General features: G+C 51.8%; 6 protein-coding genes and 2 long non-coding RNA genes across 93 annotated transcripts; 5 read left to right on the top strand and 3 right to left on the bottom strand.

The window, feature by feature from the left end:
* The first annotated feature begins 93232 nt into the window (after window positions 1-93232).
* Window positions 93233-94699, top strand: LOC146767241 (syncytin-1-like). Its single transcript, XM_085579755.1, has one exon. The coding sequence runs from the start codon at window positions 93366-93368 to the stop codon at window positions 94554-94556; it is 1191 nt and encodes a 396-aa protein (XP_085435881.1). The 5' UTR covers window positions 93233-93365; the 3' UTR covers window positions 94557-94699.
* A 138933-nt stretch (window positions 94700-233632) lies between these two features.
* LOC146767242 (uncharacterized) lies at window positions 233633-244146 on the top strand. The gene is made up of 3 exons (XR_014955347.1): window positions 233633-234089; window positions 235795-235889; window positions 242699-244146. It is a non-coding gene; the product is annotated as an uncharacterized LOC146767242 (long non-coding RNA).
* A 4988-nt stretch (window positions 244147-249134) lies between these two features.
* Window positions 249135-744109, top strand: LOC146767243 (uncharacterized). Of its 41 annotated transcripts, none has more exons than XM_085579775.1 (18): window positions 249135-249861; window positions 250199-250299; window positions 250478-250527; window positions 253715-253878; window positions 253960-254033; window positions 254110-254214; window positions 254673-254736; window positions 254815-254856; window positions 254944-255257; window positions 255338-256096; window positions 256170-256504; window positions 256585-257250; window positions 257329-257769; window positions 257850-257948; window positions 258425-258608; window positions 258696-258862; window positions 258946-259018; window positions 259096-259199. In XM_085579775.1, exons 2-6 carry the CDS (start codon window positions 250275-250277, stop codon window positions 254133-254135), a joined length of 339 nt encoding a protein of 112 aa, XP_085435901.1. In that variant the 5' UTR covers window positions 249135-249861; window positions 250199-250274; the 3' UTR covers window positions 254136-254214; window positions 254673-254736; window positions 254815-254856; window positions 254944-255257; window positions 255338-256096; window positions 256170-256504; window positions 256585-257250; window positions 257329-257769; window positions 257850-257948; window positions 258425-258608; window positions 258696-258862; window positions 258946-259018; window positions 259096-259199. The 41 variants fall into 41 exon arrangements, 21 of the variants coding, with proteins under 21 accessions (XP_085435901.1, XP_085435906.1, XP_085435905.1 ...); XM_085579780.1 differs by having other exon boundaries at window positions 258950-259018; XM_085579779.1 differs by having other exon boundaries at window positions 258696-258859.
* LOC144248575 (UBX domain-containing protein 1-like) lies at window positions 283706-288391 on the bottom strand. 3 transcript variants are annotated; one of them, XM_085579758.1, is made up of 6 exons: window positions 288318-288391; window positions 288020-288073; window positions 287477-287596; window positions 286619-286751; window positions 285224-285537; window positions 283706-283973 (listed from the first exon to the last, which is right to left on the bottom strand). In XM_085579758.1, the coding sequence occupies exons 1-4, from the start codon at window positions 288368-288370 to the stop codon at window positions 286742-286744; spliced, it is 237 nt and encodes a 78-aa protein (XP_085435884.1). In that variant the 5' UTR covers window positions 288371-288391; the 3' UTR covers window positions 283706-283973; window positions 285224-285537; window positions 286619-286741. The 3 variants fall into 3 exon arrangements, with proteins under 3 accessions (XP_085435884.1, XP_085435883.1, XP_085435882.1); XM_085579757.1 differs by having other exon boundaries at window positions 285224-286385; XM_085579756.1 differs by having other exon boundaries at window positions 285224-286751.
* Window positions 744110-744973: 864 nt separating the features above from the next.
* On the top strand, window positions 744974-755184 carry LOC146767244 (uncharacterized). 6 transcript variants are annotated; one of them, XR_014955371.1, is made up of 5 exons: window positions 744974-745112; window positions 745499-745559; window positions 752285-752348; window positions 752622-752699; window positions 753243-755184. It is a non-coding gene; the product is annotated as an uncharacterized LOC146767244 (long non-coding RNA). The 6 variants fall into 6 exon arrangements; XR_014955375.1 differs by having other exon boundaries at window positions 744982-745112; window positions 745262-752348; window positions 753243-753426; window positions 753885-755184; XR_014955373.1 differs by having other exon boundaries at window positions 744982-745112; window positions 745262-752348; window positions 753243-753320; window positions 753885-755184.
* A 13406-nt stretch (window positions 755185-768590) lies between these two features.
* On the bottom strand, window positions 768591-773288 carry LOC146767245 (UBX domain-containing protein 1-like). Of its 7 annotated transcripts, none has more exons than XM_085579784.1 (6): window positions 773203-773276; window positions 772905-772958; window positions 772362-772481; window positions 771504-771636; window positions 770109-770422; window positions 768591-768858 (listed from the first exon to the last, which is right to left on the bottom strand). In XM_085579784.1, exons 1-4 carry the CDS (start codon window positions 773253-773255, stop codon window positions 771627-771629), a joined length of 237 nt encoding a protein of 78 aa, XP_085435910.1. In that variant the 5' UTR covers window positions 773256-773276; the 3' UTR covers window positions 768591-768858; window positions 770109-770422; window positions 771504-771626. The 7 variants fall into 7 exon arrangements, 3 of the variants coding, with proteins under 3 accessions (XP_085435910.1, XP_085435909.1, XP_085435908.1); XM_085579783.1 differs by having other exon boundaries at window positions 770109-771270; XR_014955379.1 differs by lacking the exon at window positions 772362-772481 and having other exon boundaries at window positions 773203-773282.
* A 185773-nt stretch (window positions 773289-959061) lies between these two features.
* Window positions 959062-982573, top strand: LOC146767246 (uncharacterized). Of its 27 annotated transcripts, none has more exons than XM_085579786.1 (20): window positions 959062-962031; window positions 962369-962469; window positions 962647-962696; window positions 965876-966897; window positions 966976-967017; window positions 967105-967418; window positions 967499-968137; window positions 968210-968257; window positions 968345-968481; window positions 968585-968665; window positions 968746-969931; window positions 970012-970651; window positions 970730-970771; window positions 970852-971174; window positions 971252-972475; window positions 972625-972684; window positions 972862-972922; window positions 979672-979735; window positions 980011-980088; window positions 980632-982573. In XM_085579786.1, exons 7-11 carry the CDS (start codon window positions 968013-968015, stop codon window positions 968835-968837), a joined length of 483 nt encoding a protein of 160 aa, XP_085435912.1. In that variant the 5' UTR covers window positions 959062-962031; window positions 962369-962469; window positions 962647-962696; window positions 965876-966897; window positions 966976-967017; window positions 967105-967418; window positions 967499-968012; the 3' UTR covers window positions 968838-969931; window positions 970012-970651; window positions 970730-970771; window positions 970852-971174; window positions 971252-972475; window positions 972625-972684; window positions 972862-972922; window positions 979672-979735; window positions 980011-980088; window positions 980632-982573. The 27 variants fall into 27 exon arrangements, 7 of the variants coding, with proteins under 7 accessions (XP_085435912.1, XP_085435916.1, XP_085435917.1 ...); XM_085579789.1 differs by having other exon boundaries at window positions 959081-962031; window positions 968345-968512; window positions 968728-969931; XM_085579788.1 differs by having other exon boundaries at window positions 959085-962031; window positions 968345-968512.
* A 13674-nt stretch (window positions 982574-996247) lies between these two features.
* LOC146767247 (UBX domain-containing protein 1-like) lies at window positions 996248-1000945 on the bottom strand. Of its 7 annotated transcripts, none has more exons than XM_085579794.1 (6): window positions 1000860-1000933; window positions 1000562-1000615; window positions 1000019-1000138; window positions 999161-999293; window positions 997766-998079; window positions 996248-996515 (listed from the first exon to the last, which is right to left on the bottom strand). In XM_085579794.1, the coding sequence occupies exons 1-4, from the start codon at window positions 1000910-1000912 to the stop codon at window positions 999284-999286; spliced, it is 237 nt and encodes a 78-aa protein (XP_085435920.1). In that variant the 5' UTR covers window positions 1000913-1000933; the 3' UTR covers window positions 996248-996515; window positions 997766-998079; window positions 999161-999283. The 7 variants fall into 7 exon arrangements, 3 of the variants coding, with proteins under 3 accessions (XP_085435920.1, XP_085435919.1, XP_085435918.1); XM_085579793.1 differs by having other exon boundaries at window positions 997766-998927; XR_014955403.1 differs by lacking the exon at window positions 1000019-1000138 and having other exon boundaries at window positions 1000860-1000939.
* Window positions 1000946-1153433: the final 152488 nt, after the last annotated feature.

Here is a 1153433-nt window from a genome sequence, read left to right on the forward strand (position 1 = left end):
AAGGATGGACCCCAGACCAAAGTTGTCCCCACCTCAAAATTTTGCTGCCCTGGTAGACCCAAGGGAGCCCTACAAACTCACATCAGGAAACTGGACCTGTGAATTTTCTTTCCCAGGGAAAAGGGACAAAGGATGTGCCCAAGGGAGCCTGGCCCTGGGCTGGGCCCTGACTGCAAAAAATCCTTATAGTGAAGGATGGAGCCCAGACCAAAATTGTCCTCACCTCAAACTTGTGCTGCCCTGATAGACCCAAGGGAGCCCTACAAACTGACATCAGGAACCTGGACCTGTGAGTTTTCTTTCCCAGTGAAAACGGGAGAAAGGATGTGCCCAGGGGCCCCTGGGCTGGGACCTGACTGCAAAAACTCCTTATATCGAAGGATGGATTCCAGATCAAAGTTGTCCCCACCACAAACTTGTGCTGCCCTGATAGACCCAAGGGAGCCCTACAAACTGACATCAGGAACCTGGACCTGTGAGTTTTCTTTCCCAGGGAAAAGGGATAAAGGATGTGCCCAGGGGCCCCTTGGCTGGGACCTGACTGGAAAAACTCCTTATATCGAAGGATGGAGCCCAGACCAATGTTGTCCCCACCTCAAACTTGTGCTGCCCTGATAGACCCAAGATAGCCCAACAAACTCACATCAGGAACCTGGTCCTGTGAATTTTCTTTCCCAGGGAAAAGGGACAAAGGATGTGCCCAGGGGCGCCTGGCCCGGGACCTGACTGAGGAAAATTCTTATATCGAAGGATGGAGCCCAGACCGAAGTTGTCCCCACCTCAAATTTGTGCTGCCCTGATAGACCCAAGGGAGCCCTACAAACTGACATCAGGAACCTGGACCTGTGAGGTTTTTTCCCAGGGAAAAGGGACAAAGGATGTGCCCAGGGGAGCCTGGCCCTGGGCTGGGCCCTGACTGCAAAAAATCCATATATTGAAGGATGGAGCCCAGACCAAAATTGTCCCCACCTCAAACTTGTGCTGCCCTGATAGATCCAAGGGAGCCCTACAAACTGACATCAGGAACCTGGACTGGTGAGTTTTCTTTCCCAGGGAAAATGGCCAAAGGATGTGCCCAGGGGCCCCTGGCCTGGGACCTGACTGCAAAAACTCCTTATATCGAAGGATGGAGCCCAGACCAAAGTTGTCCCCAATTCAAACTTGTGCTGCCCTGGTAGACCCAAGGGAGCCCTACAAACTGACATCAGGAACCTGGACTGGTGAGTTTTCTTTCCAAGGGAAAATGGCCAAAGGATGTGCCCAGGGGCCCCTGGGCTGGGACCTGACTGCATAAAATCCTTATATCGAAGGATGGAGCCCAGACCGAAGTTGTCCCCACCTCAAACTTATGCTGCCCTGATAGACCCAAGGGAGCCCTACAAACTGACATCAGGAACCTGGACCTGTGAGTTTTTTTTCCCAGGGAAAAGGGACAAAGGATGTGCCCAGGGGCCCCTGGGCTGGGACCTGACTGCAAAAACTCCTTATATCGAAGGATGGAGCCCAGACCGAAGTTGTCCCCACCTCAAACTTGTGCTGCCCTGATAGACCCAAGGGAGCCCTACAAACTGACATCAGGAACCTGGACCTGTGAGTTTTCTTTCCAAGGGAAAATGGCCAAAGGATGTGTCCAGGGGCCCCTGGGCTGGGCCCTGACTGCAAAAAATCCTTATATCGAAGGATGGACCCCAGACCAAAACTGTCCCCACCTCAAACTTGTGCTGCCCTGATAGACCCAAGGGAGCCCTACAAACTGACATCAGGAACCTGGACTGGTGAGTTTTCTTTCCCAGGGAAAATGGCCAAAGGATGTGCCCAGGGGCCCCTGGGCTGGGACCTGACTGCAAAAAATCCTTATATCGAAGGATGGACCCCTGACCAAAGTTGTCCCCACCTCAAACTTGTGCTGCCCTGGTAGACCCAACGGAGCCCTACAAACTGACATCAGGAACCTGGACTGGTGAGTTTTCTTTCCCAGGGAAAAGGGACAAAGGATGTGCCCAGGGGTCCCTGGCCCGGGACCTGACTGCAAAAAATCCTTATATTGAAGGATGGAGCCCAGACCAAAATTGTCCTCACCTCAAACTTGTGCTGCCCAGATAGACCCAAGGGAGCCCTACAAACTGACATCAGGAACCTGGACCTGTGAGTTTTCTTTCCCAGGGAAAAGGGACAAAGGATGTGCCCAGGGGCCCCTGGGCTGGGACCTGACTGCAAAAATCCTTATATTGAAGGATGGACCCCTGACCAAAATTGTCCTCACCTCAAACTTGTGCTGCCCTGATCGACCCAAGGGAGCCCTACAAACTGACATCAGGAACCTGGACCTGTGAGTTTTCTTTCCCAGGGAAAAGGGACAAAGGATGTGCCCAGGGGCCCCTGGCCCGGGATCTGACTGCAAAAAAGACTTATATCGAAGGATTGGTCGTAAAACAAAGTTGCCCCACCTCAAACTTGTGCTGCCCTGATAGACCAAAGGGAGCCCTACAAACTGACTTCAGGAACCTGGACTGGTGAATTTTCTTTCCCAGGGAAAATGGCCAAAGGATGTGTCTAGGGGCCCCTGGCCCTGGGCTGGGCCTGACTGCAAATAATCCTTATATCGAAGGATGGACCCCAGACCAAAGTTGTCCCCACCTCAAACTTGTGCTGCCCTGATAGACCCAAGGAAGCCCTACAAAGTGACATCAGGAACCTGGACCTGTGAGTTTTCTTTCCCAGGGAAAAGGGACAAAGCATGTGCCCAGGGGAGCCTGGCCCTGGACCTGACTGCAAAAAATCCTTCTATCGAAGGATGGACCCCAGACCGAAGTTCTCCCCACCTCAAACATGTGCTGCCCTGATAGATCCAAGACAGCCCTACAAATAGACATCTGGAACCTGGACATGTGAGTTTTCTTTCCCAGGGAAAAGGGACAAAGGATGTGCCCAGGGGAGCCTTGCCCTGGGCTGGTCCCTGACTGCAAAATATCCTTATATTGAAGGATGGACCCCAGACCAAATTGTCCTCACCTCAAACTTGTGCTGCCGAGATAGACCCAAGGGAGCCCTACAAACTGACATCAGGAACCTGGACCTGTGAGTTTTCTTTCCCAGGGAAAAGGGACAAAGTATGTGCCCAGGGGCCCCTGGGCTGGGACCTGACTGCAAAAAATCCTTATATTGAAGGATGGACCCCTGACCAAAATTGTCCTCACCTCAAACTTGTGCTGCCCTGATAGACCCAAGGGAGCCCTACAAACTGACATCAGGAACCTGGACTGGTGAGTTTTCTTTCCCAGGGAAAAGGGACAAAGGATGTGCCCGGGGCCCCTGGGCTCGGACCTGACTGCAAAAAATCCTTATATTGAAGGATGGAGCCCAGACCAAAGTCGTCCCCACCTCAAACTTGTGCTGCCCTGATAGACCCAAGGGAGCCCTACAAAGTGACATCAGGAACCTGGACCTGTGAGTTTTCTTTCCCAGTGAAAACGGGAGAAAGGATGTGCCCAGGGGCCCCTGGGCTGGGCCCTGACTGCAAAAAATCCTTATATCGAAGGATGGACCCCAGACCAAAGTTGTCCCCACCTCAAACTTGTGCTGCCCTGGTAGACACAAGGGAGCCCTACAAACTGACATCAGGAACCTGGACCTGTGAGTTTTCTTTCCCAGGGAAAAGGGACAAAGGATGAGCCCAGGGGCCCCTGGCCCGGGATCTGACTGCAAAAAACACTTTTATCGAAGGATTGGTCGTAAAACAAAGTTGCCCCACCTCAAACTTGTGCTGCCCTGATAGACCAAAGGGAGCCCTACAAACTGACATCAGGAACCTGGACTGGTGAGTTTTCTTTCCCAGGGAAAAGGGACAAAGGATGTGCCCAGGGGCCCCTGGCCTGGGACCTGACTGCAAAAAATCCTTATATCGAAGGATGGACCCCAGACCAAAGTTGTCCCCACCTCAAAATTTTGCTGCCCTGGTAGACCCAAGGGAGCCCTACAAACTGACATCAGGAACCTGGACTGGTGAGTTTTCTTTCCCAGGGAAAAGGGACAAAGGATGTGCCCAGGGGTCCCTGGCCCGGGACCTGACTGCAAAAAATCCTTATATCGAAGGATGGACTCCAGACCAAAATTGTCCCCACCTCAAACTTGTGCTGCCCTGATAGACCCAAGGGAGCCCTACAAACTCATATCAGGAAACTGGACCTGTGAGTTTTCTTTCCCAGGGAAAAGGGACAAAGGATGTGCCCAGGGGAGCCTTGCCCTGGGCTGGGCCCTGATTGCAAAATATCCTTATATTGAAGGATGGAGCCCAGACCAAATTGTCCTCACCTCAAACTTGTGCTGCCGAGATAGACCCAAGGGAGCCCTACAAACTGACATCAGGAACCTGGACCTGTGAGTTTTCTTTCCCAGGGAAAAGGGACAAAGGATGTGCCCAGGGGCCCCTGGGCTGGGACCTGACTGCAAAAAATCCTTATATTGAAGGATGGAGCCCAGACCAAAATTGTCCTCACCTCAAACTTGTGCTGCCCTGATAGACCCAAGGGAGCCCTACAAACTGACATCAGGAACCTGGACTGGTGAGTTTTCTTTCCCAGGGAAAAGGGACAAAGGATGTGCCCGGGGCCCCTGGGCTCGGACCTGACTGCAAAAAATCCTTATATCGAAGGATGGAGCCCAGACCAAAGTCATCCCCACCTCAAACTTGTGCTGCCCTGATAGACCCAAGGGAGCCCTACAAAGTGACATCAGGAACCTGGACCTGTGAGTTTTCTTTCCCAGTGAAAACGGGAGAAAGGATGTGCCCAGGGGCCCCTGGGCTGGGCCCTGACTGCAAAAAATCCTTATATCGAAGGATGGACCCCAGACCAAAGTTGTCCCCACCTCAAACTTGTGCTGCCCTGGTAGACCCAAGGGAGCCCTACAAACTGACATCAGGAACCTGGACCTGTGAGTTTTCTTTCCCAGGGAAAAGGGACAAAGGATGTGCCCAGGGGCGCCTGGCCCGGGACCTGACTGAGGAATATTCTTATATCGAAGGATGGAGCCCAGACCGAAGTTGTCCCCACCTCAAACTTGTGCTGCCCTGATAGACCCAAGGGAGCCCTACAAACTGACATCAGGAACCTGGACCTGTGAGTTTTCTTTCCCAGGGAAAATGGCCAAACGTTGTGCCCAAGGGCCCCTGGGCTTGGCACTGACTGCAAAAATCCTTATAACGAAGGATGGACCCCAGACCAAAGTTGTCCCCACCTCAAACTTGTGCTGCCCTGATAGACCCAAGGGAGCCCTACAAACTGACATCAGGAACCTGGACTGGTGAGTTTTCTTTCCCAGGGAAAAGGGACAAAGGATGTGCCCAGGGGCCCCTGGGCTGGGACCTGACTGCAAAAACTCCTTATATCGAAGGATGGAGCCCAGACCAAAGTTGTCCCCACCACAAACTTGTGCTGCCCTGATAGACCCAAGGGAGCCCTACAAACTGACATCAGGAACCTGGACTGGTGAGTTTTCTTTCCCAGGGAAAAGGGACAAAGGATGTGCCCAGGGGCCCCTTGGCTGGGACCTGACTGCAAAAAATCCTTATATTGAAGGATGGACCCCAGACCAAAGTTGTCCCCACCTCAAACTTGTGTTGCTCTGGTAGACCCAAGGGAGCCCTACAAAGTGACATCAGGAACCTGGACCTGTGAGTTTTCTTTCCCATCGAAAAGGGACAAAGGATGTGCCCAGGGGAGCCTGGCCCTGGACTGGGCCCTGACTGCAAAAAATCCTTATATTAAAGGATGGAGCCCAGACCAAAATTGTCCTCACCTCAAACGTGTGCTGCCCTGATAGACCCAAGGGAGCCCTACAAACTAACATCAGGAACCTGGACCTGTGAATTTTCTTTCCCAGGGAAAAGGGACAAAGGATGTGCCCAGGGGCCCCTGGGCTGGGCCCCGACTGCATAAAATCCTTATATCGAAGGATGGACCCCAGACCAAAATTGTCCCCACCTCAAAATTTTGCTGCCCTGGTAGACCCAAGGGAGCCCTACAAACTGACATCAGGAACCTGGACTGGTGAGTTTTCTTTCCCAGGGAAAAGGGACAAAGGATGTGCCCAGGGGTCCCTGGCCCGGGACCTGACTGCAAAAAATCCTTATATCGAAGGATGGACCCCAGACCAAAATTGTCCCCATCTCAAACTTGTGCTGCCCTGATAGACCCAAGGGAGCCCTACAAACTCACATCAGGAAACTGGACCTGTGAGTTTTCTTTCCCAGGGAAAACGGGAGAAAGGATGTGCCCAGGGGAGCCTTGCCCTGGGCTGGGCCCTGATTGCAAAATATCCTTATATTGAAGGATGGAGCCCAGACCAAATTGTCCTCACCTCAAACTTGTGCTGCCCAGATAGACCCAAGGGAGCCCTACAAACTGACATCAGGAACCTGGACCTGTGAGTTTTCTTTCCCAGGGAAAAGGGACAAAGTATGTGCCCAGGGGCCCCTGGCCTGGGACCTGACTGCAAAAAATCCTTATATTGAAGGATGGACCCCTGACCAAAATTGTCCTCACCTCAAACTTGTGCTGCCCTGATAGACCCAAGGGAGCCCTACAAACTGACATCAGGAACCTGGACTGGTGAGTTTTCTTTCCCAGGGAAAAGGGACAAAGGATGTGCTCAGGGGCCCCTGGGCTGGGACCTGACTGCAAAAACTCCTTATATCGAAGGATGGATTCCAGATCAAAGTTGTCCCCACCACAAACTTGTGCTGCCCTGATAGACCCAAGGGAGCCCTACAAACTGACATCAGGAACCTGGACCTGTGAGTTTTCTTTCCCAGGGAAAAAGGATAAAGGATGTGCCCAGGGGCCCCTTGGCTGGGACCTGACTGCAAAAAATCCTTATATCGAAGGATGGACCCCAGACCAAAGTTGTCCCCACCTCAAACTTGTGCTGCCCTGATAAACCCAAGGGAGCCCTACAAACTGACATCAGGAACCTGGACTGGTGAGTTTTCTTTCCCAGGGAAAAGGGACAAAGGATGTGCCCAGGGGTCCCTGGCCCGGAACCTGACTGCAAAAAATCCTTCTATCGAAGGATGGACCCCAGACCAAAATTGTCCCCACCTCAAACTTGTGCTGCCCTGATAGACCCAAGGGAGCCCTACAAATAGACATCTGGAACCTGGACATGTGAGTTTTCTTTCCCAGGGAAAAGGGACAAAGGGTGTGCCCAGGGGAGCCTTGCCCTGGGCTGGTCCCTGACTGCAAAATATACTTATATTGAAGGATGGAGCCCAGACCAAATTGTCCTCACCTCAAACTTGTGCTGCCCTGATAGACCCAAGGGAGCCCTACAAACTGACATCAGGAACCTGGACCTGTGAGTTTTCTTTCCCAGGGAAAAGGGACAAAGGATGTGCCCAGGGGCCCCGGGGCTGGGACCTGACGGCAAAAAATCCTTATATCGAAGGATGGACCCCTGACCAAAATTGTCCTCACCTCAAACTTGTGCTGCCCTGATAGACCCAAGGGAGCCCTACAAAGTGACATCAGGAACCTGGACCTGTGAGTTTTCTTTCCCAGTGAAAACGGGAGAAAGGATGTGCCCAGGGGCCCCTGGCCCGGGATCTGACTGCAAAAAAGACTTATATCGAAGGATTGGTCGTAAAACAAAGTTGCCCCACCTCAAACCTGTGCTGCCCTGATAGACCAAAGGGAGCCCTACAAACTGACTTCAGGAACCTGGACTGGTGAATTTTCTTTCCCAGGGAAAATGGCCAAAGGATGTGTCTAGGGGCCCCTGGCCCTGGGCTGGGCCTGACTGCAAATAATCCTTATATCGAAGGATGGACCCCAGACCAAAGTTGTCCCCACCTCAAACCTGTGCTGCCCTGATAGACCCAAGGGAGCCCTACAAACTGACATCAGGAACCTGGACTGGTGAGTTTTCTTTCCCAGGGAAAAGGGACAAAGGATGTGCCCAGGGGCCCCTGGGCTGGGACCTGACTGCAAAAACTCCTTATATCGAAGGATGGAGCCCAGACCAAAGTTGTCCCCACCACAAACTTGTGCTGCCCTGATAGACCCAAGGGAGCCCTACAAACTGACATCAGGAACCTGGACTGGTGAGTTTTCTTTCCCAGGGAAAAGGGACAAAGGATGTGCCCAGGGGCCCCTTGGCTGGGACCTGACTGCAAAAAATCCTTATATCGAAGGATGGAGCCCAGACCAAAGTTGTCCCCACCTCAAACTTGTGTTGCTCTGGTAGACCCAAGGGAGCCCTACAAAGTGACATCAGGAACCTGGACTGGTGAGTTTTCTTTCCCATCGAAAAGGGACAAAGGATGTGCCCAGGGGAGCCTGGCCCTGGGCTGGGCCCTGACTGCAAAAAATCCTTATATTAAAGGATGGAGCCCAGACCAAAATTGTCCTCACCTCAAACTTGTGCTGCCCTGATAGACCCAAGGGAGCCCTACAAACTGACATCAGGAACCTGGACCTGTGAATTTTCTTTCCCAGGGAAAAGGGACAAAGGATGTGCCCAGGGGCCCCTGGGCTGGGCCCCGACTGCATAAAATCCTTATATCGAAGGATGGACCCCAGACCAAAATTGTCCCCACCTCAAACTTGTGCTGCCCTGATTGACCCAAGGGAGCCCTACAAACTGACATCAGGAACCTGGACCTGTGAGTTTTCTTTCCCAGGGAAAAGGGACAAAGGATGTGCCCAGGGGCCCCTGGCCTGGGACCTGACTGCAAAAAATCCTTATATCGAAGGATGGACCCCAGACCAAAGTTGTCCCCACCTCAAAATTTTGCTGCCCTGGTAGACCCAAGGGAGCCCTACAAACTGACATCAGGAACCTGGACTGGTGAGTTTTCTTTCCCAGGGAAAAGGGACAAAGGATGTGCCCAGGGGCGCCTGGCCCGGGACCTGACTGAGGAAAATTCTTTTATCGAAGGATGGAGCCCAGACCGAAGTTGTCCCCACCTCAAACTTGTGCTGCCCTGATAAACCCAAGGGAGCCCTACAAACTGACATCAGGAACCTGGACCTGTGAGTTTTCTTTCCCAGGGAAAAGGGACAAAGGATGTGCCCAAGGGAGCCTGGCCCTGGGCTGGGACCTGACTGCAAAAAATCCTTATATTGAAGGATGGAGCCCAGACCAAAATTGTCCTCACCTCAAACTTGTGCTGCCCAGATAGACCCAAGGGAGCCCTACAAACTGACATCAGGAACCTGGACCTGTGAGTTTTCTTTCCCAGGGAAAAGGGACAAAGGATGTGCCGAGGGGTCCCTGGCCCGGGATCTGACTGCAAAAAATCCTTATATCGAAGGATGGACCCCAGACCAAAATTGTCCCCACCTCAAACTTGTGCTGCCCTGATAGACCCAAGGGAGCCCTACAAACTCACATCAGGAACCTGGACCTGTGAATTTTCTTTCCCAGGGAAAAGGGACAAAGGATGTGCCCAAGGGAGCCTGGCCCTGGGCTGGGCCCTGACTGCAAAAAATCCTTATATTGAAGGATGGAGCCCAGACCAAAGTTGTCCTCACCTCAAACTTGTGCTGCCCTGATAGACCCAAGGGAGCCCTACAAACTGACATCAGGAACCTGGACTGGTGAGTTTTCTTTCCCAGGGAAAAGGGACAAAGGATGTGCCCAGGGGAGCCTTGCCCTGGGCTGGGCCCTGATTGCAAAATATCCTTATATTGAAGGATGGAGCCCAGACCAAATTGTCCTCACCTCAAACTTGTGCTGCCCAGATAGACCCAAGGGAGCCCTACAAACTGACATCAGGAAGCTGGACCTGTGAGTTTTCTTTCCCAGGGAAAAGGGACAAAGGATGTGCCCAGGGGCCCCTGGGCTGGGACCTGACTGCAAAAAATCCTTATAACGAAGGATGGACCCCAGACCAAAGTTGTACACACCTCAAACTTGTGCTGCCCTGATAGACCCAAGGGAGCCCTACAAACTGACATCAGGAACCTGGACTGGTGAGTTTTCTTTCCCAGGGAAAAGGGACAAAGGATGTGCTCAGGGGCCCCTGGGCTGGGACCTGACTGCAAAAACTCCTTATATCGAAGGATGGATTCCAGATCAAAGTTGTCCCCACCACAAACTTGTGCTGCCCTGATAGACCCAAGGGAGCCCTACAAACTGACATCAGGAACCTGGACCTGTGAGTTTTCTTTCCCAGGGAAAAGGGATAAAGGATGTGCCCAGGGGCCCCTTGGCTGGGACCTGACTGGAAAAACTCCTTATATCGAAGGATGGAGCCCAGACCAAAGTTGTCCCCACCTCAAACTTGTGCTGCCCTGATAGACCCAAGATAGCCCAACAAACTCACATCAGGAACCTGGACCTGTGAATTTTCTTTCCCAGGGAAAAGGGACAAAGGGTGTGCCCAGGGGCGCCTGGCCCGGGACCTGACTGAGGAAAATCCTTATATCGAAGGATGGACCCCAGACCAAAGTTGTCCCCACCTCAAACTTGTGCTGCCCTGATAAACCCAAGGGAGCCCTACAAACTGACATCAGGAACCTGGACCTGTGAGTTTTCTTTCCCAGGGAAAAGGGACAAAGGATGTGCCCAAGGGAGCCTGGCCCTGGGCTGGGCCCTGACTGCAAAAAATCCTTATATCGAAGGATGGATTCCAGACCAAAACTGTCCTCACCTCAAACTTGTGCTGCCCAGATAGACCCAAGGGAGCCCTACAAACTGACATCAGGAACCTGGACCTGTGAGTTTTCTTTCCCAGGGAAAATGGCCAAAGGATGTGCCCAGGGGCTCCTGGGCTGGGCCCTGACTGCAAAAAATCCTTATATTAAAGGATGGAGCCCAGACCAAAATTGTCCTCACCTCAAACTTGTGCTGCCCTGATAGACCCAAGGGAGCCCTACAAACTAACATCAGGAACCTGGACCTGTGAATTTTCTTTCCCAGGGAAAAGGGACAGAGGATGTGCCCAGGGGCCCCTGGGCTGGGCCCCGACTGCATAAAATCCTTATATCGAAGGATGGACCCCAGACCAAAATTGTCCCCACCTCAAAATTTTGCTGCCCTGGTAGACCCAAGGGAGCCCTACAAACTGACATCAGGAACCTGGACTGGTGAGTTTTCTTTCCCAGGGGAAAGGGACAAAGGATGTGCCCAGGGGTCCCTGGCCCGGGACCTGACTGCAAAAAATCCTTATATCGAAGGATGGACCCCAGACCAAAATTGTCCCCATCTCAAACTTGTGCTGCCCTGATAGACCCAAGGGAGCCCTACAAACTCACATCAGGAAACTGGACCTGTGAGTTTTCTTTCCCAGGGAAAAGGGACAAAGGATGTGCCCAGGGGAGCCTTGCCCTGGGCTGGGCCCTGATTGCAAAATATCCTTATATTGAAGGATGGAGCCCAGACCAAATTGTCCTCACCTCAAACTTGTGCTGCCCAGATAGACCCAAGGGAGCCCTACAAACTGACATCAGGAACCTGGACCTGTGAGTTTTCTTTCCCAGGGAAAAGGGACAAAGGATGTGCTCAGGGGCCCCTGGGCTGGGACCTGACTGCAAAAACTCCTTATATCGAAGGATGGATTCCAGATCAAAGTTGTCCCCACCACAAACTTGTGCTGCCCTGATAGACCCAAGGGAGCCCTACAAACTGACATCAGGAACCTGGACCTGTGAGTTTTCTTTCCCAGGGAAAAAGGATAAAGGATGTGCCCAGGGGCCCCTTGGCTGGGACCTGACTGCAAAAAATCCTTATATCGAAGGATGGACCCCAGACCAAAGTTGTCCCCACCTCAAACTTGTGCTGCCCTGATAGACCCAAGATAGCCCAACAAACTGACATCAGGAACCTGGACCTGTGAATTTTCTTTCCCAGGGAAAAGGGACAAAGGATGTGCCCAGGGGCGCCTGGCCCGGGACCTGACTGAGGAAAATTCTTATATCGAAGGATGGAGCCCAGACCGAAGTTGTCCCCACCTCAAACTTGTGCTGCCCTGATAAACCCAAGGGAGCCCTACAAACTGACATCAGGAACCTGGACCTGTGAGTTTTCTTTCCCAGGGAAAAGGGACAAAGGATGTGCCCAAGGGAGCCTGGCCCTGGCGCGGGCCCTGACTGCAAAAAATTCTTATATCGAAGGATGGATTCCAGACCAAAACTGTCCTCACCTCAAACTTGTGCTGCCGAGATAGACCCAAGGGAGCCCTACAAACTGACATCAGGAACGTGGACCTGTGAATTTTCTTTCCCAGGGAAAATGGCCAAAGGATGTGCCCAGGGGCTCCTGGGCTGGGACCTGACTGCCAAAAAGACTTATATCGAAGGATGGAGCCCAGACCAAAGTTGTCCCCACCTCAAACTTGTGCTGCCCTGGTAGACCCAAGGGAGCCCTACAAACTGACATCAGGAACCTGGACTGGTGAGTTTTCTTTCCCAGGGAAAAGGGACAAAGGATGTGCCCAGGGGTCCCTGGCCCGGAACCTGACTGCAAAAAATCCTTCTATCGAAGGATGGACCCCAGACCAAAATTGTCCCCACCTCAAACTTGTGCTGCCCTGATAGACCCAAGGGAGCCCTACAAATAGACATCTGGAACCTGGACATGTGAGTTTTCTTTCCCAGGGAAAAGGGACAAAGGATGTGCCCAGGGGAGCCTTGCCCTGGGCTGGTCCCTGACTGCAAAATATACTTATATTGAAGGATGGAGCCCAGACCAAATTGTCCTCACCTCAAACTTGTGCTGCCGAGATAGACCCAAGGGAGCCCTACAAACTGACATCAGGAACCTGGACCTGTGAGTTTTCTTTCCCAGGGAAAAGGGACAAAGGATGTGCCCAGGGGCCCCGGGGCTGGGACCTGACTGCAAAAAATCCTTATATCGAAGGATGGACCCCTGACCAAAATTGTCCTCACCTCAAACTTGTGCTGCCCTGATAGACCCAAGGGAGCCCTACAAACTGACATCAGGAACCTGGACTGGTGAGTTTTCTTTCCCAGGGAAAAGGGACAAAGGATGTGCCCGGGGCCCCTGGGCTCGGACCTGACTGCAAAAAATCCTTATATCGAAGGATGGACCCCAGACCAAAGTCGTCCCCACCTCAAACTTGTGCTGCCCAGATAGACCCAAGGGAGCCCTACAAAGTGACATCAGGAACCTGGACCTGTGAGTTTTCTTTCCCAGTGAAAACGGGAGAAAGGATGTGCCCAGGGGCCCCTGGGCTGGGCCCTGACTGCAAAAAATCCTTATATCGAAGGATGGACCCCAGACCAAAGTTGTCCCCACCTCAAACTTGTGCTGCCCTGGTAGACACAAGGGAGCCCTACAAACTGACATCAGGAACCTGGACCTGTGAGTTTTCTTTCCCAGGGAAAAGGGACAAAGGATGTGCCCAGGGGCGCCTGGCCCGGGACCTGACTGAGGAATATTCTTATATCGAAGGATGGAGCCCAGACCGAAGTTGTCCCCACCTCAAACTTGTGCTGCCCTGATAGACCCAAGGGAGCCCTACAAACTGACATCAGGAACCTGGACCTGTGAGTTTTCTTTCCCAGGGAAAATGGCCAAACGTTGTGCCCAAGGGCCCCTGGGCTTGGCACTGACTGCAAAAAATCCTTATAACGAAGGATGGACCCCAGACCAAAGTTGTCCCCACCTCAAACCTGTGCTGCCCTGATAGACCCAAGGGAGCCCTACAAACTGACATCAGGAACCTGGACTGGTGAGTTTTCTTTCCCAGGGAAAAGGGACAAAGGATGTGCCCAGGGGCCCCTGGGCTGGGACCTGACTGCAAAAACTCCTTATATCGAAGGATGGAGCCCAGACCAATGTTGTCCCCACCACAAACTTGTGCTGCCCTGATAGACCCAAGGGAGCCCTACAAACTGACATCAGGAACCTGGACTGGTGAGTTTTCTTTCCCAGGGAAAAGGGACAAAGGATGTGCCCAGGGGCCCCTTGGCTGGGACCTGACTGCAAAAAATCCTTATATCGAAGGATGGAGCCCAGACCAAAGTTGTCCCCACCTCAAACTTGTGTTGCTCTGGTAGACCCAAGGGAGCCCTACAAAGTGACATCAGGAACCTGGACCTGTGAGTTTTCTTTCCCATCGAAAAAGGACAAAGGATGTGCCCAGGGGAGCCTGGCCCTGGGCTGGGCCCTGACTGCAAAAAATCCTTATATTAAAGGATGGAGCCCAGACCAAAATTGTCCTCACCTCAAACTTGTGCTGCCCTGATAGACCCAAGGGAGCCCTACAAACTGACATCAGGAACCTGGACCTGTGAATTTTCTTTCCCAGGGAAAAGGGACAAAGGATGTGCCCAGGGGCCCCTGGGCTGGGCCCCGACTGCATAAAATCCTTATATCGAAGGATGGACCCCAGACCAAAATTGTCCCCACCTCAAACTTGTGCTGCCCTGATTGACCCAAGGGAGCCCTACAAACTGACATCAGGAACCTGGACCTGTGAGTTTTCTTTCCCAGGGAAAAAGGACAAAGGATGTGCCCAGGGGCCCCTGGCCTGGGACCTGACTGCAAAAAATCCTTATATCGAAGGATGGACCCCAGACCAAAGTTGTCCCCACCTCAAAATTTTACTGCCCTTGTAGACCCAAGGGAGCCCTACAAACTGACATCAGGAACCTGGACTGGTGAGTTTTCTTTCCCAGGGAAAAGGGACAAAGGATGTGCCCAGGGGCGCCTGGCCCGGGACCTGACTGAGGAAAATTCTTTTATCGAAGGATGGAGCCCAGACCGAAGTTGTCCCCACCTCAAACTTGTGCTGCCCTGATAAACCCAAGGGAGCCCTACAAACTGACATCAGGAACCTGGACCTGTGAGTTTTCTTTCCCAGGGAAAAGGGACAAAGGTTGTGCCCAAGGGAGCCTGGCCCTGGGCTGGGACCTGACTGCAAAAAATCCATATATTGAAGGATGGAGCCCAGACCAAAATTGTCCTCACCTCAAACTTGTGCTGCCCAGATAGACCCAAGGGAGCCCTACAAACTGACATCAGGAACCTGGACCTGTGAGTTTTCTTTCCCAGGGAAAAGGGACAAAGGATGTGCCGAGGGGTCCCTGGCCCGGGATCTGACTGCAAAAAATCCTTATATCGAAGGATGGACCCCAGACCAAAATTGTCCCCACCTCAAACTTGTGCTGCCCTGATAGACCCAAGGGAGCCCTACAAACTCACATCAGGAACCTGGACCTGTGAATTTTCTTTCCCAGGGAAAAGGGACAAAGGATGTGCCCAAGGGAGCCTGGCCCTGGGCTGGGCCCTGACTGCAAAAAATCCTTATATTGAAAAATGGAGCCCAGACCAAAGTTGTCCTCACCTCAAACTTGTGCTGCCCTGATAGACCCAAGGGAGCCCTACAAACTGACATCAGGAACCCGGACTGGTGAGTTTTCTTTCCCAGGGAAAAGGGACAAAGGATGTGCCCAGGGGAGCCTTGCCCTGGGCTGGGCCCTGATTGCAAAATATCCTTATATTGAAGGATGGAGCCCAGACCAAATTGTCCTCACCTCAAACTTGTGCTGCCCAGATAGACCCAAGGGAGCCCTACAAACTGACATCAGGAAGCTGGACCTGTGAGTTTTCTTTCCCAGGGAAAAGGGACAAAGGATGTGCCCAGGGGCCCCTGGGCTGGGACCTGACTGCAAAAAATCCTTATAACGAAGGATGGACCCCAGACCAAAGTTGTACACACCTCAAACTTGTGCTGCCCTGATAGACCCAAGGGAGCCCTACAAACTGACATCAGGAACCTGGACTGGTGAGTTTTCTTTCCCAGGGAAAAGGGACAAAGGATGTGCTCAGGGGCCCCTGGGCTGGGACCTGACTGCAAAAACTCCTTATATCGAAGGATGGATTCCAGATCAAAGTTGTCCCCACCACAAACTTGTGCTGCCCTGATAGACCCAAGGGAGCCCTACAAACTGACATCAGGAACCTGGACCTGTGAGTTTTCTTTCCCAGGGAAAAGGGATAAAGGATGTGCCCAGGGGCCCCTTGGCTGGGACCTGACTGGAAAAACTCCTTATATCGAAGGATGGAGCCCAGACCAAAGTTGTCCCCACCTCAAACTTGTGCTGCCCTGATAGACCCAAGATAGCCCAACAAACTCACATCAGGAACCTGGACCTGTGAATTTTCTTTCCCAGGGAAAAGGGACAAAGGGTGTGCCCAGGGGCGCCTGGCTCGGGACCTGACTGAGGAAAATTCTTATATCGAAGGATGGAGCCCAGACCGAAGTTGTCCCCACCTCAAACTTGTGCTGCCCTGATAAACCCAAGGGAGCCCTACAAACTGACATCAGGAACCTGGACCTGTGAGTTTTCTTTCCCAGGGAAAAGGGACAAAGGATGTGCCCAAGGGAGCCTGGCCCTGGGCTGGGCCCTGACTGCAAAAAATCCTTATATCGAAGGATGGATTCCAGACCAAAACTGTCCTCACCTCAAACTTGTGCTGCCCAGATAGACCCAAGGGAGCCCTACAAACTGACATCAGGAACCTGGACCTGTGAGTTTTCTTTCCCAGGGAAAATGGCCAAAGGATGTGCCCAGGGGCTCCTGGGCTGGGCCCTGACTGCAAAAAATCCTTATATTAAAGGATGGAGCCCAGACCAAAATTGTCCTCACCTCAAACTTGTGCTGCCCTGATAGACCCAAGGGAGCCCTACAAACTAACATCAGGAACCTGGACCTGTGAATTTTCTTTCCCAGGGAAAAGGGACAAAGGATGTGCCCAGGGGCCCCTGGGCTGGGCCCCGACTGCATAAAATCCTTATATCGAAGGATGGACCCCAGACCAAAATTGTCCCCACCTCAAAATTTTGCTGCCCTGGTAGACCCAAGGGAGCCCTACAAACTGACATCAGGAACCTGGACTGGTGAGTTTTCTTTCCCAGGGGAAAGGGACAAAGGATGTGCCCAGGGGTCCCTGGCCCGGGACCTGACTGCAAAAAATCCTTATATCGAAGGATGGACCCCAGACCAAAATTGTCCCCATCTCAAACTTGTGCTGCCCTGATAGACCCAAGGGAGCCCTACAAACTCACATCAGGAAACTGGACCTGTGAGTTTTCTTTCCCAGGGAAAAGGGACAAAGGATGTGCCCAGGGGAGCCTTGCCCTGGGCTGGGCCCTGATTGCAAAATATCCTTATATTGAAGGATGGAGCCCAGACCAAATTGTCCTCACCTCAAACTTGTGCTGCCCAGATAGACCCAAGGGAGCCCTACAAACTGACATCAGGAACCTGGACCTGTGAGTTTTCTTTCCCAGGGAAAAGGGACAAAGTATGTGCCCAGGGGCCCCTGGCCTGGGACCTGACTGCAAAAAATCCTTATATTGAAGGATGGACCCCTGACCAAAATTGTCCTCACCTCAAACTTGTGCTGCCCTGATAGACCCAAGGGAGCCCTACAAACTGACATCAGGAACCTGGACTGGTGAGTTTTCTTTCCCAGGGAAAAGGGACAAAGGATGTGCTCAGGGGCCCCTGGGCTGGGACCTGACTGCAAAAACTCCTTATATCGAAGGATGGATTCCAGATCAAAGTTGTCCCCACCACAAACTTGTGCTGCCCTGATAGACCCAAGGGAGCCCTACAAACTGACATCAGGAACCTGGACCTGTGAGTTTTCTTTCCCAGGGAAAAAGGATAAAGGATGTGCCCAGGGGCCCCTTGGCTGGCACCTGACTGCAAAAAATCCTTATATCGAAGGATGGACCCCAGACCAAAGTTGTCCCCACCTCAAACTTGTGCTGCCCTGATAGACCCAAGATAGCCCAACAAACTGACATCAGGAACCTGGACCTGTGAATTTTCTTTCCCAGGGAAAAGGGACAAAGGATGTGCCCAGGGGCGCCTGGCCCGGGACCTGACTGAGGAAAATTCTTATATCGAAGGATGGAGCCCAGACCGAAGTTGTCCCCACCTCAAACTTGTGCTGCCCTGATAGACCCAAGGGAGCCCTACAAACTGACATCAGGAACCTGGACCTGTGAGTTTTCTTTCCCAGGGAAAAGGGACAAAGGATGTGCCCAAGGGAGCCTGGCCCTGGCCCGGGCCCTGACTGCAAAAAATCCTTATATCGAAGGATGGATTCCAGACCAAAACTGTCCTCACCTCAAACTTGTGCTGCCGAGATAGACCCAAGGGAGCCCTACAAACTGACATCAGGAACCTGGACCTGTGAGTTTTCTTTCCCAGGGAAAATGGCCAAAGGATGTGCCCAGGGGCTCCTGGGCTGGGACCTGACTGCCAAAAAGACTTATATCGAAGGATGGAGCCCAGACCAAAGTTGTCCCCACCTCAAACTTGTGCTGCCCTGGTAGACCCAAGGGAGCCCTACAAACTGACATCAGGAACCTGGACTGGTGAGTTTTCTTTCCCAGGGAAAAGGGACAAAGGATGTGCCCAGGGGTCCCTGGCCCGGAACCTGACTGCAAAAAATCCTTCTATCGAAGGATGGACCCCAGACCAAAATTGTCCCCACCTCAAACTTGTGCTGCCCTGATAGACCCAAGGGAGCCCTACAAATAGACATCTGGAACCTGGACATGTGAGTTTTCTTTCCCAGGGAAAAGGGACAAAGGATGTGCCCAGGGGAGCCTTGCCCTGGGCTGGTCCCTGACTGCAAAATATACTTATATTGAAGGATGGAGCCCAGACCAAATTGTCCTCACCTCAAACTTGTGCTGCCGAGATAGACCCAAGGGAGCCCTACAAACTGACATCAGGAACCTGGACCTGTGAGTTTTCTTTCCCAGGGAAAAGGGACAAAGGATGTGCCCAGGGGCCCCGGGGCTGGGACCTGACTGCAAAAAATCCTTATATCGAAGGATGGACCCCTGACCAAAATTGTCCTCACCTCAAACTTGTGCTGCCCTGATAGACCCAAGGGAGCCCTACAAACTGACATCAGGAACCTGGACTGGTGAGTTTTCTTTCCCAGGGAAAAGGGACAAAGGATGTGCCCGGGGCCCCTGGGCTCGGACCTGACTGCAAAAAATCCTTATATCGAAGGATGGACCCCAGACCAAAGTCGTCCCCACCTCAAACTTGTGCTGCCCAGATAGACCCAAGGGAGCCCTACAAAGTGACATCAGGAACCTGGACCTGTGAGTTTTCTTTCCCAGTGAAAACGGGAGAAAGGATGTGCCCAGGGGCCCCTGGGCTGGGCCCTGACTGCAAAAAATCCTTATATCGAAGGATGGACCCCAGACCAAAGTTGTCCCCACCTCAAACTTGTGCTGCCCTGGTAGACACAAGGGAGCCCTACAAACTGACATCAGGAACCTGGACCTGTGAGTTTTCTTTCCCAGGGAAAAGGGACAAAGGATGTGCCCAGGGGCGCCTGGCCCGGGACCTGACTGAGGAATATTCTTATATCGAAGGATGGAGCCCAGACCGAAGTTGTCCCCACCTCAAACTTGTGCTGCCCTGATAGACCCAAGGGAGCCCTACAAACTGACATCAGGAACCTGGACCTGTGAGTTTTCTTTCCCAGGGAAAATGGCCAAACGTTGTGCCCAAGGGCCCCTGGGCTTGGCACTGACTGCAAAAAATCCTTATAACGAAGGATGGACCCCAGACCAAAGTTGTCCCCACCTCAAACCTGTGCTGCCCTGATAGACCCAAGGGAGCCCTACAAACTGACATCAGGAACCTGGACTGGTGAGTTTTCTTTCCCAGGGAAAAGGGACAAAGGATGTGCCCAGGGGCCCCTGGGCTGGGACCTGACTGCAAAAACTCCTTATATCGAAGGATGGAGCCCAGACCAAAGTTGTCCCCACCACAAACTTGTGCTGCCCTGATAGACCCAAGGGAGCCCTACAAACTGACATCAGGAACCTGGACTGGTGAGTTTTCTTTCCCAGGGAAAAGGGACAAAGGATGTGCCCAGGGGCCCCTTGGCTGGGACCTGACTGCAAAAAATCCTTATATCGAAGGATGGAGCCCAGACCAAAGTTGTCCCCACCTCAAACTTGTGTTGCTCTGGTAGACCCAAGGGAGCCCTACAAAGTGACATCAGGAACCTGGACCTGTGAGTTTTCTTTCCCATCGTAAAAGGACAAAGGATGTGCCCAGGGGAGCCTGGCCCTGGGCTGGGCCCTGACTGCAAAAAATCCTTATATTAAAGGATGGAGCCCAGACCAAAATTGTCCTCACCTCAAACTTGTGCTGCCCTGATAGACCCAAGGGAGCCCTACAAACTGACATCAGGAACCTGGACCTGTGAATTTTCTTTCCCAGGGAAAAGGGACAAAGGATGTGCCCAGGGGCCCCTGGGCTGGGCCACGACTGCATAAAATCCTTATATCGAAGGATGGACCCCAGACCAAAATTGTCCCCACCTCAAACTTGTGCTGCCCTGATTGACCCAAGGGAGCCCTACAAACTGACATCAGGAACCTGGACCTGTGAGTTTTCTTTCCCAGGGAAAAAGGACAAAGGATGTGCCCAGGGGCCCCTGGCCTGGGACCTGACTGCAAAAAATCCTTATATCGAAGGATGGACCCCAGACCAAAGTTGTCCCCACCTCAAACTTGTGCTGCCCTGATAGACCCAAGGGAGCCCTACAAACTGACATCAGGAACCTGGACTGGTGAGTTTTCTTTCCCAGGGAAAAGGGACAAAGGATGTGCCCAGGGGCGCCTGGCCCGGGACCTGACTGAGGAAAATTCTTTTATCGAAGGATGGACCCCAGACCGAAGTTGTCCCCACCTCAAACTTGTGCTGCCCTGATAAACCCAAGGGAGCCCTACAAACTGACATCAGGAACCTGGACCTGTGAGTTTTCTTTCCCAGGGAAAAGGGACAAAGGATGTGCCGAGGGGTCCCTGGCCCGGGATCTGACTGCAAAAAATCCTTATATCGAAGGATGGACCCCAGACCAAAATTGTCCCCACCTCAAACTTGTGCTGCCCTGATAGACCCAAGGGAGCCCTACAAACTCACATCAGGAACCTGGACCTGTGAATTTTCTTTCCCAGGGAAAAGGGACAAAGGATGTGCCCAAGGGAGCCTGGCCCTGGGCTGGGCCCTGACTGCAAAAAATCCTTATATTGAAGGATGGAGCCCAGACCAAAGTTGTCCTCACCTCAAACTTGTGCTGCCCTGATAGACCCAAGGGAGCCCTACAAACTGACATCAGGAACCCGGACTGGTGAGTTTTCTTTCCCAGGGAAAAGGGACAAAGGATGTGCCCAGGGGAGCCTTGCCCTGGGCTGGGCCCTGATTGCAAAATATCCTTATATTGAAGGATGGAGCCCAGACCAAATTGTCCTCACCTCAAACTTGTGCTGCCCAGATAGACCCAAGGGAGCCCTACAAACTGACATCAGGAACCTGGACCTGTGAGTTTTCTTTCCCAGGGAAAAGGGACAAAGGATGTGCCCAGGGGCCCCTGGCCTGGGACCTGACTGCAAAAAATCCTTATAACGAAGGATGGACCCCAGACCAAAGTTGTACACACCTCAAACTTGTGCTGCCCTGATAGACCCAAGGGAGCCCTACAAACTGACATCAGGAACCTGGACTGGTGAGTTTTCTTTCCCAGGGAAAAGGGACAAAGGATGTGCTCAGGGGCCCCTGGGCTGGGACCTGACTGCAAAAACTCCTTATATCGAAGGATGGATTCCAGATCAAAGTTGTCCCCACCACAAACTTGTGCTGCCCTGATAGACCCAAGGGAGCCCTACAAACTGACATCAGGAACCTGGACCTGTGAGTTTTCTTTCCCAGGGAAAAGGGATAAAGGATGTGCCCAGGGGCCCCTTGGCTGGGACCTGACTGGAAAAACTCCTTATATCGAAGGATGGAGCCCAGACCAAAGTTGTCCCCACCTCAAACTTGTGCTGCCCTGATAGACCCAAGATAGCCCAACAAACTCACATCAGGAACCTGGACCTGTGAATTTTCTTTCCCAGGGAAAAGGGACAAAGGGTGTGCCCAGGGGCGCCTGGCCCGGGACCTGACTGAGGAAAATTCTTATATCGAAGGATGGAGCCCAGACCGAAGTTGTCCCCACCTCAAACTTGTGCTGCCCTGATAAACCCAAGGGAGCCCTACAAACTGACATCAGGAACCTGGACCTGTGAGTTTTCTTTCCCAGGGAAAAGGGACAAAGGATGTGCCCAAGGGAGCCTGGCCCTGGGCTGGGCCCTGACTGCAAAAAATCCTTATATCGAAGGATGGATTCCAGACCAAAACTGTCCTCACCTCAAACTTGTGCTGCCCAGATAGACCCAAGGGAGCCCTACAAACTGACATCAGGAACCTGGACCTGTGAGTTTTCTTTCCCAGGGAAAATGGCCAAAGGATGTGCCCAGGGGCTCCTGGGCTGGGACCTGACTGCCAAAAAGACTTATATCGAAGGATGGAGCCCAGACCAAAGTTGTCCCCACCTCAAACTTGTGCTGCCCTGGTAGACCAGAGGGAGCCCTACAAATGGACATCTGGAACCTGGACATGTGAGTTTTCTTTCCCAGGGAAAAGGGACAAAGGATGTGCCCAGGGGAGCCTTGCCCTGGGCTGGTCCCTGACTGCAAAATATCCTTATATTGAAGGATGGAGCCCAGACCAAATTGTCCTCACCTCAAACTTGTGCTGCCCTGATAGACCCAAGGGAGCCCTACAAACTGACATCAGGAACCTGGACCTGTGAGTTTTCTTTCCCAGGGAAAAGGGACAAAGGATGTGCCCAGGGGCCCCGGGGCTGGGACCTGACTGCAAAAAATCCTTATATCGAAGGATGGACCCCTGACCAAAATTGTCCTCACCTCAAACTTGTGCTGCCCTGATAGACCCAAGGGAGCCCTACAAACTGACATCAGGAACCTGGACTGGTGAGTTTTCTTTCCCAGGGAAAAGGGACAAAGGATGTGCCCGGGGCCCCTGGGCTCGGACCTGACTGCAAAAAATCCTTATATCGAAGGATGGACCCAAGACCAAAGTCGTCCCCACCTCAAACTTGTGCTGCCCTGATAGACCCAAGGGAGCCCTACAAAGTGACATCAGGAACCTGGACCTGTGAGTTTTCTTTCCCAGTGAAAACGGGAGAAAGGATGTGCCCAGGGGCCCCTGGCCTGGGCCCTGACTGCAAAAAATCCTTATATCGAAGGATGGACCCCAGACCAAAGTTGTCCCCACCTCAAACTTGTGCTGCCCTGGTAGACACAAGGGAGCCCTACAAACTGACATCAGGAACCTGGACCTGTGAGTTTTCTTTCCCAGGGAAAAGGGACAAAGGATGTGCCCAGGGGCGCCTGGCCCGGGACCTGACTGAGGAATATTCTTATATCGAAGGATGGAGCCCAGACCGAAGTTGTCCCCACCTCAAACTTGTGCTGCCCTGATAGACCCAAGGGAGCCCTACAAACTGACATCAGGAACCTGGACTGGTGAGTTTTCTTTCCCAGGGAAAAGGGACAAAGGATGTGCCCAGGGGCCCCTTGGCTGGGACCTGACTGCAAAAAATCCTTATATCGAAGGATGGACCCCAGACCAAAGTTGTCCCCACCTCAAACTTGTGTTGCTCTGGTAGACCCAAGGGAGCCCTACTAAGTGACATCAGGAACCTGGACCTGTGAGTTTTCTTTCCCATCGAAAAGGGACAAAGGATGTGCCCAGGGGAGCCTGGCCCTGGGCTGGGCCCTGACTGCAAAAAATCCTTATATTAAAGGATGGAGCCCAGACCAAAATTGTCCTCACCTCAAACTTGTGCTGCCCTGATAGACCCAAGGGAGCCCTACAAACTGACATCAGGAACCTGGACCTGTGAATTTTCTTTCCCAGGGAAAAGGGACAAAGGATGTGCCCAGGGGCCCCTGGGCTGGGCCCCGACTGCATAAAATCCTTATATCGAAGGATGGACCCCAGACCAAAATTGTCCCCACCTCAAACTTGTGCTGCCCTGATTGACCCAAGGGAGCCCTACAAACTGACATCAGGAACCTGGACCTGTGAGTTTTCTTTCCCAGGGAAAAGGGACAAAGGATGTGCCCAGGGGCCCCTGGCCTGGGACCTGACTGCAAAAAATCCTTATATCGAAGGATGGACCCCAGACCAAAGTTGTCCCCACCTCAAAATTTTGCTGCCCTGGTAGACCCAAGGGAGCCCTACAAACTGACATCAGGAACCTGGACCTGTGAGTTTTCTTTCCCAGGGAAAAGGGACAAAGTATGTGCCCAGGGGTCCCTGGCCCGGGACCTGACTGCAAAAACTCCTTATATCGAAGGATGGATTCCAGATCAAAGTTGTCCCCACCACAAACTTGTGCTGCCCTGATAGACCCAAGGGAGCCCTACAAACTGACATCAGGAACCTGGACCTGTGAGTTTTCTTTCCCAGGGAAAAGGGACAAAGGATGTGCCCAGGGGCCCCTTGGCTGGGACCTGACTGCAAAAAATCCTTATATCGAAGGATGGACCCCAGACCAAAGTTGTCCCCACCTCAAACTTGTGTTGCTCTGGTAGACCCAAGGGAGCCCTACAAAGTGACATCAGGAACCTGGACCTGTGAGTTTTCTTTCCCATCGAAAAGGGACAAAGGATGTGCCCAGGGGAGCCTGGCCCTGGGCTGGGCCCTGACTGCAAAAAATCCTTATATTAAAGGATGGAGCCCAGACCAAAATTGTCCTCACCTCAAACTTGTGCTGCCCTGATAGACCCAAGGGAGCCCTACAAACTGACATCAGGAACCTGGACCTGTGAATTTTCTTTCCCAGGGAAAAGGGACAAAGGATGTGCCCAGGGGCCCCTGGGCTGGTCCCCGACTGCATAAAATCCTTATATCGAAGGATGGACCCCAGACCAAAATTGTCCCCACCTCAAACTTGTGCTGCCCTGATTGACCCAAGGGAGCCCTACAAACTGACATCAGGAACCTGGACCTGTGAGTTTTCTTTCCCAGGGAAAAGGGACAAAGGATGTGCCCAGGGGCCCCTGGCCTGGGACCTGACTGCAAAAAATCCTTATATCGAAGGATGGACCCCAGACCAAAGTTTTCCCCACCTCAAAATTTTGCTGCCCTGGTAGACCCAAGGGAGCCCTACAAACTGACATCAGGAACCTGGACTGGTGAGTTTTCTTTCCCAGGGAAAAGGGACAAAGGATGTGCCCAGGGGCGCCTGGCCCGGGACCTGACTGAGGAAAATTCTTTTATCGAAGGATGGAGCCCAGACCGAAGTTGTCCCCACCTCAAACTTGTGCTGCTCTGATAAACCCAAGGGAGCCCTACAAACTGACATCAGGAACCTGGACCTGTGAGTTTTCTTTCCAAGGGAAAAGGGACAAAGGTTGTGCCCAAGGGAGCCTGGCCCTGGGCTGGGACCTGACTGCAAAAAATCCTTATATTGAAGGATGGAGCCCAGACCAAAACTGTCCTCACCTCAAACTTGTGCTGCCCAGATAGACCCAAGGGAGCCCTACAAACTGACATCAGGAACCTGGACCTGTGAGTTTTCTTTCCCAGGGAAAAGGGACAAAGGATGTGCCGAGGGGTCCCTGGCTCGGGATCTGACTGCAAAAAATCCTTATATCGAAGGATGGACCCCAGACCAAAATTGTCCCCACCTCAAACTTGTGCTGCCCTGATAGACCCAAGGGAGCCCTACAAACTCACATCAGGAACCTGGACCTGTGAATTTTCTTTCCCAGGGAAAAGGGACAAAGGATGTGCCCAAGGGAGCCTGGCCCTGGGCTGGGCCCTGACTGCAAAAAATCCTTATATTGAAGGATGGAGCCCAGACCAAAGTTGTCCTCACCTCAAACTTGTGCTGCCCTGATAGACCCAAGGGAGCCCTACAAACTGACATCAGGAACCTGGACTGGTGAGTTTTCTTTCCCAGGGAAAAGGGACAAAGGATGTGCCCAGGGGCCCCTGGCCCGGGACCTGACTGAGGAAAATTTTATATCGAAGGATGGAGCCCAGACCGAAGTTGTCCCCACCTCAAACTTGTGCTGCCCTGATAGACCCAAGGGAGCCCTACAAACTGACATCAGGAACCTGGACCTGTGAGTTTTCTTTCCCAGGGAAAATGGCCAAAGGATGTGCCCAGGGGCTCCTGGGCTGGGACCTGACTGCCAAAAAGACTTATATCGAAGGATGGAGCCCAGACCAAAGTTGTCCCCACCTCAAACTTGTGCTGCCCTGGTAGACCCAAGGGAGCCCTACAAACTGACATCAGGAACCTGGACTGGTGAGTTTTCTTTCCCAGGGAAAAGGGACAAAGGATGTGCCCAGGGGTCCCTGGCCCGGGACCTGACTGCAAAAAATCCTTATATCGAAGGATGGACCCCAGACCAAAATTGTCCCCACCTCAAACTTGTGCTGCCCAGATAGACCCAAGGGAGCCCTACAAACTGACATCAGGAACCTGGACCTGTGAGTTTTCTTTCCCAGGGAAAAGGGACAAAGGATGTGCCCAGGGGCGCCTGGCCCGGGACCTGACTGAGGAATATTCTTATATCGAAGGATGGAGCCCAGACCGAAGTTGTCCCCACCTCAAACTTGTGCTGCCCTGATAGACCCAAGGGAGCCCTACAAACTGACATCAGGAACCTGGACCTGTGAGTTTTCTTTCCCAGGGAAAATGGGCAAACGTTGTGCCCAAGGGCCACTGGGCTTGGCACTGACTGCAAAAAATCCTTATAACGAAGGATGGACCCCAGACCAAAGTTGTACACACCTCAAACTTGTGCTGCCCTGATAGACCCAAGGGAGCCCTACAAACTGACATCAGGAACCTGGACCTGTGAGTTTTCTTTCCCAGGGAAAAGGGACAAAGGTTGTGACCAGGGGCCCCTGGGTGTGGACCTGAATGGAAAAAATCCTTATATCGAAGGATGGACCCCAGACCAAAGTTGTCCCCACCACAAACTTGTGCTGCCCTGATAGACCCAAGGGAGCCCTACAAAGTGACATCAGGAACCTGGACCTGTGAGTTTTCTTTCCCATCGAAAAGGGACAAAGGATGTGCCCAGGGGAGCCTGGCCCTGGGCTGGGCCCTGACTGCAAAAAATCCTTATATTAAAGGATGGAGCCCAGACCAAAATTGTCCTCACCTCAAACTTGTGCTGCCCTGATAGACCCAAGGGAGCCCTACAAACTGACATCAGGAACCTGGACCTGTGAATTTTCTTTCCCAGGGAAAAGGGACAAAGGATGTGCCCAGGGGCCCCTGGGCTGGGCCCCGACTGCATAAAATCCTTATATCGAAGGATGGACCCCAGACCAAAATTGTCCCCACCTCAAACTTGTGCTGCCCTGATAGACCCAAGGGAGCCCTACAAACTGACATCAGGAACCTGGACCTGTGAGTTTTCTTTCCCAGGGAAAAGGGACAAAGGATGTGCCCAGGGGCCCCTGGCCTGGGACCTGACTGCAAAAAATCCTTATATCGAAGGATGGACCCCAGACCAAAGTTTTCCCCACCTCAAAATTTTGCTGCCCTGGTAGACCCAAGGGAGCCCTACAAACTGACATCAGGAACCTGGACTGGTGAGTTTTCTTTCCCAGGGAAAAGGGACAAAGGATGTGCCCAGGGGCGCCTGGCCCGGGACCTGACTGAGGAAAATTCTTTTATCGAAGGATGGAGCCCAGACCGAAGTTGTCCCCACCTCAAACTTGTGCTGCCCTGATAAACCCAAGGGAGCCCTACAAACTGACATCAGGAACCTGGACCTGTGAGTTTTCTTTCCAAGGGAAAAGGGACAAAGGTTGTGCCCAAGGGAGCCTGGCCCTGGGCTGGGACCTGACTGCAAAAAATCCTTATATTGAAGGATGGAGCCCAGACCAAAACTGTCCTCACCTCAAACTTGTGCTGCCCAGATAGACCCAAGGGAGCCCTACAAACTGACATCAGGAACCTGGACCTGTGAGTTTTCTTTCCCAGGGAAAAGGGACAAAGGATGTGCCGAGGGGTCCCTGGCCCGGGATCTGACTGCAAAAAATCCTTATATCGAAGGATGGACCCCAGACCAAAATTGTCCCCACCTCAAACTTGTGCTGCCCTGATAGACCCAAGGGAGCCCTACAAACTCACATCAGGAACCTGGACCTGTGAATTTTCTTTCCCAGGGAAAAGGGACAAAGGATGTGCCCAAGGGAGCCTGGCCCTGGGCTGGGCCCTGACTGCAAAAAATCCTTATATTGAAGGATGGAGCCCAGACCAAAGTTGTCCTCACCTCAAACTTGTGCTGCCCTGATAGACCCAAGGGAGCCCTACAAACTGACATCAGGAACCTGGACTGGTGAGTTTTCTTTCCCAGGGAAAAGGGACAAAGGATGTGCCCAGGGGCCCCTGGCCCGGGACCTGACTGAGGAAAATTTTATATCGAAGGATGGAGCCCAGACCGAAGTTGTCCCCACCTCAAACTTGTGCTGCCCTGATAGACCCAAGGGAGCCCTACAAACTGACATCAGGAACCTGGACCTGTGAGTTTTCTTTCCCAGGGAAAATGGCCAAAGGATGTGCCCAGGGGCTCCTGGGCTGGGACCTGACTGCCAAAAAGACTTATATCGAAGGATGGAGCCCAGACCAAAGTTGTCCCCACCTCAAACTTGTGCTGCCCTGGTAGACCCAAGGGAGCCCTACAAACTGACATCAGGAACCTGGACTGGTGAGTTTTCTTTCCCAGGGAAAAGGGACAAAGGATGTGCCCAGGGGTCCCTGGCCCGGGACCTGACTGCAAAAAATCCTTATATCGAAGGATGGACCCCAGACCAAAATTGTCCCCACCTCAAACTTGTGCTGCCCAGATAGACCCAAGGGAGCCCTACAAACTGACATCAGGAACCTGGACCTGTGAGTTTTCTTTCCCAGGGAAAAGGGACAAAGGATGTGCCCAGGGGCGCCTGGCCCGGGACCTGACTGAGGAATATTCTTATATCGAAGGATGGAGCCCAGACCGAAGTTGTCCCCACCTCAAACTTGTGCTGCCCTGATAGACCCAAGGGAGCCCTACAAACTGACATCAGGAACCTGGACCTGTGAGTTTTCTTTCCCAGGGAAAATGGGCAAACGTTGTGCCCAAGGGCCACTGGGCTTGGCACTGACTGCAAAAAATCCTTATAACGAAGGATGGACCCCAGACCAAAGTTGTACACACCTCAAACTTGTGCTGCCCTGATAGACCCAAGGGAGCCCTACAAACTGACATCAGGAACCTGGACCTGTGAGTTTTCTTTCCCAGGGAAAAGGGACAAAGGTTGTGCCCAGGGGCCCCTGGGTGTGGACCTGAATGGAAAAAATCCTTATATCGAAGGATGGACCCCAGACCAAAGTTGTCCCCACCACAAACTTGTGCTGCCCTGATAGACCCAAGGGAGCCCTACAAACTGACATCAGGAACCTGGACCTGTGAGTTTTCTTTCCCAGGGAAAAGGGACAAAGGATGTGCCCAGGGGCCCCTTGGCTGGGACCTGACTGCAAAAAATCCTTATATTGAAGGATGGACCCCAGACCAAAGTTGTCCCCACCTCAAACTTGTGTTGCTATGGTAGACCCAAGGGAGCCCTACAAAGTGACATCAGGAACCTGGACCTGTGAGTTTTCTTTCCCATCGAAAAGGGACAAAGGATGTGCCCAGGGGAGCCTGGCCCTGGGCTGGGCCCTGACTGCAAAAAATCCTTATATTAAAGGATGGAGCCCAGACCAAAATTGTCCTCACCTCAAACTTGTGCTGCCCTGATAGACCCAAGGGAGCCCTACAAACTGACATCAGGAACCTGGACCTGTGAATTTTCTTTCCCAGGGAAAAGGGACAAAGGATGTGCCCAGGGGCCCCTGGGCTGGGCCCCGACTGCATAAAATCCTTATATCGAAGGATGGACCCCAGACCAAAATTGTCCCCACCTCAAACTTGTGCTGCCCTGATAGACCCAAGGGAGCCCTACAAACTGACATCAGGAACCTGGACCTGTGAGTTTTCTTTCCCAGGGAAAAGGGACAAAGGATGTGCCCAGGGGCCCCTGGCCTGGGACCTGACTGCAAAAAATCCTTATATCGAAGGATGGACCCCAGACCAAAGTTGTCCCCACCTCAAAATTTTGCTGCCCTGGTAGACCCAAGGGAGCCCTACAAACTGACATCAGGAACCTGGACTGGTGAGTTTTCTTTCCCAGGGAAAAGGGACAAAGGATGTGCCCAGGGGCGCCTGGCCCGGGACCTGACTGAGGAAAATTCTTTTATCGAAGGATGGAGCCCAGACCGAAGTTGTCCCCACCTCAAACTTGTGCTGCCCTGATAAACCCAAGGGAGCCCTACAAACTGACATCAGGAACCTGGACCTGTGAGTTTTCTTTCCAAGGGAAAAGGGACAAAGGTTGTGCCCAAGGGAGCCTGGCCCTGGGCTGGGACCTGACTGCAAAAAATCCTTATATTGAAGGATGGAGCCCAGACCAAAACTGTCCTCACCTCAAACTTGTGCTGCCCAGATAGACCCAAGGGAGCCCTACAAACTGACATCAGGAACCTGGACCTGTGAGTTTTCTTTCCCAGGGAAAAGGGACAAAGGATGTGCCGAGGGGTCCCTGGCCCGGGATCTGACTGCAAAAAATCCTTATATCGAAGGATGGACCCCAGACCAAAATTGTCCCCACCTCAAACTTGTGCTGCCCTGATAGACCCAAGGGAGCCCTACAAACTGACATCAGGAACCTGGACCTGTGAATTTTCTTTCCCAGGGAAAAGGGACAAAGGATGTGCCCAAGGGAGCCTGGCCCTGGGCTGGGCCCTGACTGCAAAAAATCCTTATATTGAAGGATGGAGCCCAGACCAAAGTTGTCCTCACCTCAAACTTGTGCTGCCCTGATAGACCCAAGGGAGCCCTACAAACTGACATCAGGAACCTGGACTGGTGAGTTTTCTTTCCCAGGGAAAAGGGACAAAGGATGTGCCCAGGGGCCCCTGGCCCGGGACCTGACTGAGGAAAATTTTATATCGAAGGATGGAGCCCAGACCGAAGTTGTCCCCACCTCAAACTTGTGCTGCCCTGATAGACCCAAGGGAGCCCTACAAACTGACATCAGGAACCTGGACCTGTGAGTTTTCTTTCCCAGGGAAAATGGCCAAAGGATGTGCCCAGGGGCTCCTGGGCTGGGACCTGACTGCCAAAAAGACTTATATCGAAGGATGGAGCCCAGACCAAAGTTGTCCCCACCTCAAACTTGTGCTGCCCTGGTAGACCCAAGGGAGCCCTACAAACTGACATCAGGAACCTGGACTGGTGAGTTTTCTTTCCCAGGGAAAAGGGACAAAGGATGTGCCCAGGGGTCCCTGGCCCGGGACCTGACTGCAAAAAATCCTTATATCGAAGGATGGACCCCAGACCAAAATTGTCCCCACCTCAAACTTGTGCTGCCCAGATAGACCCAAGGGAGCCCTACAAACTGACATCAGGAACCTGGACCTGTGAGTTTTCTTTCCCAGGGAAAATGGCCAAAGGATGTGCCCAGGGGCTCCTGGGCTGGGACCTGACTGCCAAAAAGACTTATATCGAAGGATGGAGCCCAGACCAAAGTTGTCCCCACCTCAAACTTGTGCTGCCCTGGTAGACCCAAGGGAGCCCTACAAACTGACATCAGGAACCTGGACTGGTGAGTTTTCTTTCCCAGGGAAAAGGGACAAAGGATGTGCCCAGGGGTCCCTGGCCCGGGACCTGACTGCAAAAAATCCTTATATCGAAGGATGGACCCCAGACCAAAATTGTCCCCACCTCAAACTTGTGCTGCCCTGATAGACCCAAGGGAGCCCTACAAACTGACATCAGGAACCTGGACCTGTGAGTTTTCTTTCCCAGGGAAAAGGGACAAAGGATGTGCCCAGGGGCGCCTGGCCCGGGACCTGACTGAGGAATATTCTTATATCGAAGGATGGAGCCCAGACCGAAGTTGTCCCCACCTCAAACTTGTGCTGCCCTGATAGACCCAAGGGAGCCCTACAAACTGACATCAGGAACCTGGACCTGTGAGTTTTCTTTCCCAGGGAAAATGGGCAAACGTTGTGCCCAAGGGCCACTGGGCTTGGCACTGACTGCAAAAAATCCTTATAACGAAGGATGGACCCCAGACCAAAGTTGTACACACCTCAAACTTGTGCTGCCCTGATAGACCCAAGGGAGCCCTACAAACTGACATCAGGAACCTGGACCTGTGAGTTTTCTTTCCCAGGGAAAAGGGACAAAGGTTGTGCCCAGGGGCCCCTGGGTGTGGACCTGAATGGAAAAAATCCTTATATCGAAGGATGGACCCCAGACCAAAGTTGTCCCCACCACAAACTTGTGCTGCCCTGATAGACCCAAGGGAGCCCTACAAACTGACATCAGGAACCTGGACCTGTGAGTTTTCTTTCCCAGGGAAAAGGGACAAAGGATGTGCCCAGGGGCCCCTTGGCTGGGACCTGACTGCAAAAAATCCTTATATTGAAGGATGGACCCCAGACCAAAGTTGTCCCCACCTCAAACTTGTGTTGCTATGGTAGACCCAAGGGAGCCCTACAAAGTGACATCAGGAACCTGGACCTGTGAGTTTTCTTTCCCATCGAAAAGGGACAAAGGATGTGCCCAGGGGAGCCTGGCCCTGGGCTGGGCCCTGACTGCAAAAAATCCTTATATTAAAGGATGGAGCCCAGACCAAAATTGTCCTCACCTCAAACTTGTGCTGCCCTGGTAGACCCAAGGGAGCCCTACAAACTGACATCAGGAACGTGGACCTGTGAATTTTCTTTCCCAGGGAAAAGGGACAAAGGATGTGCCCAGGGGCCCCTGGGCTGGGCCCCGACTGCATAAAATCCTTATATCGAAGGATGGACCCCAGACCAAAGTTGTCCCCACCTCAAAATTTTGCTGCCCTGGTAGACCCAAGGGAGCCCTACAAACTGACATCAGGAACCTGGACTGGTGAGTTTTCTTTCCCAGGGAAAAGGGACAAAGGATGTGCCCAGGGGCGCCTGGCCCGGGACCTGACTGAGGAAAATTCTTTTATCGAAGGATGGAGCCCAGACCGAAGTTGTCCCCACCTCAAACTTGTGCTGCCCTGATAAACCCAAGGGAGCCCTACAAACTGACATCAGGAACCTGGACCTGTGAGTTTTCTTTCCCAGGGAAAAGGGACAAAGGTTGTGCCCAAGGGAGCCTGGCCCTGGGCTGGGCCCTGACTGCAAAAAATCCTTATATTGAAGGATGGAGCCCAGACCAAAATTGTCCTCACCTCAAACTTGTGCTGCCCAGATAGACCCAAGGGAGCCCTACGAACTGACATCAGGAACCTGGACCTGTGAGTTTTCTTTCCCAGGGAAAAGGGACAAAGGATGTGCCGAGGGGTCCCTGGCCCGGGATCTGACTGCAAAAAATCCTTATATCGAAGGATGGACCCCAGACCAAAATTGTCCCCACCTCAAACTTGTGCTGCCCTGATAGACCCAAGGGAGCCCTACAAACTCACATCAGGAACCTGGACCTGTGAATTTTCTTTCCCAGGGAAAAGGGACAAAGGATGTGCCCAAGGGAGCCTGGCCCTGGGCTGGGCCCTGACTGCAAAAAATCCTTATATTGAAGGATGGAGCCCAGACCAAAATTGTCCTCACCTCAAACTTGTGCTGCCCTGATAGACCCAAGGGAGCCCTACAAACTGACATCAGGAACCTGGACTGGTGAGTTTTCTTTCCCAGGGAAAAGGGACAAAGGATGTGCCCAGGGGCCCCTGGCCCGGGACCTGACTGAGGAAAATTTTATATCGAAGGATGTAGCCCAGACCGAAGTTGTCCCCACCTCAAACTTGTGCTGCCCTGATAGACCCAAGGGAGCCCTACAAACTGACATCAGGAACCTGGACCTGTGAGTTTTCTTTCCCAGGGAAAATGGCCAAAGGATGTGCCCAGGGGCTCCTGGGCTGGGACCTGACTGCCAAAAAGACTTATATCGAAGGATGGAGCCCAGACCAAAGTTGTCCCCACCTCAAACTTGTGCTGCCCTGGTAGACCCAAGGGAGCCCTACAAACTGACATCAGGAACCTGGACTGGTGAGTTTTCTTTCCCAGGGAAAAGGGACAAAGGATGTGCCCAGGGGTCCCTGGCCCGGGACCTGACTGCAAAAAATCCTTATATCGAAGGATGGACCCCAGACCAAAATTGTCCCCACCTCAAACTTGTGCTGCCCAGATAGACCCAAGGGAGCCCTACAAACTGACATCAGGAACCTGGACCTGTGAGTTTTCTTTCCCAGGGAAAATGGCCAAAGGATGTGCCCAGGGGCTCCTGGGCTGGGACCTGACTGCCAAAAAGACTTATATCGAAGGATGGAGCCCAGACCAAAGTTGTCCCCACCTCAAACTTGTGCTGCCCTGGTAGACCCAAGGGAGCCCTACAAACTGACATCAGGAACCTGGACTGGTGAGTTTTCTTTCCCAGGGAAAAGGGACAAAGGATGTGCCCAGGGGTCCCTGGCCCGGGACCTGACTGCAAAAAATCCTTATATCGAAGGATGGACCCCAGACCAAAATTGTCCCCACCTCAAACTTGTGCTGCCCTGATAGACCCAAGGGAGCCCTACAAACTGACATCAGGAACCTGGACCTGTGAGTTTTCTTTCCCAGGGAAAAGGGACAAAGGATGTGCCCAGGGGCGCCTGGCCCGGGACCTGACTGAGGAATATTCTTATATCGAAGGATGGAGCCCAGACCGAAGTTGTCCCCACCTCAAACTTGTGCTGCCCTGATAGACCCAAGGGAGCCCTACAAACTGACATCAGGAACCTGGACCTGTGAGTTTTCTTTCCCAGGGAAAATGGGCAAACGTTGTGCCCAAGGGCCACTGGGCTTGGCACTGACTGCAAAAAATCCTTATAACGAAGGATGGACCCCAGACCAAAGTTGTACACACCTCAAACTTGTGCTGCCCTGATAGACCCAAGGGAGCCCTACAAACTGACATCAGGAACCTGGACCTGTGAGTTTTCTTTCCCAGGGAAAAGGGACAAAGGTTGTGCCCAGGGGCCCCTGGGTGTGGACCTGAATGGAAAAAATCCTTATATCGAAGGATGGACCCCAGACCAAAGTTGTCCCCACCACAAACTTGTGCTGCCCTGATAGACCCAAGGGAGCCCTACAAACTGACATCAGGAACCTGGACCTGTGAGTTTTCTTTCCCAGGGAAAAGGGACAAAGGATGTGCCCAGGGGCCCCTTGGCTGGGACCTGACTGCAAAAAATCCTTATATTGAAGGATGGACCCCAGACCAAATTTGTCCCCACCTCAAACTTGTGTTGCTATGGTAGACCCAAGGGAGCCCTACAAAGTGACATCAGGAACCTGGACCTGTGAGTTTTCTTTCCCATCGAAAAGGGACAAAGTATGTGCCTAGGGGAGCCTGGCCCTGGGCTGGGCCCTGACTGCAAAAAATCCTTATATTAAAGGATGGAGCCCAGACCAAAATTGTCCTCACCTCAAACTTGTGCTGCCCTGGTAGACCCAAGGGAGCCCTACAAACTGACATCAGGAACGTGGACCTGTGAATTTTCTTTCCCAGGGAAAAGGGACAAAGGATGTGCCCAGGGGCCCCTGGGCTGGGCCCCGACTGCATAAAATCCTTATATCGAAGGATGGACCCCAGACCAAAATTGTCCCCACCTCAAACTTGTGCTGCCCTGATTGACCCAAGGGAGCCCTACAAACTGACATCAGGAACCTGGACTGGTGAGTTTTCTTTCCCAGGGAAAAGGGACAAAGGATGTGCCCAGGGGCCCCTGGCCTGGGACCTGACTGCAAAAAATCCTTATATCGAAGGATGGACCCCAGACCAAAGTTGTCCCCACCTCAAAATTTTGCTGCCCTGGTAGACCCAAGGGAGCCCTACAAACTCACATCAGGAAACTGGACCTGTGAATTTTCTTTCCCAGGGAAAAGGGACAAAGGATGTGCCCAAGGGAGCCTGGCCCTGGGCTGGGCCCTGACTGCAAAAAATCCTTATAGTGAAGGATGGAGCCCAGACCAAAATTGTCCTCACCTCAAACTTGTGCTGCCCTGATAGACCCAAGGGAGCCCTACAAACTGACATCAGGAACCTGGACCTGTGAGTTTTCTTTCCCAGTGAAAACGGGAGAAAGGATGTGCCCAGGGGCCCCTGGGCTGGGACCTGACTGCAAAAACTCCTTATATCGAAGGATGGATTCCAGATCAAAGTTGTCCCCACCACAAACTTGTGCTGCCCTGATAGACCCAAGGGAGCCCTACAAACTGACATCAGGAACCTGGACCTGTGAGTTTTCTTTCCCAGGGAAAAGGGATAAAGGATGTGCCCAGGGGCCCCTTGGCTGGGACCTGACTGGAAAAACTCCTTATATCGAAGGATGGAGCCCAGACCGAAGTTGTCCCCACCTCAAACTTGTGCTGCCCTGATAGATCCAAGGGAGCCCTACAAACTGACATCAGGAACCTGGACCTGTGAGTTTTCTTTCCCAGGGAAAAGGGACAAAGGATGTGCCCAAGGGAGCCTGGCCCTGGGCTGGGCCCTGACTGCAAAAAATCCTTATATCGAAGGATGGATTCCAGACCAAAACTGTCCTCACCTCAAACTTGTGCTGCCGAGATAGACCCAAGGGAGCCCTACAAACTGACATCAGGAACCTGGACTGGTGAGTTTTCTTTCCCAGGGAAAAGGGACAAAGGATGTGCCCAAGGGAGCCTGGCCCTGGGCTGGGCCCTGACTGCAAAAAATCCTTATATTGAAGGATGGAGCCCAGACCAAAATTGTCCTCACCTCAAACTTGTGCTGCCCTGATAGACCCAAGGGAGCCCTACAAACTGACATCAGGAACCTGGACTGGTGAGTTTTCTTTCCCAGGGAAAAGGGACAAAGGATGTGCCCAGGGGCCCCTGGCCTGGGACCTGACTGAGGAAAATTTTATATCGAAGGATGTAGCCCAGACCGAAGTTGTCCCCACCTCAAACTTGTGCTGCCCTGATAGACCCAAGGGAGCCCTACAAATGGACATCAGGAACCTGGACCTGTGAGTTTTCTTTCCCAGGGAAAATGGCCAAAGGATGTGCCCAGGGGCTCCTGGGCTGGGACCTGACTGCCAAAAAGACTTATATCGAAGGATGGAGCCCAGACCAAAGTTGTCCCCACCTCAAACTTGTGCTGCCCTGGTAGACCCAAGGGAGCCCTACAAACTGACATCAGGAACCTGGACTGGTGAGTTTTCTTTCCCAGGGAAAAGGGACAAAGGATGTGCCCAGGGGTCCCTGGCCCGGGACCTGACTGCAAAAAATCCTTATATCGAAGGATGGACCCCAGACCAAAATTGTCCCCACCTCAAACTTGTGCTGCCCAGATAGACCCAAGGGAGCCCTACAAACTGACATCAGGAACCTGGACCTGTGAGTTTTCTTTCCCAGGGAAAATGGCCAAAGGATGTGCCCAGGGGCTCCTGGGCTGGGACCTGACTGCCAAAAAGACTTATATCGAAGGATGGAGCCCAGACCAAAGTTGTCCCCACCTCAAACTTGTGCTGCCCTGGTAGACCCAAGGGAGCCCTACAAACTGACATCAGGAACCTGGACTGGTGAGTTTTCTTTCCCAGGGAAAAGGGACAAAGGATGTGCCCAGGGGTCCCTGGCCCGGGACCTGACTGCAAAAAATCCTTATATCGAAGGATGGACCCCAGACCAAAATTGTCCCCACCTCAAACTTGTGCTGCCCTGATAGACCCAAGGGAGCCCTACAAACTGACATCAGGAACCTGGACCTGTGAGTTTTCTTTCCCAGGGAAAAGGGACAAAGGATGTGCCCAGGGGCGCCTGGCCCGGGACCTGACTGAGGAATATTCTTATATCGAAGGATGGAGCCCAGACCGAAGTTGTCCCCACCTCAAACTTGTGCTGCCCTGATAGACCCAAGGGAGCCCTACAAACTGACATCAGGAACCTGGACCTGTGAGTTTTCTTTCCCAGGGAAAATGGACAAACGTTGTGCCCAAGGGCCACTGGGCTTGGCACTGACTGCAAAAAATCCTTATAACGAAGGATGGACCCCAGACCAAAGTTGTACACACCTCAAACTTGTGCTGCCCTGATAGACCCAAGGGAGCCCTACAAACTGACATCAGGAACCTGGACCTGTGAGTTTTCTTTCCCAGGGAAAAGGGACAAAGGTTGTGCCCAGGGGCCCCTGGGTGTGGACCTGAATGGAAAAAATCCTTATATCGAAGGATGGACCCCAGACCAAAGTTGTCCCCACCACAAACTTGTGCTGCCCTGATAGACCCAAGGGAGCCCTACAAACTGACATCAGGAACCTGGACCTGTGAGTTTTCTTTCCCAGGGAAAAGGGACAAAGGATGTGCCCAGGGGCCCCTTGGCTGGGACCTGACTGCAAAAAATCCTTATATTGAAGGATGGACCCCAGACCAAATTTGTCCCCACCTCAAACTTGTGTTGCTATGGTAGACCCAAAGGAGCCCTACAAAGTGACATCAGGAACCTGGACCTGTGAGTTTTCTTTCCCATCGAAAAGGCACAAAGTATGTGCCCAGGGGAGCCTGGCCCTGGGCTGGGCCCTGACTGCAAAAAATCCTTATATTAAAGGATGGAGCCCAGACCAAAATTGTCCTCACCTCAAACTTGTGCTGCCCTGGTAGACCCAAGGGAGCCCTACAAACTGACATCAGGAACGTGGACCTGTGAATTTTCTTTCCCAGGGAAAAGGGACAAAGGATGTGCCCAGGGGCCCCTGGGCTGGGCCCCGACTGCATAAAATCCTTATATCGAAGGATGGACCCCAGACCAAAATTGTCCCCACCTCAAACTTGTGCTGCCCTGATTGACCCAAGGGAGCCCTACAAACTGACATCAGGAACCTGGACTGGTGAGTTTTCTTTCCCAGGGAAAAGGGACAAAGTATGTGCCCAGGGGCCCCTGGCCTGGGACCTGACTGCAAAAAATCCTTATATCGAAGGATGGACCCCAGACCAAAGTTGTCCCCACCTCAAAATTTTGCTGCCCTGGTAGACCCAAGGGAGCCCTACAAACTCACATAAGGAAACTGGACCTGTGAATTTTCTTTCCCAGGGAAAAGGGACAAAGGATGTGCCCAAGGGAGCCTGGCCCTGGGCTGGGCCCTGACTGCAAAAAATCCTTATAGTGAAGGATGGAGCCCAGACCAAAATTGTCCTCACCTCAAACTTGTGCTGCCCTGATAGACCCAAGGGAGCCCTACAAACTGACATCAGGAACCTGGACCTGTGAGTTTTCTTTCCCAGGGAAAAGGGATAAAGGATGTGCCCAGGGGCCCCTTGGCTGGGACCTGACTGGAAAAACTCCTTATATCGAAGGATGGAGCCCAGACCGAAGTTGTCCCCACCTCAAACTTGTGCTGCCCTGATAGATCCAAGGGAGCCCTACAAACTGACATCAGGAACCTGGACCTGTGAGTTTTCTTTCCCAGGGAAAAGGGACAAAGGATGTGCCCAAGGGAGCCTGGCCCTGGGCTGGGCCCTGACTGCAAAAAATCCTTATATCGAAGGATGGATTCCAGACCAAAACTGTCCTCACCTCAAACTTGTGCTGCCCAGATAGACCCAAGGGAGCCCTACAAACTGACATCAGGAACCTGGACCTGTGAGTTTTCTTTCCCAGGGAAAATGGCCAAAGGATGTGCCCAGGGGCTCCTGGGCTGGGACCTGACTGCCAAAAAGACTTATATCGAAGGATGGAGCCCAGACCAAAGTTGTCCCCACCTCAAACTTGTGCTGCCCTGGTAGACCAGAGGGAGCCCTACAAATGGACATCTGGAACCTGGACATGTGAGTTTTCTTTCCCAGGGAAAAGGGACAAAGGATGTGCCCAGGGGAGCCTGGCCCGGGACCTGACTGAGGAATATTCTTATATCGAAGGATGGAGCCCAGACCGAAGTTGTCCCCACCTCAAACTTGTGCTGCCCTGATAGACCCAAGGGAGCCCTACAAACTGACATCAGGAACCTGGACTGGTGAGTTTTCTTTCCCAGGGAAAAGGGACAAAGGATGTGCCCAGGGGCCCCTTGGCTGGGACCTGACTGCAAAAAATCCTTATATCGAAGGATGGACCCCAGACCAAAGTTGTCCCCACCTCAAACTTGTGTTGCTCTGGTAGACCCAAGGGAGCCCTACTAAGTGACATCAGGAACCTGGACCTGTGAGTTTTCTTTCCCAGGGAAAAGGGACAAAGGATGTGCCCAGGGGAGCCTGGCCCTGGGCTGGGCCCTGACTGCAAAAAATCCTTATATTAAAGGATGGAGCCCAGACCAAAATTGTCCTCACCTCAAACTTGTGCTGCCCTGATAGACCCAAGGGAGCCCTACAAACTGACATCAGGAACCTGGACCTGTGAATTTTCTTTCCCAGGGAAAAGGGACAAAGGATGTGCCCAGGGGCCCCTGGGCTGGGCCCCGACTGCATAAAATCCTTATATCGAAGGATGGACCCCAGACCAAAATTGTCCCCACCTCAAACTTGTGCTGCCCTGATTGACCCAAGGGAGCCCTACAAACTGACATCAGGAACCTGGACCTGTGAGTTTTCTTTCCCAGGGAAAAGGGACAAAGGATGTGCCCAGGGGCCCCTGGCCTGGGACCTGACTGCAAAAAATCCTTATATCGAAGGATGGACCCCAGACCAAAGTTGTCCCCACCTCAAAATTTTGCTGCCCTGGTAGACCCAAGGGAGCCCTACAAACTGACATCAGGAACCTGGACTGGTGAGTTTTCTTTCCCAGGGAAAAGGGACAAAGGATGTGCTCAGGGGCCCCTTGGCTGGGACCTGACTGCAAAAACTCCTTATATCGAAGGATGGATTCCAGATCAAAGTTGTCCCCACCACAAACTTGTGCTGCCCTGATAGACCCAAGGGAGCCCTACAAACTGACATCAGGAACCTGGACCTGTGAATTTTCTTTCCCAGGGAAAAGGGACAAAGGATGTGCCCAAGAGAGCCTGGCCCTGGGCTGGGCCCTGACTGCAAAAAATCCTTATATTGAAGGATGGAGCCCAGACCAAAGTTGTCCTCACCTCAAACTTGTGCTGCCCTGATAGACCCAAGGGAGCCCTACAAACTGACATCAGGAACCTGGACTGGTGAGTTTTCTTTCCCAGGGAAAAGGGACAAAGGATGTGCCCAGGGGCCCCTGGCCCGGGACCTGACTGAGGAAAATTTTATATCGAAGGATGGAGCCCAGACCGAAGTTGTCCCCACCTCAAACTTGTGCTGCCCTGATAGACCCAAGGGAGCCCTACAAACTGACATCAGGAACCTGGACCTGTGAGTTTTCTTTCCCAGGGAAAAGTGACAAAGGATGTGCCCAGGGGCCCCTGGGCTGGGATCTGACTGCAAAAAATCCTTATATCGAAGGATGGATTCCAGACCAAAACTGTCCTCACCTCAAACTTGTGCTGCCCAGATAGACCCAAGGGAGCCCTACAAAGTGACATCAGGAACCTGGACCTGTGAGTTTTCTTTCCCAGGGAAAATGGCCAAAGGATGTGCCCAGGGGCTCCTGGGCTGGGACCTGACTGCCAAAAAGACTTATATCGAAGGATGGACCCCAGACCAAAACTGTCCTCACCTCAAACTTGTGCTGCCCAGATAGACCCAAGGGAGCCCTACAAACTGACATCAGGAACCTGGACCTGTGAGTTTCCTTTCCCAGGGAAAATGGCCAAAGGATGTGCCCAGGGGCTCCTGGGCTGGGACCTGACTGCCAAAAAGACTTATATCGAAGGATGGAGCCCAGACCAAAGTTGTCCCCACCTCAAACTTGTGCTGCCCTGATAGACCCAAGGGAGCCCTACAAACTGACATCAGGAACCTGGACTGGTGAGTTTTCTTTCCCAGGGAAAAGGGACAAAGGATGTGCCCAGGGGTCCCTGGCCCGGGACCTGACTGCAAAAAATCCTTATATCGAAGGATGGACCCCAGACCAAAATTGTCCCCACCTCAAACTTGTGCTGCCCAGATAGACCCAAGGGAGCCCTACAAACTGACATCAGGAACCTGGACCTGTGAGTTTTCTTTCCCAGGGAAAATGGCCAAAGGATGTGCCCAGGGGCTCCTGGGCTGGGACCTGACTGCCAAAAAGACTTATATCGAAGGATGGAGCCCAGACCAAAGTTGTCCCCACCTCAAACTTGTGCTGCCCTGGTAGACCCAAGGGAGCCCTACAAACTGACATCAGGAACCTGGACCTGTGAGTTTTCTTTCCCAGGGAAAAGGGACAAAGGATGTGCCATGGGGTCCCTGGCCCGGGACCTGACTGCAAAAAATCCTTATATCGAAGGATGGACCCCAGACCAAAATTGTCCCCACCTCAAACTTGTGCTGCCCTGATAGACCCAAGGGAGCCCTACAAACTCACATCAGGAAACTGGACCTGTGAATTTTCTTTCCCAGGGAAAAGGGACAAAGGATGTGCCCAAGGGAGCCTGGCCCTGGGCTGGGCCCTGACTGCAAAAAATCCTTATATTAAAGGATGGAGCCCAGACCAAAATTGTCCTCACCTCAAACTTGTGCTGCCCTGATAGACCCAAGGGAGCCCTACAAACTGACATCAGGAACCTGGACCTGTGAGTTTTCTTTCCCAGTGAAAACGGGAGAAAGGATGTGCCCAGGGGCCCCTGGGCTGGGCCCTGACTGCAAAAAATCCTTATATCGAAGGATGGACCCCAGACCAAAATTGTCCCCACCTCAAACTTGTGCTGCCCTGATAGACCCAAGGGAGCCCTACAAACTGACATCAGGAACCTGGACCTGTGAGTTTTCTTTCCCAGGGAAAATGGCCAAACATTGTGCCCAAGGGCCACTGGGCTTGGCACTGACTGCAAAAAATCCTTATAACGAAGGATGGACCCCAGACCAAAGTTGTCCCCACCTCAAACTTGTGCTGCCCTGATAGACCCAAGGGAGCCCTACAAACTGACATCAGGAACCTGGACCTGTGAGTTTTCTTTCCCAGGGAAAAGGGACAAAGGTTGTGCCCAGGGGCCCCTGGGTGTGGACCTGAATGGAAAAAATCCTTATATCGAAGGATGGACCCCAGACCAAAGTTGTCCCCACCACAAACTTGTGCTGCCCTGATAGACCCAAGGGAGCCCTACAAACTGACATCAGGAACCTGGACCTGTGAGTTTTCTTTCCCAGGGAAAAGGGACAAAGGATGTGCCCAGGGGCCCCTTGGCTGGGACCTGACTGCAAAAAATCCTTATATTGAAGGATGGACCCCAGACCAAAGTTGTCCCCACCTCAAACTTGTGTTGCTCTGGTAGACCCAAGGGAGCCCTACAAAGTGACATCAGGAACCTGGACCTGTGAGTTTTCTTTCCCATCGAAAAGGGACAAAGGATGTGCCCAGGGGAGCCTGGCCCTGGGCTGGGCCCTGACTGCAAAAAATCCTTATATTAAAGGATGGAGCCCAGACCAAAATTGTCCTCACCTCAAACTTGTGCTGCCCTGATAGACCCAAGGGAGCCCTACAAACTGACATCAGGAACCTGGACCTGTGAATTTTCTTTCCCAGGGAAAAGGGACAAAGGATGTGCCCAGGGGCCCCTGGGCTGGGCCCCGACTGCATAAAATCCTTATATCGAAGGATGGACCCCAGACCAAAATTGTCCCCACCTCAAACTTGTGCTGCCCTGATTGACCCAAGGGAGCCCTACAAACTGACATCAGGAACCTGGACTGGTGAGTTTTCTTTCCCAGGGAAAAGGGACAAAGGATGTGCCCAAGGGCCCCTGGCCTGGGACCTGACTGCAAAAAATCCTTATATCGAAGGATGGACCCCAGACCAAAGTTGTCCCCACCTCAAAATTTTGCTGCCCTGGTAGACCCAAGGGAGCCCTACAAACTGACATCAGGAACCTGGACTGGTGAGTTTTCTTTCCCAGGGAAAAGGGACAAAGGATGTGCCCAGGGGAGCCTTGCCCTGGGCTGGGCCCTGATTGCAAAATATCCTTATATTGAAGGATGGAGCCCAGACCAAATTGTCCTCACCTCAAACTTGTGCTGCCCAGATAGACCCAAGGGAGCCCTACAAACTGACATCAGGAAGCTGGACCTGTGAGTTTTCTTTCCCAGGGAAAAGGGACAAAGGATGTGCCCAGGGGCCCCTGGGCTGGGACCTGACTGCAAAAAATCCTTATAACGAAGGATGGACCCCAGACCAAAGTTGTACACACCTCAAACTTGTGCTGCCCTGATAGACCCAAGGGAGCCCTACAAACTGACATCAGGAACCTGGACTGGTGAGTTTTCTTTCCCAGGGAAAAGGGACAAAGGATGTGCTCAGGGGCCCCTGGGCTGGGACCTGACTGCAAAAACTCCTTATATCAAAGGATGGATTCCAGATCAAAGTTGTCCCCACCACAAACTTGTGCTGCCCTGATAGACCCAAGGGAGCCCTACAAACTGACATCAGGAACCTGGACCTGTGAGTTTTCTTTCCCAGGGAAAAGGGATAAAGGATGTGCCCAGGGGCCCCTTGGCTGGGACCTGACTGGAAAAACTCCTTATATCGAAGGATGGAGCCCAGACCAAAGTTGTCCCCACCTCAAACTTGTGCTGCCCTGATAGACCCAAGATAGCCCAACAAACTCACATCAGGAACCTGGACCTGTGAATTTTCTTTCCCAGGGAAAAGGGACAAAGGATGTGCCCAGGGGCGCCTGGCCCGGGACCTGACTGAGGAAAATTCTTATATCGAAGGATGGAGCCCAGACCGAAGTTGTCCCCACCTCAAACTTGTGCTGCCCTGATAAACCCAAGGGAGCCCTACAAACTGACATCAGGAACCTGGACCTGTGAGTTTTCTTTCCCAGGGAAAAGGGACAAAGGATGTGCCCAAGGGAGCCTGGCCCTGGGCTGGGCCCTGACTGCAAAAAATCCTTATATCGAAGGATGGATTCCAGACCAAAACTGTCCTCACCTCAAACTTGTGCTGCCCAGATAGACCCAAGGGAGCCCTACAAACTGACATCAGGAACCTGGACCTGTGAGTTTTCTTTCCCAGGGAAAATGGCCAAAGGATGTGCCCAGGGGCTCCTGGGCTGGGACCTGACTGCCAAAAAGACTTATATCGAAGGATGGAGCCCAGACCAAAGTTGTCCCCACCTCAAACTTGTGCTGCCCTGGTAGACCAGAGGGAGCCCTACAAATGGACATCTGGAACCTGGACATGTGAGTTTTCTTTCCCAGGGAAAAGGGACAAAGGATGTGCCCAGGGGAGCCTTGCCCTGGGCTGGTCCCTGACTGCAAAATATCCTTATATTGAAGGATGGAGCCCAGACCAAATTGTCCTCACCTCAAACTTGTGCTGCCGAGATAGACCCAAGGGAGCCCTACAAACTGACATCAGGAACCTGGACCTGTGAGTTTTCTTTCCCAGGGAAAAGTGACAAAGGATGTGCCCAGGGGCCCCGGGGCTGGGACCTGACTGCAAAAAATCCTTATATCGAAGGATGGACCCCTGACCAAAATTGTCCTCACCTCAAACTTGTGCTGCCCTGATAGACCCAAGGGAGCCCTACAAACTGACATCAGGAACCTGGACTGGTGAGTTTTCTTTCCCAGGGAAAAGGGACAAAGGATGTGCCCAGGGGCCCCTGGGCTGGGCCCTGACTGCAAAAAATCCTTATATCGAAGGATGGACCCCAGACCAAAGTTGTCCCCACCTCAAACTTGTGCTGCCCTGGTAGACACAAGGGAGCCCTACAAACTGACATCAGGAACCTGGACCTGTGAGTTTTCTTTCCCAGGGAAAAGGGACAAAGGATGTGCCCAGGGGCGCCTGGCCCGGGACCTGACTGAGGAATATTCTTATATCGAAGGATGGAGCCCAGACCGAAGTTGTCCCCACCTCAAACTTGTGCTGCCCTGATAGACCCAAGGGAGCCCTACAAACTGACATCAGGAACCTGGACTGGTGAGTTTTCTTTCCCAGGGAAAAGGGACAAAGGATGTGCCCAGGGGCCCCTTGGCTGGGACCTGACTGCAAAAAATCCTTATATCGAAGGATGGAGCCCAGACCAAAGTTGTCCCCACCTCAAACTTGTGTTGCTCTGGTAGACCCAAGGGAGCCCTACTAAGTGACATCAGGAACCTGGACCTGTGAGTTTTCTTTCCCATCGAAAAGGGACAAAGGATGTGCCCAGGGGAGCCTGGCCCTGGGCTGGCCCCTGACTGCAAAAAATCCTTATATTAAAGGATGGAGCCCAGACCAAAATTGTCCTCACCTCAAACTTGTGCTGCCCTGATAGACCCAAGGGAGCCCTACAAACTGACATCAGGAACCTGGACCTGTGAATTTTCTTTCCCAGGGAAAAGGGACAAAGGATGTGCCCAGGGGCCCCTGGGCTGGGCCCCGACTGCATAAAATCCTTATATCGAAGGATGGAGCCCAGACCAAAATTGTCCCCACCTCAAACTTGTGTTGCCCTGATTGACCCAAGGGAGCCCTACAAACTGACATCAGGAACCTGGACCTGTGAGTTTTCTTTCCCAGGGAAAAAGGACAAAGGATGTGCCCAGGGGCCCCTGGCCTGGGACCTGACTGCAAAAAATCCTTATATCGAAGGATGGACCCCAGACCAAAGTTGTCCCCACCTCAAAATTTTGCTGCCCTGGTAGACCCAAGGGAGCCCTACAAACTGACATCAGGAACCTGGACCTGTGAGTTTTCTTTCCCAGGGAAAAGGGACAAAGTATGTGCTCAGGGGCCCCTGGGCTGGGACCTGACTGCAAAAACTCCTTATATCGAAGGATGGATTCCAGATCAAAGTTGTCCCCACCACAAACTTGTGCTGCCCTGATAGACCCAAGGGAGCCCTACAAACTGACATCAGGAACCTGGACCTGTGAATTTTCTTTCCCAGGGAAAAGGGACAAAGGATGTGCCCAGGGGCCCCTGGGCTGGGCCCCGACTGCATAAAATCCTTATATCGAAGGATGGACCCCAGACCAAAATTGTCCCCACCTCAAACTTGTGCTGCCCTGATTGACCCAAGGGAGCCCTACAAACTGACATCAGGAACCTGGACCTGTGAGTTTTCTTTCCCAGGGAAAAAGGACAAAGGATGTGCCCAGGGGCCCCTGGCCTGGGACCTGACTGCAAAAAATCCTTATATCGAAGGATGGACCCCAGACCAAAGTTGTCCCCACCTCAAAATTTTGCTGCCCTGGTAGACCCAAGGGAGCCCTACAAACTGACATCAGGAACCTGGACTGGTGAGTTTTCTTTCCCAGGGAAAAGGGACAAAGGATGTGCTCAGGGGCCCCTGGGCTGGGACCTGACTGCAAAAACTCCTTATATCGAAGGATGGATTCCAGATCAAAGTTGTCCCCACCACAAACTTGTGCTGCCCTGATAGACCCAAGGGAGCCCTACAAACTGACATCAGGAACCTGGACCTGTGAATTTTCTTTCCCAGGGAAAAGGGACAAAGGATGTGCCCAAGAGAGCCTGGCCCTGGGCTGGGCCCTGACTGCAAAAAATCCTTATATTGAAGGATGGAGCCCAGACCAAAGTTGTCCTCACCTCAAACTTGTGCTGCCCTGATAGACCCAAGGGAGCCCTACAAACTGACATCAGGAACCTGGACTGGTGAGTTTTCTTTCCCAGGGAAAAGGGACAAAGGATGTGCCCAGGGGCCCCTGGCCCGGGACCTGACTGAGGAAAATTTTATATCGAAGGATGGAGCCCAGACCGAAGTTGTCCCCACCTCAGACTTGTGCTGCCCTGATAGACCCAAGGGAGCCCTACAAACTGACATCAGGAACCTGGACCTGTGAGTTTTCTTTCCCAGGGAAAAGTGACAAAGGATGTGCCCAGGGGCCCCTGGGCTGGGATCTGACTGCAAAAAATCCTTATCTCGAAGGATGGATTCCAGACCAAAACTGTCCTCACCTCAAACTTGTGCTGCCCAGATAGACCCAAGGGAGCCCTACAAAGTGACATCAGGAACCTGGACCTGTGAGTTTTCTTTCCCAGGGGAAATGGCCAAAGGATGTGCCCAGGGGCTCCTGGGCTGGGACCTGACTGCCAAAAAGACTTATATCGAAGGATGGACCCCAGACCAAAACTGTCCTCACCTCAAACTTGTGCTGCCCAGATAGACCCAAGGGAGCCCTACAAACTGACATCAGGAACCTGGACCTGTGAGTTTTCTTTCCCAGGGAAAATGACTAAAGGATGTGCCCAGGGGCTCCTGGGCTGGGACCTGACTGCCAAAAAGACTTATATCGAAGGATGGAGCCCAGACCAAAGTTGTCCTCACCTCAAACTTGTGCTGCCCTGATAGACCCAAGGGAGCCCTACAAACTGACATCAGGAACCTGGACTGGTGAGTTTTCTTTCCCAGGGAAAAGGGACAAAGGATGTGCCCAGGGGTCCCTGGCCCGGGACCTGACTGCAAAAAATCCTTATATCGAAGGATGGACCCCAGACCAAAATTGTCCCCACCTCAAACTTGTGCTGCCCAGATAGACCCAAGGGAGCCCTACAAACTGACATCAGGAACCTGGACCTGTGAGTTTTCTTTCCCAGGGAAAATGGCCAAAGGATGTGCCCAGGGGCTCCTGGGCTGGGACCTGACTGCCAAAAAGACTTATATCGAAGGATGGAGCCCAGACCAAAGTTGTCCCCACCTCAAACTTGTGCTGCCCTGGTAGACCCAAGGGAGCCCTACAAACTGACATCAGGAACCTGGACCTGTGAGTTTTCTTTCCCAGGGAAAAGGGACAAAGGATGTGCCATGGGGTCCCTGGCCCGGGACCTGACTGCAAAAAATCCTTATATCGAAGGATGGACCCCAGACCAAAATTGTCCCCACCTCAAACTTGTGCTGCCCTGATAGACCCAAGGGAGCCCTACAAACTCACATCAGGAAACTGGACCTGTGAATTTTCTTTCCCAGGGAAAAGGGACAAAGGATGTGCCCAAGGGAGCCTGGCCCTGGGCTGGGCCCTGACTGCAAAAAATCCTTATAGTGAAGGATGGAGCCCAGACCAAAATTGTCCTCACCTCAAACTTGTGCTGCCCTGATAGACCCAAGGGAGCCCTACAAACTGACATCAGGAACCTGGACCTGTGAGTTTTCTTTCCCAGTGAAAACGGGAGAAAGGATGTGCCCAGGGGCCCCTGGGCTGGGCCCTGACTGCAAAAAATCCTTATATCGAAGGATGGACCCCAGACCAAAATTGTCCCCACCTCAAACTTGTGCTGCCCTGATAGACCCAAGGGAGCCCTACAAACTGACATCAGGAACCTGGACCTGTGAGTTTTCTTTCCCAGGGAAAATGGCCAAACATTGTGCCCAAGGGCCACTGGGCTTGGCACTGACTGCAAAAAATCCTTATAACGAAGGATGGACCCCAGACCAAAGTTGTACACACCTCAAACTTGTGCTGCCCTGATAGACCCAAGGGAGCCCTACAAACTGACATCAGGAACCTGGACCTGTGAGTTTTCTTTCCCAGGGAAAAGGGACAAAGGTTGTGCCCAGGGGCCCCTGGGTGTGGACCTGAATGGAAAAAATCCTTATATCGAAGGATGGACCCCAGACCAAAGTTGTCCCCACCACAAACTTGTGCTGCCCTGATAGACCCAAGGGAGCCCTACAAACTGACATCAGGAACCTGGACCTGTGAGTTTTCTTTCCCAGGGAAAAGGGACAAAGGATGTGCCCAGGGGCCCCTTGGCTGGGACCTGACTGCAAAAAATCCTTATATTGAAGGATGGACCCCAGACCAAAGTTGTCCCCACCTCAAACTTGTGTTGCTCTGGTAGACCCAAGGGAGCCCTACAAAGTGACATCAGGAACCTGGACCTGTGAGTTTTCTTTCCCATCGAAAAGGGACAAAGGATGTGCCCAGGGGAGCCTGGCCCTGGGCTGGGCCCTGACTGCAAAAAATCCTTATATTAAAGGATGGAGCCCAGACCAAAATTGTCCTCACCTCAAACTTGTGCTGCCCTGATAGACCCAAGGGAGCCCTACAAACTGACATCAGGAACCTGGACCTGTGAATTTTCTTTCCCAGGGAAAAGGGACAAAGGATGTGCCCAGGGGCCCCTGGCCCGGGCCCCGACTGCATAAAATCCTTATATCGAAGGATGGACCCCAGACCAAAATTGTCCCCACCTCAAACTTGTGCTGCCCTGATTGACCCAAGGGAGCCCTACAAACTGACATCAGGAACCTGGACTGGTGAGTTTTCTTTCCCAGGGAAAAGGGACAAAGGATGTGCCCAAGGGCCCCTGGCCTGGGACCTGACTGCAAAAAATCCTTATATCGAAGGATGGACCCCAGACCAAAGTTGTCCCCACCTCAAAATTTTGCTGCCCTGGTAGACCCAAGGGAGCCCTACAAACTGACATCAGGAACCTGGACTGGTGAGTTTTCTTTCCCAGGGAAAAGGGACAAAGGATGTGCCCAGGGGAGCCTTGCCCTGGGCTGGGCCCTGATTGCAAAATATCCTTATATTGAAGGATGGAGCCCAGACCAAATTGTCCTCACCTCAAACTTGTGCTGCCCAGATAGACCCAAGGGAGCCCTACAAACTGACATCAGGAAGCTGGACCTGTGAGTTTTCTTTCCCAGGGAAAAGGGACAAAGGATGTGCCCAGGGGCCCCTGGGCTGGGACCTGACTGCAAAAAATCCTTATAACGAAGGATGGACCCCAGACCAAAGTTGTACACACCTCAAACTTGTGCTGCCCTGATAGACCCAAGGGAGCCCTACAAACTGACATCAGGAACCTGGACCTGTGAGTTTTCTTTCCCAGGGAAAAGGGACAAAGGATGTGCCCAGGGGCCCCTTGGCTGGGACCTGACTGGAAAAACTCCTTATATCGAAGGATGGAGCCCAGACCAAAGTTGTCCCCACCTCAAACTTGTGCTGCCCTGATAGACCCAAGATAGCCCAACAAACTCACATCAGGAACCTGGACCTGTGAATTTTCTTTCCCAGGGAAAAGGGACAAAGGATGTGCCCAGGGGCGCCTGGCCCGGGACCTGACTGAGGAAAATTCTTATATCGAAGGATGGAGCCCAGACCGAAGTTGTCCCCACCTCAAACTTGTGCTGCCCTGATAAACCCAAGGGAGCCCTACAAACTGACATCAGGAACCTGGACCTGTGAGTTTTCTTTCCCAGGGAAAAGGGACAAAGGATGTGCCCAAGGGAGCCTGGCCCTGGGCTGGGCCCTGACTGCAAAAAATCCTTATATCGAAGGATGGATTCCAGACCAAAACTATCCTCACCTCAAACTTGTGCTGCCCTGATAGACCCAAGGGAGCCCTACAAACTGACATCAGGAACCTGGACCTGTGAGTTTTCTTTCCCAGGGAAAAGGGACAAAGGATGTGCCCAAGGGAGCCTGGCCCTGGGCTGGGCCCTGACTGCAAAAAATCCTTATATCGAAGGATGGACCCCAGACCAAAATTGTCCCCACCTCAAACTTGTGCTGCCCTGATAGACCCAAGGGAGCCCTACAAACTCACATTAGGAACCTGGACCTGTGAGTTTTCTTTCCCAGGGAAAAGGGACAAAGGATGTGCCCAGGGGCCCCTGGCCCGGGACCTGACTGAGGAATATTCTTATATCGAAGGATGGAGCCCAGACCGAAGTTGTCCCCACCTCAAACTTGTGCTGCCCTGATAGACCCAAGGGAGCCCTACAAACTGACATCAGGAACCTGGACCTGTGAGTTTTCTTTCCCAGGGAAAAGGGACAAACGTTGTGCCCAAGGGCCCCTGGGCTTGGCACTGACTGCAAAAAATCCTTATAACGAAGGATGGACCCCAGACCAAAGTTGTCCCCACCTCAAACTTGTGATGCCCTGATAGACCCAAGGGAGCCCTACAAACTGACATCAGGAACCTGGACCTGTGAGTTTTCTTTCCCAGGGAAAAGGGACAAAGGTTGTGCCCAGGGGCCCCTGGGTGTGGACCTGAATGGAAAAAATCCTTATATCGAAGGATGGACCCCAGACCAAAGTTGTCCCCACCACAAACTTGTGCTGCCCTGATAGACCCAAGGGAGCCCTACAAACTGACATCAGGAACCTGGACTGGTGAGTTTTCTTTCCCAGGGAAAAGGGACAAAGGTTGTGCCCAGGGGCCCCTTGGCTGGGACCTGACTGCAAAAAATCCTTATATCGAAGGATGGACCCCAGACCAAAGTTGTCCCCACCTCAAACTTGTGTTGCTCTGGTAGACCCAAGGGAGCCCTACAAAGTGACATCAGGAACCTGGACCTGTGAGTTTTCTTTCCCATCGAAAAGGGACAAAGGATGTGCCCAGGGGAGCCTGGCCCTGGGCTGGGACCTGACTGCAAAAAATCCTTATATTAAAGGATGGAGCCCAGACCAAAATTGTCCTCACCTCAAACTTGTGCTGCCCTGATAGACCCAAGGGAGCCCTACAAACTGACATCAGGAACCTGGACCTGTGAATTTTCTTTCCCAGGGAAAAGGGACAAAGGATGTGCCCAGGGTCCCCTGGGCTGGGCCCCGACTGCATAAAATCCTTATATCGAAGGATGGACCCCAGACCAAAATTGTCCCCACCTCAAACTTGTGCTGCCCTGATTGACCCAAGGGAGCCCTACAAACTGACATCAGGAACCTGGACTGGTGAGTTTTCTTTCCCAGGGAAAAGGGACAAAGGATGTGCCCAGGGGCCCCTGGCCTGGGACCTGACTGCAAAAAATCCTTATATCGAAGGATGGATTCCAGATCAAAGTTGTCCCCACCTCAAACTTGTGCTGCCCTGATTGACCCAAGGGAGCCCTACAAACTGACATCAGGAACCTGGACCTGTGAGTTTTCTTTCCCAGGGAAAAGGGACAAAGGATGTGCCCAGGGGCGCCTGGCCCGGGACCTGACTGAGGAAAATTCTTATATCGAAGGATAGAGCCCAGACCGAAGTTGTCCCCACCTCAAACTTGTGCTGCCCTGATAAACCCAAGGGAGCCCTACAAACTGACATCAGGAACCTGGACCTGTGAGTTTTCTTTCCCAGGGAAAAGGGACAAAGGATGTGCCCAAGGGAGCCTGGCCCTAAGCTGGGACCTGACTGCAAAAAATCCTTATATTGAAGGATGGAGCCCAGACCAAAATTGTCCTCACCTCAAACTTGGGCTGCCCAGATAGACCCAAGGGAGCCCTACAAACTGACATCAGGAACCTGGACCTGTGAGTTTTCTTTCCCAGGGAAAAGGGACAAAGGATGTGCCGAGGGGTCCCTGGCCCGGGATCTGACTGCAAAAAATCCTTATATCGAAGGATGGACCCCAGACCAAAATTGTCCCCACCTCAAACTTGTGCTGCCCTGATAGACCCAAGGGAGCCCTACAAACTCACATTAGGAACCTGGACCTGTGAGTTTTCTTTCCCAGGGAAAAGGGACAAAGGATGTGCCCAGGGGCCCCTGGCCCGGGACCTGACTGAGGAATATTCTTATATCGAAGGATGGAGCCCAGACCGAAGTTGTCCCCACCTCAAACTTGTGCTGCCCTGATAGACCCAAGGGAGCCCTACAAACTGACATCAGGAACCTGGACCTGTGAGTTTTCTTTCCCAGGGAAAAGGGACAAACGTTGTGCCCAAGGGCCCCTGGGCTTGGCACTGACTGCAAAAAATCCTTATAACGAAGGATGGACCCCAGACCAAAGTTGTCCCCACCTCAAACTTGTGATGCCCTGATAGACCCAAGGGAGCCCTACAAACTGACATCAGGAACCTGGACCTGTGAGTTTTCTTTCCCAGGGAAAAGGGACAAAGGTTGTGCCCAGGGGCCCCTGGGTGTGGACCTGAATGGAAAAAATCCTTATATCGAAGGATGGACCCCAGACCAAAGTTGTCCCCACCACAAACTTGTGCTGCCCTGATAGACCCAAGGGAGCCCTACAAACTGACATCAGGAACCTGGACTGGTGAGTTTTCTTTCCCAGGGAAAAGGGACAAAGGATGTGCCCAGGGGCCCCTTGGCTGGGACCTGACTGCAAAAAATCCTTATATCGAAGGATGGACCCCAGACCAAAGTTGTCCCCACCTCAAACTTGTGTTGCTCTGGTAGACCCAAGGGAGCCCTACAAAGTGACATCAGGAACCTGGACCTGTGAGTTTTCTTTCCCATCGAAAAGGGACAAAGGATGTGCCCAGGGGAGCCTGGCCCTGGGCTGGGCCCTGACTGCAAAAAATCCTTATATTAAAGGATGGAGCCCAGGCCAAAATTGTCCTCACCTCAAACTTGTGCTGCCCTGATAGACCCAAGGGAGCCCTACAAACTGACATCAGGAACCTGGACCTGTGAATTTTCTTTCCCAGGGAAAAGGGACAAAGGATGTGCCCAGGGGCCCCTGGGCTGGGCCCCGACTGCATAAAATCCTTATATCGAAGGATGGACCCCAGACCAAAATTGTCCCCACCTCAAACTTGTGCTGCCCTGATTGACCCAAGGGAGCCCTACAAACTGACATCAGGAACCTGGACTGGTGAGTTTTCTTTCCCAGGGAAAAGGGACAAAGGATGTGCCCAGGGGCCCCTGGCCTGGGACCTGACTGCAAAAAATCCTTATATCGAAGGATGGACCCCAGACCAAAATTGTCCCCACCTCAAACTTGTGCTGCCCTGATAGACCCAAGGGAGCCCTACAAACTCACATCAGGAAACTGGACCTGTGAGTTTTCTTTCCCAGGGAAAAGGGACAAAGGATGTGCCCAGGGGAGCCTTGCCCTGGGCTGGGCCCTGATTGCAAAATATCCTTATATTGAAGGATGGAGCCCAGACCAAATTGTCCTCACCTCAAACTTGTGCTGCCCAGATAGACCCAAGGGAGCCCTACAAACTGACATCAGGAACCTGGACCTGTGAGTTTTCTTTCCCAGGGAAAAGGGACAAAGGATGTGCCCAGGGGCCCCTGGGCTGGGACCTGACTGCAAAAAATCCTTATATTGAAGGATGGACCCCTGACCAAAATTGTCCTCACCTCAAACTTGTGCTGCCCTGATAGACCCAAGGGAGCCCTACAAACTGACATCAGGAACCTGGACTGGTGAGTTTTCTTTCCCAGGGAAAAGGGACAAAGGATGTGCTCAGGGGCCCCTGGGCTGGGCCCTGACTGCAAAAAATCCTTATATCGAAGGATGGATTCCAGATCAAAGTTGTCCCCACCTCAAACTTGTGCTGCCCTGATTGACCCAAGGGAGCCCTACAAACTGACATCAGGAACCTGGACCTGTGAGTTTTCTTTCCCAGGGAAAAGGGACAAAGGATGTGCCCAGGGGCGCCTGGCCCGGGACCTGACTGAGGAAAATTCTTATATCGAAGGATAGAGCCCAGACCGAAGTTGTCCCCACCTCAAACTTGTGCTGCCCTGATAAACCCAAGGGAGCCCTACAAACTGACATCAGGAACCTGGACCTGTGAGTTTTCTTTCCCAGGGAAAAGGGACAAAGGATGTGCCCAAGGGAGCCTGGCCCTGGGCTGGGACCTGACTGCAAAAAATCCTTATATTGAAGGATGGAGCCCAGACCAAAATTGTCCTCACCTCAAACTTGTGCTGCCCAGATAGACCCAAGGGAGCCCTACAAACTGACATCAGGAACCTGGACCTGTGAGTTTTCTTTCCCAGGGAAAAGGGACAAAGGATGTGCCGAGGGGTCCCTGGCCCGGGATCTGACTGCAAAAAATCCTTATATCGAAGGATGGACCCCAGACCAAAATTGTCCCCACCTCAAACTTGTGCTGCCCTGATAGACCCAAGGGAGCCCTACAAACTCACATCAGGAAACTGGACCTGTGAGTTTTCTTTCCCAGGGAAAAGGGACAAAGGATGTGCCCAGGGGAGCCTTGCCCTGGGCTGGGCCCTGATTGCAAAATATCCTTATATTGAAGGATGGAGCCCAGACCAAATTGTCCTCACCTCAAACTTGTGCTGCCCAGATAGACCCAAGGGAGCCCTACAAACTGACATCAGGAACCTGGACCTGTGAGTTTTCTTTCCCAGGGAAAAGGGACAAAGGATGTGCTCAGGGGCCCCTGGGCTGGGACCTGACTGCAAAAACTCCTTATATCGAAGGATGGATTCCAGATCAAAGTTGTCCCCACCTCAAACTTGTGCTGCCCTGATTGACCCAAGGGAGCCCTACAAACTGACATCAGGAACCTGGACCTGTGAGTTTTCTTTCCCAGGGAAAAGGGACAAAGGATGTGCCCAGGGGCGCCTGGCCCGGGACCTGACTGAGGAAAATTCTTATATCGAAGGATAGAGCCCAGACCGAAGTTGTCCCCACCTCAAACTTGTGCTGCCCTGATAAACCCAAGGGAGCCCTACAAACTGACATCAGGAACCTGGACCTGTGAGTTTTCTTTCCCAGGGAAAAGGGGCAAAGGATGTGCCCAAGGGAGCCTGGCCCTGGGCTGGGACCTGACTGCAAAAAATCCTTATATTGAAGGATGGAGCCCAGACCAAAATTGTCCTCACCTCAAACTTGTGCTGCCCAGATAGACCCAAGGGAGCCCTACAAACTGACATCAGGAACCTGGACCTGTGAGTTTTCTTTCCCAGTGAAAACGGGAGAAAGGATGTGCCCAGGGGCCCCTGGGCTGGGCCCTGACTGCAAAAAATCCTTATATCGAAGGATGGACCCCAGACCAAAATTGTCCCCACCTCAAACTTGTGCTGCCCTGATAGACCCAAGGGAGCCCTACAAACTCACATTAGGAACCTGGACCTGTGAGTTTTCTTTCCCAGGGAAAAGGGACAAAGGATGTGCCCAGGGGCCCCTGGCCCGGGACCTGACTGAGGAATATTCTTATATCGAAGGATGGAGCCCAGACCGAAGTTGTCCCCACCTCAAACTTGTGCTGCCCTGATAGACCCAAGGGAGCCCTACAAACTGACATCAGGAACCTGGACCTGTGAGTTTTCTTTCCCAGGGAAAATGGCCAAACGTTGTGCCCAAGGGCCCCTGGGCTTGGCACTGACTGCAAAAAATCCTTATAACGAAGGATGGACCCCAGACCAAAGTTGTCCCCACCTCAAACTTGTGCTGCCCTGATAGACCCAAGGGAGCCCTACAAACTGACATCAGGAACCTGGACCTGTGAGTTTTCTTTCCCAGGGAAAAGGGACAAAGGTTGTGCCCAGGGGCCCCTGGGTGTGGACCTGAATGGAAAAAATCCTTATATCGAAGGATGGACCCCAGACCAAAGTTGTCCCCACCACAAACTTGTGCTGCCCTGATAGACCCAAGGGAGCCCTACAAACTGACATCAGGAACCTGGACTGGTGAGTTTTCTTTCCCAGGGAAAAGGGACAAAGGATGTGCCCAGGGGCCCCTTGGCTGGGACCTGACTGCAAAAAATCCTTATATCGAAGGATGGACCCCAGACCAAAGTTGTCCCCACCTCAAACTTGTGTTGCTCTGGTAGACCCAAGGGAGCCCTACTAAGTGACATCAGGAACCTGGACCTGTGAGTTTTCTTTCCCATCGAAAAGGGACAAAGGATGTGCCCAGGGGAGCCTGGCCCTGGGCTGGGCCCTGACTGCAAAAAATCCTTATATTAAAGGATGGAGCCCAGACCAAAATTGTCCTCACCTCAAACTTGTGCTGCCCTGATAGACCCAAGGGAGCCCTACAAACTGACATCAGGAACCTGGACCTGTGAATTTTCTTTCCCAGAGAAAAGGGACAAAGGATGTGCCCAGGGGCCCCTGGGCTGGGCCCCGACTGCATAAAATCCTTATATCGAAGGATGGACCCCAGACCAAAATTGTCCCCACCTCAAACTTGTGCTGCCCTGATTGACCCAAGGGAGCCCTACAAACTGACATCAGGAACCTGGACTGGTGAGTTTTCTTTCCCAGGGAAAAGGGACAAAGGATGTGCCCAGGGGCCCCTGGCCTGGGACCTGACTGCAAAAAATCCTTATATCGAAGGATGGACCCCAGACCAAAATTGTCCCCACCTCAAACTTGTGCTGCCCTGATAGACCCAAGGGAGCCCTACAAACTCACATCAGGAAACTGGACCTGTGAGTTTTCTTTCCCAGGGAAAAGGGACAAAGGATGTGCCCAGGGGAGCCTTGCCCTGGGCTGGGCCCTGATTGCAAAATATCCTTATATTGAAGGATGGAGCCCAGACCAAATTGTCCTCACCTCAAACTTGTGCTGCCCAGATAGACCCAAGGGAGCCCTACAAACTGACATCAGGAACCTGGACCTGTGAGTTTTCTTTCCCAGGGAAAAGGGACAAAGGATGTGCCCAGGGGCCCCTGGGCTGGGACCTGACTGCAAAAAATCCTTATATTGAAGGATGGACCCCTGACCAAAATTGTCCTCACCTCAAACTTGTGCTGCCCTGATAGACCCAAGGGAGCCCTACAAACTGACATCAGGAACCTGGACTGGTGAGTTTTCTTTCCCAGGGAAAAGGGACAAAGGATGTGCCCAGGGGCCCCGGGGCTGGGACCTGACTGCAAAAACTCCTTATATCGAAGGATGGATTCCAGATCAAAGTTGTCCCCACCACAAACTTGTGCTGCCCTGATAGACCCAAGGGAGCCCTACAAACTGACATCAGGAACCTGGACCTGTGAGTCTTCTTTCCCAGGGAAAAGGGATAAAGGATGTGCCCAGGGGCCCCTTGGCTGGGACCTGACTGCAAAAAATCCTTATATCGAAGGATGGACCCCAGACCAAAGTTGTCCCCACCTCAAATTTGTGCTGCCCTGAGAGACCCAAGATAGCCCAACAAACTCACATCAGGAACCTGGATCTGTGAGTTTTCTTTCCCAGGGAAAAGGGACAAAGGATGTGCCCAGGGGCGCCTGGCCCGGGACCTGACTGAGGAAAATTCTTATATCGAAGGATGGAGCCCAGACCGAAGTTGTCCCCACCTCAAACTTGTGCTGCCCTGATAAACCCAAGGGAGCCCTACAAACTGACATCAGGAACCTGGACCTGTGAGTTTTCTTTCCCAGGGAAAAGGGACAAAGGATGTGCCCAAGGGAGCCTGGCCCTGGGCTGGGACCTGACTGCAAAAAATCCTTATATTGAAGGATGGAGCCCAGACCAAAATTGTCCTCACCTCAAACTTGTGCTGCCCAGATAGACCCAAGGGAGCCCTACAAACTGACATCAGGAACCTGGACCTGTGAGTTTTCTTTCCCAGGGAAAAGGGACAAAGGATGTGCCGAGGGGTCCCTGGCCCGGGACCTGACTGCAAAAAATCCTTATATCGAAGGATGGACCCCAGACCAAAATTGTCCCCACCTCAAACTTGTGCTGCCCTGATAGACCCAAGGGAGCCCTACAAACTCACATCAGGAACCTGGACCTGTGAGTTTTCTTTCCCAGGGAAAAGGGACAAAGCATGTGCCCAAGGGAGCCTGGCCCTGGGCTGGGCCCTGACTGCAAAAAATCCTTATATTGAAGGATGGAGCCCAGACCAAAATTGTCCTCACCTCAAACTTGTGCTGCCCTGATAGACCCAAGGGAGCCCTACAAACTGACATCAGGAACCTGGACCTGTGAGTTTTCTTTCCCAGGGAAAAGGGACAAAGGATGTGCCCAGGGGCGCCTGGCCCGGGACCTGACTGAGGAATATTCTTATATTGAAGGATGGAGCCCAGACCGAAGTTGTCCCCACCTCAAACTTGTGCTGCCCTGATAGACCCAAGGGAGCCCTACAAACTGACATCAGGAACCTGGACCTGTGAGTTTTCTTTCCCAGGGAAAATGGCCAAACGTTGTGCCCAAGGGCCCCTGGGCTTGGCAGTGACTGCAAAAAATCCTTATAACGAAGGATGGACCCCAGACCAAAGTTGTACACACCTCAAACTTGTGCTGCCCTGATAGACCCAAGGGAGCCCTACAAACTGACATCAGGAACCTGGACTGGTGAGTTTTCTTTCCCAGGGAAAAGGGACAAAGGATGTGCCCAGGGGCCCCTGGGCTGGGACCTGACTGCAAAAACTTCTTATATCGAAGGATGGAGCCCAGACCAAAGTTGTCCCCACCACAAACTTGTGCTGCCCTGATAGACCCAAGGGAGCCCTACAAACTGACATCAGGAACCTGGACTGGTGAGTTTTCTTTCCCAGGGAAAAGGGACAAAGGATGTGCCCAGGGGCCCCTTGGCTGGGACCTGACTGCAAAAAATCCTTATATCGAAGGATGGACCCCAGACCAAAGTTGTCCCCACCTCAAACTTGTGTTGCTCTGGTAGACCCAAGGGAGCCCTACAAAGTGACATCAGGAACCTGGACCTGTGAGTTTTCTTTCCCATCGAAAAGGGACAAAGGATGTGCCCAGGGGAGCCTGGGCCTGGGCTGGGCCCTGACTGCAAAAAATCCTTATATTAAAGGATGGAGCCCAGACCAAAATTGTCCTCACCTCAAACTTGTGCTGCCCTGATAGACCCAAGGGAGCCCTACAAACTGACATCAGGAACCTGGACCTGTGAATTTTCTTTCCCAGGGAAAAGGGACAAAGGATGTGCCCAGGGGCCCCTGGGCTGGGCCCCGACTGCATAAAATCGTTATATCGAAGGATGGACCCCAGACCAAAATTGTCCCCACCTCAAACTTGTGGTGCCCTGATAGACCCAAGGGAGCCCTACAAACTGACATCAGGAACCTGGACTGGTGAGTTTTCTTTCCCAGGGAAAAGGGACAAAGGATGTGCCCAGGGGCCCCTGGCCTGGGACCTGACTGCAAAAAATCCTTATATCGAAGGATGGACCCCAGACCAAAGTTGTCCCCACCTCAAAATTTTGCTGCCCTGGTAGACCCAAGGGAGCCCTACAAACTGACATCAGGAACCTGGACTGGTGAGATTTCTTTCCCAGGGAAAAGGGACAAAGGATGTGCCCAGGGGCCCCTGGCCCGGGATCTGACTGCAAAAAACACTTATATCGAAGGATTGGTCGTAAAACAAAGTTGCCCCACCTCAAACCTGTGCTGCCCTGATATACCGAAGGGAGCCCTACAAACTGACATCAGGAACCTGGACTGGTGAATTTTCTTTCCCAGGGAAAATGGCCAAAGGATGTGCCTAGGGGCCCCTGGCCCTGGGCTGGGCCTGACTGCAAATAATCCTTATATCGAAGGATGGACCCCAGACCAAAGTTGTCCGCACCTCAAACTTGTGCTGCCCTGATAGACCCAAGGAAGCTCTACAAACTGACATCAGGAACCTGGACCTGTGAGTTTTCTTTCCCAGGGAAAAGGGACAAAGCATGTGCCCAGGGGCCCCTGGCCCTGGACCTGACTGCAAAAAATCCTTATATCGAAGGATGGACCCCAGACCGAAGTTCTCCCCACCTCAAACATGTGCTGCCCTGATAGATCCAAGACAGCCCTACAAATAGACATCTGGAACCTGGACATGTGAGTTTTCTTTCCCAGGGAAAAGGGACAAAGGATGTGCCCAGGGGCCCCTGGCCCTGGGCTGGGCCCTGACTGCAAAAAATCCTTATATCGAAGGATGGACCCCAGACCAAAGTTGTCCCCACCTCAAACTTGTGCTGCCCTGATAGACCCAAGGGAGCCCTACAAACTGACATCAGGAACCTGGGCTTCTGAATTTGCTTTCACCATTTAGATATCCCTCATTCTTTCCCAGGGCCCTGCAATTCCCCTGGTTTGTCAGGTCCCATGTTTCCTTTTTCCTTCTCAATGTCAAAATGGCACAGGATTTGTCTCATCTTGCATCTCCCACCCCCAAGTACTCAGGGATTTTTTTTCATGCTGAATACGTGTTGCAATCTGAGAGTACAAATCTTGGGGCTTGTTTTTTTTCTGTGCTGGATTTGTCCTCGAGAAATCTGCAACCGTATAACCCTAACCACAACCACTTTGCTTTGCTCAGAAATCACAACCTTCAGAACAGCATCATGGCACCTCACCCACTGGCACCTTCCCAAAGCATTCCACTAATACTCCACATTTTCAGTGGGCATCCTGTCTCACCCTCATCCTGACCCTAAAAATGTACCAAGTAATTCTAAAATAGCCATTAGGAATGTATAACAATTCTCTAAAAGTCACCAGAGACTGCCTTCAAAAAGCCCCTAAATATTCCTAATAGCCCTGCAAAAAAAAAAAAAACCACTCAAGGAAGCCTGCTCAGCCTCCAAGCCCCTTCCTCTTGCTCTCTAGCCCACAGATGTCATCCCTACCTTTTTGCAGCGGGTCCTGTTGTCCTCTGAGGGTTCTGGCATTGTCCTGGTGCGAGGGTCATTGCCCTGCCCCAGCGGGAGGCTTCCGGTGTGGTCTCGCTGTCAGGCTTGCTGTGCTGTGCTGCTGTTGTCGGGGGTGAAAAGGGAAAAGGCTGCTTAGGGTGAGGTTAGCATTGGGGTGAGGGGTGCTGCACCTGTACCCTAACTTGCCTCCGAAGCTGTACCCTGTAGCCCTGATCCCCACTGGACTGTCCAGCCCTCAGACCCTCTCCCTTCACCCCTGACCCCTCCCTCTGCCCCCCAGCCCTCAGGCTCTGGCTGTCACCCTCGAGCCCCCCTTTGCCCCTCAAGCCCCCTCTCAGCTGCCCCTCAGCTCCTGTGTGCCACCCTTAATCCCTCTCCTCTGCCCCTCAGCCCCCAGCTTCTCTGTCACCCTCCAGCTGCCCCTGCCCCCCTCAGCATCTCTCTGTGCCACCCACTGTCCCCTCCCCTGTTCCTCCCTCACCTCCCAGCCTCTGTCACCCTGAAGCCCCCACAGTGCCCCTCAAGCTGCCCCTCAGCCTCTATGCCATGAAAAGACCCTAAAAAAACATTAAAATGCCCTAAAAAACCCCTCAACTTCAAAATGACTTAAAACCCCCACAAAAAACATACAAATAGCCTCAGAATGCCCTTAAAATACAATAAAAATACCCTACTTTAAAGCACCCCTAAAACACCCCTAAAAAACCCCTAAAAACCGCCAAAGAAGTTTTAAAAAAATCCCTAAATATTCCTAAAAGATCTCTAAAAATAGCCCCAAAATCATTAAAACACATTGATAAGACCCTAAAAAAACACCGCAGCGAGGAAGGCTGGAAAATGCGAAGCCGCGCTCCCGGCCCCGGGCGCAGCGCGGCTCCAGCAGGAAAGCGGCTCCTCCGGCAGGCAGAGGCGGCGCCGCGCCGGGAGACCCCCGCCCGCTGCCCCCGGCCCGGCGGGGCCGGCACCGCGCCCGGGGGGCCCCGGCGGCGCCCGAGCCCCGCGCCCGGAGCGGCGGCACCGGCCGGCACCGGCCCCGCCCGCGCCGCCTACCCCGCCCGCCGGCCCGGCCAAAGCTCCGCTCGGCTCCGCACGGCTCGCACCGGTGCGGCTCCGGCGGGCCCGCGGCAGCCCAGCCGCGCCCAGCTCCCCTTCCGCCCCGGCCAGCCCCGGCACTGCCGGCAGGGCTCCGCGCCGGACCCTTCGCTGCCGGGCCGGGGGCAGAAGAAGCGCCCCGAATGCAGCGGCACAGCCCGATCCCTGCCCTGCCAGCGCTGCCACGGCTGCAGCTCCCTTCCTCTGAAGCCCCGACACTGACGCCACGCTCCGGCGCTCACCTCACCCCAACGAGGGCACAGAAACGTGGGCTCCCCTTCAACTGCGTCCCCTAGAAGAGCAGAAAAGAAGCGGCTTTCCTCAAATGATGGCAAAAGGGAGCTTTTTACCTCAGTCCAAACCTCTTAAAAGGCGGGACCACAGGACTGCCCCCTCCAATTCAACCTCAGGATGACGAAATTTCAAAGGGAAAGGGGAAAAGTCCCCGCTACGCTTTGAGCAATGCTCCACGTATCCAAGTGTGTATCCAGGTGATTCCCCGGACCCTGTCCGAGGCGCTCACCATCCTTCCAGGAGACAGCCCCGGGAGCCCCCCCATAAACTCCTCTTCTCTAGCAGCTCCGTGCAAAAGCCAGCAAAGGTAAACCCTCGCCCTTAAATAACCTCCCCCGGCAGGACCCCGCCCCTCCTCATCATCCTAACAACTCACACCTGGGGCTGCTCTGAGCCCTCATCATCCTAATAGCTCACACCTGTGGCTGCTCTGAGCCCTCATCATGCTAGCAGCTCACACCTGGGGCTGCTCTGAGCCCTCCTCATCCTCACAGCTCACACCTGCTGCTGTTTCCACTCTCCAACAGTGTATCTCCCTCTCCAGCACACAGCCCACTTCTCACAGACACAGATCCAACAGAAATCTGCTACAGGTGTTGGCTTTTCTTAATCCACCTGGTTACACGATTAAAACGCATACATGCATTGATGGTCATTGAGAGAAAGCTTTCCCCTGGACAAAACAGTCCTTTTGCTCGCACGCTTTGATATACCTTCGGAAAAAGCAGAATCTGCACCAACTCCTAAGACCCCTGCCGAGGAACCCAGCCCTGCTTGGGACACCCAAAGCAGCAGACCTTGAAAAAGGAGGTGAAAAGTCAAGCTTGGAGTGGAAAAAGAGGACAGAAGTACAGCAGCCTTTAAAAATGCCTGCACGGAGCAATAGTGGGAACCAGTCACATTTCTTCTTTCCTTGCTTTCTGTGATGACATAAAAAGGAAGTAAGAACACGTTAAACAAAAGGCAGAGCTAGGATTTTACAGGTCTTTATTTTGGCAGGCTGCATGACAAATGCCTCTTCCGGGACTGCAAGCCTTTTGGGGAATGGCAGAGAACAGAGGCAAAAGGTGCCGGGGAGCCCTTTCTGTTCCCTTCAGCCCCTGCAGCTGCTCCGCTGGTTTCAGGGCACTTGCTTGGTTCGTCCCTAGAGAAAAAGGCTAGGGCATGATTTTCAAAACTACTGCCTGTCCCCAGTCAGAGTTTCCTACATTCCTGGGTACAAATGAGTGGATGGAGAGAGTGGATGGATGCTGTCCAGCAGTGTCCCCAGGGGCATCTGGAGTGTTCACACTGCTGAGCTGAGAAAAACTCACCAAACCCAGCCCAGGGGCCTGTGATCCCCCACCCACCCGGGGGAACTCTGGGCGCTGTAAACAGAGGCCACAGCACACACCACACCTGTGCCTGCTGAGGAGTCTCTGTATGAGCCCTGAGCCCTGGCATCGCCTCCCAAACACCACAGAGACCTCTTGTGTCATCAGAGAAAAGCCCTGGAGCAAACGTGTGTCCCCAGCATGATCAACAAGAGATGCAGAATTACCTCCTCAATAAAAACGCTGTTTCTGATGGAAATGTTACCTCTGTCGACTGCGAGGATTTTATAGGAATACTGGCTCAAGAATTCAGTGACTTCAGGGATTCCATACCACAGGTTCCTGGGACTGCTTGGGCATCCAGAGCCTATAGTATCGGTTAAACTGGTAGAGCTGAGGATACTTAGCAGCTTTGTCACAGATCTGGAACATCAAGCAGGGAGCAAGGGGTTCTCTCAGAGAGTGCAGGAGGCCAGTGAAAACAGCACCAAGGTCCTCCACGATGTCTGCTCCTCGAAAAGCCAAATAAATTAAACTATTGACATGAGCACGGACACTGGGGCAACCTTCCTTACTTTGGGCCTGGCCAGCAGCCCGCAGAGCCTCACGCAGAAAAGAACTGAACGAGATCAAAAAGTGTTCCAAGTGACCTAGACATGTGCTCCTGGCCGCTGAGGTACCTAAAAAACCCATCAGACATCATCAGCTCTTGCTGAAGCAAATAATCCACCTTCACCGTGTTCTCCCAAAAACACACCCGGCCCTTAACAGAGAGAGACCCTGCCAGGCACCGCCTCAGAGAAGAACCGAGCTGTACTGGGGGGACACACCCAGCCAACGTGTACAAGTTAAACAGAATTTTCTCTCAGAACTGGGACTTTCAGAACCGGCCAGGTGCTACTCGACAGCAACAGACACACAGAGGGCTTTGTGAGGTGCTCCGGGGTTGGCCAGTCCTGCCCCAAGCCCTGCTGATGCCCCGGTGGTTTTAACGCTGTCCTCAAGGAGACACCTTGCGCCCACCACAAACTTGTGCTGCCATGAAAGACCCAAATGAGCCCTACAAACTGACATCAGGAACCTGGACCTGTGAGTTTTCTTTCCCAGGGAAAATGGACAAAGGATGTGCCCAGGGGCCCCTTGGCCCTCGGCTGGAACCTGACTGCAAAAAATCCTTATATCGAAGGATGGACCCCAGACCAAAGTTGTCCCCTCCTAAAACTGGTGATGCCCTAATACACCCAAGGGAGCTCTACAAACTGACATCAGGAACCTGGACCTGTGAGTTTTCTTTCCCAGGGAAAAGGGACAAAGGATGTGCCCAGGGGCCCCTGGGCTGGGACCTGACTGCAAAAAATCCTTATATCGAAGATTGGACCCCAGACCAAAATTGTCCCCATCTCAAACTTGTGCTGCCCTGATAGATCCAAGGGAGCCCTACAAACTGACATCAGGAACCTGGACCTGTGAGTTTTCTTTCCCAGGGGAAATGGCCAAAGGATGTGCCCAGGGGTCCCTGGCTATGGCCCAGGACCTGACGGCAAAAAATCCTTATATCGAAGGACGGATTGCAGGCCGAAGTTGTCCCCACCTCAAACTTGTGCTGCCCTGATAGACCCAAGGGAGCCCTACAAACTGACATCAGGAACCTGGACCTGTGAGTTTTCTTTCCCAGGGAAAAGGGACAAAGGATGTGCCCAGGGGCCCCTGGGCTGGGACCTGACTGCAAAAAATCCTTATATCGAAGGACGGACCCCAAACCAAAGTTGTCCCCACCTCAAACTTGTGCTGCCCTGATTGACCCAAGGGAGCCCTACAAACTGACATCAGGAACCTGGACCTGTGAGTTTTCTTTCCCAGGGGAAAGGGACAAAGGATGTGCCCAGGGGCCCCTGGCCCAGGACCTGACTGCAAAAACTCCTTATATCGAAGGATGGACCCCAGACCAAAGTTGTCCCCACCTCAAACTTGTGCTGCCCTGATAGACCCAAGGGAGCCCTACAAACTGACATCAGGAACCTGGACCTGTGAGTTTTCTTTCCCAGGGAAAAGGGACAAAGGATGTGCCCAGGGGCCCCCAGCCCAGGACCTGACATCAAAAAATCCTTATATCGAAGAATGGACCCCAGACCAAAGTTGTCCCCACCTCAAACTTGTGCTGCCCTGATTGATCCAAGGGAGCCCTACAAACTGACATCAGGAACCTGGTCCTGTGAGTTTTCTTTCCTAGGGAAAAGGGACAAAGCATGTGCCCAGGGGCCCCTGGCCCTGGGTTGAGCCCTGACTGCAAAAAATCCTTATATCGAAGGATGGACCCCAGACCAAAGTTGTCCCCACCTCAAACTTGTGATGCCCTGATAGACCCAAGGGAGCCCTACAAACTGACATCAGGAACCTGGACCTGTGAGTTTTCTTTCCAAGGGAAAAAGGGACAAAGCATGTGCCCAGGGGCCCCTGGCCCAGGACCTGACTGCAAATAATCCTTATATCGAAGGATGGACCCCAGAAGTAAGTTGTCCCCACCGCAAAATTTTGCTGCCCTGATAGACCCAAGGGACCCCTACAAACTGACATCAGGAACCTGGACTGGTGAGATTTCTTTCCCAGGGAAAAGGGACAAAGGATGTGCCCAGCGGCTCCAGGGTTTGGACCTGACTGTAAAAAATCCTTATATCGAAGATTGGACCCCAGACCAAAATTGTCCCCATCTCAAACTTGTGCTGTCCTGATAGACCCAAGGGAGCCCTACAAACTGACATCAGGAACCTGGACCTGTGAGTTTTCTTTTCCAGGGAAAAGGGACAAAGGACAAAGGATGTGCCCAGGGGCCCCTGGGCTGAGACCTGACTGCAAAAAATCCTTATATCGAAGGATGGACCCCAAACCAAAGTTATCCCCACCTCAAACTTGTGCTGCCCTGATAGACCCAAGGGAGCCCTACAAACTGACATCAGGAACCTGGACCTGCGAGTTTTCTTTCCCAGGGAAAAGGGACAAAGGTTGTGCCCAGGGGCCCCTGGCCAGGGACCTCACTGCAAAAAATTCTTATATCAAAGGATGGACCCCAGACCAAAGGTGTCCCCACCTCAAACTTGTGCTGCCCTGATAGACCCAAGGGAGCCCTACAAACTGACATCAGGAACCTGGACCTGTGAGTTTTCTTTCCCAGGGAAAAGGGACAAAGGATGTGCCCAGGGGCCCCTGGCCCTGGGCTGGGCCCTGACTGCATACAATCCTTATATCGCAGGATGGACCCCAGACCAAAGTTCTCCCCACCTCAAAATTGTGCTGCCCTGATAGACCCATGGGAGCCCTACAAACTGACATCAGGAATCTGGTCCTGTGGGTTTTCTTTCCCAGGGAAAATGGCCAAAGGATGTGCCCAGGGGGCCCTGGGCTGGGCCCTGACTGCAAAAAATCCTTATATCGAAGGATGGACCCCAGACCAAAGTTCTCCCCAGCTCAAACTTGTGCTGCCCTGATAGACCCAAGGGAGCCCTACAAACTGACATCAGGAACCTGGACCTGTGAGTTTTCTTTCCCAGGGTAAAGGGACAAAGGATGTGCCCAGGGGCCCCTGGCCCTGGGTTGAGCCCTGACTGCAAAAAATCCTTATATCGAAGGATAGATCACAGACCGAAGTTGTCCCCACCTCAAACTTGTGCTGCCCTGATTGATCCAAGGGAGCCCTACAAACTGACATCAGGAACCTGGTCCTGTGAGTTTTCTTTCCTAGGGAAAACGGACAAAGCATGTGCCCAGGGGCCCCTGGCCCTGGGCCTGACTGCAAAAAATCCTTATATCGAAGGATGGACCCCAGACCAAAGTTGTCCCCACCTCAAACTTGTGATGCCCTGATAGACCCAAGGGAGCCCTACAAACTGACATCAGGAACCTGGACTGGTGAGTTTTCTTTCCCAGGGAAAAGGGACAAAGGATGTGCCCAGGGGCCCCTGGGCTGGGACCTGACTGCAAAAAATCCTTATATCGAAGGATGGACCCCAGACCTAAGTTCTCCCCACCTCAAACTTGTGCTGCCCTGATAGACCCAAGGGAGCCCTACAAAGTGACATCAGGAACCTGGACCTGTGAGTTTTCTTTCCCAGGGAAAAGGGACAAAGGATGTGCCCAGGGGCCCCTGGCACTGGCCCAGGCCATGACTGCAAAAAATCCTTATATCGTACGATGGATCACAGAACAAAGTTGCCCCACCTCAAACTTGTGCTGCCCTGATAGACCCAAGGGAGCCCTACAAACTGACATCAGGAACCTGGACCTGTGAGTTTTCTTTCCCAGGGAAAAGGGACAAAGGATGTGCCCAGGGGCCCCTGGCCCAGGACCTGACTGCAAAAACTCCTTATATCGAAGGATGGACCCCAGACCGAAGTTCTCCCCAGCTCAAACTTGTGCTGCCCTGATAGACGCAAGGGAGCCCTACAAACTGACATCAGGAACCTGGACCTGTGAATTTTCTTTCCCAGGGAAAAGGGACAAAGCATGTGCCCAGGGGCCCCCGGCCGAGGACCTGACATCAAAAAATCCTTATATCGAAGAATGGACCGCAGACCAAAGTTGTCCCCACCTCAAACTTGTGGTGCCCTGATAGACCCAAGGGAGCCCTACAAACTGACATCAGGAACCTGGACCTGTGAGTTTTCTTTCCCAGGGAAAAGGGACAAAGGATGTGCCCAGGGGCCCCTGGCCCTGGGTTGAGCCCTGACTGCAAAAAATCCTTATATCGAAGGATAGATCACAGACCGAAGTTGTCCCCACCTCAAACTTGTGCTGCCCTGATTGATCCATGGGAGTCCTACAAACTGACATCAGGAACCTGGTCCTTTGAGTTTTCTTTCCTAGGGAAAAGGGACAAAGCATGTGTCTAGGGGCCCCTGGCCCTGGGACCTGACTGCAAAAAATCCTTATATCGAAGGATGGACCCCAGACCAAAGTTGTCCCCACCTCAAACTTGTGATGCCCTGATAGACCCAAGTGAGCCCTACAGACTGACATCAGGAACCTGGACCTGTGAGTTTTCTTTCCCAGGGAAAAGGGACAAAGCGTGTGCCCAGGGGCTCCAGGGCTGGGACCTGACTGTAAAAAATCCTTATATTGAAAATTGGACCCCAGACCAAAATTGTCCCCATCTCAAACTTGTGCTGCCCTGATAGACCCAAGGGAGCCCTACAAACTGACATCAGGAACCTGGACCTGTGAGTTTTCTTTCCCAGGGAAAAGGGACTAAGGATGTGCCCAGGGGCCCCTGGGCTGGGACCTGAATGCAAAAAATCCTTATATCGAAGGATGGACCCCAAACCAAAGTTGTCCCCACCTCAAACTTGTGCTGCCCTGATAGACCCAAGGGAGCCCTACAAACTGACATCAGGAACCTGGACCTGTGAGTTTTCTTTCCCAGGGAAAAGGACAAAGGATGTGCCAAGGGGCCCCTGGCCCTGGGCTGGGGCCTAACTGCAAAAAATCCTTATATCGAAGGATGGACCCCAGACCAAAGTTCTCCCCAGCTCAAACTTGTGCTGCCCTGATAGACCCAAGGGAGCCCTACAAAGTGACATCAGGAACCTGGACCTGTGGGTTTTCTTTCCCAGGGAAAATGGCCAAAGGATGTGCCCAGAGGGCCCTGGGCTGGGCCCTGACTGCAAAATATCCTTATATCGAAGGATGGACCCCAGACCAAAGTTGTCCCCACCTCAAACTTGTGCTGCCCTGATAGACCCAAGGGAGCCCTACAAACTGACATCAGGAACCTGGACCTGTGAGTTTTCTTTCCCAGGGAAAAGGGACAAAGGATGTGCCCAGGGGCCCCTGGCACTGCCCCAGGCCATGACTGCAAAAAATCCTTATATCGTACGATGGATCACAGACCAAAGTTGCCCCACCTCAAACTTGTGCTGCCCTGATAGACCCAAGGGAGCCCTACAAACTGACATCAGGAACCTGGACCTGTGAGTTTTCTTTCCCAGGGAAAAGCGACAAAGGATGTGCCCAAGGGCCCCTGGCCCGGGACCTGACTGCAAAAAATCCTTATATCGAAGGATGGACCCCAGACCGAAGTTCTCCCCAGCTCAAACTTGTGCTGCCCTGATAGACCCAAGGGAGCCCTACAAACTGACATCAGGAACCTGGACTGGTGAGTTTTCTTTCCCAGGGAAAATGGCCAAAGGATGTGCCCAGGGGCCCCTGGCCCAGGACCTGACTGCAAAAAATCCTTATATCGAAGGATGGAGCCCAGACCAAAGTTGTCCCCACCTCAAACTTGTGCTGCCCTGATAGACCCAAGGGAGCCCTACAAACTGACATCAGGAACCTGGACCTGTGAGTTTTCTTTCCCAGGGAAAAGGGACAATGCATGTGCCCAGGGGCCCCTGGCCAGGGACCTCACTGAAAAAAATCCTTATATCGAAGGATGGACCCCAAACCAAAGTTGTCCCCACCTCAAACTTGTGCTGCCCTGATAGACCCAAGGGAGCCCTACAAACTGACATCAGGAACCTGGACCTGTGAGTTTTCTTTCCCAGGGAAAAGGGACAAAGGATGTGCCCAGGGGCCCCTGGCCCGGGATCTGACTGCAAAAAACACTTATATCGAAGGATTGGTCGTAAAACAAAGTTGCCCCACCTCAAACCTGTGCTGCCCTGATAGACCCAAGGGAGCCCTACAAACTAACTTCAGGAACCTGGACTGGTGAATTTTCTTTCCCAGGGAAAAGGGACTAAGGATGTGCCCAGGGGCCCCTGGGCTGGGACCTGACTGCATACAATCCTTATATCGCAGGATGGACCCCAGACCAAAGTCCTCCCCACCTCAAAATTGTGATGCCCTGATAGACCCAAGGGAGCCCTACAAACTGACATCAGGAACCTGGTCCTTTGGGTTTTCTTTCCCAGGGAAAAGGGACAAAGCGTGTGCCCAGGGGGCCCTGGGCTGGGCCCTGACTGCAAAAAATCCTTATATCGAAGGATGGACCCCAGACCAAAGTTGTCCCCACCTCAAACTTGTGCTGCCCTGATAGACCCAAGGGAGCCCTACAAACTGACATCAGGAACCTGGTCCTGTGAGTTTTCTTTCCAAGGGAAAAGGGACAAAGCATGTGCCCAGGGGCCCCTGGCCCAGGACCTGACGGCAAATAATCCTTATATCGAAGGATTGATCGTAGACCAAAGTTGTCCCCACCTCAAACTTGTGCTGCCCTGATAGACCCAAGGGAGCCCTACAAACTGACATCAGGAACCTGGACTGGTGAGTTTTCTTTCCCAGGGAAAAGGGACAAAGGATGTGTCTAGGGGCCCCTGGCCCTGGGACCTGACTGCAAAAAATCCTTATATCGAAGGATGGACCCCAGACCAAAGTTGTCCCCACCTCAAACTTGTGCTGCCCTGATAGACGCAAGGGAGCCCTACAAACTGACATCAGGAACCTGGACCTGTGAATTTTCTTTCCCAGGGAAAAGGGACAAAGCATGTGCCCAGGGGCCCCCGGCCGAGGACCTGACATCAAAAAATCCTTATATCGAAGAATGGACCGCAGACCAAAGTTGTCCCCACCTCAAACTTGTGGTGCCCTGATAGACCCAAGGGAGCCCTACAAACTGACATCAGGAACCTGGACCTGTGAGTTTTCTTTCCCAGGGAAAAGGGACAAAGGATGTGCCCAGGGGCCCCTGGCCCTGGGTTGAGCCCTGACTGCAAAAAATCCTTATATCGAAGGATAGATCACAGACCGAAGTTGTCCCCACCTCAAACTTGTGCTGCCCTGATTGATCCATGGGAGTCCTACAAACTGACATCAGGAACCTGGTCCTTTGAGTTTTCTTTCCTAGGGAAAAGGGACAAAGCATGTGTCTAGGGGCCCCTGGCCCTGGGACCTGACTGCAAAAAATCCTTATATCGAAGGATGGACCCCAGACCAAAGTTGTCCCCACCTCAAACTTGTGATGCCCTGATAGACCCAAGTGAGCCCTACAGACTGACATCAGGAACCTGGACCTGTGAGTTTTCTTTCCCAGGGAAAAGGGACAAAGCGTGTGCCCAGGGGCTCCAGGGCTGGGACCTGACTGTAAAAAATCCTTATATTGAAAATTGGACCCCAGACCAAAATTGTCCCCATCTCAAACTTGTGCTGCCCTGATAGACCCAAGGGAGCCCTACAAACTGACATCAGGAACCTGGACCTGTGAGTTTTCTTTCCCAGGGAAAAGGGACTAAGGATGTGCCCAGGGGCCCCTGGGCTGGGACCTGAATGCAAAAAATCCTTATATCGAAGGATGGACCCCAAACCAAAGTTGTCCCCACCTCAAACTTGTGCTGCCCTGATAGACCCAAGGGAGCCCTACAAACTGACATCAGGAACCTGGACCTGTGAGTTTTCTTTCCCAGGGAAAAGGACAAAGGATGTGCCAAGGGGCCCCTGGCCCTGGGCTGGGGCCTAACTGCAAAAAATCCTTATATCGAAGGATGGACCCCAGACCAAAGTTCTCCCCAGCTCAAACTTGTGCTGCCCTGATAGACCCAAGGGAGCCCTACAAAGTGACATCAGGAACCTGGACCTGTGGGTTTTCTTTCCCAGGGAAAATGGCCAAAGGATGTGCCCAGAGGGCCCTGGGCTGGGCCCTGACTGCAAAATATCCTTATATCGAAGGATGGACCCCAGACCAAAGTTGTCCCCACCTCAAACTTGTGCTGCCCTGATAGACCCAAGGGAGCCCTACAAACTGACATCAGGAACCTGGACCTGTGAGTTTTCTTTCCCAGGGAAAAGGGACAAAGGATGTGCCCAGGGGCCCCTGGCACTGCCCCAGGCCATGACTGCAAAAAATCCTTATATCGTACGATGGATCACAGACCAAAGTTGCCCCACCTCAAACTTGTGCTGCCCTGATAGACCCAAGGGAGCCCTACAAACTGACATCAGGAACCTGGACCTGTGAGTTTTCTTTCCCAGGGAAAAGCGACAAAGGATGTGCCCAAGGGCCCCTGGCCCGGGACCTGACTGCAAAAAATCCTTATATCGAAGGATGGACCCCAGACCGAAGTTCTCCCCAGCTCAAACTTGTGCTGCCCTGATAGACCCAAGGGAGCCCTACAAACTGACATCAGGAACCTGGACTGGTGAGTTTTCTTTCCCAGGGAAAATGGCCAAAGGATGTGCCCAGGGGCCCCTGGCCCAGGACCTGACTGCAAAAAATCCTTATATCGAAGGATGGAGCCCAGACCAAAGTTGTCCCCACCTCAAACTTGTGCTGCCCTGATAGACCCAAGGGAGCCCTACAAACTGACATCAGGAACCTGGACCTGTGAGTTTTCTTTCCCAGGGAAAAGGGACAATGCATGTGCCCAGGGGCCCCTGGCCAGGGACCTCACTGAAAAAAATCCTTATATCGAAGGATGGACCCCAAACCAAAGTTGTCCCCACCTCAAACTTGTGCTGCCCTGATAGACCCAAGGGAGCCCTACAAACTGACATCAGGAACCTGGACCTGTGAGTTTTCTTTCCCAGGGAAAAGGGACAAAGGATGTGCCCAGGGGCCCCTGGCCCGGGATCTGACTGCAAAAAACACTTATATCGAAGGATTGGTCGTAAAACAAAGTTGCCCCACCTCAAACCTGTGCTGCCCTGATAGACCCAAGGGAGCCCTACAAACTAACTTCAGGAACCTGGACTGGTGAATTTTCTTTCCCAGGGAAAAGGGACTAAGGATGTGCCCAGGGGCCCCTGGGCTGGGACCTGACTGCATACAATCCTTATATCGCAGGATGGACCCCAGACCAAAGTCCTCCCCACCTCAAAATTGTGATGCCCTGATAGACCCAAGGGAGCCCTACAAACTGACATCAGGAACCTGGTCCTTTGGGTTTTCTTTCCCAGGGAAAAGGGACAAAGCGTGTGCCCAGGGGGCCCTGGGCTGGGCCCTGACTGCAAAAAATCCTTATATCGAAGGATGGACCCCAGACCAAAGTTGTCCCCACCTCAAACTTGTGCTGCCCTGATAGACCCAAGGGAGCCCTACAAACTGACATCAGGAACCTGGTCCTGTGAGTTTTCTTTCCAAGGGAAAAGGGACAAAGCATGTGCCCAGGGGCCCCTGGCCCAGGACCTGACGGCAAATAATCCTTATATCGAAGGATTGATCGTAGACCAAAGTTGTCCCCACCTCAAACTTGTGCTGCCCTGATAGACCCAAGGGAGCCCTACAAACTGACATCAGGAACCTGGACCTGTGAGTTTTCTTTCCCAGGGAAAATGGCCAAAGGATGTGCCCAGGGGCCCCTGGCCCAGGACCTGACTGCAAAAAAATCCTTATATCGAAGGATGGACCCCAGAAGTAAGTTGTCCCCACCGCAAACTTGTGCTGCCCTGATAGACCCAAGGGACCCCTACAAACTGACATCAGGAACCTGGACTGGTGAGATTTCTTTCCCAGGGTAAAGGGACAAAGGATGTGCCCAGGGGCCCCTGGCCCGGGATCTGACTGCAAAAAACACTTATATCGAAGGATTGGTCGTAAAACAGAGTTGCCCCACCTCAAACTTGTGCTGCCCTGATAGACCCAAGGGAGCCCTACAAACTGACTTCAGGAACCTGGACTGGTGAACTTTCTTTCCCAGGGAAAAGGGACAAAGGATGTGCCCAGGGGCTCCAGGGTTTGGACCTGACTGTAAAAAATCCTTATATCGAAGATTGGACCCCAGACCAAAATTGTCCCCATCTCAAACTTGTGCTGCCCTGATAGACCCAAGGGAGCCCTACAAACTGACATCAGGAACCTGGACCTGTGAGTTTTCTTTCCCAGGGAAAAGGGACAAAGGACAAAGGATGTGCCCAGGGGCCCCTGGCCCAGGACCTGACTGCAAAAAATCCTTATATCGAAGGATGGACCCCAAACCAAAGTTGTCCCCACCTCAAACTTGTGCTGCCCTGATAGACCCAAGGGAGCCCTACAAACTGACATCAGGAACCTGGACCTGTGAGTTTTCTTTCCCAGGGAAAAGGGACAAAGGATGTGCCCAGGGGCCCCTGGCCCTGGGCCTGACTGCAAAAAATCCTTATATCGAAGGATGGACCCCTGACCAAAATTGTCCCCACCTCAAACTTGTGATGCCCTGATAGACCCAAGGGAGCCCTACAAACTGACATCAGGAACCTGGACTGGTGAGTTTTCTTTCCCAGGGAAAAGGGACAAAGGATGTGCCCAGGGGCCCCTGGCCCAGGACCTGACTGCAAAAAATCCTTATATCGCAGGATGGACCCCAGACCAAAGTTCTCCCCACCTCAAACTTGTGCTGCCCTGATAGACCCAAGGGAGCCCTACAAACTGACATCAGGAACCTGGTCCTTTGGGTTTTCTTTCCCAGGGAAAATGGCCAAAGGATGTGCCCAGGGGGCCCTGGGCTGGGCCCTGACTGCAAAAAATCCTTATATCGAAGGATTGATCGTAGACCAAAGTTGTCCCCACCTCAAACTTGTGCTGCCCTGATAGACCCAAGGGAGCCCTACAAACTGACATCAGGAACCTGGACCTGTGAGTTTTCTTTCCCAGGGAAAAGGGACAAAGGATGTGCCCAGGGGCCCCTGGCATTGGCCCAGGCCATGACTGCAAAAAATCCTTATATCATACGATGGATCACAGACCAAAGTTGCCCCACCTCAAACTTGTGCTGCCCTGATAGACCCAAGGGACCCCTACAAACTGACTTCAGGAACCTGGGCTTCTGAATTTGCTTTCACCATTTAGATATCCCTCATTCTTTCCCAGGGCCCTGCAATTCCCCTGGTTTGTCAGGTCCCATGTTTCCTTTTTCCTTCTCAATGTCAAAATGGCACAGGATTTGTCTCATCTTGCATCTCCCACCCCCAAGTACTCAGGGATTTTTTTTCATGCTGAATACGTGTTGCAATCTGAGAGTACAAATCTTGGGGCTTGTTTTTTTCTGTGCTGGATTTGTCCTCGAGAAATCTGCAACCGTATAACCCTAACCACAACCACTTTGCTTTGCTCAGAAATCACAACCTTCAGAACAGCATCATGGCACCTCACCCACTGGCACCTTCCCAAAGCATTCCACTAATACTCCACATTTTCAGTGGGCATCCTGTCTCACCCTCATCCTGACCCTAAAAATGTACCAAGTAATTCTAAAATAGCCATTAGGAATGTATAACAATTCTCTAAAAGTCACCAGAGACTGCCTTCAAAAAGCCCCTAAATATTCCTAATAGCCCTGCAAAAAAAAAAAAAACCACTCAAGGAAGCCTGCTCAGCCTCCAAGCCCCTTCCTCTTGCTCTCTAGCCCACAGATGTCATCCCTACCTTTTTGCAGCGGGTCCTGTTGTCCTCTGAGGGTTCTGGCATTGTCCTGGTGCGAGGGTCATTGCCCTGCCCCAGCGGGAGGCTTCCGGTGTGGTCTCGCTGTCAGGCTTGCTGTGCTGTGCTGCTGTTGTCGGGGGTGAAAAGGGAAAAGGCTGCTTAGGGTGAGGTTAGCATTGGGGTGAGGGGTGCTGCACCTGTACCCTAACTTGCCTCCGAAGCTGTACCCTGTAGCCCTGATCCCCACTGGACTGTCCAGCCCTCAGACCCTCTCCCTTCACCCCTGACCCCTCCCTCTGCCCCCCAGCCCTCAGGCTCTGGCTGTCACCCTCGAGCCCCCCTTTGCCCCTCAAGCCCCCTCTCAGCTGCCCCTCAGCTCCTGTGTGCCACCCTTAATCCCTCTCCTCTGCCCCTCAGCCCCCAGCTTCTCTGTCACCCTCCAGCTGCCCCTGCCCCCCTCAGCATCTCTCTGTGCCACCCACTGTCCCCTCCCCTGTTCCTCCCTCACCTCCCAGCCTCTGTCACCCTGAAGCCCCCACAGTGCCCCTCAAGCTGCCCCTCAGCCTCTATGCCATGAAAAGACCCTAAAAAAACATTAAAATGCCCTAAAAAACCCCTCAACTTCAAAATGACTTAAAACCCCCACAAAAAACATACAAATAGCCTCAGAATGCCCTTAAAATACAATAAAAATACCCTACTTTAAAGCACCCCTAAAACACCCCTAAAAAACCCCTAAAAACCGCCAAAGAAGTTTTAAAAAAATCCCTAAATATTCCTAAAAGATCTCTAAAAATAGCCCCAAAATCATTAAAACACATTGATAAGACCCTAAAAAAACACCGCAGCGAGGAAGGCTGGAAAATGCGAAGCCGCGCTCCCGGCCCCGGGCGCAGCGCGGCTCCAGCAGGAAAGCGGCTCCTCCGGCAGGCAGAGGCGGCGCCGCGCCGGGAGACCCCCGCCCGCTGCCCCCGGCCCGGCGGGGCCGGCACCGCGCCCGGGGGGCCCCGGCGGCGCCCGAGCCCCGCGCCCGGAGCGGCGGCACCGGCCGGCACCGGCCCCGCCCGCGCCGCCTACCCCGCCCGCCGGCCCGGCCAAAGCTCCACTCGGCTCCGCACGGCTCGCACCGGTGCGGCTCCGGCGGGCCCGCGGCAGCCCAGCCGCGCCCAGCTCCCCTTCCGCCCCGGCCAGCCCCGGCACTGCCGGCAGGGCTCCGCGCCGGACCCTTCGCTGCCGGGCCGGGGGCAGAAGAAGCGCCCCGAATGCAGCGGCACAGCCCGATCCCTGCCCTGCCAGCGCTGCCACGGCTGCAGCTCCCTTCCTCTGAAGCCCCGACACTGACGCCACGCTCCGGCGCTCACCTCACCCCAACGAGGGCACAGAAATGTGGGCTCCCCTTCAACTGCGTCCCCTAGAAGAGCAGAAAAGAAGCGGCTTTCCTCAAATGATGGCAAAAGGGAGCTTTTTACCTCAGTCCAAACCTCTTAAAAGGCGGGACCACAGGACTGCCCCCTCCAATTCAACCTCAGGATGACGAAATTTCAAAGGGAAAGGGGAAAAGTCCCCGCTACGCTTTGAGCAATGCTCCACGTATCCAAGTGTGTATCCAGGTGATTCCCCGGACCCTGTCCGAGGCGCTCACCATCCTTCCAGGAGACAGCCCCGGGAGCCCCCCCATAAACTCCTCTTCTCTAGCAGCTCCGTGCAAAAGCCAGCAAAGGTAAACCCTCGCCCTTAAATAACCTCCCCCGGCAGGACCCCGCCCCTCCTCATCATCCTAACAACTCACACCTGGGGCTGCTCTGAGCCCTCATCATCCTAATAGCTCACACCTGTGGCTGCTCTGAGCCCTCATCATGCTAGCAGCTCACACCTGGGGCTGCTCTGAGCCCTCCTCATCCTCACAGCTCACACCTGCTGCTGTTTCCACTCTCCAACAGTGTATCTCCCTCTCCAGCACACAGCCCACTTCTCACAGACACAGATCCAACAGAAATCTGCTACAGGTGTTGGCTTTTCTTAATCCACCTGGTTACACGATTAAAACGCATACATGCATTGATGGTCATTGAGAGAAAGCTTTCCCCTGGACAAAACAGTCCTTTTGCTCGCACGCTTTGATATACCTTCGGAAAAAGCAGAATCTGCACCAACTCCTAAGACCCCTGCCGAGGAACCCAGCCCTGCTTGGGACACCCAAAGCAGCAGACCTTGAAAAAGGAGGTGAAAAGTCAAGCTTGGAGTGGAAAAAGAGGACAGAAGTACAGCAGCCTTTAAAAATGCCTGCACGGAGCAATAGTGGGAACCAGTCACATTTCTTCTTTCCTTGCTTTCTGTGATGACATAAAAAGGAAGTAAGAACACGTTAAACAAAAGGCAGAGCTAGGATTTTACAGGTCTTTATTTTGGCAGGCTGCATGACAAATGCCTCTTCCGGGACTGCAAGCCTTTTGGGGAATGGCAGAGAACAGAGGCAAAAGGTGCTGGGGAGCCCTTTCTGTTCCCTTCAGCCCCTGCAGCTGCTCCGCTGGTTTCAGGGCACTTGCTTGGTTCGTCCCTAGAGAAAAAGGCTAGGGCATGATTTTCAAAACTACTGCCTGTCCCCAGTCAGAGTTTCCTACATTCCTGGGTACAAATGAGTGGATGGAGAGAGTGGATGGATGCTGTCCAGCAGTGTCCCCAGGGGCATCTGGAGTGTTCACACTGCTGAGCTGAGAAAAACTCACCAAACCCAGCCCAGGGGCCTGTGATCCCCCACCCACCCGGGGGAACTCTGGGCGCTGTAAACAGAGGCCACAGCACACACCAGGCTCTGCTGTGCCTGCTGAGGAGTCTCTGTATGAGCCCTGAGCCCTGGCATCGCCTCCCAAACACCACAGAGACCTCTTGTGTCATCAGAGAAAAGCCCTGGAGCAAACGTGTGTCCCCAGCATGATCAACAAGAGATGCAGAATTACCTCCTCAATAAAAACGCTGTTTCTGATGGAAATGTTACCTCTGTCGACTGCGAGGATTTTATAGGAATACTGGCTCAAGAATTCAGTGACTTCAGGGATTCCATACCACAGGTTCCTGGGACTGCTTGGGCATCCAGAGCCTATAGTATCGGTTAAACTGGTAGAGCTGAGGATACTTAGCAGCTTTGTCACAGAGCTGGAACATCAAGCAGGGAGCAAGGGGTTCTCTCAGAGAGTGCAGGAGGCCAGTGAAAACAGCACCAAGGTCCTCCACGATGTCTGCTCCTCGAAAAGCCAAATAAATTAAACTATTGACATGAGCACGGACACTGGGGCAACCTTCCTTACTTTGGGCCTGGCCAGCAGCCCGCAGAGCCTCACGCAGAAAAGAACTGAACGAGATCAAAAAGTGTTCCAAGTGACCTAGACATGTGCTCCTGGCCGCTGAGGTACCTAAAAAACCCATCAGACATCATCAGCTCTTGCTGAAGCAAATAATCCACCTTCACCGTGTTCTCCCAAAAACACACCCGGCCCTTAACAGAGAGAGACCCTGCCAGGCACCGCCTCAGAGAAGAACCGAGCTGTACTGGGGGGACACACCCAGCCAACGTGTACAAGTTAAACAGAATTTTCTCTCAGAACTGGGACTTTCAGAACCGGCCAGGTGCTACTCGACAGCAACAGACACACAGAGGGCTTTGTGAGGTGCTCCGGGGTTGGCCAGTCCTGCCCCAAGCCCTGCTGATGCCCCGGTGGTTTTAACGCTGTCCTCAAGGAGACACCTTGCGCCCACCACAAACTTGTGCTGCCATGAAAGACCCAAATGAGCCCTACAAACTGACATCAGGAACCTGGACCTGTGAGTTTTCTTTCCCAGGGAAAATGGACAAAGGATGTGCCCAGGGGCCCCTTGGCCCTCGGCTGGAACCTGACTGCAAAAAATCCTTATATCGAAGGATGGACCCCAGACCAAAGTTGTCCCCTCCTAAAACTGGTGATGCCCTAATACACCCAAGGGAGCTCTACAAACTGACATCAGGAACCTGGACCTGTGAGTTTTCTTTCCCAGGGAAAAGGGACAAAGGATGTGCCCAGGGGCCCCTGGGCTGGGACCTGACTGCAAAAAATCCTTATATCGAAGATTGGACCCCAGACCAAAATTGTCCCCATCTCAAACTTGTGCTGCCCTGATAGATCCAAGGGAGCCCTACAAACTGACATCAGGAACCTGGACCTGTGAGTTTTCTTTCCCAGGGGAAATGGCCAAAGGATGTGCCCAGGGGTCCCTGGCTATGGCCCAGGACCTGACGGCAAAAAATCCTTATATCGAAGGAGGGATTGCAGGCCGAAGTTGTCCCCACCTCAAACTTGTGCTGCCCTGATAGACCCAAGGGAGCCCTACAAACTGACATCAGGAACCTGGACCTGTGAGTTTTCTTTCCCAGGGAAAAGGGACAAAGCATGTGCCCAGGGGCGCCTGGGCTGGGACCTGACTGCAAAAAATCCTTATATCGAAGGATGGACCCCAAACCAAAGTTGTCCCCACCTCAAACTTGTGCTGCCCTGATTGACCCAAGGGAGCCCTACAAACTGACATCAGGAACCTGGACCTGTGAGTTTTCTTTCCCAGGGAAAAGGGACAAAGGATGTGCCCAGGGGCCCCTGGCCCAGGACCTGACTGCAAAAACTCCTTATATCGAAGGATGGACCCCAGACCAAAGTTGTCCCCACCTCAAACTTGTGATGCCCTGATAGACCCAAGGGAGCCCTACAAACTGACATCAGGAACCTGGACCTGTGAGTTTTCTTTCCAAGGGAAAAGGGACAAAGCATGTGCCCAGGGGCCCCTGGCCCAGGACCTGACTGCAAATAATCCTTATATCGAAGGATGGACCCCAGAAGTAAGTTGTCCCCACCGCAAAATTTTGCTGCCCTGATAGACCCAAGGGACCCCTACAAACTGACATCAGGAACCTGGACTGGTGAGATTTCTTTCCCAGGGAAGAGGGACAAAGGATGTGCCCAGGGGCTCCAGGGTTTGGACCTGACTGTAAAAAATCCTTATATCGAAGATTGGACCCCAGACCAAAATTGTCCCCATCTCAAACTTGTGCTGCCCTGATAGACCCAAGGGAGCCCTACAAACTGACATCAGGAACCTGGACCTGTGAGTTTTCTTTCCCAGGGAAAAGGGACAAAGGACAAAGGATGTGCCCAGGGGCCCCTGGGCTGAGACCTGACTGCAAAAAATCCTTATATCGAAGGATGGACCCCAAACCAAAGTTGTCCCCACCTCAAACTTGTGCTGCCCTGATAGACCCAAGGGAGCCCTACAAACTGACATCAGGAACCTGGACCTGCGAGTTTTCTTTCCCAGGGAAAAGGGACAAAGCATGTGCCCAGGGGCCCCTGGCCAGGGACCTCACTGCAAAAAATTCTTATATCAAAGGATGGACCCCAGACCAAAGGTGTCCCCACCTCAAACTTGTGCTGCCCTGATAGACCCAAGGGAGCCCTACAAACTGACATCAGGAACCTGGACCTGTGAGTTTTCTTTCCCAGGGAAAAGGGACAAAGGATGTGCCCAGGGGCCCCTGGCCCTGGGCTGGGCCCTGACTGCATACAATCCTTATATCGCAGGATGGACCCCAGACCAAAGTTCTCCCCACCTCAAAATTGTGCTGCCCTGATAGACCCAAGGGAGCCCTACAAACTGACATCAGGAATCTGGTCCTGTGGGTTTTCTTTCCCAGGGAAAATGGCCAAAGGATGTGCCCAGGGGGCCCTGGGCTGGGCCCTGACTGCAAAAAATCCTTATATCGAAGGATGGACCCCAGACCAAAGTTCTCCCCAGCTCAAACTTGTGCTGCCCTGATAGACCCAAGGGAGCCCTACAAACTGACATCAGGAACCTGGACCTGTGAGTTTTCTTTCCCAGGGAAAAGGGACAAAGGATGTGCCCAGGGGCCCCCAGCCCAGGACCTGACATCAAAAAATCCTTATATCGAAGAATGGACCCCAGACCAAAGTTGTCCCCACCTCAAACTTGTGGTGCCCTGATAGACCCAAGGGAGCCCTACAAACTGACATCAGGAACCTGGACCTGTGAGTTTTCTTTCCCAGGGTAAAGGGACAAAGGATGTGCCCAGGGGCCCCTGGCCCTGGGTTGAGCCCTGACTGCAAAAAATCCTTATATCGAAGGATAGATCACAGACCGAAGTTGTCCCCACCTCAAACTTTTGCTGCCCTGATTGATCCATGGGAGTCCTACAAACTGACATCAGGAACCTGGTCCTTTGAGTTTTCTTTCCTAGGGAAAAGGGACAAAGCATGTGTCTAGGGGCCCCTGGCCCTGGGACCTGACTGCAAAAAATCCTTATATCGAAGGATGGACCCCAGACCAAAGTTGTCCCCACCTCAAACTTGTGATGCCCTGATAGACCCAAGGGAGCCCTACAAACTGACATCAGGAACCTGGACCTGTGAGTTTTCTTTCCCAGGGAAAAGGGACTAAGGATGTGCCCAGGGGCCCCTGGCACTGCCCCAGGCCATGACTGCAAAAAATCCTTATATCGTACGATGGATCACAGACCAAAGTTGCCCCACCTCAAACTTGTGCTGCCCTGATAGACCCAAGGGAGCCCTACAAACTGACATCAGGAACCTGGACCTGTGAGTTTTCTTTCCCAGGGAAAAGCGACAAAGGATGTGCCCAAGGGCCCCTGGCCTGGGACCTGACTGCAAAAAATCCTTATATCGAAGGATGGACCCCAGACCGAAGTTCTCCCCAGCTCAAACTTGTGCTGCCCTGATAGACCCAAGGGAGCCCTACAAACTGACATCAGGAACCTGGACTGGTGAGTTTTCTTTCCCAGGGAAAATGGCCAAAGGATGTGCCCAGGGGCCCCTGGCCCAGGACCTGACTGCAAAAAATCCTTATATCGAAGGATGGAGCCCAGACCAAAGTTGTCCCCACCTCAAACTTGTGCTGCCCTGATAGACCCAAGGGAGCCCTACAAACTGACATCAGGAACCTGGACCTGTGAGTTTTCTTTCCCAGGGAAAAGGGACAAAGCATGTGCCCAGGGGCCCCTGGCCAGGGACCTCACTGCAAAAAATCCTTATATCGAAGGATGGACCCCAAACCAAAGTTGTCCCCACCTCAAACTTGTGCTGCCCTGATAGACCCAAGGGAGCCCTACAAACTGACATCAGGAACCTGGACCTGTGAGTTTTCTTTCCCAGGGAAATAGGACAAAGGATGTGCCCAGGGGCCTCTGGCCCTGGGCTGGGCCCTGACTGCATACAATCCTTATATCGCAGGATGGACCCCAGACCAAAGTCCTCCCCACCTCAAAATTGTGCTGCCCTGATAGACCCAAGGGAGCCCTACAAACTGACATCAGGAACCTGGACCTGTGAGTTTTCTTTCCCAGGGAAAATGGCCAAAGGATGTGCCCAGGGGCCCCTGGCCCAGGACCTGACTGCAAAAAAATCCTTATATCGAAGGATGGACCCCAGACCAAAGTTGTCCCCACCGCAAACTTGTGCTGCCCTGATAGACCCAAGGGACCCCTACAAACTGACATCAGGAACCTGGACTGGTGAGATTTCTTTCCCAGGGAAAAGGGACAAAGGATGTGCCCAGGGGCCCCTGGCCCGGGATCTGACTGCAAAAAACACTTATATCGAAGGATTGGTCGTAAAACAAAGTTGCCCCACCTCAAACCTGTGCTGCCCTGATAGACCCAAGGGAGCCCTACAAACTGACTTCAGGAACCTGGACTGGTGAATTTTCTTTCCCAGGGAAAAGGGACTAAGGATGTGCCCAGGGGCCCCGGGGCTGGGACCTGACTGCATACAATCCTTATATCGCAGGATGGACCCCAGACCAAAGTCCTCCCCACCTCAAAATTGTGCTGCCCTGATAGACCCAAGGGAGCCCTACAAACTGACATCAGGAACCTGGTCCTTTGGGTTTTCTTTCCCAGGGAAAAGGGACAAAGGGTGTGCCCAGGGGGCCCTGGGCTGGGCCCTGACTGCAAAAAATCCTTATATCGAAGGATGGACCCCAGACCAAAGTTGTCCCCACCTCAAACTTGTGCTGCCCTGATAGACCCAAGGGAGCCCTACAAACTGACATCAGGAACCTGGTCCTGTGAGTTTTCTTTCCAAGGGAAAAGGGACAAAGCATGTGCCCAGGGGCCCCTGGCCCAGGACCTGACGGCAAATAATCCTTATATCGAAGGATTGATCGTAGACCAAAGTTGTCCCCACCTCAAACTTGTGCTGCCCTGATAGACCCAAGGGAGCCCTACAAACTGACATCAGGAACCTGGACCTGTGAGTTTTCTTTCCCAGGGAAAATGGCCAAAGGATGTGCCCAGGGGCCCCTGGCCCAGGACCTGACTGCAAAAAAATCCTTATATCGAAGGATGGACCCCAGAAGTAAGTTGTCCCCACCGCAAACTTGTGCTGCCCTGATAGACCCAAGGGACCCCTACAAACTGACATCAGGAACCTGGACTGGTGAGATTTCTTTCCCAGGGTAAAGGGACAAAGGATGTGCCCAGGGGCCCCTGGCCCGGGATCTGACTGCAAAAAACACTTATATCGAAGGATTGGTCGTAAAACAGAGTTGCCCCACCTCAAACTTGTGCTGCCCTGATAGACCCAAGGGAGCCCTACAAACTGACTTCAGGAACCTGGACTGGTGAACTTTCTTTCCCAGGGAAAAGGGACAAAGGATGTGCCCAGGGGCTCCAGGGTTTGGACCTGACTGTAAAAAATCCTTATATCGAAGATTGGACCCCAGACCAAAATTGTCCCCATCTCAAACTTGTGATGCCCTGATAGACCCAAGGGAGCCCTACAAACTGACATCAGGAACCTGGACCTGTGAGTTTTCTTTCCCAGGGAAAAGGGACAAAGGACAAAGGATGTGCCCAGGGGCCCCTGGCCCAGGACCTGACTGCAAAAAATCCTTATATCGAAGGATGGACCCCAAACCAAAGTTGTCCCCACCTCAAACTTGTGCTGCCCTGATAGACCCAAGGGAGCCCTACAAACTGACATCAGGAACCTGGACCTGTGAGTTTTCTTTCCCAGGGAAAAGGGACAAAGGATGTGCCCAGGGGCCCCTGGCCCTGGGTTGAGCCCTGACTGCAAAAAATCCTTATATCGAAGGATAGATCACAGACCGAAGTTGTCCCCACCTCAAACTTGTGATGCCCTGATTGATCCATGGGAGCCCTACAAACTGACATCAGGAACCTGGTCCTGTGAGTTTTCTTTCCTAGGGAAAAGGGACAAAGCATGTGCCCAGGGGCCCCTGGCCCTGGGCCTGACTGCAAAAAATCCTTATATCGAAGGATGGACCCCAGACCAAAGTTGTCCCCACCTCAAACTTGTGATGCCCTGATAGACCCAAGGGAGCCCTACAAACTGACATCAGGAACCTGGACCTGTGAGTTTTCTTTCCCAGGGAAAAGGGACAAAGCATGTGCCCAGGGGCTCCAGGGTTTGGACCTGACTGTAAAAAATCCTTATATCGAAGATTGGACCCCAGACCAAAATTGTCCCCATCTCAAACTTGCGCTGCCCTGATTGACCCAAGGGAGCCCTACAAACTGACATCAGGAACCTGGACCTGTGAGTTTTCTTTCCCAGGGAAAAGGGACAAAGGATGTGCCCAGGGGGCCCTGGGCTGGGCCCTGACTGCAAAAAATCCTTATATCGAAGGATGGACCCCAGACCAAAGTTGTCCCCACCTCAAACTTGTGCTGCCCTGATAGACCCAAGGGAGCCCTACAAACTGACATCAGGAACCTGGACTGGTGAGATTTCTTTCCCAGGGAAAAGGGACAAAGGATGTGCCCAGGGGCCTCTGGCCCGGGATCTGACTGCAAAAAACACTTATATCGAAGGATTGGTCGTAAAACAAAGTTGCCCCACCTCAAACCTGTGCTGCCCTGATAGACCCAAGGGAGCCCTTGATACAGGGACCTGACCTGTTCAGAACTACTTAAGGGTTAAATGACTAGAAAAGAATTAAGTGAAGAAAACGTTATGTGCTATGTATATGCACCAGTATCCTGTTATTCTAGACATTAGCAAACAGATGTAGAAACTTTGTCCTTGGCTATGTATTTTACTCTGATAAGCTTCCTTTACTCTGATAAGCTTCCTGATGATATGTAAAGAATGCATACTCAGCAGATGGACTGTGGTCAGTTGAATAGGCCATATATCATGAAAGGAGGAAAAGATGGGGCCCAGAGCACAGAAAAACTACCACGCATGCTCGAAATAAAAGTTCAACTAGCGGACAGAGTGATGAAGACTATGGACGACCACCAGAAGACCCCTGACGACCACCGAAGACCACCCAAAAATGCAACTACGCTTGCGCATCCTTATCTCGGAATAATCATGAATATGTAAATAATTTTCAGGACTTGTAATGAATATGCATGTTTTAGTAAGATAAATCACAGCTTTCTTAGCTGCACGGTGCACATGTTAGGAGGAGAGATCCCCCATGTGCCCAGCGCTGCAATAAAGTATATCTGCTGCCCGGATTGCTTCCGTCTTTGATTCAATTTGGCGAGCCAGCCAGGAGGACTCTCTGCTCGGCCGCGGGACCCGCTGGGAACAGGACTCCCTAGGGTACCCCCGGGATCTTCCCGGAGGGGCTCCTCGCCTCATTCGGATCACCGCGGGAGCAGACAAGAACTCCGTTCGCCCCGGCGGCACAGGTATTCTTTATTATTATTTGTTTGGGACCGGTCATTTGGTTAAGCTCCCCGCAGGGGGTAGCGTTTGTTATACGATCGTATTTGGTTTTGGTTAAGCTCCCCGCAGGGGGTAGCGTTTGTTATACGATCGTATTTGGTTTTGGATAAGCTCCCCGCAGGGGGTAGCGTTTGTTATATGATCGTATTTGGTTTTGAATAAGCTCCCCGGAGTTTGTGTTTGTTATACGATCGTATTTGGTTTTGGTCTACTACTTTGGTATATTAAGACATACGCTTCTGAGTTAATGGTTTGGGAACTGTTTAACACGTACTGGGTTTGGTTGCTTATTTTTGGAATTATTCTGATTGTTGTTGGAATTTTGTGTTGCTGTAAAAAGTGTCCTGTTTGGTGCATAGTATAATGGGTGGACGACAGAGCGGGGGAATCGTGAAGAAGAGCCCTTTGGGTTGTATTTTAATGCATTGGAAAGAAATAGGTGGGACTCCTGGAGGGACAGTGAATAAGAAAACACTAATTAAATATTGTAACCAGTGGTGGCCTTTGTATAAGTTAGAAGAGGGTGAGAAGTGGCCGTTCAATGGAACTTTGCAATATAATACTTTGTTGCAGTTAATGTTGTTTTTAAGGCGGGAAGGAAAGTGGGATGAAGTGGGATATGCGGATATGTTTTTCACTTTGCGGAATCACCCTGAATGGCAGAAGGAATGTGGGATAAACGTAGCACCCCAGGATCCTTTGGTGTTAGCTATGGAAAAGGAACAGAGAAAGAATGGGACTAGGTTAAAACGGTGTTGTTCGGCTTGCAGTATAGGGCAAAGGTGTGTAAAACTTAAAGAAACAGAGGAAAGAATAGAAGATTATAGTTCTCCACCCCAACCCCCTTCTCCCCCGGAAACCCCTCCCCCCCCTAGATCCCGACCTTCTACCTCATCAGATGAATCAGATAAAAGTAATCGCATAGAAAAATCTGGTGAGGCTGTCCCTGGAAAAATGAACTTTTCTCCCATCACAGCTCGAACTCGGAGTAAAATGGGGCCGATAATTCAAGCCCCGTTAAGGCAAGCGATGGGAGCAACAGGACCCACCAGAATTAAGATTCCCTTTTCTATGAATGACTTGGATGTTTGGCGAGAAGTAGTAAAGGGATACCGGGATGATCCGGAAGGAGTGGCAAAACGATTTGAATTAATAGTTAAAAATCAGGATCCAGATTGGAAAGATATAGATTTGATGTTGGATGCCTTAACTGAAACAGAAAAACAATTAATAATTAAAAGTGCTCGTACACAAGTACAAATTCAAATCACGGCAGGAACCCTTCAGGGTACGGTCGAAACCCACGTCCCTAGAGATGACCCTAATTGGGACCCAAATGACGACCAAGATTACAGGCTACTTAAAAGATACCAAGAATGGATTAAGATTGGTATCGGGACGGCCGTACCGAAGGCAGTAAATTGGTCAAATTTATATGAAATCAAGCAAAACTCGGCAGAAACTCCTACGGAGTTTCTTGACAAATTACGGACTGCTATGAGAAAATATACCACCCTAGATCCCGCTTCTGATACAGGCAGACAACAGCTAGTTTCCTTATTTTTGGGACAGTCATCAGAAGACATAAGGAGAAAACTCCAAAAGCTGAAAGAACCTGATATTAGGGATTTAGAAAAGCTGCTAGAAGAAGCCTGGAGGATATATAGAAACCGAGAAGAGCAGGGCAAGTATAAAATGGGACAGGTAATTGCGGAAGCCACGGTGGCTGCATTAGAAAAGCAGAAAAGTGGAACTCAAAATAATAAAGAAAAGAGGCAGCGCCCAACCTTACAGTCAAATCAGTGTGCATACTGTAAGGAGATAGGGCACTGGAAAGGGGAATGTCCTAAGTTGACAAGAAAGCCCCCTTTGTTAGCCCAGATGGGCTCAGACCAGTGAAGGGGACCGGGGGACACCACCCTAGCGGATCCCCTGGTTAAAATTGAGCTAGGGAAAGAAAAGAAAGAAATAGATTTCCTTGTTGATACCGGGGCTTCCTATTCGGTACTGAACCAACAATTAATGCCGAAAGACAAAGATTTTATCACTGTAATTGGAGCTACAGGACAAAAGGAAAAAGCTTATTTCCTTAAACCACTTAATTATCGGCTTGGAAAACAAATTGGAATTCACAGGTTTCTATATTTACCAAATTCCCCAAAGCCCTTGCTAGGGCGAGATTTGCTAGAACAACTTGAGGCAAAAATTGTTTTTCAGAAAGGGAAAATTGAACTTCAAATTCAAGAAGAACAATTAGTGGAAGTTTTGAGTCTAGCCTTAATACAAACTCAAAGCCATTCTGAAATACCTAGAGAGGTTTTGGACCCGGTATATCCAGGGGTTTGGGCTAGTGAAGTTCCGGGGAAAGCCAAAAATGCAAGCCCTGTCGTAATCAAGTTGAAACCAGGAGTAAAGCCGGTAAGAATTAAACAATATCCCTTAAGGCTAGAAGACAGGGAAGGAATCAAAAATATTATTAATCGATTTCTGCAATACAAATTGCTAACGGAATGCGAATCAGAATACAACACTCCGATTTTACCCGTTAAAAAGGCAGATGGAAAAAGTTATAGATTAGTACAAGACCTAAGGGCAATTAATAAAATAGTTGAAGACATCCACCCGGTTGTAGCCAACCCATACACACTATTAACTAAATTGAGAGATACCTTACATTGGTTTACTGTACTGGATCTCAAAGATGCCTTCTTCTGTTTGCCGCTGGCCTCAGAAAGTCAGAAGCTATTTGCTTTTGAATGGGAAAATCCGGATTCAGGAAGAAAAACACAATTAACTTGGGCAGTACTACCACAAGGATTTAAAAACAGCCCTACGATTTTTGGAAATCAGTTAGCTAAAGATTTGGAAAATTGGACTCCCCCAGATGGTAAAGGAATCCTCGTGCAATATGTTGATGATCTTTTAATAGCCACTGAGAACAGGGAAGAGTGTTTCTCATGGACTATAGAACTTCTCAATTTCCTAGGAATGAATGGATACAGAGTATCCCAACAAAAGGCTCAAATAGTGCAACAGCGAGTAACTTATTTAAGATTAGAAATTTCCAGAGGACAAAGAGAATTGGGAACTGAGCAAAAAGAGGCAATTTGTCGCACCCCGGAGCCTCAAACAGCCAAGGAATTGCGGACATTCTTGGGAATGGCAGGTTGGTGCCGCTTATGGATATACAACTATGGTGTAATAGTTAAACCTCTATATGAACTGCTAAAGAAAACCCGACTTAAAATAGAATGGACGGCAGAGGCTCGAGCCGCCTTCAAGAAACTTAAAAAGGAACTGATGAAGGCTCCGGCCCTCGGCTTACCAGATGTCTCTAAACCCTTTTTATTATTCTCACATGAAAGACAGGGGATGGCACTTGGAGTATTAGCCCAAGAACTTGGCCCTTACAAGCGGGCAGTGGCGTACTTCTCCAAGCAGCTGGACGAGGTAAGCAAAGGATGGCCAGGATGCCTACGTGCAGTGGCGGCGGTTGTAATAAACATTCAAGAAGCACGCAAATTCACATTAGGGCAGAAGATAACGGTGATGGTTTCCCATACTGTCTCAGCTGTGTTAGAACAAAAAGGGAACCATTGGCTCTCCCCACAGAGATTTCTGAAATACCAAGCCATCATAGTCGAACAAGATGATATAGAAATAATTGTTACTAACATTATAAATCCAGCTTCTTTTCTCAGCGGTGCCCAAAGAGAACCACTGTCCCACGACTGCATAGAGACCATCGAAGCCACCTATTCGAGCCGTCCAGATCTCCAGGACACCCCTCTAGAAGACGCTGAAGACTCCTGGTACACAGATGGAAGCAGCTTCGTGAAACTGGGACAGCGGAGAGCGGGATATGCGATAACCACTACTCAAAAGGTAATCGAAGCCAACCCTCTTCCTGCAGGAACCTCGGCCCAGAAAGCAGAAATAGTGGCCCTTATAAGGGCACTAGAACTTGCAAAAGAAAAGAAGATAAATATTTGGACTGATTCAAAATATGCTTTCGGGGTGGTGCATGCGCATGGAGCAATTTGGAAAGAACGAGGACTGTTAAACACCCAGAAGAAACAGATCAAACATGCAGAAGAAATATTGAAATTATTAGAAGTAATTCAACTACCGGAAAAAGTAGCTATAATGCATTGCCGAGGACACCAAAAAGGTAACTCTGACCAAGAAATAGGAAATCGATTGGCTGATAGTGAGGCCAAGCGAGTGGCAGAGGAAGTAAAGGTATGTGCTTTGATACCAGACAGTAAACCAATTGATTTAGAACAGTCACCTAAATACTCAAAAGAAGACTTGAAATTGGCTAATGATCTAGGAGGTGAGCCCGGAACAAAGGGCTGGATACAGTTGAAAGAAGGTCACATATTAGTTCCTTCTAATATTTTGTGGCCCCTAATACAAGCAGAACATACAAAAACCCACTGGGGAGCAGATGCATTATACAAAGAAGTGACCAAAAGAATAGTAGGGCGAAATTTGTATACCACAGTAAAACAGGTAACGCAGCAATGTGAAATATGTCAACGAAATAATCCAGACACAACTAGCAAAATAAAATTGGGGATGATAGGTAAAGGAAACTGCCCTGGGCAACAATGGCAAATTGATTTTTCTGAGCTCCCCAGAAAAGGGGGGTATAGATATCTTTTAGTCCTGACAGACACTTTCACAGGATGGCCAGAAGCATATCCCTGCAGGACTAACAAAGCGCGAGAAGTGACTAAAGCGCTACTGAATGAAATAATTCCTCGTTTCGGAGTTCCATCGACAATATCCTCCGATCGAGGACCACATTTTAATGCTAAAATTGTTCAACAAGTGGGAAAAGCATTAGGAATAGACTGGCAGTTACATACCCCGTACAGACCTCAAGCAAGTGGCCAAGTTGAAAAGATGAATCATATGCTCAAACAACAGATAGCAAAGATTAGTCAGGAGGCAAATTTAACTTGGCCCCAAGCTTTACCATTGGCATTATTGAGAATAAGAGTTAAACCTCGGACAAAGGAAAATTTAAGCCCTTTTGAGATATTATATGGGCGACCCTATCAACTTCAATTTAAGGGTGAAGAATTGGCACAAATTGGGGAAGGATATTTACTGGAATACATGAAAGCATTGCAGAAACAATTATCAGAGATACATAAAAATGTTTTGGGTACTAGAGTAAGGGGATTAGATCACCCCCTCCATGCCTTTGAACCTGGTAATTATGTATATGTTAAGAATTTTTCAGGACAACCCTTGGAGGAAAAGTGGAAAGGTCCATATCAAGTGCTGCTGACAACATTCACTGCGGTGAAGATTAAAGAACACCCAGCTTGGATTCACTACTCGAAAATAAAGAAGGCCCCTACGAAACCATGGACTGCTACTCCCGTAGGACCTACCAGATTGCGATTTTCCAGATTATCTTGACCTATGGGGGAGCCTGGGCACGGTGGGATTTGAATCTTCATCTTTCGCTGACGGAAGGTATATCTCGAACTCTGAATAGAACTAATTGTTGGATATGTACACATATGCCTGAATACAGTGGAAAACAGATCTTGTTAATAGGCATCCCCATACCTGGTAATAATCCGTGGACGAGATATTGGGAGAATACCACCTGGGTAAATTATACATATAGAGCTCAGCCATTAAAAATTCATAACCCTCCAATTAAAAAATCTTACTATAAATGTGTGCAGAGGTGTAACCCACCTAAAGGATTAGATAAAGTTGGGAGTTGTAATAACGTCCAATATGTAGGAAATCAAACGGGTTGTAATAAAATAAAATATATCGGGTCCCCCACCTCTATTAATAGTACCCTCTGGCCAGTTCCAGAAGGAAAAGGATGGTATTGGCTGTGCAATGATACTGCATGGAAAGTGTTACCTGAAAATTGGGTGGGAACATGCACCCTGGGAGCCGTAGTCCCAAACATAACTATACATAATCATTTATCCGAAGGTTGGCTTCAAACACATATTCGAAGAATTAGACGGGAAGTAGAAAATCCCCTAATAAAAAGGCAGAATGCATTTCATTCCTTTGCTAGATGGTTTCTCCCTTGGCTAGGGGTAAGTGAATTAGAAAAAGCTATAATAAATATTTCAGCAGTAGTAGAAGACATTGAAAATAAAACAATAGATGCAATTCAAGCACAGCAGATTGAGATAAATAGCCTTGCACAAGTAGTGCAGCAAAATAGAATGGCTTTAGATTTATTATTGGCTTCACGAGGGGGGGTTTGTACCATTATAAATACAAGTTGCTGTGTATATGTAGATCAGAATAATCGAATTGCTACAGATTTAAGTGAAATCTGGAAACAGACTAAGATACTCCATGAGGTAACCAAGGATGACACCTCGTGGGGATTTGAAGAATTGTGGAAAGTCCTAACATCCTGGTTACCTAATTTGAATTGGTTAAAACAACTTTTTATTTCCGTAATACTTGTAATATTGTTAATTATCATAGTCTGGATTTTAATTAAGTGTGTCTTACTTTGTAACAAAGAAGCAACTAATGTTGAAAGATATAGATATGGAGGCGTAATATGATTGCAAAAGAATTTGCAATGGTTATAGAAAAGGGGGGACTTGATACAGGGACCTGACCTGTTCAGAACTACTTAAGGGTTAAATGACTAGAAAAGAATTAAGTGAAGAAAACGTTATGTGCTATGTATATGCACCAGTATCCTGTTATTCTAGACATTAGCAAACAGATGTAGAAACTTTGTCCTTGGCTATGTATTTTACTCTGATAAGCTTCCTTTACTCTGATAAGCTTCCTGATGATATGTAAAGAATGCATACTCAGCAGATGGACTGTGGTCAGTTGAATAGGCCATATATCATGAAAGGAGGAAAAGATGGGGCCCAGAGCACAGAAAAACTACCACGCATGCTCGAAATAAAAGTTCAACTAGCGGACAGAGTGATGAAGACTATGGACGACCACCAGAAGACCCCTGACGACCACCGAAGACCACCCAAAAATGCAACTACGCTTGCGCATCCTTATCTCGGAATAATCATGAATATGTAAATAATTTTCAGGACTTGTAATGAATATGCATGTTTTAGTAAGATAAATCACAGCTTTCTTAGCTGCACGGTGCACATGTTAGGAGGAGAGATCCCCCATGTGCCCAGCGCTGCAATAAAGTATATCTGCTGCCCGGATTGCTTCCGTCTTTGATTCACCCTACAAACTGACTTCAGGAACCTGGACCGGTGAATTTTCTTTCCCAGGGAAAAGGGACAAAGGATGTGCCCAGGGGCTCCAGGGTTTGGACCTGACTGTAAAAAATCCTTATATCGAAGATTGGACCCCAGACCAAAATTGTCCCCATCTCAAACTTGTGCTGCCCTGATAGACCCAAGGGAGCCCTACAAACTGACATCAGGAACCTGGACCTGTGAGTTTTCTTTCCCAGGGAAAAGGGACAAAGGACAAAGGATGTGCCCAGGGGCCCCTGGGCTGAGACCTGACTGCAAAAATTCCTTATATCGAAGGATGGACCCCAAACCAAAGTTGTCCCCACCTCAAACTTGTGCTGCCCTGATAGACCCAAGGGAGCCCTACAAACTGACATCAGGAACCTGGACCTGCGAGTTTTCTTTCCCAGGGAAAAGGGACAAAGCATGTGCCCAGGGGCCCCTGGCCAGGGACCTCACTGCAAAAAATTCTTATATCAAAGGATGGACCCCAGACCAAAGGTGTCCCCACCTCAAACTTGTGCTGCCCTGATAGACCCAAGGGAGCCCTACAAACTGACATCAGGAACCTGGACCTGTGAGTTTTCTTTCCCAGGGAAAAGGGACAAAGGATGTGCCCAGGGGCCCCTGGCCCTGGGCTGGGCCCTGACTGCATACAATCCTTATATCGCAGGATGGACCCCAGACCAAAGTTCTCCCCACCTCAAAATTGTGCTGCCCTGATAGACCCAAGGGAGCCCTACAAACTGACATCAGGAACCTGGTCCTTTGGGTTTTCTTTCCCAGGGAAAATGGCCAAAGGATGTGCCCAGGGGGCCCTGGGCTGGGCCCTGACTGCAAAAAATCCTTATATCGAAGGATGGACCCCAGACCAAAGTTGTCCCCACCTCAAACTTGTGCTGCCCTGATAGACCCAAGGGAGCCCTACAAACTGATATCAGGAACCTGGTCCTGTGAGTTTTCTTTCCAAGGGAAAAGGGACAAAGCATGTGCCCAGGGGCCCCTGGCCCAGGACCTGACTGCAAATAATCCTTATATCGAAGGATTGATCGTAGACCAAAGTTGTCCCCACCTCAAACTTGTGCTGCCCTGATAGACCCAAGGGAGCCCTACAAACTGACATCAGGAACCTGGACCTGTGAGTTTTCTTTCCCAGGGAAAAGGGACAAAGCATGTGCCCAGGGGCCCCTGGCATTGGCCCAGGCCATGACTGCAAAAAATCCTTATATCATACGATGGATCACAGACCAAAGTTGCCCCACCTCAAACTTGTGCTGCCCTGATAGACCCAAGGGACCCCTACAAACTGACTTCAGGAACCTGGGCTTCTGAATTTGCTTTCACCATTTAGATATCCCTCATTCTTTCCCAGGGCCCTGCAATTCCCCTGGTTTGTCAGGTCCCATGTTTCCTTTTTCCTTCTCAATGTCAAAATGGCACAGGATTTGTCTCATCTTGCATCTCCCACCCCCAAGTACTCAGGGATTTTTTTTCATGCTGAATACGTGTTGCAATCTGAGAGTACAAATCTTGGGGCTTGTTTTTTTCTGTGCTGGATTTGTCCTCGAGAAATCTGCAACCGTATAACCCTAACCACAACCACTTTGCTTTGCTCAGAAATCACAACCTTCAGAACAGCATCATGGCACCTCACCCACTGGCACCTTCCCAAAGCATTCCACTAATACTCCACATTTTCAGTGGGCATCCTGTCTCACCCTCATCCTGACCCTAAAAATGTACCAAGTAATTCTAAAATAGCCATTAGGAATGTATAACAATTCTCTAAAAGTCACCAGAGACTGCCTTCAAAAAGCCCCTAAATATTCCTAATAGCCCTGCAAAAAAAAAAAAAAACCACTCAAGGAAGCCTGCTCAGCCTCCAAGCCCCTTCCTCTTGCTCTCTAGCCCACAGATGTCATCCCTACCTTTTTGCAGCGGGTCCTGTTGTCCTCTGAGGGTTCTGGCATTGTCCTGGTGCGAGGGTCATTGCCCTGCCCCAGCGGGAGGCTTCCGGTGTGGTCTCGCTGTCAGGCTTGCTGTGCTGTGCTGCTGTTGTCGGGGGTGAAAAGGGAAAAGGCTGCTTAGGGTGAGGTTAGCATTGGGGTGAGGGGTGCTGCACCTGTACCCTAACTTGCCTCCGAAGCTGTACCCTGTAGCCCTGATCCCCACTGGACTGTCCAGCCCTCAGACCCTCTCCCTTCACCCCTGACCCCTCCCTCTGCCCCCCAGCCCTCAGGCTCTGGCTGTCACCCTCGAGCCCCCCTTTGCCCCTCAAGCCCCCTCTCAGCTGCCCCTCAGCTCCTGTGTGCCACCCTTAATCCCTCTCCTCTGCCCCTCAGCCCCCAGCTTTTCTGTCACCCTCCAGCTGCCCCTGCCCCCCTCAGCATCTCTCTGTGCCACCCACTGTCCCCTCCCCTGTTCCTCCCTCACCTCCCAGCCTCTGTCACCCTGAAGCCCCCACAGTGCCCCTCAAGCTGCCCCTCAGCCTCTATGCCATGAAAAGACCCTAAAAAAACATTAAAATGCCCTAAAAAACCCCTCAACTTCAAAATGACTTAAAACCCCCACAAAAAACATACAAATAGCCTCAGAATGCCCTTAAAATACAATAAAAATACCCTACTTTAAAGCACCCCTAAAACACCCCTAAAAACTGCCAAAGAAGTTTTAAAAAAATCCCTAAATATTCCTAAAAGATCTCTAAAAATAGCCCCAAAATCATTAAAACACATTGATAAGACCCTAAAAAAACACCGCAGCGAGGAAGGCTGGAAAATGCGAAGCCGCGCTCCCGGCCCCGGGCGCAGCGCGGCTCCAGCAGGAAAGCGGCTCCTCCGGCAGGCAGAGGCGGCGCCGCGCCGGGAGACCCCCGCCCGCTGCCCCCGGCCCGGCGGGGCCGGCACCGCGCCCGGGGGGCCCCGGCGGCGCCCGAGCCCCGCGCCCGGAGCGGCGGCACCGGCCGGCACCGGCCCTGCCCGCGCCGCCTACCCCGCCCGCCGGCCCGGCCAAAGCTCCGCTCGGCTCCGCACGGCTCGCACCGGTGCGGCTCCGGCGGGCCCGCGGCAGCCCAGCCGCGCCCAGCTCCCCTTCCGCCCCGGCCAGCCCCGGCACTGCCGGCAGGGCTCCGCGCCGGACCCTTCGCTGCCGGGCCGGGGGCAGAAGAAGCGCCCCGAATGCAGCGGCACAGCCCGATCCCTGCCCTGCCAGCGCTGCCACGGCTGCAGCTCCCTTCCTCTGAAGCCCCGACACTGACGCCACGCTCCGGCGCTCACCTCACCCCAACGAGGGCACAGAAACGTGGGCTCCCCTTCAACTGCGTCCCCTAGAAGAGCAGAAAAGAAGCGGCTTTCCTCAAATGATGGCAAAAGGGAGCTTTTTACCTCAGTCCAAACCTCTTAAAAGGCGGGACCACAGGACTGCCCCCTCCAATTCAACCTCAGGATGACGAAATTTCAAAGGGAAAGGGGAAAAGTCCCCGCTACGCTTTGAGCAATGCTCCACGTATCCAAGTGTGTATCCAGGTGATTCCCCGGACCCTGTCCGAGGTGCTCACCATCCTTCCAGGAGACAGCCCCGGGAGCCCCCCCATAAACTCCTCTTCTCCAGCAGCTCCGTGCAAAAGCCAGCAAAGGTAAACCCTCGCCCTTAAATAACCTCCCCCGGCAGGACCCCGCCCCTCCTCATCATCCTAACAGCTCACACCTGTGGCTGCTCTGAGCCCTCATCATCTTAACAACTCACACCTGGGGCTGCTCTGAGCCCTCATCATCCTAATAGCTCACACCTGTGGCTGCTCTGAGCCCTCATCATGCTAACAGCTCACACCTGGGGCTGCTCTGAGCCCTCCTCATCCTCACAGCTCACACCTGCTGCTGTTGCCACTCTCCAACAGCGTATCTCCCTCTCCAGCACACAGCCCACTTCTCACAGACACAGATCCAACAGAAATCTGCTACAGGTGTTGGCTTTTCTTAATCCACCTGGTTACACAATTAAAACGCATACATGCATTGATGGTCATTGAGAGAAAGCTTTCCCCTGGACAAAACAGTCCTTTTGCTCGCACGCTTTGATATACCTTCGGAAAAAGCAGAATCTGCACCAACTCCTAAGACCCCTGCCGAGGAACCCAGCCCTGCTTGGGACACCCAAAGCAGCAGACCTTGAAAAAGGAGGTGAAAAGTCAAGCTTGGAGTGGAAAAAGAGGACAGAAGTACAGCAGCCTTTAAAAATGCCTGCACGGAGCAATAGTGGGAACCAGTCACATTTCTTCTTTCCTTGCTTTCTGTGATGACATAAAAAGGAAGTAAGAACACGTTAAACAAAAGGCAGAGCTAGGATTTTACAGGTCTTTATTTTGGCAGGCTGCATGACAAATGCCTCTTCCGGGACTGCAAGCCTTTTGGGGAATGGCAGAGAACAGAGGCAAAAGGTGCTGGGGAGCCCTTTCTGTTCCCTTCAGCCCCTGCAGCTGCTCCGCTGGTTTCAGGGCACTTGCTTGGTTCGTCCCTAGAGAAAAAGGCTAGGGCATGATTTTCAAAACTACTGCCTGTCCCCAGTCAGAGTTTCCTACATTCCTGGGTACAAATGAGTGGATGGAGAGAGTGGATGGATGCTGTCCAGCAGTGTCCCCAGGGGCATCTGGAGTGTTCACACTGCTGAGCTGAGAAAAACTCACCAAACCCAGCCCAGGGGCCTGTGATCCCCCACCCACCCGGGGGAACTCTGGGCGCTGTAAACAGAGGCCACAGCACACACCAGGCTCTGCTGTGCCTGCTGAGGAGTCTCTGTATGAGCCCTGAGCCCTGGCATCGCCTCCCAAACACCACAGAGACCTCTTGTGTCATCAGAGAAAAGCCCTGGAGCAAACGTGTGTCCCCAGCATGATCAACAAGAGATGCAGAATTACCTCCTCAATAAAAACGCTGTTTCTGATGGAAATGTTACCTCTGTCGACTGCGAGGATTTTATAGGAATACTGGCTCAAGAATTCAGTGACTTCAGGGATTCCATACCACAGGTTCCTGGGACTGCTTGGGCATCCAGAGCCTATAGTATCGGTTAAACTGGTAGAGCTGAGGAAACTTAGCAGCTTTGTCACAGAGCTGGAACATCAAGCAGGGAGTAAGGGGTTCTCTCAGAGAGTGCAGGAGGCCAGTGAAAACAGCACCAAGGTCCTCCACGATGTCTGCTCCTAAAAAAGCCAAATAAATTAAATTATTGACATGAGCACGGACACTGGGGCAACCTTTGGGCCTGGCCAGCAGCCCGCAGAGCCTCACGCAGAAAAGAACTGAACGAGATCAAAAAGTGTTCCAAGTGACCTAGACACATGCTCCTGGCCGCTGAGGTACCTAAAAAACCCATCAGACATCATCAGCTCTTGCTGAAGCAAATAATCAACCTTCACCATGTTGTTCCAAAAACACACCCGGCCCTTAACAGGGAGAGACCCTGCCAGGCACCACCTCAGAGAAGAACCAAGCTGTACTGGGGGGGCACACCCAGCCAACGTGTACGAGTTAAACAGAATTTTCTCTCAGAACTGGGACTTTCAGAACCCCCCAGGTGCTACTGGAATGCAACAGACACACAAAGGGCTTCGTGAGGTACTCTGGGGTTGGCCAGTCCTGCCCCAAGCCCTGCAGATGCCCCGGTGGTTTTAACGCTGTCCTCAAGGAGACACCTTGCACCCACCACAAAATTGTGCTGCCCTGATAGACCCAAGGGAGCCCTACAGACTGACATCAGGAACCTGGACTGGTGAGTTTTCTTTCCCAGGGAAAATGGACAAAGGATGTGCCCAGGGGCCCCTGGCCCTTGGCTGGAACGTGACAGCAAAAAATCCTTATATCGAAGGATGGACCCCAGACCAAAGTTGTCCCCTCCTAAAACTTGTGATGCCCTGATAGACCCAAGGGAGCCCTACAAACTGACATCAGGAACCTGGATTGGTGAGTTTTCTTTCCCAGGGAAAAGGGACAAAAGATGTGCCCAGGGGCCCCTGGCCCTCGGCTGGAACCTGACTGCAAAAAATCCTTATATCGAAGGACGGATTGCAGACCGAAGTTGTCCCCACCTCAAACTTGTGCTTCCCTGATAGACCCAAGGGAGCCCTACAAACTGACATCAGGAAGGTGGACCTGTGAGTTTTCTTTCCCAGGGAAATTGGCCAAAGGATGTGCCCAGGGGCCCCTGGCCCTCGGCTGGAACCTGACTGCAAAAAATCCTTATATCGAAGGACGGATTGCAGGCCGAAGTTGTCCCCACCTCAAACTTGTGCTTCCCTGATAGACCAAAGGGAGCCCTACAAACTGACATCAGGAAGGTGGACCTGTGAGTTTTCTTTCCCAGGGAAATTGGCCAAAGGATGTGCCCAGGGGCCCCTGGCCCTGGGCTGGGCCTGACTGATAAAAATCCTTATATCGAAGGATGGACCCCAGACAAAAGTTGTCCCCACCTCAAACTTGTGCTGCCCTGATAGACCCAAGGGAGCCCTACAAACTGACATCAGGAACCTGGACCTGTGAGTTTTCTTTCCCAGGGAAATTGGCCAAAGGATGTGCCCAGGGGCCCCTGGCCCGGGCCCGGACTGCAAAAAATCCTTATATCGAAGGATGGACCCCAGACCAAAGTTGTCCCCACCTCAAACTTGTGCTGCCCTGATAGACCCAAGGGAGCCCTACAAACTTACATCAGGAACCTGGACCTGTGACTTTTCTTTCCCTGGGAAATGGGACAAAGGATGTGCCCAAGGGCCCCTGGAACTGGCCCAGGCCATGACTGTAAAAAAATCCTTATATCGAAGGATGGATCACAGACCGAAGTTGCCCCCACCTCAAATTTGTGTTACGCTGATAGACACAAGAGTACCCTACAAACTGACATCAGGAACCTGGACCTATGAGTTTTCTTTCCCAGGGAAAATGGCCAAAGAATGTGCCCAGGGGCCCCTGGCCCGGGACCTGACTGCAAAAAATCCTTATATCGAAGGATGGACCCCAGACCAAAGTTGTCCCCACCTCAAACTTGTGCTGCCCTGATAGACCCAAGGGAGCCCTAAATAAGGACATCAGGAACATGCACTGGTGAGTTTTCTTTCCCAGGGAAAATGGCCAAAGGATGTGCCCAGGGGCCCCTGGGATGGGACCTGACTAAGGAAAATCCTTATATCAAAGGATGGACCCCAGACCAAAGTTGACCCCACCTCAAACTTGTGCTGCCCTGATAGACCCAAGGTAGCTCTACAAACTGACATCAGGAACCTGGACCTGTGAATTTTCTTTCCCAGGGAAAAGGGACAAAGGATGTGCCCAGGGGCCCCTGGGCTGCGACCTGACTGGAAAAACTCCTTATATCAAAGGATGGACCCCAGACCAAAGTTGTCCCCACCTCAAAGTTGTGCTGCCCTGATAGACCCAAGGGAGCCCTACAAACTGACATCAGGAACCTGGACCTGTGAGTTTTCTTTCCCAGGGAAATTGGCCAAAGGATGTGCCCAGGGGCCCCTGGCCCGGGCCCTGACTGCAAAAAATCCTTATATCGAAGGATGGACCCCAGACCAAAGTTGTCCCCATCTCAAACTTGTGCTGCCCTGATAGACCCAAGGGAGCCCTACAAACTGACATCAGGAACCTGGACCTGTGAGATTTCTTTCCCCGGGAAAAGGGACAAAGGATGTGCCCAAGGGCCCCTGGAACTGGCCCAGGCCATGACTGTAAAAAAATCCTTATATCGAAGGATGGATCACAGACCGAAGTTGTCCCCACCTCAAATTTGTGTTACGCTGATAGACACAAGAGTACCCTACAAACTGACATCAGGAACCTGGACCTGTGAGTTTTCTTTCCCAGGGAAAATGGCCAAAGGATGTGCCCAGGGGCCCCTGGCCCGGGACCTGACTGCAAAAAATCCTTATATTGAAGGATGGACCCCAGACCAAAGTTGTCCCCACCTCCAACTTGTGCTGCCCTGATAGACCCAAGGGAGCCCTACAAACTGACATCAGGAACCTGGACCTGTGAGTTTTCTTTCCCAGGGAAAAGGGACAAAGGATGTGCCCAGGGGCCCCTGGCCCGGGACCTGACTGAAAAAAATACATATATAGAAGGATGGACCCCAGACCAAAGTTGTCCCCACCTCAAACTTGTGCTGCCCTGATAGACCCAAGGGAGCCCTACAAACTGACATCAGGAACCTGGACTGGTGAGTTTTCTCAACCAGGGAAAAGGGACAAAGGATGTGCCCAGGGGCCCCAGGGCTGGGACCTGACTGCAAAAAATCATTATATCACACGATGGACCCCAGACAAAAGTTGTCCCCACCTCAAACTTGTGCTGCCCTGATAGACCCAAGGGAGCCCTACAAACTGACATCAGGAACCTGGACCTGTGAGTTTTCTTTCCCAGGGAAAAGGGACAAAGGTTGTGCTCAGGGGCTCCAGGGCTGGGACCTGACTGCAAAAAATCCTTATATCGAAGGATGGTCCCCAGACCAAAGTTGACCCCATCTCAAACTTGTGCTGCCCTGATAGACCCAAGGGAGCCCTACAAACTGACGTCAGGAACCTGGACCTGTGAGTTTCCTTACCCAGGGAAAATGGCCAAAGGATGTGCCCAGGGGCCCCTGGCCCGGGACCTGACTGCAAAAAATCCTTATTTCGAAGGATGGACCCCAGACAAAAGTTGTCCCCACCTCAAACTTGTGCTGCCTGATTGACCGAAGGGAGCCCTACAAACTGACATCAGGAACCTGGACCTGTGAGTTTTCTTTCCCAGGGAAAAGGGACAAAGCATGTGCCCAGGGGCCCGTGGCCCTGGGCTGTGGCCTGACTGCAAAAAATCCTTATATCGAAGGATGGACCCCAGACCAAAGTTGTCCCCACCTCAAACTTGTGCTGCCCTGATAGATCCAAGAGAGCCCTACAAACTGACATCAGGAACCTGGACGTGTGAGTTTTCTTTCCCAGGGAAAAGGGACAAAGCATGTGCCCACAGGCGCCTGGCCCAGGACCTGACTGCAAAAAATCCTTATATCGAAGGATGGACCCCAGACCAAAGCTGTCCCCACCTCAAACTTGTGCTGCCCTGATAGACCCAAGGGAGCCCTACAAACTGACATCAGGAACCTGGACCTGTGAGTTTTCTTTCCCAGGGAAAATGGCCAAAGGATGTGCCCAGGGGCCCCTGGGCTGGGACCTGACTGCAAAAAATCCTTATATCGAAGAATGGACCCCAGACCAAAGTTGTCCCCACCTCAAACTTGTGCTGCCCTGATAGACCCAAGGCAGCCTTACAAACTGACATCAGGAACCTGGACCTGTGAGTTTTCTTTCCCAGGGGAAGTGGACAAAGGATGTGCCCAGGGGCCCCTGGGCTGGGACCTGACTGCAAAAAATCCTTATATCGAAGGTGGACCCCAGACTAAAGTTGTCCCCACCTCAAACTTGTGCTGCCCTGATAGACCCAAGGGAGCCCTACAAACTGACATCAGGAACCTGGTCCTGTGAGTTTTCTTTCCCAGGGAAAAAGGACAAAGGATGTGCCCAGGGTCCCCTGGCCATGGGCTGGGCCCTGACTGCAAAAAATCCTTATATCGAAGTATGGACCCCAGACCAAAATTGTCCCCACATCAAACTTGTGCTGCCCTGATAGACCCAAGGGAGCCCTACAAACTGATATCAGGAACCTGGACCTGTGAGTTTTCTTTCCCAGGGTAAAGGGACAAAGGATGTGCCCAGGGGCCCCCGGCCCAGGAGCTGACATCAAATATCGTTATATCGAAGGATGGACCCCAGACCAAAGTTGTCCCCACCTCAAACTTGTGCTGCCCTGATAGACCCAAGGGAGCCCTACAAACTGACATCAGGAACCTGGACCTGTGAGTTTTCTTTCCCAGGGAAAAGGGACAAAGCATGTGCCCAGGGGCCCCTGGCCCAGGACCTGACTGCAAAAAATCCTTATATCGAAGGATGGACCCCAGACCAAAGTTGTCCCCACCTCAAACTTGTGCTGCCCTTATAGACCCAAGGGAGCCCTACAAACTGACATCAGGAACCTGGTCCTGTGAGTTTTCTTTCCCAGGGAAAAGGGACAAAGGATGTGCCCAGGGGCCCCTGGGCTGGGACCTGACTGCAAAAAATCTTTATATCGTAGGATGGACCCCAGACCAAAGTTGTCCCCACCTCAAACTTGTGCTGCCCTGATAGACCCAAGGGAGCCCTACAAACTGACATCAGGAACCTGGACCTGTGAGTTTTCTTTCCCAGGGAAAAGGGACAAAGCATGTGCCCAGGGGCCCCTGGCCTAGGACCTGACTGCAAAAACTCCTTATATCGAAGGATGGACCCCAGACCAAAGTTGTCCCCACCTCAAACTTGTGCTGCCCTGATAGACCCAAGGGAGCCCTACAAACTGACATCAGGAACCTGGACCTGTGAGTTTTCTTTCCCAGGGAAAAGGGACAAAGCGTGTGCCCAGGGGCTCCAGGGCTGGGACCTGACTGCAAAAAATCCTTATATCGAAGAATGGACCCCAGACCAAAATTGTCCCCATCTCAAACTTGTGCTGCCCTGATAGACCCAAGGGAGCCCTACAAACTGACATCAGGAACCTGGACCTGTGAGTTTTCTTTCCCAGGGAAAAGGTACAAAGGATGTGCCCAGGGGCCCCTGGCCCAGGACCTGACTGCAAAAAATCATTATATCGAAGCTGGAACCCAGACCAAAGTTGTCCCCACCTCAAACTTGTGCTGCCCTGATAGACCCAAGGAAGCCCTACAAACTGACATCAGGAACCTGGTCCTGTGAGTTTTCTTTCCCAGGGAAAATGGCCAAAGGATGTGCCCAGGGGCCCCTGGCCATGGGCTGGGCCCTGACTGCAAAAAATCCTTATATCGAAGAATGGACCCCAGACCAAAGTTGTCCCCACCTCAAACTTGTGCTGCCCTGATTGACCCAAGGGAGCCCTACAAACTGACATCAGGAACCTGGACCTGTGAGTTTTCTTTCCAAGGGAAAAGGGACAAAGGATGTGCCCAGGGGCCCCTGGCCCTGGGCTCTGGCCTGACTGCAAAAAATCCTTATATCGAAGGATATATCACAGACCGCAGTTGTCCCCACCTCAAACTTGTGCTGCCCTGATAGAACCAAGGGAGCCCTACAAACTGACATCAGGAACCTGGTCCTGTGAGTTTTCTTTCCCAGGGAAAATGGCCAAAGGATGTGCCCAGGGGCCACTGGCCCGGGGCCTGACTGCAAAAAATCCTTATATCGAAGATTGGACCCCAGACCAAAATTGTCCCCATCTCAAACTTGTGCTGCCCTGATAGACCCAAGGGAGCCCTACAAACTGATATCAGGAACCTGGACCTGTGAGTTTTCTTTCCCAGGGGAAAGGGACAAAGGATGTGCCCATGGGTCCCTGGCCCTGGCCCAGGACCTGACTGCAAAAAATCCTTATGTCGAAGGATGGACCCCAAACCAAAGTTGTCCCCACCTCAAACTTGTGCTGCCCTGATAGACCCAAGGGAGCCCTACAAACTGACATCAGGAACCTGGACCTGTGAGTTTTCTTTCCCAGGGAAAAGGGACAAAGGATGTGCCCAGGGGCCCCTGGCCCGGAACCTGACATCAAAAAATCCTTATATCGAAGGATGGACCCCAGACCAAAGTCGTCCCTAACCTCAAACTTGTGCTGCCCTGATAGACCCAAGGGAGCCCTACAAACTGACATCAGGAACCTGGACCTGTGAGTTTTCTTTCCCAGGGAAAAGGGACAAAGCATGTGCCCACAGGCCCCTGGCCCAGGCCCTGACTGCAAAAAATCCTTATATCGAAGGATGGACCCCAGACCAAAGTTGTCCCCACCTCAATCTTGTGCTGCCCAGATAGACCCAAGGGAGCCCTACAAACTGACATCAGGAACCTGGACCTGTGAGTTTTCTTTCCCAGGGAAAAGGGACAAAGCGTGTGCCCAGGGGTCCCTGGCCCAGGACCTGACATCAAAAAATCATTATATCGAAGGATGGACCCCAGACCAAAGTTGTCCCCACCTCAAACTTGTGCTGCCCTGATAGACCCAAGGGAGCCCTACAAACTGACATCAGGAACCTGGACCTGTGAGTTTTCTTTCCCAGGGAAAAGGGACAAAGCATGTGCCCAGGGGCCCGTGGCCCTGGGCTGTGGCCTGACTGCAAAAAATCCTTATATCGAAGGATGGACCCCAGACCAAAGTTGTCCCCACCTCAAACCTGTGCTGCCCGGATAGACCCAAGGGAGCCCTACAAACTGACATCAGGAACCTGGACCTGTGAGTTTTTTTTCCCAGGGAAAAGGGACAAAGGATGTGCCCAGGGGCCCCTGGGCTGGGCCCTGACTGCAAAAAATCATTATATCGAAGGATGGTCCCCAGAGAAATGTTGTCCCCACCACAAACTTGTGCTGCCCTGATAGACCCAAGGGAGCCCTACAAACTGACATCAGGAACCTGGACCTGTGAGTTTTCTTTCCCAGGGAAAAGGGACAAAGCATGTGCCCAGGGGCCCCTGGCCAAGGACCTGACTGAGAAAAATCCTTATATCGAAGGATGGACCCCAGACCAAAATTGTCCCCACCTCAAACTTGTGCTGCCCTGATAGATCCAAGGGAGCCCTACAAACTGACATTAGGAACCTGGACCTGTGAGTTTTCTTTCCCAGGGTAAAGGGACAAAACATGTGCCCAGGGGCCCCTGGCCCAGGACCTGACTGCAAAAAATCCTTATATCGAAGGATGGACCCCAGACCAAAGTTGTCCCCACCTCAAACTTGTGCTGCCCTGATAGACCCAAGAGAGCCCTACAGACTGACATAGGAACCTGGACTGGTGAGTTTTCTTTCCCAGGGAAAATGGCCAAAGGATGTGCCCAGGGGCCCCAGGCCCCGGACCTGACTGCAAAAAATCCTTATATTGAAGGATGGACCCCAGTCCAAAGTTGTCCCCACCTCAAACTTGTGCTGCCCTGATAGACCCAAGGGAGCCCTACAAACTGACATCAGGAACCTGGACCTGTGAGTTTTCTTTCCCAGGGAAAAGGGACAAAGCATGTGCCCAGGGGTCCCTGGCCCAGGACCTGACATCAAAAAATCCTTATATCGAAGGATGGACCCCAGACCAAAGTTGTCCCCACCTCAAACTTGTGCTGCCCTGATAGACCCAAGGGAGCCCTACAAACTGACATCAGGAACCTGGACCTGTGAGTTTTCTTTCCCAGGGAAAAGGGACAAAGCATGTGCCCAGGGGCCCGTGGCCCTGGGCTGTGGCCTGACTGCAAAAAATCCTTATATCGAAGGATGGACCCCAGACCAAAGTTGTCCCCACCTCAAACTTGTGCTGCCCTGATAGACCCAAGGGAGCCCTACAAACTGACATCAGGAACCTGGACCTGTGAGTTTTCTTTCCCAGGGAAAAAAGACAAAACATGTGCCCAGGGGCCCCTGGCCCAGGACCTGATTGCAAAAAATCCTTATATTGAAGGATGGACCCCAGACCAAAGTTGTCCCCACCTCAAACTTGTGCTGCCCTGATAGACCCAAGGGAGCCCTACAAACTGACATCAGGAACCTGGACCTGTGAGTTTTCTTTCCCAGGGAAAATGGCCAAAGGATGTGCCCAGGGGCCCCAGGGCTGGGACCTGACTGCAAAAAGTCCTTATATCGAAGGATGGACCCCAGACCAAAGTTGTCCCCACCTCAAACATGTGCTGCCCTGATAGACCCAAGGGAGCCCTACAAACTGACATCAGGAACCTGGACCTGTGAGTTTTCTTTCCCAGGGAAAAGGGACAAATGATGTGCCCAGGGGTCCCTGGCCCTGCGCTGGGCCCTGACTGCAAAAAATCCTTATATCGAAGGATGGTCCCCAGACAAAAGTTGTCCCCACCTCAAACTTGTGCTGCCCTGATAGACCCAAGGGAGCCCTACAAACTGACATCAGGAACCTGGACTGGTGAGTTTTCTTTCCCAGGGAAAAGGGAAAAAGGATGGGCCCAAGGGCCCCTGGCTCAGGACCTTTCTTCACAAAATCCTTATATCGAAGGATGGACCCCAGACCAAAGTTGTCCCCACCTCAAACTTGTGCTGCCCTGATAGATCCAAGGGAGCCCTACAAACTGACATCAGCAACCTGGACCTGTGAGTTTTCTTTCCCAGGGAAAATGGCCAAAGGATGTGCCCAGGGGCCCCAGGGCTGGGACCTGACTGCAAAAAGTCCTTATATCGAAGGATGGACCCCAGACCAAAGTTGTCCCCACCTCAAACATGTGCTGCCCTGATAGACCCAAGGGAGCCCTACAAACTGACATCAGGAACCTGGACCTGTGAGTTTTCTTTCCCAGGGAAAAGGGACAAATGATGTGCCCAGGGGTCCCTGGCCCTGCGCTGGGCCCTGACTGCAAAAAATCCTTATATCGAAGTATGGACCCCAGACCAAAATTGTTCCCACATCAAACTTGTGCTGCCCTGATAGACCCAAGGGAGCCCTACAAACTGATATCAGGAACCTGGACCTGTGAGTTTTCTTTCCCAGGGAAAAGGGACAAAGCATGTGCCCAGGGGCCCGTGGCCCAGAACCTGACATCAAAAAATCCTTATATCGAAGGATGGACCCCAGACCAAAGTTGTCCCCACCTCAAACTTGTGCTGCCCTGATAGACCCAAGGGAGCCCTACAAACTGACATCAGGAACCTGGTCCTGTGAGTTTTCTTTCCCAGGGAAAAGGGACAAAGCGTATGCCCAGGGCTCCAGGGCTGGGACCTGACTGCAAAAAATCCTTATATCGAAGAATGGACCCCAGACCAAAGTTGTCCCCACCTCAAACTTGTGCTGCCCTGATAGACCCAAGGGAGCCCTACAAACTGACATCAGGAACCTGGACCTGTGAGTTTTCTTTCCAAGGGAAAAGGGACAAAGCGTGTGCCCAGGGGCTCCAGGGTTGGGACCTGACTGCAAAAAGTCCTTATATCGAAGAATGGACCCCAGACCAAAATTGTCCCCATCTCAAACTTGTGCTGCCCTGATAGACCCAAGGGAGCCCTACAAACTGACATCAGGAACCTGGACCTGTGAGTTTTCTTTCCCAGGGAAAAGGTACAAAGGATGTGCCCAGGGGTCCCTGGCCCAGGACCTGACTGCAAAAAATCATTATATCGAAGCTGGAACCCAGACCAAAGTTGTCCCCACCTCAAACTTGTGCTGCCCTGATAGACCCAAGGAAGCCCTACAAACTGACATCAGGAACCTGGTCCTCTGAGTTTTCTTTCCCAGGGAAAATGGCCAAAGGATGTGCCCAGGGGCCCCTGGCCATGGGCTGGGCCCTGACTGCAAAAAATCCTTATATCGAAGAATGGACCCCAGACCAAAATTGTCCCCACATCAAACTTGTGCTGCCCTGATAGACCCAAGGGAACCCTACAAACTGATATCAGGAACCAGGACCTGTGAGTTTTCTTTCACAGGGTAAAGGGACAAAGGATGTGCCCAGGGGCCCCCGGCCCAGGACCTGACATCAAAAAATCCTTATATCGAAGGATGGACCCCAGACCAAAGTTGTCCCCACATCAAACTTGTGCTGCCCTGATTGACCCAAGGGAGCCCTACAAACTGACATCAGGAACCTGGACCTGTGAGTTTTCTTTCCAAGGGAAAAGGGACAAAGGATGTGCCCAGGTGCCCCTGGCCCTGGGCTCTGGCCTGACTGCAAAAAATCCTTATATCGAAGGATATATCACAGACCGAAGTTGTCCCCACCTCAAACTTGTGCTGCCCTGATAGAACCAAGGGAGCCCTACAAACTGACATCAGGAACCTGGTCCTGTGAGTTTTCTTTCCCAGGGAAAATGGCCAAAGGATGTGCCCAGGGGCCACTGGCCCGGGGCCTGACTGCAAAAAATCCTTATATCGAAGATTGGACCCCAGACCAAAATTGTCCCCATCTCAAACTTGTGCTGCCCTGATAGACCCAAGGGAGCCCTACAAACTGATATCAGGAACCTGGACCTGTGAGTTTTCTTTCCCAGGGGAAAGGGACAAAGGATGTGCCCAGGGGTCCCTGGCCCTGCGCTGGGCCCTGACTGCAAAAAATCCTTATATCGAAGGATGGTCCCCAGACCAAAGTTCTCCCCACCTCAAACTTGTGCTGCCCTGATAGACCCAAGGGAGCCCTACAAACTGATATCAGGAACCTGGACCTGTGAGTTTTCTTTCCCAGGGAAAAGGGAAAAAGGATGGGCCCAAGGGCCCCTGGCTCAGGACCTTTCTTCACAAAATCCTTATATCGAAGGATGGACCCCAGACCAAAGTTGTCCCCACCTCAAACTTGTGCTGCCCTGATAGATCCAAGGGAGCCCTACAAACTGACATCAGGAACCTGGACTGGTGAGTTTTTTTTTCCCAGGGAAAAGGGACAAAGGATGTGCCCAGGGGCCCCTGGGCTGGGCCCTGACTGCAAAAAATCATTATATCGAAGGATGGTCCCCAGAGAAATGTTGTCCCCACCACAAACTTGTGCTGCCCTGATAGACCCAAGGGAGCCCTACAAACTGACATCAGGAACCTGGACCTGTGAGTTTTCTTTCCCAGGGAAAAGGGACAAAGCATGTGCCCAGGGGCCCCTGGCCAAGGACCTGACTGAGAAAAATCCTTATATCGAAGGATGGACCCCAGACCAAAATTGTCCCCACCTCAAACTTGTGCTGCCCTGATAGATCCAAGGGAGCCCTACAAACTGACATTAGGAACCTGGACCTGTGAGTTTTCTTTCCCAGGGTAAAGGGACAAAACATTTGCCCAGGGGCCCCTGGCCCAGGACCTGACTGCAAAAAATCCTTATATCGAAGGATGGACCCCAGACCAAAGTTGTCCCCACCTCAAACTTGTGCTGCCCTGATAGACCCAAGAGAGCCCTACAGACTGACATAGGAACCTGGACTGGTGAGTTTTCTTTCCCAGGGAAAAGGGACAAAGCATGTGCCCAGGGGTCCGTGGCCCTGGGCTGTGGCCTGACTGCAAAAAATCCTTATATCGAAGGATGGACCCCAGACCAAAGTTGTCCCCACCTCAAACTTGTGCTGCCCTGATAGACCCAAGGGAGCCCTACAAACTGACATCAGGAACCTGGACCTGTGAGTTTTCTTTCCCAGGGAAAAAAGACAAAACATGTGCCCAGGGGCCCCTGGCCCAGGACCTGATTGCAAAAAATCCTTATATTGAAGGATGGACCCCAGACCAAAGTTGTCCCCACCTCAAACTTGTGCTGCCCTGATAGACCCAAGGGAGCCCTACAAACTGACATCAGGAACCTGGACCTGTGAGTTTTCTTTCCCAGGGAAAATGGCCAAAGGATGTGCCCAGGGGCCCCAGGGCTGGGACCTGACTGCAAAAAGTCCTTATATCGAAGGATGGACCCCAGACCAAAGTTGTCCCCACCTCAAACATGTGCTGCCCTGATAGACCCAAGGGAGCCCTACAAACTGACATCAGGAACCTGGACCTGTGAGTTTTCTTTCCCAGGGAAAAGGGACAAATGATGTGCCCAGGGGTCCCTGGCCCTGCGCTGGGCCCTGACTGCAAAAAATCCTTATATCGAAGGATGGTCCCCAGACAAAAGTTGTCCCCACCTCAAACTTGTGCTGCCCTGATAGACCCAAGGGAGCCCTACAAACTGACATCAGGAACCTGGACTGGTGAGTTTTCTTTCCCAGGGAAAAGGGAAAAAGGATGGGCCCAAGGGCCCCTTGCTCAGGACCTTTCTTCACAAAATCCTTATATCGAAGGATGGACCCCAGACCAAAGTTGTCCCCACCTCAAACTTGTGCTGCCCTGATAGATCCAAGGGAGCCCTACAAACTGACATCAGCAACCTGGACCTGTGAGTTTTCTTTCCCAGGGAAAATGGCCAAAGGATGTGCCCAGGGGCCCCAGGGCTGGGACCTGACTGCAAAAAGTCCTTATATCGAAGGATGGACCCCAGACCAAAGTTGTCCCCACCTCAAACATGTGCTGCCCTGATAGACCCAAGGGAGCCCTACAAACTGACATCAGGAACCTGGACCTGTGAGTTTTCTTTCCCAGGGAAAAGGGACAAATGATGTGCCCAGGGGTCCCTGGCCCTGCGCTGGGCCCTGACTGCAAAAAATCCTTATATCGAAGGATGGTCCCCAGACCAAAGTTCTCCCCACCTCAAACTTGTGCTGCCCTGATAGACCCAAGGGAGCCCTACAAACTGACATCAGGAACCTGGACTGGTGAGTTTTCTTTCCCAGGGAAAAGGGAAAAAGGATGGGCCCAAGGGCCCCTGGCTCAGGACCTTTCTTCAAAAAATCCTTATATCGAAGGATGGACCCCAGACCACAGTTGTCCCCACCTCAAACTTGTGCTGCCCTGATAGATCCAAGGGAGCCCTACAAACTGACATCAGGAACCTGGACTGGTGAGTTTTTTTTTCCCAGGGAAAAGGGACAAAGGATGTGCCCAGGGGCCCCTGGGCTGGGCCCTGACTGCAAAAAATCATTATATCGAAGGATGGTCCCCAGAGAAATGTTGTCCCCACCACAAACTTGTGCTGCCCTGATAGACCCAAGGGAGCCCTACAAACTGACATCAGGAACCTGGACCTGTGAGTTTTCTTTCCCAGGGAAAAGGGACAAAGCATGTGCCCAGGGGCCCCTGGCCAAGGACCTGACTGAGAAAAATCCTTATATCGAAGGATGGACCCCAGACCAAAATTGTCCCCACCTCAAACTTGAGCTGCCCTGATAGATCCAAGGGAGCCCTACAAACTGACATTAGGAACCTGGACCTGTGAGTTTTCTTTCCCAGGGAAAAGGGACAAATGATGTGCCCAGGGGTCCCTGGCCCTGCGCTGGGCCCTGACTGCAAAAAATCCTTATATCGAAGTATGGACCCCAGACCAAAATTGTCCCCACATCAAACTTGTGCTGCCCTGATAGACCCAAGGGAGCCCTACAAACTGATATCAGGAACCTGGACCTGTGAGTTTTCTTTCCCAGGGAAAAGGGACAAAGCATGTGCCCAGGGGCCCGTGGCCCAGAACCTGACATCAAAAAATCCTTATATCGAAGGATGGACCCCAGACCAAAGTTGTCCCCACCTCAAACTTGTGCTGCCCTGATAGACCCAAGGGAGCCCTACAAACTGACATCAGGAACCTGGTCCTGTGAGTTTTCTTTCCCAGGGAAAAGGGACAAAGCGTATGCCCAGGGCTCCAGGGCTGGGACCTGACTGCAAAAAATCCTTATATCGAAGAATGGACCCCAGACCAAAGTTGTCCCCACCTCAAACTTGTGCTGCCCTGATAGACCCAAGGGAGCCCTACAAACTGACATCAGGAACCTGGACCTGTGAGTTTTCTTTCCAAGGGAAAAGGGACAAAGCGTGTGCCCAGGGGCTCCAGGGTTGGGACCTGACTGCAAAAAGTCCTTATATCGAAGAATGGACCCCAGACCAAAATTGTCCCCATCTCAAACTTGTGCTGCCCTGATAGACCCAAGGGAGCCCTACAAACTGACATCAGGAACCTGGACCTGTGAGTTTTCTTTCCCAGGGAAAAGGTACAAAGGATGTGCCCAGGGGCCCCTGGCCCAGGACCTGACTGCAAAAAATCATTATATCGAAGCTGGAACCCAGACCAAAGTTGTCCCCACCTCAAACTTGTGCTGCCCTGATAGACCCAAGGAAGCCCTACAAACTGACATCAGGAACCTGGTCCTGTGAGTTTTCTTTCCCAGGGAAAAGGGACAAAGGATGTGCCCAAGGGTCCCTGGCACTGGGCTGGGCCCTGACTGCAAAAAATCATTATATCGAAGGATGGTCCCCAGAGAAATGTTGTCCCCACCACAAACTTGTGCTGCCCTGATAGACCCAAGGGAGCCCTACAAACTGACATCAGGAACCTGGACCTGTGAGTTTTCTTTCCCAGGGAAAAGGGACAAAGCATGTGCCCAGGGGCCCCTGGCCAAGGACCTGACTGAGAAAAATCCTTATATCGAAGGATGGACCCCAGACCAAAATTGTCCCCACCTCAAACTTGTGCTGCCCTGATAGATCCAAGGGAGCCCTACAAACTGACATTAGGAACCTGGACCTGTGAGTTTTCTTTCCCAGGGTAAAGGGACAAAACATGTGCCCAGGGGCCCCTGGCCCAGGACCTGACTGCAAAAAATCCTTATATCGAAGGATGGACCCCAGACCAAAGTTGTCCCCACCTCAAACTTGTGCTGCCCTGATAGACCCAAGGGAGCCCTACAAACTGACATCAGGAACCTGGACCTGTGAATTTTCTTTCCCAGGGAAAAGGGACAAAGGATGTGCCCAAGGTCCCCTGGTCCAGGACCTGTCTTCAAAAAATCCTTATATCAAAGGATGGACCCCAGACCAAAGTTGTCCCCACCTCAAACTTGTGCTGCCCTGATAGACCCAAGGGAGCCCTACAAACTGACATCAGGAACCTGGACCTGTGAGTTTTCTTTCCCAGGGAAAAGGGACAAAGGTTGTGCCCAGGGGCTCCAGGGCTTGGACCTGACTGCAAAAAATCGTTATATCAAAGGATGGACCCCAGACCAAAGTTGTCCCCACCTCAAACATGTGCTGCCCTGACAGACCCAAGGGAGCCCTACAAACTGACATCAGGAACCTGGACCTGTGAGTTTTCTTTCCCAGGGAAAAGGGACAAAGGTTGTGCCCAGGGGCCCCTCGCCCAGGACCTGACTGCAAAAAATCCTTATATCGAAGGATGGATCACAGACCAAAGTTGTCCCCACCTCAAACTTGTGCTGCCCTGATAGATCCAAGGGAGCCCTACAAACTGACATCAGGAACCTGGACCTGTGAGTTTTTTTTCCCAGGGAAAAGGGACAAAGCATGTGCCCAGGGGCCCCTGGCCAAGGACCTGACTGCAAAAAATCCTTATATCGAAGGATGGACCCTAGACGAAAGTTGTCCCCACCTCAAACTTGTGCTGCCCTGATAGACCCAAGGGAGCCCTAAAAACTGACATCAGGAACCTGGACTGGTGACTATTCTTTCCCAGGGAAAATGGCCAAAGGATGAGCCCAGGGTCCCCTGGGCTGGGGCCTGACTGCAAAAAATCCTTATATCGAAGGAAGGACCCTAGACCGATGTTGTCCCCACCTCAAAATTGTGCTGCCCTGATAGACCCAAGAGAGCCCTACAAACTGACATCAGGAACCTGGACCTGTGAGTTTTCTTTCCCAGGGAAAAGGGACAAAGGATGTGCCCAGGGGCCCCTGGGCTGGGCCCTGGCTGCAAAAAATCCTTATATCGAAGGATGGACCCCAGACCAAAGTTGTCCCCACCTCAAACTTGTGCTGCCCTGATAGACCCAAGGGAGCCCTACAAACTGACATCAGGAACCTGGACTGGTGAGTTTTCTTTCCCAGGGAAAAGGGGCAAAGCATGTGAACAGGGACCCCTGGCCCAGGACCTGACTGCAAAAAGTCCTTATATCGAAGAATGGATCACAGACCAAAGTTGTCCCCACCTCAAACTTGTGCTGCCCTGATAGACCCAAGGGAGCCCTACAAAGTGACATCAGGAACCTGGACCTGTGAGTTTTCTTTCCCAGGGAAAAGGGACAAAGGATGTGCCCAGGGGCCCCTGGCCCGCAACCTGACAGCAAAAAATCCTTATATCGAAGGATGGACCCCAGACCAAAGTTGTCCCCACCTTAAACATGTGCTGCCCTGATAGACCCAAGGGAGCCCTACAAACTGACATCAGGAACCTGGACCTGTGAGTTATCTTTCCCAGAGAAAAGGGACAAAGGTTGTGCCCAAGGGCCCCTCGCCCAGGACCTGACTGCAAAAAATCCTTGTATCGAAGGATGGACCCCAGACCAAAGTTGTCCCCACCTCAAACTTGTGCTGCCCTGATAGACCCAAGGGAGCCCTACAAACTGACATCAGGAACCTGGACTGGTGAGTTTTCTTTCCCAGGGAAAAGGGACAAAGGATGTGCCCAGGGGCCCCTGGGCTGGGACCTGACTGCAAAAAGTCCTTATATCGAAGGATGGACCCCAGACCGAAGTTGTCCCCACCTCAAACTTGTGCTGCCCTGATAGACCCAAGGGAGCCCTACAAACTGACATCAGGAACCTGGACGTGTGAGTTTTCTTTCCCAGGGAAAAGGGGCAAAGCATGTGCCCAGGGACCCCTGGCCCAGGACCTGACTGCAAAAAATCCTTATATCGAAGGATGGATCACAGACCAAAGTTGTCCCCACCTCAAACTTGTGCTGCCCTGATAGACCCAAGGGAGCCCTACAAACTGACATCAGGAACCTGGACTGGTGAGTTTTCTTTCCCAGGGAAAAGGGACAAAGGATGTGCCCAGGGGCCCCTGGCCCGCAACCTGACTGCAAAAAATCCTTATATCGAAGGATGGACCCCAGACCAAAGTTGTCCCCACCTTAAACTTGTGCTGCCCTGATAGACCCAAGGGAGCCCTACAAACTGACATCAGGAACCTGGACCTGTGAGTTTTCTTTCCCAGGGAAAAGGGGCAAAGCATGTGCCCAGGTGCCCCTGGCCCAGGACCTGATTGCAAAAAATCCTTATATCGAAGGATGGACCCCAGACCAAAGTTGTCCCCACCTCAAACTTGTGCTGCCCTGATAGACCCAAGGGAGCCCTACAAACTGACATCAGGAACCTGGACTGGTGAGTTTTCTTTCCCAGGGAAAAGGGACAAAGGATGTGCCCAGGGGCCCCTGGCCCGCAACCTGACTGCAAAAAATCCTTATATCGAAGGATGGACCCCAGACCAAAGTTGTCCCCACCTTAAACTTGTGCTGCCCTGATAGACCCAAGGGAGCCCTACAAACTGACATCAGGAACCTGGACTGGTGAGTTTTCTTTCCCAGGGAAAAGGGGCAAAGCATGTGCCCAGGTGCCCCTGGCCCAGGACCTGATTGCAAAAAATCCTTATATCGAAGGATGGACCCCAGACCAAAGTTGTCCCCACCTCAAACTTGTGCTGCCCTGATAGACCCAAGGGAGCCCTACAAACTGACATCAGGAACCTGGACTGGTGAGTTTTCTTTCCCAGGGAAAAGGGACAAAGGATGTGCCCAGGGGCCCCAGGGCTGGGACCTGACTGCAAAAAGTCCTTATATCGAAGGATGGACCCCAGACCGAAGTTGTCCCCACCTCAAACTTTTGCTGCCCTGATAGACCCAAGGGAGCCCTACAAACTGACATCAGGAACCTGGACCTGTGAGTTTTCTTTCCCAGGGAAAAGGGACAAAGGATGTGCACAGGGGCCCCTGGCCCGGGACCTGACTGCAAAAAATCCTTATAGCGAAGGATGGACCCCAGACCAAAGTTGTCCCCACCTCAATCTTGTGCTGCCCAGATAGACCCAAGGGAGCCCTACAAACTGACATCAGGAACCTGGACCTGTGAGTTTTCTCTCCCAGGGAAAAGAGACAAAGGATGTGCCCAGGAACCCCTGGGCTGGGACCTGACTGCAAAAAGTCCTTATATATCGAAGGATGGACCCCAGACCAAAGTTGTCCCCACCTCAAACTTGTGCTGCCCTGATAGATCCAAGAGAGCCCTACAAACTGACATCAGGAACCTGGACTGGTGAGTTTTTTTTCCCAGGGTAAAGGGACAAAGGATGTGCCCAGGGGCCCCTGGGCTGGGCCCTGACTTCAAAAAATCCTTATATCGAAGGATGGACCCCAGACCAAAGTTGTCCCCACCTCAAACTTGTGCTGCCCTGATAGATCCAAGAAAGCCCTACAAACTGACATCAGGAACCTGGACCTGTGAGTTTTTTTTCCCAGGGAAAAGGGACAAAGGATGTGCCCATGGGCCCAAGGGCTGGGACCTGACTTCAAAAAATCCTTATATCGAAGAATGGACCCCAGACCAAAGTTGTCCCCACCTCAAACTTGTGCTGCCCTGATAGATCCAAGAGAGCCCTACAAACTGACATCAGGAACCTGGACTGGTGAGTTTTCTTTCCCAGGGTAAAGGGACAAAACATGTGCCCAGGGGCCCCTGGCGCGGGACCTGACTGCAAAAAATCCATATATCGAAGGATGGACCCCAGACCAAATTTGTCCCCACCTCAAACTTGTGCTGCCCTGATAGACCCAAGGGAGCCCTACAAACTGACATCAGGAACCTGGACCTGTGAATTTTCTTTCCCAGGGAAAAGGGACAAAGGATGTGCCCAAGGTCCCCTGGTCCAGGACCTGTCTTCAAAAAATCCTTATATCAAAGGATGGACCCCAGACCAAAGTTGTCCCCACCTCAAACTTGTGCTGCCCTGATAGACCCAAGGGAGCCCTACAAACTGACATCAGGAACCTGGACCTGTGAGTTTTCTTTCCCAGGGAAAAGGGACAAAGGTTGTGCCCAGGGGCTCCAGGGCTTGGACCTGACTGCAAAACATCGTTATATCAAAGGATGGACCCCAGACCAAAGTTGTCCCCACCTCAAACATGTGCTGCCCTGACAGACCCAAGGGAGCCCTACAAACTGACATCAGGAACCTGGACCTGTGAGTTTTCTTTCCCAGGGAAAAGGGACAAAGGTTGTGCCCAGGGGCCCCTCGCCCAGGACCTGACTGCAAAAAATCCTTATATCGAAGGATGGATCACAGACCAAAGTTGTCCCCACCTCAAACTTGTGCTGCCCTGATAGATCCAAGGGAGCCCTACAAACTGACATCAGGAACCTGGACTGGTGAGTTTTTTTTCCCAGGGAAAAGGGACAAAGCATGTGCCCAGGGGCCCCTGGCCAAGGACCTGACTGCAAAAAATCCTTATATCGAAGGATGGACCCTAGACGAAAGTTGTCCCCACCTCAAACTTGTGCTGCCCTGATAGACCCAAGGGAGCCCTACAAACTGACATCAGGAACCTGGACTGGTGAGTATTCTTTCCCAGGGAAAATGGCCAAAGGATGAGCCCAGGGGCCCCTGGGCTGGGGCCTGACTGCAAAAAATCCTTATATCGAAGGAAGGACCCTAGACCGATGTTGTCCCCACCTCAAAATTGTGCTGCCCTGATAGACCCAAGAGAGCCCTACAAACTGACATCAGGAACCTGGACCTGTGAGTTTTCTTTCCCAGGGAAAAGGGACAAAGGATGTGCCCAGGGGCCCCTGGGCTGGGCCCTGGCTGCAAAAAATCCTTATATCGAAGGATGGACCCCAGACCAAAGTTGTCCCCACCTCAAACTTGTGCTGCCCTGATAGACCCAAGGGAGCCCTACAAACTGACATCAGGAACCTGGACTGGTGAGTTTTCTTTCCCAGGGAAAAGGGCCAAAGGATGTGAACAGGGACCCCTGGCCCAGGACCTGACTGCAAAAAGTCCTTATATCGAAGAATGGATCACAGACCAAAGTTGTCCCCACCTCAAACTTGTGCTGCCCTGATAGACCCAAGGGAGCCCTACAAAGTGACATCAGGAACCTGGACCTGTGAGTTTTCTTTCCCAGGGAAAAGGGACAAAGGATGTGCCCAGGGGCCCCTGGCCCGCAACCTGACTGCAAAAAATCCTTATATCGAAGGATGGACCCCAGACCAAAGTTGTCCCCACCTCAAACATGTGCTGCCCTGATAGACCCAAGGGAGCCCTACAAACTGACATCAGGAACCTGGACCTGTGAGTTTTCTTTCCCAGAGAAAAGGGACAAAGGTTGTGCCCAAGGGCCCCTGGCCCAGGACCTGACTGCAAAAAATCCTTATATCGAAGGATGGACCCCAGACCAAAGTTGTCCCCACCTCAAACTTGTGCTGCCCTGATAGACCCAAGGGAGCCCTACAAACTGACATCAGGAACCTGGACTGGTGATTTTTCTTTCCCAGGGAAAAGGGACAAAGGATGTGCCCAGGGGCCCCTGGGCTGGGACCTGACTGCAAAAAGTCCTTATATCAAAGGATGGACCCCAGACCGAAGTTGTCCCCACCTCAAACTTGTGCTGCCCTGATAGACCCAAGGGAGCCCTACAAACTGACATCAGGAACCTGGACGTGTGAGTTTTCTTTCCCAGGGAAAAGGGGCAAAGCATGTGCCCAGGGACCCCTGGCCCAGGACCTGACTGCAAAAAATCCTTATATCGAAGGATGGATCACAGACCAAAGTTGTCCCCACCTCAAACTTGTGCTGCCCTGATAGACCCAAGGGAGCCCTACAAACTGACATCAGGAACCTGGACTGGTGAGTTTTCTTTCCCAGGGAAAAGGGACAAAGGATGTGCCCAGGGGCCCCTGGCCCGCAACCTGACTGCAAAAAATCCTTATATCGAAGGATGGACCCCAGACCAAAGTTGTCCCCACCTTAAACTTGTGCTGCCCTGATAGACACAAGGGAGCCCTACAAACTGACATCAGGAACCTGGACCTGTGAGTTTTCTTTCCCAGGGAAAAGGGGCAAAGCATGTGCCCAGGGGCCCCTGGCCCAGGACCTGATTGCAAAAAATCCTTATATCGAAGGATGGACCCCAGACCAAAGTTGTCCCCACCTCAAACTTGTGCTGCCCTGATAGACCCAAGGGAGCCCTACAAACTGACATCAGGAACCTGGACTGGTGAGTTTTCTTTCCCAGGGAAAAGGGACAAAGGATGTGCCCAGGGGCCCCAGGGCTGGGACCTGACTGCAAAAAGTCCTTATATCAAAGGATGGACCCCAGACCAAAGTTGTCCCCACCTCAAACTTTTGCTGCCCTGATAGACCCAAGGGAGCCCTACAAACTGACATCAGGAACCTGGACCTGTGAGTTTTCTTTCCCAGGGAAAAGGGACAAAGGATGTGCACAGGGGCCCCTGGCCCGGGACCTGACTGCAAAAAATCCTTATAGCGAAGGATGGACCCCAGACCAAAGTTGTCCCCACCTCAATCTTGTGCTGCCCAGATAGACCCAAGGGAGCCCTACAAACTGACATCAGGAACCTGGACCTGTGAGTTTTCTCTCCCAGGGAAAAGAGACAAAGGATGTGCCCAGGAACCCCTGGGCTGGGACCTGACTGCAAAAAGTCCTTATATATCGAAGGATGGACCCCAGACCAAAGTTGTCCCCACCTCAAACTTGTGCTGCCCTGATAGATCCAAGAGAGCCCTACAAACTGACATCAGGAACCTGGACTGGTGAGTTTTTTTTCCCAGGGTAAAGGGACAAAGGATGTGCCCAGGGGCCCCTGGGCTGGGCCCTGACTTCAAAAAATCCTTATATCGAAGGATAGACCCCAGACCAAAGTTGTCCCCACCTCAAAATTGTGCTGCCCTGATAGATCCAAGAAAGCCCTACAAACTGACATCAGGAACCTGGACCTGTGAGTTTTTTTTCCCAGGGAAAAGGGACAAAGGATGTGCCCATGGGCCCAAGGGCTGGGACCTGACTTCAAAAAATCCTTATATCGAAGGATGGACCCCAGACCAAAGTTGTCCCCACCTCAAACTTGTGCTGCCCTGATAGATCCAAGAGAGCCCTACAAACTGACATCAGGAACCTGGACCTGTGAATTTTCTTTCCCAGGGAAAAGGGAAAAAGGATGGGCCCAAGGGCCCCTGGCGCGGGACCTTTCTTCAAAAAATCCTTATATCGAAGGATGGACCCCAGACCAAAGTTGTCCCCACCTCAAACTTGTGCTGCCCTGATAGATCCAAGGGAGCCCTACAAACTGACATCAGCAACCTGGACTGGTGAGTTTTTTTTCCCAGGGAAAAGGGACAAAGGATGTGCCCAGGGGCCCCTGGGCTGGGCCCTGACTGCAAAAAATCCTTATATCGAAGGATGGACCCCAGACCAAAGTTGTCCCCACCTCAAACTTGTGCTGCCCTGATAGACCCAAGGGAGCCCTACAAACTGACATCAGGAACCTGGACCTGTGAGTTTTCTTTCCCAGGGAAAAGGGACAAAGGATGTGCCCAAGGGTCCCTGGCCCTGGGCTGGGCCCTGACTGCAAAAAATCATTATATCGAAGGATGGTCCCCAGAGAAATGTTGTCCCCACCACAAACTTGTGCTGCCCTGATAGACCCAAGGGAGCCCTACAAACTGACATCAGGAACCTGGACCTGTGAGTTTTCTTTCCCAGGGAAAAGGGACAAAGCATGTGCCCAGGGGCCCCTGGCCAAGGACCTGACTGAGAAAAATCCTTATATCGAAGGATGGACCCCAGACAAAAATTGTCCCCACCTCAAACTTGTGCTGCCCTGATAGATCCAAGGGAGCCCTACAAACTGACATTAGGAACCTGGACCTGTGAGTTTTCTTTCCCAGGGTAAAGGGACAAAACATGTGCCCAGGGGCCCCTGGCCCAGGACCTGACTGCAAAAAATCCTTATATCGAAGGATGGACCCCAGACCAAAGTTGTCCCCACCTCAAACTTGTGCTGCCCTGATAGACCCAAGGGAGCCCAACAAACTGACATCAGGAACCTGGACCTGTGAATTTTCTTTCCCAGGGAAAAGGGACAAAGGATGTGCCCAAGGTCCCCTGGTCCAGGACCTGTCTTCAAAAAACCCTTATATCAAAGGATGGACCCCAGACCAAAGTTGTCCCCACCTCAAACATGTGCTGCCCTGACAGACCCAAGGGAGCCCTACAAACTGACATCAGGAACCTGGACCTGTGAGTTTTCTTTCCCAGGGAAAAGGGACAAAGGTTGTGCCCAGGGGCCCCTCGCCCAGGACCTGACTGCAAAAAATCCTTATATCGAAGGATGGATCACAGACCAAAGTTGTCCCCACCTCAAACTTGTGCTGCCCTGATAGATCCAAGGGAGCCCTACAAACTGACATCAGGAACCTGGACCTGTGAGTTTTTTTTCCCAGGGAAAAGGGACAAAGCATGTGCCCAGGGGCCCCTGGCCAAGGACCTGACTGCAAAAAATCCTTATATCGAAGGATGGACTCTAGACGAAAGTTGTCCCCACCTCAAACTTGTGCTGCCCTGATAGACCCAAGGGAGCCCTACAAACTGACATCAGGAACCTGGACTGGTGAGTATTCTTTCCCAGGGAAAATGGCCAAAGGATGAGCCCAGGGGCCCCTGGGCTGGGGCCTGACTGCAAAAAATCCTTATATCGAAGGAAGGACCCTAGACCGATGTTGTCCCCACCTCAAAATTGTGCTGCCCTGATAGACCCAAGAGAGCCCTACAAACTGACATCAGGAACCTGGACCTGTGAGTTTTCTTTCCCAGGGAAAAGGGACAAAGGATGTGCCCAGGGGCCCCTGGGCTGGGCCCTGGCTGCAAAAAATCCTTATATCGAAGGATGGACCCCAGACCAAAGTTGTCCCCACCTCAAACTTGTGCTGCCCTGATAGACCCAAGGGAGCCCTACAAACTGACATCAGGAACCTGGACTGGTGAGTTTTCTTTCCCAGGGAAAAGGGGCAAAGCATGTGAACAGGGACCCCTGGCCCAGGACCTGACTGCAAAAAGTCCTTATATCGAAGGATGGACCCCAGACCGAAGTTGTCCCCACCTCAAACTTGTGCTGCCCTGATAGACCCAAGGGAGCCCTACAAACTGACATCAGGAACCTGGACCTGTGAGTTTTCTTTCCCAGGGAAAAGGGGCAAAGCATGTGCCCAGGGACCCCTGGCCCAGGACCTGACTGCAAAAAATCCTTATATCGAAGGATGGATCACAGACCAAAGTTGTCCCCACCTCAAACTTGTGCTGCCCTGATAGACCCAAGGGAGCCCTACAAACTGACATCAGGAACCTGGACTGGTGAGTTTTCTTTCCCAGGGAAAAGGGACAAAGGATGTGCCCAGGAGCCCCTGGCCCGCAACCTGACTGCAAAAAATCCTTATATCGAAGGATGGACCCCAGACCAAAGTTGTCCCCACCTTAAACTTGTGCTGCCCTGATAGACCCAAGGGAGCCCTACAAACTGACATCAGGAACCTGGACCTGTGAGTTTTCTTTCCCAGGGAAAAGGGGCAAAGCATGTGCCCAGGGGCCCCAGGCCCCGGACCTGATTGCAAAAAATCCTTATATCGAAGGATGGACCCCAGACCAAAGTTGTCCCCACCTCAAACTTGTGCTGCCCTGATAGACCCAAGGGAGCCCTACAAACTGACATCAGGAACCTGGACTGGTGAGTTTTCTTTCCCAGGGAAAAGGGACAAAGGATGTGCCCAGGGGCCCCAGGGCTGGGACCTGACTGCAAAAAGTCCTTATATATCGAAGGATGGACCCCAGACCAAAGTTGTCCCCACCTCAAACTTGTGCTGCCCTGATGGATCCAAGAGAGTCCTACAAACTGACATCAGGAACCTGGACTGGTGAGTTTTTTTTCCCAGGGTAAAGGGACAAAGGATGTGCCCAGGGGCCCCTGGGCTGGGCCCTGACTTCAAAAAATCCTTATATCGAAGGATGGACCCCAGACCAAAGTTGTCCCCACCTCAAACTTGTGCTGCCCTGATAGATCCAAGAAAGCCCTACAAACTGACATCAAGAACCTGGACCTGTGAGTTTTTTTTCCCAGGGAAAAGGGACAAAGGATGTGCCCATGGGCCCAAGGGCTGGGACCTGACTTCAAAAAATCCTTATATCGAAGGATGGACCCCAGACCAAAGTTGTCCCCACCTCAAACTTGTGCTGCCCTGATAGATCCAAGAGAGCCCTACAAACTGACATCAGGAACCTGGACCTGTGAATTTTCTTTCCCAGGGAAAATGGCCAAAGCATGTTTCCAGGGGCCCCTGGCCCGGGACAGGAATGCAAAAAATCCTTATATCGAAGGATGGACCCCAGACCAAAGTTGTCCCCACCTCAAACTTGTGCTGCCCTGATAGACCCAAGGGAGCCCTACAAACTGACATCAGGAACCTGGACCTGTGAGTTTTTTTTCCCAGGGAAAAGGGACAAAGCATGTGCCCAGGGGCCCCTGGCCCAGGACCTGACTGCAAAAAATCCTTATATCGAAGGATGGATCACAGACCAAAGTTGTCCCCACCTCAAACTTGTGCTGCCCTGATAGATCCAAGGGAGCCCTACAAACTGACATCAGGAACCTGGACCTGTGAGTTTTCTTTCCCAGGGAAAAGGGACAAAGGTTGTGCCCAGGGGCTCCAGGGCTTGGACCTGACTGCATAAAATCGTTATATCAAAGGATGGACCCCAGACCAAAGTTGTCCCCACCTCAAACTTGTGCTGCCCTGACAGACCCAAGGGAGCCCTACAAACTGACATCAGGAACCTGGACCTTTGAGTTTTCATTCCCAGGGAAAAGGGACAAAGGTTGTGCCCAGGGGCCCCTGGCCCAGGACCTGACTGCAAAAAATCCTTATATCGAAGGATGGATCACAGACCAAAGTTGTCCCCACCTCAAACTTGTGCTGCCCTGATAGATCCAAGGGAGCCCTACAAACTGACATCAGGAACCTGGACCTGTGAGTTTTCTTTCCCAGGGAAAAGGGACAAAGCATGCGCCCAGGGGCCCCTGGCCAAGGACCTGACTGCAAAAAATCCTTATATCGAAGGATAGACCCCAGACCAAAGTTGTCCCCACCTCAAACTTGTGCTGCCCTGATAGACCCAAGGGAGCCCTACAAACTGACATCAGGAACCTGGACCTGTGAGTTTTCTTTCCCAGGGAAAAGGGACAAAGGATGTGCCCAGGGGCCCCTGGCCCGGGACCTGACTGCAAAAAATCCTTATATCGAAGGATAGACCCTAGACGAAAGTTGTCCCCACCTCAAACTTGTGCTGCCCTGATAGACCCAAGGGAGCCCTACAAACTGACATCAGGAACCTGGACTGGTGAGTATTCTTTCCCAGGGAAAATGGCCAAAGGATGAGCCCAGGGGCCCCTGGGCTGGGGCCTGACTGCAAAAAATCCTTATATCGAAGGAAGGACCCTAGACCGATGTTGTCCCCACCTCAAACTTGTGCTGCCCTGATAGATCCAAGAGAGCCCTACAAACTGACATCAGGAACCTGGACCTGTGAGTTTTCTTTCCCAGGGAAAAGGGACAAAGGATGTGCCCAGGGGCCCCTGGGCTGGGCCCTGGCTGCAAAAAATCCTTATATCGAAGGATGGACCCCAGACCAAAGTTGTCCCCACCTCAAACTTGTGCTGCCCTGATAGACCCAAGGGAGCCCTACAAACTGACATCAGGAACCTGGACCTGTGAGTTTTCTTTCCCAGGGAAAAGGGGCAAAGCATGTGCCCAGGGACCCCTGGCCCAGGACCTGACTGCAAAAAATCCTTATATCGAAGAATGGATCACAGACCAAAGTTGTCCCCACCTCAAACTTGTGCTGCCCTGATAGACCCAAGGGAGCCCTACAAACTGACATCAGGAACCTGGACCTGTGAGTTTTCTTTCCCAGGGAAAAGGGACAAAGGATGTGCCCAGGGGCCCCTGGCCCGCAACCTGACTGCAAAAAATCCTTATATCGAAGGATGGACCCCAGACCAAAGTTGTCCCCACCTCAAACTTGTGCTGCCCTGATAGACCCAAGGGAGCCCTACAAACTGACATCAGGAACCTGGACTGGTGAGTTTTCTTTCCCAGGGAAAAGGGACAAAGGTTGTGCCCAGGGGCTCCAGGGCTTGGACCTGACTGCAAAAAATCGTTATATCAAAGGATGGACCCCAGACCAAAGTTGTCCCCACCTCAAACTTGTGCTGCCCTGACAGACCCAAGGGAGCCCTACAAACTGACATCAGGAACCTGGACCTTTGAGTTTTCATTCCCAGGGAAAAGGGACAAAGGTTGTGCCCAGGGGCCCCTGGCCCAGGACCTGACTGCAAAAAATCCTTATATCGAAGGATGGATCACAGACCAAAGTTGTCCCCACCTCAAACTTGTGCTGCCCTGATAGACCCAAGGGAGCCCTACAAACTGACATCAGGAACCTGGACCTGTGAGTTTTCTTTCCCAGGGAAAAGGGACAAAGCATGCGCCCAGGGGCCCCTGGCCAAGGACCTGACTGCAAAAAATCCTTATATCGAAGGATAGACCCCAGACCAAAGTTGTCCCCACCTCAAACTTGTGCTGCCCTGATAGACCCAAGGGAGCCCTACAAACTGACATCAGGAACCTGGACCTGTGAGTTTTCTTTCCCAGGGAAAAGGGACAAAGGATGTGCCCAGGGGCCCCTGGCCCGGGACCTGACTGCAAAAAATCCTTATATCGAAGGATAGACCCTAGACGAAAGTTGTCCCCACCTCAAACTTGTGCTGCCCTGATAGACCCAAGGGAGCCCTACAAACTGACATCAGGAACCTGGACTGGTGAGTATTCTTTCCCAGGGAAAATGGCCAAAGGATGAGCCCAGGGGCCCCTGGGCTGGGGCCTGACTGCAAAAAATCCTTATATCGAAGGAAGGACCCTAGACCGATGTTGTCCCCACCTCAAACTTGTGCTGCCCTGATAGATCCAAGAGAGCCCTACAAACTGACATCAGGAACCTGGACCTGTGAGTTTTCTTTCCCAGGGAAAAGGGACAAAGGATGTGCCCAGGGGCCCCTGGGCTGGGCCCTGGCTGCAAAAAATCCTTATATCGAAGGATGGACCCCAGACCAAAGTTGTCCCCACCTCAAACTTGTGCTGCCCTGATAGACCCAAGGGAGCCCTACAAACTGACATCAGGAACCTGGACCTGTGAGTTTTCTTTCCCAGGGAAAAGGGGCAAAGCATGTGCCCAGGGACCCCTGGCCCAGGACCTGACTGCAAAAAATCCTTATATCGAAGAATGGATCACAGACCAAAGTTGTCCCCACCTCAAACTTGTGCTGCCCTGATAGACCCAAGGGAGCCCTACAAACTGACATCAGGAACCTGGACCTGTGAGTTTTCTTTCCCAGGGAAAAGGGACAAAGGATGTGCCCAGGGGCCCCTGGCCCGCAACCTGACTGCAAAAAATCCTTATATCGAAGGATGGACCCCAGACCAAAGTTGTCCCCACCTCAAACTTGTGCTGCCCTGATAGACCCAAGGGAGCCCTACAAACTGACATCAGGAACCTGGACCTGTGAGTTTTCTTTCCCAGGGAAAAGGGACAAAGGATGTGCCCAGGGGCCCCTGGCCCGCAACCTGACTGCAAAAAATCCTTATATCGAAGGATGGACCCCAGACCAAAGTTGTCCCCACCTTAAACTTGTGCTGCCCTGATAGACCCAAGGGAGCCCTACAAACTGACATCAGGAACCTGGACCTGTGAGTTTTCTTTCCCAGGGAAAAGGGACAAAGGTTGTGCCCAGGGGCCCCTGGCCCAGGACCTGATTGCAAAAAATCCTTATATCGAAGGATGGACCCCAGACCAAAGTTGTCCCCACCTCAAACTTGTGCTGCCCTGATAGACCCAAGGGAGCCCTACAAACTGACATCAGGAACCTGGACCTGTGAGTTTTCTTTCCCAGGGAAAAGGGGCAAAGCATGTGCCCAGGGACCCCTGGCCCAGGACCTGACTGCAAAAAATCCTTATATCGAAGAATGGATCACAGACCAAAGTTGTCCCCACCTCAAACTTGTGCTGCCCTGATAGACCCAAGGGAGCCCTACAAACTGACATCAGGAACCTGGACCTGTGAGTTTTCTTTCCCAGGGAAAAGGGACAAAGGATGTGCCCAGGGGCCCCTGGCCCGCAACCTGACTGCAAAAAATCCTTATATCGAAGGATGGACCCCAGACCAAAGTTGTCCCCACCTCAAACTTGTGCTGCCCTGATAGACCCAAGGGAGCCCTACAAACTGACATCAGGAACCTGGACTGGTGAGTTTTCTTTCCCAGGGAAAAGGGACAAAGGATGTGCCCAGGGGTCCCTGGCCCGCAACCTGACTGCAAAAAATCCTTATATCGAAGGATGGACCCCAGACCAAAGTTGTCCCCACCTTAAACTTGTGCTGCCCTGATAGACCCAAGGGAGCCCTACAAACTGACATCAGGAACCTGGACCTGTGAGTTTTCTTTCCCAGGGAAAAGGGACAAAGGTTGTGCCCAGGGGCCCCTGGCCCAGGACCTGATTGCAAAAAATCCTTATATCGAAGGATGGACCCCAGACCAAAGTTGTCCCCACCTCAAACTTGTGCTGCCCTGATAGACCCAAGGGAGCCCTACAAACTGACATCAGGAACCTGGACTGGTGAGTTTTCTTTCCCAGGGAAAAGGGACAAAGGATGTGCCCAGGGGCCCCAGGGCTGGGACCTGACTGCAAGAAGTCCTTATATCGAAGGATGGACCCCAGACCGAAGTTGTCCCCACCTCAAACTTGTGCTGCCCTGATAGACCCAAGGGAGCCCTACAAACTGACATCAGGAACCTGGACCTGTGAGTTTTCTTTCCCAGGGAAAAGGGACAAAGGATGTGCCCAGGGGCCCCTGGCCCGCAACCTGACTGCAAAAAATCCTTATATCGAAGGATGGACCCCAGACCAAAGTTGTCCCCACCTCAAACTTGTGCTGCCCTGATAGACCCAAGGGAGCCCTACAAACTGACATCAGGAACCTGGACTGGTGAGTTTTCTTTCCCAGGGAAAAGGGACAAAGGATGTGCCCAGGGGCCCCTGGCCCGCAACCTGACTGCAAAAAATCCTTATATCGAAGGATGGACCCCAGACCAAAGTTGTCCCCACCTTAAACTTGTGCTGCCCTGATAGACCCAAGGGAGCCCTACAAACTGACATCAGGAACCTGGACCTGTGAGTTTTCTTTCCCAGGGAAAAGGGACAAAGGTTGTGCCCAGGGGCCCCTGGCCCAGGACCTGATTGCAAAAAATCCTTATATCGAAGGATGGACCCCAGACCAAAGTTGTCCCCACCTCAAACTTGTGCTGCCCTGATAGACCCAAGGGAGCCCTACAAACTGACATCAGGAACCTGGACTGGTGAGTTTTCTTTCCCAGGGAAAAGGGACAAAGGATGTGCCCAGGGGCCCCAGGGCTGGGACCTGACTGCAAGAAGTCCTTATATCGAAGGATGGACCCCAGACCGAAGTTGTCCCCACCTCAAACTTGTGCTGCCCTGATAGACCCAAGGGAGCCCTACAAACTGACATCAGGAACCTGGACGTGTGAGTTTTCTTTCCCAGGGAAAAGGGGCAAAGCATGTGCCCAGGGACCCCTGGCCCAGGACCTGACTGCAAAAAATCCTTATATCGAAGGATGGATCACAGACCAAAGTTGTCCCCACCTCAAACTTGTGCTGCCCTGATAGACCCAAGGGAGCCCTACAAACTGACATCAGGAACCTGGACTGGTGAGTTTTCTTTCCCAGGGAAAAGGGACAAAGGATGTGCCCAGGGGCCCCTGGCCCGCAACCTGACTGCAAAAAATCCTTATATCGAAGGATGGACCCCAGACCAAAGTTGTCCCCACCTTAAACTTGTGCTGCCCTGATAGACCCAAGGGAGCCCTACAAACTGACATCAGGAACCTGGACCTGTGAGTTTTCTTTCCCAGGGAAAAGGGGCAAAGCATGTGCCCAGGGGCCCCTGGCCCAGGACCTGATTGCAAAAAATCCTTATATCGAAGGATGGACCCCAGACCAAAGTTGTCCCCACCTCAAACTTGTGCTGCCCTGATAGACCCAAGGGAGCCCTACAAACTGACATCAGGAACCTGGACTGGTGAGTTTTCTTTCCCAGGGAAAAGGGACAAAGGATGTGCCCAGGGTCCCCAGGGCTGGGACCTGACTGCAAAAAGTCCTTATATCAAAGGATGGACCCCAGACCAAAGTTGTCCCCACCTCAAACTTTTGCTGCCCTGATAGACCCAAGGGAGCCCTACAAACTGACATCAGGAACCTGGACCTGTGAGTTTTCTTTCCCAGGGAAAAGGGACAAAGGATGTGCACAGGGGCCCCTGGCCCGGGACCTGACTGCAAAAAATCCTTATAGCGAAGGATGGACCCCAGACCAAAGTTGTCCCCACCTCAATCTTGTGCTGCCCAGATAGACCCAAGGGAGCCCTACAAACTGACATCAGGAACCTGGACCTGTGAGTATTCTCTCCCAGGGAAAAGAGACAAAGGATGTGCCCAGGAACCCCTGGGCTGGGACCTGACTGCAAAAAGTCCTTATATATCGAAGGATGGACCCCAGACCAAAGTTGTCCCCACCTCAAACTTGTGCTGCCCTGATAGATCCAAGAGAGCCCTACAAACTGACATCAGGAACCTGGACTGGTGAGTTTTTTTTCCCAGGGTAAAGGGACAAAGGATGTGCCCAGGGGCCCCTGGGCTGGGCCCTGACTTCAAAAAATCCTTATATCGAAGGATAGACCCCAGACCAAAGTTGTCCCCACCTCAAAATTGTGCTGCCCTGATAGATCCAAGAAAGCCCTACAAACTGACATCAGGAACCTGGACCTGTGAGTTTTTTTTCCCAGGGAAAAGGGACAAAGGATGTGCCCATGGGCCCAAGGGCTGGGACCTGACTTCAAAAAATCCTTATATCGAAGGATGGACCCCAGACCAAAGTTGTCCCCACCTCAAACTTGTGCTGCCCTGATAGATCCAAGAGAGCCCTACAAACTGACATCAGGAACCTGGACCTGTGAATTTTCTTTCCCAGGGAAAAGGGAAAAAGGATGGGCCCAAGGGCCCCTGGCGCGGGACCTTTCTTCAAAAAATCCTTATATCGAAGGATGGACCCCAGACCAAAGTTGTCCCCACCTCAAACTTGTGCTGCCCTGATAGATCCAAGGGAGCCCTACAAACTGACATCAGCAACCTGGACTGGTGAGTTTTTTTTCCCAGGGAAAAGGGACAAAGGATGTGCCCAGGGGCCCCTGGGCTGGGCCCTGACTGCAAAAAATCCTTATATCGAAGGATGGACCCCAGACCAAAGTTGTCCCCACCTCAAACTTGTGCTGCCCTGATAGACCCAAGGGAGCCCTACAAACTGACATCAGGAACCTGGACCTGTGAGTTTTCTTTCCCAGGGAAAAGGGACAAAGGATGTGCCCAAGGGTCCCTGGCCCTGGGCTGGGCCCTGACTGCAAAAAATCATTATATCGAAGGATGGTCCCCAGAGAAATGTTGTCCCCACCACAAACTTGTGCTGCCCTGATAGACCCAAGGGAGCCCTACAAACTGACATCAGGAACCTGGACCTGTGAGTTTTCTTTCCCAGGGAAAAGGGACAAAGCATGTGCCCAGGGGCCCCTGGCCAAGGACCTGACTGAGAAAAATCTTTATATCGAAGGATGGACCCCAGACCAAAATTGTCCCCACCTCAAACTTGTGCTGCCCTGATAGATCCAAGGGAGCCCTACAAACTGACATTAGGAACCTGGACCTGTGAGTTTTCTTTCCCAGGGTAAAGGGACAAAACATGTGCCCAGGGGCCCCTGGCCCAGGACCTGACTGCAAAAAATCCTTATATCGAAGGATGGACCCCAGACCAAAGTTGTCCCCACCTCAAACTTGTGCTGCCCTGATAGACCCAAGGGAGCCCAACAAACTGACATCAGGAACCTGGACCTGTGAATTTTCTTTCCCAGGGAAAAGGGACAAAGGATGTGCCCAAGGTCCCCTGGTCCAGGACCTGTCTTCAAAAAACCCTTATATCAAAGGATGGACCCCAGACCAAAGTTGTCCCCACCTCAAACTTGTGCTGCCCTGATAGACCCAAGGGAGCCCTACAAACTGACATCAGGAACCTGGACCTGTGAGTTTTCTTTCCCAGGGAAAAGGGACAAAGGTTGTGCCCAGGGGCTCCAGGGCTTGGACCTGACTGCAAAAAATCGTTATATCAAAGGATGGACCCCAGACCAAAGTTGTCCCCACCTCAAACATGTGCTGCCCTGACAGACCCAAGGGAGCCCTACAAACTGACATCAGGAACCTGGACCTGTGAGTTTTCTTTCCCAGGGAAAAGGGACAAAGGTTGTGCCCAGGGGCCCCTCGCCCAGGACCTGACTGCAAAAAATCCTTATATCGAAGGATGGATCACAGACCAAAGTTGTCCCCACCTCAAACTTGTGCTGCCCTGATAGATCCAAGGGAGCCCTACAAACTGACATCAGGAACCTGGACCTGTGAGTTTTTTTTCCCAGGGAAAAGGGACAAAGCATGTGCCCAGGGGCCCCTGGCCAAATACCTGACTGCAAAAAATCCTTATATCGAAGGATGGACCCTAGACGAAAGTTGTCCCCACCTCAAACTTGTGCTGCCCTGATAGACCCAAGGGAGCCCTACAAACTGACATCAGGAACCTGGACCTGTGAGTTTTCTTTCCCAGGGAAAATGGCCAAAGGATGAGCCCAGGGGCCCCTGGGCTGGGGCCTGACTGCAAAAAATCCTTATATCGAAGGAAGGACCCTAGACCGATGTTGTCCCCACCTCAAAATTGTGCTGCCCTGATAGACCCAAGAGAGCCCTACAAACTGACATCAGGAACCTGGACCTGTGAGTTTTCTTTCCCAGGGAAAAGGGACAAAGGATGTGCCCAGGGGCCCCTGGGCTGGGCCCTGGCTGCAAAAAATCCTTGTATCGAAGGATGGACCCCAGACCAAAGTTGTCCCCACCTCAAACTTGTGCTGCCCTGATAGACCCAAGGGAGCCCTACAAACTGACATCAGGAACCTGGACTGGTGAGTTTTCTTTCCCAGGGAAAAGGGGCAAAGCATGTGAACAGGGACCCCTGGCCCAGGACCTGACTGCAAAAAGTCCTTATATCGAAGGATGGACCCCAGACCGAAGTTGTCCCCACCTCAAACTTGTGCTGCCCTGATAGACCCAAGGGAGCCCTACAAACTGACATCAGGAACCTGGACGTGTGAGTTTTCTTTCCCAGGGAAAAGGGGCAAAGCATGTGCCCAGGGACCCCTGGCCCAGGACCTGACTGCAAAAAATCCTTATATCGAAGGATGGATCACAGACCAAAGTTGTCCCCACCTCAAACTTGTGCTGCCCTGATAGACCCAAGGGAGCCCTACAAACTGACATCAGGAACCTGGACTGGTGAGTTTTCTTTCCCAGGGAAAAGGGACAAAGGATGTGCCCAGGAGCCCCTGGCCCGCAACCTGACTGCAAAAAATCCTTATATCGAAGGATGGACCCCAGACCAAAGTTGTCCCCACCTTAAACTTGTGCTGCCCTGATAGACCCAAGGGAGCCCTACAAACTGACATCAGGAACCTGGACCTGTGAGTTTTCTTTCCCAGGGAAAAGGGGCAAAGCATGTGCCCAGGGGCCCCAGGCCCCGGACCTGATTGCAAAACATCCTTATATCGAAGGATGGACCCCAGACCAAAGTTGTCCCCACCTCAAACTTGTGCTGCCCTGATAGACCCAAGGGAGCCCTACAAACTGACATCAGGAACCTGGACTGGTGAGTTTTCTTTCCCAGGGAAAAGGGACAAAGGATGTGCCCAGGGGCCCCAGGGCTGGGACCTGACTGCAAAAAGTCCTTATATCGAAGGATGGACCCCAGACCGAAGTTGTCCCCACCTCAAACTTTTGCTGCCCTGATAGACCCAAGGGAGCCCTACAAACTGACATCAGGAACCTGGACCTGTGAGTTTTCTTTCCCAGGGAAAAGGGACAAAGGATGTGCACAGGGGCCCCTGGCCCGGGACCTGACTGCAAAAAATCCTTATAGCGAAGGATGGACCCCAGACCAAAGTTGTCCCCACCTCAATCTTGTGCTGCCCAGATAGACCCAAGGGAGCCCTACAAACTGACATCAGGAACCTGGACCTGTGAGTTTTCTCTCCCAGGGAAAAGAGACAAAGGATGTGCCCAGGAACCCCTGGGCTGGGCCCTGACTTCAAAAAATCCTTATATCGAAGGATGGACCCCAGACCAAAGTTGTCCCCACCTCAAACTTGTGCTGCCCTGATAGATCCAAGAAAGCCCTACAAACTGACATCAGGAACCTGGACCTGTGAGTTTTTTTTCCCAGGGAAAAGGGACAAAGGATGTGCCCATGGGCCCAAGGGCTGGGACCTGACTTCAAAAAATCCTTATATCGAAGGATGGACCCCAGACCAAAGTTGTCCCCACCTCAAACTTGTGCTGCCCTGATAGATCCAAGAGAGCCCTACAAACTGACATCAGGAACCTGGACCTGTGAATTTTCTTTCCCAGGGAAAATGGCCAAAGGATGTTTCCAGGGGCCCCTGGCCCGGGACAGGAATGCAAAAAATCCTTATATCGAAGGATGGACCCCAGACCAAAGTTGTCCCCACCTCAAACTTGTGCTGCCCTGATAGACCCAAGGGAGCCCTACAATCTGACATCAGGAACCTGGACCTGTGAGTTTTTTTTCCCAGGGAAAAGGGACAAAGCATGTGCCCAAGGGCCCCTGGCCCAGGACCTGACTGCAAAAAATCCTTATATCGAAGGATGGATCACAGACCAAAGTTGTCCCCACCTCAAACTTGTGCTGCCCTGAGAGATCCAAGGGAGCCCTACAAACTGACATCAGGAACCTGGACCTGTGAGTTTTCTTTCCCAGGGAAAAGGGACAAAGGTTGTGCCCAGGGGCTCCAGGGCTTGGACCTGACTGCAAAAAATCGTTATATCAAAGGATGGACCCCAGACCAAAGTTGTCCCCACCTCAAACTTGTGCTGCCCTGACAGACCCAAGGGAGCCCTACAAACTGACATCAGGAACCTGGACCTTTGAGTTTTCATTCCCAGGGAAAAGGGACAAAGGTTGTGCCCAGGGGCCCCTGGCCCAGGACCTGACTGCAAAAAATCCTTATATCGAAGGATGGATCACAGACCAAAGTTGTCCCCACCTCAAACTTGTGCTGCCCTGATAGATCCAAGGGAGCCCTACAAACTGACATCAGGAACCTGGACCTGTGAGTTTTCTTTCCCAGGGAAAAGGGACAAAGCATGCGCCCAGGGGCCCCTGGCCAAGGACCTGACTGCAAAAAATCCTTATATCGAAGGATAGACCCCAGACCAAAGTTGTCCCCACCTCAAACTTGTGCTGCCATGTTACACCCAAGGGAGCCCTACAAACTGACATCAGGAACCTGGACCTGTGAGTTTTCTTTCCCAGGGAAAAGGGACAAAGGATGTGCCCAGGGGCCCCTGGCCCGGGACCTGACTGCAAAAAATCCTTATATCGAAGGATGGACCCTAGACGAAAGTTGTCCCCACCTCAAACTTGTGCTGCCCTGATAGACCCAAGGGAGCCCTACAAACTGACATCAGGAACCTGGACTGGTGAGTATTCTTTCCCAGGGAAAATGGCCAAAGGATGAGCCCAGGGGCCCCTGGGCTGGGGCCTGACTGCAAAAAATCCTTATATCGAAGGAAGGACCCTAGACCGATGTTGTCCCCACCTCAAACTTGTGCTGCCCTGATAGATCCAAGAGAGCCCTACAAACTGACATCAGGAACCTGGACCTGTGAGTTTTCTTTCCCAGGGAAAAGGGACAAAGGATGTGCCCAGGGGCCCCTGGGCTGGGCCCTGGCTGCAAAAAATCCTTATATCGAAGGATGGACCCCAGACCAAAGTTGTCCCCACCTCAAACTTGTGCTGCCCTGATAGACCCAAGGGAGCCCTACAAACTGACATCAGGAACCTGGACCTGTGAGTTTTCTTTCCCAGGGAAAAGGGGCAAAGCATGTGCCCAGGGACCCCTGGCCCAGGACCTGACTGCAAAAAATCCTTATATCGAAGAATGGATCACAGACCAAAGTTGTCCCCACCTCAAACTTGTGCTGCCCTGATAGACCCAAGGGAGCCCTACAAACTGACATCAGGAACCTGGACCTGTGAGTTTTCTTTCCCAGGGAAAAGGGACAAAGGATGTGCCCAGGGGCCCCTGGCCCGCAACCTGACTGCAAAAAATCCTTATATCGAAGGATGGACCCCAGACCAAAGTTGTCCCCACCTCAAACTTGTGCTGCCCTGATAGACCCAAGGGAGCCCTACAAACTGACATCAGGAACCTGGACTGGTGAGTTTTCTTTCCCAGGGAAAAGGGACAAAGGATGTGCCCAGGGGCCCCTGGCCCGCAACCTGACTGCAAAAAATCCTTATATCGAAGGATGGACCCCAGACCAAAGTTGTCCCCACCTTAAACTTGTGCTGCCCTGATAGACCCAAGGGAGCCCTACAAACTGACATCAGGAACCTGGACCTGTGAGTTTTCTTTCCCAGGGAAAAGGGACAAAGGTTGTGCCCAGGGGCCCCTGGCCCAGGACCTGATTGCAAAAAATCCTTATATCGAAGGATGGACCCCAGACCAAAGTTGTCCCCACCTCAAACTTGTGCTGCCCTGATAGACCCAAGGGAGCCCTACAAACTGACATCAGGAACCTGGACCTGTGAGTTTTCTTTCCCAGGGAAAAGGGGCAAAGCATGTGCCCAGGGACCCCTGGCCCAGGACCTGACTGCAAAAAATCCTTATATCGAAGAATGGATCACAGACCAAAGTTGTCCCCACCTCAAACTTGTGCTGCCCTGATAGACCCAAGGGAGCCCTACAAACTGACATCAGGAACCTGGACCTGTGAGTTTTCTTTCCCAGGGAAAAGGGACAAAGGATGTGCCCAGGGGCCCCTGGCCCGCAACCTGACTGCAAAAAATCCTTATATCGAAGGATGGACCCCAGACCAAAGTTGTCCCCACCTCAAACTTGTGCTGCCCTGATAGACCCAAGGGAGCCCTACAAACTGACATCAGGAACCTGGACTGGTGAGTTTTCTTTCCCAGGGAAAAGGGACAAAGGATGTGCCCAGGGGCCCCAGGGCTGGGACCTGACTGCAAGAAGTCCTTATATCGAAGGATGGACCCCAGACCGAAGTTGTCCCCACCTCAAACTTGTGCTGCCCTGATAGACCCAAGGGAGCCCTACAAACTGACATCAGGAACCTGGACCTGTGAGTTTTCTTTCCCAGGGAAAAGGGACAAAGGATGTGCCCAGGGGCCCCTGGCCCGCAACCTGACTGCAAAAAATCCTTATATCGAAGGATGGACCCCAGACCAAAGTTGTCCCCACCTCAAACTTGTGCTGCCCTGATAGACCCAAGGGAGCCCTACAAACTGACATCAGGAACCTGGACTGGTGAGTTTTCTTTCCCAGGGAAAAGGGACAAAGGATGTGCCCAGGGGCCCCTGGCCCGCAACCTGACTGCAAAAAATCCTTATATCGAAGGATGGACCCCAGACCAAAGTTGTCCCCACCTTAAACTTGTGCTGCCCTGATAGACCCAAGGGAGCCCTACAAACTGACATCAGGAACCTGGACTGGTGAGTTTTCTTTCCCAGGGAAAAGGGACAAAGGATGTGCCCAGGAATCCCTGGGCTGGGACCTGACTGCAAAAAGTCCTTATATATCGAAGGATGGACCCCAGACCAAAGTTGTCCCCACCTCAAACTTGTGCTGCCCTGATAGATCCAAGAGAGCCCTACAAACTGACATCAGGAACCTGGACTGGTGAGTTTTTTTTCCCAGGGTAAAGGGACAAAGGATGTGCCCAGGGGCCCCTGGGCTGGGCCCTGACTTCAAAAAATCCTTATATCGAAGGATGGACCCCAGACCAAAGTTGTCCCCACCTCAAACTTGTGCTGCCCTGATAGATCCAAGAGAGCCCTACAAACTGACATCAGGAACCTGGACCTGTGAGTTTTCTTTCCCAGGGAAAAGGGACAAAGGATGTGCCCATGGGCCCCTGGGCTGGGACCTGACTTCAAAAAATCCTTATATCGAAGGATGGACCCCAGACCAAAGTTGTCCCCACCTCAAACTTGTGCTGCCCTGATAGATCCAAGAGAGCCCTACAAACTGACATCAGGAACCTGGACCTGTGAATTTTCTTTCCCAGGGAAAATGGCCAAAGGATGTGCCCAGGGGCCCAAGGCCCGGGACAGGAATGCAAAAAATCCTTATATCGAAGGATGGACCCCAGACCAAAGTTGTCCCCACCTCAAACTTGTGCTGCCCTGATAGACCCAAGGGAGCCCTACAAAGTGACATCAGGAACCTGGACCTGTGAGTTTTCTTTCCCAGGGAAAAGGGACAAAGGATGTGCCCAGGGGCCCCTGGGCTGGGCCCTGGCTGCAAAAAATCCTTATATCGAAGGATGGACCCCAGACCAAAGTTGTCCCCACCTCAAACTTGTGCTGCCCTGATAGACCCAAGGGAGCCCTACAAACTGACATCAGGAACCTGGACTGGTGAGTTTTCTTTCCCAGGGAAAAGGGACAAAGCATGTGCCCAGGGGCCCCTGGCCAAGGACCTGACTGCAAAAAATCCTTATATCGAAGGATAGACCCCAGACCAAAGTTGTCCCCACCTCAAACTTGTGCTGCCATGATACACCCAAGGGAGCCCTACAAACTGACATCAGGAATCTGGACCTGTGAGTTTTCTTTCCCAGGGAAAAGGGACAAAGGATGTGCCCAGGGGCCCCTGGCCCGGGACCTGACTGCAAAAATTCCTTATATCGAAGGATGGACCCTAGACGAAAGTTGTCCCCACCTCAAACTTGTGCTGCCCTGATAGACCCAAGGGAGCCCTACAAACTGACATCAGGAACCTGGACTGGTGAGTATTCTTTCCCAGGGAAAATGGCCAAAGGATGAGCCCAGGGGCCCCTGGGCTGGGGCCTGACTGCAAAAAATCCTTATATCGAAGGAAGGACCCTAGACCAAAGTTGTCCCCACCTCAAAATTGTGCTGCCCTGATAGACCCAAGAGAGCCCTACAAACTGACATCAGGAACCTGGACCTGTGAGTTTTCTTTCCCAGGGAAAAGGGACAAAGGATGTGCCCAGGGGCCCCTGGGCTGGGCCCTGGCTGCAAAAAATCCTTATATCGAAGGATGGACCCCAGACCAAAGTTGTCCCCACCTCAAACTTGTGCTGCCCTGATAGACCCAAGGGAGCCCTACAAACTGACATCAGGAACCTGGACTGGTGAGTTTTCTTTCCCAGGGAAAAGGGGCAAAGCATGTGCCCAGGGACCCCTGGCCCAGGACCTGACTGCAAAAAATCCTTATATCGAAGAATGGATCACAGACCAAAGTTGTCCCCACCTTAAAGTTGTGCTGCCCTGATAGACCCAAGGGAGCCCTACAAACTGACATCAGGAACCTGGACCTGTGAGTTTTCTTTCCCAGGGAAAAGGGGCAAAGCATGTGCCCAGGGGCCCCTGGCCCAGGACCTGATTGCAAAAAATCCTTATATCGAAGGATGGACCCCAGACCAAAGTTGTCCCCACCTCAAACTTGTGCTGCCCTGATAGACCCAAGGGAGCCCTACAAACTGACATCAGGAACCTGGACTGGTGAGTTTTCTTTCCCAGGGAAAAGGGACAAAGGATGTGCCCAGGGTCCCCAGGGCTGGGACCTGACTGCAAAAAGTCCTTATATCAAAGGATGGACCCCAGACCAAAGTTGTCCCCACCTCAAACTTTTGCTGCCCTGATAGACCCAAGGGAGCCCTACAAACTGACATCAGGAACCTGGACCTGTGAGTTTTCTTTCCCAGGGAAAAGGGACAAAGGATGTGCACAGGGGCCCCTGGCCCGGGACCTGACTGCAAAAAATCCTTATAGCGAAGGATGGACCCCAGACCAAAGTTGTCCCCACCTCAATCTTGTGCTGCCCAGATAGACCCAAGGGAGCCCTACAAACTGACATCAGGAACCTGGACCTGTGAGTATTCTCTCCCAGGGAAAAGAGACAAAGGATGTGCCCAGGAACCCCTGGGCTGGGACCTGACTGCAAAAAGTCCTTATATATCGAAGGATGGACCCCAGACCAAAGTTGTCCCCACCTCAAACTTGTGCTGCCCTGATAGATCCAAGAGAGCCCTACAAACTGACATCAGGAACCTGGACTGGTGAGTTTTTTTTCCCAGGGTAAAGGGACAAAGGATGTGCCCAGGGGCCCCTGGGCTGGGCCCTGACTTCAAAAAATCCTTATATCGAAGGATAGACCCCAGACCAAAGTTGTCCCCACCTCAAAATTGTGCTGCCCTGATAGATCCAAGAAAGCCCTACAAACTGACATCAGGAACCTGGACCTGTGAGTTTTTTTTCCCAGGGAAAAGGGACAAAGGATGTGCCCATGGGCCCAAGGGCTGGGACCTGACTTCAAAAAATCCTTATATCGAAGGATGGACCCCAGACCAAAGTTGTCCCCACCTCAAACTTGTGCTGCCCTGATAGATCCAAGAGAGCCCTACAAACTGACATCAGGAACCTGGACCTGTGAATTTTCTTTCCCAGGGAAAAGGGAAAAAGGATGGGCCCAAGGGCCCCTGGCGCGGGACCTTTCTTCAAAAAATCCTTATATCGAAGGATGGACCCCAGACCAAAGTTGTCCCCACCTCAAACTTGTGCTGCCCTGATAGATCCAAGGGAGCCCTACAAACTGACATCAGCAACCTGGACTGGTGAGTTTTTTTTCCCAGGGAAAAGGGACAAAGGATGTGCCCAGGGGCCCCTGGGCTGGGCCCTGACTGCAAAAAATCCTTATATCGAAGGATGGACCCCAGACCAAAGTTGTCCCCACCTCAAACTTGTGCTGCCCTGATAGACCCAAGGGAGCCCTACAAACTGACATCAGGAACCTGGACCTGTGAATTTTCTTTCCCAGGGAAAAGGGACAAAGGATGTGCCCAAGGTCCCCTGGTCCAGGACCTGTCTTCAAAAAACCCTTATATCAAAGGATGGACCCCAGACCAAAGTTGTCCCCACCTCAAACTTGTGCTGCCCTGATAGACCCAAGGGAGCCCTACAAACTGACATCAGGAACCTGGACCTGTGAGTTTTCTTTCCCAGGGAAAAGGGACAAAGGTTGTGCCCAGGGGCTCCAGGGCTTGGACCTGACTGCAAAAAATCGTTATATCAAAGGATGGACCCCAGACCAAAGTTGTCCCCACCTCAAACATGTGCTGCCCTGACAGACCCAAGGGAGCCCTACAAACTGACATCAGGAACCTGGACCTGTGAGTTTTCTTTCCCAGGGAAAAGGGACAAAGGTTGTGCCCAGGGGCCCCTCGCCCAGGACCTGACTGCAAAAAATCCTTATATCGAAGGATGGATCACAGACCAAAGTTGTCCCCACCTCAAACTTGTGCTGCCCTGATAGATCCAAGGGAGCCCTACAAACTGACATCAGGAACCTGGACCTGTGAGTTTTTTTTCCCAGGGAAAAGGGACAAAGCATGTGCCCAGGGGCCCCTGGCCAAATACCTGACTGCAAAAAATCCTTATATCGAAGGATGGACCCTAGACGAAAGTTGTCCCCACCTCAAACTTGTGCTGCCCTGATAGACCCAAGGGAGCCCTACAAACTGACATCAGGAACCTGGACCTGTGAGTTTTCTTTCCCAGGGAAAATGGCCAAAGGATGAGCCCAGGGGCCCCTGGGCTGGGGCCTGACTGCAAAAAATCCTTATATCGAAGGAAGGACCCTAGACCGATGTTGTCCCCACCTCAAAATTGTGCTGCCCTGATAGACCCAAGAGAGCCCTACAAACTGACATCAGGAACCTGGACCTGTGAGTTTTCTTTCCCAGGGAAAAGGGACAAAGGATGTGCCCAGGGGCCCCTGGGCTGGGCCCTGGCTGCAAAAAATCCTTATATCGAAGGATGGACCCCAGACCAAAGTTGTCCCCACCTCAAACTTGTGCTGCCCTGATAGACCCAAGGGAGCCCTACAAACTGACATCAGGAACCTGGACTGGTGAGTTTTCTTTCCCAGGGAAAAGGGGCAAAGCATGTGAACAGGGACCCCTGGCCCAGGACCTGACTGCAAAATGTCCTTATATCGAAGGATGGACCCCAGACCGAAGTTGTCCCCACCTCAAACTTGTGCTGCCCTGATAGACCCAAGGGAGCCCTACAAACTGACATCAGGAACCTGGACGTGTGAGTTTTCTTTCCCAGGGAAAAGGGGCAAAGCATGTGCCCAGGGACCCCTGGCCCAGGACCTGACTGCAAAAAATCCTTATATCGAAGGATGGATCACAGACCAAAGTTGTCCCCACCTCAAACTTGTGCTGCCCTGATAGACCCAAGGGAGCCCTACAAACTGACATCAGGAACCTGGACTGGTGAGTTTTCTTTCCCAGGGAAAAGGGACAAAGGATGTGCCCAGGAGCCCCTGGCCCGCAACCTGACTGCAAAAAATCCTTATATCGAAGGATGGACCCCAGACCAAAGTTGTCCCCACCTTAAACTTGTGCTGCCCTGATAGACCCAAGGGAGCCCTACAAACTGACATCAGGAACCTGGACCTGTGAGTTTTCTTTCCCAGGGAAAAGGGGCAAAGCATGTGCCCAGGGGCCCCAGGCCCCGGACCTGATTGCAAAACATCCTTATATCGAAGGATGGACCCCAGACCAAAGTTGTCCCCACCTCAAACTTGTGCTGCCCTGATAGACCCAAGGGAGCCCTACAAACTGACATCAGGAACCTGGACTGGTGAGTTTTCTTTCCCAGGGAAAAGGGACAAAGGATGTGCCCAGGGGCCCCAGGGCTGGGACCTGACTGCAAAAAGTCCTTATATCGAAGGATGGACCCCAGACCGAAGTTGTCCCCACCTCAAACTTTTGCTGCCCTGATAGACCCAAGGGAGCCCTACAAACTGACATCAGGAACCTGGACCTGTGAGTTTTCTTTCCCAGGGAAAAGGGACAAAGGATGTGCACAGGGGCCCCTGGCCCGGGACCTGACTGCAAAAAATCCTTATAGCGAAGGATGGACCCCAGACCAAAGTTGTCCCCACCTCAATCTTGTGCTGCCCAGATAGACCCAAGGGAGCCCTACAAACTGACATCAGGAACCTGGACCTGTGAGTTTTCTCTCCCAGGGAAAAGAGACAAAGGATGTGCCCAGGAACCCCTGGGCTGGGCCCTGACTTCAAAAAATCCTTATATCGAAGGATGGACCCCAGACCAAAGTTGTCCCCACCTCAAACTTGTGCTGCCCTGATAGATCCAAGAAAGCCCTACAAACTGACATCAGGAACCTGGACCTGTGAGTTTTTTTTCCCAGGGAAAAGGGACAAAGGATGTGCCCATGGGCCCAAGGGCTGGGACCTGACTTCAAAAAATCCTTATATCGAAGGATGGACCCCAGACCAAAGTTGTCCCCACCTCAAACTTGTGCTGCCCTGATAGATCCAAGAGAGCCCTACAAACTGACATCAGGAACCTGGACCTGTGAATTTTCTTTCCCAGGGAAAATGGCCAAAGGATGTTTCCAGGGGCCCCTGGCCCGGGACAGGAATGCAAAAAATCCTTATATCGAAGGATGGACCCCAGACCAAAGTTGTCCCCACCTCAAACTTGTGCTGCCCTGATAGACCCAAGGGAGCCCTACAATCTGACATCAGGAACCTGGACCTGTGAGTTTTTTTTCCCAGGGAAAAGGGACAAAGCATGTGCCCAAGGGCCCCTGGCCCAGGACCTGACTGCAAAAAATCCTTATATCGAAGGATGGATCACAGACCAAAGTTGTCCCCACCTCAAACTTGTGCTGCCCTGAGAGATCCAAGGGAGCCCTACAAACTGACATCAGGAACCTGGACCTGTGAGTTTTCTTTCCCAGGGAAAAGGGACAAAGGTTGTGCCCAGGGGCTCCAGGGCTTGGACCTGACTGCAAAAAATCGTTATATCAAAGGATGGACCCCAGACCAAAGTTGTCCCCACCTCAAACTTGTGCTGCCCTGACAGACCCAAGGGAGCCCTACAAACTGACATCAGGAACCTGGACCTTTGAGTTTTCATTCCCAGGGAAAAGGGACAAAGGTTGTGCCCAGGGGCCCCTGGCCCAGGACCTGACTGCAAAAAATCCTTATATCGAAGGATGGATCACAGACCAAAGTTGTCCCCACCTCAAACTTGTGCTGCCCTGATAGATCCAAGGGAGCCCTACAAACTGACATCAGGAACCTGGACCTGTGAGTTTTCTTTCCCAGGGAAAAGGGACAAAGCATGCGCCCAGGGGCCCCTGGCCAAGGACCTGACTGCAAAAAATCCTTATATCGAAGGATAGACCCCAGACCAAAGTTGTCCCCACCTCAAACTTGTGCTGCCATGTTACACCCAAGGGAGCCCTACAAACTGACATCAGGAACCTGGACCTGTGAGTTTTCTTTCCCAGGGAAAAGGGACAAAGGATGTGCCCAGGGGCCCCTGGCCCGGGACCTGACTGCAAAAAATCCTTATATCGAAGGATGGACCCTAGACGAAAGTTGTCCCCACCTCAAACTTGTGCTGCCCTGATAGACCCAAGGGAGCCCTACAAACTGACATCAGGAACCTGGACTGGTGAGTATTCTTTCCCAGGGAAAATGGCCAAAGGATGAGCCCAGGGGCCCCTGGGCTGGGGCCTGACTGCAAAAAATCCTTATATCGAAGGAAGGACCCTAGACCGATGTTGTCCCCACCTCAAACTTGTGCTGCCCTGATAGATCCAAGAGAGCCCTACAAACTGACATCAGGAACCTGGACCTGTGAGTTTTCTTTCCCAGGGAAAAGGGACAAAGGATGTGCCCAGGGGCCCCTGGGCTGGGCCCTGGCTGCAAAAAATCCTTATATCGAAGGATGGACCCCAGACCAAAGTTGTCCCCACCTCAAACTTGTGCTGCCCTGATAGACCCAAGGGAGCCCTACAAACTGACATCAGGAACCTGGACCTGTGAGTTTTCTTTCCCAGGGAAAAGGGGCAAAGCATGTGCCCAGGGACCCCTGGCCCAGGACCTGACTGCAAAAAATCCTTATATCGAAGAATGGATCACAGACCAAAGTTGTCCCCACCTCAAACTTGTGCTGCCCTGATAGACCCAAGGGAGCCCTACAAACTGACATCAGGAACCTGGACCTGTGAGTTTTCTTTCCCAGGGAAAAGGGACAAAGGATGTGCCCAGGGGCCCCTGGCCCGCAACCTGACTGCAAAAAATCCTTATATCGAAGGATGGACCCCAGACCAAAGTTGTCCCCACCTCAAACTTGTGCTGCCCTGATAGACCCAAGGGAGCCCTACAAACTGACATCAGGAACCTGGACTGGTGAGTTTTCTTTCCCAGGGAAAAGGGACAAAGGATGTGCCCAGGGGCCCCTGGCCCGCAACCTGACTGCAAAAAATCCTTATATCGAAGGATGGACCCCAGACCAAAGTTGTCCCCACCTTAAACTTGTGCTGCCCTGATAGACCCAAGGGAGCCCTACAAACTGACATCAGGAACCTGGACCTGTGAGTTTTCTTTCCCAGGGAAAAGGGACAAAGGTTGTGCCCAGGGGCCCCTGGCCCAGGACCTGATTGCAAAAAATCCTTATATCGAAGGATGGACCCCAGACCAAAGTTGTCCCCACCTCAAACTTGTGCTGCCCTGATAGACCCAAGGGAGCCCTACAAACTGACATCAGGAACCTGGACCTGTGAGTTTTCTTTCCCAGGGAAAAGGGGCAAAGCATGTGCCCAGGGACCCCTGGCCCAGGACCTGACTGCAAAAAATCCTTATATCGAAGAATGGATCACAGACCAAAGTTGTCCCCACCTCAAACTTGTGCTGCCCTGATAGACCCAAGGGAGCCCTACAAACTGACATCAGGAACCTGGACCTGTGAGTTTTCTTTCCCAGGGAAAAGGGACAAAGGATGTGCCCAGGGGCCCCTGGCCCGCAACCTGACTGCAAAAAATCCTTATATCGAAGGATGGACCCCAGACCAAAGTTGTCCCCACCTCAAACTTGTGCTGCCCTGATAGACCCAAGGGAGCCCTACAAACTGACATCAGGAACCTGGACTGGTGAGTTTTCTTTCCCAGGGAAAAGGGACAAAGGATGTGCCCAGGGGCCCCAGGGCTGGGACCTGACTGCAAGAAGTCCTTATATCGAAGGATGGACCCCAGACCGAAGTTGTCCCCACCTCAAACTTGTGCTGCCCTGATAGACCCAAGGGAGCCCTACAAACTGACATCAGGAACCTGGACCTGTGAGTTTTCTTTCCCAGGGAAAAGGGACAAAGGATGTGCCCAGGGGCCCCTGGCCCGCAACCTGACTGCAAAAAATCCTTATATCGAAGGATGGACCCCAGACCAAAGTTGTCCCCACCTCAAACTTGTGCTGCCCTGATAGACCCAAGGGAGCCCTACAAACTGACATCAGGAACCTGGACTGGTGAGTTTTCTTTCCCAGGGAAAAGGGACAAAGGATGTGCCCAGGGGCCCCTGGCCCGCAACCTGACTGCAAAAAATCCTTATATCGAAGGATGGACCCCAGACCAAAGTTGTCCCCACCTTAAACTTGTGCTGCCCTGATAGACCCAAGGGAGCCCTACAAACTGACATCAGGAACCTGGACCTGTGAGTTTTCTTTCCCAGGGAAAAGGGACAAAGGTTGTGCCCAGGGGCCCCTGGCCCAGGACCTGATTGCAAAAAATCCTTATATCGAAGGATGGACCCCAGACCAAAGTTGTCCCCACCTCAAACTTGTGCTGCCCTGATAGACCCAAGGGAGCCCTACAAACTGACATCAGGAACCTGGACTGGTGAGTTTTCTTTCCCAGGGAAAAGGGACAAAGGATGTGCCCAGGAACCCCTGGGCTGGGACCTGACTGCAAAAAGTCCTTATATATCGAAGGATGGACCCCAGACCAAAGTTGTCCCCACCTCAAACTTGTGCTGCCCTGATAGATCCAAGAGAGCCCTACAAACTGACATCAGGAACCTGGACTGGTGAGTTTTTTTTCCCAGGGTAAAGGGACAAAGGATGTGCCCAGGGGCCCCTGGGCTGGGCCCTGACTTCAAAAAATCCTTATATCGAAGGATGGACCCCAGACCAAAGTTGTCCCCACCTCAAACTTGTGCTGCCCTGATAGATCCAAGAGAGCCCTACAAACTGACATCAGGAACCTGGACCTGTGAGTTTTCTTTCCCAGGGAAAAGGGACAAAGGATGTGCCCATGGGCCCCTGGGCTGGGACCTGACTTCAAAAAATCCTTATATCGAAGGATGGACCCCAGACCAAAGTTGTCCCCACCTCAAACTTGTGCTGCCCTGATAGATCCAAGAGAGCCCTACAAACTGACATCAGGAACCTGGACCTGTGAATTTTCTTTCCCAGGGAAAATGGCCAAAGGATGTGCCCAGGGGCCCAAGGCCCGGGACAGGAATGCAAAAAATCCTTATATCGAAGGATGGACCCCAGACCAAAGTTGTCCCCACCTCAAACTTGTGCTGCCCTGATAGACCCAAGGGAGCCCTACAAAGTGACATCAGGAACCTGGACCTGTGAGTTTTCTTTCCCAGGGAAAAGGGACAAAGGATGTGCCCAGGGGCCCCTGGGCTGGGCCCTGGCTGCAAAAAATCCTTATATCGAAGGATGGACCCCAGACCAAAGTTGTCCCCACCTCAAACTTGTGCTGCCCTGATAGACCCAAGGGAGCCCTACAAACTGACATCAGGAACCTGGACTGGTGAGTTTTCTTTCCCAGGGAAAAGGGACAAAGCATGTGCCCAGGGACCCCTGGCCCAGGACCTGACTGCAAAAAATCCTTATATCGAAGAATGGATCACAGACCAAAGTTGTCCCCACCTTAAACTTGTGCTGCCCTGATAGACCCAAGGGAGCCCTACAAACTGACATCAGGAACCTGGACCTGTGAGTTTTCTTTCCCAGGGAAAAGGGACAAAGGTTGTGCCCAGGGGCCCATGGCCCAGGACCTGATTGCAAAAAATCCTTATATCGAAGGATGGACCCCAGACCAAAGTTGTCCCCACCTCAAACTTGTGCTGCCCTGATAGACCCAAGGGAGCCCTACAAACTGACATCAGGAACCTGGACCTGTGAGTTTTCTTTCCCAGGGAAAAGGGACAAAGGATGTGCCCAGGGGCCCCAGGGCTGGGACCTGACTGCAAAAAGTCCTTATATCGAAGGATGGACCCCAGACCGAAGTTGTCCCCATCTCAAACTTGTGCTGCCCTGATAGACCAAAGGGAGCTCTACAAACTGACATCAGGAACCTGGACGTGTGAGTTTTCTTTCCCAGGGAAAAGGGGCAAAGCATGTGCCCAGGGACCCCTGGCCCAGGACCTGACTGCAAAAAATCCTTATATCGAAGAATGGATCACAGACCAAAGTTGTCCCCACCTCAAACTTGTGCTGCCCTGATAGACCCAAGGGAGCCCTACAAAGTGACATCAGGAACCTGGACCTGTGAGTTTTCTTTCCCATGGAAAAGGGACAAAGGATGTGCCCAGGGGCCCCTGGGCTGGGCCCTAGCTGCAAAAAATCCTTATATCGAAGGATGGACCCCAGACCAAAGTTGTCCCCACCTCAAACTTGTGCTGCCCTGATAGACCCAAGGGAGCCCTACAATCTGACATCAGGAAGCTGGACTGGTGAGTTTTCTTTCCCAGGGAAAAGGCGCAAAGCATGTGCCCAGGGACCCCTGGCCCAGGACCTGACTGCAAAAAATCCATATATCGAAGAATGGATCACAGACCAAAGTTGTGCCCACCTCAAACTTGTGCTGCCCTGATAGACCCAAGGGAGCCCTACAAATTGACATCAGGAACCTGGACCTGTGAGTTTTCTTTCCCAGGGAAAAGGGACAAAGGATGTGCCCAGGGGCCCCTTGCCCGCAACCTGACTGCAAAAAATCCTTATATCGAAGGATGGACCCCAGACCAAAGTTGTCCCCACCTCAAACTTGTGCTGCCCTGATAGACCCAAGGGAGCCCTACAAACTGACATCAGGAACCTGGACCTGTGAATTTTCTTTCCCAGGGAAAATGGCCAAAGGATGTGCCCAGGGGCCCCTGGCCCGGGACAGGAATGCAAAAAATCCTTATATCGAAGGATGGACCCCAGACCAAAGTTGTCCCCACCTCAAACTTGTGCTGCCCTGATAGACCCAAGGGAGCCCTACAAACTGACATCAGGAACCTGGACCTGTGAGTTTTTTTTCCCAGGGAAAAGGGACAAAGCATGTGCCCAGGGGCCCCTGGCCCAGGACCTGACTGCAAAAAATCCTTATATCGAAGGATGGATCACAGACCAAAGTTGTCCCCACCTCAAACTTGTGCTGCCCTGATAGATCCAAGGGAGCCCTACAAACTGACATCAGGAACCTGGACCTGTGAGTTTTCTTTCCCAGGGAAAAGGGACAAAGCATGTGCCCAGGGGCCCCTGGCCAAGGACCTGACTGCAAAAAATCCTTATATCGAAGGATAGACCCCAGACCAAAGTTGTCCCCACCTCAAACTTGTGCTGCCATGATACACCCAAGGGAGCCCTACAAACTGACATCAGGAATCTGGACCTGTGAGTTTTCTTTCCCAGGGAAAAGGGACAAAGGATGTGCCCAGGGGCCCCTGGCCCGGGACCTGACTGCAAAAATTCCTTATATCGAAGGATGGACCCTAGACGAAAGTTGTCCCCACCTCAAACTTGTGCTGCCCTGATAGACCCAAGGGAGCCCTACAAACTGACATCAGGAACCTGGACTGGTGAGTATTCTTTCCCAGGGAAAATGGCCAAAGGATGAGCCCAGGGGCCCCTGGGCTGGGGCCTGACTGCAAAAAATCCTTATATCGAAGGAAGGACCCTAGACCAAAGTTGTCCCCACCTCAAAATTGTGCTGCCCTGATAGACCCAAGAGAGCCCTACAAACTGACATCAGGAACCTGGACCTGTGAGTTTTCTTTCCCAGGGAAAAGGGACAAAGGATGTGCCCAGGGGCCCCTGGGCTGGGCCCTGGCTGCAAAAAATCCTTATATCGAAGGATGGACCCCAGACCAAAGTTGTCCCCACCTCAAACTTGTGCTGCCCTGATAGACCCAAGGGAGCCCTACAAACTGACATCAGGAACCTGGACTGGTGAGTTTTCTTTCCCAGGGAAAAGGGGCAAAGCATGTGCCCAGGGACCCCTGGCCCAGGACCTGACTGCAAAAAATCCTTATATCGAAGAATGGATCACAGACCAAAGTTGTCCCCACCTTAAAGTTGTGCTGCCCTGATAGACCCAAGGGAGCCCTACAAACTGACATCAGGAACCTGGACCTGTGAGTTTTCTTTCCCAGGGAAAAGGGACAAAGGTTGTGCCCAGGGGCCCATGGCCCAGGACCTGATTGCAAAAAATCCTTATATCGAAGGATGGACCCCAGACCAAAGTTGTCCCCACCTCAAACTTGTGCTGCCCTGATAGACCCAAGGGAGCCCTACAAACTGACATCAGGAACCTGGACCTGTGAGTTTTCTTTCCCAGGGAAAAGGGACAAAGGATGTGCCCAGGGGCCCCAGGGCTGGGACATGACTGCAAAAATCCTTATATCGAAGGATGGACCCTAGACCGAAGTTGTCCCCATCTCAAACTTGTGCTGCCCTGATAGACCCAAGGGAGCTCTACAAACTGACATCAGGAACCTGGACGTGTGAGTTTTCTTTCCCAGGGAAAAGGGGCAAAGCATGTGCCCAGGGACCCCTGGCCCAGGACCTGACTGCAAAAAATCCTTATATCAAAGAATGGATCACAGACCAAAGTTGTCCCCACCTCAAACTTGTGCTGCCCTGATAGACCCAAGGGAGCCCTACAAAGTGACATCAGGAACCTGGACCTGTGAGTTTTCTTTCCCAGGGAAAAGGGACAAAGGATGTGCCCAGGGGCCCCTGGGCTGGGCCCTGGCTGCAAAAAATCCTTATATCGAAGGATGGACCCCAGACCAAAGTTGTCCCCACCTCAAACTTGTGCTGCCCTGATAGACCCAAGGGAGCCCTACAAACTGACATCAGGAACCTGGACCTGTGAGTTTTCTTTCCCAGGGAAAAGGGACAAAGGTTGTGCCCAAGGGCCCCTGGCCCAGGACCTGATTGCAAAAAATCCTTATATCGAAGGATGGACCCCAGACCAAAGTTGTCCCCACCTCAAACTTGTGCTGCCCTGATAGACCCAAGGGAGCCCTACAAACTGACATCAGGAACCTGGACTGGTGAGTTTTCTTTCCCAGGGAAAAGGGACAAAGGATGTGCTCAGGGGCCCCAGGGCTGGGACCTGACTGCAAAAAGTCCTTATATCGAAGAATGGACCCCAGACCGAAGTTGTCCCCACCTCAAACTTGTGCTGCCCTGATAGACCCAAGGGAGCCCTACAAACTGACATCAGGATCCTGGACTGGTGAGTTTTCTTTCCCAGGGAAAAGGGGCAAAGCATGAGCCCAGGGACCCCTGGCCCAGGACCTGACTGCAAAAAATCCTTATATCGAAGGATGGACCCCAGACCAAATTTGTCCCCACCTCAAACTTGTGCTGCCCTGATAGACCCAAGGGAGCCCTACAAACTGACATCAGGAACCTGGACTGGTGAGTTTTCTTTCCCAGGGAAAAGGGACAAAGGATGTGCCCAGGGGCCCCTGGCCCGCAACCTGACTGCAAAAAATCCTTATATCGAAGGATGGACCCCAGACCAAAGTTGTCCCCACCTCAAACTTGTGCTGCCCTGATAGACCCAAGGGAGCCCTACAAACTGACATCAGGAACCTGGACCTGTGAGTTTTCTTTCCCAGGGAAAGGGACAAAGGTTGTGCCCAGGGGCCCCTGGCCCAGGACCTGATTGCAAAAAATCCTTATATCGAAGGATGGACCCCAGACCAAAGTTGTCCCCACCTCAAACTTGTGCTGCCCTGATAGACCCAAGGGAGCCCTACAAACTGACATCAGGAACCTGGACCTGTGAGTTTTCTTTCCCAGGGAAAAGGGACAAAGGATGTGCCCAGGGGCCCCAGGGCTGGGACCTGACTGCAAAAAGTCCTTATATCGAAGGATGGACCCCAGACCAAAGTTGTCCCCACCTTAAACTTGTGCTGCCCTGATAGACCCAAGGGAGCCCTACAAACTGACATCAGGAACCTGGACTGGTGAGTTTTCTCTCCCAGGGAAAAGAGACAAAGGATGTGCCCAGGAACCCCTGGGCTGGGACCTGACTGCAAAAAGTCCTTATATATCGAAGGATGGACCACAGACCAAAGTTGTCCCCACCTCAAACTTGTGCTGCCCTGATAGACCCAAGGGAGCCCTACAAACTGACATCAGGAACCTGGACCTGTGAGTTTTCTTTCCAAGGGAAAAAGGACAAAGGATGTGCCCAGGGGCCCCTGGCCCAGGACCTGACTGCAAAAAATCCTTATATCGAAGGATGGACCCCAGACCAAAGTTGTCCCCACCTCAATCTTGTGCTGCCCTGATAGACCCAAGAGAGCCCTACAAACTGACATCAGGAACCTGGACCTGTGAGTTTTCTTTCCCAGGGAAAAGGGACAAAGCGTGTGCCCAGGGGCTCCAGGGCTGGGACCTGACTGCAAAAAATCCTTATATCGAAGAATGGACCCCAGACCAAAATTGTCCCCATCTCAAACTTGTGCTGCCCTGATAGACCCAAGGGAGCCCTACAAACTGACATCAGGAACCTGGACTGGTGAGTTTTCTTTCCCAGGGAAAAGGGACAAAAAATGTGCCCATGGGTCCCTGGCCCTGGCCCAGGTCCTGACTGCAAAAAATCCTTATATCGAAGGATGGACCCTAGACCAAAGTTTTCCCCACCTCAAACTTGTGCTGCCCTGATAGACCCAAGGGAGCCCTACAAACTGACATCAGGAACCTGGACCTGTGAGTTTTCTTTCCCAGGGAAAAGGGACAAAGGATGTGCCCAGGGGCCCCTGGCCCAGAACCTGACATCAAAAAATCCTTATATCGAAGGATGGACCCCAGACCAAATTTGTCCCCACCTCAAACTTGTGCTGCCCTGATAGACCCAAGGGAGCCCTACAAACTGACATCAGGAACCTGGACCTGTGAGTTTTCTTTCCCAGGGAAAAGGGACAAAGGATGTGCCCAGGGGCCCCTGGCCCAGGACCTGACTGCAAAAAATACTTATATCGAAGGATGGACCCCAGACCAAAGTTGTCCCCACCTCAAACTTGTGCTGCCCTGATAGACCCAAGGGAGCCCTACAAACTGACATCAGGAACCTGGACCTGTGAGTTTTTTTTCCCAGGGAAAAGGGACAAAAGGATGTGCCCATGGTCCCCTGGCGCGGGACCTGACTGCAAAAAATCCATATATCGAAGGATGGACCCCAGACCAAAGTTGTCCCCACATCAAACTTGTGCTGCCCTGATAGACCCAAGGGAGCCCTACAAACTGACATCAGGAACCTGGTCCTGTGAGTTTTTTTTCCCAGGGAAAATGGCCAAAGGATGAGCCCAGGGGCCCCTGGGCTGGGGCCTTACTGCAAAAAATCCTTATATCGAAGGAAGGACCCTAGACAGATGTTTTCCCCACCTCAAAATTGTGCTGCTTGATAGACCCAAGAGAGCCCTACAAACTGACATCAGGAACCTGGACCTGTGAGTTTTCTTTCCCAGGGAAAATGGCCAAAGGATGTGCCCAGGGGCCCCTGGGCTGGGCCCTGGCTGCAAAAAATCCTTATATCGAAGGATGGACCCCAGACCAAAGTTGTCCCCACCTCAAACTTGTGCTGCCCTGATAGACCCAAGGGAGCCCTACAAACTGACATGAGGAACCTCGACGTGTGAGTTTTCTTTCCCAGGGAAAAGGGACAAAGCTTGTGCCCAGGGACCCCTGGCCCAGGACCTGACTGCAAAAAATCCTTATATCGAAGGATGGATCACAGACCAAAGTTGTCCCCACCTCAAACTTGTGCTGCCCTGATAGACCCAAGGGAGCCCTACAAACTGACATCAGGAACCTGGACCGGTGAGTTTTCTTTCCCAGGGAAAAGGGGCAAAGCATGCGCCCAGGGACCCCTGGCCCAGGACCTGACTGCAAAAAATCCTTATATCGAAGGATGGATCACAGACCAAAGTTGTCCCCACCTCAAACTTGTGCTGCCCTGATAGACCCAAGGGAGCCCTACAAAGTGACATCAGGAACCTGGACCTGTGAGTTTTCTTTCCCAGGGAAAAGGGACAAAGGATGTGCCCAGGGGCCCCTGGGCTGGGCCCTGGCTGCAAAAAATCCTTATATCGAAGGATGGACCCCAGACCAAAGTTGTCCCCACCTCAAACTTGTGCTGCCCTGATAGACCCAAGGGAGCCCTACAAACTGACATCAGGAACCTGGACTGGTGAGTTTTCTTTCCCAGGGAAAAGAGGCAAAGCATGTGCCCAGGGACCCCTGGCCCAGGACCTGACTGCAAAAAATCCTTATATCGAAGAATGGATCACAGACCAAGTTGTCCCCACCTCAAACTTGTGCTGCCCTGATAGACCCAAGGGAGCCCTACAAACTGACATCAGGAACCTGGACCTGTGAGTTTTCTTTCCCAGGGAAAAGGGACAAAGGATGTGCCCAGGGGCCCCTGGCCCGCAACCTGACTGCAAAAAATCCTTATATCGAAGGATGGACCCCAGACCAAAGTTGTCCCCACCTTAAACTTGTGCTGCCCTGATAGACCCAAGGGAGCCCTACAAACTGACATCAGGAACCTGGACTGGTGAGTTTTCTTTCCCAGGGAAAAGGGGCAAAGCATGTGCCCAGGGACCCCTGGCCCAGGACCTGACTGCAAAAAATCCTTATATCGAAGGATGGATCACAGACCAAAGTTGTCCCCACCTCAAACTTGTGCTGCCCTGATAGACCCAAGGGAGCCCTACAAACTGACATCAGGAACCTGGACCTGTGAGTTTTCTTTCCCAGGGAAAAGGGACAAAGGATGTGCCCAGGGGCCCCTGGCCCGCAACCTGATTGCAAAAAATCCTTATATCGAAGGATGGACCCCAGACCAAAGTTGTCCCCACCTCAAACTTGTGCTGCCCTGATAGACCCAAGGGAGCCCTACAAACTGACATCAGGAACCTGGACTGGTGAGTTTTCTTTCCCAGGGAAAAGGGACAAAGGATGTGCCCAGGGGCCCCAGGGCTGGGACCTGACTGCAAAAAGTCCTTATATCGAAGGATGGACCCCAGACCAAAGTTGTCCCCACCTCAAACTTGTGCTGCCCTGATAGACCCAAGGGAGCCCTACAAACTGACATCAGGAACCTGGACTGGTGAGTTTTCTCTCCCAGGGAAAAGAGACAAAGGATGTGCCCAGGAACCCCTGGGCTGGGACCTGACTGCAAAAAGTCCTTATATATCGAAGGATGGACCCCAGACCAAAGTTGTCCCCACCTCAAACTTGTGCTGCCCTGATAGACCCAAGGGAGCCCTACAAACTGACATCAGGAACCTGGACTGCTGAGTTTTCTTTCCAAGGGAAAAAGGACAAAGGATGTGCCCAGGGGCCCCTGGCCCAGGACCTGACTGCAAAAAATCCTTATATCGAAGGATGGACCCCAGACCAAAGTTGTCCCCACCTCAATCTTGTGCTGCCCTGATAGACCCAAGAGAGCCCTACAAACTGACATCAGGAACCTGGACCTGTGAGTTTTCTTTCCCAGGGAAAAGGGACAAAGGATGTGCCCAGGGGCTCCAGGACTGGGACCTGACTGCAAAAAATCCTTATATCGAAGAATGGACCCCAGACCAAAATTGTCCCCATCTCAAACTTGTGCTGCCCTGATAGACCCAAGGGAGCCCTACAAACTGACATCAGGAACCTGGACCTGTGAGTTTTCTTTCCCAGGGAAAAGGGACAAAGGATGTGCCCATGGGTCCCTGGCCCTGGCCCAGGTCCTGACTGCAAAAAATCCTTATATCGAAGGATGGACCCCAGACCAAAGTTGTCCCCACCTCAAACTTGTACTGCCCTGATAGACCCAAGGGAGCCCTACAAACTGACATCAGGAATCTGGTCCTGTGAGTTTTCTTTCCCAGGGATAATGGCCAAAGGATGTGCCCAGGGGTCCCTGGCCCAGGACCTGACTGCAAAAAATCCTTATATCGAAGGATGGACCCCAGACCAAAGTTGTCCCCACCTCAAACTTGTGCTGCCCTGATAGACCCAAGGGAGCCCTACAAACTGACATCAGGAACCTGGACCTGTGAGTTTTCTTTCCCAGGGAAAAGGGACAAAGGATGTGCCCAGGGGCCCCTGGCCCAGGACCTGACTGCAAAAAATACTTATATCGAAGGATGGACCCCAGACCAAAGTTGTCCCCACCTTAAACTTGTGCTGCCCTGATAGACCCAAGGGAGCCCTACAAACTGACATCAGGAACCTGGACTGGTGAGTTTTTTTTCCCAGGGAAAAGGGACAAAAGATGTGCCCATAATCCCCTGGCGCGGGACCTGACTGCAAAAAATCCATATATCGAAGGATGGACCCCAGACCAAAGTTGTCCCCACATCAAACTTGTGCTGCCCTGATAGACCCAAGGGAGCCCTACAAACTGACATCAGGAACCTGGTCCTGTGAGTTTAATTTCCCAGGGAAAATGGCCAAAGGATGAGCCCAGGGGCCCCTGGGCTGGGGCCTGACTGCAAAAAATCCTTATATCGAAGGAAGGACCCTAGACAGATGTTTTCCCCACCTCAAAATTGTGCTGCTTGATAGACCCAAGAGAGCCCTACAAACTGACATCAGGAACCTGGATCTGTGAGTTTTCATTCCCAAGGAAAATGGCCAAAGGATGTGCCCAGGGACCCCTGGGCTGGGCCCTGGCTGCAAAAAATCCTTATATCGAAGGATGGACCCCAGACCAAAGTTGTCCCCACCTTAAACTTGTGCTGCCCTGATAGACCCAAGGGAGCCCTACAAACTGACATCAGGAACCTGGACGTGTGAGTTTTCTTTCCCAGGGAAAAGGGACAAAGCATGTGCCCAGGGACCCCTGGCCCAGGACCTGACTGCAAAAAATCCTTATATCGAAGGATGGATCACAGACCAAAGTTGTCCCCACCTCAAACTTGTGCTGCCCTGATAGACCCAAGGGAGCCCTACAAACTGACATCAGGAACCTGGACTGGTGAGTTTTCTTTCCCAGGGAAAAGGGGCAAAGCATGTGCCCAGGGGCCCCTGGCCCAGGACCTGACTACAAAAAATCCTTATATCGAAGGATGGACCCCAGACCAAAGTTGTCCCCACCTCAAACTTGTGCTGGCCTGATAGACCCAAGGGAGCCCTACAAACTGACATCAGGAACCTGGACCTGTGAGTTTTCTTTCCCAGGGAAAAGGGGCAAAGCATGTGCCCAGGGACCCCTGGCCCAGGACCTGACTGCAAAAAATCCTTATATCGAAGGATGGATCACAGACCAAAGTTGTCCCCACCTCAAACTTGTGCTGCCCTGATAGACCCAAGGGAGCCCTACAAAGTGACATCAGGAACCTGGACCTGTGAGTTTTCTTTCCCAGGGAAAAGGGACAAAGGATGTGCCCAGGGGCCCCTGGGCTGGGCCCTGGCTGCAAAAAATCCTTATATCGAAGGATGGACCCCAGACCAAAGTTGTCCCCACCTCAAACTTGTGCTGCCCTGATAGACCCAAGGGAGCCCTACAAACTGACATCAGGAACCTGGACTGGTGAGTTTTCTTTCCCAGGGAAAAGAGGCAAAGCATGTGCCCAGGGACCCCTGGCCCAGGACCTGACTGCAAAAAATCCTTATATCGAAGAATGGATCACAGACCAAGTTGTCCCCACCTCAAACTTGTGCTGCCCTGATAGACCCAAGGGAGCCCTACAAACTGACATCAGGAACCTGGACCTGTGAGTTTTCTTTCCCAGGGAAAAGGGACAAAGGATGTGCCCAGGGGCCCCTGGCCCGCAACCTGACTGCAAAAAATCCTTATATCGAAGGATGGACCCCAGACCAAAGTTGTCCCCACCTTAAACTTGTGCTGCCCTGATAGACCCAAGGGAGCCCTACAAACTGACATCAGGAACCTGGACTGGTGAGTTTTCTTTCCCAGGGAAAAGGGGCAAAGCATGTGCCCAGGGACCCCTGGCCCAGGACCTGACTGCAAAAAATCCTTTTATCGAAGGATGGATCACAGACCAAAGTTGTCCCCACCTCAAACTTGTGCTGCCCTGATAGACCCAAGGGAGCCCTACAAACTGACATCAGGAACCTGGACTGGTGAGTTTTCTTTCCCAGGGAAAAGGGACAAAGGATGTGCCCAGGGGCCCCTGGCCCGCAACCTGATTGCAAAAAATCCTTATATCGAAGGATGGACCCCAGACCAAAGTTGTCCCCACCTTAAACTTGTGCTGCCCTGATAGACCCAAGGGAGCCCTACAAACTGACATCAGGAACCTGGACCTGTGAGTTTTCTTTCCCAGGGAAAAGGGACAAAGGTTGTGCCCAGGGGCCCCTGGCCCAGGACCTGATTGCAAAAAATCCTTATATCGAAGGATGGACCCCAGACCAAAGTTGTCCCCACCTCAAACTTGTGCTGCCCTGATAGACCCAAGGGAGCCCTACAAACTGACATCAGGAACCTGGACTGGTGAGTTTTCTTTCCCAGGGAAAAGGGACAAAGGATGTGCCCAGGGGCCCCAGGGCTGGGACCTGACTGCAAAAAGTCCTTATATCGAATGATGGACCCCAGACCAAAGTTGTCCCCACCTCAAACTTGTGCTGCCCTGATAGACCCAAGGGAGCCCTACAAACTGACATCAGGAACCTGGACTGGTGAGTTTTCTCTCCCAGGGAAAAGAGACAAAGGATGTGCCCAGGGACCCCTGGGCTGGGACCTGACTGCAAAAAGTCCTTATATATCGAAGGATGGACCCCAGACCAAAGTTGTCCCCACCTCAAACTTGTGCTGCCCTGATAGACCCAAGGGAGCCCTACAAACTGACATCAGGAACCTGGACTGCTGAGTTTTCTTTCCAAGGGAAAAAGGACAAAGGATGTGCCCAGGGGCCCCTGGCCCAGGACCTGACTGCAAAAAATCCTTATATCGAAGGATGGACCCCAGACCAAAGTTGTCCCCACCTCAATCTTGTGCTGCCCTGATAGACCCAAGAGAGCCCTACAAACTGACATCAGGAACCTGGACCTGTGAGTTTTCTTTCCCAGGGAAAAGGGACAAAGGATGTGCCCAGGGGCTCCAGGACTGGGACCTGACTGCAAAAAATCCTTATATCGAAGAATGGACCCCAGACCAAAATTGTCCCCACCTCAAACTTGTGCTGCCCTGATAGACCCAAGGGAGCCCTACAAACTGACATCAGGAACCTGGACCTGTGAGTTTTCTTTCCCAGGGAAAAGGGACAAAGGATGTGCCCATGGGTCCCTGGCCCTGGCCCAGGTCCTGACTGCAAAAAATCCTTATATCGAAGGATGGACCCCAGACCAAAGTTGTCCCCACCTCAAACTTGTGCTGCCCTGATAGACCCAAGGGAGCCCTACAAACTGACATCAGGAACCTGGACCTGTGAGTTTTCTTTCCCAGGGAAAAGGGACAAAGGATGTGCCCAGGGGCCCCTGGCCCAGGACCTGACTGCAAAAAATACATATATCGAAGGATGGACCCCAGACCAAAGTTGTCCCCACCTCAAACTTGTGCTGCCCTGATAGACCCAAGGGAGCCCTACAAACTGACATCAGGAACCTGGACTGGTGAGTTTTTTTTCCCAGGGAAAAGGGACAAAAGATGTGCCCATAATCCCCTGGCGCGGGACCTGACTGCAAAAAATCCATATATCGAAGGATGGACCCCAGACCAAAGTTGTCCCCACATCAAACTTGTGCTGCCCTGATAGACCCAAGGGAGCCCTACAAACTGACATCAGGAACCTGGTCCTGTGAGTTTAATTTCCCAGGGAAAATGGCCAAAGGATGAGCCCAGGGGCCCCTGGGCTGGGGCCTGACTGCAAAAAATCCTTATATCGAAGGAAGGACCCTAGACCGATGTTTTCCCCACCTCAAAATTGTGCTGCTTGATAGACCCAAGAGAGCCCTACAAACTGACATCAGGAACCTGGATCTGTGAGTTTTCATTCCCAAGGAAAATGGCCAAAGGATGTGCCCAGGGGCCCCTGGGCTGGGCCCTGGCTGCAAAAAATCCTTATATCGAAGGATGGACCCCAGACCAAAGTTGTCCCCACCTTAAACTTGTGCTGCCCTGATAGACCCAAGGGAGCCCTACAAACTGACATCAGGAACCTGGACGTGTGAGTTTTCTTTCCCAGGGAAAAGGGACAAAGCATGTGCCCAGGGACCCCTGGCCCGCAACCTGACTGCAAAAAATCCTTATATCGAAGGATGGATCACAGACCAAAGTTGTCCCCACCTCAAACTTGTGCTGCCCTGATAGACCCAAGGGAGCCCTACAAACTGACATCAGGAACCTGGACTGGTGAGTTTTCTTTCCCAGGGAAAAGGGGCAAAGCATGTGCCCAGGGGCCCCTGGCCCAGGACCTGACTATAAAAAATCCTAATATCAAAGGATGGACCCCAGACCAAAGTTGTCCCCACCTCAAACTTGTGCTGCCCTGATAGACCCAAGGGAGCCCTACAAACTGACATCAGGAACCTGGACCTGTGAGTTTTCTTTCCCAGGGAAAAGGGGCAAAGCATGTGCCCAGGGACCCCTGGCCCAGGACCTGACTGCAAAAAATCCTTATATCGAAGGATGGATCACAGACCAAAGTTGTCCCCACCTCAAACTTGTGCTGCCCTGATAGACCCAAGGGAGCCCTACAAAGTGACATCAGGAACCTGGACCTGTGAGTTTTCTTTCCCAGGGAAAAGGGACAAAGGATGTGCCCAGGGGCCCCTGGGCTGGGCCCTGGCTGCAAAAAATCCTTATATCGAAGGATGGACCCCAGACCAAAGTTGTCCCCACCTCAAACTTGTGCTGCCCTGATAGACCAAAGGGAGCCCTACAAACTGACATCAGGAACCTGGACTGGTGAGTTTTCTTTCCCAGGGAAAAGAGGCAAAGCATGTGCCCAGGGACCCCTGGCCCAGGACCTGACTGCAAAAAATCCTTATATCGAAGAATGGATCACAGACCAAGTTGTCCCCACCTCAAACTTGTGCTGCCCTGATAGACCCAAGGGAGCCCTACAAACTGACATCAGGAACCTGGACCTGTGAGTTTTCTTTCCCAGGGAAAAGGGACAAAGGATGTGCCCAGGGGCCCCTGGCCCGCAACCTGACTGCAAAAAATCCTTATATCGAAGGATGGACCCCAGACCAAAGTTGTCCCCACCTTAAACTTGTGCCGCCCTGATAGACCCAAGGGAGCCCTACAAACTGACATCAGGAACCTGGACTGGTGAGTTTTCTTTCCCAGGGAAAAGGGGCAAAGCATGTGCCCAGGGACCCCTGGCCCAGGACCTGACTGCAAAAAATCCTTATATCGAAGGATGGATCACAGACCAAAGTTGTCCCCACCTCAAACTTGTGCTGCCCTGATAGACCCAAGGGAGCCCTACAAACTGACATCAGGAACCTGGACCTGTGAGTTTTCTTTCCCAGGGAAAAGGGACAAAGGTTGTGCCCAGGGGCCCCAGGGCTGGGACCTGACTGCAAAAAGTCCTTATATCGAAGGATGGACCCCAGACCAAAGTTGTCCCCACCTCAAACTTGTGCTGCCCTGATAGACCCAAGGGAGCCCTACAAACTGACATCAGGAACCTGGACTGGTGAGTTTTCTCTCCCAGGGAAAAGAGACAAAGGATGTGCCCAGGAACCCCTGGGCTGGGACCTGACTGCAAAAAGTCCTTATATATCGAAGGATGGACCCCAGACCAAAGTTGTCCACACCTCAAACTTGTGCTGCCCTGATAGACCCAAGGGAGCCCTACAAACTGACATCAGGAACCTGGACTGCTGAGTTTTCTTTCCAAGGGAAAAAGGACAAAGCATGTGCCCAGGGGCCCCTGGCCCAGGACCTGACTGCAAAAAATCCTTATATCGAAGGATGGACCCCAGACCAAAGTTGTCCCCACCTCAATCTTGTGCTGCCCTGATAGACCCAAGGGAGCCCTACAAAGTGACATCAGGAACCTGGACCTGTGAGTTTTCTTTCCCAGGGAAAAGGGACAAAGGATGTGCCCAGGGGCCCCTGGGCTGGGCCCTGGCTGCAAAAAATCCTTATATCGAAGGATGGACCCCAGACCAAAGTTGTCCCCACCTCAAACTTGTGCTGCCCTGATAGACCCAAGGGAGCCCTACAAACTGACATCAGGAACCTGGACTGGTGAGTTTTCTTTCCCAGGGAAAAGGGACAAAGCATGTGCCCAGGGACCCCTGGCCCAGGACCTGACTGCAAAAAATCCTTATATCGAAGGATGGACCCCAGACCAAAGTTGTCCCCACCTCAAACTTGTGCTGCCCTGATAGACCCAAGGGAGCCCTACAAAGTGACATCAGGAACCTGGACCTGTGAGTTTTCTTTCCCAGGGAAAAGGGACAAAGGATGTGCCCAGGGGCCCCTGGGCTGGGCCCTGGCTGCAAAAAATCCTTATATCGAAGGATGGACCCCAGACCAAAGTTGTCCCCACCTCAAACTTGTGCTGCCCTGATAGACCCAAGGGAGCCCTACAAACTGACATCAGGAACCTGGACTGGTGAGTTTTCTTTCCCAGGGAAAAGGGACAAAGCATGTGCCCAGGGACCCCTGGCCCAGGACCTGACTGCAAAAAATCCTTATATCGAAGAATGGATCACAGACCAAAGTTGTCCCCACCTTAAACTTGTGCTGCCCTGATAGACCCAAGGGAGCCCTACAAACTGACATCAGGAACCTGGACCTGTGAGTTTTCTTTCCCAGGGAAAAGGGACAAAGGTTGTGCCCAGGGGCCCATGGCCGAGGACCTGATTGCAAAAAATCCTTATATCGAAGGATGGACCCCAGACCAAAGTTGTCCCCACCTCAAACTTGTGCTGCCCTGATAGACCCAAGGGAGCCCTACAAACTGACATCAGGAACCTGGACCTGTGAGTTTTCTTTCCCAGGGAAAAGGGACAAAGGATGTGCCCAGGGGCCCCAGGGCTGGGACCTGACTGCAAAAAGTCCTTATATCGAAGGATGGACCCCAGACCGAAGTTGTCCCCATCTCAAACTTGTGCTGCCCTGATAGACCAAAGGGAGCTCTACAAACTGACATCAGGAACCTGGACGTGTGAGTTTTCTTTCCCAGGGAAAAGGGGCAAAGCATGTGCCCAGGGACCCCTGGCCCAGGACCTGACTGCAAAAAATCCTTATATCGAAGAATGGATCACAGACCAAAGTTGTCCCCACCTCAAACTTGTGCTGCCCTGATAGACCCAAGGGAGCCCTACAAAGTGACATCAGGAACCTGGACCTGTGAGTTTTCTTTCCCATGGAAAAGGGACAAAGGATGTGCCCAGGGGCCCCTGGGCTGGGCCCTAGCTGCAAAAAATCCTTATATCGAAGGATGGACCCCAGACCAAAGTTGTCCCCACCTCAAACTTGTGCTGCCCTGATAGACCCAAGGGAGCCCTACAATCTGACATCAGGAAGCTGGACTGGTGAGTTTTCTTTCCCAGGGAAAAGGCGCAAAGCATGTGCCCAGGGACCCCTGGCCCAGGACCTGACTGCAAAAAATCCATATATCGAAGAATGGATCACAGACCAAAGTTGTGCCCACCTCAAACTTGTGCTGCCCTGATAGACCCAAGGGAGCCCTACAAATTGACATCAGGAACCTGGACCTGTGAGTTTTCTTTCCCAGGGAAAAGGGACAAAGGATGTGCCCAGGGGCCCCTTGCCCGCAACCTGACTGCAAAAAATCCTTATATCGAAGGATGGACCCCAGACCAAAGTTGTCCCCACCTCAAACTTGTGCTGCCCTGATAGACCCAAGGGAGCCCTACAAACTGACATCAGGAACCTGGACCTGTGAATTTTCTTTCCCAGGGAAAATGGCCAAAGGATGTGCCCAGGGGCCCCTGGCCCGGGACAGGAATGCAAAAAATCCTTATATCGAAGGATGGACCCCAGACCAAAGTTGTCCCCACCTCAAACTTGTGCTGCCCTGATAGACCCAAGGGAGCCCTACAAACTGACATCAGGAACCTGGACCTGTGAGTTTTTTTTCCCAGGGAAAAGGGACAAAGCATGTGCCCAGGGGCCCCTGGCCCAGGACCTGACTGCAAAAAATCCTTATATCGAAGGATGGATCACAGACCAAAGTTGTCCCCACCTCAAACTTGTGCTGCCCTGATAGATCCAAGGGAGCCCTACAAACTGACATCAGGAACCTGGACCTGTGAGTTTTCTTTCCCAGGGAAAAGGGACAAAGGATGTGCCCAGGGGCCCCTGGCCCGGGACCTGACTGCAAAAATTCCTTATATCGAAGGATGGACCCTAGACGAAAGTTGTCCCCACCTCAAACTTGTGCTGCCCTGATAGACCCAAGGGAGCCCTACAAACTGACATCAGGAACCTGGACTGGTGAGTATTCTTTCCCAGGGAAAATGGCCAAAGGATGAGCCCAGGGGCCCCTGGGCTGGGGCCTGACTGCAAAAAATCCTTATATCGAAGGAAGGACCCTAGACCAAAGTTGTCCCCACCTCAAAATTGTGCTGCCCTGATAGACCCAAGAGAGCCCTACAAACTGACATCAGGAACCTGGACCTGTGAGTTTTCTTTCCCAGGGAAAAGGGACAAAGGATGTGCCCAGGGGCCCCTGGGCTGGGCCCTGGCTGCAAAAAATCCTTATATCGAAGGATGGACCCCAGACCAAAGTTGTCCCCACCTCAAACTTGTGCTGCCCTGATAGACCCAAGGGAGCCCTACAAACTGACATCAGGAACCTGGACTGGTGAGTTTTCTTTCCCAGGGAAAAGGGGCAAAGCATGTGCCCAGGGACCCCTGGCCCAGGACCTGACTGCAAAAAATCCTTATATCGAAGAATGGATCACAGACCAAAGTTGTCCCCACCTTAAAGTTGTGCTGCCCTGATAGACCCAAGGGAGCCCTACAAACTGACATCAGGAACCTGGACCTGTGAGTTTTCTTTCCCAGGGAAAAGGGACAAAGGTTGTGCCCAGGGGCCCATGGCCCAGGACCTGATTGCAAAAAATCCTTATATCGAAGGATGGACCCCAGACCAAAGTTGTCCCCACCTCAAACTTGTGCTGCCCTGATAGACCCAAGGGAGCCCTACAAACTGACATCAGGAACCTGGACCTGTGAGTTTTCTTTCCCAGGGAAAAGGGACAAAGGATGTGCCCAGGGGCCCCAGGGCTGGGACATGACTGCAAAAATCCTTATATCGAAGGATGGACCCTAGACCGAAGTTGTCCCCATCTCAAACTTGTGCTGCCCTGATAGACCCAAGGGAGCTCTACAAACTGACATCAGGAACCTGGACGTGTGAGTTTTCTTTCCCAGGGAAAAGGGGCAAAGCATGTGCCCAGGGACCCCTGGCCCAGGACCTGACTGCAAAAAATCCTTATATCAAAGAATGGATCACAGACCAAAGTTGTCCCCACCTCAAACTTGTGCTGCCCTGATAGACCCAAGGGAGCCCTACAAAGTGACATCAGGAACCTGGACCTGTGAGTTTTCTTTCCCAGGGAAAAGGGACAAAGGATGTGCCCAGGGGCCCCTGGGCTGGGCCCTGGCTGCAAAAAATCCTTATATCGAAGGATGGACCCCAGACCAAAGTTGTCCCCACCTCAAACTTGTGCTGCCCTGATAGACCCAAGGGAGCCCTACAAACTGACATCAGGAACCTGGACCTGTGAGTTTTCTTTCCCAGGGAAAAGGGACAAAGGTTGTGCCCAAGGGCCCCTGGCCCAGGACCTGATTGCAAAAAATCCTTATATCGAAGGATGGACCCCAGACCAAAGTTGTCCCCACCTCAAACTTGTGCTGCCCTGATAGACCCAAGGGAGCCCTACAAACTGACATCAGGAACCTGGACTGGTGAGTTTTCTTTCCCAGGGAAAAGGGACAAAGGATGTGCTCAGGGGCCCCAGGGCTGGGACCTGACTGCAAAAAGTCCTTATATCGAAGAATGGACCCCAGACCGAAGTTGTCCCCACCTCAAACTTGTGCTGCCCTGATAGACCCAAGGGAGCCCTACAAACTGACATCAGGATCCTGGACTGGTGAGTTTTCTTTCCCAGGGAAAAGGGGCAAAGCATGAGCCCAGGGACCCCTGGCCCAGGACCTGACTGCAAAAAATCCTTATATCGAAGGATGGACCCCAGACCAAATTTGTCCCCACCTCAAACTTGTGCTGCCCTGATAGACCCAAGGGAGCCCTACAAACTGACATCAGGAACCTGGACTGGTGAGTTTTCTTTCCCAGGGAAAAGGGACAAAGGATGTGCCCAGGGGCCCCTGGCCCGCAACCTGACTGCAAAAAATCCTTATATCGAAGGATGGACCCCAGACCAAAGTTGTCCCCACCTCAAACTTGTGCTGCCCTGATAGACCCAAGGGAGCCCTACAAACTGACATCAGGAACCTGGACCTGTGAGTTTTCTTTCCCAGGGAAAGGGACAAAGGTTGTGCCCAGGGGCCCCTGGCCCAGGACCTGATTGCAAAAAATCCTTATATCGAAGGATGGACCCCAGACCAAAGTTGTCCCCACCTCAAACTTGTGCTGCCCTGATAGACCCAAGGGAGCCCTACAAACTGACATCAGGAACCTGGACCTGTGAGTTTTCTTTCCCAGGGAAAAGGGACAAAGGATGTGCCCAGGGGCCCCAGGGCTGGGACCTGACTGCAAAAAGTCCTTATATCGAAGGATGGACCCCAGACCAAAGTTGTCCCCACCTTAAACTTGTGCTGCCCTGATAGACCCAAGGGAGCCCTACAAACTGACATCAGGAACCTGGACTGGTGAGTTTTCTCTCCCAGGGAAAAGAGACAAAGGATGTGCCCAGGAACCCCTGGGCTGGGACCTGACTGCAAAAAGTCCTTATATATCGAAGGATGGACCACAGACCAAAGTTGTCCCCACCTCAAACTTGTGCTGCCCTGATAGACCCAAGGGAGCCCTACAAACTGACATCAGGAACCTGGACCTGTGAGTTTTCTTTCCAAGGGAAAAAGGACAAAGGATGTGCCCAGGGGCCCCTGGCCCAGGACCTGACTGCAAAAAATCCTTATATCGAAGGATGGACCCCAGACCAAAGTTGTCCCCACCTCAATCTTGTGCTGCCCTGATAGACCCAAGAGAGCCCTACAAACTGACATCAGGAACCTGGACCTGTGAGTTTTCTTTCCCAGGGAAAAGGGACAAAGCGTGTGCCCAGGGGCTCCAGGGCTGGGACCTGACTGCAAAAAATCCTTATATCGAAGAATGGACCCCAGACCAAAATTGTCCCCATCTCAAACTTGTGCTGCCCTGATAGACCCAAGGGAGCCCTACAAACTGACATCAGGAACCTGGACTGGTGAGTTTTCTTTCCCAGGGAAAAGGGACAAAAAATGTGCCCATGGGTCCCTGGCCCTGGCCCAGGTCCTGATTGCAAAAAATCCTTATATCGAAGGATGGACCCTAGACCAAAGTTTTCCCCACCTCAAACTTGTGCTGCCCTGATAGACCCAAGGGAGCCCTACAAACTGACATCAGGAACCTGGACCTGTGAGTTTTCTTTCCCAGGGAAAAGGGACAAAGGATGTGCCCAGGGGCCCCTGGCCCAGAACCTGACATCAAAAAATCCTTATATCGAAGGATGGACCCCAGACCAAATTTGTCCCCACCTCAAACTTGTGCTGCCCTGATAGACCCAAGGGAGCCCTACAAACTGACATCAGGAACCTGGACCTGTGAGTTTTCTTTCCCAGGGAAAAGGGACAAAGGATGTGCCCAGGGGCCCCTGGCCCAGGACCTGACTGCAAAAAATACTTATATCGAAGGATGGACCCCAGACCAAAGTTGTCCCCACCTCAAACTTGTGCTGCCCTGATAGACCCAAGGGAGCCCTACAAACTGACATCAGGAACCTGGACCTGTGAGTTTTTTTTCCCAGGGAAAAGGGACAAAAGGATGTGCCCATGGTCCCCTGGCGCGGGACCTGACTGCAAAAAATCCATATATCGAAGGATGGACCCCAGACCAAAGTTGTCCCCACATCAAACTTGTGCTGCCCTGATAGACCCAAGGGAGCCCTACAAACTGACATCAGGAACCTGGTCCTGTGAGTTTTTTTTCCCAGGGAAAATGGCCAAAGGATGAGCCCAGGGGCCCCTGGGCTGGGGCCTTACTGCAAAAAATCCTTATATCGAAGGAAGGACCCTAGACAGATGTTTTCCCCACCTCAAAATTGTGCTGCTTGATAGACCCAAGAGAGCCCTACAAACTGACATCAGGAACCTGGACCTGTGAGTTTTCTTTCCCAGGGAAAATGGCCAAAGGATGTGCCCAGGGGCCCCTGGGCTGGGCCCTGGCTGCAAAAAATCCTTATATCGAAGGATGGACCCCAGACCAAAGTTGTCCCCACCTCAAACTTGTGCTGCCCTGATAGACCCAAGGGAGCCCTACAAACTGACATGAGGAACCTCGACGTGTGAGTTTTCTTTCCCAGGGAAAAGGGACAAAGCTTGTGCCCAGGGACCCCTGGCCCAGGACCTGACTGCAAAAAATCCTTATATCGAAGGATGGATCACAGACCAAAGTTGTCCCCACCTCAAACTTGTGCTGCCCTGATAGACCCAAGGGAGCCCTACAAACTGACATCAGGAACCTGGACCGGTGAGTTTTCTTTCCCAGGGAAAAGGGGCAAAGCATGCGCCCAGGGACCCCTGGCCCAGGACCTGACTGCAAAAAATCCTTATATCGAAGGATGGATCACAGACCAAAGTTGTCCCCACCTCAAACTTGTGCTGCCCTGATAGACCCAAGGGAGCCCTACAAAGTGACATCAGGAACCTGGACCTGTGAGTTTTCTTTCCCAGGGAAAAGGGACAAAGGATGTGCCCAGGGGCCCCTGGGCTGGGCCCTGGCTGCAAAAAATCCTTATATCGAAGGATGGACCCCAGACCAAAGTTGTCCCCACCTCAAACTTGTGCTGCCCTGATAGACCAAAGGGAGCCCTACAAACTGACATCAGGAACCTGGACTGGTGAGTTTTCTTTCCCAGGGAAAAGAGGCAAAGCATGTGCCCAGGGACCCCTGGCCCAGGACCTGACTGCAAAAAATCCTTATATCGAAGAATGGATCACAGACCAAGTTGTCCCCACCTCAAACTTGTGCTGCCCTGATAGACCCAAGGGAGCCCTACAAACTGACATCAGGAACCTGGACCTGTGAGTTTTCTTTCCCAGGGAAAAGGGACAAAGGATGTGCCCAGGGGCCCCTGGCCCGCAACCTGACTGCAAAAAATCCTTATATCGAAGGATGGACCCCAGACCAAAGTTGTCCCCACCTTAAACTTGTGCTGCCCTGATAGACCCAAGGGAGCCCTACAAACTGACATCAGGAACCTGGACTGGTGAGTTTTCTTTCCCAGGGAAAAGGGGCAAAGCATGTGCCCAGGGACCCCTGGCCCAGGACCTGACTGCAAAAAATCCTTATATCGAAGGATGGATCACAGACCAAAGTTGTCCCCACCTCAAACTTGTGCTGCCCTGATAGACCCAAGGGAGCCCTACAAACTGACATCAGGAACCTGGACCTGTGAGTTTTCTTTCCCAGGGAAAAGGGACAAAGGATGTGCCCAGGGGCCCCTGGCCCGCAACCTGATTGCAAAAAATCCTTATATCGAAGGATGGACCCCAGACCAAAGTTGTCCCCACCTCAAACTTGTGCTGCCCTGATAGACCCAAGGGAGCCCTACAAACTGACATCAGGAACCTGGACTGGTGAGTTTTCTTTCCCAGGGAAAAGGGACAAAGGATGTGCCCAGGGGCCCCAGGGCTGGGACCTGACTGCAAAAAGTCCTTATATCGAAGGATGGACCCCAGACCAAAGTTGTCCCCACCTCAAACTTGTGCTGCCCTGATAGACCCAAGGGAGCCCTACAAACTGACATCAGGAACCTGGACTGGTGAGTTTTCTCTCCCAGGGAAAAGAGACAAAGGATGTGCCCAGGAACCCCTGGGCTGGGACCTGACTGCAAAAAGTCCTTATATATCGAAGGATGGACCCCAGACCAAAGTTGTCCCCACCTCAAACTTGTGCTGCCCTGATAGACCCAAGGGAGCCCTACAAACTGACATCAGGAACCTGGACTGCTGAGTTTTCTTTCCAAGGGAAAAAGGACAAAGGATGTGCCCAGGGGCCCCTGGCCCAGGACCTGACTGCAAAAAATCCTTATATCGAAGGATGGACCCCAGACCAAAGTTGTCCCCACCTCAATCTTGTGCTGCCCTGATAGACCCAAGAGAGCCCTACAAACTGACATCAGGAACCTGGACCTGTGAGTTTTCTTTCCCAGGGAAAAGGGACAAAGGATGTGCCCAGGGGCTCCAGGACTGGGACCTGACTGCAAAAAATCCTTATATCGAAGAATGGACCCCAGACCAAAATTGTCCCCATCTCAAACTTGTGCTGCCCTGATAGACCCAAGGGAGCCCTACAAACTGACATCAGGAACCTGGACCTGTGAGTTTTCTTTCCCAGGGAAAAGGGACAAAGGATGTGCCCATGGGTCCCTGGCCCTGGCCCAGGTCCTGACTGCAAAAAATCCTTATATCGAAGGATGGACCCCAGACCAAAGTTGTCCCCACCTCAAACTTGTACTGCCCTGATAGACCCAAGGGAGCCCTACAAACTGACATCAGGAATCTGGTCCTGTGAGTTTTCTTTCCCAGGGATAATGGCCAAAGGATGTGCCCAGGGGTCCCTGGCCCAGGACCTGACTGCAAAAAATCCTTATATCGAAGGATGGACCCCAGACCAAAGTTGTCCCCACCTCAAACTTGTGCTGCCCTGATAGACCCAAGGGAGCCCTACAAACTGACATCAGGAACCTGGACCTGTGAGTTTTCTTTCCCAGGGAAAAGGGACAAAGGATGTGCCCAGGGGCCCCTGGCCCAGGACCTGACTGCAAAAAATACTTATATCGAAGGATGGACCCCAGACCAAAGTTGTCCCCACCTTAAACTTGTGCTGCCCTGATAGACCCAAGGGAGCCCTACAAACTGACATCAGGAACCTGGACTGGTGAGTTTTTTTTCCCAGGGAAAAGGGACAAAAGATGTGCCCATAATCCCCTGGCGCGGGACCTGACTGCAAAAAATCCATATATCGAAGGATGGACCCCAGACCAAAGTTGTCCCCACATCAAACTTGTGCTGCCCTGATAGACCCAAGGGAGCCCTACAAACTGACATCAGGAACCTGGTCCTGTGAGTTTAATTTCCCAGGGAAAATGGCCAAAGGATGAGCCCAGGGGCCCCTGGGCTGGGGCCTGACTGCAAAAAATCCTTATATCGAAGGAAGGACCCTAGACCGATGTTTTCCCCACCTCAAAATTGTGCTGCTTGATAGACCCAAGAGAGCCCTACAAACTGACATCAGGAACCTGGATCTGTGAGTTTTCATTCCCAAGGAAAATGGCCAAAGGATGTGCCCAGGGACCCCTGGGCTGGGCCCTGGCTGCAAAAAATCCTTATATCGAAGGATGGACCCCAGACCAAAGTTGTCCCCACCTTAAACTTGTGCTGCCCTGATAGACCCAAGGGAGCCCTACAAACTGACATCAGGAACCTGGACGTGTGAGTTTTCTTTCCCAGGGAAAAGGGACAAAGCATGTGCCCAGGGACCCCTGGCCCAGGACCTGACTGCAAAAAATCCTTATATCGAAGGATGGATCACAGACCAAAGTTGTCCCCACCTCAAACTTGTGCTGCCCTGATAGACCCAAGGGAGCCCTACAAACTGACATCAGGAACCTGGACTGGTGAGTTTTCTTTCCCAGGGAAAAGGGGCAAAGCATGTGCCCAGGGGCCCCTGGCCCAGGACCTGACTACAAAAAATCCTTATATCGAAGGATGGACCCCAGACCAAAGTTGTCCCCACCTCAAACTTGTGCTGGCCTGATAGACCCAAGGGAGCCCTACAAACTGACATCAGGAACCTGGACCTGTGAGTTTTCTTTCCCAGGGAAAAGGGGCAAAGCATGTGCCCAGGGACCCCTGGCCCAGGACCTGACTGCAAAAAATCCTTATATCGAAGGATGGATCACAGACCAAAGTTGTCCCCACCTCAAACTTGTGCTGCCCTGATAGACCCAAGGGAGCCCTACAAAGTGACATCAGGAACCTGGACCTGTGAGTTTTCTTTCCCAGGGAAAAGGGACAAAGGATGTGCCCAGGGGCCCCTGGGCTGGGCCCTGGCTGCAAAAAATCCTTATATCGAAGGATGGACCCCAGACCAAAGTTGTCCCCACCTCAAACTTGTGCTGCCCTGATAGACCCAAGGGAGCCCTACAAACTGACATCAGGAACCTGGACTGGTGAGTTTTCTTTCCCAGGGAAAAGAGGCAAAGCATGTGCCCAGGGACCCCTGGCCCAGGACCTGACTGCAAAAAATCCTTATATCGAAGAATGGATCACAGACCAAGTTGTCCCCACCTCAAACTTGTGCTGCCCTGATAGACCCAAGGGAGCCCTACAAACTGACATCAGGAACCTGGACCTGTGAGTTTTCTTTCCCAGGGAAAAGGGACAAAGGATGTGCCCAGGGGCCCCTGGCCCGCAACCTGACTGCAAAAAATCCTTATATCGAAGGATGGACCCCAGACCAAAGTTGTCCCCACCTTAAACTTGTGCTGCCCTGATAGACCCAAGGGAGCCCTACAAACTGACATCAGGAACCTGGACTGGTGAGTTTTCTTTCCCAGGGAAAAGGGGCAAAGCATGTGCCCAGGGACCCCTGGCCCAGGACCTGACTGCAAAAAATCCTTTTATCGAAGGATGGATCACAGACCAAAGTTGTCCCCACCTCAAACTTGTGCTGCCCTGATAGACCCAAGGGAGCCCTACAAACTGACATCAGGAACCTGGACTGGTGAGTTTTCTTTCCCAGGGAAAAGGGACAAAGGATGTGCCCAGGGGCCCCTGGCCCGCAACCTGATTGCAAAAAATCCTTATATCGAAGGATGGACCCCAGACCAAAGTTGTCCCCACCTTAAACTTGTGCTGCCCTGATAGACCCAAGGGAGCCCTACAAACTGACATCAGGAACCTGGACCTGTGAGTTTTCTTTCCCAGGGAAAAGGGACAAAGGTTGTGCCCAGGGGCCCCTGGCCCAGGACCTGATTGCAAAAAATCCTTATATCGAAGGATGGACCCCAGACCAAAGTTGTCCCCACCTCAAACTTGTGCTGCCCTGATAGACCCAAGGGAGCCCTACAAACTGACATCAGGAACCTGGACTGGTGAGTTTTCTTTCCCAGGGAAAAGGGACAAAGGATGTGCCCAGGGGCCCCAGGGCTGGGACCTGACTGCAAAAAGTCCTTATATCGAATGATGGACCCCAGACCAAAGTTGTCCCCACCTCAAACTTGTGCTGCCCTGATAGACCCAAGGGAGCCCTACAAACTGACATCAGGAACCTGGACTGGTGAGTTTTCTCTCCCAGGGAAAAGAGACAAAGGATGTGCCCAGGAACCCCTGGGCTGGGACCTGACTGCAAAAAGTCCTTATATATCGAAGGATGGACCCCAGACCAAAGTTGTCCCCACCTCAAACTTGTGCTGCCCTGATAGACCCAAGGGAGCCCTACAAACTGACATCAGGAACCTGGACTGCTGAGTTTTCTTTCCAAGGGAAAAAGGACAAAGGATGTGCCCAGGGGCCCCTGGCCCAGGACCTGACTGCAAAAAATCCTTATATCGAAGGATGGACCCCAGACCAAAGTTGTCCCCACCTCAATCTTGTGCTGCCCTGATAGACCCAAGAGAGCCCTACAAACTGACATCAGGAACCTGGACCTGTGAGTTTTCTTTCCCAGGGAAAAGGGACAAAGGATGTGCCCAGGGGCTCCAGGACTGGGACCTGACTGCAAAAAATCCTTATATCGAAGAATGGACCCCAGACCAAAATTGTCCCCACCTCAAACTTGTGCTGCCCTGATAGACCCAAGGGAGCCCTACAAACTGACATCAGGAACCTGGACCTGTGAGTTTTCTTTCCCAGGGAAAAGGGACAAAGGATGTGCCCATGGGTCCCTGGCCCTGGCCCAGGTCCTGACTGCAAAAAATCCTTATATCGAAGGATGGACCCCAGACCAAAGTTGTCCCCACCTCAAACTTGTGCTGCCCTGATAGACCCAAGGGAGCCCTACAAACTGACATCAGGAACCTGGACCTGTGAGTTTTCTTTCCCAGGGAAAAGGGACAAAGGATGTGCCCAGGGGCCCCTGGCCCAGGACCTGACTGCAAAAAATACATATATCGAAGGATGGACCCCAGACCAAAGTTGTCCCCACCTCAAACTTGTGCTGCCCTGATAGACCCAAGGGAGCCCTACAAACTGACATCAGGAACCTGGACTGGTGAGTTTTTTTTCCCAGGGAAAAGGGACAAAAGATGTGCCCATAATCCCCTGGCGCGGGACCTGACTGCAAAAAATCCATATATCGAAGGATGGACCCCAGACCAAAGTTGTCCCCACATCAAACTTGTGCTGCCCTGATAGACCCAAGGGAGCCCTACAAACTGACATCAGGAACCTGGTCCTGTGAGTTTAATTTCCCAGGGAAAATGGCCAAAGGATGAGCCCAGGGGCCCCTGGGCTGGGGCCTGACTGCAAAAAATCCTTATATCGAAGGAAGGACCCTAGACCGATGTTTTCCCCACCTCAAAATTGTGCTGCTTGATAGACCCAAGAGAGCCCTACAAACTGACATCAGGAACCTGGATCTGTGAGTTTTCATTCCCAAGGAAAATGGCCAAAGGATGTGCCCAGGGGCCCCTGGGCTGGGCCCTGGCTGCAAAAAATCCTTATATCGAAGGATGGACCCCAGACCAAAGTTGTCCCCACCTTAAACTTGTGCTGCCCTGATAGACCCAAGGGAGCCCTACAAACTGACATCAGGAACCTGGACGTGTGAGTTTTCTTTCCCAGGGAAAAGGGACAAAGCATGTGCCCAGGGACCCCTGGCCCGCAACCTGACTGCAAAAAATCCTTATATCGAAGGATGGATCACAGACCAAAGTTGTCCCCACCTCAAACTTGTGCTGCCCTGATAGACCCAAGGGAGCCCTACAAACTGACATCAGGAACCTGGACTGGTGAGTTTTCTTTCCCAGGGAAAAGGGGCAAAGCATGTGCCCAGGGGCCCCTGGCCCAGGACCTGACTATAAAAAATCCTAATATCAAAGGATGGACCCCAGACCAAAGTTGTCCCCACCTCAAACTTGTGCTGCCCTGATAGACCCAAGGGAGCCCTACAAACTGACATCAGGAACCTGGACCTGTGAGTTTTCTTTCCCAGGGAAAAGGGGCAAAGCATGTGCCCAGGGACCCCTGGCCCAGGACCTGACTGCAAAAAATCCTTATATCGAAGGATGGATCACAGACCAAAGTTGTCCCCACCTCAAACTTGTGCTGCCCTGATAGACCCAAGGGAGCCCTACAAAGTGACATCAGGAACCTGGACCTGTGAGTTTTCTTTCCCAGGGAAAAGGGACAAAGGATGTGCCCAGGGGCCCCTGGGCTGGGCCCTGGCTGCAAAAAATCCTTATATCGAAGGATGGACCCCAGACCAAAGTTGTCCCCACCTCAAACTTGTGCTGCCCTGATAGACCAAAGGGAGCCCTACAAACTGACATCAGGAACCTGGACTGGTGAGTTTTCTTTCCCAGGGAAAAGAGGCAAAGCATGTGCCCAGGGACCCCTGGCCCAGGACCTGACTGCAAAAAATCCTTATATCGAAGAATGGATCACAGACCAAGTTGTCCCCACCTCAAACTTGTGCTGCCCTGATAGACCCAAGGGAGCCCTACAAACTGACATCAGGAACCTGGACCTGTGAGTTTTCTTTCCCAGGGAAAAGGGACAAAGGATGTGCCCAGGGGCCCCTGGCCCGCAACCTGACTGCAAAAAATCCTTATATCGAAGGATGGACCCCAGACCAAAGTTGTCCCCACCTTAAACTTGTGCCGCCCTGATAGACCCAAGGGAGCCCTACAAACTGACATCAGGAACCTGGACTGGTGAGTTTTCTTTCCCAGGGAAAAGGGGCAAAGCATGTGCCCAGGGACCCCTGGCCCAGGACCTGACTGCAAAAAATCCTTATATCGAAGGATGGATCACAGACCAAAGTTGTCCCCACCTCAAACTTGTGCTGCCCTGATAGACCCAAGGGAGCCCTACAAACTGACATCAGGAACCTGGACTGGTGAGTTTTCTTTCCCAGGGAAAAGGGACAAAGGATGTGCCCAGGGGCCCCTGGCCCGCAACCTGATTGCAAAAAATCCTTATATCGAAGGATGGACCCCAGACCAAAGTTGTCCCCACCTTAAACTTGTGCTGCCCTGATAGACCCAAGGGAGCCCTACAAACTGACATCAGGAACCTGGACCTGTGAGTTTTCTTTCCCAGGGAAAAGGGACAAAGGTTGTGCCCAGGGGCCCCAGGGCTGGGACCTGACTGCAAAAAGTCCTTATATCGAAGGATGGACCCCAGACCAAAGTTGTCCCCACCTCAAACTTGTGCTGCCCTGATAGACCCAAGGGAGCCCTACAAACTGACATCAGGAACCTGGACTGGTGAGTTTTCTCTCCCAGGGAAAAGAGACAAAGGATGTGCCCAGGAACCCCTGGGCTGGGACCTGACTGCAAAAAGTCCTTATATATCGAAGGATGGACCCCAGACCAAAGTTGTCCACACCTCAAACTTGTGCTGCCCTGATAGACCCAAGGGAGCCCTACAAACTGACATCAGGAACCTGGACTGCTGAGTTTTCTTTCCAAGGGAAAAAGGACAAAGCATGTGCCCAGGGGCCCCTGGCCCAGGACCTGACTGCAAAAAATCCTTATATCGAAGGATGGACCCCAGACCAAAGTTGTCCCCACCTCAATCTTGTGCTGCCCTGATAGACCCAAGAGAGCCCTACAAACTGACATCAGGAACCTGGACCTGTGAGTTTTCTTTCCCAGGGAAAAGGGACAAAGGATGTGCCCAGGGGCTCCAGGACTGGGACCTGACTGCAAAAAATCCTTATATCGAAGGATGGACCCCAGACCAAAATTGTCCCCATCTCAAACTTGTGCTGCCCTGATAGACCCAAGGGAGCCCTACAAACTGACATCAGGAACCTGGACCTGTGAGTTTTCTTTCCCAGGGAAAAGGGACAAAGGATGTGCCCATGGGTCCCTGGCCCTGGCCCAGGTCCTGACTGCAAAAAATCCTTATATCGAAGGATGGACCCCAGACCAAAGTTGTCCCCACCTCAAACTTGTACTGCCCTGATAGACCCAAGGGAGCCCTACAAACTGACATCAGGAATCTGGTCCTGTGAGTTTTCTTTCCCAGGGATAATGGCCAAAGGATGTGCCCAGTGGTCCCTGGCCCAGGACCTGACTGCAAAAAATCCTTATATCGAAGGATGGACCCCAGACCAAAGTTGTCCCCACCTCAAACTTGTGCTGCCCTGATAGACCCAAGGGAGCCCTACAAACTGACATCAGGAACCTGGACCTGTGAGTTTTCTTTCCCAGGGAAAAGGGACAAAGGATGTGCCCAGGGGCCCCTGGCCCAGAACCTGACATCAAAAAATCCTTATATCGAAGGATGGACCCCAGACCAAATTTGTCCCCACCTCAAATTTGTGCTGCCCTGATAGACCCAAGGGAGCCCTACAAACTGACATCAGGAACCTGGACTGGTGAGTTTTTTTTCCCAGGGAAAAGGGACAAAAGATGTGCCCAGGGACCCCTGGCCCAGGACCTGACTGCAAAAAATCCTTATATCGAAGGATGGATCACAGACCAAAGTTGTCCCCACCTCAAACTTGTGCTGCCCTGATAGACCCAAGGGAGCCCTACAAACTGACATCAGGAACCTGGACTGGTGAGTTTTCTTTCCCAGGGAAAAGGGGCAAAGCATGTGCCCAGGGGCCCCTGGCCCAGGACCTGACTACAAAAAATCCTTATATTGAAGGATGGACCCCAGACCAAAGTTGTCCCCACCTCAAACTTGTGCTGCCCTGATAGACCCAAGAGAGCCCTACAAAGTGACATCAGGAACCTGGACCTGTGAGTTTTCTTTCCCAGGGAAAAGGGACAAAGGATGTGCCCAGGGGCCCCTGGGCTGGGCCCTGGCTGCAAAAAATCCTTATATCGAAGGATGGACCCCAGACCAAAGTTCTCCCCACCTCAAACTTGTGCTGCCCTGATAGACCAAAGGGAGCCCTACAAACTGACATCAGGAACCTGGACTGGTGAGTTTTCTTTCCCAGGGAAAAGAGGCAAAGCATGTGCCCAGGGACCCCTGGCCCAGGACCTGACTGCAAAAAATCCTTATATCGAAGAATGGACCCCAGACCAAAGTTGTCCCCACCTCAAACTTGTGCTGCCCTGATAGACCCAAGGGAGCCCTACAAACTGACATCAGGAACCTGGACCGGTGAGTTTTCTTTCCCAGGGAAAAGGGACAAAGGATGTGCCCAGGGGCCCCTGGCCCGCAACCTGACTGCAAAAAATCCTTATATCGAAGGATGGACCCCAGACCAAAGTTGTCCCCACCTTAAACTTGTGCTGCCCTGATAGACCCAAGGGAGCCGTACAAACTGACATCAGGAACCTGGACTGGTGAGTTTTCTTTCCCAGGGAAAAGGGACAAAGGATGTGCCCAGGGGCCCCAGGCCCCGGACCTGACTGAAAAAGTCCTTATATCGAAGGATGGACCCCAGACCAAAGTTGTCCCCACCTCAAACTTGTGCTGCCCTGATAGACCCAAGGGAGCCCTACAAACTGACATCAGGAACCTGGTCCTGTGAGTTTTCTTTCCCATGGAAAAGGGACAAAGCATGTGCCCAGGGGACCCTGGCCCGCAACCTGACTGCAAAAAATCCTTATATCGAAGGATGGACCCCAGACCAAAGTTGTCCCCACCTTAAACTTGTGCTGCCCTGATAGACCCAAGGGAGCCCTACAAACTGACATCAGGAACCTGGACGTGTGAGTTTTCTTTCCCAGGGAAAAGGGACAAAGGATGTGCCCAGGGACCCCTGGCCCAGGACCTGACTGCAAAAAATCCTTATATCGAAGGATGGATCACAGACCAAAGTTGTCCCCACCTCAAACTTGTGCTGCCCTGATAGACCCAAGGGAGCCCTACAAACTGACATCAGGAACCTGGACTGGTGAGTTTTCTTTCCCAGGGAAAAGGGACAAAGGATGTGCCCAGGGGCCCCTGGCCCGCAACCTGATTGCAAAAAATCCTTATATCGAAGGATGGACCCCAGACCAAAGTTGTCCCCACCTCAAACTTGTGCTGCCCTGATAGACCCAAGGGAGCCCTACAAACTGACATCAGGAACCTGGACCTGTGAGTTTTCTTTCCCAGGGAAAAGGGACAAAGGTTGTGCCCAGGGGCCCCTGGCCCAGGACCTGATTGCAAAAAATCCTTATATCGAAGGATGGACCCCAGACCAAAGTTGTCCCCACCTCAAACTTGTGCTGCCCTGATAGACCCAAGGGAGCCCTACAAACTGACATCAGGAACCTGGACTGGTGAGTTTTCTTTCCCAGGGAAAAGGGACAAAGGATGTGCCCAGGGGCCCCAGGGCTGGGACCAGACTGCAAAAAGTCCTTATATCGAAGGATGGACCCCAGACCAAAGTTGTCCCCACCTCAAACTTGTGCTGCCCTGATAGACCCAAGGGAGCCCTACAAACTGACATCAGGAACCTGGACTGGTGAGTTTTCTCTCCCAGGGAAAAGAGACAAAGGATGTGCCCAGGGGCCCCTGGGCTGGGCCCTGGCTGCAAAAAATCCTTATATCGAAGGATGGACCCCAGACCAAAGTTGTCCCCACCTCAAACTTGTGCTGCCCTGATAGACCAAAGGGAGCCCTACAAACTGACATCAGGAACCTGGACTGGTGAGTTTTCTTTCCCAGGGAAAAGAGGCAAAGCATGTGCCCAGGGACCCCTGGCCCAGGACCTGACTGCAAAAAATCCTTATATCGAAGAATGGATCACAGACCAAGTTGTCCCCACCTCAAACTTGTGCTGCCCTGATAGACCCAAGGGAGCCCTACAAACTGACATCAGGAACCTGGACCTGTGAGTTTTCTTTCCCAGGGAAAAGGGACAAAGGATGTGCCCAGGGGCCCCTGGCCCGCAACCTGACTGCAAAAAATCCTTATATCGAAGGATGGACCCCAGACCAAAGTTGTCCCCAGCTTAAACTTGTGCTGCCCTGATAGACCCAAGGGAGCCCTACAAACTGACATCAGGAACCTGGACTGGTGAGTTTTCTTTCCCAGGGAAAAGGGGCAAAGCATGTGCCCAGGGACCCCTGGCCCAGGACCTGACTGCAAAAAATCCTTATATCGAAGGATGGATCACAGACCAAAGTTGTCCCCACCTCAAACTTGTGCTGCCCTGATAGACCCAAGGGAGCCCTACAAACTGACATCAGGAACCTGGACTGGTGAGTTTTCTTTCCCAGGGAAAAGGGACAAAGGATGTGCCCAGGGGCCCCTGGCCCGCAACCTGATTGCAAAAAATCCTTATATCGAAGGATGGACCCCAGACCAAAGTTGTCCCCACCTTAAACTTGTGCTGCCCTGATAGACCCAAGGGAGCCCTACAAACTGACATCAGGAACCTGGACCTGTGAGTTTTCTTTCCCAGGGAAAAGGGACAAAGGTTGTGCCCAGGGGCCCCTGGCCCAGGACCTGACTGCAAAAAATCCTTATATCGAAGGATGGACCCCAGACCAAAGTTGTCCCCACCTCAAACTTGTGCTGCCCTGATAGACCCAAGGGAGCCCTACAAACTGACATCAGGAACCTGGACTGGTGAGTTTTCTTTCCCAGGGAAAAGGGACAAAGGATGTGCCCAGGGGCCCCAGGGCTGGGACCTGACTGCAAAAAGTCCTTATATCGAAGAATGGACCCCAGACCAAAGTTGTCCCCACCTCAAACTTGTGCTGCCCTGATAGACCCAAGGGAGCCCTACAAACTGACATCAGGAACCTGGACTGGTGAGTTTTCTCTCCCAGGGAAAAGAGACAAAGGATGTGCCCAGGAACCCCTGGGCTGGGACCTGACTGCAAAAAGTCCTTATATATCGAAGGATGGACCCCAGACCAAAGTTGTCCCCACCTCAAACTTGTGCTGCCCTGATAGACCCAAGGGAGCCCTACAAACTGACATCAGGAACCTGGACTGCTGAGTTTTCTTTCCAAGGGAAAAAGGACAAAGGATGTGCCCAGGGGCCCCTGGCCCAGGACCTGACTGCAAAAAATCCTTATATCGAAGGATGGACCCCAGACCAAAGTTGTCCCCACCTCAAACTTGTGCTGCCCTGATAGACCCAAGGGAGCCCTACAAACTGACATCAGGAACCTGGACCTGTGAGTTTTCTTTCCCAGGGAAAAGGGACAAAGGATGTGCCCAGGGGCCCCTGGCCCAGGACCAGACTGCAAAAAATACATATATCGAAGGATGGACCCCAGACCAAAGTTGTCCCCACCTCAAACTTGTGCTGCCCTGATAGACCCAAGGGAGCCCTACAAACTGACATCAGGAACCTGGACTGGTGAGTTTTTTTTCCCAGGGAAAAGGGACAAAAGATGTGCCCATAATCCCCTGGCGCGGGACCTGACTGCAAAAAATCCATATATCGAAGGATGGACCCCAGACCAAAGTTGTCCCCACATCAAACTTGTGCTGCCCTGATAGACCCAAGGGAGCCCTACAAACTGACATCAGGAACCTGGTCCTGTGAGTTTAATTTCCCAGGGAAAATGGCCAAAGGATGAGACCAGGGGCCCCTGGGCTGGGGCCTGACTGCAAAAAATCCTTATATCGAAGGAAGGACCCTAGACCGATGTTTTCCCCACCTCAAAATTGTGCTGCTTGATAGACCCAAGAGAGCCCTACAAACTGACATCAGGAACCTGGATCTGTGAGTTTTCATTCCCAAGGAAAATGGCCAAAGGATGTGCCCAGGGGCCCCTGGGCTGGGCCCTGGCTGCAAAAAATCCTTATATCGAAGGATGGACCCCAGACCAAAGTTGTCCCCACCTTAAACTTGTGCTGCCCTGATAGACCCAAGGGAGCCCTACAAACTGACATCAGGAACCTGGACGTGTGAGTTTTCTTTCCCAGGGAAAAGGGACAAAGCATGTGCCCAGGGACCCCTGGCCCGCAACCTGACTGCAAAAAATCCTTATATCGAAGGATGGATCACAGACCAAAGTTGTCCCCACCTCAAACTTGTGCTGCCCTGATAGACCCAAGGGAGCCCTACAAACTGACATCAGGAACCTGGACTGGTGAGTTTTCTTTCCCAGGGAAAAGGGGCAAAGCATGTGCCCAGGGGCCCCTGGCCCAGGACGTGACTATAAAAAATCCTAATATCGAAGGATGGACCCCAGACCAAAGTTGTCCCCACCTCAAACTTGTGCTGCCCTGATAGACCCAAGGGAGCCCTACAAACTGACATCAGGAACCTGGACCTGTGAGTTTTCTTTCCCAGGGAAAAGGGGCAAAGCATGTGCCCAGGGACCCCTGGCCCAGGACCTGACTGCAAAAAATCCTTATATCGAAGGATGGATCACAGACCAAAGTTGTCCCCACCTCAAACTTGTGCTGCCCTGATAGACCCAAGGGAGCCCTACAAACTGACATCAGGAACCTGGACCTGTGAGTTTTCTTTCCCAGGGAAAAGGGACAAAGGATGTGCCCAGGGGCCCCTGGGCTGGGCCCTGGCTGCAAAAAATCCTTATATCGAAGGATGGACCCCAGACCAAAGTTGTCCCCACCTCAAACTTGTGCTGCCCTGATAGACCCAAGGGAGCCCTACAAACTGACATCAGGAACCTGGACTGGTGAGTTTTCTTTCCCAGGGAAAAGAGGCAAAGCATGTGCCCAGGGACCCCTGGCCCAGGACCTGACTGCAAAAAATCCTTATATCGAAGAATGGATCACAGACCAAGTTGTCCCCACCTCAAACTTGTGCTGCCCTGATAGACCCAAGGGAGCCCTACAAACTGACATCAGGAACCTGGACTGGTGAGTTTTCTTTCCCAGGGAAAAGGGACAAAGGATGTGCCCAGGGGCCCCTGGCCCGCAACCTGACTGCAAAAAATCCTTATATCGAAGGATGGACCCCAGACCAAAGTTGTCCCCACCTTAAACTTGTGCCGCCCTGATAGACCCAAGGGAGCCGTACAAACTGACATCAGGAACCTGGACTGGTGAGTTTTCTTTCCCAGGGAAAAGGGGCAAAGCATGTGCCCAGGGACCCCTGGCCCAGGACCTGACTGCAAAAAATCCTTATATCGAAGGATGGATCACAGACCAAAGTTGTCCCCACCTCAAACTTGTGCTGCCCTGATAGACCCAAGGGAGCCCTACAAACTGACATCAGGAACCTGGACCTGTGAGATTTCTTTCCCAGGGAAAAGGGACAAAGGTTGTGCCCAGGGGCCCCAGGGCTGGGACCTGACTGCAAAAAGTCCTTATATCGAAGGATGGACCCCAGACCAAAGTTGTCCCCACCTCAAACTTGTGCTGCCCTGATAGACCCAAGGGAGCCCTACAAACTGACATCAGGAACCTGGACTGGTGAGTTTTCTCTCCCAGGGAAAAGAGACAAAGGATGTGCCCAGGAACCCCTGGGCTGGGACCTGACTGCAAAAAGTCCTTATATATCGAAGGATGGACCCCAGACCAAAGTTGTCCACACCTCAAACTTGTGCTGCCCTGATAGACCCAAGGGAGCCCTACAAACTGACATCAGGAACCTGGACTGCTGAGTTTTCTTTCCAAGGGAAAAAGGACAAAGGATGTGCCCAGGGGCCCCTGGCCCAGGACCTGACTGCAAAAAATCCTTATATCGAAGGATGGACCCCAGACCAAAGTTGTCCCCACCTCAATCTTGTGCTGCCCTGATAGACCCAAGAGAGCCCTACAAACTGACATCAGGAACCTGGACCTGTGAGTTTTCTTTCCCAGGGAAAAGGGACAAAGGATGTGCCCAGGGGCTCCAGGACTGGGACCTGACTGCAAAAAATCCTTATATCGAAGGATGGACCCCAGACCAAAGTTGTCCCCACCTCAAACTTGTGCTGCCCTGATAGACCCAAGGGAGCCCTACAAACTGACATCAGGAACCTGGACCTGTGAGTTTTCTTTCCCAGGGAAAAGGGACAAAGGATGTGCCCATGGGTCCCTGGCCCTGGCCCAGGACCTGATTGCAAAAAATCCTTATATCGAAGGATGGACCCCAGACCAAAGTTGTCCCCACCTCAAACTTGTGCTGCCCTGATAGACCCAAGGGAGCCCTACAAACTGACATCAGGAACCTGGACTGGTGAGTTTTCTTTCCCAGGGAAAAGGGACAAAGGATGTGCCCAGGGGCCCCAGGGCTGGGACCAGACTGCAAAAAGTCCTTATATCGAAGGATGGACCCCAGACCAAAGTTGTCCCCACCTCAAACTTGTGCTGCCCTGATAGACCCAAGGGAGCCCTACAAACTGACATCAGGAACCTGGACTGGTGAGTTTTCTCTCCCAGGGAAAAGAGACAAAGGATGTGCCCAGGAACCCCTGGGCTGGGACCTGACTGCAAAAAGTCCTTATATATCGAAGGATGGACCCCAGACCAAAGTTGTCCCCACCTCAAACTTGTGCTGCCCTGATAGACCCAAGGGAGCCCTACAAACTGACATCAGGAACCTGGACTGGTGAGTTTTCTTTCCCAGGGAAAAGAGGCAAAGCATGTGCCCAGGGACCCCTGGCCCAGGACCTGACTGCAAAAAATCCTTATATCGAAGAATGGATCACAGACCAAGTTGTCCCCACCTCAAACTTGTGCTGCCCTGATAGACCCAAGGGAGCCCTACAAACTGACATCAGGAACCTGGACCTGTGAGTTTTCTTTCCCAGGGAAAAGGGACAAAGGATGTGCCCAGGGGCCCCTGGCCCGCAACCTGACTGCAAAAAATCCTTATATCGAAGGATGGACCCCAGACCAAAGTTGTCCCCACCTTAAACTTGTGCCGCCCTGATAGACCCAAGGGAGCCCTACAAACTGACATCAGGAACCTGGACTGGTGAGTTTTCTTTCCCAGGGAAAAGGGGCAAAGCATGTGCCCAGGGACCCCTGGCCCAGGACCTGACTGCAAAAAATCCTTATATCGAAGGATGGATCACAGACCAAAGTTGTCCCCACCTCAAACTTGTGCTGCCCTGATAGACCCAAGGGAGCCCTACAAACTGACATCAGGAACCTGGACTGGTGAGTTTTCTTTCCCAGGGAAAAGGGACAAAGGATGTGCCCAGGGGCCCCTGGCCCGCAACCTGATTGCAAAAAATCCTTATATCGAAGGATGGACCCCAGACCAAAGTTGTCCCCACCTTAAACTTGTGCTGCCCTGATAGACCCAAGGGAGCCCTACAAACTGACATCAGGAACCTGGACCTGTGAGTTTTCTTTCCCAGGGAAAAGGGACAAAGGATGTGCCCAGGGGCTCCAGGACTGGGACCTGACTGCAAAAAATCCTTATATCGAAGGATGGACCCCAGACCAAAATTGTCCCCACCTCAAACTTGTGCTGCCCTGATAGACCCAAGGGAGCCCTACAAACTGACATCAGGAACCTGGACCTGTGAGTTTTCTTTCCCAGGGAAAAGGGACAAAGGATGTGCCCATGGGTCCCTGGCCCTGGCCCAGGTCCTGACTGCAAAAAATCCTTATATCGAAGGATGGACCCCAGACCAAAGTTGTCCCCACCTCAAACTTGTACTGCCCTGATAGACCCAAGGGAGCCCTACAAACTGACATCAGGAACCTGGACTGGTGAGTTTTCTTTCCCAGGGAAAAGGGGCAAAGCATGTGCCCAGGGGCCCCTGGCCCAGGACCTGACTACAAAAAATCCTTATATCGAAGGATGGACCCCAGACCAAAGTTGTCCCCACCTCAAACTTGTGCTGCCCTGATAGACCCAAGAGAGCCCTACAAAGTGACATCAGGAACCTGGACCTGTGAGTTTTCTTTCCCAGGGAAAAGGGACAAAGGATGTGCCCAGGGGCCCCTGGGCTGGGCCCTGGCTGCAAAAAATCCTTATATCGAAGGATGGACCCCAGACCAAAGTTGTCCCCACCTCAAACTTGTGCTGCCCTGATAGACCAAAGGGAGCCCTACAAACTGACATCAGGAACCTGGACTGGTGAGTTTTCTTTCCCAGGGAAAAGAGGCAAAGCATGTGCCCAGGGACCCCTGGCCCAGGACCTGACTGCAAAAAATCCTTATATCGAAGAATGGATCACAGACCAAGTTGTCCCCACCTCAAACTTGTGCTGCCCTGATAGACCCAAGGGAGCCCTACAAACTGACATCAGGAACCTGGACTGGTGAGTTTTCTTTCCCAGGGAAAAGGGACAAAGGATGTGCCCAGGGGCCCCTGGCCTGGGACCTGACTGCAAAAAATCCTTATATCGAAGGATGGACCCCAGACCAAAGTTGTCCCCACCTTAAACTTGTGCTGCCCTGATAGACCCAAGGGAGCCGTACAAACTGACATCAGGAACCTGGACTGGTGAGTTTTCTTTCCCAGGGAAAAGGGACAAAGGATGTGCCCAGGGGCCCCAGGCCCCGGACCTGACTGAAAAAGTCCTTATATCGAAGGATGGACCCCAGACCGAAGTTGTCCCCACCTCAAACTTGTGCTGCCCTGATAGACCCAAGGGAGCCCTACAAACTGACATCAGGAACCTGGACTGGTGAGTTTTCTTTCCCAGGGAAAAGGGACAAAGGATGTGCCCAGGGGACCCTGGCCCGCAACCTGACTGCAAAAAATCCTTATATCGAAGGATGGACCCCAGACCAAAGTTGTCCCCACCTTAAACTTGTGCTGCCCTGATAGACCCAAGGGAGCCCTACAAACTGACATCAGGAACCTGGACGTGTGAGTTTTCTTTCCCAGGGAAAAGGGACAAAGCATGTGCCCAGGGACCCCTGGCCCAGGACCTGACTGCAAAAAATCCTTATATCGAAGGATGGATCACAGACCAAAGTTGTCCCCACCTCAAACTTGTGCTGCCCTGATAGACCCAAGGGAGCCCTACAAACTGACATCAGGAACCTGGACTGGTGAGTTTTCTTTCCCAGGGAAAAGGGACAAAGGATGTGCCCAGGGGCCCCTGGCCCGCAACCTGATTGTAAAAAATCCTTATATCGAAGGATGGACCCCAGACCAAAGTTGTCCCCACCTCAAACTTGTGCTGCCCTGATAGACCCAAGGGAGCCCTACAAACTGACATCAGGAACCTGGACCTGTGAGTTTTCTTTCCCAGGGAAAAGGGACAAAGGTTGTGCCCAGGGGCCCCTGGCCCAGGACCTGATTGCAAAAAATCCTTATATCGAAGGATGGACCCCAGACCAAAGTTGTCCCCACCTCAAACTTGTGCTGCCCTGATAGACCCAAGGGAGCCCTACAAACTGACATCAGGAACCTGGACTGGTGAGTTTTCTTTCCCAGGGAAAAGGGACAAAGGATGTGCCCAGGGGCCCCAGGGCTGGGACCAGACTGCAAAAAGTCCTTATATCGAAGGATGGACCCCAGACCAAAGTTGTCCCCACCTCAAACTTGTGCTGCCCTGATAGACCCAAGGGAGCCCTACAAACTGACATCAGGAACCTGGACTGGTGAGTTTTCTCTCCCAGGGAAAAGAGACAAAGGATGTGCCCAGGAACCCCTGGGCTGGGACCTGACTGCAAAAAGTCCTTATATATCGAAGGATGGACCCCAGACCAAAGTTGTCCCCACCTCAAACTTGTGCTGCCCTGATAGACCCAAGGGAGCCCTACAAACTGACATCAGGAACCTGGACCTGTGAGTTTTCTTTCCAAGGGAAAAAGGACAAAGGATGTGCCCAAGGGCCCCTGGCCCAGGACCTGACTGCAAAAAATCCATATATCGAAGGATGGACCCCAGACCAAAGTTGTCCCCACCTCAATCTTGTGCTGCCCTGATAGACCCAAGAGAGCCCTACAAACTGACATCAGGAACCTGGACCTGTGAGTTTTCTTTCCCAGGGAAAAGGGACAAAGCGTGTGCCCAGGGGCTCCAGGACTGGGACCTGACTGCAAAAAATCCTTATATCGAAGAATGGACCCCAGACCAAAATTGTCCCCATCTCAAACTTGTGCTGCCCTGATAGACCCAAGGGAGCCCTACAAACTGACATCAGGAACCTGGACCTGTGAGTTTTCTTTCCCAGGGAAAAGGGACAAAGGATGTGCCCATGGGTCCCTGGCCCTGGCCCAGGTCCTGACTGCAAAAAATCCTTATATCGAAGGATGGACCCCAGACCAAAGTTGTCCCCACCTCAAACTTGTACTGCCCTGATAGACCCAAGGGAGCCCTACAAACTGACATCAGGAATCTGGTCCTGTGAGTTTTCTTTCCCAGGGATAATGGCCAAAGGATGTGCCCAGGGGTCCCTGGCCCAGGACCTGACTGCAAAAAATCCTTATATCGAAGGATGGTCCCCAGACCAAAGTTGTCCCCACCTCAAACTTGTGCTGCCCTGATAGACCCAAGGGAGCCCTACAAACTGACATCAGGAACCTGAACCTGTGAGTTTTCTTTCCCAGGGAAAAGGGACAAAGGTTGTGCCCAGGGGCTCCAGGGCTTGGACCTGACTGCAAAAAATCGTTATATCAAAGGATGGACCCCAGACCAAAGTTGTTCCCACCTCAAACTTGTGCTGCCCTGATAGACCCAAGGGAGCCCTACAAACTGACATCAGGAACCTGGACCTGTGAGTTTTCTTTCCCAGGGAAAAGGGACAAAGGATGTGCCCAGGGGCCCCAGGGCTGGGACCTGACTGCAAAAAGTCCTTATATCTAAGGATGGACCCCAGACCGAAGTTGTCCCCACCTCAAACTTGTGCTGCCCTGATAGACCCAAGGGAGCCCTACAAACTGACATCAGGAACCTGGACTGGTGAGTTTTCTTTCCCAGGGAAAAGGGACAAAGGATGTGCCCAGGGGCCCCAGGGCTGGGACCTGACTGCAAAAAGTCCTTATATCGAAGGATGGACCCCAGACCAAAGTTGTCCCCACCTCAAACTTGTGCTGCCCTGATAGACCCAAGGGAGCCCTACAAACTGACATCAGGAACCTGGACTGGTGAGTTTTCTCTCCCAGGGAAAAGGGACAAAGGATGTGCCCAGGAACCCCTGGGCTGGGACCTGACTGCAAAAAGTCCTTATATATCGAAGGATGGACCCCAGACCAAAGTTGTCCCCACCTCAAACTTGTGCTGCCCTGATAGACCCAAGGGAGCCCTACAAACTGACATCAGGAACCTGGACCTGTGAGTTTTCTTTCCCAGGGAAAAGGGACAAAGCGTGTGCTCAGGGGCTCCAGGGCTGGGACCTGACTGCAAAAAATCCTTATATCGAAGAATGGACCCCAGACCAAAATTGTCCCCATCTCAAACTTGTGCTGCCCTGATAGACCCAAGGGAGCCCTACAAACTGACATCAGGAACCTGGACCTGTGAGTTTTCTTTCCCAGGGAAAAGGGACAAAGGATGTGCCCAGGGGCCCCTGGCCCGCAACCTGACTGCAAAAAATCCTTATATCGAAGGATGGACCCCAGACCAAAGTTGTCCCCAGCTTAAACTTGTGCTGCCCTGATAGACCCAAGGGAGCCCTACAAACTGACATCAGGAACCTGGACTGGTGAGTTTTCTTTCCCAGGGAAAAGGGGCAAAGCATGTGCCCAGGGACCCCTGGCCCAGGACCTGACTGCAAAAAATCCTTATATCGAAGGATGGATCACAGACCAAAGTTGTCCCCACCTCAAACTTGTGCTGCCCTGATAGACCCAAGGGAGCCCTACAAACTGACATCAGGAACCTGGACTGGTGAGTTTTCTTTCCCAGGGAAAAGGGACAAAGGATGTGCCCAGGGGCCCCTGGCCCGCAACCTGATTGCAAAAAATCCTTATATCGAAGGATGGACCCCAGACCAAAGTTGTCCCCACCTTAAACTTGTGCTGCCCTGATAGACCCAAGGGAGCCCTACAAACTGACATCAGGAACCTGGACCTGTGAGTTTTCTTTCCCAGGGAAAAGGGACAAAGGTTGTGCCCAGGGGCCCCTGGCCCAGGACCTGACTGCAAAAAATCCTTATATCGAAGGATGGACCCCAGACCAAAGTTGTCCCCACCTCAAACTTGTGCTGCCCTGATAGACCCAAGGGAGCCCTACAAACTGACATCAGGAACCTGGACTGGTGAGTTTTCTTTCCCAGGGAAAAGGGACAAAGGATGTGCCCAGGGGCCCCAGGGCTGGGACCTGACTGCAAAAAGTCCTTATATCGAAGAATGGACCCCAGACCAAAGTTGTCCCCACCTCAAACTTGTGCTGCCCTGATAGACCCAAGGGAGCCCTACAAACTGACATCAGGAACCTGGACTGGTGAGTTTTCTCTCCCAGGGAAAAGAGACAAAGGATGTGCCCAGGAACCCCTGGGCTGGGACCTGACTGCAAAAAGTCCTTATATATCGAAGGATGGACCCCAGACCAAAGTTGTCCCCACCTCAAACTTGTGCTGCCCTGATAGACCCAAGGGAGCCCTACAAACTGACATCAGGAACCTGGACTGCTGAGTTTTCTTTCCAAGGGAAAAAGGACAAAGGATGTGCCCAGGGGCCCCTGGCCCAGGACCTGACTGCAAAAAATCCTTATATCGAAGGATGGACCCCAGACCAAAGTTGTCCCCACCTCAATCTTGTGCTGCCCTGATAGACCCAAGAGAGCCCTACAAACTGACATCAGGAATCTGGTCCTGTGAGTTTTCTTTCCCAGGGATAATGGCCAAAGGATGTGCCCAGGGGTCCCTGGCCCAGGACCTGACTGCAAAAAATCCTTATATCGAAGGATGGACCCCAGACCAAAGTTGTCCCCACCTCAAACTTGTGCTGCCCTGATAGACCCAAGGGAGCCCTACAAACTGACATCAGGAACCTGGACCTGTGAGTTTTCTTTCCCAGGGAAAAGGGACAAAGGATGTGCCCAGGGGCCCCTGGCCCAGGACCAGACTGCAAAAAATACATATATCGAAGGATGGACCCCAGACCAAAGTTGTCCCCACCTCAAACTTGTGCTGCCCTGATAGACCCAAGGGAGCCCTACAAACTGACATCAGGAACCTGGACTGGTGAGTTTTTTTTCCCAGGGAAAAGGGACAAAAGATGTGCCCATAATCCCCTGGCGCGGGACCTGACTGCAAAAAATCCATATATCGAAGGATGGACCCCAGACCAAAGTTGTCCCCACATCAAACTTGTGCTGCCCTGATAGACCCAAGGGAGCCCTACAAACTGACATCAGGAACCTGGTCCTGTGAGTTTAATTTCCCAGGGAAAATGGCCAAAGGATGAGACCAGGGGCCCCTGGGCTGGGGCCTGACTGCAAAAAATCCTTATATCGAAGGAAGGACCCTAGACCGATGTTTTCCCCACCTCAAAATTGTGCTGCTTGATAGACCCAAGAGAGCCCTACAAACTGACATCAGGAACCTGGATCTGTGAGTTTTCATTCCCAAGGAAAATGGCCAAAGGATGTGCCCAGGGGCCCCTGGGCTGGGCCCTGGCTGCAAAAAATCCTTATATCGAAGGATGGACCCCAGACCAAAGTTGTCCCCACCTTAAACTTGTGCTGCCCTGATAGACCCAAGGGAGCCCTACAAACTGACATCAGGAACCTGGACGTGTGAGTTTTCTTTCCCAGGGAAAAGGGACAAAGCATGTGCCCAGGGACCCCTGGCCCGCAACCTGACTGCAAAAAATCCTTATATCGAAGGATGGATCACAGACCAAAGTTGTCCCCACCTCAAACTTGTGCTGCCCTGATAGACCCAAGGGAGCCCTACAAACTGACATCAGGAACCTGGACTGGTGAGTTTTCTTTCCCAGGGAAAAGGGGCAAAGCATGTGCCCAGGGGCCCCTGGCCCAGGACGTGACTATAAAAAATCCTAATATCGAAGGATGGACCCCAGACCAAAGTTGTCCCCACCTCAAACTTGTGCTGCCCTGATAGACCCAAGGGAGCCCTACAAACTGACATCAGGAACCTGGACCTGTGAGTTTTCTTTCCCAGGGAAAAGGGGCAAAGCATGTGCCCAGGGACCCCTGGCCCAGGACCTGACTGCAAAAAATCCTTATATCGAAGGATGGATCACAGACCAAAGTTGTCCCCACCTCAAACTTGTGCTGCCCTGATAGACCCAAGGGAGCCCTACAAACTGACATCAGGAACCTGGACCTGTGAGTTTTCTTTCCCAGGGAAAAGGGACAAAGGATGTGCCCAGGGGCCCCTGGGCTGGGCCCTGGCTGCAAAAAATCCTTATATCGAAGGATGGACCCCAGACCAAAGTTGTCCCCACCTCAAACTTGTGCTGCCCTGATAGACCCAAGGGAGCCCTACAAACTGACATCAGGAACCTGGACTGGTGAGTTTTCTTTCCCAGGGAAAAGAGGCAAAGCATGTGCCCAGGGACCCCTGGCCCAGGACCTGACTGCAAAAAATCCTTATATCGAAGAATGGATCACAGACCAAGTTGTCCCCACCTCAAACTTGTGCTGCCCTGATAGACCCAAGGGAGCCCTACAAACTGACATCAGGAACCTGGACTGGTGAGTTTTCTTTCCCAGGGAAAAGGGACAAAGGATGTGCCCAGGGGCCCCTGGCCCGCAACCTGACTGCAAAAAATCCTTATATCGAAGGATGGACCCCAGACCAAAGTTGTCCCCACCTTAAACTTGTGCCGCCCTGATAGACCCAAGGGAGCCGTACAAACTGACATCAGGAACCTGGACTGGTGAGTTTTCTTTCCCAGGGAAAAGGGGCAAAGCATGTGCCCAGGGACCCCTGGCCCAGGACCTGACTGCAAAAAATCCTTATATCGAAGGATGGATCACAGACCAAAGTTGTCCCCACCTCAAACTTGTGCTGCCCTGATAGACCCAAGGGAGCCCTACAAACTGACATCAGGAACCTGGACCTGTGAGATTTCTTTCCCAGGGAAAAGGGACAAAGGTTGTGCCCAGGGGCCCCAGGGCTGGGACCTGACTGCAAAAAGTCCTTATATCGAAGGATGGACCCCAGACCAAAGTTGTCCCCACCTCAAACTTGTGCTGCCCTGATAGACCCAAGGGAGCCCTACAAACTGACATCAGGAACCTGGACTGGTGAGTTTTCTCTCCCAGGGAAAAGAGACAAAGGATGTGCCCAGGAACCCCTGGGCTGGGACCTGACTGCAAAAAGTCCTTATATATCGAAGGATGGACCCCAGACCAAAGTTGTCCACACCTCAAACTTGTGCTGCCCTGATAGACCCAAGGGAGCCCTACAAACTGACATCAGGAACCTGGACTGCTGAGTTTTCTTTCCAAGGGAAAAAGGACAAAGGATGTGCCCAGGGGCCCCTGGCCCAGGACCTGACTGCAAAAAATCCTTATATCGAAGGATGGACCCCAGACCAAAGTTGTCCCCACCTCAATCTTGTGCTGCCCTGATAGACCCAAGAGAGCCCTACAAACTGACATCAGGAACCTGGACCTGTGAGTTTTCTTTCCCAGGGAAAAGGGACAAAGGATGTGCCCAGGGGCTCCAGGACTGGGACCTGACTGCAAAAAATCCTTATATCGAAGGATGGACCCCAGACCAAAGTTGTCCCCACCTCAAACTTGTGCTGCCCTGATAGACCCAAGGGAGCCCTACAAACTGACATCAGGAACCTGGACCTGTGAGTTTTCTTTCCCAGGGAAAAGGGACAAAGGATGTGCCCATGGGTCCCTGGCCCTGGCCCAGGACCTGATTGCAAAAAATCCTTATATCGAAGGATGGACCCCAGACCAAAGTTGTCCCCACCTCAAACTTGTGCTGCCCTGATAGACCCAAGGGAGCCCTACAAACTGACATCAGGAACCTGGACTGGTGAGTTTTCTTTCCCAGGGAAAAGGGACAAAGGATGTGCCCAGGGGCCCCAGGGCTGGGACCAGACTGCAAAAAGTCCTTATATCGAAGGATGGACCCCAGACCAAAGTTGTCCCCACCTCAAACTTGTGCTGCCCTGATAGACCCAAGGGAGCCCTACAAACTGACATCAGGAACCTGGACTGGTGAGTTTTCTCTCCCAGGGAAAAGAGACAAAGGATGTGCCCAGGAACCCCTGGGCTGGGACCTGACTGCAAAAAGTCCTTATATATCGAAGGATGGACCCCAGACCAAAGTTGTCCCCACCTCAAACTTGTGCTGCCCTGATAGACCCAAGGGAGCCCTACAAACTGACATCAGGAACCTGGACTGGTGAGTTTTCTTTCCCAGGGAAAAGAGGCAAAGCATGTGCCCAGGGACCCCTGGCCCAGGACCTGACTGCAAAAAATCCTTATATCGAAGAATGGATCACAGACCAAGTTGTCCCCACCTCAAACTTGTGCTGCCCTGATAGACCCAAGGGAGCCCTACAAACTGACATCAGGAACCTGGACCTGTGAGTTTTCTTTCCCAGGGAAAAGGGACAAAGGATGTGCCCAGGGGCCCCTGGCCCGCAACCTGACTGCAAAAAATCCTTATATCGAAGGATGGACCCCAGACCAAAGTTGTCCCCACCTTAAACTTATGCCGCCCTGATAGACCCAAGGGAGCCCTACAAACTGACATCAGGAACCTGGACTGGTGAGTTTTCTTTCCCAGGGAAAAGGGGCAAAGCATGTGCCCAGGGACCCCTGGCGCAGGACCTGACTGCAAAAAATCCTTATATCGAAGGATGGATCACAGACCAAAGTTGTCCCCACCTCAAACTTGTGCTGCCCTGATAGACCCAAGGGAGCCCTACAAACTGACATCAGGAACCTGGACTGGTGAGTTTTCTTTCCCAGGGAAAAGGGACAAAGGATGTGCCCAGGGGCCCCTGGCCCGCAACCTGATTGCAAAAAATCCTTATATCGAAGGATGGACCCCAGACCAAAGTTGTCCCCACCTTAAACTTGTGCTGCCCTGATAGACCCAAGGGAGCCCTACAAACTGACATCAGGAACCTGGACCTGTGAGTTTTCTTTCCCAGGGAAAAGGGACAAAGGATGTGCCCAGGGGCTCCAGGACTGGGACCTGACTGCAAAAAATCCTTATATCGAAGGATGGACCCCAGACCAAAATTGTCCCCACCTCAAACTTGTGCTGCCCTGATAGACCCAAGGGAGCCCTACAAACTGACATCAGGAACCTGGACCTGTGAGTTTTCTTTCCCAGGGAAAAGGGACAAAGGATGTGCCCATGGGTCCCTGGCCCTGGCCCAGGTCCTGACTGCAAAAAATCCTTATATCGAAGGATGGACCCCAGACCAAAGTTGTCCCCACCTCAAACTTGTACTGCCCTGATAGACCCAAGGGAGCCCTACAAACTGACATCAGGAACCTGGACTGGTGAGTTTTCTTTCCCAGGGAAAAGGGGCAAAGCATGTGCCCAGGGGCCCCTGGCCCAGGACCTGACTACAAAAAATCCTTATATCGAAGGATGGACCCCAGACCAAAGTTGTCCCCACCTCAAACTTGTGCTGCCCTGATAGACCCAAGAGAGCCCTACAAAGTGACATCAGGAACCTGGACCTGTGAGTTTTCTTTCCCAGGGAAAAGGGACAAAGGATGTGCCCAGGGGCCCCTGGGCTGGGCCCTGGCTGCAAAAAATCCTTATATCGAAGGATGGACCCCAGACCAAAGTTGTCCCCACCTCAAACTTGTGCTGCCCTGATAGACCAAAGGGAGCCCTACAAACTGACATCAGGAACCTGGACTGGTGAGTTTTCTTTCCCAGGGAAAAGAGGCAAAGCATGTGCCCAGGGACCCCTGGCCCAGGACCTGACTGCAAAAAATCCTTATATCGAAGAATGGATCACAGACCAAGTTGTCCCCACCTCAAACTTGTGCTGCCCTGATAGACCCAAGGGAGCCCTACAAACTGACATCAGGAACCTGGACTGGTGAGTTTTCTTTCCCAGGGAAAAGGGACAAAGGATGTGCCCAGGGGCCCCTGGCCTGGGACCTGACTGCAAAAAATCCTTATATCGAAGGATGGACCCCAGACCAAAGTTGTCCCCACCTTAAACTTGTGCTGCCCTGATAGACCCAAGGGAGCCGTACAAACTGACATCAGGAACCTGGACTGGTGAGTTTTCTTTCCCAGGGAAAAGGGACAAAGGATGTGCCCAGGGGCCCCAGGCCCCGGACCTGACTGAAAAAGTCCTTATATCGAAGGATGGACCCCAGACCGAAGTTGTCCCCACCTCAAACTTGTGCTGCCCTGATAGACCCAAGGGAGCCCTACAAACTGACATCAGGAACCTGGACTGGTGAGTTTTCTTTCCCAGGGAAAAGGGACAAAGGATGTGCCCAGGGGACCCTGGCCCGCAACCTGACTGCAAAAAATCCTTATATCGAAGGATGGACCCCAGACCAAAGTTGTCCCCACCTTAAACTTGTGCTGCCCTGATAGACCCAAGGGAGCCCTACAAACTGACATCAGGAACCTGGACGTGTGAGTTTTCTTTCCCAGGGAAAAGGGACAAAGCATGTGCCCAGGGACCCCTGGCCCAGGACCTGACTGCAAAAAATCCTTATATCGAAGGATGGATCACAGACCAAAGTTGTCCCCACCTCAAACTTGTGCTGCCCTGATAGACCCAAGGGAGCCCTACAAACTGACATCAGGAACCTGGACTGGTGAGTTTTCTTTCCCAGGGAAAAGGGACAAAGGATGTGCCCAGGGGCCCCTGGCCCGCAACCTGATTGTAAAAAATCCTTATATCGAAGGATGGACCCCAGACCAAAGTTGTCCCCACCTCAAACTTGTGCTGCCCTGATAGACCCAAGGGAGCCCTACAAACTGACATCAGGAACCTGGACCTGTGAGTTTTCTTTCCCAGGGAAAAGGGACAAAGGTTGTGCCCAGGGGCCCCTGGCCCAGGACCTGATTGCAAAAAATCCTTATATCGAAGGATGGACCCCAGACCAAAGTTGTCCCCACCTCAAACTTGTGCTGCCCTGATAGACCCAAGGGAGCCCTACAAACTGACATCAGGAACCTGGACTGGTGAGTTTTCTTTCCCAGGGAAAAGGGACAAAGGATGTGCCCAGGGGCCCCAGGGCTGGGACCAGACTGCAAAAAGTCCTTATATCGAAGGATGGACCCCAGACCAAAGTTGTCCCCACCTCAAACTTGTGCTGCCCTGATAGACCCAAGGGAGCCCTACAAACTGACATCAGGAACCTGGACTGGTGAGTTTTCTCTCCCAGGGAAAAGAGACAAAGGATGTGCCCAGGAACCCCTGGGCTGGGACCTGACTGCAAAAAGTCCTTATATATCGAAGGATGGACCCCAGACCAAAGTTGTCCCCACCTCAAACTTGTGCTGCCCTGATAGACCCAAGGGAGCCCTACAAACTGACATCAGGAACCTGGACCTGTGAGTTTTCTTTCCAAGGGAAAAAGGACAAAGGATGTGCCCAAGGGCCCCTGGCCCAGGACCTGACTGCAAAAAATCCATATATCGAAGGATGGACCCCAGACCAAAGTTGTCCCCACCTCAATCTTGTGCTGCCCTGATAGACCCAAGAGAGCCCTACAAACTGACATCAGGAACCTGGACCTGTGAGTTTTCTTTCCCAGGGAAAAGGGACAAAGCGTGTGCCCAGGGGCTCCAGGACTGGGACCTGACTGCAAAAAATCCTTATATCGAAGAATGGACCCCAGACCAAAATTGTCCCCATCTCAAACTTGTGCTGCCCTGATAGACCCAAGGGAGCCCTACAAACTGACATCAGGAACCTGGACCTGTGAGTTTTCTTTCCCAGGGAAAAGGGACAAAGGATGTGCCCATGGGTCCCTGGCCCTGGCCCAGGTCCTGACTGCAAAAAATCCTTATATCGAAGGATGGACCCCAGACCAAAGTTGTCCCCACCTCAAACTTGTACTGCCCTGATAGACCCAAGGGAGCCCTACAAACTGACATCAGGAATCTGGTCCTGTGAGTTTTCTTTCCCAGGGATAATGGCCAAAGGATGTGCCCAGGGGTCCCTGGCCCAGGACCTGACTGCAAAAAATCCTTATATCGAAGGATGGTCCCCAGACCAAAGTTGTCCCCACCTCAAACTTGTGCTGCCCTGATAGACCCAAGGGAGCCCTACAAACTGACATCAGGAACCTGAACCTGTGAGTTTTCTTTCCCAGGGAAAAGGGACAAAGGTTGTGCCCAGGGGCTCCAGGGCTTGGACCTGACTGCAAAAAATCGTTATATCAAAGGATGGACCCCAGACCAAAGTTGTTCCCACCTCAAACTTGTGCTGCCCTGATAGACCCAAGGGAGCCCTACAAACTGACATCAGGAACCTGGACCTGTGAGTTTTCTTTCCCAGGGAAAAGGGACAAAGGATGTGCCCAGGGGCCCCAGGGCTGGGACCTGACTGCAAAAAGTCCTTATATCTAAGGATGGACCCCAGACCGAAGTTGTCCCCACCTCAAACTTGTGCTGCCCTGATAGACCCAAGGGAGCCCTACAAACTGACATCAGGAACCTGGACTGGTGAGTTTTCTTTCCCAGGGAAAAGGGACAAAGGATGTGCCCAGGGGCCCCAGGGCTGGGACCTGACTGCAAAAAGTCCTTATATCGAAGGATGGACCCCAGACCAAAGTTGTCCCCACCTCAAACTTGTGCTGCCCTGATAGACCCAAGGGAGCCCTACAAACTGACATCAGGAACCTGGACTGGTGAGTTTTCTCTCCCAGGGAAAAGGGACAAAGGATGTGCCCAGGAACCCCTGGGCTGGGACCTGACTGCAAAAAGTCCTTATATATCGAAGGATGGACCCCAGACCAAAGTTGTCCCCACCTCAAACTTGTGCTGCCCTGATAGACCCAAGGGAGCCCTACAAACTGACATCAGGAACCTGGACCTGTGAGTTTTCTTTCCCAGGGAAAAGGGACAAAGCGTGTGCTCAGGGGCTCCAGGGCTGGGACCTGACTGCAAAAAATCCTTATATCGAAGAATGGACCCCAGACCAAAATTGTCCCCATCTCAAACTTGTGCTGCCCTGATAGACCCAAGGGAGCCCTACAAACTGACATCAGGAACCTGGACCTGTGAGTTTTCTTTCCCAGGGAAAAGGGACAAAGGATGTGCCCATTGGTCCCTGGCCCTGGCCCAGGACCTGACTGCAAAAAATCCTTATATCGAAGGATGGACCCCAGACCAAAGTTTTCCCCACCTCAAACTTGTGATGCCCTGATAGACCCAAGGGAGCCCTACAAACTGACATCAGGAACCTGGACCTGTGAGTTTTCTTTCCCAGGGAAAAGGGACAAAGGATGTGCCCAGGGGCCCCTGGCCCAGAACCTGACATCAAAAAATCCTTATATCGAAGGATGGACCCCAGACCAAATTTGTCCCCACCTCAAACTTGTGCTGCCCTGATAGACCCAAGGGAGCCCTACAAACTGACATCAGGAACCTGGACCTGTGAGTTTTCTTTCCCAGGGAAAAGGGACATAGCTTGTGCCCAGGGGCCCCTAGCCCTGGGCTGTGGCCTGACTGCAAAAAATTCTTATATCGAAGGATGGACCCCAGACCAAAGTTCTCCCCACCTCAAACTTGTGCTGCCCTGATAGGCCCAAGGGAGCCCTACAAACTGACATCAGGAACCTGGACCTGTGAGTTTTCTTTCCCAGGGAAAAGGGACAAAGCGTGTGCCCAGGGGCTCCAGGGCTGGGACCTGACTGCAAAAAATCCTTATATCGAAGAATGGACCCCAGACCAAAATTGTCCCCATCTCAAACTTGTGCTGCCCTGATAGACCCAAGGGAGCCCTACAAAGTGACATCAGGAACCTGGACCTGTGAGTTTTCTTTCCCAGGGAAAATGGCCAAAGGATGTCCCCATGGGTCCCTGGTCCTGGCCCAGGACTTGACGGAAAAAAATCCTTATATCGAAGGATGGACCCCAGACCAAAGTTGTCCCCACCTCAAACTTGTGCTGCCCTGATAGACCCAAGGGAGCCCTACAAACTGACATCAGGAACCTGGACCTGTGAGTTTTCTTTCCCAGGGAAAAGGGACAAAGCATGTGCCCAGGGGTCCCTGGCCCAGGACCTGACTGCAAAAAATCCTTATATCGAAGGATGGACCCCAGACCAAAGTTGTCCCCACCTCAAACTTGTGCTGCCCTGATAGACCCAAGGGAGCCCTACAAACTGACATCAGGAACCTGGACCTGTGAGTTTTCTTTCCCAGGGAAAAGGGACAAAGGATGTGCCCAGGGGCCCCTGGCCCAGTACCTGACTGCAAAAAGTACTTGTATCGAAGGATGGACCCCAGACCAAAGTTGTCCCCACCTCAAACTTGTGCTGCCCTGATAGACCCAAGGGAGCCCTACAAACTGACATCAGGAACCTGGACTGGTGAGTTTTCTTTCCCAGGGAAAAGGGACAAAGGATGTGCCCACGGTCCCCTGGCGCGGGACCTGACTGCAAAAAATCCTTATATCGAAGGATGGACCCCAGACCAAAGTTGTCCCCACATCAAACTTGTGCTGCCCTGATAGACCCAAGGGAGCGCTACAAACTGACATCAGGAACCTGGTCCTGTGAGTTTTCTTTCCCAGGGAAAATGGCCAAAGGATGAGCCCAGGGGCCCCTGGGCTGGGGCCTGACTGCAAAAAATCCTTATATCGAAGGAAGGACCCTAGACCGATGTTTTCCCCACCTCAAAATTGTGCTGCTTGATAGACCCAAGAGAGCCCTACAAACTGACATCAGGAACCTGGACCTGTGAGTTTTCTTTCCCAGGGAAAAGGGACAAAGGATGTGCCCAGGGGCCCCTGGGCTGGGCCCTGGCTGCAAAAAATCCTTTTATCGAAGGATGGACCCCAGACCAAAGTTGTCCCCACCTCAAACTTGTGCTGCCCTGATAGACCCAAGGGAGCCCTACAAACTGACATCAGGAACCTGGACTGGTGAGTTTTCTTTCCGAGGGAAAAGGGACAAAGGATGTGCCCAGGGGCGCCAGGGCTGGGACCTGACTGCAAAAAGTCCTTATATCGAAGGATAGACCCCAGACCAAAGTTGTCCCCACCTCAAACACGTGCTGCCCTGATAGACCCAAGGGAGCCCTACAAACTGACATCAGGAACCTGGACCTGTGAGTTTTCTTTCCCAGGGAAAAGGGACAAAGGATGTGCCCAGGGGTCCCTGACACTGGGCTGGGCCCTGACTGCAAAAAATCCTTATATCGAAGGATGGTCCCCAGACAAAATTGTCCCCACCTCAAACTTGTGCTGCCCTGATAGACCCAAGGGAGCCCTACAAACTGACATCAGGAACCTGGACGAGTGAGTTTTCTTTCCCAGGGAAAAGGGAAAAAGGATGGGCCCATGGGCCCCTGGCTCAGGACCTTTCTTCACAAAATCCTTATATCGAAGGATGGACCCCAGACCAAAGTTGTCCCCACCTCAAACTTGTGCTGCCCTGATAGATCCAAGGGAGCCCTACAAACTGACATCAGGAACCTGGACTGGTGAGTTTTTTTTCCCAGGGAAAAGGGACAAAGGATGTGCCCAGGGGCCCCTGGGCTGGGCCCTGACTGCAAAAAATTCTTATATCGAAGGATGGACCCCAGACCAAAGTTTTCCCCACCTCAAACTTGTGCTGCCCTGATAGACCCAAGAGAGCCCTACAAAATGACATCAGGAACCTGGACCTGTCAGTTTTCTTTCCCAGGGAAAAGGGACAAAGGATGTGCCCAGGGGCCCCTGGCCCAGAACCTGACATCAAAAAATCCTTATATCGAAGGATGGACCCCAGACCAAATTTGTCCCCACCTCAAACTTGTGCTGCCCTGATAGACCCAAGGGAGCCCTACAAACTGACATCAGGAACCTGGACCTGTGAGTTTTCTTTCCCAGGGAAAAGGGACATAGCTTGTGCCCAGGGGCCCCTAGCCCTGGGCTGTGGCCTGACTGCAAAAAATTCTTATATCGAAGGATGGACCCCAGACCAAAGTTGTCCCCACCTCAAACTTGTGCTGCCCTGATAGGCCCAAGGGAGCCCTACAAACTGACATCAGGAACCTGGACCTGTGAGTTTTCTTTCCCAGGGAAAAGGGACAAAGCGTGTGCCCAGGGGCTCCAGGGCTGGGACCTGACTGCAAAAAATTCTTATATCGAAGAATGGACCCCAGACCAAAATTGTCCCCATCTCAAACTTGTGCTGCCCTGATAGACCCAAGGGAGCCCTACAAAGTGACATCAGGAACCTGGACCTGTGAGTTTTCTTTCACAGGCAAAATGGCCAAAGGATGTGCCCATGGGTCCCTGGTCCTGGCCCAGGACCTGACTGCAAAAAATCCTTATATCGAAGGATGGACCCCAGACCAAAGTTGTCCCTACCTCAAACTTGTGCTGCCCTGATAGACCCAAGGGAGCCCTACAAACTGACATCAGGAACCTGGACCTGTGAGTTTTCTTTCCCAGGGAAAAGGGACAAAGCATGTGCCCAGGGGCCCCTGGCCCAGGACCTGACTTCAAAAAATCCTTATATCGAAGGATGGACCACAGACCAAAGTTGTCCCCACCTCAAACTTGTGCTGCCCTGATAGACCCAAGGGAGCCCTACAAACTGACATCAGGAACCTGGACTGGTGAGTTTTTTTTCCCAGGGAAAAGGGACAAATGATGTGCCCATGGTCCCCTGGCGCGGGACCTGACTGCAAAAAATCCTTATATCGAAGGATGGACCCCAGACCAAAGTTGTCCCCACCTCAAACACGTGCTGCCCTGATAGACCCAAGGGAGCCCTACAAACTGACATCAGGAACCTGGACCTGTGAGTTTTCTTTCCCAGGGAAAAGGGGCAATGCATGTGCCCAGGGACCCCTGGCCCAGGACCTGACTGCAAAAAATCCTTATATCGAAGGATGGACCCCAGACCAAAGTTGTCCCCACCTCAAACTTGTGCTGCCCTGATAGACCCAAGGGAGCCCTACAAACTGACATCAGGAACCTGGACTGGTGAGTTTTCTTTCCCAGGGAAAAGGGACAAAGGATGTGCCCAGGGGTCCCTGGCCCTGGGCTGGGCCCTGACTGCAAAAAATCCTTATATCGAAGGATGGTCCCCAGACCAAAGTTGTCCCCACCTCAAACTTGTGCTGCCCTGATAGACCCAAGGGAGCCCTACAAACTGACATCAGGAACCTGGAGCTGTGAGTTTTCTTTCCCAGGGAAAAGGGACAAAGCATGTGCCCAGGGGCCCCTGGCCAAGGACCTGACTGAGAAAAATCCTTATATCGAAGGATGGACCCCAGACCAAAATTGTCCCCACCTCAAACTTGTGCTGCCCTGTTAGATCCAAGGGAGCCCTACAAACTGACATTAGGAACCTGGACCTGTGAGTTTTCTTTCCCAGGGAAAAGGGACAAAGCATGTGCCCAGGGGCCCCTGGGCTGGGACCTGACTGCAAAACATCCTTATATCGAAGGATGGACCTCAGACTAAAGTTAACCCCACCATAAACTTGTGCTGCCCTGATAGACCCAAGGGAGCCCTACAAACTGACATCAGGAACCTGGACCTGTGAATTTTCTTTCCCAGGGAAAAGGGACAAAGCGTGTGCCCAGGGGCTCCAGGGCTGTGGCCTGACTGCAAAAAATCCTTATATCGAAGGATGGACCCCAGACCAAAGTTGTCCCCACCTCAAACTTGTGCTGCCCTGATAGACCCAAGGGAGCCCTACAAACTGACATCAGGAACCTGGACCTGTGAGTTTTCTTTCCCAGGGAAAAGGGACAAAGCATGTGCCCAGGGGCCCCTGGCCCAGGACCTGACTGGAAAAAATCCTTATATCGAAGGATGGATCACAGACCAAAGTTGTCCCCACCTCAAACTTGTGCTGCCCTGATAGATCCAAGGGAGCCCTACAAACTGACATCAGGAACCTGGACCTGTGAGTTTTCTTTCCCAGGGAAAAGGGACAAAGGTTGTGCCCAGGGGCTCCAGGGCTTGGACCTGACTGCAAAAAATCGTTATATCAAAGGATGGACCCCAGACCAAAGTTGTCCCCACCTCAAAATTGTGCTGCCCTGACAGACCCAAGGGAGCCCTACAAACTGACATCAGGAACCTGGACCTGTGAGTTTTCTTTCCCAGGGAAAAGGGACAAAGGTTGTGCCCAGGGGCCCCTGGCCCAGGACCTGACTGCAAAAAATCCTTTTATCGAAGGATGGATCAGAGACCAAAGTTGTCCCCACCTCAAACTTGTGCTGCCCTGATAGATCCAAGGGAGCCCTACAAACTGACATCAGGAACCTGGACCTGTGAGTTTTCTTTCCCAGGGAAAAGGGACAAAGCATGTGCCCAGGGGCCCCAGGCCCAGGACCTGACTGCAAAAAATCCTTATATCGAAGGATAGACCCCAGACCAAAGTTGTCCCCACCTCAAACTTGTGCTGCCATGATACACCCAAGGGAGCCCTACAAACTGACATCAGGAACCTGGACCTGTGAGTTTTCTTTCCCAGGGAAAAGGGACAAAGGATGTGCCCAGGGGCCCCTGGCCCGGGACCTGACTGCAAAAAATCCTTATATCGAAGGATGGACCCTAGACGAAAGTTGTCCCCACCTCAAACTTGTGCTGCCCTGATAGACCCAAGGGAGCCCTACAAACTGACATCAGGAACCTGGACTGGTGAGTTTTCTTTCCCAGGGAAAATGGCCAAAGGATGAGCCCAGGGGCCCCTGGGCTGGGGCCTCACTGCAAAAAATCCTTATATCGAAGGAAGGACCCTAGACCGATGTTGTCCTCACCTCAAAATTGTGCTGCCCTGATAGACCCAAGAGAGCCCTACAAACTGACATCAGGAACCTGGACCTGTGAGTTTTCTTTCCCAGGGAAAAGGGACAAAGGATGTGCCCAGGGGCCCCTGGCCCGCAACCTGATTGCAAAAAATCCTTATATCGAAGGATGGACCCCAGACCAAAGTTGTCCCCACCTCAAACTTGTGCTGCCCTGATAGACCCAAGGGAGCCCTACAAACTGACATCAGGAACCTGGACTGGTGAGTTTTCTCTCCCAGGGAAAAGAGACAAAGGATGTGCCCAGGAACCCCTGGGCTGGGACCTGACTGCAAAAAGTCCTTATATCGAAGGATGGACCCCAGACCAAAGTTGTCCCCACCTCAAACACGTGCTGCCCTGATAGACCCAAGGGAGCCCTACAAACTGACATCAGGAACCTGGACCTGTGAGTTTTCTTTCCCAGGGAAAAGGGACAAAGGATGTGCCCAGGGGTCCCTGACACTGGGCTGGGCCCTGACTGCAAAAAATCCTTATATCGAAGGATGGTCCCCAGACAAAATTGTCCCCACCTCAAACTTGTGCTGCCCTGATAGACCCAAGGGAGCCCTACAAACTGACATCAGGAACCTGGACGAGTGAGTTTTCTTTCCCAGGGAAAAGGGAAAAAGGATGGGCCCATGGGCCCCTGGCTCAGGACCTTTCTTCACAAAATCCTTATATCGAAGGATGGACCCCAGACCAAAGTTGTCCCCACCTCAAACTTGTGCTGCCCTGATAGATCCAAGGGAGCCCTACAAACTGACATCAGGAACCTGGACTGGTGAGTTTTTTTTCCCAGGGAAAAGGGACAAAGGATGTGCCCAGGGGCCCCTGGGCTGGGCCCTGACTGCAAAAAATTCTTATATCGAAGGATGGACCCCAGACCAAAGTTTTCCCCACCTCAAACTTGTGCTGCCCTGATAGACCCAAGAGAGCCCTACAAAATGACATCAGGAACCTGGACCTGTCAGTTTTCTTTCCCAGGGAAAAGGGACAAAGGATGTGCCCAGGGGCCCCTGGCCCAGAACCTGACATCAAAAAATCCTTATATCGAAGGATGGACCCCAGACCAAATTTGTCCCCACCTCAAACTTGTGCTGCCCTGATAGACCCAAGGGAGCCCTACAAACTGACATCAGGAACCTGGACCTGTGAGTTTTCTTTCCCAGGGAAAAGGGACATAGCTTGTGCCCAGGGGCCCCTAGCCCTGGGCTGTGGCCTGACTGCAAAAAATTCTTATATCGAAGGATGGACCCCAGACCAAAGTTGTCCCCACCTCAAACTTGTGCTGCCCTGATAGGCCCAAGGGAGCCCTACAAACTGACATCAGGAACCTGGACCTGTGAGTTTTCTTTCCCAGGGAAAAGGGACAAAGCGTGTGCCCAGGGGCTCCAGGGCTGGGACCTGACTGCAAAAAATTCTTATATCGAAGAATGGACCCCAGACCAAAATTGTCCCCATCTCAAACTTGTGCTGCCCTGATAGACCCAAGGGAGCCCTACAAAGTGACATCAGGAACCTGGACCTGTGAGTTTTCTTTCACAGGCAAAATGGCCAAAGGATGTGCCCATGGGTCCCTGGTCCTGGCCCAGGACCTGACTGCAAAAAATCCTTATATCGAAGGATGGACCCCAGACCAAAGTTGTCCCTACCTCAAACTTGTGCTGCCCTGATAGACCCAAGGGAGCCCTACAAACTGACATCAGGAACCTGGACCTGTGAGTTTTCTTTCCCAGGGAAAAGGGACAAAGCATGTGCCCAGGGGCCCCTGGCCCAGGACCTGACTTCAAAAAATCCTTATATCGAAGGATGGACCACAGACCAAAGTTGTCCCCACCTCAAACTTGTGCTGCCCTGATAGACCCAAGGGAGCCCTACAAACTGACATCAGGAACCTGGACTGGTGAGTTTTTTTTCCCAGGGAAAAGGGACAAATGATGTGCCCATGGTCCCCTGGCGCGGGACCTGACTGCAAAAAATCCTTATATCGAAGGATGGACCCCAGACCAAAGTTGTCCCCACCTCAAACACGTGCTGCCCTGATAGACCCAAGGGAGCCCTACAAACTGACATCAGGAACCTGGACCTGTGAGTTTTCTTTCCCAGGGAAAAGGGGCAATGCATGTGCCCAGGGACCCCTGGCCCAGGACCTGACTGCAAAAAATCCTTATATCGAAGGATGGACCCCAGACCAAAGTTGTCCCCACCTCAAACTTGTGCTGCCCTGATAGACCCAAGGGAGCCCTACAAACTGACATCAGGAACCTGGACTGGTGAGTTTTCTTTCCCAGGGAAAAGGGACAAAGGATGTGCCCAGGGGTCCCTGGCCCTGGGCTGGGCCCTGACTGCAAAAAATCCTTATATCGAAGGATGGTCCCCAGACCAAAGTTGTCCCCACCTCAAACTTGTGCTGCCCTGATAGACCCAAGGGAGCCCTACAAACTGACATCAGGAACCTGGAGCTGTGAGTTTTCTTTCCCAGGGAAAAGGGACAAAGCATGTGCCCAGGGGCCCCTGGCCAAGGACCTGACTGAGAAAAATCCTTATATCGAAGGATGGACCCCAGACCAAAATTGTCCCCACCTCAAACTTGTGCTGCCCTGTTAGATCCAAGGGAGCCCTACAAACTGACATTAGGAACCTGGACCTGTGAGTTTTCTTTCCCAGGGAAAAGGGACAAAGCATGTGCCCAGGGGCCCCTGGGCTGGGACCTGACTGCAAAACATCCTTATATCGAAGGATGGACCTCAGACTAAAGTTAACCCCACCATAAACTTGTGCTGCCCTGATAGACCCAAGGGAGCCCTACAAACTGACATCAGGAACCTGGACCTGTGAATTTTCTTTCCCAGGGAAAAGGGACAAAGCGTGTGCCCAGGGGCTCCAGGGCTGTGGCCTGACTGCAAAAAATCCTTATATCGAAGGATGGACCCCAGACCAAAGTTGTCCCCACCTCAAACTTGTGCTGCCCTGATAGACCCAAGGGAGCCCTACAAACTGACATCAGGAACCTGGACCTGTGAGTTTTCTTTCCCAGGGAAAAGGGACAAAGCATGTGCCCAGGGGCCCCTGGCCCAGGACCTGACTGGAAAAAATCCTTATATCGAAGGATGGATCACAGACCAAAGTTGTCCCCACCTCAAACTTGTGCTGCCCTGATAGATCCAAGGGAGCCCTACAAACTGACATCAGGAACCTGGACCTGTGAGTTTTCTTTCCCAGGGAAAAGGGACAAAGGTTGTGCCCAGGGGCTCCAGGGCTTGGACCTGACTGCAAAAAATCGTTATATCAAAGGATGGACCCCAGACCAAAGTTGTCCCCACCTCAAAATTGTGCTGCCCTGACAGACCCAAGGGAGCCCTACAAACTGACATCAGGAACCTGGACCTGTGAGTTTTCTTTCCCAGGGAAAAGGGACAAAGGTTGTGCCCAGGGGCCCCTGGCCCAGGACCTGACTGCAAAAAATCCTTTTATCGAAGGATGGATCAGAGACCAAAGTTGTCCCCACCTCAAACTTGTGCTGCCCTGATAGATCCAAGGGAGCCCTACAAACTGACATCAGGAACCTGGACCTGTGAGTTTTCTTTCCCAGGGAAAAGGGACAAAGCATGTGCCCAGGGGCCCCAGGCCCAGGACCTGACTGCAAAAAATCCTTATATCGAAGGATAGACCCCAGACCAAAGTTGTCCCCACCTCAAACTTGTGCTGCCATGATACACCCAAGGGAGCCCTACAAACTGACATCAGGAACCTGGACCTGTGAGTTTTCTTTCCCAGGGAAAAGGGACAAAGGATGTGCCCAGGGGCCCCTGGCCCGGGACCTGACTGCAAAAAATCCTTATATCGAAGGATGGACCCTAGACGAAAGTTGTCCCCACCTCAAACTTGTGCTGCCCTGATAGACCCAAGGGAGCCCTACAAACTGACATCAGGAACCTGGACTGGTGAGTTTTCTTTCCCAGGGAAAATGGCCAAAGGATGAGCCCAGGGGCCCCTGGGCTGGGGCCTCACTGCAAAAAATCCTTATATCGAAGGAAGGACCCTAGACCGATGTTGTCCTCACCTCAAAATTGTGCTGCCCTGATAGACCCAAGAGAGCCCTACAAACTGACATCAGGAACCTGGACCTGTGAGTTTTCTTTCCCAGGGAAAAGGGACAAAGGATGTGCCCAGGGGCCCCTGGCCCGCAACCTGATTGCAAAAAATCCTTATATCGAAGGATGGACCCCAGACCAAAGTTGTCCCCACCTCAAACTTGTGCTGCCCTGATAGACCCAAGGGAGCCCTACAAACTGACATCAGGAACCTGGACTGGTGAGTTTTCTCTCCCAGGGAAAAGAGACAAAGGATGTGCCCAGGAACCCCTGGGCTGGGACCTGACTGCAAAAAGTCCTTATATCGAAGGATGGACCCCAGACCAAAGTTGTCCCCACCTCAAACTTGTGCTGCCCTGATAGACCCAAGGGAGCCCTACAAACTGACATCAGGAACCTGGACTGGTGAGTTTTCTCTCCCAGGGAAAAGAGACAAAGGATGTGCCCAGGAACCCCTGGGCTGGGACCTGACTGCAAAAAGTCCTTATATACCGAAGGATGGACCCCAGACCAAAGTTGTCCCCACCTCAAACTTGTGCTGCCCTGATAGACCCAAGGGAGCCCTACAAACTGACATCAGGAACCTGGACTGGTGAGTTTTCTTTCCCAGGGAAAAGGGACAAAGGATGTGCCCAGGTGCCCCAGGGCTGGGACCTGACTGCAAAAAGTCCTTATATCGAAGGATGGACCCCAGACCAAAGTTGTCCCCACCTCAAACTTGTGCTGCCCTGATAGACCCAAGGGAGCCCTACAAACTGACATCAGGAACCTGGACTGGTGAGTTTTCTCTCCCAGGGAAAAGAGACAAATAATGTGCCCAGGGGCCCCAGGGCTGGGACCTGATTGCAAAAACTCCTTATATCGAAGGATGGACCCCAGACCAAAGTTGTCCCCACCTCAAACTTGTGCTGCCCTGATAGACCCAAGGGAGCCCTACAAACAGACATCAGGAACCTGGACCTGTGAGTTTTCTTTCCCAGGGAAAAGGGACAAAGGATGTGCCCAGGGGTCCCTGGCCCTGGGCTGGGTCCTGACTGCAAAAAAACCTTATATCGAAGGATGGTCCCCAGACAAAAGTTGTCCCCACCTCAAACTTGTGCTGCCCTGATAGACCCAAGGGAGCCCTACAAACTGACATCAGGAACCTGGACTGGTAAGTTTTCTTTCCCAGGGAAAAGGGAAAAAGGATGGGCCCAAGGGCCCCTGGCTCAGGACCTTTCTTCACAAATTCCTTATATCGAAGGATGGACCCCAGACCGAAGTTGTCCCCACCTCAAACTTGTGCTGCCCTGATAGATCCAAGGGAGCCCTACAAACTGACATCAGGAACCTGGACTGGTGATTTTTTTTTCCCAGGGAAAAGGGACAAAGGATGTGCCCAGGGGCCCCTGGGCTGGGCCCTGACTGCAAAAAATTCTTATATCGAAGGATGGACCCCAGACCAAAGTTGTCCCCACCTCAAACTTGTGCTGCCCTGATAGACCCAAGGGAGCCCTACAAACTGACATCAGGAATCTGGACCTGTGAGTTTTCTTTCCCAGGGAAAAGGGACAAAGGATGTGCCCAAGGGTCCCTGGCCCTGGGCTGGGCTTTGACTGCAAAACATCCTTATATCGAAGGATGGACCTCAGACTAAAGTTGACCCCACCACAAACTTGTGCTGCCCTGATAGACCCAAGAGAGCCCTACAAACTGACATCAGGAACCTGGACCTGTGAATTTTCTTTCCCAGGGAAAAGGTACAAAGGATGTGCCCAAGGGCCCCTGGCCCAGGACCTGTCTTCAAAAAATCCTTATATCGAAGGATGGACCCCAGACCAAAGTTGTCCCCACCTCAAACTTGTGCTGCCCTGATAGATCCAAGAGAGCCCTACAAACTGACATCAGGAACCTGGACCTGTGAGTGTTTTTTCCCAGGGAAAAGGGACAAAGCATGTGCCCAGGGGCCCCTGGGCTGGGCCCTGACTTCAAAAAATCCTTATATCGAAGGATGGACCCCAGACAAATGCTGTCCCCACCACAAACTTGTGCTGCCCTGACAGATCCAAGAGAGCCCTACAAACTGACATCAGGAACCTGGACCTGTGAATTTTCTTTCCCAGGGAAAATGGCCAAAGGATGTGCCCAGGGGCCCCTGGCCCGGGACATGAATTCAAAAAATCCTTATATCGAAGGATGGACCCCAGACCAAAGTTGTCCCCACCTCAAACTTGTGCTGCCCTGATAGACCCAAGGGAGCCCTACAAACTAACATCAGGAACCTGGACCTGTGAGTTTTCTTTCCCAGGGAAAAGGGACAAAGGATGTGCCCAAGGGCCCCTGGCCCAGGACCTCACAGCAAAAAATCCTTATATCGAAGGATGGACCCCAGACCAAAGTTGTCCCCACCTCAAACTTGTGCTGCCCTGATAGACCCAAGAGAGCCTTACAAACTGACATAAGGACCCTGGACCTGTGAGTTTTCTTTCCCAGGGAAAAGGGACAAAGGATGTGCCCAGGGGCCCCTGGCACAGGACCTGACTGGAAAAAATCCTTATATCGAAGGACGGACCCCAGTCCAAAGTTGTCCCCACCTCAAACTTGTGCTGCCCTGATAGACCCAAGGGAGCCCTACAAACTGACATAAGGAACCCGGACCTGTGAGTTTTCTTTCCCAGGGAAAAGGGACAAAGGATGTGCCCAGGGGCCCCTGGCCCAGGACCTGACTGCAAAAAATCCTTATATTGAAGGATGGACCCCAGACCAAAGTTGTCCCCACCTCAAACTTGTGCTGCCCTGATAGAACCAAGGGAGTCCTAAAAACTGACATCAGGAACCTGGACCTGTGAGTTTCCTTTCCCAGGGAAAAGGGACAAAAGATGTGCCCAGGGGCCCCTGGGCTGGGACCTGACTGCAAAAAATCCTTATATCGAAGGATGGACCTCAGACTAATGTTGAGCCTACCACAAACTTGTGCTGCCCTGATAGACCCAAGGGAGCCCTACAAACTGACATCAGGAACCTGGACCTGTGAGTTATCTTTCCCAGGGAAAAGGGACAAAGGATGTGCCCAGGGGCGTCTGTCCCTGGGCTGGGCCTGACTGCAAAAAATCCTTATATCGAAGAATGGATCCCAGACCAAAGTTGTCCCCACCTCAAACTTGTGCTGCCCTGATTGACCCAAGGGAGCCCTACAAACTGACATCAGGAACCTGGACCGGTGAGTTTTCTTTCCCAGGGGAAATGTGCAAAGGATGTGCCCAGGGCCCCCGGGGATGAATACTGAATGCAAAATATCCTTATATCGAAGGATGGACCCCAGACCGAAGTTGTCCCCACCTCAAAATTGTGCTGCCCTGATAGACCCAAGGGAGCCCTACAAACTGACATCAGGAACCTGGACTGGAGTGTTTTCTTTCCCAGGGAAAATGGCCAAAGGATATGCCCAGGGGCCCCTGACCCTGGGCTGGGCCTGACTGCAAAAAATCCTTATATCGAAGGATGCACCCCAGACCAAAGTTGTCCCCACCTCAAACTTGTGCTGCCCTGATAGGTCCAAGAGAGCCCTACAAACTGACATAAGGAATCTGGACCTGTGAGTTTTCTTTCCCAGGGCAAATGTCCAAAGGGTGTGCCCAGGGGCCCCTGGGCTGGGACCTGACTGGAAAAAATCCTTATATATCGAAGGATGGATCCCAGACCGCAGTTGTCCCCACCTCAAACTTGTGCTGCCCTGATAGACCCAAGGGAGCCCTACAAACTGACATCAGGAACCTGGACCTGTGAGTTTTCTTTCCCAGGGAAAAGGGACAAAGCATGTGCCCAGGGACCCCTGGCCCAGGACCTGACTGCAAAAAATCCTTATATCGAAGGATGGACCCCAGACCAAAATTGTCCCCACCTTAAACTTGTGCTACCCTGATAGACCCAAGGGAGCCCTAAAAACTGACATCAGGAACCTGGACCTGTGAGTTTTCTTTCCCAGGGAAAAGGGACAAAGGATGTGCCCAAGGGCCCCTGGCCCAGGACCTGACTGCAAAAAATCCTTATATCGAAGGACGGACCCCAGTCCAAAATTGTCCCCACCTCAAACTTGTGCTGCCCTGATAGACCCAAGAGAGCCCTACAAACTGAATTAAGAAACGTGGACCTGTGAGTTTTCTTTCTCAGGGAAAAGGATCAAAGGATGTGCCCCGGGGCCCCTGGGTCAGGACCTGACTGCAAAAAATCCTTATATCGAAGGATGGACCGCGGACTAAAGTTGACCCCACCACAAACTTGTGCTGCCCTGATAGACCCAAGGAAGCCCTACAAACTGACATCAGGAACCTGGACCTGTGAATTTTCTTTCCCAGGGAAAAGGGACAAAGGATGTGCACAGGGGCCCCTGGCCCGGGACCTGACTGCAAAAAATCCTTATATCGAAGGATGGACCCCAGACCAAAGTGTCCCCACCTCAAACTTGTGCTGCCCTGATAGACCCAAGGGAGCCCTACAAACTGACATCAGGAACCTGGACCTGTGAATTTTCTTTCCCAGGGAAAAGGGACAAAGGAAGTGCCCAAGGGCCCCTGGCCCGGGACCTGACTTCAAAAAATCTTTATATCGAAGGATGGACCCCAGACCAAAGTTGTCGCCACCTCAAACTTGTGCTGCCCTGATAGACCCAAGGGAGCCCTACAAACTGACATCAGGAACCTGGACCTGTGAGTTTTCTTTCCCAGGGGAAATGTCCAAAGGTTGTCCCCAGGGGCCCCGGGGCTGAATCCTGAATGCAAAATATCCTTTTATCGAAGGATGGACCCCAGACCGAAGTTGTCCCCACCTCAAAATTGTGCTGCCCTGATAGACCCAAGGGAGCCCTACAAACTGACATCAGGAACCTGGACTGGTGAGTTTTCTTTCCCAGGGAAAAGGGACAAAGGATGTGCCCAAGGGCCCCTGGCCCAGGACCTGACTACAAAAAATCCTTATATCGAAGGATGAATCGCAGACCAAAGTTGTACCCTCCTGAAACTTGTGCTACCCTGATAGACCCAAGGGAACCCTACAGACTGACATCAGGAACCTGGACTGGTGAGTTTTCTTTCCCAGGGAAAAGGGACAAAGGATGTGCTCAAGGGCCCCTGGCCCAGGACCTGACTGCAAAAAATCCTTATATCGAAGGATGAATCGCAGACCAAAGTTGTCCCCACCTGAAACTTGTGCTGCCCTAATAGACCCAAGGGAACCCTACAGACTGACATCAGGAACCTGGACTGGTGAGTTTTCTTTCCCAGGGAAAATGTCCAAAGGATGTGCCCTGGGGCCCCTGGCCCTCGGTTGGGACCTGACTGCAAAAAATCCTTATATCGAAGGATGGACCCCAGACCGAAGTTGTCCCCACCTCAAAATTGTGCTGCCCTGATAGACCCAAGGGAGCCCTACAAACTGACATCAGGAACCTGGACCTGTGAGTTTTCTTTCCCAGGGAAAAGGGACAAAGGATGTGCTCAAGGGCCCCTGGCCCAGGACCTGACTGCAAAAAATCCTTATATCGAAGGATGAATCGCAGACCAAAGTTGTCCCCACCTGAAACTTGTGCTGCCCTGATAGACCCTAGGGAGCCCTACAAACTGACATCAGGAACCTGGGCTTCTGTATTTGCTTTCACCATTTAGATATCCCTCATTCTTTCCCAGGGCCCTGCAATTCCCCTGGTTTGTCAGGTCCCATGTTTCCTTTTGCCTTCTCAATGTCAAAACGGCTCAGGATTTGTCTCATCTTGCATCTCCCACCCCCAAGTACTCAGGGATTTTTTTTCATGCTGAATACGTGTTGCAATCTGAGAGTACAAAACTTGGGGTTTGTTTTTTTTCTGTGCTGGATTTGTCCTCGAGAAATCTGCAACCATATAACCCTAACCACAACCACTTTGCTTTGCTCAGAAATCACAACCTTCAGAACAGCATCATGGCACCTCACCCACTGGCCCTCCACTGGCACCTTCCCAAAGCATTCCACTAATACTCCACATTTTCAGTGGGCATCCTGTCTCACCCTCATCCTGACCCTAAAAATGCACCAAGTAATTGTAAAATAGCCATTCGGTATGTATAACAATTCTCTAATAGACACCAGAGACTGACTTCAAAAAGCCCCTAAATATTCCTAATAGCCCTGCAAAAAAAAAAAAAAACCACTCAAGGAAGCCTGCTCAGCCTCCAAGCCCCTTCCTCTTGCTCTCTAGCCCACAGATGTCATTCCTACCTTTTAGCAGCGGGTCCTGTTGTCCTCTGAGGGTTCTGGTGCTGTCCTGGTGCGAGGGTCATTGCCCTGCCCCAGCGGGAGGCTTCCGGTGTGGTCTCGCTGTCAGGCTTGCTGTGCTGTGCTGCTGTTGTCGGGGGTGAAAAGGGAAAAGGCTGCTTAGGGTGAGGTTAGCATGGGGGTGAGGGGTGCTGCACCTGTACCCTAACTTGCCTCCGAAGCTGTACCCTGTAGCCCTGATCCCCACTGGACTGTCCAGCCCTCAGACCCTCTCCCTTCACCCCTGACCCCTCCCTCTGCCCCCCAGCCCTCAGGCTCTGGCTGTCACCCTCGAGCCCCCCTTTGCCCCTCAAGCCCCCTCTCAGCTGCCCCTCAGCTCCTGTGTGCCACCCTTAATCCCTCTCCTCTGCCACTCAGCCCCCAGCTTCTCTGTCACCCTCCAGCTGCCCCTGCCCCCCTCAGCATCTCTCTGTGCCACCCACTGTCCCCTCCCCTGTTCCTCCCTCAGCTCCCAGCCTCTGTGACCCTGAAGCCCTCACAGTGCCCCTCAAGCTGCCCCTCAGCCTCTATGCCATGAAAAGACCCTAAAAAAACATTAAAATGCCCTAAAAAACCCCTCAACTTCAAAATGACTTAAAACCCCCACAAAAAACATACAAATAGCCTCAGAATGCCCTTAAAATACAATAAAAATACCCTACTTTAAAGCACCCCTAAAACACCCCTAAAAACCGCCGAAGAACTTCGAAAAAAATCCCTAAATATTCCTAAAAGATATCTAAAAATAGCCCCAAAATCCTTAAAACACATTGATAAGACCCTAAAAAAACACCGCAGCGAGGAAGGCTGGAAAATGCGAAGCCGCGCTGCCGGCCCCGGGCGCAGCGCGGCTCCGGCAGGAAAGCGGCTCCTCCGGCAGGCAGAGGCGGCGCCGCGCCGGGAGACCCCCGCCCGCTGCCCCCGGCCCGGCGGGGCCGGCACCGCGCCCGGGGGGCCCCGGCAGCGCCCGAGCCCCGCGCCCGGAGCGGCCGCACCGGCCGGCACCGGCCCCGCCCGCGCCGCCTCCCCTGCCCGCCGGCCCGGCCAAAGCTCCGCTCGGCTCCGCACGGCTCGCACCGGCGCGGCTCCGGCGGGCCCGCGGCAGCCCAGCCGCGCCCAGCTCCCCTTCCGCCCCGGCCAGCCCCGGCACTGCCGGCAGGGCTCCGCGCCGGACCCTTCGCTGCCGGGCCGGGGGCAGAAGAAGCGCCCCGAATGCAGCGGCACAGCCCGATCCCCGCCCTGCCAGCGCTGCCACGGCTGCAGCTCCCTTCCTCTGAAGCCCTGACACTGACGCCACGCTCCAGCGCTCACCTCACCCCAAAGAGGGCACAGAAACGTGGGCTCCCCTTCAACTGCGTCCCCTAGAAGAGCAGAAAAGAAGCGGCTTTCCTCAAAGGATGGCAAAAGGGAGCTTTTTACCTCAGTCCAAACCTCTTAAAAGGCGGGACCACAGGACTGCCCCCTCCAATTCAACCTCAGGATGACAAAATTTCAAAGGGAAAGGGGAAAAGTCCCCGCTACGCTTTGAGCAATGCTCCACGTATCCAAGTGTGTATCCAGGTGATTCCCCGGACCCTGTCCGAGGCGCTCACCATCCTTCCAGGAGACAGCCCCGGGAGCCCCCCATAAACTCCTCTTCTCCAGCAGCTCCGTGCAAAAGCCAGCAAAGGTAAACCCTCACCCTTAAATAACCTCCCCCAGCAGGACCCCGCCCCTCCTCATCATCCTAACAGCTCACACCTGTGGCTGCTCTGAGCCCTCATCATCTTAACAACTCACACCTGGGGCTGCTCTGAGCCCTCATCATCCTAATAGCTCACACCTGGGGCTGCTCTGAGCCCTCATCATGCTAACAGCTCACACCTGGGGCTGCTCTGAGCCCTCCTCATCCTCACAGCTCACACCTGCTGCTGTTGCCACTCTCCAACAGTGTATCTCCCTCTCCAGCACACAGCCCACTTCTCACAGACACAGATCCAACAGAAATCTGCTACAGGTGTTGGCTTTTCTTAATCCACCTGGTTACACGATTAAAACACATACATGCATTGATGGTCATTGAGAGAAAGCTTTCCCCTGGACAAAACAGTCCTTTTGCTCGCACGCTTTGATATACCTTCGGAAAAAGCAGAATCTGCACCAACTCCTAAGACCCCTGCCGAGGAACCCAGCCCTGCTTGGGACACCCAAAGCAGCAGACCTTGAAAAAGGAGGGGAAAAGTCAAGCTTGGAGTGGAAAAAGAGGACAGAAGTACAGCAGCCTTTAAAAATGCCTGCACGGAGCAATAGTGGGAACCAGTCACATTTCTTCTTTCCTTGCTTTCTGTGATGACATAAAAAGGAAGTAAGAACACGTTAAACAAAAGGCAGAGCTAGGATTTTACAGGTCTTTATTTTGGCAGGCTGCATGACAAATGCCTCTTCCGGGACTGCAAGCCTTTTGGGGAATGGCAGAGAACAGAGGCAAAAGGTGCTGGGGAGCCCTTTCTGTTCCCTTCAGCCCCTGCAGCTGCTCCGCTGGTTTCAGGGCACTTGCTTGGTTCGTCCCTAGAGAAAAAGGCTAGGGCATGATTTTCAAAACTACTGCCCGTCCCCAGTCAGAGTTTCCTGCATTCCTGGGTACAAATGAGTGGATGGAGAGAGTGGATGGATGCTGTCCAGCAGTGTCCCCAGGGGCATCTGGAGTGTTCACACTGCTGAGCTGAGAAAAACTCACCAAACCCAGCCCAGGGGCCTGTGATCCCCCACCCACCCGGGGGAACTCTGGGCGCTGTAAACAGAGGCCACAGCACACACCAGGCTCTGCTGTGCCTGCTGAGGAGTCTCTGTATGAGCCCTGAGCCCTGGCATCGCCTCCCAAACACCACAGAGACCTCTTGTGTCATCAGAGAAAAGCCCTGGAGCAAACGTGTGTCCCCAGCATGATCAACAAGAGATGCAGAATTACCTCCTCAATAAAAACGCTGTTTCTGATGGAAATGTTACCTCTGTCGACTGCGAGGATTTTATAGGAATACTGGCTCAAGAATTCAGTGACTTCAGGGATTCCATACCACAGGTTCCTGGGACTGCTTGGGCATCCAGAGCCTATAGTATCGGTTAAACTGGTAGAGCTGAGGATACTTAGCAGCTTTGTCACAGAGCTGGAACATCAAGCAGGGAGCAAGGGGTTCTCTCAGAGAGTGCAGGAGGCCAGTGAAAACAGCACCAAGGTCCTCCACGACATCTGCTCCTAGAAAAGCCAAATAAATTAAACTATTGACATGAGCACGGACACTGGGGCAACCTTCCTTACTTTGGGCCTGGCCAGCAGCCTGCAGAGCCTCACACAGAAAAGAACTGAACGAGATCAAAAAGTGTTCCAAGTGACCTAGACACGTGCTCCTGGCCGCTGAGGTACCTAAAAAACCCATCAGACATCATCAGCTCTTGCTGAAGCAAATAATCCACCTTCACCGTGTTCTGCCAAAAACACACCCGGCCCTTAACAGGGAGAGACCCTGCCAGGCACCGCCTCAGAGAAGAACCGAGCTGTACTGGGGGGACACACCCAGCCAACGTGTACGAGTTAAACAGAATTTTCTATCAGAAGTGGGACTTTCAGAACCCCCCAATTGCTACTCGACTGCAACAGACACACAGAGGGCTTCGTGAGGTGCTCTGGGGTTGGCCAGTCCTGCCCCAAGCCCTGCTGATGCCCCGGTGGTTTTAACGCTGTCCTCAAGGAGACACCTTGCGTGAACCACAAACTTGTGCTGCCCTGATAGACCCAAGTGAGCCCTACAAACAGACATCAGGAACCTGGACTGGTGAGTTTCTTTCCCAGGGAAAATGGCCAAAGGATGAGCCAAGGGGCCCCTGGCCCTCGGGTGGAAACTGACTGCAAAAAATCCTTATATCGAAGGATGGACCCCAGACCAAAGTTGTCCCCACCTCAAACTTGTGATGCCCTAATATACCCAAGGGAGCTCTACAAACTGACAGCAGGAACCTAGACTGGTGAGGTTTCTTTCCCAGGAAAAAGGGACAAAGGATGTGCCCAGGGGCCCCCAGGCTGGGCTGGGACCTGAATGCAAAAAATCCTTATATCGAAGGATGGACCCCAGACCAAAGTTGTCCCCACCTCAAACTTGTCCTGCCCTGATAGATCCAAGAGAGCCCTACAAAGTGACATCAGGAACCTGGACCTGTGAGTTTTCTTTCCCAGGGAAAAGGGACAAAGGATGTGCCCAGGGGCCCCTGGCCCGGGACCTGACTGCAAAATATCCTTATATCGAAGGATGCACCACAGACCGAAGTTGTCCCCTCCTAAAACTTGTGATGCCCTAATACACCCAAGGGAGCTCTACAAACTGACAGCAGGAACCTGGACTGGTGAGTTTTCTTTCCCAGGAAAAAGGGACAAAGGATGTGCCCAGGGGCCCCGGGGCTGGGCTGGAACCTGACGGCAAAAAATCCTTATATCGAAGGATGGACCCCAGACCAAAGTTGTCCCCACCTCAAACTTGTGCTGCCCTGATTGACTCAAGGGAGCCCTACAAACTGACATCAGGAATCTGGACTGGTGAGTTTTCTTTCCCAGGGAAAAAGGACAAAGGATGTGCCCAGGGGCCCCTGGCCCAGGACCTGAATGCAAAAAATCCTTATATCGAAGGATGGATCACAGACCGAAGTTGTCCCCACCTCAAACTTGTGCTGCCCTGATAGATCCAAGAGAGCCCTACAAACTGACATCAGGAACCTGGACCTGTGAGTTTTCTTTCCCAGGGAAAAGGGACAAAGGATGTGCCCAGGGGCCCCTGGGCTGGGACCTGACTGCAAAAAATCCTTATATCGAAGGATGGACCCCAAACCAAAGTTGTCCCCACCTCAAACTTGTGCTGCCCTGATAGACCCAAGAGAGCCCTACAAACTGACATCAGGAACCTGGACCTGTGAGTTTTCTTTCCCAGGGAAAAGGGACAAAGGGTGTGCCCAGAGGCCCCTGGGCTGGGACCTGAATGCAAAAAGTCCTTATATCGAAGGATGGATCACAGACCGAAGTTGTCCCCACATCAAACTTGTGCTGCCCTGATAGACCCAAGAGAGCCCTACAAACTGACATCAGGAACCTGGACCTGTGAGTTTTCTTTCCCAGGGAAAAGGGACAAAGGATGTGCCCAGGGGCCCCTGGGCTGGGCCCTGACTGCAAAAAATTCTTATATCGAAGGATGGATCACTGACCGAAGTTGTCCCCACATCAAACTTGTGCTGACCTGATAGACCCAAGAGAGCCCTACAAACTGACATCAGGAACCTGGACCTGTGAGTTTTCTTTCCCAGGAAAAATGTCCAAAGGATGTGCCCAGGGGCACCTGGCCCGGGACCTGACTACAAAAAATCCTTATATCGAAGGATGGACCCCAGACCAAAGTTGTCCCCTCCTAAAACTTGTGATGCGCTAATACACCCAAGGGAGCTCTACAAACTGACAGCAGGAACATGGACTGGTGAGTTTTCTTTCCCAGGAAAATGGGACAAAGGATGTGCCCAGGGGCCCCTGGGCTGGCCTGGGACCTGACTGCAAAAAATCCTTATATCGAAGGATGGACCCCAGACCAAAATTGTCCCCTCCTCAAATTTGTGCTGCCCTGATTGACCCAAGGGAGCCCTACAAACTGACATCAGGAACCTGGACCTGTGAGTTTTCTTTCCCAGGGAAAATGGCCAAAGGATGTGCCCAGGGGCCCCTGGCCCAGAACCTGACGGCAAAAAATCCTTATATCGAAGGATGGACCCCAGACCAAAGTTGTCCCACCTCAAACTTGTGCTGCCCTGATAGACTCAAGGGAGCCCTACAAACTGACATCAGGAATCTGGACTGGTGAGTTTTCTTTCCCAGGGAAAAAGGACAAAGGATGTGCCCAGGGGCCCCTGGGCTGGGACCTGAATGCAAAAAATCCTTATATCGAAGGATGGATCACAGACCGAAGTTGTCCCCACCTCAAACTTGTGCTGCCCTGATAGACCCAAGGGAGCCCTACAATCTGACATAAGGAACCTGGACCTGTGAGTTTTCTTTCCCAGGGAAAAGGTACAAAGGATGTGCCTAGGGGCCCCTGGGCTGGGACCTGACTGGAAAAAATCCTTATATCGAAGCATGGACCCCAAACCGAAGATGTCCCCACCTCAAACTTGTGCTGCCCTGATAGACCCAAGGGAGCCCTACAAACTGACATCAGGAACCTGGACCTGTGAGTTTTCTTTCCCAGGGAAAAGGGACAAAGGATGTGCCCAGGGGCCCCTGGCCCGGGACCTGACTGCAAAAAATCCTTATATCGAAGGATGGACCCCAGACCAAAGTTGTCCCCACCACAAACTTGTGCTGCCCTGATAGACCCAAGAGAGCCCCACAAACTGACATCAGGAACCTGGACCTGTGAATTTTCTTTCCCAGGGAAAAGGGACAAAGGGTTTGCCCAGGGGCCGGTGGGCTGGGACCTCACTGGAAAAAATCCAAATATCGAAGGATGGACCCCAGACCAAAGTTGTCCCCACCTCAAACTTGTGCTGCCCTGATAGACCCAAGGGAGCCCCACAAACTGACATCAGGAACCTGGACCTGTAAGTTTTCTTTCCCAGGGAAAAGGGACAAAGGATGTGCCCAGGGGCCCCTGGGCCGGGACCTGACTGCAAAAAATCCTTATATCGAAGGATGGACCCCAGACCAAAGTTGTCCCCTCCTCAAAACTCTGCTACCCTGATAGACCCAAGGGAGCCCTACAAACTGACATCAGGAACCTGGACTGGTGAGTTTTCTGTCCCAGGGAAAAGGGACAAAGGTTGGGACCAAGGGCCCCTGGCTCAGGACCTTTCTTCAAAAAATCCTTATATCGAAGGATGGACCCCAGACCAAAGTTGTCCCCACCTCAAACTTGTGCTGCCCTGATAGATCCAAGGGAGCCCTACAAACTGACATCATGAACCTGGACGTGTGAGTTTTCTTTCCCAGGGAAAAGGGACAAAGAATGTGCCCAGGGGCTCCAGGGCTGTGACCTGACTGCAAAAAATCCTTATATCAAAGAATGGACCCCAGACCAAAGTTGTCCCCACCATAAACTTGTGCTGCCCTGATAGATCCAAGAGAGCCCTACAAACTGACATCAGGAACCTGGACCTGTGAGTTTTCTTTCCCAGGGGAAATGGCCAAAGGATGTGCCCAGGGGCCCCTGGGCTGGGACCTGACTGAAAAAAATCCTTATATATCAAAGGATGGACCCCAGACCAAAATTGTCCCCTCCTCAAATTTGTGCTGCCCTGATTGACCCAAGGGAGCCCTACAAACTGACATCAGGAACCTGGACCTGTGAGTTTTCTTTCCCAGGGAAAATGGCCAAAGGATGTGCCCAGGGGCCCCTGGCCCAGAACCTGACGGCAAAAAATCCTTATATCGAAGGATGGACCCCAGACCAAAGTTGTCCCACCTCAAACTTGTGCTGCCCTGATAGACTCAAGGGAGCCCTACAAACTGACATCAGGAATCTGGACTGGTGAGTTTTCTTTCCCAGGGAAAAAGGACAAAGGATGTGCCCAGGGGCCCCTGGGCTGGGACCTGAATGCAAAAAATCCTTATATCGAAGGATGGATCACAGACCGAAGTTGTCCCCACCTCAAACTTGTGCTGCCCTGATAGACCCAAGGGAGCCCTACAATCTGACATAAGGAACCTGGACCTGTGAGTTTTCTTTCCCAGGGAAAAGGTACAAAGGATGTGCCTAGGGGCCCCTGGGCTGGGACCTGACTGGAAAAAATCCTTATATCGAAGCATGGACCCCAAACCGAAGATGTCCCCACCTCAAACTTGTGCTGCCCTGATAGACCCAAGGGAGCCCTACAAACTGACATCAGGAACCTGGACCTGTGAGTTTTCTTTCCCAGGGAAAAGGGACAAAGGATGTGCCCAGGGGCCCCTGGCCCGGGACCTGACTGCAAAAAATCCTTATATCGAAGGATGGACCCCAGACCAAAGTTGTCCCCACCACAAACTTGTGCTGCCCTGATAGACCCAAGAGAGCCCCACAAACTGACATCAGGAACCTGGACCTGTGAATTTTCTTTCCCAGGGAAAAGGGACAAAGGGTTTGCCCAGGGGCCGGTGGGCTGGGACCTCACTGGAAAAAATCCAAATATCGAAGGATGGACCCCAGACCAAAGTTGTCCCCACCTCAAACTTGTGCTGCCCTGATAGACCCAAGGGAGCCCCACAAACTGACATCAGGAACCTGGACCTGTAAGTTTTCTTTCCCAGGGAAAAGGGACAAAGGATGTGCCCAGGGGCCCCTGGGCCGGGACCTGACTGCAAAAAATCCTTATATCGAAGGATGGACCCCAGACCAAAGTTGTCCCCTCCTCAAAACTCTGCTACCCTGATAGACCCAAGGGAGCCCTACAAACTGACATCAGGAACCTGGACTGGTGAGTTTTCTGTCCCAGGGAAAAGGGACAAAGGTTGGGACCAAGGGCCCCTGGCTCAGGACCTTTCTTCAAAAAATCCTTATATCGAAGGATGGACCCCAGACCAAAGTTGTCCCCACCTCAAACTTGTGCTGCCCTGATAGATCCAAGGGAGCCCTACAAACTGACATCATGAACCTGGACGTGTGAGTTTTCTTTCCCAGGGAAAAGGGACAAAGAATGTGCCCAGGGGCTCCAGGGCTGTGACCTGACTGCAAAAAATCCTTATATCAAAGAATGGACCCCAGACCAAAGTTGTCCCCACCATAAACTTGTGCTGCCCTGATAGATCCAAGAGAGCCCTACAAACTGACATCAGGAACCTGGACCTGTGAGTTTTCTTTCCCAGGGGAAATGGCCAAAGGATGTGCCCAGGGGCCCCTGGGCTGGGACCTGACTGAAAAAAATCCTTATATATCAAAGGATGGACCCCAGACCAAAATTGTCCCCTCCTCAAATTTGTGCTGCCCTGATTGACCCAAGGGAGCCCTACAAACTGACATCAGGAACCTGGACCTGTGAGTTTTCTTTCCCAGGGAAAATGGCCAAAGGATGTGCCCAGGGGCCCCTGGCCCAGAACCTGACGGCAAAAAATCCTTATATCGAAGGATGGACCCCAGACCAAAGTTGTCCCACCTCAAACTTGTGCTGCCCTGATAGACTCAAGGGAGCCCTACAAACTGACATCAGGAATCTGGACTGGTGAGTTTTCTTTCCCAGGGAAAAAGGACAAAGGATGTGCCCAGGGGCCCCTGGGCTGGGACCTGAATGCAAAAAATCCTTATATCGAAGGATGGATCACAGACCGAAGTTGTCCCCACCTCAAACTTGTGCTGCCCTGATAGACCCAAGGGAGCCCTACAATCTGACATAAGGAACCTGGACCTGTGAGTTTTCTTTCCCAGGGAAAAGGTACAAAGGATGTGCCTAGGGGCCCCTGGGCTGGGACCTGACTGGAAAAAATCCTTATATCGAAGCATGGACCCCAAACCGAAGATGTCCCCACCTCAAACTTGTGCTGCCCTGATAGACCCAAGGGAGCCCTACAAACTGACATCAGGAACCTGGACCTGTGAGTTTTCTTTCCCAGGGAAAAGGGACAAAGGATGTGCCCAGGGGCCCCTGGCCCGGGACCTGACTGCAAAAAATCCTTATATCGAAGGATGGACCCCAGACCAAAGTTGTCCCCACCACAAACTTGTGCTGCCCTGATAGACCCAAGAGAGCCCCACAAACTGACATCAGGAACCTGGACCTGTGAATTTTCTTTCCCAGGGAAAAGGGACAAAGGGTTTGCCCAGGGGCCGGTCGGCTGGGACCTCACTGGAAAAAATCCAAATATCGAAGGATGGACCCCAGACCAAAGTTGTCCCCACCTCAAACTTGTGCTGCCCTGATAGACCCAAGGGAGCCCCACAAACTGACATCAGGAACCTGGACCTGTAAGTTTTCTTTCCCAGGGAAAAGGGACAAAGGATGTGCCCAGGGGCCCCTGGGCCGGGACCTGACTGCAAAAAATCCTTATATCGAAGGATGGACCCCAGACCAAAGTTGTCCCCTCCTCAAAACTCTGCTACCCTGATAGACCCAAGGGAGCCCTACAAACTGACATCAGGAACCTGGACTGGTGAGTTTTCTGTCCCAGGGAAAAGGGACAAAGGTTGGGACCAAGGGCCCCTGGCTCAGGACCTTTCTTCAAAAAATCCTTATATCGAAGGATGGACCCCAGACCAAAGTTGTCCCCACCTCAAACTTGTGCTGCCCTGATAGATCCAAGGGAGCCCTACAAACTGACATCATGAACCTGGACGTGTGAGTTTTCTTTCCCAGGGAAAAGGGACAAAGAATGTGCCCAGGGGCTCCAGGGCTGTGACCTGACTGCAAAAAATCCTTATATCAAAGAATGGACCCCAGACCAAAGTTGTCCCCACCATAAACTTGTGCTGCCCTGATAGATCCAAGAGAGCCCTACAAACTGACATCAGGAACCTGGACCTGTGAGTTTTCTTTCCCAGGGGAAATGGCCAAAGGATGTGCCCAGGGGCCCCTGGGCTGGGACCTGACTGAAAAAAATCCTTATATATCAAAGGATGGACCCCAGGCCGAAGTTGTCCCCACCTCAAACTTGTGCTGCCCTGATAGACCCAAGGGAGCCCTACAAACTCACATCAGGAACCTGGACCTGTGAGTTTTCTTTCCCAGGGAAAAGGGACAAAGGATGTGCCCAGGGGCCCCTGGCCCTGGCCCAGGCCCTGACTGCAAAAAATCCTTATATCAAAGGATGGTTTACAGACCGAAGTTGTCCCCACCTCAAACTTGTGCTGCCCTGATAGACCCAAGAGAGCCCTACAAACTGACATAAGGAATCTGGACTGGTGAGTTTTCTTTCCCAGGGAAAAGGGACAAAGGATGTGCCCAGCGGCCCCTGGCCCAGGACCTGACGGCAAAAAATCCTTATATCGAAGGATGGACCCCAGACCAAAGTTGTCCCCACCTCAAACTTGTGCTGCCCTGATAGACCCAAGGGAGCCCTACAAACTGACATCAGGAACCTGGACCTGTGAGTTTTCTTTCCCAGGGAAAAGGGACAAAGGATGTGCCCAGGGGCCCCTGGGCTGGGACCTGACTGCAAAAACTCCTTATATCGAAGGATGGACCCCAGACCAAAGTTGTCCCCTCCTCAAAACTATGCTACCCTGATAGACCCAAGGGAGCCCTACAAACTGACATCAGGAACCTGGACCTGTGTGTTTTCTTTCCCAGGGAAAAGGGACAAAGCATGTGCCCAGGGGCCCCTGGCCCGAGACCTGACTGCAAAAAATCCTTATATCGAAGGATGGACCCCAGACCAAAGTTGTCCCCACCTCAAACTTGTGCTGCCCTGGTAGACCCAAGGGAGCCCTACAAACTGACATCAGGAACCTGGACCTGTGAGTTTTCTTTCCCATGGAAAAGGGACAAAGGATGTGCCATGGGGCCCCTGGCCCGGGACCTGACTGCAAAAAATCCTTATATCGAAGGATGGACCCCAGACCGAGGTTGTCCCCACCTCAAACTTTTGCTGCCCTGATAGCCCCTAGGGAGCCCTACAAACTGACATCAGGAACCTGGGCTTCTGAATTTGCTTTCACCATTTAGATATCCCTCATTCTTTCCCAGGGCCCTGCAATTCCCCTGGTTTGTCAGGTCCCATGTTAACTTTTGCCTTCTCAATATCAAAACGTCGCAGATTTGTCTCATCTTGCATCTCCCACCCCCAAGTACTCAGGGATTTTTTTTCATGCTGAATACGTGTTGCAATCTGAGAGTACAAAACTTGGGGCTTGTTTTTTTTCTGTGCTGGATTTGTCCTCGAGAAATCTGCAACCATATAACCCTAACCACAACCACTTTGCTTTGCTCAGAAATCACAACCTTCAGAACAGCATCATGGCACCTCACCCACTGGCCCTCCACTGGCACCTTCCCAAAGCATTCCACTAATACTCCACATTTTCAGTGGGCATCCTGTCTCACCCTCATCCTGACCCTAAAAATGCACCAAGTAATTCTAAAATAGCCATTAGGAATGTATAACAATTCCCTAAAAGACACCAGAGACTGCCTTCAAAAAGCCCCTAAATATTCCTAATAGCCCTGCAAAAAAAAAAAACAAAACACTCAAGGAAGCCTGCTCAGCCTCCAAGCCCCTTCCTCTTGCTCTCTAGCCCACAGATGTCATCCCTACCTTTTTGCAGCGGGTCCTGTTGTCCTCTGAGGGTTCCGGCGTTGTCCTGGTGCGAGGGTCGCTGCCCTGCCCCAGCGGGAGGCTTCCGGTGTGGTCTCGCTGTCAGGCTTGCTGTGCTGTGCTGCTGTTGTCGGGGGTGAAAAGGGAAAAGGCTGCTTAGGGTGAGGTTAGCATGGGGGTGAGGGGTGCTGCACCTGTACCCTAACTTGCCTCCGAAGCTGTACCCTGTAGCCCTGATCCCCACTGGACTGTCCAGCCCTCAGACCCTCTCCCTTCACCCCTGACCCCTCCCTCTGCCCCCCAGCCCTCAGGCTCTGGCTGTCACCCTCGAGCCCCCCTTTGCCCCTCAAGCCCCCTCTCAGCTGCCCCTCAGCTCCTGTGTGCCACCCTTAATCCCTCTCCTCTGCCCCTCAGCCCCCAGCTTCTCTGTGTCACCCTCCAGCTGCCCCTGCCCCCCTCAGCATCTCTCTGTGCCACCCACTGTCCCCTCCCCTGTTCCCCCCTCAGGCCCAGCCTCTGTCACCCTGAAGCCCCCACAGTGCCCCTCAAGCTGTCCCTCAGCCTCTATGCCATGAAAAGACCATAAAAACACATAAAAATGCCCTAAAAAAACCCTCAACTTCAAAGTGCCTTAAAACCCCCACAAAAACAAAAAAATATCCTCGGAACGCCCTTAAAATACAATAAACATACCCTACTTTAAAACACCCCTAAAAGCCCCCAAAGAACCTTTTAAAAAAAAAAAATCCCTACATATTCCTAAGAACTCTTAGAATAGCCCCAAAATCCATAAACCACATTGATGAGATCCTAAAATAATACCGCAGCGAGGGAGGCTGGAAGATGCGAAGCGGCGCTCCCGGCCCCGGGCGTAGCGCGGCTCCGGCAGGAAAGCGGCTCCTCCGGCAGGCAGAGGCGGACTGTTTTCTCCAGGGGAAAGCTTTCTCTCAATGACCATCAATGCACGTACGTGTTTTAACCGTGCACCCAGACGGATTAAGAAAAGCCGACACCCATAGCAGATTTCTGTTGGATCGGTGTCTGTGAGAAGTGGGCTGTGTGCTGGGAACGGAGAGATGCTTTTGGAGGGCGGCAAGAGCGGCAGGTGTGAGCTGTGAGGATGAGGAGGGCTCAGAGCAGCCCCAGGTGTGAGCTGTGAGGATGATGAGGAGGGGGCGGCTCCTCCGGCAGCTGATTTAGGGGGTTTTCCTCGCATTGCTTTTGCACGGAGCTGCTGGAGGAGAGGAGTTTATGGGGGGCTCCCGGGGCTGTCTCCTGGAAGGACGGTGGGCGCTTCGCACAGGGTCCGGGGGATCACCTGGAAACCCACCTGGATAAGTGGAGCCTTGCTCAGAGGAGGAGCCGAGGGACAAACCTTTATGCCGAGAAGCAGCAGCCAAGCAGGTGAGCCGGTGCGCCTTTTCAGCCGGGGCTTTTCTCCTTTCCCTTTGAAACTTCGTCTTCCTGAGGTTGAATTGGAGGGGGCAGTCCTGTTGTCCCGCCTTTTAAGGGGTTTGGACTGAGGTAAGAAGCCCCCTTTTGCCATCGTTTGAGGCAAGCCGCTTCTTTTCTTCTCTTCTAGGGGACGCAGTTGAAGGGAAGCCTACATTTCCGTGCCCTCGTTGGGGTGAGGTGAGCGCCGGAGCGTGGCGTCAGTGTCGGGGCTTCAGAGGAAGGGAGCTGCAGCCGTGGCAGCGCTGGCAGGGCGGGGATCGGGCTGTGCCGCTGCATTCGGGGCGCTTCTTCTGCCCCCGGCCCGGCAGCGAAGGGTCCGGCGCGGAGCCCTGCCGGCAGTGCCGGGGCTGGCCGGGGCGGAAGGGGAGCTGGGCGCGGCTGGGCTGCCGCGGGCCCGCCGGAGCCGCGCCGGTGCGAGCCGTGCGGAGCCGAGCGGAGCTTTGGCTGGGCCGGCGGGCGGGGGAGGCGTCGCGGGGCGGGCCGGTGCCGCCGCTCCGGGCGCGGGGCTCGGGCGCCGCCGGGGCCCCCTGGGCGCTGTGCCGGCCCCGCCGGGGCGGGGGCAGCGGGCGGGGGTCTCCCGGCACAGCGCCGCCTCTGCCTGCCGGAGGAGCTGCTTTCCTGCCGGAGCCGCGCTGCGCCCAGGGCCGGGAGCGCGGCTTCGCATTTTCCAGCCTTCCTCGCTGCGGTATTATTTTAGGATCTCATCAATGTGGTTTATGGATTTTGGGGCTATTCTAAGAGTTCTTAGGAATATGTAGGGATTTTTTTTTTAAAGGTTCTTTGGGGGCTTTTAGGGGTGTTTTAAAGTAGGTTATTTTATTGTATTTTAAGGGCGTTCCGAGGCTATTTTTATGTTTTTTGTGGGGGTTTTAAGGCACTTTGAAGTTGAGGGTTTTTTTAGGGCATTTTTATGTGTTTTTATGGTCTTTTCATGGCATAGAGGCTGAGGGGCAGCTTGAGGGGCACTGTGGGGGCTTCAGGGTGACAGAGGCTGGGAGCTGAGGGGGGAACAGGGGAGGGGACAGTGGGTGACACAGAGAGATGCTGAGGGGGGCAGGGGCAGCTGGGGGCTGAGGGCCAGAGGAGAGGGATTAAGGGTGGCACACAGGAGCTGAGGGGCAGCTGAGAGGGGGCTTGAGGGGCAAGGGGGGGCTCGAGGGTGACAGCCAGAGCCTGAGGGCTGGGGGGCAGAGGGAGGGGTCAGGGGTGAAGGGAGAGGGTCTGAGGGCTGGACAGTCCAGTGGGGATCAGGGCTACAGGGTACAGCTTCGGAGGCAAGTTAGGGTACAGGTGCAGCACCCCTCACCCCCATGCTAACCTCACCCTAAGCAGCCTTTTCCCTTTTCACCCCCAACAACAGCAGCACAGCACAGCAAGCCTGACAGCGAGACCACACCGGAAGCCTCCCGCTGGGGCAGGGCAATGACCCTCGCACCAGGACAATGCCAGAACCCTCAGAGGACAACAGGACCTGCTGCAAAAAGGTAGGGATGACATCTGTGGGCTAGAGAGCAACAGGAAGGGGTTTGTAGGCTGAGCAGGCTTCCTTGAGTGTTTTTTTTTTGCATGGCTATTAGGAATATTTAGGGGAATTTTGAAGGCTTTCTCTGGTGACTTTTAGAGAATTGTTATGCCTTCCTAATGGCTATTTTTGAATTCCTTGGTGCATTTTTAGGGTAAGGGTGAGGGTCTGACAGGATGCCCACTGAAAATGTTGAGTATTACTGGAGTGCTTTGGGAAGGTGCCAGTGGAGGGCCAGTGGGTGAGGTGCCATGATGCTGGTCTGAAGGTTGTGATTTCTGAGCAAAGCAAGGTGGTTGTGGTTAGGGTTATATGGTGGCAGATTTCTCGAGGCGAATTCCAGCACAGAAAAAATCAAGCCCCAACCTTATTACTGTCAGTTTGCAACATGTATTTGGAATGAAAAAAAAAAAAAAAGGCCTGAGTACTCGCGGGTGGGCGATTTGGACTGGGCAAAAGGAAACCTGGGACCAGGCAACCCAGGGAGATTGCAGGGCCCTGGGAATAAATGAGGGATATCTACATGGTGAAAGCAAATTCTGCAGCCCGGGTTCCTGGCGTCAGTTTGTAGGGCTCCCTTGGGGCTGTCAGGGAAGCACAAGTTTGTGGCGGAGCCAACTTTGCTGTGGGGTACATCGGCAAAAACGCCTCTCTCCGTCAAGGTCCCCACGGGCCGCCATCGTGTCGCGGACCCTCTGGACAAGTGCTGCCGCCTTGTGGGCACAGGGCGGTACTGCAGCCCCCCAGCCGGAGCCCGGCCAAAGCGGCGGGAGGGGCGAGGGGCGGAAGCGAGCGGCGAGCGGGGCGGTGTCTGTGAGTGAGGGGAGGGCTGGAGGCGGCTCCGCGGGCCGAGGGCGGCCGGGGCCGGTGCCGGCGGGCGGCGGAGGCGCAGTCGCAGCGCTCCCGGGCCGCGGCCGAGCGGCATCGGAGCAGGGCTGCGCCGCCTTTCCCGGCCCCGCGCCCCTCTCCAGACGCCGGGAGCGGCCGCGTGCCGGAAAATGCCGCCGGGGCGGCGGAGCGGGGCCCTGGCTCTGCCCGCCCCTCCTGCCGCCCTCCCTGGAATGGTTCGAGGCGTTATGGGTCTAGTGAGGTAGGAATAATTATCTCGTTGTTACTAATTAAAGGGGTTTTTTTTGTTTGGTTTTTTTTGTTTGGTTGGTTGGTTTTGTCTTCGGTTTTGTTTTGTTTTGGGTTTTTTTGGGGGGGAACTAGAAAGATACCTTGTGTTCCTGGAATGTTGCATTCTCTCTCTGTTGTTTTCCCAGTTAGTCTGGATCCTCTGCTTACATTTTTTCCTTCACTTATTAGATGTCGTGGATATGCTGGCTGTTCTGATGGAGGGCAGTGATGGCTTAGATCAAGAAATTGGGTTCTCTTTAAATGAAGATGTGATTATCCAAACCGTTCCCTGCAGTGCTGTTGTCCCTGCTGCATTAGCAGCCAGGAATATGCTGTTGCTTCAGTCTGAAAATGGAACAGGTACTGGGTTTTTTCTTATGTTTTGTGTCATTTCCAGCAGTGGAGTGAAAGTAGGAGAAGATTTTAACGAATTGCGTTCATCCATACAGATGTCTTTTGTGGACCCATTTGAGCCAGCTGACTAAATCTGGCATAAAAGATAGCACAGAGATTTTAACTGTTGAAAAACTCTGAGCAGGAAGTGTTCCCACAGTGCAAGAATCCTTTGAGTCCGGGTGCTTAAATACTGTAATTCATAAGTTGTCTAGAGGAGGAGTAGAAGAAAGTTATACTAAGCTACCATTTCAGGAAGATGAACTAAACCTCATTAGAAGTCTGTATGGACACTCATTCTGCATATTAAAGGAGCAGGAAGGAAGGCAATTGATGGTGCTTCAATTCTCCATCAGAGGCCTAAGACGAATGTATCTTAACAGATTTCTCTTCTTAATTCAGTTAGTGTATTTTAATTTCCCTGAATGACTCCAGGTAGACAAAGGCACAAGGGAATAGTGGGTTTTGGATTGCCCAGGATACTACAGGTGGAGGTCCTCAGGAGGTGGCACGTGCTTTTTGGCTGTTGCCACAAACCATGGAGCTTTGAGCCATCCCAGGTGCCAGCAGCACCCTGAGCAGTGCTTACCAGCACCTGGCACTGGTAAACGTTCCTGGCACAAAAGATTGTCTCTCTGTGGCCGAGCTGTGTCCGTGCAGGTAGCAGGGACAGCCACGCCATGGTCAGGGTTGCTGCTGCAGCACGTCCCATTCTGTCCTGGTAAGATTCGCTGAGTGCTAGTCACGAGAAGAGTGTCTAAAGTGATTTCTAAGAGAAAAGCTGCAAGGGGTCAAACACGATCTTTCCTGTGGTTTTTGTAGCCAGATCACCGTCGGTTCCCAGCACTGAACCAGGGCAGGGTGTGCCGTAGCTTGGCTCGTCCCTGAACGGGTGCCACCGTGCCTCTCCCTTCTTTACTGCCCAAAGCTTTGTGTCCGGGCACAAGGGGAGTAGAGAAGCTTCCTGCCAGGAGATTGAGAGGCAGCCCGTGTGCTCATTCTTCTGCTCCATGAGCCTTTCCTGGCAGAGGCGGGGCTGCATGGCGCTCCCTGCATTTGCAGCACTGGTACTTGCTGATAGCGCAGCTTCTTCTCCCATCCTCTTGCTGGCTGCGAGGTCCTGTTACCTTCCCTCATGTTACCTTCTGGCTCTTTTCATCCCTAACTGAATTTAATTTTCCCTTGGGAGTGATCCCTGGGGTTCTGGTGCTTGCCCGTTTCTCTCTGCATGCTATAGAATTTTATTGTTCTGGGAAGACTTAAGTTTCCGCTTAAGCTAACAGGGTGATCAAAAAAATGTATATAAAATGTCTTAGCTTTGGCCTTCTCTGTAGCAGGTGCACTGAGAAGGGAAAGAATTGTGAAAGGTATGGAGCTGCCTTCTCTGGCATACCACCAAGCCCCCATCCCCAGGCTTCTACTCTCCTGCTCTCTGGTTTCCAGTGCAGAATCAGCTGCCCATGGGTGCAGCGTGGTGACAGTGCACTGGTGGCACAACTGCTCTGTGGTGTATTTCTTCCAGAAATAAAAAGGGCTAATTTCTTGTAATTTGCCAAAGAGAGGGGAATGATGGAATGAGTCTCTTGGAGGCATCTTTTCTCCCATGGTGAGTAGACACTGTTACTTGCCTTCTGTCAGTAATTTCACAGTCTTACCCTTCATTTTGTTGCAGATGCAGAAGAAACAGCTATGTAACAAGGTGCTATGTGACGCGTGCTGTGAAATTCATTAACTTGCCACTACCTGATTATTGCAAGCAATGAAAAGGTAAAGAGATAATCGTGTTAGTAGAGCAGGGCTCAGATCACGTTATTTGATTTAAACCATTATCTGTTGTGAATCTTCTGTTACCAGTGAGCTACACGGCAGTGGCAGCAAAACTTGTGTAGCACATGGGTGCGGTGATGTGCCAGATTGTGCCAGCTGTGTGGGCAGCTCTGCCCAGTGCCCCCAGTTACGGCTTTGGCATGATCCCCAAGTGGCTGGCCATGGCTGTGCTTTGGCTGAGAATGGCCATCCACCAAGAAGAGGGTGGAAGCTGTGGTGGGACAAGGCAGGTACCCAGAGAGGGAACGTGCTCTTGAGAGTGGATCCAGAGGCCTCTGGTTTGAAGTCATTAGGCAGAGCCTTGTGCTTTGATGCTTTTCTGATCCACAGGCAAAGCAAAAAGCAAGGGTACTTCCTCTGACAAGAGGAAGAGCCATCATTTAGCCTGGCTGAAATCTGTCAGAAAAGCGCTTTGCGAAATGCAGTTGTACTTGGAGTGGCTGTTGCATAAAACAGATGAAATTTTGTTTGAGGAAGAGCTAAGAACTGTCAGCTGCTTGTGCTACTGGACACCAGATATCCCTAAGCCTCCCTCATTGCTAGACAAGAGTCTTCTTGCTGCTTGAGCACTGCATAAACACAGTGAAGGCATGGTCTCTGCACTACGGATTGTGCAGCCTGATACATGAGAGTAGATGTATCTGGATGGACAAATGGGAACTGGCAAGAAACAAGGAGAGAAATATCACAAAAGTGATTTTATGACTGTTAAAATAACAATATATCGATGACCTGAGTGGTCAGAAGTCCCCTAGAGGGGCTTCCTTGTTGTCTTGTTGGTTGATTGTTGGGCTCCAAGAAAAAAATACTTCCCTCGTTCCTTCTGTACCACTCATGGGCCTTGTTCAGTTGAAGAGAAGAAAGCCTTGGAACAAGCAGTGAGATATTTCTCTCGTTTCTCCTCTGAACACATGAGAACAGATGTCCAGGCAGTATGAAGTTGATGCAGGTCTGCTAAAGCCCTTGTGTATAAAGGTGGAATTGGGTAATAGTTGCCTTAAAAGCTGTAGAACGTGGTTGTACATAGAGCCATGTTGATAATGTTTAAAAGAGAAGCACGGAGAAGACTTGCTCCCTGGACATGGCTATGTGATAGTATGTGGGTTAAAGTAAAGCACTAGCCGGCACTGAGGGGAAAAAAAGAAATTTGTTTCAGTAGTTCCATTGCATGCAGCTGTCTATGGTTGTTGTAAGAATTCTGAACACTGTGAATTTTGCCGGAGTGTGGAGTTGCCATGTCCTTGTCAGGTGATGGATGAGGCAAAGTCAGCCCTTCAGAGCCACTGCTGATGGCTAATGCTAATCCACAGATTGTTTCTGTTTGGGGAGTGAACTGGCTATAAACTCACATTTTGTATGCTAGTATTTCTTTGCTTTCTCTACACATTGGGTTGCTGATAAAAAGGGTATTGGCTCTAGATCAAAGCAGTTACTTTCGGAGTATTTTGAACTAGCAAAGACTTTTTTCTTGAAATGAAAATGTTCTGTAGGAATGCGTTGCTTTCAGCTGTGTAATTTGTAATTAATTTTGGGAAGTACCCAAAGTTTTCTAGGCTTTTGCAACAAGCCAAGTGGGCTGCCTCCAGCCCAGGCTTCCAGGGTCCTGGATTCCTAAACTCACGTGTTCTGGGACTCATGGCAGCTCAGCCTCCTCAAGAGTAGCTGCAAAGTGTCAAGACAGACAGGTGATCTGCTGCTCTCTGGTTCACAGGGATGGATACTGGTGATGAAAATGGTGTTGCTACCAGAAATAGTAAAACTTTAATGTCTGCTCAGTCTATTTGTGTGTATTTCAGAAAAGGAGAGAAAATTCTTGGAGTAGATTCAGTCACCTTGGAAGGCTGTGGCACCTTGGAGGATGCTCATTAGTGATTTCAAAGGGAAGTGTCCCTGGAAGCCAATGTCAGAAATCCTCACAAGTGGGTAACAGCAGTCAGGTTAATGTTTGTGGCTCTTCAAAAGCTTTACTTGGATGTCTCTTCAAAACAGTCTGGATGCACTGAAGGAGGGCTGTGCCTTCCTTTTTTCTTTTTGAGTAGCTGCCTGAAGATAAATATAAGATGGACTTTCTTAAAACATAAATGAGAAAACACCCAAGGCTGGGTGAAAGTCTTGAATGCTCAGACTTAAAAGTCATCAATTCCCCAGCAATGTTAGATGAGCCTAAAGTGTATAGGTCAGCAACAACTTCAGCAGGCAGCCTAAAAAACACAAGAAGATTTATTCTCTTGGATATTAAACATGGCATCTTATTCTTTGGCAGCTCATAGGTGATCTCTGCATGGGGCTGCACATGCCTTTCTCTGCGTGTGTGTATTTGCCTGCAAGTGTAATGTGACAGTCCTAAAGGATTTGTGGATGCAGATAAACTAAGTCCAGCTCAAATGTATTCCATAAACAGCTCTTGAGGTACACTCATCTTTGTGTTGTTTCATTTGTTCAGTTCTTGGAAAGCCACAGGAGCTTATTAGACTGCTCTGGCCTATGCCCAGGGGAGTCACTTAGGTGGGAATTGGACACCTCTAGCCGTAAACCTATAAAAGGAAGAAATGCATACCGTTATTTTTGTTGGGTCTTATTGAATGAACTGGCTGCTCATCTTCTGCAGAATCCTAAGCACTGTATTTAAAGCCTCCGAGTAAGTTCCTTACTTTGAATAATTTAATATCTTTCACTGGTCCTTCTGCTTTTTCTTTTGCAGTCCCATATAAAATGTTTTATGACAGTTTAAAGAAACATCAGTCATTGGATATCTGTAGGTCAGGCAAAGACTAGCCTGCTTTTAGTGTTTTAGTGTTTGGTTCTGTCTGGAAAGAAAATTCCCATTGCTGCCTATCCTTGTGCAGCCAAGGCGTTTGAAAAACTCACCAGCTGAACACAAACTATGGCTGGGTGTTTTGTCTTCCTTATCTTTTGTCTGTGCCTCATTGCCACCAGTGAACGGAAGGAGGAGACAGAGCAGCTTCTCACACTGACATAATTTGGCACTTGCTGGAGATGAAAGTGAGTAGAGCAAGATCTTTCTTTCTGAGGCAGTAACAGGGATCTGAAGTGCTGACTTCTGTCAATATGGCAATGGCAAGCTCCTCTGCCTCTCCCTCCAGTGACTGCTGTTGCTATAAGAAAAGCAAGAGGTACAGGCTTTACCAATATGCCAATGCTTTAGGATAAAATGAGGCGAGGAAAAAATAATGTGAGGCAAGGCTCTCGAGGGCTCATAACAGTATAGCCATGAACGATGCGGGTGCATCTGTCCAGCATGTGCAGAAAGGATACCAATACCTAGGGATGAACATGTAATGCATCAGGCACGGCTTCCCATGGTTGTAAACCGGTATAAAAACATTAACCTAACAGGGGTTTTTCTAACTTGGTGTATATAAGAGTGTGTGATGTACCAGTCCTGCTTTTCCCACCTCGTTCTGCCATGAGGTAATGCCTGTTTGCAAACACACCTAATACAGTCTGAGAGGGTTACTGCAAGTGAGTCCAGTCCAGTGTGAATTCTCAGCCCCCTCCACTGGGCTCAAAGAGCTCTCTCAGAGGGCAAACTGCATTCTTCAAGCTTGTTCCAGGCTGCAAAGGTGTGGCTTCTGTTTCTTCCCAGCCCAGGCACATTTTCTCATTTTGCCTTTGGACTGTGGTAGAGGAACCCCCATGGGGAAGGGGGCATGCAGACTTGCAGCAGATCAGGTTAGCTTAGTAAACACAGGCTTCATCAAAGCAAAATGTAGTCCCTTATTGAAGCAGTTTTGGTTCTGTTTTGAATCTATTTCCTAAAGGGTAAAAAATGGCAGAGTTGTTTGCTTGGGATGAAAGTAGCATGAGTCATCAGGGAAAACCAGGAGGAAGTACCCAAAGTTTTCTAGGCAAACAAAGCCTGGCAAACATGGACAAGTGGGCTAGAAGCAGGAGCAGGTACATTAAATTCTCAGTCTTTCCCTTGTTCCCATTTACTTGGATGCAGGGCATTTCATTAGCCAGTTGTCTCTCCACAATGCATCGGTTGATCTCGTAATCCCTCGCAGTGAGTTTATTCAGCACTTTTATGGGACTTGAATCTCTCAAGTGAAGTCCTCCAGAAATGCTGAGCCCCGTTGGAACTACTAGAACTTGTGCAAACAGTGTGCCCTGGCTGCAGGGATGGCCAGTGGTCTCCTGGGCGGCGTTAGACAAAGCATTGTCAGCAGGGCAGGGAGGTGGTCCTGCCCCTCTGCTCTGCGCTGCTGAGGCCACATCTGGAGTGCTGTGTGCAGCTCTGGGCTCCTCGGGACAGGAGAGACACGGACCTCCTTGAGAGAGTCTGACAGAGCACTGTGAAGGTGGTAAAGGGACAGGAGGAAAGACTGAGAGAGCTGAGGCTGTTCAGCATGGATAAGAGATGTCTCAGGGGCATCTAGTTACAAATACTTGAAGAGAGAATGTCAAAAAGATGGAGCCAAACTCTTCTCAGTGGTGCTGAGTGTCAGTGGGCACAAACTGAAGCAAATGGAGGTCCTCTGAACATCAGGAAGCATTGTCTTTGAGGGTGACTGAGCAGAAGGATTGAGAACTGCATTCACCCAACTGCTAAATAGGGAAGCTGCAACCACACAAGAAGAGCACTTTGCAAAAGTACCACAGAGATCCATCCTCTCCTCTGTTCAGAGGAATCAATAGCTGAGTTGGTTCTTTATTTCTGGAAGTTAGTTATTTTATCAGTTATTGGCAACCTTCACCTCGATTGTTAAACCATTTCTAGCACAGCTTGTTTATGCTTTAGGGCTACTGCAAAGTCCCATGCAGCAAGTTTTTACATCCCTGTTTGCTAGAAGCACCAGCATATCCTCCAAGAAAGCCTGCACTCAGCATGGCCTATTTCCTTTCTTTGCCTGTGCATTTCTCCTGCTATCGCTGTTAGCAAGAAAATGTTGGATTTAGTTAACTTTTAGGTCTGAAGCTGCATGGCTGATTCTCTGCATTGTGTTGTCCTTGGTGTCAAGTTAGCAAAAGCTGAGAAGAATCCATTGTCACATTAATACTTGGGTGAGTTTACTCATCAGTTTGTACTGTGTGCATGTGTAAATGGAGGCCAGATGTTGCTACCAAATGGAGTCTAATACTGCTGTATAAATGTGTGTAATACTGGGGCATTTGCCCTGCAGGACTGACATGCTGGAACAAGGCGGGCACTGGGGGTGAGAGAGCCCCGTGCTTCCTCCTCCTCGTGTGCGAGTTCCTGCAGTGCCGTAAGAGCCAGAGCTGTGAGCTTTTCCTTCGAGGGCTGGGCACGGCCACGGCAGATGGAGGCACGGGAGCAGGAGGCTTCAGGACAGGGCTCTGTGGTGCAGGGAGAGCAGCAGCTCCTGAGCAGCTCTGCGCTACAGGAAGGCTCCAGCTCCTGGCAGCACTTGCTGCTCCAAGGACCACTGTGGTCTCGTCCAGAGCATGTGCTGGGTGGGCTCAGACAAGCAAACAGTGCTGTAGAGAGCTGGTGACAACTCCTGAGGCCTCTTCTCCACTAAGTAAGCCATAATGTAACTTCACTGCCATAGGTTTGTCTGTGAGTGGTCTGTGATTTTGTCTTGAAGATCGGTGCAAATTGGATGATTGGCTGTAGAGTGTGTGCATCTGTCTCTTCTAAGGCAGATGGAGGACTGCAGATCTCCATCCAGAATGTGACCCACAGTGTAACCGGGAGCATATGCTGTGCCATTGGTGATGCATGTGGCATGGACTAGTGGCCCATTTGTCTGCAGCTTGTCCCCATATGATTTCTTGCATGCCCCGAGGCAGGGTTGGTCTGTGTTACTCAAGTTCCAGAAGGCTGCGATGCAGTGAGAGTGGCATAACAAGTAGTTCTGACCTGTAAGGGCACTGGTTCCCAAATGCCTCCCAAGCAAGGCTGCTGCTCTCTCTTTAGCTATGCCAAGCAGCACATCTTGCTGCATATGTGGTCACCAGGGTGTGCAGATTGCAGTGCACCAAAAGTCTCCACCACCAGTGCTGGCTGAATAATGTATTTTCACAACAGATATTATTCTGCATCTGCCTTGTGACTTTTAATTTCAATTTTCTCTGGGAGCGTTTGGGCAATGATTGTTATCCGGTATGTGCCAGATTATCACCATTGCCCGAGTGTTTCTTTTTGTCAGATCGAGTTTTCCTTTTCTCCAAGGAATTTGCGGCTTTTAAGCAGAAAATAGTTACATTTCTTAGCTGTTTGCCTGTGTGGTTAAAACAGGGCAATGCATGAGGCCAGGACCTCGCTTTGCTTTCAGAACTGATCCTGTCAATGCTTCCTGGCAGTGTTTCCTTTCGCACAGCACCAGGTCAGGACTGTTTCAGCATTTCGCTGGTAGTCAAGGGTGAGTCCAGCCATCCAGGTTGCCCCTGCTGTCCCCATATGGAGGATGCTCCAGCAGACTGAGGTCAGAGTGTGTTATGTGGCCGTGAGCTGAGCCATACACAGTCACTTCTTGTCTCTGGGCAGAGGACTTTGCTCCTCTGTTCCATTAAGTTACCAAGAGTGATCGTTGCTAAAATTACTCTGTTAAATAATCCAGAAGTTTGCCTTTTCTTCCTTTCTTTCCTGAGTTCAGAAGTTGGTAACCTAAGCACCCAGCCGTGCTGTGCATCCCTTAGTGCTGTGTGTGTTACTGGCAGGGCCTGGGGCTTGGGTCCGGAAGGTCTGGCTTGTTTGTTCCCCTGGGTCTGGAGGAATAGAGATTTTATTTATTTTATTATTTTTGATTTTTTTAATTTAAAAGCTATCCAGCAGTTTGTCAGTTGAAGCAGAAGACAATCCTTTGCACTGATACGTACTCATGTGCACATGCTGATCAGCTGAAGTGTTAAAGCTCAAGGTGAGTGCTCCAGCCTTTAATCAGTGACCAGTCATTGATTTAGCACATCCACAAGTTTCAGGAAGTAGTTCCTCCATTGCATCCAGCTTTTAGAGTACCTTTAGACACTAGAGATACTTCTCAATGTGTAATTGATGAGGTAAATGGTCTCTTAATAGCATGTGCTAAAGAGAGATGTGAAAAGCAGCTGAGCAATATTGCCACTTCTGGGGGTTACAGGTGGTGGGTACTATCAGTCAGAACTGGAAAACACAGAACTGTAACCTTTTATAAGTACTGAGCGAAACACTGAGTTACTGCTGGTCAATTAAAAGCAGTTTGGGTGCTTAATAGTTGTTTCTGATGATACTCATACACAGATGAGTGAGGAGCTACTTGAGGCAATGTGTGTGCAGCTGTCCAGCCAGAACTGAAGCAGCCTCTGGTGAAGGTGAATGCAGAGAGGCTTATGTGGCAGAGGAGCTCAGCAGATGACAGGGGGCTTGTCCATAGACTGAAAGAGGAGCCCGGGATGGGTGTGGGGTATTACAAAACAGCAGATGTCACAGGGATGGAGCAAAGGTTTAAAATGGAAGGAATCAGCCATGAGAGAGTGATGGCCAGATGGAAATCCAGCTAAGGCCCTGAAGTGGAATTATGTAAGGCAAACATCAATGAGAATCAGCTGGGGAGCAAGAACAGCCAGCAGCCAGGCTTGTTTCTGGTCTCTTGCCATAGATGAGACATGTTTTAGGGTGTGCATGATGACTAGAGGCTGTGATAGCTTTAGCTGTAGCTCTTTTGTCTCCAGCCATTGTGAATGAGTTCTGTGCTTAGTTCTCTGCTCTGGTGCATTGCAGGATTTTTAGGGTAAATATTTTTTCCATCAGTGTAACCCACCAATTGCCAACATCTCGAGGCGGCAGGATGGGGTGGTGAATATGCCATTCTTCTGCTGGTGGCTATCAGAAACGCTTAAGAGGAAAATTTCATCTTTGTTCTACATAGTGCTGTGCTAGCAAGTGCTTTCCAACAGGCTGTAATTCCCAGAGCAGTGGGGCAGGAGCTGCTCCATGATCCAGGAGCAGGCTCCCATGTAGTGGGTTGGATGCAAGGCACCCACCAAAGCCTCTCTTATCACTCGCCTCCACAGCTGGACAGAGGAGAGAAAATACAAAAAAGGGTTGAGATAAGGACCAGGAGAGATCGCTCGTCAAATACTGTCACAGGCAAAAGAGAGTCTTATTAGAGATACTAATTGAATTTATGGCTAAATAGTCAGAGCAGGATAATGAGAAACAACATAAAACCTTAAAAACATCATCTTCCCACACCCTCCTTCCCAGCTCTACCTCCTACCCCATCTGTGCAGGGACACAGGCAATAGGGGTGACAATCAGTTCATCAGGGAAAGCAGTCGCTCCCCTGCTGCTCCATGGGGTCTCTCCCATGGGAGACAGTTCTCCATGAACTTTTGCAGCATGAGTCCGTCTCACAGGCAGCAGATCCCTGTGAATTGCTGCAGTGTGAATCCATCCCACAGGCAACACTCCCCATCACACTGCTGCAGTCTGAATCCCTCCAGTGGGTGAAAGTCCCTTCAGGCTGCTGCAGCGTGGGCCACCCTACCACGGGTACAGCCTTTCAGGGACAAGCTGCTCCAGCAGGGGCTCCTCCTTCCACAGGCCTCCCACGGGGTCACAGCCTCCTCACAGGCATCCCCCTGCTCTGGCATGGGTCTCCTGCACAGGCTGCAGGTGGATCTTTGCATCTCCATGGATCTCCATGGGCTGCAGGGGCACAGCTGCCTCACCATGGTTGCAGAGCAATCCCAGCTCCTGTGCCTGGAACACCTTCTCCCCCTCCTTCTTCACTGACCTCGGTGTCTGCAGAGTTGTTCCTTTCAAGTACTCTCACTCCACTCTCCTCTGGCTGCAATTACAACTGTGCAAAAACTTATTTTTTTCTTTTTTCTGAAACACATGGTCACAGAGGCACCACCACCATTTCTCATGGGCTCAGCCTTGTCCTGAAGCACATCCATCTTTGGAGCTGCCAGGGACTGGCTCTGCCAGACATGGAGGAAGCTGCCAGCAGCTTCTTGCAGAAGCCGCCGCTCTGCCCCCCACCCTGCTACCAAAGCTTTGCCTTGCAAACCCAGTACAGTTGTATTTCATTGTTGGTCTGTCTGCACAGGCTATTAATGGTGGGGATCTGCCACCTCTTTGTTCCCCAGTACAAAGGTAAAAAGGACGTCTGCAGCTCCACGTCCAGTTTTTGGGGGTAAGGAGAGGAGTAAGCAACAAAGGATGCACAAACCCAACTCCCATTCTGCCACGTGCCAGGTTTCCACAAGACAGGAACATAACGCACCCTACCTCTGCTCAGAAGAGTGTGGGGAGCCTAAAATTCTCTGTGCTAATTCAGTCAGACTGCCCAGTGATACGGCCAAACTGTCAGCAGCCTAAATAGCTTTTCATGGCTGTCATTGTGGTTGGGGAATTGCTTCATGTCTGGGTTTCTTGCCAGAGCCTGAGGAAAGGAAGTAGCCAAGACCAGGTGAGAAGCGGTGTAAGGTAGGTGATTAATTTCTGGATTCTTTTGCCACTCACAGAGCAGCTGCTAATGGGCTGGGCTTGGGGAGTCTGGTTTACAGGCACTTGGAAGTGCTGATACCATCTGGTGAAATGTTAGGTGTCTTTTTAAGAGAAAAAAATGAAAGTATTTCTGTTACAACCGTGAATAAAGAGCCTGGGCACAGCAGTGACTGCCTAGTAGCAGAGGGACAGAGGCTGCAGGCAGGTTTGTATCCTCCATGGAGCTGGAGCAATGGCAGGATTACTTTGCCTGCACGTTCACTGCTTTGAGGGAGGAACAGGGTAGGAGAAATTAATGTAATAGGAAACAGAAGCACAGACTTGAGACTGTGCTTATTTTGTTGCCGTGGTGAAATAAAGCAGGGACATTTGATGATTTTTTAAAATGTATTTATTTAAAGAAAAAATGTGGCAAATCTTATCAGAAGAGTTCAGGTTTCTAGCAGCTTTACAAGTCAGGTACCCTGTGCCTACATACAGTATCAATAATGGCTTTGCAGTATTTTTGGTTAAAATTTACGTTCATTAAAAATTCTTCAAAGCACTCCGTAATTGGTGAGCAGCATATGAAAGGTTAATGAACATTGAACATGTTTTACAGTTACCTTTGAGAAGGACCCTTTACATCCGTAAATGCCTGCCTGAGGTGGCCTCTGCTTTAGGACTTTAAAGCTTAAAGAAATCCTATATACAGAAGAAATTCTTCCCTGTTATGGTGGCAAGGCCCTAGCAGAGGTTGCCCAGAGAAGCTGAGGCAGCCCCACCCCTGGAATTGTCCAAGGCCAGGTTGGATGGGGTTTGGAACAACCTGCTCTAGTGGAAGGTGTCCCTGCAGGGGATGGGATGAGAAAAGCTTTGGGGTCCCTTCCAACCCAAACCATTCTCTGATTCTACGATTGTACATGTTGAAAAAGGAGGCTGTGGCCTTATGTGCTTAGGTACAAACCTCCCACCTATTCTTCTGAACATACCTGTTTAGTCATTTATTCTTTCCTTTGTGCTTTCACAAGAAGCCCTTGTGCCCTTCAAAATCTCCGTAGGAGTTTGTGGTCAGTTTCCAGAATAAACAGGGATGGAAACCCGAGCAGTTTGGTGCATCCCTACTTGCTGCTGGAATGATTGTGGATTTGACTGACGGGGTTTTGTTCCTAAACACAAGAAAAGTTTTATTCCAGTGCCACACTCAAGCGTAGCAGTGGGGCCGTGTGCGTGGCTGATCCAGCAGATGGGGCAGCGTCTTCATAAAGTAAATATATAGTAGCAGTCCTTAAGGATGTGGCCCTTCTGGGAGTGCTTGCATGTTTATGTATCAAAACCATTTACAGAGAGGGAGGGCCCTTTTAATGCCGTTGAACTGCTATGGAAAAATTTTGGTTTCAAGACCATTTAATTAAGGTTAATGAAGTCTGGGACTTGGGCACTGTATCTCGTGCAGTAACGCACGTCTCTGTTCTTGATAGATGTCTTCCATTTGCAACAGTAGTTACATACTGGGGACTCAAATCCCCATTGTCCCCATGCCTTCAGAGTAGGGCAGGCTCTTGTCTTAATTTTACATTATAATCCTTTCCAAATGGAGACATAATGACATAATTCATTGTTGCATTTTGAAACAGTGTGGTCAGCGTGAGGATTTGATCGAGCAGTTCCACTCTTCCAAAAGTACTAAGGTGCTTGCAGATATTTGATATTGAGCTATTTTGGCTCTCAATTGCAAAATGAATAGGTCAGGCAAGGCCTTTGAAAGGAACTTAATAGATACATCTCACAGTCACAGAGAAGCAGGAAACTCTTCTGCTAAAATGAGACTGGGTTTATGAAAGGTCACAGTTAACCTTTTAAAGTAAGTTTTTGCAGGTCTGCAGAGCAAATACTGCATTTTTAATGGGTATGGGTAGAATCTCTGTTTTACTGATAATGCTCCAAGTTTTATTTCTTCTCCAAATTGTAACAGAGCTTCTTGTAAGCTAAGCAGCCAGCCTTAAGGCTTTTGCTTTATTGCTTCATTGCTTCATAGTGAACTACTGAAATAGCAAGACATTGAGCAGTAAGTACAAGAAGCAGCATAAGCTGCCAAAATAGCAGCAAAATACTTTATTACTGTTGTTATTATTATTACTATTGGTGACTTTTAAGTGCTGTCATCATTTTTTCAGAGACTGTTGTGACACAAATAGCCACCCAAGTTGGCTTAACTTAAAAGTTCATTTTGTTTGCCTCTATAAGCACCAATCACTTACAAATTTAGGGAAGGGTCTAAAAAGGACTTCATATAGATACCGGTGTAGGTGGGTGTACAGGTGTCTGTACATATTTAGCTATCTATTTATCTATCTTTACATACAGATATATGAAACATTTATAATAACTATACTTTCCTCCATTCCTAAGCTTCTCCCAGAAGTGCTTTTCTGCTGTATTTGGTGTTGCACATGTGACACAGGGGATGGGTTAGAAACCTCTGGTGGGGAGACAGGAGTTCAAATGCAGTCTTGGGCCTGGCATCTAAATCAAAACAAGCTTCTTCCAGGCTCCTAAAGCTTGCTCTGAGCCAACAGACACTTCTCTAGGCTACGTGGGCTGGGGTTCTCAGTAAATAAGTGACAGTGTCATTACATCATATGGAAAGTTTAGATTGGGAAAGCTGAAATTGTCCTCGCTAAACGTTGGCATGTCCTTGTATTTGGTAACGTAGAGGCCCAGAGGATGTTTGTCATTGAGTATCAGAGCAGGAAGGAATGCAGGGTGGGGTCAGGACAGGATCTGCACCCTGTTATGCTCCTGCCCTGACAGAAGCTCAGCAAGCTCCTGTTGCTCCGTCAGGCCCCTGCAGGAAAGCTTTGAACAATGGTCAATGCAGGAGAGATGTCACAGGTGATGGAGCATGTTTGTGCCAAGGCACAATGCAGAAGTGAGCCCTGGCTCCAGTGAATGCCACGTATTTTATGAGTTTTCAGTGTGTTTTCAAAAGTATCCCTTGGAATGCAGAACTGAGGACTAAAACTAATAGCAGGCTCTGTCAGTACTGAGTGGTTTACACTGTAATGGTAGAATTCAGTGGCCTCTTCACTTCAAAGGTGTCAACTGAAAGATGTTGCAATGAAAAAGAGGTGGAGATGAACAGTGCTTTGAGAGAGCAGAAATGAAGGTTGCGGGCAATACTGAAGAAGAAGCAGATGCAGGTGGTGAGGGAGTTGGGTTTTTGCGAGAAGAGAGTGTTTCTCAGGAGCAGAGAGCCAGCGGGCTCTCCGGGGACAGCAGTGCTGGGGATGAGGGGAGTCTGTGCCCTGCACAGCTCCCTGGCCCCGTGATGGAGAGTTGTCCCAGTGGCTGTAGCTTGGGGGCCGAGTCTCCATCCTCTCAGCTTACCATGGGAGCCTATCCCAGCCCAGCAGAGCTGCTGGAAATCTCCCTGTATTCGTGCAAGAGCAGCTGTCCATGCAGAATATAGCTCTGGCTTTGGGGGAGTTCATTAGAACATATAATTCAAAACCAAAGAAACTCTCCAGACCTGAAGGCCGATAGGAAATCAGACAGAGTCAGGGTGCCACCAGGTGTAAGGACACTTTCCCTCTGTGTCTCCCTTCTCCCTCTTGTTCTCTCCCCCATTCCTTTTCCATTTTCCTTCCTCCTTCTGTGTCGGCGAGCCGAGCTTTGCCGAAGAGGCGAATGGAGGCGAATGCGGCAGGAAATAGCCGAGCGTGGCCGAAAGTAGCCGAAGCTGGCCGAGGAGCCGAGTGCAGCCGAACGGAGCCGAGCTCTGCCGAGCGCAGCAGCCCGGGCGGGGCGGAGCCGGGGCGGAGCCGGGGCGCCGGGAGGATCCCCTCCTGTCCCTCTCTCTCCCGCTCCATGCTCCTGCCCGTGTTCAGTTACCTCTCTTTCCCTCGTTTCCGTGTCCCCCCCAAACCCGGCTCCTTCCTGTCCTGTCCCTGCCCCGCTGCTCCGTTCCATTCCCCCTCTCTCCCTCCTCTGTGCCCCGTCCCTCTTGCTGCCCTGCCGGCCTTTCCCTTCCCCGCCCGCTTTCCTCCGCAGCCCGACCTCCCTCCCCGCCCTTCCGCATGTCCCGCTCTCCCTCCTCTCTTCCCGTCGCCCCTTCGCATCTTTCCCCCGCAGCCGTGGAGCTCGGGGCGCCTGCCAAAATGAAGACCTGTCAAATCCTAGCTCTTGCCTTTTGTTTAACGTGTTCTTACTTCCTACTTATGTCATCACAGAAAGCAAGGAAAGAAGAAATGTGACTGGTTCCCACTATTGCTCCGTGCAGGCATTTTTAAAGGCTGCTGTACTTCTGTCCTCTTTTTCCCCTCCAAGCTTGACTTTTCCCCTCCTTTTTCGAGGTCTGCTGCTTTGGGTGTCCCAAGCAGGGCTGGGTTCTTCGGCAGGGGTCTTAGGACTCGCTACTGCTTCTGCTTTTTGCGAAGGTGTATCAAAGTGTGCCGGCAAAAGGACTGTTTTGTCCAGGGGAAAGCTTTCTCTCAATGACCATCAATGCACGTACGTGTTTTAATCGTGTACCCAGATGGATTAGGAAAAGCCGACACCCGTAGCAGATTTCTGTTGGATCTGTGTCTGTGAGAAGTGGGCTGTGTGCTGGAGACAGAGAGACGCTGTTGGAGAGTGGCAACAGCGGCAGGTGTGAGCTGTGAGGATGAGGAGGGCTCAGAGCAGCCCCAAGTGTGAGCTGTTAGCATGATGAGGAGGGGGCGGCTCCTCCGGCAGCTGATTTAGGGGGTTTTCCTCGCATCGCTTTTGCACGGAGCTGCTGGAGGAGAGGAGTTTATGGGGGGCTCCCGGGGCTGTCTCCTGGAAGGACGGTGGGTGCTTCGCACAGGGTCCGGGGGATCACCTGGAAAACCACCTGGATAAGTGGAGCCTTGCTCAGAGGAGGAGCCGAGGGACAAACCTTTATGCCGAGAAGCAGCAGCCGAGCAGGTGAGCCGGTGCGCCTTTTCAGCCGGGGCTTTTCTCCTTTCCCTTTGAAACTTCGTCTTCCTGAGGTTGAATTGGAGGGGGCAGTCCTGTTGTCCCGCCTTTTAAGGGGTTTGGACTGAGGTAAGAAGCCCCCTTTTGCCATCGTTTGAGGCAAGCCGCTTCTTTTCTTCTCTTCTAGGGGACGCAGTTGAAGGGAAGCCTACATTTCCGTGCCCTCGTTGGGGTGAGGTGAGCGCCGGAGCGTGGCGTCAGTGTCGGGGCTTCAGAGGAAGGGAGCTGCAGCCGTGGCAGCGCTGGCAGGGCGGGGATCGGGCTGTGCCGCTGCATTCGGGGCGCTTCTTCTGCCCCCGGCCCGGCAGCGAAGGGTCCGGCGCGGAGCCCTGCCGGCAGTGCCGGGGCTGGCCGGGGCGGAAGGGGAGCTGGGCGCGGCTGGGCTGCCGCGGGCCCGCCGGAGCCGCGCCGGTGCGAGCCGTGCGGAGCCGAGCGGAGCTTTGGCCGGGCCGGCGGGCGGGGGAGGCGGCGCGGGCGGGGCCGGTGCCGGCCGGTGCCGCCGCTCCGGGCGCGGGGCTCGGGCGCCGCCGGGGCCCCCCAGGCGCGGTGCCGGCCCCGCCGGGCCGGGGGCAGCGGGCGGGGGTCTCCCGGCGCGGCGCCGCCTCTGCCTGCCGGAGGAGCCGCTTTCCTGCCGGAGCCGCGCTGCGCCCGGGGCCGGGAGCGCGGCTTCGCATCTTCCAGCCTCCCTCGCTGCGCTGGTTTTGAGGCGCTCCTGAGGAATGTTTTGGGTCGTTTTCTTTTGTTCGTAGTTGGTGTAGGAGAAGGGTCACGGTGTACTTGTTGGTTGTTACGGTTCTTGGTTCAGGTGCTGTGACAAGGGTTTTTTTGGATTGAGTTGGTTGTTGGATTTTTTTTTTTTTTTTTTGTGCGATATGTTGGATGTTTTGTTTGGATTATTCTCATGTTGTGAAAATATAATTGTAGTTATCTTCTTAAAGGATATGTTTTTTTAAGGTTTACACTGATTTTTATGGGTCGTAGCATGAAGTACAGGGTTGGTTTTTAATTAGGATGTGGTGGCTTTTATTAGCATGAGTATGTAGTGTTAGTTTTGGTGGGCTTGAGGTAGTGTGCTGTAGTGAATTAGTGAGGTTTTTTTTTTAATCTTGGTAATTGCATTTTTTAAATTTTCCTATAGTGATTTTATTTATTTGGTTTGTTTAATTGTTGTGGACGTTTTATTGTTACCGGTAATTTGGGACTTATTGTTTGTGGTTACATTTCTCTTTTGGTGATGTGTTTATTTCTAGGTGGTATTTGTATTTTGATGGTTTGAGGCATTATGGGTTTATTGAGTTAGGAATAATTTTTTTGTTGTTACTGTATTTATTTGGGTTTTTGTTTCAGTTTGATGTATTTGTTGGTTGCTTTTTATCAGTGTTTTTTTTAGGAACTTGTGTATTTATACAGTGGATTTTTTTAGGTAGTTATTTATTTGGGTGCTTCTCTTTTTATTGTCTAGTGGTTTAGGTTTTTGTTAATCTCCTTTATTAGTTTGGTTTTTAAAGCTAACTTAGCAGAATGCTGGTTACTCTTTGAGTTAGTGTAGAGGTATGGTTTTAATTTTTAGCAGCTTTCAGGGTCTGTTGTATGGTTTGAAGTTTAGTAAGTTGGTTGGGCTTCTTTTTCTAGTGGGTTTTGTGATTTGTTTTGTGGGTTTCTCTAGGGCTGTTTTTTATTTTTGTTTCATTTTTGTGATGTGTCTCACTGACAACTGTTAGTGAAAAGAGTGTGGTGTGGGGTTGTTTTTGCTGGTAGGTAGTTCTATGGTGGTGTATTTTTAGTTTCTGTTGTTTGTTTTTGGGTTTCTTTTGTTAAAGTTTTCATTTTGGGGTTAATTTGTAATTATTTTTAAGGTTTTAGGGCGATTGAGATTTTTTTTATATGGATGTCCTGTATGATAACAGTTAATTTATTTGCTTTATGTGGCATTGATGGAAGGGTAGAGGACATTTTTGTATAGAATGTGTATTTTAATCATAGTACTAAAATAATACCATGGTAAGAGGGGCTGTGTTTTATTGTTTGTTTCTGAGGTGGTTTGGCATTTTCTTATAAGTTGGGGTTTTTTTTTGTTGGCTCATGGAGCCATTCTGGCTGTTTTTGATTAAATTGGTGGGACTTTTATGCTTTTTGATTTTGCTTTCTTTTTTTTTTTTTTCTTTTTTGTGGTATAATAGTCTTTTAGAAGAATTTGGATGATTTAAAAAATATTTTTGTTATACTTTTCATCTAATGTTGTTGGATTATTACAGATGTTTTGGAGCTTTATTTTTTTGAAGTTTCATTTGGATGAATTTATGCTGGATGGTAGGACTGTGTTTTTATTTTTGGGGCAGTTGGTTGTAGGTGTATTGTATGTTTTTCAAGTGAAGGTAAATCGAGGTTTGTATTTGGTTGTTAGAGGAATGGAGAAAAATGTTTTGGTGATGTTAACAGTGGTGTGTTTTTTTGGGGTTTTTGATTTATAGTAAGTCTGGTACAGTAGTGTTTAATGGTGGAGTTCTTTAAGGTATGATAGTTTATAGTTAATTCTTATTGGTTTTAGATTTGTGTGTAGGTTAGAGGAGGTTATTGAAGGGTAAGTGGGTGTTTTAGATGAGTTTTAGTGTTTCAGTTTATAGAGCATTTTTTGGATGGGAGTTACAGTATTTTGAGTTGTTTGGTGTCACTGGTGATGTATTGTTGAGGTGGTAAGAAGTATTTGTTGGGTTTTTTTAAAGAAGGTTTATTGTAGATAGTTTTAGATAGTTGTGGTGGGTTGCTTGATTGTTTTATGTTTTTTAGCCTTTTTGTAGTTATTTGAAATATGTTAGAGTTTTTTGCGTTTATTGAAATACTTGATTTTGAGGAAGTTCCTGTTTAGAATGTATGAATTTTTCTTGGCTTAAAATAAAAAATTTATATTCTAGTTATAGTGAGGATTATTTTTTTTTTTCTTTTCTTACTGCTATATTTTGTGATATTTGTGTTAGGTTAGTAGTAGGGATAGCTTTACTTTTATATGTTGAAACGAGGGTCGTGCGTACTGCTGTTCATAAAGGTTTAATATTTTTATGGTTCTGATGTGTTAGGTTAATGAATTTATAACGTTTACAAGACTTTTTTTTGTTTTTATTTCAATACAGGCAGGGTTTTCTTAGTTTTCGGGATTTGTTTGGCATAGATTTTAGAGGCGTAATTGAGGGGATAGGACAGGGTGTCTCTGTTAATCTATTTGGCAATTTGGATACTGCGTAAATAAAATTAATATTTTGGTAGGATTTTGGGGTTTTGTTAGTTTAATTATTTATGAATTTGTGTGCCTGCAGCTGTAGTGTCTCTGCTGCAAGTCTCAGTATCCATTCATGTTTGTGTGCGTCAGGCAGTCCACTCGTGTACCAGCGAGTCCCCCCTGCAAGCGGCCGCAGAGCCGCTCCTTCGCTCTCCTGGGAATTCGGGGAGCGGCACACAGCTCTGCGACGAAGCCTTGATCTTTGTCACTTGGAGGTGGCACCAGGGAGCCTCAGGAGCGGCCGAGGAGTTGCTGTAAGTCGGGGAACTACTAGTGAGGGGGACCAGGGTCCACTCGAGTTTTGGGAACGCCACCTCACCTCGCCTGCTCTTCAGCCAGGCAGACCCTGCCAGGAGGGCGTGGGCGAAGCGTGCGGCCCGAGGAGCCCGGCGTTCTCAGGAGAATAATGGTGAGCACAGAATTGCTCAGTTGTGGCTGCTGTGCGGCTGAGACCGTGCAGTGATGTTTGGGGTTCTCGATTGTAGCTGAGCACGGGACCACAGCCCGGTGACCATAGGACATTCCCCGCTGGCGAGGCAGCCTCCATTGCCAGGCGACATGGATTCTCATCCCCAGATCCTGAGAGATAAGTGGAGTGCTAAGGCCCACAGAGGGGGTGAAAGCGGGGTGCTGGGAGGGCATTTTGAATGAGCTTTGGGGGTGGGGATGTGCAAGAAGTGTCCCCTTAGATCAGCTAAAGGGAAAGTGTCTGTTTTGATCACAGTGCTGAGGTGCTCAGGGCAGAGCAGTTCCGATGAGTGTCCTGTCACTTGTCTCTGGTGCACTCTGTGTTCTTTGGGTCTCTCAGCTCTTTCTTCTCCTCAAAAGCTCTCTCTCCCTGTCCTGTGTCACGGGTGTCTGCACGTATTTGTCCCACAACTGCTCTGCCCTGCTGCATAGCCTGTAATAGCACAAGTCCTGGGGACTTGAAATTTGTCATTTGCAGGGTGTAGTTGGGCTCTAGATTGTATGGGGAGATTGACATAACGTGTTTGGTGATGCTAAGTTGTCCTGCAGCCGTTTGATACTAGTCCTAACTTCCTTTCAGATGCTGACAACTCCAATCAGTGGCAGAGAGCCCCAGTCCTGGGTGAGGGTGTTGCCATGATCAGGTCAGTCATTGTTTGCATTTGCAGGGGCAGCCTAAATGGTGACTGTGTTACAGCAGTGTTCTTTGCCTTTATTTTTAGGAGGTCCAGGCAGATAGCAGCAGTCAAGGCCCTGTGTGCCAGGTGAGCAGTGGACCAAAGCAGTTGTTTTTGCTCAGCTTTTAGTTTTTGGTGGAACTGTAAGCATCCACTGTTGTTTGTGTGCTTTAGGGAATCCACTCAGTGTACTTATACCTCTGTCTCCAACTGGCTGATGGACCGGGTTTCATGCACGTGTGGTCTTGCCAGAAGCATTACAGGACCCTGTGACAGAGCCTTCCAATTTTGCATTTCAAGGTCCCCTCCTGGTAACCCACAGGAATGGGCAAGGAGTTGTGGTGAGGCAGGGAAGAGGAGCGAGGGTACCCTCAAGTTGCAGCAATGCCATGTCACCTTGTCTGCCCTTAACCTAGGTGTGCCTTGAGATGACGGTGTCAGAATCCAAGCGCGCCTGAGGTGTGTGGCCCAAGACTTCTTGGGAGACGGTGAGTAGCAGAATTGTCAGGTTCTGGCCCATGTGCTGTTAAGGTAGTGCGCTGACGTTTGGTTTTCTTTCTCTTGGCAGAGAAAGAGATAACAGCCTGATGACAACTGGAACTTCCCAGACAGGCAGGAGGCCTCGTTCTGCACCTGATGGGGATTTGCATCCCCAGATATGTGCAAGATAAGTGGAGAGCTACAACCCACAGAGGGGATGGAAGAGGTGCCGGGTTGGGACTCCCCAGGAGGGGTTTTTGAGTCAGTTTTGGAGATGGGGATGTCCAAGAAGTGTCCCCTCAGATCAGCTAAAGGGAAAGTGTCTGTTTTGGTCACAGTGCTGAGGTGCTCAGGGCAGAGCAGTTCTGGTGTGTGTCCTGTCACTTGTCTCTGGTGCACTCTGTGTTCTTTGGGTCTCTCGGTCCTTTCTTCTCCTCAAAAGCTCTCTCTCCCTGTCCTGTGTCACGGGTGTCTGCACGTATTTGTCCCACAACTGCTCTGCCCTGCTGCATAGCCTGTAATAGCACAAGTCCTGGGGACTTGAAATTTGTCATTTGCAGGGTGTAGTTGGGCTCTAGATTGTATTAGGAGATTGCCTTAATATGTTTGGTGATGCTAAGTTGTCCTGCAGCCATTTGATACTAGTCCTAACTTCCTTTCAAGATGCTGACGACTCCAATCAGTGGCAGAGAGCCCCAGTCCTGGGTGAGGGTGTTGCCATGATCAGGTCAGTCGTTGTTTGCATTTGCAGGGGCAGCCTAAAGGGTGACTGTGTTACAGCAGTGTTCTTTGCCTTTAGTTTTAGGAGGTCCAGACAGTTAGCAGCAGTCAACGCCAAGTGTCCAAGGTGAGCAGTGGACAGAAACAGTTGGTTTTGCTCAGGTCTCAATTTTTGGTGCAATTCTAAGCATTTATTCTAGATTTTGTGCTTTAGGGAATCAACTCCGAGTGCGCATACCTCCGTTACCAACTGGCTGATGGACCAGGTTTCATGCCCTTGTGAGCTCGCTGGAAGCATTACAGGACCCTGTGATGGAGCCTTCCAATCCTGCATTTCAAGGTCCCATCCTGGTAGCCCTGAGGGAATGGCCAAGGTGTTGCGGTGAGTCGGGGAGGAATCAAATTCCACTCGTGTTTCAGCAATGCCATGTTGCCTTGTCTCCACTTAACCCAGGTGTCCCCTGCGATGACGGTGTCAGAATCCAAGCACGCCCAAAGCGTGAGGGCCAAGAACCTGGGCATTCTGAGGAGGATGGTGAGTAGCAGATTTACCAGGTTTTGGCTGATGTGCTGTTCAGATTGTGCACTGATGTTTAGTTTTCTTTCCCTTGGCAGACCAAGAGGTGACAGCTGGAACTTACCAGACAGGGAGATGGCGTTCTTCTGCACCCAACAGGGATTTGCATCCCCAGATATGTGCAAGATAAGTGGAGGGTTATGACCCACAGAGGGGCGTGATAAGCGAGGTGCAAGGTTGGGACTCCCCAGGAGGGGTTTTTCAGTCAGTTTGGAATTGGGGACGTCCAAGAAGTGTCTCCTTAGACCATCTAAAGGCGAAAAGTGTCTGTTTTGACCTTAGTGCTGAGGCATGCAGGGCAGAGCAGTTCCGATGAGTGTCCTGTCACATGTCTCTGGTGCACTCTGTGTTGTTTGGGTCTCTCGGTCCTTGCAGATATTCTTCTCATCAAGAGCTCTCTCTCCCTGTCCTGTCCCCTGGTTTGTCACATCCTGTCCTGTGTCACGGGTGTCTGCACGTATTTGTCCCACAACTGCTCTGCCCTGCTGCATAGCCTGTAATAGCACAAGTCCTGGGGACTTGAAATTTGTCATTTGCAGGGTGTAGTTGGGCTCTAGATTGTATTAGGAGATTGCCTTAATATGTTTGGTGCTGTTAAGTTGTCCTGCAGCTGTTTGACACTAGTCCTAACTTCTTTCAGATGCAGACAGTATAGGTCAGTGGCAGAGGGCCCCATTGTTGCGTGAGGATTTTCCCATGATCAGGTCAGTCATTGTTTGCATTTGCAGGGGCAGCCTGAATGGTGACCATGTTACAGCAGTGTTCTTTGCCTTTATTTTTAGGTGGTCCAGGCAGATAGCAGCAGTCAAGGCCAAGTGTGCCAGGTGAGCAATGGACCAAAGGAGTTTTTTGCTCAGCTTTTAGTTTTTGGTGGAACTGTAAGCATCCACTGTTGTTTGTGTGCTTTAGGGAATCCACTCAGAGTACTTATACCTCTGTCTCCAACTGGCTGATGGACCAGTTTTCATGCACGTGTGGTCTTGCCAGAAGCATTACAGGACCCTGTGACAGAGCTTTCCAATTTTGCATTTCAAGGACCCTTCCTGGTAACCCACAGGAATGGGCAAGGAGTTGTGGTGAGGCAGGGAAGAGGAGCGAGGGTACCCTCAAGTTGCAGCAATGCCATGTCACCTTGTCTGCCCTTAACCTAGGTGTGCCTTGAGATGACGGTGTCAGAATCCAAGCGCGCCTGAGGTGTGTGGCCCAAGACTTCTTGGGAGACGGTGAGTAGCAGAATTGTCAGGTTCTGGCCCATGTGCTGTTAAGGTAGTGCGCTGACGTTTGGTTTTCTTTCTCTTGGCAGAGCAAGAGATAACAGCCTGATGACAACTGGAACTTCCCAGACAGGCAGGAGGCCTCGTTCTGCACCTGATGGGGATTTGCATCCCCAGATATGTGCAAGGTAAGTGGAGAGCTACAACCCACAGAGGGGATGGAGGAGGTGCCGGGTTGGGACTCCCCAGGAGGGGTTTTTTGAGTCAGTTTTGGAGATGGGGATGTCCAAGAAGTGTCCCCTTAGATCAGCTAAAGGGAAAGTGTCTGTTTTGATCACAGTGCTGAGGTGCTCAGGGCAGAGCAGTTCTGGTGTGTGTCCTGTCACTTGTCTCTGGTGCACTCTGTGTTCTTTGGGTCTCTCGGTCCTTTCTTCTCCTCAAAAGCTCTCTCTCCCTGTCCTGTGTCACGGGTGTCTGCACGTATTTGTCCCACAACTGCTCTGCCCTGCTGCATAGCCTGTAATAGCACAAGTCCTGGGGACTTGAAATTTGTCATTTGCAGGGTGTAGTTGGGCTCTAGATTGTATTAGGAGATTGCCTTAATATGTTTGGTGCTGTTAAGTTGTCCTGCAGCCGTTTGACACTAGTCCTAACTTCCTTTCAGATGCAGACAGTTCAGGTCAGTGGCAGAGGGCCCCATTGTTGCGTGAGGATTTTCCCTTGAGCAGGTCAGTCATTGTTTGCATTTGCAGGGGCAGCCTGAATGGTGACCATGTTACAGCAGTGTTCTTTGCCTTTATTTTTAGGAGGTCCCGGCAGTTAGCAGCAGTCAAGGCCCTGTGTGCCAGGTGAGCAGTGGACAGAAGCAGTTGTTCTTGCTCAGGTTTCAGGTTTTGGTGCAATTGTAAGCATCCATTGTTGTTTGTGTGCTTTAGGGAATCCACTCAGCATATGCCAAGCCCCTGTCACCAACAGCTGATGGCCTGGATTTCCTGTGCTTGTGAGCTCTCGGGAAGTATTGCAGGACTCTGAGATGAAGCCTTGAAATTTTGTATTTTAAGATTGCATCAGAGTTGCCTTTGGCAATGGCTGAGGAGTTGTGGTGAGACGCCGAGGTAGGGAGGGGGAGCCAAGGTCCACTTAGTTTTCAGCAATGCCGAGTCTCTTTGTCTCTTCTTAACCCAGGCAGACCCTGCGATGACGGTGGCAGCCTCTGAGCCTGGCCAAAATGTGCGGCCCGAGCATTCTCAGGAGAATGGTGAGTAGCAGGATTGCTGGGTTTTGTCCATTGTGCAGCTAAGATCATGCAGTGATGTTTGGGGTTCTCGATTGTAGCTGAGCACGGGACCACAGCCCGGTGACCATAGGACATTCCCCGCAGGCGAGGCAGCCTCCATTGCCAGGCGACGTGGATTCTCATCCCCAGATGCCAGAGAGATAAGTGGAGGGCTAAGGCCCACAGAGGGGGTGAAAGCGGGGTGCTGGGAGGGCCTTTAGGATCAGCTTTGGGGGCAGGGATGTGCAAGAATTGTCCCCTTAGGCCAGCTAAAGGGAAAGTGACTGTTTTGATCACAGTGCTGAGGTGCTCAGGGCAGAGCAGTTCTGGTGTGTGTCCTGTCACTTGTCTCTGGTGCACTCTGTGTTCTTTGGGTCTCTCGGTCCTTTCTTCTCCTCAAAAGCTCTCTCTCCCTGTCCTGTGTCACGGGTGTCTGCACGTATTTGTCCCACAACTGCTCTGCCCTGCTGCATAGCCTGTAATAGCACAAGTCCTGGGGACTTGAAATTTGTCATTTGCAGGGTGTAGTTGGGCTCTAGATTGTATTAGGAGATTGACATAACATGTTTGGTGATGCTAAGTTGTCTTGCAGCCGTTTGACACTAGTCCTAACTTAATTTCAGATGCTGACAGTTCAAATCTGTGGCAGAGAGCACTAGTCCTGGGGGAGGGTTTTCTTGTATCTTGTATCTCTGTCGGCTTACGTTGTATGCACTTATGTTGCACCTACCTGTGTCGGCTTCTATTGTATGTGTGCATGTTGCGCCTACCTATGTTGTCTTATGTTGTTTGTGCTTATACTGTATGTACCTACGTTGCCTTATGTTGTTTGTGCTTATACTGTATGTACCTACGTTGCCTTATGTTATATGCACCTCTGTTGTGGCAATTATGATCGGAGCTGCCTTGCCCGGGCACGTAGTCACGCTCAGGTAGAGCAGTTATAGAGCTTTGCCGTTCATCTGTTCTCTACGGGGTTTGGGGTACAACCCTGATGGGCCCAGAGTTGGTATAGCTCCTAGCTCTCAGATAGTCAGTCACTGACTGCCTCCCCTTGTCTCGTAGGTCCCCGGGTCCCTACAGAATTTCCTGGAATCTACCATTTGACATGGAGGTCCTGCGGTCAGAAGAAGCGTTTAAGCATATTCTTCAGTGCAGCGTTTCACGTAAGGGTGGCAGCCAGCGTGTCAGCAGAAGAATATGTGAGAGTGTGACTGTCTGTGTCTGTCTGTGAGAGTTTGTGTGTGCTTGTGTCTGCAGCTGTGTGTGTGTGTGGAGCAGTTCCAACCTTGTGTGTATGGCCTTTGCCTTTCAGGGGGGGTTTTCATCAGGCAGGAGGATTTTTTGGGAGTCTCCGGAGCGAGTTGCCGTGAATGTGAGTTTGTGCGTAGTGCGAAGGGGGCGTGCACGTCGGCGGAGCGTTTTGCGCCGTTTTTGTTCCGCGTGCGTCATAACAATAAAAGCGTTGTGGACTTTTCTGAAATGGAGACACGGTTATATTGTGTCAATATGTATTTGGCTTGTATTACATTATATTGTTCTGTCTTTGCAGTTGTTCCTGTCTTTTGATGTATTTTGCTGTATGTAAATTGGACTTGTACTTGTGTGCCTAGGTATGATGTATTCTTTGTTTTATTTGTCTCTGTACTTGCATTTGTATATGTTGTTTCCCTGTGTATTGCTGAAGTTTAAATTAAGGGAATAAAGATTAATCAGCCCTAATAATGATGCCTCTTACCCTCTGCCCCGCCCAACATTCATCTCCTGTCTTTCTTTGGTGTGGTTGAGTCCTATCGTTTTCACCCTTTTTCTCCCTTTGCCTCTTACTTTCCTCTTTAGTCTATTCCTCACTTTATCCTTCCATGTGTAACTCTTTGTCTCTGGCTGTGTTTTCCTTTGTTTCCATTTCTAACACATCTCTATGTTTCTCTAACCCTATTTCCTTCTCACCCTGTCTATTTTCTTCCATTCCTCTACATGTATTTCCCCATGTCTCTTTGTCTGTCTCTTTCAATCTAGGTTTCACTATGTTTTCTTCTTTTTTTTCCTCTTTGTCAGCCTTTGTCTTTCTAACACTTGCTATCATTTTCTTTGTCTCTAACCCTTTTTCCTTTTCTGTCCATCTTTAATTTTTTTGTGTTTCTAACTCTCTATTTCTTTCTCTCTTGAACCCTACCTTGTGTTCAGTCTCTCCATTTGTTTTCCTGTAGGTTTTCAGCTCTATTTCTTCTTTTTCTTGTCTCTCTATTTCCTTTTCTCTTTCATTTCAAGTGCTTCCTTTTCTGTTTGTCTTTCACTCTTTTTCTCTTTTTCCCACCTTTCTTTCCTCTTTCTCTGCCTTTCTCTTTCTAATCTGACTGTTTTGGTTTTTCTTTTTATCTCTGACTCTTATTTTTCTTGCTTTGTTTTCTTTCTTCTTCTCACTCTCTCCTCTTCCTTTTCTTCTCAGTTTTTCTTCTCGCTCTCTTCTCTTTCTTCTCGCTCTCTTCTCTTTCTTCTCGCTCTCTTCTCTTTCTTCTCACTCTCTTCTCTTTCTTCTCACTCTCTTCTCTTTCTTCTTCTTCTCCCTCCCTCCTCTTTTTCTTCCTCTTACTCTCTCCTCCTCACTCTCTCCTCTTTTTCTTCCTCTTACGCTCTCCTCCTCTCCCCTCTTCTTCTTCCTCTTAGGCTAAATACTTGTATCAGACATTTTAAACAGCTCTTTTATACAGAAGTGAATACATTAAAAGAGAAAGGGAAAGAAAATAACTGGTAATATATTTCAAAAGTCAAACCAGTATTTAATTTCTGCATCAAGTATTGCAATCAAAGACACCTAAAAGATTCACCTTTCCATAAAATCAAGGTTTTAGTTATTGAGATGGTGGTTTACTTATTTAGGTGGTTGTTTTTTGTCCTTCTAACAGCTTGTATTTTTAACTGTTTAGTCCATCAGCAGACAGACACCCTGTCCATCTTAATATAGGCTAAAATGGCCATAAAAATAGTGCAGGTGATGACATTGGTTAGCAATCTTTTCTTCTTCATCATCATCATCTCACATTAACATAGAGAGACGAAAGGCACAAGGAATTCAAATTATTAGTTTTGAGAACTGAAATAAAAATCTTCTTTCCACAATTAGCCTACATATAGTGGCATTAGAAATACCACTTTAAGTTCTGAAAGTACTGGAAGGAATTTATACCCAAAGGATCCTAATTCTTTGGTAAGTCAAAGCTGCCATTTGTACCTGTGAACACTATCACTTGGAGAAAATGCAACACTTAGGAAGAGTTTTAATTGTTTTTTTCATTACTTGACTGTGTCATTTTTTCTGAAGTTTTTACAGCTTCTTGCATTCAAATGAAGGAAGATTAAGGCTGGATGGTTAAGGTTGTAATGCAGCATTTCAAAGTAATATTTGTGAAGATGTACTAGAAACTGCATTGCTTAGAAACCTATTATTTCAGTAATCCTTTCTCAGAACTTCACAAAGGTCCTTTTATTGTGTCTCTGATAAATAAAATGTGATTTCTATTTAGAAAGAATTAAGGTAGTGAAGACTAACTAGAGAAGAACATGCAACCTTATAGATACTGAGGCAAAAAATAAAGCAAAATGGTTAGTTGCTGGTTCCAACTGGTATTTTTAAGTCTGTATGGCTAAGCATCTCTATCTTAAATTTGTGATCTTTCTGCAATTTTGTATTTATGGGGCTTATGCCTGTTCAGAGTAATTAGTGTCATTTACATTAGAACAAATACTGAAATACAAAAAATGAAAAGTTATTGGCAAATGGGATACAGAGTAGCAAATCTGGAAATTAGACGCTGCTGATATTTATCTGTAATGAAATTTGGCATAGGACCAGCAATAGCCAGAAGTAGGTAGAATATCCTGTGATACAGCATCTGAAATTCATCAAAAGCCCCCCTCCAAATTACCTTCGGTATTGTAAAAGTTTCCATTCTTTTTATTATTTGTACTTTATTAGAGGCATCTTGTCAGTACTACTTTTTCTTAGCCTTATCCGGAGATGCTTTCTTATGTCTGACTCCTGAAAGTCTCTGTGCAGAACCAGAGTTCTGCAGAGCTTTTCCCCCTGTATTCCTTCCCTTTTCTGTCTTCCCAAAAGCTTTTGGGATTTTGGCTTTTACACCATAATTTACTTAATTGCCTTTTCGTGTCAGATAATTCTTATGCATATAACATCTCATTTTTAACTACCTGCTTGGTATTGCTACAACATCAAAGAACTTATAAAATTATTCTTTGTTCTCTTATTAGATTTTTTGCTTTGTCCTTACAGAATCTTCTCTGATAAATAGAAGCGGTAGTGCTTTTTATTTACTGCCTTAATTTCCTGTAATAAAAAAACACTCTATGTTCATTAATCATTCAACGACAAAGGATATTCTGTATTGGAGCCAAAATTGTATACGTTTCTAAGCAACTACAGCATTTTGCTTTATTTTCTTAAATCTGTTTCAGAGCTTTGATCAAATTGCACTCTCCAATTGTTTTCCAAAGGGTGTAATAAGAGAAAAAAATAACCATTTTTATAACGAAATTTCAAGCCAATAAAATCCTTAAAGTAAATTTGATTCTGTAAATGAGGACTAGGAAGAGGAAGGTCATAAGAAGTTGCATCATCTGAGTTTAACCATCCCCTTAGCACACTGATCTAAAACAGGAAAAGCGTATGAAAAACTGCAGAGGTGTCTTCTGAGAAGGTATATGCACATTTCACATACTTCTTGTTCTGTATCTTTCTTCTAAACAGTGATTAAAGCAGCTCCCAGTACAGATCTGTAACAAATTCATGAGCAAATCTGATAAAACGTGTCTTTGAGTAAACTGTGAACCTAACCTGACAACTAAGATAACTAGTTTGTCAGTTGATCTAACCACACCATTCTTTTCTCCTGTATCTGGTTTCTTTTCTTCAGAATTAACCCAGTACTTTCTCTCCCATTGTGCTTTACAAACAACCTCCCTATCTGCTTTTTGTGCCCTATGAAGCCAAGAGGAGCAGTGATGCACAGGAACACTGAAACTCCAATGTCTGGTCAACTAAATCTGGATGATGCTCTTTAGGAGCAGCAGAATGATTTTCTAACTGCAAAAACTGTTATAATACCACTTATTTAAACTTGATTTCCTGTTCACTTGTGAATTGATTATTTGACCTTAAATTGTTATGGTTTTTTTGACCATAAAGCCAGTTCTGATTTGCTGAGTTGATGCAGTAGAAAATACTTATATTTACATGGTTCAGCTGTTCGCAGGTAAAGTTGCATGATTCAATAGCCACTGGACATGCTGAGTTCTGACTGGCGTGTTAAAATTTTTCTAATATGTGGGAACTCAAAATGTCTCTCAGACATTTTTAGAGGTTCCAGGCCTTGGTCAGAGGCATTCTAGACCCTGGCAGACAGCTGAAAAACAGCTGTGATTTTGAGTTTGAGCCATGGAATGAATTGCCAACTTTGGAGGTGGAACAAGCAATCACAAAAGGTTAGATAGTATAGTAAAAGTAGTTACAAAGTAGAGGGGAAATTTTTTTAGTATTGTACAGGGGGGTTTTAACACATGTACATGGGGGTCAGAAGTTCTAAGATGGAGGAAAGTGGGCTGATCCTGTTCTTCCTCCTTCTTTTTCCTTACCTCCATGTTCTTGGTGATGTTGGCACTCACAGATTGGTTTAGAGTAGAAAAACACTTGGCAACGTAGGTAGTAGGTATTGGGAAATAATTGTAAACATGTTATACGTAATATATCTTATAAAAGATAGCAGCAGCCCTGGGCAGAGAGGGAGACGAAGAAGACAGCAGATCGAGAGGATGTCAGGGGGTGTGTGTGCCTCTACCCAGGCCGCTGATCAAAGAGCCGCAGTCCAAGAACATAATCTGTTAGATAACTAGCGATAAACTGCCTTGAGACCGAACAGCTAAAGCCTGCGGAGTTTTTCTTTGGAAGCACGGGTTGGAGGAGGAATTTCACCACCACATGAGACCCCAGAGCAAGGCCGGGGTTCTCACAGTAATAAAGATGCACCCTTTGTTTATCCACCTTTGTCATTTATACATCCAGCTGTGAAGCTCTCCAGCTTTGCAGTGCTGTTTACTAGGACAATTGAATACCATAACTTCCCAAATTTTGTGTACGTGACCAATCAATATGCAGATTTTATAGCCATAATTTCACACACAGACAATTTGTTAATCGGGCTGCATGCTAAGCTGAGGAAAGCAACACAGCAAATAGTTTTTGCTTTTTGATAGTTTCTGCCATGTCGAGCTCTCATTCTGTCCATTGGTAATGATTGTACCTCTCATGGGAGGAAATCTGACGGACAAACATACAAAACAATCCACTATTTGGCATAGAGGGAACTAACAACAATAACAGAAGTTTAATATTTTGCTTTCTTTGTCACCTAAGGGGGTGGAAAGTATTCTAGTTCATTGAGTTTATATTCTGCCACTGATCTTTAGCTGAGGGACACAAAGATCTATGTGTTATGCGTGTTTGCATATTTATGTGTTTATATATGCATGTAGATATAGACATATAAAAACACATAAATACACACAGGTGGGGGTGTATGTATATGTATGTATTTATATATATATGCCTGAGGTCATATGTGTGTGGGATTCAGTTTGTATTCTGTTAAACCCAGCCCTCTGTGTGTGTGTGTTTGCACCTCGTCCACAGGAGCTGGTTACAGTCCTGGCTATTGAACTGTTGTTGTTTTCAAGCTGTAATTTATTTGGTAATGATATACAATGTTTCACAGTGATAAGGAGTCAATAATGAATATGTTATGCTTTAACATCATAAAGACATCCTTAGGAAAAAGTCCCTGTCTTTCTCCAACAGTGATCCATATGGTGTGCTACTAAAAGGAGAAGATCTCTGAGTGAACAAATGTGAAATAGTACAGACTTAATCTTTATTGCTCTTTTCCTATCAAGATAGCCTTTGTTGTCTGGCCTATGAAGACACTGCAAGACTACTCACTCATACAGCATTGTGTTATTGTTCACTTTTATTTTCTCTAAAGCAGACCGGGGTTGTTTTTTTCTTTTTCCTTTGCATATGTCTTAAGAAGTTGACCTTTAGCTTTACTAATGCAATTAATAGTTTTTGCTTCCTATCTCCTATAAATGATGTTGGTGAAATAGGTCACCTGATTTCATGTTCTAGTAGGTACAGTCAGAGAAAATTCTGGATATGTAAATTATCATATTTAATTAGCATTATTTCTATCCTCTTTATTACACATTTTGCAATACTATTGATTGTTGGACCTAGAGTATCTTTTGTCCTCAAGCCACACACCTAGAAGTCACCTAAATCTTCATTTTTTCTGAGGATAATTCAGCTTGGAATATTTTTTTTTAAATCTAGATTAAGAGTAAATAATTTAAATGGAAGTTTTGACAGGACCACACGTATAAGGTTTTGAAGTATTTCAAGACTACGAAAAATTGCTACCCTGTCATCTGACTTTTTAGTCTTTATCTAAGACATAAACCACGTGTTTGTTTGATGTTTGATTTTTTGTCATAAAAGGAGTAGGTGCTTTATCAATAGACTTTATTTTAATCAATACTGCCTTGATTATTCCCTACATGAATCCAATTTTTATTTCTACTGTCTAGAGTGGGAAAATATGAGAAAGAGCTCCCCACATCAAATCCATCTGCATCATCTCAGAGGCTGCCTTCTGTAGCTTAAACATGACTAAACCCCTCCCACTGTTACACTGGAGTCTTGCTGACTCAAAACTTTAAAAAAACCTTGTAGTTTTCACTCCATTTAAATGTGTCACTTTTAATAGCAAAACAAGTAGAGAAATTCCAATGTGAACTCATTTTAGAGCAATGACCAAGTATTATGAATATTTGACTGTATTTAATCTTTCAGCTCCTTTTCTTATTGCATCCTTAATCCTACTCCTGAAGGGACTTGGATTTAAATACAGTAGAATTTCCAGTGTTGAGCAAATCTCTGGTTTCATACCTGAAGATCTCCTTAGTTCAAAAATCCACTTTGTAATTAATTTTATTTATGCTGTGCAACTCTGCTTTCCCAGATATTAAAAAGCATATTGGCAAAGAATATGACATTATTTCTTGAATAAAATGACAGGAAGTAATGCAGCAAGATTTTCTGCCTTGAGAGTCACCTGACTTCTCCATTCAGTGACTTTATATTCCTATTCAGGGATTATTATACCTAAGAGATCCAGAGTATAGCCAAGAGAATAGTAATAGAGAAGTTCTAACTGTAATGCTGATTTTCTACTGTTTGTTACTATTTCCTCACCCATAAAAGGCACTTGTAATTAATTTTCTGTTCCCTAGGACCACCTGTAGAAGTAAACTTCACTATTGGTGATGAGATTTAAACACGAAGAAAAAAAGCTGGGTAAGTATGAAGTTGTTAAACTCGCTGTCACAAGACTGTATTGTTGAAGACTGTTACAGGGATGATGGGAGTCTGGGATAAGTTTAGCTATGAAAACTTAGTTTCATTTCATTAAGTAGGCTTAAAAGAAGACCCAAATTGGGTTGGTTTTTTGCTGTTGTTGTTGGGTTTTTTTGGTATTTTGGTTTTTTGGTTTTTTTTGGGTTTTTTTTTGAAAACTGAATATTTTTGGAAAAAATATGAAGTAGTTATCTCTGACATTTCTATTGACAGGTTGCCAAGACATGTCTGGGGAATCGTAATGATTCAGCATCTCGTTTGGAAGCAGCAGAAACAGAGACAAGCTTTCAGGTATTCTCTTCCAGAGTAATTTTTGGGGTTTTACTAAAAAGTCTCATGCGATTCAGTTACTTAAAGTATACTTACACATTCTTCACCAAGTTCTGTCTCAAAAGAGAAGACTACTTAATTCAGACTTTGACTGTGTCTGATTGCAATTGATCTGTTCAAAATGATTTCTGGCTGGTAACAACTTGCAAACTATGAAATATTTGGAAAGCTGGTAGTCAAATGAATTAGTAGTCAAATTACTTAATTTGACAATGTGATGTGTATAGCCCTGGAAGCAGGAGTAAAGAGAGTTATCCAAAATAATTAAATATTAAATACCTATGTGGTTGTTTTCATACATATATACATAAAATATGCAGTGATATGAAGCTGTATGTAGCATCAGACTTGTATGGTTTTGCACTGTGAAGGTTGTTAATGATGCTTTCTTAGAGATCAGGACCCTTTTCTAGGGACAATTCCATTGCCATGGAATTTTAACAGACTTTTTTATTTCTGTTTATGTATATATGTATTCTATACACCATGTTTTTACCTTTACAGAAGTTTCACAGCCCTCCATGGACTAAACCTGAAGATGAAAAATCACCTGAAAAAAAAGAGAAAAAATACGAAGAATCAGTTAGTACACCAGAATAAAAACTCTAAATGCTACTAACCTACATTGAAAAATGCCAATCACTTCCATTTTCATGTTCTGCTAGCACAAAGGCATGAAATGTCCCAGGTTTCTAAAGCATGCATTTTTCACTATTCTATGAATGTCTGTAAATTAGTCTATAACAGACCATTTAGTACCTTCCAGCAATAATCCAGAATTGATGTTTGAAGAAGTGCTTTGTAAAGCAGTCCAGTTTTTGAACTCTTGTTCTACCTTATCAGTAATTGTATACTATAAATTACCTGTTTTGTAAACAACAGTCATTCTCAAGTATATTTCTCACTGTTTTATTTCATGTAATTTTGTGGCAGATTCGGTTCTAATATTAAGAGGCAGTCAATGTGGAGGGGGGGGGGAAGATATCTGTGTAACCATATTTGAAGTACAATCCTTAAGTGCAACTGCAAAAAGACAACTGTGTGTGTGTGGGGGGGGGGTCCATGTATGCTTACCTTTTAGTAATTCCATCTCAAATCTACTTACTTACACAATAAAATATGCTTATTGTGTTCTTTCTTTCCTCAGTGCTATCTTAACTAGTTCATTTTTGAACACTGAAAAGCTGACAGAATTGGATTTTAAGGGATGGAGATGGAGAGAATCATTACTTTAAGGATTCAAGCAACAAAATGTGCAGGTGGTACTGAGTTACAGTGTCATAGCTTGGATGGCAGCCGTGGGAAGTCGGTTTCATCCCTTGTGTTTGTGCTGATCTCGACGGGATGGAATACACTTCCAAGGGGAAAGCCCTGTTTGGTCCACTACAATTGGCCTTTGATCACTCCATCGGGGAGGATTGATTGGAATCAGCTCTGTCACTCATGGATTCTTTTCGTTTCTCCTTAGTCACACTCTATGACAAGAAAGCAAAAAAGAAAGGGAGAAGAGAGAATGTTTTTCTTTTTTGGGTGCATGTCATTATTGGTCTAATTTAAGAATTCATATGCCATATCTTTTTGAGATGCAAATCTTTCAGGAATGGATGCAATGCTATCTATCCCTAGCAAGAAGTGTCTTAAGCATTTGTAACTTGTAAACTTCCACCTTTGTCTTAATGCACACCTCAGCACATTTTCAACTAGATTTGAAGTAGTTATAATAATTTACTTTGTCTTGCTTTGTATCAGTTTAAAAGCAAATAGACAAATCTTTCATTTGACTTAGTGATGCTCTGTCTTCAGTTTTAGCATTTAAGACTTTACCTCTCCTTCAACAGTCTCCTTCAATACCTCCTTGTCCTTGCTGGTGTGAAGAATGCATATTTTATGATTGGCTTTTCACAAAGGCTATAATGAATATTATAAGTGTAATGTTAGAAAGTTATGCTGTGTTCATTCGCTTAAGTAGTGTGTTAAATACAGTTTTAGGTTCTAACATAATGTTAAAATAGAGACTATGTAGGTGGGGAAGTTTTTTTTTTAGGAATGAGATACTTACTTCAAAGAACACCTAAATCTTCCAAAGGAGAGGAATTTATGGCTTCTTATCAGAAGAAGCTAATTTCTTCAGGCCTTACTCGAAGACACCAAGGGATTAAAGGGAACAATTAACATACAACAAACAGAGTTTCTTGTTTAAAATAGAATGCATTCATGACCATAAAGGATATATAAATATGCAACAAGTATATTAGTTTAAGGGTGATTCCTTTATTCACAAGTCATGCTTTTCGTAACTTAATGTCCGAGAACATCCGGACGTCCGTAATTCTTTACTTTTTTTATTGTCTTGTAATTGTCCTAACTCTAAGCTTTAGTACTCTAATGATATTATTATTTTTATAGCCATTTTATTATTATTAAACTTTTAAAATTTTAAAAACCAAGCAATTAGCGTTTTTTTTCACACTGGTATGAGTAATCTTTCACCCTGACATTTTGTATGTGCTCCTCTACTCAAAGATAGATAGTTGCAGTTTCTCTGCCTCAAGAAAACACAGTTTTAAAAACTAAAAAACCTCATGAGCTGACCAAATGATGACAAAGTACGGCTTAAGACTATCCATGTGAAGAGTCAAAAGACTTGAAATCATGGCTACAAAGTTTATTTCTTTTGATTTCCTGATGCCCCTGGAATGATTTGGGTCTCAGGAGGCACCTGGGAGCCTCCGTTTGTGTCCTGGGCGGGGCCGTGGCTCTAAAAGGGGTAAAGGCTGGAGGAAGGGGGGTCCGGGGGGGAGAGGAGCAGGGGCTGGGATCGGCGGTGCCCTGGGCGTTTGCATCTGGGAGCGGCCGCCGGTTTCCCGATGGGAGCCCTGGAAACGGAGCTCGGAGTCCGTGAGAGATGCGAACGCTGCAGCTGGAGCGCTGAGAATGGAGGCTCTGCCGAGAATGTCGTCTGGTGAGTCTCCCGATGTCCCGTAGCTAATGCTGTGCTGGCACCGAGTCGCCTCATTGCGATTTAAACTCTCTTGAAAGACGCTGAAATTACAAACTGGACTACAACATGCGCGCGGGGAGCTTCGTGTCCCTAAGGAAATGCTTTAGGGATGTGCAGCTTCTGAGCTGCAGCAACAATCCCCGCTCCCACAGAAACCTGCTGGGCCGTGGTTCTAGGGCAAGGGTGCCAGAAATGTGGCACCTTCAGTGCCACCCTAACAGGGATTTCCCTGGGAGCTCTCAGGCTCGGGAGGAAATGGTGTTCCTGCCCCTCTGGGAAAGCAGGGAGCGGGATCGGTGCTGCAGCTGTGTCTTTTTCCCGCTCTCCGCAGCTGTTCCAAGGATGCCCTGGAGTGCTCTGGCTCACGGCAGGATAATCGATCTGTGTGCCTGCGTGCGCAGCTGGGTCAGTCACTGGGCTCCCGTGGAACCCCTGAGGTTGGAAAAGCCCTTCGTGCTGCTGAAATGGCCCCAGGACAAACCTTCCCAAGCTGGAAGCAAAGCCAGGGGCAGGGAGGGAAATCCAAGAGGGTGGTGGGAAGGGCTTTCTCCCAGCTCTGGACGCCCTCAAGGCAGGGGTGATTTCTAAGTGTTGTTAAATGCTGCAGCAGCTCTGTCCCTACGTGAGAGCTGCCTCAGCTTGGGCGAGTGTGAGGATGTCCAGCTCTTCCTCAGGGCTTGGAGCACGGCAGGGTGCAGAGCTCAGGTTAAATCTTGTTTAAACACTTTTAATATCAAAATGTGTTAAAACAGAGACCGAGGAAATAACACACGGAAGTCTGTTGCAAGCTTAGGTACCAGCTGCCTTTATTAAAGATCCACGTTGACGGATGTTTTGTCAGACCACTCTGAGGCCAGAATGTGTCCCAAAAGCTTCACTAACCCCTTGTTCTTCTGCTGGTAGGGCAGCGTCTGACCCCAGGTCTCGGGGGCTGCGTGGAGATTCCTCCCTGGAGCAGGTTCACCCTGTGAGGATGAGCCACAGAGGTTCAGTTCTTGGAGCAGGTGAGGATCTCTTTTACTTAGTAATTGCTTTTGCTGGTTTTAATGTCACAGCTCCAGTGTTCCTTCAGGCATTGTGCCCTGCAACAGCACTCGCAGCTCCTGTGCTGGGCAGGGAGCAGTTCTGCTGTGGGAAATGGACTTGCAGAAAATTGTCAGAGTTTGACAGGAGGTTTACATAGTATTTATCTGAATGGAAAATTTGAGATAAGAAACGCTGACTTAGAAATGCCATGGAATAGGACATTGAGAGAGATAAATCTTCCTCGCACAACGCACCAGTTTATCAGATTATGCCCTTTTCTGACCCAGAAATAAGGCAACTGAGAAGTGTTTTTAAAAACTTTTATTTCATTTTCAGTCTCACGTGAAGGGTGAGACAATACAGATGTTATAATTCATGCCACCGCAATCAGAAGCCAACTATTTCCTAATTACAATACATTATAAGCGTTTCTTGGCCTATTAGCTTTTGCTACACTATGCCTTAAAAACCAATCATCTGAAATTACCCCTCATGAATCTTATTACAATGCATCTTTCATAGTTCTATTTCTCTAAAGTATCTAGTCTTATTTACAAACTCATCCTTTAAAACTTGTTTCCAGTTCCATTTCTCTCTCAACAGGGACGTGCAGTGAAGGACGGTGCAGCAGGGAAGGGGAGTCTTTACAAAATGGGGTGGAGCAGAGATGGGGGTGGTTTGGTTTTGTCTGGGCCGGTTATTCCTTGCGCAACGTTTTAAATCTGTTGTAGGATTTACTCTCCAGTATCTTTCTAACAAAAGCTGACAGAAATTTAGGTCCAGGGTTAGAAGTTGGGTCCATTCGCTGCAAAACCTTGCCCAGGCTGGAGGACCGGGGTGATGGCCGCTCTCAGCAAAGGTTACCTATGAATACCGTGTCAGATTTCCCTCGGTGCTGGGCAGGACAGGTGAGGGCTTGGATCAGGAATTCTGCAAACAAGGCCTGTGTGATGTTGGTTTCTTGTGTTTTTCAGGGCGCCAGGGCTGGCACAAGGACTCGTGCAGGTGCCGCTCTGGCACGGGAGCCGTTGCCCTGTGGAGCCATTTTAAAGGTGTGATTATGGAACATTTTGGAGGCCGTTTCTGGAATTCCATTTGTAGCTGGATCTCGCTCTGAGTGCAGCGGTCCAGACTTGTGCTCACCTTGGTACAGCCTGGGGCTGGAGCAGTTTTCCAGGGAAGTGGAGATGGCTGAGGACCGGCGCTCTGGGAAGCAGGGACCCGCTGGGATTTGCATTTGCGAAGCTGACGTAAAGTTTGTAAAAGCGGCCCGAAATTCTAATTCCTGCGGTTTCTGGGGAGGAGGTGCAGGTCACCCCGAGAGCGAGATCAGAACTTGTTTGTGGCGAGGAGTCTGAGGTCTGTAGGTGCCACACCTGGCAGGAGCTGTGTGCTCAAGGCAGTCCCAGCCCCGGAGGGAGGCTGACGGGCTCTGCTCACGGCTGTCCCCAGCTGTCCCCAGCCCGCTGCTCAGCCCTGGAGCTGCTCTGGATCCGGGCTGTCCGTGCTGGAGCGCCCTGCTCCCCGCAGGGCCCTGCCCTAACCCACGCAGAGAGAGCCCTGCCGGCCAGAGTTTCCTTTTTTCCTTTGCGATCGCTGCGCGCTCAGCAGGGAAGGGCCGGGGCTGCTCTTGGGCCGGGGGCACTCGGGGCTCAGGCAAACCCAGCCCCGGCGCGTGGGGGTTCACAGAGCGAGCAGCTGCCGGGGCTCAGGAGCGCTCACGGCTCTTTGTTCCGAGGCAGCCGGAATTTCTGACCCCGGCCTTATTTGGCTTTTCTAGCCCAGCACCTTCGCTCGGCTCCGCTGCACCGAGGGGACTTTTGCTCAACGCCTCCTGTCAGAAGGTGCAAACTCTCCGTTCAGCCCACACAGCCCCAGCCCTGCCCTGCCAGCCCTTCCCCATCGTGCCCACGCGGTTTCTCTCTCGCTCAGCCGGGGCAGGCTCTCTCTGACAGCCACAGAAACAGAAGGGATTGTCTTTTATTTCATTCTTTTCCTGCTTAATGCCCGCGTCTTGTACTTGCACATCAATCCCAGCTTCTCCCGAGGCTGCAGATCAAATCTTTCAGTGTCCGTGGGAGTTTCTGGTTTTCCCGTTCCCACGTCTCCCCTCTCCCTCTGTATTTAAAAAAAATAAAATTATTAATGGATTTTGTTAAGCATTTGTTGCATATATTAACATAAAGAAGGTGTTATCGTTATTATTATTATTATAATAATATAATTTAAATGTATAATTTTGTTATAAGATTTTAAAATTATGGTGTTAAATTTTATTTATTGTTATATTAGTTATTCTTATTTTTGATATTTCTTAAAGTTGTACACTTTTATAAGTAGATTTTATGTGATTAGATACATTTATAAATTTTATTAAAATTTTATATTTATGTTTGTGTGTTAATAAAAGAAAATTTATTGTTTTTTTTTTTTGTAAAACTGCGTATTTAATATTTTATATTTGTTAGAAAGGTATTTAGTGTAAGGGATGTAGAATTAGATCGTTTATTTAGATAATATTTCAATTGATTTAATTATTTTAGTGTTGTTGAAGTAATAGGTGGTATAAAATGTGATCCTACCATTTTTAAGTTTCAAGGCTTAAAATTACTTTTATATTTTGATTACTATTGATGGATAAATGACTTTTTTGTTTTAAATTGGTAACTATTTTTCTATTAAGAGCTAATAATGTAAGGGCTTTTTAATTATATGGATTACTTGTAATGTTTTTTATTGGTATATTAAGTAAGTAGGTAAAGAATGGATTTTTTTGAGAAGCGCTAGATAAATACAAAGTATTTAAACTTGAAACTTTAGTTAAAGTTACTTAAATGTTTGTTTTAGGTTGGTTAATTGGTAAAGTGATATAATTAAAAGTAAATAAAGTAAATAGAGTAGAAGTATAATATTTGATAGAATTTTATACTTTGTAAGTTATTAAATAAGATGTTTATAATATTGATTTTTATATTTATAAAGAAACCTAAAGTTTCTATATTTTGGTGGGTGCAGTACAAGACGTCAGGTGTATGTTGCAATTCTTGCGTAATCTACATTTGTATTTACATAGTGTAGTGTATCTTTGTATTTACATTGGTGTTTTATTTGTGGAGTGGCGAGTGTGTTTTTTGTGTGATCTGGTTTTATGTTCCTTATTGAAATTTACTTGGGTTTTTGTACTTGTTGAGATATAAGTAAACTTTATGTTTTGACATGAGAAATAAGTCTTGTTAAGTTTTGTTTTATAAAATTGTATAGAGACTGGCAAGATAATGGTATAGGTTGTTATAATTTTTCAGTTATAAGCATGAAGAAATATAAGAATAAAATAATGTACGTAGTAAAGAAGAAATTGACAATAATTAGGAATTACTTAGATAACATCTATAATTAGTAACATAGGTGAAATTATATCATTACTAAGTATTAAAAGATGGTACGTTATTTTAGAGTTTTTAACAGTTGATAAATGTTAAATTAGTAGCAAGTTAAATAATTATGTGTGGATAATGATTTTTTAAGTTTAAAATAAAAATAAGTTTATTTGTTATATCGATAAAGTTAAATTGTTAAGTTAAAATTATTTGAATTTTATTTTTGACGTAGAAAATATTTGGGTTTCTTGTTAATTATTTTATTTAGGTAGAGTTAGGGTTAGGTTCTAGTTTAAATTTTAATTGGTGAATGTTACTTAATGTATTTTTATATAATGTTTCTAAAAATAGTAGTTAAGAGTAAAAATGTTAGGATTAAAGATGAATTACATTATTTAATAATTGGATTTTTTAGAAGTGTTTTTAGAATAGATTTGAGTATAGTAAACTTTTTTTTAAAGATTTCAAAGTGGTTATGGACAGGATTGTGAGTTTGGATTTGGATATTGAGAGTGTGAAGGTGGAGAAAATGTATGAGAGAGCGATTACTTAGTGTGAAACTTAGAAATAGAAATTCATGTTGTAGTTGGGTTTTATATTAAAGTGATTTTGTAATAATAACTGAGGAAAGTGATAAGATTAACAGTTTGGAGGAGGTTTTTAATGAAATATATTTTTTTTTAGTCTTGAAAAATATTTAAAACTGTGAGATAACATTAGGTTAAATTATAGAGTTAGTGTAGAGATTAGTTAGAGGGTTAACTTGTTTCAAGAGCTGTATAAGTAGAGAATAAAAAAGTAGGAATTAGAAATTTTATGTGTTTTTAGATCATTATATAAAGAGATAATAAAGTATATGAAAGTTGGTTGTAAATATTATAATAATATTTAATAAATATTGTTTATTATAAAAATTATTATATAATTAGTATATTAGTAGTAAGTGTTTGAAGAAGTTAGGATAACTTTAAAAATATATATTAAGGAAATAGAGTAAAATTCTTAAATAGCATGATATGAATAGTAATTGCTATTTTTTGGTGTTACTTATAAAAGATAAAAAGAGTAGAGATTGTAATGAAGAACAGAATTTTTGATGAAATTGATGACATAATACACTATATTTTTTTAACTTCTGAATAGGTATTTGTTAGTGTTTTCTTTTAGTTGTTGTAATTTGAGTAGTTTCATTTTTTTAAAAGAAAATTAACCGTATAGTTTAGAGAAGTGATTTTTAATAAAATTTAGGATAAGTTATATTACATAACATTTAAATTTAGACTGAATGAATTTTGATAGTAAGGAATAATGAACTTAATTTTAATAGATAAAAAGAAACTTAATGTATTTATTTAAATGTATTGACATTTAAGTTTGATTTTATTAACACTTAACATATTGAATGTTATTATTTATAAGTATTGAAGGTTTTGTAAGTCTTTTGGTTTTGGGGAAATTTTAGCTTGTTGAGTTGAGATTATTACTTATATCTTTACAGGGTGGTTTTATTTATTGGGAGATATGTTTCTTAGTCATAGATTTTTATTTATGTTACATTTCAAATGGTACTAATTTGTGTAGTGGGTTTTGTTAAATGTAGGATATCGATTGGATTGTTTTATATTTTTTGTGGGCTTGGACAAATGGTTTTTGTTTTTTAAGAGTTTTTGATTTAGAATTTGAAGAGTATTTGGCATTTGGAAGAAATAAAATCGGGGTTTTTTTGGATACAGTCGAGCTGTATTTTTAATGTTAGCAAGGACTAGTTTTGGTACGTTATTTTGATTTTTTTGTTTGCTTACGGGGAGGGTCTCCTGTTAGATGTGGAAGCCTGAGACTGGCACAAGGACTTGTTGTCTAATGCTTGATGAGTCTGTTTTATGGGGAGGAGGTGTTATTTTAAGTTTTATAAAATACACTGAGAATTAGTTAAAATCATGGAAGAAACATTATGGTAATTAAAGGGCGCTACGTTTAAAGAGCTATAAATCTTTTTAAATAGCTGCTTGACGTAAGGCGAGCTTAATCTCCTTTTTCTGCCCCAGAAAGCATCGGGCACGTCCGCATCAATGGCACCACCTCTGCCCACTGCTCCTGCTCCACCCGACCAAAAGCAAGAGCAAAAGTTGGTCGGGCTTTAAGAACTTGCAATAACTTTGAAGCAAAAGAAATCACGTTTGTCTCCCGCGCTTTTTCCTTTCGGGTGCCGCACTCACCTCTGCGGACACGTGCCGAGCTCTCGCTGCAGGAACCCGTCAGGCCTCGGTGGCTGTGAGTTCACGCTCCTCTCCCCGGGGAATTGAAAGAGTTGCTGAGGAATCGCAGAAATGTTTTCTGGAGCCTTTCCCCTTCGGTGCCCCTGTGCTGTGTGGGACGAGGGCAGAGGAGCCTCGGGCTGGAAAGGGGCAGGAGAAAGGCAAAGGGACCCCCCGGTGTCCCCAGGGCACCGTGGGGAACACAACGGACACCGCGCGGGCACGGGGAGGTGAGGAGTGACAGTCTGGGCCAAAATCCCAGCTCACCCCAGGGAAATAAGTGAGGGACATTTTGGAGGGGAAAGCTGAGGTCACGAGTTCACCCAGCCCGGCCACGTTGTGTTTGCGCAAAGCGGCACCAGAGGTGAAGGTCAATCCTGAGCCAACCCTGCTCAACCTCTAAGTCCCAGAATAAATTCTACAAGCTGTCCACTGAGGGACTAAAAATACACAAAAGTTCCGAGAGCAAACCAGAAGGTTCCTGGCAATCCCGTTGCAGTGATGTCACAGCCTTTTTGACAGAGCTGTAAGATTTTTATTTCAATGCTGCGTTTCTCTGCTGGGATCATTCACTCCGTGGGCTGTGGGGATTTTTAGGGTTTGAACTCCCTCACGGTGGCCCTGACACTGCTCAAGAGCTGGAGGAAGAGCAGAGCCAGCGCTCCTGGCAGGGGCAGGGAGTTTTCCCCCACAGCAGATCCAGCAGCTGCCCTCCAGCCCGGCCAGGAGGGATCTGCTTTGGCTCCTGGCTGCTCCAGGTGACATTCCAACAGCCTCATCTCCCATCCAGCCCAGCCAGGAGGGATCTGCTTTGGCTCCTGGCTGCTCCAGGTGACATTCCAGCAGCCTCATCTCCCATCCAGCCCGGCCAGGAGGGATCTGCTTTGGCTCCTGGCTGCTCCAATGACATTCCAGCAGCCTCATCTCCCATCCAGCCCGGCCAGGAGGGATCTGCTTTGGGCTCCTGCAGGGACAGAACATGTTCAGCTGCTCCAGGTGACATTCCAGCAGCCTCATCTCCCATCCCTGCTCCTGCCCCTCCTGCTCTCAGCTCCCTCCCCACCCGGAGCTTAGGCTCCAGTTGATGTTTTAAAGCAGGACAAGGCGGTGGCTGGATGCGCTCCCGGCAGAACATCTCTCCTGCAGAAGCTCAGCTCCTTTCAGAGCCTCGGCATGTCCTTTTTCCTCAGGAAAGGGATGCACATCCCTGCCTGCAGCACACCTCCAGTGGGACCCACCTGTGAGAGTTTTCCATCCCTTCTGCACCTCCAGCTGGCTCCCTGGAAATCTCCCAACATCATCGCACTCGAACCTCTGATTTCAAGGCATCTCCGAGGCTCTTGCTTGGTATTTAGTACCCATGAAGGAAGACTGCCTTGGCTGAAATGCTGCTGGTGAATGATGGCCTCAGGCTGGAAAAGAGGGAGGAGATTTGGGGTGGCTGGAACATACCTGGCAGCTGTGTGGGAGCTCGGGGAGGTCGGCAACAGGGATTGCTGTCAGAGCCCCTCTGCAAACGGCCCGTGCCTCCATTCCCAGGTAATGCCAGCCGTTCCCTGGGGTCCCTGTGGGCTGTCGGTGGCGTCTGTCCGGGCTGAAGCATCTCTGCGTGCCTGTGGGGAGCAGCCCCTGGCCGAGGAGCCGCGGGCAGCCTTTCAGCCGTGTCCGTGCCAGCGCTGTCCCGGTGCGCCGGTGCCCGTGCAGGGACGTGCGTTCGGCACGCTGCGAGCCACGGGCAGGGCACGGCAGCTCCCGCCCTGCAGAGCCAAGGACAGGAGGTGCTCTCTGCCCTTCGGGGGCTCCGGCGCCTCCAGCCCCGCACCGGGCACAGCCGGAGCGGGAGCAGCGGCCCCGGCGGAGCGGCTGCTCCCGGCCGCGGCGCCGCAGCCCCGCTCGTCCGGCGGGGCTCCCCCGGGGATGCGGACACGGGTCGGGGGAGGCGGGCGCTGCTGCTCGCAGGGGAGCGCGGTGGCCACGGGGCTACCGGGGCGGGGGGGCTCGGCATCCCGCGGGGGCTGCGGGGCGGCTCCGTGTCCGCCCGCGGGGCCGGAGGCGGCGCTGCGGGAGCGGCGGTGCCGATGGGGTCCCGGCCCCGACGCAGCCCCGGCTCCCCGCGGCCACAGCGAGAACGGGACCCGAGCCCCGGCGGGACCCGAGCCCCGGGCCGGCCGCAGCTGGAGCGGCGGCGCCCGTCCCGGAGCGGCTCCTCCCGGCCGCGGCGCTGCCGGTCCGGATCCCAGCCCCGATCCCGCCTCGATCCGCCGGCCCCGGCACCCCCTCCCTGCCCGCCGAGGAAGGAGCGGCTCTGCCCGGCTCCCCCAGCAGACACCGGCGGGCCCAGGACCCAAATCCCGATCCCGATCTCAGCTGAGCGCCTCGGACGCCGCGCAGGCCGGGAGCTGCCCCGATCCGATCCCCGCACGGAGCTCCGAGCGCCGGTCCCGCCGCAGTCCGCCCGAGCATCCACACAGAACACGGGGCGGGCGCGGAGCCGCCGCCATTTACGGGCGGGGGGCGGGCCCGGGGGCGGGGCCAGCACAGGTGCGCGCACAGGTGCGCGGGGCCCCAGCGCGCCTGCGCGGGGCGGGGCCGCGGCTATTTAAACCGCGGGGCGAGCCCGGCGGAGCCATTTGGTGCTGGGCGCTCGGAGCGGGAGGTTGCGACCGGTCGGGCTCTATATCTCTGTTTCTTTTGCTTTTCTTGCGCATTTCTTTTCTTTTGTATTTCTTTTTCTCTATACCTCTCCTATCGACCCTCCTTTCCTCCCCTCCCCCACCCCCTACACCCTCCCCCCCCCCAAACCCCCCCCCCTCCCTCTCCCCCCTAGCCCTCCCCTCCCTCCCTCCCGGGCGGGCCCCCCTACACCCCTTTCCTTGTCCTCCCTCTCTATTCCCCTACTCACCCCTACACTACCCTGTCCCTCCATCCTGTCCCTGTTCCTTCCCTCCCCAGCCGGGCTCCCCCGTGCCCCCTCTCCCTGCTCCCCCCCACGCGCTCCCGGTTCCTCCTGCCGCCTTTCCGTGATACCTTTCCCCTTCCACACATTCCGCCTCCTTCCCCAAAGCTGCCTTCAATCTTTCTTTCCCTTCACCCTGCCTTCCCCCCAGGCCCCTCCCCACCTGCCCTGCACACCCCGACCTCTCCCCACCGGCCCCCTGTCCTCGTCCCCTTCCCCTCGACTGCCGCTCTGCTCCCCTGTTCTCGTTCCCCGTTCCCCTTTTCCCTCTTTCCTTGCAGCCGCGGGGCTCGGGGCGCCGCAGAATAAAGCCCAGAGGGCCGGAGCCGGCGCCCCCCGCCCTCGCTGGGGTCCCCACACGGGGCCGGAGCCGCTCTGCGGGTCCCCCCATTGCAGTCTAATACACGGCCCGACACTGCCGGGGTGCGGCTTTCCCGACATCACACTGGGGGTCGGGCTGGGGGTCGGGAGGGGGTCCTGGGGAGAGGAGGGTGGGGGGGTTAGGAAGGGCCCCCTCATTAGGAGGGGGTCCCGGGAGGGTGGGGGGATTAGGAAGGGCCCCCTCCGGAGGAGGGGGTCCCGGGGGGGGGGCCAGGGTGGGCCCCCTCCGGAGGAGGGGGTCCCGGGGGGGGGGGCCAGGGTGGGCCCCCTCCGGAGGAGGGGGTCCGGGGGAGGGGGGCGGGGTGGAGGGGGGACCTTCCCCCCTCCAGCCCCGCCCCCTCTCCGGGACCCCCTTCTCGGGAGGGGGACCAGGGGGGAGGAGTGGGGGGGAAGGGGGGGGTAGGGGGGGGTGGGGGGGAGGGTGGGGTGGGGGGGGGAGGGGGGGGTGGGGTAGGGGGGGGGGTGGGGGGGGGTGGCTGGAGGGGACAGCCGGTCGTGTGTTTTTTTTATTTCTGTTCACGGCGCAGAGTGACGTGACCCCCTCTGCTCCCCCCCCCCCCCCACCCCACCCTCCCCCCCCACCCCACCCTCCCCCCCCTCCCCCCCCTCCCCCCCACCCCACCCCCCTCCCACCCCACCCCCCCCCTCCCCCCCACCCCACCCCCCTCCCACCCCACCCACCCCCCCCACCCCCCCCGCCCCCCCTCCTACCCCCCCCTCCCACCCCCCCCACCCCATCCACCCCCCCCACCCCCCCTCCCACCCAACCCCCCCCACCCACCCATTCCCACCCCCCTCCCACCCCGCCCCCCCCCCCCCCCCGGACCCCCTCCTCCGGAGGGGGCCCTTCCTACCTCCCCACCCTCCTCCCCCCAGGACCCCCTCCCGACCCCCAGCCCGACCCCCAGTGTGATGTCGGGAAAGCCGCACCCCGGCAGTGTCGGGCCGTGTATTAGACTGCAATGGGGGGACCCGCAGAGCGGCTCCGGCCCCGTGTGGGGACCCCAGCGAGGGCGGGGGGCGCCGGCTCCGGCCCTCTGGGCTTTATTCTGCGGCGCCCCGAGCCCCGCGGCTGCGAGGAAAGAAGGAAAAGGGGAACGGGGAACGAGAACAGGGGAGCAGAGCGGGGCATGCGGGAAGGTGGGGAGGGAGGTCGTGCTGCGGAGGAAAGCGGGCGAGGAAGGGAAAGGCCGGCAGGGGGAAAGAGGGACGGGACAGAGGAGGGAAGAGAGAGGGAATGGAACGGAGCAGCGGGGCAGGGACAGGTGAGGGACGAGTGGGGGGGTCGCGTTTGGGGGAGGAGGGAGAGTGGGTTTAGGGGAGAAAAAACAGAAATATGGAGAGAAGGAAGGAAGGGTAGATGGTGGGACGGGAGGGGAGGCCGAAATGGGGCGAGAAGGAAAAGGAGGAAGACAAAGAAGGGGAATAGGAGCAGAAGGAAGGAAGAGTAGAAGGGGGCACAAAAGGGGAGCGAAAGCAGTCGGCTTTGGGGAGGAGAGGAAAACGGGGGAAAGGCAGGGAAAGAAGGGGAATGGGAGCAGGAGGAAGGAAGAGTAAAGGGGGGGAAGGAGAGAAGAGCGAAGCTGCGGAGCCCGCACAGAACCCACCACCCGCACTGCGCTCCGAGTGAGCAAATGGCGGCTGCAGCGATTCCCGGCACTTAAATAACCTCGGCCCCACCCCACGCAGGTGCCCCGCGGTCCCGCGCACCTGAGCCAGCGCCGGCCCCGCCCCTGAGGCTCCGGCCCGGCCCCGCCCCTGAGGCTCCGGCCCGCCCGGGATGGAGGCGGGGCCATCGCTCCCGGCCCGCCGGGATGGGCCCGGGGCTGCCGCTTCGGCTCCCGGCGGTGCCGCCTCTGCCCCGGCGGGCGGGTCGGGGTCTCTCTCGGGCCGGAGCACCGGGGCGGCGCCGGGGCCGAGCCGGCGGCGGCGGCGATTTCCCGGGGCTGACCGAGACCGGCCGGGGCGCGGGGACCCCCGTGCCGCCCCAGCACCCCCAAACCCCGCCGCTCCCCGCCGTGCCAGGGAATTTTCTTTTTCCCGGTGCAGGCCGAGACATTTCTGTGAGAAAACTCAAAAGTCAGGGGTACGGGGTCTGAGGGGAGAGAAGAGATTCTGGTATAAATCCAAAACGCGTTGTGAAAAGCAACATGGAACAGCTCATTTGCTCTCCCGGCCCGGTTTCTGTGTGACCGTCTGTGATTCCAGCTGCTCCGCTGGCACTGGCAGCCTGCGGGGCTCGAAGGACTTGCCAGGTGCCCAGCACGACAGAAAAGAACGGGAGAACTCCCCGGCTCTGGCAGCGGAGCCTCTCGGCAGTGTCCCGAAAGCCCCGCAGTGCCAGCATCTCTGCATGGAAGCTGAGGGGCTCCAGCGCAGCCCCTCTGCAGCGTTCCTCTGGAGCTGGCACTGCCCAGCGCCCCTGACCAGGGTTTGGGGTCCCTGCACAGCCCCCGGCGCAGCCCCCTGGCTTCTTCCAGTTCCCTTCAGCCAGGATGATTTTCTCGGGGGTAGGAGCACCCAAAGCCAGCGGAACTGGCCTCAGCCACTTTCCGTGGGATCTCTCCTCTTCCTTCCTCACCAAATTCCCACTGTCAAAACCCAGCTTGAGGCACAGATCCCCATCCCCTCAATCTCTCCAAGGAATTGGGCTCGGATTTCCCAATCCAGCAGGGCAGAAATGCTCTTGTCCTTACCGTGCATCCTAATTGCAGTAATGGCTTAAGAAATAATTGAAAGAAATTAAAGGAATGAAGAGAAATTAAATAAGAGCTGCCAGCTCCAACTAAGGGATGCTCAAACTCCTTACCAACAATTCGCTTTAATTAACCGACTCAAACAAAGTAATTAACACCACATTGATACAGTAGGATTCTTTTTAATCGAGTTATAGATAAATATTGCAGAATGTAAAAACCTTTGTAAATCCAGAAACTCTTTCAAGAGATAGACAGGGCACAGCTGCAGAGAGTCTTGGGGAGTTCAGGGGAAAAACCCCAAAGTTTTCAGTGTTTAGCATCTCCCACCCTGTCGTCACTGACAGCAAACACGGCTTCAGCCTCGGGAAAACACAGAGAGTCAGGGATTTTACAGATCCTGGTCTCACCTCAGCCTCTCAGCAGGTACAGTCTGCAGGGAGAGGGAAGAAAAAGGGTCAGAATGGACAGCCTACTTCCAGAAAATCATCACCATTCATAAAGCACTAAGCAGAGCTGTAAGAACTTCCCCAAAGGTTCATTTCCCTGCGGACTGAGGGCTCTCAGTTGAAGCACGGGCTGGACCTGCCACGGACAGACTCCAGGAAGCCCAGAAGTAAAAGGCACTGGGCCAATTCCATAAAACATTCCAAAATCAGGCTCCTAGGATGTGACCATCTCCTCTCTCACCTGGAGGTGGAAGCACAAGGAATGATCTTCCCTCCTGTGGGTTTTCTGGGATCTGCAGTGAACCGCAGGGGGAAGAAAACAAAGCCTGAATATTTCGTACGACTGGAACAGAAAAGTGGGGAAAAGGGAGGCAGGGGCACTGCTGGGGTGATAACTGGGATCCAGCCTCTCCACACCAATGGAAGCAGAGACTGAGTGACAGAGCCTTTGGGACCACTTTGATGGGATTCATAGGAAAACGGGTGAGCTTTATTTTGGCAATAAAGCCAAGCTGCTTCTCACCTCATCAGCCGGGTACAGCAGCAGCACCCGCAGGAACCTGGCCAGGTGGCTCTGCCTGGCAGAGGGCTCCCCACTTCCTGGGAATTGTGTGCTACAGGGCTGTGCCACTGGCCATTAAAACAGTTCCCACCTGGCCCTTCACAAAGGCAAGGTGCTTTTTCCATACAGCAAATGGTTTTTGAATTAAGAAGGTAACACTATACTCAACTGGAGAAGAAAAAAGTGAGAGCTGTAAAATTTTCCCACGCCAGGCAAAAAAGAAAGCCAAATCAAACCAAAACGAAAAGTAGCATAACAATGAAAAAAACCCCAAAACATATCAAGCATATTTCAAGAGAGTTTAAATCTGAATGAAGTGATTTACTTAGAGGCTTGAAAATCTGCCATGCTGCAAAAATCTAATTGCTGCAATAAAAGCCTTTTCTTACATCACATTTTAGCCCTGAATTTGCAAAAACCCCCGCCAAACTAACAATTCACCACATACAGTTCTTGAGTCATTCCTGTCCTTGAGCACGAGTCAAGCTAAAGTTATGGAGACAAGAAAAACACAAGTGACTCAATGCTGCTCCTTTGGAAATTACAGAATCAGAGGGAGGGTTTTCCTTAGCTTAGGAAAAATGCACAGCCAGTTCAGCAGATACTGAATAGCAGGGAAGTCAGGAGATACGTGCTTTGCTGTCAGAGACAAACATATAAATAAATATTTACATTAAGCCAGAGGTCTACAGATGGTCTGATCAGAAGTCTTGATGCAGAAAACCAGCCCTGGGGTATCCTCTTAAGGGACACAGGAGGAACTCCTTGGCTGGGACACAGCCTCGCTCAGCGCTGCTCCCATGGCTCTCGGCTCTTTGCCAGTGCTTGCAGTGTCCCCGGAGATCCCAGAGGATGGCAGGGCCAAGGCTCCCGTTCGCTCCTCCGGCACTCAGCGAGTGTTTCCTGCCACGCCCCCTGTGCAGAGCAGCCACGCGCGGCTCGCCGGTGCTCAGCCCTGCCTCCAGGGCTTTGAATGGCACATCCACCTGCAAAAGAGGCAGGGAGAGCTTCTGCCTCACACGCGGGATTTGACAACACAAAGAGCACGCGTGGGTGTCAGAAAGGGCTCAAATCTCATCTCACACCACCGAGAGGGGGAATGGAACGGAGCAGCGGGGCAGGGGCAGGGACAGGACAGGACAGGAAGGAGCCGGGTTTGGGGGGGACACGGAAACGGGGGAAAGAGAGGTAACTGAGCACGGGCAGGAGCATGGAGCGGGAGAGAGAGGGACAGGAGGGGATCCTCCCGGCGCCCCGGCTCCGCCCCGGCTCAGCCCCGCCCGGGCTGCTGCGCTCGGCAGAGCTCGGCTCCGTTCGGCTGGACTCGGCTCCTCGGCCAGCTTCGGCTACTTTCGGCCACGCTCGGCTATTTCCGGCCGCATTCGCCTCCATTCGCCTCTTCGGCAAAGCTCGGCTCGCCTCGGCTGAACTCGGCAAAGCTCGGCTCCGCTCGCCTCCTCGGCCCCTTTCGGCCGCTTTCGCCCACGCTCGCCTAGTCCCGCCCGCTCCCGCCTCCATTCGCCCATTCCCACAGCTCGGCTCCCTCCGCCCGGCCCCGGCTCCCTCCGGCTCACACATTTCCTCAGGGCACCTCAGCACAGGTTGCCCACAGAAGCTGTGGCTGCCCCCGGATCCCTGGAAGTGTCCAAGGCCAGGCTGGACAGGGCTTAGAGCACCCTGGCATGGTGGAAGGTGTCCCTGCCCATGGCAGGGGGTGGAACGGGACGAGCTTTAAAAAAAGGTGCCTTCCCATCCAAACCCTTCTGGGATTCCACGAATCTGTGAACAGCTCCCGGCAGAAGGGCTAGATTTCCATTGTGGTTCGAAAATGCTGCTGCAAGAACACGAAGAGAGATTTCAAATACTGTTAAAGTGGCACAACCACATCAAAAATTACGTCTGGAGGTAAAGTGGCAACTCTGCAATTCCAACCTCTGATACCAAGGACACATGGAGGGCTGAATCCTGGAGGTCCTTACATGACAGGATTTCTAGAGTTATCCATCCCCAGTTTGCTGCTTAGGGTTAAAAAAGGTGGAATTCTGTTCTTAAGGGGTTACCACATACCATCAACGTGAGAGACGGGGATGCTGATGTTTGATCAGAGTCCTGGAGCAGCCTGGAGCACGCTGGCTTCCCGAACCAGGTCTGCTGCCTTGTCCGTGTAGGGGTAGGGCTTTGTCCTCAGCCTCAGCAGGATCTGTCAGCAAAGGAGGAGAGAAAAGTAGAGTGCACCGGCTCCCAAGTGTGGGGCAACCATGTGCTGCTAAGGAAGACCACGTGCTGAAAGTGGTTGGAAGCCGGGCGGGTTTTGGGAGGACAAATTCCATATTACTTCTGCAGGATTCTGTCTACAGTTCCTGCTCTACAAACCAAATACATCAAACGACAACAACAAACAAACAAACAAAAAAACCCCACATTAAATCAACAACAACAAAATAATCACGCCTACCTCAATAACCCCATACTGCCCCAAACCATTCCAAGGAGGGCGGCAGGAGGGGCTGGCAAAGGCAGGGCCCCGCCGGGCCCCCCTCGCCGCTGCCATCCTTCTCCAGCGCCACCGCTGAGCCGCCTTCAGCCCAAAACCCACCCAAAAATACCCCAAAATCGTCCTAAATGCCCCCAAAAAACCCACCCAAAATTACCCAAACCCTCCTAAAAATATCCAAAAAACTCACCATAAAATGCCCCGAAACCAGCCCAAAACCCTCCCAAAAATACCCCAAAAAATCCACCCAAAAATATCCTAAAACCCACCAAAGAATACCCCAAAGCCCTCCCGAGAATACCCAAAAACCCTTCCCATAAACACCCTGAAACCCCGAATTAACCACTCTGAACCCCAAAATATCCCTGAGCTCCTCATACCCCAAATTTTCCTCCCCAACCCCCAAATTCCCCCCGACCCCCAAAATTCACTTCTGGGTCTCGTCCTCGGGGGCCGGCGGCTGCCGGGGCCCCCCCAGGCCCGCGGGCGGCGCCCCCAAACCCGGGGGGAGTTCGGGGTCCGAGTCGGGGTCGTCCTCATGAGCCACCAGCCTGGGGACCCAAAAACCGGGGGGAACCCCGAATCGGGGGGGGACCCAAAATTGGAGGGGGTTCTGGGGGGTTCTGGAAGGATTTTGGGGCATCCCAGGAGGACTTTTGGGGTCTCAGGGGGTTTTGGGAGTCCCAGGAGGAATTTCAGGGGTCCTAAAGGGAAATTTGGAGGTCCCAGGGGGAGTTTTGGGGTCCCAAAGAGAATTTTGGGCGTCCCAGGGAGGGCTTTGGAGTCCCGGGGAGAAGTTTGGAGGTTTCAGGGGGTTTTTGGGAGGAATTTTGGGGGTCCTGGGCGGGGGTTTGGGGTCCTGAAGGGAATTTTTGGGTTCCCGAGGCTGTTTTTGGCGGTCCCGGGGCTGTTTTTGGGGGATCCCGCCGGGTATTTTTGGGGGTGCCGGGAGTGTTCTTGGGGTCCCCCCTCACCAGTCCACGGCCGGCTCCACTCCCCGGTTCCCGGTCAGCGCCAGCGCCTTCGCCCTGCGGGAACGGGGGGCTCCCGGTTATTTTTGGGGGGTCCCAGAGGGTTCTGAGGGGTCCCGGGGGGTTTTTTGGGGGTCTCAGTGGAGTTTTGGGGGTCCCGGGGGCTCCGGGGCCTGTCCGTGTGTCCCGCCCCCCCCCAATCCCATTCCCGGTGCCGGGTCCCCTCCGGCTGCTCCCGCCCGCCCTCCCCCGCTGTCCCCCCGGTGCCGCCGCCCTCAGCGCGCCGGGCCCCGAATCCCACCTCCAGCAGCGCCTCCAGAGCCGCCCGAGCCCGGTCCCACCGCCCGCCGCCATCACGGCGGCGCCGGGCTCCCGACACGTGGGGGACGGCGGCCGGCGAGGGACAGAAAGGCACAAAGCGTTCCGGTACGGACGGCGGCCGGAACGGGACAGAAAGCCTCCCTCGCCGCTGCCATCCTAATCCGGCGCCGCCGCGGAGCCGCCTCCAGCCCTCCCCTCACTCACAGACACCGCCCCGCTCGCCGCTCGCTCCCGCCCCTCGCCCCGTCTCGGTGATTTTGCCGGGCGCTGGCTGGGGGGCCGCAGTACCGCCCTGTGTCCACAAGGCGGCAGCACTTTTCAAGCGAGTCCGCGCCAAGCCACTCCCAAGAGGGCGGCCGGGCTGCAGTACCGCCCTGTGTCCACAAGGCGGCAGCACTTTTCAAGCGAGTCTGCGCCAAGCCACTCCTAAGAGGGCAGCTGCGGGCGGCGGGGCCGCAGTACTGCCCTGTGTCCACAAGGCGGCAGCACTTTTCAAGCGAGTCCGCGCCAAGCCACTCCCAAGCGGCCGGTCGGGCTGCAGTACCGCCCTGTGCCCACAAGGCGGCAGCACTTTTCAAGCGAGTCCGCGCCAAGCCACTCCCAAGATGGCGGCCGCGGGCGGCGGGCTGCAGTACCGCTCTCTGCCCACACGGCGGCAGCACCGCGCCGTCCCCGCCGGCACGGCCTCGGCAGCGAACGCCCCAAAGCGTCCGCGCGGGAAAGAACGGAACAAAAAGCCTGCCTGCGACCCGATAGGAACCGAAAGAAAAAAGCTTTACTCTTAAGCTGCATTTCAATACGCTTTATTTTTCTATTTTTCATATTTATATTCACATTCGGATTTGTAATGGATATTGATGGAAAATTATATTTTCATAATTTCTTACATTTATTCCTATTATATTTTATTTCAGATTTTTATACGTATCCTAATGGATATCTTAATAGAAGTCAGGGGAGGGTGTGTGGCTGGGGGCGGGGCCAGGGGAGGGGGTAAGGACAGGGGTGGGGGTTAGGGGGAGGGGTCAGCATTGGGGGAGGGGGGTCAGCATTGGGGGCGTGGTTAGGGGTGGGGTCAGGGTGTGGGGGAGGGGGTGGAGGGTGGGTCAGGGAAGGGGTTAGGGTAGATGGAGGATTCAGAGTGGGGGTGTGGCTACCAGACAGACCCCTCCCCTACCCCCCCTATACATATATATATAAATATAAAAATGTCAGGCGCAGCAGTAGAAAATTTGATGCTACCAAGGAGTAAAAATTTTTATTTTTACTTTGATGCTCCCAGGGAGTAGAAATTTTTATTTTTAAAGTTGTTTTTCTTTTTTTTACTTCCTCGGAGCACGGTATTTTCTACTCCTGCTTTTTTATTCTAAGTACAGAAAGGGGAAAAAGAGAAAGAGGAGGAGAGAGTGAGAAGAAGAGGAGAGAGTGATAAGAAGAGGAGAGACAAGAAGAAAAGTAGAGAGGAGGAAGATGAGAGCGAGAAAAGGAAAAAGAGAGAGGAGGAAGACGAGAGAGTGAGAAGAAAAAGAGGAGAGAGGAGGAAGAGGAGTGAGAAGAAAGGGAGAGAGATGAAGAAGAGTGTGAGAAGGAGAGAGCAAGAAGAGGAAAGCGTGAGAGGAAGAAGAGAGTGTGAGAAGGAAAGGAGAGAGTGACAAGAGGAAGAGAGAGGAGGAAGAGGAGTAAGTGAGAGGAAGAAGAGGAGAGGGAGAGGAGGAAGAGGAGAGAGAGAAGAAGAATAGGAGAGAGGAGGAAAAGCAGCGAGTGAGAAGGAGAGAGGAGGAAGAGCAGCAAGTGCGAAGAAGTGGTGGAGAGAAGAGGAAGAGGAAAGAGTGAGAAGGAAAGGAGAGAGTGAGATGAAGAAGAGAGTGTGAGAAGAAGAGGACAGTGAGAAGAGGAGAGAGTGAGAAGGAGAGAGGAGAAAGAGGAGAGAGGAGAAAGAGGAGAGAGGAGAAAGAGAGAAGAAAAGGAGAGAGAGATGAAGCGAGTGTGAGAAGAGAGGAGAGAGTGACAAGAGGAAGAGGAGTAAGTGAGAGGAAGAAAAGGAGAGAGAGAAGAGGAAGATGAGAGAGAGGAGAGTGAGAAGAAGAGAGAGGAGGAAGAGGAGAGAGTGAGGAGAAAAGGAGAGAGAGATGAAGAAGAGAGTGAGAAGACGAGGAGAGAGGAGGAAGACGAGGAGAGAGGAGGAAGACGAGGAGAGAGGAGGAAGAGGAGAAAGTGAGAAGAAGGAGAGAGTGAGAACAAGAAGAGGAGAGAGGAGGAAGAAGAAGAGAGGAGGAAGAGGAGAAAGTGAGAAAAGGAGAGAGGAGGAAGAAGAGCGAGTGAGAAGAAAAGGAGAGAAGAGGAAAAGGAGAGAGTGAGAAGAAAAAGAGTGTGAGAAGTGGAGAGAGTGAGGAAGAAGAAGAGAGAGGAAGAGGAGAAAGTGAGAAGAAGAGGAGAAAGTGAGAAGAAGAGGAGAAAGGAGGAAGAGGACAGAGTGAGAAGAAAAGGAGAGAGTGAGATGAAGAAGAGGAGAGGGTGAGAAGAATAAGAGGAGAGAGTGAGAGGAAGAAGAGGAGAGAGGAGGAAGAGGAGAGAGTGAGGAGAAAAGGAGAGAGAGATGAAGAAGAGAGTGTGAGGAGAGAGTGTGAGAAGAGAGCGTGAGAAGAGGAGAGAGTGAGAAGAAGAGGAGAGAGTGAGAAGAAGAGGAGAGAGTGAGAAGAAGAGGAGAGAGGAAGAAGAAGAGAGGAGGAAGAGGAGAAAGTGAGAAGAGGAGAGAGGAGGAAGAGGAGCGAGTGAGAAGGAGAGAGTGAGATGAAGAAAAGGAGAGTGTGAGAAGAAGAGGAGAGAGTGAGATGAAGAAGAGGAGAGGGAGAGGAGAGAGTAAGAAGAAGAGGAGAGAGTCAGAGCAAGAAGAAAGAGGAGGAAGAGGAGAAAGTGAGAAGGAGAGAGATGAAGACAGTGTGAGAAGAAGAGGAGAGAGCGAGAAGAAGAAAAGGAGAGAGGAGGAAGACGAGAGAATGAGAAGAAGAGGAGAGTGTGAGAAGAAGAGGAGAGTGAGAAGAAGAAGAGGAGAGAGTGAGAGGAGAGCAAGAAGAAAGAGCGAGAAAAAGAAAAGGAAGAGAAGAGAGTAAGAAGAAAACAGAGCAAGAAAAATAAGAGTCAGTGATAAAAAGAAAAACCAAAAAAGTCAGATTGGAAAGAGAAAGGCAAAAGAAAGGAGGGGTAAAGAGAAAAAGAGTGAAAGACAAAGAGAAAAGGAAGCACTTGAAATGAAAGAGAAAAGGAAATAGACAAGAAAAAGAAGAAATAGAGCTGAAAACCTACAGGAAAACAAATGGAGAGACTGAACACAAGGTAGGGTTCAAGAGAGAAAGAAATAGAGAGTTAGAAACACAAAAAATTAAAGATGGACAGAAAAGGAAAAAGGGTTAGAGACAAAGAAAATGATAGCAAGTGTTAGAAAGACAAAGGCTGACAAAGAGAAAAAAAAAAGAAAACATAGTGAAACCTAGATTGAAAGAGACAGACAAAGAGACATGGGGAAATACATGTAGAGGAATGGAAGAAAATAGACAGGGTGAGAAGGAAATAGGGTTAGAGAAACATAGAGATGTGTTAGAAATGGAAACAAAGGAAAACACAGCCAGAGACAAAGAGTTACACATGGAAGGATAAAGTGAGGAATAGACTAAAGAGGAAAGTAAGAGGCAAAGGGAGAAAAAGGGTGAAAATGATACGACTCAACCACACCAAAGAAAGACAGGAGATGAATGGTGGGCGGGGCAGAGGGTAAGAGGTATCATTATTAGGGCTGATTAATCTTTATTCTGTTAATTTAAACTTCAGCAATACACAGGGAAACAACGTATACAAATGCAAGTACAGAGACAAATAAAACAAAGAATACATCATACCTAGGCACACAAGTACAAGTCCAATTTACATACAGCAAAATACATCAAAAGACAGGAACAACTGCAAAGACAGAACAATATAATGTATTACAAGCCAAATACATATTGACACAATATAACCGTGTCTCCATTTCAGAAAAGTCCACAACGCTTTTATTGTTATGACGCACCTGGAACAAAAACGGCGCAAAACGCTCCGCCGACGTGCACGCCCCCTTCGCGTTACGCACAAACTCACATTCACGGCAACTCGCTCCGGAGACTCCCAAAAAATCCTCCTGCCTGATGAAAACCCCCCCTGAAAGGCAAAGGCCATACACACAAGGTTGGAACTGCTCCACACACACACACACACACAGCTGCAGACACAAGCACACACAAACTCTCACAGACAGACACAGACAGTCACACTCTCACACATTCTTCTGCTGACACGCTGGCTGCCACCCTTACGTGAAACGCTGCACTGAAGAATATGTTTAAACGCTTCTTCTGACCGCAGGACCTCCATGTCAAATGGTAGATTCCAGGAAATTCTGTAGGGACCCGGGGACCTACGAGACAAGGGGAGGCGGTCAGTGACTGACTATCTGAGAGCTAGGAGCTATACCAACTCTGGGCCCATCAGGGTTGTACCCCAAACCCCGTAGAGAACAGATGAACGGCAAAGCTTTATAACTGCTCTACCTGAGCGTGACTACGTGCCCGGGCAAGGCAGCTCTGATCATAATTGCCACAACAGAGGTGCATACAACATAAGGCAACGTAGGTACATACAGTGTAAGCACAAACAACATAAGGCAACGTAGGTACATACAGTATAAGCACAAACAACATAAAGCAACGTAGGTACATACAGTATAAGCACAAACAACATAAGCCAACATAGGTAGGCGCAACATACGCACATACAATAGAAGCCGACACAGGTAGGTGCAACATAAGTGCATACAACGTCAGCCGACAGAGATACAAGATAAGTGAGGACTTGATATAATTCTCCAGAAGACTAATTTTTGAGCCCTATATCCTTTGAGAAGGCAGATGCTACGGAACTACTGTGGTCAGGTGATGAAGGGCTAATAAGATCCGTACGGAAGTCCAAGAGAAGGGCTACCAAAACTGAGAATGAAGATGGATGAGAACATCTTGTGTACATCGTCCGGTCCCAAAAAGTAAATAAGTAAAGATGCCAGAATAATTGATATCCAGGAAGGTACGTGAGCAAAATATGGCCGATACGGCACAAAATGATGTTGCTAAAGCATGGAGATGTAACAAAGGCCTAAGACACAGACAACGTGACACGGACACAGACAACGTGACACAGACACAGACAACGTGACACAGACACAGACAACGTGACACAGACACAGACAACGTGACACAGACACAAGTGGAAACTGCCTGGCAATTTCACCTTATGGACCCAAGATTCCTCGCCCAAGATGAGCCATGGGCTGATGATGCCAAAGAAAAGAAAGCCCTAGGGCAGTAGCACTTGATGATGACATGCAACTCCTTTCAAGATGTTAGTGCCAAAGCACTTAAGAGAAAGCCTAAGAAGCTCAGTAGGCCTAGAGAAGGAAGAAATGACTACAGGGTGACTCTAGCTATAGCTCCAGACATGAAGGCGGGCTCCTATGGTGAAAAGATCCACGACAACGTCGAGAGTCAAAGAAGGCCGCCGATGCGAACGTCACGAGAACGCGGAGAGGGATCGGAACTGCCCTGCCCGGCGAAGACTCTGGGGGGGCTGAGGAGAAACCCTCTCCCTCCCGAGGGGCCCGTCCCACTATGGGCCTCTTCTCCAAGCTAACATCAAATAGCCTCCTGTGATAGTGAAGGTTTTTCCCCCATCTCCCACCTACTGGCCCCAGCACTTAGCTTTTGCAAGACAACCGGATGGAATCCCATGTCAGTTGGATGTGAACAGCGAGACGTTCTGTACATCCGCTTCGGTGCTGCCGTTTCCAAACTTCAGCTACGCTCCTCCTCAGGGTACCTAAGACAAAACAGAAAATGCAACTAGTGCCCACGGAAAGAGGAATCCCTGAAACTCCGACACACCGCTGCCCCAGCCCACCTGAAGTCTCAATTTGACTCCACAGGCTGCCTGGAGGATACCTGAAAAACAAAAAGGTACACACTTAGCATGCTGCTGCATAAGGGCCACCTGTGAGTCACCGTGCCAAAATGCCAACTCTCCCGCTCGCCTCTGTTCCTTCACACAGCTAGGGCAGCGACAGCACCTGCAAAAAAAACAAAGCAAAAAAACCCACACTGAGATTCTGTGAAAACAACATCCCCCTGCCCTGAAAAGCACACCCACCCAGACCTTACGCTTGCACCCACCTGGCCTTCGACATCCGGACCAGAGATATCTTGCAAGATGACTGACTAAAATAAAACAAAGTAACTAAGAGTGGATGCTTAGAATTGCACCAGAAATGGAGACATGAGCCAGAACAACTCCTTCTGTCCACTGCTCACTTGGCACACAGTGCCTTGACTGCTGCTAACTACCGGGACCTCCTAAAAATAAAGGCAAAGAACACTGCTGTAACATGGTCACCATTCAGGCTGCCCCTGCAAATGCAAACAATGACTGACCTGATCATGGGAAAATCCTCACGCAAGAATGGGGCCCTCTGCCACTGACCTGAACTGTCTGCACCTGAAAGGAAGTTAGGACTAGTGTCAGACGGCTGCAGGACAACTTCACAGCACCAAACATGTTATGTCAATCTCCCCATACAATCTAGAGCCCAACTACACCCTGCATTAACAATTTCACGTCCCCAGGACTTGTGCTATTACAGGCTATGCAGCAGGGCAGAGCAGCTGTGGGAAAAATACGTGCAGACACCCGTGACACAGGACAGGGAGAGAGAGCTTTTGAGGAGAAGAAAGGACCGAGAGACCCAAAGAACACAGAGTGCACCAGAGACAAGTGACAAGACACACACCAGAACTGCTCTGCCCTGAGCACCTCAGCACTGTGATCAAAACAGACACTTTCCCTTTAGCTGGCCTAAGGGGACACTTCTTGCACATGCCCACCCCCAAAGCTGATCCTAAAGGCCCTCCCAGCACCCTGCTTTCACCACCTCTGTGGGCCTTAGCCCTCCACTTATCTCTCTGGCATCTGGGGATGAGAATCCAAGTCGCCTGGCAATGGAGGCTGCCTCGCCTGCGGGGAATGTCCTATGGTCACCGGGCTGTGGTCCCGTGCTCAGCTACAATCGAGAACCCCAAACATCACTGCATGATCTTGGTGCACAATGGACAAAACCCAGCAATTCTGCTACTCACCATTCTCCTGAGAATGCTCGGGCCACACACTTTGGCCAGGCTCAGAGGCTGCCACCGTCATTGCAGGGTCTGCCTGGGTTAAGAAGAGACAAAGAGACTCAGCATTGCTGAAACACGAGTGGACCTTGGCTCCCCCTCCCTACCTCGGTGACTCACCACAACTTCTCAGCCATTGCCAAAGGCAACCCTGATGCAATCTTGAAATACAGAATTTCAAGGCTTCATCTCAGAGTCCTGCAACACCTTCCAGAGGGCTCACAAGCACGGAAATCCAGGCCATCAGCTGTTGGTGACAGGGGCTTGGCATACTCTGAGTGGATTCCCTAAAGCACACAAACAACAATGGATGCTTACAATTGCACCAAATCTTGAAACCTGAGCAAGAACAACTGCTTCTGTCCACTGCTCACCTGGCACACAGGGCCTTGACTGCTGCTAACTGTCGGGACCTCCTAAAAATAAAGGCAAAGAACACTGCTGTAACACGGTCACCATTCAGGCTGCCCCTGCAAATGCAAACAATGACTGACCTGATCATAGCAACACCCTCACCCCAGGACTGGGGCTCCCTGCCACTGATCTGAACTGTCTTCGTCTGAAAGGAAGTTAGGACTAGTGTCAAACAGCTGCAGGACAACTTAACAGCACCAAACATGTTATGTCAATCTCCCCATAAAATCTAGAGCCCAACTAAACCCTGCACTGCCAATTTCAAGTCCCCAGGACTTGTGTTGTTACAGGCTATGCAGCAGGGCAGAGCAGCTGTGGGAAAAATACGTGCAGACACCTGTGACACAGGACAGGGAGAGAGAGCTTTTGAGTAGAAGAAAGGACCGAGAGATCCAAAGAACACAGAGTGCACCAGAGACAAGTGACAGGACACACACCAAAACTGCTCTGCCCTGAGCACCTCAGCACTGTGATCAAAACAGACACTTTCCCTTTAGCTGGCCTAAGGGGACACTTCTTGGACATCCCCATCTCCAAAACTGACTCAAAAACCCCTCCTGGGGAGTCCCAACCCGGCACCTCTCTTCCATCCCCTCTGTGGGCTGTAGCTCTCACCTTATCTTGCACATATCTGGGAATTCAAATCCCCATCAGGTGCAGAACGAGGCCTCCTGCCTGTCTGGGAAGTTCCAGTTGTCACCAGGCTGTTATCTCTTGCTCTGCCAAGAGAAAGAAAACCAAACGTCAGCGCACTACCTTAACAGCACATGGGCCAGAACCTGACAATTCTGCTACTCACCGTCTCCCAAGAAGTCTTGGGCCACACACCTCAGGCGCGCTTGGATTCTGACACCGTCATCTCAAGGCACACCTAGGTTAAGGGCAGACAAGGTGACATGGCATTGCTGCAACTTGAGGGTACCCTCGCTCCTCTTCCCTGCCACACCACAACTCCTTGCCCATTCCTGTGGGTTACCAGGAGGGGTCCTTGAAATGCAAAATTGGAAAGCTCTGTCACAGGGTCCTGTAATGCTTCTGGCAAGACCACACGTGCATGAAAACTGGTCCATCAGCCAGTTGGAGACAGTGGTATAAGTACTCTGAGTGGATTCCCTAAAGCACACAAACAACAGTGGATGCTTACAGTTCCACCAAAAACCAAAAGCTGAGCAAAAACAACTGCTTTGGTCCACTTTGACTGCTGCTATCTGTCTGGAGCTCCTAAAAATAAAGGCAAAGAACACTGCTGTAACATGGTCACCATTCAGGCTGCCCCTGCAAATGCAAACAATGACTGACCTGATCATAGCAACACCCTCACCCCAGGACTGGGGCCCTCTGCCACTGACCTGAACTGTCTGCACCTGAAAGGAAGTTAGGACTAGTGTCAGACGGCTGCAGGACAACTTCACAGCACCAAACATGTTATGTCAATCTCCCCATACAATCTAGAGCCCAACTACACCCTGCATTAACAATTTCACGTCCCCAGGACTTGTGCTATTACAGGCTATGCAGCAGGGCAGAGCAGCTGTGGGAAAAATACGTGCAGACACCTGTGACACAGGACAGGGAGAGAGAGCTTTTGAGGAGAAGAAAGGACCGAGAGACCCAAAGAACACAGAGTGCACCAGAGACAAGTGACAAGACACACACCAGAACTGCTCTGCCCTGAGCACCTCAGCACTGTGATCAAAACAGACACTTTCCCTTTAGCTGGCCTAAGGGGACACTTCTTGCACATGCCCACCCCCAAAGCTGATCCTAAAGGCCCTCCCAGCACCCTGCTTTCACCACCTCTGCGGGCCTTAGCCCTCCACTTATCTCTCTGGCATCTGGGGATGAGAATCCACGTCGCCTGGCAATGGAGGCTGCCTCGCCTGCGGGGAATGTCCTATGGTCACCGGGCTGTGGTCCCGTGCTCAGCTACAATCGAGAACCCCAAACATCACTGCATGATCTTAGCTGCACAATGGACAAAACCCAGCAATTCTGCTACTCACCATTCTCCTGAGAATGCTCGGGCCACACACTTTGGCCAGGCTCAGAGGCTGCCACCGTCATCGCAGGGTCTGCCTGGGTTAAGAAGAGACAAAGAGACTCAGCATTGCTGAAACACGAGTGGACCTTGGCTCCCCCTCCCTACCTCGGCGACTCACCACAACTCCTCAGCCATTGCCAAAGGCAACCCTGATGCAATCTTGAAATACAGAATTTCAAGGCTTCATCTCAGAGTCCTGCAACACCTTCCAGAGGGCTCACAAGCACGGAAATCCAGGCCATCAGCTGTTGGTGACAGGGGCTTGGCATACTCTGAGTGGATTCCCTAAAGCACACAAACAACAATGGATGCTTACAATTGCACCAAATCTTGAAACCTGAGCAAGAACAACTGCTTCTGTCCACTGCTCACCTGGCACACAGGGCCTTGACTGCTGCTATCTGTCTGGAGCTCCTAAAAATAAAGGCAAAGAACACTGCTGTAACATGGTCACCATTCAGGCTGCCCCTGCAAATGCAAACAATGACTGACCTGATCATAGCAACACCCTCACCCCAGGACTGGGGCTCCCTGCCACTGATCTGAACTGTCTTCGTCTGAAAGGAAGTTAGGACTAGTGTCAAACAGCTGCAGGACAACTTAACAGCACCAAACATGTTATGTCAATCTCCCCATAAAATCTAGAGCCCAACTAAACCTTGCACTGCCAATTTCAAGTCCCCAGGACTTGTGTTGTTACAGGCTATGCAGCAGGGCAGAGCAGCTGTGGGAAAAATACGTGCAGACACCTGTGACACAGGACAGGGAGAGAGAGCTTTTGAGTAGAAGAAAGGACCGAGAGATCCAAAGAACACAGAGTGCACCAGAGACAAGTGACAGGACACACACCAAAACTGCTCTGCCCTGAGCACCTCAGCACTGTGATCAAAACAGACACTTTCCCTTTAGCTGGCCTAAGGGGACACTTCTTGGACATCCCCATCTCCAAAACTGACTCAAAAACCCCTCCTGGGGAGTCCCAACCCGGCACCTCTCTTCCATCCCCTCTGTGGGCTGTAGCTCTCACCTTATCTTGCACATATTTGGGGATGCAAATCCCCATCAGGTGCAGAACGAGGCCTCCTGCCTGTCTGGGAAGTTCCAGTTGTCACCAGGCTGTTATCTCTTGCTCTGCCAAGAGAAAGAAAACCAAACGTCAGCGCACTACCTTAACAGCACATGGGCCAGAACCTGACAATTCTGCTACTCACCGTCTCCCAAGAAGTCTTGGGCCACACACCTCAGGCGCGCTTGGATTCTGACACCGTCATCTCAAGGCACACCTAGGTTAAGGGCAGACAAGGTGACTTGGCATTGCTGCAACTTGAGGGTACCCTCGCTCCTCTTCCCTGCCTCACCACAACTCCTTGCCCATTCCTGTGGGTTACCAGGAGGGGTCCTTGAAATGCAAAATTGGAAAGCTCTGTCACAGGGTCCTGTAATGCTTCTGGCAAGACCACACGTGCATGAAAACTGGTCCATCAGCCAGTTGGAGACAGTGGTATAAGTACTCTGAGTGGATTCCCTAAAGCACACAAACAACAGTGGATGCTTACAGTTCCACCAAAAACCAAAAGCTGAGCAAAAACAACTGCTTTGGTCCACTTTGACTGCTGCTATCTGTCTGGAGCTCCTAAAAATAAAGGCAAAGAACACTGCTGTAACATGGTCACCATTCAGGCTGCCCCTGCAAATGCAAACAATGACTGACCTGATCATGGGAAAATCCTCACGCAAGAATGGGGCCCTCTGCCACTGACCTGAACTGTCTGCACCTGAAAGGAAGTTAGGACTAGTGTCAGACGGCTGCAGGACAACTTCACAGCACCAAACATGTTATGTCAATCTCCCCATACAATCTAGAGCCCAACTACACCCTGCATTAACAATTTCACGTCCCCAGGACTTGTGCTATTACAGGCTATGCAGCAGGGCAGAGCAGCTGTGGGAAAAATACGTGCAGACACCCGTGACACAGGACAGGGAGAGAGAGCTTTTGAGGAGAAGAAAGGACCGAGAGACCCAAAGAACACAGAGTGCACCAGAGACAAGTGACAAGACACACACCAGAACTGCTCTGCCCTGAGCACCTCAGCACTGTGATCAAAACAGACACTTTCCCTTTAGCTGGCCTAAGGGGACACTTCTTGCACATGCCCACCCCCAAAGCTGATCCTAAAGGCCCTCCCAGCACCCTGCTTTCACCACCTCTGTGGGCCTTAGCCCTCCACTTATCTCTCTGGCATCTGGGGATGAGAATCCACGTCGCCTGGCAATGGAGGCTGCCTCGCCTGCGGGGAATGTCCTATGGTCACCGGGCTGTGGTCCCGTGCTCAGCTACAATCGAGAACACCAAACATCACTGCATGATCTTAGCTGCACAATGGACAAAACCCAGCAATTCTGCTACTCACCATTCTCCTGAGAATGCTCGGGCCACACACTTTGGCCAGGCTCAGAGGCTGCCACCGTCATCGCAGGGTCTGCCTGGGTTAAGAAGAGACAAAGAGACTCAGCATTGCTGAAACACGAGTGGACCTTGGCTCCCCCTCCCTACCTCGGTGACTCACCACAACTTCTCAGCCATTGCCAAAGGCAACCCTGATGCAATCTTGAAATACAGAATTTCAAGGCTTCATCTCAGAGTCCTGCAACACCTTCCAGAGGGCTCACAAGCACGGAAATCCAGGCCATCAGCTGTTGGTGACAGGGGCTTGGCATACTCTGAGTGGATTCCCTAAAGCACACAAACAACAATGGATGCTTACAATTGCACCAAATCTTGAAACCTGAGCAAGAACAACTGCTTCTGTCCACTGCTCACCTGGCACACAGGGCCTTGACTGCTGCTAACTGTCGGGACCTCCTAAAAATAAAGGCAAAGAACACTGCTGTAACACGGTCACCATTCAGGCTGCCCCTGCAAATGCAAACAATGACTGACCTGATCATAGCAACACCCTCACCCCAGGACTGGGGCTCCCTGCCACTGATCTGAACTGTCTTCGTCTGAAAGGAAGTTAGGACTAGTGTCAAACAGCTGCAGGACAACTTAACAGCACCAAACATGTTATGTCAATCTCCCCATAAAATCTAGAGCCCAACTAAACCCTGCACTGCCAATTTCAAGTCCCCAGGACTTGTGTTGTTACAGGCTATGCAGCAGGGCAGAGCAGCTGTGGGAAAAATACGTGCAGACACCTGTGACACAGGACAGGGAGAGAGAGCTTTTGAGTAGAAGAAAGGACCGAGAGATCCAAAGAACACAGAGTGCACCAGAGACAAGTGACAGGACACACACCAAAACTGCTCTGCCCTGAGCACCTCAGCACTGTGATCAAAACAGACACTTTCCCTTTAGCTGGCCTAAGGGGACACTTCTTGGACATCCCCATCTCCAAAACTGACTCAAAAACCCCTCCTGGGGAGTCCCAACCCGGCACCTCTCTTCCATCCCCTCTGTGGGCTGTAGCTCTCACCTTATCTTGCACATATCTGGGAATTCAAATCCCCATCAGGTGCAGAACGAGGCCTCCTGCCTGTCTGGGAAGTTCCAGTTGTCACCAGGCTGTTATCTCTTGCTCTGCCAAGAGAAAGAAAACCAAACGTCAGCGCACTACCTTAACAGCACATGGGCCAGAACCTGACAATTCTGCTACTCACCGTCTCCCAAGAAGTCTTGGGCCACACACCTCAGGCGCGCTTGGATTCTGACACCGTCATCTCAAGGCACACCTAGGTTAAGGGCAGACAAGGTGACATGGCATTGCTGCAACTTGAGGGTACCCTCGCTCCTCTTCCCTGCCACACCACAACTCCTTGCCCATTCCTGTGGGTTACCAGGAGGGGTCCTTGAAATGCAAAATTGGAAAGCTCTGTCACAGGGTCCTGTAATGCTTCTGGCAAGACCACACGTGCATGAAAACTGGTCCATCAGCCAGTTGGAGACAGTGGTATAAGTACTCTGAGTGGATTCCCTAAAGCACACAAACAACAGTGGATGCTTACAGTTCCACCAAAAACCAAAAGCTGAGCAAAAACAACTGCTTTGGTCCACTTTGACTGCTGCTATCTGTCTGGAGCTCCTAAAAATAAAGGCAAAGAACACTGCTGTAACATGGTCACCATTCAGGCTGCCCCTGCAAATGCAAACAATGACTGACCTGATCATAGCAACACCCTCACCCCAGGACTGGGGCCCTCTGCCACTGACCTGAACTGTCTGCACCTGAAAGGAAGTTAGGACTAGTGTCAGACGGCTGCAGGACAACTTCACAGCACCAAACATGTTATGTCAATCTCCCCATACAATCTAGAGCCCAACTACACCCTGCATTAACAATTTCACGTCCCCAGGACTTGTGCTATTACAGGCTATGCAGCAGGGCAGAGCAGCTGTGGGAAAAATACGTGCAGACACCTGTGACACAGGACAGGGAGAGAGAGCTTTTGAGGAGAAGAAAGGACCGAGAGACCCAAAGAACACAGAGTGCACCAGAGACAAGTGACAAGACACACACCAGAACTGCTCTGCCCTGAGCACCTCAGCACTGTGATCAAAACAGACACTTTCCCTTTAGCTGGCCTAAGGGGACACTTCTTGCACATGCCCACCCCCAAAGCTGATCCTAAAGGCCCTCCCAGCACCCTGCTTTCACCACCTCTGCGGGCCTTAGCCCTCCACTTATCTCTCTGGCATCTGGGGATGAGAATCCACGTCGCCTGGCAATGGAGGCTGCCTCGCCTGCGGGGAATGTCCTATGGTCACCGGGCTGTGGTCCCGTGCTCAGCTACAATCGAGAACCCCAAACATCACTGCATGATCTTAGCTGCACAATGGACAAAACCCAGCAATTCTGCTACTCACCATTCTCCTGAGAATGCTCGGGCCACACACTTTGGCCAGGCTCAGAGGCTGCCACCGTCATCGCAGGGTCTGCCTGGGTTAAGAAGAGACAAAGAGACTCAGCATTGCTGAAACACGAGTGGACCTTGGCTCCCCCTCCCTACCTCGGCGACTCACCACAACTCCTCAGCCATTGCCAAAGGCAACCCTGATGCAATCTTGAAATACAGAATTTCAAGGCTTCATCTCAGAGTCCTGCAACACCTTCCAGAGGGCTCACAAGCACGGAAATCCAGGCCATCAGCTGTTGGTGACAGGGGCTTGGCATACTCTGAGTGGATTCCCTAAAGCACACAAACAACAATGGATGCTTACAATTGCACCAAATCTTGAAACCTGAGCAAGAACAACTGCTTCTGTCCACTGCTCACCTGGCACACAGGGCCTTGACTGCTGCTATCTGTCTGGAGCTCCTAAAAATAAAGGCAAAGAACACTGCTGTAACATGGTCACCATTCAGGCTGCCCCTGCAAATGCAAACAATGACTGACCTGATCATAGCAACACCCTCACCCCAGGACTGGGGCTCCCTGCCACTGATCTGAACTGTCTTCGTCTGAAAGGAAGTTAGGACTAGTGTCAAACAGCTGCAGGACAACTTAACAGCACCAAACATGTTATGTCAATCTCCCCATAAAATCTAGAGCCCAACTAAACCTTGCACTGCCAATTTCAAGTCCCCAGGACTTGTGTTGTTACAGGCTATGCAGCAGGGCAGAGCAGCTGTGGGAAAAATACGTGCAGACACCTGTGACACAGGACAGGGAGAGAGAGCTTTTGAGTAGAAGAAAGGACCGAGAGATCCAAAGAACACAGAGTGCACCAGAGACAAGTGACAGGACACACACCAAAACTGCTCTGCCCTGAGCACCTCAGCACTGTGATCAAAACAGACACTTTCCCTTTAGCTGGCCTAAGGGGACACTTCTTGGACATCCCCATCTCCAAAACTGACTCAAAAACCCCTCCTGGGGAGTCCCAACCCGGCACCTCTCTTCCATCCCCTCTGTGGGCTGTAGCTCTCACCTTATCTTGCACATATTTGGGGATGCAAATCCCCATCAGGTGCAGAACGAGGCCTCCTGCCTGTCTGGGAAGTTCCAGTTGTCACCAGGCTGTTATCTCTTGCTCTGCCAAGAGAAAGAAAACCAAACGTCAGCGCACTACCTTAACAGCACATGGGCCAGAACCTGACAATTCTGCTACTCACCGTCTCCCAAGAAGTCTTGGGCCACACACCTCAGGCGCGCTTGGATTCTGACACCGTCATCTCAAGGCACACCTAGGTTAAGGGCAGACAAGGTGACTTGGCATTGCTGCAACTTGAGGGTACCCTCGCTCCTCTTCCCTGCCTCACCACAACTCCTTGCCCATTCCTGTGGGTTACCAGGAGGGGTCCTTGAAATGCAAAATTGGAAAGCTCTGTCACAGGGTCCTGTAATGCTTCTGGCAAGACCACACGTGCATGAAAACTGGTCCATCAGCCAGTTGGAGACAGTGGTATAAGTACTCTGAGTGGATTCCCTAAAGCACACAAACAACAGTGGATGCTTACAGTTCCACCAAAAACCAAAAGCTGAGCAAAAACAACTGCTTTGGTCCACTTTGACTGCTGCTATCTGTCTGGAGCTCCTAAAAATAAAGGCAAAGAACACTGCTGTAACATGGTCACCATTCAGGCTGCCCCTGCAAATGCAAACAATGACTGACCTGATCATGGGAAAATCCTCACGCAAGAATGGGGCCCTCTGCCACTGACCTGAACTGTCTGCACCTGAAAGGAAGTTAGGACTAGTGTCAGACGGCTGCAGGACAACTTCACAGCACCAAACATGTTATGTCAATCTCCCCATACAATCTAGAGCCCAACTACACCCTGCATTAACAATTTCACGTCCCCAGGACTTGTGCTATTACAGGCTATGCAGCAGGGCAGAGCAGCTGTGGGAAAAATACGTGCAGACACCCGTGACACAGGACAGGGAGAGAGAGCTTTTGAGGAGAAGAAAGGACCGAGAGACCCAAAGAACACAGAGTGCACCAGAGACAAGTGACAAGACACACACCAGAACTGCTCTGCCCTGAGCACCTCAGCACTGTGATCAAAACAGACACTTTCCCTTTAGCTGGCCTAAGGGGACACTTCTTGCACATGCCCACCCCCAAAGCTGATCCTAAAGGCCCTCCCAGCACCCTGCTTTCACCACCTCTGTGGGCCTTAGCCCTCCACTTATCTCTCTGGCATCTGGGGATGAGAATCCACGTCGCCTGGCAATGGAGGCTGCCTCGCCTGCGGGGAATGTCCTATGGTCACCGGGCTGTGGTCCCGTGCTCAGCTACAATCGAGAACACCAAACATCACTGCATGATCTTAGCTGCACAATGGACAAAACCCAGCAATTCTGCTACTCACCATTCTCCTGAGAATGCTCGGGCCACACACTTTGGCCAGGCTCAGAGGCTGCCACCGTCATCGCAGGGTCTGCCTGGGTTAAGAAGAGACAAAGAGACTCAGCATTGCTGAAACACGAGTGGACCTTGGCTCCCCCTCCCTACCTCGGCGACTCACCACAACTCCTCAGCCATTGCCAAAGGCAACCCTGATGCAATCTTGAAATACAGAATTTCAAGGCTTCATCTCAGAGTCCTGCAACACCTTCCAGAGGGCTCACAAGCACGGAAATCCAGGCCATCAGCTGTTGGTGACAGGGGCTTGGCATACTCTGAGTGGATTCCCTAAAGCACACAAACAACAATGGATGCTTACAATTGCACCAAATCTTGAAACCTGAGCAAGAACAACTGCTTCTGTCCACTGCTCACCTGGCACACAGGGCCTTGACTGCTGCTAACTGTCGGGACCTCCTAAAAATAAAGGCAAAGAACACTGCTGTAACACGGTCACCATTCAGGCTGCCCCTGCAAATGCAAACAATGACTGACCTGATCATAGCAACACCCTCACCCCAGGACTGGGGCTCCCTGCCACTGATCTGAACTGTCTTCGTCTGAAAGGAAGTTAGGACTAGTGTCAAACAGCTGCAGGACAACTTAACAGCACCAAACATGTTATGTCAATCTCCCCATAAAATCTAGAGCCCAACTAAACCTTGCACTGCCAATTTCAAGTCCCCAGGACTTGTGTTGTTACAGGCTATGCAGCAGGGCAGAGCAGCTGTGGGAAAAATACGTGCAGACACCTGTGACACAGGACAGGGAGAGAGAGCTTTTGAGTAGAAGAAAGGACCGAGAGATCCAAAGAACACAGAGTGCACCAGAGACAAGTGACAGGACACACACCAAAACTGCTCTGCCCTGAGCACCTCAGCACTGTGATCAAAACAGACACTTTCCCTTTAGCTGGCCTAAGGGGACACTTCTTGGACATCCCCATCTCCAAAACTGACTCAAAAACCCCTCCTGGGGAGTCCCAACCCGGCACCTCTCTTCCATCCCCTCTGTGGGCTGTAGCTCTCACCTTATCTTGCACATATTTGGGGATGCAAATCCCCATCAGGTGCAGAACGAGGCCTCCTGCCTGTCTGGGAAGTTCCAGTTGTCACCAGGCTGTTATCTCTTGCTCTGCCAAGAGAAAGAAAACCAAACGTCAGCACACTACCTTAACAGCACATGGGCCAGAACCTGACAATTCTGCTACTCACCGTCTCCCAAGAAGTCTTGGGCCACACACCTCAGGCGCGCTTGGATTCTGACACCGTCATCTCAAGGCACACCTAGGTTAAGGGCAGACAAGGTGACTTGGCATTGCTGCAACTTGAGGGTACCCTCGCTCCTCTTCCCTGCCTCACCACAACTCCTTGCCCATTCCTGTGGGTTACCAGGAGGGGTCCTTGAAATGCAAAATTGGAAAGCTCTGTCACAGGGTCCTGTAATGCTTCTGGCAAGACCACACGTGCATGAAAACTGGTCCATCAGCCAGTTGGAGACAGTGGTATAAGTACTCTGAGTGGATTCCCTAAAGCACACAAACAACAGTGGATGCTTACAGTTCCACCAAAAACCAAAAGCTGAGCAAAAACAACTGCTTTGGTCCACTTTGACTGCTGCTATCTGTCTGGAGCTCCTAAAAATAAAGGCAAAGAACACTGCTGTAACATGGTCACCATTCAGGCTGCCCCTGCAAATGCAAACAATGACTGACCTGATCATGGCAACACCCTCACCCAGGACTGGGGCTCTCTGCCACAGATTTGAATTGTCAGCACCTGAAAGGAAGTTAGGACTAGTGTCAAATGGCTGCAGGACAACTTCACAGCACCAAACATGTTATGTCAATCTCCCCATACAATCTAGAGCCCAACTACACCGCAAATTACAAATTTCAAGTCCCCAGGACTTGTGCTATTACAGGCTATGCAGCAGGGCAGAGCAGTTGTGGGACAAATACGTGCAGACACCCGTGACACAGGACAGGGAGAGAGAGCTTTTGAGGAGAAGAAAGGACCGAGAGACCCAAAGAACACAGAATGCACCAGAGACAAGTGACAGGACACACACCAAAACTGCTCTGCCCTGAGCACCTCAGCACTGTGATCAAAACAGACACTTTCCCTTTAGCTGATCTAAGGGGACACTTCTTGCACATCCCGACCCCCAAAGCTCATTCAAAATGCCCTCCCAGCACCCCGCTTTCACCCCCTCTGTGGGCCTTAGCCCTCCACTTATCTCTCTGGCATCTGGGCATGAGAATCCACGTCGCCTGGCAATGGAGGCTGCCTCCCCAGCGGGGAATGTCCTATGGTCACCGGGCTGTGGTCCCGTGCTCAGCTACAATCGAGAACACCAAACATCACTGCACGGTCTCAGCCGCACAGCAGCCACAACTCAGCAATTCTGTGCTCACCATTATTCTCCTGAGAACGCCGGGCTCCTCGGGCCGCACGCTTCGCCCACGCCCTCCTGGCAGGGTCTGCCTGGCTGAAGAGCAGGCGAGGTGAGGTGGCGTTCCCAAAACTCGAGTGGACCCTGGTCCCCCTCACTAGTAGTTCCCCGACTTACAGCAACTCCTCGGCCGCTCCTGAGGCTCCCTGGTGCCACCTTCAAGTGACCAAGATCAAGGCTTCGTCGCAGAGCTGTGTGCCGCTCCCCGAATTCCCAGGAGAGCGAAGGAGCGGCTCTGCGACCGCTTGCAGGGGGGTCTCGCTGGTACACGAGTGGACTGCCTGACGCACACAAACATGAATGGATACTGAGACTTGCAGCAGAGACACTACAGCTGCAGGCACACAAATTCATAAATAAATAAACTAACAAAATCCAAAAATTCTACCAAAATATTAATTTTATTTACCCAGTATACAAATTGCCAAATAGATTAACAGAGACACCCTGTCCTATCCCCTCAATTACGCCTCTAAAATCTATGCCAAACAAATCCTTAAAACTAAGAAAACCCTGCCCGTATCGAAATAAAAACAAAAAAAAGTCTTGTAAACTTCTTAATTTCATTAACCTAACATATCAGAACCATAAAAATATTAAACCTTTAAGAACACCAGTACGCACGACCCTCGTTTCAACGTATAAAAGTAAAGCTATCCCTACAACTAACCTAACACAAATATCACAAAATATAGCAGTAAGCAACAAAAAAAATAAACCTCACTAAAAATAAAATATAAATTTTTTACTTTAAGCCAAAAAAAATCATACATTCTAAACAGAAACTTCCTCAAAATCAAGGCATGTGCCCAGGGGACCCTGGTCCTGAGCTGGGACCTAACTGCAAAGAACCCATACATCCAATTACATATCTCAGGCCGAAGTTGTCCCCATCTCAAACTTGTGCTGCCCTGATAGACCAAAGGGAGCCCAACAAACTGATATCAGGAACCTGGACTGGTGAGTTTTCTTTCCCAGGCAAAATGGCCAAAGGATGTGCCCAGGGGCCCCTGGCCCTGGGCTGGGACCTGACTGCAAAAGGTCAATACATCGAAAGAGGTACCCCAGACCGAAGTTGTCCCCACCTCCAACTTGTGCTGCCCTGAGAGTCCCAAGGGAGCCCTACAAACTGATATCAGGAATCTGGACTGGTGAGTTTTCTTTCCCAGGGAAAAGGGCCTGTGTTTCTGCCCAGAGCCCCCTGGGACTTAGGGTGAGGCTGACTGAAAATAATCCAAACATGGAAGGATATGTTCAGACCCCAGCTGCCCCCGCTCCAAACTTGTGCTTCCCTGACAGTCCCAAGGGAGCCCTACAAACTGACGCCAGGAACCCGGGCTGCTGAATTTGCTTTCACCATGTAGATATCCCTCATTTATTTCCATGGCCCTGCAATCCCCCTGTTTTGTCAGGTCCCAGGTTTCCTTTTGCCTCCCTAATGTCAAAACGGCCCAGGATTTCTCCCAGTCCAAATCTCCCACCCCCAAGTACTCAGCCTTTTTTTTTTTTCATGCCGAATATGCGTTGCAAACTGACAGTACAAAGCTTGGGGCTTGGTTTTTTCTGCGCTGGAATTCTCCTCGAGAAATCTGCCACCATAAAACCCTAACCACAACCACCTTGCTTTGCTCAGAAATCACAACCTTCAGACCAGCATCATGGCACCTTACCCACTGGCCCTCCACTGGCACCTTCCCAAAGCACACCAGTAATACTCCACATTTTCAGTGGGCATCCTGTCAGACCCTCATCCTTACCCTAAAAACGCACCAAGGAATTCAAAAACAGCCATTAGGAAGGTATAACAATTCTCTAAAAGACACCAGAGAAAGCCTTCAAAATTCCCCTAAATATTCTTAATAGCCCTGCAAAAAAAAAAACCACTCAAGGAAGCCTGCTCAGCCTCCAAACCCCATCCTGTTGCTCTCTAGCCCACAGATGTCATCCCTACCTTTTAGCAGCGGGTCCTGTTGTCCTCTGAGGGTTCTGGCGCTGTCCTGGTGCGAGGGTCGCTGCCCTGTCCCACTGGGAGGCTTCCGGTGTGGTCTCGCTGTCAGGCTTGCTGTGCTGCGCTGTGCTGCTGTTGTCGGGGGTGAAAAGGGAAAAGGCTGCGTAGGGTGAGGTACGGGTGGTGTGAGGGGTGCCACACCTGTACCCTATCTTGCCTCCTAAGCTGTACCCTGTAGCCCTGATCTCCACTGGACTGTCCAGCCCTCAGACCCTCTCCCTTCACCCCTGACCCCTCCCTCTGCCCCCCAGCCCTCAGGCTCTGGCTGTCACCCTCGAGCCCCCCTTTGCCCCTCAAGCCCCCTCTCAGCTGCCCCTCAGCTCCTGTGTGCCACCCTTAATCCCTCTCCTCTGCCCCTCAGCCCCCAGCTTCTCTGTGTCACCCTCCAGCTGCCCCTGCCCCCCTCAGCATCTCTCTGTGTCACCCACTGTCCCCCCCCTGTTCCTCCCTCAGCTCCCAGCCTCTGTCACACTCAAGCCCCCACAGTGCCCCTCAAGCTGCCCCTCAGCCTCTATGCCAAGAAAAGACCATAAAACCCCATAAAAATACACTAAAAAAACCCCTCATCTTCAAAATGTCTTAAAACTCCCACAAAAACATAAAAAGAGCCACAGAATGCCCTTAAAATAAAATAAAGATGCCCTACTTTAAAACACCCCTAAAAAACCCCAAAGAACCTTTAAAAAAAAGCCCTAAATATTCCTAAGAGCTCTTAGAATAGCCCCAAAATCCTTAAAACACATTGATGAGATCCTAAAATAATACCACAGCGAGGGAGGCTGGAAGATGCGAAGCCGTGCTCCCGGCCCCGGGCGCAGCGCGGCTCCGGCAGGAAAGCGGCTCCTCCGGCAGGCAGAGGCGGCGCCGCGCCGGGAGACCCCCGCCCGCTGCCCCCGGCCCGGCGGGGCCGGCACCGCGCCTGGGGGGCCCCGGCGGCGCCTGAGCCCCGCGCCCGGAGCGGCGGCACCGGCCGGCACCGGCCCCGCCCGCGCCGCCTACCCCGCCCGCCGGCCCGGCCAAAGCTCCGCTCGGCTCCGCACGGCTCGCACCGGCGCGGCTCCGGCGGGCCCGCGGCAGCCCAGCCGCGCCCAGCTCCCCTTCCGCCCCGGCCAGCCCCGGCACTGCCGGCAGGGCTCCGCGCCGGACCCTTCGCTGCCGGGCCGGGGGCAGAAGAAGCGCCCCGAATGCAGCGGCACAGCCCGATCCCCGCCCTGCCAGCGCTGCCACGGCTGCAGCTCCCTTCCTCTGAAGCCCCGACACTGACGCCACGCTCCGGCGCTCACCTCACCCCAACGAGGGCACAGAAACGTGGGCTCCCCTTCAACTGCGTCCCCTAGAAGAGCAGAAAAGAAGCGGCTTTCCTCAAATGATGGCAAAAGGGAGCTTTTTACCTCAGTCCAAACCTCTTAAAAGGCGGGACCACAGGACTGCCCCCTCCAATTCAACCTCAGGATGACGAAATTTCAAAGGGAAAGGGGAAAAGTCCCCGCTACGCTTTGAGCTATGCTCCACGTATCCAAGTGTGTATCCAGGTGATTCCCCGGACCCTGTCCGAGGCGCTCACTGTCCTTCCAGGAGACAGCCCCGGGAGCCCCCCATAAACTCCTCTTCTCCAGCAGCTCCGTGCAAAAGCCAGCAAAGGTAAACCCTCGCCCTTAAATAACCTCCCCCGGCAGGACCCCGCCCCTCCTCATCATCCTAACAGCTCACACCTGTGGCTGCTCTGAGCCCTCATCATCTTAACAACTCACACCTGGGGCTGCTCTGAGCCCTCATCATCCTAATAGCTCACACCTGGGGCTGCTCTGAGCCCTCATCATCCTCACAGCTCACACCTGCTGCTGTTGCCACTCTCCAACAGCGTATCTCCCTCTCCAGCACACAGCCCACTTCTCACAGACACAGATCCAACAGAAATCTGCTACAGGTGTTGGCTTTTCTTAATCCACCTGGTTACACGATTAAAACACATACATGCATTGATGGTCATTGAGAGAAAGCTTTGCCCTGGACAAAACAATCCTTTTGCTCGCACGCTTTTATATACCTTCGGAAAAAGCAGAATCTGCACCAACTCCTAAGACCCCTGCCGAAGAACCCAGCCCTGCTTGGGACACCCAAAGCAGCAGACCTTGAAAAAGGAGGGGAAAAGCCCTGCTTGGGACACCCAAAGCAGCAGACCTTGAAAAAGGAGGGGAAAAGTCAAGCTTGGAGTGGAAAAAGTGGACAGAAGTACAGCAGCCTTTAAAAATGCCTGCACGGAGCAATAGTGGGAACCAGTCACATTTCTTCTTTCCTTGCTTTCTGTGATGACATAAAAAGGAAGTAAGAACACGTTAAACAAAAGGCAGAGCTAGGATTTTACAGGTCTTTATTTTGGTAGGCTGCATGACAAATGCCTCTTCCAGGACTGCAAGCCTTTTGGGGAATGGCAGAGAACAGAGGCAAAAGGTGCTGGGGAGCCCTTTCTGTCCCCTTCAGCCCCTGCAGCTGCTCCACTGGTTTCAGGGCACTTGCTTGGTTCGTCCCTAGAGAAAAAGGCTAGGGCATGATTTTCAAAACTACTGCCTGTCCCCAGTCAGAGTTTCCTACATTCCTGGGTACAAATGAGTGGATGGAGAGAGTGGATGGATGCTGTCCAGCAGTGTCCCCAGGGGCATCTGGAGTGTTCACACTGCTGAGCTGAGAAAAACTCACCAAACCCAGCCCAGGGGCCTGTGATCCCCCACCCACCCGGGGGAACTCTGGGCGCTGTAAACAGAGGCCACAGCACACACCAGGCTCTGCTGTGCCTGCTGAGGAGTCTCTGTATGAGCCCTGAGCCCTGGCATCGCCTCCCAAACACCACAGAGACCTCTTGTGTCATCAGAGAAAAGCCCTGGAGCAAACGTGTGTCCCCAGCATGATCAACAAGAGATGCAGAATTACCTCCTCAATAAAAACGCTGTTTCTGATGGAAATGTTACCTCTGTCGACTGCGAGGATTTTATAGGAATACTGGCTCAAGAATTCAGTGACTTCAGGGATTCCATACCACAGGTTCCTGGGACTGCTTGGGCATCCAGAGCCTATAGTATCGGTTAAACTGGTAGAGCTGAGGATACTTAGCAGCTTTGTCACAGAGCTGGAACATCAAGCAGGGAGCAAGGGGTTCTCTCAGAGAGTGCAGGAGGCCAGTGAAAACAGCACCAAGGTCCTCCACGACGTCTGCTCCTAGAAAAGCCAAATAAATTAAACTATTGACATGAGCACGGACACTGGGGCAACCTTCCTTACTTTGGGCCTGGCCAGCAGCCTGCAGAGCCTCACAAGGAAAAGAACTGAACGAGATCAAAAAGTGTTCCAAGTGACCTAGACACGTGCTCCTGGCCGCTGAGGTACCTAAAAACCCCATCAGACATCATCAGCTCTTGCTGAAGCAAATAATCCACCTTCACCGTGTTGGGCCAAAAACACACCCGGCCCTTAACAGAGAGAGACCCTGCCAGGCACCGCCTCAGAGAAGAACTGAGCTGTACTGGGGGGACACACCCAGCCAACGTGTACGAGTTAAACAGAATTTTCTCTCAGAACTGGGACTTTCAGAACCCCCCAGGTGCAACTCGACTGCATCAGAAACACAGAGGGCTTTGTGAGGTGCTCTGGGGTTGGCCAGTCCTGCCCCAAGCCCTGCTGATACCCGGTGGTTTTAATGCTGTCCACAAGGAGACACCTTGCGCGAAGCACAAACTTGTGCTCCCATGATAGACCCAAGGGAGCCCTACAAACTGACATCAGGAACCTGGACCTGTGAGTTTTTTTTCCCAGGGAAAAGGGACAAAGGATGTGCCCAGGGGCCCCTGGGCTGGGACCTGACTGCAAAAACTCCATATATCGAAGGATGGAGCCCAGACCGAAGTTGTCCCCACCTCAAACTTGTGCTGCCCTGATAGACCCAAGGGAGCCCTACAAACTGACATCAGGAACCTGGACTGGTGAGTTTTCTTTCCAAGGGAAAATGGCCAAACGATGTGCCCAGGGGCCCCTGGGCTGGGCCCTGACTTCAAAAAATCCTTATATCGAAGGATGGAGCCCAGACCAAAGTTCTCCCCACCTCAAACTTGTGCTGCCCTGATAGACCCAAGGGAGCCCTACAAAGTGACATCAGGAACCTGGACCTGTGAGTTTTCTTTCCCAGGGAAAATGGCCAAACGATGTGCCCAAGAACCCCTGGGCTGGGCACTGACTGCAAAAACTCCTTATATCGAAGGATGGAGCCCAGACCAAAGTTGTCCCCACCTCAAACTTGTGCTGCCCTGATTGACCCAAGGGAGCCCTACAAACTGACATCAGGAACCTGGACCTGTGAGTTTTCTTTCCCAGGGAAAAGGGACAAAGGATGTGCCCAGGGGCCCCTGGGCTGGGCCCTGACTGCATAAAATCCTTATATCGAAGGATGGACCCCAGACCAAAGTTGTCCCCACCTCAAACTTGTGCTGCCCTGATAGACCCAAGGGAGCCCTACAAACTGACATCAGGAACCTGGACCTGTGAGTTTTTTTTCCCAGGGAAAAGGGACAAAGGATGTGCCCAGGGGCCCCTGGGCTGGGACCTGACTGCAAAAACTCCTTATATCGAAGGATGGATCACAGACCGAAGTTGTCCCCACCTCAAACTTGTGCTGCCCTGATAGACCCAAGGGAGCCCTACAAACTGACATCAGGAACCTGGACCTGTGAGGTTTTTTCCCAGGGAAAAGGGACAAAGGATGTGCCCAGGGGAGCCTGGCCCTGGGCTGGGCCCTGACTGCAAAAAATCCATATATTGAAGGATGGAGCCCAGACCAAAATTGTCCTCACCTCAAACTTGTGCTGCCCTGATAGATCCAAGGGAGCCCTACAAACTGACATCAGGAACCTGGACTGGTGAGTTTTCTTTCCCAGGGAAAAGGGACAAAGGATGTGCCCAGGGGTCCCTGGCCCGGGACCTGACTGCAAAAAATCCTTATATTGAAGGATGGAGCCCAGACCAAAATTGTCCTCACCTCAAACTTGTGCTGCCCAGATAGACCCAAGGGAGCCCTACAAACTGACATCAGGAACCTGGACCTGTGAGTTTTCTTTCCCAGGGAAAAGGGACAAAGGATGTGCCCAGGGGCCCCTGGGCTGGGACCTGACTGCAAAAATCCTTATATTGAAGGATGGACCCCTGACCAAAATTGTCCTCACCTCAAACTTGTGCTGCCCTGATCGACCCAAGGGAGCCCTACAAACTGACATCAGGAACCTGGACTGGTGAGTTTTCTTTCCCAGGGAAAAGGGACAAAGGATGTGCCCAGGGGCGCCTGGCCCGGGACCTGACTGAGGAAAATTCTTATATCGAAGGATGGAGCCCAGACCAAAATTGTCCCCACCTCAAACTTGTGCTGCTCTGATAGACCCAAGGGAGCCCTACAAACTGACATCAGGAACCTGGACCTGTGAGTTTTCTTTCCCAGGGAAAAGTGACAAAGGATGTGCCCAGGGGCCCCTGGGCTGGCACCTGACTGCAAAAAATCCTTATATCGAAGGATGGATTCCAGACCAAAGTTGTCCCCAGCACAAACTTGTGCTGCCCTGATAGACCCAAGGGAGCCCTACAAACTGACATCAGGAACCTGGACTGGTGAGTTTTCTTTCCCAGGGAAAAGGGACAAAGGAAGTGCCCGGGGCCCCTGGGCTCGGTCCTGACTGCAAAAAATCCTTATATCGATGGATGGACCACAGACTAAAGTCGTCCCCACCTCAAACTTGTGCTGCCCTGATAGACCCAAGGGAGCCCTACAAACTGACATCAGGAACCTGGACCTGTGAGTTTTCTTTCCCAGTGAAAACGGGGGAAAGTATGTGCCCAGGGGCCCCTGGGCTGGGCCCTGACTGCAAAAAATACTTATATCGAAGGATGGACCCCAGACCAAAGTTGTCCCCACCTCAAACTTGTGCTGCCCTGGTAGACACAAGGGAGCCCTACAAACACACATCAGGAACCGGGACCTGTGAGTTTTCTTTCCCAGGGAAAAGGGACAAAGGATGTGCCCAGGGGCGCCTGGGCTGGGACCTGACTGAGGAAAATTCTTATATCGAAGGATGGAGCCCAGACCGAAGTTGTTCCCACCTCAAACTTGTGCTGCCCTGATAGACCCAAGGGAGCCCTACAAACTGACATCAGGAACCTGGACTGGTGAGTTTTCTTTCCCAGGGAAAAGGGACAAAGGATGTGCCCAGGGGCCCCTGGGCTGGGACCTGACTGCAAAAAATCCTTATATCGAAGGATGGAGCCCAGACCAAAGTTGTCCCCACCTCAAACTTGTGCTGCCCTGATTGACCCAAGGGAGCCCTACAAACTGACATCAGGAACCTGGACCTGTGAGTTTTCTTTCCCAGGGAAAAGGGACAAAGGATGTGCCCAGGGGCCCCTGGGCTGGGACCTGACTGCAAAAATCCTTATATTGAAGGATGGACCCCTGACCAAAATTGTCCTCACCTCAAACTTGTGCTGCCCTGATTGACCCAAGGGAGCCCTACAAATTGACATCAGGAACCTGGACCTGTGAGTTTTCTTTCCCAGGGAAAAGGGACAAAGGATGTGCCCAGGGGCGCCTGGCCCGGGACCTGACTGAGGAAAATTCTTATATTGAAGGATGGAGCCCAGACCAAAGTTGTCCCCACCTCAAACTTGTGCTGCCCTGATAGACCCAAGGGAGCCCTACAAACTGACATCAGGAACCTGGACTGGTGAGTTTTCTTTCCCAGGGAAAAGTGACAAAGGATGTGCCCAGGGGCCCCTGGGCTGGGACCTGACTGCAAAAAATCCTTATATCGAAGGATGGATTCCAGACCAAAGTTGTCCCCACCACAAACTTGTGCTGCCCTGATAGACCCAAGGGAGCCCTACAAACTGACATCAGGAACCTGGACTGGTGAGTTTTCTTTCCCAGGGAAAAGGGACAAAGGATGTGCCCGGGGCCCCTGGGCTCGGACCTGACTGCAAAAAATCCTTATATTGAAGGATGGACCCCAGACCAAAGTTGTCCCCACCTCAAACTTGTGCTGCCCTGGTAGACACAAGGGAGCCCTACAAACTGACATCAGGAACCTGGACCTGTGAGTTTTCTTTCCCAGGGAAAAGGGACAAAGGATGTGCCCAGGGGCGCCTGGCCCGGGACCTGACTGAGGAAAATCCTTATATCGAAGGATGGATCACAGACCAAAGTTGCCCCACCTCAAACTTGTGCTGCCCTGATTGACCCAAGGGAGCCCTACAAACTGACATCAGGAACCTGGACCTGTGAGTTTTCTTTCCCAGGGAAAAGGGACAAAGGATGTGCCCAGGGGCCCCTGGGCTGGGACCTGACTGCAAAAATCCTTATATTGAAGGATGGACCCCTGACCAAAATTGTCCTCACCTCAAACTTGTGCTGCCCTGATTGACCCAAGGGAGCCCTACAAATTGACATCAGGAACCTGGACCTGTGAGTTTTCTTTCCCAGGGAAAAGGGACAAAGGATGTGCCCAGGGGCGCCTGGCCCAGGACCTGACTGAGGAAAATTCTTATATTGAAGGATGGAGCCCAGACCAAAGTTGTCCCCACCTCAAACTTGTGCTGCCCTGATAGACCCAAGGGAGCCCTACAAACTGACATCAGGAACCTGGACTGGTGAGTTTTCTTTCCCAGGGAAAAGTGACAAAGGATGTGCCCAGGGGCCCCTGGGCTGGGACCTGACTGCAAAAAATCCTTATATCGAAGGATGGATTCCAGACCAAAGTTGTCCCCACCACAAACTTGTGCTGCCCTGATAGACCCAAGGGAGCCCTACAAACTGACATCAGGAACCTGGACTGGTGAGTTTTCTTTCCCAGGGAAAAGGGACAAAGGATGTGCCCGGGGCCCCTGGGCTCGGACCTGACTGCAAAAAATCCTTATATTGAAGGATGGACCCCAGACCAAAGTTGTCCCCACCTCAAACTTGTGCTGCCCTGGTAGACACAAGGGAGCCCTACAAACTGACATCAGGAACCTGGACCTGTGAGTTTTCTTTCCCAGGGAAAAGGGACAAAGGATGTGCCCAGGGGCGCCTGGCCCGGGACCTGACTGAGGAAAATTCTTATATCGAAGGATGGAGCCCAGACCGAAGTTGTCCCCACCTCAAACTTGTGCTGCCCTGATAGACCCAAGGGAGCGCTACAAACTGACATCAGGAACCTGGACCTGTGAGTTTTCTTTCCCAGGGAAAATGGCCAAACGATGTGCCCAAGGGCCCCTGGGCTTGGCACTGACTGCAAAAAATCCTTCTATCGAAGGATGGAGCCCAGACTGAAGTTGTCCCCACCTCAAACTTGTGCTGCCCTGATAGACCCAAGGGAGCCCTACAAACTGACATCAGGAACCTGGACTGGTGAGTTTTCTTTCCAAGGGAAAATGGCTAAAGGATGTGCCCAGGGGCCCCTTGGCTGGGACCTGACTGCAAAAAATCCTTATATCGAAGGATGGACCCCAGACCGAAGTTGTCCCCACCTCAAACTTGTGTTGCTCTGGTAGACCCAAGGGAGCCCTACAAACTGACATCAGGAACCTGGACCTGTGAATTTTCTTTCCCAGGGAAAAGGGACAAAGGATGTGCCCAGGGGAGCCTGGCCCTGGGCTGGGACCTGACGGCAAAAAATCCTTATATTGAAGGATGGAGCCCAGACCAAAATTGTCCTCACCTCAAACTTGTGCTGCCCAGATAGACCCAAGGGAGCCCTACAAACTGACATCAGGAACCTGGACCTGTGAATTTTCTTTCCCAGGGAAAAGGGACAAAGGATGTGCCCAGGGGCCCCTGGGCTGGGACCTGACTGCATAAAATCCTTATATCGAAGGATGGACCCCAGACCAAAATTGTCCCCACCTCAAACTTGTGCTGCCCTGATTGACCCAAGGGAGCCCTACAAACTGACATCAGGAACCTGGACCTGTGAGTTTTCTTTCCCAGGGAAAAGGGACAAAGGTTGTGCCCAGGGGCGCCTGGCCCGGGACCTGACTGAGGAAAATTCTTATATCGAAGGATGGAGCCCAGACCAAAATTGTCCCCACCTCAAACTTGTGCTGCCCTGATAGACCCAAGGGAGCCCTACAAAGTGACATCAGGAACCTGGACCTGTGAGTTTTCTTTCCCAGGGAAAATGGCCAAACGATGTGCCCAAGAACCCCTGGGCTGGGCACTGACTGCAAAAACTCCTTATATCGAAGGATGGAGCCCAGACCGAAGTTGTCCCCACCTCAAATTTGTGCTGCCCTGATAGTCCCAAGGGAGCCCTACAAACTGACATCAGGAACCTGGACCTGTGAGGTTTTTTCCCAGGGAAAAGGGACAAAGGATGTGCCCAGGGGAGCCTGGCCCTGGGCTGGGCCCTGACTGCAAAAAATCCATATATTGAAGGATGGAGCCCAGACCAAAATTGTCCTCACCTCAAACTTGTGCTGCCCTGATAGATCCAAGGGAGCCCTACAAACTGACATCAGGAACCTGGACCTGTGAGTTTTTTTTCCCAGGGAAAAGGGACAAAGGATGTGCCCAGGGGCCCCTGGGCTGGGACCTGACTGCAAAAACTCCTTATATCGAAGGATGGAGCCCAGACCGAAGTTGTCCCCACCTCAAACTTGTGCTGCCCTGATAGACCCAAGGGAGCCCTACAAACTGACATCAGGAACCTGGACCTGTGAGTTTTCTTTCCAAGGGAAAATGGCCAAAGGATGTGCCCAGGGGCCCCTGGGCTGGGCCCTGACTGCAAAAAATCCTTATATCGAAGGATGGACCCCAGACCAAAATTGTCCCCACCTCAAACTTGTGCTGCCCTGATAGATCCAAGGGAGCCCTACAAACTGACATCAGGAACCTGGACTGGTGAGTTTTCTTTCCCAGGGAAAATGGCCAAAGGATGTGCCCAGGGGCCCCTGGCCTGGGACCTGACTGCAAAAACTCCTTATATCGAAGGATGGAGCCCAGACCAAAGTTGTCCCCAATTCAAACTTGTGCTGCCCTGGTAGACCCAAGGGAGCCCTACAAACTGACATCAGGAACCTGGACTGGTGAGTTTTCTTTCCAAGGGAAAATGGCCAAAGGATGTGCCCAGGGGCCCCTGGGCTGGGACCTGACTGCATAAAATCCTTATATCGAAGGATGGAGCCCAGACCGAAGTTGTCCCCACCTCAAACTTATGCTGCCCTGATAGACCCAAGGGAGCCCTACAAACTGACATCAGGAACCTGGACCTGTGAGTTTTTTTTCCCAGGGAAAAGGGACAAAGGATGTGCCCAGGGGCCCCTGGGCTGGGACCTGACTGCAAAAACTCCTTATATCGAAGGATGGAGCCCAGACCGAAGTTGTCCCCACCTCAAACTTGTGCTGCCCTGATAGACCCAAGGGAGCCCTACAAACTGACATCAGGAACCTGGACCTGTGAGTTTTCTTTCCAAGGGAAAATGGCCAAAGGATGTGTCCAGGGGCCCCTGGGCTGGGCCCTGACTGCAAAAAATCCTTATATCGAAGGATGGACCCCAGACCAAAATTGTCCCCACCTCAAACTTGTGCTGCCCTGATAGACCCAAGGGAGCCCTACAAACTGACATCAGGAACCTGGACTGGTGAGTTTTCTTTCCCAGGGAAAATGGCCAAAGGATGTGCCCAGGGGCCCCTGGGCTGGGACCTGACTGCAAAAAATCCTTATATCGAAGGATGGACCCCTGACCAAAGTTGTCCCCACCTCAAACTTGTGCTGCCCTGGTAGACCCAAGGGAGCCCTACAAACTGACATCAGGAACCTGGACTGGTGAGTTTTCTTTCCCAGGGAAAAGGGACAAAGGATGTGCCCAGGGGTCCCTGGCCCGGGACCTGACTGCAAAAAATCCTTATATTGAAGGATGGAGCCCAGACCAAAATTGTCCTCACCTCAAACTTGTGCTGCCCAGATAGACCCAAGGGAGCCCTACAAACTGACATCAGGAACCTGGACCTGTGAGTTTTCTTTCCCAGGGAAAAGGGACAAAGGATGTGCCCAGGGGCCCCTGGGCTGGGACCTGACTGCAAAAATCCTTATATTGAAGGATGGACCCCTGACCAAAATTGTCCTCACCTCAAACTTGTGCTGCCCTGATCGACCCAAGGGAGCCCTACAAACTGACATCAGGAACCTGGACCTGTGAGTTTTCTTTCCCAGGGAAAAGGGACAAAGGATGTGCCCAGGGGCCCCTGGCCCGGGATCTGACTGCAAAAAAGACTTATATCGAAGGATTGGTCGTAAAACAAAGTTGCCCCACCTCAAACCTGTGCTGCCCTGATAGACCAAAGGGAGCCCTACAAACTGACTTCAGGAACCTGGACTGGTGAATTTTCTTTCCCAGGGAAAATGGCCAAAGGATGTGTCTAGGGGCCCCTGGCCCTGGGCTGGGCCTGACTGCAAATAATCCTTATATCGAAGGATGGACCCCAGACCAAAGTTGTCCCCACCTCAAACTTGTGCTGCCCTGATAGACCCAAGGAAGCCCTACAAAGTGACATCAGGAACCTGGACCTGTGAGTTTTCTTTCCCAGGGAAAAGGGACAAAGCATGTGCCCAGGGGAGCCTGGCCCTGGACCTGACTGCAAAAAATCCTTCTATCGAAGGATGGACCCCAGACCGAAGTTCTCCCCACCTCAAACATGTGCTGCCCTGATAGACCCAAGGGAGCCCTACAAACTGACATCAGGAACCTGGACCTGTGAGTTTTCTTTCCCAGGGAAAAGGGACAAAGGATGTGCCCAGGGGCCCCTGGCCCGGGATCTGACTGCAAAAAACACTTATATCGAAGGATTGGTCGTAAAACAAAGTTGCCCCACCTCAAACCTGTGCTGCCCTGATAGACCAAAGGGAGCCCTACAAACTGACATCAGGAACCTGGACTGGTGAGTTTTCTTTCCCAGGGAAAAGGGACAAAGGATGTGCCCAGGGGCCCCTGGGCTGGGACCTGACTGCAAAAAATCCTTATATCGAAGGATGGACCCCAGACCAAAGTTGTCCCCACCTCAAAATTTTGCTGCCCTGGTAGACCCAAGGGAGCCCTACAAACTGACATCAGGAACCTGGACTGGTGAGTTTTCTTTCCCAGGGAAAAGGGACAAAGGATGTGCCCAGGGGTCCCTGGCCCGGGACCTGACTGCAAAAAATCCTTATATCGAAGGATGGACTCCAGACCAAAATTGTCCCCACCTCAAACTTGTGCTGGCCTGATAGACCCAAGGGAGCCCTACAAACTCATATCAGGAAACTGGACCTGTGAGTTTTCTTTCCCAGGGAAAAGGGACAAAGGATGTGCCCAGGGGAGCCTTGCCCTGGGCTGGGCCCTGATTGCAAAATATCCTTATATTGAAGGATGGAGCCCAGACCAAATTGTCCTCACCTCAAACTTGTGCTGCCGAGATAGACCCAAGGGAGCCCTACAAACTGACATCAGGAACCTGGACCTGTGAGTTTTCTTTCCCAGGGAAAAGGGACAAAGGATGTGCCCAGGGGCCCCTGGGCTGGGACGTGACTGCAAAAAATCCTTATATTGAAGGATGGAGCCCAGACCAAAATTGTCCTCACCTCAAACTTGTGCTGCCCTGATAGACCCAAGGGAGCCCTACAAACTGACATCAGGAACCTGGACTGGTGAGTTTTCTTTCCCAGGGAAAAGGGACAAAGGATGTGCCCGGGGCCCCTGGGCTCGGACCTGACTGCAAAAAATCCTTATATCGAAGGATGGACCCCAGACCAAAGTCATCCCCACCTCAAACTTGTGCTGCCCTGATAGACCCAAGGGAGCCCTACAAAGTGACATCAGGAACCTGGACCTGTGAGTTTTCTTTCCCAGTGAAAACGGGAGAAACGATGTGCCCAGGGGCCCCTGGGCTGGGCCCTGACTGCAAAAAATCCTTATATCGAAGGATGGACCCCAGACCAAAGTTGTCCCCACCTCAAACTTGTGCTGCCCTGGTAGACCCAAGGGAGCCCTACAAACTGACATCAGGAACCTGGACCTGTGAGTTTTCTTTCCCAGGGAAAAGGGACAAAGGATGTGCCCAGGGGCGCCTGGCCCGGGACCTGACTGAGGAATATTCTTATATCGAAGGATGGAGCCCAGACCGAAGTTGTCCCCACCTCAAACTTGTGCTGCCCTGATAGACCCAAGGGAGCCCTACAAACTGACATCAGGAACCTGGACCTGTGAGTTTTCTTTCCCAGGGAAAATGGCCAAACGTTGTGCCCAAGGGCCCCTGGGCTTGGCACTGACTGCAAAAAATCCTTATAACGAAGGATGGACCCCAGACCAAAGTTGTCCCCACCTCAAACTTGTGCTGCCCTGATAGACCCAAGGGAGCCCTACAAACTGACATCAGGAACCTGGACCTGTGAGTTTTCTTTCCCAGGGAAAAGGGACAAAGGATGTGCCCAGGGGCCCCTGGGCTGGGACCTGACTGCAAAAACTCCTTATATCGAAGGATGGAGCCCAGACCAAAGTTGTCCCCACCACAAACTTGTGCTGCCCTGATAGACCCAAGGGAGCCCTACAAACTGACATCAGGAACCTGGACTGGTGAGTTTTCTTTCCCAGGGAAAAGGGACAAAGGATGTGCCCAGGGGCCCCTTGGCTGGGACCTGACTGCAAAAAATCCTTATATCGAAGGATGGACCCCAGACCAAAGTTGTCCCCACCTCAAACTTGTGTTGCTCTGGTAGACCCAAGGGAGCCCTACAAAGTGACATCAGGAACCTGGACCTGTGAGTTTTCTTTCCCATCGAAAAGGGACAAAGGATGTGCCCAGGGGAGCCTGGCCCTGGGCTGGGCCCTGACTGCAAAAAATCCTTATATTAAAGGATGGAGCCTAGACCAAAATTGTCCTCACCTCAAACTTGTGCTGCCCTGATAGACCCAAGGGAGCCCTACAAACTGACATCAGGAACCTGGACCTGTGAATTTTCTTTCCCAGGGAAAAGGGACAAAGGATGTGCCCAGCGGCCCCTGGGCTGGGCCCCGACTGCATAAAATCCTTATATCGAAGGATGGACCCCAGACCAAAATTGTCCCCACCTCAAAATTTTGCTGCCCTGGTAGACCCAAGGGAGCCCTACAAACTGACATCAGGAACCTGGACTGGTGAGTTTTCTTTCCCAGGGAAAAGGGACAAAGGATGTGCCCAGGGGTCCCTGGCCCGGGACCTGACTGCAAAAAATCCTTATATCGAAGGATGGACCCCAGACCAAAATTGTCCCCATCTCAAACTTGTGCTGCCCTGATAGACCCAAGGGAGCCCTACAAACTCACATCAGGAAACTGGACCTGTGAGTTTTCTTTCCCAGGGAAAAGGGACAAAGGATGTGCCCAGGGGAGCCTTGCCCTGGGCTGGGCCCTGATTGCAAAATATCCTTATATTGAAGGATGGAGCCCAGACCAAATTGTCCTCACCTCAAACTTGTGCTGCCCAGATAGACCCAAGGGAGCCCTACAAACTGACATCAGGAACCTGGACCTGTGAGTTTTCTTTCCCAGGGAAAAGGGACAAAGTATGTGCCCAGGGGCCCCTGGCCTGGGACCTGACTGCAAAAAATCCTTATATTGAAGGATGGACCCCTGACCAAAATTGTCCTCACCTCAAACTTGTGCTGCCCTGATAGACCCAAGGGAGCCCTACAAACTGACATCAGGAACCTGGACTGGTGAGTTTTCTTTCCCAGGGAAAAGGGACAAAGGATGTGCTCAGGGGCCCCTGGGCTGGGACCTGACTGCAAAAACTCCTTATATCGAAGGATGGATTCCAGATCAAAGTTGTCCCCACCACAAACTTGTGCTGCCCTGATAGACCCAAGGGAGCCCTACAAACTGACATCAGGAACCTGGACCTGTGAGTTTTCTTTCCCAGGGAAAAAGGATAAAGGATGTGCCCAGGGGCCCCTTGGGTGGGACCTGACTGCAAAAAATCCTTATATCGAAGGATGGACCCCAGACCAAAGTTGTCCCCACCTCAAACTTGTGCTGCCCTGATAGACCCAAGATAGCCCAACAAACTGACATCAGGAACCTGGACCTGTGAATTTTCTTTCCCAGGGAAAAGGGACAAAGGATGTGCCCAGGGGCCCCTGGCCCGGGACCTGACTGAGGAAAATTCTTATATCGAAGGATGGAGCCCAGACCGAAGTTGTCCCCACCTCAAACTTGTGCTGCCCTGATAAACCCAAGGGAGCCCTACAAACTGACATCAGGAACCTGGACCTGTGAGTTTTCTTTCCCAGGGAAAATGGCCAAAGGATGTGCCCAGGGGTCCCTGGCCCGGAACCTGACTGCAAAAAATCCTTCTATCGAAGGATGGACCCCAGACCAAAATTGTCCCCACCTCAAACTTGTGCTGCCCAGATAGACCCAAGGGAGCCCTACAAATAGACATCTGGAACCTGGACATGTGAGTTTTCTTTCCCAGGGAAAAGGGACAAAGGATGTGCCCAGGGGAGCCTTGCCCTGGGCTGGTCCCTGACTGCAAAATATACTTATATTGAAGGATGGAGCCCAGACCAAATTGTCCTCACCTCAAACTTGTGCTGCCGAGATAGACCCAAGGGAGCCCTACAAACTGACATCAGGAACCTGGACCTGTGAGTTTTCTTTCCCAGGGAAAAGGGACAAAGGATGTGCCCAGGGGCCCCGGGGCTGGGACCTGACTGCAAAAAATCCTTATATCGAAGGATGGACCCCTGACCAAAATTGTCCTCACCTCAAACTTGTGCTGCCCTGATAGACCCAAGGGAGCCCTACAAACTGACATCAGGAACCTGGACTGGTGAGTTTTCTTTCCCAGGGAAAAGGGACAAAGGATGTGCCCGGGGCCCCTGGGCTCGGACCTGACTGCAAAAAATCCTTATATCGAAGGATGGACCCCAGACCAAAGTCGTCCCCACCTCAAACTTGTGCTGCCCAGATAGACCCAAGGGAGCCCTACAAAGTGACATCAGGAACCTGGACCTGTGAGTTTTCTTTCCCAGTGAAAACGGGAGAAAGGATGTGCCCAGGGGCCCCTGGGCTGGGCCCTGACTGCAAAAAATCCTTATATCGAAGGATGGACCCCAGACCAAAGTTGTCCCCACCTCAAACTTGTGCTGCCCTGGTAGACACAAGGGAGCCCTACAAACTGACATCAGGAACCTGGACCTGTGAGTTTTCTTTCCCAGGGAAAAGGGACAAAGGATGTGCCCAGGGGCGCCTGGCCCGGGACCTGACTGAGGAATATTCTTATATCGAAGGATGGAGCCCAGACCGAAGTTGTCCCCACCTCAAACTTGTGCTGCCCTGATAGACCCAAGGGAGCCCTACAAACTGACATCAGGAACCTGGACCTGTGAGTTTTCTTTCCCAGGGAAAATGGCCAAACGTTGTGCCCAAGGGCCCCTGGGCTTGGCACTGACTGCAAAAACTCCTTATATCGAAGGATGGAGCCCAGACCAAAGTTGTCCCCACCACAAACTTGTGCTGCCCTGATAGACCCAAGGGAGCCCTACAAACTGACATCAGGAACCTGGACTGGTGAGTTTTCTTTCCCAGGGAAAAGGGACAAAGGATGTGCCCAGGGGCCCCTTGGCTGGGACCTGACTGCAAAAAATCCTTATATCGAAGGATGGAGCCCAGACCAAAGTTGTCCCCACCTCAAACTTGTGTTGCTCTGGTAGACCCAAGGGAGCCCTACAAAGTGACATCAGGAACCTGGACCTGTGAGTTTTCTTTCCCATCGAAAAGGGACAAAGGATGTGCCCAGGGGAGCCTGGCCCTGGGCTGGGCCCTGACTGCAAAAAATCCTTATATTAAAGGATGGAGCCCAGACCAAAATTGTCCTCACCTCAAACTTGTGCTGCCCTGATAGACCCAAGGGAGCCCTACAAACTGACATCAGGAACCTGGACCTGTGAATTTTCTTTCCCAGGGAAAAGGGACAAAGGATGTGCCCAGGGGCCCCTGGGCTGGGCCCCGACTGCATAAAATCCTTATATCGAAGGATGGACCCCAGACCAAAATTGTCCCCACCTCAAACTTGTGCTGCCCTGATTGACCCAAGGGAGCCCTACAAACTGACATCAGGAACCTGGACCTGTGAGTTTTCTTTCCCAGGGAAAAGGGACAAAGGATGTGCCCAGGGGCCCCTGGCCTGGGACCTGACTGCAAAAAATCCTTATATCGAAGGATGGACCCCAGACCAAAGTTGTCCCCACCTCAAAATTTTGCTGCCCTGGTAGACCCAAGGGAGCCCTACAAACTGACATCAGGAACCTGGACTGGTGAGTTTTCTTTCCCAGGGAAAAGGGACAAAGGATGTGCCCAGGGGCGCCTGGCCCGGGACCTGACTGAGGAAAATTCTTTTATCGAAGGATGGAGCCCAGACCGAAGTTGTCCCCACCTCAAACTTGTGCTGCCCTGATAAACCCAAGGGAGCCCTACAAACTGACATCAGGAACCTGGACCTGTGAGTTTTCTTTCCCAGGGAAAAGGGACAAAGGATGTGCCCAAGGGAGCCTGGCCCTGGGCTGGGACCTGACTGCAAAAAATCCTTATATTGAAGGATGGAGCCCAGACCAAAATTGTCCTCACCTCAAACTTGTGCTGCCCAGATAGACCCAAGGGAGCCCTACAAACTGACATCAGGAACCTGGACCTGTGAGTTTTCTTTCCCAGGGAAAAGGGACAAAGGATGTGTCGAGGGGTCCCTGGCCCGGGATCTGACTGCAAAAAATCCTTATATCGAAGGATGGACCCCAGACCAAAATTGTCCCCACCTCAAACTTGTGCTGCCCTGATAGACCCAAGGGAGCCCTACAAACTCACATCAGGAACCTGGACCTGTGAATTTTCTTTCCCAGGGAAAAGGGACAAAGGATGTGCCCAAGGGAGCCTGGCCCTGGGCTGGGCCCTGACTGCAAAAAATCCTTATATTGAAGGATGGAGCCCAGACCAAAGTTGTCCTCACCTCAAACTTGTGCTGCCCTGATAGACCCAAGGGAGCCCTACAAACTGACATCAGGAACCTGGACTGGTGAGTTTTCTTTCCCAGGGAAAAGGGACAAAGGATGTGCCCAGGGGAGCCTTGCCCTGGGCTGGGCCCTGATTGCAAAATATCCTTATATTGAAGGATGGAGCCCAGACCAAATTGTCCTCACCTCAAACTTGTGCTGCCCAGATAGACCCAAGGGAGCCCTACAAACTGACATCAGGAAGCTGGACCTGTGAGTTTTCTTTCCCAGGGAAAAGGGACAAAGGATGTGCCCAGGGGCCCCTGGGCTGGGACCTGACTGCAAAAAATCCTTATAACGAAGGATGGACCCCAGACCAAAGTTGTCCCCACCTCAAACTTGTGCTGCCCTGATAGACCCAAGGGAGCCCTACAAACTGACATCAGGAACCTGGACTGGTGAGTTTTCTTTCCCAGGGAAAAGGGACAAAGGATGTGCTCAGGGGCCCCTGGGCTGGGACCTGACTGCAAAAACTCCTTATATCGAAGGATGGATTCCAGATCAAAGTTGTCCCCACCACAAACTTGTGCTGCCCTGATAGACCCAAGGGAGCCCTACAAACTGACATCAGGAACCTGGACCTGTGAGTTTTTTTTCCCAGGGAAAAGGGACAAAGGATGTGCCCAGGGGCCCCTGGGCTGGGACCTGAATGCAAAAACTCCTTATATCGAAGGATGGAGCCCAGACCGAAGTTGTCCCCACCTCAAACTTGTGCTGCCCTGATAGACCCAAGGGAGCCCTACAAACTGACATCAGGAACCTGGACCTGTGAGGTTTTTTCCCAGGGAAAAGGGACAAAGGATGTGCCCAGGGGAGCCTGGCCCTGGGCTGGGCCCTGACTGCAAAAAATCCATATATTGAAGGATGGAGCCCAGACCAAAATTGTCCTCACCTCAAACTTGTGCTGCCCTGATAGATCCAAGGGAGCCCTACAAACTGACATCAGGAACCTGGACTGGTGAGTTTTCTTTCCCAGGGAAAATGGCCAAAGGATGTGCCCAGGGGCCCCTGGCCTGGGACCTGACTGCAAAAACTCCTTATATCGAAGGATGGAGCCCCGACCGAAGTTGTCCCCACCTCAAACTTATGCTGCCCTGATAGACCCAAGGGAGCCCTACAAACTGACATCAGGAACCTGGACCTGTGAGATTTTTTTCCCAGGGAAAAGGGACAAAGGATGTGCCCAGGGGCCCCTGGGCTGGGACCTGACTGCAAAAACTCCTTATATCGAAGGATGGAGCCCAGACCGAAGTTGTCCCCACCTCAAACTTGTGCTGCCCTGATAGACCCAAGGGAGCCCTACAAACTGACATCAGGAACCTGGACTGGTGAGTTTTCTTTCCAAGGGAAAATGGCCAAAGGATGTGCCCAGGGGCCCCTGGGCTGGGCCCTGACTGCAAAAAATCCTTATATCGAAGGATGGACCCCAGACCAAAATTGTCCCCACCTCAAACTTGTGCTGCCCTGATAGACCCAAGGGAGCCCTACAAACTGACATCAGGAACCTGGACTGGTGAGTTTTCTTTCCCAGGGAAAATGGCCAAAGGATGTGCCCAGGGGCCCCTGGGCTGGGACCTGACTGCAAAAAATCCTTATATCGAAGGATGGACCCCTGACCAAAGTTGTCCCCACCTCAAACTTGTGCTGCCCTGGTAGACCCAAGGGAGCCCTACAAACTGACATCAGGAACCTGGACTGGTGAGTTTTCTTTCCCAGGGAAAAGGGACAAAGGATGTGCCCAGGGGTCCCTGGCCCGGGACCTGACTGCAAAAAATCCTTATATTGAAGGATGGAGCCCAGACCAAAATTGTCCTCACCTCAAACTTGTGCTGCCCAGATAGACCCAAGGGAGCCCTACAAACTGACATCAGGAACCTGGACCTGTGAGTTTTCTTTCCCAGGGAAAAGTGACAAAGGATGTGCCCAGGGGCCCCTGGGCTGGCACCTGACTGCAAAAAATCCTTATATCGAAGGATGGATTCCAGACCAAAGTTGTCCCCAGCACAAACTTGTGCTGCCCTGATAGACCCAAGGGAGCCCTACAAACTGACATCAGGAACCTGGACTGGTGAGTTTTCTTTCCCAGGGAAAAGGGACAAAGGAAGTGCCCGGGGCCCCTGGGCTCGGTCCTGACTGCAAAAAATCCTTATATCGATGGATGGACCACAGACTAAAGTCGTCCCCACCTCAAACTTGTGCTGCCCTGATAGACCCAAGGGAGCCCTACAAACTGACATCAGGAACCTGGACCTGTGAGTTTTCTTTCCCAGTGAAAACGGGAGAAAGTATGTGCCCAGGGGCCCCTGGGCTGGGCCCTGACTGCAAAAAATACTTATATCGAAGGATGGACCCCAGACCAAAGTTGTCCCCACCTCAAACTTGTGCTGCCCTGGTAGACACAAGGGAGCCCTACAAACACACATCAGGAACCGGGACCTGTGAGTTTTCTTTCCCAGGGAAAAGGGACAAAGGATGTGCCCAGGGGCCCCTGGGCTGGGACCTGACTGCAAAAACTCCTTATATCGAAGGATGGAGCCCAGACCAAAGTTGTCCCCACCTCAAACTTGTGCTGCCCTGATAGACCCAAGGGAGCCCTACAAACTGACATCAGGAACCTGGACTGGTGAGTTTTCTTTCCAAGGGAAAATGGCCAAAGGGTGTGCCCAGGGGCCCCTGGGCTGGAAGCTGACTGCATAAAATCCTTATATCGAAGGATGGAGCCCAGACCGAAGTTGTCCCCACCTCAAACTTGTGCTGCCCTGATAGACCCAAGGGAGCCCTACAAACTGACATCAGGAACCTGGACCTGTGAGTTTTTTTTCCCAGGGAAAAGGGACAAAGGATGTGCCCAGGGGCCCCTTGGCTGGGACCTGACTGCAAAAAATCCTTATATCGAAGGATGGACCCCAGACCAAAGTTGTCCCCACCTCAAACTTGTGTTGCTCTGGTAGACCCAAGGGAGCCCTACAAAGTGACATCAGGAACCTGGACCTGTGAGTTTTCTTTCCCATCGAAAAGGGACAAAGGATGTGCCCAGGGGAGCCTGGCCCTGGGCTGGGCCCTGACTGCAAAAAATCCTTATATTAAAGGATGGAGCCTAGACCAAAATTGTCCTCACCTCAAACTTGTGCTGCCCTGATAGACCCAAGGGAGCCCTACAAACTGACATCAGGAACCTGGACCTGTGAATTTTCTTTCCCAGGGAAAAGGGACAAAGGATGTGCCCAGCGGCCCCTGGGCTGGGCCCCGACTGCATAAAATCCTTATATCGAAGGATGGACCCCAGACCAAAATTGTCCCCACCTCAAAATTTTGCTGCCCTGGTAGACCCAAGGGAGCCCTACAAACTGACATCAGGAACCTGGACTGGTGAGTTTTCTTTCCCAGGGAAAAGGGACAAAGGATGTGCCCAGGGGTCCCTGGCCCGGGACCTGACTGCAAAAAATCCTTATATCGAAGGATGGACCCCAGACCAAAATTGTCCCCATCTCAAACTTGTGCTGCCCTGATAGACCCAAGGGAGCCCTACAAACTCACATCAGGAAACTGGACCTGTGAGTTTTCTTTCCCAGGGAAAAGGGACAAAGGATGTGCCCAGGGGAGCCTTGCCCTGGGCTGGGCCCTGATTGCAAAATATCCTTATATTGAAGGATGGAGCCCAGACCAAATTGTCCTCACCTCAAACTTGTGCTGCCCAGATAGACCCAAGGGAGCCCTACAAACTGACATCAGGAACCTGGACCTGTGAGTTTTCTTTCCCAGGGAAAAGGGACAAAGTATGTGCCCAGGGGCCCCTGGCCTGGGACCTGACTGCAAAAAATCCTTATATTGAAGGATGGACCCCTGACCAAAATTGTCCTCACCTCAAACTTGTGCTGCCCTGATAGACCCAAGGGAGCCCTACAAACTGACATCAGGAACCTGGACTGGTGAGTTTTCTTTCCCAGGGAAAAGGGACAAAGGATGTGCTCAGGGGCCCCTGGGCTGGGACCTGACTGCAAAAACTCCTTATATCGAAGGATGGATTCCAGATCAAAGTTGTCCCCACCACAAACTTGTGCTGCCCTGATAGACCCAAGGGAGCCCTACAAACTGACATCAGGAACCTGGACCTGTGAGTTTTCTTTCCCAGGGAAAAAGGATAAAGGATGTGCCCAGGGGCCCCTTGGGTGGGACCTGACTGCAAAAAATCCTTATATCGAAGGATGGACCCCAGACCAAAGTTGTCCCCACCTCAAACTTGTGCTGCCCTGATAGACCCAAGATAGCCCAACAAACTGACATCAGGAACCTGGACCTGTGAATTTTCTTTCCCAGGGAAAAGGGACAAAGGATGTGCCCAGGGGCCCCTGGCCCGGGACCTGACTGAGGAAAATTCTTATATCGAAGGATGGAGCCCAGACCGAAGTTGTCCCCACCTCAAACTTGTGCTGCCCTGATAAACCCAAGGGAGCCCTACAAACTGACATCAGGAACCTGGACCTGTGAGTTTTCTTTCCCAGGGAAAATGGCCAAAGGATGTGCCCAGGGGTCCCTGGCCCGGAACCTGACTGCAAAAAATCCTTCTATCGAAGGATGGACCCCAGACCAAAATTGTCCCCACCTCAAACTTGTGCTGCCCAGATAGACCCAAGGGAGCCCTACAAATAGACATCTGGAACCTGGACATGTGAGTTTTCTTTCCCAGGGAAAAGGGACAAAGGATGTGCCCAGGGGAGCCTTGCCCTGGGCTGGTCCCTGACTGCAAAATATACTTATATTGAAGGATGGAGCCCAGACCAAATTGTCCTCACCTCAAACTTGTGCTGCCGAGATAGACCCAAGGGAGCCCTACAAACTGACATCAGGAACCTGGACCTGTGAGTTTTCTTTCCCAGGGAAAAGGGACAAAGGATGTGCCCAGGGGCCCCGGGGCTGGGACCTGACTGCAAAAAATCCTTATATCGAAGGATGGACCCCTGACCAAAATTGTCCTCACCTCAAACTTGTGCTGCCCTGATAGACCCAAGGGAGCCCTACAAACTGACATCAGGAACCTGGACTGGTGAGTTTTCTTTCCCAGGGAAAAGGGACAAAGGATGTGCCCGGGGCCCCTGGGCTCGGACCTGACTGCAAAAAATCCTTATATCGAAGGATGGACCCCAGACCAAAGTCGTCCCCACCTCAAACTTGTGCTGCCCAGATAGACCCAAGGGAGCCCTACAAAGTGACATCAGGAACCTGGACCTGTGAGTTTTCTTTCCCAGTGAAAACGGGAGAAAGGATGTGCCCAGGGGCCCCTGGGCTGGGCCCTGACTGCAAAAAATCCTTATATCGAAGGATGGACCCCAGACCAAAGTTGTCCCCACCTCAAACTTGTGCTGCCCTGGTAGACACAAGGGAGCCCTACAAACTGACATCAGGAACCTGGACCTGTGAGTTTTCTTTCCCAGGGAAAAGGGACAAAGGATGTGCCCAGGGGCGCCTGGCCCGGGACCTGACTGAGGAATATTCTTATATCGAAGGATGGAGCCCAGACCGAAGTTGTCCCCACCTCAAACTTGTGCTGCCCTGATAGACCCAAGGGAGCCCTACAAACTGACATCAGGAACCTGGACCTGTGAGTTTTCTTTCCCAGGGAAAATGGCCAAACGTTGTGCCCAAGGGCCCCTGGGCTTGGCACTGACTGCAAAAACTCCTTATATCGAAGGATGGAGCCCAGACCAAAGTTGTCCCCACCACAAACTTGTGCTGCCCTGATAGACCCAAGGGAGCCCTACAAACTGACATCAGGAACCTGGACTGGTGAGTTTTCTTTCCCAGGGAAAAGGGACAAAGGATGTGCCCAGGGGCCCCTTGGCTGGGACCTGACTGCAAAAAATCCTTATATCGAAGGATGGAGCCCAGACCAAAGTTGTCCCCACCTCAAACTTGTGTTGCTCTGGTAGACCCAAGGGAGCCCTACAAAGTGACATCAGGAACCTGGACCTGTGAGTTTTCTTTCCCATCGAAAAGGGACAAAGGATGTGCCCAGGGGAGCCTGGCCCTGGGCTGGGCCCTGACTGCAAAAAATCCTTATATTAAAGGATGGAGCCCAGACCAAAATTGTCCTCACCTCAAACTTGTGCTGCCCTGATAGACCCAAGGGAGCCCTACAAACTGACATCAGGAACCTGGACCTGTGAATTTTCTTTCCCAGGGAAAAGGGACAAAGGATGTGCCCAGGGGCCCCTGGGCTGGGCCCCGACTGCATAAAATCCTTATATCGAAGGATGGACCCCAGACCAAAATTGTCCCCACCTCAAACTTGTGCTGCCCTGATTGACCCAAGGGAGCCCTACAAACTGACATCAGGAACCTGGACCTGTGAGTTTTCTTTCCCAGGGAAAAGGGACAAAGGATGTGCCCAGGGGCCCCTGGCCTGGGACCTGACTGCAAAAAATCCTTATATCGAAGGATGGACCCCAGACCAAAGTTGTCCCCACCTCAAAATTTTGCTGCCCTGGTAGACCCAAGGGAGCCCTACAAACTGACATCAGGAACCTGGACTGGTGAGTTTTCTTTCCCAGGGAAAAGGGACAAAGGATGTGCCCAGGGGCGCCTGGCCCGGGACCTGACTGAGGAAAATTCTTTTATCGAAGGATGGAGCCCAGACCGAAGTTGTCCCCACCTCAAACTTGTGCTGCCCTGATAAACCCAAGGGAGCCCTACAAACTGACATCAGGAACCTGGACCTGTGAGTTTTCTTTCCCAGGGAAAAGGGACAAAGGATGTGCCCAAGGGAGCCTGGCCCTGGGCTGGGACCTGACTGCAAAAAATCCTTATATTGAAGGATGGAGCCCAGACCAAAATTGTCCTCACCTCAAACTTGTGCTGCCCAGATAGACCCAAGGGAGCCCTACAAACTGACATCAGGAACCTGGACCTGTGAGTTTTCTTTCCCAGGGAAAAGGGACAAAGGATGTGTCGAGGGGTCCCTGGCCCGGGATCTGACTGCAAAAAATCCTTATATCGAAGGATGGACCCCAGACCAAAATTGTCCCCACCTCAAACTTGTGCTGCCCTGATAGACCCAAGGGAGCCCTACAAACTCACATCAGGAACCTGGACCTGTGAATTTTCTTTCCCAGGGAAAAGGGACAAAGGATGTGCCCAAGGGAGCCTGGCCCTGGGCTGGGCCCTGACTGCAAAAAATCCTTATATTGAAGGATGGAGCCCAGACCAAAGTTGTCCTCACCTCAAACTTGTGCTGCCCTGATAGACCCAAGGGAGCCCTACAAACTGACATCAGGAACCTGGACTGGTGAGTTTTCTTTCCCAGGGAAAAGGGACAAAGGATGTGCCCAGGGGAGCCTTGCCCTGGGCTGGGCCCTGATTGCAAAATATCCTTATATTGAAGGATGGAGCCCAGACCAAATTGTCCTCACCTCAAACTTGTGCTGCCCAGATAGACCCAAGGGAGCCCTACAAACTGACATCAGGAAGCTGGACCTGTGAGTTTTCTTTCCCAGGGAAAAGGGACAAAGGATGTGCCCAGGGGCCCCTGGGCTGGGACCTGACTGCAAAAAATCCTTATAACGAAGGATGGACCCCAGACCAAAGTTGTCCCCACCTCAAACTTGTGCTGCCCTGATAGACCCAAGGGAGCCCTACAAACTGACATCAGGAACCTGGACTGGTGAGTTTTCTTTCCCAGGGAAAAGGGACAAAGGATGTGCTCAGGGGCCCCTGGGCTGGGACCTGACTGCAAAAACTCCTTATATCGAAGGATGGATTCCAGATCAAAGTTGTCCCCACCACAAACTTGTGCTGCCCTGATAGACCCAAGGGAGCCCTACAAACTGACATCAGGAACCTGGACCTGTGAGTTTTTTTTCCCAGGGAAAAGGGACAAAGGATGTGCCCAGGGGCCCCTGGGCTGGGACCTGAATGCAAAAACTCCTTATATCGAAGGATGGAGCCCAGACCGAAGTTGTCCCCACCTCAAACTTGTGCTGCCCTGATAGACCCAAGGGAGCCCTACAAACTGACATCAGGAACCTGGACCTGTGAGGTTTTTTCCCAGGGAAAAGGGACAAAGGATGTGCCCAGGGGAGCCTGGCCCTGGGCTGGGCCCTGACTGCAAAAAATCCATATATTGAAGGATGGAGCCCAGACCAAAATTGTCCTCACCTCAAACTTGTGCTGCCCTGATAGATCCAAGGGAGCCCTACAAACTGACATCAGGAACCTGGACTGGTGAGTTTTCTTTCCCAGGGAAAATGGCCAAAGGATGTGCCCAGGGGCCCCTGGCCTGGGACCTGACTGCAAAAACTCCTTATATCGAAGGATGGAGCCCCGACCGAAGTTGTCCCCACCTCAAACTTATGCTGCCCTGATAGACCCAAGGGAGCCCTACAAACTGACATCAGGAACCTGGACCTGTGAGATTTTTTTCCCAGGGAAAAGGGACAAAGGATGTGCCCAGGGGCCCCTGGGCTGGGACCTGACTGCAAAAACTCCTTATATCGAAGGATGGAGCCCAGACCGAAGTTGTCCCCACCTCAAACTTGTGCTGCCCTGATAGACCCAAGGGAGCCCTACAAACTGACATCAGGAACCTGGACTGGTGAGTTTTCTTTCCAAGGGAAAATGGCCAAAGGATGTGCCCAGGGGCCCCTGGGCTGGGCCCTGACTGCAAAAAATCCTTATATCGAAGGATGGACCCCAGACCAAAATTGTCCCCACCTCAAACTTGTGCTGCCCTGATAGACCCAAGGGAGCCCTACAAACTGACATCAGGAACCTGGACTGGTGAGTTTTCTTTCCCAGGGAAAATGGCCAAAGGATGTGCCCAGGGGCCCCTGGGCTGGGACCTGACTGCAAAAAATCCTTATATCGAAGGATGGACCCCTGACCAAAGTTGTCCCCACCTCAAACTTGTGCTGCCCTGGTAGACCCAAGGGAGCCCTACAAACTGACATCAGGAACCTGGACTGGTGAGTTTTCTTTCCCAGGGAAAAGGGACAAAGGATGTGCCCAGGGGTCCCTGGCCCGGGACCTGACTGCAAAAAATCCTTATATTGAAGGATGGAGCCCAGACCAAAATTGTCCTCACCTCAAACTTGTGCTGCCCAGATAGACCCAAGGGAGCCCTACAAACTGACATCAGGAACCTGGACCTGTGAGTTTTCTTTCCCAGGGAAAAGTGACAAAGGATGTGCCCAGGGGCCCCTGGGCTGGCACCTGACTGCAAAAAATCCTTATATCGAAGGATGGATTCCAGACCAAAGTTGTCCCCAGCACAAACTTGTGCTGCCCTGATAGACCCAAGGGAGCCCTACAAACTGACATCAGGAACCTGGACTGGTGAGTTTTCTTTCCCAGGGAAAAGGGACAAAGGAAGTGCCCGGGGCCCCTGGGCTCGGTCCTGACTGCAAAAAATCCTTATATCGATGGATGGACCACAGACTAAAGTCGTCCCCACCTCAAACTTGTGCTGCCCTGATAGACCCAAGGGAGCCCTACAAACTGACATCAGGAACCTGGACCTGTGAGTTTTCTTTCCCAGTGAAAACGGGAGAAAGTATGTGCCCAGGGGCCCCTGGGCTGGGCCCTGACTGCAAAAAATACTTATATCGAAGGATGGACCCCAGACCAAAGTTGTCCCCACCTCAAACTTGTGCTGCCCTGGTAGACACAAGGGAGCCCTACAAACACACATCAGGAACCGGGACCTGTGAGTTTTCTTTCCCAGGGAAAAGGGACAAAGGATGTGCCCAGGGGCCCCTGGGCTGGGACCTGACTGCAAAAACTCCTTATATCGAAGGATGGAGCCCAGACCAAAGTTGTCCCCACCTCAAACTTGTGCTGCCCTGATAGACCCAAGGGAGCCCTACAAACTGACATCAGGAACCTGGACTGGTGAGTTTTCTTTCCAAGGGAAAATGGCCAAAGGGTGTGCCCAGGGGCCCCTGGGCTGGAAGCTGACTGCATAAAATCCTTATATCGAAGGATGGAGCCCAGACCGAAGTTGTCCCCACCTCAAACTTGTGCTGCCCTGATAGACCCAAGGGAGCCCTACAAACTGACATCAGGAACCTGGACCTGTGAGTTTTTTTTCCCAGGGAAAAGGGACAAAGGATGTGCCCAGGGGCCCCTTGGCTGGGACCTGACTGCAAAAAATCCTTATATCGAAGGATGGAGCCCAGACCAAAGTTGTCCCCACCTCAAACTTGTGCTGCCCTGATTGACCCAAGGGAGCCCTACAAACTGACATCAGGAACCTGGACCTGTGAGTTTTCTTTCCCAGGGAAAAGGGACAAAGGATGTGCCCAGGGGCCCCTGGCCCGGGACCTGACTGCAAAAATCCTTATATTGAAGGATGGACCCCTGACCAAAATTGTCCTCACCTCAAACTTGTGCTGCCCTGATTGACCCAAGGGAGCCCTACAAATTGACATCAGGAACCTGGACCTGTGAGTTTTCTTTCCCAGGGAAAAGGGACAAAGGATGTGCCCAGGGGCGCCTGGCCCGGGACCTGACTGAGGAAAATTCTTATATTGAAGGATGGAGCCCAGACCAAAGTTGTCCCCACCTCAAACTTGTGCTGCCCTGATAGACCCAAGGGAGCCCTACAAACTGACATCAGGAACCTGGACTGGTGAGTTTTCTTTCCCAGGGAAAAGTGACAAAGGATGTGCCCAGGGCCACTGGGCTGGGACCTGACTGCAAAAAATCCTTATATCGAAGGATGGATTCCAGACCAAAGTTGTCCCCACCACAAACTTGTGCTGCCCTGATAGACCCAAGGGAGCCCTACAAACTGACATCAGGAACCTGGACTGGTGAGTTTTCTTTCCAAGGGAAAATGGCTAAAGGATGTGCCCAGGGGCCCCTTGGCTGGGACCTGACTGCAAAAAATCCTTATATCGAAGGATGGACCCCAGACCGAAGTTGTCCCCACCTCAAACTTGTGTTGCTCTGGTAGACCCAAGGGAGCCCTACAAACTGACATCAGGAACCTGGACCTGTGAATTTTCTTTCCCAGGGAAAAGGGACAAAGGATGTGCCCAGGGGAGCCTGGCCCTGGGCTGGGACCTGACGGCAAAAAATCCTTATATTGAAGGATGGAGCCCAGACCAAAATTGTCCTCACCTCAAACTTGTGCTGCCCAGATAGACCCAAGGGAGCCCTACAAACTGACATCAGGAACCTGGACCTGTGAATTTTCTTTCCCAGGGAAAAGGGACAAAGGATGTGCCCAGGGGCCCCTGGGCTGGGACCTGACTGCATAAAATCCTTATATCGAAGGATGGACCCCAGACCAAAATTGTCCCCACCTCAAACTTGTGCTGCCCTGATTGACCCAAGGGAGCCCTACAAACTCACATCTGGAAACTGGACCTGTGAATTTTCTTTCCCAGGGAAAAGGGACAAAGGATGTGCCCAGGGGAGCCTGGCCCTGGGCTGGGCCCTGACTGCAAAAAATCCTTATATTGAAGGATGGAGCCCAGACAAAAATTGTCCTCACCTCAAACTTGTGCTGCCCAGATAGACCCAAGGGAGCCCTACAAACTGACATCAGGAACCTGGACCTGTGAGTTTTCTTTCCCAGGGAAAAGGGACAAAGGATGTGCCCAGGGGCGCCTGGCCCGGGACCTGACTGAGGAAAATTCTTTTATCGAAGGATGGAGCCCAGACCAAAATTGTCCCCACCTCAAACTTGTGCTGCCCTGATAGACCCAAGGGAGCCCTACAAAGTGACATCAGGAACCTGGACCTGTGAGTTTTCTTTCCCAGGGAAAATGGCCAAACGATGTGCCCAAGAACCCCTGGGCTGGGCACTGACTGCAAAAACTCCTTATATCGAAGGATGGAGCCCAGACCAAAGTTGTCCCCACCTCAAACTTGTGCTGCCCTGATAGACCCAAGGGAGCCCTACAAACTGACATCAGCAACCTGGACTGGTGAGTTTTCTTTCCCAGGGAAAAGGGCCAAAGGATGTGCCCAGGGGCCCCTGGGGTGGGCCCTGACTGCATAAAATCCTTATATCGAAGGATGGACCCCAGACCAAAGTTGTCCCCACCTCAAACTTGTGCTGCCCTGATAGACCCAAGGGAGCCCTACAAACTGACATCAGGAACCTGGACCTGTGAGTTTTTTTTCCCAGGGAAAAGGGACAAAGGATGTGCCCAGGGGCCCCTGGGCTGGGACCTGACTGCAAAAACTCCTTATATCGAAGGATGGAGCCCAGACCGAAGTTGTCCCCACCTCAAATTTGTGCTGCCCTGATAGACCCAAGGGAGCCCTACAAACTGACATCAGGAACCTGGACCTGTGAGGTTTTTTCCCAGGGAAAAGGGACAAAGGATGTGCCCAGGGGAGCCTGGCCCTGGGCTGGGCCCTGACTGCAAAAAATCCATATATTGAAAGATGGAGCCCAGACCAAAATTGTCCTCACCTCAAACTTGTGCTGCCCTGATAGATCCAAGGGAGCCCTACAAACTGACATCAGGAACCTGGACTGGTGAGTTTTCTTTCCCAGGGAAAATGGCCAAAGGATGTGCCCAGGGGCCCCTGGCCTGGGACCTGACTGCAAAAACTCCTTATATCGAAGGATGGAGCCCAGACCAAAGTTGTCCCCAATTCAAACTTGTGCTGCCCTGGTAGACCCAAGGGAGCCCTACAAACTGACATCAGGAACCTGGACTGGTGAGTTTTCTTTCCAAGGGAAAATGGCCAAAGGATGTGCCCAGGGGCCCCTGGGCTGGGACCTGACTGCATAAAATCCTTATATCGAAGGATGGAGCCCAGACCGAAGTTGTCCCCACCTCAAACTTATGCTGCCCTGATAGACCCAAGGGAGCCCTACAAACTGACATCAGGAACCTGGACCTGTGAGTTTTTTTTCCCAGGGAAAAGGGACAAAGGATGTGCCCAGGGGCCCCTGGGCTGGGACCTGACTGCAAAAACTCCTTATATCGAAGGATGGAGCCCAGACCGAAGTTGTCCCCCCTCAAACTTGTGCTGCCCTGATAGACCCAAGGGAGCCCTACAAACTGACATCAGGAACCTGGACCTGTGAGTTTTCTTTCCAAGGGAAAATGGCCAAAGGATGTGTCCAGGGGCCCCTGGGCTGGGCCCTGACTGCAAAAAATCCTTATATCGAAGGATGGACCCCAGACCAAAATTGTCCTCACCTCAAACTTGTGCTGCCCTGATAGACCCAAGGGAGCCCTACAAACTGACATCAGGAACCTGGACCTGTGAGTTTTCTTTCCCAGGGAAAAGGGACAAAGGATGTGCCCAGGGGCCCCTGGGCTGGGACCTGACTGCAAAAATCCTTATATTGAAGGATGGACCCCTGACCAAAATTGTCCTCACCTCAAACTTGTGCTGCCCTGATCGACCCAAGGGAGCCCTACAAACTGACATCAGGAACCTGGACCTGTGAGTTTTCTTTCCCAGGGAAAAGGGACAAAGGATGTGCCCAGGGGCCCCTGGCCCGGGATCTGACTGCAAAAAAGACTTATATCGAAGGATTGGTCGTAAAACAAAGTTGCCCCACCTCAAACCTGTGCTGCCCTGATAGACCAAAGGGAGCCCTACAAACTGACTTCAGGAACCTGGACTGGTGAATTTTCTTTCCCAGGGAAAATGGCCAAAGGATGTGTCTAGGGGCCCCTGGCCCTGGGCTGGGCCTGACTGCAAATAATCCTTATATCGAAGGATGGACCCCAGACCAAAGTTGTCCCCACCTCAAACTTGTGCTGCCCTGATAGACCCAAGGAAGCCCTACAAAGTGACATCAGGAACCTGGACCTGTGAGTTTTCTTTCCCAGGGAAAAGGGACAAAGCATGTGCCCAGGGGAGCCTGGCCCTGGACCTGACTGCAAAAAATCCTTCTATCGAAGGATGGACCCCAGACCGAAGTTCTCCCCACCTCAAACATGTGCTGCCCTGATAGATCCAAGACAGCCCTACAAATAGACATCTGGAACCTGGACATGTGAGTTTTCTTTCCCAGGGAAAAGGGACAAAGGATGTGCCCAGGGGAGCCTTGCCCTGGGCTGGTCCCTGACTGCAAAATATCCTTATATTGAAGGATGGAGCCCAGACCAAATTGTCCTCACCTCAAACTTGTGCTGCCGAGATAGACCCAAGGGAGCCCTACAAACTGACATCAGGAACCTGGACCTGTGAGTTTTCTTTCCCAGGGAAAAGGGACAAAGTATGTGCCCAGGGGCCCCTGGGCTGGGACCTGACTGCAAAAAATCCTTATATTGAAGGATGGACCCCTGACCAAAATTGTCCTCACCTCAAACTTGTGCTGCCCTGATAGACCCAAGGGAGCCCTACAAACTGACATCAGGAACCTGGACTGGTGAGTTTTCTTTCCCAGGGAAAAGGGACAAAGGATGTGCCCGGGGCCCCTGGGCTCGGACCTGACTGCAAAAAATCCTTATATTGAAGGATGGAGCCCAGACCAAAGTCGTCCCCACCTCAAACTTGTGCTGCCCTGATAGACCCAAGGGAGCCCTACAAACTGACATCAGGAACCTGGACCTGTGAGTTTTCTTTCCCAGTGAAAACAGGAGAAAGGATGTGCCCAGGGGCCCCTGGGCTTGGCACTGACTGCAAAAACTCCTTATATCGAAGGATGGACCCCAGACCAAAGTTGTCCCCACCTCAAACTTGTGCTGCCCTGGTAGACACAAGGGAGCCCTACAAACTGACATCAGGAACCTGGACCTGTGAGTTTTCTTTCCCAGGGAAAAGGGACAAAGGATGTGCCCAGGGGCGCCTGGCCCGGGACCTGACTGAGGAATATTCTTATATCGAAGGATGGAGCCCAGACCGAAGTTGTCCCCACCTCAAACTTGTGCTGCCCTGATAGACCCAAGGGAGCCCTACAAACTGACATCAGGAACCTGGACCTGTGAGTTTTCTTTCCCAGGGAAAATGGCCAAACGTTGTGCCCAAGGGCCCCTGGGCTTGGCACTGACTGCAAAAAATCCTTATAACGAAGGATGGACCCCAGACCAAAGTTGTCCCCACCTCAAACTTGTGCTGCCCTGATAGACCCAAGGGAGCCCTACAAACTGACATCAGGAACCTGGACCGGTGAGTTTTCTTTCCCAGGGAAAAGGGACAAAGGATGTGCCCAGGGGCCCCTGGGCTGGGACCTGACTGCAAAAACTCCTTATATCGAAGGATGGAGCCCAGACCAAAGTTGTCCCCACCACAAACTTGTGCTGCCCTGATAGACCCAAGGGAGCCCTACAAACTGACATCAGGAACCTGGACTGGTGAGTTTTCTTTCCAAGGGAAAATGGCTAAAGGATGTGCCCAGGGGCCCCTTGGCTGGGACCTGACTGCAAAAAATCCTTATATCGAAGGATGGACCCCAGACCGAAGTTGTCCCCACCTCAAACTTGTGTTGCTCTGGTAGACCCAAGGGAGCCCTACAAACTGACATCAGGAACCTGGACCTGTGAATTTTCTTTCCCAGGGAAAAGGGACAAAGGATGTGCCCAGGGGAGCCTGGCCCTGGGCTGGGACCTGACGGCAAAAAATCCTTATATTGAAGGATGGAGCCCAGACCAAAATTGTCCTCACCTCAAACTTGTGCTGCCCAGATAGACCCAAGGGAGCCCTACAAACTGACATCAGGAACCTGGACCTGTGAATTTTCTTTCCCAGGGAAAAGGGACAAAGGATGTGCCCAGGGGCCCCTGGGCTGGGACCTGACTGCATAAAATCCTTATATCGAAGGATGGACCCCAGACCAAAATTGTCCCCACCTCAAACTTGTGCTGCCCTGATTGACCCAAGGGAGCCCTACAAACTCACATCTGGAAACTGGACCTGTGAATTTTCTTTCCCAGGGAAAAGGGACAAAGGATGTGCCCAGGGGAGCCTGGCCCTGGGCTGGGCCCTGACTGCAAAAAATCCTTATATTGAAGGATGGAGCCCAGACAAAAATTGTCCTCACCTCAAACTTGTGCTGCCCAGATAGACCCAAGGGAGCCCTACAAACTGACATCAGGAACCTGGACCTGTGAGTTTTCTTTCCCAGGGAAAAGGGACAAAGGATGTGCCCAGGGGCGCCTGGCCCGGGACCTGACTGAGGAAAATTCTTATATCGAAGGATGGAGCCCAGACCAAAATTGTCCCCACCTCAAACTTGTGCTGCCCTGATAGACCCAAGGGAGCCCTACAAAGTGACATCAGGAACCTGGACCTGTGAGTTTTCTTTCCCAGGGAAAATGGCCAAACGATGTGCCCAAGAACCCCTGGGCTGGGCACTGACTGCAAAAACTCCTTATATCGAAGGATGGAGCCCAGACCAAAGTTGTCCCCACCTCAAACTTGTGCTGCCCTGATAGACCCAAGGGAGCCCTACAAACTGACATCAGCAACCTGGACTGGTGAGTTTTCTTTCCCAGGGAAAAGGGCCAAAGGATGTGCCCAGGGGCCCCTGGGGTGGGCCCTGACTGCATAAAATCCTTATATCGAAGGATGGACCCCAGACCAAAGTTGTCCCCACCTCAAACTTGTGCTGCCCTGATAGACCCAAGGGAGCCCTACAAACTGACATCAGGAACCTGGACCTGTGAGTTTTTTTTCCCAGGGAAAAGGGACAAAGGATGTGCCCAGGGGCCCCTGGGCTGGGACCTGACTGCAAAAACTCCTTATATCGAAGGATGGAGCCCAGACCGAAGTTGTCCCCACCTCAAATTTGTGCTGCCCTGATAGACCCAAGGGAGCCCTACAAACTGACATCAGGAACCTGGACCTGTGAGGTTTTTTCCCAGGGAAAAGGGACAAAGGATGTGCCCAGGGGAGCCTGGCCCTGGGCTGGGCCCTGACTGCAAAAAATCCATATATTGAAAGATGGAGCCCAGACCAAAATTGTCCTCACCTCAAACTTGTGCTGCCCTGATAGATCCAAGGGAGCCCTACAAACTGACATCAGGAACCTGGACTGGTGAGTTTTCTTTCCCAGGGAAAATGGCCAAAGGATGTGCCCAGGGGCCCCTGGCCTGGGACCTGACTGCAAAAACTCCTTATATCGAAGGATGGAGCCCAGACCAAAGTTGTCCCCAATTCAAACTTGTGCTGCCCTGGTAGACCCAAGGGAGCCCTACAAACTGACATCAGGAACCTGGACTGGTGAGTTTTCTTTCCAAGGGAATATGGCCAAAGGATGTGCCCAGGGGCCCCTGGGCTGGGACCTGACTGCATAAAATCCTTATATCGAAGGATGGAGCCCAGACCGAAGTTGTCCCCACCTCAAACTTATGCTGCCCTGATAGACCCAAGGGAGCCCTACAAACTGACATCAGGAACCTGGACCTGTGAGTTTTTTTTCCCAGGGAAAAGGGACAAAGGATGTGCCCAGGGGCCCCTGGGCTGGGACCTGACTGCAAAAACTCCTTATATCGAAGGATGGAGCCCAGACCGAAGTTGTCCCCCCTCAAACTTGTGCTGCCCTGATAGACCCAAGGGAGCCCTACAAACTGACATCAGGAACCTGGACCTGTGAGTTTTCTTTCCAAGGGAAAATGGCCAAAGGATGTGTCCAGGGGCCCCTGGGCTGGGCCCTGACTGCAAAAAATCCTTATATCGAAGGATGGACCCCAGACCAAAATTGTCCCCACCTCAAACTTGTGCTGCCCTGATAGACCCAAGGGAGCCCTACAAACTGACATCAGGAACCTGGACTGGTGAGTTTTCTTTCCCAGGGAAAATGGCCAAAGGATGTGCCCAGGGGCCCCTGGGCTGGGACCTGACTGCAAAAAATCCTTATATCGAAGGATGGACCCCTGACCAAAGTTGTCCCCACCTCAAACTTGTGCTGCCCTGGTAGACCCAAGGGAGCCCTACAAACTGACATCAGGAACCTGGACTGGTGAGTTTTCTTTCCCAGGGAAAAGGGACAAAGGATGTGCCCAGGGGTCCCTGGCCCGGGACCTGACTGCAAAAAATCCTTATATTGAAGGATGGAGCCCAGACCAAAATTGTCCTCACCTCAAACTTGTGCTGCCCTGATAGACCCAAGGGAGCCCTACAAACTGACATCAGGAACCTGGACCTGTGAGTTTTCTTTCCCAGGGAAAAGGGACAAAGGATGTGCCCAGGGGCCCCTGGGCTGGGACCTGACTGCAAAAATCCTTATATTGAAGGATGGACCCCTGACCAAAATTGTCCTCACCTCAAACTTGTGCTGCCCTGATCGACCCAAGGGAGCCCTACAAACTGACATCAGGAACCTGGACCTGTGAGTTTTCTTTCCCAGGGAAAAGGGACAAAGGATGTGCCCAGGGGCCCCTGGCCCGGGATCTGACTGCAAAAAAGACTTATATCGAAGGATTGGTCGTAAAACAAAGTTGCCCCACCTCAAACCTGTGCTGCCCTGATAGACCAAAGGGAGCCCTACAAACTGACTTCAGGAACCTGGACTGGTGAATTTTCTTTCCCAGGGAAAATGGCCAAAGGATGTGTCTAGGGGCCCCTGGCCCTGGGCTGGGCCTGACTGCAAATAATCCTTATATCGAAGGATGGACCCCAGACCAAAGTTGTCCCCACCTCAAACTTGTGCTGCCCTGATAGACCCAAGGAAGCCCTACAAAGTGACATCAGGAACCTGGACCTGTGAGTTTTCTTTCCCAGGGAAAAGGGACAAAGCATGTGCCCAGGGGAGCCTGGCCCTGGACCTGACTGCAAAAAATCCTTCTATCGAAGGATGGACCCCAGACCGAAGTTCTCCCCACCTCAAACATGTGCTGCCCTGATAGATCCAAGACAGCCCTACAAATAGACATCTGGAACCTGGACATGTGAGTTTTCTTTCCCAGGGAAAAGGGACAAAGGATGTGCCCAGGGGAGCCTTGCCCTGGGCTGGTCCCTGACTGCAAAATATCCTTATATTGAAGGATGGAGCCCAGACCAAATTGTCCTCACCTCAAACTTGTGCTGCCGAGATAGACCCAAGGGAGCCCTACAAACTGACATCAGGAACCTGGACCTGTGAGTTTTCTTTCCCAGGGAAAAGGGACAAAGTATGTGCCCAGGGGCCCCTGGGCTGGGACCTGACTGCAAAAAATCCTTATATTGAAGGATGGACCCCTGACCAAAATTGTCCTCACCTCAAACTTGTGCTGCCCTGATAGACCCAAGGGAGCCCTACAAACTGACATCAGGAACCTGGACTGGTGAGTTTTCTTTCCCAGGGAAAAGGGACAAAGGATGTGCCCGGGGCCCCTGGGCTCGGACCTGACTGCAAAAAATCCTTATATTGAAGGATGGAGCCCAGACCAAAGTCGTCCCCACCTCAAACTTGTGCTGCCCTGATAGACCCAAGGGAGCCCTACAAAGTGACATCAGGAACCTGGACCTGTGAGTTTTCTTTCCCAGTGAAAACGGGAGAAAGGATGTGCCCAGGGGCCCCTGGGCTTGGCACTGACTGCAAAAACTCCTTATATCGAAGGATGGACCCCAGACCAAAGTTGTCCCCACCTCAAACTTGTGCTGCCCTGGTAGACACAAGGGAGCCCTACAAACTGACATCAGGAACCTGGACCTGTGAGTTTTCTTTCCCAGGGAAAAGGGACAAAGGATGTGCCCAGGGGCCCCTGGCCCGGGATCTGACTGCAAAAAACACTTATATCGAAGGATTGGTCGTAAAACAAAGTTGCCCCACCTCAAACCTGTGCTGCCCTGATAGACCAAAGGGAGCCCTACAAACTGACATCAGGAACCTGGACTGGTGACTTTTCTTTCCCAGGGAAAAGGGACAAAGGATGTGCCCAGGGGCCCCTGGCCTGGGACCTGACAGCAAAAAATCCTTATATCGAAGGATGGACCCCAGACCAAAGTTGTCCCCACCTCAAAATTTTGCTGCCCTGGTAGACCCAAGGGAGCCCTACAAACTGACATCAGGAACCTGGACTGGTGAGTTTTCTTTCCCAGGGAAAAGGGACAAAGGATGTGCCCAGGGGTCCCTGGCCCGGGACCTGACTGCAAAAAATCCTTATATCGAAGGATGGACTCCAGACCAAAATTGTCCCCACCTCAAACTTGTGCTGGCCTGATAGACCCAAGGGAGCCCTACAAACTGACATCAGGAACCTGGACCTGTGAGTTTTCTTTCCCAGGGAAAAGGGACAAAGGATGTACCCAGGGGAGCCTTGCCCTGGGCTGGGCCCTGATTGCAAAATATCCTTATATTGAAGGATGGAGCCCAGACCAAATTGTCCTCACCTCAAACTTGTGCTGCCCAGATAGACCCAAGGGAGCCCTACAAACTGACATCAGGAACCTGGACCTGTGAGTTTTCTTTCCCAGGGAAAAGGGACAAAGGATGTGCCCAGGGGCCCCTGGCCTGGGACCTGACTGCAAAAAATCCTTATATTGAAGGATGGAGCCCAGACCAAAATTGTCCTCACCTCAAACTTGTGCTGCCCTGATAGACCCAAGGGAGCCCTACAAACTGACATCAGGAACCTGGACTGGTGAGTTTTCTTTCCCAGGGAAAAGGGACAAAGGATGTGCCCAGGGGCCCCTGGGCTCGGACCTGACTGCAAAAAATCCTTATATCGAAGGATGGACCCCAGACCAAAGTCATCCCCACCTCAAACTTGTGCTGCCCTGATAGACCCAAGGGAGCCCTACAAAGTGACATCAGGAACCTGGACCTGTGAGTTTTCTTTCCCAGTGAAAACGGGAGAAAGGATGTGCCCAGGGGCCCCTGGGCTGGGCCCTGACTGCAAAAAATCCTTATATCGAAGGATGGACCCCAGACCAAAGTTGTCCCCACCTCAAACTTGTGCTGCCCTGGTAGACCCAAGGGAGCCCTACAAACTGACATCAGGAACCTGGACCTGTGAGTTTTCTTTCCCAGGGAAAAGGGACAAAGGATGTGCCCAGGGGCGCCTGGCCCGGGACCTGACTGAGGAATATTCTTATATCGAAGGATGGAGCCCAGACCGAAGTTGTCCCCACCTCAAACTTGTGCTGCCCTGATAGACCCAAGGGAGCCCTACAAACTGACATCAGGAACCTGGACCTGTGAGTTTTCTTTCCCAGGGAAAATGGCCAAACGTTGTGCCCAAGGGCCCCTGGGCTTGGCACTGACTGCAAAAAATCCTTATAACGAAGGATGGACCCCAGACCAAAGTTGTCCCCACCTCAAACTTGTGCTGCCCTGATAGACCCAAGGGAGCCCTACAAACTGACATCAGGAACCTGGACCGGTGAGTTTTCTTTCCCAGGGAAAAGGGACAAAGGATGTGCCCAGGGGCCCCTGGGCTGGGACCTGACTGCAAAAACTCCTTATATCGAAGGATGGAGCCCAGACCAAAGTTGTCCCCACCACAAACTTGTGCTGCCCTGATAGACCCAAGGGAGCCCTACAAACTGACATCAGGAACCTGGACTGGTGAGTTTTCTTTCCCAGGGAAAAGGGACAAAGGATGTGCCCAGGGGCCCCTTGGCTGGGACCTGACTGCAAAAAATCCTTATATCGAAGGATGGACCCCAGACCAAAGTTGTCCCCACCTCAAACTTGTGTTGCTCTGGTAGACCCAAGGGAGCCCTACAAAGTGACATCAGGAACCTGGACCTGTGAGTTTTCTTTCCCATCGAAAAGGGACAAAGGATGTGCCCAGGGGAGCCTGGCCCTGGGCTGGGCCCTGACTGCAAAAAATCCTTATATTAAAGGATGGAGCCCAGACCAAAATTGTCCTCACCTCAAACTTGTGCTGCCCTGATAGACCCAAGGGAGCCCTACAAACTGACATCAGGAACCTGGACCGGTGAGTTTTCTTTCCCAGGGAAAAGGGACAAAGGATGTGCCCAGGGGCCCCTGGGCTGGGACCTGACTGCAAAAACTCCTTATATCGAAGGATGGAGCCCAGACCAAAGTTGTCCCCACCACAAACTTGTGCTGCCCTGATAGACCCAAGGGAGCCCTACAAACTGACATCAGGAACCTGGACTGGTGAGTTTTCTTTCCAAGGGAAAATGGCTAAAGGATGTGCCCAGGGGCCCCTTGGCTGGGACCTGACTGCAAAAAATCCTTATATCGAAGGATGGACCCCAGACCGAAGTTGTCCCCACCTCAAACTTGTGTTGCTCTGGTAGACCCAAGGGAGCCCTACAAACTGACATCAGGAACCTGGACCTGTGAATTTTCTTTCCCAGGGAAAAGGGACAAAGGATGTGCCCAGGGGAGCCTGGCCCTGGGCTGGGACCTGACGGCAAAAAATCCTTATATTGAAGGATGGAGCCCAGACCAAAATTGTCCTCACCTCAAACTTGTGCTGCCCAGATAGACCCAAGGGAGCCCTACAAACTGACATCAGGAACCTGGACCTGTGAATTTTCTTTCCCAGGGAAAAGGGACAAAGGATGTGCCCAGGGGCCCCTGGGCTGGGACCTGACTGCATAAAATCCTTATATCGAAGGATGGACCCCAGACCAAAATTGTCCCCACCTCAAACTTGTGCTGCCCTGATTGACCCAAGGGAGCCCTACAAACTCACATCTGGAAACTGGACCTGTGAATTTTCTTTCCCAGGGAAAAGGGACAAAGGATGTGCCCAGGGGAGCCTGGCCCTGGGCTGGGCCCTGACTGCAAAAAATCCTTATATTGAAGGATGGAGCCCAGACAAAAATTGTCCTCACCTCAAACTTGTGCTGCCCAGATAGACCCAAGGGAGCCCTACAAACTGACATCAGGAACCTGGACCTGTGAGTTTTCTTTCCCAGGGAAAAGGGACAAAGGATGTGCCCAGGGGCGCCTGGCCCGGGACCTGACTGAGGAAAATTCTTATATCGAAGGATGGAGCCCAGACCAAAATTGTCCCCACCTCAAACTTGTGCTGCCCTGATAGACCCAAGGGAGCCCTACAAAGTGACATCAGGAACCTGGACCTGTGAGTTTTCTTTCCCAGGGAAAATGGCCAAACGATGTGCCCAAGAACCCCTGGGCTGGGCACTGACTGCAAAAACTCCTTATATCGAAGGATGGAGCCCAGACCAAAGTTGTCCCCACCTCAAACTTGTGCTGCCCTGATAGACCCAAGGGAGCCCTACAAACTGACATCAGCAACCTGGACTGGTGAGTTTTCTTTCCCAGGGAAAAGGGCCAAAGGATGTGCCCAGGGGCCCCTGGGGTGGGCCCTGACTGCATAAAATCCTTATATCGAAGGATGGACCCCAGACCAAAGTTGTCCCCACCTCAAACTTGTGCTGCCCTGATAGACCCAAGGGAGCCCTACAAACTGACATCAGGAACCTGGACCTGTGAGTTTTTTTTCCCAGGGAAAAGGGACAAAGGATGTGCCCAGGGGCCCCTGGGCTGGGACCTGACTGCAAAAACTCCTTATATCGAAGGATGGAGCCCAGACCGAAGTTGTCCCCACCTCAAATTTGTGCTGCCCTGATAGACCCAAGGGAGCCCTACAAACTGACATCAGGAACCTGGACCTGTGAGGTTTTTTCCCAGGGAAAAGGGACAAAGGATGTGCCCAGGGGAGCCTGGCCCTGGGCTGGGCCCTGACTGCAAAAAATCCATATATTGAAAGATGGAGCCCAGACCAAAATTGTCCTCACCTCAAACTTGTGCTGCCCTGATAGATCCAAGGGAGCCCTACAAACTGACATCAGGAACCTGGACTGGTGAGTTTTCTTTCCCAGGGAAAATGGCCAAAGGATGTGCCCAGGGGCCCCTGGCCTGGGACCTGACTGCAAAAACTCCTTATATCGAAGGATGGAGCCCAGACCAAAGTTGTCCCCAATTCAAACTTGTGCTGCCCTGGTAGACCCAAGGGAGCCCTACAAACTGACATCAGGAACCTGGACTGGTGAGTTTTCTTTCCAAGGGAAAATGGCCAAAGGATGTGCCCAGGGGCCCCTGGGCTGGGACCTGACTGCATAAAATCCTTATATCGAAGGATGGAGCCCAGACCGAAGTTGTCCCCACCTCAAACTTATGCTGCCCTGATAGACCCAAGGGAGCCCTACAAACTGACATCAGGAACCTGGACCTGTGAGTTTTTTTTCCCAGGGAAAAGGGACAAAGGATGTGCCCAGGGGCCCCTGGGCTGGGACCTGACTGCAAAAACTCCTTATATCGAAGGATGGAGCCCAGACCGAAGTTGTCCCCCCTCAAACTTGTGCTGCCCTGATAGACCCAAGGGAGCCCTACAAACTGACATCAGGAACCTGGACCTGTGAGTTTTCTTTCCAAGGGAAAATGGCCAAAGGATGTGTCCAGGGGCCCCTGGGCTGGGCCCTGACTGCAAAAAATCCTTATATCGAAGGATGGACCCCAGACCAAAATTGTCCCCACCTCAAACTTGTGCTGCCCTGATAGACCCAAGGGAGCCCTACAAACTGACATCAGGAACCTGGACTGGTGAGTTTTCTTTCCCAGGGAAAATGGCCAAAGGATGTGCCCAGGGGCCCCTGGGCTGGGACCTGACTGCAAAAAATCCTTATATCGAAGGATGGACCCCTGACCAAAGTTGTCCCCACCTCAAACTTGTGCTGCCCTGGTAGACCCAAGGGAGCCCTACAAACTGACATCAGGAACCTGGACTGGTGAGTTTTCTTTCCCAGGGAAAAGGGACAAAGGATGTGCCCAGGGGTCCCTGGCCCGGGACCTGACTGCAAAAAATCCTTATATTGAAGGATGGAGCCCAGACCAAAATTGTCCTCACCTCAAACTTGTGCTGCCCTGATAGACCCAAGGGAGCCCTACAAACTGACATCAGGAACCTGGACCTGTGAGTTTTCTTTCCCAGGGAAAAGGGACAAAGGATGTGCCCAGGCGCCCCTGGGCTGGGACCTGACTGCAAAAATCCTTATATTGAAGGATGGACCCCTGACCAAAATTGTCCTCACCTCAAACTTGTGCTGCCCTGATCGACCCAAGGGAGCCCTACAAACTGACATCAGGAACCTGGACCTGTGAGTTTTCTTTCCCAGGGAAAAGGGACAAAGGATGTGCCCAGGGGCCCCTGGCCCGGGATCTGACTGCAAAAAAGACTTATATCGAAGGATTGGTCGTAAAACAAAGTTGCCCCACCTCAAACCTGTGCTGCCCTGATAGACCAAAGGGAGCCCTACAAACTGACTTCAGGAACCTGGACTGGTGAATTTTCTTTCCCAGGGAAAATGGCCAAAGGATGTGTCTAGGGGCCCCTGGCCCTGGGCTGGGCCTGACTGCAAATAATCCTTATATCGAAGGATGGACCCCAGACCAAAGTTGTCCCCACCTCAAACTTGTGCTGCCCTGATAGACCCAAGGAAGCCCTACAAAGTGACATCAGGAACCTGGACCTGTGAGTTTTCTTTCCCAGGGAAAAGGGACAAAGCATGTGCCCAGGGGAGCCTGGCCCTGGACCTGACTGCAAAAAATCCTTCTATCGAAGGATGGACCCCAGACCGAAGTTCTCCCCACCTCAAACATGTGCTGCCCTGATAGATCCAAGACAGCCCTACAAATAGACATCTGGAACCTGGACATGTGAGTTTTCTTTCCCAGGGAAAAGGGACAAAGGATGTGCCCAGGGGAGCCTTGCCCTGGGCTGGTCCCTGACTGCAAAATATCCTTATATTGAAGGATGGAGCCCAGACCAAATTGTCCTCACCTCAAACTTGTGCTGCCGAGATAGACCCAAGGGAGCCCTACAAACTGACATCAGGAACCTGGACCTGTGAGTTTTCTTTCCCAGGGAAAAGGGACAAAGTATGTGCCCAGGGGCCCCTGGGCTGGGACCTGACTGCAAAAAATCCTTATATTGAAGGATGGACCCCTGACCAAAATTGTCCTCACCTCAAACTTGTGCTGCCCTGATAGACCCAAGGGAGCCCTACAAACTGACATCAGGAACCTGGACTGGTGAGTTTTCTTTCCCAGGGAAAAGGGACAAAGGATGTGCCCGGGGCCCCTGGGCTCGGACCTGACTGCAAAAAATCCTTATATTGAAGGATGGAGCCCAGACCAAAGTCGTCCCCACCTCAAACTTGTGCTGCCCTGATAGACCCAAGGGAGCCCTACAAAGTGACATCAGGAACCTGGACCTGTGAGTTTTCTTTCCCAGTGAAAACGGGAGAAAGGATGTGCCCAGGGGCCCCTGGGCTTGGCACTGACTGCAAAAACTCCTTATATCGAAGGATGGACCCCAGACCAAAGTTGTCCCCACCTCAAACTTGTGCTGCCCTGGTAGACACAAGGGAGCCCTACAAACTGACATCAGGAACCTGGACCTGTGAGTTTTCTTTCCCAGGGAAAAGGGACAAAGGATGTGCCCAGGGGCCCCTGGCCCGGGATCTGACTGCAAAAAACACTTATATCGAAGGATTGGTCGTAAAACAAAGTTGCCCCACCTCAAACCTGTGCTGCCCTGATAGACCAAAGGGAGCCCTACAAACTGACATCAGGAACCTGGACTGGTGACTTTTCTTTCCCAGGGAAAAGGGACAAAGGATGTGCCCAGGGGCCCCTGGCCTGGGACCTGACTGCAAAAAATCCTTATATCGAAGGATGGACCCCAGACCAAAGTTGTCCCCACCTCAAAATTTTGCTGCCCTGGTAGACCCAAGGGAGCCCTACAAACTGACATCAGGAACCTGGACTGGTGAGTTTTCTTTCCCAGGGAAAAGGGACAAAGGATGTGCCCAGGGGTCCCTGGCCCGGGACCTGACTGCAAAAAATCCTTATATCGAAGGATGGACTCCAGACCAAAATTGTCCCCACCTCAAACTTGTGCTGGCCTGATAGACCCAAGGGAGCCCTACAAACTGACATCAGGAACCTGGACCTGTGAGTTTTCTTTCCCAGGGAAAAGGGACAAAGGATGTACCCAGGGGAGCCTTGCCCTGGGCTGGGCCCTGATTGCAAAATATCCTTATATTGAAGGATGGAGCCCAGACCAAATTGTCCTCACCTCAAACTTGTGCTGCCCAGATAGACCCAAGGGAGCCCTACAAACTGACATCAGGAACCTGGACCTGTGAGTTTTCTTTCCCAGGGAAAAGGGACAAAGGATGTGCCCAGGGGCCCCTGGCCTGGGACCTGACTGCAAAAAATCCTTATATTGAAGGATGGAGCCCAGACCAAAATTGTCCTCACCTCAAACTTGTGCTGCCCTGATAGACCCAAGGGAGCCCTACAAACTGACATCAGGAACCTGGACTGGTGAGTTTTCTTTCCCAGGGAAAAGGGACAAAGGATGTGCCCAGGGGCCCCTGGGCTCGGACCTGACTGCAAAAAATCCTTATATCGAAGGATGGACCCCAGACCAAAGTCATCCCCACCTCAAACTTGTGCTGCCCTGATAGACCCAAGGGAGCCCTACAAAGTGACATCAGGAACCTGGACCTGTGAGTTTTCTTTCCCAGTGAAAACGGGAGAAAGGATGTGCCCAGGGGCCCCTGGGCTGGGCCCTGACTGCAAAAAATCCTTATATCGAAGGATGGACCCCAGACCAAAGTTGTCCCCACCTCAAACTTGTGCTGCCCTGGTAGACCCAAGGGAGCCCTACAAACTGACATCAGGAACCTGGACCTGTGAGTTTTCTTTCCCAGGGAAAAGGGACAAAGGATGTGCCCAGGGGCGCCTGGCCCGGGACCTGACTGAGGAATATTCTTATATCGAAGGATGGAGCCCAGACCGAAGTTGTCCCCACCTCAAACTTGTGCTGCCCTGATAGACCCAAGGGAGCCCTACAAACTGACATCAGGAACCTGGACCTGTGAGTTTTCTTTCCCAGGGAAAATGGCCAAACGTTGTGCCCAAGGGCCCCTGGGCTTGGCACTGACTGCAAAAAATCCTTATAACGAAGGATGGACCCCAGACCAAAGTTGTCCCCACCTCAAACTTGTGCTGCCCTGATAGACCCAAGGGAGCCCTACAAACTGACATCAGGAACCTGGACCGGTGAGTTTTCTTTCCCAGGGAAAAGGGACAAAGGATGTGCCCAGGGGCCCCTGGGCTGGGACCTGACTGCAAAAACTCCTTATATCGAAGGATGGAGCCCAGACCAAAGTTGTCCCCACCACAAACTTGTGCTGCCCTGATAGACCCAAGGGAGCCCTACAAACTGACATCAGGAACCTGGACTGGTGAGTTTTCTTTCCCAGGGAAAAGGGACAAAGGATGTGCCCAGGGGCCCCTTGGCTGGGACCTGACTGCAAAAAATCCTTATATCGAAGGATGGACCCCAGACCAAAGTTGTCCCCACCTCAAACTTGTGTTGCTCTGGTAGACCCAAGGGAGCCCTACAAAGTGACATCAGGAACCTGGACCTGTGAGTTTTCTTTCCCATCGAAAAGGGACAAAGGATGTGCCCAGGGGAGCCTGGCCCTGGGCTGGGCCCTGACTGCAAAAAATCCTTATATTAAAGGATGGAGCCCAGACCAAAATTGTCCTCACCTCAAACTTGTGCTGCCCTGATAGACCCAAGGGAGCCCTACAAACTGACATCAGGAACCTGGACCTGTGAATTTTCTTTCCCAGGGAAAAGGGACAAAGGATGTGCCCAGGGGCCCCTGGGCTGGGCCCCGACTGCATAAAATCCTTATATCGAAGGATGGACCCCAGACCAAAATTGTCCCCACCTCAAAAGTTTGCTGCCCTGGTAGACCCAAGGGAGCCCTACAAACTGACATCAGGAACCTGGACTGGTGAGTTTTCTTTCCCAGGGAAAAGGGACAAAGGATGTGCCCAGGGGTCCCTGGCCCGGGACCTGACTGCAAAAAATCCTTATATCGAAGGATGGACCCCAGACCAAAATTGTCCCCATCTCAAACTTGTGCTGCCCTGATAGACCCAAGGGAGCCCTACAAACTCACATCAGGAAACTGGACCTGTGAGTTTTCTTTCCCAGGGAAAAGGGACAAAGGATGTGCCCAGGGGAGCCTTGCCCTGGGCTGGGCCCTGATTGCAAAATATCCTTATATTGAAGGATGGAGCCCAGACCAAATTGTCCTCACCTCAAACTTGTGCTGCCCAGATAGACCCAAGGGAGCCCTACAAACTGACATCAGGAACCTGGACCTGTGAGTTTTCTTTCCCAGGGAAAAGGGACAAAGTATGTGCCCAGGGGCCCCTGGCCTGGGACCTGACTGCAAAAAATCCTTATATTGAAGGATGGACCCCTGACCAAAACTGTCCTCACCTCAAACTTGTGCTGCCCTGATAGACCCAAGGGAGCCCTACAAACTGACATCAGGAACCTGGACTGGTGAGTTTTCTTTCCCAGGGAAAAGGGACAAAGGATGTGCTCAGGGGCCCCTGGGCTGGGACCTGACTGCAAAAACTCCTTATATCGAAGGATGGATTCCAGATCAAAGTTGTCCCCACCACAAACTTGTGCTGCCCTGATAGACCCAAGGGAGCCCTACAAACTGACATCAGGAACCTGGACCTGTGAGTTTTCTTTCCCAGGGAAAAAGGATAAAGGATGTGCCCAGGGGCCCCTTGGCTGGGACCTGACTGCAAAAAATCCTTATATCGAAGGATGGACCCCAGACCAAAGTTGTCCCCACCTCAAACTTGTGCTGCCCTGATAGACCCAAGATAGCCCAACAAACGGACATCAGGAACCTGGACCTGTGAATTTTCTTTCCCAGGGAAAAGGGACAAAGGATGTGCCCAGGGGCGCCTGGCCCGGGACCTGACTGAGGAAAATTCTTATATCGAAGGATGGAGCCCAGACCGAAGTTGTCCCCACCTCAAACTTGTGCTGCCCTGATAAACCCAAGGGAGCCCTACAAACTGACATCAGGAACCTGGACCTGTGAGTTTTCTTTCCCAGGGAAAAGGGACAAAGGATGTGCCCAAGGGAGCCTGGCCCTGGCCCGGGCCCTGACTGCAAAAAATCCTTATATCGAAGGATGGATTCCAGACCAAAACTGTCCTCACCTCAAACTTGTGCTGCCGAGATAGACCCAAGGGAGCCCTACAAACTGACATCAGGAACCTGGACCTGTGAGTTTTCTTTCCCAGGGAAAATGGCCAAAGGATGTGCCCAGGGGCTCCTGGGCTGGGACCTGACTGCCAAAAAGACTTATATCGAAGGATGGAGCCCAGACCAAAGTTGTCCCCACCTCAAACTTGTGCTGCCCTGGTAGACCCAAGGGAGCCCTACAAACTGACATCAGGAACCTGGACTGGTGAGTTTTCTTTCCCAGGGAAAAGGGACAAAGGATGTGCCCAGGGGTCCCTGGCCCGGAACCTGACTGCAAAAAATCCTTCTATCGAAGGATGGACCCCAGACCAAAATTGTCCCCACCTCAAACTTGTGCTGCCCTGATAGACCCAAGGGAGCCCTACAAATAGACATCTGGAACCTGGACATGTGAGTTTTCTTTCCCAGGGAAAAGGGACAAAGGATGTGCCCAGGGGAGCCTTGCCCTGGGCTGGTCCCTGACTGCAAAATATACTTATATTGAAGGATGGAGCCCAGACCAAATTGTCCTCACCTCAAACTTGTGCTGCCGAGATAGACCCAAGGGAGCCCTACAAACTGACATCAGGAACCTGGACCTGTGAGTTTTCTTTCCCAGGGAAAAGGGACAAAGGATGTGCCCAGGGGCCCCGGGGCTGGGACCTGACTGCAAAAAATCCTTATATCGAAGGATGGACCCCTGACCAAAATTGTCCTCACCTCAAACTTGTGCTGCCCTGATAGACCCAAGGGAGCCCTACAAACTGACATCAGGAACCTGGACTGGTGAGTTTTCTTTCCCAGGGAAAAGGGACAAAGGATGTGCCCGGGGCCCCTGGGCTCGGACCTGACTGCAAAAAATCCTTATATCGAAGGATGGACCCCAGACCAAAGTCGTCCCCACCTCAAACTTGTGCTGCCCAGATAGACCCAAGGGAGCCCTACAAAGTGACATCAGGAACCTGGACCTGTGAGTTTTCTTTCCCAGTGAAAACAGGAGAAAGGATGTGCCCAGGGGCCCCTGGGCTGGGCCCTGACTGCAAAAAATCCTTATATCGAAGGATGGACCCCAGACCAAAGTTGTCCCCACCTCAAGCTTGTGCTGCCCTGGTAGACACAAGGGAGCCCTACAAACTGACATCAGGAACCTGGACCTGTGAGTTTTCTTTCCCAGGGAAAAGGGACAAAGGATGTGCCCAGGGGCGCCTGGCCCGGGACCTGACTGAGGAATATTCTTATATCGAAGGATGGAGCCCAGACCGAAGTTGTCCCCACCTCAAACTTGTGCTGCCCTGATAGACCCAAGGGAGCCCTACAAACTGACATCAGGAACCTGGACCTGTGAGTTTTCTTTCCCAGGGAAAATGGCCAAACGTTGTGCCCAAGGGCCCCTGGGCTTGGCACTGACTGCAAAAACTCCTTATATCGAAGGATGGAGCCCAGACCAAAGTTGTCCCCACCACAAACTTGTGCTGCCCTGATAGACCCAAGGGAGCCCTACAAACTGACATCAGGAACCTGGACTGGTGAGTTTTCTTTCCCAGGGAAAAGGGACAAAGGATGTGCCCAGGGGCCCCTTGGCTGGGACCTGACTGCAAAAAATCCTTATATCGAAGGATGGAGCCCAGACCAAAGTTGTCCCCACCTCAAACTTGTGTTGCTCTGGTAGACCCAAGGGAGCCCTACAAAGTGACATCAGGAACCTGGACCTGTGAGTTTTCTTTCCCATCGAAAAGGGACAAAGGATGTGCCCAGGGGAGCCTGGCCCTGGGCTGGGCCCTGACTGCAAAAAATCCTTATATTAAAGGATGGAGCCCAGACCAAAATTGTCCTCACCTCAAACTTGTGCTGCCCTGATAGACCCAAGGGAGCCCTACAAACTGACATCAAGAACCTGGACCTGTGAATTTTCTTTCCCAGGGAAAAGGGACAAAGGATGTGCCCAGGGGCCCCTGGGCTGGGCCCCGACTGCATAAAATCCTTATATCGAAGGATGGACCCCAGACCAAAATTGTCCCCACCTCAAACTTGTGCTGCCCTGATTGACCCAAGGGAGCCCTACAAACTGACATCAGGAACCTGGACCTGTGAGTTTTCTTTCCCAGGGAAAAGGGACAAAGGATGTGCCCAGGGGCCCCTGGCCTGGGACCTGACTGCAAAAAATCCTTATATCGAAGGATGGACCCCAGACCAAAGTTGTCCCCACCTCAAAATTTTGCTGCCCTGGTAGACCCAAGGGAGCCCTACAAACTGACATCAGGAACCTGGACTGGTGAGTTTTCTTTCCCAGGGAAAAGGGACAAAGGATGTGCCCAGGGGCGCCTGGCCCGGGACCTGACTGAGGAAAATTCTTTTATCGAAGGATGGAGCCCAGACCGAAGTTGTCCCCACCTCAAACTTGTGCTGCCCTGATAAACCCAAGGGAGCCCTACAAACTGACATCAGGAACCTGGACCTGTGAGTTTTCTTTCCCAGGGAATAGGGACAAAGGATGTGCCCAAGGGAGCCTGGCCCTGGGCTGGGCCCTGACTGCAAAAAATCCTTATATCGAAGGATGGAGCCCAGACCAAAGTTGTCCTCACCTCAAACTTGTGCTGCCCTGATAGACCCAAGGGAGCCCTACAAACTGACATCAGGAACCTGGACTGGTGAGTTTTCTTTCCCAGGGAAAAGGGACAAAGGATGTGCCCAGGGGAGCCTTGCCCTGGGCTGGGCCCTGATTGCAAAATATCCTTATATTGAAGGATGGAGCCCAGACCAAATTGTCCTCACCTCAAACTTGTGCTGCCCAGATAGACCCAAGGGAGCCCTACAAACTGACATCAGGAAGCTGGACCTGTGAGTTTTCTTTCCCAGGGAAAAGGGACAAAGGATGTGCCCAGGGGCCCCTGGGCTGGGACCTGACTGCAAAAAATCCTTATAACGAAGGATGGACCCCAGACCAAAGTTGTACACACCTCAAACTTGTGCTGCCCTGATAGACCCAAGGGAGCCCTACAAACTGACATCAGGAACCTGGACTGGTGAGTTTTCTTTCCCAGGGAAAAGGGACAAAGGATGTGCTCAGGGGCCCCTGGGCTGGGACCTGACTGCAAAAACTCCTTATATCGAAGGATGGATTCCAGATCAAAGTTGTCCCCACCACAAACTTGTGCTGCCCTGATAGACCCAAGGGAGCCCTACAAACTGACATCAGGAACCTGGACCTGTGAGTTTTCTTTCCCAGGGAAAAGGGATAAAGGATGTGCCCAGGGGCCCCTTGGCTGGGACCTGACTGGAAAAACTCCTTATATCGAAGGATGGAGCCCAGACCAAAGTTGTCCCCACCTCAAACTTGTGCTGCCCTGATAGACCCAAGATAGCCCAACAAACTCACATCAGGAACCTGGACCTGTGAATTTTCTTTCCCAGGGAAAAGGGACAAAGGATGTGCCCAGGGGCGCCTGGCCCGGGACCTGACTGAGGAAAATTCTTATATCGAAGGATGGAGCCCAGACCGAAGTTGTCCCCACCTCAAACTTGTGCTGCCCTGATAAACCCAAGGGAGCCCTACAAACTGACATCAGGAACCTGGACCTGTGAGTTTTCTTTCCCAGGGAAAAGGGACAAAGGATGTGCCCAAGGGAGCCTGGCCCTGGGCTGGGCCCTGACTGCAAAAAATCCTTATATCGAAGGATGGATTCCAGACCAAAACTGTCCTCACCTCAAACTTGTGCTGCCCAGATAGACCCAAGGGAGCCCTACAAACTGACATCAGGAACCTGGACCTGTGAGTTTTCTTTCCCAGGGAAAATGGCCAAAGGATGTGCCCAGGGGCTCCTGGGCTGGGACCTGACTGCCAAAAAGACTTATATCGAAGGATGGAGCCCAGACCAAAGTTGTCCCCACCTCAAACTTGTGCTGCCCTGGTAGACCAGAGGGAGCCCTACAAATGGACATCTGGAACCTGGACATGTGAGTTTTCTTTCCCAGGGAAAAGGGACAAAGGATGTGCCCAGGGGAGCCTTGCCCTGGGCTGGTCCCTGACTGCAAAATATCCTTATATTGAAGGATGGAGCCCAGACCAAATTGTCCTCACCTCAAACTTGTGCTGCCGAGATAGACCCAAGGGAGCCCTACAAACTGACATCAGGAACCTGGACCTGTGAGTTTTCTTTCCCAGGGAAAAGGGACAAAGGATGTGCCCAGGGGCCCCGGGGCTGGGACCTGACTGCAAAAAATCCTTATATCGAAGGATGGACCCCTGACCAAAATTGTCCTCACCTCAAACTTGTGCTGCCCTGATAGACCCAAGGGAGCCCTACAAACTGACATCAGGAACCTGGACTGGTGAGTTTTCTTTCCCAGGGAAAAGGGACAAAGGATGTGCCCGGGGCCCCTGGGCTCGGACCTGACTGCAAAAAATCCTTATATCGAAGGATGGACCCAAGACCAAAGTCGTCCCCACCTCAAACTTGTGCTGCCCTGATAGACCCAAGGGAGCCCTACAAAGTGACATCAGGAACCTGGACCTGTGAGTTTTCTTTCCCATCGAAAAGGGACAAAGGATGTGCCCAGGGGAGCCTGGCCCTGGGCTGGGCCCTGACTGCAAAAAATCCTTATATTAAAGGATGGAGCCCAGACCAAAATTGTCCTCACCTCAAACTTGTGCTGCCCTGATAGACCCAAGGGAGCCCTACAAACTGACATCAGGAACCTGGACCTGTGAATTTTCTTTCCCAGGGAAAAGGGACAAAGGATGTGCCCAGGGGCCCCTGGGCTGGGCCCCGACTGCATAAAATCCTTATATCGAAGGATGGACCCCAGACCAAAATTGTCCCCACCTCAAACTTGTGCTGCCCTGATTGACCCAAGGGAGCCCTACAAACTGACATCAGGAACCTGGACCTGTGAGTTTTCTTTCCCAGGGAAAAGGGACAAAGGATGTGCCCAGGGGCCCCTGGCCTGGGACCTGACTGCAAAAAATCCTTATATCGAAGGATGGACCCCAGACCAAAGTTGTCCCCACCTCAAAATTTTGCTGCCCTGGTAGACCCAAGGGAGCCCTACAAACTGACATCAGGAACCTGGACCTGTGAGTTTTCTTTCCCAGGGAAAAGGGACAAAGTATGTGCCCAGGGGTCCCTGGCCCGGGACCTGACTGCAAAAAATCCTTATATCGAAGGATGGACCCCAGACCAAAATTGTCCCCACCTCAAACTTGTGCTGCCCTGATAGACCCAAGGGAGCCCTACAAACTCACATCAGGAAACTGGACCTGTGAGTTTTCTTTCCCAGGGAAAAGGGACAAAGGATGTGCCCAGGGGAGCCTTGCCCTGGGCTGGGCCCTGATTGCAAAATATCCTTATATTGAAGGATGGAGCCCAGACCAAATTGTCCTCACCTCAAACTTGTGCTGCCCAGATAGACCCAAGGGAGCCCTACAAACTGACATCAGGAACCTGGACTGGTGAGTTTTCTTTCCCAGGGAAAAGGGACAAAGGATGTGCTCAGGGGCCCCTGGGCCAGGACCTGACTGCAAAAACTCCTTATATCGAAGGATGGATTCCAGATCAAAGTTGTCCCCACCACAAACTTGTGCTGCCCTGATAGACCCAAGGGAGCCCTACAAACTGACATCAGGAACCTGGACCTGTGAATTTTCTTTCCCAGGGAAAAGGGACAAAGGATGTGCCGAGGGGTCCCTGGCCCGGGATCTGACTGCAAAAAATCCTTATATCCAAGGATGGACCCCAGACCAAAATTGTCCCCACCTCAAACTTGTGCTGCCCTGATAGACCCAAGGGAGCCCTACAAACTCACATCAGGAACCTGGACCTGTGAATTTTCTTTCCCAGGGAAAAGGGACAAAGGATGTGCCCAAGGGAGCCTGGCCCTGGGCTGGGCCCTGACTGCAAAAAATCCTTATATTGAAGGATGGAGCCCAGACCAAAGTTGTCCTCACCTCAAACTTGTGCTGCCCTGATAGACCCAAGGGAGCCCTACAAACTGACATCAGGAACCTGGACTGGTGAGTTTTCTTTCCCAGGGAAAAGGGACAAAGGATGTGCCCAGGGGCCCCTGGCCCGGGACCTGACTGAGGAAAATTTTATATCGAAGGATGGAGCCCAGACCGAAGTTGTCCCCACCTCAAACTTGTGCTGCCCTGATAGACCCAAGGGAGCCCTACAAACTGACATCAGGAACCTGGACCTGTGAGTTTTCTTTCCCAGGGAAAATGGCCAAAGGATGTGCCCAGGGGCCCCTGGGCTGGGACCTGACTGCCAAAAAGACATATATCGAAGGATGGAGCCCAGACCAAAGTTGTCCCCACCTCAAACTTGTGCTGCCCTGGTAGACCCAAGGGAGCCCTACAAACTGACATCAGGAACCTGGACTGGTGAGTTTTCTTTCCCAGGGAAAAGGGACAAAGGATGTGCCCAGGGGTCCCTGGCCCGGGACCTGACTGCAAAAAATCCTTATATCGAAGGATGGAGCCCAGACCAAAATTGTCCCCACCTCAAACTTGTGCTGCCCAGATAGACCCAAGGGAGCCCTACAAACTGACATCAGGAACCTGGACCTGTGAGTTTTCTTTCCCAGGGAAAATGGCCAAAGGATGTGCCCAGGGGCTCCTGGGCTGGGACCTGACTGCCAAAAAGACTTATATCGAAGGATGGAGCCCAGACCAAAGTTGTCCCCACCTCAAACTTGTGCTGCCCTGGTAGACCCAAGGGAGCCCTACAAACTGACATCAGGAACCTGGACTGGTGAGTTTTCTTTCCCAGGGAAAAGGGACAAAGGATGTGCCCAGGGGTCCCTGGCCCGGGACCTGACTGCAAAAAATCCTTATATCGAAGGATGGACCCCAGACCAAAATTGTCCCCACCTCAAACTTGTGCTGCCCTGATAGACCCAAGGGAGCCCTACAAACTGACATCAGGAACCTGGACCTGTGAGTTTTCTTTCCCAGGGAAAAGGGACAAAGGATGTGCCCAGGGGCGCCTGGCCCGGGACCTGACTGAGGAATATTCTTATATCGAAGGATGGAGCCCAGACCGAAGTTGTCCCCACCTCAAACTTGTGCTGCCCTGATAGACCCAAGGGAGCCCTACAAACTGACATCAGGAACCTGGACCTGTGAGTTTTCTTTCCCAGGGAAAAGGGACAAAGGTTGTGCCCAGGGGCCCCTGGGTGTGGACCTGAATGGAAAAAATCCTTATATCGAAGGATGGACCCCAGACCAAAGTTGTCCCCACCACAAACTTGTGCTGCCCTGATAGACCCAAGGGAGCCCTACAAACTGACATCAGGAACCTGGACCTGTGAGTTTTCTTTCCCAGGGAAAAGGGACAAAGGATGTGCCCAGGGGCCCCTTGGCTGGGACCTGACTGCAAAAAATCCTTATATTGAAGGATGGACCCCAGACCAAAGTTGTCCCCACCTCAAACTTGTGTTGCTATGGTAGACCCAAGGGAGCCCTACAAAGTGACATCAGGAACCTGGACCTGTGAGTTTTCTTTCCCATCGAAAAGGGACAAAGGATGTGCCCAGGGGAGCCTGGCCCTGGGCTGGGCCCTGACTGCAAAAAATCCTTATATTAAAGGATGGAGCCCAGACCAAAATTGTCCTCACCTCAAACTTGTGCTGCCCTGGTAGACCCAAGGGAGCCCTACAAACTGACATCAGGAACGTGGACCTGTGAATTTTCTTTCCCAGGGAAAAGGGACAAAGGATGTGCCCAGGGGCCCCTGGGCTGGGCCCCGACTGCATAAAATCCTTATATCGAAGGATGGACCCCAGACCAAAATTGTCCCCACCTCAAACTTGTGCTGCCCTGATTGACCCAAGGGAGCCCTACAAACTGACATCAGGAACCTGGACTGGTGAGTTTTCTTTCCCAGGGAAAAGGGACAAAGGATGTGCCCAGGGGCCCCTGGCCTGGGACCTGACTGCAAAAAATCCTTATATCGAAGGATGGACCCCAGACCAAAGTTGTCCCCACCTCAAAATTTTGCTGCCCTGGTAGACCCAAGGGAGCCCTACAAACTGACATCAGGAACCTGGACTGGTGAGTTTTCTTTCCCAGGGAAAAGGGACAAAGGATGTGCCCAGGGGCGCCTGGCCCGGGACCTGACTGAGGAAAATTCTTTTATCGAAGGATGGAGCCCAGACCGAAGTTGTCCCCACCTCAAACTTGTGCTGCCCTGATAAACCCAAGGGAGCCCTACAAACTGACATCAGGAACCTGGACCTGTGAGTTTTCTTTCCCAGGGAAAAGGGACAAAGGTTGTGCCCAAGGGAGCCTGGCCCTGGGCTGGGACCTGACTGCAAAAAATCCTTATATTGAAGGATGGAGCCCAGACCAAAATTGTCCTCACCTCAAACTTGTGCTGCCCAGATAGACCCAAGAGAGCCCTACAAACTGACATCAGGAACCTGGACCTGTGAGTTTTCTTTCCCAGGGAAAAGGGACAAAGGATGTGCCGAGGGGTCCCTGGCCCGGGATCTGACTGCAAAAAATCCTTATATCGAAGGATGGACCCCAGACCAAAATTGTCCCCACCTCAAACTTGTGCTGCCCTGATAGACCCAAGGGAGCCCTACAAACTGACATCAGGAACCTGGACCTGTGAATTTTCTTTCCCAGGGAAAAGGGACAAAGGATGTGCCCAGGGGCCCCTGGGCTGGTCCCTGACTGCATAAAATCCTTATATCGAAGGATGGACCCCAGACCAAAATTGTCCCCACCTCAAACTTGTGCTGCCCTGATTGACCCAAGGGAGCCCTACAAACTCACATCTGGAAACTGGACCTGTGAATTTTCTTTCCCAGGGAAAAGGGACAAAGGATGTGCCCAGGGGAGCCTGGCCCTGGGCTGGGCCCTGACTGCAAAAAATCCTTATATTGAAGGATGGAGCCCAGACCAAAATTGTCCTCACCTCAAACTTGTGCTGCCCAGAGAGACCCAAGGGAGCCCTACAAACTGACATCAGGAACCTGGACCTGTGAGTTTTCTTTCCCAGGGAAAAGGGACAAAGGATGTGCCCAGGGGCGCCTGGCCCGGGACCTGACTGAGGAAAATTCTTATATCGAAGGATGGAGCCCAGACCAAAATTGTCCCCACCTCAAACTTGTGCTGCCCAGATAGACCCAAGGGAGCCCTACAAACTGACATCAGGAACCTGGACCTGTGAGTTTTCTTTCCCAGGGAAAATGGCCAAACGATGTGCCCAAGAACCCCTGGGCTGGGCACTGACTGCAAAAAATCCTTATATCGAAGGATGGAGCCCAGACCAAAGTTGTCCCCACCTCAAACTTGTGCTGCCCTGATAGACCCAAGGGAGCCCTACAAACTGACATCAGCAACCTGGACTGGTGAGTTTTCTTTCCCAGGGAAAATGGCCAAAGGATGTGCCCAGGGGCCCCTGGGGTGGGCCCTGACTGCATAAAATCCTTATATCGAAGGATGGACCCCAGACCAAAGTTGTCCCCACCTCAAACTTGTGCTGCCCTGATAGACCCAAGGGAGCCCTACAAACTGACATCAGGAACCTGGACCTGTGAGTTTTTTTTCCCAGGGAAAAGGGACAAAGGATGTGCCCAGGGGCCCCTGGGCTGGGACCTGACTGCAAAAACTCCTTATATCGAAGGATGGAGCCCAGACCGAAGTTGTCCCCACCTCAAATTTGTGCTGCCCTGATAGACCCAAGGGAGCCCTACAAACTGACATCAGGAACCTGGACCTGTGAGGTTTTTTCCCAGGGAAAAGGGACAAAGGATGTGCCCAGGGGAGCCTGGCCCTGGGCTGGGCCCTGACTGCAAAAAATCCATATATTGAAAGATGGAGCCCAGACCAAAATTGTCCTCACCTCAAACTTGTGCTGCCCTGATAGATCCAAGGGAGCCCTACAAACTGACATCAGGAACCTGGACTGGTGAGTTTTCTTTCCCAGGGAAAATGGCCAAAGGATGTGCCCAGGGGCCCCTGGCCTGGGACCTGACTGCAAAAACTCCTTATATCGAAGGATGGAGCCCAGACCAAAGTTGTCCCCAATTCAAACTTGTGCTGCCCTGGTAGACCCAAGGGAGCCCTACAAACTGACATCAGGAACCTGGACTGGTGAGTTTTCTTTCCAAGGGAAAATGGCCAAAGGATGTGCCCAGGGGCCCCTGGGCTGGGACCTGACTGCATAAAATCCTTATATCGAAGGATGGAGCCCAGACCGAAGTTGTCCCCACCTCAAACTTATGCTGCCCTGATAGACCCAAGGGAGCCCTACAAACTGACATCAGGAACCTGGACCTGTGAGTTTTTTTTCCCAGGGAAAAGGGACAAAGGATGTGCCCAGGGGCCCCTGGGCTGGGACCTGACTGCAAAAACTCCTTATATCGAAGGATGGAGCCCAGACCGAAGTTGTCCCCCCTCAAACTTGTGCTGCCCTGATAGACCCAAGGGAGCCCTACAAACTGACATCAGGAACCTGGACCTGTGAGTTTTCTTTCCAAGGGAAAATGGCCAAAGGATGTGTCCAGGGGCCCCTGGGCTGGGCCCTGACTGCAAAAAATCCTTATATCGAAGGATGGACCCCAGACCAAAATTGTCCCCACCTCAAACTTGTGCTGCCCTGATAGACCCAAGGGAGCCCTACAAACTGACATCAGGAACCTGGACTGGTGAGTTTTCTTTCCCAGGGAAAATGGCCAAAGGATGTGCCCAGGGGCCCCTGGGCTGGGACCTGACTGCAAAAAATCCTTATATCGAAGGATGGAGCCCAGACCAAAGTTGTCCCCACCTCAAACTTGTGCTGCCCTGGTAGACCCAAGGGAGCCCTACAAACTGACATCAGGAACCTGGACTGGTGAGTTTTCTTTCCCAGGGAAAAGGGACAAAGGATGTGCCCAGGGGTCCCTGGCCCGGGACCTGACTGCAAAAAATCCTTATATTGAAGGATGGAGCCCAGACCAAAATTGTCCTCACCTCAAACTTGTGCTGCCCTGATAGACCCAAGGGAGCCCTACAAACTGACATCAGGAACCTGGACCTGTGAGTTTTCTTTCCCAGGGAAAAGGGACAAAGGATGTGCCCAGGGGCCCCTGGGCTGGGACCTGACTGCAAAAATCCTTATATTGAAGGATGGACCCCTGACCAAAATTGTCCTCACCTCAAACTTGTGCTGCCCTGATCGACCCAAGGGAGCCCTACAAACTGACATCAGGAACCTGGACCTGTGAGTTTTCTTTCCCAGGGAAAAGGGACAAAGGATGTGCCCAGGGGCCCCTGGCCCGGGATCTGACTGCAAAAAAGACTTATATCGAAGGATTGGTCGTAAAACAAAGTTGCCCCACCTCAAACCTGTGCTGCCCTGATAGACCAAAGGGAGCCCTACAAACTGACTTCAGGAACCTGGACTGGTGAATTTTCTTTCCCAGGGAAAATGGCCAAAGGATGTGTCTAGGGGCCCCTGGCCCTGGGCTGGGCCTGACTGCAAATAATCCTTATATCGAAGGATGGACCCCAGACCAAAGTTGTCCCCACCTCAAACTTGTGCTGCCCTGATAGACCCAAGGAAGCCCTACAAAGTGACATCAGGAACCTGGACCTGTGAGTTTTCTTTCCCAGGGAAAAGGGACAAAGCATGTGCCCAGGGGAGCCTGGCCCTGGACCTGACTGCAAAAAATCCTTCTATCGAAGGATGGACCCCAGACCGAAGTTCTCCCCACCTCAAACATGTGCTGCCCTGATAGATCCAAGACAGCCCTACAAATAGACATCTGGAACCTGGACATGTGAGTTTTCTTTCCCAGGGAAAAGGGACAAAGGATGTGCCCAGGGGAGCCTTGCCCTGGGCTGGTCCCTGACTGCAAAATATCCTTATATTGAAGGATGGAGCCCAGACCAAATTGTCCTCACCTCAAACTTGTGCTGCCCTGATAGACCCAAGGGAGCCCTACAAACTGACATCAGGAACCTGGACCTGTGAGTTTTCTTTCCCAGTGAAAACGGGAGAAAGGATGTGCCCAGGGGCCCCTGGGCTGGGCCCTGACTGCAAAAAATCCTTATATCGAAGGATGGACCCCAGACCAAAGTTGTCCCCACCTCAAACTTGTGCTGCCCTGGTAGACACAAGGGAGCCCTACAAACTGACATCAGGAACCTGGACCTGTGAGTTTTCTTTCCCAGGGAAAAGGGACAAAGGATGTGCCCAGGGGCCCCTGGCCCGGGATCTGACTGCAAAAAACACTTATATCGAAGGATTGGTCGTAAAACAAAGTTGCCCCACCTCAAACCTGTGCTGCCCTGATAGACCAAAGGGAGCCCTACAAACTGACATCAGGAACCTGGACTGGTGACTTTTCTTTCCCAGGGAAAAGGGACAAAGGATGTGCCCAGGGGCCCCTGGCCTGGGACCTGACTGCAAAAAATCCTTATATCGAAGGATGGACCCCAGACCAAAGTTGTCCCCACCTCAAAATTTTGCTGCCCTGGTAGACCCAAGGGAGCCCTACAAACTGACATCAGGAACCTGGACTGGTGAGTTTTCTTTCCCAGGGAAAAGGGACAAAGGATGTGCCCAGGGGTCCCTTGCCCGGGACCTGACTGCAAAAAATCCTTATATCTAAGGATGGACTCCAGACCAAAATTGTCCCCACCTCAAACTTGTGCTGGCCTGATAGACCCAAGGGAGCCCTACAAACTCATATCAGGAAACTGGACCTGTGAGTTTTCTTTCCCAGGGAAAAGGGACAAAGGATGTGCCCAGGGGAGCCTTGCCCTGGGCTGGGCCCTGATTGCAAAATATCCTTATATTGAAGGATGGAGCCCAGACCAAATTGTCCTCACCTCAAACTTGTGCTGCCGAGATAGACCCAAGGGAGCCCTACAAACTGACATCAGGAACCTGGACCTGTGAGTTTTCTTTCCCAGGGAAAAGGGACAAAGGATGTGCCCAGGGGCCCCTGGGCTGGGACCTGACTGCAAAAAATCCTTATATTGAAGGATGGAGCCCAGACCAAAATTGTCCTCACCTCAAACTTGTGCTGCCCTGATAGACCCAAGGGAGCCCTACAAACTGACATCAGGAACCTGGACTGGTGAGTTTTCTTTCCCAGGGAAAAGGGACAAAGGATGTGCCCGGGGCCCCTGGGCTCGGACCTGACTGCAAAAAATCCTTATATCGAAGGATGGACCCCAGACCAAAGTCATCCCCACCTCAAACTTGTGCTGCCCTGATAGACCCAAGGGAGCCCTACAAAGTGACATCAGGAACCTGGACCTGTGAGTTTTCTTTCCCAGTGAAAACGGGAGAAAGGATGTGCCCAGGGGCCCCTGGGCTGGGCCCTGACTGCAAAAAATCCTTATATCGAAGGATGGACCCCAGACCAAAGTTGTCCCCACCTCAAACTTGTGCTGCCCTGGTAGACCCAAGGGAGCCCTACAAACTGACATCAGGAACCTGGACCTGTGAGTTTTCTTTCCCAGGGAAAATGGCCAAACGTTGTGCCCAAGGGCCCCTGGGCTTGGCACTGACTGCAAAAAATCCTTATAACGAAGGATGGACCCCAGACCAAAGTTGTCCCCACCTCAAACTTGTGCTGCCCTGATAGACCCAAGGGAGCCCTACAAACTGACATCAGGAACCTGGACCGGTGAGTTTTCTTTCCCAGGGAAAAGGGACAAAGGATGTGCCCAGGGGCCCCTGGGCTGGGACCTGACTGCAAAAACTCCTTATATCGAAGGATGGAGCCCAGACCAAAGTTGTCCCCACCACAAACTTGTGCTGCCCTGATAGACCCAAGGGAGCCCTACAAACTGACATCAGGAACCTGGACTGGTGAGTTTTCTTTCCCAGGGAAAAGGGACAAAGGATGTGCCCAGGGGCCCCTTGGCTGGGACCTGACTGCAAAAATCCTTATATCGAAGGATGGACCCCAGACCAAAGTTGTCCCCACCTCAAACTTGTGTTGCTCTGGTAGACCCAAGGGAGCCCTACAAAGTGACATCAGGAACCTGGACCTGTGAGTTTTCTTTCCCATCGAAAAGGGACAAAGGATGTGCCCAGGGGAGCCTGGCCCTGGGCTGGGCCCTGATTGCAAAAAATCCTTATATTAAAGGATGGAGCCCAGACCAAAATTGTCCTCACCTCAAACTTGTGCTGCCCTGATAGACCCAAGGGAGCCCTACAAACTGACATCAGGAACCTGGACTGGTGAGTTTTCTTTCCCAGGGAAAAGGGACAAAGGATGTGCCCAGGGGTCCCTGGCCCGGGACCTGACTGCAAAAAATCCTTATATCGAAGGATGGACCCCAGACCAAAATTGTCCCCATCTCAAACTTGTGCTGCCCTGATAGACCCAAGGGAGCCCTACAAACTCACATCAGGAAACTGGACCTGTGAGTTTTCTTTCCCAGGGAAAAGGGACAAAGGATGTGCCCAGGGGAGCCTTGCCCTGGGCTGGGCCCTGATTGCAAAATATCCTTATATTGAAGGATGGACCCCTGACCAAAATTGTCCTCACCTCAAACTTGTGCTGCCCTGATAGACCCAAGGGAGCCCTACAAACTGACATCAGGAACCTGGACTGGTGAGTTTTCTTTCCCAGGGAAAAGGGACAAAGGATGTGCTCAGGGGCCCCTGGGCTGGGACCTGACTGCAAAAACTCCTTATATCGAAGGATGGATTCCAGATCAAAGTTGTCCCCACCACAAACTTGTGCTGCCCTGATAGACCCAAGGGAGCCCTACAAACTGACATCAGGAACCTGGACCTGTGAGTTTTCTTTCCCAGGGAAAAAGGATAAAGGATGTGCCCAGGGGCCCCTTGGCTGGGACCTGACTGCAAAAAATCCTTATATCGAAGGATGGACCCCAGACCAAAGTTGTCCCCACCTCAAACTTGTGCTGCCCTGATAGACCCAAGATAGCCCAACAAACTGACATCAGGAACCTGGACCTGTGAATTTTCTTTCCCAGGGAAAAGGGACAAAGGATGTGCCCAGGGGCGCCTGGCCCGGGACCTGACTGAGGAAAATTCTTATATCGAAGGATGGAGCCCAGACCGAAGTTGTCCCCACCTCAAACTTGTGCTGCCCTGATAAACCCAAGGGAGCCCTACAAACTGACATCAGGAACCTGGACCTGTGAGTTTTCTTTCCCAGGGAAAAGGGACAAAGGATGTGCCCAAGGGAGCCTGGCCCTGGCCCGGGCCCTGACTGCAAAAAATCCTTATATCGAAGGATGGATTCCAGACCAAAACTGTCCTCACCTCAAACTTGTGCTGCCGAGATAGACCCAAGGGAGCCCTACAAACTGACATCAGGAACCTGGACCTGTGAGTTTTCTTTCCCAGGGAAAATGGCCAAAGGATGTGCCCAGGGGCTCCTGGGCTGGGACCTGACTGCCAAAAAGACTTATATCGAAGGATGGAGCCCAGACCAAAGTTGTCCCCACCTCAAACTTGTGCTGCCCTGGTAGACCCAAGGGAGCCCTACAAACTGACATCAGGAACCTGGACTGGTGAGTTTTCTTTCCCAGGGAAAAGGGACAAAGGATGTGCCCAGGGGTCCCTGGCCCGGAACCTGACTGCAAAAAATCCTTCTATCGAAGGATGGACCCCAGACCAAAATTGTCCCCACCTCAAACTTGTGCTGCCCTGATAGACCCAAGGGAGCCCTACAAATAGACATCTGGAACCTGGACATGTGAGTTTTCTTTCCCAGGGAAAAGGGACAAAGGATGTGCCCAGGGGAGCCTTGCCCTGGGCTGGTCCCTGACTGCAAAATATACTTATATTGAAGGATGGAGCCCAGACCAAATTGTCCTCACCTCAAACTTGTGCTGCCGAGATAGACCCAAGGGAGCCCTACAAACTGACATCAGGAACCTGGACCTGTGAGTTTTCTTTCCCAGGGAAAAGGGACAAAGGATGTGCCCATGGGCCCCGGGGCTGGGACCTGACTGCAAAAAATCCTTATATCGAAGGATGGACCCCTGACCAAAATTGTCCTCACCTCAAACTTGTGCTGCCCTGATAGACCCAAGGGAGCCCTACAAACTGACATCAGGAACCTGGACTGGTGAGTTTTCTTTCCCAGGGAAAAGGGACAAAGGATGTGCCCGGGGCCCCTGGGCTCGGACCTGACTGCAAAAAATCCTTATATCGAAGGATGGACCCCAGACCAAAGTCGTCCCCACCTCAAAATAGTGCTGCCCAGATAGACCCAAGGGAGCCCTACAAAGTGACATCAGGAACCTGGACCTGTGAGTTTTCTTTCCCAGTGAAAAGGGGAGAAAGGATGTGCCCAGGGGCCCCTGGGCTGGGCCCTGACTGCAAAAAATCCTTATATCGAAGGATGGACCCCAGACCAAAGTTGTCCCCACCTCAAGCTTGTGCTGCCCTGGTAGACACAAGGGAGCCCTACAAACTGACATCAGGAACCTGGACCTGTGAGTTTTCTTTCCCAGGGAAAAGGGACAAAGGATGTGCCCAGGGGCGCCTGGCCCGGGACCTGACTGAGGAATATTCTTATATCGAAGGATGGAGCCCAGACCGAAGTTGTCCCCACCTCAAACTTGTGCTGCCCTGATAGACCCAAGGGAGCCCTACAAACTGACATCAGGAACCTGGACCTGTGAGTTTTCTTTCCCAGGGAAAAGGGACAAAGGATGTGCCCAGGGGCCCCTGGCCTGGGACCTGACTGCAAAAAATCCTTATATCGAAGGATGGACCCCAGACCAAAGTTGTCCCCACCTCAAAATTTTGCTGCCCTGGTAGACCCAAGGGAGCCCTACAAACTGACATCAGGAACCTGGACTGGTGAGTTTTCTTTCCCAGGGAAAAGGGACAAAGGATGTGCCCAGGGGCGCCTGGCCCGGGACCTGACTGAGGAAAATTCTTTTATCGAAGGATGGAGCCCAGACCGAAGTTGTCCCCACCTCAAACTTGTGCTGCCCTGATAAACCCAAGGGAGCCCTACAAACTGACATCAGGAACCTGGACCTGTGAGTTTTCTTTCCCAGGGAAAAGGGACAAAGGATGTGCCCAAGGGAGCCTGGCCCTGGGCTGGGCCCTGACTGCAAAAAATCCTTATATCGAAGGATGGAGCCCAGACCAAAGTTGTCCTCACCTCAAACTTGTGCTGCCCTGGTAGACCCAAGGGAGCCCTACAAACTGACATCAGGAACCTGGACTGGTGAGTTTTCTTTCCCAGGGAAAAGGGACAAAGGATGTGCCCAGGGGAGCCTTGCCCTGGGCTGGGCCCTGATTGCAAAATATCCTTATATTGAAGGATGGAGCCCAGACCAAATTGTCCTCACCTCAAACTTGTGCTGCCCAGATAGACCCAAGGGAGCCCTACAAACTGACATCAGGAAGCTGGACCTGTGAGTTTTCTTTCCCAGGGAAAAGGGACAAAGGATGTGCCCAGGGGCCCCTGGGCTGGGACCTGACTGCAAAAAATCCTTATAACGAAGGATGGACCCCAGACCAAAGTTGTACACACCTCAAACTTGTGCTGCCCTGATAGACCCAAGGGAGCCCTACAAACTGACATCAGGAACCTGGACTGGTGAGTTTTCTTTCCCAGGGAAAAGGGACAAAGGATGTGCTCAGGGGCCCCTGGGCTGGGACCTGACTGCAAAAACTCCTTATATCGAAGGATGGATTCCAGATCAAAGTTGTCCCCACCACAAACTTGTGCTGCCCTGATAGACCCAAGGGAGCCCTACAAACTGACATCAGGAACCTGGACCTGTGAGTTTTCTTTCCCAGGGAAAAGGGATAAAGGATGTGCCCAGGGGCCCCTTGGCTGGGACCTGACTGGAAAAACTCCTTATATCGAAGGATGGAGCCCAGACCAAAGTTGTCCCCACCTCAAACTTGTGCTGCCCTGATAGACCCAAGATAGCCCAACAAACTCACATCAGGAACCTGGACCTGTGAATTTTCTTTCCCAGGGAAAAGGGACAAAGGATGTGCCCAGGGGCGCCTGGCCCGGGACCTGACTGAGGAAAATTCTTATATCGAAGGATGGAGCCCAGACCGAAGTTGTCCCCACCTCAAACTTGTGCTGCCCTGATAAACCCAAGGGAGCCCTACAAACTGACATCAGGAACCTGGACCTGTGAGTTTTCTTTCCCAGGGAAAAGGGACAAAGGATGTGCCCAAGGGAGCCTGGCCCTGGGCTGGGCCCTGACTGCAAAAAATCCTTATATCGAAGGATGGATTCCAGACCAAAACTGTCCTCACCTCAAACTTGTGCTGCCCAGATAGACCCAAGGGAGCCCTACAAACTGACATCAGGAACCTGGACCTGTGAGTTTTCTTTCCCAGGGAAAATGGCCAAAGGATGTGCCCAGGGGCTCCTGGGCTGGGACCTGACTGCCAAAAAGACTTATATCGAAGGATGGAGCCCAGACCAAAGTTGTCCCCACCTCAAACTTGTGCTGCCCTGGTAGACCAGAGGGAGCCCTACAAATGGACATCTGGAACCTGGACATGTGAGTTTTCTTTCCCAGGGAAAAGGGACAAAGGATGTGCCCAGGGGAGCCTTGCCCTGGGCTGGTCCCTGACTGCAAAATATCCTTATATTGAAGGATGGAGCCCAGACCAAATTGTCCTCACCTCAAACTTGTGCTGCCGAGATAGACCCAAGGGAGCCCTACAAACTGACATCAGGAACCTGGACCTGTGAGTTTTCTTTCCCAGGGAAAAGGGACAAAGGATGTGCCCAGGGGCCCCGGGGCTGGGACCTGACTGCAAAAAATCCTTATATCGAAGGATGGACCCCTGACCAAAATTGTCCTCACCTCAAACTTGTGCTGCCCTGATAGACCCAAGGGAGCCCTACAAACTGACATCAGGAACCTGGACTGGTGAGTTTTCTTTCCCAGGGAAAAGGGACAAAGGATGTGCCCGGGGCCCCTGGGCTCGGACCTGACTGCAAAAAATCCTTATATCGAAGGATGGACCCAAGACCAAAGTCGTCCCCACCTCAAACTTGTGCTGCCCTGATAGACCCAAGGGAGCCCTACAAAGTGACATCAGGAACCTGGACCTGTGAGTTTTCTTTCCCATCGAAAAGGGACAAAGGATGTGCCCAGGGGAGCCTGGCCCTGGGCTGGGCCCTGACTGCAAAAAATCCTTATATTAAAGGATGGAGCCCAGACCAAAATTGTCCTCACCTCAAACTTGTGCTGCCCTGATAGACCCAAGGGAGCCCTACAAACTGACATCAGGAACCTGGACCTGTGAATTTTCTTTCCCAGGGAAAAGGGACAAAGGATGTGCCCAGGGGCCCCTGGGCTGGGCCCCGACTGCATAAAATCCTTATATCGAAGGATGGACCCCAGACCAAAATTGTCCCCACCTCAAACTTGTGCTGCCCTGATTGACCCAAGGGAGCCCTACAAACTGACATCAGGAACCTGGACCTGTGAGTTTTCTTTCCCAGGGAAAAGGGACAAAGGATGTGCCCAGGGGCCCCTGGGCTGGGCCCTGACTGCAAAAAATCCTTATATCGAAGGATGGACCCCAGACCAAAGTTGTCCCCACCTCAAAATTTTGCTGCCCTGGTAGACCCAAGGGAGCCCTACAAACTGACATCAGGAACCTGGACCTGTGAGTTTTCTTTCCCAGGGAAAAGGGACAAAGGATGTGCCCAGGGGAGCCTTGCCCTGGGCTGGGCCCTGATTGCAAAATATCCTTATATCGAAGGATGGAGCCCAGACCAAATTGTCCTCACCTCAAACTTGTGCTGCCCAGATAGACCCAAGGGAGCCCTACAAACTGACATCAGGAACCTGGACTGGTGAGTTTTCTTTCCCAGGGAAAAGGGACAAAGGATGTGCTCAGGGGCCCCTGGGCCAGGACCTGTCTGCAAAAACTCCTTATATCGAAGGATGGATTCCAGATCAAAGTTGTCCCCACCACAAACTTGTGCTGCCCTGATAGACCCAAGGGAGCCCTACAAACTGACATCAGGAACCTGGACCTGTGAGTTTTCTTTCCCAGGGAAAAGGGACAAAGGTTGTGCCCAAGGGAGCCTGGCCCTGGGCTGGGACCTGACTGCAAAAATTCCTTATATTGAAGGATGGAGCCCAGACCAAAATTGTCCTCACCTCAAACTTGTGCTGCCCAGATAGACCCAAGGGAGCCCTACAAACTGACATCAGGAACCTGGACCTGTGAGTTTTCTTTCCCAGGGAAAAGGGACAAAGGATGTGCCGAGGGGTCCCTGGCCCGGGATCTGACTGCAAAAAATCCTTATATCGAAGGATGGACCCCAGACCAAAATTGTCCCCACCTCAAACTTGTGCTGCCCTGATAGACCCAAGGGAGCCCTACAAACTCACATCAGGAACCTGGACCTGTGAATTTTCTTTCCCAGGGAAAAGGGACAAAGGATGTGCCCAAGGGAGCCTGGCCCTGGGCTGGGCCCTGACTGCAAAAAATCCTTATATTGAAGGATGGAGCCCAGACCAAAGTTGTCCTCACCTCAAACTTGTGCTGCCCTGATAGACCCAAGGGAGCCCTACAAACTGACATCAGGAACCTGGACTGGTGAGTTTTCTTTCCCAGGGAAAAGGGACAAAGGATGTGCCCAGGGGCCCCTGGCCCGGGACCTGACTGAGGAAAATTTTATATCGAAGGATGGAGCCCAGACCGAAGTTGTCCCCACCTCAAACTTGTGCTGCCCTGATAGACCCAAGGGAGCCCTACAAACTGACATCAGGAACCTGGACCTGTGAGTTTTCTTTCCCAGGGAAAATGGCCAAAGGATGTGCCCAGGGGCTCCTGGGCTGGGACCTGACTGCCAAAAAGACATATATCGAAGGATGGAGCCCAGACCAAAGTTGTCCCCACCTCAAACTTGTGCTGCCCTGGTAGACCCAAGGGAGCCCTACAAACTGACATCAGGAACCTGGACTGGTGAGTTTTCTTTCCCAGGGAAAAGGGACAAAGGATGTGCCCAGGGGTCCCTGGCCCGGGACCTGACTGCAAAAAATCCTTATATCGAAGGATGGAGCCCAGACCAAAATTGTCCCCACCTCAAACTTGTGCTGCCCAGATAGACCCAAGGGAGCCCTACAAACTGACATCAGGAACCTGGACCTGTGAGTTTTCTTTCCCAGGGAAAATGGCCAAAGGATGTGCCCAGGGGCTCCTGGGCTGGGACCTGACTGCCAAAAAGACTTATATCGAAGGATGGAGCCCAGACCAAAGTTGTCCCCACCTCAAACTTGTGCTGCCCTGGTAGACCCAAGGGAGCCCTACAAACTGACATCAGGAACCTGGACTGGTGAGTTTTCTTTCCCAGGGAAAAGGGACAAAGGATGTGCCCAGGGGTCCCTGGCCCGGGACCTGACTGCAAAAAATCCTTATATCGAAGGATGGACCCCAGACCAAAATTGTCCCCACCTCAAACTTGTGCTGCCCTGATAGACCCAAGGGAGCCCTACAAACTGACATCAGGAACCTGGACCTGTGAGTTTTCTTTCCCAGGGAAAAGGGACAAAGGATGTGCCCAGGGGCGCCTGGCCCGGGACCTGACTGAGGAATATTCTTATATCGAAGGATGGAGCCCAGACCGAAGTTGTCCCCACCTCAAACTTGTGCTGCCCTGATAGACCCAAGGGAGCCCTACAAACTGACATCAGGAACCTGGACCTGTGAGTTTTCTTTCCCAGGGAAAATGGCCAAACGTTGTGCCCAAGGGCCACTGGGCTTGGCACTGACTGCAAAAAATCCTTATAACGAAGGATGGACCCCAGACCAAAGTTGTACACACCTCAAACTTGTGCAGCCCTGATAGACCCAAGGGAGCCCTACAAACTGACATCAGGAACCTGGACCTGTGAGTTTTCTTTCCCAGGGAAAAGGGACAAAGGTTGTGCCCAGGGGCCCCTGGGTGTGGACCTGAATGGAAAAAATCCTTATATCGAAGGATGGACCCCAGACCAAAGTTGTCCCCACCACAAACTTGTGCTGCCCTGATAGACCCAAGGGAGCCCTACAAACTGACATCAGGAACCTGGACCTGTGAGTTTTCTTTCCCAGGGAAAAGGGACAAAGGATGTGCCCAGGGGCCCCTTGGCTGGGACCTGACTGCAAAAAATCCTTATATTGAAGGATGGACCCCAGACCAAAATTGTCCCCACCTCAAACTTGTGTTGCTATGGTAGACCCAAGGGAGCCCTACAAAGTGACATCAGGAACCTGGACCTGTGAGTTTTCTTTCCCATCGAAAAGGGACAAAGGATGTGCCCAGGGGAGCCTGGCCCTGGGCTGGGCCCTGACTGCAAAAAATCCTTATATTAAAGGATGGAGCCCAGACCAAAATTGTCCTCACCTCAAACTTGTGCTGCCCTGGTAGACCCAAGGGAGCCCTACAAACTCACATCAGGAACGTGGACCTGTGAATTTTCTTTCCCAGGGAAAAGGGACAAAGGATGTGCCCAGGGGCCCCTGGGCTGGGCCCCGACTGCATAAAATCCTTATATCGAAGGATGGACCCCAGACCAAAATTGTCCCCACCTCAAACTTGTGCTGCCCTGATTGACCCAAGGGAGCCCTACAAACTGACATCAGGAACCTGGACTGGTGAGTTTTCTTTCCCAGGGAAAAGGGACAAAGGATGTGCCCAGGGGCCCCTGGCCTGGGACCTGACTGCAAAAAATCCTTATATCGAAGGATGGACCCCAGACCAAAGTTGTCCCCACCTCAAAATTTTGCTGCCCTGGTAGACCCAAGGGAGCCCTACAAACTGACATCAGGAACCTGGACCTGTGAGTTTTCTTTCCCAGGGAAAAGGGACAAAGGATGTGCCCAGGGGCGCCTGGCCCGGGACCTGACTGAGGAAAATTCTTTTATCGAAGGATGGAGCCCAGACCGAAGTTGTCCCCACCTCAAACTTGTGCTGCCCTGATAAACCCAAGGGAGCCCTACAAACTGACATCAGGAACCTGGACCTGTGAGTTTTCTTTCCCAGGGAAAAGGGACAAAGGTTGTGCCCAAGGGAGCCTGGCCCTGGGCTGGGACCTGACTGCGAAAAATCCTTATATTGAAGGATGGAGCCCAGACCAAAATTGTCCTCACCTCAAACTTGTGCTGCCCAGATAGACCCAAGAGAGCCCTACAAACTGACATCAGGAACCTGGACCTGTGATTTTTCTTTCCCAGGGAAAAGGGACAAAGGATGTGCCGAGGGGTCCCTGGCCCGGGATCTGACTGCAAAAAATCCTTATATCGAAGGATGGACCCCAGACCAAAATTGTCCCCACCTCAAACTTGTGCTGCCCTGATAGACCCAAGGGAGCCCTACAAACTCACATCAGGAACCTGGACCTGTGAATTTTCTTTCCCAGGGAAAAGGGACAAAGGATGTGCCCAAGGGAGCCTGGCCCTGGGCTGGGCCCTGACTGCAAAAAATCCTTATATTGAAGGATGGAGCCCAGACCAAAGTTGTCCTCACCTCAAACTTGTGCTGCCGAGATAGACCCAAGGGAGCCCTACAAACTGACATCAGGAACCTGGACCTGTGAGTTTTCTTTCCCAGGGAAAAGGGACAAAGGATGTGCCCAGGGGCCCCGGGGCTGGGACCTGACTGCAAAAAATCCTTATATCGAAGGATGGACCCCTGACCAAAATTGTCCTCACCTCAAACTTGTGCTGCCCTGATAGACCCAAGGGAGCCCTACAAACTGACATCAGGAACCTGGACTGGTGAGTTTTCTTTCCCAGGGAAAAGGGACAAAGGATGTGCCCGGGGCCCCTGGGCTCGGACCTGACTGCAAAAAATCCTTATATCGAAGGATGGACCCAAGACCAAAGTCGTCCCCACCTCAAACTTGTGCTGCCCTGATAGACCCAAGGGAGCCCTACAAAGTGACATCAGGAACCTGGACCTGTGAGTTTTCTTTCCCATCGAAAAGGGACAAAGGATGTGCCCAGGGGAGCCTGGCCCTGGGCTGGGCCCTGACTGCAAAAAATCCTTATATTAAAGGATGGAGCCCAGACCAAAATTGTCCTCACCTCAAACTTGTGCTGCCCTGATAGACCCAAGGGAGCCCTACAAACTGACATCAGGAACCTGGACCTGTGAATTTTCTTTCCCAGGGAAAAGGGACAAAGGATGTGCCCAGGGGCCCCTGGGCTGGGCCCCGACTGCATAAAATCCTTATATCGAAGGATGGACCCCAGACCAAAATTGTCCCCACCTCAAACTTGTGCTGCCCTGATTGACCCAAGGGAGCCCTACAAACTGACATCAGGAACCTGGACCTGTGAGTTTTCTTTCCCAGGGAAAAGGGACAAAGGATGTGCCCAGGGGCCCCTGGGCTGGGCCCTGACTGCAAAAAATCCTTATATCGAAGGATGGACCCCAGACCAAAGTTGTCCCCACCTCAAAATTTTGCTGCCCTGGTAGACCCAAGGGAGCCCTACAAACTGACATCAGGAACCTGGACCTGTGAGTTTTCTTTCCCAGGGAAAAGGGACAAAGGATGTGCCCAGGGGAGCCTTGCCCTGGGCTGGGCCCTGATTGCAAAATATCCTTATATTGAAGGATGGAGCCCAGACCAAATTGTCCTCACCTCAAACTTGTGCTGCCCAGATAGACCCAAGGGAGCCCTACAAACTGACATCAGGAACCTGGACTGGTGAGTTTTCTTTCCCAGGGAAAAGGGACAAAGGATGTGCTCAGGGGCCCCTGGGCCAGGACCTGACTGCAAAAACTCCTTATATCGAAGGATGGATTCCAGATCAAAGTTGTCCCCACCACAAACTTGTGCTGCCCTGATAGACCCAAGGGAGCCCTACAAACTGACATCAGGAACCTGGACCTGTGAGTTTTCTTTCCCAGGGAAAAGGGACAAAGGTTGTGCCCAAGGGAGCCTGGCCCTGGGCTGGGACCTGACTGCAAAAAATCCTTATATTGAAGGATGGAGCCCAGACCAAAATTGTCCTCACCTCAAACTTGTGCTGCCCAGATAGACCCAAGGGAGCCCTACAAACTGACATCAGGAACCTGGACCTGTGAGTTTTCTTTCCCAGGGAAAAGGGACAAAGGATGTGCCGAGGGGTCCCTGGCCCGGGATCTGACTGCAAAAAATCCTTATATCGAAGGATGGACCCCAGACCAAAATTGTCCCCACCTCAAACTTGTGCTGCCCTGATAGACCCAAGGGAGCCCTACAAACTCACATCAGGAACCTGGACCTGTGAATTTTCTTTCCCAGGGAAAAGGGACAAAGGATGTGCCCAAGGGAGCCTGGCCCTGGGCTGGGCCCTGACTGCAAAAAATCCTTATATTGAAGGATGGAGCCCAGACCAAAGTTGTCCTCACCTCAAACTTGTGCTGCCCTGATAGACCCAAGGGAGCCCTACAAACTGACATCAGGAACCTGGACTGGTGAGTTTTCTTTCCCAGGGAAAAGGGACAAAGGATGTGCCCAGGGGCCCCTGGCCCGGGACCTGACTGAGGAAAATTTTATATCGAAGGATGGAGCCCAGACCGAAGTTGTCCCCACCTCAAACTTGTGCTGCCCTGATAGACCCAAGGGAGCCCTACAAACTGACATCAGGAACCTGGACCTGTGAGTTTTCTTTCCCAGGGAAAATGGCCAAAGGATGTGCCCAGGGGCTCCTGGGCTGGGACCTGACTGCCAAAAAGACATATATCGAAGGATGGAGCCCAGACCAAAGTTGTCCCCACCTCAAACTTGTGCTGCCCTGGTAGACCCAAGGGAGCCCTACAAACTGACATCAGGAACCTGGACTGGTGAGTTTTCTTTCCCAGGGAAAAGGGACAAAGGATGTGCCCAGGGGTCCCTGGCCCGGGACCTGACTGCAAAAAATCCTTATATCGAAGGATGGAGCCCAGACCAAAATTGTCCCCACCTCAAACTTGTGCTGCCCAGATAGACCCAAGGGAGCCCTACAAACTGACATCAGGAACCTGGACCTGTGAGTTTTCTTTCCCAGGGAAAATGGCCAAAGGATGTGCCCAGGGGCTCCTGGGCTGGGACCTGACTGCCAAAAAGACTTATATCGAAGGATGGAGCCCAGACCAAAGTTGTCCCCACCTCAAACTTGTGCTGCCCTGGTAGACCCAAGGGAGCCCTACAAACTGACATCAGGAACCTGGACTGGTGAGTTTTCTTTCCCAGGGAAAAGGGACAAAGGATGTGCCCAGGGGTCCCTGGCCCGGGACCTGACTGCAAAAAATCCTTATATCGAAGGATGGACCCCAGACCAAAATTGTCCCCACCTCAAACTTGTGCTGCCCTGATAGACCCAAGGGAGCCCTACAAACTGACATCAGGAACCTGGACCTGTGAGTTTTCTTTCCCAGGGAAAAGGGACAAAGGATGTGCCCAGGGGCGCCTGGCCCGGGACCTGACTGAGGAATATTCTTATATCGAAGGATGGAGCCCAGACCGAAGTTGTCCCCACCTCAAACTTGTGCTGCCCTGATAGACCCAAGGGAGCCCTACAAACTGACATCAGGAACCTGGACCTGTGAGTTTTCTTTCCCAGGGAAAATGGCCAAACGTTGTGCCCAAGGGCCACTGGGCTTGGCACTGACTGCAAAAAATCCTTATAACGAAGGATGGACCCCAGACCAAAGTTGTACACACCTCAAACTTGTGCAGCCCTGATAGACCCAAGGGAGCCCTACAAACTGACATCAGGAACCTGGACCTGTGAGTTTTCTTTCCCAGGGAAAAGGGACAAAGGTTGTGCCCAGGGGCCCCTGGGTGTGGACCTGAATGGAAAAAATCCTTATATCGAAGGATGGACCCCAGACCAAAGTTGTCCCCACCACAAACTTGTGCTGCCCTGATAGACCCAAGGGAGCCCTACAAACTGACATCAGGAACCTGGACCTGTGAGTTTTCTTTCCCAGGGAAAAGGGACAAAGGATGTGCCCAGGGGCCCCTTGGCTGGGACCTGACTGCAAAAAATCCTTATATTGAAGGATGGACCCCAGACCAAAATTGTCCCCACCTCAAACTTGTGTTGCTATGGTAGACCCAAGGGAGCCCTACAAAGTGACATCAGGAACCTGGACCTGTGAGTTTTCTTTCCCATCGAAAAGGGACAAAGGATGTGCCCAGGGGAGCCTGGCCCTGGGCTGGGCCCTGACTGCAAAAAATCCTTATATTAAAGGATGGAGCCCAGACCAAAATTGTCCTCACCTCAAACTTGTGCTGCCCTGGTAGACCCAAGGGAGCCCTACAAACTGACATCAGGAACGTGGACCTGTGAATTTTCTTTCCCAGGGAAAAGGGACAAAGGATGTGCCCAGGGGCCCCTGGGCTGGGCCCCGACTGCATAAAATCCTTATATCGAAGGATGGACCCCAGACCAAAATTGTCCCCACCTCAAACTTGTGCTGCCCTGATTGACCCAAGGGAGCCCTACAAACTGACATCAGGAACCTGGACTGGTGAGTTTTCTTTCCCAGGGAAAAGGGACAAAGGATGTGCCCAGGGGCCCCTGGCCTGGGACCTGACTGCAAAAAATCCTTATATCGAAGGATGGACCCCAGACCAAAGTTGTCCCCACCTCAAAATTTTGCTGCCCTGGTAGACCCAAGGGAGCCCTACAAACTGACATCAGGAACCTGGACTGGTGAGTTTTCTTTCCCAGGGAAAAGGGACAAAGGATGTGCCCAGGGGCGCCTGGCCCGGGACCTGACTGAGGAAAATTCTTTTATCGAAGGATGGAGCCCAGACCGAAGTTGTCCCCACCTCAAACTTGTGCTGCCCTGATAAACCCAAGGGAGCCCTACAAACTGACATCAGGAACCTGGACCTGTGAGTTTTCTTTCCCAGGGAAAAGGGACAAAGGTTGTGCCCAAGGGAGCCTGGCCCTGGGCTGGGACCTGACTGCGAAAAATCCTTATATTGAAGGATGGAGCCCAGACCAAAATTGTCCTCACCTCAAACTTGTGCTGCCCAGATAGACCCAAGAGAGCCCTACAAAGTGACATCAGGAACCTGGACCTGTGATTTTTCTTTCCCAGGGAAAAGGGACAAAGGATGTGCCGAGGGGTCCCTGGCCCGGGATCTGACTGCAAAAAATCCTTATATCGAAGGATGGACCCCAGACCAAAATTGTCCCCACCTCAAACTTGTGCTGCCCTGATAGACCCAAGGGAGCCCTACAAACTCACATCAGGAACCTGGACCTGTGAATTTTCTTTCCCAGGGAAAAGGGACAAAGGATGTGCCCAAGGGAGCCTGGCCCTGGGCTGGGCCCTGACTGCAAAAAATCCTTATATTGAAGGATGGAGCCCAGACCAAAGTTGTCCTCACCTCAAACTTGTGCTGCCCTGATAGACCCAAGGGAGCCCTACAAACTCACATCAGGAACCTGGACTGGTGAGTTTTCTTTCCCAGGGAAAAGGGACAAAGGATGTGCCCAGGGGCCCCTGGCCCGGGACCTGACTGAGGAAAATTTTATATCGAAGGATGTAGCCCAGACTGAAGTTGTCCCCACCTCAAACTTGTGCTGCCCTGATAGACCCAAGGGAGCCCTACAAACTGACATCAGGAACCTGGACCTGTGAGTTTTCTTTCCCAGGGAAAATGGCCAAAGGATGTGCCCAGGGGCTCCTGGGCTGGGACCTGACTGCCAAAAAGACTTATATCGAAGGATGGAGCCCAGACCAAAGTTGTCCCCACCTCAAACTTGTGCTGCCCTGGTAGACCCAAGGGAGCCCTACAAACTGACATCAGGAACCTGGACTGGTGAGTTTTCTTTCCCAGGGAAAAGGGACAAAGGATGTGCCCAGGGGTCCCTGGCCCGGGACCTGACTGCAAAAAATCCTTATATCGAAGGATGGACCCCAGACCAAAATTGTCCCCACCTCAAACTTGTGCTGCCCAGATAGACCCAAGGGAGCCCTACAAACTGACATCAGGAACCTGGACCTGTGAGTTTTCTTTCCCATCGAAAAGGGACAAAGGATGTGCCCAGGGGCTCCTGGGCTGGGACCTGACTGCCAAAAAGACTTATATCGAAGGATGGAGCCCAGACCAAAGTTGTCCCCACCTCAAACTTGTGCTGCCCTGATAGACCCAAGGGAGCCCTACAAACTGCCATCAGGAACCTGGACCTGTGAGTTTTCTTTCCCAGGGAAAATGGCCAAACGTTGTGCCCAAGGGCCACTGGGCTTGGCACTGACTGCAAAAAATCCTTATAACGAAGGATGGACCCCAGACCAAAGTTGTACACACCTCAAACTTGTGCTGCCCTGATAGACCCAAGGGAGCCCTACAAACTGACATCAGGAACCTGGACCTGTGAGTTTTCTTTCCCAGGGAAAAGGGACAAAGGTTGTGCCCAGGGGCCCCTGGGTGTGGACCTGAATGGAAAAAATCCTTATATCGAAGGATGGACCCCAGACCAAAGTTGTCCCCACCACAAACTTGTGCTGCCCTGATAGACCCAAGGGAGCCCTACAAACTGACATCAGGAACCTGGACTGGTGAGTTTTCTTTCCCAGGGAAAAGGGACAAAGGATGTGCCCAGGGGCGCCTGGCCCGGGACCTGACTGAGGAAAATTCTTTTATCGAAGGATGGAGCCCAGACCGAAGTTGTCCCCACCTCAAACTTGTGCTGCCCTGATAAACCCAAGGGAGCCCTACAAACTGACATCAGGAACCTGGACCTGTGAGTTTTCTTTCCCAGGGAAAAGGGACAAAGGTTGTGCCCAAGGGAGCCTGGCCCTGGGCTGGGACCTGACTGCGAAAAATCCTTATATTGAAGGATGGAGCCCAGACCAAAATTGTCCTCACCTCAAACTTGTGCTGCCCAGATAGACCCAAGAGAGCCCTACAAACTGACATCAGGAACCTGGACCTGTGATTTTTCTTTCCCAGGGAAAAGGGACAAAGGATGTGCCGAGGGGTCCCTGGCCCGGGATCTGACTGCAAAAAATCCTTATATCGAAGGATGGACCCCAGACCAAAATTGTCCCCACCTCAAACTTGTGCTGCCCTGATAGACCCAAGGGAGCCCTACAAACTCACATCAGGAACCTGGACCTGTGAATTTTCTTTCCCAGGGAAAAGGGACAAAGGATGTGCCCAAGGGAGCCTGGCCCTGGGCTGGGCCCTGACTGCAAAAAATCCTTATATTGAAGGATGGAGCCCAGACCAAAGTTGTCCTCACCTCAAACTTGTGCTGCCCTGATAGACCCAAGGGAGCCCTACAAACTCACATCAGGAACCTGGACTGGTGAGTTTTCTTTCCCAGGGAAAAGGGACAAAGGATGTGCCCAGGGGCCCCTGGCCCGGGACCTGACTGAGGAAAATTTTATATCGAAGGATGTAGCCCAGACCGAAGTTGTCCCCACCTCAAACTTGTGCTGCCCTGATAGACCCAAGGGAGCCCTACAAACTGACATCAGGAACCTGGACCTGTGAGTTTTCTTTCCCAGGGAAAATGGCCAAAGGATGTGCCCAGGGGCTCCTGGGCTGGGACCTGACTGCCAAAAAGACTTATATCGAAGGATGGAGCCCAGACCAAAGTTGTCCCCACCTCAAACTTGTGCTGCCCTGGTAGACCCAAGGGAGCCCTACAAACTGACATCAGGAACCTGGACTGGTGAGTTTTCTTTCCCAGGGAAAAGGGACAAAGGATGTGCCCAGGGGTCCCTGGCCCGGGACCTGACTGCAAAAAATCCTTATATCGAAGGATGGACCCCAGACCAAAATTGTCCCCACCTCAAACTTGTGCTGCCCAGATAGACCCAAGGGAGCCCTACAAACTGACATCAGGAACCTGGACCTGTGAGTTTTCTTTCCCATCGAAAAGGGACAAAGGATGTGCCCAGGGGCTCCTGGGCTGGGACCTGACTGCCAAAAAGACTTATATCGAAGGATGGAGCCCAGACCAAAGTTGTCCCCACCTCAAACTTGTGCTGCCCTGATAGACCCAAGGGAGCCCTACAAACTGCCATCAGGAACCTGGACCTGTGAGTTTTCTTTCCCAGGGAAAATGGCCAAACGTTGTGCCCAAGGGCCACTGGGCTTGGCACTGACTGCAAAAAATCCTTATAACGAAGGATGGACCCCAGACCAAAGTTGTACACACCTCAAACTTGTGCTGCCCTGATAGACCCAAGGGAGCCCTACAAACTGACATCAGGAACCTGGACCTGTGAGTTTTCTTTCCCAGGGAAAAGGGACAAAGGTTGTGCCCAGGGGCCCCTGGGTGTGGACCTGAATGGAAAAAATCCTTATATCGAAGGATGGACCCCAGACCAAAGTTGTCCCCACCACAAACTTGTGCTGCCCTGATAGACCCAAGGGAGCCCTACAAACTGACATCAGGAACCTGGACCTGTGAGTTTTCTTTCCCAGGGAAAAGGGACAAAGGATGTGCCCAGGGGCCCCTTGGCTGGGACCTGACTGCAAAAAATCCTTATATTGAAGGATGGACCCCAGACCAAATTTGTCCCCACCTCAAACTTGTGTTGCTATGGTAGACCCAAGGGAGCCCTACAAAGTGACATCAGGAACCTGGACCTGTGAGTTTTCTTTCCCATCGAAAAGGGACAAAGGATGTGCCCAGGGGAGCCTGGCCCTGGGCTGGGCCCTGACTGCAAAAAATCCTTATATTAAAGGATGGAGCCCAGACCAAAATTGTCCTCACCTCAAACTTGTGCTGCCCTGGTAGACCCAAGGGAGCCCTACAAACTGACATCAGGAACGTGGACCTGTGAATTTTCTTTCCCAGGGAAAAGGGACAAAGGATGTGCCCAGGGGCCCCTGGGCTGGGCCCCGACTGCATAAAATCCTTATATCGAAGGATGGACCCCAGACCAAAATTGTCCCCACCTCAAACTTGTGCTGCCCTGATTGACCCAAGGGAGCCCTACAAACTGACATCAGGAACCTGGACTGGTGAGTTTTCTTTCCCAGGGAAAAGGGACAAAGGATGTGCCCAGGGGCCCCTGGCCTGGGACCTGACTGCAAAAAATCCTTATATCGAAGGATGGACCCCAGACCAAAGTTGTCCCCACCTCAAAATTTTGCTGCCCTGGTAGACCCAAGGGAGCCCTACAAACTCACATCAGGAAACTGGACCTGTGAATTTTCTTTCCCAGGGAAAAGGGACAAAGGATGTGCCCAAGGGAGCCTGGCCCTGGGCTGGGCCCTGACTGCAAAAAATCCTTATAGTGAAGGATGGAGCCCAGACCAAAATTGTCCTCACCTCAAACTTGTGCTGCCCTGATAGACCCAAGGGAGCCCTACAAACTGACATCAGGAACCTGGACCTGTGAGTTTTCTTTCCCAGTGAAAACGGGAGAAAGGATGTGCCCAAGGGCCCCTGGGCTGGGACCTGACTGCAAAAACTCCTTATATCGAAGGATGGATTCCAGATCAAAGTTGTCCCCACCACAAACTTGTGCTGCCCTGATAGACCCAAGGGAGCCCTACAAACTGACATCAGGAACCTGGACCTGTGAGTTTTCTTTCCCAGGGAAAAGGGATAAAGGATGTGCCCAGGGGCCCCTTGGCTGGGACCTGACTGGAAAAACTCCTTATATCGAAGGATGGAGCCCAGACCAAAGTTGTCCCCACCTCAAACTTGTGCTGCCCTGATAGACCCAAGATAGCCCAACAAACTCACATCAGGAACCTGGTCCTGTGAATTTTCTTTCCCAGGGAAAAGGGACAAAGGATGTGCCCAGGGGCGCCTGGCCCGGGACCTGACTGAGGAAAATTCTTATATCGAAGGATGGAGCCCAGACCGAAGTTGTCCCCACCTCAAACTTGTGCTGCCCTGATAGATCCAAGGGAGCCCTACAAACTGACATCAGGAACCTGGACCTGTGAGTTTTCTTTCCCAGGGAAAAGGGACAAAGGATGTGCCCAAGGGAGCCTGGCCCTGGGCTGGGCCCTGACTGCAAAAAATCCTTATATCGAAGGATGGATTCCAGACCAAAACTGTCCTCACCTCAAACTTGTGCTGCCCAGATAGACCCAAGGGAGCCCTACAAACTGACATCAGGAACCTGGACCTGTGAGTTTTCTTTCCCAGGGAAAATGGCCAAAGGATGTGCCCAGGGGCTCCTGGGCTGGGACCTGACTGCCAAAAAGACTTATATCGAAGGATGGAGCCCAGACCAAAGTTGTCCCCACCTCAAACTTGTGCTGCCCTGGTAGACCCAAGGGAGCCCTACAAACTGACATCAGGAACCTGGACTGGTGAGTTTTCTTTCCCAGGGAAAAGGGACAAAGGATGTGCCCAGGGGTCCCTGGCCCGGGACCTGACTGCAAAAAATCCTTATATCGAAGGATGGACCCCAGACCAAAATTGTCCCCACCTCAAACTTGTGCTGCCCAGATAGACCCAAGGGAGCCCTACAAACTGACATCAGGAACCTGGACCTGTGAGTTTTCTTTCCCAGGGAAAATGGCCAAAGGATGTGCCCAGGGGCTCCTGGGCTGGGACCTGACTGCCAAAAAGACTTATATCGAAGGATGGAGCCCAGACCAAAGTTGTCCCCACCTCAAACTTGTGCTGCCCTGGTAGACCCAAGGGAGCCCTACAAACTGACATCAGGAACCTGGACTGGTGAGTTTTCTTTCCCAGGGAAAAGGGACAAAGGATGTGCCCAGGGGTCCCTGGCCCGGGACCTGACTGCAAAAAATCCTTATATCGAAGGATGGACCCCAGACCAAAATTGTCCCCACCTCAAACTTGTGCTGCCCTGATAGACCCAAGGGAGCCCTACAAACTGACATCAGGAACCTGGACCTGTGAGTTTTCTTTCCCAGGGAAAAGGGACAAAGGATGTGCCCAGGGGCGCCTGGCCCGGGACCTGACTGAGGAATATTCTTATATCGAAGGATGGAGCCCAGACCGAAGTTGTCCCCACCTCAAACTTGTGCTGCCCTGATAGACCCAAGGGAGCCCTACAAACTGACATCAGGAACCTGGACCTGTGAGTTTTCTTTCCCAGGGAAAATGGCCAAACGTTGTGCCCAAGGGCCACTGGGCTTGGCACTGACTGCAAAAAATCCTTATAACGAAGGATGGACCCCAGACCAAAGTTGTCCCCACCTCAAACTTGTGCTGCCCTGATAGACCCAAGGGAGCCCTACAAACTGACATCAGGAACCTGGACCTGTGAGTTTTCTTTCCCAGGGAAAAGGGACAAAGGATGTGCCCAGGGGCCCCTTGGCTAGGACCTGACTGCAAAAAATCCTTATATTGAAGGATGGACCCCAGACCAAATTTGTCCCCACCTCAAACTTGTGTTGCTATGGTAGACCCAAGGGAGCCCTACAAAGTGACATCAGGAACCTGGACCTGTGAGTTTTCTTTCCCATCGAAAAGGGACAAAGGATGTGCCCAGGGGAGCCTGGCCCTGGGCTGGGCCCTGACTGCAAAAAATCCTTATATTAAAGGATGGAGCCCAGACCAAAATTGTCCTCACCTCAAACTTGTGCTGCCCTGGTAGACCCAAGGGAGCCCTACAAACTGACATCAGGAACGTGGACCTGTGAATTTTCTTTCCCAGGGAAAAGGGACAAAGGATGTGCCCAGGGGCCCCTGGGCTGGGCCCCGACTGCATAAAATCCTTATATCGAAGGATGGACCCCAGACCAAAATTGTCCCCACCTCAAACTTGTGCTGCCCTGATTGACCCAAGGGAGCCCTACAAACTGACATCAGGAACCTGGACTGGTGAGTTTTCTTTCCCAGGGAAAAGGGACAAAGGATGTGCCCAGGGGCCCCTGGCCTGGGACCTGACTGCAAAAAATCCTTATATCGAAGGATGGACCCCAGACCAAAGTTGTCCCCACCTCAAAATTTTGCTGCCCTGGTAGACCCAAGGGAGCCCTACAAACTCACATCAGGAAACTGGACCTGTGAATTTTCTTTCCCAGGGAAAAGGGACAAAGGATGTGCCCAAGGGAGCCTGGCCCTGGGCTGGGCCCTGACTGCAAAAAATCCTTATAGTGAAGGATGGAGCCCAGACCAAAATTGTCCTCACCTCAAACTTGTGCTGCCCTGATAGACCCAAGGGAGCCCTACAAACTGACATCAGGAACCTGGACCTGTGAGTTTTCTTTCCCAGTGAAAACGGGAGAAAGGATGTACCCAGGGGCCCCTGGGCTGGGACCTGACTGCAAAAACTCCTTATATCAAAGGATGGATTCCAGATCAAAGTTGTCCCCACCACAAACTTGTGCTGCCCTGATAGACCCAAGGGAGCCCTACAAACTGACATCAGGAACCTGGACCTGTGAGTTTTCTTTCCCAGGGAAAAGGGATAAAGGATGTGCCCAGGGGCCCCTGGGCTGGGACCTGACTGGAAAAACTCCTTATATCGAAGGATGGAGCCCAGACCAAAGTTGTCCCCACCTCAAACTTGTGCTGCCCTGATAGACCCAAGATAGCCCAACAAACTCACATCAGGAACCTGGTCCTGTGAATTTTCTTTCCCAGGGAAAAGGGACAAAGGATGTGCCCAGGGGCGCCTGGCCCGGGACCTGACTGAGGAAAATTCTTATATCGAAGGATGGAGCCCAGACCGAAGTTGTCCCCACCTCAAACTTGTGCTGCCCTGATAGATCCAAGGGAGCCCTACAAACTGACATCAGGAACCTGGACCTGTGAGTTTTCTTTCCCAGGGAAAAGGGACAAAGGATGTGCCCAAGGGAGCCTGGCCCTGGGCTGGGCCCTGACTGCAAAAAATCCTTATATCGAAGGATGGATTCCAGACCAAAACTGTCCTCACCTCAAACTTGTGCTGCCCAGATAGACCCAAGGGAGCCCTACAAACTGACATCAGGAACCTGGACCTGTGAGTTTTCTTTCCCAGGGAAAATGGCCAAAGGATGTGCCCAGGGGCTCCTGGGCTGGGACCTGACTGCCAAAAAGACTTATATCGAAGGATGGACCCCAGACCAAAGTTGTCCCCACCTCAAACTTGTGCTGCCCTGGTAGACCAGAGGGAGCCCTACAAATGGACATCTGGAACCTGGACATGTGAGTTTTCTTTCCCAGGGAAAAGGGACAAAGGATGTGCCCAGGGGAGCCTTCCCCTGGGCTGGTCCCTGACTGCAAAATATCCTTATATTGAAGGATGGAGCCCAGACCAAATTGTCCTCACCTCAAACTTGTGCTGCCGAGATAGACCCAAGGGAGCCCTACAAACTGACATCAGGAACCTGGACCTGTGAGTTTTCTTTCCCAGGGAAAATGGCCAAACGTTGTGCCCAAGGGCCACTGGGCTTGGCACTGACTGCAAAAAATCCTTATAACGAAGGATGGACCCCAGACCAAAGTTGTACACACCTCAAACTTGTGCAGCCCTGATAGACCCAAGGGAGCCCTACAAACTGACATCAGGAACCTGGACCTGTGAGTTTTCTTTCCCAGGGAAAAGGGACAAAGGTTGTGCCCAGGGGCCCCTGGGTGTGGACCTGAATGGAAAAAATCCTTATATCGAAGGATGGACCCCAGACCAAAGTTGTCCCCACCACAAACTTGTGCTGCCCTGATAGACCCAAGGGAGCCCTACAAACTGACATCAGGAACCTGGACCTGTGAGTTTTCTTTCCCAGGGAAAAGGGACAAAGGATGTGCCCAGGGGCCCCTTGGCTGGGACCTGACTGCAAAAAATCCTTATATTGAAGGATGGACCCCAGACCAAAATTGTCCCCACCTCAAACTTGTGTTGCTATGGTAGACCCAAGGGAGCCCTACAAAGTGACATCAGGAACCTGGACCTGTGAGTTTTCTTTCCCATCGAAAAGGGACAAAGGATGTGCCCAGGGGAGCCTGGCCCTGGGCTGGGCCCTGACTGCAAAAAATCCTTATATTAAAGGATGGAGCCCAGACCAAAATTGTCCTCACCTCAAACTTGTGCTGCCCTGGTAGACCCAAGGGAGCCCTACAAACTGACATCAGGAACGTGGACCTGTGAATTTTCTTTCCCAGGGAAAAGGGACAAAGGATGTGCCCAGGGGCCCCTGGGCTGGGCCCCGACTGCATAAAATCCTTATATCGAAGGATGGACCCCAGACCAAAATTGTCCCCACCTCAAACTTGTGCTGCCCTGATTGACCCAAGGGAGCCCTACAAACTGACATCAGGAACCTGGACTGGTGAGTTTTCTTTCCCAGGGAAAAGGGACAAAGGATGTGCCCAGGGGCCCCTGGCCTGGGACCTGACTGCAAAAAATCCTTATATCGAAGGATGGACCCCAGACCAAAGTTGTCCCCACCTCAAAATTTTGCTGCCCTGGTAGACCCAAGGGAGCCCTACAAACTGACATCAGGAACCTGGACTGGTGAGTTTTCTTTCCCAGGGAAAAGGGACAAAGGATGTGCCCAGGGGCGCCTGGCCCGGGACCTGACTGAGGAAAATTCTTTTATCGAAGGATGGAGCCCAGACCGAAGTTGTCCCCACCTCAAACTTGTGCTGCCCTGATAAACCCAAGGGAGCCCTACAAACTGACATCAGGAACCTGGACCTGTGAGTTTTCTTTCCCAGGGAAAAGGGACAAAGGTTGTGCCCAAGGGAGCCTGGCCCTGGGCTGGGACCTGACTGCGAAAAATCCTTATATTGAAGGATGGAGCCCAGACCAAAATTGTCCTCACCTCAAACTTGTGCTGCCCAGATAGACCCAAGAGAGCCCTACAAACTGACATCAGGAACCTGGACCTGTGATTTTTCTTTCCCAGGGAAAAGGGACAAAGGATGTGCCGAGGGGTCCCTGGCCCGGGATCTGACTGCAAAAAATCCTTATATCGAAGGATGGACCCCAGACCAAAATTGTCCCCACCTCAAACTTGTGCTGCCCTGATAGACCCAAGGGAGCCCTACAAACTCACATCAGGAACCTGGACCTGTGAATTTTCTTTCCCAGGGAAAAGGGACAAAGGATGTGCCCAAGGGAGCCTGGCCCTGGGCTGGGCCCTGACTGCAAAAAATCCTTATATTGAAGGATGGAGCCCAGACCAAAGTTGTCCTCACCTCAAACTTGTGCTGCCCTGATAGACCCAAGGGAGCCCTACAAACTCACATCAGGAACCTGGACTGGTGAGTTTTCTTTCCCAGGGAAAAGGGACAAAGGATGTGCCCAGGGGCCCCTGGCCCGGGACCTGACTGAGGAAAATTTTATATCGAAGGATGTAGCCCAGACCGAAGTTGTCCCCACCTCAAACTTGTGCTGCCCTGATAGACCCAAGGGAGCCCTACAAACTGACATCAGGAACCTGGACCTGTGAGTTTTCTTTCCCAGGGAAAATGGCCAAAGGATGTGCCCAGGGGCTCCTGGGCTGGGACCTGACTGCCAAAAAGACTTATATCGAAGGATGGAGCCCAGACCAAAGTTGTCCCCACCTCAAACTTGTGCTGCCCTGGTAGACCCAAGGGAGCCCTACAAACTGACATCAGGAACCTGGACTGGTGAGTTTTCTTTCCCAGGGAAAAGGGACAAAGGATGTGCCCAGGGGTCCCTGGCCCGGGACCTGACTGCAAAAAATCCTTATATCGAAGGATGGACCCCAGACCAAAATTGTCCCCACCTCAAACTTGTGCTGCCCAGATAGACCCAAGGGAGCCCTACAAACTGACATCAGGAACCTGGACCTGTGAGTTTTCTTTCCCATCGAAAAGGGACAAAGGATGTGCCCAGGGGCTCCTGGGCTGGGACCTGACTGCCAAAAAGACTTATATCGAAGGATGGAGCCCAGACCAAAGTTGTCCCCACCTCAAACTTGTGCTGCCCTGATAGACCCAAGGGAGCCCTACAAACTGCCATCAGGAACCTGGACCTGTGAGTTTTCTTTCCCAGGGAAAATGGCCAAACGTTGTGCCCAAGGGCCACTGGGCTTGGCACTGACTGCAAAAAATCCTTATAACGAAGGATGGACCCCAGACCAAAGTTGTACACACCTCAAACTTGTGCTGCCCTGATAGACCCAAGGGAGCCCTACAAACTGACATCAGGAACCTGGACCTGTGAGTTTTCTTTCCCAGGGAAAAGGGACAAAGGTTGTGCCCAGGGGCCCCTGGGTGTGGACCTGAATGGAAAAAATCCTTATATCGAAGGATGGACCCCAGACCAAAGTTGTCCCCACCACAAACTTGTGCTGCCCTGATAGACCCAAGGGAGCCCTACAAACTGACATCAGGAACCTGGACTGGTGAGTTTTCTTTCCCAGGGAAAAGGGACAAAGGATGTGCCCAGGGGCGCCTGGCCCGGGACCTGACTGAGGAAAATTCTTTTATCGAAGGATGGAGCCCAGACCGAAGTTGTCCCCACCTCAAACTTGTGCTGCCCTGATAAACCCAAGGGAGCCCTACAAACTGACATCAGGAACCTGGACCTGTGAGTTTTCTTTCCCAGGGAAAAGGGACAAAGGTTGTGCCCAAGGGAGCCTGGCCCTGGGCTGGGACCTGACTGCGAAAAATCCTTATATTGAAGGATGGAGCCCAGACCAAAATTGTCCTCACCTCAAACTTGTGCTGCCCAGATAGACCCAAGAGAGCCCTACAAACTGACATCAGGAACCTGGACCTGTGATTTTTCTTTCCCAGGGAAAAGGGACAAAGGATGTGCCGAGGGGTCCCTGGCCCGGGATCTGACTGCAAAAAATCCTTATATCGAAGGATGGACCCCAGACCAAAATTGTCCCCACCTCAAACTTGTGCTGCCCTGATAGACCCAAGGGAGCCCTACAAACTCACATCAGGAACCTGGACCTGTGAATTTTCTTTCCCAGGGAAAAGGGACAAAGGATGTGCCCAAGGGAGCCTGGCCCTGGGCTGGGCCCTGACTGCAAAAAATCCTTATATTGAAGGATGGAGCCCAGACCAAAGTTGTCCTCACCTCAAACTTGTGCTGCCCTGATAGACCCAAGGGAGCCCTACAAACTCACATCAGGAACCTGGACTGGTGAGTTTTCTTTCCCAGGGAAAAGGGACAAAGGATGTGCCCAGGGGCCCCTGGCCCGGGACCTGACTGAGGAAAATTTTATATCGAAGGATGTAGCCCAGACCGAAGTTGTCCCCACCTCAAACTTGTGCTGCCCTGATAGACCCAAGGGAGCCCTACAAACTGACATCAGGAACCTGGACCTGTGAGTTTTCTTTCCCAGGGAAAATGGCCAAAGGATGTGCCCAGGGGCTCCTGGGCTGGGACCTGACTGCCAAAAAGACTTATATCGAAGGATGGAGCCCAGACCAAAGTTGTCCCCACCTCAAACTTGTGCTGCCCTGGTAGACCCAAGGGAGCCCTACAAACTGACATCAGGAACCTGGACTGGTGAGTTTTCTTTCCCAGGGAAAAGGGACAAAGGATGTGCCCAGGGGTCCCTGGCCCGGGACCTGACTGCAAAAAATCCTTATATCGAAGGATGGACCCCAGACCAAAATTGTCCCCACCTCAAACTTGTGCTGCCCAGATAGACCCAAGGGAGCCCTACAAACTGACATCAGGAACCTGGACCTGTGAGTTTTCTTTCCCATCGAAAAGGGACAAAGGATGTGCCCAGGGGCTCCTGGGCTGGGACCTGACTGCCAAAAAGACTTATATCGAAGGATGGAGCCCAGACCAAAGTTGTCCCCACCTCAAACTTGTGCTGCCCTGATAGACCCAAGGGAGCCCTACAAACTGCCATCAGGAACCTGGACCTGTGAGTTTTCTTTCCCAGGGAAAATGGCCAAACGTTGTGCCCAAGGGCCACTGGGCTTGGCACTGACTGCAAAAAATCCTTATAACGAAGGATGGACCCCAGACCAAAGTTGTACACACCTCAAACTTGTGCTGCCCTGATAGACCCAAGGGAGCCCTACAAACTGACATCAGGAACCTGGACCTGTGAGTTTTCTTTCCCAGGGAAAAGGGACAAAGGTTGTGCCCAGGGGCCCCTGGGTGTGGACCTGAATGGAAAAAATCCTTATATCGAAGGATGGACCCCAGACCAAAGTTGTCCCCACCACAAACTTGTGCTGCCCTGATAGACCCAAGGGAGCCCTACAAACTGACATCAGGAACCTGGACCTGTGAGTTTTCTTTCCCAGGGAAAAGGGACAAAGGATGTGCCCAGGGGCCCCTTGGCTGGGACCTGACTGCAAAAAATCCTTATATTGAAGGATGGACCCCAGACCAAATTTGTCCCCACCTCAAACTTGTGTTGCTATGGTAGACCCAAGGGAGCCCTACAAAGTGACATCAGGAACCTGGACCTGTGAGTTTTCTTTCCCATCGAAAAGGGACAAAGGATGTGCCCAGGGGAGCCTGGCCCTGGGCTGGGCCCTGACTGCAAAAAATCCTTATATTAAAGGATGGAGCCCAGACCAAAATTGTCCTCACCTCAAACTTGTGCTGCCCTGGTAGACCCAAGGGAGCCCTACAAACTCACATCAGGAAACTGGACCTGTGAATTTTCTTTCCCAGGGAAAAGGGACAAAGGATGTGCCCAGGGGCCCCTGGCCTGGGCCCCGACTGCATAAAATCCTTATATCGAAGGATGGACCCCAGACCAAAATTGTCCCCACCTCAAACTTGTGCTGCCCTGATTGACCCAAGGGAGCCCTACAAACTGACATCAGGAACCTGGACTGGTGAGTTTTCTTTCCCAGGGAAAAGGGACAAAGGATGTGCCCAGGGGCCCCTGGCCTGGGACCTGACTGCAAAAAATCCTTATATCGAAGGATGGACCCCAGACCAAAGTTGTCCCCACCTCAAAATTTTGCTGCCCTGGTAGACCCAAGGGAGCCCTACAAACTCACATCAGGAAACTGGACCTGTGAATTTTCTTTCCCAGGGAAAAGGGACAAAGGATGTGCCCAAGGGAGCCTGGCCCTGGGCTGGGCCCTGACTGCAAAAAATCCTTATAGTGAAGGATGGAGCCCAGACCAAAATTGTCCTCACCTCAAACTTGTGCTGCCCTGATAGACCCAAGGGAGCCCTACAAACTGACATCAGGAACCTGGACCTGTGAGTTTTCTTTCCCAGTGAAAACGGGAGAAAGGATGTGCCCAAGGGCCCCTGGGCTGGGACCTGACTGCAAAAACTCCTTATATCGAAGGATGGATTCCAGATCAAAGTTGTCCCCACCACAAACTTGTGCTGCCCTGATAGACCCAAGGGAGCCCTACAAACTGACATCAGGAACCTGGACCTGTGAGTTTTCTTTCCCAGGGAAAAGGGATAAAGGATGTGCCCAGGGGCCCCTTGGCTGGGACCTGACTGGAAAAACTCCTTATATCGAAGGATGGAGCCCAGACCAAAGTTGTCCCCACCTCAAACTTGTGCTGCCCTGATAGACCCAAGATAGCCCAACAAACTCACATCAGGAACCTGGTCCTGTGAATTTTCTTTCCCAGGGAAAAGGGACAAAGGATGTGCCCAGGGGCGCCTGGCCCGGGACCTGACTGAGGAAAATTCTTATATCGAAGGATGGAGCCCAGACCGAAGTTGTCCCCACCTCAAACTTGTGCTGCCCTGATAGATCCAAGGGAGCCCTACAAACTGACATCAGGAACCTGGACCTGTGAGTTTTCTTTCCCAGGGAAAAGGGACAAAGGATGTGCCCAAGGGAGCCTGGCCCTGGGCTGGGCCCTGACTGCAAAAAATCCTTATATCGAAGGATGGATTCCAGACCAAAACTGTCCTCACCTCAAACTTGTGCTGCCCAGATAGACCCAAGGGAGCCCTACAAACTGACATCAGGAACCTGGACCTGTGAGTTTTCTTTCCCAGGGAAAATGGCCAAAGGATGTGCCCAGGGGCTCCTGGGCTGGGACCTGACTGCCAAAAAGACTTATATCGAAGGATGGAGCCCAGACCAAAGTTGTCCCCACCTCAAACTTGTGCTGCCCTGGTAGACCCAAGGGAGCCCTACAAACTGACATCAGGAACCTGGACTGGTGAGTTTTCTTTCCCAGGGAAAAGGGACAAAGGATGTGCCCAGGGGTCCCTGGCCCGGGACCTGACTGCAAAAAATCCTTATATCGAAGGATGGACCCCAGACCAAAATTGTCCCCACCTCAAACTTGTGCTGCCCAGATAGACCCAAGGGAGCCCTACAAACTGACATCAGGAACCTGGACCTGTGAGTTTTCTTTCCCAGGGAAAATGGCCAAAGGATGTGCCCAGGGGCTCCTGGGCTGGGACCTGACTGCCAAAAAGACTTATATCGAAGGATGGAGCCCAGACCAAAGTTGTCCCCACCTCAAACTTGTGCTGCCCTGGTAGACCCAAGGGAGCCCTACAAACTGACATCAGGAACCTGGACTGGTGAGTTTTCTTTCCCAGGGAAAAGGGACAAAGGATGTGCCCAGGGGTCCCTGGCCCGGGACCTGACTGCAAAAAATCCTTATATCGAAGGATGGACCCCAGACCAAAATTGTCCCCACCTCAAACTTGTGCTGCCCTGATAGACCCAAGGGAGCCCTACAAACTGACATCAGGAACCTGGACCTGTGAGTTTTCTTTCCCAGGGAAAAGGGACAAAGGATGTGCCCAGGGGCGCCTGGCCCGGGACCTGACTGAGGAATATTCTTATATCGAAGGATGGAGCCCAGACCGAAGTTGTCCCCACCTCAAACTTGTGCTGCCCTGATAGACCCAAGGGAGCCCTACAAACTGACATCAGGAACCTGGACCTGTGAGTTTTCTTTCCCAGGGAAAATGGCCAAACGTTGTGCCCAAGGGCCACTGGGCTTGGCACTGACTGCAAAAAATCCTTATAACGAAGGATGGACCCCAGACCAAAGTTGTCCCCACCTCAAACTTGTGCTGCCCTGATAGACCCAAGGGAGCCCTACAAACTGACATCAGGAACCTGGACCTGTGAGTTTTCTTTCCCAGGGAAAAGGGACAAAGGATGTGCCCAGGGGCCCCTTGGCTAGGACCTGACTGCAAAAAATCCTTATATTGAAGGATGGACCCCAGACCAAATTTGTCCCCACCTCAAACTTGTGTTGCTATGGTAGACCCAAGGGAGCCCTACAAAGTGACATCAGGAACCTGGACCTGTGAGTTTTCTTTCCCATCGAAAAGGGACAAAGGATGTGCCCAGGGGAGCCTGGCCCTGGGCTGGGCCCTGACTGCAAAAAATCCTTATATTAAAGGATGGAGCCCAGACCAAAATTGTCCTCACCTCAAACTTGTGCTGCCCTGGTAGACCCAAGGGAGCCCTACAAACTGACATCAGGAACGTGGACCTGTGAATTTTCTTTCCCAGGGAAAAGGGACAAAGGATGTGCCCAGGGGCCCCTGGGCTGGGCCCCGACTGCATAAAATCCTTATATCGAAGGATGGACCCCAGACCAAAATTGTCCCCACCTCAAAATTGTGCTGCCCTGATTGACCCAAGGGAGCCCTACAAACTGACATCAGGAACCTGGACTGGTGAGTTTTCTTTCCCAGGGAAAAGGGACAAAGGATGTGCCCAGGGGCCCCTGGCCTGGGACCTGACTGCAAAAAATCCTTATATCGAAGGATGGACCCCAGACCAAAGTTGTCCCCACCTCAAAATTTTGCTGCCCTGGTAGACCCAAGGGAGCCCTACAAACTCACATCAGGAAACTGGACCTGTGAATTTTCTTTCCCAGGGAAAAGGGACAAAGGATGTGCCCAAGGGAGCCTGGCCCTGGGCTGGGCCCTGACTGCAAAAAATCCTTATAGTGAAGGATGGAGCCCAGACCAAAATTGTCCTCACCTCAAACTTGTGCTGCCCTGATAGACCCAAGGGAGCCCTACAAACTGACATCAGGAACCTGGACTTGTGAGTTTTCTTTCCCAGTGAAAACGGGAGAAAGGATGTACCCAGGGGCCCCTGGGCTGGGACCTGACTGCAAAAACTCCTTATATCAAAGGATGGATTCCAGATCAAAGTTGTCCCCACCACAAACTTGTGCTGCCCTGATAGACCCAAGGGAGCCCTACAAACTGACATCAGGAACCTGGACCTGTGAGTTTTCTTTCCCAGGGAAAAGGGATAAAGGATGTGCCCAGGGGCCCCTGGGCTGGGACCTGACTGGAAAAACTCCTTATATCGAAGGATGGAGCCCAGACCAAAGTTGTCCCCACCTCAAACTTGTGCTGCCCTGATAGACCCAAGATAGCCCAACAAACTCACATCAGGAACCTGGTCCTGTGAATTTTCTTTCCCAGGGAAAAGGGACAAAGGATGTGCCCAGGGGCGCCTGGCCCGGGACCTGACTGAGGAAAATTCTTATATCGAAGGATGGAGCCCAGACCGAAGTTGTCCCCACCTCAAACTTGTGCTGCCCTGATAGATCCAAGGGAGCCCTACAAACTGACATCAGGAACCTGGACCTGTGAGTTTTCTTTCCCAGGGAAAAGGGACAAAGGATGTGCCCAAGGGAGCCTGGCCCTGGGCTGGGCCCTGACTGCAAAAAATCCTTATATCGAAGGATGGATTCCAGACCAAAACTGTCCTCACCTCAAACTTGTGCTGCCCAGATAGACCCAAGGGAGCCCTACAAACTGACATCAGGAACCTGGACCTGTGAGTTTTCTTTCCCAGGGAAAATGGCCAAAGGATGTGCCCAGGGGCTCCTGGGCTGGGACCTGACTGCCAAAAAGACTTATATCGAAGGATGGACCCCAGACCAAAGTTGTCCCCACCTCAAACTTGTGCTGCCCTGGTAGACCAGAGGGAGCCCTACAAATGGACATCTGGAACCTGGACATGTGAGTTTTCTTTCCCAGGGAAAAGGGACAAAGGATGTGCCCAGGGGAGCCTTCCCCTGGGCTGGTCCCTGACTGCAAAATATCCTTATATTGAAGGATGGAGCCCAGACCAAATTGTCCTCACCTCAAACTTGTGCTGCCGAGATAGACCCAAGGGAGCCCTACAAACTGACATCAGGAACCTGGACCTGTGAGTTTTCTTTCCCAGGGAAAAGGGACAAAGGATGTGCCCAGGGGCCCCGGGGCTGGGACCTGACTGCAAAAAATCCTTATATCGAAGGATGGACCCCTGACCAAAATTGTCCTCACCTCAAACTTGTGCTGCCCTGATAGACCCAAGGGAGCCCTACAAACTGACATCAGGAACCTGGACTGGTGAGTTTTCTTTCCCAGGGTAAAGGGACAAAGGATGTGCCCGGGGCCCCTGGGCTCGGACCTGACTGCAAAAAATCCTTATATCGAAGGATGGACCCAAGACCAAAGTCGTCCCCACCTCAAACTTGTGCTGCCCTGATAGACCCAAGGGAGCCCTACAAAGTGACATCAGGAACCTGGACCTGTGAGTTTTCTTTCCCAGTGAAAACGGGAGAAAGGATGTGCCCAGGGGCCCCTGGGCTGGGCCCTGACTGCAAAAAATCCTTATATCGAAGGATGGACCCCAGACCAAAGTTGTCCCCACCTCAAACTTGTGCTGCCCTGGTAGACACAAGGGAGCCCTACAAACTGACATCAGGAACCTGGACCTGTGAGTTTTCTTTCCCAGGGAAAAGGGACAAAGGATGTGCCCAGGGGCGCCTGGCCCGGGACCTGACTGAGGAATATTCTTATATCGAAGGATGGAGCCCAGACCGAAGTTGTCCCCACCTCAAACTTGTGCTGCCCTGATAGACCCAAGGGAGCCCTACAAACTGACATCAGGAACCTGGACTGGTGAGTTTTCTTTCCCAGGGAAAAGGGACAAAGGATGTGCCCAGGGACCCCTTGGCTGGGACCTGACTGCAAAAAATCCTTATATCGAAGGATGGACCCCAGACCAAAGTTGTCCCCACCTCAAACTTGTGTTGCTCTGGTAGACCCAAGGGAGCCCTACTAAGTGACATCAGGAACCTGGACCTGTGAGTTTTCTTTCCCATCGAAAAGGGACAAAGGATGTGCCCAGGGGAGCCTGGCCCTGGGCTGGGCCCTGACTGCAAAAAATCCTTATATTAAAGGATGGAGCCCAGACCAAAATTGTCCTCACCTCAAACTTGTGCTGCCCTGATAGACCCAAGGGAGCCCTACAAACTGACATCAGGAACCTGGACCTGTGAATTTTCTTTCCCAGGGAAAAGGGACAAAGGATGTGCCCAGGGGCCCCTGGGCTGGGCCCCGACTGCATAAAATCCTTATATCGAAGGATGGACCCCAGACCAAAATTGTCCCCACCTCAAACTTGTGCTGCCCTGATTGACCCAAGGGAGCCCTACAAACTGACATCAGGAACCTGGACCTGTGAGTTTTCTTTCCCAGGGAAAAGGGACAAAGGATGTGCCCAGGGGCCCCTGGCCTGGGACCTGACTGCAAAAAATCCTTATATCGAAGGATGGACCCCAGACCAAAGTTGTCCCCACCTCAAAATTTTGCTGCCCTGGTAGACCCAAGATAGCCCAACAAACTCACATCAGGAACCTGGACCTGTGAATTTTCTTTCCCAGGGAAAAGGGACAAAGGATGTGCCCAAGGGAGCCTGGCCCTGGGCTGGGCCCTGACTGCAAAAAATCCTTATATTGAAGGATGGAGCCCAGACCAAAGTTGTCCTCACCTCAAACTTGTGCTGCCCTGATAGACCCAAGGGAGCCCTACAAACTGACATCAGGAACCTGGACCTGTGAGTTTTCTTTCCCAGGGAAAAGTGACAAAGGATGTGCCCAGGGGCCCCTGGGCTGGGACCTGACTGCAAAAAATCCTTATATCGAAGGATGGATTCCAGACCAAAACTGTCCTCACCTCAAACTTGTGCTGCCCAGATAGACCCAAGGGAGCCCTACAAAGTGACATCAGGAACCTGGACCTGTGAGTTTTCTTTCCCAGGGAAAATGGCCAAAGGATGTGCCCAGGGGCTCCTGGGCTGGGACCTGACTGCCAAAAAGACTTATATCGAAGGATGGACCCCAGACCAAAACTGTCCTCACCTCAAACTTGTGCTGCCCAGATAGACCCAAGGGAGCCCTACAAACTGACATCAGGAACCTGGACCTGTGAGTTTTCTTTCCCAGGGAAAATGGCCAAAGGATGTGCCCAGGGGCTCCTGGGCTGGGACCTGACTGCCAAAAAGACTTATATCGAAGGATGGAGCCCAGACCAAAGTTGTCCCCACCTCAAACTTGTGCTGCCCTGGTAGACCCAAGGGAGCCCTACAAACTGACATCAGGAACCTGGACTGGTGAGTTTTCTTTCCCAGGGAAAAGGGACAAAGGATGTGCCCAGGGGTCCCTGGCCCGGGACCTGACTGCAAAAAATCCTTATATCGAAGGATGGACCCCAGACCAAAATTGTCCCCACCTCAAACTTGTGCTGCCCAGATAGACCCAAGGGAGCCCTACAAACTGACATCAGGAACCTGGACCTGTGAGTTTTCTTTCCCAGGGAAAATGGCCAAAGGATGTGCCCAGGGGCTCCTGGGCTGGGACCTGACTGCCAAAAAGACTTATATCGAAGGATGGAGCCCAGACCAAAGTTGTCCCCACCTCAAACTTGTGCTGCCCTGGTAGACCCAAGGGAGCCCTACAAACTGACATCAGGAACCTGGACCTGTGAGTTTTCTTTCCCAGGGAAAAGGGACAAAGGATGTGCCATGGGGTCCCTGGCCCGGGACCTGACTGCAAAAAATCCTTATATCGAAGGATGGACCCCAGACCAAAATTGTCCCCACCTCAAACTTGTGCTGCCCTGATAGACCCAAGGGAGCCCTACAAACTCACATCAGGAAACTGGACCTGTGAATTTTCTTTCCCAGGGAAAAGGGACAAAGGATGTGCCCAAGGGAGCCTGGCCCTGGGCTGGGCCCTGACTGCAAAAAATCCTTATAGTGAAGGATGGAGCCCAGACCAAAATTGTCCTCACCTCAAACTTGTGCTGCCCTGATAGACCCAAGGGAGCCCTACAAACTGACATCAGGAACCTGGACCTGTGAGTTTTCTTTCCCAGTGAAAACGGGAGAAAGGATGTGCCCAGGGGCCCCTGGGCTGGGCCCTGACTGCAAAAAATCCTTATATCGAAGGATGGACCCCAGACCAAAATTGTCCCCACCTCAAACTTGTGCTGCCCTGATAGACCCAAGGGAGCCCTACAAACTGACATCAGGAACCTGGACCTGTGAGTTTTCTTTCCCAGGGAAAATGGCCAAACATTGTGCCCAAGGGCCACTGGGCTTGGCACTGACTGCAAAAAATCCTTATAACGAAGGATGGACCCCAGACCAAAGTTGTACACACCTCAAACTTGTGCTGCCCTGATAGACCCAAGGGAGCCCTACAAACTGACATCAGGAACCTGGACCTGTGAGTTTTCTTTCCCAGGGAAAAGGGACAAAGGTTGTGCCCAGGGGCCCCTGGTTGTGGACCTGAATGGAAAAAATCCTTATATCGAAGGATGGACCCCAGACCAAAGTTGTCCCCACCACAAACTTGTGCTGCCCTGATAGACCCAAGGGAGCCCTACAAACTGACATCAGGAACCTGGACCTGTGAGTTTTCTTTCCCAGGGAAAAGGGACAAAGGATGTGCCCAGGGGCCCCTTGGCTGGGACCTGACTGCAAAAAATCCTTATATTGAAGGATGGACCCCAGACCAAAGTTGTCCCCACCTCAAACTTGTGTTGCTCTGGTAGACCCAAGGGAGCCCTACAAAGTGACATCAGGAACCTGGACCTGTGAGTTTTCTTTCCCATCGAAAAGGGACAAAGGATGTGCCCAGGGGAGCCTGGCCCTGGGCTGGGCCCTGACTGCAAAAAATCCTTATATTAAAGGATGGAGCCCAGACCAAAATTGTCCTCACCTCAAACTTGTGCTGCCCTGGTAGACCCAAGGGAGCCCTACAAACTGACATCAGGAACCTGGACCTGTGAATTTTCTTTCCCAGGGAAAAGGGACAAAGGATGTGCCCAGGGGCCCCTGGGCTGGGCCCCGACTGCATAAAATCCTTATATCGAAGGATGGACCCCAGACCAAAATTGTCCCCACCTCAAACTTGTGCTGCCCTGATTGACCCAAGGGAGCCCTACAAACTGACATCAGGAACCTGGACTGGTGAGTTTTCTTTCCCAGGGAAAAGGGACAAAGGATGTGCCCAAGGGCCCCTGGCCTGGGACCTGACTGCAAAAAATCCTTATATCGAAGGATGGACCCCAGACCAAAGTTGTCCCCACCTCAAAATTTTGCTGCCCTGGTAGACCCAAGGGAGCCCTACAAACTGACATCAGGAACCTGGACTGGTGAGTTTTCTTTCCCAGGGAAAAGGGACAAAGGATGTGCCCAGGGGAGCCTTGCCCTGGGCTGGGCCCTGATTGCAAAATATCCTTATATTGAAGGATGGAGCCCAGACCAAATTGTCCTCACCTCAAACTTGTGCTGCCCAGATAGACCCAAGGGAGCCCTACAAACTGACATCAGGAAGCTGGACCTGTGAGTTTTCTTTCCCAGGGAAAAGGGACAAAGCATGTGCCCAGGGGCCCCTGGGCTGGGACCTGACTGCAAAAAATCCTTATAACGAAGGATGGACCCCAGACCAAAGTTGTCCCCACCTCAAAATTTTGCTGCCCTGGTAGACCCAAGGGAGCCCTACAAACTGACATCAGGAACCTGGACTGGTGAGTTTTCTTTCCCAGGGAAAAGGGACAAAGGATGTGCCCAGGGGCGCCTGGCCCGGGACCTGACTGAGGAAAATTCTTTTATCGAAGGATGGAGCCCAGACCGAAGTTGTCCCCACCTCAAACTTGTGCTGCCCTGATAAACCCAAGGGAGCCCTACAAACTGACATCAGGAACCTGGACCTGTGAGTTTTCTTTCCCAGGGAAAAGGGACAAAGGTTGTGCCCAAGGGAGCCTGGCCCTGGGCTGGGACCTGACTGCAAAAAATCCTTATATTGAAGGATGGAGCCCAGACCAAAATTGTCCTCACCTCAAACTTGTGCTGCCCAGATAGACCCAAGAGAGCCCTACAAACTGACATCAGGAACCTGGACCTGTGAGTTTTCTTTCCCAGGGAAAAGGGACAAAGGATGTGCCGAGGGGTCCCTGGCCCGGGATCTGACTGCAAAAAATCCTTATATCGAAGGATGGACCCCAGACCAAAATTGTCCCCACCTCAAACTTGTGCTGCCCTGATAGACCCAAGGGAGCCCTACAAACTGACATCAGGAACCTGGACCTGTGAATTTTCTTTCCCAGGGAAAAGGGACAAAGGATGTGCCCAGGGGCCCCTGGGCTGGGACCTGACTGCATAAAATCCTTATATCGAAGGATGGACCCCAGACCAAAATTGTCCCCACCTCAAACTTGTGCTGCCCTGATTGACCCAAGGCAGCCCTACAAACTCACATCTGGAAACTGGACCTGTGAATTTTCTTTCCCAGGGAAAAGGGACAAAGGATGTGCCCAGGGGAGCCTGGCCCTGGGCTGGGCCCTGACTGCAAAAAATCCTTATATTGAAGGATGGAGCCCAGACCAAAATTGTCCTCACCTCAAACTTGTGCTGCCCAGATAGACCCAAGGGAGCCCTACAAACTGACATCAGGAACCTGGACCTGTGAGTTTTCTTTCCCAGGGAAAAGGGACAAAGGATGTGCCCAGGGGCGCCTGGCCCGGGACCTGACTGAGGAAAATTCTTATATCGAAGGATGGAGCCCAGACCAAAATTGTCCCCACCTCAAACTTGTGCTGCCCTGATAGACCCAAGGGAGCCCTACAAAGTGACATCAGGAACCTGGACCTGTGAGTTTTCTTTCCCAGGGAAAATGGCCAAACGATGTGCCCAAGAACCCCTGGGCTGGGCACTGACTGCAAAAAATCCTTATATCGAAGGATGGAGCCCAGACCAAAGTTGTCCCCACCTCAAACTTGTGCTGCCCTGATAGACCCAAGGGAGCCCTACAAACTGACATCAGCAACCTGGACTGGTGAGTTTTCTTTCCCAGGGAAAATGGCCAAAGGATGTGCCCAGGGGCCCCTGGGGTGGGCCCTGACTGCATAAAATCCTTATATCGAAGGATGGACCCCAGACCAAAGTTGTCCCCACCTCAAACTTGTGCTGCCCTGATAGACCCAAGGGAGCCCTACAAACTGACATCAGGAACCTGGACCTGTGAGTTTTTTTTCCCAGGGAAAAGGGACAAAGGATGTGCCCAGGGGCCCCTGGGCTGGGACCTGACTGCAAAAACTCCTTATATCGAAGGATGGAGCCCAGACCGAAGTTGTCCCCACCTCAAATTTGTGCTGCCCTGATAGACCCAAGGGAGCCCTACAAACTGACATCAGGAACCTGGACCTGTGAGGTTTTTTCCCAGGGAAAAGGGACAAAGGATGTGCCCAGGGGAGCCTGGCCCTGGGCTGGGCCCTGACTGCAAAAAATCCATATATTGAAAGATGGAGCCCAGACCAAAATTGTCCTCACCTCAAACTTGTGCTGCCCTGATAGATCCAAGGGAGCCCTACAAACTGACATCAGGAACCTGGACTGGTGAGTTTTCTTTCCCAGGGAAAAGGGACAAAGGATGTGCCCAGGGGCCCCTGGCCTGGGACCTGACTGCAAAAACTCCTTATATCGAAGGATGGAGCCCAGACCAAAGTTGTCCCCAATTCAAACTTGTGCTGCCCTGGTAGACCCAAGGGAGCCCTACAAACTGACATCAGGAACCTGGACTGGTGAGTTTTCTTTCCAAGGGAAAATGGCCAAAGGATGTGCCCAGGGGCCCCTGGGCTGGGACCTGACTGCATAAAATCCTTATATCGAAGGATGGAGCCCAGACCGAAGTTGTCCCCACCTCAAACTTATGCTGCCCTGATAGACCCAAGGGAGCCCTACAAACTGACATCAGGAACCTGGACCTGTGAGTTTTTTTTCCCAGGGAAAAGGGACAAAGGATGTGCCCAGGGGCCCCTGGGCTGGGACCTGACTGCAAAAAATCCTTATATCGAAGGATGGAGCCCAGACCGAAGTTGTCCCCCCTCAAACTTGTGCTGCCCTGATAGACCCAAGGGAGCCCTACAAACTGACATCAGGAACCTGGACCTGTGAGTTTTCTTTCCAAGGGAAAATGGCCAAAGGATGTGTCCAGGGGCCCCTGGGCTGGGCCCTGACTGCAAAAAATCCTTATATCGAAGGATGGACCCCAGACCAAAATTGTCCCCACCTCAAACTTGTGCTGCCCTGATAGACCCAAGGGAGCCCTACAAACTGACATCAGGAACCTGGACTGGTGAGTTTTCTTTCCCAGGGAAAATGGCCAAAGGATGTGCCCAGGGGCCCCTGGGCTGGGACCTGACTGCAAAAAATCCTTATATCGAAGGATGGAGCCCAGACCAAAGTTGTCCCCACCTCAAACTTGTGCTGCCCTGGTAGACCCAAGGGAGCCCTACAAACTGACATCAGGAACCTGGACTGGTGAGTTTTCTTTCCCAGGGAAAAGGGACAAAGGATGTGCCCAGGGGTCCCTGGCCCGGGACCTGACTGCAAAAAATCCTTATATTGAAGGATGGAGCCCAGACCAAAATTGTCCTCACCTCAAACTTGTGCTGCCCTGATAGACCCAAGGGAGCCCTACAAACTGACATCAGGAACCTGGACCTGTGAGTTTTCTTTCCCAGGGAAAAGGGACAAAGGATGTGCCCAGGGGCCCCTGGGCTGGGACCTGACTGCAAAAATCCTTATATTGAAGGATGGACCCCTGACCAAAATTGTCCTCACCTCAAACTTGTGCTGCCCTGATCGACCCAAGGGAGCCCTACAAACTGACATCAGGAACCTGGACCTGTGAGTTTTCTTTCCCAGGGAAAAGGGACAAAGGATGTGCCCAGGGGCCCCTGGCCCGGGATCTGACTGCAAAAAAGACTTATATCGAAGGATTGGTCGTAAAACAAAGTTGCCCCACCTCAAACCTGTGCTGCCCTGATAGACCAAAGGGAGCCCTACAAACTGACTTCAGGAACCTGGACTGGTGAATTTTCTTTCCCAGGGAAAATGGCCAAAGGATGTGTCTAGGGGCCCCTGGCCCTGGGCTGGGCCTGACTGCAAATAATCCTTATATCGAAGGATGGACCCCAGACCAAAGTTGTCCCCACCTCAAACTTGTGCTGCCCTGATAGACCCAAGGAAGCCCTACAAAGTGACATCAGGAACCTGGACCTGTGAGTTTTCTTTCCCAGGGAAAAGGGACAAAGCATGTGCCCAGGGGAGCCTGGCCCTGGACCTGACTGCAAAAAATCCTTCTATCGAAGGATGGACCCCAGACCGAAGTTCTCCCCACCTCAAACATGTGCTGCCCTGATAGATCCAAGACAGCCCTACAAATAGACATCTGGAACCTGGACATGTGAGTTTTCTTTCCCAGGGAAAAGGGACAAAGGATGTGCCCAGGGGAGCCTTGCCCTGGGCTGGTCCCTGACTGCAAAATATCCTTATATTGAAGGATGGAGCCCAGACCAAATTGTCCTCACCTCAAACTTGTGCTGCCGAGATAGACCCAAGGGAGCCCTACAAACTGACATCAGGAACCTGGACCTGTGAGTTTTCTTTCCCAGGGAAAAGGGACAAAGTATGTGCCCAGGGGCCCCTGGGCTGGGACCTGACTGCAAAAAATCCTTATATTGAAGGATGGACCCCTGACCAAAATTGTCCTCACCTCAAACTTGTGCTGCCCTGATAGACCCAAGGGAGCCCTACAAACTGACATCAGGAACCTGGACTGGTGAGTTTTCTTTCCCAGGGAAAAGGGACAAAGGATGTGCCCGGGGCCCCTGGGCTCGGACCTGACTGCAAAAAATCCTTATATTGAAGGATGGAGCCCAGACCAAAGTCGTCCCCACCTCAAACTTGTGCTGCCCTGATAGACCCAAGGGAGCCCTACAAACTGACATCAGGAACCTGGACCTGTGAGTTTTCTTTCCCAGTGAAAACGGGAGAAAGGATGTGCCCAGGGGCCACTGGGCTGGGCCCTGACTGCAAAAAATCCTTATATCGAAGGATGGACCCCAGACCAAAGTTGTCCCCACCTCAAACTTGTGCTGCCCTGGTAGACACAAGGGAGCCCTACAAACTGACATCAGGAACCTGGACCTGTGAGTTTTCTTTCCCAGGGAAAAGGGACAAAGGATGTGCCCAGGGGCCCCTGGCCCGGGATCTGACTGCAAAAAACACTTATATCGAAGGATTGGTCGTAAAACAAAGTTGCCCCACCTCAAACCTGTGCTGCCCTGATAGACCAAAGGGAGCCCTACAAACTGACATCAGGAACCTGGACTGGTGAGTTTTCTTTCCCAGGGAAAAGGGACAAAGGATGTGCCCAGGGGTCCCTGGCCCGGGACCTGACTGCAAAAAATCCTTATATCGAAGGATGGACTCCAGACCAAAATTGTCCCCACCTCAAACTTGTGCTGGCCTGATAGACCCAAGGGAGCCCTACAAACTCATATCAGGAAACTGGACCTGTGAGTTTTCTTTCCCAGGGAAAAGGGACAAAGGATGTGCCCAGGGGAGCCTTGCCCTGGGCTGGGCCCTGATTGCAAAATATCCTTATATTGAAGGATGGAGCCCAGACCAAATTGTCCTCACCTCAAACTTGTGCTGCCGAGATAGACCCAAGGGAGCCCTACAAACTGACATCAGGAACCTGGACCTGTGAGTTTTCTTTCCCAGGGAAAAGGGACAAAGGATGTGCCCAGGGGCCCCTGGGCTGGGACCTGACTGCAAAAAATCCTTATATTGAAGGATGGAGCCCAGACCAAAATTGTCCTCACCTCAAACTTGTGCTGCCCTGATAGACCCAAGGGAGCCCTACAAACTGACATCAGGAACCTGGACTGGTGAGTTTTCTTTCCCAGGGAAAAGGGACAAAGGATGTGCCCGGGGCCCCTGGGCTCGGACCTGACTGCAAAAAATCCTTATATCGAAGGATGGACCCCAGACCAAAGTCATCCCCACCTCAAACTTGTGCTGCCCTGATAGACCCAAGGGAGCCCTACAAAGTGACATCAGGAACCTGGACCTGTGAGTTTTCTTTCCCAGTGAAAACGGGAGAAAGGATGTGCCCAGGGGCCCCTGGGCTGGGCCCTGACTGCAAAAAATCCTTATATCGAAGGATGGACCCCAGACCAAAGTTGTCCCCACCTCAAACTTGTGCTGCCCTGGTAGACCCAAGGGAGCCCTACAAACTGACATCAGGAACCTGGACCTGTGAGTTTTCTTTCCCAGGGAAAAGGGACAAAGGATGTGCCCAGGGGCGCCTGGCCCGGGACCTGACTGAGGAATATTCTTATATCGAAGGATGGAGCCCAGACCGAAGTTGTCCCCACCTCAAACTTGTGCTGCCCTGATAGACCCAAGGGAGCCCTACAAACTGACATCAGGAACCTGGACCTGTGAGTTTTCTTTCCCAGGGAAAATGGCCAAACGTTGTGCCCAAGGGCCCCTGGGCTTGGCACTGACTGCAAAAAATCCTTATAACGAAGGATAGACCCCAGACCAAAGTTGTCCCCACCTCAAACTTGTGCTGCCCTGATAGACCCAAGGGAGCCCTACAAACTGACATCAGGAACCTGGACCGGTGAGTTTTCTTTCCCAGGGAAAAGGGACAAAGGATGTGCCCAGGGGCCCCTGGGCTGGGACCTGACTGCAAAAACTCCTTATATCGAAGGATGGAGCCCAGACCAAAGTTGTCCCCACCACAAACTTGTGCTGCCCTGATAGACCCAAGGGAGCCCTACAAACTGACATCAGGAACCTGGACTGGTGAGTTTTCTTTCCCAGGGAAAAGGGACAAAGGATGTGCCCAGGGGCCCCTTGGCTGGGACCTGACTGCAAAAATCCTTATATCGAAGGATGGACCCCAGACCAAAGTTGTCCCCACCTCAAACTTGTGTTGCTCTGGTAGACCCAAGGGAGCCCTACAAAGTGACATCAGGAACCTGGACCTGTGAGTTTTCTTTCCCATCGAAAAGGGACAAAGGATGTGCCCAGGGGAGCCTGGCCCTGGGCTGGGCCCTGACTGCAAAAAATCCTTATATTAAAGGATGGAGCCCAGACCAAAATTGTCCTCACCTCAAACTTGTGCTGCCCTGATAGACCCAAGGGAGCCCTACAAACTGACATCAGGAACCTGGACCTGTGAATTTTCTGTCCCAGGGAAAAGGGACAAAGGATGTGCCCAGGGGCCACTGGGCTGGGCCCCGACTGCATAAAATCCTTATATCGAAGGATGGACCCCAGACCAAAATTGTCCCCACCTCAAAATTTTGCTGCCCTGGTAGACCCAAGGGAGCCCTACAAACTGACATCAGGAACCTGGACTGGTGAGTTTTCTTTCCCAGGGAAAAGGGACAAAGGATGTGCCCAGGGGTCCCTGGCCCGGGACCTGACTGCAAAAAATCCTTATATCGAAGGATGGACCCCAGACCAAAATTGTCCCCATCTCAAACTTGTGCTGCCCTGATAGACCCAAGGGAGCCCTACAAACTCACATCAGGAAACTGGACCTGTGAGTTTTCTTTCCCAGGGAAAAGGGACAAAGGATGTGCCCAGGGGAGCCTTGCCCTGGGCTGGGCCCTGATTGCAAAATATCCTTATATTGAAGGATGGAGCCCAGACCAAATTGTCCTCACCTCAAACTTGTGCTGCCCAGATAGACCCAAGGGAGCCCTACAAACTGACATCAGGAACCTGGACCTGTGAGTTTTCTTTCCCAGGGAAAAGGGACAAAGTATGTGCCCAGGGGCCCCTGGCCTGGGACCTGACTGCAAAAAATCCTTATATTGAAGGATGGACCCCTGACCAAAATTGTCCTCACCTCAAACTTGTGCTGCCCTGATAGACCCAAGGGAGCCCTACAAACTGACATCAGGAACCTGGACTGGTGAGTTTTCTTTCCCAGGGAAAAGGGACAAAGGATGTGCTCAGGGGCCCCTGGGCTGGGACCTGACTGCAAAAACTCCATATATCGAAGGATGGATTCCAGATCAAAGTTGTCCCCACCACAAACTTGTGCTGCCCTGATAGACCCAAGGGAGCCCTACAAACTGACATCAGGAACCTGGACCTGTGAGTTTTCTTTCCCAGGGAAAAAGGATAAAGGATGTGCCCAGGGGCCCCTTGGCTGGGACCTGACTGCAAAAAATCCTTATATCGAAGGATGGACCCCAGACCAAAGTTGTCCCCACCTCAAACTTGTGCTGCCCTGATAGACCCAAGATAGCCCAACAAACTGACATCAGGAACCTGGACCTGTGAATTTTCTTTCCCAGGGAAAAGGGACAAAGGATGTGCCCAGGGGCGCCTGGCCCGGGACCTGACTGAGGAAAATTCTTATATCGAAGGATGGAGCCCAGACCGAAGTTGTCCCCACCTCAAACTTGTGCTGCCCTGATAAACCCAAGGGAGCCCTACAAACTGACATCAGGAACCTGGACCTGTGAGTTTTCTTTCCCAGGGAAAAGGGACAAAGGATGTGCCCAAGGGAGCCTGGCCCTGGCCCGGGCCCTGACTGCAAAAAATCCTTATATCGAAGGATGGATTCCAGACCAAAACTGTCCTCACCTCAAACTTGTGCTGCCGAGATAGACCCAAGGGAGCCCTACAAACTGACATCAGGAACCTGGACCTGTGAGTTTTCTTTCCCAGGGAAAATGGCCAAAGGATGTGCCCAGGGGCTCCTGGGCTGGGACCTGACTGCCAAAAAGACTTATATCGAAGGATGGAGCCCAGACCAAAGTTGTCCCCACCTCAAACTTGTGCTGCCCTGGTAGACCCAAGGGAGCCCTACAAACTGACATCAGGAACCTGGACTGGTGAGTTTTCTTTCCCAGGGAAAAGGGACAAAGGATGTGCCCAGGGGTCCCTGGCCCGGAACCTGACTGCAAAAAATCCTTCTATCGAAGGATGGACCCCAGACCTAAATTGTCCCCACCTCAAACTTGTGCTGCCCTGATAGACCCAAGGGAGCCCTACAAATAGACATCTGGAACCTGGACATGTGAGTTTTCTTTCCCAGGGAAAAGGGACAAAGGATGTGCCCAGGGGAGCCTTGCCCTGGGCTGGTCCCTGACTACAAAATATACTTATATTGAAGGATGGAGCCCAGACCAAATTGTCCTCACCTCAAACTTGTGCTGCCGAGATAGACCCAAGGGAGCCCTACAAACTGACATCAGGAACCTGGACCTGTGAGTTTTCTTTCCCAGGGAAAAGGGACAAAGGATGTGCCCATGGGCCCCGGGGCTGGGACCTGACTGCAAAAAATCCTTATATCGAAGGATGGACCCCTGACCAAAATTGTCCTCACCTCAAACTTGTGCTGCCCTGATAGACCCAAGGGAGCCCTACAAACTGACATCAGGAACCTGGACTGGTGAGTTTTCTTTCCCAGGGAAAAGGGACAAAGGATGTGCCCGGGGCCCCTGGGCTCGGACCTGACTGCAAAAAATCCTTATATCGAAGGATGGACCCCAGACCAAAGTCGTCCCCACCTCAAACTTGTGCTGCCCAGATAGACCCAAGGGAGCCCTACAAAGTGACATCAGGAACCTGGACCTGTGAGTTTTCTTTCCCAGTGAAAACGGGAGAAAGGATGTGCCCAGGGGCCCCTGGGCTGGGCCCTGACTGCAAAAAATCCTTATATCGAAGGATGGACCCCAGACCAAAGTTGTCCCCACCTCAAGCTTGTGCTGCCCTGGTAGACACAAGGGAGCCCTACAAACTGACATCAGGAACCTGGACCTGTGAGTTTTCTTTCCCAGGGAAAAGGGACAAAGGATGTGCCCAGGGGCGCCTGGCCCGGGACCTGACTGAGGAATATTCTTATATCGAAGGATGGAGCCCAGACCGAAGTTGTCCCCACCTCAAACTTGTGCTGCCCTGATAGACCCAAGGGAGCCCTACAAACTGACATCAGGAACCTGGACTGGTGAGTTTTCTTTCCCAGGGAAAAGGGACAAAGGATGTGCCCAGGGGTCCCTGGCCCGGGACCTGACTGCAAAAAATCCTTATATTGAAGGATGGAGCCCAGACCAAAATTGTCCTCACCTCAAACTTGTGCTGCCCTGATAGACCCAAGGGAGCCCTACAAACTGACATCAGGAACCTGGACCTGTGAGTTTTCTTTCCCAGGGAAAAGGGACAAAGGATGTGCCCAGGGGCCCCTGGGCTGGGACCTGACTGCAAAAATCCTTATATTGAAGGATGGACCCCTGACCAAAATTGTCCTCACCTCAAACTTGTGCTGCCCTGATCGACCCAAGGGAGCCCTACAAACTGACATCAGGAACCTGGACCTGTGAGTTTTCTTTCCCAGGGAAAAGGGACAAAGGATGTGCCCAGGGGCCCCTGGCCCGGGATCTGACTGCAAAAAAGACTTATATCGAAGGATTGGTCGTAAAACAAAGTTGCCCCACCTCAAACCTGTGCTGCCCTGATAGACCAAAGGGAGCCCTACAAACTGACTTCAGGAACCTGGACTGGTGAATTTTCTTTCCCAGGGAAAATGGCCAAAGGATGTGTCTAGGGGCCCCTGGCCCTGGGCTGGGCCTGACTGCAAATAATCCTTATATCGAAGGATGGACCCCAGACCAAAGTTGTCCCCACCTCAAACTTGTGCTGCCCTGATAGACCCAAGGAAGCCCTACAAAGTGACATCAGGAACCTGGACCTGTGAGTTTTCTTTCCCAGGGAAAAGGGACAAAGCATGTGCCCAGGGGAGCCTGGCCCTGGACCTGACTGCAAAAAATCCTTCTATCGAAGGATGGACCCCAGACCGAAGTTCTCCCCACCTCAAACATGTGCTGCCCTGATAGATCCAAGACAGCCCTACAAATAGACATCTGGAACCTGGACATGTGAGTTTTCTTTCCCAGGGAAAAGGGACAAAGGATGTGCCCAGGGGAGCCTTGCCCTGGGCTGGTCCCTGACTGCAAAATATCCTTATATTGAAGGATGGAGCCCAGACCAAATTGTCCTCACCTCAAACTTGTGCTGCCGAGATAGACCCAAGGGAGCCCTACAAACTGACATCAGGAACCTGGACCTGTGAGTTTTCTTTCCCAGGGAAAAGGGACAAAGTATGTGCCCAGGGGCCCCTGGGCTGGGACCTGACTGCAAAAAATCCTTATATTGAAGGATGGACCCCTGACCAAAATTGTCCTCACCTCAAACTTGTGCTGCCCTGATAGACCCAAGGGAGCCCTACAAACTGACATCAGGAACCTGGACTGGTGAGTTTTCTTTCCCAGGGAAAAGGGACAAAGGATGTGCCCGGGGCCCCTGGGCTCGGACCTGACTGCAAAAAATCCTTATATTGAAGGATGGAGCCCAGACCAAAGTCGTCCCCACCTCAAACTTGTGCTGCCCTGATAGACCCAAGGGAGCCCTACAAACTGACATCAGGAACCTGGACCTGTGAGTTTTCTTTCCCAGTGAAAACGGGAGAAAGGATGTGCCCAGGGGCCCCTGGGCTGGGCCCTGACTGCAAAAAATCCTTATATCGAAGGATGGACCCCAGACCAAAGTTGTCCCCACCTCAAACTTGTGCTGCCCTGGTAGACCCAAGGGAGCCCTACAAACTGACATCAGGAACCTGGACCTGTGAGTTTTCTTTCCCAGGGAAAAGGGACAAAGGATGTGCCCAGGGGCCCCTGGCCCGGGATCTGACTGCAAAAAACACTTATATCGAAGGATTGGTCGTAAAACAAAGTTGCCCCACCTCAAACCTGTGCTGCCCTGATAGACCAAAGGGAGCCCTACAAACTGACATCAGGAACCTGGACTGGTGACTTTTCTTTCCCAGGGAAAAGGGACAAAGGATGTGCCCAGGGGCCCCTGGCCTGGGACCTGACTGCAAAAAATCCTTATATCGAAGGATGGACCCCAGACCAAAGTTGTCCCCACCTCAAAATTTTGCTGCCCTGGTAGACCCAAGGGAGCCCTACAAACTGACATCAGGAACCTGGACTGGTGAGTTTTCTTTCCCAGGGAAAAGGGACAAAGGATGTGCCCAGGGGTCCCTGGCCCGGGACCTGACTGCAAAAAATCCTTATATCGAAGGATGGACTCCAGACCAAAATTGTCCCCACCTCAAACTTGTGCTGGCCTGATAGACCCAAGGGAGCCCTACAAACTCATATCAGGAAACTGGACCTGTGAGTTTTCTTTCCCAGGGAAAAGGGACAAAGGATGTGCCCAGGGGAGCCTTGCCCTGGGCTGGGCCCTGATTGCAAAATATCCTTATATTGAAGGATGGAGCCCAGACCAAATTGTCCTCACCTCAAACTTGTGCTGCCGAGATAGACCCAAGGGAGCCCTACAAACTGACATCAGGAACCTGGACCTGTGAGTTTTCTTTCCCAGGGAAAAGGGACAAAGGATGTGCCCAGGGGCCCCTGGGCTGGGACCTGACTGCAAAAAATCCTTATATTGAAGGATGGAGCCCAGACCAAAATTGTCCTCACCTCAAACTTGTGCTGCCCTGATAGACCCAAGGGAGCCCTACAAACTGACATCAGGAACCTGGACTGGTGAGTTTTCTTTCCCAGGGAAAAGGGACAAAGGATGTGCCCGGGGCCCCTGGGCTCGGACCTGACTGCAAAAAATCCTTATATCGAAGGATGGACCCCAGACCAAAGTCATCCCCACCTCAAACTTGTGCTGCCCTGATAGACCCAAGGGAGCCCTACAAAGTGACATCAGGAACCTGGACCTGTGAGTTTTCTTTCCCAGTGAAAACGGGAGAAAGGATGTGCCCAGGGGCCCCTGGGCTGGGCCCTGACTGCAAAAAATCCTTATATCGAAGGATGGACCCCAGACCAAAGTTGTCCCCACCTCAAACTTGTGCTGCCCTGGTAGACCCAAGGGAGCCCTACAAACTGACATCAGGAACCTGGACCTGTGAGTTTTCTTTCCCAGGGAAAAGGGACAAAGGATGTGCCCAGGGGCGCCTGGCCCGGGACCTGACTGAGGAATATTCTTATATCGAAGGATGGAGCCCAGACCGAAGTTGTCCCCACCTCAAACTTGTGCTGCCCTGATAGACCCAAGGGAGCCCTACAAACTGACATCAGGAACCTGGACCTGTGAGTTTTCTTTCCCAGGGAAAATGGCCAAACGTTGTGCCCAAGGGCCCCTGGGCTTGGCACTGACTGCAAAAAATCCTTATAACGAAGGATAGACCCCAGACCAAAGTTGTCCCCACCTCAAACTTGTGCTGCCCTGATAGACCCAAGGGAGCCCTACAAACTGACATCAGGAACCTGGACCGGTGAGTTTTCTTTCCCAGGGAAAAGGGACAAAGGATGTGCCCAGGGGCCCCTGGGCTGGGACCTGACTGCAAAAACTCCTTATATCGAAGGATGGAGCCCAGACCAAAGTTGTCCCCACCACAAACTTGTGCTGCCCTGATAGACCCAAGGGAGCCCTACAAACTGACATCAGGAACCTGGACTGGTGAGTTTTCTTTCCCAGGGAAAAGGGACAAAGGATGTGCCCAGGGGCCCCTTGGCTGGGACCTGACTGCAAAAATCCTTATATCGAAGGATGGACCCCAGACCAAAGTTGTCCCCACCTCAAACTTGTGTTGCTCTGGTAGACCCAAGGGAGCCCTACAAAGTGACATCAGGAACCTGGACCTGTGAGTTTTCTTTCCCATCGAAAAGGGACAAAGGATGTGCCCAGGGGAGCCTGGCCCTGGGCTGGGCCCTGACTGCAAAAAATCCTTATATTAAAGGATGGAGCCCAGACCAAAATTGTCCTCACCTCAAACTTGTGCTGCCCTGATAGACCCAAGGGAGCCCTACAAACTGACATCAGGAACCTGGACCTGTGAATTTTCTTTCCCAGGGAAAAGGGACAAAGGATGTGCCCAGGGGCCGCTGGGCTGGGCCCCGACTGCATAAAATCCTTATATCGAAGGATGGACCCCAGACCAAAATTGTCCCCACCTCAAAATTTTGCTGCCCTGGTAGACCCAAGGGAGCCCTACAAACTGACATCAGGAACCTGGACTGGTGAGTTTTCTTTCCCAGGGAAAAGGGACAAAGGATGTGCCCAGGGGTCCCTGGCCCGGGACCTGACTGCAAAAAATCCTTATATCGAAGGATGGACCCCAGACCAAAATTGTCCCCATCTCAAACTTGTGCTGCCCTGATAGACCCAAGGGAGCCCTACAAACTCACATCAGGAAACTGGACCTGTGAGTTTTCTTTCCCAGGGAAAAGGGACAAAGGATGTGCCCAGGGGAGCCTTGCCCTGGGCTGGGCCCTGATTGCAAAATATCCTTATATTGAAGGATGGAGCCCAGACCAAATTGTCCTCACCTCAAACTTGTGCTGCCCAGATAGACCCAAGGGAGCCCTACAAACTGACATCAGGAACCTGGACCTGTGAGTTTTCTTTCCCAGGGAAAAGGGACAAAGTATGTGCCCAGGGGCCCCTGGCCTGGGACCTGACTGCAAAAAATCCTTATATTGAAGGATGGACCCCTGACCAAAATTGTCCTCACCTCAAACTTGTGCTGCCCTGATAGACCCAAGGGAGCCCTACAAACTGACATCAGGAACCTGGACTGGTGAGTTTTCTTTCCCAGGGAAAAGGGACAAAGGATGTGCCCAGGGGTCCCTGGCCCGGGACCTGACTGCAAAAAATCCTTATATCGAAGGATGGATTCCAGATCAAAGTTGTCCCCACCACAAACTTGTGCTGCCCTGATAGACCCAAGGGAGCCCTACAAACTGACATCAGGAACCTGGACCTGTGAGTTTTCTTTCCCAGGGAAAATGGCCAAAGGATGTGCCCAGGGGCTCCTGGGCTGGGACCTGACTGCCAAAAAGACTTATATCGAAGGATGGAGCCCAGACCAAAGTTGTCCCCACCTCAAACTTGTGCTGCCCTGGTAGACCCAAGGGAGCCCTACAAACTGACATCAGGAACCTGGACTGGTGAGTTTTCTTTCCCAGGGAAAAGGGACAAAGGATGTGCCCAGGGGCGCCTGGCCCGGGACCTGACTGCAAAAAATCCTTATATCGAAGGATGGACCCCAGACCAAAATTGTCCCCACCTCAAACTTGTGCTGCCCTGATAGACCCAAGGGAGCCCTACAAACTGACATCAGGAACCTGGACCTGTGAGTTTTCTTTCCCAGGGAAAAGGGACAAAGGATGTGCCCAGGGGCGCCTGGCCCGGGACCTGACTGAGGAATATTCTTATATCGAAGGATGGAGCCCAGACCGAAGTTGTCCCCACCTCAAACTTGTGCTGCCCTGATAGACCCAAGGGAGCCCTACAAACTGACATCAGGAACCTGGACCTGTGAGTTTTCTTTCCCAGGGAAAATGGCCAAACGTTGTGCCCAAGGGCCACTGGGCTTGGCACTGACTGCAAAAAATCCTTATAACGAAGGATGGACCCCAGACCAAAGTTGTACACACCTCAAACTTGTGCAGCCCTGATAGACCCAAGGGAGCCCTACAAACTGACATCAGGAACCTGGACCTGTGAGTTTTCTTTCCCAGGGAAAATGGCCAAAGGATGTGCCCAGGGGCTCCTGGGCTGGGACCTGACTGCCAAAAAGACTTGTATCGAAGGATGGAGCCCAGACCAAAGTTGTCCCCACCTCAAACTTGTGCTGCCCTGGTAGACCCAAGGGAGCCCTACAAACTGACATCAGGAACCTGGACTGGTGAGTTTTCTTTCCCAGGGAAAAGGGACAAAGGATGTGCCCAGGGGCGCCTGGCCCGGGACCTGACTGCAAAAAATCCTTATATCGAAGGATGGACCCCAGACCAAAATTGTCCCCACCTCAAACTTGTGCTGCCCTGATAGACCCAAGGGAGCCCTACAAACTGACATCAGGAACCTGGACCTGTGAGTTTTCTTTCCCAGGGAAAAGGGACAAAGGATGTGCCCAGGGGCGCCTGGCCCGGGACCTGACTGAGGAATATTCTTATATCGAAGGATGGAGCCCAGACCGAAGTTGTCCCCACCTCAAACTTGTGCTGCCCTGATAGACCCAAGGGAGCCCTACAAACTGACATCAGGAACCTGGACCTGTGAGTTTTCTTTCCCAGGGAAAATGGCCAAACGTTGTGCCCAAGGGCCACTGGGCTTGGCACTGACTGCAAAAAATCCTTATAACGAAGGATGGACCCCAGACCAAAGTTGTACACACCTCAAACTTGTGCAGCCCTGATAGACCCAAGGGAGCCCTACAAACTGACATCAGGAACCTGGACCTGTGAATTTTCTTTCCCAGGGAAAAGGGACAAAGGATGTGCCCAGGGGCCGCTGGGCTGGGCCCCGACTGCATAAAATCCTTATATCGAAGGATGGACCCCAGACCAAAATTGTCCCCACCTCAAAATTTTGCTGCCCTGGTAGACCCAAGGGAGCCCTACAAACTGACATCAGGAACCTGGACTGGTGAGTTTTCTTTCCCAGGGAAAAGGGACAAAGGATGTGCCCAGGGGTCCCTGGCCCGGGACCTGACTGCAAAAAATCCTTATATCGAAGGATGGACCCCAGACCAAAATTGTCCCCATCTCAAACTTGTGCTGCCCTGATAGACCCAAGGGAGCCCTACAAACTCACATCAGGAAACTGGACCTGTGAGTTTTCTTTCCCAGGGAAAAGGGACAAAGGGTGTGCCCAGGGGAGCCTTGCCCTGGGCTGGGCCCTGATTGCAAAATATCCTTATATTGAAGGATGGAGCCCAGACCAAATTGTCCTCACCTCAAACTTGTGCTGCCCAGATAGACCCAAGGGAGCCCTACAAACTGACATCAGGAACCTGGACCTGTGAGTTTTCTTTCCCAGGGAAAAGGGACAAAGTATGTGCCCAGGGGCCCCTGGCCTGGGACCTGACTGCAAAAAATCCTTATATTGAAGGATGGACCCCTGACCAAAATTGTCCTCACCTCAAACTTGTGCTGCCCTGATAGACCCAAGGGAGCCCTACAAACTGACATCAGGAACCTGGACTGGTGAGTTTTCTTTCCCAGGGAAAAGGGACAAAGGATGTGCTCAGGGGCCCCTGGGCTGGGACCTGACTGCAAAAACTCCTTATATCGAAGGATGGATTCCAGATCAAAGTTGTCCCCACCACAAACTTGTGCTGCCCTGATAGACCCAAGATAGCCCAACAAACTGACATCAGGAACCTGGACCTGTGAATTTTCTTTCCCAGGGAAAAGGGACAAAGGATGTGCCCAGGGGCGCCTGGCCCGGGACCTGACTGAGGAAAATTCTTATATCGAAGGATGGAGCCCAGACCGAAGTTGTCCCCACCTCAAACTTGTGCTGCCCTGATAAACCCAAGGGAGCCCTACAAACTGACATCAGGAACCTGGACCTGTGAGTTTTCTTTCCCAGGGAAAAGGGACAAAGGATGTGCCCAAGGGAGCCTGGCCCTGGCCCGGGCCCTGACTGCAAAAAATCCTTATATCGAAGGATGGATTCCAGACCAAAACTGTCCTCACCTCAAACTTGTGCTGCCGAGATAGACCCAAGGGAGCCCTACAAACTGACATCAGGAACCTGGACCTGTGAGTTTTCTTTCCCAGGGAAAATGGCCAAAGGATGTGCCCAGGGGCTCCTGGGCTGGGACCTGACTGCCAAAAAGACTTATATCGAAGGATGGAGCCCAGACCAAAGTTGTCCCCACCTCAAACTTGTGCTGCCCTGGTAGACCCAAGGGAGCCCTACAAACTGACATCAGGAACCTGGACTGGTGAGTTTTCTTTCCCAGGGAAAAGGGACAAAGGATGTGCCCAGGGGTCCCTGGCCCGGAACCTGACTGCAAAAAATCCTTCTATCGAAGGATGGACCCCAGACCAAAATTGTCCCCACCTCAAACTTGTGCTGCCCTGATAGACCCAAGGGAGCCCTACAAATAGACATCTGGAACCTGGACATGTGAGTTTTCTTTCCCAGGGAAAAGGGACAAAGGATGTGCCCAGGGGAGCCTTGCCCTGGGCTGGTCCCTGACTACAAAATATACTTATATTGAAGGATGGAGCCCAGACCAAATTGTCCTCACCTCAAACTTGTGCTGCCGAGATAGACCCAAGGGAGCCCTACAAACTGACATCAGGAACCTGGACCTGTGAGTTTTCTTTCCCAGGGAAAAGGGACAAAGGATGTGCCCATGGGCCCCGGGGCTGGGACCTGACTGCAAAAAATCCTTATATCGAAGGATGGACCCCTGACCAAAATTGTCCTCACCTCAAACTTGTGCTGCCCTGATAGACCCAAGGGAGCCCTACAAACTGACATCAGGAACCTGGACTGGTGAGTTTTCTTTCCCAGGGAAAAGGGACAAAGGATGTGCCCGGGGCCCCTGGGCTCGGACCTGACTGCAAAAAATCCTTATATCGAAGGATGGACCCCAGACCAAAGTCGTCCCCACCTCAAACTTGTGCTGCCCAGATAGACCCAAGGGAGCCCTACAAAGTGACATCAGGAACCTGGACCTGTGAGTTTTCTTTCCCAGTGAAAACGGGAGAAAGGATGTGCCCAGGGGCCCCTGGGCTGGGCCCTGACTGCAAAAAATCCTTATATCGAAGGATGGACCCCAGACCAAAGTTGTCCCCACCTCAAGCTTGTGCTGCCCTGGTAGACACAAGGGAGCCCTACAAACTGACATCAGGAACCTGGACCTGTGAGTTTTCTTTCCCAGGGAAAAGGGACAAAGGATGTGCCCAGGGGCGCCTGGCCCGGGACCTGACTGAGGAATATTCTTATATCGAAGGATGGAGCCCAGACCGAAGTTGTCCCCACCTCAAACTTGTGCTGCCCTGATAGACCCAAGGGAGCCCTACAAACTGACATCAGGAACCTGGACCTGTGAGTTTTCTTTCCCAGGGAAAATGGCCAAACGTTGTGCCCAAGGGCCCCTGGGCTTGGCACTGACTGCAAAAAATCCTTATATCGAAGGATGGAGCCCAGACCAAAGTTGTCCCCACCACAAACTTGTGCTGCCCTGATAGACCCAAGGGAGCCCTACAAACTGACATCAGGAACCTGGACTGGTGAGTTTTCTTTCCAAGGGAAAAGGGACAAAGGATGTGCCCAGGGGCCCCTTGGCTGGGACCTGACTGCAAAAAATCCTTATATCGAAGGATGGAGCCCAGACCAAAGTTGTCCCCACCTCAAACTTGTGTTGCTCTGGTAGACCCAAGGGAGCCCTACAAAGTGACATCAGGAACCTGGACCTGTGAGTTTTCTTTCCCATCGAAAAGGGACAAAGGATGTGCCCAGGGGAGCCTGGCCCTGGGCTGGGCCCTGACTGCAAAAAATCCTTATATTAAAGGATGGAGCCCAGACCAAAATTGTCCTCACCTCAAACTTGTGCTGCCCTGATAGACCCAAGGGAGCCCTACAAACTGACATCAAGAACCTGGACCTGTGAATTTTCTTTCCCAGGGAAAAGGGACAAAGGATGTGCCCAGGGGCCCCTGGGCTGGGCCCCGACTGCATAAAATCCTTATATCGAAGGATGGACCCCAGACCAAAATTGTCCCCACCTCAAACTTGTGCTGCCCTGAGTGACCCAAGGGAGCCCTACAAACTGACATCAGGAACCTGGACCTGTGAGTTTTCTTTCCCAGGGAAAAGGGACAAAGGATGTGCCCAGGGGCCCCTGGCCTGGGACCTGACTGCAAAAAATCCTTATATCGAAGGATGGACCCCAGACCAAAGTTGTCCCCACCTCAAAATTTTGCTGCCCTGGTAGACCCAAGGGAGCCCTACAAACTGACATCAGGAACCTGGACTGGTGAGTTTTCTTTCCCAGGGAAAAGGGACAAAGGATGTGCCCAGGGGCGCCTGGCCCGGGACCTGACTGAGGAAAATTCTTTTATCGAAGGATGGAGCCCAGACCGAAGTTGTCCCCACCTCAAACTTGTGCTGCCCTGATAAACCCAAGGGAGCCCTACAAACTGACATCAGGAACCTGGACCTGTGAGTTTTCTTTCCCAGGGAAAAGGGACAAAGGATGTGCCCAAGGGAGCCTGGCCCTGGGCTGGGCCCTGACTGCAAAAAATCCTTATATCGAAGGATGGAGCCCAGACCAAAGTTGTCCTCACCTCAAACTTGTGCTGCCCTGATAGACCCAAGGGAGCCCTACAAACTGACATCAGGAACCTGGACTGGTGAGTTTTCTTTCCCAGGGAAAAGGGACAAAGGATGTGCCCAGGGGAGCCTTGCCCTGGGCTGGGCCCTGATTGCAAAATATCCTTATATTGAAGGATGGAGCCCAGACCAAATTGTCCTCACCTCAAACTTGTGCTGCCCAGATAGACCCAAGGGAGCCCTACAAACTGACATCAGGAAGCTGGACCTGTGAGTTTTCTTTCCCAGGGAAAAGGGACAAAGGATGTGCCCAGGGGCCCCTGGGCTGGGACCTGACTGCAAAAAATCCTTATAACGAAGGATGGACCCCAGACCAAAGTTGTACACACCTCAAACTTGTGCTGCCCTGATAGACCCAAGGGAGCCCTACAAACTGACATCAGGAACCTGGACTGGTGAGTTTTCTTTCCCAGGGAAAAGGGACAAAGGATGTGCTCAGGGGCCCCTGGGCTGGGACCTGACTGCAAAAACTCCTTATATCGAAGGATGGATTCCAGATCAAAGTTGTCCCCACCACAAACTTGTGCTGCCCTGATAGACCCAAGGGAGCCCTACAAACTGACATCAGGAACCTGGACCTGTGAGTTTTCTTTCCCAGGGAAAAGGGATAAAGGATGTGCCCAGGGGCCCCTTGGCTGGGACCTGACTGGAAAAACTCCTTATATCGAAGGATGGAGCCCAGACCAAAGTTGTCCCCACCTCAAACTTGTGCTGCCCTGATAGACCCAAGATAGCCCAACAAACTCACATCAGGAACCTGGACCTGTGAATTTTCTTTCCCAGGGAAAAGGGACAAAGGATGTGCCCAGGGGCGCCTGGCCCGGGACCTGACTGAGGAAAATTGTTATATCGAAGGATGGAGCCCAGACCGAAGTTGTCCCCACCTCAAACTTGTGCTGCCCTGATAAACCCAAGGGAGCCCTACAAACTGACATCAGGAACCTGGACCTGTGAGTTTTCTTTCCCAGGGAAAAGGGACAAAGGATGTGCCCAAGGGAGCCTGGCCCTGGGCTGGGCCCTGACTGCAAAAAATCCTTATATCGAAGGATGGATTCCAGACCAAAACTGTCCTCACCTCAAACTTGTGCTGCCCAGATAGACCCAAGGGAGCCCTACAAACTGACATCAGGAACCTGGACCTGTGAGTTTTCTTTCCCAGGGAAAATGGCCAAAGGATGTGCCCAGGGGCTCCTGGGCTGGGACCTGACTGCCAAAAAGACTTATATCGAAGGATGGAGCCCAGACCAAAGTTGTCCCCACCTCAAACTTGTGCTGCCCTGGTAGACCAGAGGGAGCCCTACAAATGGACATCTGGAACCTGGACATGTGAGTTTTCTTTCCCAGGGAAAAGGGACAAAGGATGTGCCCAGGGGAGCCTTGCCCTGGGCTGGTCCCTGACTGCAAAATATCCTTATATTGAAGGATGGAGCCCAGACCAAATTGTCCTCACCTCAAACTTGTGCTGCCGAGATAGACCCAAGGGAGCCCTACAAACTGACATCAGGAACCTGGACCTGTGAGTTTTCTTTCCCAGGGAAAAGGGACAAAGGATGTGCCCAGGGGCCCCGGGGCTGGGACCTGACTGCAAAAAATCCTTATATCGAAGGATGGACCCCTGACCAAAATTGTCCTCACCTCAAACTTGTGCTGCCCTGATAGACCCAAGGGAGCCCTACAAACTGACATCAGGAACCTGGACTGGTGAGTTTTCTTTCCCAGGGAAAAGGGACAAAGGATGTGCCCGGGGCCCCTGGGCTCGGACCTGACTGCAAAAAATCCTTATATCGAAGGATGGACCCAAGACCAAAGTCGTCCCCACCTCAAACTTGTGCTGCCCTGATAGACCCAAGGGAGCCCTACAAAGTGACATCAGGAACCTGGACCTGTGAGTTTTCTTTCCCATCGAAAAGGGACAAAGGATGTGCCCAGGGGAGCCTGGCCCTGGGCTGGGCCCTGACTGCAAAAAATCCTTATATTAAAGGATGGAGCCCAGACCAAAATTGTCCTCACCTCAAACTTGTGCTGCCCTGATAGACCCAAGGGAGCCCTACAAACTGACATCAGGAACCTGGACCTGTGAATTTTCTTTCCCAGGGAAAAGGGACAAAGGATGTGCCCAGGGGCCCCTGGGCTGGGCCCCGACTGCATAAAATCCTTATATCGAAGGATGGACCCCAGACCAAAATTGTCCCCACCTCAAACTTGTGCTGCCCTGATTGACCCAAGGGAGCCCTACAAACTGACATCAGGAACCTGGACCTGTGAGTTTTCTTTCCCAGGGAAAAGGGACAAAGGATGTGCCCAGGGGCCCCTGGGCTGGGCCCTGACTGCAAAAAATCCTTATATCGAAGGATGGACCCCAGACCAAAGTTGTCCCCACCTCAAAATTTTGCTGCCCTGGTAGACCCAAGGGAGCCCTACAAACTGACATCAGGAACCTGGACCTGTGAGTTTTCTTTCCCAGGGAAAAGGGACAAAGTATGTGCCCAGGGGTCCCTGGCCCGGGACCTGACTGCAAAAAATCCTTATATCGAAGGATGGACCCCAGACCAAAATTGTCCCCACCTCAAACTTGTGCTGCCCTGATAGACCCAAGGGAGCCCTACAAACTCACATCAGGAAACTGGACCTGTGAGTTTTCTTTCCCAGGGAAAAGGGACAAAGGATGTGCCCAGGGGAGCCTTGCCCTGGGCTGGGCCCTGATTGCAAAATATCCTTATATTGAAGGATGGAGCCCAGACCAAATTGTCCTCACCTCAAACTTGTGCTGCCCAGATAGACCCAAGGGAGCCCTACAAACTGACATCAGGAACCTGGACTGGTGAGTTTTCTTTCCCAGGGAAAAGGGACAAAGGATGTGCTCAGGGGCCCCTGGGCCAGGACCTGACTGCAAAAACTCCTTATATCGAAGGATGGATTCCAGATCAAAGTTGTCCCCACCACAAACTTGTGCTGCCCTGATAGACCCAAGGGAGCCCTACAAACTGACATCAGGAACCTGGACCTGTGAGTTTTCTTTCCCAGGGAAAAGGGACAAAGGTTGTGCCCAAGGGAGCCTGGCCCTGGGCTGGGACCTGACTGCAAAAAATCCTTATATTGAAGGATGGAGCCCAGACCAAAATTGTCCTCACCTCAAACTTGTGCTGCCCAGATAGACCCAAGGGAGCCCTACAAACTGACATCAGGAACCTGGACCTGTGAGTTTTCTTTCCCAGGGAAAAGGGACAAAGGATGTGCCGAGGGGTCCCTGGCCCGGGATCTGACTGCAAAAAATCCTTATATCGAAGGATGGACCCCAGACCAAAATTGTCCCCACCTCAAACTTGTGCTGCCCTGATAGACCCAAGGGAGCCCTACAAACTCACATCAGGAACCTGGACCTGTGAATTTTCTTTCCCAGGGAAAAGGGACAAAGGATGTGCCCAAGGGAGCCTGGCCCTGGGCTGGGCCCTGACTGCAAAAAATCCTTATATTGAAGGATGGAGCCCAGACCAAAGTTGTCCTCACCTCAAACTTGTGCTGCCCTGATAGACCCAAGGGAGCCCTACAAACTGACATCAGGAACCTGGACTGGTGAGTTTTCTTTCCCAGGGAAAAGGGACAAAGGATGTGCCCAGGGGCCCCTGGCCCGGGACCTGACTGAGGAAAATTTTATATCGAAGGATGGAGCCCAGACCGAAGTTGTCCCCACCTCAAACTTGTGCTGCCCTGATAGACCCAAGGGAGCCCTACAAACTGACATCAGGAACCTGGACCTGTGAGTTTTCTTTCCCAGGGAAAATGGCCAAAGGATGTGCCCAGGGGCTCCTGGGCTGGGACCTGACTGCCAAAAAGACATATATCGAAGGATGGAGCCCAGACCAAAGTTGTCCCCACCTCAAACTTGTGCTGCCCTGGTAGACCGAAGGGAGCCCTACAAACTGACATCAGGAACCTGGACTGGTGAGTTTTCTTTCCCAGGGAAAAGGGACAAAGGATGTGCCCAGGGGTCCCTGGCCCGGGACCTGACTGCAAAAAATCCTTATATCGAAGGATGGAGCCCAGACCAAAATTGTCCCCACCTCAAACTTGTGCTGCCCAGATAGACCCAAGGGAGCCCTACAAACTGACATCAGGAACCTGGACCTGTGAGTTTTCTTTCCCAGGGAAAATGGCCAAAGGATGTGCCCAGGGGCTCCTGGGCTGGGACCTGACTGCCAAAAAGACTTATATCGAAGGATGGAGCCCAGACCAAAGTTGTCCCCACCTCAAACTTGTGCTGCCCTGGTAGACCCAAGGGAGCCCTACAAACTGACATCAGGAACCTGGACTGGTGAGTTTTCTTTCCCAGGGAAAAGGGACAAAGGATGTGCCCAGGGGCGCCTGGCCCGGGACCTGACTGCAAAAAATCCTTATATCGAAGGATGGACCCCAGACCAAAATTGTCCCCACCTCAAACTTGTGCTGCCCTGATAGACCCAAGGGAGCCCTACAAACTGACATCAGGAACCTGGACCTGAGTTTTCTTTCCCAGGGAAAAGGGACAAAGGATGTGCCCAGGGGCGCCTGGCCCGGGACCTGACTGAGGAATATTCTTATATCGAAGGATGGAGCCCAGACCGAAGTTGTCCCCACCTCAAACTTGTGCTGCCCTGATAGACCCAAGGGAGCCCTACAAACTGACATCAGGAACCTGGACCTGTGAGTTTTCTTTCCCAGGGAAAATGGCCAAACGTTGTGCCCAAGGGCCACTGGGCTTGGCACTGACTGCAAAAAATCCTTATAACGAAGGATGGACCCCAGACCAAAGTTGTACACACCTCAAACTTGTGCAGCCCTGATAGACCCAAGGGAGCCCTACAAACTGACATCAGGAACCTGGACCTGTGAGTTTTCTTTCCCAGGGAAAATGGCCAAAGGATGTGCCCAGGGGCTCCTGGGCTGGGACCTGACTGCCAAAAAGACTTATATCGAAGGATGGAGCCCAGACCAAAGTTGTCCCCACCTCAAACTTGTGCTGCCCTGGTAGACCCAAGGGAGCCCTACAAACTGACATCAGGAACCTGGACTGGTGAGTTTTCTTTCCCAGGGAAAAGGGACAAAGGATGTGCCCAGGGGCGCCTGGCCCGGGACCTGACTGCAAAAAATCCTTATATCGAAGGATGGACCCCAGACCAAAATTGTCCCCACCTCAAACTTGTGCTGCCCTGATAGACCCAAGGGAGCCCTACAAACTGACATCAGGAACCTGGACCTGTGAGTTTTCTTTCCCAGGGAAAAGGGACAAAGGATGTGCCCAGGGGCGCCTGGCCCGGGACCTGACTGAGGAATATTCTTATATCGAAGGATGGAGCCCAGACCGAAGTTGTCCCCACCTCAAACTTGTGCTGCCCTGATAGACCCAAGGGAGCCCTACAAACTGACATCAGGAACCTGGACCTGTGAGTTTTCTTTCCCAGGGAAAATGGCCAAACGTTGTGCCCAAGGGCCACTGGGCTTGGCACTGACTGCAAAAAATCCTTATAACGAAGGATGGACCCCAGACCAAAGTTGTACACACCTCAAACTTGTGCAGCCCTGATAGACCCAAGGGAGCCCTACAAACTGACATCAGGAACCTGGACCTGTGAGTTTTCTTTCCCAGGGAAAAGGGACAAAGGTTGTGCCCAGGGGCCCCTGGGTGTGGACCTGAATGGAAAAAATCCTTATATCGAAGGATGGACCCCAGACCAAAGTTGTCCCCACCACAAACTTCTGCTGCCCTGATAGACCCAAGGGAGCCCTACAAACTGACATCAGGAACCTGGACCTGTGAGTTTTCTTTCCCAGGGAAAAGGGACAAAGGATGTGCCCAGGGGCCCCTTGGCTGGGACCTGACTGCAAAAAATCCTTATATTGAAGGATGGACCCCAGACCAAAATTGTCCCCACCTCAAACTTGTGTTGCTATGGTAGACCCAAGGGAGCCCTACAAAGTGACATCAGGAACCTGGACCTGTGAGTTTTCTTTCCCATCGAAAAGGGACAAAGGATGTGCCCAGGGGAGCCTGGCCCTGGGCTGGGCCCTGACTGCAAAAAATCCTTATATTAAAGGATGGAGCCCAGACCAAAATTGTCCTCACCTCAAACTTGTGCTGCCCTGGTAGACCCAAGGGAGCCCTACAAACTGACATCAGGAACGTGGACCTGTGAATTTTCTTTCCCAGGGAAAAGGGACAAAGGATGTGCCCAGGGGCCCCTGGGCTGGGCCCCGACTGCAAAAAATCCTTATATCGAAGGATGGACCCCAGACCAAAATTGTCCCCACCTCAAACTTGTGCTGCCCTGATTGACCCAAGGGAGCCCTACAAACTGACATCAGGAACCTGGACTGGTGAGTTTTCTTTCCCAGGGAAAAGGGACAAAGGATGTGCCCAGGGGCCCCTGGCCTGGGACCTGACTGCAAAAAATCCTTATATCGAAGGATGGACCCCAGACCAAAGTTGTCCCCACCTCAAAATTTTGCTGCCCTGGTAGACCCAAGGGAGCCCTACAAACTGACATCAGGAACCTGGACTGGTGAGTTTTCTTTCCCAGGGAAAAGGGACAAAGGATGTGCCCAGGGGCGCCTGGCCCGGGACCTGACTGAGGAAAATTCTTTTATCGAAGGATGGAGCCCAGACCGAAGTTGTCCCCACCTCAAACTTGTGCTGCCCTGATAAACCCAAGGGAGCCCTACAAACTGACATCAGGAACCTGGACCTGTGAGTTTTCTTTCCCAGGGAAAAGGGACAAAGGTTGTGCCCAAGGGAGCCTGGCCCTGGGCTGGGACCTGACTGCAAAAAATCCTTATATTGAAGGATGGAGCCCAGACCAAAATTGTCCTCACCTCAAACTTGTGCTGCCCAGATAGACCCAAGAGAGCCCTACAAACTGACATCAGGAACCTGGACCTGTGATTTTTCTTTCCCAGGGAAAAGGGACAAAGGATGTGCCGAGGGGTCCCTGGCCCGGGATCTGACTGCAAAAAATCCTTATATCGAAGGATGGACCCCAGACCAAAATTCTCCCCACCTCAAACTTGTGCTGCCCTGATAGACCCAAGGGAGCCCTACAAACTCACATCAGGAACCTGGACCTGTGAATTTTCTTTCCCAGGGAAAAGGGACAAAGGATGTGCCCAAGGGAGCCTGGCCCTGGGCTGGGCCCTGACTGCAAAAAATCCTTATATTGAAGGATGGAGCCCAGACCAAAGTTGTCCTCACCTCAAACTTGTGCTGCCCTGATAGACCCAAGGGAGCCCTACAAACTCACATCAGGAACCTGGACTGGTGAGTTTTCTTTCCCAGGGAAAAGGGACAAAGGATGTGCCCAGGGGCCCCTGGCCCGGGACCTGACTGAGGAAAATTTTATATCGAAGGATGTAGCCCAGACCGAAGTTGTCCCCACCTCAAACTTGTGCTGCCCTGATAGACCCAAGGGAGCCCTACAAACTGACATCAGGAACCTGGACCTGTGAGTTTTCTTTCCCAGGGAAAATGGCCAAAGGATGTGCCCAGGGGCTCCTGGGCTGGGACCTGACTGCCAAAAAGACTTATATCGAAGGATGGAGCCCAGACCAAAGTTGTCCCCACCTCAAACTTGTGCTGCCCTGGTAGACCCAAGGGAGCCCTACAAACTGACATCAGGAACCTGGACTGGTGAGTTTTCTTTCCCAGGGAAAAGGGACAAAGGATGTGCCCAGGGGTCCCTGGCCCGGGACCTGACTGCAAAAAATCCTTATATCGAAGGATGGACCCCAGACCAAAATTGTCCCCACCTCAAACTTGTGCTGCCCAGATAGACCCAAGGGAGCCCTACAAACTGACATCAGGAACCTGGACCTGTGAGTTTTCTTTCCCATCGAAAAGGGACAAAGGATGTGCCCAGGGGCTCCTGGGCTGGGACCTGACTGCCAAAAAGACTTATATCGAAGGATGGAGCCCAGACCAAAGTTGTCCCCACCTCAAACTTGTGCTGCCCTGGTAGACCCAAGGGAGCCCTACAAACTGACATCAGGAACCTGGACCTGTGAGTTTTCTTTCCCAGGGAAAAGGGACAAAGGATGTGCCCAGGGGCGCCTGGCCCGGGACCTGACTGAGGAATATTCTTATATCGAAGGATGGAGCCCAGACCGAAGTTGTCCCCACCTCAAACTTGTGCTGCCCTGATAGACCCAAGGGAGCCCTACAAACTGCCATCAGGAACCTGGACCTGTGAGTTTTCTTTCCCAGGGAAAATGGCCAAACGTTGTGCCCAAGGGCCACTGGGCTTGGCACTGACTGCAAAAAATCCTTATAACGAAGGATGGACCCCAGACCAAAGTTGTACACACCTCAAACTTGTGCTGCCCTGATAGACCCAAGGGAGCCCTACAAACTGACATCAGGAACCTGGACCTGTGAGTTTTCTTTCCCAGGGAAAAGGGACAAAGGTTGTGCCCAGGGGCCCCTGGGTGTGGACCTGAATGGAAAAAATCCTTATATCGAAGGATGGACCCCAGACCAAAGTTGTCCCCACCACAAACTTGTGCTGCCCTGATAGACCCAAGGGAGCCCTACAAACTGACATCAGGAACCTGGACCTGTGAGTTTTCTTTCCCAGGGAAAAGGGACAAAGGATGTGCCCAGGGGCCCCTTGGCTGGGACCTGACTGCAAAAAATCCTTATATTGAAGGATGGACCCCAGACCAAATTTGTCCCCACCTCAAACTTGTGTTGCTATGGTAGACCCAAGGGAGCCCTACAAAGTGACATCAGGAACCTGGACCTGTGAGTTTTCTTTCCCATCGAAAAGGGACAAAGGATGTGCCCAGGGGAGCCTGGCCCTGGGCTGGGCCCTGACTGCAAAAAATCCTTATATTAAAGGATGGAGCCCAGACCAAAATTGTCCTCACCTCAAACTTGTGCTGCCCTGGTAGACCCAAGGGAGCCCTACAAACTGACATCAGGAACGTGGACCTGTGAGTTTTCTTTCCCAGGGAAAAGGGACAAAGGATGTGCCCAGGGGCCCCTGGCCTGGGACCTGACTGCAAAAAATCCTTATATCGAAGGATGGACCCCAGACCAAAGTTGTCCCCACCTCAAAATTTTGCTGCCCTGGTAGACCCAAGGGAGCCCTACAAACTCACATCAGGAAACTGGACCTGTGAATTTTCTTTCCCAGGGAAAAGGGACAAAGGATGTGCCCAAGGGAGCCTGGCCCTGGGCTGGGCCCTGACTGCAAAAAATCCTTATAGTGAAGGATGGAGCCCAGACCAAAATTGTCCTCACCTCAAACTTGTGCTGCCCTGATAGACCCAAGGGAGCCCTACAAACTGACATCAGGAACCTGGACCTGTGAGTTTTCTTTCCCAGTGAAAACGGGAGAAAGGATGTGCCCAGGGGCCCCTGGGCTGGGACCTGACTGCAAAAACTCCTTATATCGAAGGATGGATTCCAGATCAAAGTTGTCCCCACCACAAACTTGTGCTGCCCTGATAGACCCAAGGGAGCCCTACAAACTGACATCAGGAACCTGGACCTGTGAGTTTTCTTTCCCAGGGAAAAGGGATAAAGGATGTGCCCAGGGGCCCCTTGGCTGGGACCTGACTGGAAAAACTCCTTATATCGAAGGATGGAGCCCAGACCAAAGTTGTCCCCACCTCAAACTTGTGCTGCCCTGATAGACCCAAGATAGCCCAACAAACTCACATCAGGAACCTGGTCCTGTGAATTTTCTTTCCCAGGGAAAAGGGACAAAGGATGTGCCCAGGGGCGCCTGGCCCGGGACCTGACTGAGGAAAATTCTTATATCGAAGGATGGAGCCCAGACCGAAGTTGTCCCCACCTCAAACTTGTGCTGCCCTGATAGATCCAAGGGAGCCCTACAAACTGACATCAGGAACCTGGACCTGTGAGTTTTCTTTCCCAGGGAAAAGGGACAAAGGATGTGCCCAAGGGAGCCTGGCCCTGGGCTGGGCCCTGACTGCAAAAAATCCTTATATCGAAGGATGGATTCCAGACCAAAACTGTCCTCACCTCAAACTTGTGCTGCCCAGATAGACCCAAGGGAGCCCTACAAACTGACATCAGGAACCTGGACCTGTGAGTTTTCTTTCCCAGGGAAAATGGCCAAAGGATGTGCCCAGGGGCTCCTGGGCTGGGACCTGACTGCCAAAAAGACTTATATCGAAGGATGGACCCCAGACCAAAGTTGTCCCCACCTCAAACTTGTGCTGCCCTGGTAGACCAGAGGGAGCCCTACAAATGGACATCTGGAACCTGGACATGTGAGTTTTCTTTCCCAGGGAAAAGGGACAAAGGATGTGCCCAGGGGAGCCTTGCCCTGGGCTGGTCCCTGACTGCAAAATATCCTTATATTGAAGGATGGAGCCCAGACCAAATTGTCCTCACCTCAAACTTGTGCTGCCGAGATAGACCCAAGGGAGCCCTACAAACTGACATCAGGAACCTGGACCTGTGAGTTTTCTTTCCCAGGGAAAAGGGACAAAGGATGTGCCCAGGGGCCCCGGGGCTGGGACCTGACTGCAAAAAATCCTTATATCGAAGGATGGACCCCTGACCAAAATTGTCCTCACCTCAAACTTGTGCTGCCCTGATAGACCCAAGGGAGCCCTACAAACTGACATCAGGAACCTGGACTGGTGAGTTTTCTTTCCCAGGGAAAAGGGACAAAGGATGTGCCCGGGGCCCCTGGGCTCGGACCTGACTGCAAAAAATCCTTATATCGAAGGATGGACCCAAGACCAAAGTCGTCCCCACCTCAAACTTGTGCTGCCCTGATAGACCCAAGGGAGCCCTACAAAGTGACATCAGGAACCTGTACCTGTGAGTTTTCTTTCCCAGTGAAAACGGGAGAAAGGATGTGCCCAGGGGCCCCTGGGCTGGGCCCTGACTGCAAAAAATCCTTATATCGAAGGATGGACCCCAGACCAAAGTTGTCCCCACCTCAAACTTGTGCTGCCCTGATAGACCCAAGGGAGCCCTACAAACTGACATCAGGAACCTGGACCTGTGAGTTTTCTTTCCCAGGGAAAAGGGACAAAGGATGTGCCCAGGGGCGCCTGGCCCGGGACCTGACTGAGGAATATTCTTATATCGAAGGATGGAGCCCAGACCGAAGTTGTCCCCACCTCAAACTTGTGCTGCCCTGATAGACCCAAGGGAGCCCTACAAACTGACATCAGGAACCTGGACTGGTGAGTTTTCTTTCCCAGGGAAAAGGGACAAAGGATGTGCCCAGGGACCCCTTGGCTGGGACCTGACTGCAAAAAATCCTTATATCGAAGGATGGACCCCAGACCAAAGTTGTCCCCACCTCAAACTTGTGTTGCTCTGGTAGACCCAAGGGAGCCCTACTAAGTGACATCAGGAACCTGGACCTGTGAGTTTTCTTTCCCATCGAAAAGGGACAAAGGATGTGCCCAGGGGAGCCTGGCCCTGGGCTGGGCCCTGACTGCAAAAAATCCTTATATTAAAGGATGGAGCCCAGACCAAAATTGTCCTCACCTCAAACTTGTGCTGCCCTGATAGACCCAAGGGAGCCCTACAAACTGACATCAGGAACCTGGACCTGTGAATTTTCTTTCCCAGGGAAAAGGGACAAAGGATGTGCCCAGGGGCCCCTGGGCTGGGCCCCGACTGCATAAAATCCTTATATCGAAGGATGGACCCCAGACCAAAATTGTCCCCACCTCAAACTTGTGCTGCCCTGATTGACCCAAGGGAGCCCTACAAACTGACATCAGGAACCTGGACCTGTGAGTTTTCTTTCCCAGGGAAAAGGGACAAAGGATGTGCCCAGGGGCCCCTGGCCTGGGACCTGACTGCAAAAAATCCTTATATCGAAGGATGGACCCCAGACCAAAGTTGTCCCCACCTCAAAATTTTGGTGCCCTGGTAGACCCAAGATAGCCCAACAAACTCACATCAGGAACCTGGACCTGTGAGTTTTCTTTCCCAGGGAAAAGGGACAAAGGATGTGCCCAGGGGCGCCTGGCCCGGGACCTGACTGAGGAAAATTCTTATATCGAAGGATGGAGCCCAGACCGAAGTTGTCCCCACCTCAAACTTGTGCTGCCCTGATAAACCCAAGGGAGCCCTACAAACTGACATCAGGAACCTGGACCTGTGAGTTTTCTTTCCCAGGGAAAAGGGATAAAGGATGTGCCCAAGGGAGCCTGGCCCTGGGCTGGGACCTGACTGCAAAAAATCCTTATATTGAAGGATGGAGCCCAGACCAAAATTGTCCTCACCTCAAACTTGTGCTGCCCAGATAGACCCAAGGGAGCCCTACAAACTGACATCAGGAACCTGGACCTGTGAGTTTTCTTTCCCAGGGAAAAGGGACAAAGGATGTGCCGAGGGGTCCCTGGCCCGGGATCTGACTGCAAAAAATCCTTATATCGAAGGATGGACCCCAGACCAAAATTGTCCCCACCTCAAACTTGTGCTGCCCTGATAGACCCAAGGGAGCCCTACAAACTCACATCAGGAACCTGGACCTGTGAATTTTCTTTCCCAGGGAAAAGGGACAAAGGATGTGCCCAAGGGAGCCTGGCCCTGGGCTGGGCCCTGACTGCAAAAAATCCTTATATTGAAGGATGGAGCCCAGACCAAAGTTGTCCTCACCTCAAACTTGTGCTGCCCTGATAGACCCAAGGGAGCCCTACAAACTGACATCAGGAACCTGGACCTGTGAGTTTTCTTTCCCAGGGAAAAGTGACAAAGGATGTGCCCAGGGGCTCCTGGGCTGGGACCTGACTGCCAAAAAGACTTATATCGAAGGATGGAGCCCAGACCAAAGTTGTCCCCACCTCAAACTTGTGCTGCCCTGGTAGACCCAAGGGAGCCCTACAAACTGACATCAGGAACCTGGACTGGTGAGTTTTCTTTCCCAGGGAAAAGGGACAAAGGATGTGCCCAGGGGTCCCTGGCCCGGGACCTGACTGCAAAAAATCCTTATATCGAAGGATGGACCCCAGACCAAAATTGTCCCCACCTCAAACTTGTGCTGCCCAGATAGACCCAAGGGAGCCCTACAAACTGACATCAGGAACCTGGACCTGTGAGTTTTCTTTCCCAGGGAAAATGGCCAAAGGATGTGCCCAGGGGCTCCTGGGCTGGGACCTGACTGCCAAAAAGACTTATATCGAAGGATGGAGCCCAGACCAAAGTTGTCCCCACCTCAAACTTGTGCTGCCCTGGTAGACCCAAGGGAGCCCTACAAACTGACATCAGGAACCTGGACCTGTGAGTTTTCTTTCCCAGGGAAAAGGGACAAAGGATGTGCCATGGGGTCCCTGGCCCGGGACCTGACTGCAAAAAATCCTTATATCGAAGGATGGACCCCAGACCAAAATTGTCCCCACCTCAAACTTGTGCTGCCCTGATAGACCCAAGGGAGCCCTACAAACTCACATCAGGAAACTGGACCTGTGAATTTTCTTTCCCAGGGAAAAGGGACAAAGGATGTGCCCAAGGGAGCCTGGCCCTGGGCTGGGCCCTGACTGCAAAAAATCCTTATAGTGAAGGATGGAGCCCAGACCAAAATTGTCCTCACCTCAAACTTGTGCTGCCCTGATAGACCCAAGGGAGCCCTACAAACTGACATCAGGAACCTGGACCTGTGAGTTTTCTTTCCCAGTGAAAACGGGAGAAAGGATGTGCCCAGGGGCCCCTGGGCTGGGCCCTGACTGCAAAAAATCCTTATATCGAAGGATGGACCCCAGACCAAAATTGTCCCCACCTCAAACTTGTGCTGCCCTGATAGACCCAAGGGAGCCCTACAAACTGACATCAGGAACCTGGACCTGTGAGTTTTCTTTCCCAGGGAAAATGGCCAAACATTGTGCCCAAGGGCCACTGGGCTTGGCACTGACTGCAAAAAATCCTTATAACGAAGGATGGACCCCAGACCAAAGTTGTACACACCTCAAACTTGTGCTGCCCTGATAGACCCAAGGGAGCCCTACAAACTGACATCAGGAACCTGGACCTGTGAGTTTTCTTTCCCAGGGAAAAGGGACAAAGGTTGTGCCCAGGGGCCCCTGGTTGTGGACCTGAATGGAAAAAATCCTTATATCGAAGGATGGACCCCAGACCAAAGTTGTCCCCACCACAAACTTGTGCTGCCCTGATAGACCCAAGGGAGCCCTACAAACTGACATCAGGAACCTGGACCTGTGAGTTTTCTTTCCCAGGGAAAAGGGACAAAGGATGTGCCCAGGGGCCCCTTGGCTGGGACCTGACTGCAAAAAATCCTTATATTGAAGGATGGACCCCAGACCAAAGTTGTCCCCACCTCAAACTTGTGTTGCTCTGGTAGACCCAAGGGAGCCCTACAAAGTGACATCAGGAACCTGGACCTGTGAGTTTTCTTTCCCATCGAAAAGGGACAAAGGATGTGCCCAGGGGAGCCTGGCCCTGGGCTGGGCCCTGATTGCAAAAAATCCTTATATTAAAGGATGGAGCCCAGACCAAAATTGTCCTCACCTCAAACTTGTGCTGCCCTGGTAGACCCAAGGGAGCCCTACAAACTGACATCAGGAACCTGGACCTGTGAATTTTCTTTCCCAGGGAAAAGGGACAAAGGATGTGCCCAGGGGCCCCTGGGCTGGGCCCCGACTGCATAAAATCCTTATATCGAAGGATGGACCCCAGACCAAAATTGTCCCCACCTCAAACTTGTGCTGCCCTGATTGACCCAAGGGAGCCCTACAAACTGACATCAGGAACCTGGACCTGTGAGTTTTCTTTCCCAGGGAAAAAGGACAAAGGATGTGCCCAGGGGCCCCTGGCCTGGGACCTGACTGCAAAAAATCCTTATATCGAAGGATGGACCCCAGACCAAAGTTGTCCCCACCTCAAAATTTTGCTGCCCTGGTAGACCCAAGGGAGCCCTACAAACTGACATCAGGAACCTGGACCTGTGAGTTTTCTTTCCCAGGGAAAAGGGACAAAGTATGTGCCCAGGGGTCCCTGGCCTGGGACCTGACTGCAAAAAATCCTTATATCGAAGGATGGACCCCAGACCAAAATTGTCCCCACCTCAAACTTGTGCTGCCCTGATAGACCCAAGGGAGCCCTACAAACTCACATCAGGAAACTGGACCTGTGAGTTTTCTTTCCCAGGGAAAAGGGACAAAGGATGTGCCCAGGGGAGCCTTGCCCTGGGCTGGGCCCTGATTGCAAAATATCCTTATATTGAAGGATGGAGCCCAGACCAAATTGTCCTCACCTCAAACTTGTGCTGCCCAGATAGACCCAAGGGAGCCCTACAAACTGACATCAGGAACCTGGACCTGTGAGTTTTCTTTCCCAGGGAAAAGGGACAAAGGATGTGCTCAGGGGCCCCTGGGCTGGGACCTGACTGCAAAAACTCCTTATATCGAAGGATGGATTCCAGATCAAAGTTGTCCCCACCTCAAACTTGTGCTGCCCTGATTGACCCAAGGGAGCCCTACAAACTGACATCAGGAACCTGGACCTGTGAGTTTTCTTTCCCAGGGAAAAGGGACAAAGGATGTGCCCAGGGGCGCCTGGCCCGGGACCTGACTGAGGAAAATTCTTATATCGAAGGATAGAGCCCAGACCGAAGTTGTCCCCACCTCAAACTTGTGCTGCCCTGATAAACCCAAGGGAGCCCTACAAACTGACATCAGGAACCTGGACCTGTGAGTTTTCTTTCCCAGTGAAAACGGGAGAAAGGATGTGCCCAGGGGCCCCTGGGCTGGGCCCTGACTGCAAAAAATCCTTATATCGAAGGATGGACCCCAGACCAAAATTGTCCCCACCTCAAACTTGTGCTGCCCTGATAGACCCAAGGGAGCCCTACAAACTGACATCAGGAACCTGGACCTGTGAGTTTTCTTTCCCAGGGAAAATGGCCAAACATTGTGCCCAAGGGCCACTGGGCTTGGCACTGACTGCAAAAAATCCTTATAACGAAGGATGGACCCCAGACCAAAGTTGTACACACCTCAAACTTGTGCTGCCCTGATAGACCCAAGGGAGCCCTACAAACTGACATCAGGAACCTGGACCTGTGAGTTTTCTTTCCCAGGGAAAAGGGACAAAGGTTGTGCCCAGGGGCCCCTGGGTGTGGACCTGAATGGAAAAAATCCTTATATCGAAGGATGGACCCCAGACCAAAGTTGTCCCCACCACAAACTTGTGCTGCCCTGATAGACCCAAGGGAGCCCTACAAACTGACATCAGGAACCTGGACCTGTGAGTTTTCTTTCCCAGGGAAAAGGGACAAAGGATGTGCCCAGGGGCCCCTTGGCTGGGACCTGACTGCAAAAAATCCTTATATTGAAGGATGGACCCCAGACCAAAGTTGTCCCCACCTCAAACTTGTGTTGCTCTGGTAGACCCAAGGGAGCCCTACAAAGTGACATCAGGAACCTGGACCTGTGAGTTTTCTTTCCCATCGAAAAGGGACAAAGGATGTGCCCAGGGGAGCCTGGCCCTGGGCTGGGCCCTGACTGCAAAAAATCCTTATATTAAAGGATGGAGCCCAGACCAAAATTGTCCTCACCTCAAACTTGTGCTGCCCTGGTAGACCCAAGGGAGCCCTACAAACTGACATCAGGAACCTGGACCTGTGAATTTTCTTTCCCAGGGAAAAGGGACAAAGGATGTGCCCAGGGGCCCCTGGGCTGGGCCCCGACTGCATAAAATCCTTATATCGAAGGATGGACCCCAGACCAAAATTGTCCCCACCTCAAACTTGTGCTGCCCTGATTGACCCAAGGGAGCCCTACAAACTGACATCAGGAACCTGGACTGGTGAGTTTTCTTTCCCAGGGAAAAGGGACAAAGGATGTGCCCAAGGGAGCCTGGCCCTGGGCTGGGCCCTGACTGCAAAAAATCCTTATATCGAAGGATGGATTCCAGACCAAAACTGTCCTCACCTCAAACTTGTGCTGCCCAGATAGACCCAAGGGAGCCCTACAAACTGACATCAGGAACCTGGACCTGTGAGTTTTCTTTCCCAGGGAAAATGGCCAAAGGATGTGCCCAGGGGCTCCTGGGCTGGGACCTGACTGCAAAAAATCCTTATATCGAAGGATGGAGCCCAGACCAAAGTTGTCCCCACCTCAAACTTGTGCTGCCCTGGTAGACCAGAGGGAGCCCTACAAATGGACATCTGGAACCTGGACATGTGAGTTTTCTTTCCCAGGGAAAAGGGACAAAGGATGTGCCCAGGGGAGCCTTGCCCTGGGCTGGTCCCTGACTGCAAAATATCCTTATATTGAAGGATGGAGCCCAGACCAAATTGTCCTCACCTCAAACTTGTGCTGCCCTGATAGACCCAAGGGAGCCCTACAAACTGACATCAGGAACCTGGACCTGTGAGTTTTCTTTCCCAGGGAAAAGGGACAAAGGATGTGCCCAGGGGCCCCGGGGCTGGGACCTGACTGCAAAAAATCCTTATATCGAAGGATGGACCCCTGACCAAAATTGTCCTCACCTCAAACTTGTGCTGCCCTGATAGACCCAAGGGAGCCCTACAAACTGACATCAGGAACCTGGACTGGTGAGTTTTCTTTCCCCGGGAAAAGGGACAAAGGATGTGCCCGGGGCCCCTGGGCTGGGCCCTGACTGCAAAAAATCCTTATATCGAAGGATGGACCCCAGACCAAAGTTGTCCCCACCTCAAACTTGTGCTGCCCTGGTAGACACAAGGGAGCCCTACAAACTGACATCAGGAACCTGGACCTGTGAGTTTTCTTTCCCAGGGAAAAGGGACAAAGGATGTGCCCAAGGGCGCCTGGCCCGGGACCTGACTGAGGAATATTCTTATATCGAAGGATGGAGCCCAGACCGAAGTTGTCCACACCTCAAACTTGTGCTGCCCTGATAGACCCAAGGGAGCCCTACAAACTGACATCAGGAACCTGGACTGGTGAGTTTTCTTTCCCAGGGAAAAGGGACAAAGGATGTGCCCAGGGGCCCCTTGGCTGGGACCTGACTGCAAAAAATCCTTATATCGAAGGATGGACCCCAGACCAAAGTTGTCCCCACCTCAAACTTGTGTTGCTCTGGTAGACCCAAGGGAGCCCTACTAAGTGACATCAGGAACCTGGACCTGTGAGTTTTCTTTCCCATCGAAAAGGGACAAAGGATGTGCCCAGGGGAGCCTGGCCCTGGGCTGGGCCCTGACTGCAAAAAATCCTTATATTAAAGGATGGAGCCCAGACCAAAATTGTCCTCACCTCAAACTTGTGCTGCCCTGATAGACCCAAGGGAGCCCTACAAACTGACATCAGGAACCTGGACCTGTGAATTTTCTTTCCCAGGGAAAAGGGACAAAGGATGTGCCCAGGGGCCCCTGGGCTGGGCCCCGACTGCATAAAATCCTTATATCGAAGGATGGACCCCAGACCAAAATTGTCCCCACCTCAAACTTGTGCTGCCCTGATTGACCCAAGGGAGCCCTACAAACTGACATCAGGAACCTGGACCTGTGAGTTTTCTTTCCCAGGGAAAAAGGACAAAGGATGTGCCCAGGGGCCCCTGGCCTGGGACCTGACTGCAAAAAATCCTTATATCGAAGGATGGACCCCAGACCAAAGTTGTCCCCACCTCAAAATTTTGCTGCCCTGGTAGACCCAAGGGAGCCCTACAAACTGACATCAGGAACCTGGACCTGTGAGTTTTCTTTCCCAGGGAAAAGGGACAAAGTATGTGCCCAGGGGTCCCTGGCCCGGGACCTGACTGCAAAAAATCCTTATATCGAAGGATGGACCCCAGACCAAAGTTGTCCGCACCTCAAACTTGTGCTGCCCTGATAGACCCAAGGAAGCCCTACAAACTCACATCAGGAACCTGGACCTGTGAGTTTTCTTTCCCAGGGAAAATGGCCAAAGGATGTGCCCAGGGGAGCCTTGCCCTGGGCTGGGCCCTGATTGCAAAATATCCTTATATTTAAGGATGGAGCCCAGACCAAATTGTCCTCACCTCAAACTTGTGCTGCCCAGATAGACCCAAGGGAGCCCTACAAACTGACATCAGGAACCTGGACCTGTGAGTTTTCTTTCCCAGGGAAAAGGGACAAAGGATGTGCTCAGGGGCCCCTGGGCTGGGACCTGACTGCAAAAACTCCTTATATCGAAGGATGGATTCCAGATCAAAGTTGTCCCCACCTCAAACTTGTGCTGCCCTGATTGACCCAAGGGAGCCCTACAAACTGACATCAGGAACCTGGACCTGTGAGTTTTCTTTCCCAGGGAAAAGGGACAAAGGATGTGCCCAAGGGAGCCTGGCCCTGGGCTGGGACCTGACTGCAAAAAATCCTTATATTGAAGGATGGAGCCCAGACCAAAATTGTCCTCACCTCAAACTTGTGCTGCCCAGATAGACCCAAGGGAGCCCTACAAACTGACATCAGGAACCTGGACCTGTGAGTTTTCTTTCCCAGGGAAAAGGGACAAAGGATGTGCCGAGGGGTCCCTGGCCCGGGATCTGACTGCAAAAAATCCTTATATCGAAGGATGGACCCCAGAACAAAATTGTCCCCACCTCAAACTTGTGCTGCCCTGATAGACCCAAGGGAGCCCTACAAACTCACATTAGGAACCTGGACCTGTGAGTTTTCTTTCCCAGGGAAAAGGGACAAAGGATGTGCCCAGGGGCCCCTGGCCCGGGACCTGACTGAGGAATATTCTTATATCGAAGGATGGAGCCCAGACCGAAGTTGTCCCCACCTCAAACTTGTGCTGCCCTGATAGACCCAAGGGAGCCCTACAAACTGACATCAGGAACCTGGACCTGTGAGTTTTCTTTCCCAGGGAAAAGGGACAAACGTTGTGCCCAAGGGCCCTTGGGCTTGGCACTGACTGCAAAAAATCCTTATAACGAAGGATGGACCCCAGACCAAAGTTGTCCCCACCTCAAACTTGTGCTGCCCTGATAGACCCAAGGGAGCCCTACAAACTGACATCAGGAACCTGGACCTGTGAGTTTTCTTTCCCAGGGAAAAGGGACAAAGGTTGTGCCCAGGGGCCCCTGGGTGTGGACCTGAATGGAAAAAATCCTTATATCGAAGGATGGACCCCAGACCAAAGTTGTCCCCACCACAAACTTGTGCTGCCCTGATAGACCCAAGGGAGCCCTACAAACTGACATCAGGAACCTGGACTGGTGAGTTTTCTTTCCCAGGGAAAAGGGACAAAGGATGTGCCCAGGGGCCCCTTGGCTGGGACCTGACTGCAAAAAATCCTTATATCGAAGGATGGACCCCAGACCAAAGTTGTCCCCACCTCAAACTTGTGTTGCTCTGGTAGACCCAAGGGAGCCCTACAAACTGACATCAGGAACCTGGACCTGTGAGTTTTCTTTCCCAGGGAAAAGGGACAAAGTATGTGCCCAGGGGTCCCTGGCCCGGGACCTGACTGCAAAAAATCCTTATATCGAAGGATGGACCCCAGACCAAAATTGTCCCCACCTCAAACTTGTGCTGCCCTGATAGACCCAAGGGAGCCCTACAAACTCACATCAGGAAACTGGACCTGTGAGTTTTCTTTCCCAGGGAAAAGGGACAAAGGATGTGCCCAGGGGAGCCTTGCCCTGGGCTGGGCCCTGATTGCAAAATATCATTATATTTAAGGATGGAGCCCAGACCAAATTGTCCTCACCTCAAACTTGTGCTGCCCAGATAGACCCAAGGGAGCCCTACAAACTGACATCAGGAACCTGGACCTGTGAGTTTTCTTTCCCAGGGAAAAGGGACAAAGGATGTGCTCAGGGGCCCCTGGGCTGGGACCTGACTGCAAAAACTCCTTATATCGAAGGATGGATTCCAGATCAAAGTTGTCCCCACCTCAAACTTGTGCTGCCCTGATTGACCCAAGGGAGCCCTACAAACTGACATCAGGAACCTGGACCTGTGAGTTTTCTTTCCCAGGGAAAAGGGACAAAGGATGTGCCCAAGGGAGCCTGGCCCTGGGCTGGGACCTGACTGCAAAAAATCCTTATATTGAAGGATGGAGCCCAGACCAAAATTGTCCTCACCTCAAACTTGTGCTGCCCAGATAGACCCAAGGGAGCCCTACAAACTGACATCAGGAACCTGGACCTGTGAGTTTTCTTTCCCAGGGAAAAGGGACAAAGGATGTGCCGAGGGGTCCCTGGCCCGGGATCTGACTGCAAAAAATCCTTATATCGAAGGATGGACCCCAGAACAAAATTGTCCCCACCTCAAACTTGTGCTGCCCTGATAGACCCAAGGGAGCCCTACAAACTCACATTAGGAACCTGGACCTGTGAGTTTTCTTTCCCAGGGAAAAGGGACAAAGGATGTGCCCAGGGGCCCCTGGCCCGGGACCTGACTGAGGAATATTCTTATATCGAAGGATGGAGCCCAGACCGAAGTTGTCCCCACCTCAAACTTGTGCTGCCCTGATAGACCCAAGGGAGCCCTACAAACTGACATCAGGAACCTGGACCTGTGAGTTTTCTTTCCCAGGGAAAAGGGACAAACGTTGTGCCCAAGGGCCCTTGGGCTTGGCACTGACTGCAAAAAATCCTTATAACGATGGATGGACCCCAGACCAAAGTTGTCCCCACCTCAAACTTGTGCTGCCCTGATAGACCCAAGGGAGCCCTACAAACTGACATCAGGAACCTGGACCTGTGAGTTTTCTTTCCCAGGGAAAAGGGACAAAGGTTGTGCCCAGGGGCCCCTGGGTGTGGACCTGAATGGAAAAAATCCTTATATCGAAGGATGGACCCCAGACCAAAGTTGTCCCCACCACAAACTTGTGCTGCCCTGATAGACCCAAGGGAGCCCTACAAACTGACATCAGGAACCTGGACTGGTGAGTTTTCTTTCCCAGGGAAAAGGGACAAAGGATGTGCCCAGGGGCCCCTTGGCTGGGACCTGACTGCAAAAAATCCTTATATCGAAGGATGGACCCCAGACCAAAGTTGTCCCCACCTCAAACTTGTGTTGCTCTGGTAGACCCAAGGGAGCCCTACAAAGTGACATCAGGAACCTGGACCTGTGAGTTTTCTTTCCCATCGAAAAGGGACAAAGGATGTGCCCAGGGGAGCCTGGCCCTGGGCTGGGCCCTGACTGCAAAAAATCCTTATATTAAAGGATGGAGCCCAGACCAAAATTGTCCTCACCTCAAACTTGTGCTGCCCAGATAGACCCAAGGGAGCCCTACAAACTGACATCAGGAACCTGGACCTGTGAGTTTCCTTTCCCAGGGAAAAGGGACAAAGGATGTGCCCAGGGGCCCCTGGGCTGGGCCCCGACTGCATAAAATCCTTATATCGAAGGATGGACCCCAGACCAAAATTGTCCCCACCTCAAACTTGTGCTGCCCTGATTGACCCAAGGGAGCCCTACAAACTGACATCAGGAACCTGGACTGGTGAGTTTTCTTTCCCAGGGAAAAGGGACAAAGGATGTGCCCAGGGGCCCCTGGCCTGGGACCTGACTGCAAAAAATCCTTATATCGAAGGATGGATTCCAGATCAAAGTTGTCCCCACCTCAAACTTGTGCTGCCCTGATTGACCCAAGGGAGCCCTACAAACTGACATCAGGAACCTGGACCTGTGAGTTTTCTTTCCCAGGGAAAAGGGACAAAGGATGTGCCCAGGGGCGCCTGGCCCGGGACCTGACTGAGGAAAATTCTTATATCGAAGGATAGAGCCCAGACCGAAGTTGTCCCCACCTCAAACTTGTGCTGCCCTGATAAACTCAAGGGAGCCCTACAAACTGACATCAGGAACCTGGACCTGTGAGTTTTCTTTCCCAGGGAAAAGGGACAAAGGATGTGCCCAAGGGAGCCTGGCCCTGGGCTGGGACCTGACTGCAAAAAATCCTTATATTGAAGGATGGAGCCCAGACCAAAATTGTCCTCACCTCAAACTTGTGCTGCCCAGATAGACCCAAGGGAGCCCTACAAACTGACATCAGGAACCTGGACCTGTGAGTTTTCTTTCCCAGGGAAAAGGGACAAAGGATGTGCCCAGGGGTCCCTGGCCCGGGATCTGACTGCAAAAAATCCTTATATCGAAGGATGGACCCCAGACCAAAATTGTCCCCACCTCAAACTTGTGCTGCCCTGATAGACCCAAGGGAGCCCTACAAACTCACATTAGGAACCTGGACCTGTGAGTTTTCTTTCCCAGGGAAAAGGGACAAAGGATGTGCCCAGGGGCCCCTGGCCCGGGACCTGACTGAGAAATATTCTTATATCGAAGGATGGAGCCCAGACCGAAGTTGTCCCCACCTCAAACTTGTGCTGCCCTGATAGACCCAAGGGAGCCCTACAAACTGACATCAGGAACCTGGACCTGTGAGTTTTCTTTCCCAGGGAAAAGGGACAAACGTTGTGCCCAAGGGCCCCTGGGCTTGGCACTGACTGCAAAAAATCCTTATAACGAAGGATGGACCCCAGACCAAAGTTGTCCCCACCTCAAACTTGTGATGCCCTGATAGACCCAAGGGAGCCCTACAAACTGACATCAGGAACCTGGACCTGTGAGTTTTCTTTCCCAGGGAAAAGGGACAAAGGTTGTGCCCAGGGGCCCCTGGGTGTGGACCTGAATGGAAAAAATCCTTATATCGAAGGATGGACCCCAGACCAAAGTTGTCCCCACCACAAACTTGTGCTGCCCTGATAGACCCAAGGGAGCCCTACAAACTGACATCAGGAACCTGGACCTGTGAGTTTTCTTTCCCAGGGAAAAGGGACAAAGGATGTGCCCAGGGGCCCCTTGGCTGGGACCTGACTGCAAAAAATCCTTATATCGAAGGATGGACCCCAGACCAAAGTTGTCCCCACCTCAAACTTGTGTTGCTCTGGTAGACCCAAGGGAGCCCTACAAAGTGACATCAGGAACCTGGACCTGTGAGTTTTCTTTCCCATCGAAAAGGGACAAAGGATGTGCCCAGGGGCCCCTGGGCTGGGCCCCGACTGCATAAAATCCTTATATCGAAGGATGGACCCCAGACCAAAATTGTCCCCACCTCAAACTTGTGCTGCCCTGATAGACCCAAGGGAGCCCTACAAACTGATATCAGGAACCTGGACCTGTGAATTTTCTTTCCCAGGGAAAAGGGACAAAGGATGTGCCCAGGGGCCCCTGGGCTGGGCCCCGACTGCATAAAATCCTTATATCGAAGGATGGACCCCAGACCAAAATTGTCCCCACCTCAAACTTGTGCTGCCCTGATTGACCCAAGGGAGCCCTACAAACTGACATCAGGAACCTGGACTGGTGAGTTTTCTTTCCCAGGGAAAAGGGACAAAGGATGTGCCCAGGGGCCCCTGGCCTGGGACCTGACTGCAAAAAATCCTTATATCGAAGGATGGACCCCAGACCAAAATTGTCCCCACCTCAAACTTGTGCTGCCCTGATAGACCCAAGGGAGCCCTACAAACTCACATCAGGAAACTGGACCTGTGAGTTTTCTTTCCCAGGGAAAAGGGACAAAGGATGTGCCCAGGGGAGCCTTGCCCTGGGCTGGGCCCTGATTGCAAAATATCCTTATATTGAAGGATGGAGCCCAGACCAAATTGTCCTCACCTCAAACTTGTGCTGCCCAGATAGACCCAAGGGAGCCCTACAAACTGACATCAGGAACCTGGACCTGTGAGTTTTCTTTCCCAGGGAAAAGGGACAAAGGATGTGCCCAGGGGCCCCTGGGCTGGGACCTGACTGCAAAAAATCCTTATATTGAAGGATGGACCCCTGACCAAAATTGTCCTCACCTCAAACTTGTGCTGCCCTGATAGACCCAAGGGAGCCCTACAAACTGACATCAGGAACCTGGACTGGTGAGTTTTCTTTCCCAGGGAAAAGGGACAAAGGATGTGCTCAGGGGCCCCTGGGCTGGGACCTGACTGCAAAAAATCCTTATATCGAAGGATGGATTCCAGATCAAAGTTGTCCCCACCTCAAACTTGTGCTGCCCTGATTGACCCAAGGGAGCCCTACAAACTGACATCAGGAACCTGGACCTGTGAGTTTTCTTTCCCAGGGAAAAGGGACAAAGGATGTGCCCAGGGGCGCCTGGCCCGGGACCTGACTGAGGAAAATTCTTATATCGAAGGATAGAGCCCAGACCGAAGTTGTCCCCACCTCAAACTTGTGCTGCCCTGATAAACCCAAGGGAGCCCTACAAACTGACATCAGGAACCTGGACCTGTGAGTTTTCTTTCCCAGGGAAAAGGGACAAAGGATGTGCCCAAGGGAGCCTGGCCCTGGGCTGGGACCTGACTGCAAAAAATCCTTATATTGAAGGATGGAGCCCAGACCAAAATTGTCCTCACCTCAAACTTCTGCTGCCCAGATAGACCCAAGGGAGCCCTACAAACTGACATCAGGAACCTGGACCTGTGAGTTTTCTTTCCCAGGGAAAAGGGACAAAGGATGTGCCGAGGGGTCCCTGGCCCGGGATCTGACTGCAAAAAATCCTTATATCGAAGGATGGACCCCAGACCAAAATTGTCCCCACCTCAAACTTGTGCTGCCCTGATAGACCCAAGGGAGCCCTACAAACTCACATCAGGAAACTGGACCTGTGAGTTTTCTTTCCCAGGGAAAAGGGACAAAGGATGTGCCCAGGGGAGCCTTGCCCTGGGCTGGGCCCTGATTGCAAAATATCCTTATATTGAAGGATGGAGCCCAGACCAAATTGTCCTCACCTCAAACTTGTGCTGCCCAGATAGACCCAAGGGAGCCCTACAAACTGACATCAGGAACCTGGACCTGTGAGTTTTCTTTCCCAGGGAAAAGGGACAAAGGATGTGCTCAGGGGCCCCTGGGCTGGGACCTGACTGCAAAAACTCCTTATATCGAAGGATGGATTCCAGATCAAAGTTGTCCCCACCTCAAACTTGTGCTGCCCTGATTGACCCAAGGGAGCCCTACAAACTGACATCAGGAACCTGGACCTGTGAGTTTTCTTTCCCAGGGAAAAGGGACAAAGGATGTGCCCAGGGGCGCCTGGCCCGGGACCTGACTGAGGAAAATTCTTATATCGAAGGATAGAGCCCAGACCGAAGTTGTCCCCACCTCGAACTTGTGCTGCCCTGATAAACCCAAGGGAGCCCTACAAACTGACATCAGGAACCTGGACCTGTGAGTTTTCTTTCCCAGGGAAAAGGGACAAAGGATGTGCCCAAGGGAGCCTGGCCCTGTGCTGGGACCTGACTGCAAAAAATCCTTATATTGAAGGATGGAGCCCAGACCAAAATTGTCCTCACCTCAAACTTGTGCTGCCCAGATAGACCCAAGGGAGCCCTACAAACTGACATCAGGAACCTGGACCTGTGAGTTTTCTTTCCCAGTGAAAACGGGAGAAAGGATGTGCCCAGGGGCCCCTGGGCTGGGCCCTGACTGCAAAAAATCCTTATATCGAAGGATGGACCCCAGACCAAAATTGTCCCCACCTCAAACTTGTGCTGCCCTGATAGACCCAAGGGAGCCCTACAAACTCACATTAGGAACCTGGACCTGTGAGTTTTCTTTCCCAGGGAAAAGGGACAAAGGATGTGCCCAGGGGCCCCTGGCCCGGGACCTGACTGAGGAATATTCTTATATCGAAGGATGGAGCCCAGACCGAAGTTGTCCCCACCTCAAACTTGTGCTGCCCTGATAGACCCAAGGGAGCCCTACAAACTGACATCAGGAACCTGGACCTGTGAGTTTTCTTTCCCAGGGAAAATGGCCAAACGTTGTGCCCAAGGGCCCCTGGGCTTGGCACTGACTGCAAAAAATCCTTATAACGAAGGATGGACCCCAGACCAAAGTTGTCCCCACCTCAAACTTGTGCTGCCCTGATAGACCCAAGGGAGCCCTACAAACTGACATCAGGAACCTGGACCTGTGAGTTTTCTTTCCCAGGGAAAAGGGACAAAGGTTGTGCCCAGGGGCCCCTGGGTGTGGACCTGAATGGAAAAAATCCTTATATCGAAGGATGGACCCCAGACCAAAGTTGTCCCCACCACAAACTTGTGCTGCCCTGATAGACCCAAGGGAGCCCTACAAACTCACATCAGGAACCTGGACTGGTGAGTTTTCTTTCCCAGGGAAAAGGGACAAAGGATGTGCCCAGGGGCCCCTTGGCTGGGACCTGACTGCAAAAAATCCTTATATCGAAGGATGGACCCCAGACCAAAGTTGTCCCCACCTCAAACTTGTGTTGCTCTGGTAGACCCAAGGGAGCCCTACAAAGTGACATCAGGAACCTGGACCTGTGAGTTTTCTTTCCCATCGAAACGGGACAAAGGATGTGCCCAGGGGAGCCTGGGGCCCCTGGGCTGGGCCCTGACTGCAAAAAATCCTTATATTAAAGGATGGAGCCCAGACCAAAATTGTCCTCACCTCAAACTTGTGCTGCCCTGATACACCCAAGGGAGCCCTACAAACTGACATCAGGAACCTGGACCTGTGAATTTTCTTTCCCAGGGAAAAGGGACAAAGGATGTGCCGAGGGGCCCCTGGGCTGGGCCCCGACTGCATAAAATCCTTATATCGAAGGATGGACCCCAGACCAAAGTTGTCCCCACCTCAAACTTGTGCTGCGCTGATTGACCCAAGGGAGCCCTACAAACTGACATCAGGAACCTGGACTGGTGAGTTTTCTTTCCCAGGGAAAAGGGACAAAGGATGTGCCCAGGGGCCCCTGGCCTGGGACCTGACTGCAAAAAGTCCTTATATCGAAGGATGGACCCCAGACCAAAATTGTCCCCACCTCAAACTTGTGCTGCCCTGATAGACCCAAGGGAGCCCTACAAACTCACATCAGGAAACTGGACCTGTGAGTTTTCTTTCCCAGGGAAAAGGGACAAAGGATGTGCCCAGGGGAGCCTTGCCCTGGGCTGGGCCCTGATTGCAAAATATCCTTATATTGAAGGATGGAGCCCAGACCAAATTGTCCTCACCTCAAACTTGTGCTGCCCAGATAGACCCAAGGGAGCCCTACAAACTGACATCAGGAACCTGGACCTGTGAGTTTTCTTTCCCAGGGAAAAGGGACAAAGGATGTGCCCAGGGGCCCCTGGGCTGGGACCTGACTGCAAAAAATCCTTATATTGAAGGATGGACCCCTGACCAAAATTGTCCTCACCTCAAACTTGTGCTGCCCTGATAGACCCAAGGGAGCCCTACAAACTGACATCAGGAACCTGGACTGGTGAGTTTTCTTTCCCAGGGAAAAGGGACAAAGGATGTGCCCAGGGGCCCCGGGGCTGGGACCTGACTGCAAAAACTCCTTATATCGAAGGATGGATTCCAGATCAAAGTTGTCCCCACCACAAACTTGTGCTGCCCTGATAGACCCAAGGGAGCCCTACAAACTGACATCAGGAACCTGGACCTGTGAGTTTTCTTTCCCAGGGAAAAGGGATAAAGGATGTGCCCAGGGGCCCCTTGGCTGGGACCTGACTGCAAAAAATCCTTATATCGAAGGATGGAGCCCAGACCGAAGTTGTCCCCACCTCAAACTTGTGCTGCCCTGATAAACCCAAGGGAGCCCTACAAACTGACATCAGGAACCTGGACCTGTGAGTTTTCTTTCCCAGGGAAAAGGGACAAAGGATGTGCCCAAGGGAGCCTGGCCCTGGGCTGGGACCTGACTGCAAAAAATCCTTATATTGAAGGATGGAGCCCAGACCAAAATTGTCCTCACCTCAAACTTGTGCTGCCCAGATAGACCCAAGGGAGCCCTACAAACTGACATCAGGAACCTGGACCTGTGAGTTTTCTTTCCCAGGGAAAAGGGACAAAGGATGTGCCGAGGGGTCCCTGGCCCGGGACCTGACTGCAAAAAATCCTTATATCGAAGGATGGACCCCAGACCAAAATTGTCCCCACCTCAAACTTGTGCTGCCCTGATAGACCCAAGGGAGCCCTACAAACTCACATCAGGAACCTGGACCTGTGAGTTTTCTTTCCCAGGGAAAAGGGACAAAGCATGTGCCCAAGGGAGCCTGGCCCTGGGCTGGGCCCTGACTGCAAAAAATCCTTATATTGAAGGATGGAGCCCAGACCAAAATTGTCCTCACCTCAAACTTGTGCTGCCCTGATAGACCCAAGGGAGCCCTACAAACTGACATCAGGAACCTGGACCTGTGAGTTTTCTTTCCCAGGGAAAAGGGACAAAGGATGTGCCCAGGGGCGCCTGGCCCGTGACCTGACTGAGGAATATTCTTATATCGAAGGATGGAGCCCAGACCGAAGTTGTCCCCACCTCAAACTTGTGCTGCCCTGATAGACCCAAGGGAGCCCTACAAACTGACATCAGGAACCTGGACCTGTGAGTTTTCTTTCCCAGGGAAAATGGCCAAACGTTGTGCCCAAGGGCCCCTGGGCTTGGCAGTGACTGCAAAAAATCCTTATAACGAAGGATGGACCCCAGACCAAAGTTGTACACACCTCAAACTTGTGCTGCCCTGATAGACCCAAGGGAGCCCTACAAACTGACATCAGGAACCTGGACTGGTGAGTTTTCTTTCCCAGGGAAAAGGGACAAAGGATGTGCCCAGGGGCCCCTGGGCTGGGACCTGACTGCAAAAACTCCTTATATCGAAGGATGGAGCCCAGACCAAAGTTGTCCCCACCACAAACTTGTGCTGCCCTGATAGACCCAAGGGAGCCCTACAAACTGACATCAGGAACCTGGACTGGTGAGTTTTCTTTCCCAGGGAAAAGGGACAAAGGATGTGCCCAGGGGCCCCTTGGCTGGGACCTGACTGCAAAAAATCCTTATATCGAAGGATGGACCCCAGACCAAAGTTGTCCCCACCTCAAACTTGTGTTGCTCTGGTAGACCCAAGGGAGCCCTACAAAGTGACATCAGGAACCTGGACCTGTGAGTTTTCTTTCCCATCGAAAAGGGACAAAGGATGTGCCCAGGGGAGCCTGGGCCTGGGCTGGGCCCTGACTGCAAAAAATCCTTATATTAAAGGATGGAGCCCAGACCAAAATTGTCCTCACCTCAAACTTCTGCTGCCCTGATAGACCCAAGGGAGCCCTACAAACTGACATCAGGAACCTGGACCTGTGAATTTTCTTTCCCAGGGAAAAGGGACAAAGGATGTGCCCAGGGGCCCCTGGGCTGGGCTCCGACTGCATAAAATCCTTATATTAAAGGATGGAGCCCAGACCAAAATTGTCCTCACCTCAAACTTCTGCTGCCCTGATAGACCCAAGGGAGCCCTACAAACTGACATCAGGAACCTGGACCTGTGAGTTTTCTTTCCCAGGGAAAAGGGACAAAGGATGTGCCCAGGGGCCCCTGGGCTGGGCCCCGACTGCATAAAATCCTTATATCGAAGGATGGACCCCAGACCAAAATTGTCCCCACCTCAAACTTGTGCTGCCCTGATTGACCCAAGGGAGCCCTACAAACTGACATCAGGAACCTGGACTGGTGAGTTTTCTTTCCCAGGGAAAAGGGACAAAGGATGTGCCCAGGGGCCCCTGGCCTGGGACCTGACTGCAAAAAATCCTTATATCGAAGGATGGATTCCAGATCAAAGTTATCCCCACCTCAAACTTGTGCTGCCCTGATTGACCCAAGGGAGCCCTACAAACTGACATCAGGAACCTGGACCTGTGAGTTTTCTTTCCCAGGGAAAAGGGACAAAGGATGTGCCCAGGGGCGCCTGGCCCGGGACCTGACTGAGGAAAATTCTTATATCGAAGGATAGAGCCCAGACCGAAGTTGTCCCCACCTCAAACTTGTGCTGCCCTGATAAACTCAAGGGAGCCCTACAAACTGACATCAGGAACCTGGACCTGTGAGTTTTCTTTCCCAGGGAAAAGGGACAAAGGATGTGCCCAAGGGAGCCTGGCCCTGGGCTGGGACCTGACTGCAAAAAATCCTTATATTGAAGGATGGAGCCCAGACCAAAATTGTCCTCACCTCAAACTTGTGCTGCCCAGATAGACCCAAGGGAGCCCTACAAACTGACATCAGGAACCTGGACCTGTGAGTTTTCTTTCCCAGGGAAAAGGGACAAAGGATGTGCCCAGGGGTCCCTGGCCCGGGATCTGACTGCAAAAAATCCTTATATCGAAGGATGGACCCCAGACCAAAATTGTCCCCACCTCAAACTTGTGCTGCCCTGATAGACCCAAGGGAGCCCTACAAACTCACATTAGGAACCTGGACCTGTGAGTTTTCTTTCCCAGGGAAAAGGGACAAAGGATGTGCCCAGGGGCCCCTGGCCCGGGACCTGACTGAGAAATATTCTTATATCGAAGGATGGAGCCCAGACCGAAGTTGTCCCCACCTCAAACTTGTGCTGCCCTGATAGACCCAAGGGAGCCCTACAAACTGACATCAGGAACCTGGACCTGTGAGTTTTCTTTCCCAGGGAAAAGGGACAAACGTTGTGCCCAAGGGCCCCTGGGCTTGGCACTGACTGCAAAAAATCCTTATAACGAAGGATGGACCCCAGACCAAAGTTGTCCCCACCTCAAACTTGTGATGCCCTGATAGACCCAAGGGAGCCCTACAAACTGACATCAGGAACCTGGACCTGTGAGTTTTCTTTCCCAGGGAAAAGGGACAAAGGTTGTGCCCAGGGGCCCCTGGGTGTGGACCTGAATGGAAAAAATCCTTATATCGAAGGATGGACCCCAGACCAAAGTTGTCCCCACCACAAACTTGTGCTGCCCTGATAGACCCAAGGGAGCCCTACAAACTGACATCAGGAACCTGGACCTGTGAGTTTTCTTTCCCAGGGAAAAGGGACAAAGGATGTGCCCAGGGGCCCCTTGGCTGGGACCTGACTGCAAAAAATCCTTATATCGAAGGATGGACCCCAGACCAAAGTTGTCCCCACCTCAAACTTGTGTTGCTCTGGTAGACCCAAGGGAGCCCTACAAAGTGACATCAGGAACCTGGACCTGTGAGTTTTCTTTCCCATCGAAAAGGGACAAAGGATGTGCCCAGGGGCCCCTGGGCTGGGCCCCGACTGCATAAAATCCTTATATCGAAGGATGGACCCCAGACCAAAATTGTCCCCACCTCAAACTTGTGCTGCCCTGATAGACCCAAGGGAGCCCTACAAACTGATATCAGGAACCTGGACCTGTGAATTTTCTTTCCCAGGGAAAAGGGACAAAGGATGTGCCCAGGGGCCCCTGGGCTGGGCCCCGACTGCATAAAATCCTTATATCGAAGGATGGACCCCAGACCAAAATTGTCCCCACCTCAAACTTGTGCTGCCCTGATTGACCCAAGGGAGCCCTACAAACTGACATCAGGAACCTGGACTGGTGAGTTTTCTTTCCCAGGGAAAAGGGACAAAGGATGTGCCCAGGGGCCCCTGGCCTGGGACCTGACTGCAAAAAATCCTTATATCGAAGGATGGACCCCAGACCAAAATTGTCCCCACCTCAAACTTGTGCTGCCCTGATAGACCCAAGGGAGCCCTACAAACTCACATCAGGAAACTGGACCTGTGAGTTTTCTTTCCCAGGGAAAAGGGACAAAGGATGTGCCCAGGGGAGCCTTGCCCTGGGCTGGGCCCTGATTGCAAAATATCCTTATATTGAAGGATGGAGCCCAGACCAAATTGTCCTCACCTCAAACTTGTGCTGCCCAGATAGACCCAAGGGAGCCCTACAAACTGACATCAGGAACCTGGACCTGTGAGTTTTCTTTCCCAGGGAAAAGGGACAAAGGATGTGCCCAGGGGCCCCTGGGCTGGGACCTGACTGCAAAAAATCCTTATATTGAAGGATGGACCCCTGACCAAAATTGTCCTCACCTCAAACTTGTGCTGCCCTGATAGACCCAAGGGAGCCCTACAAACTGACATCAGGAACCTGGACTGGTGAGTTTTCTTTCCCAGGGAAAAGGGACAAAGGATGTGCTCAGGGGCCCCTGGGCTGGGACCTGACTGCAAAAAATCCTTATATCGAAGGATGGATTCCAGATCAAAGTTGTCCCCACCTCAAACTTGTGCTGCCCTGATTGACCCAAGGGAGCCCTACAAACTGACATCAGGAACCTGGACCTGTGAGTTTTCTTTCCCAGGGAAAAGGGACAAAGGATGTGCCCAGGGGCGCCTGGCCCGGGACCTGACTGAGGAAAATTCTTATATCGAAGGATAGAGCCCAGACCGAAGTTGTCCCCACCTCAAACTTGTGCTGCCCTGATAAACCCAAGGGAGCCCTACAAACTGACATCAGGAACCTGGACCTGTGAGTTTTCTTTCCCAGGGAAAAGGGACAAAGGATGTGCCCAAGGGAGCCTGGCCCTGGGCTGGGACCTGACTGCAAAAAATCCTTATATTGAAGGATGGAGCCCAGACCAAAATTGTCCTCACCTCAAACTTCTGCTGCCCAGATAGACCCAAGGGAGCCCTACAAACTGACATCAGGAACCTGGACCTGTGAGTTTTCTTTCCCAGGGAAAAGGGACAAAGGATGTGCCGAGGGGTCCCTGGCCCGGGATCTGACTGCAAAAAATCCTTATATCGAAGGATGGACCCCAGACCAAAATTGTCCCCACCTCAAACTTGTGCTGCCCTGATAGACCCAAGGGAGCCCTACAAACTCACATCAGGAAACTGGACCTGTGAGTTTTCTTTCCCAGGGAAAAGGGACAAAGGATGTGCCCAGGGGAGCCTTGCCCTGGGCTGGGCCCTGATTGCAAAATATCCTTATATTGAAGGATGGAGCCCAGACCAAATTGTCCTCACCTCAAACTTGTGCTGCCCAGATAGACCCAAGGGAGCCCTACAAACTGACATCAGGAACCTGGACCTGTGAGTTTTCTTTCCCAGGGAAAAGGGACAAAGGATGTGCTCAGGGGCCCCTGGGCTGGGACCTGACTGCAAAAACTCCTTATATCGAAGGATGGATTCCAGATCAAAGTTGTCCCCACCTCAAACTTGTGCTGCCCTGATTGACCCAAGGGAGCCCTACAAACTGACATCAGGAACCTGGACCTGTGAGTTTTCTTTCCCAGGGAAAAGGGACAAAGGATGTGCCCAGGGGCGCCTGGCCCGGGACCTGACTGAGGAAAATTCTTATATCGAAGGATAGAGCCCAGACCGAAGTTGTCCCCACCTCGAACTTGTGCTGCCCTGATAAACCCAAGGGAGCCCTACAAACTGACATCAGGAACCTGGACCTGTGAGTTTTCTTTCCCAGGGAAAAGGGACAAAGGATGTGCCCAAGGGAGCCTGGCCCTGTGCTGGGACCTGACTGCAAAAAATCCTTATATTGAAGGATGGAGCCCAGACCAAAATTGTCCTCACCTCAAACTTGTGCTGCCCAGATAGACCCAAGGGAGCCCTACAAACTGACATCAGGAACCTGGACCTGTGAGTTTTCTTTCCCAGTGAAAACGGGAGAAAGGATGTGCCCAGGGGCCCCTGGGCTGGGCCCTGACTGCAAAAAATCCTTATATCGAAGGATGGACCCCAGACCAAAATTGTCCCCACCTCAAACTTGTGCTGCCCTGATAGACCCAAGGGAGCCCTACAAACTCACATTAGGAACCTGGACCTGTGAGTTTTCTTTCCCAGGGAAAAGGGACAAAGGATGTGCCCAGGGGCCCCTGGCCCGGGACCTGACTGAGGAATATTCTTATATCGAAGGATGGAGCCCAGACCGAAGTTGTCCCCACCTCAAACTTGTGCTGCCCTGATAGACCCAAGGGAGCCCTACAAACTGACATCAGGAACCTGGACCTGTGAGTTTTCTTTCCCAGGGAAAATGGCCAAACGTTGTGCCCAAGGGCCCCTGGGCTTGGCACTGACTGCAAAAAATCCTTATAACGAAGGATGGAGCCCAGACCGAAGTTGTCCCCACCTCAAACTTGTGCTGCCCTGATAGACCCAAGGGAGCCCTACAAACTGACATCAGGAACCTGGACCTGTGAGTTTTCTTTCCCAGGGAAAAGGGACAAAGGTTGTGCCCAGGGGCCCCTGGGTGTGGACCTGAATGGAAAAAATCCTTATATCGAAGGATGGACCCCAGACCAAAGTTGTCCCCACCACAAACTTGTGCTGCCCTGATAGACCCAAGGGAGCCCTACAAACTCACATCAGGAACCTGGACTGGTGAGTTTTCTTTCCCAGGGAAAAGGGACAAAGGATGTGCCCAGGGGCCCCTTGGCTGGGACCTGACTGCAAAAAATCCTTATATCGAAGGATGGACCCCAGACCAAAGTTGTCCCCACCTCAAACTTGTGTTGCTCTGGTAGACCCAAGGGAGCCCTACAAAGTGACATCAGGAACCTGGACCTGTGAGTTTTCTTTCCCATCGAAACGGGACAAAGGATGTGCCCAGGGGAGCCTGGGGCCCCTGGGCTGGGCCCTGACTGCAAAAAATCCTTATATTAAAGGATGGAGCCCAGACCAAAATTGTCCTCACCTCAAACTTGTGCTGCCCTGATACACCCAAGGGAGCCCTACAAACTGACATCAGGAACCTGGACCTGTGAATTTTCTTTCCCAGGGAAAAGGGACAAAGGATGTGCCGAGGGGCCCCTGGGCTGGGCCCCGACTGCATAAAATCCTTATATCGAAGGATGGACCCCAGACCAAAGTTGTCCCCACCTCAAACTTGTGCTGCGCTGATTGACCCAAGGGAGCCCTACAAACTGACATCAGGAACCTGGACTGGTGAGTTTTCTTTCCCAGGGAAAAGGGACAAAGGATGTGCCCAGGGGCCCCTGGCCTGGGACCTGACTGCAAAAAGTCCTTATATCGAAGGATGGACCCCAGACCAAAATTGTCCCCACCTCAAACTTGTGCTGCCCTGATAGACCCAAGGGAGCCCTACAAACTCACATCAGGAAACTGGACCTGTGAGTTTTCTTTCCCAGGGAAAAGGGACAAAGGATGTGCCCAGGGGAGCCTTGCCCTGGGCTGGGCCCTGATTGCAAAATATCCTTATATTGAAGGATGGAGCCCAGACCAAATTGTCCTCACCTCAAACTTGTGCTGCCCAGATAGACCCAAGGGAGCCCTACAAACTGACATCAGGAACCTGGACCTGTGAGTTTTCTTTCCCAGGGAAAAGGGACAAAGGATGTGCCCAGGGGCCCCTGGGCTGGGACCTGACTGCAAAAAATCCTTATATTGAAGGATGGACCCCTGACCAAAATTGTCCTCACCTCAAACTTGTGCTGCCCTGATAGACCCAAGGGAGCCCTACAAACTGACATCAGGAACCTGGACTGGTGAGTTTTCTTTCCCAGGGAAAAGGGACAAAGGATGTGCCCAGGGGCCCCGGGGCTGGGACCTGACTGCAAAAACTCCTTATATCGAAGGATGGATTCCAGATCAAAGTTGTCCCCACCACAAACTTGTGCTGCCCTGATAGACCCAAGGGAGCCCTACAAACTGACATCAGGAACCTGGACCTGTGAGTTTTCTTTCCCAGGGAAAAGGGATAAAGGATGTGCCCAGGGGCCCCTTGGCTGGGACCTAACTGCAAAAAATCCTTATATCGAAGGATGGAGCCCAGACCGAAGTTGTCCCCACCTCAAACTTGTGCTGCCCTGATAAACCCAAGGGAGCCCTACAAACTGACATCAGGAACCTGGACCTGTGAGTTTTCTTTCCCAGGGAAAAGGGACAAAGGATGTGCCCAAGGGAGCCTGGCCCTGGGCTGGGACCTGACTGCAAAAAATCCTTATATTGAAGGATGGAGCCCAGACCAAAATTGTCCTCACCTCAAACTTGTGCTGCCCAGATAGACCCAAGGGAGCCCTACAAACTGACATCAGGAACCTGGACCTGTGAGTTTTCTTTCCCAGGGAAAAGGGACAAAGGATGTGCCGAGGGGTCCCTGGCCCGGGACCTGACTGCAAAAAATCCTTATATCGAAGGATGGACCCCAGACCAAAATTGTCCCCACCTCAAACTTGTGCTGCCCTGATAGACCCAAGGGAGCCCTACAAACTCACATCAGGAACCTGGACCTGTGAGTTTTCTTTCCCAGGGAAAAGGGACAAAGCATGTGCCCAAGGGAGCCTGGCCCTGGGCTGGGCCCTGACTGCAAAAAATCCTTATATTGAAGGATGGAGCCCAGACCAAAATTGTCCTCACCTCAAACTTGTGCTGCCCTGATAGACCCAAGGGAGCCCTACAAACTGACATCAGGAACCTGGACCTGTGAGTTTTCTTTCCCAGGGAAAAGGGACAAAGGATGTGCCCAGGGGCGCCTGGCCCGTGACCTGACTGAGGAATATTCTTATATCGAAGGATGGAGCCCAGACCGAAGTTGTCCCCACCTCAAACTTGTGCTGCCCTGATAGACCCAAGGGAGCCCTACAAACTGACATCAGGAACCTGGACCTGTGAGTTTTCTTTCCCAGGGAAAATGGCCAAACGTTGTGCCCAAGGGCCCCTGGGCTTGGCAGTGACTGCAAAAAATCCTTATAACGAAGGATGGACCCCAGACCAAAGTTGTACACACCTCAAACTTGTGCTGCCCTGATAGACCCAAGGGAGCCCTACAAACTGACATCAGGAACCTGGACTGGTGAGTTTTCTTTCCCAGGGAAAAGGGACAAAGGATGTGCCCAGGGGCCCCTGGGCTGGGACCTGACTGCAAAAACTCCTTATATCGAAGGATGGAGCCCAGACCAAAGTTGTCCCCACCACAAACTTGTGCTGCCCTGATAGACCCAAGGGAGCCCTACAAACTGACATCAGGAACCTGGACTGGTGAGTTTTCTTTCCCAGGGAAAAGGGACAAAGGATGTGCCCAGGGGCCCCTTGGCTGGGACCTGACTGCAAAAAATCCTTATATCGAAGGATGGACCCCAGACCAAAGTTGTCCCCACCTCAAACTTGTGTTGCTCTGGTAGACCCAAGGGAGCCCTACAAAGTGACATCAGGAACCTGGACCTGTGAGTTTTCTTTCCCATCGAAAAGGGACAAAGGATGTGCCCAGGGGAGCCTGGGCCTGGGCTGGGCCCTGACTGCAAAAAATCCTTATATTAAAGGATGGAGCCCAGACCAAAATTGTCCTCACCTCAAACTTCTGCTGCCCTGATAGACCCAAGGGAGCCCTACAAACTGACATCAGGAACCTGGACCTGTGAGTTTTCTTTCCCAGGGAAAAGGGACAAAGGATGTGCCCAGGGGCCCCTGGCCTGGGACCTGACTGCAAAAAATCCTTATATCGAAGGATGGACCCCAGACCAAAGTTGTCCCCACCTCAAAATTTTGCTGCCCTGGTAGACCCAAGGGAGCCCTACAAACTGACATCAGGAACCTGGACTGGTGAGTTTTCTTTCCCAGGGAAAAGGGACAAAGGATGTGCCCAGGGGCCCCTGGCCCGGGATCTGACTGCAAAAAACACTTATATCGAAGGATTGGTCGTAAAACAAAGTTGCCCCACCTCAAACCTGTGCTGCCCTGATATACCGAAGGGAGCCCTACAAACTGACTTCAGGAACCTGGACTGGTGAATTTTCTTTCCCAGGGAAAAGGGACAAAGGATGTGCCTAGGGGCCCCTGGCCCTGGGCTGGGCCTGACTGCAAATAATCCTTATATCGAAGGATGGACCCCAGACCAAAGTTGTCCGCACCTCAAACTTGTGCTGCCCTGATAGACCCAAGGAAGCCCTACAAACTGACATCAGGAACCTGGACCTGTGAGTTTTCTTTCCCAGGGAAAAGGGACAAAGCATGTGCCCAGGGGCCCCTGGCCCTGGACCTGACTGCAAAAAATCCTTATATCGAAGGATGGACCCCAGACCGAAGTTCTCCCCACGTCAAACATGTGCTGCCCTGATAGATCCAAGACAGCCCTACAAATAGACATCTGGAACCTGGACATGTGAGTTTTCTTTCCCAGGGAAAAGGGATAAAGGATGTGCCCTGGGGCCCCTGGCCCTGGGCTGGGCCCTGACTGCAAAAAATCCTTATATCGAAGGATGGACCCCAGTCCAAAGTTGTCCCCACCTCAAACTTGTGCTGCCCTGATAGACCCAAGGGAGCCCTACAAACTGACATCAGGAACCTGGACTGGTGAGTTTTCTTTCCCAGGGAAAAGGGACAAAGGATGTGCCCAGTGGCCCCTTGGCTGGGACCTGACTGCAAAAAATCCTTATATCGAAGGATGGACCCCAGACCAAAGTTGTCCCCACCTCAAACTTGTGTTGCTCTGGTAGACCCAAGGGAGCCCTACAAACTGACATCAGGAACGTGGACCTGTGAGTTTTCTTTCCCAGGGAAAAGGGACAAAGTATGTGCCCAGGGGTCCCTGGCCCGGGACCTGACTGCAAAAAATCCTTATATCGAAGGATGGACCCCAGACCAAAATTGTCCCCACCTCAAACTTGTGCTGCCCTGATAGACCCAAGGGAGCCCTACAAACTCACATCAGGAAACTGGACCTGTGAGTTTTCTTTCCCAGGGAAAAGGGACAAAGGATGTGCCCAGGGGAGCCTTGCCCTGGGCTGGGCCCTGATTGCAAAATATCCTTATATTTAAGGATGGAGCCCAGACCAAATTGTCCTCACCTCAAACTTGTGCTGCCCAGATAGATCCAAGGGAGCCCTACAAACTGACATCAGGAACCTGGACCTGTGAGTTTTCTTTCCCAGGGAAAAGGGACAAAGGATGTGCTCAGGGGCCCCTGGGCTGGGACCTGACTGCAAAAACTCCTTATATCGAAGGATGGATTCCAGATCAAAGTTGTCCCCACCTCAAACTTGTGCTGCCCTGATTGACCCAAGGGAGCCCTACAAACTGACATCAGGAACCTGGACCTGTGAGTTTTCTTTCCCAGGGAAAAGGGACAAAGGATGTGCCCAAGGGAGCCTGGCCCTGGGCTGGGACCTGACTGCAAAAAATCCTTATATTGAAGGATGGAGCCCAGACCAAAATTGTCCTCACCTCAAACTTGTGCTGCCCAGATAGACCCAAGGGAGCCCTACAAACTGACATCAGGAACCTGGACCTGTGAGTTTTCTTTCCCAGGGAAAAGGGACAAAGGATGTGCCGAGGGGTCCCTGGCCCGGGATCTGACTGCAAAAAATCCTTATATCGAAGGATGGACCCCAGAACAAAATTGTCCCCACCTCAAACTTGTGCTGCCCTGATAGACCCAAGGGAGCCCTACAAACTCACATTAGGAACCTGGACCTGTGAGTTTTCTTTCCCAGGGAAAAGGGACAAAGGATGTGCCCAGGGGCCCCTGGCCCGGGACCTGACTGAGGAATATTCTTATATCGAAGGATGGAGCCCAGACCGAAGTTGTCCCCACCTCAAACTTGTGCTGCCCTGATAGACCCAAGGGAGCCCTACAAACTGACATCAGGAACCTGGACCTGTGAGTTTTCTTTCCCAGGGAAAAGGGACAAACGTTGTGCCCAAGGGCCCTTGGGCTTGGCACTGACTGCAAAAAATCCTTATAACGAAGGATGGACCCCAGACCAAAGTTGTCCCCACCTCAAACTTGTGCTGCCCTGATAGACCCAAGGGAGCCCTACAAACTGACATCAGGAACCTGGACCTGTGAGTTTTCTTTCCCAGGGAAAAGGGACAAAGGTTGTGCCCAGGGGCCCCTGGGTGTGGACCTGAATGGAAAAAATCCTTATATCGAAGGATGGACCCCAGACCAAAGTTGTCCCCACCACAAACTTGTGCTGCCCTGATAGACCCAAGGGAGCCCTACAAACTGACATCAGGAACCTGGACTGGTGAGTTTTCTTTCCCAGGGAAAAGGGACAAAGGATGTGCCCAGGGGCCCCTTGGCTGGGACCTGACTGCAAAAAATCCTTATATCGAAGGATGGACCCCAGACCAAAGTTGTCCCCACCTCAAACTTGTGTTGCTCTGGTAGACCCAAGGGAGCCCTACAAAGTGACATCAGGAACCTGGACCTGTGAGTTTTCTTTCCCATCGAAAAGGGACAAAGGATGTGCCCAGGGGAGCCTGGCCCTGGGCTGGGCCCTGACTGCAAAAAATCCTTATATTAAAGGATGGAGCCCAGACCAAAATTGTCCTCACCTCAAACTTGTGCTGCCCTGATAGACCCAAGGGAGCCCTACAAACTGACATCAGGAACCTGGACCTGTGAGTTTTCTTTCCCAGGGAAAAGGGACAAAGGATGTGCCCAGGGGTCCCTGGCCCGGGACCTGACTGCAAAAAATCCTTATATCGAAGGATGGACCCCAGACCAAAATTGTCCCCACCTCAAACTTGTGCTGCCCTGATAGACCCAAGGGAGCCCTACAAACTCACATCAGGAAACTGGACCTGTGAGTTTTCTTTCCCAGGGAAAAGGGACAAAGGATGTGCCCAGGGGAGCCTTGCCCTGGGCTGGGCCCTGATTGCAAAATATCCTTATATTTAAGGATGGAGCCCAGACCAAATTGTCCTCACCTCAAACTTGTGCTGCCCAGATAGATCCAAGGGAGCCCTACAAACTGACATCAGGAACCTGGACCTGTGAGTTTTCTTTCCCAGGGAAAAGGGACAAAGGATGTGCTCAGGGGCCCCTGGGCTGGGACCTGACTGCAAAAACTCCTTATATCGAAGGATGGATTCCAGATCAAAGTTGTCCCCACCTCAAACTTGTGCTGCCCTGATTGACCCAAGGGAGCCCTACAAACTGACATCAGGAACCTGGACCTGTGAGTTTTCTTTCCCAGGGAAAAGGGACAAAGGATGTGCCCAAGGGAGCCTGGCCCTGGGCTGGGACCTGACTGCAAAAAATCCTTATATTGAAGGATGGAGCCCAGACCAAAATTGTCCTCACCTCAAACTTGTGCTGCCCAGATAGACCCAAGGGAGCCCTACAAACTGACATCAGGAACCTGGACCTGTGAGTTTTCTTTCCCAGGGAAAAGGGACAAAGGATGTGCCGAGGGGTCCCTGGCCCGGGATCTGACTGCAAAAAATCCTTATATCGAAGGATGGACCCCAGAACAAAATTGTCCCCACCTCAAACTTGTGCTGCCCTGATAGACCCAAGGGAGCCCTACAAACTCACATTAGGAACCTGGACCTGTGAGTTTTCTTTCCCAGGGAAAAGGGACAAAGGATGTGCCCAGGGGCCCCTGGCCCGGGACCTGACTGAGGAATATTCTTATATCGAAGGATGGAGCCCAGACCGAAGTTGTCCCCACCTCAAACTTGTGCTGCCCTGATAGACCCAAGGGAGCCCTACAAACTGACATCAGGAACCTGGACCTGTGAGTTTTCTTTCCCAGGGAAAAGGGACAAACGTTGTGCCCAAGGGCCCTTGGGCTTGGCACTGACTGCAAAAAATCCTTATAACGAAGGATGGACCCCAGACCAAAGTTGTCCCCACCTCAAACTTGTGCTGCCCTGATAGACCCAAGGGAGCCCTACAAACTGACATCAGGAACCTGGACCTGTGAGTTTTCTTTCCCAGGGAAAAGGGACAAAGGTTGTGCCCAGGGGCCCCTGGGTGTGGACCTGAATGGAAAAAATCCTTATATCGAAGGATGGACCCCAGACCAAAGTTGTCCCCACCACAAACTTGTGCTGCCCTGATAGACCCAAGGGAGCCCTACAAACTGACATCAGGAACCTGGACTGGTGAGTTTTCTTTCCCAGGGAAAAGGGACAAAGGATGTGCCCAGGGGCCCCTTGGCTGGGACCTGACTGCAAAAAATCCTTATATCGAAGGATGGACCCCAGACCAAAGTTGTCCCCACCTCAAACTTGTGTTGCTCTGGTAGACCCAAGGGAGCCCTACAAAGTGACATCAGGAACCTGGACCTGTGAGTTTTCTTTCCCATCGAAAAGGGACAAAGGATGTGCCCAGGGGAGCCTGGCCCTGGGCTGGGCCCTGACTGCAAAAAATCCTTATATTAAAGGATGGAGCCCAGACCAAAATTGTCCTCACCTCAAACTTGTGCTGCCCTGATAGACCCAAGGGAGCCCTACAAACTGACATCAGGAACCTGGACCTGTGAGTTTTCTTTCCCAGGGAAAAGGGACAAAGGATGTGCCCAGGGGCCCCTGGGCTGGGCCCCGACTGCATAAAATCCTTATATCGAAGGATGGACCCCAGACCAAAATTGTCCCCACCTCAAACTTGTGCTGCCCTGATTGACCCAAGGGAGCCCTACAAACTGACATCAGGAACCTGGACTGGTGAGTTTTCTTTCCCAGGGAAAAGGGACAAAGGATGTGCCCAGGGGCCCCTGGCCTGGGACCTGACTGCAAAAAATCCTTATATCGAAGGATGGATTCCAGATCAAAGTTGTCCCCACCTCAAACTTGTGCTGCCCTGATTGACCCAAGGGAGCCCTACAAACTGACATCAGGAACCTGGACCTGTGAGTTTTCTTTCCCAGGGAAAAGGGACAAAGGATGTGCCCAGGGGCGCCTGGCCCGGGACCTGACTGAGGAAAATTCTTATATCGAAGGATAGAGCCCAGACCGAAGTTGTCCCCACCTCAAACTTGTGCTGCCCTGATAAACTCAAGGGAGCCCTACAAACTGACATCAGGAACCTGGACCTGTGAGTTTTCTTTCCCAGGGAAAAGGGACAAAGGATGTGCCCAAGGGAGCCTGGCCCTGGGCTGGGACCTGACTGCAAAAAATCCTTATATTGAAGGATGGAGCCCAGACCAAAATTGTCCTCACCTCAAACTTGTGCTGCCCAGATAGACCCAAGGGAGCCCTACAAACTGACATCAGGAACCTGGACCTGTGAGTTTTCTTTCCCAGGGAAAAGGGACAAAGGATGTGCCCAGGGGTCCCTGGCCCGGGATCTGACTGCAAAAAATCCTTATATCGAAGGATGGACCCCAGACCAAAATTGTCCCCACCTCAAACTTGTGCTGCCCTGATAGACCCAAGGGAGCCCTACAAACTCACATTAGGAACCTGGACCTGTGAGTTTTCTTTCCCAGGGAAAAGGGACAAAGGATGTGCCCAGGGGCCCCTGGCCCGGGACCTGACTGAGAAATATTCTTATATCGAAGGATGGAGCCCAGACCGAAGTTGTCCCCACCTCAAACTTGTGCTGCCCTGATAGACCCAAGGGAGCCCTACAAACTGACATCAGGAACCTGGACCTGTGAGTTTTCTTTCCCAGGGAAAAGGGACAAACGTTGTGCCCAAGGGCCCCTGGGCTTGGCACTGACTGCAAAAAATCCTTATAACGAAGGATGGACCCCAGACCAAAGTTGTCCCCACCTCAAACTTGTGATGCCCTGATAGACCCAAGGGAGCCCTACAAACTGACATCAGGAACCTGGACCTGTGAGTTTTCTTTCCCAGGGAAAAGGGACAAAGGTTGTGCCCAGGGGCCCCTGGGTGTGGACCTGAATGGAAAAAATCCTTATATCGAAGGATGGACCCCAGACCAAAGTTGTCCCCACCACAAACTTGTGCTGCCCTGATAGACCCAAGGGAGCCCTACAAACTGACATCAGGAACCTGGACTGGTGAGTTTTCTTTCCCAGGGAAAAGGGACAAAGGATGTGCCCAGGGGCCCCTTGGCTGGGACCTGACTGCAAAAAATCCTTATATCGAAGGATGGACCCCAGACCAAAGTTGTCCCCACCTCAAACTTGTGTTGCTCTGGTAGACCCAAGGGAGCCCTACAAAGTGACATCAGGAACCTGGACCTGTGAGTTTTCTTTCCCATCGAAAAGGGACAAAGGATGTGCCCAGGGGCCCCTGGGCTGGGCCCCGACTGCATAAAATCCTTATATCGAAGGATGGACCCCAGACCAAAATTGTCCCCACCTCAAACTTGTGCTGCCCTGATAGACCCAAGGGAGCCCTACAAACTGACATCAGGAACCTGGACCTGTGAATTTTCTTTCCCAGGGAAAAGGGACAAAGGATGTGCCCAGGGGCCCCTGGGCTGGGCCCCGACTGCATAAAATCCTTATATCGAAGGATGGACCCCAGACCAAAATTGTCCCCACCTCAAACTTGTGCTGCCCTGATTGACCCAAGGGAGCCCTACAAACTGACATCAGGAACCTGGACTGGTGAGTTTTCTTTCCCAGGGAAAAGGGACAAAGGATGTGCCCAGGGGTCCCTGGCCCGGGATCTGACTGCAAAAAATCCTTATATCGAAGGATGGACCCCAGACCAAAATTGTCCCCACCTCAAACTTGTGCTGCCCTGATAGACCCAAGGGAGCCCTACAAACTCACATCAGGAAACTGGACCTGTGAGTTTTCTTTCCCAGGGAAAAGGGACAAAGGATGTGCCCAGGGGAGCCTTGCCCTGGGCTGGGCCCTGATTGCAAAATATCCTTATATTGAAGGATGGAGCCCAGACCAAATTGTCCTCACCTCAAACTTGTGCTGCCCAGATAGACCCAAGGGAGCCCTACAAACTGACATCAGGAACCTGGACCTGTGAGTTTTCTTTCCCAGGGAAAAGGGACAAAGGATGTGCTCAGGGGCCCCTGGGCTGGGACCTGACTGCAAAAACTTCTTATATCGAAGGATGGATTCCAGATCAAAGTTGTCCCCACCTCAAACTTGTGCTGCCCTGATTGACCCAAGGGAGCCCTACAAACTGACATCAGGAACCTGGACCTGTGAGTTTTCTTTCCCAGGGAAAAGGGACAAAGGATGTGCCCAGGGGCGCCTGGCCCGGGACCTGACTGAGGAAAATTCTTATATCGAAGGATAGAGCCCAGACCGAAGTTGTCCCCACCTCGAACTTGTGCTGCCCTGATAAACCCAAGGGAGCCCTACAAACTGACATCAGGAACCTGGACCTGTGAGTTTTCTTTCCCAGGGAAAAGGGACAAAGGATGTGCCCAAGGGAGCCTGGCCCTGTGCTGGGACCTGACTGCAAAAAATCCTTATATTGAAGGATGGAGCCCAGACCAAAATTGTCCTCACCTCAAACTTGTGCTGCCCAGATAGACCCAAGGGAGCCCTACAAACTGACATCAGGAACCTGGACCTGTGAGTTTTCTTTCCCAGTGAAAACGGGAGAAAGGATGTGCCCAGGGGCCCCTGGGCTGGGCCCTGACTGCAAAAAATCCTTATATCGAAGGATGGACCCCAGACCAAAATTGTCCCCACCTCAAACTTGTGCTGCCCTGATAGACCCAAGGGAGCCCTACAAACTCACATTAGGAACCTGGACCTGTGAGTTTTCTTTCCCAGGGAAAAGGGACAAAGGATGTGCCCAGGGGCCCCTGGCCCGGGACCTGACTGAGGAATATTCTTATATCGAAGGATGGAGCCCAGACCGAAGTTGTCCCCACCTCAAACTTGTGCTGCCCTGATAGACCCAAGGGAGCCCTACAAACTGACATCAGGAACCTGGACCTGTGAGTTTTCTTTCCCAGGGAAAATGGCCAAACGTTGTGCCCAAGGGCCCCTGGGCTTGGCACTGACTGCAAAAAATCCTTATAACGAAGGATGGACCCCAGACCAAAGTTGTCCCCACCTCAAACTTGTGCTGCCCTGATAGACCCAAGGGAGCCCTACAAACTCACATCAGGAACCTGGACCTGTGAGTTTTCTTTCCCAGGGAAAAGGGACAAAGGTTGTGCCCAGGGGCCCCTGGGTGTGGACCTGAATGGAAAAAATCCTTATATTGAAGGATGGACCCCAGACCAAAGTTGTCCCCACCACAAACTTGTGCTGCCCTGATAGACCCAAGGGAGCCCTACAAACTCACATCAGGAACCTGGACTGGTGAGTTTTCTTTCCCAGGGAAAAGGGACAAAGGATGTGCCCAGGGGCCCCTTGGCTGGGACCTGACTGCAAAAAATCCTTATATCGAAGGATGGACCCCAGACCAAAGTTGTCCCCACCTCAAACTTGTGTTGCTCTGGTAGACCCAAGGGAGCCCTACAAAGTGACATCAGGAACCTGGACCTGTGAGTTTTCTTTCCCATCGAAAAGGGACAAAGGATGTGCCCAGGGGAGCCTGGGGCCCCTGGGCTGGGCCCTGACTGCAAAAAATCCTTATATTAAAGGATGGAGCCCAGACCAAAATTGTCCTCACCTCAAACTTGTGCTGCCCTGATACACCCAAGGGAGCCCTACAAACTGACATCAGGAACCTGGACCTGTGAATTTTCTTTCCCAGGGAAAAGGGACAAAGGATGTGCCGAGGGGCCCCTGGGCTGGGCCCCGACTGCATAAAATCCTTATATCGAAGGATGGACCCCAGAACAAAGTTGTCCCCACCTCAAACTTGTGCTGCCCTGATTGACCCAAGGGAGCCCTACAAACTGACATCAGGAACCTGGACTGGTGAGTTTTCTTTCCCAGGGAAAAGGGACAAAGGATGTGCCCAGGGGCCCCTGGCCTGGGACCTGACTGCAAAAAGTCCTTATATCGAAGGATGGACCCCAGACCAAAATTGTCCCCACCTCAAACTTGTGCTGCCCTGATAGACCCAAGGGAGCCCTACAAACTCACATCAGGAAACTGGACCTGTGAGTTTTCTTTCCCAGGGAAAAGGGACAAAGGATGTGCCCAGGGGAGCCTTGCCCTGGGCTGGGCCCTGATTGCAAAATATCCTTATATTGAAGGATGGAGCCCAGACCAAATTGTCCTCACCTCAAACTTGTGCTGCCCAGATAGACCCAAGGGAGCCCTACAAACTGACATCAGGAACCTGGACCTGTGAGTTTTCTTTCCCAGGGAAAAGGGACAAAGGATGTGCCCAGGGGCCCCTGGGCTGGGACCTGACTGCAAAAAATCCTTATATTGAAGGATGGACCCCTGACCAAAGTTGTCCTCACCTCAAACTTGTGCTGCCCTGATAGACCCAAGGGAGCCCTACAAACTGACATCAGGAACCTGGACTGGTGAGTTTTCTTTCCCAGGGAAAAGGGACAAAGGATGTGCCCAGGGGCCCCGGGGCTGGGACCTGACTGCAAAAACTCCTTATATCGAAGGATGGATTCCAGATCAAAGTTGTCCCCACCACAAACTTGTGCTGCCCTGATAGACCCAAGGGAGCCCTACAAACTGACATCAGGAACCTGGACCTGTGAGTTTTCTTTCCCAGGGAAAAGGGATAAAGGATGTGCACAGGGGCCCCTTGGCTGGGACCTGACTGCAAAAAATCCTTATATCGAAGGATGGAGCCCAGACCGAAGTTGTCCCCACCTCAAACTTGTGCTGCCCTGATAAACCCAAGGGAGCCCTACAAACTGACATCAGGAACCTGGACCTGTGAGTTTTCTTTCCCAGGGAAAAGGGACAAAGGATGTGCCCAAGGGAGCCTGGCCCTGGGCTGGGACCTGACTGCAAAAAATCCTTATATTGAAGGATGGAGCCCAGACCAAAATTGTCCTCACCTCAAACTTGTGCTGCCCAGATAGACCCAAGGGAGCCCTACAAACTGACATCAGGAACCTGGACCTGTGAGTTTTCTTTCCCAGGGAAAAGGGACAAAGGATGTGCCGAGGGGTCCCTGGCCCGGGACCTGACTGCAAAAAATCCTTATATCGAAGGATGGACCCCAGACCAAAATTGTCCCCACCTCAAACTTGTGCTGCCCTGATAGACCCAAGGGAGCCCTACAAACTCACATCAGGAACCTGGACCTGTGAGTTTTCTTTCCCAGGGAAAAGGGACAAAGCATGTGCCCAAGGGAGCCTGGCCCTGGGCTGGGCCCTGACTGCAAAAAATCCTTATATTGAAGGATGGAGCCCAGACCAAAATTGTCCTCACCTCAAACTTGTGCTGCCCTGATAGACCCAAGGGAGCCCTACAAACTGACATCAGGAACCTGGACCTGTGAGTTTTCTTTCCCAGGGAAAAGGGACAAAGGATGTGCCCAGGGGCGCCTGGCCCGTGACCTGACTGAGGAATATTCTTATATCGAAGGATGGAGCCCAGACCGAAGTTGTCCCCACCTCAAACTTGTGCTGCCCTGATAGACCCAAGGGAGCCCTACAAACTGACATCAGGAACCTGGACCTGTGAGTTTTCTTTCCCAGGGAAAATGGCCAAACGATGTGCCCAAGGGCCCCTGGGCTTGGCAGTGACTGCAAAAAATCCTTATAACGAAGGATGGACCCCAGACCAAAGTTGTACACACCTCAAACTTGTGCTGCCCTGATAGACCCAAGGGAGCCCTACAAACTGACATCAGGAACCTGGACTGGTGAGTTTTCTTTCCCAGGGAAAAGGGACAAAGGATGTGCCCAGGGGCCCCTGGGCTGGGACCTGACTGCAAAAACTCCTTATATCGAAGGATGGAGCCCAGACCAAAGTTGTCCCCACCACAAACTTGTGCTGCCCTGATAGACCCAAGGGAGCCCTACAAACTGACATCAGGAACCTGGACTGGTGAGTTTTCTTTCCCAGGGAAAAGGGACAAAGGATGTGCCCAGGGGCCCCTTGGCTGGGACCTGACTGCAAAAAATCCTTATATCGAAGGATGGACCCCAGACCAAAGTTGTCCCCACCTCAAACTTGTGTTGCTCTGGTAGACCCAAGGGAGCCCTACAAAGTGACATCAGGAACCTGGACCTGTGAGTTTTCTTTCCCATCGAAAAGGGACAAAGGATGTGCCCAGGGGAGCCTGGGCCTGGGCTGGGCCCTGACTGCAAAAAATCCTTATATTAAAGGATGGAGCCCAGACCAAAATTGTCCTCACCTCAAACTTGTGCTGCCCTGATAGACCCAAGGGAGCCCTACAAACTGACATCAGGAACCTGGACCTGTGAATTTTCTTTCCCAGGGAAAAGGGACAAAGGATGTGCCCAGGGGCCCCTGGGCTGGGCCCCGACTGCATAAAATCGTTATATCGAAGGATGGACCCCAGACCAAAATTGTCCCCACCTCAAACTTGTGGTGCCCTGATAGACCCAAGGGAGCCCTACAAACTGACATCAGGAACCTGGACTGGTGAGTTTTCTTTCCCAGGGAAAAGGGACAAAGGATGTGCCCAGGGGCCCCTGGCCTGGGACCTGACTGCAAAAAATCCTTATATCGAAGGATGGACCCCAGACCAAAGTTGTCCCCACCTCAAAATTTTGCTGCCCTGGTAGACCCAAGGGAGCCCTACAAACTGACATCAGGAACCTGGACTGGTGAGATTTCTTTCCCAGGGAAAAGGGACAAAGGATGTGCCCAGGGGCCCCTGGCCCGGGATCTGACTGCAAAAAACACTTATATCGAAGGATTGGTCGTAAAACAAAGTTGCCCCACCTCAAACCTGTGCTGCCCTGATATACCGAAGGGAGCCCTACAAACTGACTTCAGGAACCTGGACTGGTGAATTTTCTTTCCCAGGGAAAATGGCCAAAGGATGTGCCTAGGGGCCCCTGGCCCTGGGCTGGGCCTGACTGCAAATAATCCTTATATCGAAGGATGGACCCCAGACCAAAGTTGTCCGCACCTCAAACTTGTGCTGCCCTGATAGACCCAAGGAAGCCCTACAAACTGACATCAGGAACCTGGACCTGTGAGTTTTCTTTCCCAGGGAAAAGGGACAAAGCATGTGCCCAGGGGCCCCTGGCCCTGGACCTGACTGCAAAAAATCCTTATATCGAAGGATGGACCCCAGACCGAAGTTCTCCCCACCTCAAACATGTGCTGCCCTGATAGATCCAAGACAGCCCTACAAATAGACATCTGGAACCTGGACATGTGAGTTTTCTTTCCCAGGGAAAAGGGATAAAGGATGTGCCCTGGGGCCCCTGGCCCTGGGCTGGGCCCTGACTGCAAAAAATCCTTATATCGAAGGATGGACCCCAGTCCAAAGTTGTCCCCACCTCAAACTTGTGCTGCCCTGATAGACCCAAGGGAGCCCTACAAACTGACATCAGGAACCTGGGCTTCTGAATTTGCTTTCACCATTTAGATATCCCTCATTCTTTCCCAGGGCCCTGCAATTCCCCTGGTTTGTCAGGTCCCATGTTTCCTTTTTCCTTCTCAATGTCAAAATGGCACAGGATTTGTCTCATCTTGCATCTCCCACCCCCAAGTACTCAGGGATTTTTTTTCATGCTGAATACGTGTTGCAATCTGAGAGTACAAATCTTGGGGCTTGTTTTTTTTCTGTGCTGGATTTGTCCTCGAGAAATCTGCAACCGTATAACCCTAACCACAACCACTTTGCTTTGCTCAGAAATCACAACCTTCAGAACAGCATCATGGCACCTCACCCACTGGCACCTTCCCAAAGCATTCCACTAATACTCCACATTTTCAGTGGGCATCCTGTCTCACCCTCATCCTGACCCTAAAAATGTACCAAGTAATTCTAAAATAGCCATTAGGAATGTATAACAATTCTCTAAAAGTCACCAGAGACTGCCTTCAAAAAGCCCCTAAATATTCCTAATAGCCCTGCAAAAAAAAAAAAAAAACACTCAAGGAAGCCTGCTCAGCCTCCAAGCCCCTTCCTCTTGCTCTCTAGCCCACAGATGTCATCCCTACCTTTTTGCAGCGGGTCCTGTTGTCCTCTGAGGGTTCTGGCATTGTCCTGGTGCGAGGGTCATTGCCCTGCCCCAGCGGGAGGCTTCCGGTGTGGTCTCGCTGTCAGGCTTGCTGTGCTGTGCTGCTGTTGTCGGGGGTGAAAAGGGAAAAGGCTGCTTAGGGTGAGGTTAGCATTGGGGTGAGGGGTGCTGCACCTGTACCCTAACTTGCCTCCGAAGCTGTACCCTGTAGCCCTGATCCCCACTGGACTGTCCAGCCCTCAGACCCTCTCCCTTCACCCCTGACCCCTCCCTCTGCCCCCCAGCCCTCAGGCTCTGGCTGTCACCCTCGAGCCCCCCTTTGCCCCTCAAGCCCCCTCTCAGCTGCCCCTCAGCTCCTGTGTGCCACCCTTAATCCCTCTCCTCTGCCCCTCAGCCCCCAGCTTCTCTGTCACCCTCCAGCTGCCCCTGCCCCCCTCAGCATCTCTCTGTGCCACCCACTGTCCCCTCCCCTGTTCCTCCCTCACCTCCCAGCCTCTGTCACCCTGAAGCCCCCACAGTGCCCCTCAAGCTGCCCCTCAGCCTCTATGCCATGAAAAGACCCTAAAAAAACATTAAAATGCCCTAAAAAACCCCTCAACTTCAAAATGACTTAAAACCCCCACAAAAAACATACAAATAGCCTCAGAATGCCCTTAAAATACAATAAAAATACCCTACTTTAAAGCACCCCTAAAACACCCCTAAAAAACCCCTAAAAACCGCCAAAGAAGTTTTAAAAAAATCCCTAAATATTCCTAAAAGATCTCTAAAAATAGCCCCAAAATCATTAAAACACATTGATAAGACCCTAAAAAAACACCGCAGCGAGGAAGGCTGGAAAATGCGAAGCCGCGCTCCCGGCCCCGGGCGCAGCGCGGCTCCAGCAGGAAAGCGGCTCCTCCGGCAGGCAGAGGCGGCGCCGCGCCGGGAGACCCCCGCCCGCTGCCCCCGGCCCGGCGGGGCCGGCACCGCGCCCGGGGGGCCCCGGCGGCGCCCGAGCCCCGCGCCCGGAGCGGCGGCACCGGCCGGCACCGGCCCCGCCCGCGCCGCCTACCCCGCCCGCCGGCCCGGCCAAAGCTCCGCTCGGCTCCGCACGGCTCGCACCGGTGCGGCTCCGGCGGGCCCGCGGCAGCCCAGCCGCGCCCAGCTCCCCTTCCGCCCCGGCCAGCCCCGGCACTGCCGGCAGGGCTCCGCGCCGGACCCTTCGCTGCCGGGCCGGGGGCAGAAGAAGCGCCCCGAATGCAGCGGCACAGCCCGATCCCTGCCCTGCCAGCGCTGCCACGGCTGCAGCTCCCTTCCTCTGAAGCCCCGACACTGACGCCACGCTCCGGCGCTCACCTCACCCCAACGAGGGCACAGAAACGTGGGCTCCCCTTCAACTGCGTCCCCTAGAAGAGCAGAAAAGAAGCGGCTTTCCTCAAATGATGGCAAAAGGGAGCTTTTTACCTCAGTCCAAACCTCTTAAAAGGCGGGACCACAGGACTGCCCCCTCCAATTCAACCTCAGGATGACGAAATTTCAAAGGGAAAGGGGAAAAGTCCCCGCTACGCTTTGAGCAATGCTCCACGTATCCAAGTGTGTATCCAGGTGATTCCCCGGACCCTGTCCGAGGCGCTCACCATCCTTCCAGGAGACAGCCCCGGGAGCCCCCCCATAAACTCCTCTTCTCTAGCAGCTCCGTGCAAAAGCCAGCAAAGGTAAACCCTCGCCCTTAAATAACCTCCCCCGGCAGGACCCCGCCCCTCCTCATCATCCTAACAACTCACACCTGGGGCTGCTCTGAGCCCTCATCATCCTAATAGCTCACACCTGTGGCTGCTCTGAGCCCTCATCATGCTAGCAGCTCACACCTGGGGCTGCTCTGAGCCCTCCTCATCCTCACAGCTCACACCTGCTGCTGTTTCCACTCTCCAACAGTGTATCTCCCTCTCCAGCACACAGCCCACTTCTCACAGACACAGATCCAACAGAAATCTGCTACAGGTGTTGGCTTTTCTTAATCCACCTGGTTACACGATTAAAACGCATACATGCATTGATGGTCATTGAGAGAAAGCTTTCCCCTGGACAAAACAGTCCTTTTGCTCGCACGCTTTGATATACCTTCGGAAAAAGCAGAATCTGCACCAACTCCTAAGACCCCTGCCGAGGAACCCAGCCCTGCTTGGGACACCCAAAGCAGCAGACCTTGAAAAAGGAGGTGAAAAGTCAAGCTTGGAGTGGAAAAAGAGGACAGAAGTACAGCAGCCTTTAAAAATGCCTGCACGGAGCAATAGTGGGAACCAGTCACATTTCTTCTTTCCTTGCTTTCTGTGATGACATAAAAAGGAAGTAAGAACACGTTAAACAAAAGGCAGAGCTAGGATTTTACAGGTCTTTATTTTGGCAGGCTGCATGACAAATGCCTCTTCCGGGACTGCAAGCCTTTTGGGGAATGGCAGAGAACAGAGGCAAAAGGTGCCGGGGAGCCCTTTCTGTTCCCTTCAGCCCCTGCAGCTGCTCCGCTGGTTTCAGGGCACTTGCTTGGTTCGTCCCTAGAGAAAAAGGCTAGGGCATGATTTTCAAAACTACTGCCTGTCCCCAGTCAGAGTTTCCTACATTCCTGGGTACAAATGAGTGGATGGAGAGAGTGGATGGATGCTGTCCAGCAGTGTCCCCAGGGGCATCTGGAGTGTTCACACTGCTGAGCTGAGAAAAACTCACCAAACCCAGCCCAGGGGCCTGTGATCCCCCACCCACCCGGGGGAACTCTGGGCGCTGTAAACAGAGGCCACAGCACACACCAGGCTCTGCTGTGCCTGCTGAGGAGTCTCTGTATGAGCCCTGAGCCCTGGCATCGCCTCCCAAACACCACAGAGACCTCTTGTGTCATCAGAGAAAAGCCCTGGAGCAAACGTGTGTCCCCAGCATGATCAACAAGAGATGCAGAATTACCTCCTCAATAAAAACGCTGTTTCTGATGGAAATGTTACCTCTGTCGACTGCGAGGATTTTATAGGAATACTGGCTCAAGAATTCAGTGACTTCAGGGATTCCATACCACAGGTTCCTGGGACTGCTTGGGCATCCAGAGCCTATAGTATCGGTTAAACTGGTAGAGCTGAGGATACTTAGCAGCTTTGTCACAGAGCTGGAACATCAAGCAGGGAGCAAGGGGTTCTCTCAGAGAGTGCAGGAGGCCAGTGAAAACAGCACCAAGGTCCTCCACGATGTCTGCTCCTCGAAAAGCCAAATAAATTAAACTATTGACATGAGCACGGACACTGGGGCAACCTTCCTTACTTTGGGCCTGGCCAGCAGCCCGCAGAGCCTCACGCAGAAAAGAACTGAACGAGATCAAAAAGTGTTCCAAGTGACCTAGACATGTGCTCCTGGCCGCTGAGGTACCTAAAAAACCCATCAGACATCATCAGCTCTTGCTGAAGCAAATAATCCACCTTCACCGTGTTCTCCCAAAAACACACCCGGCCCTTAACAGAGAGAGACCCTGCCAGGCACCGCCTCAGAGAAGAACCGAGCTGTACTGGGGGGACACACCCAGCCAACGTGTACAAGTTAAACAGAATTTTCTCTCAGAACTGGGACTTTCAGAACCAGCCAGGTGCTACTCGACAGCAACAGACACACAGAGGGCTTCGTGAGGTGCTCCGGGGTTGGCCAGTCCTGCCCCAAGCCCTGCTGATGCCCCGGTGGTTTTAACGCTGTCCTCAAGGAGACACCTTGCGCCCACCACAAACTTGTGCTGCCATGAAAGACCCAAATGAGCCCTACAAACTGACATCAGGAACCTGGACCTGTGAGTTTTCTTTCCCAGGGAAAATGGACAAAGGATGTGCCCAGGGGCCCCTTGGCCCTCGGCTGGAACCTGACTGCAAAAAATCCTTATATCGAAGGATGGACCCCAGACCAAAGTTGTCCCCTCCTAAAACTGGTGATGCCCTAATACACCCAAGGGAGCTCTACAAACTGACATCAGGAACCTGGACCTGTGAGTTTTCTTTCCCAGGGAAAAGGGACAAAGGATGTGCCCAGGGGCCCCTGGGCTGGGACCTGACTGCATACAATCCTTATATCGAAGATTGGACCCCAGACCAAAATTGTCCCCATCTCAAACTTGTGCTGCCCTGATAGATCCAAGGGAGCCCTACAAACTGACATCAGGAACCTGGACCTGTGAGTTTTCTTTCCCAGGGGAAATGGCCAAAGGATGTGCCCAGGGGTCCCTGGCTATGGCCCAGGACCTGACGGCAAAAAATCCTTATATCGAAGGACGGATTGCAGGCCGAAGTTGTCCCCACCTCAAACTTGTGCTGCCCTGATAGACCCAAGGGACCCCTACAAACTGACATCAGGAACCTGGACCTGTGAGTTTTCTTTCCCAGGGAAAAGGGACAAAGCATGTGCCCAGGGGCGCCTGGGCTGGGACCTGACTGCAAAAAATCCTTATATCGAAGGATGGACCCCAAACCAAAGTTGTCCCCACCTCAAACTTGTGCTGCCCTGATTGACCCAAGGGAGCCCTACAAACTGACATCAGGAACCTGGACCTGTGAGTTTTCTTTCCCAGGGAAAAGGGACAAAGGATGTGCCCAGGGGCCCCTGGCCCAGGACCTGACTGCAAAAACTCCTTATATCGAAGGATGGACCCCAGACCAAAGTTGTCCCCACCTCAAACTTGTGCTGCCCTGATAGACCCAAGGGAGCCCTACAAACTGACATCAGGAACCTGGACCTGTGAGTTTTCTTTCCCAGGGAAAAGGGACAAAGGATGTGCCCAGGGGCCCCCAGCCCAGGACCTGACTGCAAAAAATCCTTATATCGAAGAATGGACCCCAGACCAAAGTTGTCCCCACCTCAAACTTGTGCTGCCCTGATTGATCCAAGGGAGCCCTACAAACTGACATCAGGAACCTGGTCCTGTGAGTTTTCTTTCCTAGGGAAAAGGGACAAAGCATGTGCCCAGGGGCCCCTGGCCCTGGGTTGAGCCCTGACTGCAAAAAATCCTTATATCGAAGGATGGACCCCAGACCAAAGTTGTCCCCACCTCAAACTTGTGATGCCCTGATAGACCCAAGGGAGCCCTACAAACTGACATCAGGAACCTGGACCTGTGAGTTTTCTTTCCAAGGGAAAAGGGACAAAGCATGTGCCCAGGGGCCCCTGGCCCAGGACCTGACTGCAAATAATCCTTATATCGAAGGATGGACCCCAGAAGTAAGTTGTCCCCACCGCAAAATTTTGCTGCCCTGATAGACCCAAGGGACCCCTACAAACTGACATCAGGAACCTGGACCTGTGAGATTTCTTTCCCAGGGAAAAGGGACAAAGGATGTGCCCAGGGGCTCCAGGGTTTGGACCTGACTGTAAAAAATCCTTATATCGAAGATTGGACCCCAGACCAAAATTGTCCCCATCTCAAACTTGTGCTGCCCTGATAGACCCAAGGGAGCCCTACAAACTGACATCAGGAACCTGGACCTGTGAGTTTTCTTTCCCAGGGAAAAGGGAAAATGGCCAAAGGATGTGCCCAGGGGGCCCTGGGCTGGGCCCTGACTGCAAAAAATCCTTATATCGAAGGATGGACCCCAGACCAAAGTTCTCCCCAGCTCAAACTTGTGCTGCCCTGATAGACCCAAGGGAGCCCTACAAACTGACATCAGGAACCTGGACCTGTGAGTTTTCTTTCCCAGGGAAAAGGGACAAAGGATGTGCCCAGGGGCCCCCAGCCCAGGACCTGACATCAAAAAATCCTTATATCGAAGAATGGACCCCAGACCAAAGTTGTCCCCACCTCAAACTTGTGGTGCCCTGATAGACCCAAGGGAGCCCTACAAACTGACATCAGGAACCTGGACCTGTGAGTTTTCTTTCCAAGGGTAAAGGGACAAAGGATGTGCCCAGGGGCCCCTGGCCCTGGGTTGAGCCCTGACTGCAAAAAATCCTTATATCGAAGGATAGATCACAGACCGAAGTTGTCCCCACCTCAAACTTTTGCTGCCCTGATTGATCCATGGGAGTCCTACAAACTGACATCAGGAACCTGGTCCTTTGAGTTTTCTTTCCTAGGGAAAAGGGACAAAGCATGTGTCTAGGGGCCCCTGGCCCTGGGACCTGACTGCAAAAAATCCTTATATCGAAGGATGGACCCCAGACCAAAGTTGTCCCCACCTCAAACTTGTGATGCCCTGATAGACCCAAGGGAGCCCTACAAACTGACATCAGGAACCTGGACCTGTGAGTTTTCTTTCCCAGGGAAAAGGGACAAAGCGTGTGCCCAGGGGCTCCAGGGATGGGACCTGACTGTAAAAAATCCTTATATTGAAGATGGGACCCCAGACCAAAATTGTCCCCATCTCAAACTTGTGCTGCCCTGATAGACCCAAGGGAGCCCTACAAACTGACATCAGGAACCTGGACCTGTGAGTTTTCTTTCCCAGGGAAAAGGGACTAAGGATGTGCCCAGGGGCCCCTGGCACTGCCCCAGGCCATGACTGCAAAAAATCCTTATATCGTACGATGGATCACAGACCAAAGTTGCCCCACCTCAAACTTGTGCTGCCCTGATAGACCCAAGGGAGCCCTACAAACTGACATCAGGAACCTGGACCTGTGAGTTTTCTTTCCCAGGGAAAAGCGACAAAGGATGTGCCCAGGGGCCCCTGGCCCAGGACCTGACTGCAAAAAATCCTTATATCGAAGGATGGAGCCCAGACCAAAGTTGTCCCCACCTCAAACTTGTGCTGCCCTGATAGACCCAAGGGAGCCCTACAAACTGACATCAGGAACCTGGACCTGTGAGTTTTCTTTCCCAGGGAAAAGGGACAAAGCATGTGCCCAGGGGCCCCTGGCCAGGGACCTCACTGCAAAAAATCCTTATATCGAAGGATGGACCCCAAACCAAAGTTGTCCCCACCTCAAACTTGTGCTGCCCTGATAGACCCAAGGGAGCCCTACAAACTGACATCAGGAACCTGGACCTGTGAGTTTTCTTTCCCAGGGAAATAGGACAAAGGATGTGCCCAGGGGCCTCTGGCCCTGGGCTGGGCCCTGACTGCATACAATCCTTATATCGCAGGATGGACCCCAGACCAAAGTCCTCCCCACCTCAAAATTGTGCTGCCCTGATAGACCCAAGGGAGCCCTACAAACTGACATCAGGAACCTGGACCTGTGAGTTTTCTTTCCCAGGGAAAATGGCCAAAGGATGTGCCCAGGGGCCCCTGGCCCAGGACCTGACTGCAAAAAAATCCTTATATCGAAGGATGGACCCCAGACCAAAGTTGTCCCCACCGCAAACTTGTGCTGCCCTGATAGACCCAAGGGACCCCTACAAACTGACACCAGGAACCTGGACTGGTGAGATTTCTTTCCCAGGGAAAAGGGACAAAGGATGTGCCCAGGGGCACCTGGCCCGGGATCTGACTGCAAAAAACACTTATATCGAAGGATTGGTCGTAAAACAAAGTTGCCCCACCTCAAACCTGTGCTGCCCTGATAGACCCAAGGGAGCCCTACAAACTGACTTCAGGAACCTGGACTGGTGAATTTTCTTTCCCAGGGAAAAGGGACTAAGGATGTGCCCAGGGGCCCCGGGGCTGGGACCTGACTGCATACAATCCTTATATCGCAGGATGGACCCCAGACCAAAGTCCTCCCCACCTCAAAATTGTGCTGCCCTGATAGACCCAAGGGAGCCCTACAAACTGACATCAGGAACCTGGTCCTTTGGGTTTTCTTTCCCAGGGAAAAGGGACAAAGGGTGTGCCCAGGGGGCCCTGGGCTGGGCCCTGACTGCAAAAAATCCTTATATCGAAGGATTGATCGTAGACCAAAGTTGTCCCCACCTCAAACTTGTGCTGCCCTGATAGACCCAAGGGAGCCCTACAAACTGACATCAGGAACCTGGACCTGTGAGTTTTCTTTCCCAGGGAAAATGGCCAAAGGATGTGCCCAGGGGCCCCTGGCCCAGGACCTGACTGCAAAAAAATCCTTATATCGAAGGATGGACCCCAGAAGTAAGTTGTCCCCACCGCAAACTTGTGCTGCCCTGATAGACCCAAGGGACCCCTACAAACTGACATCAGGAACCTGGACTGGTGAGATTTCTTTCCCAGGGTAAAGGGACAAAGGATGTGCCCAGGGGCCCCTGGCCCGGGATCTGACTGCAAAAAACATATATATCGAAGGATTGGTCGTAAAACAGAGTTGCCCCACCTCAAACTTGTGCTGCCCTGATAGACCCAAGGGAGCCCTACAAACTGACATCAGGAACCTGGACCTGTGAGTTTTCTTTCCCAGGGAAAAGGGACAAAGGACAAAGGATGTGTCCAGGGGCCCCTGGCCCAGGACCTGACTGCAAAAAATCCTTATATCGAAGGATGGACCCCAAACCAAAGTTGTCCCCACCTCAAACTTGTGCTGCCCTGATAGACCCAAGGGAGCCCTACAAACTGACATCAGGAACCTGGACCTGTGAGTTTTCTTTCCCAGGGAAAAGGGACAAAGGATGTGCCCAGGGGCCGCTGGCCCTGGGTTGAGCCCTGACTGCAAAAAATCCTTATATCGAAGGATAGATCGCAGACCGAAGTTGTCCCCACCTCAAACTTGTGATGCCCTGATTGATCCATGGGAGCCCTACAAACTGACATCAGGAACCTGGTCCTGTGAGTTTTCTTTCCTAGGGAAAAGGGACAAAGCATGTGCCCAGGGGCCCCTGGCCCTGGGCCTGACTGCAAAAAATCCTTATATCGAAGGATGGACCCCAGACCAAAGTTGTCCCCACCTCAAACTTGTGATGCCCTGATAGACCCAAGGGAGCCCTACAAACTGACATCAGGAACCTGGACCTGTGAGTTTTCTTTCCCAGGGAAAAGGGACAAAGGATGTGCCCAGGGGCCCCTGGGCTGGGACCTGACTGCAAAAAATCCTTATATCGCAGGATGGACCCCAGACCAAAGTCCTCCCCACCTCAAAATTGTGCTGCCCTGATAGACCCAAGGGAGCCCTACAAACTGACATCAGGAACCTGGTCCTTTGGGTTTTCTTTCCCAGGGAAAAGGGACAAAGGATGTGCCCAGGGGGCCCTGGGCTGGGCCCTGACTGCAAAAAATCCTTATATCGAAGGATGGACCCCAGACCAAAGTTGTCCCCACCTCAAACTTGTGCTGCCCTGATAGACCCAAGGGAGCCCTACAAACTGACATCAGGAACCTGGACTGGTGAGATTTCTTTCCCAGGGAAAAGGGACAAAGGATGTGCCCAGGGGCCCCTGGCCCGGGATCTGACTGCAAAAAACACTTATATCGAAGGATTGGTCGTAAAACAAAGTTGCCCCACCTCAAACCTGTGCTGCCCTGATAGACCCAAGGGAGCCCTACAAACTGACTTCAGGAACCTGGACCGGTGAATTTTCTTTCCCAGGGAAAAGGGACAAAGGATGTGCCCAGGGGCTCCAGGGTTTGGACCTGACTGTAAAAAATCCTTATATCGAAGATTGGACCCCAGACCAAAATTGTCCCCATCTCAAACTTGTGCTGCCCTGATAGACCCAAGGGAGCCCTACAAACTGACATCAGGAACCTGGACCTGTGAGTTTTCTTTCCCAGGGAAAAGGGACAAAGGACAAAGGATGTGCCCAGGGGCCCCTGGGCTGAGACCTGACTGCAAAAAATCCTTATATCGAAGGATGGACCCCAAACCAAAGTTGTCCCCACCTCAAACTTGTGCTGCCCTGATAGACCCAAGGGAGCCCTACAAACTGACATCAGGAACCTGGACCTGCGAGTTTTCTTTCCCAGGGAAAAGGGACAAAGCATGTGCCCAGGGGCCCCTGGCCAGGGACCTCACTGCAAAAAATTCTTATATCAAAGGATGGACCCCAGACCAAAGGTGTCCCCACCTCAAACTTGTGCTGCCCTGATAGACCCAAGGGAGCCCTACAAACTGACATCAGGAACCTGGACCTGTGAGTTTTCTTTCCCAGGGAAAAGGGACAAAGGATGTGCCCAGGGGCCCCTGGCCCTGGGCTGGGCCCTGACTGCATACAATCCTTATATCGCAGGATGGACCCCAGACCAAAGTTCTCCCCACCTCAAAATTGTGCTGCCCTGATAGACCCAAGGGAGCCCTACAAACTGACATCAGGAACCTGGTCCTTTGGGTTTTCTTTCCCAGGGAAAATGGCCAAAGGATGTGCCCAGGGGGCCCTGGGCTGGGCCCTGACTGCAAAAAATCCTTATATCGAAGGATGGACCCCAGACCAAAGTTGTCCCCACCTCAAACTTGTGCTGCCCTGATAGACCCAAGGGAGCCCTACAAACTGATATCAGGAACCTGGTCCTGTGAGTTTTCTTTCCAAGGGAAAAGGGACAAAGCATGTGCCCAGGGGCCCCTGGCCCAGGACCTGACTGCAAATAATCCTTATATCGAAGGATTGATCGTAGACCAAAGTTGTCCCCACCTCAAACTTGTGCTGCCCTGATAGACCCAAGGGAGCCCTACAAACTGACATCAGGAACCTGGACCTGTGAGTTTTCTTTCCCAGGGAAAAGGGACAAAGGATGTGCCCAGGGGCCCCTGGCATTGGCCCAGGCCATGACTGCAAAAAATCCTTATATCATACGATGGATCACAGACCAAAGTTGCCCCACCTCAAACTTGTGCTGCCCTGATAGACCCAAGGGACCCCTACAAACTGACTTCAGGAACCTGGGCTTCTGAATTTGCTTTCACCATTTAGATATCCCTCATTCTTTCCCAGGGCCCTGCAATTCCCCTGGTTTGTCAGGTCCCATGTTTCCTTTTTCCTTCTCAATGTCAAAATGGCACAGGATTTGTCTCATCTTGCATCTCCCACCCCCAAGTACTCAGGGATTTTTTTTCATGCTGAATACGTGTTGCAATCTGAGAGTACAAATCTTGGGGCTTGTTTTTTTCTGTGCTGGATTTGTCCTCGAGAAATCTGCAACCGTATAACCCTAACCACAACCACTTTGCTTTGCTCAGAAATCACAACCTTCAGAACAGCATCATGGCACCTCACCCACTGGCACCTTCCCAAAGCATTCCACTAATACTCCACATTTTCAGTGGGCATCCTGTCTCACCCTCATCCTGACCCTAAAAATGTACCAAGTAATTCTAAAATAGCCATTAGGAATGTATAACAATTCTCTAAAAGTCACCAGAGACTGCCTTCAAAAAGCCCCTAAATATTCCTAATAGCCCTGCAAAAAAAAAAAAAAACCACTCAAGGAAGCCTGCTCAGCCTCCAAGCCCCTTCCTCTTGCTCTCTAGCCCACAGATGTCATCCCTACCTTTTTGCAGCGGGTCCTGTTGTCCTCTGAGGGTTCTGGCATTGTCCTGGTGCGAGGGTCATTGCCCTGCCCCAGCGGGAGGCTTCCGGTGTGGTCTCGCTGTCAGGCTTGCTGTGCTGTGCTGCTGTTGTCGGGGGTGAAAAGGGAAAAGGCTGCTTAGGGTGAGGTTAGCATTGGGGTGAGGGGTGCTGCACCTGTACCCTAACTTGCCTCCGAAGCTGTACCCTGTAGCCCTGATCCCCACTGGACTGTCCAGCCCTCAGACCCTCTCCCTTCACCCCTGACCCCTCCCTCTGCCCCCCAGCCCTCAGGCTCTGGCTGTCACCCTCGAGCCCCCCTTTGCCCCTCAAGCCCCCTCTCAGCTGCCCCTCAGCTCCTGTGTGCCACCCTTAATCCCTCTCCTCTGCCCCTCAGCCCCCAGCTTCTCTGTCACCCTCCAGCTGCCCCTGCCCCCCTCAGCATCTCTCTGTGCCACCCACTGTCCCCTCCCCTGTTCCTCCCTCACCTCCCAGCCTCTGTCACCCTGAAGCCCCCACAGTGCCCCTCAAGCTGCCCCTCAGCCTCTATGCCATGAAAAGACCCTAAAAAAACATTAAAATGCCCTAAAAAACCCCTCAACTTCAAAATGACTTAAAACCCCCACAAAAAACATACAAATAGCCTCAGAATGCCCTTAAAATACAATAAAAATACCCTACTTTAAAGCACCCCTAAAACACCCCTAAAAACCGCCAAAGAAGTTTTAAAAAAATCCCTAAATATTCCTAAAAGATCTCTAAAAATAGCCCCAAAATCATTAAAACACATTGATAAGACCCTAAAAAAACACCGCAGCGAGGAAGGCTGGAAAATGCGAAGCCGCGCTCCCGGCCCCGGGCGCAGCGCGGCTCCAGCAGGAAAGCGGCTCCTCCGGCAGGCAGAGGCGGCGCCGCGCCGGGAGACCCCCGCCCGCTGCCCCCGGCCCGGCGGGGCCGGCACCGCGCCCGGGGGGCCCCGGCGGCGCCCGAGCCCCGCGCCCGGAGCGGCGGCACCGGCCGGCACCGGCCCCGCCCGCGCCGCCTACCCCGCCCGCCGGCCCGGCCAAAGCTCCGCTCGGCTCCGCACGGCTCGCACCGGTGCGGCTCCGGCGGGCCCGCGGCAGCCCAGCCGCGCCCAGCTCCCCTTCCGCCCCGGCCAGCCCCGGCACTGCCGGCAGGGCTCCGCGCCGGACCCTTCGCTGCCGGGCCGGGGGCAGAAGAAGCGCCCCGAATGCAGCGGCACAGCCCGATCCCTGCCCTGCCAGCGCTGCCACGGCTGCAGCTCCCTTCCTCTGAAGCCCCGACACTGACGCCACGCTCCGGCGCTCACCTCACCCCAACGAGGGCACAGAAACGTGGGCTCCCCTTCAACTGCGTCCCCTAGAAGAGCAGAAAAGAAGCGGCTTTCCTCAAATGATGGCAAAAGGGAGCTTTTTACCTCAGTCCAAACCTCTTAAAAGGCGGGACCACAGGACTGCCCCCTCCAATTCAACCTCAGGATGACGAAATTTCAAAGGGAAAGGGGAAAAGTCCCCGCTACGCTTTGAGCAATGCTCCACGTATCCAAGTGTGTATCCAGGTGATTCCCCGGACCCTGTCCGAGGTGCTCACCATCCTTCCAGGAGACAGCCCCGGGAGCCCCCCCATAAACTCCTCTTCTCCAGCAGCTCCGTGCAAAAGCCAGCAAAGGTAAACCCTCGCCCTTAAATAACCTCCCCCGGCAGGACCCCGCCCCTCCTCATCATCCTAACAGCTCACACCTGTGGCTGCTCTGAGCCCTCATCATCTTAACAACTCACACCTGGGGCTGCTCTGAGCCCTCATCATCCTAATAGCTCACACCTGTGGCTGCTCTGAGCCCTCATCATGCTAACAGCTCACACCTGGGGCTGCTCTGAGCCCTCCTCATCCTCACAGCTCACACCTGCTGCTGTTGCCACTCTCCAACAGCGTATCTCCCTCTCCAGCACACAGCCCACTTCTCACAGACACAGATCCAACAGAAATCTGCTACAGGTGTTGGCTTTTCTTAATCCACCTGGTTACACAATTAAAACGCATACATGCATTGATGGTCATTGAGAGAAAGCTTTCCCCTGGACAAAACAGTCCTTTTGCTCGCACGCTTTGATATACCTTCGGAAAAAGCAGAATCTGCACCAACTCCTAAGACCCCTGCCGAGGAACCCAGCCCTGCTTGGGACACCCAAAGCAGCAGACCTTGAAAAAGGAGGTGAAAAGTCAAGCTTGGAGTGGAAAAAGAGGACAGAAGTACAGCAGCCTTTAAAAATGCCTGCACGGAGCAATAGTGGGAACCAGTCACATTTCTTCTTTCCTTGCTTTCTGTGATGACATAAAAAGGAAGTAAGAACACGTTAAACAAAAGGCAGAGCTAGGATTTTACAGGTCTTTATTTTGGCAGGCTGCATGACAAATGCCTCTTCCGGGACTGCAAGCCTTTTGGGGAATGGCAGAGAACAGAGGCAAAAGGTGCCGGGGAGCCCTTTCTGTTCCCTTCAGCCCCTGCAGCTGCTCCGCTGGTTTCAGGGCACTTGCTTGGTTCGTCCCTAGAGAAAAAGGCTAGGGCATGATTTTCAAAACTACTGCCTGTCCCCAGTCAGAGTTTCCTACATTCCTGGGTACAAATGAGTGGATGGAGAGAGTGGATGGATGCTGTCCAGCAGTGTCCCCAGGGGCATCTGGAGTGTTCACACTGCTGAGCTGAGAAAAACTCACCAAACCCAGCCCAGGGGCCTGTGATCCCCCACCCACCCGGGGGAACTCTGGGCGCTGTAAACAGAGGCCACAGCACACACCAGGCTCTGCTGTGCCTGCTGAGGAGTCTCTGTATGAGCCCTGAGCCCTGGCATCGCCTCCCAAACACCACAGAGACCTCTTGTGTCATCAGAGAAAAGCCCTGGAGCAAACGTGTGTCCCCAGCATGATCAACAAGAGATGCAGAATTACCTCCTCAATAAAAACGCTGTTTCTGATGGAAATGTTACCTCTGTCGACTGCGAGGATTTTATAGGAATACTGGCTCAAGAATTCAGTGACTTCAGGGATTCCATACCACAGGTTCCTGGGACTGCTTGGGCATCCAGAGCCTATAGTATCGGTTAAACTGGTAGAGCTGAGGAAACTTAGCAGCTTTGTCACAGAGCTGGAACATCAAGCAGGGAGTAAGGGGTTCTCTCAGAGAGTGCAGGAGGCCAGTGAAAACAGCACCAAGGTCCTCCACGATGTCTGCTCCTAAAAAAGCCAAATAAATTAAATTATTGACATCAGCACGGACACTGGGGCAACCTTTGGGCCTGGCCAGCAGCCCGCAGAGCCTCACGCAGAAAAGAACTGAACGAGATCAAAAAGTGTTCCAAGTGACCTAGACACATGCTCCTGGCCGCTGAGGTACCTAAAAAACCCATCAGACATCATCAGCTCTTGCTGAAGCAAATAATCAACCTTCACCATGTTGTTCCAAAAACACACCCGGCCCTTAACAGGGAGAGACCCTGCCAGGCACCACCTCAGAGAAAAACCAAGCTGTACTGGGGGGGCACACCCAGCCAACGTGTACGAGTTAAACAGAATTTTCTCTCAGAACTGGGACTTTCAGAACCCCCCAGGTGCTACTGGAATGCAACAGACACACAAAGGGCTTCGTGAGGTACTCTGGAGTTGGCCAGTCCTGCCCCAAGCCCTGCAGATGCCCCGGTGGTTTTAACGCTGTCCTCAAGGAGACACCTTGCACCCACCACAAAATTGTGCTGCCCTGATAGACCCAAGGGAGCCCTACAGACTGACATCAGGAACCTGGACTGGTGAGTTTTCTTTCCCAGGGAAAATGGCCAAAGGATGTGCCCAGGGGCCCCTGGCCCTTGGCTGGAACGTGACAGCAAAAAATCCTTATATCGAAGGATGGACCCCAGACCGAAGTTGTCCCCTCCTAAAACTTGTGATGCCCTGATAGACCCAAGGGAGCCCTACAAACTGACATCAGGAACCTGGATTGGTGAGTTTTCTTTCCCAGGGAAAAGGGACAAAAGATGTGCCCAGGGGCCCCTGGCCCTCGGCTGGAACCTGACTGCAAAAAATCCTTATATCGAAGGACGGATTGCAGACCGAAGTTGTCCCCACCTCAAACTTGTGCTTCCCTGATAGACCCAAGGGAGCCCTACAAACTGACATCAGGAAGGTGGACCTGTGAGTTTTCATTCCCAGGGAAATTGGCCAAAGGATGTGCCCAGGGGCCCCTGGCCCTCGGCTGGAACCTGACTGCAAAAAATCCTTATATCGAAGGACGGATTGCAGGCCGAAGTTGTCCCCACCTCAAACTTGTGCTTCCCTGATAGACCAAAGGGAGCCCTACAAACTGACATCAGGAAGGTGGACCTGTGAGTTTTCTTTCCCAGGGAAATTGGCCAAAGGATGTGCCCAGGGGCCCCTGGCCCTGGGCTGGGCCTGACTGATAAAAATCCTTATATCGAAGGATGGACCCCAGACCAAAGTTGTCCCCACCTCAAACTTGTGCTGCCCTGATAGACCCAAGGGAGCCCTACAAACTGACATCAGGAACCTGGACCTGTGAGTTTTCTTTCCCAGGGAAATTGGCCAAAGGATGTGCCCAGGGGCCCCTGGCCCGGGCCCGGACTGCAAAAAATCCTTATATCGAAGGATGGACCCCAGACCAAAGTTGTCCCCACCTCAAACTTGTGCTGCCCTGATAGACCCAAGGGAGCCCTACAAACTTACATCAGGAACCTGGACCTGTGACTTTTCTTTCCCCGGGAAATGGGACAAAGGATGTGCCCAAGGGCCCCTGGAACTGGCCCAGGCCATGACTGTAAAAAAATCCTTATATCGAAGGATGGATCACAGACCGAAGTTGCCCCCACCTCAAATTTGTGTTACGCTGATAGACACAAGAGTACCCTACAAACTGACATCAGGAACCTGGACCTATGAGTTTTCTTTCCCAGGGAAAATGGCCAAAGGATGTGCCCAGGGGCCCCTGGCCCGGGACCTGACTGCAAAAAATCCTTATATCGAAGGATGGACCCCAGACCAAAGTTGTCCCCACCTCAAACTTGTGCTGCCCTGATAGACCCAAGGGAGCCCTAAATAAGGACATCAGGAACATGCACTGGTGAGTTTTCTTTCCCAGGGAAAATGGCCAAAGGATGTGCCCAGGGGCCCCTGGGATGGGACCTGACTAAGGAAAATCCTTATATCAAAGGATGGACCCCAGACCAAAGTTGACCCCACCTCAAACTTGTGCTGCCCTGATAGACCCAAGGTAGCTCTACAAACTGACATCAGGAACCTGGACCTGTGAATTTTCTTTCCCAGGGAAAAGGGACAAAGGATGTGCCCAGGGGCCCCTGGGCTGCGACCTGACTGGAAAAACTCCTTATATCAAAGGATGGACCCCAGACCAAAGTTGTCCCCACCTCAAAGTTGTGCTGCCCTGATAGACCCAAGGGAGCCCTACAAACTGACATCAGGAACCTGGACCTGTGAGTTTTCTTTCCCAGGGAAATTGGCCAAAGGATGTGCCCAGGGGCCCCTGGCCCGGGCCCTGACTGCAAAAAATCCTTATATCGAAGGATGGACCCCAGACCAAAGTTGTCCCCATCTCAAACTTGTGCTGCCCTGATAGACCCAAGGGAGCCCTACAAACTGACATCAGGAACCTGGACCTGTGAGATTTCTTTCCCCGGGAAAAGGGACAAAGGATGTGCCCAAGGGCCCCTGGAACTGGCCCAGGCCATGACTGTAAAAAAATCCTTATATCGAAGGATGGATCACAGACCGAAGTTGTCCCCACCTCAAATTTGTGTTACGCTGATAGACACAAGAGTACCCTACAAACTGACATCAGGAACCTGGACCTGTGAGTTTTCTTTCCCAGGGAAAATGGCCAAAGGATGTGCCCAGGGGCCCCTGGCCCGGGACCTGACTGCAAAAAATCCTTATATTGAAGGATGGACCCCAGACAAAACTGTCCCCACCTCACACTTGTGCTGCCCTGATAGACCCAAGGGAGCCCTACAAACTGACATCAGGAACCTGGACTGGTGAGTTTTCTTTCCCAGGGAAAAGGAACAAAGGATGTGCCCAGGGGCCCCTGGCCCAGGACCTGACTGGAAAAACTCCTTATATCGAAGGATGGACCCCAGACCAAAGTTGTCCCCACCTCAAACTTGTGCTGCCCTGATAGACCCAAGGGAGCCCTACAAACTGATATCAGGAACCAGGTCCTGTGAATTTTCTTTCCCAGGGAAAAGGGACAAAGGATGTGCCCAGGGGCTCCTGGCCCAGGACCTGACTGCAAAAAATCCTTATATCGAAGGATGGACCCCAGACCAAAGTTGTCCCCACCTCCAACTTGTGCTGCCCTGATAGACCCAAGGGAGCCCTACAAACTGACATCAGGAACCTGGACCTGTGAGTTTTCTTTCCCAGGGAAAAGGGACAAAGGATGTGCCCAGGGGCCCCTGGCCCGGGACCTGACTGAAAAAAATACATATATAGAAGGATGGACCCCAGACCAAAGTTGTCCCCACCTCAAACTTGTGCTGCCCTGATAGACCCAAGGGAGCCCTACAAACTGACATCAGGAACCTGGACTGGTGAGTTTTCTCAACCAGGGAAAAGGGACAAAGGATGTGCCCAGGGGCCCCAGGGCTGGGACCTGACTGCAAAAAATCATTATATCACACGATGGACCCCAGACAAAAGTTGTCCCCACCTCAAACTTGTGCTGCCCTGATAGACCCAAGGGAGCCCTACAAACTGACATCAGGAACCTGGACCTGTGAGTTTTCTTTCCCAGGGAAAAGGGACAAAGGTTGTGCTCAGGGGCTCCAGGGCTGGGACCTGACTGCAAAAAATCCTTATATTGAAGGATGGTCCCCAGACCAAAGTTGACCCCATCTCAAACTTGTGCTGCCCTGATAGACCCAAGGGAGCCCTACAAACTGACGTCAGGAACCTGGACCTGTGAGTTTCCTTACCCAGGGAAAATGGCCAAAGGATGTGCCCAGGGGCCCCTGGCCCGGGACCTGACTGCAAAAAATCCTTATTTCGAAGGATGGACCCCAGACAAAAGTTGTCCCCACCTCAAACTTGTGCTGCCTGATTGACCCAAGGGAGCCCTACAAACTGACATCAGGAACCTGGACCTGTGAGTTTTCTTTCCCAGGGAAAAGGGACAAAGCATGTGCCCAGGGGCCCGTGGCCCTGGGCTGTGGCCTGACTGCAAAAAATCCTTATATCGAAGGATGGACCCCAGACCAAAGTTGTCCCCACCTCAAACTTGTGCTGCCCTGATAGACCCAAGGGAGCCCTACAAACTGACATCAGGAACCTGGACCTGTGAGTTTTCTTTCCCAGGGAAAAGGGACAAAGTATGTGCCCAGGGGCTCCAGGGCTGTGGCCTGACTGCAAAAAATCCTTATATCGTAGAATGGACCCCAGACCAAAATTGTCCCCATCTCAAACTTGTGCTGCCCTGATAGACCCAAGGGAGCCCTACAAACTGACATCAGGAACCTGGACCTGTGAGTTTTCTTTCCCAGGGAAAATGGCCAAAGGATGTCCCCATAGGTCCCTGGTCCTGGCCCAGGACCTGACTGCAAAAAATCCATATATCGAAGGATGGACCCCAGACCAAAGTTGTCCCCACCTCAAACTTGTGCTGCCCTGATAGATCCAAGAGAGCCCTACAAACTGACATCAGGAACCTGGACGTGTGAGTTTTCTTTCCCAGGGAAAAGGGACAAAGCCTGTGCCCACAGGCGCCTGGCCCAGGACCTGACTGCAAAAAATCCTTATATCGAAGGATGGACCCCAGACCAAAGCTGTCCCCACCTCAAACTTGTGCTGCCCTGATAGACCCAAGGGAGCCCTACAAACTGACATCAGGAACCTGGACCTGTGAGTTTTCTTTCCCAGGGAAAATGGCCAAAGGATGTGCCCAGGGGCCCCTGGGCTGGGACCTGACTGCAAAAAATCCTTATATCGAAGAATGGACCCCAGACCAAAGTTGTCCCCACCTCAAACTTGTGCTGCCCTGATAGACCCAAGGCAGCCTTACAAACTGACATCAGGAACCTGGACCTGTGAGTTTTCTTTCCCAGGGAAAAGGGACAAAGCATGTGCCCAGGGGCCCCTGGGCTGGGACCTGACTGCAAAAAATCCTTATATCGAAGGTGGACCCCAGAATAAAGTTGTCCCCACCTCAAACTTGTGCTGCCCTGATAGACCCAAGGAAGCCCTACAAACTGACATCAGGAACCTGGTCCTGTGAGTTTTCTTTCCCAGGGAAAAAGGACAAAGGATGTGCCCAGGGGCCCCTGGCCATGGGCTGGGCCCTGACTGCAAAAAATCCTTATATCGAAGTATGGACCCCAGACCAAAATTGTCCCCACATCAAACTTGTGCTGCCCTGATAGACCCAAGGGAGCCCTACAAACTGATATCAGGAACCTGGACCTGTGAGTTTTCTTTCCCAGGGTAAAGGGACAAAGGATGTGCCCAGGGGCCCCTGGCCCAGGAGCTGACATCAAATATCGTTATATCGAAGGATGGACCCCAGACCAAAGTTGTCCCCACCTCAAACTTGTGCTGCCCTGATAGACCCAAGGGAGCCCTACAAACTGACATCAGGAACCTGGACCTGTGAGTTTTCTTTCCCAGGGAAAAGGGACAAAGCATGTGCCCAGGGGCCCCTGGCCCAGGACCTGATTGCAAAAAATCCTTATATCGAAGGATGGACCCCAGACCAAAGTTGTCCCCACCTCAAACTTGTGCTGCCCTTATAGACCCAAGGGAGCCCTACAAACTGACATCAGGAACCTGGTCCTGTGAGTTTTCTTTCCCAGGGAAAAGGGACAAAGGATGTGCCCAGGGGCCCCTGGGCTGGGACCTGACTGCAAAAAATCTTTATATCGTAGGATGGACCCCAGACCAAAGTTGTCCCCACCTCAAACTTGTGCTGCCCTGATAGACCCAAGGGAGCCCTACAAACTGACATCAGGAACCTGGACCTGTGAGTTTTCTTTCCCAGGGAAAAGGGACAAAGCATGTGCCCAGGGGCCCCTGGCCTAGGACCTGACTGCAAAAACTCCTTATATCGAAGGATGGACCCCAGACCAAAGTTGTCCCCACCTCAAACTTGTGCTGCCCTGATAGACCCAAGGGAGCCCTACAAACTGACATCAGGAACCTGGACCTGTGAGTTTTCTTTCCCAGGGAAAAGGGACAAAGCGTGTGCCCAGGGGCTCCAGGGCTGGGACCTGACTGCAAAAAATCCTTATATCGAAGAATGGACCCCAGACCAAAATTGTCCCCATCTCAAACTTGTGCTGCCCTGATAGACCCAAGGGAGCCCTACAAACTGACATCAGGAACCTGGACCTGTGAGTTTTCTTTCCCAGGGAAAAGGTACAAAGGATGTGCCCAGGGGCCCCTGGCCCAGGACCTGACTGCAAAAAATCATTATATCGAAGCTGGAACCCAGACCAAAGTTGTCCCCACCTCAAACTTGTGCTGCCCTGATAGACCCAAGGAAGCCCTACAAACTGACATCAGGAACCTGGTCCTGTGAGTTTTCTTTCCCAGGGAAAATGGCCAAAGGATGTGCCCAGGGGCCCCTGGCCATGGGCTGGGCCCTGACTGCAAAAAATCCTTATATCGAAGAATGGACCCCAGACCAAAGTTGTCCCCACCTCAAACTTGTGCTGCCCTGATTGACCCAAGGGAGCCCTACAAACTGACATCAGGAACCTGGACCTGTGAGTTTTCTTTCCAAGGGAAAAGGGACAAAGGATGTGCCCAGGGGCCCCTAGCCCTGGGCTCTGGCCTGACTGCAAAAAATCCTTATATCGAAGGATATATCACAGACCGAAGTTGTCCCCACCTCAAACTTGTGCTGCCCTGATAGAACCAAGGGAGCCCTACAAACTGACATCAGGAACCTGGTCCTGTGAGTTTTCTTTCCCAGGGAAAATGGCCAAAGGATGTGCCCAGGGGCCACTGGCCCGGGGCCTGACTGCAAAAAATCCTTATATCGAAGATTGGACCCCAGACCAAAATTGTCCCCATCTCAAACTTGTGCTGCCCTGATAGACCCAAGAGAGCCCTACAAACTGATATCAGGAACCTGGACCTGTGAGTTTTCTTTCCCAGGGGAAAGGGACAAAGGATGTGCCCATGGGTCCCTGGCCCTGGCCCAGAACCTGACTGCAAAAAATCCTTATGTCGAAGGATGGACCCCAAACCAAAGTTGTCCCCACCTCAAACTTGTGCTGCCCTGATAGACCCAAGGGAGCCCTACAAACTGACATCAGGAACCTGGACCTGTGAGTTTTCTTTCCCAGGGAAAAGGGACAAAGGATGTGCCCAGGGGCCCCTGGCCCAGAACCTGACATCAAAAAATCCTTATATCGAAGGATGGACCCCAGACCAAAGTCGTCCCTAACCTCAAACTTGTGCTGCCCTGATAGACCCAAGGGAGCCCTACAAACTGACATCAGGAACCTGGACCTGTGAGTTTTCTTTCCCAGGGAAAAGGGACAAAGCATGTGCCCACAGGCCCCTGGCCCAGGCCCTGACTGCAAAAAATCCTTATATCGAAGGATGGACCCCAGACCAAAGTTGTCCCCACCTCAATCTTGTGCTGCCCAGATAGACCCAAGGGAGCCCTACAAACTGACATCAGGAACCTGGACCTGTGAGTTTTCTTTCCCAGGGAAAAGGGACAAAGCGTGTGCCCAGGGGTCCCTGGCCCAGGACCTGACATCAAAAAATCCTTATATCGAAGGATGGACCCCAAACCAAAGTTGTCCCCACCTCAAACTTGTGCTGCCCTGATAGACCCAAGGGAGCCCTACAAACTGACATCAGGAACCTGGACCTGTGAGTTTTCTTTCCCAGGGAAAAGGGACAAAGCATGTGCCCAGGGGCCCGTGGCCCTGGGCTGTGGCCTGACTGCAAAAAATCCTTATATCGAAGGATGGACCCCAGACCAAAGTTGTCCCCACCTCAAACTTGTGCTGCCCGGATAGACCCAAGGGAGCCCTACAAACTGACATCAGGAACCTGGACCTGTGAGTTTTCTTTCCCAGGGAAAATGGCCAAAGGATGTGCCCAGGGGCCCCTGGGCTGGGACCTGACTGCAAAAAATCCTTATATCGAAGGATGGACCCCAGACCAAAGTTGTCCCCACCTCAAACTTGTGCTGCCCTGATAGACCCAAGGCAGCCTAACAAACTGACATCAGGAACCTGGACCTGTGAGTTTTCTTTCCCAGGGGAAGTGGACAAAGGATGTGCCCAGGGGCCCGTGGACCAGGACCTGACTGCAAAAAATCCTTATATGGAAGGTGGACCCCAGACTAAAGTTGTCCCCACCTCAAACTTGTGCTGCCCTGATGGACCCAAGGAAGCCCTACAAACTGACATCAGGAACCTGGTCCTGTGAGTTTTCTTTCCCAGGGAAAAAGGACAAAGGATGTGCCCAGGGGCCCCTGGCCATGGGCTGGGCCCTGACTGCAAAAAATCCTTATATCGAAGTATGGACCCCAGACCAAAATTGTCCCCACATCAAACTTGTGCTGCCCTGATAGACCCAAGGGAGCCCTACAAACTGATATCAGGAACCTGGACCTGTGAGTTTTCTTTCCCAGGGAAAAGGGACAAAGCATGTGCCCAGGGGCCCGTGGCCCAGAACCTGACATCAAAAAATCCTTATATCGAAGGATGGACCCCAGACCAAAGTTGTCCCCACCTCAAACTTGTGCTGCCCTGATAGACCCAAGGGAGCCCTACAAACTGACATCAGGAACCTGGTCCTGTGAGTTTTCTTTCCCAGGGAAAAGGGACAAAGCGTATGCCCAGGGCTCCAGGGCTGGGACCTGACTGCAAAAAATCCTTATATCGAAGAATGGACCCCAGACCAAAGTTGTCCCCACCTCAAACTTGTGCTGCCCTGATAGACCCAAGGGAGCCCTACAAACTGACATCAGGAACCTGGACCTGTGAGTTTTCTTTCCAAGGGAAAAGGGACAAAGCGTGTGCCCAGGGGCTCCAGGGTTGGGACCTGACTGCAAAAAGTCCTTATATCGAAGAATGGACCCCAGACCAAAATTGTCCCCATCTCAAACTTGTGCTGCCCTGATAGACCCAAGGGAGCCCTACAAACTGACATCAGGAACCTGGACCTGTGAGTTTTCTTTCCCAGGGAAAAGGTACAAAGGATGTGCCCAGGGGCCCCTGGCCCAGGACCTGACTGCAAAAAATCATTATATCGAAGCTGGAACCCAGACCAAAGTTGTCCCCACCTCAAACTTGTGCTGCCCTGATAGACCCAAGGAAGCCCTACAAACTGACATCAGGAACCTGGTCCTGTGAGTTTTCTTTCCCAGGGAAAATGGCCAAAGGATGTGCCCAGGTGCCCCTGGCCCTGGGCTCTGGCCTGACTGCAAAAAATCCTTATATCGAAGGATATATCACAGACCGAAGTTGTCCCCACCTCAAACTTGTGCTGCCCTGATAGAACCAAGGGAGCCCTACAAACTGACATCAGGAACCTGGTCCTGTGAGTTTTCTTTCCCAGGGAAAATGGCCAAAGGATGTGCCCAGGGGCCACTGGCCCGGGGCCTGACTGCAAAAAATCCTTATATCGAAGATTGGACCCCAGACCAAAATTGTCCCCATCTCAAACTTGTGCTGCCCTGATAGACCCAAGGGAGCCCTACAAACTGATATCAGGAACCTGGACCTGTGAGTTTTCTTTCCCAGGGGAAAGGGACAAAGGATGTGCCCATGGGTCCCTGGCCCTGGCCCAGAACCTGACTGCAAAAAATCCTTATGTCGAAGGATGGACCCCAAACCAAAGTTGTCCCCACCTCAAACTTGTGCTGCCCTGATAGACCCAAGGGAGCCCTACAAACTGACATCAGGAACCTGGACCTGTGAGTTTTCTTTCCCAGGGAAAAGGGACAAAGGATGTGCCCAGGGGCCCCTGGCCCAGAACCTGACATCAAAAAATCCTTATATCGAAGGATGGACCCCAGACAAAAGTCGTCCCTAACCTCAAACTTGTGCTGCCCTGATAGACCCAAGGGAGCCCTACAAACTGACATCAGGAACCTGGACCTGTGAGTTTTCTTTCCCAGGGAAAAGGGACAAAGCATGTGCCCACAGGCCCCTGGCCCAGGACCTGACTGCAAAAAATCCTTATATCGAAGGATGGACCCCAAACCAAAGTTGTCCCCACCTCAAACTTGTGCTGCCCTGATAGACCCAAGGGAGCCCTACAAACTGACATCAGGAACCTGGACCTGTGAGTTTTCTTTCCCAGGGAAAAGGGACAAAGCGTGTGCCCAGGGGTCCCTGGCCCAGGACCTGACATCAAAAAATCCTTATATCGAAGGATGGACCCCAGACCAAAGTTGTCCCCACCTCAAACTTGTGCTGCCCTGATAGACCCAAGGGAGCCCTACAAACTGACATCAGGAACCTGGACCTGTGAGTTTTCTTTCCCAGGGAAAAGGGACAAAGCATGTGCCCAGGGGCCCGTGGCCCTGGGCTGTGGCCTGACTGCAAAAAATCCTTATATCGAAGGATGGACCCCAGACCAAAGTTGTCCCCACCTCAAACTTGTGCTGCCCTGATAGACCCAAGGGAGCCCTACAAACTGACATCAGGAACCTGGACCTGTGAGTTTTCTTTCCCAGGGAAGATGGCCAAAGGGTGTGCCCAGGGGCCTTTGGGCTGGGACCTGACTGCAAAAAATCCTTATATCGAAGGATGGACCCCAGACCAAAGTTGTCCCCACCTCAAACTTGTGCTGCCCTGATAGACCCAAGGCAGCCTAACAAACTGACATCAGGAACCTGGACCTGTGAGTTTTCTTTCCCAGGGGAAGTGGACAAAGGATGTGCCCAGGGGCCCCTGGCCCAGGACCTGACTGCAAAAAATCCTTATATCGAAGGTGGACCCCAGACTAAAGTTGTCCCCACCTCAAACTTGTGCTGCCCTGATAGACCCAAGGAAGCCCTACAAACTGACATCAGGAACCTGGTCCTGTGCGTTTTCTTTCCCAGGGAAAAAGGACAAAGGATGTGCCCAGGGGCCCCTGGCCATGGGCTGGGCCCTGACTGCAAAAAATCCTTATATCGAAGTATGGACCCCAGACCAAAATTGACCCCACATCAAACTTGTGCTGCCCTGATAGACCCAAGGGAGCCCTACAAACTGATATCAGGAACCTGGACCTGTGAGTTTTCTTTCCCAGGGAAAAGGGACAAAGCATGTGCCCAGGGGCCCCTGGCCCAGAACCTGACATCAAAAAATCCTTATATCGAAGGATGGACCCCAGACCAAAGTTGTCCCCACCTCAAAAGTGTGCTGCCCTGATAGACCCAAGGGAGCCCTACAAACTGACATCAGGAACCTGGTCCTGTGAGTTTTCTTTCCCAGGGAAAAGGGACAAAGCGTATGCCCAGGGGCTCCAGGGCTGGGACCTGACTGCAAAAAATCCTTATATCGAAGAATGGACCCCAGACCAAAGTTGTCCCCACCTCAAACTTGTGCTGCCCTGATAGACCCAAGGGAGCCCTACAAACTGACATCAGGAACCTGGACCTGTGAGTTTTCTTTCCCAGGGAAAAGGGACAAAGCGTGTGCCCAGGGGCTCCAGGGCTGTGGCCTGACTGCAAAAAATCCTTATATCGTAGAATGGACCACAGACCAAAATTGTCCCCATCTCAAACTTGTGCTGCCCTGATAGACCCAAGGGAGCCCTACAAACTGACATCAGGAACCTGGACCTGTGAGTTTTCTTTCCCAGGGAAAATGGCCAAAGGATGTGCCCATAGGTCCCTGGTCCTGGCCCAGGACCTGACTGCAAAAAATCCTTATATCGAAGGATGGACCCCAGACCAAAGTTGTCCCCACCTCAAACTTGTGCTGCCCTGATAGATCCAAGAGAGCCCTACAAACTGACATCAGGAACCTGGACCTGTGAGTTTTCTTTCCCAGGGAAAAGGGAGAAAGCATGTGCCCACAGGCCCCTGGCCCAGGACCTGACTGCAGAAAAATCCTTATATCGAAGGATGGACCCCAGACCAAAGTTGTCCCCACCTCAAACTTGTGCTGCCCTGATAGGCCCAAGGGAGCCCTACAAACTGACATCAGGAACCTGGACCTGTGAGTTTTCTTTCCCAGGGAAAATGGCCAAAGGATGTGCCCAGGGGCCCCTGGGATGGGACCTGACTGCAAAAAATCCTTATATCGAAGGATGGACCCCAGACCAAAGTTGTCCCCACCTCAAACTTGTGCTGCCCTGATAGACCCAAGGGAGCCCTACAAACTGACATCAGGAACCTGGACCTGTGAGTTTTCTTTCCCAGGGAAAAGGGACAAAGCATGTGCCCACAGGCCCCTGGCCCAGGACCTGACTGCAAAAAATCCTTATGTCGAAGGATGGACCCCAAACCAAAGCTGTCCCCACCTCAAACTTGTGCTGCCCTGATAGACCCAAGGGAGCCCTACAAACTGACATCAGGAACCTGGACCTGTGAGTTTTCTTTCCCAGGGAAAAGGGACAAAGCATGTGCCCAGGGGCCCGTGGCCCTGGGCTGTGGCCTGACTGCAAAAAATCCTTATATCGAAGGATGGACCCCAGACCAAAGTTGTCCCCACCTCAAACTTGTGCTGCCCTGATAGACCCAAGGGAGCCCTACAAACTGACATCAGGAACCTGGACCTGTGAGTTTTCTTTCCCAGGGAAAAGGGACAAAGCGTGTGCCCAGGGGCTCCAGGGCTGTGGCCTGACTGCAAAAAATCCTTATATCGTAGAATGGACCACAGACCAAAATTGTCCCCATCTCAAACTTGTGCTGCCCTGATAGACCCAAGGGAGCCCTACAAACTGACATCAGGAACCTGGACCTGTGAGTTTTCTTTCCCAGGGAAAATGGCCAAAGGATGTGCCCATAGGTCCCTGGTCCTGGCCCAGGACCTGACTGCAAAAAATCCTTATATCGAAGGATGGACCCCAGACCAAAGTTGTCCCCACCTCAAACTTGTGCTGCCCTGATAGATCCAAGAGAGCCCTACAAACTGACATCAGGAACCTGGACCTGTGAGTTTTCTTTCCCAGGGAAAAGGGACAAAGCATGTGCCCACAGGCCCCTGGCCCAGGACCTGACTGCAGAAAATCCTTATATCGAAGGATGGACCCCAGACCAAAGTTGTCCCCACCTCAAACTTGTGCTGCCCTGATAGACCCAAGGGAGCCCTACAAACTGACATCAGGAACCTGGACCTGTGAGTTTTCTTTCCCAGGGAAAATGGCCAAAGGATGTGCCCAGGGGCCCCTGGGCTGGGCCCTGACTGCAAAAAATCCTTATATCGAAGGATGGACCCCAGACCAAAGTTGTCCCCACCTCAAACTTGTGCTGCCCTGATAGACCCAAGGGAGCCCTACAAACTGACATCAGGAACCTGGACCTGTGAGTTTTCTTTCCCAGGGAAAAGGGACAAAGCATGTGCCCAGGGGCCCGTGGCCCTGGGCTGTGCCCTGACTGCAAAAAATCCTTATATCGAAGGATGGACACCAGACCAAAGTTGTCCCCACCTCAAACTTGTGCTGCCCTGATAGACACAAGGGAGCCCTACAAACTGACATCAGGAACCTGGACCTGTGAGTTTTCTTTCCCAGGGAAAAGGGACAAAGTATGTGCCCAGGGGCTCCAGGGCTGTGGCCTGACTGCAAAAAATCCTTATATCGTAGAATGGACCCCAGACCAAAATTGTCTCCATCTCAAACTTGTGCTGCCCTGATAGACCCAAGGGAGCCCTACAAACTGACATCAGGAACCTGGACCTGTGAGTTTTCTTTCCCAGGGAAAATGGCCAAAGGATGTGCCCATAGGTCCCTGGTCCTGGCCCAGGACCTGACTGCAAAAAATCCTTATATCGAAGGATGGACCCCAGACCAAAGTTGTCCCCACCTCAAACTTGTGCTGCCCTGATAGATCCAAGGGAGCCCTACAAACTGACATCAGGAACCTGGACCTGTGAGTTTTCTTTCCCAGGGAAAAGGGACAAAGCATGTGCCCACAGGACCCTGGCCCAGGACCTGACTGCAAAAAATCCTTATGTCGAAGGATGGGCCCCAAACCAAAGTTGTCCCCACCTCAAACTTGTGCTGCCCTGATAGACCCAAGGGAGCCCTACAAACTGACATCAGGAACCTGGACATGTGAGTTTTCTTTCCCAGGGAAAAGGGACAAAGCGTGTGCCCTGGGGTCCCTGGCCCGGGCCCAGGACCTGACTGCAAAAAATCCTTATATCGAAGGATGGACCCCAGACCAAAGTTGTCCCCACCTCAAACTTGTGCTGCCCTGATAGACCCAAGGGAGCCCTACAAAGTGACATCAGGAACCTGGACCTGTGAGTTTTCTTTCCCAGGGAAAAGGGACAAAGGATGTGCCCAGGGGCCCCCGGCCCAGGAGCTGACATCAAATATCGTTATATCGAAGGATGGACCCCAGACCAAAGTTGTCCCCACCTCAAACTTGTGCTGCCCTGATAGACCCAAGGGAGCCCTACAAACTGACATCAGGAACCTGGACCTGTGAGTTTTCTTTCCCAGGGAAAAGGGACAAAGCATGTGCCCAGGGGCCCCTGGCCCAGGACCTGACTGCAAAAACTCCTTATATCGAAGGATGGACCCCAGACCAAAGTTGTCCCCACCTCAAACTTGTGCTGCCCTGATAGACCCAAGGGAGCCCTACAAACTGACATCAGGAACCTGGACCTGTGAGTTTTCTTTCCCAGGGAAAAGGGACAAAGCGTGTGCCCAGGGGCTCCAGGTCTGGGACCTGACTGCAAAAAATCCTTATATCGAAGAATGGACCCCAGACCAAAGTTGTCCCCACCTCAAACTTGTGCTGCCCTGATAGACCCAAGGGAGCCCTACAAACTGACATCAGGAACCTGGACGTGTGAGTTTTCTTTCCCAGGGAAAAGGGACAAAGCGTGTGCCCAGGGGCTCCAGGGCTGGGACCTGACTGCATACAATCCTTATATCGAAGAATGGACCCCATACCAAAATTGTCCCCACCTCAAACTTGTGCTGCCCTGATAGACCCAAGGGAGCCCTACAAACTGACATCAGGAACCTGGACCTGTGAGTTTTCTTTCCCAGGGAAAAGGTACAAAGGATGTGCCCAGGGGCCCCTGGCCCAGGACCTGACCGCAAAAAATCATTATATCGAAGCTGGAACCCAGACCAAAGTTGTCCCCACCTCAAACTTGTGCTGCCCTGATAGACCCAAGGGAGCCCTACAAACTGACATCAGGAACCTGGTCCTGTGAGTTTTCTTTCCCAGGGAAAATGGCCAAAGGATGTGCCCAGGGGCCCCTGGCCATGGGCTGGGCCCTGACTGCAAAAAATCCGTATATCGAAGAATGGACCCCAGACCAAAATTGTCCCCACATCAAACTTGTGCTGCCCTGATAGACCCAAGGGAGCCCTACAAACTGATATCAGGAACCTGGACCTCTGAGTTTTCTTTCACAGGGTAAAGGGACAAAGGATGTGCCCAGGGGCCCCCGGCCCAGGACCTGACATCAAAAAATCCTTATATCGAAGGATGGACCCCAGACCAAAGTTGTCCCCACATCAAACTTGTGCTGCCCTGATTGACCCAAGGGAGCCCTACAAACTGACATCAGGAACCTGGACCTGTGAGTTTTCTTTCCCAGGGAAAAGGGACAAAGGATGTGCCCAGGGGCCCCTGGCCCTGGGCTCTGGCCTGACTGCAAAAAATCCTTATATCGAAGGATATATCACAGACCGAAGTTGTCCCCACCTCAAACTTGTGCTGCCCTGATAGAACCAAGGGAGCCCTACAAACTGACATCAGGAACCTGGTCCTGTGAGTTTTCTAACCCAGGGAAAATGGCCAAAGGATGTGCCCAGGGGCCACTGGCCCGGGGCCTGACTGCAAAAAATCCTTATATCGAAGATTGGACCCCAGACCAAAATTGTCCCCATCTCAAACTTGTGCTGCCCTGATAGACCCAAGGGAGCCCTACAAACTGATATCAGGAACCTGGACCTGTGAGTTTTCTTTCCCAGGGGAAAGGGACAAAGGATGTGCCCATGGGTCCCTGGCCCGGGCCCAGAAACTGACTGCAAAAAATCCTTATGTCGAAGGATGGACCCCAAACCAAAGTTGTCCCCACCTCAAACTTGTGCTGCCCTGATAGACCCAAGGGAGCCCTACAAACTGACATCAGGAACCTGGACCTGTGAGTTTTCTTTCCCAGGGAAAAGGGACAAAGCGTGTGCCCAGGGGCTCCAGGGCTGTGGCCTGACTGCAAAAAATCCTTATATCGAAGGATATATCACAGACCGAAGTTGTCCCCACCTCAAACTTGTGCTGCCCTGATAGACCCAAGGGAGCCCTACAAACTGACATCAGGAACCTGGACCTGTGAGTTTTCTTTCCCAGGGAAAAGGGACAAAGGATGTGCCCAGGGGCCCCTGGCCCAGAACCTGACATCAAAAAATCCTTATATCGAAGGATGGACCCCAGACCAAAGTTGTCCCCACCTCAAACTTGTGCTGCCCTGATAGACCCAAGGGAGCCCTACAAACTGACATCAGGAACCTGGACTGGTGAGTTTTTTTTTCCCAGGGAAAAGGGACAAAGGATGTGCCCAGGGGCCCCTGGGCTGGGCCCTGACTGCAAAAAATCATTATATCGAAGGATGGTCCCCAGAGAAATGTTGTCCCCACCACAAACTTGTGCTGCCCTGATAGACCCAAGGGAGCCCTACAAACTGACATCAGGAACCTGGACCTGTGAGTTTTCTTTCCCAGGGAAAAGGGACAAAGCATGTGCCCAGGGGCCCCTGGCCAAGGACCTGACTGAGAAAAATCCTTATATCGAAGGATGGACCCCAGACCAAAATTGTCCCCACATCAAACTTGTGCTGCCCTGATAGATCCAAGGGAGCCCTACAAACTGACATTAGGAACCTGGACCTGTGAGTTTTCTTTCCCAGGGTAAAGGGACAAAACATGTGCCCAGGGGCCCCTGGCCCAGGACCTGACTGCAAAAAATCCTTATATCGAAGGATGGACCCCAGACCAAAGTTGTCCCCACCTCAAACTTGTGCTGCCCTGATAGACCCAAGAGAGCCCTACAGACTGACATAGGAACCTGGACTGGTGAGTTTTCTTTCCCAGGGAAAATGGCCAAAGGATGTGCCCAGGGGCCCCAGGCCCCGGACCTGACATCAAAAAATCCTTATATCGAAGGATGGACCCCAGACCAAAGTTGTCCCCACCTCAAACTTGTGCTGCCCTGATAGACCCAAGGGAGCCCTACAAACTGACATCAGGAACCTGGACCTGTGAGTTTTCTTTCCCAGGGAAAAGGGACAAAGCATGTGCCCAGGGGCCCGTGGCCCTGGGCTGTGGCCTGACTGCAAAAAATCCTTATATCGAAGGATGGACCCCAGACCAAAGTTGTCCCCACCTTAAACTTGTGCTGCCCTGATAGACCCAAGGGAGCCCTACAAACTGACATCAGGAACCTGGACCTGTGAGTTTTCTTTCCCAGGGAAAAAAGACAAAACATGTGCCCAGGGGCCCCTGGCCCAGGACCTGATTGCAAAAAATCCTTATATTGAAGGATGGACCCCAGACCAAAGTTGTCCCCACCTCAAACTTGTGCTGCCCTGATAGACCCAAGGGAGCCCTACAAACTGACATCAGGAACCTGGACCTGTGAGTTTTCTTTCCCAGGGAAAATGGCCAAAGGATGTGCCCAGGGGCCCCAGGGCTGGGACCTGACTGCAAAAAGTCCTTATATCGAAGGATGGACCCCAGACCAAAGTTGTCCCCACCTCAAACATGTGCTGCCCTGATAGACCCAAGGGAGCCCTACAAACTGACATCAGGAACCTGGACCTGTGAGTTTTCTTTCCCAGGGAAAAGGGACAAATGATGTGCCCAGGGGTCCCTGGCCCTGCGCTGGGCCCTGACTGCAAAAAATCCTTATATCGAAGGATGGTCCCCAGACAAAAGTTGTCCCCACCTCAAACTTGTGCTGCCCTGATAGACCCAAGGGAGCCCTACAAACTGACATCAGGAACCTGGACATGTGAGTTTTCTTTCCCAGGGAAAAGGGAAAAAGGATGGGCCCAAGGGCCCCTGGCTCAGGACCTTTCTTCACAAAATCCTTATATCGAAGGATGGACCCCAGACCAAAGTTGTCCCCACCTCAAACTTGTGCTGCCCTGATAGATCCAAGGGAGCCCTACAAACTGACATCAGCAACCTGGACCTGTGAGTTTTCTTTCCCAGGGAAAATGGCCAAAGGATGTGCCCAGGGGCCCCAGGGCTGGGACCTGACTGCAAAAAGTCCTTATATCGAAGGATGGACCCCAGACCAAAGTTGTCCCCACCTCAAACATGTGCTGCCCTGATAGACCCAAGGGAGCCCTACAAACTGACATCAGGAACCTGGACCTGTGAGTTTTCTTTCCCAGGGAAAAGGGACAAATGATGTGCCCAGGGGTCCCTGGCCCTGCGCTGGGCCCTGACTGCAAAAAATCCTTATATCGAAGGATGGTCCCCAGACCAAAGTTCTCCCCACCTCAAACTTGTGCTGCCCTGATAGACCCAAGGGAGCCCTACAAACTGACATCAGGAACCTGGACTGGTGAGTTTTCTTTCCCAGGGAAAAGGGAAAAAGGATGGGCCCAAGGGCCCCTGGCTCAGGACCTTTCTTCACAAAATCCTTATATCGAAGGATGGACCCCAGACCAAAGTTGTCCCCACCTCAAACTTGTGCTGCCCTGATAGATCCAAGGGAGCCCTACAAACTGACATCAGGAACCTGGACTGGTGAGTTTTTTTTTCCCAGGGAAAAGGGACAAAGGATGTGCCCAGGGGCCCCTGGGCTGGGCCCTGACTGCAAAAAATCATTATATCGAAGGATGGTCCCCAGAGAAATGTTGTCCCCACCACAAACTTGTGCTGCCCTGATAGACCCAAGGGAGCCCTACAAACTGACATCAGGAACCTGGACCTGTGAGTTTTCTTTCCCAGGGAAAAGGGACAAAGCATGTGCCCAGGGGCCCCTGGCCAAGGACCTGACTGAGAAAAATCCTTATATCGAAGGATGGACCCCAGACCAAAATTGTCCCCACCTCAAACTTGTGCTGCCCTGATAGATCCAAGGGAGCCCTACAAACTGACATTAGGAACCTGGACCTGTGAGTTTTCTTTCCCAGGGTAAAGGGACAAAACATGTGCCCAGGGGCCCCTGGCCCAGGACCTGACTGCAAAAAATCCTTATATCGAAGGATGGACCCCAGACCAAAGTTGTCCCCACCTCAAACTTGTGCTGCCCTGATAGACCCAAGAGAGCCCTACAGACTGACATAGGAACCTGGACTGGTGAGTTTTCTTTCCCAGGGAAAATGGCCAAAGGATGTGCCCAGGGGCCCCAGGCCCCGGACCTGACTGCAAAAAATCCTTATATTGAAGGATGGACCCCAGTCCAAAGTTGTCCCCACCTCAAACTTGTGCTGCCCTGATAGACCCAAGGGAGCCCTACAAACTGACATCAGGAACCTGGACCTGTGAGTTTTCTTTCCCAGGGAAAAGGGACAAAGGATGTGCCCAGGGGCCCCTGGGCTGGGACCAGACTGCAAAACATCCTTATATCGAAGGATGGACCTCAGACTAAAGTTGACCCCACCACAAACTTGTGCTGCCCTGATAGACCCAAGGGAGCCCTACAAACTGACATCAGGAACCTGGACCTGTGAATTTTCTTTCCCAGGGAAAAGGGACAAAGGATGTGCCCAAGGGCCCCTGGTCCAGGACCTGTCTTCAAAAAATCCTTATATCAAAGGATGGACCCCAGACCAAAGTTGTCCCCACCTCAAACTTGTGCTGCCCTGATAGACCCAAGGGAACCCTACAAACTGACATCAAGAACCTGGACCTGTGAGTTTTCTTTCCCAGGGAAAAGGGACAAAGGTTGTGCCCAGGGGCTCCAGGGCTGGGACCTGACTGCAAAAAATCGTTATATCAAAGGATGGACCCCAGACCAAAGTTGTCCCCACCTCAAACATGTGCTGCCCTGACAGACCCAAGGGAGCCCTACAAACTGACATCAGGAACCTGGACCTGTGAGTTTTCTTTCCCAGGGAAAAGGGACAAAGCATGTGCCCAGGGGCCCCTGGCCAAGGACCTGACTGCAAAAAATCCTTATATCGAAGGATAGACCCCAGACCAAAGTTGTCCCCACCTTAAACTTCTGCTGCCATGATACACCCAAGGGAGCCCTACAAACTGACATCAGGAACCTGGACCTGTGAGTTTTCTTTCCCAGGGAAAAGGGACAAAGGATGTGCCCAGGGGCCCCTGGCCCGGGACCTGACTGCAAAAAATCCTTATATCGAAGGATGGACCCCAGACCAAAGTTGTCCCCACCTCAAACTTGTGCTGCCCTGATAGACCCAAGGGAGCCCTACAAACTGACATCAGGAACCTGGACTGGTGAGTATTCTTTCCCAGGGAAAATGGTCAAAGGATGAGCCCAGGGGCCCCTGGGCTGGGGCCTGACTGCAAAAAATCCTTATATCGAAGGAAGGACCCTAGACCGATGTTGTCCCCACCTCAAAATTGTGCTGCCCTGATAGACCTAAGAGAGCCCTACAAACTGACATCAGGAACCTGGACCTGTGAGTTTTCTTTCCCAGGGAAAAGGGACAAAGGATGTGCCCAGGGGCCCCTGGGCTGGGCCCTGGCTGCAAAAAATCCTTATATCGAAGGATGGACCCCAGACCAAAGTTGTCCCCACCTCAAACTTGTGCTGCCCTGATAGACCCAAGGGAGCCCTACAAACTGACATCAGGAACCTGGACTGGTGAGTTTTCTTTCCCAGGGAAAAGGGGCAAAGCATGTGAACAGGGACCCCTGGCCCAGGACCTGACTGCAAAAAATCCTTATATCGAAGAATGGATCACAGACCAAAGTTGTCCCCACCTCAAACTTGTGCTGCCCTGATAGACCCAAGGGAGCCCTACAAAGTGACATCAGGAACCTGGACCTGTGAGTTTTCTTTCCCAGGGAAAAGGGACAAAGGATGTGCCCAGGGGCCCCTGGCCCGCAACCTGACTGCAAAAAATCCTTATATCGAAGGATGGACCCCAGACCAAAGTTGTCCCCACCTTAAACTTGTGCTGCCCTGATAGACCCAAGGGAGCCCTACAAACTGACATCAGGAACCTGGACCTGTGAGTTTTCTTTCCCAGAGAAAAAGGACAAAGGTTGTGCCAAAGGGCCCCTGGCCCAGGACCTGATTGCAAAAAATCCTTATATCGAAGAATGGACCCCAGACCAAAGTTGTCCCCACCTCAAACTTGTGCTGCCCTGATAGACCCAAGGGAGCCCTACAAACTGACATCAGGAACCTGGACCTGTGAGTTTTCTTTCCCAGGGAAAAGGGACAAAGGATGAGCCCAGGGGCCCCTGGGCTGGGGCCTGACTGCAAAAAATCCTTATATCGAAGGAAGGACCCTAGACCGATGTTTTCCCCACCTCAAAATTGTGCTGCTTGATAGACCCAAGAGAGCCCTACAAACTGACATCAGGAACCTGGACCTGTGAGTTTTCTTTCCCAGGGAAAAGGGGCAAAGCATGTGCCCAGGGACCCCTGGCCCAGGACCTGACTGCAAAAAATCCTTATATCGAAGGATGGATCACAGACCAAAGTTGTCCCCACCTCAAACTTGTGCTGCCCTGATAGACCCAAGGGAGCCCTACAAACTGACATCAGGAACCTGGACTGGTGAGTTTTCTTTCCCAGGGAAAAGGGACAAAGGATGTGCCCAGGGGCCCCTGGCCCAGGACCTTACTACAAAAAATCCTTATATCGAAGGATGGACCCCAGACCAAAGTTGTCCCCACCTTAAACTTGTGCTGCCCTGATAGACCCAAGGGAGCCCTACAAACTGACATCAGGAACCTGGACCTGTGAGTTTTCTTTCCCAGGGAAAAAAGACAAAACCTGTGCCCAGGGGCCCCTGGGCCAGGACCTGATTGCAAAAAATCCTTATATTGAAGGATGGACCCCAGACCAAAGTTGTCCCCACCTCAAACTTGTGCTGCCCTGATAGACCCAAGGGAGCCCTACAAACTGACATCAGGAACCTGGACCTGTGAGTTTTCTTTCCCAGGGAAAATGGCCAAAGGATGTGCCCAGGGGCCCCAGGGCTGGGACCTGACTGCAAAAAGTCCTTATATCGAAGGATGGACCCCAGACCAAAGTTGTCCCCACCTCAAACATGTGCTGCCCTGATAGACCCAAGGGAGCCCTACAAACTGACATCAGGAACCTGGACCTGTGAGTTTTCTTTCCCAGGGAAAAGGGACAAATGATGTGCCCAGGGGTCCCTGGCCCTGCGCTGGGACCTGACTGCAAAAAATCCTTATATCGAAGGATGGTCCCCAGACAAAAGTTGTCCCCACCTCAAACTTGTGCTGCCCTGATAGACCCAAGGGAGCCCTACAAACTGACATCAGGAACCTGGACTGGTGAGTTTTCTTTCCCAGGGAAAAGGGAAAAAGGATGGGCCCAAGGGCCCCTGGCTCAGGACCTTTCTTCACAAAATCCTTATATCGAAGGATGGACCCCAGACCAAAGTTGTCCCCACCTCAAACTTGTGCTGCCCTGATAGATCCAAGGGAGCCCTACAAACTGACATCAGCAACCTGGACTGGTGAGTTTTTTTTCCCAGGGAAAAGGGACAAAGGATGTGCCCAGGGGCCCCTGGGCTGGGCCCTGACTGCAAAAAATCATTATATCGAAGGATGGTCCCCAGAGAAATGTTGTCCCCACCACAAACTTGTGCTGCCCTGATAGACCCAAGGGAGCCCTACAAACTGACATCAGGAACCTGGACCTGTGAGTTTTCTTTCCCAGGGAAAAGGGACAAAGCATGTGCCCAGGGGCCCCTGGCCAAGGACCTGACTGAGAAAAATCCTTATATCGAAGGATGGACCCCAGACCAAAATTGTCCCCACCTCAAACTTGTGCTGCCCTGATAGATCCAAGGGAGCCCTACAAACTGACATTAGGAACCTGGACCTGTGAGTTTTCTTTCCCAGGGTAAAGGGACAAAACATGTGCCCAGGGGCCCCTGGCCCAGGACCTGACTGCAAAAAATCCTTATATTGAAGGATGGACCCCAGTCCAAAGTTGTCCCCACCTCAAACTTGTGCTGCCCTGATAGACCCAAGAGAGCCCTACAGACTGACATAGGAACCTGGACTGGTGAGTTTTCTTTCCCAGGGAAAATGGCCAAAGGATGTGCCCAGGGGCCCCAGGCCCCGGACCTGACTGCAAAAAATCCTTATATTGAAGGATGGACCCCAGTCCAAAGTTGTCCCCACCTCAAACTTGTGCTGCCCTGATAGACCCAAGGGAGCCCTACAAACTGACATCAGGAACCTGGACCTGTGAGTTTTCTTTCCCAGGGAAAAGGGACAAAGGATGTGCCCAGGGGCCCCTGGGCTGGGACCAGACTGCAAAACATCCTTATATCGAAGGATGGACCTCAGACTAAAGTTGACCCCACCACAAACTTGTGCTGCCCTGATAGACCCAAGGGAGCCCTACAAACTGACATCAGGAACCTGGACCTGTGAATTTTCTTTCCCAGGGAAAAGGGACAAAGGATGTGCCCAAGGGCCCCTGGTCCAGGACCTGTCTTCAAAAAATCCTTATATCAAAGGATGGACCCCAGACCAAAGTTGTCCCCACCTCAAACTTGTGCTGCCCTGATAGACCCAAGGGAACCCTACAAACTGACATCAAGAACCTGGACCTGTGAGTTTTCTTTCCCAGGGAAAAGGGACAAAGGTTGTGCCCAGGGGCTCCAGGGCTGGGACCTGACTGCAAAAAATCGTTATATCAAAGGATGGACCCCAGACCAAAGTTGTCCCCACCTCAAACATGTGCTGCCCTGACAGACCCAAGGGAGCCCTACAAACTGACATCAGGAACCTGGACCTGTGAGTTTTCTTTCCCAGGGAAAAGGGACAAAGGTTGTGCCCAGGGGCCCCTGGCCCAGGACCTGACTGCAAAAAATCCTTATATCGAAGGATGGACCCCAGACCAAAGTTGTCCCCACCTCAAACTTGTGCTGCCCTGATAGATCCAAGGGAGCCCTACAAACTGACATCAGGAACCTGGACCTGTGAGTTTTCTTTCCCAGGGAAAAGGGACAAAGCATGTGCCCAGGGGCCCCTGGCCAAGGACCTGACTGCAAAAAATCCTTATATCGAAGGATAGACCCCAGACCAAAGTTGTCCCCACCTCAAACTTCTGCTGCCATGATACACCCAAGGGAGCCCTACAAACTGACATCAGGAACCTGGACCTGTGAGTTTTCTTTCCCAGGGAAAAGGGACAAAGGATGTGCCCAGGGGCCCCTGGCCCGGGACCTGACTGCAAAAAATCCTTATATCGAAGGATGGACCCCAGACCAAAGTTGTCCCCACCTCAAACTTGTGCTGCCCTGATAGACCCAAGGGAGCCCTACAAACTGACATCAGGAACCTGGACTGGTGAGTATTCTTTCCCAGGGAAAATGGTCAAAGGATGAGCCCAGGGGCCCCTGGGCTGGGGCCTGACTGCAAAAAATCCTTATATCGAAGGAAGGACCCTAGACCGATGTTGTCCCCACCTCAAAATTGTGCTGCCCTGATAGACCCAAGAGAGCCCTACAAACTGACATCAGGAACCTGGACCTGTGAGTTTTCTTTCCCAGGGAAAAGGGACAAAGGATGTGCCCAGGGGCCCCTGGGCTGGGCCCTGGCTGCAAAAAATCCTTATATCGAAGGATGGACCCCAGACCAAAGTTGTCCCCACCTCAAACTTGTGCTGCCCTGATAGACCCAAGGGAGCCCTACAAACTGACATCAGGAACCTGGACTGGTGAGTTTTCTTTCCCAGGGAAAAGGGGCAAAGCATGTGAACAGGGACCCCTGGCCCAGGACCTGACTGCAAAAAATCCTTATATCGAAGAATGGATCACAGACCAAAGTTGTCCCCACCTCAAACTTGTGCTGCCCTGATAGACCCAAGGGAGCCCTACAAAGTGACATCAGGAACCTGGACCTGTGAGTTTTCTTTCCCAGGGTAAAGGGACAAAGGATGTGCCCAGGGGCCCCTGGCCCGCAACCTGACTGCAAAAAATCCTTATATCGAAGGATGGACCCCAGACCAAAGTTGTCCCCACCTTAAACTTGTGCTGCCCTGATAGACCCAAGGGAGCCCTACAAACTGACATCAGGAACCTGGACCTGTGAGTTTTCTTTCCCAGAGAAAAGGGACAAAGGTTGTGCCAAAGGGCCCCTGGCCCAGGACCTGATTGCAAAAAATCCTTATATCGAAGAATGGACCCCAGACCAAAGTTGTCCCCACCTCAAACTTGTGCTGCCCTGATAGACCCAAGGGAGCCCTACAAACTGACATCAGGAACCTGGACCTGTGAGTTTTCTTTCCCAGGGAAAAGGGACAAAGGATGAGCCCAGGGGCCCCTGGGCTGGGGCCTGACTGCAAAAAATCCTTATATCGAAGGAAGGACCCTAGACCGATGTTTTCCCCACCTCAAAATTGTGCTGCTTGATAGACCCAAGAGAGCCCTACAAACTGACATCAGGAACCTGGACCTGTGAGTTTTCTTTCCCAGGGAAAAGGGACAAATGATGTGCCCAGGGGTCCCTGGCCCTGCGCTGGGACCTGACTGCAAAAAATCCTTATATCGAAGGATGGTCCCCAGACAAAAGTTGTCCCCACCTCAAACTTGTGCTGCCCTGATAGACCCAAGGGAGCCCTACAAACTGACATCAGGAACCTGGACTGGTGAGTTTTCTTTCCCAGGGAAAAGGGAAAAAGGATGGGCCCAAGGGCCCCTGGCTCAGGACCTTTCTTCACAAAATCCTTATATCGAAGGATGGACCCCAGACCAAAGTTGTCCCCACCTCAAACTTGTGCTGCCCTGATAGATCCAAGGGAGCCCTACAAACTGACATCAGCAACCTGGACTGGTGAGTTTTTTTTCCCAGGGAAAAGGGACAAAGGATGTGCCCAGGGGCCCCTGGGCTGGGCCCTGACTGCAAAAAATTCTTGTATCGAAGGATGGACCCCAGACCAAAGTTGTCCCCACCTCAAACTTGTGCTGCCCTGATAGACCCAAGGGAGCCCTACAAACTGACATCAGGAACCTGGACCTGTGAGTTTTCTTTCCCAGGGAAAAGGGACAAAGGATGTGCCCAAGGGTCCCTGGCCCTGGGCTGGGCCCTGACTGCAAAAAATCATTATATCGAAGGATGGACCCCAGACCAAAGTTGTCCCCACCTTAAACTTGTGCTGCCCTGATAGACCCAAGGGAGCCCTACAAACTGACATCAGGAACCTGGACCTGTGAGTTTTCTTTCCCAGGGAAAAGGGACAAAGCATGTGCCCAGGGGCCCCTGGCCAAGGACCTGACTGAGAAAAATCCTTATATCGAAGGATGGACCCCAGACCAAAATTGTCCCCACCTCAAACTTGTGCTGCCCTGATAGATCCAAGGGAGCCCTACAAACTGACATCAGGAACCTGGACCTGTGAATTTTCTTTCCCAGGGAAAAGGGACAAAGGATGTGCCCAAGGTCCCCTGGTCCAGGACCTGTCTTCAAAAAATCCTTATATCAAAGGATGGACCCCAGACCAAAGTTGTCCCCACCTCAAACTTGTGCTGCCCTGATAGACCCAAGGGAGCCCTACAAACTGACATCAGGAACCTGGACCTGTGAGTTTTCTTTCCCAGGGAAAAGGGACAAAGGTTGTGCCCAGGGGCTCCAGGGCTTGGACCTGACTGCAAAAAATCGTTATATCAAAGGATGGACCCCAGACCAAAGTTGTCCCCACCTCAAACATGTGCTGCCCTGACAGACCCAAGGGAGCCCTACAAACTGACATCAGGAACCTGGACCTGTGAGTTTTCTTTCCCAGGGAAAAGGGACAAAGGTTGTGCCCAGGGGCCCCTCGCCCAGGACCTGACTGCAAAAAATCCTTATATCGAAGGATGGATCACAGACCAAAGTTGTCCCCACCTCAAACTTGTGCTGCCCTGATAGATCCAAGGGAGCCCTACAAACTGACATCAGGAACCTGGACCTGTGAGTTTTTTTTCCCAGGGAAAAGGGACAAAGCATGTGCCCAGGGGCCCCTGGCCAAGGACCTGACTGCAAAAAATCCTTATATCGAAGGATGGACCCTAGACGAAAGTTGTCCCCACCTCAAACTTGTGCTGCCCTGATAGACCCAAGGGAGCCCTACAAACTGACATCAGGAACCTGGACTGGTGACTATTCTTTCCCAGGGAAAATGGCCAAAGGATGAGCCCAGGGTCCCCTGGGCTGGGGCCTGACTGCAAAAAATCCTTATATCGAAGGAAGGACCCTAGACCGATGTTGTCCCCACCTCAAAATTGTGCTGCCCTGATAGACCCAAGAGAGCCCTACAAACTGACATCAGGAACCTGGACCTGTGAGTTTTCTTTCCCAGGGAAAAGGGACAAAGGATGTGCCCAGGGGCCCCTGGGCTGGGCCCTGGCTTCAAAAAATCCTTATATCGAAGGATGGACCCCAGACCAAAGTTGTCCCCACCTCAAACTTGTGCTGCCCTGATAGACCCAAGGGAGCCCTACAAACTGACATCAGGAACCTGGACTGGTGAGTTTTCTTTCCCAGGGAAAAGGGGCAAAGCATGTGAACAGGGACCCCTGGCCCAGGACCTGACTGCAAAAAGTCCTTATATCGAAGAATGGATCACAGACCAAAGTTGTCCCCACCTCAAACTTGTGCTGCCCTGATAGACCCAAGGGAGCCCTACAAAGTGACATCAGGAACCTGGACCTGTGAGTTTTCTTTCCCAGGGAAAAGGGACAAAGGATGTGCCCAGGGGCCCCTGGCCCGCAACCTGACAGCAAAAAATCCTTATATCGAAGGATGGACCCCAGACCAAAGTTGTCCCCACCTTAAACTTGTGCTGTCCTGATAGACCCAAGGGAGCCCTACAAACTGACATCAGGAACCTGGACCTGTGAGTTTTCTTTCCCAGAGAAAAGGGACAAAGGTTGTGGCAAGGGCCCCTGGCCCAGGACCTGACTGCAAAAAATCCTTATATCGAAGGATGGACCCCAGACCAAAGTTGTCCCCACCTCAAACTTGTGCTGCCCTGATAGACCCAAGGGAGCCCTACAAACTGACATCAGGAACCTGGACTGGTGAGTTTTCTTTCCCAGGGAAAAGGGACAAAGGATGTGCCCAGGGGCCCCTGGGCTGGGACCTGACTGCAAAAAGTCCTTATATCGAAGGATGGACCCCAGACCGAAGTTGTCCCCACCTCAAACTTGTGCTGCCCTGATAGACCCAAGGGAGCCCTACAAACTGACATCAGGAACCTGGACGTGTGAGTTTTCTTTCCCAGGGAAAAGGGGCAAAGCATGTGCCCAGGGACCCCTGGCCCAGGACCTGACTGCAAAAAATCCTTATATCGAAGGATGGATCACAGACCAAAGTTGTCCCCACCTCAAACTTGTGCTGCCCTGATAGACCCAAGGGAGCCCTACAAACTGACATCAGGAACCTGGACTGGTGAGTTTTCTTTCCCAGGGAAAAGGGACAAAGGATGTGCCCAGGGGCCCCTGGCCCGCAACCTGACTGCAAAAAATCCTTATATCGAAGTATGGACCCCAGACCAAAGTTGTCCCCACCTTAAACTTGTGCTGCCCTGATAGACCCAAGGGAGCCCTACAAACTGACATCAGGAACCTGGACCTGTGAGTTTTCTTTCCCAGGGAAAAGGGGCAAAGCATGTGCCCAGGGGCCCCTGGCCCAGGACCTGATTGCAAAAAATCCTTATATCGAAGGATGGACCCCAGACCAAAGTTGTCCCCACCTCAAACTTGTGCTGCCCTGATAGACCCAAGGGAGCCCTACAAACTGACATCAGGAACCTGGACTGGTGAGTTTTCTTTCCCAGGGAAAAGGGACAAAGGATGTGCCCAGGGGCCCCAGGGCTGGGACCTGACTGCAAAAAGTCCTTATATCGAAGGATGGACCCCAGACCGAAGTTGTCCCCACCTCAAACTTTTGCTGCCCTGATAGACCCAAGGGAGCCCTACAAACTGACATCAGGAACCTGGACCTGTGAGTTTTCTTTCCCAGGGAAAAGGGACAAAGGATGTGCACAGGGGCCCCTGGCCCGGGACCTGACTGCAAAAAATCCTTATAGCGAAGGATGGACCCCAGACCAAAGTTGTCCCCACCTCAAACTTGTGCTGCCCTGATAGATCCAAGAGAGCCCTACAAACTGACATCAGGAACCTGGACTGGTGAGTTTTTTTTCCCAGGGTAAAGGGACAAAGGATGTGCCCAGGGGCCCCTGGGCTGGGCCCTGACTTCAAAAAATCCTTATATCGAAGGATGGACCCCAGACCAAAGTTGTCCCCACCTCAAACTTGTGCTGCCCTGATAGATCCAAGAAAGCCCTACAAACTGACATCAGGAACCTGGACCTGTGAGTTTTTTTTCCCAGGGAAAAGGGACAAAGGATGTGCCCATGGGCCCAAGGGCTGGGACCTGACTTCAAAAAATCCTTACATCGAAGGATGGACCCCAGACCAAAGTTGTCCCCACCTCAAACTTGTGCTGCCCTGATAGATCCAAGAGAGCCCTACAAACTGACATCAGGAACCTGGACTGGTGAGTATTCTTTCCCAGGGTAAAGGGACAAAACATGTGCCCAGGGGCCCCTGGCCCAGGACCTGACTGAGAAAAATCCTTATATCAAAGGATGGAGCCCAGACCAAAGTTGTCCCCACCTCAAACTTGTGCTGCCCTGATAGACCCAAGGGAGCCCTACAAACTGACATCAGGAACCTGGACCTGTGAATTTTCTTTCCCAGGGAAAAGGGACAAAGGATGTGCCCAAGGTCCCCTGGTCCAGGACCTGTCTTCAAAAAATCCTTATATCAAAGGATGGACCCCAGACCAAAGTTGTCCCCACCTCAAACTTGTGCTGCCCTGATAGACCCAAGGGAGCCCTACAAACTGACATCAGGAACCTGGACCTGTGAGTTTTCTTTCCCAGGGAAAAGGGACAAAGGTTGTGCCCAGGGGCTCCAGGGCTTGGACCTGACTGCAAAAAATCGTTATATCAAAGGATGGACCCCAGACCAAAGTTGTCCCCACCTCAAACATGTGCTGCCCTGACAGACCCAAGGGAGCCCTACAAACTGACATCAGGAACCTGGACCTGTGAGTTTTCTTTCCCAGGGAAAAGGGACAAAGATTGTGCCCAGGGGCCCCTCGCCCAGGACCTGACTGCAAAAAATCCTTATATCGAAGGATGGATCACAGACCAAAGTTGTCCCCACCTCAAACTTGTGCTGCCCTGATAGATCCAAGGGAGCCCTACAAAGTGACATCAGGAACCTGGACCTGTGAGTTTTCTTTCCCAGGGAAAAGGGACAAAGCATGTGCCCAGGGGCCCCTGGCCAAGGACCTGACTGCAAAAAATCCTTATATCGAAGGATGGACCCTAGACGAAAGTTGTCCCCACCTCAAACTTGTGCTGCCCTGATAGACCCAAGGGAGCCCTACAAACTGACATCAGGAACCTGGACTGGTGAGTATTCTTTCCCAGGGAAAATGGCCAAAGGATGAGCCCAGGGGCCCCTGGGCTGGGGCCTGACTGCAAAAAATCCTTATATCGAAGGAAGGATCCTAGACCGATGTTGTCCCCACCTCAAAATTGTGCTGCCCTGATAGACCCAAGAGAGCCCTACAAACTGACATCAGGAACCTGGACTGGTGAGTTTTCTTTCCCAGGGAAAAGGGGCAAAGCATGTGAACAGGGACCCCTGGCCCAGGACCTGACTGCAAAAAGTCCTTATATCGAAGAATGGATCACAGACCAAAGTTGTCCCCACCTCAAACTTGTGCTGCCCTGATAGACCCAAGGGAGCCCTACAAAGTGACATCAGGAACCTGGACCTGTGAGTTTTCTTTCCCAGGGAAAAGGGGCAAAGCATGTGCCCAGGGACCCCTGGCCCAGGACCTGACTGCAAAAAATCCTTATATCGAAGGATGGATCACAGACCAAAGTTGTCCCCACCTCAAACTTGTGCTGCCCTGATAGACCCAAGGGAGCCCTACAAACTGACATCAGGAACCTGGACTGGTGAGTTTTCTTTCCCAGGGAAAAGGGACAAAGGATGTGCCCAGGGGCCCCTGGCCCGCAACCTGACTGCAAAAAATCCTTATATCGAAGGATGGTCCCCAGAGAAATGTTGTCCCCACCTTAAACTTGTGCTGCCCTGATAGACCCAAGGGAGCCCTACAAACTGACATCAAGAACCTGGACCTGTGAGTTTTCTTTCCCAGGGAAAAGGGGCAAAGCATGTGCCCAGGGGCCCCTGGCCCAGGACCTGATTGCAAAAAATCCTTATATCGAAGGATGGACCCCAGACCAAAGTTGTCCCCACCTCAAACTTGTGCTGCCCTGATAGACCCAAGGGAGCCCTACAAACTGACATCAGGAACCTGGACTGGTGAGTTTTCTTTCCCAGGGAAAAGGGACAAAGGATGTGCCCAGGGTCCCCAGGGCTGGGACCTGACTGCAAAAAGTCCTTATATCAAAGGATGGACCCCAGAACAAAGTTGTCCCCACCTCAAACTTTTGCTGCCCTGATAGACCCAAGGGAGCCCTACAAACTGACATCAGGAACCTGGACCTGTGAGTTTTCTTTCCCAGGGAAAAGGGACAAAGCGTGTGCCCAGGGGCTCCAGGGCTGTGGCCTGACTGCAAAAAATCCTTATATCGAAGGATATATCACAGACCGAAGTTGTCCCCACCTCAAACTTGTGCTGCCCTGATAGACCCAAGGGAGCCCTACAAACTGACATCAGGAACCTGGACCTGTGAGTTTTCTTTCCCAGGGAAAAGGGACAAAGGATGTGCCCAGGGGCCCCTGGCCCAGAACCTGACATCAAAAAATCCTTATATCGAAGGATGGACCCCAGACCAAAGTCGTCCCTAACCTCAAACTTGTGCTGCCCTGATAGACCCAAGGGAGCCCTACAAACTGACATCAGGAACCTGGACCTGTGAGTTTTCTTTCCCAGGGAAAAGGGACAAAGCATGTGCCCACAGGCCCCTGGCCCAGGACCTGACTGCAAAAAATCCTTATATCGAAGGATGGACCCCAAACCAAAGTTGTCCCCACCTCAAACTTGTGCTGCCCTGATAGACCCAAGGGAGCCCTACAAACTGACATCAGGAACCTGGACATGTGAGTTTTCTTTCCCAGGGAAAAGGGACAAAGCATGTGCCCAGGGGTCCCTGGCCCAGGACCTGACATCAAAAAATCCTTATATCGAAGGATGGACCCCAGACCAAAGTTGTCCCCACCTCAAACTTGTGCTGCCCTGATAGACCCAAGCGAGCCCTACAAACTGACATCAGGAACCTGGACCTGTGAGTTTTCTTTCCCAGGGAAAAGGGACAAAGCATGTGCCCAGGGGCCCGTGGCCCTGGGCTGTGGCCTGACTGCAAAAAATCCTTATATCGAAGGATGGACCCCAGACCAAAGTTGTCCCCACCTTAAACTTGTGCTGCCCTGATAGACCCAAGGGAGCCCTACAAACTGACACCAGGAACCTGGACCTGTGAGTTTTCTTTCCCAGGGAAAAAAGACAAAACATGTGCCCAGGGGCCCCTGGCCCAGGACCTGATTGCAAAAAATCCTTATATTGAAGGATGGACCCCAGACCAAAGTTGTCCCCACCTCAAACTTGTGCTGCCCTGATAGACCCAAGGGAGCCCTACAAACTGACATCAGGAACCTGGACCTGTGAGTTTTCTTTCCCAGGGAAAATGGCCAAAGGATGTGCCCAGGGGCCCCAGGGCTGGGACCTGACTGCAAAAAGTCCTTATATCGAAGGATGGACCCCAGACCAAAGTTGTCCCCACCTCAAACATGTGCTGCCCTGATAGACCCAAGGGAGCCCTACAAACTGACATCAGGAACCTGGACCTGTGAGTTTTCTTTCCCAGGGAAAAGGGACAAATGATGTGCCCAGGGGTCCCTGGCCCTGCGCTGGGCCCTGACTGCAAAAAATCCTTATATCGAAGGATGGTCCCCAGACAAAAGTTGTCCCCACCTCAAACTTGTGCTGCCCTGATAGACCCAAGGGAGCCCTACAAACTGACATCAGGAACCTGGACTGGTGAGTTTTCTTTCCCAGGGAAAAGGGAAAAAGGATGGGCCCAAGGGCCCCTGGCTCAGGACCTTTCTTCACAAAATCCTTATATCGAAGGATGGACCCCAGACCAAAGTTGTCCCCACCTCAAACTTGTGCTGCCCTGATAGATCCAAGGGAGCCCTACAAACTGACATCAGCAACCTGGACCTGTGAGTTTTCTTTCCCAGGGAAAATGGCCAAAGGATGTGCCCAGGGGCCCCAGGGCTGGGACCTGACTGCAAAAAGTCCTTATATCGAAGGATGGACCCCAGACCAAAGTTGTCCCCACCTCAAACATGTGCTGCCCTGATAGACCCAAGGGAGCCCTACAAACTGACATCAGGAACCTGGACCTGTGAGTTTTCTTTCCCAGGGAAAAGGGACAAATGATGTGCCCAGGGGTCCCTGGCCCTGCGCTGGGCCCTGACTGCAAAAAATCCTTATATCGAAGGATGGTCCCCAGACCAAAGTTCTCCCCACCTCAAACTTGTGCTGCCCTGATAGACCCAAGGGAGCCCTACAAACTGACATCAGGAACCTGGACTGGTGAGTTTTCTTTCCCAGGGAAAAGGGAAAAAGGATGGGCCCAAGGGTCCCTGGCTCAGGACCTTTCTTCACAAAATCCTTATATCGAAGGATGGACCCCAGACCAAAGTTGTCCCCACCTCAAACTTGTGCTGCCCTGATAGATCCAAGGGAGCCCTACAAACTGACATCAGGAACCTGGACTGGTGAGTTTTTTTTTCCCAGGGAAAAGGGACAAAGGATGTGCCCAGGTGCCCCTGGGCTGGGCCCTGACTGCAAAAAATCATTATATCGAAGGATGGTCCCCAGAGAAATGTTGTCCCCACCACAAACTTGTGCTGCCCTGATAGACCCAAGGGAGCCCTACAAACTGACATCAGGAACCTGGACCTGTGAGTTTTCTTTCCCAGGGAAAAGGGACAAAGCATGTGCCCAGGGGCCCCTGGCCAAGGACCTGACTGAGAAAAATCCTTATATCGAAGGATGGACCCCAGACCAAAATTGTCCCCACATCAAACTTGTGCTGCCCTGATAGATCCAAGGGAGCCCTACAAACTGACATTAGGAACCTGGACCTGTGAGTTTTCTTTCCCAGGGTAAAGGGACAAAACATGTGCCCAGGGGTCCCTGGCCCAGGACCTGACTGCAAAAAATCCTTATATCGAAGGATGGACCCCAGACCAAAGTTGTCCCCACCTCAAACTTGTGCTGCCCTGATAGACCCAAGAGAGCCCTACAGACTGACATAGGAACCTGGACTGGTGAGTTTTCTTTCCCAGGGAAAATGGCCAAAGGATGTGCCCAGGGGCCCCTGGCCCGCAACCTGACTGCAAAAAATCCTTATATCGAAGGATGGACCCCAGACCAAAGTTGTCCCCACCTCAAACTTGTGCTGCCCTGATAGACCCAAGGGAGCCCTACAAACTGACATCAGGAACCTGGACTGGTGAGTATTCTTTCCCAGGGAAAATGGTCAAAGGATGAGCCCAGGGGCCCCTGGGCTGGGGCCTGACTGCAAAAAATCCTTATATCGAAGGAAGGACCCTAGACCGATGTTGTCCCCACCTCAAAATTGTGCTGCCCTGATAGACCCAAGAGAGCCCTACAAACTGACATCAGGAACCTGGACCTGTGAGTTTTCTTTCCCAGGGAAAAGGGACAAAGGATGTGCCCAGGGGCCCCTGGGCTGGGCCCTGGCTGCAAAAAATCCTTATATCGAAGGATGGACCCCAGACCAAAGTTGTCCCCACCTCAAACTTGTGCTGCCCTGATAGACCCAAGGGAGCCCTACAAACTGACATCAGGAACCTGGACCTGTGAGTTTTCTTTCCCAGGGAAAAGGGGCAAAGCATGTGAACAGGGACCCCTGGCCCAGGACCTGACTGCAAAAAATCCTTATATCGAAGAATGGATCACAGACCAAAGTTGTCCCCACCTCAAACTTGTGCTGCCCTGATAGACCCAAGGGAGCCCTACAAAGTGACATCAGGAACCTGGACCTGTGAGTTTTCTTTCCCAGGGAAAAGGGACAAAGGATGTGCCCAGGGGCCCCTGGCCCGCAACCTGACTGCAAAAAATCCTTATATCGAAGGATGGACCCCAGACCAAAGTTGTCCCCACCTTAAACTTGTGCTGCCCTGATAGACCCAAGGGAGCCCTACAAACTGACATCAGGAACCTGGACCTGTGAGTTTTCTTTCCCAGGGAAAATGGCCAAAGGATGTGCCCAGGGGCCCCAGGGCTGGGACCTGACTGCAAAAAGTCCTTATATCGAAGGATGGACCCCAGACCAAAGTTGTCCCCACCTCAAACATGTGCTGCCCTGATAGACCCAAGGGAGCCCTACAAACTGACATCAGGAACCTGGACCTGTGAGTTTTCTTTCCCAGGGAAAAGGGACAAATGATGTGCCCAGGGGTCCCTGGCCCTGCGCTGGGACCTGACTGCAAAAAATCCTTATATCGAAGGATGGTCCCCAGACAAAAGTTGTCCCCACCTCAAACTTGTGCTGCCCTGATAGACCCAAGGGAGCCCTACAAACTGACATCAGGAACCTGGACTGGTGAGTTTTCTTTCCCAGGGAAAAGGGAAAAAGGATGGGCCCAAGGGCCCCTGGCTCAGGACCTTTCTTCACAAAATCTTTATATCGAAGGATGGACCCCAGACCAAAGTTGTCCCCACCTCAAACTTGTGCTGCCCTGATAGATCCAAGGGAGCCCTACAAACTGACATCAGCAACCTGGACTGGTGAGTTTTTTTTCCCAGGGAAAAGGGACAAAGGATGTGCCCAGGGGCCCCTGGGCTGGGCCCTGACTGCAAAAAATTCTTGTATCGAAGGATGGACCCCAGACCAAAGTTGTCCCCACCTCAAACTTGTGCTGCCCTGATAGACCCAAGGGAGCCCTACAAACTGACATCAGGAACCTGGACTGGTGAGTTTTCTCAACCAGGGAAAAGGGACAAAGGATGTGCCCAGGGGCCCCAGGGCTGGGACCTGACTGCAAAAAATCATTATATCGAAGGATGGTCCCCAGAGAAATGTTGTCCCCACCACAAACTTGTGCTGCCCTGATAGACCCAAGGGAGCCCTACAAACTGACATCAGGAACCTGGACCTGTGAGTTTTCTTTCCCAGGGAAAAGGGACAAATGATGTGCCCAGGGGCCCCTGGCCAAGGACCTGACTGAGAAAAATCCTTATATCGAAGGATGGACCCCAGACCAAAATTGTCCCCACCTCAAACTTGTGCTGCCCTGATAGATCCAAGGGAGCCCTACAAACTGACATCAGGAACCTGGACCTGTGAATTTTCTTTCCCAGGGAAAAGGGACAAAGGATGTGCCCAAGGTCCCCTGGTCCAGGACCTGTCTTCAAAAAATCCTTATATCAAAGGATGGACCCCAGACCAAAGTTGTCCCCACCTCAAACTTGTGCTGCCCTGATAGACCCAAGGGAGCCCTACAAACTGACATCAGGAACCTGGACCTGTGAGTTTTCTTTCCCAGGGAAAAGGGACAAAGGTTGTGCCCAGGGGCTCCAGGGCTTGGACCTGACTGCAAAAAATCGTTATATCAAAGGATGGACCCCAGACCAAAGTTGTCCCCACCTCAAACATGTGCTGCCCTGACAGACCCAAGGGAGCCCTACAAACTGACATCAGGAACCTGGACCTGTGAGTTTTCTTTCCCAGGGAAAAGGGACAAAGGTTGTGCCCAGGGGCCCCTCGCCCAGGACCTGACTGCAAAAAATCCTTATATCGAAGGATGGATCACAGACCAAAGTTGTCCCCACCTCAAACTTGTGCTGCCCTGATAGATCCAAGGGAGCCCTACAAACTGACATCAGGAACCTGGACCTGTGAGTTTTTTTTCCCAGGGAAAAGGGACAAAGCATGTGCCCAGGGGCCCCTGGCCAAGGACCTGACTGCAAAAAATCCTTATATCGAAGGATGGACCCTAGACGAAAGTTGTCCCCACCTCAAACTTGTGCTGCCCTGATAGACCCAAGGGAGCCCTACAAACTGACATCAGGAACCTGGACCTGTGAGTTTTCTTTCCCAGGGAAAATGGCCAAAGGATGAGCCCAGGGTCCCCTGGGCTGGGGCCTGACTGCAAAAAATCCTTATATCGAAGGAAGGACCCTAGACCGATGTTGTCCCCACCTCAAAATTGTGCTGCCCTGATAGACCCAAGAGAGCCCTACAAACTGACATCAGGAACCTGGACCTGTGAGTTTTCTTTCCCAGGGAAAAGGGACAAAGGATGTGCCCAGGGGCCCCTGGGCTGGGCCCTGGCTTCAAAAAATCCTTATATCGAAGGATGGACCCCAGACCAAAGTTGTCCCCACCTCAAACTTGTGCTGCCCTGATAGACCCAAGGGAGCCCTACAAACTGACATCAGGAACCTGGACTGGTGAGTTTTCTTTCCCAGGGAAAAGGGGCAAAGCATGTGAACAGGGATCCCTGGCCCAGGACCTGACTGCAAAAAGTCCTTATATCGAAGAATGGATCACAGACCAAAGTTGTCCCCACCTCAAACTTGTGCTGCCCTGATAGACCCAAGGGAGCCCTACAAAGTGACATCAGGAACCTGGACCTGTGAGTTTTCTTTCCCAGGGAAAAGGGACAAAGGATGTGCCCAGGGGCCCCTGGCCCGCAACCTGACAGCAAAAAATCCTTATATCGAAGGATGGACCCCAGACCAAAGTTGTCCCCACCTTAAACTTGTGCTGCCCTGATAGACCCAAGGGAGCCCTACAAACTGACATCAGGAACCTGGACCTGTGAGTTTTCTTTCCCAGAGAAAAGGGACAAAGGTTGTGCCCAAGGGCCCCTGGCCCAGGACCTGACTGCAAAAAATCCTTATATCGAAGGATGGACCCCAGACCAAAGTTGTCCCCACCTCAAACTTGTGCTGCCCTGATAGACCCAAGGGAGCCCTACAAACTGACATCAGGAACCTGGACTGGTGAGTTTTCTTTCCCAGGGAAAAGGGACAAAGGATGTGCCCAGGGGCCCCTGGGCTGGGACCTGACTGCAAAAAGTCCTTATATTGAAGGATGGACCCCAGACCGAAGTTGTCCCCACCTCAAACTTGTGCTGCCCTGATAGACCCAAGGGAGCCCTACAAACTGACATCAGGAACCTGGACGTGTGAGTTTTCTTTCCCAGGGAAAAGGGGCAAAGCATGTGCCCAGGGACCCCTGGCCCAGGACCTGACTGCAAAAAATCCTTATATCGAAGGATGGATCACAGACCAAAGTTGTCCCCACCTCAAACTTGTGCTGCCCTGATAGACCCAAGGGAGCCCTACAAACTGACATCAGGAACCTGGACTGGTGAGTTTTCTTTCCCAGGGAAAAGGGACAAAGGATGTGCCCAGGGGCCCCTGGCCCGCAACCTGACTGCAAAAAATCCTTATATCGAAGTATGGACCCCAGACCAAAGTTGTCCCCACCTTAAACTTGTGCTGCCCTGATAGACCCAAGGGAGCCCTACAAACTGACATCAGGAACCTGGACCTGTGAGTTTTCTTTCCCAGGGAAAAGGGGCAAAGCATGTGCCCAGGGGCCCCTGGCCCAGGACCTGATTGCAAAAAATCCTTATATCGAAGGATGGACCCCAGACCAAAGTTGTCCCCACCTCAAACTTGTGCTGCCCTGATAGACCCAAGGGAGCCCTACAAACTGACATCAGGAACCTGGACTGGTGAGTTTTCTTTCCCAGGGAAAAGGGACAAAGGATGTGCCCAGGGTCCCCAGGGCTGGGACCTGACTGCAAAAAGTCCTTATATCAAAGGATGGACCCCAGAACAAAGTTGTCCCCACCTCAAACTTTTGCTGCCCTGATAGACCCAAGGGAGCCCTACAAACTGACATCAGGAACCTGGACCTGTGAGTTTTCTTTCCCAGGGAAAAGGGACAAAGCGTGTGCCCAGGGGCTCCAGGGCTGTGGCCTGACTGCAAAAAATCCTTATATCGAAGGATATATCACAGACCGAAGTTGTCCCCACCTCAAACTTGTGCTGCCCTGATAGACCCAAGGGAGCCCTACAAACTGACATCAGGAACCTGGACCTGTGAGTTTTCTTTCCCAGGGAAAAGGGACAAAGGATGTGCCCAGGGGCCCCTGGCCCAGAACCTGACATCAAAAAATCCTTATATCGAAGGATGGACCCCAGAACAAAGTCGTCCCTAACCTCAAACTTGTGCTGCCCTGATAGACCCAAGGGAGCCCTACAAACTGACATCAGGAACCTGGACCTGTGAGTTTTCTTTCCCAGGGAAAAGGGACAAAGCATGTGCCCACAGGCCCCTGGCCCAGGACCTGACTGCAAAAAATCCTTATATCGAAGGATGGACCCCAAACCAAAGTTGTCCCCACCTCAAACTTGTGCTGCCCTGATAGACCCAAGGGAGCCCTACAAACTGACATCAGGAACCTGGACCTGTGAGTTTTCTTTCCCAGGGAAAAGGGACAAAGCATGTGCCCAGGGGTCCCTGGCCCAGGACCTGACATCAAAAAATCCTTATATCGAAGGATGGACCCCAGACCAAAGTTGTCCCCACCTCAAACTTGTGCTGCCCTGATAGACCCAAGGGAGCCCTACAAACTGACATCAGGAACCTGGACCTGTGAGTTTTCTTTCCCAGGGAAAAGGGACAAAGCATGTGCCCAGGGGCCCGTGGCCCTGGGCTGTGGCCTGACTGCAAAAAATCCTTATATCGAAGGATGGACCCCAGACCAAAGTTGTCCCCACCTTAAACTTGTGCTGCCCTGATAGACCCAAGGGAGCCCTACAAACTGACATCAGGAACCTGGACCTGTGAGTTTTCTTTCCCAGGGAAAAAAGACAAAACATGTGCCCAGGGGCCCCTGGCCCAGGACCTGATTGCAAAAAATCCTTATATTGAAGGATGGACCCCAGACCAAAGTTGTCCCCACCTCAAACTTGTGCTGCCCTGATAGACCCAAGGGAGCCCTACAAACTGACATCAGGAACCTGGACCTGTGAGTTTTCTTTCCCAGGGAAAATGGCCAAAGGATGTGCCCAGGGGCCCCAGGGCTGGGACCTGACTGCAAAAAGTCCTTATATCGAAGGATGGACCCCAGACCAAAGTTGTCCCCACCTCAAACATGTGCTGCCCTGATAGACCCAAGGGAGCCCTACAAACTGACATCAGGAACCTGGACCTGTGAGTTTTCTTTCCCAGGGAAAAGGGACAAATGATGTGCCCAGGGGTCCCTGGCCCTGCGCTGGGCCCTGACTGCAAAAAATCCTTATATCGAAGGATGGTCCCCAGACAAAAGTTGTCCCCACCTCAAACTTGTGCTGCCCTGATAGACCCAAGGGAGCCCTACAAACTGACATCAGGAACCTGGACTGGTGAGTTTTCTTTCCCAGGGAAAAGGGAAAAAGGATGGGCCCAAGGGCCCCTGGCTCAGGATCTTTCTTCACAAAATCCTTATATCGAAGGATGGACCCCAGACCAAAGTTGTCCCCACCTCAAACTTGTGCTGCCCTGATAGATCCAAGGGAGCCCTACAAACTGACATCAGCAACCTGGACCTGTGAGTTTTCTTTCCCAGGGAAAATGGCCAAAGGATGTGCCCAGGGGCCCCAGGGCTGGGACCTGACTGCAAAAAGTCCTTATATCGAAGGATGGACCCCAGACCAAAGTTGTCCCCACCTCAAACATGTGCTGCCCTGATAGACCCAAGGGAGCCCTACAAACTGACATCAGGAACCTGGACCTGTGAGTTTTCTTTCCCAGGGAAAAGGGACAAATGATGTGCCCAGGGGTCCCTGGCCCTGCGCTGGGCCCTGACTGCAAAAAATCCTTATATCGAAGGATGGTCCCCAGACCAAAATTCTCCCCACCTCAAACTTGTGCTGCCCTGATAGACCCAAGGGAGCCCTACAAACTGACATCAGGAACCTGGACTGGTGAGTTTTCTTTCCCAGGGAAAAGGGAAAAAGGATGGGCCCAAGGGCCCCTGGCTCAGGACCTTTCTTCACAAAATCCTTATATCGAAGGATGGACCCCAGACCAAAGTTGTCCCCACCTCAAACTTGTGCTGCCCTGATAGATCCAAGGGAGCCCTACAAACTGACATCAGGAACCTGGACTGGTGAGTTTTTTTTTCCCAGGGAAAAGGGACAAAGGATGTGCCCAGGTGCCCCTGGGCTGGGCCCTGACTGCAAAAAATCATTATATCGAAGGATGGTCCCCAGAGAAATGTTGTCCCCACCACAAACTTGTGCTGCCCTGATAGACCCAAGGGAGCCCTACAAACTGACATCAGGAACCTGGACCTGTGAGTTTTCTTTCCCAGGGAAAAGGGACAAAGCATGTGCCCAGGGGCCCCTGGCCAAGGACCTGACTGAGAAAAATCCTTATATCGAAGGATGGACCCCAGACCAAAATTGTCCCCACATCAAACTTGTGCTGCCCTGATAGATCCAAGGGAGCCCTACAAACTGACATTAGGAACCTGGACCTGTGAGTTTTCTTTCCCAGGGTAAAGGGACAAAACATGTGCCCAGGGGTCCCTGGCCCAGGACCTGACTGCAAAAAATCCTTATATCGAAGGATGGACCCCAGACCAAAGTTGTCCCCACCTCAAACTTGTGCTGCCCTGATAGACCCAAGAGAGCCCTACAGACTGACATAGGAACCTGGACTGGTGAGTTTTCTTTCCCAGGGAAAATGGCCAAAGGATGTGCCCAGGGGCCCCAGGCCCCGGACCTGACATCAAAAAATCCTTATATCGAAGGATGGACCCCAGACCAAAGTTGTCCCCACCTCAAACTTGTGCTGCCCTGATAGACCCAAGGGAGCCCTACAAACTGACATCAGGAACCTGGACCTGTGAGTTTTCTTTCCCAGGGAAAAGGGACAAAGCATGTGCCCAGGGGCCGGTGGCCCTGGGCTGTGGCCTGACTGCAAAAAATCCTTATATCGAAGATTGGACCCCAGACCAAAGTTGTCCCCACCTTAAACTTGTGCTGCCCTGATAGACCCAAGGGAGCCCTACAAACTGACATCAGGAACCTGGACCTGTGAGTTTTCTTTCCCAGGGAAAAAAGACAAAACATGTGCCCAGGGGCCCCTGGCCCAGGACCTGATTGCAAAAAATCCTTATATTGAAGGATGGACCCCAGACCAAAGTTGTCCCCACCTCAAACTTGTGCTGCCCTGATAGACCCAAGGGAGCCCTACAAACTGACATCAGGAACCTGGACCTGTGAGTTTTCTTTCCCAGGGAAAATGGCCAAAGGATGTGCCCAGGGGCCCCAGGGCTGGGATCTGACTGCAAAAAGTCCTTATATCGAAGGATGGACCCCAGACCAAAGTTGTCCCCACCTCAAACATGTGCTGCCCTGATAGACCCAAGGGAGCCCTACAAACTGACATCAGGAACCTGGACCTGTGAGTTTTCTTTCCCAGGGAAAAGGGACAAATGATGTGCCCAGGGGTCCCTGGCCCTGCGCTGGGCCCTGACTGCAAAAAATCCTTATATCGAAGGATGGTCCCCAGACAAAAGTTGTCCCCACCTCAAACTTGTGCTGCCCTGATAGACCCAAGGGAGCCCTACAAACTGACATCAGGAACCTGGACTGGTGAGTTTTCTTTCCCAGGGAAAAGGGAAAAAGGATGGGCCCAAGGGCCCCTGGCTCAGGACCTTTCTTCACAAAATCCTTATATCGAAGGATGGACCCCAGACCAAAGTTGTCCCCACCTCAAACTTGTGCTGCCCTGATAGATCCAAGGGAGCCCTACAAACTGACATCAGCAACCTGGACCTGTGAGTTTTCTTTCCCAGGGAAAATGGCCAAAGGATGTGCCCAGGGGCACCAGGGCTGGGACCTGACTGCAAAAAGTCCTTATATCGAAGGATGGACCCCAGACCAAAGTTGTCCCCACCTCAAACATGTGCTGCCCTGATAGACCCAAGGGAGCCCTACAAACTGACATCAGGAACCTGGACCTGTGAGTTTTCTTTCCCAGGGAAAAGGGACAAATGATGTGCCCAGGGGTCCCTGGCCCTGCGCTGGGCCCTGACTGCAAAAAATCCTTATATCGAAGGATGGTCCCCAGACCAAAGTTCTCCCCACCTCAAACTTGTGCTGCCCTGATAGACCCAAGGGAGCCCTACAAACTGACATCAGGAACCTGGACTGGTGAGTTTTCTTTCCCAGGGAAAAGGGAAAAAGGATGGGCCCAAGGGCCCCTGGCTCAGGACCTTTCTTCACAAAATCCTTATATCGAAGGATGGACCCCAGACCAAAGTTGTCCCCACCTCAAACTTGTGCTGCCCTGATAGATCCAAGGGAGCCCTACAAACTGACATCAGGAACCTGGACTGGTGAGTTTTTTTTTCCCAGGGAAAAGGGACAAAGGATGTGCCCAGGGGCCCCTGGGCTGGGCCCTGACTGCAAAAAATCATTATATCGAAGGATGGTCCCCAGAGAAATGTTGTCCCCACCACAAACTTGTGCTGCCCTGATAGACCCAAGGGAGCCCTACAAACTGACATCAGGAACCTGGACCTGTGAGTTTTCTTTCCCAGGGAAAAGGGACAAAGCATGTGCCCAGGGGCCCCTGGCCAAGGACCTGACTGAGAAAAATCCTTATATCGAAGGATGGACCCCAGACCAAAATTGTCCCCACCTCAAACTTGTGCTGCCCTGATAGATCCAAGGGAGCCCTACAAACTGACATTAGGAACCTGGACCTGTGAGTTTTCTTTCCCAGGGTAAAGGGACAAAACATGTGCCCAGGGGCCCCTGGCCCAGGACCTGACTGCAAAAAATCCTTATATCGAAGGATGGACCCCAGACCAAAGTTGTCCCCACCTCAAACTTGTGCTGCCCTGATAGACCCAAGAGAGCCCTACAGACTGACATAGGAACCTGGACTGGTGAGTTTTCTTTCCCAGGGAAAATGGCCAAAGGATGTGCCCAGGGGCCCCAGGCCCCGGACCTGACTGCAAAAAATCCTTATATTGAAGGATGGACCCCAGTCCAAAGTTGTCCCCACCTCAAACTTGTGCTGCCCTGATAGACCCAAGGGAGCCCTACAAACTGACATCAGGAACCTGGACCTGTGAGTTTTCTTTCCCAGGGAAAAGGGACAAAGGATGTGCCCAGGGGCCCCTGGGCTGGGACCAGACTGCAAAACATCCTTATATCGAAGGATGGACCTCAGACTAAAGTTGACCCCACCACAAACTTGTGCTGCCCTGATAGACCCAAGGGAGCCCTACAAACTGACATCAGGAACCTGGACCTGTGAATTTTCTTTCCCAGGGAAAAGGGACAAAGGATGTGCCCAAGGGCCCCTGGTCCAGGACCTGTCTTAAAAAAATCCTTATATCAAAGGATGGACCCCAGACCAAAGTTGTCCCCACCTCAAACTTGTGCTGCCCTGATAGACCCAAGGGAGCCCTACAAACTGACATCAGGAACCTGGACTGGTGAGTTTTTTTTTCCCAGGGAAAAGGGACAAAGGATGTGCCCAGGGGCTCCAGGGCTGGGACCTGACTGCAAAAAATCGTTATATCAAAGGATGGACCCCAGACCAAAGTTGTCCCCACCTCAAACATGTGCTGCCCTGATAGACCCAAGGGAGCCCTACAAACTGACATCAGGAACCTGGACCTGTGAGTTTTCTTTCCCAGGGAAAAGGGACAAAGGTTGTGCCCAGGGGCCCCTGGCCCAGGACCTGACTGCAAAAAATCCTTATATCGAAGGATGGACCCCAGACCAAAGTTGTCCCCACCTCAAACTTGTGCTGCCCTGATAGATCCAAGGGAGCCCTACAAACTGACATCAGGAACCTGGACCTGTGAGTTTTCTTTCCCAGGGAAAAGGGACAAAGCATGTGCCCAGGGGCCCCTGGCCAAGGACCTGACTGCAAAAAATCCTTATATCGAAGGATAGACCCCAGACCAAAGTTGTCCCCACCTCAAACTTCTGCTGCCATGATACACCCAAGGGAGCCCTACAAACTGACATCAGGAACCTGGACCTGTGAGTTTTCTTTCCCAGGGAAAAGGGACAAAGGATGTGCCCAGGGGCCCCTGGCCCGGGACCTGACTGCAAAAAATCCTTATATCGAAGGATGGACCCCAGACCAAAGTTGTCCCCACCTCAAACTTGTGCTGCCCTGATAGACCCAAGGGAGCCCTACAAACTGACATCAGGAACCTGGACTGGTGAGTATTCTTTCCCAGGGAAAATGGTCAAAGGATGAGCCCAGGGGCCCCTGGGCTGGGGCCTGACTGCAAAAAATCCTTATATCGAAGGAAGGACCCTAGACCGATGTTGTCCCCACCTCAAAATTGTGCTGCCCTGATAGACCCAAGAGAGCCCTACAAACTGACATCAGGAACCTGGACCTGTGAGTTTTCTTTCCCAGGGAAAAGGGACAAAGGATGTGCCCAGGGGCCCCTGGGCTGGGCCCTGGCTGCAAAAAATCCTTATATCGAAGGATGGACCCCAGACCAAAGTTGTCCCCACCTCAAACTTGTGCTGCCCTGATAGACCCAAGGGAGCCCTACAAACTGACATCAGGAACCTGGACTGGTGAGTTTTCTTTCCCAGGGAAAAGGGGCAAAGCATGTGCCCAGGGACCCCTGGCCCAGGACCTGACTGCAAAAAATCCTTATATCGAAGAATGGATCACAGACCAAAGTTGTCCCCACCTCAAACTTGTGCTGCCCTGATAGACCCAAGGGAGCCCTACAAAGTGACATCAGGAACCTGGACCTGTGAGTTTTCTTTCCCAGGGAAAAAAGACAAAGGATGTGCCCAGGGGCCCCTGGCCCGCAACCTGACTTCAAAAAATCCTTATATCGAAGGATGGACCCCAGACCAAAGTTGTCCCCACCTTAAACTTGTGCTGCCCTGATAGACCCAAGGGAGCCCTACAAACTGACATCAGGAACCTGGACCTGTGAGTTTTCTTTCCCAGAGAAAAGGGACAAAGGTTGTGCCAAAGGGCCCCTGGCCCAGGACCTGATTGCAAAAAATCCTTATATCGAAGAATGGACCCCAGACCAAAGTTGTCCCCACCTCAAACTTGTGCTGCCCTGATAGACCCAAGGGAGCCCTACAAACTGACATCAGGAACCTGGACCTGTGAGTTTTCTTTCCCAGGGAAAAGGGACAAAGGATGAGCCCAGGGGCCCCTGGGCTGGGGCCTGACTGCAAAAAATCCTTATATCGAAGGAAGGACCCTAGACCGATGTTTTCCCCACCTCAAAATTGTGCTGCTTGATAGACCCAAGAGAGCCCTACAAACTGACATCAGGAACCTGGACCTGTGAGTTTTCTTTCCCAGGGAAAAGGGGCAAAGCATGTGCCCAGGGACCCCTGGCCCAGGACCTGACTGCAAAAAATCCTTATATCGAAGGATGGATCACAGACCAAAGTTGTCCCCACCTCAAACTTGTGCTGCCCTGATAGACCCAAGGGAGCCCTACAAACTGACATCAGGAACCTGGACTGGTGAGTTTTCTTTCCCAGGGAAAAGGGACAAAGGATGTGCCCAGGGGCCCCTGGCCCAGGACCTGACTACAAAAAATCCTTATATCGAAGGATGGACCCCAGACCAAAGTTGTCCCCACCTTAAACTTGTGCTGCCCTGATAGACCCAAGGGAGCCCTACAAACTGACATCAGGAACCTGGACCTGTGAGTTTTCTTTCCCAGGGAAAAGGGACAAATGATGTGCCCAGGGGTCCCTGGCCCTGCGCTGGGACCTGACTGCAAAAAATCCTTATATCGAAGGATGGTCCCCAGACAAAAGTTGTCCCCACCTCAAACTTGTGCTGCCCTGATAGACCCAAGGGAGCCCTACAAACTGACATCAGGAACCTGGACTGGTGAGTTTTCTTTCCCAGGGAAAAGGGAAAAAGGATGGGCCCAAGGGCCCCTGGCTCAGGACCTTTCTTCACAAAATCCTTATATCGAAGGATGGACCCCAGACCAAAGTTGTCCCCACCTCAAACTTGTGCTGCCCTGATAGATCCAAGGGAGCCCTACAAACTGACATCAGCAACCTGGACTGGTGAGTTTTTTTTCCCAGGGAAAAGGGACAAAGGATGTGCCCAGGGGCCCCTGGGCTGGGCCCTGACTGCAAAAAATTCTTGTATCGAAGGATGGACCCCAGACCAAAGTTGTCCCCACCTCAAACTTGTGCTGCCCTGATAGACCCAAGGGAGCCCTACAAACTGACATCAGGAACCTGGACCTGTGAGTTTTCTTTCCCAGGGAAAAGGGACAAAGGATGTGCCCAAGGGTCCCTGGCCCTGGGCTGGGCCCTGACTGCAAAAAATCATTATATCGAAGGATGGTCCCCAGAGAAATGTTGTCCCCACCACAAACTTGTGCTGCCCTGATAGACCCAAGGGAGCCCTACAAACTGACATCAGGAACCTGGACCTGTGAGTTTTCTTTCCCAGGGAAAAGGGACAAAGCATGTGCCCAGGGGCCCCTGGCCAAGGACCTGACTGAGAAAAATCCTTATATCGAAGGATGGACCCCAGACCAAAATTGTCCCCACCTCAAACTTGTGCTGCCCTGATAGATCCAAGGGAGCCCTACAAACTGACATCAGGAACCTGGACCTGTGAATTTTCTTTCCCAGGGAAAAGGGACAAAGGATGTGCCCAAGGTCCCCTGGTCCAGGACCTGTCTTCAAAAAATCCTTATATCAAAGGATGGACCCCAGACCAAAGTTGTCCCCACCTCAAACTTGTGCTGCCCTGATAGACCCAAGGGAGCCCTACAAACTGACATCAGGAACCTGGACCTGTGAGTTTTCTTTCCCAGGGAAAAGGGACAAAGGTTGTGCCCAGGGGCTCCAGGGCTTGGACCTGACTGCAAAAAATCGTTATATCAAAGGATGGACCCCAGACCAAAGTTGTCCCCACCTCAAACATGTGCTGCCCTGACAGACCCAAGGGAGCCCTACAAACTGACATCAGGAACCTGGACCTGTGAGTTTTCTTTCCCAGGGAAAAGGGACAAAGGTTGTGCCCAGGGGCCCCTCGCCCAGGACCTGACTGCAAAAAATCCTTATATCGAAGGATGGATCACAGACCAAAGTTGTCCCCACCTCAAACTTGTGCTGCCCTGATAGATCCAAGGGAGCCCTACAAACTGACATCAGGAACCTGGACCTGTGAGGTTTTTTTCCCAGGGAAAAGGGACAAAGCATGTGCCCAGGGGCCCCTGGCCAAGGACCTGACTGCAAAAAATCCTTATATCGAAGGATGGACCCTAGACGAAAGTTGTCCCCACCTCAAACTTGTGCTGCCCTGATAGACCCAAGGGAGCCCTACAAACTGACATCAGGAACCTGGACTGGTGACTATTCTTTCCCAGGGAAAATGGCCAAAGGATGAGCCCAGGGTCCCCTGGGCTGGGGCCTGACTGCAAAAAATCCTTATATCGAAGGAAGGACCCTAGACCGATGTTGTCCCCACCTCAAAATTGTGCTGCCCTGATAGACCCAAGAGAGCCCTACAAACTGACATCAGGAACCTGGACCTGTGAGTTTTCTTTCCCAGGGAAAAGGGACAAAGGATGTGCCCAGGGGCCCCTGGGCTGGGCCCTGGCTGCAAAAAATCCTTATATCGAAGGATGGACCCCAGACCAAAGTTGTCCCCACCTCAAACTTGTGCTGCCCTGATAGACCCAAGGGAGCCCTACAAACTGACATCAGGAACCTGGACTGGTGAGTTTTCTTTCCCAGGGAAAAGGGGCAAAGCATGTGAACAGGGACCCCTGGCCCAGGACCTGACTGCAAAAAATCCTTATATCGAAGAATGGATCACAGACCAAAGTTGTCCCCACCTCAAACTTGTGCTGCCCTGATAGACCCAAGGGAGCCCTACAAAGTGACATCAGGAACCTGGACCTGTGAGTTTTCTTTCCCAGGGAAAAGGGACAAAGGATGTGCCCAGGGGCCCCTGGCCCGCAACCTGACTGCAAAAAATCCTTATATCGAAGGATGGACCCCAGACCAAAGTTGTCCCCACCTTAAACTTGTGCTGCCCTGATAGACCCAAGGGAGCCCTACAAACTGACATCAGGAACCTGGACCTGTGAGTTTTCTTTCCCAGAGAAAAAGGACAAAGGTTGTGCCAAAGGGCCCCTGGCCCAGGACCTGATTGCAAAAAATCCTTATATCGAAGAATGGACCCCAGACCAAAGTTGTCCCCACCTCAAACTTGTGCTGCCCTGATAGACCCAAGGGAGCCCTACAAACTGACATCAGGAACCTGGACCTGTGAGTTTTCTTTCCCAGGGAAAAGGGACAAAGGATGAGCCCAGGGGCCCCTGGGCTGGGGCCTGACTGCAAAAAATCCTTATATCGAAGGAAGGACCCTAGACCGATGTTTTCCCCACCTCAAAATTGTGCTGCTTGATAGACCCAAGAGAGCCCTACAAACTGACATCAGGAACCTGGACCTGTGAGTTTTCTTTCCCAGGGAAAAGGGGCAAAGCATGTGCCCAGGGACCCCTGGCCCAGGACCTGACTGCAAAAAATCCTTATATCGAAGGATGGATCACAGACCAAAGTTGTCCCCACCTCAAACTTGTGCTGCCCTGATAGACCCAAGGGAGCCCTACAAACTGACATCAGGAACCTGGACTGGTGAGTTTTCTTTCCCAGGGAAAAGGGACAAAGGATGTGCCCAGGGGCCCCTGGCCCAGGACCTGACTACAAAAAATCCTTATATCGAAGGATGGACCCCAGACCAAAGTTGTCCCCACCTTAAACTTGTGCTGCCCTGATAGACCCAAGGGAGCCCTACAAACTGACATCAGGAACCTGGACCTGTGAGTTTTCTTTCCCAGGGAAAAAAGACAAAACCTGTGCCCAGGGGCCCCTGGGCCAGGACCTGATTGCAAAAAATCCTTATATTGAAGGATGGACCCCAGACCAAAGTTGTCCCCACCTCAAACTTGTGCTGCCCTGATAGACCCAAGGGAGCCCTACAAACTGACATCAGGAACCTGGACCTGTGAGTTTTCTTTCCCAGGGAAAATGGCCAAAGGATGTGCCCAGGGGCCCCAGGGCTGGGACCTGACTGCAAAAAGTCCTTATATCGAAGGATGGACCCCAGACCAAAGTTGTCCCCACCTCAAACATGTGCTGCCCTGATAGACCCAAGGGAGCCCTACAAACTGACATCAGGAACCTGGACCTGTGAGTTTTCTTTCCCAGGGAAAAGGGACAAATGATGTGCCCAGGGGTCCCTGGCCCTGCGCTGGGACCTGACTGCAAAAAATCCTTATATCGAAGGATGGTCCCCAGACAAAAGTTGTCCCCACCTCAAACTTGTGCTGCCCTGATAGACCCAAGGGAGCCCTACAAACTGACATCAGGAACCTGGACTGGTGAGTTTTCTTTCCCAGGGAAAAGGGAAAAAGGATGGGCCCAAGGGCCCCTGGCTCAGGACCTTTCTTCACAAAATCCTTATATCGAAGGATGGACCCCAGACCAAAGTTGTCCCCACCTCAAACTTGTGCTGCCCTGATAGATCCAAGGGAGCCCTACAAACTGACATCAGCAACCTGGACTGGTGAGTTTTTTTTCCCAGGGAAAAGGGACAAAGGATGTGCCCAGGGGCCCCTGGGCTGGGCCCTGACTGCAAAAAATCATTATATCGAAGGATGGTCCCCAGAGAAATGTTGTCCCCACCACAAACTTGTGCTGCCCTGATAGACCCAAGGGAGCCCTACAAACTGACATCAGGAACCTGGACCTGTGAGTTTTCTTTCCCAGGGAAAAGGGACAAAGCATGTGCCCAGGGGCCCCTGGCCAAGGACCTGACTGAGAAAAATCCTTATATCGAAGGATGGACCCCAGACCAAAATTGTCCCCACCTCAAACTTGTGCTGCCCTGATAGATCCAAGGGAGCCCTACAAACTGACATTAGGAACCTGGACCTGTGAGTTTTCTTTCCCAGGGTAAAGGGACAAAACATGTGCCCAGGGGCCCCTGGCCCAGGACCTGACTGCAAAAAATCCTTATATCGAAGGATGGACCCCAGACCAAAGTTGTCCCCACCTCAAACTTGTGCTGCCCTGATAGACCCAAGAGAGCCCTACAGACTGACATAGGAACCTGGACTGGTGAGTTTTCTTTCCCAGGGAAAATGGCCAAAGGATGTGCCCAGGGGCCCCAGGCCCCGGACCTGACTGCAAAAAATCCTTATATTGAAGGATGGACCCCAGTCCAAAGTTGTCCCCACCTCAAACTTGTGCTGCCCTGATAGACCCAAGGGAGCCCTACAAACTGACATCAGGAACCTGGACCTGTGAGTTTTCTTTCCCAGGGAAAAGGGACAAAGGATGTGCCCAGGGGCCCCTGGGCTGGGACCAGACTGCAAAACATCCTTATATCGAAGGATGGACCTCAGACTAAAGTTGACCCCACCACAAACTTGTGCTGCCCTGATAGACCCAAGGGAGCCCTACAAACTGACATCAGGAACCTGGACCTGTGAATTTTCTTTCCCAGGGAAAAGGGACAAAGGATGTGCCCAAGGGCCCCTGGTCCAGGACCTGTCTTCAAAAAATCCTTATATCAAAGGATGGACCCCAGACCAAAGTTGTCCCCACCTCAAACTTGTGCTGCCCTGATAGACCCAAGGGAACCCTACAAACTGACATCAAGAACCTGGACCTGTGAGTTTTCTTTCCCAGGGAAAAGGGACAAAGGTTGTGCCCAGGGGCTCCAGGGCTGGGACCTGACTGCAAAAAATCGTTATATCAAAGGATGGACCCCAGACCAAAGTTGTCCCCACCTCAAACATGTGCTGCCCTGACAGACCCAAGGGAGCCCTACAAACTGACATCAGGAACCTGGACCTGTGAGTTTTCTTTCCCAGGGAAAAGGGACAAAGGTTGTGCCCAGGGGCCCCTGGCCCAGGACCTGACTGCAAAAAATCCTTATATCGAAGGATGGACCCCAGACCAAAGTTGTCCCCACCTCAAACTTGTGCTGCCCTGATAGATCCAAGGGAGCCCTACAAACTGACATCAGGAACCTGGACCTGTGAGTTTTCTTTCCCAGGGAAAAGGGACAAAGCATGTGCCCAGGGGCCCCTGGCCAAGGACCTGACTGCAAAAAATCCTTATATCGAAGGATAGACCCCAGACCAAAGTTGTCCCCACCTCAAACTTCTGCTGCCATGATACACCCAAGGGAGCCCTACAAACTGACATCAGGAACCTGGACCTGTGAGTTTTCTTTCCCAGGGAAAAGGGACAAAGGATGTGCCCAGGGGCCCCTGGCCCGGGACCTGACTGCAAAAAATCCTTATATCGAAGGATGGACCCCAGACCAAAGTTGTCCCCACCTCAAACTTGTGCTGCCCTGATAGACCCAAGGGAGCCCTACAAACTGACATCAGGAACCTGGACTGGTGAGTATTCTTTCCCAGGGAAAATGGTCAAAGGATGAGCCCAGGGGCCCCTGGGCTGGGGCCTGACTGCAAAAAATCCTTATATCGAAGGAAGGACCCTAGACCGATGTTGTCCCCACCTCAAAATTGTGCTGCCCTGATAGACCCAAGAGAGCCCTACAAACTGACATCAGGAACCTGGACCTGTGAGTTTTCTTTCCCAGGGAAAAGGGACAAAGGATGTGCCCAGGGGCCCCTGGGCTGGGCCCTGGCTGCAAAAAATCCTTATATCGAAGGATGGACCCCAGACCAAAGTTGTCCCCACCTCAAACTTGTGCTGCCCTGATAGACCCAAGGGAGCCCTACAAACTGACATCAGGAACCTGGACTGGTGAGTTTTCTTTCCCAGGGAAAAGGGGCAAAGCATGTGAACAGGGACCCCTGGCCCAGGACCTGACTGCAAAAAATCCTTATATCGAAGAATGGATCACAGACCAAAGTTGTCCCCACCTCAAACTTGTGCTGCCCTGATAGACCCAAGGGAGCCCTACAAAGTGACATCAGGAACCTGGACCTGTGAGTTTTCTTTCCCAGGGTAAAGGGACAAAGGATGTGCCCAGGGGCCCCTGGCCCGCAACCTGACTGCAAAAAATCCTTATATCGAAGGATGGACCCCAGACCAAAGTTGTCCCCACCTTAAACTTGTGCTGCCCTGATAGACCCAAGGGAGCCCTACAAACTGACATCAGGAACCTGGACCTGTGAGTTTTCTTTCCCAGAGAAAAGGGACAAAGGTTGTGCCAAAGGGCCCCTGGCCCAGGACCTGATTGCAAAAAATCCTTATATCGAAGAATGGACCCCAGACCAAAGTTGTCCCCACCTCAAACTTGTGCTGCCCTGATAGACCCAAGGGAGCCCTACAAACTGACATCAGGAACCTGGACCTGTGAGTTTTCTTTCCCAGGGAAAAGGGACAAAGGATGAGCCCAGGGGCCCCTGGGCTGGGGCCTGACTGCAAAAAATCCTTATATCGAAGGAAGGACCCTAGACCGATGTTTTCCCCACCTCAAAATTGTGCTGCTTGATAGACCCAAGAGAGCCCTACAAACTGACATCAGGAACCTGGACCTGTGAGTTTTCTTTCCCAGGGAAAAGGGGCAAAGCATGTGCCCAGGGACCCCTGGCCCAGGACCTGACTGCAAAAAATCCTTATATCGAAGGATGGATCACAGACCAAAGTTGTCCCCACCTCAAACTTGTGCTGCCCTGATAGACCCAAGGGAGCCCTACAAACTGACATCAGGAACCTGGACTGGTGAGTTTTCTTTCCCAGGGAAAAGGGACAAAGGATGTGCCCAGGGGCCCCTGGCCCAGGACCTGACTACAAAAAATCCTTATATCGAAGGATGGACCCCAGACCAAAGTTGTCCCCACCTTAAACTTGTGCTGCCCTGATAGACCCAAGGGAGCCCTACAAACTGACATCAGGAACCTGGACCTGTGAGTTTTCTTTCCCAGGGAAAAAAGACAAAACCTGTGCCCAGGGGCCCCTGGGCCAGGACCTGATTGCAAAAAATCCTTATATTGAAGGATGGACCCCAGACCAAAGTTGTCCCCACCTCAAACTTGTGCTGCCCTGATAGACCCAAGGGAGCCCTACAAACTGACATCAGGAACCTGGACCTGTGAGTTTTCTTTCCCAGGGAAAATGGCCAAAGGATGTGCCCAGGGGCCCCAGGGCTGGGACCTGACTGCAAAAAGTCCTTATATCGAAGGATGGACCCCAGACCAAAGTTGTCCCCACCTCAAACATGTGCTGCCCTGATAGACCCAAGGGAGCCCTACAAACTGACATCAGGAACCTGGACCTGTGAGTTTTCTTTCCCAGGGAAAAGGGACAAATGATGTGCCCAGGGGTCCCTGGCCCTGCGCTGGGACCTGACTGCAAAAAATCCTTATATCGAAGGATGGTCCCCAGACAAAAGTTGTCCCCACCTCAAACTTGTGCTGCCCTGATAGACCCAAGGGAGCCCTACAAACTGACATCAGGAACCTGGACTGGTGAGTTTTCTTTCCCAGGGAAAAGGGAAAAAGGATGGGCCCAAGGGCCCCTGGCTCAGGACCTTTCTTCACAAAATCCTTATATCGAAGGATGGACCCCAGACCAAAGTTGTCCCCACCTCAAACTTGTGCTGCCCTGATAGATCCAAGGGAGCCCTACAAACTGACATCAGCAACCTGGACTGGTGAGTTTTTTTTCCCAGGGAAAAGGGACAAAGGATGTGCCCAGGGGCCCCTGGGCTGGGCCCTGACTGCAAAAAATTCTTGTATCGAAGGATGGACCCCAGACCAAAGTTGTCCCCACCTCAAACTTGTGCTGCCCTGATAGACCCAAGGGAGCCCTACAAACTGACATCAGGAACCTGGACCTGTGAGTTTTCTTTCCCAGGGAAAAGGGACAAAGGATGTGCCCAAGGGTCCCTGGCCCTGGGCTGGGCCCTGACTGCAAAAAATCATTATATCGAAGGATGGACCCCAGACCAAAGTTGTCCCCACCTTAAACTTGTGCTGCCCTGATAGACCCAAGGGAGCCCTACAAACTGACATCAGGAACCTGGACCTGTGAGTTTTCTTTCCCAGGGAAAAGGGACAAAGCATGTGCCCAGGGGCCCCTGGCCAAGGACCTGACTGAGAAAAATCCTTATATCGAAGGATGGACCCCAGACCAAAATTGTCCCCACCTCAAACTTGTGCTGCCCTGATAGATCCAAGGGAGCCCTACAAACTGACATCAGGAACCTGGACCTGTGAATTTTCTTTCCCAGGGAAAAGGGACAAAGGATGTGCCCAAGGTCCCCTGGTCCAGGACCTGTCTTCAAAAAATCCTTATATCAAAGGATGGACCCCAGACCAAAGTTGTCCCCACCTCAAACTTGTGCTGCCCTGATAGACCCAAGGGAGCCCTACAAACTGACATCAGGAACCTGGACCTGTGAGTTTTCTTTCCCAGGGAAAAGGGACAAAGGTTGTGCCCAGGGGCTCCAGGGCTTGGACCTGACTGCAAAAAATCGTTATATCAAAGGATGGACCCCAGACCAAAGTTGTCCCCACCTCAAACATGTGCTGCCCTGACAGACCCAAGGGAGCCCTACAAACTGACATCAGGAACCTGGACCTGTGAGTTTTCTTTCCCAGGGAAAAGGGACAAAGGTTGTGCCCAGGGGCCCCTCGCCCAGGACCTGACTGCAAAAAATCCTTATATCGAAGGATGGATCACAGACCAAAGTTGTCCCCACCTCAAACTTGTGCTGCCCTGATAGATCCAAGGGAGCCCTACAAACTGACATCAGGAACCTGGACCTGTGAGTTTTTTTTCCCAGGGAAAAGGGACAAAGCATGTGCCCAGGGGCCCCTGGCCAAGGACCTGACTGCAAAAAATCCTTATATCGAAGGATGGACCCTAGACGAAAGTTGTCCCCACCTCAAACTTGTGCTGCCCTGATAGACCCAAGGGAGCCCTACAAACTGACATCAGGAACCTGGACTGGTGACTATTCTTTCCCAGGGAAAATGGCCAAAGGATGAGCCCAGGGTCCCCTGGGCTGGGGCCTGACTGCAAAAAATCCTTATATCGAAGGAAGGACCCTAGACCGATGTTGTCCCCACCTCAAAATTGTGCTGCCCTGATAGACCCAAGAGAGCCCTACAAACTGACATCAGGAACCTGGACCTGTGAGTTTTCTTTCCCAGGGAAAAGGGACAAAGGATGTGCCCAGGGGCCCCTGGGCTGGGCCCTGGCTTCAAAAAATCCTTATATCGAAGGATGGACCCCAGACCAAAGTTGTCCCCACCTCAAACTTGTGCTGCCCTGATAGACCCAAGGGAGCCCTACAAACTGACATCAGGAACCTGGACTGGTGAGTTTTCTTTCCCAGGGAAAAGGGGCAAAGCATGTGAACAGGGACCCCTGGCCCAGGACCTGACTGCAAAAAGTCCTTATATCGAAGAATGGATCACAGACCAAAGTTGTCCCCACCTCAAACTTGTGCTGCCCTGATAGACCCAAGGGAGCCCTACAAAGTGACATCAGGAACCTGGACCTGTGAGTTTTCTTTCCCAGGGAAAAGGGACAAAGGATGTGCCCAGGGGCCCCTGGCCCGCAACCTGACAGCAAAAAATCCTTATATCGAAGGATGGACCCCAGACCAAAGTTGTCCCCACCTTAAACTTGTGCTGTCCTGATAGACCCAAGGGAGCCCTACAAACTGACATCAGGAACCTGGACCTGTGAGTTTTCTTTCCCAGAGAAAAGGGACAAAGGTTGTGGCAAGGGCCCCTGGCCCAGGACCTGACTGCAAAAAATCCTTATATCGAAGGATGGACCCCAGACCAAAGTTGTCCCCACCTCAAACTTGTGCTGCCCTGATAGACCCAAGGGAGCCCTACAAACTGACATCAGGAACCTGGACTGGTGAGTTTTCTTTCCCAGGGAAAAGGGACAAAGGATGTGCCCAGGGGCCCCTGGGCTGGGACCTGACTGCAAAAAGTCCTTATATCGAAGGATGGACCCCAGACCGAAGTTGTCCCCACCTCAAACTTGTGCTGCCCTGATAGACCCAAGGGAGCCCTACAAACTGACATCAGGAACCTGGACGTGTGAGTTTTCTTTCCCAGGGAAAAGGGGCAAAGGATGTGCCCAGGGACCCCTGGCCCAGGACCTGACTGCAAAAAATCCTTATATCGAAGGATGGATCACAGACCAAAGTTGTCCCCACCTCAAACATGTGCTGCCCTGATAGACCCAAGGGAGCCCTACAAACTGACATCAGGAACCTGGACTGGTGAGTTTTCTTTCCCAGGGAAAAGGGACAAAGGATGTGCCCAGGGGCCCCTGGCCCGCAACCTGACTGCAAAAAATCCTTATATCGAAGTATGGACCCCAGACCAAAGTTGTCCCCACCTTAAACTTGTGCTGCCCTGATAGACCCAAGGGAGCCCTACAAACTGACATCAGGAACCTGGACCTGTGAGTTTTCTTTCCCAGGGAAAAGGGGCAAAGCATGTGCCCAGGGGCCCCTGGCCCAGGACCTGATTGCAAAAAATCCTTATATCGAAGGATGGACCCCAGACCAAAGTTGTCCCCACCTCAAACTTGTGCTGCCCTGATAGACCCAAGGGAGCCCTACAAACTGACATCAGGAACCTGGACTGGTGAGTTTTCTTTCCCAGGGAAAAGGGACAAAGGATGTGCCCAGGGGCCCCAGGGCTGGGACCTGACTGCAAAAAGTCCTTATATCGAAGGATGGACCCCAGACCGAAGTTGTCCCCACCTCAAACTTTTGCTGCCCTGATAGACCCAAGGGAGCCCTACAAACTGACATCAGGAACCTGGACCTGTGAGTTTTCTTTCCCAGGGAAAAGGGACAAAGGATGTGCACAGGGGCCCCTGGCCCGGGACCTGACTGCAAAAAATCCTTATAGCGAAGGATGGACCCCAGACCAAAGTTGTCCCCACCTCAATCTTGTGCTGCCCAGATAGACCCAAGGGAGCCCTACAAACTGACATCAGGAACCTGGACCTGTGAGTTTTCTCTCCCAGGGAAAAGAGACAAAGGATGTGCCCAGGAACCCCTGGGCTGGGACCTGACTGCAAAAAGTCCTTATATATCGAAGGATGGACCCCAGACCAAAGTTGTCCCCACCTCAAACTTGTGCTGCCCTGATAGATCCAAGAGAGCCCTACAAACTGACATCAGGAACCTGGACTGGTGAGTTTTTTTTCCCAGGGTAAAGGGACAAAGGATGTGCCCAGGGGCCCCTGGGCTGGGCCCTGACTTCAAAAAATCCTTATATCGAAGGATGGACCCCAGACCAAAGTTGTCCCCACCTCAAACTTGTGCTGCCCTGATAGATCCAAGAAAGCCCTACAAACTGACATCAGGAACCTGGACCTGTGAGTTTTTTTTCCCAGGGAAAAGGGACAAAGGATGTGCCCAGGGGCCCCTGGCCCGCAACCTGACTGCAAAAAATCCTTATATCGAAGTATGGACCCCAGACCAAAGTTGTCCCCACCTTAAACTTGTGCTGCCCTGATAGACCCAAGGGAGCCCTACAAACTGACATCAGGAACCTGGACCTGTGAGTTTTCTTTCCCAGGGAAAAGGGGCAAAGCATGTGCCCAGGGGCCCCTGGCCCAGGACCTGATTGCAAAAAATCCTTATATCGAAGGATGGACCCCAGACCAAAGTTGTCCCCACCTCAAACTTGTGCTGCCCTGATAGACCCAAGGGAGCCCTACAAACTGACATCAGGAACCTGGACTGGTGAGTTTTCTTTCCCAGGGAAAAGGGACAAAGGATGTGCCCAGGGGCCCCAGGGCTGGGACCTGACTGCAAAAAGTCCTTATATCGAAGGATGGACCCCAGACCGAAGTTGTCCCCACCTCAAACTTTTGCTGCCCTGATAGACCCAAGGGAGCCCTACAAACTGACATCAGGAACCTGGACCTGTGAGTTTTCTTTCCCAGGGAAAAGGGACAAAGGATGTGCACAGGGGCCCCTGGCCCGGGACCTGACTGCAAAAAATCCTTATAGCGAAGGATGGACCCCAGACCAAAGTTGTCCCCACCTCAATCTTGTGCTGCCCAGATAGACCCAAGGGAGCCCTACAAACTGACATCAGGAACCTGGACCTGTGAGTTTTCTCTCCCAGGGAAAAGAGACAAAGGATGTGCCCAGGAACCCCTGGGCTGGGACCTGACTGCAAAAAGTCCTTATATATCGAAGGATGGACCCCAGACCAAAGTTGTCCCCACCTCAAACTTGTGCTGCCCTGATAGATCCAAGAGAGCCCTACAAACTGACATCAGGAACCTGGACTGGTGAGTTTTTTTTCCCAGGGTAAAGGGACAAAGGATGTGCCCAGGGGCCCCTGGGCTGGGCCCTGACTTCAAAAAATCCTTATATCGAAGGATGGACCCCAGACCAAAGTTGTCCCCACCTCAAACTTGTGCTGCCCTGATAGATCCAAGAAAGCCCTACAAACTGACATCAGGAACCTGGACCTGTGAGTTTTTTTTCCCAGGGAAAAGGGACAAAGGATGTGCCCATGGGCCCAAGGGCTGGGACCTGACTTCAAAAAATCCTTACATCGAAGGATGGACCCCAGACCAAAGTTGTCCCCACCTCAAACTTGTGCTGCCCTGATAGATCCAAGAGAGCCCTACAAACTGACATCAGGAACCTGGACTGGTGAGTATTCTTTCCCAGGGTAAAGGGACAAAACATGTGCCCAGGGGCCCCTGGCCCAGGACCTGACTGAGAAAAATCCTTATATCAAAGGATGGAGCCCAGACCAAAGTTGTCCCCACCTCAAACTTGTGCTGCCCTGATAGACCCAAGGGAGCCCTACAAACTGACATCAGGAACCTGGACCTGTGAATTTTCTTTCCCAGGGAAAAGGGACAAAGGATGTGCCCAAGGTCCCCTGGTCCAGGACCTGTCTTCAAAAAATCCTTATATCAAAGGATGGACCCCAGACCAAAGTTGTCCCCACCTCAAACTTGTGCTGCCCTGATAGACCCAAGGGAGCCCTACAAACTGACATCAGGAACCTGGACCTGTGAGTTTTCTTTCCCAGGGAAAAGGGACAAAGGTTGTGCCCAGGGGCTCCAGGGCTTGGACCTGACTGCAAAAAATCGTTATATCAAAGGATGGACCCCAGACCAAAGTTGTCCCCACCTCAAACATGTGCTGCCCTGACAGACCCAAGGGAGCCCTACAAACTGACATCAGGAACCTGGACCTGTGAGTTTTCTTTCCCAGGGAAAAGGGACAAAGATTGTGCCCAGGGGCCCCTCGCCCAGGACCTGACTGCAAAAAATCCTTATATCGAAGGATGGATCACAGACCAAAGTTGTCCCCACCTCAAACTTGTGCTGCCCTGATAGATCCAAGGGAGCCCTACAAAGTGACATCAGGAACCTGGACTGCTGAGTTTTCTTTCCCAGGGAAAAGGGACAAAGCATGTGCCCAGGGGCCCCTGGCCAAGGACCTGACTGCAAAAAATCCTTATATCGAAGGATGGACCCTAGACGAAAGTTGTCCCCACCTCAAACTTGTGCTGCCCTGATAGACCCAAGGGAGCCCTACAAACTGACATCAGGAACCTGGACTGGTGAGTATTCTTTCCCAGGGAAAATGGCCAAAGGATGAGCCCAGGGGCCCCTGGGCTGGGGCCTGACTGCAAAAAATCCTTATATCGAAGGAAGGATCCTAGACCGATGTTGTCCCCACCTCAAAATTGTGCTGCCCTGATAGACCCAAGAGAGCCCTACAAACTGACATCAGGAACCTGGACTGGTGAGTTTTCTTTCCCAGGGAAAAGGGGCAAAGCATGTGAACAGGGACCCCTGGCCCAGGACCTGACTGCAAAAAGTCCTTATATCGAAGAATGGATCACAGACCAAAGTTGTCCCCACCTCAAACTTGTGCTGCCCTGATAGACCCAAGGGAGCCCTACAAAGTGACATCAGGAACCTGGACCTGTGAGTTTTCTTTCCCAGGGAAAAGGGGCAAAGCATGTGCCCAGGGACCCCTGGCCCAGGACCTGACTGCAAAAAATCCTTATATCGAAGGATGGATCACAGACCAAAGTTGTCCCCACCTCAAACTTGTGCTGCCCTGATAGACCCAAGGGAGCCCTACAAACTGACATCAGGAACCTGGACTGGTGAGTTTTCTTTCCCAGGGAAAAGGGACAAAGGATGTGCCCAGGGGCCCCTGGCCCGCAACCTGACTGCAAAAAATCCTTATATCGAAGGATGGTCCCCAGAGAAATGTTGTCCCCACCTTAAACTTGTGCTGCCCTGATAGACCCAAGGGAGCCCTACAAACTGACATCAAGAACCTGGACCTGTGAGTTTTCTTTCCCAGGGAAAAGGGGCAAAGCATGTGCCCAGGGGCCCCTGGCCCAGGACCTGATTGCAAAAAATCCTTATATCGAAGGATGGACCCCAGACCAAAGTTGTCCCCACCTCAAACTTGTGCTGCCCTGATAGACCCAAGGGAGCCCTACAAACTGACATCAGGAACCTGGACTGGTGAGTTTTCTTTCCCAGGGAAAAGGGACAAAGGATGTGCCCAGGGTCCCCAGGGCTGGGACCTGACTGCAAAAAGTCCTTATATCAAAGGATGGACCCCAGAACAAAGTTGTCCCCACCTCAAACTTTTGCTGCCCTGATAGACCCAAGGGAGCCCTACAAACTGACATCAGGAACCTGGACCTGTGAGTTTTCTTTCCCAGGGAAAAGGGACAAAGCGTGTGCCCAGGGGCTCCAGGGCTGTGGCCTGACTGCAAAAAATCCTTATATCGAAGGATATATCACAGACCGAAGTTGTCCCCACCTCAAACTTGTGCTGCCCTGATAGACCCAAGGGAGCCCTACAAACTGACATCAGGAACCTGGACCTGTGAGTTTTCTTTCCCAGGGAAAAGGGACAAAGGATGTGCCCAGGGGCCCCTGGCCCAGAACCTGACATCAAAAAATCCTTATATCGAAGGATGGACCCCAGACCAAAGTCGTCCCTAACCTCAAACTTGTGCTGCCCTGATAGACCCAAGGGAGCCCTACAAACTGACATCAGGAACCTGGACCTGTGAGTTTTCTTTCCCAGGGAAAAGGGACAAAGCATGTGCCCACAGGCCCCTGGCCCAGGACCTGACTGCAAAAAATCCTTATATCGAAGGATGGACCCCAAACCAAAGTTGTCCCCACCTCAAACTTGTGCTGCCCTGATAGACCCAAGGGAGCCCTACAAACTGACATCAGGAACCTGGACATGTGAGTTTTCTTTCCCAGGGAAAAGGGACAAAGCATGTGCCCAGGGGTCCCTGGCCCAGGACCTGACATCAAAAAATCCTTATATCGAAGGATGGACCCCAGACCAAAGTTGTCCCCACCTCAAACTTGTGCTGCCCTGATAGACCCAAGCGAGCCCTACAAACTGACATCAGGAACCTGGACCTGTGAGTTTTCTTTCCCAGGGAAAAGGGACAAAGCATGTGCCCAGGGGCCCGTGGCCCTGGGCTGTGGCCTGACTGCAAAAAATCCTTATATCGAAGGATGGACCCCAGACCAAAGTTGTCCCCACCTTAAACTTGTGCTGCCCTGATAGACCCAAGGGAGCCCTACAAACTGACACCAGGAACCTGGACCTGTGAGTTTTCTTTCCCAGGGAAAAAAGACAAAACATGTGCCCAGGGGCCCCTGGCCCAGGACCTGATTGCAAAAAATCCTTATATTGAAGGATGGACCCCAGACCAAAGTTGTCCCCACCTCAAACTTGTGCTGCCCTGATAGACCCAAGGGAGCCCTACAAACTGACATCAGGAACCTGGACCTGTGAGTTTTCTTTCCCAGGGAAAATGGCCAAAGGATGTGCCCAGGGGCCCCAGGGCTGGGACCTGACTGCAAAAAGTCCTTATATCGAAGGATGGACCCCAGACCAAAGTTGTCCCCACCTCAAACATGTGCTGCCCTGATAGACCCAAGGGAGCCCTACAAACTGACATCAGGAACCTGGACCTGTGAGTTTTCTTTCCCAGGGAAAAGGGACAAATGATGTGCCCAGGGGTCCCTGGCCCTGCGCTGGGCCCTGACTGCAAAAAATCCTTATATCGAAGGATGGTCCCCAGACAAAAGTTGTCCCCACCTCAAACTTGTGCTGCCCTGATAGACCCAAGGGAGCCCTACAAACTGACATCAGGAACCTGGACTGGTGAGTTTTCTTTCCCAGGGAAAAGGGAAAAAGGATGGGCCCAAGGGCCCCTGGCTCAGGACCTTTCTTCACAAAATCCTTATATCGAAGGATGGACCCCAGACCAAAGTTGTCCCCACCTCAAACTTGTGCTGCCCTGATAGATCCAAGGGAGCCCTACAAACTGACATCAGCAACCTGGACCTGTGAGTTTTCTTTCCCAGGGAAAATGGCCAAAGGATGTGCCCAGGGGCCCCAGGGCTGGGACCTGACTGCAAAAAGTCCTTATATCGAAGGATGGACCCCAGACCAAAGTTGTCCCCACCTCAAACATGTGCTGCCCTGATAGACCCAAGGGAGCCCTACAAACTGACATCAGGAACCTGGACCTGTGAGTTTTCTTTCCCAGGGAAAAGGGACAAATGATGTGCCCAGGGGTCCCTGGCCCTGCGCTGGGCCCTGACTGCAAAAAATCCTTATATCGAAGGATGGTCCCCAGACCAAAGTTCTCCCCACCTCAAACTTGTGCTGCCCTGATAGACCCAAGGGAGCCCTACAAACTGACATCAGGAACCTGGACTGGTGAGTTTTCTTTCCCAGGGAAAAGGGAAAAAGGATGGGCCCAAGGGTCCCTGGCTCAGGACCTTTCTTCACAAAATCCTTATATCGAAGGATGGACCCCAGACCAAAGTTGTCCCCACCTCAAACTTGTGCTGCCCTGATAGATCCAAGGGAGCCCTACAAACTGACATCAGGAACCTGGACTGGTGAGTTTTTTTTTCCCAGGGAAAAGGGACAAAGGATGTGCCCAGGTGCCCCTGGGCTGGGCCCTGACTGCAAAAAATCATTATATCGAAGGATGGTCCCCAGAGAAATGTTGTCCCCACCACAAACTTGTGCTGCCCTGATAGACCCAAGGGAGCCCTACAAACTGACATCAGGAACCTGGACCTGTGAGTTTTCTTTCCCAGGGAAAAGGGACAAAGCATGTGCCCAGGGGCCCCTGGCCAAGGACCTGACTGAGAAAAATCCTTATATCGAAGGATGGACCCCAGACCAAAATTGTCCCCACATCAAACTTGTGCTGCCCTGATAGATCCAAGGGAGCCCTACAAACTGACATTAGGAACCTGGACCTGTGAGTTTTCTTTCCCAGGGTAAAGGGACAAAACATGTGCCCAGGGGTCCCTGGCCCAGGACCTGACTGCAAAAAATCCTTATATCGAAGGATGGACCCCAGACCAAAGTTGTCCCCACCTCAAACTTGTGCTGCCCTGATAGACCCAAGAGAGCCCTACAGACTGACATAGGAACCTGGACTGGTGAGTTTTCTTTCCCAGGGAAAATGGCCAAAGGATGTGCCCAGGGGCCCCAGGCCCCGGACCTGACATCAAAAAATCCTTATATCGAAGGATGGACCCCAGACCAAAGTTGTCCCCACCTCAAACTTGTGCTGCCCTGATAGACCCAAGGGAGCCCTACAAACTGACATCAGGAACCTGGACTGGTGAGTATTCTTTCCCAGGGAAAATGGTCAAAGGATGAGCCCAGGGGCCCCTGGGCTGGGGCCTGACTGCAAAAAATCCTTATATCGAAGGAAGGACCCTAGACCGATGTTGTCCCCACCTCAAAATTGTGCTGCCCTGATAGACCCAAGAGAGCCCTACAAACTGACATCAGGAACCTGGACCTGTGAGTTTTCTTTCCCAGGGAAAAGGGACAAAGGATGTGCCCAGGGGCCCCTGGGCTGGGCCCTGGCTGCAAAAAATCCTTATATCGAAGGATGGACCCCAGACCAAACTTGTCCCCACCTCAAACTTGTGCTGCCCTGATAGACCCAAGGGAGCCCTACAAACTGACATCAGGAACCTGGACTGGTGAGTTTTCTTTCCCAGGGAAAAGGGGCAAAGCATGTGAACAGGGACCCCTGGCCCAGGACCTGACTGCAAAAAATCCTTATATCGAAGAATGGATCACAGACCAAAGTTGTCCCCACCTCAAACTTGTGCTGCCCTGATAGACCCAAGGGAGCCCTACAAAGTGACATCAGGAACCTGGACCTGTGAGTTTTCTTTCCCAGGGAAAAGGGACAAAGGATGTGCCCAGGGGCCCCTGGCCCGCAACCTGACTGCAAAAAATCCTTATATCGAAGGATGGACCCCAGACCAAAGTTGTCCCCACCTTAAACTTGTGCTGCCCTGATAGACCCAAGGGAGCCCTACAAACTGACATCAGGAACCTGGACCTGTGAGTTTTCTTTCCCAGAGAAAAGGGACAAAGGTTGTGCCAAAGGGCCCCTGGCCCAGGACCTGATTGCAAAAAATCCTTATATCAAAGAATGGACCCCAGACCAAAGTTGTCCCCACCTCAAACTTGTGCTGCCCTGATAGACCCAAGCGAGCCCTACAAACTGACATCAGGAACCTGGACCTGTGAGTTTTCTTTCCCAGGGAAAAGGGACAAAGGATGAGCCCAGGGGCCCCTGGGCTGGGGCCTGACTGCAAAAAATCCTTATATCGAAGGAAGGACCCTAGACCGATGTTTTCCCCACCTCAAAATTGTGCTGCTTGATAGACCCAAGAGAGCCCTACAAACTGACATCAGGAACCTGGACCTGTGAGTTTTCTTTCCCAGGGAAAAGGGGCAAAGCATGTGCCCAGGGACCCCTGGCCCAGGACCTGACTGCAAAAAATCCTTATATCGAAGGATGGATCACAGACCAAAGTTGTCCCCACCTCAAACTTGTGCTGCCCTGATAGACCCAAGGGAGCCCTACAAACTGACATCAGGAACCTGGACTGGTGAGTTTTCTTTCCCAGGGAAAAGGGACAAAGGATGTGCCCAGGGGCCCCTGGCCCAGGACCTGACTACAAAAAATCCTTATATCGAAGGATGGACCCCAGACCAAAGTTGTCCCCACCTTAAACTTGTGCTGCCCTGATAGACCCAAGGGAGCCCTACAAACTGACATCAGGAACCTGGACCTGTGAGTTTTCTTTCCCAGGGAAAATGGCCAAAGGATGTGCCCAGGGGCCCCAGGGCTGGGACCTGACTGCAAAAAGTCCTTATATCGAAGGATGGACCCCAGACCAAAGTTGTCCCCACCTCAAACATGTGCTGCCCTGATAGACCCAAGGGAGCCCTACAAACTGACATCAGGAACCTGGACCTGTGAGTTTTCTTTCCCAGGGAAAAGGGACAAATGATGTGCCCAGGGGTCCCTGGCCCTGCGCTGGGACCTGACTGCAAAAAATCCTTATATCGAAGGATGGTCCCCAGACAAAAGTTGTCCCCACCTCAAACTTGTGCTGCCCTGATAGACCCAAGGGAGCCCTACAAACTGACATCAGGAACCTGGACTGGTGAGTTTTCTTTCCCAGGGAAAAGGGAAAAAGGATGGGCCCAAGGGCCCCTGGCTCAGGACCTTTCTTCACAAAATCTTTATATCGAAGGATGGACCCCAGACCAAAGTTGTCCCCACCTCAAACTTGTGCTGCCCTGATAGATCCAAGGGAGCCCTACAAACTGACATCAGCAACCTGGACTGGTGAGTTTTTTTTCCCAGGGAAAAGGGACAAAGGATGTGCCCAGGGGCCCCTGGGCTGGGCCCTGACTGCAAAAAATTCTTGTATCGAAGGATGGACCCCAGACCAAAGTTGTCCCCACCTCAAACTTGTGCTGCCCTGATAGACCCAAGGGAGCCCTACAAACTGACATCAGGAACCTGGACTGGTGAGTTTTCTCAACCAGGGAAAAGGGACAAAGGATGTGCCCAGGGGCCCCAGGGCTGGGACCTGACTGCAAAAAATCATTATATCGAAGGATGGTCCCCAGAGAAATGTTGTCCCCACCACAAACTTGTGCTGCCCTGATAGACCCAAGGGAGCCCTACAAACTGACATCAGGAACCTGGACCTGTGAGTTTTCTTTCCCAGGGAAAAGGGACAAAGCATGTGCCCAGGGGCCCCTGGCCAAGGACCTGACTGAGAAAAATCCTTATATCGAAGGATGGACCCCAGACCAAAATTGTCCCCACCTCAAACTTGTGCTGCCCTGATAGATCCAAGGGAGCCCTACAAACTGACATCAGGAACCTGGACCTGTGAATTTTCTTTCCCAGGGAAAAGGGACAAAGGATGTGCCCAAGGTCCCCTGGTCCAGGACCTGTCTTCAAAAAATCCTTATATCAAAGGATGGACCCCAGACCAAAGTTGTCCCCACCTCAAACTTGTGCTGCCCTGATAGACCCAAGGGAGCCCTACAAACTGACATCAGGAACCTGGACCTGTGAGTTTTCTTTCCCAGGGAAAAGGGACAAAGGTTGTGCCCAGGGGCTCCAGGGCTTGGACCTGACTGCAAAAAATCGTTATATCAAAGGATGGACCCCAGACCAAAGTTGTCCCCACCTCAAACATGTGCTGCCCTGACAGACCCAAGGGAGCCCTACAAACTGACATCAGGAACCTGGACCTGTGAGTTTTCTTTCCCAGGGAAAAGGGACAAAGGTTGTGCCCAGGGGCCCCTCGCCCAGGACCTGACTGCAAAAAATCCTTATATCGAAGGATGGATCACAGACCAAAGTTGTCCCCACCTCAAACTTGTGCTGCCCTGATAGATCCAAGGGAGCCCTACAAACTGACATCAGGAACCTGGACCTGTGAGTTTTTTTTCCCAGGGAAAAGGGACAAAGCATGTGCCCAGGGGCCCCTGGCCAAGGACCTGACTGCAAAAAATCCTTATATCGAAGGATGGACCCTAGACGAAAGTTGTCCCCACCTCAAACTTGTGCTGCCCTGATAGACCCAAGGGAGCCCTACAAACTGACATCAGGAACCTGGACCTGTGAGTTTTCTTTCCCAGGGAAAATGGCCAAAGGATGAGCCCAGGGTCCCCTGGGCTGGGGCCTGACTGCAAAAAATCCTTATATCGAAGGAAGGACCCTAGACCGATGTTGTCCCCACCTCAAAATTGTGCTGCCCTGATAGACCCAAGAGAGCCCTACAAACTGACATCAGGAACCTGGACCTGTGAGTTTTCTTTCCCAGGGAAAAGGGACAAAGGATGTGCCCAGGGGCCCCTGGGCTGGGCCCTGGCTTCAAAAAATCCTTATATCGAAGGATGGACCCCAGACCAAAGTTGTCCCCACCTCAAACTTGTGCTGCCCTGATAGACCCAAGGGAGCCCTACAAACTGACATCAGGAACCTGGACTGGTGAGTTTTCTTTCCCAGGGAAAAGGGGCAAAGCATGTGAACAGGGATCCCTGGCCCAGGACCTGACTGCAAAAAGTCCTTATATCGAAGAATGGATCACAGACCAAAGTTGTCCCCACCTCAAACTTGTGCTGCCCTGATAGACCCAAGGGAGCCCTACAAAGTGACATCAGGAACCTGGACCTGTGAGTTTTCTTTCCCAGGGAAAAGGGACAAAGGATGTGCCCAGGGGCCCCTGGCCCGCAACCTGACAGCAAAAAATCCTTATATCGAAGGATGGACCCCAGACCAAAGTTGTCCCCACCTTAAACTTGTGCTGCCCTGATAGACCCAAGGGAGCCCTACAAACTGACATCAGGAACCTGGACCTGTGAGTTTTCTTTCCCAGAGAAAAGGGACAAAGGTTGTGCCCAAGGGCCCCTGGCCCAGGACCTGACTGCAAAAAATCCTTATATCGAAGGATGGACCCCAGACCAAAGTTGTCCCCACCTCAAACTTGTGCTGCCCTGATAGACCCAAGGGAGCCCTACAAACTGACATCAGGAACCTGGACTGGTGAGTTTTCTTTCCCAGGGAAAAGGGACAAAGGATGTGCCCAGGGGCCCCTGGGCTGGGACCTGACTGCAAAAAGTCCTTATATTGAAGGATGGACCCCAGACCGAAGTTGTCCCCACCTCAAACTTGTGCTGCCCTGATAGACCCAAGGGAGCCCTACAAACTGACATCAGGAACCTGGACGTGTGAGTTTTCTTTCCCAGGGAAAAGGGGCAAAGCATGTGCCCAGGGACCCCTGGCCCAGGACCTGACTGCAAAAAATCCTTATATCGAAGGATGGATCACAGACCAAAGTTGTCCCCACCTCAAACTTGTGCTGCCCTGATAGACCCAAGGGAGCCCTACAAACTGACATCAGGAACCTGGACTGGTGAGTTTTCTTTCCCAGGGAAAAGGGACAAAGGATGTGCCCAGGGGCCCCTGGCCCGCAACCTGACTGCAAAAAATCCTTATATCGAAGTATGGACCCCAGACCAAAGTTGTCCCCACCTTAAACTTGTGCTGCCCTGATAGACCCAAGGGAGCCCTACAAACTGACATCAGGAACCTGGACCTGTGAGTTTTCTTTCCCAGGGAAAAGGGGCAAAGCATGTGCCCAGGGGCCCCTGGCCCAGGACCTGATTGCAAAAAATCCTTATATCGAAGGATGGACCCCAGACCAAAGTTGTCCCCACCTCAAACTTGTGCTGCCCTGATAGACCCAAGGGAGCCCTACAAACTGACATCAGGAACCTGGACTGGTGAGTTTTCTTTCCCAGGGAAAAGGGACAAAGGATGTGCCCAGGGTCCCCAGGGCTGGGACCTGACTGCAAAAAGTCCTTATATCAAAGGATGGACCCCAGAACAAAGTTGTCCCCACCTCAAACTTTTGCTGCCCTGATAGACCCAAGGGAGCCCTACAAACTGACATCAGGAACCTGGACCTGTGAGTTTTCTTTCCCAGGGAAAAGGGACAAAGCGTGTGCCCAGGGGCTCCAGGGCTGTGGCCTGACTGCAAAAAATCCTTATATCGAAGGATATATCACAGACCGAAGTTGTCCCCACCTCAAACTTGTGCTGCCCTGATAGACCCAAGGGAGCCCTACAAACTGACATCAGGAACCTGGACCTGTGAGTTTTCTTTCCCAGGGAAAAGGGACAAAGGATGTGCCCAGGGGCCCCTGGCCCAGAACCTGACATCAAAAAATCCTTATATCGAAGGATGGACCCCAGAACAAAGTCGTCCCTAACCTCAAACTTGTGCTGCCCTGATAGACCCAAGGGAGCCCTACAAACTGACATCAGGAACCTGGACCTGTGAGTTTTCTTTCCCAGGGAAAAGGGACAAAGCATGTGCCCACAGGCCCCTGGCCCAGGACCTGACTGCAAAAAATCCTTATATCGAAGGATGGACCCCAAACCAAAGTTGTCCCCACCTCAAACTTGTGCTGCCCTGATAGACCCAAGGGAGCCCTACAAACTGACATCAGGAACCTGGACCTGTGAGTTTTCTTTCCCAGGGAAAAGGGACAAAGCATGTGCCCAGGGGTCCCTGGCCCAGGACCTGACATCAAAAAATCCTTATATCGAAGGATGGACCCCAGACCAAAGTTGTCCCCACCTCAAACTTGTGCTGCCCTGATAGACCCAAGGGAGCCCTACAAACTGACATCAGGAACCTGGACCTGTGAGTTTTCTTTCCCAGGGAAAAGGGACAAAGCATGTGCCCAGGGGCCCGTGGCCCTGGGCTGTGGCCTGACTGCAAAAAATCCTTATATCGAAGGATGGACCCCAGACCAAAGTTGTCCCCACCTTAAACTTGTGCTGCCCTGATAGACCCAAGGGAGCCCTACAAACTGACATCAGGAACCTGGACCTGTGAGTTTTCTTTCCCAGGGAAAAAAGACAAAACATGTGCCCAGGGGCCCCTGGCCCAGGACCTGATTGCAAAAAATCCTTATATTGAAGGATGGACCCCAGACCAAAGTTGTCCCCACCTCAAACTTGTGCTGCCCTGATAGACCCAAGGGAGCCCTACAAACTGACATCAGGAACCTGGACCTGTGAGTTTTCTTTCCCAGGGAAAATGGCCAAAGGATGTGCCCAGGGGCCCCAGGGCTGGGACCTGACTGCAAAAAGTCCTTATATCGAAGGATGGACCCCAGACCAAAGTTGTCCCCACCTCAAACATGTGCTGCCCTGATAGACCCAAGGGAGCCCTACAAACTGACATCAGGAACCTGGACCTGTGAGTTTTCTTTCCCAGGGAAAAGGGACAAATGATGTGCCCAGGGGTCCCTGGCCCTGCGCTGGGCCCTGACTGCAAAAAATCCTTATATCGAAGGATGGTCCCCAGACAAAAGTTGTCCCCACCTCAAACTTGTGCTGCCCTGATAGACCCAAGGGAGCCCTACAAACTGACATCAGGAACCTGGACTGGTGAGTTTTCTTTCCCAGGGAAAAGGGAAAAAGGATGGGCCCAAGGGCCCCTGGCTCAGGACCTTTCTTCACAAAATCCTTATATCGAAGGATGGACCCCAGACCAAAGTTGTCCCCACCTCAAACTTGTGCTGCCCTGATAGATCCAAGGGAGCCCTACAAACTGACATCAGCAACCTGGACCTGTGAGTTTTCTTTCCCAGGGAAAATGGCCAAAGGATGTGCCCAGGGGCACCAGGGCTGGGACCTGACTGCAAAAAGTCCTTATATCGAAGGATGGACCCCAGACCAAAGTTGTCCCCACCTCAAACATGTGCTGCCCTGATAGACCCAAGGGAGCCCTACAAACTGACATCAGGAACCTGGACCTGTGAGTTTTCTTTCCCAGGGAAAAGGGACAAATGATGTGCCCAGGGGTCCCTGGCCCTGCGCTGGGCCCTGACTGCAAAAAATCCTTATATCGAAGGATGGTCCCCAGACCAAAGTTCTCCCCACCTCAAACTTGTGCTGCCCTGATAGACCCAAGGGAGCCCTACAAACTGACATCAGGAACCTGGACTGGTGAGTTTTCTTTCCCAGGGAAAAGGGAAAAAGGATGGGCCCAAGGGCCCCTGGCTCAGGACCTTTCTTCACAAAATCCTTATATCGAAGGATGGACCCCAGACCAAAGTTGTCCCCACCTCAAACTTGTGCTGCCCTGATAGATCCAAGGGAGCCCTACAAACTGACATCAGGAACCTGGACTGGTGAGTTTTTTTTTCCCAGGGAAAAGGGACAAAGGATGTGCCCAGGGGCCCCTGGGCTGGGCCCTGACTGCAAAAAATCATTATATCGAAGGATGGTCCCCAGAGAAATGTTGTCCCCACCACAAACTTGTGCTGCCCTGATAGACCCAAGGGAGCCCTACAAACTGACATCAGGAACCTGGACCTGTGAGTTTTCTTTCCCAGGGAAAAGGGACAAAGCATGTGCCCAGGGGCCCCTGGCCAAGGACCTGACTGAGAAAAATCCTTATATCGAAGGATGGACCCCAGACCAAAATTGTCCCCACCTCAAACTTGTGCTGCCCTGATAGATCCAAGGGAGCCCTACAAACTGACATTAGGAACCTGGACCTGTGAGTTTTCTTTCCCAGGGTAAAGGGACAAAACATGTGCCCAGGGGCCCCTGGCCCAGGACCTGACTGCAAAAAATCCTTATATCGAAGGATGGACCCCAGACCAAAGTTGTCCCCACCTCAAACTTGTGCTGCCCTGATAGACCCAAGAGAGCCCTACAGACTGACATAGGAACCTGGACTGGTGAGTTTTCTTTCCCAGGGAAAATGGCCAAAGGATGTGCCCAGGGGCCCCAGGCCCCGGACCTGACTGCAAAAAATCCTTATATTGAAGGATGGACCCCAGTCCAAAGTTGTCCCCACCTCAAACTTGTGCTGCCCTGATAGACCCAAGGGAGCCCTACAAACTGACATCAGGAACCTGGACCTGTGAGTTTTCTTTCCCAGGGAAAAGGGACAAAGGATGTGCCCAGGGGCCCCTGGGCTGGGACCAGACTGCAAAACATCCTTATATCGAAGGATGGACCTCAGACTAAAGTTGACCCCACCACAAACTTGTGCTGCCCTGATAGACCCAAGGGAGCCCTACAAACTGACATCAGGAACCTGGACCTGTGAATTTTCTTTCCCAGGGAAAAGGGACAAAGGATGTGCCCAAGGGCCCCTGGTCCAGGACCTGTCTTAAAAAAATCCTTATATCAAAGGATGGACCCCAGACCAAAGTTGTCCCCACCTCAAACTTGTGCTGCCCTGATAGACCCAAGGGAGCCCTACAAACTGACATCAGGAACCTGGACCTGTGAGTTTTCTTTCCCAGGGAAAAGGGACAAAGGTTGTGCCCAGGGGCTCCAGGGCTGGGACCTGACTGCAAAAAATCGTTATATCAAAGGATGGACCCCAGACCAAAGTTGTCCCCACCTCAAACATGTGCTGCCCTGATAGACCCAAGGGAGCCCTACAAACTGACATCAGGAACCTGGACCTGTGAGTTTTCTTTCCCAGGGAAAAGGGACAAAGGTTGTGCCCAGGGGCCCCTGGCCCAGGACCTGACTGCAAAAAATCCTTATATCGAAGGATGGACCCCAGACCAAAGTTGTCCCCACCTCAAACTTGTGCTGCCCTGATAGATCCAAGGGAGCCCTACAAACTGACATCAGGAACCTGGACCTGTGAGTTTTCTTTCCCAGGGAAAAGGGACAAAGCATGTGCCCAGGGGCCCCTGGCCAAGGACCTGACTGCAAAAAATCCTTATATCGAAGGATAGACCCCAGACCAAAGTTGTCCCCACCTCAAACTTCTGCTGCCATGATACACCCAAGGGAGCCCTACAAATTGACATCAGGAACCTGGACCTGTGAGTTTTCTTTCCCAGGGAAAAGGGACAAAGGATGTGCCCAGGGGCCCCTGGCCCGGGACCTGACTGCAAAAAATCCTTATATCGAAGGATGGACCCCAGACCAAAGTTGTCCCCACCTCAAACTTGTGCTGCCCTGATAGACCCAAGGGAGCCCTACAAACTGACATCAGGAACCTGGACTGGTGAGTATTCTTTCCCAGGGAAAATGGTCAAAGGATGAGCCCAGGGGCCCCTGGGCTGGGGCCTGACTGCAAAAAATCCTTATATCGAAGGAAGGACCCTAGACCGATGTTGTCCCCACCTCAAAATTGTGCTGCCCTGATAGACCCAAGAGAGCCCTACAAACTGACATCAGGAACCTGGACCTGTGAGTTTTCTTTCCCAGGGAAAAGGGACAAAGGATGTGCCCAGGGGCCCCAGGGCTGGGCCCTGGCTGCAAAAAATCCTTATATCGAAGGATGGACCCCAGACCAAAGTTGTCCCCACCTCAAACTTGTGCTGCCCTGATAGACCCAAGGGAGCCCTACAAACTGACATCAGGAACCTGGACTGGTGAGTTTTCTTTCCCAGGGAAAAGGGGCAAAGCATGTGCCCAGGGACCCCTGGCCCAGGACCTGACTGCAAAAAATCCTTATATCGAAGAATGGATCACAGACCAAAGTTGTCCCCACCTCAAACTTGTGCTGCCCTGATAGACCCAAGGGAGCCCTACAAAGTGACATCAGGAACCTGGACCTGTGAGTTTTCTTTCCCAGGGAAAAAAGACAAAGGATGTGCCCAGGGGCCCCTGGCCCGCAACCTGACTTCAAAAAATCCTTATATCGAAGGATGGACCCCAGACCAAAGTTGTCCCCACCTTAAACTTGTGCTGCCCTGATAGACCCAAGGGAGCCCTACAAACTGACATCAGGAACCTGGACCTGTGAGTTTTCTTTCCCAGAGAAAAGGGACAAAGGTTGTGCCAAAGGGCCCCTGGCCCAGGACCTGATTGCAAAAAATCCTTATATCGAAGAATGGACCCCAGACCAAAGTTGTCCCCACCTCAAACTTGTGCTGCCCTGATAGACCCAAGGGAGCCCTACAAACTGACATCAGGAACCTGGACCTGTGAGTTTTCTTTCCCAGGGAAAAGGGACAAAGGATGTGCCCAGGGGCCCCTGGCCCAGGACCTGACTACAAAAAATCCTTATATCGAAGGATGGACCCCAGACCAAAGTTGTCCCCACCTTAAACTTGTGCTGCCCTGATAGACCCAAGGGAGCCCTACAAACTGACATCAGGAACCTGGACCTGTGAGTTTTCTTTCCCAGGGAAAAGGGACAAATGATGTGCCCAGGGGTCCCTGGCCCTGCGCTGGGACCTGACTGCAAAAAATCCTTATATCGAAGGATGGTCCCCAGACAAAAGTTGTCCCCACCTCAAACTTGTGCTGCCCTGATAGACCCAAGGGAGCCCTACAAACTGACATCAGGAACCTGGACTGGTGAGTTTTCTTTCCCAGGGAAAAGGGAAAAAGGATGGGCCCAAGGGCCCCTGGCTCAGGACCTTTCTTCACAAAATCCTTATATCGAAGGATGGACCCCAGACCAAAGTTGTCCCCACCTCAAACTTGTGCTGCCCTGATAGATCCAAGGGAGCCCTACAAACTGACATCAGCAACCTGGACTGGTGAGTTTTTTTTCCCAGGGAAAAGGGACAAAGGATGTGCCCAGGGGCCCCTGGGCTGGGCCCTGACTGCAAAAAATTCTTGTATCGAAGGATGGACCCCAGACCAAAGTTGTCCCCACCTCAAACTTGTGCTGCCCTGATAGACCCAAGGGAGCCCTACAAACTGACATCAGGAACCTGGACCTGTGAGTTTTCTTTCCCAGGGAAAAGGGACAAAGGATGTGCCCAAGGGTCCCTGGCCCTGGGCTGGGCCCTGACTGCAAAAAATCATTATATCGAAGGATGGTCCCCAGAGAAATGTTGTCCCCACCACAAACTTGTGCTGCCCTGATAGACCCAAGGGAGCCCTACAAACTGACATCAGGAACCTGGACCTGTGAGTTTTCTTTCCCAGGGAAAAGGGACAAACCATGTGCCCAGGGGCCCCTGGCCAAGGACCTGACTGAGAAAAATCCTTATATCGAAGGATGGACCCCAGACCAAAATTGTCCCCACCTCAAACTTGTGCTGCCCTGATAGATCCAAGGGAGCCCTACAAACTGACATCAGGAACCTGGACCTGTGAATTTTCTTTCCCAGGGAAAAGGGACAAAGGATGTGCCCAAGGTCCCCTGGTCCAGGACCTGTCTTCAAAAAATCCTTATATCAAAGGATGGACCCCAGACCAAAGTTGTCCCCACCTCAAACTTGTGCTGCCCTGATAGACCCAAGGGAGCCCTACAAACTGACATCAGGAACCTGGACCTGTGAGTTTTCTTTCCCAGGGAAAAGGGACAAAGGTTGTGCCCAGGGGCTCCAGGGCTTGGACCTGACTGCAAAAAATCGTTATATCAAAGGATGGACCCCAGACCAAAGTTGTCCCCACCTCAAACATGTGCTGCCCTGACAGACCCAAGGGAGCCCTACAAACTGACATCAGGAACCTGGACCTGTGAGTTTTCTTTCCCAGGGAAAAGGGACAAAGGTTGTGCCCAGGGGCCCCTCGCCCAGGACCTGACTGCAAAAAATCCTTATATCGAAGGATGGATCACAGACCAAAGTTGTCCCCACCTCAAACTTGTGCTGCCCTGATAGATCCAAGGGAGCCCTACAAACTGACATCAGGAACCTGGACCTGTGAGGTTTTTTTCCCAGGGAAAAGGGACAAAGCATGTGCCCAGGGGCCCCTGGCCAAGGACCTGACTGCAAAAAATCCTTATATCGAAGGATGGACCCTAGACGAAAGTTGTCCCCACCTCAAACTTGTGCTGCCCTGATAGACCCAAGGGAGCCCTACAAACTGACATCAGGAACCTGGACTGGTGACTATTCTTTCCCAGGGAAAATGGCCAAAGGATGAGCCCAGGGTCCCCTGGGCTGGGGCCTGACTGCAAAAAATCCTTATATCGAAGGAAGGACCCTAGACCGATGTTGTCCCCACCTCAAAATTGTGCTGCCCTGATAGACCCAAGAGAGCCCTACAAACTGACATCAGGAACCTGGACCTGTGAGTTTTCTTTCCCAGGGAAAAGGGACAAAGGATGTGCCCAGGGGCCCCTGGGCTGGGCCCTGGCTGCAAAAAATCCTTATATCGAAGGATGGACCCCAGACCAAAGTTGTCCCCACCTCAAACTTGTGCTGCCCTGATAGACCCAAGGGAGCCCTACAAACTGACATCAGGAACCTGGACTGGTGAGTTTTCTTTCCCAGGGAAAAGGGGCAAAGCATGTGAACAGGGATCCCTGGCCCAGGACCTGACTGCAAAAAGTCCTTATATCGAAGAATGGATCACAGACCAAAGTTGTCCCCACCTCAAACTTGTGCTGCCCTGATAGACCCAAGGGAGCCCTACAAAGTGACATCAGGAACCTGGACCTGTGAGTTTTCTTTCCCAGGGAAAAGGGACAAAGGATGTGCCCAGGGGCCCCTGGCCCGCAACCTGACAGCAAAAAATCCTTATATCGAAGGATGGACCCCAGACCAAAGTTGTCCCCACCTTAAACTTGTGCTGCCCTGATAGACCCAAGGGAGCCCTACAAACTGACATCAGGAACCTGGACCTGTGAGTTTTCTTTCCCAGAGAAAAGGGACAAAGGTTGTGCCCAAGGGCCCCTGGCCCAGGACCTGACTGCAAAAAATCCTTATATCGAAGGATGGACCCCAGACCAAAGTTGTCCCCACCTCAAACTTGTGCTGCCCTGATAGACCCAAGGGAGCCCTACAAACTGACATCAGGAACCTGGACTGGTGAGTTTTCTTTCCCAGGGAAAAGGGACAAAGGATGTGCCCAGGGGCCCCTGGGCTGGGACCTGACTGCAAAAAGTCCTTATGTCGAAGGATGGACCCCAGACCGAAGTTGTCCCCACCTCAAACTTGTGCTGCCCTGATAGACCCAAGGGAGCCCTACAAACTGACATCAGGAACCTGGACGTGTGAGTTTTCTTTCCCAGGGAAAAGGGGCAAAGCATGTGCCCAGGGACCCCTGGCCCAGGACCTGACTGCAAAAAATCCTTATATCGAAGGATGGATCACAGACCAAAGTTGTCCCCACCTCAAACTTGTGCTGCCCTGATAGACCCAAGGGAGCCCTACAAACTGACATCAGGAACCTGGACTGGTGAGTTTTCTTTCCCAGGGAAAAGGGACAAAGGATGTGCCCAGGGGCCCCTGGCCCGCAACCTGACTGCAAAAAATCCTTATATCGAAGTATGGACCCCAGACCAAAGTTGTCCCCACCTTAAACTTGTGCTGCCCTGATAGACCCAAGGGAGCCCTACAAACTGACATCAGGAACCTGGACCTGTGAATTTTCTTTCCCAGGGAAAAGGGGCAAAGCATGTGCCCAGGGGCCCCTGGCCCAGGACCTGATTGCAAAAAATCCTTATATCGAAGGATGGACCCCAGACCAAAGTTGTCCCCACCTCAAACTTGTGCTGCCCTGATAGACCCAAGGGAGCCCTACAAACTGACATCAGGAACCTGGACTGGTGAGTTTTCTTTCCCAGGGAAAAGGGACAAAGGATGTGCCCAGGGGCCCCAGGGCTGGGACCTGACTGCAAAAAGTCCTTATATCGAAGGATGGACCCCAGACCGAAGTTGTCCCCACCTCAAACTTTTGCTGCCCTGATAGACCCAAGGGAGCCCTACAAACTGACATCAGGAACCTGGACCTGTGAGTTTTCTTTCCCAGGGAAAAGGGACAAAGGATGTGCACAGGGGCCCCTGGCCCGGGACCTGACTGCAAAAAATCCTTATAGCGAAGGATGGACCCCAGACCAAAGTTGTCCCCACCTCAATCTTGTGCTGCCCAGATAGACCCAAGGGAGCCCTACAAACTGACATCAGGAACCTGGACCTGTGAGTTTTCTCTCCCAGGGAAAAGAGACAAAGGATGTGCCCAGGAACCCCTGGGCTGGGACCTGACTGCAAAAAGTCCTTATATATCGAAGGATGGACCCCAGACCAAAGTTGTCCCCACCTCAAACTTGTGCTGCCCTGATAGATCCAAGAGAGCCCTACAAACTGACATCAGGAACCTGGACTGGTGAGTTTTTTTTCCCAGGGTAAAGGGACAAAGGATGTGCCCAGGGGCCCCTGGGCTGGGCCCTGACTTCAAAAAATCCTTATATCGAAGGATGGACCCCAGACCAAAGTTGTCCCCACCTCAAACTTGTGCTGCCCTGATAGATCCAAGAAAGCCCTACAAACTGACATCAGGAACCTGGACCTGTGAGTTTTCTTTCCCAGGGAAAAGGGACAAAGGATGTGCCCATGGGCCCAAGGGCTGGGACCTGACTTCAAAAAATCCTTATATCGAAGGATGGACCCCAGACCAAAGTTGTCCCCACCTCAAACTTGTGCTGCCCTGATAGATCCAAGAGAGCCCTACAAACTGACATCAGGAACCTGGACTGGTGAGTATTCTTTCCCAGGGTAAAGGGACAAAACATGTGCCCAGGGGCCCCTGGCCCAGGACCTGACTGCAAAAAATCCTTATATCGAAGGATGGACCCCAGACCAAAGTTGTCCCCACCTCAAACTTGTGCTGCCCTGATAGACCCAAGGGAGCCCTACAAACTGACATCAGGAACCTGGACCTGTGAATTTTCTTTCCCAGGGAAAAGGGACAAAGGATGTGCCCAAGGTCCCCTGGTCCAGGACCTGTCTTCAAAAAATCCTTATATCAAAGGATGGACCCCAGACCAAAGTTGTCCCCACCTCAAACTTGTGCTGCCCTGATAGACCCAAGGGAGCCCTACAAACTGACATCAGGAACCTGGACCTGTGAGTTTTCTTTCCCAGGGAAAAGGGACAAAGCATGTGCCCAGGGGCCCCTGGCCAAGGACCTGACTGAGAAAAATCCTTATATCGAAGGATGGACCCCAGACCAAAATTGTCCCCACCTCAAACGTGTGCTGCCCTGATAGATCCAAGGGAGCCCTACAAACTGACATTAGGAACCTGGACCTGTGAGTTTTCTTTCCCAGGGTAAAGGGACAAAACATGTGCCCAGGGGCCCCTGGCCCAGGACCTGACTGCAAAAAATCCTTATATCGAAGGATGGACCCCAGACCAAAGTTGTCCCCACCTCAAACTTGTGCTGCCCTGATAGACCCAAGAGAGCCCTACAGACTGACATAGGAACCTGGACTGGTGAGTTTTCTTTCCCAGGGAAAATGGCCAAAGGATGTGCCCAGGGGCCCCAGGCCCCGGACCTGACTGCAAAAAATCCTTATATTGAAGGATGGACCCCAGTCCAAAGTTGTCCCCACCTCAAACTTGTGCTGCCCTGATAGACCCAAGGGAGCCCTACAAACTGACATCAGGAACCTGGACCTGTGAGTTTTCTTTCCCAGGGAAAAGGGACAAAGGATGTGCCCAGGGGCCCCTGGGCTGGGACCAGACTGCAAAACATCCTTATATCGAAGGATGGACCTCAGACTAAAGTTGACCCCACCACAAACTTGTGCTGCCCTGATAGACCCAAGGGAGCCCTACAAACTGACATCAGGAACCTGGACCTGTGAATTTTCTTTCCCAGGGAAAAGGGACAAAGGATGTGCCCAAGGGCCCCTGGTCCAGGACCTGTCTTCAAAAAATCCTTATATCAAAGGATGGACCCCAGACCAAAGTTGTCCCCACCTCAAACTTGTGCTGCCCTGATAGACCCAAGGGAGCCCTACAAACTGACATCAGGAACCTGGACCTGTGAGTTTTCTTTCCCAGGGAAAAGGGACAAAGGTTGTGCCCAGGGGCTCCAGGGCTGGGACCTGACTGCAAAAAATCGTTATATCAAAGGATGGACCCCAGACCAAAGTTGTCCCCACCTCAAACATGTGCTGCCCTGACAGACCCAAGGGAGCCCTACAAACTGACATCAGGAACCTGGACCTGTGAGTTTTCTTTCCCAGGGAAAAGGGACAAAGGTTGTGCCCAGGGGCCCCTGGCCCAGGACCTGACTGCAAAAAATCCTTATATCGAAGGATGGACCCCAGACCAAAGTTGTCCCCACCTCAAACTTGTGCTGCCCTGATAGATCCAAGGGAGCCCTACAAACTGACATCAGGAACCTGGACCTGTGAGTTTTCTTTCCCAGGGAAAAGGGACAAAGCATGTGCCCAGGGGCCCCTGGCCAAGGACCTGACTGCAAAAAATCCTTATATCGAAGGATAGACCCCAGACCAAAGTTGTCCCCACCTCAAACTTCTGCTGCCATGATAGACCCAAGGGAGCCCTACAAACTGACATCAGGAACCTGGACTGGTGAGTTTTCTTTCCCAGGGAAAAGGGAAAAAGGATGGGCCCAAGGGCCCCTGGCTCAGGACCTTTCTTCACAAAATCCTTATATCGAAGGATGGACCCCAGACCAAAGTTGTCCGCACCTCAAACTTGTGCTGCCCTAATAGATCCAAGGGAGCCCTACAAACTGACATCAGCAACCTGGACTGGTGAGTTTTTTTTCCCAGGGAAAAGGGACAAAGGATGTGCCCAGGGGCCCCTGGGCTGGGCCCTGACTGCAAAAAATTCTTGTATCGAAGGATGGACCCCAGACCAAAGTTGTCCCCACCTCAAACTTGTGCTGCCCTGATAGACCCAAGGGAGCCCTACAAACTGACATCAGGAACCTGGACCTGTGAGTTTTCTTTCCCAGGGAAAAGGGACAAAGGATGTGCCCAGGGACCCCTGGCCCAGGACCTGACTGCAAAAAATCATTATATCGAAGGATGGTCCCCAGAGAAATGTTGTCCCCACCACAAACTTGTGCTGCCCTGATAGACCCAAGGGAGCCCTACAAACTGACATCAGGAACCTGGACCTGTGAGTTTTCTTTCCCAGGGAAAAGGGACAAAGCATGTGCCCAGGGGCCCCTGGCCAAGGACCTGACTGAGAAAAATCCTTATATCGAAGGATGGACCCCAGACCAAAATTGTCCCCACCTCAAACTTGTGCTGCCCTGATAGATCCAAGGGAGCCCTACAAACTGACATCAGGAACCTGGACCTGTGAATTTTCTTTCCCAGGGAAAAGGGACAAAGGATGTGCCCAAGGTCCCCTGGTCCAGGACCTGTCTTCAAAAAATCCTTATATCAAAGGATGGACCCCAGACCAAAGTTGTCCCCACCTCAAACTTGTGCTGCCCTGATAGACCCAAGGGAGCCCTACAAACTGACATCAGGAACCTGGACCTGTGAGTTTTCTTTCCCAGGGAAAAGGGACAAAGGTTGTGCCCAGGGGCTCCAGGGCTTGGACCTGACTGCAAAAAATCGTTATATCGAAGGATGGACCCCAGACCAAAATTGTCCCCACCTCAAACTTGTGCTGCCCTGATAGATCCAAGGGAGCCCTACAAACTGACATCAGGAACCTGGACTGGTGAGTATTCTTTCCCAGGGAAAATGGTCAAAGGATGAGCCCAGGGGCCCCTGGGCTGGGGCCTGACTGCAAAAAATCCTTATATCGAAGGAAGGACCCTAGACCGATGTTGTCCCCACCTCAAAATTGTGCTGCCCTGATAGACCCAAGAGAGCCCTACAAACTGACATCAGGAACCTGGACCTGTGAGTTTTCTTTCCCAGGGAAAAGGGACAAAGGATGTGCCCAGGGGCCCCTGGGCTGGGCCCTGGCTGCAAAAAATCCTTATATCGAAGGATGGACCCCAGACCAAAGTTGTCCCCACCTCAAACTTGTGCTGCCCTGATAGACCCAAGGGAGCCCTACAAACTGACATCAGGAACCTGGACTGGTGAGTTTTCTTTCCCAGGGAAAAGGGGCAAAGCATGTGAACAGGGACCCCTGGCCCAGGACCTGACTGCAAAAAATCCTTATATCGAAGAATGGATCACAGACCAAAGTTGTCCCCACCTCAAACTTGTGCTGCCCTGATAGACCCAAGGGAGCCCTACAAAGTGACATCAGGAACCTGGACCTGTGAGTTTTCTTTCCCAGGGAAAAAAGACAAAGGATGTGCCCAGGGGCCCCTGGCCCGCAACCTGACTGCAAAAAATCCTTATATCGAAGGATGGACCCCAGACCAAAGTTGTCCCCACCTTAAACTTGTGCTGCCCTGATAGACCCAAGGGAGCCCTACAAACTGACATCAGGAACCTGGACCTGTGAGTTTTCTTTCCCAGAGAAAAGGGACAAAGGTTGTGCCAAAGGGCCCCTGGCCCAGGACCTGATTGCAAAAAATCCTTATATCGAAGAATGGACCCCAGACCAAAGTTGTCCCCACCTCAAACTTGTGCTGCCCTGATAGACCCAAGGGAGCCCTACAAACTGACATCAGGAACCTGGACCTGTGAGTTTTCTTTCCCAGGGAAAAGGGACAAAGGATGAGCCCAGGGGCCCCTGGGCTGGGGCCTGACTGCAAAAAATCCTTATATCGAAGGAAGGACCCTAGACCGATGTTTTCCCCACCTCAAAATTGTGCTGCTTGATAGACCCAAGAGAGCCCTACAAACTGACATCAGGAACCTGGACCTGTGAGTTTTCTTTCCCAGGGAAAAGGGGCAAAGCATGTGCCCAGGGACCCCTGGCCCAGGACCTGACTGCAAAAAATCCTTATATCGAAGGATGGATCACAGACCAAAGTTGTCCCCACCTCAAACTTGTGCTGCCCTGATAGACCCAAGGGAGCCCTACAAACTGACATCAGGAACCTGGACTGGTGAGTTTTCTTTCCCAGGGAAAAGGGACAAAGGATGTGCCCAGGGGCCCCTGGCCCAGGACCTGACTACAAAAAATCCTTATATCGAAGGATGGACCCCAGACCAAAGTTGTCCCCACCTTAAACTTGTGCTGCCCTGATAGACCCAAGGGAGCCCTACAAACTGACATCAGGAACCTGGACCTGTGAGTTTTCTTTCCCAGGGAAAAGGGACAAATGATGTGCCCAGGGGTCCCTGGCCCTGCGCTGGGACCTGACTGCAAAAAATCCTTATATCGAAGGATGGTCCCCAGACAAAAGTTGTCCCCACCTCAAACTTGTGCTGCCCTGATAGACCCAAGGGAGCCCTACAAACTGACATCAGGAACCTGGACTGGTGAGTTTTCTTTCCCAGGGAAAAGGGAAAAAGGATGGGCCCAAGGGCCCCTGGCTCAGGACCTTTCTTCACAAAATCCTTATATCGAAGGATGGACCCCAGACCAAAGTTGTCCCCACCTCAAACTTGTGCTGCCCTGATAGATCCAAGGGAGCCCTACAAACTGACATCAGCAACCTGGACTGGTGAGTTTTTTTTCCCAGGGAAAAGGGACAAAGGATGTGCCCAGGGGCCCCTGGGCTGGGCCCTGACTGCAAAAAATTCTTGTATCGAAGGATGGACCCCAGACCAAAGTTGTCCCCACCTCAAACTTGTGCTGCCCTGATAGACCCAAGGGAGCCCTACAAACTGACATCAGGAACCTGGACCTGTGAGTTTTCTTTCCCAGGGAAAAGGGACAAAGGATGTGCCCAAGGGTCCCTGGCCCTGGGCTGGGCCCTGACTGCAAAAAATCATTATATCGAAGGATGGTCCCCAGAGAAATGTTGTCCCCACCACAAACTTGTGCTGCCCTGATAGATCCAAGGGAGCCCTACAAACTGACATCAGGAACCTGGACCTGTGAGTTTTCTTTCCCAGGGAAAAGGGACAAAGCATGTGCCCAGGGGCCCCTGGACAAGGACCTGACTGAGAAAAATCCTTATATCGAAGGATGGACCCCAGACCAAAATTGTCCCCACCTCAAACTTGTGCTGCCCTGATAGATCCAAGGGAGCCCTACAAACTGACATCAGGAACCTGGACCTGTGAATTTTCTTTCCCAGGGAAAAGGGACAAAGGATGTGCCCAAGGTCCCCTGGTCCAGGACCTGTCTTCAAAAAATCCTTATATCAAAGGATGGACCCCAGACCAAAGTTGTCCCCACCTCAAACTTGTGCTGCCCTGATAGACCCAAGGGAGCCCTACAAACTGACATCAGGAACCTGGACCTGTGAGTTTTCTTTCCCAGGGAAAAGGGACAAAGGTTGTGCCCAGGGGCTCCAGGGCTTGGACCTGACTGCAAAAAATCGTTATATCAAAGGATGGACCCCAGACCAAAGTTGTCCCCACCTCAAACATGTGCTGCCCTGACAGACCCAAGGGAGCCCTACAAACTGACATCAGGAACCTGGACCTGTGAGTTTTCTTTCCCAGGGAAAAGGGACAAAGGTTGTGCCCAGGGGCCCCTCGCCCAGGACCTGACTGCAAAAAATCCTTATATCGAAGGATGGATCACAGACCAAAGTTGTCCCCACCTCAAACTTGTGCTGCCCTGATAGATCCAAGGGAGCCCTACAAACTGACATCAGGAACCTGGACCTGTGAGTTTTTTTTCCCAGGGAAAAGGGACAAAGCATGTGCCCAGGGGCCCCTGGCCAAGGACCTGACTGCAAAAAATCCTTATATCGAAGGATGGACCCTAGACGAAAGTTGTCCCCACCTCAAACTTGTGCTGCCCTGATAGACCCAAGGGAGCCCTACAAACTGACATCAGGAACCTGGACTGGTGACTATTCTTTCCCAGGGAAAATGGCCAAAGGATGAGCCCAGGGTCCCCTGGGCTGGGGCCTGACTGCAAAAAATCCTTATATCGAAGGAAGGACCCTAGACCGATGTTGTCCCCACCTCAAACTTGTGCTGCCCTGATAGACCCAAGAGAGCCCTACAAACTGACATCAGGAACCTGGACCTGTGAGTTTTCTTTCCCAGGGAAAAGGGACAAAGGATGTGCCCAGGGGCCCCTGGGCTGGGCCCTGGCTTCAAAAAGTCCTTATATCGAAGGATGGACCCCAGACCAAAGTTGTCCCCACCTCAAACTTGTGCTGCCCTGATAGACCCAAGGGAGCCCTACAAACTGACATCAGGAACCTGGACTGGTGAGTTTTCTTTCCCAGGGAAAAGGGGCAAAGCATGTGAACAGGGATCCCTGGCCCAGGACCTGACTGCAAAAAGTCCTTATATCGAAGAATGGATCACAGACCAAAGTTGTCCCCACCTCAAACTTGTGCTGCCCTGATAGACCCAAGGGAGCCCTACAAAGTGACATCAGGAACCTGGACCTGTGAGTTTTCTTTCCCAGGGAAAAGGGACAAAGGATGTGCCCAGGGGCCCCTGGCCCGCAACCTGACAGCAAAAAATCCTTATATCGAAGGATGGACCCCAGACCAAAGTTGTCCCCACCTTAAACTTGTGCTGCCCTGATAGACCCAAGGGAGCCCTACAAACTGACATCAGGAACCTGGACCTGTGAGTTTTCTTTCCCAGAGAAAAGGGACAAAGGTTGTGCCCAAGGGCCCCTGGCCCAGGACCTGACTGCAAAAAATCCTTATATCGAAGGATGGACCCCAGACCAAAGTTGTCCCCACCTCAAACTTGTGCTGCCCTGATAGACCCAAGGGAGCCCTACAAACTGACATCAGGAACCTGGACTGGTGAGTATTCTTTCCCAGGGTAAAGGGACAAAACATGTGCCCAGGGGCCCCTGGCCCAGGACCTGACTGCAAAAAATCCTTATATCGAAGGATGGACCCCAGACCAAAGTTGTCCCCACCTCAAACTTGTGCTGCCCTGATAGACCCAAGGGAGCCCTACAAACTGACATCAGGAACCTGGACCTGTGAATTTTCTTTCCCAGGGAAAAGGGACAAAGGATGTGCCCAAGGTCCCCTGGTCCAGGACCTGTCTTCAAAAAATCCTTATATCAAAGGATGGACCCCAGACCAAAGTTGTCCCCACCTCAAACTTGTGCTGCCCTGATAGACCCAAGGGAGCCCTACAAACTGACATCAGGAACCTGGACCTGTGAGTTTTCTTTCCCAGGGAAAAGGGACAAAGCATGTGCCCAGGGGCCCCTGGCCAAGGACCTGACTGAGAAAAATCCTTATATCGAAGGATGGACCCCAGACCAAAATTGTCCCCACCTCAAACGTGTGCTGCCCTGATAGATCCAAGGGAGCCCTACAAACTGACATTAGGAACCTGGACCTGTGAGTTTTCTTTCCCAGGGTAAAGGGACAAAACATGTGCCCAGGGGCCCCTGGCCCAGGACCTGACTGCAAAAAATCCTTATATCGAAGGATGGACCCCAGACCAAAGTTGTCCCCACCTCAAACTTGTGCTGCCCTGATAGACCCAAGAGAGCCCTACAGACTGACATAGGAACCTGGACTGGTGAGTTTTCTTTCCCAGGGAAAATGGCCAAAGGATGTGCCCAGGGGCCCCAGGCCCCGGACCTGACTGCAAAAAATCCTTATATTGAAGGATGGACCCCAGTCCAAAGTTGTCCCCACCTCAAACTTGTGCTGCCCTGATAGACCCAAGGGAGCCCTACAAACTGACATCAGGAACCTGGACCTGTGAGTTTTCTTTCCCAGGGAAAAGGGACAAAGGATGTGCCCAGGGGCCCCTGGGCTGGGACCAGACTGCAAAACATCCTTATATCGAAGGATGGACCTCAGACTAAAGTTGACCCCACCACAAACTTGTGCTGCCCTGATAGACCCAAGGGAGCCCTACAAACTGACATCAGGAACCTGGACCTGTGAATTTTCTTTCCCAGGGAAAAGGGACAAAGGATGTGCCCAAGGGCCCCTGGTCCAGGACCTGTCTTCAAAAAATCCTTATATCAAAGGATGGACCCCAGACCAAAGTTGTCCCCACCTCAAACTTGTGCTGCCCTGATAGACCCAAGGGAGCCCTACAAACTGACATCAGGAACCTGGACCTGTGAGTTTTCTTTCCCAGGGAAAAGGGACAAAGGTTGTGCCCAGGGGCTCCAGGGCTGGGACCTGACTGCAAAAAATCGTTATATCAAAGGATGGACCCCAGACCAAAGTTGTCCCCACCTCAAACATGTGCTGCCCTGACAGACCCAAGGGAGCCCTACAAACTGACATCAGGAACCTGGACCTGTGAGTTTTCTTTCCCAGGGAAAAGGGACAAAGGTTGTGCCCAGGGGCCCCTGGCCCAGGACCTGACTGCAAAAAATCCTTATATCGAAGGATGGACCCCAGACCAAAGTTGTCCCCACCTCAAACTTGTGCTGCCCTGATAGATCCAAGGGAGCCCTACAAACTGACATCAGGAACCTGGACCTGTGAGTTTTCTTTCCCAGGGAAAAGGGACAAAGCATGTGCCCAGGGGCCCCTGGCCAAGGACCTGACTGCAAAAAATCCTTATATCGAAGGATAGACCCCAGACCAAAGTTGTCCCCACCTCAAACTTCTGCTGCCATGATAGACCCAAGGGAGCCCTACAAACTGACATCAGGAACCTGGACCTGTGAGTTTTCTTTCCCAGGGAAAAGGGACAAAGGATGTGCCCAGGGGCCCCTGGCCCGGGACCTGACTGCAAAAAATCCTTATATCGAAGGATGGACCCCAGACCAAAGTTGTCCTCACCTCAAACTTGTGCTGCCCTGATAGACCCAAGGGAGCCCTACAAACTGACATCAGGAACCTGGACTGGTGAGTATTCTTTCCCAGGGAAAATGGTCAAAGGATGAGCCCAGGGGCCCCTGGGCTGGGGCCTGACTGCAAAAAATCCTTATATCGAAGGAAGGACCCTAGACCGATGTTGTCCCCACCTCAAAATTGTGCTGCCCTGATAGACCCAAGAGAGCCCTACAAACTGACATCAGGAACCTGGACCTGTGAGTTTTCTTTCCCAGGGAAAAGGGACAAAGGATGTGCCCAGGGGCCCCTGGGCTGGGCCCTGGCTGCAAAAAATCCTTATATCGAAGGATGGACCCCAGACCAAAGTTGTCCCCACCTCAAACTTGTGCTGCCCTGATAGACCCAAGGGAGCCCTACAAACTGACATCAGGAACCTGGACTGGTGAGTTTTCTTTCCCAGGGAAAAGGGGCAAAGCATGTGAACAGGGACCCCTGGCCCAGGACCTGACTGCAAAAAATCCTGATATCGAATAATGGATCACAGACCAAAGTTGTCCCCACCTCAAACTTGTGCTGCCCTGATAGACCCAAGGGAGCCCTACAAAGTGACATCAGGAACCTGGACCTGTGAGTTTTCTTTCCCAGGGAAAAGGGACAAAGGATGTGCCCAGGGGCCCCTGGCCCGCAACCTGACTGCAAAAAATCCTTATATCGAAGGATGGACCCCAGACCAAAGTTGTCCCCACCTTAAACTTGTGCTGCCCTGATAGACCCAAGGGAGCCCTACAAACTGACATCAGGAACCTGGACCTGTGAGTTTTCTTTCCCAGAGAAAAGGGACAAAGGTTGTGCCAAAGGGCCCCTGGCCCAGGACCTGATTGCAAAAAATCCTTATATCGAAGAATGGACCCCAGACCAAAGTTGTCCCCACCTCAAACTTGTGCTGCCCTGATAGACCCAAGGGAGCCCTACAAACTGACATCAGGAACCTGGACCTGTGAGTTTTCTTTCCCAGGGAAAAGGGACAAAGGATGAGCCCAGGGGCCCCTGGGCTGGGGCCTGACTGCAAAAAATCCTTATATCGAAGGAAGGACCCTAGACCGATGTTTTCCCCACCTCAAAATTGTGCTGCTTGATAGACCCAAGAGAGCCCTACAAACTGACATCAGGAACCTGGACCTGTGAGTTTTCTTTCCCAGGGAAAAGGGGCAAAGCATGTGCCCAGGGACCCCTGGCCCAGGACCTGACTGCAAAAAATCCTTATATCGAAGGATGGATCACAGACCAAAGTTGTCCCCACCTCAAACTTGTGCTGCCCTGATAGACCCAAGGGAGCCCTACAAACTGACATCAGGAACCTGGACTGGTGAGTTTTCTTTCCCAGGGAAAAGGGACAAAGGATGTGCCCAGGGGCCCCTGGCCCAGGACCTGACTACAAAAAATCCTTATATCGAAGGATGGACCCCAGACCAAAGTTGTCCCCACCTTAAACTTGTGCTGCCCTGATAGACCCAAGGGAGCCCTACAAACTGACATCAGGAACCTGGACCTGTGAGTTTTCTTTCCCAGGGAAAAAAGACAAAACCTGTGCCCAGGGGCCCCTGGCCCAGGACCTGATTGCAAAAAATCCTTATATTGAAGGATGGACCCCAGACCAAAGTTGTCCCCACCTCAAACTTGTGCTGCCCTGATAGACCCAAGGGAGCCCTACAAACTGACATCAGGAACCTGGACCTGTGAGTTTTCTTTCCCAGGGAAAATGGCCAAAGGATGTGCCCAGGGGCCCCAGGGCTGGGACCTGACTGCAAAAAGTCCTTATATCGAAGGATGGACCCCAGACCAAAGTTGTCCCCACCTCAAACATGTGCTGCCCTGATAGACCCAAGGGAGCCCTACAAACTGACATCAGGAACCTGGACCTGTGAGTTTTCTTTCCCAGGGAAAAGGGACAAATGATGTGCCCAGGGGTCCCTGGCCCTGCGCTGGGACCTGACTGCAAAAAATCCTTATATCGAAGGATGGTCCCCAGACAAAAGTTGTCCCCACCTCAAACTTGTGCTGCCCTGATAGACCCAAGGGAGCCCTACAAACTGACATCAGGAACCTGGACTGGTGAGTTTTCTTTCCCAGGGAAAAGGGAAAAAGGATGGGCCCAAGGGCCCCTGGCTCAGGACCTTTCTTCACAAAATCCTTATATCGAAGGATGGACCCCAGACCAAAGTTGTCCGCACCTCAAACTTGTGCTGCCCTGATAGATCCAAGGGAGCCCTACAAACTGACATCAGCAACCTGGACTGGTGAGTTTTTTTTCCCAGGGAAAAGGGACAAAGGATGTGCCCAGGGGCCCCTGGGCTGGGCCCTGACTGCAAAAAATTCTTGTATCGAAGGATGGACCCCAGACCAAAGTTGTCCCCACCTCAAACTTGTGCTGCCCTGATAGACCCAAGGGAGCCCTACAAACTGACATCAGGAACCTGGACCTGTGAGTTTTCTTTCCCAGGGAAAAGGGACAAAGGATGTGCCCAAGGGTCCCTGGCCCTGGGCTGGGCCCTGACTGCAAAAAATCATTATATCGAAGGATGGTCCCCAGAGAAATGTTGTCCCCACCACAAACTTGTGCTGCCCTGATAGACCCAAGGGAGCCCTACAAACTGACATCAGGAACCTGGACCTGTGAGTTTTCTTTCCCAGGGAAAAGGGACAAAGCATGTGCCCAGGGGCCCCTGGCCAAGGACCTGACTGAGAAAAATCCTTATATCGAAGGATGGACCCCAGACCAAAATTGTCCCCACCTCAAACTTGTGCTGCCCTGATAGATCCAAGGGAGCCCTACAAACTGACATCAGGAACCTGGACCTGTGAATTTTCTTTCCCAGGGAAAAGGGACAAAGGATGTGCCCAAGGTCCCCTGGTCCAAGACCTGTCTTCAAAAAATCCTTATATCAAAGGATGGACCCCAGACCAAAGTTGTCCCCACCTCAAACTTGTGCTGCCCTGATAGACCCAAGGGAGCCCTACAAACTGACATCAGGAACCTGGACCTTTGAGTTTTCTTTCCCAGGGAAAAGGGACAAAGGTTGTGCCCAGGGGCTCCAGGGCTTGGACCTGACTGCAAAAAATCGTTATATCGAAGGATGGACCCCAGACCAAAATTGTCCCCACCTCAAACTTGTGCTGCCCTGATAGATCCAAGGGAGCCCTACAAACTGACATTAGGAACCTGGACCTGTGAGTTTTCTTTCCCAGGGTAAAGGGACAAAACATGTGCCCAGGGGCCCCTGGCCCAGGACCTGACTGCAAAAAATCCTTATATCGAAGGATGGACCCCAGACCAAAGTTGTCCCCACCTCAAACTTGTGCTGCCCTGATAGACCCAAGAGAGCCCTACAGACTGACATAGGAACCTGGACTGGTGAGTTTTCTTTCCCAGGGAAAATGGCCAAAGGATGTGCCCAGGGGCCCCAGGCCCCGGACCTGACTGCAAAAAATCCTTATATTGAAGGATGGACCCCAGTCCAAAGTTGTCCCCACCTCAAACTTGTGCTGCCCTGATAGACCCAAGGGAGCCCTACAAACTGACATCAGGAACCTGGACCTGTGAGTTTTCTTTCCCAGGGAAAAGGGACAAAGGATGTGCCCAGGGGCCCCTGGGCTGGGACCAGACTGCAAAACATCCTTATATCGAAGGATGGACCTCAGACTAAAGTTGACCCCACCACAAACTTGTGCTGCCCTGATAGACCCAAGGGAGCCCTACAAACTGACATCAGGAACCTGGACCTGTGAATTTTCTTTCCCAGGGAAAAGGGACAAAGGATGTGCCCAAGGGCCCCTGGTCCAGGACCTGTCTTCAAAAAATCCTTATATCAAAGGATGGACCCCAGACCAAAGTTGTCCCCACCTCAAACTTGTGCTGCCCTGATAGACCCAAGGGAGCCCTACAAACTGACATCAGGAACCTGGACCTGTGAGTTTTCTTTCCCAGGGAAAAGGGACAAAGGTTATGCCCAGGGGCTCCAGGGCTGGGACCTGACTGCAAAAAATCTTTATATCAAAGGATGGACCCCAGACCAAAGTTGTCCCCACCTCAAACATGTGCTGCCCTGATAGACCCAAGGGAGCCCTACAAACTGACATCAGGAACCTGGACCTGTGAGTTTTCTTTCCCAGGGAAAAGGGACAAAGGTTGTGCCCAGGGGCCCCTGGCCCAGGACCTGACTGCAAAAAATCCTTATATCGAAGGATGGACCCCAGACCAAAGTTGTCCCCACCTCAAACTTGTGCTGCCCTGATAGATCCAAGGGAGCCCTACAAACTGACATCAGGAACCTGGACCTGTGAGTTTTCTTTCCCAGGGAAAAGGGACAAAGCATGTGCCCAGGGGCCCCTGGCCAAGGACCTGACTGCAAAAAATCCTTATATCGAAGGATAGACCCCAGACCAAAGTTGTCCCCACCTCAAACTTCTGCTGCCATGATAGACCCAAGGGAGCCCTACAAACTGACATCAGGAACCTGGACCTGTGAGTTTTCTTTCCCAGGGAAAAGGGACAAAGGATGTGCCCAGGGGCCCCTGGCCCGGGACCTGACTGCAAAAAATCCTTATATCGAAGGATGGACCCCAGACCAAAGTTGTCCCCACCTCAAACTTGTGCTGCCCTGATAGACCCAAGGGAGCCCTACAAACTGACATCAGGAACCTGGACTGGTGAGTATTCTTTCCCAGGGAAAATGGTCAAAGGATGAGCCCAGGGGCCCCTGGGCTGGGGCCTGACTGCAAAAAATCCTTATATCGAAGGAAGGACCCTAGACCGATGTTGTCCCCACCTCAAAATTGTGCTGCCCTGATAGACCCAAGAGAGCCCTACAAACTGACATCAGGAACCTGGACCTGTGAGTTTTCTTTCCCAGGGAAAAGGGACAAAGGATGTGCCCAGGGGCCCCTGGGCTGGGCCCTGGCTGCAAAAAATCCTTATATCGAAGGATGGACCCCAGACCAAAGTTGTCCCCACCTCAAACTTGTGCTGCCCTGATAGACCCAAGGGAGCCCTACAAACTGACATCAGGAACCTGGACTGGTGAGTTTTCTTTCCCAGGGAAAAGGGGCAAAGCATGTGAACAGGGACCCCTGGCCCAGGACCTGACTGCAAAAAATCCTTATATCGAAGAATGGATCACAGACCAAAGTTGTCCCCACCTCAAACTTGTGCTGCCCTGATAGACCCAAGGGAGCCCTACAAACTGACATCAGGAACCTGGACTGGTGAGTTTTCTTTCCCAGGGAAAAGGGACAAAGGATGTGCCCAGGGGCCCCTGGCCCGCAACCTGACTGCAAAAAATCCTTATATCGAAGGATGGACCCCAGACCAAAGTTGTCCCCACCTTAAACTTGTGCTGCCCTGATAGACCCAAGGGAGCCCTACAAACTGACATCAGGAACCTGGACCTGTGAGTTTTCTTTCCCAGAGAAAAGGGACAAAGGTTGTGCCAAAGGGCCCCTGGCCCAGGACCTGATTGCAAAAAATCCTTATATCGAAGAATGGACCCCAGACCAAAGTTGTCCCCACCTCAAACTTGTGCTGCCCTGATAGACCCAAGGGAGCCCTACAAACTGACATCAGGAACCTGGACCTGTGAGTTTTCTTTCCCAGGGAAAAGGGACAAAGGATGAGCCCAGGGGCCCCTGGGCTGGGGCCTGACTGCAAAAAATCCTTATATCGAAGGAAGGACCCTAGACCGATGTTTTCCCCACCTCAAAATTGTGCTGCTTGATAGACCCAAGAGAGCCCTACAAACTGACATCAGGAACCTGGACCTGTGAGTTTTCTTTCCCAGGGAAAAGGGGCAAAGCATGTGCCCAGGGACCCCTGGCCCAGGACCTGACTGCAAAAAATCCTTATATCGAAGGATGGATCACAGACCAAAGTTGTCCCCACCTCAAACTTGTGCTGCCCTGATAGACCCAAGGGAGCCCTACAAACTGACATCAGGAACCTGGACTGGTGAGTTTTCTTTCCCAGGGAAAAGGGACAAAGGATGTGCCCAGGGGCCCCTGGCCCAGGACCTGACTACAAAAAATCCTTATATCGAAGGATGGACCCCAGACCAAAGTTGTCCCCACCTTAAACTTGTGCTGCCCTGATAGACCCAAGGGAGCCCTACAAACTGACATCAGGAACCTGGACCTGTGAGTTTTCTTTCCCAGGGAAAAAAGACAAAACCTGTGCCCAGGGGCCCCTGGCCCAGGACCTGATTGCAAAAAATCCTTATATTGAAGGATGGACCCCAGACCAAAGTTGTCCCCACCTCAAACTTGTGCTGCCCTGATAGACCCAAGGGAGCCCTACAAAGTGACATCAGGAACCTGGACCTGTGAGTTTTCTTTCCCAGGGAAAATGGCCAAAGGATGTGCCCAGGGGCCCCAGGGCTGGGACCTGACTGCAAAAAGTCCTTATATCGAAGGATGGACCCCAGACCAAAGTTGTCCCCACCTCAAACATGTGCTGCCCTGATAGACCCAAGGGAGCCCTACAAACTGACATCAGGAACCTGGACCTGTGAGTTTTCTTTCCCAGGGAAAAGGGACAAATGATGTGCCCAGGGGTCCCTGGCCCTGCGCTGGGACCTGACTGCAAAAAATCCTTATATCGAAGGATGGTCCCCAGACAAAAGTTGTCCCCACCTCAAACTTGTGCTGCCCTGATAGACCCAAGGGAGCCCTACAAACTGACATCAGGAACCTGGACTGGTGAGTTTTCTTTCCCAGGGAAAAGGGAAAAAGGATGGGCCCAAGGGCCCCTGGCTCAGGACCTTTCTTCACAAAATCCTTATATCGAAGGATGGACCCCAGACCAAAGTTGTCCCCACCTCAAACTTGTGCTGCCCTGATAGATCCAAGGGAGCCCTACAAACTGACATCAGCAACCTGGACTGGTGAGTTTTTTTTCCCAGGGAAAAGGGACAAAGGATGTGCCCAGGGGCCCCTGGGCTGGGCCCTGACTGCAAAAAATTCTTGTATCGAAGGATGGACCCCAGACCAAAGTTGTCCCCACCTCAAACTTGTGCTGCCCTGATAGACCCAAGGGAGCCCTACAAACTGACATCAGGAACCTGGACCTGTGAGTTTTCTTTCCCAGGGAAAAGGGACAAAGGATGTGCCCAAGGGTCCCTGGCCCTGGGCTGGGCCCTGACTGCAAAAAATCATTATATCGAAGGATGGTCCCCAGAGAAATGTTGTCCCCACCACAAACTTGTGCTGCCCTGATAGACCCAAGGGAGCCCTACAAACTGACATCAGGAACCTGGACCTGTGAGTTTTCTTTCCCAGGGAAAAGAGACAAAGCATGTGCCCAGGGGCCCCTGGCCAAGGACCTGACTGAGAAAAATCCTTATATCGAAGGATGGACCCCAGACCAAAATTGTCCCCACCTCAAACTTGTGCTGCCCTGATAGATCCAAGGGAGCCCTACAAACTGACATCAGGAACCTGGACCTGTGAATTTTCTTTCCCAGGGAAAAGGGACAAAGGATGTGCCCAAGGTCCCCTGGTCCAGGACCTGTCTTCAAAAAATCCTTATATCAAAGGATGGACCCCAGACCAAAGTTGTCCCCACCTCAAACTTGTGCTGCCCTGATAGACCCAAGGGAGCCCTACAAACTGACATCAGGAACCTGGACCTGTGAGTTTTCTTTCCCAGGGAAAAGGGACAAAGGTTGTGCCCAGGGGCTCCAGGGCTTGGACCTGACTGCAAAAAATCGTTATATCAAAGGATGGACCCCAGACCAAAGTTGTCCCCACCTCAAACATGTGCTGCCCTGACAGACCCAAGGGAGCCCTACAAACTGACATCAGGAACCTGGACCTGTGAGTTTTCTTTCCCAGGGAAAAGGGACAAAGGTTGTGCCCAGGGGCCCCTCGCCCAGGACCTGACTGCAAAAAATCCTTATATCGAAGGATGGATCACAGACCAAAGTTGTCCCCACCTCAAACTTGTGCTGCCCTGATAGATCCAAGGGAGCCCTACAAACTGACATCAGGAACCTGGACCTGTGAGTTTTTTTTCCCAGGGAAAAGGGACAAAGCATGTGCCCAGGGGCCCCTGGCCAAGGACCTGACTGCAAAAAATCCTTATATCGAAGGATGGACCCTAGACGAAAGTTGTCCCCACCTCAAACTTGTGCTGCCCTGATAGACCCAAGGGAGCCCTACAAACTGACATCAGGAACCTGGACTGGTGACTATTCTTTCCCAGGGAAAATGGCCAAAGGATGAGCCCAGGGTCCCCTGGGCTGGGGCCTGACTGCAAAAAATCCTTATATCGAAGGAAGGACCCTAGACCGATGTTGTCCCCACCTCAAAATTGTGCTGCCCTGATAGACCCAAGAGAGCCCTACAAACTGACATCAGGAACCTGGACCTGTGAGTTTTCTTTCCCAGGGAAAAGGGACAAAGGATGTGCCCAGGGGCCCCTGGGCCGGGCCCTGGCTTCAAAAAGTCCTTATATCGAAGGATGGACCCCAGACCAAAGTTGTCCCCACCTCAAACTTGTGCTGCCCTGATAGACCCAAGGGAGCCCTACAAACTGACATCAGGAACCTGGACTGGTGAGTTTTCTTTCCCAGGGAAAAGGGGCAAAGCATGTGAACAGGGATCCCTGGCCCAGGACCTGACTGCAAAAAGTCCTTATATCGAAGAATGGATCACAGACCAAAGTTGTCCCCACCTCAAACTTGTGCTGCCCTGATAGACCCAAGGGAGCCCTACAAACTGACATCAGGAACCTGGACCTGTGAGTTTTCTTTCCCAGAGAAAAGGGACAAAGGTTGTGCCCAAGGGCCCCTGGCCCAGGACCTGACTGCAAAAAATCCTTATATCGAAGGATGGACCCCAGACCAAAGTTGTCCCCACCTCAAACTTGTGCTGCCCTGATAGACCCAAGGGAGCCCTACAAACTGACATCAGGAACCTGGACTGGTGAGTATTCTTTCCCAGGGTAAAGGGACAAAACATGTGCCCAGGGGCCCCTGGCCCAGGACCTGACTGCAAAAAATCCTTATATCGAAGGATGGACCCCAGACCAAAGTTGTCCCCACCTCAAACTTGTGCTGCCCTGATAGACCCAAGGGAGCCCTACAAACTGACATCAGGAACCTGGACCTGTGAATTTTCTTTCCCAGGGAAAAGGGACAAAGGATGTGCCCAAGGTCCCCTGGTCCAGGACCTGTCTTCAAAAAATCCTTATATCAAAGGATGGACCCCAGACCAAAGTTGTCCCCACCTCAAACTTGTGCTGCCCTGATAGACCCAAGGGAGCCCTACAAACTGACATCAGGAACCTGGACCTGTGAGTTTTCTTTCCCAGGGAAAAGGGACAAAGCATGTGCCCAGGGGCCCCTGGCCAAGGACCTGACTGAGAAAAATCCTTATATCGAAGGATGGACCCCAGACCAAAATTGTCCCCACCTCAAACGTGTGCTGCCCTGATAGATCCAAGGGAGCCCTACAAACTGACATTAGGAACCTGGACCTGTGAGTTTTCTTTCCCAGGGTAAAGGGACAAAACATGTGCCCAGGGGCCCCTGGCCCAGGACCTGACTGCAAAAAATCCTTATATCGAAGGATGGACCCCAGACCAAAGTTGTCCCCACCTCAAACTTGTGCTGCCCTGATAGACCCAAGAGAGCCCTACAGACTGACATAGGAACCTGGACTGGTGAGTTTTCTTTCCCAGGGAAAATGGCCAAAGGATGTGCCCAGGGGCCCCAGGCCCCGGACCTGACTGCAAAAAATCCTTATATTGAAGGATGGACCCCAGTCCAAAGTTGTCCCAACCTCAAACTTGTGCTGCCCTGATAGACCCAAGGGAGCCCTACAAACTGACATCAGGAACCTGGACCTGTGAGTTTTCTTTCCCAGGGAAAAGGGACAAAGGATGTGCCCAGGGGCCCCTGGGCTGGGACCAGACTGCAAAACATCCTTATATCGAAGGATGGACCTCAGACTAAAGTTGACCCCACCACAAACTTGTGCTGCCCTGATAGACCCAAGGGAGCCCTACAAACTGACATCAGGAACCTGGACCTGTGAATTTTCTTTCCCAGGGAAAAGGGACAAAGGATGTGCCCAAGGGCCCCTGGTCCAGGACCTGTCTTCAAAAAATCCTTATATCAAAGGATGGACCCCAGACCAAAGTTGTCCCCACCTCAAACTTGTGCTGCCCTGATAGACCCAAGGGAGCCCTACAAACTGACATCAGGAACCTGGACCTGTGAGTTTTCTTTCCCAGGGAAAAGGGACAAAGGTTGTGCCCAGGGGCTCCAGGGCTGGGACCTGACTGCAAAAAATCGTTATATCAAAGGATGGACCCCAGACCAAAGTTGTCCCCACCTCAAACATGTGCTGCCCTGACAGACCCAAGGGAGCCCTACAAACTGACATCAGGAACCTGGACCTGTGAGTTTTCTTTCCCAGGGAAAAGGGACAAAGGTTGTGCCCAGGGGCCCCTGGCCCAGGACCTGACTGCAAAAAATCCTTATATCGAAGGATGGACCCCAGACCAAAGTTGTCCCCACCTCAAACTTGTGCTGCCCTGATAGATCCAAGGGAGCCCTACAAACTGACATCAGGAACCTGGACCTGTGAGTTTTCTTTCCCAGGGAAAAGGGACAAAGCATGTGCCCAGGGGCCCCTGGCCAAGGACCTGACTGCAAAAAATCCTTATATCGAAGGATAGACCCCAGACCAAAGTTGTCCCCACCTCAAACTTCTGCTGCCATGATAGACCCAAGGGAGCCCTACAAACTGACATCAGGAACCTGGACCTGTGAGTTTTCTTTCCCAGGGAAAAGGGACAAAGGATGTGCCCAGGGGCCCCTGGCCCGGGACCTGACTGCAAAAAATCCTTATATCGAAGGATGGACCCCAGACCAAAGTTGTCCCCACCTCAAACTTGTGCTGCCCTGATAGACCCAAGGGAGCCCTACAAACTGACATCAGGAACCTGGACTGGTGAGTATTCTTTCCCAGGGAAAATGGTCAAAGGATGAGCCCAGGGGCCCCTGGGCTGGGGCCTGACTGCAAAAAATCCTTATATCGAAGGAAGGACCCTAGACCGATGTTGTCCCCACCTCAAAATTGTGCTGCCCTGATAGACCCAAGAGAGCCCTACAAACTGACATCAGGAACCTGGACCTGTGAGTTTTCTTTCCCAGGGAAAAGGGACAAAGGATGTGCCCAGGGGCCCCTGGGCTGGGCCCTGGCTGCAAAAAATCCTTATATCGAAGGATGGACCCCAGACCAAAGTTGTCCCCACCTCAAACTTGTGCTGCCCTGATAGACCCAAGGGAGCCCTACAAACTGACATCAGGAACCTGGACTGGTGAGTTTTCTTTCCCAGGGAAAAGGGGCAAAGCATGTGAACAGGGACCCCTGGCCCAGGACCTGACTGCAAAAAATCCTGATATCGAAGAATGGATCACAGACCAAAGTTGTCCCCACCTCAAACTTGTGCTGCCCTGATAGACCCAAGGGAGCCCTACAAAGTGACATCAGGAACCTGGACCTGTGAGTTTTCTTTCCCAGGGAAAAGGGACAAAGGATGTGCCCAGGGGCCCCTGGCCCGCAACCTGACTGCAAAAAATCCTTATATCGAAGGATGGACCCCAGACCAAAGTTGTCCCCACCTTAAACTTGTGCTGCCCTGATAGACCCAAGGGAGCCCTACAAACTGACATCAGGAACCTGGACCTGTGAGTTTTCTTTCCCAGAGAAAAGGGACAAAGGTTGTGCCAAAGGGCCCCTGGCCCAGGACCTGATTGCAAAAAATCCTTATATCGAAGAATGGACCCCAGACCAAAGTTGTCCCCACCTCAAACTTGTGCTGCCCTGATAGACCCAAGGGAGCCCTACAAACTGACATCAGGAACCTGGACCTGTGAGTTTTCTTTCCCAGGGAAAAGGGACAAAGGATGAGCCCAGGGGCCCCTGGGCTGGGGCCTGACTGCAAAAAATCCTTATATCGAAGGAAGGACCCTAGACCGATGTTTTCCCCACCTCAAAATTGTGCTGCTTGATAGACCCAAGAGAGCCCTACAAACTGACATCAGGAACCTGGACCTGTGAGTTTTCTTTCCCAGGGAAAAGGGGCAAAGCATGTGCCCAGGGACCCCTGGCCCAGGACCTGACTGCAAAAAATCCTTATATCGAAGGATGGATCACAGACCAAAGTTGTCCCCACCTCAAACTTGTGCTGCCCTGATAGACCCAAGGGAGCCCTACAAACTGACATCAGGAACCTGGACTGGTGAGTTTTCTTTCCCAGGGAAAAGGGACAAAGGATGTGCCCAGGGGCCCCTGGCCCAGGACCTGACTACAAAAAATCCTTATATCGAAGGATGGACCCCAGACCAAAGTTGTCCCCACCTTAAACTTGTGCTGCCCTGATAGACCCAAGGGAGCCCTACAAACTGACATCAGGAACCTGGACCTGTGAGTTTTCTTTCCCAGGGAAAAAAGACAAAACCTGTGCCCAGGGGCCCCTGGCCCAGGACCTGATTGCAAAAAATCCTTATATTGAAGGATGGACCCCAGACCAAAGTTGTCCCCACCTCAAACTTGTGCTGCCCTGATAGACCCAAGGGAGCCCTACAAACTGACATCAGGAACCTGGACCTGTGAGTTTTCTTTCCCAGGGAAAATGGCCAAAGGATGTGCCCAGGGGCCCCAGGGCTGGGACCTGACTGCAAAAAGTCCTTATATCGAAGGATGGACCCCAGACCAAAGTTGTCCCCACCTCAAACATGTGCTGCCCTGATAGACCCAAGGGAGCCCTACAAACTGACATCAGGAACCTGGACCTGTGAGTTTTCTTTCCCAGGGAAAAGGGACAAATGATGTGCCCAGGGGTCCCTGGCCCTGCGCTGGGACCTGACTGCAAAAAATCCTTATATCGAAGGATGGTCCCCAGACAAAAGTTGTCCCCACCTCAAACTTGTGCTGCCCTGATAGACCCAAGGGAGCCCTACAAACTGACATCAGGAACCTGGACTGGTGAGTTTTCTTTCCCAGGGAAAAGGGAAAAAGGATGGGCCCAAGGGCCCCTGGCTCAGGACCTTTCTTCACAAAATCCTTATATCGAAGGATGGACCCCAGACCAAAGTTGTCCGCACCTCAAACTTGTGCTGCCCTGATAGATCCAAGGGAGCCCTACAAACTGACATCAGCAACCTGGACTGGTGAGTTTTTTTTCCCAGGGAAAAGGGACAAAGGATGTGCCCAGGGGCCCCTGGGCTGGGCCCTGACTGCAAAAAATTCTTGTATCGAAGGATGGACCCCAGACCAAAGTTGTCCCCACCTCAAACTTGTGCTGCCCTGATAGACCCAAGGGAGCCCTACAAACTGACATCAGGAACCTGGACCTGTGAGTTTTCTTTCCCAGGGAAAAGGGACAAAGGATGTGCCCAAGGGTCCCTGGCCCTGGGCTGGGCCCTGACTGCAAAAAATCATTATATCGAAGGATGGTCCCCAGAGAAATGTTGTCCCCACCACAAACTTGTGCTGCCCTGATAGACCCAAGGGAGCCCTACAAACTGACATCAGGAACCTGGACCTGTGAGTTTTCTTTCCCAGGGAAAAGGGACAAAGCATGTGCCCAGGGGCCCCTGGCCAAGGACCTGACTGAGAAAAATCCTTATATCGAAGGATGGACCCCAGACCAAAATTGTCCCCACCTCAAACTTGTGCTGCCCTGATAGATCCAAGGGAGCCCTACAAACTGACATCAGGAACCTGGACCTGTGAATTTTCTTTCCCAGGGAAAAGGGACAAAGGATGTGCCCAAGGTCCCCTGGTCCAGGACCTGTCTTCAAAAAATCCTTATATCAAAGGATGGACCCCAGACCAAAGTTGTCCCCACCTCAAACTTGTGCTGCCCTGATAGACCCAAGGGAGCCCTACAAACTGACATCAGGAACCTGGACCTTTGAGTTTTCTTTCCCAGGGAAAAGGGACAAAGGTTGTGCCCAGGGGCTCCAGGGCTTGGACCTGACTGCAAAAAATCGTTATATCGAAGGATGGACCCCAGACCAAAATTGTCCCCACCTCAAACTTGTGCTGCCCTGATAGATCCAAGGGAGCCCTACAAACTGACATTAGGAACCTGGACCTGTGAGTTTTCTTTCCCAGGGTAAAGGGACAAAGGATGTGCCCAGGGGCCCCTGGCCCAGGACCTGACTGCAAAAAATCCTTATATCGAAGGATGGACCCCAGACCAAAGTTGTCCCCACCTCAAACTTGTGCTGCCCTGATAGACCCAAGAGAGCCCTACAGACTGACATAGGAACCTGGACTGGTGAGTTTTCTTTCCCAGGGAAAATGGCCAAAGGATGTGCCCAGGGGCCCCAGGCCCCGGACCTGACTGCAAAAAATCCTTATATTGAAGGATGGACCCCAGTCCAAAGTTGTCCCCACCTCAAACTTGTGCTGCCCTGATAGACCCAAGGGAGCCCTACAAACTGACATCAGGAACCTGGACCTGTGAGTTTTCTTTCCCAGGGAAAAGGGACAAAGGATGTGCCCAGGGGCCCCTGGGCTGGGACCAGACTGCAAAACATCCTTATATCGAAGGATGGACCTCAGACTAAAGTTGACCCCACCACAAACTTGTGCTGCCCTGATAGACCCAAGGGAGCCCTACAAACTGACATCAGGAACCTGGACCTGTGAATTTTCTTTCCCAGGGAAAAGGGACAAAGGATGTGCCCAAGGGCCCCTGGTCCAGGACCTGTCTTCAAAAAATCCTTATATCAAAGGATGGACCCCAGACCAAAGTTGTCCCCACCTCAAACTTGTGCTGCCCTGATAGACCCAAGGGAGCCCTACAAACTGACATCAGGAACCTGGACCTGTGAGTTTTCTTTCCCAGGGAAAAGGGACAAAGGTTATGCCCAGGGGCTCCAGGGCTGGGACCTGACTGCAAAAAATCTTTATATCAAAGGATGGACCCCAGACCAAAGTTGTCCCCACCTCAAACATGTGCTGCCCTGATAGACCCAAGGGAGCCCTACAAACTGACATCAGGAACCTGGACCTGTGAGTTTTCTTTCCCAGGGAAAAGGGACAAAGGTTGTGCCCAGGGGCCCCTGGCCCAGGACCTGACTGCAAAAAATCCTTATATCGAAGGATGGACCCCAGACCAAAGTTGTCCCCACCTCAAACTTGTGCTGCCCTGATAGATCCAAGGGAGCCCTACAAACTGACATCAGGAACCTGGACCTGTGAGTTTTCTTTCCCAGGGAAAAGGGACAAAGCATGTGCCCAGGGGCCCCTGGCCAAGGACCTGACTGCAAAAAATCCTTATATCGAAGGATAGACCCCAGACCAAAGTTGTCCCCACCTCAAACTTCTGCTGCCATGATAGACCCAAGGGAGCCCTACAAACTGACATCAGGAACCTGGACCTGTGAGTTTTCTTTCCCAGGGAAAAGGGACAAAGGATGTGCCCAGGGGCCCCTGGCCCGGGACCTGACTGCAAAAAATCCTTATATCGAAGGATGGACCCCAGACCAAAGTTGTCCCCACCTCAAACTTGTGCTGCCCTGATAGACCCAAGGGAGCCCTACAAACTGACATCAGGAACCTGGACTGGTGAGTATTCTTTCCCAGGGAAAATGGTCAAAGGATGAGCCCAGGGGCCCCTGGGCTGGGGCCTGACTGCAAAAAATCCTTATATCGAAGGAAGGACCCTAGACCGATGTTGTCCCCACCTCAAAATTGTGCTGCCCTGATAGACCCAAGAGAGCCCTACAAACTGACATCAGGAACCTGGACCTGTGAGTTTTCTTTCCCAGGGAAAAGGGACAAAGGATGTGCCCAGGGGCCCCTGGGCTGGGCCCTGGCTGCAAAAAATCCTTATATCGAAGGATGGACCCCAGACCAAAGTTGTCCCCACCTCAAACTTGTGCTGCCCTGATAGACCCAAGGGAGCCCTACAAACTGACATCAGGAACCTGGACTGGTGAGTTTTCTTTCCCAGGGAAAAGGGGCAAAGCATGTGAACAGGGACCCCTGGCCCAGGACCTGACTGCAAAAAATCCTTATATCGAAGAATGGATCACAGACCAAAGTTGTCCCCACCTCAAACTTGTGCTGCCCTGATAGACCCAAGGGAGCCCTACAAAGTGACATCAGGAACCTGGACCTGTGAGTTTTCTTTCCCAGGGAAAAGGGACAAAGGATGTGCCCAGGGGCCCCTGGCCCGCAACCTGACTGCAAAAAATCCTTATATCGAAGGATGGACCCCAGACCAAAGTTGTCCCCACCTTAAACTTGTGCTGCCCTGATAGACCCAAGGGAGCCCTACAAACTGACATCAGGAACCTGGACCTGTGAGTTTTCTTTCCCAGAGAAAAGGGACAAAGGTTGTGCCAAAGGGCCCCTGGCCCAGGACCTGATTGCAAAAAATCCTTATATCGAAGAATGGACCCCAGACCAAAGTTGTCCCCACCTCAAACTTGTGCTGCCCTGATAGACCCAAGGGAGCCCTACAAACTGACATCAGGAACCTGGACCTGTGAGTTTTCTTTCCCAGGGAAAAGGGACAAAGGATGAGCCCAGGGGCCCCTGGGCTGGGGCCTGACTGCAAAAAATCCTTATATCGAAGGAAGGACCCAAGACCGATGTTTTCCCCACCTCAAAATTGTGCTGCTTGATAGACCCAAGAGAGCCCTACAAACTGACATCAGGAACCTGGACCTGTGAGTTTTCTTTCCCAGGGAAAAGGGGCAAAGCATGTGCCCAGGGACCCCTGGCCCAGGACCTGACTGCAAAAAATCCTTATATCGAAGGATGGATCACAGACCAAAGTTGTCCCCACCTCAAACTTGTGCTGCCCTGATAGACCCAAGGGAGCCCTACAAACTGACATCAGGAACCTGGACTGGTGAGTTTTCTTTCCCAGGGAAAAGGGACAAAGGATGTGCCCAGGGGCCCCTGGCCCAGGACCTGACTACAAAAAATCCTTATATCGAAGGATGGACCCCAGACCAAAGTTGTCCCCACCTTAAACTTGTGCTGCCCTGATAGACCCAAGGGAGCCCTACAAACTGACATCAGGAACCTGGACCTGTGAGTTTTCTTTCCCAGGGAAAAAAGACAAAACCTGTGCCCAGGGGCCCCTGGCCCAGGACCTGATTGCAAAAAATCCTTATATTGAAGGATGGACCCCAGACCAAAGTTGTCCCCACCTCAAACTTGTGCTGCCCTGATAGACCCAAGGGAGCCCTACAAAGTGACATCAGGAACCTGGACCTGTGTGTTTTCTTTCCCAGGGAAAATGGCCAAAGGATGTGCCCAGGGGCCCCAGGGCTGGGACCTGACTGCAAAAAGTCCTTATATCGAAGGATGGACCCCAGACCAAAGTTGTCCCCACCTCAAACATGTGCTGCCCTGATAGACCCAAGGGAGCCCTACAAACTGACATCAGGAACCTGGACCTGTGAGTTTTCTTTCCCAGGGAAAAGGGACAAATGATGTGCCCAGGGGTCCCTGGCCCTGCGCTGGGACCTGACTGCAAAAAATCCTTATATCGAAGGATGGTCCCCAGACAAAAGTTGTCCCCACCTCAAACTTGTGCTGCCCTGATAGACCCAAGGGAGCCCTACAAACTGACATCAGGAACCTGGACTGGTGAGTTTTCTTTCCCAGGGAAAAGGGAAAAAGGATGGGCCCAAGGGCCCCTGGCTCAGGACCTTTCTTCACAAAATCCTTATATCGAAGGATGGACCCCAGACCAAAGTTGTCCCCACCTCAAACTTGTGCTGCCCTGATAGATCCAAGGGAGCCCTACAAACTGACATCAGCAACCTGGACCTGTGAGTTTTCTTTCCCAGGGAAAAGAGACAAAGCATGTGCCCAGGGGCCCCTGGCCAAGGACCTGACTGAGAAAAATCCTTATATCGAAGGATGGACCCCAGACCAAAATTGTCCCCACCTCAAACTTGTGCTGCCCTGATAGATCCAAGGGAGCCCTACAAACTGACATCAGGAACCTGGACCTGTGAATTTTCTTTCCCAGGGAAAAGGGACAAAGGATGTGCCCAAGGTCCCCTGGTCCAGGACCTGTCTTCAAAAAATCCTTATATCAAAGGATGGACCCCAGACCAAAGTTGTCCCCACCTCAAACTTGTGCTGCCCTGATAGACCCAAGGGAGCCCTACAAACTGACATCAGGAACCTGGACCTGTGAGTTTTCTTTCCCAGGGAAAAGGGACAAAGGTTGTGCCCAGGGGCTCCAGGGCTTGGACCTGACTGCAAAAAATCGTTATATCAAAGGATGGACCCCAGACCAAAGTTGTCCCCACCTCAAACATGTGCTGCCCTGACAGACCCAAGGGAGCCCTACAAACTGACATCAGGAACCTGGACCTGTGAGTTTTCTTTCCCAGGGAAAAGGGACAAAGGTTGTGCCCAGGGGCCCCTCGCCCAGGACCTGACTGCAAAAAATCCTTATATCGAAGGATGGATCACAGACCAAAGTTGTCCCCACCTCAAACTTGTGCTGCCCTGATAGATCCAAGGGAGCCCTACAAACTGACATCAGGAACCTGGACCTGTGAGTTTTTTTTCCCAGGGAAAAGGGACAAAGCATGTGCCCAGGGGCCCCTGGCCAAGGACCTGACTGCAAAAAATCCTTATATCGAAGGATGGACCCTAGACGAAAGTTGTCCCCACCTCAAACTTGTGCTGCCCTGATAGACCCAAGGGAGCCCTACAAACTGACATCAGGAACCTGGACTGGTGACTATTCTTTCCCAGGGAAAATGGCCAAAGGATGAGCCCAGGGTCCCCTGGGCTGGGGCCTGACTGCAAAAAATCCTTATATCGAAGGAAGGACCCTAGACCGATGTTGTCCCCACCTCAAAATTGTGCTGCCCTGATAGACCCAAGAGAGCCCTACAAACTGACATCAGGAACCTGGACCTGTGAGTTTTCTTTCCCAGGGAAAAGGGACAAAGGATGTGCCCAGGGGCCCCTGGGCTGGGCCCTGGCTTCAAAAAATCCTTATATCGAAGGATGGACCCCAGACCAAAGTTGTCCCCACCTCAAACTTGTGCTGCCCTGATAGACCCAAGGGAGCCCTACAAACTGACATCAGGAACCTGGACTGGTGAGTTTTCTTTCCCAGGGAAAAGGGGCAAAGCATGTGAACAGGGACCCCTGGCCCAGGACCTGACTGCAAAAAGTCCTTATATCGAAGAATGGATCACAGACCAAAGTTGTCCCCACCTCAAACTTGTGCTGCCCTGATAGACCCAAGGGAGCCCTACAAAGTGACATCAGGAACCTGGACCTGTGAGTTTTCTTTCCCAGGGAAAAGGGACAAAGGATGTGCCCAGGGGCCCCTGGCCCGCAACCTGACAGCAAAAAATCCTTATATCGAAGGATGGACCCCAGACCAAAGTTGTCCCCACCTTAAACTTGTGCTGCCCTGATAGACCCAAGGGAGCCCTACAAACTGACATCAGGAACCTGGACCTGTGAGTTTTCTTTCCCAGAGAAAAGGGACAAAGGTTGTGCCCAAGGGCCCCTGGCCCAGGACCTGACTGCAAAAAATCCTTATATCGAAGGATGGACCCCAGACCAAAGTTGTCCCCACCTCAAACTTGTGCTGCCCTGATAGACCCAAGGGAGCCCTACAAACTGACATCAGGAACCTGGACTGGTGAGTTTTCTTTCCCAGGGAAAAGGGACAAAGGATGTGCCCAGGGGCCCCTGGGCTGGGACCTGACTGCAAAAAGTCCTTATATCGAAGGATGGACCCCAGACCGAAGTTGTCCCCACCTCAAACTTGTGCTGCCCTGATAGACCCAAGGGAGCCCTACAAACTGACATCAGGAACCTGGACGTGTGAGTTTTCTTTCCCAGGGAAAAGGGGCAAAGCATGTGCCCAGGGACCCCTGGCCCAGGACCTGACTGCAAAAAATCCTTATATCGAAGGATGGATCACAGACCAAAGTTGTCCCCACCTCAAACTTGTGCTGCCCTGATAGACCCAAGGGAGCCCTACAAACTGACATCAGGAACCTGGACTGGTGAGTTTTCTTTCCCAGGGAAAAGGGACAAAGGATGTGCCCAGGGGCCCCTGGCCCGCAACCTGACTGCAAAAAATCCTTATATCGAAGTATGGACCCCAGACCAAAGTTGTCCCCACCTTAAACTTGTGCTGCCCTGATAGACCCAAGGGAGCCCTACAAACTGACATCAGGAACCTGGACCTGTGAGTTTTCTTTCCCAGGGAAAAGGGGCAAAGCATGTGCCCAGGGGCCCCTGGCCCAGGACCTGATTGCAAAAAATCCTTATATCGAAGGATGGACCCCAGACCAAAGTTGTCCCCACCTCAAACTTGTGCTGCCCTGATAGACCCAAGGGAGCCCTACAAACTGACATCAGGAACCTGGACTGGTGAGTTTTCTTTCCCAGGGAAAAGGGACAAAGGATGTGCCCAGGGGCCCCAGGGCTGGGACCTGACTGCAAAAAGTCCTTATATCGAAGGATGGACCCCAGACCGAAGTTGTCCCCACCTCAAACTTGTGCTGCCCTGATAGACCCAAGGGAGCCCTACAAACTGACATCAGGAACCTGGACCTGTGAGTTTTCTTTCCCAGGGAAAAGGGACAAAGGATGTGCACAGGGGCCCCTGGCCCGGGACCTGACTGCAAAAAATCCTTATAGCGAAGGATGGACCCCAGACCAAAGTTGTCCCCACCTCAATCTTGTGCTGCCCAGATAGACCCAAGGGAGCCCTACAAACTGACATCAGGAACCTGGACCTGTGAGTTTTCTCTCCCAGGGAAAAGAGACAAAGGATGTGCCCAGGAACCCCTGGGCTGGGACCTGACTGCAAAAAGTCCTTATATATCGAAGGATGGACCCCAGACCAAAGTTGTCCCCACCTCAAACTTGTGCTGCCCTGATAGATGCAAGAGAGTCCTACAAACTGACATCAGGAACCTGGACTGGTGAGTTTTTTTTCCCAGGGTAAAGGGACAAAGGATGTGCCCAGGGGCCCCTGGGCTGGGCCCTGACTTCAAAAAATCCTTATATCGAAGGATGGACCCCAGACCAAAGTTGTCCCCACCTCAAACTTGTGCTGCCCTGATAGATCCAAGAAAGCCCTACAAACTGACATCAGGAACCTGGACCTGTGAGTTTTTTTTCCCAGGGAAAAGGGACAAAGGATGTGCCCATGGGCCCAAGGGCTGGGACCTGACTTCAAAAAATCCTTATATCGAAGGATGGACCCCAGACCAAAGTTGTCCCCACCTTAAACTTGTGCTGCCCTGATAGATCCAAGAGAGCCCTACAAACTGACATCAGGAACCTGGACTGGTGAGTATTCTTTCCCAGGGTAAAGGGACAAAACATGTGCCCAGGGGCCCCTGGCCCAGGACCTGACTGCAAAAAATCCTTATATCGAAGGATGGACCCCAGACCAAAGTTGTCCCCACCTCAAACTTGTGCTGCCCTGATAGACCCAAGGGAGCCCTACAAACTGACATCAGGAACCTGGACCTGTGAATTTTCTTTCCCAGGGAAAAGGGACAAAGGATGTGCCCAAGGTCCCCTGGTCCAGGACCTGTCTTCAAAAAATCCTTATATCAAAGGATGGATCCCAGACCAAAGTTGTCCCCACCTCAAACTTGTGCTGCCCTGATAGACCCAAGGGAGCCCTACAAACTGACATCAGGAACCTGGACCTGTGAGTTTTCTTTCCCAGGGAAAAGGGACAAAGGTTGTGCCCAGGGGCTCCAGGGCTTTGACCTGACTGCAAAAAATCGTTATATCAAAGGATGGACCCCAGACCAAAGTTGTCCCCACCTCAAACATGTGCTGCCCTGACAGACCCAAGGGAGCCCTACAAACTGACATCAGGAACCTGGACCTGTGAGTTTTCTTTCCCAGGGAAAAGGGACAAAGGTTGTGCCCAGGGGCCCCTCGCCCAGGACCTGACTGCAAAAAATCCTTATATCGAAGGATGGATCACAGACCAAAGTTGTCCCCACCTCAAACTTGTGCTGCCCTGATAGATCCAAGGGAGCCCTACAAAGTGACATCAGGAACCTGGACCTGTGAGTTTTCTTTCCCAGGGAAAAGGGACAAAGCATGTGCCCAGGGGCCCCTGGCCAAGGACCTGACTGCAAAAAATCCTTATATCGAAGGATGGACCCTAGACGAAAGTTGTCCCCACCTCAAACTTGTGCTGCCCTGATAGACCCAAGGGAGCCCTACAAACTGACATCAGGAACCTGGACTGGTGAGTATTCTTTCCCAGGGAAAATGGCCAAAGGATGAGCCCAGGGGCCCCTGGGCTGGGGCCTGACTGCAAAAAATCCTTATATCGAAGGAAGGACCCTAGACCGATGTTGTCCCCACCTCAAAATTGTGCTGCCCTGATAGACCCAAGAGAGCCCTACAAACTGACATCAGGAACCTGGACCTGTGAGTTTTCTTTCCCAGGGAAAAGGGACAAAGGATGTGCCCAGGGGCCCCTGGGCTGGGCCCTGGCTGCAAAAAATCCTTATATCGAAGGATGGACCCCAGACCAAAGTTGTCCCCACCTCAAACTTGTGCTGCCCTGATAGACCCAAGGGAGCCCTACAAACTGACATCAGGAACCTGGACTGGTGAGTTTTCTTTCCCAGGGAAAAGGGGCAAAGCATGTGAACAGGGACCCCTGGACCAGGACCTGACTGCAAAAAGTCCTTATATCGAAGAATGGATCACAGACCAAAGTTGTCCCCACCTCAAACTTGTGCTGCCCTGATAGACCCAAGGGAGCCCTACAAAGTGACATCAGGAACCTGGACCTGTGAGTTTTCTTTCCCAGGGAAAAGGGACAAAGGATGTGCCCAGGGGCCCCTGGCCCGCAACCTGACTGCAAAAAATCCTTATATCGAAGGATGGACCCCAGACCAAAGTTGTCCCCACCTCAAACTTGTGCTGCCCTGATAGACCCAAGGGAGCCCTACAAACTGACATCAGGAACCTGGACCTGTGAGTTTTCTTTCCCAGAGAAAAGGGACAAAGGTTGTGCCCAAGGGCCCCTGGCCCAGGACCTGACTGCAAAAAATCCTTATATCGAAGGATGGACCCCAGACCAAAGTTGTCCCCACCTCAAACTTGTGCTGCCCTGATAGACCCAAGGGAGCCCTACAAACTGACATCAGGAACCTGGACTGGTGAGTTTTCTTTCCCAGGGAAAAGGGACAAAGGATGTGCCCAGGGGCCCCTGGGCTGGGACCTGACTGCAAAAAGTCCTTATATCAAAGGATGGACCCCAGACCGAAGTTGTCCCCACCTCAAACTTGTGCTGCCCTGATAGACCCAAGGGAGCCCTACAAACTGACATCAGGAACCTGGACGTGTGAGTTTTCTTTCCCAGGGAAAAGGGGCAAAGCATGTGCCCAGGGACCCCTGGCCCAGGACCTGACTGCAAAAAATCCTTATATCGAAGGATGGATCACAGACCAAAGTTGTCCCCACCTCAAACTTGTGCTGCCCTGATAGACCCAAGGGAGCCCTACAAACTGACATCAGGAACCTGGACTGGTGAGTTTTCTTTCCCAGGGAAAAGGGACAAAGGATGTGCCCAGGGGCCCCTGGCCCGCAACCTGACTGCAAAAAATCCTTATATCGAAGGATGGACCCCAGACCAAAGTTGTCCCCACCTTAAACTTGTGCTGCCCTGATAGACCCAAGGGAGCCCTACAAACTGACATCAAGAACCTGGACCTGTGAGTTTTCTTTCCCAGGGAAAAGAGGCAAAGCATGTGCCCAGGGGCCCCTGGCCCAGGACCTGATTGCAAAAAATCCTTATATCGAAGGATGGACCCCAGACCAAAGTTGTCCCCACCTCAAACTTGTGCTGCCCTGATAGACCCAAGGGAGCCCTACAAACTGACATCAGGAACCTGGACTGGTGAGTTTTCTTTCCCAGGGAAAAGGGACAAAGGATGTGCCCAGGGTCCCCAGGGCTGGGACCTGACTGCAAAAAGTCCTTATATCAAAGGATGGACCCCAGACCAAAGTTGTCCCCACCTCAAACTTTTGCTGCCCTGATAGACCCAAGGGAGCCCTACAAAGTGACATCAGGAACCTGGACCTGTGAGTTTTCTTTCCCAGGGAAAAGGGACAAAGGATGTGCACAGGGGCCCCTGGCCCGGGACCTGACTGCAAAAAATCCTTATAGCGAAGGATGGACCCCAGACCAAAGTTGTCCCCACCTCAATCTTGTGCTGCCCAGATAGACCCAAGGGAGCCCTACAAACTGACATCAGGAACCTGGACCTGTGAGTTTTCTCTCCCAGGGAAAAGAGACAAAGGATGTGCCCAGGAACCCCTGGGCTGGGACCTGACTGCAAAAAGTCCTTATATATCGAAGGATGGACCCCAGACCAAAGTTGTCCCCACCTCAAACTTGTGCTGCCCTGATAGATCCAAGAGAGCCCTACAAACTGACATCAGGAACCTGGACTGGTGAGTTTTTTTTCCCAGGGTAAAGGGACAAAGGATGTGCCCAGGGGCCCCTGGGCTGGGCCCTGACTTCAAAAAATCCTTATATCGAAGGATAGACCCCAGACCAAAGTTGTCCCCACCTCAAACTTGTGCTGCCCTGATAGATCCAAGAAAGCCCTACAAACTGACATCAGGAACCTGGACCTGTGAGTTTTTTTTCCCAGGGAAAAGGGACAAAGGATGTGCCCATGGGCCCAAGGGCTGGGACCTGACTTCAAAAAATCCTTATATCGAAGGATGGACCCCAGACCAAAGTTGTCCCCACCTCAAACTTGTGCTGCCCTGATAGATCCAAGAGAGCCCTACAAACTGACATCAGGAACCTGGACCTGTGAATTTTCTTTCCCAGGGAAAAGGGAAAAAGGATGGGCCCAAGGGCCCCTGGCTCAGGACCTTTCTTCAAAAAATCCATATATCGAAGGATGGACCCCAGACCAAAGTTGTCCCCACCTCAAACTTGTGCTGCCCTGATAGATCCAAGGGAGCCCTACAAACTGACATCAGCAACCTGGACTGGTGAGTTTTTTTTCCCAGGGAAAAGGGACAAAGGATGTGCCCAGGGGCCCCTGGGCTGGGCCCTGACTGCAAAAAATTCTTATATCGAAGGATGGACCCCAGACCAAAGTTGTCCCCACCTCAAACTTGTGCTGCCCTGATAGACCCAAGGGAGCCCTACAAACTGACATCAGGAACCTGGACCTGTGAGTTTTCTTTCCCAGGGAAAAGGGACAAAAGATGTGCCCAAGGGTCCCTGGCCCTGGGCTGGGCCCTGACTGCAAAAAATCATTATATCGAAGGATGGTCCCCAGAGAAATGTTGTCCCCACCACAAACTTGTGCTGCCCTGATAGACCCAAGGGAGCCCTACAAACTGACATCAGGAACCTGGACCTGTGAGTTTTCTTTCCCAGGGAAAAGGGACAAAGCATGTGCCCAGGGGCCCCTGGCCAAGGACCTGACTGAGAAAAATCCTTATATCGAAGGATGGACCCCAGACCAAAATTGTCCCCACCTCAAACTTGTGCTGCCCTGATAGATCCAAGGGAGCCCTACAAACTGACATTAGGAACCTGGACCTGTGAGTTTTCTTTCCCAGGGTAAAGGGACAAAACATGTGCCCAGGGGCCCCTGGCCCAGGACCTGACTGCAAAAAATCCTTATATCGAAGGATGGACCCCAGACCAAAGTTGTCCCCACCTCAAACTTGTGCTGCCCTGATAGACCCAAGGGAGCCCAACAAACTGACATCAGGAACCTGGACCTGTGAATTTTCTTTCCCAGGGAAAAGGGACAAAGGATGTGCCCAAGGTCCCCTGGTCCAGGACCTGTCTTCAAAAAACCCTTATATCAAAGGATGGACCCCAGACCAAAGTTGTCCCCACCTCAAACTTGTGCTGCCCTGATAGACCCAAGGGAGCCCTACAAACTGACATCAGGAACCTGGACCTGTGAGTTTTCTTTCCCAGGGAAAAGGGACAAAGGTTGTGCCCAGGGGCTCCAGGGCTTGGACCTGACTGCAAAAAATCGTTATATCAAAGGATGGACCCCAGACCAAAGTTGTCCCCACCTCAAACATGTGCTGCCCTGACAGACCCAAGGGAGCCCTACAAACTGACATCAGGAACCTGGACCTGTGAGTTTTCTTTCCCAGGGAAAAGGGACAAAGGTTGTGCCCAGGGGCCCCTCGCCCAGGACCTGACTGCAAAAAATCCTTATATCGAAGGATGGATCACAGACCAAAGTTGTCCCCACCTCAAACTTGTGCTGCCCTGATAGACACAAGGGAGCCCTACAAACTGACATCAGGAACCTGGACCTGTGAGTTTTTTTTCCCCGGGAAAAGGGACAAAGCATGTGCCCAGGGGCCCCTGGCCAAGGACCTGACTGCAAAAAATCCTTATATCGAAGGATGGACCCTAGACGAAAGTTGTCCCCACCTCAAACTTGTGCTGCCCTGATAGACCCAAGGGAGCCCTACAAACTGACATCAGGAACCTGGACTGGTGAGTATTCTTTCCCAGGGAAAATGGCCAAAGGATGAGCCCAGGGGCCCCTGGGCTGGGGCCTGACTGCAAAAAATCCTTATATCGAAGGAAGGACCCTAGACCGATGTTGTCCCCACCTCAAAATTGTGCTGCCCTGATAGACCCAAGAGAGCCCTACAAACTGACATCAGGAACCTGGACCTGTGAGTTTTCTTTCCCAGGGAAAAGGGACAAAGGATGTGCCCAGGGGCCCCTGGGCTGGGCCCTGGCTGCAAAAAATCCTTATATCGAAGGATGGACCCCAGACCAAAGTTGTCCCCACCTCAAACTTGTGCTGCCCTGATAGACCCAAGGGAGCCCTACAAACTGACATCAGGAACCTGGACTGGTGAGTTTTCTTTCCCAGGGAAAAGGGGCAAAGCATGTGAACAGGGACCCCTGGCCCAGGACCTGACTGCAAAAAGTCCTTATATCGAAGGATGGACCCCAGACCGAAGTTGTCCCCACCTCAAACTTGTGCTGCCCTGATAGACCCAAGGGAGCCCTACAAACTGACATCAGGAACCTGGACGTGTGAGTTTTCTTTCCCAGGGAAAAGGGGCAAAGCATGTGCCCAGGGACCCCTGGCCCAGGACCTGACTGCAAAAAATCCTTATATCGAAGCATGGATCACAGACCAAAGTTGTCCCCACCTCAAACTTGTGCTGCCCTGATAGACCCAAGGGAGCCCTACAAACTGACATCAGGAACCTGGACTGGTGAGTTTTCTTTCCCAGGGAAAAGGGACAAAGGATGTGCCCAGGGGCCCCTGGCCCACAACCTGACTGCAAAAAATCCTTATATCGAAGGATGGACCCCAGACCAAAGTTGTCCCCACCTTAAACTTGTGCTGCCCTGATAGACCCAAGGGAGCCCTACAAACTGACATCAGGAACCTGGACCTGTGAGTTTTCTTTCCCAGGGAAAAGGGGCAAAGCATGTGCCCAGGGGCCCCTGGCCCAGGACCTGACTGCAAAAAGTCCTTATATCGAAGGATGGAGCCCAGACCGAAGTTGTCCCCACCTCAAACTTTTGCTGCCCTGATAGACCCAAGGGAGCCCTACAAACTGACATCAGGAACCTGGACCAGTGAGTTTTCTTTCCCAGGGAAAAGGGACAAAGGATGTGCACAGGGGCCCCTGGCCCGGGACCTGACTGCAAAAAATCCTTATAGCGAAGGATGGACCCCAGACCAAAGTTGTCCCCACCTCAATCTTGTGCTGCCCAGATAGACCCAAGGGAGCCCTACAAACTGACATCAGGAACCTGGACCTGTGAGTTTTCTCTCCCAGGGAAAAGAGACAAAGGATGTGCCCAGGAACCCCTGGGCTGGGACCTGACTGCAAAAAGTCCTTATATATCGAAGGATGGACCCCAGACCAAAGTTGTCCCCACCTCAAACTTGTGCTGCCCTGATAGATCCAAGAGAGTCCTACAAACTGACATCAGGAACCTGGACTGGTGAGTTTTTTTTCCCAGGGTAAAGGGACAAAGGATGTGCCCAGGGGCCCCTGGGCTGGGCCCTGACTTCAAAAAATCCTTATATCGAAGGATGGACCCCAGACCAAAGTTGTCCCCACCTCAAACTTGTGCTGCCCTGATAGATCCAAGAAAGCCCTACAAACTGACATCAGGAACCTGGACCTGTGAGTTTTTTTTCCCAGGGAAAAGGGACAAAGGATGTGCCCATGGGCCCAAGGGCTGGGACCTGACTTCAAAAAATCCTTATATCGAAGGATGGACCCCAGACCAAAGTTGTCCCCACCTCAAACTTGTGCTGCCCTGATAGATCCAAGAGAGCCCTACAAACTGACATCAGGAACCTGGACCTGTGAATTTTCTTTCCCAGGGAAAATGGCCAAAGGATGTGCCCAGGGGCCCCTGGCCCGGGACTGGAATGCAAAAAATCCTTATATCGAAGGATGGACCCCAGACCAAAGTTGTCCCCACCTCAAACTTGTGCTGCCCTGATAGACCCAAGGGAGCCCTACAAACTGACATCAGGAACCTGGACCTGTGAGTTTTTTTTCCCAGGGAAAAGGGACAAAGCATGTGCCCAGGGGCCCCTGGCCCAGGACCTGACTGCAAAAAATCCTTATATCGAAGGATGGATCACAGACCGAAGTTGTCCCCACCTCAAACTTGTGCTGCCCTGATAGACCCAAGGGAGCCCTACAAACTGACATCAGGAACCTGGACCTGTGAGTTTTCTTTCCCAGGGAAAAGGGACAAAGGATGTGCACAGGGGCCCCTGGCCCGGGACCTGACTGCAAAAAATCCTTATAGTGAAGGATGGACCCCAGACCAAAGTTGTCCCCACCTCAATCTTGTGCTGCCCAGATAGACCCAAGGGAGCCCTACAAACTGACATCAGGAACCTGGACCTGTGAGTTTTCTCTCCCAGGGAAAAGAGACAAAGGATGTGCCCAGGAACCCCTGGGCTGGGACCTGACTGCAAAATGTCCTTATATATCGAAGGATGGACCCCAGACCAAAGTTGTCCCCACCTCAAACTTGTGCTGCCCTGATAGATCCAAGAGAGTCCTACAAACTGACATCAGGAACCTGGACTGGTGAGTTTTTTTTCCCAGGGTAAAGGGACAAAGGATGTGCCCAGGGGCCCCTGGGCTGGGCCCTGACTTTAAAAAATCCTTATATCGAAGGATGGACCCCAGACCAAAGTTGTCCCCACCTCAAACTTGTGCTGCCCTGATAGATCCAAGAAAGCCCTACAAACTGACATCAGGAACCTGGACCTGTGAGTTTTTTTTCCCAGGGAAAAGGGACAAAGGATGTGCCCATGGGCCCAAGGGCTGGGACCTGACTTCAAAAAATCCTTATATCGAAGGATGGACCCCAGACCAAAGTTGTCCCCACCTCAAACTTGTGCTGCCCTGATAGATCCAAGAGAGCCCTACAAACTGACATCAGGAACCTGGACCTGTGAATTTTCTTTCCCAGGGAAAATGGCCAAAGGATGTGCCCAGGGGCCCCTGGCCCGGGACAGGAATGCAAAAAATCCTTATATCGAAGGATGGACCCCAGACCAAAGTTGTCCCCACCTCAAACTTGTGCTGCCCTGATAGACCCAAGGGAGCCCTACAAACTGACATCAGGAACCTGGACCTGTGAGTTTTTTTTCCCAGGGAAAAGGGACAAAGCATGTGCCCAGGGGCCCCTGGCCCAGGACCTGACTGCAAAAAATCCTTATATCGAAGGATGGATCACAGACCAAAGTTGTCCCCACCTCAAACTTGTGCTGCCCTGAGAGATCCAAGGGAGCCCTACAAACTGACATCAGGAACCTGGACCTGTGAGTTTTCTTTCCCAGGGAAAAGGGACAAAGGTTGTGCCCAGGGGCTCCAGGGCTTGGACCTGACTGCAAAAAATCGTTATATCAAAGGATGGACCCCAGACCAAAGTTGTCCCCACCTCAAACTTGTGCTGCCCTGACAGACCCAAGGGAGCCCTACAAACTGACATCAGGAACCTGGACCTTTGAGTTTTCATTCCCAGGGAAAAGGGACAAAGGTTGTGCCCAGGGGCCCCTGGCCCAGGACCTGACTGCAAAAAATCCTTATATCGAAGGATGGATCACAGACCAAAGTTGTCCCCACCTCAAACTTGTGCTGCCCTGATAGATCCAAGGGAGCCCTACAAACTGACATCAGGAACCTGGACCTGTGAGTTTTCTTTCCCAGGGAAAAGGGACAAAGCATGCGCCCAGGGGCCCCTGGCCAAGGACCTGACTGCAAAAAATCCTTATATCGAAGGATAGACCCCAGACCAAAGTTGTCCCCACCTCAAACTTGTGCTGCCATGTTACACCCAAGGGAGCCCTACAAACTGACATCAGGAACCTGGACCTGTGAGTTTTCTTTCCCAGGGAAAAGGGACAAAGGATGTGCCCAGGGGCCCCTGGCCCGGGACCTGACAGCAAAAAATCCTTATATCGAAGGATGGACCCTAGACGAAAGTTGTCCCCACCTCAAACTTGTGCTGCCCTGATAGACCCAAGGGAGCCCTACAAACTGACATCAGGAACCTGGACTGGTGAGTATTCTTTCCCAGGGAAAATGGCCAAAGGATGAGCCCAGGGGCCCCTGGGCTGGGGCCTGACTGCAAAAAATCCTTATATCGAAGGAAGGACCCTAGACCGATGTTGTCCCCACCTCAAAATTGTGCTGCCCTGATAGACCCAAGAGAGCCCTACAAACTGACATCAGGAACCTGGACCTGTGAGTTTTCTTTCCCAGGGAAAAGGGACAAAGGATGTGCCCAGGGGCCCCTGGGCTGGGCCCTGGCTGCAAAAAATCCTTATATCGAAGGATGGACCCCAGACCAAAGTTGTCCCCACCTCAAACTTGTGCTGCCCTGATAGACCCAAGGGAGCCCTACAAACTGACATCAGGAACCTGGACCTGTGAGTTTTCTTTCCCAGGGAAAAGGGGCAAAGCATGTGCCCAGGGACCCCTGGCCCAGGACCTGACTGCAAAAAATCCTTATATCGAAGAATGGATCACAGACCAAAGTTGTCCCCACCTCAAACTTGTGCTGCCCTGATAGACCCAAGGGAGCCCTACAAACTGACATCAGGAACCTGGACCTGTGAGTTTTCTTTCCCAGGGAAAAGGGACAAAGGATGTGCCCAGGGGCCCCTGGCCCGCAACCTGACTGCAAAAAATCCTTATATCGAAGGATGGACCCCAGACCAAAGTTGTCCCCACCTCAAACTTGTGCTGCCCTGATAGACCCAAGGGAGCCCTACAAACTGACATCAGGAACCTGGACTGGTGAGTTTTCTTTCCCAGGGAAAAGGGACAAAGGATGTGCCCAGGGGCCCCTGGCCCGCAACCTGACTGCAAAAAATCCTTATATCGAAGGATGGACCCCAGACCAAAGTTGTCCCCACCTTAAACTTGTGCTGCCCTGATAGACCCAAGGGAGCCCTACAAACTGACATCAGGAACCTGGACCTGTGAGTTTTCTTTCCCAGGGAAAAGGGACAAAGGTTGTGCCCAGGGGCCCCTGGCCCAGGACCTGATTGCAAAAAATCCTTATATCGAAGGATGGACCCCAGACCAAAGTTGTCCCCACCTCAAACTTGTGCTGCCCTGATAGACCCAAGGGAGCCCTACAAACTGACATCAGGAACCTGGACCTGTGAGTTTTCTTTCCCAGGGAAAAGGGGCAAAGCATGTGCCCAGGGACCCCTGGCCCAGGACCTGACTGCAAAAAATCCTTATATCGAAGAATGGATCACAGACCAAAGTTGTCCCCACCTCAAACTTGTGCTGCCCTGATAGACCCAAGGGAGCCCTACAAACTGACATCAGGAACCTGGACCTGTGAGTTTTCTTTCCCAGGGAAAAGGGACAAAGGATGTGCCCAGGGGCCCCTGGCCCGCAACCTGACTGCAAAAAATCCTTATATCGAAGGATGGACCCCAGACCAAAGTTGTCCCCACCTCAAACTTGTGCTGCCCTGATAGACCCAAGGGAGCCCTACAAACTGACATCAGGAACCTGGACTGGTGAGTTTTCTTTCCCAGGGAAAAGGGACAAAGGATGTGCCCAGGGGCCCCTGGCCCGCAACCTGACTGCAAAAAATCCTTATATCGAAGGATGGACCCCAGACCAAAGTTGTCCCCACCTTAAACTTGTGCTGCCCTGATAGACCCAAGGGAGCCCTACAAACTGACATCAGGAACCTGGACCTGTGAGTTTTCTTTCCCAGGGAAAAGGGACAAAGGTTGTGCCCAGGGGCCCCTGGCCCAGGACCTGATTGCAAAAAATCCTTATATCGAAGGATGGACCCCAGACCAAAGTTGTCCCCACCTCAAACTTGTGCTGCCCTGATAGACCCAAGGGAGCCCTACAAACTGACATCAGGAACCTGGACTGGTGAGTTTTCTTTCCCAGGGAAAAGGGACAAAGGATGTGCCCAGGGGCCCCAGGGCTGGGACCTGACTGCAAGAAGTCCTTATATCGAAGGATGGACCCCAGACCGAAGTTGTCCCCACCTCAAACTTGTGCTGCCCTGATAGACCCAAGGGAGCCCTACAAACTGACATCAGGAACCTGGACCTGTGAGTTTTCTTTCCAAGGGAAAAGGGACAAAGGATGTGCACAGGGGCCCCTGGCCCGGGACCTGACTGCAAAAAATCCTTATATCGAAGGATGGACCCCAGACCAAAGTTGTCCCCACCTCAATCTTGTGCTGCCCAGATAGACCCAAGGGAGCCATACAAACTGACATCAGGAACCTGGACTGGTGAGTTTTCTCTCCCAGGGAAAAGAGACAAAGGATGTGCCCAGGAACCCCTGGGCTGGGACCTGACTGCAAAAAGTCCTTATATATCGAAGGATGGACCCCAGACCAAAGTTGTCCCCACCTCAAACTTGTGCTGCCCTGATAGATCCAAGAGAGCCCTACAAACTGACATCAGGAACCTGGACTGGTGAGTTTTTTTTCCCAGGGTAAAGGGACAAAGGATGTGCCCAGGGGCCCCTGGGCTGGGCCCTGACTTCAAAAAATCCTTATATCGAAGGATGGACCCCAGACCAAAGTTGTCCCCACCTCAAACTTGTGCTGCCCTGATAGATCCAAGAGAGCCCTACAAACTGACATCAGGAACCTGGACCTGTGAGTTTTCTTTCCCAGGGAAAAGGGACAAAGGATGTGCCCATGGGCCCCTGGGCTGGGACCTGACTTCAAAAAATCCTTATATCGAAGGATGGACCCCAGACCAAAGTTGTCCCCACCTCAAACTTGTGCTGCCCTGATAGATCCAAGAGAGCCCTACAAACTGACATCAGGAACCTGGACCTGTGAATTTTCTTTCCCAGGGAAAATGGCCAAAGGATGTGCCCAGGGGCCCATGGCCCGGGACAGGAATGCAAAAAATCCTTATATCGAAGGATGGACCCCAGACCAAAGTTGTCCCCACCTCAAACTTGTGCTGCCCTGATAGACCCAAGGGAGCCCTACAAAGTGACATCAGGAACCTGGACCTGTGAGTTTTCTTTCCCAGGGAAAAGGGACAAAGGATGTGCCCAGGGGCCCCTGGGCTGGGCCCTGGCTGCAAAAAATCCTTATATCGAAGGATGGACCCCAGACCAAAGTTGTCCCCACCTCAAACTTGTGCTGCCCTGATAGACCCAAGGGAGCCCTACAAACTGACATCAGGAACCTGGACTGGTGAGTTTTCTTTCCCAGGGAAAAGGGGCAAAGCATGTGCCCAGGGACCCCTGGCCCAGGACCTGACTGCAAAAAATCCTTATACCGAAGAATGGATCACAGACCAAAGTTGTCCCCACCTTAAACTTGTGCTGCCCTGATAGACCCAAGGGAGCCCTACAAACTGACATCAGGAACCTGGACCTGTGAGTTTTCTTTCCCAGGGAAAAGGGACAAAGGTTGTGCCCAGGGGCCCATGGCCCAGGACCTGATTGCAAAAAATCCTTATATCGAAGGATGGACCCCAGACCAAAGTTGTCCCCACCTCAAACTTGTGCTGCCCTGATAGACCCAAGGGAGCCCTACAAACTGACATCAGGAACCTGGACCTGTGAGTTTTCTTTCCCAGGGAAAAGGGACAAAGGATGTGCCCAGGGGCCCCAGGGCTGGGACCTGACTGCAAAAAGTCCTTATATCGAAGGATGGACCCCAGACCGAAGTTGTCCCCATCTCAAACTTGTGCTGCCCTGATAGACCCAAGGGAGCTCTACAAACTGACATCAGGAACCTGGACGTGTGAGTTTTCTTTCCCAGGGAAAAGGGGCAAAGCATGTGCCCAGGGACCCCTGGCCCAGGACCTGACTGCAAAAAATCCTTATATCGAAGAATGGATCACAGACCAAAGTTGTCCCCACCTCAAACTTGTGCTGCCCTGATAGACCCAAGGGAGCCCTACAAAGTGACATCAGGAACCTGGACCTGTGAGTTTTCTTTCCCAGGGAAAAGGGACAAAGGATGTGCCCAGGGGCCCCTGGGCTGGGCCCTGGCTGCAAAAAATCCTTATATCGAAGGATGGACCCCAGACCAAAGTTGTCCCCACCTCAAACTTGTGCTGCCCTGATAGACCCAAGGGAGCCCTACAAACTGACATCAGGAACCTGGACTGGTGAGTTTTCTTTCCCAGGGAAAAGGCGCAAAGCATGTGCCCAGGGACCCCTGGCCCAGGACCTGACTGCAAAAAATCCATATATCGAAGAATGGATCACAGACCAAAGTTGTCCCCACCTCAAACTTGTGCTGCCCTGATAGACCCAAGGGAGCCCTACAAATTGACATCAGGAACCTGGACCTGTGAGTTTTCTTTCCCAGGGAAAAGGGACAAAGGTTGTGCCCAGGGGCCCCTTGCCCGCAACCTGACTGCAAAAAATCCTTATATCGAAGGATGGACCCCAGACCAAAGTTGTCCCCACCTCAAACTTGTGCTGCCCTGATAGATCCAAGAGAGCCCTACAAACTGACATCAGGAACCTGGACCTGTGAATTTTCTTTCCCAGGGAAAATGGCCAAAGGATGTGCCCAGGGGCCCCTGGCCCGGGACAGGAATGCAAAAAATCCTTATATCGAAGGATGGACCCCAGACCAAAGTTGTCCCCACCTCAAACTTGTGCTGCCCTGATAGACCCAAGGGAGCCCTACAAACTGACATCAGGAACCTGGACCTGTGAGTTTTTTTTCCCAGGGAAAAGGGACAAAGGATGTGCCCAGGGGCCCCTGGCCAAGGACCTGACTGCAAAAAATCCTTATATCGAAGGATAGACCCCAGACCAAAGTTGTCCCCACCTCAAACTTCTGCTGTCATGATACACCCAAGGGAGCCCTACAAACTGACATCAGGAACCTGGACCTGTGAGTTTTCTTTCCCAGGGAAAAGGGACAAAGGATGTGCCCAGGGGCCCCTGGCCCGGGACATGACTGCAAAAATTCCTTATATCGAAGGATGGACCCTAGACGAAAGTTGTCCCCACCTCAAACTTGTGCTGCCCTGATAGACCCAAGGGAGCCCTACAAACTGACATCAGGAACCTGGACTGGTGAGTATTCTTTCCCAGGGAAAATGGCCAAAGGATGAGCCCAGGGGCCCCTGGGCTGGGGCCTGACTGCAAAAAATCCTTATATCGAAGGAAGGACCCTAGACCAAAGTTGTCCCCACCTCAAACTTGTGCTGCCCTGATAGACCCAAGGGAGCCCTACAAACTGACATCAGGAACCTGGACTGGTGAGTTTTCTTTCCCAGGGAAAAGGGGCAAAGCATGTGCCCAGGGACCCCTGGCCCAGGACCTGACTGCAAAAAATCCTTATATCGAAGAATGGATCACAGACCAAAGTTGTCCCCACCTTAAACTTGTGCTGCCCTGATAGACCCAAGGGAGCCCTACAAACTGACATCAGGAACCTGGACCTGTGAGTTTTCTTTCCCAGGGAAAAGGGACAAAGGTTGTGCCCAGGGGCCCATGGCCCAGGACCTGATTGCAAAAAATCCTTATATCGAAGGATGGATCACAGACCAAAGTTGTCCCCACCTCAAACTTGTGCTGCCCTGATAGACCCAAGGGAGCCCTACAAACTGACATCAGGAACCTGGACCTGTGAGTTTTCTTTCCCAGGGAAAAGGGACAAAGGATGTGCCCAGGGGCCCCAGGGCTGGGACATGACAGCAAAAAGTCCTTATATCGAAGGATGGACCCCAGACCGAAGTTGTCCCCATCTCAAACTTGTGCTGCCCTGATAGACCCAAGGGAGCTCTACAAACTGACATCAGGAACCTGGACGTGTGAGTTTTCTTTCCCAGGGAAAAGGGGCAAAGCATGTGCCCAGGGACCCCTGGCCCAGGACCTGACTGCAAAAAATCCTTATATCAAAGAATGGATCACAGACCAAAGTTGTCCCCACCTCAAACTTGTGCTGCCCTGATAGACCCAAGGGAGCCCTACAAAGTGACATCAGGAACCTGGACCTGTGAGTTTTCTTTCCCAGGGAAAAGGGACAAAGGATGTGCCCAGGGGCCCCTGGGCTGGGCCCTGGCTGCAAAAAATCCTTATATCGAAGGATGGACCCCAGACCAAAGTTGTCCCCACCTCAAACTTGTGCTGCCCTGATAGACCCAAGGGAGCCCTACAAACTGACATCAGGAACCTGGACTGGTGAGTTTTCTTTCCCAGGGAAAAGGGACAAAGGATGTGCCCAGGGACCCCTGGCCCAGGACCTGACTGCAAAAAATCCTTATATCGAAGAATGGATCACAGACCAAAGTTGTCCCCACCTCAAACTTGTGCTGCCCTGATAGACCCAAGGGAGCCCTACAAATTGACATCAGGAACCTGGACCTGTGAGTTTTCTTTCCCAGGGAAAAGGGACAAAGGATGTGCCCAGGGGCCCCTTGCCCGCAACCTGACTGCAAAAAATCCTTATATCGAAGGATGGACTCCAGACCAAAGTTGTCCCCACCTTAAACTTGTGCTGCCCTGATAGACCCAAGAGAGCCCTACAAACTGACATCAGGAACCTGGACCTGTGAGTTTTCTTTCCCAGGGAAAAGGGACAAAGGTTGTGCCCAAGGGCCCCTGGCCCAGGACCTGATTGCAAAAAATCCTTATATCGAAGGATGGACCCCAGACCAAAGTTGTCCCCACCTCAAACTTGTGCTGCCCTGATAGACCCAAGGGAGCCCTACAAACTGACATCAGGAACCTGGACTGGTGAGTTTTTTTTCCCAGGGAAAAGGGACAAAAGGATGTGCCCATGGTCCCCTGGCGCGGGACCTGACTTCAAAAAATCCATATATCGAAGGATGGACCCCAGACCAAAATTGTCCCCACATCAAACTTGTGCTGCCCTGATAGACCCAAGGGAGCCCTACAAACTGACATCAGGAACCTGGTCCTGTGAGTTTTTTTTCCCAGGGAAAATGGCCAAAGGATGAGCCCAGGGGCCCCTGGGCTGGGGCCTTACTGCAAAAAATCCTTATATCGAAGGAAGGACCCTAGACAGATGTTTTCCCCACCTCAAAATTGTGCTGCTTGATAGACCCAAGAGAGCCCTACAAACTGACATCAGGAACCTGGACCTGTGAGTTTTCTTTCCCAGGGAAAATGGCCAAAGGATGTGCCCAGGGGCCCCTGGGCTGGGCCCTGGCTGCAAAAAATCCTTATATCGAAGGATGGACCCCAGACCAAAGTTGTCCCCACCTCAAACTTGTGCTGCCCTGATAGACCCAAGGGAGCCCTACAAACTGACATCAGGAACCTCGACGTGTGAGTTTTCTTCCCCAGGGAAAAGGGACAAAGCTTGTGCCCAGGGACCCCTGGCCCAGGACCTGACTGCAAAAAATCCTTATATCGAAGGATGGATCACAGACCAAAGTTGTCCCCACCTCAAACTTGTGCTGCCCTGATAGACCCAAGGGAGCCCTACAAACTGACATCAGGAACCTGGACCGGTGAGTTTTCTTTCCCAGGGAAAAGGGGCAAAGCATGCGCCCAGGGACCCCTGGCCCAGGACCTGACTGCAAAAAATCCTTATATCGAAGGATGGATCACAGACCAAAGTTGTCCCCACCTCAAACTTGTGCTGCCCTGATAGACCCAAGGGAGCCCTACAAAGTGACATCAGGAACCTGGACCTGTGAGTTTTCTTTCCCAGGGAAAAGGGACAAAGGATGTGCCCAGGGGCCCCTGGGCTGGGCCCTGGCTGCAAAAAATCCTTATATCGAAGGATGGACCCCAGACCAAAGTTGTCCCCACCTCAAACTTGTGCTGCCCTGATAGACCAAAGGGAGCCCTACAAACTGACATCAGGAACCTGGACCTGTGAGTTTTCTTTCCCAGGGAAAAGGGACAAAGGATGTGCCCAGGGGCCCCTGGCCCGCAACCTGACTGCAAAAAATCCTTATATCGAAGGATGGACCCCAGACCAAAGTTGTCCCCACCTTAAACTTGTGCTGCCCTGATAGACCCAAGGGAGCCCTACAAACTGACATCAGGAACCTGGACTGGTGAGTTTTCTTTCCCAGGGAAAAGGGGCAAAGCATGTGCCCAGGGACCCCTGGCCCAGGACCTGACTGCAAAAAATCCTTATATCGAAGGATGGATCACAGACCAAAGTTGTCCCCACCTCAAACTTGTGCTGCCCTGATAGACCCAAGGGAGCCCTACAAACTGACATCAGGAACCTGGACCTGTGAGTTTTCTTTCCCAGGGAAAAGGGACAAAGGATGTGCCCAGGGGCCCCTGGCCCGCAACCTGATTGCAAAAAATCCTTATATCGAAGGATGGACCCCAGACCAAAGTTGTCCCCACCTCAAACTTGTGCTGCCCTGATAGACCCAAGGGAGCCCTACAAACTGACATCAGGAACCTGGACTGGTGAGTTTTCTTTCCCAGGGAAAAGGGACAAAGGATGTGCCATGGGGCCCCAGGGCTGGGACCTGACTGCAAAAAGTCCTTATATCGAAGGATGGAGCCCAGACCAAAGTTGTCCCCACCTCAAACTTGTGCTGCCCTGATAGACCCAAGGGAGCCCTACAAACTGACATCAGGAACCTGGACTGCTGAGTTTTCTTTCCAAGGGAAAAAGGACAAAGGATGTGCCCAGGGGCCCCTGGCCCAGGACCTGACTGCAAAAAATCCTTATATCGAAGGATGGACCCCAGACCAAAGTTGTCCCCACCTCAATCTTGTGCTGCCCTGATAGACCCAAGAGAGCCCTACAAACTGACATCAGGAACCTGGACCTGTGAGTTTTCTTTCCCAGGGAAAAGGGACAAAGGATGTGCCCAGGGGCTCCAGGACTGGGACCTGACTGCAAAAAATCCTTATATCGAAGAATGGACCCCAGACCAAAATTGTCCCCATCTCAAACTTGTGCTGCCCTGATAGACCCAAGGGAGCCCTACAAACTGACATCAGGAACCTGGACCTGTGAGTTTTCTTTCCCAGGGAAAAGGGACAAAGGATGTGCCCAGGGGCCCCTGGCCCAGGACCTGACTGCAAAAAATACATATATCGAAGGATGGACCCCAGACCAAAGTTGTCCCCACCTCAAACTTGTGCTGCCCTGATAGACCCAAGGGAGCCCTACAAACTGACATCAGGAACCTGGACTGGTGAGTTTTTTTTCCCAGGGAAAAGGGACAAAAGATGTGCCCATAATCCCCTGGCGCGGGACCTGACTGCAAAAAATCCTTATATCGAAGGATGGACCCCAGACCAAAGTTGTCCCCACATCAAACTTGTGCTGCCCTGATAGACCCAAGGGAGCCCTACAAACTGACATCAGGAACCTGGTCCTGTGAGTTTAATTTCCCAGGGAAAATGGCCAAAGGATGAGCCCAGGGGCCCCTGGGCTGGGGCCTGACTGCAAAAAATCCTTATATCGAAGGAAGGACCCTAGACCGATGTTTTCCCCACCTCAAAATTGTGCTGCTTGATAGACCCAAGAGAGCCCTACAAACTGACATCAGGAACCTGGATCTGTGAGTTTTCATTCCCAAGGAAAATGGCCAAAGGATGTGCCCAGGGGCCCCTGGGCTGGGCCCTGGCTGCAAAAAATCCTTATATCGAAGGATGGACCCCAGACCAAAGTTGTCCCCACCTTAAACTTGTGCTGCCCTGATAGACCCAAGGGAGCCCTACAAACTGACATCAGGAACCTGGACGTGTGAGTTTTCTTTCCCAGGGAAAAGGGACAAAGCATGTGCCCAGGGACCCCTGGCCCGCAACCTGACTGCAAAAAATCCTTATATCGAAGGATGGATCACAGACCAAAGTTGTCCCCACCTCAAACTTGTGCTGCCCTGATAGACCCAAGGGAGCCCTACAAACTGACATCAGGAACCTGGACTGGTGAGTTTTCTTTCCCAGGGAAAAGGGGCAAAGCATGTGCCCAGGGGCCCCTGGCCCAGGACCTGACTATAAAAAATCCTAATATCGAAGGATGGACCCCAGACCAAAGTTGTCCCCACCTCAAACTTGTGCTGCCCTGATAGACCCAAGGGAGCCCTACAAACTGACATCAGGAACCTGGACCTGTGAGTTTTCTTTCCCAGGGAAAAGGGGCAAAGCATGTGCCCAGGGACCCCTGGCCCAGGACCTGACTGCAAAAAATCCTTATATCGAAGGATGGATCACAGACCAAAGTTGTCCCCACCTCAAACTTGTGCTGCCCTGATAGACCCAAGGGAGCCCTACAAAGTGACATCAGGAACCTGGACCTGTGAGTTTTCTTTCCCAGGGAAAAGGGACAAAGGATGTGCCCAGGGGCCCCTGGGCTGGGCCCTGGCTGCAAAAAATCCTTATATCGAAGGATGGACCCCAGACCAAAGTTGTCCCCACCTCAAACTTGTGCTGCCCTGATAGACCAAAGGGAGCCCTACAAACTGACATCAGGAACCTGGACTGGTGAGTTTTCTTTCCCAGGGAAAAGAGGCAAAGCATGTGCCCAGGGACGCCTGGCCCAGGACCTGACTGCAAAAAATCCTTATATCGAAGAATGGATCACAGACCAAGTTGTCCCCACCTCAAACTTGTGCTGCCCTGATAGACCCAAGGGAGCCCTACAAACTGACATCAGGAACCTGGACCTGTGAGTTTTCTTTCCCAGGGAAAAGGGACAAAGGATGTGCCCAGGGGCCCCTGGCCCGCAACCTGACTGCAAAAAATCCTTATATCGAAGGATGGACCCCAGACCAAAGTTGTCCCCACCTTAAACTTGTGCCGCCCTGATAGACCCAAGGGAGCCCTACAAACTGACATCAGGAACCTGGACTGGTGAGTTTTCTTTCCCAGGGAAAAGGGGCAAAGCATGTGCCCAGGGACCCCTGGCCCAGGACCTGACTGCAAAAAATCCTTATATCGAAGGATGGATCACAGACCAAAGTTGTCCCCACCTCAAACTTGTGCTGCCCTGATAGACCCAAGGGAGCCCTACAAACTGACATCAGGAACCTGGACTGGTGAGTTTTCTTTCCCAGGGAAAAGGGACAAAGGATGTGCCCAGGGGCCCCTGGCCCGCAACCTGATTGCAAAAAATCCTTATATCGAAGGATGGACCCCAGACCAAAGTTGTCCCCACCTTAAACTTGTGCTGCCCTGATAGACCCAAGGGAGCCCTACAAACTGACATCAGGAACCTGGACTGGTGAGTTTTTTTTCCGAGGGAAAAGGGACAAAAGATGTGCCCATAATCCCCTGGCGCGGGACCTGACTGCAAAAAATCCATATATCGAAGGATGGACCCCAGACCAAAGTTGTCCCCACATCAAACTTGTGCTGCCCTGATAGACCCAAGGGAGCCCTACAAACTGACATCAGGAACCTGGTCCTGTGAGTTTAATTTCCCAGGGAAAATGGCCAAAGGATGAGCCCAGGGGCCCCTGGGCTGGGGCCTGACTGCAAAAAATCCTTATATCGAAGGAAGGACCCTAGACCGATGTTTTCCCCACCTCAAAATTGTGCTGCTTGATAGACCCAAGAGAGCCCTACAAACTGACATCAGGAACCTGGATCTGTGAGTTTTCATTCCCAAGGAAAATGGCCAAAGGATGTGCCCAGGGGCCCCTGGGCTGGGCCCTGGCTGCAAAAAATCCTTATATCGAAGGATGGACCCCAGACCAAAGTTGTCCCCACCTTAAACTTGTGCTGCCCTGATAGACCCAAGGGAGCCCTACACACTGACATCAGGAACCTGGACGTGTGAGTTTTCTTTCCCAGGGAAAAGAGACAAAGCATGTGCCCAGGGACCCCTGGCCCAGGACCTGACTGCAAAAAATCCTTATATCGAAGGATGGATCACAGACCAAAGTTGTCCCCACCTCAAACTTGTGCTGCCCTGATAGACCCAAGGGAGCCCTACAAACTGACATCAGGAACCTGGACTGGTGAGTTTTCTTTCCCAGGGAAAAGGGGCAAAGCATGTGCCCAGGGGCCCCTGGCCCAGGACCTGACTACAAAAAATCCTTATATCGAAGGATGGACCCCAGACCAAAGTTGTCCCCACCTCAAACTTGTGCTGCCCTGATAGACCCAAGGGAGCCCTACAAACTGACATCAGGAACCTGGACCTGTGAGTTTTCTTTCCCAGGGAAAAGGGGCAAAGCATGTGCCCAGGGACCCCTGGCCCAGGACCTGACTGCAAAAAATCCTTATATCGAAGGATGGATCACAGACCAAAGTTGTCCCCACCTCAAACTTGTGCTGCCCTGATAGACCCAAGGGAGCCCTACAAAGTGACATCAGGAACCTGGACCTGTGAGTTTTCTTTCCCAGGGAAAAGGGACAAAGGATGTGCCCAGGGGCCCCTGGGCTGGGCCCTGGCTGCAAAAAATCCTTATATCGAAGGATGGACCCCAGACCAAAGTTGTCCCCACCTCAAACTTGTGCTGCCCTGATAGACCAAAGGGAGCCCTACAAACTGACATCAGGAACCTGGACTGGTGAGTTTTCTTTCCCAGGGAAAAGAGGCAAAGCATGTGCCCAGGGACCCCTGGCCCAGGACCTGACTGCAAAAAATCCTTATATCGAAGAATGGATCACAGACCAAGTTGTCCCCACCTCAAACTTGTGCTGCCCTGATAGACCCAAGGGAGCCCTACAAACTGACATCAGGAACCTGGACCTGTGAGTTTTCTTTCCCAGGGAAAAGGGACAAAGGATGTGCCCAGGGGCCCCTGGCCCGCAACCTGACTGCAAAAAATCCTTATATCGAAGGATGGACCCCAGACCAAAGTTGTCCCCACCTTAAACTTGTGCTGCCCTGATAGACCCAAGGGAGCCCTACAAACTGACATCAGGAACCTGGACTGGTGAGTTTTCTTTCCCAGGGAAAAGGGGCAAAGCATGTGCCCAGGGACCCCTGGCCCAGGACCTGACTGCAAAAAATCCTTATATCGAAGGATGGATCACAGACCAAAGTTGTCCCCACCTCAAACTTGTGCTGCCCTGATAGACCCAAGGGAGCCCTACAAACTGACATCAGGAACCTGGACTGGTGAGTTTTCTTTCCCAGGGAAAAGGGACAAAGGATGTGCCCAGGGGCCCCAGGGCTGGGACCTGACTGCAAAAAGTCCTTATATCGAAGGATGGACCCCAGACCAAAGTTGTCCCCACCTCAAACTTGTGCTGCCCTGATAGACCCAAGGGAGCCCTACAAACTGACATCAGGAACCTGGACTGGTGAGTTTTCTCTCCCAGGGAAAAGAGACAAAGGATGTGCCCAGGAACCCCTGGGCTGGGACCTGACTGCAAAAAGTCCTTATATATCGAAGGATGGACCCCAGACCAAAGTTGTCCCCACCTCAAACTTGTGCTGCCCTGATAGACCCAAGGGAGCCCTACAAACTGACATCAGGAACCTGGACTGCTGAGTTTTCTTTCCAAGGGAAAAAGGACAAAGGATGTGCCCAGGGGCCCCTGGCCCAGGACCTGACTGCAAAAAATCCTTATATCGAAGGATGGACCCCAGACCAAAGTTGTCCCCACCTCAATCTTGTGCTGCCCTGATAGACCCAAGAGAGCCCTACAAACTGACATCAGGAACCTGGACCTGTGAGTTTTCTTTCCCAGGGAAAAGGGACAAAGGATGTGCCCAGGGGCTCCAGGACTGGGACCTGACTGCAAAAAATCCTTATATCGAAGAATGGACCCCAGACCAAAATTGTCCCCATCTCAAACTTGTGCTGCCCTGATAGACCCAAGGGAGCCCTACAAACTGACATCAGGAACCTGGACCTGTGAGTTTTCTTTCCCAGGGAAAAGGGACAAAGGATGTGCCCATGGGTCCCTGGCCCTGGCCCAGGTCCTGACTGCAAAAAATCCTTATATCGAAGGATGGACCCCAGACCAAAGTTGTCCCCACCTCAAACTTGTACTGCCCTGATAGACCCAAGGGAGCCCTACAAACTGACATCAGGAATCTGGTCCTGTGAGTTTTCTTTCCCAGGGATAATGGCCAAAGGATGTGCCCAGGGGTCCCTGGCCCAGGACCTGACTGCAAAAAATCCTTATATCGAAGGATGGACCCCAGACCAAAGTTGTCCCCACCTCAAACTTGTGCTGCCCTGATAGACCCAAGGGAGCCCTACAAACTGACATCAGGAACCTGGACCTGTGAGTTTTCTTTCCCAGGGAAAAGGGACAAAGGATGTGCCCAGGGGCCCCTGGCCCAGGACCTGACTGCAAAAAATCCTTATATCGAAGGATGGACCCCAGACCAAAGTTGTCCCCACCTCAAACTTGTGCTGCCCTGATAGACCCAAGGGAGCCCTACAAACTGACATCAGGAACCTGGACTGGTGAGTTTTTTTTCCCAGGGAAAAGGGACAAAAGATGTGCCCATAATCCACTGGCGCGGGACCTGACTGCAAAAAATCCATATATCGATGGATGGACCCCAGACCAAAGTTGTCCCCACATCAAACTTGTGCTGCCCTGATAGACCCAAGGGAGCCCTACAAACTGACATCAGGAACCTGGTCCTGTGAGTTTAATTTCCCAGGGAAAATGGCCAAAGGATGAGCCCAGGGGCCCCTGGGCTGGGGCCTGACTGCAAAAAATCCTTATATCGAAGGAAGGACCCTAGACCGATGTTTTCCCCACCTCAAAATTGTGCTGCTTGATAGACCCAAGAGAGCCCTACAAACTGACATCAGGAACCTGGATCTGTGAGTTTTCATTCCCAAGGAAAATGGCCAAAGGATGTGCCCAGGGGCCCCTGGGCTGGGCCCTGGCTGCAAAAAATCCTTATATCGAAGGATGGACCCCAGACCAAAGTTGTCCCCACCTTAAACTTGTGCTGCCCTGATAGACCCAAGGGAGCCCTACAAACTGACATCAGGAACCTGGACGTGTGAGTTTTCTTTCCCAGGGAAAAGGGACAAAGCATGTGCCCAGGGACCCCTGGCCCGCAACCTGACTGCAAAAAATCCTTATATCGAAGGATGGATCACAGACCAAAGTTGTCCCCACCTCAAACTTGTGCTGCCCTGATAGACCCAAGGGAGCCCTACAAACTGACATCAGGAACCTGGACTGGTGAGTTTTCTTTCCCAGGGAAAAGGGGCAAAGCATGTGCCCAGGGGCCCCTGGCCCAGGACCTGACTATAAAAAATCCTAATATCGAAGGATGGACCCCAGACCAAAGTTGTCCCCACCTCAAACTTGTGCTGCCCTGATAGACCCAAGGGAGCCCTACAAACTGACATCAGGAACCTGGACCTGTGAGTTTTCTTTCCCAGGGAAAAGGGGCAAAGCATGTGCCCAGGGACCCCTGGCCCAGGACCTGACTGCAAAAAATCCTTATATCGAAGGATGGATCACAGACCAAAGTTGTCCCCACCTCAAACTTGTGCTGCCCTGATAGACCCAAGGGAGCCCTACAAAGTGACATCAGGAACCTGGACCTGTGAGTTTTCTTTCCCAGGGAAAAGGGACAAAGGATGTGCCCAGGGGCCCCTGGGCAGGGCCCTGGCTGCAAAAAATCCTTATATCGAAGGATGGACCCCAGACCAAAGTTGTCCCCACCTCAAACTTGTGCTGCCCTGATAGACCAAAGGGAGCCCTACAAACTGACATCAGGAACCTGGACTGGTGAGTTTTCTTTCCCAGGGAAAAGAGGCAAAGCATGTGCCCAGGGACCCCTGGCCCAGGACCTGACTGCAAAAAATCCTTATATCGAAGAATGGATCACAGACCAAGTTGTCCCCACCTCAAACTTGTGCTGCCCTGATAGACCCAAGGGAGCCCTACAAACTGACATCAGGAACCTGGACCTGTGAGTTTTCTTTCCCAGGGAAAAGGGACAAAGGATGTGCCCAGGGGCCCCTGGCCCGCAACCTGACTGCAAAAAATCCTTATATCGAAGGATGGACCCCAGACCAAAGTTGTCCCCACCTTAAACTTGTGCCGCCCTGATAGACCCAAGGGAGCCCTACAAACTGACATCAGGAACCTGGACTGGTGAGTTTTCTTTCCCAGGGAAAAGGGGCAAAGCATGTGCCCAGGGACCCCTGGCCCAGGACCTGACTGCAAAAAATCCTTATATCGAAGGATGGATCACAGACCAAAGTTGTCCCCACCTCAAACTTGTGCTGCCCTGATAGACCCAAGGGAGCCCTACAAACTGACATCAGGAACCTGGACTGGTGAGTTTTCTTTCCCAGGGAAAAGGGACAAAGGATGTGCCCAGGGGCCCCTGGCCCGCAACCTGATTGCAAAAAATCCTTATATCAAAGGATGGACCCCAGACCAAAGTTGTCCCCACCTTAAACTTGTGCTGCCCTGATAGACCCAAGGGAGCCCTACAAACTGACATCAGGAACCTGGACCTGTGAGTTTTCTTTCCCAGGGAAAAGGGACAAAGGTTGTGCCCAGGGGCCCCAGGGCTGGGACCTGACTGCAAAAAGTCCTTATATCGAAGGATGGACCCCAGACCAAAGTTGTCCCAACCTCAAACTTGTGCTGCCCTGATAGACCCAAGGGAGCCCTACAAACTGACATCAGGAACCTGGACTGGTGAGTTTTCTCTCCCAGGGAAAGGGACAAAGGATGTGCCCAGGAACCCCTGGGCTGGGACCTGACTGCAAAAAGTCCTTATATATCGAAGGATGGACCCCAGACCAAAGTTGTCCACACCTCAAACTTGTGCTGCCCTGATAGACCCAAGGGAGCCCTACAAACTGACATCAGGAACCTGGACTGCTGAGTTTTCTTTCCAAGGGCAAAAGGACAAAGGATGTGCCCAGGGGCCCCTGGCCCAGGACCTGACTGCAAAAAATCCTTATATCGAAGGATGGACCCCAGACCAAAGTTGTCCCCACCTCAATCTTGTGCTGCCCTGATAGACCCAAGGGAGCCCTACAAACTGACATCAGGAACCTGGACCTGTGAGTTTTCTTTCCCAGGGAAAAGGTACAAAGGATGTGCCCAGGGGCTCCAGGACTGGGACCTGACTGCAAAAAATCCTTATATCGAAGGATGGACCCCAGACCAAAATTGTCCCCATCTCAAACTTGTGCTGCCCTGATAGACCCAAGGGAGCCCTACAAACTGACATCAGGAACCTGGACCTGTGAGTTTTCTTTCCCAGGGAAAAGGGACAAAGGATGTGCCCATGGGTCCCTGGCCCTGGCCCAGGTCCTGACTGCAAAAAATCCTTATATCGAAGGATGGACCCCAGACCAAAGTTGTCCCCACCTCAAACTTGTACTGCCCTGATAGACCCAAGGGAGCCCTACAAACTGACATCAGGAATCTGGTCCTGTGAGTTTTCTTTCCCAGGGATAATGGCCAAAGGATGTGCCCAGTGGTCCCTGGCCCAGGACCTGACTGCAAAAAATCCTTATATCGAAGGATGGACCCCAGACCAAAGTTGTCCCCACCTCAAACTTGTGCTGCCCTGATAGACCCAAGGGAGCCCTACAAACTGACATCAGGAACCTGGACCTGTGAGTTTTCTTTCCCAGGGAAAAGGGACAAAGGATGTGCCCAGGGGCCCCTGGCCCAGAACCTGACATCAAAAAATCCTTATATCGAAGGATGGACCCCAGACCAAATTTGTCCCCACCTCAAACTTGTGCTGCCCTGATAGACCCAAGGGAGCCCTACAAACTGACATCAGGAACCTGGACTGGTGAGTTTTTTTTCCCAGGGAAAAGGGACAAAAGATGTGCCCAGGGACCCCTGGCCCAGGACCTGACTGCAAAAAATCCTTATATCGAAGGATGGATCACAGACCAAAGTTGTCCCCACCTCAAACTTGTGCTGCCCTGATAGACCCAAGGGAGCCCTACAAACTGACATCAGGAACCTGGACTGGTGAGTTTTCTTTCCCAGGTAAAAAGGAAAAAAGGATGTGCCCAGGGGCCCCTGGCCCGCAACCTGATTGCAAAAAATCCTTATATCGAAGGATGGACCCCAGACCAAAGTTGTCCCCACCTCAAACTTGTGCTGCCCTGATAGACCCAAGGGAGCCCTACAAACTGACATCAGGAACCTGGAGCTGTGAGTTTTCTTTCCCAGGGAAAAGAGACAAAGCATGTGCCCAGGGACCCCTGGCCCAGGACCTGACTGCAAAAAATCCTTATATCGAAGGATGGATCACAGACCAAAGTTGTCCCCACCTCAAACTTGTGCTGCCCTGATAGACCCAAGGGAGCCCTACAAACTGACATCAGGAACCTGGACTGGTGAGTTTTCTTTCCCAGGGAAAAGGGGCAAAGCATGTGCCCAGGGGCCCCTGGCCCAGGACCTGACTACAAAAAATCCTTATATCGAAGGATGGACCCCAGACCAAAGTTGTCCCCACCTCAAACTTGTGCTGCCCTGATAGACCCAAGGGAGCCCTACAAACTGACATCAGGAACCTGGACCTGTGAGTTTTCTTTCCCAGGGAAAAGGGGCAAAGCATGTGCCCAGGGACCCCTGGCCCAGGACCTGACTGCAAAAAATCCTTATATCGAAGGATGGATCACAGACCAAAGTTGTCCCCACCTCAAACTTGTGCTGCCCTGATAGACCCAAGGGAGCCCTACAAAGTGACATCAGGAACCTGGACCTGTGAGTTTTCTTTCCCAGGGAAAAGGGACAAAGGATGTGCCCAGGGGCCCCTGGGCTGGGCCCTGGCTGCAAAAAATCCTTATATCGAAGGATGGACCCCAGACCAAAGTTGTCCCCACCTCAAACTTGTGCTGCCCTGATAGACCAAAGGGAGCCCTACAAACTGACATCAGGAACCTGGACTGGTGAGTTTTCTTTCCCAGGGAAAAGAGGCAAAGCATGTGCCCAGGGACCCCTGGCCCAGGACCTGACTGCAAGAAATCCTTATATCGAAGAATGGATCACAGACCAAGTTGTCCCCACCTCAAACTTGTGCTGCCCTGATAGACCCAAGGGAGCCCTACAAAGTGACATCAGGAACCTGGACCTGTGAGTTTTCTTTCCCAGGGAAAAGGGACAAAGGATGTGCCCAGGGGCCCCTGGCCCGCAACCTGACTGCAAAAAATCCTTATATCGAAGGATGGACCCCAGACCAAAGTTGTCCCCACCTTAAACTTGTGCTGCCCTGATAGACCCAAGGGAGCCCTACAAACTGACATCAGGAACCTGGACTGGTGAGTTTTCTTTCCCAGGGAAAAGGGGCAAAGCATGTGCCCAGGGACCCCTGGCCCAGGACCTGACTGCAAAAAATCCTTATATCGAAGGATGGATCACAGACCAAAGTTGTCCCCACCTCAAACTTGTGCTGCCCTGATAGACCCAAGGGAGCCCTACAAACTGACATCAGGAACCTGGACTGGTGAGTTTTCTTTCCCAGGGAAAAGGGACAAAGGATGTGCCCAGGGGCCCCAGGGCTGGGACCTGACTGCAAAAAGTCCTTATATCGAAGGATGGACCCCAGACCAAAGTTGTCCCCACCTCAAACTTGTGCTGCCCTGATAGACCCAAGGGAGCCCTACAAACTGACATCAGGAACCTGGACTGGTGAGTTTTCTCTCCCAGGGAAAAGAGACAAAGGATGTGCCCAGGAACCCCTGGGCTGGGACCTGACTGCAAAAAGTCCTTATATATCGAAGGATGGACCCCAGACCAAAGTTGTCCCCACCTCAAACTTGTGCTGCCCTGATAGACCCAAGGGAGCCCTACAAACTGACATCAGGAACCTGGACTGCTGAGTTTTCTTTCCAAGGGAAAAAGGACAAAGGATGTGCCCAGGGGCCCCTGGCCCAGGACCTGACTGCAAAAAATCCTTATATCGAAGGATGGACCCCAGACCAAAGTTGTCCCCACCTCAATCTTGTGCTGCCCTGATAGACCCAAGAGAGCCCTACAAACTGACATCAGGAACCTGGACCTGTGAGTTTTCTTTCCCAGGGAAAAGGGACAAAGGATGTGCCCAGGGGCTCCAGGACTGGGACCTGACTGCAAAAAATCCTTATATCGAAGAATGGACCCCAGACCAAAATTGTCCCCATCTCAAACTTGTGCTGCCCTGATAGACCCAAGGGAGCCCTACAAACTGACATCAGGAACCTGGACCTGTGAGTTTTCTTTCCCAGGGATAATGGCCAAAGGATGTGCCCAGGGGTCCCTGGCCCAGGACCTGACTGCAAAAAATCCTTATATCGAAGGATGGACCCCAGACCAAAGTTGTCCCCACCTCAAACTTGTGCTGCCCTGATAGACCCAAGGGAGCCCTACAAACTGACATCAGGAACCTGGACCTGTGAGTTTTCTTTCCCAGGGAAAAGGGACAAAGGATGTGCCCAGGGGCCCCTGGCCCAGGACCTGACTGCAAAAAATACATATATCGAAGGATGGACCCCAGACCAAAGTTGTCCCCACCTCAAACTTGTGCTGCCCTGATAGACCCAAGGGAGCCCTACAAACTGACATCAGGAACCTGGACTGGTGAGTTTTTTTTCCCAGGGAAAAGGGACAAAAGATGTGCCCATAATCCACTGGCGCGGGACCTGACTGCAAAAAATCCATATATCGATGGATGGACCCCAGACCAAAGTTGTCCCCACATCAAACTTGTGCTGCCCTGATAGACCCAAGGGAGCCCTACAAACTGACATCAGGAACCTGGTCCTGTGAGTTTAATTTCCCAGGGAAAATGGCCAAAGGATGAGCCCAGGGGCCCCTGGGCTGGGTCCTGACTGCAAAAAATCCTTATATCGAAGGAAGGACCCTAGACCGATGTTTTCCCCACCTCAAAATTGTGCTGCTTGATAGACCCAAGAGAGCCCTACAAACTGACATCAGGAACCTGGATCTGTGAGTTTTCATTCCCAAGGAAAATGGCCAAAGGATGTGCCCAGGGGCCCCTGGGCTGGGCCCTGGCTGCAAAAAATCCTTATATCGAAGGATGGACCCCAGACCAAAGTTGTCCCCACCTTAAACTTGTGCTGCCCTGATAGACCCAAGGGAGCCCTACAAACTGACATCAGGAACCTGGACGTGTGAGTTTTCTTTCCCAGGGAAAAGGGACAAAGCATGTGCCCAGGGACCCCTGGCCCGCAACCTGACTGCAAAAAATCCTTATATCGAAGGATGGATCACAGACCAAAGTTGTCCCCACCTCAAACTTGTGCTGCCCTGATAGACCCAAGGGAGCCCTACAAACTGACATCAGGAACCTGGACTGGTGAGTTTTCTTTCCCAGGGAAAAGGGGCAAAGCATGTGCCCAGGGGCCCCTGGCCCAGGACCTGACTATAAAAAATCCTAATATCGAAGGATGGACCCCAGACCAAAGTTGTCCCCACCTCAAACTTGTGCTGCCCTGATAGACCCAAGGGAGCCCTACAAACTGACATCAGGAACCTGGACCTGTGAGTTTTCTTTCCCAGGGAAAAGGGGCAAAGCATGTGCCCAGGGACCCCTGGCCCAGGACCTGACTGCAAAAAATCCTTATATCGAAGGATGGATCACAGACCAAAGTTGTCCCCACCTCAAACTTGTGCTGCCCTGATAGACCCAAGGGAGCCCTACAAAGTGACATCAGGAACCTGGACCTGTGAGTTTTCTTTCCCAGGGAAAAGGGACAAAGGATGTGCCCAGGGGCCCCTGGGCAGGGCCCTGGCTGCAAAAAATCCTTATATCGAAGGATGGACCCCAGACCAAAGTTGTCCCCACCTCAAACTTGTGCTGCCCTGATAGACCAAAGGGAGCCCTACAAACTGACATCAGGAACCTGGACTGGTGAGTTTTCTTTCCCAGGGAAAAGAGGCAAAGCATGTGCCCAGGGACCCCTGGCCCAGGACCTGACTGCAAAAAATCCTTATATCGAAGAATGGATCACAGACCAAGTTGTCCCCACCTCAAACTTGTGCTGCCCTGATAGACCCAAGGGAGCCCTACAAACTGACATCAGGAACCTGGACCTGTGAGTTTTCTTTCCCAGGGAAAAGGGACAAAGGATGTGCCCAGGGGCCCCTGGCCCGCAACCTGACTGCAAAAAATCCTTATATCGAAGGATGGACCCCAGACCAAAGTTGTCCCCACCTTAAACTTGTGCCGCCCTGATAGACCCAAGGGAGCCCTACAAACTGACATCAGGAACCTGGACTGGTGAGTTTTCTTTCCCAGGGAAAAGGGGCAAAGCATGTGCCCAGGGACCCCTGGCCCAGGACCTGACTGCAAAAAATCCTTATATCGAAGGATGGATCACAGACCAAAGTTGTCCCCACCTCAAACTTGTGCTGCCCTGATAGACCCAAGGGAGCCCTACAAACTGACATCAGGAACCTGGACTGGTGAGTTTTCTTTCCCAGGGAAAAGGGACAAAGGATGTGCCCAGGGGCCCCTGGCCCGCAACCTGATTGCAAAAAATCCTTATATCAAAGGATGGACCCCAGACCAAAGTTGTCCCCACCTTAAACTTGTGCTGCCCTGATAGACCCAAGGGAGCCCTACAAACTGACATCAGGAACCTGGACCTGTGAGTTTTCTTTCCCAGGGAAAAGGGACAAAGGTTGTGCCCAGGGGCCCCAGGGCTGGGACCTGACTGCAAAAAGTCCTTATATCGAAGGATGGACCCCAGACCAAAGTTGTCCCCACCTCAAACTTGTGCTGCCCTGATAGACCCAAGGGAGCCCTACAAACTGACATCAGGAACCTGGACTGGTGAGTTTTCTCTCCCAGGGAAAAGAGACAAAGGATGTGCCCAGGAACCCCTGGGCTGGGACCTGACTGCAAAAAGTCCTTATATATCGAAGGATGGACCCCAGACCAAAGTTGTCCACACCTCAAACTTGTGCTGCCCTGATAGACCCAAGGGAGCCCTACAAACTGACATCAGGAACCTGGACTGGTGAGTTTTCTTTCCCAGGGAAAAGGGACAAAGGATGTGCCCAGGGGCCCCTGGCCCGCAACCTGATTGCAAAAAATCCTTATATCAAAGGATGGACCCCAGACCAAAGTTGTCCCCACCTTAAACTTGTGCTGCCCTGATAGACCCAAGGGAGCCCTACAAACTGACATCAGGAACCTGGACCTGTGAGTTTTCTTTCCCAGGGAAAAGGGACAAAGGTTGTGCCCAGGGGCCCCAGGGCTGGGACCTGACTGCAAAAAGTCCTTATATCGAAGGATGGACCCCAGACCAAAGTTGTCCCCACCTCAAACTTGTGCTGCCCTGATAGACCCAAGGGAGCCCTACAAACTGACATCAGGAACCTGGACTGGTGAGTTTTCTCTCCCAGGGAAAAGAGACAAAGGATGTGCCCAGGAACCCCTGGGCTGGGACCTGACTGCAAAAAGTCCTTATATATCGAAGGATGGACCCCAGACCAAAGTTGTCCACACCTCAAACTTGTGCTGCCCTGATAGACCCAAGGGAGCCCTACAAACTGACATCAGGAACCTGGACTGCTGAGTTTTCTTTCCAAGGGAAAAAGGACAAAGGATGTGCCCAGGGGCCCCTGGCCCAGGACCTGACTGCAAAAAATCCTTATATCGAAGGATGGACCCCAGACCAAAGTTGTCCGCACCTCAATCTTGTGCTGCCCTGATAGACCCAAGGGAGCCCTACAAACTGACATCAGGAACCTGGACCTGTGAGTTTTCTTTCCCAGGGAAAAGGTACAAAGGATGTGCCCAGGGGCTCCAGGACTGGGACCTGACTGCAAAAAATCCTTATATCGAAGGATGGACCCCAGACCAAAATTGTCCCCATCTCAAACTTGTGCTGCCCTGATAGACCCAAGGGAGCCCTACAAACTGACATCAGGAACCTGGACCTGTGAGTTTTCTTTCCCAGGGAAAAGGGACAAAGGATGTGCCCATGGGTCCCTGGCCCTGGCCCAGGTCCTGACTGCAAAAAATCCTTATATCGAAGGATGGACCCCAGACCAAAGTTGTCCCCACCTCAAACTTGTACTGCCCTGATAGACCCAAGGGAGCCCTACAAACTGACATCAGGAATCTGGTCCTGTGAGTTTTCTTTCCCAGGGATAATGGCCAAAGGATGTGCCCAGTGGTCCCTGGCCCAGGACCTGACTGCAAAAAATCCTTATATCGAAGGATGGACCCCAGACCAAAGTTGTCCCCACCTCAAACTTGTGCTGCCCTGATAGACCCAAGGGAGCCCTACAAACTGACATCAGGAACCTGGACCTGTGAGTTTTCTTTCCCAGGGAAAAGGGACAAAGGATGTGCCCAGGGGCCCCTGGCCCAGAACCTGACATCAAAAAATCCTTATATCGAAGGATGGACCCCAGACCAAATTTGTCCCCACCTCAAACTTGTGCTGCCCTGATAGACCCAAGGGAGCCCTACAAACTGACATCAGGAACCTGGACTGGTGAGTTTTTTTTCCCAGGGAAAAGGGACAAAAGATGTGCCCAGGGACCCCTGGCCCAGGACCTGACTGCAAAAAATCCTTATATCGAAGGATGGATCACAGACCAAAGTTGTCCCCACCTCAAACTTGTGCTGCCCTGATAGACCCAAGGGAGCCCTACAAACTGACATCAGGAACCTGGACTGGTGAGTTTTCTTTCCCAGGGAAAAGGGACAAAGGATGTGCCCAGGGGCCCCTGGCCCGCAACCTGATTGCAAAAAATCCTTATATCGAAGGATGGACCCCAGACCAAAGTTGTCCCCACCTCAAACTTGTGCTGCCCTGATAGACCCAAGGGAGCCCTACAAACTGACATCAGGAACCTGGACCTGTGAGTTTTCTTTCCCAGGGAAAAGGGACAAAGGTTGTGCCCAGGGGCCCCAGGGCTGGGACGTGATTGCAAAAAATCCTTATATCGAAGGATGGACCCCAGACCAAAGTTGTCCCCACCTCAAACTTGTGCTGCCCTGATAGACCCAAGGGAGCCCTACAAACTGACATCAGGAACCTGGACTGGTGAGTTTTCTTTCCCAGGGAAAAGGGACAAAGGATGTGCCCAGGGGCCCCAGGGCTGGGACCAGACTGCAAAAAGTCCTTATATCGAAGGATGGACCCCAGACCAAAGTTGTCCCCACCTCAAACTTGTGCTGCCCTGATAGACCCAAGGGAGCCCTACAAACTGACATCAGGAACCTGGACTGGTGAGTTTTCTCTCCCAGGGAAAAGAGACAAAGGATGTGCCCAGGAACCCCTGGGCTGGGACCGGACTGCAAAAAGTCCTTATATATCGAAGGATGGACCCCAGACCAAAGTTGTCCCCACCTCAAACTTGTGCTGCCCTGATAGACCCAAGGGAGCCCTACAAACTGACATCAGGAACCTGGACTGGTGAGTTTTCTTTCCCAGGGAAAAGAGGCAAAGCATGTGCCCAGGGACCCCTGGCCCAGGACCTGACTGCAAAAAATCCTTATATCGAAGAATGGATCACAGACCAAGTTGTCCCCACCTCAAACTTGTGCTGCCCTGATAGACCCAAGGGAGCCCTACAAACTGACATCAGGAACCTGGACCTGTGAGTTTTCTTTCCCAGGGAAAAGGGACAAAGGATGTGCCCAGGGGCCCCTGGCCCACAACCTGACTGCAAAAAATCCTTATATCGAAGGATGGACCCCAGACCAAAGTTGTCCCCACCTTAAACTTGTGCCGCCCTGATAGACCCAAGGGAGCCCTACAAACTGACATCAGGAACCTGGACTGGTGAGTTTTCTTTCCCAGGGAAAAGGGACAAAGGATGTGCCCAGGGGCCCCTGGCCCGCAACCTGATTGCAAAAAATCCTTATATCGAAGGATGGACCCCAGACCAAAGTTGTCCCCACCTCAAACTTGTGCTGCCCTGATAGACCCAAGGGAGCCCTACAAACTGACATCAGGAACCTGGACCTGTGAGTTTTCTTTCCCAGGGAAAAGGGACAAAGGTTGTGCCCAGGGGCCCCAGGGCTGGGACGTGATTGCAAAAAATCCTTATATCGAAGGATGGACCCCAGACCAAAGTTGTCCCCACCTCAAACTTGTGCTGCCCTGATAGACCCAAGGGAGCCCTACAAACTGACATCAGGAACCTGGACTGGTGAGTTTTCTTTCCCAGGGAAAAGGGACAAAGGATGTGCCCAGGGGCCCCAGGGCTGGGACCAGACTGCAAAAAGTCCTTATATCGAAGGATGGACCCCAGACCAAAGTTGTCCCCACCTCAAACTTGTGCTGCCCTGATAGACCCAAGGGAGCCCTACAAACTGACATCAGGAACCTGGACTGGTGAGTTTTCTCTCCCAGGGAAAAGAGACAAAGGATGTGCCCAGGAACCCCTGGGCTGGGACCTGACTGCAAAAAGTCCTTATATATCGAAGGATGGACCCCAGACCAAAGTTGTCCCCACCTCAAACTTGTGCTGCCCTGATAGACCCAAGGGAGCCCTACAAACTGACATCAGGAACCTGGACTGGTGAGTTTTCTTTCCCAGGGAAAAGAGGCAAAGCATGTGCCCAGGGACCCCTGGCCCAGGACCTGACTGCAAAAAATCCTTATATCGAAGAATGGATCACAGACCAAGTTGTCCCCACCTCAAACTTGTGCTGCCCTGATAGACCCAAGGGAGCCCTACAAACTGACATCAGGAACCTGGACCTGTGAGTTTTCTTTCCCAGGGAAAAGGGACAAAGGATGTGCCCAGGGGCCCCTGGCCCGCAACCTGACTGCAAAAAATCCTTATATCGAAGGATGGACCCCAGACCAAAGTTGTCCCCACCTTAAACTTGTGCCGCCCTGATAGACCCAAGGGAGCCCTACAAACTGACATCAGGAACCTGGACTGGTGAGTTTTCTTTCCCAGGGAAAAGGGGCAAAGCATGTGCCCAGGGATCCCTGGCCCAGGACCTGACTGCAAAAAATCCTTATATCGAAGGATGGATCACAGACCAAAGTTGTCCCCACCTCAAACTTGTGCTGCCCTGATAGACCCAAGGGAGCCCTACAAACTGACATCAGGAACCTGGACTGGTGAGTTTTCTTTCCCAGGGAAAAGAGACAAAGGATGTGCCCAGGGGCCCCTGGCCCGCAACCTGATTGCAAAAAATCCTTATATCGAAGGATGGACCCCAGACCAAAGTTGTCCCCACCTTAAACTTGTGCTGCCCTGATAGACCCAAGGGAGCCCTACAAACTGACATCAGGAACCTGGACCTGTGAGTTTTCTTTCCCAGGGAAAAGGGACAAAGGATGTGCCCAGGGGCTCCAGGACTGGGACCTGACTGCAAAAAATCCTTATATCGAAGGATGGACCCCAGACCAAAATTGTCCCCATCTCAAACTTTTGCTGCCCTGATAGACCCAAGGGAGCCCTACAAACTGACATCAGGAACCTGGACCTGTGAGTTTTCTTTCCCAGGGAAAAGGGACAAAGGATGTGCCCATGGGTCCCTGGCCCTGGCCCAGGTCCTGACTGCAAAAAATCCTTATATCGAAGGATGGACCCCAGACCAAAGTTGTCCCCACCTCAAACTTGTACTGCCCTGATAGACCCAAGGGAGCCCTACAAACTGACATCAGGAATCTGGTCCTGTGAGTTTTCTTTCCCAGGGATAATGGCCAAAGGATGTGCCCAGTGGTCCCTGGCCCAGGACCTGACTGCAAAAAATCCTTATATCGAAGGATGGACCCCAGACCAAAGTTGTCCCCACCTCAAACTTGTGCTGCCCTGATAGACCCAAGGGAGCCCTACAAACTGACATCAGGAACCTGGACCTGTGAGTTTTCTTTCCCAGGGAAAAGGGACAAAGGATGTGCCCAGGGGCCCCTGGCCCAGAACCTGACATCAAAAAATCCTTATATCGAAGGATGGACCCCAGACCAAATTTGTCCCCACCTCAAACTTGTGCTGCCCTGATAGACCCAAGGGAGCCCTACAAACTGACATCAGGAACCTGGACTGGTGAGTTTTTTTTCCCAGGGAAAAGGGACAAAAGATGTGCCCAGGGGTCCCTGGCCCAGGACCTGACTGCAAAAAATCCTTATATCGAAGGATGGACCCCAGACCAAAGTTGTCCCCACCTCAAACTTGTGCTGCCCTGATAGACCCAAGGGAGCCCTACAAACTGACATCAGGAACCTGGACCTGTGAGTTTTCTTTCCCAGGGAAAAGGGACAAAGGATGTGCCCAGGGGCCCCTGGCCCAGGACCTGACTGCAAAAAATACATATATCGAAGGATGGACCCCAGACCAAAGTTGTCCCCACCTCAAACTTGTGCTGCCCTGATAGACCCAAGGGAGCCCTACAAACTGACATCAGGAACCTGGACTGGTGAGTTTTTTTTCCCAGGGAAAAGGGACAAAAGATGTGCCCATAATCCCCTGGCGCGGGACCTGACTGCAAAAAATCCTTATATCGAAGGATGGACCCCAGACCAAAGTTGTCCCCACATCAAACTTGTGCTGCCCTGATAAACCCAAGGGAGCCCTACAAACTGACATCAGGAACCTGGTCCTGTGAGTTTAATTTCCCAGGGAAAATGGCCAAAGGATGAGCCCAGGGGCCCCTGGGCTGGGGCCTGACTGCAAAAAATCCTTATATCGAAGGAAGGACCCTAGACCGATGTTTTCCCCACCTCAAAATTGTGCTGCTTGATAGACCCAAGAGAGCCCTACAAACTGACATCAGGAACCTGGATCTGTGAGTTTTCATTCCCAAGGAAAATGGCCAAAGGATGTGCCCAGGGGCCCCTGGGCTGGGCCCTGGCTGCAAAAAATCCTTATATCGAAGGATGGACCCCAGACCAAAGTTGTCCCCACCTTAAACTTGTGCTGCCCTGATAGACCCAAGGGAGCCCTACAAACTGACATCAGGAACCTGGACGTGTGAGTTTTCTTTCCCAGGGAAAAGGGACAAAGCATGTGCCCAGGGACCCCTGGCCCGCAACCTGACTGCAAAAAATCCTTATATCGAAGGATGGATCACAGACCAAAGTTGTCCCCACCTCAAACTTGTGCTGCCCTGATAGACCCAAGGGAGCCCTACAAACTGACATCAGGAACCTGGACTGGTGAGTTTTCTTTCCCAGGGAAAAGGGGCAAAGCATGTGCCCAGGGGCCCCTGGCCCAGGACCTGACTATAAAAAATCCTAATATCGAAGGATGGACCCCAGACCAAAGTTGTCCCCACCTCAAACTTGTGCTGCCCTGATAGACCCAAGGGAGCCCTACAAACTGACATCAGGAACCTGGACCTGTGAGTTTTCTTTCCCAGGGAAAAGGGGCAAAGCATGTGCCCAGGGACCCCTGGCCCAGGACCTGACTGCAAAAAATCCTTATATCGAAGGATGGATCACAGACCAAAGTTGTCCCCACCTCAAACTTGTGCTGCCCTGATAGACCCAAGGGAGCCCTACAAAGTGACATCAGGAACCTGGACCTGTGAGTTTTCTTTCCCAGGGAAAAGGGACAAAGGATGTGCCCAGGGGCCCCTGGGCAGGGCCCTGGCTGCAAAAAATCCTTATATCGAAGGATGGACCCCAGACCAAAGTTGTCCCCACCTCAAACTTGTGCTGCCCTGATAGACCAAAGGGAGCCCTACAAACTGACATCAGGAACCTGGACTGGTGAGTTTTCTTTCCCAGGGAAAAGAGGCAAAGCATGTGCCCAGGGACCCCTAGCCCAGGACCTGACTGCAAAAAATCCTTATATCGAAGAATGGATCACAGACCAAGTTGTCCCCACCTCAAACTTGTGCTGCCCTGATAGACCCAAGGGAGCCCTACAAACTGACATCAGGAACCTGGACCTGTGAGTTTTCTTTCCCAGGGAAAAGGGACAAAGGATGTGCCCAGGGGCCCCTGGCCCGCAACCTGACTGCAAAAAATCCTTATATCGAAGGATGGACCCCAGACCAAAGTTGTCCCCACCTTAAACTTGTGCTGCCCTGATAGACCCAAGGGAGCCCTACAAACTGACATCAGGAACCTGGACTGGTGAGTTTTCTTTCCCAGGGAAAAGGGGCAAAGCATGTGCCCAGGGACCCCTGGCCCAGGACCTGACTGCAAAAAATCCTTATATCGAAGGATGGATCACAGACCAAAGTTGTCCCCACCTCAAACTTGTGCTGCCCTGATAGACCCAAGGGAGCCCTACAAACTGACATCAGGAACCTGGACTGGTGAGTTTTCTTTCCCAGGGAAAAGGGACAAAGGATGTGCCCAGGGGCCCCTGGCCCGCAACCTGATTGCAAAAAATCCTTATATCAAAGGATGGACCCCAGACCAAAGTTGTCCCCACCTTAAACTTGTGCTGCCCTGATAGACCCAAGGGAGCCCTACAAACTGACATCAGGAACCTGGACCTGTGAGTTTTCTTTCCCAGGGAAAAGGGACAAAGGTTGTGCCCAGGGGCCCCAGGGCTGGGACCTGACTGCAAAAAGTCCTTATATCGAAGGATGGACCCCAGACCAAAGTTGTCCCCACCTCAAACTTGTGCTGCCCTGATAGACCCAAGGGAGCCCTACAAACTGACATCAGGAACCTGGACTGGTGAGTTTTCTCTCCCAGGGAAAAGAGACAAAGGATGTGCCCAGGAACCCCTGGGCTGGGACCTGACTGCAAAAAGTCCTTATATATCGAAGGATGGACCCCAGACCAAAGTTGTCCACACCTCAAACTTGTGCTGCCCTGATAGACCCAAGGGAGCCCTACAAACTGACATCAGGAACCTGGACTGCTGAGTTTTCTTTCCAAGGGAAAAAGGACAAAGGATGTGCCCAGGGGCCCCTGGCCCAGGACCTGACTGCAAAAAATCCTTATATCGAAGGATGGACCCCAGACCAAAGTTGTCCGCACCTCAATCTTGTGCTGCCCTGATAGACCCAAGGGAGCCCTACAAACTGACATCAGGAACCTGGACCTGTGAGTTTTCTTTCCCAGGGAAAAGGTACAAAGGATGTGCCCAGGGGCTCCAGGACTGGGACCTGACTGCAAAAAATCCTTATATCGAAGGATGGACCCCAGACCAAAATTGTCCCCATCTCAAACTTGTGCTGCCCTGATAGACCCAAGGGAGCCCTACAAACTGACATCAGGAACCTGGACCTGTGAGTTTTCTTTCCCAGGGAAAAGGGACAAAGGATGTGCCCATGGGTCCCTGGCCCTGGCCCAGGTCCTGACTGCAAAAAATCCTTATATCGAAGGATGGACCCCAGACCAAAGTTGTCCCCACCTCAAACTTGTACTGCCCTGATAGACCCAAGGGAGCCCTACAAACTGACATCAGGAATCTGGTCCTGTGAGTTTTCTTTCCCAGGGATAATGGCCAAAGGATGTGCCCAGTGGTCCCTGGCCCAGGACCTGACTGCAAAAAATCCTTATATCGAAGGATGGACCCCAGACCAAAGTTGTCCCCACCTCAAACTTGTGCTGCCCTGATAGACCCAAGGGAGCCCTACAAACTGACATCAGGAACCTGGACCTGTGAGTTTTCTTTCCCAGGGAAAAGGGACAAAGGATGTGCCCAGGGGCCCCTGGCCCAGAACCTGACATCAAAAAATCCTTATATCGAAGGATGGACCCCAGACCAAATTTGTCCCCACCTCAAACTTGTGCTGCCCTGATAGACCCAAGGGAGCCCTACAAACTGACATCAGGAACCTGGACTGGTGAGTTTTTTTTCCCAGGGAAAAGGGACAAAAGATGTGCCCAGGGACCCCTGGCCCAGGACCTGACTGCAAAAAATCCTTATATCGAAGGATGGATCACAGACCAAAGTTGTCCCCACCTCAAACTTGTGCTGCCCTGATAGACCCAAGGGAGCCCTACAAACTGACATCAGGAACCTGGACTGGTGAGTTTTCTTTCCCAGGGAAAAGGGACAAAGGATGTGCCCAGGGGCCCCTGGCCCGCAACCTGATTGCAAAAAATCCTTATATCGAAGGATGGACCCCAGACCAAAGTTGTCCCCACCTCAAACTTGTGCTGCCCTGATAGACCCAAGGGAGCCCTACAAACTGACATCAGGAACCTGGACCTGTGAGTTTTCTTTCCCAGGGAAAAGGGACAAAGGTTGTGCCCAGGGGCCCCAGGGCTGGGACGTGATTGCAAAAAATCCTTATATCGAAGGATGGACCCCAGACCAAAGTTCTCCCCACCTCAAACTTGTGCTGCCCTGATAGACCCAAGGGAGCCCTACAAACTGACATCAGGAACCTGGACTGGTGAGTTTTCTTTCCCAGGGAAAAGGGACAAAGGATGTGCCCAGGGGCCCCAGGGCTGGGACCAGACTGCAAAAAGTCCTTATATCGAAGGATGGACCCCAGACCAAAGTTGTCCCCACCTCAAACTTGTGCTGCCCTGATAGACCCAAGGGAGCCCTACAAACTGACATCAGGAACCTGGACTGGTGAGTTTTCTCTCCCAGGGAAAAGAGACAAAGGATGTGCCCAGGAACCCCTGGGCTGGGACCTGACTGCAAAAAGTCCTTATATATCGAAGGATGGACCCCAGACCAAAGTTGTCCCCACCTCAAACTTGTGCTGCCCTGATAGACCCAAGGGAGCCCTACAAACTGACATCAGGAACCTGGACTGGTGAGTTTTCTTTCCCAGGGAAAAGAGGCAAAGCATGTGCCCAGGGACCCCTGGCCCAGGACCTGACTGCAAAAAATCCTTATATCGAAGAATGGATCACAGACCAAGTTGTCCCCACCTCAAACTTGTGCTGCCCTGATAGACCCAAGGGAGCCCTACAAACTGACATCAGGAACCTGGACCTGTGAGTTTTCTTTCCCAGGGAAAAGGGACAAAGGATGTGCCCAGGGGCCCCTGGCCCGCAACCTGACTGCAAAAAATCCTTATATCGAAGGATGGACCCCAGACCAAAGTTGTCCCCACCTTAAACTTGTGCCGCCCTGATAGACCCAAGGGAGCCCTACAAACTGACATCAGGAACCTGGACTGGTGAGTTTTCTTTCCCAGGGAAAAGGGACAAAGGATGTGCCCAGGGGCCCCTGGCCCGCAACCTGATTGCAAAAAATCCTTATATCGAAGGATGGACCCCAGACCAAAGTTGTCCCCACCTCAAACTTGTGCTGCCCTGATAGACCCAAGGGAGCCCTACAAACTGACATCAGGAACCTGGACCTGTGAGTTTTCTTTCCCAGGGAAAAGGGACAAAGGTTGTGCCCAGGGGCCCCAGGGCTGGGACGTGATTGCAAAAAATCCTTATATCGAAGGATGGACCCCAGACCAAAGTTGTCCCCACCTCAAACTTGTGCTGCCCTGATAGACCCAAGGGAGCCCTACAAACTGACATCAGGAACCTGGACTGGTGAGTTTTCTTTCCCAGGGAAAAGGGACAAAGGATGTGCCCAGGGGCCCCAGGGCTGGGACCAGACTGCAAAAAGTCCTTATATCGAAGGATGGACCCCAGACCAAAGTTGTCCCCACCTCAAACTTGTGCTGCCCTGATAGACCCAAGGGAGCCCTACAAACTGACATCAGGAACCTGGACTGGTGAGTTTTCTCTCCCAGGGAAAAGAGACAAAGGATGTGCCCAGGAACCCCTGGGCTGGGACCTGACTGCAAAAAGTCCTTATATATCGAAGGATGGACCCCAGACCAAAGTTGTCCCCACCTCAAACTTGTGCTGCCCTGATAGACCCAAGGGAGCCCTACAAACTGACATCAGGAACCTGGACTGGTGAGTTTTCTTTCCCAGGGAAAAGAGGCAAAGCATGTGCCCAGGGACCCCTGGCCCAGGACCTGACTGCAAAAAATCCTTATATCGAAGAATGGATCACAGACCAAGTTGTCCCCACCTCAAACTTGTGCTGCCCTGATAGACCCAAGGGAGCCCTACAAACTGACATCAGGAACCTGGACCTGTGAGTTTTCTTTCCCAGGGAAAAGGGACAAAGGATGTGCCCAGGGGCCCCTGGCCCGCAACCTGACTGCAAAAAATCCTTATATCGAAGGATGGACCCCAGACCAAAGTTGTCCCCACCTTAAACTTGTGCCGCCCTGATAGACCCAAGGGAGCCCTACAAACTGACATCAGGAACCTGGACTGGTGAGTTTTCTTTCCCAGGGAAAAGGGGCAAAGCATGTGCCCAGGGACCCCTGGCCCAGGACCTGACTGCAAAAAATCCTTATATCGAAGGATGGATCACAGACCAAAGTTGTCCCCACCTCAAACTTGTGCTGCCCTGATAGACCCAAGGGAGCCCTACAAACTGACATCAGGAACCTGGACTGGTGAGTTTTCTTTCCCAGGGAAAAGAGACAAAGGATGTGCCCAGGGGCCCCTGGCCCGCAACCTGATTGCAAAAAATCCTTATATCGAAGGATGGACCCCAGACCAAAGTTGTCCCCACCTTAAACTTGTGCTGCCCTGATAGACCCAAGGGAGCCCTACAAACTGACATCAGGAACCTGGACCTGTGAGTTTTCTTTCCCAGGGAAAAGGGACAAAGGATGTGCCCAGGGGCTCCAGGACTGGGACCTGACTGCAAAAAATCCTTATATCGAAGGATGGACCCCAGACCAAAATTGTCCCCATCTCAAACTTTTGCTGCCCTGATAGACCCAAGGGAGCCCTACAAACTGACATCAGGAACCTGGACCTGTGAGTTTTCTTTCCCAGGGAAAAGGGACAAAGGATGTGCCCATGGGTCCCTGGCCCTGGCCCAGGTCCTGACTGCAAAAAATCCTTATATCGAAGGATGGACCCCAGACCAAAGTTGTCCCCACCTCAAACTTGTACTGCCCTGATAGACCCAAGGGAGCCCTACAAACTGACATCAGGAATCTGGTCCTGTGAGTTTTCTTTCCCAGGGATAATGGCCAAAGGATGTGCCCAGTGGTCCCTGGCCCAGGACCTGACTGCAAAAAATCCTTATATCGAAGGATGGACCCCAGACCAAAGTTGTCCCCACCTCAAACTTGTGCTGCCCTGATAGACCCAAGGGAGCCCTACAAACTGACATCAGGAACCTGGACCTGTGAGTTTTCTTTCCCAGGGAAAAGGGACAAAGGATGTGCCCAGGGGCCCCTGGCCCAGAACCTGACATCAAAAAATCCTTATATCGAAGGATGGACCCCAGACCAAATTTGTCCCCACCTCAAACTTGTGCTGCCCTGATAGACCCAAGGGAGCCCTACAAACTGACATCAGGAACCTGGACTGGTGAGTTTTTTTTCCCAGGGAAAAGGGACAAAAGATGTGCCCAGGGACCCCTGGCCCAGGACCTGACTGCAAAAAATCCTTATATCGAAGGATGGATCACAGACCAAAGTTGTCCCCACCTCAAACTTGTGCTGCCCTGATAGACCCAAGGGAGCCCTACAAACTGACATCAGGAACCTGGACTGGTGAGTTTTCTTTCCCAGGGAAAAGGGACAAAGGATGTGCCCAGGGGCCCCAGGGCTGGGACCAGACTGCAAAAAGTCCTTATATCGAAGGATGGACCCCAGACCAAAGTTGTCCCCACCTCAAACTTGTGCTGCCCTGATAGACCCAAGGGAGCCCTACAAACTGACATCAGGAACCTGGACTGGTGAGTTTTCTCTCCCAGGGAAAAGAGACAAAGGATGTGCCCAGGAACCCCTGGGCTGGGACCTGACTGCAAAAAGTCCTTATATATCGAAGGATGGACCCCAGACCAAAGTTGTCCCCACCTCAAACTTGTGCTGCCCTGATAGACCAAAGGGAGCCCTACAAACTGACATCAGGAACCTGGACCTGTGAGTTTTCTTTCCAAGGGAAAAAGGACAAAGGATGTGCCCAAGGGCCCCTGGCCCAGGACCTGACTGCAAAAAATCCATATATCGAAGGATGGACCCCAGACCAAAGTTGTCCCCACCTCAATCTTGTGCTGCCCTGATAGACCCAAGAGAGCCCTACAAACTGACATCAGGAACCTGGACCTGTGAGTTTTCTTTCCCAGGGAAAAGGGACAAAGCGTGTGCCCAGGGGCTCCAGGACTGGGACCTGACTGCAAAAAATCCTTATATCGAAGAATGGACCCCAGACCAAAATTGTCCCCATCTCAAACTTGTGCTGCCCTGATAGACACAAGGGAGCCCTACAAACTGACATCAGGAACCTGGACCTGTGAGTTTTCTTTCCCAGGGAAAAGGGACAAAGGATGTGCCCATGGGTCCCTGGCCCTGGCCCAGGTCCTGACTGCAAAAAATCCTTATATCGAAGGATGGACCCCAGACCAAAGTTGTCCCCACCTCAAACTTGTACTGCCCTGATAGACCCAAGGGAGCCCTACAAACTGACATCAGGAATCTGGTCCTGTGAGTTTTCTTTCCCAGGGATAATGGCCAAAGGATGTGCCCAGGGGTCCCTGGCCCAGGACCTGACTGCAAAAAATCCTTATATCGAAGGATGGTCCCCAGACCAAAGTTGTCCCCACCTCAAACTTGTGCTGCCCTGATAGACCCAAGGGAGCCCTACAAACTGACATCAGGAACCTGAACCTGTGAGTTTTCTTTCCCAGGGAAAAGGGACAAAGGTTGTGCCCAGGGGCTCCAGGGCTTGGACCTGACTGCAAAAAATCGTTATATCAAAGGATGGACCCCAGACCAAAGTTGTTCCCACCTCAAACTTGTGCTGCCCTGATAGACCCAAGGGAGCCCTACAAACTGACATCAGGAACCTGGACCTGTGAGTTTTCTTTCCCAGGGAAAAGGGACAAAGGATGTGCCCAGGGGCCCCAGGGCTGGGACCTGACTGCAAAAAGTCCTTATATCTAAGGATGGACCCCAGACCGAAGTTGTCCCCACCTCAAACTTGTGCTGCCCTGATAGACCCAAGGGAGCCCTACAAACTGACATCAGGAACCTGGACTGGTGAGTTTTCTTTCCCAGGGAAAAGGGACAAAGGATGTGCCCAGGGGCCCCAGGGCTGGGACCAGACTGCAAAAAGTCCTTATATCGAAGGATGGACCCCAGACCAAAGTTGTCCCCACCTCAAACTTGTGCTGCCCTGATAGACCCAAGGGAGCCCTACAAACTGACATCAGGAACCTGGACTGGTGAGTTTTCTCTCCCAGGGAAAAGAGACAAAGGATGTGCCCAGGAACCCCTGGGCTGGGACCTGACTGCAAAAAGTCCTTATATATCGAAGGATGGACCCCAGACCAAAGTTGTCCCCACCTCAAACTTGTGCTGCCCTGATAGACCCAAGGGAGCCCTACAAACTGACATCAGGAACCTGGACCTGTGAGTTTTCTTTCCCAGGGAAAAGGGACAAAGGATGTGCCCAGGGGCCCCTGGCCCAGAACCTGACATCAAAAAATCCTTATATCGAAGGATGGACGCCAGACCAAATTTGTCCCCACCTCAAACTTGTGCTGCCCTGATAGACCCAAGGGAGCCCTACAAACTGACATCAGGAACCTGGACCTGTGAGTTTTCTTTCCCAGGGAAAAGGGACATAGCTTGTGCCCAGGGGCCCCTAGCCCTGGGCTGTGGCCTGACTGCAAAAAATTCTTATATCGAAGGATGGACCCCAGACCAAAGTTCTCCCCACCTCAAACTTGTGCTGCCCTGATAGGCCCAAGGGAGCCCTACAAACTGACATCAGGAACCTGGACCTGTGAGTTTTCTTTCCCAGGGAAAAGGGACAAAGCGTGTGCCCAGGGGCTCCAGGGCTGGGACCTGACTGCAAAAAATCCTTATATCGAAGAATGGACCCCAGACCAAAATTGTCCCCATCTCAAACTTGTGCTGCCCTGATAGACCCAAGGGAGCCCTACAAAGTGACATCAGGAACCTGGACCTGTGAGTTTTCTTTCCCAGGGAAAATGGCCAAAGGATGTCCCCATGGGTCCCTGGTCCTGGCCCAGGACTTGACGGAAAAAAATCCTTATATCGAAGGATGGACCCCAGACCAAAGTTGTCCCCACCTCAAACTTGTGCTGCCCTGATAGACCCAAGGGAGCCCTACAAACTGACATCAGGAACCTGGACCTGTGAGTTTTCTTTCCCAGGGAAAAGGGACAAAGCATGTGCCCAGGGGTCCCTGGCCCAGGACCTGACTGCAAAAAATCCTTATATCGAAGGATGGACCCCAGACCAAAGTTGTCCCCACCTCAAACTTGTGCTGCCCTGATAGACCCAAGGGAGCCCTACAAACTGACATCAGGAACCTGGACCTGTGAGTTTTCTTTCCCAGGGAAAAGGGACAAAGGATGTGCCCAGGGGCCCCTGGCCCAGTACCTGACTGCAAAAAGTACTTGTATCGAAGGATGGACCCCAGACCAAAGTTGTCCCCACCTCAAACTTGTGCTGCCCTGATAGACCCAAGGGAGCCCTACAAACTGACATCAGGAACCTGGTCCTGTGAGTTTTCTTTCCCAGGGAAAATGGCCAAAGGATGAGCCCAGGGGCCCCTGGGCTGGGGCCTGACTGCAAAAAATCCTTATATCGAAGGAAGGACCCTAGACCGATGTTTTCCCCACCTCAAAATTGTGCTGCTTGATAGACCCAAGAGAGCCCTACAAACTGACATCAGGAACCTGGACCTGTGAGTTTTCTTTCCCAGGGAAAAGGGACATAGGATGTGCCCAGGGGCCCCTGGGCTGGGCCCTGGCTGCAAAAAATCCTTTTATCGAAGGATGGACCCCAGACCAAAGTTGTCCCCACCTCAAACTTGTGCTGCCCTGATAGACCCAAGGGAGCCCTACAAACTGACATCAGGAACCTGGACTGGTGAGTTTTCTTTCCGAGGGAAAAGGGACAAAGGATGTGCCCAGGGGCGCCAGGGCTGGGACCTGACTGCAAAAAGTCCTTATATCGAAGGATAGACCCCAGACCAAAGTTGTCCCCACCTCAAACACGTGCTGCCCTGATAGACCCAAGGGAGCCCTACAAACTGACATCAGGAACCTGGACCTGTGAGTTTTCTTTCCCAGGGAAAAGGGACAAAGGATGTGCCCAGGGGTCCCTGACACTGGGCTGGGCCCTGACTGCAAAAAATCCTTATATCGAAGGATGGTCCCCAGACAAAAGTTGTCCCCACCTCAAACTTGTGCTGCCCTGATAGACCCAAGGGAGCCCTACAAACTGACATCAGGAACCTGGACTGGTGAGTTTTCTTTCCCAGGGAAAAGGGAAAAAGGATGGGCCCAAGGGCCCCTGGCTCAGGACCTTTCTTCACAAAATCCTTATATCGAAGGATGGACCCCAGACCAAAGTTGTCCCCACCTCAAACTTGTGCTGCCCTGATAGATCCAAGGGAGCCCTACAAACTGACATCAGGAACCTGGACTGGTGAGTTTTTTTTCCCAGGGAAAAGGGACAAAGGATGTGCCCAGGGGCCCCTGGGCTGGGCCCTGACTGCAAAAAATTCTTATATCGAAGGATGGACCCCAGACCAAAGTTTTCCCCACCTCAAACTTGTGCTGCCCTGATAGACCCAAGAGAGCCCTACAAAATGACATCAGGAACCTGGACCTGTCAGTTTTCTTTCCCAGGGAAAAGGGACAAAGGATGTGCCCAGGGGCCCCTGGCCCAGAACCTGACATCAAAAAATCCTTATATCGAAGGATGGACCCCAGACCAAATTTGTCCCCACCTCAAACTTGTGCTGCCCTGATAGACCCAAGGGAGCCCTACAAACTGACATCAGGAACCTGAACCTGTGAGTTTTCTTTCCCAGGGAAAAGGGACAAAGGTTGTGCCCAGGGGCTCCAGGGCTTGGACCTGACTGCAAAAAATCGTTATATCAAAGGATGGACCCCAGACCAAAGTTGTTCCCACCTCAAACTTGTGCTGCCCTGATAGACCCAAGGGAGCCCTACAAACTGACATCAGGAACCTGGACCTGTGAGTTTTCTTTCCCAGGGAAAAGGGACAAAGGATGTGCCCAGGGGCCCCAGGGCTGGGACCTGACTGCAAAAAGTCCTTATATCTAAGGATGGACCCCAGACCGAAGTTGTCCCCACCTCAAACTTGTGCTGCCCTGATAGACCCAAGGGAGCCCTACAAACTGACATCAGGAACCTGGACTGGTGAGTTTTCTTTCCCAGGGAAAAGGGACAAAGGATGTGCCCAGGGGCCCCAGGGCTGGGACCAGACTGCAAAAAGTCCTTATATCGAAGGATGGACCCCAGACCAAAGTTGTCCCCACCTCAAACTTGTGCTGCCCTGATAGACCCAAGGGAGCCCTACAAACTGACATCAGGAACCTGGACTGGTGAGTTTTCTCTCCCAGGGAAAAGAGACAAAGGATGTGCCCAGGAACCCCTGGGCTGGGACCTGACTGCAAAAAGTCCTTATATATCGAAGGATGGACCCCAGACCAAAGTTGTCCCCACCTCAAACTTGTGCTGCCCTGATAGACCCAAGGGAGCCCTACAAACTGACATCAGGAACCTGGACCTGTGAGTTTTCTTTCCCAGGGAAAAGGGACAAAGGATGTGCCCAGGGGCCCCTGGCCCAGAACCTGACATCAAAAAATCCTTATATCGAAGGATGGACGCCAGACCAAATTTGTCCCCACCTCAAACTTGTGCTGCCCTGATAGACCCAAGGGAGCCCTACAAACTGACATCAGGAACCTGGACCTGTGAGTTTTCTTTCCCAGGGAAAAGGGACATAGCTTGTGCCCAGGGGCCCCTAGCCCTGGGCTGTGGCCTGACTGCAAAAAATTCTTATATCGAAGGATGGACCCCAGACCAAAGTTCTCCCCACCTCAAACTTGTGCTGCCCTGATAGGCCCAAGGGAGCCCTACAAACTGACATCAGGAACCTGGACCTGTGAGTTTTCTTTCCCAGGGAAAAGGGACAAAGCGTGTGCCCAGGGGCTCCAGGGCTGGGACCTGACTGCAAAAAATCCTTATATCGAAGAATGGACCCCAGACCAAAATTGTCCCCATCTCAAACTTGTGCTGCCCTGATAGACCCAAGGGAGCCCTACAAAGTGACATCAGGAACCTGGACCTGTGAGTTTTCTTTCCCAGGGAAAATGGCCAAAGGATGTCCCCATGGGTCCCTGGTCCTGGCCCAGGACTTGACGGAAAAAAATCCTTATATCGAAGGATGGACCCCAGACCAAAGTTGTCCCCACCTCAAACTTGTGCTGCCCTGATAGACCCAAGGGAGCCCTACAAACTGACATCAGGAACCTGGACCTGTGAGTTTTCTTTCCCAGGGAAAAGGGACAAAGCATGTGCCCAGGGGTCCCTGGCCCAGGACCTGACTGCAAAAAATCCTTATATCGAAGGATGGACCCCAGACCAAAGTTGTCCCCACCTCAAACTTGTGCTGCCCTGATAGACCCAAGGGAGCCCTACAAACTGACATCAGGAACCTGGACCTGTGAGTTTTCTTTCCCAGGGAAAAGGGACAAAGGATGTGCCCAGGGGCCCCTGGCCCAGTACCTGACTGCAAAAAGTACTTGTATCGAAGGATGGACCCCAGACCAAAGTTGTCCCCACCTCAAACTTGTGCTGCCCTGATAGACCCAAGGGAGCCCTACAAACTGACATCAGGAACCTGGACTGGTGAGTTTTTTTTCCCAGGGAAAAGGGACAAAGGATGTGCCCACGGTCCCCTGGCGCGGGACCTGACTGCAAAAAATCCTTATATCGAAGGATGGACCCCAGACCAAAGTTGTCCCCACATCAAACTTGTGCTGCCCTGATAGACCCAAGGGAGCCCTACAAACTGACATCAGGAACCTGGTCCTGTGAGTTTTCTTTCCCAGGGAAAATGGCCAAAGGATGAGCCCAGGGGCCCCTGGGCTGGGGCCTGACTGCAAAAAATCCTTATATCGAAGGAAGGACCCTAGACCGATGTTTTCCCCACCTCAAAATTGTGCTGCTTGATAGACCCAAGAGAGCCCTACAAACTGACATCAGGAACCTGGACCTGTGAGTTTTCTTTCCCAGGGAAAAGGGACATAGGATGTGCCCAGGGGCCCCTGGGCTGGGCCCTGGCTGCAAAAAATCCTTTTATCGAAGGATGGACCCCAGACCAAAGTTGTCCCCACCTCAAACTTGTGCTGCCCTGATAGACCCAAGGGAGCCCTACAAACTGACATCAGGAACCTGGACTGGTGAGTTTTCTTTCCGAGGGAAAAGGGACAAAGGATGTGCCCAGGGGCGCCAGGGCTGGGACCTGACTGCAAAAAGTCCTTATATCGAAGGATAGACCCCAGACCAAAGTTGTCCCCACCTCAAACACGTGCTGCCCTGATAGACCCAAGGGAGCCCTACAAACTGACATCAGGAACCTGGACCTGTGAGTTTTCTTTCCCAGGGAAAAGGGACAAAGGATGTGCCCAGGGGTCCCTGACACTGGGCTGGGCCCTGACTGCAAAAAATCCTTATATCGAAGGATGGTCCCCAGACAAAAGTTGTCCCCACCTCAAACTTGTGCTGCCCTGATAGACCCAAGGGAGCCCTACAAACTGACATCAGGAACCTGGACTGGTGAGTTTTCTTTCCCAGGGAAAAGGGAAAAAGGATGGGCCCAAGGGCCCCTGGCTCAGGACCTTTCTTCACAAAATCCTTATATCGAAGGATGGACCCCAGACCAAAGTTGTCCCCACCTCAAACTTGTGCTGCCCTGATAGATCCAAGGGAGCCCTACAAACTGACATCAGGAACCTGGACTGGTGAGTTTTTTTTCCCAGGGAAAAGGGACAAAGGATGTGCCCAGGGGCCCCTGGGCTGGGCCCTGACTGCAAAAAATTCTTATATCGAAGGATGGACCCCAGACCAAAGTTTTCCCCACCTCAAACTTGTGCTGCCCTGATAGACCCAAGAGAGCCCTACAAAATGACATCAGGAACCTGGACCTGTCAGTTTTCTTTCCCAGGGAAAAGGGACAAAGGATGTGCCCAGGGGCCCCTGGCCCAGAACCTGACATCAAAAAATCCTTATATCGAAGGATGGACCCCAGACCAAATTTGTCCCCACCTCAAACTTGTGCTGCCCTGATAGACCCAAGGGAGCCCTACAAACTGACATCAGGAACCTGGACCTGTGAGTTTTCTTTCCCAGGGAAAAGGGACATAGCTTGTGCCCAGGGGCCCCTAGCCCTGGGCTGTGGCCTGACTGCAAAAAATTCTTATATCGAAGGATGGACCCCAGACCAAAGTTGTCCCCACCTCAAACTTGTGCTGCCCTGATAGGCCCAAGGGAGCCCTACAAACTGACATCAGGAACCTGGACCTGTGAGTTTTCTTTCCCAGGGAAAAGGGACAAAGCGTGTGCCCAGGGGCTCCAGGGCTGGGACCTGACTGCAAAAAATCCTTATATCGAAGGAAGGACCCTAGACCGATGTTTTCCCCACCTCAAAATTGTGCTGCTTGATAGACCCAAGAGAGCCCTACAAACTGACATCAGGAACCTGGACCTGTGAGTTTTCTTTCCCAGGGAAAAGGGACAAAGGATGTGCCCAGGGGCCCCTGGGCTGGGCCCTGGCTGCAAAAAATCCTTTTATCGAAGGATGGACCCCAGACCAAAGTTGTCCCCACCTCAAACTTGTGCTGCCCTGATAGACCCAAGGGAGCCCTACAAACTGACATCAGGAACCTGGACTGGTGAGTTTTCTTTCCGAGGGAAAAGGGACAAAGGATGTGCCCAGGGGCGCCAGGGCTGGGACCTGACTGCAAAAAGTCCTTATATCGAAGGATAGACCCCAGACCAAAGTTGTCCCCACCTCAAACACGTGCTGCCCTGATAGACCCAAGGGAGCCCTACAAACTGACATCAGGAACCTGGACCTGTGAGTTTTCTTTCCCAGGGAAAAGGGACAAAGGATGTGCCCAGGGGTCCCTGACACTGGGCTGGGCCCTGACTGCAAAAAATCCTTATATCGAAGGATGGTCCCCAGACAAAAGTTGTCCCCACCTCAAACTTGTGCTGCCCTGATAGACCCAAGGGAGCCCTACAAACTGACATCAGGAGCCTGGACTGGTGAGTTTTCTTTCCCAGGGAAAAGGGAAAAAGGATGGGCCCAAGGGCCCCTGGCTCAGGACCTTTCTTCACAAAATCCTTATATCGAAGGATGGACCCCAGACCAAAGTTGTCCCCACCTCAAACTTGTGCTGCCCTGATAGATCCAAGGGAGCCCTACAAACTGACATCAGGAACCTGGACTGGTGAGTTTTTTTTCCCAGGGAAAAGGGACAAAGGATGTGCCCAGGGGCTCCTGGGCTGGGCCCTGACTGCAAAAAATTCTTATATCGAAGGATGGACCCCAGACCAAAGTTTTCCCCACCTCAAACTTGTGCTGCCCTGATAGACCCAAGAGAGCCCTACAAAATGACATCAGGAACCTGGACCTGTCAGTTTTCTTTCCCAGGGAAAAGGGACAAAGGATGTGCCCAGGGGCCCCTGGCCCAGAACCTGACATCAAAAAATCCTTATATCGAAGGATGGACCCCAGACCAAATTTGTCCCCACCTCAAACTTGTGCTGCCCTGATAGACCCAAGGGAGCCCTACAAACTGACATCAGGAACCTGGACCTGTGAGTTTTCTTTCCCAGGGAAAAGGGACATAGCTTGTGCCCAGGGGCCCCTAGCCCTGGGCTGTGGCCTGACTGCAAAAAATTCTTATATCGAAGGATGGACCCCAGACCAAAGTTGTCCCCACCTCAAACTTGTGCTGCCCTGATAGGCCCAAGGGAGCCCTACAAACTGACATCAGGAACCTGGACCTGTGAGTTTTCTTTCCCAGGGAAAAGGGACAAAGCGTGTGCCCAGGGGCTCCAGGGCTGGGACCTGACTGCAAAAAATTCTTATATCGAAGAATGGACCCCAGACCAAAATTGTCCCCATCTCAAACTTGTGCTGCCCTGATAGACCCAAGGGAGCCCTACAAACTGACATCAGGAACCTGGACTGGTGAGTTTTCTTTCCCAGGGAAAAGAGACAAAGGATGTGCCCAGGGGCCCCAGGGCTGGGACCAGACTGCAAAAAGTCCTTATATCGAAGGATGGACCCCAGACCAAAGTTGTCCCCACCTCAAACTTGTGCTGCCCTGATAGACCCAAGGGAGCCCTACAAACTGACATCAGGAACCTGGACTGGTGAGTTTTCTCTCCCAGGGAAAAGAGACAAAGGATGTGCCCAGGAACCCCTGGGCTGGGACCTGACTGCAAAAAGTCCTTATATATCGAAGGATGGACCCCAGACCAAAGTTGTCCCCACCTCAAACTTGTGCTGCCCTGATAGACCCAAGGGAGCCCTACAAACTGACATCAGGAACCTGGACCTGTGAGTTTTCTTTCCAAGGGAAAAAGGACAAAGGATGTGCCCAGGGGCCCCTGGCCCAGGACCTGACTGCAAAAAATCCATATATCGAAGGATGGACCCCAGACCAAAGTTGTCCCCACCTCAATCTTGTGCTGCCCTGATAGACCCAAGAGAGCCCTACAAACTGACATCAGGAACCTGGACCTGTGAGTTTTCTTTCCCAGGGAAAAGGGACAAAGCGTGTGCCCAGGGGCTCCAGGACTGGGACCTGACTGCAAAAAATCCTTATATCGAAGAATGGACCCCAGACCAAAATTGTCCCCATCTCAAACTTGTGCTGCCCTGATAGACCCAAGGGAGCCCTACAAACTGACATCAGGAACCTGGACCTGTGAGTTTTCTTTCCCAGGGAAAAGGGACAAAGGATGTGCCCATGGGTCCCTGGCCCTGGCCCAGGTCCTAACTGCAAAAAATCCTTATATCGAAGGATGGAGCCCAGACCAAAGTTGTCCCCACCTCAAACTTGTACTGCCCTGATAGACCCAAGGGAGCCCTACAAACTGACATCAGGAATCTGGTCCTGTGAGTTTTCTTTCCCAGGGATAATGGCCAAAGGATGTGCCCAGGGGTCCCTGGCCCAGGACCTGACTGCAAAAAATCCTTATATCGAAGGATGGTCCCCAGACCAAAGTTGTCCCCACCTCAAACTTGTGCTGCCCTGATAGACCCAAGGGAGCCCTACAAACTGACATCAGGAACCTGAACCTGTGAGTTTTCTTTCCCAGGGAAAAGGGACAAAGGTTGTGCCCAGGGGCTCCAGGGCTTGGACCTGACTGCAAAAAATCGTTATATCAAAGGATGGACCCCAGACCAAAGTTGTTCCCACCTCAAACTTGTGCTGCCCTGATAGACCCAAGGGAGCCCTACAAACTGACATCAGGAACCTGGACCTGTGAGTTTTCTTTCCCAGGGAAAAGGGACAAAGGATGTGCCCAGGGGCCCCAGGGCTGGGACCTGACTGCAAAAAGTCCTTATATCTAAGGATGGACCCCAGACCGAAGTTGTCCCCACCTCAAACTTGTGCTGCCCTGATAGACCCAAGGGAGCCCTACAAACTGACATCAGGAACCTGGACTGGTGAGTTTTCTTTCCCAGGGAAAAGGGACAAAGGATGTGCCCAGGGGCCCCAGGGCTGGGACCAGACTGCAAAAAGTCCTTATATCGAAGGATGGACCCCAGACCAAAGTTGTCCCCACCTCAAACTTGTGCTGCCCTGATAGACCCAAGGGAGCCCTACAAACTGACATCAGGAACCTGGACTGGTGAGTTTTCTCTCCCAGGGAAAAGAGACAAAGGATGTGCCCAGGAACCCCTGGGCTGGGACCTGACTGCAAAAAGTCCTTATATATCGAAGGATGGACCCCAGACCAAAGTTGTCCCCACCTCAAACTTGTGCTGCCCTGATAGACCCAAGGGAGCCCTACAAACTGACATCAGGAACCAGGACCTGTGAGTTTTCTTTCCAAGGGAAAAAGGACAAAGGATGTGCCCAGGGGCCCCTGGCCCAGGACCTGACTGCAAAAACTCCTTATATCGAAGGATGGACCCCAGACCAAAGTTGTCCCCACCTTAAACTTGTGCTGCCCTGATAGACCCAAGGGAGCCCTACAAACTGACATCAGGAACCTGGACCTGTGAGTTTTCCTTCCCAGGGAAAAGGGACAAAGCGTGTGCTCAGGGGCTCCAGGGCTGGGACCTGACTGCAAAAAATCCTTATATCGAAGAATGGACCCCAGACCAAAATTGTCCCCATCTCAAACTTGTGCTGCCCTGATAGACCCAAGGGAGCCCTACAAACTGACATCAGGAACCTGGACCTGTGAGTTTTCTTTCCCAGGGAAAAGGGACAAAGGATGTGCCCATTGGTCCCTGGCCCTGGCCCAGGACCTGACTGCAAAAAATCCTTATATCGAAGGATGGACCCCAGACCAAAGTTTTCCCCACCTCAAACTTGTGCTGCCCTGATAGACCCAAGGGAGCCCTACAAACTGACATCAGGAACCTGGACCTGTGAGTTTTCTTTCCCAGGGAAAAGGGACAAAGGATGTGCCCAGGGGCCCCTGGCCCAGAACCTGACATCAAAAAATCCTTATATCGAAGGATGGACCCCAGACCAAATTTGTCCCCACCTCAAACTTGTGCTGCCCTGATAGACCCAAGGGAGCCCTACAAACTGACATCAGGAACCTGGACCTGTGAGTTTTCTTTCCCAGGGAAAAGGGACATACCTTGTGCCCAGGGGCCCCTAGCCCTGGGCTGTGGCCTGACTGCAAAAAATTCTTATATCGAAGGATGGACCCCAGACCAAAGTTCTCCCCACCTCAAACTTGTGCTGCCCTGATAGGCCCAAGGGAGCCCTACAAACTGACATCAGGAACCTGGACCTGTGAGTTTTCTTTCCCAGGGAAAAGGGACAAAGCGTGTGCCCAGGGGCTCCAGGGCTGGGACCTGACTGCAAAAAATCCTTATATCGAAGAATGGACCCCAGACCAAAATTGTCCCCATCTCAAACTTGTGCTGCCCTGATAGACCCAAGGGAGCCCTACAAACTGACATCAGGAACCTGGACCTGTGAGTTTTCTTTCCCAGGGAAAATGGCCAAAGGATGTCCCCATGGGTCCCTGGTCCTGGCCCAGGACTTGACGGAAAAAAATCCTTATATCGAAGGATGGACCCCAGACCAAAGTTGTCCCCACCTCAAACTTGTGCTGCCCTGATAGACCCAAGGGAGCCCTACAAACTGACATCAGGAACCTGGACCTGTGAGTTTTCTTTCCCAGGGAAAAGGGACAAAGCATGTGCCCAGGGGTCCCTGGCCCAGGACCTGACTGCAAAAAATCCTTATATCGAAGGATGGTCCCCAGACCAAAGTTGTCCCCACCTCAAACTTGTGCTGCCCTGATAGACCCAAGGGAGCCCTACAAACTGACATCAGGAACCTGGACCTGTGAGTTTTCTTTCCCAGGGAAAAGGGACAAAGGATGTGCCCAGGGGCCCCTGGCCCAGTACCTGACTGCAAAAAGTACTTGTATCGAAGGATGGACCCCAGACCAAAGTTGTCCCCACCTCAAACTTGTGCTGCCCTGATAGACCCAAGGGAGCCCTACAAACTGACATCAGGAACCTGGACTGGTGAGTTTTTTTTCCCAGGGAAAAGGGACAAAGGATGTGCCCACGGTCCCCTGGCGCGGGACCTGACTGCAAAAAATCCTTATATCGAAGGATGGACCCCAGACCAAAGTTGTCCCCACATCAAACTTGTGCTGCCCTGATAGACCCAAGGGAGCCCTACAAACTGACATCAGGAACCTGGTCCTGTGAGTTTTCTTTCCCAGGGAAAATGGCCAAAGGATGAGCCTAGGGGCCCCTGGCGCGGGACCTGACTGCAAAAAATCGTTATATCAAAGGATGGACCCCAGACCAAAGTTGTTCCCACCTCAAACTTGTGCTGCCCTGATAGACCCAAGGGAGCCCTACAAACTGACATCAGGAACCTGGACGTGTGAGTTTTCTTTCCCAGGGAAAAGGGGCAAAGCATGTGCCCAGGGACCCCTGGCCCAGGACCTGACTGCAAAAAATCCTTATATCGAAGGATGGATCACAGACCAAAGTTGTCCCCACCTCAAACTTGTGCTGCCCTGATAGACCCAAGGGAGCCCTACAAACTGACATCAGGAACCTGGACTGGTGAGTTTTCTTTCCCAGGGAAAAGGGAAAAAGGATGGGCCCAAGGGCCCCTGGCTCAGGACCTTTCTTCACAAAATCCTTATATCGAAGGATGGACCCCAGACCAAAGTTGTCCCCACCTCAAACTTGTGCTGCCCTGATAGATCCAAGGGAGCCCTACAAACTGACATCAGGAACCTGGACTGGTGAGTTTTTTTTCCCAGGGAAAAGGGACAAAGGATGTGCCCAGGGGCCCCTGGGCTGGGCCCTGACTGCAAAAAATTCTTATATCGAAGGATGGACCCCAGACCAAAGTTTTCCCCACCTCAAACTTGTGCTGCCCTGATAGACCCAAGAGAGCCCTACAAAATGACATCAGGAACCTGGACCTGTCAGTTTTCTTTCCCAGGGAAAAGGGACAAAGGATGTGCCCAGGGGCCCCTGGCCCAGAACCTGACATCAAAAAATCCTTATATCGAAGGATGGACCCCAGACCAAATTTGTCCCCACCTCAAACTTGTGCTGCCCTGATAGACCCAAGGGAGCCCTACAAACTGACATCAGGAACCTGGACCTGTGAGTTTTCTTTCCCAGGGAAAAGGGACATAGCTTGTGCCCAGGGGCCCCTAGCCCTGGGCTGTGGCCTGACTGCAAAAAATTCTTATATCGAAGGATGGACCCCAGACCAAAGTTGTCCCCACCTCAAACTTGTGCTGCCCTGATAGGCCCAAGGGAGCCCTACAAACTGACATCAGGAACCTGGACCTGTGAGTTTTCTTTCCCAGGGAAAAGGGACAAAGCGTGTGCCCAGGGGCTCCAGGGCTGGGACCTGACTGCAAAAAATCCTTATATCGAAGGAAGGACCCTAGACCGATGTTTTCCCCACCTCAAAATTGTGCTGCTTGATAGACCCAAGAGAGCCCTACAAACTGACATCAGGAACCTGGACCTGTGAGTTTTCTTTCCCAGGGAAAAGGGACAAAGGATGTGCCCAGGGGCCCCTGGGCTGGGCCCTGGCTGCAAAAAATCCTTTTATCGAAGGATGGACCCCAGACCAAAGTTGTCCCCACCTCAAACTTGTGCTGCCCTGATAGACCCAAGGGAGCCCTACAAACTGACATCAGGAACCTGGACTGGTGAGTTTTCTTTCCGAGGGAAAAGGGACAAAGGATGTGCCCAGGGGCGCCAGGGCTGGGACCTGACTGCAAAAATTCCTTATATCGAAGGATAGACCCCAGACCAAAGTTGTCCCCACCTCAAACACGTGCTGCCCTGATAGACCCAAGGGAGCCCTACAAACTGACATCAGGAACCTGGACCTGTGAGTTTTCTTTCCCAGGGAAAAGGGACAAAGGATGTGCCCAGGGGTCCCTGACACTGGGCTGGGCCCTGACTGCAAAAAATCCTTATATCGAAGGATGGTCCCCAGACAAAAGTTGTCCCCACCTCAAACTTGTGCTGCCCTGATAGACCCAAGGGAGCCCTACAAACTGACATCAGGAGCCTGGACTGGTGAGTTTTCTTTCCCAGGGAAAAGGGAAAAAGGATGGGCCCAAGGGCCCCTGGCTCAGGACCTTTCTTCACAAAATCCTTATATCGAAGGATGGACCCCAGACCAAAGTTGTCCCCACCTCAAACTTGTGCTGCCCTGATAGATCCAAGGGAGCCCTACAAACTGACATCAGGAACCTGGACTGGTGAGTTTTTTTTCCCAGGGAAAAGGGACAAAGGATGTGCCCAGGGGCTCCTGGGCTGGGCCCTGACTGCAAAAAATTCTTATATCGAAGGATGGACCCCAGACCAAAGTTTTCCCCACCTCAAACTTGTGCTGCCCTGATAGACCCAAGAGAGCCCTACAAAATGACATCAGGAACCTGGACCTGTCAGTTTTCTTTCCCAGGGAAAAGGGACAAAGGATGTGCCCAGGGGCCCCTGGCCCAGAACCTGACATCAAAAAATCCTTATATCGAAGGATGGACCCCAGACCAAATTTGTCCCCACCTCAAACTTGTGCTGCCCTGATAGACCCAAGGGAGCCCTACAAACTGACATCAGGAACCTGGACCTGTGAGTTTTCTTTCCCAGGGAAAAGGGACATAGCTTGTGCCCAGGGGCCCCTAGCCCTGGGCTGTGGCCTGACTGCAAAAAATTCTTATATCGAAGGATGGACCCCAGACCAAAGTTGTCCCCACCTCAAACTTGTGCTGCCCTGATAGGCCCAAGGGAGCCCTACAAACTGACATCAGGAACCTGGACCTGTGAGTTTTCTTTCCCAGGGAAAAGGGACAAAGCGTGTGCCCAGGGGCTCCAGGGCTGGGACCTGACTGCAAAAAATTCTTATATCGAAGAATGGACCCCAGACCAAAATTGTCCCCATCTCAAACTTGTGCTGCCCTGATAGACCCAAGGGAGCCCTACAAACTGACATCAGGAACCTGGACTGGTGAGTTTTCTTTCCCAGGGAAAAGAGACAAAGGATGTGCCCAGGGGCCCCAGGGCTGGGACCAGACTGCAAAAAGTCCTTATATCGAAGGATGGACCCCAGACCAAAGTTGTCCCCACCTCAAACTTGTGCTGCCCTGATAGACCCAAGGGAGCCCTACAAACTGACATCAGGAACCTGGACTGGTGAGTTTTCTCTCCCAGGGAAAAGAGACAAAGGATGTGCCCAGGAACCCCTGGGCTGGGACCTGACTGCAAAAAGTCCTTATATATCGAAGGATGGACCCCAGACCAAAGTTGTCCCCACCTCAAACTTGTGCTGCCCTGATAGACCCAAGGGAGCCCTACAAACTGACATCAGGAACCTGGACCTGTGAGTTTTCTTTCCAAGGGAAAAAGGACAAAGGATGTGCCCAGGGGCCCCTGGCCCAGGACCTGACTGCAAAAAATCCATATATCGAAGGATGGACCCCAGACCAAAGTTGTCCCCACCTCAATCTTGTGCTGCCCTGATAGACCCAAGAGAGCCCTACAAACTGACATCAGGAACCTGGACCTGTGAGTTTTCTTTCCCAGGGAAAAGGGACAAAGCGTGTGCCCAGGGGCTCCAGGACTGGGACCTGACTGCAAAAAATCCTTATATCGAAGAATGGACCCCAGACCAAAATTGTCCCCATCTCAAACTTGTGCTGCCCTGATAGACCCAAGGGAGCCCTACAAACTGACATCAGGAACCTGGACCTGTGAGTTTTCTTTCCCAGGGAAAAGGGACAAAGGATGTGCCCATGGGTCCCTGGCCCTGGCCCAGGTCCTAACTGCAAAAAATCCTTATATCGAAGGATGGACCCCAGACCAAAGTTGTCCCCACCTCAAACTTGTACTGCCCTGATAGACCCAAGGGAGCCCTACAAACTGACATCAGGAATCTGGTCCTGTGAGTTTTCTTTCCCAGGGATAATGGCCAAAGGATGTGCCCAGGGGTCCCTGGCCCAGGACCTGACTGCAAAAAATCCTTATATCGAAGGATGGTCCCCAGACCAAAGTTGTCCCCACCTCAAACTTGTGCTGCCCTGATAGACCCAAGGGAGCCCTACAAACTGACATCAGGAACCTGGTCCTGTGAGTTTTCTTTCCCAGGGAAAATGGCCAAAGGATGAGCCTAGGGGCCCCTGGCGCGGGACCTGACTGCAAAAAATCGTTATATCAAAGGATGGACCCCAGACCAAAGTTGTTCCCACCTCAAACTTGTGCTGCCCTGATAGACCCAAGGGAGCCCTACAAACTGACATCAGGAACCTGGACCTGTGAGTTTTCTTTCCCAGGGAAAAGGGACAAAGGATGTGCCCATGGGTCCCTGGCCCTGGCCCAGGTCCTAACTGCAAAAAATCCTTATATCGAAGGATGGACCCCAGACCAAAGTTGTCCCCACCTCAAACTTGTACTGCCCTGATAGACCCAAGGGAGCCCTACAAACTGACATCAGGAATCTGGTCCTGTGAGTTTTCTTTCCCAGGGATAATGGCCAAAGGATGTGCCCAGGGGTCCCTGGCCCAGGACCTGACTGCAAAAAATCCTTATATCGAAGGATGGTCCCCAGACCAAAGTTGTCCCCACCTCAAACTTGTGCTGCCCTGATAGACCCAAGGGAGCCCTACAAACTGACATCAGGAACCTGGTCCTGTGAGTTTTCTTTCCCAGGGAAAATGGCCAAAGGATGAGCCTAGGGGCCCCTGGCGCGGGACCTGACTGCAAAAAATCGTTATATCAAAGGATGGACCCCAGACCAAAGTTGTTCCCACCTCAAACTTGTGCTGCCCTGATAGACCCAAGGGAGCCCTACAAACTGACATCAGGAACCTGGACGTGTGAGTTTTCTTTCCCAGGGAAAAGGGGCAAAGCATGTGCCCAGGGACCCCTGGCCCAGGACCTGACTGCAAAAAATCCTTATATCGAAGGATGGATCACAGACCAAAGTTGTCCCCACCTCAAACTTGTGCTGCCCTGATAGACCCAAGGGAGCCCTACAAACTGACATCAGGAACCTGGACTGGTGAGTTTTCTTTCCCAGGGAAAAGGGAAAAAGGATGGGCCCAAGGGCCCCTGGCTCAGGACCTTTCTTCACAAAATCCTTATATCGAAGGATGGACCCCAGACCAAAGTTGTCCCCACCTCAAACTTGTGCTGCCCTGATAGATCCAAGGGAGCCCTACAAACTGACATCAGGAACCTGGACTGGTGAGTTTTTTTTCCCAGGGAAAAGGGACAAAGGATGTGCCCAGGGGCCCCTGGGCTGGGCCCTGACTGCAAAAAATTCTTATATCGAAGGATGGACCCCAGACCAAAGTTTTCCCCACCTCAAACTTGTGCTGCCCTGATAGACCCAAGAGAGCCCTACAAAATGACATCAGGAACCTGGACCTGTCAGTTTTCTTTCCCAGGGAAAAGGGACAAAGGATGTGCCCAGGGGCCCCTGGCCCAGAACCTGACATCAAAAAATCCTTATATCGAAGGATGGACCCCAGACCAAATTTGTCCCCACCTCAAACTTGTGCTGCCCTGATAGACCCAAGGGAGCCCTACAAACTGACATCAGGAACCTGGACCTGTGAGTTTTCTTTCCCAGGGAAAAGGGACATAGCTTGTGCCCAGGGGCCCCTAGCCCTGGGCTGTGGCCTGACTGCAAAAAATTCTTATATCGAAGGATGGACCCCAGACCAAAGTTGTCCCCACCTCAAACTTGTGCTGCCCTGATAGGCCCAAGGGAGCCCTACAAACTGACATCAGGAACCTGGACCTGTGAGTTTTCTTTCCCAGGGAAAAGGGACAAAGCGTGTGCCCAGGGGCTCCAGGGCTGGGACCTGACTGCAAAAAATCCTTATATCGAAGGAAGGACCCTAGACCGATGTTTTCCCCACCTCAAAATTGTGCTGCTTGATAGACCCAAGAGAGCCCTACAAACTGACATCAGGAACCTGGACCTGTGAGTTTTCTTTCCCAGGGAAAAGGGACAAAGGATGTGCCCAGGGGCCCCTGGGCTGGGCCCTGGCTGCAAAAAATCCTTTTATCGAAGGATGGACCCCAGACCAAAGTTGTCCCCACCTCAAACTTGTGCTGCCCTGATAGACCCAAGGGAGCCCTACAAACTGACATCAGGAACCTGGACTGGTGAGTTTTCTTTCCGAGGGAAAAGGGACAAAGGATGTGCCCAGGGGCGCCAGGGCTGGGACCTGACTGCAAAAATTCCTTATATCGAAGGATAGACCCCAGACCAAAGTTGTCCCCACCTCAAACACGTGCTGCCCTGATAGACCCAAGGGAGCCCTACAAACTGACATCAGGAACCTGGACCTGTGAGTTTTCTTTCCCAGGGAAAAGGGACAAAGGATGTGCCCAGGGGTCCCTGACACTGGGCTGGGCCCTGACTGCAAAAAATCCTTATATCGAAGGATGGTCCCCAGACAAAAGTTGTCCCCACCTCAAACTTGTGCTGCCCTGATAGACCCAAGGGAGCCCTACAAACTGACATCAGGAGCCTGGACTGGTGAGTTTTCTTTCCCAGGGAAAAGGGAAAAAGGATGGGCCCAAGGGCCCCTGGCTCAGGACCTTTCTTCACAAAATCCTTATATCGAAGGATGGACCCCAGACCAAAGTTGTCCCCACCTCAAACTTGTGCTGCCCTGATAGATCCAAGGGAGCCCTACAAACTGACATCAGGAACCTGGACTGGTGAGTTTTTTTTCCCAGGGAAAAGGGACAAAGGATGTGCCCAGGGGCTCCTGGGCTGGGCCCTGACTGCAAAAAATTCTTATATCGAAGGATGGACCCCAGACCAAAGTTTTCCCCACCTCAAACTTGTGCTGCCCTGATAGACCCAAGAGAGCCCTACAAAATGACATCAGGAACCTGGACCTGTCAGTTTTCTTTCCCAGGGAAAAGGGACAAAGGATGTGCCCAGGGGCCCCTGGCCCAGAACCTGACATCAAAAAATCCTTATATCGAAGGATGGACCCCAGACCAAATTTGTCCCCACCTCAAACTTGTGCTGCCCTGATAGACCCAAGGGAGCCCTACAAACTGACATCAGGAACCTGGACCTGTGAGTTTTCTTTCCCAGGGAAAAGGGACATAGCTTGTGCCCAGGGGCCCCTAGCCCTGGGCTGTGGCCTGACTGCAAAAAATTCTTATATCGAAGGATGGACCCCAGACCAAAGTTGTCCCCACCTCAAACTTGTGCTGCCCTGATAGGCCCAAGGGAGCCCTACAAACTGACATCAGGAACCTGGACCTGTGAGTTTTCTTTCCCAGGGAAAAGGGACAAAGCGTGTGCCCAGGGGCTCCAGGGCTGGGACCTGACTGCAAAAAATTCTTATATCGAAGAATGGACCCCAGACCAAAATTGTCCCCATCTCAAACTTGTGCTGCCCTGATAGACCCAAGGGAGCCCTACAAACTGACATCAGGAACCTGGACTGGTGAGTTTTCTTTCCCAGGGAAAAGAGACAAAGGATGTGCCCAGGGGCCCCAGGGCTGGGACCAGACTGCAAAAAGTCCTTATATCGAAGGATGGACCCCAGACCAAAGTTGTCCCCACCTCAAACTTGTGCTGCCCTGATAGACCCAAGGGAGCCCTACAAACTGACATCAGGAACCTGGACTGGTGAGTTTTCTCTCCCAGGGAAAAGAGACAAAGGATGTGCCCAGGAACCCCTGGGCTGGGACCTGACTGCAAAAAGTCCTTATATATCGAAGGATGGACCCCAGACCAAAGTTGTCCCCACCTCAAACTTGTGCTGCCCTGATAGACCCAAGGGAGCCCTACAAACTGACATCAGGAACCTGGACCTGTGAGTTTTCTTTCCAAGGGAAAAAGGACAAAGGATGTGCCCAGGGGCCCCTGGCCCAGGACCTGACTGCAAAAAATCCATATATCGAAGGATGGACCCCAGACCAAAGTTGTCCCCACCTCAATCTTGTGCTGCCCTGATAGACCCAAGAGAGCCCTACAAACTGACATCAGGAACCTGGACCTGTGAGTTTTCTTTCCCAGGGAAAAGGGACAAAGCGTGTGCCCAGGGGCTCCAGGACTGGGACCTGACTGCAAAAAATCCTTATATCGAAGAATGGACCCCAGACCAAAATTGTCCCCATCTCAAACTTGTGCTGCCCTGATAGACCCAAGGGAGCCCTACAAACTGACATCAGGAACCTGGACCTGTGAGTTTTCTTTCCCAGGGAAAAGGGACAAAGGATGTGCCCATGGGTCCCTGGCCCTGGCCCAGGTCCTAACTGCAAAAAATCCTTATATCGAAGGATGGACCCCAGACCAAAGTTGTCCCCACCTCAAACTTGTACTGCCCTGATAGACCCAAGGGAGCCCTACAAACTGACATCAGGAATCTGGTCCTGTGAGTTTTCTTTCCCAGGGATAATGGCCAAAGGATGTGCCCAGGGGTCCCTGGCCCAGGACCTGACTGCAAAAAATCCTTATATCGAAGGATGGTCCCCAGACCAAAGTTGTCCCCACCTCAAACTTGTGCTGCCCTGATAGACCCAAGGGAGCCCTACAAACTGACATCAGGAACCTGAACCTGTGAGTTTTCTTTCCCAGGGAAAAGGGACAAAGGTTGTGCCCAGGGGCTCCAGGGCTTGGACCTGACTGCAAAAAATCGTTATATCAAAGGATGGACCCCAGACCAAAGTTGTTCCCACCTCAAACTTGTGCTGCCCTGATAGACCCAAGGGAGCCCTACAAACTGACATCAGGAACCTGGACCTGTGAGTTTTCTTTCCCAGGGAAAAGGGACAAAGGATGTGCCCAGGGGCCCCAGGGCTGGGACCTGACTGCAAAAAGTCCTTATATCTAAGGATGGACCCCAGACCGAAGTTGTCCCCACCTCAAACTTGTGCTGCCCTGATAGACCCAAGGGAGCCCTACAAACTGACATCAGGAACCTGGACTGGTGAGTTTTCTTTCCCAGGGAAAAGGGACAAAGGATGTGCCCAGGGGCCCCAGGGCTGGGACCAGACTGCAAAAAGTCCTTATATCGAAGGATGGACCCCAGACCAAAGTTGTCCCCACCTCAAACTTGTGCTGCCCTGATAGACCCAAGGGAGCCCTACAAACTGACATCAGGAACCTGGACTGGTGAGTTTTCTCTCCCAGGGAAAAGAGACAAAGGATGTGCCCAGGAACCCCTGGGCTGGGACCTGACTGCAAAAAGTCCTTATATATCGAAGGATGGACCCCAGACCAAAGTTGTCCCCACCTCAAACTTGTGCTGCCCTGGTAGACACAAGGGAGCCCTACAAACTGACATCAGGAACCAGGACCTGTGAGTTTTCTTTCCAAGGGAAAAAGGACAAAGGATGTGCCCAGGGGCCCCTGGCCCAGGACCTGACTGCAAAACTCCTTATATCGAAGGATGGACCCCAGACCAAAGTTGTCCCCACCTTAAACTTGTGCTGCCCTGATAGACCCAAGGGAGCCCTACAAACTGACATCAGGAACCTGGACCTGTGAGTTTTCCTTCCCAGGGAAAAGGGACAAAGCGTGTGCTCAGGGGCTCCAGGGCTGGGACCTGACTGCAAAAAATCCTTATATCGAAGAATGGACCCCAGACCAAAATTGTCCCCATCTCAAACTTGTGCTGCCCTGATAGACCCAAGGGAGCCCTACAAACTGACATCAGGAACCTGGACCTGTGAGTTTTCTTTCCCAGGGAAAAGGGACAAAGGATGTGCCCATTGGTCCCTGGCCCTGGCCCAGGACCTGACTGCAAAAAATCCTTATATCGAAGGATGGACCCCAGACCAAAGTTTTCCCCACCTCAAACTTGTGCTGCCCTGATAGACCCAAGGGAGCCCTACAAACTGACATCAGGAACCTGGACCTGTGAGTTTTCTTTCCCAGGGAAAAGGGACAAAGGATGTGCCCAGGGGCCCCTGGCCCAGAACCTGACATCAAAAAATCCTTATATCGAAGGATGGACCCCAGACCAAATTTGTCCCCACCTCAAACTTGTGCTGCCCTGATAGACCCAAGGGAGCCCTACAAACTGACATCAGGAACCTGGACCTGTGAGTTTTCTTTCCCAGGGAAAAGGGACATACCTTGTGCCCAGGGGCCCCTAGCCCTGGGCTGTGGCCTGACTGCAAAAAATTCTTATATCGAAGGATGGACCCCAGACCAAAGTTCTCCCCACCTCAAACTTGTGCTGCCCTGATAGGCCCAAGGGAGCCCTACAAACTGACATCAGGAACCTGGACCTGTGAGTTTTCTTTCCCAGGGAAAAGGGACAAAGCGTGTGCCCAGGGGCTCCAGGGCTGGGACCTGACTGCAAAAAATCCTTATATCGAAGAATGGACCCCAGACCAAAATTGTCCCCATCTCAAACTTGTGCTGCCCTGATAGACCCAAGGGAGCCCTACAAAGTGACATCAGGAACCTGGACCTGTGAGTTTTCTTTCCCAGGGAAAATGGCCAAAGGATGTCCCCATGGGTCCCTGGTCCTGGCCCAGGACTTGACTGCAAAAAATCCTTATATCGAAGGATGGTCCCCAGACCAAAGTTGTCCCCACCTCAAACTTGTGCTGCCCTGATAGACCCAAGGGAGCCCTACAAACTGACATCAGGAACCTGGACCTGTGAGTTTTCTTTCCCAGGGAAAAGGGACAAAGGATGTGCCCAGGGGCCCCTGGCCCAGTACCTGACTGCAAAAAGTACTTGTATCGAAGGATGGACCCCAGACCAAAGTTGTCCCCACCTCAAACTTGTGCTGCCCTGATAGACCCAAGGGAGCCCTACAAACTGACATCAGGAACCTGGACTGGTGAGTTTTTTTTCCCAGGGAAAAGGGACAAAGGATGTGCCCACGGTCCCCTGGCGCGGGACCTGACTGCAAAAAATCCTTATATCGAAGGATGGACCCCAGACCAAAGTTGTCCCCACATCAAACTTGTGCTGCCCTGATAGACCCAAGGGAGCCCTACAAACTGACATCAGGAACCTGGTCCTGTGAGTTTTCTTTCCCAGGGAAAATGGCCAAAGGATGAGCCCAGGGGCCCCTGGGCTGGGGCCTGACTGCAAAAAATCCTTATATCGAAGGAAGGACCCTAGACCGATGTTTTCCCCACCTCAAAATTGTGCTGCTTGATAGACCCAAGAGAGCCCTACAAACTGACATCAGGAACCTGGACCTGTGAGTTTTCTTTCCCAGGGAAAAGGGACAAAGGATGTGCCCAGGGGCCCCTGGGCTGGGCCCTGGCTGCAAAAAATCCTTTTATCGAAGGATGGACCCCAGACCAAAGTTGTCCCCACCTCAAACTTGTGCTGCCCTGATAGACCCAAGGGAGCCCTACAAACTGACATCAGGAACCTGGACTGGTGAATTTTCTTTCCGAGGGAAAAGGGACAAAGGATGTGCCCAGGGGCGCCAGGGCTGGGACCTGACTGCAAAAAGTCCTTATATCGAAGGATAGACCCCAGACCAAAGTTGTCCCCACCTCAAACACGTGCTGCCCTGATAGACCCAAGGGAGCCCTACAAACTGACATCAGGAACCTGGACCTGTGAGTTTTCTTTCCCAGGGAAAAGGGACAAAGGATGTGCCCAGGTGTCCCTGACACTGGGCTGGGCCCTGACTGCAAAAAATCCTTATATCGAAGGATGGTCCCCAGACAAAAGTTGTCCCCACCTCAAACTTGTGCTGCCCTGATAGACCCAAGGGAGCCCTACAAACTGACATCAGGAACCTGGACCTGTGAGTTTTCTTTCCCAGGGAAAAGGGAAAAAGGATGGGCCCAAGGGCCCCTGGCTCAGGACCTTTCTTCACAAAATCCTTATATCGAAGGATGGACCCCAGACCAAAGTTGTCCCCACCTCAAACTTGTGCTGCCCTGATAGATCCAAGGGAGCCCTACAAACTGACATCAGGAACCTGGACTGGTGAGTTTTTTTTCCCAGGGAAAAGGGACAAAGGATGTGCCCAGGGGCCCCTGGGCTGGGCCCTGACTGCAAAAAATTCTTATATCGAAGGATGGACCCCAGACCAAAGTTTTCCCCACCTCAAACTTGTGCTGCCCTGATAGACCCAAGAGAGCCCTACAAAATGACATCAGGAACCTGGACCTGTCAGTTTTCTTTCCCAGGGAAAAGGGACAAAGGATGTGCCCAGGGGCCCCTGGCCCAGAACCTGACATCAAAAAATCCTTATATCGAAGGATGGACCCCAGACCAAATTTGTCCCCACCTCAAACTTGTGCTGCCCTGATAGACCCAAGGGAGCCCTACAAACTGACATCAGGAACCTGGACCTGTGAGTTTTCTTTCCCAGGGAAAAGGGACATAGCTTGTGCCCAGGGGCCCCTAGCCCTGGGCTGTGGCCTGACTGCAAAAAATTCTTATATCGAAGGATGGACCCCAGACCAAAGTTGTCCCCACCTCAAACTTGTGCTGCCCTGATAGGCCCAAGGGAGCCCTACAAACTGACATCAGGAACCTGGACCTGTGAGTTTTCTTTCCCAGGGAAAAGGGACAAAGCGTGTGCCCAGGGGCTCCAGGGCTGGGACCTGACTGCAAAAAATTCTTATATCGAAGAATGGACCCCAGACCAAAATTGTCCCCATCTCAAACTTGTGCTGCCCTGATAGACCCAAGGGAGCCCTACAAAGTGACATCAGGAACCTGGACCTGTGAGTTTTCTTTCCCAGGGAAAATGGCCAAAGGATGTGCCCATGGGTCCCTGGTCCTGGCCCAGGACCTGACTGCAAAAAATCCTTATATCGAAGGATGGACCCCAGACCAAAGTTGTCCCCACCTCAAACTTGTGCTGCCCTGATAGACCCAAGGGAGCCCTACAAACTGACATCAGGAACCTGGACCTGTGAGTTTTCTTTCCCAGGGAAAAGGGACAAAGGATGTGCCCAGGGGCCCCTGGCCCAGGACCTGACTTCAAAAAATCCTTATATCGAAGGATGGACCACAGACCAAAGTTGTCCCCACCTCAAACTTGTGCTGCCCTGATAGACCCAAGGGAGCCCTACAAACTGACATCAGGAACCTGGACTGGTAAGTTTTTTTTCCCAGGGAAAAGGGACAAAAGATGTGCCCATGGTCCCCTGGCGCGGGACCTGACTGCAAAAAATCCTTATATCGAAGGATGGACCCCAGACCAAAGTTGTCCCCACCTCAAACTTGTGCTGCCCTGATAGACCCAAGGGAGCCCTACAAACTGACATCAGGAACCTGGACTGGTCAGATTTCTTTCCCAGGGAAAAGGGACAAAGGATGTGTCCAGGGGCCCCTGGCCCAGGACCTGACTACAAAAAATCCTTATATCGAAGGATGGAGCCCAGACCAAAGTTGACCCCACCTTAAACTTGCGCTGCCCTGATAGACCCAAGGGAGCCCTACAAACTGACATCAGGAACCTGGACCTGTGAGTTTTCTTTCCCAGGGAAAAGGGACAAAACATGTGCCCAGGGGCCCCTGGCCCAGGACCAGATTGCAAAAAATCCTTATATTGAAGGATGGACCCCAGACCAAAGTTGTCCCCACCTCAAACTTGTGCTGCCCTGATAGACCCAAGGGAGCCCTACAAACTGACATCAGGAACCTGGACTGGTGAGTTTTCTTTCCCAGGGAAAAGGGACAAAGGATGTGCCCAGGGGCCCCAGGGCTGGGACCTGACTGCAAAAAGTCCTTATATCAAAGGATGGACCCAAGACCAAAGTTGTCCCCACCTCAAACATGTGCTGCCCTGATAGACCCAAGGGAGCCCTACAAACTGACATCAGGAACCTGGACCTGTTAGTTTTCTTTCCCAGGGAAAAGGGACAAAGGATGTGCCCAGGTGTCCCTGACACTGGGCTGGGCCCTGACTGCAAAAAATCCTTATATCGAAGGATGGTCCCCAGACAAAAGTTGTCCCCACCTCAAACTTGTGCTGCCCTGATAGACCCAAGGGAGCCCTACAAACTGACATCAGGAACCTGGACCTGTGAGTTTTCTTTCCCAGGGAAAAGGGAAAAAGGATGGGCCCAAGGGCCCCTGGCTCAGGACCTTTCTTCACAAAATCCTTATATCGAAGGATGGACCCCAGACCAAAGTTGTCCCCACCTCAAACTTGTGCTGCCCTGATAGATCCAAGGGAGCCCTACAAACTGACATCAGGAACCTGGACTGGTGAGTTTTTTTTCCCAGGGAAAAGGGACAAAGGATGTGCCCAGGGGCCCCTGGGCTGGGCCCTGACTGCAAAAAATTCTTATATCGAAGGATGGACCCCAGACCAAAGTTTTCCCCACCTCAAACTTGTGCTGCCCTGATAGACCCAAGAGAGCCCTACAAAATGACATCAGGAACCTGGACCTGTCAGTTTTCTTTCCCAGGGAAAAGGGACAAAGGATGTGCCCAGGGGCCCCTGGCCCAGAACCTGACATCAAAAAATCCTTATATCGAAGGATGGACCCCAGACCAAATTTGTCCCCACCTCAAACTTGTGCTGCCCTGATAGACCCAAGGGAGCCCTACAAACTGACATCAGGAACCTGGACCTGTGAGTTTTCTTTCCCAGGGAAAAGGGACATAGCTTGTGCCCAGGGGCCCCTAGCCCTGGGCTGTGGCCTGACTGCAAAAAATTCTTATATCGAAGGATGGACCCCAGACCAAAGTTGTCCCCACCTCAAACTTGTGCTGCCCTGATAGACCCAAGGGAGCCCTACAAACTGACATCAGGAACCTGGACTGGTGAGTTTTCTCTCCCAGGGAAAAGAGACAAAGGATGTGCCCAGGAACCCCTGGGCTGGGACCTGACTGCAAAAAGTCCTTATATATCGAAGGATGGACCCCAGACCAAAGTTGTCCCCACCTCAAACTTGTGCTGCCCTGATAGACCCAAGGGAGCCCTACAAACTGACATCAGGAACCTGGACCTGTGAGTTTTCTTTCCAAGGGAAAAAGGACAAAGGATGTGCCCAAGGGCCCCTGGCCCAGGACCTGACTGCAAAAAATCCATATATCGAAGGATGGACCCCAGACCAAAGTTGTCCCCACCTCAATCTTGTGCTGCCCTGATAGACCCAAGAGAGCCCTACAAACTGACATCAGGAACCTGGACCTGTGAGTTTTCTTTCCCAGGGAAAAGGGACAAAGCGTGTGCCCAGGGGCTCCAGGACTGGGACCTGACTGCAAAAAATCCTTATATCGAAGAATGGACCCCAGACCAAAATTGTCCCCATCTCAAACTTGTGCTGCCCTGATAGACCCAAGGGAGCCCTACAAACTGACATCAGGAACCTGGACCTGTGAGTTTTCTTTCCCAGGGAAAAGGGACAAAGGATGTGCCCATGGGTCCCTGGCCCTGGCCCAGGTCCTGACTGCAAAAAATCCTTATATCGAAGGATGGAGCCCAGACCAAAGTTGTCCCCACCTCAAACTTGTACTGCCCTGATAGACCCAAGGGAGCCCTACAAACTGACATCAGGAATCTGGTCCTGTGAGTTTTCTTTCCCAGGGATAATGGCCAAAGGATGTGCCCAGGGGTCCCTGGCCCAGGACCTGACTGCAAAAAATCCTTATATCGAAGGATGGTCCCCAGACCAAAGTTGTCCCCACCTCAAACTTGTGCTGCCCTGATAGACCCAAGGGAGCCCTACAAACTGACATCAGGAACCTGGACCTGTGAGTTTTCTTTCCCAGGGAAAAGGGACAAAGGATGTGCCCAGGGGCCCCAGGGCTGGGACCTGACTGCAAAAAGTCCTTATATATAAGGATGGACCCCAGACCGAAGTTGTCCCCACCTCAAACTTGTGCTGCCCTGATAGACCCAAGGGAGCCCTACAAACTGACATCAGGAACCTGGACTGGTGAGTTTTCTTTCCCAGGGAAAAGGGACAAAGGATGTGCCCAGGGGCCCCAGGGCTGGGACCAGACTGCAAAAAGTCCTTATATCGAAGGATGGACCCCAGACCAAAGTTGTCCCCACCTCAAACTTGTGCTGCCCTGATAGACCCAAGGGAGCCCTACAAACTGACATCAGGAACCTGGACTGGTGAGTTTTCTCTCCCAGGGAAAAGAGACAAAGGATGTGCCCAGGAACCCCTGGGCTGGGACCTGACTGCAAAAAGTCCTTATATATCGAAGGATGGACCCCAGACCAAAGTTGTCCCAACCTCAAACTTGTGCTGCCCTGATAGACCCAAGGGAGCCCTACAAACTGACATCAGGAACCAGGACCTGTGAGTTTTCTTTCCAAGGGAAAAAGGACAAAGGATGTGCCCAGGGGCCCCTGGCCCAGGACCTGACTGCAAAAACTCCTTATATCGAAGGATGGACCCCAGACCAAAGTTGTCCCCACCTTAAACTTGTGCTGCCCTGATAGACCCAAGGGAGCCCTACAAACTGACATCAGGAACCTGGACCTGTGAGTTTTCCTTCCCAGGGAAAAGGGACAAAGCGTGTGCTCAGGGGCTCCAGGGCTGGGACCTGACTGCAAAAAATCCTTATATCGAAGAATGGACCCCAGACCAAAATTGTCCCCATCTCAAACTTGTGCTGCCCTGATAGACCCAAGGGAGCCCTACAAACTGACATCAGGAACCTGGACCTGTGAGTTTTCTTTCCCAGGGAAAAGGGACAAAGGATGTGCCCATTGGTCCCTGGCCCTGGCCCAGGACCTGACTGCAAAAAATCCTTATATCGAAGGATGGACCCCAGACCAAAGTTTTCCCCACCTCAAACTTGTGCTGCCCTGATAGACCCAAGGGAGCCCTACAAACTGACATCAGGAACCTGGACCTGTGAGTTTTCTTTCCCAGGGAAAAGGGACAAAGGATGTGCCCAGGGGCCCCTGGCCCAGAACCTGACATCAAAAAATCCTTATATCGAAGGATGGACCCCAGACCAAATTTGTCCCCACCTCAAACTTGTGCTGCCCTGATAGACCCAAGGGAGCCCTACAAACTGACATCAGGAACCTGGACCTGTGAGTTTTCTTTCCCAGGGAAAAGGGACATACCTTGTGCCCAGGGGCCCCTAGCCCTGGGCTGTGGCCTGACTGCAAAAAATTCTTATATCGAAGGATGGACCCCAGACCAAAGTTCTCCCCACCTCAAACTTGTGCTGCCCTGATAGGCCCAAGGGAGCCCTACAAACTGACATCAGGAACCTGGACCTGTGAGTTTTCTTTCCCAGGGAAAAGGGACAAAGCGTGTGCCCAGGGGCTCCAGGGCTGGGACCTGACTGCAAAAAATCCTTATATCGAAGAATGGACCCCAGACCAAAATTGTCCCCATCTCAAACTTGTGCTGCCCTGATAGACCCAAGGGAGCCCTACAAAGTGACATCAGGAACCTGGACCTGTGAGTTTTCTTTCCCAGGGAAAATGGCCAAAGGATGTCCCCATGGGTCCCTGGTCCTGGCCCAGGACTTGACGGAAAAAAATCCTTATATCGAAGGATGGACCCCAGACCAAAGTTGTCCCCACCTCAAACTTGTGCTGCCCTGATAGACCCAAGGGAGCCCTACAAACTGACATCAGGAACCTGGACCTGTGAGTTTTCTTTCCCAGGGAAAAGGGACAAAGCATGTGCCCAGGGGTCCCTGGCCCAGGACCTGACTGCAAAAAATCCTTATATCGAAGGATGGACCCCAGACCAAAGTTGTCCCCACCTCAAACTTGTGCTGCCCTGATAGACCCAAGGGAGCCCTACAAACTGACATCAGGAACCTGGACCTGTGAGTTTTCTTTCCCAGGGAAAAGGGACAAAGGATGTGCCCAGGGGCCCCTGGCCCAGTACCTGACTGCAAAAAGTACTTGTATCGAAGGATGGACCCCAGACCAAAGTTGTCCCCACCTCAAACTTGTGCTGCCCTGATAGACCCAAGGGAGCCCTACAAACTGACATCAGGAACCTGGACCTGTGAGTTTTCTTTCCCAGGGAAAAGGGACATACCTTGTGCCCAGGGGCCCCTAGCCCTGGGCTGTGGCCTGACTGCAAAAAATTCTTATATCGAAGGATGGACCCCAGACCAAAGTTGTCCCCACATCAAACTTGTGCTGCCCTGATAGACCCAAGGGAGCCCTACAAACTGACATCAGGAACCTGGTCCTGTGAGTTTTCTTTCCCAGGGAAAATGGCCAAAGGATGAGCCCAGGGGCCCCTGGGCTGGGGCCTGACTGCAAAAAATCCTTATATCGAAGGAAGGACCCTAGACCGATGTTTTCCCCACCTCAAAATTGTGCTGCTTGATAGACCCAAGAGAGCCCTACAAACTGACATCAGGAACCTGGACCTGTGAGTTTTCTTTCCCAGGGAAAAGGGACAAAGGATGTGCCCAGGGGCCCCTGGGCTGGGCCCTGGCTGCAAAAAATCCTTTTATCGAAGGATGGACCCCAGACCAAAGTTGTCCCCACCTCAAACTTGTGCTGCCCTGATAGACCCAAGGGAGCCCTACAAACTGACATCAGGAACCTGGACTGGTGAATTTTCTTTCCGAGGGAAAAGGGACAAAGGATGTGCCCAGGGGCGCCAGGGCTGGGACCTGACTGCAAAAAGTCCTTATATCGAAGGATAGACCCCAGACCAAAGTTGTCCCCACCTCAAACACGTGCTGCCCTGATAGACCCAAGGGAGCCCTACAAACTGACATCAGGAACCTGGACCTGTGAGTTTTCTTTCCCAGGGAAAAGGGACAAAGGATGTGCCCAGGTGTCCCTGACACTGGGCTGGGCCCTGACTGCAAAAAATCCTTATATCGAAGGATGGTCCCCAGACAAAAGTTGTCCCCACCTCAAACTTGTGCTGCCCTGATAGACCCAAGGGAGCCCTACAAACTGACATCAGGAACCTGGACCTGTGAGTTTTCTTTCCCAGGGAAAAGGGAAAAAGGATGGGCCCAAGGGCCCCTGGCTCAGGACCTTTCTTCACAAAATCCTTATATCGAAGGATGGACCCCAGACCAAAGTTGTCCCCACCTCAAACTTGTGCTGCCCTGATAGATCCAAGGGAGCCCTACAAACTGACATCAGGAACCTGGACTGGTGAGTTTTTTTTCCCAGGGAAAAGGGACAAAGGATGTGCCCAGGGGCCCCTGGGCTGGGCCCTGACTGCAAAAAATTCTTATATCGAAGGATGGACCCCAGACCAAAGTTTTCCCCACCTCAAACTTGTGCTGCCCTGATAGACCCAAGAGAGCCCTACAAAATGACATCAGGAACCTGGACCTGTCAGTTTTCTTTCCCAGGGAAAAGGGACAAAGGATGTGCCCAGGGGCCCCTGGCCCAGAACCTGACATCAAAAAATCCTTATATCGAAGGATGGACCCCAGACCAAATTTGTCCCCACCTCAAACTTGTGCTGCCCTGATAGACCCAAGGGAGCCCTACAAACTGACAACAGGAACCTGGACCTGTGAGTTTTCTTTCCCAGGGAAAAGGGACATAGCTTGTGCCCAGGGGCCCCTAGCCCTCGGCTGTGGCCTGACTGCAAAAAATTCTTATATCGAAGGATGGACCCCAGACCAAAGTTGTCCCCACCTCAAACTTGTGCTGCCCTGATAGGCCCAAGGGAGCCCTACAAACTGACATCAGGAACCTGGACCTGTGAGTTTTCTTTCCCAGGGAAAAGGGACAAAGCGTGTGCCCAGGGGCTCCAGGGCTGGGACCTGACTGCAAAAAATTCTTATATCGAAGAATGGACCCCAGACCAAAATTGTCCCCATCTCAAACTTGTGCTGCCCTGATAGACCCAAGGGAGCCCTACAAAGTGACATCAGGAACCTGGACCTGTGAGTTTTCTTTCCCAGGGAAAAGGGACAAAGGATGTGCCCATGGGTCCCTGGTCCTGGCCCAGGACCTGACTGCAAAAAATCCTTATATCGAAGGATGGACCCCAGACCAAAGTTGTCCCCACCTCAAACTTGTGCTGCCCTGATAGACCCAAGGGAGCCCTACAAACTGACATCAGGAACCTGGACCTGTGAGTTTTCTTTCCCAGGGAAAAGGGACAAAGGATGTGCCCAGGGGCCCCTGGCCCAGGACCTGACTTCAAAAAATCCTTATATCGAAGGATGGACCACAGACCAAAGTTGTCCCCACCTCAAACTTGTGCTGCCCTGATAGACCCAAGGGAGCCCTACAAACTGACATCAGGAACCTGGACTGGTAAGTTTTTTTTCCCAGGGAAAAGGGACAAAAGATGTGCCCATGGTCCCCTGGCGCGGGACCTGACTGCAAAAAATCCTTATATCGAAGAATGGACCCCAGACCAAAGTTGTCCCCACCTCAAACTTGTGCTGCCCTGATAGACCCAAGGGAGCCCTACAAACTGACATCAGGAACCTGGACTGGTCAGATTTCTTTCCCAGGGAAAAGGGACAAAGGATGTGTCCAGGGGCCCCTGGCCCAGGACCTGACTACAAAAAATCCTTATATCGAAGGATGGAGCCCAGACCAAAGTTGACCCCACCTTAAACTTGCGCTGCCCTGATAGACCCAAGGGAGCCCTACAAACTGACATCAGGAACCTGGACCTGTGAGTTTTCTTTCCCAGGGAAAAGGGACAAAACATGTGCCCAGGGGCCCCTGGCCCAGGACCAGATTGCAAAAAATCCTTATATTGAAGGATGGACCCCAGACCAAAGTTGTCCCCACCTCAAACTTGTGCTGCCCTGATAGACCCAAGGGAGCCCTACAAACTGACATCAGGAACCTGGACTGGTGAGTTTTCTTTCCCAGGGAAAAGGGACAAAGGATGTGCCCAGGGGCCCCAGGGCTGGGACCTGACTGCAAAAAGTCCTTATATCAAAGGATGGACCCAAGACCAAAGTTGTCCCCACCTCAAACATGTGCTGCCCTGATAGACCCAAGGGAGCCCTACAAACTGACATCAGGAACCTGGACCTGTGAGTTTTCTTTCCCAGGGAAAAGGGACAAAGGATGTGCCCAGGTGTCCCTGACACTGGGCTGGGCCCTGACTGCAAAAAATCCTTATATCGAAGGATGGTCCCCAGACAAAAGTTGTCCCCACCTCAAACTTGTGCTGCCCTGATAGACCCAAGGGAGCCCTACAAACTGACATCAGGAACCTGGACCTGTGAGTTTTCTTTCCCAGGGAAAAGGGAAAAAGGATGGGCCCAAGGGCCCCTGGCTCAGGACCTTTCTTCACAAAATCCTTATATCGAAGGATGGACCCCAGACCAAAGTTGTCCCCACCTCAAACTTGTGCTGCCCTGATAGATCCAAGGGAGCCCTACAAACTGACATCAGGAACCTGGACTGGTGAGTTTTTTTTCCCAGGGAAAAGGGACAAAGGATGTGCCCAGGGGCCCCTGGGCTGGGCCCTGACTGCAAAAAATTCTTATATCGAAGGATGGACCCCAGACCAAAGTTTTCCCCACCTCAAACTTGTGCTGCCCTGATAGACCCAAGAGAGCCCTACAAAATGACATCAGGAACCTGGACCTGTCAGTTTTCTTTCCCAGGGAAAAGGGACAAAGGATGTGCCCAGGGGCCCCTGGCCCAGAACCTGACATCAAAAAATCCTTATATCGAAGGATGGACCCCAGACCAAATTTGTCCCCACCTCAAACTTGTGCTGCCCTGATAGACCCAAGGGAGCCCTACAAACTGACATCAGGAACCTGGACCTGTGAGTTTTCTTTCCCAGGGAAAAGGGACATAGCTTGTGCCCAGGGGCCCCTAGCCCTGGGCTGTGGCCTGACTGCAAAAAATTCTTATATCGAAGGATGGACCCCAGACCAAAGTTGTCCCCACCTCAAACTTGTGCTGCCCTGATAGGCCCAAGGGAGCCCTACAAACTGACATCAGGAACCTGGACCTGTGAGTTTTCTTTCCCAGGGAAAAGGGACAAAGCGTGTGCCCAGGGGCTCCAGGGCTGGGACCTGACTGCAAAAAATTCTTATATCGAAGAATGGACCCCAGACCAAAATTGTCCCCATCTCAAACTTGTGCTGCCCTGATAGACCCAAGGGAGCCCTACAAAGTGACATCAGGAACCTGGACCTGTGAGTTTTCTTTCCCAGGGAAAATGGCCAAAGGATGTGCCCATGGGTCCCTGGTCCTGGCCCAGGACCTGACTGCAAAAAATCCTTATATCGAAGGATGGACCCCAGACCAAAGTTGTCCCCACCTCAAACTTGTGCTGCCCTGATAGACCCAAGGGAGCCCTACAAACTGACATCAGGAACCTGGACCTGTGAGTTTTCTTTCCCAGGGAAAAGGGACAAAGGATGTGCCCAGGGGCCCCTGGCCCAGGACCTGACTTCAAAAAATCCTTATATCGAAGGATGGACCACAGACCAAAGTTGTCCCCACCTCAAACTTGTGCTGCCCTGATAGACCCAAGGGAGCCCTACAAACTGACATCAGGAACCTGGACTGGTAAGTTTTTTTTCCCAGGGAAAAGGGACAAAAGATGTGCCCATGGTCCCCTGGCGCGGGACCTGACTGCAAAAAATCCTTATATCGAAGGATGGACCCCAGACCAAAGTTGTCCCCACCTCAAACTTGTGCTGCCCTGATAGACCCAAGGGAGCCCTACAAACTGACATCAGGAACCTGGACTGGTCAGATTTCTTTCCCAGGGAAAAGGGACAAAGGATGTGTCCAGGGGCCCCTGGCCCAGGACCTGACTACAAAAAATCCTTATATCGAAGGATGGAGCCCAGACCAAAGTTGACCCCACCTTAAACTTGCGCTGCCCTGATAGACCCAAGGGAGCCCTACAAACTGACATCAGGAACCTGGACCTGTGAGTTTTCTTTCCCAGGGAAAAGGGACAAAGGATGAGCCCAGGGGCCCCTGGGCTGGGGCCTGACTGCAAAAAATCCTTATATCGAAGGAAGGACCCTAGACCGATGTTTTCCCCACCTCAAAATTGTGCTGCTTGATAGACCCAAGAGAGCCCTACAAACTGACATCAGGAACCTGGACCTGTGAGTTTTCTTTCCCAGGGAAAAGGGACAAAGGATGTGCCCAGGGGCCCCTGGGCTGGGCCCTGGCTGCAAAAAATCCTTTTATCGAAGGATGGACCCCAGACCAAAGTTGTCCCCACCTCAAACTTGTGCTGCCCTGATAGACCCAAGGGAGCCCTACAAACTGACATCAGGAACCTGGACTGGTGAATTTTCTTTCCGAGGGAAAAGGGACAAAGGATGTGCCCAGGGGCGCCAGGGCTGGGACCTGACTGCAAAAAGTCCTTATATCGAAGGATAGACCCCAGACCAAAGTTGTCCCCACCTCAAACACGTGCTGCCCTGATAGACCCAAGGGAGCCCTACAAACTGACATCAGGAACCTGGACCTGTGAGTTTTCTTTCCCAGGGAAAAGGGACAAAGGATGTGCCCAGGTGTCCCTGACACTGGGCTGGGCCCTGACTGCAAAAAATCCTTATATCGAAGGATGGTCCCCAGACAAAAGTTGTCCCCACCTCAAACTTGTGCTGCCCTGATAGACCCAAGGGAGCCCTACAAACTGACATCAGGAACCTGGACCTGTGAGTTTTCTTTCCCAGGGAAAAGGGAAAAAGGATGGGCCCAAGGGCCCCTGGCTCAGGACCTTTCTTCACAAAATCCTTATATCGAAGGATGGACCCCAGACCAAAGTTGTCCCCACCTCAAACTTGTGCTGCCCTGATAGATCCAAGGGAGCCCTACAAACTGACATCAGGAACCTGGACTGGTGAGTTTTTTTTCCCAGGGAAAAGGGACAAAGGATGTGCCCAGGGGCCCCTGGGCTGGGCCCTGACTGCAAAAAATTCTTATATCGAAGGATGGACCCCAGACCAAAGTTTTCCCCACCTCAAACTTGTGCTGCCCTGATAGACCCAAGAGAGCCCTACAAAATGACATCAGGAACCTGGACCTGTCAGTTTTCTTTCCCAGGGAAAAGGGACAAAGGATGTGCCCAGGGGCCCCTGGCCCAGAACCTGACATCAAAAAATCCTTATATCGAAGGATGGACCCCAGACCAAATTTGTCCCCACCTCAAACTTGTGCTGCCCTGATAGACCCAAGGGAGCCCTACAAACTGACATCAGGAACCTGGACCTGTGAGTTTTCTTTCCCAGGGAAAAGGGACATAGCTTGTGCCCAGGGGCCCCTAGCCCTGGGCTGTGGCCTGACTGCAAAAAATTCTTATATCGAAGGATGGACCCCAGACCAAAGTTGTCCCCACCTCAAACTTGTGCTGCCCTGATAGGCCCAAGGGAGCCCTACAAACTGACATCAGGAACCTGGACCTGTGAGTTTTCTTTCCCAGGGAAAAGGGACAAAGCGTGTGCCCAGGGGCTCCAGGGCTGGGACCTGACTGCAAAAAATTCTTATATCGAAGAATGGACCCCAGACCAAAATTGTCCCCATCTCAAACTTGTGCTGCCCTGATAGACCCAAGGGAGCCCTACAAAGTGACATCAGGAACCTGGACCTGTGAGTTTTCTTTCCCAGGGAAAATGGCCAAAGGATGTGCCCATGGGTCCCTGGTCCTGGCCCAGGACCTGACTGCAAAAAATCCTTATATCGAAGGATGGACCCCAGACCAAAGTTGTCCCCACCTCAAACTTGTGCTGCCCTGATAGACCCAAGGGAGCCCTACAAACTGACATCAGGAACCTGGACCTGTGAGTTTTCTTTCCCAGGGAAAAGGGACAAAGGATGTGCCCAGGGGCCCCTGGCCCAGGACCTGACTTCAAAAAATCCTTATATCGAAGGATGGACCACAGACCAAAGTTGTCCCCACCTCAAACTTGTGCTGCCCTGATAGACCCAAGGGAGCCCTACAAACTGACATCAGGAACCTGGACTGGTAAGTTTTTTTTCCCAGGGAAAAGGGACAAAAGATGTGCCCATGGTCCCCTGGCGCGGGACCTGACTGCAAAAAATCCTTATATCGAAGGATGGACCCCAGACCAAAGTTGTCCCCACCTCAAACTTGTGCTGCCCTGATAGACCCAAGGGAGCCCTACAAACTGACATCAGGAACCTGGACTGGTCAGATTTCTTTCCCAGGGAAAAGGGACAAAGGATGTGTCCAGGGGCCCCTGGCCCAGGACCTGACTACAAAAAATCCTTATATCGAAGGATGGAGCCCAGACCAAAGTTGACCCCACCTTAAACTTGCGCTGCCCTGATAGACCCAAGGGAGCCCTACAAACTGACATCAGGAACCTGGACCTGTGAGTTTTCTTTCCCAGGGAAAAGGGACAAAACATGTGCCCAGGGGCCCCTGGCCCAGGACCAGATTGCAAAAAATCCTTATATTGAAGGATGGACCCCAGACCAAAGTTGTCCCCACCTCAAACTTGTGCTGCCCTGATAGACCCAAGGGAGCCCTACAAACTGACATCAGGAACCTGGACTGGTGAGTTTTCTTTCCCAGGGAAAAGGGACAAAGGATGTGCCCAGGGGCCCCAGGGCTGGGACCTGACTGCAAAAAGTCCTTATATCAAAGGATGGACCCAAGACCAAAGTTGTCCCCACCTCAAACATGTGCTGCCCTGATAGACCCAAGGGAGCCCTACAAACTGACATCAGGAACCTGGACCTGTTAGTTTTCTTTCCCAGGGAAAAGGGACAAAGGATGTGCCCAGGTGTCCCTGACACTGGGCTGGGCCCTGACTGCAAAAAATCCTTATATCGAAGGATGGTCCCCAGACAAAAGTTGTCCCCACCTCAAACTTGTGCTGCCCTGATAGACCCAAGGGAGCCCTACAAACTGACATCAGGAACCTGGACCTGTGAGTTTTCTTTCCCAGGGAAAAGGGAAAAAGGATGGGCCCAAGGGCCCCTGGCTCAGGACCTTTCTTCACAAAATCCTTATATCGAAGGATGGACCCCAGACCAAAGTTGTCCCCACCTCAAACTTGTGCTGCCCTGATAGATCCAAGGGAGCCCTACAAACTGACATCAGGAACCTGGACTGGTGAGTTTTTTTTCCCAGGGAAAAGGGACAAAGGATGTGCCCAGGGGCCCCTGGGCTGGGCCCTGACTGCAAAAAATTCTTATATCGAAGGATGGACCCCAGACCAAAGTTTTCCCCACCTCAAACTTGTGCTGCCCTGATAGACCCAAGAGAGCCCTACAAAATGACATCAGGAACCTGGACCTGTCAGTTTTCTTTCCCAGGGAAAAGGGACAAAGGATGTGCCCAGGGGCCCCTGGCCCAGAACCTGACATCAAAAAATCCTTATATCGAAGGATGGACCCCAGACCAAATTTGTCCCCACCTCAAACTTGTGCTGCCCTGATAGACCCAAGGGAGCCCTACAAACTGACATCAGGAACCTGGACCTGTGAGTTTTCTTTCCCAGGGAAAAGGGACATAGCTTGTGCCCAGGGGCCCCTAGCCCTGGGCTGTGGCCTGACTGCAAAAAATTCTTATATCGAAGGATGGACCCCAGACCAAAGTTGTCCCCACCTCAAACTTGTGCTGCCCTGATAGACCCAAGGGAGCCCTACAAACTGACATCAGGAACCTGGACTGGTGAGTTTTCTCTCCCAGGGAAAAGAGACAAAGGATGTGCCCAGGAACCCCTGGGCTGGGACCTGACTGCAAAAAGTCCTTATATATCGAAGGATGGACCCCAGACCAAAGTTGTCCCCACCTCAAACTTGTGCTGCCCTGATAGACCCAAGGGAGCCCTACAAACTGACATCAGGAACCTGGACCTGTGAGTTTTCTTTCCAAGGGAAAAAGGACAAAGGATGTGCCCAAGGGCCCCTGGCCCAGGACCTGACTGCAAAAAATCCATATATCGAAGGATGGACCCCAGACCAAAGTTGTCCCCACCTCAATCTTGTGCTGCCCTGATAGACCCAAGAGAGCCCTACAAACTGACATCAGGAACCTGGACCTGTGAGTTTTCTTTCCCAGGGAAAAGGGACAAAGCGTGTGCCCAGGGGCTCCAGGACTGGGACCTGACTGCAAAAAATCCTTATATCGAAGAATGGACCCCAGACCAAAATTGTCCCCATCTCAAACTTGTGCTGCCCTGATAGACCCAAGGGAGCCCTACAAACTGACATCAGGAACCTGGACCTGTGAGTTTTCTTTCCCAGGGAAAAGGGACAAAGGATGTGCCCATGGGTCCCTGGCCCTGGCCCAGGTCCTGACTGCAAAAAATCCTTATATCGAAGGATGGAGCCCAGACCAAAGTTGTCCCCACCTCAAACTTGTACTGCCCTGATAGACCCAAGGGAGCCCTACAAACTGACATCAGGAATCTGGTCCTGTGAGTTTTCTTTCCCAGGGATAATGGCCAAAGGATGTGCCCAGGGGTCCCTGGCCCAGGACCTGACTGCAAAAAATCCTTATATCGAAGGATGGTCCCCAGACCAAAGTTGTCCCCACCTCAAACTTGTGCTGCCCTGATAGACCCAAGGGAGCCCTACAAACTGACATCAGGAACCTGGACCTGTGAGTTTTCTTTCCCAGGGAAAAGGGACAAAGGATGTGCCCAGGGGCCCCAGGGCTGGGACCTGACTGCAAAAAGTCCTTATATATAAGGATGGACCCCAGACCGAAGTTGTCCCCACCTCAAACTTTGCTGCCCTGATAGACCCAAGGGAGCCCTACAAACTGACATCAGGAACCTGGACTGGTGAGTTTTCTTTCCCAGGGAAAAGGGACAAAGGATGTGCCCAGGGGCCCCAGGGCTGGGACCAGACTGCAAAAAGTCCTTATATCGAAGGATGGACCCCAGACCAAAGTTGTCCCCACCTCAAACTTGTGCTGCCCTGATAGACCCAAGGGAGCCCTACAAACTGACATCAGGAACCTGGACTGGTGAGTTTTCTCTCCCAGGGAAAAGAGACAAAGGATGTGCCCAGGAACCCCTGGGCTGGGACCTGACTGCAAAAAGTCCTTATATATCGAAGGATGGACCCCAGACCAAAGTTGTCCCCACCTCAAACTTGTGCTGCCCTGATAGACCCAAGGGAGCCCTACAAACTGACATCAGGAACCAGGACCTGTGAGTTTTCTTTCCAAGGGAAAAAGGACAAAGGATGTGCCCAGGGGCCCCTGGCCCAGGACCTGACTGCAAAAACTCCTTATATCGAAGGATGGACCCCAGACCAAAGTTGTCCCCACCTTAAACTTGTGCTGCCCTGATAGACCCAAGGGAGCCCTACAAACTGACATCAGGAACCTGGACCTGTGAGTTTTCCTTCCCAGGGAAAAGGGACAAAGCGTGTGCTCAGGGGCTCCTGGGCTGTGGCCTGACTGCAAAAAATTCTTATATCGAAGGATGGACCCCAGACCAAAGTTGTCCCCACCTCAAACTTGTGCTGCCCTGATAGACCCAAGGGAGCCCTACAAACTGACATCAGGAACCTGGACTGGTGAGTTTTCTCTCCCAGGGAAAAGAGACAAAGGATGTGCCCAGGAACCCCTGGGCTGGGACCTGACTGCAAAAAGTCCTTATATATCGAAGGATGGACCCCAGACCAAAGTTGTCCCCACCTCAAACTTGTGCTGCCCTGATAGACCCAAGGGAGCCCTACAAACTGACATCAGGAACCTGGACCTGTGAGTTTTCTTTCCAAGGGAAAAAGGACAAAGGATGTGCCCAAGGGCCCCTGGCCCAGGACCTGACTGCAAAAAATCCATATATCGAAGGATGGACCCCAGACCAAAGTTGTCCCCACCTCAATCTTGTGCTGCCCTGATAGACCCAAGAGAGCCCTACAAACTGACATCAGGAACCTGGACCTGTGAGTTTTCTTTCCCAGGGAAAAGGGACAAAGCGTGTGCCCAGGGGCTCCAGGACTGGGACCTGACTGCAAAAAATCCTTATATCGAAGAATGGACCCCAGACCAAAATTGTCCCCATCTCAAACTTGTGCTGCCCTGATAGACCCAAGGGAGCCCTACAAACTGACATCAGGAACCTGGACCTGTGAGTTTTCTTTCCCAGGGAAAAGGGACAAAGGATGTGCCCATGGGTCCCTGGCCCTGGCCCAGGTCCTGACTGCAAAAAATCCTTATATCGAAGGATGGAGCCCAGACCAAAGTTGTCCCCACCTCAAACTTGTACTGCCCTGATAGACCCAAGGGAGCCCTACAAACTGACATCAGGAATCTGGTCCTGTGAGTTTTCTTTCCCAGGGATAATGGCCAAAGGATGTGCCCAGGGGTCCCTGGCCCAGGACCTGACTGCAAAAAATCCTTATATCGAAGGATGGTCCCCAGACCAAAGTTGTCCCCACCTCAAACTTGTGCTGCCCTGATAGACCCAAGGGAGCCCTACAAACTGACATCAGGAACCTGGACCTGTGAGTTTTCTTTCCCAGGGAAAAGGGACAAAGGATGTGCCCAGGGGCCCCAGGGCTGGGACCTGACTGCAAAAAGTCCTTATATATAAGGATGGACCCCAGACCGAAGTTGTCCCCACCTCAAACTTTGCTGCCCTGATAGACCCAAGGGAGCCCTACAAACTGACATCAGGAACCTGGACTGGTGAGTTTTCTTTCCCAGGGAAAAGGGACAAAGGATGTGCCCAGGGGCCCCAGGGCTGGGACCAGACTGCAAAAAGTCCTTATATCGAAGGATGGACCCCAGACCAAAGTTGTCCCCACCTCAAACTTGTGCTGCCCTGATAGACCCAAGGGAGCCCTACAAACTGACATCAGGAACCTGGACTGGTGAGTTTTCTCTCCCAGGGAAAAGAGACAAAGGATGTGCCCAGGAACCCCTGGGCTGGGACCTGACTGCAAAAAGTCCTTATATATCGAAGGATGGACCCCAGACCAAAGTTGTCCCCACCTCAAACTTGTGCTGCCCTGATAGACCCAAGGGAGCCCTACAAACTGACATCAGGAACCAGGACCTGTGAGTTTTCTTTCCAAGGGAAAAAGGACAAAGGATGTGCCCAGGGGCCCCTGGCCCAGGACCTGACTGCAAAAACTCCTTATATCGAAGGATGGACCCCAGACCAAAGTTGTCCCCACCTTAAACTTGTGCTGCCCTGATAGACCCAAGGGAGCCCTACAAACTGACATCAGGAACCTGGACCTGTGAGTTTTCCTTCCCAGGGAAAAGGGACAAAGCGTGTGCTCAGGGGCTCCAGGGCTGGGACCTGACTGCAAAAAATCCTTATATCGAAGAATGGACCCCAGACCAAAATTGTCCCCATCTCAAACTTGTGCTGCCCTGATAGACCCAAGGGAGCCCTACAAACTGACATCAGGAACCTGGACCTGTGAGTTTTCTTTCCCAGGGAAAAGGGACAAAGGATGTGCCCATTGGTCCCTGGCCCTGGCCCAGGACCTGACTGCAAAAAATCCTTATATCGAAGGATGGACCCCAGACCAAAGTTTTCCCCACCTCAAACTTGTGCTGCCCTGATAGACCCAAGGGAGCCCTACAAACTGACATCAGGAACCTGGACCTGTGAGTTTTCTTTCCCAGGGAAAAGGGACAAAGGATGTGCCCAGGGGCCCCTGGCCCAGAACCTGACATCAAAAAATCCTTATATCGAAGGATGGACCCCAGACCAAATTTGTCCCCACCTCAAACTTGTGCTGCCCTGATAGACCCAAGGGAGCCCTACAAACTGACATCAGGAACCTGGACCTGTGAGTTTTCTTTCCCAGGGAAAAGGGACATACCTTGTGCCCAGGGGCCCCTAGCCCTGGGCTGTGGCCTGACTGCAAAAAATTCTTATATCGAAGGATGGACCCCAGACCAAAGTTCTCCCCACCTCAAACTTGTGCTGCCCTGATAGGCCCAAGGGAGCCCTACAAACTGACATCAGGAACCTGGACCTGTGAGTTTTCTTTCCCAGGGAAAAGGGACAAAGCGTGTGCCCATGGGTCCCTGGTCCTGGCCCAGGACTTGACGGAAAAAAATCCTTATATCGAAGGATGGACCCCAGACCAAAGTTGTCCCCACCTCAAACTTGTGCTGCCCTGATAGACCCAAGGGAGCCCTACAAACTGACATCAGGAACCTGGACCTGTGAGTTTTCTTTCCCAGGGAAAAGGGACAAAGCATGTGCCCAGGGGTCCCTGGCCCAGGACCTGACTGCAAAAAATCCTTATATCGAAGGATGGACCCCAGACCAAAGTTGTCCCCACCTCAAACTTGTGCTGCCCTGATAGACCCAAGGGAGCCCTACAAACTGACATCAGGAACCTGGACCTGTGAGTTTTCTTTCCCAGGGAAAAGGGACAAAGGATGTGCCCAGGGGCCCCTGGCCCAGTACCTGACTGCAAAAAGTACTTGTATCGAAGGATGGACCCCAGACCAAAGTTGTCCCCACCTCAAACTTGTGCTGCCCTGATAGACCCAAGGGAGCCCTACAAACTGACATCAGGAACCTGGACCTGTGAGTTTTCTTTCCCAGGGAAAAGGGACATACCTTGTGCCCAGGGGCCCCTAGCCCTGGGCTGTGGCCTGACTGCAAAAAATTCTTATATCGAAGGATGGACCCCAGACCAAAGTTGTCCCCACATCAAACTTGTGCTGCCCTGATAGACCCAAGGGAGCCCTACAAACTGACATCAGGAACCTGGTCCTGTGAGTTTTCTTTCCCAGGGAAAATGGCCAAAGGATGAGCCCAGGGGCCCCTGGGCTGGGGCCTGACTGCAAAAAATCCTTATATCGAAGGAAGGACCCTAGACCGATGTTTTCCCCACCTCAAAATTGTGCTGCTTGATAGACCCAAGAGAGCCCTACAAACTGACATCAGGAACCTGGACCTGTGAGTTTTCTTTCCCAGGGAAAAGGGACAAAGGATGTGCCCAGGGGCCCCTGGGCTGGGCCCTGGCTGCAAAAAATCCTTTTATCGAAGGATGGACCCCAGACCAAAGTTGTCCCCACCTCAAACTTGTGCTGCCCTGATAGACCCAAGGGAGCCCTACAAACTGACATCAGGAACCTGGACTGGTGAATTTTCTTTCCGAGGGAAAAGGGACAAAGGATGTGCCCAGGGGCGCCAGGGCTGGGACCTGACTGCAAAAAGTCCTTATATCGAAGGATAGACCCCAGACCAAAGTTGTCCCCACCTCAAACACGTGCTGCCCTGATAGACCCAAGGGAGCCCTACAAACTGACATCAGGAACCTGGACCTGTGAGTTTTCTTTCCCAGGGAAAAGGGACAAAGGATGTGCCCAGGTGTCCCTGACACTGGGCTGGGCCCTGACTACAAAAAATCCTTATATCGAAGGATGGTCCCCAGACAAAAGTTGTCCCCACCTCAAACTTGTGCTGCCCTGATAGACCCAAGGGAGCCCTACAAACTGACATCAGGAACCTGGACCTGTGAGTTTTCTTTCCCAGGGAAAAGGGAAAAAGGATGGGCCCAAGGGCCCCTGGCTCAGGACCTTTCTTCACAAAATCCTTATATCGAAGGATGGACCCCAGACCAAAGTTGTCCCCACCTCAAACTTGTGCTGCCCTGATAGATCCAAGGGAGCCCTACAAACTGACATCAGGAACCTGGACTGGTGAGTTTTTTTTCCCAGGGAAAAGGGACAAAGGATGTGCCCAGGGGCCCCTGGGCTGGGCCCTGACTGCAAAAAATTCTTATATCGAAGGATGGACCCCAGACCAAAGTTTTCCCCACCTCAAACTTGTGCTGCCCTGATAGACCCAAGAGAGCCCTACAAAATGACATCAGGAACCTGGACCTGTCAGTTTTCTTTCCCAGGGAAAAGGGACAAAGGATGTGCCCAGGGGCCCCTGGCCCAGAACCTGACATCAAAAAATCCTTATATCGAAGGATGGACCCCAGACCAAATTTGTCCCCACCTCAAACTTGTGCTGCCCTGATAGACCCAAGGGAGCCCTACAAACTGACAACAGGAACCTGGACCTGTGAGTTTTCTTTCCCAGGGAAAAGGGACATAGCTTGTGCCCAGGGGCCCCTAGCCCTCGGCTGTGGCCTGACTGCAAAAAATTCTTATATCGAAGGATGGACCCCAGACCAAAGTTGTCCCCACCTCAAACTTGTGCTGCCCTGATAGGCCCAAGGGAGCCCTACAAACTGACATCAGGAACCTGGACCTGTGAGTTTTCTTTCCCAGGGAAAAGGGACAAAGCGTGTGCCCAGGGGCTCCAGGGCTGGGACCTGACTGCAAAAAATTCTTATATCGAAGAATGGACCCCAGACCAAAATTGTCCCCATCTCAAACTTGTGCTGCCCTGATAGACCCAAGGGAGCCCTACAAAGTGACATCAGGAACCTGGACCTGTGAGTTTTCTTTCCCAGGGAAAATGGCCAAAGGATGTGCCCATGGGTCCCTGGTCCTGGCCCAGGACCTGACTGCAAAAAATCCTTATATCGAAGGATGGACCCCAGACCAAAGTTGTCCCCACCTCAAACTTGTGCTGCCCTGATAGACCCAAGGGAGCCCTACAAACTGACATCAGGAACCTGGACCTGTGAGTTTTCTTTCCCAGGGAAAAGGGACAAAGGATGTGCCCAGGGGCCCCTGGCCCAGGACCTGACTTCAAAAAATCCTTATATCGAAGGATGGACCACAGACCAAAGTTGTCCCCACCTCAAACTTGTGCTGCCCTGATAGACCCAAGGGAGCCCTACAAACTGACATCAGGAACCTGGACTGGTAAGTTTTTTTTCCCAGGGAAAAGGGACAAAAGATGTGCCCATGGTCCCCTGGCGCGGGACCTGACTGCAAAAAATCCTTATATCGAAGAATGGACCCCAGACCAAAGTTGTCCCCACCTCAAACTTGTGCTGCCCTGATAGACCCAAGGGAGCCCTACAAACTGACATCAGGAACCTGGACTGGTCAGATTTCTTTCCCAGGGAAAAGGGACAAAGGATGTGTCCAGGGGCCCCTGGCCCAGGACCTGACTACAAAAAATCCTTATATCGAAGGATGGAGCCCAGACCAAAGTTGACCCCACCTTAAACTTGCGCTGCCCTGATAGACCCAAGGGAGCCCTACAAACTGACATCAGGAACCTGGACCTGTGAGTTTTCTTTCCCAGGGAAAAGGGACAAAACATGTGCCCAGGGGCCCCTGGCCCAGGACCAGATTGCAAAAAATCCTTATATTGAAGGATGGACCCCAGACCAAAGTTGTCCCCACCTCAAACTTGTGCTGCCCTGATAGACCCAAGGGAGCCCTACAAACTGACATCAGGAACCTGGACTGGTGAGTTTTCTTTCCCAGGGAAAAGGGACAAAGGATGTGCCCAGGGGCCCCAGGGCTGGGACCTGACTGCAAAAAGTCCTTATATCAAAGGATGGACCCAAGACCAAAGTTGTCCCCACCTCAAACATGTGCTGCCCTGATAGACCCAAGGGAGCCCTACAAACTGACATCAGGAACCTGGACCTGTGAGTTTTCTTTCCCAGGGAAAAGGGACAAAGGATGTGCCCAGGTGTCCCTGACACTGGGCTGGGCCCTGACTGCAAAAAATCCTTATATCGAAGGATGGTCCCCAGACAAAAGTTGTCCCCACCTCAAACTTGTGCTGCCCTGATAGACCCAAGGGAGCCCTACAAACTGACATCAGGAACCTGGACCTGTGAGTTTTCTTTCCCAGGGAAAAGGGAAAAAGGATGGGCCCAAGGGCCCCTGGCTCAGGACCTTTCTTCACAAAATCCTTATATCGAAGGATGGACCCCAGACCAAAGTTGTCCCCACCTCAAACTTGTGCTGCCCTGATAGATCCAAGGGAGCCCTACAAACTGACATCAGGAACCTGGACTGGTGAGTTTTTTTTCCCAGGGAAAAGGGACAAAGGATGTGCCCAGGGGCCCCTGGGCTGGGCCCTGACTGCAAAAAATTCTTATATCGAAGGATGGACCCCAGACCAAAGTTTTCCCCACCTCAAACTTGTGCTGCCCTGATAGACCCAAGAGAGCCCTACAAAATGACATCAGGAACCTGGACCTGTCAGTTTTCTTTCCCAGGGAAAAGGGACAAAGGATGTGCCCAGGGGCCCCTGGCCCAGAACCTGACATCAAAAAATCCTTATATCGAAGGATGGACCCCAGACCAAATTTGTCCCCACCTCAAACTTGTGCTGCCCTGATAGACCCAAGGGAGCCCTACAAACTGACATCAGGAACCTGGACCTGTGAGTTTTCTTTCCCAGGGAAAAGGGACATAGCTTGTGCCCAGGGGCCCCTAGCCCTGGGCTGTGGCCTGACTGCAAAAAATTCTTATATCGAAGGATGGACCCCAGACCAAAGTTGTCCCCACCTCAAACTTGTGCTGCCCTGATAGGCCCAAGGGAGCCCTACAAACTGACATCAGGAACCTGGACCTGTGAGTTTTCTTTCCCAGGGAAAAGGGACAAAGCGTGTGCCCAGGGGCTCCAGGGCTGGGACCTGACTGCAAAAAATTCTTATATCGAAGAATGGACCCCAGACCAAAATTGTCCCCATCTCAAACTTGTGCTGCCCTGATAGACCCAAGGGAGCCCTACAAAGTGACATCAGGAACCTGGACCTGTGAGTTTTCTTTCCCAGGGAAAATGGCCAAAGGATGTGCCCATGGGTCCCTGGTCCTGGCCCAGGACCTGACTGCAAAAAATCCTTATATCGAAGGATGGACCCCAGACCAAAGTTGTCCCCACCTCAAACTTGTGCTGCCCTGATAGACCCAAGGGAGCCCTACAAACTGACATCAGGAACCTGGACCTGTGAGTTTTCTTTCCCAGGGAAAAGGGACAAAGGATGTGCCCAGGGGCCCCTGGCCCAGGACCTGACTTCAAAAAATCCTTATATCGAAGGATGGACCACAGACCAAAGTTGTCCCCACCTCAAACTTGTGCTGCCCTGATAGACCCAAGGGAGCCCTACAAACTGACATCAGGAACCTGGACTGGTAAGTTTTTTTTCCCAGGGAAAAGGGACAAAAGATGTGCCCATGGTCCCCTGGCGCGGGACCTGACTGCAAAAAATCCTTATATCGAAGGATGGACCCCAGACCAAAGTTGTCCCCACCTCAAACTTGTGCTGCCCTGATAGACCCAAGGGAGCCCTACAAACTGACATCAGGAACCTGGACTGGTCAGATTTCTTTCCCAGGGAAAAGGGACAAAGGATGTGTCCAGGGGCCCCTGGCCCAGGACCTGACTACAAAAAATCCTTATATCGAAGGATGGAGCCCAGACCAAAGTTGACCCCACCTTAAACTTGCGCTGCCCTGATAGACCCAAGGGAGCCCTACAAACTGACATCAGGAACCTGGACCTGTGAGTTTTCTTTCCCAGGGAAAAGGGACAAAACATGTGCCCAGGGGCCCCTGGCCCAGGACCAGATTGCAAAAAATCCTTATATTGAAGGATGGACCCCAGACCAAAGTTGTCCCCACCTCAAACTTGTGCTGCCCTGATAGACCCAAGGGAGCCCTACAAACTGACATCAGGAACCTGGACTGGTGAGTTTTCTTTCCCAGGGAAAAGGGACAAAGGATGTGCCCAGGGGCCCCAGGGCTGGGACCTGACTGAAAAAAGTCCTTATATCAAAGGATGGACCCAAGACCAAAGTTGTCCCCACCTCAAACATGTGCTGCCCTGATAGACCCAAGGGAGCCCTACAAACTGACATCAGGAACCTGGACCTGTGAGTTTTCTTTCCCAGGGAAAAGGGACAAAGGATGTGCCCAGGGGTCCCTGGCCCTGGGCTGGGCCCTGACTGCAAAAAATCCTTATATCGAAGGATGGTCCCCAGACCAAAGTTGTCCCCACCTCAAACTTGTGCTGCCCTGATAGACCCAAGGGAGCCCTACAAACTGACATCAGGAACCTGGAGCTGTGAGTTTTCTTTCCCAGGGAAAAGGGACAAAGCATGTGCCCAGGGGCCCCTGGCCAAGGACCTGACTGAGAAAAATCCTTATATCGAAGGATGGACCCCAGACCAAAATTGTCCCCACCTCAAACTTGTGCTGCCCTGATAGATCCAAGGGAGCCCTACAAACTGACATTAGGAACCTGGACCTGTGAGTTTTCTTTCCCAGGGAAAAGGGACAAAACATGTGCCCAGGAACCCCTGGCCCAGGACCTGACTGCAAAAAATCCTTATATCGAAGGATGGACCCCAGACCAAAGTTGTCCCCACCTCAAACTTGTGCTGCCCTGATAGACCCAAGAGAGCCCTACAGACTGACATAGGAACCTGGACTGGTGAGTTTTCTTTCCCAGGGAAAATGGCCAAAGGATGTGCCCAGGGGCCCCAGGCCCCGGACCTGACTGCAAAAAATCCTTATATTGAAGGATGGACCCCAGTCCAAAGTTGTCCCCACCTCAAACTTGTGCTGCCCTGATAGACCCAAGGGAGGCCTACAAACTGACATCAGGAACCTGGACCTGTGAGTTTTCTTTCCCAGGGAAAAGGGACAAAGCATGTGCCCAGGGGCCCCTGGGCTGGGACCTGACTGCAAAACATCCTTATATCGAAGGATGGACCTCAGACTAAAGTTGACCCCACCATAAACTTGTGCTGCCCTGATAGACCCAAGGGAGCCCTACAAACTGACATCAGGAACCTGGACCTGTGAATTTTCTTTCCCAGGGAAAAGGGACAAAGCGTGTGCCCAGGGGCTCCAGGGCTGTGGCCTGACTGCAAAAAATCCTTATATCGAAGGATGGACCCCAGACCAAAGTTGTCCCCACCTCAAACTTGTGCTGCCCTGATAGACCCAAGGGAGCCCTACAAACTGACATCAGGAACCTGGACCTGTGAGTTTTCTTTCCCAGGGAAAAGGGACAAAGCATGTGCCCAGGGGCCCCTGGCCCAGGACCTGACTGGAAAAAATCCTTATATCGAAGGATGGATCACAGACCAAAGTTGTCCCCACCTCAAACTTGTGCTGCCCTGATAGATCCAAGGGAGCCCTACAAACTGACATCAGGAACCTGGACCTGTGAGTTTTCTTTCCCAGGGAAAAGGGACAAAGGTTGTGCCCAGGGGCTCCAGGGCTTGGACCTGACTGCAAAAAATCGTTATATCAAAGGATGGACCCCAGACCAAAGTTGTCCCCACCTCAAACTTGTGCTGCCCTGACAGACCCAAGGGAGCCCTACAAACTGACATCAGGAACCTGGACCTGTGAGTTTTCTTTCCCAGGGAAAAGGGACAAAGGTTGTGACCAGGGGCCCCTGGCCCAGGACCTGACTGCAAAAAATCCTTTTATCGAAGGATGGACCCCAGACCAAAGTTGTCCCCACCTCAAACTTGTGCTGCCCTGATAGATCCAAGGGAGCCCTACAAACTGACATCAGGAACCTGGACCTGTGAGTTTTCTTTCCCAGGGAAAAGGGACAAAGCATGTGCCCAGGGGCCCCAGGCCCAGGACCTGACTGCAAAAAATCCTTATATCGAAGGATAGACCCCAGACCAAAGTTGTCCCCACCTCAAACTTGTGCTGCCATGATACACCCAAGGGAGCCCTACAAACTGACATCAGGAACCTGGACCTGTGAGTTTTCTTTCCCAGGGAAAAGGGACAAAGGATGTGCCCAGGGGCCCCTGGCCCGGGACCTGACTGCAAAAAATCCTTATATCGAAGGATGGACCCTAGACGAAAGTTGTCCCCACCTCAAACTTGTGCTGCCCTGATAGACCCAAGGGAGCCCTACAAACTGACATCAGGAACCTGGACTGGTGAGTTTTCTTTCCCAGGGAAAATGGCCAAAGGATGAGCCCAGGGGCCCCTGGGCTGGGGCCTCACTGCAAAAAATCCTTATATCGAAGGAAGGACCCTAGACCGATGTTGTCCTCACCTCAAAATTGTGCTGCCTTGATAGACCCAAGAGAGCCCTACAAACTGACATCAGGAACCTGGACCTGTGAGTTTTCTTTCCCAGGGAAAAGGGACAAAGGATGTGCCCAGGGGCCCCTGGCCCGCAACCTGACTGCAAAAAATCCTTATATCGAAGGATGGACCCCAGACCAAAGTTGTCCCCACCTTAAACTTGTGCTGCCCTGATAGACCCAAGGGAGCCCTACAAACTGACATCAGGAACCTGGACCTGTGAGTTTTCTTTCCCAGGGAAAAGGGACAAAGCATGTGCCCAGGGGCCCCTGGCCCAGGACCTGATTGCAAAAAATCCTTATATCGAAGGATGGACCCCAGACCAAAGTTGTCCCCACCTCAAACTTGTGCTGCCCTGATAGACCCAAGGGAGCCCTACAAACTGACATCAGGAACCTGGACTGGTGAGTTTTCTTTCCCAGGGAAAAGGGACAAAGGATGTGCCCAGGGGCCCCAGGGCTGGGACCTGACTGCAAAAAGTCCTTATATCGAAGGATGGACCCCAGACCAAAGTTGTCCCCACCTCAAACTTGTGCTGCCCTGATAGACCCAAGGGAGCCCTACAAACTGACATCAGGAACCTGGACTGGTGAGTTTTCTCTCCCAGGGAAAAGAGACAAAGGATGTGCCCAGGAACCCCTGGGCTGGGACCTGACTGCAAAAAGTCCTTATATATCGAAGGATGGACCCCAGACCAAAGTTGTCCCCACCTCAAACTTGTGCTGCCCTGATAGACCCAAGGGAGCCCTACAAACTGACATCAGGAACCTGGACTGGTGAGTTTTCTTTCCCAGGGAAAAGGGACAAAGGATGTGCCCAGGTGCCCCAGGGCTGGGACCTGACTGCAAAAAGTCCTTATATCGAAGGATGGACCCCAGACCAAAGTTGTCCCCACCTCAAACTTGTGCTGCCCTGATAGACCCAAGGGAGCCCTACAAACTGACATCAGGAACCTGGACTGGTGAGTTTTCTCTCCCAGGGAAAAGAGACAAATAATGTGCCCAGGGGCCCCAGGGCTGGGACCTGATTGCAAAAACTCCTTATATCGAAGGATGGACCCCAGACCAAAGTTGTCCCCACCTCAAACTTGTGCTGCCCTGATAGACCCAAGGGAGCCCTACAAACTGACATCAGGAACCTGGACCTGTGAGTTTTCTTTCCCAGGGAAAAGGGACAAAGGATGTGCCCAGGGGTCCCTGGCCCTGGGCTGGGCCCTGACTGCAAAAAATCCTTATATCGAAGGATGGTCCCCAGACAAAAGTTGTCCCCACCTCAAACTTGTGCTGCCCTGATAGACCCAAGGGAGCCCTACAAACTGACATCAGGAACCTGGACTGGTAAGTTTTCTTTCCCAGGGAAAAGGGAAAAAGGATGGGCCCAAGGGCCCCTGGCTCAGGACCTTTCTTCACAAAATCCTTATATCGAAGGATGGACCCCAGACCAAAGTTGTCCCCACCTCAAACTTGTGCTGCCCTGATAGATCCAAGGGAGCCCTACAAACTGACATCAGGAACCTGGACTGGTGATTTTTTTTTCCCAGGGAAAAGGGACAAAGGATGTGCCCAGGGGCCCCTGGGCTGGGCCCTGACTGCAAAAAATTCTTATATCGAAGGATGGACCCCAGACCAAAGTTGTCCCCACCTCAAACTTGTGCTGCCCTGATAGACCCAAGGGAGCCCTACAAACTGACATCAGGAATCTGGACCTGTGAGTTTTCTTTCCCAGGGAAAAGGGACAAAGGATGTGCCCAAGGGTCCCTGGCCCTGGGCTGGGCTTTGGCTGCAAAACATCCTTATATCGAAGGATGGACCTCAGACTAAAGTTGACCCCACCACAAACTTGTGCTGCCCTGATAGAACCAAGAGAGCCCTAAAAACTGACATCAGGAACCTGGACCTGTGAATTTTCTTTCCCAGGGAAAAGGTACAAAGGATGTGCCCAAGGGCCCCTGGCCCAGGACCTGTCTTCAAAAAATCCTTATATCGAAGGATGGACCCCAGACCAAAGTTGTCCCCACCTCAATCTTGTGCTGCCCAGATAGACCCAAGGGAGCCCTACAAACTGACATCAGGAACCTGGACTGGTGAGTTTTCTCTCCCAGGGAAAAGAGACAAAGGATGTGCCCAGGAACCCCTGGGCTGGGACCTGACTGCAAAAAGTCCTTATATATCGAAGGATGGACCCCAGACCAAAGTTGTCCCCACCTCAAACTTGTGCTGCCCTGATAGATCCAAGAGAGCCCTACAAACTGACATCAGGAACCTGGACCTGTGAGTGTTTTTTCCCAGGGAAAAGGGACAAAGCATGTGCCCAGGGGCCCCAGGGCTGGGACCTGACTGCAAAAAGTCCTTATATCAAAGGATGGACCCCAGACAAATGCTGTCCCCACCACAAACTTGTGCTGCCCTGATAGATCCAAGAGAGCCCTACAAACTGACATCAGGAACCTGGACCTGTGAATTTTCTTTCCCAGGGAAAATGGCCAAAGGATGTGCCCAGGGGCCCCTGGCCCGGGACATGAATTCAAAAAATCCTTATATCGAAGGATGGACCCCAGACCAAAGTTGTCCCCACCTCAAACTTGTGCTGCCCTGATAGACCCAAGGGAGCCCTACAAACTGACATCAGGAACCTGGACCTGTGAGTTTTCTTTCCCAGGGAAAAGGGACAAAGGATGTGCCCAAGGGCCCCTGGCCCAGGACCTCACTGCAAAAAATCCTTATATCGAAGGATGGACCCCAGACCAAAGTTGTCCCCACCTCAAACTTGTGCTGCCCTGATAGACCCAAGAGAGCCTTACAAACTGACATAAGGACCCTGGACCTGTGAATTTTCTTTCCCAGGGAAAAGGGACAAAGGATGTGCCCAGGGGCCCCTGGCACAGGACCTGACTGGAAAAAATCCTTATATCGAAGGACGGACCCCAGTCCAAAGTTGTCCCCACCTCAAACTTGTGCTGCCCTGATAGACCCAAGGGAGCCCTACAAACTGACATAAGGAACCCGGACCTGTGAGTTTTCTTTCCCAGGGAAAAGGGACAAAGGATGTGCCCAGGGGCCCCTGGCCCAGGACCTGACTGCAAAAAATCCTTATATTGAAGGATGGACCCCAGACCAAAGTTGTCCCCACCTCAAACTTGTGCTGCCCTGATAGAACCAAGGGAGTCCTAAAAACTGCCATCAGGAACCTGGACCTGTGAGTTTCCTTTCCCAGGGAAAAGGGACAAAAGATGTGCCCAGGGGCCCCTGGGCTGGGACCTGACTGCAAAAAATCCTTATATCGAAGGATGGACCTCAGACTAATGTTGAGCCTACCACAAACTTGTGCTGCCCTGATAGACCCAAGGGAGCCCTACAAACTGACATCAGGAACCTGGACCTGTGAGTTATCTTTCCCAGGGAAAAGGGACAAAGGATGTGCCCAGGGGCCTCTGTCCCTGGGCTGGGCCTGACTGCAAAAAATCCTTATATCGAAGAATGGATCCCAGACCAAAGTTGTCCCCACCTCAAACTTGTGCTGCCCTGATTGACCCAAGGGAGCCCTACAAACTGACATCAGGAACCTGGACCTGTGAGTTTTCTTTCCCAGGGCAAATGTCCAAAGGGTGTGCCCAGGGGCCCCTGGGCTGGGACCTGACTGGAAAAAATCCTTATATCGAAGGATGCACCCCAGACCAAAGTTGTCCCCACCTCAAACTTGTGCTGCCCTGATAGGTCCAAGAGAGCCCTACAAACTGACATAAGGAATCTGGACCTGTGAGTTTTCTTTCCCAGGGCAAATGTCCAAAGGGTGTGCCCAGGGGCCCCTGGGCTGGGACCTGACTGGAAAAAATCCTTATATATCGAAGGATGGATCCCAGACCGCAGTTGTCCCCACCTCAAACTTGTGCTGCCCTGATAGACCCAAGGGAGCCCTACAAACTGACATCAGGAACCTGGACCTGTGAGTTTTCTTTCCCAGGGAAAAGGGACAAAGCATGTGCCCAGGGACCCCTGGCCCAGGACCTGACTGCAAAAAATCCTTATATCGAAGGATGGACCCCAGTCCAAAATTGTCCCCACCTCAAACTTGTGCTGCCCTGAGAGACCCAAGAGAGCCCTACAAACTGAATTAAGAAACGTGGACCTGTGAGTTTTCTTTCTCAGGGAAAAGGATCAAAGGATGTGCCCCGGGGCCCCTGGGTCAGGACCTGACTGCAAAAAATCCTTATATCGAAGGATGGACCGCGGACTAAAGTTGACCCCACCACAAACTTGTGCTGCCCTGATAGACCCAAGGGAGCCCTACAAACTGACATCAGGAACCTGGACCTGTGAATTTTCTTTCCCAGGGAAAAGGGACAAAGGATGTGCACAGGGGCCCCTGGCCCGGGACCTGACTGCAAAAAATCCTTATATCGAAGGATGGACCCTAGACCAAAGTGTCCCCACCTCAAACTTGTGCTGCCCTGATAGACCCAAGGGAGCCCTACAAACTGACATCAGGAACCTGGACCTGTGAATTTTCTTTCCCAGGGAAAAGGGACAAAGGAAGTGCCCAAGGGCCCCTGGCCCGGGACCTGACTTCAAAAAATCTTTATATCGAAGGATGGACCCCAGACCAAAGTTGTCCCCACCTCAAACTTGTGCTGCCCTGATAGACCCAAGGGAGCCCTACAAACTGACATCAGGAACCTGGACCTGTGAGTTTTCTTTCCCAGGGGAAATGTCCAAAGGTTGTCCCCAGGGGCCCCGGGGCTGAATCCTGAATGCAAAATATCCTTTTATCGAAGGATGGACCCCAGACCGAAGTTGTCCCCACCTCAAAATTGTGCTGCCCTGATAGACCCAAGGGAGCCCTACAAACTGACATCAGGAACCTGGACTGGTGAGTTTTCTTTCCCAGGGAAAAGGGACAAAGGATGTGCCCAAGGGCCCCTGGCCCAGGACCTGACTACAAAAAATCCTTATATCGAAGGATGAATCGCAGACCAAAGTTGTCCCCTCCTGAAACTTGTGCTACCCTGATAGACCCAAGGGAACCCTACAGACTGACATCAGGAACCTGGACTGGTGAGTTTTCTTTCCCAGGGAAAAGGGACAAAGGATGTGCTCAAGGGCCCCTGGCCCAGGACCTGACTGCAAAAAATCCTTATATCGAAGGATGAATCGCAGACCAAAGTTGTCCCCACCTGAAACTTGTGCTGCCCTAATAGACCCAAGGGAACCCTACAGACTGACATCAGGAACCTGGACTGGTGAGTTTTCTTTCCCAGGGAAAATGTCCAAAGGATGTGCCCTGGGGCCCCTGGCCCTCGGTTGGGACCTGACTGCAAAAAATCCTTATATCGAAGGATGGACCCCAGACCGAAGTTGTCCCCACCTCAAAATTGTGCTGCTCTGATAGACCCAAGGGAGCCCTACAAACTGACATCAGGAACCTGGACCTGTGAGTTTTCTTTCCCAGGGAAAAGGGACAAAGGATGTGCTCAAGGGCCCCTGGGCTGGGCCCTGACTGCAAAAAATCCTTATATCGAAGGATGAATCGCAGACCAAAGTTGTCCCCACCTGAAACTTGTGCTGCCCTGATAGACCCTAGGGAGCCCTACAAACTGACATCAGGAACCTGGGCTTCTGTATTTGCTTTCACCATTTAGATATCCCTCATTCTTTCCCAGGGCCCTGCAATTCCCCTGGTTTGTCAGGTCCCATGTTTCCTTTTGCCTTCTCAATGTCAAAACGTCGCAGATTTGTCTCATCTTGCATCTCCCACCCCCAAGTACTCAGGGATTTTTTTTCATGCTGAATACGTGTTGCAATCTGAGAGTACAAAACTTGGGGTTTGTTTTTTTTCTGTGCTGGATTTGTCCTCGAGAAATCTGCAACCATATAACCCTAACCACAACCACTTTGCTTTGCTCAGAAATCACAACCTTCAGAACAGCATCATGGCACCTCACCCACTGGCCCTCCACTGGCACCTTCCCAAAGCATTCCACTAATACTCCACATTTTCAGTGGGCATCCTGTCTCACCCTCATCCTGACCCTAAAAATGCACCAAGTAATTGTAAAATAGCCATTCGGTATGTATAACAATTCTCTAATAGACACCAGAGACTGCCTTCAAAAAGCCCCTAAATATTCCTAATAGCCCTGCAAAAAAAAAAAAAAACCACTCAAGGAAGCCTGCTCAGCCTCCAAGCCCCTTCCTCTTGCTCTCTAGCCCACAGATGTCATTCCTACCTTTTAGCAGCGGGTCCTGTTGTCCTCTGAGGGTTCTGGTGCTGTCCTGGTGCGAGGGTCATTGCCCTGCCCCAGCGGGAGGCTTCCGGTGTGGTCTCGCTGTCAGGCTTGCTGTGCTGTGCTGCTGTTGTCGGGGGTGAAAAGGGAAAAGGCTGCTTAGGGTGAGGTTAGCATGGGGGTGAGGGGTGCTGCACCTGTACCCTAACTTGCCTCCGAAGCTGTACCCTGTAGCCCTGATCCCCACTGGACTGTCCAGCCCTCAGACCCTCTCCCTTCACCCCTGACCCCTCCCTCTGCCCCCCAGCCCTCAGGCTCTGGCTGTCACCCTCGAGCCCCCCTTTGCCCCTCAAGCCCCCTCTCAGCTGCCCCTCAGCTCCTGTGTGCCACCCTTAATCCCTCTCCTCTGCCACTCAGCCCCCAGCTTCTCTGTCACCCTCCAGCTGCCCCTGCCCCCCTCAGCATCTCTCTGTGCCACCCACTGTCCCCTCCCCTGTTCCTCCCTCAGCTCCCAGCCTCTGTGACCCTGAAGCCCTCACAGTGCCCCTCAAGCTGTCCCTCAGCCTCTATGCCATGAAAAGACCCTAAAAAAACATTAAAATGCCCTAAAAAAACCCCTCGTCTTCAAAATGACTTAAAACCCCCACAAAAAACATACAAATAGCCTCAGAATGCCCTTAAAATACAATAAAAATACCCTACTTTAAAGCACCCCTAAAACACCCCTAAAAACCGCCGAAGAACTTCGAAAAAAATCCCTAAATATTCCTAAAAGATATCTAAAAATAGCCCCAAAATCCTTAAAACACATTGATAAGACCCTAAAAAAACACCGCAGCGAGGAAGGCTGGAAAATGCGAAGCCGCGCTGCCGGCCCCGGGCGCAGCGCGGCTCCGGCAGGAAAGCGGCTCCTCCGGCCGGCAGAGGCGGCGCCGCGCCGGGAGACCCCCGCCCGCTGCCCCCGGCCCGGCGGGGCCGGCACCGCGCCCGGGGGGCCCCGGCAGCGCCCGAGCCCCGCGCCCGGAGCGGCCGCACCGGCCGGCACCGGCCCCGCCCGCGCCGCCTCCCCTGCCCGCCGGCCCGGCCAAAGCTCCGCTCGGCTCCGCACGGCTCGCACCGGCGCGGCTCCGGCGGGCCCGCGGCAGCCCAGCCGCGCCCAGCTCCCCTTCCACCCCGGCCAGCCCCGGCACTGCCGGCAGGGCTCCGCGCCGGACCCTTCGCTGCCGGGCCGGGGGCAGAAGAAGCGCCCCGAATGCAGCGGCACAGCCCGATCCCCGCCCTGCCAGCGCTGCCACGGCTGCAGCTCCCTTCCTCTGAAGCCCTGACACTGACGCCACGCTCCGGCGCTCACCTCACCCCAACGAGGGCACAGAAACGTGGGCTCCCCTTCAACTGCGTCCCCTAGAAGAGCAGAAAAGAAGCGGCTTTCCTCAAATGATGGCAAAAGGGAGCTTTTTACCTCAGTCCAAACCTCTTAAAAGGCGGGACCGCAGGACTGCCCCCTCCAATTCAACCTCAGGATGACAAAATTTCAAAGGGAAAGGGGAAAAGTCCCCGCTACGCTTTGAGCAATGCTCCACGTATCCAAGTGTGTATCCAGGTGATTCCCCGGACCCTGTCCGAGGCGCTCACCATCCTTCCAGGAGACAGCCCCGGGAGCCCCCCATAAACTCCTCTTCTCCAGCAGCTCCGTGCAAAAGCCAGCAAAGGTAAACCCTCACCCTTAAATAACCTCCCCCAGCAGGACCCCGCCCCTCCTCATCATCCTAACAGCTCACACCTGTGGCTGCTCTGAGCCCTCATCATCTTAACAACTCACACCTGGGGCTGCTCTGAGCCCTCATCATCCTAATAGCTCACACCTGGGGCTGCTCTGAGCCCTCATCATGCTAACAGCTCACACCTGGGGCTGCTCTGAGCCCTCCTCATCCTCACAGCTCACACCTGCTGCTGTTGCCACTCTCCAACAGTGTATCTCCCTCTCCAGCACACAGCCCACTTCTCACAGACACAGATCCAACAGAAATCTGCTACAGGTGTTGGCTTTTCTTAATCCACCTGGTTACACGATTAAAACACATACATGCATTGATGGTCATTGAGAGAAAGCTTTCCCCTGGACAAAACAGTCCTTTTGCTCGCACGCTTTGATATACCTTCGGAAAAAGCAGAATCTGCACCAACTCCTAAGACCCCTGCCGAGGAACCCAGCCCTGCTTGGGACACCCAAAGCAGCAGACCTTGAAAAAGGAGGGGAAAAGTCAAGCTTGGAGTGGAAAAAGAGGACAGAAGTACAGCAGCCTTTAAAAATGCCTGCACGGAGCAATAGTGGGAACCAGTCACATTTCTTCTTTCCTTGCTTTCTGTGATGACATAAAAAGGAAGTAAGAACACGTTAAACAAAAGGCAGAGCTAGGATTTTACAGGTCTTTATTTTGGCAGGCTGCATGACAAATGCCTCTTCCGGGACTGCAAGCCTTTTGGGGAATGGCAGAGAACAGAGGCAAAAGGTGCTGGGGAGCCCTTTCTGTTCCCTTCAGCCCCTGCAGCTGCTCCGCTGGTTTCAGGGCACTTGCTTGGTTCGTCCCTAGAGAAAAAGGCTAGGGCATGATTTTCAAAACTACTGCCCGTCCCCAGTCAGAGTTTCCTGCATTCCTGGGTACAAATGAGTGGATGGAGAGAGTGGATGGATGCTGTCCAGCAGTGTCCCCAGGGGCATCTGGAGTGTTCACACTGCTGAGCTGAGAAAAACTCACCAAACCCAGCCCAGGGGCCTGTGATCCCCCACCCACCCGGGGGAACTCTGGGCGCTGTAAACAGAGGCCACAGCACACACCAGGCTCTGCTGTGCCTGCTGAGGAGTCTCTGTATGAGCCCTGAGCCCTGGCATCGCCTCCCAAACACCACAGAGACCTCTTGTGTCATCAGAGAAAAGCCCTGGAGCAAACGTGTGTCCCCAGCATGATCAACAAGAGATGCAGAATTACCTCCTCAATAAAAACGCTGTTTCTGATGGAAATGTTACCTCTGTCGACTGCGAGGATTTTATAGGAATACTGGCTCAAGAATTCAGTGACTTCAGGGATTCCATACCACAGGTTCCTGGGACTGCTTGGGCATCCAGAGCCTATAGTATCGGTTAAACTGGTAGAGCTGAGGATACTTAGCAGCTTTGTCACAGAGCTGGAACATCAAGCAGGGAGCAAGGGGTTCTCTCAGAGAGTGCAGGAGGCCAGTGAAAACAGCACCAAGGTCCTCCACGACATCTGCTCCTCGAAAAGCCAAATAAATTAAACTATTGACATGAGCACGGACACTGGGGCAACCTTCCTTACTTTGGGCCTGGCCAGCAGCCTGCAGAGCCTCACACAGAAAAGAACTGAACGAGATCAAAAAGTGTTCCAAGTGACCTAGACACGTGCTCCTGGCCGCTGAGGTACCTAAAAAACCCATCAGACATCATCAGCTCTTGCTGAAGCAAATAATCCACCTTCACCGTGTTCTGCCAAAAACACACCCGGCCCTTAACAGGGAGAGACCCTGCCAGGCACCGCCTCAGAGAAGAACCGAGCTGTACTGGGGGGACACACCCAGCCAACGTGTACGAGTTAAACAGAATTTTCTATCAGAAGTGGGACTTTCAGAACCCCCCAATTGCTACTCGACTGCAACAGACACACAGAGGGCTTCGTGAGGTGCTCTGGGGTTGGCCAGTCCTGCCCCAAGCCCTGCTGATGCCCCGGTGGTTTTAACGCTGTCCTCAAGGAGACACCTTGCGTGAACCACAAACTTGTGCTGCCCTGATAGACCCAAGTGAGCCCTACAAACAGACATCAGGAACCTGGACTGGTGAGTTTCTTTCCCAGGGAAAATGGCCAAAGGATGAGCCAAGGGGCCCCTGGCCCTCGGGTGGAAACTGACTGCAAAAAATCCTTATATCGAAGGATGGACCCCAGACCAAAGTTGTCCCCACCTCAAACTTGTGATGCCCTAATATACCCAAGGGAGCTCTACAAACTGACAGCAGGAACCTAGACTGGTGAGTTTTCTTTCCCAGGAAAAAGGGACAAAGGATGTGCCCAGGGGCCCCCAGGCTGGGCTGGGACCTGAATGCAAAAAATCCTTATATCGAAGGATGGACCCCAGACCAAAGTTGTACCCACCTCAAACTTGTCCTGCCCTGATAGATCCAAGAGAGCCCTACAAACTGACATCAGGAACCTGGACCTGTGAGTTTTCTTTCCCAGGGAAAAGGGACAAAGGATGTGCCCAGGGGCCCCTGGCCCGGGACCTGACTGCAAAATATCCTTATATCGAAGGATGCACCACAGACCGAAGTTGTCCCCTCCTAAAACTTGTGATGCCCTAATACACCCAAGGGAGCTCTACAAACTGACAGCAGGAACCTGGACTGGTGAGTTTTCTTTCCCAGGAAAAAGGGACAAAGGATGTGCCCAGGGGCCCCGGGGCTGGGCTGGAACCTGACGGCAAAAAATCCTTATATCGAAGGATGGACCCCAGACCAAAGTTGTCCCCACCTCAAACTTGTGCTGCCCTGATTGACCCAAGGGAGCCCTACAAACTGACATCAGGAATCTGGACTGGTGAGTTTTCTTTCCCAGGGAAAAAGGACAAAGGATGTGCCCAGGGGCCCCTGGCCCAGGACCTGAATGCAAAAAATCCTTATATCGAAGGATGGATCACAGACCGAAGTTGTCCCCACCTCAAACTTGTGCTGCCCTGATAGATCCAAGAGAGCCCTACAAACTGACATCAGGAACCTGGACCTGTGAGTTTTCTTTCCCAGGGAAAAGGGACAAAGGATGTGCCCAGGGGCCCCTGGGCTGGGACCTGACTGCAAAAAATCCTTATATCGAAGGATGGACCCCAAACCAAAGTTGTCCCCACCTCAAACTTGTGCTGCCCTGATAGACCCAAGAGAGCCCTACAAACTGACATCAGGAACCTGGACCTGTGAGTTTTCTTTCCCAGGGAAAAGGGACAAAGGATGTGCCCAGAGGCCCCTGGGCTGGGACCTGAATGCAAAAAGTCCTTATATCGAAGGATGGATCACAGACCGAAGTTGTCCCCACATCAAACTTGTGCTGCCCTGATAGACCCAAGAGAGCCCTACAAACTGACATCAGGAACCTGGACCTGTGAGTTTTCTTTCCCAGGGAAAAGGGACAAAGGATGTGCCCAGGGGCCCCTGGGCTGGGCCCTGACTGCAAAAAATTCTTATATCGAAGGATGGATCACTGACCGAAGTTGTCCCCACATCAAACTTGTGCTGACCTGATAGACCCAAGAGAGCCCTACAAACTGACATCAGGAACCTGGACCTGTGAGTTTTCTTTCCCAGGAAAAATGTCCAAAGGATGTGCCCAGGGGCACCTGGCCCGGGACCTGACTACAAAAAATCCTTATATCGAAGGATGGACCCCAGACCAAAGTTGTCCCCTCCTAAAACTTGTGATGCGCTAATACACCCAAGGGAGCTCTACAAACTGACAGCAGGAACATGGACTGGTGAGTTTTCTTTCCCAGGAAAATGGGACAAAGGATGTGCCCAGGGGCCCCTGGGCTGGCCTGGGACCTGACTGCAAAAAATCCTTATATCGAAGGATGGACCCCAGACCAAAATTGTCCCCTCCTCAAATTTGTGCTGCCCTGATTGACCCAAGGGAGCCCTACAAACTGACATCAGGAACCTGGACCTGTGAGTTTTCTTTCCCAGGGAAAATGGCCAAAGGATGTGCCCAGGGGCCCCTGGCCCAGAACCTGACGGCAAAAAATCCTTATATCGAAGGATGGACCCCAGACCAAAGTTGTCCCCACCTCAAACTTGTGCTGCCCTGATAGACTCAAGGGAGCCCTACAAACTGACATCAGGAATCTGGACTGGTGAGTTTTCTTTCCCAGGGAAAAAGGACAAAGGATGTGCCCAGGGGCCCCTGGGCTGGGACCTGAATGCAAAAAATCCTTATATCGAAGGATGGATCACAGACCGAAGTTGTCCCCACCTCAAACTTGTGCTGCCCTGATAGACCCAAGGGAGCCCTACAATCTGACATAAGGAACCTGGACCTGTGAGTTTTCTTTCCCAGGGAAAAGGTACAAAGGATGTGCCTAGGGGCCCCTGGGCTGGGACCTGACTGGAAAAAATCCTTATATCGAAGGATGGACCCCAAACCGAAGATGTCCCCACCTCAAACTTGTGCTTCCCTGATAGACCCAAGGGAGCCCTACAAACTGACATCAGGAACCTGGACCTGTGAGTTTTCTTTCCCAGGGAAAAGGGACAAGGGATGTGCCCATGGGTCCCTGGTCCTGGCCCGGGACCTGACTGCAAAAAATCCTTATATCGAAGGATGGACCCCAGACCAAAGTTGTCCCCACCACAAACTTGTGCTGCCCTGATAGACCCAAGAGAGCCCCACAAACTGACATCAGGAACCTGGACCTGTGAATTTTCTTTCCCAGGGAAAAGGGACAAAGGGTTTGCCCAGGGGCCGGTGGGCTGGGACCTCACTGGAAAAAATCCAAATATCGAAGGATGGACCCCAGACCAAAGTTGTCCCCACCTCAAACTTGTGCTGCCCTGATAGACCCAAGGGAGCCCCACAAACTGACATCAGGAACCTGGACTGGTGAGTTTTCTGTCCCAGGGAAAAGGGAAAAAGGTTGGGACCAAGGGCCCCTGGCTCAGGACCTTTCTTCAAAAAATCCTTATATCGAAGGATGGACCCCAGACCAAAGTTGTCCCCACCTCAAACTTGTGCTGCCCTGATAGATCCAAGGGAGCCCTACAAACTGACATCATGAACCTGGACGTGTGAGTTTTCTTTCCCAGGGAAAAGGGACAAAGAATGTGCCCAGGGGCTCCAGGGCTGGGACCTGACTGCAAAAAATCCTTATATCAAAGGATGGTTTACAGACCGAAGTTGTCCCCACCTCAAACTTGTGCTGCCCTGATAGACCCAAGAGAGCCCTACAAACTGACATAAGGAATCTGGACTGGTGAGTTTTCTTTCCCAGGGAAAAGGGACAAAGGATGTGCCCAGCGGCCCCTGGCCCAGGACCTGACGGCAAAAAATCCTTATATCGAAGGATGGACCCCAGACCAAAGTTGTCCCCACCTCAAACTTGTGCTGCCCTGATAGACCCAAGGGAGCCCTACAAACTGACATCAGGAACCTGGACCTGTGAGTTTTCTTTCCCAGGGAAAAGGGACAAAGGATGTGCCCAGGGGCCCCTGGGCTGGGACCAGACTGCAAAAACTCCTTATATCGAAGGATGGACCCCAGACCAAAGTTGTCCCCTCCTCAAAACTATGCTACCCTGATAGACCCAAGGGAGCCCTACAAACTGACATCAGGAACCTGGACCTGTGTGTTTTCTTTCCCAGGGAAAAGGGACAAAGCATGTGCCCAGGGGCCCCTGGCCCGAGACCTGACTGCAAAAAATCCTTATATCGAAGGATGGACCCCAGACCAAAGTTGTCCCCACCTCAAACTTGTTCTGCCCTGGTAGACCCAAGGGAGCCCTACAAACTGACATCAGGAACCTGGACCTGTGAGTTTTCTTTCCCATGGAAAAGGGACAAAGGATGTGCCATGGGGCCCCTGGCCCGGGACCTGACTGCAAAAAATCCTTATATCGAAGGATGGACCCCAGACCGAGGTTGTCCCCACCTCAAACTTTTGCTGCCCTGATAGCCCCTAGGGAGCCCTACAAACTGACATCAGGAACCTGGGCTTCTGAATTTGCTTTCACCATTTAGATATCCCTCATTCTTTCCCAGGGCCCTGCAATTCCCCTGGTTTGTCAGGTCCCATGTTAACTTTTGCCTTCTCAATATCAAAACGTCGCAGATTTGTCTCATCTTGCATCTCCCACCCCCAAGTACTCAGGGATTTTTTTTCATGCTGAATACGTGTTGCAATCTGAGAGTACAAAACTTGGGGTTTGTTTTTTTTCTGTGCTGGATTTGTCCTCGAGAAATCTGCAACCATATAACCCTAACCACAACCACTTTGCTTTGCTCAGAAATCACAACCTTCAGAACAGCATCATGGCACCTCACCCACTGGCCCTCCACTGGCACCTTCCCAAAGCATTCCACTAATACTCCACATTTTCAGTGGGCATCCTGTCTCACCCTCATCCTGACCCTAAAAATGCACCAAGTAATTCTAAAATAGCCATTAGGAAGGTATAACAATTCCCTAAAAGACACCAGAGACTGCCTTCAAAAAGCCCCTAAATATTCCTAATAGCCCTGCAAAAAAAAAAAAAAAAAACACTCAAGGAAGCCTGCTCAGCCTCCAAGCCCCTTCCTCTTGCTCTCTAGCCCACAGATGTCATCCCTACCTTTTTGCAGCGGGTCCTGTTGTCCTCTGAGGGTTCCGGCGTTGTCCTGGTGCGAGGGTCGCTGCCCTGCCCCAGCGGGAGGCTTCCGGTGTGGTCTCGCTGTCAGGCTTGCTGTGCTGTGCTGCTGTTGTCGGGGGTGAAAAGGGAAAAGGCTGCTTAGGGTGAGGTTAGCATGGGGGTGAGGGGTGCTGCACCTGTACCCTAACTTGCCTCCGAAGCTGTACCCTGTAGCCCTGATCCCCACTGGACTGTCCAGCCCTCAGACCCTCTCCCTTCACCCCTGACCCCTCCCTCTGCCCCCCAGCCCTCAGGCTCTGGCTGTCACCCTCGAGCCCCCCTTTGCCCCTCAAGCCCCCTCTCAGCTGCCCCTCAGCTCCTGTGTGCCACCCTTAATCCCTCTCCTCTGCCCCTCAGCCCCCAGCTTCTCTGTGTCACCCTCCAGCTGCCCCTGCCCCCCTCAGCATCTCTCTGTGTCACCCACTGTCCCCTCCCCTGTTCCCCCCTCAGGCCCAGCCTCTGTCACCCTGAAGCCCCCACAGTGCCCCTCAAGCTGTCCCTCAGCCTCTATGCCATGAAAAGACCATAAAAACACATAAAAATGCCCTAAAAAAACCCTCAACTTCAAAGTGCCTTAAAACCCCCACAAAAACAAAAAAATATCCTCGGAACGCCCTTAAAATACAATAAACATACCCTACTTTAAAACACCCCTAAAAGCCCCCAAAGAACCTTTTAAAAAAAAAAAATCCCTACATATTCCTAAGAACTCTTAGAATAGCCCCAAAATCCATAAACCACATTGATGAGATCCTAAAATAATACCGCAGCGAGGGAGGCTGGAAGATGCGAAGCGGCGCTCCCGGCCCCGGGCGCAGCGCGGCTCCGGCAGGAAAGCGGCTCCTCCGGCAGGCAGAGGCGGACTGTTTTCTCCAGGGGAAAGCTTTCTCTCAATGACCATCAATGCACGTACGTGTTTTAACCGTGCACCCAGACGGATTAAGAAAAGCCGACACCCATAGCAGATTTCTGTTGGATCTGTGTCTGTGAGAAGTGGGCTGTGTGCTGGGAACGGAGAGATGCTTTTGGAGGGCGGCAAGAGCGGCAGGTGTGAGCTGTGAGGATGAGGAGGGCTCAGAGCAGCCCCAGGTGTGAGCTGTGAGGATGATGAGGAGGGGGCGGCTCCTCCGGCAGCTGATTTAGGGGGTTTTCCTCGCATCGCTTTTGCACGGAGCTGCTGGAGGAGAGGAGTTTATGGGGGGCTCCCGGGGCTGTCTCCTGGAAGGACGGTGGGCGCTTCGCACAGGGTCCGGGGGATCACCTGGAAACCCACCTGGATAAGTGGAGCCTTGCTCAGAGGAGGAGCCGAGGGACAAACCTTTATGCCGAGAAGCAGCAGCCGAGCAGGTGAGCCGGTGCGCCTTTTCAGCCGGGGCTTTTCTCCTTTCCCTTTGAAACTTCGTCATCCTGAGGTTGAATTGGAGGGGGCAGTCCTGTTGTCCCGCCTTTTAAGGGGTTTGGACTGAGGTAAGAAGCCCCCTTTTGCCATCGTTTGAGGCAAGCCGCTTCTTTTCTTCTCTTCTAGGGGACGCAGTTGAAGGGAAGCCTACATTTCCGTGCCCTCGTTGGGGTGAGGTGAGCGCCGGAGCGTGGCGTCAGTGTCGGGGCTTCAGAGGAAGGGAGCTGCAGCCGTGGCAGCGCTGGCAGGGCGGGGATCGGGCTGTGCCGCTGCATTCGGGGCGCTTCTTCTGCCCCCGGCCCGGCAGCGAAGGGTCCGGCGCGGAGCCCTGCCGGCAGTGCCGGGGCTGGCCGGGGCGGAAGGGGAGCTGGGCGCGGCTGGGCTGCCGTGGGCCCGCCGGAGCCGCGCCGGTGCGAGCCGTGCGGAGCCGAGCGGAGCTTTGGCCGGGCCGGCGGGCGGGGGAGGCGTCGCGGGGCGGGCCGGTGCCGCCGCTCCGGGCGCGGGGCTCGGGCGCCGCCGGGGCCCCCTGGGCGCGGTGCCGGCCCCGCCGGGGCGGGGGCAGCGGGCGGGGGTCTCCCGGCACAGCGCCGCCTCTGCCTGCCGGAGGAGCTGCTTTCCTGCCGGAGCCGCGCTGCGCCCGGGGCCGGGAGCGCGGCTTCGCATTTTCCAGCCTTCCTCGCTGCGGTATTATTTTAGGATCTCATCAATGTGGTTTATGGATTTTGGGGCTATTCTAAGAGTTCTTAGGAATATGTAGGGATTTTTTTTTTAAAGGTTCTTTGGGGGCTTTTAGGGGTGTTTTAAAGTAGGTTATTTTATTGTATTTTAAGGGCGTTCCGAGGCTATTTTTATGTTTTTTGTGGGGGTTTTAAGGCACTTTGAAGTTGAGGGTTTTTTTAGGGCATTTTTATGTGTTTTTATGGTCTTTTCATGGCATAGAGGCTGAGGGGCAGCTTGAGGGGCACTGTGGGGGCTTCAGGGTGACAGAGGCTGGGAGCTGAGGGGGGAACAGGGGAGGGGACAGTGGGTGACACAGAGAGATGCTGAGGGGGGCAGGGGCAGCTGGGGGCTGAGGGCCAGAGGAGAGGGATTAAGGGTGGCACACAGGAGCTGAGGGGCAGCTGAGAGGGGGCTTGAGGGGCAAGGGGGGGCTCGAGGGTGACAGCCAGAGCCTGAGGGCTGGGGGGCAGAGGGAGGGGTCAGGGGTGAAGGGAGAGGGTCTGAGGGCTGGACAGTCCAGTGGGGATCAGGGCTACAGGGTACAGCTTCGGAGGCAAGTTAGGGTACAGGTGCAGCACCCCTCACCCCCATGCTAACCTCACCCTAAGCAGCCTTTTCCCTTTTCACCCCCGACAACAGCAGCACAGCACAGCAAGCCTGACAGCGAGACCACACCGGAAGCCTCCCGCTGGGGCAGGGCAATGACCCTCGCACCAGGACAATGCCAGAACCCTCAGAGGACAACAGGACCTGCTGCAAAAAGGTAGGGATGACATCTGTGGGCTAGAGAGCAACAGGAAGGGGTTTGTAGGCTGAGCAGGCTTCCTTGAGTGTTTTTTTTTTGCAGGGCTATTAGGAATATTTAGGGGAATTTTGAAGGCTTTCTCTGGTGACTTTTAGAGAATTGTTATGCCTTCCTAATGGCTATTTTTGAATTCCTTGGTGCATTTTTAGGGTAAGGGTGAGGGTCTGACAGGATGCCCACTGAAAATGTTGAGTATTACTGGAGTGCTTTGGGAAGGTGCCAGTGGAGGGCCAGTGGGTGAGGTGCCATGATGCTGGTCTGAAGGTTGTGATTTCTGAGCAAAGCAAGGTGGTTGTGGTTAGGGTTATATGGTGGCAGATTTCTCGAGGCGAATTCCAGCACAGAAAAAATCAAGCCCCAACCTTATTACTGTCAGTTTGCAACATGTATTTGGAATGAAAAAAAAAAAAAAAGGCCTGAGTACTCGCGGGTGGGCGATTTGGACTGGGCAAAAGGAAACCTGGGACCAGGCAACCCAGGGAGATTGCAGGGCCCTGGGAATAAATGAGGGATATCTACATGGTGAAAGCAAATTCTGCAGCCCGGGTTCCTGGCGTCAGTTTGTAGGGCTCCCTTGGGGCTGTCAGGGAAGCACAAGTTTGTGGCGGAGCCAACTTTGCTGTGGGGTACATCGGCAAAAACGCCTCTCTCCGTCAAGGTCCCCACGGGCCGCCATCGTGTCGCGGACCCTCTGGACAAGTGCTGCCGCCTTGTGGGCACAGGGCGGTACTGCAGCCCCCCAGCCGGAGCCCGGCCAAAGCGGCGGGAGGGGCGAGGGGCGGAAGCGAGCGGCGAGCGGGGCGGTGTCTGTGAGTGAGGGGAGGGCTGGAGGCGGCTCCGCGGGCCGAGGGCGGCCGGGGCCGGTGCCGGCGGGCGGCGGAGGCGCAGTCGCAGCGCTCCCGGGCCGCGGCCGAGCGGCATCGGAGCAGGGCTGCGCCGCCTTTCCCGGCCCCGCGCCCCTCTCCAGACGCCGGGAGCGGCCGCGTGCCGGAAAATGCCGCCGGGGCGGCGGAGCGGGGCCCTGGCTCTGCCCGCCCCTCCTGCCGCCCTCCCTGGAATGGTTCGAGGCGTTATGGGTCTAGTGAGGTAGGAATAATTATCTCGTTGTTACTAATTAAAGGGGTTTTTTTTGTTTGGTTTTTTTTGTTTGGTTGGTTGGTTTTGTCTTCGGTTTTGTTTTGTTTTGGGTTTTTTTGGGGGGGAACTAGAAAGATACCTTGTGTTCCTGGAATGTTGCATTCTCTCTCTGTTGTTTTCCCAGTTAGTCTGGATCCTCTGCTTACATTTTTTCCTTCACTTATTAGATGTCGTGGATATGCTGGCTGTTCTGATGGAGGGCAGTGATGGCTTAGATCAAGAAATTGGGTTCTCTTTAAATGAAGATGTGATTATCCAAACCGTTCCCTGCAGTGCTGTTGTCCCTGCTGCATTAGCAGCCAGGAATATGCTGTTGCTTCAGTCTGAAAATGGAACAGGTACTGGGTTTTTTCTTATGTTTTGTGTCATTTCCAGCAGTGGAGTGAAAGTAGGAGAAGATTTTAACGAATTGCGTTCATCCATACAGATGTCTTTTGTGGACCCATTTGAGCCAGCTGACTAAATCTGGCATAAAAGATAGCACAGAGATTTTAACTGTTGAAAAACTCTGAGCAGGAAGTGTTCCCACAGTGCAAGAATCCTTTGAGTCCGGGTGCTTAAATACTGTAATTCATAAGTTGTCTAGAGGAGGAGTAGAAGAAAGTTATACTAAGCTACCATTTCAGGAAGATGAACTAAACCTCATTAGAAGTCTGTATGGACACTCATTCTGCATATTAAAGGAGCAGGAAGGAAGGCAATTGATGGTGCTTCAATTCTCCATCAGAGGCCTAAGACGAATGTATCTTAACAGATTTCTCTTCTTAATTCAGTTAGTGTATTTTAATTTCCCTGAATGACTCCAGGTAGACAAAGGCACAAGGGAATAGTGGGTTTTGGATTGCCCAGGATACTACAGGTGGAGGTCCTCAGGAGGTGGCACGTGCTTTTTGGCTGTTGCCACAAACCATGGAGCTTTGAGCCATCCCAGGTGCCAGCAGCACCCTGAGCAGTGCTTACCAGCACCTGGCACTGGTAAACGTTCCTGGCACAAAAGATTGTCTCTCTGTGGCCGAGCTGTGTCCGTGCAGGTAGCAGGGACAGCCACGCCATGGTCAGGGTTGCTGCTGCAGCACGTCCCATTCTGTCCTGGTAAGATTCGCTGAGTGCTAGTCACGAGAAGAGTGTCTAAAGTGATTTCTAAGAGAAAAGCTGCAAGGGGTCAAACACGATCTTTCCTGTGGTTTTTGTAGCCAGATCACCGTCGGTTCCCAGCACTGAACCAGGGCAGGGTGTGCCGTAGCTTGGCTCGTCCCTGAACGGGTGCCACCGTGCCTCTCCCTTCTTTACTGCCCAAAGCTTTGTGTCCGGGCACAAGGGGAGTAGAGAAGCTTCCTGCCAGGAGATTGAGAGGCAGCCCGTGTGCTCATTCTTCTGCTCCATGAGCCTTTCCTGGCAGAGACGGGGCTGCATGGCGCTCCCTGCATTTGCAGCACTGGTACTTGCTGATAGCGCAGCTTCTTCTCCCATCCTCTTGCTGGCTGCGAGGTCCTGTTACCTTCCCTCATGTTACCTTCTGGCTCTTTTCATCCCTAACTGAATTTAATTTTCCCTTGGGAGTGATCCCTGGGGTTCTGGTGCTTGCCCGTTTCTCTCTGCATGCTATAGAATTTTATTGTTCTGGGAAGACTTAAGTTTCCGCTTAAGCTAACAGGGTGATCAAAAAAATGTATATAAAATGTCTTAGCTTTGGCCTTCTCTGTAGCAGGTGCACTGAGAAGGGAAAGAATTGTGAAAGGTATGGAGCTGCCTTCTCTGGCATACCACCAAGCCCCCATCCCCAGGCTTCTACTCTCCTGCTCTCTGGTTTCCAGTGCAGAATCAGCTGCCCATGGGTGCAGCGTGGTGACAGTGCACTGGTGGCACAACTGCTCTGTGGTGTATTTCTTCCAGAAATAAAAAGGGCTAATTTCTTGTAATTTGCCAAAGAGAGGGGAATGATGGAATGAGTCTCTTGGAGGCATCTTTTCTCCCATGGTGAGTAGACACTGTTACTTGCCTTCTGTCAGTAATTTCACAGTCTTACCCTTCATTTTGTTGCAGATGCAGAAGAAACAGCTATGTAACAAGGTGCTATGTGACGCGTGCTGTGAAATTCATTAACTTGCCACTACCTGATTATTGCAAGCAATGAAAAGGTAAAGAGATAATCGTGTTAGTAGAGCAGGGCTCAGATCACGTTATTTGATTTAAACCATTATCTGTTGTGAATCTTCTGTTACCAGTGAGCTACACGGCAGTGGCAGCAAAACTTGTGTAGCACATGGGTGCGGTGATGTGCCAGATTGTGCCAGCTGTGTGGGCAGCTCTGCCCAGTGCCCCCAGTTACGGCTTTGGCATGATCCCCAAGTGGCTGGCCATGGCTGTGCTTTGGCTGAGAATGGCCATCCACCAAGAAGAGGGTGGAAGCTGTGGTGGGACAAGGCAGGTACCCAGAGAGGGAACGTGCTCTTGAGAGTGGATCCAGAGGCCTCTGGTTTGAAGTCATTAGGCAGAGCCTTGTGCTTTGATGCTTTTCTGATCCACAGGCAAAGCAAAAAGCAAGGGTACTTCCTCTGACAAGAGGAAGAGCCATCATTTAGCCTGGCTGAAATCTGTCAGAAAAGCGCTTTGCGAAATGCAGTTGTACTTGGAGTGGCTGTTGCATAAAACAGATGAAATTTTGTTTGAGGAAGAGCTAAGAACTGTCAGCTGCTTGTGCTACTGGACACCAGATATCCCTAAGCCTCCCTCATTGCTAGACAAGAGTCTTCTTGCTGCTTGAGCACTGCATAAACACAGTGAAGGCATGGTCTCTGCACTACGGATTGTGCAGCCTGATACATGAGAGTAGATGTATCTGGATGGACAAATGGGAACTGGCAAGAAACAAGGAGAGAAATATCACAAAAGTGATTTTATGACTGTTAAAATAACAATATATCGATGACCTGAGTGGTCAGAAGTCCCCTAGAGGGGCTTCCTTGTTGTCTTGTTGGTTGATTGTTGGGCTCCAAGAAAAAAATACTTCCCTCGTTCCTTCTGTACCACTCATGGGCCTTGTTCAGTTGAAGAGAAGAAAGCCTTGGAACAAGCAGTGAGATATTTCTCTCGTTTCTCCTCTGAACACATGAGAACAGATGTCCAGGCAGTATGAAGTTGATGCAGGTCTGCTAAAGCCCTTGTGTATAAAGGTGGAATTGGGTAATAGTTGCCTTAAAAGCTGTAGAACGTGGTTGTACATAGAGCCATGTTGATAATGTTTAAAAGAGAAGCACGGAGAAGACTTGCTCCCTGGACATGGCTATGTGATAGTATGTGGGTTAAAGTAAAGCACTAGCCGGCACTGAGGGGAAAAAAAGAAATTTGTTTCAGTAGTTCCATTGCATGCAGCTGTCTATGGTTGTTGTAAGAATTCTGAACACTGTGAATTTTGCCGGAGTGTGGAGTTGCCATGTCCTTGTCAGGTGATGGATGAGGCAAAGTCAGCCCTTCAGAGCCACTGCTGATGGCTAATGCTAATCCACAGATTGTTTCTGTTTGGGGAGTGAACTGGCTATAAACTCACATTTTGTATGCTAGTATTTCTTTGCTTTCTCTACACATTGGGTTGCTGATAAAAAGGGTATTGGCTCTAGATCAAAGCAGTTACTTTCGGAGTATTTTGAACTAGCAAAGACTTTTTTCTTGAAATGAAAATGTTCTGTAGGAATGCGTTGCTTTCAGCTGTGTAATTTGTAATTAATTTTGGGAAGTACCCAAAGTTTTCTAGGCTTTTGCAACAAGCCAAGTGGGCTGCCTCCAGCCCAGGCTTCCAGGGTCCTGGATTCCTAAACTCACGTGTTCTGGGACTCATGGCAGCTCAGCCTCCTCAAGAGTAGCTGCAAAGTGTCAAGACAGACAGGTGATCTGCTGCTCTCTGGCTCACAGGGATGGATACTGGTGATGAAAATGGTGTTGCTACCAGAAATAGTAAAACTTTAATGTCTGCTCAGTCTATTTGTGTGTATTTCAGAAAAGGAGAGAAAATTCTTGGAGTAGATTCAGTCACCTTGGAAGGCTGTGGCACCTTGGAGGATGCTCATTAGTGATTTCAAAGGGAAGTGTCCCTGGAAGCCAATGTCAGAAATCCTCACAAGTGGGTAACAGCAGTCAGGTTAATGTTTGTGGCTCTTCAAAAGCTTTACTTGGATGTCTCTTCAAAACAGTCTGGATGCACTGAAGGAGGGCTGTGCCTTCCTTTTTTCTTTTTGAGTAGCTGCCTGAAGATAAATATAAGATGGACTTTCTTAAAACATAAATGAGAAAACACCCAAGGCTGGGTGAAAGTCTTGAATGCTCAGACTTAAAAGTCATCAATTCCCCAGCAATGTTAGATGAGCCTAAAGTGTATAGGTCAGCAACAACTTCAGCAGGCAGCCTAAAAAACACAAGAAGATTTATTCTCTTGGATATTAAACATGGCATCTTATTCTTTGGCAGCTCATAGGTGATCTCTGCATGGGGCTGCACATGCCTTTCTCTGCGTGTGTGTATTTGCCTGCAAGTGTAATGTGACAGTCCTAAAGGATTTGTGGATGCAGATAAACTAAGTCCAGCTCAAATGTATTCCATAAACAGCTCTTGAGGTACACTCATCTTTGTGTTGTTTCATTTGTTCAGTTCTTGGAAAGCCACAGGAGCTTATTAGACTGCTCTGGCCTATGCCCAGGGGAGTCACTTAGGTGGGAATTGGACACCTCTAGCCGTAAACCTATAAAAGGAAGAAATGCATACCGTTATTTTTGTTGGGTCTTATTGAATGAACTGGCTGCTCATCTTCTGCAGAATCCTAAGCACTGTATTTAAAGCCTCCGAGTAAGTTCCTTACTTTGAATAATTTAATATCTTTCACTGGTCCTTCTGCTTTTTCTTTTGCAGTCCCATATAAAATGTTTTATGACAGTTTAAAGAAACATCAGTCATTGGATATCTGTAGGTCAGGCAAAGACTAGCCTGCTTTTAGTGTTTTAGTGTTTGGTTCTGTCTGGAAAGAAAATTCCCATTGCTGCCTATCCTTGTGCAGCCAAGGCGTTTGAAAAACTCACCAGCTGAACACAAACTATGGCTGGGTGTTTTGTCTTCCTTATCTTTTGTCTGTGCCTCATTGCCACCAGTGAACGGAAGGAGGAGACAGAGCAGCTTCTCACACTGACATAATTTGGCACTTGCTGGAGATGAAAGTGAGTAGAGCAAGATCTTTCTTTCTGAGGCAGTAACAGGGATCTGAAGTGCTGACTTCTGTCAATATGGCAATGGCAAGCTCCTCTGCCTCTCCCTCCAGTGACTGCTGTTGCTATAAGAAAAGCAAGAGGTACAGGCTTTACCAATATGCCAATGCTTTAGGATAAAATGAGGCGAGGAAAAAATAATGTGAGGCAAGGCTCTCGAGGGCTCATAACAGTATAGCCATGAACGATGCGGGTGCATCTGTCCAGCATGTGCAGAAAGGATACCAATACCTAGGGATGAACATGTAATGCATCAGGCACGGCTTCCCATGGTTGTAAACCGGTATAAAAACATTAACCTAACAGGGGTTTTTCTAACTTGGTGTATATAAGAGTGTGTGATGTACCAGTCCTGCTTTTCCCACCTCGTTCTGCCATGAGGTAATGCCTGTTTGCAAACACACCTAATACAGTCTGAGAGGGTTACTGCAAGTGAGTCCAGTCCAGTGTGAATTCTCAGCCCCCTCCACTGGGCTCAAAGAGCTCTCTCAGAGGGCAAACTGCATTCTTCAAGCTTGTTCCAGGCTGCAAAGGTGTGGCTTCTGTTTCTTCCCAGCCCAGGCACATTTTCTCATTTTGCCTTTGGACTGTGGTAGAGGAACCCCCATGGGGAAGGGGGCATGCAGACTTGCAGCAGATCAGGTTAGCTTAGTAAACACAGGCTTCATCAAAGCAAAATGTAGTCCCTTATTGAAGCAGTTTTGGTTCTGTTTTGAATCTATTTCCTAAAGGGTAAAAAATGGCAGAGTTGTTTGCTTGGGATGAAAGTAGCATGAGTCATCAGGGAAAACCAGGAGGAAGTACCCAAAGTTTTCTAGGCAAACAAAGCCTGGCAAACATGGACAAGTGGGCTAGAAGCAGGAGCAGGTACATTAAATTCTCAGTCTTTCCCTTGTTCCCATTTACTTGGATGCAGGGCATTTCATTAGCCAGTTGTCTCTCCACAATGCATCGGTTGATCTCGTAATCCCTCGCAGTGAGTTTATTCAGCACTTTTATGGGACTTGAATCTCTCAAGTGAAGTCCTCCAGAAATGCTGAGCCCCGTTGGAACTACTAGAACTTGTGCAAACAGTGTGCCCTGGCTGCAGGGATGGCCAGTGGTCTCCTGGGCGGCGTTAGACAAAGCATTGTCAGCAGGGCAGGGAGGTGGTCCTGCCCCTCTGCTCTGCGCTGCTGAGGCCACATCTGGAGTGCTGTGTGCAGCTCTGGGCTCCTCGGGACAGGAGAGACACGGACCTCCTTGAGAGAGTCTGACAGAGCACTGTGAAGGTGGTAAAGGGACAGGAGGAAAGACTGAGAGAGCTGAGGCTGTTCAGCATGGATAAGAGATGTCTCAGGGGCATCTAGTTACAAATACTTGAAGAGAGAATGTCAAAAAGATGGAGCCAAACTCTTCTCAGTGGTGCTGAGTGTCAGTGGGCACAAACTGAAGCAAATGGAGGTCCTCTGAACATCAGGAAGCATTGTCTTTGAGGGTGACTGAGCAGAAGGATTGAGAACTGCATTCACCCAACTGCTAAATAGGGAAGCTGCAACCACACAAGAAGAGCACTTTGCAAAAGTACCACAGAGATCCATCCTCTCCTCTGTTCAGAGGAATCAATAGCTGAGTTGGTTCTTTATTTCTGGAAGTTAGTTATTTTATCAGTTATTGGCAACCTTCACCTCGATTGTTAAACCATTTCTAGCACAGCTTGTTTATGCTTTAGGGCTACTGCAAAGTCCCATGCAGCAAGTTTTTACATCCCTGTTTGCTAGAAGCACCAGCATATCCTCCAAGAAAGCCTGCACTCAGCATGGCCTATTTCCTTTCTTTGCCTGTGCATTTCTCCTGCTATCGCTGTTAGCAAGAAAATGTTGGATTTAGTTAACTTTTAGGTCTGAAGCTGCATGGCTGATTCTCTGCATTGTGTTGTCCTTGGTGTCAAGTTAGCAAAAGCTGAGAAGAATCCATTGTCACATTAATACTTGGGTGAGTTTACTCATCAGTTTGTACTGTGTGCATGTGTAAATGGAGGCCAGATGTTGCTACCAAATGGAGTCTAATACTGCTGTATAAATGTGTGTAATACTGGGGCATTTGCCCTGCAGGACTGACATGCTGGAACAAGGCGGGCACTGGGGGTGAGAGAGCCCCGTGCTTCCTCCTCCTCGTGTGCGAGTTCCTGCAGTGCCGTAAGAGCCAGAGCTGTGAGCTTTTCCTTCGAGGGCTGGGCACGGCCACGGCAGATGGAGGCACGGGAGCAGGAGGCTTCAGGACAGGGCTCTGTGGTGCAGGGAGAGCAGCAGCTCCTGAGCAGCTCTGCGCTACAGGAAGGCTCCAGCTCCTGGCAGCACTTGCTGCTCCAAGGACCACTGTGGTCTCGTCCAGAGCATGTGCTGGGTGGGCTCAGACAAGCAAACAGTGCTGTAGAGAGCTGGTGACAACTCCTGAGGCCTCTTCTCCACTAAGTAAGCCATAATGTAACTTCACTGCCATAGGTTTGTCTGTGAGTGGTCTGTGATTTTGTCTTGAAGATCGGTGCAAATTGGATGATTGGCTGTAGAGTGTGTGCATCTGTCTCTTCTAAGGCAGATGGAGGACTGCAGATCTCCATCCAGAATGTGACCCACAGTGTAACCGGGAGCATATGCTGTGCCATTGGTGATGCATGTGGCATGGACTAGTGGCCCATTTGTCTGCAGCTTGTCCCCATATGATTTCTTGCATGCCCCGAGGCAGGGTTGGTCTGTGTTACTCAAGTTCCAGAAGGCTGCGATGCAGTGAGAGTGGCATAACAAGTAGTTCTGACCTGTAAGGGCACTGGTTCCCAAATGCCTCCCAAGCAAGGCTGCTGCTCTCTCTTTAGCTATGCCAAGCAGCACATCTTGCTGCATATGTGGTCACCAGGGTGTGCAGATTGCAGTGCACCAAAAGTCTCCACCACCAGTGCTGGCTGAATAATGTATTTTCACAACAGATATTATTCTGCATCTGCCTTGTGACTTTTAATTTCAATTTTCTCTGGGAGCGTTTGGGCAATGATTGTTATCCGGTATGTGCCAGATTATCACCATTGCCCGAGTGTTTCTTTTTGTCAGATCGAGTTTTCCTTTTCTCCAAGGAATTTGCGGCTTTTAAGCAGAAAATAGTTACATTTCTTAGCTGTTTGCCTGTGTGGTTAAAACAGGGCAATGCATGAGGCCAGGACCTCGCTTTGCTTTCAGAACTGATCCTGTCAATGCTTCCTGGCAGTGTTTCCTTTCGCACAGCACCAGGTCAGGACTGTTTCAGCATTTCGCTGGTAGTCAAGGGTGAGTCCAGCCATCCAGGTTGCCCCTGCTGTCCCCATATGGAGGATGCTCCAGCAGACTGAGGTCAGAGTGTGTTATGTGGCCGTGAGCTGAGCCATACACAGTCACTTCTTGTCTCTGGGCAGAGGACTTTGCTCCTCTGTTCCATTAAGTTACCAAGAGTGATCGTTGCTAAAATTACTCTGTTAAATAATCCAGAAGTTTGCCTTTTCTTCCTTTCTTTCCTGAGTTCAGAAGTTGGTAACCTAAGCACCCAGCCGTGCTGTGCATCCCTTAGTGCTGTGTGTGTTACTGGCAGGGCCTGGGGCTTGGGTCCGGAAGGTCTGGCTTGTTTGTTCCCCTGGGTCTGGAGGAATAGAGATTTTATTTATTTTATTATTTTTGATTTTTTTAATTTAAAAGCTATCCAGCAGTTTGTCAGTTGAAGCAGAAGACAATCCTTTGCACTGATACGTACTCATGTGCACATGCTGATCAGCTGAAGTGTTAAAGCTCAAGGTGAGTGCTCCAGCCTTTAATCAGTGACCAGTCATTGATTTAGCACATCCACAAGTTTCAGGAAGTAGTTCCTCCATTGCATCCAGCTTTTAGAGTACCTTTAGACACTAGAGATACTTCTCAATGTGTAATTGATGAGGTAAATGGTCTCTTAATAGCATGTGCTAAAGAGAGATGTGAAAAGCAGCTGAGCAATATTGCCACTTCTGGGGGTTACAGGTGGTGGGTACTATCAGTCAGAACTGGAAAACACAGAACTGTAACCTTTTATAAGTACTGAGCGAAACACTGAGTTACTGCTGGTCAATTAAAAGCAGTTTGGGTGCTTAATAGTTGTTTCTGATGATACTCATACACAGATGAGTGAGGAGCTACTTGAGGCAATGTGTGTGCAGCTGTCCAGCCAGAACTGAAGCAGCCTCTGGTGAAGGTGAATGCAGAGAGGCTTATGTGGCAGAGGAGCTCAGCAGATGACAGGGGGCTTGTCCATAGACTGAAAGAGGAGCCCGGGATGGGTGTGGGGTATTACAAAACAGCAGATGTCACAGGGATGGAGCAAAGGTTTAAAATGGAAGGAATCAGCCATGAGAGAGTGATGGCCAGATGGAAATCCAGCTAAGGCCCTGAAGTGGAATTATGTAAGGCAAACATCAATGAGAATCAGCTGGGGAGCAAGAACAGCCAGCAGCCAGGCTTGTTTCTGGTCTCTTGCCATAGATGAGACATGTTTTAGGGTGTGCATGATGACTAGAGGCTGTGATAGCTTTAGCTGTAGCTCTTTTGTCTCCAGCCATTGTGAATGAGTTCTGTGCTTAGTTCTCTGCTCTGGTGCATTGCAGGATTTTTAGGGTAAATATTTTTTCCATCAGTGTAACCCACCAATTGCCAACATCTCGAGGCGGCAGGATGGGGTGGTGAATATGCCATTCTTCTGCTGGTGGCTATCAGAAACGCTTAAGAGGAAAATTTCATCTTTGTTCTACATAGTGCTGTGCTAGCAAGTGCTTTCCAACAGGCTGTAATTCCCAGAGCAGTGGGGCAGGAGCTGCTCCATGATCCAGGAGCAGGCTCCCATGTAGTGGGTTGGATGCAAGGCACCCACCAAAGCCTCTCTTATCACTCGCCTCCACAGCTGGACAGAGGAGAGAAAATACAAAAAAGGGTTGAGATAAGGACCAGGAGAGATCGCTCGTCAAATACTGTCACAGGCAAAAGAGAGTCTTATTAGAGATACTAATTGAATTTATGGCTAAATAGTCAGAGCAGGATAATGAGAAACAACATAAAACCTTAAAAACATCATCTTCCCACACCCTCCTTCCCAGCTCTACCTCCTACCCCATCTGTGCAGGGACACAGGCAATGGGGGTGACAATCAGTTCATCAGGGAAAGCAGTCGCTCCCCTGCTGCTCCATGGGGTCTCTCCCATGGGAGACAGTTCTCCATGAACTTTTGCAGCATGAGTCCGTCTCACAGGCAGCAGATCCCTGTGAATTGCTGCAGTGTGAATCCATCCCACAGGCAACACTCCCCATCACACTGCTGCAGTCTGAATCCCTCCAGTGGGTGAAAGTCCCTTCAGGCTGCTGCAGCGTGGGCCACCCTACCACGGGTACAGCCTTTCAGGGACAAGCTGCTCCAGCAGGGGCTCCTCCTTCCACAGGCCTCCCACGGGGTCACAGCCTCCTCACAGGCATCCCCCTGCTCTGGCATGGGTCTCCTGCACAGGCTGCAGGTGGATCTTTGCATCCCCATGGATCTCCATGGGCTGCAGGGGCACAGCTGCCTCACCATGGTTGCAGAGCAATCCCAGCTCCTGTGCCTGGAACACCTTCTCCCCCTCCTTCTTCACTGACCTCGGTGTCTGCAGAGTTGTTCCTTTCAAGTACTCTCACTCCACTCTCCTCTGGCTGCAATTACAACTGTGCAAAAACTTATTTTTTTCTTTTTTCTGAAACACATGGTCACAGAGGCACCACCACCATTTCTCATGGGCTCAGCCTTGTCCTGAAGCACATCCATCTTTGGAGCTGCCAGGGACTGGCTCTGCCAGACATGGAGGAAGCTGCCAGCAGCTTCTTGCAGAAGCCGCCGCTCTGACCCCACCCTGCTACCAAAGCTTTGCCTTGCAAACCCAGTACAGTTGTATTTCATTGTTGGTCTGTCTGCACAGGCTATTAATGGTGGGGATCTGCCACCTCTTTGTTCCCCAGTACAAAGGTAAAAAGGACGTCTGCAGCTCCACGTCCAGTTTTTGGGGGTAAGGAGAGGAGTAAGCAGCAAAGGATGCACAAACCCAACTCCCATTCTGCCACGTGCCAGGTTTCCACAAGACAGGAACATAACGCACCCTACCTCTGCTCAGAAGAGTGTGGGGAGCCTAAAATTCTCTGTGCTAATTCAGTCAGACTGCCCAGTGATACGGCCAAACTGTCAGCAGCCTAAATAGCTTTTCATGGCTGTCATTGTGGTTGGGGAATTGCTTCATGTCTGGGTTTCTTGCCAGAGCCTGAGGAAAGGAAGTAGCCAAGACCAGGTGAGAAGCGGTGTAAGGTAGGTGATTAATTTCTGGATTCTTTTGCCACTCACAGAGCAGCTGCTAATGGGCTGGGCTTGGGGAGTCTGGTTTACAGGCACTTGGAAGTGCTGATACCATCTGGTGAAATGTTAGGTGTCTTTTTAAGAGAAAAAAATGAAAGTATTTCTGTTACAACCGTGAATAAAGAGCCTGGGCACAGCAGTGACTGCCTAGTAGCAGAGGGACAGAGGCTGCAGGCAGGTTTGTATCCTCCATGGAGCTGGAGCAATGGCAGGATTACTTTGCCTGCACGTTCACTGCTTTGAGGGAGGAACAGGGTAGGAGAAATTAATGTAATAGGAAACAGAAGCACAGACTTGAGACTGTGCTTATTTTGTTGCCGTGGTGAAATAAAGCAGGGACATTTGATGATTTTTTAAAATGTATTTATTTAAAGAAAAAATGTGGCAAATCTTATCAGAAGAGTTCAGGTTTCTAGCAGCTTTACAAGTCAGGTACCCTGTGCCTACATACAGTATCAATAATGGCTTTGCAGTATTTTTGGTTAAAATTTACGTTCATTAAAAATTCTTCAAAGCACTCCGTAATTGGTGAGCAGCATATGAAAGGTTAATGAACATTGAACATGTTTTACAGTTACCTTTGAGAAGGACCCTTTACATCCGTAAATGCCTGCCTGAGGTGGCCTCTGCTTTAGGACTTTAAAGCTTAAAGAAATCCTATATACAGAAGAAATTCTTCCCTGTTATGGTGGCAAGGCCCTAGCAGAGGTTGCCCAGAGAAGCTGAGGCAGCCCCACCCCTGGAATTGTCCAAGGCCAGGTTGGATGGGGTTTGGAACAACCTGCTCTAGTGGAAGGTGTCCCTGCAGGGGATGGGATGAGAAAAGCTTTGGGGTCCCTTCCAACCCAAACCATTCTCTGATTCTACGATTGTACATGTTGAAAAAGGAGGCTGTGGCCTTATGTGCTTAGGTACAAACCTCCCACCTATTCTTCTGAACATACCTGACTAGTCATTTATTCTTTCCTTTGTGCTTTCACAAGAAGCCCTTGTGCCCTTCAAAATCTCCGTAGGAGTTTGTGGTCAGTTTCCAGAATAAACAGGGATGGAAACCCGAGCAGTTTGGTGCATCCCTACTTGCTGCTGGAATGATTGTGGATTTGACTGACGGGGTTTTGTTCCTAAACACAAGAAAAGTTTTATTCCAGTGCCACACTCAAGCGTAGCAGTGGGGCCGTGTGCGTGGCTGATCCAGCAGATGGGGCAGCGTCTTCATAAAGTAAATATATAGTAGCAGTCCTTAAGGATGTGGCCCTTCTGGGAGTGCTTGCATGTTTATGTATCAAAACCATTTACAGAGAGGGAGGGCCCTTTTAATGCCGTTGAACTGCTATGGAAAAATTTTGGTTTCAAGACCATTTAATTAAGGTTAATGAAGTCTGGGACTTGGGCACTGTATCTCGTGCAGTAACGCACGTCTCTGTTCTTGATAGATGTCTTCCATTTGCAACAGTAGTTACATACTGGGGACTCAAATCCCCATTGTCCCCATGCCTTCAGAGTAGGGCAGGCTCTTGTCTTAATTTTACATTATAATCCTTTCCAAATGGAGACATAATGACATAATTCATTGTTGCATTTTGAAACAGTGTGGTCAGCGTGAGGATTTGATCGAGCAGTTCCACTCTTCCAAAAGTACTAAGGTGCTTGCAGATATTTGATATTGAGCTATTTTGGCTCTCAATTGCAAAATGAATAGGTCAGGCAAGGCCTTTGAAAGGAACTTAATAGATACATCTCACAGTCACAGAGAAGCAGGAAACTCTTCTGCTAAAATGAGACTGGGTTTATGAAAGGTCACAGTTAACCTTTTAAAGTAAGTTTTTGCAGGTCTGCAGAGCAAATACTGCATTTTTAATGGGTATGGGTAGAATCTCTGTTTTACTGATAATGCTCCAAGTTTTATTTCTTCTCCAAATTGTAACAGAGCTTCTTGTAAGCTAAGCAGCCAGCCTTAAGGCTTTTGCTTTATTGCTTCATTGCTTCATAGTGAACTACTGAAATAGCAAGACATTGAGCAGTAAGTACAAGAAGCAGCATAAGCTGCCAAAATAGCAGCAAAATACTTTATTACTGTTGTTATTATTATTACTATTGGTGACTTTTAAGTGCTGTCATCATTTTTTCAGAGACTGTTGTGACACAAATAGCCACCCAAGTTGGCTTAACTTAAAAGTTCATTTTGTTTGCCTCTATAAGCACCAATCACTTACAAATTTAGGGAAGGGTCTAAAAAGGACTTCATATAGATACCGGTGTAGGTGGGTGTACAGGTGTCTGTACATATTTAGCTATCTATTTATCTATCTTTACATACAGATATATGAAACATTTATAATAACTATACTTTCCTCCATTCCTAAGCTTCTCCCAGAAGTGCTTTTCTGCTGTATTTGGTGTTGCACATGTGACACAGGGGATGGGTTAGAAACCTCTGGTGGGGAGACAGGAGTTCAAATGCAGTCTTGGGCCTGGCATCTAAATCAAAACAAGCTTCTTCCAGGCTCCTAAAGCTTGCTCTGAGCCAACAGACACTTCTCTAGGCTACGTGGGCTGGGGTTCTCAGTAAATAAGTGACAGTGTCATTACATCATATGGAAAGTTTAGATTGGGAAAGCTGAAATTGTCCTCGCTAAACGTTGGCATGTCCTTGTATTTGGTAACGTAGAGGCCCAGAGGATGTTTGTCATTGAGTATCAGAGCAGGAAGGAATGCAGGGTGGGGTCAGGACAGGATCTGCACCCTGTTATGCTCCTGCCCTGACAGAAGCTCAGCAAGCTCCTGTTGCTCCGTCAGGCCCCTGCAGGAAAGCTTTGAACAATGGTCAATGCAGGAGAGATGTCACAGGTGATGGAGCATGTTTGTGCCAAGGCACAATGCAGAAGTGAGCCCTGGCTCCAGTGAATGCCACGTATTTTATGAGTTTTCAGTGTGTTTTCAAAAGTATCCCTTGGAATGCAGAACTGAGGACTAAAACTAATAGCAGGCTCTGTCAGTACTGAGTGGTTTACACTGTAATGGTAGAATTCAGTGGCCTCTTCACTTCAAAGGTGTCAACTGAAAGATGTTGCAATGAAAAAGAGGTGGAGATGAACAGTGCTTTGAGAGAGCAGAAATGAAGGTTGCGGGCAATACTGAAGAAGAAGCAGATGCAGGTGGTGAGGGAGTTGGGTTTTTGCGAGAAGAGAGTGTTTCTCAGGAGCAGAGAGCCAGCGGGCTCTCCGGGGACAGCAGTGCTGGGGATGAGGGGAGTCTGTGCCCTGCACAGCTCCCTGGCCCCGTGATGGAGAGTTGTCCCAGTGGCTGTAGCTTGGGGGCCGAGTCTCCATCCTCTCAGCTTACCATGGGAGCCTATCCCAGCCCAGCAGAGCTGCTGGAAATCTCCCTGTATTCGTGCAAGAGCAGCTGTCCATGCAGAATATAGCTCTGGCTTTGGGGGAGTTCATTAGAACATATAATTCAAAACCAAAGAAACTCTCCAGACCTGAAGGCCGATAGGAAATCAGACAGAGTCAGGGTGCCACCAGGTGTAAGGACACTTTCCCTCTGTGTCTCCCTTCTCCCTCTTGTTCTCTCCCCCATTCCTTTTCCATTTTCCTTCCTCCTTCTGTGTCGGCGAGCCGAGCTTTGCCGAAGAGGCGAATGGAGGCGAATGCGGCAGGAAATAGCCGAGCGTGGCCGAAAGTAGCCGAAGCTGGCCGAGGAGCCGAGTCCAGCCGAACGGAGCCGAGCTCTGCCGAGCGCAGCAGCCCGGCCGGGGCGGAGCCGGGGCGGAGCCGGGGCGCCGGGAGGATCCCCTCCTGTCCCTCTCTCTCCCGCTCCATGCTCCTGCCCGTGTTCAGTTACCTCTCTTTCCCTCGTTTCCGTGTCCCCCCCAAACCCGGCTCCTTCCTGTCCTGTCCCTGCCCCGCTGCTCCGTTCCATTCCCCCTCTCTCCCTCCTCTGTGCCCCGTCCCTCTTGCTGCCCTGCCGGCCTTTCCCTTCCCCGCCCGCTTTCCTCCGCAGCCCGACCTCCCTCCCCGCCCTTCCGCATGTCCCGCTCTCCCTCCTCTCTTCCCGTCGCCCCTTCGCATCTTTCCCCCGCAGCCGTGGAGCTCGGGGCGCCTGCCAAAATGAAGACCTGTCAAATCCTAGCTCTTGCCTTTTGTTTAACGTGTTCTTACTTCCTACTTATGTCATCACAGAAAGCAAGGAAAGAAGAAATGTGACTGGTTCCCACTATTGCTCCGTGCAGGCATTTTTAAAGGCTGCTGTACTTCTGTCCTCTTTTTCCCCTCCAAGCTTGACTTTTCCCCTCCTTTTTCGAGGTCTGCTGCTTTGGGTGTCCCAAGCAGGGCTGGGTTCTTCGGCAGGGGTCTTAGGACTCGCTACTGCTTCTGCTTTTTGCGAAGGTGTATCAAAGTGTGCCGGCAAAAGGACTGTTTTGTCCAGGGGAAAGCTTTCTCTCAATGACCATCAATGCACGTACGTGTTTTAATCGTGTACCCAGATGGATTAGGAAAAGCCGACACCCGTAGCAGATTTCTGTTGGATCTGTGTCTGTGAGAAGTGGGCTGTGTGCTGGAGACAGAGAGACGCTGTTGGAGAGTGGCAACAGCGGCAGGTGTGAGCTGTGAGGATGAGGAGGGCTCAGAGCAGCCCCAAGTGTGAGCTGTTAGCATGATGAGGAGGGGGCGGCTCCTCCGGCAGCTGATTTAGGGGGTTTTCCTCGCATCGCTTTTGCACGGAGCTGCTGGAGGAGAGGAGTTTATGGGGGGCTCCCGGGGCTGTCTCCTGGAAGGACGGTGGGTGCTTCGCACAGGGTCCGGGGGATCACCTGGAAACCCACCTGGATAAGTGGAGCCTTGCTCAGAGGAGGAGCCGAGGGACAAACCTTTATGCCGAGAAGCAGCAGCCGAGCAGGTGAGCCGGTGCGCCTTTGCAGCCGGGGCTTTTCTCCTTTCCCTTTGAAACTTCGTCATCCTGAGGTTGAATTGGAGGGGGCAGTCCTGTTGTCCCGCCTTTTAAGGGGTTTGGACTGAGGTAAGAAGCCCCCTTTTGCCATCGTTTGAGGCAAGCCGCTTCTTTTCTTCTCTTCTAGGGGACGCAGTTGAAGGGAAGCCTACATTTCCGTGCCCTCGTTGGGGTGAGGTGAGCGCCGGAGCGTGGCGTCAGTGTCGGGGCTTCAGAGGAAGGGAGCTGCAGCCGTGGCAGCGCTGGCAGGGCGGGGATCGGGCTGTGCCGCTGCATTCGGGGCGCTTCTTCTGCCCCCGGCCCGGCAGCGAAGGGTCCGGCGCGGAGCCCTGCCGGCAGTGCCGGGGCTGGCCGGGGCGGAAGGGGAGCTGGGCGCGGCTGGGCTGCCGCGGGCCCGCCGGAGCCGCGCCGGTGCGAGCCGTGCGGAGCCGAGCGGAGCTTTGGCCGGGCCGGCGGGCGGGGGAGGCGGCGCGGGCGGGGCCGGTGCCGGCCGGTGCCGCCGCTCCGGGCGCGGGGCTCGGGCGCCGCCGGGGCCCCCCGGGCGCGGTGCCGGCCCCGCCGGGCCGGGGGCAGCGGGCGGGGGTCTCCCGGCGCGGCGCCGCCTCTGCCTGCCGGAGGAGCCGCTTTCCTGCCGGAGCCGCGCTGCGCCCGGGGCCGGGAGCGCGGCTTCGCATCTTCCAGCCTCCCTCGCTGCGCTGGTTTTGAGGCGCTCCTGAGGAATGTTTTGGGTCGTTTTCTTTTGTTCGTAGTTGGTGTAGGAGAAGGGTCACGGTGTACTTGTTGGTTGTTACGGTTCTTGGTTCAGGTGCTGTGACAAGGGTTTTTTTGGATTGAGTTGGTTGTTGGATTTTTTTTTTTTTTTTGTGCGATATGTTGGATGTTTTGTTTGGATTATTCTCATGTTGTGAAAATATAATTGTAGTTATCTTCTTAAAGGATATGTTTTTTTAAGGTTTACACTGATTTTTATGGGTCGTAGCATGAAGTACAGGGTTGGTTTTTAATTAGGATGTGGTGGCTTTTATTAGCATGAGTATGTAGTGTTAGTTTTGGTGGGCTTGAGGTAGTGTGCTGTAGTGAATTAGTGAGGTTTTTTTTTTAATCTTGGTAATTGCATTTTTTAAATTTTCCTATAGTGATTTTATTTATTTGGTTTGTTTAATTGTTGTGGACGTTTTATTGTTACCGGTAATTTGGGACTTATTGTTTGTGGTTACATTTCTCTTTTGGTGATGTGTTTATTTCTAGGTGGTATTTGTATTTTGATGGTTTGAGGCATTATGGGTTTATTGAGTTAGGAATAATTTTTTTGTTGTTACTGTATTTATTTGGGTTTTTGTTTCAGTTTGATGTATTTGTTGGTTGCTTTTTATCAGTGTTTTTTTTAGGAACTTGTGTATTTATACAGTGGATTTTTTTAGGTAGTTATTTATTTGGGTGCTTCTCTTTTTATTGTCTAGTGGTTTAGGTTTTTGTTAATCTCCTTTATTAGTTTGGTTTTTAAAGCTAACTTAGCAGAATGCTGGTTACTCTTTGAGTTAGTGTAGAGGTATGGTTTTAATTTTTAGCAGCTTTCAGGGTCTGTTGTATGGTTTGAAGTTTAGTAAGTTGGTTGGGCTTCTTTTTCTAGTGGGTTTTGTGATTTGTTTTGTGGGTTTCTCTAGGGCTGTTTTTTATTTTTGTTTCATTTTTGTGATGTGTCTCACTGACAACTGTTAGTGAAAAGAGTGTGGTGTGGGGTTGTTTTTGCTGGTAGGTAGTTCTATGGTGGTGTATTTTTAGTTTCTGTTGTTTGTTTTTGGGTTTCTTTTGTTAAAGTTTTCATTTTGGGGTTAATTTGTAATTATTTTTAAGGTTTTAGGGCGATTGAGATTTTTTTTATATGGATGTCCTGTATGATAACAGTTAATTTATTTGCTTTATGTGGCATTGATGGAAGGGTAGAGGACATTTTTGTATAGAATGTGTATTTTAATCATAGTACTAAAATAATACCATGGTAAGAGGGGCTGTGTTTTATTGTTTGTTTCTGAGGTGGTTTGGCATTTTCTTATAAGTTGGGGGTTTTTTTTGTTGGCTCATGGAGCCATTCTGGCTGTTTTTGATTAAATTGGTGGGACTTTTATGCTTTTTGATTTTGCTTTCTTTTTTTTTTTTTTTCTTTTTTGTGGTATAATAGTCTTTTAGAAGAATTTGGATGATTTAAAAAATATTTTTGTTATACTTTTCATCTAATGTTGTTGGATTATTACAGATGTTTTGGAGCTTTATTTTTTTGAAGTTTCATTTGGATGAATTTATGCTGGATGGTAGGACTGTGTTTTTATTTTTGGGGCAGTTGGTTGTAGGTGTATTGTATGTTTTTCAAGTGAAGGTAAATCGAGGTTTGTATTTGGTTGTTAGAGGAATGGAGAAAAATGTTTTGGTGATGTTAACAGTGGTGTGTTTTTTTGGGGTTTTTGATTTATAGTAAGTCTGGTACAGTAGTGTTTAATGGTGGAGTTCTTTAAGGTATGATAGTTTATAGTTAATTCTTATTGGTTTTAGATTTGTGTGTAGGTTAGAGGAGGTTATTGAAGGGTAAGTGGGTGTTTTAGATGAGTTTTAGTGTTTCAGTTTATAGAGCATTTTTTGGATGGGAGTTACAGTATTTTGAGTTGTTTGGTGTCACTGGTGATGTATTGTTGAGGTGGTAAGAAGTATTTGTTGGGTTTTTTTAAAGAAGGTTTATTGTAGATAGTTTTAGATAGTTGTGGTGGGTTGCTTGATTGTTTTATGTTTTTTAGCCTTTTTGTAGTTATTTGAAATATGTTAGAGTTTTTTGCGTTTATTGAAATACTTGATTTTGAGGAAGTTCCTGTTTAGAATGTATGAATTTTTCTTGGCTTAAAATAAAAAATTTATATTCTAGTTATAGTGAGGATTATTTTTTTTTTCTTTTCTTACTGCTATATTTTGTGATATTTGTGTTAGGTTAGTAGTAGGGATAGCTTTACTTTTATATGTTGAAACGAGGGTCGTGCGTACTGCTGTTCATAAAGGTTTAATATTTTTATGGTTCTGATGTGTTAGGTTAATGAATTTATAACGTTTACAAGACTTTTTTTTGTTTTTATTTCAATACAGGCAGGGTTTTCTTAGTTTTCGGGATTTGTTTGGCATAGATTTTAGAGGCGTAATTGAGGGGATAGGACAGGGTGTCTCTGTTAATCTATTTGGCAATTTGGATACTGCGTAAATAAAATTAATATTTTGGTAGGATTTTGGGGTTTTGTTAGTTTAATTATTTATGAATTTGTGTGCCTGCAGCTGTAGTGTCTCTGCTGCAAGTCTCAGTATCCATTCATGTTTGTGTGCGTCAGGCAGTCCACTCGTGTACCAGCGAGTCCCCCCTGCAAGCGGCCGCAGAGCCGCTCCTTCGCTCTCCTGGGAATTCGGGGAGCGGCACACAGCTCTGCGACGAAGCCTTGATCTTGGTCACTTGAAGGTGGCACCAGGGAGCCTCAGGAGCGGCCGAGGAGTTGCTGTAAGTCGGGGAACTACTAGTGAGGGGGACCAGGGTCCACTCGAGTTTTGGGAACGCCACCTCACCTCGCCTGCTCTTCAGCCAGGCAGACCCTGCCAGGAGGGCGTGGGCGAAGCGTGCGGCCCGAGGAGCCCGGCGTTCTCAGGAGAATAATGGTGAGCAGAGAATTGCTCAGTTGTGGCTGCTGTGCGGCTGAGACCGTGCAGTGATGTTTGGGGTTCTCGATTGTAGCTGAGCACGGGACCACAGCCCGGTGACCATAGGACATTCCCCGCTGGCGAGGCAGCCTCCATTGCCAGGCGACATGGATTCTCATCCCCAGATCCTGAGAGATAAGTGGAGTGCTAAGGCCCACAGAGGGGGTGAAAGCGGGGTGCTGGGAGGGCATTTTGAATGAGCTTTGGGGGTCGGGATGTGCAAGAAGTGTCCCCTTAGATCAGCTAAAGGGAAAGTGTCTGTTTTGATCACAGTGCTGAGGTGCTCAGGGCAGAGCAGTTCCGATGAGTGTCCTGTCACTTGTCTCTGGTGCACTCTGTGTTCTTTGGGTCTCTCAGCTCTTTCTTCTCCTCAAAAGCTCTCTCTCCCTGTCCTGTGTCACGGGTGTCTGCACGTATTTGTCCCACAACTGCTCTGCCCTGCTGCATAGCCTGTAATAGCACAAGTCCTGGGGACTTGAAATTTGTCATTTGCAGGGTGTAGTTGGGCTCTAGATTGTATGGGGAGATTGACATAACGTGTTTGGTGATGCTAAGTTGTCCTGCAGCCGTTTGATACTAGTCCTAACTTCCTTTCAGATGCTGACAACTCCAATCAGTGGCAGAGAGCCCCAGTCCTGGGTGAGGGTGTTGCCATGATCAGGTCAGTCATTGTTTGCATTTGCAGGGGCAGCCTAAAGGGTGACTGTGTTACAGCAGTGTTCTTTGCCTTTATTTTTAGGAGGTCCAGGCAGATAGCAGCAGTCAAGGCCCTGTGTGCCAGGTGAGCAGTGGACCAAAGCAGTTGTTTTTGCTCAGCTTTTAGTTTTTGGTGGAACTGTAAGCATCCACTGTTGTTTGTGTGCTTTAGGGAATCCACTCAGTGTACTTATACCTCTGTCTCCAACTGGCTGATGGACCAGTTTTCATGCACGTGTGGTCTTGCCAGAAGCATTACAGGACCCTGTGACAGAGCCTTCCAATTTTGCATTTCAAGGTCCCCTCCTGGTAACCCACAGGAATGGGCAAGGAGTTGTGGTGAGGCAGGGAAGAGGAGCGAGGGTACCCTCAAGTTGCAGCAATGCCATGTCACCTTGTCTGCCCTTAACCTAGGTGTGCCTTGAGATGACGGTGTCAGAATCCAAGCGCGCCTGAGGTGTGTGGCCCAAGACTTCTTGGGAGACGGTGAGTAGCAGAATTGTCAGGTTCTGGCCCATGTGCTGTTAAGGTAGTGCGCTGACGTTTGGTTTTCTTTCTCTTGGCAGAGCAAGAGATAACAGCCTGGTGACAACTGGAACTTCCCAGACAGGCAGGAGGCCTCGTTCTGCACCTGATGGGGATTTGCATCCCCAGATATGTGCAAGATAAGTGGAGAGCTACAACCCACAGAGGGGATGGAAGAGGTGCCGGGTTGGGACTCCCCAGGAGGGGTTTTTGAGTCAGTTTTGGAGATGGGGATGTCCAAGAAGTGTCCCCTCAGATCAGCTAAAGGGAAAGTGTCTGTTTTGGTCACAGTGCTGAGGTGCTCAGGGCAGAGCAGTTCTGGTGTGTGTCCTGTCACTTGTCTCTGGTGCACTCTGTGTTCTTTGGGTCTCTCGGTCCTTTCTTCTCCTCAAAAGCTCTCTCTCCCTGTCCTGTGTCACGGGTGTCTGCACGTATTTGTCCCACAACTGCTCTGCCCTGCTGCATAGCCTGTAATAGCACAAGTCCTGGGGACTTGAAATTTGTCATTTGCAGGGTGTAGTTGGGCTCTAGATTGTATTAGGAGATTGCCTTAATATGTTTGGTGATGCTAAGTTGTCCTGCAGCCATTTGATACTAGTCCTAACTTCCTTTCAAGATGCTGACGACTCCAATCAGTGGCAGAGAGCCCCAGTCCTGGGTGAGGGTGTTGCCATGATCAGGTCAGTCGTTGTTTGCATTTGCAGGGGCAGCCTAAAGGGTGACTGTGTTACAGCAGTGTTCTTTGCCTTTAGTTTTAGGAGGTCCAGACAGTTAGCAGCAGTCAACGCCAAGTGTCCAAGGTGAGCAGTGGACAGAAACAGTTGGTTTTGCTCAGGTCTCAATTTTTGGTGCAATTCTAAGCATTTATTCTAGATTTTGTGCTTTAGGGAATCAACTCCGAGTGCGCATACCTCCGTTACCAACTGGCTGATGGACCAGGTTTCATGCCCTTGTGAGCTCGCTGGAAGCATTACAGGACCCTGTGATGGAGCCTTCCAATCCTGCATTTCAAGGTCCCATCCTGGTAGCCCTGAGGGAATGGCCAAGGTGTTGCGGTGAGTCGGGGAGGAATCAAATTCCACTCGTGTTTCAGCAATGCCATGTTGCCTTGTCTCCACTTAACCCAGGTGTCCCCTGCGATGACGGTGTCAGAATCCAAGCACGCCCAAAGCGTGAGGGCCAAGAACCCGGGCATTCTGAGGAGGATGGTGAGTAGCAGATTTACCAGGTTTTGGCTGATGTGCTGTTCAGATTGTGCACTGATGTTTAGTTTTCTTTCCCTTGGCAGACCAAGAGGTGACAGCTGGAACTTACCAGACAGGGAGATGGCGTTCTTCTGCACCCAACAGGGATTTGCATCCCCAGATATGTGCAAGATAAGTGGAGGGTTATGACCCACAGAGGGGCGTGATAAGCGAGGTGCAAGGTTGGGACTCCCCAGGAGGGGTTTTTCAGTCAGTTTGGAATTGGGGACGTCCAAGAAGTGTCTCCTTAGACCATCTAAAGGCGAAAAGTGTCTGTTTTGACCTTAGTGCTGAGGCATGCAGGGCAGAGCAGTTCCGATGAGTGTCCTGTCACATGTCTCTGGTGCACTCTGTGTTCTTTGGGTCTCTCGGTCCTTGCAGATATTCTTCTCATCAAGAGCTCTCTCTCCCTGTCCTGTCCCCTGGTTTGTCACATCCTGTCCTGTGTCACGGGTGTCTGCACGTATTTGTCCCACAACTGCTCTGCCCTGCTGCATAGCCTGTAATAGCACAAGTCCTGGGGACTTGAAATTTGTCATTTGCAGGGTGTAGTTGGGCTCTAGATTGTATTAGGAGATTGCCTTAATATGTTTGGTGCTGTTAAGTTGTCCTGCAGCTGTTTGACACTAGTCCTAACTTCTTTCAGATGCAGACAGTTCAGGTCAGTGGCAGAGGGCCCCATTGTTGCGTGAGGATTTTCCCATGATCAGGTCAGTCATTGTTTGCATTTGCAGGGGCAGCCTGAATGGTGACCATGTTACAGCAGTGTTCTTTGCCTTTATTTTTAGGTGGTCCAGGCAGATAGCAGCAGTCAAGGCCAAGTGTGCCAGGTGAGCAATGGACCAAAGGAGTTTTTTGCTCAGCTTTTAGTTTTTGGTGGAACTGTAAGCATCCACTGTTGTTTGTGTGCTTTAGGGAATCCACTCAGAGTACTTATACCTCTGTCTCCAACTGGCTGATGGACCAGTTTTCATGCACGTGTGGTCTTGCCAGAAGCATTACAGGACCCTGTGACAGAGCTTTCCAATTTTGCATTTCAAGGACCCTTCCTGGTAACCCACAGGAATGGGCAAGGAGTTGTGGTGAGGCAGGGAAGAGGAGCGAGGGTACCCTCAAGTTGCAGCAATGCCATGTCACCTTGTCTGCCCTTAACCTAGGTGTGCCTTGAGATGACGGTGTCAGAATCCAAGCGCGCCTGAGGTGTGTGGCCCAAGACTTCTTGGGAGACGGTGAGTAGCAGAATTGTCAGGTTCTGGCCCATGTGCTGTTAAGGTAGTGCGCTGACGTTTGGTTTTCTTTCTCTTGGCAGAGCAAGAGATAACAGCCTGATGACAACTGGAACTTCCCAGACAGGCAGGAGGCCTCGTTCTGCACCTGATGGGGATTTGCATCCCCAGATATGTGCAAGGTAAGTGGAGAGCTACAACCCACAGAGGGGATGGAGGAGGTGCCGGGTTGGGACTCCCCAGGAGGGGTTTTTTGAGTCAGTTTTGGAGATGGGGATGTCCAAGAAGTGTCCCCTTAGATCAGCTAAAGGGAAAGTGTCTGTTTTGATCACAGTGCTGAGGTGCTCAGGGCAGAGCAGTTCTGGTGTGTGTCCTGTCACTTGTCTCTGGTGCACTCTGTGTTCTTTGGGTCTCTCGGTCCTTTCTTCTCCTCAAAAGCTCTCTCTCCCTGTCCTGTGTCACGGGTGTCTGCACGTATTTGTCCCACAACTGCTCTGCCCTGCTGCATAGCCTGTAATAGCACAAGTCCTGGGGACTTGAAATTTGTCATTTGCAGGGTGTAGTTGGGCTCTAGATTGTATTAGGAGATTGCCTTAATATGTTTGGTGCTGTTAAGTTGTCCTGCAGCCGTTTGACACTAGTCCTAACTTCCTTTCAGATGCAGACAGTTCAGGTCAGTGGCAGAGGGCCCCATTGTTGCGTGAGGATTTTCCCTTGAGCAGGTCAGTCATTGTTTGCATTTGCAGGGGCAGCCTGAATGGTGACCATGTTACAGCAGTGTTCTTTGCCTTTATTTTTAGGAGGTCCCGGCAGTTAGCAGCAGTCAAGGCCCTGTGTGCCAGGTGAGCAGTGGACAGAAGCAGTTGTTCTTGCTCAGGTTTCAGGTTTTGGTGCAATTGTAAGCATCCATTGTTGTTTGTGTGCTTTAGGGAATCCACTCAGCATATGCCAAGCCCCTGTCACCAACAGCTGATGGCCTGGATTTCCTGTGCTTGTGAGCTCTCGGGAAGTATTGCAGGACTCTGAGATGAAGCCTTGAAATTTTGTATTTTAAGATTGCATCAGAGTTGCCTTTGGCAATGGCTGAGGAGTTGTGGTGAGACGCCGAGGTAGGGAGGGGGAGCCAAGGTCCACTTAGTTTTCAGCAATGCCGAGTCTCTTTGTCTCTTCTTAACCCAGGCAGACCCTGCGATGACGGTGGCAGCCTCTGAGCCTGGCCAAAATGTGCGGCCCGAGCATTCTCAGGAGAATGGTGAGTAGCAGGATTGCTGGGTTTTGTCCATTGTGCAGCTAAGATCATGCAGTGATGTTTGGGGTTCTCGATTGTAGCTGAGCACGGGACCACAGCCCGGTGACCATAGGACATTCCCCGCAGGCGAGGCAGCCTCCATTGCCAGGCGACGTGGATTCTCATCCCCAGATGCCAGAGAGATAAGTGGAGGGCTAAGGCCCACAGAGGGGGTGAAAGCGGGGTGCTGGGAGGGCCTTTAGGATCAGCTTTGGGGGCAGGGATGTGCAAGAAGTGTCCCCTTAGGCCAGCTAAAGGAAAAGTGACTGTTTTGATCACAGTGCTGAGGTGCTCAGGGCAGAGCAGTTCTGGTGTGTGTCCTGTCACTTGTCTCTGGTGCACTCTGTGTTCTTTGGGTCTCTCGGTCCTTTCTTCTCCTCAAAAGCTCTCTCTCCCTGTCCTGTGTCACGGGTGTCTGCACGTATTTGTCCCACAACTGCTCTGCCCTGCTGCATAGCCTGTAATAGCACAAGTCCTGGGGACTTGAAATTTGTCATTTGCAGGGTGTAGTTGGGCTCTAGATTGTATTAGGAGATTGACATAACATGTTTGGTGATGCTAAGTTGTCTTGCAGCCGTTTGACACTAGTCCTAACTTAATTTCAGATGCTGACAGTTCAAATCTGTGGCAGAGAGCACTAGTCCTGGGGGAGGGTTTTCTTGTATCTTGTATCTCTGTCGGCTTACGTTGTATGCACTTATGTTGCACCTACCTGTGTCGGCTTCTATTGTATGTGTGCATGTTGCGCCTACCTATGTTGTCTTATGTTGTTTGTGCTTATACTGTATGTACCTACGTTGCCTTATGTTGTTTGTGCTTATACTGTATGTACCTACGTTGCCTTATGTTATATGCACCTCTGTTGTGGCAATTATGATCGGAGCTGCCTTGCCCGGGCACGTAGTCACGCTCAGGTAGAGCAGTTATAGAGCTTTGCCGTTCATCTGTTCTCTACGGGGTTTGGGGTACAACCCTGATGGGCCCAGAGCTGGTATAGCTCCTAGCTCTCAGATAGTCAGTCACTGACTGCCTCCCCTTGTCTCGTAGGTCCCCGGGTCCCTACAGAATTTCCTGGAATCTACCATTTGACATGGAGGTCCTGCGGTCAGAAGAAGCGTTTAAGCATATTCTTCAGTGCAGCGTTTCACGTAAGGGTGGCAGCCAGCGTGTCAGCAGAAGAATATGTGAGAGTGTGACTGTCTGTGTCTGTCTGTGAGAGTTTGTGTGTGCTTGTGTCTGCAGCTGTGTGTGTGTGTGGAGCAGTTCCAACCTTGTGTGTATGGCCTTTGCCTTTCAGGGGGGGTTTTCATCAGGCAGGAGGATTTTTTGGGAGTCTCCGGAGCGAGTTGCCGTGAATGTGAGTTTGTGCGTAGTGCGAAGGGGGCGTGCACGTCGGCGGAGCGTTTTGCGCCGTTTTTGTTCCGCGTGCGTCATAACAATAAAAGCGTTGTGGACTTTTCTGAAATGGAGACACGGTTATATTGTGTCAATATGTATTTGGCTTGTATTACATTATATTGTTCTGTCTTTGCAGTTGTTCCTGTCTTTTGATGTATTTTGCTGTATGTAAATTGGACTTGTACTTGTGTGCCTAGGTATGATGTATTCTTTGTTTTATTTGTCTCTGTACTTGCATTTGTATATGTTGTTTCCCTGTGTATTGCTGAAGTTTAAATTAAGGGAATAAAGATTAATCAGCCCTAATAATGATGCCTCTTACCCTCTGCCCCGCCCAACATTCATCTCCTGTCTTTCTTTGGTGTGGTTGAGTCCTATCGTTTTCACCCTTTTTCTCCCTTTGCCTCTTACTTTCCTCTTTAGTCTATTCCTCACTTTATCCTTCCATGTGTAACTCTTTGTCTCTGGCTGTGTTTTCCTTTGTTTCCATTTCTAACACATCTCTATGTTTCTCTAACCCTATTTCCTTCTCACCCTGTCTATTTTCTTCCATTCCTCTACATGTATTTCCCCATGTCTCTTTGTCTGTCTCTTTCAATCTAGGTTTCACTATGTTTTCTTCTTTTTTTTCCTCTTTGTCAGCCTTTGTCTTTCTAACACTTGCTATCATTTTCTTTGTCTCTAACCCTTTTTCCTTTTCTGTCCATCTTTAATTTTTTTGTGTTTCTAACTCTCTATTTCTTTCTCTCTTGAACCCTACCTTGTGTTCAGTCTCTCCATTTGTTTTCCTGTAGGTTTTCAGCTCTATTTCTTCTTTTTCTTGTCTCTCTATTTCCTTTTCTCTTTCATTTCAAGTGCTTCCTTTTCTGTTTGTCTTTCACTCTTTTTCTCTTTTTCCCACCTTTCTTTCCTCTTTCTCTGCCTTTCTCTTTCTAATCTGACTGTTTTGGTTTTTCTTTTTATCTCTGACTCTTATTTTTCTTGCTTTGTTTTCTTTCTTCTTCTCACTCTCTCCTCTTCCTTTTCTTCTCAGTTTTTCTTCTCGCTCTCTTCTCTTTCTTCTCGCTCTCTTCTCTTTCTTCTCGCTCTCTTCTCTTTCTTCTCGCTCTCTTCTCTTTCTTCTTCTTCTCCCTCCCTCCTCTTTTTCTTCCTCTTACTCTCTCCTCCTCACTCTCTCCTCTTTTTCTTCCTCTTACGCTCTCCTCCTCTCCCCTCTTCTTCTTCCTCTTAGGCTAAATACTTGTATCAGACATTTTAAACAGCTCTTTTATACAGAAGTGAATACATTAAAAGAGAAAGGGAAAGAAAATAACTGGTAATATATTTCAAAAGTCAAACCAGTATTTAATTTCTGCATCAAGTATTGCAATCAAAGACACCTAAAAGATTCACCTTTCCATAAAATCAAGGTTTTAGTTATTGAGATGGTGGTTTACTTATTTAGGTGGTTGTTTTTTGTCCTTCTAACAGCTTGTATTTTTAACTGTTTAGTCCATCAGCAGACAGACACCCTGTCCATCTTAATATAGGCTAAAATGGCCATAAAAATAGTGCAGGTGATGACATTGGTTAGCAATCTTTTCTTCTTCATCATCATCATCTCACATTAACATAGAGAGACGAAAGGCACAAGGAATTCAAATTATTAGCTTTGAGAACTGAAATAAAAATCTTCTTTCCACAATTAGCCTACATATAGTGGCATTAGAAATACCACTTTAAGTTCTGAAAGTACTGGAAGGAATTTATACCCAAAGGATCCTAATTCTTTGGTAAGTCAAAGCTGCCATTTGTACCTGTGAACACTATCACTTGGAGAAAATGCAACACTTAGGAAGAGTTTTAATTGTTTTTTTCATTACTTGACTGTGTCATTTTTTCTGAAGTTTTTACAGCTTCTTGCATTCAAATGAAGGAAGATTAAGGCTGGATGGTTAAGGTTGTAATGCAGCATTTCAAAGTAATATTTGTGAAGATGTACTAGAAACTGCATTGCTTAGAAACCTATTATTTCAGTAATCCTTTCTCAGAACTTCACAAAGGTCCTTTTATTGTGTCTCTGATAAATAAAATGTGATTTCTATTTAGAAAGAATTAAGGTAGTGAAGACTAACTAGAGAAGAACATGCAACCTTATAGATACTGAGGCAAAAAATAAAGCAAAATGGTTAGTTGCTGGTTCCAACTGGTATTTTTAAGTCTGTATGGCTAAGCATCTCTATCTTAAATTTGTGATCTTTCTGCAATTTTGTATTTATGGGGCTTATGCCTGTTCAGAGTAATTAGTGTCATTTACATTAGAACAAATACTGAAATACAAAAAATGAAAAGTTATTGGCAAATGGGATACAGAGTAGCAAATCTGGAAATTAGACGCTGCTGATATTTATCTGTAATGAAATTTGGCATAGGACCAGCAATAGCCAGAAGTAGGTAGAATATCCTGTGATACAGCATCTGAAATTCATCAAAAGCCCCCCTCCAAATTACCTTCGGTATTGTAAAAGTTTCCATTCTTTTTATTATTTGTACTTTATTAGAGGCATCTTGTCAGTACTACTTTTTCTTAGCCTTATCCGGAGATGCTTTCTTATGTCTGACTCCTGAAAGTCTCTGTGCAGAACCAGAGTTCTGCAGAGCTTTTCCCCCTGTATTCCTTCCCTTTTCTGTCTTCCCAAAAGCTTTTGGGATTTTGGCTTTTACACCATAATTTACTTAATTGCCTTTTCGTGTCAGATAATTCTTATGCATATAACATCTCATTTTTAACTACCTGCTTGGTATTGCTACAACATCAAAGAACTTATAAAATTATTCTTTGTTCTCTTATTAGATTTTTTGCTTTGTCCTTACAGAATCTTCTCTGATAAATAGAAGTGGTAGTGCTTTTTATTTACTGCCTTAATTTCCTGTAATAAAAAAACACTCTATGTTCATTAATCATTCAATGACAAAGGATATTCTGTATTGGAGCCAAAATTGTATACGTTTCTAAGCAACTACAGCATTTTGCTTTATTTTCTTAAATCTGTTTCAGAGCTTTGATCAAATTGCACTCTCCAATTGTTTTCCAAAGGGTGTAATAAGAGAAAAAAATAACCATTTTTATAACGAAATTTCAAGCCAATAAAATCCTTAAAGTAAATTTGATTCTGTAAATGAGGACTAGGAAGAGGAAGGTCATAAGAAGTTGCATCATCTGAGTTTAACCATCCCCTTAGCACACTGATCTAAAACAGGAAAAGCGTATGAAAAACTGCAGAGGTGTCTTCTGAGAAGGTATATGCACATTTCACATACTTCTTGTTCTGTATCTTTCTTCTAAACAGTGATTAAAGCAGCTCCCAGTACAGATCTGTAACAAATTCATGAGCAAATCTGATAAAACGTGTCTTTGAGTAAACTGTGAACCTAACCTGACAACTAAGATAACTAGTTTGTCAGTTGATCTAACCACACCATTCTTTTCTCCTGTATCTGGTTTCTTTTCTTCAGAATTAACCCAGTACTTTCTCTCCCATTGTGCTTTACAAACAACCTCCCTATCTGCTTTTTGTGCCCTATGAAGCCAAGAGGAGCAGTGATGCACAGGAACACTGAAACTCCAATGTCTGGTCAACTAAATCTGGATGATGCTCTTTAGGAGCAGCAGAATGATTTTCTAACTGCAAAAACTGTTATAATACCACTTATTTAAACTTGATTTCCTGTTCACTTGTGAATTGATTATTTGACCTTAAATTGTTATGGTTTTTTTGACCATAAAGCCAGTTCTGATTTGCTGAGTTGATGCAGTAGAAAATACTTATATTTACATGGTTCAGCTGTTCGCAGGTAAAGTTGCATGATTCAATAGCCACTGGACATGCTGAGTTCTGACTGGCGTGTTAAAATTTTTCTAATATGTGGGAACTCAAAATGTCTCTCAGACATTTTTAGAGGTTCCAGGCCTTGGTCAGAGGCATTCTAGACCCTGGCAGACAGCTGAAAAACAGCTGTGATTTTGAGTTTGAGCCATGGAATGAATTGCCAACTTTGGAGGTGGAACAAGCAATCACAAAAGGTTAGATAGTATAGTAAAAGTAGTTACAAAGTAGAGGGGAAATTTTTTTAGTATTGTACAGGGGGGTTTTAACACATGTACATGGGGGTCAGAAGTTCTAAGATGGAGGAAAGTGGGCTGATCCTGTTCTTCCTCCTTCTTTTTCCTTACCTCCATGTTCTTGGTGATGTTGGCACTCACAGATTGGTTTAGAGTAGAAAAACACTTGGCAACGTAGGTAGTAGGTATTGGGAAATAATTGTAAACATGTTATACGTAATATATCTTATAAAAGATAGCAGCAGCCCTGGGCAGAGAGGGAGACGAAGAAGACAGCAGATCGAGAGGATGTCAGGGGGTGTGTGTGCCTCTACCCAGGCCGCTGATCAAAGAGCCGCAGTCCAAGAACATAATCTGTTAGATAACTAGCGATAAACTGCCTTGAGACCGAACAGCTAAAGCCTGCGGAGTTTTTCTTTGGAAGCACGGGTTGGAGGAGGAATTTCACCACCACATGAGACCCCAGAGCAAGGCCGGGGTTCTCACAGTAATAAAGATGCACCCTTTGTTTATCCACCTTTGTCATTTATACATCCAGCTGTGAAGCTCTCCAGCTTTGCAGTGCTGTTTACTAGGACAATTGAATACCATAACTTCCCAAATTTTGTGTACGTGACCAATCAATATGCAGATTTTATAGCCATAATTTCACACACAGACAATTTGTTAATCGGGCTGCATGCTAAGCTGAGGAAAGCAACACAGCAAATAGTTTTTGCTTTTTGATAGTTTCTGCCATGTCGAGCTCTCATTCTGTCCATTGGTAATGATTGTACCTCTCATGGGAGGAAATCTGACGGACAAACATACAAAACAATCCACTATTTGGCATAGAGGGAACTAACAACAATAACAGAAGTTTAATATTTTGCTTTCTTTGTCACCTAAGGGGGTGGAAAGTATTCTAGTTCATTGAGTTTATATTCTGCCACTGATCTTTAGCTGAGGGACACAAAGATCTATGTGTTATGCGTGTTTGCATATTTATGTGTTTATATATGCATGTAGATATAGACATATAAAAACACATAAATACACACAGGTGGGGGTGTATGTATATGTATGTATTTATATATATATGCCTGAGGTCATATGTGTGTGGGATTCAGTTTGTATTCTGTTAAACCCAGCCCTCTGTGTGTGTGTGTTTGCACCTCGTCCACAGGAGCTGGTTACAGTCCTGGCTATTGAACTGTTGTTGTTTTCAAGCTGTAATTTATTTGGTAATGATATACAATGTTTCACAGTGATAAGGAGTCAATAATGAATATGTTATGCTTTAACATCATAAAGACATCCTTAGGAAAAAGTCCCTGTCTTTCTCCAACAGTGATCCATATGGTGTGCTACTAAAAGGAGAAGATCTCTGAGTGAACAAATGTGAAATAGTACAGACTTAATCTTTATTGCTCTTTTCCTATCAAGATAGCCTTTGTTGTCTGGCCTATGAAGACACTGCAAGACTACTCACTCATACAGCATTGTGTTATTGTTCACTTTTATTTTCTCTAAAGCAGACCGGGGTTGTTTTTTTCTTTTTCCTTTGCATATGTCTTAAGAAGTTGACCTTTAGCTTTACTAATGCAATTAATAGTTTTTGCTTCCTATCTCCTATAAATGATGTTGGTGAAATAGGTCACCTGATTTCATGTTCTAGTAGGTACAGTCAGAGAAAATTCTGGATATGTAAATTATCATATTTAATTAGCATTATTTCTATCCTCTTTATTACACATTTTGCAATACTATTGATTGTTGGACCTAGAGTATCTTTTGTCCTCAAGCCACACACCTAGAAGTCACCTAAATCTTCATTTTTTCTGAGGATAATTCAGCTTGGAATATTTTTTTTTAAATCTAGATTAAGAGTAAATAATTTAAATGGAAGTTTTGACAGGACCACACGTATAAGGTTTTGAAGTATTTCAAGACTACGAAAAATTGCTACCCTGTCATCTGACTTTTTAGTCTTTATCTAAGACATAAACCACGTGTTTGTTTGATGTTTGATTTTTTGTCATAAAAGGAGTAGGTGCTTTATCAATAGACTTTATTTTAATCAATACTGCCTTGATTATTCCCTACATGAATCCAATTTTTATTTCTACTGTCTAGAGTGGGAAAATATGAGAAAGAGCTCCCCACATCAAATCCATCTGCATCATCTCAGAGGCTGCCTTCTGTAGCTTAAACATGACTAAACCCCTCCCACTGTTACACTGGAGTCTTGCTGACTCAAAACTTTAAAAAAACCTTGTAGTTTTCACTCCATTTAAATGTGTCACTTTTAATAGCAAAACAAGTAGAGAAATTCCAATGTGAACTCATTTTAGAGCAATGACCAAGTATTATGAATATTTGACTGTATTTAATCTTTCAGCTCCTTTTCTTATTGCATCCTTAATCCTACTCCTGAAGGGACTTGGATTTAAATACAGTAGAATTTCCAGTGTTGAGCAAATCTCTGGTTTCATACCTGAAGATCTCCTTAGTTCAAAAATCCACTTTGTAATTAATTTTATTTATGCTGTGCAACTCTGCTTTCCCAGATATTAAAAAGCATATTGGCAAAGAATATGACATTATTTCTTGAATAAAATGACAGGAAGTAATGCAGCAAGATTTTCTGCCTTGAGAGTCACCTGACTTCTCCATTCAGTGACTTTATATTCCTATTCAGGGATTATTATACCTAAGAGATCCAGAGTATAGCCAAGAGAATAGTAATAGAGAAGTTCTAACTGTAATGCTGATTTTCTACTGTTTGTTACTATTTCCTCACCCATAAAAGGCACTTGTAATTAATTTTCTGTTCCCTAGGACCACCTGTAGAAGTAAACTTCACTATTGGTGATGAGATTTAAACACGAAGAAAAAAAGCTGGGTAAGTATGAAGTTGTTAAACTCGCTGTCACAAGACTGTATTGTTGAAGACTGTTACAGGGATGATGGGAGTCTGGGATAAGTTTAGCTATGAAAACTTAGTTTCATTTCATTAAGTAGGCTTAAAAGAAGACCCAAATTGGGTTGGTTTTTTGCTGTTGTTGTTGGGTTTTTTTGGTATTTTGGTTTTTTGGTTTTTTTTGGGTTTTTTTTTGAAAACTGAATATTTTTGGAAAAAATATGAAGTAGTTATCTCTGACATTTCTATTGACAGGTTGCCAAGACATGTCTGGGGAATCGTAATGATTCAGCATCTCGTTTGGAAGCAGCAGAAACAGAGACAAGCTTTCAGGTATTCTCTTCCAGAGTAATTTTTGGGGTTTTACTAAAAAGTCTCATGCGATTCAGTTACTTAAAGTATACTTACACATTCTTCACCAAGTTCTGTCTCAAAAGAGAAGACTACTTAATTCAGACTTTGACTGTGTCTGATTGCAATTGATCTGTTCAAAATGATTTCTGGCTGGTAACAACTTGCAAACTATGAAATATTTGGAAAGCTGGTAGTCAAATGAATTAGTAGTCAAATTACTTAATTTGACAATGTGATGTGTATAGCCCTGGAAGCAGGAGTAAAGAGAGTTATCCAAAATAATTAAATATTAAATACCTATGTGGTTGTTTTCATACATATATACATAAAATATGCAGTGATATGAAGCTGTATGTAGCATCAGACTTGTATGGTTTTGCACTGTGAAGGTTGTTAATGATGCTTTCTTAGAGATCAGGACCCTTTTCTAGGGACAATTCCATTGCCATGGAATTTTAACAGACTTTTTTATTTCTGTTTATGTATATATGTATTCTATACACCATGTTTTTACCTTTACAGAAGTTTCACAGCCCTCCATGGACTAAACCTGAAGATGAAAAATCACCTGAAAAAAAAGAGAAAAAATACGAAGAATCAGTTAGTACACCAGAATAAAAACTCTAAATGCTACTAACCTACATTGAAAAATGCCAATCACTTCCATTTTCATGTTCTGCTAGCACAAAGGCATGAAATGTCCCAGGTTTCTAAAGCATGCATTTTTCACTATTCTATGAATGTCTGTAAATTAGTCTATAACAGACCATTTAGTACCTTCCAGCAATAATCCAGAATTGATGTTTGAAGAAGTGCTTTGTAAAGCAGTCCAGTTTTTGAACTCTTGTTCTACCTTATCAGTAATTGTATACTATAAATTACCTGTTTTGTAAACAACAGTCATTCTCAAGTATATTTCTCACTGTTTTATTTCATGTAATTTTGTGGCAGATTCGGTTCTAATATTAAGAGGCAGTCAATGTGGAGGGGGGGGAAGATATCTGTGTAACCATATTTGAAGTACAATCCTTAAGTGCAACTGCAAAAAGACAACTGTGTGTGTGTGGGGGGGGGGGTCCATGTATGCTTACCTTTTAGTAATTCCATCTCAAATCTACTTACTTACACAATAAAATATGCTTATTGTGTTCTTTCTTTCCTCAGTGCTATCTTAACTAGTTCATTTTTGAACACTGAAAAGCTGACAGAATTGGATTTTAAGGGATGGAGATGGAGAGAATCATTACTTTAAGGATTCAAGCAACAAAATGTGCAGGTGGTACTGAGTTACAGTGTCATAGCTTGGATGGCAGCCGTGGGAAGTCGGTTTCATCCCTTGTGTTTGTGCTGATCTCGACGGGATGGAATACACTTCCAAGGGGAAAGCCCTGTTTGGTCCACTACAATTGGCCTTTGATCACTCCATCGGGGAGGATTGATTGGAATCAGCTCTGTCACTCATGGATTCTTTTCGTTTCTCCTTAGTCACACTCTATGACAAGAAAGCAAAAAAGAAAGGGAGAAGAGAGAATGTTTTTCTTTTTTGGGTGCATGTCATTATTGGTCTAATTTAAGAATTCATATGCCATATCTTTTTGAGATGCAAATCTTTCAGGAATGGATGCAATGCTATCTATCCCTAGCAAGAAGTGTCTTAAGCATTTGTAACTTGTAAACTTCCACCTTTGTCTTAATGCACACCTCAGCACATTTTCAACTAGATTTGAAGTAGTTATAATAATTTACTTTGTCTTGCTTTGTATCAGTTTAAAAGCAAATAGACAAATCTTTCATTTGACTTAGTGATGCTCTGTCTTCAGTTTTAGCATTTAAGACTTTACCTCTCCTTCAACAGTCTCCTTCAATACCTCCTTGTCCTTGCTGGTGTGAAGAATGCATATTTTATGATTGGCTTTTCACAAAGGCTATAATGAATATTATAAGTGTAATGTTAGAAAGTTATGCTGTGTTCATTCGCTTAAGTAGTGTGTTAAATACAGTTTTAGGTTCTAACATAATGTTAAAATAGAGACTATGTAGGTGGGGAAGTTTTTTTTTTAGGAATGAGATACTTACTTCAAAGAACACCTAAATCTTCCAAAGGAGAGGAATTTATGGCTTCTTATCAGAAGAAGCTAATTTCTTCAGGCCTTACTCGAAGACACCAAGGGATTAAAGGGAACAATTAACATACAACAAACAGAGTTTCTTGTTTAAAATAGAATGCATTCATGACCATAAAGGATATATAAATATGCAACAAGTATATTAGTTTAAGGGTGATTCCTTTATTCACAAGTCATGCTTTTCGTAACTTAATGTCCGAGAACATCCGGACGTCCGTAATTCTTTACTTTTTTTATTGTCTTGTAATTGTCCTAACTCTAAGCTTTAGTACTCTAATGATATTATTATTTTTATAGCCATTTTATTATTATTAAACTTTTAAAATTTTAAAAACCAAGCAATTAGCGTTTTTTTTCACACTGGTATGAGTAATCTTTCACCCTGACATTTTGTATGTGCTCCTCTACTCAAAGATAGATAGTTGCAGTTTCTCTGCCTCGAGAAAACACAGTTTTAAAAACTAAAAAACCTCATGAGCTGACCAAATGATGACAAAGTACGGCTTAAGACTATCCATGTGAAGAGTCAAAAGACTTGAAATCATGGCTACAAAGTTTATTTCTTTTGATTTCCTGATGCCCCTGGAATGATTTGGGTCTCAGGAGGCACCTGGGAGCCTCCGTTTGTGTCCTGGGCGGGGCCGTGGCTCTAAAAGGGGTAAAGGCTGGAGGAAGGGGGGTCCGGGGGGGAGAGGAGCAGGGGCTGGGATCGGCGGTGCCCTGGGCGTTTGCATCTGGGAGCGGCCGCCGGTTTCCCGATGGGAGCCCTGGAAACGGAGCTCGGAGTCCGTGAGAGATGCGAACGCTGCAGCTGGAGCGCTGAGAATGGAGGCTCTGCCGAGAATGTCGTCTGGTGAGTCTCCCGATGTCCCGTAGCTAATGCTGTGCTGGCACCGAGTCGCCTCATTGCGATTTAAACTCTCTTGAAAGACGCTGAAATTACAAACTGGACTACAACATGCGCGCGGGGAGCTTCGTGTCCCTAAGGAAATGCTTTAGGGATGTGCAGCTTCTGAGCTGCAGCAACAATCCCCGCTCCCACAGAAACCTGCTGGGCCGTGGTTCTAGGGCAAGGGTGCCAGAAATGTGGCACCTTCAGTGCCACCCTAACAGGGATTTCCCTGGGAGCTCTCAGGCTCGGGAGGAAATGGTGTTCCTGCCCCTCTGGGAAAGCAGGGAGCGGGATCGGTGCTGCAGCTGTGTCTTTTTCCCGCTCTCCGCAGCTGTTCCAAGGATGCCCTGGAGTGCTCTGGCTCACGGCAGGATAATCGATCTGTGTGCCTGCGTGCGCAGCTGAGTCAGTCACTGGGCTCCCGTGGAACCCCTGAGGTTGGAAAAGCCCTTCGTGCTGCTGAAATGGCCCCAGGACAAACCTTCCCAAGCTGGAAGCAAAGCCAGGGGCAGGGAGGGAAATCCAAGAGGGTGGTGGGAAGGGCTTTCTCCCAGCTCTGGACGCCCTCAAGGCAGGGGTGATTTCTAAGTGTTGTTAAATGCTGCAGCAGCTCTGTCCCTACGTGAGAGCTGCCTCAGCTTGGGCGAGTGTGAGGATGTCCAGCTCTTCCTCAGGGCTTGGAGCACGGCAGGGTGCAGAGCTCAGGTTAAATCTTGTTTAAACACTTTTAATATCAAAATGTGTTAAAACAGAGACCGAGGAAATAACACACGGAAGTCTGTTGCAAGCTTAGGTACCAGCTGCCTTTATTAAAGATCCACGTTGACGGATGTTTTGTCAGACCACTCTGAGGCCAGAATGTGTCCCAAAAGCTTCACTAACCCCTTGTTCTTCTGCTGGTAGGGCAGCGTCTGACCCCAGGTCTCGGGGGCTGCGTGGAGATTCCTCCCTGGAGCAGGTTCACCCTGTGAGGATGAGCCACAGAGGTTCAGTTCTTGGAGCAGGTGAGGATCTCTTTTACTTAGTAATTGCTTTTGCTGGTTTTAATGTCACAGCTCCAGTGTTCCTTCAGGCATTGTGCCCTGCAACAGCACTCGCAGCTTCTGTGCTGGGCAGGGAGCAGTTCTGCTGTGGGAAATGGACTTGCAGAAAATTGTCAGAGTTTGACAGGAGGTTTACATAGTATTTATCTGAATGGAAAATTTGAGATAAGAAACGCTGACTTAGAAATGCCATGGAATAGGACATTGAGAGAGATAAATCTTCCTCGCACAACGCACCAGTTTATCAGATTATGCCCTTTTCTGACCCAGAAATAAGGCAACTGAGAAGTGTTTTTAAAAACTTTTATTTCATTTTCAGTCTCACGTGAAGGGTGAGACAATACAGATGTTATAATTCATGCCACCGCAATCAGAAGCCAACTATTTCCTAATTACAATACATTATAAGCGTTTCTTGGCCTATTAGCTTTTGCTACACTATGCCTTAAAAACCAATCATCTGAAATTACCCCTCATGAATCTTATTACAATGCATCTTTCATAGTTCTATTTCTCTAAAGTATCTAGTCTTATTTACAAACTCATCCTTTAAAACTTGTTTCCAGTTCCATTTCTCTCTCAACAGGGACGTGCAGTGAAGGACGGTGCAGCAGGGAAGGGGAGTCTTTACAAAATGGGGTGGAGCAGAGATGGGGGTGGTTTGGTTTTGTCTGGGCCGGTTATTCCTTGCGCAACGTTTTAAATCTGTTGTAGGATTTACTCTCCAGTATCTTTCTAACAAAAGCTGACAGAAATTTAGGTCCAGGGTTAGAAGTTGGGTCCATTCGCTGCAAAACCTTGCCCAGGCTGGAGGACCGGGGTGATGGCCGCTCTCAGCAAAGGTTACCTATGAATACCGTGTCAGATTTCCCTCGGTGCTGGGCAGGACAGGTGAGGGCTTGGATCAGGAATTCTGCAAACAAGGCCTGTGTGATGTTGGTTTCTTGTGTTTTTCAGGGCGCCAGGGCTGGCACAAGGACTCGTGCAGGTGCCGCTCTGGCACGGGAGCCGTTGCCCTGTGGAGCCATTTTAAAGGTGTGATTATGGAACATTTTGGAGGCCGTTTCTGGAATTCCATTTGTAGCTGGATCTCGCTCTGAGTGCAGCGGTCCAGACTTGTGCTCACCTTGGTACAGCCTGGGGCTGGAGCAGTTTTCCAGGGAAGTGGAGATGGCTGAGGACCGGCGCTCTGGGAAGCAGGGACCCGCTGGGATTTGCATTTGCGAAGCTGACGTAAAGTTTGTAAAAGCGGCCCGAAATTCTAATTCCTGCGGTTTCTGGGGAGGAGGTGCAGGTCACCCCGAGAGCGAGATCAGAACTTGTTTGTGGCGAGGAGTCTGAGGTCTGTAGGTGCCACACCTGGCAGGAGCTGTGTGCTCAAGGCAGTCCCAGCCCCGGAGGGAGGCTGACGGGCTCTGCTCACGGCTGTCCCCAGCTGTCCCCAGCCCGCTGCTCAGCCCTGGAGCTGCTCTGGATCCGGGCTGTCCGTGCTGGAGCGCCCTGCTCCCCGCAGGGCCCTGCCCTAACCCACGCAGAGAGAGCCCTGCCGGCCAGAGTTTCCTTTTTTCCTTTGCGATCGCTGCGCGCTCAGCAGGGAAGGGCCGGGGCTGCTCTTGGGCCGGGGGCACTCGGGGCTCAGGCAAACCCAGCCCCGGCGCGTGGGGGTTCACAGAGCGAGCAGCTGCCGGGGCTCAGGAGCGCTCACGGCTCTTTGTTCCGAGGCAGCCGGAATTTCTGACCCCGGCCTTATTTGGCTTTTCTAGCCCAGCGCCTTCGCTCGGCTCCGCTGCACCGAGGGGACTTTTGCTCAACGCCTCCTGTCAGAAGGTGCAAACTCTCCGTTCAGCCCACACAGCCCCAGCCCTGCCCTGCCAGCCCTTCCCCATCGTGCCCACGCGGTTTCTCTCTCGCTCAGCCAGGGCAGGCTCTCTCTGACAGCCACAGAAACAGAAGGGATTGTCTTTTATTTCATTCTTTTCCTGCTTAATGCCCGCGTCTTGTACTTGCACATCAATCCCAGCTTCTCCCGAGGCTGCAGATCAAATCTTTCAGTGTCCGTGGGAGTTTCTGGTTTTCCCGTTCCCACGTCTCCCCTCTCCCTCTGTATTTAAAAAAAATAAAATTATTAATGGATTTTGTTAAGCATTTGTTGCATATATTAACATAAAGAAGGTGTTATCGTTATTATTATTATTATAATAATATAATTTAAATGTATAATTTTGTTATAAGATTTTAAAATTATGGTGTTAAATTTTATTTATTGTTATATTAGTTATTCTTATTTTTGATATTTCTTAAAGTTGTACACTTTTATAAGTAGATTTTATGTGATTAGATACATTTATAAATTTTATTAAAATTTTATATTTATGTTTGTGTGTTAATAAAAGAAAATTTATTGTTTTTTTTTTTTGTAAAACTGCGTATTTAATATTTTATATTTGTTAGAAAGGTATTTAGTGTAAGGGATGTAGAATTAGATCGTTTATTTAGATAATATTTCAATTGATTTAATTATTTTAGTGTTGTTGAAGTAATAGGTGGTATAAAATGTGATCCTACCATTTTTAAGTTTCAAGGCTTAAAATTACTTTTATATTTTGATTACTATTGATGGATAAATGACTTTTTTGTTTTAAATTGGTAACTATTTTTCTATTAAGAGCTAATAATGTAAGGGCTTTTTAATTATATGGATTACTTGTAATGTTTTTTATTGGTATATTAAGTAAGTAGGTAAAGAATGGATTTTTTTGAGAAGCGCTAGATAAATACAAAGTATTTAAACTTGAAACTTTAGTTAAAGTTACTTAAATGTTTGTTTTAGGTTGGTTAATTGGTAAAGTGATATAATTAAAAGTAAATAAAGTAAATAGAGTAGAAGTATAATATTTGATAGAATTTTATACTTTGTAAGTTATTAAATAAGATGTTTATAATATTGATTTTTATATTTATAAAGAAACCTAAAGTTTCTATATTTTGGTGGGTGCAGTACAAGACGTCAGGTGTATGTTGCAATTCTTGCGTAATCTACATTTGTATTTACATAGTGTAGTGTATCTTTGTATTTACATTGGTGTTTTATTTGTGGAGTGGCGAGTGTGTTTTTTGTGTGATCTGGTTTTATGTTCCTTATTGAAATTTACTTGGGTTTTTGTACTTGTTGAGATATAAGTAAACTTTATGTTTTGACATGAGAAATAAGTCTTGTTAAGTTTTGTTTTATAAAATTGTATAGAGACTGGCAAGATAATGGTATAGGTTGTTATAATTTTTCAGTTATAAGCATGAAGAAATATAAGAATAAAATAATGTACGTAGTAAAGAAGAAATTGACAATAATTAGGAATTACTTAGATAACATCTATAATTAGTAACATAGGTGAAATTATATCATTACTAAGTATTAAAAGATGGTATGTTATTTTAGAGTTTTTAACAGTTGATAAATGTTAAATTAGTAGCAAGTTAAATAATTATGTGTGGATAATGATTTTTTAAGTTTAAAATAAAAATAAGTTTATTTGTTATATCGATAAAGTTAAATTGTTAAGTTAAAATTATTTGAATTTTATTTTTGACGTAGAAAATATTTGGGTTTCTTGTTAATTATTTTATTTAGGTAGAGTTAGGGTTAGGTTCTAGTTTAAATTTTAATTGGTGAATGTTACTTAATGTATTTTTATATAATGTTTCTAAAAATAGTAGTTAAGAGTAAAAATGTTAGGATTAAAGATGAATTACATTATTTAATAATTGGATTTTTTAGAAGTGTTTTTAGAATAGATTTGAGTATAGTAAACTTTTTTTTAAAGATTTCAAAGTGGTTATGGACAGGATTGTGAGTTTGGATTTGGATATTGAGAGTGTGAAGGTGGAGAAAATGTATGAGAGAGCGATTACTTAGTGTGAAACTTAGAAATAGAAATTCATGTTGTAGTTGGGTTTTATATTAAAGTGATTTTGTAATAATAACTGAGGAAAGTGATAAGATTAACAGTTTGGAGGAGGTTTTTAATGAAATATATTTTTTTTTAGTCTTGAAAAATATTTAAAACTGTGAGATAACATTAGGTTAAATTATAGAGTTAGTGTAGAGATTAGTTAGAGGGTTAACTTGTTTCAAGAGCTGTATAAGTAGAGAATAAAAAAGTAGGAATTAGAAATTTTATGTGTTTTTAGATCATTATATAAAGAGATAATAAAGTATATGAAAGTTGGTTGTAAATATTATAATAATATTTAATAAATATTGTTTATTATAAAAATTATTATATAATTAGTATATTAGTAGTAAGTGTTTGAAGAAGTTAGGATAACTTTAAAAATATATATTAAGGAAATAGAGTAAAATTCTTAAATAGCATGATATGAATAGTAATTGCTATTTTTTGGTGTTACTTATAAAAGATAAAAAGAGTAGAGATTGTAATGAAGAACAGAATTTTTGATGAAATTGATGACATAATACACTATATTTTTTTAACTTCTGAATAGGTATTTGTTAGTGTTTTCTTTTAGTTGTTGTAATTTGAGTAGTTTCATTTTTTTAAAAGAAAATTAACCGTATAGTTTAGAGAAGTGATTTTTAATAAAATTTAGGATAAGTTATATTACATAACATTTAAATTTAGACTGAATGAATTTTGATAGTAAGGAATAATGAACTTAATTTTAATAGATAAAAAGAAACTTAATGTATTTATTTAAATGTATTGACATTTAAGTTTGATTTTATTAACACTTAACATATTGAATGTTATTATTTATAAGTATTGAAGGTTTTGTAAGTCTTTTGGTTTTGGGGAAATTTTAGCTTGTTGAGTTGAGATTATTACTTATATCTTTACAGGGTGGTTTTATTTATTGGGAGATATGTTTCTTAGTCATAGATTTTTATTTATGTTACATTTCAAATGGTACTAATTTGTGTAGTGGGTTTTGTTAAATGTAGGATATCGATTGGATTGTTTTATATTTTTTGTGGGCTTGGACAAATGGTTTTTGTTTTTTAAGAGTTTTTGATTTAGAATTTGAAGAGTATTTGGCATTTGGAAGAAATAAAATCGGGGTTTTTTTGGATACAGTCGAGCTGTATTTTTAATGTTAGCAAGGACTAGTTTTGGTACGTTATTTTGATTTTTTTGTTTGCTTACGGGGAGGGTCTCCTGTTAGATGTGGAAGCCTGAGACTGGCACAAGGACTTGTTGTCTAATGCTTGATGAGTCTGTTTTATGGGGAGGAGGTGTTATTTTAAGTTTTATAAAATACACTGAGAATTAGTTAAAATCATGGAAGAAACATTATGGTAATTAAAGGGCACTACGTTTAAAGAGCTATAAATCTTTTTAAATAGCTGCTTGACGTAAGGCGAGCTTAATCTCCTTTTTCTGCCCCAGAAAGCATCGGGCACGTCCGCATCAATGGCACCACCTCTGCCCACTGCTCCTGCTCCACCCGACCAAAAGCAAGAGCAAAAGTTGGTCGGGCTTTAAGAACTTGCAATAACTTTGAAGCAAAAGAAATCACGTTTGTCTCCCGCGCTTTTTCCTTTCGGGTGCCGCACTCACCTCTGCGGACACGTGCCGAGCTCTCGCTGCAGGAACCCGTCAGGCCTCGGTGGCTGTGAGTTCACGCTCCTCTCCCCGGGGAATTGAAAGAGTTGCTGAGGAATCGCAGAAATGTTTTCTGGAGCCTTTCCCCTTCGGTGCCCCTGTGCTGTGTGGGACGAGGGCAGAGGAGCCTCGGGCTGGAAAGGGGCAGGAGAAAGGCAAAGGGACCCCCCGGTGTCCCCAGGGCACCGTGGGGAACACAACGGACACCGCGCGGGCACGGGGAGGTGAGGAGTGACAGTCTGGGCCAAAATCCCAGCTCACCCCAGGGAAATAAGTGAGGGACATTTTGGAGGGGAAAGCTGAGGTCACGAGTTCACCCAGCCCGGCCACGTTGTGTTTGCGCAAAGCGGCACCAGAGGTGAAGGTCAATCCTGAGCCAACCCTGCTCAACCTCTAAGTCCCAGAATAAATTCTACAAGCTGTCCACTGAGGGACTAAAAATACACAAAAGTTCCGAGAGCAAACCAGAAGGTTCCTGGCAATCCCGTTGCAGTGATGTCACAGCCTTTTTGACAGAGCTGTAAGATTTTTATTTCAATGCTGCGTTTCTCTGCTGGGATCATTCACTCCGTGGGCTGTGGGGATTTTTAGGGTTTGAACTCCCTCACGGTGGCCCTGACACTGCTCAAGAGCTGGAGGAAGAGCAGAGCCAGCGCTCCTGGCAGGGGCAGGGAGTTTTCCCCCACAGCAGATCCAGCAGCTGCCCTCCAGCCCGGCCAGGAGGGATCTGCTTTGGCTCCTGGCTGCTCCAGGTGACATTCCAACAGCCTCATCTCCCATCCAGCCCAGCCAGGAGGGATCTGCTTTGGCTCCTGGCTGCTCCAGGTGACATTCCAGCAGCCTCATCTCCCATCCAGCCCGGCCAGGAGGGATCTGCTTTGGCTCCTGGCTGCTCCAATGACATTCCAGCAGCCTCATCTCCCATCCAGCCCGGCCAGGAGGGATCTGCTTTGGGCTCCTGCAGGGACAGAACATGTTCAGCTGCTCCAGGTGACATTCCAGCAGCCTCATCTCCCATCCCTGCTCCTGCCCCTCCTGCTCTCAGCTCCCTCCCCACCCGGAGCTTAGGCTCCAGTTGATGTTTTAAAGCAGGACAAGGCGGTGGCTGGATGCGCTCCCGGCAGAACATCTCTCCTGCAGAAGCTCAGCTCCTTTCAGAGCCTCGGCATGTCCTTTTTCCTCAGGAAAGGGATGCACATCCCTGCCTGCAGCACACCTCCAGTGGGACCCACCTGTGAGAGTTTTCCATCCCTTCTGCACCTCCAGCTGGCTCCCTGGAAATCTCCCAACATCATCGCACTCGAACCTCTGATTTCAAGGCATCTCCGAGGCTCTTGCTTGGCATTTAGTACCCGTGAAGGAAGATTGCCTTGGCTGAAATGCTGCTGGTGAATGATGGCCTCAGGCTGGAAAAGAGGGAGGAGATTTGGGGTGGCTGGAACATACCTGGCAGCTGTGTGGGAGCTCGGGGAGGTCGGCAACAGGGATTGCTGTCAGAGCCCCTCTGCAAACGGCCCGTGCCTCCATTCCCAGGTAATGCCAGCCGTTCCCTGGGGTCCCTGTGGGCTGTCGGTGGCGTCTGTCCGGGCTGAAGCATCTCTGCGTGCCTGTGGGGAGCAGCCCCTGGCCGAGGAGCCGCGGGCAGCCTTTCAGCCGTGTCCGTGCCAGCGCTGTCCCGGTGCGCCGGTGCCCGTGCAGGGACGTGCGTTCGGCACGCTGCGAGCCACGGGCAGGGCACGGCAGCTCCCGCCCTGCAGAGCCAAGGACAGGAGGTGCTCTCTGCCCTTCGGGGGCTCCGGCGCCTCCAGCCCCGCACCGGGCACAGCCGGAGCGGGAGCAGCGGCCCCGGCGGAGCGGCTGCTCCCGGCCGCGGCGCCGCAGCCCCGCTCGTCCGGCGGGGCTCCCCCGGGGATGCGGACACGGGTCGGGGGAGGCGGGCGCTGCTGCTCGCAGGGGAGCGCGGTGGCCACGGGGCTACCGGGGCGGGGGGGCTCGGCATCCCGCGGGGGCTGCGGGGCGGCTCCGTGTCCGCCCGCGGGGCCGGAGGCGGCGCTGCGGGAGCGGCGGTGCCGATGGGGTCCCGGCCCCGACGCAGCCCCGGCTCCCCGCGGCCACAGCGAGAACGGGACCCGAGCCCCGGCGGGACCCGAGCCCCGGGCCGGCCGCAGCTGGAGCGGCGGCGCCCGTCCCGGAGCGGCTCCTCCCGGCCGCGGCGCTGCCGGTCCGGATCCCAGCCCCGATCCCGCCTCGATCCGCCGGCCCCGGCACCCCCTCCCTGCCCGCCGAGGAAGGAGCGGCTCTGCCCGGCTCCCCCAGCAGACACCGGCGGGCCCAGGACCCAAATCCCGATCCCGATCTCAGCCGAGCGCCTCGGACGCCGCGCAGGCCGGGAGCTGCCCCGATCCGATCCCCGCACGGAGCTCCGAGCGCCGGTCCCGCCGCAGTCCGCCCGAGCATCCACACAGAACACGGGGCGGGCGCGGAGCCGCCGCCATTTACGGGCGGGGGGCGGGCCCGGGGGCGGGGCCAGCACAGGTGCGCGCACAGGTGCGCGGGGCCCCAGCGCGCCTGCGCGGGGCGGGGCCGCGGCTATTTAAACCGCGGGGCGAGCCCGGCGGAGCCATTTGGTGCTGGGCGCTCGGAGCGGGAGGTTGCGACCGGTCGGGCTCTATATCTCTGTTTCTTTTGCTTTTCTTGCGCATTTCTTTTCTTTTGTATTTCTTTTTCTCTATACCTCTCCTATCGACCCTCCTTTCCTCCCCTCCCCCACCCCCTACACCCTCCCCCCCCCCAAACCCCCCCCCCTCCCTCTCCCCCCTAGCCCTCCCCTCCCTCCCTCCCGGGCGGGCCCCCCTACACCCCTTTCCTTGTCCTCCCTCTCTATTCCCCTACTCACCCCTACACTACCCTGTCCCTCCATCCTGTCCCTGTTCCTTCCCTCCCCAGCCGGGCTCCCCCGTGCCCCCTCTCCCTGCTCCCCCCCACGCGCTCCCGGTTCCTCCTGCCGCCTTTCCGTGATACCTTTCCCCCTCCACACATTCCGCCTCCTTCCCCAAAGCTGCCTTCAATCTTTCTTTCCCTTCACCCTGCCTTCCCCCCAGGCCCCTCCCCACCTGCCCTGCACACCCCGACCTCTCCCCACCGGCCCCCTGTCCTCGTCCCCTTCCCCTCGACTGCCGCTCTGCTCCCCTGTTCTCGTTCCCCGTTCCCCTTTTCCCTCTTTCCTTGCAGCCGCGGGGCTCGGGGCGCCGCAGAATAAAGCCCAGAGGGCCGGAGCCGGCGCCCCCCGCCCTCGCTGGGGTCCCCACACGGGGCCGGAGCCGCTCTGCGGGTCCCCCCATTGCAGTCTAATACACGGCCCGACACTGCCGGGGTGCGGCTTTCCCGACATCACACTGGGGGTCGGGAGGGGGTCCTGGGGAGAGGAGGGTGGGGGGGTTAGGAAGGGCCCCCTCATTAGGAGGGGGTCCCGGGAGGGTGGGGGGATTAGGAAGGGCCCCCTCCGGAGGAGGGGGTCCCGGGGGGGGGGCCAGGGTGGGCCCCCTCCGGAGGAGGGGGTCCGGGGGAGGGGGGCGGGGTGGAGGGGGGACCTTCCCCCCTCCAGCCCCGCCCCCTCTCCGGGACCCCCTTCTCGGGAGGGGGACCAGGGGGGAGGAGTGGGGGGGAGGGGGGGGGTGGGGGGGAGGGTGGGGTGGGGAGAGGGGAGGGTGGGGTGGGGGTGGGGGGGAGGGGGGGGTGGGGTGGGGGGGAGGGGGGGACGGGGGGTGGGGTGGAGGGGGGGTGGGGGGGAGGGCAGGGGGGGTGGGGGGGGTGGGGAGGGGGTGGGGGGGGTGGGGAGGGGGGGGGGGGTGGGTGGGGGGGGTGGCTGGAGGGGACAGCCGGTCGTGTGTTTTTTTTATTTCTGTTCACGGCGCAGAGTGACGTGACCCCCTCTGCTCCCCCCCCCCCCACCCACCCCCCCCCCCCTCCCACCCCCCCCCCCACCCCACCCACCCCCCCCCCCACCCCCCCTACCCCCCCTCCCACCCCCCCTCCCACCCCCCCCCCACCCCTCCTACCCCCCCCCCCACCCCATCCACCCCCCCCCCACCCCCCCTCCCACCCAACCCCCCCCCACCCACCCATTCCCACCCCCCTCCCACCCCGCCCCCCCCCCCCCCGGACCCCCTCCTCCGGAGGGGGCCCTTCCTAACCCCCCCACCCTCCTCTCCCCAGGACCCCCTCCCGACCCCCAGTGTGATGTCGGGAAAGCCGCACCCCGGCAGTGTCGGGCCGTGTATTAGACTGCAATGGGGGGACCCGCAGAGCGGCTCCGGCCCCGTGTGGGGACCCCAGCGAGGGCGGGGGGCGCCGGCTCCGGCCCTCTGGGCTTTATTCTGCGGCGCCCCGAGCCCCGCGGCTGCGAGGAAAGAAGGAAAAGGGGAACGGGGAACGAGAACAGGGGAGCAGAGCGGGGCATGCGGGAAGGTGGGGAGGGAGGTCGGGCTGCGGAGGAAAGCGGGCGAGGAAGGGAAAGCCCGGCAGGGGGAAAGAGGGACGGGACAGAGGAGGGAAGAGAGAGGGAATGGAACGGAGCAGCGGGGCAGGGACAGGTGAGGGACGAGTGGGGGGGTCGCGTTTGGGGGAGGAGGGAGAGTGGGTTTAGGGGAGAAAAAACAGAAATATGGAGAGAAGGAAGGAAGGGTAGATGGTGGGACGGGAGGGGAGGCCGAAATGGGGCGAGAAGGAAAAGGAGGAAGACAAAGAAGGGGAATAGGAGCAGAAGGAAGGAAGAGTAGAAGGGGGCACAAAAGGGGAGCGAAAGCAGTCGGCTTTGGGGAGGAGAGGAAAACGGGGGAAAGGCAGGGAAAGAAGGGGAATGGGAGCAGGAGGAAGGAAGAGTAAAGGGGGGGAAGGAGAGAAGGGCGAAGCTGCGGAGCCCGCACAGAACCCACCACCCGCACTGCGCTCCGAGTGAGCAAATGGCGGCTGCAGCGATTCCCGGCACTTAAATAACCTCGGCCCCACCCCACGCAGGTGCCCCGCGGTCCCGCGCACCTGAGCCAGCGCCGGCCCCGCCCCTGAGGCTCCGGCCCGGCCCCGCCCCTGAGGCTCCGGCCCGCCCGGGATGGAGGCGGGGCCATCGCTCCCGGCCCGCCGGGATGGGCCCGGGGCTGCCGCTTCGGCTCCCGGCGGTGCCGCCTCTGCCCCGGCGGGCGGGTCGGGGTCTCTCTCGGGCCGGAGCACCGGGGCGGCGCCGGGGCCGAGCCGGCGGCGGCGGCGATTTCCCGGGGCTGACCGAGACCGGCCGGGGCGCGGGGACCCCCGTGCCGCCCCAGCACCCCCAAACCCCGCCGCTCCCCGCCGTGCCAGGGAATTTTCTTTTTCCCGGTGCAGGCCGAGACATTTCTGTGAGAAAACTCAAAAGTCAGGGGTACGGGGTCTGAGGGGAGAGAAGAGATTCTGGTATAAATCCAAAACGCGTTGTGAAAAGCAACATGGAACAGCTCATTTGCTCTCCCGGCCCGGTTTCTGTGTGACCGTCTGTGATTCCAGCTGCTCCGCTGGCACTGGCAGCCTGCGGGGCTCGAAGGACTTGCCAGGTGCCCAGCACGACAGAAAAGAACGGGAGAACTCCCCGGCTCTGGCAGCGGAGCCTCTCGGCAGTGTCCCGAAAGCCCCGCAGTGCCAGCATCTCTGCATGGAAGCTGAGGGGCTCCAGCGCAGCCCCTCTGCAGCGTTCCTCTGGAGCTGGCACTGCCCAGCGCCCCTGACCAGGGTTTGGGGTCCCTGCACAGCCCCCGGCGCAGCCCCCTGGCTTCTTCCAGTTCCCTTCAGCCAGGATGATTTTCTCGGGGGTAGGAGCACCCAAAGCCAGCGGAACTGGCCTCAGCCACTTTCCGTGGGATCTCTCCTCTTCCTTCCTCACCAAATTCCCACTGTCAAAACCCAGCTTGAGGCACAGATCCCCATCCCCTCAATCTCTCCAAGGAATTGGGCTCGGATTTCCCAATCCAGCAGGGCAGAAATGCTCTTGTCCTTACCGTGCATCCTAATTGCAGTAATGGCTTAAGAAATAATTGAAAGAAATTAAAGGAATGAAGAGAAATTAAATAAGAGCTGCCAGCTCCAACTAAGGGATGCTCAAACTCCTTACCAACAATTCGCTTTAATTAACCGACTCAAACAAAGTAATTAACACCACATTGATACAGTAGGATTCTTTTTAATCGAGTTATAGATAAATATTGCAGAATGTAAAAACCTTTGTAAATCCAGAAACTCTTTCAAGAGATAGACAGGGCACAGCTGCAGAGAGTCTTGGGGAGTTCAGGGGAAAAACCCCAAAGTTTTCAGTGTTTAGCATCTCCCACCCTGTCGTCACTGACAGCAAACACGGCTTCAGCCTCGGGAAAAGACGGAGAGTCAGGGATTTTACAGATCCTGGTCTCACCTCAGCCTCTCAGCAGGTACAGTCTGCAGGGAGAGGGAAGAAAAAGGGTCAGAATGGACAGCCTACTTCCAGAAAATCATCACCATTCATAAAGCACTAAGCAGAGCTGTAAGAACTTCCCCAAAGGTTCATTTCCCTGCGGACTGAGGGCTCTCAGTTGAAGCACGGGCTGGACCTGCCACGGACAGACTCCAGGAAGCCCAGAAGTAAAAGCCACTGGGCCAATTCCATAAAACATTCCAAAATCAGGCTCCTAGGATGTGACCATCTCCTCTCTCACCTGGAGGTGGAAGCACAAGGAATGATCTTCCCTCCTGTGGGTTTTATGGGATCTGCAGTGAACCGCAGGGGGAAGAAAACAAAGCCTGAATATTTCGTACGACTGGAACAGAAAAGTGGGGAAAAGGGAGGCAGGGGCACTGCTGGGGTGATAACTGGGATCCAGCCTCTCCACACCAATGGAAGCAGAGACTGAGTGACAGAGCCTTTGGGACCACTTTGCTGGGATTCATAGGAAAACGGGTGAGCTTTATTTTGGCAATAAAGCCAAGCTGCTTCCCACCTCATCAGCCGGGTACAGCAGCAGCACCCGCAGGAACCTGGCCAGGTGGCTCTGCCTGGCAGAGGGCTCCCCACTTCCTGGGAATTGTGTGCTACAGGGCTGTGCCACTGGCCATTAAAACAGTTCCCACCTGGCCCTTCACAAAGGCAAGGTGCTTTTTCCATACAGCAAATGGTTTTTGAATTAAGAAGGTAACACTATACTCAACTGGAGAAGAAAAAAGTGAGAGCTGTAAAATTTTCCCACGCCAGGCAAAAAAGAAAGCCAAATCAAACCAAAACGAAAAGTAGCATAACAATGAAAAAAACCCCAAAACATATCAAGCATATTTCAAGAGAGTTTAAATCTGAATGAAGTGATTTACTTAGAGGCTTGAGAATCTGCCATGCTGCAAAAATCTAATTGCTGCAATAAAAGCCTTTTCTTACATCACATTTTAGCCCTGAATTTGCAAAAACCCCCGCCAAACTAACAATTCACCACATACAGTTCTTGAGTCATTCCTGTCCTTGAGCACGAGTCAAGCTAAAGTTATGGAGACAAGAAAAACATAAGTGACTCAATGCTGCTCCTTTGGAAATTACAGAATCAGAGGGAGGGTTTTCCTTAGCTTAGGAAAAATGCACAGCCAGTTCAGCAGATACTGAATAGCAGGGAAGTCAGGAGATACGTGCTTTGCTGTCAGAGACAAACATATAAATAAATATTTACATTAAGCCAGAGGTCTACAGATGGTCTGATCAGAAGTCTTGATGCAGAAAACCAGCCCTGGGGTATCCTCTTAAGGGACACAGGAGGAACTCCTTGGCTGGGACACAGCCTCGCTCAGCGCTGCTCCCATGGCTCTCGGCTCTTTGCCAGTGCTTGCAGTGTCCCCGGAGATCCCAGAGGATGGCAGGGCCAAGGCTCCCGTTCGCTCCTCCGGCACTCAGCGAGTGTTTCCTGCCACGCCCCCTGTGCAGAGCAGCCACGCGCGGCTCGCCGGTGCTCAGCCCTGCCTCCAGGGCTTTGAATGGCACATCCACCTGCAAAAGAGGCAGGGAGAGCTTCTGCCTCACACGCGGGATTTGACAACACAAAGAGCACGCGTGGGTGTCAGAAAGGGCTCAAATCTCATCTCACACCACCGAGAGGGGGAATGGAACGGAGCAGCGGGGCAGGGGCAGGGACAGGACAGGACAGGAAGGAGCCGGGTTTGGGGGGGACACGGAAACGGGGGAAAGAGAGGTAACTGAACACGGGCAGGAGCATGGAGCGGGAGAGAGAGGGACAGGAGGGGATCCTCCCGGCGCCCCGGCTCCGCCCCGGCTCCGCCCCGCCCGGGCTGCTGCGCTCGGCAGAGCTCGGCTCCGTTCGGCTGGACTCGGCTCCTCGGTCAGCTTCGGCTACTTTCGGCCACGCTCGGCTATTTCCGGCCGCATTCGCCTCCATTCGCCTCTTCGGCAAAGCTCGGCTCGCCTCGGCTGAACTCGGCAAAGCTCGGCTCCGCTCGCCTCCTCGGCCCCTTTCGGCCGCTTTCGCCCACGCTCGCCTAGTCCCGCCCGCTCCCGCCTCCATTCGCCCATTCCCACAGCTCGGCTCCCTCCGCCCGGCCCCGGCTCCCTCCGGCTCACACATTTCCTCAGGGCACCTCAGCACAGGTTGCCCACAGAAGCTGTGGCTGCCCCCGGATCCCTGGAAGTGTCCAAGGCCAGGCTGGACAGGGCTTAGAGCACCCTGGCATGGTGGAAGGTGTCCCTGCCCATGGCAGGGGGTGGAACGGGACGAGCTTTAAAAAAAGGTGCCTTCCCATCCAAACCCTTCTGGGATTCCACGAATCTGTGAACAGCTCCCGGCAGAAGGGCTAGATTTCCATTGTGGTTCGAAAATGCTGCTGCAAGAACACGAAGAGAGATTTCAAATACTGTTAAAGTGGCACAACCACATCAAAAATTACGTCTGGAGGTAAAGTGGCAACTCTGCAATTCCAACCTCTGATACCAAGGACACATGGAGGGCTGAATCCTGGAGGTCCTTACATGACAGGATTTCTAGAGTTATCCATCCCCAGTTTGCTGCTTAGGGTTAAAAAAGGTGGAATTCTGTTCTTAAGGGGTTACCACATACCATCAACGTGAGAGACGGGGATGCTGATGTTTGATCAGAGTCCTGGAGCAGCCTGGAGCACGCTGGCTTCCCGAACCAGGTCTGCTGCCTTGTCCGTGTAGGGGTAGGGCTTTGTCCTCAGCCTCAGCAGGATCTGTCAGCAAAGGAGGAGAGAAAAGTAGAGTGCACCGGCTCCCAAGTGTGGGGGAACCATGTGCTGCTAAGGAAGACCACGTGCTGAAAGTGGTTGGAAGCCGGGCGGGTTTTGGGAGGACAAATTCCATATTACTTCTGCAGGATTCTGTCTACAGTTCCTGCTCTACAAACCAAATACATCAAACGACAACAACAAACAAACAAACAAAAAAACCCCACATTAAATCAACAACAACAAAATAATCACTCCTACCTCAATAACCCCATACTGCCCCAAACCATTCCAAGGAGGGCGGCAGGAGGGGCTGGCAAAGGCAGGGCCCCGCCGGGCCCCCCTCGCCGCTGCCATCCTTCTCCAGCGCCGCCGCTGAGCCGCCTTCAGCCCAAAACCCACCCAAAAATACCCCAAAATCGTCCTAAATGCCCCCAAAAAACCCACCCAAAATTACCCAAACCCTCCTAAAAATATCCAAAAAACTCACCATAAAATGCCCCGAAACCAGCCCAAAACCCTCCCAAAAATACCCCAAAAAATCCACCCAAAAATATCCTAAAACCCACCAAAGAATACCCCAAAGCCCTCCCGAGAATACCCAAAAACCCTTCCCATAAACACCCTGAAACCCCGAATTAACCACTCTGAACCCCAAAATATCCCTGAGCTCCTCATACCCCAAATTTTCCTCCCCAACCCCCAAATTCCCCCCGACCCCCAAAATTCACTTCTGGGTCTCGTCCTCGGGGGCCGGCGGCTGCCGGGGCCCCCCCAGGCCCGCGGGCGGCGCCCCCAAACCCGGGGGGAGTTCGGGGTCCGAGTCGGGGTCGTCCTCATGAGCCACCAGCCTGGGGACCCAAAAACCGGGGGGAACCCCCAATCGGGGGGGGACCCAAAATTGGAGGGGGTTCTGGGGGGTTCTGGAAGGATTTTGGGGCATCCCAGGAGGACTTTTGGGGTCTCAGGGGGTTTTGGGAGTCCCAGGAGGAATTTCAGGGGTCCTAAAGGGAAATTTGGAGGTCCCAGGGGGAGTTTTGGGGTCCCAAAGAGAATTTTGGGCGTCCCAGGGAGGGCTTTGGAGTCCCGGGGAGAAGTTTGGAGGTTTCAGGGGGTTTTTGGGAGGAATTTTGGGGGTCCTGGGCGGGGGTTTGGGGTCCTGAAGGGAATTTTTGGGTTCCCGAGGCTGTTTTTGGCGGTCCCGGGGCTGTTTTTGGGGGATCCCGCCGGGTATTTTTGGGGGTGCCGGGAGTGTTCTTGGGGTCCCCCCTCACCAGTCCACGGCCGGCTCCACTCCCCGGTTCCCGGTCAGCGCCAGCGCCTTCGCCCTGCGGGAACGGGGGGCTCCCGGTTATTTTTGGGGGGTCCCAGAGGGTTCTGAGGGGTCCCGGGGGGTTTTTTGGGGGTCTCGGTGGAGTTTTGGGGGTCCCGGGGGCTCCGGGGCCTGTCCGTGTGTCCCGCCCCCCCCCAATCCCATTCCCGGTGCCGGGTCCCCTCCGGCTGCTCCCGCCCGCCCTCCCCCGCTGTCCCCCCGGTGCCGCCGCCCTCAGCGCGCCGGGCCCCGAATCCCACCTCCAGCAGCGCCTCCAGAGCCGCCCGAGCCCGGTCCCACCGCCCGCCGCCATCACGGCGGCGCCGGGCTCCCGACACGTGGGGGACGGCGGCCGGCGAGGGACAGAAAGGCACAAAGCGTTCCGGTACGGACGGCGGCCGGAACGGGACAGAAAGCCTCCCTCGCCGCTGCCATCCTAATCCGGCGCCGCCGCGGAGCCGCCTCCAGCCCTCCCCTCACTCACAGACACCGCCCCGCTCGCCGCTCGCTCCCGCCCCTCGCCCCGTCTCGGTGATTTTGCCGGGCGCTGGCTGGGGGGCCGCAGTACCGCCCTGTGTCCACAAGGCGGCAGCACTTTTCAAGCGAGTCCGCGCCAAGCCACTCCCAAGAGGGCGGCCGGGCTGCAGTACCGCCCTGTGTCCACAAGGCGGCAGCACTTTTCAAGCGAGTCTGCGCCAAGCCACTCCTAAGAGGGCAGCTGCGGGCGGCGGGGCCGCAGTACTGCCCTGTGTCCACAAGGCGGCAGCACTTTTCAAGCGAGTCCGCGCCAAGCCACTCCCAAGCGGCCGGTCGGGCTGCAGTACCGCCCTGTGCCCACAAGGCGGCAGCACTTTTCAAGCGAGTCCGCGCCAAGCCACTCCCAAGATGGCGGCCGCGGGCGGCGGGCTGCAGTACCGCTCTCTGCCCACACGGCGGCAGCACCGCGCCGTCCCCGCCGGCACGGCCTCGGCAGCGAACGCCCCAAAGCGTCCGCGCGGGAAAGAACGGAACAAAAAGCCTGCCTGCGACCCGATAGGAACCGAAAGAAAAAAGCTTTACTCTTAAGCTGCATTTCAATACGCTTTATTTTTCTATTTTTCATATTTATATTCACATTCGGATTTGTAATGGATATTGATGGAAAATTATATTTTCATAATTTCTTACATTTATTCCTATTATATTTTATTTCAGATTTTTATACGTATCCTAATGGATATCTTAATAGAAGTCAGGGGAGGGTGTGTGGCTGGGGGCGGGGCCAGGGGAGGGGGTAAGGACAGGGGTGGGGGTTAGGGGGAGGGGTCAGCATTGGGGGAGGGGGGTCAGCATTGGGGGCGTGGTTAGGGGTGGGGTCAGGGTGTGGGGGAGGGGGTGGAGGGTGGGTCAGGGAAGGGGTTAGGGTAGATGGAGGATTCAGAGTGGGGGTGTGGCTACCAGACAGACCCCTCCCCTACCCCCCCTATACATATATATATAAATATAAAAATGTCAGGCGCAGCAGTAGAAAATTTGATGCTACCAAGGAGTAAAAATTTTTATTTTTACTTTGATGCTCCCAGGGAGTAGAAATTTTTATTTTTAAAGTTGTTTTTCTTTTTTTTACTTCCTCGGAGCACGGTATTTTCTACTCCTGCTTTTTTATTCTAAGTACAGAAAGGGGAAAAAGAGAAAGAGGAGGAGAGAGTGAGAAGAAGAGGAGAGAGTGATAAGAAGAGGAGAGACAAGAAGAAAAGTAGAGAGGAGGAAGATGAGAGCGAGAAAAGGAAAAAGAGAGAGGAGGAAGACGAGAGAGTGAGAAGAAAAAGAGGAGAGAGGAGGAAGAGGAGTGAGAAGAAAGGGAGAGAGATGAAGAAGAGTGTGAGAAGGAGAGAGCAAGAAGAGGAAAGCGTGAGAGGAAGAAGAGAGTGTGAGAAGGAAAGGAGAGAGTGACAAGAGGAAGAGAGAGGAGGAAGAGGAGTAAGTGAGAGGAAGAAGAGGAGAGGGAGAGGAGGAAGAGGAGAGAGAGAAGAAGAATAGGAGAGAGGAGGAAAAGCAGCGAGTGAGAAGGAGAGAGGAGGAAGAGCAGCAAGTGCGAAGAAGTGGTGGAGAGAAGAGGAAGAGGAAAGAGTGAGAAGGAAAGGAGAGAGTGAGATGAAGAAGAGAGTGTGAGAAGAAGAGGACAGTGAGAAGAGGAGAGAGTGAGAAGGAGAGAGGAGAAAGAGGAGAGAGGAGAAAGAGAGAAGAAAAGGAGAGAGAGATGAAGCGAGTGTGAGAAGAGAGGAGAGAGTGACAAGAGGAAGAGAGGAGGAAGAGGAGTAAGTGAGAGGAAGAAAAGGAGAGAGAGAAGAGGAAGATGAGAGAGAGGAGAGTGAGAAGAAGAGAGAGGAGGAAGAGGAGAGAGTGAGGAGAAAAGGAGAGAGAGATGAAGAAGAGAGTGAGAAGACGAGGAGAGAGGAGGAAGACGAGGAGAGAGGAGGAAGACGAGGAGAGAGGAGGAAGACGAGGAGAGAGGAGGAAGAGGAGAAAGTGAGAAGAAGGAGAGAGTGAGAACAAGAAGAGGAGAGAGGAGGAAGAAGAAGAGAGGAGGAAGAGGAGAAAGTGAGAAAAGGAGAGAGGAGGAAGAAGAGCGAGTGAGAAGAAAAGGAGAGAAGAGGAAAAGGAGAGAGTGAGAAGAAAAAGAGTGTGAGAAGTGGAGAGAGTGAGGAAGAAGAAGAGAGAGGAAGAGGAGAAAGTGAGAAGAAGAGGAGAAAGTGAGAAGAAGAGGAGAAAGGAGGAAGAGGACAGAGTGAGAAGAAAAGGAGAGAGTGAGATGAAGAAGAGGAGAGGGTGAGAAGAATAAGAGGAGAGAGTGAGAGGAAGAAGAGGAGAGAGGAGGAAGAGGAGAGAGTGAGGAGAAAAGGAGAGAGAGATGAAGAAGAGAGTGTGAGGAGAGAGTGTGAGAAGAGAGCGTGAGAAGAGGAGAGAGTGAGAAGAAGAGGAGAGAGTGAGAAGAAGAGGAGAGAGTGAGAAGAAGAGGAGAGAGGAAGAAGAAGAGAGGAGGAAGAGGAGAAAGTGAGAAGAGGAGAGAGGAGGAAGAGGAGCGAGTGAGAAGGAGAGAGTGAGATGAAGAAAAGGAGAGTGTGAGAAGAAGAGGAGAGAGTGAGATGAAGAAGAGGAGAGGGAGAGGAGAGAGTAAGAAGAAGAGGAGAGAGTCAGAGCAAGAAGAAAGAGGAGGAAGAGGAGAAAGTGAGAAGGAGAGAGATGAAGACAGTGTGAGAAGAAGAGGAGAGAGCGAGAAGAAGAAAAGGAGAGAGGAGGAAGACGAGAGAATGAGAAGAAGAGGAGAGTGTGAGAAGAAGAGGAGAGTGAGAAGAAGAAGAGGAGAGAGTGAGAGGAGAGCAAGAAGAAAGAGCGAGAAAAAGAAAAGGAAGAGAAGAGAGTAAGAAGAAAACAGAGCAAGAAAAATAAGAGTCAGTGATAAAAAGAAAAACCAAAAAAGTCAGATTGGAAAGAGAAAGGCAAAAGAAAGGAGGGGTAAAGAGAAAAAGAGTGAAAGACAAAGAGAAAAGGAAGCACTTGAAATGAAAGAGAAAAGGAAATAGACAAGAAAAAGAAGAAATAGAGCTGAAAACCTACAGGAAAACAAATGGAGAGACTGAACACAAGGTAGGGTTCAAGAGAGAAAGAAATAGAGAGTTAGAAACACAAAAAATTAAAGATGGACAGAAAAGGAAAAAGGGTTAGAGACAAAGAAAATGATAGCAAGTGTTAGAAAGACAAAGGCTGACAAAGAGAAAAAAAAAAAGAAAACATAGTGAAACCTAGATTGAAAGAGACAGACAAAGAGACATGGGGAAATACATGTAGAGGAATGGAAGAAAATAGACAGGGTGAGAAGGAAATAGGGTTAGAGAAACATAGAGATGTGTTAGAAATGGAAACAAAGGAAAACACAGCCAGAGACAAAGAGTTACACATGGAAGGATAAAGTGAGGAATAGACTAAAGAGGAAAGTAAGAGGCAAAGGGAGAAAAAGGGTGAAAATGATACGACTCAACCACACCAAAGAAAGACAGGAGATGAATGGTGGGCGGGGCAGAGGGTAAGAGGTATCATTATTAGGGCTGATTAATCTTTATTCCGTTAATTTAAACTTCAGCAATACACAGGGAAACAACGTATACAAATGCAAGTACAGAGACAAATAAAACAAAGAATACATCATACCTAGGCACACAAGTACAAGTCCAATTTACATACAGCAAAATACATCAAAAGACAGGAACAACTGCAAAGACAGAACAATATAATGTATTACAAGCCAAATACATATTGACACAATATAACCGTGTCTCCATTTCAGAAAAGTCCACAACGCTTTTATTGTTATGACGCACCTGGAACAAAAACGGCGCAAAACGCTCCGCCGACGTGCACGCCCCCTTCGCGTTACGCACAAACTCACATTCACGGCAACTCGCTCCGGAGACTCCCAAAAAATCCTCCTGCCTGATGAAAACCCCCCCTGAAAGGCAAAGGCCATACACACAAGGTTGGAACTGCTCCACACACACACACACACACAGCTGCAGACACAAGCACACACAAACTCTCACAGACAGACACAGACAGTCACACTCTCACACATTCTTCTGCTGACACGCTGGCTGCCACCCTTACGTGAAACGCTGCACTGAAGAATATGTTTAAACGCTTCTTCTGACCGCAGGACCTCCATGTCAAATGGTAGATTCCAGGAAATTCTGTAGGGACCCGGGGACCTACGAGACAAGGGGAGGCGGTCAGTGACTGACTATCTGAGAGCTAGGAGCTATACCAACTCTGGGCCCATCAGGGTTGTACCCCAAACCCCGTAGAGAACAGATGAACGGCAAAGCTCTATAACTGCTCTACCTGAGCGTGACTACGTGCCCGGGCAAGGCAGCTCCGATCATAATTGCCACAACAGAGGTGCATATAACATAAGGCAACGTAGGTACATACAGTGTAAGCACAAACAACATAAGGCAACGTAGGTACATACAGTATAAGCACAAACAACATAAAGCAACGTAGGTACATACAGTATAAGCACAAACAACATAAGCCAACATAGGTAGGCGCAACATACGCACATACAATAGAAGCCGACACAGGTAGGTGCAACATAAGTGCATACAACGTCAGCCGACAGAGATACAAGATAAGTGAGGACTTGATATAATTCTCCAGAAGACTAATTTTTGAGCCCTATATCCTTTGAGAAGGCAGATGCTACGGAACTACTGTGGTCAGGTGATGAAGGGCTAATAAGATCCGTACGGAAGTCCAAGAGAAGGGCTACCAAAACTGAGAATGAAGATGGATGAGAACATCTTGTGTACATCGTCCGGTCCCAAAAAGTAAATAAGTAAAGATGCCAGAATAATTGATATCCAGGAAGGTACGTGAGCAAAATATGGCCGATACGGCACAAAATGATGTTGCTAAAGCATGGAGATGTAACAAAGGCCTAAGACACAGACAACGTGACACGGACACAGACAACGTGACACAGACACAGACAACGTGACACAGACACAGACAACGTGACACAGACACAAGTGGAAACTGCCTGGCAATTTCACCTTATGGACCCAAGATTCCTCGCCCAAGATGAGCCATGGGCTGATGATGCCAAAGAAAAGAAAGCCCTAGGGCAGTAGCACTTGATGATGACATGCAACTCCTTTCAAGATGTTAGTGCCAAAGCACTTAAGAGAAAGCCTAAGAAGCTCAGTAGGCCTAGAGAAGGAAGAAATGACTACAGGGTGACTGTAGCTATAGCTCCAGACATGAAGGCGGGCTCCTATGGTGAAAAGATCCACGACAACGTCGAGAGTCAAAGAAGGCCGCCGATGCGAACGTCACGAGAACGCGGAGAGGGATCGGAACTGCCCTGCCCGGCGAAGACTCTGGGGGGGCTGAGGAGAAACCCTCTCCCTCCCGAGGGGCCCGTCCCACTATGGGCCTCTTCTCCAAGCTAACATCAAATAGCCTCCTGTGATAGTGAAGGTTTTTCCCCCATCTCCCACCTACTGGCCCCAGCACTTAGCTTTTGCAAGACAACCGGATGGAATCCCATGTCAGTTGGATGTGAACAGCGAGACGTTCTGTACATCCGCTTCGGTGCTGCCGTTTCCAAACTTCAGCTACGCTCCTCCTCAGGGTACCTAAGACAAAACAGAAAATGCAACTAGTGCCCACGGAAAGAGGAATCCCTGAAACTCCGACACACCGCTGCCCCAGCCCACCTGAAGTCTCAATTTGACTCCACAGGCTGCCTGGAGGATACCTGAAAAACAAAAAGGTACACACTTAGCATGCTGCTGCATAAGGGCCACCTGTGAGTCACCGTGCCAAAATGCCAACTCTCCCGCTCGCCTCTGTTCCTTCACACAGCTAGGGCAGCGACAGCACCTGCAAAAAAAACAAAGCAAAAAAACCCACACTGAGATTCTGTGAAAACAACATCCCCCTGCCCTGAAAAGCACACCCACCCAGACCTTACGCTTGCACCCACCTGGCCTTCGACATCCGGACCAGAGATATCTTGCAAGATGACTGACTAAAATAAAACAAAGTAACTAAGAGTGGATGCTTAGAATTGCACCAGAAATGGAGACATGAGCCAGAACAACTCCTTCTGTCCACTGCTCACTTGGCACACAGTGCCTTGACTGCTGCTAACTACCGGGACCTCCTAAAAATAAAGGCAAAGAACACTGCTGTAACATGGTCACCATTCAGGCTGCCCCTGCAAATGCAAACAATGACTGACCTGATCATGGGAAAATCCTCACGCAAGAATGGGGCCCTCTGCCACTGACCTGAACTGTCTGCACCTGAAAGGAAGTTAGGACTAGTGTCAGACGGCTGCAGGACAACTTCACAGCACCAAACATGTTATGTCAATCTCCCCATACAATCTAGAGCCCAACTACACCCTGCATTAACAATTTCACGTCCCCAGGACTTGTGCTATTACAGGCTATGCAGCAGGGCAGAGCAGCTGTGGGAAAAATACGTGCAGACACCCGTGACACAGGACAGGGAGAGAGAGCTTTTGAGGAGAAGAAAGGACCGAGAGACCCAAAGAACACAGAGTGCACCAGAGACAAGTGACAAGACACACACCAGAACTGCTCTGCCCTGAGCACCTCAGCACTGTGATCAAAACAGACACTTTCCCTTTAGCTGGCCTAAGGGGACACTTCTTGCACATGCCCACCCCCAAAGCTGATCCTAAAGGCCCTCCCAGCACCCTGCTTTCACCACCTCTGTGGGCCTTAGCCCTCCACTTATCTCTCTGGCATCTGGGGATGAGAATCCACGTCGCCTGGCAATGGAGGCTGCCTCGCCTGCGGGGAATGTCCTATGGTCACCGGGCTGTGGTCCCGTGCTCAGCTACAATCGAGAACCCCAAACATCACTGCATGATCTTGGTGCACAATGGACAAAACCCAGCAATTCTGCTACTCACCATTCTCCTGAGAATGCTCGGGCCACACACTTTGGCCAGGCTCAGAGGCTGCCACCGTCATCGCAGGGTCTGCCTGGGTTAAGAAGAGACAAAGAGACTCAGCATTGCTGAAACACGAGTGGACCTTGGCTCCCCCTCCCTACCTCGGCGACTCACCACAACTCCTCAGCCATTGCCAAAGGCAACCCTGATGCAATCTTGAAATACAGAATTTCAAGGCTTCATCTCAGAGTCCTGCAACACCTTCCAGAGGGCTCACAAGCACGGAAATCCAGGCCATCAGCTGTTCGTGACAGGGGCTTGGCATACTCTGAGTGGATTCCCTAAAGCACACAAACAACAATGGATGCTTACAATTGCACCAAATCTTGAAACCTGAGCAAGAACAACTGCTTCTGTCCACTGCTCACCTGGCACACAGGGCCTTGACTGCTGCTAACTGTCGGGACCTCCTAAAAATAAAGGCAAAGAACACTGCTGTAACACGGTCACCATTCAGGCTGCCCCTGCAAATGCAAACAATGACTGACCTGATCATAGCAACACCCTCACCCCAGGACTGGGGCTCCCTGCCACTGATCTGAACTGTCTTCGTCTGAAAGGAAGTTAGGACTAGTGTCAAACAGCTGCAGGACAACTTAACAGCACCAAACATGTTATGTCAATCTCCCCATAAAATCTAGAGCCCAACTAAACCCTGCACTGCCAATTTCAAGTCCCCAGGACTTGTGTTGTTACAGGCTATGCAGCAGGGCAGAGCAGCTGTGGGAAAAATACGTGCAGACACCTGTGACACAGGACAGGGAGAGAGAGCTTTTGAGTAGAAGAAAGGACCGAGAGATCCAAAGAACACAGAGTGCACCAGAGACAAGTGACAGGACACACACCAAAACTGCTCTGCCCTGAGCACCTCAGCACTGTGATCAAAACAGACACTTTCCCTTTAGCTGGCCTAAGGGGACACTTCTTGGACATCCCCATCTCCAAAACTGACTCAAAAACCCCTCCTGGGGAGTCCCAACCCGGCACCTCTCTTCCATCCCCTCTGTGGGCTGTAGCTCTCACCTTATCTTGCACATATCTGGGGATGCAAATCCCCATCAGGTGCAGAACGAGGCCTCCTGCCTGTCTGGGAAGTTCCAGTTGTCACCAGGCTGTTATCTCTTGCTCTGCCAAGAGAAAGAAAACCAAACGTCAGCGCACTACCTTAACAGCACATGGGCCAGAACCTGACAATTCTGCTACTCACCGTCTCCCAAGAAGTCTTGGGCCACACACCTCAGGCGCGCTTGGATTCTGACACCGTCATCTCAAGGCACACCTAGGTTAAGGGCAGACAAGGTGACATGGCATTGCTGCAACTTGAGGGTACCCTCGCTCCTCTTCCCTGCCTCACCACAACTCCTTGCCCATTCCTGTGGGTTACCAGGAGGGGTCCTTGAAATGCAAAATTGGAAAGCTCTGTCACAGGGTCCTGTAATGCTTCTGGCAAGACCACACGTGCATGAAAACTGGTCCATCAGCCAGTTGGAGACAGTGGTATAAGTACTCTGAGTGGATTCCCTAAAGCACACAAACAACAGTGGATGCTTACAGTTCCACCAAAAACCAAAAGCTGAGCAAAAACAACTGCTTTGGTCCACTTTGACTGCTGCTATCTGTCTGGAGCTCCTAAAAATAAAGGCAAAGAACACTGCTGTAACATGGTCACCATTCAGGCTGCCCCTGCAAATGCAAACAATGACTGACCTGATCATGGGAAAATCCTCACGCAAGAATGGGGCCCTCTGCCACTGACCTGAACTGTCTGCACCTGAAAGGAAGTTAGGACTAGTGTCAGACGGCTGCAGGACAACTTCACAGCACCAAACATGTTATGTCAATCTCCCCATACAATCTAGAGCCCAACTACACCCTGCATTAACAATTTCACGTCCCCAGGACTTGTGCTATTACAGGCTATGCAGCAGGGCAGAGCAGCTGTGGGAAAAATACGTGCAGACACCCGTGACACAGGACAGGGAGAGAGAGCTTTTGAGGAGAAGAAAGGACCGAGAGACCCAAAGAACACAGAGTGCACCAGAGACAAGTGACAAGACACACACCAGAACTGCTCTGCCCTGAGCACCTCAGCACTGTGATCAAAACAGACACTTTCCCTTTAGCTGGCCTAAGGGGACACTTCTTGCACATGCCCACCCCCAAAGCTGATCCTAAAGGCCCTCCCAGCACCCTGCTTTCACCCCCTCTGCGGGCCTTAGCCCTCCACTTATCTCTCTGGCATCTGGGGATGAGAATCCACGTCGCCTGGCAATGGAGGCTGCCTTGCCTGCGGGGAATGTCCTATGGTCACCGGGCTGTGGTCCCGTGCTCAGCTACAATCGAGAACACCAAACATCACTGCATGATCTTAGCTGCACAATGGACAAAACCCAGCAATTCTGCTACTCACCATTCTCCTGAGAATGCTCGGGCCACACACTTTGGCCAGGCTCAGAGGCTGCCACCGTCATCGCAGGGTCTGCCTGGGTTAAGAAGAGACAAAGAGACTCAGCATTGCTGAAACACGAGTGGACCTTGGCTCCCCCTCCCTACCTCGGCGACTCACCACAACTCCTCAGCCATTGCCAAAGGCAACCCTGATGCAATCTTGAAATACAGAATTTCAAGGCTTCATCTCAGAGTCCTGCAATACCTTCCAGAGGGCTCACAAGCACGGAAATCCAGGCCATCAGCTGTTGGTGACAGGGGCTTGGCATACTCTGAGTGGATTCCCTAAAGCACACAAACAACAATGGATGCTTACAATTGCACCAAATCTTGAAACCTGAGCAAGAACAACTGCTTCTGTCCACTGCTCACCTGGCACACAGGGCCTTGACTGCTGCTAACTGTCGGGACCTCCTAAAAATAAAGGCAAAGAACACTGCTGTAACACGGTCACCATTCAGGCTGCCCCTGCAAATGCAAACAATGACTGACCTGATCATAGCAACACCCTCACCCCAGGACTGGGGCTCCCTGCCACTGATCTGAACTGTCTTCGTCTGAAAGGAAGTTAGGACTAGTGTCAAACAGCTGCAGGACAACTTAACAGCACCAAACATGTTATGTCAATCTCCCCATAAAATCTAGAGCCCAACTAAACCTTGCACTGCCAATTTCAAGTCCCCAGGACTTGTGTTGTTACAGGCTATGCAGCAGGGCAGAGCAGCTGTGGGAAAAATACGTGCAGACACCTGTGACACAGGACAGGGAGAGAGAGCTTTTGAGTAGAAGAAAGGACCGAGAGATCCAAAGAACACAGAGTGCACCAGAGACAAGTGACAGGACACACACCAAAACTGCTCTGCCCTGAGCACCTCAGCACTGTGATCAAAACAGACACTTTCCCTTTAGCTGGCCTAAGGGGACACTTCTTGGACATCCCCATCTCCAAAACTGACTCAAAAACCCCTCCTGGGGAGTCCCAACCCGGCACCTCTCTTCCATCCCCTCTGTGGGCTGTAGCTCTCACCTTATCTTGCACATATCTGGGGATGCAAATCCCCATCAGGTGCAGAACGAGGCCTCCTGCCTGTCTGGGAAGTTCCAGTTGTCACCAGGCTGTTATCTCTTGCTCTGCCAAGAGAAAGAAAACCAAACGTCAGCACACTACCTTAACAGCACATGGGCCAGAACCTGACAATTCTGCTACTCACCGTCTCCCAAGAAGTCTTGGGCCACACACCTCAGGCGCGCTTGGATTCTGACACCGTCATCTCAAGGCACACCTAGGTTAAGGGCAGACAAGGTGACTTGGCATTGCTGCAACTTGAGGGTACCCTCGCTCCTCTTCCCTGCCTCACCACAACTCCTTGCCCATTCCTGTGGGTTACCAGGAGGGGTCCTTGAAATGCAAAATTGGAAAGCTCTGTCACAGGGTCCTGTAATGCTTCTGGCAAGACCACACGTGCATGAAAACTGGTCCATCAGCCAGTTGGAGACAGTGGTATAAGTACTCTGAGTGGATTCCCTAAAGCACACAAACAACAGTGGATGCTTACAGTTCCACCAAAAACCAAAAGCTGAGCAAAAACAACTGCTTTGGTCCACTTTGACTGCTGCTATCTGTCTGGAGCTCCTAAAAATAAAGGCAAAGAACACTGCTGTAACATGGTCACCATTCAGGCTGCCCCTGCAAATGCAAACAATGACTGACCTGATCATAGCAACACCCTCACCCAGGACTGGGGCTCTCTGCCACAGATTTGAATTGTCAGCACCTGAAAGGAAGTTAGGACTAGTGTCAAATGGCTGCAGGACAACTTCACAGCACCAAACATGTTATGTCAATCTCCCCATACAATCTAGAGCCCAACTACACCGCAAATTACAAATTTGAAGTCCCCAGGACTTGTGCTATTACAGGCTATGCAGCAGGGCAGAGCAGTTGTGGGACAAATACGTGCAGACACCCGTGACACAGGACAGGGAGAGAGAGCTTTTGAGGAGAAGAAAGGACCGAGAGACCCAAAGAACACAGAATGCACCAGAGACAAGTGACAGGACACACACCAAAACTGCTCTGCCCTGAGCACCTCAGCACTGTGATCAAAACAGACACTTTCCCTTTAGCTGATCTAAGGGGACACTTCTTGCACATCCCGACCCCCAAAGCTCATTCAAAATGCCCTCCCAGCACCCCGCTTTCACCCCCTCTGTGGGCCTTAGCCCTCCACTTATCTCTCTGGCATCTGGGCATGAGAATCCACGTCGCCTGGCAATGGAGGCTGCCTCCCCAGCGGGGAATGTCCTATGGTCACCGGGCTGTGGTCCCGTGCTCAGCTACAATCGAGAACACCAAACATCACTGCACGGTCTCAGCCGCACAGCAGCCACAACTCAGCAATTCTGTGCTCACCATTATTCTCCTGAGAACGCCGGGCTCCTTGGGCCGCACGCTTCGCCCACGCCCTCCTGGCAGGGTCTGCCTGGCTGAAGAGCAGGCGAGGTGAGGTGGCGTTCCCAAAACTCGAGTGGACCCTGGTCCCCCTCACTAGTAGTTCCCCGACTTACAGCAACTCCTCGGCCGCTCCTGAGGCTCCCTGGTGCCACCTTCAAGTGACCAAGATCAAGGCTTCGTCGCAGAGCTGTGTGCCGCTCCCCGAATTCCCAGGAGAGCGAAGGAGCGGCTCTGCGACCGCTTGCAGGGGGGTCTCGCTGGTACACGAGTGGACTGCCTGACGCACACAAACATGAATGGATACTGAGACTTGCAGCAGAGACACTACAGCTGCAGGCACACAAATTCATAAATAAATAAACTAACAAAATCCAAAAATTCTACCAAAATATTAATTTTATTTACCCAGTATACAAATTGCCAAATAGATTAACAGAGACACCCTGTCCTATCCCCTCAATTACGCCTCTAAAATCTATGCCAAACAAATCCTTAAAACTAAGAAAACCCTGCCCGTATCGAAATAAAAACAAAAAAAAGTCTTGTAAACGTTATAAATTCATTAACCTAACACATCAGAACCATAAAAATATTAAACCTTTAAGAACACCAGTACGCACGACCCTCGTTTCAACGTATAAAAGTAAAGCTATCCCTACAACTAACCTAACACAAATATCACAAAATATAGCAGTAAGCAACAAAAAAAATAAACCTCACTAAAAATAAAATATAAATTTTTTACTTTAAGCCAAAAAAAATCATACATTCTAAACAGAAACTTCCTCAAAATCAAGGCATGTGCCCAGGGGACCCTGGTCCTGAGCTGGGACCTAACTGCAAAGAACCCATACATCCAATTACATATCTCAGGCCGAAGTTGTCCCCATCTCAAACTTGTGCTGCCCTGATAGACCAAAGGGAGCCCAACAAACTGATATCAGGAACCTGGACTGGTGAGTTTTCTTTCCCAGGCAAAATGGCCAAAGGATGTGCCCAGGGGCCCCTGGCCCTGGGCTGGGACCTGACTGCAAAAGGTCAATACATCGAAAGAGGTACCCCAGACCAAAGTTGTCCCCACCTCCAACTTGTGCTGCCCTGAGAGTCCCAAGGGAGCCCTACAAACTGATATCAGGAATCTGGACTGGTGAGTTTTCTTTCCCAGGGAAAAGGGCCTGTGTTTCTGCCCAGAGCCCCCTGGGACTTAGGGTGAGGCTGACTGAAAATAATCCAAACATGGAAGGATATGTTCAGACCCCAGCTGCCCCCGCTCCAAACTTGTGCTTCCCTGACAGTCCCAAGGGAGCCCTACAAACTGACGCCAGGAACCCGGGCTGCTGAATTTGCTTTCACCATGTAGATATCCCTCATTTATTTCCATGGCCCTGCAATCCCCCTGTTTTGTCAGGTCCCAGGTTTCCTTTTGCCTCCCTAATGTCAAAACGGCCCAGGATTTCTCCCAGTCCAAATCTCCCACCCCCAAGTACTCAGCCTTTTTTTTTTTTCATGCCGAATATGCGTTGCAAACTGACAGTACAAAGCTTGGGGCTTGGTTTTTTCTGCGCTGGAATTCTCCTCGAGAAATCTGCCACCATAAAACCCTAACCACAACCACCTTGCTTTGCTCAGAAATCACAACCTTCAGACCAGCATCATGGCACCTTACCCACTGGCCCTCCACTGGCACCTTCCCAAAGCACACCAGTAATACTCCACATTTTCAGTGGGCATCCTGTCAGACCCTCATCCTTACCCTAAAAACGCACCAAGGAATTCAAAAACAGCCATTAGGAAGGTATAACAATTCTCTAAAAGACACCAGAGAAAGCCTTCAAAATTCCCCTAAATATTCTTAATAGCCCTGCAAAAAAAAAAACCACTCAAGGAAGCCTGCTCAGCCTCCAAACCCCATCCTGTTGCTCTCTAGCCCACAGATGTCATCCCTACCTTTTAGCAGCGGGTCCTGTTGTCCTCTGAGGGTTCTGGCGCTGTCCTGGTGCGAGGGTCGCTGCCCTGTCCCACTGGGAGGCTTCCGGTGTGGTCTCGCTGTCAGGCTTGCTGTGCTGCGCTGTGCTGCTGTTGTCGGGGGTGAAAAGGGAAAAGGCTGCGTAGGGTGAGGTACGGGTGGTGTGAGGGGTGCCACACCTGTACCCTATCTTGCCTCCTAAGCTGTACCCTGTAGCCCTGATCTCCACTGGACTGTCCAGCCCTCAGACCCTCTCCCTTCACCCCTGACCCCTCCCTCTGCCCCCCAGCCCTCAGGCTCTGGCTGTCACCCTCGAGCCCCCCTTTGCCCCTCAAGCCCCCTCTCAGCTGCCCCTCAGCTCCTGTGTGCCACCCTTAATCCCTCTCCTCTGCCCCTCAGCCCCCAGCTTCTCTGTGTCACCCTCCAGCTGCCCCTGCCCCCCTCAGCATCTCTCTGTGTCACCCACTGTCCCCCCCCCGTTCCTCCCTCAGCTCCCAGCCTCTGTCACACTCAAGCCCCCACAGTGCCCCTCAAGCTGCCCCTCAGCCTCTATGCCAAGAAAAGACCATAAAACCCCATAAAAATACACTAAAAAAACCCCTCATCTTCAAAATGTCTTAAAACTCCCACAAAAACATAAAAAGAGCCACAGAATGCCCTTAAAATAAAATAAAGATGCCCTACTTTAAAACACCCCTAAAAAACCCCAAAGAACCTTTAAAAAAAAGCCCTAAATATTCCTAAGAGCTCTTAGAATAGCCCCAAAATCCTTAAAACACATTGATGAGATCCTAAAATAATACCACAGCGAGGGAGGCTGGAAGATGCGAAGCCGTGCTCCCGGCCCCGGGCGCAGCGCGGCTCCGGCAGGAAAGCGGCTCCTCCGGCAGGCAGAGGCGGCGCCGCGCCGGGAGACCCCCGCCCGCTGCCCCCGGCCCGGCGGGGCCGGCACCGCGCCTGGGGGGCCCCGGCGGCGCCTGAGCCCCGCGCCCGGAGCGGCGGCACCGGCCGGCACCGGCCCCGCCCACGCCGCCTCCCCTGCCCGCCGGCCCGGCCAAAGCTCCGCTCGGCTCCGCACGGCTCGCACCGGTGCGGCTCCGGCGGGCCCGCGGCAGCCCAGCCGCGCCCAGCTCCCCTTCCGCCCCGGCCAGCCCCGGCACTGCCGGCAGGGCTCCGCGCCGGACCCTTCGCTGCCGGGCCGGGGGCAGAAGAAGCGCCCCGAATGCAGCGGCACAGCCCGATCCCCGCCCTGCCAGCGCTGCCACGGCTGCAGCTCCCTTCCTCTGAAGCCCCGACACTGACGCCACGCTCCGGCGCTCACCTCACCCCAACGAGGGCACAGAAACGTGGGCTCCCCTTCAACTGCGTCCCCTAGAAGAGCAGAAAAGAAGCGGCTTTCCTCAAATGATGGCAAAAGGGAGCTTTTTATCTCAGTCCAAACCTCTTAAAAGGCGGGACCACAGGACTGCCCCCTCCAATTCAACCTCAGGATGACGAAATTTCAAAGGGAAAGGGGAAAAGTCCCCGCTATGCTTTGAGCTATGCTCCACGTATCCAAGTGTGTATCCAGGTGATTCCCCGGACCCTGTCCGAGGCGCTCACTGTCCTTCCAGGAGACAGCCCCGGGAGCCCCCCATAAACTCCTCTTCTCCAGCAGCTCCGTGCAAAAGCCAGCAAAGGTAAACCCTCGCCCTTAAATAACCTCCCCCGGCAGGACCCCGCCCCTCCTCATCATCCTAACAGCTCACACCTGTGGCTGCTCTGAGCCCTCATCATCTTAACAACTCACACCTGGGGCTGCTCTGAGCCCTCATCATCCTAATAGCTCACACCTGGGGCTGCTCTGAGCCCTCATCATCCTCACAGCTCACACCTGCTGCTGTTGCCACTCTCCAACAGCGTATCTCCCTCTCCAGCACACAGCCCACTTCTCACAGACACAGATCCAACAGAAATCTGCTACAGGTGTTGGCTTTTCTTAATCCACCTGGTTACACGATTAAAACACATACATGCATTGATGGTCATTGAGAGAAAGCTTTGCCCTGGACAAAACAATCCTTTTGCTCGCACGCTTTGATATACCTTCGGAAAAAGCAGAATCTGCACCAACTCCTAAGACCCCTGCCGAAGAACCCAGCCCTGCTTGGGACACCCAAAGCAGCAGACCTTGAAAAAGGAGGGGAAAAGCCCTGCTTGGGACACCCAAAGCAGCAGACCTTGAAAAAGGAGGGGAAAAGTCAAGCTTGGAGTGGAAAAAGTGGACAGAAGTACAGCAGCCTTTAAAAATGCCTGCACGGAGCAATAGTGGGAACCAGTCACATTTCTTCTTTCCTTGCTTTCTGTGATGACATAAAAAGGAAGTAAGAACACGTTAAACAAAAGGCAGAGCTAGGATTTTACAGGTCTTTATTTTGGTAGGCTGCATGACAAATGCCTCTTCCAGGACTGCAAGCCTTTTGGGGAATGGCAGAGAACAGAGGCAAAAGGTGCTGGGGAGCCCTTTCTGTCCCCTTCAGCCCCTGCAGCTGCTCCACTGGTTTCAGGGCACTTGCTTGGTTCGTCCCTAGAGAAAAAGGCTAGGGCATGATTTTCAAAACTACTGCCTGTCCCCAGTCAGAGTTTCCTACATTCCTGGGTACAAATGAGTGGATGGAGAGAGTGGATGGATGCTGTCCAGCAGTGTCCCCAGGGGCATCTGGAGTGTTCACACTGCTGAGCTGAGAAAAACTCACCAAACCCAGCCCAGGGGCCTGTGATCCCCCACCCACCCGGGGGAACTCTGGGCGCTGTAAACAGAGGCCACAGCACACACCAGGCTCTGCTGTGCCTGCTGAGGAGTCTCTGTATGAGCCCTGAGCCCTGGCATCGCCTCCCAAACACCACAGAGACCTCTTGTGTCATCAGAGAAAAGCCCTGGAGCAAACGTGTGTCCCCAGCATGATCAACAAGAGATGCAGAATTACCTCCTCAATAAAAACGCTGTTTCTGATGGAAATGTTACCTCTGTCGACTGCGAGGATTTTATAGGAATACTGGCTCAAGAATTCAGTGACTTCAGGGATTCCATACCACAGGTTCCTGGGACTGCTTGGGTATCCAGAGCCTATAGTATCGGTTAAACTGGTAGAGCTGAGGATACTTAGCAGCTTTGTCACAGAGCTGGAACATCAAGCAGGGAGCAAGGGGTTCTCTCAGAGAGTGCAGGAGGCCAGTGAAAACAGCACCAAGGTCCTCCACGACGTCTGCTCCTAGAAAAGCCAAATAAATTAAACTATTGACATGAGCACGGACACTGGGGCAACCTTCCTTACTTTGGGCCTGGCCAGCAGCCTGCAGAGCCTCACAAGGAAAAGAACTGAACGAGATCAAAAAGTGTTCCAAGTGACCTAGACACGTGCTCCTGGCCGCTGAGGTACCTAAAAACCCCATCAGACATCATCAGCTCTTGCTGAAGCAAATAATCCACCTTCACCGTGTTGGGCCAAAAACACACCCGGCCCTTAACAGAGAGAGACCCTGCAGGCACCGCCTCAGAGAAGAACCGAGCTCTACTGGGGGGACACACCCAGCCAACGTGTACGAGTTAAACAGAATTTTCTCTCAGAACTGGGACTTTCAGAAACCCCCAGGTGCAACTCGACTGCATCAGACACACAGAGGGCTTTGTGAGGTGCTCTGGGGTTGGCCAGTCCTGCCCCAAGCCCTGCTGATACCCGGTGGTTTTAATGCTGTCCACAAGGAGACACCTTGCGCGAAGCACAAACTTGTGCTCCCATGATAGACCCAAGGGAGCCCTACAAACTGACATCAGGAACCTGGACCTGTGAGTTTTTTTTCCCAGGGAAAAGGGACAAAGGATGTGCCCAGGGGCCCCTGGGCTGGGACCTGACTGCAAAAACTCCTTATATCGAAGGATGGAGCCCAGACCGAAGTTGTCCCCACCTCAAACTTGTGCTGCCCTGATAGACCCAAGGGAGCCCTACAAACTGACATCAGGAACCTGGACTGGTGAGTTTTCTTTCCAAGGGAAAATGGCCAAAGGATGTGCCCAGGGGCCCCTGGGCTGGGCCCTGACTGCAAAAAATCCTTATATCGAAGGATGGACCCCAGACCAAAATTGTCCCCACCTCAAACTTGTGCTGCCCTGATAGACCCAAGGGAGCCCTACAAACTGACATCAGGAACCTGGACTGGTGAGATTTCTTTCCCAGGGAAAATGGCCAAAGGATGTGCCCAGGGGCCCCTGGGCTGGGACCTGACTGCCAAAAATCCTTATATCGAAGGATGGACCCCTGACCAAAGTTGTCCCCACCTCAAACTTGTGCTGCCCTGGTAGACCCAAGGGAGCCCTACAAACTGACATCAGGAACCTGGACTGGTGAGTTTTCTTTCCCAGGGAAAAGGGACAAAGGATGTGCCCAGGGGTCCCTGGCCCGGGACCTGACTGCAAAAAATCCTTATATCGAAGGATGGACCCCAGACCAAAATTGTCCCCACCTCAAACTTGTGCTGCCCTGATAGACCCAAGGGAGCCCTACAAACTCACATCAGGAAACTGGACCTGTGAATTATCTTTCCCAGGGAAAAGGGACAAAGGATGCGCCCAGGAGAGCCTGGCCCTGGGCTGGGCCCTGACTGCAAAAAATCCTTATATTGAAGGATGGAGCCCAGACCAAAATTGTCCTCACCTCAAACTTGTGCTGCCCAGATAGACCCAAGGGAGCCCTACAAACTGACATCAGGAACCTGGACCTGTGAGTTTTCTTTCCCAGGGAAAAGGGACAAAGGTTGTGCCCAGGGGCGCCTGGCCTGGGACCTGACTGACGAAAATTCTTATATCGAAGGATGGAGCCCAGACCAAAGTCGTCCCCACCTCAAACTTGTGCTGCCCTGATAGACCCAAGGGAGCCCTACAAACTGACATCAGGAACCTGGACCTGTGAGTGTTCTTTCCCAGGGAAAATGATAAAGGATGTGCCCAGGGGCCCCTTGGCTGGGCCCTGACTGCAAAAAATCCTTATATCGAAGGATGGAGCCCAGACCAAAGTTGTCCCCACCTCAAACTTGTGCTGCCCTGATAGACCCAAGGGAGCCCTACAAAGTGACATCAGGAACCTGGACCTGTGAGTTTTCTTTCCCAGGGAAAATGGCCAAACGATGTGCCCAAGAACCCCTGGGCTGGGCACTGACTGCAAAAACTCCTTATATCGAAGGATGGAGCCCAGACCAAAGTTGTCCCCACCTCAAACTTGTGCTGCCCTGATAGACCCAAGGGAGCCCTACAAACTGACATCAGGAACCTGGACTGGTGAGTTTTCTTTCCCAGGGAAAATGGCCAAAGGATGTGCCCAGGGGCCCCTGGGCTGGGCCCTGACTGCAAAAAATTCTTATATCGAAGGATGGACCCCAGACCAAAGTTGTCCCCACCTCAAACTTGTGCTGCCCTGATAGACCCAAGGGAGCCCTACAAACTGACATCAGGAACCTGGACCTGTGAGTTTTCTTTCCCAGGGAAAAGAGACAAAGGATGTGCCCAAGGGTCCCTGGCCCTGGGCTGGGCCCTGACTGCAAAAAATCCTTATATCGAAGGATGGTCCCCAGAGAAATGTTGTCCCCACCACAAACTTGTGCTGCCCTGATAGACCCAAGGGAGCCCTACAAACTGACATCAGGAACCTGGACCTGTGAGTTTTCTTTCCCAGGGAAAAGGGACAAAGCATGTGCCCAGGGGCCCCTGGCCAAGGACCTGACTGAGAAAAATCCTTATATCGAAGGATGGACCCCAGACCAAAATTGTCCCCACCTCAAACTTGTGCTGCCCTGATAGATCCAAGGGAGCCCTACAAACTGACATCAGGAACCTGGACCTGTGAGTTTTCTTTCCCAGGGTAAAGGGACAAAACATGTGCCCAGGGGCCCCTGGCCCAGGACCTGACTGCAAAAAATCCTTATATCGAAGGATGGACCCCAGACCAAAGTTGTCCCCACCTCAAACTTGTGCTGCCCTGATAGACCCAAGAGAGCCCTACAGACTGACATAGGAACCTGGACTGGTGAGTTTTCTTTCCCAGGGAAAATGGCCAAAGGATGTGCCCAGGGGCCCCAGGCCCCGGACCTGACTGCAAAAAATCCTTATATTGAAGGATGGACCCCAGTCCAAAGTTGTCCCCACCTCAAACTTGTGCTGCCCTGATAGACCCAAGGGAGCCCTACAAACTGACATCAGGAACCTGGACCTGTGAGTTTTCTTTCCCAGGGAAAAGGGACAAAGGATGTGCCCAGGGGCCCCTGGGCTGGGACCTGACTGCAAAACATCCTTATATCGAAGGATGGACCTCAGACTAAAGTTGATCCCACCACAAACTTGTGCTGCCCTGATAGACCCAAGGGAGCCCTACAAACTGACATCAGGAACCTGGACCTGTGAATTTTCTTTCCCAGGGAAAAGGGACAAAGGATGTGCCCAAGGGCCCCTGGTCCAGGACCTCTCTTCACAAAATCCTTATATCGAAGGATGGACCCCAGACCAAAGTTGTCCCCACCTCAAACTTGTGCTGCCCTGATAGATCCAAGGGAGCCCTACAAACTGACATCAGGAACCTGGACTGGTGAGTTTTTTTTCCCAGGGAAAAGGGACAAAGGATGTGCCCAGGGGCCCCAGGCCCCGGACCTGACTGCAAAAAATCCTTATGTTGAAGGATGGACCCCAGTCCAAAGTTGTCCCCACCTCAAACTTGTGCTGCCCTGATAGACCCAAGGGAGCCCTACAAACTGACATCAGGAACCTGGACCTGTGAGTTTTCTTTCCCAGGGAAAAGGGATAAAGGATGTGCCCAGGGGCCCCTGGGCTGGGACCTGACTGCAAAACATCCTTATATCGAAGGATGGACCTCAGACTAAAGTTGACCCCACCACAAACTTGTGCTGCCCTGATAGACCCAAGGGAGCCCTACAAACTGACATCAGGAACCTGGACCTGTGAATTTTCTTTCCCAGGGAAAAGGGACAAAGGATGTGCCCAAGGGCCCCTGGTCCAGGACCTCTCTTCACAAAATCCTTATATCGAAGGATGGACCCCAGACCAAAGTTGTCCCCACCTCAAACTTGTGCTGCCCTGATAGATCCAAGGGAGCCCTACAAACTGACATCAGGAACCTGGACTGGTGAGTTTTTTTTCCCAGGGAAAAGGGACAAAGGATGTGCCCAGGGGCCCCTGGGCTGGGCCCTGACTGCAAAAAATTCTTATATCGAAGGATGGACCCCAGACCAAAGTTTTCCCCACCTCAAACTTGTGCTGCCCTGATAGACCCAAGGGAGCCCTACAAACTGACATCAGGAACCTGGACCTGTGAGTTTTCTTTCCCAGGGAAAAGGGACAAAGCATGTGCCCAGGGGCCCCTGGCCAAGGACCTGACTGAGAAAAATCCTTATATCGAAGGATGGACCCCAGACCAAAATTTTCCCCACCTCAAACTTGTGCTGCCCTGATAGATCCAAGGGAGCCCTACAAACTGACATCAGGAACCTGGACCTGTGAGTTTTCCTTCCCAGGGAAAATGGCCAAAGGATGTGCCCAGGGGCCCCAGGCCCCGGACCTGACTGCAAAAAATCCTTATATTGAAGGATGGACCCCAGTCCAAAGTTGTCCCCACCTCAAACTTGTGCTGCCCTGATAGACCCAAGGGAGCCCTACAAACTGACATCAGGAACCTGGACCTGTGAGTTTTCTTTCCCAGGGAAAAGGGACAAAGGATGTGCCCAGGGGCCCCTGGGCTGGGACCTGACTGCAAAACATCCTTATATCGAAGGATGGACCTCAGACTAAAGTTGACCCCACCTCAAACTTGTGCTGCCCTGATAGACCCAAGGGAGCCCTACAAACTGACATCAGGAACCTGGACCTGTGAATTTTCTTTCCCAGGGAAAATGGCCAAAGGATGTGCCCAGGGGCCCCTGGCCCGGGACAGGAATACAAAAAATCCTTATATCGAAGGATGGACCCCAGACCAAAGTTGTCCCCACCTCAAACTTGTGCTGCCCTGATAGACCCAAGGGAGCCCTACATACTGACATCAGGAACCTGGACCTGTGAGTTTTCTTTCCCAGGGAAAAGGGGCAAAGCATGTGCCCAGGGGCCCCTGGGCTGGGGCCTGACTGCAAAAAATCCTTATATCGAAGGAAGGACCCTAGACCGATGTTTTCCCCACCTCAAAATTGTGCTGCTTGATAGACCCAAGAGAGCCCTACAAACTGACATCAGGAACCTGGACCTGTGAGTTTTCTTTCCCAGGGAAAAGGGGCAAAGCATGTGCCCAGGGACCCCTGGCCAAGGACCTGAGTGCAAAAAATCCTTATATCGAAGGATGGATCACAGACCAAAGTTGTCCCCACCTCAAACTTGTGCTGCCCTGATAGACCCAAGGGAGCCCTACAAACTGACATCAGGAACCTGGACTGGTGAGTTTTCTTTCCCAGGGAAAAGGGACAAAGGATGTGCCCAGGGGCCCCTGGCCCAGGAGCTGACTACAAAAAATCCTTATATCGAAGGATGGATCACAGACCAAAGTTGTCCCCACCTTAAACTTGTGCTGCCCTGATAGACCCAAGGGAGCCCTACAAACTGACATCAGGAACCTGGACCTGTGAGTTTTCTTTCCCAGGGAAAAAAGACAAAACATGTGCCCAGGGGCCCCTGGCCCAGGACCTGATTGCAAAAAATCCTTATATTGAAGGATGGACCCCAGACCAAAGTTGTCCCCACCTCAAACTTGTGCTGCCCTGATAGACCCAAGGGAGCCCTACAAACTGACATCAGGAACCTGGACCTGTGAGTTTTCTTTCCCAGGGAAAAGGGACAAATGATGTGCCCAGGGGTCCCTGGCCCTGCGCTGGGCCCTGACTGCAAAAAATCCTTATATCGAAGGATGGTCCCCAGACAAAAGTTGTCCCCACCTCAAACTTGTGCTGCCCTGATAGACCCAAGGGAGCCCTACAAACTGACATCAGGAACCTGGACCTGTGAGTTTTCTTTCCCAGGGAAAAGGGACAAAGGATGTGCCCAAGGGTCCCTGGCCCTGGGCTGGGCCCTGACTGCAAAAAATCATTATATCGAAGGATGGTCCCCAGAGAAATGTTGTCCCCACCACAAACTTGTGCTGCCCTGATAGATCCAAGGGAGCCCTACAAACTGACATTAGGAACCTGGACGTGTGAGTTTTCTTTCCCAGGGTAAAGGGACAAAACATGTGCTCAGGGGCCCCTGGCCCAGGACCTGACTGCAAAAAATCCTTATATCGAAGGATGGACCCCAGACCAAAGTTGTCCCCACCTCAAACTTGTGCTGCCCTGATAGACCCAAGAGAGCCCTACAGACTGACATAGGAACCTGGACTGGTGAGTTTTCTTTCCCAGGGAAAATGGCCAAAGGATGTGCCCAGGGGCCCCAGGCCCCGGACCTGACTGCAAAAAATCCTTATATTGAAGGATGGACCCCAGTCCAAAGTTGTCCCCACCTCAAACTTGTGCTGCCCTGATAGACCCAAGGGAGCCCTACAAACTGACATCAGGAACCTGGACCTGTGAGTTTTCTTTCCCAGGGAAAAGGGACAAAGGATGAGCCCAGGGGCCCCTGGGCTGGGACCTGACTGCAAAACATCCTTATATCGAAGGATGGACCTCAGACTAAAGTTGACCCCACCACAAACTCGTGCTGCCCTGATAGACCCAAGGGAGCCCTACAAACTGACATCAGGAACCTGGACCTGTGAATTTTCTTTCCCAGGGAAAAGGGACAAAGGATGTGCCCAAGGGCCCCTGGTCCAGGACCTGTCTTCAAAAAATCCTTATATCAAAGGATGGACCCCAGACCAAAGTTGTCCCCACCTCAAACTTGTGCTGCCCTGATAGACCCAAGGGAGCCCTACAAACTGACATCAGGAACCTGGACCTGTGAGTTTTCTTTCCCAGGGAAAAGGGACAAAGGTTGTGTCCAGGGGCTCCAGGGCTTGGACCTGACTGCAAAAAATCGTTATATCAAAGGATGGACCCCAGACCAAAGTTGTCCCCACCTCAAACATGTGCTGCCCTGACAGACCCAAGGGAGCCCTACAAACTGACATCAGGAACCTGGACCTGTGAGTTTTCTTTCCCAGGGAAAAGGGACAAAGGTTGTGCCCAGGGGCCCCTGGCCCAGGACCTGACTGCAAAAAATCCTTATATCGAAGGATGGATCACAGACCAAAGTTGTCCCCACCTCAAACTTGTGCTGCCCTGATAGATCCAAGGGAGCCCTACAAACTGACATCAGGAACCTGGACCTGTGAGTTTTCTTTCCCAGGGAAAAGGGACAAAGCATGTGCCCAGGGGCCCCTGGCCAAGGACCTGACTGCAAAAAATCCTTATATCGAAGGATAGACCCCAGACCAAAGTTGTCCCCACCTCAAACTTCTGCTGCCATGATACACCCAAGGGAGCCCTACAAACTGACATCAGGAACCTGGACCTGTGAGTTTTCTTTCCCAGGGAAAAGGGACAAAGGATGTGCCCAGGGGCCCCTGGCCCGGGACCTGACTGCAAAAAATCCTTATATCGAAGGATGGACCCTAGACGAAAGTTGTCCCCACCTCAAACTTGTGCTGCCCTGATAGACCCAAGGGAGCCCTACAAACTGACATCAGGAACCTGGACTGGTGAGTTTTCTTTCCCAGGGAAAAGGGGCAAAGCATGTGAACAGGGACCCCTGGCCCAGGACCTGACTGCAAAAAATCCTTATATCGAAGAATGGATCACAGACCAAAGTTGTCCCCACCTCAAACTTGTGCTGCCCTGATAGACCCAAGGGAGCCCTACAAAGTGACATCAGGAACCTGGACCTGTGAGTTTTCTTTCCCAGGGAAAAGGGACAAAGGATGTGCCCAGGGGCCCCTGGCCCGCAACCTGACTGCAAAAAATCCTGATATCGAAGAATGGACCCCAGACCAAAGTTGTCCCCACCTTAAACTTGTGCTGCCCTGATAGACCCAAGGGAGCCCTACAAACTGACATCAGGAACCTGGACCTGTGAGTTTTCTTTCCCAGAGAAAAGGGACAAAGGTTGTGCCCAAGGGCCCCTGGCCCAGGACCTGATTGCAAAAAATCCTTATATCGAAGGATGGACCCCAGACCAAAGTTGTCCCCACCTCAAACTTGTGCTGCCCTGATAGACCCAAGGGAGCCCTACAAACTGACATCAGGAACCTGGACCTGTGAGTTTTCTTTCCCAGGGAAAAGGGACAAAGGATGAGCCCAGGGGCCCCTGGGCTGGGGCCTGACTGCAAAAAATCCTTATATCGAAGGAAGGACCCTAGACCGATGTTTTCCCCACCTCAAAATTGTGCTGCTTGATAGACCCAAGAGAGCCCTACAAACTGACATCAGGAACCTGGACCTGTGAGTTTTCTTTCCCAGGGAAAAGGGGCAAAGCATGTGCCCAGGGACCCCTGGCCCAGGACCTGACTGCAAAAAATCCTTATATCGAAGGATGGATCACAGACCAAAGTTGTCCCCACCTCAAACTTGTGCTGCCCTGATAGACCCAAGGGAGCCCTACAAACTGACATCAGGAACCTGGACTGGTGAGTTTTCTTTCCCAGGGAAAAGGGACAAAGGATGTGCCCAGGGGCCCCTGGCCCAGGACCTGATTGCAAAAAATCCTTATATTGAAGGATGGACCCCAGACCAAAGTTGTCCCCACCTCAAACTTGTGCTGCCCTGATAGACCCAAGGGAGCCCTACAAACTGACATCAGGAACCTGGACCTGTGAGTTTTCTTTCCCAGGGAAAATGGCCAAAGGATGTGCCCAGGGGCCCCAGGGCTGGGACCTGACTGCAAAAAGTCCTTATATCGAAGCATGGACCCCAGACCAAAGTTGTCCCCACCTCAAACATGTGCTGCCCTGATAGATCCAAGGGAGCCCTACAAACTGACATCAGGAACCTGGACCTGTGAGTTTTCTTTCCCAGGGAAAAGGGACAAAGCATGTGCCCAGCGGTCCCTGGCCCTGCGCTGGGCCCGGGCTGCAAAAAATCCTTATATCGAAGGATGGTCCCCAGACAAAAGTTGTCCCCACCTCAAACTTGTGCTGCCCTGATAGACCCAAGGGAGCCCTACAAACTGACATCAGGAAACTGGACCTGTGAATTTTCTTTCCCAGGGAAAAGGGACAAAGGTTGTGCCCAAGGGCCCCTGGTCCAGGACCTTTCTTCAAAAAATCCTTATATCAAAGGATGGACCCCAGACCAAAGTTGTCCCCACCTCAAACTTGTGCTGCCCTGATAGACCCAAGGGAGCCCTACAAACTGACATCAGGAACCTGGACCTGTGAGTTTTCTTTCCCAGGGAAAAGGGACAAAGGTTGTGCCCAGGGGCTCCAGGGCTTGGACCTGACTGCAAAAAATCGTTATATCAAAGGATGGACCCCAGACCAAAGTTGTCCCCACCTCAAACATGTGCTGCCCTGACAGACCCAAGGGAGCCCTACAAACTGACATCAGGAACCTGGACCTGTGAGTTTTCTTTCCCAGGGAAAAGGGACAAAGGTTGTGCCCAGGGGCCCCTGGCCCAGGACCTGACTGCAAAAAATCCTTATATCGAAGGATGGATCACAGACCAAAGTTGTCCCCACCTCAAACTTGTGCTGCCCTGATAGATCCAAGGGAGCCCTACAAACTGACATCAGGAACCTGGACCTGTGAGTTTTCTTTCCCAGGGAAAAGGGACAAAGCATGTGCCCAGGGGCCCCTGGCCAAGGACCTGACTGCAAAAAATCCTTATATCAAAGGATGGACCCCAGACGAAAGTTGTCCCCACCTCAAACTTGTGCTGCCCTGATAGACCCAAGGGAGCCCTACAAACTGACATCAGGAACCTGGACTGGTGAGTATTCTTTCCCAGGGAAAATGGCCAAAGGATGAGCCCAGGGGCCCCTGGGCTGGGGCCTGACTGCAAAAAATCCTTATATCGAAGGAAGGACCCTAGACCGATGTTGTCCCCACCTCAAAATTGTGCTGCCCTGATAGACCCAAGAGAGCCCTACAAACTGACATCAGGAACCTGGACCTGTGAGTTTTCTTTCCCAGGGAAAAGGGACAAAGGATGTGCCCAGGGACCCCTGGCCCAGGACCTGACTGCAAAAAATCCTTATATCGAAGGATGGATCACAGACCAAAGTTGTCCCCACCTCAAACTTGTGCTGCCCTGATAGACCCAAGGGAGCCCTACAAACTGACATCAGGAACCTGGACTGGTGAGTTTTCTTTCCCAGGGAAAAGGGACAAAGGATGTGCCCAGGGGCCCCTGGACCAGGACCAGATTGCAAAAAATCCTTATATTGAAGGATGGACCCCAGACCAAAGTTGTCCCCACCTCAAACTTGTGCTGCCCTGATAGACCCAAGGGAGCCCTACAAACTGACATCAGGAACCTGGACCTGTGAGTTTTCTTTCCCAGGGAAAATGGCCAAAGGATGTGCCCAGGGGCCCCAGGGCTGGGACCTGACTGCAAAAAGTCCTTATATCGAAGGATGGACCCCAGACCAAAGTTGTCCCCACCTCAAACATGTGCTGCCCTGATAGATCCAAGGGAGCCCTACAAACTGACATCAGGAACCTGGACCTGTGAGTTTTCTTTCCCAGGGAAAAGGGACAAAGCATGTGCCCAGCGGTCCCTGGCCCTGCGCTGGGCCCTGACTGCAAAAAATCCTTATATCGAAGGATGGTCCCCAGACAAAAGTTGTCCCCACCTCAAACTTGTGCTGCCCTGATAGACCCAAGGGAGCCCTACAAACTGACATCAGGAACCTGGACCTGTGAATTTTCTTTCCCAGGGAAAAGGGACAAAGGTTGTGCCCAAGGGCCCCTGGTCCAGGACCTTTCTTCAAAAAATCCTTATATCAAAGGATGGACCCCAGACCAAAGTTGTCCCCACCTCAAACTTGTGCTGCCCTGATAGACCCAAGGGAGCCCTACAAACTGACATCAGGAACCTGGACCTGTGAGTTTTCTTTCCCAGGGAAAAGGGACAAAGGTTGTGCCCAGGGGCTCCAGGGCTTGGACCTGACTGCAAAAAATCGTTATATCAAAGGATGGACCCCAGACCAAAGTTGTCCCCACCTCAAACATGTGCTGCCCTGACAGACCCAAGGGAGCCCTACAAACTGACATCAGGAACCTGGACCTGTGAGTTTTCTTTCCCAGGGAAAAGGGACAAAGGTTGTGCCCAGGGGCCCCTGGCCCAGGACCTGACTGCAAAAAATCCTTATATCGAAGGATGGATCACAGACCAAAGTTGTCCCCACCTCAAACTTGTGCTGCCCTGATAGATCCAAGGGAGCCCTACAAACTGACATCAGGAACCTGGACCTGTGAGTTTTCTTTCCCAGGGAAAAGGGACAAAGCATGTGCCCAGGGGCCCCTGGCCAAGGACCTGACTGCAAAAAATCCTTATATCGAAGGATGGACCCTAGACGAAAGTTGTCCCCACCTCAAACTTGTGCTGCCCTGATAGACCCAAGGGAGCCCTACAAACTGACATCAGGAACCTGGACTGGTGAGTATTCTTTCCCAGGGAAAATGGCCAAAGGATGAGCCCAGGGGCCCCTGGGCTGGGGCCTGACTGCAAAAAATCCTTATATCGAAGGAAGGACCCTAGACCGATGTTGTCCCCACCTCAAAATTGTGCTGCCCTGATAGACCCAAGAGAGCCCTACAAACTGACATCAGGAACCTGGACCTGTGAGTTTTCTTTCCCAGGGAAAAGGGACAAAGGATGTGCCCAGGGGCCCCTGGGCTGGGCCTTGGCTGCAAAAAATCCTTATATCGAAGGATGGACCCCAGACCAAAGTTGTCCCCACCTCAAACTTGTGCTGCCCTGATAGACCCAAGGGAGCCCTACAAACTGACATCAGGAACCTGGACTGGTGAGTTTTCTTTCCCAGGGAAAAGGGGCAAAGGATGTGCCCAGGGACCCCTGGCCCAGGACCTTACTGCAAAAAATCCTTATATCGAAGAATGGATCACAGACCAAAGTTGTCCCCACCTTAAACTTGTGCTGCCCTGATAGACCCAAGGGAGCCCTACAAACTGACATCAGGAACCTGGACCTGTGAGTTTTCTTTCCCAGGGAAAAGGGGCAAAGCATGCGCCCAGGGACCCCTGGCCCAGGACCTGACTGCAAAAAATCCTTATATCGAAGAATGGATCACGGACCAAAGTTGTCCCCACCTCAAACTTGTGCTGCCCTGATAGACCCAAGGGAGCCCTACAAATTGACATCAGGAACCTGGACTGGTGAGTTTTCTTTCCCAGGGAAAAGGGACAAAGGATGTGCCCAGGGGCCCCTGGCCCGCAACCTGACTGCAAAAAATCCTTATATCAAAGGATGGACCCCAGACCAAAGTTGTCCCCACCTTAAACTTGTGCTGCCCTGATAGACCCAAGGGAGCCCTACAAACTGACATCAGGAACCTGGACCTGTGAGTTTTCTTTCCCAGGGAAAAGGGGAAAAGCATGTGCCCAGGGACCCCTGGCCCAGGACCTGACTGCAAAAAATCCTTATATCGAAGGATGGATCACAGACCAAAGTTGTCCCCACCTCAAACTTGTGCTGCCCTGATAGACCCAAGGGAGCCCTACAAACTGACATCAGGAACCTGGACCTGTGAGTTTTATTTCCCAGGGAAAAGGGACAAAGGATGTGCCCAGGGGCCCCTGGCCCGGGACCTGACTGCAAAAAATCCTTATATCGAAGGATGGACCCTAGACGAAAGTTGTCCCCACCTCAAACTTGTGCTGCCCTGATAGACCCAAGGGAGCCCTACAAACTGACATCAGGAACCTGGACTGGTGAGTTTTCTTTCCCAGGGAAAAGGGGCAAAGCATGTGAACAGGGACCCCTGGCCCAGGACCTGACTGCAAAAAATCCTTATATCGAAGAATGGATCACAGACCAAAGTTGTCCCCACCTCAAACTTGTGCTGCCCTGATAGACCCAAGGGAGCCCTACAAAGTGACATCAGGAACCTGGACCTGTGAGTTTTCTTTCCCAGGGAAAAGGGACAAAGGATGTGCCCAGGGGCCCCTGGCCCGCAACCTGACTGCAAAAAATCCTGATATCGAAGGATGGACCCCAGACCAAAGTTGTCCCCACCTTAAACTTGTGCTGCCCTGATAGACCCAAGGGAGCCCTACAAACTGACATCAGGAACCTGGACCTGTGAGTTTTCTTTCCCAGAGAAAAGGGACAAAGGTTGTGCCCAAGGGCCCCTGGCCCAGGACCTGATTGCAAAAAATCCTTATATCGAAGGATGGACCCCAGACCAAAGTTGTCCCCACCTCAAACTTGTGCTGCCCTGATAGACCCAAGGGAGCCCTACAAACTGACATCAGGAACCTGGACCTGTGAGTTTTCTTTCCCAGGGAAAAGGGACAAAGGATGAGCCCAGGGGCCCCTGGGCTGGGGCCTGACTGCAAAAAATCCTTATATCGAAGGAAGGACCCTAGACCGATGTTTTCCCCACCTCAAAATTGTGCTGCTTGATAGACCCAAGAGAGCCCTACAAACTGACATCAGGAACCTGGACCTGTGAGTTTTCTTTCCCAGGGAAAAGGGGCAAAGCATGTGCCCAGGGACCCCTGGCCCAGGACCTGACTGCAAAAAATCCTTATATCGAAGGATGGATCACAGACCAAAGTTGTCCCCACCTCAAACTTGTGCTGCCCTGATAGACCCAAGGGAGCCCTACAAACTGACATCAGGAACCTGGACTGGTGAGTTTTCTTTCCCAGGGAAAAGGGACAAAGGATGTGCCCAGGGGCCCCTGGCCCAGGACCTGATTGCAAAAAATCCTTATATTGAAGGATGGACCCCAGACCAAAGTTGTCCCCACCTCAAACTTGTGCTGCCCTGATAGACCCAAGGGAGCCCTACAAACTGACATCAGGAACCTGGACCTGTGAGTTTTCTTTCCCAGGGAAAATGGCCAAAGGATGTGCCCAGGGGCCCCAGGGCTGGGACCTGACTGCAAAAAGTCCTTATATCGAAGCATGGACCCCAGACCAAAGTTGTCCACACCTCAAACATGTGCTGCCCTGATAGATCCAAGGGAGCCCTACAAACTGACATCAGGAACCTGGACCTGTGAGTTTTCTTTCCCAGGGAAAAGGGACAAAGCATGTGCCCAGCGGTCCCTGGCCCTGCGCTGGGCCCTGGCTGCAAAAAATCCTTATATCGAAGGATGGTCCCCAGACAAAAGTTGTCTCCACCTCAAACTTGTGCTGCCCTGATAGACCCAAGGGAGCCCTACAAACTGACATCAGGAACCTGGACCTGTGAATTTTCTTTCCCAGGGAAAAGGGACAAAGGTTGTGCCCAAGGGCCCCTGGTCCAGGACCTTTCTTCAAAAAATCCTTATAATAAAGGATGGACCCCAGACCAAAGTTGTCCCCACCTCAAACTTGTGCTGCCCTGATAGACCCAAGGGAGCCCTACAAACTGACATCAGGAACCTGGACCTGTGAGTTTTCTTTCCCAGGGAAAAGGGACAAAGGTTGTGCCCAGGGGCTCCAGGGCTTGGACCTGACTGCAAAAAATCGTTATATCAAAGGATGGACCCCAGACCAAAGTTGTCCCCACCTCAAACATGTGCTGCCCTGACAGACCCAAGGGAGCCCTACAAACTGACATCAGGAACCTGGACCTGTGAGTTTTCTTTCCCAGGGAAAAGGGACAAAGGTTGTGCCCAGGGGCCCCTGGCCCAGGACCTGACTGCAAAAAATCCTTATATCGAAGGATGGATCACAGACCAAAGTTGTCCCCACCTCAAACTTGTGCTGCCCTGATAGATCCAAGGGAGCCCTACAAACTGACATCAGGAACCTGGACCTGTGAGTTTTCTTTCCCAGGGAAAAGGGACAAAGCATGTGCCCAGGGGCCCCTGGCCAAGGACCTGACTGCAAAAAATCCTTATATCGAAGGATGGACCCTAGACGAAAGTTGTCCCCACCTCAAACTTGTGCTGCCCTGATAGACCCAAGAGAGCCCTACAAACTGACATCAGGAACCTGGACTGGTGAGTATTCTTTCCCAGGGAAAATGGCCAAAGGATGAGCCCAGGGGCCCCTGGGCTGGGGCCTGACTGCAAAAAATCCTTATATCGAAGGAAGGACCCTAGACTGATGTTGTCCCCACCTCAAAATTGTGCTGCCCTGATAGACCCAAGAGAGCCCTACAAACTGACATCAGGAACCTGGACCTGTGAGTTTTCTTTCCCAGGGAAAAGGGACAAAGGATGTGCCCAGGGACCCCTGGCCCAGGACCTGACTGCAAAAAATCCTTATATCGAAGGATGGATCACAGACCAAAGTTGTCCCCACCTCAAACTTGTGCTGCCCTGATAGACCCAAGGGAGCCCTACAAACTGACATCAGGAACCTGGACTGGTGAGTTTTCTTTCCCAGGGAAAAGGGACAAAGGATGTGCCCAGGGGCCCCTGGACCAGGACCAGATTGCAAAAAATCCTTATATTGAAGGATGGACCCCAGACCAAAGTTGTCCCCACCTCAAACTTGTGCTGCCCTGATAGACCCAAGGGAGCCCTACAAACTGACATCAGGAACCTGGACCTGTGAGTTTTCTTTCCCAGGGAAAATGGCCAAAGGATGTGCCCAGGGGCCCCAGGGCTGGGACCTGACTGCAAAAAGTCCTTATATCGAAGGATGGACCCCAGACCAAAGTTGTCCCCACCTCAAACATGTGCTGCCCTGATAGATCCAAGGGAGCCCTACAAACTGACATCAGGAACCTGGACCTGTGAGTTTTCTTTCCCAGGGAAAAGGGACAAAGCATGTGCCCAGCGGTCCCTGGCCCTGCGCTGGGCCCTGACTGCAAAAAATCCTTATATCGAAGGATGGTCCCCAGACAAAAGTTGTCCCCACCTCAAACTTGTGCTGCCCTGATAGACCCAAGGGAGCCCTACAAACTGACATCAGGAACCTGGACCTGTGAATTTTCTTTCCCAGGGAAAAGGGACAAAGGTTGTGCCCAAGGGCCCCTGGTCCAGGACCTTTCTTCAAAAAATCCTTATATCAAAGGATGGACCCCAGACCAAAGTTGTCCCCACCTCAAACTTGTGCTGCCCTGATAGACCCAAGGGAGCCCTACAAACTGACATCAGGAACCTGGACCTGTGAGTTTTCTTTCCCAGGGAAAAGGGACAAAGGTTGTGTCCAGGGGCCCCTGGGCTGGGCCTTGGCTGCAAAAAATCCTTATATCGAAGGATGGACCCCAGACCAAAGTTGTCCCCACCTCAAACTTGTGCTGCCCTGATAGACCCAAGGGAGCCCTACAAACTGACATCAGGAACCTGGACTGGTGAGTTTTCTTTCCCAGGGAAAAGGGGCAAAGCATGTGCCCAGGGACCCCTGGCCCAGGACCTTACTGCAAAAAATCCTTATATCGAAGAATGGATCACAGACCAAAGTTGTCCGCACCTTAAACTTGTGCTGCCCTGATAGACCCAAGGGAGCCCTACAAACTGACATCAGGAACCTGGACCTGTGAGTTTTCTTTCCCAGGGAAAAGGGGCAAAGCATGCGCCCAGGGACCCCTGGCCCAGGACCTGACTGCAAAAAATCCTTATATCGAAGAATGGATCACAGACCAAAGTTGTCCCCACCTCAAACTTGTGCTGCCCTGATAGACCCAAGGGAGCCCTACAAATTGACATCAGGAACCTGGACTGGTGAGTTTTCTTTCCCAGGGAAAAGGGACAAAGGATGTGCCCAGGGGCCCCTGGCCCGCAACCTGACTGCAAAAAATCCTTATATCAAAGGATGGACCCCAGACCAAAGTTGTCCCCACCTTAAACTTGTGCTGCCCTGATAGACCCAAGGGAGCCCTACAAACTGACATCAGGAACCTGGACCTGTGAGTTTTCTTTCCCAGGGAAAAGGGGCAAAGGATGTGCCCAGGGACCCCTGGCCCAGGACCTGACTGCAAAAAATCCTTATATCGAAGGATGGATCACAGACCAAAGTTGTCCCCACCTCAAACTTGTGCTGCCCTGATAGACCCAAGGGAGCCCTACAAACTGACATCAGGAACCTGGACCTGTGAGTTTTCTTTCCCAGGGAAAAGGGACAAAGGATGTGCCCAGGGGCCCCTGGCCCGGGACCTGACTGCAAAAAATCCTTATATCGAAGGATGGACCCTAGACGAAAGTTGTCCCCACCTCAAACTTGTGCTGCCCTGATAGACCCAAGGGAGCCCTACAAACTGACATCAGGAACCTGGACTGGTGAGTTTTCTTTCCCAGGGAAAAGGGGCAAAGCATGTGAACAGGGACCCCTGGCCCAGGACCTGACTGCAAAAAATCCTTATATCGAAGAATGGATCACAGACCAAAGTTGTCCCCACCTCAAACTTGTGCTGCCCTGATAGACCCAAGGGAGCCCTACAAACTGACATCAGGAACCTGGACCTGTGAGTTTTCTTTCCCAGGGAAAAGGGACAAAGCATGTGCCCAGCGGTCCCTGGCCCTGCGCTGGGCCCTGACTGCAAAAAATCCTTATATCGAAGGATGGTCCCCAGACAAAAGTTGTCCCCACCTCAAACTTGTGCTGCCCTGATAGACCCAAGGGAGCCCTACAAACTGACATCAGGAACCTGGACCTGTGAATTTTCTTTCCCAGGGAAAAGGGACAAAGGTTGTGCCCAAGGGCCCCTGGTCCAGGAACTTTCTTCAAAAAATCCTTATATCAAAGGATGGACCCCAGACCAAAGTTGTCCCCACCTCAAACTTGTGCTGCCCTGATAGACCCAAGGGAGCCCTACAAACTGACATCAGGAACCTGGACCTGTGAGTTTTCTTTCCCAGGGAAAAGGGACAAAGGTTGTGTCCAGGGGCTCCAGGGCTTGGACCTGACTGCAAAAAATCGTTATATCAAAGGATGGACCCCAGACCAAAGTTGTCCCCACCTCAAACATGTGCTGCCCTGACAGATCCAAGGGAGCCCTACAAACTGACATCAGGAACCTGGACCTGTGAGTTTTCTTTCCCAGGGAAAAGGGACAAAGGTTGTGCCCAGGGGCCCCTGGCCCAGGACCTGACTGCAAAAAATCCTTATATCGAAGGATGGATCACAGACCAAAGTTGTCCCCACCTCAAACTTGTGCTGCCCTGATAGATCCAAGGGAGCCCTACAAACTGACATCAGGAACCTGGACCTGTGAGTTTTCTTTCCCAGGGAAAAGGGACAAAGCATGTGCCCAGGGGCCCCTGGCCAAGGACCTGACTGCAAAAAATCCTTATATCGAAGGATGGACCCTAGACGAAAGTTGTCCCCACCTCAAACTTGTGCTGCCCTGATAGACCCAAGGGAGCCCTACAAACTGACATCAGGAACCTGGACTGGTGAGTATTCTTTCCCAGGGAAAATGGCCAAAGGATGAGCCCAGGGGCCCCTGGGCTGGGGCCTGACTGCAAAAAATCCTTATATCGAAGGAAGGACCCTAGACCGATGTTGTCCCCACCTCAAAATTGTGCTGCCCTGATAGACCCAAGAGAGCCCTACAAACTGACATCAGGAACCTGGACCTGTGAGTTTTCTTTCCCAGGGAAAAGGGACAAAGGATGTGCCCAGGGGCCCCTGGGCTGGGCCCTGGCTGCAAAAAATCCTTATATCGAAGGATGGACCCCAGACCAAAGTTGTCCCCACCACAAACTTGTGCTGCCCTGATAGACCCAAGGGAGCCCTACAAACTGACATCAGGAACCTGGACTGGTGAGTTTTCTTTCCCAGGGAAAAGGGGCAAAGCATGTGAACAGGGACCCCTGGCCCAGGACCTGACTGCAAAAAATCCTTATATCGAAGAATGGATCACAGACCAAAGTTGTCCCCACCTCAAACTTGTGCTGCCCTGATAGACCCAAGGGAGCCCTACAAAGTGACATCAGGAACCTGGACCTGTGAGTTTTCTTTCCCAGGGAAAAAGGACAAAGGATGTGCCCAGGGGCCCCTGGCCCGCAACCTGACTGCAAAAAATCCTTATATCGAAGGATGGACCCCAGACCAAAGTTGTCCCCACCTTAAACTTGTGCTGCCCTGATAGATCCAAGGGAGCCCTACAAACTGACATCAGGAACCTGGACTGGTGAGTTTTCTTTCCCAGGGAAAAGGGACAAAGGATGTGCCCAGGGGCCCCAGGGCTGGGACCTGACTGCAAAAAGTCCTTATATCGAAGGATGGACCCCAGACCGAAATTGTCCCCACCTCAAACTTGTGCTGCCCTGATAGACCCAAGGGAGCCCTACAAAGTGACATCAGGAACCTGGACCTGTGAGTTTTCTTTCCCAGTGAAAAGGGACAAAGGATGTGCCCAGGGATCCCTGGCCCGCAACCTGACTGCAAAAAATCCTTATATCGAAGGATGGACCCCAGACCAAAGTTGTCCCCACCTTAAACTTGTGCTGCCCTGATAGACCCAAGGGAGCCCTACAAACTGACATCAGGAACCTGGACTGGTGAGTTTTCTTTCCCAGGGAAAAGGGACAAAGGATGTGCCCAGGGGCCCCAGGGCTGGGACCTGACTGCAAAAAGTCCTTATATCGAAGGATGGACCCCAGACCGAAGTTGTCCCCACCTCAAACTTGTGCTGCCCTGATAGACCCAAGGGAGCCCTACAAACTGACATCAGGAACCTGGACGTGTGAGTTTTCTTTCCCAGGGAAAAGGGGCAAAGCATGCGCCCAGGGACCCCTGGCCCAGGACCTGACTGCAAAAAATCCTTATATCGAAGAATGGATCACAGACCAAAGTTGTCCCCACCTCAAACTTGTGCTGCCCTGATAGACCCAAGGGAGCCCTACAAATTGACATCAGGAACCTGGACTGGTGAGTTTTCTTTCCCAGGGAAAAGGGACAAAGGATGTGCCCAGGGGCCCCTGGCCCAGGACCTGACTACAAAAAATCCTTATATCGAAGGATGGACCCCAGACCAAAGTTGTCCCCACCTTAAACTTGTGCTGCCCTGATAGACCCAAGGGAGCCCTACAAACTGACATCAGGAACCTGGACCTGTGAGTTTTCTTTCCCAGGGAAAAAAGACAAAACATGTGCCCAGGGGCCCCTGGCCCAGGACCTGATTGCAAAAAATCCTTATATTGAAGGATGGACCCCAGACCAAAGTTGTCCCCACCTCAAACTTGTGCTGCCCTGATAGACCCAAGGGAGCCCTACAAACTGACATCAGGAACCTGGACCTGTGAGTTTTCTTTCCCAGGGAAAATGGCCAAAGGATGTGCCCAGGGGCCCCAGGGCTGGGACCTGACTGCAAAAAGTCCTTATATCGAAGGATGGACCCCAGACCAAAGTTGTCCCCACCTCAAACATGTGCTGCCCTGATAGACCCAAGGGAGCCCTACAAACTGACATCAGGAACCTGGACCTGTGAGTTTTCTTTCCCAGGGAAAAGGGACAAAGCATGTGCCCAGCGGTCCCTGGCCCTGCGCTGGGCCCTGACTGCAAAAAATCCTTATATCGAAGGATGGTCCCCAGACCAAAGTTGTCCCCACCTCAAACTTGTGGTGCCCTGATAGACCCAAGGGAGCCCTACAAACTGACATCAGGAACCTGGACCTGTGAATTTTCTTTCCCAGGGAAAAGGGACAAAGGTTGTGCCCAAGGGCCCCTGGTCCAGGACCTTTCTTCAAAAAATCCTTATATCAAAGGATGGACCCCAGACCAAAGTTGTCCCCACCTCAAACTTGTGCTGCCCTGATAGACCCAAGGGAGCCCTACAAACTGACATCAGGAACCTGGACCTGTGAGTTTTCTTTCCCAGGGAAAAGGGACAAAGGTTGTGCCCAGGGGCTCCAGGGCTTGGACCTGACTGCAAAAAATCGTTATATCAAAGGATGGACCCCAGACCAAAGTTGTCCCCACCTCAAACATGTGCTGCCCTGACAGACCCAAGGGAGCCCTACAAACTGACATCAGGAACCTGGACCTGTGAGTTTTCTTTCCCAGGGAAAAGGGACAAAGGTTGTGCCCAGGGGCCCCTGGCCCAGGACCTGACTGCAAAAAATCCTTATATCGAAGGATGGATCACAGACCAAAGTTGTCCCCACCTCAAACTTGTGCTGCCCTGATAGATCCAAGGGAGCCCTACAAACTGACATCAGGAACCTGGACCTGTGAGTTTTCTTTCCCAGGGAAAAGGGACAAAGCATGTGCCCAGGGGCCCCTGGCCAAGGACCTGACTGCAAAAAATCCTTATATCGAAGGATGGACCCTAGACGAAAGTTGTCCCCACCTCAAACTTGTGCTGCCCTGATAGACCCAAGGGAGCCCTACAAACTGACATCAGGAACCTGGACTGGTGAGTATTCTTTCCCAGGGAAAATGGCCAAAGGATGAGCCCAGGGGCCCCTGGGCTGGGGCCTGACTGCAAAAAATCCTTATATCGAAGGAAGGACCCTAGACCGATGTTGTCCCCACCTCAAAATTGTGCTGCCCTGATAGACCCAAGAGAGCCCTACAAACTGACATCAGGAACCTGGACCTGTGAGTTTTCTTTCCCAGGGAAAAGGGACAAAGGATGTGCCCAGGGGCCCCTGGGCTGGGCCCTGGCTGCAAAAAATCCTTATATCGAAGGATGGACCCCAGACCAAAGTTGTCCCCACCTCAAACTTGTGCTGCCCTGATAGACCCAAGGGAGCCCTACAAACTGACATCAGGAACCTGGACTGGTGAGTTTTCTTTCCCAGGGAAAAGGGGCAAAGCATGTGAACAGGGACCCCTGGCCCAGGACCTGACTGCAAAAAATCCTTATATCGAAGAATGGATCACAGACCAAAGTTGTCCCCACCTCAAACTTGTGCTGCCCTGATAGACCCAAGGGAGCCCTACAAACTGACATCAGGAACCTGGACTGGTGAGTTTTCTTTCCCAGGGAAAAGGGACAAAGGATGTGCCCAGGGGCCCCTGGCCCAGGACCTGACTACAAAAAATCCTTATATCGAAGGATGGACCCCAGACCAAAGTTGTCCCCACCTTAAACTTGTGCTGCCCTGATAGACCCAAGGGAGCCCTACAAACTGACATCAGGAACCTGGACCTGTGAGTTTTCTTTCCCAGGGAAAAAAGACAAAACATGTGCCCAGGGGCCCCTGGCCCAGGACCTGATTGCAAAAAATCCTTATATTGAAGGATGGACCCCAGACCAAAGTTGTCCCCACCTCAAACTTGTGCTGCCCTGATAGACCCAAGGGAGCCCTACAAAGTGACATCAGGAACCTGGACCTGTGAGTTTTCTTTCCCAGGGAAAATGGCCAAAGGATGTGCCCAGGGGCCCCAGGGCTGGGACCTGACTGCAAAAAGTCCTTATATCGAAGGATGGACCCCAGACCAAAGTTGTCCCCACCTCAAACATGTGCTGCCCTGATAGACCCAAGGGAGCCCTACAAACTGACATCAGGAACCTGGACCTGTGAGTTTTCTTTCCCAGGGAAAAGGGACAAAGCATGTGCCCAGCGGTCCCTGGCCCTGCGCTGGGCCCTGGCTGCAAAAAATCCTTATATCGAAGGATGGTCCCCAGACAAAAGTTGTCCCCACCTCAAACTTGTGCTGCCCTGATAGACCCAAGGGAGCCCTACAAACTGACATCAGGAACCTGGACCTGTGAATTTTCTTTCCCAGGGAAAAGGGACAAAGGTTGTGCCCAAGGGCCCCTGGTCCAGGACCTTTCTTCAAAAAATCCTTATATCAAAGGATGGCCCCCAGACCAAAGTTGTCCCCACCTCAAACTTGTGCTGCCCTGATAGACCCAAGGGAGCCCTACAAACTGACATCAGGAACCTGGACCTGTGAGTTTTCTTTCCCAGGGAAAAGGGACAAAGGTTGTGCCCAGGGGCTCCAGGGCTTGGACCTGACTGCAAAAAATCGTTATATCAAAGGATGGACCCCAGACCAAAGTTGTCCCCACCTCAAACATGTGCTGCCCTGACAGACCCAAGGGAGCCCTACAAACTGACATCAGGAACCTGGACCTGTGAGTTTTCTTTCCCAGGGAAAAGGGACAAAGGTTGTGCCCAGGGGCCCCTGGCCCAGGACCTGACTGCAAAAAATCCTTATATCGAAGGATGGATCACAGACCAAAGTTGTCCCCACCTCAAACTTGTGCTGCCCTGATAGATCCAAGGGAGCCCTACAAACTGACATCAGGAACCTGGACCTGTGAGTTTTCTTTCCCAGGGAAAAGGGACAAAGCATGTGCCCAGGGGCCCCTGGCCAAGGACCTGACTGCAAAAAATCCTTATATCGAAGGATGGACCCTAGACGAAAGTTGTCCCCACCTCAAACTTGTGCTGCCCTGATAGACCCAAGGGAGCCCTACAAACTGACATCAGGAACCTGGACTGGTGAGTATTCTTTCCCAGGGAAAATGGCCAAAGGATGAGCCCAGGGGCCCCTGGGCTGGGGCCTGACTGCAAAAAATCCTTATATCGAAGGAAGGACCCTAGACCGATGTTGTCCCCACCTCAAAATTGTGCTGCCCTGATAGACCCAAGAGAGCCCTACAAACTGACATCAGGAACCTGGACCTGTGAGTTTTCTTTCCCAGGGAAAAGGGACAAAGGATGTGCCCAGGGGCCCCTGGGCTGGGCCCTGGCTGCAAAAAATCCTTATATCGAAGGATGGACCCCAGACCAAAGTTGTCCCCACCTCAAACTTGTGCTGCCCTGATAGACCCAAGGGAGCCCTACAAACTGACATCAGGAACCTGGACTGGTGAGTTTTCTTTCCCAGGGAAAAGGGGCAAAGCATGTGAACAGGGACCCCTGGCCCAGGACCTGACTGCAAAAAATCCTTATATCGAAGAATGGATCACAGACCAAAGTTGTCCCCACCTCAAACTTGTGCTGCCCTGATAGACCCAAGGGAGCCCTACAAAGTGACATCAGGAACCTGGACCTGTGAGTTTTCTTTCCCAGGGAAAAGGGACAAAGGATGTGCCCAGGGGCCCCTGGCCTGCAACCTGACTGCAAAAAATCCTTATATCGAAGGATGGACCCCAGACCAAAGTTGTCCCCACCTTAAACTTGTGCTGCCCTGATAGATCCAAGGGAGCCCTACAAACTGACATCAGGAACCTGGACTGGTGAGTTTTCTTTCCCAGGGAAAAGGGACAAAGGATGTGCCCAGGGGCCCCAGGGCTGGGACCTGACTGCAAAAAGTCCTTATATCGAAGGATGGACCCCAGACCGAAGTTGTCCCCACCTCAAACTTGTGCTGCCCTGATAGACCCAAGGGAGCCCTACAAAGTGACATCAGGAACCTGGACCTGTGAGTTTTCTTTCCCAGTGAAAAGGGACAAAGGATGTGCCCAGGGACCCCTGGCCCGCAACCTGACTGCAAAAAATCCTTATATCGAAGGATGGACCCCAGACCAAAGTTGTCCCCACCTTAAACTTGTGCTGCCCTGATAGACCCAAGGGAGCCCTACAAACTGACATCAGGAACCTGGACTGGTGAGTTTTCTTTCCCAGGGAAAAGGGATAAAGGATGTGCCCAGGGGCCCCAGGGCTGGGACCTGACTGCAAAAAGTCCTTATATCGAAGGATGGACCCCAGACCGAAGTTGTCCCCACCTCAAACTTGTGCTGCCCTGATAGACCCAAGGGAGCCCTACAAACTGACATCAGGAACCTGGACGTGTGAGTTTTCTTTCCCAGGGAAAAGGGGCAAAGCATGCGCCCAGGGACCCCTGGCCCAGGACCTGACTGCAAAAAATCCTTATATCGAAGAATGGATCACAGACCAAAGTTGTCCCCACCTCAAACTTGTGCTGCCCTGATAGACCCAAGGGAGCCCTACAAATTGACATCAGGAACCTGGACTGGTGAGTTTTCTTTCCCAGGGAAAAGGGACAAAGGATGTGCCCAGGGGCCCCTGGCCCGCAACCTGACTGCAAAAAATCCTTATATCGAAGGATGGACCCCAGACCAAAGTTGTCCCCACCTCAAACTTGTGCTGCCCTGATAGACCCAAGGGAGCCCTACAAACTGACATCAGGAACCTGGACCTGTGAGTTTTCTTTCCCAGGGAAAAGGGGCAAAGCATGTGCCCAGGGACCCCTGGCCCAGGACCTGACTGCAAAAAATCCTTATATCGAAGGATGGATCACAGACCAAAGTTGTCCCCACCTCAAACTTGTGCTGCCCTGATAGACCCAAGGGAGCCCTACAAACTGACATCAGGAACCTGGACTGGTGAGTTTTCTTTCCCAGGGAAAAGGGACAAAGGATGTGCCCAGGGGCCCCTGGCCCGCAACCTGACTGCAAAAAATCCTTATATCGAAGGATGGACCCCAGACCAAAGTTGTCCCCACCTTAAACTTGTGCTGCCCTGATAGACCCAAGGGAGCCCTACAAACTGACATCAGGAACCTGGACCTGTGAGTTTTCTTTCCCAGGGAAAAGGGGCAAAGCATATGCCCAGGGGCCCCTGGCCCAGGACCTGATTGCAAAAAATCCTTATATCGAAGGATGGACCCCAGACCAAAGTTGTCCCCACCTCAAACTTGTGCTGCCCTGATAGACCCAAGGGAGCCCTACAAACTGACATCAGGAACCTGGACTGGTGAGTTTTCTCTCCCAGGGAAAAGAGACAAAGGATGTGCCCAGGAACCCCTGGGCTGGGACCTGACTGCAAAAAGTCCTTATATATCGAAGGATGGACCCCAGACCAAAGTTGTCCCCACCTCAAACTTGTGCTGCCCTGATAGATCCAAGAGAGCCCTACAAACTGACATCAGGAACCTGGACTGGTGAGTTTTTTTTCCCAGGGTAAAGGGACAAAGGATGTGCCCAGGGGCCCCTGGGCTGGGCCCTGACTTCAAAAAATCCTTATATCGAAGGATGGACCCCAGACCAAAGTTGTCCCCACCTCAAACTTGTGCTGCCCTGATAGATCCATGAGAGCCCTACAAACTGACATCAGGAACCTGGACCTGTGAGTTTTTTTTCCCAGGGAAAAGGGACAAAGGATGTGCCCATGGGCCCCTGGGCTGGGACCTGACTTCAAAAAATCCTTATATCGAAGGATGGACCCCAGACCAAAGTTGTCCCCACCTCAAACTTGTGCTGCCCTGATAGATCCAAGAGAGCCCTACAAACTGACATCAGGAACCTGGACCTGTGAATTTTCTTTCCCAGGGAAAATGGCCAAAGGATGTGCCCAGGGGCCCCTGGCCCGGGACAGGAATGCAAAAAATCCTTATATCGAAGGATGGACCCCAGACCAAAGTTGTCCCCACCTCAAACTTGTGCTGCCCTGATAGACCCAAGGGAGCCTTACAAACTGACATCAGGAACCTGGACCTGTGAGTTTTTTTTCCCAGGGAAAAGGGACAAAGCATGTGCCCAGGGGCCCCTGGCCCAGGACCTGACTGCAAAAAATCCTTATATCGAAGGATGGATCACAGACCAAAGTTGTCCCCACCTCAAACTTGTGCTGCCCTGAGAGATCCAAGGGAGCCCTACAAACTGACATCAGGAACCTGGACCTGTGAGTTTTCTTTCCCAGGGAAAAGGGACAAAGGTTGTGCCCAGGGGCTCCAGGGCTTGGACCTGACTGCAAAAAATCGTTATATCAAAGGATGGACCCCAGACCAAAGTTGTCCCCACCTTAAACTTGTGCTGCCCTGATAGACCCAAGGGAGCCCTACAAACTGACATCAGGAACCTGGACCTGTGAGTTTTCTTTCCCAGGGAAAAAAGACAAAACATGTGCCCAGGGGCCCCTGGCCCAGGACCTGATTGCAAAAAATCCTTATATTGAAGGATGGACCCCAGACCAAAGTTGTCCCCACCTCAAACTTGTGCTGCCCTGATAGACCCAAGGGAGCCCTACAAACTGACATCAGGAACCTGGACCTGTGAGTTTTCTTTCCCAGGGAAAATGGCCAAAGGATGTGCCCAGGGGCCCCAGGGCTGGGACCTGACTGCAAAAAGTCCTTATATCGAAGGATGGACCCCAGACCAAAGTTGTCCCCACCTCAAACATGTGCTGCCCTGATAGACCCAAGGGAGCCCTACAAACTGACATCAGGAACCTGGACCTGTGAGTTTTCTTTCCCAGGGAAAAGGGACAAAGCATGTGCCCAGCGGTCCCTGGCCCTGCGCTGGGCCCTGACTGCAAAAAATCCTTATATCGAAGGATGGTCCCCAGACAAAAGTTGTCCCCACCTCAAACTTGTGCTGCCCTGATAGACCCAAGGGAGCCCTACAAACTGACATCAGGAACCTGGACCTGTGAATTTTCTTTCCCAGGGAAAAGGGACAAAGGTTGTGCCCAAGGGCCCCTGGTCCAGGACCTTTCTTCAAAAAATCCTTATATCAAAGGATGGACCCCAGACCAAAGTTGTCCCCACCTCAAACTTGTGCTGCCCTGATAGACCCAAGGGAGCCCTACAAACTGACATCAGGAACCTGGACCTGTGAGTTTTCTTTCCCAGGGAAAAGGGACAAAGGTTGTGCCCAGGGGCTCCAGGGCTTGGACCTGACTGCAAAAAATCGTTATATCAAAGGATGGACCCCAGACCAAAGTTGTCCCCACCTCAAACATGTGCTGCCCTGACAGACCCAAGGGAGCCCTACAAACTGACATCAGGAACCTGGACCTGTGAGTTTTCTTTCCCAGGGAAAAGGGACAAAGGTTGTGCCCAGGGGCCCCTGGCCCAGGACCTGACTGCAAAAAATCCTTATATCGAAGGATGGATCACAGACCAAAGTTGTCCCCACCTCAAACTTGTGCTGCCCTGATAGATCCAAGGGAGCCCTACAAACTGACATCAGGAACCTGGACCTGTGAGTTTTCTTTCCCAGGGAAAAGGGACAAAGCATGTGCCCAGGGGCCCCTGGCCAAGGACCTGACTGCAAAAAATCCTTATATCGAAGGAAGGACCCTAGACCGATGTTGTCCCCACCTCAAAATTGTGCTGCCCTGATAGACCCAAGAGAGCCCTACAAACTGACATCAGGAACCTGGACCTGTGAGTTTTCTTTCCCAGGGAAAAGGGACAAAGGATGTGCCCAGGGGCCCCTGGGCTGGGCCCTGGCTGCAAAAAATCCTTATATCGAAGGATGGACCCCAGACCAAAGTTGTCCCCACCTCAAACTTGTGCTGCCCTGATAGACCCAAGGGAGCCCTACAAACTGACATCAGGAACCTGGACTGGTGAGTTTTCTTTCCCAGGGAAAAGGGGCAAAGCATGTGAACAGGGACCCCTGGCCCAGGACCTGACTGCAAAAAATCCTTATATCGAAGAATGGATCACAGACCAAAGTTGTCCCCACCTCAAACTTGTGCTGCCCTGATAGACCCAAGGGAGCCCTACAAAGTGACATCAGGAACCTGGACCTGTGAGTTTTCTTTCCCAGGGAAAAGGGACAAAGGATGTGCCCAGGGGCCCCTGGCCCGCAACCTGACTGCAAAAAATCCTTATATCGAAGGATGGACCCCAGACCAAAGTTGTCCCCACCTTAAACTTGTGCTGCCCTGATAGATCCAAGGGAGCCCTACAAACTGACATCAGGAACCTGGACTGGTGAGTTTTCTTTCCCAGGGAAAAGGGACAAAGGATGTGCCCAGGGGCCCCAGGGCTGGGACCTGACTGCAAAAAGTCCTTATATCGAAGGATGGACCCCAGACCAAAGTTGTCCCCACCTCAAACTTGTGCTGCCCTGATAGACCCAAGGGAGCCCTACAAAGTGACATCAGGAACCTGGACCTGTGAGTTTTCTTTCCCAGTGAAAAGGGACAAAGGATGTGCCCAGGGACCCCTGGCCCGCAACCTGACTGCAAAAAATCCTTATATCGAAGGATGGACCCCAGACCAAAGTTGTCCCCACCTTAAACTTGTGCTGCCCTGATAGACCCAAGGGAGCCCTACAAACTGACATCAGGAACCTGGACTGGTGAGTTTTCTTTCCCAGGGAAAAGGGACAAAGGATGTGCCCAGGGGCCCCAGGGCTGGGACCTGACTGCAAAAAGTCCTTATATCGAAGGATGGACCCCAGACCGAAGTTGTCCCAACCTCAAACTTGTGCTGCCCTGATAGACCCAAGGGAGCCCTACAAACTGACATCAGGAACCTGGACGTGTGAGTTTTCTTTCCCAGGGAAAAGGGGCAAAGCATGCGCCCAGGGACCCCTGGCCCAGGACCTGACTGCAAAAAATCCTTATATCGAAGAATGGATCACAGACCAAAGTTGTCCCCACCTCAAACTTGTGCTGCCCTGATAGACCCAAGGGAGCCCTACAAATTGACATCAGGAACCTGGACTGGTGAGTTTTCTTTCCCAGGGAAAAGGGACAAAGGATGTGCCCAGGGGCCCCTGGCCCGCAACCTGACTGCAAAAAATCCTTATATCGAAGGATGGACCCCAGACCAAAGTTGTCCCCACCTTAAACTTGTGCTGCCCTGATAGACCCAAGGGAGCCCTACAAACTGACATCAGGAACCTGGACCTGTGAGTTTTCTTTCCCAGGGAAAAGGGGCAAAGCATGTGCCCAGGGACCCCTGGCCCAGGACCTGACTGCAAAAAATCCTTATATCGAAGGATGGATCACAGACCAAAGTTGTCCCCACCTCAAACTTGTGCTGCCCTGATAGACCCAAGGGAGCCCTACAAACTGACATCAGGAACCTGGACTGGTGAGTTTTCTTTCCCAGGGAAAAGGGACAAAGGATGTGCCCAGGGGCCCCTGGCCCGCAACCTGACTGCAAAAAATCCTTATATCGAAGGATGGACCCCAGACCAAAGTTGTCCCCACCTTAAACTTGTGCTGCCCTGATAGACCCAAGGGAGCCCTACAAACTGACATCAGGAACCTGGACCTGTGAGTTTTCTTTCCCAGGGAAAAGGGGCAAAGCATATGCCCAGGGGCCCCTGGCCCAGGACCTGATTGCAAAAAATCCTTATATCGAAGGATGGACCCCAGACCAAAGTTGTCCCCACCTCAAACTTGTGCTGCCCTGATAGACCCAAGGGAGCCCTACAAACTGACATCAGGAACCTGGACTGGTGAGTTTTCTTTCCCAGGGAAAAGGGACAAAGGATGTGCCCAGGGGCCCCAGGGCTGGGACCTGACTGCAAAAAGTCCTTATATCGAAGGATGGACCCCAGACCGAAGTTGTCCCCACCTCAAACTTTTGCTGCCCTGATAGACCCAAGGGAGCCCTACAAACTGACATCAGGAACCTGGACCTGTGAGTTTTCTTTCCCAGGGAAAAGGGACAAAGGATGTGCACAGGGGCCCCTGGCCCGGGACCTGACTGCAAAAAATCCTTATATCGAAGGATGGACCCCAGACCAAAGTTGTCCCCACCTCAATCTTGTGCTGCCCAGATAGACCCAAGGGAGCCCTACAAACTGACATCAGGAACCTGGACTGGTGAGTTTTCTCTCCCAGGGAAAAGAGACAAAGGATGTGCCCAGGAACCCCTGGGCTGGGACCTGACTGCAAAAAGTCCTTATATATCGAAGGATGGACCCCAGACCAAAGTTGTCCCCACCTCAAACTTGTGCTGCCCTGATAGATCCAAGAGAGCCCTACAAACTGACATCAGGAACCTGGACTGGTGAGTTTTTTTTCCCAGGGTAAAGGGACAAAGGATGTGCCCAGGGGCCCCTGGGCTGGGCCCTGACTTCAAAAAATCCTTATATCGAAGGATGGACCCCAGACCAAAGTTGTCCCCACCTCAAACTTGTGCTGCCCTGATAGATCCAAGAGAGCCCTACAAACTGACATCAGGAACCTGGACCTGTGAGTTTTTTTTCCCAGGGAAAAGGGACAAAGGATGTGCCCATGGGCCCCTGGGCTGGGACCTGACTTCAAAAAATCCTTATATCGAAGGATGGACCCCAGACCAAAGTTGTCCCCACCTCAAACTTGTGCTGCCCTGATAGACCCAAGGGAGCCTTACAAACTGACATCAGGAACCTGGACCTGTGAGTTTTTTTTCCCAGGGAAAAGGGACAAAGCATGTGCCCAGGGGCCCCTGGCCCAGGACCTGACTGCAAAAAATCCTTATATCGAAGGATGGATCACAGACCAAAGTTGTCCCCACCTCAAACTTGTGCTGCCCTGAGAGATCCAAGGGAGCCCTACAAACTGACATCAGGAACCTGGACCTGTGAGTTTTCTTTCCCAGGGAAAAGGGACAAAGGTTGTGCCCAGGGGCTCCAGGGCTTGGACCTGACTGCAAAAAATCGTTATATCAAAGGATGGACCCCAGACCAAAGTTGTACCCACCTCAAACTTGTGCTGTCCTGACAGACCCAAGGGAGCCTTACAAACTGACATCAGGAACCTGGACCTGTGAGTTTTCATTCCCAGGGAAAAGGGACAAAGGTTGTGCCCAAGGGCCCCTGGCCCAGGACCTGACTGCAAAAAATCCTTATATCGAAGGATGGATCACAGACCAAAGTTGTCCCCACCTCAAACTTGTGCTGCCCTGATAGATCCAAGGGAGCCCTACAAACTGACATCAGGAACCTGGACCTGTGAGTTTTCTTTCCCAGGGAAAAGGGACAAAGGATGAGCCCAGGGGCCCCTGGGCTGGGGCCTGACTGCAAAAAATCCTTATATCGAAGGAAGGACCCTAGACCGATGTTTTCCCCACCTCAAAATTGTGCTGCTTGATAGACCCAAGAGAGCCCTACAAACTGACATCAGGAACCTGGACCTGTGAGTTTTCTTTCCCAGGGAAAAGGGGCAAAGCATGTGCCCAGCGGTCCCTGGCCCTGCGCTGGGCCCTGACTGCAAAAAATCCTTATATCGAAGGATGGTCCCCAGACAAAAGTTGTCCCCACCTCAAACTTGTGCTGCCCTGATAGACCCAAGGGAGCCCTACAAACTGACATCAGGAACCTGGACCTGTGAATTTTCTTTCCCAGGGAAAAGGGACAAAGGTTGTGCCCAAGGGCCCCTGGTCCAGGACCTTTCTTCAAAAAATCCTTATATCAAAGGATGGCCCCCAGACCAAAGTTGTCCCCACCTCAAACTTGTGCTGCCCTGATAGACCCAAGGGAGCCCTACAAACTGACATCAGGAACCTGGACCTGTGAGTTTTCTTTCCCAGGGAAAAGGGACAAAGGTTGTGCCCAGGGGCTCCAGGGCTTGGACCTGACTGCAAAAAATCGTTATATCAAAGGATGGAACCCAGACCAAAGTTGTCCCCACCTCAAACATGTGCTGCCCTGACAGACCCAAGGGAGCCCTACAAACTGACATCAGGAACCTGGACCTGTGAGTTTTCTTTCCCAGGGAAAAGGGACAAAGGTTGTGCCCAGGGGCCCCTGGCCCAGGACCTGACTGCAAAAAATCCTTATATCGAAGGATGGATCACAGACCAAAGTTGTCCCCACCTCAAACTTGTGCTGCCCTGATAGATCCAAGGGAGCCCTACAAACTGACATCAGGAACCTGGACCTGTGAGTTTTCTTTCCCAGGGAAAAGGGACAAAGCATGTGCCCAGGGGCCCCTGGCCAAGGACCTGACTGCAAAAAATCCTTATATCGAAGGATGGACCCTAGACGAAAGTTGTCCCCACCTCAAACTTGTGCTGCCCTGATAGACCCAAGGGAGCCCTACAAACTGACATCAGGAACCTGGACTGGTGAGTATTCTTTCCCAGGGAAAATGGCCAAAGGATGAGCCCAGGGGCCCCTGGGCTGGGGCCTGACTGCAAAAAATCCTTATATCGAAGGAAGGACCCTAGACCGATGTTGTCCCCACCTCAAAATTGTGCTGCCCTGATAGACCCAAGAGAGCCCTACAAACTGACATCAGGAACCTGGACCTGTGAGTTTTCTTTCCCAGGGAAAAGGGACAAAGGATGTGCCCAGGGGCCCCTGGGCTGGGCCCTGGCTGCAAAAAATCCTTATATCGAAGGATGGACCCCAGACCAAAGTTGTCCCCACCTCAAACTTGTGCTGCCCTGATAGACCCAAGGGAGCCCTACAAACTGACATCAGGAACCTGGACTGGTGAGTTTTCTTTCCCAGGGAAAAGGGGCAAAGCATGTGAACAGGGACCCCTGGCCCAGGACCTGACTGCAAAAAATCCTTATATCGAAGAATGGATCACAGACCAAAGTTGTCCCCACCTCAAACTTGTGCTGCCCTGATAGACCCAAGGGAGCCCTACAAAGTGACATCAGGAACCTGGACCTGTGAGTTTTCTTTCCCAGGGAAAAGGGACAAAGGATGTGCCCAGGGGCCCCTGGCCCGCAACCTGACTGCAAAAAATCCTTATATCGAAGGATGGACCCCAGACCAAAGTTGTCCCCACCTTAAACTTGTGCTGCCCTGATAGATCCAAGGGAGCCCTACAAACTGACATCAGGAACCTGGACTGGTGAGTTTTCTTTCCCAGGGAAAAGGGACAAAGGATGTGCCCAGGGGCCCCAGGGCTGGGACCTGACTGCAAAAAGTCCTTATATCGAAGGATGGACCCCAGACCGAAGTTGTCCCCACCTCAAACTTGTGCTGCCCTGATAGACCCAAGGGAGCCCTACAAAGTGACATCAGGAACCTGGACCTGTGAGTTTTCTTTCCCAGTGAAAAGGGACAAAGGATGTGCCCAGGGACCCCTGGCCCGCAACCTGACTGCAAAAAATCCTTATATCGAAGGATGGACCCCAGACCAAAGTTGTCCCCACCTTAAACTTGTGCTGCCCTGATAGACCCAAGGGAGCCCTACAAACTGACATCAGGAACCTGGACTGGTGAGTTTTCTTTCCCAGGGAAAAGGGACAAAGGATGTGCCCAGGGGCCCCAGGGCTGGGACCTGACTGCAAAAAGTCCTTATATCGAAGGATGGACCCCAGACCGAAGTTGTCCCCACCTCAAACTTGTGCTGCCCTGATAGACCCAAGGGAGCCCTACAAACTGACATCAGGAACCTGGACGTGTGAGTTTTCTTTCCCAGGGAAAAGGGGCAAAGCATGCGCCCAGGGACCCCTGGCCCAGGACCTGACTGCAAAAAATCCTTATATCGAAGAATGGATCACAGACCAAAGTTGTCCCCACCTCAAACTTGTGCTGCCCTGATAGACCCAAGGGAGCCCTACAAATTGACATCAGGAACCTGGACTGGTGAGTTTTCTTTCCCAGGGAAAAGGGACAAAGGATGTGCCCAGGGGCCCCTGGCCCGCAACCTGACTGCAAAAAATCCTTATATCGAAGGATGGACCCCAGACCAAAGTTGTCCCCACCTCAAACTTGTGCTGCCCTGATAGACCCAAGGGAGCCCTACAAACTGACATCAGGAACCTGGACCTGTGAGTTTTCTTTCCCAGGGAAAAGGGGCAAAGCATGTGCCCAGGGACCCCTGGCCCAGGACCTGACTGCAAAAAATCCTTATATCGAAGGATGGATCACAGACCAAAGTTGTCCCCACCTCAAACTTGTGCTGCCCTGATAGACCCAAGGGAGCCCTACAAACTGACATCAGGAACCTGGACTGGTGAGTTTTCTTTCCCAGGGAAAAGGGACAAAGGATGTGCCCAGGGGCCCCTGGCCCGCAACCTGACTGCAAAAAATCCTTATATCGAAGGATGGACCCCAGACCAAAGTTGTCCCCACCTTAAACTTGTGCTGCCCTGATAGACCCAAGGGAGCCCTACAAACTGACATCAGGAACCTGGACCTGTGAGTTTTCTTTCCCAGGGAAAAGGGGCAAAGCATATGCCCAGGGGCCCCTGGCCCAGGACCTGATTGCAAAAAATCCTTATATCGAAGGATGGACCCCAGACCAAAGTTGTCCCCACCTCAAACTTGTGCTGCCCTGATAGACCCAAGGGAGCCCTACAAACTGACATCAGGAACCTGGACTGGTGAGTTTTCTTTCCCAGGGAAAAGGGACAAAGGATGTGCCCAGGGGCCCCAGGGCTGGGACCTGACTGCAAAAAGTCCTTATATCGAAGGATGGACCCCAGACCGAAGTTGTCCCCACCTCAAACTTTTGCTGCCCTGATAGACCCAAGGGAGCCCTACAAACTGACATCAGGAACCTGGACCTGTGAGTTTTCTTTCCCAGGGAAAAGGGACAAAGGATGTGCACAGGGGCCCCTGGCCCGGGACCTGACTGCAAAAAATCCTTATATCGAAGGATGGACCCCAGACCAAAGTTGTCCCCACCTCAATCTTGTGCTGCCCAGATAGACCCAAGGGAGCCCTACAAACTGACATCAGGAACCTGGACTGGTGAGTTTTCTCTCCCAGGGAAAAGAGACAAAGGATGTGCCCAGGAACCCCTGGGCTGGGACCTGACTGCAAAAAGTCCTTATATATCGAAGGATGGACCCCAGACCAAAGTTGTCCCCACCTCAAACTTGTGCTGCCCTGATAGATCCAAGAGAGCCCTACAAACTGACATCAGGAACCTGGACTGGTGAGTTTTTTTTCCCAGGGTAAAGGGACAAAGGATGTGCCCAGGGGCCCCTGGGCTGGGCCCTGACTTCAAAAAATCCTTATATCGAAGGATGGACCCCAGACCAAAGTTGTCCCCACCTCAAACTTGTGCTGCCCTGATAGATCCATGAGAGCCCTACAAACTGACATCAGGAACCTGGACCTGTGAGTTTTTTTTCCCAGGGAAAAGGGACAAAGGATGTGCCCATGGGCCCCTGGGCTGGGACCTGACTTCAAAAAATCCTTATATCGAAGGATGGACCCCAGACCAAAGTTGTCCCCACCTCAAACTTGTGCTGCCCTGATAGATCCAAGAGAGCCCTACAAACTGACATCAGGAACCTGGACCTGTGAATTTTCTTTCCCAGGGAAAATGGCCAAAGGATGTGCCCAGGGGCCCCTGGCCCGGGACAGGAATGCAAAAAATCCTTATATCGAAGGATGGACCCCAGACCAAAGTTGTCCCCACCTCAAAATTGTGCTGCCCTGATAGACCCAAGAGAGCCCTACAAACTGACATCAGGAACCTGGACCTGTGAGTTTTCTTTCCCAGGGAAAAGGGACAAAGGATGTGCCCAGGGGCCCCTGGGCTGGGCCCTGGCTGCAAAAAATCCTTATATCGAAGGATGGACCCCAGACCAAAGTTGTCCCCACCTCAAACTTGTGCTGCCCTGATAGACCCAAGGGAGCCCTACAAACTGACATCAGGAACCTGGACTGGTGAGTTTTCTTTCCCAGGGAAAAGGGGCAAAGCATGTGAACAGGGACCCCTGGCCCAGGACCTGACTGCAAAAAATCCTTATATCGAAGAATGGATCACAGACCAAAGTTGTCCCCACCTCAAACTTGTGCTGCCCTGATAGACCCAAGGGAGCCCTACAAAGTGACATCAGGAACCTGGACCTGTGAGTTTTCTTTCCCAGGGAAAAGGGACAAAGGATGTGCCCAGGGGCCCCTGGCCCGCAACCTGACTGCAAAAAATCCTTATATCGAAGGATGGACCCCAGACCAAAGTTGTCCCCACCTTAAACTTGTGCTGCCCTGATAGATCCAAGGGAGCCCTACAAACTGACATCAGGAACCTGGACTGGTGAGTTTTCTTTCCCAGGGAAAAGGGACAAAGGATGTGCCCAGGGGCCCCAGGGCTGGGACCTGACTGCAAAAAGTCCTTATATCGAAGGATGGACCCCAGACCGAAGTTGTCCCCACCTCAAACTTGTGCTGCCCTGATAGACCCAAGGGAGCCCTACAAAGTGACATCAGGAACCTGGACCTGTGAGTTTTCTTTCCCAGTGAAAAGGGACAAAGGATGTGCCCAGGGACCCCTGGCCCGCAACCTGACTGCAAAAAATCCTTATATCGAAGGATGGACCCCAGACCAAAGTTGTCCCCACCTTAAACTTGTGCTGCCCTGATAGACCCAAGGGAGCCCTACAAACTGACATCAGGAACCTGGACTGGTGAGTTTTCTTTCCCAGGGAAAAGGGACAAAGGATGTGCCCAGGGGCCCCAGGGCTGGGACCTGACTGCAAAAAGTCCTTATATCGAAGGATGGACCCCAGACCGAAGTTGTCCCCACCTCAAACTTGTGCTGCCCTGATAGACCCAAGGGAGCCCTACAAACTGACATCAGGAACCTGGACGTGTGAGTTTTCTTTCCCAGGGAAAAGGGGCAAAGCATGCGCCCAGGGACCCCTGGCCCAGGACCTGACTGCAAAAAATCCTTATATCGAAGAATGGATCACAGACCAAAGTTGTCCCCACCTCAAACTTGTGCTGCCCTGATAGACCCAAGGGAGCCCTACAAATTGACATCAGGAACCTGGACTGGTGAGTTTTCTTTCCCAGGGAAAAGGGACAAAGGATGTGCCCAGGGGCCCCTGGCCCGCAACCTGACTGCAAAAAATCCTTATATCGAAGGATGGACCCCAGACCAAAGTTGTCCCCACCTCAAACTTGTGCTGCCCTGATAGACCCAAGGGAGCCCTACAAACTGACATCAGGAACCTGGACCTGTGAGTTTTCTTTCCCAGGGAAAAGGGGCAAAGCATGTGCCCAGGGACCCCTGGCCCAGGACCTGACTGCAAAAAATCCTTATATCGAAGGATGGATCACAGACCAAAGTTGTCCCCACCTCAAACTTGTGCTGCCCTGATAGACCCAAGGGAGCCCTACAAACTGACATCAGGAACCTGGACTGGTGAGTTTTCTTTCCCAGGGAAAAGGGACAAAGGATGTGCCCAGGGGCCCCTGGCCCGCAACCTGACTGCAAAAAATCCTTATATCGAAGGATGGACCCCAGACCAAAGTTGTCCCCACCTTAAACTTGTGCTGCCCTGATAGACCCAAGGGAGCCCTACAAACTGACATCAGGAACCTGGACCTGTGAGTTTTCTTTCCCAGGGAAAAGGGGCAAAGCATATGCCCAGGGGCCCCTGGCCCAGGACCTGATTGCAAAAAATCCTTATATCGAAGGATGGACCCCAGACCAAAGTTGTCCCCACCTCAAACTTGTGCTGCCCTGATAGACCCAAGGGAGCCCTACAAACTGACATCAGGAACCTGGACTGGTGAGTTTTCTTTCCCAGGGAAAAGGGACAAAGGATGTGCCCAGGGGCCCCAGGGCTGGGACCTGACTGCAAAAAGTCCTTATATCGAAGGATGGACCCCAGACCGAAGTTGTCCCCACCTCAAACTTTTGCTGCCCTGATAGACCCAAGGGAGCCCTACAAACTGACATCAGGAACCTGGACCTGTGAGTTTTCTTTCCCAGGGAAAAGGGACAAAGGATGTGCACAGGGGCCCCTGGCCCGGGACCTGACTGCAAAAAATCCTTATATCGAAGGATGGACCCCAGACCAAAGTTGTCCCCACCTCAATCTTGTGCTGCCCAGATAGACCCAAGGGAGCCCTACAAACTGACATCAGGAACCTGGACTGGTGAGTTTTCTCTCCCAGGGAAAAGAGACAAAGGATGTGCCCAGGAACCCCTGGGCTGGGACCTGACTGCAAAAAGTCCTTATATATCGAAGGATGGACCCCAGACCAAAGTTGTCCCCACCTCAAACTTGTGCTGCCCTGATAGATCCAAGAGAGCCCTACAAACTGACATCAGGAACCTGGACTGGTGAGTTTTTTTTCCCAGGGTAAAGGGACAAAGGATGTGCCCAGGGGCCCCTGGGCTGGGCCCTGACTTCAAAAAATCCTTATATCGAAGGATGGACCCCAGACCAAAGTTGTCCCCACCTCAAACTTGTGCTGCCCTGATAGATCCATGAGAGCCCTACAAACTGACATCAGGAACCTGGACCTGTGAGTTTTTTTTCCCAGGGAAAAGGGACAAAGGATGTGCCCATGGGCCCCTGGGCTGGGACCTGACTTCAAAAAATCCTTATATCGAAGGATGGACCCCAGACCAAAGTTGTCCCCACCTCAAACTTGTGCTGCCCTGATAGATCCAAGAGAGCCCTACAAACTGACATCAGGAACCTGGACCTGTGAATTTTCTTTCCCAGGGAAAATGGCCAAAGGATGTGCCCAGGGGCCCCTGGCCCGGGACAGGAATGCAAAAAATCCTTATATCGAAGGATGGACCCCAGACCAAAGTTGTCCCCACCTCAAACTTGTGCTGCCGTGATAGACCCAAGGGAGCCTTACAAACTGACATCAGGAACCTGGACCTGTGAGTTTTTTTTTCCCAGGGAAAAGGGACAAAGCATGTGCCCAGGGGCCCCTGGCCCAGGACCTGACTGCAAAAAATCCTTATATCGAAGGATGGATCACAGACCAAAGTTGTCCCCACCTCAAACTTGTGCTGCCCTGAGAGATCCAAGGGAGCCCTACAAACTGACATCAGGAACCTGGACCTGTGAGTTTTCTTTCCCAGGGAAAAGGGACAAAGGTTGTGCCCAGGGGCTCCAGGGCTTGGACCTGACTGCAAAAAATCGTTATATCAAAGGATGGACCCCAGACCAAAGTTGTCCCCACCTTAAACTTGTGCTGCCCTGATAGACCCAAGGGAGCCCTACAAACTGACATCAGGAACCTGGACCTGTGAGTTTTCTTTCCCAGGGAAAAAAGACAAAACATGTGCCCAGGGGCCCCTGGCCCAGGACCTGATTGCAAAAAATCCTTATATTGAAGGATGGACCCCAGACCAAAGTTGTCCCCACCTCAAACTTGTGCTGCCCTGATAGACCCAAGGGAGCCCTACAAACTGACATCAGGAACCTGGACCTGTGAGTTTTCTTTCCCAGGGAAAATGGCCAAAGGATGTGCCCAGGGGCCCCAGGGCTGGGACCTGACTGCAAAAAGTCCTTATATCGAAGGATGGACCCCAGACCAAAGTTGTCCCCACCTCAAACATGTGCTGCCCTGATAGACCCAAGGGAGCCCTACAAACTGACATCAGGAACCTGGACCTGTGAGTTTTCTTTCCCAGGGAAAAGGGACAAAGCATGTGCCCAGCGGTCCCTGGCCCTGCGCTGGGCCCTGACTGCAAAAAATCCTTATATCGAAGGATGGTCCCCAGACAAAAGTTGTCCCCACCTCAAACTTGTGCTGCCCTGATAGACCCAAGGGAGCCCTACAAACTGACATCAGGAACCTGGACCTGTGAATTTTCTTTCCCAGGGAAAAGGGACAAAGGTTGTGCCCAAGGGCCCCTGGTCCAGGACCTTTCTTCAAAAAATCCTTATATCAAAGGATGGACCCCAGACCAAAGTTGTCCCCACCTCAAACTTGTGCTGCCCTGATAGACCCAAGGGAGCCCTACAAACTGACATCAGGAACCTGGACCTGTGAGTTTTCTTTCCCAGGGAAAAGGGACAAAGGTTGTGCCCAGGGGCTCCAGGGCTTGGACCTGACTGCAAAAAATCGTTATATCAAAGGATGGACCCCAGACCAAAGTTGTCCCCACCTCAAACATGTGCTGCCCTGACAGACCCAAGGGAGCCCTACAAACTGACATCAGGAACCTGGACCTGTGAGTTTTCTTTCCCAGGGAAAAGGGACAAAGGTTGTGCCCAGGGGCCCCTGGCCCAGGACCTGACTGCAAAAAATCCTTATATCGAAGGATGGATCACAGACCAAAGTTGTCCCCACCTCAAACTTGTGCTGCCCTGATAGATCCAAGGGAGCCCTACAAACTGACATCAGGAACCTGGACCTGTGAGTTTTCTTTCCCAGGGAAAAGGGACAAAGCATGTGCCCAGGGGCCCCTGGCCAAGGACCTGACTGCAAAAATCCTTATATCGAAGGAAGGACCCTAGACCGATGTTGTCCCCACCTCAAAATTGTGCTGCCCTGATAGACCCAAGAGAGCCCTACAAACTGACATCAGGAACCTGGACCTGTGAGTTTTCTTTCCCAGGGAAAAGGGACAAAGGATGTGCCCAGGGGCCCCTGGGCTGGGCCCTGGCTGCAAAAAATCCTTATATCGAAGGATGGACCCCAGACCAAAGTTGTCCCCACCTCAAACTTGTGCTGCCCTGATAGACCCAAGGGAGCCCTACAAACTGACATCAGGAACCTGGACTGGTGAGTTTTCTTTCCCAGGGAAAAGGGGCAAAGCATGTGAACAGGGACCCCTGGCCCAGGACCTGACTGCAAAAAATCCTTATATCGAAGAATGGATCACAGACCAAAGTTGTCCCCACCTCAAACTTGTGCTGCCCTGATAGACCCAAGGGAGCCCTACAAAGTGACATCAGGAACCTGGACCTGTGAGTTTTCTTTCCCAGGGAAAAGGGACAAAGGATGTGCCCAGGGGCCCCTGGCCCGCAACCTGACTGCAAAAAATCCTTATATCGAAGGATGGACCCCAGACCAAAGTTGTCCCCACCTTAAACTTGTGCTGCCCTGATAGATCCAAGGGAGCCCTACAAACTGACATCAGGAACCTGGACTGGTGAGTTTTCTTTCCCAGGGAAAAGGGACAAAGGATGTGCCCAGGGGCCCCAGGGCTGGGACCTGACTGCAAAAAGTCCTTATATCGAAGGATGGACCCCAGACCAAAGTTGTCCCCACCTCAAACTTGTGCTGCCCTGATAGACCCAAGGGAGCCCTACAAAGTGACATCAGGAACCTGGACCTGTGAGTTTTCTTTCCCAGTGAAAAGGGACAAAGGATGTGCCCAGGGACCCCTGGCCCGCAACCTGACTGCAAAAAATCCTTATATCGAAGGATGGACCCCAGACCAAAGTTGTCCCCACCTTAAACTTGTGCTGCCCTGATAGACCCAAGGGAGCCCTACAAACTGACATCAGGAACCTGGACTGGTGAGTTTTCTTTCCCAGGGAAAAGGGACAAAGGATGTGCCCAGGGGCCCCAGGGCTGGGACCTGACTGCAAAAAGTCCTTATATCGAAGGATGGACCCCAGACCGAAGTTGTCCCCACCTCAAACTTGTGCTGCCCTGATAGACCCAAGGGAGCCCTACAAACTGACATCAGGAACCTGGACGTGTGAGTTTTCTTTCCCAGGGAAAAGGGGCAAAGCATGCGCCCAGGGACCCCTGGCCCAGGACCTGACTGCAAAAAATCCTTATATCGAAGAATGGATCACAGACCAAAGTTGTCCCCACCTCAAACTTGTGCTGCCCTGATAGACCCAAGGGAGCCCTACAAATTGACATCAGGAACCTGGACTGGTGAGTTTTCTTTCCCAGGGAAAAGGGACAAAGGATGTGCCCAGGGGCCCCTGGCCCGCAACCTGACTGCAAAAAATCCTTATATCGAAGGATGGACCCCAGACCAAAGTTGTCCCCACCTTAAACTTGTGCTGCCCTGATAGACCCAAGGGAGCCCTACAAACTGACATCAGGAACCTGGACCTGTGAGTTTTCTTTCCCAGGGAAAAGGGGCAAAGCATGTGCCCAGGGACCCCTGGCCCAGGACCTGACTGCAAAAAATCCTTATATCGAAGGATGGATCACAGACCAAAGTTGTCCCCACCTCAAACTTGTGCTGCCCTGATAGACCCAAGGGAGCCCTACAAACTGACATCAGGAACCTGGACTGGTGAGTTTTCTTTCCCAGGGAAAAGGGACAAAGGATGTGCCCAGGGGCCCCTGGCCCGCAACCTGACTGCAAAAAATCCTTATATCGAAGGATGGACCCCAGACCAAAGTTGTCCCCACCTTAAACTTGTGCTGCCCTGATAGACCCAAGGGAGCCCTACAAACTGACATCAGGAACCTGGACCTGTGAGTTTTCTTTCCCAGGGAAAAGGGGCAAAGCATATGCCCAGGGGCCCCTGGCCCAGGACCTGATTGCAAAAAATCCTTATATCGAAGGATGGACCCCAGACCAAAGTTGTCCCCACCTCAAACTTGTGCTGCCCTGATAGACCCAAGGGAGCCCTACAAACTGACATCAGGAACCTGGACTGGTGAGTTTTCTTTCCCAGGGAAAAGGGACAAAGGATGTGCCCAGGGGCCCCAGGGCTGGGACCTGACTGCAAAAAGTCCTTATATCGAAGGATGGACCCCAGACCGAAGTTGTCCCCACCTCAAACTTTTGCTGCCCTGATAGACCCAAGGGAGCCCTACAAACTGACATCAGGAACCTGGACCTGTGAGTTTTCTTTCCCAGGGAAAAGGGACAAAGGATGTGCACAGGGGCCCCTGGCCCGGGACCTGACTGCAAAAAATCCTTATATCGAAGGATGGACCCCAGACCAAAGTTGTCCCCACCTCAATCTTGTGCTGCCCAGATAGACCCAAGGGAGCCCTACAAACTGACATCAGGAACCTGGACTGGTGAGTTTTCTCTCCCAGGGAAAAGAGACAAAGGATGTGCCCAGGAACCCCTGGGCTGGGACCTGACTGCAAAAAGTCCTTATATATCGAAGGATGGACCCCAGACCAAAGTTGTCCCCACCTCAAACTTGTGCTGCCCTGATAGATCCAAGAGAGCCCTACAAACTGACATCAGGAACCTGGACTGGTGAGTTTTTTTTCCCAGGGTAAAGGGACAAAGGATGTGCCCAGGGGCCCCTGGGCTGGGCCCTGACTTCAAAAAATCCTTATATCGAAGGATGGACCCCAGACCAAAGTTGTCCCCACCTCAAACTTGTGCTGCCCTGATAGATCCAAGAGAGCCCTACAAACTGACATCAGGAACCTGGACCTGTGAGTTTTTTTTCCCAGGGAAAAGGGACAAAGGATGTGCCCATGGGCCCCTGGGCTGGGACCTGACTTCAAAAAATCCTTATATCGAAGGATGGACCCCAGACCAAAGTTGTCCCCACCTCAAACTTGTGCTGCCCTGATAGACCCAAGGGAGCCTTACAAACTGACATCAGGAACCTGGACCTGTGAGTTTTTTTTCCCAGGGAAAAGGGACAAAGCATGTGCCCAGGGGCCCCTGGCCCAGGACCTGACTGCAAAAAATCCTTATATCGAAGGATGGATCACAGACCAAAGTTGTCCCCACCTCAAACTTGTGCTGCCCTGAGAGATCCAAGGGAGCCCTACAAACTGACATCAGGAACCTGGACCTGTGAGTTTTCTTTCCCAGGGAAAAGGGACAAAGGTTGTGCCCAGGGGCTCCAGGGCTTGGACCTGACTGCAAAAAATCGTTATATCAAAGGATGGACCCCAGACCAAAGTTGTACCCACCTCAAACTTGTGCTGTCCTGACAGACCCAAGGGAGCCTTACAAACTGACATCAGGAACCTGGACCTGTGAGTTTTCATTCCCAGGGAAAAGGGACAAAGGTTGTGCCCAAGGGCCCCTGGCCCAGGACCTGACTGCAAAAAATCCTTATATCGAAGGATGGATCACAGACCAAAGTTGTCCCCACCTCAAACTTGTGCTGCCCTGATAGATCCAAGGGAGCCCTACAAACTGACATCAGGAACCTGGACCTGTGAGTTTTCTTTCCCAGGGAAAAGGGACAAAGGATGAGCCCAGGGGCCCCTGGGCTGGGGCCTGACTGCAAAAAATCCTTATATCGAAGGAAGGACCCTAGACCGATGTTTTCCCCACCTCAAAATTGTGCTGCTTGATAGACCCAAGAGAGCCCTACAAACTGACATCAGGAACCTGGACCTGTGAGTTTTCTTTCCCAGGGAAAAGGGGCAAAGCATGTGCCCAGGGACCCCTGGCCCAGGACCTGACTGCAAAAAATCCTTATATCGAAGGATGGATCACAGACCAAAGTTGTCCCCACCTCAAACTTGTGCTGCCCTGATAGACCCAAGGGAGCCCTACAAACTGACATCAGGAACCTGGACTGGTGAGTTTTCTTTCCCAGGGAAAAGGGACAAAGGATGTGCCCAGGGGCCCCTGGCCCAGGACCTGACTACAAAAAATCCTTATATCGAAGGATGGACCCCAGACCAAAGTTGTCCCCACCTTAAACTTGTGCTGCCCTGATAGACCCAAGGGAGCCCTACAAACTGACATCAGGAACCTGGACCTGTGAGTTTTCTTTCCCAGGGAAAAAAGACAAAACATGTGCCCAGGGGCCCCTGGCCCGGGACCTGACTGCAAAAAATCCTTATATTGAAGGATGGACCCCAGACCAAAGTTGTCCCCACCTCAAACTTGTGCTGCCCTGATAGACCCAAGGGAGCCCTACAAACTGACATCAGGAACCTGGACCTGTGAGTTTTCTTTCCCAGGGAAAATGGCCAAAGGATGTGCCCAGGGGCCCCAGGGCTGGGACCTGACTGCAAAAAGTCCTTATATCGAAGGATGGACCCCAGACCAAAGTTGTCCCCACCTCAAACATGTGCTGCCCTGATAGACCCAAGGGAGCCCTACAAACTGACATCAGGAACCTGGACCTGTGAGTTTTCTTTCCCAGGGAAAAGGGACAAAGCATGTGCCCAGCGGTCCCTGGCCCTGCGCTGGGCCCTGACTGCAAAAAATCCTTATATCGAAGGATGGTCCCCAGACAAAAGTTGTCCCCACCTCAAACTTGTGCTGCCCTGATAGACCCAAGGGAGCCCTACAAACTGACATCAGGAACCTGGACCTGTGAATTTTCTTTCCCAGGGAAAAGGGACAAAGGTTGTGCCCAAGGGCCCCTGGTCCAGGACCTTTCTTCAAAAAATCCTTATATCAAAGGATGGACCCCAGACCAAAGTTGTCCCCACCTCAAACTTGTGCTGCCCTGATAGACCCAAGGGAGCCCTACAAACTGACATCAGGAACCTGGACCTGTGAGTTTTCTTTCCCAGGGAAAAGGGACAAAGGTTGTGCCCAGGGGCCCCTGGCCCAGGACCTGACTGCAAAAAATCCTTATATCGAAGGATGGATCACAGACCAAAGTTGTCCCCACCTCAAACTTGTGCTGCCCTGATAGATCCAAGGGAGCCCTACAAACTGACATCAGGAACCTGGACCTGTGAGTTTTCTTTCCCAGGGAAAAGGGACAAAGGTTGTGCCCAGGGGCTCCAGGGCTTGGACCTGACTGCAAAAAATCGTTATATCAAAGGATGGACCCCAGACCAAAGTTGTCCCCACCTCAAACATGTGCTGCCCTGACAGACCCAAGGGAGCCCTACAAACTGACATCAGGAACCTGGACCTGTGAGTTTTCTTTCCCAGGGAAAAGGGACAAAGGTTGTGCCCAGGGGCCCCTGGCCCAGGACCTGACTGCAAAAAATCCTTATATCGAAGGATGGATCACAGACCAAAGTTGTCCCCACCTCAAACTTGTGCTGCCCTGATAGATCCAAGGGAGCCCTACAAACTGACATCAGGAACCTGGACCTGTGAGTTTTCTTTCCCAGGGAAAAGGGACAAAGCATGTGCCCAGGGGCCCCTGGCCAAGGACCTGACTGCAAAAAATCCTTATATCGAAGGATGGACCCCAGACCAAAGTTGTCCCCACCTCAAACTTGTGCTGCCCTGATAGACCCAAGGGAGCCCTACAAATTGACATCAGGAACCTGGACTGGTGAGTTTTCTTTCCCAGGGAAAAGGGACAAAGGATGTGCCCAGGGACCCCTGGCCCGCAACCTGACTGCAAAAAATCCTTATATCGAAGGATGGACCCCAGACCAAAGTTGTCCCCACCTTAAACTTGTGCTGCCCTGATAGACCCAAGGGAGCCCTACAAACTGACATCAGGAACCCGGACCTGTGAGTTTTCTTTCCCAGGGAAAAGGGGCAAAGCATGCGCCCAGGGACCCCTGGCCCAGGACCTGACTGCAAAAAATCCTTATATCGAAGGATGGATCACAGACCAAAGTTGTCCCCACCTCAAACTTGTGCTGCCCTGATAGACCCAAGGGAGCCCTACAAACTGACATCAGGAACCTGGACCTGTGAGTTTTCTTTCCCAGGGAAAAGGGACAAAGGATGTGCCCAGGGGCCCCTGGCCCGGGACCTGACTGCAAAAAATCCTTATATCGAAGGATGGACCCTAGACGAAAGTTGTCCCCACCTCAAACTTGTGCTGCCCTGATAGACCCAAGGGAGCCCTACAAACTGACATCAGGAACCTGGACTGGTGAGTTTTCTTTCCCAGGGAAAAGGGGCAAAGCATGTGAACAGGGACCCCTGGCCCAGGACCTGACTGCAAAAAATCCTTATATCGAAGAATGGATCACAGACCAAAGTTGTCCCCACCTCAAACTTGTGCTGCCCTGATAGACCCAAGGGAGCCCTACAAAGTGACATCAGGAACCTGGACCTGTGAGTTTTCTTTCCCAGGGAAAAGGGACAAAGGATGTGCCCAGGGGCCCCTGGCCCGCAACCTGACTGCAAAAAATCCTGATATCGAAGGATGGACCCCAGACCAAAGTTGTCCCCACCTTAAACTTGTGCTGCCCTGATAGACCCAAGGGAGCCCTACAAACTGACATCAGGAACCTGGACCTGTGAGTTTTCTTTCCCAGAGAAAAGGGACAAAGGTTGTGCCCAAGGGCCCCTGGCCCAGGACCTGATTGCAAAAAATCCTTATATCGAAGGATGGACCCCAGACCAAAGTTGTCCCCACCTCAAACTTGTGCTGCCCTGATAGACCCAAGGGAGCCCTACAAACTGACATCAGGAACCTGGACCTGTGAGTTTTCTTTCCCAGGGAAAAGGGACAAAGGATGAGCCCAGGGGCCCCTGGGCTGGGGCCTGACTGCAAAAAATCCTTATATCGAAGGAAGGACCCTAGACCGATGTTTTCCCCACCTCAAAATTGTGCTGCTTGATAGACCCAAGAGAGCCCTACAAACTGACATCAGGAACCTGGACCTGTGAGTTTTCTTTCCCAGGGAAAAGGGGCAAAGCATGTGCCCAGGGACCCCTGGCCCAGGACCTGACTGCAAAAAATCCTTATATCGAAGGATGGATCACAGACCAAAGTTGTCCCCACCTCAAACTTGTGCTGCCCTGATAGACCCAAGGGAGCCCTACAAACTGACATCAGGAACCTGGACCTGTGAGTTTTCTTTCCCAGGGAAAAGGGACAAAGGATGTGCCCAGGGGCCCCTGGCCCAGGACCTGACTACAAAAAATCCTTATATCGAAGGATGGACCCCAGACCAATGTTGTCCCCACCTTAAACTTGTGCTGCCCTGATAGACCCAAGGGAGCCCTACAAACTGACATCAGGAACCTGGACCTGTGAGTTTTCTTTCCCAGGGAAAAAAGACAAAACATGTGCCCAGGGGCCCCTGGCCCAGGACCTGATTGCAAAAAATCCTTATATTGAAGGATGGACCCCAGACCAAAGTTGTCCCCACCTCAAACTTGTGCTGCCCTGATAGACCCAAGGGAGCCCTACAAACTGACATCAGGAACCTGGACCTGTGAGTTTTCTTTCCCAGGGAAAATGGCCAAAGGATGTGCCCAGGGGCCCCAGGGCTGGGACCTGACTGCAAAAAGTCCTTATATCGAAGGATGGACCCCAGACCAAAGTTGTCCCCACCTCAAACATGTGCTGCCCTGATAGACCCAAGGGAGCCCTACAAACTGACATCAGGAACCTGGACCTGTGAGTTTTCTTTCCCAGGGAAAAGGGACAAAGCATGTGCCCAGCGGTCCCTGGCCCTGGGCTGGGCCCTGACTGCAAAAAATCCTTATATCGAAGGATGGTCCCCAGACCAAAGTTGTCCCCACCTCAAACTTGTGCTGCCCTGATAGACCCAAGGGAGCCCTACAAACTGACATCAGGAACCTGGACCTGTGAATTTTCTTTCCCAGGGAAAAGGGACAAAGGTTGTGCCCAAGGGCCCCTGGTCCAGGACCTTTCTTCAAAAAATCCTTATATCAAAGGATGGACCCCAGACCAAAGTTGTCCCCACCTCAAACTTGTGCTGCCCTGATAGACCCAAGGGAGCCCTACAAACTGACATCAGGAACCTGGACCTGTGAGTTTTCTTTCCCAGGGAAAAGGGACAAAGGTTGTGCCCAGGGGCTCCAGGGCTTGGACCTGACTGCAAAAAATCGTTATATCAAAGGATGGACCCCAGACCAAAGTTGTCCCCACCTCAAACATGTGCTGCCCTGACAGACCCAAGGGAGCCCTACAAACTGACATCAGGAACCTGGACCTGTGAGTTTTCTTTCCCAGGGAAAAGGGACAAAGGTTGTGCCCAGGGGCCCCTGGCCCAGGACCTGACTGCAAAAAATCCTTATATCGAAGGATGGATCACAGACCAAAGTTGTCCCCACCTCAAACTTGTGCTGCCCTGATAGATCCAAGGGAGCCCTACAAACTGACATCAGGAACCTGGACCTGTGAGTTTTCTTTCCCAGGGAAAAGGGACAAAGCATGTGCCCAGGGGCCCCTGGCCAAGGACCTGACTGCAAAAAATCCTTATATCGAAGGATGGACCCTAGACGAAAGTTGTCCCCACCTCAAACTTGTGCTGCCCTGATAGACCCAAGGGAGCCCTACAAACTGACATCAGGAACCTGGACTGGTGAGTATTCTTTCCCAGGGAAAATGGCCAAAGGATGAGCCCAGGGGCCCCTGGGCTGGGTCCTGGCTGCAAAAAATCCTTATATCGAAGGATGGACCCCAGACCAAAGTTGTCCCCACCTCAAACTTGTGCTGCCCTGATAGACCCAAGGGAGCCCTACAAACTGACATCAGGAACCTGGACTGGTGAGTTTTCTTTCCCAGGGAAAAGAAGCAAAGCATGTGAACAGGGACCCCTGGCCCAGGACCTGACTGCAAAAAATCCTTATATCGAAGAATGGATCACAGACCAAAGTTGTCCCCACCTCAAACTTGTGCTGCCCTGATAGACCCAAGGGAGCCCTACAAAGTGACATCAGGAACCTGGACCTGTGAGTTTTCTTTCCCAGGGAAAAGGGACAAAGGATGTGCCCAGGGGCCCCTGGCTCGCAACCTGACTGCAAAAAATCCTTATATCGAAGGATGGACCCCAGACCAAAGTTGTCCCCACCTTAAACTTGTGCTGCCCTGATAGATCCAAGGGAGCCCTACAAACTGACATCAGGAACCTGGACTGGTGAGTTTTCTTTCCCAGGGAAAAGGGACAAAGGATGTGCCATGGGGCCCCAGGGCTGGGACCTGACTGCAAAAAGTCCTTATATCGAAGGATGGACCCCAGACCGAAGTTGTCCCCACCTCAAACTTGTGCTGCCCTGATAGACCCAAGGGAGCCCTACAAAGTGACATCAGGAACCTGGACCTGTGAGTTTTCTTTCCCAGTGAAAAGGGACAAAGGATGTGCCCAGGGACCCCTGGCCCGCAACCTGACTGCAAAAAATCCTTATATCGAAGGATGGACCCCAGACCAAAGTTGTCCCCACCTTAAACTTGTGCTGCCCTGATAGACCCAAGGGAGCCCTACAAACTGACATCAGGAACCTGGACTGGTGAGTTTTCTTTCCCAGGGAAAAGGGACAAAGGATGTGCCCAGGGGCCCCAGGGCTGGGACCTGACTGCAAAAAGTCCTTATATCGAAGGATGGACCCCAGACCGAAGTTGTCCCCACCTCAAACTTGTGCTGCCCTGATAGACCCAAGGGAGCCCTACAAACTGACATCAGGAACCTGGACGTGTGAGTTTTCTTTCCCAGGGAAAAGGGGCAAAGCATGCGCCCAGGGACCCCTGGCCCAGGACCTGACTGCAAAAAATCCTTATATCGAAGAATGGATCACAGACCAAAGTTGTCCCCACCTCAAACTTGTGCTGCCCTGATAGACCCAAGGGAGCCCTACAAATTGACATCAGGAACCTGGACTGGTGAGTTTTCTTTCCCAGGGAAAAGGGACAAAGGATATGCCCAGGGGCCCCTGGCCCGCAACCTGACTGCAAAAAATCCTTATATCGAAGGATGGACCCCAGACCAAAGTTGTCCCCACCTTAAACTTGTGCTGCCCTGATAGACCCAAGGGAGCCCTACAAACTGACATCAGGAACCTGGACCTGTGAGTTTTCTTTCCCAGGGAAAAGGGACAAAGCATGTGCCCAGGGACCCCTGGCCCAGGACCTGACTGCAAAAAATCCTTATATCGAAGGATGGATCACAGACCAAAGTTGTCCCCACCTCAAACTTGTGCTGCCCTGATAGACCCAAGGGAGCCCTACAAACTGACATCAGGAACCTGGACTGGTGAGTTTTCTTTCCCAGGGAAAGGGGACAAAGGATGTGCCCAGGGGCCCCTGGCCCGCAACCTGACTGCAAAAAATCCTTATATCGAAGGATGGACCCCAGACCAAAGTTGTCCCCACCTTAAACTTGTGCTGCCCTGATAGACCCAAGGGAGCCCTACAAACTGACATCAGGAACCTGGACCTGTGAGTTTTCTTTCCCAGGGAAAAGGGGCAAAGCATATGCCCAGGGGCCCCTGGCCCAGGACCTGATTGCAAAAAATCCTTATATCGAAGGATGGACCCCAGACCAAAGTTGTCCCCACCTCAAACTTGTGCTGCCCTGATAGACCCAAGGGAGCCCTACAAACTGACATCAGGAACCTGGACTGGTGAGTTTTCTTTCCCAGGGAAAAGGGACAAAGGATGTGCCCAGGGGCCCCAGGGCTGGGACCTGACTGCAAAAAGTCCTTATATCGAAGGATGGACCCCAGACCGAAGTTGTCCCCACCTCAAACTTTTGCTGCCCTGATAGACCCAAGGGAGCCCTACAAACTGACATCAGGAACCTGGACCTGTGAGTTTTCTTTCCCAGGGAAAAGGGACAAAGGATGTGCACAGGGGCCCCTGGCCCGGGACCTGACTGCAAAAAATCCTTATATCGAAGGATGGACCCCAGACCAAAGTTGTCCCCACCTCAATCTTGTGCTGCCCTGATAGACCCAAGGGAGCCCTACAAACTGACATCAGGAACCTGGACTGGTGAGTTTTCTCTCCCAGGGAAAAGAGACAAAGGATGTGCCCAGGAACCCCTGGGCTGGGACCTGACTGCAAAAAGTCCTTATATATCGAAGGATGGACCCCAGACCAAAGTTGTCCCCACCTCAAACTTGTGCTGCCCTGATAGATCCAAGAGAGCCCTACAAACTGACATCAGGAACCTGGACTGGTGAGTTTTTTTTCCCAGGGTAAAGGGACAAAGGATGTGCCCAGGGGCCCCTGGGCTGGGCCCTGACTTCAAAAAATCCTTATATCGAAGGATGGACCCCAGACCAAAGTTGTCCCCACCTCAAACTTGTGCTGCCCTGATAGATCCAAGAGAGCCCTACAAACTGACATCAGGAACCTGGACCTGTGAGTTTTTTTTCCCAGGGAAAAGGGACAAAGGATGTGCCCATGGGCCCCTGGGCTGGGACCTGACTTCAAAAAATCCTTATATCGAAGGATGGACCCCAGACCAAAGTTGTCCCCACCTCAAACTTGTGCTGCCCTGAAAGATCCAAGAGAGCCCTACAAACTGACATCAGGAACCTGGACCTGTGAATTTTCTTTCCCAGGGAAAATGGCCAAAGGATGTGCCCAGGGGCCCCTGGCCCGGGACAGGAATGCAAAAAATCCTTATATCGAAGGATGGACCCCAGACCAAAGTTGTCCCCACCTCAAACTTGTGCTGCCCTGATAGACCCAAGGGAGCCTTACAAACTGACATCAGGAACCTGGACCTGTGAGTTTTTTTTCCCAGGGAAAAGGGACAAAGCATGTGCCCAGGGGCCCCTGGCCCAGGACCTGACTGCAAAAAATCCTTATATCGAAGGATGGATCACAGACCAAAGTTGTCCCCACCTCAAACTTGTGCTGCCCTGAGAGATCCAAGGGAGCCCTACAAACTGACATCAGGAACCTGGACCTGTGAGTTTTCTTTCCCAGGGAAAAGGGACAAAGGTTGTGCCCAGGGGCTCCAGGGCTTGGACCTGACTGCAAAAAATCGTTATATCAAAGGATGGACCCCAGACCAAAGTTGTACCCACCTCAAACTTGTGCTGTCCTGACAGACCCAAGGGAGCCTTACAAACTGACATCAGGAACCTGGACCTGTGAGTTTTCATTCCCAGGGAAAAGGGACAAAGCATGTGCCCAGGGGCCCCTGGCCCAGGACCTGACTGCAAAAAATCCTTATATCGAAGGATGGATCACAGACCAAAGTTGTCCCCACCTCAAACTTGTGCTGCCCTGATAGATCCAAGGGAGCCCTACAAACTGACATCAGGAACCTGGACCTGTGAGTTTTCTTTCCCAGGGAAAAGGGACAAAGCATGTGCCCAGGGGCCCCTGGCCAAGGACCTGATTGCAAAAAATCCTTATATCGAAGGATAGACCCCAGACCAAAGTTGTCCCCACCTCAAACTTGTGCTGCCATGTTACACCCAAGGGAGCCCTACAAACTGACATCAGGAACCTGGACCTGTGAGTTTTCTTTCCCAGGGAAAAGGGACAAAGGATGTGCCCAGGGGCCCCTGGCCCGGGACCTGACTGCAAAAAATCCTTATATCGAAGGATGGACCCTAGACGAAAGTTGTCCCCACCTCAAACTTGTGCTGCCCTGATAGACCCAAGGGAGCCCTACAAACTGACATCAGGAACCTGGACTGGTGAGTATTCTTTCCCAGGGAAATGGCCAAAGGATGAGCCCAGGGGCCCCTGGGCTGGGGCCTGACTGCAAAAAATCCTTATATCGAAGGAAGGACCCTAGACCGATGTTGTCCCCACCTCAAAATTGTGCTGCCCTGATAGACCCAAGAGAGCCCTACAAACTGACATCAGGAACCTGGACCTGTGAGTTTTCTTTCCCAGGGAAAAGGGACAAAGGATGTGCCCAGGGGCCCCTGGCCCGGGACCTGACTGCAAAAAATCCTTATATCGAAGGATGGACCCTAGACCAAAGTTGTCCCCACCTCAAACTTGTGCTGCCCTGATAGACCCAAGGGAGCCCTACAAACTGACATCAGGAACCTGGACTGGTGAGTATTCTTTCCCAGGGAAATGGCCAAAGGATGAGCCCAGGGGCCCCTGGGCTGGGGCCTGACTGCAAAAAATCCTTATATCGAAGGAAGGACCCTAGACCGATGTTGTCCCCACCTCAAAATTGTGCTGCTTGATAGACCCAAGAGAGCCCTACAAACTGACATCAGGAACCTGGACCTGTGAGTTTTCTTTCCCAGGGAAAAGGGACAAAGGATGTGCCCAGGGGCCCCTGGCCCGCAACCTGACTGCAAAAAATCCATATATCGAAGGATGGACCCCAGACCAAAGTTGTCCCCACCTTAAACTTGTGCTGCCCTGATAGACCCAAGGGAGCCCTACAAACTGACATCAGGAACCTGGACCTGTGAGTTTTCTTTCCCAGGGAAAAGGGACAAAGGTTGTGCCCAGGGGCCCCTGGCCCAGGACCTGATTGCAAAAAATCCTTATATCGAAGGATGGACCCCAGACCAAAGTTGTCCCCACCTCAAACTTGTGCTGCCCTGATAGACCCAAGGGAGCCCTACAAACTGACAGCAGGAACCTGGACTGGTGAGTTTTCTTTCCCAGGGAAAAGGGACAAAGGATGTGCCCAGGGGCCCCAGGGCTGGGACCTGACTGCAAGAAGTCCTTATATCGAAGGATGGACCCCAGACCGAAGTTGTCCCCACCTCAAACTTGTGCTGCCCTGATAGACCCAAGGGAGCCCTACAAACTCACATCAGGAACCTGGACCTGTGAGTTTTCTTTCCCAGGGAAAAGGGACAAAGGATGTGCACAGGGGCCCCTGGCCCAGGACCTGACTGCAAAAAATCCTTATATCGAAGGATGGACCCCAGACCAAAGTTGTCCCCACCTCAAACTTGTGCTGCCCTGATAGACCCAAGGGAGCCCTACAAAATGACATCAGGAACCTGGACTGGTGAGTTTTCTCTCACAGGGAAAAGAGACAAAGGATGTGCCCAGGAACCCCTGGGCTGGGACCTGACTGCAAAAAGTCCTTATATATCGAAGGATGGACCCCAGACCAAAGTTGTCCCCACCTCAAACTTGTGCTGCCCTGATAGATCCAAGAGAGCCCTACAAACTGACATCAGGAACCTGGACTGGTGAGTTTTTTTTCCCAGAGTAAAGGGACAAAGGATGTGCCCAGGGGCCCCTGGGCTGGGCCCTGACTTCAAAAAATCCTTATATCGAAGGATGGACCCCAGACCAAAGTTGTCCCCACCTCAAACTTGTGCTGCCCTGATAGATCCAAGAGAGCCCTACAAACTGACATCAGGAACCTGGACCTGTGAGTTTTCTTTCCCAGTGAAAAGGGACAAAGGATGTGCCCATGGGCCCCTGGGCTGGGACCTGACTTCAAAAAATCCTTATATCGAAGGATGGACCCCAGACCAAAGTTGTCCCCACCTCAAACTTGTGCTGCCCTGATAGATCCAAGAGAGCCCTACAAACTGACATCAGGAACCTGGACCTGTGAATTTACTTTCCCAGGGAAAATGGCCAAAGGATGTGCCCAGGGGCCCCTGGCCCGGGACAGGAATGCAAAAAATCCTTATATCGAAGGATGGACCCCAGACCAAAGTTGTCCCCACCTCAAACTTGTGCTGCCCTGATAGACCCAAGGGAGCCCTACAAACTGACATCAGGAACCTGGACCTGTGAGTTTTTTTTCCCAGGGAAAAGGGACAAAGCATGTGCCCAGGGGCCCTTGGCCCAGGACCTGACTGCAAAAAATCCTTATATCAAAGGATGGATCACAGACCAAAGTTGTCCCCACCTCAAACTTGTGCTGCCCTGATAGATCCAAGGGAGCCCTACAAACTGACATCAGGAACCTGGACCTGTGAGTTTTCTTTCCCAGGGAAAAGGGACAAAGCATGTGCCCAGGGGCCCCAGGGCTGGGACCTGACTGCAAAAAATCCTTATATCGAAGGATAGACCCCAGACCAAAGTTGTCCCCACCTCAAACTTGTGCTGCCATGATACACCCAAGGGAGCCCTACAAACTGACATCAGGAACCTGGACCTGTGAGTTTTCTTTCCCAGGGAAAAGGGACAAAGGATGTGCCCAGGGGCCCCTGGGCTGGGGCCTGACTGCAAAAAATCCTTATATCGAAGAATGGATCACAGACCAAAGTTGTCCCCACCTTAAACTTGTGCTGCCCTGATAGACCCAAGGGAGCCCTACAAACTGACATCAGGAACCTGGACCTGTGAGTTTTCTTTCCCAGGGAAAAGGGACAAAGGTTGTGCCCAGGGGCCCATGGCCCAGGACCTGATTGCAAAAAATCCTTATATCGAAGGATGGACCCCAGACCAAAGTTGTCCCCACCTCAAACTTGTGCTGCCCTGATAGACCCAAGGGAGCCCTACAAACTGACATCAGGAACCTGGACCTGTGAGTTTTCTTTCCCAGGGAAAAGGGACAAAGGATGTGCCCAGGGGCCCCAGGGCTGGGACCTGACTGCAAAAAGTCCTTATATCGAAGGATGGACCCCAGACCGAAGTTGTCCCCATCTCAAACTTGTGCTGCCCTGATAGACCCAAGGGAGCTCTACAAACTGACATCAGGAACCTGGACGTGTGAGTTTTCTTTCCCAGGGAAAAGGGGCAAAGCATGTGCCCAGGGACCCCTGGCCCAGGACCTGACTGCAAAAAATCCTTATATCGAAGAATGGATCACAGACCAAAGTTGTCCCCACCTCAAACTTGTGCTGCCCTGATAGACCCAAGGGAGCCCTACAAACTGACATCAGGAACCTGGACCTGTGAGTTTTCTTTCCCAGGGAAAAGGGACAAAGGATGTGCCCAGGGGCCCCTGGGCTGGGCCCTGGCTGCAAAAAATCCTTATATCGAAGGATGGACCCCAGACCAAAGTTGTCCCCACCTCAAACTTGTGCTGCCCTGATAGACCCAAGGGAGCCCTACAAACTGACATCAGGAACCTGGACCTGTGAGTTTTCTTTCCCAGGGAAAAGGGACAAAGGATGTGCCCAAGGGCCCCTGGCCCAGGACCTGATTGCAAAAAATCCTTATATCGAAGGATGGACCCCAGACCAAAGTTGTCCCCACCTCAAACTTGTGCTGCCCTGATAGACCCAAGGGAGCCCTACAAACTGACATCAGGAACCTGGACCTGTGAGTTTTCTTTCCCAGGGAAAAGGGACAAAGCATGTGCCCAGGGACCCCTGGCCCAGGACCTGACTACAAAAAATCCTTATATCGAAGGATGGACCCCAGACCAAAGTTGTCCCCACCTCAAACTTGTGCTGCCCTGATAGACCCAAGGGAGCCCTACAAACTGACATCAGGAACCTGGACTGGTGAGTTTTCTTTCCCAGGGAAAAGGGACAAAGGATGTGCCCAGGGGCCCCTGGCCCGCAACCTGACTGCAAAAAATCCTTATATCGAAGGATGGACCCCAGACCAAAGTTGTCCCCACCTTAAACTTGTGCTGCCCTGATAGACCCAAGGGAGCCCTACAAACTGACATCAGGAACCTGGACCTGTGAGTTTTCTTTCCCAGGGAAAAGGGGCAAAGCATGTGCCCAGGGACCCCTGGCCCAGGACCTGATTGCAAAAAATCCTTATATCGAAGGATGGACCCCAGACCAAAGTTGTCCCCACCTCAAACTTGTGCTGCCCTGATAGACCCAAGGGAGCCCTACAAACTGACATCAGGAACCTGGACCTGTGAGTTTTCTTTCCCAGGGAAAAGGGACAAAGGATGTGCCCAGGGGCCCCAGGGCTGGGACCTGACTGCAAAAAGTCCTTATATAGAAGGATGGACCCCAGACCAAAGTTGTCCCCACCTCAAACTTGTGCTGCCCTGATAGACCCAAGGGAGCCCTACAAAATGACATCAGGAACCTGGACTGGTGAGTTTTCTCTCCCAGGGAAAAGAGACAAAGGATGTGCCCAGGAACCCCAGGGCTGGGACATGACTGCAAAAAGTCCTTATATATCGAAGGATGGACCACAGACCAAAGTTGTCCCCACCTCAAACTTGTGCTGCCCTGATAGACCCAAGGGAGCCCTACAAACTGACATCAGGAACCTGGACCTGTGAGTTTTCTTTCCAAGGGAAAAAGGACAAAGGATGTGCCCAGGGGCCCCTGGCCCAGGACCTGACTGCAAAAAATCCTTATATCGAAGGATGGACCCCAGACCAAAGTTGTCCCCACCTCAATCTTGTGCTGCCCTGATAGACCCAAGAGAGCCCTACAAACTGACATCAGGAACCTGGACCTGTGAGTTTTCTTTCCCAGGGAAAAGGGACAAAGCGTGTGCCCAGGGGCTCCAGGGCTGGGACCTGACTGCAAAAAATCCTTATATCGAAGAATGGACCCCAGACCAAAATTGTCCCCATCTCAAACTTGTGCTGCCCTGATAGACCCAAGGGAGCCCTACAAACTGACATCAGGAACCTGGACCTGTGAGTTTTCTTTCCCAGGGAAAAGGGACAAAGGATGTGCCCATGGGTCCCTGGCCCTGGCCCAGGTCCTGACTGCAAAAAATCCTTATATCGAAGGATGGACCCTAGACCAAAGTTGTCCCCACCTCAAACTTGTGCTGCCCTGATAGACCCAAGAGAGCCCTACAAACTGACATCAGGAACCTGGACCTGTGAGTTTTCTTTCCCAGGGAAAAGGGACAAAGGATGTGCCCAGGGGCCCCTGGCCCAGAACCTGACATCAAAAAATCCTTATATCGAAGGATGGACCCCAGACCAAATTTGTCCCCACCTCAAACTTGTGCTGCCCTGATAGACCCAAGGGAGCCCTACAAACTGACATCAGGAACCTGGACCTGTGAGTTTTCTTTCCCAGGGAAAAGGGACAAAGGATGTGCCCAGGGGCCCCTGGCCCAGGACCTGACTGCAAAAAATACTTATATCGAAGGATGGAGCAGAGACCAAAGTTGTCCCCACCTCAAACTTGTGTGCTGCCCTGATAGACCCAAGGGAGCCCTACAAACTGACATCAGGAACCTGGTCCTGTGAGTTTTTTTTCCCAGGGAAAATGGCCAAAGGATGAGCCCAGGGGCCCCTGGGCTGGGGCCTTACTGCAAAAAAGCCTTATATCGAAGGAAGGACCCTAGACCGATGTTTTCCCCACCTCAAAATTGTGCTGCTTGATAGACCCAAGAGAGCCCTACAAACTGACATCAGGAACCTGGACCTGTGAGTTTTCTTTCCCAGGGAAAATGGCCAAAGGATGTGCCCAGGGGCCCCTGGGCTGGGCCCTGGCTGCAAAAAATCCTTATATCGAAGGATGGACCCCAGACCAAAGTTGTCCCCACCTCAAACTTGTGCTGCCCTGATAGACCCAAGGGAGCCCTACAAACTGACATCAGGAACCTGGACGTGTGAGTTTTCTTTCCCAGGGAAAAGGGACAAAGCATGTGCCCAGGGACCCCTGGCCCAGGACCTGACTGCAAAAAATCCTTATATCGAAGGATGGATCACAGACCAAAGTTGTCCCCACCTCAAACTTGTGCTGCCCTGATAGACCCAAGGGAGCCCTACAAACTGACATCAGGAACCTGGACCTGTGAGTTTTCTTTCCCAGGGAAAAGGGGCAAAGCATGTGCCCAGGGGCCCCTGGCCCAGGACCTGACTACAAAAAATCCTTATATCGAAGGATGGACCCCAGACCAAAGTTGTCCCCACCTCAAACTTGTGCTGCCCTGATAGACCCAAGGGAGCCCTACAAACTGACATCAGGAACCTGGACCTGTGAGTTTTCTTTCCCAGGGAAAAGGGGCAAAGCATGTGCCCAGGGACCCCTGGCCCAGGACCTGACTGCAAAAAATCCTTATATCGAAGGATGGATCACAGACCAAAGTTGTCCCCACCTCAAACTTGTGCTGCCCTGATAGACCCAAGGGAGCCCTACAAAGTGACATCAGGAACCTGGACCTGTGAGTTTTCTTTCCCAGGGAAAAGAGGCAAAGCATGTGCCCAGGGACCCCTGGCCCAGGACCTGACTGCAAAAAATCCTTATATCGAAGAATGGATCACAGACCAAGTTGTCCCCACCTCAAACTTGTGCTGCCCTGATAGACCCAAGGGAGCCCTACAAAGTGACATCAGGAACCTGGACCTGTGAGTTTTCTTTCCCAGGGAAAAGGGACAAAGGATGTGCCCAGGGGCCCCTGGCCCGCAACCTGACTGCAAAAAATCCTTATATCGAAGGATGGACCCCAGACCAAAGTTGTCCCCACCTTAAACTTGTGCTGCCCTGATAGACCCAAGGGAGCCCTACAAACTGACATCAGGAACCTGGACTGGTGAGTTTTCTTTCCCAGGGAAAAGGGGCAAAGCATGTGCCCAGGGACCCCTGGCCCAGGACCTGACTGCAAAAAATCCTTATATCGAAGGATGGATCACAGACAAAAGTTGTCCCCACCTCAAACTTGTGCTGCCCTGATAGACCCAAGGGAGCCCTACAAACTAACATCAGGAACCTGGACTGGTGAGTTTTCTTTCCCAGGGAAAAGGGACAAAGGATGTGCCCAGGGGCCCCTGGCCCGCAACCTGATTGCAAAAAATCCTTATATCGAAGGATGGACCCCAGACCAAAGTTGTCCCCACCTTAAACTTGTGCTGCCCTGATAGACCCAAGGGAGCCCTACAAACTGACATCAGGAACCTGGACCTGTGAGTTTTCTTTCCCAGGGAAAAGGGACAAAGGTTGTGCCCAGGGGCCCCTGGCCCAGGACCTGATTGCAAAAAATCCTTATATCGAAGGATGGACCCCAGACCAAAGTTGTCCCCACCTCAAACTTGTGCTGCCCTGATAGACCCAAGGGAGCCCTACAAACTGACATCAGGAACCTGGACTGGTGAGTTTTCTTTCCCAGGGAAAAGGGACAAAGGATGTGCCCAGGGGCCCCAGGGCTGGGACCTGACTGCAAAAAGTCCTTATATCGAAGGATGGACCCCAGACCAAAGTTGTCCCCACCTCAAACTTGTGCTGCCCTGATAGACCCAAGGGAGCCCTACAAACTGACATCAGGAACCTGGACTGGTGAGTTTTCTCTCCCAGGGAAAAGAGGCAAAGGATGTGCCCAGGAACCCCTGGGCTGGGACCTGACTGCAAAAAGTCCTTATATATCGAAGGATGGACCCCAGACCAAAGTTGTCCCCACCTCAAACTTGTGCTGCCCTGATAGACCCAAGGGAGCCCTACAAACTGACATCAGGAACCTGGACTGCTGAGTTTTCTTTCCAAGGGAAAAAGGACAAAGGATGTGCCCAGGGGCCCCTGGCCCAGGACCTGACTGCAAAAAATCCTTATATCGAAGGATGGATCACAGACCAAAGTTGTCCCCACCTCAATCTTGTGCTGCCCTGATAGACCCAAGAGAGCCCTACAAACTGACATCAGGAACCTGGACCTGTGAGTTTTCTTTCCCAGGGAAAAGGGACAAAGGATGTGCCCAGGAGCTCCAGGACTGGGACCTGACTGCAAAAAATCATTATATCGAAGAATGGACCCCAGACCAAAATTGTCCCCATCTCAAACTTGTGCTGCCCTGATAGACCCAAGGGAGCCCTACAAACTGACATCAGGAACCTGGACCTGTGAGTTTTCTTTCCCAGGGAAAAGGGACAAAGGATGTGCCCATGGGTCCCTGGCCCTGGCCCAGGTCCTGACTGCAAAAAATCCTTATATCGAAGGATGGACCCCAGACCAAAGTTGTCCCCACCTCAAACTTGTGCTGCCCTGATAGACCCAAGAGAGCCCTACAAACCGACATCAGGAACCTGGACCTGTGAGTTTTCTTTCCCAGGGTAAAGGGACAAAGGATGTGCCCAGGGGCCCCTGGCCCAGAACCTGACATCAAAAAATCCTTATATCGAAGGATGGACCCCAGACCAAATTTGTCCCCACCTCAAACTTGTGCTGCCCTGATAGACCCAAGGGAGCCCTACAAACTGACATCAGGAACCTGGACCTGTGAGTTTTCTTTCCCAGGGAAAAGGGACAAAGGATGTGCCCAGGGGCCCCTGGCCCAGGACCTGACTGCAAAAAATACTTATATCGAAGGATGGACCCCAGACCAAAGTTGTCCCCACCTCAAACTTGTGCTGCCCTGATAGACCCAAGGGAGCCCTACAAACTGACATCAGGAACCTGGACTGGTGAGTTTTTTTTCCCAGGGAAAAGGGACAAAAGATGTGCCCATGGTCCCCTGGCGCGGTACCTGACTGCAAAAAATCCATATATCGAAGGATGGACCCCAGACCAAAGTTGTCCCCACATCAAACTTGTGCTGCCCTGATAGACCCAAGGGAGCCCTACAAACTGACATCAGGAACCTGGTCCTGTGAGTTTAATTTCCCAGGGAAAATGGCCAAAGGATGAGCCCAGGGGCCCCTGGGCTGGGGCCTGACTGCAAAAAATCCTTATATCGAAGGAAGGACCCTAGACCGATGTTTTCCCCACCTCAAAATTGTGCTGCTTGATAGACCCAAGAGAGCCCTACAAACTGACATCAGGAACCTGGACCTGTGAGTTTTCTTTCCCAGGGAAAATGGCCAAAGGATGTGCCCAGGGGCCCCTGGGCTGGGCCCTGGCTGCAAAAAATCCTTATATCGAAGGATGGACCCCAGACCAAAGTTGTCCCCACCTCAAACTTGTGCTGCCCTGATAGACCCAAGGGAGCCCTAAAAACTGACATCAGGAACCTGGACCTGTGAGTTTTCTTTCCCAGGGAAAAGGGACAAAGGATGTGCCCAGGGGCCCCTGGCCCAGGACCTGACTGCAAAAAATCCTTATATCGAAGGATGGACCCCAGACCAAAGTTGTCCCCACCTCAAACTTGTGCTGCCCTGATAGACCCAAGGGAGCCCTACAAACTGACATCAGGAACCTGGACTGGTGAGTTTTCTTTCCCAGGGAAAAGGGGCAAAGCATGTGCCCAGGGACCCCTGGCCCAGGACCTGACTGCAAAAAATCCTTATATCGAAGAATGGATCACAGACCAAAGTTGTCCCCACCTCAAACTTGTGCTGCCCTGATAGACCCAAGGGAGCCCTACAAACTGACATCAGGAACCTGGACCTGTGAGTTTTCTTTCCCAGGGAAAAGGGACAAAGGATGAGCCCAGGGGCCCCTGGGCTGGGCCCTGGCTGCAAAAAATCCTTATATCGAAGGATGGACCCCAGACCAAAGTTGTCCCCACCTCAAACTTGTGCTGCCCTGATAGACCAAAGGGAGCCCTACAAACTGACATCAGGAACCTGGACTGGTGAGTTTTCTTTCCCAGGGAAAAGAGGCAAAGCATGTGCCCAGGGACCCCTGGCCCAGGACCTGACTGCAAAAAATCCTTATATCGAAGAATGGATCACAGACCAAGTTGTCCCCACCTCAAACTTGTGCTGCCCTGATAGACCCAAGGGAGCCCTACAAAGTGACATCAGGAACCTGGACCTGTGAGTTTTCTTTCCCAGGGAAAAGGGACAAAGGATGTGCCCAGGGGCCCCTGGCCCGCAACCTGACTGCAAAAAATCCTTATATCGAAGGATGGACCCCAGACCAAAGTTGTCCCCACCTTAAACTTGTGCTGCCCTGATAGACCCAAGGGAGCCGTACAAACTGACATCAGGAACCTGGACTGGTGAGTTTTCTTTCCCAGGGAAAAGGGACAAAGGATGTGCCCAGGGGCCCCAGGCCCCGGACCTGACTGAAAAAGTCCTTATATCGAAGGATGGACCCCAGACCAAAGTTGTCCCCACCTCAAACTTGTGCTGCCCTGATAGACCCAAGGGAGCCCTACAAACTGACAGCAGGAACCTGGACTGGTGAGTTTTCTTTCCCAGGGAAAAGGGACAAAGGATGTGCCCAGGGGCCCCTGGCCCGCAACCTGACTGCAAAAATCCTTATATCGAAGGATGGACCCCAGACCAAAGTTGTCCCCACCTTAAACTTGTGCTGCCCTGATAGACCCAAGGGAGCCCTACAAACTGACATCAGGAACCTGGACGTGTGAGTTTTCTTTCCCAGGGAAAAGGGGCAAAGCATGTGCCCAGGGACCCCTGGCCCAGGACCTGACTGCAAAAAATCCTTATATCGAAGGATGGATCACAGACCAAAGTTGTCCCCACCTCAAACTTGTGCTGCCCTGATAGACCCAAGGGAGCCCTACAAACTGACATCAGGAACCTGGACTGGTGAGTTTTCTTTCCCAGGGAAAAGGGACAAAGGATGTGCCCAGGGGCCCCTGGCCCGCAACCTGATTGCAAAAAATCCTTATATCGAAGGATGGACCCCAGACCAAAGTTGTCCCCACCTTAAACTTGTGCTACCCTGATAGACCCAAGGGAGCCCTACAAACTGACATCAGGAACCTGGACCTGTGAGTTTTCTTTCCCAGGGAAAAGGGACAAAGGATGTGCCCAGGGGCCCCTGGCCCAGGACCTGATTGCAAAAAATCCTTATATCGAAGGATGGACCCCAGACCAAAGTTGTCCCCACCTCAAACTTGTGCTGCCCTGATAGACCCAAGGGAGCCCTACAAACTGACATCAGGAACCTGGACTGGTGAGTTTTCTTTCCCAGGGAAAAGGGACAAAGGATGTGCCCAGGGGCCCCAGGGCTGGGACCTGACTGCAAAAAGTCCTTATATCGAAGGATGGACCCCAGACCAAAGTTGTCCCCACCTCAAACTTGTGCTGCCCTGATAGACCCAAGGGAGCCCTACAAACTGACATCAGGAACCTGGACTGGTGAGTTTTCTCTCCCAGGGAAATGAGACAAAGGATGTGCCCAGGAACCCCTGGGCTGGGACCTGACTGCAAAAAGTCCTTATATATCGAAGGATGGACCCCAGACCAAAGTTGTCCCCACCTCAAACTTGTGCTGCCCTGATAGACCCAAGGGAGCCCTACAAACTGACATCAGGAACCTGGACCTGTGAGTTTTCTTTCCAAGGGAAAAAGGACAAAGGATGTGCCCAGGGGCCCCTGGCCCAGGACCTGACTGCAAAAAATCCTTATATCGAAGGATGGACCCCAGACCAAAGTTGTCCCCACCTCAATCTTGTGCTGCCCTGATAGACCCAAGAGAGCCCTACAAACTGACATCAGGAACCTGGACCTGTGAGTTTTCTTTCCCAGGGAAAAGGGACAAAGCGTGTGCCCAGGGGCTCCAGGACAGGGACCTGACTGCAAAAAATCCTTATATCGAAGAATGGACCCCAGACCAAAATTGTCCCCATCTCAAACTTGTGCTGCCCTGATAGACCCAAGGGAGCCCTACAAACTGACATCAGGAACCTGGACCTGTGAGTTTTCTTTCCCAGGGAAAAGGGACAAAGGATGTGCCCATGGGTCCCTGGCCCTGGCCCAGGTCCTGACTGCAAAAAATCCTTATATCGAAGGATGGACCCCAGACCAAAGTTGTCCCCACCTCAAACTTGTACTGCCCTGATAGACCCAAGGGAGCCCTACAAACTGACATCAGGAATCTGGTCCTGTGAGTTTTCTTTCCCAGGGATAATGGCCAAAGGATGTGCCCAGGGGTCCCTGGCCCAGGACCTGACTGCAAAAAATCCTTATATCGAAGGATGGACCCCAGACCAAAGTTGTCCCCACCTCAAACTTGTGCTGCCCTGATAGACCCAAGGGAGCCCTACAAACTGACATCAGGAACCTGGACCTGTGAGTTTTCTTTCCCAGGGAAAAGGGACAAAGGATGTGCCCAGGGGCCCCTGGGCTGGGCCCTGGCTGCAAAAAATCCTTATATCAAAGGATGGATCACAGACCAAAGTTGTCCCCACCTCAAACTTGTGCTGCCCTGATAGACCCAAGGGAGCCCTACAAACTGACATCAGGAACCTGGACTGGTGAGTTTTCTTTCCCAGGGAAAAGGGACAAAGGATGTGCCCTGGGGCCCCTGGGCTGGGCCCTGACTGCAAAAAATTCTTATATCGAAGGATGGACCCCAGACCAAAGTTGTCCCCACCTCAAACTTGTGCTGCCCTGATAGATCCAAGGGAGCCCTACAAACTGACATCAGGAACCTGGACTGGTGAGTTTTCTTTCCCAGGGAAAAGGGACAAAGGTTGTGCCCAGGGGCTCCAGGGCTTGGACCTGACTGCAAAAAATCGTTATATCAAAGGATGGACCCCAGACCAAAGTTGTCCCCACCTCAAACTTGTGCTGCCCTGATAGACCCAAGGGAGCCCTACAAACTGACATCAGGAACCTGGACCTGTGAGTTTTCTTTCCCAGGGAAAAGGGACAAAGGATGTGCCCAGGGGCCCCTGGGCAGGGCCCTGGCTGCAAAAAATCCTTATATCGAAGGATGGACCCCAGACCAAAGTTGTCCCCACCTCAAACTTGTGCTGCCCTGATAGACCAAAGGGAGCCCTACAAACTGACATCAGGAACCTGGACTGGTGAGTTTTCTTTCCCAGGGAAAAGAGGCAAAGCATGTGCCCAGGGACCCCTGGCCCAGGACCTGACTGCAAAAAATCCTTATATCGAAGAATGGATCACAGACCAAGTTGTCCCCACCTCAAACTTGTGCTGCCCTGATAGACCCAAGGGAGCCCTACAAAGTGACATCAGGAACCTGGACCTGTGAGTTTTCTTTCCCAGGGAAAAGGGACAAAGGATGTGCCCAGGGGCCCCTGGCCCAGGACCTGACTGCAAAAAATCCTTATATCGAAGGATGGACCCCAGACCAAAGTTGTCCCCACCTCAAACTTGTGCTGCCCTGATAGACCCAAGGGAGCCGTACAAACTGACATCAGGAACCTGGACTGGTGAGTTTTCTTTCCCAGGGAAAAGGGACAAAGGATGTGCCCAGGGGCCCCAGGGCTGGGACCAGACTGCAAAAAGTCCTTGTATCGAAGGATGGACCCCAGACCAAAGTTGTCCCCACCTCAAACTTGTGCTGCCCTGATAGACCCAAGGGAGCCCTACAAACTGACATCAGGAACCTGGACTGGTGAGTTTTCTCTCCCAGGGAAAAGAGACAAAGGATGTGCCCAGGAACCCCTGGGCTGGGACCTGACTGCAAAAAGTCCTTATATATCGAAGGATGGACCCCAGACCAAAATTGTCCCCATCTCAAACTTGTGCTGCCCTGATAGACCCAAGGGAGCCCTACAAACTGACATCAGGAACCTGGACCTGTGAGTTTTCTTTCCCAGGGAAAAGGGACAAAGGATGTGCCCATGGGTCCCTGGCCCTGGCCCAGGTCCTGACTGCAAAAAATCCTTATATCGAAGGATGGACCCCAGACCAAAGTTGTCCCCACCTCAAACTTGTACTGCCCTGATAGACCCAAGGGAGCCCTACAAACTGACATCAGGAATCTGGTCCTGTGAGTTTTCTTTCCCAGGGATAATGGCCAAAGGATGTGCCCAGGGGTCCCTGGCCCAGGACCTGACTGCAAAAAATCCTTATATCGAAGGATGGACCCCAGACCAAAGTTGTCCCCACCTCAAACTTGTGCTGCCCTGATAGACCCAAGGGAGCCCTACAAACTGACATCAGGAACCTGGACCTGTGAGTTTTCTTTCCCAGGGAAAAGGGACAAAGGATGTGCCCAGGGGCCCCTGGGCTGGGCCCTGGCTGCAAAAAATCCTTATATCAAAGGATGGATCACAGACCAAAGTTGTCCCCACCTCAAACTTGTGCTGCCCTGATAGACCCAAGGGAGCCCTACAAACTGACATCAGGAACCTGGACTGGTGAGTTTTCTTTCCCAGGGAAAAGGGACAAAGGATGTGCCCTGGGGCCCCTGGGCTGGGCCCTGACTGCAAAAAATTCTTATATCGAAGGATGGACCCCAGACCAAAGTTGTCCCCACCTCAAACTTGTGCTGCCCTGATAGATCCAAGGGAGCCCTACAAACTGACATCAGGAACCTGGACTGGTGAGTTTTCTTTCCCAGGGAAAAGGGACAAAGGTTGTGCCCAGGGGCTCCAGGGCTTGGACCTGACTGCAAAAAATCGTTATATCAAAGGATGGACCCCAGACCAAAGTTGTCCCCACCTCAAACTTGTGCTGCCCTGATAGACCCAAGGGAGCCCTACAAACTGACATCAGGAACCTGGACCTGTGAGTTTTCTTTCCCAGGGAAAAGGGACAAAGGATGTGCCCAGGGGCCCCTGGGCAGGGCCCTGACTGCAAAAAATCCTTATATCGAAGGATGGACCCCAGACCAAAGTTGTCCCCACCTCAAACTTGTGCTGCCCTGATAGACCAAAGGGAGCCCTACAAACTGACATCAGGAACCTGGACTGGTGAGTTTTCTTTCCCAGGGAAAAGAGGCAAAGCATGTGCCCAGGGACCCCTGGCCCAGGACCTGACTGCAAAAAATCCTTATATCGAAGAATGGATCACAGACCAAGTTGTCCCCACCTCAAACTTGTGCTGCCCTGATAGACCCAAGGGAGCCCTACAAAGTGACATCAGGAACCTGGACCTGTGAGTTTTCTTTCCCAGGGAAAAGGGACAAAGGATGTGCCCAGGGGCCCCTGGCCCGCAACCTGACTGCAAAAAATCCTTATATCGAAGGATGGACCCCAGACCAAAGTTGTCCCCACCTTAAACTTGTGCTGCCCTGATAGACCCAAGGGAGCCGTACAAACTGACATCAGGAACCTGGACTGGTGAGTTTTCTTTCCCAGGGAAAAGGGACAAAGGATGTGCCCAGGGGCCCCAGGCCCCGGACCTGACTGAAAAAGTCCTTATATCGAAGGATGGACCCCAGACCGAAGTTGTCCCCACCTCAAACTTGTGCTGCCCTGATAGACCCAAGGGAGCCCTACAAACTGACAGCAGGAACCTGGACTGGTGAGTTTTCTTTCCCAGGGAAAAGGGACAAAGGATGTGCCCAGGGGCCCCTGGCCCGCAACCTGACTGCAAAAAATCCTTATATCGAAGGATGGACCCCAGACCGAAGTTGTCCCCACCTTAAACTTGTGCTGCCCTGATAGACCCAAGGGAGCCCTACAAACTGACATCAGGAACCTGGACGTGTGAGTTTTCTTTCCCAGGGAAAAGGGGCAAAGCATGTGCCCAGGGACCCCTGGCCCAGGACCTGACTGCAAAAAATCCTTATATCGAAGGATGGATCACAGACCAAAGTTGTCCCCACCTCAAACTTGTGCTGCCCTGATAGACCCAAGGGAGCCCTACAAACTGACATCAGGAACCTGGACCTGTGAGTTTTCTTTCCCAGGGAAAAGGGACAAAGGATGTGCCCAGGGGCCCCTGGCCCGCAACCTGATTGCAAAAAATCCTTATATCGAAGGATGGACCCCAGACCAAAGTTGTCCCCACCTTAAACTTGTGCTGCCCTGATAGACCCAAGGGAGCCCTACAAACTGACATCAGGAACCTGGACCTGTGAGTTTTCTTTCCCAGGGAAAAGGGACAAAGGTTGTGCCCAGGGGCCCCTGGCCCAGGACCTGATTGCAAAAAATCCTTATATCGAAGGATGGACCCCAGACCAAAGTTGTCCCCACCTCAAACTTGTGCTGCCCTGATAGACCCAAGGGAGCCCTACAAACTGACATCAGGAACCTGGACTGGTGAGTTTTCTTTCCCAGGGAAAAGGGACAAAGGATGTGCCCAGGGGCCCCAGGGCTGGGACCAGACTGCAAAAAGTCCTTGTATCGAAGGATGGACCCCAGACCAAAGTTGTCCCCACCTCAAACTTGTGCTGCCCTGATAGACCCAAGGGAGCCCTACAAACTGACATCAGGAACCTGGACTGGTGAGTTTTCTCTCCCAGGGAAAAGAGACAAAGGATGTGCCCAGGAACCCCTGGGCTGGGACCTGACTGCAAAAAGTCCTTATATATCGAAGGATGGACCCCAGACCAAAGTTGTCCCCACCTCAAACTTGTGCTGCCCTGATAGACCCAAGGGAGCCCTACAAACTGACATCAGGAACCTGGACCTGTGAGTTTTCTTTCCAAGCGAAAAAGGACAAAGGATGTGCCCAGGGGCCCCTGGCCCAGGACCTGACTGCAAAAAATCCTTATATCGAAGGATGGACCCCAGACCAAAGTTGTCCCCACCTCAATCTTGTGCTGCCCTGATAGATCCAAGAGAGCCCTACAAACTGACATCAGGAACCTGGACCTGTGAGTTTTCTTTCCCAGGGAAAAGGGACAAAGCGTGTGCCCAGGGGCTCCAGGACTGGGACCTGACTGCAAAAAATCCTTATATCGAAGAATGGACCCCAGACCAAAATTGTCCCCATCTCAAACTTGTGCTGCCCTGATAGACCCAAGGGAGCCCTACAAACTGACATCAGGAACCTGGACCTGTGAGTTTTCTTTCCCAGGGAAAAGGGACAAAGGATGTGCCCATGGGTCCCTGGCCCTGGCCCAGGTCCTGACTGCAAAAAATCCTTATATCGAAGGATGGACCCCAGACCAAAGTTGTCCCCACCTCAAACTTGTACTGCCCTGATAGACCCAAGGGAGCCCTACAAACTGACATCAGGAATCTGGTCCTGTGAGTTTTCTTTCCCAGGGATAATGGCCAAAGGATGTGCCCAGGGGTCCCTGGCCCAGGACCTGACTGCAAAAAATCCTTATATCGAAGGATGGACCCCAGACCAAAGTTGTCCCCACCTCAAACTTGTGCTGCCCTGATAGACCCAAGGGAGCCCTACAAACTGACATCAGGAACCTGGACTGGTGAGTTTTCTCTCCCAGGGAAAAGAGACAAAGGATGTGCCCAGGAACCCCTGGGCTGGGACCTGACTGCAAAAAGTCCTTATATATCGAAGGATGGACCCCAGACCAAAATTGTCCCCATCTCAAACTTGTGCTGCCCTGATAGACCCAAGGGAGCCCTACAAACTGACATCAGGAACCTGGACCTGTGAGTTTTCTTTCCCAGGGAAAAGGGACAAAGGATGTGCCCATGGGTCCCTGGCCCTGGCCCAGGTCCTGACTGCAAAAAATCCTTATATCGAAGGATGGACCCCAGACCAAAGTTGTCCCCACCTCAAACTTGTACTGCCCTGATAGACCCAAGGGAGCCCTACAAACTGACATCAGGAATCTGGTCCTGTGAGTTTTCTTTCCCAGGGATAATGGCCAAAGGATGTGCCCAGGGGTCCCTGGCCCAGGACCTGACTGCAAAAAATCCTTATATCGAAGGATGGACCCCAGACCAAAGTTGTCCCCACCTCAAACTTGTGCTGCCCTGATAGACCCAAGGGAGCCCTACAAACTGACATCAGGAACCTGGACCTGTGAGTTTTCTTTCCCAGGGAAAAGGGACAAAGGATGTGCCCAGGGGCCCCTGGGCTGGGCCCTGGCTGCAAAAAATCCTTATATCAAAGGATGGATCACAGACCAAAGTTGTCCCCACCTCAAACTTGTGCTGCCCTGATAGACCCAAGGGAGCCCTACAAACTGACATCAGGAACCTGGACTGGTGAGTTTTCTTTCCCAGGGAAAAGGGACAAAGGATGTGCCCTGGGGCCCCTGGGCTGGGCCCTGACTGCAAAAAATTCTTATATCGAAGGATGGACCCCAGACCAAAGTTGTCCCCACCTCAAACTTGTGCTGCCCTGATAGATCCAAGGGAGCCCTACAAACTGACATCAGGAACCTGGACTGGTGAGTTTTCTTTCCCAGGGAAAAGGGACAAAGGTTGTGCCCAGGGGCTCCAGGGCTTGGACCTGACTGCAAAAAATCGTTATATCAAAGGATGGACCCCAGACCAAAGTTGTCCCCACCTCAAACTTGTGCTGCCCTGATAGACCCAAGGGAGCCCTACAAACTGACATCAGGAACCTGGACCTGTGAGTTTTCTTTCCCAGGGAAAAGGGACAAAGGATGTGCCCAGGGGCCCCTGGGCAGGGCCCTGACTGCAAAAAATCCTTATATCGAAGGATGGACCCCAGACCAAAGTTGTCCCCACCTCAAACTTGTGCTGCCCTGATAGACCAAAGGGAGCCCTACAAACTGACATCAGGAACCTGGACTGGTGAGTTTTCTTTCCCAGGGAAAAGAGGCAAAGCATGTGCCCAGGGACCCCTGGCCCAGGACCTGACTGCAAAAAATCCTTATATCGAAGAATGGATCACAGACCAAGTTGTCCCCACCTCAAACTTGTGCTGCCCTGATAGACCCAAGGGAGCCCTACAAAGTGACATCAGGAACCTGGACCTGTGAGTTTTCTTTCCCAGGGAAAAGGGACAAAGGATGTGCCCAGGGGCCCCTGGCCCGCAACCTGACTGCAAAAAATCCTTATATCGAAGGATGGACCCCAGACCAAAGTTGTCCCCACCTTAAACTTGTGCTGCCCTGATAGACCCAAGGGAGCCGTACAAACTGACATCAGGAACCTGGACTGGTGAGTTTTCTTTCCCAGGGAAAAGGGACAAAGGATGTGCCCAGGGGCCCCAGGCCCCGGACCTGACTGAAAAAGTCCTTATATCGAAGGATGGACCCCAGACCGAAGTTGTCCCCACCTCAAACTTGTGCTGCCCTGATAGACCCAAGGGAGCCCTACAAACTGACAGCAGGAACCTGGACTGGTGAGTTTTCTTTCCCAGGGAAAAGGGACAAAGGATGTGCCCAGGGGCCCCTGGCCCGCAACCTGACTGCAAAAAATCCTTATATCGAAGGATGGACCCCAGACCGAAGTTGTCCCCACCTTAAACTTGTGCTGCCCTGATAGACCCAAGGGAGCCCTACAAACTGACATCAGGAACCTGGACGTGTGAGTTTTCTTTCCCAGGGAAAAGGGGCAAAGCATGTGCCCAGGGACCCCTGGCCCAGGACCTGACTGCAAAAAATCCTTATATCGAAGGATGGATCACAGACCAAAGTTGTCCCCACCTCAAACTTGTGCTGCCCTGATAGACCCAAGGGAGCCCTACAAACTGACATCAGGAACCTGGACCTGTGAGTTTTCTTTCCCAGGGAAAAGGGACAAAGGATGTGCCCAGGGGCCCCTGGCCCGCAACCTGATTGCAAAAAATCCTTATATCGAAGGATGGACCCCAGACCAAAGTTGTCCCCACCTTAAACTTGTGCTGCCCTGATAGACCCAAGGGAGCCCTACAAACTGACATCAGGAACCTGGACCTGTGAGTTTTCTTTCCCAGGGAAAAGGGACAAAGGTTGTGCCCAGGGGCCCCTGGCCCAGGACCTGATTGCAAAAAATCCTTATATCGAAGGATGGACCCCAGACCAAAGTTGTCCCCACCTCAAACTTGTGCTGCCCTGATAGACCCAAGGGAGCCCTACAAACTGACATCAGGAACCTGGACTGGTGAGTTTTCTTTCCCAGGGAAAAGGGACAAAGGATGTGCCCAGGGGCCCCAGGGCTGGGACCAGACTGCAAAAAGTCCTTGTATCGAAGGATGGACCCCAGACCAAAGTTGTCCCCACCTCAAACTTGTGCTGCCCTGATAGACCCAAGGGAGCCCTACAAACTGACATCAGGAACCTGGACTGGTGAGTTTTCTCTCCCAGGGAAAAGAGACAAAGGATGTGCCCAGGAACCCCTGGGCTGGGACCTGACTGCAAAAAGTCCTTATATATCGAAGGATGGACCCCAGACCAAAGTTGTCCCCACCTCAAACTTGTGCTGCCCTGATAGACCCAAGGGAGCCCTACAAACTGACATCAGGAACCTGGACCTGTGAGTTTTCTTTCCAAGCGAAAAAGGACAAAGGATGTGCCCAGGGGCCCCTGGCCCAGGACCTGACTGCAAAAAATCCTTATATCGAAGGATGGACCCCAGACCAAAGTTGTCCCCACCTCAATCTTGTGCTGCCCTGATAGATCCAAGAGAGCCCTACAAACTGACATCAGGAACCTGGACCTGTGAGTTTTCTTTCCCAGGGAAAAGGGACAAAGCGTGTGCCCAGGGGCTCCAGGACTGGGACCTGACTGCAAAAAATCCTTATATCGAAGAATGGACCCCAGACCAAAATTGTCCCCATCTCAAACTTGTGCTGCCCTGATAGACCCAAGGGAGCCCTACAAACTGACATCAGGAACCTGGACCTGTGAGTTTTCTTTCCCAGGGAAAAGGGACAAAGGATGTGCCCATGGGTCCCTGGCCCTGGCCCAGGTCCTGACTGCAAAAAATCCTTATATCGAAGGATGGACCCCAGACCAAAGTTGTCCCCACCTCAAACTTGTACTGCCCTGATAGACCCAAGGGAGCCCTACAAACTGACATCAGGAATCTGGTCCTGTGAGTTTTCTTTCCCAGGGATAATGGCCAAAGGATGTGCCCAGGGGTCCCTGGCCCAGGACCTGACTGCAAAAAATCCTTATATCGAAGGATGGACCCCAGACCAAAGTTGTCCCCACCTCAAACTTGTGCTGCCCTGATAGACCCAAGGGAGCCCTACAAACTGACATCAGGAACCTGGACCTGTGAGTTTTCTTTCCCAGGGAAAAGGGACAAAGGATGTGCCCAGGGGCCCCAGGGCTGGGCCCTGGCTGCAAAAAATCCTTATATCAAAGGATGGATCACAGACCAAAGTTGTCCCCACCTCAAACTTGTGCTGCCCTGATAGATCCAAGGGAGCCCTACAAACTGACATCAGGAACCTGGACTGGTGAGTTTTCTTTCCCAGGGAAAAGGGACAAAGGTTGTGCCCAGGGGCTCCAGGGCTTGGACCTGACTGCAAAAAATCGTTATATCAAAGGATGGACCCCAGACCAAAGTTGTCCCCACCTCAAACTTGTGCTGCCCTGACAGACCCAAGGGAGCCCTACAAACTGACATCAGGAACCTGGACTGGTGAGTTTTCTCTCCCAGGCAAAAGAGACAAAGGATGTGCCCAGGAACCCCTGGGCTGGGACCTGACTGCAAAAAGTCCTTATATATCGAAGGATGGACCCCAGACCAAAGTTGTCCCCACCTCAAACTTGTGCTGCCCTGATAGACCCAAGGGAGCCCTACAAACTGACATCAGGAACCTGGACCTGTGAGTTTTCTTTCCCAGGGAAAAGGGACAAAGCGTGTGCCCAGGGGCTCCAGGGCTGGGACCTGACTGCAAAAAATCCTTATATCGAAGAATGGACCCCAGACCAAAATTGTCCCCATCTCAAACTTGTGCTGCCCTGATAGACCCAAGGGAGCCCTACAAACTGACATCAGGAACCTGGACCTGTGAGTTTTCTTTCCCAGGGAAAAGGGACATAGCTTGTGCCCAGGGGCCCCTAGCCCTGGGCTGTGGCCTGACTGCAAAAAATTCTTATATCGAAGGATGGACCCCAGACCAAAGTTCTCCCCACCTCAAACTTGTGCTGCCCTGATAGGCCCAAGGGAGCCCTACAAACTGACATCAGGAACCTGGACCTGTGAGTTTTCTTTCCCAGGGAAAAGGGACAAAGCGTGTGCCCAGGGGCTCCAGGGCTGGGACCTGACTGCAAAAAATCCTTATATCGAAGAATGGACCCCAGACCAAAATTGTCCCCATCTCAAACTTGTGCTGCCCTGATAGACCCAAGGGAGCCCTACAAAGTGACATCAGGAACCTGGACCTGTGAGTTTTCTTTCCCAGGGAAAATGGCCAAAGGATGTGCCCATGGGTCCCTCGTCCTGGCCCAGGAATTGACGGAAAGAAATCCTTATATCGAAGGATGGACCCCAGACCAAAGTTGTCCCCACCTCAAACTTGTGCTGCCCTGATAGACCCAAGGGAGCCCTACAAACTGACATCAGGAACCTGGACCTGTGAGTTTTCTTTCCCAGGGAAAAGGGACAAAGCATGTGCCCAGGGGTCCCTGGCCCAGGACCTGACTGCAAAAAATCCTTATATCGAAGGATGGACCCCAGACCAAAGTTGTCCCCACCTCAAACTTGTGCTGCCCTGATAGACCCAAGGGAGCCCTACAAACTGACATCAGGAAGCTGGACCTGTGAGTTTTCTTTCCCAGGGAAAAGGGACAAAGGATGTGCCCAGGGGCCCCTGGCCCAGTACCTGACTGCAAAAAGTCCTTATATCGAAGGATGGACCCCAGACCAAAGTTGTCCCCACCTCAAACTTGTGCTGCCCTGATAGACCCAAGGGAGCCCTACAAACTGACATCAGGAACCTGGACTGGTGAGTTTTTTTTCCCAGGGAAAAGGGACAAAGGATGTGCCCACGGTCCCCTGGCGCGGGACCTGACTGCAAAAAATCCTTATATCGAAGGATGGACCCCAGACCAAAGTTGTCCCCACATCAAACTTGTGCTGCCCTGATAGACCCAAGGGAGCCCTACAAACTGACATCAGGAACCTGGTCCTGTGAGTTTTCTTTCCCAGGGAAAATGGCCAAAGGATGAGCCCAGGGGCCCCTGGGCTGGGGCCTGACTGCAAAAAATCCTTATATCGAAGGAAGGACCCTAGACCGATGATTTCCCCACCTCAAAATTGTGCTGCTTGATAGACCCAAGAGAGCCCTACAAACTGACATCAGGAACCTGGATCTGTGAGTTTTCTTTCCCAGGGAAAAGGGACAAAGGATGTGCCCAGGGGCCCCTGGGCTGGGCCCTGGCTGCAAAAAATCCTTATATCGAAGGATGGACCCCAGACCAAAGTTGTCCCCACCTCAAACTTGTGCTGCCCTGATAGACCCAAGGGAGCCCTACAAACTGACATCAGGAACCTGGACTGGTGAGTTTTCTTTCCCAGGGAAAAGGGACAAAGGATGTGCCCAGGGGCGCCAGGGCTGGGACCTGACTGGAAAAAGTCCTTATATCGAAGGATAGACCCCAGACCAAAGTTGTCCCCACCTCAAACATGTGCTGCCCTGATAGACCCAAGGGAGCCCTACAAACTGACATCAGGAACCTGGACCTGTGAGTTTTCTTTCCCAGGGAAAAGGGACAAAGGATGTGCCCAGGGGTCCCTGACTCTGGGCTGGGCCCTGACTGCAAAAAATCCTTATATCGAAGGATGGTCCCCAGACCAAAGTTGTCCCCACCTCAAACTTGTGCTGCCCTGATAGACCCAAGGGAGCCCTACAAACTGACATCAGGAACCTGGACTGGTGAGTTTTCTTTCCCAGGGAAAAGGGAAAAAGGATGGGCCCAAGGGCCCCTGGCTCAGGACCTTTCTTCACAAAATCCTTATATCGAAGGATGGACCCCAGACCAAAGTTGTCCCCACCTCAAACTTGTGCTGCCCTGATAGACCCAAGGGAGCCCTACAAACTGACATCAGGAACCTGGACTGGTGAGTTTTTTTTCCCAGGGAAAAGGGACAAAGGATGTGCCCAGGGGCCCCTGGGCTGGGCCCTGACTGCAAAAAATTCTTATATCGAAGGATGGGCCCCAGACCAAAGTTTTCCCCACCTCAAACTTGTGCTGCCCTGATAGACCCAAGAGAGCCCTACAAACTGACATCAGGAACCTGGACCTGTGAGTTTTCTTTCCCAGGGAAAAGGGACAAAGGATGTGCCCAGGGGCCCCTGGCCCAGAACCTGACATCAAAAAATCCTTATATCGAAGGATGGACCCCAGACCAAATTTGTCCCCACCTCAAACTTGTGCTGCCCTGATAGACCCAAGGGAGCCCTACAAACTGACATCAGGAACCTGGACCTGTGAGTTTTCTTTCCCAGGGAAAAGGGACATAGCTTGTGCCCAGGGGCCCCTAGCCCTGGCCTGTGGCCTGACTGCAAAAAATTCTTATATCGAAGGATGGACCCTAGACCAAAGTTGTCCCCACCTCAAACTTGTGCTGCCCTGATAGGCCCAAGGGAGTCCTACAAACTGACATCAGGAACCTGGACCTGTGAGTTTTCTTTCCCAGGGAAAAGGGACAAAGCGTGTGCCCAGGGGCTCCAGGGCTGGGACCTGACTGCAAAAAATCCTTATATCGAAGGATGGACCCCAGACCAAAGTTGTCCCTACCTCAAACTTGTGCTGCCCTGATAGACCCAAGGGAGCCCTACAAACTGACATCAGGAACCTGGACCTGTGAGTTTTCTTTCCCAGGGAAAAGGGACAAAGGATGTGCCCAGGGGCCCCTGGCCCAGGACCTGACTTCAAAAAATCCTTATATCGAAGGATGGACCACAGACCAAAGTTGTCCCCACCTCAAACTTGTGCTGCCCTGATAGACCCAAGGGAGCCCTACAAACTGACATCAGGAACCTGGACTGGTGAGTTTTTTTTCCCAGGGAAAAGGGACAAAAGATGTGCCCATGGTCCCCTGGCACGGGACCTGACTGCAAAAAATCCTTATATCGAAGGATGGTCCCCAGACCAAAGTTGTCCCCACCTCAAACTTGTGCTGCCCTGATAGACCCAAGGGAGCCCTACAAACTGACATCAGGAACCTGGACGTGTGAGTTTTCTTTCCCAGGGAAAAGGGACAAAGGTTGTGCCCAGGGGCCCCAGGCCCAGGACCTGACTGCAAAAAATCCTTTTATCGAAGGATGGATCAGAGACCAAAGTTGTCCCCACCTCAAACTTGTGCTGCCCTGATAGATCCAAGGGAGCCCTACAAACTGACATCAGGAACCTGGACCTGTGAGTTTTCTTTCCCAGGGAAAAGGGACAAAGGATGTGCCCAGGGGCCCCTGGCCCGGGACCTGACTGCAAAAAATCCTTATATCGAAGGATGGACCCTAGACGAAAGTTGTCCCCACCTCAAACTTGTGCTGCCCTGATAGACCCAAGGGAGCCCTACAAACTGACATCAGGAACCTGGACTGGTGAGTTTTCTTTCCCAGGGAAAATGGCCAAAGGATGAGCCCAGGGGCCCCTGGGCTGGGGCCTGACTGCAAAAAATCCTTATATCGAAGGAAGGACCCTAGACCGATGTTGTCCCCACCTCAAAATTGTGCTGCCTTGATAGACCCAAGAGAGCCCTACAAACTGACATCAGGAACCTGGACCTGTGAGTTTTCTTTCCCAGGGAAAAGGGACAAAGGATGTGCCCAGGGGCCCCTGGCCCGCAACCTGACTGCAAAAAATCCTGATATCGAAGGATGGACCCCAGACCAAAGTTGTCCCCACCTTAAACTTGTGCTGCCCTGATAGACCCAAGGGAGCCCTACAAACTGACATCAGGAACCTGGACCTGTCAGTTTTCTTTCCCAGGGAAAAGGGACAAAGGATGTGCCCAGGGGCCCCTGGCCCAGGACCTGATTGCAAAAAATCCTTATATCGAAGGATGGACCCCAGACCAAAGTTGTCCCCACCTCAAACTTGTGCTGCCCTGATAGACCCAAGGGAGCCCTACAAACTGACATCAGGAACCTGGACGTGTGAGTTTTCTTTCCCAGGGAAAAGGGACAAAGCATGTGCCCAGGGGCCCCAGGCCCAGGACCTGACTGCAAAAAGTCCTTATATCGAAGGATGGACCCCAGACCAAAGTTGTCCCCACCTCAAACTTGTGCTGCCCTGATAGACCCAAGGGAGCCCTACAAACTGACATCAGGAACCTGGACTGGTGAGTTTTCTCTCCCAGGGAAAAGAGACAAAGGATGTGCCCAGGAACCCCTGGGCTGGGACCTGACTGCAAAAAGTCCTTATATATCGAAGGATGGACCCCAGACCAAAGTTGTCCCCACCTCAAACTTGTGCTGCCCTGATAGACCCAAGGGAGCCCTACAAACTGACATCAGGAACCTGGACTGGTGAGTTTTCTTTCCCAGGGAAAAGGGACAAAGGATGTGCCCAGGGGCCCCTGGCCCGCAACCTGACTGCAAAAAGTCCTTATATCGAAGGATGGACCCCAGACCAAAGTTGTCCCCACCTTAAACTTGTGCTGCCCTGATAGACCCAAGGGAGCCCTACAAACTGACATCAGGAACCTGGACTGGTGAGTTTTCTCTCCCAGGGAAAAGAGACAAATAATGTGCCCAGGGGCCCCAGGGCTGGGACCTGATTGCAAAAACTCCTTATATCGAAGGATGGACCCCAGACCAAAGTTGTCCCCACCTCAAACTTGTGCTGCCCTGATAGACCCAAGGGAGCCCTACAAACTGACATCAGGAACCTGGACCTGTGAGTTTTCTTTCCCAGGGAAAAGGGACAAAGGATGTGCCCAGGGGTCCCTGGCCCTGGGCTGGGCCCTGACTGCAAAAAATCCTTATATCGAAGGATGGTCCCCAGACAAAAGTTGTCCCCACCTCAAACTTGTGCTGCCCTGATAGACCCAAGGGAGCCCTACAAACTGACATCAGGAACCTGGACTGGTAAGTTTTCTTTCCCAGGGAAAAGGGAAAAAGGATGGGCGCAAGGGCCCCTGGCTCAGGACCTTTCTTCACAAAATCCTTATATCGAAGGATGGACCCCAGACCAAAGTTGTCCCCACCTCAAACTTGTGCTGCCCTGATAGATCCAAGGGAGCCCTACAAACTGACATCAGGAACCTGGACTGGTGAGTTTTTTTTCCCAGGGAAAAGGGACAAAGGATGTGCCCAGGGGCCCCTGGGCTGGGCCCTGACTGCAAAAAATCCTTTTATCGAAGGATGGATCAGAGACCAAAGTTGTCCCCACCTCAAACTTGTGCTGCCCTGATAGATCCAAGGGAGCCCTACAAACTGACATCAGGAACCTGGACCTGTGAGTTTTCTTTCCCAGGGAAAAGGGACAAAGCATGTGCCCAGGGGCCCCAGGCCCAGGACCTGACTGCAAAAAATCCTTATATCGAAGGATAGACCCCAGACCAAAGTTGTCCCCACCTCAAACATGTGTCGCCCTGATAGACCCAAGGGAGCCCTACAAACTGACATCAGGAACCTGGACCTGTGAGTTTTCTTTCCCAGGGAAAAGGGACAAAGGATGTGCCCAGGGGCCCCTGGCCCGGGACCTGACTGCAAAAAATCCTTATATCGAAGGATGGACCCTAGGCGAAAGTTGTCCCCACCTCAAACTTGTGCTGCCCTGATAGACCCAAGGGAGCCCTACAAACTGACATCAGGAACCTGGACTGGTGAGTTTTCTTTCCCAGGGAAAATGGCTAAAGGATGAGCCCAGGGGCCCCTGGGCTGGGGCCTGACTGCAAAAAATCCTTATATCGAAGGAAGGACCCTAGACCGATGTTGTCCCCACCTCAAAATTGTGCTGCCTTGATAGACCCAAGAGAGCCCTACAAACTGACATCAGGAACCTGGACCTGTGAGTTTTCTTTCCCAGGGAAAAGGGACAAAGGATGTGCCCAGGGGCCCCTGGGCTGGGACCTGACTGCAAAAAATCCTGATATCGAAGGATGGACCCCAGACCAAAGTTGTCCCCACCTTAAACTTGTGCTGCCCTGATAGACCCAAGGGAGCCCTACAAACTGACATCAGGAACCTGGACCTGTGAGTTTTCTTTCCCAGGGAAAAGGGACAAAGCATGTGCCCAGGGGCCCCTGGCCCAGGACCTGATTGCAAAAAATCCTTATATCGAAGGATGGACCCCAGACCAAAGTTGTCCCCACCTCAAACTTGTGCTGCCCTGATAGACCCAAGGGAGCCCTACAAACTGACATCAGGAACCTGGACTGGTGAGTTTTCTTTCCCAGGGAAAAGGGACAAAGGATGTGCCCAGGGGCCCCAGGGCTGGGACCTGACTGCAAAAAGTCCTTATATCGAAGGATGGACCCCAGACCAAAGTTGTCCCCACCTCAAACTTGTGCTGCCCTGATAGACCCAAGGGAGCCCTACAAACTGACATCAGGAACCTGGACTGGTGAGTTTTCTTTCCCAGGGAAAATGGCCAAAGGATGAGCCCAGGGGCCCCTGGGCTGGGGCCTGACTGCAAAAAATCCTTATATCGAAGGATGGACCCCAGACCAAAGTTGTCCCCACCTCAAACTTGTGCTGCCCTGATAGACCCAAGGGAGCCCTACAAACTGACATCAGGAACCTGGACTGGTGAGTTTTCTTTCCCAGGGAAAAGGGACAAAGGATGTGCCCAGGGGCCCCAGGGCTGGGACCTGACTGCAAAAAGTCCTTATATCGAAGGATGGACCCCAGACCAAAGTTGTCCCCACCTCAAACTTGTGCTGCCCTGATAGACCCAAGGGAGCCCTACAAACTGACATCAGGAACCTGGACTGGTGAGTTTTCTCTCCCAGGGAAAAGAGACAAAGGATGTGCCCAGGAACCCCTGGGCTGGGACCTGACTGCAAAAAGTCCTTATATATCGAAGGATGGACCCCAGACCAAAGTTGTCCCCACCTCAAACTTGTGCTGCCCTGATAGACCCAAGGGAGCCCTACAAACTGACATCAGGAACCTGGACTGGTGAGTTTTCTTTCCCAGGGAAAAGGGACAAAGGATGTGCCCAGGTGCCCCAGGGCTGGGACCTGACTGCAAAAAGTCCTTATATCGAAGGATGGACCCCAGACCAAAGTTGTCCCCACCTTAAACTTGTACTGCCCTGATAGACCCAAGGGAGCCCTACAAACTGACATCAGGAACCTGGACTGGTGAGTTTTCTCTCCCAGGGAAAAGAGACAAATAATGTGCCCAGGGGCCCCAGGGCTGGGACCTGATTGCAAAAACTCCTTATATCGAAGGATGGACCCCAGACCAAAGTTGTCCCCACCTCAAACTTGTGCTGCCCTGATAGACCCAAGGGAGCCCTACAAACTGACATCAGGAACCTGGACCTGTGAGTTTTCTTTCCCAGGGAAAAGGGACAAAGGATGTGCCCAGGGGTCCCTGGCCCTGGGCTGGGCCCTGACTGCAAAAAATCCTTATATCGAAGGATGGTCCCCAGACAAAAGTTGTCCCCACCTCAAACTTGTGCTGCCCTGATAGACCCAAGGGAGCCCTACAAACTGACATCAGGAACCTGGACTGGTAAGTTTTCTTTCCCAGGGAAAAGGGAAAAAGGATGGGCCCAAGGGCCCCTGGCTCAGGACCTTTCTTCACAAAATCCTTATATCGAAGGATGGACCCCAGACCAAAGTTGTCCCCACCTCAAACTTGTGCTGCCCTGATAGATCCAAGGGAGCCCTACAAACTGACATCAGGAACCTGGACTGGTGAGTTTTTTTTCCCAGGGAAAAGGGACAAAGGATGTGCCCAGGGGCCCCTGGGCTGGGCCCTGACTGCAAAAAATCCTTTTATCGAAGGATGGATCAGAGACCAAAGTTGTCCCCACCTCAAACTTGTGCTGCCCTGATAGATCCAAGGGAGCCCTACAAACTGACATCAGGAACCTGGACCTGTGAGTTTTCTTTCCCAGGGAAAAGGGACAAAGCATGTGCCCAGGGGCCCCAGGCCCAGGACCTGACTGCAAAAAATCCTTATATCGAAGGATAGACCCCAGACCAAAGTTGTCCCCACCTCAAACATGTGTCGCCCTGATAGACCCAAGGGAGCCCTACAAACTGACATCAGGAACCTGGACCTGTGAGTTTTCTTTCCCAGGGAAAAGGGACAAAGGATGTGCCCAGGGGCCCCTGGCCCGGGACCTGACTGCAAAAAATCCTTATATCGAAGGATGGACCCTAGGCGAAAGTTGTCCCCACCTCAAACTTGTGCTGCCCTGATAGACCCAAGGGAGCCCTACAAACTGACATCAGGAACCTGGACTGGTGAGTTTTCTTTCCCAGGGAAAATGGCCAAAGGATGAGCCCAGGGGCCCCTGGGCTGGGGCCTGACTGCAAAAAATCCTTATATCGAAGGAAGGACCCTAGACCGATGTTGTCCCCACCTCAAAATTGTGCTGCCTTGATAGACCCAAGAGAGCCCTACAAACTGACATCAGGAACCTGGACCTGTGAGTTTTCTTTCCCAGGGAAAAGGGACAAAGCCTGTGCCCAGGGGCCCCTGGCCCAGGACCTGATTGCAAAAAATCCTTATATCGAAGGATGGACCCCAGACCAAAGTTGTCCCCACCTCAAACTTGTGCTGCCCTGATAGACCCAAGGGAGCCCTACAAACTGACATCAGGAACCTGGACTGGTGAGTTTTCTTTCCCAGGGAAAAGGGACAAAGGATGTGCCCAGGGGCCCCAGGGCTGGGACCTGACTGCAAAAAGTCCTTATGTCGAAGGATGGACCCCAGACCAAAGTTGTCCCCACCTCAAACTTGTGCTGCCCTGATAGACCCAAGGGAGCCCTACAAACTGACATCAGGAACCTGGACTGGTGAGTTTTCTCTCCCAGGGAAAAGAGACAAATAATGTGCCCAGGGGCCCCAGGGCTGGGACCTGATTGCAAAAACTCCTTATATCGAAGGATGGACCCCAGACCAAAGTTGTCCCCACCTCAAACTTGTGCTGCCCTGATAGACCCAAGGGAGCCCTACAAACTGACATCAGGAACCTGGACCTGTGAGTTTTCTTTCCCAGGGAAAAGGGACAAAGGATGTGCCCAGGGGCCCCTGGCCCAGAACCTGACATCAAAAAATCCTTATATCGAAGGATGGACCCCAGACCAAATTTGTCCCCACCTCAAACTTGTGCTGCCCTGATAGACCCAAGGGAGCCCTACAAACTGACATCAGGAACCTGGACCTGTGAGTTTTCTTTCCCAGGGAAAACGGACATAGCTTGTGCCCAGGGGCCCCTAGCCCTGGCCTGTGGCCTGACTGCAAAAAATTCTTATATCGAAGGATGGACCCCAGACCAAAGTTGTCCCCACCTCAAACTTGTGCTGCCCTGATAGGCCCAAGGGAGCCCTACAAACTGACATCAGGAACCTGGACCTGTGAGTTTTCTTTCCCAGGGAAAAGGGACAAAGCGTGAGCCCAGGGGCTCCAGGGCTGGGACCTGACTGCAAAAAATCCTGATATCGAAGGATGGACCCCAGACCAAAGTTGTCCCTACCTCAAACTTGTGCTGCCCTGATAGACCCAAGGGAGCCCTACAAACTGACATCAGGAACCTGGACCTGTGAGTTTTCTTTCCCAGGGAAAAGGGACAAAGGATGTGCCCAGGGGCCCCTGGCCCAGGACCTGACTTCAAAAAATCCTTATATCGAAGGATGGACCACAGACCAAAGTTGTCCCCACCTCAAACTTGTGCTGCCCTGATAGACCCAAGGGAGCCCTACAAACTGACATCAGGAACCTGGACTGGTGAGTTTTTTTTCCCAGGGAAAAGGGACAAAAGATGTGCCCATGGTCCCCTGGCACGGGACCTGACTGCAAAAAATCCTTATATCGAAGGATGGACTCCAGACCAAAGTTGTCCCCACCTCAAACTTGTGCTGCCCTGATAGACCCAAGGGAGCCCTACAAACTGACATCAGGAACCTGGACGTGTGAGTTTTCTTTCCCAGGGAAAAGGGACAAAGGTTGTGCCCAGGGGCCCCTGGCCCAGGACCTGACTGCAAAAAATCCTTTTATCGAAGGATGGATCAGAGACCAAAGTTGTCCCCACCTCAAACTTGTGCTGCCCTGATAGATCCAAGGGAGCCCTACAAACTGACATCAGGAACCTGGACCTGTGAGTTTTCTTTCCCAGGGAAAAGGGACAAAGCATGTGCCCAGGGGCCCCAGGCCCAGGACCTGACTGCAAAAAATCCTTATATCGAAGGATAGACCCCAGACCAAAGTTGTCCCCACCTCAAACATGTGCTGCCCTGATAGACCCAAGGGAGCCCTACAAACTGACATCAGGAACCTGGACCTGTGAGTTTTCTTTCCCAGGGAAAAGGGACAAAGGATGTGCCCAGGGGCCCCTGGCCCGGGACCTGACTGCAAAAAATCCTTATATCGAAGGATGGACCCTAGACGAAAGTTGTCCCCACCTCAAACTTGTGCTGCCCTGATAGATCCAAGGGAGCCCTACAAACTGACATCAGGAACCTGGACTGGTGAGTTTTCTTTCCCAGGGAAAATGGCCAAAGGATGAGCCCAGGGGCCCCTGGGCTGGGGCCTGACTGCAAAAAATCCTTATATCGAAGGAAGGACCCTAGACCGATGTTGTCCCCACCTCAAAATTGTGCTGCCTTGATAGACCCAAGAGAGCCCTACAAACTGACATCAGGAACCTGGACCTGTGAGTTTTCTTTCCAGGGAAAAGGGACAAAGGATGTGCCCAGGGGCCCCTGGCCCAGGACCTGATTGCAAAAAATCCTTATATCGAAGGATGGACCCCAGACCAAAGTTGTCCCCACCTCAAACTTGTGCTGCCCTGATAGACCCAAGGGAGCCCTACAAACTGACATCAGGAACCTGGACTGGTGAGTTTTCTTTCCCAGGGAAAAGGGACAAAGGATGTGCCCAGGGGCCCCAGGGCTGGGACCTGACTGCAAAAAGTCCTTATATCGAAGGATGGACCCCAGACCAAAGTTGTCCCCACCTCAAACTTGTGCTGCCCTGATAGACCCAAGGGAGCCCTACAAACTGACATCAGGAACCTGGACTGGTGAGTTTTCTCTCCCAGGGAAAAGAGACAAAGGATGTGCCCAGGAACCCCTGGGCTGGGACCTGACTGCAAAAAGTCCTTATATATCGAAGGATGGACCCCAGACCAAAGTTGTCCCCACCTCAAACTTGTGCTGCCCTGATAGACCCAAGGGAGCCCTACAAACTGACATCAGGAACCTGGACTGGTGAGTTTTCTTTCCCAGGGAAAAGGGACAAAGGATGTGCCCAGGTGCCCCAGGGCTGGGACCTGACTGCAAAAAGTCCTTATATCGAAGGATGGACCCCAGACCAAAGTTGTCCCCACCTTAAACTTGTGCTGCCCTGATAGACCCAAGGGAGCCCTACAAACTGACATCAGGAACCTGGACTGGTGAGTTTTCTCTCCCAGGGAAAAGAGACAAATAATGTGCCCAGGGGCCCCAGGGCTGGGACCTGATTGCAAAAACTCCTTATATCGAAGGATGGACCCCAGACCAAAGTTGTCCCCACCTCAAACTTGTGCTGCCCTGATAGACCCAAGGGAGCCCTACAAACTGACATCAGGAACCTGGACCTGTGAGTTTTCTTTCCCAGGGAAAAGGGACAAAGGATGTGCCCAGGGGTCCCTGGCCCTGGGCTGGGCCCTGACTGCAAAAAATCCTTATATCGAAGGATGGTCCCCAGACAAAAGTTGTCCCCACCTCAAACTTGTGCTGCCCTGATAGACCCAAGGGAGCCCTACAAACTGACATCAGGAACCTGGACTGGTAAGTTTTCTTTCCCAGGGAAAAGGGAAAAAGGATGGGCCCAAGGGCCCCTGGCTCAGGACCTTTCTTCACAAAATCCTTATATCGAAGGATGGACCCCAGACCAAAGTTGTCCCCACCTCAAACTTGTGCTGCCCTGATAGATCCAAGGGAGCCCTACAAACTGACATCAGGAACCTGGACTGGTGAGTTTTTTTTCCCAGGGAAAAGGGACAAAGGATGTGCCCAGGGGCCCCTGGGCTGGGCCCTGACTGCAAAAAATCCTTTTATCGAAGGATGGATCAGAGACCAAAGTTGTCCCCACCTCAAACTTGTGCTGCCCTGATAGATCCAAGGGAGCCCTACAAACTGACATCAGGAACCTGGACCTGTGAGTTTTCTTTCCCAGGGAAAAGGGACAAAGCATGTGCCCAGGGGCCCCAGGCCCAGGACCTGACTGCAAAAAATCCTTATATCGAAGGATAGACCCCAGACCAAAGTTGTCCCCACCTCAAACATGTGTCGCCCTGATAGACCCAAGGGAGCCCTACAAACTGACATCAGGAACCTGGACCTGTGAGTTTTCTTTCCCAGGGAAAAGGGACAAAGGATGTGCCCAGGGGCCCCTGGCCCGGGACCTGACTGCAAAAAATCCTTATATCGAAGGATGGACCCTAGGCGAAAGTTGTCCCCACCTCAAACTTGTGCTGCCCTGATAGACCCAAGGGAGCCCTACAAACTGACATCAGGAACCTGGACTGGTGAGTTTTCTTTCCCAGGGAAAATGGCCAAAGGATGAGCCCAGGGGCCCCTGGGCTGGGGCCTGACTGCAAAAAATCCTTATATCGAAGGAAGGACCCTAGACCGATGTTGTCCCCACCTCAAAATTGTGCTGCCTTGATAGACCCAAGAGAGCCCTACAAACTGACATCAGGAACCTGGACCTGTGAGTTTTCTTTCCCAGGGAAAAGGGACAAAGGATGTGCCCAGGGGCCCCTGGCCCGCAACCTGACTGCAAAAAATCCTGATATCGAAGGATGGACCCCAGACCAAAGTTGTCCCCACCTTAAACTTGTGCTGCCCTGATAGACCCAAGGGAGCCCTACAAACTGACATCAGGAACCTGGACCTGTGAGTTTTCTTTCCCAGGGAAAAGGGACAAAGCATGTGCCCAGGGGCCCCTGGCCCAGGACCTGATTGCAAAAAATCCTTATATCGAAGGATGGACCCCAGACCAAAGTTGTCCCCACCTCAAACTTGTGCTGCCCTGATAGACCCAAGGGAGCCCTACAAACTGACATCAGGAACCTGGACTGGTGAGTTTTCTTTCCCAGGGAAAAGGGACAAAGGATGTGCCCAGGGGCCCCAGGGCTGGGACCTGACTGCAAAAAGTCCTTATATCGAAGGATGGACCCCAGACCAAAGTTGTCCCCACCTCAAACTTGTGCTGCCCTGATAGACCCAAGGGAGCCCTACAAACTGACATCAGGAACCTGGACTGGTGAGTTTTCTCTCCCAGGGAAAAGAGACAAAGGATGTGCCCAGGAACCCCTGGGCTGGGACCTGACTGCAAAAAGTCCTTATATATCGAAGGATGGACCCCAGACCAAAGTTGTCCCCACCTCAAACTTGTGCTGCCCTGATAGACCCAAGGGAGCCCTACAAACTGACATCAGGAATCTGGACTGGTGAGTTTTCTTTCCCAGGGAAAAGGGACAAAGGATGTGCCCAGGTGCCCCAGGGCTGGGACCTGACTGCAAAAAGTCCTTATATCGAAGGATGGACCCCAGACCAAAGTTGTCCCCACCTCAAACTTGTGCTCCCCTGATAGACCCAAGGGAGCCCTACAAACTGACATCAGGAACCTGGACCTGTGAGTTTTCTTTCCCAGGGAAAAGGGACAAAGGATGTGCCCAGGGGTCCCTGGCCCTGGGCTGGGCCCTGACTGCAAAAAATCCTTATATCGAAGGATGGTCCCCAGACAAAAGTTGTCCCCACCTCAAACTTGTGCTGCCCTGATAGACCCAAGGGAGCCCTACAAACTCACATCAGGAACCTGGACTGGTAAGTTTTCTTTCCCAGGGAAAAGGGAAAAAGGATGGGCCCAAGGGCCCCTGGCTCAGGACCTTTCTTCACAAAATCCTTATATCGAAGGATGGACCCCAGACCAAAGTTGTCCCCACCTCAAACTTGTGCTGCCCTGATAGATCCAAGGGAGCCCTACAAACTGACATCAGGAACCTGGACTGGTGAGTTTTTTTTCCCAGGGAAAAGGGACAAAGGATGTGCCCAGGGGCACCTGGGCTGGGCCCGGACTGCAAAAAATTCTTATATCGAAGGATGGACCCCAGACCAAAGTTGTCCCCACCTCAAACTTGTGCTGCCCTGATAGACCCAAGGGAGCCCTACAAACTGACATCAGGAATCTGGACCTGTGAGTTTTCTTTCCCAGGGAAAAGGGACAAAGGATGTGCCCAAGGGTCCCTGGCCCTGGGTTGGGACCTGACTGCAAAACATCCTTATATCGAAGGATGGACCTCAGACTAAAGTTGACCCCACCACAAACTTGTGCTGCCCTGATAGACCCAAGAGAGCCCTACAAACTGACATCAGGAACCTGGACCTGTGAATTTTCTTTCCCAGGGAAAAGGTACAAAGGATGTGCCCAAGGGCCCCTGGCCCAGGACCTGTCTTCAAAAAATCCTTATATCGAAGGATGGACCCCAGACCAAAGTTGTCCCCACCTCAATCTTGTGCTGCCCAGATAGACCCAAGGGAGCCCTACAAACTGACATCAGGAACCTGGACTGGTGAGTTTTCTCTCCCAGGGAAAAGAGACAAAGGATGTGCCCAGGAACCCCTGGCCCGCAACCTGACTGCAAAAAATCCTTATATCGAAGGATGGACCCCAGACCAAAGTTGTCCCCACCTCAAACTTGTGCTGCCCTGATAGACCCAAGGGAGCCCTACAAACTGACATCAGGAACCTGGACCTGTGAGTTTTCTTTCCCAGGGAAAAGGGACAAAGCATGTGCCCAGGGGCCCCTGGCCCAGGACCTGATTGCAAAAAATCCTTATATCGAAGGATGGACCCCAGACCAAAGTTGTCCCCACCTCAAACTTGTGCTGCCCTGATAGACCCAAGGGAGCCCTACAAACTGACATCAGGAACCTGGACTGGTGAGTTTTCTTTCCCAGGGAAAAGGGACAAAGGATGTGCCCAGGGGCCCCAGGGCTGGGACCTGACTGCAAAAAGTCCTTATATCGAAGGATGGACCCCAGACCAAAGTTGTCCCCACCTCAAACTTGTGCTGCCCTGATAGACCCAAGGGAGCCCTACAAACTGACATCAGGAACCTGGACTGGTGAGTTTTCTCTCCCAGGGAAAAGAGACAAAGGATGTGCCCAGGAACACCTGGGCTGGGACCTGACTGCAAAAAGTCCTTATATATCGAAGGATGGACCCCAGACCAAAGTTGTCCCCACCTCAAACTTGTGCTGCCCTGATAGACCCAAGGGAGCCCTACAAACTGACATCAGGAACCTGGACTGGTGAGTTTTCTCTCTCAGGGAAAAGAGACAAATAATGTGCCCAGGGGCCCCAGGGCTGGGACCTGATTGCAAAAACTCCTTATATCGAAGGATGGACCCCAGACCAAAGTTGTCCCCACCTCAAACTTGTGCTGCCCTGATAGACCCAAGGGAGCCCTACAAACTGACATCAGGAACCTGGACCTGTGAGTTTTCTTTCCCAGGGAAAAGGGACAAAGGATGTGCCCAGGGGCCCCTGGCCCAGAACCTGACATCAAAAAATCCTTATATCGAAGGATGGACCCCAGACCAAATTTGTCCCCACCTCAAACTTGTGCTGCCCTGATAGACCCAAGGGAGCCCTACAAACTGACATCAGGAACCTGGACCTGTGAGTTTTCTTTCCCAGGGAAAACGGACATAGCTTGTGCCCAGGGGCCCCTAGCCCTGGCCTGTGGCCTGACTGCAAAAAATTCTTATATCGAAGGATGGACCCCAGACCAAAGTTGTCCCCACCTCAAACTTGTGCTGCCCTGATAGGCCCAAGGGAGCCCTACAAACTGACATCAGGAACCTGGACCTGTGAGTTTTCTTTCCCAGGGAAAAGGGACAAAGCGTGTGCCCAGGGGCTCCAGGGCTGGGACCTGACTGCAAAAAATCCTTATATCGAAGGATGGACCCCAGACCAAAGTTGTCCCTACCTCAAACTTGTGCTGCCCTGATAGACCCAAGGGAGCCCTACAAACTGACATCAGGAACCTGGACCTGTGAGTTTTCTTTCCCAGGGAAAAGGGACAAAGGATGTGCCCAGGGGCCTCTGGCCCAGGACCTGACTTCAAAAAATCCTTATATCGAAGGATGGACCACAGACCAAAGTTGTCCCCACCTCAAACTTGTGCTGCCCTGATAGACCCAAGGGAGCCCTACAAACTGACATCAGGAACCTGGACTGGTGAGTTTTTTTTCCCAGGGAAAAGGGACAAAAGATGTGCCCATGGTCCCCTGGCACGGGACCTGACTGCAAAAAATCCTTATATCGAAGGATGGACTCCAGACCAAAGTTGTCCCCACCTCAAACTTGTGCTGCCCTGATAGACCCAAGGGAGCCCTACAAACTGACATCAGGAACCTGGACGTGTGAGTTTTCTTTCCCAGGGAAAAGGGACAAAGGTTGTGCCCAGGGGCCCCTGGCCCAGGACCTGACTGCAAAAAATCCTTTTATCGAAGGATGGATCAGAGACCAAAGTTGTCCCCACCTCAAACTTGTGCTGCCCTGATAGATCCAAGGGAGCCCTACAAACTGACATCAGGAACCTGGACCTGTGAGTTTTCTTTCCCAGGGAAAAGGGACAAAGCATGTGCCCAGGGGCCCCAGGCCCAGGACCTGACTGCAAAAAATCCTTATATCGAAGGATAGACCCCAGACCAAAGTTGTCCCCACCTCAAACATGTGCTGCCCTGATAGACCCAAGGGAGCCCTACAAACTGACATCAGGAACCTGGACCTGTGAGTTTTCTTTCCCAGGGAAAAGGGACAAAGGATGTGCCCAGGGGCCCCTGGCCCGGGACCTGACTGCAAAAAATCCTTATATCGAAGGATGGACCCTAGACGAAAGTTGTCCCCACCTCAAACTTGTGCTGCCCTGATAGACCCAAGGGAGCCCTACAAACTGACATCAGGAACCTGGACTGGTGAGTTTTCTTTCCCAGGGAAAATGGCCAAAGGATGAGCCCAGGGGCCCCTGGGCTGGGGCCTGACTGCAAAAAATCCTTATATCGAAGGAAGGACCCTAGACCGATGTTGTCCCCACCTCAAAATTGTGCTGCCTTGATAGACCCAAGAGAGCCCTACAAACTGACATCAGGAACCTGGACCTGTGAGTTTTCTTTCCCAGGGAAAAGGGACAAAGGATGTGCCCAGGGGCCCCTGGCCCGCAACCTGACTGCAAAAAATCCTGATATCGAAGGATGGACCCCAGACCAAAGTTGTCCCCACCTTAAACTTGTGCTGCCCTGATAGACCCAAGGGAGCCCTACAAACTGACATCAGGAACCTGGACCTGTGAGTTTTCTTTCCCAGGGAAAAGGGACAAAGCATGTGCCCAGGGGCCCCTGGCCCAGGACCTGATTGCAAAAAATCCTTATATCGAAGGATGGACCCCAGACCAAAGTTGTCCCCACCTCAAACTTGTGCTGCCCTGATAGACCCAAGGGAGCCCTACAAACTGACATCAGGAACCTGGACTGGTGAGTTTTCTTTCCCAGGGAAAAGGGACAAAGGATGTGCCCAGGGGCCCCAGGGCTGGGACCTGACTGCAAAAAGTCCTTATATCGAAGGATGGACCCCAGACCAAAGTTGTCCCCACCTCAAACTTGTGCTGCCCTGATAGACCCAAGGGAGCCCTACAAACTGACATCAGGAACCTGGACTGGTGAGTTTTCTCTCCCAGGGAAAAGAGACAAAGGATGTGCCCAGGAACCCCTGGGCTGGGACCTGACTGCAAAAAGTCCTTATATATCGAAGGATGGACCCCAGACCAAAGTTGTCCCCACCTCAAACTTGTGCTGCCCTGATAGACCCAAGGGAGCCCTACAAACTGACATCAGGAACCTGGACTGGTGAGTTTTCTTTCCCAGGGAAAAGGGACAAAGGATGTGCCCAGGTGCCCCAGGGCTGGGACCTGACTGCAAAAAGTCCTTATATCGAAGGATGGACCCCAGACCAAAGTTGTCCCCACCTTAAACTTGTGCTGCCCTGATAGACCCAAGGGAGCCCTACAAACTGACATCAGGAACCTGGACTGGTGAGTTTTCTCTCCCAGGGAAAAGAGACAAATAATGTGCCCAGGGGCCCCAGGGCTGGGACCTGATTGCAAAAACTCCTTATATCGAAGGATGGACCCCAGACCAAAGTTGTCCCCACCTCAAACTTGTGCTGCCCTGATAGACCCAAGGGAGCCCTACAAACTGACATCAGGAATCTGGACTGGTGAGTTTTCTTTCCCAGGGAAAAAGGACAAAGGATGTGCCCAAGGGTCCCTGGCCCTGGGCTGGGCCCTGACTGCAAAACATCCTTATATCGAAGGATGGACCTCAGACTAAAGTTGACCCCACCACAAACTTGTGCTGCCCTGATAGACCCAAGAGAGCCCTACAAACTGACATCAGGAACCTGGACCTGTGAATTTCCTTTCCCAGGGAAAAGGTACAAAGGATGTGCCCAAGGGCCCCTGGCCCAGGACCTGTCTTCAAAAAATCCTTATATCGAAGGATGGACCCCAGACCAAAGTTGTCCCCACCTCAATCTTGTGCTGCCCAGATAGACCCAAGGGAGCCCTACAAACTGACATCAGGAACCTGGACCTGTGAATTTTCTTTCCCAGGGAAAATGGCCAAAGGATGTGCCCAGGGGCCCCTGGCCCGGGACATGAATTCAAAAAATCCTTATATCGAAGGATGGACCCCAGACCAAAGTTGTCCCCACCTCAAACTTGTGCTGCCCTGATAGACCCAAGGGAGCCCTACAAACTGACATCAGGAACCTGGACCTGTGAGTTTTCTTTCCCAGGGAAAAGGGACAAAGGATGTGCCCAAGGGCCCCTGGCCCAGGACCTCACTGCAAAAAATCCTTATATCGAAGGATGGACCCCAGACCAAAGTTGTCCCCACCTCAAACTTGTGCTGCCCTGATAGACCCAAGGGAGCCTTACAAACTGACATAAGGACCCTGGACCTGTGAGTTTTCTTTCCCAGGGAAAAGGGACAAAGGATGTGCCCAGGGGCCCCTGGCACAGGACCTGACTGCAAAAAATCCTTATATCGAAGGACGGACCCCAGTCCAAAGTTGTCCCCACCTCAAACTTGTGCTGCCCTGATAGATCCAAGGGAGCCCTACAAACTGACATAAGGAACCCGGACCTGTGAGTTATCTTTCCAAGGGAAAATGGCCAAAGGATGTGCCCAGGGGCCTCTGTCCCTGGGCTGGGCCTGACTGCAGAAAATCCTTATATCGAAGAATGGATCCCAGACCAAAGTTGTCCCCACCTCAAACTTGTGCTGCCCTGATTGACCCAAGGGAGCCCTACAAACTGACATCAGGAACCTGGACCGGTGAGTTTTCTTTCCCAGGGGAAATGTGCAAAGGATGTGCCCAGGGTCCCCGGGGATGAATACTGAATGCAAAATATCCTTATATCGAAGGATGGACCCCAGACCGAAGTTGTCCCCACCTCAAAATTGTGCTGCCCTGATAGACCCAAGGGAGCCCTACAAACTGACATCAGGAACCTGGACTGGAGTGTTTTCTTTCCCAGGGAAAATGGCCAAAGGATATGCCCAGGGGCCCCTGACCCTGGGCTGGGCCTGACTGCAAAAAATCCTTATATCGAAGGATGCACCCCAGACCAAAGTTGTCCCCACCTCAAACTTGTGCTGCCCTGATAGGTCCAAGAGAGCCCTACAAACTGACATAAGGAATCTGGACCTGTGAGTTTTCTTTCCCAGGGCAAATGTCCAAAGGGTGTGCCCAGGGGCCCCTGGGCTGGGACCTGACTGGAAAAAATCCTTATATATCGAAGGATGGATCCCAGACCGCAGTTGTCCCCACCTCAAACTTGTGCTGCCCTGATAGACCCAAGGGAGCCCTACAAACTGACATCAGGAACCTGGACCTGTGAGTTTTCTTTCCCAGGGAAAAGGGACAAAGCATGTGCCCAGGGACCCCTGGCCCAGGACCTGACTGCAAAAAATCCTTATATCGAAGGCTGGACCCCAGACCAAAATTGTCCCCACCTTAAACTTGTGCTGCCCTGATAGACCCAAAGGAGCCCTAAAAACTGACATCAGGAACCTGGACTGGTGAGTTTTCTTTCCCAGGGAAAAGGGACAAAGGATGTGCCCAAGGGCCCCTGGCCCAGGACCTGACTGCAAAAAATCCTTATATCGAAGGACGGACCCCAGTCCAAAGTTGTCCCCACCTCAAACTTGTGCTGCCCTGATAGACCCAAGAGAGCCCTACAAACTGAATTAAGAAACGTGGACCTGTGAGTTTTCTTTCTCAGGGAAAAGGATCAAAGGATGTGCCCCGGGGCCCCTGGGTCAGGACCTGACTGCAAAAAATCCTTATATCGAAGGATGGACCGCGGACTAAAGTTGACCCCACCACAAACTTGTGCTGCCCTGATAGACCCAAGGGAGCCCTACAAACTGACATCAGGAACCTGGACCTGTGAATTTTCTTTCCCAGGGAAAAGGGACAAAGGATGTGCACAGGGGCCCCTGGCCCGGGACCTGACTGCAAAAAATCCTTATATCGAAGGATGGACCCCAGACCAAAGTGTCCCCACCTCAAACTTGTGCTGCCCTGATAGACCCAAGGGAGCCCTACAAACTGACATCAGGAACCTGGACCTGTGAATTTTCTTTCCCAGGGAAAAGGGACAAAGGAAGTGCCCAAGGGCCCCTGGCCCGGGACCTGACTGCAAAAAATCTTTATATCGAAGGATGGACCCCAGACCAAAGTTGTCCCCACCTCATACTTGTGCTGCCCTGATAGACCCAAGGGAGCCCTACAAACTGACATCAGGAACCTGGACCTGTGAGTTTTCTTTCCCAGGGGAAATGTCCAAAGGTTGTCCCCAGGGGCCCCGGGGCTGAATCCTGAATGCAAAATATCCTTTTATCGAAGGATGGACCCCAGACCGAAGTTGTCCCCACCTCAAAATTGTGCTGCCCTGATAGACCCAAGGGAGCCCTACAAACTGACATCAGGAACCTGGACTGGTGAGTTTTCTTTCCCAGGGAAAAGGGACAAAGGATGTGCCCAAGGGCCCCTGGCCCAGGACCTGACTGCAAAAAATCCTTATATCGAAGGATGAATCGCAGACCAAAGTTGTCCCCTCCTGAAACTTGTGCTGCCCTGATAGACCCAAGGGAACCCTACAGACTGACATCAGGAACCTGGACTGGTGAGTTTTCTTTCCCAGGGAAAAGGGACAAAGGATGTGCTCAAGGGCCCCTGGCCCAGGACCTGACTGCAAAAAATCCTTATATCGAAGGATGAATCGCAGACCAAAGTTGTCCCCACCTGAAACTTGTGCTGCCCTAATAGACCCAAGGGAACCCTACAGACTGACATCAGGAACTTGGACTGGTGAGTTTTCTTTCCCAGGGAAAATGTCCAAAGGATGTGCCCAGGGGCCCCTGGCCCTCGGTTGGGACCTGACTGCAAAAAATCCTTATATCGAAGGATGGACCCCAGACCGAAGTTGTCCCCACCTCAAAATTGTGCTGCCCTGATAGACCCAAGGGAGCCCTACAAACTGACATCAGGAACCTGGACCTGTGAGTTTTCTTTCCCAGGGAAAAGGGACAAAGGATGTGCTCAAGGGCCCCTGGCCCAGGACCTGACTGCAAAAAATCCTTATATCGAAGGATGAATCGCAGACCAAAGTTGTCCCCACCTGAAACTTGTGCTGCCCTGATAGACCCAATGGAACCCTACAGACTGACATCAGGAACCTGGACTGGTGAGTTTTCTTTCCCAGGGAAAATGTCCAAAGGATGTGCCCAGGGGCCCCTGGCCCTCGGTTGGGACCTGACTGCAAAAAATCCTTATATCGAAGGATGGACCCCAGACCGAAGTTGTCCCCTCCTAAAACTTGTGATGCCCTGATAGACCCTAGGGAGCCCTACAAACTGACATCAGGAACCTGGGCTTCTGTATTTGCTTTCACCATTTACATATCCCTCATTCTTTCCCAGGGCCCTGCAATTCCCCTGGTTTGTCAGGTCCCATGTTTCCTTTTGCCTTCTCAATGTCAAAACGGCTCAGGATTTGTCTCATCTTGCATCTCCCACCCCCAAGTACTCAGGGATTTTTTTTCATGCTAAATACGTGTTGCAATCTGAGAGTACAAAACTTGGGGTTTGTTTTTTTTCTGTGCTGGATTTGTCCTCGAGAAATCTGCAACCATATAACCCTAACCACAACCACTTTGCTTTGCTCAGAAATCACAACCTTCAGAACAGCATCATGGCACCTCACCCACTGGCCCTCCACTGGCACCTTCCCAAAGCATTCCACTAATACTCCACATTTTCAGTGGGCATCCTGTCTCACCCTCATCCTGACCCTAAAAATGCACCAAGTAATTGTAAAATAGCCATTCGGTATGTATAACAATTCTCTAATAGACACCAGAGACTGCCTTCAAAAAGCCCCTAAATATTCCTAATAGCCCTGCAAAAAAAAAACAAAACACTCAAGGAAGCCTGCTCAGCCTCCAAGCCCCTTCCTCTTGCTCTCTAGCCCACAGATGTCATCCCTACCTTTTAGCAGCGGGTCCTGTTGTCCTCTGAGGGTTCTGGTGCTGTCCTGGTGCGAGGGTCATTGCCCTGCCCCAGCGGGAGGCTTCCGGTGTGGTCTCGCTGTCAGGCTTGCTGTGCTGTGCTGCTGTTGTCGGGGGTGAAAAGGGAAAAGGCTGCTTAGGGTGAGGTTAGCAGTGGGGTGAGGGGTGCTGCACCTGTACCCTAACTTGCCTCCGAAGCTGTACCCTGTAGCCCTGATCCCCACTGGACTGTCCAGCCCTCAGACCCTCTCCCTTCACCCCTGACCCCTCCCTCTGCCCCCCAGCCCTCAGGCTCTGGCTGTCACCCTCGAGCCCCCCTTTGCCCCTCAAGCCCCCTCTCAGCTGCCCCTCAGCTCCTGTGTGCCACCCTTAATCCCTCTCCTCTGCCACTCAGCCCCCAGCTTCTCTGTCACCCTCCAGCTGCCCCTGCCCCCCTCAGCATCTCTCTGTGCCACCCACTGTCCCCTCCCCTGTTCCTCCCTCAGCTCCCAGCCTCTGTGACCCTGAAGCCCCCACAGTGCCCCTCAAGCTGTCCCTCAGCCTCTATGCCATGAAAAGACCCTAAAAAAACATTAAAATGCCCTAAAAAAAACCCTCGTCTTCAAAATGACTTAAAACCCCCACAAAAAACATACAAATAGCCTCAGAATGCCCTTAAAATACAATAAAAATACCCTACTTTAAAGCACCCCTAAAACACCCCTAAAAACCGCCGAAGAACTTCAAAAAAAATCCCTAAATATTCCTAAAAGATATCTAAAAATAGCCCCAAAATCCTTAAAACACATTGATAAGACCCTAAAAAAACACCGCAGCGAGGAAGGCTGGAAAATGCGAAGCCGCGCTGCCGGCCCCGGGCGCAGCGCGGCTCCGGCAGGAAAGCGGCTCCTCCGGCAAGCAGAGGCAGCGCCGCGCCGGGAGACCCCCGCCCGCTGCCCCCGGCCCGGCGGGGCCGGCACCGCGCCCGGGGGGCCCCGGCAGCGCCCGAGCCCCGCGCCCGGAGCGGCCACACCGGCCGGCACCGGCCCCGCCCGCGCCGCCTCCCCTGCCCGCCGGCCCGGCCAAAGCTCCGCTCGGCTCCGCACGGCTCGCACCGGCGCGGCTCCGGCGGGCCCGCGGCAGCCCAGCCGCGCCCAGCTCCCCTTCCGCCCCGGCCAGCCCCGGCACTGCCGGCAGGGCTCCGCGCCGGACCCTTCGCTGCCGGGCCGGGGGCAGAAGAAGCGCCCCGAATGCAGCGGCACAGCCCGATCCCTGCCCTGCCAGCGCTGCCACGGCTGCAGCTCCCTTCCTCTGAAGCCCCGACACTGACGCCACGCTCCGGCGCTCACCTCACCCCAACGAGGGCACAGAAACGTGGGCTCCCCTTCAACTGCGTCCCCTAGAAGAGCAGAAAAGAAGCGGCTTTCCTCAAATGATGGCAAAAGGGAGCTTTTTACCTCAGTCCAAACCTCTTAAAAGGCGGGACCACAGGACTGCCCCCTCCAATTCAACCTCAGGATGACAAAATTTCAAAGGGAAAGGGGAAAAGTCCCCGCTACGCTTTGAGCAATGCTCCACGTATCCAAGTGTGTATCCAGGTGATTCCCCGGACCCTGTCCGAGGCGCTCACCATCCTTCCAGGAGACAGCCCCGGGAGCCCCCCATAAACTCCTCTTCTCCAGCAGCTCCGTGCAAAAGCCAGCAAAGGTAAACCCTCACCCTTAAATAACCTCCCCCAGCAGGACCCCGCCCCTCCTCATCATCCTAACAGCTCACACCTGTGGCTGCTCTGAGCCCTCATCATCTTAACAACTCACACCTGGGGCTGCTCTGAGCCCTCATCATCCTAATAGCTCACACCTGTGGCTGCTCTGAGCCCTCATCATCCTCACAGCTCACACCTGCTGCTGTTGCCACTCTCCAACAGTGTATCTCCCTCTCCAGCACACAGCCCACTTCTCACAGACACAGATCCAACAGAAATCTGCTACAGGTGTTGGCTTTTCTTAATCCACCTGGTTACACGATTAAAACACATACATGCATTGATGGTCATTGAGAGAAAGCTTTCCCCTGGACAAAACAGTCCTTTTGCTCGCACGCTTTGATATACCTTCGGAAAAAGCAGAATCTGCACCAACTCCTAAGACCCCTGCCGAGGAACCCAGCCCTGCTTGGGATACCCAAAGCAGCAGACCTTGAAAAAGGAGGGGAAAAGTCAAGCTTGGAGTGGAAAAAGAGGACAGAAGTACAGCAGCCTTTAAAAATGCCTGCACGGAGCAATAGTGGGAACCAGTCACATTTCTTCTTTCCTTGCTTTCTGTGATGACATAAAAAGGAAGTAAGAACACGTTAAACAAAAGGCAGAGCTAGGATTTTACAGGTCTTTATTTTGGCAGGCTGCATGACAAATGCCTCTTCCGGGACTGCAAGCCTTTTGGGGAATGGCAGAGAACAGAGGCAAAAGGTGCCGGGGAGCCCTTTCTGTTCCCTTCAGCCCCTGCAGCTGCTCCGCTGGTTTCAGGGCACTTGCTTGGTTCGTCCCTAGAGAAAAAGGCTAGGGCATGATTTTCAAAACTACTGCCCGTCCCCAGTCAGAGTTTCCTGCATTCCTGGGTACAAATGAGTGGATGGAGAGAGTGGATGGATGCTGTCCAGCAGTGTCCCCAGGGGCATCTGGAGTGTTCACACTGCTGAGCTGAGAAAAACTCACCAAACCCAGCCCAGGGGCCTGTGATCCCCCACCCACCCGGGGGAACTCTGGGCGCTGTAAACAGAGGCCACAGCACACACCAGGCTCTGCTGTGCCTGCTGAGGAGTCTCTGTATGAGCCCTGAGCCCTGGCATCGCCTCCCAAACACCACAGAGACCTCTTGTGTCATCAGAGAAAAGCCCTGGAGCAAACGTGTGTCCCCAGCATGATCAACAAGAGATGCAGAATTACCTCCTCAATAAAAACGCTGTTTCTGATGGAAATGTTACCTCTGTCGACTGCGAGGATTTTATAGGAATACTGGCTCAAGAATTCAGTGACTTCAGGGATTCCATACCACAGGTTCCTGGGACTGCTTGGGCATCCAGAGCCTATAGTATCGGTTAAACTGGTAGAGCTGAGGATACTTAGCAGCTTTGTCACAGAGCTGGAACATCAAGCAGGGAGCAAGGGGTTCTCTCAGAGAGTGCAGGAGGCCAGTGAAAACAGCACCAAGGTCCTCCACGACATCTGCTCCTAGAAAAGCCAAATAAATTAAACTATTGACATGAGCACGGACACTGGGGCAACCTTCCTTACTTTGGGCCTGGCCAGCAGCCTGCAGAGCCTCACAAGGAAAAGAACTGAACGAGATCAAAAAGTGTTCCAAGTGACCTAGACACGTGCTCCTGGCCGCTGAGGTACCTAAAAAACCCATCAGACATCATCAGCTCTTGCTGAAGCAAATAATCCACCTTCACCGTGTTCTGCCAAAAACACACCCGGCCCTTAACAGGGAGAGACCCTGCCAGGCACCGCCTCAGAGAAGAACCGAGCTGTACTGGGGGGACACACCCAGCCAAGGTGTACGAGTTAAACAGAATTTTCTATCAGAAGTGGGACTTTCAGAACCCCCCAATTGCTACTCGACTGCAACAGACACACAGAGGGCTTCGTGAGGTGCTCTGGGGTTGGCCAGTCCTGCCCCAAGCCCTGCTGATGCCCCGGTGGTTTTAACGCTGTCCTCAAGGAGACACCTTGCGTGAACCACAAACTTGTGCTGCCCTGATAGACCCAAGTGAGCCCTACAAACTGACATCAGGAATCTGGACTGGTGAGTTTTCTTTCCCAGGGAAAAAGGACAAAGGATGTGCCCAGGGGCCCCTGGCCCAGGACCTGAATGCAAAAAATCCTTATATCGAAGGATGGATCACAGACCGAAGTTGTCCCCACCTCAAACTTGTGCTGCCCTGATAGATCCAAGAGAGCCCTACAAACTGACATCAGGAAACTGGACCTGTGAGTTTTCTTTCCCAGGGAAAAGGGACAAAGGATGTGCCCAGGGGCCCCTGGGCTGGGACCTGACTGCAAAAAATCCTTATATCGAAGGATGGACCCCAGACCAAAGTTGTCCCCACCTCAAACTTGTGCTGCCCTGATAGACCCAAGGGAGCCCTACAAACTGACATCAGGAACCTGGACCTGTGAGTTTTCTTTCCCAGGGAAAAGGGACAAAGGATGTGCCCAGAGGCCCCTGGGCTGGGACCTGAATGCAAAAAGTCCTTATATCGAAGGATGGATCACAGACCAAAGTTGTCCCCACCTCAAACTTGTCCTGCCCTGATAGACCCAAGAGAGCCCTACAAACTGACATCAGGAACCTGGACCTGTGAGTTTTCTTTCCCAGGGAAAAGGGACAAAGGATGTGCCCAGGGGCCCCTGGGCTGGGCCCTGACTGCAAAAAATTCTTATATCGAAGGACGGATCACTGACCGAAGTTGTCCCCTCCTAAAACTTGTGATGCGCTAATACACCCAAGGGAGCTCTACAAACTGACAGCAGGAACATGGACTGGTGAGTTTTCTTTCCCAGGAAAATGGAACAAAGGATGTGCCCAGGGGCCCCTGGGCTGGCCTGGGACCTGACTGCAAAAAATCCTTATATCGAAGGATGGACCCCAGACCAAAATTGTCCCCTCCTCAAATTTGTGCTGCCCTGATTGACCCAAGGGAGCCCTACAAACTGACATCAGGAACCTGGACCTGTGAGTTTTCTTTCCCAGGGAAAAGGGACAAAGCCTGTGCCCAGGGGCCCCTGGCCCAGGACCTGATTGCAAAAAATCCTTATATCGAAGGATGGACCCCAGACCAAAGTTGTCCCCACCTCAAACTTGTGCTGCCCTGATAGACCCAAGGGAGCCCTACAAACTGACATCAGGAACCTGGACTGGTGAGTTTTCTTTCCCAGGGAAAAGGGACAAAGGATGTGCCCAGGGGCCCCAGGGCTGGGACCTGACTGCAAAAAGTCCTTATATCGAAGGATGGACCCCAGACCAAAGTTGTCCCCACCTCAAACTTGTGCTGCCCTGATAGACCCAAGGGAGCCCTACAAACTGACATCAGGAACCTGGACTGGTGAGTTTTCTCTCCCAGGGAAAAGAGACAAATAATGTGCCCAGGGGCCCCAGGGCTGGGACCTGATTGCAAAAACTCCTTATATCGAAGGATGGACCCCAGACCAAAGTTGTCCCCACCTCAAACTTGTGCTGCCCTGATAGACCCAAGGGAGCCCTACAAACTGACATCAGGAACCTGGACCTGTGAGTTTTCTTTCCCAGGGAAAAGGGACAAAGGATGTGCCCAGGGGCCCCTGGCCCAGAACCTGACATCAAAAAATCCTTATATCGAAGGATGGACCCCAGACCAAATTTGTCCCCACCTCAAACTTGTGCTGCCCTGATAGACCCAAGGGAGCCCTACAAACTGACATCAGGAACCTGGACCTGTGAGTTTTCTTTCCCAGGGAAAACGGACATAGCTTGTGCCCAGGGGCCCCTAGCCCTGGCCTGTGGCCTGACTGCAAAAAATTCTTATATCGAAGGATGGACCCCAGACCAAAGTTGTCCCCACCTTAAACTTGTGCTGCCCTGATAGACCCAAGGGAGCCCTACAAACTGACATCAGGAACCTGGACTGGTGAGTTTTCTCTCCCAGGGAAAAGAGACAAATAATGTGCCCAGGGGCCCCAGGGCTGGGACCTGATTGCAAAAACTCCTTATATCGAAGGATGGACCCGAGACCAAAGTTGTCCCCACCTCAAACTTGTGCTGCCCTGATAGACCCAAGGGAGCCCTACAAACTGACATCAGGAACCTGGACCTGTGAGTTTTCTTTCCCAGGGAAAAGGGACAAAGGATGTGCCCAGGGGTCCCTGGCCCTGGGCTGGGCCCTGACTGCAAAAAATCCTTATATCGAAGGATGGTCCCCAGACAAAAGTTGTCCCCACCTCAAACTTGTGCTGCCCTGATAGACCCAAGGGAGCCCTACAAACTGACATCAGGAACCTGGACTGGTAAGTTTTCTTTCCCAGGGAAAAGGGAAAAAGGATGGGCCCAAGGGCCCCTGGCTCAGGACCTTTCTTCACAAAATCCTTATATCGAAGGATGGACCCCAGACCAAAGTTGTCCCCACCTCAAACTTGTGCTGCCCTGATAGATCCAAGGGAGCCCTACAAACTGACATCAGGAACCTGGACTGGTGAGTTTTTTTTCCCAGGGAAAAGGGACAAAGGATGTGCCCAGGGGCCCCTGGGCTGGGCCCTGACTGCAAAAAATCCTTTTATCGAAGGATGGATCAGAGACCAAAGTTGTCCCCACCTCAAACTTGTGCTGCCCTGATAGATCCAAGGGAGCCCTACAAACTGACATCAGGAACCTGGACCTGTGAGTTTTCTTTCCCAGGGAAAAGGGACAAAGCATGTGCCCAGGGGCCCCAGGACCTGACTGCAAAAAATCCTTATATCGAAGGATAGACCCCAGACCAAAGTTGTCCCCACCTCAAACATGTGTCGCCCTGATAGACCCAAGGGAGCCCTACAAACTGACATCAGGAACCTGGACCTGTGAGTTTTCTTTCCCAGGGAAAAGGGACAAAGGATGTGCCCAGGGGCCCCTGGCCCGGGACCTGACTGCAAAAAATCCTTATATCGAAGGATGGACCCTAGGCGAAAGTTGTCCCCACCTCAAACTTGTGCTGCCCTGATAGACCCAAGGGAGCCCTACAAACTGACATCAGGAACCTGGACTGGTGAGTTTTCTTTCCCAGGGAAAATGGCCAAAGGATGAGCCCAGGGGCCCCTGGGCTGGGGCCTGACTGCAAAAAATCCTTATATCGAAGGAAGGACCCTAGACCGATGTTGTCCCCACCTCAAAATTGTGCTGCCTTGATAGACCCAAGAGAGCCCTACAAACTGACATCAGGAACCTGGACCTGTGAGTTTTCTTTCCCAGGGAAAAGGGACAAAGGATGTGCCCAGGGGCCCCTGGCCCGCAACCTGACTGCAAAAAATCCTGATATCGAAGGATGGACCCCAGACCAAAGTTGTCCCCACCTTAAACTTGTGCTGCCCTGATAGACCCAAGGGAGCCCTACAAACTGACATCAGGAACCTGGACCTGTGAGTTTTCTTTCCCAGGGAAAAGGGACAAAGCATGTGCCCAGGGGCCCCTGGCCCAGGACCTGATTGCAAAAAATCCTTATATCGAAGGATGGACCCCAGACCAAAGTTGTCCCCACCTCAAACTTGTGCTGCCCTGATAGACCCAAGGGAGCCCTACAAACTGACATCAGGAACCTGGACTGGTGAGTTTTCTTTCCCAGGGAAAAGGGACAAAGGATGTGCCCAGGGGCCCCAGGGCTGGGACCTGACTGCAAAAAGTCCTTATATCGAAGGATGGACCCCAGACCAAAGTTGTCCCCACCTCAAACTTGTGCTGCCCTGATAGACCCAAGGGAGCCCTACAAACTGACATCAGGAACCTGGACTGGTGAGTTTTCTCTCCCAGGGAAAAGAGACAAAGGATGTGCCCAGGAACCCCTGGGCTGGGACCTGACTGCAAAAAGTCCTTATATATCGAAGGATGGACCCCAGACCAAAGTTGTCCCCACCTCAAACTTGTGCTGCCCTGATAGACCCAAGGGAGCCCTACAAACTGACATCAGGAATCTGGACTGGTGAGTTTTCTTTCCCAGGGAAAAGGGACAAAGGATGTGCCCAGGTGCCCCAGGGCTGGGACCTGACTGCAAAAAGTCCTTATATCGAAGGATGGACCCCAGACCAAAGTTGTCCCCACCTCAAACTTGTGCTGCCCTGATAGACCCAAGGGAGCCCTACAAACTGACATCAGGAACCTGGACTGGTGAGTTTTCTCTCCCAGGGAAAAGAGACAAATAATGTGCCCAGGGGCCCCAGGGCTGGGACCTGATTGCAAAAACTCCTTATATCGAAGGATGGACCCCAGACCAAAGTTGTCCCCACCTCAAACTTGTGCTCCCCTGATAGACCCAAGGGAGCCCTACAAACTGACATCAGGAACCTGGACCTGTGAGTTTTCTTTCCCAGGGAAAAGGGACAAAGGATGTGCCCAGGGGTCCCTGGCCCTGGGCTGGGCCCTGACTGCAAAAAATCCTTATATCGAAGGATGGTCCCCAGACAAAAGTTGTCCCCACCTCAAACTTGTGCTGCCCTGATAGACCCAAGGGAGCCCTACAAACTCACATCAGGAACCTGGACTGGTAAGTTTTCTTTCCCAGGGAAAAGGGAAAAAGGATGGGCCCAAGGGCCCCTGGCTCAGGACCTTTCTTCACAAAATCCTTATATCGAAGGATGGACCCCAGACCAAAGTTGTCCCCACCTCAAACTTGTGCTGCCCTGATAGATCCAAGGGAGCCCTACAAACTGACATCAGGAACCTGGACTGGTGAGTTTTTTTTCCCAGGGAAAAGGGACAAAGGATGTGCCCAGGGGCACCTGGGCTGGGCCCGGACTGCAAAAAATTCTTATATCGAAGGATGGACCCCAGACCAAAGTTGTCCCCACCTCAAACTTGTGCTGCCCTGATAGACCCAAGGGAGCCCTACAAACTGACATCAGGAATCTGGACCTGTGAGTTTTCTTTCCCAGGGAAAAGGGACAAAGGATGTGCCCAAGGGTCCCTGGCCCTGGGTTGGGACCTGACTGCAAAACATCCTTATATCGAAGGATGGACCTCAGACTAAAGTTGACCCCACCACAAACTTGTGCTGCCCTGATAGACCCAAGAGAGCCCTACAAACTGACATCAGGAACCTGGACCTGTGAATTTTCTTTCCCAGGGAAAAGGTACAAAGGATGTGCCCAAGGGCCCCTGGCCCAGGACCTGTCTTCAAAAAATCCTTATATCGAAGGATGGACCCCAGACCAAAGTTGTCCCCACCTCAATCTTGTGCTGCCCAGATAGACCCAAGGGAGCCCTACAAACTGACATCAGGAACCTGGACTGGTGAGTTTTCTCTCCCAGGGAAAAGAGACAAAGGATGTGCCCAGGAACCCCTGGCCCGCAACCTGACTGCAAAAAATCCTTATATCGAAGGATGGACCCCAGACCAAAGTTGTCCCCACCTCAAACTTGTGCTGCCCTGATAGACCCAAGGGAGCCCTACAAACTGACATCAGGAACCTGGACCTGTGAGTTTTCTTTCCCAGGGAAAAGGGACAAAGCATGTGCCCAGGGGCCCCTGGCCCAGGACCTGATTGCAAAAAATCCTTATATCGAAGGATGGACCCCAGACCAAAGTTGTCCCCACCTCAAACTTGTGCTGCCCTGATAGACCCAAGGGAGCCCTACAAACTGACATCAGGAACCTGGACTGGTGAGTTTTCTTTCCCAGGGAAAAGGGACAAAGGATGTGCCCAGGGGCCCCAGGGCTGGGACCTGACTGCAAAAAGTCCTTATATCGAAGGATGGACCCCAGACCAAAGTTGTCCCCACCTCAAACTTGTGCTGCCCTGATAGACCCAAGGGAGCCCTACAAACTGACATCAGGAACCTGGACTGGTGAGTTTTCTCTCCCAGGGAAAAGAGACAAAGGATGTGCCCAGGAACACCTGGGCTGGGACCTGACTGCAAAAAGTCCTTATATATCGAAGGATGGACCCCAGACCAAAGTTGTCCCCACCTCAAACTTGTGCTGCCCTGATAGACCCAAGGGAGCCCTACAAACTGACATCAGGAACCTGGACTGGTGAGTTTTCTCTCTCAGGGAAAAGAGACAAATAATGTGCCCAGGGGCCCCAGGGCTGGGACCTGATTGCAAAAACTCCTTATATCGAAGGATGGACCCCAGACCAAAGTTGTCCCCACCTCAAACTTGTGCTGCCCTGATAGACCCAAGGGAGCCCTACAAACTGACATCAGGAACCTGGACCTGTGAGTTTTCTTTCCCAGGGAAAAGGGACAAAGGATGTGCCCAGGGGCCCCTGGCCCAGAACCTGACATCAAAAAATCCTTATATCGAAGGATGGACCCCAGACCAAATTTGTCCCCACCTCAAACTTGTGCTGCCCTGATAGACCCAAGGGAGCCCTACAAACTGACATCAGGAACCTGGACCTGTGAGTTTTCTTTCCCAGGGAAAACGGACATAGCTTGTGCCCAGGGGCCCCTAGCCCTGGCCTGTGGCCTGACTGCAAAAAATTCTTATATCGAAGGATGGACCCCAGACCAAAGATGTCCCCACCTCAAACTTGTGCTGCCCTGATAGGCCCAAGGGAGCCCTACAAGCTGACATCAGGAACCTGGACCTGTGAGTTTTCTTTCCCAGGGAAAAGGGACAAAGCGTGTGCCCAGGGGCTCCAGGGCTGGGACCTGACTGCAAAAAATCCTTATATCGAAGGATGGACCCCAGACCAAAGTTGTCCCTACCTCAAACTTGTGCTGCCCTGATAGACCCAAGGGAGCCCTACAAACTGACATCAGGAACCTGGACCTGTGAGTTTTCTTTCCCAGGGAAAAGGGACAAAGGATGTGCCCAGGGGCCCCTGGCCCAGGACCTGACTTCAAAAAATCCTTATATCGAAGGATGGACCACAGACCAAAGTTGTCCCCACCTCAAACTTGTGCTGCCCTGATAGACCCAAGGGAGCCCTACAAACTGACATCAGGAACCTGGACTGGTGAGTTTTTTTTCCCAGGGAAAAGGGACAAAAGATGTGCCCATGGTCCCCTGGCACGGGACCTGACTGCAAAAAATCCTTATATCGAAGGATGGACTCCAGACCAAAGTTGTCCCCACCTCAAACTTGTGCTGCCCTGATAGACCCAAGGGAGCCCTACAAACTGACATCAGGAACCTGGACGTGTGAGTTTTCTTTCCCAGGGAAAAGGGACAAAGGTTGTGCCCAGGGGCCCCTGGCCCAGGACCTGACTGCAAAAAATCCTTTTATCGAAGGATGGATCAGAGACCAAAGTTGTCCCCACCTCAAACTTGTGCTGCCCTGATAGATCCAAGGGAGCCCTACAAACTGACATCAGGAACCTGGACCTGTGAGTTTTCTTTCCCAGGGAAAAGGGACAAAGCATGTGCCCAGGGGCCCCAGGCCCAGGACCTGACTGCAAAAAATCCTTATATCGAAGGATAGACCCCAGACCAAAGTTGTCCCCACCTCAAACATGTGCTGCCCTGATAGACCCAAGGGAGCCCTACAAACTGACATCAGGAACCTGGACCTGTGAGTTTTCTTTCCCAGGGAAAAGGGACAAAGGATGTGCCCAGGGGCCCCTGGCCCGGGACCTGACTGCAAAAAATCCTTATATCGAAGGATGGACCCTAGACGAAAGTTGTCCCCACCTCAAACTTGTGCTGCCCTGATAGACCCAAGGGAGCCCTACAAACTGACATCAGGAACCTGGACTGGTGAGTTTTCTTTCCCAGGGAAAATGGCCAAAGGATGAGCCCAGGGGCCCCTGGGCTGGGGCCTGACTGCAAAAAATCCTTATATCGAAGGAAGGACCCTAGACCGATGTTGTCCCCACCTCAAAATTGTGCTGCCTTGATAGACCCAAGAGAGCCCTACAAACTGACATCAGGAACCTGGACCTGTGAGTTTTCTTTCCCAGGGAAAAGGGACAAAGGATGTGCCCAGGGGCCCCTGGCCCGCAACCTGACTGCAAAAAATCCTGATATCGAAGGATGGACCCCAGACCAAAGTTGTCCCCACCTTAAACTTGTGCTGCCCTGATAGACCCAAGGGAGCCCTACAAACTGACATCAGGAACCTGGACCTGTGAGTTTTCTTTCCCAGGGAAAAGGGACAAAGCATGTGCCCAGGGGCCCCTGGCCCAGGACCTGATTGCAAAAAATCCTTATATCGAAGGATGGACCCCAGACCAAAGTTGTCCCCACCTCAAACTTGTGCTGCCCTGATAGACCCAAGGGAGCCCTACAAACTGACATCAGGAACCTGGACTGGTGAGTTTTCTTTCCCAGGGAAAAGGGACAAAGGATGTGCCCAGGGGCCCCAGGGCTGGGACCTGACTGCAAAAAGTCCTTATATCGAAGGATGGACCCCAGACCAAAGTTGTCCCCACCTCAAACTTGTGCTGCCCTGATAGACCCAAGGGAGCCCTACAAACTGACATCAGGAACCTGGACTGGTGAGTTTTCTCTCCCAGGGAAAAGAGACAAAGGATGTGCCCAGGAACCCCTGGGCTGGGACCTGACTGCAAAAAGTCCTTATATATCGAAGGATGGACCCCAGACCAAAGTTGTCCCCACCTCAAACTTGTGCTGCCCTGATAGACCCAAGGGAGCCCTACAAACTGACATCAGGAACCTGGACTGGTGAGTTTTCTTTCCCAGGGAAAAGGGACAAAGGATGTGCCCAGGTGCCCCAGGGCTGGGACCTGACTGCAAAAAGTCCTTATATCGAAGGATGGACCCCAGACCAAAGTTGTCCCCACCTTAAACTTGTGCTGCCCTGATAGACCCAAGGGAGCCCTACAAACTGACATCAGGAACCTGGACTGGTGAGTTTTCTCTCCCAGGGAAAAGAGACAAATAATGTGCCCAGGGGCCCCAGGGCTGGGACCTGATTGCAAAAACTCCTTATATCGAAGGATGGACCCCAGACCAAAGTTGTCCCCACCTCAAACTTGTGCTGCCCTGATAGACCCAAGGGAGCCCTACAAACTGACATCAGGAATCTGGACTGGTGAGTTTTCTTTCCCAGGGAAAAAGGACAAAGGATGTGCCCAAGGGTCCCTGGCCCTGGGCTGGGCCCTGACTGCAAAACATCCTTATATCGAAGGATGGACCTCAGACTAAAGTTGACCCCACCACAAACTTGTGCTGCCCTGATAGACCCAAGAGAGCCCTACAAACTGACATCAGGAACCTGGACCTGTGAATTTCCTTTCCCAGGGAAAAGGTACAAAGGATGTGCCCAAGGGCCCCTGGCCCAGGACCTGTCTTCAAAAAATCCTTATATCGAAGGATGGACCCCAGACCAAAGTTGTCCCCACCTCAATCTTGTGCTGCCCAGATAGACCCAAGGGAGCCCTACAAACTGACATCAGGAACCTGGACCTGTGAATTTTCTTTCCCAGGGAAAAGGGACAAAGGATGTGCCCAGGGGCCCCTGGCCCGGGACATGAATTCAAAAAATCCTTATATCGAAGGATGGACCCCAGACCAAAGTTGTCCCCACCTCAAACTTGTGCTGCCCTGATAGACCCAAGGGAGCCCTACAAACTGACATCAGGAACCTGGACCTGTGAGTTTTCTTTCCCAGGGAAAAGGGACAAAGGATGTGCCCAAGGGCCCCTGGCCCAGGACCTCACTGCAAAAAATCCTTATATCGAAGGATGGACCCCAGACCAAAGTTGTCCCCACCTCAAACTTGTGCTGCCCTGATAGACCCAAGGGAGCCTTACAAACTGACATAAGGACCCTGGACCTGTGAGTTTTCTTTCCCAGGGAAAAGGGACAAAGGATGTGCCCAGGGGCCCCTGGCACAGGACCTGACTGCAAAAAATCCTTATATCGAAGGACGGACCCCAGTCCAAAGTTGTCCCCACCTCAAACTTGTGCTGCCCTGATAGATCCAAGGGAGCCCTACAAACTGACATAAGGAACCCGGACCTGTGAGTTATCTTTCCAAGGGAAAATGGCCAAAGGATGTGCCCAGGGGCCTCTGTCCCTGGGCTGGGCCTGACTGCAAAAAATCCTTATATCGAAGAATGGATCCCAGACCAAAGTTGTCCCCACCTCAAACTTGTGCTGCCCTGATTGACCCAAGGGAGCCCTACAAACTGACATCAGGAACCTGGACCGGTGAGTTTTCTTTCCCAGGGGAAATGTGCAAAGGATGTGCCCAGGGTCCCCGGGGATGAATACTGAATGCAAAATATCCTTATATCGAAGGATGGACCCCAGACCGAAGTTGTCCCCACCTCAAAATTGTGCTGCCCTGATAGACCCAAGGGAGCCCTACAAACTGACATCAGGAACCTGGACTGGAGTGTTTTCTTTCCCAGGGAAAATGGCCAAAGGATATGCCCAGGGGCCCCTGACCCTGGGCTGGGCCTGACTGCAAAAAATCCTTATATCGAAGGATGCACCCCAGACCAAAGTTGTCCCCACCTCAAACTTGTGCTGCCCTGATAGGTCCAAGAGAGCCCTACAAACTGACATAAGGAATCTGGACCTGTGAGTTTTCTTTCCCAGGGCAAATGTCCAAAGGGTGTGCCCAGGGGCCCCTGGGCTGGGACCTGACTGGAAAAAATCCTTATATATCGAAGGATGGATCCCAGACCGCAGTTGTCCCCACCTCAAACTTGTGCTGCCCTGATAGACCCAAGGGAGCCCTACAAACTGACATCAGGAACCTGGACCTGTGAGTTTTCTTTCCCAGGGAAAAGGGACAAAGCATGTGCCCAGGGACCCCTGGCCCAGGACCTGACTGCAAAAAATCCTTATATCGAAGGCTGGACCCCAGACCAAAATTGTCCCCACCTTAAACTTGTGCTGCCCTGATAGACCCAAAGGAGCCCTAAAAACTGACATCAGGAACCTGGACTGGTGAGTTTTCTTTCCCAGGGAAAAGGGACAAAGGATGTGCCCAAGGGCCCCTGGCCCAGGACCTGACTGCAAAAAATCCTTATATCGAAGGACGGACCCCAGTCCAAAGTTGTCCCCACCTCAAACTTGTGCTGCCCTGATAGACCCAAGAGAGCCCTACAAACTGAATTAAGAAACGTGGACCTGTGAGTTTTCTTTCCCAGGGAAAAGGATCAAAGGATGTGCCCCGGGGCCCCTGGGTCAGGACCTGACTGCAAAAAATCCTTATATCGAAGGATGGACCGCGGACTAAAGTTGACCCCACCACAAACTTGTGCTGCCCTGATAGACCCAAGGGAGCCCTACAAACTGACATCAGGAACCTGGACCTGTGAATTTTCTTTCCCAGGGAAAAGGGACAAAGGATGTGCACAGGGGCCCCTGGCCCGGGACCTGACTGCAAAAAATCCTTATATCGAAGGATGGACCCCAGACCAAAGTGTCCCCACCTCAAACTTGTGCTGCCCTGATAGACCCAAGGGAGCCCTACAAACTGACATCAGGAACCTGGACCTGTGAATTTTCTTTCCCAGGGAAAAGGGACAAAGGAAGTGCCCAAGGGCCCCTGGCCCGGGACCTGACTGCAAAAAATCTTTATATCGAAGGATGGACCCCAGACCAAAGTTGTCCCCACCTCATACTTGTGCTGCCCTGATAGACCCAAGGGAGCCCTACAAACTGACATCAGGAACCTGGACCTGTGAGTTTTCTTTCCCAGGGGAAATGTCCAAAGGTTGTCCCCAGGGGCCCCGGGGCTGAATCCTGAATGCAAAATATCCTTTTATCGAAGGATGGACCCCAGACCGAAGTTGTCCCCACCTCAAAATTGTGCTGCCCTGATAGACCCAAGGGAGCCCTACAAACTGACATCAGGAACCTGGACTGGTGAGTTTTCTTTCCCAGGGAAAAGGGACAAAGGATGTGCCCAAGGGCCCCTGGCCCAGGACCTGACTGCAAAAAATCCTTATATCAAAGGATGAATCGCAGACCAAAGTTGTCCCCTCCTGAAACTTGTGCTGCCCTGATAGACCCAAGGGAACCCTACAGACTGACATCAGGAACCTGGACTGGTGAGTTTTCTTTCCCAGGGAAAAGGGACAAAGGATGTGCTCAAGGGCCCCTGGCCCAGGACCTGACTGCAAAAAATCCTTATATCGAAGGATGAATCGCAGACCAAAGTTGTCCCCACCTGAAACTTGTGCTGCCCTAATAGACCCAAGGGAACCCTACAGACTGACATCAGGAACTTGGACTGGTGAGTTTTCTTTCCCAGGGAAAATGTCCAAAGGATGTGCCCAGGGGCCCCTGGCCCTCGGTTGGGACCTGACTGCAAAAAATCCTTATATCGAAGGATGGACCCCAGACCAAAGTTGTCCCCACCTCAAAATTGTGCTGCCCTGATAGACCCAAGGGAGCCCTACAAACTGACATCAGGAACCTGGACCTGTGAGTTTTCTTTCCCAGGGAAAAGGGACAAAGCATGTGCCCAGGGGCCCCAGGCCCAGGACCTGACTGCAAAAAATCCTTATATCGAAGGATAGACCCCAGACCAAAGTTGTCCCCACCTCAAACATGTGCTGCCCTGATAGACCCAAGGGAGCCCTACAAACTGACATCAGGAACCTGGACCTGTGAGTTTTCTTTCCCAGGGAAAAGGGACAAAGGATGTGCCCAGGGGCCCCTGGCCCGGGACCTGACTGCAAAAAATCCTTATATCGAAGGATGGACCCTAGACGAAAGTTGTCCCCACCTCAAACTTGTGCTGCCCTGATAGACCCAAGGGAGCCCTACAAACTGACATCAGGAACCTGGACTGGTGAGTTTTCTTTCCCAGGGAAAATGGCCAAAGGATGAGCCCAGGGGCCCCTGGGCTGGGGCCTGACTGCAAAAAATCCTTATATCGAAGGAAGGACCCTAGACCGATGTTGTCCCCACCTCAAAATTGTGCTGCCTTGATAGACCCAAGAGAGCCCTACAAACTGACATCAGGAACCTGGACCTGTGAGTTTTCTTTCCCAGGGAAAAGGGACAAAGGATGTGCCCAGGGGCCCCTGGCCCGCAACCTGACTGCAAAAAATCCTGATATCGAAGGATGGACCCCAGACCAAAGTTGTCCCCACCTTAAACTTGTGCTGCCCTGATAGACCCAAGGGAGCCCTACAAACTGACATCAGGAACCTGGACCTGTGAGTTTTCTTTCCCAGGGAAAAGGGACAAAGCATGTGCCCAGGGGCCCCTGGCCCAGGACCTGATTGCAAAAAATCCTTATATCGAAGGATGGACCCCAGACCAAAGTTGTCCCCACCTCAAACTTGTGCTGCCCTGATAGACCCAAGGGAGCCCTACAAACTGACATCAGGAACCTGGACTGGTGAGTTTTCTTTCCCAGGGAAAAGGGACAAAGGATGTGCCCAGGGGCCCCAGGGCTGGGACCTGACTGCAAAAAGTCCTTATATCGAAGGATGGACCCCAGACCAAAGTTGTCCCCACCTCAAACTTGTGCTGCCCTGATAGACCCAAGGGAGCCCTACAAACTGACATCAGGAACCTGGACTGGTGAGTTTTCTCTCCCAGGGAAAAGAGACAAAGGATGTGCCCAGGAACCCCTGGGCTGGGACCTGACTGCAAAAAGTCCTTATATATCGAAGGATGGACCCCAGACCAAAGTTGTCCCCACCTCAAACTTGTGCTGCCCTGATAGACCCAAGGGAGCCCTACAAACTGACATCAGGAACCTGGACTGGTGAGTTTTCTTTCCCAGGGAAAAGGGACAAAGGATGTGCCCAGGTGCCCCAGGGCTGGGACCTGACTGCAAAAAGTCCTTATATCGAAGGATGGACCCCAGACCAAAGTTGTCCCCACCTTAAACTTGTGCTGCCCTGATAGACCCAAGGGAGCCCTACAAACTGACATCAGGAACCTGGACTGGTGAGTTTTCTCTCCCAGGGAAAAGAGACAAATAATGTGCCCAGGGGCCCCAGGGCTGGGACCTGATTGCAAAAACTCCTTATATCGAAGGATGGACCCCAGACCAAAGTTGTCCCCACCTCAAACTTGTGCTGCCCTGATAGACCCAAGGGAGCCCTACAAACTGACATCAGGAATCTGGACTGGTGAGTTTTCTTTCCCAGGGAAAAAGGACAAAGGATGTGCCCAAGGGTCCCTGGCCCTGGGCTGGGCCCTGACTGCAAAACATCCTTATATCGAAGGATGGACCTCAGACTAAAGTTGACCCCACCACAAACTTGTGCTGCCCTGATAGACCCAAGAGAGCCCTACAAACTGACATCAGGAACCTGGACCTGTGAATTTCCTTTCCCAGGGAAAAGGTACAAAGGATGTGCCCAAGGGCCCCTGGCCCAGGACCTGTCTTCAAAAAATCCTTATATCGAAGGATGGACCCCAGACCAAAGTTGTCCCCACCTCAATCTTGTGCTGCCCAGATAGACCCAAGGGAGCCCTACAAACTGACATCAGGAACCTGGACCTGTGAATTTTCTTTCCCAGGGAAAATGGCCAAAGGATGTGCCCAGGGGCCCCTGGCCCGGGACATGAATTCAAAAAATCCTTATATCGAAGGATGGACCCCAGACCAAAGTTGTCCCCACCTCAAACTTGTGCTGCCCTGATAGACCCAAGGGAGCCCTACAAACTGACATCAGGAACCTGGACCTGTGAGTTTTCTTTCCCAGGGAAAAGGGACAAAGGATGTGCCCAAGGGCCCCTGGCCCAGGACCTCACTGCAAAAAATCCTTATATCGAAGGATGGACCCCAGACCAAAGTTGTCCCCACCTCAAACTTGTGCTGCCCTGATAGACCCAAGGGAGCCTTACAAACTGACATAAGGACCCTGGACCTGTGAGTTTTCTTTCCCAGGGAAAAGGGACAAAGGATGTGCCCAGGGGCCCCTGGCACAGGACCTGACTGCAAAAAATCCTTATATCGAAGGACGGACCCCAGTCCAAAGTTGTCCCCACCTCAAACTTGTGCTGCCCTGATAGATCCAAGGGAGCCCTACAAACTGACATAAGGAACCCGGACCTGTGAGTTATCTTTCCAAGGGAAAATGGCCAAAGGATGTGCCCAGGGGCCTCTGTCCCTGGGCTGGGCCTGACTGCAAAAAATCCTTATATCGAAGAATGGATCCCAGACCAAAGTTGTCCCCACCTCAAACTTGTGCTGCCCTGATTGACCCAAGGGAGCCCTACAAACTGACATCAGGAACCTGGACCGGTGAGTTTTCTTTCCCAGGGGAAATGTGCAAAGGATGTGCCCAGGGTCCCCGGGGATGAATACTGAATGCAAAATATCCTTATATCGAAGGATGGACCCCAGACCGAAGTTGTCCCCACCTCAAAATTGTGCTGCCCTGATAGACCCAAGGGAGCCCTACAAACTGACATCAGGAACCTGGACTGGAGTGTTTTCTTTCCCAGGGAAAATGGCCAAAGGATATGCCCAGGGGCCCCTGACCCTGGGCTGGGCCTGACTGCAAAAAATCCTTATATCGAAGGATGCACCCCAGACCAAAGTTGTCCCCACCTCAAACTTGTGCTGCCCTGATAGGTCCAAGAGAGCCCTACAAACTGACATAAGGAATCTGGACCTGTGAGTTTTCTTTCCCAGGGCAAATGTCCAAAGGGTGTGCCCAGGGGCCCCTGGGCTGGGACCTGACTGGAAAAAATCCTTATATATCGAAGGATGGATCCCAGACCGCAGTTGTCCCCACCTCAAACTTGTGCTGCCCTGATAGACCCAAGGGAGCCCTACAAACTGACATCAGGAACCTGGACCTGTGAGTTTTCTTTCCCAGGGAAAAGGGACAAAGCATGTGCCCAGGGACCCCTGGCCCAGGACCTGACTGCAAAAAATCCTTATATCGAAGGCTGGACCCCAGACCAAAATTGTCCCCACCTTAAACTTGTGCTGCCCTGATAGACCCAAAGGAGCCCTAAAAACTGACATCAGGAACCTGGACTGGTGAGTTTTCTTTCCCAGGGAAAAGGGACAAAGGATGTGCCCAAGGGCCCCTGGCCCAGGACCTGACTGCAAAAAATCCTTATATCGAAGGACGGACCCCAGTCCAAAGTTGTCCCCACCTCAAACTTGTGCTGCCCTGATAGACCCAAGAGAGCCCTACAAACTGAATTAAGAAACGTGGACCTGTGAGTTTTCTTTCCCAGGGAAAAGGATCAAAGGATGTGCCCCGGGGCCCCTGGGTCAGGACCTGACTGCAAAAAATCCTTATATCGAAGGATGGACCGCGGACTAAAGTTGACCCCACCACAAACTTGTGCTGCCCTGATAGACCCAAGGGAGCCCTACAAACTGACATCAGGAACCTGGACCTGTGAATTTTCTTTCCCAGGGAAAAGGGACAAAGGATGTGCACAGGGGCCCCTGGCCCGGGACCTGACTGCAAAAAATCCTTATATCGAAGGATGGACCCCAGACCAAAGTGTCCCCACCTCAAACTTGTGCTGCCCTGATAGACCCAAGGGAGCCCTACAAACTGACATCAGGAACCTGGACCTGTGAATTTTCTTTCCCAGGGAAAAGGGACAAAGGAAGTGCCCAAGGGCCCCTGGCCCGGGACCTGACTGCAAAAAATCTTTATATCGAAGGATGGACCCCAGACCAAAGTTGTCCCCACCTCATACTTGTGCTGCCCTGATAGACCCAAGGGAGCCCTACAAACTGACATCAGGAACCTGGACCTGTGAGTTTTCTTTCCCAGGGGAAATGTCCAAAGGTTGTCCCCAGGGGCCCCGGGGCTGAATCCTGAATGCAAAATATCCTTTTATCGAAGGATGGACCCCAGACCGAAGTTGTCCCCACCTCAAAATTGTGCTGCCCTGATAGACCCAAGGGAGCCCTACAAACTGACATCAGGAACCTGGACTGGTGAGTTTTCTTTCCCAGGGAAAAGGGACAAAGGATGTGCCCAAGGGCCCCTGGCCCAGGACCTGACTGCAAAAAATCCTTATATCGAAGGATGAATCGCAGACCAAAGTTGTCCCCTCCTGAAACTTGTGCTGCCCTGATAGACCCAAGGGAACCCTACAGACTGACATCAGGAACCTGGACTGGTGAGTTTTCTTTCCCAGGGAAAAGGGACAAAGGATGTGCTCAAGGGCCCCTGGCCCAGGACCTGACTGCAAAAAATCCTTATATCGAAGGATGAATCGCAGACCAAAGTTGTCCCCACCTGAAACTTGTGCTGCCCTAATAGACCCAAGGGAACCCTACAGACTGACATCAGGAACTTGGACTGGTGAGTTTTCTTTCCCAGGGAAAATGTCCAAAGGATGTGCCCAGGGGCCCCTGGCCCTCGGTTGGGACCTGACTGCAAAAAATCCTTATATCGAAGGATGGACCCCAGACCAAAGTTGTCCCCACCTCAAAATTGTGCTGCCCTGATAGACCCAAGGGAGCCCTACAAACTGACATCAGGAACCTGGACCTGTGAGTTTTCTTTCCCAGGGAAAAGGGACAAAGGATGTGCTCAAGGGCCCCTGGCCCAGGACCTGACTGCAAAAAATCCTTATATCGAAGGATGAATCGCAGACCAAAGTTGTCCCCACCTGAAACTTGTGCTGCCCTGATAGACCCAATGGAACCCTACAGACTGACATCAGGAACCTGGACTGGTGAGTTTTCTTTCCCAGGGAAAATGTCCAAAGGATGTGCCCAGGGGCCCCTGGCCCTCGGTTGGGACCTGACTGCAAAAAATCCTTATATCGAAGGATGGACCCCAGACCGAAGTTGTCCCCTCCTAAAACTTGTGATGCCCTGATAGACCCTAGGGAGCCCTACAAACTGACATCAGGAACCTGGGCTTCTGTATTTGCTTTCACCATTTACATATCCCTCATTCTTTCCCAGGGCCCTGCAATTCCCCTGGTTTGTCAGGTCCCATGTTTCCTTTTGCCTTCTCAATGTCAAAACGGCTCAGGATTTGTCTCATCTTGCATCTCCCACCCCCAAGTACTCAGGGATTTTTTTTCATGCTAAATACGTGTTGCAATCTGAGAGTACAAAACTTGGGGTTTGTTTTTTTTCTGTGCTGGATTTGTCCTCGAGAAATCTGCAACCATATAACCCTAACCACAACCACTTTGCTTTGCTCAGAAATCACAACCTTCAGAACAGCATCATGGCACCTCACCCACTGGCCCTCCACTGGCACCTTCCCAAAGCATTCCACTAATACTCCACATTTTCAGTGGGCATCCTGTCTCACCCTCATCCTGACCCTAAAAATGCACCAAGTAATTGTAAAATAGCCATTCGGTATGTATAACAATTCTCTAATAGACACCAGAGACTGCCTTCAAAAAGCCCCTAAATATTCCTAATAGCCCTGCAAAAAAAAAACAAAACACTCAAGGAAGCCTGCTCAGCCTCCAAGCCCCTTCCTCTTGCTCTCTAGCCCACAGATGTCATCCCTACCTTTTAGCAGCGGGTCCTGTTGTCCTCTGAGGGTTCTGGTGCTGTCCTGGTGCGAGGGTCATTGCCCTGCCCCAGCGGGAGGCTTCCGGTGTGGTCTCGCTGTCAGGCTTGCTGTGCTGTGCTGCTGTTGTCGGGGGTGAAAAGGGAAAAGGCTGCTTAGGGTGAGGTTAGCAGTGGGGTGAGGGGTGCTGCACCTGTACCCTAACTTGCCTCCGAAGCTGTACCCTGTAGCCCTGATCCCCACTGGACTGTCCAGCCCTCAGACCCTCTCCCTTCACCCCTGACCCCTCCCTCTGCCCCCCAGCCCTCAGGCTCTGGCTGTCACCCTCGAGCCCCCCTTTGCCCCTCAAGCCCCCTCTCAGCTGCCCCTCAGCTCCTGTGTGCCACCCTTAATCCCTCTCCTCTGCCACTCAGCCCCCAGCTTCTCTGTCACCCTCCAGCTGCCCCTGCCCCCCTCAGCATCTCTCTGTGCCACCCACTGTCCCCTCCCCTGTTCCTCCCTCAGCTCCCAGCCTCTGTGACCCTGAAGCCCCCACAGTGCCCCTCAAGCTGTCCCTCAGCCTCTATGCCATGAAAAGACCCTAAAAAAACATTAAAATGCCCTAAAAAAAACCCTCGTCTTCAAAATGACTTAAAACCCCCACAAAAAACATACAAATAGCCTCAGAATGCCCTTAAAATACAATAAAAATACCCTACTTTAAAGCACCCCTAAAACACCCCTAAAAACCGCCGAAGAACTTCAAAAAAAATCCCTAAATATTCCTAAAAGATATCTAAAAATAGCCCCAAAATCCTTAAAACACATTGATAAGACCCTAAAAAAACACCGCAGCGAGGAAGGCTGGAAAATGCGAAGCCGCGCTGCCGGCCCCGGGCGCAGCGCGGCTCCGGCAGGAAAGCGGCTCCTCCGGCAAGCAGAGGCAGCGCCGCGCCGGGAGACCCCCGCCCGCTGCCCCCGGCCCGGCGGGGCCGGCACCGCGCCCGGGGGGCCCCGGCAGCGCCCGAGCCCCGCGCCCGGAGCGGCCACACCGGCCGGCACCGGCCCCGCCCGCGCCGCCTCCCCTGCCCGCCGGCCCGGCCAAAGCTCCGCTCGGCTCCGCACGGCTCGCACCGGCGCGGCTCCGGCGGGCCCGCGGCAGCCCAGCCGCGCCCAGCTCCCCTTCCGCCCCGGCCAGCCCCGGCACTGCCGGCAGGGCTCCGCGCCGGACCCTTCGCTGCCGGGCCGGGGGCAGAAGAAGCGCCCCGAATGCAGCGGCACAGCCCGATCCCTGCCCTGCCAGCGCTGCCACGGCTGCAGCTCCCTTCCTCTGAAGCCCCGACACTGACGCCACGCTCCGGCGCTCACCTCACCCCAACGAGGGCACAGAAACGTGGGCTCCCCTTCAACTGCGTCCCCTAGAAGAGCAGAAAAGAAGCGGCTTTCCTCAAATGATGGCAAAAGGGAGCTTTTTACCTCAGTCCAAACCTCTTAAAAGGCGGGACCACAGGACTGCCCCCTCCAATTCAACCTCAGGATGACAAAATTTCAAAGGGAAAGGGGAAAAGTCCCCGCTACGCTTTGAGCAATGCTCCACGTATCCAAGTGTGTATCCAGGTGATTCCCCGGACCCTGTCCGAGGCGCTCACCATCCTTCCAGGAGACAGCCCCGGGAGCCCCCCATAAACTCCTCTTCTCCAGCAGCTCCGTGCAAAAGCCAGCAAAGGTAAACCCTCACCCTTAAATAACCTCCCCCAGCAGGACCCCGCCCCTCCTCATCATCCTAACAGCTCACACCTGTGGCTGCTCTGAGCCCTCATCATCTTAACAACTCACACCTGGGGCTGCTCTGAGCCCTCATCATCCTAATAGCTCACACCTGTGGCTGCTCTGAGCCCTCATCATCCTCACAGCTCACACCTGCTGCTGTTGCCACTCTCCAACAGTGTATCTCCCTCTCCAGCACACAGCCCACTTCTCACAGACACAGATCCAACAGAAATCTGCTACAGGTGTTGGCTTTTCTTAATCCACCTGGTTACACGATTAAAACACATACATGCATTGATGGTCATTGAGAGAAAGCTTTCCCCTGGACAAAACAGTCCTTTTGCTCGCACGCTTTGATATACCTTCGGAAAAAGCAGAATCTGCACCAACTCCTAAGACCCCTGCCGAGGAACCCAGCCCTGCTTGGGATACCCAAAGCAGCAGACCTTGAAAAAGGAGGGGAAAAGTCAAGCTTGGAGTGGAAAAAGAGGACAGAAGTACAGCAGCCTTTAAAAATGCCTGCACGGAGCAATAGTGGGAACCAGTCACATTTCTTCTTTCCTTGCTTTCTGTGATGACATAAAAAGGAAGTAAGAACACGTTAAACAAAAGGCAGAGCTAGGATTTTACAGGTCTTTATTTTGGCAGGCTGCATGACAAATGCCTCTTCCGGGACTGCAAGCCTTTTGGGGAATGGCAGAGAACAGAGGCAAAAGGTGCCGGGGAGCCCTTTCTGTTCCCTTCAGCCCCTGCAGCTGCTCCGCTGGTTTCAGGGCACTTGCTTGGTTCGTCCCTAGAGAAAAAGGCTAGGGCATGATTTTCAAAACTACTGCCCGTCCCCAGTCAGAGTTTCCTGCATTCCTGGGTACAAATGAGTGGATGGAGAGAGTGGATGGATGCTGTCCAGCAGTGTCCCCAGGGGCATCTGGAGTGTTCACACTGCTGAGCTGAGAAAAACTCACCAAACCCAGCCCAGGGGCCTGTGATCCCCCACCCACCCGGGGGAACTCTGGGCGCTGTAAACAGAGGCCACAGCACACACCAGGCTCTGCTGTGCCTGCTGAGGAGTCTCTGTATGAGCCCTGAGCCCTGGCATCGCCTCCCAAACACCACAGAGACCTCTTGTGTCATCAGAGAAAAGCCCTGGAGCAAACGTGTGTCCCCAGCATGATCAACAAGAGATGCAGAATTACCTCCTCAATAAAAACGCTGTTTCTGATGGAAATGTTACCTCTGTCGACTGCGAGGATTTTATAGGAATACTGGCTCAAGAATTCAGTGACTTCAGGGATTCCATACCACAGGTTCCTGGGACTGCTTGGGCATCCAGAGCCTATAGTATCGGTTAAACTGGTAGAGCTGAGGATACTTAGCAGCTTTGTCACAGAGCTGGAACATCAAGCAGGGAGCAAGGGGTTCTCTCAGAGAGTGCAGGAGGCCAGTGAAAACAGCACCAAGGTCCTCCACGACATCTGCTCCTAGAAAAGCCAAATAAATTAAACTATTGACATGAGCACGGACACTGGGGCAACCTTCCTTACTTTGGGCCTGGCCAGCAGCCTGCAGAGCCTCACAAGGAAAAGAACTGAACGAGATCAAAAAGTGTTCCAAGTGACCTAGACACGTGCTCCTGGCCGCTGAGGTACCTAAAAAACCCATCAGACATCATCAGCTCTTGCTGAAGCAAATAATCCACCTTCACCGTGTTCTGCCAAAAACACACCCGGCCCTTAACAGGGAGAGACCCTGCCAGGCACCGCCTCAGAGAAGAACCGAGCTGTACTGGGGGGACACACCCAGCCAAGGTGTACGAGTTAAACAGAATTTTCTATCAGAAGTGGGACTTTCAGAACCCCCCAATTGCTACTCGACTGCAACAGACACACAGAGGGCTTCGTGAGGTGCTCTGGGGTTGGCCAGTCCTGCCCCAAGCCCTGCTGATGCCCCGGTGGTTTTAACGCTGTCCTCAAGGAGACACCTTGCGTGAACCACAAACTTGTGCTGCCCTGATAGACCCAAGTGAGCCCTACAAACTGACATCAGGAATCTGGACTGGTGAGTTTTCTTTCCCAGGGAAAAAGGACAAAGGATGTGCCCAGGGGCCCCTGGCCCAGGACCTGAATGCAAAAAATCCTTATATCGAAGGATGGATCACAGACCGAAGTTGTCCCCACCTCAAACTTGTGCTGCCCTGATAGATCCAAGAGAGCCCTACAAACTGACATCAGGAAACTGGACCTGTGAGTTTTCTTTCCCAGGGAAAAGGGACAAAGGATGTGCCCAGGGGCCCCTGGGCTGGGACCTGACTGCAAAAAATCCTTATATCGAAGGATGGACCCCAGACCAAAGTTGTCCCCACCTCAAACTTGTGCTGCCCTGATAGACCCAAGGGAGCCCTACAAACTGACATCAGGAACCTGGACCTGTGAGTTTTCTTTCCCAGGGAAAAGGGACAAAGGATGTGCCCAGAGGCCCCTGGGCTGGGACCTGAATGCAAAAAGTCCTTATATCGAAGGATGGATCACAGACCAAAGTTGTCCCCACCTCAAACTTGTCCTGCCCTGATAGACCCAAGAGAGCCCTACAAACTGACATCAGGAACCTGGACCTGTGAGTTTTCTTTCCCAGGGAAAAGGGACAAAGGATGTGCCCAGGGGCCCCTGGGCTGGGCCCTGACTGCAAAAAATTCTTATATCGAAGGACGGATCACTGACCGAAGTTGTCCCCTCCTAAAACTTGTGATGCGCTAATACACCCAAGGGAGCTCTACAAACTGACAGCAGGAACATGGACTGGTGAGTTTTCTTTCCCAGGAAAATGGAACAAAGGATGTGCCCAGGGGCCCCTGGGCTGGCCTGGGACCTGACTGCAAAAAATCCTTATATCGAAGGATGGACCCCAGACCAAAATTGTCCCCTCCTCAAATTTGTGCTGCCCTGATTGACCCAAGGGAGCCCTACAAACTGACATCAGGAACCTGGACCTGTGAGTTTTCTTTCCCAGGGAAAAGGGACAAAGCCTGTGCCCAGGGGCCCCTGGCCCAGGACCTGATTGCAAAAAATCCTTATATCGAAGGATGGACCCCAGACCAAAGTTGTCCCCACCTCAAACTTGTGCTGCCCTGATAGACCCAAGGGAGCCCTACAAACTGACATCAGGAACCTGGACTGGTGAGTTTTCTCTCCCAGGGAAAAGAGACAAATAATGTGCCCAGGGGCCCCAGGGCTGGGACCTGATTGCAAAAACTCCTTATATCGAAGGATGGACCCCAGACCAAAGTTGTCCCCACCTCAAACTTGTGCTGCCCTGATAGACCCAAGGGAGCCCTACAAACTGACATCAGGAACCTGGACCTGTGAGTTTTCTTTCCCAGGGAAAAGGGACAAAGGATGTGCCCAGGGGCCCCTGGCCCAGAACCTGACATCAAAAAATCCTTATATCGAAGGATGGACCCCAGACCAAATTTGTCCCCACCTCAAACTTGTGCTGCCCTGATAGACCCAAGGGAGCCCTACAAACTGACATCAGGAACCTGGACCTGTGAGTTTTCTTTCCCAGGGAAAACGGACATAGCTTGTGCCCAGGGGCCCCTAGCCCTGGCCTGTGGCCTGACTGCAAAAAATTCTTATATCGAAGGATGGACCCCAGACCAAAGTTGTCCCCACCTCAAACTTGTGCTGCCCTGATAGGCCCAAGGGAGCCCTACAAACTGACATCAGGAACCTGGACCTGTGAGTTTTCTTTCCCAGGGAAAAGGGACAAAGCGTGAGCCCAGGGGCTCCAGGGCTGGGACCTGACTGCAAAAAATCCTGATATCGAAGGATGGACCCCAGACCAAAGTTGTCCCTACCTCAAACTTGTGCTGCCCTGATAGACCCAAGGGAGCCCTACAAACTGACATCAGGAACCTGGACCTGTGAGTTTTCTTTCCCAGGGAAAAGGGACAAAGGATGTGCCCAGGGGCCCCTGGCCCAGGACCTGACTTCAAAAAATCCTTATATCGAAGGATGGACCACAGAACAAAGTTGTCCCCACCTCAAACTTGTGCTGCCCTGATAGACCCAAGGGAGCCCTACAAACTGACATCAGGAACCTGGACTGGTGAGTTTTTTTTCCCAGGGAAAAGGGACAAAAGATGTGCCCATGGTCCCCTGGCACGGGACCTGACTGCAAAAAATCCTTATATCGAAGGATGGACTCCAGACCAAAGTTGTCCCCACCTCAAACTTGTGCTGCCCTGATAGACCCAAGGGAGCCCTACAAACTGACATCAGGAACCTGGACGTGTGAGTTTTCTTTCCCAGGGAAAAGGGACAAAGGTTGTGCCCAGGGGCCCCTGGCCCAGGACCTGACTGCAAAAAATCCTTTTATCGAAGGATGGATCAGAGACCAAAGTTGTCCCCACCTCAAACTTGTGCTGCCCTGATAGATCCAAGGGAGCCCTACAAACTGACATCAGGAACCTGGACCTGTGAGTTTTCTTTCCCAGGGAAAAGGGACAAAGCATGTGCCCAGGGGCCCCAGGCCCAGGACCTGACTGCAAAAAATCCTTATATCGAAGGATAGACCCCAGACCAAAGTTGTCCCCACCTCAAACATGTGCTGCCCTGATAGACCCAAGGGAGCCCTACAAACTGACATCAGGAACCTGGACCTGTGAGTTTTCTTTCCCAGGGAAAAGGGACAAAGGATGTGCCCAGGGGCCCCTGGCCCGGGACCTGACTGCAAAAAATCCTTATATCGAAGGATGGACCCTAGACGAAAGTTGTCCCCACCTCAAACTTGTGCTGCCCTGATAGATCCAAGGGAGCCCTACAAACTGACATCAGGAACCTGGACTGGTGAGTTTTCTTTCCCAGGGAAAATGGCCAAAGGATGAGCCCAGGGGCCCCTGGGCTGGGGCCTGACTGCAAAAAATCCTTATATCGAAGGAAGGACCCTAGACCGATGTTGTCCCCACCTCAAAATTGTGCTGCCTTGATAGACCCAAGAGAGCCCTACAAACTGACATCAGGAACCTGGACCTGTGAGTTTTCTTTCCAGGGAAAAGGGACAAAGGATGTGCCCAGGGGCCCCTGGCCCAGGACCTGATTGCAAAAAATCCTTATATCGAAGGATGGACCCCAGACCAAAGTTGTCCCCACCTCAAACTTGTGCTGCCCTGATAGACCCAAGGGAGCCCTACAAACTGACATCAGGAACCTGGACTGGTGAGTTTTCTTTCCCAGGGAAAAGGGACAAAGGATGTGCCCAGGGGCCCCAGGGCTGGGACCTGACTGCAAAAAGTCCTTATATCGAAGGATGGACCCCAGACCAAAGTTGTCCCCACCTCAAACTTGTGCTGCCCTGATAGACCCAAGGGAGCCCTACAAACTGACATCAGGAACCTGGACTGGTGAGTTTTCTCTCCCAGGGAAAAGAGACAAAGGATGTGCCCAGGAACCCCTGGGCTGGGACCTGACTGCAAAAAGTCCTTATATATCGAAGGATGGACCCCAGACCAAAGTTGTCCCCACCTCAAACTTGTGCTGCCCTGATAGACCCAAGGGAGCCCTACAAACTGACATCAGGAACCTGGACTGGTGAGTTTTCTTTCCCAGGGAAAAGGGACAAAGGATGTGCCCAGGTGCCCCAGGGCTGGGACCTGACTGCAAAAAGTCCTTATATCGAAGGATGGACCCCAGACCAAAGTTGTCCCCACCTTAAACTTGTGCTGCCCTGATAGACCCAAGGGAGCCCTACAAACTGACATCAGGAACCTGGACTGGTGAGTTTTCTCTCCCAGGGAAAAGAGACAAATAATGTGCCCAGGGGCCCCAGGGCTGGGACCTGATTGCAAAAACTCCTTATATCGAAGGATGGACCCCAGACCAAAGTTGTCCCCACCTCAAACTTGTGCTGCCCTGATAGACCCAAGGGAGCCCTACAAACTGACATCAGGAACCTGGACCTGTGAGTTTTCTTTCCCAGGGAAAAGGGACAAAGGATGTGCCCAGGGGTCCCTGGCCCTGGGCTGGGCCCTGACTGCAAAAAATCCTTATATCGAAGGATGGTCCCCAGACAAAAGTTGTCCCCACCTCAAACTTGTGCTGCCCTGATAGACCCAAGGGAGCCCTACAAACTGACATCAGGAACCTGGACTGGTAAGTTTTCTTTCCCAGGGAAAAGGGAAAAAGGATGGGCCCAAGGGCCCCTGGCTCAGGACCTTTCTTCACAAAATCCTTATATCGAAGGATGGACCCCAGACCAAAGTTGTCCCCACCTCAAACTTGTGCTGCCCTGATAGATCCAAGGGAGCCCTACAAACTGACATCAGGAACCTGGACTGGTGAGTTTTTTTTCCCAGGGAAAAGGGACAAAGGATGTGCCCAGGGGCCCCTGGGCTGGGCCCTGACTGCAAAAAATCCTTTTATCGAAGGATGGATCAGAGACCAAAGTTGTCCCCACCTCAAACTTGTGCTGCCCTGATAGATCCAAGGGAGCCCTACAAACTGACATCAGGAACCTGGACCTGTGAGTTTTCTTTCCCAGGGAAAAGGGACAAAGCATGTGCCCAGGGGCCCCAGGACCTGACTGCAAAAAATCCTTATATCGAAGGATAGACCCCAGACCAAAGTTGTCCCCACCTCAAACATGTGTCGCCCTGATAGACCCAAGGGAGCCCTACAAACTGACATCAGGAACCTGGACCTGTGAGTTTTCTTTCCCAGGGAAAAGGGACAAAGGATGTGCCCAGGGGCCCCTGGCCCGGGACCTGACTGCAAAAAATCCTTATATCGAAGGATGGACCCTAGGCGAAAGTTGTCCCCACCTCAAACTTGTGCTGCCCTGATAGACCCAAGGGAGCCCTACAAACTGACATCAGGAACCTGGACTGGTGAGTTTTCTTTCCCAGGGAAAATGGCCAAAGGATGAGCCCAGGGGCCCCTGGGCTGGGGCCTGACTGCAAAAAATCCTTATATCGAAGGAAGGACCCTAGACCGATGTTGTCCCCACCTCAAAATTGTGCTGCCTTGATAGACCCAAGAGAGCCCTACAAACTGACATCAGGAACCTGGACCTGTGAGTTTTCTTTCCCAGGGAAAAGGGACAAAGGATGTGCCCAGGGGCCCCTGGCCCGCAACCTGACTGCAAAAAATCCTGATATCGAAGGATGGACCCCAGACCAAAGTTGTCCCCACCTTAAACTTGTGCTGCCCTGATAGACCCAAGGGAGCCCTACAAACTGACATCAGGAACCTGGACCTGTGAGTTTTCTTTCCCAGGGAAAAGGGACAAAGCATGTGCCCAGGGGCCCCTGGCCCAGGACCTGATTGCAAAAAATCCTTATATCGAAGGATGGACCCCAGACCAAAGTTGTCCCCACCTCAAACTTGTGCTGCCCTGATAGACCCAAGGGAGCCCTACAAACTGACATCAGGAACCTGGACTGGTGAGTTTTCTTTCCCAGGGAAAAGGGACAAAGGATGTGCCCAGGGGCCCCAGGGCTGGGACCTGACTGCAAAAAGTCCTTATATCGAAGGATGGACCCCAGACCAAAGTTGTCCCCACCTCAAACTTGTGCTGCCCTGATAGACCCAAGGGAGCCCTACAAACTGACATCAGGAACCTGGACTGGTGAGTTTTCTCTCCCAGGGAAAAGAGACAAAGGATGTGCCCAGGAACCCCTGGGCTGGGACCTGACTGCAAAAAGTCCTTATATATCGAAGGATGGACCCCAGACCAAAGTTGTCCCCACCTCAAACTTGTGCTGCCCTGATAGACCCAAGGGAGCCCTACAAACTGACATCAGGAATCTGGACTGGTGAGTTTTCTTTCCCAGGGAAAAGGGACAAAGGATGTGCCCAGGTGCCCCAGGGCTGGGACCTGACTGCAAAAAGTCCTTATATCGAAGGATGGACCCCAGACCAAAGTTGTCCCCACCTCAAACTTGTGCTGCCCTGATAGACCCAAGGGAGCCCTACAAACTGACATCAGGAACCTGGACTGGTGAGTTTTCTCTCCCAGGGAAAAGAGACAAATAATGTGCCCAGGGGCCCCAGGGCTGGGACCTGATTGCAAAAACTCCTTATATCGAAGGATGGACCCCAGACCAAAGTTGTCCCCACCTCAAACTTGTGCTCCCCTGATAGACCCAAGGGAGCCCTACAAACTGACATCAGGAACCTGGACCTGTGAGTTTTCTTTCCCAGGGAAAAGGGACAAAGGATGTGCCCAGGGGTCCCTGGCCCTGGGCTGGGCCCTGACTGCAAAAAATCCTTATATCGAAGGATGGTCCCCAGACAAAAGTTGTCCCCACCTCAAACTTGTGCTGCCCTGATAGACCCAAGGGAGCCCTACAAACTCACATCAGGAACCTGGACTGGTAAGTTTTCTTTCCCAGGGAAAAGGGAAAAAGGATGGGCCCAAGGGCCCCTGGCTCAGGACCTTTCTTCACAAAATCCTTATATCGAAGGATGGACCCCAGACCAAAGTTGTCCCCACCTCAAACTTGTGCTGCCCTGATAGATCCAAGGGAGCCCTACAAACTGACATCAGGAACCTGGACTGGTGAGTTTTTTTTCCCAGGGAAAAGGGACAAAGGATGTGCCCAGGGGCACCTGGGCTGGGCCCGGACTGCAAAAAATTCTTATATCGAAGGATGGACCCCAGACCAAAGTTGTCCCCACCTCAAACTTGTGCTGCCCTGATAGACCCAAGGGAGCCCTACAAACTGACATCAGGAATCTGGACCTGTGAGTTTTCTTTCCCAGGGAAAAGGGACAAAGGATGTGCCCAAGGGTCCCTGGCCCTGGGTTGGGACCTGACTGCAAAACATCCTTATATCGAAGGATGGACCTCAGACTAAAGTTGACCCCACCACAAACTTGTGCTGCCCTGATAGACCCAAGAGAGCCCTACAAACTGACATCAGGAACCTGGACCTGTGAATTTTCTTTCCCAGGGAAAAGGTACAAAGGATGTGCCCAAGGGCCCCTGGCCCAGGACCTGTCTTCAAAAAATCCTTATATCGAAGGATGGACCCCAGACCAAAGTTGTCCCCACCTCAAACTTGTGCTGCCCTGATAGACCCAAGGGAGCCCTACAAACTGACATCAGGAACCTGGACTGGTGAGTTTTCTTTCCCAGGGAAAAGGGACAAAGGATGTGCCCAGGGGCCCCAGGGCTGGGACCTGACTGCAAAAAGTCCTTATATCGAAGGATGGACCCCAGACCAAAGTTGTCCCCACCTCAAACTTGTGCTGCCCTGATAGACCCAAGGGAGCCCTACAAACTGACATCAGGAACCTGGACTGGTGAGTTTTCTTTCCCAGGGAAAAGGGACAAAGGATGTGCCCAGGTGCCCCAGGGCTGGGACCTGACTGCAAAAAGTCCTTATATCGAAGGATGGACCCCAGACCAAAGTTGTCCCCACCTTAAACTTGTGCTGCCCTGATAGACCCAAGGGAGCCCTACAAACTGACATCAGGAACCTGGACTGGTGAGTTTTCTCTCCCAGGGAAAAGAGACAAATAATGTGCCCAGGGGCCCCAGGGCTGGGACCTGATTGCAAAAACTCCTTATATCGAAGGATGGACCCCAGACCAAAGTTGTCCCCACCTCAAACTTGTGCTGCCCTGATAGACCCAAGGGAGCCCTACAAACTGACATCAGGAACCTGGACCTGTGAGTTTTCTTTCCCAGGGAAAAGGGACAAAGGATGTGCCCAGGGGTCCCTGGCCCTGGGCTGGGCCCTGACTGCAAAAAATCCTTATATCGAAGGATGGTCCCCAGACAAAAGTTGTCCCCACCTCAAACTTGTGCTGCCCTGATAGACCCAAGGGAGCCCTACAAACTGACATCAGGAACCTGGACTGGTAAGTTTTCTTTCCCAGGGAAAAGGGAAAAAGGATGGGCCCAAGGGCCCCTGGCTCAGGACCTTTCTTCACAAAATCCTTATATCGAAGGATGGACCCCAGACCAAAGTTGTCCCCACCTCAAACTTGTGCTGCCCTGATAGATCCAAGGGAGCCCTACAAACTGACATCAGGAACCTGGACTGGTGAGTTTTTTTTCCCAGGGAAAAGGGACAAAGGATGTGCCCAGGGGCCCCTGGGCTGGGCCCTGACTGCAAAAAATCCTTTTATCGAAGGATGGATCAGAGACCAAAGTTGTCCCCACCTCAAACTTGTGCTGCCCTGATAGATCCAAGGGAGCCCTACAAACTGACATCAGGAACCTGGACCTGTGAGTTTTCTTTCCCAGGGAAAAGGGACAAAGCATGTGCCCAGGGGCCCCAGGACCTGACTGCAAAAAATCCTTATATCGAAGGATAGACCCCAGACCAAAGTTGTCCCCACCTCAAACATGTGTCGCCCTGATAGACCCAAGGGAGCCCTACAAACTGACATCAGGAACCTGGACCTGTGAGTTTTCTTTCCCAGGGAAAAGGGACAAAGGATGTGCCCAGGGGCCCCTGGCCCGGGACCTGACTGCAAAAAATCCTTATATCGAAGGATGGACCCTAGGCGAAAGTTGTCCCCACCTCAAACTTGTGCTGCCCTGATAGACCCAAGGGAGCCCTACAAACTGACATCAGGAACCTGGACTGGTGAGTTTTCTTTCCCAGGGAAAATGGCCAAAGGATGAGCCCAGGGGCCCCTGGGCTGGGGCCTGACTGCAAAAAATCCTTATATCGAAGGAAGGACCCTAGACCGATGTTGTCCCCACCTCAAAATTGTGCTGCCTTGATAGACCCAAGAGAGCCCTACAAACTGACATCAGGAACCTGGACCTGTGAGTTTTCTTTCCCAGGGAAAAGGGACAAAGGATGTGCCCAGGGGCCCCTGGCCCGCAACCTGACTGCAAAAAATCCTGATATCGAAGGATGGACCCCAGACCAAAGTTGTCCCCACCTTAAACTTGTGCTGCCCTGATAGACCCAAGGGAGCCCTACAAACTGACATCAGGAACCTGGACCTGTGAGTTTTCTTTCCCAGGGAAAAGGGACAAAGCATGTGCCCAGGGGCCCCTGGCCCAGGACCTGATTGCAAAAAATCCTTATATCGAAGGATGGACCCCAGACCAAAGTTGTCCCCACCTCAAACTTGTGCTGCCCTGATAGACCCAAGGGAGCCCTACAAACTGACATCAGGAACCTGGACTGGTGAGTTTTCTTTCCCAGGGAAAAGGGACAAAGGATGTGCCCAGGGGCCCCAGGGCTGGGACCTGACTGCAAAAAGTCCTTATATCGAAGGATGGACCCCAGACCAAAGTTGTCCCCACCTCAAACTTGTGCTGCCCTGATAGACCCAAGGGAGCCCTACAAACTGACATCAGGAACCTGGACTGGTGAGTTTTCTCTCCCAGGGAAAAGAGACAAAGGATGTGCCCAGGAACCCCTGGGCTGGGACCTGACTGCAAAAAGTCCTTATATATCGAAGGATGGACCCCAGACCAAAGTTGTCCCCACCTCAAACTTGTGCTGCCCTGATAGACCCAAGGGAGCCCTACAAACTGACATCAGGAATCTGGACTGGTGAGTTTTCTTTCCCAGGGAAAAGGGACAAAGGATGTGCCCAGGTGCCCCAGGGCTGGGACCTGACTGCAAAAAGTCCTTATATCGAAGGATGGACCCCAGACCAAAGTTGTCCCCACCTCAAACTTGTGCTGCCCTGATAGACCCAAGGGAGCCCTACAAACTGACATCAGGAACCTGGACTGGTGAGTTTTCTCTCCCAGGGAAAAGAGACAAATAATGTGCCCAGGGGCCCCAGGGCTGGGACCTGATTGCAAAAACTCCTTATATCGAAGGATGGACCCCAGACCAAAGTTGTCCCCACCTCAAACTTGTGCTCCCCTGATAGACCCAAGGGAGCCCTACAAACTGACATCAGGAACCTGGACCTGTGAGTTTTCTTTCCCAGGGAAAAGGGACAAAGGATGTGCCCAGGGGTCCCTGGCCCTGGGCTGGGCCCTGACTGCAAAAAATCCTTATATCGAAGGATGGTCCCCAGACAAAAGTTGTCCCCACCTCAAACTTGTGCTGCCCTGATAGACCCAAGGGAGCCCTACAAACTCACATCAGGAACCTGGACTGGTAAGTTTTCTTTCCCAGGGAAAAGGGAAAAAGGATGGGCCCAAGGGCCCCTGGCTCAGGACCTTTCTTCACAAAATCCTTATATCGAAGGATGGACCCCAGACCAAAGTTGTCCCCACCTCAAACTTGTGCTGCCCTGATAGATCCAAGGGAGCCCTACAAACTGACATCAGGAACCTGGACTGGTGAGTTTTTTTTCCCAGGGAAAAGGGACAAAGGATGTGCCCAGGGGCACCTGGGCTGGGCCCGGACTGCAAAAAATTCTTATATCGAAGGATGGACCCCAGACCAAAGTTGTCCCCACCTCAAACTTGTGCTGCCCTGATAGACCCAAGGGAGCCCTACAAACTGACATCAGGAATCTGGACCTGTGAGTTTTCTTTCCCAGGGAAAAGGGACAAAGGATGTGCCCAAGGGTCCCTGGCCCTGGGTTGGGACCTGACTGCAAAACATCCTTATATCGAAGGATGGACCTCAGACTAAAGTTGACCCCACCACAAACTTGTGCTGCCCTGATAGACCCAAGAGAGCCCTACAAACTGACATCAGGAACCTGGACCTGTGAATTTTCTTTCCCAGGGAAAAGGTACAAAGGATGTGCCCAAGGGCCCCTGGCCCAGGACCTGTCTTCAAAAAATCCTTATATCGAAGGATGGACCCCAGACCAAAGTTGTCCCCACCTCAATCTTGTGCTGCCCAGAAAGACCCAAGGGAGCCCTACAAACTGACATCAGGAACCTGGACTGGTGAGTTTTCTCTCCCAGGGAAAAGAGACAAAGGATGTGCCCAGGAACCCCTGGCCCGCAACCTGACTGCAAAAAATCCTTATATCGAAGGATGGACCCCAGACCAAAGTTGTCCCCACCTCAAACTTGTGCTGCCCTGATAGACCCAAGGGAGCCCTACAAACTGACATCAGGAACCTGGACCTGTGAGTTTTCTTTCCCAGGGAAAAGGGACAAAGCATGTGCCCAGGGGCCCCTGGCCCAGGACCTGATTGCAAAAAATCCTTATATCGAAGGATGGACCCCAGACCAAAGTTGTCCCCACCTCAAACTTGTGCTGCCCTGATAGACCCAAGGGAGCCCTACAAACTGACATCAGGAACCTGGACTGGTGAGTTTTCTTTCCCAGGGAAAAGGGACAAAGGATGTGCCCAGGGGCCCCAGGGCTGGGACCTGACTGCAAAAAGTCCTTATATCGAAGGATGGACCCCAGACCAAAGTTGTCCCCACCTCAAACTTGTGCTGCCCTGATAGACCCAAGGGAGCCCTACAAACTGACATCAGGAACCTGGACTGGTGAGTTTTCTCTCCCAGGGAAAAGAGACAAAGGATGTGCCCAGGAACACCTGGGCTGGGACCTGACTGCAAAAAGTCCTTATATATCGAAGGATGGACCCCAGACCAAAGTTGTCCCCACCTCAAACTTGTGCTGCCCTGATAGACCCAAGGGAGCCCTACAAACTGACATCAGGAACCTGGACTGGTGAGTTTTCTCTCTCAGGGAAAAGAGACAAATAATGTGCCCAGGGGCCCCAGGGCTGGGACCTGATTGCAAAAACTCCTTATATCGAAGGATGGACCCCAGACCAAAGTTGTCCCCACCTCAAACTTGTGCTGCCCTGATAGACCCAAGGGAGCCCTACAAACTGACATCAGGAACCTGGACCTGTGAGTTTTCTTTCCCAGGGAAAAGGGACAAAGGATGTGCCCAGGGGCCCCTGGCCCAGAACCTGACATCAAAAAATCCTTATATCGAAGGATGGACCCCAGACCAAATTTGTCCCCACCTCAAACTTGTGCTGCCCTGATAGACCCAAGGGAGCCCTACAAACTGACATCAGGAACCTGGACCTGTGAGTTTTCTTTCCCAGGGAAAACGGACATAGCTTGTGCCCAGGGGCCCCTAGCCCTGGCCTGTGGCCTGACTGCAAAAAATTCTTATATCGAAGGATGGACCCCAGACCAAAGTTGTCCCCACCTCAAACTTGTGCTGCCCTGATAGGCCCAAGGGAGCCCTACAAACTGACATCAGGAACCTGGACCTGTGAGTTTTCTTTCCCAGGGAAAAGGGACAAAGCGTGTGCCCAGGGGCTCCAGGGCTGGGACCTGACTGCAAAAAATCCTTATATCGAAGGATGGACCCCAGACCAAAGTTGTCCCTACCTCAAACTTGTGCTGCCCTGATAGACCCAAGGGAGCCCTACAAACTGACATCAGGAACCTGGACCTGTGAGTTTTCTTTCCCAGGGAAAAGGGACAAAGGATGTGCCCAGGGGCCCCTGGCCCAGGACCTGACTTCAAAAAATCCTTATATCGAAGGATGGACCACAGACCAAAGTTGTCCCCACCTCAAACTTGTGCTGCCCTGATAGACCCAAGGGAGCCCTACAAACTGACATCAGGAACCTGGACTGGTGAGTTTTTTTTCCCAGGGAAAAGGGACAAAAGATGTGCCCATGGTCCCCTGGCACGGGACCTGACTGCAAAAAATCCTTATATCGAAGGATGGACTCCAGACCAAAGTTGTCCCCACCTCAAACTTGTGCTGCCCTGATAGACCCAAGGGAGCCCTACAAACTGACATCAGGAACCTGGACGTGTGAGTTTTCTTTCCCAGGGAAAAGGGACAAAGGTTGTGCCCAGGGGCCCCTGGCCCAGGACCTGACTGCAAAAAATCCTTTTATCGAAGGATGGATCAGAGACCAAAGTTGTCCCCACCTCAAACTTGTGCTGCCCTGATAGATCCAAGGGAGCCCTACAAACTGACATCAGGAACCTGGACCTGTGAGTTTTCTTTCCCAGGGAAAAGGGACAAAGCATGTGCCCAGGGGCCCCAGGCCCAGGACCTGACTGCAAAAAATCCTTATATCGAAGGATAGACCCCAGACCAAAGTTGTCCCCACCTCAAACATGTGCTGCCCTGATAGACCCAAGGGAGCCCTACAAACTGACATCAGGAACCTGGACCTGTGAGTTTTCTTTCCCAGGGAAAAGGGACAAAGGATGTGCCCAGGGGCCCCTGGCCCGGGACCTGACTGCAAAAAATCCTTATATCGAAGGATGGACCCTAGACGAAAGTTGTCCCCACCTCAAACTTGTGCTGCCCTGATAGACCCAAGGGAGCCCTACAAACTGACATCAGGAACCTGGACTGGTGAGTTTTCTTTCCCAGGGAAAATGGCCAAAGGATGAGCCCAGGGGCCCCTGGGCTGGGGCCTGACTGCAAAAAATCCTTATATCGAAGGAAGGACCCTAGACCGATGTTGTCCCCACCTCAAAATTGTGCTGCCTTGATAGACCCAAGAGAGCCCTACAAACTGACATCAGGAACCTGGACCTGTGAGTTTTCTTTCCCAGGGAAAAGGGACAAAGGATGTGCCCAGGGGCCCCTGGCCCGCAACCTGACTGCAAAAAATCCTGATATCGAAGGATGGACCCCAGACCAAAGTTGTCCCCACCTTAAACTTGTGCTGCCCTGATAGACCCAAGGGAGCCCTACAAACTGACATCAGGAACCTGGACCTGTGAGTTTTCTTTCCCAGGGAAAAGGGACAAAGCATGTGCCCAGGGGCCCCTGGCCCAGGACCTGATTGCAAAAAATCCTTATATCGAAGGATGGACCCCAGACCAAAGTTGTCCCCACCTCAAACTTGTGCTGCCCTGATAGACCCAAGGGAGCCCTACAAACTGACATCAGGAACCTGGACTGGTGAGTTTTCTTTCCCAGGGAAAAGGGACAAAGGATGTGCCCAGGGGCCCCAGGGCTGGGACCTGACTGCAAAAAGTCCTTATATCGAAGGATGGACCCCAGACCAAAGTTGTCCCCACCTCAAACTTGTGCTGCCCTGATAGACCCAAGGGAGCCCTACAAACTGACATCAGGAACCTGGACTGGTGAGTTTTCTCTCCCAGGGAAAAGAGACAAAGGATGTGCCCAGGAACCCCTGGGCTGGGACCTGACTGCAAAAAGTCCTTATATATCGAAGGATGGACCCCAGACCAAAGTTGTCCCCACCTCAAACTTGTGCTGCCCTGATAGACCCAAGGGAGCCCTACAAACTGACATCAGGAACCTGGACTGGTGAGTTTTCTTTCCCAGGGAAAAGGGACAAAGGATGTGCCCAGGGGCCCCAGGGCTGGGACCTGACTGCAAAAAGTCCTTATATCGAAGGATGGACCCCAGACCAAAGTTGTCCCCACCTTAAACTTGTGCTGCCCTGATAGACCCAAGGGAGCCCTACAAACTGACATCAGGAACCTGGACTGGTGAGTTTTCTCTCCCAGGGAAAAGAGACAAATAATGTGCCCAGGGGCCCCAGGGCTGGGACCTGATTGCAAAAACTCCTTATATCGAAGGATGGACCCCAGACCAAAGTTGTCCCCACCTCAAACTTGTGCTGCCCTGATAGACCCAAGGGAGCCCTACAAACTGACATCAGGAATCTGGACTGGTGAGTTTTCTTTCCCAGGGAAAAAGGACAAAGGATGTGCCCAAGGGTCCCTGGCCCTGGGCTGGGCCCTGACTGCAAAACATCCTTATATCGAAGGATGGACCTCAGACTAAAGTTGACCCCACCACAAACTTGTGCTGCCCTGATAGACCCAAGAGAGCCCTACAAACTGACATCAGGAACCTGGACCTGTGAATTTCCTTTCCCAGGGAAAAGGTACAAAGGATGTGCCCAAGGGCCCCTGGCCCAGGACCTGTCTTCAAAAAATCCTTATATCGAAGGATGGACCCCAGACCAAAGTTGTCCCCACCTCAATCTTGTGCTGCCCAGATAGACCCAAGGGAGCCCTACAAACTGACATCAGGAACCTGGACCTGTGAATTTTCTTTCCCAGGGAAAATGGCCAAAGGATGTGCCCAGGGGCCCCTGGCCCGGGACATGAATTCAAAAAATCCTTATATCGAAGGATGGACCCCAGACCAAAGTTGTCCCCACCTCAAACTTGTGCTGCCCTGATAGACCCAAGGGAGCCCTACAAACTGACATCAGGAACCTGGACCTGTGAGTTTTCTTTCCCAGGGAAAAGGGACAAAGGATGTGCCCAAGGGCCCCTGGCCCAGGACCTCACTGCAAAAAATCCTTATATCGAAGGATGGACCCCAGACCAAAGTTGTCCCCACCTCAAACTTGTGCTGCCCTGATAGACCCAAGGGAGCCTTACAAACTGACATAAGGACCCTGGACCTGTGAGTTTTCTTTCCCAGGGAAAAGGGACAAAGGATGTGCCCAGGGGCCCCTGGCACAGGACCTGACTGCAAAAAATCCTTATATCGAAGGACGGACCCCAGTCCAAAGTTGTCCCCACCTCAAACTTGTGCTGCCCTGATAGATCCAAGGGAGCCCTACAAACTGACATAAGGAACCCGGACCTGTGAGTTATCTTTCCAAGGGAAAATGGCCAAAGGATGTGCCCAGGGGCCTCTGTCCCTGGGCTGGGCCTGACTGCAAAAAATCCTTATATTGAAGAATGGATCCCAGACCAAAGTTGTCCCCACCTCAAACTTGTGCTGCCCTGATTGACCCAAGGGAGCCCTACAAACTGACATCAGGAACCTGGACCGGTGAGTTTTCTTTCCCAGGGAAAAGGGGCAAAGGATGTGCCCAGGGTCCCCAGGGATGAATACTGAATGCAAAATATCCTTATATCGAAGGATGGACCCCAGACCGAAGTTGTCCCCACCTCAAAATTGTGCTGCCCTGATAGACCCAAGGGAGCCCTACAAACTGACATCAGGAACCTGGACTGGAGTGTTTTCTTTCCCAGGGAAAATGGCCAAAGGATATGCCCAGGGGCCCCTGACCCTGGGCTGGGCCTGACTGCAAAAAATCCTTATATCGAAGGATGCACCCCAGACCAAAGTTGTCCCCACCTCAAACTTGTGCTGCCCTGATAGGTCCAAGAGAGCCCTACAAACTGACATAAGGAATCTGGACCTGTGAGTTTTCTTTCCCAGGGCAAATGTCCAAAGGGTGTGCCCAGGGGCCCCTGGGCTGGGACCTGACTGGAAAAAATCCTTATATATCGAAGGATGGATCCCAGACCGCAGTTGTCCCCACCTCAAACTTGTGCTGCCCTGATAGACCCAAGGGAGCCCTACAAACTGACATCAGGAACCTGGACCTGTGAGTTTTCTTTCCCAGGGAAAAGGGACAAAGCATGTGCCCAGGGACCCCTGGCCCAGGACCTGACTGCAAAAAATCCTTATATCGAAGGCTGGACCCCAGACCAAAATTGTCCCCACCTTAAACTTGTGCTGCCCTGATAGACCCAAAGGAGCCCTAAAAACTGACATCAGGAACCTGGACTGGTGAGTTTTCTTTCCCAGGGAAAAGGGACAAAGGATGTGCCCAAGGGCCCCTGGCCCAGGACCTGACTGCAAAAAATCCTTATATCGAAGGACGGACCCCAGTCCAAAGTTGTCCCCACCTCAAACTTGTGCTGCCCTGATAGACCCAAGAGAGCCCTACAAACTGAATTAAGAAACGTGGACCTGTGAGTTTTCTTTCTCAGGGAAAAGGATCAAAGGATGTGCCCCGGGGCCCCTGGGTCAGGACCTGACTGCAAAAAATCCTTATATCGAAGGATGGACCGCGGACTAAAGTTGACCCCACCACAAACTTGTGCTGCCCTGATAGACCCAAGGGAGCCCTACAAACTGACATCAGGAACCTGGACCTGTGAATTTTCTTTCCCAGGGAAAAGGGACAAAGGATGTGCACAGGGGCCCCTGGCCCGGGACCTGACTGCAAAAAATCCTTATATCGAAGGATGGACCCCAGACCAAAGTGTCCCCACCTCAAACTTGTGCTGCCCTGATAGACCCAAGGGAGCCCTACAAACTGACATCAGGAACCTGGACCTGTGAATTTTCTTTCCCAGGGAAAAGGGACAAAGGAAGTGCCCAAGGGCCCCTGGCCCGGGACCTGACTGCAAAAAATCTTTATATCGAAGGATGGACCCCAGACCAAAGTTGTCCCCACCTCATACTTGTGCTGCCCTGATAGACCCAAGGGAGCCCTACAAACTGACATCAGGAACCTGGACCTGTGAGTTTTCTTTCCCAGGGGAAATGTCCAAAGGTTGTCCCCAGGGGCCCCGGGGCTGAATCCTGAATGCAAAATATCCTTTTATCGAAGGATGGACCCCAGACCGAAGTTGTCCCCACCTCAAAATTGTGCTGCCCTGATAGACCCAAGGGAGCCCTACAAACTGACATCAGGAACCTGGACTGGTGAGTTTTCTTTCCCAGGGAAAAGGGACAAAGGATGTGCCCAAGGGCCCCTGGCCCAGGACCTGACTGCAAAAAATCCTTATATCGAAGGATGAATCGCAGACCAAAGTTGTCCCCTCCTGAAACTTGTGCTGCCCTGATAGACCCAAGGGAACCCTACAGACTGACATCAGGAACCTGGACTGGTGAGTTTTCTTTCCCAGGGAAAAGGGACAAAGGATGTGCTCAAGGGCCCCTGGCCCAGGACCTGACTGCAAAAAATCCTTATATCGAAGGATGAATCGCAGACCAAAGTTGTCCCCACCTGAAACTTGTGCTGCCCTAATAGACCCAAGGGAACCCTACAGACTGACATCAGGAACTTGGACTGGTGAGTTTTCTTTCCCAGGGAAAATGTCCAAAGGATGTGCCCAGGGGCCCCTGGCCCTCGGTTGGGACCTGACTGCAAAAAATCCTTATATCGAAGGATGGACCCCAGACCGAAGTTGTCCCCACCTCAAAATTGTGCTGCCCTGATAGACCCAAGGGAGCCCTACAAACTGACATCAGGAACCTGGACCTGTGAGTTTTCTTTCCCAGGGAAAAGGGACAAAGGATGTGCTCAAGGGCCCCTGGCCCAGGACCTGACTGCAAAAAATCCTTATATCGAAGGATGAATCGCAGACCAAAGTTGTCCCCACCTGAAACTTGTGCTGCCCTGATAGACCCAATGGAACCCTACAGACTGACATCAGGAACCTGGACTGGTGAGTTTTCTTTCCCAGGGAAAATGTCCAAAGGATGTGCCCAGGGGCCCCTGGCCCTCGGTTGGGACCTGACTGCAAAAAATCCTTATATCGAAGGATGGACCCCAGACCGAAGTTGTCCCCTCCTAAAACTTGTGATGCCCTGATAGACCCTAGGGAGCCCTACAAACTGACATCAGGAACCTGGGCTTCTGTATTTGCTTTCACCATTTACATATCCCTCATTCTTTCCCAGGGCCCTGCAATTCCCCTGGTTTGTCAGGTCCCATGTTTCCTTTTGCCTTCTCAATGTCAAAACGGCTCAGGATTTGTCTCATCTTGCATCTCCCACCCCCAAGTACTCAGGGATTTTTTTTCATGCTAAATACGTGTTGCAATCTGAGAGTACAAAACTTGGGGTTTGTTTTTTTTCTGTGCTGGATTTGTCCTCGAGAAATCTGCAACCATATAACCCTAACCACAACCACTTTGCTTTGCTCAGAAATCACAACCTTCAGAACAGCATCATGGCACCTCACCCACTGGCCCTCCACTGGCACCTTCCCAAAGCATTCCACTAATACTCCACATTTTCAGTGGGCATCCTGTCTCACCCTCATCCTGACCCTAAAAATGCACCAAGTAATTGTAAAATAGCCATTCGGTATGTATAACAATTCTCTAATAGACACCAGAGACTGCCTTCAAAAAGCCCCTAAATATTCCTAATAGCCCTGCAAAAAAAAAACAAAACACTCAAGGAAGCCTGCTCAGCCTCCAAGCCCCTTCCTCTTGCTCTCTAGCCCACAGATGTCATCCCTACCTTTTAGCAGCGGGTCCTGTTGTCCTCTGAGGGTTCTGGTGCTGTCCTGGTGCGAGGGTCATTGCCCTGCCCCAGCGGGAGGCTTCCGGTGTGGTCTCGCTGTCAGGCTTGCTGTGCTGTGCTGCTGTTGTCGGGGGTGAAAAGGGAAAAGGCTGCTTAGGGTGAGGTTAGCAGTGGGGTGAGGGGTGCTGCACCTGTACCCTAACTTGCCTCCGAAGCTGTACACTGTAGCCCTGATCCCCACTGGACTGTCCAGCCCTCAGACCCTCTCCCTTCACCCCTGACCCCTCCCTCTGCCCCCCAGCCCTCAGGCTCTGGCTGTCACCCTCGAGCCCCCCTTTGCCCCTCAAGCCCCCTCTCAGCTGCCCCTCAGCTCCTGTGTGCCACCCTTAATCCCTCTCCTCTGCCACTCAGCCCCCAGCTTCTCTGTCACCCTCCAGCTGCCCCTGCCCCCCTCAGCATCTCTCTGTGCCACCCACTGTCCCCTCCCCTGTTCCTCCCTCAGCTCCCAGCCTCTGTGACCCTGAAGCCCCCACAGTGCCCCTCAAGCTGTCCCTCAGCCTCTATGCCATGAAAAGACCCTAAAAAAACATTAAAATGCCCTAAAAAAAACCCTCGTCTTCAAAATGACTTAAAACCCCCACAAAAAACATACAAATAGCCTCAGAATGCCCTTAAAATACAATAAAAATACCCTACTTTAAAGCACCCCTAAAACACCCCTAAAAACCGCCGAAGAACTTCAAAAAAAATCCCTAAATATTCCTAAAAGATATCTAAAAATAGCCCCAAAATCCTTAAAACACATTGATAAGACCCTAAAAAAACACCGCAGCGAGGAAGGCTGGAAAATGCGAAGCCGCGCTGCCGGCCCCGGGCGCAGCGCGGCTCCGGCAGGAAAGCGGCTCCTCCGGCAAGCAGAGGCAGCGCCGCGCCGGGAGACCCCCGCCCGCTGCCCCCGGCCCGGCGGGGCCGGCACCGCGCCCGGGGGGCCCCGGCAGCGCCCGAGCCCCGCGCCCGGAGCGGCCACACCGGCCGGCACCGGCCCCGCCCGCGCCGCCTCCCCTGCCCGCCGGCCCGGCCAAAGCTCCGCTCGGCTCCGCACGGCTCGCACCGGCGCGGCTCCGGCGGGCCCGCGGCAGCCCAGCCGCGCCCAGCTCCCCTTCCGCCCCGGCCAGCCCCGGCACTGCCGGCAGGGCTCCGCGCCGGACCCTTCGCTGCCGGGCCGGGGGCAGAAGAAGCGCCCCGAATGCAGCGGCACAGCCCGATCCCTGCCCTGCCAGCGCTGCCACGGCTGCAGCTCCCTTCCTCTGAAGCCCCGACACTGACGCCACGCTCCGGCGCTCACCTCACCCCAACGAGGGCACAGAAACGTGGGCTCCCCTTCAACTGCGTCCCCTAGAAGAGCAGAAAAGAAGCGGCTTTCCTCAAATGATGGCAAAAGGGAGCTTTTTACCTCAGTCCAAACCTCTTAAAAGGCGGGACCACAGGACTGCCCCCTCCAATTCAACCTCAGGATGACAAAATTTCAAAGGGAAAGGGGAAAAGTCCCCGCTACGCTTTGAGCAATGCTCCACGTATCCAAGTGTGTATCCAGGTGATTCCCCGGACCCTGTCCGAGGCGCTCACCATCCTTCCAGGAGACAGCCCCGGGAGCCCCCCATAAACTCCTCTTCTCCAGCAGCTCCGTGCAAAAGCCAGCAAAGGTAAACCCTCACCCTTAAATAACCTCCCCCAGCAGGACCCCGCCCCTCCTCATCATCCTAACAGCTCACACCTGTGGCTGCTCTGAGCCCTCATCATCTTAACAACTCACACCTGGGGCTGCTCTGAGCCCTCATCATCCTAATAGCTCACACCTGTGGCTGCTCTGAGCCCTCATCATCCTCACAGCTCACACCTGCTGCTGTTGCCACTCTCCAACAGTGTATCTCCCTCTCCAGCACACAGCCCACTTCTCACAGACACAGATCCAACAGAAATCTGCTACAGGTGTTGGCTTTTCTTAATCCACCTGGTTACACGATTAAAACACATACATGCATTGATGGTCATTGAGAGAAAGCTTTCCCCTGGACAAAACAGTCCTTTTGCTCGCACGCTTTGATATACCTTCGGAAAAAGCAGAATCTGCACCAACTCCTAAGACCCCTGCCGAGGAACCCAGCCCTGCTTGGGATACCCAAAGCAGCAGACCTTGAAAAAGGAGGGGAAAAGTCAAGCTTGGAGTGGAAAAAGAGGACAGAAGTACAGCAGCCTTTAAAAATGCCTGCACGGAGCAATAGTGGGAACCAGTCACATTTCTTCTTTCCTTGCTTTCTGTGATGACATAAAAAGGAAGTAAGAACACGTTAAACAAAAGGCAGAGCTAGGATTTTACAGGTCTTTATTTTGGCAGGCTGCATGACAAATGCCTCTTCCGGGACTGCAAGCCTTTTGGGGAATGGCAGAGAACAGAGGCAAAAGGTGCCGGGGAGCCCTTTCTGTTCCCTTCAGCCCCTGCAGCTGCTCCGCTGGTTTCAGGGCACTTGCTTGGTTCGTCCCTAGAGAAAAAGGCTAGGGCATGATTTTCAAAACTACTGCCCGTCCCCAGTCAGAGTTTCCTGCATTCCTGGGTACAAATGAGTGGATGGAGAGAGTGGATGGATGCTGTCCAGCAGTGTCCCCAGGGGCATCTGGAGTGTTCACACTGCTGAGCTGAGAAAAACTCACCAAACCCAGCCCAGGGGCCTGTGATCCCCCACCCACCCGGGGGAACTCTGGGCGCTGTAAACAGAGGCCACAGCACACACCAGGCTCTGCTGTGCCTGCTGAGGAGTCTCTGTATGAGCCCTGAGCCCTGGCATCGCCTCCCAAACACCACAGAGACCTCTTGTGTCATCAGAGAAAAGCCCTGGAGCAAACGTGTGTCCCCAGCATGATCAACAAGAGATGCAGAATTACCTCCTCAATAAAAACGCTGTTTCTGATGGAAATGTTACCTCTGTCGACTGCGAGGATTTTATAGGAATACTGGCTCAAGAATTCAGTGACTTCAGGGATTCCATACCACAGGTTCCTGGGACTGCTTGGGCATCCAGAGCCTATAGTATCGGTTAAACTGGTAGAGCTGAGGATACTTAGCAGCTTTGTCACAGAGCTGGAACATCAAGCAGGGAGCAAGGGGTTCTCTCAGAGAGTGCAGGAGGCCAGTGAAAACAGCACCAAGGTCCTCCACGACATCTGCTCCTAGAAAAGCCAAATAAATTAAACTATTGACATGAGCACGGACACTGGGGCAACCTTCCTTACTTTGGGCCTGGCCAGCAGCCTGCAGAGCCTCACAAGGAAAAGAACTGAACGAGATCAAAAAGTGTTCCAAGTGACCTAGACACGTGCTCCTGGCCGCTGAGGTACCTAAAAAACCCATCAGACATCATCAGCTCTTGCTGAAGCAAATAATCCACCTTCACCGTGTTCTGCCAAAAACACACCCGGCCCTTAACAGGGAGAGACCCTGCCAGGCACCGCCTCAGAGAAGAACCGAGCTGTACTGGGGGGACACACCCAGCCAAGGTGTACGAGTTAAACAGAATTTTCTATCAGAAGTGGGACTTTCAGAACCCCCCAATTGCTACTCGACTGCAACAGACACACAGAGGGCTTCGTGAGGTGCTCTGGGGTTGGCCAGTCCTGCCCCAAGCCCTGCTGATGCCCCGGTGGTTTTAACGCTGTCCTCAAGGAGACACCTTGCGTGAACCACAAACTTGTGCTGCCCTGATAGACCCAAGTGAGCCCTACAAACTGACATCAGGAATCTGGACTGGTGAGTTTTCTTTCCCAGGGAAAAAGGACAAAGGATGTGCCCAGGGGCCCCTGGCCCAGGACCTGAATGCAAAAAATCCTTATATCGAAGGATGGATCACAGACCGAAGTTGTCCCCACCTCAAACTTGTGCTGCCCTGATAGATCCAAGAGAGCCCTACAAACTGACATCAGGAAACTGGACCTGTGAGTTTTCTTTCCCAGGGAAAAGGGACAAAGGATGTGCCCAGGGGCCCCTGGGCTGGGACCTGACTGCAAAAAATCCTTATATCGAAGGATGGACCCCAGACCAAAGTTGTCCCCACCTCAAACTTGTGCTGCCCTGATAGACCCAAGGGAGCCCTACAAACTGACATCAGGAACCTGGACCTGTGAGTTTTCTTTCCCAGGGAAAAGGGACAAAGGATGTGCCCAGAGGCCCCTGGGCTGGGACCTGAATGCAAAAAGTCCTTATATCGAAGGATGGATCACAGACCAAAGTTGTCCCCACCTCAAACTTGTCCTGCCCTGATAGACCCAAGAGAGCCCTACAAACTGACATCAGGAACCTGGACCTGTGAGTTTTCTTTCCCAGGGAAAAGGGACAAAGGATGTGCCCAGGGGCCCCTGGGCTGGGCCCTGACTGCAAAAAATTCTTATATCGAAGGACGGATCACTGACCGAAGTTGTCCCCTCCTAAAACTTGTGATGCGCTAATACACCCAAGGGAGCTCTACAAACTGACAGCAGGAACATGGACTGGTGAGTTTTCTTTCCCAGGAAAATGGAACAAAGGATGTGCCCAGGGGCCCCTGGGCTGGCCTGGGACCTGACTGCAAAAAATCCTTATATCGAAGGATGGACCCCAGACCAAAATTGTCCCCTCCTCAAATTTGTGCTGCCCTGATTGACCCAAGGGAGCCCTACAAACTGACATCAGGAACCTGGACCTGTGAGTTTTCTTTCCCAGGGAAAATGGCCAAAGGATGTGCCCAGGGGTCCCTGGCCCAGAACCTGACGGCAAAAAATCCTTATATCGAAGGATGGACCCCAGACCAAAGTTGTCCCCACCTCAAACTTGTGCTGCCCTGATAGACTCAAGGGAGCCCTACAAACTGACATCAGGAATCTGGACTGGTGAGTTTTCTTTCCCAGGGAAAAAGGACAAAGGATGTGCCCAGGGGCCCCTGGGCTGGGACCTGAATGCAAAAAATCCTTATATCGAAGGATGGATCACAGACCGAAGTTGTCCCCACCTCAAACTTGTGCTGCCCTGATAGACCCAAGGGAGCCCTACAATCTGACATAAGGAACCTGGACCTGTGAGTTTTCTTTCCCAGGGAAAAGGTACAAAGGATGTGCCTAGGGGCCCCTGGGCTGGGACCTGACTGGAAAAAATCCTTATATCGAAGGATGGACCCCAAACCGAAGATGTCCCCACCTCAAACTTGTGCTGCCCTGATACACCCAAGGGAGCCCTACAAACTGACATCAGGAATCTGGACCTGTGAGTTTTCTTTCCCAGGGAAAAGGGACAAAGGATGTGCCCAGGGGCCCCTGGGCTGGGACCTGACTGCAAAAAATTCTTATATCGAAGGACGGATCACTGACCGAAGTTGTCCCCTCCTAAAACTTGTGATGCGCTAATACACCCAAGGGAGCTCTACAAACTGACAGCAGGAACATGGACTGGTGAGTTTTCTTTCCCAGGAAAATGGAACAAAGGATGTGCCCAGGGGCCCCTGGGCTGGCCTGGGACCTGACTGCAAAAAATCCTTATATCGAAGGATGGACCCCAGACCAAAATTGTCCCCTCCTCAAATTTGTGCTGCCCTGATTGACCCAAGGGAGCCCTACAAACTGACATCAGGAACCTGGACCTGTGAGTTTTCTTTCCCAGGGAAAATGGCCAAAGGATGTGCCCAGGGGTCCCTGGCCCAGAACCTGACGGCAAAAAATCCTTATATCGAAGGATGGACCCCAGACCAAAGTTGTCCCCACCTCAAACTTGTGCTGCCCTGATAGACTCAAGGGAGCCCTACAAACTGACATCAGGAATCTGGACTGGTGAGTTTTCTTTCCCAGGGAAAAAGGACAAAGGATGTGCCCAGGGGCCCCTGGGCTGGGACCTGAATGCAAAAAATCCTTATATCGAAGGATGGATCACAGACCGAAGTTGTCCCCACCTCAAACTTGTGCTGCCCTGATAGACCCAAGGGAGCCCTACAATCTGACATAAGGAACCTGGACCTGTGAGTTTTCTTTCCCAGGGAAAAGGTACAAAGGATGTGCCTAGGGGCCCCTGGGCTGGGACCTGACTGGAAAAAATCCTTATATCGAAGGATGGACCCCAAACCGAAGATGTCCCCACCTCAAACTTGTGCTGCCCTGATACACCCAAGGGAGCCCTACAAACTGACATCAGGAATCTGGACCTGTGAGTTTTCTTTCCCAGGGAAAAGGGACAAAGGATGTGCCCAGGGGCCCCTGGCCCGCAACCTGACTGCAAAAAATCCTTATATCGAAGGATGGACCCCAGACCAAAGTTGTCCCCACCACAAACTTGTGCTGCCCTGATAGACCCAAGAGAGCCCCACAAACTGACATCAGGAACCTGGACCTGTGAATTTTCTTTCCCAGGGAAAAGGGACAAAGGGTTTGCCCAGGGGCCGGTGGGCTGGGACCTCACTGGAAAAAATCCAAATATCGAAGGATGGACCCCAGACCAAAGTTGTCCCCACCTCAAACTTGTGCTGCCCTGATAGACCCAAGGGAGCCCCACAAACTGACATCAGGAACCTGGACCTGTGAGTTTTCTTTCCCAGGGAAAAGGGACAAAGGATGTGCCCAGGGGCCCCTGGGCTGGGACCTGACTGCAAAAAATCCTTATATCGAAGGATGGACCCCAGACCAAAGTTGTCCCCTCCTCAAAACTCTGCTACCCTGATAGACCCAAGGGAGCCCTACAAACTGACATCAGGAACCTGGACTGGTGAGTTTTCTGTCCCAGGGAAAAGGGACAAAGTTTGGGACCAAGGGCCCCTGGCTCAGGACCTTTCTTCAAAAAATCCTTATATCGAAGGATGGACCCCAGACCAAAGTTGTCCCCACCTCAAACTTGTGCTGCCCTGATAGATCCAAGGGAGCCCTACAAACTGACATCATGAAACTGGACCTGTGAGTTTTCTTTCCCAGGGAAAAGGGACAAAGAATGTGCCCAGGGGCTCCAGGGCTGTGACCTGACTGCAAAAAATCCTTATATCAAAGAATGGACCCCAGACCAAAGTTGTCCCCACCTCAAACTTGTGCTGCCCTGATAGATCCCTGGGAGCCCTACAAACTGACATCAGGAACCTGGACCAGTGAGTTTTTTTTCCCAGGGAAAAGGGACAAAGGATGTGCCCAGGGGCCCCTGGCTGGGCCCTGACTGGAAAAAATTCTTATATCGAAGGATGGACCCCAGACCAAAGTTGTCCCCACCTCAAACTTGTGCTGCCCTGATAGATCCAAGAGAGCCCTACAAACTGACATCAGGAACCTGGACCTGTGAGTTTTCTTTCCCAGGGGAAATGGCCAAAGGATGTGCCCAGGGGCCCCTGGGCTGGGACCTGACTGAAAAAAATCCTTATATATCAAAGGATGGACCCCAGACCAAAGTTGTCCCCACCTCAAACTTGTGCTGCCCTGATAGACCCAAGGGAGCCCTACAAACTGACATCAGGAACCTGGACCTGTGAGTTTTCTTTCCCAGGGAAAAGGGACAAAGGATGTGCCCAGGGGCCCCTGGCCCTGGCCCAGGCCCTGGCTGCAAAAAATCCTTATATCAAAGGATGGTTTACAGACCGAAGTTGTCCCCACCTCAAACTTGTGCTGCCCTGATAGACCCAAGAGAGCCCTACAAACTGACATAAGGAATCTGGACTGGTGAGTTTTCTTTCCCAGGGAAAAGGGACAAAGGATGTGCCCAGCGGCCCCTGGCCCAGGACCTGACGGCAAAAAATCCTTATATCGAAGGATGGACCCCAGACCAAAGTTGTCCCCACCTCAAACTTGTGCTGCCCTGATAGACCCAAGGGAGCCCTACAAACTGACATCAGGAACCTGGACCTGTGAGTTTTCTTTCCCAGGGAAAAGGGACAAAGCATGTGCCCAGGGGCCCCTGGGCTGGGACCTGACTGCAAAAAATCCTTATATCGAAGGATGGACCCCAGACCAAAGTTGTCCCCTCCTCAAAACTATGCTACCCTGATAGACCCAAGGGAGCCCTACAAACTGACATCAGGAACCTGGACCTGTGTGTTTTCTTTCCCAGGGAAAAGGGACAAAGCATGTGCCCAGGGGCCCCTGGCCCGAGACCTGACTGCAAAAAATCCTTATATCGAAGGATGGACCCCAGACCAAAGTTGTCCCCACCTCAAACTTGTGCTGCCCTGGTAGACCCAAGGGAGCCCTACAAACTGACATCAGGAACCTGGACCTGTGAGTTTTCTTTCCCAGGGAAAAGGGACAAAGGATGTGCCATGGGGCCCCTGGCCCGGGACCTGACTGCAAAAAATCCTTATATCGAAGGATGGACCCCAGACCGAGGTTGTCCCCACCTCAAACTTTTGCTGCCCTGATAGCCCCTAGGGAGCCCTACAAACTGACATCAGGAACCTGGGCTTCTGAATTTGCTTTCACCATTTAGATATCCCTCATTCTTTCCCAGGGCCCTGCAATTCCCCTGGTTTGTCAGGTCCCATGTTAACTTTTGCCTTCTCAATATCAAAACGGCGCAGATTTGTCTCATCTTGCATCTCCCACCCCCAAGTACTCAGGGATTTTTTTTCATGCTGAATACGTGTTGCAATCTGAGAGTACAAAACTTGGGGCTTGTTTTTTTTCTGTGCTGGATTTGTCCTCGAGAAATCTGCAACCATATAACCCTAACCACAACCACTTTGCTTTGCTCAGAAATCACAACCTTCAGAACAGCATCATGGCACCTCACCCACTGGCCCTCCACTGGCACCTTCCCAAAGCATTCCACTAATACTCCACATTTTCAGTGGGCATCCTGTCTCACCCTCATCCTGACCCTAAAAATGCACCAAGTAATTCTAAAATAGCCATTAGGAACGTATAACAATTCCCTAAAAGACACCAGAGACTGCCTTCAAAAAGCCCCTAAATATTCCTAATAGCCCTGCAAAAAAAAAAAAAAAAACACTCAAGGAAGCCTGCTCAGCCTCCAAGCCCCTTCCTCTTGCTCTCTAGCCCACAGATGTCATCCCTACCTTTTTGCAGCGGGTCCTGTTGTCCTCTGAGGGTTCCGGCGTTGTCCTGGTGCGAGGGTCGCTGCCCTGCCCCAGCGGGAGGCTTCCGGTGTGGTCTCGCTGTCAGGCTTGCTGTGCTGTGCTGCTGTTGTCGGGGGTGAAAAGGGAAAAGGCTGCTTAGGGTGAGGTTAGCATGGGGGTGAGGGGTGCTGCACCTGTACCCTAACTTGCCTCCGAAGCTGTACCCTGTAGCCCTGATCCCCACTGGACTGTCCAGCCCTCAGACCCTCTCCCTTCACCCCTGACCCCTCCCTCTGCCCCCCAGCCCTCAGGCTCTGGCTGTCACCCTCGAGCCCCCCTTTGCCCCTCAAGCCCCCTCTCAGCTGCCCCTCAGCTCCTGTGTGCCACCCTTAATCCCTCTCTTCTGCCCCTCAGCCCCCAGCTTCTCTGTGTCACCCTCCAGCTGCCCCTGCCCCCCTCAGCATCTCTCTGTGCCACCCACTGTCCCCTCCCCTGTTCCCCCCTCAGGCCCAGCCTCTGTCACCCTGATGCCCCCACAGTGCCCCTCAAGCTGTCCCTCAGCCTCTATGCCATGAAAAGACCATAAAAACACATAAAAATGCCCTAAAAAAACCCTCAACTTCAAAGTGCCTTAAAACCCCCACAAAAACAAAAAAATATCCTCGGAACGCCCTTAAAATACAATAAACATACCCTACTTTAAAACACCCCTAAAAGCCCCCAAAGAACCTTTTAAAAAAAAAAATCCCTACATATTCCTAAGAACTCTTAGAATAGCCCCAAAATCCATAAACCACATTGATGAGATCCTAAAATAATACCGCAGCGAGGGAGGCTGGAAGATGCGAAGCGGCGCTCCCGGCCCCGGGCGCAGCGCGGCTCCGGCAGGAAAGCGGCTCCTCCGGCAGGCAGAGGCGGACTGTTTTCTCCAGGGGAAAGCTTTCTCTCAATGACCATCAATGCACGTACGTGTTTTAACCGTGCACCCAGACGGATTAAGAAAAGCCGACACCCATAGCAGATTTCTGTTGGATCTGTGTCTGTGAGAAGTGGGCTGTGTGCTGGGAACGGAGAGATGCTTTTGGAGGGCGGCAAGAGCGGCAGGTGTGAGCTGTGAGGATGAGGAGGGCTCAGAGCAGCCCCAGGTGTGAGCTGTGAGGATGATGAGGAGGGGGCGGCTCCTCCGGCAGCTGATTTAGGGGGTTTTCCTCGCATCGCTTTTGCACGGAGCTGCTGGAGGAGAGGAGTTTATGGGGGGCTCCCGGGGCTGTCTCCTGGAAGGACGGTGGGCGCTTCGCACAGGGTCCGGGGGATCACCTGGAAACCCACCTGGATAAGTGGAGCCTTGCTCAGAGGAGGAGCCGAGGGACAAACCTTTATGCCGAGAAGCAGCAGCCGAGCAGGTGAGCCGGTGCGCCTTTGCAGCCGGGGCTTTTCTCCTTTCCCTTTGAAACTTCGTCATCCTGAGGTTGAATTGGAGGGGGCAGTCCTGTTGTCCCGCCTTTTAAGGGGTTTGGACTGAGGTAAGAAGCCCCCTTTTGCCATCGTTTGAGGCAAGCCGCTTCTTTTCTTTTCTTCTAGGGGACGCAGTTGAAGGGAAGCCTACATTTCCGTGCCCTCGTTGGGGTGAGGTGAGCGCCGGAGCGTGGCGTCAGTGTCGGGGCTTCAGAGGAAGGGAGCTGCAGCCGTGGCAGCGCTGGCAGGGCGGGGATCGGGCTGTGCCGCTGCATTCGGGGCGCTTCTTCTGCCCCCGGCCCGGCAGCGAAGGGTCCGGCGCGGAGCCCTGCCGGCAGTGCCGGGGCTGGCCGGGGCGGAAGGGGAGCTGGGCGCGGCTGGGCTGCCGCGGGCCCGCCGGAGCCGCGCCGGTGCGAGCCGTGCGGAGCCGAGCGGAGCTTTGGCCGGGCCGGCGGGTGGGGGAGGCGTCGCGGGGGGGGCCGGTGCCGCCGCTCCGGGCGCGGGGCTCGGGCGCCGCCGGGGCCCCCTGGGCGCGGTGCCGGCCCCGCCGGGGCGGGGGCAGCGGGCGGGGGTCTCCCGGCACAGCGCCGCCTCTGCCTGCCGGAGGAGCTGCTTTCCTGCCGGAGCCGCGCTGCGCCCGGGGCCGGGAGCGCGGCTTCGCATTTTCCAGCCTTCCTCGCTGCGGTATTATTTTAGGATCTCATCAATGTGGTTTATGGATTTTGGGGCTATTCTAAGAGTTCTTAGGAATATGTAGGGATTTTTTTTTTAAAGGTTCTTTGGGGGCTTTTAGGGGTGTTTTAAAGTAGGTTATTTTATTGTATTTTAAGGGCGTTCCGAGGCTATTTTTATGTTTTTGTGGGGGTTTTAAGGCACTTTGAAGTTGAGGGTTTTTTTAGGGCATTTTTATGTGTTTTTATGGTCTTTTCATGGCATAGAGGCTGAGGGGCAGCTTGAGGGGCACTGTGGGGGCTTCAGGGTGACAGAGGCTGGGAGCTGAGGGGGGAACAGGGGAGGGGACAGTGGGTGACACAGAGAGATGCTGAGGGGGGCAGGGGCAGCTGGGGGCTGAGGGCCAGAGGAGAGGGATTAAGGGTGGCACACAGGAGCTGAGGGGCAGCTGAGAGGGGGCTTGAGGGGCAAGGGGGGGCTCGAGGGTGACAGCCAGAGCCTGAGGGCTGGGGGGCAGAGGGAGGGGTCAGGGGTGAAGGGAGAGGGTCTGAGGGCTGGACAGTCCAGTGGGGATCAGGGCTACAGGGTACAGCTTCGGAGGCAAGTTAGGGTACAGGTGCAGCACCCCTCACCCCCATGCTAACCTCACCCTAAGCAGCCTTTTCCCTTTTCACCCCCAACAACAGCAGCACAGCACAGCAAGCCTGACAGCGAGACCACACCGGAAGCCTCCCGCTGGGGCAGGGCAATGACCCTCGCACCAGGACAATGCCAGAACCCTCAGAGGACAACAGGACCTGCTGCAAAAAGGTAGGGATGACATCTGTGGGCTAGAGAGCAACAGGAAGGGGTTTGTAGGCTGAGCAGGCTTCCTTGAGTGTTTTTTTTTTGCAGGGCTATTAGGAATATTTAGGGGAATTTTGAAGGCTTTCTCTGGTGACTTTTAGAGAATTGTTATGCCTTCCTAATGGCTATTTTTGAATTCCTTGGTGCATTTTTAGGGTAAGGGTGAGGGTCTGACAGGATGCCCACTGAAAATGTTGAGTATTACTGGAGTGCTTTGGGAAGGTGCCAGTGGAGGGCCAGTGGGTGAGGTGCCATGATGCTGGTCTGAAGGTTGTGATTTCTGAGCAAAGCAAGGTGGTTGTGGTTAGGGTTATATGGTGGCAGATTTCTCGAGGCGAATTCCAGCACAGAAAAAATCAAGCCCCAACCTTATTACTGTCAGTTTGCAACATGTATTTGGAATGAAAAAAAAAAAAAAAAGGCCTGAGTACTCGCGGGTGGGCGATTTGGACTGGGCAAAAGGAAACCTGGGACCAGGCAACCCAGGGAGATTGCAGGGCCCTGGGAATAAATGAGGGATATCTACATGGTGAAAGCAAATTCTGCAGCCCGGGTTCCTGGCGTCAGTTTGTAGGGCTCCCTTGGGGCTGTCAGGGAAGCACAAGTTTGTGGCGGGGCCAACTTTGCTGTGGGGTACATCGGCAAAAACGCCTCTCTCCGTCAAGGTCCCCACGGGCCGCCATCGTGTCGCGGACCCTCTGGACAAGTGCTGCCGCCTTGTGGGCACAGGGCGGTACTGCAGCCCCCCAGCCGGAGCCCGGCCAAAGCGGCGGGAGGGGCGAGGGGCGGAAGCGAGCGGCGAGCGGGGCGGTGTCTGTGAGTGAGGGGAGGGCTGGAGGCGGCTCCGCGGGCCGAGGGCGGCCGGGGCCGGTGCCGGCGGGCGGCGGAGGCGCAGTCGCAGCGCTCCCGGGCCGCGGCCGAGCGGCATCGGAGCAGGGCTGCGCCGCCTTTCCCGGCCCCGCGCCCCTCTCCAGACACCGGGAGCGGCCGCGTGCCGGAAAATGCCGCCGGGGCGGCGGAGCGGGGCCCTGGCTCTGCCCGCCCCTCCTGCCGCCCTCCCTGGAATGGTTCGAGGCGTTATGGGTCTAGTGAGGTAGGAATAATTATCTCGTTGTTACTAATTAAAGGGGTTTTTTTTGTTTGGTTTTTTTTGTTTGTTTGGTTGGTTTTGTCTTCGGTTTTGTTTTGTTTTGGGTTTTTTTGGGGGGGAACTAGAAAGATACCTTGTGTTCCTGGAATGTTGCATTCTCTCTCTGTTGTTTTCCCAGTTAGTCTGGATCCTCTGCTTACATTTTTTCCTTCACTTATTAGATGTCGTGGATATGCTGGCTGTTCTGATGGAGGGCAGTGATGGCTTAGATCAAGAAATTGGGTTCTCTTTAAATGAAGATGTGATTATCCAAACCGTTCCCTGCAGTGCTGTTGTCCCTGCTGCATTAGCAGCCAGGAATATGCTGTTGCTTCAGTCTGAAAATGGAACAGGTACTGGGTTTTTTCTTATGTTTTGTGTCATTTCCAGCAGTGGAGTGAAAGTAGGAGAAGATTTTAACGAATTGCATTCATCCATACAGATGTCTTTTGTGGACCCATTTGAGCCAGCTGACTAAATCTGGCATAAAAGATAGCACAGAGATTTTAACTGTTGAAAAACTCTGAGCAGGAAGTGTTCCCACAGTGCAAGAATCCTTTGAGTCCGGGTGCTTAAATACTGTAATTCATAAGTTGTCTAGAGGAGGAGTAGAAGAAAGTTATACTAAGCTACCATTTCAGGAAGATGAACTAAACCTCATTAGAAGTCTGTATGGACACTCATTCTGCATATTAAAGGAGCAGGAAGGAAGGCAATTGATGGTGCTTCAATTCTCCATCAGAGGCCTAAGACGAATGTATCTTAACAGATTTCTCTTCTTAATTCAGTTAGTGTATTTTAATTTCCCTGAATGACTCCAGGTAGACAAAGGCACAAGGGAATAGTGGGTTTTGGATTGCCCAGGATACTACAGGTGGAGGTCCTCAGGAGGTGGCACGTGCTTTTTGGCTGTTGCCACAAACCATGGAGCTTTGAGCCATCCCAGGTGCCAGCAGCACCCTGAGCAGTGCTTACCAGCACCTGGCACTGGTAAACGTTCCTGGCACAAAAGATTGTCTCTCTGTGGCCGAGCTGTGTCCGTGCAGGTAGCAGGGACAGCCACGCCATGGTCAGGGTTGCTGCTGCAGCACGTCCCATTCTGTCCTGGTAAGATTCGCTGAGTGCTAGTCACGAGAAGAGTGTCTAAAGTGATTTCTAAGAGAAAAGCTGCAAGGGGTCAAACACGATCTTTCCTGTGGTTTTTGTAGCCAGATCACCGTCGGTTCCCAGCACTGAACCAGGGCAGGGTGTGCCGTAGCTTGGCTCGTCCCTGAACGGGTGCCACCGTGCCTCTCCCTTCTTTACTGCCCAAAGCTTTGTGTCCGGGCACAAGGGGAGTAGAGAAGCTTCCTGCCAGGAGATTGAGAGGCAGCCCGTGTGCTCATTCTTCTGCTCCATGAGCCTTTCCTGGCAGAGACGGGGCTGCATGGCGCTCCCTGCATTTGCAGCACTGGTACTTGCTGATAGCGCAGCTTCTTCTCCCATCCTCTTGCTGGCTGCGAGGTCCTGTTACCTTCCCTCATGTTACCTTCTGGCTCTTTTCATCCCTAACTGAATTTAATTTTCCCTTGGGAGTGATCCCTGGGGTTCTGGTGCTTGCCCGTTTCTCTCTGCATGCTATAGAATTTTATTGTTCTGGGAAGACTTAAGTTTCCGCTTAAGCTAACAGGGTGATCAAAAAAATGTATATAAAATGTCTTAGCTTTGGCCTTCTCTGTAGCAGGTGCACTGAGAAGGGAAAGAATTGTGAAAGGTATGGAGCTGCCTTCTCTGGCATACCACCAAGCCCCCATCCCCAGGCTTCTACTCTCCTGCTCTCTGGTTTCCAGTGCAGAATCAGCTGCCCATGGGTGCAGCGTGGTGACAGTGCACTGGTGGCACAACTGCTCTGTGGTGTATTTCTTCCAGAAATAAAAAGGGCTAATTTCTTGTAATTTGCCAAAGAGAGGGGAATGATGGAATGAGTCTCTTGGAGGCATCTTTTCTCCCATGGTGAGTAGACACTGTTACTTGCCTTCTGTCAGTAATTTCACAGTCTTACCCTTCATTTTGTTGCAGATGCAGAAGAAACAGCTATGTAACAAGGTGCTATGTGACGCGTGCTGTGAAATTCATTAACTTGCCACTACCTGATTATTGCAAGCAATGAAAAGGTAAAGAGATAATCGTGTTAGTAGAGCAGGGCTCAGATCACGTTATTTGATTTAAACCATTATCTGTTGTGAATCTTCTGTTACCAGTGAGCTACACGGCAGTGGCAGCAAAACTTGTGTAGCACATGGGTGCGGTGATGTGCCAGATTGTGCCAGCTGTGTGGGCAGCTCTGCCCAGTGCCCCCAGTTACGGCTTTGGCATGATCCCCAAGTGGCTGGCCATGGCTGTGCTTTGGCTGAGAATGGCCATCCACCAAGAAGAGGGTGGAAGCTGTGGTGGGACAAGGCAGGTACCCAGAGAGGGAACGTGCTCTTGAGAGTGGATCCAGAGGCCTCTGGTTTGAAGTCATTAGGCAGAGCCTTGTGCTTTGATGCTTTTCTGATCCACAGGCAAAGCAAAAAGCAAGGGTACTTCCTCTGACAAGAGGAAGAGCCATCATTTAGCCTGGCTGAAATCTGTCAGAAAAGCGCTTTGCGAAATGCAGTTGTACTTGGAGTGGCTGTTGCATAAAACAGATGAAATTTTGTTTGAGGAAGAGCTAAGAACTGTCAGCTGCTTGTGCTACTGGACACCAGATATCCCTAAGCCTCCCTCATTGCTAGACAAGAGTCTTCTTGCTGCTTGAGCACTGCATAAACACAGTGAAGGCATGGTCTCTGCACTACGGATTGTGCAGCCTGATACATGAGAGTAGATGTATCTGGATGGACAAATGGGAACTGGCAAGAAACAAGGAGAGAAATATCACAAAAGTGATTTTATGACTGTTAAAATAACAATATATCGATGACCTGAGTGGTCAGAAGTCCCCTAGAGGGGCTTCCTTGTTGTCTTGTTGGTTGATTGTTGGGCTCCAAGAAAAAAATACTTCCCTCGTTCCTTCTGTACCACTCATGGGCCTTGTTCAGTTGAAGAGAAGAAAGCCTTGGAACAAGCAGTGAGATATTTCTCTCGTTTCTCCTCTGAACACATGAGAACAGATGTCCAGGCAGTATGAAGTTGATGCAGGTCTGCTAAAGCCCTTGTGTATAAAGGTGGAATTGGGTAATAGTTGCCTTAAAAGCTGTAGAACGTGGTTGTACATAGAGCCATGTTGATAATGTTTAAAAGAGAAGCACGGAGAAGACTTGCTCCCTGGACATGGCTATGTGATAGTATGTGGGTTAAATTAAAGCACTAGCCGGCACTGAGGGGAAAAAAAGAAATTTGTTTCAGTAGTTCCATTGCATGCAGCTGTCTATGGTTGTTGTAAGAATTCTGAACACTGTGAATTTTGCCGGAGTGTGGAGTTGCCATGTCCTTGTCAGGTGATGGATGAGGCAAAGTCAGCCCTTCAGAGCCACTGCTGATGGCTAATGCTAATCCACAGATTGTTTCTGTTTGGGGAGTGCACTGGCTATAAACTCACATTTTGTATGCTAGTATTTCTTTGCTTTCTCTACACATTGGGTTGCTGATAAAAAGGGTATTGGCTCTAGATCAAAGCAGTTACTTTCGGAGTATTTTGAACTAGCAAAGACTTTTTTCTTGAAATGAAAATGTTCTGTAGGAATGCGTTGCTTTCAGCTGTGTAATTTGTAATTAATTTTGGGAAGTACCCAAAGTTTTCTAGGCTTTTGCAACAAGCCAAGTGGGCTGCCTCCAGCCCAGGCTTCCAGGGTCCTGGATTCCTAAACTCACGTGTTCTGGGACTCATGGCAGCTCAGCCTCCTCAAGAGTAGCTGCAAAGTGTCAAGACAGACAGGTGATCTGCTGCTCTCTGGCTCACAGGGATGGATACTGGTGATGAAAATGGTGTTGCTACCAGAAATAGTAAAACTTTAATGTCTGCTCAGTCTATTTGTGTGTATTTCAGAAAAGGAGAGAAAATTCTTGGAGTAGATTCAGTCACCTTGGAAGGCTGTGGCACCTTGGAGGATGCTCATTAGTGATTTCAAAGGGAAGTGTCCCTGGAAGCCAATGTCAGAAATCCTCACAAGTGGGTAACAGCAGTCAGGTTAATGTTTGTGGCTCTTCAAAAGCTTTACTTGGATGTCTCTTCAAAACAGTCTGGATGCACTGAAGGAGGGCTGTGCCTTCCTTTTTTCTTTTTGAGTAGCTGCCTGAAGATAAATATAAGATGGACTTTCTTAAAACATAAATGAGAAAACACCCAAGGCTGGGTGAAAGTCTTGAATGCTCAGACTTAAAAGTCATCAATTCCCCAGCAATGTTAGATGAGCCTAAAGTGTATAGGTCAGCAACAACTTCAGCAGGCAGCCTAAAAAACACAAGAAGATTTATTCTCTTGGATATTAAACATGGCATCTTATTCTTTGGCAGCTCATAGGTGATCTCTGCATGGGGCTGCACATGCCTTTCTCTGCGTGTGTGTATTTGCCTGCAAGTGTAATGTGACAGTCCTAAAGGATTTGTGGATGCAGATAAACTAAGTCCAGCTCAAATGTATTCCATAAACAGCTCTTGAGGTACACTCATCTTTGTGTTGTTTCATTTGTTCAGTTCTTGGAAAGCCACAGGAGCTTATTAGACTGCTCTGGCCTATGCCCAGGGGAGTCACTTAGGTGGGAATTGGACACCTCTAGCCGTAAACCTATAAAAGGAAGAAATGCATACCGTTATTTTTGTTGGGTCTTATTGAATGAACTGGCTGCTCATCTTCTGCAGAATCCTAAGCACTGTATTTAAAGCCTCCGAGTAAGTTCCTTACTTTGAATAATTTAATATCTTTCACTGGTCCTTCTGCTTTTTCTTTTGCAGTCCCATATAAAATGTTTTATGACAGTTTAAAGAAACATCAGTCATTGGATATCTGTAGGTCAGGCAAAGACTAGCCTGCTTTTAGTGTTTTAGTGTTTGGTTCTGTCTGGAAAGAAAATTCCCATTGCTGCCTATCCTTGTGCAGCCAAGGCGTTTGAAAAACTCACCAGCTGAACACAAACTATGGCTGGGTGTTTTGTCTTCCTTATCTTTTGTCTGTGCCTCATTGCCACCAGTGAACGGAAGGAGGAGACAGAGCAGCTTCTCACACTGACATAATTTGGCACTTGCTGGAGATGAAAGTGAGTAGAGCAAGATCTTTCTTTCTGAGGCAGTAACAGGGATCTGAAGTGCTGACTTCTGTCAATATGGCAATGGCAAGCTCCTCTGCCTCTCCCTCCAGTGACTGCTGTTGCTATAAGAAAAGCAAGAGGTACAGGCTTTACCAATATGCCAATGCTTTAGGATAAAATGAGGCGAGGAAAAAATAATGTGAGGCAAGGCTCTCGAGGGCTCATAACAGTATAGCCATGAACGATGCGGGTGCATCTGTCCAGCATGTGCAGAAAGGATACCAATACCTAGGGATGAACATGTAATGCATCAGGCACGGCTTCCCATGGTTGTAAACCGGTATAAAAACATTAACCTAACAGGGGTTTTTCTAACTTGGTGTATATAAGAGTGTGTGATGTACCAGTCCTGCTTTTCCCACCTCGTTCTGCCATGAGGTAATGCCTGTTTGCAAACACACCTAATACAGTCTGAGAGGGTTACTGCAAGTGAGTCCAGTCCAGTGTGAATTCTCAGCCCCCTCCACTGGGCTCAAAGAGCTCTCTCAGAGGGCAAACTGCATTCTTCAAGCTTGTTCCAGGCTGCAAAGGTGTGGCTTCTGTTTCTTCCCAGCCCAGGCACATTTTCTCATTTTGCCTTTGGACTGTGGTAGAGGAACCCCCATGGGGAAGGGGGCATGCAGACTTGCAGCAGATCAGGTTAGCTTAGTAAACACAGGCTTCATCAAAGCAAAATGTAGTCCCTTATTGAAGCAGTTTTGGTTCTGTTTTGAATCTATTTCCTAAAGGGTAAAAAATGGCAGAGTTGTTTGCTTGGGATGAAAGTAGCATGAGTCATCAGGGAAAACCAGGAGGAAGTACCCAAAGTTTTCTAGGCAAACAAAGCCTGGCAAACATGGACAAGTGGGCTAGAAGCAGGAGCAGGTACATTAAATTCTCAGTCTTTCCCTTGTTCCCATTTACTTGGATGCAGGGCATTTCATTAGCCAGTTGTCTCTCCACAATGCATCGGTTGATCTCGTAATCCCTCGCAGTGAGTTTATTCAGCACTTTTATGGGACTTGAATCTCTCAAGTGAAGTCCTCCAGAAATGCTGAGCCCCGTTGGAACTACTAGAACTTGTGCAAACAGTGTGCCCTGGCTGCAGGGATGGCCAGTGGTCTCCTGGGCGGCGTTAGACAAAGCATTGTCAGCAGGGCAGGGAGGTGGTCCTGCCCCTCTGCTCTGCGCTGCTGAGGCCACATCTGGAGTGCTGTGTGCAGCTCTGGGCTCCTCGGGACAGGAGAGACACGGACCTCCTTGAGAGAGTCTGACAGAGCACTGTGAAGGTGGTAAAGGGACAGGAGGAAAGACTGAGAGAGCTGAGGCTGTTCAGCATGGATATGAGATGTCTCAGGGGCATCTAGTTACAAATACTTGAAGAGAGAATGTCAAAAAGATGGAGCCAAACTCTTCTCAGTGGTGCTGAGTGTCAGTGGGCACAAACTGAAGCAAATGGAGGTCCTCTGAACATCAGGAAGCATTGTCTTTGAGGGTGACTGAGCAGAAGGATTGAGAACTGCATTCACCCAACTGCTAAATAGGGAAGCTGCAACCACACAAGAAGAGCACTTTGCAAAAGTACCACAGAGATCCATCCTCTCCTCTGTTCAGAGGAATCAATAGCTGAGTTGGTTCTTTATTTCTGGAAGTTAGTTATTTTATCAGTTATTGGCAACCTTCACCTCGATTGTTAAACCATTTCTAGCACAGCTTGTTTATGCTTTAGGGCTACTGCAAAGTCCCATGCAGCAAGTTTTTACATCCCTGTTTGCTAGAAGCACCAGCATATCCTCCAAGAAAGCCTGCACTCAGCATGGCCTATTTCCTTTCTTTGCCTGTGCATTTCTCCTGCTATCGCTGTTAGCAAGAAAATGTTGGATTTAGTTAACTTTTAGGTCTGAAGCTGCATGGCTGATTCTCTGCATTGTGTTGTCCTTGGTGTCAAGTTAGCAAAAGCTGAGAAGAATCCATTGTCACATTAATACTTGGGTGAGTTTACTCATCAGTTTGTACTGTGTGCATGTGTAAATGGAGGCCAGATGTTGCTACCAAATGGAGTCTAATACTGCTGTATAAATGTGTGTAATACTGGGGCATTTGCCCTGCAGGACTGACATGCTGGAACAAGGCGGGCACTGGGGGTGAGAGAGCCCCGTGCTTCCTCCTCCTCGTGTGCGAGTTCCTGCAGTGCCGTAAGAGCCAGAGCTGTGAGCTTTTCCTTCGAGGGCTGGGCACGGCCACGGCAGATGGAGGCACGGGAGCAGGAGGCTTCAGGACAGGGCTCTGTGGTGCAGGGAGAGCAGCAGCTCCCGAGCAGCTCTGCGCTACAGGAAGGCTCCAGCTCCTGGCAGCACTTGCTGCTCCAAGGACCACTGTGGTCTCGTCCAGAGCATGTGCTGGGTGGGCTCAGACAAGCAAACAGTGCTGTAGAGAGCTGGTGACAACTCCTGAGGCCTCTTCTCCACTAAGTAAGCCATAATGTAACTTCACTGCCATAGGTTTGTCTGTGAGTGGTCTGTGATTTTGTCTTGAAGATCGGTGCAAATTGGATGATTGGCTGTAGAGTGTGTGCATCTGTCTCTTCTAAGGCAGATGGAGGACTGCAGATCTCCATCCAGAATGTGACCCACAGTGTAACCGGGAGCATATGCTGTGCCATTGGTGATGCATGTGGCATGGACTAGTGGCCCATTTGTCTGCAGCTTGTCCCCATATGATTTCTTGCATGCCCCGAGGCAGGGTTGGTCTGTGTTACTCAAGTTCCAGAAGGCTGCGATGCAGTGAGAGTGGCATAACAAGTAGTTCTGACCTGTAAGGGCACTGGTTCCCAAATGCCTCCCAAGCAAGGCTGCTGCTCTCTCTTTGGCTATGCCAAGCAGCACATCTTGCTGCATATGTGGTCACCAGGGTGTGCAGATTGCAGTGCACCAAAAGTCTCCACCACCAGTGCTGGCTGAATAATGTATTTTCACAACAGATATTATTCTGCATCTGCCTTGTGACTTTTAATTTCAATTTTCTCTGGGAGCGTTTGGGCAATGATTGTTATCCGGTATGTGCCAGATTATCACCATTGCCCGAGTGTTTCTTTTTGTCAGATCGAGTTTTCCTTTTCTCCAAGGAATTTGCGGCTTTTAAGCAGAAAATAGTTACATTTCTTAGCTGTTTGCCTGTGTGGTTAAAACAGGGCAATGCATGAGGCCAGGACCTCGCTTTGCTTTCAGAACTGATCCTGTCAATGCTTCCTGGCAGTGTTTCCTTTCGCACAGCACCAGGTCAGGACTGTTTCAGCATTTCGCTGGTAGTCAAGGGTGAGTCCAGCCATCCAGGTTGCCCCTGCTGTCCCCATATGGAGGATGCTCCAGCAGACTGAGGTCAGAGTGTGTTATGTGGCCGTGAGCTGAGCCATACACAGTCACTTCTTGTCTCTGGGCAGAGGACTTTGCTCCTCTGTTCCATTAAGTTACCAAGAGTGATCGTTGCTAAAATTACTCTGTTAAATAATCCAGAAGTTTGCCTTTTCTTCCTTTCTTTCCTGAGTTCAGAAGTTGGTAACCTAAGCACCCAGCCGTGCTGTGCATCCCTTAGTGCTGTGTGTGTTACTGGCAGGGCCTGGGGCTTGGGTCCGGAAGGTCTGGCTTGTTTGTTCCCCTGGGTCTGGAGGAATAGAGATTTTATTTATTTTATTATTTTTTATTTTTTTAATTTAAAAGCTATCCAGCAGTTTGTCAGTTGAAGCAGAAGACAATCCTTTGCACTGATACGTACTCATGTGCACATGCTGATCAGCTGAAGTGTTAAAGCTCAAGGTGAGTGCTCCAGCCTTTAATCAGTGACCAGTCATTGATTTAGCACATCCACAAGTTTCAGGAAGTAGTTCCTCCATTGCATCCAGCTTTTAGAGTACCTTTAGACACTAGAGATACTTCTCAATGTGTAATTGATGAGGTAAATGGTCTCTTAATAGCATGTGCTAAAGAGAGATGTGAAAAGCAGCTGAGCAATATTGCCACTTCTGGGGGTTACAGGTGGTGGGTACTATCAGTCAGAACTGGAAAACACAGAACTGTAACCTTTTATAAGTACTGAGCGAAACACTGAGTTACTGCTGGTCAATTAAAAGCAGTTTGGGTGCTTAATAGTTGTTTCTGATGATACTCATACACAGATGAGTGAGGAGCTACTTGAGGCAATGTGTGTGCAGCTGTCCAGCCAGAACTGAAGCAGCCTCTGGTGAAGGTGAATGCAGAGAGGCTTATGTGGCAGAGGAGCTCAGCAGATGACAGGGGGCTTGTCCATAGACTGAAAGAGGAGCCCGGGATGGGTGTGGGGTATTACAAAACAGCAGATGTCACAGGGATGGAGCAAAGGTTTAAAATGGAAGGAATCAGCCATGAGAGAGTGATGGCCAGATGGAAATCCAGCTAAGGCCCTGAAGTGGAATTATGTAAGGCAAACATCAATGAGAATCAGCTGGGGAGCAAGAACAGCCAGCAGCCAGGCTTGTTTCTGGTCTCTTGCCATAGATGAGACATGTTTTAGGGTGTGCATGATGACTAGAGGCTGTGATAGCTTTAGCTGTAGCTCTTTTGTCTCCAGCCATTGTGAATGAGTTCTGTGCTTAGTTCTCTGCTCTGGTGCATTGCAGGATTTTTAGGGTAAATATTTTTTCCATCAGTGTAACCCACCAATTGCCAACATCTCGAGGCGGCAGGATGGGGTGGTGAATATGCCATTCTTCTGCTGGTGGCTATCAGAAACGCTTAAGAGGAAAATTTCATCTTTGTTCTACATAGTGCTGTGCTAGCAAGTGCTTTCCAACAGGCTGTAATTCCCAGAGCAGTGGGGCAGGAGCTGCTCCATGATCCAGGAGCAGGCTCCCATGTAGTGGGTTGGATGCAAGGCACCCACCAAAGCCTCTCTTATCACTCGCCTCCACAGCTGGACAGAGGAGAGAAAATACAAAAAAGGGTTGAGATAAGGACCAGGAGAGATCGCTCGTCAAATACTGTCACAGGCAAAAGAGAGTCTTATTAGAGATACTAATTGAATTTATGGCTAAATAGTCAGAGCAGGATAATGAGAAACAACATAAAACCTTAAAAACATCATCTTCCCACACCCTCCTTCCCAGCTCTACCTCCTACCCCATCTGTGCAGGGACACAGGCAATGGGGGTGACAATCAGTTCATCAGGGAAAGCAGTCGCTCCCCTGCTGCTCCATGGGGTCTCTCCCATGGGAGACAGTTCTCCATGAACTTTTGCAGCATGAGTCCGTCTCACAGGCAGCAGATCCCTGTGAATTGCTGCAGTGTGAATCCATCCCACAGGCAACACTCCCCATCACACTGCTGCAGTCTGAATCCCTCCAGTGGGTGAAAGTCCCTTCAGGCTGCTGCAGCGTGGGCCACCCTACCACGGGTACAGCCTTTCAGGGACAAGCTGCTCCAGCAGGGGCTCCTCCTTCCACAGGCCTCCCACGGGGTCACAGCCTCCTCACAGGCATCCCCCTGCTCTGGCATGGGTCTCCTGCACAGGCTGCAGGTGGATCTTTGCATCCCCATGGATCTCCATGGGCTGCAGGGGCACAGCTGCCTCACCATGGTTGCAGAGCAATCCCAGCTCCTGTGCCTGGAACACCTTCTCCCCCTCCTTCTTCACTGACCTCGGTGTCTGCAGAGTTGTTCCTTTCAAGTACTCTCACTCCACTCTCCTCTGGCTGCAATTACAACTGTGCAAAAACTTATTTTTTTCTTTTTTCTGAAACACATGGTCACAGAGGCACCACCACCATTTCTCATGGGCTCAGCCTTGTCCTGAAGCACATCCATCTTTGGAGCTGCCAGGGACTGGCTCTGCCAGACATGGAGGAAGCTGCCAGCAGCTTCTTGCAGAAGCCGCCGCTCTGCCCCCCACCCTGCTACCAAAGCTTTGCCTTGCAAACCCAGTACAGTTGTATTTCATTGTTGGTCTGTCTGCACAGGCTATTAATGGTGGGGATCTGCCACCTCTTTGTTCCCCAGTACAAAGGTAAAAAGGACGTCTGCAGCTCCACGTCCAGTTTTTGGGGGTAAGGAGAGGAGTAAGCAGCAAAGGATGCACAAACCCAACTCCCATTCTGCCACGTGCCAGGTTTCCACAAGACAGGAACATAACGCACCCTACCTCTGCTCAGAAGAGTGTGGGGAGCCTAAAATTCTCTGTGCTAATTCAGTCAGACTGCCCAGTGATACGGCCAAACTGTCAGCAGCCTAAATAGCTTTTCATGGCTGTCATTGTGGTTGGGGAATTGCTTCATGTCTGGGTTTCTTGCCAGAGCCTGAGGAAAGGAAGTAGCCAAGACCAGGTGAGAAGCGGTGTAAGGTAGGTGATTAATTTCTGGATTCTTTTGCCACTCACAGAGCAGCTGCTAATGGGCTGGGCTTGGGGAGTCTGGTTTACAGGCACTTGGAAGTGCTGATACCATCTGGTGAAATGTTAGGTGTCTTTTTAAGAGAAAAAAATGAAAGTATTTCTGTTACAACCGTGAATAAAGAGCCTGGGCGCAGCAGTGACTGCCTAGTAGCAGAGGGACAGAGGCTGCAGGCAGGTTTGTATCCTCCATGGAGCTGGAGCAATGGCAGGATTACTTTGCCTGCACGTTCACTGCTTTGAGGGAGGAACAGGGTAGGAGAAATTAATGTAATAGGAAACAGAAGCACAGACTTGAGACTGTGCTTATTTTGTTGCCGTGGTGAAATAAAGCAGGGACATTTGATGATTTTTTAAAATGTATTTATTTAAAGAAAAAATGTGGCAAATCTTATCAGAAGAGTTCAGGTTTCTAGCAGCTTTACAAGTCAGGTACCCTGTGCCTACATACAGTATTAATAATGGCTTTGCAGTATTTTTGGTTAAAATTTACGTTCATTAAAAATTCTTCAAAGCACTCCGTAATTGGTGAGCAGCATATGAAAGGTTAATGAACATTGAACATGTTTTACAGTTACCTTTGAGAAGGACCCTTTACATCCGTAAATGCCTGCCTGAGGTGGCCTCTGCTTTAGGACTTTAAAGCTTAAAGAAATCCTATATACAGAAGAAATTCTTCCCTGTTATGGTGGCAAGGCCCTAGCAGAGGTTGCCCAGAGAAGCTGAGGCAGCCCCACCCCTGGAATTGTCCAAGGCCAGGTTGGATGGGGTTTGGAACAACCTGCTCTAGTGGAAGGTGTCCCTGCAGGGGATGGGATGAGAAAAGCTTTGGGGTCCCTTCCAACCCAAACCATTCTCTGATTCTACGATTGTACATGTTGAAAAAGGAGGCTGTGGCCTTATGTGCTTAGGTACAAACCTCCCACCTATTCTTCTGAACATACCTGACTAGTCATTTATTCTTTCCTTTGTGCTTTCACAAGAAGCCCTTGTGCCCTTCAAAATCTCCGTAGGAGTTTGTGGTCAGTTTCCAGAATAAACAGGGATGGAAACCCGAGCAGTTTGGTGCATCCCTACTTGCTGCTGGAATGATTGTGGATTTGACTGACGGGGTTTTGTTCCTAAACACAAGAAAAGTTTTATTCCAGTGCCACACTCAAGCGTAGCAGTGGGGCCGTGTGCGTGGCTGATCCAGCAGATGGGGCAGCGTCTTCATAAAGTAAATATATAGTAGCAGTCCTTAAGGATGTGGCCCTTCTGGGAGTGCTTGCATGTTTATGTATCAAAACCATTTACAGAGAGGGAGGGCCCTTTTAATGCCGTTGAACTGCTATGGAAAAATTTTGGTTTCAAGACCATTTAATTAAGGTTAATGAAGTCTGGGACTTGGGCACTGTATCTCGTGCAGTAACGCACGTCTCTGTTCTTGATAGATGTCTTCCATTTGCAACAGTAGTTACATACTGGGGACTCAAATCCCCATTGTCCCCATGCCTTCAGAGTAGGGCAGGCTCTTGTCTTAATTTTACATTATAATCCTTTCCAAATGGAGACATAATGACATAATTCATTGTTGCATTTTGAAACAGTGTGGTCAGCGTGAGGATTTGATCGAGCAGTTCCACTCTTCCAAAAGTACTAAGGTGCTTGCAGATATTTGATATTGAGCTATTTTGGCTCTCAATTGCAAAATGAATAGGTCAGGCAAGGCCTTTGAAAGGAACTTAATAGATACATCTCACAGTCACAGAGAAGCAGGAAACTCTTCTGCTAAAATGAGACTGGGTTTATGAAAGGTCACAGTTAACCTTTTAAAGTAAGTTTTTGCAGGTCTGCAGAGCAAATACTGCATTTTTAATGGGTATGGGTAGAATCTCTGTTTTACTGATAATGCTCCAAGTTTTATTTCTTCTCCAAATTGTAACAGAGCTTCTTGTAAGCTAAGCAGCCAGCCTTAAGGCTTTTGCTTTATTGCTTCATTGCTTCATAGTGAACTACTGAAATAGCAAGACATTGAGCAGTAAGTACAAGAAGCAGCATAAGCTGCCAAAATAGCAGCAAAATACTTTATTACTGTTGTTATTATTATTACTATTGGTGACTTTTAAGTGCTGTCATCATTTTTTCAGAGACTGTTGTGACACAAATAGCCACCCAAGTTGGCTTAACTTAAAAGTTCATTTTGTTTGCCTCTATAAGCACCAATCACTTACAAATTTAGGGAAGGGTCTAAAAAGGACTTCATATAGATACCGGTGTAGGTGGGTGTACAGGTGTCTGTACATATTTAGCTATCTATTTATCTATCTTTACATACAGATATATGAAACATTTATAATAACTATACTTTCCTCCATTCCTAAGCTTCTCCCAGAAGTGCTTTTCTGCTGTATTTGGTGTTGCACATGTGACACAGGGGATGGGTTAGAAACCTCTGGTGGGGAGACAGGAGTTCAAATGCAGTCTTGGGCCTGGCATCTAAATCAAAACAAGCTTCTTCCAGGCTCCTAAAGCTTGCTCTGAGCCAACAGACACTTCTCTAGGCTACGTGGGCTGGGGTTCTCAGTAAATAAGTGACAGTGTCATTACATCATATGGAAAGTTTAGATTGGGAAAGCTGAAATTGTCCTCGCTAAACGTTGGCATGTCCTTGTATTTGGTAACGTAGAGGCCCAGAGGATGTTTGTCATTGAGTATCAGAGCAGGAAGGAATGCAGGGTGGGGTCAGGACAGGATCTGCACCCTGTTATGCTCCTGCCCTGACAGAAGCTCAGCAAGCTCCTGTTGCTCCGTCAGGCCCCTGCAGGAAAGCTTTGAACAATGGTCAATGCAGGAGAGATGTCACAGGTGATGGAGCATGTTTGTGCCAAGGCACAATGCAGAAGTGAGCCCTGGCTCCAGTGAATGCCACGTATTTTATGAGTTTTCAGTGTGTTTTCAAAAGTATCCCTTGGAATGCAGAACTGAGGACTAAAACTAATAGCAGGCTCTGTCAGTACTGAGTGGTTTACACTGTAATGGTAGAATTCAGTGGCCTCTTCACTTCAAAGGTGTCAACTGAAAGATGTTGCAATGAAAAAGAGGTGGAGATGAACAGTGCTTTGAGAGAGCAGAAATGAAGGTTGCGGGCAATACTGAAGAAGAAGCAGATGCAGGTGGTGAGGGAGTTGGGTTTTTGCGAGAAGAGAGTGTTTCTCAGGAGCAGAGAGCCAGCGGGCTCTCCGGGGACAGCAGTGCTGGGGATGAGGGGAGTCTGTGCCCTGCACAGCTCCCTGGCCCCGTGATGGAGAGTTGTCCCAGTGGCTGTAGCTTGGGGGCCGAGTCTCCATCCTCTCAGCTTACCATGGGAGCCTATCCCAGCCCAGCAGAGCTGCTGGAAATCTCCCTGTATTCGTGCAAGAGCAGCTGTCCATGCAGAATATAGCTCTGGCTTTGGGGGAGTTCATTAGAACATATAATTCAAAACCAAAGAAACTCTCCAGACCTGAAGGCCGATAGGAAATCAGACAGAGTCAGGGTGCCACCAGGTGTAAGGACACTTTCCCTCTGTGTCTCCCTTCTCCCTCTTGTTCTCTCCCCCATTCCTTTTCCATTTTCCTTCCTCCTTCTGTGTCGGCGAGCCGAGCTTTGCCGAAGAGGCGAATGGAGGCGAATGCGGCAGGAAATAGCCGAGCGTGGCCGAAAGTAGCCGAAGCTGGCCGAGGAGCCGAGTGCAGCCGAACGGAGCCGAGCTCTGCCGAGCGCAGCAGCCCGGGCGGGGCGGAGCCGGGGCGGAGCCGGGGCGCCGGGAGGATCCCCTCCTGTCCCTCTCTCTCCCGCTCCATGCTCCTGCCCGTGTTCAGTTACCTCTCTTTCCCTCGTTTCCGTGTCCTCCCCAAACCCGGCTCCTTCCTGTCCTGTCCCTGCCCCGCTGCTCCGTTCCATTCCCCCTCTCTCCCTCCTCTGTGCCCCGTCCCTCTTGCTGCCCTGCCGGCCTTTCCCTTCCCCGCCCGCTTTCCTCCGCAGCCCGACCTCCCTCCCCGCCCTTCCGCATGTCCCGCTCTCCCTCCTCTCTTCCCGTCGCCCCTTCGCATCTTTCCCCCGCAGCCGTGGAGCTCGGGGCGCCTGCCAAAATGAAGACCTGTCAAATCCTAGCTCTTGCCTTTTGTTTAACGTGTTCTTACTTCCTACTTATGTCATCACAGAAAGCAAGGAAAGAAGAAATGTGACTGGTTCCCACTATTGCTCCGTGCAGGCATTTTTAAAGGCTGCTGTACTTCTGTCCTCTTTTTCCCCTCCAAGCTTGACTTTTCCCCTCCTTTTTCGAGGTCTGCTGCTTTGGGTGTCCCAAGCAGGGCTGGGTTCTTCGGCAGGGGTCTTAGGACTCGCTACTGCTTCTGCTTTTTGCGAAGGTGTATCAAAGTGTGCCGGCAAAAGGACTGTTTTGTCCAGGGGAAAGCTTTCTCTCAATGACCATCAATGCACGTACGTGTTTTAATCGTGTACCCAGATGGATTAGGAAAAGCCAACACCCGTAGCAGATTTCTGTTGGATCTGTGTCTGTGAGAAGTGGGCTGTGTGCTGGAGACAGAGAGACGCTGTTGGAGAGTGGCAACAGCGGCAGGTGTGAGCTGTGAGGATGAGGAGGGCTCAGAGCAGCCCCAAGTGTGAGCTGTTAGCATGATGAGGAGGGGGCGGCTCCTCCGGCAGCTGATTTAGGGGGTTTTCCTCGCATCGCTTTTGCACGGAGCTGCTGGAGGAGAGGAGTTTATGGGGGGCTCCCGGGGCTGTCTCCTGGAAGGACGGTGGGCGCTTCGCACAGGGTCCGGGGGATCACCTGGAAACCCACCTGGATAAGTGGAGCCTTGCTCAGAGGAGGAGCCGAGGGACAAACCTTTATGCCGAGAAGCAGCAGCCGAGCAGGTGAGCCGGTGCGCCTTTGCAGCCGGGGCTTTTCTCCTTTCCCTTTGAAACTTCGTCCTCCTGAGGTTGAATTGGAGGGGGCAGTCCTGTTGTCCCGCCTTTTAAGGGGTTTGGACTGAGGTAAGAAGCCCCCTTTTGCCATCGTTTGAGGCAAGCCGATCTTTTCTTCTCTTCTAGGGGACGCAGTTGAAGGGAAGCCTACATTTCCGTGCCCTCGTTGGGGTGAGGTGAGCGCCGGAGCGTGGCGTCAGTGTCGGGGCTTCAGAGGAAGGGAGCTGCAGCCGTGGCAGCGCTGGCAGGGCGGGGATCGGGCTGTGCCGCTGCATTCGGGGCGCTTCTTCTGCCCCCGGCCCGGCAGCGAAGGGTCCGGCGCGGAGCCCTGCCGGCAGTGCCGGGGCTGGCCGGGGCGGAAGGGGAGCTGGGCGCGGCTGGGCTGCCGCGGGCCCGCCGGAGCCGCGCCGGTGCGAGCCGTGCGGAGCCGAGCGGAGCTTTGGCCGGGCCGGCGGGCGGGGGAGGCGGCGCGGGCGGGGCCGGTGCCGGCCGGTGCCGCCGCTCCGGGCGCGGGGCTCGGGCGCCGCCGGGGCCCCCCGGGCGCGGCGCCGGCCCCGCCGGGCCGGGGGCAGCGGGCGGGGGTCTCCCGGCGCGGCGCCGCCTCTGCCTGCTGGAGGAGCCGCTTTCCTGCTGGAGCCGCGCTGCGCCCGGGGCCGGGAGCGCGGCTTCGCATCTTCCAGCCTTCCTCGCTGCGCTGGTTTTGAGGCGCTCCTGAGGAATGTTTTGGGTCGTTTTCTTTTGTTCGTAGTTGGTGTAGAAGGGTCACGGTGTACTTGTTGGTTGTTACGGTTCTTGGTTCAGGTGCTGTGACAAGGGTTTTTTTGGATTGAGTTGGTTGTTGGATTTTTTTTTTTTTTTTGTGCGATATGTTGGATGTTTTGTTTGGATTATTTTCATGTTGTGAAAATATAATTGTAGTTATCTTCTTACAGGATATGTTTTTTTAAGTTTTACACTGATTTTTATGGGTCGTAGCATGAAGTACAGGGTTGGTTTTTAATTAGGATGTGGTGGCTTTTATTAGCATGAGTATGTAGTGTTAGTTTTGGTGGGCTTGAGGTAGTGTGCTGTAGTGAATTAGTGAGGTTTTTTTTTAATCTTGGTAATTGCATTTTTTAAATTTTCCTATAGTAGTTTTATTCATTTGGTTTGTTTAATTGTTGTGGACGTTTTATTGTTACCGGTAATTTGGGACTTATTGTTTGTGGTTACATTTCTCTTTTGGTGATGTGTTTATTTCTAGGTGGTATTTGTATTTTGATGGTTTGAGGCATTATGGGTTTATTGAGTTAGGAATAATTTTTTTGTTGTTACTGTATTTATTTGGGTTTTTGTTTCAGTTTGATGTATTTGTTGGTTGCTTTTTATCAGTGTTTTTTTTAGGAACTTGTGTATTTATACAGTGGATTTTTTAAAGTAGTTATTTATTTGGGTGCTTCTCTTTTTATTGTCTAGTGGTTTAGGTTTTTGTTAATCTCCTTTATTAGTTTGGTTTTTAAAGCTAACTTAGCAGAATGCTGGTTACTCTTTGAGTTAGTGTAGAGGTATGGTTTTAATTTTTAGCAGCTTTCAGGGTCTGTTGTATGGTTTGAAGTTTAGTAAGTTGGTTGGACTTCTTTTTCTAGTGGGTTTTGTGATTTGTTTTGTGGGTTTCTCTGGGGCTGTTTTTTATTTTTGTTTCATTTTTGTGATGTGTCTCACTGACAACTGTTAGTGAAAAGAGTGTGGTGTGGGGTTGTTTTTGCTGGTAGGTAGTTCTATGGTGGTGTATTTTTAGTTTCTGTTGTTTGTTTTTGGGTTTCTTTTGTTAAAGTTTTCATTTTGGGGTTAATTTGTAATTATTTTTAAGGTTTTAGGGCGATTGAGATTTTTTTTATATGGATGTCCTGTATGATAACAGTTAATTTATTTGCTTTATGTGGCATTGATGGAAGGGTAGAGGACATTTTTGTATAGAATGTGTATTTTAATCATAGTACTAAAATAATACCATGGTAAGAGGGGCTGTGTTTTATTGTTTGTTTCTGAGGCGGTTTGGCATTTTCTTATAAGTTGGGGTTTTTTTTTGTTGGCTCATGGAGCCATTCTGGCTGTTTTTGATTAAATTGGTGGGACTTTTATGCTTTTTGATTTTGCTTTCTTTTTTTTTTTTTTCTTTTTTGTGGTATAATAGTCTTTTAGAAGAATTTGGATGATTTTAAAAATATTTTTGTTATACTTTTCATCTAATGTTGTTGGATTATTACAGATGTTTTGGAGCTTTATTTTTTTGAAGTTTCATTTGGATGAATTTATGCTGGATGGTAGGACTGTGTTTTTATTTTTGGGGCAGTTGGTTGTAGGTGTATTGTATGTTTTTCAAGTGAAGGTAAATCGAGGTTTGTATTTGGTTGTTAGAGGAATGGAGAAAAATGTTTTGGTGATCTTAACAGTGGTGTGTTTTTTTGGGGTTTTTGATTTATAGTAAGTCTGGTACAGTAGTGTTTAATGGTGGAGTTCTTTAAGGTATGATAGTTTATAGTTAATTCTTATTGGTTTTAGATTTGTGTGTAGGTTAGAGGAGGTTATTGAAGGGTAAGTGGGTGTTTTAGATGAGTTTTAGTGTTTCAGTTTATAGAGCATTTTTTGGATGGGAGTTACAGTATTTTGAGTTGTTTGGTGTCACTGGTGATGTATTGTTGAGGTGGTAAGAAGTATTTGTTGGGTTTTTTTAAAGAAGGTTTATTGTAGATAGTTTTAGATAGTTGTGGTGGGTTGCTTGATTGTTTTCTGTTTTTTAGCCTTTTTGTAGTTATTTGAAATATGTTAGAGTTTTTTGCGTTTATTGAAATACTTGATTTTGAGGAAGTTCCTGTTTAGAATGTATGAATTTTTCTTGGCTTAAAATAAAAAATTTATATTCTAGTTATAGTGAGGATTATTTTTTTTTCTTTTCTTACTGCTATATTTTGTGATATTTGTGTTAGGTTAGTAGTAGGGATAGCTTTACTTTTATATGTTGAAACGAGGGTCGTGCGTACTGCTGTTCATAAAGGTTTAATATTTTTATGGTTCTGATGTGTTAGGTTAATGAATTTATAACGTTTACAAGACTTTTTTTTGTTTTTATTTCAATACAGGCAGGGTTTTCTTAGTTTTCGGGATTTGTTTGGCATAGATTTTAGAGGCGTAATTGAGGGGATAGGACAGGGTGTCTCTGTTAATCTATTTGGCAATTTGGATACTGGGTAAATAAAATTAATATTTTGGTAGGATTTGGGGGTTTTGTTAGTTTAATTATTTATGAATTTGTGTGCCTGCAGCTGTAGTGTCTCTGCTGCAAGTCTCAGTATCCATTCATGTTTGTGTGCATCAGGCAGTCCACTCGTGTACCAGCGAGTCCCCCCTGCAAGCGGCCGCAGAGCCGCTCCTTCGCTCTCCTGGGAATTCGGGGAGCGGCACACGGCTCCGCGACGAAGCCTTGATCTTTGTCACTTGGAGGTGGCACCAGGGAGCCTCAGGAGCGGCCGAGGAGTTGCTGTAAGTCGGGGAACTACTAGTGAGGGGGACCAGGGTCCACTCGAGTTTTGGGAACGCCACCTCACCTCGCATGCTCTTCAGCCAGGCAGACCCTGCCAGGAGGGCGTGGGCGAAGCGTGCGGCCCGAGGAGCCCGGCGTTCTCAGGAGAATAATGGTGAGCACAGAATTGCTGAGTTGTGGCTGCTGTGCGGCTGAGACCGTGCAGTGATGTTTGGGGTTCTCGATTGTAGCTGAGCACGGGACCACAGCCCGGTGACCATAGGACATTCCCCGCTGGCGAGGCAGCCTCCATTGCCATGCGACGTGGATTCTCATCCCCAGATCCTGAGAGATAAGTGGAGTGCTAAGGCCCACAGAGGGGGTGAAAGCGGGGTGCTGGGAGGGCATTTTGAATGAGCTTTGGGGGTGGGGATGTGCAAGAAGTGTCCCCTTAGATCAGCTAAAGGGAAAGTGTCTGTTTTGATCACAGTGCTGAGGTGCTCAGGGCAGAGCAGTTCTGGTGTGTGTCCTGTCACTTGTCTCTGGTGCACTCTGTGTTCTTTGGGTCTCTCGGTCCTTTCTTCTCCTCAAAAGCTCTCTCTCCCTGTCCTGTGTCACGGGTGTCTGCACGTATTTGTCCCACAACTGCTCTGCCCTGCTGCATAGCCTGTAATAGCACAAGTCCTGGGGACTTGAAATTTGTCATTTGCAGGGTGTAGTTGGGCTCTAGATTGTATTAGGAGATTGCCTTAATATGTTTGGTGATGCTAAGTTGTCCTGCAGCTGTTTGATACTAGTCCTAACTTCCTTTCAGATGCTGACAACTCCAATCAGTGGCAGAGAGCCCCAGTCCTGGGTGAGGGTGTTGCCATGATCAGGTCAGTCATTGTTTGCATTTGCAGGGGCAGCCTAAATGGTGACTGTGTTACAGCAGTGTTCTTTGCCTTTATTTTTAGGAGGTCCAGGCAGATAGCAGCAGTCAAGGCCCTGTGTGCCAGGTGAGCAGTGGACCAAAGCAGTTGTTTTTGCTCAGCTTTTAGTTTTTGGTGGAACTGTAAGCATCCACTGTTGTTTGTGTGCTTTAGGGAATCCACTCAGTGTACTTATACCTCTGTCTCCAACTGGCTGATGGACCGGGTTTCATGCACGTGTGGTCTTGCCAGAAGCATTACAGGACCCTGTGACAGAGCCTTCCAATTTTGCATTTCAAGGTCCCCTCCTGGTAACCGACAGGAATGGGCAAGGAGTTGTGGTGAGGCAGGGAAGAGGAGCGAGGGTACCCTCAAGTTGCAGCAATGCCATGTCACCTTGTCTGCCCTTAACCTAGGTGTGCCTTGAGATGACGGTGTCAGAATCCAAGCGCGCCTGAGGTGTGTGGCCCAAGACTTCTTGGGAGACGGTGAGTAGCAGAATTGTCAGGTTCTGGCCCATGTGCTGTTAAGGTAGTGCGCTGATGTTTGGTTTTCTTTCTCTTGGCAGAGCAAGAGATAACAGCCTGATGACAACTGGAACTTCCCAGACAGGCAGGAGGCCTCGTTCTGCACCTGATGGGGATTTGCATCCCCAGATATGTGCAAGATAAGTGGAGAGCTACAACCCACAGAGGGGATGGAAGAGGTGCCGGGTTGGGACTCCCCAGGAGGGGTTTTTGAGTCAGTTTTGGAGATGGGGATGTCCAAGAAGTGTCTCCTAAGGCCACCTAAAGGGAAAGTGTCTGTTTTGATCACAGTGCTGAGGTGCTCAGGGCAGAGCAGTTCTGGTGTGTGTCCTGTCACTTGTCTCTGGTGCATTCTGTGTTCTTTGGGTCTCTCGGTCCTTTCTTCTCCTCAAAAGCTCTCTCTCCCTGTCCTGTGTCACGGGTGTCTGCACGTATTTGTCCCACAACTGCTCTGCCCTGCTTCATAGCCTGTAATAGCACAAGTCCTGGGGACTTGAAATTTGTCATTTGCAGGGTGTAGTTGGGCTCTAGATTGTATTAGGAGATTGCCTTAATATGTTTGGTGATGCTAAGTTGTCCTGCAGCCGTTTGATACTAGTCCTAACTTCCTTTCAAGATGCTGACGACTCCAATCAGTGGCAGAGAGCCCCAGTCCTGGGTGAGGGTGTTGCCATGATCAGGTCAGTCGTTGTTTGAATTTGCAGGGGCAGCCTGAATGGTGACCGTGTTACAGCAGTGTTCTTTGCCTTTAGTTTTAGGAGGTCCAGACAGTTAGCAGCAGTCAACGCCAAGTGTCCAAGGTGAGCAGTGGACAGAAACAGTTGGTTTTGCTCAGGTCTCAATTTTTGGTGCAATTCTAAGCATTTATTCTTGATTTTGTGCTTTAGGGAATCAACTCCGAGTGCGCATACCTCCGTTCCCAACTGGCTGATGGACCAGGTTTCATGCCCTTGTGAGCTCGCTGGAAGCATTACAGGACCCTGTGATGGAGCCTTCCAATCCTGCATTTCAAGGTCCCATCCTGGTAGCCCTGAGGGAATGGCCAAGGTGTTGCGGTGAGTCGGGGAGGAATCAAATTCCACTCGTGTTTCAGCAATGCCATGTTGCCTTGTCTCCACTTAACCCAGGTGTCCCCTGCGATGACGGTGTCAGAATCCAAGCATGCCCAAAGCGTGAGGGCCAAGAACCCGGGCATTCTGAGGAGGATGGTGAGTAGCAGATTTACCAGGTTTTGGCTGATGTGCTGTTCAGATGGTGCACTGATGTTTAGTTTTCTTTCCCTTGGCAGACCAAGAGGTGACAGCTGGAACTTACCAGACAGGGAGATGGCGTTCTTCTGCACCCAACAGGGATTTGCATCCCCAGATATGTGCAAGATAAGTGGAGGGTTATGACCCACAGAGGGGCGTGATAAGCGAGGTGCCAGGTTGGGACTCCCCAGGAGGGGTTTTTCAGTCAGTTTGGAATTGGGGACGTCCAAGAAGTGTCTCCTTAGACCATCTAAAGGCGAAAAGTGTCTGTTTTGACCTTAGTGCTGAGGCATGCAGGGCAGAGCAGTTCCGATGAGTGTCCTGTCACATGTCTCTGGTGCACTCTGTGTTGTTTGGGTCTCTCGGTCCTTGCAGATATTCTTCTCATCAAGAGCTCTCTCTCCCTGTCCTGTCCCCTGGTTTGTCACATCCTGTCCTGTGTCACGGGTGTCTGCACGTATTTGTCCCACAACTGCTCTGCCCTGCTGCATAGCCTGTAATAGCACAAGTCCTGGGGACTTGAAATTTGTCATTTGCAGGGTGTAGTTGGGCTCTAGATTGTATTAGGAGATTGCCTTAATATGTTTGGTGCTGTTAAGTTGTCCTGCAGCTGTTTGACACTAGTCCTAACTTCCTTTCAGATGCAGACAGTTCAGGTCAGTGGCAGAGGGCCCCATTGTTGCGTGAGGATTTTCCCATGATCATGTCAGTCATTGTTTGCATTTGCAGGGGCAGCCTGAATGGTGACCATGTTACAGCAGTGTTCTTTGCCTTTATTTTTAGGTGGTCCAGGCAGATAGCAGCAGTCAAGGCCAAGTGTGCCAGGTGAGCAATGGACCAAAGGAGTTTTTTGCTCAGCTTTTAGTTTTTGGTGGAACTGTAAGCATCCACTGTTGTTTGTGTGCTTTAGGGAATCAATTCAGAGTACTTATACCTCTGTCTCCAACTGGCTGATGGACCAGTTTTCATGCACGTGTGGTCTTGCCAGAAGCATTACAGGACCCTGTGACAGAGCTTTCCAATTTTGCATTTCAAGGACCCTTCCTGGTAACCCACAGGAATGGGCAAGGAGTTGTGGTGAGGCAGGGAAGAGGAGTGAGGGTACCCTCAAGTTGCAGCAATGCCATGTCACCTTGTCTGCCCTTAACCTAGGTGTGCCTTGAGATGACGGTGTCAGAATCCAAGCGCGCCTGAGGTGTGTGGCCCAAGACTTCTTGGGAGACGGTGAGTAGCAGAATTGTCAGGTTCTGGCCCATGTGCTTTTAAGGTAGTGCGCTGATGTTTGGTTTTCTTTCTCTTGGCAGAGCAAGAGATAACAGCCTGATGACAACTGGAACTTCCCAGACAGGCAGGAGGCCTCGTTCTGCACCTGATGGGGTGCACACATCCCCAGATATGTGCAAGATAAGTGGAGAGCTACAACCCACAGAGGGGATGGAGGAGGTGCCGGGTTGGGACTCCCCAGGAGGGGTTTTTTGAGTCAGTTTTGGAGATGGGGATGTCCAAGAAGTGTCTCCTAAGGCCACCTAAAGGGAAAGTGTCTGTTTTGATCACAGTGCTGAGGTGCTCAGGGCAGAGCAGTTCTGGTTTGTGTCCTGTCACTTGTCTCTGGTGCACTCTGTGTTCTTTGGGTCTCTCGGTCCTTTCTTCTCCTCAAAAGCTCTCTCTCCCTGTCCTGTGTCACGGGTGTCTGCACGTATTTGTCCCACAACTGCTCTGCCCTGCTGCATAGCCTGTAATAGCACAAGTCCTGGGGACTTGAAATTTGTCATTTGCAGGGTGTAGTTGGGCTCTAGATTGTATTAGGAGATTGCCTTAATATGTTTGGTGCTGTTAAGTTGTCCTGCAGCCGTTTGACACTAGTCCTAACTTCCTTTCAGATGCAGACAGTTCAGGTCAGTGGCAGAGGGCCCCATTGTTGCGTGAGGATTTTCCCTTGAGCAGGTCAGTCATTGTTTGCATTTGCAGGGGCAGCCTGAATGGTGACCATCTTACAGCAGTGTTCTTTGCCTTTATTTTTAGGAGGTCCCGGCAGTTAGCAGCAGTCAAGGCCCTGTGTGCCAGGTGACCAGTGGACAGAAGCAGTTGTTCTTGCTCAGGTTTCAGGTTTTGGTGCAAATGTAAGCATCCATTGTGTGCTTTAGGGAATCCACTCAGCATATGCCAAGCCCCTGTCACCAACAGCTGATGGCCTGGATTTCCTGTGCTTGTGAGCTCTCGGGAAGTATTGCAGGACTCTGAGATGAAGCCTTGAAATTTTGTATTTTAAGATTGCATCAGAGTTGCCTTTGGCAATGGCTGAGGAGTTGTGGTGAGACGCCGAGGTAGGGAGGGGGAGCCAAGGTCCACTTAGTTTTCAGCAATGCCGAGTCTCTTTGTCTCTTCTTAACCCAGGCAGACCCTGCGATGACGGTGGCAGCCTCTGAGCCTGGCCAAAGTGTGTGGCCCAAGCATTCTCAGGAGAATGGTGAGTAGCAGGATTGCTGGGTTTTGTCCATTGTGCAGCTAAGATCATGCAGTGATGTTTGGGGTTCTCGATTGTAGCTGAGCACGGGACCACAGCCCGGTGACCATAGGACATTCCCCGCAGGCGAGGCAGCCTCCATTGCCAGGCGACATGGATTCTCATCCCCAGATGCCAGAGAGATAAGTGGAGGGCTAAGGCCCGCAGCGGGGGTGAAAGCAGGGTGCTGAGAGGGCCTTTAGGATCAGCTTTGGGGGCAGGGATGTGCAAGAAGTGTCCCCTTAGGCCAGCTAAAGGGAAAGTGACTGTTTTGATCACAGTGCTGAGGTGCTCAGGGCAGAGCAGTTCTGGTGTGTGTCCTGTCACTTGTCTCTGGTGCACTCTGTGTTCTTTGGGTCTCTCAGCTCTTTCTTCTCCTCAAAAGCTCTCTCTCCCTGTCCTGTGTCACAGGTGTCTGCACGTATTTGTCCCACAACTGCTCTGCCCTGCTGCGTAGCCTGTAATAGCACAAGTCCTGGGGACTTGAAATTTGTCATTTGCAGGGTGTAGTTGGGCTCTAGATTGTATGGGGAGATTGACATAACATGTTTGGTGATGCTAAGTTGTCTTGCAGCCGTTTGACACTAGTCCTAACTTAATTTCAGATGCTGACAGTTCAAATCTGTGGCAGAGAGCACTAGTCCTGGGGGAGGGTTTTCTTGTATCTTGTATCTCTGTCGGCTTACGTTGTATGCACTTATGTTGCACCTACCTGTGTCGGCTTCTATTGTATGTGTGCATGTTGCGCCTACCTATGTTGTCTTATATTGTTTGTGCTTATACTGTATGTACCTACGTTGCCTTATGTTGTTTGTGCTTATACTGTATGTACCTACGTTGCCTTATGTTGTTTGTGCTTATACTGTATGTACCTACGTTGCCTTATGTTGTTTGTGCTTATACTGTATGTACCTACGTTGCCTTATGTTGTTTGTGCTTATACTGTATGTACCTACGTTGCCTTATGTTATATGCACCTCTGTTGTGGCAATTATGATCGGAGCTGCCTTGCCCGGGCACGTAGTCACGCTCAGGTAGAGCAGTTATAGAGCTTTGCCGTTCATCTGTTCTCTACGGGGTTTGGGGTACAACCCTGATGGGCCCAGAGTTGGTATAGCTCCTAGCTCTCAGATAGTCAGTCACTGACCGCCTCCCCTTGTCTCGTAGGTCCCCGGGTCCCTACAGAATTTCCTGGAATCTACCATTTGACATGGAGGTCCTGCGGTCAGAAGTGTTTAAGCATATTCTTCAGTGCAGTGTTTCACGTAAGGGTGGCAGCCAGCGTGTCAGCAGAAGAATGTGTGAGAGTGTGACTGTCTGTGTCTGTCTGTGAGAGTTTGTGTGTGCTTGTGTCTGCAGCTGTGTGTGTGTGTGGAGCAGTTCCAACCTTGTGTGTATGGCCTTTGCCTTTCAGGGGGGGTTTTCATCAGGCAGGAGGATTTTTTGGGAGTCTCCGGAGCGAGTTGCCGTGAATGTGAGTTTGTGCGTAACGCGAAGGGGGCGTGCACGTCGGCGGAGCGTTTTGCGCCGTTTTTGTTCCGCGTGCGTCATAACAATAAAAGCGTTGTGGACTTTTCTGAAATGGAGACACGGTTATATTGTGTCAATATGTATTTGGCTTGTAATACATTATATTGTTCTGTCTTTGCAGTTGTTCCTGTCTTTTGATGTATTTTGCTGTATGTAAATTGGACTTGTACTTGTGTGCCTAGGTATGATGTATTCTTTGTTTTATTTGTCTCTGTACTTGCATTTGTATATGTTGTTTCCCTGTGTATTGCTGAAGTTTAAATTAAGGGAATAAAGATTAATCAGCCCTAATAATGATGCCTCTTACCCTCTGCCCCGCCCAACATTCATCTCCTGTCTTTCTTTGGTGTGGTTGAGTCCTATCGTTTTCACCCTTTTTCTCCCTTTGCCTCTTACTTTCCTCTTTAGTCTATTCCTCACTTTATCCTTCCATGTGTAACTCTTTGTCTCTGGCTGTGTTTTCCTTTGTTTCCATTTCTAACACATCTCTATGTTTCTCTAACCCTATTTCCTTCTCACCCTGTCTATTTTCTTCCATTCCTCTACATGTATTTCCCCATGTCTCTTTGTCTGTCTCTTTCAATCTAGGTTTCACTATGTTTTCTTCTTTTTTTTCCTCTTTGTCAGCCTTTGTCTTTCTAACACTTGCTATCATTTTCTTTGTCTCTAACCCTTTTTCCTTTTCTGTCCATCTTTAATTTTTTGTGTTTCTAACTCTCTATTTCTTTCTCTCTTGAACCCTACCTTGTGTTCAGTCTCTCCATTTGTTTTCCTGTAGGTTTTCAGCTCTATTTCTTCTTTTTCTTGTCTCTCTATTTCCTTTTCTCTTTCATTTCAAGTGCTTCCTTTTCTGTTTGTCTTTCACTCTTTTTCTCTTTTTCCCACCTTTCTTTCCTCTTTCTCTGCCTTTCTCTTTCTAATCTGACTGTTTTGGTTTTTCTTTTTATCTCTGACTCTTATTTTTCTTGCTTTGTTTTCTTTCTTCTTCTCACTCTCTCCTCTTCCTTTTCTTCTCAGTTTTTCTTCTCGCTCTCTTCTCTTTCTTCTCGCTCTCTTCTCTTTCTTCTCGCTCTCTTCTCTTTCTTCTCGCTCTCTTCTCTTTCTTCTCGCTCTCTTCTCTTTCTTCTTCTTCTCCCTCCCTCCTCTTTTTCTTCCTCTTACTCTCTCCTCCTCACTCTCTCCTCTTTTTCTTCCTCTTACGCTCTCCTCCTCTCCCCTCTTCTTCTTCCTCTTAGGCTAAATACTTGTATCAGACATTTTAAACAGCTCTTTTATACAGAAGTGAATACATTAAAAGAGAAAGGGAAAGAAAATAACTGGTAATATATTTCAAAAGTCAAACCAGTATTTAATTTCTGCATCAAGTATTGCAATCAAAGACACCTAAAAGATTCACCTTTCCATAAAATCAAGGTTTTAGTTATTGAGATGGTGGTTTACTTATTTAGGTGGTTGTTTTTTGTCCTTCTAACAGCTTGTATTTTTAACTGTTTAGTCCATCAGCAGACAGACACCCTGTCCATCTTAATATAGGCTAAAATGGCCATAAAAATAGTGCAGGTGATGACATTGGTTAGCAATCTTTTCTTCTTCTTCATCATCATCATCTCACATTAACATAGAGAGACGAAAGGCACAAGGAATTCAAATTATTAGCTTTGAGAACTGAAATAAAAATCTTCTTTCCACAATTAGCCTACATATAGTGGCATTAGAAATACCACTTTAAGTTCTGAAAGTACTGGAAGGAATTTATACCCAAAGGATCCTAATTCTTTGGTAAGTCAAAGCTGCCATTTGTACCTGTGAACACTATCACTTGGAGAAAATGCAACACTTAGGAAGAGTTTTAATTGTTTTTTTCATTACTTGACTGTGTCATTTTTTCTGAAGTTTTTACAGCTTCTTGCATTCAAATGAAGGAAGATTAAGGCTGGATGGTTAAGGTTGTAATGCAGCATTTCAAAGTAATATTTGTGAAGATGTACTAGAAACTGCATTGCTTAGAAACCTATTATTTCAGTAATCCTTTCTCAGAACTTCACAAAGGTCCTTTTATTGTGTCTCTGATAAATAAAATGTGATTTCTATTTAGAAAGAATTAAGGTAGTGAAGACTAACTAGAGAAGAACGTGCAACCTTATAGATACTGAGGCAAAAAATAAAGCAAAATGGTTAGTTGCTGGTTCCAACTGGTATTTTTAAGTCTGTATGGCTAAGCATCTCTATCTTAAATTTGTGATCTTTCTGCAATTTTGTATTTATGGGGCTTATGCCTGTTCAGAGTAATTAGTGTCATTTACATTAGAACAAATACTGAAATACAAAAAATGAAAAGTTATTGGCAAATGGGATACAGAGTAGCAAATCTGGAAATTAGACGCTGCTGATATTTATCTGTAATGAAATTTGGCATAGGACCAGCAATAGCCAGAAGTAGGTAGAATATCCTGTGATACAGCATCTGAAATTCATCAAAAGCCCCCCTCCAAATTACCTTCGGTATTGTAAAAGTTTCCATTCTTTTTATTATTTGTACTTTATTAGAGGCATCTTGTCAGTACTACTTTTTCTTAGCCTTATCCGGAGATGCTTTCTTATGTCTGACTCTTGAAAGTCTCTGTGCAGAACCAGAGTTCTGCAGAGCTTTTCCCCCTGTATTCCTTCCCTTTTCTGTCTTCCCAAAAGCTTTTGGGATTTTGGCTTTTACACCATAATTTACTTAATTGCCTTTTCGTGTCAGATAATTCTTATGCATATAACATCTCATTTTTAACTACCTGCTTGGTATTGCTACAACATCAAAGAACTTATAAAATTATTCTTTGTTCTCTTATTAGATTTTTTGCTTTGTCCTTACAGAATCTTCTCTGATAAATAGAAGTGGTAGTGCTTTTTATTTACTGCCTTAATTTCCTGTAATAAAAAAACACTCTATGTTCATTAATCATTCAACGACAAAGGATATTCTGTATTGGAGCCAAAATTGTATACGTTTCTAAGCAACTACAGCATTTTGCTTTATTTTCTTAAATCTGTTTCAGAGCTTTGATCAAATTGCACTCTCCAATTGTTTTCCAAAGGGTGTAATAAGAGAAAAAAATAACCATTTTTATAACGAAATTTCAAGCCAATAAAATCCTTAAAGTAAATTTGATTCTGTAAATGAGGACTAGGAAGAGGAAGGTCATAAGAAGTTGCATCATCTGAGTTTAACCATCCCCTTAGCACACTGATCTAAAACAGGAAAAGCGTATGAAAAACTGCAGAGGTGTCTTCTGAGAAGGTATATGCACATTTCACATACTTCTTGTTCTGTATCTTTCTTCTAAACAGTGATTAAAGCAGCTCCCAGTACAGATCTGTAACAAATTCATGAGCAAATCTGATAAAACGTGTCTTTGAGTAAACTGTGAACCTAACCTGACAACTAAGATAACTAGTTTGTCAGTTGATCTAACCACACCATTCTTTTCTCCTGTATCTGGTTTCTTTTCTTCAGAATTAACCCAGTACTTTCTCTCCCATTGTGCTTTACAAACAACCTCCCTATCTGCTTTTTGTGCCCTATGAAGCCAAGAGGAGCAGTGATGCACAGGAACACTGAAACTCCAATGTCTGGTCAACTAAATCTGGATGATGCTCTTTAGGAGCAGCAGAATGATTTTCTAACTGCAAAAACTGTTATAATACCACTTATTTAAACTTGATTTCCTGTTCACTTGTGAATTGATTATTTGACCTTAAATTGTTATGGTTTTTTTGACCATAAAGCCAGTTCTGATTTGCTGAGTTGATGCAGTAGAAAATACTTATATTTACATGGTTCAGCTGTTCGCAGGTAAAGTTGCATGATTCAATAGCCACTGGACATGCTGAGTTCTGACTGGCGTGTTAAAATTTTTCTAATATGTGGGAACTCAAAATGTCTCTCAGACATTTTTAGAGGTTCCAGGCCTTGGTCAGAGGCATTCTAGACCCTGGCAGACAGCTGAAAAACAGCTGTGATTTTGAGTTTGAGCCATGGAATGAATTGCCAACTTTGGAGGTGGAACAAGCAATCACAAAAGGTTAGATAGTATAGTAAAAGTAGTTACAAAGTAGAGGGGAAATTTTTTTAGTATTGTACAGGGGGGTTTTAACACATGTACATGGGGGTCAGAAGTTCTAAGATGGAGGAAAGTGGGCTGATCCTGTTCTTCCTCCTTCTTTTTCCTTACCTCCATGTTCTTGGTGATGTTGGCACTCACAGATTGGTTTAGAGTAGAAAAACACTTGGCAACGTAGGTAGTAGGTATTGGGAAATAATTGTAAACATGTTATAAGTAATATATCTTATAAAAGATAGCAGCAGCCCTGGGCAGAGAGGGAGACGAAGAAGACAGCAGATCGAGAGGATGTCAGGGGGTGTGTGTGCCTCTACCCAGGCCGCTGATCAAAGAGCCGCAGTCCAAGAACATAATCTGTTAGATAACTAGCGATAAACTGCCTTGAGACCGAACAGCTAAAGCCTGCGGAGTTTTTCTTTGGAAGCACGGGTTGGAGGAGGAATTTCACCACCACATGAGACCCCAGAGCAAGGCCGGGGTTCTCACAGTAATAAAGATGCACCCTTTGTTTATCCACCTTTGTCATTTATACATCCAGCTGTGAAGCTCTCCAGCTTTGCAGTGCTGTTTACTAGGACAATTGAATACCATAACTTCCCAAATTTTGTGTACGTGACCAATCAATATGCAGATTTTATAGCCATAATTTCACACACAGACAATTTGTTAATCGGGCTGCATGCTAAGCTGAGGAAAGCAACACAGCAAATAGTTTTTGCTTTTTGATAGTTTCTGCCATGTCGAGCTCTCATTCTGTCCATTGGTAATGATTGTACCTCTCATGGGAGGAAATCTGACGGACAAACATACAAAACAATCCACTATTTGGCATAGAGGGAACTAACAACAATAACAGAAGTTTAATATTTTGCTTTCTTTGTCACCTAAGGGGGTGGAAAGTATTCTAGTTCATTGAGTTTATATTCTGCCACTGATCTTTAGCTGAGGGACACAAAGATCTATGTGTTATGCGTGTTTGCATATTTATGTGTTTATATATGCATGTAGATATAGACATATAAAAACACATAAATACACACAGGTGGGGGTGTATGTATATGTATGTATTTATATATATATGCCTGAGGTCATATGTGTGTGGGATTCAGTTTGTATTCTGTTAAACCCAGCCCTCTGTGTGTGTGTGTGTTTGCACCTCGTCCACAGGAGCTGGTTACAGTCCTGGCTATTGAACTGTTGTTGTTTTCAAGCTGTAATTTATTTGGTAATGATATACAATGTTTCACAGTGATAAGGAGTCAATAATGAATATGTTATGCTTTAACATCATAAAGACATCCTTAGGAAAAAGTCCCTGTCTTTCTCCAACAGTGATCCATATGGTGTGCTACTAAAAGGAGAAGATCTCTGAGTGAACAAATGTGAAATAGTACAGACTTAATCTTTATTGCTCTTTTCCTATCAAGATAGCCTTTGTTGTCTGGCCTATGAAGACACTGCAAGACTACTCACTCATACAGCATTGTGTTATTGTTCACTTTTATTTTCTCTAAAGCAGACCGGGGTTGTTTTTTTCTTTTTCCTTTGCATATGTCTTAAGAAGTTGACCTTTAGCTTTACTAATGCAATTAATAGTTTTTGCTTCCTATCTCCTATAAATGATGTTGGTGAAATAGGTCACCTGATTTCATGTTCTAGTAGGTACAGTCAGAGAAAATTCTGGATATGTAAATTATCATATTTAATTAGCATTATTTCTATCCTCTTTATTACACATTTTGCAATACTATTGATTGTTGGACCTAGAGTATCTTTTGTCCTCAAGCCACACACCTAGAAGTCACCTAAATCTTCATTTTTTCTGAGGATAATTCAGCTTGGAATATTTTTTTTTAAATCTAGATTAAGAGTAAATAATTTAAATGGAAGTTTTGACAGGACCACACGTATAAGGTTTTGAAGTATTTCAAGACTACGAAAAATTGCTACCCTGTCATCTGACTTTTTAGTCTTTATCTAAGACATAAACCACGTGTTTGTTTGATGTTTGATTTTTTGTCATAAAAGGAGTAGGTGCTTTATCAATAGACTTTATTTTAATCAATACTGCCTTGATTATTCCCTACATGAATCCAATTTTTATTTCTACTGTCTAGAGTGGGAAAATATGAGAAAGAGCTCCCCACATCAAATCCATCTGCATCATCTCAGAGGCTGCCTTCTGTAGCTTAAACATGACTAAACCCCTCCCACTGTTACACTGGAGTCTTGCTGACTCAAAACTTTAAAAAAACCTTGTAGTTTTCACTCCATTTAAATGTGTCACTTTTAATAGCAAAACAAGTAGAGAAATTCCAATGTGAACTCATTTTAGAGCAATGACCAAGTATTATGAATATTTGACTGTATTTAATCTTTCAGCTCCTTTTCTTATTGCATCCTTAATCCTACTCCTGAAGGGACTTGGATTTAAATACAGTAGAATTTCCAGTGTTGAGCAAATCTCTGGTTTCATACCTGAAGATCTCCTTAGTTCAAAAATCCACTTTGTAATTAATTTTATTTATGCTGTGCAACTCTGCTTTCCCAGATATTAAAAAGCATATTGGCAAAGAATATGACATTATTTCTTGAATAAAATGACAGGAAGTAATGCAGCAAGATTTTCTGCCTTGAGAGTCACCTGACTTCTCCATTCAGTGACTTTATATTCCTATTCAGGGATTATTATACCTAAGAGATCCAGAGTATAGCCAAGAGAATAGTAATAGAGAAGTTCTAACTGTAATGCTGATTTTCTACTGTTTGTTACTATTTCCTCACCCATAAAAGGCACTTGTAATTAATTTTCTGTTCCCTAGGACCACCTGTAGAAGTAAACTTCACTATTGGTGATGAGATTTAAACACGAAGAAAAAAAGCTGGGTAAGTATGAAGTTGTTAAACTCGCTGTCACAAGACTGTATTGTTGAAGACTGTTACAGGGATGATGGGAGTCTGGGATAAGTTTAGCTATGAAAGCTTAGTTTCATTTCATTAAGTAGGCTTAAAAGAAGACCCAAATTGGGTTGGTTTTCTGCTGTTGTTGTTGGGTTTTTTTGGTATTTTGGTTTTTTTTTGTTTTTCTTGGGTTTTTTTTTGAAAACTGCATATTTTTGGAAAAAATATGAAGTAGTTATCTCTGACATTTCTATTGACAGGTTGCCAAGACATGTCTGGGGAATCGTAATGATTCAGCATCTCGTTTGGAAGCAGCAGAAACAGAGACAAGCTTTCAGGTATTCTCTTCCAGAGTAATTTTTGGGGTTTTACTAAAAAGTCTCATGCGATTCAGTTACTTAAAGTATACTTACACATTCTTCACCAAGTTCTGTCTCAAAAGAGAAGACTACTTAATTCAGACTTTGACTGTGTCTGATTGCAATTGATCTGTTCAAAATGATTTCTGGCTGGTAACAACTTGCAAACTATGAAATATTTGGAAAGCTGGTAGTCAAATGAATTAGTAGTCAAATTACTTAATTTGACAATGTGATGTGTATAGCCCTGGAAGCAGGAGTAAGGAGAGTTATCCAAAATAATTAAATATTAAATACCTATGTGGTTGTTTTCATACATATATACATAAAATATGCAGTGATATGAAGCTGTATGTAGCATCAGACTTGTATGGTTTTGCACTGTGAAGGTTGTTAATGATGCTTTCTTAGAGATCAGGACCCTTTTCTAGGGACAATTCCATTGCCATGGAATTTTAACAGACTTTTTTATTTCTGTTTATGTATATATGTATTCTATACACCATGTTTTTACCTTTACAGAAGTTTCACAGCCCTCCATGGACTAAACCTGAAGATGAAAAATCACCTGAAAAAAAAGAGAAAAAATACGAAGAATCAGTTAGTACACCAGAATAAAAACTCTAAATGCTACTAACCTACATTGAAAAATGCCAATCACTTCCATTTTCATGTTCTGCTAGTACAAAGGCATGAAATGTCCCAGGTTTCTAAAGCATGCGTTTTTCACTATTCTATGAATGTCTGTAAATTAGTCTATAACAGACCATTTAGTACCTTCCAGCAATAATCCAAAATTGATGTTTGAAGAAGTGCTTTGTAAAGCAGTCCAGTTTTTGAACTCTTGTTCTACCTTATCAGTAATTGTATACTATAAATTACCTGTTTTGTAAACAACAGTCATTCTCAAGTATATTTCTCACTGTTTTATTTCATGTAATTTTGTGGCAGATTCGGTTCTAATATTAAGAGGCAGTCAATGTGGAGGGGGGGGGGGAAGATATCTGTGTAACCATATTTGAAGTACAATCCTTAAGTGCAACTGCAAAAAGACAACTGTGTGTGGGGGGGGTGGGTCCATGTATGCTTACCTTTTAGTAATTCCATCTCAAATCTACTTACTTACACAATAAAATATGCTTATTGTGTTCTTTCTTTCCTCAGTGCTATCTTAACTAGTTCATTTTTGAACACTGAAAACCTGACAGAATTGGATTTTAAGGGATGGAGATGGAGAGAATCATTACTTTAAGGATTCAAGCAAAAAAATGTGCAGGTGGTACTGAGTTACAGTGTCATAGCTTGGATGGCAGCCGTGGGAAGTCGGTTTCATCCCTTGTGTTTGTGCTGATCTTGACGGGATGGAATACACTTCCAAGGGGAAAGCCCTGTTTGGTCCACTACAATTGGCCTTTGATCACTCCATCGGGGAGGATTGATTGGAATCAGCTCTGTCACTCATGGATTCTTTTCGTTTCTCCTTAGTCACACTCTATGACAAGAAAGCAAAAAAGAAAGGGAGAAGAGAGAATGTTTTTCTTTTTTGGGTGCATGTCATTATTGGTCTAATTTAAGAATTCATATGCCATATCTTTTTGAGATGCAAATCTTTCAGGAATGGATGCAATGCTATCTATCCCTAGCAAGAAGTGTCTTAAGCATTTGTAACTTGTAAACTTCCACCTTTGTCTTAATGCACACCTCAGCACATTTTCAACTAGATTTGAAGTAGTTATAATAATTTACTTTGTCTTGCTTTGTATCAGTTTAAAAGCAAATAGACAAATCTTTCATTTGACTTAGTGATGCTCTGTCTTCAGTTTTAGCATTTAAGACTTTACCTCTCCTTCAACAGTCTCCTTCAATACCTCCTTGTCCTTGCTGGTGTGAAGAATGCATATTTTATGATTGGCTTTTCACAAAGGCTATAATGAATATTATAAGTGTAATGTTAGAAAGTTATGCTGTGTTCATTCGCTTAAGTAGTGTGTTAAATACAGTTTTAGGTTCTAACATAATGTTAAAATAGAGACTATGTAGGTGGGGAAGTTTTTTTTTTAGGAATGAGATACTTACTTCAAAGAACACCTAAATCTTCCAAAGGAGAGGAATTTATGGCTTCTTATCAGAAGAAGCTAATTTCTTCAGGCCTTACTCGAAGACACCAAGGGATTAAAGGGAACAATTAACATACAACAAACAGAGTTTCTTGTTTAAAATAGAATGCATTCATGACCATAAAGGATATATAAATATGCAACAAGTATATTAGTTTAAGGGTGATTCCTTTATTCACAAGTCATGCTTTTCGTAACTTAATGTCCGAGAACATCCAGACGTCCGTAATTCTTTACTTTTTTTATTGTCTTGTAATTGTCCTAACTCTAAGCTTTAGTACTCTAATGATATTATTATTTTTATAGCCATTTTATTATTATTAAACTTTTAAAATTTTAAAAACCAAGCAATTAGCGTTTTTTTTCACACTGGTATGAGTAATCTTTCACCCTGACATTTTGTATGTGCTCCTCTACTCAAAGATAGATAGTTGCAGTTTCTCTGCCTCGAGAAAACACAGTTTTAAAAACTAAAAAAACTCATGAGCTGACCAAATGATGACAAAGTACGGCTTAAGACTATCCATGTGAAGAGTCAAAAGACTTGAAATCATGGCTACAAAGTTTATTTCTTTTGATTTCCTGATGCCCCTGGAATGATTTGGGTCTCAGGAGGCACCTGGGAGCCTCCGTTTGTGTCCTGGGCGGGGCCGTGGCTCTAAAAGGGGTAAAGGCTGGAGGAAGGGGGGTCCGGGGGGGAGAGGAGCAGGGGCTGGGATCGGCGGTGCCCTGGGCGTTTGCATCTGGGAGCGGCCGCCGGTTTCCCGATGGGAGCCCTGGAAACGGAGCTCGGAGTCCGTGAGAGATGCGAACGCTGCAGCTGGAGCGCTGAGAATGGAGGCTCTGCCGAGAATGTCGTCTGGTGAGTCTCCCGATGTCCCGTAGCTAATGCTGTGCTGGCACCGAGTCGCCTCATTGCGATTTAAACTCTCTTGAAAGACGCTGAAATTACAAACTGGACTACAACATGCGCGCGGGGAGCTTCGTGTCCCTAAGGAAATGCTTTAGGGATGTGCAGCTTCTGAGCTGCAGCAACAATCCCCGCTCCCACAGAAACCTGCTGGGCCGTGGTTCTAGGGCAAGGGTGCCAGAAATGTGGCACCTTCAGTGCCACCCTAACAGGGATTTCCCTGGGAGCTCTCAGGCTCGGGAGGAAATGGTGTTCCTGCCCCTCTGGGAAAGCAGGGAGCGGGATCGGTGCTGCAGCTGTGTCTTTTTCCCGCTCTCCGCAGCTGTTCCAAGGATGCCCTGGAGTGCTCTGGCTCACGGCAGGATAATCGATCCGTGTGCCTGCGTGCGCAGCTGGGTCAGTCACTGGGCTCCCGTGGAACCCCTGAGGTTGGAAAAGCCCTTCGTGCTGCTGAAATGGCCCCAGGACAAACTTTCCCAAGCTGGAAGCAAAGCCAGGGGCAGGGAGGGAAATCCAAGAGGGTGGTGGGAAGGGCTTTCTCCCAGCTCTGGACGCCCTCAAGGCAGGGGTGATTTCTAAGTGTTGTTAAATGCTGCAGCAGCTCTGTCCCTACGTGAGAGCTGCCTCAGCTTGGGCGAGTGTGAGGATGTCCAGCTCTTCCTCAGGGCTTGGAGCACGGCAGGGTGCAGAGCTCAGGTTAAATCTTGTTTAAACACTTTTAATATCAAAATGTATTAAAACAGAGACCGAGGAAATAACACACGGAAGTCTGTTGCAAGCATAGGTACCAGCTGCCTTTATTAAAGATCCACGTTGACGGATGTTTTGTCAGACCACTCTGAGGCCAGAATGTGTCCAAAAAGCTTCACTAACCCCTTGTTCTTCTGCTGGTAGGGCAGCGTCTGACCCCAGGTCTCGGGGGCTGCGTGGAGATTCCTCCCTGGAGCAGGTTCACCCCGTGAGGATGAGCCACAGAGGTTCAGTTCTTGGAGCAGGTGAGGATCTCTTTTACTTAGTAATTGCTTTTGCTGGTTTTAATGTCACAGCTCCAGTGTTCCTTCAGGCATTGTGCCCTGCAACAGCACTCGCAGCTCCTGTGCTGGGCAGGGAGCAGTTCTGCTGTGGGAAATGGACTTGCAGAAAATTGTCAGAGTTTGACAGGAGGTTTACATAGTATTTATCTGAATGGAAAATTTGAGATAAGAAACGCTGACTTAGAAATGCCATGGAATAGGACATTGAGAGAGATAAATCTTCCTCGCACAACGCACCAGTTTATCAGATTATGCCCTTTTCTGACCCAGAAATAAGGCAACTGAGAAGTGTTTTTAAAAACTTTTATTTCATTTTCAGTCTCACGTGAAGGGTGAGACAATACAGATGTTATAATTCATGCCACCGCAATCAGAAGCCAACTATTTCCTAATTACAATACATTATAAGCGTTTCTTGGCCTATTAGCTTTTGCTACACTATGCCTTAAAAACCAATCATCTGAAATTACCCCTCATGAATCTTATTACAATGCATCTTTCATAGTTCTATTTCTCTAAAGTATCTAGTCTTATTTACAAACTCATCCTTTAAAACTTGTTTCCAGTTCCATTTCTCTCTCAACAGGGACGTGCAGTGAAGGACGGTGCAGCAGGGAAGGGGAGTCTTTACAAACTCTATCAGTATTTCTCCCAAAATTGGGAGAAATGGGGTGGAGCAGAGATGGGGGTGGTTTGGTTTTGTCTGGGCCGGTTATTCCTTGCGCAATGTTTTAAATCTGTTGTAGGATTTACTCTCCAGTATCTTTCTAACAAAAGCTGACAGAAATTTAGGTCCAGGGTTAGAAGTTGGGTCCATTCGCTGCAAAACCTTGCCCAGGCTGGAGGACCGGGGTGATGGCCGCTCTCAGCAAAGGTTACCTATGAATACCGTGTCAGATTTCCCTCGGTGCTGGGCAGGACAGGTGAGGGCTTGGATCAGGAATTCTGCAAACAAGGCCTGTGTGATGTTGGTTTCTTGTGTTTTTCAGGGCGCCAGGGCTGGCACAAGGACTCGTGCAGGTGCCGCTCTGGCACGGGAGCCGTTGCCCTGTGGAGCCATTTTAAAGGTGTGATTATGGAACATTTTGGAGGCCGTTTCTGGAATTCCATTTGTAGCTGGATCTCGCTCTGAGTGCAGCGGTCCAGACTTGTGCTCACCTTGGTACAGCCTGGGGCTGGAGCAGTTTTCCAGGGAAGTGGAGATGGCTGAGGACCGGCGCTCTGGGAAGCAGGGACCCGCTGGGATTTGCATTTGCGAAGCTGACGTAAAGTTTGTAAAAGCGGCCCGAAATTCTAATTCCTGCGGTTTCTGGGGAGGAGGTGCAGGTCACCCCGAGAGCGAGATCAGAACTTGTTTGTGGCGAGGAGTCTGAGGTCTGTAGGTGCCACACCTGGCAGGAGCTGTGTGCTCAAGGCAGTCCCAGCCCCGGAGGGAGGCTGACGGGCTCTGCTCACGGCTGTCCCCAGCTGTCCCCAGCCCGCTGCTCAGCCCTGGAGCTGCTCTGGATCCGGGCTGTCCGTGCTGGAGCGCCCTGCTCCCCGCAGGGCCCTGCCCTAACCCACGCAGAGAGAGCCCTGCCGGCCAGAGTTTCCTTTTTTCCTTTGCGATCGCTGCGCGCTCAGCAGGGAAGGGCCGGGGCTGCTCTTGGGCCGGGGGCACTCGGGGCTCAGGCAAACCCAGCCCCGGCGCGTGGGGGTTCACAGAGCGAGCAGCTGCCGGGGCTCAGGAGCGCTCACGGCTCTTTGTTCCGAGGCAGCCGGAATTTCTGACCCCGGCCTTTATTTGGCTTTTCCAGCCCAGCGCCTTCGCTCGGCTCCGCTGCACCGAGGGGACTTTTGCTCAGCGCCTCCTGTCAGAAGGTGCAAACTCTCCGTTCAGCCCACACAGCCCCAGCCCTGCCCTGCCAGCCCTTCCCCATCGTGCCCACGCGGTTTCTCTCTCGCTCAGCCGGGGCAGGCTCTCTCTGACAGCCACAGAAACAGAAGGGATTGTCTTTTATTTCATTCTTTTCCTGCTTAATGCCCGCGTCTTGTACTTGCACATCAATCCCAGCTTCTCCCGAGGCTGCAGATCAAATCTTTCAGTGTCCGTGGGAGTTTCTGGTTTTCCCGTTCCCACGTCTCCCCTCTCCCTCTGTATTTAAAAAAAATAAAATTATTAATGGATTTTGTTAAGCATTTGTTGCATATATTAACATAAAGAAGGTGTTATCGTTATTATTATTATTATAATAATATAATTTAAATGTATAATTTTGTTATAAGATTTTAAAATTATGGTGTTAAATTTTATTTATTGTTATATTAGTTATTCTTATTTTTGATATTTCTTAAAGTTGTACACTTTTATAAGTAGATTTTATGTGATTAGATACATTTATAAATTTTATTAAAATTTTATATTTATGTTTGTGTGTTAATAAAAGAAAATTTATTGGGTTTTTTTTTGTAAAACTGCATATTTAATATTTTATATTTGTTAGAAAGGTATTTAGTGTAAGGGATGTAGAATTAGATCGTTTATTTAGATAATATTTCAATTGATTTAATTATTTTAGTGTTGTTGAAGTAATAGGTGGTATAAAATGTGATCCTACCATTTTTAAGTTTCAAGGCTTAAAATTACTTTTATATTTTGATTACTATTGATGGATAAATGACTTTTTTGTTTTAAATTGGTAACTATTTTTCTATTAAGAGCTAATAATGTAAGGGCTTTTTAATTATATGGATTACTTGTAATGTTTTTTATTGGTATATTAAGTAAGTAGGTAAAGAATGGATTTTTTTGAGAAGCGCTAGATAAATACAAAGTATTTAAACTTGAAACTTTAGTTAAAGTTACTTAAATGTTTGTTTTAGGTTGGTTAATTGGTAAAGTGATATAATTAAAAGTAAATAAAGTAAATAGAGTAGAAGTATAATATTTGATAGAATTTTATACTTTGTAAGTTATTAAATAAGATGTTTATAATATTGATTTTTATATTTATAAAGAAACCTAAAGTTTCTATATTTTGGTGGGTGCAGTACAAGACGTCAGGTGTATGTTGCAATTCTTGCGTAATCTACATTTGTATTTACATAGTGTAGTGTATCTTTGTATTTACATTGGTGTTTTATTTGTGGAGTGGCGAGTGTGTTTTTTGTGTGATCTGGTTTTATGTTCCTTATTGAAATTTACTTGGGTTTTTGTACTTGTTGAGATATAAGTAAACTTTATGTTTTGACATGAGAAATAAGTCTTGTTAAGTTTTGTTTTATAAAATTGTATAGAGACTGGCAAGATAATGGTATAGGTTGTTATAATTTTTCAGTTATAAGCATGAAGAAATATAAGAATAAAATAATGTACGTAGTAAAGAAGAAATTGACAATAATTAGGAATTACTTAGATAACATCTATAATTAGTAACATAGGTGAAATTATATCATTACTAAGTATTAAAAGATGGTACGTTATTTTAGAGTTTTTAACAGTTGATAAATGTTAAATTAGTAGCAAATTAAATAATTATGTGTGGATAATGATTTTTTAAGTTTAAAATAAAAATAAGTTTATTTGTTATATCGATAAAGTTAAATTGTTAAGTTAAAATTATTTGAATTTTATTTTTGACGTAGAAAATATTTGGGTTTCTTGTTAATTATTTTATTTAGGTAGAGTTAGGGTTAGGTTCTAGTTTAAATTTTAATTGGTGAATGTTACTTAATGTATTTTTATATAATGTTTCTAAAAATAGTAGTTACGAGTAAAAATGTTAGGATTAAAGATGAATTACATTATTTAATAATTGGATTTTTTAGAAGTGTTTTTAGAATAGATTTGAGTATAGTAAACTTTTTTTTAAAGATTTCAAAGTGGTTATGGACAGGATTGTGAGTTTGGATTTGGATATTGAGAGTGTGAAGGTGGAGAAAATGTATGAGAGAGCGATTACTTAGTGTGAAACTTAGAAATAGAAATTCATGTTGTAGTTGGGTTTTATATTAAAGTGATTTTGTAATAATAACTGAGGAAAGTGATAAGATTAACAGTTTGGAGGAGGTTTTTAATGAAATCTATTTTTTTTTAGTCTTGAAAAATATTTAAAACTGTGAGATAACATTAGGTTAAATTATAGAGTTAGTGTAGAGATTAGTTAGAGGGTTAACTTGTTTCAAGAGCTGTATAAGTAGAGAATAAAAAAGTAGGAATTAGAAATTTTATGTGTTTTTTAGATCATTATATAAAGAGATAATAAAGTATATGAAAGTTGGTTGTAAATATTATAATAATATTTAATAAATATTGTTTATTATAAAAATTATTATATAATTAGTATATTAGTAGTAAGTGTTTGAAGAAGTTAGGATAACTTTAAAAATATATATTAAGGAAATAGAGTAAAATTCTTAAATAGCATGATATGAATAGTAATTGCTATTTTTTGGTGTTACTTATAAAAGATAAAAAGAGTAGAGATTGTAATGAAGAACAGAATTTTTGATGAAATTGATGACATAATACACTATATTTTTTTAACTTCTGAATAGGTATTTGTTAGTGTTTTCTTTTAGTTGTTGTAATTTGAGTAGTTTCATTTTTTTAAAAGAAAATTAACCGTATAGTTTAGAGAAGTGATTTTTAATAAAATTTAGGATAAGTTATATTACATAACATTTAAATTTAGACTGAATGAATTTTGATAGTAAGGAATAATGAACTTAATTTTAATAGATAAAAAGAAACTTAATGTATTTATTTAAATGTATTGACATTTAAGTTTGTTTGATTTTATTAACACTTAACATATTGAATGTTATTATTTATAAGTATTGAAGGTTTTTTAAGTCTTTTGGTTTTGGGGAAATTTTAGCTTGTTGAGTTGAGATTATTACTTATATCTTTACAGGGTGGTTTTATTTATTGGGAGATATGTTTCTTAGTCATAGATTTTTATTTATGTTACATTTCAAATGGTACTAATTTGTGTAGTGGGTTTTGTTAAATGTAGGATATCGATTGGATTGTTTTATATTTTTTTGTGGGCTTGGACAAATGGTTTTTGTTTTTTAAGAGTTTTTGATTTAGAATTTGAAGAGTATTTGGCATTTGGAAGAAATAAAATCGGGGTTTTTTTGGATACGGTCGAGCTGTATTTTTAATGTTAGCAAGGACTAGTTTTGGTACGTTATTTTGATTTTTTTGTTTGCTTACGGGGAGGGTCTCCTGTTAGATGTGGAAGCCTGAGACTGGCACAAGGACTTGTTGTCTAATGCTTGATGAGTCTGTTTTATGGGGAGGAGGTGTTATTTTAAGTTTTATAAAATACACTGAGAATTAGTTAAAATCATGGAAGAAACATTATGGTAATTAAAGGGCGCTACGTTTAAAGAGCTATAAATCTTTTTAAATAGCTGCTTGACGTAAGGCGAGCTTAATCTCCCTTTTCTGCCCCAGAAAGCATCGGGCACGTCCGCATCAATGGCACCACCTCTGCCCACTGCTCCTGCTCCACCCGACCAAAAGCAAGAGCAAAAGTTGGTCGGGCTTTAAGAACTTGCAATAACTTTGAAGCAAAAGAAATCACGTTTGTCTCCCGCGCTTTTTCCTTTCGGGTGCCGCACTCACCTCTGCGGACACGCGCCGAGCTCTCGCTGCAGGAACCCGTCAGGCCTCGGTGGCTGTGAGTTCACGCTCCTCTCCCCGGGGAATTGAAAGAATTGCTGAGGAATCGCAGAAATGTTTTCTGGAGCCTTTCCCCTTCGGTGCCCCTGTGCTGTGTGGGACGAGGGCAGAGGAGCCTCGGGCTGGAAAGGGGCAGGAGAAAGGCAAAGGGACCCCCCGGTGTCCCCAGGGCACCGTGGGGAACACAACGGACACCGCGCGGGCACGGGGAGGTGAGGAGTGACAGTCTGGGCCAAAATCCCAGCTCACCCCAGGGAAATAAGTGAGGGACATTTTGGAGGGGAAAGCTGAGGTCATGAGTTCACCCAGCCCGGCCACGTTGTGTTTGCGCAAAGCGGCACCAGAGGTGAAGGTCAATCCTGAGCCAACCCTGCTCAACCTCTAAGTCCCAGAATAAATTCTACAAGCTGTCCACTGAGGGACTAAAAATACACAAAAGAGAACCAAGAGCGTTCCGAGAGCAAACCAGAAGGTTCCTGGCAATCCCGTTGCAGTGATGTCACAGCCTTTTTGACAGAGCTGTAAGATTTTTATTTCAATGCTGCGTTTCTCTGCTGGGATCATTCACTCCGTGGGCTGTGGGGATTTTTTGGGTTTGAACTCCCTCACGGTGGCCCTGACACTGCTCAGGAGCTGGAGGAAGAGCAGAGCCAGCGCTCCTGGCAGAGGCAGGGAGTTTTCCCCCACAGCAGATCCAGCAGCTGCCCTCCAGCCCGGCCAGGAGGGATCTGCTTTGGCTCCTGGCTGCTCCAGGTGACATTCCAGCAGCCTCATCTCCCATCCAGCCCAGCCAGGAGGGATCTGCTTTGGCTCCTGGCTGCTCCAGGTGACATTCCAGCAGCCTCATCTCCCATCCAGCCCAGCCAGGAGGGATCTGCTTTGGCTCCTGGCTGCTCCAGGTGACATTCCAGCAGCCTCATCTCCCATCCAGCCCGGACAGGAGGGATCTGCTTTGGCTCCTGGCTGCTCCAATGATATTCCAGCAGTCTCATCTCCCATCCAGCCCAGCCAGGAGGGATCTGCTTTGGCTCCTGGCTGCTCCAATGATATTCCAGCAGCCTCATCTCCCATCCAGCCCAGCCAGGAGGGATCTGCTTTGGCTCCTGGCTGCTCCAATGACATTCCAGCAGCCTCATCTCCCATCCAGCCCGGCCAGGAGGGATCTGCTTTGGGCTCCTGCAGGGACAGAACATGTTCAGCTGCTCCAGGTGACATTCCAGCAGCCTCATCTCCCATCTCTGCTCCTGCCCCTCCTGCTCTCAGCTCCCTCCCCACCCGGAGCTTAGGCTCCAGTTGATGCTTTAAAGCAGGACAAGGCGGTGGCTGGATGCGTTCCCGGCCTGTGCTGAGGCAGAACATCTCTCCTGCAGAAGCTCAGCTCCTTTCAGAGCCTCGGCATGTCCTTTTTCCTCAGGAAAGGGATGCACATCCCTGCCTGCAGCACACCTCCAGTGGGACCCACCTGTGAGAGTTTTCCATCCCTTCTGCACCTCCAGCTGGCTCCCTGGAAATCTCCCAACATCATCGCACTCGAACCTCTGATTTCAAGGCATCTCCGAGGCTCTTGCTTGGCATTTAGTACCCGTGAAGGAAGATTGCCTTGGCTGAAATGCTGCTGGTGAATGATGGCCTCAGGCTGGAAAAGAGGGAGGAGATTTGGGGTGGCTGGAACATACCTGGCAGCTGTGTGGGAGCTCGGGGAGGTCGGCAACAGGGATTGCTGTCAGAGCCCCTCTGCAAACGGCCCGTGCCTCCATTCCCAGGTAATGCCAGCCGTTCCCTGGGGTCCCTGTGGGCTGTCGGTGGCGTCTGTCCGGGCTGAAGCATCTCTGCGTGCCTGTGGGGAGCAGCCCCTGGCCGAGGAGCCGCGGGCAGCCTTTCAGCCGTGTCCGTGCCAGCGCTGTCCCGGTGCGCCGGTGCCCGTGCAGGGACGTGCGTTCGGCACGCTGCGAGCCACGGGCAGGGCACGGCAGCTCCCGCCCTGCAGAGCCAAGGACAGGAGGTGCTCTCTGCCCTTCGGGGGCTCCGGCGCCTCCAGCCCCGCACCGGGCACAGCCGGAGCGGGAGCAGCGGCCCCGGCGGAGCGGCTGCTCCCGGCCGCGGCGCCGCAGCCCCGCTCGTCCGGCGGGGCTCCCCCGGGGATGCGGACACGGGTCGGGGGAGGCGGGCGCTGCTGCTCGCAGGGGAGCGCGGTGGCCACGGGGCTACCGGGGCGGGGGGGCTCGGCATCCCGCGGGGGCTGCGGGGCGGCTCCGTGTCCGCCCGCGGGGCCGGAGGCGGCGCTGCGGGAGCGGCGGTGCCGATGGGGTCCCGGCCCCGACGCAGCCCCGGCTCCCCGCGGCCACAGCGAGAACGGGACCCGAGCCCCGGCGGGACCCGAGCCCCGGGCCGGCCGCAGCTGGAGCGGCGGCGCCCGTCCCGGAGCGGCTCCTCCCGGCCGCGGCGCTGCCGGTCCGGATCCCAGCCCCGATCCCGCCTCGATCCGCCGGCCCCGGCACCCCCTCCCTGCCCGCCGAGGAAGGAGCGGCTCTGCCCGGCTCCCCCAGCAGACACCGGCGGGCCCAGGACCCAAATCCCGATCCCGATCTCAGCCGAGCGCCTCGGACGCCGCGCAGGCCGGGAGCTGCCCCGATCCGATCCCCGCACGGAGCTCCGAGCGCCGGTCCCGCCGCAGTCCGCCCGAGCATCCACACAGAACACGGGGCGGGCGCGGAGCCGCCGCCATTTACGGGCGGGGGGCGGGCCCGGGGGCGGGGCCAGCACAGGTGCGCGCACAGGTGCGCGGGGCCCCAGCGCGCCTGCGCGGGGCGGGGCCGCGGCTATTTAAACCGCGGGGCGAGCCCGGCGGAGCCATTTGGTGCTGGGCGCTCGGAGCGGGAGGTTGCGACCGGTCGGGCTCTATATCTCTGTTTCTTTTGCTTTTCTTGCGCATTTCTTTTCTTTTGTATTTCTTTTTCTCTATACCTCTCCTATCGACCCTCCTTTCCTCCCCTCCCCCACCCCCTACACCCTCCCCCCCCCCCAAACCCCCCCCCCTCCCTCTCCCCCCTAGCCCTCCCCTCCCTCCCTCCCGGGCGGGCCCCCCTACACCCCTTTCCTTGTCCTCCCTCTCTATTCCCCTACTCACCCCTACACTACCCTGTCCCTCCATCCTGTCCCTGTTCCTTCCCTCCCCAGCCGGGCTCCCCCGTGCCCCCTCTCCCTGCTCCCCCCCACGCGCTCCCGGTTCCTCCTGCCGCCTTTCCGTGATACCTTTCCCCCTCCACACATTCCGCCTCCTTCCCCAAAGCTGCCTTCAATCTTTCTTTCCCTTCACCCTGCCTTCCCCCCAGGCCCCTCCCCACCTGCCCTGCACACCCCGACCTCTCCCCACCGGCCCCCTGTCCTCGTCCCCTTCCCCTCGACTGCCGCTCTGCTCCCCTGTTCTCGTTCCCCGTTCCCCTTTTCCCTCTTTCCTTGCAGCCGCGGGGCTCGGGGCGCCGCAGAATAAAGCCCAGAGGGCCGGAGCCGGCGCCCCCCGCCCTCGCTGGGGTCCCCACACGGGGCCGGAGCCGCTCTGCGGGTCCCCCCATTGCAGTCTAATACACGGCCCGACACTGCCGGGGTGCGGCTTTCCCGACATCACACTGGGGGTCGGGAGGGGGTCCTGGGGAGAGGAGGGTGGGGGGGTTAGGAAGGGCCCCCTCATTAGGAGGGGGTCCCGGGAGGGTGGGGGGATTAGGAAGGGCCCCCTCCGGAGGAGGGGGTCCCGGGGGGGGGGCCAGGGTGGGCCCCCTCCGGAGGAGGGGGTCCGGGGGAGGGGGGCGGGGTGGAGGGGGGACCTTCCCCCCTCCAGCCCCGCCCCCTCTCCGGGACCCCCTTCTCGGGAGGGGGACCAGGGGGGAGGAGTGGGGGGGAGGGGGGGGGTGGGGGGGAGGGTGGGGTGGGGAGAGGGGAGGGTGGGGTGGGGGTGGGGGGGAGGGGGGGGTGGGGTGGGGGGGAGGGGGGGACGGGGGGTGGGGTGGAGGGGGGGTGGGGGGGAGGGCAGGGGGGGTGGGGGGGGTGGGGAGGGGGGGGGGGTGGGTGGGGGGGGTGGCTGGAGGGGACAGCCGGTCGTGTGTTTTTTTTATTTCTGTTCACGGCGCAGAGTGACGTGACCCCCTCTGCTCCCCCCCCCCCCACCCACCCCCCCCCCTCCCACCCCCCCCCCTCCCACCCCACCCACCCCCCCCCCCACCCCCCCTACCCCCCCTCCCACCCCCCCTCCCACCCCCCCCCCACCCCTCCTACCCCCCCCCCCACCCCATCCACCCCCCCCCCACCCCCCCTCCCACCCAACCCCCCCCCACCCACCCATTCCCACCCCCCTCCCACCCCGCCCCCCCCCCCCCCGGACCCCCTCCTCCGGAGGGGGCCCTTCCTACCTCCCCACCCTCCTCCCCCCAGGACCCCCTCCCGACCCCCAGCCCGACCCCCAGTGTGATGTCGGGAAAGCCGCACCCCGGCAGTGTCGGGCCGTGTATTAGACTGCAATGGGGGGACCCGCAGAGCGGCTCCGGCCCCGTGTGGGGACCCCAGCGAGGGCGGGGGGCGCCGGCTCCGGCCCTCTGGGCTTTATTCTGCGGCGCCCCGAGCCCCGCGGCTGCGAGGAAAGAAGGAAAAGGGGAACGGGGAACGAGAACAGGGGAGCAGAGCGGGGCATGCGGGAAGGTGGGGAGGGAGGTCGTGCTGCGGAGGAAAGCGGGCGAGGAAGGGAAAGGCCGGCAGGGGGAAAGAGGGACGGGACAGAGGAGGGAAGAGAGAGGGAATGGAACGGAGCAGCGGGGCAGGGACAGGTGAGGGACGAGTGGGGGGGTCGCGTTTGGGGGAGGAGGGAGAGTGGGTTTAGGGGAGAAAAAACAGAAATATGGAGAGAAGGAAGGGTAGATGGTGGGACGGGAGGGGAGGCCGAAATGGGGCGAGAAGGAAAAGGAGGAAGACAAAGAAGGGGAATAGGAGCAGAAGGAAGGAAGAGTAGAAGGGGGCACAAAAGGGGAGCGAAAGCAGTCGGCTTTGGGGAGGAGAGGAAAACGGGGGAAAGGCAGGGAAAGAAGGGGAATGGGAGCAGGAGGAAGGAAGAGTAAAGGGGGGGAAGGAGAGAAGAGCGAAGCTGCGGAGCCCGCACAGAACCCACCACCCGCACTGCGCTCCGAGTGAGCAAATGGCGGCTGCAGCGATTCCCGGCACTTAAATAACCTCGGCCCCACCCCACGCAGGTGCCCCGCGGTCCCGCGCACCTGAGCCAGCGCCGGCCCCGCCCCTGAGGCTCCGGCCCGGCCCCGCCCCTGAGGCTCCGGCCCGCCCGGGATGGAGGCGGGGCCATCGCTCCCGGCCCGCCGGGATGGGCCCGGGGCTGCCGCTTCGGCTCCCGGCGGTGCCGCCTCTGCCCCGGCGGGCGGGTCGGGGTCTCTCTCGGGCCGGAGCACCGGGGCGGCGCCGGGGCCGAGCCGGCGGCGGCGGCGATTTCCCGGGGCTGACCGAGACCGGCCGGGGCGCGGGGACCCCCGTGCCGCCCCAGCACCCCCAAACCCCGCCGCTCCCCGCCGTGCCAGGGAATTTTCTTTTTCCCGGTGCAGGCCGAGACATTTCTGTGAGAAAACTCAAAAGTCAGGGGTACGGGGTCTGAGGGGAGAGAAGAGATTCTGGTATAAATCCAAAACGCGTTGTGAAAAGCAACATGGAACAGCTCATTTGCTCTCCCGGCCCGGTTTCTGTGTGACCGTCTGTGATTCCAGCTGCTCCGCTGGCACTGGCAGCCTGCGGGGCTCGAAGGACTTGCCAGGTGCCCAGCACGACAGAAAAGAACGGGAGAACTCCCCGGCTCTGGCAGCGGAGCCTCTCGGCAGTGTCCCGAAAGCCCCGCAGTGCCAGCATCTCTGCATGGAAGCTGAGGGGCTCCAGCGCAGCCCCTCTGCAGCGTTCCTCTGGAGCTGGCACTGCCCAGCGCCCCTGACCAGGGTTTGGGGTCCCTGCACAGCCCCCGGCGCAGCCCCCTGGCTTCTTCCAGTTCCCTTCAGCCAGGATGATTTTCTCGGGGGTAGGAGCACCCAAAGCCAGCGGAACTGGCCTCAGCCACTTTCCGTGGGATCTCTCCTCTTCCTTCCTCACCAAATTCCCACTGTCAAAACCCAGCTTGAGGCACAGATCCCCATCCCCTCAATCTCTCCAAGGAATTGGGCTCGGATTTCCCAATCCAGCAGGGCAGAAATGCTCTTGTCCTTACCGTGCATCCTAATTGCAGTAATGGCTTAAGAAATAATTGAAAGAAATTAAAGGAATGAAGAGAAATTAAATAAGAGCTGCCAGCTCCAACTAAGGGATGCTCAAACTCCTTACCAACAATTCGCTTTAATTAACCGACTCAAACAAAGTAATTAACACCACATTGATACAGTAGGATTCTTTTTAATCGAGTTATAGATAAATATTGCAGAATGTAAAAACCTTTGTAAATCCAGAAACTCTTTCAAGAGATAGACAGGGCACAGCTGCAGAGAGTCTTGGGGAGTTCAGGGGAAAAACCCCAAAGTTTTCAGTGTTTAGCATCTCCCACCCTGTCGTCACTGACAGCAAACACGGCTTCAGCCTCGGGAAAAGACGGAGAGTCAGGGATTTTACAGATCCTGGTCTCACCTCAGCCTCTCAGCAGGTACAGTCTGCAGGGAGAGGGAAGAAAAAGGGTCAGAATGGACAGCCTACTTCCAGAAAATCATCACCATTCATAAAGCACTAAGCAGAGCTGTAAGAACTTCCCCAAAGGTTCATTTCCCTGCGGACTGAGGGCTCTCAGTTGAAGCACGGGCTGGACCTGCCACGGACAGACTCCAGGAAGCCCAGAAGTAAAAGCCACTGGGCCAATTCCATAAAACATTCCAAAATCAGGCTCCTAGGATGTGACCATCTCCTCTCTCACCTGGAGGTGGAAGCACAAGGAATGATCTTCCCTCCTGTGGGTTTTATGGGATCTGCAGTGAACCGCAGGGGGAAGAAAACAAAGCCTGAATATTTCGTACGACTGGAACAGAAAAGTGGGGAAAAGGGAGGCAGGGGCACTGCTGGGGTGATAACTGGGATCCAGCCTCTCCACACCAATGGAAGCAGAGACTGAGTGACAGAGCCTTTGGGACCACTTTGCTGGGATTCATAGGAAAACGGGTGAGCTTTATTTTGGCAATAAAGCCAAGCTGCTTCCCACCTCATCAGCCGGGTACAGCAGCAGCACCCGCAGGAACCTGGCCAGGTGGCTCTGCCTGGCAGAGGGCTCCCCACTTCCTGGGAATTGTGTGCTACAGGGCTGTGCCACTGGCCATTAAAACAGTTCCCACCTGGCCCTTCACAAAGGCAAGGTGCTTTTTCCATACAGCAAATGGTTTTTGAATTAAGAAGGTAACACTATACTCAACTGGAGAAGAAAAAAGTGAGAGCTGTAAAATTTTCCCACGCCAGGCAAAAAAGAAAGCCAAATCAAACCAAAACGAAAAGTAGCATAACAATGAAAAAAACCCCAAAACATATCAAGCATATTTCAAGAGAGTTTAAATCTGAATGAAGTGATTTACTTAGAGGCTTGAGAATCTGCCATGCTGCAAAAATCTAATTGCTGCAATAAAAGCCTTTTCTTACATCACATTTTAGCCCTGAATTTGCAAAAACCCCCGCCAAACTAACAATTCACCACATACAGTTCTTGAGTCATTCCTGTCCTTGAGCACGAGTCAAGCTAAAGTTATGGAGACAAGAAAAACATAAGTGACTCAATGCTGCTCCTTTGGAAATTACAGAATCAGAGGGAGGGTTTTCCTTAGCTTAGGAAAAATGCACAGCCAGTTCAGCAGATACTGAATAGCAGGGAAGTCAGGAGATACGTGCTTTGCTGTCAGAGACAAACATATAAATAAATATTTACATTAAGCCAGAGGTCTACAGATGGTCTGATCAGAAGTCTTGATGCAGAAAACCAGCCCTGGGGTATCCTCTTAAGGGACACAGGAGGAACTCCTTGGCTGGGACACAGCCTCGCTCAGCGCTGCTCCCATGGCTCTCGGCTCTTTGCCAGTGCTTGCAGTGTCCCCGGAGATCCCAGAGGATGGCAGGGCCAAGGCTCCCGTTCGCTCCTCCGGCACTCAGCGAGTGTTTCCTGCCACGCCCCCTGTGCAGAGCAGCCACGCGCGGCTCGCCGGTGCTCAGCCCTGCCTCCAGGGCTTTGAATGGCACATCCACCTGCAAAAGAGGCAGGGAGAGCTTCTGCCTCACACGCGGGATTTGACAACACAAAGAGCACGCGTGGGTGTCAGAAAGGGCTCAAATCTCATCTCACACCACCGAGAGGGGGAATGGAACGGAGCAGCGGGGCAGGGGCAGGGACAGGACAGGACAGGAAGGAGCCGGGTTTGGGGGGGACACGGAAACGGGGGAAAGAGAGGTAACTGAACACGGGCAGGAGCATGGAGCGGGAGAGAGAGGGACAGGAGGGGATCCTCCCGGCGCCCCGGCTCCGCCCCGGCTCAGCCCCGCCCGGGCTGCTGCGCTCGGCAGAGCTCGGCTCCGTTCGGCTGGACTCGGCTCCTCGGTCAGCTTCGGCTACTTTCGGCCACGCTCGGCTATTTCCGGCCGCATTCGCCTCCATTCGCCTCTTCGGCAAAGCTCGGCTCGCCTCGGCTGAACTCGGCAAAGCTCGGCTCCGCTCGCCTCCTCGGCCCCTTTCGGCCGCTTTCGCCCACGCTCGGCTATTCCCGCCCGCTCCCGCCTCCATTCGCCCATTCCCACAGCTCGGCTCCCTCCGCCCGGCCCCGGCTCCCTCCGGCTCACACATTTCCTCAGGGCACCTCAGCACAGGTTGCCCACAGAAGCTGTGGCTGCCCCCGGATCCCTGGAAGTGTCCAAGGCCAGGCTGGACAGGGCTTAGAGCACCCTGGCATGGTGGAAGGTGTCCCTGCCCATGGCAGGGGGTGGAACGGGACGAGCTTTAAAAAAAGGTGCCTTCCCATCCAAACCCTTCTGGGATTCCACGAATCTGTGAACAGCTCCCGGCAGAAGGGCTAGATTTCCATTGTGGTTCGAAAATGCTGCTGCAAGAACACGAAGAGAGATTTCAAATACTGTTAAAGTGGCACAACCACATCAAAAATTACGTCTGGAGGTAAAGTGGCAACTCTGCAATTCCAACCTCTGATACCAAGGACACATGGAGGGCTGAATCCTGGAGGTCCTTACATGACAGGATTTCTAGAGTTATCCATCCCCAGTTTGCTGCTTAGGGTTAAAAAAGGTGGAATTCTGTTCTTAAGGGGTTACCACATACCATCAACGTGAGAGACGGGGATGCTGATGTTTGATCAGAGTCCTGGAGCAGCCTGGAGCACGCTGGCTTCCCGAACCAGGTCTGCTGCCTTGTCCGTGTAGGGGTAGGGCTTTGTCCTCAGCCTCAGCAGGATCTGTCAGCAAAGGAGGAGAGAAAAGTAGAGTGCACCGGCTCCCAAGTGTGGGGGAACCATGTGCTGCTAAGGAAGACCACGTGCTGAAAGTGGTTGGAAGCCGGGCGGGTTTTGGGAGGACAAATTCCATATTACTTCTGCAGGATTCTGTCTACAGTTCCTGCTCTACAAACCAAATACATCAAACGACAACAACAAACAAACAAACAAAAAAACCCCACATTAAATCAACAACAACAAAATAATCACTCCTACCTCAATAACCCCATACTGCCCCAAACCATTCCAAGGAGGGCGGCAGGAGGGGCTGGCAAAGGCAGGGCCCCGCCGGGCCCCCCTCGCCGCTGCCATCCTTCTCCAGCGCCGCCGCTGAGCCGCCTTCAGCCCAAAACCCACCCAAAAATACCCCAAAATCGTCCTAAATGCCCCCAAAAAACCCACCCAAAATTACCCAAACCCTCCTAAAAATATCCAAAAAACTCACCATAAAATGCCCCGAAACCAGCCCAAAACCCTCCCAAAAATACCCCAAAAAATCCACCCAAAAATATCCTAAAACCCACCAAAGAATACCCCAAAGCCCTCCCGAGAATACCCAAAAACCCTTCCCATAAACACCCTGAAACCCCGAATTAACCACTCTGAACCCCAAAATATCCCTGAGCTCCTCATACCCCAAATTTTCCTCCCCAACCCCCAAATTCCCCCCGACCCCCAAAATTCACTTCTGGGTCTCGTCCTCGGGGGCCGGCGGCTGCCGGGGCCCCCCCAGGCCCGCGGGCGGCGCCCCCAAACCCGGGGGGAGTTCGGGGTCCGAGTCGGGGTCGTCCTCATGAGCCACCAGCCTGGGGACCCAAAAACCGGGGGGAACCCCGAATCGGGGGGGGACCCAAAATTGGAGGGGGTTCTGGGGGGTTCTGGAAGGATTTTGGGGCATCCCAGGAGGACTTTTGGGGTCTCAGGGGGTTTTGGGAGTCCCAGGAGGAATTTCAGGGGTCCTAAAGGGAAATTTGGAGGTCCCAGGGGGAGTTTTGGGGTCCCAAAGAGAATTTTGGGCGTCCCAGGGAGGGCTTTCGAGTCCCGGGGAGAAGTTTGGAGGTTTCAGGGGGTTTTTGGGAGGAATTTTGGGGGTCCTGGGCGGGGGTTTGGGGTCCTGAAGGGAATTTTTGGGTTCCCGAGGCTGTTTTTGGCGGTCCCGGGGCTGTTTTTGGGGGATCCCGCCGGGTATTTTTGGGGGTGCCGGGAGTGTTCTTGGGGTCCCCCCTCACCAGTCCACGGCCGGCTCCACTCCCCGGTTCCCGGTCAGCGCCAGCGCCTTCGCCCTGCGGGAACGGGGGGCTCCCGGTTATTTTTGGGGGGTCCCAGAGGGTTCTGAGGGGTCCCGGGGGGTTTTTTGGGGGTCTCGGTGGAGTTTTGGGGGTCCCGGGGGCTCCGGGGCCTGTCCGTGTGTCCCGCCCCCCCCCAATCCCATTCCCGGTGCCGGGTCCCCTCCGGCTGCTCCCGCCCGCCCTCCCCCGCTGTCCCCCCGGTGCCGCCGCCCTCAGCGCGCCGGGCCCCGAATCCCACCTCCAGCAGCGCCTCCAGAGCCGCCCGAGCCCGGTCCCACCGCCCGCCGCCATCACGGCGGCGCCGGGCTCCCGACACGTGGGGGACGGCGGCCGGCGAGGGACAGAAAGGCACAAAGCGTTCCGGTACGGACGGCGGCCGGAACGGGACAGAAAGCCTCCCTCGCCGCTGCCATCCTAATCCGGCGCCGCCGCGGAGCCGCCTCCAGCCCTCCCCTCACTCACAGACACCGCCCCGCTCGCCGCTCGCTCCCGCCCCTCGCCCCGTCTCGGTGATTTTGCCGGGCGCTGGCTGGGGGGCCGCAGTACCGCCCTGTGTCCACAAGGCGGCAGCACTTTTCAAGCGAGTCCGCGCCAAGCCACTCCCAAGAGGGCGGCCGGGCTGCAGTACCGCCCTGTGTCCACAAGGCGGCAGCACTTTTCAAGCGAGTCCGCGCCAAGCCACTCCCAAGAGGCCGGTCGGGCTGCAGTACCGCCCTGTGTCCACAAGGCGGCAGCACTTTTCAAGCGAGTCTGCGCCAAGCCACTCCTAAGAGGGCAGCTGCGGGCGGCGGGGCCGCAGTACTGCCCTGTGTGCACAAGGCGGCAGCACTTTTCAAGCGAGTCCGCGCCAAGCCACTCCCAAGCGGCCGGTCGGGCTGCAGTACCGCCCTGTGCCCACAAGGCGGCAGCACTTTTCAAGCGAGTCCGCGCCAAGCCACTCCCAAGATGGCGGCCGCGGGCGGCGGGCTGCAGTACCGCTCTCTGCCCACACGGCGGCAGCACCGCGCCGTCCCCGCCGGCACGGCCTCGGCAGCGAACGCCCCAAAGCGTCCGCGCGGGAAAGAACGGAACAAAAAGCCTGCCTGCGACCCGATAGGAACCGAAAGAAAAAAGCTTTACTCTTAAGCTGCATTTCAATACGCTTTATTTTTCTATTTTTCATATTTATATTCACATTCGGATTTGTAATGGATATTGATGGAAAATTATATTTTCATAATTTCTTACATTTATTCCTATTATATTTTATTTCAGATTTTTATACGTATCCTAATGGATATCTTAATAGAAGTCAGGGGAGGGTGTGTGGCTGGGGGCGGGGCCAGGGGAGGGGGTAAGGACAGGGGTGGGGGTTAGGGGGAGGGGTCAGCATTGGGGGAGGGGGGTCAGCATTGGGGGCGTGGTTAGGGGTGGGGTCAGGGTGTGGGGGAGGGGGTGGAGGGTGGGTCAGGGAAGGGGTTAGGGTAGATGGAGGATTCAGAGTGGGGGTGTGGCTACCAGACAGACCCCTCCCCTACCCCCCCTATACATATATATATAAATATAAAAATGTCAGGCGCAGCAGTAGAAAATTTGATGCTACCAAGGAGTAAAAATTTTTATTTTTACTTTGATGCTCCCAGGGAGTAGAAATTTTTATTTTTAAAGTTGTTTTTCTTTTTTTTACTTCCTCGGAGCACGGTATTTTCTACTCCTGCTTTTTTATTCTAAGTACAGAAAGGGGAAAAAGAGAAAGAGGAGGAGAGAGTGAGAAGAAGAGGAGAGAGTGATAAGAAGAGGAGAGACAAGAAGAAAAGTAGAGAGGAGGAAGATGAGAGCGAGAAAAGGAAAAAGAGAGAGGAGGAAGACGAGAGAGTGAGAAGAAAAAGAGGAGAGAGGAGGAAGAGGAGTGAGAAGAAAGGGAGAGAGATGAAGAAGAGTGTGAGAAGGAGAGAGCAAGAAGAGGAAAGCGTGAGAGGAAGAAGAGAGTGTGAGAAGGAAAGGAGAGAGTGACAAGAGGAAGAGAGAGGAGGAAGAGGAGTAAGTGAGAGGAAGAAGAGGAGAGGGAGAGGAGGAAGAGGAGAGAGAGAAGAAGAATAGGAGAGAGGAGGAAAAGCAGCGAGTGAGAAGGAGAGAGGAGGAAGAGCAGCAAGTGCGAAGAAGTGGTGGAGAGAAGAGGAAGAGGAAAGAGTGAGAAGGAAAGGAGAGAGTGAGATGAAGAAGAGAGTGTGAGAAGAAGAGGACAGTGAGAAGAGGAGAGAGTGAGAAGGAGAGAGGAGAAAGAGGAGAGAGGAGAAAGAGGAGAGAGGAGAAAGAGAGAAGAAAAGGAGAGAGAGATGAAGCGAGTGTGAGAAGAGAGGAGAGAGTGACAAGAGGAAGAGAGGAGGAAGAGGAGTGAGAGGAAGAAAAGGAGAGAGAGAAGAGGAAGATGAGAGAGAGGAGAGTGAGAAGAAGAGAGAGGAGGAAGAGGAGAGAGTGAGGAGAAAAGGAGAGAGAGATGAAGAAGAGAGTGAGAAGACGAGGAGAGAGGAGGAAGACGAGGAGAGAGGAGGAAGACGAGGAGAGAGGAGGAAGAGGAGAAAGTGAGAAGAAGGAGAGAGTGAGAACAAGAAGAGGAGAGAGGAGGAAGAAGAAGAGAGGAGGAAGAGGAGAAAGTGAGAAAAGGAGAGAGGAGGAAGAAGAGCGAGTGAGAAGAAAAGGAGAGAAGAGGAAAAGGAGAGAGTGAGAAGAAAAAGAGTGTGAGAAGTGGAGAGAGTGAGGAAGAAGAAGAGAGAGGAAGAGGAGAAAGTGAGAAGAAGAGGAGAAAGTGAGAAGAAGAGGAGAAAGGAGGAAGAGGACAGAGTGAGAAGAAAAGGAGAGAGTGAGATGAAGAAGAGGAGAGGGTGAGAAGAATAAGAGGAGAGAGTGAGAGGAAGAAGAGGAGAGAGGAGGAAGAGGAGAGAGTGAGGAGAAAAGGAGAGAGAGATGAAGAAGAGAGTGTGAGGAGAGAGTGTGAGAAGAGAGCGTGAGAAGAGGAGAGAGTGAGAAGAAGAGGAGAGAGTGAGAAGAAGAGGAGAGAGTGAGAAGAAGAGGAGAGAGGAAGAAGAAGAGAGGAGGAAGAGGAGAAAGTGAGAAGAGGAGAGAGGAGGAAGAGGAGCGAGTGAGAAGGAGAGAGTGAGATGAAGAAAAGGAGAGTGTGAGAAGAAGAGGAGAGAGTGAGATGAAGAAGAGGAGAGGGAGAGGAGAGAGTAAGAAGAAGAGGAGAGAGTCAGAGCAAGAAGAAAGAGGAGGAAGAGGAGAAAGTGAGAAGGAGAGAGATGAAGACAGTGTGAGAAGAAGAGGAGAGAGCGAGAAGAAGAAAAGGAGAGAGGAGGAAGACGAGAGAATGAGAAGAAGAGGAGAGTGTGAGAAGAAGAGGAGAGTGAGAAGAAGAAGAGGAGAGAGTGAGAGGAGAGCAAGAAGAAAGAGCGAGAAAAAGAAAAGGAAGAGAAGAGAGTAAGAAGAAAACAGAGCAAGAAAAATAAGAGTCAGTGATAAAAAGAAAAACCAAAAAAGTCAGATTGGAAAGAGAAAGGCAAAAGAAAGGAGGGGTAAAGAGAAAAAGAGTGAAAGACAAAGAGAAAAGGAAGCACTTGAAATGAAAGAGAAAAGGAAATAGACAAGAAAAAGAAGAAATAGAGCTGAAAACCTACAGGAAAACAAATGGAGAGACTGAACACAAGGTAGGGTTCAAGAGAGAAAGAAATAAAGAGTTAGAAACACAAAAAATTAAAGATGGACAGAAAAGGAAAAAGGGTTAGAGACAAAGAAAATGATAGCAAGTGTTAGAAAGACAAAGGCTGACAAAGAGAAAAAAAAAAGAAAACATAGTGAAACCTAGATTGAAAGAGACAGACAAAGAGACATGGGGAAATACATGTAGAGGAATGGAAGAAAATAGACAGGGTGAGAAGGAAATAGGGTTAGAGAAACATAGAGATGTGTTAGAAATGGAAACAAAGGAAAACACAGCCAGAGACAAAGAGTTACACATGGAAGGATAAAGTGAGGAATAGACTAAAGAGGAAAGTAAGAGGCAAAGGGAGAAAAAGGGTGAAAATGATACGACTCAACCACACCAAAGAAAGACAGGAGATGAATGGTGGGCGGGGCAGAGGGTAAGAGGTATCATTATTAGGGCTGATTAATCTTTATTCTGTTAATTTAAACTTCAGCAATACACAGGGAAACAACGTATACAAATGCAAGTACAGAGACAAATAAAACAAAGAATACATCATACCTAGGCACACAAGTACAAGTCCAATTTACATACAGCAAAATACATCAAAAGACAGGAACAACTGCAAAGACAGAACAATATAATGTATTACAAGCCAAATACATATTGACACAATATAACCGTGTCTCCATTTCAGAAAAGTCCACAACGCTTTTATTGTTATGACGCACCTGGAACAAAAACGGCGCAAAACGCTCCGCCGACGTGCACGCCCCCTTCGCGTTACGCACAAACTCACATTCACGGCAACTCGCTCCGGAGACTCCCAAAAAATCCTCCTGCCTGATGAAAACCCCCCCTGAAAGGCAAAGGCCATACACACAAGGTTGGAACTGCTCCACACACACACACACACACAGCTGCAGACACAAGCACACACAAACTCTCACAGACAGACACAGACAGTCACACTCTCACACATTCTTCTGCTGACACGCTGGCTGCCACCCTTACGTGAAACGCTGCACTGAAGAATATGTTTAAACGCTTCTTCTGACCGCAGGACCTCCATGTCAAATGGTAGATTCCAGGAAATTCTGTAGGGACCCGGGGACCTACGAGACAAGGGGAGGCGGTCAGTGACTGACTATCTGAGAGCTAGGAGCTATACCAACTCTGGGCCCATCAGGGTTGTACCCCAAACCCCGTAGAGAACAGATGAACGGCAAAGCTCTATAACTGCTCTACCTGAGCGTGACTACGTGCCCGGGCAAGGCAGCTCTGATCATAATTGCCACAACAGAGGTGCATACAACATAAGGCAACGTAGGTACATACAGTGTAAGCACAAACAACATAAGGCAACGTAGGTACATACAGTATAAGCACAAACAACATAAAGCAACGTAGGTACATACAGTATAAGCACAAACAACATAAGCCAACATAGGTAGGCGCAACATACGCACATACAATAGAAGCCGACACAGGTAGGTGCAACATAAGTGCATACAACGTCAGCCGACAGAGATACAAGATAAGTGAGGACTTGATATAATTCTCCAGAAGACTAATTTTTGAGCCCTATATCCTTTGAGAAGGCAGATGCTACGGAACTACTGTGGTCAGGTGATGAAGGGCTAATAAGATCCGTACGGAAGTCCAAGAGAAGGGCTACCAAAACTGAGAATGAAGATGGATGAGAACATCTTGTGTACATCGTCCGGTCCCAAAAAGTAAATAAGTAAAGATGCCAGAATAATTGATATCCAGGAAGGTACGTGAGCAAAATATGGCCGATACGGCACAAAATGATGTTGCTAAAGCATGGAAATGTAACAAAGGCCTAAGACACAGACAACGTGACACGGACACAGACAACGTGACACAGACACAGACAACGTGACACAGACACAGACAACGTGACACAGACACAAGTGGAAACTGCCTGGCAATTTCACCTTATGGACCCAAGATTCCTCGCCCAAGATGAGCCATGGGCTGATGATGCCAAAGAAAAGAAAGCCCTAGGGCAGTAGCACTTGATGATGACATGCAACTCCTTTCAAGATGTTAGTGCCAAAGCACTTAAGAGAAAGCCTAAGAAGCTCAGTAGGCCTAGAGAAGGAAGAAATGACTACAGGGTGACTCTAGCTATAGCTCCAGACATGAAGGCGGGCTCCTATGGTGAAAAGATCCACGACAACGTCGAGAGTCAAAGAAGGCCGCCGATGCGAACGTCACGAGAACGCGGAGAGGGATCGGAACTGCCCTGCCCGGCGAAGACTCTGGGGGGGCTGAGGAGAAACCCTCTCCCTCCCGAGGGGCCCGTCCCACTATGGGCCTCTTCTCCAAGCTAACATCAAATAGCCTCCTGTGATAGTGAAGGTTTTTCCCCCATCTCCCACCTACTGGCCCCAGCACTTAGCTTTTGCAAGACAACCGGATGGAATCCCATGTCAGTTGGATGTGAACAGCGAGACGTTCTGTACATCCGCTTCGGTGCTGCCGTTTCCAAACTTCAGCTACGCTCCTCCTCAGGGTACCTAAGACAAAACAGAAAATGCAACTAGTGCCCACGGAAAGAGGAATCCCTGAAACTCCGACACACCGCTGCCCCAGCCCACCTGAAGTCTCAATTTGACTCCACAGGCTGCCTGGAGGATACCTGAAAAACAAAAAGGTACACACTTAGCATGCTGCTGCATAAGGGCCACCTGTGAGTCACCGTGCCAAAATGCCAACTCTCCCGCTCGCCTCTGTTCCTTCACACAGCTAGGGCAGCGACAGCACCTGCAAAAAAAACAAAGCAAAAAAACCCACACTGAGATTCTGTGAAAACAACATCCCCCTGCCCTGAAAAGCACACCCACCCAGACCTTACGCTTGCACCCACCTGGCCTTCGACATCCGGACCAGAGATATCTTGCAAGATGACTGACTAAAATAAAACAAAGTAACTAAGAGTGGATGCTTAGAATTGCACCAGAAATGGAGACATGAGCCAGAACAACTCCTTCTGTCCACTGCTCACTTGGCACACAGTGCCTTGACTGCTGCTAACTACCGGGACCTCCTAAAAATAAAGGCAAAGAACACTGCTGTAACATGGTCACCATTCAGGCTGCCCCTGCAAATGCAAACAATGACTGACCTGATCATGGGAAAATCCTCACGCAAGAATGGGGCCCTCTGCCACTGACCTGAACTGTCTGCACCTGAAAGGAAGTTAGGACTAGTGTCAGACGGCTGCAGGACAACTTCACAGCACCAAACATGTTATGTCAATCTCCCCATACAATCTAGAGCCCAACTACACCCTGCATTAACAATTTCACGTCCCCAGGACTTGTGCTATTACAGGCTATGCAGCAGGGCAGAGCAGCTGTGGGAAAAATACGTGCAGACACCCGTGACACAGGACAGGGAGAGAGAGCTTTTGAGGAGAAGAAAGGACCGAGAGACCCAAAGAACACAGAGTGCACCAGAGACAAGTGACAAGACACACACCAGAACTGCTCTGCCCTGAGCACCTCAGCACTGTGATCAAAACAGACACTTTCCCTTTAGCTGGCCTAAGGGGACACTTCTTGCACATGCCCACCCCCAAAGCTGATCCTAAAGGCCCTCCCAGCACCCTGCTTTCACCACCTCTGCGGGCCTTAGCCCTCCACTTATCTCTCTGGCATCTGGGGATGAGAATCCACGTCGCCTGGCAATGGAGGCTGCCTCGCCTGCGGGGAATGTCCTATGGTCACCGGGCTGTGGTCCCGTGCTCAGCTACAATCGAGAACACCAAACATCACTGCATGATCTTAGCTGCACAATGGACAAAACCCAGCAATTCTGCTACTCACCATTCTCCTGAGAATGCTCGGGCCACACACTTTGGCCAGGCTCAGAGGCTGCCACCGTCATCGCAGGGTCTGCCTGGGTTAAGAAGAGACAAAGAGACTCAGCATTGCTGAAACACGAGTGGACCTTGGCTCCCCCTCCCTACCTCGGCGACTCACCACAACTCCTCAGCCATTGCCAAAGGCAACCCTGATGCAATCTTGAAATACAGAATTTCAAGGCTTCATCTCAGAGTCCTGCAACACCTTCCAGAGGGCTCACAAGCACGGAAATCCAGGCCATCAGCTGTTGGTGACAGGGGCTTGGCATACTCTGAGTGGATTCCCTAAAGCACACAAACAACAATGGATGCTTACAATTGCACCAAATCTTGAAACCTGAGCAAGAACAACTGCTTCTGTCCACTGCTCACCTGGCACACAGGGCCTTGACTGCTGCTATCTGTCTGGAGCTCCTAAAAATAAAGGCAAAGAACACTGCTGTAACATGGTCACCATTCAGGCTGCCCCTGCAAATGCAAACAATGACTGACCTGATCATAGCAACACCCTCACCCCAGGACTGGGGCTCCCTGCCACTGATCTGAACTGTCTTCGTCTGAAAGGAAGTTAGGACTAGTGTCAAACAGCTGCAGGACAACTTAACAGCACCAAACATGTTATGTCAATCTCCCCATAAAATCTAGAGCCCAACTAAACCTTGCACTGCCAATTTCAAGTCCCCAGGACTTGTGTTGTTACAGGCTATGCAGCAGGGCAGAGCAGCTGTGGGAAAAATACGTGCAGACACCTGTGACACAGGACAGGGAGAGAGAGCTTTTGAGTAGAAGAAAGGACCGAGAGATCCAAAGAACACAGAGTGCACCAGAGACAAGTGACAGGACACACACCAAAACTGCTCTGCCCTGAGCACCTCAGCACTGTGATCAAAACAGACACTTTCCCTTTAGCTGGCCTAAGGGGACACTTCTTGGACATCCCCATCTCCAAAACTGACTCAAAAACCCCTCCTGGGGAGTCCCAACCCGGCACCTCTCTTCCATCCCCTCTGTGGGCTGTAGCTCTCACCTTATCTTGCACATATTTGGGGATGCAAATCCCCATCAGGTGCAGAACGAGGCCTCCTGCCTGTCTGGGAAGTTCCAGTTGTCACCAGGCTGTTATCTCTTGCTCTGCCAAGAGAAAGAAAACCAAACGTCAGCGCACTACCTTAACAGCACATGGGCCAGAACCTGACAATTCTGCTACTCACCGTCTCCCAAGAAGTCTTGGGCCACACACCTCAGGCGCGCTTGGATTCTGACACCGTCATCTCAAGGCACACCTAGGTTAAGGGCAGACAAGGTGACATGGCATTGCTGCAACTTGAGGGTACCCTCGCTCCTCTTCCCTGCCTCACCACAACTCCTTGCCCATTCCTGTGGGTTACCAGGAGGGGTCCTTGAAATGCAAAATTGGAAAGCTCTGTCACAGGGTCCTGTAATGCTTCTGGCAAGACCACACGTGCATGAAAACTGGTCCATCAGCCAGTTGGAGACAGTAGTATAAGTACTCTGAGTGGATTCCCTAAAGCACACAAACAACAGTGGATGCTTACAGTTCCACCAAAAACCAAAAGCTGAGCAAAAACAACTGCTTTGGTCCACTTTGACTGCTGCTATCTGTCTGGAGCTCCTAAAAATAAAGGCAAAGAACACTGCTGTAACATGGTCACCATTCAGGCTGCCCCTGCAAATGCAAACAATGACTGACCTGATCATAGCAACACCCTCACCCCAGGACTGGGGCCCTCTGCCACTGACCTGAACTGTCTGCACCTGAAAGGAAGTTAGGACTAGTGTCAGACGGCTGCAGGACAACTTCACAGCACCAAACATGTTATGTCAATCTCCCCATACAATCTAGAGCCCAACTACACCCTGCATTAACAATTTCACGTCCCCAGGACTTGTGCTATTACAGGCTATGCAGCAGGGCAGAGCAGCTGTGGGAAAAATACGTGCAGACACCCGTGACACAGGACAGGGAGAGAGAGCTTTTGAGGAGAAGAAAGGACCGAGAGACCCAAAGAACACAGAGTGCACCAGAGACAAGTGACAAGACACACACCAGAACTGCTCTGCCCTGAGCACCTCAGCACTGTGATCAAAACAGACACTTTCCCTTTAGCTGGCCTAAGGGGACACTTCTTGCACATGCCCACCCCCAAAGCTGATCCTAAAGGCCCTCCCAGCACCCTGCTTTCACCACCTCTGCGGGCCTTAGCCCTCCACTTATCTCTCTGGCATCTGGGGATGAGAATCCACGTCGCCTGGCAATGGAGGCTGCCTCGCCTGCGGGGAATGTCCTATGGTCACCGGGCTGTGGTCCCGTGCTCAGCTACAATCGAGAACACCAAACATCACTGCATGATCTTAGCTGCACAATGGACAAAACCCAGCAATTCTGCTACTCACCATTCTCCTGAGAATGCTCGGGCCACACACTTTGGCCAGGCTCAGAGGCTGCCACCGTCATCGCAGGGTCTGCCTGGGTTAAGAAGAGACAAAGAGACTCAGCATTGCTGAAACACGAGTGGACCTTGGCTCCCCCTCCCTACCTCGGCGACTCACCACAACTCCTCAGCCATTGCCAAAGGCAACCCTGATGCAATCTTGAAATACAGAATTTCAAGGCTTCATCTCAGAGTCCTGCAACACCTTCCAGAGGGCTCACAAGCACGGAAATCCAGGCCATCAGCTGTTGGTGACAGGGGCTTGGCATACTCTGAGTGGATTCCCTAAAGCACACAAACAACAATGGATGCTTACAATTGCACCAAATCTTGAAACCTGAGCAAGAACAACTGCTTCTGTCCACTGCTCACCTGGCACACAGGGCCTTGACTGCTGCTAACTGTCGGGACCTCCTAAAAATAAAGGCAAAGAACACTGCTGTAACACGGTCACCATTCAGGCTGCCCCTGCAAATGCAAACAATGACTGACCTGATCATAGCAACACCCTCACCCCAGGACTGGGGCTCCCTGCCACTGATCTGAACTGTCTTCGTCTGAAAGGAAGTTAGGACTAGTGTCAAACAGCTGCAGGACAACTTAACAGCACCAAACATGTTATGTCAATCTCCCCATAAAATCTAGAGCCCAACTAAACCTTGCACTGCCAATTTCAAGTCCCCAGGACTTGTGTTGTTACAGGCTATGCAGCAGGGCAGAGCAGCTGTGGGAAAAATACGTGCAGACACCTGTGACACAGGACAGGGAGAGAGAGCTTTTGAGTAGAAGAAAGGACCGAGAGATCCAAAGAACACAGAGTGCACCAGAGACAAGTGACAGGACACACACCAAAACTGCTCTGCCCTGAGCACCTCAGCACTGTGATCAAAACAGACACTTTCCCTTTAGCTGGCCTAAGGGGACACTTCTTGGACATCCCCATCTCCAAAACTGACTCAAAAACCCCTCCTGGGGAGTCCCAACCCGGCACCTCTCTTCCATCCCCTCTGTGGGCTGTAGCTCTCACCTTATCTTGCACATATTTGGGGATGCAAATCCCCATCAGGTGCAGAATGAGGCCTCCTGCCTGTCTGGGAAGTTCCAGTTGTCACCAGGCTGTTATCTCTTGCTCTGCCAAGAGAAAGAAAACCAAACGTCAGCGCACTACCTTAACAGCACATGGGCCAGAACCTGACAATTCTGCTACTCACCGTCTCCCAAGAAGTCTTGGGCCACACACCTCAGGCGCGCTTGGATTCTGACACCGTCATCTCAAGGCACACCTAGGTTAAGGGCAGACAAGGTGACTTGGCATTGCTGCAACTTGAGGGTACCCTCGCTCCTCTTCCCTGCCTCACCACAACTCCTTGCCCATTCCTGTGGGTTACCAGGAGGGGTCCTTGAAATGCAAAATTGGAAAGCTCTGTCACAGGGTCCTGTAATGCTTCTGGCAAGACCACACGTGCATGAAAACTGGTCCATCAGCCAGTTGGAGACAGTGGTATAAGTACTCTGAGTGGATTCCCTAAAGCACACAAACAACAGTGGATGCTTACAGTTCCACCAAAAACCAAAAGCTGAGCAAAAACAACTGCTTTGGTCCACTTTGACTGCTGCTATCTGTCTGGAGCTCCTAAAAATAAAGGCAAAGAACACTGCTGTAACATGGTCACCATTCAGGCTGCCCCTGCAAATGCAAACAATGACTGACCTGATCATAGCAACACCCTCACCCCAGGACTGGGGCTCCCTGCCACTGATCTGAACTGTCTTCGTCTGAAAGGAAGTTAGGACTAGTGTCAAACAGCTGCAGGACAACTTAACAGCACCAAACATGTTATGTCAATCTCCCCATAAAATCTAGAGCCCAACTAAACCTTGCACTGCCAATTTCAAGTCCCCAGGACTTGTGTTGTTACAGGCTATGCAGCAGGGCAGAGCAGCTGTGGGAAAAATACGTGCAGACACCTGTGACACAGGACAGGGAGAGAGAGCTTTTGAGTAGAAGAAAGGACCGAGAGATCCAAAGAACACAGAGTGCACCAGAGACAAGTGACAGGACACACACCAAAACTGCTCTGCCCTGAGCACCTCAGCACTGTGATCAAAACAGACACTTTCCCTTTAGCTGGCCTAAGGGGACACTTCTTGGACATCCCCATCTCCAAAACTGACTCAAAAACCCCTCCTGGGGAGTCCCAACCCGGCACCTCTCTTCCATCCCCTCTGTGGGCTGTAGCTCTCACCTTATCTTGCACATATTTGGGGATGCAAATCCCCATCAGGTGCAGAACGAGGCCTCCTGCCTGTCTGGGAAGTTCCAGTTGTCACCAGGCTGTTATCTCTTGCTCTGCCAAGAGAAAGAAAACCAAACGTCAGCGCACTACCTTAACAGCACATGGGCCAGAACCTGACAATTCTGCTACTCACCGTCTCCCAAGAAGTCTTGGGCCACACACCTCAGGCGCGCTTGGATTCTGACACCGTCATCTCAAGGCACACCTAGGTTAAGGGCAGACAAGGTGACTTGGCATTGCTGCAACTTGAGGGTACCCTCGCTCCTCTTCCCTGCCTCACCACAACTCCTTGCCCATTCCTGTGGGTTACCAGGAGGGGTCCTTGAAATGCAAAATTGGAAAGCTCTGTCACAGGGTCCTGTAATGCTTCTGGCAAGACCACACGTGCATGAAAACTGGTCCATCAGCCAGTTGGAGACAGTGGTATAAGTACTCTGAGTGGATTCCCTAAAGCACACAAACAACAGTGGATGCTTACAGTTCCACCAAAAACCAAAAGCTGAGCAAAAACAACTGCTTTGGTCCACTTTGACTGCTGCTATCTGTCTGGAGCTCCTAAAAATAAAGGCAAAGAACACTGCTGTAACATGGTCACCATTCAGGCTGCCCCTGCAAATGCAAACAATGACTGACCTGATCATGGCAACACCCTCACCCAGGACTGGGGCTCTCTGCCACAGATTTGAATTGTCAGCACCTGAAAGGAAGTTAGGACTAGTGTCAAATGGCTGCAGGACAACTTCACAGCACCAAACATGTTATGTCAATCTCCCCATACAATCTAGAGCCCAACTACACCGCAAATTACAAATTTCAAGTCCCCAGGACTTGTGCTATTACAGGCTATGCAGCAGGGCAGAGCAGTTGTGGGACAAATACGTGCAGACACCCGTGACACAGGACAGGGAGAGAGAGCTTTTGAGGAGAAGAAAGGACCGAGAGACCCAAAGAACACAGAATGCACCAGAGACAAGTGACAGGACACACACCAAAACTGCTCTGCCCTGAGCACCTCAGCACTGTGATCAAAACAGACACTTTCCCTTTAGCTGATCTAAGGGGACACTTCTTGCACATCCCGACCCCCAAAGCTCATTCAAAATGCCCTCCCAGCACCCCGCTTTCACCCCCTCTGTGGGCCTTAGCCCTCCACTTATCTCTCTGGCATCTGGGCATGAGAATCCACGTCGCCTGGCAATGGAGGCTGCCTCCCCAGCGGGGAATGTCCTATGGTCACCGGGCTGTGGTCCCGTGCTCAGCTACAATCGAGAACACCAAACATCACTGCACGGTCTCAGCCGCACAGCAGCCACAACTCAGCAATTCTGTGCTCACCATTATTCTCCTGAGAACGCCGGGCTCCTCGGGCCGCATGCTTCGCCCACGCCCTCCTGGCAGGGTCTGCCTGGCTGAAGAGCAGGCGAGGTGAGGTGGCGTTCCCAAAACTCGAGTGGACCCTGGTCCCCCTCACTAGTAGTTCCCCGACTTACAGCAACTCCTCGGCCGCTCCTGAGGCTCCCTGGTGCCACCTTCAAGTGACAAAGATCAAGGCTTCGTCGCAGAGCCGTGTGCCGCTCCCCGAATTCCCAGGAGAGCGAAGGAGCGGCTCTGCGGCCGCTTGCAGGGGGGACTCGCTGGTACACGAGTGGACTGCCTGACGCACACAAACATGAATGGATACTGAGACTTGCAGCAGAGACACTACAGCTGCAGGCACACAAATTCATAAATAAATAAACTAACAAAATCCAAAAATTCTACCAAAATATTAATTTTATTTACCCAGTATACAAATTGCCAAATAGATTAACAGAGACACCCTGTCCTATCCCCTCAATTACGCCTCTAAAATCTATGCCAAACAAATCCTTAAAACTAAGAAAACCCTGCCCGTATCGAAATAAAAACAAAAAAAAGTCTTGTAAACTTCTTAATTTCATTAACCTAACATATCAGAACCATAAAAATATTAAACCTTTAAGAACACCAGTACGCACGACCCTCGTTTCAACGTATAAAAGTAAAGCTATCCCTACAACTAACCTAACACAAATATCACAAAATATAGCAGTAAGCAACAAAAAAAATAAACCTCACTAAAAATAAAATATAAATTTTTTACTTTAAGCCAAAAAAAATCATACATTCTAAACAGAAACTTCCTCAAAATCAAGGCATGTGCCCAGGGGACCCTGGTCCTGAGCTGGGACCTAACTGCAAAGAACCCATACATCCAATTACATATCTCAGGCCGAAGTTGTCCCCATCTCAAACTTGTGCTGCCCTGATAGACCAAAGGGAGCCCAACAAACTGATATCAGGAACCTGGACTGGTGAGTTTTCTTTCCCAGGCAAAATGGCCAAAGGATGTGCCCAGGGGCCCCTGGCCCTGGGCTGGGGCCTGACTGCAAAAGGTCAATACATCGAAAGAGGTACCCCAGACCGAAGTTGTCCCCACCTCCAACTTGTGCTGCCCTGAGAGTCCCAAGGGAGCCCTACAAACTGATATCAGGAATCTGGACTGGTGAGTTTTCTTTCCCAGGGAAAAGGGCCTGTGTTTCTGCCCAGAGCCCCCTGGGACTTAGGGTGAGGCTGACTGAAAATAATCCAAACATGGAAGGATATGTTCAGACCCCAGCTGCCCCCGCTCCAAACTTGTGCTTCCCTGACAGTCCCAAGGGAGCCCTACAAACTGACGCCAGGAACCCGGGCTGCTGAATTTGCTTTCACCATGTAGATATCCCTCATTTATTTCCATGGCCCTGCAATCCCCCTGTTTTGTCAGGTCCCAGGTTTCCTTTTGCCTCCCTAATGTCAAAACGGCCCAGGATTTCTCCCAGTCCAAATCTCCCACCCCCAAGTACTCAGCCTTTTTTTTTTTTCATGCCGAATATGCGTTGCAAACTGACAGTACAAAGCTTGGGGCTTGGTTTTTTCTGCGCTGGAATTCTCCTCGAGAAATCTGCCACCATAAAACCCTAACCACAACCACCTTGCTTTGCTCAGAAATCACAACCTTCAGACCAGCATCATGGCACCTTACCCACTGGCCCTCCACTGGCACCTTCCCAAAGCACACCAGTAATACTCCACATTTTCAGTGGGCATCCTGTCAGACCCTCATCCTTACCCTAAAAACGCACCAAGGAATTCAAAAACAGCCATTAGGAAGGTATAACAATTCTCTAAAAGACACCAGAGAAAGCCTTCAAAATTCCCCTAAATATTCTTAATAGCCCTGCAAAAAAAAAAACCACTCAAGGAAGCCTGCTCAGCCTCCAAACCCCATCCTGTTGCTCTCTAGCCCACAGATGTCATCCCTACCTTTTAGCAGCGGGTCCTGTTGTCCTCTGAGGGTTCTGGCGCTGTCCTGGTGCGAGGGTCGCTGCCCTGTCCCACTGGGAGGCTTCCGGTGTGGTCTCGCTGTCAGGCTTGCTGTGCTGCGCTGTGCTGCTGTTGTCGGGGGTGAAAAGGGAAAAGGCTGCGTAGGGTGAGGTACGGGTGGTGTGAGGGGTGCCACACCTGTACCCTATCTTGCCTCCTAAGCTGTACCCTGTAGCCCTGATCTCCACTGGACTGTCCAGCCCTCAGACCCTCTCCCTTCACCCCTGACCCCTCCCTCTGCCCCCCAGCCCTCAGGCTCTGGCTGTCACCCTCGAGCCCCCCTTTGCCCCTCAAGCCCCCTCTCAGCTGCCCCTCAGCTCCTGTGTGCCACCCTTAATCCCTCTCCTCTGCCCCTCAGCCCCCAGCTTCTCTGTGTCACCCTCCAGCTGCCCCTGCCCCCCTCAGCATCTCTCTGTGTCACCCACTGTCCCCCCCCTGTTCCTCCCTCAGCTCCCAGCCTCTGTCACACTCAAGCCCCCACAGTGCCCCTCAAGCTGCCCCTCAGCCTCTATGCCAAGAAAAGACCATAAAACCCCATAAAAATACACTAAAAAAACCCCTCATCTTCAAAATGTCTTAAAACTCCCACAAAAACATAAAAAGAGCCACAGAATGCCCTTAAAATAAAATAAAGATGCCCTACTTTAAAACACCCCTAAAAAACCCCAAAGAACCTTTAAAAAAAAGCCCTAAATATTCCTAAGAGCTCTTAGAATAGCCCCAAAATCCTTAAAACACATTGATGAGATCCTAAAATAATACCACAGCGAGGGAGGCTGGAAGATGCGAAGCCGTGCTCCCGGCCCCGGGCGCAGCGCGGCTCCGGCAGGAAAGCGGCTCCTCCGGCCGGCAGAGGCGGCGCCGCGCCGGGAGACCCCCGCCCGCTGCCCCCGGCCCGGCGGGGCCGGCACCGCGCCTGGGGGGCCCCGGCGGCGCCTGAGCCCCGCGCCCGGAGCGGCGGCACCGGCCGGCACCGGCCCCGCCCGCGCCGCCTCCCCCGCCCGCCGGCCCGGCCAAAGCTCCGCTCGGCTCCGCACGGCTCGCACCGGCGCGGCTCCGGCGGGCCCGCGGCAGCCCAGCCGCGCCCAGCTCCCCTTCCGCCCCGGCCAGCCCCGGCACTGCCGGCAGGGCTCCGCGCCGGACCCTTCGCTGCCGGGCCGGGGGCAGAAGAAGCGCCCCGAATGCAGCGGCACAGCCCGATCCCCGCCCTGCCAGCGCTGCCACGGCTGCAGCTCCCTTCCTCTGAAGCCCCGACACTGACGCCACGCTCCGGCGCTCACCTCACCCCAACGAGGGCACAGAAACGTGGGCTCCCCTTCAACTGCGTCCCCTAGAAGAGCAGAAAAGAAGCGGCTTTCCTCAAATGATGGCAAAAGGGAGCTTTTTACCTCAGTCCAAACCTCTTAAAAGGCGGGACCACAGGACTGCCCCCTCCAATTCAACCTCAGGATGACGAAATTTCAAAGGGAAAGGGGAAAAGTCCCCGCTACGCTTTGAGCTATGCTCCACGTATCCAAGTGTGTATCCAGGTGATTCCCCGGACCCTGTCCGAGGCGCTCACTGTCCTTCCAGGAGACAGCCCCGGGAGCCCCCCATAAACTCCTCTTCTCCAGCAGCTCCGTGCAAAAGCCAGCAAAGGTAAACCCTCGCCCTTAAATAACCTCCCCCGGCAGGACCCCGCCCCTCCTCATCATCCTAACAGCTCACACCTGTGGCTGCTCTGAGCCCTCATCATCTTAACAACTCACACCTGGGGCTGCTCTGAGCCCTCATCATCCTAATAGCTCACACCTGGGGCTGCTCTGAGCCCTCATCATCCTCACAGCTCACACCTGCTGCTGTTGCCACTCTCCAACAGCGTATCTCCCTCTCCAGCACACAGCCCACTTCTCACAGACACAGATCCAACAGAAATCTGCTACAGGTGTTGGCTTTTCTTAATCCACCTGGTTACACGATTAAAACACATACATGCATTGATGGTCATTGAGAGAAAGCTTTGCCCTGGACAAAACAATCCTTTTGCTCGCACGCTTTTATATACCTTCAGAAAAAGCAGAATCTGCACCAACTCCTAAGACCCCTGCCGAAGAACCCAGCCCTGCTTGGGACACCCAAAGCAGCAGACCTTGAAAAAGGAGGGGAAAAGCCCTGCTTGGGACACCCAAAGCAGCAGACCTTGAAAAAGGAGGGGAAAAGTCAAGCTTGGAGTGGAAAAAGTGGACAGAAGTACAGCAGCCTTTAAAAATGCCTGCACGGAGCAATAGTGGGAACCAGTCACATTTCTTCTTTCCTTGCTTTCTGTGATGACATAAAAAGGAAGTAAGAACACGTTAAACAAAAGGCAGAGCTAGGATTTTACAGGTCTTTATTTTGGTAGGCTGCATGACAAATGCCTCTTCCAGGACTGCAAGCCTTTTGGGGAATGGCAGAGAACAGAGGCAAAAGGTGCTGGGGAGCCCTTTCTGTCCCCTTCAGCCCCTGCAGCTGCTCCACTGGTTTCAGGGCACTTGCTTGGTTCGTCCCTAGAGAAAAAGGCTAGGGCATGATTTTCAAAACTACTGCCTGTCCCCAGTCAGAGTTTCCTACATTCCTGGGTACAAATGAGTGGATGGAGAGAGTGGATGGATGCTGTCCAGCAGTGTCCCCAGGGGCATCTGGAGTGTTCACACTGCTGAGCTGAGAAAAACTCACCAAACCCAGCCCAGGGGCCTGTGATCCCCCACCCACCCGGGGGAACTCTGGGCGCTGTAAACAGAGGCCACAGCACACACCAGGCTCTGCTGTGCCTGCTGAGGAGTCTCTGTATGAGCCCTGAGCCCTGGCATCGCCTCCCAAACACCACAGAGACCTCTTGTGTCATCAGAGAAAAGCCCTGGAGCAAACGTGTGTCCCCAGCATGATCAACAAGAGATGCAGAATTACCTCCTCAATAAAAACGCTGTTTCTGATGGAAATGTTACCTCTGTCGACTGCAAGGATTTTATAGGAATACTGGCTCAAGAATTCAGTGACTTCAGGGATTCCATACCACAGGTTCCTGGGACTGCTTGGGCATCCAGAGCCTATAGTATCGGTTAAACTGGTAGAGCTGAGGATACTTAGCAGCTTTGTCACAGAGCTGGAACATCAAGCAGGGAGCAAGGGGTTCTCTCAGAGAGTGCAGGAGGCCAGTGAAAACAGCACCAAGGTCCTCCACGACGTCTGCTCCTAGAAAAGCCAAATAAATTAAACTATTGACATGAGCACGGACACTGGGGCAACCTTCCTTACTTTGGGCCTGGCCAGCAGCCTGCAGAGCCTCACAAGGAAAAGAACTGAACGAGATCAAAAAGTGTTCCAAGTGACCTAGACACGTGCTCCTGGCCGCTGAGGTACCTAAAAACCCCATCAGACATCATCAGCTCTTGCTAAAGCAAATAATCCACCGTCACCGTGTTGGGCCAAAAACACACCCGGCCCTTAACAGAGAGAGACCCTGCCAGGCACCGCCTCAGAGAAGAACTGAGCTGTACTGGGGGGACACACCCAGCCAACGTGTACGAGTTAAACAGAATTTTCTCTCAGAACTGGGACTTTCAGAACACCCCAGGTGCAACTCGACTGCATCAGAAACACAGAGGGCTTTGTGAGGTGCTCTGGGGTTGGCCAGTCCTGCCCCAAGCCCTGCTGATACCCGGTGGTTTTAATGCTGTCCACAAGGAGACACCTTGCGCGAAGCACAAACTTGTGCTCCCATGATAGACCCAAGGGAGCCCTACAAACTGACATCAGGAACCTGGACCTGTGAGTTTTTTTTCCCAGGGAAAAGGGACAAAGGATGTGCCCAGGGGCCCCTGGGCTGGGACCTGACTGCAAAAACTCCATATATCGAAGGATGGAGCCCAGACCAAAGTTGTCCCCACCTCAAACTTGTGCTGCCCTGATAGACCCAAGGGAGCCCTACAAACTGACATCAGGAACCTGGACTGGTGAGTTTTCTTTCCAAGGGAAAATGGCCAAACGATGTGCCCAGGGGCCCCTGGGCTGGGCCCTGACTGCAAAAAATCCTTATATCGAAGGATGGAGCCCAGACCAAAGTTGTCCCCACCTCAAACTTGTGCTGCCCTGATAGACCCAAGGGAGCCCTACAAAGTGACATCAGGAACCTGGACCTGTGAGTTTTCTTTCCCAGGGAAAATGGCCAAACGATGTGCCCAAGAACCCCTGGGCTGGGCACTGACTGCAAAAACTCCTTATATCGAAGGATGGACCCCAGACCAAAGTTGTCCCCACCTCAAACTTGTGCTGCCCTGATAGACCCAAGGGAGCCCTACAAACTGACATCAGGAACCTGGACTGGTGAGTTTTCTTTCCCAGGGAAAATGGCCAAAGGATGTGCCCAGGGGCCCCTGGGCTGGGACCTGACTGCAAAAAATCCTTATATCGAAGGATGGACCCCTGACCAAAGTTGTCCCCACCTCAAACTTGTGCTGCCCTGGTAGACCCAAGGGAGCCCTACAAACTGACATCAGGAACCTGGACTGGTGAGTTTTCTTTCCCAGGGAAAAGGGACAAAGGATGTGCCCAGGGGTCCCTGGCCCGGGACCTGACTGCAAAAAATCCTTATATTGAAGGATGGAGCCCAGACCAAAATTGTCCTCACCTCAAACTTGTGCTGCCCAGATAGACCCAAGGGAGCCCTACAAACTGACATCAGGAACCTGGACCTGTGAGTTTTCTTTCCCAGGGAAAAGGGACAAAGGATGTGCCCAGGGGCCCCTGGGCTGGGACCTGACTGCAAAAATCCTTATATTGAAGGATGGACCCCTGACCAAAATTGTCCTCACCTCAAACTTGTGCTGCCCTGATCGACCCAAGGGAGCCCTACAAACTGACATCAGGAACCTGGACTGGTGAGTTTTCTTTCCCAGGGAAAAGGGACAAAGGATGTGCCCAGGGGCGCCTGGCCCGGGACCTGACTGAGGAAAATTCTTATATCGAAGGATGGAGCCCAGACCAAAATTGTCCCCACCTCAAACTTGTGCTGCTCTGATAGACCCAAGGGAGCCCTACAAACTGACATCAGGGACCTGGACCTGTGAGTTTTCTTTCCCAGGGAAAAGTGACAAAGGATGTGCCCAGGGGCCCCTGGGCTGGCACCTGACTGCAAAAAATCCTTATATCGAAGGATGGATTCCAGACCAAAGTTGTCCCCAGCACAAACTTGTGCTGCCCTGATAGACCCAAGGGAGCCCTACAAACTGACATCAGGAACCTGGACTGGTGAGTTTTCTTTCCCATTGAAAAGGGACAAAGGAAGTGCCCGGGGCCCCTGGGCTCGGTCCTGACTGCAAAAAATCCTTATATCGATGGATGGACCACAGACTAAAGTCGTCCCCACCTCAAACTTGTGCTGCCCTGATAGACCCAAGGGAGCCCTACAAACTGACATCAGGAACCTGGACCTGTGAGTTTTCTTTCCCAGTGAAAACGGGAGAAAGTATGTGCCCAGGGGCCCCTGGGCTGGGCCCTGACTGCAAAAAATACTTATATCGAAGGATGGACCCCAGACCAAAGTTGTCCCCACCTCAAACTTGTGCTGCCCTGGTAGACACAAGGGAGCCCTACAAACACACATCAGGAACCTGGACCTGTGAGTTTTCTTTCCCAGGGAAAAGGGACAAAGGATGTGCCCAGGGGCCCCTGGGCTGGGCCCTGACTGCAAAAACTCCTTATATCGAAGGATGGAGCCCAGACCGAAGTTGTCCCCACCTCAAACTTGTGCTGCCCTGATAGACCCAAGGGAGCCCTACAAACTGACATCAGGAACCTGGACTGGTGAGTTTTCTTTCCAAGGGAAAATGGCCAAAGGATGTGCCCAGGGGCCCCTGGGCTGGGCCCTGACTGCAAAAAATCCTTATATCGAAGGATGGACCCCAGACCAAAATTGTCCCCACCTCAAACTTGTGCTGCCCTGATAGACCCAAGGGAGCCCTACAAACTGACATCAGGAACCTGGACTGGTGAGTTTTCTTTCCCAGGGAAAAGGGACAAAGGATGTGCCCAGGGGTCCCTGGCCCGGGACCTGACTGCAAAAAATCCTTATATTGAAGGATGGACCCCAGACCAAAATTGTCCCCACCTCAAACTTGTGCTGCCCTGATTGACCCAAGGGAGCCCTACAAACTCACATCTGGAAACTGGACCTGTGAATTTTCTTTCCCAGGGAAAAGGGACAAAGGTTGTGCCCAGGGGCGCCTGGCCCGGGACCTGACTGAGGAAAATTCTTATATCGAAGGATGGAGCCCAGACCAAAATTGTCCCCACCTCAAACTTGTGCTGCCCTGATAGACCCAAGGGAGCCCTACAAACTGACATCAGGAACCTGGACCTGTGAGTTTTCTTTCCCAGGGAAAATGGCCAAACGATGTGCCCAAGAACCCCTGGGCTGGGCACTGACTGCAAAAACTCCTTATATCGAAGGATGGAGCCCAGACCAAAGTTGTCCCCACCTCAAACTTGTGCTGCCCTGATAGACCCAAGGGAGCCCTACAAACTGACATCAGGAACCTGGACTGGTGAGTTTTCTTTCCCAGGGAAAATGGCCAAAGGATGTGCCCAGGGGCCCCTGGGGTGGGCCCTGACTGCATAAAATCCTTATATCGAAGGATGGACCCCAGACCAAAGTTGTCCCCACCTCAAACTTGTGCTGCCCTGATAGACCCAAGGGAGCCCTACAAACTGACATCAGGAACCTGGACCTGTGAGTTTTTTTTCCCAGGGAAAAGGGACAAAGGATGTGCCCAGGGGCCCCTGGGCTGGGACCTGACTGCAAAAACTCCTTATATCGAAGGATGGAGCCCAGACCGAAGTTGTCCCCACCTCAAATTTGTGCTGCCCTGATAGACCCAAGGGAGCCCTACAAACTGACATCAGGAACCTGGACCTGTGAGGTTTTTTCCCAGGGAAAAGGGACAAAGGATGTGCCCAGGGGAGCCTGGCCCTGGGCTGGGCCCTGACTGCAAAAAATCCATATATTGAAGGATGGAGCCCAGACCAAAATTGTCCTCACCTCAAACTTGTGCTGCCCTGATAGATCCAAGGGAGCCCTACAAACTGACATCAGGAACCTGGACTGGTGAGTTTTCTTTCCCAGGGAAAATGGCCAAAGGATGTGCCCAGGGGCCCCTGGCCTGGGACCTGACTGCAAAAACTCCTTATATCGAAGGATGGAGCCCAGACCAAAGTTGTCCCCAATTCAAACTTGTGCTGCCCTGGTAGACCCAAGGGAGCCCTACAAACTGACATCAGGAACCTGGACTGGTGAGTTTTCTTTCCAAGGGAAAATGGCCAAAGGATGTGCCCAGGGGCCCCTGGGCTGGGACCTGACTGCATAAAATCCTTATATCGAAGGATGGAGTCCAGACCGAAGTTGTCCCCACCTCAAACTTATGCTGCCCTGATAGACCCAAGGGAGCCCTACAAACTGACATCAGGAACCTGGACCTGTGAGTTTTTTTTCCCAGGGAAAAGGGACAAAGGATGTGCCCAGGGGCCCCTGGGCTGGGACCTGACTGCAAAAACTCCTTATATCGAAGGATGGAGCCCAGACCGAAGTTGTCCCCACCTCAAACTTGTGCTGCCCTGATAGACCCAAGGGAGCCCTACAAACTGACATCAGGAACCTGGACCTGTGAGTTTTCTTTCCAAGGGAAAATGGCCAAAGGATGTGTCCAGGGGCCCCTGGGCTGGGCCCTGACTGCAAAAAATCCTTATATCGAAGGATGGACCCCAGACCAAAATTGTCCCCACCTCAAACTTGTGCTGCCCTGATAGACCCAAGGGAGCCCTACAAACTGACATCAGGAACCTGGACTGGTGAGTTTTCTTTCCCAGGGAAAATGGCCAAAGGATGTGCCCAGGGGCCCCTGGGCTGGGACCTGACTGCAAAAACTCCTTATATCGAAGGATGGATTCCAGAACAAAGTTGTCCCCAGCACAAACTTGTGCTGCCCTGATCGACCCAAGGGAGCCCTACAAACTGACATCAGGAACCTGGACTGGTGAGTTTTCTTTCCCAGGGAAAAGGGACAAAGGATGTGCCCAGGGGCCCTTGGCCTGGGACCTGACTGCAAAAAATCCTTATATCGAAGGATGGAGCCCAGACCAAAGTTGTCCCCACCTCAAAATTTTGCTGCCCTGGTAGACCCAAGGGAGCCCTACAAACTGACATCAGGAACCTGGACTGGTGAGTTTTCTTTCCCAGGGAAAAGGGACAAAGGATGTGCCCAGGGGCGCCTGGCCCGGGACCTGACTGAGGAAAATTCTTATATCGAAGGATGGAGCCCAGACCAAAATTGTCCCCACCTCAAACTTGTGCTGCTCTGATAGACCCAAGGGAGCCCTACAAACTGACATCAGGAACCTGGACCTGTGAGTTTTCTTTCCCAGGGAAAAGGGACAAAGGAAGTGCCCGGGGCCACTGGGCTCGGTCCTGACTGCAAAAAATCCTTATATCGATGGATGGACCACAGACCAAAGTCGTCCCCACCTCAAACTTGTGCTGCCCTGATAGACCCAAGGGAGCCCTACAAACTGACATCAGGAACCTGGACCTGTGAGTTTTCTTTCCCAGGGAAAATGGCCAAACGATGTGCCCAAGGGCCCCTGGGCTTGGCACTGACTGCAAAAACTCCTTATATCGAAGGATGGAGCCCAGACCGAAGTTGTTCCCACCTCAAACTTGTGCTGCCCTGATAGACCCAAGGGAGCCCTACAAACTGACATCAGGAACCTGGACTGGTGAGTTTTCTTTCCCAGGGAAAAGGGACAAAGGATGTGCCCACGGGCCCCTGGCCCGGGATCTGACTGCAAAAAACACTTATATCGAAGGATTGGTCGTAAAACAAAGTTGCCCCACCTGAAACCTGTGCTGCCCTGATAGACCAAAGGGAGCCCTACAAACTGACTTCAGGAACCTGGACTGGTGAATTTTCTTTCCCAGGGAAAATGGCCAAAGGATGTGTCTAGGGGCCCCTGGCCCTGGGCTGGGCCTGACTGCAAATAATCCTTATATCGAAGGATGGAACCCAAACCAAAGTTGTCCCCACCTCAAACTTGTGCTGCCCTGATAGATCCAAGACAGCCCTACAAATAGACATCTGGAACCTGGACATGTGAGTTTTCTTTCCCAGGGAAAAGGGACAAAGGATGTGCCCAGGGGAGCCTTGCCCTGGGCTGGTCCCTGACTGCAAAATATCCTTATATTGAAGGATGGAGCCCAGACCAAATTGTCCTCACCTCAAACTTGTGCTGCCGAGATAGACCCAAGGGAGCCCTACAAACTGACATCAGGAACCTGGACCTGTGAGTTTTCTTTCCCAGGGAAAAGGGACAAAGTATGTGCCCAGGGGCCCCTGGGCTGGGACCTGACTGCAAAAAATCCTTATATTGAAGGATGGACCCCTGACCAAAATTGTCCTCACCTCAAACTTGTGCTGCCCTGATAGACCCAAGGGAGCCCTACAAACTGACATCAGGAACCTGGACTGGTGAGTTTTCTTTCCCAGGGAAAAGGGACAAAGGATGTGCCCGGGGCCCCTGGGCTCGGACCTGACTGCAAAAAATCCTTATATTGAAGGATGGAGCCCAGACCAAAGTCGTCCCCACCTCAAACTTGTGCTGCCCTGATAGACCCAAGGGAGCCCTACAAAGTGACATCAGGAACCTGGACCTGTGAGTTTTCTTTCCCAGTGAAAACGGGAGAAAGGATGTGCCCAGGGGCCCCTGGGCTGGGCCCTGACTGCAAAAAATCCTTATATCGAAGGATGGACCCCAGACCAAAGTTGTCCCCACCTCAAACTTGTGCTGCCCTGGTAGACCCAAGGGAGCCCTACAAACTGACATCAGGAACCTGGACTGGTGAGTTTTCTTTCCCAGGGAAAAGGGACAAAGGATGTGCTCAGGGGTCCCTGGCCCGGGACCTGACTGCAAAAAATCCTTATATCGAAGGATGGACTCCAGACCAAAATTGTCCCCACCTCAAACTTGTGCTGCCCTGATAGACCCAAGGGAGCCCTACAAACTCATATCAGGAAACTGGACCTGTGAGTTTTCTTTCCCAGGGAAAAGGGACAAAGGATGTGCCCAGGGGAGCCTTGCCCTGGGCTGGGCCCTGATTGCAAAATATCCTTATATTGAAGGATGGAGCCCAGACCAAATTGTCCTCACCTCAAACTTGTGCTGCCGAGATAGACCCAAGGTAGCCCTACAAACTGACATCAGGAACGTGGACCTGTGAGTTTTCTTTCCCAGGGAAAAGGGACAAAGGATGTGCCCAGGGGCCCCTGGGCTGGGACCTGACTGCAAAAAATCCTTATATTGAAGGATGGAGCCCAGACCAAAATTGTCCTCACCTCAAACTTGTGCTGCCCTGATAGACCCAAGGGAGCCCTACAAACTGACATCAGGAACCTGGACTGGTGAGTTTTCTTTCCCAGGGAAAAGGGACAAAGGATGTGCCCGGGGCCCCTGGGCTCGGACCTGACTGCAAAAAATCCTTATATCGAAGGATGGACCCCAGACCAAAGTTATCCCCACCTCAAACTTGTGCTGCCCTGATAGACCCAAGGGAGCCCTACAAAGTGACATCAGGAACCTGGACCTGTGAGTTTTCTTTCCCAGTGAAAACGGGAGAAAGGATGTGCCCAGGGGCCCCTGGGCTGGGCCCTGACTGCAAAAAATCCTTATATTGAAGGATGGACCCCAGACCAAAGTTGTCCCCACCTCAAACTTGTGCTGCCCTGGTAGACCCAAGGGAGCCCTACAAACTGACATCAGGAACCTGGACCTGTGAGTTTTCTTTCCCAGGGAAAAGGGACAAAGGATGTGCCCAGGGGCGCCTGGCCCGGGACCTGACTGAGGAATATTCTTATATCGAAGGATGGAGCCCAGACCGAAGTTGTCCCCACCTCAAACTTGTGCTGCCCTGATAGACCCAAGGGAGCCCTACAAACTGACATCAGGAACCTGGACCTGTGAGTTTTCTTTCCCAGGGAAAATGGCCAAACGTTGTGCCCAAGGGCCCCTGGGCTTGGCACTGACTGCAAAAAATCCTTATAACGAAGGATGGACCCCAGACCAAAGTTGTCCCCACCTCAAACTTGTGCTGCCCTGATAGACCCAAGGGAGCCCTACAAACTGACATCAGGAACCTGGACTGGTGAGTTTTCTTTCCCAGGGAAAAGGGACAAAGGATGTGCCCAGGGGCCCCTTGGCTGGGACCTGACTGCAAAAAATCCTTATATTGAAGGATGGAGCCCAGACCAAAATTGTCCTCACCTCAAACTTGTGCTGCCCAGATAGACCCAAGGGAGCCCTACAAACTGACATCAGGAACCTGGACCTGTGAATTTTCTTTCCCAGGGAAAAGGGACAAAGGATGTGCCCAGGGGCCCCTGGGCTGGGACCTGACTGCATAAAATCCTTATATCGAAGGATGGACCCCAGACCAAAATTGTCCCCACCTCAAACTTGTGCTGCCCTGATAGACCCAAGGGAGCCCTACAAACTGACATCAGGAACCTGGACCTGTGAGTTTTCTTTCCCAAGGAAAAGGGACAAAGGATGTGCCCAGGGGTCCCTGGCCCGGGACCTGACTGCAAAAAATCCTTATATCGAAGGATGGACCCCAGACCAAAATTGTCCCCACCTCAAACATGTGCTGCCCTGATAGACCCAAGGGAGCCCTACAAACTGACATCAGGAACCTGGACCTGTGAGTTTTCTTTCCCAGGGAAAAGGGACAAAGGATGTGCCCAGGGGAGCCTGGCCCTGGGCTGGGCCCTGACTGCAAAAAATCCTTATATTGAAGGATGGAGCCCAGACCAAAATTGTCCCCACCTCAAACATGTGCTGCCCTGGTAGACCCAAGGGAGCCCTACAAACTGACATCAGGAACCTGGACTGGTGAGTTTTCTTTCCCAGGGAAAAGGGACAAAGGATGTGCCCAGGGGTCTCTGGCCCGGGACCTGACTGCAAAAACTCCTTATATCGAAGGATGGAGCCCAGACCGAAGTTGTCCCCACCTCAAACTTGTGCTGCCCTGATAGACCCAAGGGAGCCCTACAAACTGACATCAGGAACCTGGACCGGTGAGTTTTCTTTCCCAGGGAAAATGGCCAAAGGATGTGCCCAGGGGCCCCTGGGCTGGGCCCTGACTGCAAAAAATCCTTATATCGAAGGATGGACCCCAGACCAAAATTGTCCCCACCTCAAACTTGTGCTGCCCTGATAGACCCAAGGGAGCCCTACAAACTGACATCAGGAACCTGGACTGGTGAGTTTTCTTTCCCAGGGAAAAGGGACAAAGGATGTGCCCGGGGCCCCTGGGCTCGGACCTGACTGCAAAAAATCCTTATATTGAAGGATGGAGCCCAGACCAAAGTCGTCCCCACCTCAAACTTGTGCTGCCCTGATAGACCCAAGGGAGCCCTACAAAGTGACATCAGGAACCTGGACCTGTGAGTTTTCTTTCCCAGTGAAAACGGGAGAAAGGATGTGCCCAGGGGCCCCTGGGCTGGGCCCTGACTGCAAAAAATCCTTATATCGAAGGATGGACCCCAGACCAAAATTGTCCCCACCTCAAACTTGTGCTGCCCTGGTAGACACAAGGGAGCCCTACAAACTGACATCAGGAACCTGGACCTGTGAGTTTTCTTTCCCAGGGAAAAGGGACAAAGGATGTGCCCAGGGGCCCCTGGCCCGGGATCTGACTGCAAAAAACACTTATATCGAAGGATTGGTCGTAAAACAAAGTTGCCCCACCTCAAACCTGTGCTGCCCTGATAGACCAAAGGGAGCCCTACAAACTGACATCAGGAACCTGGACCTGTGAGTTTTCTTTCCCAGGGAAAAGGGACAAAGGATGTGCCCAGGGGCCCCTGGCCTGGGACCTGACTGCAAAAAATCCATATATCGAAGGATGGACCCCAGACCAAAGTTGTCCCCACCTCAAAATTTTGCTGCCCTGGTAGACCCAAGGGAGCCCTACAAACTGACATCAGGAACCTGGACTGGTGAGTTTTCTTTCCCAGGGAAAAGGGACAAAGGATGTGCCCAGGGGTCCCTGGCCCGGGACCTGACTGCAAAAAATCCTTATATCGAAGGATGGACTCCAGACCAAAATTGTCCCCACCTCAAACTTGTGCTGCCCTGATAGACCCAAGGGAGCCCTACAAACTCATATCAGGAAACTGGACCTGTGAGTTTTCTTTCCCAGGGAAAAGGGACAAAGGATGTGCCCAGGGGAGCCTTGCCCTGGGCTGGGCCCTGATTGCAAAATATCCTTATATTGAAGGATGGAGCCCAGACCAAATTGTCCTCACCTCAAACTTGTGCTGCCGAGATAGACCCAAGGGAGCCCTACAAACTGACATCAGGAACCTGGACCTGTGAGTTTTCTTTCCCAGGGAAAAGGGACAAAGGATGTGCCCAGGGGCCCCTGGGCTGGGACCTGACTGCAAAAAATCCTTATATTGAAGGATGGAGCCCAGACCAAAATTGTCCTCACCTCAAACTTGTGCTGCCCTGATAGACCCAAGGGAGCCCTACAAACTGACATCAGGAACCTGGACTGGTGAGTTTTCTTTCCCAGGGAAAAGGGACAAAGGATGTGCCCGGGGCCCCTGGGCTCGGACCTGACTGCAAAAAATCCTTATATCGAAGGATGGACCCCAGACCAAAGTCATCCCCACCTCAAACTTGTGCTGCCCTGATAGACCCAAGGGAGCCCTACAAAGTGACATCAGGAACCTGGACCTGTGAGTTTTCTTTCCCAGTGAAAACGGGAGAAAGGATGTGCCCAGGGGCCCCTGGGCTGGGCCCTGACTGCAAAAAATCCTTATATTGAAGGATGGACCCCAGACCAAAGTTGTCCCCACCTCAAACTTGTGCTGCCCTGGTAGACCCAAGGGAGCCCTACAAACTGACATCAGGAACCTGGACCTGTGAGTTTTCTTTCCCAGGGAAAAGGGACAAAGGATGTGCCCAGGGGCGCCTGGCCCGGGAGCTGACTGAGGAATATTCTTATATCGAAGGATGGAGCCCAGACCGAAGTTGTCCCCACCTCAAACTTGTGCTGCCCTGATAGACCCAAGGGAGCCCTACAAACTGACATCAGGAACCTGGACCTGTGAGTTTTCTTTCCCAGGGAAAATGGCCAAACGTTGTGCCCAAGGGCCCCTGGGCTTGGCACTGACTGCAAAAAATCCTTATAACGAAGGATGGACCCCAGACCAAAGTTGTCCCCACCTCAAACTTGTGCTGCCCTGATAGACCCAAGGGAGCCCTACAAACTGACATCAGGAACCTGGACTGGTGAGTTTTCTTTCCCAGGGAAAAGGGACAAAGGATGTGCCCAGGGGCCCCTTGGCTGGGACCTGACTGCAAAAAATCCTTATATTGAAGGATGGAGCCCAGACCAAAATTGTCCTCACCTCAAACTTGTGCTGCCCAGATAGACCCAAGGGAGCCCTACAAACTGACATCAGGAACCTGGACCTGTGAATTTTCTTTCCCAGGGAAAAGGGACAAAGGATGTGCCCAGGGGCCCCTTGGCTGGGACCTGACTGCATAAAATCCTTATATCGAAGGATGGACCCCAGACCAAAATTGTCCCCACCTCAAACTTGTGCTGCCCTGATAGACCCAAGGGAGCCCTACAAACTGACATCAGGAACCTGGACCTGTGAGTTTTCTTTCCCAGGGAAAAGGGACAAAGGATGTGCCCAGGGGTCCCTGGCCCGGGACCTGACTGCAAAAAATCCTTATATCGAAGGATGGACCCCAGACCAAAATTGTCCCCACCTCAAACATGTGCTGCCCTGATAGACCCAAGGGAGCCCTACAAACTGACATCAGGAACCTGGACCTGTGAGTTTTCTTTCCCAGGGAAAAGGGACAAAGGATGTGCCCAGGGGAGCCTGGCCCTGGGCTGGGCCCTGACTGCAAAAAATCCTTATATTGAAGGATGGAGCCCAGACCAAAATTGTCCCCACCTCAAACATGTGCTGCCCTGGTAGACCCAAGGGAGCCCTACAAACTGACATCAGGAACCTGGACTGGTGAGTTTTCTTTCCCAGGGAAAAGGGACAAAGGATGTGCCCAGGGGTCTCTGGCCCGGGACCTGACTGCAAAAACTCCTTATATCGAAGGATGGAGCCCAGACCGAAGTTGTCCCCACCTCAAACTTGTGCTGCCCTGATAGACCCAAGGGAGCCCTACAAACTGACATCAGGAACCTGGACCGGTGAGTTTTCTTTCCCAGGGAAAATGGCCAAAGGATGTGCCCAGGGGCCCCTGGGCTGGGCCCTGACTGCAAAAAATCCTTATATCGAAGGATGGACCCCAGACCAAAATTGTCCCCACCTCAAACTTGTGCTGCCCTGATAGACCCAAGGGAGCCCTACAAACTGACATCAGGAACCTGGACTGGTGAGTTTTCTTTCCCAGGGAAAAGGGACAAAGGATGTGCCCAGGGGTCCCTGGCCCGGGACCTGACTGCAAAAACTCCTTATATTGAAGGATGGACCCCAGACCAAAATTGTCCCCACCTCAAACTTGTGCTGCCCTGATTGACCCAAGGGAGCCCTACAAACTCACATCTGGAAACTGGACCTGTGAATTTTCTTTCCCAGGGAAAAGGGACAAAGGTTGTGCCCAGGGGCGCCTGGCCCGGGACCTGACTGAGGAAAATTCTTATATCGAAGGATGGAGCCCAGACCAAAATTGTCCCCACCTCAAACTTGTGCTGCCCTGATAGACCCAAGGGAGCCCTACAAAGTGACATCAGGAACCTGGACCTGTGAGTTTTCTTTCCCAGGGAAAATGGCCAAACGATGTGCCCAAGAACCCCTGGGCTGGGCACTGACTGCAAAAACTCCTTATATCGAAGGATGGAGCCCAGACCAAAGTTGTCCCCACCTCAAACTTGTGCTGCCCTGATAGACCCAAGGGAGCCCTACAAACTGACATCAGGAACCTGGACTGGTGAGTTTTCTTTCCCAGGGAAAATGGCCAAAGGATGTGCCCAGGGGCCCCTGGGGTGGGCCCTGACTGCATAAAATCCTTATATCGAAGGATGGACCCCAGACCAAAGTTGTCCCCACCTCAAACTTGTGCTGCCCTGATAGACCCAAGGGAGCCCTACAAACTGACATCAGGAACCTGGACCTGTGAGTTTTTTTTCCCAGGGAAAAGGGACAAAGGATGTGCCCAGGGGCCCCTGGGCTGGGACCTGACTGCAAAAACTCCTTATATCGAAGGATGGAGCCCAGACCGAAGTTGTCCCCACCTCAAATTTGTGCTGCCCTGATAGACCCAAGGGAGCCCTACAAACTGACATCAGGAACCTGGACTGGTGAGTTTTCTTTCCCAGGGAAAATGGCCAAAGGATGTGCCCAGGGGCCCCTGGCCTGGGACCTGACTGCAAAAACTCCTTATATCGAAGGATGGAGCCCAGACCAAAGTTGTCCCCAATTCAAACTTGTGCTGCCCTGGTAGACCCAAGGGAGCCCTACAAACTGACATCAGGAACCTGGACTGGTGAGTTTTCTTTCCAAGGGAAAATGGCCAAAGGATGTGCCCAGGGGCCCCTGGGCTGGGACCTGACTGCATAAAATCCTTATATCGAAGGATGGAGCCCAGACCGAAGTTGTCCCCACCTCAAACTTATGCTGCCCTGATAGACCCAAGGGAGCCCTACAAACTGACATCAGGAACCTGGACCTGTGAGTTTTTTTTCCCAGGGAAAAGGGACAAAGGATGTGCCCAGGGGCCCCTGGGCTGGGACCTGACTGCAAAAACTCCTTATATCGAAGGATGGAGCCCAGACCGAAGTTGTCCCCACCTCAAACTTGTGCTGCCCTGATAGACCCAAGGGAGCCCTACAAACTGACATCAGGAACCTGGACCTGTGAGTTTTCTTTCCAAGGGAAAATGGCCAAAGGATGTGTCCAGGGGCCCCTGGGCTGGGCCCTGACTGCAAAAAATCCTTATATCGAAGGATGGACCCCAGACCAAAATTGTCCCCACCTCAAACTTGTGCTGCCCTGATAGACCCAAGGGAGCCCTACAAACTGACATCAGGAACCTGGACTGGTGAGTTTTCTTTCCCAGGGAAAATGGCCAAAGGATGTGCCCAGGGGCCCCTGGGCTGGGACCTGACTGCAAAAAATCCTTATATCGAAGGATGGACCCCTGACCAAAGTTGTCCCCACCTCAAACTTGTGCTGCCCTGGTAGACCCAAGGGAGCCCTACAAACTGACATCAGGAACCTGGACTGGTGAGTTTTCTTTCCCAGGGAAAAGGGACAAAGGATGTGCCCAGGGGTCCCTGGCCCGGGACCTGACTGCAAAAAATCCTTATATTGAAGGATGGAGCCCAGACCAAAATTGTCCTCACCTCAAACTTGTGCTGCCCTGATCGACCCAAGGGAGCCCTACAAACTGACATCAGGAACCTGGACCTGTGAGTTTTCTTTCCCAGGGAAAAGTGACAAAGGATGTGCCCAGGGGCCCCTGGGCTGGGACCTGACTTCAAAAAATCCTTATATCGAAGGATGGATTCCAGAACAAAGTTGTCCCCAGCACAAAATTGTGCTGCCCTGATAGACCCAAGGGAGCCCTACAAACTGACATCAGGAACCTGGACCTGTGAGTTTTCTTTCCCAGGGAAAAGGGAGAAAGGAAGTGCCCGGGGCCACTGGGCTCGGTCCTGACTGCAAAAAATCCTTATATCGATGGATGGACCACAGACCAAAGTCGTCCCCACCTCAAACTTGTGCTGCCCTGATAGACCCAAGGGAGCCCTACAAACTGACATCAGGAACCTGGACCTGTGAGTTTTCTTTCCCAGGGAAAATGGCCAAACGATGTGCCCAAGGGCCCCTGGGCTTGGCACTGACTGCAAAAACTCCTTATATCGAAGGATGGAGCCCATACCGAAGTTGTTCCCACCTCAAACTTGTGCTGCCCTGATAGACCCAAGGGAGCCCTACAAACTGACATCAGGAACCTGGACTGGTGAGTTTTCTTTCCCAGGGAAAAGGGACAAAGGATGTGCCCACGGGCCCCTGGCCCGGGATCTGACTGCAAAACACACTTATATCGAAGGATTGGTCGTAAAACAAAGTTGCCCCACCTCAAACCTGTGCTGCCCTGATAGACCAAAGGGAGCCCTACAAACTGACTTCAGGAACCTGGACTGGTGAATTTTCTTTCCCAGGGAAAATGGCCAAAGGATGTGTCTAGGGGCCCCTGGCCCTGGGCTGGGCCTGACTGCAAATAATCCTTATATCGAAGGATGGACCCCAAACCAAAGTTGTCCCCACCTCAAACTTGTGCTGCCCTGATAGATCCAAGACAGCCCTACAAATAGACATCTGGAACCTGGACATGTGAGTTTTCTTTCCCAGGGAAAAGGGACAAAGGATGTGCCCAGGGGAGCCTTGCCCTGGGCTGGTCCCTGACTGCAAAATATCCTTATATTGAAGGATGGAGCCCAGACCAAATTGTCCTCACCTCAAACTTGTGCTGCCCTGATAGACCCAAGGGAGCCCTACAAACTGACATCAGGAACCTGGACCTGTGAGTTTTCTTTCCCAGGGAAAAGGGACAAAGTATGTGCCCAGGGGCCCCTGGGCTGGGACCTGACTGCAAAAAATCCTTATATTGAAGGATGGACCCCTGACCAAAATTGTCCTCACCTCAAACTTGTGCTGCCCTGATAGACCCAAGGGAGCCCTACAAACTGACATCAGGAACCTGGACCGGTGAGTTTTCTTTCCCAGGGAAAAGGGACAAAGGATGTGCCCGGGGCCCCTGGGCTCGGACCTGACTGCAAAAAATCCTTATATTGAAGGATGGAGCCCAGACCAAAGTCGTCCCCACCTCAAACTTGTGCTGCCCTGATAGACCCAAGGGAGCCCTACAAAGTGACATCAGGAACCTGGACCTGTGAGTTTTCTTTCCCAGTGTAAACGGGAGAAAGGATGTGCCCAGGGGCCCCTGGGCTGGGCCCTGACTGCAAAAAATCCTTATATCGAAGGATGGACCCCAGACCAAAGTTGTCCCCACCTCAAACTTGTGCTGCCCTGGTAGACACAAGGGAGCCCTACAAACTGACATCAGGAACCTGGACCTGTGAGTTTTCTTTCCCAGGGAAAAGGGACAAAGGATGTGCCCAGGGGCCCCTGGCCCGGGATCTGACTGCAAAAAACACTTATATCGAAGGATTGGTCGTAAAACAAAGTTGCCCCACCTCAAACCTGTGCTGCCCTGATAGACCAAAGGGAGCCCTACAAACTGACATCAGGAACCTGGACTGGTGAGTTTTCTTTCCCAGGGAAAAGGGACAAAGGATGTGCCCAGGGGCCCCTGGCCTGGGACCTGACTGCAAAAAATCCATATATCGAAGGATGGACCCCAGACCAAAGTTGTCCCCACCTCAAAATTTTGCTGCCCTGGTAGACCCAAGGGAGCCCTACAAACTGACATCAGGAACCTGGACCTGTGAGTTTTCTTTCCCAGGGAAAAGGGACAAAGGATGTGCCCAGGGGTCCCTGGCCCGGGACCTGACTGCAAAAAATCCTTATATCGAAGGATGGACTCCAGACCAAAATTGTCCCCACCTCAAACTTGTGCTGCCCTGATAGACCCAAGGGAGCCCTACAAACTCATATCAGGAAACTGGACCTGTGAGTTTTCTTTCCCAGGGAAAAGGGACAAAGGATGTGCCCAGGGGAGCCTTGCCCTGGGCTGGGCCCTGATTGCAAAATATCCTTATATTGAAGGATGGAGCCCAGACCAAATTGTCCTCACCTCAAACTTGTGCTGCCGAGATAGACCCAAGGGAGCCCTACAAACTGACATCAGGAACCTGGACCTGTGAGTTTTCTTTCCCAGGGAAAAGGGACAAAGGATGTGCCCAGGGGCCCCTGGGCTGGGACCTGACTGCAAAAAATCCTTATATTGAAGGATGGAGCCCAGACCAAAATTGTCCTCACCTCAAACTTGTGCTGCCCTGATAGACCCAAGGGAGCCCTACAAACTGACATCAGGAACCTGGACTGGTGAGTTTTCTTTCCCAGGGAAAAGGGACAAAGGATGTGCCCGGGGCCCCTGGGCTCGGACCTGACTGCAAAAAATCCTTATATCGAAGGATGGACCCCAGACCAAAGTCATCCCCACCTCAAACTTGTGCTGCCCTGATAGACCCAAGGGAGCCCTACAAAGTGACATCAGGAACCTGGACCTGTGAGTTTTCTTTCCCAGTGAAAACGGGAGAAAGGATGTGCCCAGGGGCCCCTGGGCTGGGCCCTGACTGCAAAAAATCCTTATATCGAAGGATGGACCCCAGACCAAAGTTGTCCCCACCTCAAACTTGTGCTGCCCTGGTAGACCCAAGGGAGCCCTACAAACTGACATCAGGAACCTGGACCTGTGAGTTTTCTTTCCCAGGGAAAAGGGACAAAGTATGTGCCCAGGGGCGCCTGGCCCGGGACCTGACTGAGGAATATTCTTATATCGAAGGATGGAGCCCAGACCGAAGTTGTCCCCACCTCAAACTTGTGCTGCCCTGATAGACCCAAGGGAGCCCTACAAACTGACATCAGGAACCTGGACCTGTGAGTTTTCTTTCCCAGGGAAAATGGCCAAACGTTGTGCCCAAGGGCCCCTGGGCTTGGCACTGACTGCAAAAAATCCTTATAACGAAGGATGGACCCCAGACCAAAGTTGTCCCCACCTCAAACTTGTGCTGCCCTGATAGACCCAAGGGAGCCCTACAAACTGACATCAGGAACCTGGACTGGTGAGTTTTCTTTCCCAGGGAAAAGGGACAAAGGATGTGCCCAGGGGCCCCTGGGCTGGGACCTGACTGCAAAAACTCCTTATATCGAAGGATGGAGCCCAGACCAAAGTTGTCCCCACCACAAACTTGTGCTGCCCTGATAGACCCAAGGGAGCCCTACAAACTGACATCAGGAACCTGGACTGGTGAGTTTTCTTTCCCAGGGAAAAGGGACAAAGGATGTGCCCAGGGGCCCCTTGGCTGGGACCTGACTGCAAAAAATCTTTATATCGAAGGATGGACCCCAGACCAAAGTTGTCCCCACCTCAAACTTGTGTTGCTCTGGTAGACCCAAGGGAGCCCTACAAAGTGACATCAGGAACCTGGACCTGTGAGTTTTCTTTCCCATCGAAAAGGGACAAAGGATGTGCCCAGGGGAGCCTGGCCCTGGGCTGGGCCCTGACTGCAAAAAATCCTTATATTAAAGGATGGAGCCCAGACCAAAATTGTCCTCACCTCAAACTTGTGCTGCCCTGATTAACCCAAGGGAGCCCTACAAACTAACATCAGGAACCTGGACCTGTGAATTTTCTTTCCCAGGGAAAAGGGACAAAGGATGTGCCCAGGGGCCCCTGGGCTGGGCCCCGACTGCATAAAATCCTTATATCGAAGGATGGACCCCAGACCAAAATTGTCCCCACCTCAAAATTTTGCTGCCCTGGTAGACCCAAGGGAGCCCTACAAACTGACATCAGGAACCTGGACTGGTGAGTTTTCTTTCCCAGGGAAAAGGGACAAAGGATGTGCCCAGGGGAGCCTTGCCCTGGGCTGGGCCCTGATTGCAAAATATCCTTATATTGAAGGATGGAGCCCAGACCAAATTGTCCTCACCTCAAACTTGTGCTGCCCAGATAGACCCAAGGGAGCCCTACAAACTGACATCAGGAACCTGGACCTGTGAGTTTTCTTTCCCAGGGAAAAGGGACAAAGTATGTGCCCAGGGGCCCCTGGCCTGGGACCTGACTGCAAAAAATCCTTATATTGAAGGATGGACCCCTGACCAAAATTGTCCTCACCTCAAACTTGTGCTGCCCTGCTAGACCCAAGGGAGCCCTACAAACTGACATCAGGAACCTGGACTGGTGAGTTTTCTTTCCCAGGGAAAAGGGACAAAGGATGTGCTCAGGGGCCCCTGGGCTGGGACCTGACTGCAAAAACTCCTTATATCGAAGGATGGATTCCAGATCAAAGTTGTCCCCACCACAAACTTGTGCTGCCCTGATAGACCCAAGGGAGCCCTACAAACTGACATCAGGAACCTGGACCTGTGAGTTTTCTTTCCCAGGGAAAAGGGATAAAGGATGTGCCCAGGGGCCCCTTGGCTGGGACCTGACTGCAAAAAATCCTTATATCGAAGGATGGACCCCAGACCAAAGTTGTCCCCACCTCAAACTTGTGCTGCCCTGATAGACCCAAGATAGCCCAACAAACTGACATCAGGAACCTGGACCTGTGAATTTTCTTTCCCAGGGAAAAGGGACAAAGGATGTGCCCAGGGGCGCCTGGCCCGGGACCTGACTGAGGAAAATTCTTATATCGAAGGATGGAGCCCAGACCGAAGTTGTCCCCACCTCAAACTTGTGCTGCCCTGATAAACCCAAGGGAGCCCTACAAACTCACATCAGGAAACTGGACCTGTGAGTTTTCTTTCCCAGGGAAAAGGGACAAAGGATGTGCCCAAGGGAGCCTGGCCCTGGGCTGGGCCCTGACTGCAAAAAATCCTTATATCGAAGGATGGATTCCAGACCAAAACTGTCCTCACCTCAAACTTGTGCTGCCGAGATAGACCCAAGGGAGCCCTACAAACTGACATCAGGAACCTGGACCTGTGAGTTTTCTTTCCCAGGGAAAATGGCCAAAGGATGTGCCCAGGGGCTCCTGGGCTGGGACCTGACTGCCAAAAAGACTTATATCGAAGGATGCAGCCCAGACCAAAGTTGTCCCCACCTCAAACTTGTGCTGCCCTGGTAGACCCAAGGGAGCCCTACAAACTGACATCAGGAACCTGGACTGGTGAGTTTTCTTTCCCAGGGAAAAGGGACAAAGGATGTGCCCAGGGGTCCCTGGCCCGGGACCTGACTGCAAAAAGTCCTTCTATCGAAGGATGGACCCCAGACCAAAATTGTCCCCACCTCAAACTTGTGCTGCCCTGATAGACCCAAGGGAGCCCTACAAATAGACATCTGGAACCTGGACATGTGAGTTTTCTTTCCCAGGGAAAAGGGACAAAGGATGTGCCCAGGGGAGCCTTGCCCTGGGCTGGTCCCTGACTGCAAAATATCCTTATATTGAAGGATGGAGCCCAGACCAAAATTGTCCTCACCTCAAACTTGTGCTGCCGAGATAGACCCAAGGGAGCCCTACAAACTGACATCAGGAACCTGGACCTGTGAGTTTTCTTTCCCAGGGAAAAGGGACAAAGGATGTGCCCAGGGGCCCCGGGGCTGGGACCTGACTGCAAAAAATCCTTATATCGAAGGATGGACCCCTGACCAAAATTGTCCTCACCTCAAACTTGTGCTGCCCTGATAGACCCAAGGGAGCCCTACAAACTGACATCAGGAACCTGGACTGGTGAGTTTTCTTTCCCAGGGAAAAGGGACAAAGGATGTGCCCGGGGCCCCTGGGCTCGGACCTGACTGCAAAAAATCCTTATATCGAAGGATGGACCCCAGACCAAAGTCGTCCCCACCTCAAACTTGTGCTGCCCAGATAGACCCAAGGGAGCCCTACAAAGTGACATCAGGAACCTGGACCTGTGAGTTTTCTTTCCCAGTGAAAACAGGAGAAAGGATGTGCCCAGGGGCCCCTGGGCTGGGCCCTGACTGCAAAAAATCCTTATATCGAAGGATGGACCCCAGACCAAAGTTGTCCCCACCTCAAACTTGTCCTGGCCTGGTAGACACAAGGGAGCCCTACAAACTGACATCAGGAACCTGGACCTGTGAGTTTTCTTTCCCAGGGAAAAGGGACAAAGGATGTGCCCGGGGCCCCTGGGCTCGGACCTGACTGCAAAAAATCCTTATATTGAAGGATGGAGCCCAGACCAAAGTCGTCCCCACCTCAAACTTGTGCTGCCCTGATAGACCCAAGGGAGCCCTACAAAGTGACATCAGGAACCTGGACCTGTGAGTTTTCTTTCCCAGTGAAAACGGGAGAAAGGATGTGCCCAGGGGCCTCTGGGCTGGGCCCTGACTGCAAAAAATCCTTATATCGAAGGATGGACCCCAGACCAAAGTTGTCCCCACCTCAAACTTGTGCTGCCCTGGTAGACACAAGGGAGCCCTACAAACTGACATCAGGAACCTGGACCTGTGAGTTTTCTTTCCCAGGGAAAAGGGACAAAGGATGTGCCCAGGGGCCCCTGGCCCGGGATCTGACTGCAAAAAACACTTATATCGAAGGATTGGTCGTAAAACAAAGTTGCCCCACCTCAAACCTGTGCTGCCCTGATAGACCAAAGGGAGCCCTACAAACTGACATCAGGAACCTGGACTGGTGAGTTTTCTTTCCCAGGGAAAAGGGACAAAGGATGTGCCCAGGGGCCCCTGGCCTGGGACCTGACTGCAAAAAATCCATATATCGAAGGATGGACCCCAGACCAAAGTTGTCCCCACCTCAAAATTTTGCTGCCCTGGTAGACCCAAGGGAGCCCTACAAACTGACATCAGGAACCTGGACTGGTGAGTTTTCTTTCCCAGGGAAAAGGGACAAAGGATGTGCCCAGGGGTCCCTGGCCCGGGACCTGACTGCAAAAAATCCTTATATCGAAGGATGGACTCCAGACCAAAATTGTCCCCACCTCAAACTTGTGCTGCCCTGATAGACCCAAGGGAGCCCTACAAACTCATATCAGGAAACTGGACCTGTGAGTTTTCTTTCCCAGGGAAAAGGGACAAAGGATGTGCCCAGGGGAGCCTTGCCCTGGGCTGGGCCCTGATTGCAAAATATCCTTATATTGAAGGATGGAGCCCAGACCAAATTGTCCTCACCTCAAACTTGTGCTGCCGAGATAGACCCAAGGGAGCCCTACAAACTGACATCAGGAACCTGGACCTGTGAGTTTTCTTTCCCAGGGAAAAGGGACAAAGGATGTGCCCAGGGGCCACTGGGCTGGGACCTGACTGCAAAAAATCCTTATATTGAAGGATGGAGCCCAGACCAAAATTGTCCTCACCTCAAACTTGTGCTGCCCTGATAGACCCAAGGGAGCCCTACAAACTGACATCAGGAACCTGGACTGGTGAGTTTTCTTTCCCAGGGAAAAGGGACAAAGGATGTGCCCGGGGACCCTGGGCTCGGACCTGACTGCAAAAAATCCTTATATCGAAGGATGGACCCCAGACCAAAGTCATCCCCACCTCAAACTTGTGCTGCCCTGATAGACCCAAGGGAGCCCTACAAAGTGACATCAGGAACCTGGACCTGTGAGTTTTCTTTCCCAGTGAAAACGGGAGAAAGGATGTGCCCAGGGGCCCCTGGGCTGGGCCCTGACTGCAAAAAATCCTTATATCGAAGGATGGACCCCAGACCAAAATTGTCCCCACCTCAAACTTGTGCTGCCCTGGTAGACCCAAGGGAGCCCTACAAACTGACATCAGGAACCTGGACCTGTGAGTTTTCTTTCCCAGGGAAAAGGGACAAAGGATGTGCCCAGGGGCGCCTGGCCCGGGACCTGACTGAGGAATATTCTTATATCGAAGGATGGAGCCCAGACCGAAGTTGTCCCCACCTCAAACTTGTGCTGCCCTGATAGACCCAAGGGAGCCCTACAAACTGACATCAGGAACCTGGACCTGTGAGTTTTCTTTCCCAGGGAAAATGGCCAAACGTTGTGCCCAAGGGCCCCTGGGCTTGGCACTGACTGCAAAAAATCCTTATAACGAAGGATGGACCCCAGACCAAAGTTGTCCCCACCTCAAACTTGTGCTGCCCTGATAGACCCAAGGGAGCCCTACAAACTGACATCAGGAACCTGGACTGGTGAGTTTTCTTTCCCAGGGAAAAGGGACAAAGGATGTGCCCAGGGGCCCCTGGGCTGGGACCTGACTGCAAAAACTCCTTATATCGAAGGATGGAGCCCAGACCAAAGTTGTCCCCACCACAAACTTGTGCTGCCCTGATAGACCCAAGGGAGCCCTACAAACTGACATCAGGAACCTGGACTGGTGAGTTTTCTTTCCCAGGGAAAAGGGACAAAGGATGTGTCCAGGGGCCCCTTGGCTGGGACCTGACTGCAAAAAATCCTTATATTGAAGGATGGAGCCCAGACCAAAATTGTCCTCACCTCAAACTTGTGCTGCCCAGATAGACCCAAGGGAGCCCTACAAACTGACATCAGGAACCTGGACCTGTGAATTTTCTTTCCCAGGGAAAAGGGACAAAGGATGTGTCCAGGGGCCCCTTGGCTGGGACCTGACTGCAAAAAATCCTTATAACGAAGGATGGACCCCAGACCAAAGTTGTCCCCACCTCAAACTTGTGCTGCCCTGATAGACCCAAGGGAGCCCTACAAACTGACATCAGGAACCTGGACTGGTGAGTTTTCTTTCCCAGGGAAAAGGGACAAAGGATGTGCCCAGGGGCCCCTGGGCTGGGACCTGACTGCAAAAACTCCTTATATCGAAGGATGGAGCCCAGACCAAAGTTGTCCCCACCACAAACTTGTGCTGCCCTGATAGACCCAAGGGAGCCCTACAAACTGACATCAGGAACCTGGACTGGTGAGTTTTCTTTCCCAGGGAAAAGGGACAAAGGATGTGTCCAGGGGCCCCTTGGCTGGGACCTGACTGCAAAAAATCCTTATATTGAAGGATGGAGCCCAGACCAAAATTGTCCTCACCTCAAACTTGTGCTGCCCAGATAGACCCAAGGGAGCCCTACAAACTGACATCAGGAACCTGGACCTGTGAATTTTCTTTCCCAGGGAAAAGGGACAAAGGATGTGCCCAGGGGCCCCTGGGCTGGGACCTGACTGCATAAAATCCTTATATCGAAGGATGGACCCCAGACCAAAATTGTCCCCACCTCAAACTTGTGCTGCCCTGATAGACCCAAGGGAGCCCTACAAACTGACATCAGGAACCTGGACTGGTGAGTTTTCTTTCCCAGGGAAAATGGCCAAAGGATGTGCCCAGCGGCCCCTGGGCTGGGACCTGACTGCCAAAAATCCATATATCGAAGGATGGACCCCAGACCAAAGTTGTCCCCACCTCAAACTTGTGCTACCCTTATAGACCCAAGGGAGCCCTACAAACTGACATCAGGAACCTGGACCTGTGAGTTTTCTTTCCCAGGGAAAAGGGACAAAGGATGTGCCCAGGGGTCCCTGGCCCGGGACCTGACTGCAAAAAATCCTTATATCGAAGGATGGACCCCAGACCAAAATTGTCCCCACCTCAAACATGTGCTGCCCTGATAGACCCAAGGGAGCCCTACAAACTGACATCAGGAACCTGGACCTGTGAGTTTTCTTTCCCAGGGAAAAGGGACAAAGGGTGTGCCCAGGGGAGCCTGGCCCTGGGCTGGGCCCTGACTGCAAAAAATCCTTATATTGAAGGATGGAGCCCAGACCAAAATTGTCCCCACCTCAAACATGTGCTGCCCTGGTAGACCCAAGGGAGCCCTACAAACTGACATCAGGAACCTGGACTGGTGAGTTTTCTTTCCCAGGGAAAAGGGACAAAGGATGTGCCCAGGGGTCTCTGGCCCGGGACCTGACTGCAAAAACTCCTTATATCGAAGGATGGAGCCCAGACCGAAGTTGTCCCCACCTCAAACTTGTGCTGCCCTGATAGACCCAAGGGAGCCCTACAAACTGACATCAGGAACCTGGACCGGTGAGTTTTCTTTCCCAGGGAAAATGGCCAAAGGATGTGCCCAGGGGCCCCTGGGCTGGGCCCTGACTGCAAAAAATCCTTATATCGAAGGATGGACCCCAGACCAAAATTGTCCCCACCTCAAACTTGTGCTGCCCTGATAGACCCAAGGGAGCCCTACAAACTGACATCAGGAACCTGGACTGGTGAGTTTTCTTTCCCAGGGAAAAGGGACAAAGGATGTGCCCAGGGGTCCCTGGCCCGGGACCTGACTGCAAAAAATCCTTATATTGAAGGATGGACCCCAGACCAAAATTGTCCCCACCTCAAACTTGTGCTGCCCTGATTGACCCAAGGGAGCCCTACAAACTCACATCTGGAAACTGGACCTGTGAATTTTCTTTCCCAGGGAAAAGGGACAAAGGTTGTGCCCAGGGGCGCCTGGCCCGGGACCTGACTGAGGAAAATTCTTATATCGAAGGATGGAGCCCAGACCAAAATTGTCCCCACCTCAAACTTGTGCTGCCCTGATAGACCCAAGGGAGCCCTACAAAGTGACATCAGGAACCTGGACCTGTGAGTTTTCTTTCCCAGGGAAAATGGCCAAACGATGTGCCCAAGAACCCCTGGGCTGGGCACTGACTGCAAAAACTCCATATATCGAAGGATGGAGCCCAGACCAAAGTTTTCCTCACCTCAAACTTGTGCTGCCCTGATAGACCCAAGGGAGCCCTACAAACTGACATCAGGAACCTGGACCTGTGAGTTTTTTTTCCCAGGGAAAAGGGACAAAGGATGTGCCCAGGGGCCCCTGGGCTGGGACCTGACTGCAAAAACTCCTTATATCGAAGGATGGAGCCCAGACCGAAGTTGTCCCCACCTCAAATTTGTGCTGCCCTGATAGACCCAAGGGAGCCCTACAAACTGACATCAGGAACCTGGACTGGTGAGTTTTCTTTCCAAGGGAAAATGGCCAAAGGATGTGCCCAGGGGCCCCTGGGCTGGGACCTGACTGCATAAAATCCTTATATCGAAGGATGGAGCCCAGACCGAAGTTGTCCCCACCTCAAACTTATGCTGCCCTGATAGACCCAAGGGAGCCCTACAAACTGACATCAGGAACCTGGACCTGTGAGTTTTTTTTCCCAGGGAAAAGGGACAAAGGATGTGCGAAGGGGCCCCTGGGCTGGGACCTGACTGCAAAAACTCCTTATATCGAAGGATGGAGCCCAGACCGAAGTTGTCCCCACCTCAAACTTGTGCTGCCCTGATAGACCCAAGGGAGCCCTACAAACTGACATCAGGAACCTGGACCTGTGAGTTTTCTTTCCAAGGGAAAATGGCCAAAGGATGTGTCCAGGGGCCCCTGGGCTGGGCCCTGACTGCAAAAAATCCTTATATCGAAGGATGGACCCCAGACCAAAATTGTCCCCACCTCAAACTTGTGCTGCCCTGATAGACCCAAGGGAGCCCTACAAACTGACATCAGGAACCTGGACTGGTGAGTTTTCTTTCCCAGGGAAAATGGCCAAAGGATGTGCCCAGGGGCCCCTGGGCTGGGACCTGACTGCAAAAAATCCTTATATCGAAGGATGGACCCCTGACCAAAGTTGTCCCCACCTCAAACTTGTGCTGCCCTGGTAGACCCAAGGGAGCCCTACAAACTGACATCAGGAACCTGGACTGGTGAGTTTTCTTTCCCAGGGAAAAGGGACAAAGGATGTGCCCAGGGGTCCCTGGCCCGGGACCTGACTGCAAAAAATCCTTATATTGAAGGATGGAGCCCAGACCAAAATTGTCCTCACCTCAAACTTGTGCTGCCGAGATAGACCCAAGGGAGCCCTACAAACTGACATCAGGAACCTGGACCTGTGAGTTTTCTTTCCCAGGGAAAAGGGACAAAGGATGTGCCCAGGGGCCCCTGGGCTGGGACCTGACTGCAAAAATCCTTATATTGAAGGATGGACCCCTGACCAAAATTGTCCTCACCTCAAACTTGTGCTGCCCTGATCGACCCAAGGGAGCCCTACAAACTGACATCAGGAACCTGGACCTGTGAGTTTTCTTTCCCAGGGAAAAGGGACAAAGCATGTGCCCAGGGGCCCCTGGCCCGGGATCTGACTGCAAAAAAGACTTATATCGAAGGATTGGTCGTAAAACAAAGTTGCCCCACCTCAAACCTGTGCTGCCCTGATAGACCAAAGGGAGCCCTACAAACTGACATCAGGAACCTGGACTGGTGAGTTTTCTTTCCCAGGGAAAAGGGACAGAGGATGTGCCCAGGGGCCCTTGGCCTGGGACCTGACTGCAAAAAATCCTTATATCGAAGGATGGACCCCAGACCAAAGTTGTCCCCACCTCAAAATTTTGCTGCCCTGGTAGACCCAAGGGAGCCCTACAAACTGACATCAGGAACCTGGACTGGTGAGTTTTCTTTCCCAGGGAAAAGGGACAAAGGATGTACCCAGGGGCGCCTGGCCCGGGACCTGACTGAGGAAAATTCTTATATCGAAGGATGGAGCCCAGACCAAAATTGTCCCCACCTCAAACTTGTGCTGCTCTGATAGACCCAAGGGAGCCCTACAAACTGACATCAGGAACCTGGACCTGTGAGTTTTCTTTCCCAGGGAAAAGTGACAAAGGATGTGCCCAGGGGCCCCTGGGCTGGGACCTGACTGCAAAAAATCCTTATATCGAAGGATGGATTCCAGAACAAAGTTGTCCCCAGCACAAACTTGTGCTGCCCTGATAGACCCAAGGGAGCCCTACAAACTGACATCAGGAACCTGGACCTGTGAGTTTTCTTTCCCAGGGAAAAGGGACAAAGGAAGTGCCCGGGGCCACTGGGCTCGGTCCTGACTGCAAAAAATCCTTATATCGATGGATGGACCACAGACCAAAGTCGTCCCCACCTCAAACTTGTGCTGCCCTGATAGACCCAAGGGAGCCCTACAAACTGACATCAGGAACCTGGACCTGTGAGTTTTCTTTCCCAGGGAAAATGGCCAAACGATGTGCCCAAGGGCCCCTGGGCTTGGCACTGACTGCAAAAACTCCTTATATCGAAGGATGGAGCCCATACCGAAGTTGTTCCCACCTCAAACTTGTGCTGCCCTGATAGACCCAAGGGAGCCCTACAAACTGACATCAGGAACCTGGACTGGTGAGTTTTCTTTCCCAGGGAAAAGGGACAAAGGATGTGCCCACGGGCCCCTGGCCCGGGATCTGACTGCAAAAAACACTTATATCGAAGGATTGGTCGTAAAACAAAGTTGCCCCACCTCAAACCTGTGCTGCCCTGATAGACCAAAGGGAGCCCTACAAACTGACTTCAGGAACCTGGACTGGTGAATTTTCTTTCCCAGGGAAAATGGCCAAAGGATGTGTCTAGGGGCCCCTGGCCCTGGGCTGGGCCTGACTGCAAATAATCCTTATATCGAAGGATGGACCCCAAACCAAAGTTGTGCCCACCTCAAACTTGTGCTGCCCTGATAGATCCAAGACAGCCCTACAAATAGACATCTGGAACCTGGACATGTGAGTTTTCTTTCCCAGGGAAAAGGGACAAAGGATGTGCCCAGGGGAGCCTTGCCCTGGGCTGGTCCCTGACTGCAAAATATCCTTATATTGAAGGATGGAGCCCAGACCAAATTGTCCTCACCTCAAACTTGTGCTGCCGAGATAGACCCAAGGGAGCCCTACAAAGTGACATCAGGAACCTGGACCTGTGAGTTTTCTTTCCCAGTGAAAACGGGAGAAAGGATGTGCCCAGGGGCCCCTGGGCTGGGCCCTGACTGCAAAAAATCCTTATATCGAAGGATGGACCCCAGACCAAAGTTGTCCCCACCTCAAACTTGTGCTGCCCTGGTAGACACAAGGGAGCCCTACAAACTGACATCAGGAACCTGGACCTGTGAGTTTTCTTTCCCAGGGAAAAGGGACAAAGGATGTGCCCAGGGGCCCCTGGCCCGGGATCTGACTGCAAAAAACACTTATATCGAAGGATTGGTCGTAAAACAAAGTTGCCCCACCTCAAACCTGTGCTGCCCTGATAGACCAAAGGGAGCCCTACAAACTGACATCAGGAACCTGGACTGGTGAGTTTTCTTTCCCAGGGAAAAGGGACAAAGGATGTGCCCAGGGGTCTCTGGCCCGGGACCTGACTGCAAAAACTCCTTATATCGAAGGATGGAGCCCAGACCGAAGTTGTCCCCACCTCAAACTTGTGCTGCCCTGATAGACCCAAGGGAGCCCTACAAACTGACATCAGGAACCTGGACTGGTGAGTTTTCTTTCCCAGGGAAAAGGGACAAAGGATGTGCCCAGGGGTCCCTGGCCCGGGACCTGACTGCAAAAAATCCTTATATCGAAGGATGGACTCCAGACCAAAATTGTCCCCACCTCAAACTTGTGCTGCCCTGATAGACCCAAGGGAGCCCTACAAACTCATATCAGGAAACTGGACCTGTGAGTTTTCTTTCCCAGGGAAAAGGGACAAAGGATGTGCCCAGGGGAGCCTTGCCCTGGGCTGGGCCCTGATTGCAAAATATCCTTATATTGAAGGATGGAGCCCAGACCAAATTGTCCTCACCTCAAACTTGTGCTGCCCTGATAGACCCAAGGGAGCCCTACAAACTGACATCAGGAACCTGGACCTGTGAGTTTTCTTTCCCAGGGAAAAGGGACAAAGGATGTGCCCAGGGGCCCCTGGGCTGGGACCTGACTGCAAAAAATCCTTATATTGAAGGATGGAGCCCAGACCAAAATTGTCCTCACCTCAAACTTGTGCTGCCCTGATAGACCCAAGGGAGCCCTACAAACTGACATCAGGAACCTGGACTGGTGAGTTTTCTTTCCCAGGGAAAAGGGACAAAGGATGTGCCCGGGGCCCCTGGGCTCGGACCTGACTGCAAAAAATCCTTATATCGAAGGATGGACCCCAGACCAAAGTCATCCCCACCTCAAACTTGTGCTGCCCTGATAGACCCAAGGGAGCCCTACAAAGTGACATCAGGAACCTGGACCTGTGAGTTTTCTTTCCCAGTGAAAACGGGAGAAAGGATGTGCCCAGGGGCCCCTGGGCTGGGCCCTGACTGCAAAAAATCCTTATATTGAAGGATGGACCCCAGACCAAAGTTGTCCCCACCTCAAACTTGTGCTGCCCTGGTAGACCCAAGGGAGCCCTACAAACTGACATCAGGAACCTGGACCTGTGAGTTTTCTTTCCCAGGGAAAAGGGACAAAGGATGTGCCCAGGGGCGCCTGGCCCGGGACCTGACTGAGGAATATTCTTATATCGAAGGATGGAGCCCAGACCGAAGTTGTCCCCACCTCAAACTTGTGCTGCCCTGATAGACCCAAGGGAGCCCTACAAACTGACATCAGGAACCTGGACCTGTGAGTTTTCTTTCCCAGGGAAAATGGCCAAACGTTGTGCCCAAGGGCCCCTGGGCTTGGCACTGACTGCAAAAAATCCTTATAACGAAGGATGGACCCCAGACCAAAGTTGTCCCCACCTCAAACTTGTGCTGCCCTGATAGACCCAAGGGAGCCCTACAAACTGACATCAGGAACCTGGACTGGTGAGTTTTCTTTCCCAGGGAAAAGGGACAAAGGATGTGCCCAGGGGCCCCTTGGCTGGGACCTGACTGCAAAAAATCCTTATATTGAAGGATGGAGCCCAGACCAAAATTGTCCTCACCTCAAACTTGTGCTGCCCAGATAGACCCAAGGGAGCCCTACAAACTGACATCAGGAACCTGGACCTGTGAATTTTCTTTCCCAGGGAAAAGGGACAAAGGATGTGCCCAGGGGCCCCTGGGCTGGGACCTGACTGCATAAAATCCTTATATCGAAGGATGGACCCCAGACCAAAATTGTCCCCACCTCAAACTTGTGCTGCCCTGATAGACCCAAGGGAGCCCTACAAACTGACATCAGGAACCTGGACCTGTGAGTTTTCTTTCCCAAGGAAAAGGGACAAAGGATGTGCCCAGGGGTCCCTGGCCCGGGACCTGACTGCAAAAAATCCTTATATCGAAGGATGGACCCCAGACCAAAATTGTCCCCACCTCAAACATGTGCTGCCCTGATAGACCCAAGGGAGCCCTACAAACTGACATCAGGAACCTGGACCTGTGAGTTTTCTTTCCCAGGGAAAAGGGACAAAGGATGTGCCCAGGGGAGCCTGGCCCTGGGCTGGGCCCTGACTGCAAAAAATCCTTATATTGAAGGATGGAGCCCAGACCAAAATTGTCCCCACCTCAAACATGTGCTGCCCTGGTAGACCCAAGGGAGCCCTACAAACTGACATCAGGAACCTGGACTGGTGAGTTTTCTTTCCCAGGGAAAAGGGACAAAGGATGTGCCCAGGGGTCTCTGGCCCGGGACCTGACTGCAAAAACTCCTTATATCGAAGGATGGAGCCCAGACCGAAGTTGTCCCCACCTCAAACTTGTGCTGCCCTGATAGACCCAAGGGAGCCCTACAAACTGACATCAGGAACCTGGACCGGTGAGTTTTCTTTCCCAGGGAAAATGGCCAAAGGATGTGCCCAGGGGCCCCTGGGCTGGGCCCTGACTGCAAAAAATCCTTATATCGAAGGATGGACCCCAGACCAAAATTGTCCCCACCTCAAACTTTTGCTGCCCTGATAGACCCAAGGGAGCCCTACAAACTGACATCAGGAACCTGGACTGGTGAGTTTTCTTTCCCAGGGAAAAGGGACAAAGGATGTGCCCGGGGCCCCTGGGCTCGGACCTGACTGCAAAAAATCCTTATATTGAAGGATGGAGCCCAGACCAAAGTCGTCCCCACCTCAAACTTGTGCTGCCCTGATAGACCCAAGGGAGCCCTACAAAGTGACATCAGGAACCTGGACCTGTGAGTTTTCTTTCCCAGTGAAAACGGGAGAAAGGATGTGCCCAGGGGCCCCTGGGCTGGGCCCTGACTGCAAAAAATCCTTATATCGAAGGATGGACCCCAGACCAAAATTGTCCCCACCTCAAACTTGTGCTGCCCTGGTAGACACAAGGGAGCCCTACAAACTGACATCAGGAACCTGGACCTGTGAGTTTTCTTTCCCAGGGAAAAGGGACAAAGGATGTGCCCAGGGGCCCCTGGCCCGGGATCTGACTGCAAAAAACACTTATATCGAAGGATTGGTCGTAAAACAAAGTTGCCCCACCTCAAACCTGTGCTGCCCTGATAGACCAAAGGGAGCCCTACAAACTGACATCAGGAACCTGGACTGGTGAGTTTTCTTTCCCAGGGAAAAGGGACAAAGGATGTGCCCAGGGGCCCCTGGCCTGGGACCTGACTGCAAAAAATCCATATATCGAAGGATGGACCCCAGACCAAAGTTGTCCCCACCTCAAAATTTTGCTGCCCTGGTAGACCCAAGGGAGCCCTACAAACTGACATCAGGAACCTGGACTGGTGAGTTTTCTTTCCCAGGGAAAAGGGACAAAGGATGTGCCCAGGGGTCCCTGGCCCGGGACCTGACTGCAAAAAATCCTTATATCGAAGAATGGACTCCAGACCAAAATTGTCCCCACCTCAAACTTGTGCTGCCCTGATAGACCCAAGGGAGCCCTACAAACTCATATCAGGAAACTGGACCTGTGAGTTTTCTTTCCCAGGGAAAAGGGACAAAGGATGTGCCCAGGGGAGCCTTGCCCTGGGCTGGGCCCTGATTGCAAAATATCCTTATATTGAAGGATGGAGCCCAGACCAAATTGTCCTCACCTCAAACTTGTGCTGCCGAGATAGACCCAAGGGAGCCCTACAAACTGACATCAGGAACCTGGACCTGTGAGTTTTCTTTCCCAGGGAAAAGGGACAAAGGATGTGCCCAGGGGCCCCTGGGCTGGGACCTGACTGCAAAAAATCCTTATATTGAAGGATGGAGCCCAGACCAAAATTGTCCTCACCTCAAACTTGTGCTGCCCTGATAGACCCAAGGGAGCCCTACAAACTGACATCAGGAACCTGGACTGGTGAGTTTTCTTTCCCAGGGAAAAGGGACAAAGGATGTGCCCGGGGCCCCTGGGCTCGGACCTGACTGCAAAAAATCCTTATATCGAAGGATGGACCCCAGACCAAAGTCATCCCCACCTCAAACTTGTGCTGCCCTGATAGACCCAAGGGAGCCCTACAAAGTGACATCAGGAACCTGGACCTGTGAGTTTTCTTTCCCAGTGAAAACGGGAGAAAGGATGTGCCCAGGGGCCCCTGGGCTGGGCCCTGACTGCAAAAAATCCTTATATTGAAGGATGGACCCCAGACCAAAGTTGTCCCCACCTCAAACTTGTGCTGCCCTGGTAGACCCAAGGGAGCCCTACAAACTGACATCAGGAACCTGGACCTGTGAGTTTTCTTTCCCAGGGAAAAGGGACAAAGGATGTGCCCAGGGGCCCCTGGCCCGGGACCTGACTGAGGAATATTCCTATATCGAAGGATGGAGCCCAGACCGAAGTTGTCCCCACCTCAAACTTGTGCTGCCCTGATAGACCCAAGGGAGCCCTACAAACTGACATCAGGAACCTGGACCTGTGAGTTTTCTTTCCCAGGGAAAATGGCCAAACGTTGTGCCCAAGGGCCCCTGGGCTTGGCACTGACTGCAAAAAATCCTTATAACGAAGGATGGACCCCAGACCAAAGTTGTCCCCACCTCAAACTTGTGCTGCCCTGATAGACCCAAGGGAGCCCTACAAACTGACATCAGGAACCTGGACTGGTGAGTTTTCTTTCCCAGGGAAAAGGGACAAAGGATGTGCCCAGGGGCCCCTTGGCTGGGACCTGACTGCAAAAAATCCTTATATTGAAGGATGGAGCCCAGACCAAAATTGTCCTCACCTCAAACTTGTGCTGCCCAGATAGACCCAAGGGAGCCCTACAAACTGACATCAGGAACCTGGACCTGTGAATTTTCTTTCCCAGGGAAAAGGGACAAAGGATGTGCCCAGGGGCCCCTTGGCTGGGACCTGACTGCATAAAATCCTTATATCGAAGGATGGACCCCAGACCAAAATTGTCCCCACCTCAAACTTGTGCTGCCCTGATAGACCCAAGGGAGCCCTACAAACTGACATCAGGAACCTGGACCTGTGAGTTTTCTTTCCCAGGGAAAAGGGACAAAGGATGTGCCCAGGGGTCCCTGGCCCGGGACCTGACTGCAAAAAATCCTTATATCGAAGGATGGACCCCAGACCAAAATTGTCCCCACCTCAAACATGTGCTGCCCTGATAGACCCAAGGGAGCCCTACAAACTGACATCAGGAACCTGGACCTGTGAGTTTTCTTTCCCAGGGAAAAGGGACAAAGGATGTGCCCAGGGGAGCCTGGCCCTGGGCTGGGCCCTGACTGCAAAAAATCCTTATATTGAAGGATGGAGCCCAGACCAAAATTGTCCCCACCTCAAACATGTGCTGCCCTGGTAGACCCAAGGGAGCCCTACAAACTGACATCAGGAACCTGGACTGGTGAGTTTTCTTTCCCAGGGAAAAGGGACAAAGGATGTGCCCAGGGGTCTCTGGCCCGGGACCTGACTGCAAAAACTCCTTATATCGAAGGATGGAGCCCAGACCGAAGTTGTCCCCACCTCAAACTTGTGCTGCCCTGATAGACCCAAGGGAGCCCTACAAACTGACATCAGGAACCTGGACTGGTGAGTTTTCTTTCCCAGGGAAAAGGGACAAAGGATGTGCCCAGGGGTCCCTGGCCCGGGACCTGACTGCAAAAACTCCTTATATTGAAGGATGGACCCCAGACCAAAATTGTCCCCACCTCAAACTTGTGCTGCCCTGATTGACCCAAGGGAGCCCTACAAACTCACATCTGGAAACTGGACCTGTGAATTTTCTTTCCCAGGGAAAAGGGACAAAGGTTGTGCCCAGGGGCGCCTGGCCCGGGACCTGACCGAGGAAAATTCTTATATCGAAGGATGGAGCCCAGACCAAAATTGTCCCCACCTCAAACTTGTGCTGCCCTGATAGACCCAAGGGAGCCCTACAAAGTGACATCAGGAACCTGGACCTGTGAGTTTTCTTTCCCAGGGAAAATGGCCAAACGATGTGCCCAAGAACCCCTGGGCTGGGCACTGACTGCAAAAACTCCTTATATCGAAGGATGGAGCCCAGACCAAAGTTGTCCCCACCTCAAACTTGTGCTGCCCTGATAGACCCAAGGGAGCCCTACAAACTGACATCAGGAACCTGGACTGGTGAGTTTTCTTTCCCAGGGAAAATGGCCAAAGGATGTGCCCAGGGGCCCCTGGGGTGGGCCCTGACTGCATAAAATCCTTATATCGAAGGATGGACCCCAGACCAAAGTTGTCCCCACCTCAAACTTGTGCTGCCCTGATAGACCCAAGGGAGCCCTACAAACTGACATCAGGAACCTGGACCTGTGAGTGTTCTTTCCCAGGGAAAAGGGACAAAGGATGTGCCCAGGGGCCCCTGGGCTGGGACCTGACTGCAAAAACTCCTTATATCGAAGGATGGAGCCCAGACCGAAGTTGTCCCCACCTCAAATTTGTGCTGCCCTGATAGACCCAAGGGAGCCCTACAAACTGACATCAGGAACCTGGACTGGTGAGTTTTCTTTCCCAGGGAAAATGGCCAAAGGATGTGCCCAGGGGCCCCTGGCCTGGGACCTGACTGCAAAAAATCCTTATATCGAAGGATGGAGCCCAGACCAAAGTTGTCCCCAATTCAAACTTGTGCTGCCCTGGTAGACCCAAGGGAGCCCTACAAACTGACATCAGGAACCTGGACTGGTGAGTTTTCTTTCCAAGGGAAAATGGCCAAAGGATGTGCCCAGGGGCCCCTGGGCTGGGACCTGACTGCATAAAATCCTTATATCGAAGGATGGAGCCCAGACCGAAGTTGTCCCCACCTCAAACTTATGCTGCCCTGATAGACCCAAGGGAGCCCTACAAACTGACATCAGGAACCTGGACCTGTGAGTTTTTTTTCCCAGGGAAAAGGGACAAAGGATGTGCCCAGGGGCCCCTGGGCTGGGACCTGACTGCAAAAACTCCTTATATCGAAGGATGGAGCCCAGACCGAAGTTGTCCCCACCTCAAACTTGTGCTGCCCTGATAGACCCAAGGGAGCCCTACAAACTGACATCAGGAACCTGGACCTGTGAGTTTTCTTTCCAAGGGAAAATGGCCAAAGGATGTGTCCAGGGGCCCCTGGGCTGGGCCCTGACTGCAAAAAATCCTTATATCGAAGGATGGACCCCAGACCAAAATTGTCCCCACCTCAAACTTGTGCTGCCCTGATAGACCCAAGGGAGCCCTACAAACTGACATCAGGAACCTGGACTGGTGAGTTTTCTTTCCCAGGGAAAATGGCCAAAGGATGTGCCCAGGGGCCCCTGGGCTGGGACCTGACTGCAAAAAATCCTTATATCGAAGGATGGACCCCTGACCAAAGTTGTCCCCACCTCAAACTTGTGCTGCCCTGGTAGACCCAAGGGAGCCCTACAAACTGACATCAGGAACCTGGACTGGTGAGTTTTCTTTCCCAGGGAAAAGGGACAAAGGATGTGCCCAGGGGTCCCTGGCCCGGGACCTGACTGCAAAAAATCCTTATATTGAAGGATGGAGCCCAGACCAAAATTGTCCTCACCTCAAACTTGTGCTGCCCTGATCGACCCAAGGGAGCCCTACAAACTGACATCAGGAACCTGGACCTGTGAGTTTTCTTTCCCAGGGAAAAGTGACAAAGGATGTGCCCAGGGGCCCCTGGGCTGGGACCTGACTGCAAAAAATCCTTATATCGAAGGATGGATTCCAGAACAAAGTTGTCCCCAGCACAAACTTGTGCTGCCCTGATAGACCCAAGGGAGCCCTACAAACTGACATCAGGAACCTGGACCTGTGAGTTTTCTTTCCCAGGGAAAAGGGAGAAAGGATGTGCCCGGGGCCACTGGGCTCGGTCCTGACTGCAAAAAATCCTTATATCGATGGATGGACCACAGACCAAAGTCGTCCCCACCTCAAACTTGTGCTGCCCTGATAGACCCAAGGGAGCCCTACAAACTGACATCAGGAACCTGGACCTGTGAGTTTTCTTTCCCAGGGAAAATGGCCAAACGATGTGCCCAAGGGCCCCTGGGCTTGGCACTGACTGCAAAAACTCCTTATATCGAAGGATGGAGCCCATACCGAAGTTGTTCCCACCTCAAACTTGTGCTGCCCTGATAGACCCAAGGGAGCCCTACAAACTGACATCAGGAACCTGGACTGGTGAGTTTTCTTTCCCAGGGAAAAGGGACAAAGGATGTGCCCACGGGCCCCTGGCCCGGGATCTGACTGCAAAAAACACTTATATCGAAGGATTGGTCGTAAAACAAAGTTGCCCCACCTCAAACCTGTGCTGCCCTGATAGACCAAAGGGAGCCCTACAAACTGACTTCAGGAACCTGGACTGGTGAATTTTCTTTCCCAGGGAAAATGGCCAAAGGATGTGTCTAGGGGCCCCTGGCCCTGGGCTGGGCCTGACTGCAAATAATCCTTATATCGAAGGATGGACCCCAAACCAAAGTTGTCCCCACCTCAAACTTGTGCTGCCCTGATAGATCCAAGACAGCCCTACAAATAGACATCTGGAACCTGGACATGTGAGTTTTCTTTCCCAGGGAAAAGGGACAAAGGATGTGCCCAGGGGAGCCTTGCCCTGGGCTGGTCCCTGACTGCAAAATATCCTTATATTGAAGGATGGAGCCCAGACCAAATTGTCCTCACCTCAAACTTGTGCTGCCCTGATAGACCCAAGGGAGCCCTACAAACTGACATCAGGAACCTGGACCTGTGAGTTTTCTTTCCCAGGGAAAAGGGACAAAGTATGTGCCCAGGGGCCCCTGGGCTGGGACCTGACTGCAAAAAATCCTTATATTGAAGGATGGACCCCTGACCAAAATTGTCCTCACCTCAAACTTGTGCTGCCCTGATAGACCCAAGGGAGCCCTACAAACTGACATCAGGAACCTGGACTGGTGAGTTTTCTTTCCCAGGGAAAAGGGACAAAGGATGTGCCCGGGGCCCCTGGTCTCGGACCTGACTGCAAAAAATCCTTATATTGAAGGATGGAGCCCAGACCAAAGTCGTCCCCACCTCAAACTTGTGCTGCCCTGATAGACCCAAGGGAGCCCTACAAAGTGACATCAGGAACCTGGACCTGTGAGTTTTCTTTCCCAGTGAAAACGGGAGAAAGGATGTGCCCAGGGGCCCCTGGGCTGGGCCCTGACTGCAAAAAATCCTTATATCGAAGGATGGACCCCAGACCAAAGTTGTCCACACCTCAAACTTGTGCTGCCCTGGTAGACACAAGGGAGCCCTACAAACTGACATCAGGAACCTGGACCTGTGAGTTTTCTTTCCCAGGGAAAAGGGACAAAGGATGTGCCCAGGGGCCCCTGGCCCGGGATCTGACTGCAAAAAACACTTATATCGAAGGATTGGTCGTAAAACAAAGTTGCCCCACCTCAAACCTGTGCTGCCCTGATAGACCAAAGGGAGCCCTACAAACTGACATCAGGAACCTGGACTGGTGAGTTTTCTTTCCCAGGGAAAAGGGACAAAGGATGTGCCCAGGGGCCCCTGGCCTGGGACCTGACTGCAAAAAATCCATATATCGAAGGATGGACCCCAGACCAAAGTTGTCCCCACCTCAAAATTTTGCTGCCCTGGTAGACCCAAGGGAGCCCTACAAACTGACATCAGGAACCTGGACTGGTGAGTTTTCTTTCCCAGGGAAAAGGGACAAAGGATGTGCCCAGGGGTCCCTGGCCCGGGACCTGACTGCAAAAAATCCTTATATCGAAGGATGGACTCCAGACCAAAATTGTCCCCACCTCAAACTTGTGCTGCCCTGATAGACCCAAGGGAGCCCTACAAACTCATATCAGGAAACTGGACCTGTGAGTTTTCTTTCCCAGGGAAAAGGGACAAAGGATGTGCCCAGGGGAGCCTTGCCCTGGGCTGGGCCCTGATTGCAAAATATCCTTATATTGAAGGATGGAGCCCAGACCAAATTGTCCTCACCTCAAACTTGTGCTGCCGAGATAGACCCAAGGGAGCCCTACAAACTGACATCAGGAACCTGGACCTGTGAGTTTTCTTTCCCAGGGAAAAGGGACAAAGGATGTGCCCAGGGGCCCCTGGGCTGGGACCTGACTGCAAAAAATCCTTATATTGAAGGATGGAGCCCAGACCAAAATTGTCCTCACCTCAAACTTGTGCTGCCCTGATAGACCCAAGGGAGCCCTACAAACTGACATCAGGAACCTGGACCTGGTGAGTTTTCTTTCCCAGGGAAAAGGGACAAAGGATGTGCCCGGGGCCCCTGGGCTCGGACCTGACTGCAAAAAATCCTTATATCGAAGGATGGACCCCAGACCAAAGTCATCCCCACCTCAAACTTGTGCTGCCCTGATAGACCCAAGGGAGCCCTACAAAGTGACATCAGGAACCTGGACCTGTGAGTTTTCTTTCCCAGTGAAAACGGGAGAAAGGATGTGCCCAGGGGCCCCTGGGCTGGGCCCTGACTGCAAAAAATCCTTATATCGAAGGGTGGACCCCAGACCAAAGTTGTCCCCACCTCAAACTTGTGCTGCCCTGGTAGACCCAAGGGAGCCCTACAAACTGACATCAGGAACCTGGACCTGTGAGTTTTCTTTCCCAGGGAAAAGGGACAAAGTATGTGCCCAGGGGCGCCTGGCCCGGGACCTGACTGAGGAATATTCTTATATCGAAGGATGGAGCCCAGACCGAAGTTGTCCCCACCTCAAACTTGTGCTGCCCTGATAGACCCAAGGGAGCCCTACAAACTGACATCAGGAACCTGGACCTGTGAGTTTTCTTTCCCAGGGAAAATGGCCAAACGTTGTGCCCAAGGGCCCCTGGGCTTGGCACTGACTGCAAAAAATCCTTATAACGAAGGATGGACCCCAGACCAAAGTTGTCCCCACCTCAAACTTGTGCTGCCCTGATAGACCCAAGGGAGCCCTACAAACTGACATCAGGAACCTGGACTGGTGAGTTTTCTTTCCCAGGGAAAAGGGACAAAGGATGTGCCCAGGGGCCCCTGGGCTGGGACCTGACTGCAAAAACTCCTTATATCGAAGGATGGAGCCCAGACCAAAGTTGTCCCCACCACAAACTTGTGCTGCCCTGATAGACCCAAGGGAGCCCTACAAACTGACATCAGGAACCTGGACTGGTGAGTTTTCTTTCCCAGGGAAAAGGGACAAAGGATGTGCCCAGGGGCCCCTTGGCTGGGACCTGACTGCAAAAAATCTTTATATCGAAGGATGGACCCCAGACCAAAGTTGTCCCCACCTCAAACTTGTGTTGCTCTGGTAGACCCAAGGGAGCCCTACAAAGTGACATCAGGAACCTGGACCTGTGAGTTTTCTTTCCCATCGAAAAGGGACAAAGGATGTGCCCAGGGGAGCCTGGCCCTGGGCTGGGCCCTGACTGCAAAAAATCCTTATATTAAAGGATGGAGCCCAGACCAAAATTGTCCTCACCTCAAACTTGTGCTGCCCTGATAGACCCAAGGGAGCCCTACAAACTAACATCAGGAACCTGGACCTGTGAATTTTCTTTCCCAGGGAAAAGGGACAAAGGATGTGCCCAGGGGCCCCTGGGCTGGGCCCCGACTGCATAAAATCCTTATATCGAAGGATGGACCCCAGACCAAAATTGTCCCCACCTCAAAATTTTGCTGCCCTGGTAGACCCAAGGGAGCCCTACAAACTGACATCAGGAACCTGGACTGGTGAGTTTTCTTTCCCAGGGAAAAGGGACAAAGGATGTGCCCAGGGGTCCCTGGCCCGGGACCTGACTGCAAAAAATCCTTATATCGAAGGATGGACCCCAGACCAAAATTGTCCCCATCTCAAACTTGTGCTGCCCTGATAGACCCAAGGGAGCCCTACAAACTCACATCAGGAAACTGGACCTGTGAGTTTTCTTTCCCAGGGAAAAGGGACAAAGGATGTGCCCAGGGGAGCCTTGCCCTGGGCTGGGCCCTGATTGCAAAATATCCTTATATTGAAGGATGGAGCCCAGACCAAATTGTCCTCACCTCAAACTTGTGCTGCCCAGATAGACCCAAGGGAGCCCTACAAACTGACATCAGGAACCTGGACCTGTGAGTTTTCTTTCCCAGGGAAAAGGGACAAAGTATGTGCCCAGGGGCCCCTGGCCTGGGACCTGACTGCAAAAAATCCTTATATTGAAGGATGGACCCCTGACCAAAATTGTCCTCACCTCAAACTTGTGCTGCCCTGCTAGACCCAAGGGAGCCCTACAAACTGACATCAGGAACCTGGACTGGTGAGTTTTCTTTCCCAGGGAAAAGGGACAAAGGATGTGCTCAGGGGCCCCTGGGCTGGGACCTGACTGCAAAAACTCCTTATATCGAAGGATGGATTCCAGATCAAAGTTGTCCCCACCACAAACTTGTGCTGCCCTGATAGACCCAAGGGAGCCCTACAAACTGACATCAGGAACCTGGACCTGTGAGTTTTCTTTCCCAGGGAAAAGGGATAAAGGATGTGCCCAGGGGCCCCTTGGCTGGGACCTGACTGCAAAAAATCCTTATATCGAAGGATGGACCCCAGACCAAAGTTGTCCCCACCTCAAACTTGTGCTGCCCTGATAGACCCAAGATAGCCCAACAAACTGACATCAGGAACCTGGACCTGTGAATTTTCTTTCCCAGGGAAAAGGGACAAAGGATGTGCCCAGGGGCGCCTGGCCCGGGACCTGACTGAGGAAAATTCTTATATCGAAGGATGGAGCCCAGACCGAAGTTGTCCCCACCTCAAACTTGTGCTGCCCTGATAAACCCAAGGGAGCCCTACAAACTCACATCAGGAAACTGGACCTGTGAGTTTTCTTTCCCAGGGAAAAGGGACAAAGGATGTGCCCAAGGGAGCCTGGCCCTGGGCTGGGCCCTGACTGCAAAAAATCCTTATATCGAAGGATGGATTCCAGACCAAAACTGTCCTCACCTCAAACTTGTGCTGCCGAGATAGACCCAAGGGTGCCCTACAAACTGACATCAGGAACCTGGACCTGTGAGTTTTCTTTCCCAGGGAAAATGGCCAAAGGATGTGCCCAGGGGCTCCTGGGCTGGGACCTGACTGCCAAAAAGACTTATATCGAAGGATGCAGCCCAGACCAAAGTTGTCCCCACCTCAAACTTGTGCTGCCCTGGTAGACCCAAGGGAGCCCTACAAACTGACATCAGGAACCTGGACTGGTGAGTTTTCTTTCCCAGGGAAAAGGGACAAAGGATGTGCCCAGGGGTCCCTGGCCCGGGACCTGACTGCAAAAAGTCCTTCTATCGAAGGATGGACCCCAGACCAAAATTGTCCCCACCTCAAACTTGTGCTGCCCTGATAGACCCAAGGGAGCCCTACAAATAGACATCTGGAACCTGGACATGTGAGTTTTCTTTCCCAGGGAAAAGGGACAAAGGATGTGCCCAGGGGAGCCTTGCCCTGGGCTGGTCCCTGACTGCAAAATATCCTTATATTGAAGGATGGAGCCCAGACCAAAGTTGTCCCCACCTCAAACTTGTGCTGCCCTGGTAGACCCAAGGGAGCCCTACAAACTGACATCAGGAACCTGGACTGGTGAGTTTTCTTTCCCAGGGAAAAGGGACAAAGGATGTGCCCAGGGGTCCCTGGCCCGGGACCTGACTGCAAAAAGTCCTTCTATCGAAGGATGGACCCCAGACCAAAATTGTCCCCACCTCAAACTTGTGCTGCCCTGATAGACCCAAGGGAGCCCTACAAATAGACATCTGGAACCTGGACATGTGAGTTTTCTTTCCCAGGGAAAAGGGACAAAGGATGTGCCCAGGGGAGCCTTGCCCTGGGCTGGTCCCTGACTGCAAAATATCCTTATATTGAAGGATGGAGCCCAGACCAAAATTGTCCTCACCTCAAACTTGTGCTGCCGAGATAGACCCAAGGGAGCCCTACAAACTGACATCAGGAACCTGGACCTGTGAGTTTTCTTTCCCAGGGAAAAGGGACAAAGGATGTGCCCAGGGGCCCCGGGGCTGGGACCTGACTGCAAAAAATCCTTATATCGAAGGATGGACCCCTGACCAAAATTGTCCTCACCTCAAACTTGTGCTGCCCTGATAGACCCAAGGGAGCCCTACAAACTGACATCAGGAACCTGGACTGGTGAGTTTTCTTTCCCAGGGAAAAGGGACAAAGGATGTGCCCGGGGCCCCTGGGCTCGGACCTGACTGCAAAAAATCCTTATATCGAAGGATGGACCCCAGACCAAAGTCGTCCCCACCTCAAACTTGTGCTGCCCAGATAGACCCAAGGGAGCCCTACAAAGTGACATCAGGAACCTGGACCTGTGAGTTTTCTTTCCCAGTGAAAACGGGAGAAAGGATGTGCCCAGGGGCCCCTGGGCTGGGCCCTGACTGCAAAAAATCCTTATATCGAAGGATGGACCCCAGACCAAAGTTGTCCCCACCTCAAACTTGTCCTGGCCTGGTAGACACAAGGGAGCCCTACAAACTGACATCAGGAACCTGGACCTGTGAGTTTTCTTTCCCAGGGAAAAGGGACAAAGGATGTGCCCGGGGCCCCTGGGCTCGGACCTGACTGCAAAAAATCCTTATATTGAAGGATGGAGCCCAGACCAAAGTCGTCCCCACCTCAAACTTGTGCTGCCCTGATAGACCCAAGGGAGCCCTACAAAGTGACATCAGGAACCTGGACCTGTGAGTTTTCTTTCCCAGTGAAAACGGGAGAAAGGATGTGCCCAGGGGCCTCTGGGCTGGGCCCTGACTGCAAAAAATCCTTATATCGAAGGATGGACCCCAGACCAAAGTTGTCCCCACCTCAAACTTGTGCTGCCCTGGTAGACACAAGGGAGCCCTACAAACTGACATCAGGAACCTGGACCTGTGAGTTTTCTTTCCCAGGGAAAAGGGACAAAGGATGTGCCCAGGGGCCCCTGGCCCGGGATCTGACTGCAAAAAACACTTATATCGAAGGATTGGTCGTAAAACAAAGTTGCCCCACCTCAAACCTGTGCTGCCCTGATAGACCAAAGGGAGCCCTACAAACTGACATCAGGAACCTGGACTGGTGAGTTTTCTTTCCCAGGGAAAAGGGACAAAGGATGTGCCCAGGGGCCCCTGGCCTGGGACCTGACTGCAAAAAATCCATATATCGAAGGATGGACCCCAGACCAAAGTTGTCCCCACCTCAAAATTTTGCTGCCCTGGTAGACCCAAGGGAGCCCTACAAACTGACATCAGGAACCTGGACTGGTGAGTTTTCTTTCCCAGGGAAAAGGGACAAAGGATGTGCCCAGGGGTCCCTGGCCCGGGACCTGACTGCAAAAAATCCTTATATCGAAGGATGGACTCCAGACCAAAATTGTCCCCACCTCAAACTTGTGCTGCCCTGATAGACCCAAGGGAGCCCTACAAACTCATATCAGGAACCTGGACCTGTGAGTTTTCTTTCCCAGGGAAAAGGGACAAAGGATGTGCCCAGGGGAGCCTTGCCCTGGGCTGGGCCCTGATTGCAAAATATCCTTATATTGAAGGATGGAGCCCAGACCAAATTGTCCTCACCTCAAACTTGTGCTGCCGAGATAGACCCAAGGGAGCCCTACAAACTGACATCAGGAACCTGGACCTGTGAGTTTTCTTTCCCAGGGAAAAGGGACAAAGGATGTGCCCAGGGGCCACTGGGCTGGGACCTGACTGCAAAAAATCCTTATATTGAAGGATGGAGCCCAGACCAAAATTGTCCTCACCTCAAACTTGTGCTGCCCTGATAGACCCAAGGGAGCCCTACAAACTGACATCAGGAACCTGGACTGGTGAGTTTTCTTTCCCAGGGAAAAGGGACAAAGGATGTGCCCGGGGACCCTGGGCTCGGACCTGACTGCAAAAAATCCTTATATCGAAGGATGGACCCCAGACCAAAGTCATCCCCACCTCAAACTTGTGCTGCCCTGATAGACCCAAGGGAGCCCTACAAAGTGACATCAGGAACCTGGACCTGTGAGTTTTCTTTCCCAGTGAAAACGGGAGAAAGGATGTGCCCAGGGGCCCCTGGGCTGGGCCCTGACTGCAAAAAATCCTTATATCGAAGGATGGACCCCAGACCAAAATTGTCCCCACCTCAAACTTGTGCTGCCCTGGTAGACCCAAGGGAGCCCTACAAACTGACATCAGGAACCTGGACCTGTGAGTTTTCTTTCCCAGGGAAAAGGGACAAAGGATGTGCCCAGGGGCGCCTGGCCCGGGACCTGACTGAGGAATATTCTTATATCGAAGGATGGAGCCCAGACCGAAGTTGTCCCCACCTCAAACTTGTGCTGCCCTGATAGACCCAAGGGAGCCCTACAAACTGACATCAGGAACCTGGACCTGTGAGTTTTCTTTCCCAGGGAAAATGGCCAAACGTTGTGCCCAAGGGCCCCTGGGCTTGGCACTGACTGCAAAAAATCCTTATAACGAAGGATGGACCCCAGACCAAAGTTGTCCCCACCTCAAACTTGTGCTGCCCTGATAGACCCAAGGGAGCCCTACAAACTGACATCAGGAACCTGGACTGGTGAGTTTTCTTTCCCAGGGAAAAGGGACAAAGGATGTGCCCAGGGGCCCCTGGGCTGGGACCTGACTGCAAAAACTCCTTATATCGAAGGATGGAGCCCAGACCAAAGTTGTCCCCACCACAAACTTGTGCTGCCCTGATAGACCCAAGGGAGCCCTACAAACTGACATCAGGAACCTGGACTGGTGAGTTTTCTTTCCCAGGGAAAAGGGACAAAGGATGTGCCCAGGGGCCCCTGGGCTGGGACCTGACTGCAAAAAATCCTTATATTGAAGGATGGAGCCCAGACCAAAATTGTCCTCACCTCAAACTTGTGCTGCCCAGATAGACCCAAGGGAGCCCTACAAACTGACATCAGGAACCTGGACCTGTGAATTTTCTTTCCCAGGGAAAAGGGACAAAGGATGTGCCCAGGGGCCCCTGGGCTGGGACCTGACTGCATAAAATCCTTATATCGAAGGATGGACCCCAGACCAAAATTGTCCCCACCTCAAACTTGTGCTGCCCTGATAGACCCAAGGGAGCCCTACAAACTGACATCAGGAACCTGGACTGGTGAGTTTTCTTTCCCAGGGAAAATGGCCAAAGGATGTGCCCAGCGGCCCCTGGGCTGGGACCTGACTGCCAAAAATCCTTATATCGAAGGATGGACCCCAGACCAAAGTTGTCCCCACCTCAAACTTGTGCTACCCTTATAGACCCAAGGGAGCCCTACAAACTGACATCAGGAACCTGGACCTGTGAGTTTTCTTTCCCAGGGAAAAGGGACAAAGGATGTGCCCAGGGGTCCCTGGCCCGGGACCTGACTGCAAAAAATCCTTATATCGAAGGATGGACCCCAGACCAAAATTGTCCCCACCTCAAACATGTGCTGCCCTGATAGACCCAAGGGAGCCCTACAAACTGACATCAGGAACCTGGACCTGTGAGTTTTCTTTCCCAGGGAAAAGGGACAAAGGGTGTGCCCAGGGGAGCCTGGCCCTGGGCTGGGCCCTGACTGCAAAAAATCCTTATATTGAAGGATGGAGCCCAGACCAAAATTGTCCCCACCTCAAACATGTGCTGCCCTGGTAGACCCAAGGGAGCCCTACAAACTGACATCAGGAACCTGGACCTGTGAATTTTCTTTCCCAGGGAAAAGGGACAAAGGTTGTGCCCAGGGGCGCCTGGCCCGGGACCTGACTGAGGAAAATTCTTATATCGAAGGATGGAGCCCAGACCAAAATTGTCCCCACCTCAAACTTGTGCTGCCCTGATAGACCCAAGGGAGCCCTACAAAGTGACATCAGGAACCTGGACCTGTGAGTTTTCTTTCCCAGGGAAAATGGCCAAACAATGTGCCCAAGAACCCCTGGGCTGGGCACTGACTGCAAAAACTCCATATATCGAAGGATGGAGCCCAGACCAAAGTTTTCCTCACCTCAAACTTGTGCTGCCCTGATAGACCCAAGGGAGCCCTACAAACTGACATCAGGAACCTGGACCTGTGAGTTTTTTTTCCCAGGGAAAAGGGACAAAGGATGTGCCCAGGGGCCCCTGGGCTGGGACCTGACTGCAAAAACTCCTTATATCGAAGGATGGAGCCCAGACCGAAGTTGTCCCCACCTCAAATTTGTGCTGCCCTGATAGACCCAAGGGAGCCCTACAAACTGACATCAGGAACCTGGACTGGTGAGTTTTCTTTCCAAGGGAAAATGGCCAAAGGATGTGCCCAGGGGCCCCTGGGCTGGGACCTGACTGCATAAAATCCTTATATCGAAGGATGGAGCCCAGACCGAAGTTGTCCCCACCTCAAACTTATGCTGCCCTGATAGACCCAAGGGAGCCCTACAAACTGACATCAGGAACCTGGACCTGTGAGTTTTTTTTCCCAGGGAAAAGGGACAAAGGATGTGCGAAGGGGCCCCTGGGCTGGGACCTGACTGCAAAAACTCCTTATATCGAAGGATGGAGCCCAGACCGAAGTTGTCCCCACCTCAAACTTGTGCTGCCCTGATAGACCCAAGGGAGCCCTACAAACTGACATCAGGAAGCTGGACCTGTGAGTTTTCTTTCCAAGGGAAAATGGCCAAAGGATGTGTCCAGGGGCCCCTGGGCTGGGCCCTGACTGCAAAAAATCCTTATATCGAAGGATGGACCCCTGACCAAAGTTGTCCCCACCTCAAACTTGTGCTGCCCTGGTAGACCCAAGGGAGCCCTACAAACTGACATCAGGAACCTGGACCTGTGAGTTTTCTTTCCCAGGGAAAAGGGACAAAGGATGTGCCCAGGGGTCCCTGGCCCGGGACCTGACTGCAAAAAATCCTTATATTGAAGGATGGAGCCCAGACCAAAATTGTCCTCACCTCAAACTTGTGCTGCCCAGATAGACCCAAGGGAGCCCTACAAACTGACATCAGGAACCTGGACCTGTGAGTTTTCTTTCCCAGGGAAAAGGGACAAAGGATGTGCCCAGGGGCCCCTGGGCTGGGACCTGACTGCAAAAATCCTTATATTGAAGGATGGACCCCTGACCAAAATTGTCCTCACCTCAAACTTGTGCTGCCCTGATCGACCCAAGGGAGCCCTACAAACTGACATCAGGAACCTGGACCTGTGAGTTTTCTTTCCCAGGGAAAAGGGACAAAGCATGTGCCCAGGGGCCCCTGGCCCGGGATCTGACTGCAAAAAAGACTTATATCGAAGGATTGGTCGTAAAACAAAGTTGCCCCACCTCAAACCTGTGCTGCCCTGATAGACCAAAGGGAGCCCTACAAACTGACATCAGGAACCTGGACTGGTGAGTTTTCTTTCCCAGGGAAAAGGGACAGAGGATGTGCCCAGGGGCCCTTGGCCTGGGACCTGACTGCAAAAAATCCTTATATCGAAGGATGGACCCCAGACCAAAGTTGTCCCCACCTCAAAATTTTGCTGCCCTGGTAGACCCAAGGGAGCCCTACAAACTGACATCAGGAACCTGGACTGGTGAGTTTTCTTTCCCAGGGAAAAGGGACAAAGGATGTACCCAGGGGCGCCTGGCCCGGGACCTGACTGAGGAAAATTCTTATATCGAAGGATGGAGCCCAGACCAAAATTGTCCCCACCTCAAACTTGTGCTGCTCTGATAGACCCAAGGGAGCCCTACAAACTGACATCAGGAACCTGGACCTGTGAGTTTTCTTTCCCAGGGAAAAGTGACAAAGGATGTGCCCAGGGGCCCCTGGGCTGGGACCTGACTGCAAAAAATCCTTATATCGAAGGATGGATTCCAGAACAAAGTTGTCCCCAGCACAAACTTGTGCTGCCCTGATAGACCCAAGGGAGCCCTACAAACTGACATCAGGAACCTGGACCTGTGAGTTTTCTTTCCCAGGGAAAAGGGACAAAGGAAGTGCCCGGGGCCACTGGGCTCGGTCCTGACTGCAAAAAATCCTTATATCGATGGATGGACCACAGACCAAAGTCGTCCCCACCTCAAACTTGTGCTGCCCTGATAGACCCAAGGGAGCCCTACAAACTGACATCAGGAACCTGGACCTGTGAGTTTTCTTTCCCAGGGAAAATGGCCAAACGATGTGCCCAAGGGCCCCTGGGCTTGGCACTGACTGCAAAAACTCCTTATATCGAAGGATGGAGCCCATACCGAAGTTGTTCCCACCTCAAACTTGTGCTGCCCTGATAGACCCAAGGGAGCCCTACAAACTGACATCAGGAACCTGGACTGGTGAGTTTTCTTTCCCAGGGAAAAGGGACAAAGGATGTGCCCACGGGCCCCTGGCCCGGGATCTGACTGCAAAAAACACTTATATCGAAGGATTGGTCGTAAAACAAAGTTGCCCCACCTCAAACCTGTGCTGCCCTGATAGACCAAAGGGAGCCCTACAAACTGACTTCAGGAACCTGGACTGGTGAATTTTCTTTCCCAGGGAAAATGGCCAAAGGATGTGTCTAGGGGCCCCTGGCCCTGGGCTGGGCCTGACTGCAAATAATCCTTATATCGAAGGATGGACCCCAAACCAAAGTTGTGCCCACCTCAAACTTGTGCTGCCCTGATAGATCCAAGACAGCCCTACAAATAGACATCTGGAACCTGGACATGTGAGTTTTCTTTCCCAGGGAAAAGGGACAAAGGATGTGCCCAGGGGAGCCTTGCCCTGGGCTGGTCCCTGACTGCAAAATATCCTTATATTGAAGGATGGAGCCCAGACCAAATTGTCCTCACCTCAAACTTGTGCTGCCGAGATAGACCCAAGGGAGCCCTACAAAGTGACATCAGGAACCTGGACCTGTGAGTTTTCTTTCCCAGTGAAAACGGGAGAAAGGATGTGCCCAGGGGCCCCTGGGCTGGGCCCTGACTGCAAAAAATCCTTATATCGAAGGATGGACCCCAGACCAAAGTTGTCCCCACCTCAAACTTGTGCTGCCCTGGTAGACACAAGGGAGCCCTACAAACTGACATCAGGAACCTGGACTGGTGAGTTTTCTTTCCCAGGGAAAAGGGACAGAGGATGTGCCCAGGGGCCCTTGGCCTGGGACCTGACTGCAAAAAATCCTTATATCGAAGGATGGACCCCAGACCAAAGTTGTCCCCACCTCAAAATTTTGCTGCCCTGGTAGACCCAAGGGAGCCCTACAAACTGACATCAGGAACCTGGACTGGTGAGTTTTCTTTCCCAGGGAAAAGGGACAAAGGATGTACCCAGGGGCGCCTGGCCCGGGACCTGACTGAGGAAAATTCTTATATCGAAGGATGGAGCCCAGACCAAAATTGTCCCCACCTCAAACTTGTGCTGCTCTGATAGACCCAAGGGAGCCCTACAAACTGACATCAGGAACCTGGACCTGTGAGTTTTCTTTCCCAGGGAAAAGTGACAAAGGATGTGCCCAGGGGCCCCTGGGCTGGGACCTGACTGCAAAAAATCCTTATATCGAAGGATGGATTCCAGAACAAAGTTGTCCCCAGCACAAACTTGTGCTGCCCTGATAGACCCAAGGGAGCCCTACAAACTGACATCAGGAACCTGGACCTGTGAGTTTTCTTTCCCAGGGAAAAGGGACAAAGGATGTGCCCGGGGCCACTGGGCTCGGTCCTGACTGCAAAAAATCCTTATATCGATGGATGGACCACAGACCAAAGTCGTCCCCACCTCAAACTTGTGCTGCCCTGATAGACCCAAGGGAGCCCTACAAACTGACATCAGGAACCTGGACCTGTGAGTTTTCTTTCCCAGGGAAAATGGCCAAACGATGTGCCCAAGGGCCCCTGGGCTTGGCACTGACTGCAAAAACTCCTTATATCGAAGGATGGAGCCCATACCGAAGTTGTTCCCACCTCAAACTTGTGCTGCCCTGATAGACCCAAGGGAGCCCTACAAACTGACATCAGGAACCTGGACTGGTGAGTTTTCTTTCCCAGGGAAAAGGGACAAAGGATGTGCCCACGGGCCCCTGGCCCGGGATCTGACTGCAAAAAACACTTATATCGAAGGATTGGTCGTAAAACAAAGTTGCCCCACCTCAAACCTGTGCTGCCCTGATAGACCAAAGGGAGCCCTACAAACTGACATCAGGAACCTGGACTGGTGAGTTTTCTTTCCCAGGGAAAAGGGACAAAGGATGTGCCCGGGGCCCCTGGGCTCGGACCTGACTGCAAAAAATCCTTATATCGAAGGATGGACCCCAGACCAAAGTCATCCCCACCTCAAACTTGTGCTGCCCTGATAGACCCAAGGGAGCCCTACAAAGTGACATCAGGAACCTGGACCTGTGAGTTTTCTTTCCCAGTGAAAACGGGAGAAAGGATGTGCCCAGGGGCCCCTGGGCTGGGCCCTGACTGCAAAAAATCCTTATATCGAAGGATGGACCCCAGACCAAAGTTGTCCCCACCTCAAACTTGTGCTGCCCTGGTAGACCCAAGGGAGCCCTACAAACTGACATCAGGAACCTGGACCTGTGAGTTTTCTTTCCCAGGGAAAAGGGACAAAGGATGTGCCCAGGGGCGCCTGGCCCGGGACCTGACTGAGGAATATTCTTATATCGAAGGATGGAGCCCAGACCGAAGTTGTCCCCACCTCAAACTTGTGCTGCCCTGATAGACCCAAGGGAGCCCTACAAACTGACATCAGGAACCTGGACCTGTGAGTTTTCTTTCCCAGGGAAAATGGCCAAACGTTGTGCCCAAGGGCCCCTGGGCTTGGCACTGACTGCAAAAAATCCTTATATCGAAGGATGGACCCCAGACCAAAGTTGTCCCCACCTCAAACTTGTGTTGCTCTGGTAGACCCAAGGGAGCCCTACAAAGTGACATCAGGAACCTGGACCTGTGAGTTTTCTTTCCCATCGAAAAGGGACAAAGGATGTGCCCAGGGGAGCCTGGCCCTGGGCTGGGCCCTGACTGCAAAAAATCCTTATATTAAAGGATGGAGCCCAGACCAAAATTGTCCTCACCTCAAACTTGTGCTGCCCTGATAGACCCAAGGGAGCCCTACAAACTAACATCAGGAACCTGGACCTGTGAATTTTCTTTCCCAGGGAAAAGGGACAAAGGATGTGCCCAGGGGCCCCTGGGCAGGGCCCCGACTGCATAAAATCCTTATATCGAAGGATGGACCCCAGACCAAAATTGTCCCCACCTCAAAATTTTGCTGCCCTGGTAGACCCAAGGGAGCCCTACAAACTGACATCAGGAACCTGGACTGGTGAGTTTTCTTTCCCAGGGAAAAGGGACAAAGGATGTGCCCAGGGGTCCCTGGCCCGGGACCTGACTGCAAAAAATCCTTATATCGAAGGATGGACCCCAGACCAAAATTGTCCCCATCTCAAACTTGTGCTGCCCTGATAGACCCAAGGGAGCCCTACAAACTCACATCAGGAAACTGGACCTGTGAGTTTTCTTTCCCAGGGAAAAGGGACAAAGGATGTGCCCAGGGGAGCCTTGCCCTGGGCTGGGCCCTGATTGCAAAATATCCTTATATTGAAGGATGGAGCCCAGACCAAATTGTCCTCACCTCAAACTTGTGCTGCCCAGATAGACCCAAGGGAGCCCTACAAACTGACATCAGGAACCTGGACCTGTGAGTTTTCTTTCCCAGGGAAAAGGGACAAAGTATGTGCCCAGGGGCCCCTGGCCTGGGACCTGACTGCAAAAAATCCTTATATTGAAGGATGGACCCCTGACCAAAATTGTCCTCACCTCAAACTTGTGCTGCCCTGATAGACCCAAGGGAGCCCTACAAACTGACATCAGGAACCTGGACTGGTGAGTTTTCTTTCCCAGGGAAAAGGGACAAAGGATGTGCTCAGGGGCCCCTGGGCTGGGACCTGACTGCAAAAACTCCTTATATCGAAGGATGGATTCCAGATCAAAGTTGTCCCCACCACAAACTTGTGCTGCCCTGATAGACCCAAGGGAGCCCTACAAACTGACATCAGGAACCTGGACCTGTGAGTTTTCTTTCCCAGGGAAAAGGGATAAAGGATGTGCCCAGGGGCCCCTTGGCTGGGACCTGACTGCAAAAAATCCTTATATCGAAGGATGGACCCCAGACCAAAGTTGTCCCCACCTCAAACTTGTGCTGCCCTGATAGACCCAAGATAGCCCAACAAACTGACATCAGGAACCTGGACCTGTGAATTTTCTTTCCCAGGGAAAAGGGACAAAGGATGTGCCCAGGGGCGCCTGGCCCGGGACCTGACTGAGGAAAATTCTTATATCGAAGGATGGAGCCCAGACCAAAGTTGTCCCCACCTCAAACTTGTGCTGCCCTGATAAACCCAAGGGAGCCCTACAAAGTGACATCAGGAACCTGGACCTGTGAGTTTTCTTTCCCAGGGAAAAGGGACAAAGGATGTGCCCAAGGGAGCCTGGCCCTGGGCTGGGCCCTGACTGCAAAAAATCCTTATATCGAAGGATGGATTCCAGACCAAAACTGTCCTCACCTCAAACTTGTGCTGCCGAGATAGACCCAAGGGAGCCCTACAAACTGACATCAGGAACCTGGACCTGTGAGTTTTCTTTCCCAGGGAAAATGGCCAAAGGATGTGCCCAGGGGCTCCTGGGCTGGGACCTGACTGCCAAAAAGACTTATATCGAAGGATGGAGCCCAGACCAAAGTTGTCCCCACCTCAAACTTGTGCTGCCCTGGTAGACCCAAGGGAGCCCTACAAACTGACATCAGGAACCTGGACTGGTGAGTTTTCTTTCCCAGGGAAAAGGGACAAAGGATGTGCCCAGGGGTCCCTGGCCCGGGACCTGACTGCAAAAAGTCCTTCTATCGAAGGATGGACCCCAGACCAAAATTGTCCCCACCTCAAACTTGTGCTGCCCTGATAGACCCAAGGGAGCCCTACAAATAGACATCTGGAACCTGGACATGTGAGTTTTCTTTCCCAGGGAAAAGGGACAAAGGATGTGCCCAGGGGAGCCTTGCCCTGGGCTGGTCCCTGACTGCAAAATATCCTTATATTGAAGGATGGAGCCCAGACCAAAGTTGTCCCCACCTCAAACTTGTGCTGCCCTGGTAGACCCAAGGGAGCCCTACAAACTGACATCAGGAACCTGGACCTGTGAGTTTTCTTTCCCAGGGAAAAGGGACAAAGGATGTGCCCAGGGGTCCCTGGCCCGGGACCTGACTGCAAAAAGTCCTTCTATCGAAGGATGGACCCCAGACCAAAATTGTCCCCACCTCAAACTTGTGCTGCCCTGATAGACCCAAGGGAGCCCTACAAATAGACATCTGGAACCTGGACATGTGAGTTTTCTTTCCCAGGGAAAAGGGACAAAGGATGTGCCCAGGGGAGCCTTGCCCTGGGCTGGTCCCTGACTGCAAAATATCCTTATATTGAAGGATGGAGCCCAGACCAAATTGTCCTCACCTCAAACTTGTGCTGCCCTGATAGACCCAAGGGAGCCCTACAAACTGACATCAGGAACCTGGACTGGTGAGTTTTCTTTCCCAGGGAAAAGGGACAAAGGATGTGCCCGGGGCCCCTGGGCTCGGACCTGACTGCAAAAAATCCTTATATCGAAGGATGGACCCCAGACCAAAGTCGTCCCCACCTCAAACTTGTGCTGCCCAGATAGACCCAAGGGAGCCCTACAAAGTGACATCAGGAACCTGGACCTGTGAGTTTTCTTTCCCAGTGAAAACGGGAGAAAGGATGTGCCCAGGGGCCCCTGGGCTGGGCCCTGACTGCAAAAAATCCTTATATCGAAGGATGGACCCCAGACCAAAGTTGTCCCCACCTCAAACTTGTGCTGGCCTGGTAGACACAAGGGAGCCCTACAAACTGACATCAGGAACCTGGACCTGTGAGTTTTCTTTCCCAGGGAAAAGGGACAAAGGATGTGCCCAGGGGCGCCTGGCCCGGGACCTGACTGAGGAATATTCTTATATCGAAGGATGGAGCCCAGACCGAAGTTGTCCCCACCTCAAACTTGTGCTGCCCTGATAGACCCAAGGGAGCCCTACAAACTGACATCAGGAACCTGGACCTGTGAGTTTTCTTTCCCAGGGAAAATGGCCAAACGTTGTGCCCAAGGGCCCCTGGGCTTGGCACTGACTGCAAAAAATCCTTATAACGAAGGATGGACCCCAGACCAAAGTTGTCCCCACCTCAATCCTGTGCTGCCCTGATAGACCCAAGGGAGCCCTACAAACTGACATCAGGAACCTGGACTGGTGAGTTTTCTTTCCCAGGGAAAAGGGACAAAGGATGTGCCCAGGGGCCCCTGGGCTGGGACCTGACTGCAAAAACTCCTTATACCGAAGGATGGACCCCAGACCAAAGTTGTCCCCACCACAAACTTGTGCTGCCCTGATAGACCCAAGGGAGCCCTACAAACTGACATCAGGAACCTGGACTGGTGAGTTTTCTTTCCCAGGGAAATGGGACAAAGGATGTGCCCAGGGGCCCCTTGGCTGGGACCTGACTGCAAAAAATCCTTATATCGAAGGATGGACCCCAGACCAAAGTTGTCCCCACCTCAAACTTGTGTTGCTCTGGTAGACCCAAGGGAGCCCTACAAAGTGACATCAGGAACCTGGACCTGTGAGTTTTCTTTCCCATCGAAAAGGGACAAAGGATGTGCCCAGGGGAGCCTGGCCCTGGGCTGGGCCCTGACTGCAAAAAATCCTTATATTAAAGGATGGAGCCCAGACCAAAATTGTCCTCACCTCAAACTTGTGCTGCCCTGATAGACCCAAGGGAGCCCTACAAACTGACATCAGGAACCTGGACCTGTGAATTTTCTTTCCCAGGGAAAAGGGACAAAGGATGTGCCCAGGGGCCCCTGGGCTGGGCCCCGACTGCATAAAATCCTTATATCGAAGGATGGACCCCAGACCAAAATTGTCCCCACCTCAAACTTGTGCTGCCCTGATTGACCCAAGGGAGCCCTACAAACTGACATCAGGAACCTGGACCTGTGAGTTTTCTTTCCCAGGGAAAAGGGACAAAGGATGTGCCCAGGGGCCCCTGGCCTGGGACCTGACTGCAAAAAATCCTTATATCGAAGGATGGACCCCAGACCAAAGTTGTCCCCACCTCAAAATTTTGCTGCCCTGGTAGACCCAAGGGAGCCCTACAAACTGACATCAGGAACCTGGACTGGTGAGTTTTCTTTCCCAGGGAAAAGGGACAAAGGATGTGCCCAGGGGCGCCTGGCCCGGGACCTGACTGAGGAAAATTCTTTTATCGAAGGATGGAGCCCAGACCGAAGTTGTCCCCACCTCAAACTTGTGCTGCCCTGATAAACCCAAGGGAGCCCTACAAACTGACATCAGGAACCTGGACCTGTGAGTTTTCTTTCCCAGGGAAAAGGGACAAAGGATGTGCCCAAGGGAGCCTGGCCCTGGGCTGGGCCCTGACTGCAAAAAATCCTTATATTGAAGGATGGAGCCCAGACCAAAATTGTCCTCACCTCAAACTTGTGCTGCCCTGATAGACCCAAGGGAGCCCTACAAACTGACATCAGGAACCTGGACCTGTGAATTTTCCTTCCCAGGGAAAAGGGACAAAGGATGTGCCCAGGGGCCCCTGGGCTGGGCCCCGACTGCATAAAATCCTTATATCGAAGGATGGACCCCAGACCAAAATTGTCCCCACCTCAAACTTGTGCTGCCCTGATTGACCCAAGGGAGCCCTACAAACTGACATCAGGAACCTGGACCTGTGAGTTTTCTTTCCCAGGGAAAAGGGACAAAGGATGTGCCCAGGGGCCCCTGGCCTGGGACCTGACTGCAAAAAATCCTTATATCGAAGGATGGACCCCAGACCAAAGTTGTCCCCACCTCAAAATTTTGCTGCCCTGGTAGACCCAAGGGAGCCCTACAAACTGACATCAGGAACCTGGACTGGTGAGTTTTCTTTCCCAGGGAAAAGGGACAAAGGATGTGCCCAGGGGCGCCTGGCCCGGGACCTGACTGAGGAAAATTCTTTTATCGAAGGATGGAGCCCAGACCGAAGTTGTCCCCACCTCAAACTTGTGCTGCCCTGATAAACCCAAGGGAGCCCTACAAACTGACATCAGGAACCTGGACCTGTGAGTTTTCTTTCCCAGGGAAAAGGGACAAAGGATGTGCCCAAGGGAGCCTGGCCCTGGGCTGGGACCTGACTGCAAAAAATCCTTATATTGAAGGATGGAGCCCAGACCAAAATTGTCCTCACCTCAAACTTGTGCTGCCCAGATAGACCCAAGGGAGCCCTACAAACTGACATCAGGAACCTGGACCTGTGAGTTTTCTTTCCCAGGGAAAAGGGACAAAGGATGTGCCGAGGGGTCCCTGGCCCGGGATCTGACTGCAAAAAATCCTTATATCGAAGGATGGACCCCAGACCAAAATTGTCCCCACCTCAAACTTGTGCTGCCCTGATAGACCCAAGGGAGCCCTACAAACTGACATCAGGAACCTGGACTGGTGAGTTTTCTTTCCCAGGGAAAAGGGACAAAGGATGTGCCCAGGGGCCCCTGGGCTGGGACCTGACTGCAAAAAATCCTTATAACGAAGGATGGACCCCAGACCAAAGTTGTACACACCTCAAACTTGTGCTGCCCTGATAGACCCAAGGGAGCCCTACAAACTGACATCAGGAACCTGGACTGGTGAGTTTTCTTTCCCAGGGAAAAGGGAAAAAGGATGTGCTCAGGGGCCCCTGGGCTGGGACCTGACTGTAAAAACTCCTTATATCGAAGGATGGATTCCAGATCAAAGTTGTCCCCACCACAAACTTGTGCTGCCCTGATAGACCCAAGGGAGCCCTACAAACTGACATCAGGAACCTGGACCTGTGAGTTTTCTTTCCCAGGGAAAAGGGACAAAGGATGTGCCCAGGGGCGCCTGGCCCGGGACCTGACTGAGGAAAATTCTTATATCGAAGGATGGAGCCCAGACCAAAGTTGTCCCCACCTCAAACTTGTGCTGCCCTGGTAGACCCAAGGGAGCCCTACAAACTGACATCAGGAACCTGGACCTGTGAGTTTTCTTTCCCAGGGAAAATGGCCAAACGTTGTGCCCAAGGGCCCCTGGGCTTGGCACTGACTGCAAAAAATCCTTATATCGAAGGATGGACCCCAGACCAAAGTTGTCCCCACCTCAAACTTGTGTTGCTCTGGTAGACCCAAGGGAGCCCTACAAAGTGACATCAGGAACCTGGACCTGTGAGTTTTCTTTCCCATCGAAAAGGGACAAAGGATGTGCCCAGGGGAGCCTGGCCCTGGGCTGGGCCCTGACTGCAAAAAATCCTTATATTAAAGGATGGAGCCCAGACCAAAATTGTCCTCACCTCAAACTTGTGCTGCCCTGATAGACCCAAGGGAGCCCTACAAACTAACATCAGGAACCTGGACCTGTGAATTTTCTTTCCCAGGGAAAAGGGACAAAGGATGTGCCCAGGGGCCCCTGGGCTGGGCCCCGACTGCATAAAATCCTTATATCGAAGGATGGACCCCAGACCAAAATTGTCCCCACCTCAAAATTTTGCTGCCCTGGTAGACCCAAGGGAGCCCTACAAACTGACATCAGGAACCTGGACTGGTGAGTTTTCTTTCCCAGGGAAAAGGGACAAAGGATGTGCCCAGGGGTCCCTGGCCCGGGACCTGACTGCAAAAAATCCTTATATCGAAGGATGGACCCCAGACCAAAATTGTCCCCATCTCAAACTTGTGCTGCCCTGATAGACCCAAGGGAGCCCTACAAACTCACATCAGGAAACTGGACCTGTGAGTTTTCTTTCCCAGGGAAAAGGGACAAAGGATGTGCCCAGGGGAGCCTTGCCCTGGGCTGGGCCCTGATTGCAAAATATCCTTATATTGAAGGATGGAGCCCAGACCAAATTGTCCTCACCTCAAACTTGTGCTGCCCAGATAGACCCAAGGGAGCCCTACAAACTGACATCAGGAACCTGGACCTGTGAGTTTTCTTTCCCAGGGAAAAGGGACAAAGTATGTGCCCAGGGGCCCCTGGCCTGGGACCTGACTGCAAAAAATCCTTATATTGAAGGATGGACCCCTGACCAAAATTGTCCTCACCTCAAACTTGTGCTGCCCTGATAGACCCAAGGGAGCCCTACAAACTGACATCAGGAACCTGGACTGGTGAGTTTTCTTTCCCAGGGAAAAGGGACAAAGGATGTGCTCAGGGGCCCCTGGGCTGGGACCTGACTGCAAAAACTCCTTATATCGAAGGATGGATTCCAGATCAAAGTTGTCCCCACCACAAACTTGTGCTGCCCTGATAGACCCAAGGGAGCCCTACAAACTGACATCAGGAACCTGGACCTGTGAGTTTTCTTTCCCAGGGAAAAGGGATAAAGGATGTGCCCAGGGGCCCCTTGGCTGGGACCTGACTGCAAAAAATCCTTATATCGAAGGATGGACCCCAGACCAAAGTTGTCCCCACCTCAAACTTGTGCTGCCCTGATAGACCCAAGATAGCCCAACAAACTGACATCAGGAACCTGGACCTGTGAATTTTCTTTCCCAGGGAAAAGGGACAAAGGATGTGCCCAGGGGCGCCTGGCCCGGGACCTGACTGAGGAAAATTCTTATATCGAAGGATGGAGCCCAGACCAAAGTTGTCCCCACCTCAAACTTGTGCTGCCCTGATAAACCCAAGGGAGCCCTACAAACTGACATCAGGAACCTGGACCTGTGAGTTTTCTTTCCCAGGGAAAAGGGACAAAGGATGTGCCCAAGGGAGCCTGGCCCTGGGCTGGGCCCTGACTGCAAAAAATCCTTATATCGAAGGATGGATTCCAGACCAAAACTGTCCTCACCTCAAACTTGTGCTGCCGAGATAGACCCAAGGGAGCCCTACAAACTGACATCAGGAACCTGGACCTGTGAGTTTTCTTTCCCAGGGAAAATGGCCAAAGGATGTGCCCAGGGGCTCCTGGGCTGGGACCTGACTGCCAAAAAGACTTATATCGAAGGATGCAGCCCAGACCAAAGTTGTCCCCACCTCAAACTTGTGCTGCCCTGGTAGACCCAAGGGAGCCCTACAAACTGACATCAGGAACCTGGACTGGTGAGTTTTCTTTCCCAGGGAAAAGGGACAAAGGATGTGCCCAGGGGTCCCTGGCCCGGGACCTGACTGCAAAAAGTCCTTCTATCGAAGGATGGACCCCAGACCAAAATTGTCCCCACCTCAAACTTGTGCTGCCCTGATAGACCCAAGGGAGCCCTACAAATAGACATCTGGAACCTGGACATGTGAGTTTTCTTTCCCAGGGAAAAGGGACAAAGGATGTGCCCAGGGGAGCCTTGCCCTGGGCTGGTCCCTGACTGCAAAATATCCTTATATTGAAGGATGGAGCCCAGACCAAAGTTGTCCCCACCTCAAACTTGTGCTGCCCTGGTAGACCCAAGGGAGCCCTACAAACTGACATCAGGAACCTGGACTGGTGAGTTTTCTTTCCCAGGGAAAAGGGACAAAGGATGTGCCCAGGGGTCCCTGGCCCGGGACCTGACTGCAAAAAGTCCTTCTATCGAAGGATGGACCCCAGACCAAAATTGTCCCCACCTCAAACTTGTGCTGCCCTGATAGACCCAAGGGAGCCCTACAAATAGACATCTGGAACCTGGACATGTGAGTTTTCTTTCCCAGGGAAAAGGGACAAAGGATGTGCCCAGGGGAGCCTTGCCCTGGGCTGGTCCCTGACTGCAAAATATCCTTATATTGAAGGATGGAGCCCAGACCAAATTGTCCTCACCTCAAACTTGTGCTGCCCTGATAGACCCAAGGGAGCCCTACAAACTGACATCAGGAACCTGGACCTGTGAGTTTTCTTTCCCAGGGAAAAGGGACAAAGGATGTGCCCAGGGGCCCCGGGGCTGGGACCTGACTGCAAAAAATCCTTATATCGAAGGATGGACCCCTGACCAAAATTGTCCTCACCTCAAACTTGTGCTGCCCTGATAGACCCAAGGGAGCCCTACAAACTGACATCAGGAACCTGGACTGGTGAGTTTTCTTTCCCAGGGAAAAGGGACAAAGGATGTGCCCGGGGCCCCTGGGCTCGGACCTGACTGCAAAAAATCCTTATATCGAAGGATGGACCCCAGACCAAAGTCGTCCCCACCTCAAACTTGTGCTGGCCTGGTAGACACAAGGGAGCCCTACAAAGTGACATCAGGAACCTGGACCTGTGAGTTTTCTTTCCCAGGGAAAAGGGACAAAGGATGTGCCCAGGGGCGCCTGGCCCGGGACCTGACTGAGGAATATTCTTATATCGAAGGATGGAGCCCAGACCGAAGTTGTCCCCACCTCAAACTTGTGCTGCCCTGATAGACCCAAGGGAGCCCTACAAACTGACATCAGGAACCTGGACCTGTGAGTTTTCTTTCCCAGGGAAAATGGCCAAACGTTGTGCCCAAGGGCCCCTGGGCTTGGCACTGACTGCAAAAAATCCTTATAACGAAGGATGGACCCCAGACCAAAGTTGTCCCCACCTCAATCCTGTGCTGCCCTGATAGACCCAAGGGAGCCCTACAAACTGACATCAGGAACCTGGACTGGTGAGTTTTCTTTCCCAGGGAAAAGGGACAAAGGATGTGCCCAGGGGCCCCTGGGCTGGGCCCCGACTGCATAAAATCCTTATATCGAAGGATGGACCCCAGACCAAAATTGTCCCCACCTCAAAATTTTGCTGCCCTGGTAGACCCAAGGGAGCCCTACAAACTGACATCAGGAACCTGGACTGGTGAGTTTTCTTTCCCAGGGAAAAGGGACAAAGGATGTGCCCAGGGGTCCCTGGCCCGGGACCTGACTGCAAAAAATCCTTATATCGAAGGATGGACCCCAGACCAAAATTGTCCCCATCTCAAACTTGTGCTGCCCTGATAGACCCAAGGGAGCCCTACAAACTCACATCAGGAAACTGGACCTGTGAGTTTTCTTTCCCAGGGAAAAGGGACAAAGGATGTGCCCAGGGGAGCCTTGCCCTGGGCTGGGCCCTGATTGCAAAATATCCTTATATTGAAGGATGGAGCCCAGACCAAATTGTCCTCACCTCAAACTTGTGCTGCCCAGATAGACCCAAGGGAGCCCTACAAACTGACATCAGGAACCTGGACCTGTGAGTTTTCTTTCCCAGGGAAAAGGGACAAAGTATGTGCCCAGGGGCCCCTGGTCTGGGACCTGACTGCAAAAAATCCTTATATTGAAGGATGGACCCCTGACCAAAATTGTCCTCACCTCAAACTTGTGCTGCCCTGATAGACCCAAGGGAGCCCTACAAACTGACATCAGGAACCTGGACTGGTGAGTTTTCTTTCCCAGGGAAAAGGGACAAAGGATGTGCTCAGGGGCCCCTGGGCTGGGACCTGACTGCAAAAACTCCTTATATCGAAGGATGGATTCCAGATCAAAGTTGTCCCCACCACAAACTTGTGCTGCCCTGATAGACCCAAGGGAGCCCTACAAACTGACATCAGGAACCTGGACCTGTGAGTTTTCTTTCCCAGGGAAAAGGGATAAAGGATGTGCCCAGGGGCCCCTTGGCTGGGACCTGACTGCAAAAAATCCTTATATCGAAGGATGGACCCCAGACCAAAGTTGTCCCCACCTCAAACTTGTGCTGCCCTGATAGACCCAAGATAGCCCAACAAACTGACATCAGGAACCTGGACCTGTGAATTTTCTTTCCCAGGGAAAAGGGACAAAGGATGTGCCCAGGGGCGCCTGGCCCGGGACCTGACTGAGGAAAATTCTTATATCGAAGGATGGAGCCCAGACCAAAGTTGTCCCCACCTCAAACTTGTGCTGCCCTGATAAACCCAAGGGAGCCCTACAAACTGACATCAGGAACCTGGACCTGTGAGTTTTCTTTCCCAGGGAAAAGGGACAAAGGATGTGCCCAAGGGAGCCTGGCCCTGGGCTGGGCCCTGACTGCAAAAAATCCTTATATCGAAGGATGGATTCCAGACCAAAACTGTCCTCACCTCAAACTTGTGCTGCCGAGATAGACCCAAGGGAGCCCTACAAACTGACATCAGGAACCTGGACCTGTGAGTTTTCTTTCCCAGGGAAAATGGCCAAAGGATGTGCCCAGGGGCTCCTGGGCTGGGACCTGACTGCCAAAAAGACTTATATCGAAGGATGCAGCCCAGACCAAAGTTGTCCCCACCTCAAACTTGTGCTGCCCTGATAGACCCAAGGGAGCCCTACAAACTGACATCAGGAACCTGGACTGGTGAGTTTTCTTTCCCAGGGAAAAGGGACAAAGGATGTGCCCAGGGGTCCCTGGCCCGGGACCTGACTGCAAAAAGTCCTTCTATCGAAGGATGGACCCCAGACCAAAATTGTCCCCACCTCAAACTTGTGCTGCCCTGATAGACCCAAGGGAGCCCTACAAATAGACATCTGGAACCTGGACATGTGAGTTTTCTTTCCCAGGGAAAAGGGACAAAGGATGTGCCCAGGGGAGCCTTGCCCTGGGCTGGTCCCTGACTGCAAAATATCCTTATATTGAAGGATGGAGCCCAGACCAAAGTTGTCCCCACCTCAAACTTGTGCTGCCCTGGTAGACCCAAGGGAGCCCTACAAACTGACATCAGGAACCTGGACTGGTGAGTTTTCTTTCCCAGGGAAAAGGGACAAAGGATGTGCCCAGGGGTCCCTGGCCCGGGACCTGACTGCAAAAAGTCCTTCTATCGAAGGATGGACCCCAGACCAAAATTGTCCCCACCTCAAACTTGTGCTGCCCTGATAGACCCAAGGGAGCCCTACAAATAGACATCTGGAACCTGGACATGTGAGTTTTCTTTCCCAGGGAAAAGGGACAAAGGATGTGCCCAGGGGAGCCTTGCCCTGGGCTGGTCCCTGACTGCAAAATATCCTTATATTGAAGGATGGAGCCCAGACCAAATTGTCCTCACCTCAAACTTGTGCTGCCGAGATAGACCCAAGGGAGCCCTACAAACTGACATCAGGAACCTGGACCTGTGAGTTTTCTTTCCCAGGGAAAAGGGACAAAGGATGTGCCCAGGGGCCCCGGGGCTGGGACCTGACTGCAAAAAATCCTTATATCGAAGGATGGACCCCTGACCAAAATTGTCCTCACCTCAAACTTGTGCTGCCCTGATAGACCCAAGGGAGCCCTACAAACTGACATCAGGAACCTGGACTGGTGAGTTTTCTTTCCCAGGGAAAAGGGACAAAGGATGTGCCCGGGGCCCCTGGGCTCGGACCTGACTGCAAAAAATCCTTATATCGAAGGATGGACCCCAGACCAAAGTCGTCCCCACCTCAAACTTGTGCTGGCCTGGTAGACACAAGGGAGCCCTACAAACTGACATCAGGAACCTGGACCTGTGAGTTTTCTTTCCCAGGGAAAAGGGACAAAGGATGTGCCCAGGGGCGCCTGGCCCGGGACCTGACTGAGGAATATTCTTATATCGAAGGATGGAGCCCAGACCGAAGTTGTCCCCACCTCAAACTTGTGCTGCCCTGATAGACCCAAGGGAGCCCTACAAACTGACATCAGGAACCTGGACCTGTGAGTTTTCTTTCCCAGGGAAAATGGCCAAACGTTGTGCCCAAGGGCCCCTGGGCTTGGCACTGACTGCAAAAAATCCTTATAACGAAGGATGGACCCCAGACCAAAGTTGTCCCCACCTCAATCCTGTGCTGCCCTGATAGACCCAAGGGAGCCCTACAAACTGACATCAGGAACCTGGACTGGTGAGTTTTCTTTCCCAGGGAAAAGGGACAAAGGATGTGCCCAGGGGCCCCTGGGCTGGGACCTGACTGCAAAAACTCCTTATACCGAAGGATGGACCCCAGACCAAAGTTGTCCCCACCACAAACTTGTGCTGCCCTGATAGACCCAAGGGAGCCCTACAAACTGACATCAGGAACCTGGACTGGTGAGTTTTCTTTCCCAGGGAAAAGGGACAAAGGATGTGCCCAGGGGCCCCTTGGCTGGGACCTGACTGCAAAAAATCCTTATATCGAAGGATGGACCCCAGACCAAAGTTGTCCCCACCTCAAACTTGTGTTGCTCTGGTAGACCCAAGGGAGCCCTACAAAGTGACATCAGGAACCTGGACCTGTGAGTTTTCTTTCCCATCGAAAAGGGACAAAGGATGTGCCCAGGGGAGCCTGGCCCTGGGCTGGGCCCTGACTGCAAAAAATCCTTATATTAAAGGATGGAGCCCAGACCAAAATTGTCCTCACCTCAAACTTGTGCTGCCCTGATAGACCCAAGGGAGCCCTACAAACTGACATCAGGAACCTGGACCTGTGAATTTTCTTTCCCAGGGAAAAGGGACAAAGGATGTGCCCAGGGGCCCCTGGGCTGGGCCCCGACTGCATAAAATCCTTATATCGAAGGATGGACCCCAGACCAAAGTTGTCCCCACCTCAAACTTGTGCTGCCCTGATTGACCCAAGGGAGCCCTACAAACTGACATCAGGAACCTGGACCTGTGAGTTTTCTTTCCCAGGGAAAAGGGACAAAGGATGTGCCCAGGGGCCCCTGGCCTGGGACCTGACTGCAAAAAATCCTTATATCGAAGGATGGACCCCAGACCAAAGTTGTCCCCACCTCAAAATTTTGCTGCCCTGGTAGACCCAAGGGAGCCCTACAAACTGACATCAGGAACCTGGACCTGTGAGTTTTCTTTCCCAGGGAAAAGGGACAAAGGATGTGCCCAGGGGCGCCTGGCCCGGGACCTGACTGAGGAAAATTCTTTTATCGAAGGATGGAGCCCAGACCGAAGTTGTCCCCACCTCAAACTTGTGCTGCCCTGATAAACCCAAGGGAGCCCTACAAACTGACATCAGGAACCTGGACCTGTGAGTTTTCTTTCCCAGGGAAAAGGGACAAAGGATGTGCCCAAGGGAGCCTGGCCCTGGGCTGGGACCTGACTGCAAAAAATCCTTATATTGAAGGATGGAGCCCAGACCAAAATTGTCCTCACCTCAAACTTGTGCTGCCCAGATAGACCCAAGGGAGCCCTACAAACTGACATCAGGAACCTGGACCTGTGAGTTTTCTTTCCCAGGGAAAAGGGACAAAGGATGTGCCCAGGGGCCCCTGGGCTGGGACCTGACTGCAAAAAATCCTTATAACGAAGGATGGAGCCCAGACCAAAGTTGTACACACCTCAAACTTGTGCTGCCCTGATAGACCCAAGGGAGCCCTACAAACTGACATCAGGAACCTGGACTGGTGAGTTTTCTTTCCCAGGGAAAAGGGAAAAAGGATGTGCTCAGGGGCCCCTGGGCTGGGACCTGACTGCAAAAACTCCTTATATCGAAGGATGGATTCCAGATCAAAGTTGTCCCCACCACAAACTTGTGCTGCCCTGATAGACCCAAGGGAGCCCTACAAACTGACATCAGGAACCTGGACCTGTGAGTTTTCTTTCCCAGGGAAAAGGGACAAAGGATGTGCCCAGGGGCCCCTTGGCTGGGACCTGACTGGAAAAACTCCTTATATCGAAGGATGGAGCCCAGACCAAAGTTGTCCCCACCTCAAACTTGTGCTGCCCTGATAGACCCAAGATAGCCCAACAAACTCACATCAGGAACCTGGACCTGTGAATTTTCTTTCCCAGGGAAAAGGGACAAAGGATGTGCCCAGGGGCGCCTGGCCCGGGACCTGACTGAGGAAAATTCTTATATCGAAGGATGGAGCCCAGACCGAAGTTGTCCCCACCTCAAACTTGTGCTGCCCTGATAAACCCAAGGGAGCCCTACAAACTGACATCAGGAACCTGGACCTGTGAGTTTTCTTTCCCAGGGAAAAGGGACAAAGGATGTGCCCAAGGGAGCCTGGCCCTGGGCTGGGCCCTGACTGCAAAAAATCCTTATATCGAAGGATGGATTCCAGACCAAAACTGTCCTCACCTCAAACTTGTGCTGCCCAGATAGACCCAAGGGAGCCCTACAAACTGACATCAGGAACCTGGACCTGTGAGTTTTCTTTCCCAGGGAAAATGGCCAAAGGATGTGCCCAGGGGCTCCTGGGCTGGGACCTGACTGCCAAAAAGACTTATATCGAAGGATGGAGCCCAGACCAAAGTTGTCCCCACCTCAAACTTGTGCTGCCCTGGTAGACCAGAGGGAGCCCTACAAATGGACATCTGGAACCTGGACATGTGAGTTTTCTTTCCCAGGGAAAAGGGACAAAGGATGTGCCCAGGGGAGCCTTGCCCTGGGCTGCTCCCTGACTGCAAAATATCCTTATATTGAAGGATGGAGCCCAGACCAAATTGTCCTCACCTCAAACTTGTGCTGCCCAGATAGACCCAAGGGAGCCCTACAAACTGACATCAGGAACCTGGACCTGTGAGTTTTCTTTCCCAGGGAAAAGGGACAAAGGATGTGCCCAGGGGCCCCGGGGCTGGGACCTGACTGCAAAAAATCCTTATATCGAAGGATGGACCCCTGACCAAAATTGTCCTCACCTCAAACTTGTGCTGCCCTGATAGACCCAAGGGAGCCCTACAAACTGACATCAGGAACCTGGACTGGTGAGTTTTCTTTCCCAGGGAAAAGGGACAAAGGATGTGCCCGGGGCCCCTGGGCTCGGACCTGACTGCAAAAAATCCTTATATCGAAGGATGGACCCAAGACCAAAGTCGTCCCCACCTCAAACTTGTGCTGCCCAGATAGACCCAAGGGAGCCCTACAAAGTGACATCAGGAACCTGGACCTGTGAGTTTTCTTTCCCAGTGAAAACGGGAGAAAGGATGTGCCCAGGGGCCCCTGGGCTGGGCCCTGACTGCAAAAAATCCTTATATCGAAGGATGGACCCCAGACCAAAGTTGTCCCCACCTCAAACTTGTGCTGCCCTGGTAGACACAAGGGAGCCCTACAAACTGACATCAGGAACCTGGACCTGTGAGTTTTCTTTCCCAGGGAAAAGGGACAAAGGATGTGCCCAGGGGCGCCTGGCCCGGGACCTGACTGAGGAATATTCTTATATCGAAGGATGGAGCCCAGACCGAAGTTGTCCCCACCTCAAACTTGTGCTGCCCTGATAGACCCAAGGGAGCCCTACAAACTGACATCAGGAACCTGGACTGGTGAGTTTTCTTTCCCAGGGAAAAGGGACAAAGGATGTGCCCAGGGGCCCCTTGGCTGGGACCTGACTGCAAAAAATCCTTATATCGAAGGATGGACCCCAGACCAAAGTTGTCCCCACCTCAAACTTGTGTTGCTCTGGTAGACCCAAGGGAGCCCTACTAAGTGACATCAGGAACCTGGACCTGTGAGTTTTCTTTCCCATCGAAAAGGGACAAAGGATGTGCCCAGGGGAGCCTGGCCCTGGGCTGGGCCCTGACTGCAAAAAATCCTTATATTAAAGGATGGAGTCCAGACCAAAATTGTCCTCACCTCAAACTTGTGCTGCCCTGATAGACCCAAGGGAGCCCTACAAACTGACATCAGGAACCTGGACCTGTGAATTTTCTTTCCCAGGGAAAAGGGACAAAGGATGTGCCCAGGGGCCCCTGGGCTGGGCCCCGACTGCATAAAATCCTTATATCGAAGGATGGACCCCAGACCAAAATTGTCCCCACCTCAAACTTGTGCTGCCCTGATTGACCCAAGGGAGCCCTACAAACTGACATCAGGAACCTGGACCTGTGAGTTTTCTTTCCCAGGGAAAAGGGACAAAGGATGTGCCCAGGGGCCCCTGGCCTGGGACCTGACTGCAAAAAATCCTTATATCGAAGGATGGAGCCCAGACCAAAGTTGTCCCCACCTCAAACTTGTGCTGCCCTGGTAGACCCAAGGGAGCCCTACAAACTGACATCAGGAACCTGGACTGGTGAGTTTTCTTTCCCAGGGAAAAGGGACAAAGGATGTGCCCAGGGGTCCCTGGCCCGGGACCTGACTGCAAAAAGTCCTTCTATCGAAGGATGGACCCCAGACCAAAATTGTCCCCACCTCAAACTTGTGCTGCCCTGATAGACCCAAGGGAGCCCTACAAATAGACATCTGGAACCTGGACATGTGAGTTTTCTTTCCCAGGGAAAAGGGACAAAGGATGTGCCCAGGGGAGCCTTGCCCTGGGCTGGTCCCTGACTGCAAAATATCCTTATATTGAAGGATGGAGCCCAGACCAAAGTTGTCCCCACCTCAAACTTGTGCTGCCCTGGTAGACCCAAGGGAGCCCTACAAACTGACATCAGGAACCTGGACTGGTGAGTTTTCTTTCCCAGGGAAAAGGGACAAAGGATGTGCCCAGGGGTCCCTGGGCTGGGACCTGACTGCAAAAAGTCCTTCTATCGAAGGATGGACCCCAGACCAAAATTGTCCCCACCTCAAACTTGTGCTGCCCTGATAGACCCAAGGGAGCCCTACAAATAGACATCTGGAACCTGGACATGTGAGTTTTCTTTCCCAGGGAAAAGGGACAAAGGATGTGCCCAGGGGAGCCTTGCCCTGGGCTGGTCCCTGACTGCAAAATATCCTTATATTGAAGGATGGAGCCCAGACCAAATTGTCCTCACCTCAAACTTGTGCTGCCGAGATAGACCCAAGGGAGCCCTACAAACTGACATCAGGAACCTGGACCTGTGAGTTTTCTTTCCCAGGGAAAAGGGACAAAGGATGTGCCCAGGGGCCCCGGGGCTGGGACCTGACTGCAAAAAATCCTTATATCGAAGGATGGACCCCTGACCAAAATTGTCCTCACCTCAAACTTGTGCTGCCCTGATAGACCCAAGGGAGCCCTACAAACTGACATCAGGAACCTGGACTGGTGAGTTTTCTTTCCCAGGGAAAAGGGACAAAGGATGTGCCCGGGGCCCCTGGGCTCGGACCTGACTGCAAAAAATCCTTATATCGAAGGATGGACCCCAGACCAAAGTCGTCCCCACCTCAAACTTGTGCTGGCCTGGTAGACACAAGGGAGCCCTACAAACTGACATCAGGAACCTGGACCTGTGAGTTTTCTTTCCCAGGGAAAAGGGACAAAGGATGTGCCCAGGGGCGCCTGGCCCGGGACCTGACTGAGGAATATTCTTATATCGAAGGATGGAGCCCAGACCGAAGTTGTCCCCACCTCAAACTTGTGCTGCCCTGATAGACCCAAGGGAGCCCTACAAACTGACATCAGGAACCTGGACCTGTGAGTTTTCTTTCCCAGGGAAAATGGCCAAACGTTGTGCCCAAGGGCCCCTGGGCTTGGCACTGACTGCAAAAAATCCTTATAACGAAGGATGGACCCCAGACCAAAGTTGTCCCCACCTCAATCCTGTGCTGCCCTGATAGACCCAAGGGAGCCCTACAAACTGACATCAGGAACCTGGACTGGTGAGTTTTCTTTCCCAGGGAAAAGGGACAAAGGATGTGCCCAGGGGCCCCTGGGCTGGGACCTGACTGCAAAAACTCCTTATACCGAAGGATGGACCCCAGACCAAAGTTGTCCCCACCACAAACTTGTGCTGCCCTGATAGACCCAAGGGAGCCCTACAAACTGACATCAGGAACCTGGACTGGTGAGTTTTCTTTCCCAGGGAAAAGGGACAAAGGATGTGCCCAGGGGCCCCTTGGCTGGGACCTGACTGCAAAAAATCCTTATATCGAAGGATGGACCCCAGACCAAAGTTGTCCCCACCTCAAACTTGTGTTGCTCTGGTAGACCCAAGGGAGCCCTACAAAGTGACATCAGGAACCTGGACCTGTGAGTTTTCTTTCCCATCGAAAAGGGACAAAGGATGTGCCCAGGGGAGCCTGGCCCTGGGCTGGGCCCTGACTGCAAAAAATCCTTATATTAAAGGATGGAGCCCAGACCAAAATTGTCCTCACCTCAAACTTGTGCTGCCCTGATAGACCCAAGGGAGCCCTACAAACTGACATCAGGAACCTGGACCTGTGAATTTTCTTTCCCAGGGAAAAGGGACAAAGGATGTGCCCAGGGGCCCCTGGGCTGGGCCCCGACTGCATAAAATCCTTATATCGAAGGATGGACCCCAGACCAAAGTTGTCCCCACCTCAAACTTGTGCTGCCCTGATTGACCCAAGGGAGCCCTACAAACTGACATCAGGAACCTGGACCTGTGAGTTTTCTTTCCCAGGGAAAAGGGACAAAGGATGTGCCCAGGGGCCCCTGGCCTGGGACCTGACTGCAAAAAATCCTTATATCGAAGGATGGACCCCAGACCAAAGTTGTCCCCACCTCAAAATTTTGCTGCCCTGGTAGACCCAAGGGAGCCCTACAAACTGACATCAGGAACCTGGACCTGTGAGTTTTCTTTCCCAGGGAAAAGGGACAAAGGATGTGCCCAGGGGCGCCTGGCCCGGGACCTGACTGAGGAAAATTCTTTTATCGAAGGATGGAGCCCAGACCGAAGTTGTCCCCACCTCAAACTTGTGCTGCCCTGATAAACCCAAGGGAGCCCTACAAACTGACATCAGGAACCTGGACCTGTGAGTTTTCTTTCCCAGGGAAAAGGGACAAAGGATGTGCCCAAGGGAGCCTGGCCCTGGGCTGGGACCTGACTGCAAAAAATCCTTATATTGAAGGATGGAGCCCAGACCAAAATTGTCCTCACCTCAAACTTGTGCTGCCCAGATAGACCCAAGGGAGCCCTACAAACTGACATCAGGAACCTGGACCTGTGAGTTTTCTTTCCCAGGGAAAAGGGACAAAGGATGTGCCCAGGGGCCCCTGGGCTGGGACCTGACTGCAAAAAATCCTTATAACGAAGGATGGAGCCCAGACCAAAGTTGTACACACCTCAAACTTGTGCTGCCCTGATAGACCCAAGGGAGCCCTACAAACTGACATCAGGAACCTGGACTGGTGAGTTTTCTTTCCCAGGGAAAAGGGAAAAAGGATGTGCTCAGGGGCCCCTGGGCTGGGACCTGACTGCAAAAACTCCTTATATCGAAGGATGGATTCCAGATCAAAGTTGTCCCCACCACAAACTTGTGCTGCCCTGATAGACCCAAGGGAGCCCTACAAACTGACATCAGGAACCTGGACCTGTGAGTTTTCTTTCCCAGGGAAAAGGGACAAAGGATGTGCCCAGGGGCCCCTTGGCTGGGACCTGACTGGAAAAACTCCTTATATCGAAGGATGGAGCCCAGACCAAAGTTGTCCCCACCTCAAACTTGTGCTGCCCTGATAGACCCAAGATAGCCCAACAAACTCACATCAGGAACCTGGACCTGTGAATTTTCTTTCCCAGGGAAAAGGGACAAAGGATGTGCCCAGGGGCGCCTGGCCCGGGACCTGACTGAGGAAAATTCTTATATCGAAGGATGGAGCCCAGACCGAAGTTGTCCCCACCTCAAACTTGTGCTGCCCTGATAAACCCAAGGGAGCCCTACAAACTGACATCAGGAACCTGGACCTGTGAGTTTTCTTTCCCAGGGAAAAGGGACAAAGGATGTGCCCAAGGGAGCCTGGCCCTGGGCTGGGCCCTGACTGCAAAAAATCCTTATATCGAAGGATGGATTCCAGACCAAAACTGTCCTCACCTCAAACTTGTGCTGCCCAGATAGACCCAAGGGAGCCCTACAAACTGACATCAGGAACCTGGACCTGTGAGTTTTCTTTCCCAGGGAAAATGGCCAAAGGATGTGCCCAGGGGCTCCTGGGCTGGGACCTGACTGCCAAAAAGACTTATATCGAAGGATGGAGCCCAGACCAAAGTTGTCCCCACCTCAAACTTGTGCTGCCCTGGTAGACCAGAGGGAGCCCTACAAATGGACATCTGGAACCTGGACATGTGAGTTTTCTTTCCCAGGGAAAAGGGACAAAGGATGTGCCCAGGGGAGCCTTGCCCTGGGCTGCTCCCTGACTGCAAAATATCCTTATATTGAAGGATGGAGCCCAGACCAAATTGTCCTCACCTCAAACTTGTGCTGCCCAGATAGACCCAAGGGAGCCCTACAAACTGACATCAGGAACCTGGACCTGTGAGTTTTCTTTCCCAGGGAAAAGGGACAAAGGATGTGCCCAGGGGCCCCGGGGCTGGGACCTGACTGCAAAAAATCCTTATATCGAAGGATGGACCCCTGACCAAAATTGTCCTCACCTCAAACTTGTGCTGCCCTGATAGACCCAAGGGAGCCCTACAAACTGACATCAGGAACCTGGACTGGTGAGTTTTCTTTCCCAGGGAAAAGGGACAAAGTATGTGCCCGGGGCCCCTGGGCTCGGACCTGACTGCAAAAAATCCTTATATCGAAGGATGGACCCAAGACCAAAGTCGTCCCCACCTCAAACTTGTGCTGCCCAGATAGACCCAAGGGAGCCCTACAAAGTGACATCAGGAACCTGGACCTGTGAGTTTTCTTTCCCAGTGAAAACGGGAGAAAGGATGTGCCCAGGGGCCCCTGGGCTGGGCCCTGACTGCAAAAAATCCTTATATCGAAGGATGGACCCCAGACCAAAGTTGTCCCCACCTCAAACTTGTGCTGCCCTGGTAGACACAAGGGAGCCCTACAAACTGACATCAGGAACCTGGACCTGTGAGTTTTCTTTCCCAGGGAAAAGGGACAAAGGATGTGCCCAGGGGCGCCTGGCCCGGGACCTGACTGAGGAATATTCTTATATCGAAGGATGGAGCCCAGACCGAAGTTGTCCCCACCTCAAACTTGTGCTGCCCTGATAGACCCAAGGGAGCCCTACAAACTGACATCAGGAACCTGGACTGGTGAGTTTTCTTTCCCAGGGAAAAGGGACAAAGGATGTGCCCAGGGGCCCCTTGGCTGGGACCTGACTGCAAAAAATCCTTATATCGAAGGATGGACCCCAGACCAAAGTTGTCCCCACCTCAAACTTGTGTTGCTCTGGTAGACCCAAGGGAGCCCTACTAAGTGACATCAGGAACCTGGACCTGTGAGTTTTCTTTCCCATCGAAAAGGGACAAAGGATGTGCCCAGGGGAGCCTGGCCCTGGGCTGGGCCCTGACTGCAAAAAATCCTTATATTAAAGGATGGAGTCCAGACCAAAATTGTCCTCACCTCAAACTTGTGCTGCCCTGATAGACCCAAGGGAGCCCTACAAACTGACATCAGGAACCTGGACCTGTGAATTTTCTTTCCCAGGGAAAAGGGACAAAGGATGTGCCCAGGGGCCCCTGGGCTGGGCCCCGACTGCATAAAATCCTTATATCGAAGGATGGACCCCAGACCAAAATTGTCCCCACCTCAAACTTGTGCTGCCCTGATTGACCCAAGGGAGCCCTACAAACTGACATCAGGAACCTGGACCTGTGAGTTTTCTTTCCCAGGGAAAAGGGACAAAGGATGTGCCCAGGGGCCCCTGGCCTGGGACCTGACTGCAAAAAATCCTTATATCGAAGGATGGAGCCCAGACCAAAGTTGTCCCCACCTCAAACTTGTGCTGCCCTGGTAGACCCAAGGGAGCCCTACAAACTGACATCAGGAACCTGGACTGGTGAGTTTTCTTTCCCAGGGAAAAGGGACAAAGGATGTGCCCAGGGGTCCCTGGCCCGGGACCTGACTGCAAAAAGTCCTTCTATCGAAGGATGGACCCCAGACCAAAATTGTCCCCACCTCAAACTTGTGCTGCCCTGATAGACCCAAGGGAGCCCTACAAATAGACATCTGGAACCTGGACATGTGAGTTTTCTTTCCCAGGGAAAAGGGACAAAGGATGTGCCCAGGGGAGCCTTGCCCTGGGCTGGTCCCTGACTGCAAAATATCCTTATATTGAAGGATGGAGCCCAGACCAAAGTTGTCCCCACCTCAAACTTGTGCTGCCCTGGTAGACCCAAGGGAGCCCTACAAACTGACATCAGGAACCTGGACTGGTGAGTTTTCTTTCCCAGGGAAAAGGGACAAAGGATGTGCCCAGGGGTCCCTGGGCTGGGACCTGACTGCAAAAAGTCCTTCTATCGAAGGATGGACCCCAGACCAAAATTGTCCCCACCTCAAACTTGTGCTGCCCTGATAGACCCAAGGGAGCCCTACAAATAGACATCTGGAACCTGGACATGTGAGTTTTCTTTCCCAGGGAAAAGGGACAAAGGATGTGCCCAGGGGAGCCTTGCCCTGGGCTGGTCCCTGACTGCAAAATATCCTTATATTGAAGGATGGAGCCCAGACCAAATTGTCCTCACCTCAAACTTGTGCTGCCGAGATAGACCCAAGGGAGCCCTACAAACTGACATCAGGAACCTGGACCTGTGAGTTTTCTTTCCCAGGGAAAAGGGACAAAGGATGTGCCCAGGGGCCCCGGGGCTGGGACCTGACTGCAAAAAATCCTTATATCGAAGGATGGACCCCTGACCAAAATTGTCCTCACCTCAAACTTGTGCTGCCCTGATAGACCCAAGGGAGCCCTACAAACTGACATCAGGAACCTGGACTGGTGAGTTTTCTTTCCCAGGGAAAAGGGACAAAGGATGTGCCCGGGGCCCCTGGGCTCGGACCTGACTGCAAAAAATCCTTATATCGAAGGATGGACCCCAGACCAAAGTCGTCCCCACCTCAAATTTTGCTGGCCTGGTAGACACAAGGGAGCCCTACAAACTGACATCAGGAACCTGGACCTGTGAGTTTTCTTTCCCAGGGAAAAGGGACAAAGGATGTGCCCAGGGGCGCCTGGCCCGGGACCTGACTGAGGAATATTCTTATATCGAAGGATGGAGCCCAGACCGAAGTTGTCCCCACCTCAAACTTGTGCTGCCCTGATAGACCCAAGGGAGCCCTACAAACTGACATCAGGAACCTGGACCTGTGAGTTTTCTTTCCCAGGGAAAATGGCCAAACGTTGTGCCCAAGGGCCCCTGGGCTTGGCACTGACTGCAAAAAATCCTTATAACGAAGGATGGACCCCAGACCAAAGTTGTCCCCACCTCAATCCTGTGCTGCCCTGATAGACCCAAGGGAGCCCTACAAACTGACATCAGGAACCTGGACTGGTGAGTTTTCTTTCCCAGGGAAAAGGGACAAAGGATGTGCCCAGGGGCCCCTGGGCTGGGACCTGACTGCAAAAACTCCTTATACCGAAGGATGGACCCCAGACCAAAGTTGTCCCCACCACAAACTTGTGCTGCCCTGATAGACCCAAGGGAGCCCTACAAACTGACATCAGGAACCTGGACTGGTGAGTTTTCTTTCCCAGGGAAAAGGGACAAAGGATGTGCCCAGGGGCCCCTTGGCTGGGACCTGACTGCAAAAAATCCTTATATCGAAGGATGGACCCCAGACCAAAGTTGTCCCCACCTCAAACTTGTGTTGCTCTGGTAGACCCAAGGGAGCCCTACAAAGTGACATCAGGAACCTGGACCTGTGAGTTTTCTTTCCCATCGAAAAGGGACAAAGGATGTGCCCAGGGGAGCCTGGCCCTGGGCTGGGCCCTGACTGCAAAAAATCCTTATATTAAAGGATGGAGCCCAGACCAAAATTGTCCTCACCTCAAACTTGTGCTGCCCTGATAGACCCAAGGGAGCCCTACAAACTGACATCAGGAACCTGGACCTGTGAATTTTCTTTCCCAGGGAAAAGGGACAAAGGATGTGCCCAGGGGCCCCTGGGCTGGGCCCCGACTGCATAAAATCCTTATATCGAAGGATGGACCCCAGACCAAAGTTGTCCCCACCTCAAACTTGTGCTGCCCTGATTGACCCAAGGGAGCCCTACAAACTGACATCAGGAACCTGGACCTGTGAGTTTTCTTTCCCAGGGAAAAGGGACAAAGGATGTGCCCAGGGGCCCCTGGCCTGGGACCTGACTGCAAAAAATCCTTATATCGAAGGATGGACCCCAGACCAAAGTTGTCCCCACCTCAAAATTTTGCTGCCCTGGTAGACCCAAGGGAGCCCTACAAACTGACATCAGGAACCTGGACTGGTGAGTTTTCTTTCCCAGGGAAAAGGGACAAAGTATGTGCCCAGGGGCGCCTGGCCCGGGACCTGACTGATGAAAATTCTTTTATCGAAGGATGGAGCCCAGACCGAAGTTGTCCCCACCTCAAACTTGTGCTGCCCTGATAAACCCAAGGGAGCCCTACAAACTGACATCAGGAACCTGGACCTGTGAGTTTTCTTTCCCAGGGAAAAGGGACAAAGGATGTGCCCAAGGGAGCCTGGCCCTGGGCTGGGACCTGACTGCAAAAAATCCTTATATTGAAGGATGGAGCCCAGACCAAAATTGTCCTCACCTCAAACTTGTGCTGCCCAGATAGACCCAAGGGAGCCCTACAAACTGACATCAGGAACCTGGACCTGTGAGTTTTCTTTCCCAGGGAAAAGGGACAAAGGATGTGCCCAGGGGCCCCTGGGCTGGGACCTGACTGCAAAAAATCCTTATAACGAAGGATGGACCCCAGACCAAAGTTGTACACACCTCAAACTTGTGCTGCCCTGATAGACCCAAGGGAGCCCTACAAACTGACATCAGGAACCTGGACTGGTGAGTTTTCTTTCCCAGGGAAAAGGGAAAAAGGATGTGCTCAGGGGCCCCTGGGCCCGGGACCTGACTGCAAAAACTCCTTATATCGAAGGATGGATTCCAGATCAAAGTTGTCCCCACCACAAACTTGTGCTGCCCTGATAGACCCAAGGGAGCCCTACAAACTGACATCAGGAACCTGGACCTGTGAGTTTTCTTTCCCAGGGAAAAGGGACAAAGGATGTGCCCAGGGGCCCCTTGGCTGGGACCTGACTGGAAAAACTCCTTATATCGAAGGATGGAGCCCAGACCAAAGTTGTCCCCACCTCAAACTTGTGCTGCCCTGATAGACCCAAGATAGCCCAACAAACTCACATCAGGAACCTGGACCTGTGAATTTTCTTTCCCAGGGAAAAGGGACAAAGGATGTGCCCAGGGGCGCCTGGCCCAGGACCTGACTGAGGAAAATTCTTATATCGAAGGATGGAGCCCAGACGGAAGTTGTCCCCACCTCAAACTTGTGCTGCCCTGATAAACCCAAGGGAGCCCTACAAACTGACATCAGGAACCTGGACCTGTGAGTTTTCTTTCCCAGGGAAAAGGGACAAAGGATGTGCCCAAGGGAGCCTGGCCCTGGGCTGGGCCCTGACTGCAAAAAATCCTTCTATCGAAGGATGGATTCCAGACCAAAACTGTCCTCACCTCAAACTTGTGCTGCCCAGATAGACCCAAGGGAGCCCTACAAACTGACATCAGGAACCTGGACCTGTGAGTTTTCTTTCCCAGGGAAAAGGGACAAAGGATGTGCCCAGGGGCCCCTTGGCTGGGACCTGACTGGAAAAACTCCTTATATCGAAGGATGGAGCCCAGACCAAAGTTGTCCCCACCTCAAACTTGTGCTGCCCTGATAGACCCAAGATAGCCCAACAAACTCACATCAGGAACCTGGACCTGTGAATTTTCTTTCCCAGGGAAAAGGGACAAAGGATGTGCCCAGGGGCGCCTGGCCCGGGACCTGACTGAGGAAAATTCTTATATCGAAGGATGGAGCCCAGACCGAAGTTGTCCCCACCTCAAACTTGTGCTGCCCTGATAAACCCAAGGGAGCCCTACAAACTGACATCAGGAACCTGGACCTGTGAGTTTTCTTTCCCAGGGAAAAGGGACAAAGGATGTGCCCAAGGGAGCCTGGCCCTGGGCTGGGCCCTGACTGCAAAAAATCCTTATATCGAAGGATGGATTCCAGACCAAAACTGTCCTCACCTCAAACTTGTGCTGCCCAGATAGACCCAAGGGAGCCCTACAAACTGACATCAGGAACCTGGACCTGTGAGTTTTCTTTCCCAGGGAAAATGGCCAAAGGATGTGCCCAGGGGCTACTGGGCTGGGACCTGACTGCCAAAAAGACTTATATCGAAGGATGGAGCCCAGACCAAAGTTGTCCCCACCTCAAACTTGTGCTGCCCTGGTAGACCAGAGGGAGCCCTACAAATGGACATCTGGAACCTGGACATGTGAGTTTTCTTTCCCAGGGAAAAGGGACAAAGGATGTGCCCAGGGGAGCCTTGCCCTGGGCTGGTCCCTGACTGCAAAATATCCTTATATTGAAGGATGGAGCCCAGACCAAATTGTCCTCACCTCAAACTTGTGCTGCCGAGATAGACCCAAGGGAGCCCTACAAACTGACATCAGGAACCTGGACCTGTGAGTTTTCTTTCCCAGGGAAAAGGGACAAAGGATGTGCCCAGGGGCCCCGGGGCTGGGACCTGACTGCAAAAAATCCTTATATCGAAGGATGGACCCCTGACCAAAATTGTCCTCACCTCAAACTTGTGCTGCCCTGATAGACCCAAGGGAGCCCTACAAACTGACATCAGGAACCTGGACTGGTGAGTTTTCTTTCCCAGGGAAAAGGGACAAAGGATGTGCCCGGGGCCCCTGGGCTCGGACCTGACTGCAAAAAATCCTTATATCGAAGGATGGACCCAAGACCAAAGTCGTCCCCACCTCAAACTTGTGCTGCCCTGATAGACCCAAGGGAGCCCTACAAAGTGACATCAGGAACCTGGACCTGTGAGTTTTCTTTCCCAGTGAAAACGGGAGAAAGGATGTGCCCAGGGGCCCCTGGGCTGGGCCCTGACTGCAAAAAATCCTTATATCGAAGGATGGACCCCAGACCAAAGTTGTCCCCACCTCAAACTTGTGCTGCCCTGGTAGACACAAGGGAGCCCTACAAACTGACATCAGGAACCTGGACCTGTGAGTTTTCTTTCCCAGGGAAAAGGGACAAAGGATGTGCCCAGGGGCGCCTGGCCCGGGACCTGACTGAGGAATATTCTTATATCGAATGATGGAGCCCAGACCGAAGTTGTCCCCACCTCAAACTTGTGCTGCCCTGATAGACCCAAGGGAGCCCTACAAACTGACATCAGGAACCTGGACTGGTGAGTTTTCTTTCCCAGGGAAAAGGGACAAAGGATGTGCCCAGGGGCCCCTTGGCTGGGACCTGACTGCAAAAAATCCTTATATCGAAGGATGGACCCCAGACCAAAGTTGTCCCCACCTCAAACTTGTGTTGCTCTGGTAGACCCAAGGGAGCCCTACTAAGTGACATCAGGAACCTGGACCTGTGAGTTTTCTTTCCCATCGAAAAGGGACAAAGGATGTGCCCAGGGGAGCCTGGCCCTGGGCTGGGCCCTGACTGCAAAAAATCCTTATATTAAAGGATGGAGCCCAGACCAAAATTGTCCTCACCTCAAACTTGTGCTGCCCTGGTAGACCCAAGGGAGCCCTACAAACTGACATCAGGAACCTGGACCTGTGAATTTTCTTTCCCAGGGAAAAGGGACAAAGGATGTGCCCAGGGGCCCCTGGGCTGGGCCCCGACTGCATAAAATCCTTATATCGAAGGATGGACCCCAGACCAAAATTGTCCCCACCTCAAACTTGAGCTGCCCTGATTGACCCAAGGGAGCCCTACAAACTGACATCAGGAACCTGGACTGGTGAGTTTTCTTTCCCAGGGAAAAGGGACAAAGGATGTGCCCAAGGGCCCCTGGCCTGGGACCTGACTGCAAAAAATCCTTATATCGAAGGATGGACCCCAGACCAAAGTTGTCCCCACCTCAAAATTTTGCTGCCCTGGTAGACCCAAGGGAGCCCTACAAACTGACATCAGGAACCTGGACTGGTGAGTTTTCTTTCCCAGGGAAAAGGGACAAAGGATGTGCCCAGGGGAGCCTTGCCCTGGGCTGGGCCCTGATTGCAAAATATCCTTATATTGAAGGATGGAGCCCAGACCAAATTGTCCTCACCTCAAACTTGTGCTGCCCAGATAGACCCAAGGGAGCCCTACAAACTGACATCAGGAAGCTGGACCTGTGAGTTTTCTTTCCCAGGGAAAAGGGACAAAGGATGTGCCCAGGGGCCCCTGGGCTGGGACCTGACTGCAAAAAATCCTTATAACGAAGGATGGACCCCAGACCAAAGTTGTACACACCTCAAACTTGTGCTGCCCTGATAGACCCAAGGGAGCCCTACAAACTGACATCAGGAACCTGGACTGGTGAGTTTTCTTTCCCAGGGAAAAGGGACAAAGGATGTGCTCAGGGGCCCCTGGGCTGGGACCTGACTGCAAAAACTCCTTATATCGAAGGATGGATTCCAGATCAAAGTTGTCCCCACCACAAACTTGTGCTGCCCTGATAGACCCAAGGGAGCCCTACAAACTGACATCAGGAACCTGGACCTGTGAGTTTTCTTTCCCAGGGAAAAGGGATAAAGGATGTGCCCAGGGGCCCCTTGGCTGGGACCTGACTGGAAAAACTCCTTATATCGAAGGATGGAGCCCAGACCAAAGTTGTCCCCACCTCAAACTTGTGCTGCCCTGATAGACCCAAGATAGCCCAACAAACTCACATCAGGAACCTGGACCTGTGAATTTTCTTTCCCAGGGAAAAGGGACAAAGGATGTGCCCAGGGGCGCCTGGCCCGGGACCTGACTGAGGAAAATTCTTATATCGAAGGATGGAGCCCAGACCGAAGTTGTCCCCACCTCAAACTTGTGCTGCCCTGATAAACCCAAGGGAGCCCTACAAACTGACATCAGGAACCTGGACCTGTGAGTTTTCTTTCCCAGGGAAAAGGGACAAAGGATGTGCCCAAGGGAGCCTGGCCCTGGGCTGGGCCCTGACTGCAAAAAATCCTTATATCGAAGGATGGATTCCAGACCAAAACTGTCCTCACCTCAAACTTGTGCTGCCCAGATAGACCCAAGGGAGCCCTACAAACTGACATCAGGAACCTGGACCTGTGAGTTTTCTTTCCCAGGGAAAATGGCCAAAGGATGTGCCCAGGGGCTCCTGGGCTGGGACCTGAGTGCCAAAAAGACTTATATCGAAGGATGGAGCCCAGACCAAAGTTGTCCCCACCTCAAACTTGTGCTGCCCTGGTAGACCAGAGGGAGCCCTACAAATGGACATCTGGAACCTGGACATGTGAGTTTTCTTTCCCAGGGAAAAGGGACAAAGGATGTGCCCAGGGGCCCCGGGGCTGGGACCTGACTGCAAAAAATCCTTATATCGAAGGATGGACCCCTGACCAAAATTGTCCTCACCTCAAACTTGTGCTGCCCTGATAGACCCAAGGGAGCCCTACAAACTGACATCAGGAACCTGGACTGGTGAGTTTTCTTTCCCAGGGAAAAGGGACAAAGGATGTGCCCAGGGGCCCCTTGGCTGGGACCTGACTGCAAAGCCCTTATATCGAAGGATGGACCCCAGACCAAAGTTGTCCCCACCTCAAACTTGTGTTGCTCTGGTAGACCCAAGGGAGCCCTACTAAGTGACATCAGGAACCTGGACCTGTGAGTTTTCTTTCCCATCGAAAAGGGACAAAGGATGTGCCCAGGGGAGCCTGGCCCTGGGCTGGGCCCTGACTGCAAAAAATCCTTATATTAAAGGATGGAGCCCAGACCAAAATTGTCCTCACCTCAAACTTGTGCTGCCCTGATAGACCCAAGGGAGCCCTACAAACTGACATCAGGAACCTGGACCTGTGAATTTTCTTTCCCAGGGAAAAGGGACAAAGGATGTGCCCAGGGGCCCCTGGGCTGGGCCCCGACTGCATAAAATCCTTATATCGAAGGATGGACCCCAGACCAAAATTGTCCCCACCTCAAACTTGTGCTGCCCTGATTGACCCAAGGGAGCCCTACAAACTGACATCAGGAACCTGGACCTGTGAGTTTTCTTTCCCAGGGAAAAAGGACAAAGGATGTGCCCAGGGGCCCCTGGCCTGGGACCTGACTGCAAAAAATCCTTATATCGAAGGATGGACCCCAGACCAAAGTTGTCCCCACCTCAAAATTTTGCTGCCCTGATAGACCCAAGGGAGCCCTACAAACTGACATCAGGAACCTGGACCTGTGAGTTTTCTTTCCCAGGGAAAAGGGACAAAGGATGTGCCCAGGGGTCCCTGGCCCGGGACCTGACTGCAAAAAATCCTTATATCGAAGGATGGACCCCAGACCAAAATTGTCCCCACCTCAAACTTGTGCTGCCCTGATAGACCCAAGGGAGCCCTACAAACTCACATCAGGAAACTGGACCTGTGAGTTTTCTTTCCCAGGGAAAAGGGACAAAGGATGTGCCCAGGGGAGCCTTGCCCTGGGCTGGGCCCTGATTGCAAAATATCCTTATATTGAAGGATGGAGCCCAGACCAAATTGTCCTCACCTCAAACTTGTGCTGCCCAGATAGACCCAAGGGAGCCCTACAAACTGACATCAGGAACCTGGACTGGTGAGTTTTCTTTCCCAGGGAAAAGGGACAAAGGATGTGCTCAGGGGCCCCTGGGCTGGGACCTGACTGCAAAAACTCCTTATATCGAAGGATGGATTCCAGATCAAAGTTGTCCCCACCACAAACTTGTGCTGCCCTGATAGACCCAAGGGAGCCCTACAAACTGACATCAGGAACCTGGACCTGTGAGTTTTCTTTCCCAGGGAAAAGGGACAAAGGATGTGCCCAGGGGCCCCTTGGCTGGGACCTGACTGCAAAAAATCCTTATATCGAAGGATGGACCCCAGACCAAAGTTGTCCCCACCTCAAACTTGTGCTGCCCTGATTGACCCAAGGGAGCCCTACAAACTGACATCAGGAACCTGGACCTGTGAGTTTTCTTTCCCAGGGAAAAGGGACAAAGGATGTGCCCAGGGGCGCCTGGCCCGGGACCTGACTGAGGAAAATTCTTATATCGAAGGATAGAGGCCAGACCGAAGTTGTCCCCACCTCAAACTTGTGCTGCCCTGATAAACCCAAGGGAGCCCTACAAACTGACATCAGGAACCTGGACCTGTGAGTTTTCTTTCCCAGGGAAAAGGGACAAAGGATGTGCCCAAGGGAGCCTGGCCCTGGGCTGGGACCTGACTGCAAAATATCCTTATATTGAAGGATGGAGCCCAGACCAAAATTGTCCTCACCTCAAACTTGTGCTGCCCAGATAGACCCAAGGGAGCCCTACAAACTGACATCAGGAACCTGGACCTGTGAGTTTTCTTTCCCAGGGAAAAGGGACAAAGGATGTGCCGAGGGGTCCCTGGCCCGGGATCTGACTGCAAAACATCCTTATATCGAAGGATGGACCCCAGACCAAAAGTTGTCCCCACCTCAAACTTGTGCTGCCCTGATAGACCCAAGGGAGCCCTACAAACTCACATCAGGAACCTGGACCTGTGAGTTTTCTTTCCCAGGGAAAAGGGACAAAGGATGTGCCCAGGGGCCCCTGGCCCGGGACCTGACTGAGGAAAATTTTATATCGAAGGATGGAGCCCAGACCAAAGTTGTCCCCACCTAAAACTTGTGCTGCCCTGATAGACCCAAGGGAGCCCTACAAACTGACATCAGGAACCTGGACCTGTGAGTTTTCTTTCCCAGGGAAAAGGGACAAAGGATGTGCCCAGGGGCCCCTGGGCTGGGACCTGACTGCAAAAAATCCTTATATCGAAGGATGGATTCCAGACCAAAACTGTCCTCACCTCAAACTTGTGCTGCCCAGATAGACCCAAGGGAGCCCTACAAACTGACATCAGGAACCTGGACCTGTGAGTTTTCTTTCCCAGGGAAAATGGCCAAAGGATGTGCCCAGGGGCTCCTGGGCTGGGACCTGACTGCCAAAAAGACTTATATCGAAGGATGGAGCCCAGACCAAAACTGTCCTCACCTCAAACTTGTGCTGCCCAGATAGACCCAAGGGAGCCCTACAAACTGACATCAGGAACCTGGACCTGTGAGTTTTCTTTCCCAGGGAAAATGGCCAAAGGATGTGCCCAGGGGCTCCTGGGCTGGGACCTGACTGCCAAAAAGACTTATATCGAAGGATGGAGCCCAGACCAAAGTTGTCCCCACCTCAAACTTGTGCTGCCCTGGTAGACCCAAGGGAGCCCTACAAACTGACATCAGGAACCTGGACTGGTGAGTTTTCTTTCCCAGGGAAAAGGGACAAAGGATGTGCCCAGGGGTCCCTGGCCCGGGACCTGACTGCCAAAAAGACTTATATCGAAGGATGGACCCCAGACCAAAGTTGTCCCCACCTCAAACTTGTGCTGCCCTGGTAGACCCAAGGGAGCCCTACAAAGTGACATCAGGAACCTGGACCTGTGAGTTTTCTTTCCCAGTGAAAACGGGAGAAAGGATGTGCCCAGGGGCCCCTGGGCTGGGCCCTGACTGCAAAAAATCCTTATATCGAAGGATGGACCCCAGACCAAAGTTGTCCCCACCTCAAACTTGTGCTGCCCTGGTAGACACAAGGGAGCCCTACAAACTGACATCAGGAACCTGGACCTGTGAGTTTTCTTTCCCAGGGAAAAGGGACAAAGGTTGTGCCCAGGGGCCCCTGGGTGTGGACCTGAATGGAAAAAATCCTTATATCGAAGGATGGACCCCAGACCAAAGTTGTCCCCACCACAAACTTGTGCTGTCCTGATAGACCCAAGGGAGCCCTACAAACTGACATCAGGAACCTGGACTGGTGAGTTTTCTTTCCCAGGGAAAAGGGACAAAGGATGTGCCCAGGGGCCCCTTGGCTGGGACCTGACTGCAAAAAATCCTTATATCGAAGGATGGACCCCAGACCAAAGTTGTCCCCACCTCAAACTTGTGTTGCTCTGGTAGACCCAAGGGAGCCCTACAAAGTGACATCAGGAACCTGGACCTGTGAGTTTTCTTTCCCATCGAAAAGGGACAAAGGATGTGCCCAGGGGAGCCTGGCCATGGGCTGGGCCCTGACTGCAAAAAATCCTTATATTAAAGGATGGAGCCCAGACCAAAATTGTCCTCACCTCAAACTTGTGCTGCCCTGATAGACCCAAGGGAGCCCTACAAACTGACATCAGGAACCTGGACCTGTGAATTTTCTTTCCCAGGGAAAAGGGACAAAGGATGTGCCCAGGGGCCCCTGGGCTGGGCCCCGACTGCATAAAATCCTTATATCGAAGGATGGACCCCAGACCAAAATTGTCCCCACCTCAAACTTGTGGTGCCCTGATTGACCCAAGGGAGCCCTACAAACTGACATCAGGAACCTGGACTGGTGAGTTTTCTTTCCCAGGGAAAAGGGACAAAGGATGTGCCCAGGGGCCCCTGGCCTGGGACCTGACTGCAAAAAATCCTTATATCGAAGGATGGACCCCAGACCAAAATTGTCCCCACCTCAAACTTGTGCTGCCCTGATAGACCCAAGGGAGCCCTACAAACTCACATCAGGAAACTGGACCTGTGAGTTTTCTTTCCCAGGGAAAAGGGACAAAGGATGTGCCCAGGGGAGCCTTGCCCTGGGCTGGGCCCTGATTGCAAAATATCCTTATATTGAAGGATGGAGCCCAGACCAAATTGTCCTCACCTCAAACTTGTGCTGCCCAGATAGACCCAAGGGAGCCCTACAAACTGACATCAGGAACCTGGACCTGTGAGTTTTCTTTCCCAGGGAAAAGGGACAAAGGATGTGCCCAGGGGCCCCTGGGCTGGGACCTGACAGCAAAAAATCCTTATATTGAAGGATGGACCCCTGACCAAAATTGTCCCCACCTCAAACTTGTGCTGCCCTGATAGACCCAAGGGAGCCCTACAAACTGACATCAGGAACCTGGACTGGTGAGTTTCCTTTCCCAGGGAAAAGGGACAAAGGATGTGCTCAGGGGCCCCTGGGCTGGGACCTGACTGCAAAAACTCCTTATATCGAAGGATGGATTCCAGATCAAAGTTGTCCCCACCACAAACTTGTGCTGCCCTGATAGACCCAAGGGAGCCCTACAAACTGACATCAGGAACCTGGACCTGTGAGTTTTCTTTCCCAGGGAAAAGGGATAAAGGATGTGCCCAGGGGCCCCTTGGCTGGGACCTGACTGCAAAAAATCCTTATATCGAAGGATGGACCCCAGACCAAAGTTGTCCCCACCTCAAACTTGTGCTGCCCTGAGAGACCCAAGATAGCCCAACAAACTCACATCAGGAACCTGGATCTGTGAGTTTTCTTTCCCAGGGAAAAGGGACAAAGGATGTGCCCAGGGGCGCCTGGCCCGGGACCTGACTGAGGAAAATTCTTATATCGAAGGATGGAGCCCAGACCGAAGTTGTCCCCACCTCAAACTTGTGCTGCCCTGATAAACCCAAGGGAGCCCTACAAACTGACATCAGGAACCTGGACCTGTGAGTTTTCTTTCCCAGGGAAAAGGGACAAAGGATGTGCCCAAGGGAGCCTGGCCCTGGGCTGGGACCTGACTGCAAAAAATCCTTATATTGAAGGATGGAGCCCAGACCAAAATTGTCCTCACCTCAAACTTGTGCTGCCCAGATAGACCCAAGGGAGCCCTACAAACTGACATCAGGAACCTGGACCTGTGAGTTTTCTTTCCCAGGGAAAAGGGACAAAGGATGTGCCGAGGGGTCCCTGGCCCGGGACCTGACTGCAAAAAATCCTTATATCGAAGGATGGACCCCAGACCAAAATTGTCCCCACCTCAAACTTGTGCTGCCCTGATAGACCCTAGGGAGCCCTACAAACTCACATCAGGAACCTGGACCTGTGAGTTTTCTTTCCCAGGGAAAAGGGACAAAGCATGTGCCCAAGGGAGCCTGGCCCTGGGCTGGGCCCTGACTGCAAAAAATCCTTATATTGAAGGATGGAGCCCAGACCAAAATTGTCCTCACCTCAAACTTGTGCTGCCCTGATAGACCCAAGGGAGCCCTACAAACTGACATCAGGAACCTGGACCTGTGAGTTTTCTTTCCCAGGGAAAAGGGACAAAGGATGTGCCCAGGGGCGCCTGGCCCGGGACCTGACTGAGGAATATTCTTATATCGAAGGATGGAGCCCAGACCGAAGTTGTCCCCACCTCAAACTTGTGCTGCCCTGATAGACCCAAGGGAGCCCTACAAACTGACATCAGGAACCTGGACCTGTGAGTTTTCTTTCCCAGGGAAAATGGCCAAACGTTGTGCCCAGGGGCCCCTGGGCTGGGCCCTGACTGCAAAAAATCCTTATATCGAAGGATGGACCCCAGACCAAAGTTGTCCCCACCTCAAAATTTTGCTGCCCTGGTAGACCCAAGGGAGCCCTACAAACTCACATCAGGAACCTGGACTGGTGAGATTTCTTTCCCAGGGAAAAGGGACAAAGGATGTGCCCAGGGGCCCCTGGCCCGGGATCTGACTGCAAAAAACACTTATATCGAAGGATTGGTCGTAAAACAAAGTTGCCCCACCTCAAACCTGTGCTGCCCTGATATACCGAAGGGAGCCCTACAAACTGACTTCAGGAACCTGGACCTGTGAATTTTCTTTCCCAGGGAAAAGGGACAAAGGATGTGCCCAGGGGCCCCTGGGCTGGGCCCCGACTGCATAAAATCCTTATATCGAAGGATGGACCCCAGACCAAAATTGTCCCCACCTCAAACTTGTGCTGCCCTGATTGACCCAAGGGAGCCCTACAAACTGACATCAGGAACCTGGACTGGTGAGTTTTCTTTCCCAGGGAAAAGGGACAAAGGATGTGCCCAAGGGCCCCTGGCCTGGGACCTGACTGCAAAAAATCCTTATATCGAAGGATGGACCCCAGACCAAAGTTGTCCCCACCTCAAAATTTTTCTGCCCTGGTAGACCCAAGGGAGCCCTACAAACTGACATCAGGAACCTGGACTGGTGAGTTTTCTTTCCCAGGGAAAAGGGACAAAGGATGTGCCCAGGGGAGCCTTGCCCTGGGCTGGGCCCTGATTGCAAAATATCCTTATATTGAAGGATGGAGCCCAGACCAAATTGTCCTCACCTCAAACTTGTGCTGCCCAGATAGACCCAAGGGAGCCCTACAAACTGACATCAGGAAGCTGGACCTGTGAGTTTTCTTTCCCAGGGAAAAGGGACAAAGGATGTGCCCAGGGGCCCCTGGGCTGGGACCTGACTGCAAAAAATCCTTATAACGAAGGATGGACCCCAGACCAAAGTTGTACACACCTCAAACTTGTGCTGCCCTGATAGACCCAAGGGAGCCCTACAAACTGACATCAGGAACCTGGACTGGTGAGTTTTCTTTCCCAGGGAAAAGGGACAAAGGATGTGCTCAGGGGCCCCTGGGCTGGGACCTGACTGCAAAAACTCCTTATATCGAAGGATGGATTCCAGATCAAAGTTGTCCCCACCACAAACTTGTGCTGCCCTGATAGACCCAAGGGAGCCCTACAAACTGACATCAGGAACCTGGACCTGTGAGTTTTCTTTCCCAGGGAAAAGGGATAAAGGATGTGCCCAGGGGCCCCTTGGCTGGGACCTGACTGGAAAAACTCCTTATATCGAAGGATGGAGCCCAGACCAAAGTTGTCCCCACCTCAAACTTGTGCTGCCCTGATAGACCCAAGATAGCCCAACAAACTCACATCAGGAACCTGGACCTGTGAATTTTCTTTCCCAGGGAAAAGGGACAAAGGATGTGCCCAGGGGCGCCTGGCCCGGGACCTGACTGAGGAAAATTCTTATATCGAAGGATGGAGCCCAGACCGAAGTTGTCCCCACCTCAAACTTGTGCTGCCCTGATAAACCCAAGGGAGCCCTACAAACTGACATCTGGAACCTGGACATGTGAGTTTTCTTTCCCAGGGAAAAGGGACAAAGGATGTGCCCAGGGGAGCCTTGCCCTGGGCTGGTCCCTGACTGCAAAATATCCTTATATTGAAGGATGGAGCCCAGACCAAATTGTCCTCACCTCAAACTTGTGCTGCCGAGATAGACCCAAGGGAGCCCTACAAACTGACATCAGGAACCTGGACCTGTGAGTTTTCTTTCCCAGGGAAAAGGGACAAAGGATGTGCCCAGGGGCCCCGGGGCTGGGACCTGACTGCAAAAAATCCTTATATCGAAGGATGGACCCCTGACCAAAATTGTCCTCACCTCAAACTTGTGCTGCCCTGATAGACCCAAGGGAGCCCTACAAACTGACATCAGGAACCTGGACCTGTGAGTTTTCTTTCCCAGGGAAAAAGGACAAAGGATGTGCCCAGGGGCCCCTGGCCTGGGACCTGACTGCAAAAAATCCTTATATCGAAGGATGGACCCCAGACCAAAATTGTCCCCACCTCAAACTTGTGCTGCCCTGATAGACCCAAGGGAGCCCTACAAACTCACATCAGGAAACTGGACCTGTGAGTTTTCTTTCCCAGGGAAAAGGGACAAAGGATGTGCCCAGGGGAGCCTTGCCCTGGGCTGGGCCCTGATTGCAAAATATCCTTATATTGAAGGATGGAGCCCAGACCAAATTGTCCTCACCTCAAACTTGTGCTGCCCAGATAGACCCAAGGGAGCCCTACAAACTGACATCAGGAACCTGGACTGGTGAGTTTTCTTTCCCAGGGAAAAGGGATAAAGGATGTGCCCAGGGGCCCCTTGGCTGGGACCTGACTGCAAAAAATCCTTATATCGAAGGATGGACCCCAGACCAAAGTTGTCCCCACCTCAAACTTGTGCTGCCCTGATTGACCCAAGGGAGCCCTACAAACTGACATCAGGAACCTGGACCTGTGAGTTTTCTTTCCCAGGGAAAAGGGACAAAGGATGTGCCCAGGGGCGCCTGGCCCGGGACCTGACTGAGGAAAATTCTTATATCGAAGGATAGAGCCCAGACCGAAGTTGTCCCCACCTCAAACTTGTGCTGCCCTGATAAACCCAAGGGAGCCCTACAAACTGACATCAGGAACCTGGACCTGTGAGTTTTCTTTCCCAGGGAAAAGGGACAAAGGATGTGCCCAAGGGAGCCTGGCCCTGGGCTGGGACCTGACTGCAAAAAATCCTTATATTGAAGGATGGAGCCCAGACCAAAATTGTCCTCACCTCAAACTTGTGCTGCCCAGATAGACCCAAGGGAGCCCTACAAACTGACATCAGGAACCTGGACCTGTGAGTTTTCTTTCCCAGGGAAAAGGGACAAAGGATGTGCCGAGGGGTCCCTGGCCCGGGATCTGACTGCAAAACATCCTTATATCGAAGGATGGACCCCAGACCAAAAGTTGTCCCCACCTCAAACTTGTGCTGCCCTGATAGACCCAAGGGAGCCCTACAAACTCACATCAGGAACCTGGACCTGTGAGTTTTCTTTCCCAGGGAAAAGGGACAAAGGATGTGCCCAGGGGCCCCTGGGCTGGGACCTGACTGCAAAAAATCCTTATATCGAAGGATGGATTCCAGACCAAAACTGTCCTCACCTCAAACTTGTGCTGCCCAGATAGACCCAAGGGAGCCCTACAAACTGACATCAGGAACCTGGACCTGTGAGTTTTCTTTCCCAGGGAAAATGGCCAAAGGATGTGCCCAGGGGCTCCTGGGCTGGGACCTGACTGCCAAAAAGACTTATATCGAAGGATGGAGCCCAGACCAAAACTGTCCTCACCTCAAACTTGTGCTGCCCAGATAGACCCAAGGGAGCCCTACAAACTGACATCAGGAACCTGGACCTGTGAGTTTTCTTTCCCAGGGAAAATGGCCAAAGGATGTGCCCAGGGGCTCCTGGGCTGGGACCTGACTGCCAAAAAGACTTATATCGAAGGATGGAGCCCAGACCAAAGTTGTCCCCACCTCAAACTTGTGCTGCCCTGGTAGACCCAAGGGAGCCCTACAAACTGACATCAGGAACCTGGACTGGTGAGTTTTCTTTCCCAGGGAAAAGGGACAAAGGATGTGCCCAGGGGTCCCTGGCCCGGGACCTGACTGCCAAAAAGACTTATATCGAAGGATGGACCCCAGACCAAAGTTGTCCCCACCTCAAACTTGTGCTGCCCTGGTAGACCCAAGGGAGCCCTACAAAGTGACATCAGGAACCTGGACCTGTGAGTTTTCTTTCCCAGTGAAAACGGGAGAAAGGATGTGCCCAGGGGCCCCTGGGCTGGGCCCTGACTGCAAAAAATCCTTATATCGAAGGATGGACCCCAGACCAAAGTTGTCCCCACCTCAAACTTGTGCTGCCCTGGTAGACACAAGGGAGCCCTACAAACTGACATCAGGAACCTGGACCTGTGAGTTTTCTTTCCCAGGGAAAAGGGACAAAGGTTGTGCCCAGGGGCCCCTGGGTGTGGACCTGAATGGAAAAAATCCTTATATCGAAGGATGGACCCCAGACCAAAGTTGTCCCCACCACAAACTTGTGCTGTCCTGATAGACCCAAGGGAGCCCTACAAACTGACATCAGGAACCTGGACTGGTGAGTTTTCTTTCCCAGGGAAAAGGGACAAAGGATGTGCCCAGGGGCCCCTTGGCTGGGACCTGACTGCAAAAAATCCTTATATCGAAGGATGGACCCCAGACCAAAGTTGTCCCCACCTCAAACTTGTGTTGCTCTGGTAGACCCAAGGGAGCCCTACAAAGTGACATCAGGAACCTGGACCTGTGAGTTTTCTTTCCCATCGAAAAGGGACAAAGGATGTGCCCAGGGGAGCCTGGCCCTGGGCTGGGCCCTGACTGCAAAAAATCCTTATATTAAAGGATGGAGCCCAGACCAAAATTGTCCTCACCTCAAACTTGTGCTGCCCTGATAGACCCAAGGGAGCCCTACAAACTGACATCAGGAACCTGGACCTGTGAATTTTCTTTCCCAGGGAAAAGGGACAAAGGATGTGCCCAGGGGCCCCTGGGCTGGGCCCCGACTGCATAAAATCCTTATATCGAAGGATGGACCCCAGACCAAAATTGTCCCCACCTCAAACTTGTGGTGCCCTGATTGACCCAAGGGAGCCCTACAAACTGACATCAGGAACCTGGACTGGTGAGTTTTCTTTCCCAGGGAAAAGGGACAAAGGATGTGCCCAGGGGCCCCTGGCCTGGGACCTGACTGCAAAAAATCCTTATATCGAAGGATGGACCCCAGACCAAAATTGTCCCCACCTCAAACTTGTGCTGCCCTGATAGACCCAAGGGAGCCCTACAAACTCACATCAGGAAACTGGACCTGTGAGTTTTCTTTCCCAGGGAAAAGGGACAAAGGATGTGCCCAGGGGAGCCTTGCCCTGGGCTGGGCCCTGATTGCAAAATATCCTTATATTGAAGGATGGAGCCCAGACCAAATTGTCCTCACCTCAAACTTGTGCTGCCCAGATAGACCCAAGGGAGCCCTACAAACTGACATCAGGAACCTGGACCTGTGAGTTTTCTTTCCCAGGGAAAAGGGACAAAGGATGTGCCCAGGGGCCCCTGGGCTGGGACCTGACAGCAAAAAATCCTTATATTGAAGGATGGACCCCTGACCAAAATTGTCCCCACCTCAAACTTGTGCTGCCCTGATAGACCCAAGGGAGCCCTACAAACTGACATCAGGAACCTGGACTGGTGAGTTTCCTTTCCCAGGGAAAAGGGACAAAGGATGTGCTCAGGGGCCCCTGGGCTGGGACCTGACTGCAAAAACTCCTTATATCGAAGGATGGATTCCAGATCAAAGTTGTCCCCACCACAAACTTGTGCTGCCCTGATAGACCCAAGGGAGCCCTACAAACTGACATCAGGAACCTGGACCTGTGAGTTTTCTTTCCCAGGGAAAAGGGATAAAGGATGTGCCCAGGGGCCCCTTGGCTGGGACCTGACTGCAAAAAATCCTTATATCGAAGGATGGACCCCAGACCAAAGTTGTCCCCACCTCAAACTTGTGCTGCCCTGAGAGACCCAAGATAGCCCAACAAACTCACATCAGGAACCTGGATCTGTGAGTTTTCTTTCCCAGGGAAAAGGGACAAAGGATGTGCCCAGGGGCGCCTGGCCCGGGACCTGACTGAGGAAAATTCTTATATCGAAGGATGGAGCCCAGACCGAAGTTGTCCCCACCTCAAACTTGTGCTGCCCTGATAAACCCAAGGGAGCCCTACAAACTGACATCAGGAACCTGGACCTGTGAGTTTTCTTTCCCAGGGAAAAGGGACAAAGGATGTGCCCAAGGGAGCCTGGCCCTGGGCTGGGACCTGACTGCAAAAAATCCTTATATTGAAGGATGGAGCCCAGACCAAAATTGTCCTCACCTCAAACTTGTGCTGCCCAGATAGACCCAAGGGAGCCCTACAAACTGACATCAGGAACCTGGACCTGTGAGTTTTCTTTCCCAGGGAAAAGGGACAAAGGATGTGCCGAGGGGTCCCTGGCCCGGGACCTGACTGCAAAAAATCCTTATATCGAAGGATGGACCCCAGACCAAAATTGTCCCCACCTCAAACTTGTGCTGCCCTGATAGACCCAAGGGAGCCCTACAAACTGACATCAGGAACCTGGACCTGTGAGTTTTCTTTCCCAGGGAAAAGGGACAAAGGATGTGCCCAGGGGCGCCTGGCCCGGGACCTGACTGAGGAATATTCTTATATCGAAGGATGGAGCCCAGACCGAAGTTGTCCCCACCTCAAACTTGTGCTGCCCTGATAGACCCAAGGGAGCCCTACAAACTGACATCAGGAACCTGGACCTGTGAGTTTTCTTTCCCAGGGAAAATGGCCAAACGTTGTGCCCAGGGGCCCCTGGGCTGGGCCCTGACTGCAAAAAATCCTTATATCGAAGGATGGACCCCAGACCAAAGTTGTCCCCACCTCAAAATTTTGCTGCCCTGGTAGACCCAAGGGAGCCCTACAAACTGACATCAGGAACCTGGACTGGTGAGATTTCTTTCCCAGGGAAAAGGGACAAAGGATGTGCCCAGGGGCCCCTGGCCCGGGATCTGACTGCAAAAAACACTTATATCGAAGGATTGGTCGTAAAACAAAGTTGCCCCACCTCAAACCTGTGCTGCCCTGATATACCGAAGGGAGCCCTACAAACTGACTTCAGGAACCTGGACCTGTGAATTTTCTTTCCCAGGGAAAAGGGACAAAGGATGTGCCCAGGGGCCCCTGGGCTGGGCCCCGACTGCATAAAATCCTTATATCGAAGGATGGACCCCAGACCAAAATTGTCCCCACCTCAAACTTGTGCTGCCCTGATTGACCCAAGGGAGCCCTACAAACTGACATCAGGAACCTGGACTGGTGAGTTTTCTTTCCCAGGGAAAAGGGACAAAGGATGTGCCCAAGGGCCCCTGGCCTGGGACCTGACTGCAAAAAATCCTTATATCGAAGGATGGACCCCAGACCAAAGTTGTCCCCACCTCAAAATTTTGCTGCCCTGGTAGACCCAAGGGAGCCCTACAAACTGACATCAGGAACCTGGACTGGTGAGTTTTCTTTCCCAGGGAAAAGGGACAAAGGATGTGCCCAGGGGAGACTTGCCCTGGGCTGGGCCCTGATTGCAAAATATCCTTATATTGAAGGATGGAGCCCAGACCAAATTGTCCTCACCTCAAACTTGTGCTGCCCAGATAGACCCAAGGGAGCCCTACAAACTGACATCAGGAAGCTGGACCTGTGAGTTTTCTTTCCCAGGGAAAAGGGACAAAGGATGTGCCCAGGGGCCCCTGGGCTGGGACCTGACTGCAAAAAATCCTTATAACGAAGGATGGACCCCAGACCAAAGTTGTACACACCTCAAACTTGTGCTGCCCTGATAGACCCAAGGGAGCCCTACAAACTGACATCAGGAACCTGGACTGGTGAGTTTTCTTTCCCAGGGAAAAGGGACAAAGGATGTGCTCAGGGGCCCCTGGGCTGGGACCTGACTGCAAAAACTCCTTATATCGAAGGATGGATTCCAGATCAAAGTTGTCCCCACCACAAACTTGTGCTGCCCTGATAGACCCAAGGGAGCCCTACAAACTGACATCAGGAACCTGGACCTGTGAGTTTTCTTTCCCAGGGAAAAGGGATAAAGGATGTGCCCAGGGGCCCCTTGGCTGGGACCTGACTGCAAAAACTCCTTATATCGAAGGATGGAGCCCAGACCAAAGTTGTCCCCACCTCAAACTTGTGCTGCCCTGATAGACCCAATATAGCCCAACAAACTCACATCAGGAACCTGGACCTGTGAATTTTCTTTCCCAGGGAAAAGGGACAAAGGATGTGCCCAGGGGCGCCTGGCCCGGGACCTGACTGAGGAAAATTCTTATATCGAAGGATGGAGCCCAGACCGAAGTTGTCCCCACCTCAAACTTGTGCTGCCCTGATAAACCCAAGGGAGCCCTACAAACTGACATCTGGAACCTGGACATGTGAGTTTTCTTTCCCAGGGAAAAGGGACAAAGGATGTGCCCAGGGGAGCCTTGCCCTGGGCTGGTCCCTGACTGCAAAATATGCTTATATTGAAGGATGGAGCCCAGACCAAATTGTCCTCACCTCAAACTTGTGCTGCCGAGATAGACCCAAGGGAGCCCTACAAACTGACATCAGGAACCTGGACCTGTGAGTTTTCTTTCCCAGGGAAAAGGGACAAAGGATGTGCCCAGGGGCCCCGGGGCTGGGACCTGACTGCAAAAAATCCTTATATCGAAGGATGGACCCCTGACCAAAATTGTCCTCACCTCAAACTTGTGCTGCCCTGATAGACCCAAGGGAGCCCTACAAACTGACATCAGGAACCTGGACCTGTGAGTTTTCTTTCCCAGGGAAAAGGGACAAAGGATGTGCCCAGGGGCGCCTGGCCCGGGACCTGACTGAGGAATATTCTTATATCGAAGGATGGAGCCCAGACCGAAGTTGTCCCCACCTCAAACTTGTGCTGCCCTGATAGACCCAAGGGAGCCCTACAAACTGACATCAGGAACCTGGACTGGTGAGTTTTCTTTCCCAGGGAAAAGGGACAAAGGATGTGCCCAGGGGCCCCTTGGCTGGGACCTGACTGCAAAAAATCCTTATATCGAAGGATGGACCCCAGACCAAAGTTGTCCCCACCTCAAACTTGTGTTGCTCTGGTAGACCCAAGGGAGCCCTACAAAGTGACATCAGGAACCTGGACCTGTGAGTTTTCTTTCCCATCGAAAAGGGACAAAGGATGTGCCCAGGGGAGCCTGGCCCTGGGCTGGGCCCTGACTGCAAAAAATCCTTATATTAAAGGATGGAGCCCAGACCAAAATTGTCCTCACCTCAAACTTGTGCTGCCGAGATAGACCCAAGGGAGCCCTACAAACTGACATCAGGAACCTGGACCTGTGAATTTTCTTTCCCAGGGAAAAGGGACAAAGGATGTGCCCAGGGGCCCCTGGGCTGGGCCCCGACTGCATAAAATCCTTATATCGAAGGATGGACCCCAGACCAAAATTGTCCCCACCTCAAACTTGTGCTGCCCTGATTGACCCAAGGGAGCCCTACAAACTGACATCAGGAACCTGGACCTGTGAGTTTTCTTTCCCAGGGAAAAAGGACAAAGGATGTGCCCAGGGGCCCCTGGCCTGGGACCTGACTGCAAAAAATCCTTATATCGAAGGATGGACCCCAGACCAAAGTTGTCCCCACCTCAAAATTTTGCTGCCCTGGTAGACCCAAGGGAGCCCTACAAACTGACATCAGGAACCTGGACCTGTGAGTTTTCTTTCCCAGGGAAAAGGGACAAAGTATGTGCCCAGGGGTCCCTGGCCCGGGACCTGACTGCAAAAAATCCTTATATCGAAGGATGGACCCCAGACCAAAATTGTCCCCACCTCAAACTTGTGCTGCCCTGATAGACCCAAGGGAGCCCTACAAACTCACATCAGGAAACTGGACCTGTGAGTTTTCTTTCCCAGGGAAAAGGGACAAAGGATGTGCCCAGGGGAGCCTTGCCCTGGGCTGGGCCCTGATTGCAAAATATCCTTATATTGAAGGATGGAGCCCAGACCAAATTGTCCTCACCTCAAACTTGTGCTGCCCAGATAGACCCAAGGGAGCCCTACAAACTGACATCAGGAACCTGGACTGGTGAGTTTTCTTTCCCAGGGAAAAGGGACAAAGGATGTGCTCAGGGGCCCCTGGGCTGGGACCTGACTGCAAAAACTCCTTATATCGAAGGATGGATTCCAGATCAAAGTTGTCCCCACCACAAACTTGTGCTGCCCTGATAGACCCAAGGGAGCCCTACAAACTGACATCAGGAACCTGGACCTGTGAGTTTTCTTTCCCAGGGAAAAGGGATAAAGGATGTGCCCAGGGGCCCCTTGGCTGGGACCTGACTGCAAAAAATCCTTATATCGAAGGATGGACCCCAGACCAAAGTTGTCCCCACCTCAAACTTGTGCTGCCCTGATTGACCCAAGGGAGCCCTACAAACTGACATCAGGAACCTGGACCTGTGAGTTTTCTTTCCCAGGGAAAAGGGACAAAGGATGTGCCCAGGGGCGCCTGGCCCGGGACCTGACTGAGGAAAATTCTTATATCGAAGGATAGAGCCCAGACCGAAGTTGTCCCCACCTCAAACTTGTGCTGCCCTGATAAACCCAAGGGAGCCCTACAAACTGACATCAGGAACCTGGACCTGTGAGTTTTCTTTCCCAGGGAAAAGGGACAAAGGATGTGCCCAAGGGAGCCTGGCCCTGGGCTGGGACCTGACTGCAAAAAATCCTTATATTGAAGGATGGAGCCCAGACCAAAATTGTCCTCACCTCAAACTTGTGCTGCCCAGATAGACCCAAGGGAGCCCTACAAACTGACATCAGGAACCTGGACCTGTGAGTTTTCTTTCCCAGGGAAAAGGGACAAAGGATGTGCCGAGGGGTCCCTGGCCCGGGATCTGACTGCAAAAAATCCTTATATCGAAGGATGGACCCCAGACCAAAATTGTCCCCACCTCAAACTTGTGCTGCCCTGATGGACCCAAGGGAGCCCTACAAACTCACATCAGGAACCTGGACCTGTGAGTTTTCTTTCCCAGGGAAAAGGGACAAAGGATGTGCCCAGGGGCCCCTGGCCCGGGACCTGACTGAGGAAAATTTTATATCGAAGGATGGAGCCCAGACCAAAGTTGTCCCCACCTAAAACTTGTGCTGCCCTGATAGACCCAAGGGAGCCCTACAAACTGACATCAGGAACCTGGACCTGTGAGTTTTCTTTCCCAGGGAAAAGGGACAAAGGATGTGCCCAGGGGCCCCTGGGCTGGGACCTGACTGCAAAAAATCCTTATATCGAAGGATGGATTCCAGACCAAAACTGTCCTCACCTCAAACTTGTGCTGCCCAGATAGACCCAAGGGAGCCCTACAAACTGACATCAGGAACCTGGACCTGTGAGTTTTCTTTCCCAGGGAAAATGGCCAAAGGATGTGCCCAGGGGCTCCTGGGCTGGGACCTGACTGCCAAAAAGACTTATATCGAAGGATGGAGCCCAGACCAAAGTTGTCCCCACCTCAAACTTGTGCTGCCCTGGTAGACCCAAGGGAGCCCTACAAACTGACATCAGGAACCTGGACTGGTGAATTTTCTTTCCCAGGGAAAAGGGACAAAGGATGTGCCCAGGGGTCCCTGGCCCGGGACCTGACTGCAAAAAATCCTTATATCGAAGGATGGACCCCAGACCAAAGTTGTCCCCACCTCAAACTTGTGCTGGCCTGGTAGACACAAGGGAGCCCTACAAACTGACATCAGGAAACTCGACCTGTGAATTTTCTTTCCCAGGGAAAAGGGACAAAGGATGGGCGGAAGGGAGCCTGGCCCTGGGCTGGGCCCTGACTGCAAAAAATCCTTATAGTGAAGGATGGAGCCCAGACCAAAATTGTCCTCACCTCAAACTTGTGCTGCCCTGATAGACCCAAGGGAGCCCTACAAAGTGACATCAGGAACCTGGACCTGTGAGTTTTCTTTCCCAGTGAAAACGGGAGAAAGGATGTGCCCAGGGGCCCCTGGGCTGGGCCCTGACTGCAAAAAATCCTTATATCGAAGGATGGACCCCAGACCAAAGTTGTCCCCACCTCAAACTTGTGCTGGCCTGGTAGACACAAGGGAGCCCTACAAACTGACATCAGGAACCTGGACCTGTGAGTTTTCTTTCCCAGGGAAAAGGGACAAAGGATGTGCCCAGGGGCGCCTGGCCCGGGACCTGACTGAGGAATATTTTTATATCGAAGGATGGAGCCCAGACCGAAGTTGTCCCCACCTCAAACTTGTGCTGCCCTGATAGACCCAAGGGAGCCCTACAAACTGACATCAGGAACCTGGACCTGTGAGCTTTCTTTCCCAGGGAAAATGGCCAAACGTTGTGCCCAAGGGCCCCTGGGCTTGGCACTGACTGCAAAAAATCCTTATAACGAAGGATGGACCCCAGACCAAAGTTGTCCCCACCTCAAACTTGTGCTGCCCTGATAGACCCAAGGGAGCCCTACAAACTGACATCAGGAACCTGGACCTGTGAGTTTTCTTTCCCAGGGAAAAGGGACAAAGGTTGTGCCCAGGGGCCCCTGGGTGTGGACCTGAATGGAAAAAATCCTTATATCGAAGGATGGACCCCAGACCAAAGTTGTCCCCACCACAAACTTGTGCTGCCCTGATAGACCCAAGGGAGCCCTACAAACTGACATCAGGAACCTGGACTGGTGAGTTTTCTTTCCCAGGGAAAAGGGACAAAGGATGTGCCCAGGGGCCCCTTGGCTGGGACCTGACTGCAAAAAATCCTTATATCGAAGGATGGACCCCAGACCAAAGTTGTCCCCACCTCAAACTTGTGTTGCTCTGGTAGACCCAAGGGAGCCCTACAAAGTGACATCAGGAACCTGGACCTGTGAGTTTTCTTTCCCATCGAAAAGGGACAAAGGATGTGCCCAGGGGAGCCTGGCCCTGGGCTGGGCCCTGACTGCAAAAAATCCTTATATTAAAGGATGGAGCCCAGACCAAAATTGTCCTCACCTCAAACTTGTGCTGCCCTGATAGACCCAAGGGAGCCCTACAAACTGACATCAGGAACCTGGACCTGTGAATTTTCTTTCCCAGGGAAAAGGGACAAAGGATGTGCCCAGGGGCCCCTGGGCTGGGCCCCGACTGCATAAAATCCTTATATCGAAGGATGGACCCCAGACCAAAATTGTCCCCACCTCAAACTTGTGGTGCCCTGATTGACCCAAGGGAGCCCTACAAACTGACATCAGGAACCTGGACTGGTGAGTTTTCTTTCCCAGGGAAAAGGGACAAAGGATGTGCCCAGGGGCCCCTGGCCTGGGACCTGACTGCAAAAAATCCTTATATCGAAGGATGGACCCCAGACCAAAATTGTCCCCACCTCAAACTTGTGCTGCCCTGATAGACCCAAGGGAGCCCTACAAACTCACATCAGGAAACTGGACCTGTGAGTTTTCTTTCCCAGGGAAAAGGGACAAAGGATGTGCCCAGGGGAGCCTTGCCCTGGGCTGGGCCCTGATTGCAAAATATCCTTATATTGAAGGATGGAGCCCAGACCAAATTGTCCTCACCTCAAACTTGTGCTGCCCAGATAGACCCAAGGGAGCCCTACAAACTGACATCAGGAACCTGGACCTGTGAGTTTTCTTTCCCAGGGAAAAGGGATAAAGGATGTGCCCAGGGGCCCCTTGGCTGGGACCTGACTGCAAAAAATCCTTATATCGAAGGATGGACCCCAGACCAAAGTTGTCCCCACCTCAAACTTGTGCTGCCCTGAGAGACCCAAGATAGCCCAACAAACTCACATCAGGAACCTGGATCTGTGAGTTTTCTTTCCCAGGGAAAAGGGACAAAGGATGTGCTCAGGGGCGCCTGGCCCGGGATCTGACTGAGGAAAATTCTTATATCGAAGGATGGAGCCCAGACCAAAGTTGTCCCCACCTCAAACTTGTGCTGCCCTGATAAACCCAAGGGAGCCCTACAAACTGACATCAGGAACCTGGACCTGTGAGTTTTCTTTCCCAGGGAAAAGGGACAAAGGATGTGCCCAAGGGAGCCTGGCCCTGGGCTGGGACCTGACTGCAAAAAATCCTTATATTGAAGGATGGAGCCCAGACCAAAATTGTCCTCACCTCAAACTTGTGCTGCCCAGATAGACCCAAGGGAGCCCTACAAACTGACATCAGGAACCTGGACCTGTGAGTTTTCTTTCCCAGGGAAAAGGGACAAAGGATGTGCCGAGGGGTCCCTGGCCCGGGACCTGACTGCAAAAAATCCTTATATCGAAGGATGGACCCCAGACCAAAATTGTCCCCACCTCAAACTTGTGCTGCCCTGATAGACCCAAGGGAGCCCTACAAACTCACATCAGGAACCTGGACCTGTGAGTTTTCTTTCCCAGGGAAAAGGGACAAAGCATGTGCCCAAGGGAGCCTGGCCCTGGGCTGGGCCCTGACTGCAAAAAATCCTTATATTGAAGGATGGAGCCCAGACCAAAATTGTCCTCACCTCAAACTTGTGCTGCCCTGATAGACCCAAGGGAGCCCTACAAACTGACATCAGGAACCTGGACCTGTGAGTTTTCTTTCCCAGGGAAAAGGGACAAAGGATGTGCCCAGGGGCGCCTGGCCCGGGACCTGACTGAGGAATATTCTTATATCGAAGGATGGAGCCCAGACCGAAGTTGTCCCCACCTCAAACTTGTGCTGCCCTGATAGACCCAAGGGAGCCCTACAAACTGACATCAGGAACCTGGACCTGTGAGTTTTCTTTCCCAGGGAAAATGGCCAAACGTTGTGCCCAAGGGCCCCTGAGCTTGGCACTGACTGCAAAAAATCCTTATAACGAAGGATGGACCCCAGACCAAAGTTGTACACACCTCAAACTTGTGCTGCCCTGATAGACCCAAGGGAGCCCTACAAACTGACATCAGGAACCTGGACTGGTGAGTTTTCTTTCCCAGGGAAAAGGGACAAAGGATGTGCCCAGGGGCCCCTGGGCTGGGACCTGACTGCAAAAACTCCTTATATCAAAGGATGGAGCCCAGACCAAAGTTGTCCCCACCACAAACTTGTGCTGCCCTGATAGACCCAAGGGAGCCCTACAAACTGACATCAGGAACCTGGACTGGTGAGTTTTCTTTCCCAGGGAAAAGGGACAAAGGATGTGCCCAGGGGCCCCTTGGCTGGGACCTGACTGCAAAAAATCCTTATATCGAAGGATGGACCCCAGACCAAAGTTGTCCCCACCTCAAACTTGTGTTGCTCTGGTAGACCCAAGGGAGCCCTACAAAGTGACATCAGGAACCTGGACCTGTGAGTTTTCTTTCCCATCGAAAAGGGACAAAGGATGTGCCCAGGGGAGCCTGGGCCTGGGCTGGGCCCTGACTGCAAAAAATCCTTATATTAAAGGATGGAGCCCAGACCAAAATTGTCCTCACCTCAAACTTGTGCTGCCCTGATAGACCCAAGGGAGCCCTACAAACTGACATCAGGAACCTGGACCTGTGAATTTTCTTTCCCAGGGAAAAGGGACAAAGGATGTGCCCAGGGGCCCCTGGGCTGGGCCCCGACTGCATAAAATCGTTATATCGAAGGATGGACCCCAGACCAAAATTGTCCCCACCTCAAACTTGTGGTGCCCTGATAGACCCAAGGGAGCCCTACAAACTGACATCAGGAACCTGGACCTGTGAGTTTTCTTTCCCAGGGAAAAGGGACAAAGCGTGTGCCCAGGGGCCCCTGGGCTGGGACCTGACTGCAAAAAATCCTTATATCGAAGGATGGACCCCAGACCAAAGTTGTCCCCACCTCAAAATTTTGCTGCCCTGGTAGACCCAAGGGAGCCCTACAAACTGACATCAGGAACCTGGACTGGTGAGATTTCTTTCCCAGGGAAAAGGGACAAAGGATGTGCCCAGGGGCCCCTGGGCTGGGCCCTGACTGCAAAAAACACTTATATCGAAGGATTGGTCGTAAAACAAAGTTGCCCCACCTCAAACCTGTGCTGCCCTGATATACCGAAGGGAGCCCTACAAACTGACTTCAGGAACCTGGACTGGTGAATTTTCTTTCCCAGGGAAAATGGCCAAAGGATGTGCCTAGGGGCCCCTGGCCCTGGGCTGGGCCTGACTGCAAAAAATCCTTATATCGAAGGATGGACCCCAGACCAAAGTTGTCCCCACATCAAACTTGTGCTGCCCTGATAGACCCAAGGGAGCCCTACAAACTGACATCAGGAACCTGGACCTGTGAGTTTTCTTTCCCAGGGAAAAGGGACAAAGCATGTGCCCAGGGGCCCCTGGCCCTGGACCTGACTGCAAAAAATCCTTATATCGAAGGATGGACCCCAGACCGAAGTTCTCTCCACCTCAAACATGTGCTGCCCTGATAGATCCAAGACAGCCCTACAAATAGACATCTGGAACCTGGACATGTGAGTTTTCTTTCCCAGGGAAAAGGGATAAAGGATGTGCCCTGGGGCCCCTGGCCCTGGGCTGGGCCCTGACTGCAAAAAATCCTTATATCGAAGGATGGACCCCAGACCAAAGTTGTCCCCACCTCAAACTTGTGCTGCCCTGATAGACCCAAGGGAGCCCTACAAACTGACATCAGGAACCTGGGCTTCTGAATTTGCTTTCACCATTTAGATATCCCTCATTCTTTCCCAGGGCCCTGCAATTCCCCTGGTTTGTCAGGTCCCATGTTTCCTTTTTCCTTCTCAATGTCAAAATGGCACAGGATTTGTCTCATCTTGCATCTCCCACCCCCAAGTACTCAGGGATTTTTTTTCATGCTGAATACGTGTTGCAATCTGAGAGTACAAATCTTGGGGCTTGTTTTTTTTCTGTGCTGGATTTGTCCTCGAGAAATCTGCAACCGTATAACCCTAACCACAACCACTTTGCTTTGCTCAGAAATCACAACCTTCAGAACAGCATCATGGCACCTCACCCACTGGCACCTTCCCAAAGCATTCCACTAATACTCCACATTTTCAGTGGGCATCCTGTCTCACCCTCATCCTGACCCTAAAAATGTACCAAGTAATTCTAAAATAGCCATTAGGAATGTATAACAATTCTCTAAAAGTCACCAGAGACTGCCTTCAAAAAGCCCCTAAATATTCCTAATAGCCCTGCAAAAAAAAAAAAAACCACTCAAGGAAGCCTGCTCAGCCTCCAAGCCCCTTCCTCTTGCTCTCTAGCCCACAGATGTCATCCCTACCTTTTTGCAGCGGGTCCTGTTGTCCTCTGAGGGTTCTGGCATTGTCCTGGTGCGAGGGTCATTGCCCTGCCCCAGCGGGAGGCTTCCGGTGTGGTCTCGCTGTCAGGCTTGCTGTGCTGTGCTGCTGTTGTCGGGGGTAAAAAGGGAAAAGGCTGCTTAGGGTGAGGTTAGCATTGGGGTGAGGGGTGCTGCACCTGTACCCTAACTTGCCTCCGAAGCTGTACCCTGTAGCCCTGATCCCCACTGGACTGTCCAGCCCTCAGACCCTCTCCCTTCACCCCTGACCCCTCCCTCTGCCCCCCAGCCCTCAGGCTCTGGCTGTCACCCTCGAGCCCCCCTTTGCCCCTCAAGCCCCCTCTCAGCTGCCCCTCAGCTCCTGTGTGCCACCCTTAATCCCTCTCCTCTGCCCCTCAGCCCCCAGCTTCTCTGTCACCCTCCAGCTGCCCCTGCCCCCCTCAGCATCTCTCTGTGCCACCCACTGTCCCCTCCCCTGTTCCTCCCTCACCTCCCAGCCTCTGTCACCCTGAAGCCCCCACAGTGCCCCTCAAGCTGCCCCTCAGCCTCTATGCCATGAAAAGACCCTAAAAAAACATTAAAATGCCCTAAAAAAACCCTCAACTTCAAAATGACTTAAAACCCCCACAAAAAACATACAAATAGCCTCAGAATGCCCTTAAAATACAATAAAAATACCCTACTTTAAAGCACCCCTAAAACACCCCTAAAAAACCCCTAAAAACCGCCAAAGAAGTTTTAAAAAAATCCCTAAATATTCCTAAAAAATCTCTAAAAATAGCCCCAAAATCATTAAAACACATTGATAAGACCCTAAAAAAACACCGCAGCGAGGAAGGCTGGAAAATGCGAAGCCGCACTCCCGGCCCCGGGCGCAGCGCGGCTCCAGCAGGAAAGCGGCTCCTCCGGCAGGCAGAGGCGGCGCCGCGCCGGGAGACCCCCGCCCGCTGCCCCCGGCCCGGCGGGGCCGGCACCGCGCCCGGGGGGCCCCGGCGGCGCCCGAGCCCCGCGCCCGGAGCGGCGGCACCGGCCGGCACCGGCCCCGCCCGCGCCGCCTACCCCGCCCGCCGGCCCGGCCAAAGCTCCGCTCGGCTCCGCACGGCTCGCACCGGTGCGGCTCCGGCGGGCCCGCGGCAGCCCAGCCGCGCCCAGCTCCCCTTCCGCCCCGGCCAGCCCCGGCACTGCCGGCAGGGCTCCGCGCCGGACCCTTCGCTGCCGGGCCGGGGGCAGAAGAAGCGCCCCGAATGCAGCGGCACAGCCCGATCCCTGCCCTGCCAGCGCTGCCACGGCTGCAGCTCCCTTCCTCTGAAGCCCCGACACTGACGCCACGCTCCGGCGCTCACCTCACCCCAACGAGGGCACAGAAACGTGGGCTCCCCTTCAACTGCGTCCCCTAGAAGAGCAGAAAAGAAGCGGCTTTCCTCAAATGATGGCAAAAGGGAGCTTTTTACCTCAGTCCAAACCTCTTAAAAGGCGGGACCACAGGACTGCCCCCTCCAATTCAACCTCAGGATGACGAAATTTCAAAGGGAAAGGGGAAAAGTCCCCGCTACGCTTTGAGCAATGCTCCACGTATCCAAGTGTGTATCCAGGTGATTCCCCGGACCCTGTCCGAGGCGCTCACCATCCTTCCAGGAGACAGCCCCGGGAGCCCCCCCATAAACTCCTCTTCTCTAGCAGCTCCGTGCAAAAGCCAGCAAAGGTAAACCCTCGCCCTTAAATAACCTCCCCCGGCAGGACCCCGCCCCTCCTCATCATCCTAACAACTCACACCTGGGGCTGCTCTGAGCCCTCATCATCCTAATAGCTCACACCTGTGGCTGCTCTGAGCCCTCATCATGCTAGCAGCTCACACCTGGGGCTGCTCTGAGCCCTCCTCATCCTCACAGCTCACACCTGCTGCTGTTTCCACTCTCCAACAGTGTATCTCCCTCTCCAGCACACAGCCCACTTCTCACAGACACAGATCCAACAGAAATCTGCTACAGGTGTTGGCTTTTCTTAATCCACCTGGTTACACGATTAAAACGCATACATGCATTGATGGTCATTGAGAGAAAGCTTTCCCCTGGACAAAACAGTCCTTTTGCTCGCACGCTTTGATATACCTTCGGAAAAAGCAGAATCTGCACCAACTCCTAAGACCCCTGCCGAGGAACCCAGCCCTGCTTGGGACACCCAAAGCAGCAGACCTTGAAAAAGGAGGTGAAAAGTCAAGCTTGGAGTGGAAAAAGAGGACAGAAGTACAGCAGCCTTTAAAAATGCCTGCACGGAGCAATAGTGGGAACCAGTCACATTTCTTCTTTCCTTGCTTTCTGTGATGACATAAAAAGGAAGTAAGAACACGTTAAACAAAAGGCAGAGCTAGGATTTTACAGGTCTTTATTTTGGCAGGCTGCATGACAAATGCCTCTTCCGGGACTGCAAGCCTTTTGGGGAATGGCAGAGAACAGAGGCAAAAGGTGCCGGGGAGCCCTTTCTGTTCCCTTCAGCCCCTGCAGCTGCTCCGCTGGTTTCAGGGCACTTGCTTGGTTCGTCCCTAGAGAAAAAGGCTAGGGCATGATTTTCAAAACTACTGCCTGTCCCCAGTCAGAGTTTCCTACATTCCTGGGTACAAATGAGTGGATGGAGAGAGTGGATGGATGCTGTCCAGCAGTGTCCCCAGGGGCATCTGGAGTGTTCACACTGCTGAGCTGAGAAAAACTCACCAAACCCAGCCCAGGGGCCTGTGATCCCCCACCCACCCGGGGGAACTCTGGGCACTGTAAACAGAGGCCACAGCACACACCACACCTGTGCCTGCTGAGGAGTCTCTGTATGAGCCCTGAGCCCTGGCATCGCCTCCCAAACACCACAGAGACCTCTTGTGTCATCAGAGAAAAGCCCTGGAGCAAACGTGTGTCCCCAGCATGATCAACAAGAGATGCAGAATTACCTCCTCAATAAAAACGCTGTTTCTGATGGAAATGTTACCTCTGTCGACTGCGAGGATTTTATAGGAATACTGGCTCAAGAATTCAGTGACTTCAGGGATTCCATACCACAGGTTCCTGGGACTGCTTGGGCATCCAGAGCCTATAGTATCGGTTAAACTGGTAGAGCTGAGGATACTTAGCAGCTTTGTCACAGAGCTGGAACATCAAGCAGGGAGCACGCGGTTCTCTCAGAGAGTGCAGGAGGCCAGTGAAAACAGCACCAAGGTCCTCCACGATGTCTGCTCCTCGAAAAGCCAAATAAATTAAACTATTGACATGAGCACGGACACTGGGGCAACCTTCCTTACTTTGGGCCTGGCCAGCAGCCCGCAGAGCCTCACGCAGAAAAGAACTGAACGAGATCAAAAAGTGTTCCAAGTGACCTAGACATGTGCTCCTGGCCGCTGAGGTACCTAAAAAACCCATCAGACATCATCAGCTCTTGCTGAAGCAAATAATCCACCTTCACCGTGTTCTCCCAAAAACACACCCGGCCCTTAACAGAGAGAGACCCTGCCAGGCACCGCCTCAGAGAAGAACCGAGCTGTACTGGGGGGACACACCCAGCCAACGTGTACAAGTTAAACAGAATTTTCTCTCAGAACTGGGACTTTCAGAACCGGCCAGGTGCTACTCGACAGCAACAGACACACAGAGGGCTTTGTGAGGTGCTCCGGGGTTGGCCAGTCCTGCCCCAAGCCCTGCTGATGCCCCGGTGGTTTTAACGCTGTCCTCAAGGAGACACCTTGCGCCCACCACAAACTTGTGCTGCCATGAAAGACCCAAATGAGCCCTACAAACTGACATCAGGAACCTGGACCTGTGAGTTTTCTTTCCCAGGGAAAATGGACAAAGGATGTGCCCAGGGGCCCCTTGGCCCTCGGCTGGAACCTGACTGCAAAAAATCCTTATATCGAAGGATGGACCCCAGACCAAAGTTGTCCCCTCCTAAAACTGGTGATGCCCTAATACACCCAAGGGAGCTCTACAAACTGACATCAGGAACCTGGACCTGTGAGTTTTCTTTCCCAGGGAAAAGGGACAAAGGATGTGCCCAGGGGCCCCTGGGCTGGGACCTGACTGCAAAAAATCCTTATATCGAAGATTGGACCCCAGACCAAAATTGTCCCCATCTCAAACTTGTGCTGCCCTGATAGATCCAAGGGAGCCCTACAAACTGACATCAGGAACCTGGACCTGTGAGTTTTCTTTCCCAGGGGAAATGGCCAAAGGATGTGCCCAGGGGTCCCTGGCTATGGCCCAGGACCTGACGGCAAAAAATCCTTATATCGAAGGACGGATTGCAGGCCGAAGTTGTCCCCACCTCAAACTTGTGCTGCCCTGATAGACCCAAGGGAGCCCTACAAACTGACATCAGGAACCTGGACCTGTGAGTTTTCTTTCCCAGGGAAAAGGGACAAAGGATGTGCCCAGGGGCCCCTGGGCTGGGACCTGACTGCAAAAAATCCTTATATCGAAGGATGGACCCCAAACCAAAGTTGTCCCCACCTCAAACTTGTGCTGCCCTGATTGACCCAAGGGAGCCCTACAAACTGACATCAGGAACCTGGACCTGTGAGTTTTCTTTCCCAGGGAAAAGGGACAAAGGATGTGCCCAGGGGCCCCTGGCCCAGGACCTGACTGCAAAAACTCCTTATATCGAAGGATGGACCCCAGACCGAAGTTGTCCCCACCTCAAACTTGTGCTGCCCTGATAGACCCAAGGGAGCCCTACAAACTGACATCAGGAACCTGGACCTGTGAGTTTTCTTTCCCAGGGAAAAGGGACAAAGGATGTGCCCAGGGGCCCCCAGCCCAGGACCTGACATCAAAAAATCCTTATATCGAAGAATGGACCCCAGACCAAAGTTGTCCCCACCTCAAACTTGTGCTGCCCTGATTGATCCAAGGGAGCCCTACAAACTGACATCAGGAACCTGGTCCTGTGAGTTTTCTTTCCTAGGGAAAAGGGACAAAGCATGTGCCCAGGGGCCCCTGGCCCTGGGTTGAGCCCTGACTGCAAAAAATCCTTATATCGAAGGATGGACCCCAGACCAAAGTTGTCCCCACCTCAAACTTGTGCTGCCCTGATAGACCCAAGGGAGCCCTACAAACTGACATCAGGAACCTGGACCTGTGAGTTTTCTTTCCAAGGGAAAAAGGGACAAAGCATGTGCCCAGGGGCCCCTGGCCCAGGACCTGACTGCAAATAATCCTTATATCGAAGGATGGACCCCAGAAGTAAGTTGTCCCCACCGCAAAATTTTGCTGCCCTGATAGACCCAAGGGACGCCTACAAACTGACATCAGGAACCTGGACTGGTGAGATTTCTTTCCCAGGGAAAAGGGACAAAGGATGTGCCCAGGGGCTCCAAGGTTTGGACCTGACTGTAAAAAATCCTTATATCGAAGATTGGACCCCAGACCAAAATTGTCCCCATCTCAAACTTGTGCTGTCCTGATAGACCCAAGGGAGCCCTACAAACTGACATCAGGAACCTGGACCTGTGAGTTTTCTTTCCCAGGGAAAAGGGACAAAGGACAAAGGATGTGCCCAGGGGCCCCTGGGCTGAGACCTGACTGCAAAAAATCCTTATATCGAAGGATGGACCCGAAACCAAAGTTGTCCCCACCTCAAACTTGTGCTGCCCTGATAGACCCAAGGGAGCCCTACAAACTGACATCAGGAACCTGGACCTGTGAGTTTTCTTTCCCAGGGTAAAGGGACAAAGGATGTGCCCAGGGGCCCCTGGCCCTGGGTTGAGCCCTGACTGCAAAAAATCCTTATATCGAAGGATAGATCACAGACCGAAGTTGTCCCCACCTCAAACTTGTGCTGCCCTGATAGACCCAAGGGAGCCCTACAAACTGACATCAGGAACCTGGTCCTGTGAGTTTTCTTTCCTAGGGAAAAGGGACAAAGCATGTGCCCAGGGGCCCCTGGCCCTGGGCCTGACTGCAAAACATCCTTATATCGAAGGATGGACCCCAGACCAAAGTTGTCCCCACCTCAAACTTGTGATGCCCTGATAGACCCAAGGGAGCCCTACAAACTGACATCAGGAACCTGGACCTGTGAGTTTTCTTTCCCAGGGAAAAGGGACAAAGGATGTGCCCAGGGGCCCCTGGGCTGGGACCTGACTGCAAAAAATCCTTATATCGAAGGATGGACCCCAGACCAAAATTGTCCCCACCTCAAACTTGTGCTGCCCTGATAGACCCAAGGGAGCCCTACAAACTGACATCAGGAACCTGGACCTGTGAGTTTTCTTTCCCAGGGAAAAGGGACAAAGGATGTGCCCAGGGGCCCCTGGGCTGGGACCTGACTGCAAAAAATCCTTATATCGAAGGATGGACCCCAGACCGAAGTTCTCCCCACCTCAAACTTGTGCTGCCCTGATAGACCCAAGGGAGCCCTACAAAGTGACATCAGGAACCTGGACCTGTGAGTTTTCTTTCCCAGGGAAAAGGGACAAAGCATGTGCCCAGGGGCCCCTGGCCAGGGACCTCACTGCAAAAAATCCTTATATCAAAGGATGGACCCCAGACTAAAGGTGTCCCCACCTCAAACTTGTGCTGCCCTGATAGACCCAAGGGAGCCCTACAAACTGACATCAGGAACCTGGACCTGTGAGTTTTCTTTCCCAGGGAAAAGGGACAAAGCATGTGCCCAGGGGGCCCAGGGCTGGGCCCTGACTGCATACAATCCTTATATCGCAGGATGGACCCCAGACCAAAGTTCTCCCCAGCTCAAACTTGTGCTGCCCTGATAGACCCAAGGGAGCCCTACAAACTGACATCAGGAACCTGGTCCTGTGGGTTTTCTTTCCCAGGGAAAATGGCCAAAGGATGTGCCCAGGGGGCCCTGGGCTGGGCCCTGACTGCAAAAAATCCTTATATCGAAGGATGGACCCCAGACCAAAGTTGTCCCCACCTCAAACTTGTGCTGCCCTGATAGACCCAAGGAAGCCCTAAAAAGTGAGATCAGGAACCTGGACCTGTGAGTTTTCTTTCCCAGGGAAAAGGGACAAAGGATGTGCCCAGGGGCCCCTGGCACTGGCCCAGGCCATGACTGCAAAAAATCCTTATATCGTACGATGGATCACAGAACAAAGTTGCCCCACCTCAAACTTGTGCTGCCCTGATAGACCCAAGGGAGCCCTACAAACTGACATCAGGAACCTGGACCTGTGAGTTTTCTTTCCCAGGGAAAAGGGACAAAGGATGTGCCCAGGGGCCCCTGGCCCAGGACCTGACTGCAAAAACTCCTTATATCGAAGGATGGACCCCAGACCGAAGTTCTCCCCAGCTCAAACTTGTGCTGCCCTGATAGACGCAAGGGAGCCCTACAAACTGACATCAGGAACCTGGACCTGTGAATTTTCTTTCCCAGGGAAAAGGGACAAAGCATGTGCCCAGGGGCCCACGGCCCAGGACCTGACATCAAAAAATCCTTATATCGAAGAATGGACCGCAGACCAAAGTTGTCCCCACCTCAAACTTGTGGTGCCCTGATAGACCCAAGGGAGCCCTACAAACTGACATCAGGAACCTGGACCTGTGAGTTTTCTTTCCCAGGGAAAAGGGACAAAGGATGTGCCCAGGGGCCCCTGGCCCTGGGTTGAGCCCTGACTGCAAAAAATCCTTATATCGAAGGATAGATCACAGACCGAAGTTGTCCCCACCTCAAACTTGTGCTGCCCTGATTGATCCATGGGAGTCCTACAAACTGACATCAGGAACCTGGTCCTTTGAGTTTTCTTTCCTAGGGAAAAGGGACAAAGCATGTGTCTAGGGGCCCGTGGCCCTGGGACCTGACTGCAAAAAATCCTTATATCGAAGGATGGACCCCAGACCAAAGTTGTCCCCACCTCAAACTTGTGATGCCCTGATAGACCCAAGGGAGCCCTACAAACTGACATCAGGAACCTGGACCTGTGAGTTTTCTTTCCCAGGGAAAAGGGACAAAGCGTGTGCCCAGGGGCTCCAGGGCTGGGACCTGACTGTAAAAAATCCTTATATTGAAGATTGGACCCCAGACCAAAATTGTCCCCATCTCAAACTTGTGCTGCCCTGATAGACCCAAGGGAGCCCTACAAACTGACATCAGGAACCTGGACCTGTGAGTTTTCTTTCCCAGGGAAAAGGGACTAAGGATGTGCCCAGGGGCCCCTGGGCTGGGACCTGACTGCAAAAAATCCTTATATCGAAGGATGGAGCCCAAACCAAAGTTGTCCCCACCTCAAACTTGTGCTGCCCTGATAGACCCAAGGGAGCCCTACAAACTGACATCAGGAACCTGGACCTGTGAGTTTTCTTTCCCAGGGAAAAGGACAAAGGATGTGCCAAGGGGCCCCTGGCCCTGGGCTGGGCCCTGACTGCAAAAAATCATTATATCGAAGGATGGACCCCAGACCAAAGTTCTCCCCAGCTCAAACTTGTGCTGCCCTGATAGACCCAAGGGAGCCCTACAAAGTGACATCAGGAACCTGGACCTGTGGGTTTTCTTTCCCAGGGAAAATGGCCAAAGGATGTGCCCAGAGGGCCCTGGGCTGGGCCCTGACTGCAAAATATCCTTATATCGAAGGATGGACCCCAGACCAAAGTTGTCCCCACCTCAAACTTGTGCTGCCCTGATAGACCCAAGGGAGCCCTACAAACTGACATCAGGAACCTGGACCTGTGAGTTTTCTTTCCCAGGGAAAAGGGACAAAGGATGTGCCCAGGGGCCCCTGGCACTGCCCCAGGCCATGACTGCAAAAAATCCTTATATCGTACGATGGATCACAGACCAAAGTTGCCCCACCTCAAACTTGTGCTGCCCTGATAGACCCAAGGGAGCCCTACAAACTGACATCAGGAACCTGGACCTGTGAGTTTTCTTTCCCAGGGAAAAGCGACAAAGGATGTGCCCAAGGGCCCCTGGCCCGGGACCTGACTGCAAAAAATCCTTATATCGAAGGATGGACCCCAGACCGAAGTTCTCCCCAGCTCAAACTTGTGCTGCCCTGATAGACCCAAGGGAGCCCTACAAACTGACATCAGGAACCTGGACTGGTGAGTTTTCTTTCCCAGGGAAAATGGCCAAAGGATGTGCCCAGGGGCCCCTGGCCCAGGACCTGACTGCAAAAAATCCTTATATCGAAGGATGGAGCCCAGACCAAAGTTGTCCCCACCTCAAACTTGTGCTGCCCTGATAGACCCAAGGGAGCCCTACAAACTGACATCAGGAACCTGGACCTGTGAGTTTTCTTTCCCAGGGAAAAGGGACAAAGCATGTGCCCAGGGGCCCCTGGCACTGCCCCAGGCCATGACTGCAAAAAATCCTTATATCGTACGATGGATCACAGACCAAAGTTGCCCCACCTCAAACTTGTGCTGCCCTGATAGACCCAAGGGAGCCCTACAAACTGACATCAGGAACCTGGACCTGTGAGTTTTCTTTCCCAGGGAAAAGCGACAAAGGATGTGCCCAAGGGCCCCTGGCCCGGGACCTGACTGCAAAAAATCCTTATATCGAAGGATGGACCCGAGACCGAAGTTCTCCCCAGCTCAAACTTGTGCTGCCCTGATAGACCCAAGGGAGCCCTACAAACTGACATCAGGAACCTGGACTGGTGAGTTTTCTTTCCCAGGGAAAATGGCCAAAGGATGTGCCCAGGGGCCCCTGGCCCAGGACCTGACTGCAAAAAATCCTTATATCGAAGGATGGAGCCCAGACCAAAGTTGTCCCCACCTCAAACTTGTGCTGCCCTGATAGACCCAAGGGAGCCCTACAAACTGACATCAGGAACCTGGACCTGTGAGTTTTCTTTCCCAGGGAAATAGGACAAAGGATGTGCCCAGGGGCCTCTGGCCCTGGGCTGGGCCCTGACTGCAAAAAATCCTTATATCGCAGGATGGACCCCAGACCAAAGTCCTCCCCACCTCAAACTTGTGCTGCCCTGATAGACCCAAGGGAGCCCTACAAACTGACATCAGGAACCTGGACCTGTGAGTTTTCTTTCCCAGGGAAAATGGCCAAAGGATGTGCCCAGGGGCCCCTGGCCCAGGACCTGACTGCAAAAAAATCCTTATATCGAAGGATGGACCCCAGACCAAAGTTGTCCCCACCGCAAACTTGTGCTGCCCTGATAGACCCAAGGGACCCCTACAAACTGACATCAGGAACCTGGACTGGTGAGATTTCTTTCCCAGGGAAAAGGGACAAAGGATGTGCCCAGGGGCCCCTGGCCCGGGATCTGACTGCAAAAAACACTTATATCGAAGGATTGGTCGTAAAACAAAGTTGCCCCACCTCAAACCTGTGCTGCCCTGATAGACCCAAGGGAGCCCTACAAACTGACTTCAGGAACCTGGACCTGTGAGTTTTCTTTCCCAGGGTAAAGGGACAAAGGATGTGCCCAGGGGCCCCTGGCCCTGGGTTGAGCCCTGACTGCAAAAAATCCTTATATCGAAGGATAGATCACAGACCGAAGTTGTCCCCACCTCAAACTTGTGCTGCCCTGATAGACCCAAGGGAGCCCTACAAACTGACATCAGGAACCTGGTCCTGTGAGTTTTCTTTCCTAGGGAAAAGGGACAAAGCATGTGCCCAGGGGCCCCTGGCCCTGGGCCTGACTGCAAAACATCCTTATATCGAAGGATGGACCCCAGACCAAAGTTGTCCCCACCTCAAACTTGTGATGCCCTGATAGACCCAAGGGAGCCCTACAAACTGACATCAGGAACCTGGACCTGTGAGTTTTCTTTCCCAGGGAAAAGGGACAAAGGATGTGCCCAGGGGCCCCTGGGCTGGGACCTGACTGCAAAAAATCCTTATATCGAAGGATGGACCCCAGACCAAAATTGTCCCCACCTCAAACTTGTGCTGCCCTGATAGACCCAAGGGAGCCCTACAAACTGACATCAGGAACCTGGACCTGTGAGTTTTCTTTCCCAGGGAAAAGGGACAAAGGATGTGCCCAGGGGCCCCTGGGCTGGGTCCTGACTGCAAAAAATCCTTATATCGAAGGATGGACCCCAGACCGAAGTTCTCCCCACCTCAAACTTGTGCTGCCCTGATAGACCCAAGGGAGCCCTACAAAGTGACATCAGGAACCTGGACCTGTGAGTTTTCTTTCCCAGGGAAAAGGGACAAAGCATGTGCCCAGGGGCCCCTGGCCAGGGACCTCACTGCAAAAAATCCTTATATCAAAGGATGGACCCCAGACTAAAGGTGTCCCCACCTCAAACTTGTGCTGCCCTGATAGACCCAAGGGAGCCCTACAAACTGACATCAGGAACCTGGACCTGTGAGTTTTCTTTCCCAGGGAAAAGGGACAAAGCATGTGCCCAGGGGGCCCAGGGCTGGGCCCTGACTGCATACAATCCTTATATCGCAGGATGGACCCCAGACCAAAGTTCTCCCCAGCTCAAACTTGTGCTGCCCTGATAGACCCAAGGGAGCCCTACAAACTGACATCAGGAACCTGGACCTGTGAGTTTTCTTTCCCAGGGTAAAGGGACAAAGGATGTGCCCAGGGGCCCCTGGCCCTGGGTTGAGCCCTGACTGCAAAAAATCCTTATATCGAAGGATAGATCACAGACCGAAGTTGTCCCCACCTCAAACTTGTGCTGCCCTGATAGACCCAAGGGAGCCCTACAAACTGACATCAGGAACCTGGTCCTGTGAGTTTTCTTTCCTAGGGAAAAGGGACAAAGCATGTGCCCAGGGGCCCCTGGCCCTGGGCCTGACTGCAAAACATCCTTATATCGAAGGATGGACCCCAGACCAAAGTTGTCCCCACCTCAAACTTGTGATGCCCTGATAGACCCAAGGGAGCCCTACAAACTGACATCAGGAACCTGGACCTGTGAGTTTTCTTTCCCAGGGAAAAGGGACAAAGGATGTGCCCAGGGGCCCCTGGGCTGGGACCTGACTGCAAAAAATCCTTATATCGAAGGATGGACCCCAGACCGAAGTTCTCCCCACCTCAAACTTGTGCTGCCCTGATAGACCCAAGGGAGCCCTACAAAGTGACATCAGGAACCTGGACCTGTGAGTTTTCTTTCCCAGGGAAAAGGGACAAAGCATGTGCCCAGGGGCCCCTGGCCAGGGACCTCACTGCAAAAAATCCTTATATCAAAGGATGGACCCCAGACTAAAGGTGTCCCCACCTCAAACTTGTGCTGCCCTGATAGACCCAAGGGAGCCCTACAAACTGACATCAGGAACCTGGACCTGTGAGTTTTCTTTCCCAGGGAAAAGGGACAAAGCATGTGCCCAGGGGGCCCAGGGCTGGGCCCTGACTGCATACAATCCTTATATCGCAGGATGGACCCCAGACCAAAGTTCTCCCCAGCTCAAACTTGTGCTGCCCTGATAGACCCAAGGGAGCCCTACAAACTGACATCAGGAACCTGGTCCTGTGGGTTTTCTTTCCCAGGGAAAATGGCCAAAGGATGTGCCCAGGGGGCCCTGGGCTGGGCCCTGACTGCAAAAAATCCTTATATCGAAGGATGGACCCCAGACCAAAGTTGTCCCCACCTCAAACTTGTGCTGCCCTGATAGACCCAAGGAAGCCCTAAAAAGTGAGATCAGGAACCTGGACCTGTGAGTTTTCTTTCCCAGGGAAAAGGGACAAAGGATGTGCCCAGGGGCCCCTGGCACTGGCCCAGGCCATGACTGCAAAAAATCCTTATATCGTACGATGGATCACAGAACAAAGTTGCCCCACCTCAAACTTGTGCTGCCCTGATAGACCCAAGGGAGCCCTACAAACTGACATCAGGAACCTGGACCTGTGAGTTTTCTTTCCCAGGGAAAAGGGACAAAGGATGTGCCCAGGGGCCCCTGGCCCAGGACCTGACTGCAAAAACTCCTTATATCGAAGGATGGACCCCAGACCGAAGTTCTCCCCAGCTCAAACTTGTGCTGCCCTGATAGACGCAAGGGAGCCCTACAAACTGACATCAGGAACCTGGACCTGTGAATTTTCTTTCCCAGGGAAAAGGGACAAAGCATGTGCCCAGGGGCCCACGGCCCAGGACCTGACATCAAAAAATCCTTATATCGAAGAATGGACCGCAGACCAAAGTTGTCCCCACCTCAAACTTGTGGTGCCCTGATAGACCCAAGGGAGCCCTACAAACTGACATCAGGAACCTGGACCTGTGAGTTTTCTTTCCCAGGGAAAAGGGACAAAGGATGTGCCCAGGGGCCCCTGGCCCTGGGTTGAGCCCTGACTGCAAAAAATCCTTATATCGAAGGATAGATCACAGACCGAAGTTGTCCCCACCTCAAACTTGTGCTGCCCTGATTGATCCATGGGAGTCCTACAAACTGACATCAGGAACCTGGTCCTTTGAGTTTTCTTTCCTAGGGAAAAGGGACAAAGCATGTGTCTAGGGGCCCGTGGCCCTGGGACCTGACTGCAAAAAATCCTTATATCGAAGGATGGACCCCAGACCAAAGTTGTCCCCACCTCAAACTTGTGATGCCCTGATAGACCCAAGGGAGCCCTACAAACTGACATCAGGAACCTGGACCTGTGAGTTTTCTTTCCCAGGGAAAAGGGACAAAGCGTGTGCCCAGGGGCTCCAGGGCTGGGACCTGACTGTAAAAAATCCTTATATTGAAGATTGGACCCCAGACCAAAATTGTCCCCATCTCAAACTTGTGCTGCCCTGATAGACCCAAGGGAGCCCTACAAACTGACATCAGGAACCTGGACCTGTGAGTTTTCTTTCCCAGGGAAAAGGGACTAAGGATGTGCCCAGGGGCCCCTGGGCTGGGACCTGACTGCAAAAAATCCTTATATCGAAGGATGGAGCCCAAACCAAAGTTGTCCCCACCTCAAACTTGTGCTGCCCTGATAGACCCAAGGGAGCCCTACAAACTGACATCAGGAACCTGGACCTGTGAGTTTTCTTTCCCAGGGAAAAGGACAAAGGATGTGCCAAGGGGCCCCTGGCCCTGGGCTGGGACCTGACTGCAAAAAATCATTATATCGAAGGATGGACCCCAGACCAAAGTTCTCCCCAGCTCAAACTTGTGCTGCCCTGATAGACCCAAGGGAGCCCTACAAAGTGACATCAGGAACCTGGACCTGTGGGTTTTCTTTCCCAGGGAAAAGGGCCAAAGGATGTGCCCAGAGGGCCCTGGGCTGGGCCCTGACTGCAAAATATCCTTATATCGAAGGATGGACCCCAGACCAAAGTTGTCCCCACCTCAAACTTGTGCTGCCCTGATAGACCCAAGGGAGCCCTACAAACTGACATCAGGAACCTGGACCTGTGAGTTTTCTTTCCCAGGGAAAAGGGACAAAGGATGTGCCCAGGGGCCCCTGGCACTGCCCCAGGCCATGACTGCAAAAAATCCTTATATCGTACGATGGATCACAGACCAAAGTTGCCCCACCTCAAACTTGTGCTGCCCTGATAGACCCAAGGGAGCCCTACAAACTGACATCAGGAACCTGGACCTGTGAGTTTTCTTTCCCAGGGAAAAGCGACAAAGGATGTGCCCAAGGGCCCCTGGCCCGGGACCTGACTGCAAAAAATCCTTATATCGAAGGATGGACCCCAGACCGAAGTTCTCCCCAGCTCAAACTTGTGCTGCCCTGATAGACCCAAGGGAGCCCTACAAACTGACATCAGGAACCTGGACTGGTGAGTTTTCTTTCCCAGGGAAAATGGCCAAAGGATGTGCCCAGGGGCCCCTGGCCCAGGACCTGACTGCAAAAAATCCTTATATCGAAGGATGGAGCCCAGACCAAAGTTGTCCCCACCTCAAACTTGTGCTGCCCTGATAGACCCAAGGGAGCCCTACAAACTGACATCAGGAACCTGGACCTGTGAGTTTTCTTTCCCAGGGAAAAGGGACAAAGCATGTGCCCAGGGGCCCCTGGCACTGCCCCAGGCCATGACTGCAAAAAATCCTTATATCGTACGATGGATCACAGACCAAAGTTGCCCCACCTCAAACTTGTGCTGCCCTGATAGACCCAAGGGAGCCCTACAAACTGACATCAGGAACCTGGACCTGTGAGTTTTCTTTCCCAGGGAAAAGCGACAAAGGATGTGCCCAAGGGCCCCTGGCCCGGGACCTGACTGCAAAAAATCCTTATATCGAAGGATGGACCCCAGACCGAAGTTCTCCCCAGCTCAAACTTGTGCTGCCCTGATAGACCCAAGGGAGCCCTACAAAGTGACATCAGGAACCTGGACCTGTGGGTTTTCTTTCCCAGGGAAAAGGGCCAAAGGATGTGCCCAGAGGGCCCTGGGCTGGGCCCTGACTGCAAAATATCCTTATATCGAAGGATGGACCCCAGACCAAAGTTGTCCCCACCTCAAACTTGTGCTGCCCTGATAGACCCAAGGGAGCCCTACAAACTGACATCAGGAACCTGGACCTGTGAGTTTTCTTTCCCAGGGAAAAGGGACAAAGGATGTGCCCAGGGGCCCCTGGCACTGCCCCAGGCCATGACTGCAAAAAATCCTTATATCGTACGATGGATCACAGACCAAAGTTGCCCCACCTCAAACTTGTGCTGCCCTGATAGACCCAAGGGAGCCCTACAAACTGACATCAGGAACCTGGACCTGTGAGTTTTCTTTCCCAGGGAAAAGCGACAAAGGATGTGCCCAAGGGCCCCTGGCCCGGGACCTGACTGCAAAAAATCCTTATATCGAAGGATGGACCCCAGACCGAAGTTCTCCCCAGCTCAAACTTGTGCTGCCCTGATAGACCCAAGGGAGCCCTACAAACTGACATCAGGAACCTGGACTGGTGAGTTTTCTTTCCCAGGGAAAATGGCCAAAGGATGTGCCCAGGGGCCCCTGGCCCAGGACCTGACTGCAAAAAATCCTTATATCGAAGGATGGAGCCCAGACCAAAGTTGTCCCCACCTCAAACTTGTGCTGCCCTGATAGACCCAAGGGAGCCCTACAAACTGACATCAGGAACCTGGACCTGTGAGTTTTCTTTCCCAGGGAAAAGGGACAAAGCATGTGCCCAGGGGCCCCTGGCACTGCCCCAGGCCATGACTGCAAAAAATCCTTATATCGTACGATGGATCACAGACCAAAGTTGCCCCACCTCAAACTTGTGCTGCCCTGATAGACCCAAGGGAGCCCTACAAACTGACATCAGGAACCTGGACCTGTGAGTTTTCTTTCCCAGGGAAAAGCGACAAAGGATGTGCCCAAGGGCCCCTGGCCCGGGACCTGACTGCAAAAAATCCTTATATCGAAGGATGGACCCCAGACCGAAGTTCTCCCCAGCTCAAACTTGTGCTGCCCTGATAGACCCAAGGGAGCCCTACAAACTGACATCAGGAACCTGGACTGGTGAGTTTTCTTTCCCAGGGAAAATGGCCAAAGGATGTGCCCAGGGGCCCCTGGCCCAGGACCTGACTGCAAAAAATCCTTATATCGAAGGATGGAGCCCAGACCAAAGTTGTCCCCACCTCAAACTTGTGCTGCCCTGATAGACCCAAGGGAGCCCTACAAACTGACATCAGGAACCTGGACCTGTGAGTTTTCTTTCCCAGGGAAAAGGGACAAAGCATGTGCCCAGGGGCCCCTGGCCAGGGACCTCACTGCAAAAAATCCTTATATCGAAGGATGGACCCCAAACCAAAGTTGTCCCCACCTCAAACTTGTGCTGCCCTGATAGACCCAAGGGAGCCCTACAAACTGACATCAGGAACCTGGACCTGTGAGTTTTCTTTCCCAGGGAAATAGGACAAAGGATGTGCCCAGGGGCCTCTGGCCCTGGGCTGGGCCCTGACTGCAAAAAATCCTTATATCGCAGGATGGACCCCAGACCAAAGTCCTCCCCACCTCAAACTTGTGCTGCCCTGATAGACCCAAGGGAGCCCTACAAACTGACATCAGGAACCTGGACCTGTGAGTTTTCTTTCCCAGGGAAAATGGCCAAAGGATGTGCCCAGGGGCCCCTGGCCCAGGACCTGACTGCAAAAAAATCCTTATATCGAAGGATGGACCCCAGACCAAAGTTGTCCCCACCGCAAACTTGTGCTGCCCTGATAGACCCAAGGGACCCCTACAAACTGACATCAGGAACCTGGACTGGTGAGATTTCTTTCCCAGGGAAAAGGGACAAAGGATGTGCCCAGGGGCCCCTGGCCCGGGATCTGACTGCAAAAAACACTTATATCGAAGGATTGGTCGTAAAACAAAGTTGCCCCACCTCAAACCTGTGCTGCCCTGATAGACCCAAGGGAGCCCTACAAACTGACTTCAGGAACCTGGACCTGTGAGTTTTCTTTCCCAGGGTAAAGGGACAAAGGATGTGCCCAGGGGCCCCTGGCCCTGGGTTGAGCCCTGACTGCAAAAAATCCTTATATCGAAGGATAGATCACAGACCGAAGTTGTCCCCACCTCAAACTTGTGCTGCCCTGATAGACCCAAGGGAGCCCTACAAACTGACATCAGGAACCTGGACCTGTGAGTTTTCTTTCCTAGGGAAAAGGGACAAAGCATGTGCCCAGGGGCCCCTGGCCCTGGGCCTGACTGCAAAACATCCTTATATCGAAGGATGGACCCCAGACCAAAGTTGTCCCCACCTCAAACTTGTGATGCCCTGATAGACCCAAGGGAGCCCTACAAACTGACATCAGGAACCTGGACCTGTGAGTTTTCTTTCCCAGGGAAAAGGGACAAAGGATGTGCCCAGGGGCCCCTGGGCTGGGACCTGACTGCAAAAAATCCTTATATCGAAGGATGGACCCCAGACCAAAATTGTCCCCACCTCAAACTTGTGCTGCCCTGATAGACCCAAGGGAGCCCTACAAACTGACATCAGGAACCTGGACTGGTGAGTTTTCTTTCCCAGGGAAAAGGGACAAAGGATGTGCCCAGGGGCCCCTGGGCTGGGACCTGACTGCAAAAAATCCTTATATCGAAGGATGGACCCCAGACCGAAGTTCTCCCCACCTCAAACTTGTGCTGCCCTGATAGACCCAAGGGAGCCCTACAAAGTGACATCAGGAACCTGGACCTGTGAGTTTTCTTTCCCAGGGAAAAGGGACAAAGCATGTGCCCAGGGGCCCCTGGCCAGGGACCTCACTGCAAAAAATCCTTATATCAAAGGATGGACCCCAGACTAAAGGTGTCCCCACCTCAAACTTGTGCTGCCCTGATAGACCCAAGGGAGCCCTACAAACTGACATCAGGAACCTGGACCTGTGAGTTTTCTTTCCCAGGGAAAAGGGACAAAGCATGTGCCCAGGGGGCCCAGGGCTGGGCCCTGACTGCATACAATCCTTATATCGCAGGATGGACCCCAGACCAAAGTTCTCCCCAGCTCAAACTTGTGCTGCCCTGATAGACCCAAGGGAGCCCTACAAACTGACATCAGGAACCTGGTCCTGTGGGTTTTCTTTCCCAGGGAAAATGGCCAAAGGATGTGCCCAGGGGGCCCTGGGCTGGGCCCTGACTGCAAAAAATCCTTATATCGAAGGATGGACCCCAGACCAAAGTTGTCCCCACCTCAAACTTGTGCTGCCCTGATAGACCCAAGGAAGCCCTAAAAAGTGAGATCAGGAACCTGGACCTGTGAGTTTTCTTTCCCAGGGAAAAGGGACAAAGCATGTGCCCAGGGGCCCCTGGCACTGGCCCAGGCCATGACTGCAAAAAATCCTTATATCGTACGATGGATCACAGAACAAAGTTGCCCCACCTCAAACTTGTGCTGCCCTGATAGACCCAAGGGAGCCCTACAAACTGACATCAGGAACCTGGACCTGTGAGTTTTCTTTCCCAGGGAAAAGGGACAAAGGATGTGCCCAGGGGCCTCTGGCCCAGGACCTGACTGCAAAAACTCCTTATATCGAAGGATGGACCCCAGACCGAAGTTCTCCCCAGCTCAAACTTGTGCTGCCCTGATAGACGCAAGGGAGCCCTACAAACTGACATCAGGAACCTGGACCTGTGAATTTTCTTTCCCAGGGAAAAGGGACAAAGCATGTGCCCAGGGGCCCACGGCCCAGGACCTGACATCAAAAAATCCTTATATCGAAGAATGGACCGCAGACCAAAGTTGTCCCCACCTCAAACTTGTGGTGCCCTGATAGACCCAAGGGAGCCCTACAAACTGACATCAGGAACCTGGACCTGTGAGTTTTCTTTCCCAGGGAAAAGGGACAAAGGATGTGCCCAGGGGCCCCTGGCCCTGGGTTGAGCCCTGACTGCAAAAAATCCTTATATCGAAGGATAGATCACAGACCGAAGTTGTCCCCACCTCAAACTTGTGCTGCCCTGATTGATCCATGGGAGTCCTACAAACTGACATCAGGAACCTGGTCCTTTGAGTTTTCTTTCCTAGGGAAAAGGGACAAAGCATGTGTCTAGGGGCCCGTGGCCCTGGGACCTGACTGCAAAAAATCCTTATATCGAAGGATGGACCCCAGACCAAAGTTGTCCCCACCTCAAACTTGTGATGCCCTGATAGACCCAAGGGAGCCCTACAAACTGACATCAGGAACCTGGACCTGTGAGTTTTCTTTCCCAGGGAAAAGGGACAAAGCGTGTGCCCAGGGGCTCCAGGGCTGGGACCTGACTGTAAAAAATCCTTATATTGAAGATTGGACCCCAGACCAAAATTGTCCCCATCTCAAACTTGTGCTGCCCTGATAGACCCAAGGGAGCCCTACAAACTGACATCAGGAACCTGGACCTGTGAGTTTTCTTTCCCAGGGAAAAGGGACTAAGGATGTGCCCAGGGGCCCCTGGGCTGGGACCTGACTGCAAAAAATCCTTATATCGAAGGATGGAGCCCAAACCAAAGTTGTCCCCACCTCAAACTTGTGCTGCCCTGATAGACCCAAGGGAGCCCTACAAACTGACATCAGGAACCTGGACCTGTGAGTTTTCTTTCCCAGGGAAAAGGACAAAGGATGTGCCAAGGGGCCCCTGGCCCTGGGCTGGGCCCTGACTGCAAAAAATCCTTATATCGAAGGATGGACCCCAGACCAAAGTTCTCCCCAGCTCAAACTTGTGCTGCCCTGATAGACCCAAGGGAGCCCTACAAAGTGACATCAGGAACCTGGACCTGTGGGTTTTCTTTCCCAGGGAAAATGGCCAAAGGATGTGCCCAGAGGGCCCTGGGCTGGGCCCTGACTGCAAAATATCCTTATATCGAAGGATGGACCCCAGACCAAAGTTGTCCCCACCTCAAACTTGTGCTGCCCTGATAGACCCAAGGGAGCCCTACAAACTGACATCAGGAACCTGGACCTGTGAGTTTTCTTTCCCAGGGAAAAGGGACAAAGCATGTGCCCAGGGGCCCCTGGCACTGCCCCAGGCCATGACTGCAAAAAATCCTTATATCGTACGATGGATCACAGACCAAAGTTGCCCCACCTCAAACTTGTGCTGCCCTGATAGACCCAAGGGAGCCCTACAAACTGACATCAGGAACCTGGACCTGTGAGTTTTCTTTCCCAGGGAAAAGCGACAAAGGATGTGCCCAAGGGCCCCTGGCCCGGGACCTGACTGCAAAAAATCCTTATATCGAAGGATGGACCCCAGACCGAAGTTCTCCCCAGCTCAAACTTGTGCTGCCCTGATAGACCCAAGGGAGCCCTACAAACTGACATCAGGAACCTGGACTGGTGAGTTTTCTTTCCCAGGGAAAATGGCCAAAGGATGTGCCCAGGGGCCCCTGGCCCAGGACCTGACTGCAAAAAATCCTTATATCGAAGGATGGAGCCCAGACCAAAGTTGTCCCCACCTCAAACTTGTGCTGCCCTGATAGACCCAAGGGAGCCCTACAAACTGACATCAGGAACCTGGACCTGTGAGTTTTCTTTCCCAGGGAAAAGGGACAAAGCATGTGCCCAGGGGCCCCTGGCCAGGGACCTCACTGCAAAAAATCCTTATATCGAAGGATGGACCCCAAACCAAAGTTGTCCCCACCTCAAACTTGTGCTGCCCTGATAGACCCAAGGGAGCCCTACAAACTGACATCAGGAACCTGGACCTGTGAGTTTTCTTTCCCAGGGAAATAGGACAAAGGATGTGCCCAGGGGCCTCTGGCCCTGGGCTGGGCCCTGACTGCAAAAAATCCTTATATCGCAGGATGGACCCCAGACCAAAGTCCTCCCCACCTCAAACTTGTGCTGCCCTGATAGACCCAAGGGAGCCCTACAAACTGACATCAGGAACCTGGACCTGTGAGTTTTCTTTCCCAGGGAAAATGGCCAAAGGATGTGCCCAGGGGCCCCTGGCCCAGGACCTGACTGCAAAAAAATCCTTATATCGAAGGATGGACCCCAGACCAAAGTTGTCCCCACCGCAAACTTGTGCTGCCCTGATAGACCCAAGGGACCCCTACAAACTGACATCAGGAACCTGGACTGGTGAGATTTCTTTCCCAGGGAAAAGGGACAAAGGATGTGCCCAGGGGCCCCTGGCCCGGGATCTGACTGCAAAAAACACTTATATCGAAGGATTGGTCGTAAAACAAAGTTGCCCCACCTCAAACCTGTGCTGCCCTGATAGACCCAAGGGAGCCCTACAAACTGACTTCAGGAACCTGGACTGGTGAATTTTCTTTCCCAGGGAAAAGGGACTAAGGATGTGCCCAGGGGCCCCTGGGCTGGGACCTGACTGCATACAATCCTTATATCGCAGGATGGACCCCAGACCAAAGTCCTCCCCACCTCAAAATTGTGCTGCCCTGATAGACCCAAGGGAGCCCTACAAACTGACATCAGGAACCTGGTCCTTTGGGTTTTCTTTCCCAGGGAAAAGGGACAAAGGGTGTGCCCAGGGGGCCCTGGGCTGGGCCCTGACTGCAAAAAATCCTTATATCGAAGGATAGATCACAGACCGAAGTTGTCCCCACCTCAAACTTGTGCTGCCCTGATAGACCCAAGGGAGCCCTACAAACTGACATCAGGAACCTGGACCTGTGAGTTTTCTTTCCCAGGGAAAAGGGACTAAGGATGTGCCCAGGGGCCCCTGGGCTGGGACCTGACTGCAAAAAATCCTTATATCGAAGGATGGAGCCCAAACCAAAGTTGTCCCCACCTCAAACTTGTGCTGCCCTGATAGACCCAAGGGAGCCCTACAAACTGACATCAGGAAGCTGGACCTGTGAGTTTTCTTTCCCAGGGAAAAGGACAAAGGATGTGCCAAGGGGCCCCTGGCCCTGGGCTGGGACCTGACTGCAAAAAATCCTTATATCGAAGGATGGACCCCAGACCAAAGTTCTCCCCAGCTCAAACTTGTGCTGCCCTGATAGACCCAAGGGAGCCCTACAAAGTGACATCAGGAACCTGGACCTGTGGGTTTTCTTTCCCAGGGAAAATGGCCAAAGGATGTGCCCAGAGGGCCCTGGGCTGGGCCCTGACTGCAAAATATCCTTATATCGAAGGATGGACCCCAGACCAAAGTTGTCCCCACCTCAAACTTGTGCTGCCCTGATAGACCCAAGGGAGCCCTACAAACTGACATCAGGAACCTGGACCTGTGAGTTTTCTTTCCCAGGGAAAAGGGACAAAGGATGTGCCCAGGGGCCCCTGGCACTGCCCCAGGCCATGACTGCAAAAAATCCTTATATCGTACGATGGATCACAGACCAAAGTTGCCCCACCTCAAACTTGTGCTGCCCTGATAGACCCAAGGGAGCCCTACAAACTGACATCAGGAACCTGGACCTGTGAGTTTTCTTTCCCAGGGAAAAGCGACAAAGGATGTGCCCAAGGGCCCCTGGCCCGGGACCTGACTGCAAAAAATCCTTATATCGAAGGATGGACCCCAGACCGAAGTTCTCCCCAGCTCAAACTTGTGCTGCCCTGATAGACCCAAGGGAGCCCTACAAACTGACATCAGGAACCTGGACTGGTGAGTTTTCTTTCCCAGGGAAAATGGACAAAGGATGTGCCCAGGGGCCCCTGGCCCAGGACCTGACTGCAAAAAATCCTTATATCGAAGGATGGAGCCCAGACCAAAGTTGTCCCCACCTCAAACTTGTGCTGCCCTGATAGACCCAAGGGAGCCCTACAAACTGACATCAGGAACCTGGACCTGTGAGTTTTCTTTCCCAGGGAAAAGGGACAAAGCATGTGCCCAGGGGCCCCTGGCCAGGGACCTCACTGCAAAAAATCCTTATATCGAAGGATGGACCCCAAACCAAAGTTGTCCCCACCTCAAACTTGTGCTGCCCTGATAGACCCAAGGGAGCCCTACAAACTGACATCAGGAACCTGGACCTGTGAGTTTTCTTTCCCAGGGAAATAGGACAAAGGATGTGCCCAGGGGCCTCTGGCCCTGGGCTGGGCCCTGACTGCAAAAAATCCTTATATCGCAGGATGGACCCCAGACCAAAGTCCTCCCCACCTCAAACTTGTGCTGCCCTGATAGACCCAAGGGAGCCCTACAAACTGACATCAGGAACCTGGACCTGTGAGTTTTCTTTCCCAGGGAAAATGGCCAAAGGATGTGCCCAGGGGCCCCTGGCCCAGGACCTGACTGCAAAAAAATCCTTATATCGAAGGATGGACCCCAGACCAAAGTTGTCCCCACCGCAAACTTGTGCTGCCCTGATAGACCCAAGGGACCCCTACAAACTGACATCAGGAACCTGGACTGGTGAGATTTCTTTCCCAGGGAAAAGGGACAAAGGATGTGCCCAGGGGCCCCTGGCCCGGGATCTGACTGCAAAAAACACTTATATCGAAGGATTGGTCGTAAAACAAAGTTGCCCCACCTCAAACCTGTGCTGCCCTGATAGACCCAAGGGAGCCCTACAAACTGACTTCAGGAACCTGGACTGGTGAATTTTCTTTCCCAGGGAAAAGGGACTAAGGATGTGCCCAGGGGCCCCTGGGCTGGGACCTGACTGCATACAATCCTTATATCGCAGGATGGACCCCAGACCAAAGTCCTCCCCACCTCAAAATTGTGCTGCCCTGATAGACCCAAGGGAGCCCTACAAACTGACATCAGGAACCTGGTCCTTTGGGTTTTCTTTCCCAGGGAAAAGGGACAAAGGGTGTGCCCAGGGGGCCCTGGGCTGGGCCCTGACTGCAAAAAATCCTTATATCGAAGGATGGAGCCCAGACCAAAGTTGTCCCCACCTCAAACTTGTGCTGCCCTGATAGACCCAAGGGAGCCCTACAAACTGACATCAGGAACCTGGACCTGTGAGTTTTCTTTCCAAGGGAAAAGGGACAAAGCATGTGCCCAGGGGCCCCTGGCCCAGGACCTGACGGCAAATAATCCTTATATCGAAGGATTGATCGTAGACCAAAGTTGTCCCCACCTCAAACTTGTGCTGCCCTGATAGACCCAAGGGAGCCCTACAAACTGACATCAGGAACCTGGACCTGTGAGTTTTCTTTCCCAGGGAAAATGGCCAAAGGATGTGCCCAGGGGGCCCTGGCCCAGGACCTGACTGCAAAAAAATCCTTATATCGAAGGATGGACCCCAGAAGTAAGTTGTCCCCACCGCAAACTTGTGCTGCCCTGATAGACCCAAGGGACCCCTACAAACTGACATCAGGAACCTGGACTGGTGAGATTTCTTTCCCAGGGTGAAGGGACAAAGGATGTGCCCAGGGGCCTCTGGCCCGGGATCTGACTGCAAAAACCACTTATATCGAAGGATTGGTCGTAAAACAGAGTTGCCCCACCTCAAACTTGTGCTGCCCTGATAGACCCAAGGGAGCCCTACAAACTGACTTCAGGAACCTGGACTGGTGAACTTTCTTTCCCAGGGAAAAGGGACAAAGTATGTGCCCAGGGGCTCCAGGGTTTGGACCTGACTGTAAAAAATCCTTATATCGAAGATTGGACCCCAGACCAAAATTGTCCCCATCTCAAACTTGTGCTGCCCTGATAGACCCAAGGGAGCCCTACAAACTGACATCAGGAACCTGGACCTGTGAGTTTTCTTTCCCAGGGAAAAGGGACAAAGGACAAAGGATGTGCCCAGGGGCCCCTGGCCCAGGACCTGACTGCAAAAAATCCTTATATCGAAGGATGGACCCCAAACCAAAGTTGTCCCCACCTCAAACTTGTGCTGCCCTGATAGACCCAAGGGAGCCCTACAAACTGACATCAGGAACCTGGACCTGTGAGTTTTCTTTCCCAGGGAAAAGGGACAAAGGATGTGCCCAGGGGCCCCTGGCCCTGGGTTGAGCCCAGACTGCAAAAAATCCTTATATCGAAGGATAGATCACAGACCGAAGTTGTCCCCACCTCAAACTTGTGCTGCCCTGATAGACCCAAGGGAGCCCTACAAACTGACTTCAGGAACCTGGACCGGTGAATTTTCTTTCCCAGGGAAAAGGGACAAAGCATGTGCCCAGGGGCTCCAGGGTTTGGACCTGACTGTAAAAAATCCTTATATCGAAGATTGGACCCCAGACCAAAATTGTCCCCATCTCAAACTTGTGCTGCCCTGATAGACCCAAGGGAGCCCTACAAACTGACATCAGGAACCTGGACCTGTGAGTTTTCTTTCCCAGGGAAAAGGGACAAAGGACAAAGGATGTGCCCAGGGGCCCCTGGGCTGAGACCTGACTGCAAAAAATCCTTATATTAAAGGATGGAGCCCAGACCAAAGTTGTCCCCACCTCAAACTTGTGCTGCCCTGATAGACCCAAGGGAGCCCTACAAACTGACATCAGGAACCTGGACCTGCGAGTTTTCTTTCCCAGGGAAAAGGGACAAAGCATGTGCCCAGGGGCCCCTGGCCAGGGACCTCACTGCAAAAAATTCTTATATCAAAGGATGGACCCCAGACCAAAGGTGTCCCCACCTCAAACTTGTGCTGCCCTGATAGACCCAAGGGAGCCCTACAAACTGACATCAGGAACCTGGACCTGTGAGTTTTCTTTCCCAGGGAAAAGGGACAAAGGATGTGCCCAGGGGCCCCTGGCCCTGGGCTGGGCCCTGACTGCATACAATCCTTATATCGCAGGATGGACCCCAGACCAAAGTTCTCCCCAGCTCAAACTTGTGCTGCCCTGATAGACCCAAGGGAGCCCTACAAACTGACATCAGGAACCTGGTCCTTTGGGTTTTCTTTCCCAGGGAAAATGGCCAAAGGATGTGCCCAGGGGGCCCTGGGCTGGGCCCTGACTGCAAAAAATCCTTATATCGAAGGATGGACCCCAGACCAAAGTTGTCCCCACCTCAAACTTGTGCTGCCCTGATAGACCCAAGGGAGCCCTACAAACTGATATCAGGAACCTGGTCCTGTGAGTTTTCTTTCCAAGGGAAAAGGGACAAAGCATGTGCCCAGGGGCCCCTGGCCCAGGACCTGACTGCAAATAATCCTTATATTGAAGGATTGATCGTAGACCAAAGTTGTCCCCACCTCAAACTTGTGCTGCCCTGATAGACCCAAGGGAGCCCTACAAACTGACATCAGGAACCTGGACCTGTGAGTTTTCTTTCCCAGGGAAAAGGGACAAAGGATGTGCCCAGGGGCCCCTGGCATTGGCCCAGGCCATGACTGCAAAAAATCCTTATATCATACGATGGATCACAGACCAAAGTTGCCCCACCTCAAACTTGTGCTGCCCTGATAGACCCAAGGGACCCCTACAAACTGACTTTAGGAACCTGGGCTTCTGAATTTGCTTTCACCATTTAGATATCCCTCATTCTTTCCCAGGGCCCTGCAATTCCCCTGGTTTGTCAGGTCCCATGTTTCCTTTTTCCTTCTCAATGTCAAAATGGCACAGGATTTGTCTCATCTTGCATCTCCCACCCCCAAGTACTCAGGGATTTTTTTTCATGCTGAATACGTGTTGCAATCTGAGAGTACAAATCTTGGGGCTTGTTTTTTTCTGTGCTGGATTTGTCCTCGAGAAATCTGCAACCGTATAACCCTAACCACAACCACTTTGCTTTGCTCAGAAATCACAACCTTCAGAACAGCATCATGGCACCTCACCCACTGGCACCTTCCCAAAGCATTCCACTAATACTCCACATTTTCAGTGGGCATCCTGTCTCACCCTCATCCTGACCCTAAAAATGTACCAAGTAATTCTAAAATAGCCATTAGGAATGTATAACAATTCTCTAAAAGTCACCAGAGACTGCCTTCAAAAAGCCCCTAAATATTCCTAATAGCCCTGCAAAAAAAAAAAAAAAACCACTCAAGGAAGCCTGCTCAGCCTCCAAGCCCCTTCCTCTTGCTCTCTAGCCCACAGATGTCATCCCTACCTTTTTGCAGCGGGTCCTGTTGTCCTCTGAGGGTTCTGGCATTGTCCTGGTGCGAGGGTCATTGCCCTGCCCCAGCGGGAGGCTTCCGGTGTGGTCTCGCTGTCAGGCTTGCTGTGCTGTGCTGCTGTTGTCGGGGGTGAAAAGGGAAAAGGCTGCTTAGGGTGAGGTTAGCATTGGGGTGAGGGGTGCTGCACCTGTACCCTAACTTGCCTCCGAAGCTGTACCCTGTAGCCCTGATCCCCACTGGACTGTCCAGCCCTCAGACCCTCTCCCTTCACCCCTGACCCCTCCCTCTGCCCCCCAGCCCTCAGGCTCTGGCTGTCACCCTCGAGCCCCCCTTTGCCCCTCAAGCCCCCTCTCAGCTGCCCCTCAGCTCCTGTGTGCCACCCTTAATCCCTCTCCTCTGCCCCTCAGCCCCCAGCTTCTCTGTCACCCTCCAGCTGCCCCTGCCCCCCTCAGCATCTCTCTGTGCCACCCACTGTCCCCTCCCCTGTTCCTCCCTCACCTCCCAGCCTCTGTCACCCTGAAGCCCCCACAGTGCCCCTCAAGCTGCCCCTCAGCCTCTATGCCATGAAAAGACCCTAAAAAAACATTAAAATGCCCTAAAAAAACCCTCAACTTCAAAATGACTTAAAACCCCCACAAAAAACATACAAATAGCCTCAGAATGCCCTTAAAATACAATAAAAATACCCTACTTTAAAGCACCCCTAAAACACCCCTAAAAAACCCCTAAAAACCGCCAAAGAAGTTTTAAAAAAATCCCTAAATATTCCTAAAAGATCTCTAAAAATAGCCCCAAAATCATTAAAACACATTGATAAGACCCTAAAAAAACACCGCAGCGAGGAAGGCTGGAAAATGCGAAGCCGCGCTCCCGGCCCCGGGCGCAGCGCGGCTCCAGCAGGAAAGCGGCTCCTCCGGCAGGCAGAGGTGGCGCCGCGCCGGGAGACCCCCGCCCGCTGCCCCCGGCCCGGCGGGGCCGGCACCGCGCCCGGGGGGCCCCGGCGGCGCCCGAGCCCCGCGCCCGGAGCGGCGGCACCGGCCGGCACCGGCCCCGCCCGCGCCGCCTACCCCGCCCGCCGGCCCGGCCAAAGCTCCGCTCGGCTCCGCACGGCTCGCACCGGTGCGGCTCCGGCGGGCCCGCGGCAGCCCAGCCGCGCCCAGCTCCCCTTCCGCCCCGGCCAGCCCCGGCACTGCCGGCAGGGCTCCGCGCCGGACCCTTCGCTGCCGGGCCGGGGGCAGAAGAAGCGCCCCGAATGCAGCGGCACAGCCCGATCCCTGCCCTGCCAGCGCTGCCACGGCTGCAGCTCCCTTCCTCTGAAGCCCCGACACTGACGCCACGCTCCGGCGCTCACCTCACCCCAACGAGGGCACAGAAACGTGGGCTCCCCTTCAACTGCGTCCCCTAGAAGAGCAGAAAAGAAGCGGCTTTCCTCAAATGATGGCAAAAGGGAGCTTTTTACCTCAGTCCAAACCTCTTAAAAGGCGGGACCACAGGACTGCCCCCTCCAATTCAACCTCAGGATGACGAAATTTCAAAGGGAAAGGGGAAAAGTCCCCGCTACGCTTTGAGCAATGCTCCACGTATCCAAGTGTGTATCCAGGTGATTCCCCGGACCCTGTCCGAGGCGCTCACCATCCTTCCAGGAGACAGCCCCGGGAGCCCCCCCATAAACTCCTCTTCTCTAGCAGCTCCGTGCAAAAGCCAGCAAAGGTAAACCCTCGCCCTTAAATAACCTCCCCCGGCAGGACCCCGCCCCTCCTCATCATCCTAACAACTCACACCTGGGGCTGCTCTGAGCCCTCATCATCCTAATAGCTCACACCTGTGGCTGCTCTGAGCCCTCATCATGCTAGCAGCTCACACCTGGGGCTGCTCTGAGCCCTCCTCATCCTCACAGCTCACACCTGCTGCTGTTTCCACTCTCCAACAGTGTATCTCCCTCTCCAGCACACAGCCCACTTCTCACAGACACAGATCCAACAGAAATCTGCTACAGGTGTTGGCTTTTCTTAATCCACCTGGTTACACGATTAAAACGCATACATGCATTGATGGTCATTGAGAGAAAGCTTTCCCCTGGACAAAACAGTCCTTTTGCTCGCACGCTTTGATATACCTTCGGAAAAAGCAGAATCTGCACCAACTCCTAAGACCCCTGCCGAGGAACCCAGCCCTGCTTGGGACACCCAAAGCAGCAGACCTTGAAAAAGGAGGTGAAAAGTCAAGCTTGGAGTGGAAAAAGAGGACAGAAGTACAGCAGCCTTTAAAAATGCCTGCACGGAGCAATAGTGGGAACCAGTCACATTTCTTCTTTCCTTGCTT

Source organism: Lonchura striata, chromosome 5 (assembly GCF_050655825.1).
Source record: "Lonchura striata isolate lonStrDom1 chromosome 5, ASM5065582v1, whole genome shotgun sequence".
Taxonomy (NCBI): domain Eukaryota; kingdom Metazoa; phylum Chordata; class Aves; order Passeriformes; family Estrildidae; genus Lonchura; species Lonchura striata.

Coding starts and splice junctions, on each gene's coding strand:
- LOC146767241 (XM_085579755.1), top strand. CDS start 93,366: ATGGACTGCTACTCCCGTAGGACCTACCAGATTGCGATTTTCCAGATT.
- LOC146767243 (XM_085579781.1), top strand. CDS start 255,852: ATGTTTGGTGATGCTAAGTTGTCCTGCAGCCATTTGATACTAGTCCTA. Junction 255,977..256,048: donor GAGGGTGTTGCCATGATCAG/GTCAGTCGTTGT, acceptor CTTTGCCTTTAG/TTTTAGGAGGTCCAGACAGT. Junction 256,097..256,183: donor GTCAACGCCAAGTGTCCAAG/GTGAGCAGTGGA, acceptor TTTGTGCTTTAG/GGAATCAACTCCGAGTGCGC.
- LOC144248575 (XM_085579758.1), bottom strand. CDS start 288,370: ATGGCGGCGGGCGGTGGGACCGGGCTCGGGCGGCTCTGGAGGCGCTGC. Junction 288,074..288,317: donor CTCTGGAGGCGCTGCTGGAG/GTGGGATTCGGG, acceptor CCGTTCCCGCAG/GGCGAAGGCGCTGGCGCTGA. Junction 287,597..288,019: donor GTGGAGCCGGCCGTGGACTG/GTGAGGGGGGAC, acceptor TTGGGTCCCCAG/GCTGGTGGCTCATGAGGACG.
- LOC146767245 (XM_085579784.1), bottom strand. CDS start 773,255: ATGGCGGCGGGCGGTGGGACCGGGCTCGGGCGGCTCTGGAGGCGCTGC. Junction 772,959..773,202: donor CTCTGGAGGCGCTGCTGGAG/GTGGGATTCGGG, acceptor CCGTTCCCGCAG/GGCGAAGGCGCTGGCGCTGA. Junction 772,482..772,904: donor GTGGAGCCGGCCGTGGACTG/GTGAGGGGGGAC, acceptor TTGGGTCCCCAG/GCTGGTGGCTCATGAGGACG.
- LOC146767246 (XM_085579786.1), top strand. CDS start 968,013: ATGTTTGGTGATGCTAAGTTGTCCTGCAGCCGTTTGATACTAGTCCTA. Junction 968,138..968,209: donor GAGGGTGTTGCCATGATCAG/GTCAGTCGTTGT, acceptor CTTTGCCTTTAG/TTTTAGGAGGTCCAGACAGT. Junction 968,482..968,584: donor CATTTCAAGGTCCCATCCTG/GTAGCCCTGAGG, acceptor CACTTAACCCAG/GTGTCCCCTGCGATGACGGT.
- LOC146767247 (XM_085579794.1), bottom strand. CDS start 1,000,912: ATGGCGGCGGGCGGTGGGACCGGGCTCGGGCGGCTCTGGAGGCGCTGC. Junction 1,000,616..1,000,859: donor CTCTGGAGGCGCTGCTGGAG/GTGGGATTCGGG, acceptor CCGTTCCCGCAG/GGCGAAGGCGCTGGCGCTGA. Junction 1,000,139..1,000,561: donor GTGGAGCCGGCCGTGGACTG/GTGAGGGGGGAC, acceptor TTGGGTCCCCAG/GCTGGTGGCTCATGAGGACG.